Genomic DNA, 1,153,433 nt, shown 5'->3' with positions numbered 1-1,153,433 from the left:
GTCCATGAAGCTCTTTGGCCACAGCCAGAACTGAGAAAGAAGGCAGCAGAGAAGAGGCAAAGCTAAGAGAGGGAGAGAAACCACTGATATTATTTGGCCACTAAATTCAGCCATTTCCCTTTGCTTAAGCTGGTTTCAATTGGATTATGTCCCACTTACGATAGAAAATGACCTACCTGACACATATCTGTTTAAACCACTTCACATTACTGACTAATCAAATGATTATTAACCCTTAAGCTCAACAAGATTCACAAGTTAAGTGTGAGATTCAAGAGTAAAAAAAAAAATTTTTTCGACAGTTTCAATAAAAAATCCATTGTTTCTAAAGCTGACGGCCTTAGGCTCACAATCAACATATGAAGGTTATTTCTTCTCCCATTGCTCTCTTCCCATTCAGCGAAGCCAGACAGCGGTGCTAAAACCCACAAAAATGATTGGTGCTACCATATCTGGGATACCATAAGCTCAGCGTTAACTAGGCCCGCAATATTGCTGTAATTTTTTAAAGCAATCTTTTATTATTATTTCTTAATCACTCACCACAGTGACTATTTTCAACATTTTTTTTTACTCTCCTCAGGTCACCACTACACCCTCATCTTTGTCCAATCCTATGTGAACTTTCTCAGGTTCCGTTCTCCACTCCCCACCACCTCTATGCCTCCAAACTCCATAGCTACCCTACACAGACTCTGTGTGTGTGTGTGTGTGTGTGTGTGTGTGTGTGTGTGTGTGTGTGTGTAGGTATGCTATGTTACATAGAGAAACTAACATCCTGTTCTTCTGGAACCAATTTCATTGTCTTCTAAATAGTATATGTTCCAAGCATTCGCTGGGGAGACTTGAATGCCAGAGTTTATGGTAATCATCATCCTTAGTTTACATTTATTGAATGTTTACTACATAACAAGCACTATCCTAGTTGCTTCACATTTATTTTATTAATTTGTATAATCTTCTTAACAACCTGGGAAGTAAATACTATCATCCTTATTTTACAGACAAGTAAACAGAGGCACTGAGATCCAGATCACACCTTAGTAGATCATGGAGCTGACATTCTATCCAAATCAGCCTCACTCTGGTCCTGTGCTCATAACTGCTATGTCATAGTGCCTCTTAAAGGCTCCATGAAGACACTGTCCAAAAATAAATTCTTACATTTGTATATATAACATTACAGTGTATAAATGGCTTTTATATTAAAATGCCCTATTAAATTAATGGTTAAGTTACTATTATTCTTGTTTTACAAATGCAGAAAAAATTCAAAGATTAATGGGCTTATTTACCAAGGTCATTAAACTAATGAGTGGTGAATCCACATCTCCTTCCATGCAAAGAAAATTTAGATCAGAAAATCGTTTTCCCATGGGCTCATTCTGTGGAGATAAATGTTTGAAACTTTGATGAAAATAGCTGGTGAAACTGATTCTCTGTAACTTTATACCATAAATGGCATCCTCTGGGCTATCTGAGGGACATCAGCATTAATGATCAATTAATATCATTATTTATTTTATTTTTATTCTTCAAATTGGTACTCTGGCCTCTGCTGAAATTGTGTCCTTCCTTAAACACACTTTGATTTTCAAAATCATTACTGCTGAGTCGGACTCCATAACTGGGTGGGTGAGAATATGAGGAGATTACAGCACAGCGAAGTAAAGATAGAAGGAGATTTCACCAATTCTTTAACTCACCTCTATCTTTTCTTTGTCAAATCACAGGTAATAGAGAAATAAACCCAGGCTTGGCTTTTTTTTTTTTTTTTAACTGGGAAAACAAAGGTCTGGCTTTACACGACTCTTGATTCTATAAAGATTCACACCCTCACCAAACAAGCAAAACAAAATACCCCTTGTTATGGGTTGAATTATGTCCCCCAGAGAGATATGTGGAAACCCTAACAACCCCCAGTACCTCAGAATATGACCTACCTGGAAGTAGAATGGTTGCAGATGTAATTAGTCAGGTTAAGGTGAGGTCATACTGGAGTAGGGTGGGCCCTCAATCTAATACCACTGCTATTCTTATAAGAAGAGAAGGAGGACAAATAGAAGGAAGATGACCATGTGAAGACCAAAGCAGAGATTGGAGTGATGTGGCCACAAGCGAAGGAACACCTGGGCCTCCAAAGAGTGAGCAGAAGCAAGGTAGGATCTTCTCCTGGAGACTATAGAGAGCATAGGCCTACCATCACCTTGATTTTGGACTTTAGCTTCCAGAACTGTGAAAGAACAAATTTCTATTGTTTAAAGCCCCCACTTTGTGGTACTTCATTATGGCAGTCCTAGGAACGTATCACACTTTTTTTGTCTTCACATTCCTCCTTTTATTTCCATATTCAAAATATTTTCAGAGTATATAAATATATATATAATAAATACATAAGATGTATTGTATAACATGTTAAAAATATTCATAAGTATTTCATAAAACATAGAGTATAAGATTTCAAGAAGAAGCTTTGGATTCAGGCATAGAGAAAAACAATGAAAATTTGGAGAAATGGTTATTTATAATTTCACTTTTGACAAGGAATTAATAGAAGCATAAATCTCAGAGCACCTGGGTAGCTCAGTCTTTAAACGTCTGCCTTCAGTTCAGGTCATGATCCCAGGGTCCTGGGGTCGAGCCCCGTGTCGGGCTCCCTGCTCCGTCGGAAGCCTGCTTCCCCCTCTCCCATTCCCCCTGCTTGTGTTCCCTCTCTCTCTGTGTCTCTCTCTGTCAAATAAATAAATAAAAATCTTTAATTAAAAAAAAAAGCATAAATCTCCATTTAAACTCACACAACGGGGGGCACCTGGGCGGCTCAGTCAGTTAAGCGTCTGCCTTCGGCTCAGGTCATGATCCCAGGGACCTGGGATTGAGCCCCGCATTGGGAATCCCTGCTCAGTGGGGAGCCTGCTTCTCCATCTCCCTCTGCCATTCCCCTGCTTGTGCTCTCTGGCTCTCTCTATCTCTCTGTCAAATAAATAAATAAAAATATATTTTTTTAATTTTTTTTAAAAATTAAAAATAAATAAATTCACATAACTGCATATTTTATTTAGTTGGGGGGAGCCAATGACAGTATTCAAGACAAAGTCCTAGATAAAATTACTTTAATGACTTTGAAAGACCCCACTCTTTTCCCTAGAACTATTTCTACTTTATTCCTGCTGTGGTTTTTTTTTCCCTGTAAAATTAGTTTCCTTCAGAATAGCCAACCTTTTTTTTTTTTTTTTTTTAAGATTTATTTACTTATTTTAGAGAAAGAGAGAAAGAGAGCATGAGCAGGAGGGGCAGACGGAGAGGGAGAGAAATTCTGAAGCAGACTCTGGGCTGCGTGCTAAGCCGGATGTGGGGCTTGATCTCAGGACCCTAAGATCATGATCTGAGCCGAAACCAAGAGTCAAGCACTCAACCGGCTGTGCCAACCAGGCACCCCAGAATAGCCAACCTTTACAAATAGACACTCTTTGCATTCTTGATTTCAACTGCTTGATCTGAAAGTTAGGTAATGAACAATGCCCTTTAAGCTCTAAGCCAGACTGATTTCTGGCACCATTATTCAGCTTCCAATATCTTGACTCCCACCCCTCTTTGCTCACCCATCTTTCTTCAGCCTGTGGGACAAACAGCCCAAACTTGATATGATCATTAGACTCTGAGTGTACGAGAGACATATGGGCATCATAACAAGCAGTTGTCTAATTTGAAATTGGTCTATGAGAGTGCTACATCCTGGCCTCACTGCTTCTATTTTTTTTTACCTACACAATATGGGAGAACTATTCGATGAATACACTGCATTCCCTCCTGCTATAGCAAGCAAGATGCCAAACATCCTTCTTTATGTTAGCCAAACAGTTGAATTTTCTCTGTCGATAAAACAAATAAAGGCTTTAAGCATTGGACTCATCAGTTCATAAAAATCAAAAGGGGTTGCTTGGTCTCATTTACATCAAAATTGGTAACATCTGGTAGGCATCCTCTAATGTTTTAAAGACATTTTCAAATAATACCATTCAACAGATTTAGGTATGTTATGTGTATTTTGCAGCTAACTCTTGCTGGCAAGGTTATCAAAATGTAGTTCTGCTTAGAAACTGGACTTTCCACAGGTAGAATAAACATTTTCTGGCTAATTCAAATCCGTCATGCTCCGTGGTTACATTAGCTAGGCAAATAGCAAGATTTGGAAAATATATTGGCCCTCTCTTCAAGTGCTATAGCTGCCCATGACTTTGCTAAAGCACACAGTGCTTTCTGAGTGGATGAGAATGTAAGCTGGACTCTCAGAACAATTGTGCCTCACTCCCGTCTATGGGTTTCTGGTTCAGAATTGTATCCTGAAATTGACTGTGATCCAGCACTTAGAAACGGCCTGCTTAAAGCATCTGAAATTTGAGAGAGACTGCCCAGGGGATTTGAAAGCACTTCCTTTTCTAGATTCCCCCAGCTCTATGCCTGTATTAAGCCAGATCTTCAACAAGTAGAATACTTACACTTTATTATCTGAGCCCCCTTAGGAATGCCTTCATTGAGTAATGGCTTAATATCATATCCTCAGCTTTCAAAGAGGACTGAATCCAGAAGGGTCAATTTGAACAATGTTTCTCTAAGATGAAGCTAGAGTTGAAGACATTGTTTACTTTATTATTAAAGTCCCCATACAAGGATCCACATAAAAAATTCTCTTTGAATTTACATCCTAAGTTTTTTCTCCATGTATAGGCTTGCTTGTGGATTAGACAATGAAAGTTAGGTAATGAACTTATTTCCCTCTTGCCTTAGATACCAAAAAATTTCAAATCAATTCAGTTCAGTGACCAACTAAAGAATTTGTTTATTTACTATGCCCAGTGATATAGCACCTCTGTTCCTTTCTATACTTGTTTTATATAGCTGTTCATATTTGTCTTATCACATGTTATGATTCTGTTTTACAAGGGTCTTCAAAATATTTTGGATATAGGATGGTAATCAATCTCAAAAACTAGAATGCCTCTCTCTCTATTTTTTATTTCCTTAAAAAAGGAGTTCAGAAGATCCTCCGGGGAACTACAAGTAATAGTCTTCCCTGAAAGTACAGTGATAATGGAAGAACAAAAATTATCCCACTACTGTATTATACAGCCAAGTAGCAATGATAACACTAAGTACCATGCCCTTTTTTTTTTTAATCTATTTTTTTGGTCTTGGTAATTCCCAGAAGTATACAAAATTCAAAAAGAAACTGAAGATAAACTCATGCTTTTTGCTCTCTTCCATAGAGCATTAATAGCTTTTGGAATTGAAATTGTTTTATTAATTTGATTAGGTTGAAGGAAAATCCAAGGCTTTTATGAATAATTCAAGTTTCTGTCAGATCCTAGAAAGCTTTATGGAAAGTACTGTTATACCTCAAAAATGCCCTCACAGTAGACCATACATTTAATTTTCAATAACATTGATTTATAGTTTTATAAAGAAAAATAATAAATATAATGAATTACCTCCATATTTCCTGATCTCAGTCACTATAAAATAACTGCTGTAGTTTTACATTTCCAGTGTGAAATATTAAATGCATAAATCAAAACAAAATTATTTTTCATCTTAGAGAGACTGGTTCCTGAGACTGACAAATTCATTTTATTTTAAAATTAATGTTTTAAGAAAAAAATCTTCATTGAATCCCTACCAGCTTTAAAAAGAAAAAAAAAAAAGAGCTTACAATTTACTATTTTGCCTATGATATCTTCCACCACAGGCACTGTGTGTAAAAAATTATTAAAGTCTCTAAAACTCCAAAATTTATCAGGAGCCACATTATACTTCCTTACATGAATCATTTTCCTTTCCCACTTCCTTTCTCAGGGCTTTTCCTTTTTCCACAATTGTCTTACCCTAAGTTGCCACCCAAAGATAAGCGTCATGCACAATTCTCTAATGCCGCCAGCCTGGCACTTTTGTAACTCACATACTCCTTTACAGCTACTACTAAGTCATCATGTAAGGAGAAGAACAATATCAAATAAGAACAATTCAAGAGAGATGCAGATTTTCCAACAGTCAGAAACAGATGCATTTACTTTTACATGTTCTCAAATTCATCCCCTAAATTTCATTGAGAACAAGAAACAGTATTTTGCATCCTTGATTAAAAAGAGTAAATCTAATTAAAAGTATTCATTTTCACATTTAAATACCTCTCAGCTTTTGTGAGTGTTTGACATTCAACCACAAGAAGTGTTCAGAAGGGGTGATGACGGCTGAATACTAAAGAGTGCCAAATCCTTGAATAAATGGGCAACTCTGAGCTAATAGGCCAAGAAGAAAAATTAAATCACCTAAGGAGCATGATATTGGAAACCTGCAAACAGCGTAAGTGAAATATTGTCTCTAAGGCTCAGTTTACATGCTAAGAACAGATGCATTGAAATCAACTTTGTTATGGACTTGCAAGATTCCTAAAACCACCATATACATTTTTTGGTCAATTATGAATACAGTTCACTCATTGATTATAAAACCACGTAAGCTTATAGACAAATCTTCTCACTTAAAAAAATTCTCTTTGTCATGTGGCTAAATACAAAATAACTCCTATTAGAAGAGAATTAATGTGAATGAGACAAGAAATCAATACCTTTATTTTAATCTTTACAATAACTCGTGTAGCTTTAATGTGGTGTGTTTTCTGGGGAAGTTTCATAAAGAATCTCTGGAGTCTTGAAATAACTGTCTGGCAAAGATCTGAACAAGCCTCTCTAAAAATAACAATGGGCTGTGGACTTCATAAACATTTTTAGAAATTAAATAGCTGCTAACTTGTTCCATATGGAAGCAAATTCACAGAGTCCAACATGTTGTTCGTTGAGATCATCAGAACACATATACCAAAGGAAGAGGCAAAGTTGTGCAGCCGTTCACGAAAAGCCAGCGGAAACAGATTGATCCCGAAACCTCTTAAAAAAATAAAAAATGAAAAGCAAAGGGCTCTGAAAAACACATGATACTCTTGCCCTAAAACTCCCTAGAGTTTCTTAGGTCAGGCAGCCTTTGAAGATCTCCAAATAGTTATTATTACTCATTAAATAAGGGCACTAACAAAACTGCTAACAATTTTGGGCAATAGTCATAAGAGCTAACCCATAAATGAAGTTAAATATCTTTATTCAGACGGGAGCGGTCATATGTCATAAGTGTACTTGCGTAATATGCTGAAGCCGTGAAGAAGCTTAGAGATTTAGAGATGCTGATGAATTGATTGTTTGCCTACAGAGTTATTCAGAAGGCCCCATTTGTCCTTTGACTCTGAATTCTAAATAGTCCCGAGTAATCTTCCCAACCCCTGTTTCTGTTTTTGTTTTTGTTTGTTTATTGTTTCGTTTTGTTGTTTTGTATGCTCCTCGTATAGTAAAAGAGAATGAGGAGGCAGAAAACGCCCAGCACATGCTCGCATCTGTTGGTCTGTTTACCAGTGTTTCAGCGTCAGCTCATGTACGCCGCGGGTTTATTCACCCCAGCGTTATGTGAGTAAATTGGGAAAATTGGTTTCCTCTGGTAAAAAACACTTACACTTCAAAGTATTTTCCCTACATTCGTACTCCTAATTTTCCCTTTTTGATCTTTACATCTGTTGTCGTACAGATCCAAAAGCCCCAAGATCCTGACTTCCCCTCCAACCATCCCAAACACATGGTTAGTATTTAGCATCCAGAACTTCATTTTTGTTTTTACTACTTATAATTTGGAATGAAACTATCACACGAAATGAAATTCAAAGAAAAGATAATATCAAATATGTCTTTAAGACTAAATTTATTCAGGGTTTTATATTCAAATCAAATTGGTTTTTCTATATAAAAGAGGGGTTAAATTTCTGAGGCTGTTGCCTTGGAGAAAAGTAATAGGAAAAATCTATAGGAAAGAAATTTAGGAAGTCTGGTGCAGCTGATTGCATTCACACTGGGGAAACACAGCAGGGCTGTGATATTATTACCTATATGATCGCTGTAGCATTATTTGTTCCTGGATACCAGCAGAAGGATAGGAAATATGTCTGAAGAGAAGGGATAAGATAAATATGTAAACCTTTGTTACGAAGATTAAAATTACTCAGAGTTAAAATTTGCTCTGAGTTACTGTTTGGATGTTTAGCTCAGCAACAAAAAGCTTAAATTAAACTCCTTTGATCTGATGGTATAGAAATCAAGTGGTTGGTCTTTTGTGGGGTGCAGGGTTGAGACAACTTCTCAATGTTTGTTTCTCAATTTCAAGACCATTTTGTAATAGTTGGAATCGATGGCCACAAAACTGTGAAAGTGTATAATTTGAAGGGAGCATTCTCTGTCTTAAAATATTTCCCCAGCAGCTACTGGCACCTGGAATTTTGTCATTAAAGGTTGATTTTATATAAGAGCCTTATAAAAGTGTTTACTTGTAGGAGGTGTAGGAGGTGATATAGAATATATACATATTCTTCTTGGTGTGTATTATTTTTATTTTGAACCATGTGAATGTATTACCATATATTACCTGTTAAAAATAACATTTTTTCAATTAAAAAAAAAAGATTTTCTTGAAACTGTGAAAGTCCTCTGGAAGTTCCACTTGAAATGTAAATGCTTCTGGGGAAAAAAGGCACATGTTTGCAAGAATTAGCTGATAGTGAGCTGGGAATGAGAGGAATCCTTGACCCAGAATGATCCTTCCCTATCTTTGAATTCTTCACTTCCTTGCAGAGCTTGCCCAGCCAGCCTGATTCATCAGAGCAACCCTGGATAGCTATACTTAGGACTATGGATGTCATAAACAGCACAGTTTTGAAAGTGAAATAAGAAGGCTTGGTAGTGGGCAAAGAAATAGATGAAGGGGTCACTACAAGGAGAGGTAGAAAGGAAGCGGCCCGCTCTACTCCACTACCTGTAGCTGGCTCCGTCTGGGTCCTCCTCGTGTATATAGATACTGTGGGTACACACACATACACACATACACATACACACACTCATATACCACATAGAGTGCTCTAGAATCCAGTGGAGAACCAAAGTCACTTCTAGGCAGAAATGTATGGTCTATTTTTAGCACTTTCTGGTCTCTTTCATAAGCAATGCCTCCCTTGCTAAGTGTTCACTGATCCCATCACGATCTAGCTGCCTTCTTCCCCATCGAAGCATGTTCTAAACAAGTCTTGGAACAAGAGAAGAATAGATACGTTAATATAGATGTCTCTGAGTCTTCAGGAGTTATACTAGCTGCTATAAAAAAAAAACAATCCCCGAATCACAGTGGCTTAACAAAATAAAAGTTTATTGGTTGTTCACATCACAGTCCAAAAAAGTTGGGGAACTTCCCTAGGCAGGTCTCCCCTGAGTAGTGGCTCTGGGATCAAAGTTCCTTCCATCTTTGTTATGCTACTATCTTCCATTTTCACCAAGGAAAGAGAGAACATGGACAATGATACAGGAGATTTTATGGCCAGGGCTGGAAGTTGCACACATCATATTTGCCCACATACTATGGCCCCTAAATAACCTCAAGGGAGACTCAGGGGAGACTAAAAATGTATTTTTCTTTTGTACTTAGGAGAACAAAACAGGATTGATGAACATCTAATCAGTCTGTTACACAGATTCCTCTTCTCTGTAATCAAATATCCATTTCAGTCTTCCTCCCACACTATCTTCTGGTTACTGCATTAAGTGCAGAATCCTGCATCTCTGGGCAAGCACAGTCCTCTCCCCAAGGCTGGATATGACTAATGTAGTTGCTGCTGCATATGAACTGAAAAGACAAGTTATCTGTTCCTGATAGGCACATTCCCTATACAGTGATGGAACAGGGGCAGGATCACTGCAATAAACCACTCCCTTTAGAAAGAGGGAGAACGGGAATCAGAGAGTAGTCCTCAATGGTCCTTTCCAGTCCCAAAGTTCTGCTAAACAGATGGAGCAATTCCTTAAATTGGCTTTGATTCTGTTCACTGGGAGAACTTCTTTGTCACTTGATCCCCAAGGCCCCTGATTCCATCTTCTGGGAAACCTCTTCTTCCCCTTGTCCTCCTTGGAGACATCTGATGAGATGTTCCGGAGCATGGCCTCTTTGGAGGCTGTAGAACATTTGAAGCCTTGCCTGCTATTCATGGAAGGTGGAAATCTGTCTTAATATGTGTTCCCTAAAAATTAGACCCTTGCTCAAGGATTTAGTTGCAAGTACTTTATCTGAGAGGTAGTCTCAAGAAGCACAGTAGACTGGTGGAATAGTAAGACATGGAAGGAAGGAAAAATTAGTAAAGGGAGCATTTAAGAGTAGGTGGCCACTGGAGAGATTTTCATAGAGAAACTGGAGCTCAAGACCTCTGGGGACCCTCCAAGGGACTGTGGAACATGATTTCCATGAGAGATGCAGAAACTCCTGCCTGTCATTGATTTAAGGTGGTTCCTGGGGCATTAATTCCAAAAAGTCCTGCAGGCAACCAAGTCCCCCAGAGTAGAGAGGTAACAGTCACAGGATGTGTCTGCGGTGTCCCGGGATAGGCCAAGGAAATAAGCTTGGTGCAAGGACAGCATCTGCTTGCTACAGGTCCCAAGAGTTACTTAAAATTCAGCAAAGGGATCTTTTAGTGTAGATTCATTGTTTCTTTGGCAATACAGTTCCCTCAACGACTTAATAGGCTTCCCATACACTTGCCATGAATAGGTAAATTTGTAACTTTCTTTCTGAAATACAGTTCCTTAATAGGCTTTGTTGCTTGGCTTTCTCACCCTGTACCGCTCTCCTCCAAATGAATGACAGCTATCTTGAGGCTATCTGCCACCTGGAGGATGAGGTCATCTTCCTTATCAGTAAACCACCAGCCACAGTTAGTTGATAGCTAAGGGAGGCACACACTCTTAATCTGATCTGTGCCCTAAATTACTTAATTCAGCTAACAATTTTTTAAACGCAATTTTTCCTGTGTAGGATTTAGAAGCAGCTTTTCCAACCAAACATTTCTGGACTCCACCTAATCCCTCTCATTTATGCTGGTACACCAGACCGTTCTTTCCTGAGCCCACCTCTTTTTGTAGTGCCTTGGAAAATACAGCCTAATCTAGCCAGCCCACACTAATGCTCTGATTCATTTCAGCTATCATCCCTGGAGTTGCAGGCTGAGTAGGGACTCATTCTGACCTCCAATTTATTGACAGTTGTATAAATATTTTGCCACTGTGTCACTGGACAGCCTTCGTTCACTACTCACCTATCCATAGTTAAGTCAATGCCTAGTTTAGCTTTTCAATGGCAGTACTTCACTTCTGATATAAATGTCTCTATTAGGAACACAAACATGGCTGCTATAATAAGCAACCTCAAAATCCCCAAGGCTTCACAATGAAACCTACATTTGTCATCTGCATGCAGTCTGATGTGAGTGGGAAGCTTCCTAGGGTGAGCTCTCGGGGATTGTGGCTGCTTCCATTTTGTAATGGCACCATCTTCAATATAACCTTCTCAATCACCAAGGTAGGAAAGAGATCTTGGAAGACTGAGCAGGGTGTTTTAGGTCCAGGCCTGGAAGTGGTAGGCATCCCTTCTACTGACATTTCTTTGGTCCACACCTAACTGCCAGGAAAGTTGGAAATGCGGGTTTACATTACCCAGAAAGGAGAAATGGGGGTTCATCTGGCTACAGTCAAGTACAACAGGGCAAGACTAACCTTAAAAATAAAGAAATTACTATCTTATCCAAAAAACTCCACATTGATTATAAACCAGATTTGGGGGATAAGGGATTTCCTGACATCCTCTCAATTGCCCCACAGTCATTTAGATTCTCATTCAATATTTAAGTCTGTTCCTTTATAAACTATCTCGAGTCTCATGGGAAGTAAATAATCAAGAAGAACTGAGCACAGATGCTCACTTATTTGGGTGACCTCTCTTAAAGTAATGGCATATGTAGGTTTTTTTTTTTTTTTCTGTTAATCTCCTAAAATGTGGAAACACTGCCAGTCTCCCTTAAAAACAGATACGGATAAGAGAATATCTGTTTTTACTTTCTTAGAGGTACCTTTGTTAAAACTGCTACTCAACTGGCTATAGTATTAAAAACGTTGGAAAGCAAGGTAGCCACATGTTACATCAACTTTTCCCTCTTCCCTTTCTTCTGAAAAAAACATATTGGTCTTTTGGTGTCATCCTGCATGAAAAGGTTTGCAGGCTAGGAAAAAATGATAGAACATGCGGCCCAAAGAATAGAAATAAGCCCAGGTCTAGCCATGGTTTTAAGAATCACATAATAGGTGCGTTTAACTTAAGTGAATTCAAGTATCCACACTGAAGAATCAGTTTTAAATACTACAAAATGCTATAAAATTACATTTTGCATTTGTGCTATTTTTATATACTATTTATTTTCCATATATCATAAATATACTATGTAGGGTTGCATGCACAAAACCATCTATATTATACTTCATGAGGGATAGAAGGGCTTTTTAAGGGCAATTTTGACTGTAATTTTTCCAAGTGTGGGGTTTTGAATCTAATGCCCCAGTAAAATACAACTCCACAGTAATCTTTCTGCACCTGACCTGCCTCCTGACTCCGCCTCCCTGCACTCTGACCTTGTTATCTCTTTGCTGGTTCATCTTCTGTCCTGATCCTGGGCCCATCTCCAACTGAGAAACAAACATCACTTTTTGGACAATCCTTTTGTTTGACAGCCTGGTTTGGGCATGTGTAAAACAATATACCAGCAAAGACTTGAACTTTGTCAAGTGTTTTCTAAGCCAGCCATTTCCTACAGAATGGCAAGATCTTGTCTAAAGCAGGGGTGTCGATGGTGCGGTAGGCACATCGGGCGTAGCCCTGGGGCTCGGAGCCGTCTCGGAGATCAGCTCAGGCCACTACCGCTAGAAGAGAAACCACTCCTTGGCTGCAGCTGCGGGGTCCTCATCAGCTGCTCTGCTCTTGTCCGTTTGGGTCTCTGCCATACTTTTCAAGGCCCTCAGGACATCTTACCATAAACCTTCCTTTGCGAGAAGCAGCCTTCATTTTCAGCAGCAAGAATGCACTTGACCATGGTCTTTCAGCTCCCAGTTCCAGCTTTACCCAGGAGTCTGTCGGGTTTTCCCTTTTGAATCAAGAAAAACTCAGGATGTTAATAAAAACAACAGCTCCCACTTACCGAGTGCTACTATGTGCCAGATACTATACTAAGAGCTTCCCATGTATCAACTCATTTAATCATTACAACAACCCTGTGGGGTAAGCAGTATTATTATCTCCATCTCATGAATGAGGACATCAAGGAAAAAGAAGTTCAGTCATTTGCCCAAGGACACAGTGCCTGTAATAGTGGAACTGGGACTCAAACATTCTAGCTCCAGAGTCCGTGCTGTTACACATTTCCGCCTTTATGGAAGACTCTAGTTTTATCCACTTGTTTGTAGTAGCCCTAGGATTGCTGTTGGCTATAACAAAAATAGAAGGAAATTAGCATTTTACCTAAAAAAAACACAAAACCTTCCTTTCAAGATTGATACCTTCTGGATTTTTAGACCTGAGTAATTTCTAGGATGTTTTCACATTGATTAACTGAGGGTGATCACTCAGTCCCGCATTATTATTTCAAAAATTACTTACAGCTATTTACTCTGGCAGAAAATCAGTAGGAGTTGTCATTATTTAAATCTTGTTGCTGAGGCACTACACTCATGGAGCTATTTCCTGAGTGGGTGCTCAATGAGGAAAGACAGATATTCAATCACCTGGACCCCAGAAAACAGAAGTGAAAAATGCAAAGTTGTGTAAGACTAGGTCACAATAGATAAGCAATTAGCTTTGGACATCTATCCCTTGAATTGTCTATACAATGGCAGAAAAAAAAATCTGTTAGTTTGCTCATTCAAATCAGTCAAAAATTCAAAGTATGAAATTATAGACTATTTAGTAGCACATAAGCATAATAAGATAGATGATAGATAGATATAGATAGATGATGATGATAGATAGATAAATAGATAGATGTATGTGTATATATGTTTATTCACAAGACTTTGTAACTGTTTATTTGGGTGTTTGAGAAATTAAAGAAACTTAGAATATCATTTCTACAGGGGGTTTCATGTGTTATCGTTACATGTGTGGGTGCTTTCATTCATATCATTTGGTGGTAGAGAGAAGCACCTCACAGAGAAGAAATTTTATAAAAAAAAAAAAAAAAAGTGTCCAATTATGGAGAAAGTAAAATAAAAACAGCACAAGGACAGTGAACTCAATTTAAGCTCTTACTATTCAGGAGGCAATTATCAGAGTGTGTTCTATTTAGGCTCCTGGGTGCTTCTTCCTGTAAGCCTGCCCTTGGGACAATACTTGAACTCCCACCAACAGAGTTCAAAGACAGGGGACAGTAGGCGGTTAGCTGTGTGATATAACCTGAAAGATATGACAGGTATGTTTGTACCGAGATATCTGCCCTCCCTGTCACCCACACTCTCCCCATCATGAAATTTCTACTACTTGCCTTACTTTTTCTGCCAAAGTCATGTCTGAACATGGACTTTATTCAACCAAATGCATTACTTGTGAGGTATTAAATCTTAACTCTGTAATGGTCATTTATACAGTTACCCAACGTTTACTTAGCAGACCAGATAACATGTTTCCTGGCAGAGCTCCAGGTTCTGAGGGAATGTGACGCCAGGCAGGTCTGTTTGATAGGGAGGAGAGGGGAGAAGGAAGAAGGGGAGTAATGGGAGCCAGCCAGAGCATGCAGTACTGAGCTTGGGCATTGCTAAGGGAGAGGACCGTCAGGATCTAGAGGACAACTCCAAAAAGGGCCACCAGAAGGGTGCCACATAACTCAGCTAGGTGGGGGTGGGGAGAGGAGGGTTTTGCTCCTGACTGCTGGATAATAGAGGAAGAAAGGAAAAATACATGGAAAAAATATACAGTTTGTGAAACTCATTCTAAAGTTTTACTGGGAAAGAGATCAGAATATAATGATTAAAAACATTAAAATTCATTATCTTCAGGTCATCCACATTTTTATCTTCATGAATGTATTCGTTTCTTTGGGCTGTCATAACAAATTACCACAAACTGGGTGGGATGTATTCTCTCAGAGTTCTGGAGACCAGACGTCTGAAATCAAGAGGATAGCCAGGCCGGCTCTGTCTAAGGCTCTAGAGGAGAATCTGTTTCATGCCTTTTTCTTATCTTTTGGTGTTGCTAGTCATTGGATCAGGGCCCACGCTAATTGAGCATGACCTCATCTTAACTTAATTACATCTTCAAAGACCTTATCGGCGTGTAAATTCGTATTCACAGGTATCCAGGGTTAGGACTTCAGCACATCTTTTGGGCGGGGTGGTGGGGGGAGACACAATTCAACTGACAACAATGGGCTTTTCCCAAAAAGCAACCATATTTAAGCGTTGGTTATCATTCTTCCCAAGTTCAGCCTTCCCACAGTTCAGATGGGATCATTCAGCAGAGGAGCAGTGGCCACTTCACTCAGGGAGGAAAACTAGCACTGTCATTATGAGATTGAACAGCCCCTAGAAATGTAAGACCATATTCTTATTATGTTCTTCCATTTGGAGCTTTACCAGTGTCAGCGCTTCCATAAAGTTTTCAGAGTTTCACCCTTGGCACTAATCCAACCCATGAGCACAACAGTAAGGCGTTGTTGGCACAGAGGCATGAAGGACCATTGTTAGGATGAGGAGTGGCAGCCGAGGAATAAGGAAGAAAGAGAAGAGCTAATCTCAGAGGCAAAGTAAATTGCACACTGAATCAGTGATATCCATAATACCAAACAAAGGGAGGCTTAAAAGACAGGTTCTTGTTTTTTAAACAAGAAAGAGAGAGAGGTTTTGAATAAGCTGACAGCCTGGATATAACAACTGGATATAATTAGCATGTAAATATAGTTTTGATTCTATAATTTTTCTCATCTTTAATTTTTACTATACATATACCTGGGTTCCAAATAATGCAAAGAAACTAATTAATAAATTAGTCATTGAATAAATGAAACTTGGGTTATCCATGGCATCCATTGAAGATGGGCCAGCATAGCTAGAGAGTACCATGCCGAGTGAAATGAGTCAGTCAGAGAAAGACAAATAGCACATGATTTCACTCGTGTGGAATTTAAGAAAAAAACAAGCAAAGGGAAAAAAATAAAAGAGAAAGAGAAAGAGACAAACCACAAACAGACTCTTAATTACAAACAAACTGTTGGCTACCAGAGGGGAGGATGGTGGAGGGATGGGTGAAACAAGTGATGGGGATTAAGGAGGGCACTTGCGATGAGCACCGAACACTGGGTGATGTATAGAAGTGTTGAATCACTATAGTGTACACCTGAAACTAACAGAACACTGTATGTTAACTAACTGGAATTAAAATAAAAACTTAAAAAAAAATGGGCCAACCTTAATACACCTACACATCCACACCAACCACAATCAGCTAAGACAAATCAGTCTACTGCCCCTTAATATTAAAGATGTCTAGCCGTTGGGAAGTTTCAGAACAACACTCTTAAGTGAAATGGAGGTACTATTAAAATCAGAATTGTTTATTAACAGTGCAGTTTCATCACACCTAAATTAGAAAACCTGAGAAACTTTAAAGGTCTTAAAGGTAAGAGTGGTCTCTCAACAGTTTAAAATTGGATAGGAAAAAACTTTAAGATCTGAATCTACACATTAACTGATAATATTGTAAGAACTTAGGCTGATCCCCCAACTTTCAATAAAACTGGCCCTTATAATTTTTAATTTATGAACTCATTAATGCTAAGGCCACTGGACATTAAGTCCTGAACTGCTTTCTCTGGCTTCATTGCCAAAAGACAACAAAACTTGAGGACCTATTATGTGCCACACACTGTTATATAAGCTGCTGACTCAAAAATAAACAAGGCAGAAAGTGTCCTTACCCTGTGGAGATTACATACTAGTGGGTGACACTGACCAGTATGTCTCATCTCAGAAACAGGTGTCTGATTTGGGGGTTTTGGCTTTTTTCCTACTACATAAGTATTTTAATATAAGCTACTTCTAGTAACTAGAAGTTCATTCTGGACTTTAGCATCCTTTTATAGGCACCATAGAAATAAAGGTAAAGATGTTACAATATGTTTCATAAACTATATTGGAAATCTTGAAAAATAATCTTAAAAGGTCAAAAATTTTGACATGCTTTCATTATTTGGTGCCAAGAAAAAAAATTAGCAGTGTTTCAAGTGGAAAAAGTCACAAGCCATGAGACAGGAAGACCTGTGTTCTCAGCCTCGACCTCTTCTGTCTTCCCAGATTCCCTCACTGGGCTTTAATTTCATCATCTGTGATACTGAGGATTAATTTGATTCATCATTTTCAAAGAATTATTCAGATATTCCTCAGAGAAGCTTTGCATTGCACAAGTTTTTTTATTTAAAAACTTAATTTTTCGGGCGCCTGGGTGGCTCAGTTGGTTGGGCGACTGCCTTCGGCTCAGGTCATGATCCTGGAGTCCCGGGATCAAGTCCCGCATCGGGCTCCTTGCTCAGCGGGGAGTCTGCTTCTCTCTCTGATCCTCCCCCATCTCATGCTCTCTCTATCTCATTCTCTCTCTCAAATAAATAAATAAAAAATCTTTAAAAAAAAAAAAAAAACTTAATTTTTCAAATAACTTTAAAACTCTTTTTAAGATACAGTAAAGCAAATAATACAGTCAAATAATGTCTTATGCCAAATTTTAGCCCGTTGGAAATGACCTACCAACATGATAATTTATGCATACAGGTTAACAAATGTTTGTACAGGCCTCATAATGATCTCTGTGCATACATTTGAACTTCTTGAAATTGGATTATTGATAAAGTAGGTTGTAGCTCTGACCTGGCCTCTCAATAAATTTGTTCCTTCCTACATGCACTTTGTGAAAAATGATTTGAGGAAATACCTCGTGTAGCACAGGCTGTCTGTGCTCGGTCCATGGCAGGCCAGACTCAGCCAGATCTGTTTGGGGTACCTGGGACGTACACCCCAGCCACAGCATGAGTCAGCTAGGAAATGATGAAGAAGCGTAACACATATCCTGTCATACCATAATGTAAGTAATCTTCACCTTTTCTTTGTTTATTGCCTTCCTTTTATATTCATCATAAAGAATGCAAGTATGTTAGATATTGATAAGAATCCAAATTTGTAAAGATAATTAACCGTTGGCCCACTTTCAAGTTTCTAGGTCAGTTTATTGAGGAAAATCCTGAGATTTCAAGGTGAGCTGTTAAAATTGATTACCATTTGCACCTATTTATTGGTGTGAGTCGAGATTTTCTTTTTAATATTGTGCAAACAAAGCAAAATACAAAAATAAAACTGAAGACTGAGACTGCATCTATCATCTATAACCCAGAGTTCACATTTCTGTGATCATTAAAACAGCATCATTTTTCTCTTAATTTGGCTTTATAGTAAGCAAATGTTACAAAAATGAACTTTTACTATAATTTTTCAACAGTAGCACTGCTCTCACCTCTTATGTATGTAAGGGGTTTTACATGATAATGAGTTAGAAATGATTCTTTTATGAAAAATGTTTTATAACTGTTCTAGTCCGGGGTTGTTGATTTTCAAGAAGCAGAAACCTACCCAAGCTAGCTCTAGGTAAATAGAAACAATTACTGGACTATTATTATTGGAAAACCCAAGCAATTTCAATTTGCCTGTCTGTAATGTCCTTAGCATGGCCTTCAAAGCCAGGTGTACTCTCCCATCTACATACCTCACTGATCTCAAATTCTACCAGTCTCCTGACTCAGTCTGCTCCAATCAGGCTGACTTCCTTGCTCTTCCCCAGTACCACCTTTGTTCATGTCCTGGCGTTTTCTGGGCTCTCTCCTTGGAACTCCCTTTCTCTAGCTATCAAGGTAGCCTACTTTCTCACTGCCTTCAACTGTCAAATGTCACCAAAGAAACTCAAACCTCAGTAGCCAATAAAAACACCATCACCGGCATATATATTTCCGGGTCATTGGCCTTTGACCATTCTACATTTTTCTTCAAAGGAGTTCTAATTCTCTCTCTCTCCATATATATATATATAATATTTTTTTTCCTTCATTCTTTTCTTCCTTCCTTCCTTTCTTCCTCCCTCCCTCTTTCCTTCATTCTTTCAGTTTTCACTTCTGAATTATAAGCTGCATGACAAATGTATGAACTTTGTTTACCACTGTATCTGTAGAACCTAGAACAGTACAACACAGAGCCCCCAAAGAGGTTGCTCGATGATTATTTGTTAAATGGACAAATGAACAAGTGAACGAATGGGTGAAGGGCCAAGCAGGACACTCAGTCGAGTTACCGAAGGAGTGAAACTGGCAAGTCAGAAACTGAGATGGTTTCTTTCATCTGTTGCAGAGCCCCATGTGGTTGTCGTCACTGTCTTCTTCCTTCTGGGGCTGCTGCTTCCTCTCTCTCTCTTTCTCCTTTTTTTTCTTGATGTTCCTTCTGCAAACTTGCTTTTTCTGTGTATTAGTCACTTTGAACATAGCTGAAAATTATCTCCAGACTCAACACCACCTGCAGTTCAAGTGCTCGTTGTTCTCTTGTTACAATTCTATCCTGTAGTGTAAATACTCAAGTGAGATAAAACATTTGGCTCAGCTTAGCCTCTGGATTGACTCAGCCTTTCTCAGGTCCCCAGAAGAGGTGCCAGGAGCTCAGTATCACTTGGAACCAATATAGCCTTCTATGTCCACCTCTTTGGCAGGTGTCATCAGGGAGATTCGTGGCAATTTAAAAGTAGAGCTCCTGCTGGGCCCAAGTAGTGTCTGCTAAAAACAACAGCAACAATAAAACATCAAGGAAGATGACTTCAAATCGTCCCACCTAACTTTGACGCCTTAATGTCACAATAGGGAAGTTAAATATCTTTTAAGAACTGTATTGCTTTGTTTCCTTTTCCACTTATTTTCATCTTTAGGATCCTTTCCATTGCAAATTATTGAAGCCCCAATTCAAATTTGCTTACACAAAAAAATGAAATCTCCCGGCTCATGTTATTGCATTAGACAGAGGTATTCTGGATTTAAGCAAGGAATGCTGCAGAGCTGGGATGGTTTTACCCATGATTGTTTTGTTAGTAGCTTTGTTTTTGTTTTTGTTTTTCACCATTTCTCAACTCGATGTTCTCTATGTTGGCTCCATTCTCATGACTTCAAGCTGCCTGCCAGAAGGCCCCATGGCTACACCCTCGTAAGTATTCCAAGTATTCCTCAAAATCCTAATGGACTGATATAGGTCACATTTGAATGTAAGTGTTAAAGGAATGTGATATGTTGATTAGCTTAGGTTTGGGTCACATGCTCTACTGCTGGAATTGAGAATGCAGTCAACACTACCAGGTTCCCATGAGCTAAAATTGGGGGAGAGGAAGTTCTACCAATGTATAACCTAGATGCTAAGCAGCAAAACAACAGATTTTCACCATAGTTGAATTTGTACTCATTTTTGTTGGATACCTGGAAATAATTTCATACAAGACAACGAAATCTTTAATCTTCTGATTTTGCTCTTCTAACCTTACATGAACAGATATTAACTATCAAAACCAAACCATTTTTTCAATGAGCTGTAGATAAAACATTGTACACTTCATATTCATGCTTTAGCCTTTACTTTTGGCTGAATAACTAATTCTACCGATCAACCCTCAGTAAAACACCCGCATGACCTACTCTCTAGACATGTGCATCAGGAGGGGAAGTGAACATTTAATCAATTAATATTTGCTGGCTAATGCTTTGACATTTACAAAGACTGGACACATCTGCATGAAACTCTAAAATAAAATTAGGAAAGTGATCAAGAATAAGACTTGATGAAAAGAAGCCAATTGAACCCAAAAAATAGATGCATTGCTTAACTATTATGAAATTTCAGATGATACTCACTGTCTCCCCATTGTGTGAAAACTGTCAGTTCATTCCACCCCCCACCAACCAAATAACTCCATTTCGTGGACTCACGATCAAATGATTGGGGAAATATTTCAATGTTCAACAGATTGTCTAAGCATTTTGTGGAACTATGCCTAAACAGACAGAAAATTCAAACCCCTATTTATTTGTGCTAAGACTATTTTTAAAAGAGCAGTCGGCAATTTTTACGTAGAGAGGAAATATGCCATAGAGGTTGAAAAGTTGGGCTCTAGTGTCAGACTGCATGAGCTCCAATTCTAAATCTGTACTTATTCATCATGCCTCAATTTCCTCATCAGAAAAAAAATGAAGATAATAATAGTAGCTGTCTCATAGGGTTGCTGTGACGATTGAATGAGTCAATCCACATGAAGCTCTTAGAAGCTCCTGGCAAAAAGGTTGTGCCCAAGGGTTGTTGACTATAATCTTTTTGTTTTTTCCTTTCTCTGTCTCTGTCTCTGTCTCTGTTTCTCTCCCTCCCTCCCTCTCTCTCTCTTCATTTTTTCTTCAATTAAGAAGTGCTATTAAATTGTTTTATGGACACCTCACTTCTATACAATGCACACTGCAAACTGGCCCAGCCATAATTGAGATATAATCACCAAAGAGATGCCTTTGACAGAGATGGAGTAGCTGACAAGTTGCTAAACACAATGTTAAATTGTTTGTTATTGTTGAGGAGTGGGAAGCTTCTCTTTTAAAAGACTCCCAAGTTTAAAGCCCACGTGATTAATATTCACAGCAGACAGGCTAGTTTATATAGCCAGAGACACTGAGGTCAGCCTGGATAATGGAAGAGCGTGCTCATTCCTGAGCCTGTAGTGACATATCCTCACATCTCTACTGAGCCCAGCCATCTCAGGCTTGTCAAGAAAGGGTGTGTCCATAAGGTTGTAAAGATCTGAACCTTACAAATGCACATCATGTAGTCATAAGCATCCGGATGAGTCATGGCTTACTTTATGGGTGTAGCTCATCCTCAAAGAAAGATTGAACTGACCATGAACATCAGATCATGGAACATAAGCTTTTCCAAAGGCTCCTCATAAAAAATACAATAAAAATAAATACAGTTATTGCCTAAAATTCAAAGTCTCACACAGATTTATTGTGAATTGGACGCATCATTGCTCATCTTCTCTTTCTGGATATCTATACCACTGAACTCAGTTTTTAAAATGTTGATAAAGCTGTGTGTGTTACTGTACATAATCAGTTATAGGAGACAACCTCAGCGCAGCATGGGACCTGGGAGAATTGGAAAACATTTGCATTTTCACTAGGTTTTTCAATTTTCATCTATCAGGAATCTTGTTGACATATATCAGTTCTCGGCCCCTCGATATGTAATCTGACATGACATGACCTCAGTAATACCCACGCTTGAAGTGGCCAAAATGCCAAAGATTTCAAGATAAAAACAAAAATGTATTTAGGTAAATGTCTGAGGGTTCTCAAATATCACAGAAATTCGAAACTTTTATTTTTTTTCACCAAACTTGCATTAGTCCCTCACATTTGCCTCCTTAGGTGTTATCTTCAGCTCTCAGCAAAGAATACAAGAAAATAGCAAAAATAGTCAAAGTTCAAACATACATTTTTTTCAATGTGTAGTCCACCCTGAATTTTCTCAAACTAGGTATGAAGACCATTTTCATGAAAAATCTAAATGCTGTTTTTGATAACTCTCAGTAAATATGAAATCAATACATACTGTTTTAGCGTACCTTTTACTACCCCAGCACCATCTAGGTTCTGCAGGAAATTTAGAATAGCTATGAGAGGCAATCTCTGCACCCCAGGAGCTTACATTTCCACGGGAAGATTATACTATGTGCAAACAACATCAAACATCGTAAGGTAGGCGATAATTTAGTGGAGTTTTTTTGGTATAAATTATTGTCAAGGTTTAGAGGAGAAGAAGAGCAAGGACATAAGTTTGGTAAAATTCAGCAAAATTACATGGAGAAATGTCTTGAACTGAACTAATGGATTCAGAGGAAAGGTGAACAATGAATGAAGTCTCTTGACATGGGATGCCAATAGGGTTATTTAAGAGATCAGTCTAAATAACAATAACATTTTCAAAAGATGAGTAAAGAATAGAGTCAATTCTCGGGGCGCCTGGGTGGCTCAGTTGGTTAAGCGACTGCCTTCGGCTCAGGTCATGATCCTGGAGTCCTGGGATCGAGTCCCGCATTGGGCTCCCTGCTCAGCAGGGAGTCTGCTTCTCCCTCTGACCCTCCCCCCTCTCATGCTCTCTCTCTCTATCTCATTCTCCCTCTCAAATAAATAAATAAAATTAAAAAAAAAAAAAGAATAGAGTCAATTCTTAGAAAAATCCTCTGCTTTCCTTGATTAAACAAAAGCCTAAGTCGGGAGTAACTCCACCATTTCAAATGTGGGTAACCTGGAGAAGACCTTTATGAGAGACACGGGGAGTTAGAAAACAGATCTCAAAGGCAAGAGAAGTTTCATTTAAAAGATACTACATTTGAGGGGCGCCTGGGTAGCGCAGTTCGTTGAGCATCAGACTCTTGGTTTAGGCTCTGGTCGTGATCTCAGGGTCATGGGATCAAGCCTGCCATCAGGCTCCGTGCTCAGTGCAGAGTCTGCTTGAGTTTCTCTCTCCCTCTGCCCCTCCCACTTGTGTGCTCTCTCTCTCTCTAAAATAAATAAATCTTTAAAATAAATAAAAATATTACAGCTGAGATGACAGTTAAGATGTCTCATTGTTAATGTCTGGCACACAAAGGGAAGCAATACTGAGAAGAGTTTGGGAGAGAGAACTGAGAGTCATAAGATGAAAAGTATAATAAAAAACTCTGTATATGCAGCTTACTCAATAGTTTCCAGTCTCTTCCACCATGCCCTGAACAATACTAGAGTAACTTCTTTTTAAATGAGATGCATCCTACTACTCTGAAATTATTTACATTTTGTCTACATCTAGAGTTATTTAACTAGCGAATTATAGCCAATCAAGCCATATTTTTCCAAATATCCCTCTCGCCCAGTACCCATGGAGTTTTTCAATATCGTGCATTAGATATGCCAGACTTTATGCTTTCTATGATGCCAGGCATATTACTATCAGCTCATCTAGTGTGATTCTGAAGCATTGATATTTTACATACACTATTATTTCATGTAAATATATTAAAGCACAAGAAAATTTCCATGTTTCTAGTTTTTCTTATTCATATTTTTTGAGTCTTAGCAGTTATGCTGAAGCCATTTTATAACATCCCTATTATTGGGGCACCTGGGTGGCTCAGTCGTTAAGCGTCTGCCTTTGGCTCAGGTCATGATCCCAGGGTGCTGGGGTCGAGCCTCACATTGGGCTCCCTGCTCAGCGGGAAGCCTGCTTCTCCCTCTCCCACTCCCCCAGCTTGTGTTCCCTCTCGCTGTGTCTCTCTCTGTCAAATAAATAAATAAAATCTTAAAAAAATAATAACATCCCTATTATTAAAATCTAGAATGTGTACCCCCCAAATATACAGAGAATTATTTAAAACTATATTGTATTTTCCAGTCCTGGCCAATTTACTTGAACTTCCATTAGATACTCAGAAGAATCAGAGATGGATGCCCTGGGTGGGTAAAAGCAAACTAGGGGATTTAGTGAATGTGGGCAAGGATTGGGGAGAAGAATGTCATATGAGCGGACCGTAAGTAAAGCATTTTGGCAAATAACATTTCCCCACATGCTTTATCATGGAATCTTGGGCTCCTGGGCTGAAGGGTACGTTAGAGATCCTCCAGTGCTCACATTTCTTAGGAAGGATTCGGCCTGGGGCAATTGCACAGGGATTCTCTCAGTGGAATATCTTTCCTGTGCTGTTCTGCTCCCACTTTTGGAACATAAAGTTAGGCTTTGTATTGGAGTATTTGGAAAAGATAACATTCAAAAATTACCACAAGGTCCTGGTTACCACTCTTTTCCCTAATGAAACTCGAAAGGGTTTTTAAAAAGAAAGAGGTCACAAAAATAGGAACAGAATCAGTAAGATCATTGTTCCCTTTCATAGTTGACACTCCTAGAAGGCCTTGGAAGGAACTCTGGCTACACATGGATAAATGCAGGGCAACTGTCTCTAGCTAGCTACCTGCTCAGCCTCTCTAGATCTGTCTCGCCTCCGTTGAGCTAGGTGCTCTTAAGTTCATATCTAGCACCCACATTCTATAATTCCATGCATATTTTCAGACTGTTTCATGAAACCTGTCAAAAGGGTTTATGATGGCAGATTCCTGATTCACTTTATCGCCAAGACTACAATTTGGCGATTTTATGGGCATGTGAATTACTGTCAATGCTTCGATGATAACTCCTGAAACTTAGAGAAGCTGCTATCCAAAGCATTATTTAACATTTGATTAATTCATAAGCATTATATAATAATCCATGAAAACAATGTGCATGCTGGAAAAAATTAAGTGTGTCTATTAACCTACAGATGGTAATTTTGATCAATAATATATAGTCCTATGCAGGCCTAAGAAGGAACTTATTGCCATATATTTTAATTTCACTTTCGGTGAGGCAATTTGCTTCAATATCCAAACCATGTCGCTAACTATAGCTTGCAGGTTTCTGGGCTATTTGTTGGCATTTAGGAAAAAAAGCAAATTGGGAATATATTCAATTATTCAATTCCTAGAAGTTCCTTTTTTTTTTTTCAGGACCAAAACCACTGGTTCTGTAATTGTTAAATAAACTCCCTTCTCCCCTGCATCTACTAATATATTCTAGGGAAAATTATAGAAACCAGGGATGGTAATCATCACTAGAAGTTTTTGTTTATTCATTTCATTGCCTTGAAAACCAGATTGCCAAATTAGGCCCTTGAAGTGTATTCTTAACATGTGTCAGACCAAAGAAACATTTGAAAATAAGATTCTGTATTTCCCTCTCCTCAGTGGTTCCCAATGACAAGGGACCCATCTCCAGCCTTTGAACATTTCACATCTCCATGGCACTTGCTGGGTAGCAGCTGAGTCTGCGAAAACGGCCATGAGTCATAAGAGTAAGGGAAGCCCTGTGTCAGCACACGCCGAAAACAGCAGCAGCTGAATTCCTGTCCACACTGGTAGTAAGACAGACTACGCTGGAAAAGTGTTTTACCACACCCTGGTAGTTAGCCCTGCTGACTAAAGGTCAGCTTTTGCCTGCTCGTTCTCTAAACTACAAGGCATGCTATGTCCAAAGAGCAGTTTCTTCCTTGGTAGTTTCTCTGGGATTCTGGAATGTTTTGCAGTTACTTCCTCACCAGAACAGGCAGAAGGGCTACCAGCACTGTTCATCCTCTTGAATTTTTAAGTCAGCTCAGGGAGTCTCTTTCCTCTTTAACACACTTTCCACAATTTTCTGACTGGTCTCTTCTCACTTGGAGCTTTTCAATTACTGCAACCCCTAATCTATCCACACCTATCTAAGTTAGGGAAAGATGGGTTTAAATGGTGAGCATCTCTCCAACAAAATCATTACTCTTCGATATTGAGCAAGAACCAATAAAGTAGACGGCCCATTCAGGCTCAAAACCAATGTCTGACAAGGACAAGCTTGCTCCAACTCAGCTCGGATGATGATAAACATGGATTTCGACATTTTAAACTCTTGAATCTGGAAAACAACTCAGCTGAAATTTATATACAGTGCGCCGTGTGAAGCTTGGCTAAAAGCAAAGCTGCCCTTGGAAAAAGATAGACGACTTTAAACAAGGCTAATTTAAAAACCCAAATCAAAGATAAATCAGCTCTCCGAACTTAGAGGCACAGCCTCCAAAGCAGAGGTCCACGCAGCCCGCCCAGCGGAGGAAGGAGTCTCGCTCCCTCCCTCCCTGCCGAGAGCAGAGGCCGGGGCAGCGGGAGGCGTCCTCGGCGAGCTCTCTCTGGATGCGGCAAGGTGGCTCCGGCCCTTGTAAAAGGCATTCATCACATTTGGTTCCTTGTACCTGAGAAAAAATAGCAATCTCTGGGATCTGATTTTTTGTGTTTCAAACTAGAGAAAGCTTTTATGATGTCTCTTGATGAAATATACCCACTCTCTCATTCTAAGCAGCCTCTAAATTCTTAAATGTGTGTAAATGGAAAACATGCTGTGGGTCTTTATTCCACTGAGCAGCAAGAAATAAATCAGAACGCCCCCCTCCTGACACCCCCACTCAGTCTCTCCCCTGATACCTCACAGATGTGCAGCGTTAGAGGGAAGAACATAAATGCTTTATAAAATTAATATGTGGAAATTGCTTTATTTACCATAAATGCCTAGCCTGGGGCTTTCTCTATAGGACCCGGTCAAGATACTAAGCTGCGTTCTTGCCTTCTGCGTACCAAAAAGTCTGCCTTCATTTCTGCCACACAAGAGGGTCTCCGTTCTCCACAGAGAAGAGGCAGTTGGTGGCAGTGTGGTGTTCACCGTCCAGGGTGAGGTGGTTGCAAGTGAGAGGTAAACAAAACATCTCATCCATGAGGTGTGAAATGGGTAAATCATTTTAGGACCCTGCTGGGTTCAGAGGCCTAAATAAATATATAAATATCCGTCGTTACCATATTTGATATTAAACTAGATGCCGTAGACCCAACAGATGAATGTAAATGCTGGAACTTGCCTCCGCGGTTCATTCATATCTAAAAATATGTAGAAGATCTACCACAGAGCTCATGAAAGGCTTTTAACTGATTTTAATAGCAGTCATTACATTAGAAAATGAGACTTCCCCTTGTAACAGAGATGAACTGGGAAGAAACAAAGGAGGAGAGGTAGCTAGTGCAGCGCCCCAGTGCCCTGCCAGGATTACTGCTCATCATTCTTGCTTTCAACAGTTAGCCAGCTCCTTTTGTCAGAGACTACCACCGTCTAATGAAACAATTAGGGCTTGACAGTTTAAATATGCTATTTTGTTCTTTTCAAGCATAAGTGCCAGCCACTAAGACAAACGATACCCACCACCTTCCTATCAGCGGAGCCATTGTTATCCCAGATAGAATGCCCTAAAAATAAAATCCATTTTGTATGTGAAGCTTCATCAAGTCAGGTCATGTCTGCTCCTCAGGGCAGACTGCAGTGTACTAATTTCATTATGCTATTTTTAAATGTGGCCTCCTTGGATCTTTTAGTATGGCCTACATAAGCTCAACAAGGCCCTCAGTGAATGTTCAGGGCTTCCTTGCTAATCACCTCTGCCCACCCTGCCCTCAACCCCTAACCTCAACCACTTCTCCAGGCCTGTAGGGTTAACGAGAAATAGGCACACTTGTGGTGTGTTCACACTTAGGTCAGCATCACCTACTGGGCCTTGTCCAACACGTGAGCTATTAGAAGTTCAAATTGGCATCGGTGTCTTCAGTTCATTATTAAAATTACTCCAGCTTTTTAAAAAAAATTTCACCAAAAAAGAGAGAATTGCTTTCTCAGAGGTCATCGTACGAGACTTCTGAATCTCCGTGTACCTATTTCTATTTTGGCTCTTGTATCAGGTTTATGTTTTTCAGTTGTAAAATGAACACATTCATAGATACATGAAAAGTGTAGAAGAAGGGCAAATCATTGTTCAGGACTCCTCTAGTTTCAACTCACAGAAACTCAACTCAAAATTGATACACAAAAAAGGGATACATTGTTCATGTAACCAGAGATGGAAGTGGCTTAAGGGCACAACTGGATTCATTATGGTTCAAATTAATTCCGTAAGGATGAGATTTCTCTGTCCCAATCTCTCAGTTCTGTTTTCCCTGGGTCAGCCCGTATCTCCAAAGGCACTGCTCTCCTGGTGGCGCATGGACAGCCCCAGGCTTACATCTTAACAGCTGAGAAACGCGGATGAAATGACATCTCCTTCTTCTCAACTGTTCTAGCCCAAGTCCCAAAATTAAGTCTCAATAGCATGGCTTGGTGTGTGCCCATCCTTGAACCTATCAGGGTTCAGTATGGCTAGAGAAAATCTCTGATTGAGCAGATTTCTGTTATATGCCCACTCATAAAGCCAGAATTTTAGATCAGCCTCAGATAAACCATTTGCTGTAAGAAGGAGGGAGGAATGGTTCCCCAAAAGAATACCAGGTTTACCATCCTAAGAAGGAGTAGATGCAGAGCAAATAACAACAGACGTCTGTGATAGAGACTTTTGTCCTCACAACCTGAAACAAGAGTCACAGATACATATTTAATCCTCAACGAGATGGAAGGTCCAGAACTATTTTTGAAAATGTCCATGAATTTGTACTAATTGAAGTAGTAAAATATGTCCCTCACAAAGATTCGGAAACTATCAGGAAATGACAATGTGGTTAATAATGAGGAAATCATACAAGATATAGAGAGAAAAACAAACATGATGTGAAGTCACTGGAGAATAACGTCTACAAATTCCAGTCTCCTATTGCACACTCTCACATTGAATATGGTGTCCCGGTGTGGCCTCCATTGTTTCTACCGAAAAGCTAGTTATTAATCTTATTGGAGTTCTCTTGTACATGATGAGTCATTTTTCCTTTACTGCTTTGAAGATTTTCTCATTTTCTTTGGCTTTTGACATTTTAACTATGATGTGTTTAGGTATGGCTATCTCTGTGTTTGTACTACTTGGAGTTTGGAAACATAATGGCTGAAAACTTCCAAATTTGATGAAAAATACACTACATGTCCAAGAAGCTCAACAAATACTTTTTTCTGGCAATTTCTCTCTCTCCTCCTTTAGTGCTCCCTTTACACATACACTGGTATATAGATGATGTCTCATATTTCTATGAAGCTCTGTTTATGTTTTTGTCATTCTTTTTGCTCTGTGTTCTTCAGATTGTATGCTCTCTATTGATCCCATTCAAGTTTACTGATCATTTCTTCTGCCAGCTCAAATCTACTTTTGAGTCCTTCTAGTGAATTATTTGTTTAGGTCCTTTCCCACTTCAGAATTTCCATTTGATTCTTTTAAAATTGTCAATCTCTTCATTGATAGTCTCTATTTAATAAGACATTGCCATCATACTTTGCCTTAACTCTTTAGACATGGTTTACTTGAGTTCTTTGAACATATTTTTAATAATGCTTTGAAGTCTGTTTCTGTTAAGTTCAATATCTTGGCCTCTCAAAGGCAGTTGCTGTTGCTTGCTATTTTTCCTGTGTGTATGTGTGTGTCACACTTTACTGTTTCTCCATACATCTTGTGATTTTTATTGAAAACTGAATATTTTAGGTAATATATTGTAGCAACTCTGGATACTGGTATCTCCCAGGAGGTGGTGGTGATTGTTGTTTGCTTGATCATTTTTTATTTGTTCAGTGACTTGGTTGATAACTCTGTAAAGTCTATTTCCCCTGTAGTATACAGTCTCCAGCGTCTCTGCTCAGATTATTTTCCCCTTGTTTTTATCTTTTACCTTAGCTTCCTACAGGTGGCTCCTGAGTCTACTTATTGGTCAAGGTTATTTAAACCCCCATGGTCAATTAGATTTTACCCCTTACCATTGGATCTGTGTGGGGTTTGGATGTGGCTGCTATCATAATTCACGGCTTACATTTTTGCCCCACAATCAGCCAGGGACTAGTAGCTTAGAAGGTCCCTCTCCAACTGCTCCTGAGATGGTGTAGTGTGGGGCATGCACACAGTCTTCCAAACTACCAGGGATGCATGTGATTTTAAGCCTGGCTTCCTAGGAGTTGCCCCTGGACCAGAACAGCTTATTGTTCAGCCTTCATTCGGTCAGAGGTTGTGTTTAATTCCCTTGTGCCTGTAAGGCTTCCACCCTGTGTTGATGGATCTGTGTGCAGCTTGGGGAATGGTTTCAAATCAAGCCTCAACTCCTCCTCTGATTGCTTCTGAGTAAGTATGTAGCTTATGGGCACAGCCGTTCTGACCCACAGAGTTGGCTGTGATTCCAGGAAGGTTATTCTTGGCTCTTTCTATGGTTTTCTTTATAAAACTTCTGGCTGTTCTGCGGTTCCACTTCTTGTTGCCAGTATCGTGGAACTACCAAACCCTCGTAATTGTTCTGCACCAGTATCTCCATTGTTTCCAACAACACCCTTAGGCCTGGAATTCTGTAAGTTCTCTTCCAGATACAGTCTGTCCCCTCCCAAAGAGCTGTTTACAGACTGCCTCTCACCCTAGCAGAACCTCTACACTGCTGCACAGGAGCTGGGAACAGGGGACAGTGACCTGCCTCTCCCTAAGTGACACCTCTACTCTATGAGTGGGTGATGGAGCAGCTCGCCGCCCACCCCCACAGCATGGAACCTCCACACTGCTGGGACCCGGGCAAATGGGGCCCCAGTATTCCCGGCTTGCCACACTCAGAGTAGAGCTTGTGCACTATGAGCAGCGGCCAGTAGCAGATGGGAGCCTCAGGCCTTCCAGCCACACCTGCCCTAACTAAAGGTTCTCTGCGGCACAGAGTGGGGAAGATAATAACCGGGACCTACAGACTGCTGCTCACAGGGTGGAAACGTAGCCCAAGACTGGGAGCTGGGGGAAGAGGGAGCCCCCTCCTCTCCACTCCTACACACCTTTGTCTTCTTGGCCATACTACCCAGAGTAGAAGTCCCAGGAAAGTTTTAAACATGGAGCTGAGGGGGAGGAGGAGGGAGCCTATAATTTAAACGCCATGGAGTTCCACTGTTCTTACTGAGATTTAGTAGATTTTCTTGAATAAATGTTTCTCCATTCGCTATATGCCCTTCAGATAATTCCCAGAGCTTTGTAATGATTTTTTTAAAATAATTTTCATCAATTAAATGGTTGTTTTCCTGGGAAAATGGTCTGCCAGTCTCCTCACTCTGCCATTCTGGAAGTTCCCCTATACTCACATTTAACTACAGTTGCTGTTAGTTACAAATCCACGAGTCATAAGCCATTCAAGAGCTTAAAAAGTTATCTAGTCTATTCCTTCTGCCTTTGAGCAGGATAATACCTTAGCCAGCCCAGATAGATGAGAATCTATACCAGTTTTGAAAACCTCCAGAGAAAAAAAAAAATTCACAGCCTTCCTTAATAACCTAAATCAGTGCTTAACAACCCTCCCTGCCAGGAATTCCTTTCTTGCATATAACCTAAAGCCCATGTGGTACAGTTTAAAGGCCTTTGCTCTTCATCTGTCCTGGAGGAGATAAAGAACAGCTGGTCACCACACAGCACACTTCCTCCTCAGGAGGTGCAATCTCCAGCCTCGTTTTTAAAAAAATCCTTCTTTGGTGCTGTCATTGGAATAAAAAATCTTAATACTTCCTCATACTGTTTTTCAATCTGTGGACAACCTTTGTGCCCTCCTCTGAAATCTTTCCATTCTTGCCATTATCCTCTTGAGACTGGAAATATTTCCAAAGTGAGGTCCGGACGCTCTACACACAATTCTCTTAAGAGCTCTTGTTAACTATGCAGATTCCCCTGCTCCACTCTAGACTCAGTGAGTCATAATCCCGGGAGGCTACAGATCTGGGAATCAGCATGCCTATCCCATTTCCTAGGTGATTCTGATGCACTGAAGTTTCCGATCCTCTAGCTACATTGCAGCCTGTTCTCTGCCATTGGATCACAGGTTGCAACACCGTGTCAGCACAAAAGAATCACGTGGGAGCTTTTAAAAATCCTGATGCCCAAGCTGTACCCCAGTCCAGTTAAATCAGTCTCTAGGAGCGGCACCTGGGCCAGCAGTCCTTTTAAAGCTCCCCAGGTGAATTCCAAGGGCAACCCAGGTCGTCAGTTTCTCCAAGGCAAGGGCCAGTGGTGTTTGCCTCCCAGCACCTACTAAGACAAAGCCTAATACAGAGAAGAGTAGTTCTCAGTGTTGTGAAGATAAATCTTGTTGTTACTCTTTGTCTTGGAGAAGAGTTATTGGAAGACGAAGAGGAAGGGGGCAAGGCTTCTAGCTGGGAACCATACATGATGGGAAACGCTGAGGGAGGCCTGTAGGTAGACTGCCGCTAGCCATTGTGAGGCCGGGAAATAGGGACGGTGAGTGCTAACATCTTCACAGTGACTGATGTTAAGACTCATTTCATGTGCCACTTCTGATCCACTTGGCCTCTCCTGACTCTCATTCCATCATCCCCCTGTGGGACAACTTGCAAGTTCTCCTGGCACCACCAAGCAGCGTGTCCCTTTAAGCCCACATCATAAGCCCCTTTCCTCCCACCTGAGGCTCCCCCGGATGACCCAGAGAGAAGGGATAAGGCAGACCCCCTCGGCATTCACATCTGAGACACCCTGAAGTGTGAAGAATATAACATTCCAAGTGGCAAATCTTGGGAGATGAGTTTGTCACCCTTTCTCCACAACCTTCCAATCCCCATCATGTAATGAGCTGAAACAAAGGTTATAAAGCCCCTAAAGAATGGTTCCAGGGAGGGGGCATCATCAATTACACTTAACATTGGCCAACTCAGTAATATTTCCTTGTATTTCTCCTCTCCTACCCTATTTCATTGCCCCCCATCCCTCATTCTTAATCCTAAGGATCATGCTCCCTCTCAACAGTGGCAGATAAGGCCCAAAGGCCCAAGTTAAATAGATGGTGTTGAGGTATGTCCTTCATTTTTATATCCTTACCTATCGGAGTGCCTGCCACAAATTTGGTGACCAATAAATATAAACTGACGTGGAGCCGAAAACTGGATAGAGGAAGGAATGCACCAGAACTGTCCATCGTGAGAAAGTGTTTTGGTGAGAGAATAAACAAAAGATTGTGACTAAAATTTCCCCACTATTAGCTGTGAGGCCATAAACAAACCAGCAACCTTTTGGATATTCAACTTCCTAACTTTATAAAATGGAATTCTGAGTTGTAGCTAAACCTCATGAGAAAATAATGATGGTGGTTTTCTGAAAATGATAAAATGAAAGTGTTAAAGTTACTGCTTTGGTATAGTAGGCTTATATGGTAGCTTTTTCCCCTTCAGACATGAAGGCAGCTCCATATGTTAGCAATTAACACGCATTAGAAAGAATTTTGAATAGCTGTATGAGAATGAGATAACCATAATAAAGATTGTGATTACCTGAAATGCACATTTTCATTTTTGCTTCATGCTATATTTTTTCAAATACACGATACAGCATTATTAACTGTAGTCCATGTTGTACAAACCCAGGACATAGTAACTTTATAACTGGAAGTTTGTACCTATTGACCACCTTTGCCCTATAGCCCACCCCACAATCCCAACCCCTGCCTCTGGCAACCAGCAATCTGGGTGTGTGTGTGTGTGTGTGTGTGCACACGTGCATGTGGGTGCACACGCACACACACACACGTGGATATGTATGGTTTTTGTTTTGGGGTTTTTTTTTTAGATTCACTAGTCTTTATCTTTCTGTGACTGACTTCACTTAGCTTAATGCCCTAAAGGTCCATCCGTGTTGTCACAAAAGGCAGGATTTCCTTTTTTATGGCAGAATATATTCCAATTCTATATGTATATACCACACTACTTTATCCACTCATCTGATGATGGACACTATGTTTTCATATCTTGGCTATTATAAATACTGCAGTGTAGATAGGAGTGCAGCTGTCTTTTTTGAATTAATGTTTTTATCTGTATAAATACCCAGAACTGGAATTGCTGAATCATACTGTTTTCCTCCATACAGTTTTCCATAGTGGATGCACCAACTTAAATTCCTATCAACAGTACACAAGGGTTCCCTTTTCTCCACAGCCACATTTATTGCTTCTTGGTTTTTGTTTTGAGTTTTTAAAATTTTACTGAAGGATAATTGATTTACAATATTGACATATAATATTGTACTAGCGATTCACTATATGCATTACAAAATGGTCACCACAATAAGTCTAGTTACCATCTGTCACCATACAAAGTTGTAATAATATTATTGACTATACTCCCTATATTGTACATTATATCCCTGGGCCTTACTTATTTTATAACTGGAAGATAGTAATTCTTAATCTGCTCCACATATTTTGTCCATCCCCTTCACCCCTCTCCCCTCTGGCAACCATCACTTTATTCTCTGTATGTATGAGTCAGTTTTATTTGTTCATTTGACTTGTTTTTTACATTCCACATATAAGTAAAATCATATACAGTATTTGTCTTTCTCCGTCTGACTTATTTCACTTAGGATAATACCCTCTAGGTCTATCCATGTTCTCACGAATGGCAAGATCTCGTTCTTTTTATGGCTGAGTAATATTCCAGTGTGTTTGTGTGTGTGTGTGTATGCTACATCTTCTTGATTCATTCATCTATTGATGAACAGTTAGGTGCTTCCGTATCTTAGCTATTATAAATATTGCTGTGATAAACATAGGGGTGCATATGTCTTTTGGATGAGTGTTTTCATTCATTTCCTTCAGATAAATACCCAGAAGTGGAATTGCTAGATCATAAGGTAGTTCTATTTTTAATTTTTTTGAGGAAACTCTATAATGTTTTCCCTTTTTCTTTTTCTTAAGATTTTATTTATTTATTTGACAGAGAGAGAGCCAGAGAACACAAGCAGGGGAAATGGCAGAGGGAGAAGGAGAAGCAGGCTCCCTGCTTAGCAGGGAGCCTGATACGGGGCTCGATCCCAGGACCTTGGGATCATAACCTGAGCCACCCAGGCTCCCTTCCATAATGTTTTCCATTGTGGCTACACCAACTTACATTCCCACCAACAGCACACATGGATTCCCTTTTCTCCACATCTTAGCCAACACTTGTTATCTCTTTTTGATACTAGCCATTCTGACAGGTGTGATGTGAAAACTCATTGTGGTTTTGATTTACATTTCCTTAATGGTTAGTGATGTTGAGTATCTTTTCATACTCCTACTGTTGGCCATCATGTCTTCTTTGGATTGTTTGGTTTTTTGATACTGAGTTGTATTCTGCATATGTTTTAGATAATAACTCCTTACTGGATATATCATTTGCAAATACCTTCTCCAATTTAGTAGGTTGCCTTTTTGCTTCATTGGTTTCCTTTGCTGTGTCAAAGCTTTTTAGTTTGATGTAGTCCCATTTGTTTATTTTTGCTTTCATTGTCCTTGCATGAGGATGTCTCCTCATGCAAAAAACATTGCTAAGACGAATGTCATAGAGCTTACTGCCTATATTTTCTTCTAGGAGTTTTATATTTTCAGGTCTTAAAATGAATCAAAGACTTAAATGTGAGTTTATTTTTGTACATGGCATAAGTGGTCCAGTTTCATTTTTTTGCATATAACTGTCCAGTTTTCCTAATATCATTTATCGAAGACTGTCATTTCCCTGTTGAATATTCTTGCCTCCTTTGTGATAGATTAATTGACTATATAAGCATGGGTTTATTTCTGGTTTCTCTATTCTGTTCCACTGATGGATGTCATTTTATGCCATTGATTACTAGTGGGGTGTTAAAGTTATCTACTATTATTGTATTACTTCCAATTTCTCCTTTTGTGTCTGTCAATATTTGCTTTATATATTTAGGTGTTTCTATGTTGGGTGCATAAATATTTATAAATGTTACATCTTCTTATTGAATTGGTCCCCTTATCATTATGTAATGTCCTTCTTTATCTCTTGTTACAGACTTTGTTTTAAATTCTCTTTTTTCTGATAAAAGTATAGCTATTCCATCTTTTGATTTCCATTTTCATGGAATATCTTTTTGCATCTCTTCACTTTCAGTCTGTATGTGTTTTCAGTTCTGAGGCGAGTCTCTTGTAGGCAGCATATAGAAGAGTCTTCTTTTTTAATCCATTCAACTATCTTATATCTTTTGGGGTTTTTTAAAAGATTTTATTTATTTATTTGACAGAGAGAGGAGAGAGAAGAGAGTGAGCACAAGCAGGGGGAGTGGCAGGCAGAGGGAAAGGAAGAGGCAGGCTCCCCACTGAGTAGGGAGCCCGATGTGGGGCTCGATCCCAGGGTTCCGGGATCATAACCTGAGCCAAAGGCAGATGCCTAACTAACTGAGCCACCCAGACTCCCCTATCTTAAATCTTTTGATTAGAGCATTTAGTTCAGTAATATTTAAAGTAATTATTGATATGTATTTATTGCCATTTTAATTGGTTCCGGGTTGTTTTTGTAGTTCTTCTCTATTTTCTTCTCTTGATCTCTTTCCTTGTATTTTGAAGACCTTCTTTAGTGTTATCTTTGGATATCTTTCCCTTTATTTTTTGTGTATCTATTACAGGTTTTGGATTTGTGGTTACCATGAGGTGCATATATAACAACCTATGTATAAATAGTTTATTTTAAGGTGGTGGTCACTTAAGTTCACACACATTCAAAAAACACTTGATTTTTGACTCCTCCCCCCTACATTTTAGGTTTTTGATGTCCTATTTCATATCTCTTTGTGTATTCCTTAGCTCATAATTGTAGATCTAGATTTTACTGCTTTTGTCTTTCAACCTTACTATTAGCTTTTTAAGTGGTTGATATACTACCTTTATCATATATTTGCCTTTATCAGTGAGATGTTTTTCTTTCATATATTTTCTTCTAGTTATGACCTATTCTGCTTAAAGAAGAGTATTTCTTTAATATTAATATATCTTCTAACGTCAAATTAGTGGTGATGAACTCCTTTGATTTTTTTTTTTTTTTTACATATCTGGGTAAATCTTTATCTCCCATTCAATTCTGAATAATAACCTTGCTGGAAATTCTTGGTTGGAAGTTTGGAGGTTTGTTTTTGTTTTTGTTTTTCAGCACTGGCTATATTATACTGCTTTATTCTGACCTGAAAAATTTCTGCTGAAAAATCAGTTGATAGTCTTATGGGAATTCCCTTATACAGCACTAATTGATTTTTCTCTTGCTGCTTTTAAGATTCTTTCCTTGTCTTTAGCTGTTGACATTTTAATTAAAATTTGTCTTGACCTGGATCTCTGGGTTCATCATGTTTGGGACTCTTTACTCTTGGACCTGGATGTCTGTTTCCTTCACCAGGCTAGGGAAGTTTTCAGCTATTATTTCTTCAAATATCTTCTTCCCTTTTCTCTCTCTCTTCTTTTTCAGGGACCCCTCTAATGGAAATGTTGATATGCTTGATCTTGTCCCTATTGTCAGATTTTTAAACTCTTCTCTATTTTTGCTGTTCATTTTGAGTGATTTCCAACGTACTGTCTTCAGGGTTGCTGATCTATTCTGCATCATCTAATCTGATGTTTATTCCTTCTACTGTATTTTTCATTTGTTAATGTATTCTTCAGCTCTGATTGGTACTTTCTTATATTTTCTGTCTCTTGGTTGAAGTTCTCACTATGTTATCTATTCTTCTTCCAAGTCAGCATTTTAATGACCATTACTTTGAACTCATTACCAGGCAGAGTGTTTATATTTATTTCATTTACTTCTTGTTTTAGGTTCTCTCTTGTTCTTTTGGTTGGAACATATTCCTCTGTCTCCTCATTTTGCCTAGCTGTCTGTGTTTGTTTCTATGTATTAGGTAGTTCAACTATGTCTCCAGGTGTTCAGAGAGTGGTCTTATATAGGGGATGTCCTGTGGAGCCCAGAAGTGCAATTCCCTATGACCACCAGAGCCAGGTGTTCGAGAGAGATGTTCCCTGTGTGGGCTGTGCACGGTCTCCTATTGTGGCAGGGCCATGGGTGCTGTAGGTGCACTGATGGGTGGTTCTGGCTATGAGGCCTGCCATTGGATTTTGGATAGAAAGTGCATTGAACCTGTAGATTGTTTTGGGTACTTTGGACATTTTAACAATACCAATTCTTCCAGGCCATGAGCACAGAATATCTTTACATTTATTTGTGTCTTTTTCAATTTCTTCAATCATTGTCTTAGAGTTTTTTAGTGTACAGGTTTTTCACCTCCTTGGTTAAATTTTCTAGACATTTTATTTCTGATGCAATTATAAATGGGATTGTTTTATTAATTTCTGATTTTGCTAGTTTATTATTAGTGTATAGACACACAACACTCTCTTGCCTATAGATGTTGTATCCTGCAACTTTACTGAACTATGATTGTTTTCAACAGTTTTTTGGTATAGAGTCTTTATATATAATACAATGGCATCTGAAAATAGGGATAATTTTACTTCTTCTTTTTCAATTTAGATGCTTTTTATTTCTTTTACTTTCCTAATTGCTCTGCCCAGGACTTCCAGTACTATGTTCAATAAAAGCAGCATGATTGGGCATTTTTGTCTTTTTCCTGATCTTAGAGAAAAAGCATTCAGCTTTTTACTGAATGTGATGCTTGCTGTGGGCTTGTCACATACGACCTTTATTATGTTGTACATTCCCTCTATACCCACCTTGTTGAGAGTCTTTGCATACATGTAAAGTTTTGTCAAAGGCCTATTAAGATGATCATATAATTTTTATCCTTCATTTTTTAATACGGTGTATTACATTGATTTTGGACATGTTGAACCATCCCTGTCTCTTGAATACCACTTAAATATGGTGTGTGATCCTTTTAATGTATTGCTGATTTTGATTTGCTGATATTTGTCGAGGATTTTTACATCTATGCTTATCAGGGATATTGGCCTGTAATTCTCTTTTCTTGTGGCATCCTTGCCTGGTTTTGGTATCAGTAATGCTGACCTCATGAATGAGTTTGGAAGTATTCTGTCCTCTTCCATTTTTGGAAGAGTTTGAAAAGGATTACTATTCCTTAAATATTGGGCAGAATTCACCAGTAAGCCATCTGGTCTTGGACTTAAGTTTGTTGAAATATTTTTGATTACTGATTCAATCTCCTCACCAGCATTGGTCCATTCAGATGTTTTATTTCTTCATGATTCAGTCTTGATAAGGTGTGTGTTTCTAAGAATTTTTTTCTAGGTTGTCCAATTTGTTGGCATATAATTATTCATAGTCATCTCTTATGATCTTTTTGTATTTCTGTGATATAACTTGTAACATCTTCTCTTTTGTTTCCAATTTTGAGGTTTTCTTTTTCCCTTAGTGAGTCTAGCATATGGTTTGTCCATTTTGCTTATGCTTTCAAAAGACCACTTCTTCGTTTCATTGATCTTTTCTATTGTTCTTTTAGTCTCTATTTCTGCTTTGACTTTTATTTCATTTTCTAGTTCTTTAAAGTGCAAGCGTAGATTGTTTGAGATCTTGTTTCTTAATGAAGGCATTTATATCACTATGAACTTTCCTCTTAGAACTGTTTTTGCTGCATCCCATAAGTTTTAATATGTTGTATTTTCATTTGTCTACAGAAATTTTTTATTTCTGTTTTGAGAACTTTTTTTGAGAACTGTTTTGCCCCATTGGTTGTTCAGTAATATATTGTTAATCTCCACATATTTGTGAATTTTCAAGCTTGATCTTGTAGTGCATTTTAGTTTCATACCACTGTGGTTAGAAAAGATGTTTGATAGGGCTTCAATCTTAAATTTGTTAATATTTAATAAATTTATAAATTTATTAAAATCATTTTGTGCCCAGGGTGCCTGGGTGGCTCATTAAGTGCCCAACTCTTGGTTTCAGCTCAGGTCATGATCTCAGGGTCCTGGGATCAAGACCCACATCGGGCTCTGTCCTAGGCATGGAGTCTGCTTGTCCCTCTCCCTCCCCCCTGCTCCTCCTCCTGCTTGCTCACATGTTCTATCTCCTCTCTCTCAAATAAATAAAATCTTTAAAAAAAAAAAAAAGATTGTTTTGTGCCCTAACTTATCTATCCTGGAGAATGTTCCATATGTAATTGAAAAGCATGTGATGTTTTTGCTTTTAAATAGAATGCTATATATATGTCTGTTAAGTTCATCTACTCTAAAGTGACGTTTAAGGCCAGTGTTGCCCTACTGATTTCCTGTCTGGATGATCCATCCATTGATGAAAGTGGGCTGTTAAAGTCCCCTGCTGTTATTGTACTGCTGGCTATTTCTTTCTATAAGTCTGTTAATATCTGCTATATATATTTATGTTGGGTGCATATGTATTTACAATGTTGATAAACAGGTCAGTCCAGCAATGGCCTTTGTCTTTTATTACAATTTTTGCCTTACTCTATTTTGTCTGATATAAATATATCTATCCAAGCTGTCTTTTCGTTCAGTGTTGATGAACTATCTTTTTCCATCCCTTTACTTTCTGTGTGTATGTCCTTATATCTGGTGTGATCTCCTGTAGGCAGCATATGGTTGCCGTCTTATTTTTATCCACTCAGCCAAACTATGTATATGATTGGAGGATTCAGTCCATTTACATTTAAATTAATTATTGATAGGTATGTACTTACTCTCATTTTGTAGTTTTCTGGCTGTTTTTTAACTCCTTTGTTCCTTTTATTGCTCTCTTGTGATTTGATGATTTTCTTTAGTGTTATGTATAGATTCCTTTGTTTTTTTGTGTATATACTATAGATTTTTGCTTTGTGGTTACCATGAAGCCTACATAAAACAACTTAAAACCGTCTCTTTTCAGTTGATAACTACTTAAGTTAGAACACATTCTAGAGGTGCCTGGATGTCTCAGTAGAATGGGCATCTGACTTCGGTTCAGGTCTTGATCTCGGGGTTCTGGGATCGAGCCCTGTGTCTGGCTGTCCCCTCAGTGGGGAGTCTGCTTCTCCCTCTCCCTCAGCCCCTCCCCCTGCTTGTGCTCCCTTGCATGCTCTCTCTCAAATAAATAAATAAAATCTTTTTTTTTTAAAGAACACATTCTAAAGCACTGCACTTTTATTCCTTTCACCCTTGTTTCATGTTTTTGATGTCCAATTTTTTCCTTTTTTCCCCACTTTTATTGATATATAATTGAAATACAGCATTCTATAAGTTTAAGGTATACAGCATTATGATTGGACTCCCATATTTTGTGAAATAATTACCACAATAAGTTTAGCTAACATTCATCATCTTATAATGATACCAAAAAAATGTTTGTTTTTTTTTTCCTTGTGATGAGAACTCCTGGCATATACTCTCGTAACAACTTTCAAATACACCATACAGCAGTATTAACTGTAGCTATCATGATGTACATTCTATTCTTTGTATTTATTTGTTTTATAGCTAGAAGTTTGTACCTTTTACCATCTTCATCCAATTCCCTCTCTCCAACTCCCCACCTCTGATAACCACATATCTAATATTTTTTTATTACTTTTTAAAAAATATATTGACTATTTGAAATCTTATGGTATTTGTCTTTCTCTCTCTGACTTACTTCACTTAGCATAATGCCCTCAAGATCCATCCAGTTTGTTGTAAATGACAGGATTTCCTTTTTATTAGCTATATAATGTTCTATTGTAAGTGTGTACCACAAAATCTTTATCCATTCATCTGTTGGTAGACACTCTGGTTGTTTCTGTATCTTGGCTATTATAAATAGTGTGACAGTGACCATGGGGTGCACGTATCTGTTCAACTTGGTATTTTTATTTTCTTGAGAAAAATACAAGTGGAATTGTTAGATCGTATGGTAGTCATATTTTTAATTTTTTGAGCAACCTCTATACTGTTTTCCATATGACTGTACCAGTTTACATCCTAACCAGGACTGCACAAGGGTTCTTTACTCCACATTTACGCCAGTACTTGTTATCTTTTGTCTTTTTGAGAATAGCTATTCTAACAGGTGCTACCTTGTGTTTTCAATTTGTATTTTCCTGACAATTAGTGATAATGAGCACATTTTCATGTAACGGTTGAACATTTGTATGTCTTCTTTGAAAAAAATGTCTATTTAAATTCTCTGCTCGTTTTTTAATCAGATTGTTGGGGTTTTTTTTTGCTGCCTAGTTGTAAGAATTCTTTATGTATTATGAATATTAACCTCTTATCAGATATGAATTGCAAATATTTTTCCCACTCTGTAGTTTGCTATGTTACTGATGGTTTTCTTTGCTGTGCAGGTTTTGTTATTTGATGTAAAGAAGTTTGTTGCTAATAAGTTTTTCTAGGAGTTTTATGGTTTCAGGCATTGGACTGAAGTCTTTAATACATTTTGAATTAGTTTTTGTATCTGGTGTAAGATAGTGGTCCCATTTCATCTTTTGCATGTGGCCGTCTAGTTTTCCCAGCACCATTTATTGAAGAGATCATCCTTTCCCCATTGTATATTCTTAGCTACCTTGTCATAAATTAATTGACTGTATATGTGTAGGTTTATTTCTGGGCTGTCTGTTCCACTATCTATGTATCTGTTTTTCATGCCAGTACTATACTGTCTTACTATAGCTTTATAATACTGTTTGAAATCAGGAAGCATGATGCCTCCAACTTTGTTCTTAAGATTGCTTTGAGGGATGGCTGCCTGGCCCAGTCAGTCGAGCATGTGACTCTTGATCCTGAGGTCATGAGTTCAAGTGTAAAGCTTACTTATAAAAAGATTGCTTTGACTCTTTGTGGTCTTCTGTGATTCCATACAAATTTTAGTATTGTTTCTTCTGTTTCTGTGAAAAATGCCTTTCGAATCTTAATAAGGATTACACTGAATCTGTCAATTGTTTTCAATAGTATGGATATACCAACAATATTCTTCCAATCTGTTAAAATAAGTTTCCATTTACTTGTGTCTTTTTTTTTTTCCATCAATGTCTTAAAGTTTTCAGTGTACAGATCTTCTGCCTCCTTGGTTAAATTTATTACTGGGTATTTTATTCTTTTTGATACAGTTACAAACAGGATTGTGTATTTCTTTTGATAGTTTGTTATTAGAGTATAAAAATGCAATAGGTTTTTTAATACTGGTTTTTGTATCCTATAACTTTTCAGAATTAATTCATTCTAACAATTTGATATAGTCTGTAGGGTTTCCTATATATAAATAATGTCATCTGCAAATGTCATGACAGTTTTACTTTTCCAATTTGTATGCTTTTTATTGTATGCTATTTATTGTATGCTATTATTTATTCTAATTTTGAATATTAACACCTAATTAGATACATGGTTTGCAAATATTTTTCACCATTTTGTAGGTTGTCTTTTCATTTTGTTGATCATTTGTTTTGCTGTGCATAAGTTTTTTACTCTGATGTAGTTCGACCTGTTTATTTTTTTATTTTGTTTCTTGTGCTTTACATCAAAAAACACCTATCAAAAAACAATTGCCAAAACCCATATAAAGGAGTTGGTTCATATGTTTTCTCTTAGGAGCTTTTGTGGTTCCTAATCTTAAATTTAAATCTTAATAATCCATTTTGTCAATTTTTGTGAGTAATGTAAGATAGAGGTGTAGTTTCATTCTTTCACATGTGAATATCAAATTTTCCCAGCACCATTTATTTAAGAGACTATCTTTCCTCCATTGAGTATTCTTGCCTCCCTTGTCAAATACTAGTTTATCCTATTTGCATGGGTTTATTCCTGTGTTGTCAATTCTGTTCCATTGGTGTATGTGTCTGTTTTTATGCTCATACCCTCCTGTTTTTAATAGCTTTATAATACTGTTTACAATAGCTTTATAATATAGCTTGATATCAGAAAGTGTGACACCTCTGCCTTGTTCTTCCTCCTCAGGATTTCTTCTTTAATTTCTTTTATTAACGTCTTGTAGTTTTTAGTGTAGAGATATTTCACTTCCTTTGTAAAGATATTTCTTTTTTTTTTCCCCCCAAGAGAGAGAAAGAGAGCAGGGGGAGGGGGAGGGGCAGAGGGAGAGGGAGAGAGAGAATTTTAATCAGGATCCATGCCCAGCATGGAGCTGGACACGGAGCTTGATCCCATGACACTGAGATCATGACCGGAGCCAAAATCAAGAGTCCAACACTTAACTGACTAAGCCACCCAGGCACCCCAAATATTCCTAAGTATTTTTTTATTTTTGATGCTATTGTAAATGGGATCATATCCTTACTTCTTTTTCTCCTAATTCATGTTAGTGGATAGAATTGCTACTGATTTTTGTGTCAGTTTTCTATCCTACAACTTTGTTTATTAGATCTAACAGTTTTTTGTACAGTCTTCAGGATTTTCTGTATATATTATTTCATCAGCAAATAGAGCAAATTTTACTTCTTCCCTTCCAATTCTGATGCCTTTTATTTCCTTTTCCTGCCTGATTGCTCTGGCTAGGACTTCGAATAGTTGAATAGGAGTAGTGACAGTGGGCACTCATCTTATTCCTGATTTAAAGGAAAAATATTCAACTTTTCACCATTGCGTATGATGTTGGCTATGGGTTTGTCATATATGGCATTTATTATTTTGAGGTATGTTCCTTCTATATCTAATTTAAGAGTGTTTTCATCAAGGAGTATTGAATTTTGTCTAATGTTTTTCCTATATCTATTGAGATAATGTGATTTTTTTTTCCCCTTGCATCCTATTAATGTGATATATTCATTTTGATTTTGCAGATGGTGAAATATTCTTGCTTCAAGAGGGATAAATCCCACTTGAACTTGGAGCATTATCTTTTAAATGTGCTGCTGAATTCAGTTTGCTACTATTTTATTCAGAATTTTTACATCTATATTCATCAGAGTTACTGGTCTATAGTTTTCTTATAGTGTCCTTTACTGACTTTGGTATTAGGGTAATGCTGGCCTCCTAAAATGCGTTTCAAAGTGTTACTGCCTCTTCTGTCTTCTTGGAAGAATTTGGTAAGGATTGGTGTTCCTTAAACGTTTGGTAGAATTGACCAATAGGCCCTCTGGTCTTGAACTTTTGTTTGAGAGGTTTTCTCTTACTGATTCAATCTCCTTATAGTTTTAGTCAGTCCAATTGTTTTCTGTCTTCATGATTCAGTCTTGATAGGTTGCATGTTTCTAGAAATTTATCCATTTCTTCTAGATTGTCCAATTTGTTGGCATATAATTGTTCATAGTAGTCTCTTATCTTTTGTTGTGGTATCAGTTATAACATCTCTTTCATTTCTGATACTATGTTTTTCTCTTGGTGAGTCACAGCTATGGGTTTGTCAGTTTTGTTCATCTTTTCAAAAAATAGCTCTTGTTTATTTTATTTTTTTTTTAAAGTTTTTATTTATTTATTTGACACAGAGAGACACAGCGAGAGAAGGAACACAAGCAAGGGGAGTGAGAGAGGGAGAAGCAGGCTTCCCGCTGAGCAGGGAGCCGAGCAGGGAGCCCAATGTGGGGCTCAATCCCAGGACCCTGGGATCACAACTTGAGCCAAAGGCAGACACTTAACGACTGAGCCACCCAGGCACCCCAAAAAATAGCTCTTGTTTAAATTACCTTTTCTATTTTCTTTTTAGTCTCTATTTTATTTCCATTCTGATCTTTGTTATTTCCTTCCTTCTATCTTTGGGCTGTTTTTTTTTCTTACTCTAGCTCCTTGTGATGTAATGTTAAGTTGCTTATTTGAGATCCTTCTTGTTTCTTGATGTATACATTTTAACACTATGAATTTCCCTGTTAGGACTGCTTTTGCTGCTCCCCATGTTTTGGTATATTGTTTCCATTTTCATTGTCCAGGATAGTTCTTTATTTCCCCTTTAATATCTTCATCGATCTAATGATTTTTCAAGAGAATGTTGTTTAATTTCCATGTCTTCTTGCATTTTCCAGTTTTCTTCCTTGTATGGATTTCTAGTTTCATACCACTGTGGTCAAAGAAGATACTTGATATGACTTCAGTATTCTTGAATTCACTAATACAACATATGGTCTATCCTATAAAATGTTTCATGTGCACTTGAGAAGAGTGTGTATTCTGCTGTTGTAGGATAGAATGTTCTGTGTATATCTGTTAGGTCCATTTGGCCTATAGAGTTATTCAAATCCACAGTTTCCTTACTGATTCTCTGTCTGGATGAGCTGAGAATGGGGTATTAAAGTTCCCAATCATTATTGTATTTCTGATAATTTCTCCATATTGCTTTTTATATTTTCTGTACACATTTAGGTGTTCTAATGTTGTATATATAAATACTTACAAATGTTACATATTCTTGATGGATTGACACCTTTATTATTATATAATGGCCTTTGTCTCTTTTGCCATTTCTAGTTTATTTATTTATTTATTTATTTTTAAAGATTTTATTTATTTATTTGAGAGAGAGAGAATGAGAGACAGAGAGCATGAGAGGGAGGAGGGTCAGAGGGAGAAGCAGACTCCCTGCCGAGCAGGGAGCCCGATGCGGGACTCGATCCCGGGACTCCAGGATCATGACCTGAGCCGAAGGCAGTCGCTTAACCAACTGAGCCACCCAGGCGCCCTTGCCATTTCTAGTTTAAAATCCTTTTTGTCTAACTACCCTTGCCTTTTTTTTTTTTTTTTACATTTGCTTGAGATATGTTTTTCTATCTTTCACTCACAATCTGTAAGTCTCTTTAAGGCTAACATGAATATCTCATAGACAGCATATCTCTGGATTTTGTTTTTTAATCACTTCAGCCTTTCTATTTCTTTTGATTTAAAACCTTAATCCATTTATATAAAGTAATTATGATCATTTTTTTTTGTTTCTGACTCTTTTGTAGATCCATTGTTTCTTCTTATCCGGCATGTGTGTGTTTTGATGTCTTTTGGTATCAGTATGTGGACTTCTTAATTATTTTTTTGTGTGTAATTTCTACAGGTTTTTTCCTTGTGGTTACCATGAAGCTTACACAAAATATGTTAAAAATATAACACCCTATTTTAAACTAACAACTTAACTTGGATAACAATTCTATACTTTACACTTCTACTCTCCTCCCCTTCATATATTAGGTTACTGATGTTACAGTTTACATTTTTTTTTATATATTGTGTGTCTAATAACAGATTGTGATAGTTATGGCTATTTTTTACTACATTCAGTTTTTAACTTTTAAACTGAAGTTGCAAGGCAATTACACACCACCATTACTGCATTACAGAATCTAACTCTGACTATATATTTATCATTACCAGTGAGTTCTAGGCTACCTTCTTAAATTTTCATGACCTAAATTAGCATCCTTTTAGTTCTACTCAACAAACCTCCTTTGAAAATGTTTGTAAGGCAGATCTAGTCTTGATGAACTCCCTCAGCTTTTCTTTGTTTGGTAATCATCTTGCTTTCATTTCTGAATGATGGCTTTGCTGAGTTTAAAATTCTTGGTTAACAGTTGTTTTCTTTCAATATTTTGAATCTGTCTTCCCATTCTTTCCTAGTCTGAAGAGTTTCTGCTGAGAAACATGTCTGTACCTTCATGTGAGGTGGGGGGAGAGGGGCTCCCCATATTTAATTTCTCTTTTCCTTCTTTCAAAATTCTTTGTCTTTGAATTTGACAGTTTGTCATGTGTCTCAGTGTAGCCCTATTTGGGTCCAACCTATTTGGGATCCTTTAAGCCTCATGGATCTGGAAGACCATTTTTTTCCCTCAGGCTTGGGACATTTTTAGCCATTATTGTTTTAAATATACTTTCTGTCTCTTTCTCTTTTTCTTCTCCTTTGGAATTCCATAATATGTGTAGTATTTCTTGCTATTGTGTCCAATAGTTCCCATCAGGTTTCTTCACTCTTTTTCATTATTTTTTCTTTTTGATCTTCTCACTGAATAATCTTGGATGTCCTGTCTTCTAGGTCATTGATTCTTTCTTCTGCATGGTTGCATCTTTTTTGAAGCTCTCTCTGAGTTCTGCAGTTCAGTCATTGTATTTTTCAGCTCTAAGATTTGTTTGGTTGTTTTTTGTTTTGATGGTTTCTAGTTCTTTGTTGAACTTCTCATATTCTTCATGCATTGTTTGCTAATTTCATTTTGTTATCTGTATGTTCTTGTAGTTTATAAAACTTCTTTTTAGAAGATTATTCTGAATTCTTTGCTTTTTAATACGTATTCATTAACAACTAAAACTATAGTTCTAACTATATAACCAAAACTATGTAACTATAATTATAGTTATTTTACTACTTTGTCTTTTAACCATCATACTAGATTTATAAGAGATTAACCCACCACTTTAAAACATCAGATTATTCTGAATTTGACTATAAATTTACCATTACCAGTGAGATGTATACTTTCACATATTTTCCTATTATTAATTAGCACCCTTTTGTTTAGCTTTAAGAAGTCCCTTTATCATTTCTTGTAAGTCCTATCTAGTGGTGATGAGCTCCTTTATCTTTTGCTTGTCTGTAAAACTTTTTGTCTTCTTCAAATAAAGGACAACTTTACCTGGTCGTGTATTCTTGGTTGGCAGTATTTTTTCTTGGAGTACTTTTCAGGACAGAGGGGTGGCATGATATATGCAAAGTTTCTGCTGAAAAATCTGTACATAGTCTTATGTATGTCCCCTTGTAAGTAACAAGTTGTTTTTCTCAATGCTTTTACGATTCTCTCCTTGTCTTTAACTTTTGACACTATAGTCATAATGTGTCCTGATGTGAGTTGCTGAGTTCATCTTATTTGGAACTCTCTAGGCTTCCTGGAAATGGATGTCTGTTTTCTTCCCCAGGTTAGGCAAATTTTCAACCATTATTTCTCCAAATGTGTTTTCTGCCTCCTTCTTTCTTCTCCTTCTGGGAGAGGTAAGTTTTGGATTCTCCAACATCACCATCTTGAGTCAACTCCTCCCCCCACTTTTTTTCTGAGGCAGATAGAAGAAGTGCTTAACAAAAAATATCAGGAATGGAACAATTTCTCTTTATTCTTTTTTATTTTTTAATTTTTTTTAAAGATTTATTTATTTGAGAGAACACAGAGGAGAGGGGCAGAGGGAGAGAGGGAGAGAAAATCTCAAGCAGACTCCCTGTTGAGCACAGAGCCCAACTCGGGGCTCAATCCCATGACCCTGAGATCATGATCTGAGCCGAAACCAAGAGTCGGATGCTTAACCAACCGAGTCCCCCAAGCACCCTCTTGATTCTTTTTTAAATTACAATTTTAAAACTTTGGGTAATAAATCTCCATTGGATTAAGCATGGAAGTGGGACTGAATCTTTGTATTTGCACCTAGTAGCAATGTTTGCTTGCTTGCTTTAGTTTATACCTATTATATGTCTATTGAACAAATGAATAAATAGATTGAGTGATTATGCTATGATTTTTGCTGGCTGTTACCAAATGCTTTTTATGGTCAGGGGCCATTTCATTAAGTGGCAAAAGGATGGAAACAATGTTGAGTCAGAAGCATGCAGAAGGGCATAACAGGCATGGCAGAAAACTCTGCACAGTGTTAGCAAAAATTTGGGACCCATACCCCTACCATAATTAAAGATGTTCCTAAGTGGTAGATAAACCTGACATTAAATAACTTTGAATGCCATATGAAGAAATGCATTTCCCTTACAAAGGTCTTTAGGCTTTTAGAAAAACAGTTGAGACTATAATGTCTCTTCCAAACTTGTCAATTTATCTCTCTCTCTCTCCCCTCCTTTTTTCTTTTTCCCCTTCTCTTCCTCCTTCCTATTCCCTTCCTTCCTCCTACTCTTTTAACAAATAGTAAAGCTAGGGCTTAGAGCATTTGACAGCAAAACTGCCCAGCTAGAATTTACTAAAATTGGTTTAGTTTCATTATATTTACTTTTATAGTATCTCAAGACAAGTGATAGTGATTTGTCCCTTTATAGTAGTAACATAAATTTTCCTTTAAAAAATATATCCCCCCAAAAAAATAAAAAAATAAAATAAAATAAAATATATATATATATATAAAATCTCCATATCCAGATTTTTTTAACTAGACCATTTAAGGAAAAAATAAGCAAATAATACAGATGGTATATAGATTTTAAAAATTTGGAAGTAGTCCAGGACTGAAGTTGAGAATCATCATGTAGACCTCAGCAGTGTGCCTATGCTCCTGTTCTTTGGCCTAGAAAGTAAATGAATGCAATCTTCCTTGTTTTCTATGCCTGTTTCAAATTTTAATATGAGTAGTAAGAAAAATAAGGTTTTTTAGCATTTACAAATACATAAGTTTTCTTTTCAAATCAGTCTTAGAGAGGTTTCAGTTAGAGCTTTTATGGATTGCATCTATTAAGGATAGCACCTCATTGATGTGCATCAGAGAAAGTTCAGAATAGGAATGCATCTGGTACTCTAGGCTTAATTGGATGAGGACCTCCATCATATTCTTTAATCTATAAGATTGTGCCTATAATATATACACCTAAATACATATTATCATTGTTCTTTCTATGTCTTCTTTGCACTCTGACAATTTATGTACAGAGATCTACAGAGGCTAATATGAAATAATAAGGGAAATTTTCACAAGCTACTAGCTGGTATAGAAAAACATGTTAGGGAGAGGTGATTAATTCAAATACTTTTTTTTCAGACCACTAATGAAATAACTATGTGCAAAACACACATACAAAATACAAACTTATGTGCTAAACCATACATGTATTTATTTATTCCTTAACCACTTTTTTAATTTCTCTCCTTGTTTGAAATTTACATTCTTACTTGTCATGTGTCTTCTATCTGGTCATTTAAATATGCCAGATGTCTTTAAATAGACCAGAATACATGGCAAATAAAGTTATTCACATAGCAAATAATTACAGAAACAAATTTTTATCAAGTGCAAAATCTGCCTGAACCAAACAACTTTTTTATCAGTAAATCTAGACAACTCCATGAATAAAGAAGCAGTTTAGTCAGTGTTATGAACCACCTCAGAGATGGCAAGATTAAAGGATAGATGGATTATTTGGAAAACCAAACGGAACAGTTGAAGTACTTCTAAGAGTCTAGACAAAATAAAATAACAGAAAAACTGCCATCACTTAGAAGAAGATGAAGGATGAAGTAGTAAATGAGATATTTGGCCTGATTATTGTAATCAATTACTGATGGTGATCAAATTCACTGGACGAGTATCGACATCATTTTTCTAGTACAGATATAAACACAAGTTCCTATGAAACCTTGAGTAAGAAGACCTACATTGAACCAGGATTGACTTGGATGTTGCTACTGGTGGTTTCCATAATCCTCTTTATGACAATTATTGTGGGATTAGCATTTTGAGTTTAAACCCTCATGGGATATAAACTGGAATCACTTATTTAAAATTACAAAATTGTGAAAAAGACCCTTGGAAGTAATTTTTTGTTTGTTTTTGTTTTTGTTTGTTTTGTTAAGCCAAACCACATTTATACCAACCTGGAGAGTCCGACTAAGGGCTGCCATGAATGCCTAGAACGCCGTTGTGTAAACAGACAACGGCGCTTTTTCCAACGGGTTTACGCAGCTCCGTTTCACAGCACCCACCTAGACAAGTGGGGTGTAAGCTGGATTTCAGCCCTCATTTAGTCCCTCCCTTAGCCAGTAACGTGCACAACTAACTATATGGAGAAGCCCTGAACAGAACCAAAGAATTCTAAACCACCATAAAGAAATATGTATTTGTGTGCCCTTTTTTGACTGCTTATTTCAATGTTTAACAACAAATTTTATCAAAAAATTTTTTTCAATAGTTAACAAACTACCTTAACAGTCACTTACCTCTTTATATATGCTAAAAAACGCTCCTAATTTTTTTATTTTTTTACAAGAAACCACTGCTGGTCTCTTGTGAAAAAGGGATGCCCTGTTATGGCAATAATCATTGAAATTTTCCTCAAGGAAAGCAATGATTCAGGACTTGAAATGATTTCATCATTGACCCAGTGGCCGGGGAGCACAAAGCCTCAGATAAGGGCAGAGCTTATGTGGCAATTCAATTTCTATCAGGTGGAATTATACTGTAAGTCCAAAAGACAATAATGGTTAGATCCATCGAATTAACATCTATGACAATTAATACAATAAAAACATCTTTTAATGCAATTTGCTCTGCCAACCCAGGATGCAAATGTGATTGATTTTAAACCTAAAAACATCCTTAAAATTAGATTTTAGGAATTAATTCTACAGTTCCCTAAAAGTAAAATGGGGGAAAATAGATTTAAAATATTTTGAGCTGATTTAGATGTCATTGAGCATTGGATATATTTTTCTTTGTTCCAGATCATTAGGAGTCTCAAAAACATTTTTTTGTTAAGCAGGGGGGAAAAAACAGAATCGGGAAAGGAGGTGACCTTTAATTTTAGAAGGCTAGAATTACCATATCATGTGGTGTATTAAACTTGCAGAAATGCAATGTCCTCATCTGGCTTGCTTTTGGGAAACTAGTAAGCTATAAATTTGACATTATTTGTATAAAATACATTAAAACAAAAAAATGTAAGCTGAATTGTTATTAAATTTGTGCAAATGCAGTCACTAAATTTTAACAATCAAGCATTATTATGCAAATCGGAGCTAATTTTACAATATCTTTCTATCTAATTGTTTACAGTGCAGTAGAATTATGGCACTGTTAAGCAGGACAGGATGTGTGAAAGAGTGTGTTTTTAATTTGAACCATTTTTACTTCTGTGATTTTTTTTTTTTAATAGTAAGCATGGAAAAGGGATTTAGCATGGAGAAAGCAAGGGCAGATGTCTCCTACATTGTGTACTCAAGGACTTAGCTAATTAGTATTCTCTATGTACTTGCCATGCGGAGATGGAGATGGGCTCTCTTCAGAGGTGCACAAGCTTCCTCTTTTCAGTCTTCATGAGATGTCAGATAGAACAGTCGACAAAGATTCACGCCAAGAAATAGTTTTAAGAGATTTGTTTTGAGAAGAAGGGCTACTTGAGAGTGCAGCATCCTAAGTGGTCCTAAGCTTCCAGCTGTTCCTTAGCAGAAGGGGTTACAGAAGACTGCTGCAATGTGACAGTACAGAATTAGATCGGAAACAGCACTTAAGGAAAGGTTTAGGGAAGAAAGCAAGACCACTCTCGATCCAGTGGAGAAATCACATTGAATAAACAGTTTCAGCAAGAGGTCAATGAATGCAGCCTCAAAGGAAAGACCCTTCATCTTCTTAGATAAGCAAAAATCAGTGTCTGGGATTCATTTGTGGAGGGTATACTGCTTCCTGTTTCCCTTACAAGCCTTATTTTATCCTCCTTATTACTCAGCGATTTCATATAAGCTAAACTGTCAGCATATGAGAAAGCTCTCTGCCAATGAGATGACTTTTTTTTTTTCCAGAAAGCCTTGCCAAGTTTATGAGCCAAGAAATAGCTGAATTATAATGGCTGGAACTTCAGAGAGAAAGAAGATTGAAAGGTATTATAATATTTTTGTAAAATTCCTGACTCTCAAAATCAGCAGGGGCTGATCGATAAGAGAATAACATAGTAAATTTTATGGATGGGAAAGGGAGGGAGGGGTCTTACTATCTGGTGATAAGAAGGTGCCCCCAGGTGGAGCCTTCCTGCCTAGTTATTCTGCATCCCTAGAGGGAAAAAAAATGTGACTATAAAATTCAAAGGAGAAACATGTCAGATGAACAGGATTGTGTTGTTTTTCTTTTGCTTAGCACAATTTGTCCTGCTGACGCGACCCACATTTTTTTGTTTTGGAATCTTCCAGAAATCTTAATTCAAAGTCTCTTGATCACTCCATTTATATGAAAATGACCCAGTGTATTAATTATCTTATTAGTTGTTTATTTGGTGTGCTCTCCGTGACATCTACAAGTGCCCTTTTTTCCACTTTGAGGACTTTTATCTCTACTTTTGCTCTCCTTTGCAAAACCTGCTGTACCTAAATGACCTTCAGCTCAACAATGTTTCCTCTCCCAGGGGACTTTGCTCTTCGAGAGAGATCAAAGCTTAAGACAAACAAGACTCACTGCCTTCTAAATTTAGACAGTAGTGAGTATTTTACTTCAGATCTCAATTAGGAGCTGCATCTGACTGCTAGTAATAGAGATTAGAAATAACAATGGCTTAAGTAAGGGAGTTTCTCTCCCAGAAAGGAAGTCCAGTGATAGACAGTCCAGGGCTTTGGGTGCTCCACAGTCAACAGGTGACCTTTTCTGCCTCTTTATCTGAAAGTATAATTTTCTTCCTGAAGTTGACCTCATGGTCTAGGATGGGCTCTGTGGTGATTCCACATCTAGGCAGGAAAGAGGGCAGGGAGGGTGTGAAGCTAGAAAGGAGTCCGAGCCGACTGTACCCTTTTATGCTGTTTCTTCAGAAGTTCCCCCAAGCAATTTGGACTTACATCTTACCAACTGTAATTTTTAGCTTTGGAATGTCTCTGCCAAAAATAAATACAAGGGTTTTGAAATTAGGAAAAGAGGACAGTATAATTATTAGATAGATGACTAGAAGTTTTTGCTGTCCCACTTAAATGCAAACTCCTTGAGAGTTACCTACCTACTTTAGTTATGTCCAAGCCCAGTCCTCTTTGTTGGTCCATTTCATCTCTCTCTTTTTTCTTTTCTTTTTTTTTTTTTTAAGTAGTCTCCATGCTCAACATTGCAGCCCAGTGCAGGCCTTGAACTCACAACCCTAAGATCAAGACCTGAGTTGACATCAAGAGTTGGACACTTAACCAACTGAGCCACCCAGATGCCCCCATCTCTTTTTTAAAAGAACTGAATTGTAGTTAATCTATGGAATGAAACAAATGGTGCCATAATCAAGAATGTGGCTCATCCCTTATTCTGTTTTATTGAGAATATCCAGTTGAGCATATTTATTGCTCATCAGTCTTTCATGATTAGGCAACCCTTAATTTTTCACAATAATGGGACACTAGATTATCATGGGTAACAACAAACAAAGGCAGCTGGAGAAATGCCCAAATTAAACGGTAATTTTCAGAATTAAAAAAAAATTTAAATTGTCAGTCGAGTTTCACACATATGAAAGCAAATGAAGAAACCAAGTAACTTTTCTAAATCTCAAATTCTGTGCTGGTAGACAAACCTATACATGGGGAAAAAAATAGTTTGTGAAAATTATAAGTGAAAAAGACAGAAGGAATTTGTGTTGTTTAAAGGAAATTACAAAGAAAAATGTCTTAATATTTTAGTGTGCTAATGTGAATTATGTAGCAGCTAGGGATAAACAACTAAGGTAGTATCTTTTGAGTTTCTCTCTTTTGCCTTTTCCTGTTTAGCATAACAAAGTGTGGTTAGAGAGGGACCAAATGATAAATTCCAAAGAGAGCCAGAGTCAAAGACTGCCAGAAAGAACATGGGTAATGATAATCCAAAGGAGCAATGAGAGGACTTACTCGAATCTACAAAGTGTTTCATTAACAACCATGAAACTCTTGGATTGGCCACAGAGTATTATCGAATCTTCCCCTTATTCAATTAAGACCTCTCCAGAGGTCAGTCAGTGACTTTGGCTCAACCCAGTTTGAGTCACCAGGCCCTTTTGGTAGATTCTGGATTTGTGTTCACACACAGCTGGCTTCAAGTCCTGGCTTTACTCCTTAGGAGACTTTGGGCAAAGGACCCCCAACTTTCTGGGGCTCAGAGAGAGAGACAAAATGAGGGACAGACTTGGCACATAGTTGTGGCTTGAAAATTTGTTAGGTGCTAGAGAGACAAGAGGAGAACTGGAGACCAGTTGGAGACTTAAAGACAAAATCTTATGTTCTTGTGCCTTTTATGGTTCCCTGGTGGGACATGATGGTCAATCATATGTAATGACTGAAATTTGTTCTATATACTGTACATGAATCATCAACGTGAATGATCAATTTTGAGAGAATGTAGTTAAAATAAAATATAGCTAATGCCACAGCTATAATGAACATCATTTTAAATTAAGCTATAATTGATATAGAAGTTTCAGGGGTACAATATAATGATTTGATATTCGTATACTGTGAAATGATCACCACAAGTCTAATTAACATCCATCACCAAACATAGTTTTTTTCTTACAGTAAAAACTTTTAAGATCTATTAAAAACTTTCAAATATACAATACAGTATTATTAACTATAGTCACCATGCTGTACATTATATCCTTGTTACTTATTTTATAACTGGAAGTTTGTATATTTTGACCACCTTTACCCATTTCACCCACCCCCTAATCCCACCACATCTGGCAACCACCAGTCTGTCCTTTGTATCTATGAATTAAGGTAGGTTTGTTTTGGCTTGGTTTGGTTTTTTAGGTTCCATATATAAGTGAGATCATAAGATCTTTGTCTTTCTCTGGCTTATTTCACTTAGCATAATACCCTCTAGGTCCATTCGTGTTGTCTCAAATCGCAAGATTACATTCTTCTTTATGACTGAGTAATATTCCATTGCATGTTTTATGTATGTGTTTCTATGTATGTGTATTTATATATAAACCTCTTTGTCTACTCATCTATCGATAAACATTTAGGTTGCTTCCACACTATTGTAAATAATGCTGCAGTGAGCATAAGGGTACATACATCTTTTCAAATTAGTGTATTTTCTTTGGCTAAACACCCAGAAGTGGAATTGCTGGATCATATAGTAGTTCTATTTTTCATTTTCTGAGGAATCTCTGTACTGGTTTTCATAGTGATTACACCAGTTTATCTTCCATCAACAATGCAAGAGGATTCCCTTTTCTCCATATCTTTTCCAACACTTGTTACTTATTGTCTTTTTGATATTAATCATTCTGTTAAGTGTGTGGTAATATTTCATTATGTTTTTTAAAGATTTTATTTATTTATTTATTTGAGAGAGAGAGGGAGAATGAGCAAGCAGGTGGGGGAGCAGAGGGAGAGGGGCAAGCCGACTCTGTGTTGGGTGTAGAACCCAACATGGGGCTCGATCCCACGACCCTGAGATCATGACATAAGCCAAAATCAAGAGCCAGACGCTTAACCGACTGAGCCACCAGGGAGCCCTTGTTGTGGTTTTGATTTGCATTTCTCTAATGATGAGTGATGTTGTGCATCTTTTCATGTGTCTGTTGGCCATCTGAAGGTCTTCTTTGGCAAAAGGTCTATTCAGGTCCTTTGCCCATTTCCTTTTTTTTTAACACTGTGAGCAAACAGTTCTATACATTATGCAGTATTCACCAAGATAAGTGTAGTTACCACCTGTCACCATACAATGTTATTACAGTATTTTTTTTAAATCTTTTTTTTTTTTAAGATTTTTTTTTTTTTTATTAGAGAGAGAGAGAGAATGCACAAGCAGGGGGAGCAGCAGGCTGAGGGAGAGGGAGAAGCAGGCTTCCCGCTGAACGGGGAGCCTAATGCAGGGTTTGATCCCAGGACCCTGGGATCATGACCTGAGCCGAAGGCAGACGCTTAACAACTGAGCCATCCAGGTGCCCATGTTATTACAGTATTATTGACTATATTCCCTATGCTACACTTTTCATCCCAGTGATTTATTTATAACTGGAGGTTTGTTCTTATTAATGTCCTCTACCTATTTTGCCCATCACCCCACCCCTAGTAACTACCAGTTTATTCTTTGTATTCAAGAATCTGTTCCTGTTTTTTTGTGGTTAGTTGGTTTTGCTTTTTAGATCTCACATATAAATGAAATCATATGGTATTTGTTGGTCTTTCTCAGTCTAACTTACTTCATTTAGCATGACTCTCTCAGTCCATCCATGTTGCAAATGGTAAAATTTAATTCTTTTTTTGTTTTGGCTGAGTGATATTTAATTGTATATATATATGCCACATCTTCTTTATCCATTTATCTATCAGTGGGCACTTAGGTTGCTTCCATATCTTGGCTATTGTAAGTAATGCTGCAATAAATACAGGGATGCATATATCTTTTTGAATTAGTGTTTTTGTTTTCTTTGTGTAAATACCCATCAGTAGAATTCAGGTCCTCTTCCCATTTTTATTGGATTATTTGTTTTTTTGGTGTTGAGTTGTAGGAGTTCTTATTTTGGATATTACTTTTTATCAGATATATCATGCACAAATATCTTCCCCATTCAATAGGTTGCCTTTTTGTTTTGTTAATGCTTTCCTTCACCATGCAAAAGCTTTTTAGTTTGACATAGTCCCAATAGTTTATTTCTGTTTTTGTTTCCCTTGCCTGAGGAGACACAGAAAAATGTTGCTAGGTCCATTGTCCAAGAAAGTATTGTCTATATTGTCATTTAGGAGTTTTAGGGTTTCAGGTCTTACATTTAGGCCTTTTATCCATTTTCAGTTTATTTTTGTGTATGGTATAAGACAGTGGTCTAGTATCATTCTTTTGTTGTCCAATTTTGCGAACATTATTTACTGAAGAGACTGTCTTTTTCACAGTGTATATTCTTGCCTCCTCTGTCATATGTTAATTGACCATATAAGCATGGGTTTATTTCTGGGCTCTCTATCGTGTTCCATTGATCTGTATTTATTTTTGTGTGAGTACCATACTATTTTGATTATTACAGCTTTGTAGCATAGCTTGAAATCTGTGATTGTGATGCCTCCAGCTTATTATTAAGATTTCTTTGTCTGGGAGCATCTCAGTGGCTCAGTTGGTTTAAGAATCTGCCTTTGGCCCAGGTCACGATCCCAAGGTCCTGGGATCAAGCCCCGTGCTGGTCTTCATGCTCAGCAGGGAACGTGCTTCTCCCTCTCCCTCTGCCTATCCACCCCCTCTCTGCTCATGCTCTCTTTCTCTCTCAAGTCTTTAAAAAAAATTTCTTTGGCTGCTCAGAGTCATTTGTGGATACATACAAATTTTAGAATTATTTGTTGTAGCTCTGTGAAACATACTATTGATATTTTGATAGAGACTGCATTGAATCTGTAGATTGCTTTGGGTAGTGTGGACAGTTTAACAGTATTAATCCAATCCATGAGCATGGTATAACTTTCCATTAGTTTGTGTCATCTTCAAATTATTTCATTGTCTTATAGTTTTCAGAGTTCAGGTGTTTCACCTCCTTGGTTAAATTTATTCCTAGGTATTATACTATTTTGATGGAATTGTAAGTGAAATTGTTTTTGTAATTGCTCTTTCTGATAGCACATCATTAGTGTATAGAACCGCAACTGATTTTTGCACATTGATTTTGTATCCTGCAACTTGACTGAATTTGTTTATTCTAACAGTTTTGGTAGAGTCTTTTTTGTTGTTGTTTTAAAGATTTTTTTTTTTTTTTTTACTTATTCATTTGAGAGAGAGAGTGCGCATGCATGAGTGAGAGCACAAGCAGGGATAGGGAAAGGGAGGAAGGGCATCCTTGTCTTGTTCCTGATTTTAGAAGAAATGTTTTCACCTTTGAATGTGATGTTACCCATGAGCTTGTTATATATGGCTTTTTTAAATATTCACCTCTATACCCACTTTGTTGAGAGTTTTTATCATAAATGAATGTTGAATTTTGTCAAAAATTTTTTTTCTGCATCTATTGAGATGATCATATTTCTATCCTTTACTTTGTTAATGTGGTGTATCATACTGATGGTGGATGTTGAATCATCGTTGCATCCCTGGAATAAATCCCACTCATGCTGTATGATCCTTTTAATACATTACTGAATTTGGTTTACTAGTATTTTGTTGAAGATTTTATTATCCTTATATTTAGCCAGGATACGGGCCTGTAATTTGCTTTTCTTGTAGCATTCTTGTCTGACTTGGTATCAGGGTAATGTTGGCCTTATAAAATAAGTTTAGAAGTGTTCCCTCCTCTACTGTTGTTGTTGTTTTTTTTTGTTTGTTTGTTTGTTTGTGTTTTTTTTGAAAAGTTTGAGAGGGATTGGAATTAATTCCTCAAGTGTTTGGTAGAATTTACCATGAGAGCCACCTGGTCTTAGACTTTGGTTTGTTGGGAAGTTTTTTCTTACTGGTTTAATCTTACTAGTAGTTGGTCTCTTCCATTGTTTTATTTCTTCATGATTCATTGTTAGTAGGTTATCTGTTTTTAGGAATTATCCATTCCTTAGAAGTTGTCCAATTTGTCTCTTACAACTGTTCATCGTAGTTTCTTAAGATCTCCTGTATTTCTGTGGTATCAGTTTTAATGTCTCCTCTTTCATTTCTGATTTTGAGTCCTCTCTTTTATTTGCCTTGGTGGGTCTAGCTAAAGGTTTGTCAATTTTACTTATTTCCCAAAACCAGCTATTAGTTTCACTGATCTTTTCTATTGTATTTTTAGTCTCTTATATTTATTTCTACTCTGATCTTTTTTATTTCCATCCTTTTACTATCTTTGGCCTTCATTGTTTATTCTTTTTCTAGTTCTTTGAAGTGTAACGTTAAGTCATTTATTTGAGGTCTTGTTTTTGTTTTTGTTTTAAAAATAGGCATTTACCACTTGAACTCTTAGAACTGCTACATACCATACGTTTTGGTATGCTATATTTTCATTTGTCTCAAGATACTTTATTTTTTTTATTTCTTCTTTGACCCATTGGTTATTCAGTAGCATGTTGTTTAATCTCTACATATTTGTGAATTTTCCATTTTTCTTCTTGTAATTGATTTCTGGTTTCATACCATTGTTGCCAGAAAAAATGCTTAATATGATTTCAGTCTTCTTGAAACTATTAAGACTTATTTTGTGGTCCTTACATCCTGGAGATTGTTCCTTGTGGGCTTGAGAAGAATGTGTTTTTGGATTAAATGTTCTGTGTATATTTCAAAGGCCATGTGGTCTAGCATATCTTTTAGGGTCAGTGTTTTCTTACTGATTTTCTATCTGGATCGTCTATCCATTGATGAAAGTGGGGTATTGAAGTCCTTTATCTACCATTATTATATCACTCTCTGTTTTTCCCTATAAGTCTGTTAATATTTGCTCTATATTTTTAAGTGCTCCTGGGTTGGGTGCATATATATTTACAAATATTATATTCTCTTGTTGGATTGCCCCCTTTATCATTATGTAGTCATATTTATTTCTTACTATATTCTTTGTCAAAAAGTCTATTTTGTGGGATGTAAAGTATAGCTACCCCAGCTTTCTTTTTGGTTCAATGTTCATGAATTATCATTTTGCATCACTCTATGTCCTTACATCTAAAGTGACTCTCTTGTAGGCAGAATATAAATGGTCTTGTTTTTTATACATTTAGCCACTCTTTTGATTGGATAATTTAGTCCATTTACATGAAAATTACTGATAGGTATGGAATTATTGCCATTTTTTAGTGCTTTCTGGTTGTTTTGCAATTACTCTGGGTTTTTTTTTTTTTTTTTTTTTTTTCCTGCTCTTGCTCTCTTTGTGGTTTGATGATTTTCTGTAGTGGTATACTTAAGTTCGTTTCTTTTTCTTTTGGGTATGTATTATGGGTTTTTGGTTACAATGAGGCTTACATAAAACAACTTATAAACAGTGTATTTTAAGTTGATAACAACCTAAGTTTGATTGCATTCTAAAGTTGTAGATTTTTAATTCCTCATGTTTTGTGCTTTTTGATGTCACATATTTTTATTGTGTGTATCCTTTAACAAATTATTGCAGTTATATTTTTTCCTACTTTGTCTTTTAACCTTCCTACTAGCTTTATAAGTGATTAACCCACCACCTTTAACACTGGATTATTTCGAATTTTACTGTATATTTACCTTTACCAGTGATATTTATATTTTCACTTTGTTGACCAGTCTGGTGGTAAGGAACTCCTTTAGTTTTTGCTTGTCAAAAAAACTCTTTATCTCTCCTTCACATAAAGGACAACTTTGCTGGGTAGATTATTTTTGGTTGGCATTTTTTTCCTTTCAGTACTTTGAATATATCCTGTCATTCTCTTCTTGCCTCAGAGTTTTTGCTGGAAAATGTGCCCATAGTCTTTTTTTTTTTTTTTAAAGATTTTATTTATATATTTGAGAGAGAGAGAATGAGAGACAGAGCATGAGAGGGGGAGGGTCAGAGGGAGAAGCAGACTCCCCGCTGAGCAGGGAGCCCGATGCGGGACTCGATCCTGGGACTCCAGGATCATGACCTGAGCCGAAGGCAGTCGCTTAACCAACTGAGCCACCCAGGCACCCCAAATGTGCCCATAGTCTTATAGGTATTCCCTTGTATATAACAAGTTGTTTTCCTCTTGCTGCTTTTAAGATTTTTTCCTTGTCTGTAACTTTTAACATGTTAGTTATAATGTGACTTAATGTGAGTATCTTGGGAACATTTTGGTGTGAGTTTCTTCTTTGGAACTTTCTGGGCTTCCTAGATGTAGATGTCTGTTTACTTCCCAAGTTTAGGGAGGTTTTCAACCATTATTTCTTCAACTAAGTTTTCTGCCCCTTTCTCTCTTTGTTTCTGGGGCTCCTAAAATGTCATCCCATAAGCCCCTTAAGCTATCTTCATTCTTTTACATTTTTTTCTTTGGCTGCTCTGATTGGGGGAGTTTCATTGCCCTATCCTTGAGTTCATTTTTCCATTCTTCTGCTTCAACTATTCTGCTGTTGAACCCATCTGTTTTTCAGTTTAGTTATTATATTCCTCAGCTCTATTACTTCTGTTTGATACTTTCTTCTGTTTTCTATCCCTTTAATCAAAATTCTGACTGTTCTCATCCATTATTCTCACAGGCTAAAGGTGAGCATTTCTATGTTTGTTATTTTGAACTAGTATCAGGTAAATCACTTACCTTTGTTTTTAGTTCTTTGAAATCTTAGCTGGTTCTTTTTAAAGGGACATTCCTGTTGTTTGATTTTCCTTGACTCTCTGTGTTGGTTTCCCTGCATTAGATAAAACAGCCACCACTCCCAGTCTTGGAGTGACCTTGTATAGGAGATGAAATTTAGATTCAACCTTGCCCTAGCTCTTGGTTGTCTCTCAAACCTTTGTGATTGTTTAAGCAGCCTACTTTATTTTTAGTGGCTCCCAGTAGTTGAGAGTGAGCCAAGACCTGTCCCAAAGGCAAGGATCTCAGTCAGCACCTAGATTCAGGCCAATTGGAAGCCAGACTCTGAGGCATCAGCTTTTAAAGCATGCAAAAATACCTCTTTTAGGGGAAAACTGAGAGATGAGCATTTCTATCTATTCCCCCTGCACTGTTCCATGGGGTGATCACCAGATAAGAACTGTTTGTTTTTTACCATTCCATTGAACTCATGAGCATTAGACCCACTGGCCAGGTGATCAAGGGGATTTTGTGTGGTACACAAAAACCCGGGTACCATATATAAAAATGGAGGTACCAGGTACAGGTACAATCTCCTTTCTGGGCCTTTCTGGTGCTCTGTTAGAAGGAGAAAACAAAGATAGCACTTGCCTTCTAGTGGTCTCTATAGAGAGGATTATGGTCAGCCTTTAGATATGTGTTAAAACTAGAAGTTTCTCAGGACACAGCTATGAAGATAAGCTAATAGGCCCTTTTAATAGAAGGACTGGGTGCCTTGGTTTGTTGCCTCTGTGCTGCACCCTGAGGGTATTAGCTGATAAGAACTTTATCCTTTTCTTTTTTTTTTTTTACAGTCTTGCGGGACCTGCAAAGGTAAACCCTGCTGGCCCCCTAAGCCATGTGATCTGGAGGTGTCCCCTGGGTGATAATGTAAAAATCAGGGTGCCAGATGAAGGTACTGTTCCTTTCTAGGAAATACTGGCAACCTGGAGCAAGACAGAGAAAGTGCAAAGATGGTACCTGCTGGCCTCTGTCTCTGGACAATATTTCAGTTGGTCCCTCTTTGTGTGTTACATTAGCTATCTGACACTGAAGCTAACACTTTAAGAGAAGCAAATAAGCCTCTTTCATAGAATGTCTGGATGCTGTTCAGTCAGCTGCCTTTGCCCTTAGTCCTGAGGTGGGAGAGTCCACCCATGCGAGCCCTTTCAGCACTGTTTCTCAGTTCACTAGAGCCTTATGGGTCTCATGGACATGTTGGCTTTCAAAGCTAGAGGTTTTGGGGGGTCCTTCTCTCAGATGCAGGTCCTAAAAGTCAGCAAGCCAGATGTGTGCTTCAGAGTTTTGATGCCTCAGGGAAAAGCTCAAGATCCAGTTCCCTTCTGATTTGGGGGTCACAACATCCAGGGCAGGGTTTATGGTGAGATTGTGTTTCAGTCTTTCTTACCCCCTTGGATATGGGTCTTATTTGCCCAACGTGTAGGAGTCAATCAGCTAGTTTTTGGAATTTTTTTTCAGAGGAAATTGTTCAGTGTACATCTGTAGATTCAGTGTGTCCTTCAGAATCCACCCATGTTGCCATCTTGAACCAGAATCTCCATCATTTATTTATTTATTTAGGATGGGTCATAAAGTATGTGATCCTGTACAACCTTGGGATGACCATGATTATAGGAGATTTTCATTGTACTGCCCAGATAAACTGGTTAACAAAGAATTCTGGTTAATAAGATGCCCTGGAATGGAAGTTCGCTATTTTCTATGTGATCTGCTTCCCTGTGCCTTGCAAGTATTATTAACTAGTTTCTAGGCCAAGATGTTTCCATTAGGTCACAAGGACTTTTGCACAGCATATAAAATGCACATCTTGAGCTGATGAAAAGAAGAAGTCGGATCCATTCCATAGTAAACATTCTTAATTGCTGAATTTTCACACATTTTTCATTACTTGGTATACTACAGATGTGAGAAACATTGCCATCTCTGGGTTTATCAGGGTGACTATAAAGTGATGACTGATGATTGTGTGTGTATATATGTATTTTAAACAAACACAAATGGAGTTAAACAGCCAAAATAGTTGTCCTTCAAAGGAATAACTTTTGCGTTGGTGGTATAGTGGTGAGCATAGCTGCCTTCCAAAGGAATAACTTTTGAAACCCATATTGATCCCAGAAATACTGAATTTATTCAAAATATCTTTGGACTTTCTCTCGGGAATTCTTAAAACCCATGCAAGAAAATTACACAGATGCTTTACAAATTACATCTCATTTTGCCTAAAAACAGTACTACCCTGATGGGTCACCCTCTATACTTAATTAGTTTTGCTTTCGAGGACTTTTGGCTCTTTCTCAAAATTAAATGCACCTCCAAAGCACAAAAATTAATCATCACTGAGGACATTGAAAAGCATTTTAAAGCAATTACAAAAGGAGAATGTTTTTAGAAGTTTTGTTTGTTTTTGTTTTTTAAGATTTTATTTATTTGGGAGAGAGAGAGAGAACTATTGGGGGAAGGAGCAGAGGGAGGGGGAGAAGCAGACTCCCAGCTGAGCAAGGAGCCCAGTGTGGGACTCGATCCCAGGACCCTGGGATCACGATCTGAGCCAAAGGCAGGTGCTTAACCAACTGAGCCACCCAGGTGCCCCTGTTTTTAGAACTTTTTAAAACAAAGTTAGCAACATGGAGAGTATGGCTAGGGCCTCCAGAGGACTGTTTTGGGCAAGAGACTCTAGTTTGGAGGGACAAATTCTGATGGGTGTCTTTTTATAAAGCTCTCATCTCAGGTATACCATCTGTTGAGCCTTCCTGATTGTCTCTGGAACATTTTCATCATTTCCTCCATTTTTAGGGAGTATGAGAAGTGATAGAGACTAGGGTAGAATTTGGGAAAGATACACATTTGCATCTCAGGTTAAAGAAAAAAGGAAGGTAGAGAAAACAGGTGAAGATACACAGTAAAAGGCAGTAGAGGGAAGTAGTTACTATGTTCAAATATTTCAGAGGTATTATTTCATATGTTCTTGTGAGTGACAGTTACTGAGCATTTACCGGAAGCATATGGCCATGCTTATTACTTGACATACAATAACTTCTATAACTCTTCCAATAACTACATTTAAAGTAGGTGTCCTTACCACCTCTTCATGGATAAAGAGGCAGAGAAATTTTTTCTTGTAAGTAAATGACCTAGACCAGATTAAAACTTACATTTCTCTGATTCCAAAGTTAGTGATTTCTGCAGTTGTACCAAGAATCTAACAGAAACCAGCATCTCACTCATGATTTTTAGGAAGACAGCAAGTTTGGACATAACTAAGACACTCTCTCGGGAGATCAGAACAAATTTTTTGTCACACTGAGCCTATCTCATGTGATTTCTATTGATTCTACCAGGTACTTGTATTTTAGACTTGGCGCATCTTTTGAGATCTCAAAGCAGATGCTTCAGATCAAGGGACTCACAATCAGGTTGAAACCAGTTTACCATTGTGGTACTACATGGTAATGTTTTATTTGATTGATTAACTTTGTTCTGTTTTTTTCCTTAAAGATTTATTTGACAGAGAGAGAGCACGTGAGCACAAGTAGGGGGAGGGGCAGAAGGAGAGGGAGAAGCAGGCTCCCCGCTGAGCAGGGAGCCCGTCTCGAGGCTCTATCCCAGGACCCTGGGATCATGACCTGAGCCGAAGGCAGACGCTTAACCAACTGAGCCACCCAGGCGCCCCTGATTAACTTTGCTTTTAAAACTGCATAAATTTTTGCTACATAGGTTGTTGGTCCATGTCTGTTATTCCCATGACCTTAATACATCTATGCCATGACAGGCCACCATTAGGAATTATCTTAATTAAATGCCTGTCAGAAATAGTTGACATAGACTAGCACTAATATTTCCCTATAGATCATTATTGCCTTGGGTTTTCCATTCTCCCCCCTGCCCCACCATCCCACACATCCCTTCCCACTCTTCCTTTGAAAACTGAGATGAAAAGAACAAGAAAGCAGGAAGTCTTCCTTCTACTAAATTTTGGACCACAAATAACCACACAAACAGCTTGTTTTAATTGTCTGGTTTCCTCAAGTCTCTGTCAGGGATGCTTAATCTGTGGATTTAGACATCAAGTCTTTGATAGTAGAACTCATGTCCAACTAAGCATTACACAAAGCTCTTGACACAATGCAGTGACCTCCAACTGACCAATTGTAACCATGCTACACTTATCAGAAGCAAAAGTTGGGCCCCGGGTTCTGCTCTTGGTCTTAACATTGTGATGTTTTTCTTTTTTTTTTTTTTGGTCCTATCAGCAATTACTGGACAAAGTGGACAAGTATATTGTTGGGGCTCCTGGTCTATTAGAATCAGATACATTGTAATTAGAATGTACCTACCTAGATCTCAGCTTTTGCTTGCCATTAACCTTTTTGTATTGTATGATCAAAAATAGAAGGTTGCTTATTTTTCACTAAGAGACTTGAGTTTTTGCAGCTAGTAAGGTAGCATGGGCAGGGATTTCCTTCGAAGGCTACTTCTTAGTCTCTTTTCTATTAGGATTTCCTTCCTCTTCTTTTCTCTCTTCTGCTTTTTTCCTTTTGAGCTCTAGCTCTGTTCCAAATTCCCTGGGGAGGCAATACAGGGTCTACCCTGTGGGAATCCAGTTTCCAGTGATTCTTTTTGCTCTGTGAAACACCTATCATCAGTTCCTCAGATTTTAATATCTAGACAGATATATGTGCTCTATTAAGGGAGAAGTGCTGTGGAATGTGATGTGTTGTGTGCCAAGACTAATCTTCTATTCCGTAGATGTTGGTACTCAGTTAGTCTTGGTTGACTGGGCAATTCTCATGTAGCTTTTGCTTAATGTCTGAGTAATTGGAGGGAGAAGGACTTTGGTCTGTCTTTGTCCTTTTGTGACTTCCTCTTTTGCACTTTATTTGAGATTACGAGTGAGTGTGATTTCAGATGAGAAACACTTAACAGTGAGTCAGGGAGATGAAATTTCACCGAGATGCAGAACACAGGAAGAGAAAATGTGTGAAAAATCACGTTGATGGGGTTGTCTTGGTAGCTAGTAAAGCAGAGAAAGGAAATTCCCGCACAGCAGGCTTTAATAAAGTTGGCAGGCAGGGATGTTGGACTGTGTGAGAAGACTGGTGAGGAATATAGAGATGGAGAGCAAGTACAGCAATCATGGGGGCCTGTCGGACATTCTTTCTCTGCACCTAATTTACTCTTTAAATGAGTCTCCAGATAAGAATTGTTTTCCCATAAATTTGCATCAGTAGATTTAAGAGCATGGTTGTGTACTTCCCAATATGGGGGTAAACCAATTACCGAGCAGTATTATGGTTTGGTATTAAAGATTTCCAATCCCAAGAATAGTTTATGAAAATGGACATTTATGTGTGTGTAAACTATACTTAGTGTGTAGAAATTCAGATTCCCAAAGGAGCTAAAGCAGGACATGGTCATCACTTAAGGAAGGGATTCATCATGTAATTCTTTTAAAGACCTACATTCATATAAACACTGCTGAAGTGCTTTAAAAATCATTTGATTTTCATGTAACTTTTCTGGAATGTTCATCTACCACATCAAGTAAACCCTATTACCAAGATAAGTGTAGGGGTGCCTAGGTGGCTCAGTCGGTTAATTTTCAGGCTCAGGTCATGATCTCAGGGTTGTGAGATCAAGCCCCACTTCGGGCTCTGTGCTCAGCAGGGGTCTGCTTGTCCCTCTCCCTCTGCCCCTCCCCACGCTCGTGCGTGCACACGCACTCTGTCTTTCTCTCAAATAAAATCTTTAAAAAAAAAAAAAGTGTGGAAGTACTATTTTCTTGTTGCCTGGGCCACTTTAAGGATCCACCATGTATGTGTTTGTTTGGCTTGTTTTGTATGTTGTCTTTCCACCTACAAGTGTGTCAAATTCTTGTGAAAGGGCCATTGTTTTGTTTTTCTTCAGAGAAACGCCATACATGCTTAGAACATTTCATGGCATATAATAGGTGCTCAGTAAATATTTACTGACTGAATGAATCATCTTGGGAGATCGGGGAAAGTTTGCCTTACATGAGTAAATCACCTAAGCCAAAGGTGGCAGCTAGCCCAGAACTCCTTGATCTAACCCCCCATTATGTCAGTGGCTGTCCTTTGAGGCCCTGCCAGGATTTTCATGGGGAAGGGTGGTTTGCTCACAGGGCGGGCCGCAGGAGGCCAGGATCTGGGACATAGAGTGTCCCTACGTACCAGGGCCTGGCCGGCTCACATAGGGCTTTATTTGCCTTCAACATGAAATACTGGTAGAGGTAACAACTTGAACGTTTACCATTTAGAAACCTCTGCTTAAGGCCCTCCTCAAACTGAGGCTGGTAGCTGGTGAGATAGTCTGCAGCTTTCAGAGCCGGCCCAGCAACTTGAGTCTCCACCAGCTGCTCTTTAACAGTAACTGGGTAGAAAAGGCAAAGCAGCAGGGTCTGCCGGTGACCCACAGCTGAAATCACTACTGCCACTAGAAGCGGAAGGTCGCTTGATGGCGGTGTCCGTCCCTCTGAACTTCCTTTGCCTCCAGAGGAGGCCGTGAGCTTAGGCACAAAGTAGGGATAAAATGCCTATTTTAGCTGATGATATCTGTTAAAAGAAGGGAGGAAAATAGGCTAACCCTCATGCCCCTGCTTTGCCCTTGGTTCTGGTAGAGAGGGAGGAGAGACCCTTGGCTCCTGCTGTTCTCAGTGGGGTCCCTCCAAGAGCAGTTCTTGTATTAACCACTTCACTGTTTTGTCCCCAGCTCGTTATCTGTTCTTGTTAGAATCTTATTATTCATGGATGCAAAAAAAAAATCCCATCATTAAACCATCATAAATATTCATAACACTTTGCAATTGTGTGCATTTCATTTAGCCACTTGGCAAAACTTCTCTGAAGTACCAGAGTTTTAAGAAAATCTGGCTAATGAGACCAGAGCCCAGGAAATGCAGGGTGGCTTTTCTACTTTATGTTATTTGATTTTAACCTGAAAACAAATGTAGAGTATAAATAACAATTAAAAGAGATAAGCAGGGGAGGCGTTCCCTTGCAGAGAGGAGCCACACATTCCTCGGCTTTGTCTTGATTGTGCTTTTGTGTCAAGCAAAAGATAAGGGTAAACACTGTACTACAAGAGAGGGAATCATGAGGCTGCAATGCTAATGGGTTTATACAGGAGCCTACAAAGGCCAGATAAACCCCCTGCTTTGGTTAACAGGGACCTCTCTTCTCATGTTCTGTATAATTACTGACGTCAGGTTGGAGTTGAGATAAGCACGGCCCTTTTCTTGGACTTACTATGGCAGGCGGCCATCCCGTTTTTAGTGTCGAAGGAAGAATTATAGACATCTCTCTCTCTCCTTCTAATCCAGTTTATCTAAACCGTGCACTCTCCATCAGTACGGAGAGCTTTTCACGGGAGTGAAAGGGAACCCCGCAAACTGCGGCAGCCAGCAGCCAAGTGGAATTGCAACAATGTGCTTCCCCACGGCCACCCCCTCCCATTCAGAGCGCACAGCTTTAAACCAGTGGGGGCATTCTTTTTGTTTTGTTTTGTACCACAGATTCATGCCTTGAAACGTTGCTTTCCTGTCTTTACAGCTTGAGGATTGTCACCACTAAAAAGGATTTTTTAAACAGTACGAGCTTGTAGAGAGAAAATATTTACACCAATATGTGTTGTGGCCCTTGCCTGCACTTGTTTAGGATTTCTCCATGCCATTACTGACGGCATTTGTGTTTGATAATGAGACGGCTTCCCGGCATAACGGCTAACAGGTGCTGGAAAATATTGGTAACATTCAAGACTGCTCAGCAAGTTCTGCTTTCCCCCCGAGGAGCTTATGCCAAGTAGAAACAAGTTACCGCCAATCCAAGTATTAGACTAGCTGCTCGGGTACATCACTTTGTTAGGAAAGGTCACATGCTAATGGGAGAGCACTCCAGGTTCCCAAGCAGAGGACCAATTAAGGGAAGTTTGCCTTGGTCCCCACTCCTGTGGAATTAGAGTGGGTCCCGTTTTTCCACTGTTTGATCCTTGAGCTCATTTGTGGTGTGTGGCCTTCGTCTCATTGTTGGTCGGCGCATCTCGAATACTCTCTAATTAGAGTCTTACTCTGGTAACTACTCCCTGTGCCAACTGATAGGGGAGACCAGCAGGGAGAAGGGGTTCTACTCACCATTTATTTTATATTTGACGCTGTCAAGGAAAAAAAAAAAGTCTGCATCTTCGAGAAAATCAAGTATGTCATTTTATAGAATTCATTGTGTCGATTTAGATGTAGTGACCTTTGAAATACGGCAAATTTCTTCAGTACTGTAACATACTGAAATTCAAAATCAGGTTTTTAAATTCTAGCAGTGTTAATTACTCCCTCTGTGCTTCCACGGCACTCTCTTCATAGCCCTCTTATCCTATCATATTTGTTTAATAGACTATTTTGCTTGCAAGGAACTTTGATTCACTCAGGCTAACTCAAATAATGAGGGCTTATTTTAAGGCTGCCTATGCCAATAATGGAGTCAGAATCTCATGAAAACCTTAAAATAGAAGTCAGATAATGACCAGGCATTATAGTGACTGGAACTGGAAAGTGGTTCTGGGTTTCAGCAAAAACAGCTCTGTGGAACTGAGCAGGTACAAGTTAGGGCTTTGCTAGAAGAAATACGACGAAGAGGTTTTCTGTGTATCTGTTCCTTTTTTTGTGTATCCCCCTCTCTTCTGACTCATTCTATTTATATTACCTCTCAAGAGGGACATGCTGATTGTCCTGGGTAATTACAAAACAGCAAGTAAGAGCAGAGATATCTTTTCCTGGCCAGAACACATACAGGATGCTGATGAGCCTGCGGATTGGTTGCCCCTGAGTCAGGTGCCCACTCCCTGTCCGTTCAGCTACGAGCACGGATGTGATGGCGTGGTATATTACGTGGCTTCCAGGGCTGCCTCTTTTCTTTTCCTTAAAAGGGACTGTGTATGTGACAAGCTCCTGAACTGATGTGTACAACCCCATAATGACTGGTAGCTTTAACTGGGTGAAGCCAGTCTCCTATTAAAAATGCCCAGTGTTTAGCACAGGTTCTGAAATATATTGGGTGCTCCATAAATTATAGCTAAAAGAATAAATGAATCTTGGGATGCCCCGGAAGCTCAGTTGGTTGAGTGTCTGCCTTCGGCTCAGGTCATGATCCTGGGGTCCTGGGATCGAGCCCCGCATTTGGGCTTCTTGCTTAGTGGGGAGCCTGCTTCTCCCTCTCCCTCTGCTCCTCCCTGCTGCTTGCGCTCATTCTCTCTTTCTCTCTGACAAATAAAATCTTAAAAAAAAAAAAAAAGAAGAAATGAATCTTTATATTCTTCCCTGCTGCTGTGGGTGAAGTGAAGTAACGTGGAATCTGCATGTGATTTGATACCATTTACTTGCCAACAGCAGGGAATTAGAAGGTTATATATTCGTTTTAAGACATGGGGTATCTTACTTTCCCTCTGTGGTTGGTAGATTTTTTTTCCTTGATCTCTAAGAATCAAGCCATTGTGGTAGAGACAGTAAGTCAGTGTTCTATGAGGCTCTCTTAGTCAGCTGGAACTGCTGTAACAAATATCAGAGACTCGGTGGCTTATACAATAGAAATTTCTTTCTCTCAGATCTTAATCCCAGACTTCCTAGCCTCCAGGTGCCAGAATGCCCAGGTTCTGGTGAGAGTTCTCTTCCTGGTTTACAGATGGCCGTCTTCTTGCTGTGTCCTCACAAGGTGGAGAGCAGAGCGCTGGCGTCTATCGTGTCTCTTCTTGCCTCCCATCACAAGGACTCCATCCTTAGGACCTAATCACATCCCAGAGGCCCTAACTCTAAATATCATCACATCAGGGATTAGGGTTTCAACACAGGAATTTTGAAAGGCACAAACATGCAGTCCCTAATAAGGCTAATTTGCCTTTTAAGAAGAGAAACTAGCTGTGCCTCCAGCTCTCCTCTCTAGTCCTCCAGAATCGCCCTCTGTAGGACACTATAGAATAAACCCACTAGCTTCCACAGGAAAAAACTGTTTTTAAGAATACCGGTTAGTATTCTGGTTTCAAGTGGGTCTGGGACTATTTCTTGAGAGGGAAGGCTGGAGATCCCTCCTCAGAATATGAACTCTTTCCACTAAACTGTGAGTTCCTCAAGGCCATGGGCAGACATCGCAGAGGTTGGGCGTCCAGGTTAGGACAGGAGGCATATGTCCGCTCCCTCTCATAGGGACTGCAGGCACACTGCATGACTACTCCGGCCCGTCTGTAGATTTCCCAGTAGGATTGTCTCCAAATGACAGTAGCACCAAGATTCTGTAACCACAGTGGGCAGTGCAGACGTGCAGCACCAAGTACGGGATTATGCTGGACAAGAGCCTCTTCCTGCCTGGGCGTTCCTCTGATCACATAGTCGTCACTCAGTTGTTCCTGCCTGTGTATCCATAAACCTGATCGGGGCAGAGAATGGCCATAGAAGCAGAGGAAATATTGTAGTGATTGGAAAATCAATTGTCCCTTTTACAAATCTCCCACCAAAAAAAAAAAAAAACAAACAACGAATGTCACTTCCTTTGAGGTAGATTCTTGGTTCTTTCCACATTGCTCGAAAGGAGAACTCTCTAGTACTTGGAGGTGCTTCTGAAAGACCGTACATACCTGTTGCATATAATAACTGGGTCTCCTGATAACAATTACCTTTGCTTCTTTATCCACTGCCTCGTTTGCTTCCTTCTAGCATTTGGGACAGTTGTGGTTGATTTCTCTGGAGAGGTAGTGCTCACCCACATTTTCTTCCTCCTCTCTATGGAGCGGTCAGAGTTGGGGCTAGAGCAGTGTGGTATGTGAGCCCGCTGTGAACAACGTAGTAAAGGAGGTTGGTGTCCTCCCTAGACAGAGTAGATAATAAGTCTTGTGGGCAGGATCGATGATAAGAGGAGGGGGAAAAAAGCAGAACTAAGAGACGAGGACAGCCAAACAGATTCCAGCTAAAACTGATTCAGCTTGCTAATGAATCCACTAGCTAGTACTGAATTCTTGATACTCTCCTCATTTCTCAAATCAAGTTAAAAAATTGATTCCATGCCAGTTACAAGGGGCAGAGCTGTCACTTACCAGGGAGATTAACTTGCTTTGTTGAATACTGACAGGGACTAGAGAAGGGCAGGACCTACACAGAATGCAGGGCACTCCAATCTGTGATAACCTCAAAGTCTGAAGTAGAAGTAAATTGGGGGTTTGTAATTTGCACCAGTGTCCCGCCTAATAGGTAAACCTACAGAGGGAATTTAAGGAAGTCCCAAACCAACATGAATTTTTGTCATCTCTGTGGATCCTTTTGCCCAGACTGGCCAGCGCTTTGAAGGTACAGATCCTTGCACTCCAGGCTCAGAGTCTGCACACTCACACTTAGCGGTCTGCACTGATCAGGAAAGGTGGGGGCCCAAACACTGGTGTAATGGCTCTGCTCGGTTCTCGAACACTGGGGAACTGTGTGGGTGGGGAAGTCAACTGAGTCGAGGAAGAGACACCAAGGATTCAGAATGCCAAGTGTTGCTGCCCACCAGTGCAGACAGTTTTTTGTTGACAAATGGGGCTCTAGGAAATTCTAAACACTGTAGTCACATCTGTGAACACCACAGGGCCTGGCTGGCCGTCCCTTAGCTGGATTGCTTTTCACCACCACATTTCTGCCCTATGGCTTTAGATATTCATCAGACTGATGTTTAAATGTATCTGAAGTGACCCTCAGTGTCCTTCCAAGTATCACACTGCTCAGCATAGACAATGCCAAGAAAAAAAATGCTGTGAATACATCACATTAGAAAACATGTAGGAGTGTGAGTGTGTGTATGTGGGGCAGGGGAAAACTGAGAGAACTGACGATACAAATTGTTCATCTCTTAAATTCTACCTAAATTTTTAGATAAGTTTGTATATGCACAGAAACTGGGGCATCCTGAGAAATTACAGAATGAAAGTTACATTTTATAATAAAACCACTGACTCACAGACAAAAATTGGGGAAGTTGCCCAGTGCCCCTCTCCCAACTACATTGCATTTGAAACTTAAGTCGGGGATAATGCATCGTTTGTTTTCCTGAAGCTGGAGCTCTTAATCAAGTTCTTAGGAATGAAGAGGAACAGACTGGAGGCCTTTGTCCAAATCTCGGATCAACTTGACTTTGGTTCTTTCCTTGGGCTACCTGAGTTAAGTTGCTTTCTTCTCTGTTTCTTCAGGGAAGAATGATGACAATCCTCCTTTCCAGTTAATTCTTCCCAAGCTTGCTGGAAAGAGCCATTAGTTTATGTTTTATTCTTTATGCCTGTGAGATCTCGGGATGAAATACTCTCGATAAACCACTAAGCCTATTACTATTTTAAGTACCTGCATCTTCCAGGAGAAGGAACACGCTGGAGAAATAAATGGAGTCAGCTTTCTGGCTGGCACACTGTCTTTAGGAAAAAATAAAAAAAGGCACAGATCTTCTTGTTCTGTCTACTGCAGAAAATGTGTCCAGATCTAGTAAAGCAAAGCACACATTTCAGGAGAGTTACATGTTCCACATTCTGTGCTACACAAATTGGTTTTTTGTTTATTTTTTGGTCCAAAAGAACAAGCTTTGAACACAAAAAGGAGAGGATACTAGGGTGTTGATGAAACACGTTTTCTAAGCTGGGTGTAGGAAGAAACATGTTCTTTCTCATTTTAGTGTCTTGTTTCGTGGCTGTGAAGGAAAGAAAGTGATGTCGGCTATCTACATCTCAAATGTTCTGTGCAGTTTGTGGGAGCACCTGCTACTTCTGAACAAAACAGCATGCAAAAATATTTTGTTCTATTTTCCCATTGTAATCACTCTAAGATTTTTTTTGTTTGTTTTGGTCCCTCTCTTTGTGTTCTTGTCAAGACTGACAAGCATCCATGTGTTACCCAGTGACATGAAATTCTTGCTTGAATAATCATGACTAAAATCCAGGATATTTCAAAACCTGTTACTGACTCAGACACCCACTAGATTGGATTCTTACGAGTTAACTCTGACTGGCCGCATCAGTGAGGTAGTCCTTGGACCCCAAACTCTCAAGGCCTCCCTTGTCCCTGCTCCAGCTCTGGTGTTGGCATCCTCATCCCCAGGGCGTTATGATATGGGTGGTGTTGCTTAAAAGGTTTCTTTAATTAATGTTGCAGAAAACCCCACAGTTAGGAGTTAAACCGAGTCAAAAAGTAGACCACAAGAAGGGGAACTGAAAGGAGGTGGGTGGACTATTCTGTTGACTTTGCCTCAAGGTGGACCCTAACTAATACCATTGCTGGGTGGAGGATCGCAGAACTCATGGGACCCTTGGAATGGAGCTGGGGATGGTTGTTAATAAAAAGTAATGAAATTGTGTTTTACTCTCAGCATGTACTGAGGTTCTTGGGAGGAGAGAGTGATAGTCTTTGATGGAAATCATCGAAAGAGCCGTTGCATTGGGATATGCTGAACATGAGGCCTTTAGACCCTTCTCTTCTGCCTACTTCTAAGGGGTGGCTCCAGAAATTCTATATGAGAAAGGCTTAGAAGCTATGTTCCTTTTGGGAAATTCTACTTGCTTAGAAGTAGAATTTGTAAGCCCTTTGTTTACTTAGATGCTATGTATTTTTTTTTTTTTTTCCCTTTTTTAAAAGCGTAGTTTGGTTAACCACCCTTCCCTCAAAGCAAAGGAACCCTTGGTGATACCCTTAACCAATTCCTTGGGCAATGTGATTCCCTGCCTTTTTCTCTCTCTTTCTGTCTTTCTTTTCTTTATTTTCTTTTTCTTTCTCTTTCTTTCTTTCTCTTTCTTTCTTTCTTTCTCTCTTTCTCTCTTTCTCTCTTTCTTAAAGCTTGTGCACTCATTTATCATCTGTATAAAAAAAGAAACACAGTTACTGCAAATTTCCTGCTCACAGGGTCTATCTGCAGTTACAACTCCATTTTAATAGGCACACAGAGGGGCACCTGGCTGGCTCATTTGGTAGAACATATGACTCTTGATCTTAGGGTTGTGAGTTCAAGACCCACATTGGATGTAGAGCTTACTCAAAAAAAAAAAATTAAAAGAATAAAAAAGGCACACATATATATTTAACCACTGAATGATTGGACTTAATATAGCAGAATGTGTCAAACTAAAAACTGATAGAGGATATTGGCCTGATTAGTTATTTATAATCATTTTCTAAAGCACTTGTTTTCCAGAGGGGCTGTGTAAAACTCATAATGCTTTTCACAGCATTTTTGCCAATGCTTTCCTGAAGAATGCTTCTGTTATCAGAATATGAAAGTAAGCTTTGCAAACGATCTCTAAGAAAATGTTTTGCAAACAATTCCTAAGAAACTATTAGAACAATCAGTGAATAATCCATCAGAATCACCTTGAAAATTTTTATGACACCTAGATTTCATACATTCCCATAGTAAGAGAGGTGATTCTCATCATTATCGCTGAGATAAGAGATCCAAATACAGGTGTGTTTTATTCACTCAAATTCACCCTGTGATTCTTTATATAGCACCTTTGATGACTCAAGTATTCTAAATACTTGTTGCCAAACAAATCGAAGTGTGGTTCGTGCAGCACTGCTCATAGTCCCACCTCTGGTCCAGCCTGCTTTCCCATTAGAGTGTGCAGCACTGTCTGTTGGGAAGTGGCCTCTTCATCAGGGAGTCACCGTCACTTTGAAATTGTATTAGTCCCCAATGTTACATGTTCTACACTTTATCCCTTTCCTCTAATCTGAGTGTTATATAGCCTACCCTTATGCTGAGGTCCTAGACCTCTCACAGTCTGGTGTAGATACCGTCTCAGATTCAGGAGAGCACCATGAGCTTTGTTTAAGGCAGAATCTGAAATTGTCATCTTTTCATCACTTCCCCTCCTCTGTTAGGGCACTAGGGTGATTTCCCTGTACTAGTATCTTCATAATTTGCTTCAGTGACACTTCACCATTCTCTTATTAAAGCCCACAGTAGTTTTTAACTCGCCAAGTTTCCTGTTTTGTAAGCAGCTCCTAACCCCCATTTTGACTATTTGTAAAGATGATTTACTTTCGCTCTAAGCTTCTTAATCTTCAAATCCCAATCCCCTCTTACTTATGCATAATATAAATGTTTGAACTTTAGATTTCCTCTATGAATAGTTACTATGTTATGCTTACACATAATGTCTGCCTTTTGTAAACTTTGAAAGTACAAATTGTAAACATTAACTTCATTCTGCACAGCACTGAGCACAATGTCATGATCACTTAAATGCTTTTGATGATGAAGGTGAAGATGATAATGACCACGTAATGCTGTTCTGGTTTGAAAATATCACATAGGCAGTCCAGTACACCTTTTTCTTTTTCTTTTTTTTTTTTAAATATGAGTTGTTCCTCATTCTGTAAAGCTGTCATTCTTCATTAGCAAAAAAAGGTTACAGTAAGTTATAATTAGTGTTTAGTGCCCTGTCAACTAATTAAATATAATAAAAAGCTTTCAGTGAGTTTAATGTTAACATGGTATAATTAAAGCCACGTCTTGAAATGCATTAGGTGTCTATCAGATATTTGATGCTTTCCCCCTCTACAGATGAGATTTTCAAATTGTGCTTATAGTAATGTCATCATCAAAGACAAAAACTCACATGACTGAGATGCCAAATGGGCTTTGCGGTGCCCAGCAAGGGCAATATTCAGAAAACCAAATCCCTTACATAACTCTTATTACTTAGTGATAGGGAAATGGAGTCCCAAAGATACTGTGTGACTTGCACAAGGTTACATACCGGTAAGTTAAGTCTTCCTTGATAGCACTAACCTTCAGTGTTGTACTGAAGTGATTACTATTACTGTCATTATTTCTCTCTGAAGTATGGGATGTTTGTTGGAAAAATGCTTATTTTGTCTTTGTCTTGATGGGGTGAAAAACTACAAAGTGAAAGAACATAATTTTGTACGTAGCTCTTGGATTTAAGTGGTTTTAGGATGCAGGGCTTGCCATAGTGCCTATTTTAAGGCTCAAATACAAAGACATGGCTTGAATTTCACCATTTTCTCATCAGAATAACTGGAATGTGCCTAGATACCGGGCCATTTTCTAACCCTGCATTCTTTGAGTTTGTCTCAGGCCTTCTCTTGTACGTAACGTATTATCTTCTCTATCCACAAAGATTTGGAAAAATCAGCAGAGTATAAGTAGCCCCTGAAATAAAGGCGTCATTCAAGGAACAAAGAAGTAGAAGGAGGGCTCCAATTAAAATGATGAAAATCTTTAATTTTTATTTAGGTATACTTGTACGGACACGTGTATATACAAATACAGATTGTATGGGTTGGTTTGTGTGGGGGTTTTTTTTTTTTACATTTTTTTGTTTTTTTTTTACGTTTATATAATGTCAGCATTTCAAAACAGCACTCGATGAGTAAGTGCAAAGGAACTGCAAAGCAGGGCAGTACAAGCACAGGACCACACGGAGCTGGACTTCACACCCAGACGCACACACAATGAGTGGCTTCAATGGGGTGTCAAGAGTAAGCATGGAAAGCGGATTTTGACTCATGGGTAACCTCCAACATGCCAGCATCTATTAAACTGTACAGACAATGGGAGCAAGCCCATTGTAGGGAGATTTGTCTCACATCCGAGCAGCTCTTGGGCAAATGCATGGGAAGAACTCAGTGATGCCAAACCAGAGACAGACCTGCCCATTCACGGTTCTGAAGGAAAATAAAACGTGGGAGGAAGGCAAAAAGACAAAAAAATAAAATAAATAAACGTAAGAAATAAAAGGGGTGGTGGTGGTAGGCAAACGGGGGTGTTGGTGGAGGTGGTTTTCAAAAGAAAAACGACTGACCACAGCTCTGAGAGCAATGAATGGAGGGGAGTTTAAATGGTTTAATTAATTTTGGGTAAACTACTAAAAATGGCTGCTGCCGTTGCTAAGGCACCAGAGAAAAACAAAGTCCCTGAAAATCCACAGGTACTGTACGACTCTTCCTTTCACAATGGCAGAGGGAAACAGCCCCCATTTAACCTTCCTAAATGGACTGGCTTGAAACCTTTCCCATGCTTGGGCCGCGTGTGATACTGGCAACTCTTCCTGAGGAAAAAATGAAACCATCTATGAAAACCACCACAAACAGAAAATCAAACCGAAGTACAGAACTGTTACCAGATTCCCTAAACCTTTTTAAACCAACATGCCGGGGGAGAAAAAACACCACAGGGCTCCAACATCAGACCTTGAAAACATTGAGGATAAAATATGGATCAAAAAAGTCATGTTGTTCCAGGTCCCAAGATGGTGGAGTCTTAAGACTGGGAGGGCGATGACCGCACATGAGTCCTGTATGGAGCAGTGTCTTAGCCATTTGTGACTCTTCTCAGCTACGTCTACAGTGGATGTTTCAAAGCCTCAATGCATGTTTTGTATCCTGAAAGATTATTGTTCTCACTTACAAAAGACATAAGAATCAAATTAATACTTTATTATCAAACACTATATACAACAGAGGTCGCTAATAATACAGAATTTAAAGAACGCAGTTTTTTTTTTTTTCTTTTTAACGTTTTACTTTTCTTTCCTCTGCCACCCAAGAAAGTACAGTACAAAACAATAGTCTAAACTAACACGAACTGTTACCTGGTCTATTAAAGGATACACGGTATCCACTAAACAGACAGATCCTTATTTCCCTGCTTCATGTTGCAAAGACCTTGGCAACCAGGGGCAAAGGTCGCTGGGGTTTGACTTACTGGGGCTGAGAGGCAGCTAAGGCTGCCCTTCAGACTTTGAGTTGTTGTTGTTGTTTAATTAAAAGCTGCTACAAAATTGCATCGACATTCTCCTAAGCCCCCGGAGGGTTGTAACACCACCATAAAAGGCCACCAGCACTTTCTGGACAAGATGAAAACTCTCTGATACCAATCATTGTCTTGGAAACTCTGTGGCAAACATTACCTACAATTCCATCACTTAACGGTAGAGAAGCACACTGTCTACTGGTGTGGATAGTCTTGCCTTTTTTTTTTTTCCCCAAACTTAATTTGTAGTGGCATAATGAAGTAAAGGGGTCTAATTTCACTGTGAAAAATGAAAGACAGTGGCAGAGAGGGCCATGAGTAATTATTTTATCATTTGTTAGAGACGAATGCTAGCAAAACCACAGAAGTCACCATTTCTAAAATGAAATTAGCACTGCTAATGTAGTTATGACTAACTGGAATCTTTACAGGATCATTCGATTTCCTTGTGGTTATAGAACATGCAGTATTATTTTGGTTCTATTGATCCATTTTAGCAGGTATCCTCCCCCCACCCCCACTCAAATCCCACTGGACCAACAAGCCTGTAACTATTAATAAAAAGAAGTATTACTGGATATTACTGAGAGTACTGAGCATATAAAGAGTTAAAGGAAAAAAGAATCCAATGCTGTGAACTTCTGTCCCAGTGAAATGGTGGCTGCCTTCTGTGACAAGACTCGGTCACTCCAGAGGAGTTCCTGATGTCTGGGGAAGCAGCACTGATTGTGTCTGTGAGGCCGGCGACCCCACCCCCGGGGCTCCAAGCGCAAAGAGACCCAGCAGTAACGTCCATTCCAAATGGATCAGGTAAGCCCAGATTACATGCCAACATGTGTACAACTCTCCAGGGTGCAAGTACCTTTACAGCTGCCTTTCATTCACACATTTTTCTAATTCAGAACTACTCACAATTCGTAGCAAATTCCCATTCACGAAGTCTGTGCATAATATGACCCCTCTCTTTTTTTCATATAGACATTTTAAAAAAACAAATATACCTATTTTTAAAAAGCCTTATTTTGCTGGAATGCTTCCAATTTTTTGTAAGCTACATAATCACTGCATTTATTTTTTGCTCTGTTCTGAAAGGCATGGTTCCTACTGACATGTCGTGCAATAGTAAAAAGGCTAGATTTCTTTTCCATTGGTCTGACACTTTTCCCTGTCTAGGCTTTTGGAGTTCAAAGTTGGTGACAGCCTCACCAGTAGTTAAGTAACCCCCAAGGCTTGATTTTCCTGGTAATCAACTGGAAATGGCCCTTGTTGGCCATGCTAAGATTCCTCAAACAGGGTCGTCTTGTGTTTATTCTCCTTCTGCCCCACCCCGACAATGAAACAAGATAGCCCCCTATATTTCTAAATGTATCAAGGGATACCACTTTTTTTCTCACAAGTTTAAATAGGACAAGCATATATACTCACTCTCAGCATAAAGTATATCTAAATAATGTATTTTCTATTCTAGTGGATTTTTAAAAAAATATTTTGTTAAAGTCTTTGGGACTCCATCTTGTTTATCTCCCACAGATAAACACATGTTCCCCCTACGCTTCAGGCTGTGTCAGAAAGGGAAAGAATATAAAATCAACACTTGAATTTTTTATTCCAAACTTTGGAATTTTTATTCCAAATTTCCCTTTAGCCCTCCCAAGTAGTGCTGACTGACTCTCCTGGTGACAGGGGTGTGTGTCCGAGCCCCTGTAGTTGTGGAGTGTGGAGCGACACGTTGGGTACGAGGGTGGGAGTCGGGGAAAGGCCACAGCACACTGGCGCTCCAGCAAAGCCAAATCACATCTCCTCTGGCCACTGACCTCCTTTCCTTGGTACATATTGTCCCCCAGAGGAGTATCCAGAGCTATTCCATTATACACTCATCAACCCTGGCTTGTCAGCCTTGGGGAAGGTCACTTTATTCATAAAAATGCCTCTTTGAGTTTCTTTTTAAAAAAAATTATTGTAGCACCATGGTGATCTGTATTCCAAGGGAAAAAAAATCTGGTGTGCATTGCCCAGTCACCAAAAAAATTAGAGGCACTCACACATACACACCCCCACCAAACCTAGTTTTCTCTGTTTTCACCCTTGCTCTGTGCTAGCTAGCATTCCCGCACCCGACCTGCTTTCTAGAAAAAAAGGCTTCTTTCATGGAGCACAAGTTTTGCTGTCAAGAGTGCTTTAAAACAGTCATCGTAAAAAATAACCCCCAAAAAACAAAAAAAACCAAGAACCAAAAAAAAAAAACCCAAAAAACAAAACAAAACAAAAAAAACCAGTGTCTCAACCTTTGGGAAGCCTGTTCATTTATGTACTCCTAGAGGAAAGGGTGTAATATTATATCTATCCTTACTACCTCCCCTCTGGACTTGACATGGTGACATGATGCCCTGCACGATCATCTTACAGTCCTGAATGAGAAGGCATAAATATTGTATGGGAGAGGAAAACCCCCCTGGGCCTTGCCATCACTAGCCGCATCTGCCACCGTTCCTCCTTGTCCATAGACCGCTGTCACAGTACACTAACGGAGGTGGGCTCTTAGAGGAGACTGCACAGGCGCTGACGACCACTGGTGTCACTATTGACAATTGGGCATTTTCATCTGGAGTCCATTTAATTTGGAAGGGATGAGAGAAGGCAAGGGCAAGGGCTGGGGGCGGGGGGTAGGGCAGGGGAGCAGCAACTACTTGAGCCCCTCCTGGCCCCAAGTTGTTGCTTAGAATTCAGGCTGAAAGAAAGAAAACAAAAAATCTGACATCTGCCAAAAAACCAATAACAAGTCCCTTCTTAGGATGAGCAGTTAGGTGGATCTCCGGTGTTCCAAGACCCTGATGCTTTCTGTGACAGGTGACGGGAGGAGACTGTGCTATAACGTCAAAAGCATCGCCAGGAGGAACAGTAGAATTGCCAAAAGGCGGCTGGGTATCCTTGGTGTTTGTGCCGCGTTCTCACCGCGGGATGGCTCGGCTGACTCATGTACGGTGTCATCTGTTCAAATAGAAAGCACACATTCCAATGAGATTTCACATCCTTAATAACTCTCGCAGCAGCCTGCTGTTAACAGACCTCGCCACCCTCTGCAAAGTAGGGTAATGAACCTTGTGCCACCATTGACTTTCATGTCTGCATAATCACTCATTATTTACAGCAAACAAAGGAGAAGCAGAGAAAATTGGACTTTTTCAGCAATATTATTACATTCCTTAAAAACTGAGGGGAAAAATTGTACACAGACTGTAACCTTTGGTATGTGTTTACTACTTTGGTTTGCTAGCAAACACACCTTGCACAAAGCCGAGATGTCTGAAGGTCCCTTTTCAACCCAAGATGCCATGGAGAAGCAAGTGACATGTTGGTGGGGGTGTGTGTGTGTGTGTGTGTAGTTACATTGGCATGTTAGTGGTTGATCAGAATGGGGCTGCCCGTTTTTCTCTTTGCACCTGTTTCACAGGATTAGTGTTGAATGTTTGGTGGTTGGTTACCTACATAAATTTTCAATTAAGAAAAATTAAAGGCCAAAACCGCATTTATTTATTTTTTGCCAGAACGGCATTTTCAATTAACTATACGTAATGCCCACTAGACCTCAGTAAGTGGTGCCCACTAGTTTGCCTACAATTGGGAATCAATGATGGTGCTATTTCCATTCCAAACCCTGTATCCCCAGGATTAAATTACTTGAACTTAACTATTTTTATTTTTATCAGGCTGAAGCTTGGCACATCAATTATCGGCGTGGATGCAAATTTTCCTCTAAATAAAAGGGCTTAAGGGAGGTAAGCTTCTTTTATTTAGCTATAAAGTGTTCTACCAGGCTGCCTCTGACTTTGGATAGCCTTCCTGATCTGCATGATTAACAGGCTTAACTTTGAAACAGGAACTCTGCAGCAATTAGTACCCAAAGATAGATGGGAGTCTTGCCTACGAGCCATGCTTTGCTCCAGTGTTGCCGGTCTTCTTCCTTCCTCCTGGCTTAACTTGTGCTTTCAGACTACATGTTCTCTGAACCACATGTTCTTGGGGCCCAGGGTGGGGTTCAGTGGTAGATTTTTATTTCAGCATCAGGGGACCTTCCTGTAAAAGCTCAGGAGACTGTCATCTTATATTCACTCAACGGTCAGAGAGTGGAGACAAGTGAGACTCTAGTGAGGTTTCTCAATTTTGTAGACCTCAAAGGATAATCCCTAAGTATCCCTACATGACCCACTTAGAACCCCTTAATGGACCGTTGAGTTCAAACTCATTTATATCTTCACACCACATGTCACAATAAGGATGCTTTCTTTTTCACTATGTATCGTCACACTCCCTATCCTTTGTCTGAAAGTGGCCACTTTGCAGGTGCACGGGCTGGCCCCTGCTTCGGATATGTGCAGGTAGGCTATCTCTGTTCATCACATCCATTCCCAGTATGAGCTAAGCGATCTATCTGCTCCGTGTTAAGGCTTCTGCCCTGGAGTGCTCTTTGCCTGTCCTCCCGTAGAAGCTGCTGCATTCCTGTGTCTGATTTGCTCCCCTCCCCTGGACCTGAGCAAACCTGTGTGGGGTGGCGATTGGCTTAAAAGACTAGAGAGAAGGTTAGGGAGCAAGAATGCAAAGTTAAAGGAATGCAGAGGAAAAACTATAAAACACCCCCCCCCCACCCCCGTGGTGCCAACTACTTGTGGTCGCTTCTCTCTGTTCTTCTTCAGCCTGGCAAATGTATTCGATCTGGAGGTAACAGGAATTAGATATAAATGCCCTGAAGAGCCCTGAAATTAAAATCCAGATCACCTTAAGAGCATCAATATGTTGTCAATCAGAATAATAGAGTGCTTTGGGTTTAATTTGTAAAAACCATAAACCCTGAGGCTTCCTTCCAGATTTCATTTTGAAATACCATTTATATTTATACACCTGAAATTACATCAGCTCTTGGGTTCTTCTCCATCTTATTTTTACTACCAAATTACCCAATCCTCTTCCTTGTAAAGTCTGGATGTGTACTGATAAAAGTTATTCCAGTCCTAAGTAGGTAGTCAGTGTGAACTGGAGGGCGAGATGCTTCCCTGTCCTTCCAGGATGCTCAGCAAGGGCTAACCATTGCTCCAGGCAGCGCAAGACAGGGTGAATGACCTTGCGGGACACGGAGAGGAGGAAAGCTTTCGTTTTTCATACAAGTGAAGCATGAGGTTACGTGTACTTTTCAGTCTTCTAATCATGGATGATTTTTCAGAGTAACCCTCTTCTAAGCAACCAGCCGGTAAGTGTCATTTTACCCTCAAAGGGGGAAATCTGTCCCACTAGGGCCATACAGTTCTTCTCTGCTCTCTGTAACATGCTGGTCCTGGCTCAGGATTCTACAAAGCATCCTTCAATTCTAACAGGGCCTCAATGTTGGAAGATTCTACGGCCCCTGAGAAGCAAAATGAGAAACTAGCTGTCATTTGGGTAAATCTGAGCAATTTCAGAATCCTAAGGAAGAATTCATAAGCAAAATCTCGCCCAGTGGAAATTATATCTAACCATCAGAGACTTCCTAAGACTCATGATGGTAAATGTGGCTTGAAGGAAGAAAATATTCCTCCTCAGAAACCAAATCAAGTCTTGCCTCCTGCCTCCAGGATTCCACAGTCTGAGGGTTTCAATGGTTAATTGAGAGAACACTAGCAATATTTTGGAGCATATTCTGTGGCATATGTCTGCCCTGAGATCATCCTGTATCCCTGATGATAGGAAACTGGCAGGCAGAGTGTGCAAGCAAACAAAAAAGACAAATACATTCCAAAGACAGGTGAGTTAGTACACATTGCCGAGAACATGCAGTGGAATCCTTTCAGGCTTTCCGGATTTTTAAAGTCTAGGTCTATACTCCACCATCCAACACAGCGGTGGGTGTAAAGCCACACGTCTGACTGAATTTTGTAAGGAATAGGACAAAGTACTCGAATTTATTATTGCATTCCTACAGCCAGGGATGGTAGCTCAACCTCGTCTTACTTTTTTAGCGAAGATGCTCACAAGAAAGCCTGTAAATACAGTCTTGACTGACTGGAGGAGCTTTTCCTGCCTATGTACCCATGCATGTGCACCTGCATTTCCACTCCCCAACACACACACACCACATTCTATCAGACTTCTGCAAACTTCCATCAGTTCTATGTGCATAGATTTGGGAGCCATCAAGGATTTTAAATGCTCAGGGAAAGAGAGCCTATTTCCCAAAGACAGTGACATATGCTCACGTACGAATGCATCTTAATATCTTGCATTTTATCATTAGTTGAATTCAAAGGTAATTTTCCTAGTGTCAGAATAGTCCTCAGTGTATCTCTTGATGACCAAGAAAAACATGCAATCTGTTGTTTCTAAACAGCCTCTTGCTTTCTTGATAGGCAATGGAATTTACCTGGAAAAAAGATTATTGGAAAGATATGCCTACATTCTACCACAACTTGCATCAAAAAATCGTAATTCAGGATAACTTACGTTTACAACACGCCTAACTCGGTCCGTCATTCTACACATGACTTATTAACATTTCCAATAAAGTTCTCTTTATGAAGATCTACGTGTCTACTAATGGTAAGAGAATCCTCCTTTTCTACTCATGTTGGAATGGGAGTCAAGAAATTTGAATATTAAACCTGGATCAGTCTCTTACTAGTGATGAGGCCTGGGCAAGTCTCAGTTATCAAGGGGAAAGTGTAGACTCTGTGGGCCTTAGGAGAGACCATCTAACTCAAAGATCCTAAGATGGACCAAGTCTTTGAGCTTTGGAAGGAGTCTGGTACTTTGAAAAGTCCCAGTAATGCTTCCAGATTTCCAGGACTCAATTAAAATATCTCCATGTCAGCACTCATTCCTTGCAACTTTCTAAAGCAGCTAACTGATCCCTGGGGAGTCAAGAAGGCCTCTCAGAGCTTTATTGTACACACCTCCCATTTGTGCTGGGGTAAGATGCCTGCCTTAGGTTTTTTCCCCAAGCATTCTTGTTTTTCTAACTCTTCCTGTCAGTTACAATGTGAAAGCTATTGTATGTCCTAAGGCACCGCATTTACTCAGGGTAAGTTTCCCTAAGGCTCCCTGGCTATGTCCTAGTAACAATACTCAAAAGATAAAGTGGACTTCACAACCCTTTAATTTCTAGGGCCATAAAAAAGAGAAGTGCTGCTACAAATAGATGAAAAAAAAAAATCTCTGTTCACATAAGGTTGGGGGGGGGCTCACATCTTTCTGTGAAGAAGAAATCATTTTAATTCCATTAAGCTTTGAGATGGATGCGGGAGTTGGGTAAGGAAACCAGTCAAGATCTCAAGCAGGTAGGGCAAAGAGAGGAAACCACAGGAAGGTAGGTATACAGGGGCATCAAGGCACGGTCCTCAGTGCACAGTGGATAGAGAGCTCCTATCCTAGTGTCTAGTTGAATTTCTAACCAAATGGATAGTACAGGGCCACTTCACCCACAGTACACTACAGTGTAAATGTTTCAATGAGTGCTTGTGTGGGTTTTAGGTTTCTTCAGTGACGGGAAAGTTTGGGTGTGTGGAACGTAGGAGTAGAAAAAAAAAATTTCTCCTTAATACTTATTTTGCCTCAGCAGTCAAGGATCACATTTGGTTGGACAGACTACTGATTCATTAGTGCGAGTAACACGTGTGTGAATTTGTGGTGTTAGGCAACATGATTGCACTTCTCCAGACCAACTGCTATTGATATCAATAGCACAAATAATATCTGAGATGTACTAAAGGTCTTTAGATCAGTTCAATGATGCATGTGAATTGCCAGAGAAAATTAAATATGTTGAGTTAGCTGCTATTTTGTGCAATAGTCTTAATTACTGGACATAATATAAAAATATAAACAATAGAATTTTTTTTTTTCCTGTCTTCTATGAAAACAGAGCCATTAATATTCACAGTGATTCACCAGCATGCTCGGAGGATATGGTAAAAAGCAGTGAGATTTTAGCATTCTGATGGGGCTTCTATGTTAGGATACTGCATTATATCAAACCCATGTCCAAAAAAGAAAGGTCATATTTTATCTAACATGCATTAGACAAAGATACTGGAGGAATGAGGTAGAATATAAGTAATATTAGCATTGCTAGCAATGAGCAAAAGCAGAGCAACTATAACATGCAAACATGCGGAGAAGAAAGGAAAAAAAGTACGGAAGCACCAAAGAGAGATGCATTTGTTAAAAGAAGAGTCTCTAAGCATACTAACCTGCTGGTTCTAATGAATTTTCTACTTTGTCGTTAACATCGAAAACACGATCATGAACACCTATAGTTTTCATACAGCTATCTATAACAAAAATAGAGATAACAGCCAAATATGTTAGTGAAGACACCCTTAAACTCCCATTTCTTTTTTTTCTTTCTCTCTATTGTCTCCTTTAATTTATGTAGAGATTGTTTTACAATCAATGGCATGTATCCAAATGCCAATATTGTTCCCATTTGCTGTGCACGTACAACAGTCTAAGAAACAACAAGTTAGCAACTGCTGTGTACTTCAAAATAAAAGCATCATGAAGAATGATGAGAAAAAATATGATGAAAACTAAAACATGGATGCTGATATACAAAACAGGTACCACACAGGATTTAACAGTAAAAAAAGTTGTACCGCGGTGAACCAGACCACACGATAAAGCATGCGCGGTGAAGCCACCTTCTGAAGCTCATTCTAGTCAACTTACTTGTTGGTCTCACAAAGACTTTGAGCTTTAGACAGGACCTTCTGCCATTATCTGGGATTGCAGAGGCTGTGGATGAGACAAAAAGAGAAAGAAAGGAGAGAGCAACAACTGATTATTCTTCATTTTCAAATGCAAACGCTCTACAAGACATTCTTTCATGAACTACAGGAGCATACTCTAATTTTTCCCAGAAGTTAAAAACAAAAACACTTTTCAGATTGATAAAGAATGCTAGAAAGGGCTATTTTCCTGTCCCTGGCTTTCTTTTCAGTACAGTAAAGACTCATGCAAGAATGTTGGTATAATCTACAGAAAAATACTTGGGATTTTTATTTCAAAGGCTCTTCCATTTAACTTGATCTGTTATCAATTTTCTCGAAAATAAGAAGATAATGCTTGAGCCCTCCGGCCGGCAGTCACAGAGCCACTCCCCGTCTCCTGCAGGAAAAGGGGCCCAAGGTGAAAGTGCTGGCAAAAACCAGTAACAAATAGTTACAAGGCCAACTTAAACATGACCTATTTTTGCTGGGGAAAGCAAAGCTTTGTCTGTCCTGAAAGCCTGTCTGTCAGTGCTTTGCAGGTAATTCAATTAGAGGTTTTACTCAGAACTTGGCTCTGCATTCTATAGGACTAAACTGAGCCCAGCAACTTCCATCATGCGATATTACAAGTACAATATGCTATTGAGAAAGCACTACGGTGCAATGGTACATTTATTTTTAAAAAATTTGCCACAGAGAAGGATGGAAGTAATAAAGTGGGCTTACCAAAACATAACATAACATGTTTCAAGTTATAATTCATTTGAGGAAGAAACTTTCTTCTTCTCTTCAAGATAATAAGACTGTAAACTTTCTCCGCGCTGGAAAGATTATCTCCCCTCAGTACACATAGCATAATGTCAAAGGGATTTCCATGGGCGGTAAGACCCTTAACGATCTCATCCGTTTACTAAAGGCATTCTAGAGAGGACAAAAATGATAAAGGAGTGCTGCACAGTTTCCTCCCCGTGTGTTTGCCTCAAGTGGTTTCTTCAGAAAATGCAGATGACAACAACAAAAACTCTCAGTGAGGCTTACAGTGAGTTTGGTGAGACACCCGCAGTGACAAAGACAGGACCCGCGGTTGGTACGCTTTCTCTCTCCTTTATTTTTATCTTCTGCTATTCCTCATGGGAGCCCAGACAATGAAAATGCTTATTTCTTAGGTGAGGGGATTTGAGATGCAAACTCTAAACTAATTTTACATGAATCTCCTCCGGTAACTCCAGGATCCCTGTGCTGGGAAATTTATAAATTCACCACCTAAAAGATAGATATCAAGCTGTAAAGGACCCCTAGTGTCGCTATTCAACACCTGTTGAAACCTCTTAATTCTAAGACTAAAGTATACAGAAAAGAGGATTTTGCCCCTCCCCCTCGCCCCTCTGACCAGCAGTTAAGAAGTGCTAACAGCTGGCTTTGCTGTAGGCTTTCATTAAATCAAAGTCGGAAAAACCCCCTCTACTGACATTTACAGTAACTAGTGTGTTATTTAGGGCACAGTATTTGCACTCGGTGGTTGGATCCAGGAAACGCTGTCCTTCCTGTGGACCCCGACTGCAAATGTGCATGTCACAAACACAGTACACACAGGTGACTCCAATTCATTAGGAAAACCACGGCTCTTGAGATAGTTTATGTCTCATTATTCACATGAGGTGGTGTGAAAAAGTGACACATGGATATTTACACTGCCATTCTGTGGATTTTTGAGCTGAGATGAACTCCCTAGGAGCCTGAGCCTCGAGCGTGAACTCGATTTGCCCCATGCAAGAACAGATTGTACCAAAGACACTGCAAGATACAGTAGGCTCACAGCCACATCAAGTGGGGGTACTTCTTGGGAATTTTTACAGGTCTTTCAGATTTATAGGTAGCAGAAATCCTGTAAGTCCAGTACATAAAAATCAGTGTAGGGCGCACTGGAATAACCGAACAGCAACAAATGATAAGCTCTCTTTAGGAAAAACTGTGGAGAGTTCCCTCACCAGCTCTGAGAGATGGACAGTTAGCTTTAGCTCCAGGCTGAGTTACAGCCTTCTGTAAATTAAGATCATAAAATATAAACATACATAAAAATATAATGTACCTAAATAAAATAAAAGCCTCTCTCGCCTATCTCACTTCTCCATGACTTCTTCCTTTCCTATCACCAGAAAAGCTGTTAACTATAACATGACTGACACTTTATACTGTTTATACTCTAATCCTTAGAAAAACTCATGAACAAAGAATAAAAACATATAATGTGAGTACACAGTGCAGGTGACATTAAATCAGTTAACTCCACAACCTCTGGGCTGAGCTCATGAAATCAATTCTTAACCCCTACAGCTAACCTGAGAGGGTAGGTCAGGCCAGGGCAGTATAACTTGGGCTCCTCATTTACCACACCAAGAAACAAAAATCAAACCGCAAAGCATAAAAAGTTTTTATGCAAGATTTTAAAAAGTAAGAGTCTGGCTTTATTCCACATTATGTTCCAGGTTTCTTAACCCCAGGCCCCCGGGATGACAAATGTAGGATGCCTTTGTACAATGAACAAAACACTTAGGATTATTAATTAGTAATATTTGAAGATCTAAAGTAATCTTAAAAGTGCTTTACCAGTCACAAGTAAACAAAAAGCAGTGGACCAAGCATTAGGAGCAGCAAATAACAGAGGAATTGAAAAATGTAATAGTCACACAAGTGAAGTTACAAAGAAAATCCTCCCAGGATCAATTAAGAGCTGCAGATGGACACGAGGGAGTAGAAAACTGAAAATGTGCCTGGCTTGTCTCAGGAGTGTAGGTAATATCCCTATAATTCTAGAGCCACACCAGTTTATAATGACCAACACTATCTTAGTTAAAACAAATTTTATTACTTGTTATGCTACTTTCCTTAGAAAATTAACAGGGAAGATTTGAAAACTGATCATAATTACTAACCACTTCACCCATCCGTTCAAAAGCTTTAAAATTCCTGCTATGCTCGGCTTCCCTGTAGGTACCAGGGGTACAAAGGTGTGTCAGACACACGGTTCCTGTCCTTGTGCTGTGCTTACTCCAGCTGGGGACATGAATGAGCCACATGAGGGATCGCTGCGGTAACTGAGGTCTGCATGGACTTAGCTTGGTCCGGGAGGGGGAGGATGTCCCAGACATGTCTATCAGAGGGAATTTTATCGAGGCTTCAGAGCCTGCAGAAGCTAATCAATAGGAACTGGGACAAAAGAATTCAAACATTTCCTCCCTAAGTTCCCACACTGGAGCTTCAGCAACCAAAGGCAGCAGGAGCTTACCTGCAACAGGTAAAGAAAACCTAGACTTGAACTCTTCCCATAAACATGCATGGATTTTCTAACAGAATTTGTCAAATTAAAATGTGAAATGCAACTCCTGTCTTAGCCATTTGTCTCATAATCCAAATCCATATCCCTTTATACAGTTTACTGCTGAAAATGTACATTTGGAGTCCAGAAGCTGGCAGTAGGGGTACGGGACCATTAACACAAGTACAACCTCCCATTCCGTGATCTTAATAGCAACTTTATAAATCCAACCACAGGGTCCCTTCCCCCTAATGATCCGCAGAGTACCAATCAAAACCTCACAACACATAATGAAATATAATGTGAGGGCCCTCTGGTCTCTGTGTTTAGGGTATCATCCTAATAAAGCCATGAGGGCTGCTTATCTTCACTCCGTTCCATGACCTCAGACAGGCACCCCGACTCCAGCCATTCCTGAAAACCTCTTTCCTTGGTCTCCCGGGGTCAGGTAAGCTCAGCTCAGCACTTTTCAGCCAATTTGATACATAAAGGGGACCACATTCCATGCCGCCCCCCAAATCAGTACTTCCATAAGCTGTATTCAGCACTGTAAATATACACAATATTCATGTCACAGTTCATTCACTACAGGCTTATTAGTCGGACGTGGCAAGAATATGATGGCATCACGTTTTTGATAGGTAGCTTCTGACCTGCCTCCGGTTACCCTCACTTGAGAGTGGGCTGGACCTAGTTTTTTGCTTTCTAATGAGTAGAATACAGCCAGTGTGAGAGGATTTCATTTCTAGAATTATGTTGCAAAAGACTGGGACTTCTTTCTTGCTAGCGCTCACTCGCCTGCTGTCTCCCTCTCTCGCTCATGAAGCAAGGTGCTGTAGTGTGAGAATCTCAACCCAGAGGGCCGGTGGCAAGGAACTGAGGGAAACTTCCAGCCAAGAGTGCCCACAGACCTGAACTGGCTAACAATCTGGTGTGAGTGAACTAGAAAGTGAATGCTTAGCCTTTAAAGGACTGTCACCTTGTGGGAGACCCAACCCAGAGGACTCAGCTGAACTACCCCTGGATCCCTGACCTGCAGAAACTGTGAATGCTAAATGGCTTAGCCCCACATTTGGGGGTAATCTGTAATTCAACAGCTAAATGATACAGTGCTGTATAAAAAACACCTCTGTGCCATCAAAGGCTTCCCATGGCCGACTTGAGGGAGACCTAAAGACTAAGGCACTGGGGCGTACTCTCAGAAGGACCACCAGGCCCTGGTTCCCACGGGGCCGCTCTTTTCTTGTTCCGCCGCCATGTCTACAGAGCTGGATCGCTAGCTAGCTTACTTTTCAAGCTACTGTTCTGAGTCTGCTTAAAATAGGCCTTGAAGAGAAGTAATTATAAACTGCTGTTGAAGAAATACTACAGGATGTATGTATTTGTTTTCACTCCAGCACTTGAAAACGGGTTTTCATTTTCCTTCCCAGGCCACTTAGTTTGTTTTTGCTAATGCAGCCAACCTGTGTGGCTCTGTGCAATTATCACGATGTCTCACTTTAACTCCCAAGTTGCTGGGTGAACTTAAATGAGCTTTGATAGAAAATGTAAACTTAGATCCTAAGACAGAATGCCCTTCCTCAAACAGGAAAAAGAGAATATAAAGGGGAGCTTTAAAACACGTGAAATAAAAGGACTGTAATAATAAGTTAAAGCTTCTCTCCGTATCGAGAAACTTGAATCAATTATCTTATACACAGGCTATTACATGAAATACAAATATTTTGAGATTTCAAGCAACTCAAAAGTAGGCAAGGCAGCAAACGTCCTTCTTCATGAAGAACCAGAAGCTTAGCACGTGGGGTTGATGCCCTTGTATTTTTTTTTTTCTCCGTATTTTTAAGCCCAATACCATACCCGTTAGTCAACTTCAACATATCTGCGAACCTTATTCATCCCCAAATCTTCATTCCAAAAGCCAAAATCCTTCTCCTTTACAGTGTCCCCTGCCAGTCTAGTCTGGGTACCCCGAGAAGTTTTATTTTTAAGAATAGTCGGCCACTTTCTTCTTTTTAAAGAAATGAGTGTGTGTGGGAGCATTAAAAATGCAGTTTTCCATTATGTTTGCCACAGGCAATATTTCTCAATTTGTGCAAGTCAAAAGAAAAGATAGGCTATTAGTTGTTAGCAGAGCCTAGTCTTTTCTCTGTAGGTTTTCATGTAGTTTAACACACAACACAGATATATGCAAATTAGACAGGCGACGGCAGATTTAAGCATTAATATTCCTTTCACAATAAATGCTCGAGAAGTAAAGCCCGTTTCAAGAAACGGTACTACTGAAAATGTCTTCTAGAACATAATGAATCAAAATCCATTTTGTATATGTGGGTGGAGGGCGGGGAACAGAAGAAGTGGTGGGTATAGGATAGAGATTCACCCAAGCCATATGGGCTTCTTGGAAAATGGTTACCAGACTTACAGAAAAAAGTCTTAAACGTTAGGCCTCTTGTGAGGAAAGAATATCCCAGCCACAATTTGCAACTGGCTATCTGCCCTTTCTTAAAAAGCAGAGCAGCAGAACACCTAATTTTCATATCAAGAACAAAAGGACTAGTTAGGATGGAATACATTTCGCCGCCCTACCTTTTGAGATTTAAACTCACGTGTTTGCATAACCTGCTCTTGGCCCCAGGTTTCTTCTGTCCTAAGAGCAACTACAGGAGCTGGTTACAGATGCGCACATATTTCATCTTTCCGAGCCAGCCGTGTCTCAAGACTTAAATCACTGGCACGTTAAGGTCAAAGCCGCAGATGTAACACTTGTAAAAGAGGTTACCCAGTAAAGGTAGGAGCCTTGAGGAAACTTAAAATATCATGTAAATATTAGATTCTTTGATTGGGCTCCGGGGATTTTCTAAAAAAAAAAAACAACTAGGAAAGGAAGAGGGGTGTTTCCCACTATATAATAAGCTCATGTACTCCATGAGCTAAAACTTGGGTTTCAACACCAGGGAACTGTAACAGGGACAAATAATTAGAGTATTAAGTTCAGGGAGAGGGAAGTAAAATTAGTTCCAGCTGTGCAGCCTCAGACAAAAGAGAAAAATAGGAGGTACCACCCATCACACCCATTGCTCCCCCTCTGCCTGCTCTCTACCCCCTCAGGCAAAATTCTCACTGCAAATGCTAACTTAAGTATTATTTAAATTCCAGGGGCTAAGCCTCGGTAGATCAATTATTTTTTCTTAGCAACCTCAAATAAATGGCTGAGGACAAGTTTCTTTCCACTGATTTCTAGGAAAACAAATAGGACATTATCCTGCTTTTGTACACATTTATTTCAAGTGTGGGCAAACTCTTACTTGCCTTTTAAAGCTCAGGGACAACAAACTTGTTCCTACTGCTTTATTCAAGAGGGTATGACCTGTCCCTTAGACCGTAAGGTCTATTAAGGCATGACCAAAAAATAACATGGGTTTCAGAGAATGCTTTTATTTATTTATTTATTTAAGATTTTATTTATTTATTTGAGAGAGAGAGAGAGAGAGAGAGAACCCAAGAGGGGGGAGGGTCAGAGGGAGAAGCAGACTCCCTGCTGAGCAGGGAGCCCAATGTGGGACTTGATCCCGGGACTCCGGGATCATGACCTGAGCCGAAGGCAGTCGCTTAACCAACTGAGCCACCCAGGCACCCCTCAAAGAATGCTTTTAAAAACATCCTCTATATAAGAAACATTTCTAATTCTTTTTAAGAAAAAATTATGTCAGCCTAAGTTTATCTCCTGCCATGATGTGACTGCAACAATCCAGTCCACATAGACACAGAAAAGCAAGATAATATTTAGATAGCATTTTAATTGTTAACTATATTTCCTTGTGTTTAAGGTTTTGTTAAGTTCCTTATTGGATATTTTACATTTCAAAAAAAAAAAATCAATTAACAGTTAGGAAAAGTAAGCCTCCTGTTCTAAACAGTGTTAAAACTATTTTCTGAGACCTGGCCTTGCCTGAGGCCACACTATTGAAATGACTGGCCCAGGTCATTGAGGTCGGGCAGTTCCTTCTCTCTTGTTTGTGGTGATTTTGGTGAATTCTGCCTGCTGTACCAGGTAAGTATAATGCAGTATAATAAGTATAATGCAGATATGCAGAATGGTTCACTCACAAAAACTCTTCTTCAGCTAGAAGCCACATAATAAAGGTAATAAAAAAAAAACAAAACTCAGACAAAAGGTAGAATTCTTAGAATCCCAAAGAGGAGCTATTTATACTATTCCTTCTCCACAAGCTCCTTGTGCCACCTCTGTGGTCTGTTATTGGGGTTTCTGTTAACTGGTAAGCAATGAAAGCCACAAATCCATTACTCATTTATACAGTATTAACAGCAACAGTGTTGTTATCCTATAGGACTAAACATAGCAAGACAGTAAATTACTAATAAATCATCAAGTTAATACAATTCACAGGAAGCTCCTGGATACAAGCTATTATTTCTCTGAAGCTTTCATAACCACTATCATCCTTATCTTCCCTGATGAGGGGCCTGGGAACGGACAAGGTTTAGTGGTTTGAATACATGCATAATGATGATCTGAATTTTCTCCCTGGTCCACCTACTCTGCTGTCTGTGGTGCCTTTCTCAGCTGCTAAACCTACCTGGGCCTCTCTTTCCCTATGAAAAAAAAATTAAGTCTGACCTACTTTAGAGGGGCAGTAGACTGTCATATTGCACTTGGAAACTCAGGTGACAGATCCCCTTAGATCTAGAATATCAGTTCACTCGTCTACACATTGATGGCAGGAGCTCCGTCCTGCTCCCTCTGCTCCGGGATTTCCCTTAGCAAGCCGACCCCAGTTCTGAGCACACATTTACAGAAAGGGGAGGAACCAGGTTATGGATAGTGGTGATCAAGTTCTTCATCATAAGGACACCCAGGGGGACAAGTGTGACCTTTTATTTGTAGCCTAAATGAGAAAAACTGCATTCTACCATAGCTCTGAGGCGGACGTGGGGGGTGAAGGGGTTTTGTGTGAGGATGTGCACTTTGGCAGGGGTGAGAGTTCAGAGAATTAGAAAGGGCACTGGATGACCTGTTCCTTTAGAAAATCATGCTAAGATTCTGTGAGTTCTCTTTTCAATCCACGTGGAGTGTGACGGTGCTATTATAGTAGAGGGACACCGACCGGAGATGAGGCCCCGCTGAACAGCAAGCAAGCTGGGTACAGAAGCGGGGCGAAGCCTGGCGCTGACTGAGAGCAGCCCCGAGGAGAGACCTGGCCCACACCAGGCCAGGGGTAGTGTGTGGCTGCGAAGGGTGCCTGGGCCTGTCTTCAATATTCTTTTGCATCATATTTGGGTAAATATCTATTTACACATGTCAATGATTTGTTTTTCTTAGCCAGTAGGCCATGTTCTCCCGATGTCTGCTATTTCTGGAGCTAAGATTAAGCATCTGGGCAGGGTGTATTCATTTGGGTAGCAGGCCCCATAGAACCCTAGAGGCCTGAAGAAATTCATGTTCCCTCTTTAGAAAGCTAAATTCGGGGCACCTGGATGGCTCAGTCATTTAAGCATCTGCCTTGGCTCAGGTCATGATCCTGGGGTCCTGGGATCAAGCCCCTAATGTAGGGCTCCCTGCTCAGGGTGGGGAGCCTGCTTCTCCGCCTCTCTCTGTCCTCCCCGCCCACTAGTGCTCTCTCGAGAGCGCTCTAATAAATAAAATCTTAAAAAAAAAAAAAAAAAAAGAAAGAAAGCTAAATTCTACCAAAGAGGAAGTCTTTTAGGTACCAGGACAGCACATTTCATTTCACACCAAAAACGCTTTCCTCGATGAAGGTTTTAATGTTGAATAAAATCAAAGCTAATGGATAGGAGGGACTAAGTTCTGGTCTGCTCTAGTTGTCTCTAGGTAACAGGACCCTTTCCAGGAAAGTTACTGACTGCGCATTGCAGGGCGGCACCGTGCAGACCAGCAGAGTTGCCGGTCTTTCACCGTCTGCCCCAACTTTGATTTCCTTCTTTAACTCTCCCCACTCTTCCTTGCTTTAATCCACACTAACAGCTAGTCCCAACAGCATTCCCTCCCAGAACCTCCCTGTCTCCCTTTTCTCATGTGACCTTTTTCCTTTGCCTCTCAAAACCCCCCCTCTCTCGGGCCACTTGAGCTCTTTCCCCGTTCCTACAACACAAAAACCCCTCTTTTGGGTTCTGACATGGACCTGTGTCTATCAGGTAATAAAGAGCACGTCCCCCATCCTGTTGTGTCTTACACACACTGGCTGTTAACACTGCATCTCTGCTACTGGAATTGAGAAGCCCCTGCAGGCAGGAGCACTGCTGGGTTCTCAGTGCCCCGGACTCTACTGCTTTGTTCAGAACATGTGTTCCATAAAGCTTTGGAGAATGAGTCTAGAGGCAACAAAAATCTGTGAAGCCCTTGACCAAACATGAATGAAAACTCAGGATTAGAATAAAAAAGAAAATGGGGAAGCCGGGTCAAGGAAAAAAAAATCCCTTTTCCTGGAAGGCTCCTCCCTCCTCTCCGCTGGCTGCTTCTTATGGAACCATCTTGGAAACTGTGACCAAAGAGCCCAAACCTGGGGACACACAAAGTCAAGTGTGTATTATTGTTATATCTGCAAGTGTGTGGGCCAAGAGATAAGATGCAAATGAAAGGAATGTGGGCATTGTTGGAGCCAAAGATCTGCAGAATCTCCAGTCTGGGTAGGAGTTGCAGGCCCCACCAGGAAATAGGAGAATAAAGGCAGAGCAATTCGAGAATCCGGTGACCTCAAGCTCCTTTAAGGACAGAAAAGTGACACTGGGCCATCGTAATCAGAGGTGAAGACTGAAGCCTTCCTCGCTGAAATCCTCTAGTCATTAAGAAGGCTTGGCAAGTTAAGGTACCTCAAACACTAAATGACACGTAATCTCAAAATTGTGTTAAGGGATATAGCTGTACTTTAGGCACACGGCTGAGTTTAAAAACTAAGTAGAGGCATTTTTAAGGGCATCAAAACCATACACCTAGTATTTTTTTGTCTGTGGAAAAAAAGCACCTGAGAATGTGAAACCTGAATGCTTTCAAAGTGTGTGACAGCTTTGGCCATTCAGAGGAACCGGTCAGACACGGAATTCCAATCTAAAATATGTAATGGAGCAACTGATTTAGACTTTTTGACTAAATGACATCTTAGGTTTACATACAGTTTTAAAACATTTACCAGAATTAAAACATATGTTTCATTTTAAATTATGATAAGAATTACTTAAATACTTGGGAAGGTTTTATAGTTAAACAATTTAAGTTCTTAAAAAGGAAAGACTTATCGTGGCGAGCCCCGACTAATGTATAGAATCGCTGAGTCATTCTATTGTACACCTGAAACTAATATTACACTGTATGTTAATTGTACTTCAATTAAAAATAAATAAAAAGCCAAGAGAGTATGTTTTATCTTTAGTGGTTAAAGGAGTTTAATGAGCCAAGTTTGTAAATGGAGCTAAATATTTAAATTTTCCAGACTTACATAAAAAATAGTAAGATGTATAAACTAATTTGAATAGGCTACATTTGAAATTTTACAGATTTTTAAAATTTGTTATTTTAATAAGTCAAATATCAAATTTGAAATCCAAACTAACCCTTTAAATAGTCTTTCCTATGGACATAAACTATCCTCTGTGCAACCAAAAACTCACACTTGAGACTTCCTTTCCGGCCCTGGGTCAAATGCTGCCTCCCAAGGGAGGCCTTCCATGATCACCCGACTGAAAGCTGTCTTCTCTATTTTTCTCTGTCACTGCATCTAGCTCCTTTTATAGGTCCTCGTGTAACTGGCAGTTAGAGATTTGTTTGTTTCCTGGCTTATCGTCTATCTCCCAATTAAACTGTAAGCTCCAGGAGCAATAACTATTTTTTAATACACCACAGTGTTTCCAAAACCTAATATAGTGCTTGGTACAAAGCAGGCACACAAAAAGCATTTTTAAAGGAATGAATAAGTGAATCAAGTAGAAACCGAATACAGCAGAAATACTCAGGTCCACACATTACAAAAAATAACCAACAGAACCAGGGTGTTGTAGGAACCCGAGATCTTCACAGATTGATTGGCTATGTTTTTCACTCTGTGAATATTACTTTTATATTTCCTCTTGCTAAAATACAGAGCAATTCCAAAGCTAGATGAAAACCTTGTCCACTTTATTGCTGCGGCAAACTTTCTGAGAGATTTGTCTACTATTTGATTTGCCAGAAACCCTAGTTTAGCAAGCAGATAATGCATAGATAGTACCAAGATGTATAATAAAAGGTTTGATAAATTACAATTACAACTTTAACAGGAAGTATATTAAATCAATCAGTGATGTATTTTTTAGGAGCTTCTCGTATTTGAGGAGTACATAGAATGGAGAAAAGGATTACTATACTTCAAAATATATTCCTGTTTCTTAAGAAATCTGTGAAGCTAGCATATAAATACAAGCACTCTATCCACTAGCTATGATATTAATACCAGTGTGCTATTTAAGTTTTAAGGAATCATTTACATTTTGATGCTGACTCTACATGTCATATAAATAGGAAGATTTTTTGTATAGCTTAGCATTTTGGGCAAAAAATTCATTCTATTTTTCTTCTGCTTAGTGCAAGAAAAAGTATGTACTCTTGGGTCAACTTATCTTTTTAATCTAAGAGGTCTCAGTCGAAATTGACTTTGAAGTTTGCTAATTACAAAACTCAACAGGGGTTTTTCCTTATTTGGTATAACTCATATTTCTATTCATTAACCCCAGTTTTAAGAAGATTAGAAAATCTGAATAGAAACAACTTAAAAGTTTGAAGAATAGCCTCTCCCCTGTGATATCTTCAGATACTTCAAGTGCAAACTTCCCCTCATCCGATCTAATTACAAATCTTTTGTGGTCGTGGAAGGGGGGAGGTTATATTCATGTATTTTGAGCTCCCTAACGACACAGTGCTGCAGGGAGGTGAGAAATCAGTTGATTTTTTTTCATTCCATATATTGGGAAAATTTATGTCTACCTGAGTTATGAGGAAATCGGGGTTCTGACAGGCAATCCTGCTAGCTGCTTCTCGTGGGGCCAAGCCACTGGGTTCAGATGCTTTCATTGTGGTGAAAAGATCATTACCAGGCGGCTCCGGGGAAGTTGGCCCTCCTGTAAGTGCGCTCCTTTGTTATGAATATGGAACAGACGGAGCCAAATCTATCTGCTCCGTAGGAACAAAAACACTTACAACCCAGCTCTCTCTATTAAAGACTCTACTTAGCTCCTTTATACCATTGGCTTTCTGTGCACTGCTGTGAGGTTTTGACTTTATAGAAAAAGGCACTTCATAAAAGCAACAGTTCTTACTCTTAAACCAAAGTGGCCTAAGAACTAAAGAAGATGAATACATGGTTTCACCCACAGGACTCCTTGGAGATATGCAGATATTCAATTAGGGGTGTGTTGTGTGTGTGTGTGTGTGTGAGAGAGAGAGAGAGAGAGAGAGACTGTATGACTGTATTCAGTTCTGGTAAATATCTGCTTTAAAACAACATGAAAATATAAAGGAGAACGATGAAGATGTCATGTTTCTCATTATGAGGATGGCATCTAATTGCTCTAGCATAATAAAATGCCAGGATTTAATTTTGTATATATGTCTGTAAGGCTAGCGAGGACTGTCTTGAACAAAAAATATGGCTCTGCACAACAAAATCACGTGGGTAAATATAATTAGTAATTAGGACCACACTACAAAACAAAGGCTATATATGAGGCTTCCTCACTATGAAAAATAGTAATAATTACCTTCAGTATCGGGCCAATTTGCTTTTATCATCTGAAAGATGTAAACACTGAAGGTACATCCAGTGCATGTGCTTATTTATCATGCTGATGGGCTGAAACACATCCAAGGGCCATACCTCCAATGGGCCCTTGCCAAGGTATGTGTGTGTTGACAGGTAGGTGGGGGGGGCTCACAGGCTTCCGGTGTGGATGCACAACTGGATATGCACCTTCCCTTGACAGCAACAGGGGGAAAGGAGTGTCTGCCTTATTTCATTACATTTATTATACTGATACATTTAAAGTCTGGCTGCCTCTTCGAAGATAATTGAAAAAAGAAATTCTGTGGCAGGAGGCTTTGATTCTGACTCAATCAAGTCTTCGGGCAAATTTCCTCCTGCCAGTGGAAGCACAGCTTGCCTGAAGTCGTAACCTTTGTTGGAGGAAAGGAACTGGCCTTGAAGCAGATCATGAAGCAGATGTTTTATGCCAAATCAGAGTCTGGGGATACGTAGGCTACTGCAAATAAAACTCTTCTTCTGTCTGTTCAATCATTTCAATTCCCTGCAGTGTGAAATATGAACTTGCCAACAAATGGCCAGCGTGCTGTGCCTCGCAGCAGGGGGGGAAAGTGCCACAGCTGTGCCAGAGACTGGAAAACTCAAGACGCGCATGACATGTTCATTAGTTCTGTAGAGCCAGGGTCTGCGCCAGACCATCCTCCAGAACCCAGACGCAGGGCAGGAGCCGGGACTGCCTAGTATACCCGAGGGTGAAAGACATGATTTTCACCAAAATGAGACACACAACTTGGACTGATCTCTTGGATGACCCCGGAAGGTTAGTCTTGACAACAAGAACCCAAAGGGCAGATCTTCTCTGGGTAGGAACAGATTGAAAAACTGGGTCTGCCCGTGATCACAGCTTTTTTTTTCCCCCTGATTTTATTAGCAGCCTGCTCTGTGAGCAATAAAAAAAAAAAAAAAAAAAAAAAAAGGGCAATAATGAAATACACTTGGAGCCTCAAAGCAACTACGGAAGATTGAAATGGCCCAGTGAAGAACTTATCAAAAAGATATCTTGTCTTTATCAGGAAGATGGCATCGTGGAAACTGTCTGGTGTACTTGTTGCAGGCAAATGTAATTCTAGTTCCTTCTAGTATTCTGCACTGGCCTTCTAGTTCATTCTACATTACAGGTTCCCAATAATGAAACAGTTAATTTCTCTAAATTAAAGTAAAATTAACATGTTTCAGTTGGAGGTCCTCTGCAGCATATTGAACATGCATATTCACACATATCCTTATAGCTGTAATCCCAGATTATAAATATCCCATATTCAGTTCTATTGTGAGATTTTTCAAAGGTTATTCACATGCTTTCTAGTGCCACATTCTTTCAAGTTTTAATCATGAGCTCCTTAAATAGAAGTCATTTGCATCTGTAAACATTCCCTTGCAATAGTATTTAGCAGTATATTCTCTTTGTGCAGAGCTATTTTAAAAGGAAAATAACCTTAATATGGAATAACAATCAAGCACAGGCAGAAAAAGATAAATTAGAGGCTTGAGGAGCCTCTGTTACCCCTTTATGCAATTTCTGAAAAAAAAAAAAAAAGTTTGAAGTTTCTCAATCTTAAAATAGCCCGGAATCATAGTTTATTTTGGATGATGGATTATAGGAATACTACTCACATAATCCAAAGCATGACCTAAATCATAAGGACATTTTCAAGAGAAGAAATGAGTGTGAAATCATTTATTGTTTTGAAAAGAGGCCAAATAAGTATACATGGTTCAAGCTCAAAATGATAGACCATTATCACAACTAATGGCCAAGTTCTCATTAATTTAGCATTTCTAAATGAATGCTGTAATCAATAAATCTGTTACAGAATGGTTACAAATGATTGTTATAAGGGATTAATAACAAGACCTATATTTTTATTTTAGGATTCTTTTGGCACCAATTACTCTAGAATATTATTTCTCCATAATGTTTCTTTTTCTCTATTTAACTTGAGCAAATACAAATTAGAAACATGAAATTATTTCTTAATTGATATGGAGCTTGGTGGGAGGGAACTTCATTTCACGATGCATAATAATATACCATTTATCTACTATTTCTACCCAGCAGGCACTGTGCCAAGTTTATTAAATTTAATCCTCAGAACAGTTCTGGCAAGGCAGGTATTATTATCCTCATTTAAGAGATGAGGAAACTGAGGCTTTCAGGGATCAGCAGTGAGCCGATGACATACATAGCTGTGTATGGCACAATGGATATGCAAACCCACGTCTTTCTGAGGCCGGAACTGTACAACCTCAGTTTATATTATAAACCATGCTTTTCTTCATGGCTGCCCTACTTCAAATATTTGTTGCATAATTTCCTAGAAACTCTTAAAAGTCCTTCCAAAAAAGTCTGGGAGTAGGTTAAAACTTGGTAGAACTTTGTGTCATCTTAAGCATTTGCAAGAGATTTTAGTAAGAAAACCAAGTGCGGTTTTGCCTGCAGAGACGTGCCCTGCCCACATTTCCTAATCAGGTGCTTGTCAAGGAAAAGCCTTTGATACTGTATTACTGTAACTGATGTACTACTCCTAAGTACCCATATGCACCACTGTAGGAGGAAACACAAAACAAAACATAGTAACCAAATGTTCCCAAAAGAAAACTGGGAAAATTGGCAGCATTCTTGGTACACACTCCCCTGTGACAGGAGAGATTTCTCAGCCTGGCACTGCTGTCTCTGACCTCCTGGCATCTTGTGGGATTTGAGCGGCTCTTGCCTCCTCCACCCCTGGCCCCCCACCATAGTGCCTTAGTCTTGGTCTGGAGGAGAGGTAAATTAGGTGACAACGTTGTGGCACAAGAACCCAAATTAACATGTAAAGTAGAAATTCCTCCTCTCCAAAACCCAACTGAGAGGGCTCCATCTGGGGAAGGGGCCTGCTGAACTCAAAACCACCTGCCTATTTACATATAGACAGAGTCAATGGCCTTTTTGATGCCTCGGGGGGGGGGGGGAGGGGGGAACAGATGCAACAGATTCACTAATTTTTACCTTAAATTCAATAAGGATAGGAGTTCATTAATAAGATACATGAAGGGTGACTTTGTATCTTTCTATCTTTTTCTTTTTCTCTTGCAATGTAGGTATCTGATCCACGAATGTCTACTCAACAGTATATGTAACATTTCCTGCACCATCTATTTCTCAAAAACTCTTCCCCTTTAGTGGACCAAATCCAAAGGATCCCACCCAGCCAGAGAAACAAAGGATTCTGCTCCACTCCGGACAGGTAGACAAGAGTTCAGAGTGATCGTGGTAGAACCTAAGTCAGATCATGTTCCTTCTCTGCTCAAAACCCTCCAACAGCTCCCATCACACTGAAATCCGGGATCAGCCACGACCCCACCTCCCAATCCATCACACACACTTACACACAGTTACAGAGCTCTCTGGGGTTCATCCTGCTCCAGCCATGCAGGCCCCCAACTCTGCTCAGGCGCTCGGTGTTTTTCCGTTCCCTCTACCTGGACAGCCCTTTTGCCAAAGAGACACATGGCTCGAGTCCTCACTTCTTTTAGATCCCTCCTCAAGTGTTAACTATTAGAAAGACCTTCCTGATCTACCTCTGTAACCCCTACCTACTTCTCTATATCATTCTATATTATAATTATACAGATGGATAATCCTTTAATATATTTTTATACTCTTATATGTAAAATAGCAATTTCCCTACCTTTATATTCCCTATGCTCCTATTTTATTTTTCCATCATAGCATTTACCAACTACCTGACATATTTCAAATTTATTTATTTGCTAGTTTATCCCCATCCCCCCCCCCCCCCAGCTCCCCAGCAGAGTGTAGGTTCTATTAAAGCAAGGCTTTTGGCTCTTTTTTTCTCAACTGTACTCACAGAATCCAAAATACATCTGGCCAGCACTCTGGCACTCAATAATATTGTTGAATGAAGGAAAAGAAAGGATAAATGAATGAAAGACAAGGTCACCCCAAGAAAATGCTTGTTTGCTTACTGATCTAGTATAAATGCCCACAAAATCACAAGTTTAGGGGAGAAAAGTAAAATAAAAAAGCCAATAACTGAGTAGGCATGTGAGTTTCCTGCAATGTAAGTAGGTCCTTAAGCTTGCTATAAATGTGAATAAGTGGCTTATTTTTCAAGATAGAGTGGTTTTTTTCCCCCACATTCAATTAAGATGCACTAAAACATATTTGTATAAAGCAAAATGATTTTAAAGTACTTTTGAAAAAGCTTCTACTAATAACCTGGTGGTTGTTTTCAAGGCATTCCTGTGAAGGGTAAAGGCAAATGACAGCAAAATATCAGCAAAGCATTAAGTCCAAGAAGGAGGGCAGGTTTTTTCTGGTGGCCTTTATTTGGAGTAACGCTAAGCAGCAGCAGCCCCGATTAGCCTGAAAATGCATAAGGGGGTAACTCCTGGCCTGGAGACAAATCTCATCACCATCATCTATCATCCGCTAAACACTGAGCACTTTTGCCCCCTTACAACCAACCTGCATGCTGACGTCACGGAATCACAAAACTCAAGGGCGCAAACCCTGGGAACAATCTAGTTCAGTCTCCTTGTTTTACAAGTTTAGAAACCTGAACTTTAGCATTTCAGAGACGCCAAATAACCCATCAAGGTGTATCTTACGGCGGGGGGGGGTGGGGGGTGGGGAAGGATGCTGAACAGGCTGATGCGGCCCAGGGACATTCATCATAAGAAAGTGTTCACTAGGGGCGCCTGGGTGGCTCAGTTGGTTGAGCGACCGCCTTCGGCTCAGGTCATGATCCTGGAGTCCCAGGATCGAGTCCCGCATCGGGCTCCCTGCTCGGCAGGGAGTCTGCTTCTCCCTCTGACCCTCCCCCGTCTCATGTGCTCTCTCTCATTCTCTCTCTCTCAAATAAATAAATAAAATCTTTAAAAAAAAAAAAAAAAGAAAGTGTTCACTAAAACTACCATGGACAGAATTAGGGCAAAGAAATCATCCCCAAAGCTCCTCTTAAATACAAAGAACCAAATTATTAACAATTAAATATTTAACGAATTCATAGTATAGCTAGTTCTGCTAAAATTTATGAAATAGTTTAGTTGAACTTTTCATTGGCTGAACATATTCTTTAGAGAGCATGTAAAATCAATGTGTATAATACATTTATATCCTTTTTATAGAAAAGAGTATAATTTTACTATTTTAAATAACCGTGGAAGATTACAGCTACTGCATCTTTGCCACTGACATCGGGTTGATCATAGTTATGATTTATTTTTTCTCAAATATATGGTCAGAGGTACAGTCTCAATTAAGATATTACTCCTGGAAGAAAATGGGACACACTTTACAACTCTCTGCTTTATGATTCTATTTCCAGAAAGCACAGTGGTGAAAAGTGGGAGCTGTCTGTGATACTAATTTGAAAAACTAATGAAGTTATAGAACTGTTATTTCTCATAAGTAGCTACCAACCCCTATTGTCTGCACAGTATAAAACTGTCTACAACTCCAGTCAAGGCCGGATCTACTGCCACGACATACCCTCAGCAATACACCACACAAATACCCCACAACCGCGCCCCCCGCTGCCGTATTAGCAAGGAAGAGATGCGTAAACTTTTCTTAATTCTCAGGCGCTGAGGATTTCATTGCACTCCCCAAGAAATGTTCTTCCCACTCACCTACAGCTATCTTTTCCAAAATTTCCGACTACTTTTGCCCCTTGCAACCAATTTGGTTCTAAAAAGTATACATAAACTAGATTTTTAGAAATCAAATCATTTAAAAAATGCTCTAGGGTTATTGAAAAGAATTCCACTTCTGTAAATGGAATGATCGCTCTGCAATTTATTTTTTGTAAAATCCTAATTTTCGTATGTCATGCTTGTTTAAAATGACATAGACCTGTTCAGATTTCCTCAAGGGGATAAAATCAACACCAATTATTTCTTTCTACCCCATTTCAGTTGAAAACGTCCTCTAGAATAGAGAGCAGAATTGTAAAAATACTTAGCATTGTCTGCCGTGTCCTCTTCTTTAAATATGCATAGATCAAAAATTCCATAAAGCAGGAATCCTCACTGTCAAAACTTTGGGGGTCTCCACTGGAATCCCCTGGATTCTCAAAGAGGTAGATGGGTCCATCCTTTATCTATCCCCCTTCCTTTCCTTGTGCCATTTTGTTTACAATAAGAAAGAAAAGATACACAGTCCCTGCCTGCAGGACCTTACATTTTTATTTTTTTTCAAGATTTTAATTTTAAGTAATCTCTACACCCAATGTGGGGCTCGAACTCACAACCCTGAGATCAAGGGCTGCACGCTCCACCACCTAAGCCAGCCAGGTGTTTTGTGATCTTACATTTTAGACAGTAAAATCCAAAATTTGAAATTGTCATCATCGTTTTGAAGGAAGAAGCAAGAAGTGTGACAGACAGAAGTTGGAGGCTCTGTATCAATTTTGAAGTAAAGGACCTAGTCCAATGCGCTAAATTCTATATCAAACTTGGGCACAAAGACATTAAAAGCCTCCAAAGGGGCAAATTCACTTAGGGCCTTTTGGCAGTTTGCATACACTTACTGACCTAGAGTACCAGACACAAAGCAGTTAAAAAGCATTTATTGAATACCCACGCCACGTTCACCCTAGGAACTCCATGTATTGGGGTAGGGACTATGTCTCACTTCTTGTTTTTAGATGATCAGTGCAGGAAGCCCCTATATGGCTACGTCCTAGAGTAGCTTCCAAAGATATCAAGGCTTTGGGGACCCTTGGGGCCCAGCAGATAGAACTTAATGATTCAGAGCACTGGGGCGGGGGGGGGGGCACTTTCCACACAGGCCTATGGGGGAGCAGGACTCAGGAGGTTGCACTGGGGACGATGTAGCGAAACAGCCATGTAGGTGGCATGATGCCTTTTATATAAGAGTAAGATGGCGGATGAAGAGATTATGACGTAGTACTGGGAGTGCAAAGCTGCTTCATTATGGGTTGCAAAAACAGGACTAAACAATGTTTAGGACCGACGGTGAAGGCATATTAGGGAGTGCCTCCCTTCCTCTTGCCCCATCTTAGTCACTTTCAGGGTAATTACTTACTTTTCAACAAGGGACTTGAGATAGATTTGAGAATAGGTTTATAAATGGAATTATTTGAATGGGGTAACTAGTTCTTGAAGACAACTAGTGAAATGGTACCTAAAGTGGGATCAAGTTCAATACAATCAATGAAGAACAGAAGAATAGCAGACTCTAAGCAGCACAGGTATACCTCAGGAAAAACAAAACCCACCTAAGCTGCAAACTGAACTTGCATCATACTGGTCTACTTCTTTATCAGATCTGATCAAGTGCTGTCTTCATGTTTTGGATCTACATTTAAAGTAAGACTTCAGGAAAGTGACAAAAGTTATTTTAAAAACTTAAAACAACTTTCACAGGAACAGCCAGAGGAATTGAAGCAGCACAATTCACTACAAACACATGAATCCTGGAAGGAAGGGACAACTAGCCTGTGTTTGTTGCTCACCTCAACAGAGGATTGGATGCAAGGCTATGGGTTCAACTATACAGAAAGCCTCATATGCTAACTACAGAGAAAGGGCTGGATGATGAATGGTATTAAAATAGATTTCACAGGGGCGCCTGGGTGGCTCAGTTGTTAAGCGTCTGCCTTCGGCTCAGGTCATGATCCCAGGGTCCTGGGATGGAGCCCCACATCGGGCTCCCTGCTCAGCAGGAAGCCTGCTTCTCCCTCTCCCACTCCCCCTGCTTGTGTTCCTGCTCTTGCTATCTCTCTCTGTCAAATAAATAAATAAAATCTTAAAAAAAAATAGATTTCACATTTTTCATGATTAGGAGAAGCATATACTTAGTATATTTTAAAGCTGAATGGGATTTTATAAATAATCTAACCACCTTCCACGGAAGCCAGGTCCCTCCAGATGCTCCAATGAAAAAGAGTTTCCTAAGTCTAATAAGTTTGCTGAAGAAAAGAGATCATCTCTCTCTCTCTCTTTGGAGAGTTGCGATGCATGGCATTACATTTAAGGCCCCAAGAAGTCTTGCCTTCCCTTCCAAAGAAGAGGAAAAGAAATAACTTTAACCCAGAATTTCACAAACTTAAACTTGATGTCAGAAATTCTAACATCTTTAATTTCTTGTTCCTTGGGATCTCCAATCTAGCTCAACTCCTTCATTTTACATTGAAGACAGACTCAGTTACCTGACTGATCCCATATCTGACTAGCGCTGGACAGGGCCGGAATGGGACTTAACTCATTCTACTGCCCATTTCTCATATTCTGCTGATGTCAGTGAAAAAAAGCTGTAAATCAGCACATAAGGATATTTCCCATTATTTGTCTGGAGTTTTTGCTTTTTCCATTAAGAGGAAAAAAAGCAATTGAATGTGAAGGAAATCCTAACTGAAAAAGATGAGTCACATTCTTTAATCTGTTGGAACATGGTAAAGTGTGCAAAAGTACTAGACAAAGATATATTTTTACTATACAGCAAACCAGAAATATAAATGTTAACTAGATGCTCTGCCCCTGTTGCACTTAAAGGATTTGCCACATAGATTTTCTACTTGTTTTGAACAATCCCACATATTCTCCACTACTGTTCAACAATGAAATATACCCTTGTTTTGGCCAGTGGTTGTTTTTGCTTATTCAGCATCCATACCTAGCTTCTGGAGGCTAAAAACCAAACCACTACCACAAAAACTTGGAAGAACTACTCTTTCCTTATTTCATGCAGTCTTGGTGGCGTTGTCAATCAAGGGCCTCTTTATTCTTTTCCAAGGATAGCTATCTATGCCAATCAAATTCCTTCTCCCAGGAACTGGAATCCTGAGTACAGGGACACAAGGAAGGGAGAAATGTTAGAGCTGAGAAAGTCGAATGGCTGGGTCTTGACAAGGTAATTCTAATTATCCACTTGTTTCTAGGTTCTGGATCCCCAGCACTGCCTCAGTTACTGTTCATCCTGTGGTCTTCAGTTAAATGCATCAATCTCTTTAGTAGGGAGAAAGTTCCTCTATTTTTGTTTAAGTTAGCGAGAACTGATATATACTGTTTGCAAGTGGAGAACCTTAATGAATGTAGTACCCATCTATGGTGCACTTTGCAAATGGATGAGGCATTACCAAATAGTCATACTTATTATAAGGGTCACACCATTGGTAATGAATTATCCCAGAAAGAGAGAGGACATAAAAATTATAAGTAATATTAAAGTAATGTAAGTGTGATAGGTAAAAATATAGCTGCTAAAATACCTGAATTAAATAGGCATTTTGCTTATTTTATCTATAAACAAGGTGTCAAAATTAATATATATATATATATATGGGTTTGATGATACCAATCTAGGGCTGTGTATTGATTAATCTGTTTCTGAAGGTGGAAAGAATGATACCATCTTGTGTCATTGTATAATTCTATCAGGGAAGTGACAAGCCTCGCTTTTCAGAGATGCCTTGAACTGAAGTGGAGTGTACAGTAAAATACAGATTTCCTCAAATGAATTGCCAAAACCATTAATCTTTATCTAAGGACCCATAATAACAGTTTGTTCTCAGTAGCAGGTGGGGGAGGGAGAGAAAATGTCTTCCAGAAAGCACTTTGGCAGTCAATCTGGTTGATAATAAAACTTGATGAAACATCTGTGATTAATATTAATTCTAATTCTCCCTTTAATGGATAATTGTGAAAAAGATAATTTATCCCATTTCATTTAGACTACAGCTGAGTTTTTCAATTTAGGAAAAGAACATTTTTCCATGTTTCTCAGGTATGAGACTCCACGGGGAAGGAAAACAGGTGCATAAAACCTGCCAATGGCAATGTGATTTTCCAGTTAGCCCTGGAAAATATTCTGTGGGAGTTCGGCTGACCACTGCAGTCTTGGATATGACCCACGGAATGGCTCTCTAAGTGACAGACTGGTATTTCTGTATCTCCACCACTGTAGAACATTCTAAATAAACCACAGTGAACTGACAATATATTTTGATCATATTTGACTCTGCAAAGAGAGAAAAATACCCTTGTGAGTAAATGACAGTAAGCTATTTCTGACCACCAGTGTATTTCAAACTAGTTGATGATAGGAACTATTTTTGACACATGCAAATGTATAATTCAAAGTACCCATAAAAATTTGTCATGGAAGCTACCATTAATTTTGACAGAAACTAGGAAAGTAACTAATTGCCTTTCAAATATCAATATTAAGAATACCATTTATTAAACTAGCACTCTAACTCATTTATAAATGGGAAACGTGAGGTATGGGTTGAAGCCCCCTGCCCAAATTAACACACCTAGTAAATAATGAAGTCAAGACCCAGCTCTCCTCATTCTTGTCCCCTCTGCTTTTTTATACTTACTAATATTTGAAAAGGAAACTATTAAACAATGGTCTTATTTTCTAGGAATCAGGATATATTATATGGTTAAAAACATGACTGCTGTCTAACCCAATCTATAAGTAGTAAAACAGTGATTAAATACACATCACTGTTGACCTTTAATCATAACCGAATCATGGCTCCATTTAGATATACTCCTTTTTTCGTCAGACTCTAACTAAACCCTGGGGAGAAGAAAACATAAACTGTCAAGCACGAAAGGTCACAGACAATAGGCAGCACCCACTTCTTCAATGTACCTTCCAAAACCCTGTGTAATGGAATTAGAATATTACAGGAACTTCTCGCTATTCTTTCCTTTTTCCCCAAGTACACATTTTCTGAACTGTTGGTCCAAAAGAAGTATTTCTTACTGCTTGATATTGTGCCTGTTTCCTATTTTTATGTGGCTTTCTGATTCTTATCCACACTTTCACAGGTTGCCACTTTGCAAAAGGAATTCATTTTATAACAAAAATTTTAAAAATTGTATAAGAAATACAAAAACCCCAAAGGATCACCTGGTTCTTGTTCTCATCAGTGGGGTAAAATTGAATCTTATTTATGAATGAAGCAAGTAAGACAGTTTGTGTAGTGAGGCAGAAGGAAGGATTTGTTATTATGACCATTGTGAATGAGCTGCCTCCCAGGATTTCCGTCTATCTTAGTCTTTATTCTTAGACTAGCTTGATCTCTTTTAACCAGAGCTCCCTGGGTCATAAAAACCCTCACATGACCAAGACTGCCTTTTCTCAGCTGTTGTTCCATTCGTTCAAAGCTTCCAGTATCTACTTCTTTGTGGTCTTCAATTTAGACCCCTTTACTCCCACTTTAAGCCAATGTTCCCAAAGTGTGGTATGATTATCACTGTCAAGAGAAACTGCTGGAGAGCATGTTAAAAATGAAGATTCCCTACTGCAACCTCATAAAAGTTAATGAATCAGACTTTCTGGAAGTGGGTTCCAAGAAGCAACATTTTTACCCCCCTGTCACTAAAATTAGGATGGTGTCTTATGCCCTGAGACCTGAATTTCACCTTGCCCCTCAAGTCAGCATGTCACGTCTTTAATGTCTTCCCCCTGAAGCAATCCTCTCTCTTTTTTACGGATGGTGTCAATCTCATAATTTACTTTATTTCTTTTTGCTGTTATTTTCATGGATATATTTTGCTCACATTCAACTGCGAGCTCCTGGAGGACCAAGAATACATCGAGTACTTCCTATTGTCACTTTAAGGTGTCTGCTACTTTGGCCTGACGGCTAAACACAGCTCAGTAAGTACTGATGGGTTGACTAATGAGAAAACAATATATAATACTGAAGTGTATCCTTCTATAGCCACTGTAGATTTTTCTGTAGCCACAAATTAATGACATATAAGTACCAACAGCCCATGTAGAGTTTAATAAATGGTTTTATATAGCATTTTTTGAATATAAATATTTCAAGAAATAGCTGCAATAAATCTTCTAAAATGGTAAACACATCCTATCAAAAGGTCAGAAATTCTGCTATTTGATTAAATAATCCAGCAAATGTTATTGATGTAGCAATTCTACTTAATAAAAACATCACTAAAGCCTATGCAAAAAAAAAAAAAAAAATTAACTCTGCTCCTATGACAAAGAGGCTGAATAGACACAGAAGGCAATATAGAAACAACAGAAATTCAAGTAAAGGGTATTCATTTCTCTGAGATTAGAATAATTTCTCCTTAATACTGGTCCTTTTTATGCAGTAAGCTTCCGAACATTATTTGTCATATATGAAAAAGAGCTAGAAGCATGAACATTGGAGTCAGAACGTCTTTTCTCCACTCCGGGCTCCACCACCCATGAGCAGCGTGGTTTCAGACAAGCTATTTGACCTGTCTGTGCCTCAGTTTCCTCATTGGTACGATGAGAACAGTAACAGTGCCTAACACAGAGCCGTGATAACGTATGGATGACACGGTGCCCGTAAACGTGCGGAATGGGTAAGTGCAGGCCCCCGGCCAGCTCCGATTCTATAACCAGCCAGCATCTAGCCCTGAGGTAAATTACTTCAGCGTATTTCTAGGATAAGGCCCAAATGAGTTTCCCCTTCAAAAACATACTACACCCTATTGCCTTCTAGGTAAGTGCTAAATTCCTCAGAACAGAATTAACAGCCCTCCCTAATCTGGCCCAATCTACCTACCCACTGTTATTTTTCAAAACCTTTCCATTCCAGTCAGACCTGTCTTTTCATTGATTCCCAGAGTCTGGCTGTTCTGATTTCCTTATCAGGAGAGGGGAGGCGGCAGAGGAGGAAGTCCATGGGAATGCTGTGAAGCTGGTTCTCTGGGGGGCTGCTGGGGGGTCTCCCCAACTCTGGAATCGTGCTCCTGAGCCAGTGCCAACCCCCCTCCCCCTCCCCCAGGTAAACTCCCGCGGCTGCACGTGGCTGCGGCAGTTCCTCACCTTTGTTCTAGAGATGCTATAAATTCTCCAAGGGACCCTTCTCCTCGTGGAATCTCTACTCCTTTTCCTCGAATTTGCAAAAATGTGTTAAAAACCCCAAGTCTGTGAAAACGGTGGATTTTAAATAACAACAACACTACAACTAGGAATAGTAATGGAAACACTCACTAATTTGCTGCCATGCTGCTTACAAACAAGGTAAAACAATCCCGAACATTTCATATTAACGGGGCTGAGATGTGGAAACAGCTGGTCACAAGGCTTGCCTCCATTGGGCTATTGATTCTGTTAATCAGATTTAAAGCTCTGAAAAATGACTCAGGGTACCAAAGAGACATACACTTTCAATAGTCCTGCTAATCATTAAATGTTTTCATCACAATTGAAATAGGGAGAGTGAATGACACATTTTACTCTGTTTTCATGTTCTGACCCCACAAGCCACTCAGTAGTGCTCTCCTGTGTGAAGCTCAGGGTAAACGGACATGGAACATCCCTCTACAGGTACACGAGCCATTTTTAGAACTGGGTTTGCCTTAAGTTCCAGGGTGTAGGTAGGACTTATACAAAGACTTGCCAAGAGTGCTTGAAATTGGTCTCATTTTAACTTCTTTCATTTATTTACTTTTTAAGATTTATTTATTTATTTGAGAGAGAGAGAGCATGCGTGCGTGCGAGCAGGGCGAGGGGCAGAGAGGGAGAATCTTCAAGCAAGCTCCCTGCTGAGCATGGAGCCTGACTGAGGGCTCCGTCCGTCTCAGGACCCATGAGATCATGACCTGAGCCAAAACCGGGAGTCAGAAGCCCAACCAACTGAGCCACCCAGGCTCCCCTCATTTTAACTTCTTTAAAAATATTTATCATGGGGGCACCTGGGTGGCTCAGTCAGTTGAGTGTCTGCCTTCGGCTCAGGTCATGATCCCAGGGTCCTGGGATCGAGTCCCACATCAGGCTCCCTGCTCAGCTGGGAGTCTGCTTCTCCCTCTCCTCCTTGCTCATGCTCTCTCTCAAATAAATAAATAAATAAATCTTTAGAAAATAAATAAAATATTTATTATGAATTAAGTGAATAAAGGGCTTAGACTTGGAGTCAAAGTATGAGGGTCCGAATCCTGACTCCACTACTAAGGACATAATCTCAGGCAAGTTACTGGACCTCCCTCAGCCTGTTTTCCCATCTATACAATGGGGATGATAATAGTACCTACCTCACAGATGATGAGTCAACCAGTGAAAAGTATAGTGCTTGGCACATAGTAAAATTGCAATAAATGCTAAATCACTGTAATTAGGGTTATCAGAACTCATACCTATCAGCCAAGGTACGAGTAAGCCTTTAGCAAAAGGCTGCTTTTACAATAATAACTGCTCTGAATGAAATTTCATTTAAATCATTGAAGTATTCATTATATGGTCTCAAAACTGACTGAACTTCCTGATGTATAAGCAAGACCTTTAAGCAATCTCTTAAAAGTAAAAAACAAAAAACTGCCTATTCATATTTTTGGTTTTTATTTTACTCTTCTTGTTTAAATTTGTTTCTTAAGAATTAGGTCTAAAATAAAGCAAGAAGTTCGACATTTCAGGTTGAGGACCCACTGAAACTGTTAAAGCAAAACATACAGGAAATTGCATGGATTCGGATTTAGCCAGAGCCTGTGATAATGTAGTTAAGGAGAAAATTAACCTGAACAAATTTTTGTAAAAAAAAAAATTAGAAAAAGCAAATTCACATTAGAAACCAGATAGTAGAGCTAATAAAAACTGGTCAAGTTTAAATTAAAAACAAAGTATATTCTCTATTAATGACTCAGAGACATTATTTGGTTTTAAGGATTTGGGGTGTAAAAAAGGGAGTGCTAACTATAAACTAAAACTCAGCTAACATTAATGTAGATCAAACTAGCTGGAAATACTGTACCTCTCTGAAAAGAGTAAAACAAAAAGACATTATCATTTCAATTTCTAACAATAATAGACTGGCTGGCTATTCTCCAATGTGTGATATTTCACTTCTGGGGCTCAGAATGAATTAATATTTTTTAAAGCTTTAAATTTTAAAACCAAACCTGGATATACCACATATATTAAAGTTCTGTTCCTAATGTGAATTTTCTACAAACTGCCTAAAAATGGTCAATGGTAAAGGAAGCCTGTTGCCGAAGTCCACACATTTCCCCTATTAAACAGAGGTAAGCCATAACCCCAAGAAACCGTATTTCAAGCCCACAGGTTACTCATGAACTAAAATAATGAATGATAATGCCTCGTTCCCTGCATTAATATTAAAGAAAAGAGAAAATAGAAAACTTTATAGCCACTATCAGCTCTCTGAACCATAAATCTCAAGTTTTGAGAATTGCTTCCCAAAAGGGTAGGGAGCAGGGATGAGCTGTGAGAGCACTTTGGAGCCTAGAGATATTTTTTAGCAAGCCAGCAAAGCACTGACACAAATTTCTACATATCTCTGGCTGTGAAAAGTCTCATTTGTGGTGATTTATATTTGCTCATAAAGAACTCTGTAGATAATATAAGCCTGCTGTGATGCTGTATGACAACTTTCAAACCAAGAGTTACACGACCATTCTGTTAAAATAGAGCAAGAATAGATGAGTGGGGAAATCTGTAGAAATAGTATGTCTTCTGATGAAAGCCCAGAATCTGCTCCTCCAGCATGCACAATGTTGAGAGACTCACCTTTCACTCTGTGTGTGTGTCTCCTGGAGAACATTTCGGTTGTCCATACAAGAAAGTAGTATTATTTTTTTTTTTTTGCAAAGATTGACTAAGTGCGTTTGGTGTGTGCATGCTTGTGTAATTTACAACAAACAACACTTAGACAGCATCACACTGGAGTTCAGTTGCCTTAATAAGTTACTAAGGGAAACATGGAGAATAGCATGCTGACAACCCGAAGTCAATGAAGTATAAACACTGTTATTCCAAGTGTCACTGGCGTGTTATTTCCATTTCTCCTGGCATCTGCTCTATGTAACACTGCACATACACGCAATGCAGCAGCTCATTAAACTGTTTTCAGTTAACTCTGCAACCAAATTAGTACATTACATGTTTATAAGGCTGAGAATTACTGCTTCCCTGTGAAATTACACAATTAATCAGGTGCGTTATTTCTCTGGGAGATGTGGCCACTTTTGACATTTAGGGATTAAAAAAACCCAAAAAAACAAAAAACCCAGTCCTTCCATTTGTTCCACTTCGGCATTTAGTCTCAGTGCGGTAAAAGGAAGCAAAAGGTGGCATAATTCCTTCCTCCCCCTTAGGAGGTCAGAACTCTACATGTTCCCTCAGTCTCATAATAGCATTTTAAATTCTTAAAAGGAGCCCAAATAAAAATTATTGTTTTTGAACTTCTTATCTGAGTGTCACAGCCTTTGAAAACTTCAAACAATGCAAAGAGTACTTATGAGTCTTTAGTTTCTTATGGCTTATACCATGAATTTCCATCAAGCCCCAATTATTCAACAGCTTTTAAGCTCCCTTTGCGAACTTTAAGGCGGCTCCCAAAGTCAAAACCTATTAAGCAGGGATGTTTGTTCCAGTTTCCTTTTTCACAGACCTGGCATTCATTTTTCTGATTCTTTTTAACAGGACCTCATCCTTTAGACAAGTCATTTACCAGGGCATGCATTTCTTTTTTAAAAATTCTCCCCACCTGACCAAATAATACTGCCAACTTTTAAAAAATAATAAATTGTTTTAAAATACCCTAAGTTCCTATTAATGCCTCCTCCACCTTTGGTTCTGCTCAGACTATCTGAAACACGGGTCAAGCATCCACACTCCAAGCATGCCTGAGCTGATGCCAAGCATTCTTCATCAGAAGGTTAACAGGGCGTCTGGCAATAAACAACCATTTTCGTAAGAGAAACTTACAATTAACATAGAAAAATATCCTGAAGTCTCAAAATATCCTCTTTTACGTTCTTTATTTAACCTTCATTTAAGAGCCCTTGAAATTCATTCACGCTTTCCTAAAATACGGCTAGGGACAACGTGAAACAGACACAATTCTCTAAACTCATTCTTTAAATGAAAAGGTGCATTCTTGCAGGTTCGCTAAAGACTACTGAGGTACACAAAGGAAATAGAACAACTTTTCAGACAGAAATCTGATGTAATCTAGACAAACTTCCAGTGTCCAAGTGGAGAAAAACTGTTCCATTGGATGTTCAAAATAAAGCAAAACTTAAAAAAAAAAAAAACAACTAAATAGGTTTGAGTGACTACAATATACTCTGCACCTGAGCAATTACTCTTTGATGTTTGTGCCATATGCATTCTTTTGCACTTTAGCAAAGATTAAAATGTGTCAGTTTCTTCACACTGCCCTTAAACTCCTTTCTCTAGTAATATAAATATGCCTTGATGAATACTATGTTCTGAGTCTACATATTTAAGAAATTATAGGAGATGAACTAGTATTCGAGCACAGTCCTTCTGGAAATTCCAGTTCTAAACCCCTTGAATCTCAGCTGAAGTATATGCTAGGGCATTTAATGTAAACTAAGACGCCAGCAATCAAAAACATTTTTCAATAATAAAAGCAAAATGTGTGCGTGTGTGTGCGTGCACACGCACACATGCACACTGGAGCAAATATTTAGTTGTTCATTTTATGAAAGAACATGGTACTCATAGGTCACCTCCCCTACAAGCGTAAAAGATTAAGATGGAAAAGATTACCTCCTGCTTTGATAAATGTGCTGTTTTGACACTCTTCTATTTCAATAAGAACAATTCAGAAAAAAGGCGGATTGGTGTGAACTGACAGGACCAAAATAATTCTTAATGTACATTACTAAGGTAAGCTGCTGAAAAACTGGACATCCAAAGAGGAATGAAGACTTCCTTAGGCAGATGTAATCCTAGCATAACATTCCTTCAGAATATAGGGCACATACTTAAAATGTGAATCTTCACTAGGCATTTATGAAATTTTTTCTAAAGTATCAACAAGGGCTATTCAAGGTGCCGTAACTTTTCAAAGGACACACAAAAGTTTTTGTTGTTGTTATTAAGATTTTATTTACTTATTTGAGAGAGAGCATGAGAGAGAGAGAGAGAGAGAATGAGCAGGCAGAGCGGGAGGGACTCAGGGCTTGATCCCAGAACCCTGAGATCATGACCTGAGCCAAAGGCAGACTGACTCTTAACTGACTGAGCCACCCAGGCACCCCTCAAAGGACACCCAAGTTTTTGGACGTGAATTGCTGAAGTCATCTTTTTGGTGGTCCAACTGGTCCTTTAGAAATATTTATTTGAGGCTTGGGAATAAGAAAGATTGTGATAATAAACTATTATTATACACCCATTTTATAGATGAAGAAAGTGAGGCTCAGTGAGGTTCAGTTTCCCACAGTCACATGGCTATTAAGAGTAGAGGGAGATTCGAGGGCGAGGCTGCATTCACCAGAGTCTGTGCCTTTTTTCTTTTAAAACCATATTCCACTCTCCCTTTTGATGTAGCGTATCCTCATTATATGATCAAAAAACATTAATAAGAAACCAGGGAATTGCAGTGGTGGGTACAGTAAAACCCAGGGCTTCCAATTTATCTGCTTTTCTTAAACATCAGCATATAAGGAAAAAAATTTAATTGCTTTTTTGCCCTTGGTTTACTATTACGGCATTTATTTGTTCAACAAATATTTATTGAACACCTATTCTAGATGCTATTTTCTATTATTTTTCCATGAAAATATACCATTCTAAATTAATATTATGGTTAAGCAGATTCTCCACATTATTATGGAGAGCTTGCCTGATTTTAGAAACACTTCTGTGAGAAACTATACTCTCAGTTCCAAACAACCCACCTGCAAATAAGCTTTTGGAACATAATCAGTTGGCAAGTGAGGGACTTTCTTTATGCTTGTATTCTCTGGGTTTACTGAATATTCTTATATCTCTTAAAAGGATAGTCAATAACTGTATTGTACAATCAATGATTTTTGAAGCAGATCCTGATCATTTCAGCAAGATATCTCTTTAGAAGTTAGGTTACTTATTTTGTCAGTTTTAAAAATTGTGTAGTGCATATGAAAAATGCCTCATAGCTTAAGACTGTAAACTTTTAATTAAAGCACATAAAGCAGAGAATTAGCAGTTAACCACACACATTTGAATAGTTATATACTATGGATTTAAGAATGATGTCCATAGTAACATAGACTGTCCTCATGATTTTAATTTTGAAAAATATGTATTTCAAAAAGACTGGAGCAGAAGTCTTCAGCTCCCTGATTGTCTTTTCATTGATGTTTTCAGGATTCTAACTTCAAAGAAATGGACATTTTTTTCGGCTCTATACTTCTATAACCATATCAACAGGAAGGATTAATACTAAAACAACATGTGTACACAACTTTACTTGCCAGTGAGCTTAGGAAGAGTGTGTTCCCTAATAATCTCTCAGAAACTCCTGGATTCCTTCTGGATGCTCTGACTATAAACTTTTACTGACTACCTTCTTTTGAAGAAACTTAGATGTTTCTAACTTAGAAGATTTCTCTACCTTTTTGGCATCATTTTCAGAAAATGACATTTGTCTTCTTGACTGTAGGTCTCTCATTCCTAAATCAAGTGTGCAATCATGATTCAGTCTAGAGGTTGAATATTCACCGGATTTAAGAATTTCTGTGACCCAAATTCTGGGTCAGAAAGGTTATCGTATTAAAAGGGTCACCCATCTGGGAAGATACAGTTGAAATATCGCTTGGAGATGGAGGAGTATTCTTTGGAGAGCTGAAATTGCATACATGTGTTTAAAATCTATCTTGCTACTATCTGAGTTGGGGTTTCCGGCAGAGTTTATAAAGTAATATTCTCTAAACAGCAGTGCTCATTGTTTTTAACCTTCTGGTAAAAAAAAAAAAAAATACAAAATAAGGTATGTTTTTCCTTTTTAAGCACAGGAGCCATAGGACTTTATCTCTTCAATTCCTGTGAGTTGTTTACTCACTTAATTTCCTCTCAGATCCGCCACTTCTTGATCTGTGTGAACTTGTCTCTGGTTACCTAACTGTGCCTCTGTTTCTTCCCCTACACAGTGGGTCATCAGGACAGAACCTCCTCCGCACGCTGCTTTGAGAATTGTAGGGGTTTAGAGCAGTGCTTGGAATCGAGTGCTATGGAAACACCAGGGACCTTCACTTACTGAACATCTACTATGTGCCAAACAATGTATTACAGGACATAGAGCAGGTGGGGCACAAGCAAACAAGCGTAAATACAGTGTCGGGGTGATGAGCGCTTGAGAGATAATAAAGCAGGGTAAGAACGTAGAGGATTACGGAGATGTTATCTTTATATAGGGAGATCAGAATGCCTCTCCAATAAAGACGTTTCTTTAGAGCCGACATAAGGAAAGTGAGAGCAAGGGAAGTAGATGCCTGGAGCAAGGAGAGCCCCAGGCAGAGAGAAGATAAAGTGCCAAGGCCCTCCTGTGGAGTTTGGGGGTGGGCACTAGCCAGGAAGGAGGAACAGGAAGGAGGGCTGGTGGGGGGGGGGGGCTGGAGTGGAGACAATAAGGCGAGTGAGAGGACAAGAAGTACAAGAGGCCAGGGTGGGGAACGCAAGGGTCCCGCCTCAGAGGACCTTGTTGGCCAGGTTAGAGACTCAGGATCTTGTCTTACTCAGACAGGAAGCCACTGGAGGGCTCTGACAGGGCAGTGACAGGAGTGGGGGAAATAGGAGCCTGCTGCACTAGTCAAGACCACGGATGACGGGGACTTGGATAGGTTGCTGGGGTAGACCAAGTTTAGTAACGTTAAGATGCCTCTCCACTCTGCATTCGCCCTCAACATATCCCTTTAACTGGCATTTACGGACCACCTTCTAAGTAAGGCGTTGGGCTGAGACACTTTATGGATGTTATTTCTTACCCTGGTGTGCAGACCTTTAGATAAGATATAGTAAGATTAGGATATTAAGGCTCCAAGAAATGTTAAAAACCATCTACTGCAACTACGTCATTTTACAGCTGTGGAATTAGAAATCCAGAGAGATGAAATGATTTACCCAAGATCATACAGTTAGTGAGGCCAAGAGAAGGGCCCAGGCCACAGTTTTCCTTCTTTTACAAAAGAGGATTTTCAAAATTAGTGTTTTACTGACTTATAAAAATAACTGAAAGTGCCTTAAGTTATTTCCCTTCGCCTCTTCTGATTTAAAAATAACAGCAGCAAAACTTCTTTCAAACTTGTTCTCATTAGGTTAATATTTATGAGAATCATTTCTAAAATGAGTACTTCTAAAGTTTCTAAAATAACTCTTTGCCTTAGGAAGTCTATATAAATGACTATTGCCATAATCTATTGACTGGCAGTTCTGCAAATCTATCACTGATAGAAATACCACCGACTTTCTGTAATTACTTTAGTATGCCAATCTCTTACCAAAGTAACTTCTGTAGATTAAAAACAGTATTTGTCATATTCAAGAATGGGCTCGGTCTACCTTAGCAGTATCAGCGATTATAACAACTTAATATATTGCCCGTTCCCAAGGAAAGGAGGACATTGCACAGAGTCCGTCTTGGGGACAAATAAAGGATCTAGAACAGTGAAGGACATTTTATTTTGAAAGTAAACAGGAAATTTCACATATTTCCAACTACTCTGTTTTCTTAATTTTGTATAACTCAAACATATTAAGAAGGAAATAAATGTTACTGAGGATAAAGCAGAACTTGATAAGAACGTTCTAAATTGTGTCCTCCCTGAGTAAGTGATGAGTGGATTTTCTGATAATGAAATCCTCCTCTCTTTCCCCAAGGCCAAGTGTGTATTTGAATTTGGGTTCTCACCACTATACTCAACCCTTCCTCTAGCACCCTAAAGCAGGTCCGCCAAAGGGCTACAGCTTTCTTTTTTCTCTTGGAAGACTTGTTAGAGATTTTAAGCCCTCGAGGATCTGAAACGATCTAAGAACATTTTATAAAATTGACCGGTGGGCGACTAGTCAGGCTTGTTCCCTAGATCGGCAACAGAGCTTCTTGTAAGGTAATAAGTGTGAAAAGAGCCATTTCCCAATCATCTTGTTCATTCCATGCATATTAGGAGAGAGGAAAATTCAACTGAGGGCCAATTCTCCCCTAAGAATCCTTTAGTTTAATTATGACCACAGTATATTAAACGTCTGTAGGACATCCACGTTAGCTCTGCCACTCTTGCTCTCAGCAGTGAAAGGAAAAGAGAAAACCCTTTCCCTACTAAAGACAGGGAAGGATGCTCTTGTGGTTCTAAAACATGGTTGAAAATTCAATTTAACTGACTATGAGGCCACTGTGCTTCTTATAAATGAACATCTCTTTGCCGCTAATTTTGTGCTATTTTACCTTTCATTAAAAAAAGTAATTCAGGTTAAACTCAGCTGAACAGCAAAAAGCTCTTGATATTTTGAAGCATTTTGGAACAATTACTTTGACAGGAGCCCTTGACAGTTAAATGACTCTGTTAAATGAATGTTATAGAAGACACATAATGATTTTTAGTGAAATATTGAATTTAACCACAAATGAGGAAAAAACCAGTCATAAGCACTATGGGTATATTTGAATAATAACATCTTGCTTGTGAACCTCAATGGATTCTATAATTTCTAATAATCATGCAATCAACTAGTTAGCTGGTATGTTTCCTATCTCAGTGCTCTCAATTCAGTTTTGGTTTTTGCTTTTGTTGTGTTTTAATCTGAGAAATCAATATGTAAATTGTGAAACTGGCAATGATTTCCTCTTACATCAGTAGGATATTTTAGAATTAGGCAATTAATGAACGCCGTCCCGCCACTAACGTCTCCCTCTTTCCTTTTTCCCATTTGCTGAATGAGATTCTTTCACAGAGTAAAAAATCAGGAAAAGGCAGAAGCCTGCTGCCTGAGAACATGTGAAGTCAATGTAGGTCAGTGTTTCCTCCATCCGTGGGACTCAATATTCCTTTTCTTATTTTATGGATTGAATGTGAGATAGTATCAAGACTCTTACGTGTTTTCTCATGACTAATGACTAAAATATGTACTGAGATAATAAAACTGGTACTGTTCAATTTCCTTTTTAAATTCAATCTCAATATAAGTGGGAGTGCCCGTGTGATAGTGAAATCTGGCTTAATATAAAATTCTGTTTTCTGGAGAAGAGGAGCTAGATATCCTTGTAGACTTAAAAAAAAAAAAAAAGTGGGTTAGGAGTCTGTGGGGACATTCAGGGTGAAGAAACGAATCAGAAAAACAGGAATGTTCTTTATCTTGCTTGTCTGGCAAGGAGGGCTGAAAAGTCAATGCTAAGCATACTGGGTGGTATTGCTTGGATCTCTCCCCACTGTGTGCAGCCACACTTCCTGATTCTTTCAAGGAGTTGAGGTACGTGTACCCTTGTACCCACTGCTCCCTGCATTTACCTTCCTTCAGCAACCGCCTATTTATTTGCCTCTCCTCCCCACCAGATGGTCACTCCCTGAGGACAGGAATGTCTTTTGATCTTGCGCCCCCCCAACATTTCTGAGCCATGAAAAGTTCAAAAAATGTACTTCTGAGCAAAAAATGTTTAGCTCCTTCAGCTGATAGTGAAAATACTTGGAAAAGGCCAGATAGTTTAAATATTTGATACTAGCGAAGGAAAAGTCCAGATATACAGCAAGCTGCCTAGATTAAATGTTACCTGTAACCATCCTAACTCAAAGAGTGGTCCATAGACCAGCAGCATCAGCCGTCGCATGGGAGCTTTATAAGCATGGAACCTCAGGCCCCACAGCAGACCACCTGAATCAGATCTGCATTATAACGAGATCCCCAAGTGACTTAGGAACAGTAAAGTTTGAGAAGCATTTACCCAGATTATATGACTAGTAGGATGCCCGAAGCAGTGGTGTACGTCACGGACGGAAAACAAGGCCACGGCAATATGATTAATGCACAGGTCAGCTGAGAAAGTTTTAGAGCTCTCTCAGGACAGAGTCACAGGTGGGAAACTCACTTATACCAGTTCCTTTGGAACCCTTTCTAGATATTTCTTCATGCTCTTGCCTGTTTAAAGACACAGCTGCTCTTAATAATTGTCTCTTCTCCTTGATGCAAAGAGAGTATTTATCGTCAGCATGCTGACATTTGCAGTTTTGGCTTTCTCCACTACAAGTGTGGATGATTGAAAGGATATTGCTGACACCTGAATAAGAAATCCAATGACTCCAAGCTATGTAAATTTAATTATTTCCTTTAATTTTTTTTTTTTTTTTCAGGAATCTCTTTTTCTTTTCCTCAGCTTTGGAGAAGTCCTAGCAATTTTCATTTGAAAGAAATACAAGTCAGCAGTGGTTCACTGAACAGGCTGACACGCAATTTCATAGGGGGAGAGGAGCTGTGTCTTTAATCTAATTTGTGCTCTCAATTCCCAGCCAATGTATCTGGGGATCTTGATGTATGCATTTACAAGGAGACATCTGTAATGCAGAGTCCAGCTCTCTGCAATTCTCTGAAACATGGGTAAAAAATTAGTCTGGGCGCTTGCAGCTGCCCCACAACACAATAAATCTCTGTATACTCACAGATGTAGAAATATTCCCGGCCGGGCCTGAATTCAAATCCCAGAGAAAAGGGTGTGAAGAGCTGGAATTTCTCAGAGAACTTGAGCGGTCCATTTGGAGAGTGGGGCCGGTTACATTCCCATCTCTTGAACCCTTTGGAAGTATGGTCGCAGGCACTGTACCCATCGAAGTTCACCATGTACAGGACGTAACGCTCAGTCTTGTCTTCTGGGACCGAGTCCTCATAGTGAGGGCAGAAGACATCCAGGTAGTCGTTGATACACACGTCAATGTGGTAGTCCCCTCTCTGGAATCTGTGGGAAGAAGAAGAAAAAGATGAGACTATTCATACAGAAAAGACTTCCTGCTCGGAGTCATCAGTGGTGGAATAATTTTAATAACGCTGGTGCTAACAGATTTATTATGATAAGTTTTTATTGCATCCCATTAGGATGTAGGATATGTGACTGTTCCAAATCTCAGCAACAAGAGTTTTACAGAAGAATTCATTTACATTGTTTTCAAAACACCCTAAATATGGAACTCCTCGCATTCATTTTCAGTCGGGAAGAGACTGACTTGCTGTGTTCCTTTCATTCTTAAAATCACATATATTGAAGCAAAGTTTTGATATTTCGAAACAGCGTTTCATTTAATGAGTGTTTCTGAATAAATGAATAAGTCATTTAAAGAACAAATGAATGACTGAATTGTTTTTGCTATAATTGAGACCATTCTCAATTTCCTATGCAAATATAGAGAAGCAGAGTCATAAAATTGAGAGAATTAGGATCGTAAAATTTAAAGGTTGGAAAGAAAATTCCTAGAACACTTCCACATTAGAGAAAAATAAAAACCTAAGGCACAATGATAGAGCAGTGAGTGACTGAGCTAGATCTGGAGCGGTGACTTTGGGTCCTAGTCAGCCATTTCCCTTAGTGAATCTGCTTATGTCACAGATGCATTTCAGCTGATCTCTTTTGAGGCCCCATCCTTTTCTATATTAAGAAAATTAAAACCAGCTAAATCAAATGAGCTCCTCCCCCCATTTCTTTGTGTTCTAGGGCCGGACTAAAGAGTAGTGAAGGTAACAAGCCAGACAAACACAGCAAAACCCAGGCCCCACTTCCATCCTGAAAGAGGTAAAATACACAACGCACACAAACACACACCACTGTATGCATCACACCGTCTGCTTCAGTTCCTAACCTTACAAAAGTTTTGCTTATTTGTGTTAACTAATAATGCCTTTCCCCACCAGATGAACAGACTTCTCAGGAACTAATGATGTGTGAAACAGGAACTGTTATGTATACAACTTTCTAAAACCAGGACAGAAAAGCCTACAAAACCCTCTGTTTTCAGCTAATGAGGAAAGTCTCTGAGCCCTTAGAAGGTTCATCATAAAATGGTGTTACTGCCAGAACACAAATGCCCATCAAGTCATCTAGTCTTGCGAACACTTTCCAGTGGCAGTGAGCTGGTCTACTCCATTTTGGGGCATCTCTAAATTTTAGCAAGTTTTTTCTTATATTGAGCACAAATCTGCTGCTGTGCAATTTCTCTCCAGTGATCCTGCTCCGGCTGCCTGACACCACAAAGAACAAATCTAACTCCTCTTCCACCAGGCAGTCCATAAAACATTTGGAGTTGTCAACTACATCTCAGTATCCTCCTTTCTCCATACTTGAAAATCCTGATTTGTTTGGTTATTTCTGCTCCCAGGCTTCTCACATTCTAGATTCTTAACTCTCCTCATGTCCTCTAGTTTCCCAGTGTTCTCCTTAAAATGCAGCACCCAAACACAACACACACTTCGGACAGGTTGTTGTGACCAGTGCTCAGCCCAGGAGATCTACTACCACCTTCACTCTGGATACTAAATAGTCATTGATGAAGCTGAGATTCCTTTCTGAAACAGGACATGATACAAGTGGAAACTGCTCATTTTAGTGAGCAGACCTCGATTTAAGGACTAGATTGCTATTGGTTGAGCGCGAGAGTCATAAACCATCTGAGCCTCAGTTTCCTCAAATATGAGTTGGAATGACAATGAGAATCTGCCTTGCTAACCTCACATGACTGCTTCAAGTCAGAGATGATGAAATGTATGAAAAGCACCATGTGAGGGGCGCCTGGGTGGCTCAGTAGGTTAAGCATCTGCCTTCGGCTCAGGTCATGATCCCAGGGTCCTGGGATCGAGCCCCACGTCGGGCTCCCTGCTCAGCAGGGAGTCTGCTTCTCCCTCTGCCTGCCACTCACCCCTGCTTGTTCTCTCTCCCCCCGCCCCATCAAATAAATAAATAAAATCCTTAAAAAAAAAAAAAAAAGAAAAGCATCATGTGAATTCACAGCATTATTATTATGAGGATATATTGAAGCATATTAAAATTGGTAACTAACAAAATATTAACTTTTCAACAACAGCAGTAAATGTAAACAAAAATAAAAATAATCAGTTTCCCTTTTTAAAAATCCCTAAAGATGGGAAATCATATGAAAATCCTAAATTCTGTCCTCAACTATCAAATGATCCACAGAAACTTCATTTGATCAATGCTTTTGAAAAGCAGCATGCTTATTTATACAAGGAGAACAAGGAAAGATGACCAGATCACTTTTCAGAGGATCTCAAAATGCATGAACATTTTTTTAAAGATTTTATTTATTTGGGGGGGGGGAGAGAGAGAGAGAGAGAGAGAGAGATAGAGAGCACAAGCAGGGGGAGTGGGAGAGGGAGAAGCAAACTCCCCGTGGAGCAGGGAGCCCAACATGGGGCTCGATCCTAGGACCCTGAGATCATGACCTGAGCCGAAGGCAGACGCTTAACCGACTGAGCCACCCAGGTGCCCCAAAATGCATGAACATTTAAAGAAAAACCCTTGGAAGTATTTATTTCTTTATATTTACAATGATCACGGAACTAGGTTTACTTTTTCTTCATTACCAGCAGACGATGATTTGTCAAGATGCAAGGAAAGCCTGTGTTGCTTTTAAAAGATTTCTGAACATCAAGGTAACATCACTGCCAAAGTACAAAGAAAAGACACTGCAACATTCAGATAAAAGGGTGCTGGGATATGAATCATCACCACTCAGAGTAGCTTGACAGTTCTGGATCGGAGCCAGACGAGAACTGCAGCAGAAGGCAATGCCCAGATGCACTTTATATTATTATATTATTATTATAGATTTTAAAGACATTCAAGGGGAAGTTTTTCCTTTCCCTAAGTGTCACTCATTTTAGCTTCTATTAGCACTTGACACTGCCTAAAAGTGGAAAAAAAAAAAAATTAAAACTGCCACTGTCCCGACCCATTCTGTTTTTTGATGCTTCGAATTTAGCTTCCCTTTCCCAACTTTTATCCCTATTAATACTGCTTAAGTTGTAATAAAACAAGCCATGAGCTTGAAGACACATTTTACATTGGGTTGACCTTATCCCTTTCTGATGACATTTTGCTTTGTGTGGGGTGTTAAATGAATCACCATGGAGCCTAATGTGAACATGTGATCACCCCAGTGATTCCTACCCTTCTATCCATATGACAAAGGTGACGATTCACCACACAATCAACTTAACCCGTTTCAGATCTTTCATTTGCACAAGTTAGTTTACTAAATCAATTTTCAAAGAATGGACAATAGGACAATGTGAACATAAAAACAATGATAAACTAGAACTCATAAAAGGCATTCCTGGGACATACTCAAGTACAATCCAAAGAAGATTTTAGGGTCAGATATTCTAAATACTACCCCGGATCATGCTCTTTGGCTACGAAGTAGTACTGAACCATTCTTTTCTGGCCCTACTGTGAAGAGGCACACATGTATGGCTAATATAATTGAGTATTTATTATGTTACATTGAGTACCTCGATTTAATCTCCATCACAGATCCTATGGAACAGACACTATTAGTACAGCCCTTTAAAAATGAGGGTTTCGAGACTAAGAAATCAAGCAATGTGCCCAATGTCACACAGCTAGTAAAATGTGGAGGCAGAAGTCAAGCCCAAGCATTCAGACCTCAGAACTAAAGTTCTTCACTATTCTACTTCCTGAGAGATAAAATCGCTAAAGTTCATAAGTCTATTCTTTATTCCCACAGAGGGACAATTCTAGTTCTCGATGGGGTTCCAGTTCTCTGCTTCATTCCCTGATGCAACAAACACCTGCTGCATCCAGGATCTGCCATGTTATGGCTTTACCTATGTTGTCATATGAAATCCTCACTAGGTAGTTATAGTTAGTTTTATTTTCCCAACGAGGAAATGGCATTCAGAGAGGTTATCATCCTCTTAGTTCATTTTTTTCCCATAGGAAATGAGCAGCAGAGTTAGGATTTCGACCTGAGTCTTATCTGGTCCTGAAGCCAATTCTCTTTGCTCCTAAATGCCACAGTTCCAAAGTTTTTACCAGTTGTTGTAATTCTCCTCACCTGAAGGAGCCCTTTTAAGGGTTTTGGTGCCATTGGGTTACCTTATGTTTATACTGACCTTCTAGGAAAGGCGGGTGCAAGGTGTCTGGGCCCTGCTCCCTCCCCACAACACTGGTCCCAAACTCCTAAACTGAAGGGTATGTTGACATCCAGAATGCGTCTCACACAGCAGGGTTAGCTCCTGACTCAGGCACAGCAGTCTGGTTTTTCACAGAATGAAGTGCTGTTAGGCTCAGAAGCTGCAGCGATAAAGGATCTCCCCCAACCCCCCCCTTCAGGAAATGGCTTTCATGAGCTTTCGTTCCTATTAAAAGAGCAAATTCAAATCTAGGAAGAATGATTCCATATGCCAGTATTTACAAATGTCATGGGTGGCACGGCTGCTGCTTTAAACACATTTGCAAATCTCTTGGAAATTTTCTTGTAAAGGTCTCCCCCTTACTCCTTATCTTTAATTCCATCCATTGTATCTGTGGTGCTCTACCTCTCTGAAATCATTGCGTATTATGAATTTCTGGCTGCACACCAACAAGCCAGCAATAATTACAATACAATCTCTGCTAAATTATCACAGTGGTTTAGTGTAAAAGCATGCACAGTTACCACACTTAGAAAAGTGACTGTGTTTGAGTAATATGATTACTGCCCTGTGTTCTCATTATACAAAAGTCTCAAAAGCCGGGAAACATCTTGTATGCCTAGAAAGATGGCCCTTGCTCTCCACTGACCTGCGCGGCTACTAGGGTCCGGGCTCCATATAACATATAATAGTATATATAACTCTGTGAAGGCATGAATACATTGTATACGTTTACCAAAATTTGACAGTAGACTGGTTGAGAATCAATGTCATTCATACATATTACGAAAGGGTCATGTTAGTTAATTAAGAGGAAGAAAACTCAGTATGGCAACTAGTTCTTTGTTACCAATGCAATTATCAAGCATGAATTACGCACTTTATGATAGTTCTTAATGCCCCAGAAGCTGCCTGGGAGGGTGGATAAAAAGCACATTTGAAGGCCGTTGATATAGCAAAAGTAACAACTGCAGTTGGGATTTTAGTTAGAAGGTCTACTTGCAGACATGTGTGTTTGTCTCAGTTTGTCTTCAGTGTTTACCTGAGGACATCCCTCAGCTAACTACAGTTTTGATCATAAATCTAAAACAATTCTTAACATCTATCTCCTTATTTGACCTGTCTGCAGAAAATGATTCATGACTTGAAATCAAATGAAATAAAGACCCAGATGAGGTAACCAGTCAAAAATTTGCCTTTTCACTTAGTGATCAACAGGGCCCCAGCTTTCTACCCAGACAGGGGCCACACATGGCTTCCTGACCAGGGTTAGCAAGAACCAGGAAGACGTGGCTCCTTCTAAACTCAGTAATTTATTTTCAAACAGAAAGAATGGACATGTAGTTCTCGAATACTCTAGTCCTTGACCAGCTTCAAGTGGAAGTTCTCAACTTACTCTGACCCTGCCCTCGGTTCCTCCACTGTGGCAAGTAGATCTAGTTGCCTAGCTTTCTTTCTCAGTGGGTGGATCTTCGTGTCATTGCCCTCACTACCTCCTCTACCCCATATGCTCTTGGGCTGTGGATCCTGACTGCCAGGAAGGCCAACCCCAAAAGGATGTGTAGGCCGGGCCTCTGGGTTCCGGGCTGTAGAGAAGCAGCATCCTAACCTTTCTTCTCTGAGTTCATCTTTAGCCACTGTCCCCTGTGGTGTTGCTCCTCTCCTCCCTTCCTCATCTGCTAAAGCCAAAACGCGTTTCATTCTAGGAGCTGGAAAAGGAAGGGTATGGTGCATATTTAAAACGTTCTAAATTGGCCTTTAGCATATGTTGCTGGCACAGCAGAGAGCCTGCTTCCAGGGAAATATGTACTGAGGTATTTTATCAAGCAGCTCCAGAGCGAAGTTTCTTCACTCCATAAATATAGAAACAGCATTAGTGAAAGAAGACAGAGTAGTTATTAGAGGTTAGGAAGCTGCAAGACACTCTTATCCCCCTCTTTCATTTAGTGTTTTAAAGGATTCAATAATGAAAATGTTATTTCTCATGAACTGGATAGTTGATTATTACAGTTTAAATGTATTTTACTCTGTCAAAGAGGTGATTGTTTTAATATTCCTATTTGAACAGAACTACAATGTCACTTCTTTAATTACAAGGCAACTTAATATATTACATTCTGAAATTGAAATGTAAAAGAAGGATATGATTTATGGTCAAAGATTAAACAAATTTATCAGCTTAGGGTTACTCCCAAATTTGAAATCTAGAGTGAATATATCTTGGCAGCCCTGTCTTTTGCCTCTACCATTATTGATTTAAAGGCTAATTTCAGAGTAAGATGTCTCTTTCTAACCAGAAGAATGTCTCATTTGTCCTGGAAGTCCTAACGGGCCCACAATAGACCTGGGGTTTGGCTTATAAATATGTTTTGCGAGGAGATGGGCAGGACAGGAGTCTCTGTTGCGAACACGTCTCTCCTCGTCTCCTTCTGTTATTCTCTCAGCACAGAATGCAAGCCTTATGGCTTTCATATCCTAAGTCTGAAGATGCTCTTTTTGTTTTGTTTTGTTTTCCTGCAGAGGTTAAAGCATGAAATACAAACAGCAAATCAAACAGGGTAGATAAATAATAGCATCACTGGGCGCTGAAGGAAGATTTGTTTTGCTGTTTTTTAATGTCTTCCTTCTCTCATGGGCTGAAACATGTCTGTCTTCCAAATATATTGGTAATTGACCTTCATTTTCAGCTCTGAGATAGAGTCCTGGACAGTTTCACCACTACCAGGCCAGTTGCTAAGGCTAAATGAGGAAAGTCTGAATGAGGTTTGATGACCACAACACATCATTTCAGGCAGTCCAATCCAGCTCTTCCAGGCTCTAGAACATACCAATCACAACTAAAGTTCCCACAGAAGTGAAGATTTACAAGTTAAAAAAAAATACTCCAGGATGAATTTCAGAGATGTTTCTTACCTTATTTTTGCCAGTTGAAATGCTGTATGTTGTAAACACATACACTTTTATCCAATGAAGCACAAGATAGTGACAAAATATTTAGAACCCAGGGTTGCTGTTCTATCCATTAATATCAATTCCAATGAAGTTCTCATGCGTGCACGTTTTGGTAATTATAAAGTCTGCAGCATAAGAGCTTTGCCTTGAATTCAGTAACTGCTGGTGATGAGAATAAGACATAATTTACTTGGCCAGATATTTAGAATTCATTAGTGGTTTAGTACAGTAACCTGTCACCTTTTTTCTTTCCGCGTGTGTGTGTGCGTGCAGGTGTGCATGTGTTTTAAAAACAGTCTAAAAATTTCACAATTACTACCAACTACTCATATCAACCAGACGGACAGAAACCTCAGCTGGCTCGCCTTTGTTGCTTTCCTAGTACAAGTCACATCAGTCTGAATGACTTTTTAAAATTGGTATCTCCCAAGAGTAACACCTGTTTCAAATACAGGGCCCACAAAATCCTCTCTCCTCCAGTGTTTTAACTCATTTGGAGTTTGTTTTATTAGCTTGACTGAGGAGCTCCAAAGGAAACAAAGCATTAAATTGGCAGAGCCTAAACAAGACTTGCCTTTAGGAAGGGACTGGGAGCTTTGGGTGACAGTCTAATTGCTTCTAAGCCCCCGAAGCGGCCTCAGGCATGGAGTAAGAAAGAATGTGTCAACATCAACAGGCTAAGTCAGCCAAAGAATTAACCAGGCGGAGTGCTACACACCCAACACACTGCAGATCACTATAATAGCTTTCCAAAAGGGAGTAAAATCAAATAAAGAATTATTGTCTGGCATATAGTGTGTGTCCTAGCAGAGGTCACTTCCATAAAGCAAAACAGGCTCTTTCTTGATTCCTGCTGGTCAGGAGCTTCCTGACAAAGCTGCCCTTCACACGCTAAGTTATCCAGAGTTCGACATCATGTCAAGCACACGGAACAGAGCACCTGCCACAGACACACAGGTCCAAAAGCAGATGCGGGAAATCACCGAACAGGTTATCCAGCCACTGTCCTAGGAGAACAGGATTAAACAAACTGATTCTGTTCAGGGGATGCAGGAGTCAATCAAACAAATAAGCCACCTGCCAAACTGCTTACACACACGTAGCCCTTTTGTATCCTATGGGGATGGAGTTACCCAGCAGAATTTCAGGCTATTCCCAGTTTTAAGAGTAATAACGATAACCAAAGAGCTATCATAAATGTCGTTTCTCTTAACCAATTCAAATAACGATTTAGTAGTTTTTAAGTACTGGTATGCAAACCCTGAAACAGACATTTATATTTGGCTTGATCATAACTTACTGGACTCATTACCATCTAAGTCTGAAATTTGGCCCTGCCTTCTCAAAAGTTGGGGCCGGGTATCTGAAACCTCTGTGGCCAGGAACTAATCTCTATTAATTTATTGTTAAACAAACAAACGAACAAACAAAACCAAGCTGGTAAGAAGGAAAGGAAATTACAGTCTCTATGTTTGATCTTCACACTACAAGGAGAAGCACAGATTTGGTAACGCTAGGGCAAAACAATAATGATAATAGTGTTTCATACAAAGCTTTAGGATGCAGAGCAAACACTGTTGCTGTTCCTATGCAAATTGGCATGTGAGAAGTAGTTACTTTTATTTGGTGAGTTTTAACCCTGCGAGCAGGTGGATACAAATCTGGACCCTGAATAGAACCCAAGGTGAGAGAAAAGAGATCTGGGGCCATTAGAAACGAGGCGGTAGGTACGGTCATCAAAGGTAGTGAATTCATTCAAGGTAAACGTGTAGATTTATAAGGAAAACTGGGACTGTGCTGAGCAAATCACTGTAACAAAAATAATCATCATTCTTGTATTTTTATGTAGACCTTTTTTAATAGAGAGACTTCCTTGAAGATAGTGCTGGTGTTTACTCATCTCCGCACCCCTAGCACGTAGCACAGCATTTGCACATAGCAGTGACTAGACACGTGTCCAAGGAAGGAAACTGTAGCTGCAGGATATTACAGGCAATGCTTAAAAACAGAATAACCGTGTAGAGTGTCCCACAATCTCCTTCTGTGTCCTGGGTCCCAGTATCAAAATCTGAGAAGAGCTAAATAATATTCTAAACAAAGGTCAAGATCAGAAAACAAAATAATGGCCGACTGCAAAAAGGAAAATTATAATCAGGACTGTTGTTCAAGCAATGCTAGAAAGTTATGCCTAGCCGAGTAGACAACTTAAGCACCTAAGGCAGAATGAAAGTTTCTCTCTTGTCATTAAGTCCTCTATTCAATTACCATTTATCGGGGTAATTAAACACTGGAAAGTGATGCCAGGCTAATTGTTAGATTATGATAATTACATGTCTTTGCTATGCTACAGCTGATCGAAATAAGATGTGGTCCCGTGCACTTAGCTAAAGCTGCTCTGTAATCGTCAGACTTTCGTAGAGCGGTAGGCCATTTATTACTAATTCATTACAAATCAGGCGGAGAAGCTTATTATTTGTAATGCTTCTTTTTTTCCCCCACACACAGTCTCCTGGAACAAGACTCCCAAAAGGTTAAGCACAAACTGTCGCCTCTCATTGGCCCACTGCCATCCCAATTACACAGCTGAGCAGCATTAGGTGCCTCTATTTGAGAGGGTTCATCAGCCCGCTTCACAAAATCCTGCAGCCGCCCATCACACTGGCAGCAACATCCGCCGCTCCCTTTCAGCCTCCGCCAACCACTGTTCCGCTCTGAGCTGTGTCCCAGCAACCACGAGCTGGCAGTCCAGAGGGTCTTTTGCTTCTGAGGCTCCCTTCTGCTCGGGCCAGGCCTAGCCCAGGTTGGGATAGGCCCAGGGTGTGCTCCAGCCAGCAGAAGTCATGGGGAGTAGAGACTGCGCCCCCTCCTACCAGGACGTCTGGTGTCTGCTCCTCAAGCCAGGGTCAGGAGAGGAAAGCAGCTTTCTCAGGAACCGACCAGAGTCACCTCAAAGTTCCCAAACGCAATCCTTATTGGGGAAGACTGGGACAAATCCACTGTCTGGGGCTTCCCCGGGGGGTTAGAAATCTGTCCTTCCATCCCTCTGCTAAACACTCCAGGTCACTGTTGGAAGGTGGGAAGGCAAACGGTATTTGAGATTTGGGATTTTTTCCCCCTATTCCTTGGGCATTCTTATTGACTGAATGCTTGCACCTCCCCCCACCCCCCCACCCAAATTCATAAGTTGAAGCTGCAACCTCCAATGCCAGTGACTGTATTTGGAGATAGGGCCTTTACGGAGGTAACTGAGGTTAAAGGAGGTCATAAAGGTGGGGCCTTGACCCACAGGGATTAATGTCCTTCTAAAACGAGTGTCCCCTCGCCCCTCTCCCCTGCCCCCTTCCCTTCATGTGCCTCTGCAAGCCAAGAGGAGAGCTCTTACTAGAAACTGACCCTGCTAGACCTTGACCTGGGACTTCCAGCCTCCAGAACCGTGAGAATAAATTTCTGCTGTTGAAGCCAACAAGTCTCTGGTATTCTGTTATGGCAGCCTGAGCAAACTAATACGGGTAGTTTAACATTTAATTACTGGAAGGGTTTGGGGTGGGGAGGCATTGAATTATATCACGGCCAGAGACTTCAGAAATCCAAAAAAAACTGATGAAGAACAAGAAGGTAACCACGGCCGGGAAGGAAGGGGATGGGAGAGGGGAGCCAGTGCTGACGCCCCCCACGACACCCTGCATGTGGGAGACACTCAATCTCCATCTGCCATTCTGAGCAAACAGCTGGTCTGAGGGGAGAAGGCACCTTATTTTCCTAAGTAAGGATAGTTTCACCTCTTAAATTAACTCATGGCACCATGAAAACGACTGTATTATCACCCAGCAGCGGTGTAATCTCACTGTTTCAGCAAGGTTTTCACCCAAAGATAGAATGAAGGGTGTTACAGAGAAGTCACAGGCTCTATTTTACCCTTCCTCGACCCTGGAAATTAAAACAGAATATGCCACCGCCTTTCAAAAATCATATTAAGTGCATTCTGGGGACAAAACAAACCACGAGGTACCTTTGTTAACACCAGAATACATAAAACTGTCATTTTATGCACACATTTACTGGTGGCCTGTGGCTTAAGACTGGGGAGCTGGGGAACAAAGGTACTTCGGTTCATCACATAAAAATGGTTTTGCACTACTTAGTATTATTATTTCCTCCCACACTCATTAAAAGGATATTCATTCATACAGCTGGATCCTCTATTTACTTTTATAGCCTGGACCACAGAAAGATATATGCAAGAATAATGCAATCATAAAAAATAAGAAACTAATTGCTCTATCCCAAGGAAACATAAGGGGGAGAAAGAAATAAACAATTCACCATTTATTTCTCAGAAATAAATCTCAGCACTTTAGGGGATTCTCAAGTGCCATTATATCTCTACCTACTTAAATGCTTGTCTATCTCCAAGTCAGAGAATATAGTTGTTGTCTCTCCCCTTCCCCTTTCATTTTAATAAGCTCTCTTTCAAAATGTCTACCTTGGAAGAGAACTACAGTTCAAAGCAAATGTGCATGACCCTCCTCTTGAACTTTCAGAATGTTTGGTCCTGCTATAGTCTCTGAATCAGCCGCTCGCGGGGACTGTGACGTTTCAGAGGGATGGTTAATGCCAAGACACAAAGATGATGAACTAAGAGGGTGATAACGGGCACTTCATGCTGGGTGACAACTCAGCATCGCGAGCCTTGAGAGGACAGGGTCACCACTGGCTTTCTTCAGCACTCGGTAGTACAATCCCAGATCCCCGAGTTCCTTTGACACGCACATTAACATTTTATTGCCCTTCAAACTGTTCAAGTCCAAAAGAGAGAGGGAATGTGAGTTGCGGGTAAGTTACAAACCCAGAGCGAGGGGAGCCGGTCAGAAAAACAACAAAGCAGGCGGAAGCACACAGGGGCTGTTAGACGAGCCCGGACTCAGCACAGAATCTGTATCCAGCGTGAGGACAGATGGCGTGATAGCTCACTGGTCAATCGATTTACAAAAGAGGACGATTTCATTTACTGATGTTTTAATTCGACATACAGGCACCTACTCTGTGCATGCCAGATATTTAATTAAAATCAGAAGCCATTTTGTATTCTAAAAGGAACTTCGATTTTTTTTCTCATCCCACAAACACACAGTATACTTTTCAACCCTCCCTGTGGGAAACGGGGGTGTGGGCAAACCGGGAATTTATGTTGGTACACTCCGGATTTTCTGTCGCAGAACACGCTGTAGCTGAGAAAGGATTCGCAACAGCTAAGACCCACCCAAGGATGTTTTAAGAATTCAGTCATTAAATGAAAAGCCTAATACGTCTTGGTCACTGAAAGTGCTGGTTACTATGGTGTTGTGCGCACGACTAGGGTAAGTAACGTAGGACCCGCGCCGGCCGAGGGGGCAGCTTAGAAGCACCGCGTACGAGGCTAATGGAGAGCACCCCCACTGTTGGAGCTTTTCAGCCGCCCGGAAGCCCGTACTGGTAGGGAGGCTGGAGGAGGGGGATGGGGATGGTGCCCAGGCTGAAAGAAAAAGAAGAAAGAAACGCCTTTTACCTTCTGCAATGGCGTGTGTATACCACACACGACTGGGGGACATCAATCTGAGGCTTACTCACACCTCCACAGGGTTTTGAATCGTAAGAAGCTACCAAGTACTCTAAGCCACTACAGGAAATGAACTGAAAATTAGGGATTATGGGAAATGCTTTCTAACAAATTTTTTTGTTTGTTTAAATACGAGTTTCTAGGATAAAAGCTGAAGGAATACACTTACATAGGCACAGCGGCACTTCCTGGTAGCGTATTAAATTTAGTGTTGTCTGTTTTTTTTTTTTTAAATCAGGGTGGTGGCTTCAAGATATAATTGATTTTCTAGAAAGACGTCAGAGATGTTTGGAAGTGTATGGACACATAAAATACTGCTATTCTCTGTTAGACGATTACAATATTTAAAAATTTATATCACATGAGAGGAAATTGTTGGTTCTCATGACCAGAAAAATTTACAGGGAAACTCAAATTTAGATCCATCACTCCTTTTTTTCTAAATGGCATACTGCAAGCCAGCATCCCCAAGCACTCATGGAATTAAAAGTGGAATTCTCAGCATTGTATTTGCAGCTAATACTTATGTATGCTATTGAATCTATGAACTTCTCTCACATAAAACTTTCTATAATTGGTTTTGACTCAACAACAACCATGATCAGGTTACTAGAGTCAAGAGAGGCAAAATCCTAACTCACCACTCCCTAAAAACACCAGCTTATCTGCCTTCGTACTCCTAGACACTACTCATATTTACTAGTCTTACCCTACAGTAATTATAAATTCCTTAAGTCACGGAGCACTCATGACGTAGGCTTGTAAAGAGATGGCCTCTAGTTCTCCCTGGGTACACAATACTTGAAGATAATTTCACAAGAACACTGCTTCTGCATCAGGACGATAGAGAGACACACCAGTGGAAGGAGCTTGGAGGCACCATCTCTTCCAGCTGTTTCCTTTCAGGACTGTTAATTATCTAGTCTCTTTTAAAAAAATCTCCAGAGAGAGTTTGAGTCTTAAATAGTAGCTCTTCCCAGGACCTGTAGATGTCATTCAAAATTCAATGCATAAGGAAATTCTCTACTCAGGGGCATCCAGCCCTCCAGTGTCAATCAGAGCATTTTCCTCACCCCTGCCCTGTAAGAAGATTTGAAAGAAAAATAGAGGAAATTTAGCTCAAGTTTTCCTAGGAAAGTCAAGCTGATTGTATTATTGTCTACTGTATTAGCAATTTCCAACTGAATTACAAACTGTTTGCCTGCATTATATTGCTATTGTTCAGTACTGTTTTCATTGCCCTAATGAAACAAAGCTATAGAATATAACCATAAAGTACTGATTACAGTTAACCACAATGGCAGAGAGCTAAGGAAAGTCCTATTTTTAAAATATGCACAGAAAAAGATAAGAAATGCTGATACTCAACAGACATCTTTTTTTTTTTAAACTCTTTTTGGCTTTCTGGATTGAGATCAAAACAACACTGACAAATTAATTCTTCTTTCTTTTCCAACAATACAGATGGTATTTCCCCTAAAATAGAATTTCTAGAAGATTTCCCAAAGAGCGAAAGTTCTCTAGGTGCTAAAAAAAAAGTAACACCGTGAATTTTACACATATCTTAACAAGTGCCTACTTCAAACCAGAGTATCCCCTAATATCATGAAAGAGGATATCCAAATTTTCCCTGGAGTGTAGATTTCTCCCCTTCTATAGGTGAGCTCTTTGGAGAAGTGCCATTATGAAACCAGAAGGGTATTTTTTTTATTCAACCAGCAACACAAATGGTCGGGGTGCAGTGCTGAGCTGAAGCTGTCCGAGTGAGACAGCAAATCCATGGCTGAGATTTCTGCCTTCTAGCAAAGGCAGTGAAGGTTACTTGGCAGCCCCTTGTATACCCAGTTCCTTTCTCAAAGACAGAAGCAGTAAACCAAGAGTTGGAGGCAACACGAAGAAAGAGTAGAGAAAATTCTCGGATGTTACTAATTATATTATGGCTACAAGCTGTCATGTCAGACACTTGCTCCCCCCCCTCTGATATTTGTGCCAGAGCTACCAAACCCCCAAACCCCACCCCAACCTCCCGGATAGAGTGTAATTGGTATAATGGGAAAGAGAGCTCACTGCTGTCACTCCCCAAGGATTCCTTGACTCCAGCTGGTGATGGTTAATGAAGTTACTGTAAGGTGCTGTAGGGGCAGATGATCTGTGACTGCCCAGGTCCTAGACAGCCAGCCATTCCACGTCTGACAAACCCTTCCTGCCATTTCCTTAGTGGGTAGGGTATAAATGTACACTGGAGCACATTGGAAATGCCCGAAGGTCAGTCTCTTTAAGACAAACTCTGGCCACAGAACAGACCTTCTGGAGATCTTTGTATTTGTAGTGTGATGAGCAACAGTGACGACAAGGCCATCCATGTGGACACAACATGCTGAGTTCTACATACTGCATTTGATACACTGATCTGATTTCAGTGGTTCAGAACAGCCACCTCAATGCTCAATTTACTTGCATTTTCTAGTTTCGGCACCCCTGACAAAAAGGTAAAAACCAAGGGTATCTGCGAGACCTCTTTCAATAATGTGTATTGCTTGAAAAATGGAAGAGAACCTGCATTTATCTTTTCCTATTAGAGTGCTAATTTATGCAAGTTCATTTGCCTTTTGTGTCTATTGATTGGATTCTCGTTGTCTCATCCCCTGCACTCCATTAGATTCCTCGCTGACTAAACAATAATGCAAAGCCAGACAAAATTTGTACAGATTTTTATATGCTCTTACATCTACAGCTTATTTAGAAGTTTGCATAAGCCAAACAGTGTAAGTAGAAATTATGGGTGACATGAAAAAGTATTTCACTTCATCACATCAGAAAGAGAGTCTCAGCGACGATGAGAATACTCAATGGTAGACCTTCTCTTTTCATTTTTAAGTACTCATGTCTGAACATTTGAAAAGAATCCTGTGCTGTAGGCACGCTCAAGTTAAAATACAAGCACAATTTGAGATTACAGATTATAAAACCAGTAAGTACAGCTGCCATATGCAGGGCAGGAATGGCTCTCCTTTTCCATATCCATTTGTGGAAGACAGTCAAACCTCCAAGTAAAATAGCCTTTACTGCAAAAACTAGCAAAAGGGCTAAATCCCAGGAGGAATGATTTTCAGACATGGTCTGCTATTTATTTGTTCCGAGTCTCAAATAATGCTTTTATTTAGTGCTTCATTCTGGAAGGAAAAAAATATATATATCTGTACATTACCACGTATTTTTCAATATTTATTAGTCTAAATGCTTTCTGTTTATGGGTTCAAGTAAACAAGTCTAATTTTAGTCTTGGGACTAATGATAAAGTAACTTATTTAAATATGAAGTGATGCAAAATCTGTTGATAAGACCAGAGAGTACAAAAGTTGCCCTTATAAGATACGATTTTTAAAACCCAAAGAGTATTTTAATCCATCTTGTACAAAGCACTCATGTGCCCTACTGAAGGATTTCTAACTATTTCTTCTTGTTTTCACCTCACTAATCTACCCATGTCCAGAAAGGAAGAGAGAGAAGGGAAATGTGGAAGTCCAGTGAGCCTCTGCTCGCATCCTCTTCTGGGATGATGACAGGCACCCAGGTTCGACAATGGAGAAATCATAAGATGCTGAGCCTCTGAACGGCTTATTGAGCATTCTAGAATTGCTCAGCCAGGGATATTCGACAGGGGCAGAGGGACACCTGGCAGGTGTGGAGTTCAGCCACCTAGACCTCTCTAAGGATGGTTGCAAATCGTACAAGATGTCCAGAAACACTAATAGGCATTCTCTGAACCACTCGGGAGGTGTCACTAATAAAAAGTGGAAATCAGAGTGGAAAGAAAATTTCATTTCTAATCCTCCTTGTGGCACCTGGCTTTTTCAGCACATATGGTTTGTAAAGTTTGCTAATGTCTGGTGGCTATCAAGGAAATCAGAGTTGATTAAAGATATTTCAACTTTATCTTCATTTTCCAGACTTTGCAAGCATCCATCTGATAATGGAGAAGAAACAAGTATCTTATCGGCGTGGCAGGCAGCGCAGGAAAGAAGTCAAGAGGAAAGGATAGAGAGCCATCTGCCTAGCTTCAAACCTGGGCTCCGTTACTAACTCTGTAACCTTGGCAGGTAACTTTACCTTTCCATGCCTCAGTTTCCTCAACTGTAACATTGGAATAATAACACCTCACTCTTAGGACACTATTTAGGATTGCATGGATAAATTATATGAGCAAACAAGGACTGAATGGAAAGTGCTTAGACAGTGGCTTGACAAATAGTGCAGGTAAGAGGAATATGGACAATTACATTACTTACATAACTAAAAAAAAAGTATTTTTTGACTAAAGACAGAGTTTTACTACTTTGAACAGTATCTTAAGAATCTCAAAGATCTTTAGAAATAAAAATTCTGATAATCATTGCAACACCTCGAGTAGGTAGAATGTCATTATAACAAATTTTTGTTGAAGTAATGAAAAGTGATTTCTGAAAAGTTTATAGAAATGGGGGAAGAGAATATACTGACTCTTTGGAGAGGTTGCCTCTGAATATGCACACACAACACAGGTGCCTTGTATAAGTGTGCTGGAGCTAGAAATACTCTAAGCATAGATGGGCAGTTGCCTTTGTAGTATGATTTCTGGACACAAAAGCCACCTTTAAACAAAAATGCCTTCTCAAAAGTGAATTTCAGTTCTTAAATCTGTGTAAAGTGTTATTTTGCCTGGAAGGGGAATAATACTTGCCAGCTAATGCATTAGCATACTTTCATTTCCCTGACTCATTAATACCTGTCACCTTGCAGAGTTAAAACCCCTGAGAGACTAAAGCACATGGTGGGTAAATTCCAATGAGATTTACCCACTGCAGGGTTAGGAGAAGAGGCTTCAGGAAAGGGATACCAGACAGAATGACTGAAGTGCAAGGTGACATCCTAGAGAAATACTTGAGACTTCCCAATTCTGCTGAGGTCAGCTCTACTGATGAAGTGTCATCACAATGCATTAGAATAAATGACATTTCTCCATAAGAAGGTCTATTTTAACTTAAATTGAAAATTACACTTCACTTGAGCAATATGATATTAGATTGACCTTCCATCCTTTCTTAATTTGATTGACTTTTCACATATTTATGCCCAGCCTCTCTTAATTAATTCGTCCAATGCATTGCTTGCTTCCTGTAACTCAGGCACTGTACTTGAAGGTGGAGAAATAAAAACGAACCCAGACATAGTCCCAGGCTACAAAAACTGACAGTCTAGTTGGGGAGACAGGCACACAAATAAATCACTGCAGTAAAATGTGTTCCAAGAGAAATGTGTACCAAATGCTGTGGAAAATAAGCAGCAGCAACAGACTTTGAAAGAGTTCAGGAACACCTCATAGGGGAGCCAGGTCTTGGAAGATCAACAGAATTATCCCAAGAGAAGGGGAAGGAATGGGCTTTCCAGGCAAGGGTGACAGGTGAAAAGCCAGAAGGCTTGAAAGCAAAGAGCTTGCTGAGAGGGCAAATGAGGCTGCTAAAGGAGGTGAAAACTTTATTTTGAGAATGGAGGTGGGCAGGCAACTGAGAACCAGAGAGTTTTAAGAAGGTGTAGAACATGATTGGATTTGTAATTTTATCTTATTTTTTTATTTGTATTTTTATTTTTTTAAAACACTTATCTATATGAGAGAGAGAGAGAGTGAGCGAGCGCACGTGTCGGGGGAAGGGCAGAGTGAGAGAATCTTCAAGCAGACTCTCAGCTGAGCCCAGAGCCCGACGTGGGGCTCGATCTCGTGTCCCATGAGATCATGACCTGAGCTGAAACCAAGGGTTGGATGCTCAACCGACTGAGCCACCCAGGTGTCCCTGGATTTATATTTTTTAAATGATGATTTTCTTAGCCCTGGAGGAGACAGCCTGGGTGGGAAGAAAGCCTAGAGAAGGAAGATCACAAGGACTCTACTGCAACAGACCAGGCAAACACACACACAGAGAGGTGGGCTGCAGCTGAGGATTTCCTGACTCCCCTGCCACTGACAACAAACTCTTCACCCACTCACCCACTCACCCACTCACCCATTCAGCAACTATTTGCAGAGATGCTACTCCATGCAAGGCACTTTGTGTTGTGGAAACTACAAAATAAGTCAGATACAAACTTTTCACTCCAGCTTCTTATGACTACCTAGACATGAGGAGCTTGAAGTAGAGCATTTGTGGGATTAAAAAAAGGTCATGAACAAGAGAGAAGTAACAGAGAGGCAGAAACATCAGAAGAGGGTTAAAAGCAACCGCTAACTTTTGTTCATTACTTTTGCAATGCTTAAGTATCACCAAATGTGTTAAAAGTTAATGGAGAGCGGCCTAAAGAACAATGAACGTGAAATTAAAAGATCTGGGTTTAAATACAGTCTTTGCTTTAAATATGGTGTGGATTGGGCAAGTTATTTAATCTCTTTGTACCTCACTTTCAAAATACGTAAGTGGAAAACTAGATGTCCTCAAGGTTCTATAATGCTATCTCAGTTCAGCACAGGGATCATGCAGAAGAATTGGGATTTGAAATAGTTCAGAAATTGAATGCCAAGACTTGGTAGAATGCTAAGATTACACCCAATTCCACTCCAGATTTCCATTCATTACACCCATTTCAGTGGTGTGAGGAGCAGCTCTAACCACACACACTCAAAGCTGGTACAACACCTTGCACCCAGGGGACCCAAGGAGGTCATGATGATTGTGTATCTAGTGTCTGGTATGGAAAGTTGCAAAGGGGAATAATATGGCCAAAACCATGAAAAGGATTCCATTCTTCCCACACAGAAAGTGGCAGAACTCGAGATCATTTAGGTGGTAACAAATGACAGAAATGTCCCCACTGATGAAAAGCTACAAGGGAAGCTACAGTTATGGGTTATCACATGATCATCCCCCCCCCCCCCCCCCGCACACACACACCAGCTTTCAAACCTACCAAGGGCTTAAGCTGCACAACAGGAAATGGCAAGCATATGATGAGAAAAATTGGTGAAGTCACCATTTAGAAATCCTCTCCACCAGGTATCTTCTGAACTGTTTTGTGGAGTCTCCTAACTTCTAAAGTCCTTGAGGAACTCTCTGGGTTCCAACATCCCTGTTACAGGGATATAAATATATAACGTGCACTTAATCAAAATTGTTTTACACCTGTTCCATCCTACTAAAAATGACAGAAAAAAAACATCTGTATTACCCTCTCTGGACAGATAAAACTTCTCTTCCAAAATCTTTTGGAAGGTAATTAGGTGCCTTAAGTGAGGGGGTAATTTAAGATTTTGTCTCTCTCCAAAACTGTTGACAATATGTTAAGCAGATGGAGGTCATTTCTTTTATTTCTCTAACTTTCCCTTTTGGCTCTCTGATGAAGGATATGCTGACATCAGTGTTTTGTTGTTATGCATGGTAGATAGACCTGCAGGTCCCAGAGGTGAGGCAAATCATGTCCTTTCAAATGATCTGTTATTTTTGGCAATAAATTTGGATTACCTATGACAGAAAGCCTTAAAATACTTTATATGCCTCAACTTTAGTATTAGGAGGAAGGAGGGGGGTTATAAGAGAGGAAATGGGATATGCCAAACAGAAATGGTTTTTGGTCATTTTGATTCACTGAAACAAAACGGCTCTTCAGGCACCCTGGGATCTCTGTATGTTTGGGTTTAGGATTCCAAAGGCAAAGTTCTTGGCTTTTCTAGATGACAGCAACGTCTTCACTTCCTGGAAAACCTGTACTATCAGCTTAATTGTGACTTGATTTAAATTAAGTCACAGGCCTTGAATTGTGAACTGCCTTCTGCCATTCTCCTGCTCGTCTTCTTCCTAAACTAGTTCTGCTGACTAAGTATTCCCCCCTCCCCGATGTCTTTAAGCATGTTCAAAGCTGTAATTCATACATAACACTCACGACAGCACATTGCTTGAAAGTATTGCTACATAACTCAAATTTTCTTTCTACTTTTGCTCCTTAAATTTTGCTTCTAATTGATAAAAGCATGAAAGACTGAGCAATTAGAGGGCTAAGGGTAAAAACCAGGGCACTAAATGTATGTGGTTCATCTACTAAATCCTCCAACAAAGTATTCATTATTTCACATGAACTGGACTCTGTTTTCTAAGACACACTGGGGGCGTTTAGAATTCTAAAATTATATACTTTTGCTGAGGTCAACCAGAGACCACTCAAACCAACCAGGATAAGAGAGTTTTGCTTATATGTCGCAACTCGTAAGTAATATTTAAAAAGCCACGATGCTTTATCATTTGTTACTTTTCTTAAGAGAACAAAGGTAATCTGGAGGCTTTTCATTTTCTTTATACAACTGCAGGAAACCCAGAGTGGTGTGGCCTTGACATCTGATCCCTCAGGGTTAATCCCTTGGGAAGCCAGAGAGCTCTCTTCACAGTGTATAGAAGATCACACTATTCTATTGCATAAAAGCCATAGATCTTACCAAGACGGAAAGCCTTAAATATAGTTTATTAGACTATTAAAAAATTTATGACATCACTTCTCTATTCTCTGGTGTTCATCAATAAACCCCCATTGATCTCTACAGGAATCTCAACGTAGCCTCTTACACAGTAATACCTATGTGCTCAAGTGTCAAAGACCCTTTTACTTCACATGTGCAATTTGCCCACTTGTTCCTGCTGAGATAATACTCCTGGTTTAATTGCCCATAGAGCAACTGGATAAATCGGCTACTTTGGTTTGTATTAGCTGTCTCTGCATACGTGTAAAGCAAAAAAACAAAACATGCAAGATGTTCAAGCTATAAACTGCAAAAATGAATCACAAGTAAATCCAACAAGTATATCTAAATTTTGCAAAATGTAAAGAAAAAGAAACCTTAAAAATACACTCGGAGACATCAACCACTTTACTGTTTTGGAGGCAGAGAATTAATATATGAGAATCATATTGTATATATATAATCAATATGTTTATATTTGCAGATTTCTTTTCATAGGAAGAATGATGGTGAATGAATCAATGAATTTACTTTTTCAAATTTCACTTATTTAAAATGAAAGCTTAAATGAGTGAATAAATGTATGCATAGAGAAATTATATAAATTACCCAAGCCTGGACCTGTTTAAGAAATGTCAGACTCATGAAGCTGACATTTGCTTGTTAAAATTGCTTCAATTTTTGAATCCTCATTTTCATTTAATGATCAGAACTATGATGAAAGAAAAATCTCTTTATATAAAACAAATTATAATCTCCTTATGTATTAAACCCTTAAAGAATCATTTTCTAATTGATCCTCCCTGTTAGAGTCAAAATATAAGAATTAGAGGGCATACACATGAGATAACTCATGAACACCCAGATATGTACACACACAAAGACCTAACTCAAAAACATAAAATTAATATTTTAATAAAGCACTTTAATCTTTCAAATAACCAAAAAAGAATTCTTGTTTGATTTCCCTTTGTTCTTTCTATAAAAATTTATATGAATGTTGTATCCTTATATAAGAATAACAAGTCTCATAACGTTTTTGTTTTTTAAAGATTTTTTAATTTGTTTATTTGAGAGAGAGAGCAGAGCAAGAGGAGAGAGAGAGAGAGTGGGCACAAGCAGGGGGAGCGGCAGGGAGAGAGAGAAACAGGCCCCCCCTGAGCAGGGAGCCCAATGCAGGGCTTGATCCCAGGACCCTGAGATCATGACCCAAGCAGAGGGCAGATGCTTAACTGACTGAGCCACCCGGGCACCCCAAGTCTCACAATGTTTTAAAATAAATCTCGGGGCGGCTGGGTGGCTCAGTCATTAAGCATCTGCCTTCAGCTCAGGTCATGATCCCAGGGTCCTGGGATCGAGCCCCACATCGGGCTCCCTGCTCAGCGGGGAGCCTGCTTCTCCCTCTCCCACTCCCCCTGCTTGTGTTCCCTCTCTCCTGTCTCTCTCTCTCTCTGTCAAATAAATAAATAAAATCTTTTAAAAAAATAAATAAATAAAAATAAAAATAAAATAAATCTCTAATTCATCTTCTGGCTTCAATCTGGAGATGCTTTACTTCTAAATGATAATACAGCATTTAAAGTGGATATTGAAATAAATGGTATATATTTGACTATAAGACCTTGGAGCATAGTTATATTCTAGACTGAGTTCTAAAACTGGAAGAATGCTCAATTAGAAAGATATGAAGGCTATTTGGACATGGTAGATATTAAAAGAGTTGCTAAAAGGCATTGTCTTTTTGGGGGGTGCTTGGTGGGCTCAGTCGGTAGAGCGTGTGACTCAATCTCAGGGTTGTAACTTCAAGCCCCACGTTGGGTGTAGAGATCACTTAAGAAAACAAACGAAATCTTTAAAAAAAGAAAAAGACATGGCTTTTTTGATTAAAAAACTTCTAGTATCTGGTAAATTCAGACAATGACCAGACTAATAGAATAAATAAATCTTCAGGGCGCCTGGGTGGGTCAGTCGGTTAAGTGTCTGCCTTTGGCTCAGGTCATGATTCTGGGGTCCTGGGATCGAGCCCCATGTTGGGCTCCCTGCTCAGAGAGGAGTCTGCTTCTCCCTCTGCCCCTCCCCCTGCTCATGCTCACTCTCCCTCTCTCTCTCAAATAAATAAATAAAATCTTTAAAAAATATATGAAAATGTATTATTGCCAAATGGGTTTTATGTCATTCTTATTTAAGTAAGGCTTAAAATACAGTAGGCCTATTACATGTGGGATTCTGTCTTATGTACTACATCGACATGGATTTTACATAGGATACAAACTCTATAAATTGAGTACCACAAGTATGTAAGTACAGAAACAAATGGAAACCTATTTATAGGTAATTGATTTCATGATTTTTGGAGCTATTGACTAGGGGATCTTAAAATGGCACTAGCAATGAGGGCTGCCAAGTTTCTACTTTTGAAAATTTCAATACCTTGTGGTCTCAATTTAAAATAAACAAGAACTCACAAACTCAAGCAATTCTAGAGATGAAAGGCAGACCCTAACGGCTGCAGGTGGAGCAGAGCAGGTACTACTGAAAACTTGTTGATATGATTCAAGGGTCCTCAAGGCCATCTGACGCTAAGGGCCACACGCGAAATCAGCAGAGGTCTAACCTGGCTAATTGTCTCCCCCTGATTGTGACGGGTTTTGATTAGAACTTAATCAGCTCTCAGCAGACTGTAGGCAAAAATGCCAACTGAAGGGTGTGTTGTGTGTGTGTGTGGTGTGTGTGAGAGATGGATGCACAGCTGAATGAAGGCAAAACACCATTAACCCACTCTTCAAACATTAAAGGGGTTCCAATATGAACAAAAGTAATAAGTCCCTTCATAATAAGTGCAAACATTTTCTTTCTGTCACTTTGCAACTGCTTTTATACAAACTAAAGCAAATGCCAATATTCAGGCTTTCTAAATGTAAAAATGTGTTCAGATTTTGCCACTGAAATTTTGAAGATTGAAAATTGAAGTCATACGATTCCATAACCCACTTTTGAGTAGTTACTTTAAGACAGTTTGTGCTAAACTCAATGAGGAATTGTTTTAAGATAAATAAAACTTTTTCCTTTGCTGTTTCTACTCATTTTATCTAAATATTGATAAAAATAGAGCTATATATTTTTAAATAGGATAAAGAATAGACATTTAATCACCCAAAATGCTACGTTAAAATCAGCTCATCATTTGAAGCCTACTTTGTGATCTTCTGCTTCTTGCAATTTTAAATTAAAATGACTTCAGCCTCTCATTAGTTTTGTGCAAAGAATTTTGTACTTGGAATGGTAATCTACTTCAACTACTATTCTTATGTTAGAAAATTTTAAACCTCAAGATTTAGAAATGGAAAACTTCCAGAAGTTATTACACTCCTAAAAGTAAAAATTTAGGGAAATTTTGTAATATGCAAATACTAACATTTTCAGTACCCATAATAAATTTAAGGTCATTTTGTTAGAGTAAGAATATAAAATGTATTATGTATATCTTTATTTGCTCACAAATTTATCATGTTTAGTATCTTTAGAGATGGGCAGGGATAGAATAGGGCAGAAAACATTGCAGGAAAAAAATATTTTACACCTGTTTTTTAAATGTAATTTGTATTTTTTAAACTTTCTTCACATTGCGGCTATAAAAATGAGACAGTGCGAGAAAACAAGAGTGAGCGAGCAAGAAAGAGCTAAAACTAGATTATTTTAAGCTCAACTCCGTGGTTTTATCTTCAGTTAAGTGCTTAAAGGCATGTGATAACATTAAATGCAGATTTTCATCTACCTGATGGACTCGACAAAATCTCAAACCCTCAACTCGTGCCTCCAAATGTAACTGTCAGTCAGCTGATGTCAAAACCGAATGTCTTTGCCATGGCCTTACACATCTGGTCCCCGTCAGTGTCAAGAGGGTTTGTAGGATGTAGTGTTGTGGCAGGCAAGATGATTTATATGCACAGACCCAAAGATCTCGGAGCGCATTCGGAGGATGCATTTCATCTGGTGTACTTGCCATCAACAAATGATTGACTGAAATTAAACAAAACCTTATATCCTGAAACTTGAGCAGTCTCTGCTCCTCCCCTCATTCAGCTCATGAACATATTTAGTCAGCCAAGGAATTCACAAAAGACCCATGTCAACAGTCTATTAGTGAGATAGAAAAAAAATGCACATTAAACACCTCCATGCTTTAGCCTCTGACCTCCTTAAGCTGGTACATTTTTAAAATTCTTTGCAGGATAAGGATTTACTAACCAACCACACTGGGAACTCATGAATAGATGGCGTTCAAAGCAGACCAGCATTTTCCTTGAAAATCTTTAACTGAGAGGAGATCCATCATACCATGTATGTATGTATCTGAAAAGCAGGCATTGCTTTTAACAAATAAGGTATTTAAAATACTGCATCAGATTAGGATGGAAAGTTCCTCACTGTCTTTAACCTCTCTAGAACAACACACAGGCTTGTAATATAAGACACCCCAAATGCCTCTGTTTCTTTGTTGTTAAAGCTCACTGTTCCAACATGGTGACGGATAATGCTCTCCACTTTACTCAGTGTGAATTATTCTTTTTCACAGGCATCACAGTGATCTGTAAAACGAACACTTTGGTCCAGTTAGCATGAACATCTGTTCAGAACAACTTTAATGTACAACCATCCTGACTGGGTGCAACCAAACTTCTGATTTTGAATCCTTCCTGCAGAGAAATGCCATCCACTGACTGGAAATGCTCCCCACTCGGCTATTGTTTGACTAACCCCATTTTAGTTTTGGTAGACATAATAGAAACGAGAGACATTAACTGTCACTTTACCTTGGAGCCCTTAATTGAAAAAGAATTAGGAACCCCGCGACCAGCTACAGGTCTCTAGTCCACATGAGGAGGGCTGAGTAAGAGCTCTCGGGTGGGGAGTGTGTGGTTCGGCTCCTAACAGAAGGTGTCCATATTTACAACCTAAAGTTAATTTAACCTCCCCTAACTAGGGTGTGACATCTATTTTTATCCCAGTGCTCTAGGCCATTTCCCACATACTTCTTCTCTAACATGCGGAAACTTGCTTGAGCGCTGACCGAAGGAAGGAAGGAAGCGGAGACTGTTTAGGTCACATCGGGGCAGGGCACATCAGCTCCTGAAGAAGCCCCTGTTCCCGCACTGTCATCTCTCCAAGTGGGCTTGTTTGAACAAAGCAGTGGCCTCCAGGTGCTTTCTGTCAGGTAAAGAGGTAAAAAGTGGCATGTGCCGCAGCCAGCACACAGAAGCAAAATCTTTGCAGATCTTGCAAAGCCTCCAGAGAGCTGAAAAATATTCCATTTTAAGACGAGATGTTCTGACACCAGGCGCTGCTGCAGCTGGGCTCCTGGTCTGTGGCAGGTGACCACGCCACTCGTGTCCCAGCAAATCAGTCTGGTCTCCCCACTGCTCCGGACACGGGGCGGGATGGGGCAGGGGGGGGCGGTGTAGCAGGGCTGATCCCGCACTGCCCTCGCTTCCGCTTCCTGCCCCCTCACCTCCTATCCACAAGAGCGCCCTGGCTGCTCGAGCTTTCCCCAGGTCCATGACGGCCCTGCAAGAACTTTGCGGTTTGAAAATCCACTTGCTTTAAGAACAAATGCTACCTGGAGTTCAGAGAGCCTCCTAAGAATCTGCATGACCCTGGATGGGCAGTGGCTCGGCCCTCGGATGCCGTTTCCCTTCACACTCACTGTGGATTTCCGGTTGGCGAGTCCCCTCTCGGCAGGTCCAACACCCCTTGCTCTTTCCCCTTCGTCCCGGGTCCACAGGGCCCACAAATTCACAGGCCCTCCAGTCAACCTACCAGTGAACAGCCCTGGTGACGCACTCAAATGCACTTGAAAACTATCCCCCCTTTTGTTCTACAACAGACAAAATGTGGAAATTCTAAATTCCAAATTGAAAGAAACACATCTTCCGTGACTTTCCCCGTTTTGACTTTCATTGCTGACTTGTTATGGTCTAAAGTCATCTTCTCCCAAAGGAAGTTCATTTGCCACTTAATACTGTACTCCATAGAGATGATAGAAAATGGCCAAATAGTCTTTAGAGATAAAGGCATTTTACTTGGCTTCTGACCCTATTAATTCCGTATTCAACTTAAAACCCCAACAGTTAACTGCTCTAAAAAGTAAAATCTATTAATTTAAAACAGCAACCAAAAAAAACCACAAAAAACCCCATAGTGATCTTCTGGAATATGTCACTCTTGAGCAACAACTATATTCACTTCATATACATAAATTCGTTTATTCCTTAGAACAACTTTATAAAGTAGGTGTTAGTTATTCCCATTTTGCAGGTGCAGGAAGGAGATGAAGAGAGAATCTAGAATTTGCCTAAGGTCACTAGTAAATAGTGGAGCTTGGATTCAAATCCCTTTCTCGCTCCATATCTCATGCTGCTCCCTCCAAACCCTACTGTTTTCTACTGTATTTTGGCCACACTGGATTCAAATCCCTTTCTCTCTCCCTCCAAATCTCATGCTGCTCCCTCCAAACCCTACTGTTTTCTACTGTATTTTGGCCACATTATATTTATTGTTGGGCTTGGCTGCCAAGCAGCTTAGAGCTAAATTTGAAGCTCCAAGAGAGTAAGGTATTACCTTTGATACATTTGTTTTCCCTCCCTACTTTACACTTTAACAATTATTATTATTATCATTATTATTATTACTGTCTCATGTGATAAGCTTTCAGTTAGTCATTCAGAAGCCTTCACTGAATTTTACCTATATTAGGCATTATGTTGGACGTGAGATGGTAAGATGAATAAAATAATTCCCTGTGTTCACAGAATTCATCCTAGTCAGGGTGACTTGCAATTATATTTTGAAATATAAAGATGGGATCCCAAATAGATCCTTGGAGATAAGAAAAGCCTTCCTAGAGTCAAAGTTTGAACAAGAGTTATTTCGCGTTAGCAGAGGCAATCCAGGCAGGGTGGACAGCATGAGGACAGCAGAGAGCACAGAGGTGAGAAAGAGGATGCGTGGAACATGGGCTCCTTACGCCTTTTGGGAAGCAGACAATAAACCATGGTTATAAATAAATATTATAGCAGTTTTGTGATGCAGAAAACAGAGTGCTGGAAAACCTTAGTGCAGGTCAGCATCATGAATTATTTGCGGAAATCGTAAGAGAAACTAAGCACTGAACTCCCTTCTGCTTCAAAACCCCATTTAAAATATTTGTTAAAGTGACCAAGTCTCTCTGTGGAAGACTAAGCTTTTTAGGAAGTTTTGCTTTGTTTTACTGCCTCTGTGTTAGGTGCAACAGAAACTTTTATCATTCCTTCTACCTCAGGGGAGAAAACAAAATAATTTTCATTTTTTTTCTTTGGAAATTTCAGGATATTACTGATATTTAAATACATTCCAGATCTTTGTTTTTAGAAGTCTGCATCTTATAAAGGCTCTCTAGGCATAAGTCTTACTTTTTATCTTGAACTCAAAATACACTTTTTGGTAAATGCTCATCGACAAATCTTTGTTCTCTGACCTAAGAGGCATCTCTTCCTTTAAGAGTCTCAAGCTCCACCAACTGAGCTAGCTGGGTACCCCTTGCATCTCTTTCTTTAAATTTACTTTTCAAATTAACAGTGTTTCATTTTAGGACTTCAACTACCCATTAAAACACATGGAGTTTTGTTTGTTTGTTTTTTGCTTTTTAAGGCACAGGACACAAAAAAACCGAAATGTTTCTGGGAACAACAAAAGTTTAGAACTACAGGCAGATGGACAGTTAAAGTGCAGAGGGCCTCGGGGGTCACTCATCCTATTGCCAGGGTTTACAGCTGAGCAAGTGACATCCCCAGAGGTGGAGTCACTGGGGAAGATCACCAAATTTATTAGTGACCGAGCTCAGAGTAGAGTGAGGTCCAGGACAAAGTCGCAGAAACGACCTCCTGGAGTTCTGGGAGCGCCGAGGCGTCGAAGACCCTGGGAGGTGCATGTCTTCTTCCCCAGGAAGATCATCAGAGACAAGCGTAGGAGGAGAGTGGTCAGAATTGAGCTGTCAAGAGACGCCACAGGGCGGAGAACGTTCCAAACTCTGAGTGTGACTGGGGGATTGACACCACTTCCTGGGTGGGAGTGCCCCACTGGCATCTCCCGGGAGGAGACACTGGGCGGATGGGGGGCCCTGCAGTCGCTTCACCGGGTCCTCTGTAGTGGCCCCACCTCTGCCTGCAGCTCCAACACACCCCAGAGCCTGCAGGACACGCGGGGCTACGGGTGCTGCCAGGCGTTCCCTATGCTTTCTTCTCCTGTCTCACGAACTCCAACGCTGGTCCTTAGGATTGTTTAGCTCCTGAAAAGGTAACATTTCCCAGTGCAGTTGTAGCTTTTCTGGTTTCACGCTGCTTTTTGATTTAGGACAGATGACTGTGCCCCACAGACGGCTACTAGAGCCAATAAAGAACTGCATGCAGGAAGGTCTGCTCTGTGAATCAGAAGACACAGAGACCCTTTCTGTCCCCTCCTTTAACAATCTGTATTACAATTAAAGCAGAATGGCTGGTCAAGCTTTGTAAAGTATCTGCTTTTTGATTTTGCTGATGCCATCCTCGTATTGACGACACCAGAATTAAAAAAAACAAACAAACCCACTCAAAATGAATGTTACAAATGGACCCAGCACCATGGAGCAAAGGATTATGGGCCCCATCCATTTGTGCTCCTTGTCTTCTATTATTGCCTGCTGACTATTTCTGCTCATAAGGGACCGTGAACTATCCATGAGTGCAAAATGGATACAGCACAAATTGATTCGGTAACATCACACAGACATGTATGAATAATGAGGTTCAGTTGCAGTCTGTCACACGGCAAGCATATCAGTGTAACTGATTTATCAAAACTTGACTGGATAAAGTCTCATTCTTGGGAGAAGGTTATCAACTGTTTCTTTACTTTTTTGGTAAAAAAAATTTTTTTTTATTTTTGAGCCAACTTAGACCCTTTATAATTTAAATATAGAAAAAACTGAACTGGCACAGAACTGACCTAGTTCCTCTTTCTTAACCAAAAGAGGAGGAAGAGGAGAAAGGGGAGGAGGAGGAAGAGAAATGATACCAACATTACCATAAAGCTTGAAGGCTCATCAGAGATGCTAATCAATTTCAAATTCCCTAAGGATAGCTGCGTCTTCGGCTCTGTATGGGTGTCTAGGACTGTTAGGAGAATATAGCTAAGTCATTAAAACAAGAGAAAATGCTTCCCATTAACCCCTCCTTTAGAAATATCCTAGGACAGTCAGTGAGAAAAACAAAAAGACACTCTGCATTCATTCCCCATTATTTGTCATGCAAATACGGTGGGGAGAGGTGTCAGAACCCCAAGGGAACAGTGACCACCTCAGGCACAAGTCCAGTATCTCCAAAAGCTTGCCTGGTAATCCCCTGTGTTTTCAGAGGAGGGAAATTTCAAATTCCCACCATCTGCCCATTTAAATGAAAGAGGCAGGAACCAGACTACCCGACTCCTAAGGTTTCTTCCAATTCCCAGGTTCCAGGAGACCTTGAAGTTTAAAAATAAAGATCGAACAAGGAAGGTTAACGTTTTCTGAAAAGAGAGAGACTGAACGTAAAAGCATGGGTTAAAATACCCATAATTACATCACACAGCTCTATGCAATTGTCAGATGAAGCAAGGACGAAGTATACAGATGTGGAGACTGAACTTGCCTCCAAGTAGAGAGAAAGCTATTCAATAGAATTCTTTAAGGGTACAAAGGTACCACTTAGTAAGTCACTGAGTTCAAGCCCCAAATAGCATCTTTGTGAAGCCAGTCGATACACCCCTAAAGAGAGGCCCTACATGCCAGATATTACACACAGAGAAAAAAAACCCTTTCTACAAGTTGTAATCTAGGCAAGAACATGTGGGGAAGAAGGTGAAGTGCACTCAACCGAACGGACCCGCAACACCTTACAGACGCAGCATGGCTTCCCCAGTCTAGGGTTTCATTTTGTACAAGGATAACAAAGGATCCTGTTACTACCTCTTTAAACACGGCATTCTAAAAATGTGAGGGAAATTAAGCAAATTCAGCAATAACTTGATTAACATATTTAGTCACATTGGTTCGTAAAAAAATCAATTATTTAATATAGGCATTAAGTAAAAAAAAAAAAAAAAAGCATCTGTAATTTATTCACTTGGCCCTAGGGATATCTTTGGAATCAAAGACAGCTTAACTGAGTTCTGAAGTTCTCACCAAATACTTGTACACGTTTTCAAAGGGCCTTGAAAGCAGTTAGACACTTTCTGCTTCAGGCTACACATTAACTAAATTCCAATGTGCCCCGCACAGAGCAACCTCTTGATCAATTATTTCCTGCAACTCTTCAGAATGTTCTTTCTGCGGAGTGTGTGGTTAGGCCCTGGGATCTGTGTAGAGATTCTGACAATGCCAGGACACACACACACATACACACGCACATATGCACACACTTGGAAGCTCCATGGTCCTAAGACCCATGCAGCTGTCATCCTTACAGCAAAGAGTAAAGAGTGAGAGAATTCAGAATTCACAAGGAGGACACAGTGTGGGAGGGGGTTTGCAGAAAGAAAAAACCAGAGAGGAAGAAAGACAAGAAAAGCAGAGAGTCAGGAAAAAAGAAAAAGAGGACATCTTCTGTCTATATCAACAGTTTCTGGATTGAGATCTTTCTTCTGTGTTGAGAAACCAAGTGAACAAATGGGACAAATGCTATCCTGAGGACGTGCTATCACCATTTCAGATAGAAACTCTGCCCCACAACATACACTCACAATGCAAGAAGCCCCATACTCAATGGCTCCAAAGCCACACTATGAGCCAGACCTAGAGCTTCGCAGACAGCTAATACGTTCTTGAGTCACTAATTTAAGTGACTTAGTGAATTTAAGTCACTAATTCATTGGAAACACCCATCCCTACCCATCTGTGCAACAGTCAAAAAACAGAGATGACAACACCTGGCAAAGCATAAAGCTGTGTCCTGCTGGGAGGGACAGAATTACCCAAAATCGCAGCTTCCTATCACTGAGAAGCTTGGCCACCTGCCCAATAAGCAACCAAGTTTGTGTCCCTCTTTCCTCTGCTCCCAAACCCACTGTCTGCATGGTTCACTCCTTCATTGCGCTAAGATTCAAAAGGTTCATGAACCTGAAGTTCACTCGTGTGTGGAAAGTCAAAACCCGTGCAAAGGTGTGTACTGGAGGGAAAACACAGCTGGCTGCGAGGTAGGAGGCTTGGATTCCAGTCCCTGTCACCGACTTCCAGTGTGAACTTGCCCATGTCCTACACTGTCCAGAGCTCCCTTTCCTTATCTGTGAAGAGAGGGTGCTGAAATGAGATGGGGGAGGGGACAGTTGAGGGGCTCTAGTCCTACATTCTCTAATTCTAAGGTGGCACACCTTTTATTTTGCTCCAAAAATAAAACCATAATTTTTCTCAAAAGATTTTGAGTTTGGTCATTGCTCTAGTAAATAAATAACTGCCTGTCATATCACTAAATGAAAAAGCAGATTACAAAAATAAAATAATCTTGGTCATGTTAGCATACACATACATATATATCTTAAGCCCTATCTAAGAAAATCTACACCTTGGATGGTAGTATTGGGAATAAAGTTCATTTTTATCAGCATACTTTAAAAATGTATATTTCTAATTTCCTTCAATGACAATGAATTTCTCTGAAAATCAGAAAAATAATGTTAGAATTAAAAAGCTAAGCCACCACCCCTAGCTATTTTCAGGATATCTTCCAAGATTTTCCCAACACACATCTGTGACAGACAGATCATGGATATGTGAGTGTGTGTACATAATAAAAGCACTGAGATTCAGTGAGAGGAACTGTGACACTTAGGGAAAAAAAAAGTGACCTAAACATTTTAGAGAACAAAAATTAAAACCTGTGAGAGGGTTTAGAAGAATTTGGATAATCAACAGAGTGTTAAACTCAGGGCCCCCCCCCCTTAAAAAAAAAATTAAAAGCATTGCTTGAATTAATTTGGGGAAGCTCCAACTCTGAGAATTCTCTTCTAATCAACTTATAATTCATTAAGATTGGGCTTTTCTAGACCTTTTCATATGCTTCCATATCTTCTCTTTCCATAAAATTGACACCACTTTGCTTCCTGTGAGGATGAGTTGGATTTGCTGATGCTGACTTCAAAGGCTTGAGGCCACCCCTGGCCACCTATACCAAAGCCCCGAACTGTGAGCAGGCTGCAGGTACCACCAACCCTCTCATACCTGATCAAGGTTAACTCGGTAGGAGAGCAGGAAGGGAAATGGGCTGAAAGCATTAAGCAAGTAATTTTAAAGCTCAGTAAAGCTCAGGAGAGCCTTGAGGCAGTTGCAATAACCATTTCTGAACCAGAAGCCATGATTACAGAGAGGGGACGACAGGAACTCTATCAGGTTGAAATAGGAGGCAGGGACTATCCCAGGCACACCTGCCCTGACCTCCTCACCTTGGAGACTCTGGCTGGCTTCAGTTCAGCCCCAGGGCCAGCTTATCAGTGCCCTCGAAAGCCAACAAGAGTGTCTATTGTCCTTTGGGGATGTGTCTCAGCCTGTCCCTACACTCTTCATCACCTCTGTCACAACTTGGGCCCCGGGATGCCTTCAGCTGAAGATGAAACAGGGTGTGAGCTGCCCCCACCCCAGAAAAGACTAGAGCAACGCTGTGCTCTAGCAAAGGTGGGGGTAAAACACGGAGGTGATGCTGCTTCAAAATCTATTGTCTGCCCATCCTCAGGGGACGAGGGGGAGACATTCTGCACAGAATTTTCCAGAGAAACAAAGCATCACAGAGGATTCTGGGCCCAGATGCTCTCCTTCCGTGCTGCAACTCCTTTCTCTGGGGTGCTAAACAGTTTCATTTCCTGCCTGAGCTTTCTACAGTGAACTCGAATAACTCAGCCCTCTGCCATCCTGACAGTTTAGTTAAACCCACAGAGCAGACTGTTACAAATAGAATCCCAGGCAAGAGGGGAGTTGCCCATAGGCTCAAATTAACTACCAGTCCCCAAGTAGCTAACCTTCACTTATCACACAGAAAGAACTCTGAAGCAAAACCAAATCCATGAGCAAAATTCATCATGCTAGGAAAGAGAAGAGGAGAAAATAAACATCTCAAGTCCATAGCTGCTGTTTCCAACTCTCTCTCCTGACTCCGGGTCCTGACAGAGACCGTGTTCATAGCTTTCCCTCTGCCTGGAGAGGTAAATCTGTTTTTAATGCAAAACTTCTTTTTTCACTCTTTTTTGTCCTTGAGACCAGCAGTGAGCTCACTGAGGAAGCAGGGCCTAAGGGTTTACACCTGTGACCCAAACTTTCCATTCTGTGTGAGATTTTTTAAAAAGAAAAACAATTCAAGGCAAGTTTCTGAACCACTGCTTTTCCTTAGGCCAATGGTTACCAACAGCGATAGCAAAACTTTTTTTTCCCCCAAATGTGACCTAAATTATGACTTAAAATACACCAGACTTCACCTTCACTTCCTTCCAAGTCCCTCCAAAGGCCATCTCATCTTGCAGATCTGGAAGGGGTGAACATCAACAGTTAAGCCTCTAAAGATAATGGTTGACAGTTACCTAAAATCACAACTCAATGTCATTTCCTTCTGTTTCTTAGATCTTGCTCCATCACAACATATGTAGACTACTAGAACAATTAATATGGCCAGGGGTGCCTGGGTGGCTCAGTCGGTTGAGCGTCCAACTCTTGATTTAGGCTCAGGTCACGATCCTAGGGTTCTGGGATCGAGCCCCGCATCAGGCTTCACGCTGGGCATGGAACCTGCTTGGGATGCTCTCTCTGCCCCTCCCCACCAACCTGCCTCTCTATCTAAAAAAAAAAAAAAAAAAAAAAAAAGAACTAATATGGCCAGGTGAATACTAAAAATGAGTCATGAATGACTCCCACTAGGGCAGAACACCAAGGTTCTGTTTTATTCCGAAGATACCACATAAATATGTGGCTTTCCCTCATACAGTGTGAGCCAATATGACAGTGAAACCAGGATGGTGTTCAGGAAATTATGGTAGTTAGCTTATGAGAACTTAAGCCCAACACAAATGAAAATCAAATAAATAGGTAGCTAAATAATTATCAGAGGTTTTATTCCCCAGCAAATCCATCATAGTGGCATAAAAAATGTAATGAACGATAATAATGATCCTCTTCTTTCCGTCTCTGGTTGTTCCACTCTGTTTGCAGAAATGTTCCCTCATTTTAAATGTACTGTCATGGTGTCCATTAGTACATTGGGTAAGGGGGGGGGCACTCCCAAAGGTATACACAGAATCTCAGCAAAACAGAGCCTGAGATCCTCATGAAAAAATAAGGAGGGTGGAGTGAGCCAGGTTTCATGACTGCTGGTGTCAGACTGTGCCGTGTGCTCCACAACCCTGCCTTCTTCCCGACTACCCCCAGCAATAACTGGAAGGAACGACTGTTCCCTCACTGTCACCTCCAGCTCCCCTGAGAAAGTCTGGAGCGCTAGGAGGCTAACTCACACTGAGTCACCAGCTTCTAAGTGCAGGACAGGGATCCGACTCCCGGCATTTCTGACTCCAAAGCACTTTTCATGGCACCGCGATTCCAGAGATGGTGCCTGAGGTATTCTGAGCTGCCTCCCTTTGCTAAAACAGTTCATCCTTGCACTACCCACGTTTCGCCAGGACACCAAAACTCCACTGTGGATTCAGAGACAATGAACAGCTCATAAATTGTGTTAAACCATAGTCTGTGTCAAAGGAGCAGGTATTAAATGCTGAGTCACTGCTATGCTTTGCAGAGATAATACTTTATCCTCCCTGTCCACATGTTCTAGCCAGTCAGCTAGGCTTGGAGAAAAATAACTCAAGCGGAGCTGCGCATCAAAGCTGAAACGATGGAAACTGTTTCTCTGTCCCGAAATCCCTTCCCGCCTCCCACACCTCGGCAAGCCTCGGTGTCTGCCTGTTTTCATGAATCACACACAGGAACACAGCTGATGTCACTGGGCCTAATTTGGGTGAATGGAATGCTACCCTCCCCAGCTGTGTTGCATCAGGAATATTCTTGCGAAATCAACTTAGAAAAAGTTGCTTTGTGACACTTGCCCTTCCTAGTTTCTGTCCCGTCAGTGAAGTCAGGTCTCCTGTTCATATACCACTCCCCGGGTGTCTCCTAGAGGGGGTAAGGCAAGCTCACAACTGGCTATAGTGCAGATCAGTGCGGTGGGTTCTGCAAGCAAGATCCACAGAGCCATCGACATCTGGGGGTAGACTATCAGGGGAGGGCACTTGAGCCCAGTCTTGTAAAAGTATGACAGCCGGAGTTGGGGGAAACAAGCGAGACTTCCCCAGGCTGAGATACCCAAGAAGAAACTACAGCCCCACGTTCATTGCGAAGAGTATATGTTTGTCTCAAGTCCTTCTTTTATTCTTGCACAGCCCGGATCTCTAGCCTGTGTCCTTCTTTGGTGGAGCCTTAGTCTTAATAAGGAAAACCAATCTTTAGAAGACTACTAAGAGGTTACAGAGCAATTTACATTTAAATAGGTAATTACTGAACAAAATCGAAATATAAATCTAAAGGAATGATTATAATGGTGGAATCTGAGACAACAGGACAAGTGAGGGGCCCTCTCAGCATCCATCAAATCTGACCACTTGAGGCAGTATTTTCAAAGTGAATGATCTAGACCTCTAGCAGTATTATGAGAACTACAGGTGATACGTAGATAGAGCACTAACAAACAATGAATCATATAATAAGAAAATTATTCCCGTATGAACCCTCTTTCAAAGTAGTCAAGGAGAAAATCTCAGTATGGTGCTAACAGATCTTTAACAACTCTCTCACACTGGCTAATCTCTACTTTTAACAAAGAGAAAGTAGGCTTGAGGAGTAGAGCTTTGTCTGCTTACTTATGGCAAGTAATGTTATTCACGGCAAAGGGATGTTGAGGAGGATATACAATTTCCACAGAAAACTATTAGGGTCTATTTAAAAATATATATTAAGTAAATCCTGGCAATACATGCACATAGCCAACATCTTGAAGGCAGCGCATGGATGACCGTAGCTGGGGAAACCCTGTCTCATAGCCTGTTCATAAGGCGGCTTTATCTTTTGGCTTTACTGACCCAGAAGTAAAACCCAAGAGTGAGAACCAGAAGGAAAAGCCAGCACTGAGCATTTAGTGGCAGTGGGACCCAGAGGCAGGGCACGGAAATGCCATCGCGTTGGCTTTCCCAGGCAGAGGCAGGAAAGAGCTGTGACCCACTGTCCAAAGTCCTTTTCTTTGCACGGCAGACCAAAAATAATTAGAAAAGTAACTAACCTGTGTGCGCATACATACAACCTGACGTCAACCTTGGGCTTTTGTTTTTTTAAGGTAAATTCATAATCATGCTATAGTCATAGGAATGAAACATTTAAAACCAAATTTTGAAATGCAACAGCATTTTGTTCCTTTCCTGACCTATTTATGCTTCATTTAATGCTCAACACCACTGACATTTTTGTAGAACTGATAATACACAAAGCCATATAACTTTCCTTTTTAAAAGCAGAGTTATGTAAAATGTGCTTTAAAACATGTGTAAAGAAATGCGAAATCACAATTTTTTAAAAGGGAAGAAATCTTGACTGTCCTTTGTTTTGTCAGAAAGAAAGTTTATCACCCAATAAAAAAGAAATTATACTTACAGCTTTAAATGGGCAAGGCGCACATTGTCAAAATGCACATATTTTGTTGAAAACAGTCTCCCTTAGGCAGGAAAAACAAAATTGCTTTTAATGACAAAACTTTTTAGATTGTACTTGGGGGGGAAGAGTGTTTATGAGAAATAAAGCTAATGAGTCACAGAGCAAAACAAAATGAATGGAGTCGTTCCTCACTTGTCAGTGCATAACTTGATAAGAAATCAAGCCCTGCCAAGAGGAACTGGTAAAGGTCCATTCTGCTCTGTACCCCTGCCAGGTGACCTCCCTTAGAATGTGCTTTTGAAATCTTCCAGGTCTAAACAATCTCACCTGTAGAAATTAAGGAATGCGCCCCAAGGTGTGTGCTGAAACCTCACCAGTTTTGGTATTCCACCAGCTTCAACAGTTCTTTTGGTTGAAATATACATTAAAGCTTCTGAAACTAAACTCTTCATTAATCCTTCGCATTTCAACATAAATTCATAGCCTACATTGCATACAGTAATACCGAGTTGAAAAGTAAAAAAAAAAAAAAAAAAAATTAGGTCAAACAGGTTATTTGGCATCATGTAAGCACTAGGAAATACAGCTACTTAACGAAATGACTTTTTTTTTTTAAAGGAACAAGCCTGCAATGTTGTCAAACCAGTTTGTGTGTTGATAAGAGTACAAAATTTAATTACTTATGGGTGGTTGAGGAGAATCAGGCTTCTAGTACGCTTGGTGAAATTCAAACCACGCTCATTGTGCTCAGCAGGACCCATTACACAATTTGTGGGGCCTAGTGCAAAATGAAACATGGGACCCCTTATCCAAAAATCATTAAGAATTTTAAGATGGCAGCGTAACATGACCTCAAGTGCCAGGCTGTGTGGGACTCTGCAGGTCCAATATCCGGGCGGCCGGTGATTCCTCCTTCCAGACCCTAAAAAAGTTCTTTGCAAACCAGAGTCAGAGAGGTGCCCATCCTACATTCGAATGAAAATACACCATCCAACGCCCCAAATGATATTTCCCTTAACAGATTCAAAGATTGACATAATTCTGGTATTTCCTCTTTCTGTCAGGTTTCCCCCCCCTCCCCCTTTCAAGCCTGAATAAAGACTTCTCAAAATATTTCCGTTTCCTGCTGCGGAGCTAAGCCAGGGAATCGCGTGGCTGTGAACAACAGGCAGTTCAGTGTATTGTAAAGGAAGATGTTAACAATCATCTGAAAGTCAAGGCCTGCAGCCCACCACTGTCTGGATGACCTTGTCACAGTGGCGTCTTTCTTTTCTTGTTAATGTGTCTTTCAACACTCAAACAGGATGTCAGCTATGAGAGAAAGCGACTGCCCTTTTCCTCCCATGAACCCAGAGCTCTTTCCATGCCACACAGGGATCCCTGTTACTTTCCAGGGATCAACTATGCATTGTGGCTTAACCTCCAAAGGCGGCAGATGCATAATACCTTAAAAGCAAACAAACCCAGGCACACGCAAACCCCAGAAAGAGAAGTCATTCTACAAATCCTGCCTCTGAATTCTAGCATCTTTTCTTGTTTCTCCATTTAGAAGCTTCAAATTATCCTCTCTGAGTTTAACAACTCTTTCTGGCAATGAAATATGAAGAGGTGATGATTTCCTCCAAATTAGGAGGACATTAACAATTAAGTGTTAATGCGAACACCGTTAACAGTAATGCAATTATAACTGTATTCCACAAAGGGCAATAGGAAATAATTACTCTGATTCTCAAGTGATAGTTCTAGGAGAATGAGATTCTCAGTCTAAAATTCATCAGGAGGGGCTCTGAAACTCAGAAGCGCGCCTATGGCTGGAGGAGCCTCTCTTTCCCGATAAGGATAACCCCATCGGTGCCAACGCAAGCGCGCGCTCTCTCTCTCTCTCTCTCTCTCTGGCCGTCTGCTTTTGTTCCTGAAAAAATGGCTGCGGTGGGGGTCCTGGGACCACTAACTTGCTGCTCCTGGGGCTGCCCCATAGTCCTGAACAAAGCTTATCTGAGTAGTCAGAGATGCTGTTTGAAGCCTCCCAGCTGGACCCAAAGCAAATGACACCCAGTCATCATTGTATGGCTTCTAAGGACGATGAAAAGTGTATCCCAGGAAATGACTAATCTCCAATTACCATATGCATGTCAGCATGGAGACTTGACCAGAGAGAGTAGTATAATAGCAGATAAACCATTAATGCCGGTCTCAGTCTTATTTGATTAAAATTGGAGAACTAAACAGAGAAGCTGATAGAATCAGTCAATTGCTAATGTTTTCTCCTAATGATGCACAGATGGAAGTTTAAAATGTGCCTCTCAATTCCATAACAAACTTCGATTGTAGCAGTCCTTCCTTCAACAATCCATAAATCCTTCTCCCCTTCCATTCATCAAAGATTAACATTACTAGTAATGGATAGAATGTATTTTTTGAAATTTCACTTCTCTATTCCCTACTTTCTGATGGGCTTGTCCACAAGAATGACAAAATGAAATCAGGGGAAAGAGCTCTTATTTATTTATTTATTGGTCTCTTTCCTTCCACACAAGCTCATCTGTTAACAAATTCTGAAGATTTCCTTCTTCACTGTCTTGCTCAGAGCTATCAGAGTCCATTCTAACATGGCAGGTTCATGTAAGGCCTTGCTGTCGCACATGTGGATAGTGTTCTTGCCTCCCAGCCGGCTCCCTTTTCCTTCTCTGTCCTCGTCTCCTGGTTCATTAGGACTGCCCAGATGAAGAACCCCAACAACTCCTTATTCTGGAAAATCAAATCTAACCCCTGCTTGGGCCTTCCCAGGCTCCATGTGTGAGCACCTTTCCAACCTCCACGCCCAGGACTGCTCTGCCAACCTGGTCTTCTTGCCTCACCTGCCAACTCCCACCTTCAGGCCTCTATTGATTCTTTCTTTGCCTCCAATTCCCTCACTGTTCCCCTGGGCTTTTTTCAGTGGCTAAGCTCCTCTATAGAGCTTTCACTACCTTCAGAGTCCACAAAGAACTCTTCCCCTTCTGAGAGCCAACAGGACTGAGAACATTATTACATGGGAAACATGTATTTATAGAGATTATCTTTTCTAAATCCGGGGCGTGGTCCCAACTACACTTCACATTCCTTGGCATCGATAAGGATCATGTCTCCATCTTCTCTTTGTACTTCATTTTAGGCTACATAGTCTACAAGTTCATGCTAGTCACTGAGGATAGAAATTGCAGCCCTCTAGACTGAATAATTCAACCTGGATAACTGGTAATGGACCACTTCTACTATTAGTCCACTTGCAAATTATGGGTAAGGCGAAGCTGTGTCTTAGTGGTGCCAGACCATGAATTGTCATGATTCAGGACAGCATGCCTTCCATTAAAAGGTGCTGAAAGGATGTACTTGGTGATCAGTTTCGATGTAAATGGTAACCAGTGAAAACAGAATCTAAAAACCAAAGAATTCAGTATTTTCCTTCACAGCTTCTCATTATATCTATAGGGAATAATGAAGTCATTAATATTACATGTAAAATAGTTTTTACATACAGAAGATTGCTCTACTGTTTCTTTCAACATTTAATAAGTGACTTCTTTGTCAGGATATTTTAGAAATAACTGCTATAAGATATCCTAAGCAGAAAGTCAAAATAAATAGCCCTAACTCTGGGCTCATAAACAAAAGTTCTAGAAACTGTAGAAAAAGCTATAGCTATTCATAGAAAACACATACACACACGCACAAAACCATACGCACAAAATATAAAATGTAATTTAATAATTTATGACTCCAGAAAAAGAAGAAGAAATGTAGATGTTGAAAGAAATAAACACAAATCCCAACTTTACAGTGCCTGGGGCTAGTTTCACCCACAGTAATTGGACATCTTGCAGATCTCAGAACTAGTCAACCCAGTTACTTCCAAACACTTGTTTTAGTATGTGTTTATCACTATCCCACAATAGTCACTGCAGGGTCTATGCTTGCAATGAGTTAACACTATGTTTCTCTCAGCTACTATAAATAATAACATTAGAAGTATTAGTAATTATAAAAATTGTAATCTTTTGAGTGTTAAAACACTAGAAGTTAAAGACCCCTTGAGATATTTTTTCTTTCTCAGAACCTGAAGGAGAGCATGAGACAATTTTTACATTCCTGGTTCTCCATTAGCAACCATCAGCACTCCACAGCTTTCACGTTAAAAGCATGGGCACTTAAAGACCTTAGCCCATCATAAACTCTACCCAAAGGACATGAGCAAGAAGCATGCATCAGGTGAAGGGACAGTGCCTCCCAGGACAGGGGGATTTGTCACACTGTGTAACAGGATCCCACGGACCTGTCTCAATCAAGTTAATTAGAGACATCTGCAGCACAGAGATCAAGCCAGGCTAGCCCTGGCAGCTTATTTGCACCAAAAAGGTACAACTCACGTGGGAGGTAAGAGGGCTAGAATGACAAGCAGATAGCAATCAGTAACAGGAGCCGGCTCAGTCATCTGAGCATACTCACTGCTGAAATAAAGCTGGTAGGACCAAGGGATGCAAATGTCGAGCTGATGAAAGGGCTGAAGGATATTTGAATAAACCTTTGATATTCTTAGCCCCTGCAGGAATCTCAACACTGTAAATGGAGCCCCCTCCACCCCTACACCCAGCACCTGCTTGAACTCTTTATTCACCTATGCATTACCTCTCAGGGTTGCTCACATTCATTCCAAGGACCCTGACCACTGTTTTTCTGCAAACAACTCTGCCCTCTTCCAAGATGTTGTTACTGATGGAGGGAGATATAGCTCAGGGACATGCTGTGTTTGAAGTTGTAGCCTTTGTACAGCTGACACTTTGAAACTTTGCCTCTAGAACTGACACTCTATGTATCTCAAATGCTGGTTTCAGAAAGCCCCATCATTCCCAAATGCTGCATTCCAGGCCTGTTTTTTAAGCAGCCTGGCCCTACTGAAGTTAGTAGAATTTAAGTCTTCAAAGTATTTCTTTTGGTCATCCTCTCTGTTGATATCATTCTTAAATTCACCAAAATGGTAGCAGCCAGCTTCTCACAGATTCCACTGGATTCCTTTGATTCTGCTTTGCATACATACACTGAGAAGAGCTAGGTGTCTTCACCTATGACAAACAGGCTGTTTTCTCTCGGTTATAGTAGGATACTGTCTTGTGTTAATGTTAACGACACACAGCATACGAGAGAGGCTGAAAGAACTATGCCCACCATCAAGAACTGTAGTTATGATAGACCCAATTCTCAGAGCTCCATAAATCTGAAAATACAGTTAGCTTAATCATCTATAATTTGGTGCGGGATGGATGTCATATCCTGACACACTCTTCCAGCTCCAGAACATGTTTTGATTCAGTGTTCTAAATTATTAACAATGATATCTTCATCTACAGAGTCAATATACCACCATCAAGGTTTACACATGAATCTCCGTTCAAGATTATAAACTGGTGGCCTATGGACCAATTTCCGCTCCGTACGTGGAAGTTCTGGCCAGCACAGGGTTTCTTCAGAGTAATCAGAACCAATATTTAGAAATCCAAAGATTTCATGTAGAAGTATGCATTTCTGCCTTCTTGTGAAAAATTAGAAGATCTGACAACATTGGTTCCGTTTTCTTCATCCACGGAAATATTCTGCCAGAATGGGTGAGCAGCCATCCCTCTCAAGAGGGTCCCTACTCTACGTTGCCCTTAGGGTGCAGTTTAGACACCAGGCCTGATGGTAGATTTGTGCCTGGCTGCCGTAGCCAACCTTCTGCAGGAAGGTTGCATCCTCTGCAAAAAAACCTCTTTGTCACTTCTCAGAATCTGCCATGTAATCAATAATATTTTACAGATTGTCTTCTACTTTAAGAAATATTCATCAGCATAGAATAGCCTGAATAGAGTTTTCAAGGATCTCAGTCTGAATTCCAGTTTTGAATGTAAAAATTCCCCAAAGGATCAGCAATCCTTGTTGAGTTTTCCTACAAGCATGACTAATACAATACAGGAAGGTGTTATCATGCAACCATCCATTTTTGCCCTGGCAACAAGGAATGCTCAATTCTCCCACCGATATGATAGCATCCCAGGATGGCTTTAACATGTCGGAGAGCATATCTCTAGGCCCCCGACTTTGTCATAAGGTGCCAAGCCTGTTGGTATCAAATGTTGGCTAATAGAGGGACCAGCACTTCAAACTTATTAAATCTGTTTTGGAGTGTAAATTACAGATATTAGGCCACTCTGCTCCAGCCAAGAGTCACTCAGTCTTAAGACAGAGGGCAGGCCAGCAATTGTTCCAGAACGATGCAGACTGACCTGGCAGTGGGGGGGGACAAGGAGAAGCCAGCCATGCCGATCAAAGACAACGTAGTTGTATGACTATTTAAAGCCACTGCAAGTGAAAGGACAAATTATGGCAACTCATAACTGTCTAGGCTACAAGCGTTCCAGGGCTATTAAATTTCCATAAAAAGCAAGGTCTATTACAAGAATTCTGCCCCAATGTTAAGACAGTGACTGTGAAGTGAAGCGACTTCCTATTTCTGCGCTATGCCTACACCTTACTAAATGAACTGGGCAAAGAGGTTTACTTGACCGGGAAATGACTAGTCGAAGGACATACCATCAAGTGACTATCTGTGGCTTTTGTAACACGTTCCCTGTCGAACAAAGGTGTCACAGTGGCATGGTGAATAAATAATCCTTTTCTTTTCCTGTAAGTTATACAGTATTAAACGTTAATAATTAATTTGTCTCTGTGAATTAACACACACGATCTTTTCAAACAGGTCCTGGTGTAACCTCACCCCTCTCCTGCGAGGTGGCTAATCATCTCCTACACTTCACACTTACCAGCTCAGTATCGCTGACCTTAGCTAGCTACGTGTGAAACGGCAGATGGTTTGCAGGGCTCAGTAACGCCCTATGAAAATTCGGCACAGGGAAAGATACGTTTTTGGAGGAGGACAGTGGCCTACGTGAACTTTCCAAGAAACTCCAGAGAGACAAAATGCCACTCCTGCCCATGTCAAAGGATTCGGTGAGGATCCTGGGAGACAAATGTCAAGAGATTTCAAGGCTTTCGGCAGCACAATATTTTCAAAGGGTTTCAGAAGTTATTTTAATCTGTTGCATTGCTAAAAGGGGAACAGAGCCTGAAAAGCCAGTATAATTTTTAGGGCTGCTCAAGGCCTGTGTCAACACTATGACCTTGCCGAAGACTTTCTCATCTGAAGATAGATTTGTCTAGAGTATCCACAACCTTATTACGTATTTCTCATGAGAACATCCCACTTACAACCCCCCCAAAGTAAGAAAGCTCTTCGGATTCTTCTACTTGAGATTACAGTACTTCAGAGTCTCAAAATGCCCAGGCTGAATGGTTTCTGAAGCAATGTGATGTTGTTAATTAATATCAACACTTTGCAGATCCTTTAAAATGTGTAATGTTGAAATATTTTACAAGAGTGCATTTCAAACTGTGTGCATGTTTTTCACAGCATGGCACCTGTCTGAAATGGTATAGTTTGAAAATCAATAAAACATGAGATGGAAGATATCAGGGTAGCTTGAGAGTTTTTAAGGAACTACACTCTTGAGAACAAAACAGAGTACATAACTTAGAATGAAAATATGTAAACCTTCACAAGTCTCTATTTTCCTAGCTCCCTCATGAAGGGATCCAGGGCTGTTTTACTGATAAACAAAGCCATCAACTGGCTTGTTCAGAGTTTCAAAACAGACCCTTCTATTACTGCTGTTTCTTCCTTCTGTTTTAGTTAACTATAAAATAAACAAAAATGACCAGTTCAAGGAGAATATCTGAGTAGAATTTTTTGGAGGGGAATACTTCATTACTTTTTCATCTAGGCCAATTTTTAGAATCTTCAGTGTCAGGATTCTTTTTTTAACTCTAACTCCCTAAATAAATATTTTATTCTTAGTCCATTTAGCTGCTTTAAAAACTGTTTATTTTCTCTGCCTCTCTGTCTCTCTCTGTCTCTCTCTCTCACACACACACTGACAAACATCTAAACCATGTTATTACCATGTAACAGAGGCATATTCTTTCCATGTTTATTATTATATCCTGAGTCCTTCACAAAATGATTTGATATGGTTCACAACTAAGAATCAGACCTAATGAAACCATTAAACCTTAGACAACTCAAAGACAAAAAGCCAAGTACAAAGAGAATGGGAAATTATTTCTAATGAAAAATGACTTTGAGTCACACATTTGCTGGCTGAGTGTCTATTTCTTGAGCAAGTATTACTATGTGCTAGGTGCTGCTGGCCTATGGTAGTGAACAGGAGAGGCTGTGTGGCCAGTGGACATAAAACCTAGCTGAGTTTCCAAATGGCTGGAACAAAAAAGGAAACACAATGTATCACACAGTTTCAGAAGGGAGGTTACTAGCTTATCAATAAAGTTTTTCTTGGTAAGAATGTTGGTAAGAAGAGAAAGTTAATGAATAGGTCAATACATATATGTTACTAAACATAATAATAATATTAAAATGTAGATATTTTTGTATCTATCTTAAGGCTTTCTCTTCTTCTGAAATAGATGAGCTAATCTGAAATCTTTTGAGCTAAGCAATCAACAGAGTAAAATCTGGAGAAACCTTTATCTTTCTGGGCTGTCTACAGCTGCAAATCTACACCTAAAATTGCATGTGGGACTGAAAGAGCAGAAAGGGCATATGTAGGAAAAGGCCTTTATTACTAGAAGTAATACTTTATACATTTCTAGAGGTATTACTGCTCTAGAAAATGGCCTATGTTCTATTTGTAATAGTAAAAGAATCTCTGGCAATTGCCTTTCTTACATTCCCTTGTTTTTCAGGTGTCTCTGGTGATACACGTAATTTTTTTTTTTTTTGTAATTTCTCTATATAATCCTACTTTCTTTTGGGTGGACCTGATAGTAATAACCAAGCCATCAGATGAAAGGTGTCTCACAGTGCGGCTTAACTAATTTCTACCTGAACTGTTTCCTTTTTACAGGATGGTTCCTATGTGACTAATCTAGGCCACAATATATGAATGGCATTTTTTTTTTAATTTAGGTAAGAGTAAATGTCTCCAGATCTTTAATTATAGTACTTTATTTGCTAAATTATGCAAATCAATACACCCTAAATCAAATACATACCTACTCTAAAGAGAGTAATCCTTGGTTTTGAAATTCACTTTAACAAGCTATCAATCATCGGCTGATATTTAGAGGTAGCATAACTGATTGGTAGCAGTGGGATTTCTGGCCATTTTTAGTGATAACCACTGCAATATAAGGTTTTCAAGCCCTAGGAAGGATAAAGCCTGACTGGAAAAAAAAAAAACCCAAAACCCTGACAGATATATAATGCCATGATGGAAATACTACTCATTATGTCATACCTAATAATCCACATGTGCCTCATCACACAGCTGTTTGTTATACCCTGTTGCCAAAGAAAACTCCTTGCTTCTCTTCCTCATCTACCAATTAATATGCACATCAAGCACAGTGGCCAGACATCCACAGAGAAAGAAGAGGCAGGCAGGGGATCTGCAGGCATAAAGACCTAGGCCAGTAATATTCTCAGCATTATTCAGGAATGTTTAGTTGCTTGCTCAAATTCATCATTAACAAAGGGCCTATTTCCCAAAGGTTTGCACTGTGTAATTAGCAGCAACAAACACTGCCCCTGCTCAGGTCAACCTATGGGATTAGTTACAAAGGTTTTGTAAATTTCAGAAGCTATCTACACAGATGTCTGGGAAAAAACACACAAACACACAGACCAGCATAATGGATGCAGCCACAGCCATTAAGTAGTTTAGGATTTGTGAGACTCAGACAACCAATACATTTTATGGGGGAAGTCATAAAAGTCAGACAGGAAAAAATATACAGCATGCAAGTTGCAAACTTTTAGACAGCAAGTAAAAAATGCTGAAAAGTGGCAGGGGCAAAGGAATAAACATACCAACCAGAGCTCATCAGTCTTAATGAATAAGACAGGGTCACCTGAGTTTACTCCTGGAACCAACAGAAGTCCCTTAGTATTTAATTATTTTTGTAAAAGGACTGAACTTTTTTTAAGCTCCCATTTACTGTTGCCATTAGACTGGTTCATACTTCATTAGTCTGCTTTCTAAAATAAAACTTTCATTTTATTTATGAAGTTTTTATACTTCTCTAAGACTGCTCCAAAAATATACTTAAGCAATGCTCACCTTTCAATCACGAAGGTATGCTATATTAAAAGAGATGCAAATACATGTTGACAATTCATATCGATGAAAAGGACTCAAATCATCACGCTGTATACTTTAAATATCTTACAATTTTGCCAGTTACACTTCAATAAAGCTGAAACATGCCTTCAATTAAAGAAAGTAATTTTAATTTCAATTAAAATAATTTGTAAGTGACGGGATCTGAAATAACATTGTAAATAAAAGCTAAGGCTAGTGACCTCATCTTAACAATGAATTACTCTACTTTGTAGAGATTTGTTTATCCTTAGTAAATAACGCTGCTCATTTTTTATGATGGTTATTAGTATTTAAACAGGTTGGCAACTTTCAATTCAGAAGTCAAAACTATTGTCTTGGTTGCCAACAAAATTAATTAATAAAACGCCTCTAACCCCAGGGTAAAGATGTAAGCAAATGCATGGTAATGGATAATAAAAACAGCATTTCCTTCTACATCTGGTGCTAATTAAAATCCGATCAGAGTAATAATTGAGCAGTGCCCAGGCTACCCTTGATTTTTCTTGTCAGATTTCAATTGTTCGACACAAATGCACTGACCTCAATAAATGAAAACATTAAAAAAATCCTAAATTACAGCTATCCTTATTCAGGATAAAAAGTGATTCACTGTCCCACAGGGTTTAGAGGCTCCAGGAGACTTAAGTTTTCTAGGGGGTCACTCACTGCCACTGTTGTTCATGAACTAGAAAGCACCAGAAAGTCCATGAGACTTGTCTTGAAGGGTTTCCCCACCAAATACACAACTTTCTCCCTACAGAAATCCCAATTAAAGCAGAAAAATAATATCACCTAACATATACTGAGTGAATGTGTGCTAGACACTCTGCCAAGAGCTTTACAGGCACTATCTCAAATCTTCATAGCATCCTGATGCGGTAAGATCATTCCTGTCCCCATCTTACAGATAAGGAAACTAAGTCTTAGATAATCTGATTCCAGAGTCCTCATTCATAGGTTGCATACTATCTTAAAGTAATGGAAAAAAATGCATGCCACTATATTTTGAAACGCAAGATAAAGGAAATACGGTTTCCAGAGAACTGAAATAGTACTGATTTAATTCATAGTGTGATGACTAAAACCTACAAGTGTCTGCTTATATCAATTTTTTTAAAAGTTACTAGAAAATATGGAGTAATAAGTATCTCCATGTCCCAAGTGCCCTACAGATATGCTTCACAGACACAAGGCTCTAGCCAAATTGGAAGAGCCAACATGACCACTATTTTGGTTTATTTAATGAAATGTACACTAATGCTCGAATTATTTTTCCACAAATCAACTTATTGCTAGAACTGTCTGCATTTTTATCTGCTCAACATTCACTCCTTGTATTTAAAATGAAATTCAACCACATTTGTGTGAACATACTTCTTGCCTTCTGAAATGGTACAAAGATGTCTCAGAGATGCTCTGTGTTCCTAAGGAGTTTAATGCCAACTATCACATTTCAACTATAATATATGGTAGAATATAATAAAGGCTGGTATTTAATTTTTAATGTAATGCACCAGGCTATACATAAAGCAATGTCCAAGGTACTGTGTGATGGATATTGAGACTAAGGACACAGATTCTGCTCTCCAAAACTTCTGAGTGGGAAAGAGCAGGTGTTCAATAAACCCGTTATATGAATACCTGGTTCCCTTTGACAAAAAAGGGAAAAGCAGAAAAGCCCAACAAAGCCTTCAAGGAGAGCTTCATGGGGACCTTCTCAGAAGCAGCCACAATTAAGACAGCACCCAGTTGTTGGGACTCTGGGAAGATTGGGTCTGAGTGGGAGGAGACAGAGGGCGGAGAATGAAGTGAGACGGAGAAACAAGGGCCAGACTGAAAGGAGCTTTAGCTGCCATGAATCATGAACCATCCTGGCTCTCTTACAACAGCAAGTGATGTGATCCTTTTCAAAATATTCAGGTTTGTGACCAGGAAAGCAATTCTGACAGCAGAGTTGGGGGAAAGATTCCTGGAGCAAGCAGTCCAGGGAAGACCAGTTGCTGGTTTACACCAAGGCCTGGTGAGGGTTGAGAGACCGTGGGGGAAGCCTACCTCCCAGGCTGGGTGACCGCTGGGAAGTGAGCAGAGAGGAGAACTTGGAAATGACTGAAATCTGAATCAAAGGAAGGATGCAAGATGGCCCCAAAAGACAGAAAATGAGAAGTCGGTTGGGCAGACAAGAGAAGTAGGTGTGGTGACAGACTTCTTGAGTCTGAGGAGCTGATGGGGGCCATCCTGGAGAATCAGGCACTTAATTCATTCAGCATATATTTACTGAGCTCCTACGACACAGCAGGCACTGTTCTAGAATCTAGGGATACAACAGTGAACAAAACAGACCTAAGAGAGGTGCAGCAGGCAACAGGGAGTTAGCAGTTCCTGCTGAGAGGCAAAAGCCAGGAATAAGGACTGAGAAGTGTCCAACTGTAAATAAGGAAACCCTGTGGCTTTCCTGGATTCAGAAGAGTTTCAAAGAGGGAGAAGATAAGCATGTTACACACTGAATGATGGAGTGGAGTGCGGGTGACAACTTGGCTCAAGGAGAACTGAGATCAATGGATCTGATAATAAAGATGTTATCAGTTACGACGGAGACAGCCTTCTCCCCAGGGCTGGGCCAGAATCCAGTGAGGAAGAGATAGTAGTTGCAAGTGAGCCTTTCAGAAGTTTGATGATAAAATAAAAAGAAAGAGGATGGTATCTTTATGCATAGTTTTTGTTAAAAAAAAGAAAGCACAACAGGCCCCACATAGAGTCACTTGTGCTAAGCCCACATCACCAAACCAAGACTTATACCTAAACTAACTGCAGTTTCAACCTCTCCCAGGAATGTGGTCTTAAACCAGTCCATCTGGAATTTCCTGGTCAGCACCAGTGACGTAATCCACCTGATAGACCCCTTCCATCCCCCAAAGAAAGATGAGGTGATCTGTTCCTTCCTTGTCCCTGCCCCCTTCTGTCTAGAAAGGTCTCCCATTTTGTTCAGCTCCTTGGACCTCCTTTCTAGTTGCTAGAGGGGATGCTGCCTGATTCATGAATCACTGAATAAAGCCCATCTGATCTTTAAATTTAATCAGTTGAATTTTAACATTTTATACCTGCTTCTCTGAGAATACGCAGAAAGTACTGATTCATTCTAAGAAACCCACAAATGCTTACGGGAGGAAGAGAGGATGCTCCTTGTTTGGCACAGTATACATGGGTAGAAAAGAGATGATGGCAAGAGTTCCAGCAGAGTTCACCTACTTTCTTAATAACATACTTCTAAGTCAAGATAAATTTCTGAAAAAAAGATAAAATGTGCCACCTTAGAAAAAGAAAAGCTTACTATTCTAGTCTACACTAAGTAGATAAATTCATCTGTTATTTGGGCAATAACAACTTAGTCTTGGCTGGTCCTCCACCCAGAAAACATGTGATTTTAGGACAAGAAAGCAGTAAATCTCTTGTTTGAACAAGGGCATCAGAAGTTGAGCATGGCAGGTGCCTGACCCTGCCCCAACTCTGGGTCCTCCTGGCCTGCTCTCCAAAAAGACCCAGCTCCTGGGAAACAAATTAAGGATGCATCCACTGAACTGGGCCTCACCACGGTGGGAGCTGCCAGAGTGCTTGGAGCAGCGGCAGGAGTTCCTCTGGGCCTTGTCCTGACATCAGTTGCGCAATGTAGCCTGTGACGGCAGAAAATGAAGCTGGTATTTATACAGGGTATTAGAGGAGGACCCTCCCGCGCCAGGCTTAAGATGACAAAATGTCAGCCTCAATCATCTGACAGGCTTTGGTCTCCCTCTGTAACCTCTTTCTTTTTGGCTGCTCTTTTTTTATATACATATGACACTAACAGAAAAATAAATTGAAAAGAGCACTGAGGCAGAGTGTATTTCACGCACTGGTGCCAATGTTTCATATCTCATGAACCTCGGGAAAACAATTCGTAGAACTAATTAGTTTACAGTGTTTAAGCAGCTTGTTTCTCGTCTTTAATCTTCTTTATGTAATACTGTGAACAAAGCCATATTATCTTCTGATTTTTTTATACAGTTTAACAAATATAATCTCCCTTTTCTTTCTAGAGATTACTTCATTTAGACATCAAACTATGTTGTTGTTGTTGTTGTTTCCTGGGGAGAAGGGATATAAATAAATTGACATCTGTTCACATAGGTCTCAATGGTCTACCAGATCCACCCAAGCCCTAATCCTCTTTGTTGTCATGGGATCCACCTGGCTTAATTATATTTACAGTTTTCAACCACACCTCATGGCACGCAGGTTTTTCCTCAACCCTGAACATCTTCCTGAATCCTGGCCATAAGTCACATCTAGGCTGCTGTCTCTTTCTCAGATCCTGGATGATAACAAGGCAATCTTTGTCTTGCCTGAAACGAAGCATTGGGTTCCTTAAAGAACAGAGTCCCACTAAATCTCCCCTCAGGTATTTTTACAGCCCACTGCAAGAACATGATTTAAGGGACCTCATGACCTAAACCCAGTGAATGGAAACGGATACATGTGTGCACAAATTAGTTGGGGGAAAATCAAGGAAGTACAGAAACCTTAACCTGGGAAAGTTTTATCTTAAAATATGGCTCATGGAGTATGACTTTTGAGAGAAACTAAACCCTTCTGTGCTGTCCTAGTCTAGAAAGCTGTTTAATTGCTAAGCTGCTGTGGCTAGGTGAGTCAGAAACCAGGCAAATGAAATTCAAGCTCTGGTTAAGGCTAGTGTTGAAATAATCATTCTTCTGGTGGGCGCTGCCCAACTACGTGCACTACCAACGATCTGAAGCAGTGATATTCTCTGAGAAAGACCCCTTACAAGTGGCAGAAAACCCACTCCAGATTTTTACTTAGACATTTGAAGCTATGTTTTCCAAGAAATGTTTTAGTTTTGGTAAAACACAGTACTCGGTGCAAATTTTTATTTTGCTTACCTGAGAACTCTTTACCGTCCCATGGTACCAATCTACCTTAAAGTTCACTCTGTCCTTAATTGTCAAGCAGATTCATGGTAACTCCTAATTAGTGCAAAACAGGAAACACAGCTGCGACTTTGCAGCCGCTGAACACCTTTAGCATCTCTATCAAGCTGAGCTCAGGAGCTCTCTGTGCTCCCCCACCAAGGTTAATGGTTTCACGTCTTCGGAGAATTATGGAGTAGGTGCCCACAGTGAGATATCTGGTTATCCAAACCGTTGCTTCCACTACTAACCGAGTCAGCATAAGAAGTTGCCAGGTTTCAGCAACAGTAACACAGGAGAAATTTCTTTCTCACTGCACGGCCTCCCAATCATGTTGAAGATCTGACTCAGAACTGATATGGAAGATTTTTATTTGTTAAAGATTTTATTTATTTGACAGAGAGAGAGACAGCGAGAGAGGGAACACAAGCAGGGGGAGCGGGAGAGGGAGAAGCAGGCTTCCCGCGGAGCAGGGAGCCCGATGCGGGCCTTGATCCCAGGACCCTGAACTCATGACCTGAGCCGAAGGCAGACGCTCAATGACTGAGCCACCCAGGCGCTCCTGATATGGAAGATTTAAATGAATCCACTGCCACAGACATTGTGCACGTAGACACACTGGTATGTGGAGGGACTTGTCAAAAAGCTCAAGTGGCACCAGATGTTCTCTGGAGAATTCTGAGTTTAAGATACAGGAGTCAGTGACACACACTATGTAACTGTCCCACGATTTTACTCTAAGAGCCTTGGCACTGGGAATAAGACCACTAGGAAACCCAGCTCTGTCCCTTTCCTGCTGTATGATCCCAGGAGATACGCAGTTGACCCTCAAACAAGACAGGTCTGAACAGCATGGGTCCATGGACACATGGATTTTTTTCCGATATGGTACAGTACTATAAATGTATCTTCTCTTCCTTTTGGTTTTCTTAATAGCATTTTCTTTTCTCTAGCTTACCTTATTGTAAGAATACAGTATATGTGACACATAACGTACAAAATACGTGTTAATCAACTGTTTATGTTATTGGCAAGGCTTCCAGTCCAAAGTAGCTATTAGTAAAGTTTCTGGGGAGTCAGAAGTTCCAGGTGGATTTCTGGCTGCACAGGGGAAGGGAGGTCAGCCCCCTAACCACGAGTTGTTCAAGGGTCAACTGTAATTAAGTAGGATGGTAGTTAAAGATTAAAGATGGGGCACCTAAAGCCCAGGGCAGGGGCACCTGGGTGGCTCAGTCAGTTAAGCGTCTGCCTTCAGCTCAGGTCATGATCCCGGGGGTCCTGGGATCAAGCCCCCATCAGGCTCCCTGCTCAGTGTGGAGCCTGCTTCTCCTCCCTCAGTCCCTCCCCCCCACTTGTCATGTCGCTCACTCTCTCTCTCTCAAATAAATAAAATCTTTAAAAAAAAAATAGAAAATAAAATAAAGCCCAGGGCAGCTAGGCAGGACACAGGGAACGTGACGAGCTGTTACTGTCATGACAGTTATGACTATTTTGCATTTGAGACGTCAGTGTGTGCAAGCAACTGCAGTAACGGCCCAGTGGAGGTGTAGACAGAAAAGGACAGATATCTGAAAAATAAAGGCACCAAAGAGAATGAAGAAGTAGCAAAAGAGAAGATGGGAAAGAAAGGAACAAAAACTTCAGGAGGAACGGAATGACCAGGTAGAAGAAAAAAAGGAATAGGGTGGGAAATAAGAGGAGGGTGTAAACTCCTAACCCTGTTCTTTTCCCTTGACCTTCTACGCAAATCCCTCTTCTGCACCCCACTCTGTCTGCACTCCGTGGCTGCTTTGGCCCAGCTTCGCCTTGCAGCCATCCCGAGGCAGAAAGGACTAGAGAAAAGAAGTTTCCCTCTCAGCCCTGAAGAATGAAAAATGGCCAAATGCAAATTCAATGTAGAAAAGAAGGCAGGACGACACACACACTTCAGAGGAGCAAATTCTCAAGCAGACGTGGAGCCAGCAAGTAACCCCCCCGAGGTGTGGGGTCCAATGTAAGTGTTTCACATTTGCAGGATAACAAATCAATAGCTAGTCTTGTTACTACTGAATGAATCTCTCTTTTTTTCTGGGCAGATGGAACTGGTCCTTGAGAATGAAAGAATTGATCCATTAGCTTTTTGTGTTGGGCCAGAAATAATTATTGCCATACCCTTTCCTATGGATTATGTTCAAAAGCTACAGACACTCACTTATTCTGTCTTTATTCTATGGGGAACTAGTCGGAAGTGAGGTTTGCTTCACTGACTCTCACTTATTTTAAAAGTCAGACTTAGTAGGGAAGAAAAAGTCAAAAAGATTGACCAAGAAAGGATGAAATGCTCAGTCTGGGTAAGCAAACACTGTTTCAGATAAAGTGCTCTGTGGGTCTCGACCTCACCTTCTACTGCACATGAATTCATTTTGCAATATTCCTTTTTTGAAGCAGGATCTGTGTGTGCTTATTTTCAACAGGGGATGGCAACTGATTTGTTTTCTACCGAACCTCGCCAACTGGATGCCGAAGAGAGATGGCATATTTAGATGCCCTTAAACTTCCAGATTCATCTTTAAAATGTGCCAAGGCAATGTCACATTCAGGGTAAATGTTGCACACCTTTTGCTAGGCTGGGATGGGAAATGAAGGTCCCACAGGTAAAATGACATTAAGGGCTTTACAGTAAGACAGACTCCCAACTTCTATTGATTCATTTAGTTCAAATCAAATCCCAATCATCTGATGGACATGAAATCCCAAACAAAAAGAGCAAATCAGATGATTCCTGGGTGTGTGTAAAAGAGCACCTAGGCCCAGACAGAAAAAGAGTCAAATCTGCCAAATTCAACCCAACGTGTTTTCACAAGCACCCACTTAGCTTCCTTGCTTGTCCTTCAGTGTCAGGACCCCTGAGGAACAGTAAAAGTGAAAAGATAGAGAAGACCCAACTGTATCCTTGAGAACTTACCAGGTTCAGGCAGCTAGAGAAACTGGACACACCTGTAAGAAATAACTAGATGATAATTCTAAGGAGAGTCATTATTACATCGTAGAGAGTGTATCAGGTAATAGGCAGAAATCCTGAGGAAATTAAAAAAGACAATAGACGATGGAGTGGTAGGGGTTTGTAGAGTTCACCCATATCCACGTTCTTCTCCTTTGGAGCACCCTAGCACGTTCTAGTTTGGCAGAGCTGTCAGCGAGAGGGAGGCAAGTCACTTGGGGGCCGGAGCAACACCTTCATGTTCTCCTGCCTGCAAGCATGTGTTGAGATGACAAAGCCACAGCACTGAAGCAGCCTCCCCAAGGCTTATGATCACTGAATCTCTGCACGGAGAACAGTTACCTGCAGTCAGAAATAAACTTGGCGCCGCCTCTGAGATCCCGGGCTGTCTGTTACGGCGGCACAGGCTGTCCTGGGCTGAAAGACGTAGGTGTACCAAGACAGGGACGATCCAGGGCAAGTGCCACTGAAAAGGACTTTAGGATCTCCTCATTGCCTTTTCCTCTTTGGCTGGGACTATTCCAGCACTCCTGCCTCCCTTCTCTCTCACTCAAACCCTCCACACTGCGGCCAGGGCGTCCTAAGACCTGCATCCATTCATACCTGTGTTTGAAGTCCCACAGGGCGATTTCCCTGACAAAAAATAAAGAACAGACTCCCTGGCACAGGAGGCAAGGCCCACGATAATCTGGCTCCCCAGATCTTGCCAGTTCTCTTTTTGCCCACTCGCTGCCCTGCTCTATTCCTGCCACCAGCATCTTGGCGAAGCAGCGTTCTGCTGTGCCTCCACCAGCGGCTTCCCTCTGTTCCTGTCTATGATGCTCTCCCCTCCCTCTTCTCCTCGGTGAGCGCCTAATCAGCTTCTGGCAAGGTTCCCTTCCTCCGCCAGGCCTTCATCCCCTCTGTGTCCTCCCAGCACGTGCTGCATTCTGTTACAGCACAACACACGGTTCCTTGAAAACTCCTCTTCTTGTCTCTGTCTCCTCCCACTAGACGGTGCATTGCTCAAGGCGGGGATTGATTCATTTTTGTCTCCCCCAGAGTACAAAGCCTAGTATCTGACAAGCAGTTGGTATTTGCAGAAATAATGAATGAGTAAAGGAAGGAAGGAATGTGTGAATGGATGTGTTCATGACAGTATTAGGCAGAGGACAGGCGCAGAGAGGTCTGCTGGATAGTAGCACAACATAAATTTAGGCAGCTAGGATGGTGTCAAATTATGAAGACTGGGAATTTTTTATTTGATTCAAAACATGATAGGGAGTCATTATAACTTCTTGAACAGAGAAATGATGAACATTTTGTCCAGGCTCATAGCACCTTGTGCCTTGAGTGACAGCTATGTTTGTACCACTCTTATCCCCCTTTGACTGTAAAAGCTCCCTGAAAACAGGGGTTGTGCCTTAATCATATTTGTATCCCCTATAGCAACAAGCACAGTGTTTGTATAACAGGTGCCAACAAATATTTGCTGAATTTAATACTAGAAAAATTACTCCCTATGCTGGGAGGTTGGAGAAACCAGCCAGCAGGCTCTTGTATTAAATACAATATCAGGAAATGGATTTAAAGGGGGTAGTGCCCATGGAAATATGGAAATAGAAATCCAAGAGAGTCAAAAGTCCAACTGTCCACTTTCAGGATCTCTAATATAAATGAATGTTTTGAGCCTGGGTTCCTATAAAAAATCATGGTATATTTAAAACACAAATGTTGGGAGGAAGATTTGTTTTTCCCACAGAGTAGACGAGTTCAGTGGTGAAGATGCAGCTTCTAAAGTGGCAATGGGGCAAACAAACAAACAAAAAGTACTATAGCTATAAGCAGCTAGAAATACTAATTGCTGTATGCAAATTTTACCTCCCATCTTGGGGTGTGGTTAAAGTTTTATTCATTAATTGATTCATTCATTTGTTCATTCACTTAATATTTACAAATTACTTACATTGTGCAAGGCAATGGTGCTTCCAAAGCTTATTCAAAAGTCTATTTGGATTTACTGTCTGTTTCACATTGACCTTTTTTACTTACTCCCCAAAGGCAAAGATGAGGCGTGAGGTAAAAGAATGATGTGCCTATTTCTTCTATGGCGTTCAGTTTCCCAACTGTCCCAGTTGTTCACTATCAGACAGGGCTTGCAGGGGCTTCTTGCTGAACACTTTTTTGAACGCTTTGGCCGTCAACATCTAGTCCTACAGGCATCTCATTATTTTATGAATCTCAAGTCAAAAACGGAAACCATTCAGAAGCTATACCTGGATTTATTCACAAGCATACACATGCACACACAATGATCTAGTGGAATTATATCCTTAAAAAACATATTAAGAGTAAAAAACAGACTATCTCTCTTAAGAGCCCAACAGTTGAATCTGAGGGACTCAGTCTTCAATCTTCCAAAGAAGATCATGTACTAGGAACAGAATTCAGGGTATACATAATATATTGTCAATACCTTAAACATTACCATTGTTACTCACACATTCAATATGTCATTTCATCTACAGTAAGCCCATATATTGAACTAAACAAAACTTAAACAAAAATTCACAGATTTAAATGTGCCTTGGGTTGATCTTAAGAGAACAGCTGAGGCAGTATTATTCCAATGTAAACCAGAACTTCTTTCACTGGACCCTGAAGTTTCTGAGCATTTCTTGGTTGATTTGACTCTCAGCTACCCCCACAAGGTCCAGTAGCAATGTTTTCATTCCTCCAAACTAACATAATCAGTTTTTCAAACAAGTTGTGATGAAAGGAGAAAAGGACACACCCGTGGCGAGGCCCACGTTGTCCCAGGATAGTTGTTTTTAATGCATCCACTCACACTTTAATTAAAGTTATTCTTTCTCCATGAATTGCATTACACCCTCTAAGAAGGAATCACCAAATCAACCATTTCAAAGGAAGCCAAGCATTTCCTGCACCCTTACTCTGCGGCACTTAGATGTCACTGAGGGGGTGCTACATTCACCTCACCTGGGGCCTGGGGCCGGCCACCATCTACACCACAGAGCCCAGCAGACATGGGGGTTTCTGGGGGCTGGGGGGAGGGGGGCCACAAACTGCTGACTCAGGTCTGTCACGACATTGGTAAAGGAAGCTGATACAGGTAAGTAGGTCTACATGTGCACACACATGGCTAATGCATTACAGTGGACGCTCAGATTCATCTTCACTTGCTGGGCTACCATTCATTGAGGACAAGAAACACAGTACAAATTCCAGTTACCCAAACTCTAACATGACATTATCTCAACCATGCTCTGGCAGTGTCACGTAACCTTTCGGGGATACTATTCATTACACATCTCAAAAACAGAATGAGATTTCAGTGACCCTTTTACTCGATGATCTTAAAACCCAGCTCCGGGAGAGCAAAATGGACTGCATGCCTGCTTAAGGCTTAAAAACACGTTTTACATTTATTCTCATTCGTACCATATCTTGACATGATTTATGAATTAGGGAGCACAAGTGTTATCAGAATTCAGTTATCAAATATTTAGGGCCTCTTGGCTTTGTCACCATTGGGTATAGGACACATGCTGGGTCTTATGTGGTCCAGCCAAACTGCCTCCAGGGTAGTGGTGAGAGAGGACAAGGCTCTTCCTATGGGCATATTAAAAATCATGAGGTGGCTTGCGCTCCAAGCAACAGGACTCTTTAATTCTAGTGTTTTCTCAATAGGGATGCAGAAGACTTCCATTAGTCTTTCTTTTTTCTTGAGGACCAGAATAAGGGAAGTCTGCAATTTTTATGTCTTTATATATATATAACTGTGAAACCTATGAACAAAAGTTCCCACTTGACAGAGGAACTGGATAGCTGGAGAACAGGAGTGGGAAAAAGACTTATTTTTCACTGTGTATCCTTTCATAGCTTTTTAATTTTGTATCATGTCATATACTACACACTCAAAAAATAAAAACAATTTAACTTCAAAGGAATAAAAACAAAAAAACACCTACAAAAGTTTCCTAAACTATGTTTAAAGGAAAACACGCTATCTTATAAAGTTGTACAAACTTAAAAAAAAAATTCTTAAAAAACAAACCAATACAATATTCACAACCGATTTTGTAAAAATGCTTCAAAGACTTTTTACCTAAAATGCTGCACTTGGGTAGACACTATTAAGAAGAGTCATATGTCATCCTTTTATTATGATTACTATTCAGCTAGAAAGTCATTACCTACTTCAGTATTATAAAAGTTAGACGTTTAAAAAAAGAGATAATGTGTTTTAAAAGCAAAGCATGTTATTTTTCCCTCTAAGGTATTCTTGAAGAATATTCAGCATTTCAAGCAAATATGTATTATTTCCTTTATCTATTGTGATCATCCTATTCTCTTCAATATGACCCGAGAACTTCTTCATGAATGTGCTTTACCACATCATTCATTCTCATACACTAGGATCCCATTAGAGAAAATGGGTGGTCTTCCTAGACAAAATTAGGCTGCTAAGTCAGGTGCCTCAGTTTCAGCTGAAAGAAAATTAGCCTGAGGCCTATTGTGTTCGATTTTCAACTGGAGAGCCGAAAAATGCTAAAAAATAATGAAATCAAGATTTGAAGCCACCAACCAGGGAAAAGTAAATATATCCTATTTGTTACTAATGCCCCTCTGCAGTAATTACTTTTATTTGCTCATTTTCTGGAGCAGACACAATAGTTTTGTCTTTATCTTTTACAACCAAACACTTTTTAGTAAACAGGAGATAAAAGACCAATAAAACCTTTGTTCTCCCTCCTCTTCAGCCAACCCCTGAGGCCTATTTTATCTCCAAAGTTGTTATCTAAAGTGAATTACTGATAAGAAAAATTAAAGGACTCCTGCCTGTGTGAGGTAATTGCAGAGTGCTCCCCACACCGTGCTTCTGTTCCACCAGGCTCCACCTCGGCTCCTCACATTCTGACCAGCTGGTTGTGCAGGCAATCAAAGGAAGTCGCCCAAGGAGAATGGCTCCAAGGCCTGAATTCCTTCTCCAAGAAGAAAAACCAGGTAAATACCAAGACTCTGGGAAACCCAAGTCACACTTACACTGTACTTATTTCGATTTGCCAACTCTTAAGTGGCTGGATAATATTAACTTGCACTTTTGAGGGACCTTTGTGTGCAAACCCATCAGCTTTCTTTTCATTTTTTTTTTTTAAAGATTTAATTTATTTATTTATTAGAGAGCGAAAGAGAGAGAAACAGCATGAGAGGGGCGAGGGTCAGAGGGAGAAGCAGACTCCCTGCTGAGCTGGGAGCCCGATGTGGGACTCGATCCCAGGACCCCGGGATCATGACCTGAGCCGAAGGCAGTCGCTTAACCAACTGAGCCACCCAGGCGCCCCCATCAGCTTTCATAATAACATGCACAAACTCTACGAAGAGTTATTGGCCCTTGTTTCTGACTCCCTTCGCCATAGCTGGTATACTTTGCCTTCAGAATAATAATCAGTAGCGTATGTTTAGTGAACACAGGCTGAGTTCTAAGTGCTTTCCATGTATCAACTCATTTGATATTCACAACAATCCGTGGGCTTCCGATGATTATGATCTCATTTCCTAGATGAAGAAACTGAGGCACAGATACTTACCCAAGGTCATGTGGCTAGTTAGTGCTGAGACTGAGATCCAGGCCTTCGGGCTCTAGAGTCTGCATTGTAAACACTATTTTGCAAAGAGTTTAATTCTCTTAAAATGACCAGAAACAGTATAAAACAACCTCTTTCATTTTTACCTCAATAATCTTTTTTTGCGATGTCGGACTCAGGCAACAAACACCCACAAATTCCTTATGCGTTAATATTATTCATTTTAATAAGTATTTATTCAATCTCTAGAACATGCAAAGTCTCGTGTCAGGTATTTGAGAAGAATATGAGTAGGCACAACAAAGAACATGTGTCATCAAGTAGTTTGAAACGCCTTGGCCCCACCTCTCCTTCAAAAAGGCATTAAAAAAAAAGAAACATTAAAAAACACATTTCTAGTCATTCTTGGGAGCCAGGTTCTTCTAATACACATGGCCTTTGGTATAAAATGGCTCCTAGCCTGGTGTTGACTGGTTGCTGGGTGAGTTGAGGCAGGTAGGCTCTGCGTGTCAAAGGCAGAGGGAGAGCGCTGCCCTGAGGTGAGACCAGGAAGTCCATCTCCCCACTGGTTGTCCACATCTTTTCTTTCCTTCCTACAATCTCAGCATATTCCCCCCAAAATTAATTTTAAAAACAAAACAAACCAAAAAACCCCACAGTTCTTTGCCACAGGTAAGATGAAAGGGTCTGGTTCATATCAAGTTTCTGAGAGGCAAGGTCTTGGTGAGTTTTTCTGTTTTTAGGCTGTTTGTATTTCAACAGAGGATGATCATTTACCCTAAGGAGCCTTGTGAAATCCCTATCACAACCCTACCCGCACAACAGGTAGGCCCTACCCTGGTCTTCCTTCCCACTCTCACAAAAACAGATTTGTAGCAGAAGAGACAAACACGCCTTTCTTGGAGAAATGTTGCCAACCCCTGCTCCAGACAACAGTTTTGGGCTTGCCAAGGAAGAGAACGCACTTCAAGAAAAACTGCAACTCCCTACCAATTCCTAGGGAGGAACGTGCTGGAAAAGAAATCTGGGTCAGCAAACCTATGACAAAAACCAGATCAGGGGTAGGCCTTTGGCTTCTCCTTCTCATCCCAGGCCATAATCTCTCCTGCTGAGATAAAATGGTTTTAGGAAAGAATCCAGTAGACACTCCATGTGGTTCGCTTCTAGGAGGGAGCCCTTTCACTTTTAGAGCGTTGGATTTATGCTAACCTTTGGGAGACAATGTCTCCTGGACCCCTGTGGAATGGCTCACTGTCTGCCCTCCTCCTGACCAGCTCTCCCATGGGCCCAAAGTGGGCCCCTGTGGTTTTATGTCCGCTCCCTGAGGGCGCTTTCATTTATTAACACTTAGTAAGCGGGTTAGTAAGTTGCCTTGGGTGAGAGGGCAGATGGGCTTACGTGACATCTATCATGGGTGAAGCATTAGTCTGGCAGTGCTTCTGTCTGTGGTCGCAGGCACGAGTTTATCAGAGAACTGTTGACATTCATGAGGGCAAATGTATCAACATGCCCACATCTCCTAACTCATTTGCAGGAACAAGTACACATTCTGCTGAAATGGAGAAGTCAGGAGATGGTCAGAGGCAGAAGCCCCGGCAGGGAGAGGTACTTTATAATGCTACTGGGCTGGTAGAAAATTCCTCTTTTTGGTAACCACATCTAGCAGGTGAAAGGACCCTCACACATCATTGGCGAAAATAAGAGTCATGAAAAGATATACTGCCTGAGCATAAAGTCTGCCAAAGTTTCTCTGAACAGGTAGAAACTCTGAAATGCGGTAGGATCTAATTAAATGGGAATCTGGTCAATCCTTCGCATCAGCTGAGACTCTAAAGAAGGCACGGATGTAGGTCCGTTTGGTGTGTCTGTGTCTCCCTGGCTACCTGGGGAGCATTAGGAGATCTTAGCACCCTATAGTGAGAATACAGACCACCTGAGTGGGTCCCATCACAGAATTTGCAGGACAGGGTCCAAATCAAAAAGGCCCCGTGTTCAAAAAGCAGGAAAAAGTGCCATTAAGGGCACTAAAATATAAAGCTTTTTCCTTTTTCCCTGGTCTATTTCTCATGGTGTTGTTTATTTGCTATTAAATGTTGTTCTAAATAAAGAAAAATTAAGCTATTTAATTATTAGCATGAATTTTACCATTCATCTTTATATGGTATAATGACAGTTTTAAATGTGAATGTACGAACATTAAACTTGCACGTGGAATCATCAGATGACACAACCCGTGTGCTGTAGTTCACATAAGCATACCTACGGTGTTCTCACTACAGCGGTGCAAACACCTCAGGAAGCTAACTCAGCTTTTACGATTTCATTTGTTGATGCATACATATTCTACCCACACGCCATGGAAATGGGCCGCTTTGATGACATGCTTGCCGTGGAGTCTCCCAGAACTCACATACATCACATTCTGTGTTTATGGGGCAGTGTGAACACTATACGCAAACTGTGCCCCAAGAGGCAAATTCTTCTCTTATACCCCTTCACGCACACACATGCTCCCCTTACAGAACACTCAAAGACAAAACTAAGAATTCTGAGATGGTAACAGCAAAGCCTTAGTTAAGCCAAGTATGGGGCCTTTCTGAACCCAGGGCCCTGTGCGACACACTGCTTTCCATGATGCTGGCCCTGCACCTCAGACCCCCTGGCCGTTTATCGCGAGAGGGTCTATCCCGATCACTGATAACAGAGCCTTCCAAGGACTTGGGGTTGGTGGCAACCAAAGACTGCAGGGGATTGAATGCCTATGGTGATTACCCGTAAATTACCTGTTCATACAGTTTCCCAGGGTTGCGTGCTTAGGCCTATAATTATATAAGGCTGTCTTCCTTAAGGAGGCTCAGAATGTGGCCTAGCTGCTAGCCCAGGAAACAATCCAGATAATTATTTATAGCAGCCAAAGGAATCTGTGAGCTCTTCTTTCCCACTGGTAACAGAGACAAGCACATACTTCGCTTTCTTCTCTTTGTCTCAATATGCCATCACCAAGGAGCAAGCGCATACATTTTGGTTAGTCATCTGACATCAAAAAGGATGCAAAAAAGTATATAGGAAGATACTGAAATAACAGTAGGCAAAGAAAGAGGAGGAATATCTTCACAAATCAGAAGAAAGTAAAATACAACCCAGATACTTCTGTCCCCCAGGAAAGACAACAAGCAAGCCAGCCCTGATAGGGGCATGGCCATGAGCACACCCCCCTCCCTTCTGGTCTCAGATCAGCAATGGGTTTCAAACAGTGTGAATTAAGGAGCCAGGCTGCATCTGCAGCCAACAGCTGGAATTCAGCAACTGTTGTTAATCCACCTTAATTGCTTATTATTCTATCAATTCTTGTTTGTGCTTTTGTTATTCAAAGTAATTTTCCCGGGGCGCCTGGGTGGCTCAGTGTCTGCCTTTGGCTCAGGTCATGATCCAGGGGTCCTGGGATTGAGCCCCACGTCGGGCTTCCTGCTCCGCAGGGAGCCTGCTTCTCCCTCTCCCACTCCCCCTGCTTGTGTTCCCTCTCTCGCTGTCTCTCTCTCTGTCAAATAAATAAATAAAATCTTTAAAAAAAAACAAAAACAAAAACAAAGTAATTTTCCCTCCACACACAACCAAGCATGGTTTTTGCAAGCTGTGGCCAAAGAATTCTTGTGTTACAATCCTAGGGCTGTTACTGTTTTGTTTTGAAACAAAAGCATATTGACAGCAGATTAAAATTAAAAAACAAAAAAGCAACCACCCAAAGTTAGTAGTGATGCCCACAGATGGACTAACGTGGGCCTACATGTACACAGAGATGCAGGTATTAGCCACCTCTAAGTAAGAACAAGGCTTCTTTTGGGGTTTTAATTAGAGTCACAGTTAGCATGGTTGCTATTTTCCCTAAACAATTCTTCCCCTCCTCGCTTTAGGGAAGGATTTTCACTCCACCACTTTATTGCACTAGTGAATAAATGAGATTCCAGGGTTCCAGGAAGAAAAAAAATTACCGATATAAATGCATCAGGTGCAAATTACCAAGGTAAATAGGCCCGTGGAGACTGTAAAGCCGGCAACACCAACTGGAGTATGGGAGAGGGGCCAGCAGGAGAAAGCCCACGGGTCATGGGCCCAGTTCTGCAGTGTGTTGCGCAAGTTTCAACTGCAGCCCAAAGGAAGGAATCCACAGCACAAGGCAGTTGGGACTTGGCATTGACAATGTTCTCACTCAAGCTTCAGTGACAGATTTTCTCTCTCATTCTTTTTAACTCTCCCAAATGCCACTGTTGAGTAGCATCTCTCAAGATCCCTCCATCCAAGGAGACCACTGCAATATCATCTCCATCTAGAAACTGATCCCTAGTCATAATTTGTATTGTGGGGCTCTGTTTATCATCTGTAATGAGGCAAAACTAAGGCACATTTATTAGTAACCTCGATCTGGAAGTCAGGAAGGCTGGTATTTTCTATCTTCCCTACTATTTATATGTATATCCCCTAAAGAATGCATTGTGGCTTTGCATATTCTCCTCAGCATAGCGCTATAGTGCAAAGTCTTTCTCGTTCTTCAATGATTTCGCCAGCATCAGCCCAGTCCCTCTGTAAGCACAGTACGAAGCAGAGACCTATGACATACTTGTCTCTCCCACAGCGCCTCACAACTGACTGAACTGAATTCAATTTCCTCCAGACAAGTAGAGACAAGGCTCTCTGGTAGCCCGTTCTTGTGTCTACCTGGCACGGTCGTCCCAGGGTGTGGCTGTTTTACTCCTCACCTTCTTCTACGTCTGACCTGCACACGCACTTGTTAGTGTTATTTATTTCCCTATTTGTGCCACTGAATCACGTCCCTTAAAAATTAGCCTGTTCTGCCCTGACTGGAACGTGAGACACTGCGGACAACCAAGCATATGTTCAAATATGATAAAAGAGCTGTATTATGACAAAGGTCTTTAGGTGATATTTGCCTTGTCCTTAAATCACCTTGACTCTGTTTCTTCACATGACAAGAGCCTGAAAAATGTTTCTGGAAAAAAAAAAAAAAGAGTTTCCTGGGAATGTTTTGGCCAGGATCATTCATCCTGGAGCCTACAGGGAGAAACCCATGAACCAGTGGGAGAATTCACACTGGAGTCAGGTACAGTTTCCAACTCCTACTATTTATTCATACCTGATGTCGCCTTAGTTTTACGCTTCCTGTTTCCGAGCCCGTGCCAGGTTAGGTAGGGAGGTATTTATGCACAATATAAACTAGCTTGAGAAGATGCTTACAAGCCTTCTTCAGCATACCCATCAAGTGTCATTTCCTAAAGACCACAGACCCTTGTTAAAACGATGTATTTATATAGGTTAAGCCTCATTCACAGAAAGCCAATCAACTATATGATTCCTAAATGTGTTTTAAGAGTATTCCTTTGCTCATGCAGGGTATTTCTTACTGCTTTCATAATATCAACTATAGTATCAGCAAAATGTAGCCTTTATCTGTAAATTAAGCCTCTTACTCTATTTGTGTAACAATTGTTATGTGGTTTGGTGATGATCTGCATTTTAAATACATTATATCCTATTATATCAGAGATGACATGTAAATGCAAATATTATAGCTTATTAAATCAGCTTCACATTCATCAGTTCAGCAGCAATGAATCAAATTGCCCTGATTAGCAAAGAAATTCCCAGAAATGATTTTTTTCTCTTTCAAGATTGGTGATTTTAACCCTTTAAAATATTTCAGTACTTTATTCCAGTACTTGTATATTCACTATTTGTTCAAAATTTTTAAATTATCATAATACTTTAACACAGTCATTATTTACTAAAATTCAAGGTGCATACTACAGACTACATTTCTGTTGTGGTATCTTAACCCTCACTTTGCTGGACCTGCAAGGATTTTCATAATGTGAATTAAAGAATGCTGATTTTGTACGTGACAGACAGGGGTGGAGAGAAATTCCCCTACTTTAATTCATGGCATTAAAAAAAAAAAAAAACCCATTATGTCAAAATGATAGGGCACAACTAGGTGAAAAAAGTAGTGGATCTAGTATCTTACGAGATTTTATGAAATTTAACCTCTTTCTTGCCTTAAAGTACTGCAGCTGGCATACAATTCTGAACCCCCCCTCCCAACATTAGAAGCTGAACTCAGTGAGAAATACTTCATATGATGGGTTTCTAAGATGACCCTGGGCATCTCCTACGGAAGCCCATTAATGACGCCAACTGTGTGGTTAGCGCCCAGGCACCACGCCACCCCTGCCGCCCCCAACATAGGGTAGAAACGGATCCTCTCCCTTCACTGATCTAATTGCAGTTTTCAAGCACTCTGGCAATCCGTTGCCTCCTTCCCTCACCTTCCTCCTCCGATCCTTTCGGGAAACGAGACGAAGCTAATTTATGTTCGTTTTATCCATTTCCCCTCATGCCTCGCTGCAACAGGAAGCTGCTGTCTCGGCGGTGTTTAGACCAGTCTCCTCTTGGCCATGAGCTAACGAACGACACCATCATCATTTAGAAAGAACCCTCATCGTAGCGCAGTCAGCATCAAAACTGTTCCCCAACATTCTAAATTTATCTAGCACATCTTCCCCATCTGATGCAAATGAACCGGCAATAATTTCAGTAGAGGAAGCAGGGCTTTAAAGAATCGGGAGCTTGACACTGAGGAGGTTTACGCATCACATTATGGAGCACAGCACAGCTGTATCCTGTTGTTTGGTCTGCGGGGCTTTTGACAGCACATGACTATAGCTGCTGAAAAGCATGTACACAGGGTTGATATATATACATATACGTGCATACTCGGGGCGTGCAAAGGAGAATGCGGCTGTGCTTTAAGTGTATCAAACTATGACTTCTAAATTCCTTTCCATCAAATGCCAGTAGAAGCACTTGATAAATGGCCCCTAGGAGAGCACTTCTCATTGCCTCAGGATGGAATGACTTGCAGGCATACGACACTCCATCAATATAGAGAGCTGGCAGATTGAAAGGAGGGAAGGACTATCCCTGATATGGTGCATCTGCTTACTAATAGCAGCGGGTTCCAATCCTCTTCCCATTCATTGCCTACAGAAACCACTCCTCCGAGAGGCACGCCAGTCAACAGATGGTCTCTGGCTAAGGTGTAATCAGGAGCAGCTTGCTAAATTTACCCAAAACAAATAGAATTACAGGCTTTTGCCCGAGTCTGAAATTGAATTGAGAGCTGGGGTGGCGGATAATGGGAACTAAAATGGAAGAGCTCAAAATGTGTCACATCACGTTGGGAAAGGGCCAGCGTGGGGAGAAGTCTCTGCTGCAAACTTCACTATTTCCTACCCAGTCCTCTATTTCCGAAAACCTTGTCTACCACGCAGGATTGTTTGCCCTTACTATCACAGTACTCAGAATCGGTGCCACAATCACCAGCTAATGAAGTCGTCTGCCTTTATCAGATGTGTAGTGAACAAAATTCTACCCGGTATTTTGAATATGTTTTGCCCAGTTACAGAGCCTTCATTTTAGCATCATTGTAAAAGGGCAACAGTTTCAACCATTCCTGCAACAGAAGGTAAGTGTTGTAAAGGGCTCTGGACAATCTTAATCTAAGCACTGCTGTTATTAAATCTATCCCCCACCCCGGAATTGCTCACTGTTTTGAATTATGCACTGCTCAGAATAATGGCAATATAAAGCCTTAGAAATTGCTTGGGGCGGGGGGAAGGACAGCATAAAATTAAGAGTAAATCATTTAATCTATGCCTGGGTTTCACTACCTATATAGTAAGAACTGTGCCACTCACACATATCCCTGTAGAAGGACGCCGTAAAAGTAAATGAGGCAAACTATGTAAAGACAGTTAAGTTCTAAAGAAATAAGGTCTTAAAAGGTAAGGCCATTTTTAACTCAAACTATCAGCGATCACTTTAAAGCTATCCTCATGATCATTGATATTTATCACTAGAAAAAATTGTTTACCCTTTAAAAAAAAATCTAAAGATTTCAATGACAGCATGCATGAAACTATTTTTAAACCAATAATCAGACAATTCTCCTCATTCTTCATGATTTAAAATGTCACATTATGGAAAATTTCATTTTCATACATCAGTCAGACTAACATTTTCAAACATCAGTTATATGAGAAGTGTCTGAAGAGCTTTCTTGGTTAAGTATTTTTGTTGTAAGGAACTCTGTGCCATGCAGAAAAGGAATCCCAAAAGAAAGGTCTGTCTTGTGGCAGGATGAAAGTATTTGGGGAAGGGAATATTTTAAAAATTATCTGAATAAGAGCTTCATTCTTCAGGTTTGCATTACAGACTAATAACAGTTAAAGTATCTTTTAACATAATTGTTTTAAAAGGTGGCTGTTTTAAAATGAAACTAACTTTTTTGTTAAATGTAGCCCATTAATGAATTTGACAAAATGTGTCTCTGCTCTCAAGGAAGGACACATTTCTAGTGACATGTTATAAAAAAATGAGGTGCAAGACCTACCTTACCAAAACATGTACCTTCTCTATGGGGAACTTGATCTGCTATCCTCTCATCTTGTATAGAGATAGAAATGGATTATAGAAGTACTAGTAATATATATGCTTATAGGAGTAAACATTTTGAGCAGAATAATCTAATGAACAAAACAGATAACGATATCTAATTACTACATAACCCTGGGCAAATCATTTAACTGCTCTGTGATTCAATTCATCCCTCTGTAAAATCAGGGGAACAGGCTCCCTACCTATCCCCAACGTGTCTGGTGAAAGCCCAGGAAAAAGAATTGAGGAAGCCTATTCAGACACCAAGTCTAAAAGGTCTGGCACATATCTGTGCAAGTACAATTATAATGGTTTTCATTGTTATTCTAGTAGACTCTGAATTTTAATCTTTAGGAATAATTCTTACTAGTTTATTTTAAAATGTTTCAAAAATATAGCTATAACAGGAAAACCTACCATATAATTAGTAGTAAAATTATGGCTCTATAAATATTATCATATTTATTATTCAATTATTGCTTCAATAAGCTACTCTATGTATTAAGAAGTAGCTCTTTGTTTTCTGTATTTTTAATGCAGTTTGTTCTGAAACACTACTGTGACATTAATAATAAAAGGCAAGTCCTGTAAAGAGAAAGTGGACTTGGCAATAATCTCAGTTTAAGGCAAAAATGCTATGAATGTTAAGATGAGGGACCTGTTATATACTAAGCAAATATTCATAGTTCATAATTTGTGAAGCAGCGGCATTGTATATCCGTGAGGGGGAAAAAAAAAAACCATTCTTCATTATATGAATGGCAATTTTAACATAGTATCAAATGATTTAAGTTAAAATGACTTAGGAAAGCTTCATGGCATCCCCATGTTATTAATTTCCTACACATTTCATTAAAGAAAAACAGTCTCACGCAAATGCGGGCCACTATAAGGCACACCGTGTACTGATCTCCAAGCAACAAATCTGCAAGCACTGCTTAGGGCATGCTGTATCAGAAATCTAGGCAGCTGGAAAGCACAGCAGACAAGAAGTTTCAGGTCATTGATCTCAGAATTGAAAAATTTCCCCTCGTGAGCCAAAATGAATCCAGCACATATCATTGACACACACACATCCCTCCCATGCCCTCAAACAAGCAGCGCAGCACCGAGAGGTCACATCACTGAGAAGTATCACTAGAAAATGTAGGCTTCCATAACAGACAAAGGGTATGAATGCAACTAATTGATGGGTGGCATCGTGCAATCATTCAGTAAATATTCAGTGAATACCCTCTATGTGCAAGGCACTGTAAGAATCAATAGTGAGAGATATAAAAGTAACAATTACTAAGAACTTTCTATTCTAAATTCTTTACTGAATTTAACTCATCTAAAACCCCCTCCTCCTTCCTTCTACTCTCTCTTCTTCTAGCTTTCCCTACAGTAAATTACCATCCGCCCCATATTCCATTTGAGAACGGAATGGAAGCACACAGTGACTCAACAACATGCTCAGGTTGATGGAGCTAAGTGGCAGGGCCAAGACTGGACATCTGCCCATCCGACTCCAGTCCGCACACACCATCGCTACACCACATCGCTGGGAAGGAGGACCATGAAGGAGGCACAGGAAATGCTCCAGGCTTTTCAGCATTCATGCTTTATGAGCGCAGTTCCCACCGCCTTAAATGACTCCCAGCTTAGAAATCATCAGCCCCATGGACCCTGTCCAGATCTCCCTCAGGAACAGCTGTCCACTCCCTCCTCTGGTCCCTCAAGGTGCCCTGCACACATTCCAGATTTTGCACTTATCCTATCCATGTTTTAACTACTTGCTTACCTATTTGCCCTTTTTATGTTTGGGGCCTGGCCTTGAATCCAGCATCCAATAGGGCAGTAAATAAAAGATTAACCTGTCCTTAGAACACTGCAACTTAGTGGGAGAAATAGTCCAAAATCTGTTGGAATAAATGTTTGTGTTTGTTAAAGGCAACATGTGATCATGACAAATAAGAGTAAGGCTTATGTCAGCACAGGCTGCTAAATTATGGATTAGGGTGAAGACAGGTCTTGAAACTGACTCTATCTAGCCTTAAAGGATGGGAATGATCCTGATAACAGGAGGAGAGGAGAGGCAGTCTGGGGGTGTGGGGGGGGAGGGCAGGAGAAGATGGGCAAAGGCAGAGAGAAAGGATTGCCTGAGGCATATCTAGATGGGATGGGCAGACCAATCTGCAATCAGAAATGGCTGAGTCACGGGGGACTCAGTGCAAGGAAAAGTGAGGAAGGCAGGCCAAAGGGCCAGCTTGAGCAGCCAGTCCCTTTAATGCCAAGCTAAGGAGCCTTAAATGTATTCTTTTGGGCACTGAAGGGTTTCAAGCAAGGGGAGGACATGACCAGAAGAGCAAGGTAGAAAAAACATTTTGAGTTGAGGGAAAGTTAAAGGTGAATGAGGAAAAATATGCACTATCTGGTTTAAGGGTGAAATCCACTCAGAATTTCTTCAGTAAGAAAAAAAGGCGGCTGAAACACTCACTACTTGCTGAAATATCCCACCTTTCGTCACCAAGTGAACTATAACTAACAGTTTTTAATGTAAGTAAAAATTCATTTAACATCCATTGCTACTTTATGATCTTTTGTGCTAAGGATACAAAAAACAATGCCATTGTCTTCCGGGATAGAATCTCAATTTTTGAAAATGAACAGAATATGGAATACAAAAGACATTCATAAAAATCATCACAGGTTGTTTGTGCAAAGGTCAGCAAAGGAGAGCTATTATTCTTCTATAATATCATCTGTCAAAAGAAAAAATGCATTTGTTCAAAAACAAATTATACAATCACAATGGGAAAGGACATGAGAAGTAACCTAATTCCACAACATTTTACGGATGATTAGATTGAGAGGACCAGAGAAGTTATGCAATCATGCCTTAAGTCACACAGAAGGTTGCTAGTACAATATGCATTATAAACCTAGTCTCCTAACTGCTTTGCCTCTGCCATCTCTTAGAGCTATAAATGTGACTACACTATAAAAAGAATTTCTAGTATATTTTGACAGAAAATAAATTTTAACTCTTCAGTAATAGCTATATGAGCTTTAGAAGTTTAAAGCAGTAGAGCCAATGAAAATGGAACATTGATTCATTCATTCATTCAGCAGCCTACATTACAAACCTAGCCAGGCAATGCAGTGGTAGAGGAGGGCTCAGAAATAAGTAAGTCAAGAGGCCAAAGCAAGCCCTACTCTCTGGACGTTCACATCTCTACTATCTGTTGTAAGTGTAAAATACACACCAGATTTTGAAGACTTATAAAAAATATAAAACATCTCATAGATATTTTTTATTTTGATTGAGTGGTGAAATGATAATATTTTGGATATGCAGGTTAATTACAAAAATAATTTCACCTTTTTTTTTTTGGCTTTTAAAAAATTTAATCTATGAGAGGGACGCCTGGGTGGCTCAGTCGGTTCAGTGTCTGCCTTTGGCTCAGGTCATGATCCCAGGGTCCTGGGATTGACCCCCACATGGGGCTCCCTGCTCAAAGGGGAGCCTGCTTCTCCCCCTCCCTCTGCCTGCCACTCCCCCCCGCTTGTGCTCTTTCTCAAATAAATACAAAAATCTTTAAAAAATTTTTAACTATGAGAAAACTTAGAATTATATAGTAGTTCATTCACATTATATTTCTACCAGACGGTGATACTCTGGAATAAGCAAGACTGACCAGCTGTGGGCTTTGGCATGCCTAGGAAGTCCAGGAAAGGAGATGAGATGGAATCTAACCAGTGTAGAGATAAGGATCTTAAAAAGAAAAAAAAAAGATTTGTCTTCAGGGCTTATGTTATCTCACAGGAAAATGAGGAGTTACCCATGAGAAAGGAATCTCTCCCATCATCTGTGGAACTTCACAGTAGAATGCCTTTGGCCAAATCAGATCTCCTCCCTACTCCCACTGAACTAAGCGTGCACTTTATCTTTCTGTTCTCCGTGGAACCGTGAGCCAAGTGAAGTGCAGATGGAAGGCTTCTTAGAATATAACTGAAAAAATGCCAGTCCTTATGTTCAAAAAGCATCCACCTTCAGTGACCACAGTTACCATGTGAACATCCTAGGTTCTCAGGCACAAGGTCACCAGATTACAGAAGCAGCTCTCTGGATATTTCAGTACTTAAGTGTGAGGACACGCCGCGCGCGCGCGCGCGCACACACACACACACACACACACACACACAGAGGCACTATAGATATCACAGAGTTGTTAGGTGCAAAACACTATTTCCATATATGTCTTATGCTGCATAGTTTCTTCAGTTGCTTAGTATGCTTTTTAAATATAAGCCCAGGCCTCATCTATATTATGACAGCCTCAAACACACGAACTGCAGACAAATGTTCAGAATGGCTTCATGGTTCTCAAAGTGGCAAGAGCTGAAATATCAAGGTCAAGTTTGCCATTTTCTGATCATCTTTGGCCACTGAGAAACAGCAATAGCCTTAATTAGCAAATTCTTTTTTTTTTTTTTTTTAAAGATTTTATTACTTAATTCAGAGAGAGAAAGAGAGCCCACGCTTATGGCGGGGGCGTGGGGCGGGGCGGGGGAGGCGGGCAGAGGAAGAAGCAGACTACCTACTGAGCATGGGACCTGACCTGGGACTCATCTCAGGACCCTGAGATAATGACCTGAGCCGAGATCATGACCTGAGCCGAAATCAGGAGTCGGACGCTTAACTGACTGAGCCACCAGGTGCCCCTTAATTAGCAAATTCTTAAAATTAAGGGTTAATAAGCAAGGTAGAGCCAACACTGTTTTCCAACAGAAAATAGTATACGAAAAGCTAGTAATACAAGTATGTGCAATGAATAAATCCTGTTTTTCTATATTAATGAGAAAAAAGTTCTACACTTACTTTTACTTAAAGGTGTTTCAATATTTATTTTTAATTAATTTAATTTGTTTTCTCATTTCCAGTATCATTAAGGAATTAGGCTTTCCACTACTTAAAACATTTCATTAAATCATTCATGTGTTTATTTTTTGTAGTATTTCTTTATTGTATGTCATAATTATTCTGATATTCATACTTTCTCTCAATTAAATGGATATTTTGAGTACTGTAGTCTCAATTATCTAGGAGCAAACTTCAATTTTTTTAAAATTGTATTTGAACAAAGTGCTATTCTTATAAATTTATTTGCTTTCTCTTGGGGAACTAATCAGAATTTGTGTCATTTACATAACACATAACAATGTGGACTAGCATGACATGTTAGTCTTTAATGAAATTTTGCTTATTTTATATCCCGTTAAAACCTAAGACTAGATCTCTTTTTATACCCCTTTCAGACTCTTTAATAACTACTAGTTCTTTTCATCTAAAAGAACCAACACAAAAGAATACACATGGTGCCAACTTTTTCTACATTCATTAAAAAAAACACTCCTATACATCAGTATGGTTATCAAATGATATTAAAATGTATTTGAAAACACTGGAATGTGTCTTCACCAGGGCAGAAATTTTTGCCTCTTACATTCTTTTACTCGATCACTAGACCCTAGATGAGTTCTTGACACACAGTAGATGCTCACTAAATATTTCTGTATTGAATGACACAAAATAGACAGTCAAAATATAAATGGTTAATGACTGAATAATTCATGGTAATGGTGAGGCCATTAGTTATTAAGAATCTGCTATGTGATCACCATTTCACTGTATGCTACAATGTGAACACTCTGGTACCTATCAGAAATTATTAAATGTTAATGACAAGTAAGTGCTTAATACATTTTCTTGAATAAATGGATGAATAAATAAACTGTAAAGACTGGGTCAGGGTTTAGAAAACTGAGTCCTTGAGACACCATGATTTCAAAACTGCATAGTTATTTTAAAAAGGCGCCAAAGACCAGAATTGCCCAAACTTCATATAAACCTCCCTGGATGCAAGCTTTAAAACATGGTGTTCAAAAAAAGCTATGATCAGGTTTTCCAAAATGATATGTAAAGACCAGAATGACAATGAACCATCCAGTCAGGAATCTGTCAGGATCAGAAAGCTCTTCTTGATTTAGAGTATTCTCAGATACCAAAACTGATAAACTAATTGGTAAATTCAACCATGTGGGTTACATGGTCATCACAACGATTATATAATTATTTCAACATAACTGCATGCCTGGATATAACCCTCTCACACAGTTTGGAAAAATGATGTTGATATCAAGGATGTTTTGAACTCCTAAATGGTTTAATCCATCTTGCAAAATACATTTGCTTTTGATATGTATTTTGCTGTACTGACTTCCTATGCTTGTCCATTTATAACATTCTATAGCCCTTTATTTCACAATAAAGTACAAAATTCCTTTAATTTAAATTTACATCTGTGAATTACCTTAACTGTCTGATGGCATAGCCCCAAATTCATCCTTACCACAACTGCCTATGTAACATCAAAACTGTCCATTAAAAACAAACTCAGAAAAATGGAGCTACCATCTCTCCACACATACATTTATTACTTTCTTCAAAACAACAACCAAGCTGACTATAATGTGGCTCCTATCGTGTAGGGCTGTGGTCTGTTCAAAGGGCAAAGAAGCAATCATAGCCCCATCCACTCCCAACGCATCGTAAGACTACAAAATTTTCATTTGAAAAGACCCACTTTTCCTTAAGCTCCTGCGCACAAAACACCCAAAAGGTGCATTTTGGGAAAATGAAGAAAATGCCATGATGCTATCTACGGTGCCTGCAACAGTTGTTCTACTTGCTTTTGTAAGAAGCAGAAAGTCAAAGGAGATTTCGAATGGTGGGAAGATGTAAATGGCATTTGGCTGAAAAGACCTAAAGCAGCATTCAACAGGGAAGTCCCACCCCACTGAGTCGGTATAAATGCTCACTCCATCTCTGTTGTAGTTGAACACGGTGCTGTCAATCAATCCACGCTCTATAGTTCAAGAACCCCACGTAGCCTCCTCAGTAGGGTGTAAATTGCTCCAACAGTCTAGGTAGAAGCAACTGATTTGCAAGCTGAGGGGGAAAAAAACCTGGTTTTTTTCTTCACATACTTTGAAGTCAATGCTCCTCCCTGTTTTCTATCTTCTCTAGAAGCTTAAGGATCTTATAGGCCCATCATACAGAAAGCCAAAGGAGACACAAAGCTGGAATCGCTCACTCAGGTTAAGAAGTTGAGGACACGGTGCAGATTCTTAATGATGACTCCATTAAAACCAAGCAGTGAGGTAGAGTTTTGTCAAACCAACACAAGGACGGAGGTGTTTTCACCCAAGTATGTACAAGACCTTAACTCTAGGGTGACAGCTCCATCTTACTGCAGTAACCACCAAGAATGCTGTTCTGAATACAAAGGTAACCTTGCCAACCACTCTTTCCGAATAAATCACTTAACCTCTTGTACAACTCAAGTTGTTCACTCTGAACTACCTCCACATGGGTTGCTTACCAAGTAATAAAAATAATTGTGAAGCTTTTTGAAGACCTAAAATTGCTGTAGGGAGAACCAACTGTGAATTTAAGTCTATGTTCTTTGGTGAAAAAGTCACCAAGTGAGCTAGTTTTGATTACGTCTCTCCTTTGGGCTGTTTCTGCTGTGAGTGGCTCTGCCCCCTCGTTTGTGGGCATTTATGTACACAGTAGCCGGGAGCCAAACCAGGACCCGAAGAGAGGACTGGAGCCAGGGCCCAGGCTGGGGACCCTCACCCACCCACGGTGATGTGTGCTCTCTCCGCTTGCCTTAAGACCCTGTTTCTGGGGCACCTGGGTGGCTTAGTCGTTAAGCGTCTGCCTTCAGCTCAGGTCATGATCCCGGGGTCCTGGGATCGAGCCCCGCATCAGGCTCCCTGCTTGGTGGGGAGTCTGCTCCCTCTGCCTGCTGCTCCCCCTGCTTGTGCTCTCTCTCTGTCGAATAAATAAATAAAATCTTTAAAAAAAAAAAAAAGACCCTGCTTCTGCAGCTCAAGTACTTCAACCACGCGCCAGTTCCAGCTGCTGTGCTTTAAGCACAAATGCAGTCAGAAATTCTGGACTGGAAAAGGGAGGAGGCTTTTTCCAGAGAGGCAGCTTAGTACCCTCCTGAGCCAAGAGGAGAGAGTGTTAAACTGGATCAAAATAAAATGCCTGTTGAGATTTACAAGGAAACGCTTACTTGGGAGCTCAACGAATAATAAAATGTGATGAGCATGTTGGTTCTGTGGGTTTCGTTTCCAGTATGCTTTCATATCCTTTGCTACCTAAGTGCCCCTTTCCCCCTTTTTTAGAGCATTCCAGAAACAAGTACTGTCCCATTGCAAAGATGGGGAAATTAGTCCAAGTGTCCCTATTGTCTAGCAAGTGGAAGCCAGATGTCAGAAGCCGTATGCCAGGCAGATGTTAGAGTTTTAAAATGAGAACTACCTGAACAGCCCTGGAAGAAAACATGGTGTTCTAAAAATAGGACACAGACGCCCCACTGAAATCAACTGTTCATTTATTTATTTTACATGACGGGTGCTGTGGGGCACCCGCTTCTTGCAAGCCTGCAAAACTCCACTCGCGGATTCGTAAGATGCTTCTACACAGAGAGGCAAGTGGTACCTGCCCATTCAAAACAGACTTGCCAGCGAGAGACAGTGCTCCATATGGTTTCCCTTTCATTCCAAACGCTCCGATGGAGGGACAGAAACGCTGGGTGGATAAGCAGAGGGGAGATGGAGTAAGTGTCGCATGTAAGCTGATCTTCGAGGTACAGGAAGAGTAGAGGATGTTGCAAAGCAGGCCTGGGTCAGTGTCGCACCAGTGCTGGTGCTGGAACTCGTTTCCTGAACATCTGTGCTCAACCCGAAAACATCCAGGACCGTGGGGGCGACGTTACAACACAAGAGAACACAGTCCTGGGCTGTGCTGTGCCTGTCATGCTAAACGACATCCTTGTCCCCACACTTAGCGGTTTCCCGCTCCTTCATAAAACCCCAAGCCACCTTCCATTCTCTCCTAGCACCAAGTCATCGACACCCCTGATCTCTCAGGGTTAAAGAAACAGTGCTGAGACCAGCCCCCCCCGCCACCCCCAGCAGAGGGAGGTTTCCTGATCGGAATATTCACTTGTGAATTCAACAGAGATCCATCCGAAGGGAAATTACAATCAGAAACAAATCTGTGTGCTTTTCTGCTTCTAGAAGAATGTGGAGAGAACGTAGTTACTGTTTCATGTGAAGTGAAGTCCCCTTTCTCGTGGTAGGCAGAGTTCACACTGGCCTACCTAGAATGGAAACATTTGTGCAATGCTTGTGTTTAATCCAAACTTCTCTATGACCTGAAGAGAGACATAAAAGGGGAGATTTAGTTTTCCCTAAGAAAGGAACCATCCATGCAATGGCCAGTGGTAATCCTAAAAACAGGAATGTGCCAACCATTTTTATTGACAAGCACAATAAAACAAAACAAAAAAACCCAAACCCATTATTCTTCACACGGGGAAGAGAAATGCTCAGAACCCTCCACTGGATCCTGCCTCATACAGAGTGAAGGCCTAAGACTCCTCAGAGGGCCTGGGAGGACCTGCTTGACCTGACTCTCCAGTCCCCTCCCTTCCTCACCTCTGGCAATCTCCTACCCAGCCTTCCACCCCCACCTGCCACCCCCCCTTACTGCAGCCACACTAGGAACATGCTCTGGCCCCAAGGCATTTAATTGCACCATTCCCTCTGCCTCCAAGTGTCTTTCCCCAGAAATCTGCATGACTTACTTACTCCTGGCCTCCTCTGAGACTCCCTAGACTTCACCTCATCGGAGAAAACTTTCCTGACCATGAAATTAAGATGGCTGTCCCATGGCCCTCACTTCATAGCTGTGCAGCACACAGACTCGCTCACTGCTGCATTCCCCACACTTAGGACAGTGCCTCAGAAGAGGTGTTCAAGAAGAAGTTATTTTTGAATGAAAATTTACTATTTCTTGAAAAGAGCATCTCCCCAAATGTGATTCTACTTTCCACATGAGAGCAAGATATGGGCAATGGCTCTCGAAGTGCTCTATCTACTCAAGGCCTGGACTCCACAAATCAAATCAGTGAATTATAATATAGAACTCTGGGTACTTCCTAATCTCATAACCTGGTCGTACTGATGCTCATGCCCCAAAGGTATCTATCCATCTACAAGATACATTGTATACAGGAAAATCTAAGACAGGGCAACTGAAAATCATTGCAAAGTAGTTTTAAAATGAACAAAGCTGATTTCATTATGTAGCTTGTTATATCATCCATTTGTTGAATTATCCTTTATGTTGTGTTACTTATCCTTACAATTCAAATGACCTACAGTCCTAGGCATTGTAGAGTCCTGTTTTTTTTTAAGCAGTTAGAATATAAGGAATTAAGAGCCTAATTCTCAAAAGTAAGGACCAATGTCCGGCTTGTATCTACACAATGCCCCCAAAACCTGTGGTTCTGCTAATCTGTTAATTTAACTAGTGTTTTAACTTTTAATATAAGAAATAATGCCTTCAACTTATTACTTTCACAGTGTTAACAACTTTTGCGCCTCTCCAACTGTCTAGCTGATCCGGTACATATACAATTGTAAAATGAAAGGATGTCGTAAATAGCATGAAGCCTTTATCCAAACCCTTAATTATCTGGGAGGCTCAAGATGATGATGATGGTGGTGTGATGATGATGATCCCCTCAATGGTAAACTTCAGAGCTCCAGCAGGACCACCTAACCCTGGTGTGATGGCTATAAACCACAGCATTTAGTAAAACTAGAACCCCTGCACTCCTACGGACGCAGGTTTAGAAGACATTTGAAAGATGTCTGAAAATAATGAAACATTTTACATACATAAAAGTTCAGAGTCTAGAACCTCAAAAACATTATGCTCAGTGAGAGAAGTCAGACCCAAAACAACGTGTTGTATGGTTCCATTAATATGAAGTGTGCAAAAAAGGTAAGTATGTAGGGACAGAAAGTAGATCAGAGGTTGCCTGGGGCTGGGGTGGGAATGGGGAAGGACTGTAAATAGGCACAAAGCTTCTTATTAGGATGAGGGAAACATGAAATTAGACTGCAGCGATTAGATTGTATGACTCTGTAAATATACTAAAATTTACTGAATTACACATTTAAACCCCTTGAGTTTTGTGGTATGTAAATTCCAGGTCAATAAAGCTGATTTAAGTAAAGGGGGGGGAATAGTTCAGTATCTATAAAAGTGTATAATTTATAGTGTGGAGGGAGAGACGAGAAGAACTGATGTGTCCATCGTGCAAATTATGGTTTCTGTTCTTCTCCCCACTCCTGTGTATTCGTGATGAGCCAGAAGAAGGTTTGAGGGGTGTCGGGCACAGCACAGGGGCAAGCTGAACCCTGGGCCGGACGGTCTGAGTCCAGTGGGGGAGAAACTTACTGCTTGGTTCTATGACCTCAGGGCCAGTCACTTGAAGGCACGCCCTGTGCTTAGTTTCCTCATCTGTAACAGAAATAATAATAGCACCTACCTCATAGTTGTTGTAAGCACTCAATTCAGTATTGAAGACATTTAAAGCGCCAGACACTTCCCAAGTGTCTGCTATTGTCACTATCGCCTTTAGCCTCTTCCAGTGCGCACTATAAATATTAGAGTTTTCTGTGCATGCAAAGATAGGAGAGAAGTCGGGAACCACTGCACACGGATCAAACTGCATAATGCCTGAACCATCTTCTATGCTAAGTCATATTGTAAGCGGGACTATTACTCAATGTATGTGATAACGTGTGAGAAAGAAATTAAGGGGGTTGCATAAAAAGATTTTCTCAAAAACCAGAAGGTTGGAAGTCACTGAGAAACACATTCCTAAGGATCTAGTGAACTCACATTTTCATTATAGTCTAGTAAGTGTGAACACTATAGAAGTACTTTGTCTACTCAATTGTCAGGGTCAAGGTACAACTGGGTTGGGTTTATTGGTGTGTCTTTTAAAAATACTGTATTTTTTTCGTGTAATGAAGTGCACCCAGCAGGGATCCAAACTATACATGCAGCTACAAAACACGATTAAAAGCTTTTTAATGAAGGCACTGTAAACAGCATTTTCCTTCTGCTTTAGAATATTTCAAATACAAAATTAGCAAGCCCCAGAGACTGGAATTTCTGCTACAGGAGAGATGAAAGGTTAACTGTCTAAAAAGGAAAGAATATGTTTGACATATTCTATTTAGAAAATAAAAGAGTTTCCTAATAAAAGGAGAGCCCCACTTGATGCGCCTAATGTTCCCTCAGTGTTTGCATACACAACCAAGTAATTAGAAAGCCCCACTCCAAAAAAAAAAAAAAAAAAAGTGAATAAAAAGCCATTGCAGACATCAGTCCCTTGTTTACCAGGCTTGCTGGAGGCCCCCGGAGGTCAGCGTGATTGACAGGATTTTGGTGTTGGTAGAAAGGTTGATAATGCACACACATCTCTTGAGAGGAGAACTCCAGAGTCCTGACCATACTTAATAGAAGGGCAGCTACTATGGAGAACAATGTAACAGGCAAAGCCTGGGGGACTGGTGGGCGGAAGGAGGTTCAAGGATTGCAAGTGACATTCCCAGTCAATTAGTACCCATTGGGAAGCTGAGGTACACCGGGCCAAAAAAAGACAACTAAAAATTCCCAGGGCAAGGATCTTCCTTTGCCAGAGGCAAGGCACCCTGTAGCCATTTCCATTAGGTGCACTTCAGTAACCCCAGCTCCCAAAAGCAACCTTATGAGCTGCTGAAGCTCCAGACATTTCGGAAAAGCAACACTGGTTTCTTTGACATGTGGCAATGTTAATTTCATTAGGCACATCTGAAAGGCAAAAAACCACAGCCTTAAGTCACAAAGCCAACTTTATCTCCTTGTCCTTCTTGAATTCCTAGAAACCCAATGAAAAGTCTTTTCTATATTTCCAGTCACTAAGAGGAACCATGTGAGTTATTCCCAAGATCCTTACAGTTGAAGATCCCAAATTTAACAAGAACACCCCACCAGTTTTGTTTGATATAACGATGTTTGGGATATGTGGTTACAGAGAATAAAACTATTTCCATGATCTGTTATTAAATTAGTTTAATGAAAGCGACTTCAGCCAAGGAAGAGGTCACTCTTGTAGGTCCACAAACACAGCTGCCATCAGAAACTTGGGTTTTCTGGTCACTATGCTAGATTTGCACATACCAATGAGACCACCTTTCAGCTGCTGCCCACTTGAATTTTTAACCATCAAAAAACCCTCATTTTACCAGTCAAAGCCTGGTAAGTAGAATCATGGCCCAATTGCCGATTCTGCTTCATAGGATATCAATTAAAACTATGGGAGTATATACGTTGAAATGTAGATTTTCACAAAAACGGAAATTTTCCTTTTTGTGACTCTTTTACCTGAAAACTCAAGCCATTCCAAAGGATCAAAATAATCTTGTCTTGACAAGGTCATCCTAGGTTTTTCCTAACTTAATCCTTTTGGAAAACTTCTCACTTAATCTACTTCATCCTGTAGAAAGCCCTGTTCAGAATTTCAATATGATACTAAAACAATAAACAGACATGTAGGGTGTCGAAGATCTAAGGGGAAAAAAATACACAGAGGGTTTTAAAAAAAAGAGTGTTTTTGTTTCCAAATCCAAAAAAATGAGTTTGAGGGTATGGAGTGATATGTTCCCCTTAAAAAACCCGCACTGCAGAAAAATATAAAATTACACATCCAACTGAACGCCATAAATACACTACAAAGCAAGTATTCCAAAGACGATCTGAGTTAAAAAAGAATTCAACTTGGCTTACGTGCATTTATTTGAATATTGTCACTTAAAAAAATAATCTTAAGAAAAGAAAGGGTTGTTCAAGCATTTTCATTCTGAGACCCCCCAAAACTGAAACCCCTTGCAGGAAAGCTTCCTTTCCCCTTTGAAGTCTAAGCACTGCTCTGTGGTGTGAGGTGTGACAAAGCATAGTGACTCACTTTCCCACTCTCTCCTGATTTCTCATTCACTGCTTTGTTTCCCCATCCCAAAAAGGGGGAAACGACCCTCCATTCATGCGCCACAAGGTCCACAGAACCATTTCAGGGCTTGCAGGGACAGTGTGTCACCAGGACAACTGAAATAAACATGAAAGACAGATGTGAAGGCCGGAATTCTTCAAAGGCAAGAGGGTTTGACACTTCATAAATCACCGTGTCACTCTGGTATAACAAAAGCTGTTCTCATGTACTGTACTCCAGGCTTTCTCCTGCCATACTCACTGGTGGAGTCTGTTTGCATACCACATCTGGCTTGTCACTAAAAGCTTTATCCAGGCAACAAATCAACGCGCCCGAGAAAAGGGCAAGGCTTTTGTTTGTAATACAATAAAGCCTTCTTAATAATAAAGAATCCAAGGAACCAGTTACTTCAAAAAATCAAAATACTCAACTGTCTCAGGTGTAAAATGAAAATACTTTAAAACAGTATATTAAAAAAAAAAAAAAGCCTGGACACACAGTCAGTACATTTGAGATGATAGTATTCTCAAGAGGACAGATACAAAATACTGAGCATCTACTGGTACCTGTGTTCGGGTTAGTCCAAATCAACTATTCTGTCTTTTACCTGGTAGGCAGATGAAAACTCCTAGTGAGTTTTTTAAAAGACTCAATAAATGTTTGTCAGATTGAACTGAATAATTCTGTCATCGCAAGACTTTCCTCTGAACAGGTACCGTACAAGAAAAGCTGGCCTTCAAACTATAATTAGCAAGTTTTCAGGAATGTGTGAGATCATGTTTCTGCCTGCTAAGTACCATTCAGGTGTGCCCAAAGCACAGTGAACTGATAGTAATGACTACAGATCAAAATGTTTCTGCTATTTCTTTTAAAAAATTATCTTTACAGTGATAGCTCAGGGTAGTTAGTAGTTATTCATATCCTGGCCATACAGTCATACACAATATTTAAATGAATCATATCGAATAAAACACCCTTATTATCTATTTTCTAAGCTTCCCACCCTCTTAAATTTAGTCCATAAATATTACTTATCAGATAAGTGTAATGGGATTTGAATCGAGGGGAATAGGAATGCATGCATTTTATCATTAGACCTAATATTGGTCTATGCTCTCTTGTTCTGATAGAAGGGTGGGCCAGTCAGCCTCGTGCAGCAGAATGCATCTTTCAATAACTACCATACAGCACTGGCACCCAATCTTTTCAAGAATGACAACTCCGACATGAAAGCAGTTGTGTTTCTTTGATCTCAACACTAAAAAATGCAGAATGACAAAAACTACTCTCCGTGTGGTAAGTTTTATACGAGATCGTACTTTGTTAATTCCAACAGCATGCATATTTGTTTCAAAATGATGATATGTCTATCTCCAAGACATATATGCACATACTTCACGGTCCACCATCACATTTCGTGGTACAAGGGGATGTGAAGACCCTCTTGAAACATCTACAAGTCACTGAGGGCTCTCTGCCCCCCAGAGCCACTCAAACCTGTATCTTCTGGCTCTTTCTCATGTTTTTGGTCTCAATTCAAATATGACCAGCTCAGAGTCATCATCTTCCCTGACCACCCAAACCATTTTAGTAGTTTTCCTCCACCTCTTTTTTTCTATCACATCCTTGAGTTTTATTTCCTTTATTTCATATTCATATCACCACTATCTCCAATTCTCTTGTTTGTTCATTCATCTGAAGATTATTTTCCTCCCCCCGCTCAACCATCCAAAATGAAACTCCATGAGGGAGGGACCCTGCCTTGTTAACAGAACAGAAAGAAGGATATTCCCAACACCTAAACAGGACTCACTGAATTTAAGACCATTTATTTTCTAAGGATACAGATTCCAGAAGACAAAGAGAAGGGACAAAATGGCTTACTTTACCAAGTAAGCTCCATCAGTGCTATTACTTTCTTAAATCAACAATGGGAAATCTTCACACAGCCTCAAATATTGCCCCTTCCTTCATTTACTTATTTATTTATTGACTGATTGATTGGTTTGTTCTTCCTTTGCTTTATAAACAGTTCACGTACCCCAGGCCCCCTGGAAGGGCAGCTATCTTACTATCTTCTAGAGTTAGGAAATGGCTAAGGTACCAATCAGCTGCAAACTGAAACTGTGTCCTTCCTTTATTTTTTAGAAATAGTCTCAGATTTTCGATTTGTGTGTCTTCCATTTGTTTAAGTGCAAAACAATCTAAAATGTGTTTAAGACTCTTGCTGTCCCACTGCTTTGCGGCAGGCACACGGCTCACAAATGTGCCCGGCTCTTTGTGTGAATGCCCAAAAGGCTACATCACTCCAAAGCTCCGGTTCACAAGGGGGCCAGCAGGTGGAGAGCGAAAGAATTAGCAATGAGTTTGTGCCTCCCGCCTGCTAAGAAGCAATGAGGTGGCATAAAGAGAGGATTATGGTTCCAGGGACAACATCAGTTTGACCAAGAGGCTCCATCATTAACAGAGAATACAGAGATATTTAGTACCCAAATTCGACAAGCTTGCTGTAATGCTCAGAAGGTTTAAGTGCACTTATCTGTCATCCCTTCACTCTCTTTCTTTATTGAAATAAATCCCTTTGCAGTAACAAAGAGTTTCCTTCTCCTTATGCAGATGAGCAATGCATGGGTGCTTTCCCATTTGGTTGGTAGGGAAGAATGACAGGTAGCAGAAGCGGACTGTGGATTACCACTTGCAATTAACAAGAGCAGATATATCTCCTTTCTTCCAATTCCTTTCACTCTTCTAATAAGAAATAATTAAATTGTGCAGCAACTTAACGGTAACAGGTTGGTTTCTGAATATCTTTAAGGGGGCACAAACAGTGATTAAAAGCTGCTTTTTTTAATGCTGGTGGTTTCAGTCTTGAAAATCAATCTGGTTTGGGTTCTTCAGTTTTGTAATTCATGTAGTTAATCAACCAAAATAATACTACTTAACCTCTTTCTGCCCACACCAAACCTTACCGTAGGTGAAGTCACTGAGCTGTGCAGTCTCTAACCTAAAATTACTGTGAGTGACTCTTTAACTGGAAGTTACTCGCTATGTTCCCAATGAACCAGATCTGTGAGCACAAGATTCACTGGATGTAACCGAAAGGCCATTCTTGGCATCAGCTGTTCCAGTAAGAACAATTACTCAGTAGGTGGGAAGGGATATTAATAATGACAACACACTTGTTTGCCAGGTCAGAAAAAGGCCCAGGGCACACACAGGTTGAGTGAGTCATGGCCGAGCACAAAGTGCCTCAAAACAGACAAGCGTCTGAGCATGTTAAAAATGCAACAACAGGCTTAAGGTAGGTGAAAACCAAAGACTATTCTATAGAACTTACACATCATCCACTATTCACCTCATTAATGTAAACTTAACTAAACGCAGCTCTCATGGTACTGACGATCCACTGAAGGTAGAAGGAGAACTTGGAAATCCTTTGCTTCACAAAAAGCCCAACTGGAACTCTGTACGTTAGGTATAGTTGGACCTCACAATTCAAAATGAGGAGAGGTAACTTCACTTGGCATCCTCAGTGAGCCAGCAGAAAATCCACACATGCAGAAGAGACCTCCGTGGGACCCGTATCTATCTATCTTTGCCTGTACTGATACCTCGTGACATCTTTCATAACTCTCTGAATAGGTGCTCCATACTCACAGGAGGTCATGCGGGGAAGTTCGATTGTAGTAAATAAATTCATAAGAAGTAGTAGCAACAATCCCATTGTTGATTTAAAAAAGTTTAATTATATCCATACTGTTAATGTTGATGAGGCATGTGTGTGTCATACACAAATGGCACTTTTGAATTATATTTATTAACCTTCGAGTAAGAACACAGTGTAAAGGAAAAGAACACGAGCTTCGGAGTTGGAGACGCTCTGAAGGGATTTTTCTGTCCTATCCAGCACTGCCTACGGGACCTCAGACAGAAAAGTTAACCTCTCTCAGCTCTGTTTCTTAGGTAAAAATGAAGATGGTTATATTACAATTTGCGAGGGTCATGAGATTTAAGATTAAGGAGGGGATGTATGGGAGGAAGCACAGTTCTCGGCACACGGTGGCTATAAGAACAGCAGACACAGGGTGGATATAAACATGGTGTATGTGGCATATTCAATATATGTTGCTTTATCTCCTCTTCCCCTACTTACATGTTAATGTGGATATTTCAATTTCAAGGGTGTTTTTTTTAGGCAATGATCACTTCACTCAAATTTGAAGCAATACCAAGTGCTCTGATTTTCCTAAAACCTATTACTAAATTTTTTCCCCAATGCTTTTGTTTCATTAGCAATCAAATTTATATTGCCTTGCAGAAAATGTTTATAACGGACATGCAAAAAGACCAGAAACTGCCCCAAAAAGTCAACCAAAAGACACGATACTATACTGCTTATAGCCACCAATACAGGATCACAGAAAACAACAGAAAGTTATTTAGTTTATCCAGGAAGTTAATAGGATAAAGAACTGTATCATTACTGAATTATTCTAGAATCTAGATTCTTGATTTTAAGAGGAAGACATTGGTTTTTTGCAGTAACAGTAGATTGCACCCGGAAGACTCAAAGACTCAGAAGAGAAGCCTGATCTCGGTGGTAGCTCCATGAGTCTATGGCCAGACTTACATTTTCTCTCCATCAATTCATTCCAACATGAGGTTTACATGGAAACACTCTAACTGAAACTAGTGCTGGGCTCTACATGGGATTTTTGCTCACTCTGACAGGACAAAGCAAACAGCCCAGACTTGGCTGGATGTGAACATGGATACCCTCTGGCACGGGTTACTCTGCAATATCCCATAAGGCAAAAGCTACATGAGTTCTGCCTTTCTAGAAATCATCTTTATGTGTGCTTTTATAGTCAGTTATGGATTATAAATAGATTCTCTGATTAAATAGTTTCCCAAGTGAAAAGTGCATAGAGAATAACAGAACAGGATTTCCTTCTGAATGTGAAAGTACATTATTTTATTCTAACAACTAAATCAGTGGAGTAGCAAGTCATCCCAAGGAGATCAGGAAAGCAAATTCCTAAATAATAAGGTGTTATGGTAAAAAGAGGAGTACGAGGGTAAAGAGGAAGTACAATGTGAAATTCTAGTTTCATCAGCTATAGTAGTACAATAGCTTAGAGTGCCAAGAAAACTCTGTCAAGCCATTAGAAAAGTCTCCAAGTTATGACAAGTAGTTCAAAGTGAAAAGAAAAGAGACTCTACCTACACTGTTCTTTTAATATAATGGACATAGGTCCCACGTAGAGTTACGCTCTCGCTGCAGACTAGCCAGCTATATTCACTAGAAATACCAGCTTTCCACAGGAGAAAAAGATTTTGTGCTGGGAAAAATCAGTTGTACGCCCTTCCCCCCCCCCCAAGTTTCTGGCCTAAAAATGTGGCCTTACATTTTGTCTAAGAACTAGAAAACCCAAACATCCCATGTTCTTGTGGTTTTTCAGATAAACTTTATTTTCTTCTAAAAAGACTAAGATTCTCCTACCTCTGTGTGTGTGTGTGTGTGTGTGTGTGTGTGTGTGTGTGTGTGGTGGGAGAATGGAAGGAGGAAAAATAATAACAATTTCAATACCGTTATATCGATAACATTAATTTACCTTTTCAGGGTATTCTCAAGTACATGCTCTTATTTCAGATGCACAACGACCATATATGGCAAGTAGGCAGTTTTCATAATAACCTCGTGTAACAGATGTGAAAACTAAGGTGGAGAAATGTGCAGGGTACACAGAAGGTCAGGTGAGGACTGACAATTGCCACATCAGGCAGCCAGGTAGGATTCCGGGGCTTCTCCGCCCCCGTGGAACATGAAAGACGCTGTTACTTTCACCCCCAGAAGTAATTGGTGTTCAGAGCATTCTTCACAGATGTTCTTTCAGAAACCAGGAAATAAAAGGACTTCCAGGAAACAAAGCCTGGTGAGTAGATGGACTAGAGGAAACAGTGCTGCCCCTCCTGTTAACACAAAGTCTTATCTCTAAATTGACACGGAGCTGTTAATTTACAGAAAGGCCAGAGGGCGTCATATTCTTAGCCATCTGTGAGATGGGAACAGTGGGTACCCACTCTGCTCACCTCTCAGGCTTGCTGTGGCAACTGACTAGGATGACACAGGAAAACATCCCTCCTCACTTGCAGACCTCAATGTTGAAACTAAGCCCGAAACAGGACCTCGGTCCTTATTCTGTGGGACATTAGTTATGAAGTGAAAAATAACAATGGCTTTTACTAAGCTAGAGACACACAGCTTATTCATGATTAGGAACCAATTCTGGGGGTTTGTTTGTGTTTGTTTTATTGCCATCAAAACAAACATCAATTAATTTACTCAGAGCATCTCCTAAGTGCTCTTAAAAGTCCATGTCAAAAAAAAAAAAAAGGCAAAACTCAGAATTTAATAAAAATGGAAGGATGTAACTTGCTTGACCACTCCAACTATGGCATATTATGTATGTAATACAAGTCTGAAGTGATGGTCTCAAAAACAAGGAACCCTCTAGCTAACCTCCATGCACTTCTATCCTTGGCTGCATTAATAGTTCATTAATTTTCTCTCTCCATCTTCTCACAGCTGGAATATTCTTCCTAAATACAACAGTAAAAACCATCTGAAAATTAAGTGTTTAGCATTTCTCTCAATCATGTTACTATGGTCAAAAATATTGCCAACAAAACTTAAGATTTTTGTCATATCGTATACAGAGATTTAGGTTTAAAGGGATGACATTATCATATACAATAAATTGCTATAGATAGACGAAGGCACGAGATATGTTTTAGGCTTTTCAAAGCGTGGATCATGACCTATTAGTGGGTAGCAGCTTTTTTAAAAACAGAACTGAATGGCAAACAGTCACACCGAATTTCAAGTGGATTAGGGGATGCAATTCAACCATATGTCTGGAAGGTAAGAGAATCAAAGCCTTTGTAAAAAGTCTCAATAACCACCGCAGATAATGTATGGTGTGAATTATCTCTAGTCCAGGAATGTTTTGTTCTCAGTCTGTTTTCCATTGGCCTGCTGAGGTTTTGAATGGCCTCTGTCAAATAGTGAGGAATATGGGAACTTATCTTAAAAGCAAATTAACATAAACAATTTAACGCAGACACCAAGGCAGAAAGAATGGCAAGAGAGACCGAGTGAGAGATGCGGGCTTGAATCCCGGTTATGCAACTTCCTAGCTGTCATGGCCTCATGTAAGTCACTTCACGTCTCTCAGTTTGGCTCCCACACCTGTCAAGGGGGCAACAACAATATCCACCTCATACTTTTGTTTCAAGGGTGAGAAAGAATGTGTGTGACGGTTCCAGGCTGGGACTGGCATGTAGGATGCACTGATAAAAGGCAGCTGGCATGGCCTTGCTCTGGCATGGCCCTGCTGGTGAAAAGGCATCCAGGTGTATTATTTCCTTTTGCCTTATGTGTATATTTTACCAGTATAGATGCTTTAATATAGAGAATTTTAAAATTAAATTTGCCAACGAATCAAAACTGTGAAAGAGAACAGATTTATAATCAGACAAGATGCTCTTGGATAAAGGCCTTTAAAAAAAAAAAAAAAAAAAATCCTGCACTCAAGATTCAGAAAATTCAGCTACATTAGAGCCAAAAGGGAGGAAAGTTTCTACCTTAAGTAAAGTTCCTGTGAATTAGTCTGAGGGATTATGGTTAACTGCAAGCTCACCATGAACCAGTGAGACGGGGCTGTGCCCTAACCTCTAGAGGCTGAATCAAGAGATAGGACCTGCACCTTAAACTCTATATAGCCAGATCACTCCTACTGCAGGGCTTGGGATGCCCCCTTGAAAACCTCTACTGACAAATGCAAGGGGCAGACAGGACGGTGGGTCTGCGGGAAGCATGACAGGTGAGGAACAGCTGACGAACCTGGAGAGGTTTAGGCTGGAAGAGAGATGATGTCAGGAAACAAGATACCTACTCTCCACTCCCTGAAGGGTTGTCATACAGAGTAGATCTTTTTCTGTGCTGCTCTAGAAAACAAGAGGAGGATGAAGAAGGGGTAGTAATTACCCCTGGACTGCTGGTGAGATCCTGGCCAAGTAGAGACCACCTGCTGACCTGCTGAGGACGTGGAAGCCCTTCCAAATGGGCAGGAGCTGGGGCTTAGAACATTTAATGTGCTTTTTTTCCAACCCTAAGCTTCTATTAGCCTTTGGATGTGATGTGCTTGTTCTAAATAGGCATCCTCTCCTTTCCTTTTTAATAAAGACATTATAAAAATAATAATGTAATGTGCAGGAATTCATTTACACTGCTTATGCTACAGAAATCTTGATTTAGTAGATATCCCTTCAGGTTACTATTTCTGCTGTTGGCTGCAATATAATAAAGATGCTGACAGTTGTGAATTACTTTACTGAGTTCTACAAATTATCAACTCTAATGGTAAATAGGAGAGAAATAAAAGGTAAAGTAGGTGGCTAGGTCAACGAGGGTGATGCCTGCCTTTTCTGCATAATTTAAGGCCTCCTGAAAATGATGGCTAATAGATGCCTCTTGCTGAGGAAGAAGAGAAAGCATATATGCCTCTAAGTTTCAGGACATAGAGGTTAATGGAAAATGGGAACGGCTCTGTTTTATGGGCCCTACTGAAGATGGATGACTGGAGAGATGGGCAGGAGAAATTATTTCTTATCTAGAAGAAGCTGAGGTTAAGAGATGAGGCAATGGCGTGTGAACGCTGCCCGGGACAATTATTAGAGGAGAGCTCTGACTAAAGGTGAACAGCCTTCTGGGAGAGGGGAGACATCTGATAGGTAAAGTCAGTCTTGCCCGGGGGCCATGACCTCATTAATAGTTAAACAACAGCACTGAAAATTAATGACCCACACCTGACTGCCCCGTGAAACGGCACTCCTCTTCACAACCGTCCGGAAATCCTCGCATGCACATTCCAGCAGGAAGTCTGGCCGCCATGGTTACAGCGATCCCTTTGGGAACTAGCTGGGTTAAATGAGTAGTGGCAAGACAGATGAAGAAATAGCCTCCATCCGGCCTCCACGACGTAATGTGGGATAGAAGAAGCCTGGAGTTTCTAAGAAGTAGAGATTGACCATATTGAAGTTATTTAGAAAGGAAGAACCATGAACGCTCCTCTGTCAGAATTGGACGTGTGGACGAATGGCGCTGATCTGAGTGAGGAAGGCTGGGCACCACAGTGACCTCCACCCCATCTGCCATATGGCTGTCTGACAAAAGCAATTCGTCAAGCTTCCTGGTTGCCAAATATGCTGGTTTCAAATTGCCAGGTGGGTGGGTGGGGGGTTAAAACATTTTAAAAGAGCAATTTAAACAACCTCATAATTTTAAATCGGAAGACTTCTCTCCTTGCCGCACACAAGATTACCTAAGGTGTTCACACCACCGTTAAGGTCTGAGGACACAAAGACCATCCCTACCCCCACCCCCCAGTCTCCAGGTTGTCTTTCTGCTTTGTGCACAGATTTTTGAAAATAGAGTACAATAAATTCTATGCACGACAGCTTACTGCAGCTAAAGAGTGAGCTCCTGAGATGCACCTTTTTATTTATTGGGGTTGGGGAAAGGAGGTGGTAATGTTTCCTGTATTGGATGCCTTATACTTTGCAGACCTTTGGGGACTCATCTCTGCTGAATTCTTTAACAGCTGAGATGACAGGGATGTCCATTACCCAAATGGACAGCACTCTCTATTGATCAGGGCTCCACTTAGCAATCTCATTTGTCATCCTATTGTCTCTCATCTTCACTGCTCTCCCTATGAAGGGGGAATCTTTTTTCAGGTGTGAGAGAATTAATCTACATTCCAGGCAATTAAAACATATAATGAGCAGAACACTTTAGTGCTTCACCTACAGAGAAGCCTGAATTGGGCTTCTCCCTATCTCCTCCATACAGGCCATAGGAAGTTAAAGAGGTAATCCACCCCTGGAAAAGCCCAAAAGAATAACTATAATACTCTTCAAACCTTAGCTGTGTCAAGTGCTTGCTTTACCTCCATTTCTGCTTTCAGAAACTCATTTTAAGAGATAAAAACGAATATTACAGGAAGAAAGCCCAAATCCCAACAAAACAAAGGAAGGTCTACCTAATCTTGCCAGTTAATCATTTGGGGAAAGTCTTGCTCTGCATCTAATTAGATCTATGCAGTTAAACATCCATCAAGAATTCTCCTATATAGAGTATGTTTTATGTAGTTCTCATATGAGGGATTAAATTGGGCATGTGGAGAGCAAAGTTGATCCACTTAATGGACTCCCCCAAAATACACATCAGCATCTGTGTCATGGAGCTAGACAGCTTCTTTATCCTTTCACCAAAATGCAGTAACAGAAATAATTAAACATTTCTCAGACCTGAACCGCATAGTCATTAGGCAACAGTCAATGACTGGAACGGCCACAAGAGCCTGAACCACACTTCACCCTGGCTTTTCTAGCCATTTCTATTCGGAAAGCTTTCCATATCCGGATTTCCCCTGAGAACCATTTTATGATGCTATAAAGACTGTCAACCAGAGGCGGGAGCTCCCCAACACCTGAGCCACACACAGAACTATCAAATAACATTTAATTGCTCGATGACACTGTGTGTCTGGGCTTGAATTCTGATCTCCAAATATTATCCATGCAACTGTCTGCAGAGATAAGGTTGTTATGATAACAGCAGATAAAACCAATTAAACCTGGGAGCAGCAAATACTTCAAGATCTTGCTTTTCCCCATAAATAGAGTTTGAGAACACATAAACTCTAAGAGGTCTGATGCTATCTCCCTTATGTAAGGAACATTACTTGAGTCCTATTTCCTTTCGTGTATGTGGGTGATGTTTCCATGTAAACCCATGAACTAAGAGAGCGCAATACATGCAAATTGCATGAGCTATTAATTACTTTTACAGCCAGTGTTGGAAAGCAAATGATGATAAAGAATCTAAATCTAGTTCATTTTTAAATACATAATACCAGTTACGGTTTCACTCAGACTCAAGCATGTGATCATAAATACACTAAGCACCATTTTCTCCTTTTCACATTTTAGAGGCTTTCCTGCTTTTTAGCTGACAAGATTCTACTAATGTCTCTAGCTGTTTGTATACATATTATGTCTGCTTTGTGATAGGTTTGCAGCACCAAAGCCAAAACACCAGGAGGAAGTGCCAAACCTTAACCCCAAGTTACTTCTGGTAGACCGCAGATAAGGAAAACGGCGCTGAATTGGGGTGACATGAACACTGTATGTGAGCTCCCCAGAAAGCTTATCAAAATCTGACAGCTAAACAGGACACTAGGAAACTTATCAACCAAATGATGTTCTGAAGGAAAACAAAATTGATAGAAAGGGGAGTGGTACAGCTTCAAAGGAAGCCTGATTACATAAAGCGTGAATTTCTTTCATGAAAAATAAATAAATAAAAGTATAATGGAAGTTTGTCACTAAGGAAAATATTCCATTTTCTTTGTAAAAATGACTTCCCATACTTTTTGCAAAACAAACAAACAAACAAAAAGTTGATATGCCCTCCTATATGTATGCTTTTCTGAGGAAAAGGGAAAAGTATTAGAACCTATCTCATTTAGCTGTCTTCTCATGCCTGGACAATAATGTGTATTGTCCAAGAGAGGAGGTAACAGCAGAGTGGCATTCAGTAGTGGTGAGCAGGTAGGTAGACAGAGGACTACAGACTGAGAAACAAAAAATAATGTCTCATATACCAGTTGGATGACTACTTGTAGATACAGGAGAAAAGAGACTGGAGGCCCAATGGCTGCCACCTAACAAACAAATAACACCATGTACAGTTTAAAAAGAAAGTAATTTACCAGTAGTATCAGATGATCAATACTACTGAACAACTTTAATGTCACTGTCTTACAACGTATGAGCCTGCCTCTGTACCTTTACTAAAACTGTGATGATTCTAAAGGAAAAATATAGAATAACTGGAGTCAAGAATAAACCAGTTTTCAAAGACTGGAAAAACAGAAGTCATACATTAGTAAAATTATTATAAAATTTGAATAGAAAAATACTGATCTTCATGACATAGAAACATTGTACAGAAAAGAGAAACCAGACATCCTTAAATTAAGGATGAAACACAGAGTTCTCTCATTGCAGCACAAATAATTTTTCCTAGCTGGAAGAAGAAAATCCCAGATTTGGAAAAGTCATATGCAAAGAATGTAGTATCTGGTCCATTCTCTTACTCAATGACTGTTACCTCTTGAAGTTTTGTTTTGGAGCGAAGAGTTAGCAATTAATTTTAGTCATAAAGATCATCATTATCATTACTCACATTTAATATTTATGGAACAGCCACTGTGTGCAAAGTGTAGGGGAAATGCTAACATTGCTTGTTTTGCCAATAGCCAGAATTCCTCACGATGTCTCGTCTACACTTCTTGTCTCTCTGGGAAGTTCCTAATTCATCCTCGGGAGCCCTTCCTTGCTCTTTCAGGGCACACTGCACCCCATCTTCTCCTCGGACCCCACAGCACCTTCTACATTCCTCTTCTTACTCACCCAACAACATCAGTAGCAGAGACCGCTGCTTGAGCAAGTCTGCACAGAGGGCACAGTGTAGCTCACATGGAGGCGGTAGTCACCGAGCTTCTAATAAGACTCAGGTGACACCATACGGTTGTTCTACTCCCCCTCTTCGATTCCTTTGCAATATCCATACTGCCAGAGAAGCAGCTAGTTTTTAGTAAGACATTAAATGATAGCACATGGAAATCTTCAAAGAGTCTGTTCATTTCACACTGTTCACCTACAGCAACAAGGGGCTGACTCTCTACACAGAAAAGAAAACCTCATTTAATCGGGGTAAAGCCCAAGTATCTGAATTTTAGGGCAACTCAGGTGATTCTAATATATAACTAGGGTAGAAAATTACCAACAAAGAATTATAACTTCTTTTAAATCCTTTCCTTCATTTCCTACCACAAGCCACTCAACTGCATCTTTATATTGCTTGTGGTCATGTATCTTGTTAATAAAAATTATTCTGTATTTTAAAAATTTATTCCAAGCACACCTAGGACACTGTCTATAATCTATCATTTCTAATGGATGGTCAACGTAGCAACCTTGAAATGAAGACAGACAATGTGCCCAAATTCTTAAGTCAGAGAGTATTTCTTGTTAAAAATATGTAAAACTGAAGCACCAAAATCTTCCCATCAGCCTACTAATATGTCATTCAAAGCAAAACAAAACAAAACAAAACTATCTTTTGGTATTTTATGCCAGGCATGATTCCCAGTTTGGGGATACAGAGAACACAGAGTGTTCCCTCAAGAAACTTATATTCATTCAGTGGGATAAGGAATAGATTTTTTTTAAGTTAACAATTAGCAACAGTAATGGTTTTTTTCCTTTGGTATACTGGTTTACAATTTTAAAACATTTGCCCATCTGTAATCTTATTTAACATTTGTGACAATTTTGTGAGAGATTATAATGACTTTACCATTGACAAAGCTAGGTTCAGAGAGGCAGAGTGATTTGTTCAGTTCACACAGTTCTTAGGTAACATAGCATGTAAACCAAGTTTCTAAATGCTTCTCCTAAATCCAGGGACAAACATCATGCTAATTACAGGGCTGTATGCAAAAGGATTAAACGATGGTCCTGAGACCTTGCAGGAGGCTGCGATCTAGCTATGGAAGGGAGCCAGACACACACAAATGATGAGAATATAATACACTGCAGTATTTGCAGACACTAAATAAATGATGGGGGAGAATCAGCTGTTCTCTAGCATGGCAAAGAAGGAGCAGATTGAGATTAGAAAGATGGGGAAGCCTTTTTTAAAAAAAGGTGAACCCTGGGCTGAGTCTTAAAAGGATGGGTCAAGTTAAATAAGCAGGAAGAGGGGAGGCAGAAGCTCTATAGGATAATGTGTCTCATTATAGTCAATTTCGAAAGTTCAGGCTAAAAATAATTCCATGAAGTATGCATCACCCATTTTCATTTAGTATATAATTTGAAGCCAAGAAAATTTCACCACCAGAGCCAAGTTTACTCAATATAGGGGAACACCTGGATTCTTCTCTCACAGTTATCCATTCAAATCCATTTTCTTAAAAAAAAAAAAAAAAGAATTAATTAATCATTGAGGTATTTGTTGACCCTCTACTATGTGCAAGGTAATATGCTTGCCACTCTGAGATGTACAAAGCACAGTTTTTATTCTCTAACAGTTTACAATCTTGTTGAGCACAGACACAAAAATTTAGATGCTCATATTAATTATCACATGACTAAAGAATGTAAGAATGGCTACAGCAGGGGCGCCTGGGTGGCTGAGTCAGTTAAGCCGCTGCCTTTGGCCCAGGTCATGATCCCAGGGTGCAGGGATCAAGCCCCACATTGGGCTACTTGTTCATCATGGAGCCTGCTTCTCCCTCTTCTCCCCACTCGTGGTTTCTCTTGCTATCTCCGTCTCTCTCTCTCTCAAATAAATCAATAGATAAAATCTTACAAAAAAAAAAGAATGGCTGGAGCAGTAAGCACAATAACCTTACAAAGCAAAGGGATTTAGATGCACTGGATGGGAGCCAGTTAACTGCACAGGCTAAGGTGACAAGGATGAGATGAATAACATATATTCAGTAAACTCATCTGACAGACTGAGCAGGGTCTACTTTGTGTAGGAACTGTGGAAGGCAATGGAGATAACAAAATTACCAGGAATGTAGAGCAGTAATAGAAAGTTCAAGAAACTAAATCGTTACTCTCTGTTATGTTCATAATTTTGAATTCCCTCAGTCCTGACTCAGCTGCAGTGACATCCTATAAACGTCTGAATCTGGGTGTAGGGGTTGGGGGGGAAATGTATACCTTTCTGGGTAGTGGTTCCTTTGAGACACTCAACTTTTCTCTTTTGTTTGATATGGTTTCTGCATTTCCGGTTTATACAATTAATAACTGTACACATTTGAAAGAGAGCCACGGTCACAACCTTCACAGCATGGTACACAGAATATATACTAGTAAACTAATGGAAAGTCAATCTTTAAAATCCCATTCATGCCCAGAAAGGTCACAACACACTGACACGTCCTTGAGAGCTGCCTGGGAGACACTGGGTTCTTTGAATGTAGCCCGGATCATTTTCCCAGAAAGATAACCATGCCTTCCATGCCTGGGCTGCTTTAAGGCCACATGTGTTAATTTAATTTATAGTGTTAAGAAGAGCTGAGCCATTTTCGAGGGGAGTGGAATATGAAGAGCTACTTCTGCATCCACAAGGGATTCCCCTGCTCCTTTGAACCCGAGGGAAGGTAGAGCAATGGAAAACACTAACCTTGGTCTGGTTGCTGGTAATGTACTTAATCTGACCACTACAGGTGTGGAGACAGTGTTTGGGAGGAAAGTCAGATTTAAAGGGGGAAGAAGGAAATCAAGGGATTCTGAAAGCTCTGAAAAGGATTCAAACCAGTCCACATACCATCGGAGGAAAACTCTAGTTAAAAGAGACGGGGGAGGGGTATCCCCCCTGAAAGAAGCACTAGTACCAGAGTTAGAGGTCAGAACAGGCTTTGGGATGTGGCCTTTGAAATCACACCTTAGCCAATGGCTTCTTGCTGCAGACAAGACAGGGATTGTTAAGGCGGTTAAGTCTGCCTTTCACACAGAAACGCTCATCAGTTTTTCTTTAGCCATGGACTATTTGTTCAGGATGATTCTGGGAGGGCGAGGGAATGCTAATTCCTCAGACAGATGACCAGACAGATGGACTCAAGGGAGGAGAGAATCTATCCTGGAGGAGAGTTGAGGGAGGGGGCAAGAGTCAAAAAGCAGACAAGAAAAACACAAAGGGCATGCTACTCTTTTAAGTTTTATGAACATACATAATTATACCTATAAGCAAAATACATAGTCAAGACAAAAGAAGCAAAAGGAGTCATTCTAATGCACAGTCTAAAACCCAGATTGAGACTGCATGACAAAACCTGTTTATGTAACAGTTTGCTACTATAAAAAAAAAAATCCTGTTTATTCTTTCACATATTAAAAAATGAAAAGACTTATCAAAATGAAATGTCACCGAAAAAAGTTGATTATCCACAACCTTTTTGCCCTAAGTTTATGAAAACATCATTGCAAAGAATATGAACACTGAAGAACTAATGCAAATGTAGAATACACAAGAAAATATTCCTTAGTGAGGTAACCAAAGATATGGAAAGTCACTTTTGCTACAAATTATTAAAGCAAATGAAAAGATCACTCAGTACTTTTAGATGCTTTAGGACTATAAATGTGTAAGAGCTTTATTAAACGCAATTAGGCAAGATACACTCAAAATCTTCAAATGTTCATAGATTTTGACCAAGAAAGTCCAATTCCAGGAATCTATCCTAAGGAAATCACCAAAATATGGGAAAAGACTTGTTTCAAAGTTGTAATCAAGAAAAAACTTTTATAAAGATTTTAATGACGTGCAAAAATATTTATAATTTTAAGTGAGAAAAATTAAGACAGAATTATATTCCCATTATGATTACAACTATATAGAAAGAACAACAAAAATCAAAGTTTTCATCATATGTATATGGAAAAAAATATCTGAATGTTAATACACTGAAACACAGCAATAACCTATGGATTCTCATTTTACTTGTAACTTATTAGAATTTTACAAATAGATATAAACAATAAATATTATAATCAGAAAAAAATGTAATCAAAGCCCACAACTACAAAAATAGCAATAAAAATTACTACAAAGCTACTCCATGAACTATTTATGAAGGAATAGCAGAAAACATTGGATTAGAGCAGATACAGTCAATTTTCTCTAATATAACACTGATGTGAAATGGTATTGATAATAGATTACAGAGAGAGGCCTAGGGCATTATGTCTTACCATTTGTTTACACACACACACACACACACACACAGATTAAGGCAGGAAACCTCAAACTCAAGCCCAAAACTATGATGAGGAAAAAAATATAATTTTATAAGTAGCCGGAAGCCAATTCTATAGATTTTGTACTTGAAAAGGGAATAAGGAAAATATAAGAGCTATTCTTTGGGAACCTGACTGAATTACACATGGGGAATTTTCATGGCTGACCTATACAAACAGGCCAGCCAACATTTTAATTATTCTATCTGTTCTACTGATATCTGCAGACACCTAAATTATTTTTGTATTATAAATGTTTGGTAAATAGACTGTACTTTCTTCTTTTAATTGCTGTTGTTATTGGATAGAGTGAGCATCCTTTAAAGTCATATGTTCTCAAGCAGATGAGATAGAAAAAAAATTTAACAATGAAAATTCTTCAAGAAAATTAAATTTCCAAAAACATATTAACATTCTGTTAAAATCTGATTCCACCCAAACCTTCAATTTCCCATATGCTCAAGGAATTGAGCACACAATGGTGGCCATACTTTAAGGAAAACAAATATACTATCGCACCAAGTCTTCTTAAGTCTTGCTTAACTTAAAAGTTCTTAGTATCATAAGATTGCTTATAAAAAGTTCCAGTCTTGAACAAGAAATGAGAACCCCCAACTCCTGAAAACCTTACAGAAAGAAAATTACCAAAAAGAATATAAAGTCAACTCTGATTAAGAACTGCATTCTCTCTAGTACTGTGGGCACGGTAAGAAATTTCCCATGGAAGGGACTAGTACAGCTGGTGGCAAATTAGTAAAAGATGGTGATGAGAGAACCTTATTTAGGGTCTGTCCTTTGAAAATAAAAATGATGAACTCTGATTTTCAAGTACAATAAGCAGAGTTTGCTGCTTGCATTCAGGCTGCTCAGAAACTACCCACTTTGCTTTACTTTTTCTATCTGTGTCATTGCAAAATCATGGGTGGGGTAGGGGTGAGGGTGTGCGAGGTACAGAGGGCCATGCCTTTTCTGTTGGCAAATATGACTAATGTGTGTACTGGAAGGAGGAAAAAGGCACTCACCTGGTTATCAGCTGGCCTGACTCACGCCTCTTGGCATGTTAGAACACCAAGTATCCAGAAACTCTAGTTGGTGTTTAGAGAGATGCCTATCAGCTTTCCCAACATCTAGACTCTGAATGCACTTCTCATCATTTGCAGTCAATAGCAGTTCAGTTCTTGGAAGTATTTTTAATCACCTAAGAGGAAGTAAACGTGCTTGCCTCACAACCTAACAGGTAGCACATGTGAGACTTCATTGTTTTTATCTGGAATTGCTAAGTTCAAACGTTCAGAGGGCAGATGGATGGTCACAAGTGAAACAGAGGCAGTGACCTAATACCAGGCCCACTATTTCACACTATTGCTACACAGCCTAGTAGTCCCCGGAAGCCTGTGCACCCAGGAAATGGAAAAGGCCAGCAGGAAGTACCCATGAGTCCACTCCAAGACCTTCCTGGATGGGGCAGCCCAGCAGAGTTCCAGGATTTCTGACACATGTGATGCACATTCCTGGAGCCTCTCCTCTGGTAAAAGACAAATTTACTTCTCAGTCTCAAAGAACAAAGTAGAAGGGAAAAGAAGTTCAAGACTCCAGGTTAAAAAAAAAAAAAAAGAAAGAAAGATTTTCAAAGCAACTTCTTCAAAGGCCCTTTTACATTTATTTTAAGGAGACATTTGAATTTAAGTGACACTGTCAATCATTTCCTTTTTCAAATATGACAATGCTATTCTACCCCTAAGTCTTTCTCAGGGCTTGATGGAAATGAGGGGGAAGTTTTTTTCTTACCTAGAAATTCATACAAAGAACATCTTGGCAGGGGCAAGTAATTCAAATGTTTTATTTTCAGTGTTCTTTTTAATTTAGCTTTTTTTACATTTACTTACGATTAAACAAACTTTTATAGAGAGACCATACAAAATTTTCTGAGGATATCATCTGGGAATACAACAGACTCAAAGAAATGAAGAACATGGAGCTCAGAGAGTAACAAAGTGGTGAATGCTCCAAAGTACCATTGTTTTTTTCTTATAATTTCCAACTTTTCAGAAGCCATGAAGCCATTAAGCCAAATTGCAAACTCCAACTATAACTATCATATCCTAAATATTACCAATGGTTAGACTATCACTTACATATTTTAATATTTAATAGGTTTTTAAAATGGGATTAAAAATGCTTACCATAGAAGCATCCCATTCCTTTTGAAAATTAAAACAAAAATCAAAAGGTACAGAGAGCAGCTCTGGGTCCCATCCCATAAGGGGGAAGGAAATCAGGGGACAGTCCAAGAGGCTCTGAGTTCTGGGCAGTACAGGTATTTGAGAGAGAAGAAGCTTGTCAGGTGGGCCCTGGAGGGAAGCCCATTATAACTGTGGGGGTCCTGACATTTGGGGTAATCTAAACCTTGTTACTGTGTGAATCACTCCTGGTGGGAGGGAGATTTAGAATGGATGCCTCTTTACCCAAGCAATTAAGATCATTTAGGAAACAGAGAAAATGGGCAATAAGGATCTCCCTCCTAGAGAGCACTTGCTGGTGCTCAATCAGACAGTTTCAATGACAGCTCTCGATGGCAGAGATGCAGCACTTGCTGAATGAAGCACCCGGATAAATGCTGGGGCTCAGCTCCACAGAGGGCTCTGAAAACTCTCTTAGAGGGTCCTGCACAGACCATCAGAGAGCTGTCACCTTAAGTCCGCGGTGTCCCTGAGCACCGGAGCACCAGGCAGAACAGGGACGGTTTTTCCAGGAGTGACCTCTGGTGGGTATCAAACACACAGCCTCGAGCAAGTTGGTCCTCAGAGGTGTGCTGTGAATGAAGACAAAACACTGAACTCCAAGTCACACAAAAGCAGCACTTGGAAAAAGCAAATAATAAATCCTTGTAAGCTCTAAAAATTATCTTCAGAGCCTACACAAACAAGGTGAAACGATAAGAGCAGCTCAGGGGCTGGTCCCACAGAATTGACCACTCCCTCCTCAGCGCTTCTGGAATGTTCCTGTTACAGCACTCCCCAAGTACCACAGGTATTAATTTATTTGCCCTGCTCCCTGCATGTCTTGAGAGCAGAGAATGTCATTTTCACAGCTTACCTCCAATGCTCAGCACAATACATGGCACATTTTAATTGCTAAATAGATGGTAAAAAAAAAAACTCAAAGAACTTTCTCAGGTATGTGATAAACCCTAAAAGACTACCATCATCTGATTGTTCCTCAACTCACAAAACGTCTACACATCATTTTAGGTATTACTGTCCACTTCTGCATCCTTGATGGGGTCTTTGAAGCCACGTGACTTGTAAAACTATCACCAATGTCAAGCGTAACAGACAACTTCTAAATGGTGAATGACAAGTGAAAACAAATGTTTTCTTCTCTCCCTGCTGAAGCCCTGCCCAGGTCTCAGCTGACTGAGGAAGTCAAAGTCACACATCGAATCTTTTACTTTCCTTAATTCATCAAAGCCCCATCTTCCACAAACATTACTTGCCTGCCACAGTATCAGGGGCTTGGCCGAAGGCCTTAGTGTTGATTCAGTAATATTGGCTGTAAGCCAGATGCATCCAGGGCTACGGGCCACATTTTCAAGAACACATGCAGTATTTCTGATGGTCTTATACGTTGGGTATATTGAGTATGAAATTGTTTTTCTACCATGATTAAAAAGAAATCACCCGAAGGAAAATATTCACGGAGGGACTGCGGGAGCAAAACAGAGGCCACAGAAGCACAGGGAAAACATTTCAGCTCCACCTGGGTTTGGGCATGTCAGTCCTAACACTGTCTCATGGGTAAGCTACCTCGGCTTCTACACTTGCATCCATTCATTAAGAAGGAGGATTCATTTTCTTCCCCAGATGCCCTTGGAGGACCATGCGGCTCCTAGATGGTTAATTACTTCAGGCCGGGGTCAAGAACCTGCGGTTGGAAAGCCACATGGAGCTCCTCAGCAGCTTGTATTCGCCTCTTCAATCTGTTGGCATCAGACAGTAATTTTCAACAGTACACAAGTGCAAAGGAGTTTTGTTGGCAAGAAGGCCCTTTGATGGCTCTGTAATCAACTCAGCTTCAACAGGCCTTTTGCACAAACTGAAAGCAAGTCAAACTTTCAGAAAGCCATTAGTTTCCTCCAAGTAAAACCCTGTCTTTTGCCTCTCCTAATGTGGTCCTTGCGGAAATGACTTCCATGAACTAAGAGAAAATTCTGTCCGTAGCAGTTTGAAAACAGATCAAATGACACTGCTGTAATCCTGACATCAGGTGTTTTGTTTTTAAGTGACGTTGGAACTCAACATCAAATAACGTATTTAATGATTAGGAAAGAGAGAGGGTGGAACTTTGGAAAAATGGATTTTTGGTAGATTTAACTACACAGAGAGACTGAGGTTGTTCTCCATTTCCATTAAGCTATCCCAAAGCGGCAGTTTTTGAACAAAAGCAAAAAGTAGAGAAAGGCAGTCTTGCTTCTTGTCCCACAGTATAGGAAAGAGCTAGGAGGCAACAGTCTCAAAGGATAACACAATTTGTAGGGGCCGCCCTCTAGCACTAGCGCCGCTGCTCTGCTCATCCTCACGGATCAATCTGGTCGAATCCAGCACATCTGCTCGTGCGCTGACAAATGATGAATTCCATCTCTGAATCCATAAGCAGAAAGAGGCCAGCTGATAAACAACTATGAGCGGAAATGTATGCACCTTTCATAAGCAAGACAAATCACTCATTCTCACCAAACGCTTCCAACAGGAACACTAATTTTGTATTTATTTGCACGGCATATGTACCGCGTCCGAAGCAGTGCATTAAAAAAGATCTCAGGCAGCCAATTGCTTTGATTACATTTATTCATTGCAATATTACAAGGGCTCCATGACAGAGCAATGAAATAGGAAGCTAGTGAAGACTGAAACACCTCATCAATGGCTTGTCAGGGTGGGAGATATTTCTGGTGCATAACATACATATGCACACACACATGCACTCATCCCTGATGTAGGGAAGATTTTTTTTTTTAAAACAAAATACTGTGGTCATGCATCTTAAATGTGCCAGATGCCTTCCTGTCAACCAGCAGTTATTTTTATTAATAACTGCAAGAACACATTGTGGAATTCTTTTTGTTTTCAGATCCGGTCATGTGACTCCTTTGGCACCAGAGAACACTGGGTAAATTGTCATGTTCTAACATGCCAATGAATGGTCTCTTTCAAAGTCAAGTTGGTGATGAATTGATATTTGCTAAGGCCTAAGCAAGCACAGGGCACTATATATATACTCCTTCTTCTATGCTCTCTGCCATGATGGATGGAAGTAAGAGGTAGAGAAGAAGTCACAGAGACAAGCTCAAGCTGCCAACCAAGCAACTACAAGTAGATTGTTTTAATCAAGCCTCAAAAGAAATGGCTTTTTGTCTTACTTACTGTGGCTTCATTCTCCTACTATACACATAGATCATGGGTATACTGTACCACATCGGCCTGGCTCAAAATTGGAATGCAGTTAAAAAAAAAAAAAAGCAGAGAAGATACAGCTTCCTTTAGGGCCCTAGAGGAAGGTTGTTTGGGCAAGGCATTTTCTCAGAGATGCCAGAACTCAAAGTTCATACTCCATCTTCGTGAGAGATCTGACTTTCTAAAGGAGGCTCAAGATGGGTTTGTTGTTGTCCTTTAATAATCCTGGCTCTTCCCCAAAACAGAAACCTCTGGAACCAGGATAAAGGTATGATGGTATCACACAGCATCCTCCAAGCCCTCTAACAACAAAGCTCCCTTGGACAGAGGTTTTCCGTTTATAGTTTGAAATGTTAGGGCAAGATATTGATGGTGTTAAAGAAACAGAAGCCTACCTGATGAAACCAATGCATGCTGTGCAAATAAATACAGAATTAGTGTTTACTCTTGGCAGGACATTTTTGGTTAAAGTTGGCTGCAGAACATTAAAAAAGATATTAAATGGATTATATATTCACATGAAGTCTCCTGTGATTTTTAGCCATTAAAAAAAAAAGAGCATTTCTGATGATGTATACTAATTGTGAATGATTACGAGATGTGACTGTGTAATTGTGGTTTTTTTCCTCCAGAAATTTCATGGTAATATAATTTTGGTAGAATAGTTTAAAAGAATCTGCTATTAAAGTAAGTGCTTTGGCTTAGATGGAATCACTATTTTTTGAACAAACAAACAAAAATCATACCCTAAAACAGCATTCCATTTCAGAGAAAGTGGTTAATTATTTATGTAGTAGGCTGCAAGTTCCTAAGACAGTCTCTATAAAATTCTGTGATGGTAGTCTCAGTTAAAAGAGCCACAAAAATCAAGTGGTCTAAACTTTGATTTTACAATCAGGAAAATGAGAAATAGAGAAGCAAACTAACCTACCCAAGAAAACATAGCTAGCATAGCTGAAATCAGAGTCAAACTCAAACCTCAAAATGCAATTCATTATTTTAGTTGGGGCAAAAAGCTAGCCATGTTTTCTTTCCTTTCAATTCTTTGAAGTTTAGAACCAACAAACTTTATGAAACAATGGACTTCTAAAACAATCTCTTCTTTTCCCACACTTGGACTGTATGGGAAAATTGGATATCACATACGCAAATGCTACCATTAGCGATCAAAATATTTTTTCCCAGAATTTTGCTTCACACTTAACAGGAGATGATTATTATTTCCAAAAGGGCAACAACCAAAAATAAAGAAATGTTGTGGATATGGCTTCAGACCTTTTTTTTTTTTTTTGTAAAGAGAATAAATTTCTGAGAAGATTAACAGGTAAAACTTGAAATTTCGGTAATACTTGCTTTGAGTCCTATTACACCATGGACTGCAAGACACTGTCCCATAAATAACCCAGCGCTGAGATGTACAGCTGACATGAGATGTGAGTAGGAGTAGTCTCTGGCAGAAGTAAAGACACTGTTGCAGACTATCTGTTGAATCAGTCCTTTGTTTTAGGACCAGATATGCAAAATGTGAGCCCACCTGGCCATTTCCCCGTTGGTAAGAAGTGATCTTTCAAAAGTGTGTTGGCTTTCATGGATTGTGGTGGTGTAACTAGTACTCCACCAAGTTCAACAGTGCAAAGTGGAATCTGGCAGAGATCTAGCCAAAAAGTCCTTGAGAGAATGCACTTCAGATAAGATAAAAAAAAAAAAAAAAAAAAAAATCTCCAACCTGTAGTGGCTGAATTAAGTAAAATGACATAATTCACACACTGAGTGGGGAAAACATCACACTTGTGCCTCACACTTTTTTGCAGTCTGGATATTTTTCTTTACAATAAACTCAAGGAGAGTAAAAACTTCAAAGCTTGCCAAAAAACCATGTTTCCTAAAATAGTAATACTGATACCTTTTAAAGAAAAACAAAGTGAGCCCAAATGGTAATTGGTTCACATGACAGTTTCAGGAAGGCTTATTTTCTTTTTGATTAACAATTAACAGTGGTCAAAAGGACCGAGGCTTTCGAGTATATAGGTACCTTAGCAATCTCCGTGTGCCCAGTAATTAATCAGGAGAAAATTTCATGCCATAATCCTTCTACTAAGATAAAGCAGGCATTATTTCATTTGATCCTCACCAAGTCTTTAAGACAAGGCCAGTCAAGAATTATCTGTATTTTACAGGTGAGGACATGGATGGTCATAATTGCCAAACTCAGAGCTAATAAGTGCAAGCTTTTCAATCTCCTTGAGCAGATGGAAAGTAAGAGATAAGCATCTAGTGCCTAAGAGCAAACTGAGGTTTTCGTGAACAGATGGGCCTAGACTATCATATTTCGTGCTCATCCACATTGAGCATCCACATCTTTTAGCGTCTTAGGCAAAATGAGATCTTTTCAGACATCATCTAAAACAGGCTGGGTGCCAGGTTTCTCATGGTGGTAAGAGAAACAGGTGGTCCTATAGAGTCCTTGCCACAGACTAAGGTGTGGCCACCCTGAGCCCTGTTCTCTCTAGTCATGAGGAACATGCAGTCACCTTTCTAGGCCCCCTAGACTGTCAAGATCCTCATCACCCACAGGGCTGCCTGCCCGAGGCAGAAACAGTGCCTTTCTCAAATGTACATAGGGATTGCTTAGTTCTAGTGGCGCTCTGGAAACAGAAGTCAGTCCTTGTAAGGTATCTGCCTACCTTTCAGCTTTTTGACTTCTGCCTCTTACGCACATTCTTCGGACGGCAAGCTGCACTCAAGTAGGGGACTGCTTCTTACAGGGTCTTCTTAGAGCAGAAAAGATATTAGCAAAGAATACTCTAAAATGACTCTCATCACAGGCCAAGTGCTCTCACCTGATTCCACTAAATGCAGAGATGTTTTTAGATGTGCTCTGATTTCCAATGGGTACACAAAACTGCTGGTTCTTACACAGAACTCTTGTCAGCAAACCTCTCAGAGATGTCAAATATCAATTTAACATAGAAATATTTAAGAAACTTCATTCAGAATATTTTAATATGATTGAATTCAATGGTACTAATAATAATTTACCATTTATATAATCTATGAGTTTCTTCACATATTAAGAGGCAGTGTAGGGATTTGAACACAGGAAATTGGAGGGTATTCCTCTTTCATAGTGCTGTAGAGGGGAGTGTTTAATGTGCTTACCATTTATGCTTGAGGCAAATTGGCTATTCTGTCTGGGTTCCAATTTCTCCCTCCATTCCTCAAATAAGAAATAAAATCCACATACCTTGCAGTACTGGCCTGAGAGCTAAATGATAAAATGTATGTGATGTACCTTAATTATAAGGCACTTAGAATTTTTGTTCCATTATCTATTTTGCAATAAAATGTATGCATTTTATTAGACATTGATACAAATAGAATACCCAATTTTTCAGGTTTATTTCAAGTTGTCCACCACCGTAAGGGAGCCCAGTGTCAGCTGAAGCCACCTCAAATGCCATTAATAATCTGCAATGTGACTTCCACAGTTCAGGAATACTTCTGAGCCATACCAGTATTCTGGCATTCTAGGTATTCTATTCTAGGTACAGTATTCTAGATAGAAGACTATAGCCTTCCACAGTAGTATTCCTGCTGGGTGCAATGGAAAATACAGTCAGTTTCTGGAACTGTCCATTTAGCAATTTTAAAAGCTTTAGAATGTAAATATCAGATGTTATAGAATTAGAATCCTATATAAGTTGTCATTTAATCCAACAGTACCCTACATTAGCAAAGTACTTTAATAATATCATGTAAACCCTATATAGCCGTTGATACATGTATAATTACGTGTATGAACTCATTTCATAGTCTTGGCCATCCTACGACACTGGTACTATCATCATCTTCTTTTTACACGTAAAGAGACTGAGATACAGAAGGTTCATTCACCAGTCCAAGGGTTCAGGAGATGGCACAGCTAGGGTTCAAACCCAGGCCAACTGGTATGAGTCCATGCTGAAGACCAGGAATCAGCCAGGTTTTGGTTTTGTTTTCTGAAGGGCCACAGAGTAAATACTTCTGGCTCTGTGGAATACATACGCTCTGCCACAAATAATCCATAAAGTGTAGTTTGCCAACTGCTGCTCAAAAGCATTACACTCTGCTGCCCCTCAACTGCTTAATGATTTTCAAAGTAGTTTTATGTGTAACCCATCTGATTCTCACTACAGTCTTCAATAGTGCTGACATGTTCTATCGTTTCCCTTCGGTCAGCAAGACAACCGAGGCCCGATGTGGGTCCCCCATGGAGCAGCAGCTACTGAAGCCGACAGGCACAGAGACCACATGCCTGGACTCTGGATTTAGGGACCCGTCCATACAAGGACTCCTTCTGATCTACTTTCCCAACTCCCTACAAATCTCCATATTCTTCTCCACCAGACGGTCCACTCCTGAAACAAAATTATCAAAGTGGCGATGATGCTGGTCATTATACTCTTCTGCGGTATATGGATTCATTCCATCCCTCTGCTATCCCATCAGAAGGACGGAGGTCTCTGAACGTTTATTTTAAAATTTCCCTACATAATTTGAACAAAACATGTACTGAGAAATCGCCTAAGACGTAATTCTTTTAACTCTGAAAAGGAATTCTAAGCAAAATATGTAAGCTAAGGAAGAAAAAAAAAAAAAAACCTGCTAGATTTAACAAAACTGAAAGAATCCCTTACTACTCTCCCCCCTATGACCAACACATTCAGCTAAAAGGGTACTTTCCTGACAATCTCTTTCTTTAATTTTTTAAAAATTTTTAATTGAAGTATAGTTGACATATAATATTAGTCAGGTGTGTAACATAGTGATTAGACATTTATATACATTACAAAATGCTCTCTACCGTTATACAGTATGTATGTGTGTGTGTGTGTGTGTGTGTATATATATAGTATAGTTACCATCTGTCACCAAAGTTATTCCATTATGATTGATTTTTTAAATTGAAATCCAAACATTTTTTTATTAATATTACCAAATACATCTACCTTAAAAAAAAATGACTGTTTTTACTCTGGCTCTGACAGAGATATGCAATCCCGGCCACTCACTGTGGCCCAAACACTGAGCAGCGTTCTCATGGTCTTTGGTAACTTCTGCCGGGAAAAAAACGAGAAAATGCCCAAGAGGTTTCCACTTCCCAGCTGCATGGTGCGTGACAGAAGCAGAGATGTGAGGGGAGAAAACTATAGTGACAATAATGATACTGAGAATGATTAGAATAAATGTCAGTATTAACTGACGGCTGGTGATGAGGCAGGCATCATTCTAGGCATGTGTTAAATCATTTGATCCGTAAGCAACCCAGAAGGGAAGTACTAGTCCCACCCCCATTTAAGAGGAAGAAATGGAGGCAGAGAAAGGCTTGGTAACTTATGAGAGAGAAGAAAGCTGGGAAGAGACCCAACTCAGGGTGCTGGCTCCCAGACTTGAGGTCACCCATTCTTACTGTTCCATTGATGAAATAGTAGCTAGGGTTTACTTAGAACCAAGTACTATTAAAATGCTGGCAACTCAAGTTATGCAGTCCAAAAACCATTCACATAAATGGGCTTCACCCTATCATGGAACTCTTCTCGCAAAGTTCTCTATTTTACAAAGCCAAGGGAATGAATGTCTTAAAAACCCAGAAAAGAATAGGCTGTGCTTGTTCATTGTGTTGTTTTTTATATTCCACTTATATGTGAAATCATATGGTATTTGTCTTTCTCTGTCTGACTAATTTCATTTGGCATAATACCCTCTAGGTCCATGCATGTTGTCACAAATGACAAGATCTCATTCTTTTTTATGGCTGCACAATATTACATACCCATATATACCACATCTTCTTTATCCATTCATTTATGGAGGAACACTTTGGTTGCCTTCTCTATCTTGGCTATTGTGCTCTTTGGGTAAATATCCAGTAGTGGAATTACTGGGTCATACGGTATTTCTATTTTTGGTGAAATATGTTTTGATGTTGTTCATGGGCACCCGATATTACAGATAACAATCTGTGGCAGGGTGCAGTGAAAAAGACTAACCCCCATGTCTTGGAAAAGTTGTTCAGCGCCCAGTTTCTGGCCCTACCATGTTTAGCAACATGAGGATGGTAATAATTTCCTTCTGAGAGTTAGTCTGGGGTATAAAAGAGACAACGTGTGTGAGGGCACTTTGTAAAGTGTGAAAGGATGAATAACCAGTTATATTACTATTACAGTTCTCCTCTCAGGAATTAAGTTTTAGATATAAATTTCCCTCTAGAAGGGAAGTCCATGAGGAAATATAAATACTCCAAGAAAGAAGGAGTGATGGGGAAAAGAAAAGAATTGCCACTGATCCAATTCAACTAAATACCCCAAAACTTAAGACAGCTACTTGGTTTCTCCCAGAGACCTTATTACTCTGCGGGCAGGCACAGCCCCAACTAGAATGGGGTGAGCACTAAATGCCAGCTCTGCAATCCCCAGCGGCCTGGCTGGAGCCTCAGGGAAGAAGAGTCTATGAAACAGGAAGGGGAAAGATGGAAGTCAGGAAAGATCTCATCCCTACTCCACCAATGCCCTGCCGCCTCCTGCTTACTAAGCTTGATGTCTCTCATCGACTCTGAAAGGTCAAGGCTACAGTAACCCCAGAGAAGGTAAACCCATCCATTAGATTTTATATCCCTAAAGGGGACTAACCATCTCCATTTCACATCTCCCCAAGGTATAGTAGTTTTAACGTTCAGAGGAGACCTTGACCTTGAACAGAAGCTCTTGTTGGCCTAACACAGACTGCCTTCTCCTAGTGGTAGAGCAATTATCTGGCAGGGTACTATACATTGGGCCATTGCTATTAACATTAATTTATCTTCTTCGATATCCAAGGGAATTCTACAGAATTCACCCAATACATACCAGAAAGGAGAAGTTGATTTTTTTTATGGTTTTCCTTCTACTAAATGAAGTATACTAAATATTAACTTTTTTTTCTAAATTATATTTATACACATTTCAATTATTCTATGGGAGTAATTCTTTATAGTAGTGAGAAAGCATTTAAATGTTTTAGTAAAAAACAAAAAACAAAAAAAAACAATCCTACACTATCTTACACTAAAAGGTTCTTTGACACATTATTATATTTTCTGTCCATTTTTGCAGGGTTTTTTAAATTGCTATTTTATCTGGGATATGAAAATATCTCTTCTAATAATTTGTAAAAAAAAAAAAAAAATTAACCCTAAGAGTTCAGAGATAATTCCTTTAAAAGGTAGAATGATTTTATAATAAATTTCATATGCAGAATAAAGAGTTATTTCAAAGAAAAGGCAAGTTGCAATTGAGGTCCAGAAAGCCAGCTGGTCACCCTATAATTTGTTAGCACTGTTTAAAGCAGTATGGACAATAACCACTCATTTACTGAGGCATCTTAGTATTTTTCCTATGAATTATTTCAAGGTTAACAATTTACAAAAGGGGGAAATTAATTACTCTGGAATATAAACAGATGTATATTAAAAGCATGAATCTCATTTGTATTAGAAAGAAAAATAATTAAAGCGTTGAGCATCTTTTTCAGAATCCTACCATTTTGATGTTCTAGTTGAAACTTGTACCCAAAATAAAAGAAGTATTACTGCTGGCAATTTTTCTATGTCACTGATATGGGAACAATGAATATTTTCATAATACATGTAAGATCCTAATAAAACAAAAACATACTAATATTAGGTAATTGTGCAGTTTCTCTGTTTATCCTCATAGAAACAGTAAGTGGAGGAGAGAGGAACAATTGCAATCATTTCAGAAAAAACGTGGTGGGAAGAAACGAATTGACAGGCAAAGAAAAACATCAGTGATGTGCACAGTCCTTGATTTACCTAATCCTTCGCTTACACCTCCCAATTATCATGTGCCAAATACCGTGAGATGAGTTTTAATGCCAACAATCTGAGTGAGGCACTATCATCCACATGTTGCAGATAGGAAAACTGAGTCTCAGAAAAATGACCTATCTTGGCCAAGGTGTCCAAGTGCTACCCTTCTCTGGAGCCAAGATTCAAATGCCTACACCGCACACCTCTGAAGGGACACTTGCCATGAGATTCTGCAATAAGCAGCTTCTGTCAGCGGGGAGGAACGGAGGTCAGTGCGCTGTCTGCCGAGCAGCTGGGCATTTCTCTAGCTGAGCTCTGAACAACTGAGAAATGCTGAACTCAATCTGGTGCTGGGCCTCAGTCACTCTCTGTCACCTCGGCCCTCTCCTGGGTCCCCCAACTCTCGTTCTACGCAGGACATCTTGTCTAACATATCCTGCAGAGACGATGTACAGAGTGGAGCAGCTTAAAAAATAATGAGTCTTGGCAAACTCTTGGCTTATTAGCCCACACACCAGTTCAGGATGACTGGAATTCTCAAATCAGATTACCTGACAGGCAATTTCATTATCTTGCTCTGGTACACCTTCCGAACCTTGAGATAGCCAGATACACATCACCCATTAATCTGTTTGGTCAGTCAACGTGCAGCTTCATAATCCTGTTTGTGCAGTTACCCATGTTCAAGGTTTTCTTAGTGCCCTTGTGTCTGTAGTTAGATGTTGTTTTGTGTATGGAAGGGGAGTGGAGAGTTTCTCATATTTTTCAACATAAAGTCATTATTTTTTTCCACGGCAACCGGGTCTTAAAGTTATCGATTTAAATTCCTACCCGTTTACTTCCTCTCATCTAATCATCTTAAACCGAACGTTAAAACACTTGGCCATATAAGGTAAATGCTGACCACACATGAGTTTAATTAACCTGTGATAGAAGAAAGGAATGCAAAGAATGGCTAAGAGCTTCCAGTTAGATGTGAGATACACACATTCTAGAATGGGAGTATATACAACTCATCTGATCTTAGGACAACTCTTCATTAAATCTCAAGCTGAAAATAATGGAAAGGAACTTCTTCGTAAGATACCAAAAGAGTGCAAAGCTCCATCTTAAAAAGAGAATGAACAATAGCTTTCTTTCCCGTCTTTCCTCCTCTTCCATTCAGGAGGCTGGGAAAGGAAGGAAAGCTTCTTTTGGGGTACAGGGTGAATGTTTTGGCCCCTGTTAAGTATCATCATCCAGCTTACCAGTCAACACTCCCTGTAACAATCAAGCATTCCAGGAAATCAAACAACCTCGTCTTTGCTGCTGGACATACTTATTATGTTCTTTCTTCGTCACACCTTTATTCCCCTCGAATATTCCCTTCCTGAACCCCTACCCCACTTACTGCCTATTTGGTAAATCAACCCAATAGTCCCTTTTTGGCCCCCATAGATCACAAACTGCCCTTTTTTGTGGATCAACATCCTATGTCTATCAATACCTGGTGTTCATGGTGTCTTATCCACCCTGGTTTCTCCCATACCAACTAGGAACAAGGAGAACAAAATTTCACCAGTATTTTCCATACACCAGGCACTGCATGACATATATATATATATATATATATATATATATATATATATATATATATATATATAGTACCATATATACACACCTCCTTTCTTAATCATCACGAGACCTCCTTTCTTAATCATCACGAGAGTCCTCTAGATTTTTACCAAAAGATCACACAAGCTCTGTGGTGTGACAGAATGTAAAGTAAAATTCACATTTTCTATCGTTCAACCTGGAACTCTCTTCCCTTGCCCACAAGAGTGTCAAATACATTTCTCAAACCTGGTGGTCTGTGGCAAGAGGCAGTTACCTGAACCGATGCCCTCCTGAAGCTAATTCATCACTCCACATCCCACTGATGAAAAGCCCCAGGAAGACATATTTTGATCAAAATTTTGATCTTATTCAAATCCATTCAGCACATCTCATCTGCCCCCAATTATCCACTGTGGGGGAGATGGGTCTCATCAAGGTGGTGACACAGGAAGAAATTAAATGACTGTCCCAGATCCCCCTCTGTTGCCACCTACCTCTCCTTCCTTTATTAATCTCAGCATCCCTAGAATTTTACATCCCCTTTGTGTGATGATTTCCTTAATGCCCACCTCCCTACTAAATTTGCAGCCACATTAAGGGCAGCTGCCATGTTTGTTACCAGTCACATTTTAGCCCTCGTCCCTAGCACAGCGACTGGTATATAGGTGCCCAGTAAATGTCTGTCAAACGAGAAGGGATGGGAGAGGGAAGGATGAAGGTCAGGTGGCAAGCATCCTGACATGAATCTGGACCAAGTGCTATCTCAAGAATCATGCAGCCCAGTGGCCAATGCTGAGGGATGACAGGAATTCAGAAGCTGTGTCGCCTAGGGCAATATGGTAAAAGTTATTTTGTTTCCTCCTATCTCAGTGATGGTATTTGTCAGCTGACACACACAGAAGTAAATTGTCCTGAGTAGCTGTGAAATTCTCTTATGTTCTGCCAGGACTTCTCTCTGCATGCTGCAGATCTCCTCCATGCTCTAGGGATTAGGAAAAGAACCTCTTAATATCAAAGATTTTGCTTAATAAAATAATAAATGACCTTACTCAGAGTTCCGTTAAAAACAAAATAGTCTGTATATCAAAGTTTTGTTACTACCGTATGTGCTTAGAAATGAGTTCACCTTTGAATAACTGAAACATTTGGCTTCTTTGAATAATGATGTAGTAACAAGGCAATCAAGCATAGTGGTTCCTAATGCAGACTTCCAATCAAAGAAGCTTGGGTTCAAATATTCACTGAAATGTTAGGCAAGGTAAAGGAAGAACTGAGTTGCAATGATAGGATAGTACTTAATGTACAGTGTTGCTAGAGGGATTGAGTGACCAAATATAAGGTGTTTAGAAGGGGGCCTGGCACATGGTAAATATAAACGCTTGCTATGATCATTATTTTGTGATTTAAAAAAATGTGAGCCCTAAAGAGATTAAGTGATTTGCCCAAGTTTACACTGTAAGATGCTATCTCAGATAAGGCTAATACTTAGGTCTCGACCCCACTCCTGACTCCATCAGACATGGATTATGCTGTTTAAAACAGACATATCACCAGCCTTTTTTCTTTTTCCCTTTTCTTTTGCATTTTACACTGAGCAAATAATTTCCTGACTTTCAGGAAATTGTCATTTTTAAATGCTTACTCCCTGATTATATTCATTAAAGATTTCCAAATAGTCCTGAGTCTAGCAAAGTAGAAATCTTACCATGATTATGTTATTACAGAGCTGAGGGAAGAGAATGTATTTCTCTTCCAAAACTTCTGTGAGAGTCAATATAATTCCCATTATACTTTCTGTGCTGTTTTATTATCCCTCTCTTTATTAGAGGTTTAGATTTGAAGCTGCTCTAAGAAAAAGGATAGGAATGGAAAGAGATTTAAATTGCTCTCTGTCCATATTAAGGCCAAAGCTTTAGCAGATAAGGACAAAGGGAAGGTTAAGTCACAATGGTCAAATGCTGTGACCTAATTATGTCTTGACTAACTTGCTTTTTGTCCTTTCATTAATGAGAATTATCCAATTTAGACTCAGTTATTCTGCAACAATGAAAGCCATATATGTTTAAATGTATAGTTTTCCCCTGATGTAATTACTTTCTAAATGGGAAATATTTATGGCGAAGAATCTGGGTTGTATCTAAAGGAAGAAAACAACACAAAGTGGGTTGATAGGTTTTTCCCCTTGTAGATGTTCTGGTACTTCTATGTTTTAGCAAACTACTGGAAGTAGCCATGAAGAGAATTCTGCAGCCACATGGGCACCTACATGGCAGAATGGCAAGAAAAGATGTTAGAGATAATCTTACGATTGAAGGAGTAGACACAAAGGTTCAGTGAATCACCGGGGTCATGAATGGCCAAGGCTGGGCCAGATGCCCTAACTCCCCAAGCAGCAGACCTTCCTCCTGGCCCCCACGGGGCTACCCACTTCTCCTGACCTCCCCACTTCAACAGCCATGCTCTGTCCCATGTTCTCCAAAACTCTTCTTCATGGTGACTTCTGCTGAGAACTTATTTTCTGATCATTTATTGTGACTCTTCTTAAATGGTCGTAACTCTCACGTATATGGTAGGCCTATAAGCACTGAGTATTTACTGACAGAAGAACATGACGGAATGAATGAATTCCTCTCGACAATAATGATGTTTGTACAGAGCACTCTCTAAAGGCCCCCCACGTGATTTTTCTCTCCCACAATGCAATTCTTGACAGAAGGGTAACTTTAAATTTGATCAAAGACAAGATTACATTTATTTAAGCTCACTTCACTACACAGTTAAGTTTTAAGTGATATGCACAAATCTAAAGAATATTTATATTTTCTCTTAAGGAAAATATGGTGTTAAATCAAGCTGTTTAAAGGTCATTCATTACATCTCTGGAAGGAGTCTTCCTATAGCCATCCTGATGTCAGCAGTGAACTTACTGAAAGAAAACAGAAATGTACCACTCCGCAAAGATAAATATTGAAATATACATTGATGCCTCTAGAAGAACAATTATTCTTTAGGGAGTTTATTTGCTTTAAAAAAATACTTCTTTCTGAATGCTTCCCCCCGCCAAATCTGAGAACATGAATATACTTTGAAACAAGGAATTGTGCATATATATTGCTTTGCTTAATATGTGCTCTGAAATTGACTAATAAAGGAACAGGCTCGCTGTGAGGATAATATATTCATATTGGATCTGATCTCAAACTTGTTACTGTAAAACACTTTGGTATTCTGAGTATTAGAGTAGTTATATAAAACTAGATACTCTATTTTCTCAAATGCTACAACACTGAAGGTTCAAGTGTTTTATGCCGAACATTTATTTTTAAAAGATCACTTTTACATTGAACAAAGAATGAATTACTTTTGACTTCTAATTTTACATAATGCTTACCATCCAATATATGAAAGATTTTCAACTTTTACTTAAATATAGTCATTGGCTATGTTGTTAAAAATAACAGGCCAATAGAAGCTTTTCAAGTAATATAGAAAGGGACAGGGAGAAGAAATGGTTACTGGATTCCTTAAACAAGGTAACTAGTTAACTGATGAAATTTCCTCTTCTGTTTAGGTACTGTGTAGTCTCCACCATCAAGAGCAGGTGAATTTCGTTCTTTGTATAAAAACATAAGTGAAAATATTCTGTTCCTATGTTTTGATGAATCAAATACTCACACTTCTAATATTACCCACTTGTCTTTATTTCTACTCCACTACATGAGCCATCTCCCACCTGCGGTTTTGAAGGTGGCTCAACTTTTGGCTGGTCACAAACGTAAGTCAAGCTATCTACTTTTATACATTCTGGTTTCCTATCTGCTACACCCTAGATGGGTGACATGGATGTGTGGCTTTAATGCCCTTGAATATCAGATTCATCATCTGTCAAAACAGGAGTTGGATTAGAACTGGGCTCCTTTCCTTGCCCTGGTCCCCAACCACCCTCCCATACAATACGTGGGGATAGCCCTCACCCATGTTAACAGCTGCTTGCTTAGACAACTTCTGGAATGAGGCTCCCTGAGATGAGAATCTTAAATGTGCAGCAGAGTTAGCCATCACTGTGAGGCCTAGCCCCCAGGGCTGCAGTTATGTATGGGAGTGCTACCTCTTTATCAGGTTTCTAGGGACTATGCTCTTTTTTCAAGCAATGGAGGATAACTGCTTTAGACCCTATGAGGACTCAACTTCAATTAACTCCTTCCATGAAAAACAGGTGAAGCGTTAGTTAAACAGATGCAGTCCAAGGGATTGAATCCCTGTTCACTCTTCCAGGTTCCCTAAACTCCATCCCTTTTCAGGCCAGATGACCCAGTTAAGACCACTTGGACATTCTCAGCACACTAGAAAACTCCAACCACCTGTTCCCCTGCAATGTCTTCTCTGAATTACAATTCAAAGCCATGAATTTGGTCTTTAGAGTGTCATTAGTAAGAAACAGCATAAAATACAATTACAAAACTCAAAGTAAATTCTGCTGGCCTACATGGTCCCATTTATACTAAGACCCATGTGACAAACACCTTTTGGTCATGAGAAAATGACAACTATATAAATGATCAGGTTTCTCTTTTCCCATAGCTACCAGAAAGCTAAGAGTCACATTTGATGCTTAAATAGATATTCTGGATTCCTCCACTCGATTCTTCCTAAAATATTCTCATCTAAATTTCTGACCTCTTTTATAATCTTTATCTCAACTGACTTTAAAAAGATGCATCTACTGCTTCAAAATATACTTGGAAGTAAGTGAAGATATATAAATATATACTAATATGTCAGCCAGTCCTCACCCCAGTATGCACACTAGAGTCATGAGGCTCAGAACAGTGGCAAAACAACCCAAGGCAGTGTGAACCACACACCTTCCCACCCAGGCTGGTGTAATCTGCCACCCACAGCAGCTGTGGCCTGGCCACCAATGAGGAAGGCTTCCCCAAGTCAGGAAGCAGTCCGTGGATTCACTGCTGAATTACATGAACCACACCAGCACTTGAGACCACACTACATGCAGCAAATTTTCTTTCAGCTCAGCAGTGTTGTTTCTTGATCCCTTGACAAAATTAATGATGGAGCAATTCATTACTGACAAGGCAAAAAATTTTGCCACAATGTTTACAAGCTCTAATAAATTATGGATAATTTACCAAATTAATACCAGTGAAATGAAGCCCGCCTTTTTAGATTTTCATTTATCATTCTATCAAGTTCTTTCTTCCCACCCTGTCTCTGTCTCTGCATGTGTGTGTCTGTCTCAGCGTGAGTCTCTGTATCTGTCTCCATGTGTGTCTGTGTCTCTCTGTGACTCTGTCTCTGTCTCTGTGTGTGCATGCGTCTCTGTGTGTGTGCATGTCTCTATGTGTATGTCTGTGTGTGTCTCTCTGTCTCTCGCTGTGTGTCTCTGTGTATGTATGTGTCTCTGTCTCCTGTGTGTGTGTGTGTGTCACTGTGTATGTGGGTCTATGTGTGTGTGTGCACGCGTGTATGTGTGTCGCTGAGTGTGTGCGGATTTCTCTCTGTGTATGTTGATGTATGTGTGTGTGTGTGTCAGAATATAGCATAATTGGTGTGTTCTATTCTGGTTCTGTAGATAATAAAAAACTGGAGTTAGACTTAAAGTAATGAACAGATTCTATAGGAAGTAAATGAGCATCCACATTTAAAAAAAAAAGAAAAAGAAAAAGAAAACAAAAAAGAAACATTTTCCAAACCCAAACTCACCAGACCACAGTGAGCACCAACCCCTGCTGAGTAAGACTGTGCAGAAGACGGACTCTTTCATCAAGAAATTTTTAATCTCGTACAAGAAATAAAATTGAAAGAGGAGCTTCCCTTTTGTGTTTTTTTATGTTTGGGTTTGGAAAGAATATACTGGTGTGTGACCTTATAGAGCCGAATTATTCTTAGCCTCCAGATAATTTCTTGTGGTAATAATGGGAAATTATACTCATAATGCAGCATTTATATTGGAAGAACCAGCATTAAATTACTGGGCTGAGTGTTTGAGTTGTAAAATGTGAGGGGAAAGGCTTCATTTTCAGTGGATTCACAAACCAACAAGAAAGTGGGTGGGATACGAAAATAATCTCCCTCTGGCTCTGCCACCGCGTGATGAGGTCATGAGATGGACGCAGATGGGCTCGTAAAGATGTACCCAACTCTGTGAAAAAAACAGATTCACGGTCCTTTGGAGAAACAGGGCTTCATTAACAGTTCATTCTCTTTACGATGAAATCTTTTAAAAGAGATCGCTCTTATTTTCCATTTTTGATGAATTCCACACTAACACCTCGTCCCTAGCTTTCTATCTGAAGTAAAGTCTTACTTTCTCCAAACACCCCCATCCCCAGCTAGCTTCTTCCTTAAAATGCGGACGTCACCACCTGCTCCTTTTGTGCCCCCATCTGTGGGCAGATGCCTCCTCTTCCAAGTCCTGAGACCCCTACTTTCCTCTCCTTTCTAAGGACCTGTATCCGAACTCACATGCCTCTGTCTTGCACTTCTGCAGCAGCCTCCTCAGTTGGCTTTTCATGTCCAGTCTCTCCCTACAAGATTACTCTTTCTCAAGAGCAATTCTCAAAACATCAGAGTCCTGCCCAAAAGTCAGCAGAGCTCCACACTCCATTCCTGACGCAAACAACTCTCAGTCTATTGTCTGAACACTTCCTCAATGGGCCACTGTTTACCTCCACCATGTTCTAGTCAGAGCATCTCAACCACTGTGTTCCCAAAGGATTACATCTCTGGAGAGGGGGGTGGAGAGGGACATTTTGCAGGACCTGTTGCTTCCCAGCCTTGAGCAGCTGGGTCTATTTACCCAAGTGTCTTGCATTAATCCCATCCCCTTCCCGGAAGATGCTCCAGGCAAATTGACCTGACAAACTATGGTTAAAGGCAGACCTTCTTGTCTCTCTCTGTCTGGGCTCCTAACCTTCCCTCCATTCTGAATTTCAAAATCCTAGTATTTCACACCCATCTCTACTAGGAAATCTTTCTTGACCTCCCCATCACATGAGACTTTCTCTTTCTTTAAATCCCAGCAGCATGTGATATATATTTGATGGCATTAATTATATTAGTCCTGCTTTTAATGAACGAAGGTCTACTTGTCCTATTCCCATTATTAGGATATAAACTGCATTGTACTCCCAAAGGAATACTGTAGGCACCCAGTGAATGTTTGTCAAATGTCTCGCTATCGAAGGTGGTTAAAACCACAGCTGAGATACTCTTATTTGATTTGCCATAATCAGTTTTCTGATCTGCTGCTCTCTATCAGATGATAGCCCGACCTAAGTCTTCTGACAGTACCATTAGTAATGACTCAGGCAGGTCCCCGTAGGGCCTCTTGCCCTGATCCTCATCCTCTTCTAGTTTCCTCGAGGGTCCTTTCTCAGGTTTAGCATTATTAATGAGCTAAGGATACATAATAGTAAGCATCTAGCACTCATTTCCTGTCATCATCTGATCTAAGAATCAGATCTTTGGCTGGAGTAGTTCCCTAAATGTTTACTATTAAGGACTGAACATAAAAAGCCCACACTTGCCACTCCTCGCATCTTCCCAAGAAACCACACACACCACCACCCCCTTGCCACCCCAGCATGTGTGCTTGGCCACTAGGTACGTTGTATGTGACCTTTTCAGGGATCTGGTGCTAGAAGATGGAAAACTTGAACCATTCTGGCCAATGTGAAGACCAATGATATGGTATCCTTCCAACAGAAAGCCACAAAGAGAGTCCACACTGGAGCTAATTGGCAGCAACCAGGAAGTGTGATATAATACTCTCCCTTCCACTGAAAACCTTCTGTGGTTTCAGGGTGAGGATGAAGAGAATTTTTTAAAAAAATAAACATAATATGAAATTTAAACCACACCAGGAACAAAAAATATGGACTGCAAGACCACAGGGTAGTATTTTTATGGGTAACTTTCAATTTTATCAAGATAGAGTCAGGAAAATAGTAAATGTAGCTATGCTATGAGACTTAAAAGCCAAGTTTTCATTTTGTTTTTACATTAATATTAGGACTTCTCCCATTTCATCTCTGTTTATGTTTACATAAATTACATTAGTATCAAATCCAGATCTGGAGCATCTCAGCATAAATAACTTGGTTAATTCTTACTAATATTTTCACAGCTCAGCTTTTGATTTTTAGTGTTTCTCTAGGAAATACCTGTGTGTATATATTTAATTACTATATTGCTACATTATGTTTTCATCATTTGCACAAGAAAACTTGTTCTATCTAATATATAATTTATGCCCATCTAGAAACAGGTATTTTTTCCAATTTACAGAAACATTAGCTAGGTATATTGAACACACAAGTACCACAAGGAAACTTTTCCCTTTATCACATTCTTTTGTAAGTGTTAAAGGGGGCACCATTTTTTTTTAATAACGTACGTGTCTAAATGATTAAAGTTCTGTAAATCACAAAAGACTTGAGTGACATCAGAAAAATAAGAGCAGAACCAACTAAGAGGAGGGAGGTGAAAAGGTTAATTTTACATGATGCTGCATATTTTAATTTAACTGCTGTTTCATTCAGTGTCTAAAAACACTGTTTGGAAATATCCTTTTGTCATATGTACAGAAGGGCTTTGCTATTGTCCCTCACGAAGGCTGGCAGCTGGCCCTGCTCTTTGACCTCCAGCCCTGCCTCTGCAAGGGGTTCACTGCTATTCCCAGAAGCTTCCCTCAATGGAAGAAGACCATTTAAAAAAGAAAACCCCACCTCAGGGCTGGTGGTCCTCCCACTCCCACCCTCTGCCCCTGCCCCCCCAAGTGGTGGCATGCAGGTCTAGTCAAGCCCAACAATCCCTGGGCCTTCACAACCTCACTATTTTTCATGTATATTTGATGGGTCCTTTCCCTCTTTTTCAAAGCGGCTTTCACAGTCATGTTAGTGGGTGAGAGCCTTCTATTCTAGACTTACATTTGATTAATTTGTGGCATTCATGTGTCTAATTCTCCACACACAAAGGGAATGAACTAGCTCGGACTCCATCGACAAGCCATTTCTGCCAGGAGAGTTCAAACGTAAAGGAAAAGGCGAGGTCAGTGGAGATGGTTTCCAGCTTGCTAAAACCAGCTTGGAATAAAACACAATAAGATAGTTTAGCTTAAAAACAAAACAAAACAGAGCTATCATCTCCCATGCAAATACCTCAATGCTGCATTCCTTGCCACGCATACGTCGACGTTCACAAGAGGGAGCACGCCCAAAATTACTGCAGCTTTACAGACATCACACACGTACCAAAAAAGACTCCCAGCTTCCTTTCAAATCCTATCAGTCAACTTTTATCAACCATAGGGGAAGCAGAGGACGATAAACACTGCCTGCAATATCGTTTCACTTTTAAGCTCTGGGTCTCTTCCAGTTAGGTTTACAAAAGTGTGAAAGTATTAAGGAAAAGAATATTGATCAAATTCCTTATTCCTACTACGCAATAAATACTTCCAAGTACCTCCCTAAACGCAATCCTTTGTAATTCCCTTAATTAATCTTGGCTAATCCTTAAAGAATAATGATAGCAAGAAATTCAGGGGCCACAATAAACTTCTTACTACAGTTTCCCTTTGTAAGTTTTCATTTGAATTTGATCAGTCAATACTGGCTTTTTAAAAATCCACAGAATTTTATTCAATGGCTACTTGAACTTTTACAAAATGTTTAAAAGAACTTAAAACAAGATACGTGTTATCTGAAGTAGGCAGGATGAGAAAGGGTTGTCCTATGTGTATCACAACCTGCCATGTGTCCTTTAATAAAAAGCAGGACTCTGGTCACTCCATGATGTCACTGATACTCTGTACAAAAAAGTCCCCACAGACCAAATTCCACTTCCTTTCTTTTATTGCCAAAGATGAAATAAATCTTTAAATTTCAGGGGAGAAAAAAAAAGTGTAATCAGTTTTTTTTTTAAAGAATATATGGGGGGAACCTGCAGGGAATAATGAAAAAAGAAATACTAAACTTAACAACCCTGGCTTCCACTTCTGCCATTTACGTCCATGACCTTGGGCTTACCCTGCTGCTCTAAGTGGAATGTATGTGTTGTACACGTGTGCGTCCACATACTCAGGGCCTAGGACCTGAACAAGTCATCTGCCAATTCTGGAAAGGTGAGAGAACACCATGCCAGCTAAAGAGGGTTTGACACAAAGCACCCCGCTCCTGTCCCAGGCTGGGATACCTGAAACCAAGACACCCAAGGCTCCCAAGAAAGGGAGGACAAAGGCTAGACCCTCCCACACAGAGCTCCAGCAGCATGCTCTTTGATCCCAGAAGGGTAACAGAACCACTCATCTTAAAAGGCCAATAACCAGGCTCCATGGAGAGCATGCAAGGGAAAAACCTAGGTTGATGTCTATGTGGAATTTCTAGGCTACACGTGGTGGCACCGGGCACTGGCAGGGCACGCTCTTAGGCAAGGAAGAAAGAGGCTTAGAATGAAGAGTGTATTTCCAACACTGATATTCAAGTTTGCATATAGCCCTTTGCATATATACATACCTACCCACGGATATAATCTATACACCCACCTTCCTACAGGGGAGGGGAAGAGAAGCGCAAGAGACAGAAGAAGAAAGACAAAGCTCACAGGGAGAGGACAGCCCATGGGAGAGCCAGGGAAGGGAACTGGGAGATAGCTGGGCTGGGGCAGAGCCTGTGAAGTTCCACAGAGGGGACACACTGAGACCTGCAGCAAAGGGGAAGGAATGTCCATGAGCATCGCTGCACAGATACAACAACTAAAAGGTAAAAACAAAGGGAAGAAGGAAACCAGAGGGCCCCCCACAGCTGCAGGCCTCAACTGCCTTAGCTGAGAGATGCAATCACTCCTTCCCTTGCCCATCCTCAGACTCAGGTCAGGAATGTGCCCGGGTACCTCTGAGCGAGGTTGCCCTGGACAGAGAACACGTAAATTGTAACACGTGACAGAAGCACGAGTGCCAACATAAATAAGACAAGAATCTGCTAGTTTGAGGCTTGTGATGAAATCAACTACTTGAAAAATGTTTTTTTAAAACTTGACCTAAAGTATATCTTTTCCACAAAATAAAACTTCAGTTTCGTAAAACTATTGCAAGCCCTGCGTATTTTTACAAATCTATCTTGGTTTCTAGATTCAGTAGCAGATCTGTGAGGACAACCGGTGTTAAGAGTCCTTACAAAGGACAAGGTCAGGACAGCCAAAAGTATGACTTCCATCACTAGTTTCTCCTATCCTGATTGTTTTCCACCTAGAGACCAAGTCCTTTCCCTCATAATAAACACATGCATATATACATATATATATACATATGCATATAGACATCCATGGTATGCATGTGTTCTATAGCGGGAGATAGCTCTACATATATATATATATATCTATGTATATAGATATACATATATGATTAAGTCTATATTTCGCATCTTAACTCCACGATGGTCATACAGATAATTAGGATGGTGCTTCTACTAGTCACAACAGAAGTCAGCTCTAGTGAACTTAAGCAGAAATGGTGTTGCCTATAAGAAAATGGACTCTCTCAAACACTCTACTAGGGGATTAGACAGAAATGGGCCCAAATCTAACGAAGCAGCCATGGAAGCTAATAGCTCTGGCCACTCCTGGATGCTGCCTGCTGAGCTGTTGGACTCAAGACCCCACTGCCATATCTGCCCCCAATTAGCAGACACTGAAGGCCAGTTGCCAAGGGGGGGAGCTCTCAAATGTCCACGATTCTCTATACCCCTCTCTCTAGGCGCCAAGTCCCGGGCAGACACACCAAATTGGTGAGTGTAGGCCACCTGCCTGTGCCCCTGGCTGCTAGAGATCCCAGGGAACAAGAATCGGGCTTTCGGAGCCTCCTGTACCAGAGGGGAACCCTCATTTCCTCGGAGCAGTCTCCCAGGGCGGATGTCCCAGACCTCTAGAAGGGCCTTCAAGATGCTAGGCACCTCCAAACCCCGCCCCCCCCAACCAAACCCAAACAAAAAGGTGACAGCTGCATTCTCAGAGGCTTACACATTATGAAGCAACTCACCACTACTGTTTTTCAAGGAAAAAGGGTGGTATTAAACTTATTAACAGAGAGCACTGCCAACGACCTTTTTAAAAGAATACAATACTAGAGGAAATGGTCTGCTAGAGAAGGACAATGAACTATTAAATTCCCCTCCCGAACCGAGTATATACTAATTTTCACTTTGAATTCAAACATTAAAAGATCTCTGACAGGGAGAAAAATAGGCCAGAATTACCTGGATTCTTGCCCTGCCTCCAGAAACTTGATGCAACATAATCGAGACCTATTTAAAAGCTGGTTCTATCTGTTTAACACAAACTCGGCGCAGAAAGCTACCTCCTAATGGTTAAAGAAACTGTTTCCACTTTCTGAGAGGCAAGACCCATAAAGGAAGGACCTCTAATTTCTAGTAATTACCCTGGTACCTTAAAGTCAGTAATTACATGGAGAACCATGCCCTGAACTGGCCTTCAGTTTGTTCCAAACCCAGCGCATGTAATTAGCCTTGATTAATATCCCACATTTCACATCAACAGAAACAGTGAATCCAAATGATCCCCATATTCTGCTGCCTCAGGAAACCTCACTGTTCAAATTCTGTGCCTTTATCAAGGGAACATGCTGAGCAAATGGGATCAAATGATGCCTTGGCACCTACCTTGGTCTAACTATTCAGAGGGAAGCAGCAATGCCTTTCATGTAATCATCTTAATCCCTTGTATCAACTAATTAATACACAGAGAAAGCTTTTACTTGCTTGTGAGCAATTATAGCAAGTTCCTGGTCGGTGTCCAAATGGATTCACAATATAATTCATGAACAATGAGGCTCTGGGAAAGACAGCTTCCAAAGATGACTTTTAAAATGAAAAGGGGTTGGGGGTACAGAAATGAAATGATTTTGTTAAAAGGAGGAAGAGAGAACCAAAAAATGTCAGTTTCTCAAAAAAAAAAATTCAATTTCAGAACCCTATTTTACATACGACTTGCTTAAACAGGTCAATTTATGTGAACAAAAGTAAGACCCAACAGATAGTAAAGAGCTTGGATTCAATGTCCTTACACAGCTGAAATACCAAAGAGTTACTTATAACTTGGGGCTTGAAAACAAAGAAAACTTGATGCCATTAAATAACTAGCTTCAGCTAAAAATAAGCCAAAATAGACTCACTGCACACAGACTTTTGAAAGGCAACTTGAGCTCAGTGATTTCACATTCCTCCCGGGGGGGCGGTGGCGGGGGTGGGGGCGGGGGTGGGGACCAGTGGCATGGGCTTCCCCTTCCCCCCACCAATTCAAAAGACAGTGCATCAGTATTTGCAGCAGCCTGAGAACTAATCCAAGAATTGGGAACACGGGGCAGCAGGGGTTGGGGGGCAGGGAGCAAGTGAGTGGGGAAGACGGCATAGACGCCTGCACAAAAGGACGTGCAAAGCATCAGCACCTGCTGTAGGGTTTCTGCTCTCGTGTCTGCCCCAGCCGGAGTGGGAATCGCTCCAGCGTCGGGGCAGCTTGTAATCCAAAGTGGGGCAGAGGGCACAGGAACCTAGTGGCTCGGGCATTCAAGAAAAGGCTCAGTAATGAAGCACCGCATTGTGGTTACAAGCCCCGGGTGTGTGCTGCGAACTTCCCCTGTGCAGATGGCTCGCTGTCTGGGGAAAGCATTACCCAGCATAGTCCAGGCAACAAGGACACTGAATCCAGGATTCAAGACACAAAACACTTCCTCAAATCACCCCCTACCACCAGACTACTCGGAAGCTGCTTAAAAATTGCCAAGGGTCGTCCTCTTTTTTTTTTTTTTTTTTTTTTAAGAATAAGATGCTAGTCACATAGGTTTGGGCTCTCTGAATTAAATACTGTACTGAGCCACCCTGGGAACCAGACGGTATCCTCCCGGCTACAAGGCTAAAGAATGAGCAATCACCAGCCCGTGGAATTTTCATGATCCAGTTTCCCCACCTTCCCGTTGCATACCCACTGGCAGGAACCAAAGGGTTGTCACCCTGATGAGAGAAAACAAAGCTCTGCAACTGCATTATGAAACAGGTTTTTCCTTTCCCATAGACATTCCTTTATGGCTAGGTCATGTAAAACAGCAAAATGCTCAATGAACACACTCGGTCCTGTTCCCTGCAGGTGACTGTGCCCTTCAACTTGACCTGAGATACGCGGAGAGGGAAAGAAAACCACTCTCCAATTTCTAAGTAAAAGGTGACCGACCAGACGGCAGCGACAGCAAAGCACACAGCCTACTTGTTCACAACAAAAAGAAATTGAAAACAGCGATGTGGACAGCACAGTCATACAGGTGTGGGCCAGGACCTGAGAGGGCAAAATAAAATGCTTCTGGAGTCGATTCCAGGGCCAAATTGACTAAAAAGGCCAGCCTGGCGGAGAACCTGATTTGGAGTTGCTCTGGCACAGAGAAACCTGTTCTTATCTGGCAAGGGCACCCCCTGCTGGCCGCTGCGCTGAACTCCGCCTCCTGGGCCAGCTCCAGACAGCCTGCAGATAACTTCGGAGGAGGCCAGGAAGGGGCAAAGAGCTCAGGCAAAGCAAGTCTCTTGTAAGGCTCACAAAGGGAGCAAAAGGTCCCGTCATAGCACAGTCACTGCCCAAAGCCACACTCTTTGTCCAGTCACGGTTCTGTGCAGTCAGATAAATTCCAAGCAGGCTGAAAAGAATGAATACAAACCTGATTGCTGTTTTGCATGTGAGAAGTTTAGAAAGTTAGGGAGGAGGAGGGGAACACAAAAGGGACCATCAAAAGATTCTTAAGTCACTTGCATATACAGTGCTTTTTCACTGGAGGAAATCTTGACTACCCTTTTAAAGGCAAGAGTTTATCATGACATTCTTAATGGTAATTATTTAAATCCTTGGCCCATAACACCGCGGCACTGGATTAAAATGCATTCAAACATTAAAGGCAGAACTTACTGCCAACAAAATAGAAGACGAAAGTCAGTTTTGCATTCCCCTTGTTTCTGTTTTACGGGATACTACCATACACACAGCGATTTTCATGTTCCTCCCAAGTTTTTACTTCCCTTCCTTTTCATCCGGTTCTTTTCCATTTCTTTTGCTGTTATGCTCTGACAAAATCACCCTAATGTTATGTCCTATCGGCTCACTGCCCCCTGCAATGATTCCCTTCAAAAATCATAGCATCCAAGGTCTTCGGCAGAAAATCCTATGTAACACAGGCTTCTGTGTAAGCTCATTTCCAGTGTCACCAATTGGAGACGCTTCCTTAAGGAAAACTGCCAACACGTTCAGCTAGGCTCCATTGACTAAGACAACCAAAGAGGAACCTGTTTATAAAGGCCCACTGGGTCTCTCCCCTACTGGCACAAATGTCAGACTTGAGTATCTTTAGCTCACGTTATCTGCCCTTAGTCTCTGTGAGTTCACCAGCTCAGGCTGAACTTGGCTTCTCCCTGGGACCTCAATCTCATGTCTGTTCCCAGCTCTCAACTTCAAACACAGGGGACAGAGAAGGCGAGGCATCTAGGCGTGAGCAGAGAAATAGAATGGGCAAAACAAACATGCTTCATCTCCTTTGGGTCATTTGGTCTGGTTTTCATTTTCGGGTTTACATATGAAACCAGGGGGGTAAGAAGTACCCATGGAATACAGGACCCAAGGACAAATGCTCTCATTTCAGAATTTAAAAAGAATTTCCAAAAGCTGGAAATCTCAGTGCTTGCTGTTTATTTAATCATCTTTGCTGAGATTTTTAGGTTTCATTTCTTCACGTTCCTGAGGCAACCAAATGATTGTCCAGGTAAAAAGAGGGTTGGCAGTCATTCTTTTATTTTTATTTGTTCAGTGCACATTTATTGACTGTTAGATGTGTTTGTGCCAAAATATCCTATGTGGACAATATATAATACAACAGTGGCTTTTATTCACCATTTTTTTTTTTTTTAATTTTTTTAAAGCTTGTACTATAGACGTCTATCCCCAGGAATAACATGATTATTTGGGCTTCCATGCTGTGGTTTAGAGAGTTCAACCTTTACCTATCAAAAGGTCTGAAAGTGAGCATGTGGGTCTATTTTTATTTATAAGAGGGGAGAGCAGAACTGTTTTAGAATGAACAAAATCAATCCATACCAGTTTGGGGAATAAGCCTCTGCTTTGAATGGAGCTGTCAAGGCATTTGCAATCTGTTTGGCCCTGTGTCCAAGGAGGCTGAAGATTTCATAATCAAAATGTAAGGGATTTTTATTCTTTACCACTCCAACAGCAGAAGCCTCATTAGACTCGGTATGATTTTAGCTGTTCTATTATACCCTAAAGCACAAAAATACACATCTATATTTATACTCACATGCACATGTGTACAAAATAATCTAGAAGAAAAACAGAATCTCAGGCTCACCACTACTTTATTTCAGGTGTGGGGATAAGCATGATAGCTATCAACTGGCCCTCTTACTTCATTTAAGACGTAGTCAAACTTTTCTTAATAAGGTCTAGTAGAAAAAAGTTGCCTGGAAAGACTCTGAGGATTTTTATCATGGCATCAAACATCACTAAATGATAAGTGACGCATAAGTATGAGGGAAAGTCCTTCACGAATCTAAACCTCTTTTTTTGGATACTGTCTTTTTCTCATATTGTAACAATACTAAGACCCCTCCCTTGCAAAAAAAAAAAAAAAAATCAATAAATAAGCTCTGACTGATACCAAACCCCTTTAGATTAAGCTCAATATGCCATTAATATGAAAAGAATTTGACAGTTTACATAAGGGATGTGACCTGGTGCCAACAACCTCTGGCTTCTCCATTCTCCAGATGGTAGCAGATTAGTAGGCAGCCTTTATTCTCATAAGAAGATTTTTATCCCCCCATGGAAAAACTATAAAGGCCAATTCTGTTCCAAACTTCAAGTCTCCTTCACAAATGTCTACTCAATTCTGGGCCTTAACTAATGCCTATTAAAAGAAGCCCTTGGGCTTGAAGCTGTGGAAGGGGGTAAAAAAGACTAAGGCAAACTTAACTCTAATGCCTGCCTTTAAAAGATCTATTGACAGAAGCAGTGGGGAGAGTTTGAACTAATGTTAACTTAAAGAAAAAGGCTGGTGAGATTCAATTGTGGATGTGAATGCTTGCTTGAGTTTGATCTTGACGGGGCTTAAGATAAGGGAGATAAAAACCTAAGCCTACTTACATATTAAAAAATGCAGTTGTGCTAAATTCACTACATACCACTGTTCTCAATTTGATTTATGCCCATCATCACCAAAGACGTTGAAGGACATCCCTGTCTAATATGGTAAAAAGCCACAGCAGAGGGCACTTGCTCTGCTTTGCTATGCTAACATGAAAAATCATTTCCTACAATGCATGATGTTCTTTCCCATTAATTCTTCAAATGCAACAAAGAATAAACACAATTTTCCTTTGGTCCCATGCTGGAGGTAGAAATGTAACAAGTGGTTAATCAAAAAGATCCGAGGGGTAAAAACCAGCCCTTAATCTATAAGAAATTCTTCCCCTGACAGGAAGTGATCTTGAAGAATCAGGAAAAATACCATATTTTATAAACAGACTGACCCCAGTAAAATTTTTAAGAACATTCAGCTGCATTTAAAATGCAGAAAGCTAACTAAATACCTCCCCAGAAAGTCTGGCTTGTTCTGAGGTCCCCAGGACACATACTATATTTTTCAAAGGGAAAAAAACTGTTTCCTAGGAACCTTTTGAACATATGTAGACTTCTTTTTACCTATTAGTTCACAAAATGTTAGAGATACTTTGTTAGGTAGAGTTTATTATTTCTATTAATATTTTCATAAGTTGGTGAAAATGTAGTAAATTTTGCTGGATTTTTTTTCCCCATGCAAGTGAGTCATGATCTCTGAGATCCTGAAAACTATAAAACACTCTATTTTAGGCCTATTACGCACAACGTAAACAAATAATACAGCACACGGTCCCTACCCTCAAGGACTTTGCAGCCCACCAGGAAAACTGGACCAAAGAAATTAAAAGTTGTAGTAAAAATTCAACGTATCAGGGAAGGAGAGATCAAAAAGGAAAAAGAACACAGGTCTAGGATTCCACCTATTTAGCATGACCTACTTCTACCAGTTTCCAAAATCATTTAGTTAAGAGAACATCAGCATTTGCCGATAGCAAATACACTTAGCCGTCCCCAGAAATAAAAGTTTTCATGGAAATCTCCAAGGCAATAAAAAGAAGAGATTTATTTAATTTCTTCTCTGTGAACTGCCTCATTTCCTTAAGGAAGAAATGCCAGGCAAGCAGTAACTTAAATGATCGTTGTTAAACACTCACCCAAGAATACCTGCCCAAAATGACAACAGCCCGGAACTCGTCTCAAACAGACGTGTTGTTGTCCAAAGGCATTGCATGGTACAAAATGGGTTGTTTTCAAAGAATGTTTTCTAGTGTCCTATTCTTACTACAGTATTCTAAGAGAATGTCCATTCTATGGTCAGTATCATATTCTTTTTAACTGAGAAAAATTACATCCAGTAAAGGAAGTATCCATCAATCCAATATGTGGGACCATCCTGGCAATCATATAACAAGTTTAGGAAACGGCTTAAGGAAATGAGCTAATAACTTGACTGCACACAAGCAGATTATCTCTGATTGCTACAAAGAATGCTATTAGGGGGCACTATGTTTTCAAGTGATCATTTTTCCAGCCTGTTACAGAAAGGTTAATCTGCAGCCGTATTCGTAAAATCAATTTTGAATCATGCTAAATACAAAAGAATTACATTAAAAATACATCATCAGGAACTACGCTGACATTTCTTTCAATTGTCCTAGAAAAGACTAATTCAGCTATTGTCCTGATCATAAGCTTACCCCTGAAAATAAAGGCTGTATAGATGACTCTATCAATGAACAATCTGTTTACCTATCAGGTTGGAGTAGACTTGAGCGATAGGAAAATACAACAATGTTTTTTCCTAAAGGCTCTTATAAAGCTGTTCATCTCCAAGTTCTTTAGTTCACGAAGATGAGGGAACATGACCAGAGAAACTTGCCTTACTGTTATTTACCCGCCCCCTTCCCTCCCCCGAATGCTAAGCCTCCTTCCTTCAGAATCTCAGGAGAACTGCTTGGATTGTACAATTAAGTGGGATGAAACCCTTCCTCTGATCCCCCACGTGATAGTTACATCACAGTGCACATCAACTTCCCTCGCTCCATAGGTTCACATTCCAGGGTTATCTCCGGTCCAAAACACAGAACCCTGTTTCAACCTGCCCACCTATCTAAGCATTAGTCAGAGAATTTTACCAGAATACCAAGTATGTGTATTTCACTCTTAGTTCAAAAAGATCCAGTGGCCAGTTGTACCAGTTTTTTCACCCTTGGCTGGCAGCAGATCACATTGTGAAATGGAAATCAGAATACCTTTCACCTGCAAAATAACTAACATAAATGCCAATACAGATTTCCTCAGGCCCTAAGGGGGTTTTCAGAGGCACTCTGGCCACCTGGTCACTCTGAAGCAAGTTGATTGTGAACATAAAACTCAAACCTTGCTTGAGAAAGGAGCCTGGGAAAATGGGAAATCTGCCATTCCCAGATGAAGTCAGTTTCTCGGCTGGGCTGTTTTGTCTATGAACAACATTTCGTAGTTCCTATGAAATCTAAATATCAGCTATTTCTGCAGGCCAAGAAAAGAAGAGCTATGTTCGCCTTTCAGATAGGGAAAACCCAGTGAAGTTTTAACGATAAGGGTTAGATCCAAATGGCACACCGCAACGGGGAAATTTTAGGATGCCCCACTCCAGCTGGATTACATCCAACACCCACTTATCTGAGATAGAATTAGACCGAATGTCAAGAGGAAAGAATGGGCAGGCTTACCCCTTCCCGTGTATCGGGAAGAGCCGGTCGTAGTGTTCTGCTGACATTTTAAGTACAAAAGGGTCTTATTGTAAACTCTGGACCCCCAGAAGGGCTGTTTCTAGAGAACTCTGAAAGGAGAGATTAGTTGGGAGAGCTTCAGCATCGGATTCCACCCTTCAATCACGTTAGACACAGAGCTTTAGCCACTTTTTCGCTTAAAGTCATGCATGTGGTCAAAAGTTTAATTATATCACCGGCTGCATCAGCAAGCATATTGTCTGCCATCCACAGGAGGGATAAAACCTTTTCGGAGCACTGGGGTTCAGACATGGCTGTGGAAGGCTTCCCAAAATCTTGGGTTATGCCTGACAGTTGGTATTTTTTCCCTTAACTGATCAAAGAACATAGCCTGGATCCTGATAAGATTATAAAAGGTCTCCCTCAAATTCTGAACTTTGGAGAGAGAGTAGGGGCCTTACCCAAATGGCTGGTTTTTTCATGGATTGAGTCTAAACATAATCAAATTGGCACCTTTGACATAACTGACTCATTCTTTGCCAGCCCCTCATTCCTTCATTCAATCAACAAGAATTTATTAAATCCTTAGGTGTTGAGAAGATGCAAAAGGAGGCCTCTCCCAGAGAAGTGTGCGATCCAAACCGGCCAAAATACGAAGTCATTAAACTAGTTAGGAGTCAAACTTGTTGTGCATGCAGACTGGGCACAAATCCATAGAGTCTGAAGTAACCGTGAGTTTCATTCTGAATGTTGAGAAATGCTGACTAGAATCAGTTTTTGGTTGTGGATTTGAGCGGTACCAGGCAAGAAGAAGCTGCTCTGGAAATCAGCTTCCGATCCAGAGAGGACCCAGAGGGGTCCACACGAGGCCAAAACCAGCTGCCAGTTCTAATCAGTAGAGAGAAAAAAAAATAGAAACTACTCCAGACCTGTCCATAAATAAGTTTCAGTATGAATACAAACGGTCTGAAAGTTCTAAGATATGTCAAATACCAGAAAAAATAAATGATAAATGGCATAAGCCAGACTAATCAGTCAAGAGCCATCCTTATAAGCATCCATTGTTGAGAACATCTGTCCAGCTAATACCAACGATGACAGATTTTCGTTCCCAGCAAATACACACACTTCACCCATACACATTTGTGGAGCAGAATTCACATTTCAGTGAAAGGACAGAACAGCAACATGATCCACAAAAGAAAAAGCCATTGCTCTGAGGCTGAGAACCAGCCTGCGATGCTATCAGCCGACTTATAATTGGGCATAGTAGGCCCAGTGCCTAGGGCCCACACAATGTTTTAATTTCTTTTAAAATAAAAGAAAAAAAAATGACTAAAGTCCAGCTTTGATTATACTCATCTTTATACCAACACAGTCGTAAGATAGAATTTTTAATATATATATATACACACACACACACACACACACACACACACTTTTTTTGATGATGGGGCCCATGAAGGCAGAAGTGCTTGGGGCTACGTAAATCCTATTGTGGCTCTGATCACAACGGCCACTTTCTGCATGCCTCCTGGATGCTCTGAACTCTACATAACCTCTCTACCCAACAATTCCAGAAGTATCAAGATCGTCGCTCTTTTATCTATGTGGATATTGCACTGCAAAATGCATAAGAAATCTTGACACAGAAGAAAGAGCATGCATTTTAGAGACCAACACAGCTGGACTGGAATTCTGGCTCCTCCATTAAGCAACTACAGATACTGAACAAGGTACAACCTTCCCCGGCTAAGAGAATTAGATAAAACGTCTGCAAAGAGTCTGACACAGAACAAGTAATAAATAGTGGCTATTACCATAATCATTATTATTGCCCAAGGTTAAATAACTAGTGGCTGAACCAGCATTCCATCTCAGGTCTGCTCTGAATTCTTTGTTTCTACGCCACTGTGTCCTCTTTAGACCCACATAAGGCACAAGAAAGCCCCAAGAATGCTATACTGTATGTGACCAGGTCTTTAAAAAAAAAAAAAAAGAAAAGCAAGATACCATCCTTAAATAAAGTCATTCTATGCAGAACAGAAAAAAAATTTAAAAGCCACAGATAATAGTGCTAGCCTTCCCACTCCCCTCCTGAACAGAAATCAGCAATAGGACTTGGTAATTTCAGTTCAAAAAAATGCAGCATAAATTAATTGTTCAGTTAAAATGCTTTCAAAACCCACCGAAGAGGCTGTGCCCTTGATTCACTTACAGCAGAACTTTTTACATGCTCTGCCTTAACCACTGAGCTGTGCTTCTGACCTTTGTGTCATTCAGCGATTTCACTTATTAGTCAATCCAACTCTTCCCAGTTGTTTACAGTATTTCAACTATAGAAGAGGTAGAATGTTTAATCAACCACAACTCAGAATATTTATCATAAAAGTCTTTATCCATAAATCGCTTAACAGTTTGTCGTTGTCCATAGCGTTTCCTGGACCTTCAAGGCTGATTTTATAGGCCTTTGACGAGGACTTTAAACAGTAACTCAGTCCCTCAGAAAGGTGTATTAGAGGACTGCATAATCACACTTCTGAAGGTACTTGACAAGTCTATATCGCTACACAGAAATTACAATTTAAAGAGCTCCTTTCAGTTACCAACTGCCACTGCAATTGAAGACACTTAATTCTACAAGTTAAATCTCTGACCACATGAACACCATGAGGAGTGTTCCATTTAGAGAGAAGTGTGATAATACACCAAATTCTGTATTTGACTTTAAAAATTAAGGACATTTGCATGAGAGTAGGGTCTATACATTAAACTCATTTTCTTCTGCTATTTATTTCCCTTGCAGGGATCTTCTTTTTGTGATTATCTGAAATGATGATAAATTGGGGTGAGCAACCACAAAGCATAAAGGCAGACAGAATTCATACCCTTTCCCAGAAAAACGAGAGATAGAGAGGCAGACAGACAGACAAGCACACACATATGTTGTACCATTCCACTAGCTGTGTACCCCCAAAAGCATGGCTGTTGAGGTCAATTTGTTGCCTTCCAAATAGTAGGCATCTTTGACCTTAAAATCAGCATGTTGGGAAAAAAGAAAAAAGGAAAAAAAAAAAAAAAAAAGAAAAGAAAAGAAAGCCTAGGGAATTTCCTAATCTCAGCACTGAGCTAGTATATTGAGAATAATTTTTACTGTAAATTTGTGCTCTGGGGTAAAACTGGAAAATGACTTCAAACAAGACATTTTTAAGATGTGTGTTTGTGTACAAAATAGATCTTATTACAGTTATAGCAAGATCCAGCTAAAATTGAGCAATTCAGGCTGTGAACAAGAGAGCCAGCCAGCCCATGTAACTCAGGCCCAGCCCCTTCCTCCCCAGCACGCTTATCTGCCAAAATTCCATTAATCGCTTCCAAGACATCGCATTTTTCACCTTGGAACAAATGAACACAGGGTAAACTGTTTCATAGACAGTACTGAAAGAGACTTTAGGAATAATTTAGTCTACCTCCTTCCCCACCTGCTAAAGTTTCATTCCCCCTGTGATACGATCCTGAGAGATTATTCATTATCCTGGTCCTTTACCCCTGCGACATATGAAGAAATAACACAGAGCAACTGAGACACACTGTGCCTTTAGGGATGGTAACAGCCAAAAACAGTAAAACACTCCACTAGTCAAGAGCACCTTGAATATCTGATTAAGCTGCAGGACAGAATTATACTTCAGTTCCAACGAAAACTGTTTAAAATAAGTTCCAAAGCCATCTACATTGGTGACCTGGTGCTGAGGCAGCCTCCACCGCCGGGCCCAGGGCTGGGATTGAATTTCCCCAGACAGTTCACTACTGCAGACAATAACAGTTGCCACATTCAAGTTTCATATGTTATAACACCCTGTGATTTAGACTCAGGTTCCACTGGTACAGCTGCCTGCCTCCACGTGTAAATAGGAACAGAGAGTCGAGTTGAGGTCCCCAGCGCAGGCAAAACAGATCCTTTTAGATCTTAAGAGACAAACTTGTTGTCCCAGGCCTCATGAGAACCAGAACTCTTTGTATCATTTTAGCAGCCAAAACATCTTTGCTCGATATTCAGAAAAGGATGTCCGTGGCGTGTGGCGGGTTCTCCTTAGATCACTTCTGTCAGTCAAGGTCAATGCCAACAAGTGAAAGGGAATTGGAGACGGAAAGCACCCCAGATTTTATCTCTTTAAAAAAAGGGAGAAGAAGAATCACTTTCTGCCTGTACCTGGACAGCCCTGGGGGCACAGAAGTCTCACCTTAAATACAGGAGTAAAAATTTTATCATTTATAAGTAGAAGATGAGGGTGAAAAAGACAGACTGAAGGCTTCTGCAAAGATAGCCTGGTCATAGCTCTCACAGAGTCCTAGTGTATCACTTACAAGTCCATTTTCACTTTTAATTCGTGTAGTTATGTGATGCTGAAATGCTCAAGCATCCACCGTAGTACCCAGCCTGGCACAGAGCAGGTACTCAATAGACATTGGTGGGTTGAAGAGGTATTTTAAAACTAGTAGTATTTATAAATCCTTCAACATATCTGCACAGGAATTTAAATTCCTCTGTGACTGGGATTATTTTGTTCACTATCTGTAACATTAGTAAGTGACTTAATAAAAGTTTGGAGAGCAGAATATGTGCCTTCTGAAGACTTCCAAGACTTGTATATTACGTATCTTTCGCCAGTTTAGAAAGTTAAGCCAAAAATGTTTGGGTGTTGCTCAACCTAGTAATTTTCCACTGAATTCTGCTACGGGCCCTAGAGTATAATATTTGGGAATATATAAATGACTCCCCCATTATTGTTCACATAGTTCTTTCAGTTAATTTTTAAGTGTTATTTTTATCTTCATCTAGCCCCCAAGAATGAATAAATGAGAATGAAAGTAAGCATGATTTCTAAGAAATTTAGGAAGATCTTACACAAAAAACATACAAGTGAAAGTAAGTGACCTCATTCTCTTTTTCCTCTCTTCTTTCTGTTCCTCTCCTCTTCTACTCTCCGCCCAGATCAATGTCAATAAATTCCACATTCCATCTCAAACAACAGATGAATAGAACATTAGCTTTTCAAGGAAACAGCTGTAAATAACTATAATCTAGTTAGTAGGATTCCCTATGGCTCAAAGGTTAAAACAACAGGAGTCCTAAGTTTCTCTGATCAAAAATTTTAATTCCCTCCTATAGGAAAACAACGGGACATCTAAAATTTAAAAAGAAGGTCATGTATATAAGATTTATATATATGAACTAATAATAAAGAACCAGGATAATTTTAATCCTTTAAAATTCAGCTAAGTAAAAATCCAAGGGTCTCATAACTATTTTCTGAGAAAAAGTGAGAAGCCAGCTTAAGGCGAATTAAGTACTCCTTGTCCTAAGAGTGACCCTCACCCCCAAAACGTAGCAGCCTAAGAGAATGTCCAAATAAATTTGGCTAAGTTCAAAACAACTCAAAATGAAGTAGAAATAATTAATTTGGCCAAAAATGCTCATTCATCTTAAGTACCTAAACAAGGAAATATGAAAATACCAGGTTTTGATGAAACAATAATTTGGACATCAAAATAATAATTGTGCACAACTATGTACCAGGCATTGGCAAAGCAATGGGAATATGAGGGATATAATTTCCTCACTCTTCAATGTGAACTTGCTTCTTCGGATGTCTTTCCAATGAATGAGCACTTTGATGGAAATGCTTGTTGCTTGTTAAGATCAGGGAGGGCACTCTGTAGGACGGTCCCTTAAGAGCACCTGCTCCCTGAAGGCCAGCATGGGTCATACCAGGGCTGGAGAGCAAAGGCAGAATGGATACAAGGGAGGAAAGGAATAGTGGGACCTCGGCACTGCCATGGAAAATCAGTTTGTACCTTATTTGACAGACACGGAAACTGCTTATTACCAGCAAGGACCTTATGTGGGAGAAGACAGCTCTTCTCTAAGTAGAATGAAGTATGTCTTTCATTTGATGATTCAATAAGGCACAGATAAATTGAGTATTTTCAGTCCTTTAACCACCAACTCTGGAAGATACAGCAAACCAGGTATGATAGATGCAGGTCAAATACAGATCGATCATTTGAGAACTATGGAGCCACACACTTAATCTACACCTCGGAGGAGAGGTGAGGGCCCAGTTCCAGAAGACAGTCCACCATGGATCCAGGCAGCCTCAATGTCCATGAGGAGTCACACATCTCTAGGGAATGACCACATGCAAACATTCCCAAAGGTTCCAATTAGTTCCACGGGAATACTACAGAGTTCGAGGCTGCTCTGGGAATATTAGGATTTTCCCCCCAGAACCAATCAGAATCCCCTTAGGAAGTCTACAAAACAGAACTCTGTCCTTAGGAGACCAATGAACTGGGCACTAAGCCAAGAACACGGCTGGAGTTTTCTGAAGCAACCTCAAACTTTCGAGGTGACTGGAATCCAGGAGTCACCATGTTCTCCTAAACCCATGGCCTCTAAACACCAGGGAGTCGGGCTCACTGAAAATGAACCACTCCCTTTTTGATGTCCTTACAGCTAAGCTGGCTGTCTACAATTCAGTCCTTTCAGGAAACGGAGCCCAGCCCAGGCACAGTCCAGGCGGCTGGCTGCACCATTTTCCCTAAGATTTATATATTCCCTAAATTATTTAAGAATTAGTAACCTTTAAATACAATAACTGAACATTTTTATTCCAAATATAAGGAGTCTTTCATCACCTTCTGAACATTGCCAGTCTCTCCTCTCGTAGTATAAAACTCAACCATTTAATGGGCACAATTAATGTCTGATTTTTTTTCCTTCCCAATGGAGAGCATTTGCTAATACTTAACTGCTGATAAGGAACTTATCAATTTTCATAGTTGCTCTTGCTTACTAGCTACACTCATGTGAATTTCCTAGTATCTAGTAGGTATTTGCAGAATGAATGAATCAATCAAGTTACTGCTAGAATACTAGAAGGCTCCAAATGTAGAATGTAAGGAGGTGCCTGATACGTTGAGGCCTCGAGGACTGTGGGGTAGAGCAGAGGTGGTGGTGATGGTGAGAAGGTGATCAGAGTGGTCATCGTAACAGCAAGTCTTTTTTTTTTTTTTTTTAAAGATTTTATTTTTATTTATTTATTTGAGAGAGAGAGTGAGAGAGAGAGAGCACAAGAGGGGGGAGCGGGAGAGGGAGAAGCAGACTCCCTGCTGAGCAGGGAGCCCGATGCGGGACTCGATCCCAGGACTCCAGGATCATGACCTGAGCCGAAGGCAGTCGCTTAACCAACTGAGCCACCCAGGCGCCCGTAACAGCAAGTCTTTTACTTATTCTACTGTGGGGGGAAAAAAGCAGATCAGATAAAGAATATTGCCTGGTTTAGGAGGAAGTCATCTTCCAATGAATGTGGACAAAAACGGGATAGGATTTGAAGAACAGCTTCACACAATATCCATCGCAATAGGTAGTGGGTACAATTTCCTGCTTCTCACCTATAACATGAACCACTGACTGGAAATTCTAAGTTAACTTCAATAAAATACAAAAGTCAAGGATCTCTCGCAGGAACCCAAGCAGCTGGCTCAATCCTGCTGTGCCACGCAGAGGCAAAAATGGTTTTCCTCATATCCTTAATCTCTTCCCTTTTTTTTTTTTTTTTAGGATTTTATTTATTTGAGAGAGAGAGAGAGAGCACGAGCAGGGGGAGGGGCAGAGGGAGAGGGAGAAGTAGACTCCGCACTGAGCAGGGAGCCTGATGCAGGGCCTGATCCCAAGACCCTGAGATCAAGACCTGAGCCAAAGGCAGATGCTTAACTGACTGAGCCACCCAGACGCTCCTCTTCCCATTTCTAATAGCAGCAACGTAAGTAGGAAAGCAGTTTGAGATCTGGAAATATCAATTCTTCCAAAACAAAGAATGGTAGTTTAGTCACCAAGTTAGGGTATGGATAAATTCTAAATAGTATCAGGCCATATGTAAAAATAGAAAAAAATCTGTGAATAGCATCTTTTTTGTACCTGAAAATTGCAAATACAAAACACAGTTTCATAATGAACCTGGGATGAATCAAACAATGACACCAGACCTGATACTACATCCACCACCCAAGAGAGGTGAAAGGAACTACGGGGCAGGGGTGGCAGATTTTACTGAGTTAGTGAATTCTTTAAAATCAAATCAATTCTGGGGCGCCTGGGTGGCTCAGTCATTAAGCGTCTGCCTTCAGCTCAGGTCGTGATCCCAGGGTCCTGGGATCGAGCCCCGCATCGGGCTCCCTGCTCAGCAAGAAGCCTGCTTCTCCCTCTCCCACTCCCCCGGCTTGTGTTCCCTCTCTCACTGTCTCTCTCTCTCTCTAATAAATAAATAAAATCTTAAAAAAAAAATCAATAAAATCAATTCCTCAAATATGAAAAAGATAATTCTCTTCTCCATAAGTTGAGACCGTGCCCATAGCACAAACTAGCCCTAAATATTTCAGATCTGTGGCTAGAAGTTAAGTCCCATAAGAACATCTGGATGGTGATAAATCAATGAAAGATATTATATGGCATAAAATGAAATTACATTTTGGGGGCAGTTTAGTTCACTGGTATGTTTAACGCTTTGGGTAGCGTGATAAGTAAAACTGCTGAAATGAAGACTCCAATGGAAAGCAGATCACTCAAAGAGAAAAATCAGACTGACATGAAAATCCCCATCAAACTAATGCTGGAATGAATACAGTTTTTTAAATGTGACTTTTCATGCCACTGGACTGAAAAAATAGTATGTTTACAGTGTTTCCTTTTGTTTCTGAATTTTTTTGGTTGACTCATGGAATTGCTCGAATTCAGGTATTTTTGTTTTATTCAATCATGCTTAATTAAGAGTAGAGCCTGCCTAAATAAAACTCACTACATAAAGATCTGCAATTATGGAAATAATTGCTCACAGCAATGGCTTTTAAAGGCACCTCATACCTAGAAATCAGGAAAAGCAAGCTAGCCTTTCCTATAAAGAACTAAACAAAAGATGGTAAACAAATACATCTCCAGCCCTAATTACGGCTATTGAGTAAAATGAAATAGCAGTCCTCATAAATCCGTCTTTAGAAAGAACAGCTAAAAGCCTGAGATTGAGGAAGGGCTTAGAACCATGAATAGAATGTAAAAATGTAGGACACAGTGCTCTACCTATGCATCTAGACCCACGAGAATATACCTAGTGCGCCTGTATTCCAGGCATCCCTAGAGTGTTGTTAATTGATGACTATTTTTACCACCCCTCTCCCAAAAATAATTATTATCCATTAATGTACACATCTTAAATGTACGGAGTGGTTTAAATGTGGTTTTCAATTTTACGATCCAATTGAATGGGAAAATAGCTCCAATAGCCTTGTATTTATAAACTGCACCAATCTTAAAGGAACACATCAACTCCATAAAGTGAAGCCTCTCAGTTCAGAGAGGGAACCAAGAGCACTCCTTCCAAACTTAGATATTTTAAGGGAAGAACTTATATTAAAAATTAGAGACAACTTTGTCTTTAGAAGTTTTTAGCTTTTAAGCATATCAGTGCATTACCAAAGAACACTGCAGAGTCTCTCTTTCTGGAAAAATAATTTTAAGAGTTAACAACTGCCTTTCAGAGAGGCCTAGGTGTAATTGTACATGGACATGGAAGGATCAACCAGATTATTTCTTGCAGAACATTTTCAGAGTTGTATGTCAATGCAGATTAAATGGATACACCAAATGTCTTAGAGATCACATTTATTTTCACCTGTGTCTTACCAAAATGTGGAAGGCAGGGGAAAATTAGGAGACATGGATTAATTTTCTAAGTAAAATCCTAACAGCATTCAATAAACACGTAAATGAGTCACACGTTGGAAACAGACCAACGCCTGATAACGTGCTTAACCAAATCATGCACTTGCCTCCTCTTCTCTGCCTTCCTCATCTCCTCCTTTTGATGGAAAGTTAGGGAAGTCGTCAAAGTAGAAGCCTCTTGGCCTCCAAAGAAACTTGAAAGTTATTTCAGGACTCTCAGAAGACTTCTTGACCTAGTTGTATGCTGGGGGGTGGGAAGGGGCGGTGAGGAAGGGGAGGGGACAAAGGTAGCAGAAATAATCCATAAGGTTTTTAGAGGTACGAAAAATCAAGCATTTACACTTGAAACTGTCTATTAGCAGTATTGATGCTCTATACCACTCCGACAATGCCATCCGTTTTTTTCCTGGTCTTTGCCACCTCCCCTTTCAAGATAGGAGGACTGTGCCTCTCTTCTGGGGTGGCCATGCTCTAATGACCTGAAAGACAATGTAGGCAGCAGGAGATGCTGAGAGAAGACAGTAAACTCATGACCACAGGCCCCACAGTGCCAGGCATCAGGCTGAAGCCCAACGTGCACAAGACAAAGTCACCAGAACTGGACAAACCACAAGGGCTATCTAACACGTGCAGCGATGAAGTTCAACACTCCAGTGACCTTCTTCCCTGGCTCATGCCGGAACTCATTAAAAAATATGGGTTGGCAAGAAATTTGTCAGACAAACCCTGTCTGGGAAGAGTGTTCAAATTCTACTTGCTGCTTCTGTGGTCACAATGAGCCTTTAAAGCATCCAGATTTTATTTTCATTAAAAACAAACCAGCGAGGCAGCCAACTAGGCCTTTTGGCATGTTGCTCCACAGTTATAAGAGGGAGCAGGGAGGCCCGTTCTGATCACCTCAACTGTATCCTCATGTCCTGGAAAAGAATCTCCTCATGATTTGTCTTTCCGTCAAGTGATGTTTGTCACCTATTTATCCTGGTCTCTCTGCACTGACACTAATCTGCCTTGAAATTGGCTGATTCCGCTCAAGCCATGTTTACAGGGGAGCGAGTTACATCAGGCTGTCCTTGTTCATGGACCAGTTTATGCTCTATAGCAGAGAGATTATTAAAAACTATATATTACGCGCACACACTTGAAAATGACTCAATTTGGGGAAGATAACTGTATCCTATCTGCATTCCATTGCTTGGGTTGTAGAAAGAGGCCAGGTAGCGTTAAAATCTTGAATGGAAATTGGTTCCTAAATATATTATCCTCCATAAGACAACTCTTAACAACTGTTAGTGCCCACGAGAAAAAGGCTAAAGGGAAAAAAATATGTGTAACAGAACGTAGAGAGAGATGGGAAGAGAGAGGGGGAAAGCCTCATTTCAATTATCAAGCTGAGCATTAACCACAAGGAGAGAAGAACAAATGTTCTGTTTTGCACACACATCAATTACGTCTCGTAATTTAGCTGATTCCTCTCACCGAGCAGGTGCTCTGACTGCAGTGCAGTGTGAAAGCCTACACACCACTCTGGCTTCTACGAAAGGGACCAAGGGTCCTCAACTTGCTCTGGAAAAGATTTCCAACAGCCCCTGGCACGGACATTGCTGACAGTTTTTGCAAAGCCCCTACCAAGTCTGTGGCGCGGGGAGAGTGAAAGCTGGCCTGCAGACAGCCTCCGGACTTGCTGTTTCAAGAGGCTGCCAAAGTGGGGCACAGAGGGCACCCTCAAAAGAGGAATCTGCAAATGGCCATGAGTTTGGGCACATGAACCCCGAGGAGATGTGCGTGACAAGGAGGGGCAGGACAATCAAACTGAGTCCACAGATAGTCACCAACTCGAAACATAAGCAACAGATTTCACTTTCGCATAGACTAAGCCCACATCTGCTTCAGGAACAAGCAGCTCTCGTCTGAGTTTAATTCCCAGGTCGCCTGCTATTCAGACTGTAAACAGCAAAGCGACCGAAAGACCTAAAACGGGTAGGAGGGGAAAGATATAATCAAGGGCCCTGCGAATATCCAAGTGAGTTAGGCAGCCTCCAAAAAAAATGAAAAATGATCAACATAGACACACACCGGTAAAGAGAATACTCTTTCCCATAATAAGTATTTTAAAATTGTGAAATGAAGTTGAACTACATGGAACTTCTTCAGCAAAGAGGTACAAAGCTAGTAAGTGGAACATATTCCAAATGGGACTTGAAATAAAAAAGGAGGCTGTCTGCTTGTGTCTTTGTTATTTTATCATAACCTTTAAAAAAAAAAAAAAAAAAAAGTCCAGAAGAGATCACCCTTTAACACTCTTTGTTTACTTTTTACCTAAGTGATTAATGTTGATTCCAAAAGAAGAGAGGGGTTTCTTCCGTGAAAGAATCGTCTTAGGTACTAAGGCATCTGCTGGCTTGAACTCTACCCCTTCCTAAGTGACTTGGGTTGTTCTCGCTTTGCTTGTAGTTCCTGATTCCTAAATTTCTCCCTCTATAAACCCTGCCAGAAAAGGAATTCCTTCAATGCTCCTGCCTTCTCTTGATGATGAATGGCTATATTTCCTTGTCTTATACAAATATATGACCGACCAATATTTATATAAAACCTGGGCATATAGCCATTCATTCTTCCTGGCCTGGCTCCTTGGAGTTCACAGCTCTGCACACCCCAGGTTACACATATCGGAGTGACAGTGAGCTCCAACAAGAGGGAACCCCAGGTGAGGTGGCCCAGAAATGCCTTAAGGATGTTACCTTGGGATCTCCTTGGAGACAGAGATCTTAGAGAGACATACCAGGCTTCCATATCTTGGTTTCCTCACCTGTACAAGAATGCCTTCTACTAAAGCAGTTAAGAGGGTAAGTGTAAATGACTAAGGAAGGCTACAAAGACCTTCACAAAAATGCTAAAAGGAACAGACCTAAAAGGCCTAACTCCTCTTCTTTTTGGACTGGTAGCCTCTTCTTAGAACTCTAAACTCTACCCTCCAAACCACAACCTTAGGAGAAGGACATTCTTTTTTTTTTTTTTTTAAAGATTTTATTTATTTATTTGACAGAGAGAGACATAGCGAGAGAGGAAACACAAGCAGGGGGAGTGGGAGAGGGAGAGGCAGGCTTCCCGCGGAGCAGGGAGCCCAATGCGAGGCTCAATCCCAGGACGCTGGGATCATGACCTGAGCCGAAGGCAGATGCCCAACGACTGAGCCACCAAGGTGCCCCGGAGAATGACATTCTTGAAATGCTTCCAAAGAAGTTCATCCCAAGGGAGGAGAATTTATAGGTTTGTGTCAAATGTCAGTGATCGGAGATCTCTAGTCACTGGCCTAAGACAAGAACCTCACATGTTCCAGGGCCAGAAGGCTGGACCCAGCTCACGGCCACCACAACTGCTTTCAGAAATTGTTTTGAGAAATAATGTGACCAGAACTCGTTTAGATAGTCATTTGGATAGTTTATGTGCCCATATTTATGAGCATTTTCCACACCAGTAATCATAGACGCTTGGAACCAGTTTGGTTCTTAATGCAAAAATTTTAACAGTTGTGTGGGTGGGTCAAGAGGGGAGTGTCTGTGTGGAGTGAATCTATCATTGTACATATTTTATTACCATCTGTTGTTTCAATGATTTTTAATTACTTAACATGCAATTCTCAGTGTTGAGATTCTATTTAAAAGTAAGCTACCCCGTTTGAATAGTTTCCATGTGTTTGAGGTAGAATGGGGAGCAGGGACAGAGCTACAAAGACCATAGGTCACAAAAAGTCCTCAACCTACGCACACGTTTTACTTGGCTGGCACAGATTTTTTTTTTTTAATTTGAGTCAAGACTTGAAAGTCAGTAGTGAATTAACCTAAAAATCTAGATTACTAGTCTCTCATAAAAATATGGTAACATCTGGCAATACTGATTAATATTCATGCCCAGCCACAGAGCTGAATAGAAGCTGCCCCTTGAGGTAGGGCCTGTCCTCTCCAGATGATGACAGTCCCCATTTCCTTCCACAGCACCTTATCTTCATCACTTCTTTGTATCACCCACTCGGCCTTTATTGGCATTCGAGTTTGAAACACCAGATCGAGATCAAGAAGTTTAACACATGGCAAGTGCTTAATAAAGATCTATTGAGTGAATGAGTCAATGAAGAATTAAACTTTAAAAACAGCAGAGTAGACCAGTCCAAAATATATTCCAGTCTATTTATCAAAGCAGTTACCTTTTCCACTTTCAATGTGATAGAAGCATTAAAGTATATTTTCAAAGTGGTTTCCAACAATTAAAAAAGTTTGAATAGAAGAAACTTCAGTTCCACCGATGTTCAAACTCCACTAAATCACAGCACACATTCAGAAGCCAAATCTGACCAAGAAGTCTGTTGATGGATGCAAACACAACCCTCATTCTTGAGGAAAGCTAAACCCAACACTGCCTAGTTATCTGTAACACAGACAGGCTTCAAATACTCTAGGAATCTCTCATTCTTTTCATCTGTAAAGCTGACCATACTCAAACCTGTTTGCTGGTCTTGATGTAGGAGGAAATGAGGCAGACCGACAATATGATTTCTTTCAGATGGCTTTAAACTTACTCCACGCAGGTTAAGGGAGCACCAGACCCCAGTCAGAACACTACTACCAAAGAGCTGCAGAGACAGGCCCATCCAGAACAGGACCCCGTTAGATGGAGAGGCCCCCAGAGATGGGATAGAACCCCTTCAACATGAATGAGTCTGCATCCGAGAGCAGTACTTGCTGGGGAGCTGTACATGGCGAGGGAGGCAAAGTGAAATCTGCGACTGCACCCGAACCAACACACTGCCTAATTTCCCCACCAAAATGACAAACCAGAAGGCCCTCGGCCATGTTTTTCTGTGAACAAGTCCGAACTCACCAGCCATCGTAGAAACAGGAAAAACCAAGCTTCTTTTGATTCATTTTTCTGAGTAGCCATGAGAAAACATCAAGGAAGTAAAATCTGTCAAATGTAATGTTTCACAAAAGCAGCGGCGAAAAATATTAAGAGGAATGCGAGAAACTAACCTCTAGAAGTTGTAGCACATGATCTCTGCTCTGCTCCTAATTCCTTGTGTAATTCCTTGCTGTCCAAGGATGTACATTAGCACCGGTTTTGAAACAGCTCCGAGAGCAGCTGAGTGAACCCATGATTGGGAGAAGATGCTCATCACAGACAGCTTACGGGGCCATTACGTGCGCTCCGCGCTATCAGTCACCCATCCAGGATGGTGAAAACAAGGCCAGGCTGTTTCCCGGAGGCAGCGCCTTCCCAGCACGGGGCTGGACTTCCTCCTTGAGCCCTTCTGTGGCTGTGCACCAGGAGAACAAATCTGCTCTCCCTGGAAGGAGACGAGATTCCCAGCCAACCTGCATGATTACTCTAATTGTGTCGATAATGCTGAGACCACGACGGAGACACTGCACTGCCTTTGACTTAAAATCCAACCTACCACATGGTTCTTAAAGCATGCCCTGCTTTGTCAGAGATTTTTAAACCTCCACAGCAGAGGTTCTCAATTCTGGCCGCAATTAGAAACACCTGTGGGGGGGGCTTTTAAAACCGCCACCACTCAGGCCTCACCTGACTCCAATTAAATCCGACTCTCTAAGGGTGGGGGTCCTAGTATTCGCTCCCCTCTACCCAAGGAGGTCCTGAATGTGCAGCTAGTATTGAGAACCACAGATCTTGGATGGTTAAAGTGAGAAAAGGCAACAGAACCGGAAAGGAAATGCTAACTCAGAAGAGAAAGACAGAGGAAAACATGGACTGTTACTAGAAAAGGCCCCCCTCCCCACCAAATAGTTACAAACCTACCCTTGGTCTCCCAGGCCAGCTCAGATCAAATTCCTCTCCTGACCCAGCTATCAGCCTCTTTCCTCCTGAAACTCCTTCAGTTCTTTATAATCTAGGTTCTTTTAAAGCTGCTAAACTAGAATTATCTTCTGCCTCCTGGAAAATACTTGCTTCTAATAAAACGGCTATTTAATTAGTAAAAGAGGTAAAACAAAACAAGGTATGCGCTCATCTTCCCGTTGCTTTTCCTTACTGGCTCTCTGAACAATTAAACTTGAATTGGAAAAAAGAAATCCTTTTTTTTTTTCAAATAGCGTTGTAAGCTTGGGTCTATTTGCCTCGTTGATACAACCTGCTTTGTCTATCCTGAATATGCCAACAACATCCATGATGGGTTTTGAAGACTGTGAGGTTCTTTTATCGGAGACCAATTCAGAAGGTGAGGTGCTTTGTTAAAGATTATGTGTGCTGACACATTGGTAATTACTTTCTAAATAATGTTGTAATTGGATGAGTCATCAAAGCTACCCCAAGCTTATAATGGGAGTAAAAAGAGGGGCTATCTGGTGGTGGAAGAGAGAGGCACGGGGCCAAGAGAGGGAAACAGGAAGGCAGGCAGGGCAGGAGGAGAGGGAGTTAAAAATGAGCAGGGTCCCGGCAGGGTGTGACAGCAAGGGGTTTGGATATCTGAGCCAGCTGCTGTAATCACCACCATCCACAAGCCAAACCCTTACACATAAGCTCAGAGATTCAACTTTTTTCAGAAGTTAATTTTTTAAAGCAAAACCCAAGTTAATAAAATGTTCCAGTAATCCCCTATCATCAAATTTTACTCAATTTGCGGTATGGAACTTCATTTATTCATATTTTTAGCTACAAAGCCAGGGCCAGCTCTCTTCCAGCCATTTTCTCATCCTTCCCCTCGCACAGTGCCACAGACAAGCCCTGTGGTAGGGCCTCGGCAAATGGCAGTCCCCGTGCAAGGCTGGAGATGCTGAGGCGCATGGCTTGAAATCAGGAAAACAGAAAATCACGGAATACAAGTTATTACCCCCAAATACAGACGACATTTAGGCCTTTTCCACTGTTCATTTTCGTGACCTGGATACTAAAGGACCCTTCTGGCCAAAACGGCAGTGAGTGGGTGGGTCACTTCTCTTATTACTGTGTCTCATATCAGTTAGTTTCATTTTGTGCAATTTGCGGCATATGGTTGGATGACAAGAAGAAACAAAATGGAATCAAAGAAAATAGGGAAGAAGAAGGAAGTGGAGTCATTGGTCCCCCTGTTTAGTAGCCAAGAAAGTACATTATAAAAACCAAGATTGAACCTTTGGTTTAAAATTTTTTTTAACTTCGATTACACAGTTGGGTTGGTTTGTGAATATGGTAATAAGTATAACCTTTAGAGTGGAAGGCAGGATGAGCAGATGGAACCTAATTAATAGTGAAAAATCATTAATCTGTCTTCCTAAGAGAAAGTAAAGTCAGTCATACTTTACCAAGGAACTTCTCTGTACAATGTAATAAAGGCACTCACTATATGACTAGGGCCTCGTTATGAAAGGACTATGTTTAATAGAAGCCCGTACCAAACCCCGATCATTAACACCACCTCACCCTATCATATAAAGCTTAAAAATACGATTGACACAAAGCCCAGTTGTTATATATCGCCATGTACCCTTTTAAATCCATTATTCGATAAATATCGTTTACAGAAAAAGAAGCAATAACTCATTTTGGGGAAGCTGAGAAAGGGAAAGATAAACTTAATTTACTATGAACTCAACTGTATAATTTCTCAGAAATGATAAAACTTTATTTTAGAGAAGGGTTCACATCGGGGTGGCCTCCCTCCAAAGCCACAAGTAACACCCACCCCACTCAATGTCAACACCACAGCGTAGGGATTAAAAGCATAAGATTCCGAATTGGACAAACTGAGATTTCATCCCCAGCTTTGCTCCTGGCAGCTGTGTGCCCCAGGCAAGATAATCAAGCCTTCCAATCCTCTATTCTCTGATCTCTAAAACAGGGGTCAAATAAGTACTTCCAAGGGTCTGGAACATGCATATTCAATAAATGATACCTACTGACAGAAAATGATATGTAAACCTTAAAAAGTAAAAGTGAAAAAAAAAAACACAAAAACGGCACTTGCATTGCTAGGTGGTGATCAGCAAAAAGACTTCTGTTTCTACCAGGTGATAATCAAAAGGCTCCAAATATTTATTTTTCTTCTGTTGTCTAGGAAAAAATACTTCCTGCTTTCTATTACTGCTTGTCAAAACAAGATTGAGAAATAATATTCAAGGGAAAGGAGAAAAGCTACAATTTTACTTATAGCTATTGGGTTAGAAGAAAATGTAATTTTCTTAGTCAAAAGTGAAAACAAATGTCTTCCCTTTTTTATTAATTGTTAAAAATAATTTTGGTGCTTTGGAAGAGAGCCCACTTTATCTTTGGCCTCAAAATGTTTGAAAAATTATTCAGCTTGTAAAATTGACATTTATCTCCCAAGCAATAGGAGTCATATGGAATTAGCAGGCTTTGTCCACACTCCCCCAACCTCTCCTGTCCAAAGTAGACAAGGGTAAAATTCTGGGGATTCTATTTTTGTCACCACTGAGACTTTATATGCTGGGAAAATCAACAAAAGTAAGTCCTAAAGTGAACTCTCACTGGCAATTCACTAGAAAGACCAAAAAAAAAAAAAAAAAAATCAATCAAAAATTGGATCAGATAGATCAGAACCCTAGGACTCCAAGATCCAACATCTAGCTCTGCTACTTATTTAACTGGGTGGACTTGAGTAAGTTACTTAACTTCTCTGAGCTTATTTCCTCACCTGTAAACTGGGGTTAATAATACTTTCAATAATTAAATGAGAGAAACAGCCAGGCGCACAAAAATTATTTTAGAAAACAGCTCATTGATTTAAATCTAATTTGATTTAAAATGTTTTTTAAAACACCAACGAAAAAAGAATTCACTGAGAGAAGAAAAAGCTACTATTTTAATCTTTTTAAAACCTAAAATTAACTATCAAAATGAAATTATATCACACACACACACACACAGCATAAGGTATACATGAGTAGGCAAAGGCAGATAACATATATAGCCTCATCTTGGTCAAATTTGGTTTCTATCAAACAACCTAACAAATTCCAATGTAAGCTTCTACTCAGCCAACATTACTTGGAAATGGATTCATCTTCCGCAAAATTACTTCCTTCCACTGGCACTGACCCATCACCACAAACATCATCTAGTTTTTTCAGAGAACTGAATCAGTAGCTGGATGCAAGAGCTGAAGAACATCTTGAAACACAGCCATATTGTATCACACAGAATATAGCTTGGAAAAATATTACTTTTCACAAACAAAAAACTTGGCTAGAGAAGAGGGGAAGAGAAGATTAAAACAAAATATCTCCAAGTTAGAAGTGTAAAAAAGGAATTGAAACAAAAACACTGAGAATTAAGTGTACTCAAGCCTTATGCATTGTTGCTGCTTCCAGGAGATGCATTTTGAATATAACAAGATGAATTTCAACAGACCATGAACCAGAGATTTTCAACATGATAAAAAGGAAACGATATATATTCAATTTTTACAACCACTGAGTGAGCAGAAAACTGAAAATTCTTCAGCTGCTGATAATGTGCTGATAGAAGTGCATCCCCCAACAGAATTCCTAATGAACTGCCAGCAAAATGGAGAAGTATTAAACAAACTGCAGAGAACAAATGATTATATCATGCTAACCTAGATCTCTAACAACTTCTATAGTCATTTTCCTATTTTTGAATGAGAAAATCATTAAAGATCATTCAAATAATTTATTCAACCGTTTACAATAACGTTTAAGAGTCCTCAAAGACAACAGAAATTCATAAAATAACATGTAGGAGATAATGTAGAACATCCACCATTTCTACTATTTAATAAGCACCTAGCACACGGTCGGACACCATGCTAAGTACTTTACATCCCTCATCACTACCCACCTTTCAACAGCATGGAAGAGAGATGCAGTGTTAGTTTACATTTTACAGGTGAGAAATCAGAGGACGTAAGTAATTTTCCTTACCTGGAATCTTGCCCTGGGTTCTGCATTATTTTTAACATCTTATCCACAATGATTGGTTCAGATATCAAATGTAATGGGATAGTAAATACTCCAAAAGGATGGATGATAAGCAAGAAACTGAATTCACCTCGGAATGATGGAAATTAAATTCTGGGGAAAGACTAGTTATGCTTTAAATAAAGAAAAATCAAGATTCATAATGGACCACAAACTCTGTATAAACCAGATGTGATGGGAAATACAGGAAAAAAGAAAAACTGGAGAATAAAACAGAATTATCCACTTGAAAAGTTTACAGTCAGAATTCAGAATCAGAATTATGAACCTGTCTGACCATTATACTAATGACACTAATTTGTTGCTCATCCAGTTAAATTCTCAACTCTTAAACTGCAATAGAGGGGCACCTGGGTGGCTCAGTCGTTAGGCGTCTGCCTTCGGCTCAGGTCATGATCCCAGGGTTCTGGGATCAAGCCCCGCATCGGGCTCTCTGCTCAGCAGGAAGCCTGCTTCTCCCTCTCCACTCGCCCTGCTTGTGTTCCCTCTCTCGCTGTGTCTCTCTGTGTCAAATAAATAAAATCTTTAAAAAAAAAAAAAACTGCAATAGAACATTTTTCATTTTTTTTTTCTTTAAAGTAGCCAACAATCTCATTAAAATGTTTTAATATTCCCTGTATGGCAAAATACCACAAAGTTGAACTCTTTAAATTCACTTGAATATGGATTACTTCTGAATTATATTGTCTTTTAGCTCAATTCACTGAGTTAAAGATGCCCAAAGAGGCCAGAATTAAGACTCAAAGGAAACCACAAGAAGTCTGGATTGAAGGCATCCTACAGTTCAAGACATTGCATCCCTAGTCAGGAAGTATTATGGATATATTAAAGCAGATAAAAACATCATGCTTACTCAATTTAACAGTGGCTTACAAGGTCTACGAGGAAACGGGCAAGGAAACAGGATAAAAATCAGTAGGTATATATTTGAAATGATGTGTGTACAAGGTTATTCACTATAGCACTATTTATATAGCAAAATACTGCATACAACCCAAGGGTCCATCACTAGGGACCACCTAAATAAACTATAGCACATCTACACAATAAAATGGTATGAAGTTATAAAGAATAATGAGGAAGTTTTCTTAGTACTGATATGGAAAGATCTCCAATTTAAAAAGCAAGGTACAGAACAGAGCATATAATATGCTCTGAATATAAGATGCTTTGAGGAAGAATGTGGGGCTTTTCAAAATAGATATTTGGATGTGCTTGTAGTATTTGCACAAAAATAGAACATTTGAAAAACTAATAAAAGGGATTCTCTTGAGGGGATAGTGGGGAACAGGGGAATGAAGACAGCAGTGGAAGGCAAGACTTTTCAATATATATCTTTTTTATATCATGTTGATTTTTGAAACCCCTGAATGTATCAACCATCAAAAAGTAAAATAAAATAGAAGTTCTATAGATAATTAGAAATTGACAGTCAAACTATACTTCAATAAAGAAATTTTTAAGAAACTGACAGAAAAATTTTGACAATATGTAGCAAATGTAAATAGCACTGCAGCCCAGAAGGACTTATCAGATATTTAATGAAAAGTAGCTACCTAGAGAGCACGTGACAAGATGCTGGAGATTCAGTGAGGACAGAAGGATAATTGCCAATGCATGTTTCTGGGAAAAATCTTACTGTAGTGACTTTGCTATAAAGACTCTGGTGAGAGCTCTCATTTGCAGAAACGCATCTCCCAGGGTACGCCTTATGGCCACTCAATGGCAGCTACCTCTGGGAGCAGACCTGGAAGAAACCTGAAAGGATCTGCTACCGTCCAAAGCAGCAGCTTCCCTTCAGGACTCTCACCAATCTCTTGAATCCCTTCCAAACTCAGTAAAAAGGAATATGAAGTAGACAGACTCAAGAAATAATTACAACAAAACCCAGAATGACAGAAGAATTTGGATGCTGAAGTCCCTGGCCATCCGGATGATGAGTATGAGTTATCAGTGTCAGTCAGGGTTAATCACAGGCTACTTCCCAGAGGAAGTGAATTTGCGCCAAGGTTTGAAGGTGACAAAAGGTAAATGAACGCCAACTTGACAAGAGATGAATTGCAGTTAAGATTTCAGAGGGCTATGTGAAGAGACAGAACAGTGGCACGGAGCTGAGATGTGGGCAACTGTAATGGCATGCATTTAAGGGAAATGAATATAAATTACACTTGGAGGATGATCAGTGGGCTACAAGGTGTCAGTTACAACCCAAAAAGAGGAACTGTTGACCACTGATGACTATTCACTCAAGATTACGAACCCATATACTGCTGTAGTCCAAAGGCCAACAATAACCTGAGGGAATCAGCTCAATTACTAGAATATTTCCCTCTTAAAGTACAAACCTAAAGTACGCTTACACCTTGTATTCCATCTCAAATCTGGATCCTACCACCCAAAGAGCTGGACACAATTCAGAGGAGAGATCCTATGGCGATCAAGATAGGGAGAGGCCCGCCAAGACCTACAAAGATTAGAATCCCTTTGTCTACAGGAATGCAAGCTGAGAAAAGCAGTGATCAAGTTCTTACTACATTCAAACCTGGCAAATATGAGAAATTAAAGTAAGCAGTCTTTATAAACTACGTGGAAAAGTTAGAGAACTCATTATCCCTGGAGGAGGTTCGGGCTGAATCTAAAATTAACTTCTAAAAAGCTTTAGATTGTTTTATGGGAAACACATTCACAATATATTATTACTAGAAAGAAGGATCATTTGTAGTATAATCCAAGGGAGGGAATCTTTATCCACAATCCTTTGGCCCCGATGGCAAGCAAAAAACTCACAATGCAATCCCACCCACCTCTATCTCAGCGGTTAGGTCCCCTGGCAGGGTGGACAGAGGGGAAATCTCAAAGGGAAATCGCCTAAACCACAAAGCACAGCATTACAGGAGCACAAGGTAATTCCCTACCAGTGTCTGCTCACCAGTGCTTTGGGCCGCCCCCTCTTCTCAGGACTGCAGAAATAAATGCCACTCTGAAAAATCAACCCAAACGAATCAAGTATACACAAGTTCACAAGGTTAGGAAACCCCTATGGTTTAATCTCAAGATGACTGCAAAAGAACAAGACAAACTTCTCAGCTGATTAGGAGAATAAGGCAGTGAGCATCTTTTTAAAGAAGAGTCCATAAGCCTTAACGACAGAAAAGATAGCCCACAACTGACGTGAAAAGCCTTTCCTAAGGGACAGTGCCTGAACTGTGCACTTAACTAGTTGCTAAACACTGTGCCAGGTACTCTAAGCTCTTTAACGTGATTTTTTCATGTTTTCTCCTTTTACTTTTGGGTTAATACCCTGACAGAAACAAGAGGAAAAGTACCGAGATAATGTGTGGGGGTAAGCTGGAGTCCTGAGGATGTGACTGCGTGGAGATAATTCACCGAAACAATAAACCTTGCATGCCAAAACACTCATTAAACACATTCGATGTTTTCTCAAAAACCTATGTGTGTGGATAGAGTCACTCACAGCTTTCTGGGAACTAATTATTTTTCCCTTTCTAGCCTTAATGCATGTATTTAAATTTCCTTAATTTACTGAATACTTACAATGAGCATTACTCTGAATTTAACACTCCAGTTAATCTTAGGAAAGAGATGTGAGCTCAAAAGAAGCAAAGAAGGAATGAGAATTTATGATCACTCAGGAAATGTGCACATTATTAACGGAATTCAAAGCAAAGACTATTCAATATGAGGAATAGTCTTTCACAGTCTGTATTTAATACAGGAGTTAAATTTGGAAAATCGACAGACACTTGACTTAACTATCGAAAACCCGGCCTTTTCTTAAATGTTAGTAATTCCGAATATTGTGGAGGGGTTAGTGGCCTAAATTGGAGGCTTCCTTACTTCTATGCCAGCCTGTTAATATATGTGGATGCGAAGTCCTAACAAATCACCATTCCAAGAAAGAGAAAAGGCCAAGAGACGTCGGGCAAAGACAGAAAGTTGAGCGTTTTAGAAGGGAAAGTGGAATTGCTTCTTGTTTGGGGGTTAAAATTTAGTCATGAAACCCAAAACATCAGAAACAAAACAAAGGAATGTTTAAACTGAATGAACACGGCCATTACAAAGCCCATGTACTCTATCAGGAAAGCGGTGAGCCCTGCTCCTCCTCCTCACCAAACACCTCACAGGTTGGGGACAGGACTAATAATCTGGCTTAATTATATGGTAATTCTTATCGGGATTCAACCAAAAATGCTCAAACTGCTCCCGGGATTATAAACAGAGAAAGGAAAGAAAAACCAGCCTGGGATCATGGAAGTAAGAGCTGGCTCCCAATAGTTAAAAGTGGCAGAGGAGAATAGAAATTATCAAAAGGAAGCAAAAAGAAAGAAAGAAAAAATAGCTAATTAGAAGAGCACAGTGACCAGAGGCTGTGGGCTTTGGGGGTACAGAGCCCTAGACACTGGCAGGAGGCAAGAGAACCAGCCATCTGGGAAAAATCATTAAAAAGTCAGGCTAAACCTACAGACCTCACAGTCTCCCAAGAGCATCCCAGTATTACCAAAGACTTCAATAACTGGTGTTCTTAATGAGGGTCCTGGTTCATTGAGAAAACTCACCATACTCTACCAGACAACGTCTGGTAATGACTGTGACATTTTAAAACCATTTGCAATGAGAGCAGTTATAACTGTTTCATTGTTTAAGGGATTAACTAGATTTACGCAGAACTTCTCTTTCCTGAATACTCTAGATTAATCAGTTACTATAAGGAAGGTTGTAGTTCAGGTGTATCTAAGAGTCACTCTTCTTTTTAGTGGAACCCCCACCCCCACCAATTCCATTTTTAGCTTAGAAGGAAAAGAATACACAGAATTAATTATGATTCTTCAAGAAAACATCAAGGCAATTTTTATCCCTTACTTCCACATAAATTTACAGGGTTTCCGAAGCAACAGGATAAATCACTGCCTCTGTTACATGAGGACTTATACTTAACAGAGATTAATAGGCCATACCTCGGGAGAACAGCGCTCTCATTCGCACCATACACAAACCAAAGGGAAAGTTCGGTTTCAGCCATTTACTTCCATAAAATGCAAGTTAGTCATTTCAATTACTGCCATGACTCACCTACTAACTACTGGCCTCAACAACATTAAAAATATTAAATCACCAAATTTGTCATCAGTGTTTTTAGACACATTCCCCAGGCTTGGTAAAATGCAGAGAAACGTTAATAATGAAAGCCTACTATCCACCCCATTCTTGTCGTCCTGCCACTCTACCCATGAAGAGTTAAGACTTATGCTAGCACGTGAAAACTGGGAGGCATGAAATTTCTTTTATGAGAGCAACCAAAATGATAGCAGAAATTTACTTCCTATGTATAGTTTTTCAGAGCTGCTGCATGGTTCCTGCTCATAGAACAAAGTGAGCTAATCTACTTTGCAAGAGACAATGACCTTTAAAGCAAGCTGTGATAGGTTTATTCCTTCCTTTACAAAAAAGACTATCAGTTCTTTAGCAGAATCATGAGGACAAGGTGATTCCGTTCGGACTAATTCAGGTACTCCTTTTTCAAGGTGAAGTACACACATTTCTCTCATCTCAGAGGACACAAACCAGTAGCATTCTGCATATATGCAATGAAATTCAGATAATCAATACATCTTGAGGAAGTCATTATTCGAGAGCTAAATATAAGAGAAAGACTGTTCTCTGTCACTAACCCTAACTTCATTTTTTTTTAAACTGGACTAATTTCGTTTTTTAAAAGTCACAAGAAAAAGCCATTGGCTGTGTGAATTTCATGTCTTACTTCTCAGCAGCCATAAGAAATAAACAGGAGCTGGAAGAGAGAAACAGAACACTAGTTTCAGTGAAGGAAATAACTTAATTCAGTATTCTGCCTGCCCTAGAAGCATCTGTTTTTGGCCTCACTGTATTTAAAAAAAAAAAAAAATAGCATGGGAGAGAGAATGGAGACATGAATAAAACACACACACACACACAAAATAATCTAGAACTTTAAAAAATGAATATAATAGTACAAGTTGAAACCCACTTCCCAGGAAGACATGTTGGAACACAAATCTGTTTAAGTCTACACTCCTCACTCCCAGGCTTGTTAAAATAGAAGATGAACATAAGGGAACAAGTTGGGCATGCGTGCGAATTTTTTAAACACTCTAGATAATTCTGATATGTGATCCTAGGTCAAACCACGTATCGACAAAAATCACAGTAGTCCACTCAGTGGCTCATAAGTCTAATTTATTTGGTCAACTAGTTTCATGGAGTGCTTAATTGGGGGATATTTTGGTAGGTCGACTGGCACCAAAGTGGGTTCAGACTTTGTTATAAGTCTCTCCCAATCTACAGATGGGATCTCCTTCCCATTCATTGGCACCTGCAAACCAGCCACCCAATGACAGTGAACCTAAACTGGTAGACTAGTTGATTCTTCGTAACTGCTTTTGCTCCAACAGGACAGCAGGGAAAGGGACAGCAGCTCCACTGGGAGGAAAGCCATGTGGGACAAATTAGGTGCTGCTGCAAGATTTAAAAGCTAGGGGGGAAAACAGAGCTAACTAGAGACAGCTGTTAGGATGTGGTTTCTGTGTTTATATTCTTCTCCTTCTACCCTAAAGCCTCTTATGGGTATTAGGAAGGAAAGCATGTGTATGACCCAACGAAGAGGATCAGCTCTCTTGACTGTACCTTGTCCATGAGGCCAGAGACCGTAACTCAGTCTGTTAGAGACAAAAGTTACCTGCCAGGAGAATGAGGTAAACTGCTGTAAACCTTTGATAATTTTGCAAAATCCTCTCTTATCTAAATACAGTAATACAGCAGAAAATTGCACTAGTAGATTGCAGTCGTGATAATGAAGAGAAACCCTACAGGAGCAATAAACCTGAGCTAAGGAGAGATTTAGGGCTGACCTACCGGTCTGCAAACCGTACATCCTGTTGCTGTTGTGACCTTTGCACTGCCCCCCCCATTCCACCTTCAAATTCTCAGCCCAAGATTTCAATATGGCTCATTGCCAGCACCTTTCTCCTTTCTTGGGTGCAAAAGTGGTTCTGTTGATCCATACATATTTCAAGAGGCTTTGACTTTCGGCTTTAACTGAGAATTAATGTCACATACTATTTAAAATAACACAAAGAATGTATTGTTCTTACAAGAACCTCCCTTTCCCCTGCCTGCCCTGACCTCTCTTCCCTTCAATATTGTCCTCAATAACGGGCTTTCTTCCCTCCTTGTAAAGCCAATATGGGCAACCGAGAGGAAGCAGGGGGAAGGGAAGTATTTCTATTTCTCTTGGCACTGAATAAAATGGTTTTCTAGGGGATGGAGTATCACTCCCATTTTAATAAAACTCCTGTTTCCTACATAATATCACTCAGGTCACTTCAAGGTGAGAAGGTGATCAAAAACAGAGACAAGAGCAGAAGACTACACTTGGGAATAGTAAACAACACAGCCCACATGCTGCAAATTAACGCAGCACGACAAGCAAGCCCTCTGCCCAATGCTCTAGCTACTCAAACACAGCAAATCTAACACTTTCGTGTACTCAGAAAAATAGCTATTGCAAATGTCTAATGCAACTAAGCCACATCATACTGAACTTTAAAAAAAATCCTTTTACTTTCCCAAACTCTAGTATTACCACCTGTAACGTAATGAACATCCATCAAAATTGACTTTTCTCTGGCTCCTATGATTCACATACGCGTAAAGCTTTAATGCAGAATAAAGAATAGACTAGCACAGCGTTGGTCTTAACTCTCAAAGTAGCTTTTCTCTTCCCACTGGGTGAATGAGTAAATGAATCCACTTGATTCACAAAGGGAGACTTATTCCTTCTTCCCTCCCTCTCATCCATCCATCTGTCCATCTTCCTGTTTGGTTTTGTTTTTAATTGCTTTGATGCTTCAGCCCCTGCTACTCTACCATGATCATAGATACACAAATCCATGTACAACACACACACACACACACACACACACACAGATAGCTAATAAGATGGTGTGGCAGAATTTTTTACCAGAACCACATACTGGCTATATGACTTTGGCAAGTTACATAGTTTATCTTCAAAACCTGTTTTCTCCTTCCATAAAATCAAGATGATACCAACTACTATCACTGCATTGCAATAGTAGGCACTCTATAAATATTTTGTTCCCGCCTTTCCCCTCCCCCCAGGCACAATGCACTTTAATGTCCTTTAAATATAGACTTTACAAATCAATGAATAAGAAAGGATTTCTTCTGGAGTTTGCTGATGCTGGGAAAAGTCCTAAGCTTTCTTTCCATTGTCAGTTTCTTATTTAAGTACTTCTTACCTCTTCTTTCATAAATCTGTATTCTCAGTGGATTGATATTTTTTCTATTTCTCTAATCTTTCTTAAATGTAAAGAAATCTAATATAACTATATTAATAAGATACCAGTTTGAGACCAAACCATGAATATAGTCTTCCTGTCATTAGCCCTGAGTTTTAAAGCTATGTTTAAAATGTTAAAAACTTCCCACTGCATGAAAGCCAACAAGAAGTTTATGTCCTAAAAGAGACTGTCCACAAGTTCAAATGAAAACAGCTCTGAACCAGAGCACTATGGCTAATAACATTTCGACACATGAGGATAAAATATGGGAGAGGTCTACAATATTCTCCCACCTGCAGAAGGAAGCCTGCTCACATCCTTAAATAAAACAGTGAGTGGGCTAACCCGCTATCTGCTAGGGATGGTGTTACATGCATTTTTTTCTCCTTCTCCAAACATTTGCAGTAGAGTTTGAGCCCAGTTAATCAATATCTTAAAAAAACTGTTTTAAGACAATACTGTCTATTTTACTTGCTGGCCATTTAATGTACAAATGTTTAAAACTAATGATTTCTTCCCCCATGGATTTCAGGTTTTACTAACCTATATTACAAACAATAAGAAAAAAATCTGGTGTTACATTTTAAATCAATATTCATCTTGACAGAGACTATGATATTGGGTAGCTGAACTTGCATCTTTTCAGCTGAAAATTCGAAGTTGATCTTATTTTTCTTCACCTCTCAACAAAGTTGGGGGTGGGCGGAGAAGAGTCAGGGTGAGGACACAGGAGAGAAGAAAGTGAAACACAAGTAAATCTTCCGTGTCAAAAAGGGCCTCACCTTGCTTACCACGCATGGTAAGCACATCTCAAAAAAGGACCTGGACCAGACCTGTTCCAACCCTCAATGTGGACTCGTCTCCCTAACAGGCCTCCGTCTTGCCCCCCACCCAAGCTACCACCTTCACGATAAAATGCAGAGAAGCTGTCAGAGCCTGGTGGTCCAAGCCATCTACTAGCCATCTGCTCACAAATTTCACTGACTTTTTAAAATTCAGCACCAGAAGAGGAAAACGGCATCAGCAAAGCCAAAAGGAACACAAACCCAGTTCTCGTCTGAAGAGGGCTGGCAACATGCACCTCACTGCTGCCGCAGTTAATTCTGAAGCAGGAGTTGTAATAGAGAAATGTGGAACTTTCACTGAAACCAGGGCTTCACAAACACTAAATGACTGATGCTGGCCTCTAGGTGTCTTGTTTGCCACTCAGAACATGTGCTTCTCAGTTCAGTCCCCAAAGCACTGGGCACTGCCTCACCCGTTCCGTGATTCACACTGTCGCCCCTCCTGAGCAATCCTATTAGGAGGCTTGATCTAACCATCGATAGAACAAAACAAAGCCAGATTCCCATGCTGTGGCCTCCTCAGCCTTATACACAATTTAAAATATTAAGCCTCATTTATGGTAGAAATACACTGCTCAAACCCTAGGCTTCCCTCTCGCTCATGCAGACATACTTTCCAATGTTATGTCCCATACACGCAGGTGCTTCTGCCTATTTCAGCTGAATATGCTCTTTGCCAAATGTTCTCTTTGTGCCCTGCATGTCACCGTGCCAGGAGGCCACGAGCAGCGGGGTCCCCGGTTCCCAAGCGAGGGGCTCCCCGGAGCATGAGATGGAGGCTCCGAGGCCTAGCACAGCCTCTGGACACACACAAAGCCAAACACAGCTCCCAGCAGAGGACTCGGAAGGGAGGCAGCTACAACCGCTTGGCTGGGCATTACCCCCCTGCTGGGTGAGACACAGCCACGCCTCCACGCCGGCTTGCCCTGCCCTGCACGATATGGCAGCGGAGCCCTGCGCAGTCACAGCTTCCCTCCCTCCTCCACCATGGCGCTAATCATGGCCACGAGTAGGCCGCTCTGGGCGCGGCTGATTCCAGAAGCTGAACCAGGACTTCAGTACCTGTGAATGTCCAAATACCCAGCCGACAGAACACTTCCCTAGAATTGGGAGGGCTCTAGGCTTTTTAAATTAACCCTAACCGGGGCTTTCTAATTGCGATATGCTCCAGTAAATGGGCACTATAAAACTTCCTGGTTGTCTTCTTCACACAGCGCATCCTGAGGGTAGTATTTCTTCTTGTGAAACATGGATTTTATCCATTCCATACACATCTATGTGCAGCTACGCTCATTTATAAAAGAAAGAAATCTCAAATAATCAAGTGGCTGTTAAATTAAGTAAGAAGGAAATTGGAAGGCGACCAACTAAAATTACACAGTGTAATTAAAAGGGTGTCCTCTCTAAATTTCTAATAAAATGCACTCGGTTGTCACTGTTTATGGCTGCGCACAGGTTTTATGCCAGCATTCAGCATCACGCAAAGAAACAAAAACAATGAAAATTTACTATCAATAATTTCCATTCGTTTCAGCAACAACCGAAATCTGTCATTACTAAAATTACCTATAAAACTAGTCATTAAAACTAACGGTCTGCCATGCCGGCCCAGGCCGCCCTCCTCCCATTTTCCCGGGGCTTGGCCGCCTTTGATCTTTCTCCCCTGGTTATTAACATTAGTGGCAGGAGTAGTAGATTCACGTCACAGTAAGAAATATAATTCCTAAGCGGGAGACGGCTTACAGTGCAGCCAGCGCCCCAGATGCTGACCCGCGCAGCCCGGGGGAAGCGAAGTCACCCTGGAGCCCACTGGGGGCTCAGAGGCTGCACCACCACAGCCGCCTCACCCCGCGTCCACATCCCACCAACAGCGTTAGGCAGAATGAACGGATCACGGTTAGGGTGATTTCTCCCCAAATTTACCTGCTTCCCAAAGCCACAGGCCTCCAAACAGACAGCTCTTCTGCCTTCCACACTAGCACTCCTTGAGCCACTGGGCCCCTGCTGGCTAATGATTAAAACAGGATGACTGAGCGGTGCCTCTTGAAAGGTTGCGATAACAAATCCAATTTACGATTCTCAAAGGGACAAAACCAAAAGGTGGTAGAGTCTGAATAAGTGAAAAATTGTATTATCATTTAATTTTATTCATCAACAAGATCACGTCTCATTTAAGAAGCTAGGCTAGATAGCGATGTTCAATAGAATGGGAAGGGGGAAAACCGCAGGGTGGGGGGGGGGCGGGAGGGAATCCCGTCTTTCCTTCGAAGTATAACCCTGAGTTAAATTCTCCTCTATTATTTCCGTCCTTAAAATAGTCAGATAGCAAGATGTTCAAAGAAACACAAAGCAGTATAGTAGAGCTGCCTTCTTTCAAAGGGCCAGGGCGGCGATTTGAAGAGTTATTCAGGTCACAGAGAAATTACACTTCTTTATGCATCTATAAAGAATTCAGAGTTTTCCATTTTTATTAGCATTATTATAATATTGAAGGTTTTCAGGCATATCATGAGAGGAGCATTTACAGAGAAATGCTGAGCAGACCAGCCTCACGCAGCTCCCGCCTCCCTTTATGAGGCTCCACAGCCTGGCAGACATTTTGAAGAGCCTAATAAACACATAGAACTTCAACTGCAAGATCTTGTTAATTTATACATACGTATAACCAAACGCTTTGTGTGAAAAAGCAAATGAGTTATTTTTGTCAACCATTAAGACACAACATGATACTTGTCTTTATGAGCGCAGACTATTTGGGGCCACCCTATTTTTTACAGAATTGTCCTGCTATCATTGAATCGTCACACCCACAAAAATGTCTCTTTTTAAAATCCTTTCTTAAATTTTGCTGTTGAAAAACTAGAATGATCTTTTGATTCTTTTTCAATGCTTATGGTGTCCAAGTCCCACGTTTCTGATACAAATTCCATGAACACTGAAAAAAATGAACACAATTGTGTCACCAACTGCTCATTTTATTCACATTTTTCCTGCCTTCTCCCCAGCACTTTTTATGGGAGCCCTGATCCTTCCATAGCGGCACTGAGACATAGGCACATATTCAAAGGTGAAAGACCAAAAAGGTCACACGGCAAGCAGAGAATATTCCAGCAACGCAGGTTTCGATCTTTTGCTATTTCAGTGTTATTCCCGCTGAGCCTCGCGTGCCAAGAATACCGCTGGTGCCGTTCAGAGACACTCATGATGACTCAATGGAGAATCAGGAGACCTGGGCACTTAACTATGCGCCTATTCCCAATGATATTCTGTCTCAACTCATTTCCATCCTCATAGAAACATGAAAGTGGGGCAATGACAGATATGAAGCCCAGCATGAATTGCCTGGCAGAACTCTGCCTAGCAACACAGCTTTATCACTCTACCACACATATGAGGCCAGAGTCCGTGGGCAGAAATAATGACATAAAAACCAAGCTGGAAATGCCATAGTTTAAGGAGACGCAACAAAAATCTTATCACAAAAAGAGAGTGTTTAAAAGTTTTATATTCTATCAGTAAGTACAAATGAAACGTTAGGAGATATCTTAACCCACAATGAACCAAATGCTGTATCAGCATAGGGTTTTTAGCTATATTAAGTCGTGCATTACCTACAAAAACCGAAGTGTGTAAAAATTCCATAGAAGACAAAATAAAACAACTTGCTCAAGCTTTGACTTACACTTGGCCCGCCATGTAGGAAAAGAAGGTTGAGGTCACGTCAATGATCATTCAAATTTTGTATGTAAATATATTAGGTTTTCCTTCTTTCTTTCTTTCTTGCGTTTTCTTTATTCTATTTTGTTGACAGACATGTCAAGGTTATTTCTTTGAGTGTGGCTGGTTGGCTTGTTTCAAGGATTCTAGGTTCTAACTGCAGAAATGTGAATACAACAGTTCACAGTGCACGAGCTTACAACTTCTTTGTTTTTATCAAGGAGGATATGGGTTTGTGGTGCTGTAGTCACACTGATCTTTCAACTGGTTCCAAAGATAAATACTGGTGAGTGAGCAGGTCAGGGCTGGGACAGGCATTTTTAACCTTGGAAAGGAATTTAACTAGCTAGTCAAATGCAGCCTGAATCCACATCCCTGACCTGATTAGTAACAAGAAGCACTTTAGCAGAAACCAAGGAACAAATGGACATTCAAGGTGTAGTTATTTCAAATTATTTTCTCTGCTAAATTTCATTTAAAGAAACTGAATGGGTAGCTGCTTCTGTAGTAGGCCACACGACGGTTCTGACAACACAGTCACATAACATTAACACAGGTTAGGAAGTGGGGGGTTAGGGGTGATTGACAGGCATCCTTCAAATATACCTATTTTTCTCAGAGGTTAACAAAGAATTTCACATAAAATCTACATTAATATCACCATTCTGTAGGGAGCTTCAAGCTCTTCTTCGCTATGCTGTATGTTACATACCAGCACCTGCATGAAAATCATCTCCGGTTATTAGACTAGAACCGTATTTCTCTTCATCATTTCTGATGTTGCTTAGGAAGTAACTTTTACTGGTAAATACAAAACTCGTTTAATTGTAACTTCCATGCCATGTATAATGAGAGGTTATTATAATAGCTTAATGAGATTGTGCAGAATCAGGAAAATACATGAATCTCTGAGGAATGCCTAATAAGGCCTTCTTACTACATATATATATATAGACTCTGGTCTCTTACAACGAGGAAAACCTGTATGTTATCAGAACCTGCATTCATCAATAGCCCAAGCAAGCAAAAACGTTGGCTGAGAACATGAAAATTCTCTTTTTCAAAATAGACTTTGAAACATAAGTTAAAAAAAAAATAAAAGCTCATCCTAAAGATTTACCTTGATAGGACCTTAAACCTGCTTGGTAGCTGCTGTAATTCTAATACACAGAATTAGTATTAAAAAGTTATCAAGGAGAGCCTGCTCTTTGTTTCATCAGGAGATCGATGCAAAGAGAAGCTCTCACTGCAATACACAGAGAAGATCTGGAACAAAACTGTATGCAGCTCTCCAACAGAAAGGCCCCGGTTGTGATATTCCTGTCAGTCACTTTATTAATACAGGGGAAGCCTACTTAAAGAACTGCTGGGAACGGAAGAGAGCCACTGTGAGAATACATTTTCTGTTTACCAGACTGTAAAATCGGCAATAAGATCCCAGAATCCTCTTAGATGAATAAAAGTTAAAGGAAATAACTTTCCAGACATAGAAACTCAGGGGCAAAATAGGAGAGTAAAACAAACTGTACAAATGAAATTTCAGAAAGACTCACTGCTTTGGCAAAAGACACAAAAATTTGCTCCATCTTCTCCAAACAGTGATAAAGTAAACACAAACAACTAAAGATCATTTTCCTAAAGACTTGAAACTCTATAACTTCAACCATTTTCTTTTACGATTGAAAAAAAAGAAAAGAAAGATGAAGGTAAACCCTTGGAAAAGCTGTGATTTTGTTCATCTTGTTAACGGAGCGATGTAAACTTGAATTATATCACTAAGTTTATTTGCTAGTTACTCATTTCTAAGTGTCTCACACTAATAAAAATAAAATCTCAAGTGTTTTACAAAAATAACGGGCCTGGAAAAACTGCTGAGGGTATTTTTTAATATCATGTAAGTTTCTTTTCTTTTCATGCCTTCGGGGTTGAAGAAATGGCATGCAAGTTATTAACTGTAATGTGGCCACTGTAATTACTACCACCAAATTAAAATAAACAATCTTCAAGATGTTTCAAGTTTCCTAAAAAGGAAGAAAACACTGAAAATCCATTATAAATTCGTGATTGGATGGCACAGCATGACCCTTGCTGTATGAACTTCTGTTCTCTCTCCATTTCTTCCTTGCTTCTGCAGTGAAATAAATTAAAAACAATTTTCACCTGATTGATAGCTTTTTAAACACAGCACACCTTGAATGAAATCATTTACATAAAGTATTTCGAGAGTTACATCGCTAAGTTAAAAATCAAAGTAATGACCCCAATAAGAGATTCCTGAATCACGAAGCAATTTCAAATAAATGAAAAGAGAATGAAAGGCATTTTTCTCACTGGATGATAGAGTCCTGATTAAATCTTCTTCTGACACTAAAGCAGGCCTTGTAGTCCTAACCACTCTTCCTTTCAACTAAGGTCATCATGAAAAGAATGATTATCAAATAAAGCCAATCAGAAAAGACCTCAAAATTTTCAGGGCCTCCAATTCCTTAAGATTTCGAAGGCATCCTGAATGACAGTCTTGTAAAACATAAGGGTAATTAAACTGACATGAAAATCACTACCCTGCATAAATCCTAAAAGCAGTTTATCTAACCTTTTGATCCTTAGAGAACTCATAGTCGTCCTAGCACCTGTTCCTACCAGCCATCCAATGACCTTCATAAAAAGATTAACACCCAACTATCACACCCCGTATAGTTTACACACATAATCCACATCCCCCACAGCACCGTCGCTGCACTAATTATGCAGATAATGCTTCTTGCTGCAACTGATTCTCAGCAACTTCAATCTCCTCCCTCGGCATGAGATAGAACTAGATGGGTCTTCCAGATGGAAGCTTTGTGATGTTCAGATAAAATAAAAATTTTATTTTCAAACTATAAAAGACCGGATATTTAACATATTAACGTGGTGTTGAGAGTGTTAAAATTTCAAGCAGTTTCACAAAATCAGGTTTTAAAGAAACTCAAATCATATCGAAATTATCTAATGTAAAACCTGCAATTATTTTTTAAGTTGCCACTGAAATATACTGATTAAAAAAACAGGCTAGCCATATGTGGAAAACCTTACCTTTCACTGGCTTTCTCCCAGGCAGAAAGGTGTTGAGACCATATATCATGTGTTCATTTATAATTCTGCCTTATGGTGAAGGCAACACACACACACACACACAATCTTTGAGAACCTACAGCTGATTCTAGATAAGGACCTTTTCTCTAGTAAAGAACAATGGTTATTTTAGCTTTCAGGAACGCCACGCAGATAAATTCACGTCAGCTTCCTGTGAGATTCCTAATTGTGTAAATATTCTCTCTCAAAAATCCAGAAGCAACTACTGAATATTTATGTGATACTAAAGCAAAATAGGCACAAATCCCAGAAATATAAACAACAAACCTCATTAGGAAGTTATACTATTATGAACAATATACTTAAATGTTCTAACAACTCCCTAACAACTTTTTTTTAAAAGTGATACAAAAAACAAGATGAAACCCTATGCGAGGAGACAGCTCAACTTTCATTGCTGTTTTTTTTTTCCACATGAGGTTTTACTTTATCTTGTTCTATTTTGAATGAAAACAAATTATTCAAGAGCCACACTATTTTAATGTTGAAAAACACCTACGTGAACCGCCAAGATAAAATCAGGTATCTACTCGATTTTCATGCAAAAAAACACTGAGAGAAATAGCCAAGTCCTGCTTCTAAAAAATATTACCACTAACCTCTTTTTCTTCCTTTTGTTTTTTAAATCTTGAAAATGACAAGGTAATCTCAAATTTTAAGGGGCACCTGACTGGCTTGTCAGACTAACGTGGCATATTAACTACACTCATCGTGGCACCACTGGAGTCTTAGTTTTTACCATTTTGATATCCCCTCCAGGGTTTCAATCTTCCCTCTTGGAGCTCAATCATGCTCTGTGATGCTCTATTCCTACATGAGGATGCGACAGAACTTCTATTTAAAAATACATTCGGGGGGGGGGGTGTCAGGCACAACTGATTGAGAAGGCATTCCATGATGATCCCTATTTTCAGTTAAAATGCGCACTTATGGTTTTGGATTTAACACCCCTGCCTTTGCAGTCAGACAGTCATTTAGCTGGAGTCAATCAAGCGTGTGATTAGAAATAATAACTCACAAGCAATGAATTCAAAAAGATTAGATCTTTGCCGAAACGCACAAGTACAGCATCCCATTATGCATCCTTTCCCTCTCTGGTTTCTAGAGAGCAGACTGAAAAAAAAAAAAATCAACCCCCAAAATTGTCTTGTACTCTAAAAGCTGACTTCTCTTAAAATCTGACTAAAAACTCTTCTATCCCGGGATCAGTAACCTCAGTCTGTTGGAGATATAATCAGCACAAAGGGGGGGGGGGTGTCTCTATCTTTTCTATGTCCCCCAATGATGCCGTAGGCTATGTTTTACACCAAATAGGTCAGAAACTGGATACACCTTATCTTATTAACATGGAATAAGAAAGATAGAGCATGGCTAAAGCCTCAAAGATGGTTAATATCCAAAACAACAAAAAATAATTTTCCATTTATAAATTATTCTTCAAATTATTCGCCACTTCCAGATCAAGTATTTTACCTAAGCAAGGAGTTAGAGAAGTAATTAGAGAAACTATGTTTGGATTTAATAAGCATTATACTGAAACCAGTAACCCAAGTTCAAGCCAACCTTTCCACACAGCATCTTTGATCAAATCAAAGGATTTAATTTCACTAAGAAAGTTCGGAGAATTAAAGTAAATTATAAGATTTCATATTATGTGGTGTTTTATCTTTAATCACAGCACATATAATTCACAGTCAACAGTGTTAATAATGGGTAGGATGATCCCAAAGGGAAAAAGATTGACAAAAATGATGAATATTTTGCCTTAAGATTATAATACAGAGGGGATGGGTTGATTTGCCTTCCCAGCTATGCTTGGTTTAGGCTGCTGTACGGCAGCACACGCTGATGACACTAACATAATTCATAGAAATGAGGATAGCAGAGAGCAGCCTGGGATTTGACAAATTTCTGCAGATAATTCCCAAGGCTGAATAAACCACATGTGGGTAACTGGGAGCTAATGCAGTGTAGGAGATATAGATGAATAAAGTCCACAAACATTCCTCTTTAAAAAAATAAAAATAAAAAAGTGAAAAAGCTCCAGGGCTTATATATATTTTTTAAAAAAAGGAAGAAAGAGAAGAGCCACATTTCAGTTGCTAATGGAAAGTATCTTGCCAATTAAGAAAGCTGAACATGTTGATCAGTTAGTTGCACCAATAAAGGCTTCTCTACATAAAGATCCACTATATTCATTCCAAGTTGTGGTTCTAGAAAATACCACCAAGAAAACTTTTAGGGGCCAATTCTTTTTATTTGACAAATGAAATTTAAATAAAAAAAAATGTTAATTTGGGTACTTTTGACTATATTTGAGAACAGCCAGACCTAACAACTTCATTCTCCTCTAGGAGCCAAATAAGGGATCAATTTCTACCCCTTTGCCTGATCTTAACATCCAAGGGCAGAAGGCACATCCGTGGTCCTGTGGAGGAAACTCTGACCCACCACCAACGTACTTTTATGGAAGGATCATCAAGAGCCACATCTAAAAAGGCTTTTGCACACTGCGTCTCTCCAGCTTTAACACAGGGAAAATTAACCCTAACTCAGCAGATACCACTACTGTCCATCCTACTATACCATTACATTTCAACCCACAAGAAAGTGACCATCCTTCTCTCTCTCTCTTTCCCTCTCTCTCTCTTTCACACACTCTCTCTCTCACACACACACACACAGAAAATAGATCGGGAGCAGGGTTCCCTATTCCTCCAAACATCAAGGTTAAGGTTCCATTTAAGAAACATTTGTTCAGTACTAACCAGATGCTGGTCACTGCACCAGAAACTGGGAGAAATGTTAAAATCAGTAAAATAGGTTTTCTGCTCTTAAGGAAGTTTACCTCCTAATCAGAGAAGCCGGTTCCGAGTCACCTCCCAGCACCACCACTTGCCCAGCTGTGATCTGCAGCTTTGGACCTTACAATGACAAGAGGCTAAGAAAGTAAAATAGAAAGGAAAAAACCTCATAATAAAGGCAAGTTTGTCCCAAAGAGTTTGCATCTGTTCATAAGTAAGGAAGAAGAATTGAAAACCACTACTAAAATTAGTGCCATTCTTCTTTTCTACCATCTCCAGTAGGACTCTGAGACACGTAATGCAGGATGAGCACTGAAGTGCTCAGCTGAGGCCTGGAGAAATCAAATACAAGTGAAAACAAAATACAGTTTAATTTTCTGCCATAAAGAAAAACATCCATTTAAAATAAGTGAACATATTAAATATTTAGATTAAAAATCATGCATTTCAAGAAGAAAAAAATACATATATATCCCCCAGCACCCTACCCACAATCCTTCCTTCACGCATTAAACAGATTTGCTGACCTCCTACTATGTGCCAAGCCCATTTTAGGTACAATATCTTCATGTGTGTGATACATATGCAATCCAAAGATTTCGTCTTTAATACTGTCAGAAATTTCCCTCTGTCTCTTAAACGAGTAAAAACCACAGAAGGAAAACTTAAAAGCTTTTGGTGCTAATTCAAATAAAATCTTGACGTATTTTGGTTACTTCATATTGGTAAGAAAATGTGTGAGTGTGAAATTCATTTTAAACAAAATTCATTATATGAACTTGTGACATTCTCATGCACTGCTTTTTTTCCCTCCATTTCCAAACACTAATTGACAGCACTTGAACACAGTGATTCAGCTTCCGCGTGTCATATGATTCCTGGGACTGTAGCTATATTCCTCAGGCCAGTAGACTGACAAATCAAAAGATAAGAAGTACCTCTCAGCTTGAATCAACTGAAATGTGTCAGAAAATACATTTGGCATAATCTTCAGAAATGTCAGGTTTGGCGATGACAGGATAGGCACCGTCTTCCTGACAGTTTTAGCACACCAAAGTTTCAGAGTCCAAGTTAGAACGAGGAGGGAAAAAACACTTTTGTCTGCTATTTTGGAGAAAACTACTACACGCAACAAGAGGAAATGTATGACACGCCACTTGAGTCTCTGACAACAATATGATAAAATGCCTGACTGCCTAATTAATGAAAACACACCACTTGGAAAACGTCCACTAAGATGAAAAGGATTAAGGTATCTTTTAGTATGGTTGTTTATGAAAACCATCCTACCTGCTCTTCAAGATGTGCCCAGCTTCATCTCTCCTCAGATTCCCAACGTGCCTTGCACCAATTGGGTGCTCTTATAAATGTGTGCCAAATGCGCGAAGGAACCAGAGGCATCCAGCGACAATGTCAAGAAACCAAGATTGAGCTGAGTATATGACATGACATGCCTCTACTGGACCTTGCATGTCCCCTTGCCTTACCATGCCTTTGCCTTGGCAAATAAAAATAAATTTTAAGAAGCAAATGAACACACACACAGGCGAATTCTAATACACATCAGGCTCCATTATGATGTCTACAGGAGCTGGACTTTCCTCTGTCTTTCATCACCACCAGCATCCCCCCAAGATGCATACTTATACATTCATATTCTACTAATTGTGGATAAAAGAAGAAACAACTTAATCAGTTCTACAAAAGGCACTGCACAGAGCCAAGACCCATGTTTCTACCTCTGGCTACAAAACCCTGACTCCTCCAATTTCCCATTTGTAAATAGATCTCCAAAGAAAGTCAGCCTGAGGGCACCGTGTGGCTGGAGCTCTCTGTAGGAGCACCGCACTCTGACAATCACGAAGCCCTCTGAGCGTCTCAGATAGGAGGCGCAGAGTGCCTGATTCACACACATCCCTTCCAAGTAATCTAACAACTCCAGCGCTGTCAACCTGCATCTGATTATCTTATAAATGAAGTCGCACAAATCTGCAACACTGAAGACTACTGACAAAATCTTTACCACTTGGCATCTCTCGTTTTCTAAAAAACAAAAACAAGAACCCATTTGGGCAACTCCTAATTGTGCTGGCCATGTTTCATTTACTTTCACCACCAATTCAACAGCAATCTGTCAATCCTGGTACTGTAAATTACCAAATCCTCTTTAAGTTGATCGTACATTTACATATTTATGAATGTTACATACTGAAAGTTAAAAATCATTTCTTTATTGCCTAAGTCTATACAGTCTCCCAAATGAGAGAGATACCAAGTCAGTTAAAAGATATCTTAAAAATACACTTTTTTGACTTAATATGTGTCTTGTGTTTTCAGCATGGTTTTACAGTCTTCTTCCTTCTCAAAGGAGCAAAGTCAAATGTATTTTTCACTATATCGGGCAAATGTAATGTAATGTTACATAACACATCCCTGCAAGTCTCTTATTCCACTATATTCCAAGATTTAGTTCTTTCAAAATATATATTCTTCAGTAAACATTTATTGAGCATGAACTCTGTGGCCACTACCATGCTTGATTAAGGAAACAGAGTAGGGGAAAACAGACATGGAAAGTCCCTACTATTAACTTACAGGCAAAAAGAAAAGAAAAAGGCACATAATTACGATATAAAATAATTAGTACAATAATAGTTTTGTCTGTAAAACTTTAGTTGCATGGACGCAGGAATAACTAATACAGCCTGAGACCTGAAGTATAAACAGGAACCAATAATGTGGAGAAGAGGGGTAAGAACGTTCCAGACTTGGATCACCATGTTTGAAAGGGGGTAAGAAAGTATGAAACTTTAAGAAAAAGGAAAGTAATGTGGAATGTCTAGAAAACAGTGAGTAGGAGGGAATGGTAAACATCAACATGAGAAGATGGGGTTAGAAGATAGAGTCATTTTCCAGGAAATGTGGAGCAATCAAAGGTTTTGAAGCAAAAGAAAGATGCAATGCCCCAGGGGCGCCTGGGTGGCTCAGTCATTAAGCGTCTGCCTTCGGCTCGGGTCATGATCCCGGGGTCTTGGGATCGAGCCCCGCATCGGGCTCCCTGTTCCGCGGGAGGCCTGCTTCTCCCTCTCCCACTCCCCCTGCTTGTGTTCCCTCTCTTGCTGTGTCTCTCTCTGTCAAATAATAAAAAAAAAAAAAAGATGCAATGCCCCAAGTTCACTGCAGCAGCAATGAACAGTACCCAAGATAGGGAAACAGCCTAAGCATCCACTGATGGATGAATGGATAAAGAAAATATGGTCTACACATACAATGGGATATTATTCAGCCATAAAAAAGGAAATCTTGCCATTTAGAACAACATGGATGGACCTAGAGGGCCATTTCATCCTAAATGAAATGAGGCAGAAAAAGATAAACACCGTATGATCTCACTCATATGCGGCATCTTAAAAAAAGAGAGTTCGTGGATACCTGGCAGTTGCCAGAGGCAGGGCTGGGGGTGGGCAAAATGGGCAAAGGGGATCAAAAGGTGCACACTTTCGGTAATAAGATAAATAAGTCCTGGGAATGCAATGTGCAGCATGCTGACTATAGTTAATGATACAGTACTGGATATTTGGAAGTTGTTAAGACAATAGATTTTTTAAAATTTATTTATTTGAGAGAGAGAGACAGAGAGAGCACGCACGCACAGGTGGGAGCAAGGGCAAAGGGAGAAAATCTTCAAGCAGACGCCCCCAGAGTGCAGAGCCTGACGTGGGTATGGATCTCACGACCCACGAGATCATGACCTGAGCGGAAATTAAGAGTCTGACGCTTAGCCGACTGAGCCACCCAGGCGCCCCTAAGAGAGTAGATTTTTAAAAGTTCTCATCAGGGGCGCCTGGGTGGCTCAGTCGGCTAAGCGACTGCCTTCAGCTCAGGTCATGATCCTGGAGTCCCAGAATCGAGTCCCACATGGGGTTCCCTGCTCAGCAGGGAGTCTGCTTCTCCCTCTGACCCTTCCCACTCTCATGCTCTCTCTCTCTCTCATTCTCTCTCTCAAATAAATAATCCTTAAAAAAAATAAAAGTTCTCATCACAAGAAAAAAAATTTTGAAACTATTTATGGTGATGGATATTAACCAAACTTACTGTGTTGATTATTTTGTAACATATACAAATATTGAATCCTTATGTTGTACACCTGAAACTAATGTAATATTACACATCAATTTTACTTCAATTAAAAACACACACATACACACATAACAACCACAAAAAGGAAAGAAAGATGTGATCAGATACATGTTTTTGAAAGATAACCAGACAAGTAAAGCCAGATAACCTGGCAAAAGATAACTTCAGCAGAAAAAATCTAGTAGAAATGTCTTAGGGGGCAGGAGTAAAGACAAAGGGACATTAAGAATCTACCTCAAGCAAGGTTCCGTGTTCAGCTAGCTTCTGCTTCCACCCCTCGAATCACTGACAATTGTCCTTGTCCCAGGAAGCAGGGTTGGGCTACTCTCTATCCAGTGGGGGTCACTCATCACGCTAGAGATGAGTGCCTGAGTCAATGTCAAAAGAAACATTAGTGTCCAAACTTACTACTTTAGTCTTCTCAACCAAAAGAACCCACCTAACAGTGTGTCCTGGCTAAGGGGAAGTCCACAAAATGTAAAAACTGATCATGTGTAGAAAGCGAAGGAAGACAAAGGTTGAGAGCACGTGTTTGGACGAAATACCTCGGCTGGCTGTGCTCCTGCCTGACCAGGAGGGAGTTTCTTCCCATTCTGTTTTCTTATCTGTCAAGTAGGAATAATACCTAATTCACTGGTTTGTTATGAGAGTTAAATGAGGAATAAATTAAAAACACTATAACTATCATCTTCATTATTAAATTGGGGATAAGAAAGAGTAAGGAGAAGAGGATGTCACAGGTACTATTTTGGGAGATTTGAGTTGATCTTAAATCAAAAGAAAAAACAAGGTTAATGTGAGTTTGGTTTTAGATGAGCTGTTTTTCAAATGAAGAGAGTCTGGTACTCGAGACAGAGGAATTTAGATAGGAGATAATAACCTCCTCGTATACCTGACTTTCCCTTGATTTGATATTGTTTCCAGAATTTCTACTGAATCCCTGTATCTCCCAATTTTTAACTGAATGCATGGCTGCCTGAAAACAAACAAAACCCTTCATCTTATAGGCTAGCCCCGCCACGCTTGCTGATAAATGATTAAGTAATGACCAATGTGACACAGCAGATGTATGCATACGGGACTTTTTAGAGTCAGAGGACATGCTCCTCTTCATTCTTTTTTCTATCCTGATGCCCAGAAGGTGACTCTGATGATTGGAGCTTTAGCAGCCATTGTGAACCATAATGACTGCAAATTACTACCTCCATTTTGCCACTGTGGTAAGCAAATCATTTCACATTCATTCTCTAATTCAATCCCTATAACAACACTCAATATTATCATTTTATTTTTACTTCCTGGAAAACCAAGGTGTATTGAGTTTGAGTAACTGACTTAAGAGTCCCACAGGTTAGTAGTTAAGCCCAGAACTGACCAAATCAAGGCAGTTCTAACCACTGCACAGTCCTGCTAGTGTTCAAGCCCAGAACTTTCTAAACCCAAGGTAGTTTTCCTAACCACCACATTGTAGTGCCTCTCCAGGTGTGTTTTACTCAATTTCATTTCATCTAGGGGTGCCAGTGAAGGCACGAATGAGCAGTAAAATGATGAGAGAGGAAAGAGGAGGAGGAGAAGGTGGGGGGAGGGGAAGAGCGGGAGGAGGAGGAGGGGGGAGGGGAAGGATGATACTGGTAATATTTAAGGCCAGTCTCCTCTGAAGAACCAGTAGTGAACCTTACGTCTTGGGTCCTAAAATTTGCTCAACAATGAACCTAACTGAAAATCACTTTCCTTTAACCATTATGTAAAGCTACTTAAGTAAAGGTTTACATTTGCTTTCATGTAAACTTCTCTCTAATCTAGATCCAGAACTGTACCAAGTTCAGATTAAATTCCAAAATGTGAACAGAAGCACTGAATCCTCACCTATTTTCAGCTTCCTGGTTTAGAAATATAAATAAATCATGTGAAATGCATAGAAAAACTCGACTCTTTCTCTCCTAACATTTAATGATAATTTATAGCCCTAGAACATTTGTAAATTTAACAGCCCATCAAAGTGTCTGAGAGCACACCAGTTCTTAGGACTCATTAAGTGACATTAAACATAACTTTCCATGAAGTACTGTAGAGCATGAATGGGTGGGCAGGCTGGTGAACAGCCACCACTACAATAATTTATCGTTTGTAATTTTGCCTTATTACCTGCAAAAACATTTGCTAAAGGGAGGGCAGTCACTTACAAAAAAAAGTACTTCACTATTTTGTCAATGCTATAAATTACAAAGGCAGAGAAATCCTTTATGATCCTAAGGATGTGTGAATTCTTTCTCCAGCCACCCAAAAATGAAAAGGAAGAAATTTTTGGTAAAGTCTTACAGGATTTTAAAAATTCATTTCTTTGATAAGGGTTGTAATGTTTCCAATGCATCTCCCCCCGCCCCCGCAATTTTAAAGAGCATCCGTAAAATGAAACCAAAAGCACAGAATTTTTTCCCAGTATGCAAGTGGGAGACTCTCCTAACTTTATCCAACTCCCATCCTTAAAATGGAATTTCTTTTGCTCCATACTTATCTAAAGAGATAAGGCCTGAAACAGACCTTTATCCAGTGTAACGGAATTTTACAATACCACAAACAGCTACTATAATTTTGTCAAGGCATTCATCTTACCTTTAATAAAGTCAGAACAATAACCAATGCTATAAAAGGGAATATTAACTTGAAGCTGACAGTGATCAGAGACGAAGTTATAATGACAAAATCTGGGTCAAAGTTTAGCATTCCCACTCGCATTAAGAAAAACCTTTCTTCACATGTTTTCCTTAAAAGAACCCAACCAGATAACCAGGAACATCATGGAACTTTTATGCTTTTCATTTTTTCACTAAATATGACTACAGACTTAACAAAATTCAGAAGTTTTAACTATCAATGCATTAAGCTTAACATAATAATTGTGCTGATAGCATAATTTTTACCACTATAAAGCAGATCCCTCATTTGGTTTAAACTTAGCTTAAAAAGACTAGGTTTTCTTTCCCCTCACTTTCTAGACATGTAGTCCCCAAGTCCCAGCACAACTGTCTGTATTTCTTTTTTTTTTTTCAAAGATTTTATTTATTTATTTGACAGAGAGAGACACAGCAAGAGAGGGAACACAAGCAGGGGGAGTGGGAGAGGGAGAAGCAGGCTCCCCGAGGAGCAGGGAGCCCGATGAGGGGCTCGATTCCAGGACCCTGGAATCATGACCTGAGCCAAAGGCAGACGCTTAACAACTGAGCCACCCAGGCGCCCAACTGTCTGTATTTCTTTGCCAAATTCTGCATATCAACTTTACTAACTTTGTTGACTAAAAAAATTCCCTCCATAAATTTCAACAACTTAGTGGTGAATTTCTGCAGCAGAAATAGTTCTCCTGTATGAAAGTTAAGTAATGGGATAACTTCAACTCAAAAGAGCAGTCATTTTGAAAATGACCCCACCAAAGTCACAAATATCTCACCTAACTCACTTTATAGTGTTCCTATACATACGTGACATCTGTGATACTCCCAGCAAAACTGGTGGCTGCTAAATGCAAGGTGATTAGTTGTTTACCTTTCAAACTTCCTTTCCAAACAACACTAATATTTAAGGGGATAAAACACAGTTTTCACAAAGATTATATTTTATACAGAAACATTCACTTGCCAACCACTGAATATAGTCCCAAACAGTTCAAAGGTAATGACAGTGATTTATATTGGGTTAATTTTAATGTTTCCATAAACTTTCTGTGCTTAGATGTAGCATGCACAAGGCTGGCCCTCACACAACCCAAAATGTGAACATCTAAACACAGCTGACAGATTCATCAACTGAGAGAAGAAAAACTCTCACCAAAACAACTTCCAAACTTCTGCTGCAGCAACCAATTTTTAAAAATTCTACTCAGAGCTAACAAACAAGGGAGCTCTTTTTTTTTTTTTCCTGAATAACCGGTTGACTCAATCGAGTGACTCTGGTTGGTTGTTCTGACCGTAGGTACCTTAGCTGACATACGCTCCAACTTGGCAGGCGAGGTGTTCTGAGACTGTCTCACGTGCATTTCCGTATCTAGCAACCACCAGTAAGTTAGCATGGTAGCGAAGTTCACAATTAGCCAATTTCTTCCATCGTATATGTACAAAGCAGAACCAAGACAAGTGAAAAAAATCATCTTCAGGCAGCACGCCTTCTTCTTTTCCTGTCACTAATGCCAATTTATATAAACTACATAATGTGATAATTTGAAGCACTTTGTTCACATCTGAAATTCTAATTTTAATTCCTTATTAATTGGTGTTAAGTAAGAATTACCAGATTATTCCAAAGCTAATATTCCATAATAGCAAGTAGACACAGGTTGAGCAGTCATCTAAAATTAGCTTATTCACTGTAAAATAAAGATTGAATGTTAAGGTATAAAATTATTCTAAATCCCCAAACACACCAGAACCAATTGTGAAATTAAATGTGACACTTTCCATAATTCAAACTACAGTACTTGATTTTCATCTTTCTCCTCAGCTACCTCTAAATTAAATTAGTCTTATTGATTATAACTCAGAAATCCCTGTCTTGTTACCATGATTTTTAAATTTTAATAAAATGTACAATTCAGTTGTACATAGCTAAGTTGGTTTTCTTAAATTATAATATAGGATATTAGGTATAGCCTCAATGAATATCTCAACACTACAGTTTACAAACACAGTGAAAGCCAATTTCTTGGCTATCTTAAAACAATTGATAAATTCATGCACCACAAGCCTGTTTTCGGTCTACCATGGTAGATGATCACTCATTATTGAAGTAAGATCTTATGAATTGATGAGTAGTGTTATGTAACTAAGCACTGGCTACACAGAGGCCCTGGAATGAAATAGAAGCCCTAGTCCAATTAAGATATGTTACTGTGTACAAATGATGGTTAATAACTTTAGTAAAAGCAGAACCACCCAGTTAAAATTTACAAGTTATCCTAAAAAACAGAAGAGTACACAGTATATTTTCCATAAATTTGCTAATGAGAAATCTATACCATGGACAGCAGCCTTGTTGGCCCCCAGAGGCCATATTGGGTAGTTGGTCCTGATAAAACATTTCTCTGGTGTTTGCACACATAATCAACAGCCTCAAAGAACATATTTATTAAACTCAGACAGTTTCGGCATTACTTTCAATGTATTGGGATTTGGATTTGGTTCTGATTTTTTAACTTCAAAGAAAAATATTTCTTAACAGCATTTCCTAGACAATCATAGTTGATGGAGCCCCTGAAGCCTGTTCTTTACTAAGAACAGAGAGGATCTGGTAACCCCCTGCCTCATCTCCAAACCATTCCTCCTGCCTCCCCAGGCAAAGCTGTGCACCAATTCTCAAGCCGTCCTTATTTGTAAACAGTGCTGAGATGCCTCTCTTCATGGCTTAGATTTTATACAGCATCATCAAACATGCTGTAATGGTTCCTGTTATTGCATTAACTGTTGCTTTTTTCTATTAAAGAATAGATGTGTACCCCCTTTTCAGCCTTTTTGTCATAGTAATATTTAGGTGACTTATTTCTAGCTTTTATTTTTTCTGTTTAACTTTGGTGAAATTAATATTAAAATAGTACCAAAGAGGGATGTTAGAATACCTGGATGAATTGATTTGAGCTCTCATCTCTCTTCTTCCAACTAATAGGGATGAAACATCCATTTTCTCCACATAGATAAAATAATAAATGTTATTAGCCCCTTTATCACTTGAGGAATTGTCACCAAGGGAATGTTTAGCATGCAAATGCCTGTATCAGAGCTACCTTTTGCCTCAACAGAATGCAAGCCAAGGCTTCATTAAATAGTGCCTGGTCATTTACAACACACACCAAAAATCACTGAAGATGCCACGTAAGATGAGAACACATTAGCAGTTAAAGAGCCATTGTTTCCGTGTCATAAGTCACCAATTCTCAGCTATAAACACAACTATACATTTAAGTGTAATGTTTCATTTATCGAATCACGTATTTTATATTATGATGGATTTCAATTTCCATTACCACAATGATGTTTACACAAGCTGCAAACATTTGTTTTTACTAGAGAATTTAAGTCCTATTCATTAGCACTGCTCACTGTCAATTTATGAAATACATTTATTTTCACCATCAGAGCTATACAATATTTAGTTTCAAAATATATGTCACTACTCAATGAGAATACACTATAGTAAAGCATCAAGATTGAGTAGGCTAGATCTACGGTAATCCACCAGTCAAATAATAAAAATGAGTGCTTATTAATTTCTTACAATGTGCCACGCACAAAACTAAGCACTTTACATACATTAACTCAATGTCATCTGTAAAATAACACTGTGAGGTAAGCACTATTATCATTCCTGTTTTACAGATAAGAAAAAATGATTCACCAGGAAGTTAAAGAACTTGCCTAAGACTATATCGCTAGTAAGTGGCGGATAATTAGTTCTAGAGCTTACACTCTAAATTCTAAAATAAGTCAGCATGTCATGATGGCTCTTAAGAAGTCTTACATGAATCAAATGCTGTGTATTACCAGCTCCAACGAAACTTTGATTTTTAAAATAAACTAGTAGGTTTATTAAGCTATGCACATTGTAGTACTTTAGAAAGTTCATGCTAGGCACAGTCTCCAAAATGTACTAGCATAAAAAATGAAACTCAAATCACAAAGTGACTTGAATAAATACTTTGTATAAATTCAGTACCTCTCGCTCCACTTTCCCAAATCCACTCATGATGAAAATTTGCCACTAGGTATATACAATATTGAAACTATTTCTTTTTGTTTCCTACTTAGGCTGCAAGCTATTTGTGGTCTGGAAAAGCAGCTAATCTATACATTATTGAAAATGCCACAGCATATTGTACCCAGAGAACCTCTGATAAATACTAAATATTACACTGACAATGAGTAATGGCAACTGAAAACAAAATTACAACGTAACTCAAAGATGAAATATGATGCTAAAATAAAATGGATGTGAGTCCCATTCAAGCTGTCCCTTAGTCTTCTGAGGTCTGTGGAGAGAGAAGTCCTTACTTAGGACTAAGGAAGATAATATTTTTGAGGTCTGGAAAAGATAATGACAACACTCCTGATTAATTATACAATACTGAAAAATGAATCATGTAAGAAAGACATGAGGAAGGAAGGATAGACAAGCCATCTCATATAATTATTTTCTGCATATATAGAAAAAATGCAGGACTAGAATATTATCTGAAAATGTGGGTTTTAGGTCTTCCAAATGATTAAAGTCTCACTTATTTGTCTCTACTGAAAGGAACAAGGGTAGAAAGGAGACATTTTCATTCTGTACCTCTGAACTATTTTTGTGCTGTTCAAAAATTACTCTGTGCAGGGCGCCCGGGTGGCTCAGTTGGTTAAGCGACTGCCTTCGGCTCAGGTCATGATCCTGGAGTCCCTGGATCAAGTCCTGCATTGGGCTCCCTGCTCGGCAGGGAGTCTGCTTCTCCCTCTGACCCTCCCCCCTCTCACGTGCTCTCTCTCTCTCATTCTCTCTCTCTCAAATAAATAAATAAAATCTTTAAAAAAAAAAAGTACTCAGTGCAATTATTACCTATTGCTTTAATAAAAATAAAAATTTGACTGTCAATCTATACTCAATCAAAAATTGATATTTAGCAAATTCTACCTAGTTATTTTTTTAAATTAATAATTAGTAAATAATTCTAAATATTCTGCATCTAAAACAAGAGGCCAGAGGGAAAAGTACAAAACTATATTTAAAAAAATACATAAGGGCTATACCTTCCATATTTATAGAGTATATATAGGCATATATATGAATGCATATACATAGCTATATATCTATACATGTAGTTATATACACGTATGTAAGTATATATATATACACACACACGTATATAAGTACACATATAGATGTATATTAAGTACACACATATATATATAAATTTTGCCTGTGGTAAAATTTTTAAGAGAGTGTAATTGTAGACATGCACCTCACAAACACAGTTTTCCTGGACACCAAAAAAATCACTATTTTATATGAAAACACAAGAACAATTCTTCCTATAAAACACTGATAGATATGAAATAAGTAATTCCTATCAAATGTTTATTTGGTACCTACTTTTTTTATACAAGTGAAGTATAATTTGGTGATGCAGAGATGTACATTTTCTAATAAAAAAATGAAGACAAATATTTATTTACATCCTCTTAAATTATCTCTACAGCACAAAATATTTTAACCATCTTCAATTTAAGAAGAATTGACACAAAGTATTAATTTTCCCCTGGAGAAAAAAAGGAGAGGAAAAATACAGTTATCAGAAGAGCTTTTCAAAGCTTTAGCTGGGATCAGATTTCACCAAGTAATACATGCATCTGGATGTTTTGTGTTTATTTGATATTTCTTAGGTATCACTCTGATTTTCTCCCCTAGTCTATAATGGGCTGGGGCCCAGTTCCTAAAGGAAGCAAGGAACCAGCCTCTTGAAAGGGAGCCCTGCACCAGCTCCCAGGAGGCCTTGGGGAGGCGGTGGCCTCACCACCCAGTCTTCGGGCCACCAGCACCCAGCACGTGGCCCAGAGAAGGAAGGACAGACAGGGTGCCGTGAGGCACAGCATGGTACAAACAACTGCCTGTCTCACTCTGGCCTGTCTCTTCTCGCTCTTCTTTTCTTTCTCTCCTCTCAAGGGCCTTGTCTTTTTTCCCATCTTCCTGTGGCTCTTCTTGTTTTATTCCCATCTTCCCATCTCCTCTTGTTCTCACTAGTGAGAACTATTTCCACTACTTCCTTCTCTGGTGTATTTTTTTCTCTCCTCTATTTCCCTTAGTTGTAAACCATGCCCGTCCACAAAAACTTTGGCATACTTGCAAAAATACACAAAATTCTAATACTTTGGGGAAATTCCAGGAGGAAAAGTATAGATACAGTACATGAGCAAGACTAGCAAATATTGGATCTTTCCTCTCTCTTTGCATTACACCTGCAAGCCCCATCTTGTCAATTATCTACTTTTTCCCTCATTTTTTTAAAAGATTTTATTTATTTATTTGACAGAAAGAGAGAGAGTGCACACAGCAGGGGAAGCGGCAGAGGGAGAGGGAGAAGCAGACTCCCCACTGAGCAAGGAGCATGATGTGGGACTTTATCCCAGGATTCTGGGATCATGACCTGAGCCGAAGGCAGACGCTTAACCGACTGAGCCACCCAGTGCCGCTCCCTCATTTTAAGCACGCTATTCTCTACCTTCCTGTTTAGCCTTTCCTCTAGCGTCCTTTCCCCCTCCTCTTTCCTCTTTGTTCTTCTCATCATTTTTATTACTCTCATTGGAGAACATTATTTCACAGTTAACCAAGTGTTCCACACCCTTCCCCTTCCAATACATACAAAATTTCACCGAATTCTATCCAGGAAACACAGTCTTCACCCATCCTTTCCCCTCTCCTTAGCAAGCCTATAGCAGAAAATCCAGAACATATGTCTCAAATGAACGCCCTCCCAGGACAGAAGTAACACTGTACGTATCAAACTTTTTAGCCCGCCATAGGAAATCTCCAATACGGGTGTTGAAGACATCCACTGAAAACAGTTTCCAAGTCTATTCACGTATCCAAAAATATTTTATTTAAATTAAGTTTGAAAATTAACAAATTAATTTGGCCAAGATTTCATTTTAGAATTCACCTCAAAGTTCAGTACTTTATGTCTCTTTATTTGCCTTGAAATCTGCACTAAATTCATTCTTGGTACAAGTACACTTTTAGAATATTTTCCATTTCTTGCTTTCCAATAAATGCATATTGAGTTATAACAAGAAGGAAAAGTCCTTTAACAGTCTAAATTGAGTTCATTTTTTATGCACACTCTCCTTTTAAAAAATTTCTTCCTGCTTTCATTATTTGTAAGTCATTTGTTAATCTCAGTACCAAACAGGCCAAGACTCCAGGTCCTTTTCTGAAGTGAACTCCTCTTCCAAAAACATCATAAATGTGTTTTTCATGATGAATTACATGTAAACCAGCCAGCTCTACTCAAGAGCCAGGACCAACATGCAATTAGGCTGCAGAAATCTGATGTGCTCTTTCCACCTTTCCTGTTCCTCTCTGCATGGAAAAAGCAAGAAAGGAAAAATTTCCTGACCAGATGCCAAATGAGCCCTGAACTTGGGAGGTGTCCTGGGTGATGGGCAGGGGCCCCGCTCCCACTCGGCCCGGCCTCTCTGCACTGCTGCGGCACATTACTTCCGCTTTTCTAACTTTTCCACTTCTGAGCACCATCAATTATGCACTAGAATAACAGAGGCCTGGCAAGGCAGTGTAACATAAAGGCCGATTATGATGATAAATAATTTAAACACCTGCGTGCCATGTTCCTTTTACCACTGATAGGAGGCCAGGGGCATGTGATGAACGCCAAAGATTCAAATGCATCAAATGACCAGTGTGGAGAGAGCAGACAGTCCACTCACCAGTGAACCTTCCTGTTCACTGTCCACTGGGAGGAAAGGGGCAAAATAAACCCACTGCTCACAAAGGGACTCACACTTGCAAAAACTGATTAAGAATCGTAGAAGACACAGATCCTAACAAATGCCGTGTATTGGCACTAGGTACAGCCCAGCAAGTGCAGGAAACAATATTGGAGATGTCTGTGGCATCTTTCATCTTCCAGAGAAAGGTAAACAATGGCAAATATGAAGATTTTAAGAGAAAGGACACACTGTTTTCATGTAAAGTTATTCAAACTTGAATGAATTCAGAACTGGAGTGCTCTTTACCACAGAGTTTATACGTTTGATGATAAAGTACAATTGGGAGCTAGCAGGAGATTAACAGATGTAGAGATTCCTGGTCTCACATCTTTTTTTAAAACTACCCTCACCATCTCTCAACTGTGATTCAGAAACTCTTCAAGTATCCTTATTATCCTTCCTTATTCTATTTTTTAAATTGTAATTTGAAAGTTCACAGCTGAGAAGAAACTGTTACATGTTCAAAAACTGTAAAGAAAACAAGTTGCCTCCCCACACTGCTCTGGGAAGCTCAAAACTCAGCAATGTTGCCAGGATCTGAACGCCAGAAGGACACTGTTCCTTATCCGCCACAGGCAAATGAAAACTGGGTCTTTAACGGTGTACACCTAAACAGACAAAGACAATTTCAATCTGAAAAAAAAAAAAAAAAATCAGAAAACTACCAAAATATAATGCAACATTTTCATGCTTAAAAAGGGTCAGAATAATCACAGTAGTCCATGCAAGAGTACAAGGGTAAAGAATAAAACTAGGTTCCAGTAAGGATGTTGATAAATCAAAAGCTAACCTTAAAATATATGAAATTCAGGAGAACAGCACTTAATTCATGTCAAATGATACTCAACTTCATTTTTGGAATGAGGCTCCCATTATCTAGAAATATTCCAAAATTAATCCTTAGTCTACATGAGAGCTAATATTACATTTCTAAATGCAAATTGACGAAAACTCTAGGGGGAAAAACCATTTTGAACTGTGGTTTCCAGAAGGCTTCAGGTTTAGTCATGTCAAATTAAAGGGGAGCAAAGCTTCTTAAAATAACATTCTTCTTAAATCACATCCATATGATTTAGCAAATTGATATGGCCAAAGTCAATAAATCATGATGCAGAGTTTTTATTTTAATGTATGAGTGCTTTTATTTTATTTTTTGCTTTGAGCCAACTCCTTATGATTTTTAGCCCAAAGCTGGATGTATATTCTTGTCTAGGCAAAGCAAGATATTGCTCACGTAATGGGTTCCTGCTTTTCAATGTCAACCGACCACCAGTGAAAGAAATCGTCCCCAACAGTTCAGCAGGGCACAGAGCTAGCTGCCTCTGGGGTTGCACCAACATGCGAGCCATTAACTGCCTTTCAGTGGGCAGTATTTAAATGTGTAGATTTTCACCACCGTTCAGTGTGTAAGTACTTCTTTTTTCTTAACCCCAGGGATTTCATTTGTGCTGACACATACCCAAGAAGCAATCTCCATGAAAGTATCCTTTTAAGGCAAGCATTTTGTGCACTCCTTAATGATGGGTGTTTAAGAGAAATGGTAATTATGATAGATTTTGAGCCTTAGGTAACAGACAGCCTCACAGTGAGAGGGTTCACTACATTTAAGACCAAACTCCTCATTAAGAAATGTAGATGTATCAATTCAGGCCTGTGCAGACACACTGACAGTGAAGTCCATGTTAGTAAAAGCATTCATCCTTACGATGGATGGTCTCATGAATGAGCCAACACTCCACAAGGTCATGCTAGTCTGCCCAGATTGTGAGCAAATGAAACTTCTTGGGGACAATTAAATGTAAGGGATATTGGTTGGAAATATTATTAAAAACATCAATGATTTGAATATCATTCCCCTTTTTCTTCCTTTTCCTCCCTATGACTTTAAAACTTTTTTTGCTTAAAAGTGTCATGTAAGCTACCACATTAGATCATCTGCATGCTACAATTCTGAACATAGTTTCAGACAACAGCAATTCACATGCTCTTATCTAATACTAGTAATAAAACTACTATGAAAACACATTATACATATGTGTGTATATACTTTGTATATGTACTTCTGACCTAGAAGACTCTCTCAAAATACATTCCAGGTAAACATTACTGTTAAATGAGGCGGGGAGGGGAATGAATCCTTGAACCAAGCTGTCACAATCTCAACCCCTTTCCCACCCACACACATGGAAAAAAGTTTTCCTACCCAGCTTGCCTACAGAGATGGCAAACAGCATTTAATTTTTCATGGTGCCCAAAGTATAAAGCATGTTCAAACTCCATACAAAGATATGCTTTATCTCATCCTTTATAGATTAATAATCTAAAACTCTAAGTAACTTCAGAAAGCCAAGACAAGTTTCAACCAGAGGCGCCTGGGTGGCTCAGTCATTAAGCGTCTGCCTTCAGCTCAGGTCATGATCCCAGGGTCCTGGGATGGAGCCCCACATCGGGCTCTCTGCTCAGCAGGAAGCCTGCTTCTCCCTCTTCCCAATCCTCCCGCTTGTGTTCCCTCTCTCGCTGTCTCTCTCTCTGTCAAATAAAAAATAAAATCTTTAAAAACAAAAAAGACGAGGTTCAACCAAATGACATGTAAGTTTCATCCAGCACCTTCAAGTTGTTAATGAAATGGAAAATCTGAAATAAAGGATTTATCAAGTTTACTTCAAGATCCTTGTTTCAAGAAAAGTTTCTATATCAAATTACATTATTTATTACAGCTAAAATAACTTAGAAGCTTATCCAATTCTTGCTCCAGAGGGTAAGGTCATGTTCTCTAATATGGATGACATAAGCCACGTATCTTGCAATGCACACCACTTCTATTAGAAAATTTAAAAGCCAAACCCCATGAAGACTGTCTAGAAGGGAAAGAATGAAACGTGGGCAAACACGGTCCCATAAAAATCAGCAGTGAAGGTTATAAGGTTCTGGCAGAGGAAGGGGCATGATGATACTGATACAGGGCAATAAGAAAAGAGCATGAGAAGTATTTAGCATTTTATAAATATTTGAGAGCAAAGCAAGCATTTCTGGTTTAAATCAACCAGATTTTAAACTTTCTGGTTTTATAAGAACATCCTACTATAAATCTTTCTAAAATTCGCCTGCTTTTGTTTATTTTATTTTATTCAGGCCAGTAATGACCACGACAAATACCTAAATGCTGAACGAAGCAAAGATTCTATCCCCAAATTTTATGTGGGAGGCTTAAATTTCTTCTATAAAGCCAACGACAGTAAATTAGTTCATTATTGGTCACTTTCTTTTTGTTAAACCATAACCAAAAAAACAAAACCTTTATGGTTCATAAGGGGAATCAAAAGTCTGGAAAAAAACAAAATTATTGCCATATTCTCTCCAATCCTTAATCCATGCCCCAAAAAAGATTTCTGGTTAAAAGAAGTCTTTTCGATCTATAATATTTAGAATGACAAGAGAAGTCTTGTGACTCTATCCTGCTTCCAGCATCTGTCAAGAAAATCACAGACCTAACTCTCAATTCATGGGAGAATGCTAACAAGGGATGAATAATGCTTCAGAGGGAGAAAGCATATTATTAGAAAGGTTTAAGACCAAATATTCACAGTGCTGCAAAGCACTTTTTTTTTTTTTTGCTTTTCAAATAAGAGCTACGGAATTAAAAAATACAGATGACAAGTTATTTTTAGTGGCTAATCCTCAAAATAGAAGAAAAATAGGAGAGTATGTGATATAGAATGAGATACATATAAACACACTTGCATGTGTGTATCTAGTTTAAAATTTTAAAGTCCCGAAGGAGAAAAAGACTAAGCTAACAGCTTACTTTTTTAGGTCATTTTTGCATTTCAACTACTTTTAATCATAAAACTGCCTTTATTAGCTCCAACTGTCCAATCTATACAACAAATCTTATCAAAGATATTCACTGTTGAAGCACAGACCCTACACTGCAGGTGTTAAGAAGCCAGCCTTCATTTGGAAAGTGTTTTTTTGAAAGCACAACATGTTACTTTGGGGATTCAACACTCCCACTTTGCTCCAGCCCCTATCCGCACAAACAGAATAACATGCTTAAATAACATGCATAAGTTGGGATTTTACGTATGGGATGTAATTTACGCTTTCTGGAATATGACTACTTTGAAAATGGCAGGGGATGGGCTGCAGTATCTGCCTGGTAAGTTTAAAAATCTGACATAGAGCTGTTTAAATAATAGTGGGAGCAGCGGCAGCACAGGAACCGGGCAAAAACGAGTCTCTGGAACTGACCGCCGGAGTTTATTATCCCAGCTCCGCCGCTGGCTGACCATGTACCCTCCATCAACATACTTAATCTAGGTCTTTGTTTCCTCCTCTGTAAAATGAAGATGGCAATAATACAACTGGTCTCATTATCCTAATTATATGACCTAACGTATGCACCCTGCTTGAAAAGAGACTGATGCAGGGTAAGGGCTATGGAAACGTTTTCTTATTCGAAGACTGCCGTGCAGACTGTGAACACAGCGCTCAGCGAAGGGCCCGATCCGGCACCGTACTGGCCAGTAGCGATACTTTTATTCTAGTGGCACAGGTTCAAAAGGGCAAGCTTTACCGGTTATTAGTGCCTTTATAAACAGTGAACACATAAATAAACAAGCATCTCACCTCACTGATAATCAAAGAAATGTATATGAAAACAATGGCTCTTTCTTGTTTATTAAATGAGAGCCTTAAAAATAAAATACCTAGGTTCTGGTAAGAATATAATGAAACTATAAAGCAATCTGACATTATCACCAAGGATTATGCAATGTTTATGTTGTTTCACCCAATAATCCTACTTCTCTACCCTAGAGAAAAACCAAAACATGAGGAAAGCTTTTTAAGCCGAAAAATCTGTTTAAGTTATTTATGTGTCATTTATACTACGAAAAAACCAGAAATAACGTATATGTCTGATAATAAGAAATAATAATTCAGTATTTTTAGGTAGCAAGCAGGTTTGGAATATGCCACATGTAACTAGATTTTTCCATATTGACCGGTCCATGATTATCCATATATTAAAGGTACTGACTCGGACCTAATGCCATTTCTTTAATCCAGCATTTCCCAAACATACTAATTGTACTAGTTAATATGTACTATTTCTCATTAAACTAGAGTGCCACGGAAGGGGGTAAAAAAATATTGGTTAAGTAAGTAATGGTTAATCTTCTTGATGAAAATTTACGCAGTCATTAACAAGGACAGCTTTCAGTACTATACTGGCTGTTTCCAGCAATAATGAGAAGACACTTACTATATAAGGTTAAGGGAAAAAGGGCTAGACTCAACCAATTAATTAACAGCCAAGCATATGAGAAAAGCTCAAATGGAAATATCCCAACACAAGTTGTAGAATTATGTGTACATATTTCTATAATGCGATGCTACTTCTCTACTGAAAACGAGCTCATAATAAAAATAAAACCAATGTGAATCAGCGGTATCAAGTCCCATCTTCCTTCTTCCCGATTTAGGAGTGTAGTTTGTTTGTTTATCTGGTTGTTACTGTAATAAGGCCTGAGGGGAGAATCCTTACTGAAAGTGACCTGTAACAAGAAAGTAGAAAACAAACAGAGCGATCATTCAGCTTCACCCGAGGAATACGTGGAAGCAACCAGCCCTGTCAATTTGAAAGAGGCTAATGAAACATTATCTGCAGGTGAGCGGACTGTCTCGCAGCATTACAACTCTAAGCTACAAATGATTTCCTAACCACAGAGGTAACCACTATGCAGGTACTTTGAAAGACAAATGAGAACGCTGCCACATGCAAGGTCAATCACAAACCTCCCAGACAACCTGGCTGTCCCTTCTTCCCCAGGAGAAGATGATGTGCGGGAGCCTGTGGGCACACCTGAGTGAGCAATACCACAGTCACTTTCTGAGTGTGAATCTCAGCAGCCTGCTATACATACCGATTTACATTTATGTATGTAAACTAAAGCTCACACATACTTTGAAAACTGTGATTTTCACTGTGTTGGAGAAAACGAATAAACAACAACTTCCAATCCTTGTAATTGCCTGAATGTGGTTAATACCATTTCAGGCAATAGAACAAGATCATGGTAGTCTACGAACTAGGGGGATAGAAAAACAAAACAAAACAAAAAGCTAATCAAGGATGGACAGTTCACTTTTACCTAGGAACTTTATTAATATATCAACTCCCAATGTTTCCTGGGATCATGATTTTATTTGATGCAATACATCCTATTCAGGGATTTTTTTTTTCTTTTCTTTTTATAACCTAACAATGCATTTAGTTTTTAATTAAATTTTATTTTAAAGTATAGAGTATGTATAAAAGCCAAAGCAAGTGTGCAGCATCTGTTCACTGCATCTGCACTCACTACCACAAAAATCAACCTTAATCTAAGGAGGCACAAATGGGTTTTTATGCCATCAGGAGGCCCGAGTATTTAAAAATCAATGACTGTCCACCCAGACAAAGAACAGCTGTTTCTTAATATTGCAGCTCCACACTGAACCCATGTTCAACCCCCAATGACTAGCCTACAACTGCCCACACTCTTGCTTTCCCCAGCTGATAAACTGACAGAGAAGGACACTATCTAAAAGCCATAAACTGGACTAAGTATACACAAGACAGAGTGGACCTGGCCTAGACAGACGGCATTTTGAGAGGCACCTTCTACTGTCAGCACTCAATACTTTAGTAAAATCCTACTCCATCTTACTTCCTGTGTCCAGAAATCTACTTAAGGAGACAATTTACCCACCTGCAGTAAAAAGGCCAAGGAATGTTGAGAGTAGTAGACCGATTCCCAATCCTCTAAAACAGGGGTTCTCTCCCTAGAACCCATGAGACTTCTAAAGACTGTCACATAATCAGGCAGTCATAACATTCTCTGAAATGAATGTGCTTTTACTTTCCTGAATGTTAGGGAGAAAGAAGGAAAATTAACCTGTGCAAAATACAAAAAGTAAACGAGGACGGGGGGAGCGGCCACAGTTGTCCTTGGCACACGGGGCTTTTCTAGAAATCCTTTCAGGGATCACTTTAAACCCAGAATTCCATAGGAGAGAGGAGGAGGGAGAAAAATCTGAGAAATCACAGAAGATAGACCCGTGTTCTGTGTGACATCTAAAACGTCATTTTGCCTCCTACCTCCTCCACCTAAAAACAAAACACTAAATTAGACAATCTTGAGGAATAAGACACCATCTTTATGCAGTTTTGCTGATTGGCTCTAAAAAGACACATATTGGGATAAATGACTAGGTAATATAAGAAAACTACTAGGCAGCTTTCAAAAAGAATTAAGGAACAATAACACGTTTCTCTTCTAATGTGGAGGCACTCTGTACCACCTGACGTCCCATAGGCTCAGCTCTTAAATCATGCCTCAGGAGATCTAATGAATGAGGTCCTCTTGCCATCTTAGTGTCCCCACCCTACACCCCTCACCACACAGGTTCTGATAAGCCTTAGACCATATGACTTGAATGGTGGCATCCATGGCTGGTCATAGACTCAGATCCAGTGATTTAAGGAGCACGAGTTAAGCGGGTTGAGAAATCATGGTAAGTACCCTCTCCTGACTACACAGAAATCCATCCCTCCACTTTCTTCCCAGCCTATCCTGAGGGGCCCATGGACTCCCCACTGCAGTGATCTTCTGTGCCCCTCGCGTCCTGGGGTAAAGGCTGGACACAACCATCTGGGCCCTGAAAGGGACCACAGTCCTTAGCCTGAATGGTGATTGTCTCCAGAAGCGTCTTTACTATGTTTCAAGCATCAGGGCTTATTAAAAACCCCGAAGGGAAGTAATCCCTGAATGCCACTAAAAGATCTCCAGCTGCTACCGTTTATGAAGTAGGCTTGACAAGAGAGGCGGGAGGAAAAAAGGGAGGAACAGGAAGGACGGGAAGAGAGACGAATTTAGACAAGGGCAAGTTATCCAAACAGAGCCCCCATCAAAAAAGAGTCATGTTTTATCAGCTTAAGCTTTCCTGCCTCCTTTCCCAAAGGTATTTCCCGCCCTCAACTCTCATTAATTCTTCTTTATAGCTGTCTGCTTGCTTTAAAAAATAATAATAGTAAAAGCAGAACATGGCTAGACAAAGTCCGCAAGTGTGTGAAAATCAGAAAGACGAGCTAGATGAATTACCTGGAAACAGGACTGAATACGCCCTCCCTAAAAACCTGGGAAGAAAATGGTTTTTTCATGGAAAAGCATTAGAGGAGTTCTCAGTATCTGTCTCTCCCTTCTTCATTCTTTTGAAAAGGTCTTTTCATCTCATTAAGTTAAGCTGATTAATAAAAATTCAGCAGTTTGTCCATGGATCCTTTAGAAGTGGTGATACAAGCTGAAAGATGCAGGCGGAAGGTTTTTGTGCTGGAGACAATAAGGGGGATGACTTCTTAAATCCATCGTTGTCATCCTCCATTAGAGAGAAATAGTCACCTTGGCTCAGATTCATCAGAAAAACATAATATTGCTACTTGTTATCTCCAAGTAAACTTCAGAAAAAGTTTAGTGCTTACTTATAAATAAAAGGAGAGAAAAAGAAACATTTAGGAAAAAAGTACAATGAGAATATTTTGTTTCATTTCCAAGATTATTACACAAATTAATGAACAAAACATAGCCTGTAGAAAAGGGTTCATTAAAGGGAAAAAGCAATGTCATCCAAAGAAATTTCATATGCAAATAGAAACTTGTACCTTTTGCTGTAAAGCAAAGCAAGCAGATAAACTTGGTTATTTGTTCATGAATAACTGTTTATTTTGTCACCAAAAATATTTTTGTTAATTACCTAGTGAGTACCTAACACACAGCAGAGGCTCAAGAGTTCATAAATGAATTCCCTCAACAAATTTTTAAAAACTGTTTAAAGATGAAAAAATTGCCAACTATATATATAACATCATGACCTGCAAACATTTTCAACTATGCAAGTATGAGGTAAATTCATCCAGAAAAAAAACTATAAAATTATGAAATGTCTATTACGTGACAAGCTCCACATAAGGGGATAGAAAGATGAGTAAATCTGCTCTGCAGGACTTGAAGCATTTTCTTCACCACCTTTAACTTGCATTAACCCTAAACTGTTTGTCTTTTATCCAAAGCATTTTTCCCAGCTGACTAAATTAAATTTATACTACCATTCACGAAATTTTGTTTAAAAATCCCCCTAAATGGCATTCACTATTCACATGTTAACAACGCTACCAAACTTCTCTAAAGTCTTGTATATGTGTGACAGACAGTGTTCTCAGTGCCATCTTAACCAATGTGCCCACAATATATTGGACCCAGTTTTATAGTCAGCCTGGTTCTATCATTAAATTTGCCCTAAAATACCAGGCCAAATAAATATTTTTGCACTTCAAAAGGATTTGGGGTGAAATTTCTCTATTTTACTCATATGATGTGGACATTGCACATACTTACTTAGTCATCAAGTCTTTACAGCATAACCCCCAAATATTTCAAAGTGTTAGGCATTTTTAAAGATGTAATTCTTGATTTGAAGACTGCTAAAACAAACACAATAAGCAACATTAAAGGCTCATCCTACAACTTTGACCAAATCAGCTATTTAGCTATTAATGTTTTCTCTACATAAATCTGGAGGATTCAGTACATCAAAAAAACCAAACTCATCTGACCACACATTCTCTGTGGCCAAAAGCCTATCAGCTGCTTTGCCATCATCAATCCATCTCTTCAAATATCTAGGAGGCTGAGATCAAATAATCAGCTGAGAAAAACAAGGAATAAGGATCTATTTACACTTCTACTGTGAAGAATAATCATAGGTTAGCTGTGGCTTACAATTACCAAATAAAAAATGGATTAGCTAAAGCAGAGCTCCTTTTTGTGAAATGAAAGGTGAGCAGAATCTAAACTGATATTATATGCTTAATGGCATCATCATTCTCCTATTTTAAAAATTCTACAAAGGGCCTACTATGTGTCAAGCACGCTAACTATAGTCAACACAGATTAAGAAGCTGTGACCCTGACACCAAAGTCATTAGTGAGGTGAGACAGTTATTACTGAAGGATACCACAGGGTAATGGGGAGAGGACACTAAACATGGTGGTGCTAAGTCTTCCTTTTACAAAATCTACTTGAGTTCCTAGGTGTCCCTGAAAACAGACAGGAAGGGTCACGCACATTCACTCACGCTGTGTATGTCATTTTGAAAGAGGTAGCTGTTGAGAGAACAGGAAAACGACCGCTTCTGAAAAATAAAGTATTCACTTGAGGGGTGGTGGGTGGGGAATACTGTTACTTACTGCCAGTGGGTACTGTTACTGAACATGGTTCTTAAGGTGGAATTTCCTTGATTCCAAAGAAATGTGAAAAAAATCTTAGTGAAAAAGCTTCATCATGTAGGATTTTGGGTGCATGTAAAGTATACATGTTGGAAATCAGTTCTCCAAGTTCTTCCAAACATAGTAATTTTATTATATAAATTCCACTGAAATGGGGATTTTTAAATATTACTACCAGCACGTTGTAGGCAGCTAATAAGCATGTTTAAGTTAAATATATATATATGATAGTTATAATATGCATAATAAGAGCCCATAATAGAAATTAGTTTTTTTTTTCCAAAATAGGATCTTTGTGATGTTATTATTCTGGTAACAATGTGTTAAATACAAGCAAATGATATAGCAGATAAGATAATTAGCAGGAAGGATAAAATGCAGTTTATGTATGTATTTAAATAAAAATTATCTGTTTTGCATATTAACTAATACTGACATGTTTCTAACTTATGCAATTCTGGACACGGGAAACAGACAAACTTCTCAGTGTAAGTATACAGCTACTAAAAATACACTTTCTTCAGCATCTCACAATTGTGTCATAGGTACAACTGTCTATAAGGGGTTAATATAACTCAAAATTCATAAAAAAGGAACATAATTTAAAACACAGTCCGATAATTAGCACAGTCCAATAATTATTTTAAGAATGTACTTCAATAAAGGTGACTATATTGTTAACTAGAAATAAATATCAGCAATGTAAATCTACTTTAATACTAATTTTGATAATTGAAAATCAGAGATTACAAAAGTATAAGCTGATATAAAAAAACAGATTCTATAAAAGTTAAACTTAGATTCTTAAATTTAGTCAGACTGCTTTTATTAGTGAACAAGGAAGTGGAAAGCATTAAGCTCATGTTCAACAAATTACTAGATGCAGAAACACACCGGCAAACCCACATCCCACTGTCGGTAACAGCAGCTGCTCACTGATCAATCTACTTGGATGAGAACAAGACCTCACCTCTAAGAGGACACATCTTCGTGCTCTGTGACTGTGATGAGTCCACTGGAAACCCACAGTGCCACAGGAAATGGGGTGAAGCCAGTCCAATCTACCCATGAAACTGATTAGGAATAATTTGACTAGAAACTGCTGAGAAAATAGACCCTGAAGTGGGTCAGGCGTTTCAAAATAAATGAGACAATTTTTTCTCTGTAAGCAGGTCTATCCAAAGCAAGGAGACCATAGAACAGGTGAGTTAGGTGATAATTACTTATTACTATTTATTTACCTATCTCTACATTTACCATCGTCTTGATGTAAATGCATTTAATAACTTACTTAAAAATTTAATTGATTTTTCTGACTGAATCATTCTTGCTTGTGTAGTCAACTGGCATCTTAAAACTCATTTTAAAGATTCAGCGTGTCTTGTCCACTTAGGTTTACAATGATTATTAAAGTAATTTTTGAAATGTTCACTTCATATTACAGAGTCTACCATGATGATATTATTTTTAATAATCATATAAAAATAAATATGCAGGGGCACCTGGGTGGCTCAGTACGTTAAGGGTGTCTGCCTTCGGATCAGGTCATGATCCCAGGGTCCTGGGATCAAGCCCCCCATCCAGGGGCTTCTCCCTCTCTCTCTGCCCCTCCCCCTGATTGTGCTCGCTCGCTCTCTCTCAAATGAATAAATAAAATCTTAAAAAAATAAATATGCAAAATTAGACTAGCTTTATCAAAAAAACAAAGGATTGTGACAGTGGAGTAGTATTTATATAACTTATGATAAAGATTTATATTATATAATTGTATGCTGTGTTCTAATACTTACACATTTACCCAGTTTTCTAAAGACTTCCCTATTCTACTTCCTATCTCCCCCCAAAGACAAAGGAAAAACAAATGAAAACCAAACAGTTTAAGTACATCAACTTATGGTAAATGTTATAGCTGTGAACTAAAAAAAAAAAAAAATTATACTATGTTCTTCTTTCTCTTCTTATGAAACAGGCTTTTTTTTTTTTTTTTTAACTCTTCTGAATTTTTAGAACCAAACTAAATTGGGAGTTTAATCAGATACAATTCAGTAAGATTTCCCTGTGTTAAATTTTAGGATTGGACTCATCAACTTGGATGAGAGTGGCTGGCTAGTTTGGGTAGTTGGATACATGCCATATGTTATTTCTCTTACTGATTCACTATAACATCAGTGTGGTTTTCCATGAATCCTTAAAATAATGTTTAGAAATAACAGGAAAAAAAAAACGTTTTAAAAATGCCTTTTTAAAAAGTGTTTGAAGGTAAAAAAGCAAAATAATCTGTGTGTTCTCTTCAAAAGTTTATACATGTTATAGGTACATATGTATTAGTTCCACTGTGCTTGTAAAAAATGGAAACAGGATAGGGAATAAATTATGTTTTAACTAAGGAATTTGGAGACCAAAAAAGATTCATGAAAAGTTGAAAATGACCTCCCAGAGGACAATCCTCTCATTTCACAGATGAGGAAACTCAACTTGACCAAGGTTAAGTAACTTGCCCAAGGTCAAACAGTTAAGTAGTGTCAAAACCTTGACACATCTCAGATCTTCCGAATCAGATGTTCTAGCCTAAGAGATCAACTAATTCAATCACCTTGTTGTAAAGATGAAAAACAGAGTCCCAGAGCATTCGGTGATTTGCTTAAGGTCAAACATCTAGTTGGTAGAAAAGAAAAAGTGACATCCACATCACCTGACTCCAGGCCTTGGTGGGTTTTGTTTTTTGCTTTCTGTTTAAGATATCGCTTCATCTGTCAAACTGACAAAATCAGAAAGAAGAATTTTCACACAATTAACACATGAGTTCAGCTAGGTTACCAAAACATTTGGCAATAGGCAGGCAAGAAAATGAAATGAATTAAGGAAACCTATGGGCAGACAATATGTTTTATAGGTTAATACTCAAATGATTAATTCTCCAAATTAATTAATCAGAACAACAATAATAATGAAAATCATACCTAGATTTCACTGCGGGAATATTATGAACCAGGCATTTTACATATGTTTACTTCCTCACCGACTCACCACAAATTATACATCCTCCCTATTTTACACAAGGGCAAACTGAAGGTTAGAGAAGAGAGTTGGCATTTGAACCCAGGTCACCCCAACTCCACAGTCAATGCTCTCTCCTTGCCATACTTCTGTATCATTATAAAATTCTTTTGTACATAAAAAGATAATGAAAAAATACAGAAATTCATTCAAAAGCATTACTAGTTAACATTTTACTAACCACATACTCTGTGCCAGGCACCATCCTAATTTAACACCTCATTTAATCATCACAATAAGTCTACCAGATAAATACATCATTAGTCTCATTTACAGAGGAGGAAGATGAAGCAGGGAAAGGTTAAGAAACTTCTCTGGGACCTCAGGCGGCATCTAGTAAGTGGAGAAGCTGAGAACCATACCCAGAACCTGCCTCGGACTCTTAACCATCACGGCCCAGCTCTTGTGTATAGTGTTTCTGCAGGTACACTGAATCCCTGACCTCAAGAATCCTATGAGCGAGCGAAGGCAACAGAACATAGACAAAATTGCAGACGGCGTACACAAACTACACTATTATCCACATACCAACATTATTCATACAAACAACTAAAGTGGAAGAAGGGGTGGCAACTTGCACCACAGAGGCACAAAGGGTTGTGCACGAGGGATGGATCACCTAACATGTTCAGGCACACGTTTCAACTCAAAGACCCAGGTTAGTCTAACAAAGCAGATGTCCGTAATGGATAAGGTGCCAAAACTCTTTCTTTCCCCTGCATGTTGTTCTTCTGGAGATTAGGTGGGAACCTGATCCACCCACATCCTATCAGGAGACTTTTGTCTTTGAAACTAATCAGGAATAATTTACTGGCTGTTAAGCTATATAGGGCAAAACCTCCTGTGATGGAAGGAAGCAACAGGAAGGGAAATGAGATGGGGGGCGGGGGGGATGGATTTGGAACACAAAAGAACATAGAGTCAATTCAAGCATTCATATTCTGCTTCCTATAGCTTAAAAAACACTTATTTCTTGCTGAAGATGTGTTTACTGCGAAGTAGGCAAAGCTGCATTTAAAATTTTTTAAATAAATCCATATTGTTACTATGTAAATCAAAACCGACTGAAAGAGCAGAAATTTAGATTAAATATAGGCAAAAATTTCCTGACCATATGAGTGTTAAACTCTGAAACTTTTATTCAAGGAATATTCAGAATTTCTTGTGAAATTCTTTAAAAATAGCTCTGTCCCTTGGCCAGCCCTCCGAAATCAAGCGTACCTGAATGCTGAGGAGGAGGGCCAGCTGACGTGTGAGCGGCCTGGCAGCTGGATTATTCTTCCCATACAATACACACGGTATATACATGAGGCCTCACCATTAGCTCCAAAAACCCAGTCCACAAAACATTGAACCTCTGGCTGTACAGGTTACCTGGTGTGAGTGCAAAGTTGTGGTCTGCTACCTCTCAGTTCATTAAAACGCTCAACAAGAAGGAATGTAAGTGTGCGTGTTTAATCCTCTTTTCAGATCAGTATACATACAGTCCTCCATCATTCTCCTCCACTGTGCCTCCTTGGAAATTTGGCCCCAACATCACCTTTTAACATTTTGCTGAGTTCTGTTAGACAAAGTGTGTCACTCCACACAGCCCGCCTGAGGGGTCACAGGCCACTTCCTGGCCAAGTTCAAAGCATCTAAAACTCAGTTTTCTCATCTGTAAAACAACGATCATTGTAATGCCTCCCTCATATACGCTGTTGTCAGGATTAAATAAATGATAATGAATGTGAAGTCTCGGTAATGGTATACAACAAGTGCTCAATGAATAGAAGCTATTCAGGAAGGCTTCCATTTCTAGAGGGGCACACACAAGTGCTTCTGTGGCCTATAAAAGCAAAAGTGAATCCCTCCTACTCACCTCCGAATAGCCACCAAGGTGCTATTTAGGGGTTTGGAAAATCTCATTCAAAGAGCCATTCAGGGTCTTCATAGGCCTCTCAGAAGCTTGGGAAGAGAGGTGGGCAGAGCCCCAGATCCCAAGCTTTCCTAAGTATAACCTGCTACTTTATTGGGTGGTTTTTCCTTTTCTTTCTTTCTTTCTTTCTTTTTCTGTTTTACATAATAGGTTTCTGCTAATGATTTTTATGACCAATGTTTTTTTGGCTAAAAAAGAAGTTTGGAAACAACTGCTCAGTCCATAAATCAGTGAAACAACTCAGATACAATAGAGCACCCCCAAGTTCTGTCTGGAAATATTAAAATTGTCCTAATTTTTACCACCTTACCATCTAACCACTTACAAAACAAGCCTAATTGGAAGAACATAAGCATTTCCAGTATTCAGTACTATTTACAAAGCAATTAAACCGTGGCTAAGATACACAACAGTGCAGTACAATTAGAATACATATGAGAACCCTGTTAATTCATCCACTATAAAGAGCAATTCATCGGAATGACCCTACCCCTTGATATTAGAAACCCAGCCTCACAGTGACACCTTACAACATGGCTAACCCACCTTTCTGTCTCAGATACTTTCCCCAGATCCCCTTCACTCTGAATAAACTACTTTCAGGGTATCCCCCAAATCCATGTACACAGTTATAGCCAGCAGGTCTTTAGTCCAGTTGCTATGGATCTCTGTAATATTCCTCTATTACTTCTCCCCCATCTCTATTAAAATGATAACCATCAACCAAAGCCTAAATTATTATTTTAGGAAGTAGTTCCTTTTACCCCTGAACAGACGTTCTTTCTCTCTGTCCACAGCATTCCATGCTTTATTGTGACATTATTTGTTTTGTTGTTCATTATTAGTAGCCTGAGTGAAGCAGAACATTTTGATCACTGCCTTGACAATTAATGAATTTTTCTAATTGTCTTGGCATTTGCCTGCATGTGGTCTTTAGCACTGACATGTTCACATCAAATATCACAGAAGACCAGGCATTTAAGATGAAGGGGTGCTTACAATATCAGTCAAAATGAGTAACAATTCAAATACACTGTTGGTTTTACTGTATATTTATTAAAAATCACTTTGCAGTCAGGACACATGAGGATTTCTTTTTAAGGATGTTTACTTTTCCAGTTAGTAAATGTACTGGGGTGGTTTTCACTAAAACATAAGTCAGCCAGCTGTTTGTTTGGGTTCTTGAATTGAATGGTAAAAATACAGGCAGCTTTTACTCAAAGTACTCCACTTTAAACAAGGGAATCTGTTCCATATTTAAATGATTTAATTTTCCTTGCTCAAAAAAAAAAAAAAAAAAAGTAAAAAATTTTCATATAATAAGAACATCCCCTCTTCGGAACTTCAGAACTTTCATTTCAGATGGCATATGGTTCCCCCGCACCCATCCGATACCCCGGGGACGCCGAAGCACTTAGGAGACCCAAGAGAGTGTGTAATCTGACATGACAGCTGAAGGAGGAAAGGCTGACAGAAGCCTCAGAACAGGTACCAGGGAGGGAGAAGGATTCTTCTGGAATCCAGGTTTACCCCTCATCTTTCTTTCAAGTCCACCAGAATGCGACATTTCATTTGCCCTTGAGAAGACCCCATCACTGGCAGGAGGGTTTCACTCAGAGATGGGAGGATGGACCCACCAAGACCAACAGCTTCATGTACTGTAAACTTCTCCGAAACAGATACGGCAGAGAGTGCTTCTGCACTTCAGTCTCTCAAATTCTCTGTAACCCAGCATAAGCTCCTGCCGGCTTTGTAGTCGGCTTCCCTTTCCTCCGCAGGGCGCGCATTTACGAGTTCAGCTGTGGGCCCGCTTAATTTCCCTCCGCAGCCTTTCTTCTCCTCCTAACACATGCGCACTTGAGCCTGGCTCTGGGGTGCTGACTGAGGAGGAACAATGGGAGGCTTTGAGCAGGCCTCAGCTCCAGACCCAGTCAATATTTACTTCAGTTTGGAGCCACCGTTTTAAAGCTCCTTCCAAGCAGAACTCTACAGTGGGGGGGGGGGGGGGTCCCCGGAGGTTTCTAGATTTTATTTTAACACAGGGGCAAGGGGTAGTGCAGTTGGTAGAGACAGAGTAAATAGATTACTGTCCAAACCACTTTCTCAGAGAAAATAAGGGAGGCTGTTCCACAAAACAGGTTAAACTTTCAATACTAATTAGCAATTTATAACAAGAAAAACCAATCGTCTTCCAACACTGATTACTGCGGTCTTAAAACTCCGTATCAGGCTGAAGTGCAAATCCACTTAATGTGACCCCTGTATATTTTGTGAGCAGGGGTCTGATCTTATCAAGCACCCAAAGCTTGCCAATATTTGCCTACTCTGCCTGGAGCGGCAATGCAAGGACCCCACGTGGTTAGTCCATATTCCTTGACTGACTTCCAAACCAGATCTTATGTATACTACCAATCCAAGTGTGTTCTAAAATGAAGTTGTGATTCTCAAACACTGTGAACTAAGAGTATGCTAAGGTAAATACCATATGATATTTACATAGAATGAGTACATGTGTCTGCTATCTGGGCAATATCGGGAAGGCTGGTCTTTGCCTTTGAAAAGAGTAACTGGAAAAAAAAAAAAAAGTCAATCTCCCCAACTAGTGAAAGTGGCTTACTACAGGATCGCAGGGGGAAGATGGGTAGGAAGGGTAGATAGTTGGCTGTAATACTCCATCACAGTCAAAGGAGTTTGCCGGTGGATTTACACTGCCTTTTGTTGAGATAAATGTAGAGATACTCACATAATTAAAAATAGAACTATTTAACTGTAAAGTTTTATATTTGCCCAGTTGACTTAATTTAAAAAAAAAAAGTCAACTGTAATAAAACTAACCTGAAGTGACAGTGGTGACATTTTACTAAAATGATTAAGGCCATATAAAATTACTAAAAATTCCAGTTAGATACCTGAGGAAAGAAATTCATAGTTGTCTGCTATAACCAATTATAAAGCTCATTATTCCATTCAAATAAAAAAGTCATCACCACCGTCTATATTCTATGCATGTAAAATACATTGACATAATTTGGCATTTCACAAAGAGAATAAAGAAAATTCAAATCACCCCTCCTCCAAAAAATATGAGGTAAAAGGTTAGGCATACTAGGATTGGCTTGTTCAGTTATGTTTGTCTAAATTCATCAAATGCATGGGAATATGTTCAGCTCTAATCTTTACTACATTATTTACTGTATTAATAAAAACTAAATAATTAAAATGCAACTCAATTCAATCATTTCAACATCTTAAGGAATTACTGGATTGCCATACACTCAATTTGATCAATCAGCATGCTCTCGTGGAAAGAATATACTAAGCCAGCCTAGCTGAGATGAAGTCTCTGGCTGATATTTTTGAACTGGTATATAAGAGTATAAGGAATTTTTTTTCAGTAATACAAAGTGTCAATAAGTAAGTCATCAAAATTTAAACTTCTTGAGTACCCTTTTGCCAAGAAAGGAAGCCTGGAACAAGAGAGGGATTGTAACCATTAATCATTCATCAGACACTGAATCCAAGTAACACAAAATTACAAAGTTTTACACTTGAAATAAACACACAGCAAGCTCATTCCCTTGATAAATCTTAACTTCCAATTTAGGGAGGACAAAAGAAATCCGCTTTTCTATAAAATGATGCAAGAGTAACAAAGGTCAATCTAACATTCTAGTGAGCACAGCAATTCTAAATATCAGAACACTGAACTTCTAAGGAAAACCAGTTGTGCACAGTTATCAGTGCTCTTTCAAATAATTTGTTATTCAATATTTTTACTTTTATTGCTACTTGCCAAGTGCTGCCCTCAGTTGTCACTAAATCTCTGGGTACAGCACATAGGATCATTGATAATTTTCCTTATAAATTACTATTTTTGTTTTTTTTTTTTTGGTCTAAGTGAGGTTTATATCTTCAGGAGTAAAACAACATTATAAAATAATCGTGTAAGTATATGATTGCAATTTTAAAACAAGTAACAGGCACATTTGCTATTCTCCTAAATAACTATAAACATATGAAGTAAAACCTGCTTTGAATAACCACCAGACAATTCTACAGAAAAGTGGCCCTTTGACAGTAATGGGTTACTCAGGTTTCAATGCATTAAAATATGTGTTCCTTGACAAATTCTGTTTCCTTTCTCAGCTAGATGCTGTTATGATCTATTTATGTTCCTAACATCAGTGAGTGTATAATTAATACGTACTAAGTTTAAAAGCAGTCGATAACAGGAGTTGTTTAAGCACAGAGGCGTCAAGAGGCTAAACCCTGTTCTTCTGGCAGCAGGATTCAGAAGAATCCAAGGATCCCAGGGATAGCTGGGCTGCCTGTAAGGAACAGCCCCAGACAGGAATTGATTTGTTTCAACAAGTTCCTCATTGGAAATACAAGCATTCTCCAAGAGGGTGTCGGTATTCATTAATTTCTCCTTTGAGATGGAGATATCTCATTATACCTGTGAAGTCCAAAGCAGAATATTAGGGTTTTAAAAGTCAAGAAGAAGCAACATAGAAGAGACAGAGAGGAGACGAGAGGGCATTAAAAATAAACTTGACCAACGTTACAAAGGAGATCCAAAATTCCTTCCCGGGAAGAAGGGCCTGGCAGACCTGCCGCTCACGTGTCATTATCTGGACATCATTACCCTTGTAGAAATCACAAGATAAAGCCTAAAACATAAAATACAACTCAACCTATCTTTAAAATAGTCACCTCTACCATGATGCTCTGAAATGAAGTTTTGATTTGTGCTTTCTATGCAACACACAAGACTGCACAGAATTACAAAGATGCACCAGTACAAAGTGAGGCGGCCGCTTCAATCTCTACTCTTTTTATAACTCCATTTTCAAAGTCCTGTCACAGACGTACTTTCCTTTAAATTTTCACAAATCTGAGTGAGACATTATTTTTATTGTGCCCATTTATTGATTAGGGTGAAGAAACTAAGACTCAGCTTCATCACTATGAATGGCATACTTAGGAATCAACTAGAGCTGAAATTTAGCCAGATCTGAAATACAACCAACAAAATGTTTACAAAGACAACTTAAAAATCCAATCTGATGGTAGGTTTTTAAATATCTCACTCTCTGAGCTCTTGCCTATACAATACCACCCAAGCCCACTTAAAGCCATGTTCACAACAGCTGCTATTATAAAAACTCAAAACAAAAAAAGTACATGAATTCATTGCTTTTATTTTATGCAGTCAAAACAGTCTATAAATGTATACATATCAGTGTTCCTAAGAACTTGATTACAACCTATTAATCTGATGACAAATCACTGTTAATGAGTTAAATAAAAACTATTTAATGTACTTATTTCCTCCCTTTTCTAAAATGAAGGTCAACACACAATAATTGGAACTATTCAACATCTTCTACTTCACCTGAGCATGGCGATGAGCACAAATCTTAGGTGTATCCACTCATTTTGAACAAAACCATTCTTTAGAGATATGCAAATGACTTCATTTTAATCAATGAAGATATCCTATTTCTAAATGTAATAATCTTCTAAGCACATAGTATACTTCACTTTTAGGAACCACATAAGTTCACACATAATCACAGAAGATTCTCAAATTCCTGTATCAGTGAGAATCATAAAACTAGAAACTAAGCAGATGTCATTTCAAAGTCATTATCTCTGAATGCTTACTTATATGGTGAGCATAAGAATAAACCTACAAAAAAAACCCCTGAACGTTAACGTTCTTATTTACTATTCTTAATAAGAGTCATAGTTCTTATAAAATGCTACCCAGTGTTTTAATTAAATCCATTTTGTCAAGGATTTAAAAATGAAAAGATTTGTTTCTGTTTGATAATTATAAAAAATGTTGGCAAAAACTATTATAAAAATAAAAGGATACCTGAATTAAGAGGGCCCACCATCCTTTCCCTCTTTTTTTGTTTTTATTAAAATATAGCTGATTTACAGTACAAACAGCTCCATCTTTCTTTTTACAATTGTTCCATAGAGGTAATTTTGGTTAAGTAAGTCAACTCACTGATGCTTTCAAAGACTTTAAAGTTCACTTAGGAGATTAGTAATATTGTATTTATACACACAGAGTGAAGAACAAAAAGGGTAAGGAGGCAGAGTAATCTGAATTTAACTAGTTCCATCCTTTATTTGTTAATACTAGCATCCCATGATATTTGTTCTGCAAATCAAATGATATACAGACTGAAAAATGTGGAAGTGTATTTACAGACTTTATATTACCTGGACTGTGGAGGAACAAAGATTTCCCACAAAGGACACTAGAATCAGAGAATTTTAAAGCAGGAATGAATTTCCCCCCAAGTCTCTTATGACTCCATTGGAAGCGTAGGCTCCCGTCAGAGCCACCCACAACACACCCAGCCAGTGGAAGCAGACACACTATTAGTCATCTTCTCTGCTGAATGTAAAATGAACATTTGGGGTTCATTTAAGCATTCCAATTTAAATGGGAAAGTGTTAAAAATCTGTTTCTGAGGTGTAATTCTGGCATTGCCACATAAAATACATCTGGGGAGGGTTTGCAAATAAATATCCTGAGACATTTATGACAGGATCCTCCTAAAACTTTTTGGACCAAGGCAGTCTTTTCACTCCAATAGAATCTGCCTAAGCAAAACTTACAACAAAATCCCTGGCCTATTACTTTTGTTCATGGTGGATTTTTAATGACGCATACACCTCGATAGGAAAAGCTATTTGATTTGAGATTTGGGGGAAAGTGCTAAAAATGAAGACTACTAGGTCTTAAGACAAATCACTTTCCCTTGTGCAAATACTAAGCCATTTTAGAAATTATAGAACTATATAGGAAGTTCAGGGCAAATACAACCAAGAGTCCTTGATGAGGAGCCGGAAATAATCTCTCTCCCCACTGACTTACCTAGAAACTTGCTGCTCAAACTGTGGTGCACAGGCCAACTGCATCATATAACCTGGAGCTTGTTAGAAATGCACACTAGCAGGGCCCTGTCCCAGATCCGCTGAATTAAAACCTGTATTTCAGCAAGACCCCCAGAGGATCTGCATGCAATTAGACTGTGAGAAGCAGTGATCTAGAAATTGCTAACCGAATGCTTCATGCAGGGATGCTGTTGATACTGTTTACTGTGATATCTCCAGTACAAGAACAATACCTGGCCCACAGTGGACACTCAATAAATATTTGCTGAATAAATCCATGTGTGAACATCTCTTATAGTACTATCTACTCTGTCTATAAAATTGTTGTAACTGCACAAAACTGCAAGTTCCCTCAGGGTACAGATGCTGTCTTCATCTCTGAAGCAGCTGTGGGCCTCACAGTGCTTGTATGTATCACTCAATAGATATTTCATCAACTGCCACTTTTAGATATTCAATACAGGAATGTATTATTATGCTTAGATATTAGCTATAATATTGCTTTAATGTGAAAACTTTGGAAAAATAAGTTAAAATCAATATGTAATTCCTAAATTCACCCATTTGGCTTTGATTTTAAGTATACTACAGAGAATTCACCCAAGGAATCAAGACAGTAACGGAAAACATTATCTAGGGCCAAGTCCCAATTCCACATAGTACCAGAGAACAGGGATGGCACGGATGATTGAAATCCAAAATTGATTCCAAAACCTCATGTTATTCAATAGCCTCAAAGTCTTTTCTTACCAAATCTCACACCAAAGCTGACCTAAGTTTCAGAAATGTCATTTTTTAGTTTTATTTTCTTTCTCAAATCCACCCACCAATCGCACAGGCCCAGAAATAGTAAAATGGCCAAAGCCATCAAAAGGGAAAGACTGTGATAGAGAGATCTACATAATAAACAAACTAGGTAATTAGTTCTCAAATAACCAGATATCAACACAAAATCTAGAGCTAGGAAGTAACAATTTATAAAAGAGGTAACTGTAAGAAATAATCAGATACATTAACAGCATCTATAGATGTATCGATAACAAGACCATTCCAAAGTAAAACTCAAAATAATGAGGTATTCAGAGTCAAAATTACTGCTGGTTCTCTCAGTCCATATAATAAGGGAGGGATACCAAAGTAAGGACTCTCTCCCTAATAAAGAACTGCTTTGTTTCTTTTTAATTAACTGAATCAGATGGTCTTTTATGCTTTTTTGTTTTTTTTCCGGGAACACAGAGTTTCAAGTTGGGTCATCCGATATGTCTGACCCCATACGTATATATTCATATGGAATATCCTATATATGTATACACACCCCACCCAACACACACACTTCGTCATGTTTTTGTTTTCCCAAGAGTATAGTTGACAATGGTGATAGCTGAGTGTGTAATTAGTTTTCATTGTTCCCCTGACAGCTATAGTTCCATACAAGACCCTTTTCTTTTGATGTTGTAAATGCTATGGAAAAAATACACTAATAACAGGCATTTAATTATGGGTCCAGCAACCATAATGGGAACATTGCCAGAAGAGAAGGGAACCTCTGGAACAGCAAAAACATATATTTGCAGGGGAGGAAAAAAGGTTAGTTCTTCAGTTACAGTAATTCTCAAAACATTGATGACAGGCATATGATGAAAAAATTTTGAATTTTTCCCTGAGTCTCTATTGACAATAAAGTAGGTATAAAATGCTCTATGGATCCTAAAACCAAGAATACTACTGTATCTGTGCTAAAATATTAATAAGAATAAAGGCATTGTTTATTAATAAGGGAAATACTCTTTAGAATAGCTTGTTTTGATATATCAGTGAAGAGTACCAAGATGCAGTTTCAAATTTTGCTTTTTGCTTTGCTTTTCATGGAATTAAATTAGAACTTGTGAAATCAAATATCTGGGTGCTCCATTCCCTGAGGCTTACTTTAATTTGTTTTATACAGTATTTAAAATAAAGCATCCCCCCGAGTTGCTGTCATGGCAGACACCAGATCTGTCACTGAGGTCCTTTCTCGCCTGATTAATTAGTAATTGGGAGACACATTTTGGCAGCTTTCATTTCCCTATTATTTTCTCTAGTTTGACACAAAACCCTGTCAGAAGCACCACGATTTGAACTGTACCCTTCTTAGTGCTGGGTCACTAAATTTTAATAAATGGAGCCCCCGCCAGAAAACTACCGAAATAGGCATAAAAGTTTATTGAAGCAGTAACAGTAAACAAATATATGAAGAAAACACTGAATGCCACAGTATCTAAAACATTAATGGTCTGTCTGAACCCAAGGGTTACTGGCAAGATTGCAGGACAGAAACTAAAAGAAAAGGCCTTTAATAAAACCAGCGCTTTCATCCGTCTTTAAAATATAGATATTAGTTAAATAAAGCAGACAAACGCTTTGGTGCAGCAGAACATACTTCTGCGCCTCCTCCATTATCCCAACCCGACGAATGAATTTACTGGGAGGCAAAGATTGATAGTGGCTACAGGAATACAGAACCCATCCAGAAGTCACAAAAGCTCTGTCTGAGCCAAACAAAGAAACATTTTTCATAAAAGGTAAGGTGAGGAACTTAAAAGTGAAGCTAAAAAGACTGATACTTCAGAGACCTGCAAATAGCTACAGAATCAGTTTCAGGTTCTCCATCTCAAAGTGTCAGTCACTTCAAAAAAGCATCCTGCTACTATGGTGGCTCAGGACACTTGTGTGCCATGGCAGCAGCCATGCTGTGTGGGTCAGAGGTCACAGCTTCCACATTCCGACATCTGTCTGTATTTTCTTGCCCTGAAACAATAGAAGGGGAACGAGGCTCATTTGCTCCCACTTTGTTTAACCTAATTGTTAAACACAAAGGATCATTTCCCCATATTTAGAATTAGTCTTCCTTTTCTTTCTATTCCCATTTGTTTCCATAAAATTAAGTACTATAAAAAAACCTAACCAAGAGGTTAAGCCCCCCCAACACACACATTATTAAAGTTCGGTAAATGTGACAAAGCCGTATGTCCCATGGGTGTCTGTGGAACATGAGGCACCAAGTATCATGTCTACCACCATCAAAATCCAGATCACAATTTGCACTATAATTATCCAACCAAAATAAGCCATGCCTTGATTTTATTCAAACCATAAAACTGCATTTTAACATGACAAAAGAGTTTCCTAATATGTATTTTCACAACACGAAGCAAGAGCTAGTTGTTAACTATAGTTTCTACATACATAAATAAGTCACTAATAAGACTTAGAATGGACACTCTGACAGCTTAGAAGCAACAAGAAAAAACAATAGTATTTATTAGTCCATTTAAAACAAAAAGGTCACTTTGGACACTCAGATATTCTAATCTTCTCCATCAGCCAAAAAACAAAACAAAACAAAACAAAAGAAAAATGGATGGATGATGGATATCAGAGGAAAGCTTTGCAGTACAAAAACTATCAGCTCATACCTGGACTTCAAATAAGGAGTCTAGGAGATGTATACCATTTCCTAAAACATGCATTTTATTTATCACCTTTATATTGCATCTGCAACCACCAAAAATCCTACTTCTAATGAACTGAAGCAATCTGTGACATAAGTAGTTTTCAATCTGTGCCCAGTTTAATCAGACTGACTGAGTCAGGTTACTCTGAAATTAATCTTAAGGAAGTTCTGTTTTTACTGCAGTTCATGGGAATAATGTTCCCAGACATCATCAAACAGATGCAGTAGCAAGAAGTTTACTATAAATTTTTGGTAAACTTTACTAGGCCACATGTTCTTCCAAATGTATCAAAAAATACAAAACGTGGTGGAAAATATGGCAGACTCGGTTGATATATTCTCATAATTTTTAATAACAAATATGAATCTACTTCCAATATAATTTTCTATATTTTCTATAAGAACCCATAAGAACAGTTTAGTAATGAGAGAATGAAAGCCTATATTTCAGGGACAAAAAGGCTCTGATCTCATATAATGCTTCTGAAAGCATCCCAAATGTTTCATTTTTAAAGATACCTATACTTTTATCAGCACCTCTTACTAGAGAAGGATTCTTGGTACTGCTGAGTGATTTGCGGAAAAAAAATACGTTGGTTGACATAAAAAGGCCTACTTAGAACAATCAAAAAAAGGAAATCAGGATTTGGGGGGGTGACCATAGGAGCTATTAATATACTACTTTGAAATTAACAATAAATTATAAGCTACAAAACAAAAATACGTATGTAAACATGGTACAGCCCAACATTTAACATTAAAATGTGCCTGGATTTAAAATATATTATTACTAAATTAAAACTTCCCTTTTTTTCAACTAAATACAAGAAAATAGCATTCTAATGAGCTCACAAATAATTTGAGAGAGCTTTAAATGTAGAGCCCTGCCAAAATTATTATAAAGTGGTTTAGTCCTTTTCTATCATCCATATTCATTTCCAGACCATTTTCATGAAAGAAATAAAATCGGTCTTAAAACAAGATGGCTGCTTCTAAAAAAAAAAAAAAAATCTCTGATTTAACAGAAAGCCAAAAATCTAGCTTTTCTAAATTGGGGAGCAAAACCTTAGTCATCTTTTTTCCCTAATCTCCAAGCATGTATTCACACATTGCCACATGGAAACCTATACCTTACACTGTGCAGTTATTTAAAATTATTAATAGCAATTTTTTAAAAAGGTCTGATCTTTGTGTGCCAATAACATAACTGTCCAATGCATAAACATACAGATATCACATGACCAGAATTCCCACGTCACAGCAGAATCATGATCATCAGTCATGGAAAACGGGTCACTTGATAAATAATTACAGGAATAATACTGATGTATTTACATCTCTTAAAGAATGCCATCATAAAACATCCAGTGATATCTTATTACAAACACAACAACTGTATTGGACTTTTTAAAGTAAACAGCCTAGGAACTTAACTGTCAGAGTCTCTCCTTGAATTGCACTTTGCTGACCTTCCCTGAAGCAAACGGCAGATTAATTCTATGACTTACATAATAAATATTAAAAGCATTCCCCTACATTTTGAAATAATTTTTAAATAGCTTTTCTTAAAAATCACTCAAAATTATTTTTATTTCTCACTTGACTGGAAAATAAGACCTGACAGTAACATTTTCTTCAACCTGTCAACTGTCAATTGTATGAAGGATGTTTCTAAAGATGACAAAGGTTTATTTTTCCTTATTGAAAATGATAGAACTCTACCTGAATGAAAGCTCAGGTAACCATGACTGTGGTACACTCCCGTCTCCCAGCAACTAGCTAACTTAAGTAGGAGTTTTCACTTTTTTAAAATAATGTTTTTATTGAAATCCATGGCTGTTTGAAAACTATACTCAAAAGCCTCAAAACCAAGAGTTTATATCCACACACATTCCGCATTACAAAACAGTGCACAGATTTCAGTAGTTTACAATAAATCCTTCAAAGTGCAACAAGGAGTAGAGATTATCAAGAATTCTAAGATACAGGGAACTTTTTCATTTATAATCGAACTATGTATAGTAGTTATAGTACAAAAAAACCACCTTATTACTTTTTAATTCTAAACTAAGCGGTTCTATTGTCTTTGGGCTGCCTTGTTTACTACTGACTTAATTTTAAAGACCTAAATGCAGACAAATTTAGGAGGAAATAGACCTCCTGGTTGTGAGTAATATCCCATTCAAAACACTGGAAATTCAAATTAATCACAAGAAACTTTTCTACAAAACAGGTCAGGATATAGGTTCAGAAGCAAATGAAAATATAAATCTAATAATATAAATCAGGCCCTTAAAAGAGACAGCCATTTATTGATGTTTAGCTGTCTAAGACCACCATCATAAGACAAATTACTAAAAGTGAATATTAATAGATCATTTCTTATACTCCTCTTTGAGGTTTTTATACCTGAATATGAAGGTGTTATCCGTCACAAATGATCAAAAGGCAATTTTTTCTCAGTTCGGAAAACTGATCCTGTCTGAATATCCTGGGTAAGTGGCCAGGGCCTTCTTCACTGTACTTAGGGACACACAGGCTTCCTTTCCAACATGAACATTCTAATCAGAGCTGTTATTTTAACAGTTTATATACTGTTTCTAAAAAGAAAATTGGTAATATGGAATCAGTCAACATAGACTGGTTCCTTACTAAAAATAAAATGTAACTTTTAAAATCATCATTGCTACTGGAAGTTATTCAAAACAAATACAAAAATGAAAAGGGTTGAGTTGCATCTTTTTAAAAAAACTATTAAAGCAAATGATTTATACTGGGGAAAAAACCCACTAAACAATAAATAAATGCTACCCACATGTAAAATTCTGTTCTTAACATTTTTCTTAGTTTTGTTCCACTTTGTATTTTAATGTATTCTCTTCCTCAAAGATACATTCTTTTAGCATATTCTTCTCCCAAGCTTGCGAAGGCCAGGACTCCTGAAGGACTAATTGTATTCATTCATTTTCTTGGCCCAGCATGAAGCTGGTAGCTTGCGTGGTTCATAGCAACAGGGGAGAAGAGAAGGCGCTCATCTTTATCTGTCCCTATCCAACAGGAAATCAGGCCAGTGGACAGAATGCAATGTAATGCCTGTTCAGAAGGCATCTTGCAAGATTAAATGGCAAGAAATTCACAAGGTTAATTTGCCCCCAAATAACTAAGTGCTCCTTCCAAACCTGATCTTCAGCCTTCAAAGGTGGAAGCCTCTACAGCTATTGATTATCAGCCAGAACACACATGGCAACAAGATATTCCTTCAGTGAGCCAATGGTTTAGTTAATACCACTAAGATCAACTAACAGGGAGTAATGGACAACTGAAGGCTCTCTCTGATTCTTTTAATCACAGGGAGTTTATTGACCTTGGTCTCATGCTGGAAATGCCAAATTAGACCGTACAGCCAAGTATGCCTCAAATAGCACTGATGTTCCAGTCACCTAAAAAAAAAAAAAGACAGTTGACTATTTCTGAGAGCTTATTATGAATATATAACTCATAAAATGGATGGAACAAACATCTCAGTAGCTAATTTTTCTTTTCAAACGTTTACAGAAAAGTGCCCCAAAACAAGAAGCATTACACCAATTTGTAAAGTAAAAAAAAAGGGGGGAGGATTCACTTCAGGTCTTTTGCAAATGGATCAGGGTAAAAACGGGATATATAAATCTCTGTCATACTGCTTTATTTTTATCCGGATGTCTACATAAATTCTGATAAAAAGATCAAAATAATAAAATTACCCAATTATATCTAATACATTACATTGAGGCTCAGAGTTAATAAAGTTAAAAAATTCTAAATAATGCTTTTTACTGGAAGAACTTTTAAGTTTCTAACATATAAGTTATTATTTAAAACATTTAAAATTTCAAAACTAAAGTTAATCCTGTACAAGTTTGGTGATAAAATTCATTCAAAACCAGGATCAACTTTCCATCTTTCCAAATTCTTAGATTTGAATCAAACCAATTTCCTTTATTTGTCAGTGGAAAAGGCACAGTGCTAGAATATTAGTATATACATAATAAAACACTGATGACTCCAATTTTAAAAAATAAAACAAGTTTATTTTGAAAGGAAAAAAATAACCAAAGGATTATGATCGGGGGGAAAAAAAAGGTTACTACCTCTCTCTACTTAGCCACATACAAATGATCTGTCAGCCAGAAAGGTTTGAGAGTACTGACCTAGAATTCATAGCACTTTCACAACTCCAAGATTACATGTTAACGAAACTAAATGGTGTCAATTACCTGCTACTCTAACATGAAATGTTTAATTTACAAGTCCCTACAAGAATTTTAAGAGTCCAAAGAAAACATATGATTAGGTTAAAATTTAGTATACTCTGAGTGAATTATAGAGATTTTTTTTTTTCCCATCAGAGCATAACACTTTAAATTGGTGATACTCAGAACCCAGCAGAAGCAAAGCATTAAGTGGGGAGAATCAATATTCTTCAAGTATGCTGGTAGTATTTGCCACTGTATTATTTTACTATTCTACCCATTAATGCCAATTAGTAGGAAACATGTTTAATTATCCTATTATCATTTTGGCAACTGGTCAAAAGAAACCAAGAACTTTTCAATATACACACAATATTTAAAAGAATATTCTCATTGGAAGCACCGAACTGTTTACAGCACGCTTCAGATTAAGAGGCATGTTCTTATATTGAGTCATCTCTATCTTTATAAGTGTAGCTGCTATGGGATAGTGTAAATAAAGTTTTATTACTGAAAGTCTCTTTAAAAGTTACTTAAAAGCTTTTTACATTCTTAAAGAAATTAAAGACAAATAGCTATATTCTCCTTGATTTAGATATTCATTACTCAAAGTTACTTAGTAACATGCTGGTTCAGAATTCAGCCTAACATTAGAAGGGTCACTCTATTACTATATTTAGGTGAAATCCAGACAACTTTCCAAATTTTTAAAATATGGAAGATGCATTTAGGCAAATGTTATCACATATACTTCTATTCAGATTGATAGTTCTCAGTTGCTATTTCAGAGATTTGTGCCAATTCAAAACATAAAATTGGTTTTTGGCCCGCCACCCAATAAGTACTAGCAACTAAAAAGTTACCAGCATTTGAAAATTGAACATCCACTTTCCAGAAGCAAATACCTAGGACAATAGATTCTATCTGATAGCATATAAGTTTAATATTTTTTTCTCTGTTAATCCAGATCTATGGATGCTAATGGTATAACAGAGTCATTAATGAAAACAATAAACTCCTAGGACTACAGAAGTTACAATGTAAGATATTTAAATCCTGTGATCAAGATGTAATACTTAATTCTAATTGTATTTAAACATAATTTCAAATTCACCTCCATTAGTATAAGCTAAAATATATTTACTTCATTTTGCCACAGAATCCCTTATTAGGAGCTTAAGTGTCTACTGAACTTTTCTTATCTAAGAAAGAAAAAATTAATCTGTTTAAGTTGCAATCAAAGTGTTCAACTTTTTTCTAAAAGATTAAGTCTTCTGATCTTATTAGTTTAACAAGTCCTAAAAAAATAGGATTTATATAAAATCAGAAGGCATGATTAGCTTACTTTACAAAACAACATTATTACCGAAAATAAAATGTAAAACATTGAATCTATAAAATTTAGTAAACCCTTGAAAATTTTCTAAAATGTTTCTTCCCTATCTTTTGAGATAAACTGTGCTTATTTCTAAACTAGTTATTTTGCATTGGCTGTTTTTAAATCACATCCAAGCTGAATCTTCTTAATACATCAAAAAAAAAAAACCCATCTTATTCAACATTTCAGAGAGAAATCTGCCTACCAGGCCCTACTTTCACAGTTACGTTAGTTTTTTAAAGTAAGTTTTACTGTGACAACATATGAAGATAAATGCACCCACAAACCCCTAAGAATACTAAAGTTAGAGCTGAATCTCTTGGAAGAGGGGTACATTATCCTTTCTTTTGAACATCATCAAAATGGTAACGATCAAATAAAAAGGTATTTCCACAAGCCTCAAATTAGAATACAGACTTGAGAATACCCTTGGTATTTTAAAATTCTACAGATTAACTTTGTCTGGGCAGGTTCAAAGCCACCATGGCATCCTGAGCAGAGTTTTCTACAGGCAGGGCAAATCTATTAAAAAACATGACCTGTGACAAAAATCAATGTGCTAATCTCAAACCAAACAACAGTATCAAAAGCATAAAACAGAGATAACCTAAGATAAAATGTCCTCAAACTAACTCAGACTAGCTTGACAGGTTAAGAAGGAGGGGTAAGTGGGGGTGTTGCTGATTCTTTCTGTTTTAACCTAGGATGACTGGAACACCCAAGTATCCAAATAAATTAAAACTGTGAGGAAAAGATCACACTGTGAAGTTTGGAGTGGGAAGGAAAAGACAACTAAGCACAAAATGTCCCACATTCAACTAACCAGTTTCACTGTTATTTAATAGGGCGCTAAAGTTTAGAAATATAAATTCCTGTATTTCGTATATGCTGTTTAATAAAGCCCAGGGGGGGAATAAAACCAACCAACATAATGAGACTTGCTTTTAACACCATCACAACTGGAAAGCTTGCTCTATTTGTCTTGTCAGCTTTAATAAAAGGCATCTTCTCTGGCGGGATGTCTTCCCTTTCTTTTCCTAACAGTGGTAAGTGGCATGTCAAAGAAGAAATAGCTTCCCATCCCACCACCCACCTCCAGAAGACATTTTTTTTTTTTTAACCAAACTTTCAGGGATGTCTCCACTTCTGCTAGGCGGTGCAATTTAGAATTTGGGCTACCTGGGTGTGACTATCTCTCCTGGAGTAGCGGGGGGGAGGGGGGGACTACTCTCCTTTCGGCAACCGGTCGACCGCTTGTGGGGAAATCTGCCCATCTTCATCTGAGCTGACACTACTTCAAGCGGGGACTCCCTCCCAAGCCTGAATTAAGGGGGAAGGAGGGAGGCCGGTGGACACGGCCACCCGGAGGTAGGAAGAACTGGAGGCGCCCGCCAGCCCCCTCTCTCCCATACATGTTGGGCGCGCAGCCACCACAAACTATCATCCCCTCGGCCTCCAGCCTCTCTCCTCCCAACTTCCACTCCAGCCCAGAGAAAAACCTGGGATTTCAGGTATAATCGATGCTATTTCCCTCTTAGGCAGGCACCGAAACCAGCCCGCACCTGGAAGCTGGCCTCGGTCCCAGAGAGCCAGAGCATTATGGGCCCAGTGGGGCCGACTGCTGCCCACAGGCCGGGGAGAAAGTAGGGCTCGGAGCTGCTCTGGATCCGGAGGGGTTCGCCCGGCACACTGGACAACCCTCACTCCTCCCCACTTCCAGAATCCCTGAACAAGGGACGTCTGCGGGTGGCCAGAGTCCAGCAGGCGCGCTAGGGCGGCCCCAGGCGCCCATCTCTAGCCTTCCGCGTACCCGGAGGGCTTCGGGGACGCCCACAAAACGGTTCCAGGTAATTGCGCGTGTTCCTCCGGCTTCACACCGCCAGGCCGTGGACTACAGGGCTCCCACCTCCCGGCTCGGCCAACTCCAGCAGCTCGCTCCGCACACATGACGTAACCCGGCATTAGATCAAACTTTCTGGCACCTTGAGCCCACGGGGGGTAAGGAGGTGGGAGAATCCTCTCCAATGCCAGGCGCGCCGGGCCGAGACTGGGCTAGGGGCCGGATGATTGCCTCCCAGTTAGAAGAAAATAAAAGCCTAAAGCTTCCGCTTCCCAGCACCCCCCTCGCTTCTCGCAGCCCGTGCGCTCCCTGAACGTACCGAGAAAAAGGAAGAAAAATTTTAAAAAAACAACTTTGGGGATGTTTGGCGGGTTCTCCCTGCAGTCCCTGCGCACCCACGCTCCAGGCGGGAACTCTTAGCTGCGCGCACCGGGAGCTCCCGGTGCCCAAGCGCTACGCCCGGATCGAGATGCTGGCCGGCTTGCCCCGGTGAAGAAGCGGAGAAGTCTCGACTCCCCAGCTCCCGCCTTTTCCGAGTCTCCCCGCGCTCCGCAGAGGGAGCGGGTCTGGGCTGCCCCGGGGACTCCCAAGGACTCCTGGCCTCTTTGAGGCAGCTTAACAAAGAGAGGCGCGACGGGAACGCTTCCCGTGGGCGCCTCGAAAGCCATCAGCGCCCTGGCGACACAGGCTCCGAGGGTGCGCGCCGCCCGCGGCTGGTGCGCACAGGTCCCCGCCGCCACCGCCGCTCCTTCCTTAGGGCGCCGAGGCCCGAGTATCCCCGCTTTCCGCTCCCCCTATTGCCTTACCTGGGGTTGCTGCTGTTCCAGTAGACGGCGTAGCGGTCGGCGACGGCCTTGGAGCCTGGGTCCTGGCTGAACACACACATCCAGAGCACCAGAAACACCAGCGTCAACATCTCCACGTGCAACATCACGCCTGGCCAGCGGCGGAGCCCCCGACAAGCCACTCCGGGGAAAGAGCAGGGATCCGGAGGGAGGGAGGGAAGGGGAGAAAGAGAGCAGGAGCCAAATAAATATGAATAAATAAGAATGAAGAGTGGCGAGAAAAGAAAGAGGCGCACACCAAGCTGGGGAGGGGAAGGAGAACGAGAAGAGGAGACGGGGGGGGGGGTCGGGGAGGGGGCAAAGACAAACTCGCACCCCCACTGGAGGGTTCAGGAGGAAAAAAGGAATCACAAGATGGAGAGAAGCATGCGTGTGTGTGGTGGCGGCGGCGAGGGCGGGGGAAGGGGTGCCAAGCTGTGTCTCGAGCGGCGGCGGCAGGCCGGTCACCCCGGGAGGAGGAGGTGCGCACCGGGCCGGGCGGCGGCACCGCGGGTTGGGGCAGGCGGCGGCGCACGCTGCACAGTCACCGGGAGTTGCGCGCCGCAGCCGCGGGGAGACATACACTGGCCCGCCGGGCCCGGCTCAGCGTCGGCGCCGCGGGCTGCGCACGGCTGCGCCGCCGCCCAGGGCCCTCGCAGTGCGCCCCGCTTCGCTCCAAGTTACTTTGGCGGCGGGTGAGAAACTGCAGGAGGAGGGCTCCGTGTGGATGGAGGGCTTCGCGCCTGTGGCCCCGGAGGTGAGGACCCCCTTCCCCCGCCTCCTCTGTGCCTTAACCGGGAGACCCTTGGAAATCTCGGAGGAGTCGTAGGTGCTGCGGTTTCGGGGCGGTGCGCCGAAAAGGGTGGGGATCCGGGGCCACAAACCCAGCCCCGCCGGCGTCCTGGAACTGCTTAAGCGGCAGTTAAGCTGGCGAGGAGCGGTCTTGCCCTGAAAACCTCAAAAAAAAGTTTGGCTCTCCGTGTCTTCCGGCAGGTCCCCTCGGCGGAGTCGGACTGCGGCGGCAGGAGACGACACCCCTGGCGCTGGCAGAGCCTCGGGGATTTCTCGCGCGTGCTTTTCTTGGCCGGGTGTGGGTGCACCAGAGTGAATGAAGAGCAGAGGTTACGAACCAGCCAGCGAGGCGGAGCTGGGATGCCCAAACCTGCAGGACGACGCCAACCCAACTGTTAGGCTGGAGAGCGAGAGGGAAAATAATCACTTTTTAAATGAATCCCTCCAACTCCTGGATGGGCTGATGTCAGTCTCCGATCGCCTTCCGGGAGCAAGACTGAGTCCCCAGACGCGGTGCCAAGAGCCTCGGGTGAGCGCTCAGAAGTGTCCCTGCGACTCCGACGGGTCTTGCCCCAAGCCCGGCAACTTGTAGAGATGCATCAATCAGTTTGAAACGGGAAAAGAGAAAAAAAAAAAAAGAGAGAGAGAGAGAGAGCGCAGGAGCGAGTGGCACCTCCCCGATGACTACATCAGAAAACCTTCCCGATCCTCCTGCAGCTGCTCCTCTTTCCCTCCTTGGGCACAGCAGCAACAAGAGGTGAAAAGCACCAACCGAATCCTAAAACCTCTACCAGGCGGGAAAATAAACTTGAGTGCAGCAGCAGCAGCACGAACAGCCCAGGAGGGATTGAAATGACTGGCGAGAAGTGGAAAGAGGTAAAAGTCAGTTTTGCAAAAGAGAAAAAAAAAAGAGAGAAAAAATGCTTTATGGGAAAAAAATCTCCTCGGGCACGCCCCCTCGTTAATGACCTGCGTGTAAAGCCGACAGCAACGGCGACCCAGCAGCAGCCGCCGCCGCCGCCGCCGCCGCCGCACCGGAGCGCAAGGCCGCGCGCGTGAACGTGGACGTGGGCGGCGCGGCCGTGGAAGGGGGCGGCGCCCGGGCGTGTAGCGCAGGGCGCGGGGCAGGCGGGCTGCGCGAGCGCGGGTGTGAGCTCCGGACCTAGCAGGGGGAGGCACCGCCCGCCCGCGCCCAGCCAGCGCCGCTGCCGCCGCGGCCCGGGTCATGTGGGCTGCTTTTTTTTTTCTTTTTTTTTTCCTCCCCATGCAGTTTACTTGGAAAGCGGGGGGGGCGGGGGGGGGTTGGAGCAGCCAGTCAGTGAACGGCCTGCTGTTTGCTTACAGGTCGGGGTTTTTTCCTCTCTCTTCACTCCAACAGGATTGGTTTGTTCCAAGAGAGAGAGGCGTTTTCTTAATCTCCTCCCTTCCCCACGCCTCCTAGCCCCCTCCTCGGCCCCACCTTCCAGAAACCTGACTAATTGAATTACTGGGAGTGCCGAGGCGCCCTCTCCTCCGCCTGAACCCAGCAGCCGCGCGTAACCCTTTGGATGCTGAATTCCGTCTGGGCTGAGGAGTGATTTGACATCTTTTTACCTGAGAGTGCGGTTTTTCAATTACACAGGAACCGGTTCCCATCCTGTAGCCGGCAAGCCGAAAACTGTCTCCCAGGCCCTGCAGGTGACTTGAAGTCCCAGCAGACAGGCTGGCAGGGAGCCTCAATGAATTCGTGTTCTTGTAAATCTGCGCTGTTCACGACGCGCATTGCCCAGAGCTGGGTTATCTTGGAAACCTGAGCATCTCTCATGTGCCTTTCAACTCGCCTCTTCCTACCAGGGACTTAAAGGTTCATGAGCAGGAAGCAAGACTTTTCTTTAAAGTGATGCTCTGAAACACATTTTTTTAAATTGAGAAAATCAGTGTAAAGTGATTACAATTCAGTGCGATCCTTCAGCAGGAAGGAAATGAATGCGGCAGGGGAGCCCATCAGAAATACATTACACCTTTTACATTTCTACCCCGAGGTTGGTTCACTGCCCACTCCCCAAAGGATAGATGCTTTCAACGAACCCGGTGCGGGAAGAATCGCAGGTCGGGGTGGGAGTTCCTTTATTATTTGAAAAGGCCTCGCGTACCCGGACTTCTAGGACTTCTAGAACAGGTTGCAGCGCCTTGGTCCCCAGCGGCCTCGGAAGCACGATCGCCTGACAGCAAGGCGGTCCGAGCGCCTTGGGACGCGTCCCCCGTCCTCCAGCGCCCGGGAATCTAGCCAGGAACTCGGCGCTGTGGGGCACCAACCCCTCGGAGACTTGCCCTTGCGGAGCTCAGAGGGCTCGGGCCTTCATATTATTCTCTCCTGCCCTGTAGGGAGTTGGCTGCCCCGGTGGGAAGGGCTGATCCCACGAAAGAAATCGGTTTAGTTTTGCTCCCAAACCTTCCTGTTATCCCCTTTACTTATTAGCCCAATAAAATCAAATATCACGTTCTCCCTCCTGTGCTTTAGTTTTCTAGATCAGACTTTCCAGGAGCTTCGGAATTGTTTGGAAGCGTCCAGACGCCCTCCAGTGGTGGGCCTGAAGTCCGCACCCAGCGGGGGTATTGCCTGCAGCTCAGTCAGGATTGAGTTTGATGGAGAACCTGGGGTCAAGATCAATAAAGACTTGAGGGAAAAGGAAGAGCTCACATCGGCATGGAATTACCTGGACATAACGAGCTCTTGCCTAAAAGTTGAGTCGTTCCTCAGTTACGGAAAATTTTCCTACCTGAAGAGATCCTGAAATTGTCCTAGGAGAGTAACTCCTCTATTTGTGACTAGGTGTAAATTGCAATCTGTATAATTAGACTTCATGACAGACCACCGCAACAAACCAACCACATTCCTAATTTTTAAAAAATGTAAATTCAGAATATTAACTCAAATACTTGTCTACCATTTGTATATTTCACAAAATTCCTGCAGTGAGAAAGTTGGAAAACTTAAGCCAGGGAACTAAAGGATAAGCATTTATTTTTGAAACCAAATTTTTATTCAAAGCTTGATTTACTTTTACCCCCTGGCCTGTAATCTTGCTGATGTTCAAGTTCTTGGCCTATTTTAGGGTGCATTTGTTTTTTCCTTTGCAGGAATGACGCATTTCTTCCCTCAGCCTTTCTGATAGTAGCTCTAATAAGTGCTCAAATGACTGAGGCAGTTTTGCAGGAAATATTCTGGGCTCTTTTAAGGGACATGTGTATCTTTAGGAAGAAGAGAATTCACACTCCTGTCTTGGGGAAAATGCTGATCCTCATCAGAAAGTCCTTTCAGTCAGGGAAGTATCAGGTATCAGGGAGTTAGCAAGCTGGCTTCCTGTGGCATCAAAGCCAAAGGAGTAAAGAAAAAGAAATTATATCCACTTAGTTCCTATTTGAAACTCATACTTCAAATGTGAAAATTCAACATATCAAAGAATATAGATGTCCTAATATTTTCAATATCTCTAATTTGCTTAAAGTCTGGATAGTCCAATTTTAAGCAGGAAAAAAAATCATACATGATGGTCTTCCTTAAAATGATTCAGGGAGTTGGAATAAGACATTGGAATTTGCAACTGTTTCAGAACATAACTCAAATGTCTATGTGAAATAGTTCATAAACCTAAATCAAATGCCTCCTTCTGGGATGATATACCTAGGTAATTATTGATATTGATATACCTAGGTAACTAAGCAGCAATATGATAGATACATACTTAGATGGACTTTGAAGAGGTATTATTAACCGTTCACTTATCGCTAGACAATGTGACTTTGTCTCTTCAGGAAAATATTTAAGGGATTTGAATTTATACAAATCAGCATTATATAAAATAACTATATTATGATTACTCCGATGTCACAGAGGCAATGACTCTTAAGCTGGTCTTTGAAGGGGAAATGGCATTCTGCCAAGTACAGAATGAGGTTGAGGTATGAGAGAAAGAAAACAGCAAGCTAAAAACACAGAGTAAAAGGGTAGGGAGTGTTAGAAGGCTCTGAGTTGACAAGACTTGAACAGGGTTGTAGGGAGCTGAGACCTGAAAAGTCTGTTAAGAATGGACTGTAGAAGGGCTTAACTGCAATCTACAAATGTTTGAATTTAAATACAGGCAACCAAATGCCCTGGTGGTTTTATTTTTTTTTAAGATTTTTTATTTTTTATTTATTTATTTGACAGAGAGCACAAGCAGGGGTAGCTGCAGGCAGAGGGAGAGGAGAAGCAGGTTCCCCGCTGAGCAAGGAGCCAGATGCGGGACTCGATCCCAGAACTCTGGGATCGCGACCAGAGCCGAAGGCAGATGCCTAACCAGCTGAGCCACCCAGGAGCCCCCACTGGTTGGTTTTTTTTTTTTTTTGGTGGTTTTAAAACAAGTGACAAGTAATAATCATTATGCCTCAACATACAAATAGGAATGGATTTACTTGTTTGTTTACTTATTTGTTCATTATTTTTTGGCTTTGAACTATCTAGATTGATGTTCTAACCTTGGCTACAAATTAGAGTCACCTAGGGAGCTTTTTTATTTTTTAATTTATGTATTTTTTAAAATATTTTTTATTTGAGAGAGAGAGAGAGAGAGAGAGAGAGAGAGAGAGCATGAGGGGGGAGGGGCAAAAGGAGAGGGAGAAGCAGACTCCCTGCTGAGCAGGACCCAGGGATCATAACCTGAACCAAAGGCAGAGCCACCCAGGCGCCCCACATAGGGAGCTGTTTTAAAAAGAACAATGCCAGGACCCCACTTCTTGTTTTAGTTTGTTAGGGTCAGGGACCTGGGATCTGTAATTTTTAGAAGCTCCCCAGGGAATTCTAAGGAGCATAGAAAACTAAGAATCACTGATCCAGGTAATTTATTTTTACCTTAATTACTTCACTAGTTCAGGCAAAAAAGTAAATTCTGTACTTACTTGTCTGAAATGTTTCAATTAACCGTCAAGGCAAGAATGTTGATACTTTAGAGAACTGAACTTTATGATCCTCTTTATTAAAATGAGTGATGCTTTAAAAGTAGTTTTCATATGGCATGAACGAGAATGCCATCTCCAAGATGGGGTTGCAGGGGCAAAGCTTGCTTTCAAATATGGGTTAATCTTTTTTGGACTAGTTTAAACTTCATTTTGGCATTAGTCGTCTCCAGGTTGAAGTAGAGTTCTGTTGGGTCAGGTGTCCAGACAAAGAAATGAAACAAGCTGGTGAATCAAACCCCACAGTCCACAGACTGTAGTTTAATACAGTAGTTAAACCAGAACTGATACCCAGAAGAAATAATAAAGGAAACAAACTCAAGAACAAAGATGAAAGAAATAACAATTAGACACAAAACTTTCTCACAGATGACTAACAAAATGGTATTTAATCTAATCCTGCTATTTATCTTCCTAAAAATTTAGAATTTGTTCCAAAGCCCCAAGAAACCGAGGTTCTATCACCAAACTATTTAATAAAGCCTTTGCACCTCCTCACCCCTTTGTACAATAGGTTTCTCAGAATCTTTTAGAAATAACTATTTGCTAGTATTTCTCTCCTTGGAGACCTAAGGAAATGCTCCTTTTTATTTCTGATCTAGCTGTTTCTTCTGTGTACAACCTAAAAGTGAAAAAAACAAAACAAAGCAAAAAAAACCTGTCTACTAAAGAGAGTGTCACGTCTCTACCTTCTGTCTTGTGACCTTCAACTTCCATCATGAATTTTCTACTTTGCTCATTCTTTTTTTTTTTTTTAATTTTTTTTTGAAGATTTTATTTATTTATTTAATTGACAGAGAGAGACAGCTAGAGAGGGAACACAAGCAGGGGGAGTTGGAGAGGGAGAAGCAGGCTTCCCGCCAAGCAGGGAGCCCGATGTGGGGCTCGATCCCAGGACCCTGGAACCATGACCTGAGCTGAAGGCAGCTGCTTAACCAACTGAGCCACCCAGGTGCCCCTCTACTTTGCTCATTCTTTCTTTACTTTCTGGGTGCTTCCTGGAGTTTGGTTCACAGCATCCCTTCTCAGAAAGTCTGTGGATAAGTAGGAGTGTGTGGATAAGCAGGAGTTTTACAAGTTGCTGCAATATTCTGAAAAAGTCATTTTTTAAATTTTTTATTTATGAACTGTCATTGTTTTGCCTGTTTGAAAACATAGTTTAAATAAGATCTACGGAGCAAACTTTTTAAACATACAGAAGCTTGGGCGGTCATTTTGATAAACAACTAAACCCTATAATTAGACATATATGAAAATATGTTTTACGTTCCTATGTACTACAGAGACTATGTGATTACAGGTAATTTAAAAAGAAGCCAGCAAGAACTAGTTGATTCAACCAATTTCCATATCACTTTTCATTATCTAAACTTCATTCTATAGACCATAGACTTATGTGACCAGTTTTTAACTACAACACTGAAATTGGTAAGTGATTTTATTCCCCTAGGAAAGTTTCATGTTGTCTTTACTACTTGAACTGAATGTACTTTTCAATCAATTTTCTTTTTTTTAAAGATTTTATTTATTTATCTGAGAAAGAGAGAGAGCACAAGCAGGGGGAGCGGCAGGCAGAGGAAGAGGGAGAAGCAAGCTCCCTGTTGAGCAGGGAGCTCAATGTGGGGCTTGATCCCAGGATCCCAGGATCATGACCTGAACTGAAGGCAGACACTTAACCAACTGAGCCATCCAGGCACCCCCAATCAATTTACACCCAAGACTTTCACCAACTTCTGGGAGAATTCTATTTAAAGACAAGTAAAAGATAAAATCCTTAGTCAGTGAACATGATTTCATGAAATAGGAAATGCTGTTCCTAAGCCCCTTTTGAGCTTTGGCATTACTTTTCCCCCAGATCTAAACTGGCTAAGCAAAGTGTAGAATTATGGCAAACTAAGAAAATCTTTCCTCAAATTATGTGCATTTTTTCAGATAAAAGTGGAGGGATTTGGGTCCTACTATTTGGGAATGTGCATTTTTCTTTGTAGTCACCTAAATCATTGTCTCGGGTTACCCCCCCCCATTTATCTTGGCCACAGTAGAGATGATATTTTTAAATATGCTATTAATTTTGGGGGAAAATTGTCCTCTTACAGCAAATTTATAACTCTATTCTGAGACTTCCACATACCTTATGCCAACATTGTAAATTTTATTGTGATGCTGTAAAGTTACAGTTAAGGTATAATTTTTTAAAAGCATTTCATCTTGTAGTTTGGGATAATAGTTATAAAGCTGGTCTCTATAGAAACCACTGTAACTTATGATCTTAGAACATCAGATGATAACGCAGAGGGTTATTGGCCAAAACTTCTGTTAAATGAGAAATATTTTACTGAATTAACCCTTTTGAAAATCAGGTCTGGGGAGGAAAGTGTGCTCTTAAGATCACAGCCTTCTAATCAGAGATGCTCACTCTCCATTTCTATTAGTCTACTTTTTTTTTTTTTTTTGGACATATGCTGTATACTAAATTAAGTAGGATTCATTGGTTCAGCTAGGTTCTGAATTGCTCTCTTTTCCTGTGGATTAGGAGAGTGCATTTCTTAGCCCTTTTCCTTGAAATCCACCAGGATTTTTATGTGGACTATCTAGTATTCTGCACACTTTCAATGCTTAATAAATATTACATTACAATATTAGCATAATAATAAATCATCTTAAAGTACTACATGGGCTATTAAGTGAGATCCTATTCAGTTTGAGCCAAGACATCAAAAAGTTTTATTTTCTCTATACGCATACAAAGTAATTTTAAAACTCTCTTTCCATGAAATGTCCTTGCATCTATAAGATGTCTACATATTACAAAGTGAAGTGGTGAAGTGTGTATCTTCCATTTATGTATTTCATTTGTTCAATTTATTCTGGGATCCAAATTTGCCATTTTAATAAGAAGAAATTTAAAACTGGGCAGACAAAAACAGAAATAGCACCATTTGTCAAGTAAATGCCTTTTCCCAATGGCAGTTGTGAAATCTTTATATAAGATTAGTAGGCCAACAGCTAGGTAGTGTTCCTTTCCATTAAGAAGTTCTGCTTTGTCTGAGATTAGTGGTGTCTCACAGACCTACTCTAACAGCCACTAAAAACATGAGGATTTTCTTTACACTTAAACAAAAATGATGCCAAAGATATTCAATTAACACAATCTCATCCTAACTGGTTGCTTTGAGAGAGGTTCTAGTTTGATACTGCCCTCAAAGCAAAAAATGAAAAGACTTTTCCTTCCAAAGGTATCATTTAAATAGTATACATTTTACCTACCTATCTGTAAGACAAATAAGATAAGAATGATGCATCATCTGTGGTAGATAGCAAAATGGCCAATGTCCTCACCCTGCTACAGTGTAACTTTGTAGTTCACCCCTCCCATCAATACATGGAGTCGGTTTTTCTACTCCTTGAACCTGAGCAGACCCTGTGGCTTGCTCTGGCTAACGGAATGTGGCAGGACAATGTTGCGCCAATTTTAAGGCATGCCTCGAAAGGCACTCCATCTTCCACTCTTTATCTGGGAAGCTGGCCTAGTTGCCAGGTGGACAAGCCAAAGCTAGCCTTCTGGTTGATGAGATACCTAGAGCTCCTCTACCCACATTGTCCCTACCAATCCCCAGAAGCAGAGCTATCTAGCTGCCTGGCAACTGCTGGAAGATGCATGAGACATTCCCAGCCTAGGCTAGAAGAACTGTACAGCTGAGCCCAGCTGAAACTGCCAACTCACAGCATCATGTTCTGAATCAGCGGTTCTTGTTTTAAGCCAATAAATTGTGGGGTGGTTTTACAGTAATAGATAATAGCTACGTCTTCTTCTTAAATTATTGGGAATAAAACTTTGAATATTATTCAGCCCAAATACATGTTATTCTTTTACAACTTTGATTTCCATTACTGAGTTACCCAGTGTTAAATATGTAATTGGCAATCAGAATTTCCTGAATATTTCTAACAGAAATGTTTGTGTCCACTACTTTATAAATTTCATGGGGAATCTATTTTTTTTTTTTTTTTTTGTCACAGAAACTTAACATGGGACCCTAAATGAACACAGTTAACATCCAGGCCCTTCTGATCCTCTTAGGATAGTGTCATTTGGTTAGAATAGCAAATCTGAGCAGATGATTTACCCAGAGGTAAATCATTCTTCTAAGAATGTGGTGCCCAGCAGGAAAAATGAAAAGGTAAAATCAAAGGAAGCTATGTTTAGCTTCATCTCAAATCTCCACATCACTCACGACTATTGATTTAACATCATGGCACCTCCATATTTCAGCAGGAGGATCTGCCACAGGACAGAAGCCGTAGTGACCCTGTAAGGGTCATCCTGCTGTCAACCTCAAATTACGACATCTCTGCTTTTGGCTGACAGCCATGGCAGGACAGGGGAAGCACAGCTCTCTTTCCGTAGATAGAATAGTTGTGCTTCAAGGAAGTGAGATACAAAGTGAAATTTTATATATCGAGTCTTATCTTCCTGTAATTTAAAGTTCTAAATGGGAGGAGGGTTTTGTCAAGGTCCCTAATGTGCACTCCCTCTAAGTCTGGTGACTAGACCAGCTTTATAATGTGTGCCATCTGGGGTGGAGACTACTCCACTAGCCCAGAGTTGTCTTTTCAGCCTTCATTGTATTTCCATCCTCCACAGGAACTAAACCATTGGCCACCCTTCCTTCTTGAGACTTTCTTATCCTTTGCTGTTTGTTACTCCACATTTTCAGAGTCCTCTTTTTTCATCTTCAACTAGCTTCTTCTGGCTGTCAATTCTGAGTCACAGCCCAGGGCCAGGTACATAGTGAACACTTAGTATTTGTGGAATGAATATCCATCCCTAAATATAGGTATTTTCCTTAGCAATCTCTTCCTTCTTCCCTAACATAATCTTGAACAGTCATTCATACTCCCAGCTCCAAGTAGAGTCTCTTTGTGGAAGTCTCCCAAGCCTTCCGCTTTAGCATCTATTTTTTTCCATCATCAGACCCACATTCCCAGCCTTCTCGTTTATTTTTCTACATGACTGTACTCTGATACCTCCAAAACAGCAAGCCCCAAAAGTGCATCTGATCATTCAACACACCCGGACAGCCCTTTCCTGGTGTGCTCTCTAGCATGACAAGGTCAGGATAAAGTCCTTCATCTGTTCTCAGATGAGAACTTCTAGCTGACAGACTTGATAAAACAAAGGACTCAGTATTACATTAAGAAATGCAAAAATCAGTTTCCTAATTTCTCATTTTTTTTTGAATTTTAAAAAGATTTTATTTATTTATTTGACAGAGAGAGACACAGCAAGAGAGGGAACACAAGCTGGGAGATTGGGAGAAGGAGAAGGAGGGTCCCCACTGATCAGGGAGCCCGATGCGGGGCTCCATCCCAGGACCCTGAGATCATGACCTGAGCCGAAGGCAGACACCTAACGATTGAGCCACCCAGGTGCCCCTAATTTCTCATTTCTATACCAAGTTGGCTCCTAACTGGTCTCAGACATCCATTTTTACCCTTGTCCAATACCTGCTTCATTCTGCCGCTGGAGTGATCTATTCCAGAGGGAAAACAGACGTCATCCTTCACCACTTAAAGGCTTCACATGCCTTGCCCCGTAAAGATAAAATTCTCAACATGGCTATAAAGCCCTGCATAAGCTGATCCCTACCTTCCTCTCTGACCTCATCTCATAGAATCCTCCCCACACTCACTAACTCCAGCCACTCTGACCTTCTCCCACGCATTTCCCTATCTCTGGGTCTTTGCTTATGCTATCCCCTTTGCCTGAAACATTTAGGCTCCCACCTGTTTAACTTGTATTCATCCTTCAAATCTCAGCTCAGATGTCACTTCCTTGGGGAAATCTCTTCGGATCACATAGAATAGAGGAGGATTCTTCTAAATAACCACATGGCTCCTTTTCTTCATACTACCTGTCTCCTGATTTAAATTGAGTATTTGTGTGGCATTTTGTCTGCTTCCTCTTCTAGTCCAATTGCTCAGGTTCACCTCTCCAAAGCTTAGCATTGTGCACAGCACATAGTAGACTCTCTGTTAATATGAATGGAATGAATGAATGAAAATACCATAGTAGTACTTTACATTGTGTTTTCCCATGTGGTTTCTATGAGGAACCAGATTTCAGAGTTATACAAAGGCAGTGGGTATAAGAGGGAGGAAATCAAGTGCCTCTCATAGATTTGGAAGTGAAAAGTTTCCCTTGGAAGTTTTAAGCAGAGAAGCTGCACCCAATAAATTGCCATCGAAAAAATATATAACCAACCTTAAAGAAGAATTTGCAACCTAGAGCCAGACCTACCTCAAGGTCTCTCCATTTCTAAAGAAGGGAAGTGCCAACCTCAAAGGGAGCCAGTCAAAGATGTACAAAGAAAGTGACATAAACTGAGACGCATTCTCAGTTCTATTCCCCAAGCTGTGGTGGGGGTAGGGTTTGACACGTAAATCCAAATTATAAATGGCTCCCCCCAGCTGTCTCAGCATACCACCATTTAACCCACATCGTGCCCTCTTTTGTTCTCAGGCTGCCAAACAAACTTAATAATTTGCCTCCTATGTAGCTTGACATTCATTCATTCATAAATTTATTAAGCATCTAATAATGAGTATGCCTTGAGGATACAGTGGTTAGCAAGACAGAGCTGGTCCCCGCCCTCATAGAGCTTAAAATACAGTCTTTTCAAGTGACAAGAAAGCAATAAAAGTGTTGGGTCCTAGAGCAGATGAATACCTCCTGTTTGCCTAAAATTCTTTCTTTGGAGAACCTCTCCTTTCTCATCCTTCTGATCCTGGTGAAGCTATCCACTGCCATGAAGCAGATAGCATGCCGCCCCAACATGACTCCCCCATCACCATTATGGGGTCAATCAAGCAATCGGGGTTCTTTTTTTTTTTTTTTTAAAGATTTTATTTATTTGACAGAGACACAGAGAGAGAGGGAACACAAGCAGGGGGAGTGGGAGAAGGAGAAGCAGGCTTCCCGCTGAGCAGGGAGCCCGACGCGGGGCTAGATCCCAGGACCCTGGGATCATGACCTGAGCCGAAGGCAGACGCCCAACGACTGAGCCACCCAGGCGCCCCAAGCAATCGGGGTTCTTGCTAAATTTATAAATGGAGCTGGGATTGAGAAGGCTTCTTTGGGGACTTTGAATTCTGTGGGTACAGGTTTGGGGCTGACAGCAACCATCTTTCCTACTCAGGAAAATAGGATTGCTAAACTTCAACAAATAAAAATACAACAGCATCAGTCTGGACGTTTTTCTGAGAATCCAGGGTGGAGCAGAAACAGACCGTCAGAAGGCCTCATGTCAAAGATGTTCTCGGACAGTTGCTATTATCATTAAGCACACTGTATCTACATTAGGTAAGTTTTACATGTCAGGATTTCAGGATTACTATTTACTTTCTTATTTTTAAGTATTTTTTTCTTTCCTTAGTACCATCTGACTTTGAAGTGCCACACTATACAGGTTTGGGCTGAGGAAATGGTTACAGAGATATTTAATATCGATAAATGATCCTTCTCCCAGGATTTTAGTTTTAGAAGCATCCACGAAACAAGAAGGGAGATTTTAAACATCATCCTTATTCCTTGACGTCACAAGTCAAAAAACAAGCCCTCTGCAGCCCAAGGGCAAGTTCGTTGCTGGTTCCTGCACAGGTGAATTATGGCTCAAGGAGTAATAAAAAATTCTGAACTACTAAATAACTTACACTGAAAAAAACAAGAAGGGAGGAAAGATGCATGAGCTTAGGGAAAGGATTTTATAATGTACCCCAGTCGACTCAATGATAAATGTACGTGATTAATCATAGACACCATTTTGGCAAATGATATTTTTAAATGATAGAGGCAATTATCTGTACAATTACATATGCACAGGAATGCATTATTTTCTGACTTTCAACAAGCAGCTTACCTTACAGAATAAGTAAGGAAGACTCTTACTTAATTTAGCATTCTAATTTGTAACCTCAATCTAAAGAGGCCTTTTTTTGGTGGTTAGAGGAGGTTCAGAAGAGGAATGTAATGATGTTAACGTCTTGGTTCTACTACTAATATCTTTGTGTGACTATTTAATCACTCAAGGTTTCAAACCACAAAATGTAAATTATGTACTCTCTCTCTCCCGCAATCTGTAAAGGAATACAAAATAATTTTCTAAATGCCTTTCCAATAAATGTTCTGGAAACAAATTAAAAACCTTGCAAAAATAAAAGAATATTTGCTACTCTCAACTAAACTATTCTGTCTAGTGAAATCAGAGAGAAAATGTCAACAACTACCATAAGTGATGGTCTTTTTTCTAACTTGATAGAATAAACACAGACTCTATTTCTTTAGCCTGATGGTCTTATCTTACAAAAGCAGTATGGGATGGTGAAGGCTTCAGTCTGGACTCAGACAAACATAGTTACAAATCTGGCTCTGTAATTCACTATGATTGTAACCTTGAGCAAGTTACTAAACATTGCTAAGCTTCAATTTCTTTGTGAAAGTGAGTCTGATCACTACAATCTCAATAAAATATGCGGTGAGCAGTACACGAGATAATGTGTATCAAGTAACTGATCTAATGTCAGGGACTCAACACGTGTTCAGCTCTGTAGGTATTATTAATGCTAAGTCCTCCCCCTCAATGAAGTTCCTTAATATCTTATCCTTCTAAAATAAATCATAATGTCATCCTATCATTCACTCATTCTACGATGTGTATTGAGTGCTCTGCCTACATAAAAGATATCAGTATATAAATGAAAGTCATTTTGGATGTAAGTAGGGAAAAGATGGGTTATTCAGAAAATGGCTGGGAGTGACTGGTTAGTAATTTCTATCTCCAGCTTTGATGATCTAAGACTGTGTTGTCCAATACAATAACCATTAGCCACATGTGACTATTGAGCACTTAAAATGTTCTATTTTAGGTTGAGATATAATAATATGTGAAATATACTCCAGATCCTGAAAACTCAGTAGAAAGAAAAGACTGAAAAATATCTCATTAAAATTTTTTCATATCGATTACCCATTGAAATGATATTTTGTATATCATGGGTTATATAAAATATATTATTAAAATGAATTTCATCTGTTTCTCTTTACTTTTTTATTTTTATTTTATTTTATTTTTTTAAAGATTTTATTTATTTATTTGAGAAAGAAAGAATGAGAGACAGAGAGCACGAGAGGGAAGAGGGTCAGAGGGAGAAGCAGACTCCCTGCTGAGCAGGGAGCCCGATGTGGGACTCGATTCCGGGACTCCAGGATCATGACCCGAGCTGAAGGCAGTCGCTTAACCAACTGAGCCACCCAGGTACCCCTCTCTTTACTTTTTTAATGTAGCTACTAGGAAAATTAAATTTTTGTTGCTCACATTTGTGGAAAGCATTATGTTTATATTGGGCAGCACTGGTCTAAATATTTACAACAGGAAAGGAAGGAAGAACGAAAGGGAGAAATAGAAGGAGGGGAGGTGGCAGGGAGGGACAGAGGGAGGAAGGAAGGAAAAAAAAGAATCTTCAAGAACTAGAAGATATAAGCCTTAGGGGTGCCTGGGTGGCTCAGTCGGTTGAGCATCCGACTGTTGATTTCGGTTCAGGTCTTGACCTCAGGGTCCTGAGATGAAGCCCTGTGACAAGACTCTGCACTCAGCTGGGAGTCTGCTGGAGATTCTCTCTCCCTCTCCCTAAACCCTGCGTCTGCTCGTGCTCTCTCTCTCTCAAATAAATAAATTTTTTTTTTTTTTAAGATATAAGCCTTAAAAGATATTATAGTGGAAAAGTCCTTTCTATGCATAACACCAATGGCAGAAAATCTAAGAAACTGGGATTCTATATTTATAGCACAGTGCCTGGCACTTAGCAAATGCTCAGTAAATGGTAGCTTGTATTATTTATAAGTTCAATGATTGCCTCTCTTATTTTAGGCCACATACTAGATGCTAGAGTTACAGTGACAAACAAAACAATCCATTGTAATGAGTACGCAGCCTAATATGAATTAGTAACAAGAAAAATTTTGCAAACTTTTATATTTTTTATTTATGTTATTCTTATGGAACTATAAGACATTATGTTTCAAAGAATGTGTATATACCTCCCCACATCTGACCCTTATTAGAATAAGAAACAATCATTTCTGTTTTGTTATTGTGAAAATTAACAGTAGTGGGATATTGAAAGGCATTTTTAGTTCCTTCGGTGAAAATTTCATTTTTAAGATACTGTGAATGGGTCAGTAACAAAAATTAATTTCAAAACATTCCACTGGCATGTATTTCTATATCATACATATCATTCTCACACAAAATGATTCCCGAATCCTTCCACAGTATTTCATGACACCTATCTATGGCCCTCCTGTAATTATGCTTGTATATATGCATATATACAAATACGTTTGCATACCAAGATGCAGAGCAAATAAGTTCATTTTTGAGCCATCACAGCATTTCCCCAGCTCTCCCACCCCCAGGCTCTAAGAGGAAAGAGTCTTGCTGCTCAGACAGCTTCAGGCCTGGCCTTTTGTCGTGCTGATTAGAATCTGAGCTGAGCTGCAGGATTTACATCTTAAAGGAAATGGAGCCCCAGCCCCAGAAACGGGTCCCAGAAAGGAGGAGGAGAGAGAAGAAAAGGCTTCCAAGAGGGAGTTGGGAAGCTGAGTTTGGGGGAGTGGAGAGAGAGAAAGGAAATAGAGAATGGTTACCTTGGTGAACCGTGCTAGGTATTGAGATGTGAGATGAAATTGAAATCCTGGACTATTGATAAAGGATGCGGTACAGAGATTCTTAGAGCGAAGAGAGAGGAAGGCGGACTGAAGCCTGGCTGAGGGTTATATAATCCCTCGGTGATTTTCTGAGAGGCTGAAATGAGGATTTAGAATGCTTTTCATTAATTCTTGCCTGTCCGGCTGGTGTTTCTCCTGACTGTGTCACCACGGACACGTTGGTGAGAGCAGTTCTGGTAAGTTAATTCAACAAGGAGGCCGTTAGATGGGTCTGGTTCTAAAGCCCCAGCGGCCTACCGAAGCAACCCAAACCTAAGCCTGTAAATGCCTCCCAATTGGGAAATCAAAACGCTAAGGACAACCAATCAAGAACAGTCAACCAGGCTTTAAGCCATAGCCAATCAAAGAATTTCCTTTCTTTGCTTCTGCAATTTCTTTACAGAAGTCCTTCCCCCAGCTCCTGCCACGGAGTGCTCCTAACCACCTCTGGCTTGGCCCTGCCTCTCTCTGGTCAATTTCTGCTCAAACTCTTAAAAAAAAATTTTTTTTTTAATGTGCCTCAGTTTACCTTTTAACAGCTCAAAGCAGCCTGGCTCCCTCTGGGTCCCACTGTCTTGGCAGTGACTTCCGTGAGTCCCTCTGGAGCGCAGCTGCAGTCCCTAGCACCCTAACCCAACATTTGCTCCAGAAATATGGGTTAAATGAGAAATCTGTGTGGTCTGAGGGTAGACTCCATGTTGCCGTCTCCAAACACTACATAGGTATTGCCACCAATTTAATAAACGTGTCTGTGTGGCTCTAGGTAGTGATAAAGCACTGGCCCAAACACGACTTCTTCAGCCTTCAGTTGTGGGATGCCAAGAGCCGTCATCCGCCTGGTTAAGGGATTTTGTTCAGGTTTTGTTCTGTTTCATTTTTTAATATTCAATTGCTCTTGGCAAGAAATACACATTCTCAGCTTAAATACACAAGCTCACTGTACTTCAGCCCCTACCTCCTCCCGCCCCAGAATTGGGCAGGTGGGTGGGGGTGGGGAAGCAGGGAGGAAACTCCCTAGTTGCAGGGCGCTCACCACCTTGTCAGCATAGGCTAACACTGGGGAGAGGGAAGAGCAAGCTACGGTCCCCTAGAAGCCTGGGAGAAACTGTTGCCTTCTGGTTAGGTTGCACATTAGAATCACCAGGCAGCTTTAAAAATTAAAAAAAAAACAAACCCTTGTTTAGGCCCAATCCAGAATAATTAAAAGTGAATTTCTGGGCATCTGTAATTTTTTAAAGTCCCTGGGTGATTGCGAGGCTTAGCGAGAAATGAGAAGCACTCTCTCTTTCATCCTAACTGAGCTGGAGTCTCTGCTTTCTACATCATAACACAATAGGTTCAGTCTGAGGCTTTCAGGCCTCTAGGATGTAGTCAGTAGCCTGGGGCCCTGAAGCTCAAGGGAGGTTCCTTACTTTGTCTTTAACTATTGAGACATGACGCACATTTGCTAGCCAGTCCCAGGTCCTGCTGGGGTCTTGGAAAAATTACTGAGTTTCCTCTTTCACTCTTGGAAGAGTACAGATTTGGAGGGTGAATTATATGGTCCCTCTACACATATTGAACAGGGAAAGCCCAGCCTAGCCTAGGGTAGTATTTTCTGAGATTCCTTCCAGCAACAATTTTAATATTCTTTTACTCTCTTCCTGCCTCAAACGTCTTTCTTTCTAGTCCCTTCTTCTTTCTCTTGCATCAGATAAGGCTTAAACACCTTCCACACAGTCCATTTCCTCATTCTCCCACCCCACCCCCTACCCCCATATCCCCAAGAATTTTTTCCCTTTGCCTTCACATTTGTAGACCACAGCTGGAGGCTGCAGCTTCAAGATTTTATCTTGTTTGTCCTCTTCGGGGGCAGGGAGAGGCGGAAGTGACCTAAAGTTCTGTGTGGTCAGACCACCCCTTGCTTTTCTCCAGACCTTGGATGACTAGAAAAAAGGTCTATCGAACACCACATTCATAAAGAAATGGAGACTCACTAAGGCGTGGACCTCAGACTACTACAGACAGAAGAACATGGAGCCCTACAGGTCTTCTAGATTCATCCAAATGACAGACTTTGCCCAGGGGAACGCAGAGGCCAGAACTGCTATCTACGTCTTCCCTGTCCTGACCTTTCTTCTGGCTTGGCTCTCTGTACCGTGGATCCTAACGCTGTATCTGCCCCTCCTCGTGTTTTGGTACCAGCTTTGCCTTGCCCTCTACCTTTGCCTCGTATCATAATTCCAACACGTTATCATCCTCCCTCCTCGGACTGACTCCTGGAGCTCTGCCCGGATTCCATTTCTAATTCTGGTGACTCCTCAAGAACGCAGGCCAGGACTAGAAGCTACCATTTGGAGCAAAGATGATACACAGAGAGCTTCTGATGTGGCCATAAATGTCCTTGATTTTTCTTCATGTTTACTACCTGACCTGTCTTCTCCTCACCAAAGTTCAGAAGATTTCTGTGCAGGGCTGATCCGAGGAAGCGAATCTGTTTTCACTTTCAAGTACAGTTCTTTTCATGACTCCTCCCTCTCCGTGCATTCAGTCACAGTTCAAGTTTCCCATTCTCCTCATCACCTTCCCTAGCAACCTCCTAAACTGTCTCAGCTCTCCATCTTTCTTCACATATGAGTTGCTACATTGGGTTAAAAGCCAAAGATTGGGTTCTACTAACTACCAAACAGTTGCACTTGCAGAACTTAGTTGTAAGGGAGCTGGGGTGGCAGATCCAAAGGTCGCTGAGGGCAGCCTGGCAGGGTGACTGAGTGAAGCAGGCTGGGCATGAATAGGTAGGATGGTGTGCACCTGTGCCTGGCAAAAGTGTCCAGCAGCTGTTCTCTTGAAGTGAACTGCTACCATGGGGGAATACTGGTCCCAAGGGCTAGCTCTCTCCATTTTTCAAGAAAAAAAAAAAGAGAGATCCGGATTCTTGTGAGCAAGTTATTAATTTTTTAAATATTGGCAAATAGGGGCACCTGGGTGGCTCGGTCATTAAGCGTCTGCCTTCTGCTCGGGTCATGATCTCAGGGTCCTGGGATCAAGCCCCGCATTGGGCTCCCTGCTCCTCCGAGGGGAAGCCTGCTTCTCCCTCTCCCACTCCCCCTGCTGGTGTTCCCTCTCTCGCTGTGTCTCTCTCTGTCAAATAAATAAATAAAATCTTAAAAAAAAAATATTGGCAAATAATTTTTAAAAATCTAAGTTCTCTCCTGGTTAAACAAAATGCATCTGTGCCTAGGATGTGGTTCTCTGGCTGCTGGTTTACAATGGCTTTTCTAGTGCATTCATTCTCAGGTAAACTTTTGCAGAATGTGATTTTAAGATGGAAAAATCATCAAGCCAAAATCAAGCCAACGTGAAATCAAGGGGTGTGAAATTGTAGAGGATATCCTGGAAATCTATCGATGCTGGTATTTATACATAAAAACAACGGTAGAAACAACAGGAATTCCTATTAAGTGACAAATGGCCACTTAAGAACATCTTTTAATGAAAGGAGATTTTAAACATTCTGTAAGAGGTCCACTGTGCACGCTTTTGAGCCTGAACACTTCATTTTTCATAAACAAAAAGCCTCTAATTGTCTTCCATTTTAAAACATCTTCGTCAGCAAAGATATTAAGGAGGTAGTTAGAGGGGAAAATAATGACATTATAAAAGTTGGCAGTGGAATCAGTTAATCTCTTATCCCTTATGACAGTTTACATTTTGAGTGACAACTAAGGTTTTCTACTTTACAAACATGGTAGCTTTATTCTTGAGCAAGGTAATAAAAAAACACATTACTTTCCACCATTATTGGGCATTAACTTTAAAAAAAATCAAGACACAATGCTTTAATATTTCAACAAATGCAATATTTTGAAATGCAAAAGTGGCAAAAATGGCTGAATACTAAATCTTTAGAGCCTGATTTCTCAACCTCAGTACTATTGACTTTTAGTGTCGGTTAATCTTTCGAGGGGAGGGCTGTCCTGTGTACTGCAGGCTGCTTAGCAGCACCCCTGGCCTCTCGCTGCTAGAGGCCGGCAGCACCCTCTCAACCCCTGTTGAAACAACAGAAAAGCATCTCCAGACATTGTCAAATATCTCCTGGGGACCAAACTTGCCCCTCGTTGAGAACCATTGCTTCAGAGGAAATTCTGTAGATCACAACTTGGATTTTGATTCTTCCAGAAAGTCTTAAAATGGCACTTCACACGAGGGGAAAGATGCTGGAAAAAGCATCACTGCTGACTTCATTTAAGTCCTCAGGGACTGTGGGGGCTGGGGAGGGAAGTCTTTGAGGCAAAAGCAGTGAATCTACACTGACAAGAGAGTTGCCATGGAGGGCAGGCGGTGTTGGCCCTAAATGTGAAATCCACTCTTTTCCTTGACAATGATGCATCGAGAAGCAGGATCCTAACAGAGATCTATCAGGCCAGGCAGCAGCATCTGGTAGATTCCAAACTCGAGATGGGAAACTCCAGCCTTCCTCTGGCCAAATCTGAAGTGAAATTTCAATATATTGAAAGATGAGTGGATATTGAACAGTTAGACATTTAATTTTTTTTTTCTTTTCCATTTTGGAAAGAAAACATTTTTCCAGAAAAACAAGAAAGGTTATAATAACAGTTTGAAATCAGTAACTTTCAATTTTTCTGTGGTTATGGAAGAAATCATCAATTCCATTTCTCAATAGAGCCTCATAAACACAATAGGCCAAATGCCAGAACAGAAATTAAATGGCTATGTGATCCTCAAGGGAAGACATACTTTAACTATGAAGTATTCACACCAAATCTTGAGAACAGTACACGAAAGAGAATGAGCTAGAGTATGTGGTGTTCATGTTTGCTGTTTTGACAGCACTGTTTATCAAAATAACTACAATTTTCAAAGAAAAGACTACTTAATTTTTACTATATTGCTTTTCTGTCTGGTAGGAACTATAAAGAATAAGTTCACTAAGTTTTTGGTTTTGAGTTTGAGTTTATTTAACTTGTTTCACCAGTTAAATATTTCAAAATGGTTTCTTCTAGCCTTCTTTTTATATTTTGTTAGCATAAAATCTGTTTCGATAATGTTGTAATGGTGGATATGTGTCCTTTTGCCAAAACCTGTCGAAGGTACAATACAAAGAATGAACACTAATGTCAGCTATAGACTTGACCTAACAATAATGTATCAATATTGACTCATCAATTGTAAAATATGTATTACACTAATGCAAGATGTTAACAATAGGGGAATCTGGGGAGGGTGCGTAGAGGTGTGTGGGTGGAGGGGGGTATATGGGAAATTTCTGCTCGCTTTTCCTATAAAACTTAAACTGCTCTAAAAAATAAAGTTTATTAAATGTTAAAAGTCTGTCTTGTAAATTTTATTTTTATTATTTTTTAAAGATTTTATTTATTTATTTGACAGAGAGAGACACAGCGAGAGAGAGAACACAAGCAGGGGGAGTGTGAGAGGGAAAAGCAGGCTTCCTGCTGAGCAGAGAGCCCAATGTGGGGCTCGATCCCAGGACCCTGAGATCATGACCCGAGCCGAAGGCAGCCGCTTAACGACTGAGCCACTCAGGCACCCCTGTCTTCTAAATTTTATAATAAAAAGCCCAACAGTTTAAAATTCTTTGTGTCTTTTTTTTTTTACTAGGCCTTTTGGAAATTGATCCATGCCCTGCTTATTCACTGCTAGAAGATGATTGTTCAAGATGAAGTAGAGGGAGGACAAGGCTTTCTTCCTTGTCCATGCCTGGCCACAGAGTGCTGTCATTCAAACTCATTGACAATACTCTTTGAGCTTTGTGAATAGTGGGCCTCAAATTGCATTATATTTATGCATTTTCTTCATCTCAGCAATTCATATGCTTTTATGTTTTCTTCTCACAAAATCACTTTTAAAGTAAAATTCACTCAGAATGGTTTACAATGCATTTCACATGATAGGCCAAATTTGTTTCTAATTAACAGCATATAATATTGGCTAGAGAAACTATAATGATGAATCAGAGAGCTTTTTCTTGAACTTTATCTATGTAAACAGCAAACAAGTGGTTGTGCTCAAATATAGAGTAAATATGTTTGCTCAGTGACATTCTCTTCACCTTGTCATAAAAAATACTGGTCCCAGTTTAATGGGAGATTTTTCAACATAGAAGCTTCTTGGATGGTTGTGAGAGGCTCTCCATGCTAACTGGACCCTTACTAGTCATAGGAGGGCTGACCAGGGCTTCATATTAGATGTTCTGAGGGAAGAGGGCAATCTAAAGAAAGTTTTAAATGATCCTGCATTCAGAAGATATATAGTCTAGTTGGAAGGCAAGAGCTTTCATTGATGACAAACATTAAGAATACACTCAATGCAGCTAAGAGTAAATGCAACTGAACTCAAGAGTAAGCTAGTGCAAAAAGTGCCAAATCCTTAGTGTTAGGAGGCACAGAACAAGGTCATAAATTCGTGGGCTCTGGGGACTCTGGACTGTTAAAGACCGGGGTTCTACTCCCCGTTGTGGAACCCTGGGCATGTTACTTCCCCTCTCTGGCTTTCAAATCCTGCATCTGTGGAGCAAAGCAAGGTGAGGTCATGTCTTTCAAGAGCTAGATTCATGGTAGGTGTGTAATAAGTAGTGGTTTTATCATCATCGTTAGGAGGAGGGATAATGGTAACAATAGTTAAGTATCCTGAAAAAGGTGCATGTTTCCAAGAAGGCGAGACATAGCTCTATGAAAAGTAAGGAGACTGGATTTCAAGGCAAAAGTTGGTATTTCCAAAGCAGTAGGAAAGAATGAGTCACATTTTGAAGTAAGACTAAGAAAGGGAAGTTCCTTTGGGGGATTTATATGAAATAAAATCAATGCAGTGTTGACATCGTTTAGGAAATAATATCTGAAGGTTCGGTGGAGGAGAGCAAAAGGTAGAAAGAGAATTGTTCAGGAGTCAGAAGACCTGTGTTCTAGACTAAGTTTTATTTTAAAGTCTTAATTCCTCTCCTGATAACTCTGTGACTCCAGGCAGAGCAAATCCTCTCTGGGACTTCAGTTGTTCACCAGTGAAATTGGATGTGTAGTCTCTGAGGGTCACTCAAGACCTGTGGCAAATAAGAGTTTAAGTTCTTGGGCATAAAAGTGGCATGATTAAACCAGGAAAAGAGCTGCTCCTCAAGCTCTTTGCAGAATGTGTTGGAATGGGAAATAGACAGAGGAGGACTAAGATAGACAAAGAGTTATATTTACGAAGCCATTCTCACAACAGGGCATCAGGAAGGACTGAATCTGTTAACTTGGTGCAGGAATGGATCTTAAGAGGCCCATGAGTTGGGAGAATGAGAATGACATGAAAATTACTGAAATTGAGAGATGGTAATCATTTGTAGAAGAAAAGGAACATGATAAGCTTATTTTTCAAAGAAGTTAAGTGTCAGGACATGGCAGGATATTATTAATATTGACTAATGAGCAATAAATTAGATTTAGTGATTTGATATAAGAATAGATTATATTACACATTTTAATTACCACTTTATCATTTTAAAGATTTTTCTAAAAAATGATTATGAAATTCATATAAGACCACAAAGTTCCAAAGATAGCCAAGACAAATTTGAAGAAAAAAAAGAAGCAAGGATTTGCTCCATTAGCTATCACGATTAGTGTACCACTATAGCAACTAAAATAATGTGGTGTTAGGGGAAGATCAACCTATCAGTGAATGGAGAAGAAGCCAGACCTATCAATGAATGAAAACACCCAATCTTACATTGGACTTTGATGCATGCAGAGGTGACCTTAAAAACCAGCAGGCATTTTAAGTAGCTTCACTATCCATATGGAAAACAATATAATTAGAATCCTACCTCTCATACTTCCAAAAAAAAAAAAAAAATTCTAAATGAATTCCAGTGGTTTAAAGACATAAATGTGAACACACAATAAATATCTTTTTATCAATTATAGAGGAAAGGAGTTCTTAAACCAAGCTCAGAAAGTAAAAATCATAAAGGAAAAGATTGGCATTTCAGGTTATTATTGGTGAGATTTAAATTTGGAAAGCCTACCTCGTAGTGTCTAGGAAAGCTGAAGATGCATGTGTTCTAGACCCAGAAACTCCAACTGTTGTTGTAAACTTTAAAGAAACTTGGACATTTGTACATAAGGAGATGTGCTGTACAGTCTGTAGTAGTGGAAGATTGGAAGCAACATAAAGACATACTAGAGGAATGGGGTAAAGTAAGTAACGATGGAACTCCCATATCTGTTAAATTCATTTAACCTTGATCTACGTGCATCGATATGGATAGAACTTAAAAACAAAATAATGAATGAAAAAAGCAAGACTGAAGTATGATACCATCATTTATGAACATTTTAAGAATTTACAAAAATACTATCCATATACCAATTATGGATTCATATACATGTAGTAAAAATGTATACAATAGGTGGGCAGGGTATATTCCTACTTCAGGACAGGAGTTATTCTGGAGAGAGAGAGGAAGAGAAATAACACCAGGAAAGGGTTTAAACATTCTTAAACTGTATGTGCCTACGTTTATTTTTCTTAACAATAAAGAAAATCTGAGTGATGGGTAATGCATATTGTATTACTATTTATGTATTTCTGTATGTTTGAAATATCAAAATAAAGAATTGGTGTTAGTAAGGTAAAGTGGGAAAATTGTTATCACTCTATAATTTAAATATTACCTATGTATAACTGTTTGAATTTTAACGAATTATAAGTACTGTCTTGACAATGTGTGGAAATTTTACTTCAAATTTTCAGAGTTTTGTTTTTCTCTTCTTTCTTTCTTTCTTTCTTTTTTTTGGTTTTGGTTTTAGTTCTCCATTTCAGAAATTGTTGAATAAAAATTACCTGGGTGGGTGCCTGGGTGGCTCAGTTGGTTAAGCGACTGCCTTCGGCTCAGGTCATGATCCTGGAGTCCCTGGATCGAGTCCCGCATCGGGCTCCCTGCTCGGCAGGGAGCCTGCTTCTCCCTATGACCCTCACCCCTCTCATGTGCTCTCTCTCTCTGTCTCAAATAAATAAATAAAATCTTTAAAAAAAAAAAAATTACCTGGGAAGTGAAATTCCATAAAGCACTGATAGCTAGATCACAAAAGCGTTCTTAGCTTATAAAAATTCATTGAATGGCTCCTCTTAATTTTGACCACTAATTAAATGATCAGAGGCCACTGCCAACTGAAAGTGCGAGGGGGTTAATAAAATTCAATTCACTAAAATGTACTTTCCAATACATTTCAAACATGCAAGTGCTGTGTAAAATGAGGGACACCTGTAAATTCCAAAGTGTAACTCAGGCTCCTGGGACTAGAGACCCCTTTGATCTTGTCACAAATTGGCTCCTGGAAACCAGAAGGCCTCCTGGACTCAAGTCTCCAGGGACCTTACCCCTGAAGCATCTCAAAACAAATAAAGTGGCTGAGACAGATGCTGGACCCAGACAGAATGGCAACCATTTCACAAAATTAACCCCCAAACGATGCGAACAGACAATTCTCCCCATGTAATTATGGCTTTTGTTGTTTTTTCCCCATGAAAGCATTCTATTGCTTTGACTTAAATGCCACAGATAGAGGTATTCAGCTTCAGCTGGCAATATTTCTGATCCATATTTCAATAGATTATCCTGAACTGGCCTCCTGGAAGCATTTATGCTGACCCATTCTGAAAACCTCTCTGTCAGCCCTCACCCTTACCTGCTAACGCCCAGCTCTAATGGATGAAAGCAGGGGGTGATGATAATCACTGTCTGCCCAGCCCCAAGTGAGCGCAGTGCCTGAGTCTGCAAAACAGCCCGTCTGGAGGGGAAACACACACACACACACACACACACACCACGGAAACAAGGAGAGTGTAATTCAATGAATACTTGGGAACCAAGTTTGAGGTTTTCTTTTTCCTTTTAAAAAAGGAGTAGTGATACCAGAAACAGGATTATGAAAAAGAAAGAGTTAGTAAAAATAGGATCTTTGTGAATTAGAATAGCAAGGCCATTTCAAATTGAATTACACAGGATCATGGCAATTAGAATTGAAAAAGATCTCTCAGCCTTTCTCTGTCAAAGCATGATTACTCCCAATGGTATATTCTCCCGAGCTTAGTCTCGTCCAATTTTAAATGATTCAAGTGATGGAGGCTTCTCGGCTTCTCCTGGGATATCACTTCACAGTCTAAAGTAGCTAACTACTACGGGAGCCCCCCATGTATATTTTTGCCTTATTTCCATTATTCTATTTTGTATTTCCCCAATCTACCTTAAAACTAATTGAATTTAATTTTAAATGGGTACAATCTACATTTAAATAATCAAACCCAGCCGAGTCTCGGTCTTTTTGTCTAATGTCTCTCTCTCCCCCCTTCCTCCCAAACCCCCATCTTAAATATACGTATACACACACACACAAACATACACACATCATACATGTACACATATATACACAATTAGAAAATATTACACCGCTGCAATATGTTTATGAGAAAAATTAATAAAGATCCCTAAGTTTTAGGTCACTAATAGATGAAACAATTATCAATTGCTTTTAACTGATAAAGGAGCAACAAACAATAAACCTAAATGTTATTTCACTTTGTGAATATTATACTTATTGGGAATGAGTAAAATAATACGATCTTTTACTAGCGTGTTTACTATAGCTTATTCAGTGTAAATAATACGGATACACAATTAGGTACTAATGCCATAAATATAGTTATAGAAATTATTTTTTTTCAAACTTTTTTTGCACTCATTGAAACAATAGTGACTCATTTTTTTTGTGGATGGACTTATTCTTACACTAAATTTGGTTTGAGCTTTGAGTAAGTTGGAGAGCCTGAAGGAACAGCTTGGGGTGTTCAAGGTTAATGGAGGTTGCTTAAGGGTATTTAAATTTGATCAAGGAATGTATACAGCTTTCCCTGTCCTTGCCAAAGAGCTTCCCTGAAGTGTTTTTCACACCTGTCAATCAACCAACCAATATCCAATCAGGTAGGAAGATGGGTACCCTGGAAAAAGGAGAAAAAAATGTAAATAAATGATCTGAGGTTTCTTTAGACAGATAGAATTCACCATTTTCATGGGCATGATTTGTAATGTCACCAATTCATAAAAATTTTTGAGCTGGAAGGAATCTTAGAGCTAGAAATCTTTGAACTAGGATCATCTATCTCAGTGATTACACAGTAACAGTCTAAGAAATTATAGAGAGTCTGTGCTGCAATTTAAATTTTTAAATTTGTATTTGGAGGAATTTTAGTTAAATATGTTGATTGAACATGTTTTTACATCAAATTCCTCCATAAACCTTGTAAAAATTACAACAAAGACACTTAAAAGAACAAAGAGAATGTGAGAGAAGACAATAGCTAAGGAGACATGTCTACTCATTTTTTGGAAGATGAAAGCAAATGGAATGGTAACTGAATGGGTTGAATAGAGAAAGCTAATAATAGCTAACGATTTTTGAGCACTTATCATGTGCTAAGCATTATATAAAAGCTTCACATAATTTAATTCAGTTAAGTCCCACAACACTGTGAGGTAAGTCTCATTATTCTCTCCATTTAAGAGGAGTGAGAAGTAGCACTGACTCACTGGTTGAAAGACTAGAGAGAAGAAATTTAGACCACTAGCTCCCCTTTACCACACCAAGTGAAAGGAGATTTTAAACACCCAAATGGGTCAGAAGATTGGAGGATTCTTAACAGCAAAAACTGAATGGCCTTGAAAAAATACAATAACTGACATCGTAGGTTCCCATTAAAAAGCCAGATAGCCACCCAGTATCACACAGTGGTGCCTGTCCACAATCCCACCCACGTACGGAGAGCTTAGAGTCAGATCTTACTGCATCACTCTTGATGTTTGTTTCTGTTGACTGCTTTATCTCTTGTTCATAAGTTGCTTTTCCCTTGGGTATGTGTGTGTGTGTGTGTGTGTGTGTGTGTGTGTGTGTGATTTTTGACTGAATGTAGCACAGTATATGCAGAAGACCAATGGAGACTAAAGACAATTTTGTTTGAATACCCATAGGAAAAAAAAATGAACCTTGACTCCTACTTAACACCACACGCAAAGTTAATTAAAGGTGGATCATAGACCTAAATATAAAACATTTAGGCTTTTAGAAGTGATAGGAAAATATATTCATGACTTTATAGTAGCAAAGATTTCTTAAAAGGCATAAAAGGCCCTAATCCTAAAAGAACAGATATATTGGACTTTATTAAAACTAAGGAACTTGGTTCATCCAGAGACACCATTAAGAGAGTGAAAGATAAAGACACAAACAGGAAGAATATACCTGTAATGCAGATATCTGACAAAATACTTATGAGACCACACAAAAAACTTCTTCAAATAAATAAAAGACAACCTAAAGTAAAAATTAAGTGAAAACTTGAAAACAAACATCACAAAAGAGTATATCCAAATATCCTATGAGCATAGGAAAAAACGATTGACATCACCAGTCATCATGGATATATAATTTAAAACGACAGTGGGAAATCACTGTAAAGCCACAAAAATGGCTTAAATTAAAAAGACCATATCAAGTTTTGGTGAGAATTATGAGCAATTTGAACTCATACATCACTAACTGACAAAAGTATAAATTGAGGCAACCACTTGGGAAAACCGTTTTGCAGTACCTATTAAATCTAAATACACACTTATTCTACAAGTCACCAATTCTACTCCTAGCTATATACCCCAAAGAAGTGGGTTTATATGTCTACCAAAATACATGTAAAATAATATTCATAGAGGGGCGCCTGGGTGGCTCAGTCGGTTAAGCGTCTGCCTCCGGCTCAGGTCATGATCCCAGGACTCTAGCATGGAGCCCTGCATTAGCAGGGAGCCTGCTCCTCCGTCTGCCTGCAGCTCCCCCTGCTTGTGCTCTCTCTCTCTCTCTCTGTCAAATAAATAAATAAAATCTTTATTAAAAAAAATATTGAAACTTTATTCACAAAGACCTTAAATTGGAAATAATCAAAATAACCATTTGTGAGAAAATGGATTAAAAAAGGGTAGTATACTTATATGGTGGAATAGTAAACAGTTATTTAAAAAGTTAAAAAAAAGAATAAATTACTACTGTATGCAATGACATCGATAAATCTCACAGGCAATATTTTTAGTGAAAGGCAGATATAAAAATGTATATATTACATGATCCAGTATATATGAAGTTTAAATACAGGCCTAAGTATCTATGATCCTACAGTGAGAATAAGGGGTGGAGGGGAGTCTTATCTGTGGTAGTGGAAGTGCTCCATACCATGACTGTGTATTGGTCATGGGAATTCAGGCATGTGTAGAAAGTCATCAAGTTGTACATTTAATATCAGTGCACGTTATTCGAATATACGTTATTCTCAATGAAAAAAATGTGGAAGTTTTTTTTAATAAGTGTCAGCTAGGATCTTGACATATTTGAAGAAAATCTCTAAGACAGAACAAGATGAAACAAAACAGACTATCATTTTTTCCAGCGAGTCAGGAGGATATATACATCTATGAAATAGAAAGCAGGAATTAAAAACTAAACAAAACAAAAAAACAAAGAACAGAGAACCAGAAATAGTCTTTGAGGAAAAAAAAATAGGTAAAATGTAAAAATTCCATAGAAAATAAAGTTAAGGAAATTATCTAGAAAACAGAACAAACAAATGGGAGATAGTCAATAAAAGTTAAAAGATGTTTAAACAACTCAGTCACTCCAGGCAAACATGCTCATTGCAGGCCACAGTGGTCCTTGCCTTCCAGAAGCTCAGTCTGAGCCTGGGAAGCACCTGTCGTGTTTGGTAACAAGGCTGCTCAGTGACTGCAACACTGTTTTTTTTTTTGTTTTTTCAGGTTTTTTTACAAGATTATGTCAACTCATCTTGGTAACAACTATTTCCCCATGAAAAGTGATTGACAACTATAATTTTTTTTGAAGAAAATTGAGAAGACACATTAATTAACCTTCACTTAATTTTATTTGGTAGATGAAACATTTCAAAACATGAAGTCTATAGGAGAGGGAGAGAGTGTTGTATGTAAGCGAGGAATCACTGACTTCTACTCCTGAAACCAATCTTGCGCTGTATGTTAACCCACTGGCATTTACATAAAAATTTGAAGAAAAAAAAATTAGGGAGAGAATAATAAATATGGTCCCTAGTGGTTAAAATACAAAACAAAACAGTAAGAGAGACAGTCTTTTGTAAGTAAGAGACAGGTCTTTTGATATATCATAGCACTTTTTATCATTTAAGCCTCTGTATTATCCATTTTAGAATACTGTATGTGATCACTGCAAAATCATTTCCGCTTCCCTATTTCCTTAGATAAATCATATACATTGTAGAAAATTTGGGAATACCGTAAGACACAAATAGAAAAATCAACCATGATTATTCTGCACAGAGATAATCACTATTGATATTTAGTTAGGAATTTTTTTTTAAAGATTTTATTTACTTATTTGACAGAGAGAGACACAGAGAGAGAGGGAACACAAGCAGAGGGAGTGGGAGAGGGAGAAGCAGGCTTCCCGCGGAGCGGGGAGCCCGACGCGGGGCTCGATCCCAGGACCCTGGGATCATGACCCGAGCCGAAGGCAGACGCCTAACGACTGAGCCACCCAGGCGCCCCTAGTTAGGAATTCTTAAAGTCTCTAATCTTTCTCTCTCACCATAAATACATTTTGGGGGACAACATTGAGATCATACTGTATACACAAGCTTGAACCTTTTTTTCACTTAATAATGTATTGTGGTCATCTTTCTATATATATAATCATTTTTAATTCGTCATATTTCATCATATGGATAGTACATGATTTATTTACCATTATCTTATTGTGGGACATTTAGTTTGCGTCAATTTAAAAATGTTATAAGTGCTATAAATTATAATAACATAAAACATTTGTACATTTTTAAGGCATCTGATTCTTATTGCCAAATTGCCTTTTAGAAAAGTTATCTAAATTTACATTCACATTAGGCTCTGAGTGAAGTGTCTTTTTCATGGAGCCCAAGCCAAATCTGGAAATGTTCATTTTTATAAAATCTTCAACAATCGAGAAGAAAAAAAGTAACATGGCTTTTTAAATTTGAATTTCTCTGTTTATCATATTGTTGGACATTTCTTTGTGTGATTATCAGCATTTTTATTTTCTTCTTTTCTGAATTGCCCATTCATGATATTTTCCCCAAGTATCATTTAGGGTTTCCTTCTTTTTCTTATTAATGTGTAAGAGCTTTAATAAATTAAGGTTATTAAGATAAATGATGTCTAAATGCTTTTTCTCTTTTTTGTTGTTTTTCTTTGACGAATTATGCATATCTGCATGAGGGAACGTTTGTGAACAGAAAGATTAAGTGGAAGAACAGGGTCAAAGGAATTGACAGAAAGCTTATACTACCTTAATGAGGCTACATTTGAAAAACATAGCTGAAGATGGCATCAGCAAATCAAGAGGGGGAAAAAGGCTGGAAGAAAATGGTTCTCATGTAGGACATATATTTTAGAGAGTTCCCCATATATTTGTATTATGTAAGCAGAGCATTAACAAGATAAAGTCTCTCTCAAAAATCTACTCAGAAGTTAATTCTTTGAACCATGATAGAAATCTTTCTTTTGCAGAATGAATAAGTCTTTTGGGCTAAACATGGATGAAAGCTTTTACTCAATGTGGCATAATAACTCTAGTAGGCTCACAGCAGCAGAGCTAAGTCTGCCTCAAAGTGTCTTATTACAATAAAATAAAATTTAACCTCTTAAACTCAAGACATAAATCACTCGCTTTTCTTTTCTTTCAAACAGTTTGTGAGTGTATTATCATAAGTGCTACCTGTCACAAGACTGATAGCTGTCAGTAGCTCAAAAATATGAATAAAGTGGAAAATGCATTTGAATATGAAAACCATGATAGCATTTTGTAGAGAGGTGACAATAATAAGAGATTATGGCAGACAAGAAAAATTCTCAGGAATAGGGAAATCAAGAAAACTTTCTTCAGATTAAATAAGCTGCTAAATCAGTCTTACCAGACTGGTATTTCCACCAAACATAAGAGTCAATAAAATACTCATTGGCCCTTTGTAGTAGGTAGCAATAGCAAATTGAGTTTACGTTATAAATTTTCATATTGAAAGTATGTATCAAGTTGCAGAGCATAATTTCAAAACTGCACAATCTGAGTTTATATTTCTTTCCAGGTGATATCTGAAACCATCAATATTTCTCCAACAATGTAAAAATTAATCTCACTTGAATTTTAAAATATACTTTTAATCACTAACTAGGATGAATAAACCCAGATGCCTTTTAAGAGAGTCAAGTCAATATATTTCAGATAAAAGAAGTTTTATGCAAATTTCAGAACTCCATTTATATCTCTTTTGCCATTTCTGACTTAAAAAACACTATTACATGCAACTATTTGGATTTGTCTCAAGGGTATTATGCTGAGTGAAAAAAAAAGCCAATCTCAAAAGGTTATATACTTTATGATTCTATTAATAGAACATTCTTGACATGACAAACTACAGAGATGGAGAAAGATTAGTGGTTATCAGGGGTGGAGGTGGGTGTGACTAATAAAGGGATAGCATAAGGGAGTTTCTTTGTGTTGCTGGAACAGTTCTGTATCTTGACTGTGGTAGTAGTTACAGAAATTTTTACATGAGATAAAATTGCATAGACCAATACACACACACAAACACACAAATAACTACTCATAAAAACTGGTGAAAACTGAACAAAATCTACAGTCTTGAATAGTTTTGCCCTCAGGTCAGTCTTCTGGTTTGGATATTGTACTATAGCTACATAAGATGTCCCCACTGGGGGGTACCTGGGTGGCTCAATCAGTTAAGCGTCTGCCTTCGGCTCAGGTCATGATCTCAGGGTCCTGAGATTGAGTCCCACGTCGTCGGGGGGGGGGGGGTCTCTGCTCAGCAGGGAGTCTGCTTCTCCCTCTCACTCTCCTTCTGTGCTCTCTCTCTCAAATAAATAAATAAAATCTTAAAAAAAAAAAAAGATGTCTCCATTGGGAGACACTGGGTAAAGTGTTCATGGGACTCTGTATATTAATTCTGCCATTCCTTGTGAGTCTAATTATTTAAAAATAAAAAGTTTTTTTTTTAAATATGACTGCTACTCACGCACATTTTAATATTATATGGGCAATTGTCATAAAGGAAGCAAATTAGATTATTAGCAGGCAAATTATATCAGAAAATCCATGCACTAGTAGTAATTAATTTTACTTATTAGAGAATTCCTCAGGTTCTCTTTCAGTGCCTACTTGTTCTTATTTCAAACACATTTCTAATATACTTGGTCATCTGATTTCCACAACTACAACAGATACATTCATTCAATCAGCCATTCATTTATTCATTTAATTATGTTTATTCATTCACAATATCTTGCTGGTTGTACCAAGTAATGTGATAAGTATGATGTTCTGATGAATTACACGATTTCTGTCCCCAAGGAGTTAAGGCTTAGAGCAGTGATTTCCACATAAAGAGGGATGAGGGAATATATATCAGAAAGTTACAGGCTTTTCAAAATACACACTATCCTATCCCAGAAATTCTTATGTATCCCTTAGGAAGACATCCTCCCACTTCCTAGAATAGAGGAAAGATGACAAATGGAAAGTGAAGAGGGGTGAAGATAGACAGGACCAGAACAGGAAGAGACTTACAGGTGGGAGCTTTGGATTTTATCTTTAAGACAAGGGGGTGTTGGGGCACCTGGGTGGTTCAGTAAGTTAAGCGTCTGCCTTCGGCTCAGGGCATGATCCCAGGGTCCTGGGATCGAGTTCCGCATCGGGCTCTCTGCTCAGTGGGGAGGCAGCTTCTCCCTCTGCCTCTGCTCCTCCCTGCTTGTGCTCTCTCTCTCTCTAATAAATAAATAAAATATTTTTTAAAAAAGACAAGGGGGCGTTATTAAAGGGTTTTAGGCAAGGGGGTGGGGTGAGTGATCAAATTTAGTTTTTGTCTTTTTTTTTAAACATTCTATTTATTTATTTGACAGAGAGATAGAGAGAGAGCACAAGTAGGCAGAGCGGCAGGCAGAGGGAGAGGGAGAAGCAGGCTCTCCGCTGAGCAGGGAGCCTGACGTGGGGCTCAATCCCAGGACCGTGGGATCACAACCTGAGCTGAAGGCAGATGCTTAACCAACTGAGCCACCCAGGCACCCCAGTTTTTTTTTTTTTCAAGACTACACAAGCTTCTGTGTGCAAGTCTAGAGGATAGATGACTAGTTAGGAAGCTGTTGCAATAATTTTGAAATGATTGAATAATGGCATGGTGATGAAGAGAAGTAGATAAACTTTTGAATTCATTAGGAGGATGAATTAACAGGACATGGTGAGCAATCATTGCTTGTATCCACAGAAATGGAGGTATCCAAAGATGAACCAAAGGTGAATGGCTTCATGAGGATCTTGGAGCAAGGAGGATTTACTAAATGAATGGCATACTCATGTTACATTTAATGGTACAGTTTAGTAGAAATTGGACATATAGGCTGAAGTTCAGGAAAAAGATCTGGGCTGGAGATATATCATTGGGAAGTCGACAGTCTGTGGATCAGTGGTTGTCAACGCTGGTTACACATTAGAATCACATGGAAGAGCTTTGAAAAAGACCCATGATGTTACTCTACCTGAGGCTAAGTAAAGCTCTGGGAATGAGGCGTATAAGCAGTGATTTAAAAAGAATGCACATCTGTCCCCAGGGATTTCTAATATGCAGCCGCTGCTATAGATGGTAATTAAACCTCTCAGATGAACGAGATCACCCAATGACACAGTACGGCAGAGCCTCTCAACCCTGGCTACATAGTGGAATCCCTGCAAAGCTCCAAAAATGATTAGCGTCTAGTTTTCCTCCCCAGAGAATCTGATTTAATTGGTCTGGGGTGTAGTCTGGGAATCAGGATTTGTAAAAAATTTCCCTGATGATTATAACAACATGAAGGTTGTCAACTGCTAATATACATACAAAAGAGAAAAGGGCCAAGGTCAAAACCCTGTTGCTAGGGACTGAATTGTGCGCTCTCCCCAACCCATTCAATGTTGAAGTCACCCTCCAGTGTGACTGCATTTAAGGATAAGACCTACAAGAAAGTAATTAAGGTTAAATGAGGTCATAAGAGTGGGGTCCTGATCCAACAGGATCAGTGTCCTTATAAAAAGACACACCAGAAATAACAACAGTGCTTGGGTGAGCACTCGTTGCATATGTGATCTCTTAATCTCTCTCTCTCTTTCTCTCTCAATCACTCTCTCTTTCCTCTCCCCATTTCCTTCCCCTCCGTCCCTTCTCCCTCTCTCTTCTCCCTCCTTCCTCCTCTTTTCCACTCCCTTCCTCCTCTTTATCCCTTTCCCTGCCAAGTGAGAACACAATGAAAAGGCAGCTGTCTAAAAGCCAGGAAGGGAGTTCTCACCAGACAATAAATTGGCCAGCACCTTGATCTTGGACTTCCCAGCCTCCAGAATTGTGAGAAAATAAATATCTGTTCTTTATTTTTTTAAGTAAACCCTATACCCAACATGGGGCTTGAACTTACAACCCTGAGATCAAGTGTTGCATGCTCTGCCGACTGAGGCAGCCAGTTTCTGTTCTTTAAGTCACTCAGTCTATGCTGTTTTGTTATGGCAGCCTGAGCTGATTAAGACAGAGAAAAGGGGTGCTGCTATAAGAAATACCTAAAAATGTGGACATGGCTTTCAAACTGGGTAAAAGATAGAGGCTGGAGAAGTTTTGAGTTGCATGCTAGAAAAAGCCTAGATATCTATAAACAGAATGTCAGTAGAAATATGGATGTTAAAGGCCATTCATTCTGGTGAGATCTCAGACAGAAATGAGGACCAGGTTATTGGAAACTGGAAGAAAGGTAATTCTTGTTATTGAATGGCAAATAACTTGGCTGAATTGTGTTTTAGTGTTTTCTGGAAGGTAGAAATTGTGAGTACAGGAATTGGATCTTTAGCTTTGGAGATTTCTAAGCAAAGTTTTGAAGTCATGGCTTGGTTTTTCCTGACTGCTTATAGTAAAACAAGAGAGGAAAGAAGTGATCAACCAGAACTTGATGGATGATATGGAAAATTCTCAGCCTATCCATACAGCAAAAAATGAGAAAGGTGGCTGGAAAGAGGACACTGAGAGTGTGGCTGAACAAACATTTGATAAAAGAGATTGTAGGTGCAACTCACGGACATCGCAGCAGAAACCAGGGCCAGAAATAGGAATATACCAGCAGAGCCGCTGCCAGGTTGAACAAAAGGGTACAGAGAAACTAGAACAGAATGAAGGCAGGCTGTCAGATTTCTTGGATTCTCCGTGATGTGACCATAGAGCTTTTTGGCTATGAATGTGCGCTAGTTTTCAAGTAAGGGAAGAATGACCTAGAAGGCAATTCAGAGATCACATGGCTGCCACTCCCACCACAGGTCCAGGGGCAAGGCTGTGGCTTTTAGTGGACCTAGAAGGTGGGACATGTAGCCAAAGGGGATTATTCTTGAACCTGAACATCTAACCAATGGAATTTCCCTTGCTAGGTTTGAGATTTGCTTGGGACCCATCAGCTCTTTCTTCTTTCCTATTTCCTATTTGTGACAGAAGTGAGATCATAAGGTAAACCACTGGCCCCAAAACTGGAGAGACAGACAGGAAGGTACAGAGAATCCCAACATACTGGAACAGAAATTCATGAGCAGAAACCTCGACAGAACCAGTACCAGGGTAGGAAAACCAAAACTGTAATTCACAAATTGCTGGAGGCTCAGTGTGGATAAGTCTGAGAGTTAAGAAACTCCAAGAGACCTAGCCATAGATGGTACAACACTTTTGTATCTCCAGGAGTTTTACCAGGTCCTAATTGTGAATATCAGAGAAAAGTCCCCTTGTGCTTCTGTCAGGGAGAGGGGAAAGGTAATCATTTTGAAATACAACAAAGCATTCTGTTATTCTTAATCCAGCCTGCCCTCCAGAGAATCAATTTTACTAGACCCTAACCTGCTAGGGTATTATTAGAGCCTAACTTATCTGGGGGAAGGGAAATGTCTAACTCCAGACCCATCTGGCTATCCTGCCCCACCGAAGGAGGGGAAAAAAGAGAGAGAGAGAGAAACACTGGTGAAGTACACAATCCAGAGAAACAGGCTCACCAGAGGATAAGACCTAATCATAGGACTATAAAATGCTTCCCCTCCCCTATGCCTTACGTCATATTATTAAAGGCCTGTTTACTGCAGTTCCTTTCCCAGCACATCATGTCCACCATTCAACAACAACAACAAAATTATAAGTCATTTAAAAGACAAAAACAAGTCTGAAGAGACTGAACAAGCACCAGAACCCAAGTAAGATATGGCAAGAATGCTGAAATTACCAGAAAGGAATTTTTAAAAACTATAAATAACATGCTAATGGCTTTAATGAAAAAAGTAGACAACATGCAAAAACAGATAGATAATGTAAGCAAAGAGATAGAAATTCTAAGAAAGAATTTTTTAAATGCTAGAGATCAAAAACAATGTATCAGAAATGGAGAATCCCTTTGATAGGTTCTTTGGTAGACTGGGCATGGCTGAGGGAAGAATCTCTGAGCTTGAGGACATGACAATAGAAACTTTTCATAACTGAGAAGCAAAGACAAAAAAGACTGAAAAAAAACCAAACAAACCCCCGAATATCCAAGCACTGTAGGACAACTAAAAAAGGTGTAAGATATGCATAATGGTACTATCAGAGGGAGAAGAAAGAGTAAAAGGAAAAGGAGCAATAATGACTAAAAATTTCCCCAAGTTAATGTCAGACATCAAACCACAGATCCAGGAAACACAGAGCTATCGAGAAGGATAAATACAAAAAACCCCTACACCTAGGGATACAATAGTCAAACTAGAAAGTCAAAGGTAAAGAAAAAATCTTGAAAGAAAGGGGAAAAAACACCTTACCTATAGAAGAGCAAAGATAAGAATTGCATCCAACTTCTCAAACACTAGGCAAACAAGAAGACAGTGGAGTAAAATATTAAGTGTGAGAGAAAAAAGAACACCCAACACCCTACAAAAGTGTCCTTCAAAACTGAAGGAGAAATAAAGACTTTGTTAGGCAAGCAAAAATTAAATAATCTTTTTGCCAGTAGACCAGTCTTGCAAGAAATGTTCAAAGAAGTTTTTCAGAGAGAAGAAAAATGATGTAGTTTGGAAACTTGGATCTACCTAAAGAAAGGAAGAGCACTGGAGAAAGAATAAGTGAAAGTAAAATGAAAACTTTCTATTTTTCTCATTCTTAATTGTTCTAATAGATAACAGCTTATTCAAAATAATAATAGCAACAATGTTTGAGGATATATATACATATATCAGACTTAATTATGTATGTATCATATGTGATTATGTATGCTTATGTATAAGTGAAATGAATGACAACAGTAAAACAAGAGAGAAGAGGGAGATACTAGGAATATTTTTGTTATTATAGGGTACTCACACAACCCATGAAGCAGTATAGTTTTGTTTCAAAGTGTATTTGGATTAGTGGCAAATATATATGTTAATTCTAGGGTAACCACTAAAAAAGTTTTTAAAAAAATATAATTGATATGCTAAGAAAGGAAAGAGAATGGAATCATGTAAAATGCTCAGTTAAAACCATAGAAGGCAGGAAATGTGTGGAAAACAAAAATAGGCACAAAGAACAAAGGCAACAAATAGAAAACAGTAACAAACATGGTTGATATTAATCCAACCATGATTAATTATCATTTTGAATATCAGTGGTCTAAATACACTAACTAAAAGACAAAGATTGCCAGAATGCATAAAAAACATGACCCAACTATATGGTGTGGTTTTTACAGAAAACCCACTTTAAATATAAAGACACATATAGATTAAAAGTAAAGGGATGGAGAAAGATATACACTAGTCAGAAGGAAGGGGGAGTAGCTATATTAAAGTCAGACAGGACAGACTGTAAGTAAGGGAAGTTTTTAGGGATAAAGAGGGGTGCTATAATGACACTGGCATTAATATTTCCAAGAAGACATAGTAATTCTTAATGGGAATGCACCTAACAACAGAACATCAAAATACCTGAGGTAAAACGGAAAGAACTGCAAGGAGAAATAGATGAATCCACTATTTTAGCTGGAGACTAACACCACTCTGATAGAAATGGACAGATCGAGCAGTCAGAAAATCAGTAAGGATATGGTTGAAGTCAACAGCACCATGAATCGTCTGGATATAATTGACATCTATAGACTACTTTATTCAACAACAGATGATTTCATATTTTTTGCAAGTTTGCATGGAATATTCATTAAGATAAACCACATTCTGGGCCATAAACTACACCTTAACAATTTTAAAAGAAGAGAAATCATTTACGTCTGCTCTCAGACCACAATGGAATTAAACTAGAAATCAATAACAGAAAGATAATTGGAAAATTCAAAGGATTTGGAGATTCAACAACATATATCTAAATGACATCAACATCAAAGAAGAAATCTTGAGAAAATTTTAAAATATTTTTAACTAAACAGAAATGAAGTATAAGTTATCAAAATTTGTGGGATACAATGAAAGCAATGCTAAGGGGGAAATTTAGCATTGAATACAGTATTAGAAAGGAAGAAAGATTTGAAACCTACAATCTAAGTTTCCATCTTAGAAACTAGAAACTAGAGGGGTGCCTGGGTGACTCAGTCATTAAGCGTCTGCCTTTGGCTCAGGTCATGATCTCAGGCTCCCCTGCTCAGAGGGGAGCCTGCTTTTCCCTCTCCCACTCCCCCTGCTTGTGTTCCCTCTCTAGCTGTCTCTCTCTGTCAAATAAATAAATAAAATCTTTGAAAAAAAAGAAGAAGAAAAGAAACTGGAAACTAGAAAACAGAGTAAATTAAATCCAAAGGAAGCAAAAAAAAAAAAATTAGAACTGAAATCAATGAAATTGAAAACTGGAAATTAATAGAGAAAATCCACAAAACCAAAAGCTGGTTCTTGGAAAAGATCATCAAATTTATAAGCCTCTAACCATGCTAACTAAGAAGAAAAGAGAGAAGACACAAATAACTAATACCAGAAATGAAAGAGGAGATATCACTATAGATCCCATGGACACTAGAATAAAGAAATACTGTGAACAATTCTATGGCCACAAATTTGGCTACCCTATTCCTTGAAAGACACAATCTACCAAAAGCCACACAAGCAGAAATAGACAATCTAAAAAGACCTTTATCTATTAAAGAAATTGAAACAATAATTAGCCTTTCAAAACAGAAAGCACCAGGACCAGATGGATTTGCTGGTCAATTGTACCACACATTTAAGGAAAAAATTATACTAATTCTCTATAATGTCTTCCAAAAAGATAAAACAGACAGAATACTTCCTAACTTATTCTATGAGGCCAGCATTACCCTAATACCAAAATCAGACAAAACTATTACAAGAAAACTACAGACCAATATCATGAACATAAACGTAAAAATCTTCAACAAAATATAAGCAAATCAAATTCAACAATGTATAAAAAGAATTATACACCATGATCAAGTGGGATTAGCATATCAGGTACGCAAGTTTGGTTCAACATTCAAAAATCAATTGACGTAATCTATTACATCAACAGGTTAAAGAAGAAAAATCACATGATCATACTAACAGATGCAGAAAAAGCATTTGACAAAATCTAATACTCACACATGATAAAAACTCTCAGCAAACTAGGAATAGAGGGGGAGCTTCCTCAACTTGGTAAGGAATATCTTCTAAAAAATCTACAGCTAACATCATATTTAATGGTGAGAAACTCAAAGCTTTCCCACTAAGATCAGGACTAATTCAAAATAAAATAATGACATACCACTACACACTTACCAGAATGGCCAAAATCTGCAATACTGACAGCACCAGATGTTGACAAAGACATGGAGCAACAGGAAACCTCACTCATTGCTGGCAGGAATGCAAAATGATACAGTCAGTATGGAAGACAATTTGGTAGTTTCTTACAAAACTGAACATATTTTACCATATTATCCAGCAATACCAATATCTCCTTGGTATTTACCCAAATGAACCAAAAACTTACATTAACACAAAAACTTGCATGTGGATGTTGATAGCAGCTTTCTTCAGAATTATCAAAACCTGGAAGCATTCATGATATCTGTCAGTAGGTGAATGAATAAGTAAACTGTGGTACATCCAGACAACTGAATATTAATTATTCACAATAAAAAAGAAATAAGCTATCAAGCCACAAAAAGACATGAGTGGATCCTAAAAGTCTATTACTAAGTGAAAGATGCCAATCTGAAAAGGCTACCTACTATGTGTTTCCAACTATGTGACTGACATTGTGGAAAAGACAACAAAACTATGGAGACAATAAAAAGGTCAGTAGTTCCAGGGGTTAAGGAGGAGGGAGGCATGAATAGGCCAAGAACAGAGGATTTTGAGGGCAGTGAAACTACTCTGTATGGTACTACAATGGACCCATGTCATAATACACTTGTTCAAACCTGTAGAATGTACATAGCCAAGAATGAACCCTAATGTAAACTATGGGCTTTAGGTGATACAGATGTGTCGGATGTGTCAATGTAATTCCATCAATTGTAATGAATGTTCTACGCTGGTAGAGGAAGTCAACAGTAGGGGAGGTCGTGTGGCATAGGGCAGGGTGCAGAATGTGTCCTGGAACTCTGTATTTTCTGCTCAGTTTTGCTGTGAACCTAAAACTGCTCTAAAAAAAATAAGGTTTATTAATTTTAAAAAGTAGTTTCAGGAAACATTCCAATTTTTACACTCACATTTAGATCTTCTCTACACATTGAACTATCTGTGAAAACTAGAAAGAGATGGCTTTATTCAATTTCTTTTGGAATCATTAACATCACGAGGTCTCTTATTTTTTGAGCCTTAAGGCAATAGTTCTTTTCATAGCAGAAATACAAAGAAATTCTCTTCTTATGCTACTTGAGAGTTAATATACATCCTCTTCCATTATAATTTAAAAGATTTCCATTTCATATTTTTATATAATCCTCCATGATTTTTAGAGAGAAAAATATTTTATTAACTGTCTTAAAACTAGGTTCTTGGTATTTCTACCAAGGCTGTAAAAAGAATATATGTTAACAATTATTTTATTAATCTCTTTTATTTAGGCTATCATGAGTATAAAACCATATGTAATTTCATTTTAATGCTAATACATAATACACTGTGTTTAGATTGGTTATATAATGAAATCTTTTTTCAATGTGTTTTTTAAAAATTATCACAGAAGGAGTAATTCAAATACCAGAAGAAAAACAAAGTATATGCTATCAGCTATATTTTTTGATTATCTTCAGGTGGTAATGTTTATGAAAAACTAGGCAATTTTTTAAAAAGTGTTCATCCCTGAGCAGACCTTTCGCTGTCATCTCATCTCTGCCTCCTTCTAACCACACCTGTTATATTCAGAGATCATGTTGCATATAATGATATAATTATCTACTTTGGGAGATTATTGACATGTTATGAGTGAAAGATAATGGATCAGTCACTATGTGTGATTATAACTTTATAAAAATATTACCAATAATATTTGGATAATGAACTCCATGGAGAATGAGTAGATATCTATTTTCAAGATTTAGGGAGTCCTGAGAACTAGTGAGAGACACATTTAAAAGGACTTCCCAGGGTCTCCAAGGCAGAAAGATCCTACCAACTCACTGAGAACTTTTTCACATAGGATTTTTTGAAAGTAACTCCCAATAAATTTATAGAAATGATTATCTGGTGTTTCAAGATTCATTCTTCACTAGAGAATATTTCCTTCATACCCAATTCACTGACCTTATTTCCAATTATTTTCAACCTCATTCTTTTCTGATTTTACTTATCTTTCATCTAAAGAATTACTATAAATGGTCCTAATAACTATCTTTTACTTATCTGACATGATTTTCAACTACTCTTTTATGCATTACTCTCTTTTTCTGGCTCTGTGGGATAATGAGCTCCACGCATTGACTCACCTGCTCAGGCCTCATGAGGGATGTCTGAATGTCACCATGGTGATGGCGTACCAGGGTAAGGTCCCACTGGGAATGGCATAGGGCTCAAGGGCTGAGGCATGTCTAACAGCATGAGTTGAAGTCTTCTTAGTTGGGAGAGTAAGAGGTAGACAGAGGTATACAAAACTACATTCTGATGCTGACAGGCCTTGGAAGCCAAATTTAAGGCACTATTTCAAGGACATAATCTTGGATTTGCAACTTATCTCTCTATTAAATGAAAGGGTGGTCAAAATTCAGGCCCCAGAAATATTGTTGTGTCATCCCTGTGTTAATGAGCCTGGAGGGGTATGTGTAGGTGTGTGTGTGTGTGTGTGTGTGTGTGTGTGTGTGTGTGTGTGAGATACTGTAATGCTCTCAAATAAACTAGGCTTAACAATAGGTTCTGAGTCTTCTATATGTAATTTGGGAGTAATTAGTGTTAGGGGGATAAATTATTAACAACCTCCTTATATCAAAGTGACCTATCATAGGACAAATAATGTAGCCATTTCTCCAAAGACTGATTTTAGATCAATATTGTTAAGAGGTTGCCACAAATGCTGAAAATCTAGGGAAATCTGCTTCATTAAGAGTCTATAATTAATGATGCAGTAACATATTTCACAACTGTGGGCTGGCAGGTAGAAAAAATTTATCTCAAAATCTTCACTACAGATTTAAATGTAGGGTTTTTTTTTAAGATTTTATTTATTTATTTGATGGAGAGAGAAACCGCGAGAGAGGGAACACAAGCAGGCGGAGTGGGAGAGGGAGAAGCAGGCTTCCCACTGAGCTGGGAGATGGATGTGGGGCTCGATCCCAGGACCCTGGGATCATGACCTGAGCCAAAGGCAGACGCTTAACGACTGAGCCACCCAGGTGCCCTAAATCTAGGTTTTTCATTACAAACTTAGAAAACAAAATTCTAAACAATGTATTTTCTAAAATGTCGAAGCTTTTCCAACAACGTTCTCAAATCGCTGCAGAAGGTGGAAAGAAGAATCATTTATTGATCAAAACCAAGAAAAAAGAAAATGACCCTGCTAAAGTGTACAAGTCAGTGGTTCTTATTCACAAAGTCGCACAATCATCACCACTATCTAATTACAGAACATATTCATCACCATCTAGAGAGATTTTAAACAAGGTTCTGATAATGGGTTCTACTCTCAAGAGATTCTGATTTAACTGGTCTACTGGGTAAAGGCATAGCGTTTTTGTAAATTCCTCAAGTGATTCTATTGCCTAGCTAGGGTTGAGAACCACAGTTCCTGCATTTGGTTACAGACCTTCCAACCCTGTTTAAGGAGTTAATACCTATTTAGGAAGTTTCACTGACCCTGTCAGATGTAAATATAGAGGAACTAACACACATTATGTCTAAACTCCTGCCTGTCCATTAAATGTGTTCAACAATACCAGGGAAACATCATCCCTGACTTCTGGTTCTTGGAGCAGAGAGCTGGGTGGCCCTGCACAGAGACTTGGAGGTGACCCTGGTGCTGAGCCCAGCTCTACGGGTCTACTGCATTTCCTTGCAAGCCAAAGCCGAGTTTGAGAGACTGCAGGAGCCTCTGGAAGGCTCAGTGGGCCCTCAAAACGACCCAGAGCTGCTAGTAAATTTTTAAACACTGGCTTCTATACTTTTAAGAAGCCCATTTTGTAGACACCTTTGGTCTGACGTTGTTTCAGTGTTGGCCTTTTGCTGATTAAGGCACAGAAACAGAGTTTGAGTCTCTGGTCCTGCAATTGTTAATGTCAGACTTTGTATAAAACTTTCTGAGCTACAGTTTCCTAGTTTTGTAATATTTCCTTCCTCCCAGAGATCTCTGTGATTGAGGAAAATAGTGTATTGGGCATATTCACCTCTGGAGAACGGATTCAGTGGAAAGATCATGAGATTTTTATGTCACGCAATCTGGATTCAACCCTTGGTTCTGGCCCTTTCCACTAATGTGACTTGGGCAAAATGGGAGTGTTTACAATCTATAAAAGGAGAAACCAATAATAATACCTAACTCACCTTTAATAATACCTTTACATATTTTTGTGAAGATCAAATCGTATAGTTCAAAAAAATGGTATAGTTCACATGAAAATGCTTTACATACTATGGCACCTTATAAATGATTATGCTTTAGGATATAACTAGATGGACAGACATAGGAAAGGAAGGAGAATGCATAATTTATAAATTAAGTTGATTTCTTTTGATGTGTAGACAGTTTGAACCTTAGGACCTCAGGAGCAAAAGGCTACTTCCTCCATAGATCATTTAAAAGTAGCTATTGCCTGAAATCTGGATAATGAAACCTCATTTAAATGTTTTACAGAGAAGGAGATCCTAAGTCGGTATCCTTTAAGTAGTATTTTTTCCTTCCACTTTCCCTTTTTTTGGGTCTTTGCCTATATAGAATTGAGTTAATTATGCTCTTTAGTTCTCAGCACTTAATTGGTCCATGCAAGTTCTTGCCTTTTAATTTATTCTTTTCCTTCATCCTTATCCCTGATCCCATTTCCCATCCTTTCATAGATTCCCCATTCTTTTATTTGCAATGTGAATAGTTCCAATCTACTTTTATACCTTTGTTTACGTGTATATAAGTATAGCTGTAAAAATATTGTTCGGTATGTGTGAAATTGTTTTTTAGAAATTTACACAATTGTTATTTTGCTATAAACCTCATTTATTTCATTTATTTGACTGTGGTAAGAACATTTATATGAGATCTACCTTCTTAACAAATTAAGTGTTCAATACGTTATTGTTGACTATAGGTACAGAGTTGTACCTAGATCTCCAGAGCTTACTCATCTTGCTTAATTAAAACTTTATGCCTGTTGATTAATAGATCCCCATTTTCCTCTCCCCCCCAGTCCCACAACCACCATTCTACTCTTTGATTCTATGAATCTATTTTAGATATCTCATGTAAGTGGAATCATGCAGCATTTGTCTGTCTATGACTGGCCTATTTCACTTAGCATAATGTCCTCAAGGTTCATCCATGTTGTCACTTATTGCGGAATTTTCTTCTTTTTAAAGGCTGAATAGTATTCCATTGTATGTATATACCATTGTGAGATCCAGCCGTGCTACTATATGAAGATCTAACTCATTTTCTTTTGACCACTGCATATTATTCCATCTTAGACAAGTACTCAATTCTATTCTTCCCCTAGTGAAGGACACACATGTTGCCCCCAACTCCCACCACCAAAAATAATAATGCAGTGTCCTCCTTGCATGGCCCCTGTACACCACTGTACCAGGAGTGGAGTTTCGGAATCACAAGGTATACACATACTTAGGATCACTAAATCCTGCCAAATTGAGATCCAAAATGGTCATTCCAGCCTATGATCCTACCTGGTTTGCAAGAGGGTTCCATATTTTTGCTAGCAGGTAATATATTCAATGCTTAAATTTTGCCAATATGAATAGTATCAAGTGATATCTCCTATAGTCTTAATATATTTTTTTAATTATAAGTGAGATTAAACATCTCAAATGTTTTTTTTTTTTCCTGATTAAATTTTCAGTGACTTGCCTATTCAAACCTTTCATCTATTTTTCTGTTGGGTTTCTGTCTTTTCCTGGCAGATTGTTGAGAATTCCTTATATATCCTAGAAACTAATGGTCTGTTATAGATGTTGTAAAGATCTTCCAGTATATGAGTCACTTTTAAATATTGTATATAGTATTCCCTATTCAATAGGAACTTCAAATTGTTTTGATATAGCCAAACTCCATCCTTAATTCTTTTTAGGCATTATACTTTGAGGGTCTATTTTAAAACATCTGTTTCTACCCTAAGGTCTCAAGTGTTCTCATACAGGGTCTGTTTCATAACTCTGTTATTTATTTTTCATTTGTTCTTTTACCAGTAGTATATTGCTTTAACTATTATAGTTCTTCTTAATATCTGTAGTATTTCTTAGTATCTGCTTAGGTCAAGCTCCTTATTTGTTCTTCTTTTTCAAAACTATCTTAGTTGTTTATGGGCCTTTATTGTTCCATATTAATATAAGAAGCAGTTTTATCGAGTTTTCCCAAAACATTCTGCTGAAATTTTTATTGTAATTGCATTGAATTTGTAGATCAATTTGTGGAAATCTATATCTTTAAATTGTAAAGCTATCACATCATTTATATGTGTGACTTTCCATTTATTCAAATCTGCTCTCTTCTTTTAAATTTAAAATTTCCTCTATAAAGACCTTCATTAGGCCAGTTCATAGTTTTTAGTATTTGAGTTATTGTAAATAATGTTTTATTTTCTATTACATTTTCTAATTTGTTATTGCTGGTATAAAGGAATGCTATTTGTCTTTGTTTAATGATATTTTTATTTCTCAACCTTGCTGACTTTGAACTCCCTTCATTTTCATAGTTTGTAACTTCTCTTGCATTTTAATGTAAATTATTATATAATCTACAAACAATGGCAATTTTGTCTTCTCCCTTCCAAATTTTGTCCCTCTTATTTTAATTTATTGTCTAATTGTACTGGCCAAAACCTCCAGTACTATGTTGGTTAGTAGCATTCGAAGAAATTAGCCTTGTCTACTTCCAGACCCAGTCATACTGTGGCACGAAATCCACTATCATATATTCTTGGTTAAGAATGTGGTAGTTTTTGGGCGCCTGGGTGGCTCAGTTGGTTAAGCGACTGCCTTCAGCTCAGGTCATGATCCTGGAGTCCCGGGATCGAGTCCCACATCGGGCTCCCTGCTCAGCAGGGAGTCTGCTTCTCCCTCTGACCCTCCCCCCTCTCATGCTCTCTGTATCTCATTCTCTCTCTCAAATAAATAAATAAAATCTTTAAAAAAAAAAAAAAAAAAAAGAATGTGGTAGTTTTTCCCATAAGCCTTTCTTATGCCTGTGGTAGGGAATGGGGAGGAGGCAGAACCTGGCTGAGAAAGAAATACATGAAGAGTCCTAATAATACTTACAAAGTCAGGGACTCATACCAAAAGCTGGGTAATTATGGTAAAGATGCATTTTGGTTTTATGTGTACCTGAGTGGTTACCATAATCCAAATTGAGTCCCCTTCCTTCTTTTCTATTCTCCTACACCTTAAAAGTGCTCTGGAAAAAAGTGCTATCTTTAAACACCCCCAAACTCTTTCTCAGCATGTGCCCATTGGCTTTCCTGTCTCTTCCTCTCCCTATCCTCCTTTCCTACTTGATTAGGTAGCATAACTTAGCTCTCAGAGAAAAACAACCAACCCTTCCTTTTTGGGAAGCAGAAAACAGAATATCCAAATAACAAGTGAGAACAGAAAAAGGGCGATGAACATTCCCATTGGTAATTTGTATCCTTTCTGCTTACCTGATTTGGCACACTGGGGCAGATCATTAGATATGCAGGTAGAAATACTTGCAAAACTTTAGTTCCTTTGGCTCTATATGCTTCTGCCCTACCAGCCTAACCATGATTTGTTCAATATGACATCTGCCTCCATCACTGTTGTATCCTATTTATGCAATCTAATGTAGCTTTATTTCCTTATTTATTTATTTAGACAGCTGTATTACCTTGCTAATCCATTTTAAAATTACACTTAACTTCTAGTGTTACCCAGTTATTTGTATAATTAGCTTTTGGATCTAATTCAAAGATTCTACATTTGTTCTTTTTAAACTTCCATTCTGATGCCCTAGCTTATGAAGAGTTTTAGAGACTTGTCTCTGTTATCCAACATTCTATCTAGTGCTCCAATCATCTTGTCATCTGTAGAATTTGATAGGAAGGCCATCAGTGTGCTCATCCAAAGCTTTGATAAATATGTCAAAAAGGACAGGGCCAGGGAAGAACCCCGAGGCACACCACTATAAAATTTCCTTCAGGTTGACATGGAATTAGCATTCTTGGACATGACTCTTTAATTATTGATGAAGTCACCTGACTGTACTTGCATCCATTCCACATTTCTGCATGTTATCCACAAGGATTTCCTGAGAAACACTGTCAGATTCCTTGCTGAAGTACTAACACACGGTGTGTGCAGCATTTCCTTGACCTACCTGATGAGTAAACCCACGTATTATTCAGTTCTGCCTCAGTTTCAAATGACAGAATTTCAATTTAAACTAGATTAGGCAAAAGAGATCATTTATAGGTTCACCTAACTGTATATTCCATGCCATCAGAGCACTGGTTCTCTCTACCATCCTCTGTGTTGGCTTCATTCTTACGCCATCTCTCCATTCCTGAAATCAAGATGGCTACCAGCAGCTAGAGGGTTTTTCTCCCAACAGCTCCTCTATCATTTGAGAACCTAGTCTCATTGTCTCTGACAGGATCATGAGCCCATCTCTAAACCAAACCCAGGGATGTGATGATCTGCGTGGCCAGCCCTGGGTCACTTGAAGCTGCTCCACCCAAATTACAGGAACTGAGAAAACCTCAAAGATAATGATGCTATCAAAGGAGGAACAAATGGATATCTCCTATACCTAAGAAAAGTGTTTTACTTCTCAGTGGTACCTCCTGATCATATTGTTCCAGAAAGTTATCTCCTGAATATACTGTTACCCACAGTTCAAGGATCATTCACATTATATCTACATTTATATAGCCAGTTATTTTATTTATCTATAACTACACACACACACACACACACACATATATATAATTATTATGCAATTGGAAGTGATGCTCTGCTTGGATAAACAATGTATCATCAGAAGTTTATTTCTATAGGAATGAGTAATAAGTGTTCTCCATTCTGCAGCTGGCCAACTGACTTCAAACCCACTCACCACAGAAATCTGGGCAAGAGAGTCATCTACAGATGAAGGATGGGGATATCATGTATGCATTTTGTGGTGAGCTGTCCTGCTATGAAGAGATAATTTCTTGGTCCTGATTCATTTGGATGACAATGGTAATACACGATCCAGAATATAGTGGTCTTAAAGCAAAACAAAATGCCAGGTTGAAAGCTATAAGAATAAGAGCTATATTTTGGCTTTAATATAAGTATTAGAATCTATTATTAGATGGATCTACTATTGGATGGATTCCCTAAATGCATGTAATAGTCTAACTGGTTTTTCACCAAGGCACTTTTCCACGCACTTAATTTTATATGTTCTGACAACATTCAATCCATGGAGAAGTCTCACTCACTTAGTACAAACCTGCTAATGAGAAAATGCCGTGGTGAACATTGGAGAAAATGCTCTTAGGAGACATTAAGGGCTGCTTTTGGAGGAGAAAATCTGGGAAATTTTTATATCATGGAGTTGATCCAGAATCATTCGTAACCAGACTCAATGGTTAAATGAGGACATTTCAGGTCTGACTGCCTGATGAGAACAGCTTTCTTATGTCTATCCTGTCAGGACCCTACTTCTCCTGCTTGACTACCCCAAACAATACAATATGGCCATGGCCTGAATTGCATACCTCTATACATACCAAGTAGTGTCTGTCTTTTTCCTGTTCTTACTTTATAGAATGTCCTGATTTTGTGTGAACTTAATGTTATACCAGAGTCCATACCTGGATAGTAACAGAATCATTATATCTTATTTTGAAGGTAGGTAGGCAAGCAGCAGAGAAATATCAAGAGGACTGCCAGTTGTCAGGAATATATTACACTTTCACTGAATATACTAGATGTGAAAATAAAAGCAAAAATCTGTTGGGAATTTTGCTAATATGCTATGCATAGTAAGACATGAGGGACTACCCTCAGAGAATGTAGGGAAAATAGTGGATATTTCAGGAACCCAGTGGAGAAGACTAACAAGCCACTTTTTTTTTTTTTTTTTTTTTTTTGGACAAGCTAGAGCCAAGCCATATAATCATGGGAATGTTAGGACATCCTAGCACTTTCCAGACTGATCAATAACATTAAACGTTGCAGTTAAGTCTGACAAAATGAAACTAGCAAGAACATATCCCTGAACACAAAGAATCTGATCATTATCACTCCTAGGATGTAAAGAACAACAACAAAATTGTAATTTATCTGAGTGTCTTGCCATTAGAAAATAGGGCTGAGTCTTAATTTCCTTTCCCATTTTCACTATAAGAAAGTCAATCCAGTGCTCCAGGCACTATTACATTAAATATTGATATAGCATCACTGTGTAGTAGGTTTTCCGTCTAAGAAATTGATAAATTCTTAATGAAGAGTAGGGAGACAGCGCCCAACATGAATGGATAATTCGTTCAAATACAGTTGACTTTTGTCTTTAGAGTTGTTCTTTTTCCATATTACATAATGAATGATTTTCTTTGGAATTTAATTTTTCTGACACTAAAACACATACTTAATAAATCTTTCTGGATTTTAAATGAACATTCTTGGAAAGTTTTCATTTGGCACAAATAAAGATGAACAAAACTTAGCAAGGAACTTCCTTAAAATCTCTATTTTTAATGTGAGGCCAAACTATCAATAGCCCCTACTTAGGAATAAAAGAAAGTATCTGGGTGGCTGCGTGGCTACTGCTAAAGCTGCTTTCTGAACATTTTGAGGCTATCAATGTTCTCTGTGCTCTAGATGCATGCGAGAAACGGAGACTTTAGAGTTCTGAAACTAACAGGGTCTTGAGATGTCCATCTATAGCAGAGCTACACAAAACCATTCAGATGCAAGGCTGTCCCTTTCAATTTTAAAGATCAGCTCCATTCACTTCAGCTCCACAGGTTTCCATCGAACACTTTAGCACAGAAGTGTAATGAGAAAGCTAGAGACAAGAAAGGTGCAGAAGACACAATTTCAGTCTTCAAGAGGTGTATCATCTAGGAAATATTCAAAGCAAACATGAGAGCTACATAGTCAAGCTCATTATGTGACATTTATCAAGCTAGATGAAGAGATTCCAAGTGGGTGGAATTAACTAAGGGAGATTTTTTGGAATATGAATTGAACTGTCAAGAAAATGACAGGGTCACCTTTTGGCCTCAGCTAACATGCACTCACATAATATCAGTGAAAGAGCCCTGATTCAGCTACATGGTAGGAGCTGTCTTTGGATGAAGAAAAGCACTGGGGAATGCTCTTGATAAGTTAAAAATATGTGTTTTCTGGAACTGGATGTGTATTTTTCTAGAGATCCCATCAGAGCGCTGCTCAGAGGATGGCCACTGAGACATTCCAAACAACTTCCAGATGACCTCTAACCAAATAATCAGCAACTGGAGGGTAGCCCAGACTGTCCAACAGAACCAGCAGTGGAGTAATGAAAAAGATCACTTGGAGAATGAAACATACTGGAAAATTAGACAACCCAATAAAAGTGAAACCGTATACTGTATTTAGAAGAAGGAAAGCGAGTATCTTCAGAAATTCTGAAGGGTCTTTTGAATGAACCACAACTCCAGGATTAAAGTTTAAGGAATTAAAATAAATTAAGAAAAGTAGCTAGGAGCAATGATATGCTAAGATTAACAAGCATTCCTACTGATCAGTGCCAGACCTTCTGGCTGTATCTGAACAAGAGACATTCAATCCATGCTGTGAAACAACTGAATGAAAAGTCTTGGATTTGCTTTATGGCTCTGGTTTTGGTATTGTGAATGCCTTTGCTTTTGAACATTTCTTTTCTCCTGTGTCCTTCCCTGCCTGATAAAAAGAAACTATAGCTCTATATTTTAGTTGCATTCATCCGTGGGATTTCCTTAGTCACTCATCACTTCACATGTGTAGATTCTTTCAGTATTTAAACCTCCCTCTGGTTGGCTCTTCAATCTCTTACCAGCATCAAGCTGTAGACCAGGTGGTTGACAGTATGACTTTGGAGTTAGGCTGCTATCTCTACATCATAACCCCATCATTTATCATTTGTGTTACATTAGGCAACTTATATAAAGTCTCTGTCCATCTGGGTCCCTATCTATAAAATGAAAGTAATCATAGACCATGCTCATACATGAACATGACAATCATAATGTAAGCAACACTAAGCACAATGCCTGGTCTACAGTAGGCTCTCAGAAGTATTTGCTATTATTACCATTAAAATAAAAATAATCATATTAAAGTTAATTAACGGGCACCTGGGTGGCTCAGTCGGTTAAGCTTCTGCCTTCGGCTCAGGTCATGATCCCAGGGTCCTGGGACCGAGCCCTGCATCGGGCTCCCTGCTCAGTGGGGAGCCTGCTTCTCCCTCTTCCTGCTGCTCCCCCTGCTTGTGCCCTCTCTCTCTGCCATATAAATATATAAATAAAAATCTTTAAAGTTAATTAATTTGGTTACAAAATGAGTATTACTGTGCCACAGCTGCAATTTCTTTATGTCATCATCAAGCATTCCCTGCCTGACTGCCCTAATAGTGGCTAACAACTAATGCCCTGTGAGCTTCCACATTGTTTTAGGTCTTTTCTAAGTCTTTTAAATGACAATTGATTAAGATCTTGACCTGACTTTTGAGGACCTACCTGAGTTTGACCTTCATTTCTTCCAAACATTTATTGCTCAAAAACTGACATGGCCTTTGCCCTCATAGAACTTACAGTCTGTTGGAGTTGACATAATTAATTAAATAATCACTCAAATAAATGTAAAGCTACCTTTCCTTAGGAGCACTTAACACAGTTAACAGATGCTATTAAAAATGTGTATGAGGGTATTCTACCATTCTTATTTACTAAGCCCATGATAGCTCCTTAAAGTCCTGTGACTCCCTCCTGTTTTGGACACAGTGGCTTACAGGAATCTTTACTAAGACTGTGAACATGGTCTCACCTCCTAGATAGACCCTAAAGCCACTGCTTTTTTAAAAAATATTTTATTTATTTATTTGACAGGGAGAGAGAGCACAAGCAGGAGGAACGGCAGGAAGAGGGAGAGGGAGAAGCAGGCTCCCCGCTGAGCAGGGAGCTGATGTGGGGCTCAATCCCAGGACCCTGGAATCATGACCTGAGCCAAAGACAGACGCTTAATGACTGAGCCACCCAGGCATCCCAAGCCATTGTTTTTGAAGTCTTACCTCCTATGGGGCCGTTGCCATGGAGGACACACTCTATTCCCTACCTCAGTAACCTTGAAGCCCTTTTCTAAATCTGAAGCAATCACCTTCTGTCTCTTTTAGCTACCTTCAAAGTCTTCAGGGAACTCAGGTTTTAAGGAAGTGCCTTACAGGCACCCACTAATACAAACTTTCTTACTAAGGAAGAAGAGAGCCAAAGGCTGGACTGCCTTTTCGGAATGGGGAGGAGGAAAATGGATGGGGTAAACCCTGTTAATTAATATCTCAAAGTGTTTTCCTGCTGCACCTGGATATTTGAAATTTTCCTTATTGACAATAAGGTGAAATAATTCTTTTGATAATAGATTTTGGATGGTTTGGGGAGGAGAAGGCATTATTGGGAAGCCAGTTAGAAGTGTATTGCCAAAATCTAGACATGATGTGAGACTTAGTGGTGGCAGTGGACATGGGGAGCAGAGCAGGCATTAGAAGCATGTAAAGAAGACTTTAGGGGGACCTGGGAAGATGGCAGAGTAGGAGGATTCTAACCTCAGTTTGTCCCATGGATACACCTAGACCACAGCTATATTAGAGCAACTAACCCAGAAAATAAACCAAAAACTGACAAAACAGACACTCCACAGTTAATGGTAGAGAGGAGGCCACACTGAAAACAGCAGGAAGGATGGAGTCCCAGTTGGGAACCAAACTAACCTGATAGACTAACCACAAATGGGAAGGACAACACAAACACAGAAGAGGGACAGGAGCAGACCCCACACCAGCCATCCCAGACATGGGGTACCTGCACGGGAAGATGAATCCCCATAACATCTGGCTTTGAAAACCAGAAGAGCTTAACTTTGTGAGATTTTACAGTCACTGGGCCTTACCAGTGGGAACTTTACAAATCAGCGGGCTTAGCTTTGGGAGATCTGGAGAGTGGTAGGAAACTGAGTCCCTGCCCTAAAAGAGCCAGTGTAACAAACAACCCCTCTGAGATACAACACAGAAGCAGCAGTTTGAAAAGCACCTTGGGTATATGGGAAGGAGATTTATTTACTAATCCTGATGTACTCTGGAGGGGCAGGGATCCTTAGGACACATCTTCAAGAAGAGAAGGGCTGGCAGGTGCCATTTCCTCCCTTCCCCCTAGCCTAGACTCCTGGACACCTGTGGGAAACAATACCAACTCTCTCAACATAGCTTGCTAATACTGCACACCCTGCCCCTGTGTTCTCCTGCAGATCTACTCCACTGAACCCACCCCATTTGGCAAGAGTCCCTCCGAATGGATGACTGACATCTCTCATTCTGCAAGCAGCTCCAACAGTGACCAGCCCCACTCCAAAGTGACTCTTTCCGTAGGCAGAGGGGAAGATAACCATACATGCCAGTTCAACTGCAGTCCCAGCAGTGGGCTGGGGGGGCAGACATCTGACCTGACTGCACACCTTGCCCACTAACAGAAGCCTCTCAGGGGACAATACAGGGAGAATGCCCTGTAGTTCAGTGCAATTGCAGGCCTGGCAAACAGGCTGAGGGCAGGCACCTGGTCTGATCCAACTACAAGCTCATGGTGGCCCCAGACTGACCCCTTAACAGCACAAGAACCAAACCCTGCCCACAACAGGCAAAGAGGGTCATTGCAGCTGACTGCACTGAAGGCAAAAGTGGCTCCACCACAATAGTAGAATGCATGAAGCACACATAGGAGATATCCCTGAAGCTCCACGTTTGGGTGAATAGGGAACATTGCAGTGCAGGGCACTACAGGACCTCTTCTTCATAAGGCCACTACTTTCAAGATCAGGTGATGTAGCTGACTTTCCTAATACATAGAAACAAACACAAAGAGTTAGACAAAATGAGGAGACAGAAAACTGTGTCCCAAATGAAAACAAAATCACAACAAAAGAGCTAAATGAAACAGAGATAAGCAATATGCCTGATACGATAATTCAAAGTAATGGTCATAAAGACACGGGACTTGATAAAAGAGTGGAGGATCATCAGGGAAATTCAAATCAAAACCACATTGAGATACCATCTTACACCAGTTAGAATGGCAAAAATTGACAAGACAAGAAACAACAAATTTGGAGAGGTTGTGGAGAAAGGGGAACCCTCTTACACTGTTAGTGGGAATGCAAGTTGGTACAGCCACTTTGGAAAACAGTGTGGAGGTTCCTCAAAAAATTAAAAATAGAGCTACTCTATGACCCAGCAATTGCACTTCTGGGTATTTACCCCAAAGACACAGATGTATTGAAAAGAAGAGCCATAAGCACCCCAATGTTCATAGCAGCAATGTCCACAATAGCTAAACTGTGGAAAGAGCGGAGATGCCCTTCAACAGACAAATGGATAAAGAAGATGTTGTCCATATATACAATGGAATATTACTCAGCTATCAGAAAGGATGAATACCCAACTTTTACATCAACATGGATGGGACTGGAGGAGATTATGCTAAGTGAAATAAGTCAAGCAGAGAAAGTCAATTATCATATGGTTTCACTTATTTGTGGAACATACGGAATAGCATGGAGGACATTAGGAGAAGGAAGGGAAAAATGAAGGTGGGGAATTGGAGGGGGAGATGAACCATGACAGACTATGGACTCCAAGAAACAAACTGAGGGTTTTAGAGGGGAGGGGGATGGGGGGATGGGTTAGCCTGGCCATGGGTATTAAGGAGGGCACGTATTGCATGGAGCACTGGATGTTACACGCAAACAATGAATAATGGAACACTATATCAAAAACTAATGATGTACTGTATGGTGACTAACATAACATAATAAAAAAAAGAAAAAAAAAGAGTGGAGGATCTTAGTGAGACATTCAATAAAGAGAGAAAACATTAAAAAAGAACCTATCAGAGATAAGCTCAATAACTGAAATTAAAAATACACTAGAGGGAATAAGAAGTAGATTAGAGGAAGCAGAGATCAGTGAGCTGGAAGACAGAGTAATGGAAAGCAACCAAGCTGAATACAAAAAGGATAAAGAATAAAAAAATGAGAATAGGTTAAGAAACTCAGTAACATTATCAAGTGCAAAATCATTTGCATTATAGGGATTCCAGAAGGAGAAGAAAGAGAAAAGGGGCCAGAAAATTTATTTGAAGAAATAACAAATGAAAAGTACTCTAATCTGGGGAAGGAAACAGACATCCAGATTCAGGAGGCATAAAGAGCCCCCTCCCTCCAAAATCAGCTCAAGGAGGTCCACAAAAGTAATGGTAAAGAGATAATTTTATTTTTTTCCAAATTTTTATTTAAATTCTAGTTAGTTAACATATAGTATAATATTGGTTTCTAAAGAGAGAATTTTAAAAGCAACAAGAGAAAAGAAAACAGATATATACAAAGGACACCCGATAAGGCTATCAGCTGATTTTTTTAAAAGATTTTATTTATTTATTTGACAGAGAAAGAGATGGCAAGGGAGGGAACACAAGCAGAGGGAGTGTGAGAGGGAGAAGCAGGCCTCCTGCTGAGCAGGGAGCCCGATGCAGGGCTCGATCCCAGGACCCTGGGATCAAGACCTGAGCCGAAGGCAGACGCTTAACAACTGAACCACTCAGGGGCCCCATCAATTGATTTTTCAGCAGAAACTTTGCAGGCCAGACGAGAGTGACATGATATATTCAAAGGGCCAAAAGGGAAAAAACCTGCAACCAAGGATACTCTATCCAGCAAGGCTACCATTCAGAATAGGAGACATAAAGAGTTTCCCAGACAAACAAAAGTTAAAGAAGTTCATCAACACTAAACTAGCCTTATAAGAAAAGTTAAAGGGGGGCACCAAGGTAGCTCAGTGGGTTAAGCATCTGCCTTCAGCTCAGGTCATGATCCCAGGGTTCTGGGATTAAGCTCCACATCAGGCTCCCTGCTCAGCGGGGAGTCTGCTTCTCCCTCTCCCTCTGACACTCCCCCATTCCCTCCACTCATGCACTCCCTCTCACTTTGCTCTCTCTCTAATAAATAAAATCTTTAAAAAAAGAAGTTAAAGGGATTTTTTTTTTTAGATTTTTTTTATTTATTTGAGAGAGAGAATGAGAGAGAGCACATGAGAGGGGGGAGGGTCAGAAGGAGAAGCAGACTCCCTGCTGAGCAGGGAGCCTGATGCGGGACTCGATCCAGGGACTGCAGGATCATGACCTGAGCCGAAGGCAGTTGCTTAACCAACTGAGCCACCCAGGTGCCCCAGTTAAAGGGATTTTTTGAGTAGAAAGAAAAGGCCACAATCAATAGTAAGAAAATTAGGAAAGGAAAAAATTTCACAAGTAAATGCAAACATAATAAAAGTAGTAGATTAATCATTTATAAAAACCAGTACAGAGGTTAAAGCACAAATGCAGTACAATTAATTATATTGATAAACATCAGTCAAGGGATTCACAAAATAAAAGGATGTAAAGTATGATATCAAGTACATACAACATGGAGGGAGGAGTAAAAATTTAGTACTTTTAGATTGGTTTCAAACTTAAGTGACCATCAACTTAATATAGACTGTAATATGCATAGGATTTTATATATAAACTTAATTGTAACCATGAATCAAAAACCTATAACAGACATGCAAAAAAAAAAAGAGAGAGAGAGAGAGAAAGGAATCTAAGCATATCACTAACGAAAGGGAAGAGAGCAAAAGAAAAAAGGAACAGAGAAGAGCTACAAAAACAACCATAAAATTAGTAACAAAATGGCAATAAATACATTCCCATTGATAATTACTTTGAATGTAAATGGACTAAATGCTCCAACCAAAAGACACAGGGTGATTAATGGATACAAAAGCAAGACCCATCGATGCTGCATTCAAGAAACTTATTTTAGACCTAAAGACACATACAGATTGAAAGTGAAGGGATGGAGAACATTTTTCATGTGAGTGGAAGGAAAGAGAAAGTTGGGGTAGCAATACTTATATCAGACAAAACAGACTTTAAAACAAAGACTGTAATAAGAGACAAAGAAGGATACTACATAATCATAAAGGGGACAATTCTACAAAAAGATATAACAATTGTAAATATTTGTGCACCTAATATGGGAGCACCCAAATACAGAAAGCAACTATTAACAGATATAAAGGAAGAAATTGATAGTAATATAGTAATAATAGGGGACTTTCAATCCCACTTATAGTAATGAATAGATCATCCATAGAGAAAATCAACAAGGAAACAGTGGCTTTGAATGAACATTAGACCAGATGGATCTAACAGAAATATTCAGAACATTCCATCCTAAAACAGTGGAATATATATTCTTTTCAAGTGCACATGGAATATTTTGCAGAAGAGATCACATGTTAGGCCACAAAACAAGTCTCAACAAATTCAAAAAATTAAAATCATATTATGCATCTTTTTCAACCACAAGGTATGAATCTAGAAATCAATCACAAGAAAAAAAAAACTGGACAGAACACAAATTCATGGAGGTTAAATAACATGCTACTAAATAATGAATGAGTAAACCAAGAAATCAAAGAGGAAATTAAAAAATAGAAATGAAAATAAAAACACAACAGTCCAAGATCTTTGAGATGCAGCAAAAGCTATTCTAAGAATGAAGATTATAGTAATACAGGCCTACCTCATGAAGCAAGAAAAATCTCAAATAAACCCTTAAAATTAGACCTTAAAGGAGGAAAGAAAAGAAGAACAAAGCCCAAAGCCAGTAGAAGGAAGGAAATAGTAAAGGTTAGAGCAGAAATAAATGAAATGGAGATTTAAAAAAACCAATAGAACAGATAAGTGAAACCAGGAGCTAGTTTTTTTAAAAGATCAGCAAAATTGATAAACATTTAACTAGGCTCATTAAAAAAGAGAGAGGGAGGGGACTCAAATAAAATCAGAAGTGAAAGAGGAGAGATAACAATCAACACCACAGAAATACAAAGGATTATAAGAGAATATTATAAAAAATTATATGCCAACAAATTGGACAACCTAGAGGAAATGGATAAATTCCTAGAAACATCTTAACTTCCCAAATCAGGAAGCAATAGAGAATTTGGACAGACTGATCACTAGCAATGAAATTGAATCAGTAATCAAAAAACTCCCAAAAGACAAAAGCTCAGGATGAGGTAGCTTCACAGGTGAATTCTACCCAACATTTAAAGAGTCAATACCAAATTCATTCCATGAGGCAAGCATAACCCTGATACCAAAACCAGACAAAGACACTATAAAGAAACAAACAAACAACTACAGGTCAATATCTCTGAGGAACATAGATGCAAAACCCTCAACAAAATATTAGCAAACCAAATTCAACAATACATTAAAAAAATTGCCCACAATCAAAGGATGCAAGGATCGTTTAATTTTCACAAACCAATTGATGTAATACATCGCATTATAAAGAGAAAGGATGGGGTGCCTTGGGGGCTCAGTAGGTTACATATCTGACTCTTGATTTTGGCTCAAGTCATGATCTCAGGGTGAGATCAATTCCACATAGGCTCCACACTGAGCGTGGAGCTCGCTTAAGATCCTTCTCCCTCTCCCTCTGCCCCTACCTGACTCAGGCTCACACACATGCCCTCCCTCACTCAAAAAAAAAAAAAAAGAGAGAGAGAGAGAAAGGATAAAAATCATATGATCACTTCAATAGATGCAGACAAAGCATTTGACAAAGTACAGTACCCATTCATGATAAAAGCTCTCAAGAAAGTAGGTTTAAAGGAAACATAATACAATACAATAAATGCTACATATGAAAAACCCACAGCTAACATCATCCTCATACTTTTTCTCTAAGATCAGGAACAAGACAAGGAAGTCCACTCTCACCACTTTTATTCAACATAGTACTGGAAGTCCTACCACAGCAATCAGACAAGAAAAAGAAATAAAAGGCATCCAAACTGGTAAGAAAAGTAAAACTTTTACTATTTACAGGTGACATGATACTATATATAGAAAACCCTAAAGACTCCACCAAAAAACTATTAGAACAGATAAATGAACTCAGTAAAGTTGGGAGATACAAAATTAGTACACAGAAATCTGTTGCATTTCTATACACTAATAATGAAGTCACAGAAACAGAAATTAAGAAACAATCCCATTTACAATTGCACCAAAATAATAAAGTACCTAGGGATAAACGTAACCAAGGAGGTGAAAGACCTATACTCTGGAAACTATAAAACACTGATGAAAGAAATTGAAGATGGCACAAACAAATGCAAAGATATTCCACGCTCATGGATTGGGAGGACCAATATTTTAAAATGTCCATACGACCCAAAGCAATCTACAGACTTAATACAATTCCTATCAAAATACCAACAGCATTTTTCACAGAACTAGAACAAATAATCCTAAAATCCGTATGGAACCAGAAAAGACCCCAAATAGCCAAACGAATCTTGAAAAAGAAGATTAAAACTAGAGGTATCACAATCTCCAACTTCAAGATGTAGTACAAAGCTGTAGTAAGGAAAACAGTATGGTACTGGCACAAAAAGAGACACATAGGTCAGTGGAACAGATTAGAGAGCCCAGAAATAAACCCATGACTATATAGTCAAGTAATCTATGACAAAGGAGAGGATAGACAATGGGAAAACAGCAGTCTCTTCAACAAATGGTATTGTGAAAGCTAGAAAAATACATGCAAAGGAAAGGAACTGGACCATTTTCTTAAACCATATAAAAAAAAATAAACTCAAGCTAGATTAAAGATCTAAAATTCCTAGAAGAAAACATAGGCATTAATCTCTTTGACATCAGCTATAGAAATATTTTTCTAGTTATGTCTCTTTTGGCAAGGGAAACAAAAGCAAAATTAAAGTACTGGGACTATACCAAAATAAAAAACTTTTGCACAGTGAAGGAAACCACCAACAAAACAAAAAAAATAACTTACTGAATGGAAAATATATTTGCAAATAATATAGTCAATAAAGGGTTAATATCCAAACTATATAACAAACTGATACAACTCAACACCAAAAAACCCAAATAATCCAATTAAAAAATAGGCAGAGGGCCTGAACAGACATTTGTCCAAAAGAAGACATACAGATGGCCAACAGAACGTGAAAAGATGCTCAACATCATTCATCACCAGGGAAATCCAAATTGAAACCATAATGAGATATCACCTCACATCAGTCACAATGTCTAAGATAAAAAACACAAGAAATAAGTGTTCCAAAGATGTGGAGAAAAGGAGCCATCATGCACTGTTGGTGGGAATGTAAGCTGGTACAGCCATGTGGAAAACAGCATGGAGGTTCCTCAAAAAATTCAAAATAGAATTACCATATACCCAGTTGTTCCACTACTGGGTATTTACCCAAAGAAAATGGGAACACTGATTCAAAAAGATATATGTACCCTATGTTTACTGCAGCATTATTTACAATAGCCAAGATATGGAAGTAATCCAAGTGTCCATCAATAGATAAAGGCATAAAGAAGAAGTGGTATATATACACAATGGAATATTATTCAACCTTAAAAAAGAATGAAATCTTGCCATTTGCAACAATATGGATGGACCTACAGGGTATAATGCTAAGTGAAATAAGTTAGAGAAAGACGAATACCATATGATTTCACTAATATGTGGAATTTAAGAAACAAATGAAGAGAAAAAGAGACAAAAATAGACCCTTAACTCTAGAGAACAAACTGATGGTTACCAAAGGGGAGGTGGGTGGGGGGATGGGAGAAATAGGTGATGGGGATTAAGGAGCACCCTTACCATGATGAGCAGTGAGTAATGTATAGAATCACTGTATCACTCGATTGTACACCTGAAACTAATATAACCCTTGATGTTAGTTATACTTGAATAAAAATAAAAAATTTAAAACAGAAGACTTCAGTAACTGATGGGATGTAGACATTGTGTGGGAAGGAGGAGTCAAAGGCAAACATGAGCTTTCAAGTCTCAGTGAAAGGAAAACATTGAGTTGGAGGGATGGAAGGGGACACAGGGAACATGATAGGTAAGTGTTAGCAAGACAGCCATTGATAGAGGGATATTCAATTAGATGATCAAGTTGTGAGGTTGAAGCTGTGAAAAAGTGCTAGGGAAGAAAATTTGGGGATTCACTTGAAAAAGGTGATAGTCGAAAATGTGAAGATGAATGAGAACTGAAAGAAAGAAAAAGGAAACCCAAACAAGGCTGGGCACTAGAGTTGGATGGTGTTTGGGCACAGACAGCTAAAATCCAGAAAGTTTTCTCATGAGGAAGAAGAGAATCTCCTCAGAGCACTGTCCCTGAAGCTTCAGGGTCAAGTTGGAGTCGGTGAAACTGGAAGCTTTAGGGAGGCTAGAATGAGAATGGCCAACTCCTGAAGATTGTTAGGAAATAATATTAAAAAGTGATTAGGTGGATTTCTTGAATCTTTGTAAGAACCATTTAGTGGGAGGACAAACAAGGAGTTGAGGAAAAAATAAGTGGTGAAGAAAAGGAGACAGGGCTCGTAGACCCACTCTTTAAGAAACCTGGCAATTAAAAGTATGGCGAGAAATATGACAATAACTAGAGGGTGTTGTAGAATCGAACAAAGGATTGTTTTCTCTTTTCACGTACCTTAAGAAAATTTATTTTCCGAGGGGCAGATGTACCAGATTGATACTTTAAAGGAAATAACCAGATTTCTATAACATGTGGTCATTTGTAGATAGTCATAGTAGAGGTTTTTTGTCTAGGTTATTTGGCTTGGGCTCTTTCATGACTCAGTAAATGTCCATTTTTATGACTTTCTGAAAGAGACATTCACCACCATGGCCCAGTCAGCAAATAACAATGAATTCTTTATTCTCTGTTGCCATCATGGTCATCAACATTGACCACTCCTGCCCAGTGGCTGTCAGTTCTGCTGCAGAAAGAAAATGAGAAGCTGGAAAGGAAATGTATACTTCAGTCCCACACAGTGATCTAAAGGGCTGGATCTAGGCTTGTGCTCTTTTCAGAATTTGGATTAGAAAATAGGCAGGGATGGCATCTTGGAGAATGGCGCTTCTGGCATTATGACTCACTATTTGAGGATTTCATTAGGAGAGGAAGTAACACGTCCTTCAGTCAGTCATCAGGAAATCACGACTGCCTGCTTATTCCACCAAATCCTGCAGAATTTAGCTGGAGAGGGGAAGAGTCTGGGGGTGGAAACTTTGACACTGTAATGATTTCCTTACCTAAATCCAATCTTTTCTATTTCAAGTTGTGCAAACACATATTTTTAGATGGATTGATAGACATACACAAATACAGAGTGTATGTATATTACCTTTTCATAAACATTTACCTGTCAATGTCTGTAACTTAGGGTGCCTTTAAATAAAATCTCAACTGAATTAACCTAAAATAAAATGTTCTCTACACAAGTTCCCAAAAGAAGATGAACCCTAAGAAAGACTACTTAAATTCATTCCAGAGAAAATGGGGAATAAATGAGAATACCAGGTAGAGTTAGAGGGTTATTTTGATGAACTGATTTCTATATAATATAAAGGAAGATTAGAGCTCATAGGGTTCTGCATTTTAAAATAAATCACTGCATGGAAGCAGAGGAAATATTACTAAGAATTTTGCTCTGATGCCTGCTTAACACTTTCCTCCCTTTATAGAATTCAGAATTTCAGAAGGAAAGCACAATTTAGGCAGTCCTTTTACTCATTCAGCATAAAAGGCATTGAGGGCCTCCCGTGAGCCAGGCACAATGTTAGGCTCTAGAAGATGGTGAACAAAAAGAGACCTTTCTCACTCATGGAACTGAGAGGCTAGTGGGGATGGGAGAGCAGTCAACCAATCATGGCACTGATGAATGCATAATTACAACTGAGATAAGTGCTTTAAAAGAAAAGAATGGAGTCCTATAAAAAGTAAAGAACAAAAGAGTCCAGGTGGGGTTGCAGAAAGGGCTCTTTGAGCTGAGATCTAACGAGCAAGGTTGAGTTAAAGCTAACAGAGAAAGGGGGGGAGCACTTGAGACCTGGGGAAGAGCATACCCAGAGGAGGACCCCACCCCCACGCTCAACCCCCACAGGGGCCTAGCCCAAGCAGCTCCTAGTTAAGGATTTGGTCTTTATTCCAAGAACAGTGGGAAGCCATTCAGGGGTTTTCAGGAGGTTGGTGACATGATCAGCTTTGTGTTTTGAAAAGAGCACTCTGGCTGCAATGTTGAAAACAAATTGGAAAGACATTGTCTAAAAGCCATTGTTTCACTGAGTAAACGCTAAGGCCTGCAGCTGTCACAATCACTTACCTGTGGTCAGCTGACCCCACGAATATTTTCCTGCACCCCTGTGGACATTTGGAAGCTATTTTAGATGGAGGATTAGGAATTTCTTGATCCTGGATTATTATATGATTATGTCAACATTTGGAAGAGAGACACAATGCCTTTCTGTCTGCTCAGAATTTTGACTGGCATAACTATCATAACCGTTCTTGTCTGAGATAGTACGAACAGGCCTAACAGACAAACTTCTGCAGTTTGCCGTCAGGGGCCATTGCATGTCACCCTCTCTTCCTTCCACCTCTGTCACTGTACATGCTCCCGGTCTTTCCAGTTTCCCTCCTGCGCTTTGACTCTCCACGTGTCCAGGACTCATGTCGGACTCCTCTTGTCTCTGACTTCCCTGGTTTCTCATCATACCTAGACCACCCCACCCCCACCCCCTGGCCCCGGTCAGTTATTTCAACAAGATGCCTGAATGCACAGGGCAGGGGGAGGAATGGCAAGAGCAGGGCAGAGCCTTGGATAGCAGGCAGGATCCAGTCATCCTGACCAGTCTGTCACTTTGCCTTAGAAAGGCCTGACTGCAAAGGCCCATTTACCAAATTTCAACTAACAGGGACGAAAACCATGAGTGAACAATTGCCCTCATCAGAGCCCCGAGTCACCCCCAGGCTACTTTGGGAGTAGTCCTGAAGACTGAGGCAGTCTCAGCGAAGTACATGGAGGGGAGCAGGGACAGGGAGCCAGGTGGGTCCTGATGACCCCACCCTGCCCTTCACCATACCTGCCGCAAAATGTTGCTGGAGAGCTGATATGCATAGAGTCCATCCAAAACTACGCTCTGCCATGTGTAAAACTCTTCGACATTCCAGTCAAGTGTCCATCACTTGGTGTCACTAATATGGCTTTGTTAGGTCTTCCTTACATGGAACCTAAGCAGACTCCTTTCTTGACTTTCACCTAACTTAAGCTAATTACGGCCTCTGCCACTGCCCAGAAGGCTACTCCTTCCTTGACAAGATGGCCCATTAATACTTTAAGCATGGCATTGTGCTTCCTCAATCTTCTCCAGGCTGAGGCTCCCTATCACCTTGTAGGGATGCTTCTCTGGTGAGGATCCTGTTGTCCTAGCTGTATTTACTGGATTTGCTAAGAGTTTGAGAAATACCATTCTTAAGATGTGTGTAATTGACTGATTAAACAATCTTGCCTCAATTAAGTTTATTCTTGTATCCATTCTTCTCAAACCAGTTCTTTTCCATCAGGTACAAAATCTGAAACAGACACCATAGCTTTTCTACTTTGGGAAATAATATTAGTTCCTTTGTTTGGGAACCACAAATCTAAGAACTTTCTAACTCCAGTCAAATCTACCCCAGTTTAATTAAAATTCCACATACATGTCCAGAAGAGATTATCCCCTGTTCCTGCTCAGATCTAACTCAGTCTTTGAAGCGTGGAGTTGGGGGACAGAGTACGATTGTTTCCTTTTCCGTATCATAGCTCTTCCTCCTTCATCCTAGCTGCTGTTTTTAATCACTCCAGGATTGCACTGGGGGAGAAAAGACTAGGGGAAACTGGTTGGTGCAGTTAAGTCTGTTGATGACTTCTAGGCATAATGGATATGCAAAGCTTATTCTTTCTAATATGTGGTATTTTCACATGTTCCTCTGAGATGCCCTGCTGGTGACATCTAAACTTCTCAAATATGTGGTCCACAAATGATGAAGTTATTATCACCTGGGAACTTGTTAGAAATAACATTTTGGGGCCCCTCCATCCTAAGGAATTAGAAGTTCTAGGAGTATGGCCCAAGAATCTGTTTTAATAAGCCCTCTGGGTGATTCTAATGCAGGCTAAAGTTTGAGAAAGTGGTTCCTCTCCTCTGGCTGACCACTCACAACCTTGCTCATGCCCTAGGTTTCTGGGCACATTGCACCTCTAGTTCTGTGTTTTCCTGCTGAGATGAGCCCACAAATCTCCTGTAGCCCAAGATACTACTCTTTCCCTACAGCTAGTGACAGTAGAGTTCCCTCCCAACATTATCTCCTCCCTTTTCTTCTACTGAGGTGGGTGATGGGCTCATGTTGACCAAACTGGACTTATGGTTTCTTAGCATTTTCCATAGAAGTGATCTAGCACATCCCTTTGGGATATGGGAGAACTTGATACCTCTTCTATTATTCATGTCTTTGATGCCTGTTGCTAAAATCCAAGAGAAGAGAAGAGTTATATTTAATATCATTTGGACATGGCAACCAAAACTCAATCCAATAGGATGGTTGTGCTTTATTCTGCCTGCTACTTTTAGTAATGCAGTCCAAGTTCACATTGGCTACATCATGTCAATGATATATAAGGGATATATGTCAATTCCCTTAAATCATTTAACTTATGCTCCTGTTAATTCATGTCTCCCCAAATTTATTCTTAGCTAGGTCTTTGTGTCAGTTTTAAAATAGATTTATGCTTCTCTTCTACATTTACCATGGTTATGTGCTTCTCCTATCTTCTTATATTCATATATTGCTAAGCTCATGGAACTTTCCAGACACTGCCTCACTTAATATTCAGGCTATCTGTCCAACTATGCTACATACTTTCAGGTGACATAATCACTGTTCCTGATGATCAGAATTAAGAAGAGATTACTAATTCCTTGGTCAATTCCTCTATATATGACAGATGAACTTATCATCAAAGCAAATGAAGAATTTATTGAATGTTTTGCTGTCATTGCATTAAATACCCTACAGATGCTCATTATGCATATGTGCTATTCATCCTTCCTGGCTGGGCACTCACTGCTGTTTGGCAATTGATTTCTTACCTGTTCTTTATTGTTTTTTCATGGAGCTTATACCAGATTTTTACCCCTTAAAATCCAACCACCATTTATTCCCATCACCCACCCCCCACAGGGGACTCCCCATCCATTTAACTAAAAGTATTAATGTTAGACAATATGAGCTCCCTCAACTTCCCTCTTCTTGACCTCATTTCTCGGCGGCTTTGAGACTTACATTTCTTTTGAGTCTTTAATGTGTCACTCTCTACTAGCCCTATGATGTTAGCCAAAAAAGTTTAAGTCTCACATCCTACAAACCAACTAACAAGAAAACATCCCTTGACCCTCAAGTAGCCATCATGTCACTTTCTTTTGCTTCACCCCTATCTACTCATTTTTCTCCATTCTCCTGATAACTTTCCACTCAGCTAGTCAATGATATCCTAATCATCAAATCCAAAGGCCTTTTCTTATTTTTCATTTTCTTGGAACCTTAGCCTTGTCATGTTACACTTTATATTCCTAACTGTCTCCTGGACACATAAGTCCTCAATATATATCAGTCCTGTTATCATAATAGTGTCAACTTCAAAACTGTTCTCCCTACTGATAATCTCTCTACTCATCATGTGTTCCATTGCCAGTTATTTTCCTAAAGGAAACTCAACTTTGCTTAAATATCTTAAATAATTTAGCCCCAGTATCCATTTCCAGCCTTACTGTCTAATGTTCCTTGACATATCAACCAAAGTGGATGGCACAAAATGGAATCATTTCCTCTTTTCCAAAGAAAATGTTTTCATTTCTTCAAGTTTTTGCTTATGCTGCTTTTTCACTTGGAACTTCTCTTCCTTCCAAGTTCTTTATGTCATAGTACTACTTATTCTTTAAGATCCATCACAAATGCCACCTCTGTGAAGCCTTGCCTGGTTTCTTTAAATGATAACTTCTTTTCCCTCTAAATTTCTATAGTTGATTGGCATCCCTCATGGTATATATTCAGATACACAAATGTGAATAATTACTAAATTTAGAGAGCATAACATCTTTCCAAAATGACTACATTTTTTCTACGCAGGGAAAACAATATGAACCACCCACCTTTCTTGTCTTGCATTAGTTTAAACAAAACACCATCTGAGAACTGGGAAAACCATAATTTTCTTTAATGTTTTGCCTGTAATTTGTAAAACAACAGAAAATATTCCTGTGGACATGTTTAAAATTTTTCCCAGATGCCATAATTTCAGTACTGTATGGCAATGTCTTCATGACATCCACTGAACATCCAGATGCTGAAAGAGTCTGGAGGACCGGAACAAAAATGATTAGCAATTTTGGAAATAGGCTCTATGTGGAAGTAATTTATATATGAAGAAGGAGGAGGAGGACGAAGACAAGGAAGAGGGCAAATTATCTGACTCAGAAAAGAAAAGGTAGGGGCAGGAAATGTTAGCAATTAGTTTCTGAGTGTCTAAAAAAACTATTATATGAGTGACAGTGAGCAGCTGTTTCATGTTCCTACTTAGAGGAGAACAAATGCTTTGGGCTATTGCAACAGAGATTACAAAGAAGACATTAGGAAGAGTTTCCAAGACTCTAAAGTTCGGAAAATTGTGGGGCATGATAGCATGTTGTCAAAGAAAGGAAGAAGAGACATCTTTCTGTGGCTGGAAGAAAAGACACTGGAGATAAAGCTCATTTAGGGTTGTATTTCAATGAGGTCATACATATGGAGAAAGAAATAATTCTACCTCACAGTATATAAAAAGCTCTTTCATGAAATATAAGTTAGGAATCTAATCTCTCCTCAAGGAAGGAAGAAAAGTTCTAAGAATATGACATTGTGGATAGGTGCACAGTCTTCAAGATGATATTCTGGTTACTTCCCCTAGATCACCCACTTCCTAGCTTTGTGACCCTGGAAAAGTTATTCAACTGCTCTAAGAATCCATTTTCTCATCTGCAAAATGGGGATAACAATTGTGCCTCCTTCACAGAGACGTGAGTAGTCACTGAAATGATGTTCAATAAATGTTAATTTTTATTATTTTATTACATATGTAGAACGTTTTAGATACTACATTAGGCATATTCCCAATCATCTCCTTTACAGAGCTATCATCCAAGCCCTGTATAAGATAGGATGATATGATGACTTTTCACCAGAGTTCTGTTCTTTAATTAAAAATGAAAGCCCTAGGTATCAAAGACCAGCCTGCTGAGTTTCCGTACCTTTCCCAACCATGAGACATTTCCCTGATGTCTGCAGCACGTCTTTGACGTCTGGGACAGAAGACCAATTTGCCTCCACCCCCACGTGGCTCCACCTGTCACCATTATTATGTGATCTTTATAAAATTAAGCTGAGAATGTACCAACTTTTTTTCATTATGCTATCAACCAAAGCCATTAAACTTACAAATATGGTGTCTGTTTAATAAAATGAATGGATATAGGAAAGAATTTCTGTATTTAATTTCACATCTTCAAAAACAGTATTTATACCAACTAATGTATTCATGTTCAATTTGAGCTATAATGTATTTCTCATCATCTGATGAACTTTTGATAGAGGGTCTATTTGTAGACAGTGGTTAATAAACAAAGAATATTTTCCTCTTGGTCATTGCCTCTGTCTTCCTCTACCATTTACCTTCAGATAAAGCCATTTTCTCAAGGATCCCAGTATGTGAATCCTTTAACTCTTCTCTGTTTATGTTAGGTGAAGACATCATCATTCTGATCTTGGCAGTAGTTATTGTATATCAATATAGACACCTGGTAAGATTTCAATTCCCCATTTGAGAGTCAGTTAAAAAGCAGAGAATGCTACCTATGTGGTTGTATTAGAGTTTGTGTGTGTATGTATGTATGTGTGTGTGTGTGTGTGTGTGTGTACATAAATATTTCCTTTTTTAAGGAAAGTTTGGATTCTCAGGAACAAGGATAATGAGGCATATGTTCCATTCTTAGCAAAACAAAGAGTTCAGTACAAACTGTTATATATAGCTTAATATGAAAATATATTGATGACTATCTCTATGCTAATAGTGAAATTAAAAAATCCAAATTATAGGATTGAATTTATATGGCTGAGTCAGAAAGAGGCATCATAATTGGAATTTCAACAACATGTTGGGTGATAGAAATCAGTGGGGCATGATAAGCTTTCCTTTGAGTTATACATAAAGATAGCTTAGGACTGGAATGAGACATACATGATGTATAAAGGAATCCTTCGACACTATGAAAATAGTTTACCACTGTGAAGAGAAAAGGGGAAGGTTAAATTACTTTGGCTCTAAAACCCCATGTAATGCAAAAACCAATTGAACCAACTTTGTTTTCCAGATGCCGTTAGAACTGCATGATTGCCGAAGGTGGAGGAGTATCTGGAGATTTCAGGGTATGCATTATATTTTGCTACCGAAACAGCAGCCATAATGATACATGTCTTACATTACCCTAGGCTGGACAAGGGAAATACTATTGCATAGATTTAGCAAAGCATTCTTTTATAGAAGTTGCCTAAAATGTCAGTCTTTGGAGTAAGGAACATTTGAGTCAAGCCCTAGCACCACCACTTCCCCGGCTGGACCTCAGGAAAGTCCTTCATCTCACTGAGCTCTTGGTTCCTGGTCTTTAAAGTGAACACAATAATAAGCCCGACTACCTGGGGCTGATGTGACGGTTCAGCGAGATATGAAGAAAGCCTGAGCACAGGTTTGGCAGCACAGAGTAAGGGCTCAATAAATGGCAACTGTGATGTTGTAATGATGAAGGTGAAAATGATGGAAAAGGGGAGGAGGAAGAGAATGAAGAAAAAAATCAGCAAGACCCAAATCTATAATCCTTTTAAAAGAGACTCCTGAGACAGGCACCTGGGTGGCTCGTTGGTTAAGCATCTGACTCTTGGTTTTGGCTCAGGCCATGATCTCATGGGTCATGATCTCATGGGTCATGAGATTGAGCTCTGTGCTCAGTGGGCAGTCTGCTTGAGATTCTCGCCATCTGCCCCTCCCCCTGTGCATGTGCTCTCTCTTTCTCTAAAATAAATAAATAAATCTTTAGAGAGAGACTCCTGAGAAACAATTGTCTGGTAAAAAAAAATGGGAAAATCCTCTTTTACTAAGGGTAAAATGTATTATAGTGCAGCATTAGGTGTATTCCTTTCCCTGTCCTTGTAGAAAAATAGTCACTGTAAAATGGGGCCATATGCACTTTGTCAGAATGAAAAGAGGAATTTTTTTTTTTTTACCTAAAATTAAGAACAAACCTTAAATGCAGTATATTAAAATTTCTGTCCTTTGGCTAAAACCCTATATAGCTAAGAGTTTATTAAAGAAAGCAGTTTCTTCACTCTCTCTAGTAGAGTGGAGTGTGGCAGATCAAAAGTTAAGGCTCAATGAACAGGCTTTCTTGAAATTGACAAGCTGATCCTAAAATTTATATGGAAACGCAAAAGACTTTGAATATTTGGAGCAATCTTGAAAAAGAAGAACAAAGTTGGAGGACTTACACTACCTGATTTCAATATTCTGGGAAACTACAGTAATCAAGACAGTGTCATACTGGCATAAAGATTGACAGGGCAATGGAACAGAATAGAGGGCACAGTGATAGATTCCCACTTAGGTGGTCATTTGGTTTTCAACAAGATGCCAAAGTCATCCAGTAGGAAAAAGACATTCTTATCAATAAATGGTATAATAAATAAAAGGAAATAAATATCAATAAATTGGATATCCACATGGAGAAAGGGTGAACATTGGCCCTTCCCTCACATTATACACATAAATTAATTCAAGATAGATGCTAGGCCTAAACATAAAAGCTAACACCATAAACTTTTAGAAGATAAATTTTGAAAGATAGGAGAATATCCTCATGATTTGGGGGTAGGTTAATTTTTTTTTAAGATAGGATTAAAAAAACACTAACCATGAAAGAAAAAAATTGATAAAGTCAATTTCATTAAATGAAAAGTTTCTCTTATCAGAAGACACTGCTAAGAAAATGAAGAGGCAAACTGAAGACTGGGAGAAAATATTTGTAAAGCATATAGCTAGTGAAAGACCGGTATCCAGGATATAAAGAACTTCTACAACTCAGTAACATGAAGTCAATCAACTCATTAAGGAGGGGGTTTGAAGACACTTTCCAAAAGAAGATACAGGAATGGCCAAAAGTACATGAAAAGATGCTTAATAGCATTAGTCATCAGAGAAATGCAACTTAAAACTACAATGAAATGCCATTATATATCCACAAGGAATGCTAAAATTAAAAAGACAAACAACACCAAAAGTTGACAAAGATATAGAGTGATCAGAACTCTCATATGGTATTGGTAGGAGCAAAAAAATGGTACAATCTAGAGTAGGTACAAACTACTTTATGTCTACAGAAATTCTACTCCTAGGTATTTACTCAAAGAAATTAAAGCATGTGTCCACAAAGTCATCTATGATAATGTTCACAGATTTATTCATAATAGTTAAACACTGAAAGTAGGTCATCAACAGAATAATGTAGAAAAGAACTCTGCTCTATTCTTACAATGGAATACTACTTAGCAATAAAAAGGGAGAAAACTAAGGGGCGCCTGGATGGCTCAGTCGTTTTAGCGTCTGACTCTTGATTTCAGCTCAGGTCATGATCTCAGGGTCATGAGATCAGAGTTCCATGATGGGTTCCGCACTGGGCATGGAGCCTGCTTAGGATTTTCTCTCCCTCTCCCTCTGCCCCTCCACCACTCACGCTCTCTCTCAAAAAAAAAGGCGGGGGGAGTATATTGAATGAATCTCAAAATCAATGCTGAAGGAAAGAATCCTTACACAAAGATTCTACTTACAGAAATTTTAGAAAAGGCAAAACTAATATATGGTGGAAAATGTCAGAAAAGTGAGTGCCTGAGCTAAGCAACAATATACTGGGAATGGGCATTTGGTGACTTTCTGCGTTGTTGGTAATGTTCTATATTGGGATAGGGGTTTGGGTTAAACAAGTACATACATTTGTCAGAGAACGTTTACTTGGGATTTGTGCATTTCATTATATGTAAATTTTGCCTCAAATAAAATTCCTGTAAACAAATACTGAAACTTAGCTAATGATATGCACGCTGAAATGTTTGGGGAGTCAGTTTGAACTGGCTTTGTAACACATCAACAAATAAGATGGACTGATAGATGCATTGAGGGATGGATAGATGGACTGTTCTGTGATAAAGTAGTTATAGTAAAATGTAAATGGCATAATCTAAGTAGAGGGTATGGGAGTGTTCACTGTAAAATTCTTTTAACTTTTCTATAAGTTTGAACATTTTCTTAATAAAATATTGGGGGAAAAAGTTAAGGCTGAATGGGTAGCCAAGACCCAGATGAGTGAGTTTGGTCCTTCTTCTGTTGAATATAAAATATGGAGCCATGACGGTTCTAAGCAAGGCAATGCTATAATCAGATTTACGTTTTGGAGAGACCTTTCTGCCTGAAGTGAACAGGGTGAATTATAGGCATAGGGGTAGGAACTAATTTCAGGCTAGGAGACCAGTTAGGAAGCTATTCCAGTATCTTTGTGAGAGATTTAACAGGGTAAATTCTATAAAATGACAGTTGGTAACAGTTTGATATTGGGGGAGAGGGCAAGGAAGGAGTTCAAGATGGCTCCTGGTATTGTTCACAGAGTGAATGCGCAGTGACAGCCTCTGAGAGAAAACAGAGACTAAGCAAATGAGGGGTTGGGTGCAGGGGATGAGAAAAGATGTTTCATTCCATATTAGACATGTTGACTTTGAGGTTCCCTGTGGTTCTCTGAGGTGAAGATGTCCACGTGGCTTTAGTAATATGGCTCTAGTGTTCAGAGAAGATACCTAGGTTGGAGATAAGGACTTTAAAGTCATCAACTAAATGATGGTAGTTGAAGCCATGCCAATGAATGAGACTGTACAGGGAGAGAACATAAATGAGAGAGCCCTGAGGTTACCGACACTTTAGGGGTTAGCTGGGGAAGAGGATAAAGCAAATGAGGCCAATGAGGAAAAATGTAGAGAATTATCTGTGGTTCTCAAAAGTACAAATGACAAAATTCATATAGAGGAGGGTACAAATAACTCTGTTATGGCTTTTGGGGTAGGAAGGAGGCAGGTCAGGGAAGTTTTCACATAAGAAATGTCATTTGAACAGGGTAAAGGGTGAATAGGAGTTTTCCATGCAAACAAGGGAGATAAAAGAAAGGCAAAAGGAACATGATAGGCCTGAAATTTCAAAGACTATTCAGGGGATTTTAGGCCATGTCTTTTGGACTCTCATTTAGAGACTGAAATGTGGCATTTTCACCAAATATGAGACTGTTGGAATATAGTTGTGGGGTTTGGGAGGATCAGCCTTTGTACTTCTCCCTGATTTAAACCAGTAGTTTTCAATTACTACACAACAGAAGCCCCTGATGTTCTTGCTAAAACACAGATTGCTGCATCCCACTCCCTGGGTGTCTGATACAGTATGTGTGTATCGGCCTGATAATCTGTATTTTTAGTAAGATCTCAGGTGATGTCGATGCTGCTGGGTCCACGACCACACTCAGAGCCACTGAGGATTGCAGGAAAGAAGGGGTGCCACACAATTGTCCAGAGTCAGCTTCTCAGGGGAGGGACTAGTTATACCAGGATAAGGGACAGTTCCCCCCACATAGTCTTCACATCCTTCTCAGGGTTTTGTTTGCTTCTTTGCTTGTTTTTACTTTTGTTTTTTGTTTGTTGTTTGTTTGGTAAGATCCTTCTTATCTAATCTTCAATTTAGAGGAATTTGGGAAATTTTTGAGACTGAGGTCTCTTCAGCAAGATAGACTCATACTCATGCTGAGTCCCAGGGCCTCCTCTGTCCACACACTGTGGTGACACATATAAGAGGAAATGATTGCCATGCATTTCTCCCCATCCCTGGCTGCTCCATGGAACGGATGGCTGGAAGAGATTAGCTGACTGAGCCTACCTGATAACAATATTTGTTGGGTGTTTTGTACATTTTAAAGTACATTGTTATCAATTCATCATTTTACCTTCTTGATAAGCCAGCAAGCACTGTTATTACTGGTAGATTTTTTTTTTTTTTTTAGAGCCAAAAACCAAACAAGCACGAAGAGATGATGATGTGTCAAAATCTCTACGATAGTTCCTGGTCTAGTGGTGACCCCATTGACACCATAAGCCTCTCCTAGAAAATGGTGATAGTTTTTGTTAATTTCAAATGTATCTCTTCCACAGGTCTGCAACATATCAGCAACACCATCTAATGCAAATATTCCAAAGTTACTCAGGAATTGTATGTGGTCGCAGGGCAATGGCGGCAGACTGATGGATTTCGGCAGCACACCACCTGTGGGCTGGAGAAGTAGTGCAGGGTGACACAGGATTTCAGAACACCCGTAAAGAATTTCTTCTGTGTAATCTCTATTTCCACTTGCAACAGTGTCATGACTACTTCTATATTCTAAATGGAAATATCTTTGGTTTTGCTTTAGCAAAAGCACTAAAGCTCACTCCCAAAAACTTCTGCCATTTTAATATCTTTAAAACCATCTGTAGATGATACATATATTACCATAAACTAATAAAAGTCAACTGGAGAAAAAAGTGAACAGTTTGAGTCATGATAAGGTCAAGGGACACTCATTCAGTCTCTTATTCAGTACTTATGAGTACTTCATATGTCAGGCACTGTGCTAAGCACTGCAAATATTGAGATTAATATTAATAAGCTACAGTCCCTGTCTTCAAAGAGTTTATAATTTATTCCCGTTGGTTAAAAACAAAAAATACACAAGATTAAGAACCACTGTGCAAAATGAACCTAAGAGAAGCCTTTCAATAGTGACTGAGAGTCTACAATTCTATAATTTTTGGCATGGTCAGCAGCAGTGGCAATAGCCCAGTGGACAAACTTAGTACAGACAAGAAACAAAAACAAAAACACACACATAAAAAACACTCAGCAGCCTAGAATCAGCCTTGAGGTTGCATAAACATGTTGAGTTAAAGGCACTGAAGGTCACTATACTTTTGAAAAGTAAAGTGTAAGGGCAAGAAAGAGCAATCCCTGTGTGATGAAGTAGAGAGATGATTTCTTCAGAAAAAAAAAAAAACAACAAAAAACAAAACCCAGAAATTCTATAAAGTAAAATATAATGTAGAAAATAAAAACCTACCTGGCTCTAATTATGGTCATCATAGCATTAAGCACATATATTAAATTCAGATGGGATGGGGTAGATAAGCAGATGGTACAAAAGATAGATTGTTGAGAAACTTTTTGAAAACTACGTATTGTAGTTTAGAAGCTGGATGAAAAAGTCTGTTGCTAAAGATAAATTTTGCAAAGAATATGATACAAAGCTGAGAATTCAAGAGATGAAGTTTCAACAAAAGAAGCTTAAGGTAAAACAAAAATTTCTCCTGCAATCATTTTTCGTAAAATGTTGATGGAGAATAAAGTCTTCCAGGAAGTCATTACGTAGCACTTAAGACATGTAAGTGTTTCAACTCTCTAAAGCCAGATGGTATTCATTGTGGGGTCCCGGGAGGACTCATATGTGAATGGCCATAGCATTGGTCAGGACATAAAATACAGCCTCAGTGCTGCGTTCTTACCTAAACATTGGGCTCCACTGGGAGTTTTTTCTTGAGTAAAGGTTTAAGAATTGGGTCCCATCATCTATTAGCACAGAGGGATTATTTCTGGAAATTACAAAGGTGTTTTGTCCTCAGGAGATGCAAGAACTCTGAGCCTCTTGAATTCTAAAACACTTGCTTCAAAGACTAATTGAACCAATATGCAGCTATAATCTTGATATATTCTGAAGCAAAAAAATGAAATCAATATTCAATTTAAATTCTTTCTGGGGAAGTACAACAAAATGGGGAGAATATAACTAATCCAACATTACTTTCTAGAAGTGATTTATATTTTGCTGTTTTTCCCCCAAGTTTTCTATTATGAATATGTATTATTTCTATAATCAGGAGAGATGGTTGAGACAAATAACTATGATATGCCAATATTAAAACATTTCTTAAAATATTTATCTTTAAGAGTATAATTAATCATGGTGGCTTTACTCAAAAAGATTTAGGATAGTCAAGCATAATAAGAGTTAAGGTAACCTCTCTGGATTAAGACTCCAAATAGAGACTGTAAGATGGATGGTCCAATACACGGTATGAAATTGAACAGTCTAGTATTATTTTATACTAGAATAGAGAAAAATTATTAGAGCCTTTATTGAGCTATTTAAACGCTAAATGAAATCTGAGCAACTCCGCATTTTAACCTGTGTTAAGGAGGAAAAGGGACACTATGAAATTAATAACCAAAAAAATTAGTAAAAATGTAAACTACTTTTCACTTTGCATAGAACTAAAATATAGAATATTGTGCCAAAGATTACAGTAGAAAAATCATGGTGGTATATATTTTATGATCATTAATTATATTTTTCTCCACAAGTATAAAAAATTATTCTATCAATCTCTTATACGTAATCCGAAGCTATCAAAAACAAGGGGATATTAGTTGAGTACCTACAAAAGAGATTCCATTTATTTCCCTTGCTGAGCAATATCACACATACCCATCGGTTATTGTATTATGGGGCCAATGACCAACTTATTTTGGTATTATTAGATATTGGCTAAGAATGAAACAGGACACCTGGTCTGGGGACCATATATTTGAACATTTATGGGAGATCCCTATTTTTCTTGCAAGATTTTTCTTTAAAAGGAGTTCCTAGTCTTTGGTTGGGAAGACCAGTATACTTTCCAGGGAAATGAAAGCTCTGTGTAAAATAACCTCTATTAAGCATGAGATAACATCTGTCTCCAGGTCAAAGAGATGATATACAGTGTTGCAGGACACCGGTTCCTTTTTGTTCCCCTTGGATTAAGATAAAGTCAGATAGACATTTGGCTTCAAGTGACTGCCTGCACCTATCTTATATCCCAACGTTTACCCATGGCCTAGTGTCAATCAACAGTCTGGAGGGCAGAAGCTCTTTCTATGTAACAACAATACTTCATTTTTAACTGATAGCTGACAGCCTCCTTAAGAGCTATTAGCACACTCAAAACTTGCAACAATTAACCTTGGTGGGGGGTGGGGAATATAAACAATTGTGATTAATGTCTTTGCCAGGGTCAAGGACTACTGTTTTATTGTGCTCATACCCTTAGTTAGTACATAAATTTTCTATTAATTTGCTGATCATGTATGAACTTGAGACAGTGTATATATTTAAAATTTGTAGAAGTCGATTCTATGAAAAACACTATCCTGTGACAGCTTTAATAGAATGAAAATGACTAAACAGCCCTGCCAATGCAATTCTTCCTTTGCATATCTGACTTCTGAAAAACACACATTCTCTTTGTAGTGCTCAAGCAAGTGGCCTTGAGCTGGAAGCAAGAGTGAAGGTCAAATAAGAAAGGAAATCTCAAATCAGATACATTTCATTTTGCACCAAGAATTTTCCATCACATTTACCTCTATCAGAAAAATCAGCCTATTTTTACCGTTTACTTTTTACCTGGAGTAAAAATTAGAGTTTACAAATTGTAAATAGAGGGGAAAAGATAATTTAGCACACTGTTTTATCGCTGTCAACTCAGTGGTTTTCATAACCGAATCCCACATATTTTGAGAATGTCATTACTGCTTTGCAGGGTTTATAGAGCAGAGTGGAGCTAAGCCCACCTCCACCAAAGGTCAGAGAGAGAAACCAAATGATCCAGTGAAGGACAGAATGTGACCTATTCGTAATTAAACCTGCTAAAAAAGATCAATTGAGTTAGGATAGCAGCCAGAGCGGGAGGGAAGAAAGATGCACATTTAGAGCACAGTCCCATTGCCTGGGCCTTTTTATCCCTCCACCTACCCGGATGATGCCAAGTTGATAACTGCTCTTTAGGATCAGGGCATAAATGCTCTTTCCTCAGTGCAGTCAGTAAGCCGGGAGAAGGTGAGGTTCTTGTGTAGTGATGCTAAGATGCACATCTGTTTATTCCTCTGTACTCAGGGACAGAAAAAGGCAAAGGGAGTCTACTCTGGGTTTCAACATCTGTCAGTATCCCGGTAGAAATTTCCAGCAGCTGAAGTCAATCAGTTTCTGGAAAGTGCTAAGCAACCGTACCAAGTGCTCCCAACTAACATTACCTCTGAATGTGCATGACCAGGCATATTTCAATGTGCTCTGCCAGGCGGTGTTAGTAATGTGAGCAATATGCAGCTCACTTTACTTGCTGACTGGCTTAAAAAGAGAAAATTAAATACATTTCTCATAAGGATATTTTGTGGAATTTTTCCACATCATTAAATAAAATGTAGCCCTGGTTTAGAGGCATTTCCTGAGAGAAAACATTTCTTAACCTAAACTAACTGAACTATGTGAAACAGTCTGCCTGTATACACCATCATATTTTTTTCCTGATTACCTATAATGGCTCTCCTATCATCCTGCAAGCTTACCCATATCATTGAATTGTTTCATGGCCATCTGAAAAAATTGACTGCAAACTTTTTAAAGTGGTTCTCGGGAAATGGGCGGTTATTCAATTTTCTCCTCAGAGTTACAAAAGACTGGATGGTATCAGAAATGACATTTCTGAAATAATTAAGAAAAATAACGACATGCTTTCTTCAGCTAGGTACGTGCTTCCTTCACAACTTCGACATAACAAGCTGTAACATTGCTTCCTTATGGCTAGAATAAGGAAGATAAGCTCAAATGTGACAGAAGGTAGCAAACGCTCTCAGTAAGTACAGAGTCAAATGAAAAGCTTTCTTGTTTGCCATCAGGATGCGTATTTTCACCTTCTTCCCAAGGAAGGGGCTGCACGTCCCTAGTGATGCTTAAATCCATTCAGAGTTTGGTTTTGCAACACCCATTTAATTACTTTAGATCCCCAGTGAGGTGAGTCGCCACTCCCAACTTCCTAAGTTCATGGTTCCTGCATAGGGACCGAGGTGCTGTACAGGATTTGCATTTCTTTTTTATTTTCCATTGGAATAGCCACATGAGATGTTCTGATTTTTCAACAGACTCTCTTGGCCTCCGTCTCAGTCAGAAATTTTCTATTAAAAAGAAAGAAAGAAAAAATGATCCTTACAAGAAGATACCACACATCTTCTGTTTAATCCCAGGAGCCCTCGAGCCAATTTGAAAGTCAACATCAGACAGAGAGGTAATGCTTTTTTGTTTTGTTTCAATCTGAACTCTCACAGTTGTTCAAATTGAATCAAGAAGCAAGAGTTCCAAACTAAGTGGGGAGCTAAAATAAAACCGGGAGACATCCGCTCTACAAGGTTGTGTGGGAGAACTGCTGAGTACACCCTGAAAGAAACAGAAAGGAGGGGTAGGCTTCCACAGGAGGCTGCAGCCATACCACAATCCGCAAAGCAATGTGTAGGAAGAGAACATACATGCCTCCTGCAGCCCAATCCACGTCGCTGTAATGTGGCTTGGTGAAATATTTCTGCACTGGGGTTTTGGAAAGAACTCTGTGAGTGAGATGCCCTCAGAAATAAAAACAAAGTCTGGTTCCAAGAATTTGAATGATTCTCGTCCCCATCTGGCAACACTCACTCACACACACACACACACACACACACACGGTAAATGCACCATAGGGACAAGGGTGCTGTGTCTAAAGAGAAAAATAGAATGACTTTCTCTTTGGGATGCTGGATCAAATTCCCAGTCTCCTAACTAGGTTAGGACTTTGTCCCTGCTCTGGGCATTGCCTTGTGGTAGAGAATAACCTCCTGCTCCATTCCTATTCCCTGAAAAAATAAAACCTTCAAGAAGAAAGAATGTCCTATTGTTGGAGCAGAATTATTCCTCCAGCTTCTCAAAGAGGAGGTATTTTTGGCATCTGGGAAGAGATTGTGTCCAGAGGGGCTTCTTAGTTTTACAGCTGGGTCCACTCAAACCAGTCCAACAAGCCAGCATTACAGAGAGGAGCCCAGCCAAACACAGGCACTTCAATCACGCTCAATTCACTTGGGTTTTGGTAAATGAAATAAAAACCCAAAGCTTGGCTTTTTATTTTTCTTAGGGCAAAGTCCATTTAGAATTGATATAATCGCTTGCTATGGTTACATATGCCACATTTATTTTTAAATAGCTCCACATCCCAAGGGCTCCTGATTTCCATCTACATGGCAGGTAGGAAGACTGCAGGAAAGTAATTTTCAGCACAGTCTACATTTTACCAGGCTCAGAAAAAGCACATCTGGAGACGCACACCTAGGTTGATAAGAAGCTGGGCTGCTCAGTGAATGTGCCTTGCATTTTGTGTCCTGCGAAAGGGCCCCCAGCCAAAGGCATGGCTAGGGAACAAAATCCATCCCGTCATCTGTTGGCCAAGCCGAGCATCCTGTCATGGGGTTGTAACCGCCTAGACGAGGAGGCCTTTTTCCTGCTCTGTCAATATGTCACCCACGTTGTAACCCTTGCGCACGTGGGGCTGTGTCCACAAAGCACCCGAGAGGCTAATGTTGGCACTCTCAGAGAACACTCAGTAGAGTCGGGATCTACCGGAGGAGGTTTCTCTGCTGGGGGAGGGCTCAGGTGCCAGACTTTTCTCGGCCCCGGTCAGAACCCTAAGTTGCAAGCAAACTTTGGGATTCCACACGAGCTCTCCCGACTCTCTTTGCTCTACTTCCTGGCTAAATGGTACTTCGTGCTTCTTGTAAAGCAGTTTACCGTGTGTTGCTTAAGCTACCCACGTTTGACGCTTTCCCTCTCTTCCTCATCCATTCCTTGCAATAGGGACTCGGTCACACTCATCTTTGAATGCTGAGTCTTGCTAGTTCATGTTTCGTTGAATTGAGAGATTGCAAACTGTGGCCTGCAGACCCGTCTGGCTGGTTGTGTATCATTCGACCCAAACAGAATTTAACAAATTGTGAATTCGATTGGATGTGTAACATGGATATTTACATTTATGAATGGAGAGATTCCACATTAAAATTTGCACTTCTAGTTTCTTTGGAAAAACTGGGAGTGCTCGCAACACTGGGCTCTGTTTCTCCCATGGCAGCGGTCAGCCAGAGCAGAGGACCTACTGCCCTTTTTGTTTGACCTGGTATGTTCTCTAGGTCATGAGGTGAGCACAGTGCCCTATTCCTCCCTGTGCATTATCTGCCTTGCTCTTCTGGGCATATGGTTTAATTGAACAGGAGCCCATTGGAATAAATGATCCAGTAATCTCCCTTATATTCAATTAGTGGATCCAGTGCTGTAGCACGGAGGCCATCAATGGTTTTTCTTCCTTCTCGTCCCAGTAGATGACTTTCACACGGGCAACACACCCTCCAGGGTGCTGTCAGGGTTATTCTAGCTGTAACAAGACTAGGAGATGGTTTGCTATAGCCTAGAAAACTCTTCTTAGAAAAAGAAACCAAATACTTTGCAAGCTTCAGAAAAACTATTACGGGTAACAAATTTCTTGTGACATCTCACAACCGAGCACGACACACCTGTGTGGAGAGTGCACTGAGAACAGTTCCTGTAGCTGAAAGAGGAAAAGCATAAATAGTTTGGAGAATTGTGTTTATAAAGCATGACAGAAAAGAAGCATCAACAAGACCTCCAAGTAAATAATTTTAGGTCAGGGTAAATACTAGGTTTACTAACTTCAATTCAATTTCCCACACATATACTTATGGCCGGGGCCAGCCCACCGCATGGGAGAAATTGGCAGCCACCTTCTTCTTGTGATGGGGCTGGGGAGGAATCTCTACTATTAGACTCATTTCTAGGATTTAGGTAAAGACAGGGTATCCTCTCTAGGAGACTCTTGAGGACAGAGAAGGCTAGCGGACTCCTTCAGATGCTCTCCTAGAACTTGAATTAGGATTGGTGTCTTAGATTAGTAGTTTGTATCAAGAGAGTGGCAGGAATCTTGGGTATGTTTCAAGAGAGGTGGGGGAGGCTGGGAGCTCAGTGGCAGTAGGGAGGGAGAAGCAGGAGGTTTGAAGCAAGGGGTGATAGAACCGGTGAAGGATTGACAAGAGAGCCCCGGGCTGCTGGGAACCGATTTAGGGAAAGAGACCCAGGAGATGAGCTTTTGAGGAAGAAGAATGGAGTCACGGAGAAATCCACGGGGGTTCATTACTCAGTAAATTCTCTCCAAAGTTGGCTTTCTTAGTGATTTTGAAATCCGCCAGTGTTATCCCAGTTCATTTAAAGCATGGTTGATGGATCGCATATGAAGCCAGTCTTCGCCTGTGGAATAAATGGAAAGTCAGAGGCTAGCCCCTAATATAGAGTGTGGTTTTTGTCTTGATCACCAATCCGTTTTTCAGGATTTTTAATAGGGTGACTGGCATTTTGCCTGAGAGCAATAGATTTTTAGGGGGAAGTTTTGAAAGTGTGATGTTTCGAGGAATTAGATTGTTAACGGGCACAGTAAACAGATCAAGTAGTTCATTTTTCTTTGTAGGCTGGATTATTTACAAGTTGGCCTGAGCAATTTAGGAACCATCTATCGAGAATTAAGTATTTATTACTCTGCCAAGGTTTCTTCAAATTCAGAGTGGAAGATTTTTGAAAGAAAAAGAAGGATTTCAGAGGCTTCTAAAAATGTCGTATAGGCTAACAGTTTCAGTCATAGCTCTTTAAAATGTTTTTACCACCTCTCAGAGGGATTTAAATTTCAGCTGTCTGAGGCTAGCTAATTACTGAGGTAAAGTTAAAAGTTGTTCTGTGCTCAGGGAGGACGGGGAATAAAAGCAGTGAACCACAAAACTGTGTCAGGAAAGTTTACTTTTCATGGTCATTGAATTAACGAAGGAACAAGCCAGCTCTGGTCCACCTCTGTCGCCTTTGCATCACCCTGGGCCTCCCTGGCACAAAGAGAGAGACACTTGTCAGACCCAAACCCCTTTTCCACCAGAGGGGAGCTGGCAAGAGAGAATGTCCCTTGATTAGAAAAAAAGGTAGGAAATGTCTAAATTTCACTTTCCACCCACTTGCTTAAAATGTGACAAGTGTGTTTCTGGGGTGTCCCTCCATAGACACAAGGATGAGGAGTCAAGGGGCAGAAAACACAATGGCTGCCATTTCCCCCTCTGTCGAAAAGGAGAGTGAGCAGAATGACTTGCAGGTGGCCCCATCTTCAGCCGGAAGGAATGCAATGGTTTTGGAAAAGAGCTCTAGTTTTTTTTCTTTTTTTTTCTAATTGCAAAAAAAGAATGAGAAGAAAAGGCTAATAGTTGCAGCTAAAAAATATGCCTGAGAGAATGGCCTTTATCATCTGCTTTTGAAGTAGGGGCTGAGAGAGAGATGAAGCCAGGCAGAGAACTGAGAGGGCCGATCAGGGGCACAGAGCTCTGTGGACACCAGGACACAATTGATACCTGAGGGAGAAACTTTGCTGTAAAGTCATTTCAAACTTGCTCAGTGATTTAGTAGAAATAATTTACATGGGCTCCTAAATGGTATATCCCTGTTTCATTTCCAGACAAGAACGCAAGAGATGTTTATAAAGATCCCAGCCTCTGTTTAGGGATGTCTAAATACATTCTGGTAATTAGCTTAACTTTGATCCAATGCAGTGCTTTTTCTTGGTAGAATAAATAAATCAGTGAAAAGTTCTGGAATACTCTCCCCTTTGACATCTCCGCTCATTAATATCAATGGATATTGTTAAATTTGATGTTGGTTTTTAAAAATCTCAGGTCTGGTCGTCCTGTTGATACACAATATTTAATATTTATTACTAAGAGTTTGAAGTGAAAGACTAATTTATTAGCACAATGCCTATTTTTTTCCTCATCAAACAAAACCTAAGAGTGTTCTATATAAGACTGTCCACACTTTGGTAATATCCTCATCGTAAAATGCATCCCGGTTTCTCACTTTATTGTTAGAAATGCTTCATCATGTGGCACAGGCAATAAAGAGAGAAGACAGAGTTCACCTTCCATACTAATGAATGAATTACGTTCAACTCCTTTTGCCATTTTTATGTATCCCTCCTCCCTGAAACCCAGAAGGCAGAGTGAGATAGAATTGCCAGGTGGCTAAAAAGTATTCCAGATATACTGTCTCCCCTTCTCCTTCCCATTTCCTGGCATTCCCTCAGTTGTTGTTATCTGTGAAACAGGCTGGCCCCATATTCAACTTGGAAATACAAAAGCAAGTATGATTCCTCTTATTGTAGGGGGAGAAACAAATAGATATATTTAAGTATTTGATATGAACGTCAAATTTCACCAATATAGAGCATGGTCTCATTATATTAACAACTGATATCTTTTAAAGAAAGATTTTAGAATGCTATTTCAATTTGTATAATGATAAGAGTTTCTAGAGCAACATTCTCCCATAAAATAGCCCTGGCCCCAAAATGATAATCAAAATATACTTTAAGGAAGAAAATTTATTTGTATCTACCACTTAAAGGTAATCACAATGAACACTGTGAACTACTCCCTTTTAGGCTTTTTCTATGCACATTAAATGCCATTTTTCTAAAGTTGGGTTCCTGCCATAAACACAATATTGTACTCTGATTTTTTATTCAACATTAAACCCCTTCTCCCATGTTATTATCATATTACTTAAAAATTAACATTCACTTTTTGTAAATGAAAATTATACCTTTACATGATGGGGAAAAAAAACATCAATTCACTGCAAATTGCGACACGATGGGAAGGAACTCTTCTTCCCTTCGTAGACCTCAGCTTTGCTCCCCAGAGCTAAGTAACCATGTCAACAGTTTCTTGTAGACATCAGCTTTTAGTGACTGGGCCACACTTTCTTACTAAATTATCATCACACTACAGCAATGAGCAAAACATCTCACAGAATTTTAGTTAACGAAAAAGGGGAAGTTCCCATACTGTACTTTTAAGATGATGCAAAGACAGGTTCATTGTTAATGTCAGTAGGATTGCTGTATGTGACTGTGCAGGGGAACAACCAAAAATCTATAGAGGGAAAAGCACACAGCTGTGGAGAGTGTTGATATGGTCAATGGGTTAGAGCAGCCAGCAGACCTGGCCCCTAACAAAAAGACCACGGCACCCACGAGGAACGTTAAGATTTTGTCACTCTTGATTTAGGATGCCATACCCCACATTTCTTCCCAGGCATGCTCTCGCATCTCGAAGATCACCATCTCAGGTGCCTAGTGGCCAGGAGAGGAGTCTGAGTCACTGAAGAGGGCAGGTGACAGAAGTGAAGAGGCAATGGTGGGAACCACGGTGAATAGGAATGAAGGGCACACGCTGTGGGGGGGGGGGGTAGTTGCTCCTCAGACTACTGCTTCATGGAAATGCAGCCTAGTGTTAACTTTTGATTTCTTAATGAGATGTTTTTAAAAAAAAAACCCTAAATTTTCATATAAATGTGCCCAATTTTTAAATGTTGGCAATTTGTTAACAGATTTAACAACACTGGACTAATGAAACTTGCCTATAAGCTTCCTTAGAGGATGGCCTTATTTTTCTCTCATAAAAACCTCCTAGTAGAGGACACCCATTGCTTTAACTGTACAAGTGCTGACACCCCCTACCCATCTCCATCCCAACGGGAAGCCTGCGAGACACACTGGTGCTGATGGAACAGCACAGCACAAGTGTAAGCCTACCCCGGGGCAAAAGATGAGCAGGACCTCGGGACAGGGGCAGAATGAGGAGAGTCCCAATTTTGCCATAGACAGAAAGGGGCATTTTGACCTCCTGATCCTGCTGCTGTGATAATATAAGGGGACCCCTAGAGCTATAGGGCTATGATTAGTACCCTCTGTCACAGCACCTGCCCTGTGCCTCCCTGGTAGAATGTTAGTTCCTTTGACAGGAGCACTCAGGCCAAAGCAGTTGTGGGTGAGAGATCGGAAAATGGTCTCATTATCCTTCTTAAAAAAATTCACTTAAGATGGTCTAAAATCTTTTTTCCCCCGTTCTAAAATATTCTTTCTGAAATCCACCCAACTCCCTTTAAGTTAGCAGATTTGCCCTTGAGTATGCCTGGGTGAGTTTATTCTGTCACCTAAGAGGCAAAAGAAAGCAAATTCAATTTTACATAAGTAGGGAAAGAAAAATACCACCAGGAAGTTTCAGGGCAGCGATTGTAGATGTTTTCCACAAAGGGAATTTGAGAATGTGCTTTGTAAAAATGACAAAAGGTTGCTACCAAGAGTCAACAAACCAGTCTGGAAGCTGATGGCCCATAAACATGGTGGCCACTTGGCTGGGAATGGTAGCCATAGAGGGCATTGAAACATGGTGTAGACCTCAGGTCCTATTTTTAACACAAGCAGACATCAGTTTACTCAAAATGGTTTACAACTGATGTCCTTGTTCTTGTCCTACTTAAAGGGGTCCCTTACTGTTTGAATATTGAAACAAGGAATCAAACAAACCTATCAATCTATTTTTTTCCAGTAATTTATATTTCAAATTAGTTAGATCTTTTAAAATATTCATGTTCTCTGACTTGGTAACACCACTACTCCAAGGAAACAATTCTAAGCAATACCAAAAATAGAAAACAAGTTAAATATCCAATAATAGTGGAATGGTTAAGTAAACCCCAGTTTATGATCTCAGTGTAATGTTACACAACCATTGCAATGATTATAAACATTATGCAATAATGTAGAAAATACTTATGCTAAAATGTAGTTAGAAAGGCAAGATGCAAAATTCTAAATAAGCATGATTATATATTATAGAAGCCAGCAGGCCAGCTAGACCTTCCCCCACCCCCACCCAAAAAAGGCAGAAAAAATTCCTTTGTAGAGGAAATACAGAATTAGAGAAAATTTATTGGAAAGCTAGAAGTAGCTGTATCTGAATGAGAGTACTTTTTCTCCCTCTTTCCTTAATTTTCTGCATTTCCTCGAATGAGCATATATTACTTTTATAATTAAAAAAAAAGGTAAAAGTTTAAAATGGGACTAGCCCTAATGCTACTTTAGAAAATGACAGCTAACACCAAAATGAAACAGCCTCTTCAACAAAGTGGATTTCAGGTTGTCATGAACAGGATTTTCTAAAGCAAAAGGTTCATCCAGTCAATGATGATCCAAAAGCACTGCTTCTGAGGAGGGAAAATAAATCCAACTCTTCCTCGAATAACTCTGCCAACACTATGCACAGAATCAAGTTAATCATTCCAAGGATGGTCTACAACCCAAAGCAAGAGATTTTCTTATTTTTTATCATAATCTTAGCTAAAGCTTGTACAAGTGGTACAATCAGTCAGAAAATTAAACTTATTAAAATCCAACTACAGTATGAAGTCAGGGCTTTCCATGGAAGCAGATTCAGAAGGTTGAATGAATGTAATGTGAAGTGGAATTTCCTTTCACTTTGTACCCCCTTCCTTCATAAACCTCTGCCCTTCAATTTCATCAAGTGATCCTTTGTTCTGACATTCTGGGCAGGAAGTATGGAGAGAACTGATCAGCTTTCCTAACACCTCTCATGATTTTTGAATATACACGTGTTTGCATACATCGAACACATCTGCTTCAAGACAGTCCATGCTGAATATTCTCAACATGTGTAATTCATATACCATGCCAGCTCCCTTCCTCGCCTGTCCCCTTTATGTAATAGCAGCTCACGCATACACACACTAGTTTTCCCAGCCTGATTTTTAAAATGAAGGAAAATAAATTTGCAATAAGAATGTGCAAAGAAGTATGCATCTATGTCCAAATAACCACAAGAGCGAAATAAATCAAATTCAGCAAAGTAAGAGGAGAGATGGGAAAGGCGGAGAGGACTGGGGAAAAGGAGAGAAATCTGGGCTGGAAATTCCATTGTGTAGGTTTTCCAAAGGCTTTTCTGAGCTTTCTCTTCTCCATTATCACCTTACAAATAGCCCATTGAGTAGAAGAGAATACAGATATTTGTTTTGGGGTGTTTTGCTATCTTTTTTTCTAGAGTTCATGGAGAACATTTTTAAAGAAGATATTTTATCATTCCCCTATAGTTTTTGCTTTATTCCTTTGTCATGGCAAAAACACACAAAGTGAATGCACAAAACAGCCATTACTCTTTTTTTTTTTTTTTTAAAGATTTTATTTATTTATTTGAGAGAGAGAATGAGAGACAGAGAGCATGAGAGGGAGGAGGGTCAGAGGGAGAAGCAGACTCCCTGCCGAGCAGGGAGCCCGATGCGGGACTCGATCCCGGGACTCCAGGATCATGACCTGAGCCGAAGGCAGTCGCTTAACCAACTGAGCCACCCAGGCGCCCAACAGCCATTACTCTTGATGCCACATTGACTTACTTTTTCATCTGGATTTCTTGGTGTCCGTGGCTCAGAAAAATGTACTGATTGGTTGACAGTTATTCCCAAGGCCCTTCCATAGGGATGTGTATGAATTAAGTTTGCAGATTTAAGAATTAAGTTTGAAGCAAACCAAGTTCATATTATCTTTCCCCAGTCATTATCATCTTTCCTTCTGTTTGTCCAAATTAAATACTACATACTCTGTCCCTGGCCTCTTTCCCGATTTCCTTGGTTGTATCTGAAAAGCCTTCAAACTTGCCATGGCTTATCCTTGAAGGAACAGAATCACTGGCCTTGAACATCTATAACAAGGCTTTAAATTTGGTTCTGAATGTAATCTGGGAGGAATTATTTTCTGTCCTTGGGCGTTAGTTTACTTATTTGAGTCTGTTCCAAAAATAAGGATAACTGTACAGAGCTTATTAGAATAGAACTCCTAAGAAGTTTAGTTGCACATCATTTATGGAGAACCACCCTCAGTCCATCCTCCCATCAGCAACACTTAACACGGGTGAGGATGAACATCCTACCACAAATGCTGCCTCATAGCCCCTGGTCCTTCCCTTTCCTGACTGGTATTCAATTCACAAAGAGACCCGATCTTTATGGTTTCAAATTTCCTTTAAAAGTCAGGAAAAAATTATGGCAGACTTCATTAAAATGTCTTATGAAAGCCTGCCCATTCCTAAAAGCTGGTTCTTGCTTCCCAGCTTCTCTCTTCATCCACTTCCAATGGGACTTGGAAGCTCACTCTAGTTACCCAAGTCACAGTGGAAGTTTCTTGCCATTTCCCACGGATTCCTCTGACCAGAGCGTGTATTTCAGATAGCAATAGCTTGCAAATTTGAATAAACAATTCCACAAGAGTTCCAAGTGCCCACTAGACTTGGGGTTATTAGGGGGCATGGAATGGCCTCCAAAAGTTTGGTAGACTGGCACATTGGTGTTAAAATCAACGCAGTGTAAATGTTCCTCAATGAGTTATTTCTCAGTTAACAAACAAAAATAGGGTTCCAAAGTCACTGTGCACTGGGTTAAGAACATTATGCATTGCTTATTCAAATCTTGAGAGATCCCCTGGCCTCTATGAACCCTTCATTTTTCCTCCCAGGCCTCCCCCCCAGAAGGGATCCTGCTCTGTGTGACCCTAACAGCCACCCCAAATCTTTCCTGGTCTCAGCTCTTTAGGGATTCCACTAACATCCACCTCAAAAACTCTGACACTTCCTTTTATAATGACATTGGACAGACCATCTCTTTGTGATTGTCCTAATGAAAATGGAATTCAGCTAGAACACACACACACACACACACACACACACACACATTCTTCTCTTGCTTCCCAACCCAAATGCTTTCACTTTCCTTTGATTTTCAGCATGCCTCTTTGGGAGTAAAGAGCTACATTGTTTTAGGCAAGTTTCAGTGAATGGATCATTTCCCTGCCTTATTTCTGCATTATGAACACACTCATGATAACAATTAATGAGAGGAAGGGTTTTTATGATAGCGCCTAGCATCCGGTTTTCAGCTCTTAAATTCTCCCTATATGCTCACGGATCCTATTACCTCTGGGAGAGCTCTTATTAATCTCAGTGTCAGAGCTGTTTCAACAAATCTACTGTAATAATGAAAAGTCATCTTATCACACTTTGCTCTCAGTAAATTTACCATTCTTTGATAAGGTTGCAAACAACTGGGAAGTAATTGATCTGTAATTAGTGTGGCAACTGCTGAAGAAAGTCTGCGCTGGGATTTCATCATTTATCTGCCCAGCGCAGCGCATCCTGCTTGCGAACACTAAATTATTTAGCACTCCTTTCAAATACAAATGGTCTCAATGGGTTCTCCATTATTTTAAGAACTTTCTGAAGAGGAGGCTAACATTTAAATTTGTGATTATCTGTCACCAGTGCAGTGCTTAAAGGGGTGGGCCGGGAAGGGGATCATTTTTCACCCATGACTCGCCTGTGGAAGCCGCCTGCTCCATGAATGGAGAAGGACAGGGGCTCTTTGATCTGACCAAACTCGCACAATTTATCTTTCAAATGCACTAAAGCTTTTGATAAATGTCAATTTGACAATTAAATTCTTCAAGGGCCACAATATATCACCATCACAGTGTCTATTTTTGAGGGGCGGTCAGCCGTAACATCTTTCAGTGCACGGCGGCTAGCAGAAGTCAGAGGGGAAACGACAGCTCTTGGGCCAAGCTCTTTCTGCACATGGTATTTTTATCTCTGGCTAAGTAAAATAGCTGTGATCTTTTTTTCTTCAAGACAGGGTGCAACTCCAGTGGCAGAGTTTAAGGTCTCTCTTGCAGACCAAAGGGATTGCATTCCAGATCTGTTCTCGATCATTTCTTGGATAGTTCAGGGTTGAGATGAACGAACCCTCTCTTATCTCAGGTGCTCTTTCTGACAGTCTGTTGCTATATTCCTATCTCTATTTTTCTCCTCACCCAGATATTTTCCTTTGTGTCTTGCAAGAGACAAGCTAAGGCGGGGCTGTCGTTCTCCCGTGTCTCGGAGTCGGTAGGAGGAGTGGAAGTTGTGACTTTGGTTTGATGTTAGACCCGGTGTATCCTTGGATTACAGAGGTCACGGCTGAAGTCAGAGACTGTAGAGTGTAGCTGCAGGTCGGAGGGGATGGAGAAACTAAATAGGAGGCATGAAGGTTTGAGGGCAGGTTTCACCTTGAAGGCCATTCTAGTCGTTTAGGGTACAGGAACTGGGAAGTTATTTCATGCCAAAGCTTGGATCCTTCTATGCCTCTTTGAGAACTCAAATAGCTATCAGATCATGAAGAAGGATTGGTCTCTGACTTCTCAGGGTTTACATTCAAAAGCTCTTCTCCTCTTTGCTCTTTTTGCTCCATGAAAATTCAACCCTCTCTGGAAGAATCACAATAGTAATGTGACATTTTGAAATGTTTCACAGGAAAGATTATTTCGAATGCCATGGTTACGAAGGAGTTTCTGAAGAGCTGACAAAGGAGCATGCTCTGGACACAACAACAATGCCTCTGTGATCACCTTTCAGGCTCGTCCATCATCACAGATCGCGTCGCCATGACCCAATGCAGCCCCACCACCTAGACATTCGGCAGAGATGTGATGCTCTCTTTTGACAACACCGACATTTCAGTATGATTGTGAAGAAAACTAAAGCTCCCAGATCAGATAGCTGACCTGCTGAAAATACAGACATAAGATGCTGCTCTGATGTCCGCGTGGTATCTTTTCTCAAGGACTGAGGAGAATCACTATAATCCTTACTATCTCTAGGAAAAAGTGAAAAAAGGGCCAACGGACTGAGTGTCTGGAGGGCATCTCACTGTTTCCAACACAGATTAATTTTTTGGACGGTCTATCATGCAGTATTGTCGATCAAACCCTCCTAGAACGTGACATTAGCCCTCAGTACAGCCGGAGTCATGAGGGCTGAAAGGGAGCTACAAAAAAAAGAAAGAAAGAAAAGAAAGAAAAGAAAGAAAGAAAGAAAGAAAAAACCCCAAAACGGAGGTCCCTTCCCTGACCTTCAAAATGTTTGCAGTCTCTGACTTTTGTAAAGGACTGAGACTAACAATTATTCTATAGTTAGGGCTACGAGAGGATTTTGCCATGTGCCTAAAGTTATTTCGTAATGGCAAAACTGGGTGCAATGACGGGGAGGGGAGAGTCATCTTGGTGAATGCCATTTCAAAGTACAGTTCTAAGTAGCGGCAGCAACTCCAGATAACATTTACCAAGTCGTCATTTAGCTTTTCTATGACAGCCATATGATACTGAGGTCTTTGCTCGGCCATCCCTCTTAATTTAAGGTACAAACCTACCCTGTTTTTCTCCAACTCTATCTTATTGGATAGCCTTAAAAAACCAGTGGTTAGGTAAATCTCTGTTTACTGATGGATAAACAATCGCCTATTTTAAGTACTGATATTTAGACATTCCTATGTATCATAGTATGTTTTTCTAAGGGATTGGCAAAGTCCTCCGCAATGATATTGCAGGTGTAATGAACTTCTGAAATATCCTTCTCTGGGTAAATTGGCTTCTGAAATATTACTAAATGAATCATGCACATTAAACATATGGAAATCAGATTGACAAATTAATTCATAATTGAGAATTTCACATTTATTCCAAAACAGTACTTTGTAAATATCTCCTGGTATCTAACAGTCTCTCATGCTTCCAGAACTGCCCAGAGCTTTGTTCTTTGCACTGGCTTTTGAAGTCAAGCGTGTAGGATGGGCCCATCCCTACCATTGGTGGGTGGGGTCTGAGGCAGGAGCACAAATGTAGGACAACACCTTTCTAAATATTGGAAAGTTACACATTATGTCTAAAAAGTTACACTAAAACTAGCACTCTTAATAAAATACGTCTGCTCTTCTATCTTGATAAATAAATGTTCATAATAACAAATTGAGTAATAGGTAAAAAGGCATAGTTTTTATAGGACTAAAAGTCCACCAAGTACTAAAAAAATGACAGAATTCAGTTCCTTTTGCACATGTCTGGATGTTTTGCTGATTTGTTGCTGATGTTTGGATAAATAATAAGACATACATAATTCATGAATTATTATATATTTATCCCCTAAAATTCTGTTCTTGCCTTCCTTTCAGCAACATTATCTTGTTTTATTTATTTCTTAAAAATTTCATTTAGATGAAATCCACATAACATAAAATTAACTATTTTAAAGTGAACAATTCAGTGGCACTTAGTACATTCATGTTGTGCAACTACCACTCCCATCTAGTTGCAATACATTTTTATGACCCCAAAAAAACCCACACCCACTAAGAACTTACTCCTCATTTCCTACTCCCCCCAGCCTCTAGCAGCCATGAACAAAAATATAAAATAAAAGATTTTCACATAATTTTTGTTCTATTGCCAAAAATGATCTAAAGTGTTAAATGTAAAAGGTAATAGTAATCAAATAGGAAATTTGAATACATTTTCGTCAAAAACTTTAAATCAAACATAAACATTTAGTTTTCATAGATTTCTCAAAGAAACTAATTTTCTTCTACAATGTTAAAATTATATATTAAAATTAAAAGGCAAAATATAAATCATAATTATGAATATAAGAATTTTAAGTAGGGGTGCCTGGGTGGCTCAGTCGGTTGAGCGCCTGCCTTCAGCTCAGGTCATGGTCCCAGGGTCCTGGGATCGAGCCCCGCGTCAGGCTCCCTGCTCAGCGGGAAGCCTGCTTCTCCCTCTCCCACTCCCCTTGCTTGTGTTCCCTCTCTCGCTGTGTCTCTCTCTCTCAAATAAATAAATAAAATCTTTTAAAAAAATTTAAAAAAAAAGAATTTTAAGTAAACTTAATTTTTTTATTTTTTTAAAAGATTTCATTTATTTATTTGACAGAGAGACACAGGGAGAGAAGGAACACAAGCAGGGGGAGTGGGAGAGGGAGAAGCAGAGTTCCCGCTGAGCAGAGAGCCTGACGTGGGGCTCGATCTCAGGACCCTGGGATCATGACCTGAGCTGTAGACAGATGCTTAACAACTGAGCCACCCAGGCGCCCCAGGATTTTAAGTAAATTTTAAAAAATAATGTTCACTTTTAAATTTTTTTGAAGTTTTGTTATTTTTACAAAAATTAAATATACATAACCCTAACATTCAAATTTAGTAGTAGCATTAATTATTTAATATTCCAAAATGTTCCTCAGCTACCATATAAAACTGTTGCAAATACCAGGCTAAGTTGTGGGTACTTCCAGAACAGTGAATAAGGACATAACTAGAAGAAACAAAAATAAATACTTCTAGCCAGTGGTGTGCTGCTAAGCCAGCAGAGGGAGGGAGGGAAAGTGCCCTGATTAGTAGTGTTTACCAATTTCCGTGGTGTAAATGTTCCCACAATGGCTAATTTCAGGCTATCAGTGATTTAAAGACTAGCTTGCAAAATTCCGGCCTTTTTAACAATTGGCTCTTGGGAGCAGGTATGAGCTAGCCCTGCCATTTTGCAGTTCAGCACCTTGCAAAATGATACGTTCTTATGCAGGAATGTGTAACATTCATGTTATCTGAGAGGAAGAACTTGTCTTTTCTTACAGCAAGCATCCTCAGCTCAACCTCAGAAGCAGTCTCCATCTATTTCTTTATAATGATGTGTCTCTTTTTTGACCATTTTGGCTCAATTTTCTCCGGTACAGTGGATGCCCATTCAACTGATAGAGTTATATGCATGCTTTCATCATGGTGAAAACATTGAATTAGATCATCAAATATTTATTTTTCCATTACTGAGTTTATAATTTTTGAATTCTAATTATTTGCCTGGTGGATCTCCCTTGCTTATCTCCTGTATCTATCTCTACCTATAATTTTTCTTTCCAAATGCTTTTTAACTCTTCCAAAATTTCTAGTTTTTTCACTCTCATTACTAATTTATATTCTCTTATTGTCTTTTCTTCCTTGGAATCCTTCCAATTTTATTTTCATTTTTATGAGAGTTTTGCTTTTTCTTCTAATGCCTCTTTTAATTCTGCCAAGTCGTTTCATCTCTCTGTTGGCTCATGTCTTTCTGTAGTTTTTACATTTCTCTATTGTGATCTCCCTGGAGGCAATTTTTTCTTTAAATAAAAAAAAAATAGAAAAATATTTTGTAACCATATTCATATTCTCTATGGAAAATTGTTTTGCGAATGTCCTTCATCTGTGGTATATCAGCTTGCCATGGCTATCCTAACAAAATACCACAGACGAGGTGGCTTGGACAATAGAAATTTATCTCTCACCATCCTAGAGTCTGGAAGTCCAAGATCAAGCGGTTGACGGGTTTGGTTTCTCCTGAAGCTTCCCTCCCTTCCTTCCTTGCACATGGCCTTTCCTTTGCTGTCTCTTCCTCTTCTTACCAGGACACCAGTCCTATTGGATTAGGGACCCCACTTTATTATCTGTTATCTTTAATTACTTCTTTAAAGACCCTATCTCCAAATACTGTCACATTGGGGGTTAGGGCTTCAACATAGGAACTTGGGAGAACACAATTCAGTCTGTTATGGTTGTTGCTGCTATTCTCTGCCTTTTTTTAAAAAATAAAATCTTTATATTGATGTTGGGCCTATTCCTATTTCTTATTACTGAACGAGTTGGATTTTTCTGGATCAGCTATTCACTTGTATAGCTTCCTCTTTTTCTCTGAATTGAAACCAGCCCAGTAGAAGTCTATGCACAGCTCCCATCCATCATTCCAAACAAAGAATTTATAGCTTGTCTTCTTCTAGATGAGTCTCACTTTCAGAAAGTGGATTTAAAACTGAGGTGTAATTTACACAATGAATGCACAAATCTTAAGTATTCAAGTTGATGAGTTGACAACTGCTTATACTTTATACTTGCAACCCTTACCTCTACCAAGTTATGGGACATTTCCATCACACCAGAAAGTTTCTTGGAGTTTCTCCCCTGTCAGTCACGACCCTCTCCCACCTCACTTTCTTGTACATCAACCACTATTCTGATTTTTATCAGCATAGATTAGTTTTGCCAGTCCTATGATTTTGTATAAATGGAATCACACACTATGTACTCTTTTTGTACTTGGCTTCTCTCACTCAGCATAAATTGTTTAAGATCCATTCATGTTCCTGGGTAAAACAGTAGTTTATTCTTTTCTATTGAGAATTAGGGTTGTATTATAAGAATATACCACAAGCTGCTTATGCATTCTCTTGTTAATGGACATTTGGGTTGTACCTAGTTTTGACTATTATGACTAAAGCTGGTATGAAAACTCTTGTACACATATTTTTATAGAAAAATGTATTCATTAATTTGGAGTGGAATGCTGGGTCATATGTATTTTTAACTTTATAAAACAAGGTTTTGTACAATTTTATATCTGCCCAGGAAATCTATGAGAATTCTAGCTGGTCCACACTCACGACAATACTTCAAGGTGTCAAGTCATTTTCATTTTATCCATTTTAGTGGATTGTAGTGGTTCTGTGGTGTTACTTTGCATTCCCTGATGACCTACTGATTTGAGCAATATTTGGTGTACCAATTGATCAATCACATATCTTCCTTTGCAGAGGGTCCTTTGCTCTTTGTCATAAAAAAGTCACCAAAGAGAAATTCTCGCCTTTGTGCTTGTTTTCTGGGGAGTTATCTACTATACCTGATAGGAATGTCTTTGTTTAGGACAGGAGTGCTGGCCACCGAAAGATCAACCTATGAATAGAGGGTGGGTGCTTTGGGTCGTGTGGAGTCAGTTCACCTATAAGCTGAGATCAACCATGTGGGCAGTCAATCAATCATGCCTATGCAATGAAATAAAAACTATGGATCCCAAACTTTAGATGAGCTTTCAAAATTAACACTACTCTATGTATATTGTCAAGTATCAATGCTGGGAGGGTAATGTATCTTGGGGACAACAGAAACCTCACATTTGGAACTAACCCAGACTCTGCCCTAGCAGTCTCTTTCTCTGGCTGATTTTCTGTATTTTTTTTTTTTTTCTGTAATGAATTATAACCAAGAGTATAATAGCTTTCAGTAAGTTCTGTGAGTACAACCAGAGAATTACTGAACATGAAGGTGGTTTTGGAAACCACTCCCCACCAAACTTGAAATTGGTGTCAGAAGTGAGAGTGGTTGTGGAGGACCGTGCCCTCAGACTTTGCAGTTTAGCTAACTTTGGGTATACCCATTTTTTATTGGATTATTTGGCATTTTGTTATTGAATTATAGATGTTCTTTACATATTCTGAATACAAGCACTATGCCAGATATAACTAGGGCAAACATTTTCACCCTGTGTGTGGTTTGTCTATTTATTTAACAGTATAATTTGATGAGAAGTTTTGACTCAGAAGAAGTCTAATTCATTATTTTTTTCTCTTATTGTTTTCTGTGTCCTGTCTATGAAATCTTTCCTTGTCCTGGTGTCATAAAGATCTTTGCTATGTTTTCTCTAGAAGCTCTATGCCCCTCATATGTATCCTAGAATTTGATTATATCTGTCTCCTATCTTCTCACTGAAAATGATATTCACTGAAATTTTATTTTGTTTACTTTTACTTTCTTATGGATGAAAGGGAAACAATGCTGACCTATGCTCTCTGTTCATACCAGGAGTCTATAGCAATGTAATTTTAATTTAGAAAACCAATCCCAATATTCCATTAATTTTGTATACTTGGGATCTGTTCCATTACTAAAAGGCATGAATTTTTAGATCTTTTGAAAGTAAAATTTACTCCAGGAGATTATAGTACCAGCCCCAAGTAGGATGGGTGTATGATATTGAAAGAAACACTTCACTCCTTCTGAGAAGGAGGAGACTAATGGTGTGTGCTTTTGACAAGGGAAATGGGGAGACAGAGATCTCCCATGCTCAGATATCATCAAATGGCATTGGGGTAAAGGAGGAGCAATGGAAGATATAGGACAAAAGAGTACATGATCAATTTTTCAATGTAGATACTTCTTTTCTTAAAAAATATTTAGAAAAATCTATAATCCCTGTCTCTATAATAAACTCAAAACTCCCTCCTACAGCCCTGGTGACTTTTAGAAATGCCCATCTGGTCCCATCAGAGGAAGGTGAATGGAATCCACTCTACACAGAAAAGAAATACTTGGAAAACACAATCTAGAATAAGATTGGTAAACTGAAGTCATATATATATATATATATATATATATATATATATATATATATATGTTGCAGTCTAGCTCAACTTAACACTAATAAAATGTAAATGGGCTCAGAATTTCAGTCTTGAAAGAGCTTAGGCAATGAGTTAGTAAGGCTAATGGAACGTCTATTAAAGCAGACTTAACTATTACTGAGCATTCCAGACTTAGGTGAGATCACGTCAGAGTTTACGGCTGTGACACGGTAATCTAACAGCATTGCTGGGAAACATCTTTTACATACAAATGGCACCTATATGCATGGATATAAATGTGAATGAAGATTATGTGTAAACCTGTACATGGTTTTCCAGTTCACCATTTCTTTTTTTTTTTTTTTTTTTTTTTTTTAAAGATTTATTTATTTGAGAGAGAATGAGAGAGCACATGAGAGGGGGGAGGGTTAGAGGGAGAAGCAGACTCCCTGCCGAGCAGGGAGCCCGATGCGGGACTCGATCCAGGGACTCCAGGATCATGACCTGAGCCGAAGGCAGTCGCTTAACCAACTGAGCCACCCAGGCGCCCTCCAGTTCACCATTTCTTATCTAATAATCTAGGTCAAGGACACTGTCTATGGGGGTAAAGACTAAGTAGTTCTCTAATTTTATTTATTTTTCCCTTTTGAACTTTTAATGCTAAAGGTGGCTAGTTCTAAAACCAGAAATGTTATATGAGCTTTTGGTTCCATTTGCAAGTCTTATGATATTTAATTCAGACTCTTTATTACACCCCCCCTTCTTCCTAATAGTACAGTCTGAAAATTTGTTTAAATAGGATATAGCCTGGAGTTGGCCCTCTTGTGAAGGCACTGTAGGTATTTTGTATGATCTCCCTGTGTTTAGAAATGCAGACTTAATTTTTGTCATTGGCTATAAAATAGTCATTTTCTTTCACAGACAGCTGCTGAAATCACTATATGCAACAAAAGAATCTTCAGTTGGTTCCTGCTAATGTAAGTTCATGAAAAATATGAAGCATAACTCCTTGGAAAATAGAAAATGTTCTTTCTCTTTTCTCTGTACAAAATGACAAGAGTATCAATGAACTGACAAATGCACAAAGTACCAATTTCATTTGAGGATTTCACTATTTCAGAAATGCAGGTGCAGATTAATATGTCTTTAGATTTATATTTCAAGATGAAATTTTAACACTGCAATACCCTTGATATATAATAAAATATAAATAATATTCAGCTGTTATGTTCCATGCTGAAATTATCCTATCGATGCTCATCATTTATCATTTGCTTCTAACTATAGAAATCTGTAACTCTTAAACCAGCAAGTTCTAACTCTTTCATTTACTTTGAGACTGCAATTGTGGCAGGATTCATAAATTTGTTTCTTACCTCAGTTCAGGGGCCATCTATAATCTCTATCTGACATATTTTTAATCTCTAATTTCAATAAAAAGGTTCTTTAGGAATAATACAAACAAAATAAGTGCATTATATTCACATCCATTGATTGTCTTCCAGGTTTACCTATTAAAGCTACCACATCATTTGAACTTTAATAGAACTGCATTCTGCTAACACTGCTTGCCTTCTAATTTCATTTTGCAATGGAAAAGCCTTGCAGCAGTTTTTTCCAAAGTGTTTTCCTTAAAGTATTAGAGTCCTGGAGGATACAATAGGTCTTCGGCCAAAATAAAGGGAGGCATGATTTAATAAGCAAGTGTATTTGGGAAATTCTGGGTTAAAATAAGGTAAGTTTTCATTGTTTACTACAGAATTCTCAAGGTTTTGAATATGCCAATGTTATTGTGACTTCCTAAAAAGGCCATGACCTTTAAAACTTTTCCCAAATATTGGAGATTGTAAAATCATTCAAAAATATATTTAAAAAAAATGAAAACAGATTGTATCAGGTTAATCTCCAAGTTCCCTTTCTGTTGAGATTCTAGAATCAATCTTAAACATGTGAATAGAGGAATAACTAAATAAATTACAGAATGCACAGTCGAATATTATACAACCATCAGAAATAATTCTTTAAAGATCTTTTAATGGTATGAGGACATGTTAATAATATAAGAATATTGAGTAAGGATAATATACTACTAAAGAGAATTTGGCAATATTACTGCAAGTTACTGCAAATTAGAAAATTACTGGAAGGAAATTACATTAAAAATGGCTCATGATTTTATGACTAATTTTTTCTCCCTTGCATTTTCCTATAAATTTCATTTTTTAAAAATTAACATGTATGAATTTTATAGTATGAAGAAAGTGACAACTGTCTCCTTCATTTTGTTTTCTTTTTTTAAAAAAATATTTTATTTATTTATTTGAGAGAAAGGGAGAGAAAGAGAGAGAGCATAAGCAGGGGGAGGGGCAGAGGGAGAGGGAGAAGCAGGCTCCTCACTGAGCAGAGAGCCCGATGCAGAACTCGATCCCAGGTCCCTGAGATCATGACCTGAACTGAAGGCAGACGCTTAACCGACTGAGCCACCCAGGCACCCTCACTTTGTTTTCTTTACCAACATCTGCTAATCATTATTTTTCATCTAAACTATTGTAATCGACTCTATTTTCTTTTTACCTCCAATCAATCCTTCATATCAGGAGTTAACAAACTATGGCCAATAGGCCCTGTTGGGATGCTGCCCATTTTTTTTTAAAGATTTTTATTTATTTATTTCAGAGAGAGAGAGCAAGTGAGCAAGGGAGCGTGGGGGGAGGGACAGAAGGAGAGGGAGAGAGAATCTCCAGCAGACTCCCTGCTGAGCAAGGAACCTCCAACACAGGGCTTGACCCCATGACCCTGAGATCATGACCTGAGCCAAAATCAAGACAACTTAACCAACTGAGCCACCCAGGCGCCCCAAAGGATGCTGCCTGTTTTTGTAAATAAAGTTTTATTGGAACATGTTCATGCCCACTTGTTTATATATTGTCTATGGTTGTTTTTGCTCTGTGATAACAAAGTTGAGTACCTGTGATAATGACTGTATAACCTGAAAGTGTAAAGTATTTACTATGTCACAGGGCTGGGACTAGGGAGGCAAATGAGGCCATTAGAGGGCACTCACTCTCAGGAGAGAAGCACTCACTCTCAGGACAATTATGTGCTCAAAAATGTGTAGCACTGAACCATCTGGTACATGCTTGCATCAGTTTGGGCCTGTGAGGAACAGATGTGATGAAAGATTTAGATATGTGAGGATTTATGCCTGTCCTAAGAAAATGCCTGTCCAGAGTAAAGGAAAGAAGGAGCAGGAGTAGGTGCATGCAGAGGTCCTAGATTATTATGCAAGCCTGACCCTTTTGACAGGAGAGAGGGACAAAAGCTCAATTAGGAGCAGCCTCAGAATACAGTGCTGTTCTGTGAAAGTCTCAGCCTGGCCAACAGGAGCAAGACTGACAATAGAGGAGACCCTCAGTGAGCAGGAATGACTGGAATCTGATACTCCTGTCTTAGCACAAACACCATGGTGGGTCCACAGGTGCCAAAGCTGGAGGCCATCAACTGAATATATGTCCACAGAAAGTTCTTTTGAAGAAACATCTGAGTAGTACACCTCCATGGCCACCACAGTGCTTATTAATATTTGCTTATGTGACTGGAGGTGTGTGATGAACATTGTGATTTATTCCTACAAATCATTACATATTCTCCCTTCATCCCCTCTTCCCCACTCCCCACACTTTCAGCTTGGTAGAGATGGACTCCATTTTGGACTAAGGCAATCAGGACTATGTCATCCCCAGTGCCATAGTGATTGGTGCATTGATGGTTCAATCAGAATGAGGTTTAGGACTTTTAATCATTGGGTACAGTGAGTAGTAGGTTCTGTCTCCTTGGATGTAAACAAGGAAGCACACAACCCCGGTTGCTGCTGGTGGGGCCGTACTAGTCAAGAATACTTTCAGTGAAAAGCAACCAAAATACCTGATTAAAGTAGTTTGTTATTGTTAAAAAATAAGTACATCAGGGGCGCCTGGGTGGCTCAGTCGTTAAGCGTCTGCCTTTGGCTCAGGTCATGATCCCGGGGTCCTGGGATCGAGCCCCACATTGGGCTCCCTGCTCAGCAAGGAGTCTGCTTCTCCCTCTCCTGCTCCCCCTGTTTGTGTTCCCTCTCTAGCTGTCTCTCTCTCTCTGTCAAATAAATAAATAAACTCTTTAAAAAAAATAAAAACAAGTAATCAGAGATAAGAGTTTGCTGGCTAAAGTTAGATGGTTTTTAGGCAACATCTCCATGATTCATTTGGCCTTATTATTGCAGCAGATCCATCCTCATGCATTTGTATTCAGCAGCAGGGGCCAGAGGGGACACAAAACACAAAGCATCATTTCTCCTCACACATGCCTTCCTCCCATCAGGACGAAAAAGGTCATTCTCAAACACCCCTAAAAGAAGGACTGGGTTACACACCTACCTGTAAACCAGACCGAGAACCATGATCCCTGAGATAAGGGGATCTCTATTACACACTAAACAAAAGTAGATTTCCACCTAGTATAGAGGTATGAAGGGGTGGGAAATGGCTTCTGGAAGGGTGACAGATAGAATCACCCACTTAGTTACCTTGCAAAGACAGACGAGGATGAAGCTAACACAAGAAAAAGAGCTGGGCAGACAAAGAGAAATGGAGCCAGAGACCCCATCAAACCACACTTAGAGTTCATTCTACCTCAGGAATTTTCTGTGATGTGAAACAACGTAACTCACTGAGGGTCCAGTAAGCCTGAATTGATTTTCTCTTTCCTGCAACTAAAAAATCCTAGTTGACTGAAGGGAAGAAAATTTTCTTTGTCTTTAGAATTTTCAAGACAGAGTAGCAAAGTTGAAAGTCAACTGAGGGGGTTGGGTTGTGTTAGTTAAGATGCTTTCAGTTGTAAGTTACAAATGAACAGATAAACAAAAATCCCTAAGTCAAAGTGATGAAGTAACAACGTAATGTATTATTTTTATAAAAGAAAATCTAAAATAGGGCAGAATCCAAGAATTCAGTGGCTCAAGAACATCGTCAACAACTTAGATTCTTAACAAGCAATTGGTTACTAAGGAAATCAAAGGGGAAATTAAAAAAATACCTTGAGATAAATGAAAATGGATATACAACATGCTAAATTTATGGGAGGCAGCAAGAGCAGTTCTAAGAGGGAGGTACATAGTGATAAATGCCTACCTTAAGAAAAAATCTGAAACAACCTAACTTTATACCTCAAAATACTCAAAAAAGAAAAATAAATGAAGCCCAAAGTTAGGAGGTAGGAAGTAACAAAGATCAGAGTGGAAATAAGTAAAATAGAGACCACGAAGACAATAGAAAAGATTAATGAAACAAAGAGCTGCTTCTTTGAAAAGACAAAATTGACAAACCTTTTGCTAGAGTCACCAGAAAAAAAATAAAGGGCTCAAATAAATACAATCAGAAATGAAAGAGGAGAAGTTACAACTGATACCACAGAAATACAAAGGATTGTAAGAGACTACTATGAACATTTTTATACCAACAAATTGGACAACCTAGAGAAAAATAGACAAATTCCTAGAAACATACAACCTTCCAAGAATGAATCATGAAGAAATATAAAATCTGAATAGACAAATTCTAGTAAAAAGATTCAATCAGTAATAAAAAAAAGTTCAGGACCAGACAGCTTCACTGCTGAATTATGAAAGAAAAAAAAAAATCAAAGAATTAATACCAATCCTTCTGAAATCCCTCCAGAAAATGCAAGATGAGGGAACACTTCCAAACTCGTTTTACAAGGCCAGCATTACCCTGAACCCAAAACCAAACAAGGACACCACAAGGAAAGAAATTTGTATGCCAATACGCTTGATAAAAACAGATGTAAAAATCCTCAACAAGTTATTAGCAAACCAAATTCAACAGTACATTAAAAGGATCATACACCAAGATCAAGTGGGATTTATCTGAGGGATGCAAGGATTGATAAACATCTGCATATTAATCAATATAACACCATATTAACAAAGTAAAGGATAAAAATCATATGATCATCTCAATAGATATAGAAAAAAGCATTTGACAAAATTCAACATCCATTTACAATAAAAACTCTCAACAAAGTGGGTATAGAGGTACCTCAACATAATAAAAACCATATATGACAGGCCCCTAGCTAACATCATACTCAATGGCAAAAAGGTCAAGAACCAGACAAGGATGCCCACTTTCACCTTTTTTATTCAACATAGTATTGGAAGTCCTAACCAGGACAATTAGGCAAGAAAAAGAAATAAATTGGAAAGGAAGAAGCAAAACTTTCATTATTTACAGGTGACATACTTAGAAAACCCAAAGTCCCCACCAAAAAAAAAGCTATTAAAACTAATAAATAAATTTAGTAAAGTTGTGAGATACAAAATCAATACACTAAAATCAGTTGCATTTCTATGCACTAATAACAAACTATCAAAAAGAAAGAAAACAATTCCATTTACAACTGGATACAAAAATAATAAAATACTTAGGAATAAATTTAACTAAGGAGGTAAAAGACCTGTACACTTAAAATACTAGGACATTGATGAAAGAAATTGAAGAAGACACAAATAAGTGGAAAGATATTCCATGCTCTTGAATTGGAAGAAATAATATTGTTAAGATGTCCATATTTCCCAAAGCAATCTACAAATTCAGTGCAATCCGTATCAATATTCCAATGGTATTTTTCACAGAAATAAAACAGACAGTCCTAAAATTTGTATGGCACCACACAGATCCCTAATAGTCAAAGTAATTCTGAGAAAGAACAGAGCTGGAGTTTCATGATACACTCCCTGATTTCAAACCAGTAATCAAAACAGTGTGGTATTGGTATAAAAAAAGAGATGAATGGAACAAAATGGAGAGCCCAGAAGTGAACCCACAGATATATGGACAATTAATTTATGACACAGGAGCCAAGAGGAAGAAGTTTCTTCAATAAATGGTGTTGGGAAAACTTGACAACCACATGCAAAAGAATGAAACTCCACCACTATCTTACACCATACACAAAAATGAACTCAAAACATATTAAAGACTTGAATGTAAGACCTAAAACAATAAAACTCCTAGAAAAAAATATAAGCAGTAAGCTCCTTGACATTGCTCTTGGCAATGAGTTTTTGAATCTAACTCCAAAAGCAGAGGCAACAAAAGGAAAAATAAACAGATGGGACTACATCAAACTAACAAGCTTATGCACACAAAAGGAAACCATCACTGAAATGAAAAGATCACCTACTGAAATGGGAGAAAATATTTGTAAATCATTTATCCGATAAGTGGTTAACATCCAAAATATATAAAGAACTCCTACAACTCAATGACAAAAACTCAAACAATTCAATTTAAAAATGGGCAGAAGAGCTGAATAGACATATTTCCAGTGAAGACATACAGATGGCCAACAGGTACATGAAAAGATGCTCAATATCACTAATGGTCAGGGAAATGCAAATCAAAACCCCAATGAGATATTACCTCACACCTCTTAGAATGCCTATTATCAAAAAGACAAGAAATAACATGTGCTGGTGAGGATGTGGAGAAAAGGGAACTCTTGGGAAGTGTTGGTCAGAGTGTAAATTGGTATATTCACTATGGAAACTGGTAGAACATTCCTCAAAAAATTAAAACAGAACTATCATATGATCCAGAATTTCACTTCTGGGTATTCATCCAAAAAAAAACTAAACACTAATTTTAAATATATATGCATCTCATGTTTTGAATATTTTACAGCATATTTTCAATAGCCAAGACATGGCAACAACCCAAACATCCATTGAGAGATGAATGGATAAAAAAGATGGAGATATATATATATATATATATATATATATATATATATATATATATGATAGAGATATATATATTCTTTATATATATAAAAGATGGATACATATATATATATCAGTCATAAAAAAGAATGAAATTCTGCCATTTGTGACAACATGGACAGACCATGACAGCATTATGCTAAGTGAAATATGTCAGACAGAGAGAGACAATACTGAAATGATAGCCTCACTTATATGTAGAATTTAGAAACAACAACAACAAACCAAACTCATAGATATAAAGAATAGATTGGTGGTTGCTGGAGGTAGAGTGTGGGAATTGGGAAAAATGAGTGAAGGTAGTCAAAAGCTACAAATTTCCAGTTACAAAATAATTAAGATATGGGGATATACTATACAGCATGGTGACTACAGTTAATAATAATTTGTTACATATTTGAAAGTTGCTAGGAGAGTATATCTGAAAAGTCCTTATCTCAAGAAAAAAAACTTCTTGTAACTGTGTGGTAAGAGATGTTAACTAGACTTAGTGTGGTGATCATTTTTGCAATATATATGAATATCCAATATATATAAATATCCTAAAACTAATGCAATGTTATATATCAATTATACAAAAAAAGGAGGAGGAGGAGAAGTGAGATTCTTTCTGTCTGTCCATTCTGCCATCAGCATCAACTTCAGCCTGAGGCCAAGATGGCTGCCTTTGGCAATGGGAGCTACACCTCACATGAGAGAGAAAGAGCAGAGAACCCAGGTCTTTCTCTTTAGTTTGATAGGATCAGCCGGGACCAAAACACATAAAAACAAATGACTGCGTAGAGGAGGAGCAGGGATGAGATTTAGGAATAGCTGAAATGTATATATTTGCGCATATACACTCATATAGCTAGTGTCCTGTTTCTTCGGTTTGGAATAAATCTAGTCTCAAGTACTGCTTTCATCGTCATAATTACATAAACTAATAACTGCTAAGTGTTTACCATATGCCAGGCACTCTTCCAAATATCTTTACATGCACTGTCTCATTATCCTCACAACTGCAACAGCCCTTTGAGGCTGCTTTTATCATCCCTGCTTTACAGAGGAAGCAACTGAAGCCACAGAAACGTGAAGTAATTTGGATGAAGTCACACAGCTAGTAAGTGGCAGAACTGGTATTTGATTGCAGGAAATCTGAGGACAAATTTCAGTATCCAACACTCCTGGATTTAGATCCTTCCCTCTATTATTTCCCAGCTGCGCAACCTTGGCAGGTCACTTCCCCTTTCTTTTTTTTTTTTTTTATTAAAGATTTTATTTATTTATTTGAGAGAGAGAGAGAATGAGAGAGAGCACATGAGAGGGGGGAGGGTCAGAGGGAGAAGCAGACTCCCTGCTGAGCAGGGAGCCTGATGCGGGACTCGATCCAGGGACTCCAGGATCATGACCTGAGCCGAAGGCAGTCGCTTAACCAACTGAGCCACCCAGGCGCCCAGGTCACTTCCCCTTTCTGAGCTTCATGTTCCTATTCCATGCAATAAGATCATATGATAGATGATGATCCCCATCATAGATACTCTCATCACTGTGCTAGAGTTCCCCCAAATTCAATGATTCAAAGGACTTAGAACACAGAAAAGTTGTTTTACATATGGCTATAGCTTATTATAGGGAACAGATACACATTAAAATCAGGAAAAGGAGTACAGGGCAGGTACAAGTTTCCTCTCTCAGTGGAGTTTACAGACAACGCTTATTTCTCCCAGTAATAATATGACAACATGTACAGAGTATTGCCAACCAGGGAAGCTTATCTGAGCCTTGGCGTCCAGGGTTTACCATCGGGAGTTGGTAATGTGGGCCTGGAGTACCCCACCCCTCCCAAGGTCAAACTGATACAACATGGCCCAAGGCCCCCACCATGGATCACGTCATTAGCATAAACTATCTGGCGTGGCCCAAGGCCCCAGGTATACAAAGGGCCTCTTATCAAGCAGGATATCCCAAGGATTTAGAAGTTACGTCCCAGGAGCCAGTCAAGGACCAGTTTTTTTCTTTAGAATATGAAGAGTATGAACAACCCAGGCCTGGTGGTTAACCCTTTACTACAAAATGAGATTACATGAAATTTGTAACATTTCTTGGGTCAATTTCTTAGGCCTGTCTCATCGCTGTCACTCAGTTCTCCTTCCTTTACACACCCATCCTCACAGCCAGAAAGCAGCATTTAGCAATTCAGGACTTGAAGGGGATCCATCTAGTGTAAACTTGTTGATTACTCTTATTCAGAGATTAAGATTTGCTATTTCTGGCCCCACAATTCATAAATGTCAATAAACTGCTATAATTTAGAATCTTAGAACCCACACTTTTAAAAATGAAGATTTCTCAAAAGCCAATACACTTACCATAGCAAGAAATGCAAATGGTTTGGAGTTACACTGTATGATAAATATATCAAATACATCAGATTGGTTCCTTCTGAAGTCAGATAATCTTTTTTTATTTTATTCAGGAATATGTAGACAGATCCAGAGGTCTATTTTTCTGTTTGGACTCTTATGCCAGTAATCTCAAGATTTTTTGATCACACACACCCTTCTAACATAACTTTGACCTAGCTAGCCCCTCTAATTTATGTGTATTAACTTATTTATAAATTATGTACACCTATACTACTTTGCTAATATAATGCAAGTATGATAAGTTACACAATAGAAATCTTAGAACGATGAAATTGAAAAGTAAATGTAAGTAGAAGTTCTAATAGTATCTTTCCTTAATTGAGTGGATCATTTTGCGAATCACTTGGGTACACACCTTCTATGTGGATATCATTATTCTCCACACTGAAACCATACCCCAATTCCTTAATATCACATTGCTGGTTAGCTTGGATCTCTCTGAGGTCCTCACTTCAACATTATTGTAACAGCATTATATTATGGAGGATAGGATTTGATAAGGTAGTAGGAGCAACAATCGATATGTACGAAATAGTACATGGAATGCTAAGCTGTATGGCAAGGAGTTGAGGGAGTCACGGTAATCTCTAGATGTTGGATTTATTGGACAAGGATAATCAGGAAGAGTCCACAAAAGAGGGAGGCATATGGCTGGCTTTTGAGATGAATGGAATTGGGTTGGGAGGTAGAAGCATAAAGTGAGCAAAGGCCTGGAGGGAGGGTCACTAATGTGACCACAACTGGGGAGAATGTGAGACCAGCCCAGCTGAAAGACCCAAGCATGCCAACCTTGAAGTTTTGACTTCCTCTGCCATTGTGGCCATTAAAGTGATTCAATCTGGTTCCCTTCCTAACACTCAGGAGCTCCAGAGGCTGAAAGCTGTCCTCTCAGACCTCAAGGTAATGAAGTCCTGTCTTCTGTTCTCACAGGTCAGCTCCCTGTCACCTCCTTTGCCAAACCTTATAGCCTCTGGCTGGCTTTCAGGCCCTTCCTCAAGTAGTCATCAACCACAGGCTTGCTCTAGGTGGGATGAGGTTGGGTAGGTGATAGGAGGGCAGTCTCAGTCAGGGGTAGGGCCTCCCTGTGATGGTATGCATTTCATGTTTTCAAGTTAAAAGTCCTGCCAGTAAGGTATGTCTTGTGCTGTGTGTAGTTTTCATTCAAAAAGTGTGTAGTGGTCTGAGAATGAAATAAGATTCCACTGATACCTCAACTCTCTCAGTAAAGTTGACTTTGGATCATGCCTTGTGAATGTTCCCTCTCCCAAGCGTAGGTCTGAAGGAAGCTCACTGAGAAGAGAGCAGGGATGGTGGGTGATGTGGCAGGAAGTATGTGTTAATGGAGTTAAAAATTAATTGGAATGTGTGTGGTAACAGGAAAAATGAAAGGAACAGATGTTGAGGAGAGGCCAGTTGCCAGCACACAGGGATAAACTGCCTGTCTTTCTGCCGGGGCTCAAACCGAGCTCCTAGGAGAAATGGTTTTGCTACCTCAAGGCCTTAATGGAACATTAGTCAGGACTGTGGGGACTGAGCTTTTGCCAAGGAGATGTCATCCTCAACCAGATTTCAAAGAGTCAGTGCGAGCGTGGGGCTCTGCTCCTTGTACGCTGTTTCAGACCAAGCTCTTCCAGGCCTGTCTGCTCCCGTAGCACCTTCACGAGAGCAAAACTCAAGAAGCCTGTTGTTTTCTCTCGCTACTCATTGCCCATGGTCCTTGACACATTCAAGAGCCACCGAATCTCCAGATTCAATCCAGCCACACAAGAGGCCTCAGGCTGCACCTGTTATTCTTCACAGCATTACGATCTGTTAGGGCACTGGGACTTCTGCGGAAATAGGTTTCCAAGCGTAATTGTTTTCATTCGTTAATTCGCAACAAAGATATAGTGTTTCCACTGTACTTTATGCAAGCACTTGGCTATGTACCGGAGATCTATAAGTGAACAAAACAAATATTCTTGCCCTTATGGAGCTTATATTCCAGTGGGAAATGATCATCAATAAACAACAGAATAAGTTATATATTATGATGGAAGGGGTGTACACTATGGATAAAAAGAAAAAGCAAAGCAGAGTAAAGGGGATAGGGACTGCCAGGGAGGAGTGAATGACAATTCCAAATCAAGTGATCAGGGCAGGCTTCTACATTAAAGGGAGTGTATGGATATTAGGGGGAAGAGTATCTAAGTCAGTGGGAAGAGCCAGTGCAAAGCCCAAAGTTGGGAGGTGCATGAAGAGAAAGAGCGAGAGCGAGAGCAAGAGTGCGAGAGAGGAGTAGGAAATGAAGTCAGAGAAGAACGGGGCCTGAACACCAAGGACGTTGTGGGCAATAATAAGGCCTTCGGCTTTGGGTCTGGGTGAAATGGGAACCACTGCGGTGTTTTCAGCAGAGGAGAGACAGGACTTAACGTGTTTTGAAAAGATCTATCTGATGGCAGTGTTGCGCAAAGGGACAATTACAGACACAAGGAGATGACTTAGGAGATCATTACAGTGATCGAAGCAAGAGATGATGGCAGCTTGGACCAAAATAGGAAGAAGCAATTGGACTGTACCTAGGTTTTTGGGACTGTGCTCTGCTTTAGTTATGCTGGAGTGTCCCAAGGCATAAGCTCCTGCATGGCCTTCTCCACATGCTAGGGATGTGCTCTATCTTGAGTTTCCCAAACTTACTTTTCAATGTTGGATAGCAGTGTTTTCATGTGTAAGCTTCAGGGAAAACCATGGTGACCATCCACCTATATCTGGTATAAAGTGTTTTTGTTTTTTAAATGGAGCTAGCATTCTAAGAATGAGACATCTACATAAAAACCTGAATTCGTAGCTTTACTTTAAAAATTGGAGTATCTGGCATTGCATTTTCTCATGATGATCAGCAGCTAGACCTGAATAGCTATTCCCACTGCACCCTCTAATTCCCCCAAGTCCCTCCATGGTCCTTTTCACATGCTGACATTGCATGCCTAGACCATGTAGGCATTGGGGGTTGTGAAACTGCTCTGGGCCAGAAGGAGTTTTGAGGACCAGGAGGGTCAGTGATGTCGAACAAGACCACAGATGCTACTAGGCCGATAGACTCTGGGGAGTGGGACACTCAAGCAGGCCAAGAAGTTTAAAGCTCATTTGTCCACACACATATCCTCTTCGGATTTTTCTCTAAAAACGTTTATCTCCATCCCTGAGTCCCTCCGTCCCCTCTCGCAGAGTTGGTATGACGAGACAAGGCAGACTTCTTCCAGCTTGTGACAAAGACTGCTGCCCTCCCTCTCTCCCTTGTAAAGAGCCCCGTGGGTATAAGATGGGCTTCAGGTATCAGAACCCATGGAGTAGGTGGCAGAGACCACATACTCTAGACTTTAGGAAGAACACTGCTGTCTCTTGCTCTTGTATCTACCATTTTCTGCCTTTTATTGTCTTCTGACTAGTAAGATCTGGAGGACCAACACAAGTATGAGGCTCTAAGTGACATGCTTGATCCACAGACCATGGGCCCTCCAGCTTCCCAGGGCCAGGTGCTCCGTGGAGCCCTCTGCAGTCAAATTCCTCTAGTCATGAAATATGTGCATTCGCTTAGCGTTTCCCTTGTGAACCTGGAGTGTCTATAAGCAAATGGTCAATGAAATGGTGACTGGGGGTTCTGGCCATCTCTCTGCATAAGAGATTTGTGGCCCTCAACTGAGAATATGGAGTCAATGAAAAATATTTCAAAGGTTTTATTTCTGCACCCTTTAGAAAAAAAAACAAGGACAGACTCATTCTTCTTTCCCTCCCCTCTTGCTATGGATCCTGAGGATGGAGCAACAAGGTCTACATTACCCATTGTACAATACAATGTCAAGCACACTACTGCATGACCCTTACCAAAATCATCCACATACTTGATGAGGCTTGAAATTCCAACAGTCTTTCATTTCACAATTAAAAATGAGATTTAACATGCAAACCATAGAAGCACCAGCCCTCTGGTAGCACTGGTCCTATTCAGGTTTCAGGGTAGCACAGAAAAGGTAGAGATGATAAGACGAAGATTCCAAGTGTGTTTACTGACCACCTTTCACCAGAAAATGAGACTCAAGCAATATCTTTGTTCAGGCGGGACCCAGGAGGAAACATCACAAAGGTTTTCTTTTGTTTTTGGGGGGTTTTGTTTCTTTTTTTTTTTGCATCTCCTTGACTTTTCCTAATTTCCACACTCCCATCACCATGGCAACCCACGTTATAAAGGCAGAAGAAGCGATTTGTGAATCTTAGCTCCTTGACCTTCAGGCTTCTTTAAGTTTTATTCTATCTTTTTGAAGACCGTAAGTTACCTAATTTGTACATTGCAAGGGAGAGGATTTCTATGGAGTGATGTGGGAAATAGCATAGAACTTCTAAATGGTTAGGTGGAAACAGCAAGAGAGCCATCACACTAATGACTGACCACTCAAGGCTATTCCAGCAACAGAGGAGGATGTCAGGTCCCTAACTGAGAATGGTTGGGGCAGAGGACTAAAATGTTTATGACTGATCTAAGTTCACTCTTAGTCCTGTTTGAATGTTAGACCTTCTTACCATTGAAATTTGCCTCTGCATACTTAACTTATTGTTACTGATGAATAGCAATATCCGGGAGAAGCTATATACAGGTTTTAAATTCTAAGGTAGAAATGACTGACTCCATATCACTCCTGAAGAACAATTTTAAGTAGAGGACGACCAAATCTAAGACCATATATGAACACAATGGAGACAAGAAAATCAACTAACTAGGAGTTAGTAGGCAATAGGTACAGAAAATGCTGGAGTCTATCATTTAAACAGTTTACTTTTAGATGTATGAATTAAACTTGAGCATAGAGTGCATTGGGGATGTGGAGTTTTAGGGTCCTTGCCCTCACAAAAGAACTTATGTAGTGAGTTTGATAGGGGTTTTAAATTCTAATGCATGTCCTTAACTGTAGAGAACAAACTGATGGTTACCAGAGGGCAGGTGGGTGGAGGGATGGGTGAAATAAGTGATGGCGATTAAGGAGGGCACTTGTGATGAGCAGCAGGTGATGTATGGAAGTGTTGAATCACTATATTGTATACCTGAAACTAATATAATACTGTGTGTTAACTATACTGGAATAAAAATAAAAATTAAAATTTTAAAAAATTCAAATGACTGTCCTGATTTTGGGTGAAATAAGGAGCTTAAGTGGGTTTCAGCCTTAAATCATCCCTGGTATGAGGCGAGTCCATTCAATGTGTTTCCCAGCTGCCCCTTAACAAGCTCTAATTCGAGCCAGGTGCTCAGGCCTGGTCATTTCCTTATACCTAAGTCTGAGCTATGGCCCAAGTGGCATGTCCAGTTTTCTGAGCCCAAAGAGGCAGCAGTCAACGCATTATTGAGAATGCTAACTAGTGGCCCTGGGTGGGTCTGGCGCCGTCTTCTTGCTCCGTGCCACATTTATCACTGACCACAGCTCAAAGAACTGGTTTTTTCTTTTTGTTTAATTTTTGGCTCATTTGAAATCTGAAGAAGGATGTGGACCTCAGGATGTAAATGACAAAATGCACTTTGTACCTTTGTAAATGGTTTGAGCCCCCTAAATTCTTCATGTTCTAGTCACTGACGGGAGGACAAAACATCCCAAAGAACAGAGATATTCTGAGTCCTCACAGAGCGATTCCTGTGGACATCCTGCTGGTCTCAAACAACAGCAGCCAAACAGAGAAACAGGAAAACAAGATCAGCCATCCCGGAAATCAAAAAGACATGGGGTGGGGGGGGGCGGTGAGGAGGGGTAAGAAAGCAAACATATGGAAGAGTTTTCAGTTATGGAGGAAGGAAGCCAAACACAGGGGCCATTATTTCAATTTTCTTCGGTTTTCGACCTTAAGAGATGCCCAGGAAATACTTTATGCTAATTCTCTTTTCTTAAAAAGCTGAAAAATCTTTCACAACTAGAAAGAAGTCAATGTGGCTTACAACTGGTTTGTGTTTTTTTTTTTTTCCTGTCCTTCAAAATAAACCGTATTTCTTCTATCCAGGCGTTAACTAGTTCAAAGCTGTTGCATGAGTGACAATTTCACTAAAATTACCAGAAAATATCTGCAAGGCAGAAATTCTCATGAAGTTAAATACTGCATGGGACCATTTTATACAACACTGGATTCATTCACTTTTGAAAATCCTGAACACATAGAGGATACCTTCTATTAAGAAGAGCACTCTGGGCTTTTTTTAATTTCCATGGTGTTTCTTGGCCTATTTTCACCTTTTTGTCAGTAGCATTTTCTGTAGAGAAGCAATTTAGCTGAGAAAAAATAAACAGACCAGAATTTAAAGAACTCTTTTATCTTCGTAAGCCTCACATGGTTTCTGACTGATATTTCAATAAACATAGTCTAAAATTTTCATGGGGATAAACAACCTTTTGTAATATTTTTCTCACAAAAATTTTCATACTTCTTTTCAGAAGTTAATTAACACAGCCATCAATGTGAAAATTGTACGATTTCTATTATGAAGTCATTGTAATCACTCAAGATACATAAGCTGCTGAGAGTTTCCTTGGATTGCAAGACAAGCCAATCAAAGTAACAGAGAGTAAAAAATAATCTCAGGTAAACAGGCCCCAGGATCTTTTCATACACAAGTGCAAACTTGTGAGTGTGTGTGCATGCAGGGTGCATTTTAGAACAAGTCTGCATTCTCTCAAAATGTCACTTTAAAAACAAAGCAAGATTAAAGGTGAAAATCTGAGAAATTTTATCTTAGCGATAGCTCTATCTTTATGTTTAGTAATAGTGCCACATTTTAATGCACAGTGTTGCCTGGAAAAGAATTCTCCTAAGAGTCTTGATCTTAATATTCATATATTAAAATTAAAAGTATACCTATTACTTATACATCTATCGGGTCACAAAAATCATTGTATAATTTGCCACAATCAAGAAATAAACTAACATTATCTAAAATAATAAGGAAAATTGGGATACTCACAGTCCCCTGGCTATGAAATCCATTGTACTTCCCCAAATCCTTGTGGTATCAGAGTAAATCCCACTAGAGGCTCTGGAAAGAACCCTACCAATCCTGGAACAAGCATCCATGGAGCAGGTACTGAGCCACGGGGGCAGGAGTGTGGGTAGGGAAGGACATGTGCTAGAAAATTCTCAGAAGTTCTGCCTCTTGTTACAGAATTGGACAACCCAGCAACCAGAGTGTGCATTCCTACCAGGAAATATGAGGCTGCACTGGAAGGGTCCTGCCCCCTTTAGACCCGACCGCACATGGTCTGTCCACCGTGTCTCATACCTTGCCTATCTCACTCACCTGTTAACTTCCTCACACCTGTAGGCATTTGAGTTGATGCTGGCCTTTGAGAATACATTACCCAATATCCTTTAGCTTGCAGAATTCCACCTGGTCTTAGGTGTCCTCATCTCCTGGAAGCCTTCCCTACTCCTCTGAAGACAGGTCTAATGTCTTAATGGCCACAGGTTCCCGTACCTATCTCTGTCATTGTGCTTTATAATGATGGCTTCATGTGTTTACTGTCCCGAGGTTTGTATGTAGGCCCTGCAGGAATACTAGGATAAGCATGTTCCCCAAGCCAGGAAGAGATACAAGATGAAATCGGTTAAGGGCCATATTCATATCCAATTAAGGAGACCAGGAAGGACTTAGAGCCACTGATATCCAAAATACTTTGTGAAGGTATTTGTGAGAAAGATGAGGCAAGGGATACGTTCCAGGTGGAAATGACAGAAAACGGAGAGCATTTAGGGATCAGTGAGTTGATAGGGTGTGTCTAAAGCACAGGGGAAGACTGTCCGTGCAGGGCTGAGAAGCAGGCACTCAGGCAACTAAACAATGGGAGCCCTTTGGAGGTCTCTGAGCGGCCGAGTGACATCATCAGGGCCTGACTACGGTAGCAGAGCAGCAGAAATCAGAGGGGAGAGACGCGATGTGAGAAACAAGCACTTGTGAAGTATGCCAGACCTGCGGTGTTTGCTTTTCATCTGTGATTTCATTTCATCCTCACAGCTCTATGAAGAGGTTGCTAGAATTCTTGTTTTAATTATGGAGGGGAAAGCTCCGACAGAGTTGGCCAAGTAAACTGCTAAGCTGTCTCTGTGTCCTTGACATCTTGCACCATAAGTGTTTGTTGCCGGTGTATAGACAAAGAGGAACGCATGAATGAAGAACTGAATGGAGAGATGGATGGAGCCAGTGCTGAATCAGTTGGGACACGCTAAGCCAATGTTCTTTACCTCCCACTGATCGAAGAGGTTTCCATGGGCAACAATAGGCTCAATAAGGGTCTGAGCTGAGCTGTGGTCTTGAGAGGAGATGGAGGGGCCGGCAGGAGAGGAGCTGGTGAGCGAGAGCCGCAGCATTAATGAAGTCCCTTCTAGGAAGACCAACCACCCTGATTTTCCTGCAACAAAGGGGTTTGGAGGTAACATGAAACTTTCAGTGACGTAATTGGGACTGTTGGTTCTCTCACAGGGATCCCAGAGGAGAGAGTCCTACATCACAAAGGTGGGGAGGCAGAGGTGCCAGGAAACCTTTGGAAAAGAGGTAATGCCATAACTGGACAGCAGGGGTTCTAAAGCAGTAGCGGGCACAGCATCCCCGAAAGGCTTGTTGAGACAGAGTGCTGGACACCACCTCAGAATTTCTGACTCAGTGGTGTGGGGTGGAAGCTGAGAATTTGCATATATTTTTTTGAGAGAAAATGTGTGTACGAGTGGGAGTGGGGGGTGGCAGTGGAAGGGCAGAGGGAGAGAGAGAATCTTAAGCAGGTTCCATGCCCAGAGCAGAGGGTGATGCAGGGCTTGATCTCAAGACCCTGAGATCATGACCTGAGTCGAAACCAAGAGTCAGACACTTACCCAACAGAGCCACCCAGGCACCCTGAGAGGCGACCCTCGGCTCTGGAATCACACTTTGATAGACACCGCTCTCCAGCTGGCAAAACTCTTCTCTAGGCCTCAGCTCCTTCGCTCCTCATGATGACCTTGTGGGGAACTCTGGGACTGTTGGGAAGGTGAGGGTAACTGATGGCCTGCACACCTGTGCCATCTCAGACCAGGGAAGAAATAAAAATAGGTGTCAGACCGGACACTGCCTTCGAGTCCAGTCCCTGGGGATTTATCTGTACTCCCTTGCAAGATCAACTCTGATGCTCCAATGACAGATACATCCTTACACCCCCAGAGAATGTACAGTGAATGCTCTCCTTAAGTCCCAGCATTCATGAAGGCAGTCTCGTAACTAGACAGACTCCTCAAAGCCCTGCCTTTTCCCCGTGCTATGTATTGCTTATCCTGTGATCCTGAGCAAATGGTTTCTATTTCCCAGGAGTGCTCTTCTGGAAGCTGCCCTGTTCTGGTGTTTACAGAGATGCCTGGCTATAGGAGAGGAGCTATTTATTTGTAATTAACAATTTCCCAAAAGCACCCCTAAGTCTTTATCTGACAGTTTGTGGATTAAGCCAGAGGTTGCTTGCATTAACTTTTATGCCTAACTATTGAGGATGCCAGTTGGATATAGGCTACCAACTTTTACAAAAGAGATTAGAGGCCAAAAGCTTATTTGTGTGTATTCCTTATAGTTTACAAAGTACTTGCACAGGTCATGTCTAGTTAATCCTTATAAAATTCCTCTGGGTATCTTCCACATTCTATAGATGAAGAGGATAAAGGATGTATCCCAGGGTTGTCAGCTAAGAAGCAACGGCATTGACACCTCTTCTCTTCTACCCATTGTCTATCTCTGCCAGTCATAAAGGCAGGAGGGCAAACCAGCTGCATTCCTCCAAATGGACATCATGCAACATACATTCTTTCAGATGAATGTCAAGCCTGTGAAATATTCAGATACTAGCCAGTGCTTCAAACTCATTGTCTCTGTAGCAAAGGCCCCCTTCTTTCCTGTAGGTCTTCGACCACTTTGAATCATGAATTGCACATATACCTGCCCATGTTCTCCAGTTCCACGATCAGACCTAGCAGACTGACGTCTTGCATTCCTTCCCTTCTCGCCCCGCCCGGGCAACGATGCTGTGTATGTAGCCGGAGCTCTGTGAGCACGTGCTGAGTCGTTGCCGACTAGGACCCGAGAAGCCAGCCTTTGCGCAGTTCTACAAACACCAGGCAGAGTGAGATGGCTTTTAGTTTCCTACTGCCGCTGTCACACGTGGCCACAAATACAGTGGTTTAAAACAACAAGTTTGAAATGGATTTCATGAGGCTAAGCCCAAGGCGTTGGTAGGATTGCTTTCCTTCTGGAGGCTCTAGAAGAATCCCTTTGCTTGCTGTTCGCAGCCTCTGGAGCTGCCCTGCCTTCCTTGCCTCATGACCTTCCTTCCATCTCCAAAGCCAGGTCGAGTCCTCACACGGCATCGCTCTGCGCTCCTCGTACGCTGCCCGCCTCCGCTTTTAATGACCCTTGTGATTACATTGGGTCCACCTGGATAATCCACGATAAAATCAGCTGATTAACAATCTTAATTCCACCTGCAACCTTAATTCCCCTTTGCCCAGTAACATAACAAATTCACAGGTTTCAGGGATTAGGATGTAGACATCTTGAGAGAGGAAGTGAAGCTTATCCCGCCCGGCAGACTGAGGGAGCCAGAGAGAAAAAGGTGTCCAGAAATTGGTAAAATTCACACAAACATAGCTCACTGAGAACACCGGCTGTCACTGCCTCCTTGTCTGAGCATCGCTTGTAAGGCAGCTGTCTCTGCGCTAAGGGGCCGACGTATATTTTGCACATGCATTTAATCCTTACATCCATCTTGTGAAATTGGTATGAGCCCCACTTTTAGATTAGGAAACAGAAGCAAAGAGAAATTATGTAACTCGCTTATGATCCATAGCAGCGCTCAGTACAAGCCTCTTCACACCACTCCACCCAGCCTCCTGGGGTCCTCCTCAGTTCCACGCTGCGGGCCACACACAGCTCTGCATTTTCATAGGCCCCCTTTCCCTACCTCGCAGCCCAGATTCCCCCCCACCCCCCCACCCCCACTTAACTCTGCAGGAGGTAGGGTAAAAGGAGACCTGGCAAAACCCTCCAGCAGGTAACTCTTAAGGGATTTGTTTTCCCTATTATTCTTGTTGTTCAAGGAGACAGATGATAATTAAAATGTCAGAGCCCTTCATGCTTCCCTGATCAAGATAACTACTTTACCACAGGTGATAGAAAGAAAAGGAGGAAAATGTCTGTTGTGGGGAGCAGAGGTGAGGATTCCGAGAAGGGGGCAAAGCTGGGGAAATGGATCCCCTCGGCTCAGGGGAGAGCCAACCGGACCACAGCTCCAGCTGAAGCACAGTGAGTGCTCCCACCTGAGGTCTGCAGGGGGCTTCCCTCTCCATCCCGCCTCCCAAATCCCCATCTCTACCAGCTTGAAGAAAGCCAATTCCCAGCAGATCCATCCCACGGCTTGCTAATTCTATCCAGTCTCTCCAATTCAGTTAATTCCCAGTTTCAGTAACAGAAGCAGCAGCTGTGTTCTTTGTCTCTAGCTCTACCTCTCTGCCTTCTCTCTCTGAGTTAACTCAGTGGATCACATTCAACCTTCTAGGGGGGAAAAGGGAATAAAGGTTCTGGATAACATGAGAGAAGAAAGGAGAAATGAACTGGCAGGAGCTTCAAAGTGTCGGGTCTGCTGGAGACAATAGAGAGAATTCTTCCCCAACTTCCAAGTCCCAGTTTCACATGAACAATCTCCTCAGTGCCCACATGCTCTTCAGAACAGTCAGTTCTCAAAGTTACCATGACAAGGAAGCAGCTCTGGACATTCCAGTCCGTTGCAGACCGACACATGGTTCCATTACGCCTGACCTGTGAGCAAGCTCACGCCACGTGTGACTCACCCTGCAGGACAACAATACCTGGACTGGCTTATACTGTGCTCAAGAGACCATATGCATGGATGTCAGGCCAATGTCAAGTGGCTATAAAGGTTCCTACACACTCTCCGTTTCTGTATTTATCTCATTGACTAAGCCACACTGTCCTAGTAGCCTCATTGAGACAGTGTGATCTGCACAAAGACTTGAGGCGCATTAGCCTGGTGAATTTCTGGAGGGAATTTTAGGGAGAAGAAACAGCCAGAACAAAGGTGGGAGACCAGATGGCTAGAGTTCAAGGAGCGAGGGGAGAATTTAAAAAGATGAGGTCCTGCAAGTAAGGGAGATAGGAGGTCATGTTGGGTCCTGTAGGTTGTCGAAGGATTTTGAATTTTTTTTTACTCTGAGTCTGTATTTTAGGATTTCGAGCAAAGGAGTGGCATGATCTAGGTTCAGTGTCGGGGGCAAGGCTAAAGGCAGGGAGTCTAGTTAGCTGCTGCAATAAATCAAGCAAGCAATAATGAAGGCTCAGACCTGGGTATCAATGCTGGAGGTCCAACAAGAAGTACAAAATTAGACATATTTTGAACATAGAGGATGGATAGGGACCAGAGAATGACAGAAGCCAGGGATCGTGCCACTGCTTTCGGCCTGAACAACAGGAAGTGTGGAGTTGCCGTCACTGAGCTGGGAGGGCATACCTGAAGTGGATTTGGGTGGGGGGAGAATCAAGAGGGCAATTTTCAACATGTTAAGATGGAAATATCCAATAGACCTCCAAAGAGATGAGAGATGCTGAATGGCAGTTGGATAGATAAGTCTGGGGATATATAAATGGGGGGGTATGGGGGAGGAAATAGAAGTGAGGGAGTTACCAGTATTTCAAGCCATGGGGTTCAGTGAGATCACCAAGGGGGTAAATTTAGAGAAGAAGTTACTCCAAAATTAAGAGAAGAGGAGGAAGAGGAGGAATGGGTGAAGGGTGGGTAGGAGGGAAACCGAGAGCATATGGGGACCCGAAAGCCGGGGGCATGTGTTTGAAGCAAGGACTCAGGCAAAGTGCTGAGCTGCACTTTCTACATCTGCTAAATGGGAATATTAATGCCTCATTTGACCTCATCGTCAGGATTATGCGTTAATCCATGTAATAAATAGATACTAAGTGCAGTTGCTGTTCTCCCTACTTGCTTTGAGTAACAAAACTCCCTACCTCAAATAGGAGGTTACACATGTATGAGCTACCTGGCTCGATGCCTGACCCCAGAAGCTGCTCAGTAGATGATGTTACCTCTCTGCTCAGAATAGTAATTGCCTATGTGTGGCCTATGTGGACCCACACTCTCCTCTGCTTCCTGAGACCAATTAAAATACTTAGTGCTAATTACTCGGTATGGATAAGCAAGAGAATCTTTCCTTTCTCTACCACTCCAACCATTTCAGTCTAAAGCTCTGATACTCCATCGGTTATGTGGATTTTTTTTTGTGGTTAGGGAACAAGAAGAGTCCACTTTAAGAATTAGTAACTAGTCTTTACATGGGCTGACCCAAGAGCCTTCGGGGCCTGAGGTCACCCCCGGGAGGCCGGCCGCCCAATCCCACCATGTACACAACTCAGCCTGATGCCTCACCTCCCAAACCGAGAAGGAGCTGAAATAAAGCAGAGAGTGTCCAAAAAGGGAAAGGAAACAAGGAAGGATGTGGCCTGGAGGGCAGGGTTTTACCCAAGGCCCACGGAGAGGCTAGGGAGTGTCCACTGTGTACACGTTCCCAGAAAGTGCACATGGGCTTATGTATGTAGGTGAGACTCCTTTATTTCCCCACAAGCCAAGCAGCCACCTCCTTGTATTGTCCACTCGGAGTATGCCGGCCGCCGGCAGCCGGGACCGGTGCCTTCTCCTCCCTCCCCTGCCCTCTCTCCAGCCCTCCTGTCTACAGGATGGATCTGACACTGGGCCCCCGCTCCTTCGGGCCGGGTAACCAAGGCAGCCAAGAGCCCGCAGAGCCAAGGCAGGTGTCCCCGAGGAAGCAGCCACGGTGGGGCAGCTCCCCGAGCTGTGTTCTCTCTCCCTTGCCGTGGTCCTGCCCATCGGGGCTGCGCTGAGGGCAGCCCCTTGGGGCCTGCTGTTTTCGGCATGACTACGGCTGACATGGCACACATGCTCCAGTTTCTCTCACGTCGCCTTTGTTTTGATCTACAGAAGTCTGCTGAGTTTCTTTTGGGCCTTGTCATGTTAACAAAAACAAATGTAATAATATGCACTTGAAAAGGCTCGCATGTCTTGATATTTTAATAAGCTTTTGATTCTATAGGGACCTCTGAGGCTTTTAAAAGTTTAAAGTTAATAAAGAGAGTAAAAGAAAAAATATGAATTGTTTTTAATTATTATGATACAGGATTAACCAAGCCAGTTGTGTATAATTAGATAGTAGCTACCTTGCATTGTAGAGGCAGTAAATAGGCCCACAGGGGGGCTGCCTGAAGGCTGAGGTGTTTACAAGACACTGGAGATGTTTTCACCAAGCACATAATCCCTGTTGCCGTTACTATTGCTTTTATAATGGATGTGTTCATTACGACCAGAGACTAATATGTGGATCTATCATCTTTCTAGCGCAGATGACTCTGAAGTGGGGGATGACAGTGGAGAGTGTACAATATAATTTGGTGGTGAAATTATTAAGAGAGCCCATTAGCATGTAGCTTTTTTTGTGGTTTTATTTTTGTTACCATGGCTGAGAGGCATTTTAAGAAGTTAAATAAACAATTGCCAAAGGAGTGATGATTAAGATATTGCTAAGAAGGTTGTGGCGCTTTTTTTTTTTTAATACCTCCAGCAGTGAAAGCAATGGGCCAGGAGTGCCAGGCCTTTGTTATGAACCAATCCATGACTTTAGGGAATTCATTCGTTAATTTAACACTTATTGAATGCTGCCATATGCCAGGCATTGTCTTAAGCGCTGGAGGGAAATAATGAGTAAGAAACACTGGATCCTTCTACCTAGGTGTTCTCAAACAGGGATGTCCCTCAGAGTTGCAAAACACACTCACAGACTTAATAGAGCGGGTAGCATCTCCAGGATAGGACCCGGGCTGATGCATTTTGAGAAAGTGTTTCAGTAATTTGAAGGTTTCTGATAGGAGTGGGAGAGAATATAATTAAACAATAAAATATGATGAGTGCTATGAAAGGAGAAGTGTTTGCTCTCAGCTTCCGGTCCTATATTTTTATAATGGCAATAATACTTGTCCTATATAGCTACCTTAAGTCAGGTCCCCGAGGCAGCAGACTCCAAGAGCATGTGGGAAATTTCTTGAGGAGTGCTCTCAGGAGAAGCCATCGTTGGGAGTGAAATGGACCAGTCCTCAGCTCCTCCCTGGCAAGGACGTGACTTGGGGCCAGGCAGCTCACTCGAGCTCTGGGCCAGTTCCCGGACTCAGCTGCCAGCGCTCAGCTACCACCTCCAGCCGCACTCCCACTAGCAGAAGGAATGAGACCCCTCAGTCCTGAAGGGGCATCTGGGTGGCACACCACAGCATCCCCTACAGTATCCTACAGAAATAGATATGGCGATGGAGATTGGAAATTACTGCAGAAGATAAGAAGTTACTCATTTTCTATTATTAACCCATAAATATATTTGCTTTTGATAGCGGCTTTTGAATTTTATGCATTTTCAACGTGAGAATGATCTGGCTGTGGCATATGTCACCCCGTGATCCCCCACAGTTGATGAGGCTGAGCTGGCTGGCTGGGTCCCCCAAAGCTTCTCGTATCCTTCTGCAAAAGCTCCCCAACCTGCCCCCTTGGGCTAAGAAGGTACAATTCCAGGGAGAGACTAACGAATCGACTAACAGTTGGTAAGAGACGTAAACGGGGCTGAGCTCTCCTGCTATACACATGAAACCAGCTGACAGGTACTGCTCGGAGTCATAGGGCAACCACATCAAAAGTGGGAGTTCTTTCATTTACATCTGTTGAAAATTTTTCCTACTCAAGGATGAGTTGCTAGAGTTGTTTCATGCATTCAAACAAAGAGCTTACACAATGGTGCTTCTCCATTCCAGCATCTAGAAATGCTGGGGCTAATTAAAATGACCTTTAAGATCTCTCCGGCTCGAACAGTCTCTGAGCCCTTAAGTATTTATCTGGGGCCGGGAGAACCATATTTCCTCCCAGACGAGAGGAGGCAATGTAAGGAGGCCTCCACACAGAAGCCTGTTTTGCTGTCGTGGAAGGATTGTAAAACTCCTCTAATGTAAAACAAGGCTGCAAGGAGATTTTTTTTCCATGCAGCTTCTCCAGTGCCATCGCTTCTGTGTCCACACTGGAGTTGGGAGGTCAATAAGTAGTTATACACAACGAGGGCTGCAAATAGGAAGATAATACCAACGGGAAGAAAACAAGTGATTGAAATTGGGTACAAAGTTGAAGCCTCCTCCATTGTCTTGGCTGGACATATATTACACTTAATCCTCAAATCATGTTTACCCATGCTATGGATGCAGTTACGCAATCAGGATGGGAAGCATCAATTTTTAAAAACAATTTTACATTTATTTAAAGAGCCATCTCTCATCAAGCTGCTCCATCTTTCAGAATGGTCAAGAATATTTTAAACAACAAAACATGCCTCATGCAGCTTCACTGGAGCCTAGAACTCCCTGTTCTGGGAACTGAAAACTGCAGAGCAGTTCTCCGGGGGGAAAGCAAGCTGAAACACAGATGGTCGAGCTCGGTGGGTACTTGGAACTTGAAAAGGCAGATGGTCAGCCTAGATGGCAAGGTGGAGAAGAGTTTTCAATCTGTTCACTTGGGTTTTAGGCCTTTGAGCTTCAGCCACAGGTCACTGGACATCCAAATAGGTATTTGTCTAAATACATGTTTGTATAACATTTACATTGTTTTCTTGCCTCTGGAAGGGAACGGGAGATGAAGCCACTGGGACAACCTGCCAGACCTAGGACCAGGCTATTCTGGGGACCCGAAAAGAACTTAGGAGATGAGTCTGTTACCAGGATTTGGGAACTGGGAAGAATGACAAAATGGTTTAAGAAAAGATAAAACAATTACTTTGGAGCAGAGTTGGCCAGGAGGGATGTTAATGGTCTGCTTTTATTATGGCGTACAGAAAGAGAAATACGGAGAAGCCGCAAAGAACACTCATCCCCATGGAATAACTGTGGGGTGTAAGAGAAGGAATTTAAAAAGAAAAATTTGAGACAGGCATTAGGGAAGAGACAGAACTTCCATATTCCAAGGGGAAGGTGAGCACACTCAAGGCATTTAAAAATTGAGGTTGAATTAAACTCTTGGAACTATTTTCTATTGTCGGCAACAATTCTGGCCTGGCCCACTGGGATGGAGTACATCATCTAACAAGACGTTTTCATTTCTAATTTCTTTAACTCTATGGAAAATCCTTCCTGAATTCTCTACAACTCTCTGTGGTGTTTACTAAGTGAAATAACTCAGTGCCCTCCACAGCCTTCACTAGCATACTACCCACTTGTTCCTCCAAATCAATAATAAACACATTAAGTAACATTGGTCCCCAAACGGACCCCAAATGCACCACATTATTAACCTCCCTCCACTCCAGGAGACCAACTGACACTGTTTCCTGCTGCTTAGCTGGTTTTGTAAAAATCTCCCGACTTTGACTGCTCCTGCCCAGCTTAAAGAAGAGTCGAACTCCGCTCCCATTCTTTCCTGCCTGGCGCCGCATTATTATCAGGCTGGGGGCCTGGACTCCTCGGGGTGGGGGGGTGGGGGGGAATAACACCAGTCCATTTGATGGGAGACCCAAGAGATTGAGCAAGGAAGGAAAAGAAAATAGAAAAAAGTTTATTGTTCTTGCTGAAAATTCAATTGCACCACCATTTTTCAATCCCATTGAGAAATGTCAATGTTCTTTCCCACCGTCTGGCAGTGGCAGATTTGACCAGGTGTCTCCACACAGAGTGGGTTCTCACAGTTGGGCTGCGTGTGTGTCATAAAGCTAAATAAGGAGCCAGTTCAGTCCGCCACCCCCCTTTGCTTCTGCCGGCCCGACACACTTCCCCATCTGACAGTCTTATAAATAGCTGCTAAGCAGCTGGTCCTCCTCTCACCTCCTGACTCCATCAGATTCCCCCACCAGAAGCCCCTGACAGTCATGCAGCTGGGAGCACTCCCTTATCCTTCTTCTCCCCTCTGCACCCCCCACCTGTGACATGTGGCCACCACCTCAGCTCTGTCCACTATAACTACTCAGAGATTGACTTGTGTGGGAGAAGGGGCTCAAGGAGGTGGGGGCTGGATGTGACCACGGAGGCAAGCTGTCACCCAACTAAACAAAGGGATAGAAGGTTGGGAGACACCGCAGTGGGACACCAGACAGCCCGTAGTACAGGGGCCAGATGGCTGACCCAGCAAAAATCCCAGGAATCATTCTGGAATGAGTCAAACATTATAAATATCTACGAGACTCGGCTATGCCTCCATATATGTACATATTTGAGAGCAGTTTGGGGGCAAATAAATATACAATAAAATGCATTGTTATTAAATTTTACAAAGCACCAAGAATGTGTCCTGAGTTCAAATGAAGGATTTGAACTTGAATATTCTAGGATTTAGGATAAGGAAAATATGTGAAAGCATTAAAGATTTGGAAGCCAATAGGTAATGAGGAGATGATAGAAGTGTTTTCTTCCTAACTATTGTTGGCTTTTATAAAAACTCAGGCTCTCCTTTACATGGTATCAGAACCGCAGGGATGGCCAAAGAGAGTATCAGGTCATTTTATAGGAATCAATTGAGTGCCACTATGTACCAGGCAGGGAATGCGAAGAGATATCCCCTGGCCTTGATCAGCTCCTGGGCTAGTGAGACAACCAGACATGTGAGGGCCAGGAGATGTTGTAGAAGGTGGAGTGTGGCCAGTTTTGTTTTTGGGAAAGAGAGTCATGGAGGTCTCCAGAGAGGAGACCAGGCAGTTTAGGCTATACAGACAGCAGGAGGTCAGGTAGAAGAGAATGTGCAGTTCTGACAGGTCTAGGAAACAGTGAACCAAGTATGAGGTATCACAGATCTTGACTGCCACCTGAAGAATCCTACCATTTTCTTGTTTACCTCATGTAGGCTGACCTGAATATTTAAATCTCTCATAGTTTAAATCTCCGATGAAGGAGTCATCCTTGAACCATGACCCCATCAAGGTTATTTCCCAAAATACCCACACACTTCACTGTAAATGCATACACATGCCTGTCACTGAGGGACCCTTCACAAAGTGGACAAAGTTCTAGCACGCAAGTGTTGGAACAGGACGTCCTCCTGTGTTAACACACACCGAAAGACTGTTTGGTTCTTTCATGGGCAAGGTGAAGGCCCAAGGACAGGTAGGACGGAGATCACTGTGAAGGGGGATGGCAGACGAATCCCGAAGCACTGGTGGGGCCCAGGCAGAGGGCAGGTAGACAGGGCTGGGCAGAAGCTGCCGATGCTTTCTTCAGAGGCCAGCCACATTGCCACATTCTTAAGGAAGCCTTTTTCAGCCCTTTGCTATATATTTTCATCACACCATACATCTTTCTTCACATCCCCACTCTCCTTGTATGATTGCTTATGGATATGTGTTATATGTGTTCCTTTCCAGAGGACAGTCAGCAGAATGGCTTTCTTCTCCACTGAATTTCCTCCTTTTAGCACCTGCCTTGCATATACTAGATATTCGGGAAATAGTTGTTTCTTAAAGGGTTATAAGAGCTGATGTTTATTGTGAAGTTTATATTATACAATTGAACCTTCAACAACCACTTGTGAAATAAATAATATTGATTGATCCCATCTTACAGGTAAGTAAATGGAGAATCAAAGGATGAAGAACTTGCCAATGTTAATGAGTAGTAGAGCTGGGATTCGAATCCCGCTAGTCTGAATCTGGAGTCCATGCTGCTAGTATGACTCGAGTCCATGCGTTTCTACCTTGCATGGGCTGGGAGTGACCACAGGGTGAGCCTGGTGGCAGAAGAGGAAGGCAGAGTGGCCCAGAGAGAGGGAGGCAGAGAAAATGGTGGATAAAGTGGTTGGGGGTGGGGAGGGTGGGAGATAAATGGAAATCCTCCCTTCCGTTTAGGCTTAAGGGGCCTAGATTTCTGGCTTCACCACTAGCCTGCCTCCATCTCAGCTGTTGAGAGAGTATTTTAGCCAGTGAATGAGGCTGGTCGTCCTTAGCAGATGCTGCCCACCGCCTGGACTGGTCTTCCCAACTGCGCATTGCTGAGTTCAAGCTGTTGAACGTTTCTGCAGGTGTCCCCCCAGCAGCAGGTCCCTCCAGCTCCCCACAAAACCTTCCCTGCTGTCACCCCTGACCTTCGCCCTGTTCTTGGGAACTTCCCCACAACACGTGAGAAACCAGGTGGCTGGGAGTTCAAGGGTCACAGAGTTCCCGGGAAATGCAGAAGATGGAACTCGCAAAGATTGTCACCACATGGTTAAATCTGCAGTGCCCCGTGACCTCTCAGGGCCTGGGATTTAGATGGTCCCCTGTAAGTCTGGTACTTTCTCTATGTCAAAGCCATTTCTTTACTTAATGTGATACCAAGTGACCAATATTTTGTAATGTCCTGAAAGTCAAGCTGGCTTCATCAGAATAGTTTTTTACAATGAACTGAACCCTTACCTGAGCTAAGTGCTCTATATTTATTGTCGTTTCATGCTCACAATAACCCGATGAGTAGGTATTAGTATTTCAAATTTACAGATGAAGAAATCAAGGCTCAGAAGGGTGACAGTATTATTTAAGGTCATCAGGGAGTGAGTGGTGGTGCTGGGATCAGAACTCAGATCTTTCTAAATGTAGAGTTCAAGATCTTAGCAATCAGGTCATTCTGGGTTATAGTTCATCATGGCTGCCAGGATCCTACATGTATATTTTTTTTCCATTTTGGGCTCTTGAAAATAAGATTTTTTGAATAGTCAGATCCATTACCTATAATATTATAAGGAGTTAGTATGAGGATTTCTTTCTTAATCAACAATTTGATTATTTTAATGACTTTTTTTTAAGATACAGGGAACCAGACTAAAAATCCCATCTTGGTCTACACTCCAAAAGCTAGGAGACCTAAACTTTATCTCTTTGGAGAAAAATGCCAGGGGAAGAAAAAGGGTGCAATATTCTTTGAATGGTTTCATTTGGGGATTTTTTTTTTTTTTTTTTTTGGTGCTCAACTGAACAACAGCTTTTGTCTAAAAAATTAAATGTGACAAGAAATTAATCCACATTGTGATCTAATTATTTTTAGAATTATAAGAAAAATGTAAGGTGTCTCAAGTATTTAATTTTGAAAAGTGTCTGTGGAAATTAACTTTCATTACCTTTCATAAAGATTTTTGGTTTTCTTGTCATCTTTAAATGGCATTTTCAATAGTCACTAATGGTGCTATTGCTGTTATTTAAGATCACTAGCATATAAGGTAGGGTTTTTTACAAAGCCTGATTTAAAAGAACATGGGACATGTGAGGGTCTGGGCTTGTCCAAAGTGTAATTTATTAAATGCATGAATCAGAACGTAGAGGAGGATCAGGCCCCCAGGCAGTTTGCTGACTTCCTTCACATCTCTGAAGGATCAACTGTTAAGTACGAAGGAATACCAAACACAGGGAGCTTCCTTAAGGGATATAGCAACTTGACCTTTGAAAATTAGGCTAAATTGGACCTAACATAATGCAAAAGTGGAAGAGAATTACTTAAGTGAATTAAAAATATTTGAACTGGGAAAAAAGAATTCACAATTGTGGCATCTTTATAACAAATGTTTTAGAATTGCTGAGGCCCACCCATCTTTCCCAAACTATGTCCCCCAGTCGTAGCCTCCAGTAACTTAAATTTGAGTATTAAAGTTGATCTTTGGAGAAAAGGCATTGAATCCAGAAGACATCAACCAAACTCAAGAATGTAATCTGGGAAGGAACCTGCTTACGTTGTCTAGTCTTAGGATAAGTGGTGTCTATTGCACCATTTAGGAGAACAAATCACAGGTTAACTGCCAGTTTTGTACCAGAAGTAGCAGAAATTCTGTTGTGAGAAGAGCGAGGGGAAAGTAATGGGAAAGGGAGAAAACCTATGTCCTTCACAAGAGAGGGAGCCACAGAGAGTACTGAGTGGAAAGTAAGAAGCTCCCAGAGCTGTGAGCAGGAAAGGAGCTCCAGACATGGGGAAAGCCAGGAGATGCTAAATTGTATTTACTTAGCACTTCTGTGGGCCCCTCTGCCATTTGAGATCCAAAGTTCAGTGTTAGCACATGGTTGGCTATCTGCATTCTTAAATACCTAGTCTCCTGAATAATACCTGTAAGCCCCAGGGAAGCATTTGATCACATGTCTTGTGTTAGGTCCTCAAAACAAATGGCGCCACATCTGAATGCCATGAAGGTCTACATTCACGTGGGAGATGGAAGGGATGGATTCTGCTCAAAATACAAGGAAGATTTCACCAGCAGAAGCACTTAGGTAAGAGTAATGACAAATTAACTTGTCAAATTTGTCCTCTCACAAAGCTTGAATGCAGTGCATTCTTACCTAACAAAGTGCCATTTCCCAGTGGTACCAAGTGTCCATTTGCTTGCTTCTCTTCTTACTCCAACTGGGGATTCCAAAGGTACTCACACATTAACATGACATTCACAACAGTTACACATGGCTGCTGATGTGTATTACTCTGAAATTTGTATAGAGGCATGGGTCTATATGTAACATGAATGAAACATGATGCTGATGCTTTACATTGGCAGCTAGGTGGGAATTTAATAGTAGAGCTACAAATAGTTTTTTTAAATAAAAATATATGATAAGATTTATGTTTAAAAATTAAAATAAAAATCTAGCCTTTAAATGTTTATTTTATAATTATTAAAATTATAAATTATTATAGGGCGCCTGGGTGGCTCAGTTGGTTAAGCAACTACCTTTGGCTCAGGTCATGATCCTGCAGTCCCTGGATCGAGTCCCACATCGGGCTCCCTGCTCGGCAGGGAGCCTGCTTCTCCCTCTGACCCTCCCCCCTCTCATGTGCTCTCTCTCATTCTCTCTCTCTCAAATAAATAAAATCTTTAAAAAAATAAAATAAAATAAAATAAAATTATAAATTATTATAATTTGTATTGTGCCTTTTAATTTTAATAGGTTATTTTGAATATTTTTAAAGAAAAATGTTTTTATTGTAAAAAAAAATCACATAAAATTTATCATCTTAGGGACGCCTGGGTGGCTCTGTTGGTTAAGCGTCTGCCTTCGGCTCAGGTTATGATCCCGGGGTCCTAGGATGGAACCCTGCCTGGCACTGGGGCTCCCTGCTCAGCGGGGAGTCTGCTTCTCCCTCTCCCTCTGCCCCTCCCCCCACTCGTGCTCTCTTACTCTCTCAAATAAATAAAATCTTTTAAAAAATTTACTATCTTAGTCATTTTTAAATGTATGATAGCATTACCATATGCATATTGTTGTACAACAGATCTCTAGAATTTTTCAAATTACAAAGCCCAATCTCTATACCCTTTCAACAATAACTCCCTTTTTTCTCCTCTTTTTAAATCCTGCCAACCACCATATTACCTTCTGCTAAAACAAAAATTATTTTAAAAAATATAAAACAATTTTAACTTTTTTTATTTCTAAGTTTTACTTTCATTTTCACTTTTGTGAAAATAAATTCAAATTTTTATGTAAGCTAATATAATTATATCTTAATATTTTAAGATATTTAGACATTACTCGCAGCAGAACACAAATTATATGAAAATGTTAACTATAACATCTTAATTAGTGATTTTGTTAGAATGAAGGAAAAAATTTATGGAATAAATGTATGATAGTTTATGAATTATGTACGTCTTTATTTTATTATTCATTCAAACATCTTTAGCTCATCAACAGAACACTCCGACATGCAATAACAATTAATTCAGTCATTTTTGACATTTTGCCAACTTTAAATCACATAAAGCCTATAATTTTACTTATATTTTTCAATTTTGTCTCTACAAAATATATTTGTCAGGGAAATAGAACATATTTTAACAGCTTATTAGCTTTAAATATTTAGGCGTATGGTATGTGGGCTTTTATTTGTACTCTTGTCCCAGCCCCCAAAATATGAGCTGCCTGATTGCAATTACACGCCTAATTATCTGTCTTTACCAGGCTACCATAAATTTTGAAGAAGCAATTATTTGTTTTGTTTATCATTGTATCTCCAGTGTTTGGTATAAACCTGGTATATAATTGATCCTCCTTGAAATGAGCTGCATTTCATTGAAGTCACCTTCACTGATGACAACTCATTGAGCTATTGAGTGTGGGCCAATGTATTAAAAATTCACGGAAGTGCACGGTAAGGGCTACAGACAGTAAGCCTTCCTGAATCCCAGACTATTTATAATGTGGCGATAATAACAATACCTCCCTCACAGGGTTGTTGTGAAGTTTGAAAAGATAATTCCTGTGAAGCACTTAGCACAGGGTTGGCACAGAGTATCCCCCTGATCAATGGTGGCTGGTGGCAGTAATACAGGTCGTAGACACTGCAATGTTAGTAGTAGTTGGGGTGGTCGTAATGGCAGTGGTGGGAACTGATATGGAAGCTTAGTGAACAGGGTCTATGGGCTCAGATGGTCAGAAAAGACATCATGAAGGAAAACAGAGGCATAAAAGAGTTGAGGTACTTGAAAGAATGTTCTTTTTGGAAAGATATATCAAGGAGTCAAGGAGTCTAAGCTGACTTAAAAAAAAAAAAATTGAAGAAAGACCAAGTGGAGGCACCCATAGGTCAGTGTGGCTGGAAAAAGAACAGGGTGCCAGTGCTCTGTGGATCATTCACAATGGAACTGGCATGCAGGGAAAGAAGGCGGGGGAGTTACAGTCAAGGGGTAGCAGCAGGAAGCAGAGAGTACTGACTCAGCCTTCCTGACAGCCTTGAGGCACACTAGATGGGAGAGAATTAATAGCCAGGTCTTGAAAGGGGTAGGGGATGCAAAATCCTTGGGGAAGATCCAATTGTCAATTAAGGGAGAGAGTTAAAGAGAGTACTCTGAGAAAAGAGTATATACCTGTGGGGTTTTTGGGGAACATGGCAATTCTAGACAGCAAGGTAGAAGTGTTGTTGGTGCCGGGGGAGGACGGGGGAGCCAGGGCAGGAGCAAGGAAGAAAACGGTGATAGAGCACTTCAGCCGGATGTGAAGATCTGACTTTGTTGAGAATCCATTCAGTATGGGGCTTATGCTTGCTGCACTGACTGATGAAAACGGGGAGGAGAGGTATTGTGAATTTCTTTTTACCAGTTTCCTTGGAAAGGAGTAATATATCATTGCAGTCCTGTCACCAAATGTGTCTGAACTTAGATAAATGACTCAACTTTCTGTGGCCATCTCTTCATTTAAAATATAAACTCAATAATACTTGCCTTGTGTATCAATGAAAATTTAAATATATATTATATACATGTTTAAATACATATATAACATATAAAATTTTAAATATAATAAAATTTTAATATATATTTAAATATACATATTATATATATATATATATATATACACACACACATATATATATATAAATTTGAAGGCTTGGAAAAGTTTTAAAATGCTTTGACAATATAAGGTATGATTATGATACTCCTATATTAAGTCAGATCATGTTCTCAGTTCTGATATTCCAAATATCAGAAAATTGTAAGTATGCGGAGACCCGTGGGACACCAGCGTTAACTACTTGCTAGATTTTTGTGAGACATAAATGATTTGGAACACTGGTCCTAACAATAACCTCAACCATTGGCATGTTGCAAGTCAAGCTGTCTGTAGAGGTACATGAAGAAAGAGGAGTAAAGAAGGAGTAGAAGCTAGGCCAGACACCTAGATGGTTCCATGAAGCCGAAGAAGTAGTCATGGTGGAGAAGAGCACTCCATAGACAAGGCTCTACTCCCTAACTGGAGCTAGAGCTCCATCTCATGTCACACAATGCAGCGGTCTTGAATGGGGAAACAAAGAATAACTTAACAGGATATAAATTAAATTAGCCACATGGAAGGACCTGAGTCATATTTGGGTAGAACAGTGATATTACTTCCCTGGCTCTAGCAATATTTTTTCCCCAGAGCTTGGCTGTGTACAGCTTTAGTCATACATCTCTCCAGAAAGTTGTAATTCACGTATTTTCTCACGTGTTAATGTATCACATTGAGTGTTGACAGGCTAGGCATTTAATTATCTGAGGATGGCTGTACTTTCTTTCCTTCTTGAATAATGAACTGGATCCTGTACCAAAGTGTGAGGTACTTAGAACTTTTCTGAGACACCAGGGACTGTTCCTTAAGTTGCATGGGGATTCAGTTATTTACACATACCCCAAGGGGGTAAGTGAAGCAATTATCTGGAGATGTCAGGAAAACTACTGACTTGTCTTAATTATCTGGATATAAGTAAAATCCAATTTCAACAAACTTTAAGACCCTGTCTAATTGCTTTGAATGTTGAATATTGTTTGCAAGAAGTACGTCGTCATTTGGGCATTAGGACTCTTGTTATACTGGCTGTTATCGTTGTAATGGTGTCTGTTATAATCAGATTTAACCACTTAAACTATCTAGAAAAATGGCCTTACATGATCACTTCATTTTTTTAAAAGTATGTAATCCACTTTGAGTAAAGAGAAGCAGAAAACACCCTTATCGTTGGTGTTTTGGCTTGCAGTCCATAAACTCTGCCATAGTCTAATCGTGGTTCTTGCAAAACAATTTATTCCGAGTTCACTGAAATGAAGGCAGCAGTGCATTTGGGCTCCTCATCCTAGTCAGTTTTGCATTCCAGGCTGCTAGTTTAGATCAGCTTGCACCTGGTGGAGTTCAGCTGTATCTGAGCATTGCCTTTCCTTAGCCTGGCCCTTCCTCTGGGCTGGTTATAGGAGCTGCTTCATGTGCCAAGGTCATCACTCCCAGTGCCTGGCTTTCCCTCTGGCCACGTTTAGGCAATACTACAAGAGGGGTTCTAAGTAGTTTCGCTGGAAGCATCTTTGCCCCAAGTATTTTCGCCGGAAGCATTTTTGCCACATAATTAATTGGCTGTAAGGCAATTTTGCTATAAAAGAAAATCACAAAAAATAAAAGGCGGACATTCATTTAAAAGGACGTAATGAAACATGAAAAATGAATTATGAAATTAAAAGGACTATTGCAAAATACAATTATTTGAATACATTTAAAATGTGTATAGATTTATGGCAGTGCTGTGCAAATAACTGATTTTGTTTTGTGTTACCTAAGCACTTGTCTTGAAAGCCCTTCATTCATAGTATTTTACTTATTATTATTTTTTTAAGATTTTATTTGTTTACTTGAGAGAGAGAAGGAGGGGGCAGAGTGGGGGGGGCGGCAGAGGGTGAGGGAGAAGCAGACTCCCCACTGAGCTGGGAGCCTGACGTGGGACTCAGTCCCACAACCCTGAGATCATGACCTGAGCTGAAGGCAGATGCTGAACCAACTGAGCCACCCAGGCGCCCCTATTACTATTATTTTTTCCTTGTTGATTCATCTCCTTGCTCAGCATTGTACTTTGTCTTTTTTGCTAAAGTCTCTTCCTTCATAAAGAGAGGTGTCAGTTTCAAATATTAGAATGTATATTTGTAACTGAGCTTTGTATTGCATTGTGAAAACTTTCTCCGGTGCTCTTTGTTGTTGGCATATTGTCACATGTCTGTTGGTAGGTGTTCCAAAGTTCCATGGGAAACATGGGTTCTAAACTTTGCACCACTGTATAGGCCACCACAAGGGCTAAATGGGAGCACCGTGTCAATGGAGAAATGAAACCAAACTGTCAAACCAAACCGTCAACCAGTCATTTTCTTATCTTTTTACAGCAAAATTGCCTTATGGCCACTTAGTTATGCGGCGAAAATGTGTGCGGTGACAAGGCTGGCAGCAAAGATGTCTACAGCGAAGATGCTTACGGCAAAAATATGGACCACTTACAGGAGGGTGTGAGGGCTCGCAACCTCATATTTTCATGCCATCGAAAAGCCTTTAATTTCTATGAGACCACAAGAGGTGGAGCCCCATTAAGAAACAGAAGAGCAACACACCAAATTCTTACCTGAAGGCCTAGCATAGCATCTTACACACAGAGGGTGCTTGACTATTTACTAAGTAAAGGAGAATGTATCTGTGGTGTGCCCCGCATTCAAACACAGCTGCCATAGAGTTCTCTAAAAAAAAACTCCTTCACACACAATTAGTTTGATCCAACTTTCCTTTTCAACTTCAAACCTATATTTTCAACCACCCAATTGACATCAGCATTTTAAGGCCCCATAAGCAGCTCAAAATCAACATTCTAAAAAGCTGGCGTGGTAGGCAGCCCCTAAAATGGCTCCCAGTGGTCCCGATCCTGCCTCCTGGTATTCGTGCCCATGTCTAATCCCCTCCCCTGCAGCAGGCTGGACCTGGTGACTAGCTTCTAACAAATAGAATGTAACAAAAGTTACAGGATATTAATGGTGAGGTTAGGTTCTCAAAAGACTCTGGCATATGTGTTGCTTGCCCACTCTTGCTCCTTCGTCCTCTCTATCTCTCCTTTGTTCATGCTCTTTTTCTTAGAGTCCTTGCTCTAGGGGGAAGCAAGCTGCCATGTTCTGAGTAGCTCTGTGGAGAGGCCCATGTGGCAAGAAACTGGTATCTTGGCCAACAGCCCATGAGAACCTGAGGCCTGCCACAACCACACTTGGAAGTGAGCTTGGAGTGCATCATTTGAGACCCTCCAACAGTCATGTGAGTGAGCCTAGGATGGATCCTCCCGCAGTCCAGCCTTGGGGACACTGCAGTCCCAGCTGACCCCTTGATTGCACCCTGTGAGAACCCCTGAGTCAGAAACACCCAGACATCGTGCCTGGATTCCTGACCCATAGAAACTGTAAAATAATGTTTATTGTTTAAAGCTATAAGTTGGGGGATAATTTGTTATACAGCATAGGTAACTAACACAGCCAGTCCTATGTTTTCTAGCTTATTATAACAGTCTAATAAATGGTATTCTTGCTCCACACTCTATTTCTTACCACAAATCCAATCATACTCAACTTCCTAAAAATATTTTATGGATGCTTACGGCTCCAAAATTAAAATTCTAAAAATCCCGGACAGAACATCCCAGGTCCTTGGTAATTTGGCATTTACCTGCAGCTTTTCAACCTATTTTCTATTAGTGCTACCACTACTAAATGTCTCTGCTCCGATGACACCAAATTACTTGCCATTCCCAAGCACACCACCTATTTTATGTTCTTTTCTTTGGTCTTGGCTGTTCCCTCTGCCTGGAATGCCCTCTCCACCTCACTCCTCAGCCTCCTGGAAAACTGCTACCCATTCTTCAGGCCCTAGGCCCAGGCCCCAATCTTCCTCTCTGGAAAGCCTTCTCTGTTACAGGCAAAGTGAGGCACTCCCTTCTCTGTGGTCCCACAGTTTTCTAACCCCATCACCCCATCCTGTCTCTGACCAGACCACGAGTTTCTCTCGGGCAGGAAACTTGTTTCTTAGAGCACGATCACTAAAAGCAAAGAATTGGGAGCCCAGTTGACAGTGTTCAAAATCTTGACCCTACCTCTTTACTTAGCTGCGAGCCTTGGACATGCTTTTAAACCTGAGTCTCAGTTTCCAAATCTGTAAAATGAGGATAACAGAACCTACCTACTGGGTGGCTTTATAGTTAAATGAGATATGTGCAAGGTGCTCAGCACAGTGGCTGGTGGTACTAAGAGTTCAGTATATGTTATTATTACTTGTATCTATAACCACAGAGACTAACACATAGTAAAATTTTAATTAATGTTTCATGATTCTCTGAGGATTATTTGTATTTCCAATGGGGACAAAAATAGGCAAAGAAATCAATGTTATAATAGTGGAATTTCAGGCATTATGGACACCTGTTTTGCTTCCTCCTAAGGTTGGCCTTATTAATATGAAAACAGCTAATAAATTACCAGGTAAGAGACAAGAGCAGCGTTCATTTATCCACTGATAACTATTTGTCAAAAGTCTGGAAACGAGAAGATTTTCTCCATTAATGTGATGAAGTGATTGTAGTGTCGAGGATGAAGAAACCATTTCCATTTTTTTGAAAGAAAAATTGCCAAGGAATCAGTTGGAGGGATCCAGCATCTTTGACGAGCTCCTTCAAGCTGTAGGATGCAGTAGAAGGGGCATAGTCGAAAGAGTCTGAAGACCTGAGTTCTAGATCCAACTCTACACTTACTAATACATGTTGGGGGAGGACATACTCATGCCATCTGTAAATGGAGTTGGTAATATTCATTCTTCCTAATTCACGGCACTGCTGGGAGGAGCAAATGAGATCATGTATTGAAGAAAATGTTTGAAAGTTTAAGAAAACAGAAATGTACAATGTGTATATTTTTGTGGTTTCCTATTTAAATAAGAAATAGTCAAGCGCGTGTAAGGACAGCAATGAAAGACATAATTGATTCTGCTTATGTAAATGTGTTTTTTTTCTTATATGCTTTCCAAAAAACTCAAAAGGAAGTCATAAGACTAAAAGTCATTTTAAGGAACTTTTTTTTTTTTAATTGGAGTAAAAGTGATTTTTCTTTTTTGGAACTAACAGAACACGACTTAAAAAAAAAAGAAAAAAAGAAACCCTGAGAGATCCAATATTTATCACAAAGGAACTAAAAATTAAGAGCCAAGAAATAGCTTCTTTGCTCAGTGCTTGAGTTCTTGCAGATGTCATTGGGCCAGGTAGATCAACTCTTAAACATTAGTAAGTCTCTGTATTTCCCAGGGGTCTATTTGGAATCTGCCCATAGTCACTTAACAACTTATCTTGAAAGGGGCAACTCACCTGATTTTTCTCAAAACCACTGTTGTAAGTAAATATTTGAAAAAATCAAATGCAAAAGACAACTCCAGGTAATCTAGATAAACACAATTATCCTTAAAGGGCAATTCATTTCAAAAGAAAAAAAAAATGAAAGAAAATGGTAGACAACCAACATGGTCTACATATTAAACAGGGTGTTCCAACTCCAGAGTTATCGTTTTTGATGATCGCTCAGAGATAAAAATCACTCTTCACAATTTGAAACAAAAGTAAATGGAAGTTTGCAATGCTAAGAACCCCTGTGGAAATAAGGCGAAATAAGACAAGGCCTTCAGACCTGTGAGAAAAATCAATCTGATGGAAAATTGACAAACTTGTTTAGCGTGAGGCACAAGAGCGGAGGGCTGACCTCAGAGACCTCCACTGAGACACCCGCGAAGTTCCCGTCAGTTCCCTTAATCCGTTCAATTACACAACAGCCCTGCAAAGGGAACCTTTTTTTTTTAACCAAACATCACTTTAAATTAACTTTTTTGCCATTGTGCTTTAAATTCCAATCTCTTTCTCTTCATTCTCTCCTCTATACTAAATTATTAAAATCACCAACTGCTCTAAAATCAAAAATATTTCAGAAAGCAGTGATGCCAAATTTGGATTGACTAAAGTGAAATCAGACAGAAGGAAAGCTATTTTGAACATTTCCACGCTTGGTGCATTGTTTAAGGATATAGCAACAAGTAATTAAAATTGACTACTTGGCTTTCCCCAGGAAACCAACACTAAGCTCAGTGTTTGGCCCCATTATAGCCTAATTCAGACCAGGGAGGCATCTGAGTGAAATGAAACACACTAATGTATTTACAAACAGACTGGCTTTTTTCTTCATCTATAGCTTATTCCTTTTTTTAATATATACATATATATGAGCTGTGATAAGATGATAAAATCAGTAAAATTAGATTTTGATTGAAAAGCCAAATTGGAATAAAAAGACAAAGTGGATAAACTTTCACAACTAGAGAAAGGAAGAGGTCTTGATTGTTTTTAACAGATTTTACCCAAAATGTCACTTAAATGGACCTGTATGTGTAGCTAGCCATCAAAATTTCCATCATCTATCTATATACACATTTATACAAAGAAAAAAAGTATACACAACCTCACAGAGGGAGAATTGTACTCTGCCTTTACACACAAATAAGAGACTCACCTCCACCACTGGCCTTCTTACCTTCTGATGGGTGACCACTGCTGTCTCCAGGCCAGAAGTCTCTGCTCCACGCTTGCCAGCTGCAAGCCTGCCCCCTCACTTTGCTATACTGTCACAGTGTCGAGGTAGGTCACTGAAAGACACGACCACCGGCTGGCCCATGAACTGGTTGCAGGCAATCCAAGGCTTCTCACCCCCTTCTCTGCCCTTGGAATGTGGGTTCCGCTTGCCTTTCCCACTCCCAGAGGCTGCTCCACGGCCGTAGCCTTGAGAGCGTGATGTGGTGTTGAGAACACCTGTGTAGTATACATGATTGAACTTACTTAGGGTCTCTGTAAATTTTCCGATTTGATGGGCAGGTGCTCATCTTGCTGCTACCCAAGGCAAGCCTTGTGTGTAAGTTCCTTTGCTTCATGAAATTACCACCTACCAACCCGGAGAGGCGGCTACTTTCTTCGGTCTCCCCCTGCCCTTTGCGTACAGGGGCCAGTTTCAGATTCCACCCGAGAAGCTCGAGAGGGTTGCCAAATAATACATATGCATCTGTCATCACAATGCCATTCTGTTCAACAGCTGAGCTCAACCAACACTCACCGAATCTTCTCTGTGCCAAGCTCTGTGCTGTGTGCTAGATACACAAAAATAGTCCCTGCTGTCAACAATTCATGGAACAGCGAGTTCCTTACAGTTCCTTCCTGGAAGGGCCCTGTACCCCAGGTAGCACCGAGCAGAGAAAAATAGGTGAATCCCCAACTAACAAGTAGGCTTTGTTTAAAAAGAAAAGGGAGGGGAGGGCTAATTGTTTGATTGGAAATCGATTCACATTTTTTTCAGAGACAAAATGGTGGTTGCATGTCGAGGCGTATGAAAGCTTATTTAACATCTAACGTGGTTGAAATTCTCCGGGATGCAGAGCATTTCAGGCAATGAAAGGAAACCGCACTGTTGTAAATGTATATACCATGTGACATATGAGTTTCATCTTTTTTAAAAGTCAGTACTATCAGAGTGTAGAAAATACTTTCAAATATTACCTTGTTTGACCCCATGAGATCAGAGGCTTATTGATCTCAGTTTTTATGAATTAAGAAACCAGGCTCAGTGAGGCCAAGGGACTTGGTAGACAGCACCTGGTTAGGAAGTGGTGGTTGTGGGACTGGTAACCTCCTGCCGCAAGAGCCCATGTTCTTCCTTCTACACAAGACGGTCTCCGGTATCTCTGGGGTGATAGAAGCTACTGTGTTAAAGCATGGAATTTTATTTAAAATTAGAAATAAAATGCTTACCTAGAACTTTCCAGTGTTCCTGGTATATTTGATTTTTTCCTTGGGCCTTCACAGAGCAAATGTCCTTGGAGAAGGACAAATTTATTCCGAAGCAGTTTTTACTGGCAGGGGATGAGCAGCTGGTTAACTGTATATTACTAGGTTTACTAGCTCTTGGTTCCATTTCTAGATAATGACAATCTTTAAGAAAATTTTTCTTTTATAGTGGTCAGGTTTTGAAATCAACATACTGATTAATTTTAAAAGAGAGCAAGGAGCTGCTGCTGAAATAAAAAGAAATAAAAATAAAAGGAAGCTGGTCCTATTTGATTTGGACATGGATCATCTAAATTTTTTGTTTGTTTCTTAAATGCAAGAGTAAAAAAAAATCTCAAGTCAGTCATTAAGGCATTAGCTGTACAAGGGTTGTATATTTTATCAAGCATCTTATGCGAAAGATTAGATCTTCAAGAAAATCAAACTTAAGTACATTTTCTTTCTTTTGGATGGACCAAAGGTATCATCAAACGAGTGACACTTGTAAAAACGGATTTGACAATGAAAACGTCGGAATTTCAGTCCTGTGCTGAAGGTAAAGAAACAAAGGCATTTAGGCCACAGACTGCTAGACTGAGTGTCAGAAGCGAATCTTTTGTGAGGAATGCACTATCTTCTGCTGTTTCTAAGTTCACAATACACCCTCTGTATGAGGACTAACTCCTGCCCCCTCTGCCCAGGTCCATTTCACTTATAATACACACATAGTTTATTACTGTACCATGCAATGGTGACATATTACTTTTACTTTGTGAGTAGAACATTGCACTTTCCCATATGTTCCCAAGCTGCAAGCTTTTGTTAGCTCTCGTGGGAAATTTGTGATGGTGTGAAGTGAACTCCTGTCACCACTCAATGGATTGCAAAAATAGTGTAGCTCGTGCTAAAGACCTGGATCGTATCTTGAAAGATTGCACTGATCAAATCAATATCTTCTGACAAGATTTGTTGTAGCCAACCTTGTTTCGATGTGTGAAATGGATATAGTATAAGAACATACAGTTGGCTATCTCCTTTTACTGTATTCCTTCTAGCTAATCCTTTGGCGTGGATTTCTAGGCATATAAAATACCCAAGGTAGATATCCCCAAACAGCTATATTGCCACTCTGTGGGCACTACACTGACCACAGCTGGGTTTTGTTGTGAAAAGAAGATATTGTGGAGTCCCTGAGACCAAGGTTCAAAGCCAAGCTCTGTTGCTGAGGAGACATGTCACCTTGGGCAGGCTACCTAACTGAGCCTTGGTTTCCTTCTACACAAAGTGGAAGCAATAATGTCTACACCACAGACTTGAGAAGTACCAGGCACACAGCACACACACCCTATGTGCTAATTTACTCTTTTCTTCTCTACGAGGCACTATTCTCCTTTTGCTCCATGATCAACCCACTTCTCATCTCTATATTATCCCACTCTTGAGTATATCTGTACATTTTTAGGTGTTCTTACAATGGGGGGATTTATGTCTTTATATGCATACCACTGAATGTTGAGCTCAACGGCGATTTTTCCTGCACTACCTTTAGGAATTTCAAAATAACTTCCTTTTTACGTTACTTAAGTCTTTTAAAAATTTTTTAATAGTTTTTTTTTTGTTTCCAGTTGGTAAAATCAGTAAAAATAAATATTCTTTTAAAAGAGGGATCCCTGATGCCAAAGTATGTAAAAGGGACTTGTAATTTAAAAAGACAGTCTAAATGAATTCCTTTGACTTGGAGCTTATCTGACAATATGATGAAAAATTAAGCATGTAAAAAAAAAGTGTCTATTGCAAATTTGCTCACATATTAAAGAAAATATTGAATTCGAAATGGGAAAATTTTAAAGGAAAATACTTAGAAGACATGTTAGAGAAAAGAGAGCAGAATCTTACTGAGGGTCACATTCTCCATTTTCATAAGAATTTTGCCCTCAAGATAGACCAGGAAGAGCAAGGGCAGGTAGGGAACAAGACAGATCATGCTAGAAAAAGTCCCAGCGTTACATATTGGTAATATGGTCTTAGAAAGTGTCTGCAGTCCTTTGCTTAAGCTGGGACGTTAGAACACAACTCTTTCAGAAAGCAGGAACAAACGTTAGTGTGCCAAAAGGCAGTCATATTTGAAAAAACTAGTGCCAAAATTCATTGAGTTTGCCCAGGGCCTTCATCCCGATACACTGCTGCGCTGCACCCTTCAGCTAGCAGGCATTAGGAGCTTCATCAGAGGGATCCTCCAAGAGATTTTTGTTTATTAAGCTATTTTATCCTTGTAGCAGAATAATTCTTGTGAAATTTTAATCAATGTATTTTATACCCATTCAAGCACCTGGGCCACTTTCTGCTCATCGTTTCAAGGGAAGGATGCTACACGAAGTGGAAATCAAAATTACATTCCTGGCTTTTGTCATCCAAAAGCCTGGGCTCTTGAGTGTCCTGAGGAGAGGAAGTGACAAAAAGTTTGAGAGCTATGGATTTGAGTGAGAAAATGCAGAAATGTGTTTCTCTCTACCTGTAACTCCTCAGACTAGGAAAAAACGGGGGAAATGGAAAAGAGACAGGGAGGAATCCACAGAATATAGATGATGGTGGCTCCCAGACACAAGGCTCTTTTGGTCCTGTCTCCTGGGCTGAGTCCTGTGGAAGCAGGAGAAGCCAAGGTGCTTTCCCAAGTCTGAGGCCGGAGGGCAGCTGCACCCTTTCCCCGAGGGATGAATGGCAGTTCGGTGAATGATGGCTCTGACATCAAGCATGGCACAGAGCAATGGAGAGATTTGACCCCAGGCCCCCCGGTGAACAGGGACAAAGGACTAAGTAGAGACTCGGGTGGCAGACATTCAAGGACCAAAAGCGCTCCCTCCCATCAGCTTTCCACCTGTGCTCTGTACCCTCTGTGAATCCCTGGCCCCCGATGCCACCCCTTTAGATTAGTGGAGGGTAAATTTCCTCCACCTCAGCAGAGCCAAGGCTTAATATAAAATTAACCAGAGTGAAAGAAAAATACATTCTCGCACACCTGACTTGTGATGTGCCGTCTCATCGAAGCCTAATAAAAAGTCCCAAGATGAAACCAGATCGCCTGCCTGAGGGAGAATAGCAGGTGGGAGAAGGAGTAGCCGGAACACGGATGGGGCAAGACCGTCTCCTGCCGTCAGAAGCGCATCTCCCTGCTCTCTTCCCGAGTCTCATTTACAGCTCTGTCTAAGTTTTGAAGCTGAGAGAAAAGAAGGCATGTCAGAGGGAATTGGGGCCTTTAATACTGTGCGCTGCAGTTAGTTCTTGAAGCAGAGGAACTGCCGAGGTGTTTAAAAAACGAAGTGCAGTCCTCCACTCTCAGCGCCTTGCATGCAGGAACTTCAGTGAGCTCACATCCCTTTCACATTTGTTCCAAAGGCTCCCCTTACTCCTGAGGGTGAAGCTCTGGGTTTTTCAACTGTTCAAATGCAGTGTTTAGAGTCGGGCACGTTTCCCTTCCAAAGCAGTAGCAGTGCAGAGTGGAGCCTGAGACACATCAAGGCTTCCTTGCCGGCTCCCCGGCCCCGTCGGCGCCCCCAGAAGGCAGCCCCCGAAGGAGCTGTGGACTCAGACCCTCCAACTGGAGCCGCGACGAGCCCGAGTCCAAAGGGGAGACTCTCTGCTCATTAACACACTGAACGGCTGAGCTGGAAAGACTCCCTATCCTGAAATCATAATAAAGCAGGCTTTATTTTGCAATATGGCATGGGTGTTGGTCACTAATCCTGAAGGCAGCTGACAGATGAGCCATCTATATCCCAGGAAGGAAACAGGACTGGCTGAATGTTAAGCAAAAACCTTGGAACGACGAAAACAAATATGTTAAGGGCTGGCCAAGGGCAAGTCAATAAATAAAAAGGGAAAGACAGACTCCCTGGTGTGGCTGCCAGAGGTTAAGATTGATTACTTTGCATGTGTTGTGAGAGGAGTTGCATGTAATGCACTTCATATTTTTGCTTCTAATCGTACCACTTCTGGCTTTCAGAGGAGTTCTCTGATCCCGGATGCACGCTGGCAGGCCTGGCAGATAAGGGAAATGTATTCCTTCTGGACAACCTCTCTGTAATCTGTGGTCAGAATGAAATCACTCACATTGTCTCAGTATTCCTCTCAGAGTATGGGAAGGGATATGACAAGAGTATCTCCTGGGGTCTGCAGAGTTCTCTTATGCCCGAAAGCAGGGCCTTAGAAGGTACAGATCTACCTGGTAATATTTCCGGGACACCTGGAAGGCTCCTGCCTCCTCCAGTTGCTCCCAGGTGCTCAAAACTCTTTTAAATAAATACAATCTTTCTTTCCACTGCTAGAAAGAATTTCATATTAAGGTGTAAATGACTGATATCAGCTTCTTTTCCTAGAATGGATTTTGATAAGGGAAAACAGGAGGGAACATGGGGCTATGACTAATAGCTGCAGCTGTGCCTTGGGGAGGGAGGGGGTGCTGTGTTGGGGAAAATGATGAAAAATGGGAAAGGTGAGGCTGCTAAATGTTGACCACTTCATAATTTTCCACAGGGCCAGTCTTATCCAAAAGTAATGAAATGGCTTTTGATGAGCCATGTGGAGGTCATTTAGGCTAATCTATCAGTTGAGAGATCTTATATGTTCCACATTATTAACAACAATGTGGATGTCTATGGAACTCCCCCCAAAACACCTTAAACACACTTGGCCTTCTCCAGCTCTGGCTTTCTGAGTTATATAGCCTTCGAGTAAAACACAATCCTAATATCTGTCCAGCAGAGCTCACTGCTGAGCCTGGAGGGCAGTGGTAGAAAACCATCAGGATCCCCTTGGACCTTTTACAAATGAAGGACCCAAAAGGTTCTTGATCAAAAAGTCTTTTCACCATAAATATCTCACTTCTCCCTAAACTAAGTTATGAATTCAACATGACCTCAGTAAAAGTACTAACAGTTCTTTCCTGGACTTAAATAAGCCAGCTGATTTTAAAGTTCATATGGAAAAACAAATAATCAAAATAACCCAGAAACTTCTGAAAAACAACTGGCCAGAGCAGGGATTTTTAGAGACCAGCTCTAGTTGATATTAATAAGAAGTCCCAATTTTTAAACATTTTTATTTATTTTTTTAAAGTAGGCTCCATGCCCAACAGGGAGCCCTATGCAGGCCTTAAACTCAAGACCCTGAGATCAAGCCCCAAAAGTCCCAGTTTTTAAACAGTGTGCTGCTGCCATATAAAAAGATAGACCTTTGGAACACAATAGAAATTATAGAAGAATAAAATACATGTATGTATAGAATTTAGTATATGATAAAGATTGACTTTTTATACTAGACATTGGGACCATTGAGTATCATGTGCTGAGGGATAAAACTGGATCCATACTTCATACAACACACCAAGATTAATTACTTACATGTGAAAAATGGAACATAAAAGTACTAGAAGGAAAAATGGGAGAATCCTGGTGTAGGAAAGCCCTTTCTAACTATGACTAAAAATTCAAAATCCATAAAGAAAGAAACTGATAAATTCAGCTACATTTAAAAAAAAAACAACCTTCTCCACGCAAAAGTAGCATAAAGAAAGTCAAAGAGAAAAAATAATTGCAACTCATATACAGACAAAGCGCTAATTTCTCTATAAAAAGAACCCTTAGAAAAGAAGATAGAATCCAACACGGAATAATGAACAAATAGCATGAAAAAAGACTGTCTGTAGAAAAAAAACCACAAATGCCAAACATATATCAAGATGATCAGTGTCACTCATTACAAGAGAAAAGCAAAATAAAAATGTACAGAGATGCCATTTCTTTCCATGAGACAGACAATAATCCAGAAGTTGGACAACACATTCTGTTGGAGAGGCAGGGCAGGAGAAGACTGAATGTACTCTTTCACCTTAAATAGCAATGACAAATAGAGGACATATTTGAGGCAAAAATGTTTATCCACTGGACCACAGTAGACAGAACATCTGTGATGGTTAATTTTATGTGTCAACTTGACCGGGCCACAGGGTACCCAGATATTTGATCAAATATTACTCCGGATGTGTCTGTGAGGGTGTTTCTGGTTGAGATTAACAGATGAGCCATATTCAGTAGACTGGATAAAGCAGATTGCCCTCCCTAGGGTAGGTGGGCCTCATTTAATCAGGTGAAGGCCTGAATAGAACAAAGAGGATCCTGTGAGTGAGAAAGAACTCCTTCCTGACTGCCTTAGAGCTGGGACATCATTTTTCCCCCATTTTCAGACTCAAACTGAAACACTGGCTCTTCCCCCAGATCTCGGACTAGAATTACACCATCTGCTTTCCTGGGTCTCCAGCTTGCTGACTGCAAATCTCAGGACTTGTCAGACTCCATAATTACATGAGCCAATTCTGGAGAGACTCTTCAGGTTCCAGCCCTGGGACGGGGGAGTCCCAAATCACCTGCAGCCTGGTTAAGTTGAGGAGACAGAGTTCAGATTTCAGGGAGGTTCAACTTCCCAGGACAAAGTACCAGGGAGGTAAGAGCTTGAGGAGAGAACACTTCAGAGATTAGTGTTCCCTTTGAGTCTTTGCCTAAGAACACTCTTGATCCATGAGTTGGTCTCAACTGTAGCAGCCCCTCATGGTGCGAGCATCTTTAAAAATTGTGATCCTTGACTTTAAAGACCATTTTCCACACAATAGAGCCTCTTAGCCCCAACTCCCTGCTTCATTTGGTGCACAACTTGAGAAATAGAGCTCTAGACTGAAGGCAAACGTGTCTGTGTTGGACTCAGTGGAAGACACGTGCTTGTTTCCAGCATAGTGCCTTTCTAAGAGATTTTCGGAGGCCATTTTGACCACCTGCTATTTTCACCTGCTGCAGACTTTATCTCTGTGCAAAATGCAAATCAAACGAAATGATAAGAGTACTAGATTTCGAGTCGCGAGACTTGTTGTAGGCTCCAATCTGTCACATAACCTCTCTGGGCTTGTTCTCATCTTTACAAAAGGAAGTTGCTTGGTTACATATCTCTAAAGACCCTTGAGTTCTAGAATTCTAAGAAAATTTCTAGTAATACATCACAGTTACAAATTTACAATACTCCAAGATAAGGCATAATTGCACTAGTTCTAAAATATATAGTTATGCTACTTAATTTTACAATGAGATTTAATTAATTCTCTTTTTCCACTGTCAAAAGCCCACGTGGAATAATTGTCTTTGCAAGCAGTGCAGAGATTTGGTGCCCTGATTGGACACTCAGGGTCCCCATTTGCTCTCACAGCAGCAGGAGAAGACCTTGGCAACAGCAATACTTTATTCACTGGAGAAAAGGAAAAGGGAAAGCCACCTCTCTCCCTCTCTTCACAGCCCCAGAAGCCCTTCCTGAAGAGCTGAGGCTAGGTAAACAGGGCCAGGTAAGTGCCATGGGAAGGATTTAACTCCGTGGATGAATTTTGTTCCTTCGACTGCCTTGAACAGGTGAATCCATCTGAAGCAAATGTTCTGAATTGGACTTTTTCATATAGCCTTTTTGAAATAATCAGTGGCCCTAGGCCCCAGAGCCACCAGGGAACGTCTGACTTAACCACGGTTTTACTCATCTTTCAGCTGAAGCAGACCTTCAAACATAAACCCGAGTCGTCAGGGGCATTGAGTGGATTGGTGACCCTCCCTGGAGGCGGTTGGCTCCAAACCCCGAGAATGTGTTATATGAAAAAAATAAATGCCTTTTTTTTAACCATCTGTGAATGAAAAACATTCTTCATATGTTTAACTGTTTTAAGTTGCCATGTGTCACACACACACACACACACACACACACACACACACACACCACACATGCCTGTTTTGGGGTTGGGATCAAGTTGGTTCTACAGGCTTTGGGCTCCTCTTCCAACCCCCTGCTTTTTCTCTCAAGGAGGCTATATAGGTAAACAACTTCCAGGTTTGGGCCTACCCAGAAATAGAGCAATTTTAATCTTAGCAGGGGTGCTACGGCTGACTTTTCTGGAATTTCAACCATCTGCTGTAATTCTCCCCCTCCCCTTTCAACCATTCACTAAACTGCCCTCACGCTGCCACAGAATCATAAACATCTGGGGCTCCAAACCATGGCAAAATAGGGCAATGGCATTTTATGTAGTTTTATTTTATGAGTGAATTAGATGGGTAGAGAGAAAAGGGAGAAGGAAGAAGTTAAAAGAACCTTCTGAATTCAACTGTCCCTCATTAACTTAGAGTAAAAAACACCTAATTGGCTTCTTTCAAAAACTTTGTGTTTGGTTGTTTGTTTGAATTCATTTTTCTGGAAAAACTAACAAACTGGAATTTCTCTTATTGCCTGAAGTTCACCATTCATCTCTCAGAGCTGTTGGAGGATGAAGGCAAAATCCTTAACAGTACCTACTGCGGGATCTGTTTGGATCTGACCCTCCCATGGCGATTAAGGACTTGTCCATGAGCAAGGTGCTAACTCATGGAAGCATTATTTTCTAAATCTAGGAGCAAATAAATCTTCCTATGAAGGACGTTTTTAACTCACAGATATTGCCAAATAAGCCCTTTGATAGCAAGCAACAGGTATTGTTGTTTGCCTACCCAGATCAACGCCCTCCATGACTTGCTGGCACAAATGTTTCTGAATTGCCCCAGAGGGTTGATAGTGATTCCATTCTCCCTGAATAGGGTTTTCATTTAGTCATGACCATGTGACCCAATTCCAGACAAAGAGCTATAAAAGATTTGGAACTTCTGGGGAAGGCTGTTTTTGGAAGACCTAGCTAATGTTCACTAATTTCGGCTTCTCCTCTACTTCCAAATACATGGCAAATTGTGCTTCCCTATTTCCTTGAAGTGAGGCAGGGCCTTGGTAGAGTTCTGGCCAATGAAATCGAAGAGGAAGTTATATGTATCACTTTAGGCCAAAGGATTTGACAACAGGAGCTAAAGTTTCCAACCTTCTCTTCCCTGCCACCGCAAAATCTGAAGCTCTTTTTAAAGTGAGAGCCTCAGTCAGCGTGGGTCCATTACAGTGAGCTAGCAAATCTGTGCAAGACATGGAGGGTGAGAAGCAGTGTACTTTTATTGTCTTAAGCCATTAAGATTTAGAGGTTTATTTGTTACTACAATATAATCTATTTTTTAAAGATTTTATTTATTTATTTGAGAGAGAGAGAGAGAGAGAGCACACAAGCAGGGAGAGGGGCAGGCAGAGGGAGAAGCAGGCTCCCCACTGAGCAGGGAGCCTGATGCAGAACTCGATCCCAGAACTTTGAGATCATGACCTGAGCCAAAGGCAGACGTTTAACCACCCAGGCGCCCCAATATAATCTATTTTATCATGACCGATATAGCTTTTCTCCATCTTGAGAAACAGACATAAGATGCAAGAAGGCACAGTCTCCTTTCCTGCCCTGGAGACTATTTGGTGAGGATATGACACTTGGAGCTGCTGCTGCCATCTTGCAACCACGAGGGGACAGACTGGATCAACTCAAGTCAGAGGTGAATGCCAAGACATAAAAACAAAGAAGGGGGCCCCTGAGAATATCATTGAACCCCAAAATTAAACCTAGAAGAGCCTGTCACCAGACTTCCTCTTATGTGAGATAATCAACATCTCATTTTTATGTTCCAGGAAACAAAACCAAACAAAAGAACTCTGTAGTTTTAACTAAAGCTATACACAGATTTTCTGGCACTCCACATTTCCTCCAAATCATCCCAGGCAGTGATCCCTGGCGCTGCTTTTATTACTGACCGCCTCCTCCAGGAGGCCACACTGAGGCTTCTAAGGTAGTGCCGGAAAGCTGAGGGTCGTCTGAGCCATAGGGCCTCTTTGCTGGCTACTTTCAGGATTTCAGTTTAGTCCTTCTAAAAACACATCTCCTGGGTATAGGCTCTATGTTGGGCGCTCCAGTGGCTGCAGGGAATGACACATAGTCACTGCCATGAAGGAGAGATGGGGGGCTGGGCAGGGAGGTGAGATGGACAAATCAACGGGCCGCTGGAATGCAGGGCTTGCCACTGTGATCTGCAGATCCCTGCAGCTTCTCATCATCTTCTCTTCTGGACTCCACTTTGCCCACAATATCTGTGTCCAAAGCTGGCTGCTCATCACAGCAGGCTGCGCCTATCTTATAAGCTCCAAACCCTCGTAGCCAACGATTCATCAAGCCCTGAAAGTGGCTTAGCTCTGTGAGGTCTAGACTGATGCCTGGAGGTGGACTGGAGCTTTTCTTTAACTCTCCACCTGCCACGTTACAGCCCTGTTTTGCCCACGTCTAGACAATGAGTGTTTCAGGACAGTTCTTACCTGCAGGTGGCTTCCTGATTAGAAGGCAGTCTTCATCTCTGTCCCTTGATTCCTGGCTCTGGGGCCAAAGATCCTCTCAGAGCTGGAAATGGAATGGATTGTCCAGAAGCAGATGCTTATATAGAGTTTGGGGGTACAAGATTTTCTTTAGGGAATAATGGCTGTGAATGGAAAGCAGAGAAGATTGGATTAGGCAGAAGAAGAAGTCACACTATGAGGCAGGACCAACCAACCTCCGCCAACCTAGTGTGAGTACTGCCCTTCAGAGGAGATGGTGTTGGGCTGAAATGGCCAGGACTTTATACCGGTCCTCTTGCTCAGTCTCCAAATGAGAGGTGCCCCGGAAAGGGCGTGATCGCGAGCAGGGCACCCTCCACAGCTGAGGCAGACCATGACAAAGCTGGCGGCTGGCACCGTGTCCGCTGTGCTCCCACGGCGGGGCGGCAACTTCTTCCCTAAAAGGGATCTGGGGGCACATCTCAGTGTCCACCACATGCCACCCTTTGAGCTGCTTGGATTTACTTCTCTGTATGTGTTCAGGAATCCCGTGGGCCTCTTTTAGAAAGGGGAAACTAGTGAATAATTACAGCTCCCGGTGTGGTCATCTGAGCAAGGCAAGTGCTTTCAGGGCCCATAATGAGGTTTATTTTCTTACCCTCCGGTCACCCTCAGGGACCACCTTTGCTAACTTTGGTGGCTAGACCCAGACCATCTTCTCTAAGGATTACCATATCTTTCTTTAATGGTGTTGCGGATTCTGTCTATTTAGAGTGACAATTAGGCCAGGCATACAAAGAGTACCCATTGTATTTCTCCCCAAATACAAGGATCCTAAAATGCCTAGACAGCAGCTGTAGTTAGGATTTAATGGGATCCTTGCTGTGTCCCCTAGAGGAAGTCTGTCCCCTTTGGGACAAATTTGGGTTGCAGGAAGTGCATGAAGCACAAAGTTCCCCAGTGGGTCACTGGAAGTGGAGTCCATTCCTACTTCTCTTCCTTGGTTCCTGGACACATGAATTCTTCCTACTGGAAGCATAGTGCTGCAGGGACACAGTGCCCTACAAAGGCCTTTTGTTCAAGGCATGTCTTATATCCTGGGCAGTGTGGAATGTAACATGATCAAACCATGGGTCACAGGGTCACACGCCCATTCCTCACGCCCTTGCTATAAAGTGGGTCCCCTGATGGGATGCAATGTTACATGGGTTCCTATGCCAATGGATCAAGTATTACTACACGAGGCCTTGGAGAGTAGTATTAGCTGAGGCCCTGTTGGTAGGAAAAGTAAAGTCGTGCCTAGAATATGTATCTATTTTGTGACAACAGATTGCTTGTTGGCCCTTCTAGGATGAAAAATCCTCAATGTAGTGAACTTACCACTAAGGGACTAGTTGATTTCCTTGAGGAATGATGCCATTTTGGGCATTCAGGGTCAGTCACTGTTGCTGGAAGGTGGGAGGACTGGCAGAGCTGGACAGCCTTGATAAGTGGGAGTCCCTGCTATATGTCCAGCATGTAGACCCCATCTCTGCTGCTGCAGCCCCTTCATTCAGGTGCCCATCAGGCCAGCACCCATGTGGCTGATAACAAAGGCTGGATAAGCTCAACTGGACTGGTCGTTTTATCTACCTGCTCCTGTAGTGCTTCTGTCAGGGTTGTTCTCTGGTAGGCATTATCATGTTGTACAACGATCTGCACACTTCATGTGCATGCCTGTGTATTTATCTACGTGCCTCCGCCCCACACTGCCTTATCCTCAACCTTTGAATCTTTTTCCTATTAGGCATCTGACCAGGAAGCCAGCATATTTGCTGTAGTCCACAATATATATTCTAATCTTGGGACAGTTCTCTTCCTACAGTTTGATGACCAGGTATACCACATGAAACTGCCCATTTGGAAGATTTTCTCTTGACACTGTCCTTCAAGGCCATTGCTGATGAGGCTATATCAAAGCTGCCTTCCATTTTTGGTTTAAACCCACATACTGAGCCAGATTCTGGCTCTTCCGCCCATTTCCATCCAATCATACAAGATGTCCCACACATGCATAAGCAAGAGCTGAGGCAAGGGCATGTGCAACAAGGGGGTATACCCTGGGTCTGGGCTACCTGGTCAGGTAGTTTGCTTATGTACTCGGGCCTGCTTATGCTTGATCCCAGATGGATCATGTCCCTCTTATTATGGATTGTTGCTGGGCCTTCTGATGTGGTGGCTCTGACAGGAACCAGACCTTGATGGGCAGTGCAGGCTCCATGCACTTAGTGTCCTGTGCTTAGGGTGACCATATTTGCACAGGACTGACGGGATTCCTGTAACAAGGGACTTACTTTCATTGCTAAAACTGAGAAATTAGAAAAATCTTGGGCAAAGTATGATGCATTGGTCATCCTACCTGTGGTCAGACATTCGTAACTAGTAGGGCCCTGTTAGTATGCTAGAGTTGTATTTCACAAGCTACATAATTCCACAGTGAAAATACCATGGTTTTGTTCCAGAACTTCAGAAGCCTGCACTGTCGTTCTCCCACTGGGACTTGCCATAGATTCTTTGAGGGCATCCCCTCAGATGTTTTCATGTGTCAAGGTGCCAGGTTTCCCAGCCAGGACCCTGACCTTGGGTTAACAGATCTTTCTTGGTTGGCTCATCCACTCTGACTTGAAGTCCTGGGCTTGGTCCTTGCCTTGCTGCACTCTCCAGCTACAGAAGAGGAGAACTTTACTGCAGGCAAACAAAGAGGCCCTAGGCTTTCATCTCTGGCTTTCAGTTCCCCGTTACTCGTCTTCAGCTGTTCGTGATCTTTCCTTGGAGTATCAGTGACACTTAGAGTAGTTGTCTAATCCCCCTATCTTGACGTCCACAGCATCCTAAGTTTCAGGTGCCTTACATATTGTTGTCACTAGTACATTCTCTTCCACCAATATGCCATACCAATCCACCACTGAGGAAAGTTTTAACAATAGGACCACCACCTGGTGCCAGAAAATGGGCCCTAATTGCCAGCCAGGTGGTGAGTGATTTGGCATTAAAGCTCCATCTTCTCACCCTCCTGCCTTCTCAGACTTCTCTCAGTACTGAAAGGCTGATTCTCCAGAGGCAGTGGCTGAGGCAGTTTGGGGAGCAAGATATTTATTAAGGATTAATACCCATAAAGGGAAGGGAGAAGAGTGGCGAATGGCCCAAGATGCAGGCCCGACAAAGCTTTGGCCAACCTGGCAGAGTGCTCTGGAATAAATGTTGTCTAGGGAGTCCCACGTAGGCTGCCCTGGAAGAGTGTGACTGGCCACGTGGCTTCTGCAGCTGAGGCTGATGCCGAAGTCGCTGACAGCTGGAGGCTGGCTGTTTAACTGCACTCACTCCCTAAGGCCGGCCGGGAGGACCCTCCATGACCAGGAATCTGCACAGCACGTGTCCATGTCTAACTCCCAGTTCTCCTCAGACAACTCAGACACCTCAAGAAACAGGGCTGTGGCATTGCACAGGGTGGGGGTGGGGCAGGACTTAAGCCACACTGTGGTTCCTGGTGCTTGGGTTCTACAAACCGGACCCTTTATTTTCCCACTGTAGAAGGAGGGGGGAGATGGCGGAGGGGGCCCAAAGAATAACTGTGTATAAGTTAAAAGGTAAAAAGAAAAAGGTACCACAATGATCTGAGGAGAAGAAAACCAAAAGCTTATCAGTTTCCAAATATTCTCTTTCATTGTCTTTTCTCCCCTTTTTGAGTCCAAACCCCAGAATAAGAGCATCTGGGCTGGGAATTTCCCTAAAGCCTCCAGGAAGAGAACCAGGCATATCTGTGTGGACCTTTCTTCCAAATTTTTACCAGGAATGTTCACACGGTGGTTGCTTTCCCTTGTACGGTAGTCCCCCGTTACCTGCGGGGGACATGTTCCAAGACCTGCAGTGGCTACCTGAAACCGCGGAGAGCACCAAATCTTGTACATACATGCCTGTGGTAAAGTTTAACTTATGAATTAGGTGGAGTAAGAGGTCAACAATACCTAATAATAAAACAGAACAATTCTAACAATATTCTGTAGTAAAAGTTATGTGAATGTGGCCTCTCTCTCTCAAAATATCTTACTGTATTGTACTCACCCTTCTTCTTGTGATGATGTGAGATGATAAAATTCCTCTGTGATGAGATGGGAAGTGAATGACGCAGGTGTAGTGACGTAAAGTCAGACTATTATTGACCGTCAGATGATTCGCCAGAGAAAGGGTCATCTGCTTCTGGCCCACAGTTGACCACGGGCAACTGAAACTGGACAGTGGATAAGAGGGGGGACTACTGCATTTGGAAATCCAAACGGGAAAAGAGAGCTCTCTTACCGTGTTCCATAAATACCAGTCCCAGGAATCCCACCATTTGTCCCATTTCCCACCCTACCCCTAACCATCTTGTGCCCTCCACACACTGACCATCCTGTAGGAAACTGACCAAGCCATGACCAGCCGTGCAAATACAGTGAGGCATTTTCTATAGGTCTACAACATTGCATGTTTAAAAAGTTAAGACCAATTTAAAGTGCAAGTATTACTCTGAAAATGCTCCCTAATTAATAAATGTTCTACATTTTTATGTGGGAATGTTTAATATTTAATTTTTCAATAATTTTATCATTTATAATTTATTAAATTTATTTTGTGGCTTGTATTTATTAAAAATTGATATACTTCCTATTTTTTTACTCCAATGTTAGATTATTTTTACGCAAAATGAAAAAAAACTGGTGCTTTTAAGTCACAGAATTCTTTTTTTAAAGCCTCAATGGCAAGCGTATTAAGGTTCCAATATCCTAGGCCTCCCTTATGATCTCTCTCCCAACATTTTCTCAATGACTATGGCGTTTGTGTAGGTCAAGGGATCAGCAACCCTTTAGAAGTGAGCTAAGATGTTCAGTTTTTTTCTCCAATGATCTGGGAGCAGAGGTTATTGCAGTGCTAAATTTCATGGTGTAAGAATGGTAGGACTTAGAGCCGCAATGGTCCACAGGTCCCTGAAAATGCAGACCCAAGATGTATGCAGATGGGTTGAGTTGGGAATTGATAGCTCAAGTGTGTGTAGTTTGCAGTCAGGTAATATAAAAAGAGGGAGGGGGTGGCAGAAAATACTAGAAGTGGAGTTGGTGGTAAATGTCTCAACCATTCAAAACCAAATGTTTTCAAAGAAACAAAACATGTCTGATGTCTGTGGTCTGGATTCTGCAAGTTTACAGCCTCTGCAAGGGAACCACTGAGACTTGAAACTGACATCTGAATATAGGGCTGTATGTCCTCCTAGGTGGAGGGAATGGTATTATTAAACTTCTTTTCATACTGTGGATGTGGGGCAGCTCAAATTACAATTAAGGTCAGGAGACCACATGTGTGCTAAATGGAGAGGGATACTAGGATAATATTTGGCAAACACATAGCAGGTCCAGTTCATCCAGCGCACACGTTTTTATTGAGCGTTTACTATGTGAACTGCCCACAAGGTCAGATAAAAAAGGGGTGTGAAGGGCATTTTGGTGAGAGTTGGCAGCATGAACAACAGAAGGCAAGTGTGATCTCTGCCACACTGTAAGTCACCCAAATTCTATGAACCAAAGTCCAATAAACAGGGCTGCAAAGTGTTGGGAGTTGCTGGGTTTAAAAGTATGATATAAAACCATTAATGTCAAAATCTACCACTCATCACATTTGACATTTTTAATGACAACTCGTGAACATGTTTCCTCATCCCTGTTAGAACCAAGGGCAGAGTCCACATCTGTCTTGTTCTTATTTCCCGGCATCCTGCACAGTGCTTTGCTCGTAGTAACTCCTCTAAAGATGGGCCAAATGAATCAATGCTTACCCAGACCATCTCTAGCTTGTAAGCCACAGGAGGATAGGTTGTTTGTATTTTTCATCCATATGTCTTGCAAGGAGCCTAGAACAGTGCTTTGCACTGAAGGTGCTGAATGAATGTTGATTTAGTCAAAGAGAAAACCTCTAATACCTAATTCTTTTTCTCATCCAGGCCTCCCCCAGTGCCCTTCTCCCAACCTGGCAATGCTGAGTTGTCCTTCAGTGCCAAACACTCCTGTGATCTAGCTGCAGAGCGTCTGTAACATTTTGATATAATGCATTAAAACATTTCCTCAGCCAAGTGTTTTACACAACATAAAATATTTTCCTATGCTAATGTTTCTTTTATTGAGTTTTTTACAAAAAAATTATCACACATTCTACAGATATTCAGCAACACTTACTCAACTGAAACACAAAATAAAATTACAGAAACACCAAATACAGACATTCTCTCAAATTAGCCAGAAAGAACTGATTGTGAGGAGTAAATGCCACCAGGTGAATTGTAGGACAGCCCTTGCCTTGGGCTCTCTTCCATCAGACATCACACTGGTGGGGCACCTCACTGGGGGGGCAGCACTACTGTCCCTTTGTCTGCTGACCCAGCCGGCAGTCAGGACTGAGCAATGCACGGTTACACCCTAGAAGAGGGCTTACACAGAGCTCCCAGGTTCACAAAGCAGACAGATGCTATACCTTGTAGAGCCCCAAAGGAATGGAAATGAGGAGGATATGTAGATGTGGCAAGAACTACCGAGCTAAGAGGACACACCCTGCCAGAGGAAAGTAGAAGTGGCTTCACCCTGGGCAAGGACAATTGCCCGGGAAGAAGATGACATACAGATGTCAGAGGAGAGCAGATATTAAAGGGCTGGGCATGGAGGTGAGATTATGACAAGGAGGAGGTGTAGGAAGCATGTCGGGTAGGAAGTCAGTGAAGGATGGTCATGTGGTGGTGCCTCTGCTCTGGGAAGTGAGGCCCGAGCTTATGTACGGCACTCAGGGAAGACGGAGAGTAGGGTGACCGTGCAGAGCTCAACTTTTCATACTTCCATCTGCAACTGTGAACCACACTCGTTTGGACCCCTGTGGGTCAGAGGCCAAGGGCCAAGGAGCCTGGACCCTGGCCCACAGGGTTAATAGCAGTCGTGCATATATGCATCATATCTGATTCTTTAAATCATCCACAAATTTGTCATGAGTGTTTTCACTTCTACTTGACAGATGAGGAGACCAAGGACCAGGAAGTTGGAAAAGCTTGCAGCTTGTAAAATGTTGTACTCCACAGAGAGAGGGAGACCACGCTGGATTCAGCTCCTCTGACCACTCACCCACTGGTTTGCCCTCTCACTTCATTTATATCTCTGTTCAGATTTCACTCTTTAGGTGAAGGTTTCTCTGATCACCCTTTTTTAAAAGATTTATTTATTTATTTTTACAGAGAGAGAGAGAGAATGAGTGGGAGGAGCAGAGGGAGAGGGAGAGAGAATCTCAAGCAGACTCCACGCTGAGCAGGAGCCTGACATGGGGCTCCATCTGACGACCCTGAGATCACGACCTGAGCTGAAACCAAGAGTCAGACTTAACGGACTGTGTCATCCAGGTGTCCCCATCACCATTTATAAATAGGAACCCTCACTCCACATCAGCACCCATTCCCCCTTTCCCTGCCCCAATACTTATGGCCCTCAGAAATACTAATACTTACTTGTCTACTTGTTTATTGATCTTTCTTCCTTCCCCCACCATAATGTAAACCCAATGCAAGCAGGATTTGTCTGTTATATTTACTGCTGTATCCTCCCAACTTAGAACTGTGCCTGGCACATCACCCTTGCCTAATCCTATTCAAAATGTGTGGACCAGGACCTCTGAATCATCTGGGGATCTTGTGCAAATGCAGATTCTGATGCCTGGGATAGGGCCTGTGGTGCTGATGTGGCTGGTCAGGGGACCACCTCCCATTGATGTTCCTTTAGCTCTGATTGGGTGATGGGTGGAGATGGCCATAGAGGAGGGCAAAGCAGGGATAGAATGGAGGGGAATAATTAAAATGAATCTCTTACAGGTAATTTTCTATTCTTGGTAATTTCTCTGTGATCTCATGAGCATCTTGGATGTATGATATTTCTAAATTCTAAGTCCCATAGCACCTTGACCAGCCACCAAGCCTCAGATCCACAGCCTCCCTCAAGAAGACTTTAGGAGCTGCACTGCAGTTGGAAACCTGGTTCAATTCCTAAGCGTACCTTAAAAACAGAAAAGCCTCAAAGGCTGCAGCTAAAGGAACCAACTCTCTCAAAACAGGGATTTTCTTTAGGGTCTGTTTGGCAAACACGTATGTTTCTTACTTTGAGGCAGGTCATGTCAGCAGTTTAATTTAAGACATCAAATGAGAAACAATCTGTCTGGTATAACCTTTTGCCGGTGAAATGAACAGCCTCTGAGCCAGCTCCCAGAGAACACTCTCATTATCCTGGTCTCCGTGACATGGGACATATTGTCTCTTTTCTTGACTTGACCTTAACACATCACTGATGCAAAACATATTTCTAGTTTGAAAAATAGTCATCTAGAAAATAAAACCATTTCATCGTCTCAGCCACAGTTCTGAGCCTCAGCACTGTTGAAAATGTTTTATTTGTACCACTAACTGGTTTTAGCCTCTTAAAAAATTAAGGAAATATTTGCGAGCAGAGAGCTACACTGCAAAAATTTATCCTTTCCATTCCAAACATAAGGTGAGCAGACTCAAATCAGTGTGAACATGGATTCTTTGATATTGGTCACCAAAGTTCCTTGGAACCTGAAGGATGAAGAGAGTTTTGTTTGGAAGATTCATGATCAAATTAAAGGGAAAAAATATATAAAAGATCCCAAACTCTTTAAAATTGCAAAAATGTGATTTACATCGTGGAGAGTTTCAGTGGGATGGGGGGAGAAAAGTTAGGGACCATTTAAAGTAATGAGAGATTTGCACAGATGAGGAAATTGTGGCCTGGAGAGGGAGACTTGCTCAAAAATACATAGCTACAGTTAGAAGAGGCAGGACTAGAATTCACATCTCCCAGTTTGCAGGCTAAAGGTCTTTCCACCGCAGTTACTTTTTTTCCCTGACAAAAGTCCCATACTCTGGGTATACTGGTGTTTATTGGTGCATTACTTATATGAGGGCCTCACTGGACTTACATCATTTAGGATTAGCATCAACTACTACCAACAATGGCTGAAATAAGATAAAAATTCATATTTCACTTATTTGAAAGAAGATTGGTGGTAGGCAGTTCTGGTGGGGGTAACTCCCCAGAAATTAAGAACCACTCTCCTTTTAACTTTTTGCTCCATCTTTCTATTGTCAATTCATGACCCAAGATGGGTGCTGAAATTCTGACCATATGTTCACACTATATTACCGGAAGTTGAGAAGAAATAAAGGGCAAAGGGTCTTTCTTCTGCTGTCTCTTTCTCTCTTAAGAAGACTTCCACAAATTTCCTTCCAACAATTTCTGCTTATATCTTACCAGTCAGAACTTATATTGCTGGGAGACTGGGAAATGTGACTCCATATCAAATTGGGGTTCTATTCCTGAGGAAGGAAGAGAACATGGGTGTTGGGTGGCAATGAGCTGTCTCTGCCACTGTACAGTTTATATGTAGCCCTAAAAGCCCTCCTCTGGTATGTCTAAATTTAGCCTCTTTGAAACCAATACAGTAGGAGTTATGGTTCTGGTAGTAAAAGCAATAATTGGAAAGCTGAAAACGTTAAAAAGGTATTTCAGCTCTGTCAACACAGGCAAGAAAGAGTTGGGAGTTTAAAGCCCTCCAAGTTAGAGGGACTTGGCTATTGTTTTTAAAAATATTTTTCTCTCCTATTCTTTTCTTCTTTTCTTTGTCTGGGATTTCAACTGAACATATATTAGGCCACTCGTACTACAGGCCACTGAGGCTTTGTTCTTTTGCTTCCCTGGGTTTTTTTTTTTTTTTTTTTTTGCTTTCCATTCTTCAGATTACATCATTTCTATTGCTATATATTCACATCCAGTGACTCTTCTGCCAACTCACATTTGCTCTTAAACCCATATTCAATGAATTTTCTATTTCAGATATTGTACTTTTCAATTCTAGAATTTCCATTTTTTAAAATATAGTTTCCATTTCTCTGCTAAGATTCCCCATCTGTTCACTCATTATGATCATTTTTTTTTCTCCAAGTACTAGGGCATATTTATAATAGTTCCTTTAAAGTTCTTGTCTGCTAATTCCAATATCTGGATCGTATCAGGCCTATTTCAATTGACTGATTTTTTTTCTTGAATATGAGTAAGCTTTTCCTTTTCCTTCACATATCTATTAGTTTTTTATTGTACACAGGACACTGTATAGATCATATGTTGCAGAGATTTGGCTTCTGTTATCTTCCTTTGGTGACTTTTCACTTTTTTCCATTAGGCAGTGAGATTATTGGTTGATGACTTTGAACTCATGAAGGCTTTGTTAGAGAGAAAACACAAGTCACCTATAGCAGGATGGAAAAGGGCTATCATTATAGATCCTACAAACATTAAAAAAAAACTAACAAGGGACTATGAACAATCTTATGCCAATAAATTCTATAGTTAGATGCAATGAAAAAAATCTCTTGTGTTTTTCTGATATAAAAGAAAACAAAACAAAACAAAAAATGGAAAACTTTTCCACAGAGAAACACCAGGCCCTGTGATTTCACTGGGGAATTCCTTCAACCATTTAAGAAATAAATAATACCAATTTTACATAGTCTTTCAGAAAATAAAGAAATATTATGAGTTCATAATATAACAGAAAAAATAAATGTGAGAATCTATATGATCATACCAACTTAAAGAAATACTAAAAATAATTTCTTAAGGATAAAGAAAAAGGATATTAGAAGAAATTTATATAAACTTATATAAATATGTAGTATTTATATGCTTATAAATACTTATATAAATATAAAGTAATGAAGACTACCAGAAATAATAAATATGAGGGTAGATATTAAAAGTTGAAGAAAAACGTGACAAAATTCAACACCCATTTGCAATAAAAACTCTCAGGAGACTAAAAATAGAAGTGAATCTTTACAATCTTATGAAAGTCATATACAAAACTCTACAGCTAAGAACATACAATTGTGAAAGACTAAATGCTTTCCCCCTAAGATCAGGAACAAGGATGTCAGCTCTCACCAGATCTATTCAATAATATTGTACTGGAACTCATAAGCCAGGGCAATAAATCAAGTACAGGAAATAAAAGGCATAAAGATTGGAAAGAAATAAGCATTCTGCTTATTATTGCAATTTTTTGGTTTAAAAAATCCTAGGAATCTGCAAAATAACTAAGATGTAGTAGCGAGTTTAACAAGGTTGCTAGATGCAAGACAATACACAAAAATAAATGGCAATTCCATAAACTAGTAGCAAACAATTTAAAAAGAAAAAATTTTTAATTCCATTTACAGTAGCACCAAAGTACATAAACTATATAGGAATGATTTTAATAAAAGCAGTACAAGACTTCTGAAAACTACAAAATCCTGAGAGTAATTAAAGAAGACTCTGATAAATGGAGAAATATGTTAATGGACTAGTAGACCCAGTATTGTTGGTAAGTCTATTATCCTCAACTTTATCCAGACTTTGAAATAAAACCCCAATTAAAATTCTAATGGACCCTTAAAATGGCTAAATTTAAAAGATTGACAACATCAAATGACAGTCAGGATGTGGAGTAATTGGAACTCTCATTCATTGGTATTGGTAGTGGTAGAAAAAGGTATAACCAATTTAGAAAACAGTTTGATAGTTTTTTTTACAAGGTCCATGTTTTTATACATCCTATCACTCAGCAATTCCACTCCTAGGTATTTCCCAAATAATTTAACTCCTAGGAATATATCCCATAAAAAGAGTTGTACAAAGTTATTTATAGCTGCATTATATATAGTAGTCAAAAACTGGTACCAAATGAAATGTCTATTAACAACAGAATGGATAGATAAATTGTGGTAGATTCATACAATGCAATACTACTCAGCAACAATTGATACACACCATGGATAAATCTCAAAAACAGTCATGTGAGGGAAAGACATTAGACCCAAAGAATACATACTGTATGATTCCATTTATAAGATGTTCAATAAAAGGCAAACACAATATGTGATAGAAATCAGAATAGTGGTTGTCTGTGGTGGGGCGAGAGGATTGGGGAAATTTCTGGGGTGGTATATACACACGTGTGTATATGTATACACAAACACACATGCATTGTATATATTGTTTTTAATAAATTGTATAGCTTGCTTGTGATGCTTGTTACAAAAGTCTACACCTTTCTCAAAATGCAGAGAACTGTACCTTAATATATGTGTATTTTATTGTAGATGAATTGCACCTCAATTGAAAAAACATGAATTCTCATCAGTTGGATATCTGTTTTGGTTTGAGCAGGTAGAGGAAAAGCCCACTTATCAGCAAAGTCAGGACAGCTAGGTGGCCACTTAATTGAAAAAGTTTATTAAAATATCATTTAAAAGTATATATGTTCATATATTATTTCAATATTTTATTTTAATATAAACATATATATCTCATAGATACACATTTATATTAATATAAAACATACACACATACATATACACCTTCATTGGCTAATCTTTTGATGTATAGCTAAGGCCATTTTTCTTTGATTTGTGTTCTACCTTGTCATTCTTGTATAAATCATCACCATAACATATCAACTATGATTTCTAGTGTCAATTTCTTTAAAAAGGAGTAAGAAATTAAATTCACTGTTGAAGCAGTCTAAATGCAAACTCCTTCTAGGTTTTTATAATTTTTCCCACATTCTACATCTTGTGAGTCCTGTCACTGACTTGAAAGATTTTTTTATGCTTCTCCTTCCATCTCAATTTCCAAAGCATTCGACTTTGTTTTCATAGCAGAGGAGTGACAACTCTCTTTTTCCATTCTTATTTGATTCGTTTACATCATATTTAATTTAATTACACCATCACAATAACCATACAGTCTTGCATTAAAGCACTGCTCAGATCCCTGTAACGTCTCATTTAAGTCCAAGATAATGGCCTTCTTCCACATCCATCAAGATGTAATAAAGTCATAGTCACGATAAAGTCCATGTAATAAAGGAAGGTAAAGCTTTGTCTTTTTAATCTATAAACCTCTTAAAGGGTCCCTCACCTTCCTTGCCCTCTTCGCCTAGCTTTTGCCCCAACAGCTAAAATCCACAGTGATACTGTGGCAATCCTCTTACCCCTTTCCTGTCTATGTTCTTTCTTTTCTCTGAAATGGAAAGGCAAATATTGGTTTAAAGATCTTTGCAATCATTCTTTCCTAAGTGGCCAATAAACATATGATATGGTACCCAGCTTTTTTAATATTCTGGAGAATGCCGACTACAACCATGATAAGATACCACTACATGGCCATCAGAAGCAAATGAGTGATCATGAAGAACTTCCATCCTCTGCCGGGGGAAATGTGAATTGGTTCATTCTTTGGAAAATGGTATGGCATCACCTAATCAAATTGAAGATATGCAAATACTAGCACTTCCTCTCCTTCGTCTGTGTCCTGAGACGTGTGCTTACACCTGTACAAGAATGTTTTTGGCAGCAGGATTTGTAATTGTCCCAAATTGGAAATAAGCCAGATGCTTTTTCAATAGCAGAATGGATAAATGGTAGCATATCCACACAACAGAGTATTAAGTAGCAACGAAACTGTATGAACTAGAGTTACTCACAACAAAATGGATGGATCCTAGAAACACTATCAAGTAAAAAAAAGAAAGTCACAAAACAATACACAGAGTATGATTCTTTCATATAAAGTTCAAAACCAGGCAAAACCAAACTACATTTTTAAGGATGCAATAGGTAGTACAACAAAAATAACAAGAAAATTATTTCCATAGAGGCCGGGAGAGTGGTTACATCTGGAGGTAGGGTGATGCTTGGGCCGGCGGGGAGGGGGCTTGGAGCGGGGCCTTCTAGGTGCCAGTCATGCTCTATTTCTTGACTTAAGAGGAACTTCCTTCACAACCTTATCACAACTTTACATGTATGTGTTATATTCCCTGCTGTGCTCACAGCAAAATGTTTTAAAATACTGAATGTTTTACCTAATTCATTTAATTTTCCTTGCCACCATCATCTCCCCAGGCTCCCAATTCCATGTTTGGGGATCAGTTTCAAATACATCATTCATCCTTAGAGGCATGAAGATTATGATCACTAATTTTCTTAGATTCTTTGGTTAATAATAAGAAAGAACTATAGCTAGGAAGAAACAGGAATAGTAACATTCAATAGTAGGGAAAAGAAGAGAGAAGTGGACTAATCATTCATTAGTATACATTTGAGCAAACTCAGTCATTTAAATTATCTAATAGAGAGGGGTGCTGCTAACTTAATTTTCACATTGAGCCCAATTATTTAAGTTATCTATAAGGGTGCTGCCCGGTATTTGTCTCTCCACATCCAGTATAGTAATCCAACTTTTGATTTGGAATCAAAGAAACATTAATAAAAGCTCTATTGAAATCCAATTATCAAGATGTCTTTTTTTTTTCACTTAAGCCCATAAGTGACTCAGTTGCAAGATATTGCTTTAAAATACAGTAGAATCATTTCTGTCAACAAAACCAAGCTTGCTGAGATTTTTCCATTAATTTTGGCATTATTTATAAAAATTACTCTTGTCATTAGCCACCCAAGATCATCAAGGCAGCATCTTTTTTTTTTTTTTAAATAATACTTCTTTTTAAAAAGCCCTTCTTCAGGCACTAATTTTTCATTTTCCATTATGTTCATCACTAAAAACTCCAAAGAAGAAAGAACAGAAGGTTGAATAGACTGAGTTCAGTGAGTATCATTTATGATTGGATGTTACGTGTGAGCACACGAGCGTGTACACACACACACACACACACACACACACACAGAGGACCACAGCCACCCCATTAGGAGATTCTAGGCTAGAAAAAGGAACTCAGTAAGTGCCCATCAGCCTGTCTAGCTGTGCATTCCCAGGCCACTCAATGTTAATGCCTCTCATCCCCAGATCTCTCAAGTGATGCCAAACTATGGGAAAAGTACAAGAAACATCTATCCATCATGAGGTGAATAAAAGAGCCCAAACAAACACTTGCCCTTTGGGTGTTTCTCTTTTCTTGGGCTAATGGCATCCATACATAGCTTTATTAGCCAAGCAGAATCATAAAAAAGGGGATGCTATTTGGAGTTCTTAGAGAGATTATTTTAGTTTGCTGAAGTTTTTTTTTTTTTTTTTTTTTTTTTCCTGGAGATGGTTGTGTTTCAGGGACTGAGGAAGCTATATTGCTGCATTTGTAACTACAAAATATATCAAGAAACTGGAATTAATTTTTATAAGCATGATGCTCCAAACAGAAAGCAACCCAAAATCCACAAATGGTAGCATGGGTAAATAAATTATGGTTTTTTCATATAGTGAAATAGATAGACTTGACCCTAACTGTTCATTTCAGCTATAGGTAATCACATTATCAGACAAGTCTCTGTATTACTAAGAGGTTTGATACCAGATTTATCTGTGTAATTAAAAATGAAGTGATAATGAAAGGGTCCCCCACTGCTTTACAAAACAGTGTAGAGGTCCTTTGATTCCTGTGGTAATGACATGACAGATATGCCACAAGAATTCTCACAGCTGTCTCAGCGCCACATGGACAGCTGTTCTGCTTAGAATCCCGATGATAGTTGGAGAGAAATCAGGAAGTTGTGCAATGCTATGCTCCCAGCACAGGAGAGGAGACGGGTGAGACTAGTGTGTGCCCCACCTCTGCCACCAGCTTAGACATGGGATTGTGTAAACTCTGCTTCACACAGAGCTAACCTCCGCGACCGAACTGGTAGGGAACCTTGCATCTAGGTTTAGCAATTCTTGATAATCAGTTTAAACAAGGTATACAACCTTTTTCCTTTAAACTTTAAATAGAATATTTGATACAAAATAATTTTTTACATAAACATACATTATGAAGCAGATTAATAAAACAAATACTGGTGAAGCCACTCTTCATCTTATAAAAGAGAATTTACAGATTCAGTTTGAAGTCCTTTGTGTGGTCCTGCAATCCCAACCCACTGTCTGCTCCCCACAAAGGTAACCACCACTCTGCAGTTTTCCAATTGTTACCTTTTTCTTTTTCCCTTTTTATAAATACGTGTGTGTCTCTAAATAATAGCTTACTTAATTTTGCTTGTTTTCACTTGATTCTAGAACACACTCTAGGTTTTCCTCCTTTTTCCTCCTACCTTTCAGGTTATTCCATCTTCATTCCCTTGCTCTTCCAGCCTTCCAAATCTTGTAGTGCCCAAAGACACAAAGAGGTCCTGAGACCTCTTTCTAGCTAAACTAATGGGTTATGATGATTACAGATAGGTTCATGGTTTTAAATGCCACCTATAAACCTCTCTTCCGAACTGACCTCCTATATCCAACTGCATACTCAACATACTCACTTGAATGTCTAATAAGCACCTCAAAAGTAACTCATCCAAAACTGAGCCCTTGATATTCTCCTCCAAAATTTTTTTCTTCTCCACAAACAAATGGAAACTCCATTATCTCTTTAAATATTGCCTGTCTCCTATTCTATTTTTCCTTCTGCAAGACTAGATAGATAGGTTGGAAAAGTCTCATACTACATCCCATGTGTCTTAACCTCTCAGTCTTCCACCTGGAAATTATCCATACAAAAGAAAAAAGACTATTGTTTTTTTTTTTTAACTTCCTTTTTTACTTTACTCAGATCTACCTTTCAGTTCACAAATCCTTCCCTTAGCTGATTACCAATATTATGCAAGCCTTATTTTAATTTCCATCTTTACATTTTTCATTTCTCAAAATTTTATTTAGTTCTTTAAAAAATATATCTGTTCATTTTTTGATAGTTTTTTCTTATATATGTTTTAAATAACTTTTTATATCTTTGAATATATCAAACTTTTATTTTGTATTATGTATTTGAAAATTTAATATTGAAGCCTTTGAGAATGGGGGTCTATTGTTCGTTTTTTTCTATTGACTTGCACTAGTGCTGGCTTCTTTTCTGTTGTTCTCTGTGATTTTAGATTACGTGTTTATATTTGTTGCCACTCTATTTGTGGGGTTTCTTTTAATGCCTGGATTAAAGGGTACCTTTCTCAAGGGATGATTTTTGTCTGCTTTTGTCAGGCAATGAGCACCCCTGTAATGAATCCTTTTAAAAATACAAATAAGCAACACAAACTATGCAAATAGTGTAGATTCAGGTACTAAACCATGTGAATGGTAGCCAGTGGCTATTAATTTTCAAGAAAACCTTAAAAAAGAAAACAACAAAAAAAACCCCAAGCCCATGAATAGCCAAGGCTGAAAATGACAATTTTCCTTACTGTTTGTGTCTTCAATTTTTGTTTTATTTTAGTTCACTGTTTGTAAAAGGGTATTGCCTTTGGGGATTCTGGCTTTATGTGAGATGAACTCTTGATTTGCCTCCCTATTATTCACTGGCCCAAAGTTTTGTGCACATTCTCTAGGCTACAGTGAACAATATAGTCTCCCATATTTTGTCGGTTTCCAAGTGTCTCTAGAGACAGAAGTTTTAGCATGCATCAGAATCACCCAGAATGGGTGGTTTTCTAAAACACAGATTGCATGTCCTTTGTCACAGCCACTCAATTCTGCTGTTGTAGCATAAAAGCAGCCACAGAGAATACATAAACAAAGGCGTGCAGTTGTATTCCAATAAAACTTTATTTACAAAAATATGCATCAGGCCATGTTTGGCCTGGGGCCATAGTTGGCTGACCCCCTGCTCTAGATTGATGTTCTTACTCTGTTCCTGGTCACAAGAGGTTTCTTTTGCTTTCTTATGGTCACAGCTAGTCATTTAAAAGGACTTAAAAATATTTTACTCAATTCACAGTGCTCACCATAGCACACACCCTCCCTAATGTCTATCACCCAGCCGTCCCATCCCTCCCACCCCCCACCACTCCAGCAACCCTCAGTTTGTTTCCTGAGATTAAGAATTCCTCATATCAGTGAGGTCATATGACACATCTTTCTCTGATTGACTTATTTCGCTCAGCATAACACCCTCCAGTTCTATCCACGTCGTTGCAAATGGCAAGATTTCATTCCTTTTGAAGGCTGCATAATATTCCATTGTATATATATACCACTTCTTCTTTATCCATTCATCTGTCGATGGACATCTTGGCTCTTTCCACAGTTTGGCTATTGTGGACATTGCTGCTATAAACATCGGGGTAGACGTACCCCTTTGGATCCCTACATTTGTATCTTTGGGGTAAATACCCAGTACTGCAATTGCTGGATCGTATGGTAGCTCTATTTTCAACTTTTTGAAGAACCTCCATACTGTTTTCTAGAGTGGCTGCACCAGCTTGCATTCCCACCAACAATGATGTAATGTATGGTGATTAACATAACATAATAATAAAAATAAATAAATAAAAATAAAGAAAAAAGAATACACTGGGAAAACAAACAAAAATATTTTACTGAAAAGTTTTAGATGTTACATAGCAGAAAATCTTTCAGGATCTTCATTCTAGCATACAGACAGAAATAGAAGTTCTGCATTTAAATTTCTACTTGCTGAAAGAATTTCGGGCAAGACTTTTCTAGTGGAAATGATCTTTCCTACAAGTCTAGTCTCTTTAGTAGTCGATGAAGAGTTTCTGGTTAGCCCTTATTTTTCTGTCGAGGCTTTTTCTACCCCCTGCCCCTACAGAACACATACTCTTCTGCTTGACTTGGTTGCCTCAAATACCCTGAACTTGCCTAGCTGTCTCATTCCCTCATGACTTTGCATATATTTTTCCATCTTCCAGGTTGCTCTCCCTTCCTTCCCCACAGTAAGTTTGGCAAATTCCTGCTACTCCTTCAACCCTCATTAAAAGTACCTCTTCTGTGAAGCTCTTCTTTCCCAAAGCTGCCACTGTGTCCTATGTGTTCTAACTATGCCCATTATTACAGCTATTGTACTGCACTGCTATCGCTAGTTTTCAAGAATGTCTCTTTGCTAGGCTATAGGAAACTTGAGGATAGGAATGAGTTTTATTTATCTTTAAATGACCAGTGCCCGGTACATGTTTTTTACTCAATACATTTATTTATTTGCTTTTGAAAAAATGAATAAATGGCTAAGCAGATGAATGAGTCTTTAGGGAATGGGATTTTAAACAAACCCCTTGTTTAAGGTTTTAATCTATCTCAGTAATCACTGGCCAAATTAGAACGTCCTAAACCCAGGCTTGTTTATTATTCTGGTTAGTCAAACCTACATAAAGTCAGTAGTGAAACACACAAGGACATGGACCATGCATGCATCACACCCAACCAGCATCAGGGAGGCCATTTATTGTCTCTAAAATAAAACAAAAGACACAGTGTTTTGTTTCTCTTTTATTGCAACCCATTGCAAGGTCAAAAGATTCACGGAAATATAGAAACTACAAACTGGGTGAATTTCCTTTATCCACTCAAAAAGACATTAAAGACAAAGGACCAGAATTTTTCACTACAGCAATATATTTCATAGTCTTTAGTCTGAAAATACTGTTGACATTTTGGAGAGGATAAAAAGCCCTGCATTAAACGTGTTCACATATATTTATGACATTCTAAGCAAAACAAGAAATTCTATATTGCCCAGAAATCATTTTAAGCCTCATTTCAAAGCATCTAATGAGAACACATTCAACAACCATCACAGGATCACTCAGGTGATGCTTTTTTTTTTTTTTTTTTCTGGTTGTTTTTTGAGATTAATGCTTTGAGGCTGGATACGATATTTCTACAGATTTCTACAAATATACCAAAGCAGTTTTCCAGGTTATGTTGCATCAGGCTTTCTGGATTAGTCAACATCTTAAAGAATAAGTGCAAGTCCCCCACCCCACCCCACCCCCAAGCTAAAGCATGTTATAGTGCTGTATTTTAGATTCGAAAAATGCAACATTTAAAAAAAAATCAATTATACACTTCTGAAACCGTTTGACAACCAAACTGTAACACTCTAAAGATTATTACAACTTTGAACTGAAATGGCACCATCCATATCATCAATGGCTCTCCCTTCTTTTGTCTTTTTTAACTATTTAAAATATAGTGTGACATATATAAAAATTAAACTTTTGTTTATTCACTCAAGTTACTATTACTATACACACTGTCATAAATTAGTTTTGGATTAAAAACCAGTTAAAATATTTTTCAGTGGTGGGGAAATGAATATGAAAACGATACCACTTGATGTGCAAGAAGAACTTTTTTATTAATAATAAAGTTTTTTTTCCTTACACAAATTTTATTCCGTTCAAATTAAATTAGTAACCTATTTAGTGATGGAAAAAATACCCTTGGTGCTTACTAACTAGATTTTCTTAACTGATTGGGATTAAAAGCAAAAAACATGCCACATCAGAAACATGTTGACATGATCAAAGGAAACAGTGTTTACAAAAAAGGAGTCATTATAAATAAGTGAATGGTATTTGAATGTAAAGCTATATTTTGTTTCTTACAGCTAGTATCATTTTAGCTATATTGGGACTTACCGAAAGTGAAACTCAAACCTTAGTATATCTGCTAAAGACCAAAAAAACAGTTATGTCCACATTGGGGAAGAATAAATAGCAAACTCACAAGGCAGGGTTTTGTATCTAGCTCTACTGTGAGAGATAATCACTCTTTAGCTTAAAAAGGCTCCCTGCTGTCTTGATTATAAATCTAGACACAGGAAAGTTTACTTGAGCCTGAGTCCCTACTATGAATTAATTGTAAAGATGTGTGAAATCAAAACATATATTCATTTACTGATAGATATGTCTTAACTGAAAGCTGGCAATCTTTAAACAAAGAAATGCTTATTTCTGACGAGTGTAAACAGAATCTTAATGAAAATATTTTCTAATTTTTCCTCTTAACTCATACATTAACCAGCAATAGAACTTTGTAATAGCACAAGAACTATTCAAAAATAACATGCATATATCCAAAACACCTGTTCTAAAGCCCAAAGCAAAGCAAAAAAAAAAAAAAAGATAAATCAATAGAAAGATTGTCTACTTATATCTCACTCATTAATCTTCTATTCATGTGACTACCTCCAAATCTCAGGAATATACTTTCATAATTACCAAAATTAACAAAAATAATTAAATGATCTGTAGGGTTTGTTGTTGTTGTTTTTTTTTTAATAACTGCTTACTATTAATTACACTGGTGCCTTTAATGTGGATAATGCTAAGGTTAGCTCCAAATATCATTAAAATATACCTGGACCAGTTACTACCCATGAAATAAAAGCTAATACAATGTTAACATAAAACTTAACTAAAATATTCAGGACTCAACAGAACACATTTACAGAATAATGAATAATTAACTTTTGTGAGCTGGCCAGGGGAGTTCAGGTTGTTGCCTCCATATAAAAACTTCACAGAAGGCTTTATTTCCTTTAGTCCCTACCTCACCTACAGATAGCAAGTCAGCCCTCTGTGGATAGACTGAGGCGGAGCCACCGTGGATGACATGTTCCCTCAGTGACCTGGAGGGAGGCCCCTCTGTCAGAAAACAATCTAGAAAGAAACTGCCCTGGAGTTTGTGCACACATGCACGTGTACACGTATAGGAGGGGGTGTGAGAACCTGGATGTGTGTATGTGCCTGAAATTTTGCAAAGTACCGGTTTCCTGGTTTCTAATTAGTGCAACATCACTTCTGGTCTGGTCATCATCAGGAGAAGTGCACAATTCTATCCCATCAAAAGAGAAGGCACATGCCTTTCTGTCAGGGCATCTTCAAGAGGCAATAATTAGAAGCTCAAAATAATAGACCAAAGTTTTTTGGTTTTACAGTAAAATCTTTTTTTTCTTTAGAGAAACAAGCCTTTGAACTTAAAAACTAAAGGGTCTGTGGCTTTCAAAATCTTTAATTTTTAAGGAAAAAAAACCCAAACCAACCCCAGCTCACCTGGGAACAAATAGCAGTTGCGCTTAGGCTATGCAGTATGCAAACAAGACACAAATATACACACTGGGGGACACCCGTAGACATGGAACAGTTAAAACCTTTCCAAGGGATCACCCACCCCAAATCTCCAGGTCCTCTCCGCGCTGCTGAATGCCCCGAGGGGCCGTACGCATGAGCAGGAGTGTTAGGAGGAGGCGGCAGACATGTTGGGGGTCCAGCCCATCTGATAGGCTCTCTCCAAGGTCCTCTTGCAGTCCTGCAGCACGGTGCTGAAGGTGATGTGGGGGTACTGCTGCACCAGCTGCTCCACCGTGACTTCGCTGACCTGCAACCACAGAAGAGCCGCCGTCACGCAGGGACCACTGAAACCACGAGCTGCCCACGTTCTCTGGAGTGCTTATGGTGGCACTAGGAACCCTCGCCGCGTTCCTTCTCAGCAGCGTGAGAAAGCCTTTTATAAGACACGTGTTCCTTTTTGTCTGACCTTCCTGATTTCCCAAGTACTGGCGTTCACCCTTGGGGATTTTTCAAAAAGACGTATATATCATATCAAGAAATCAAATGTGTTTTCTAGAAGCATAAACGATAGTGGCTTACTGAGATCTTAACAATGCCCATTGAAAAGCTAGTGCTTGGGAGAAGAGGCAGCAGTAAGACAGCATTCTTATGTACATTTGACTTCATCATCGACCTGACAGCTTTTTTAGGACAAAACTGTAGATTGGTAGGGAAGATCCACAGGATTCTAGGTAGAAGTGTTGGGGGAAATGTTTATTTTTCTTTCCTTTAAATGTTAAGGTATTGCAAACTTCCAGTCCCTTTGTGGAAAGGGCTGAAATGTGAGGAATCAATAATTAAAACATACATGGCTGGCAGGTCAGGGATGGCCCCGACAGACCTTAACCATCAAAGATACCACCTTGATTCTTGATTAGACAAGGCAATCAGACAGGCCTAATTAAAACTAACACCTTTACAATTGCTGTGCTGTGAAGGGATTAATTTGTCAATTATTTTTAAGCTGACTGCAGTTCATATCACAGAAGTAGACAGCTTCCTTCATCCTTTAGATAAATAAATGATTAACCTAAGAACCACAACTTTTAGGTAGCTTTATTTAAAATCTTTATTGAACACTTGGGCATTTTCAAATACATCAATATTCCATTTATACTGAGTAAGCTGGTCTGAAAGAAGGTGCTTATGATACACAATTTTGTGCTCCCTCTCCATGTCTGTTCATTATAGAAAAATATCAGGACCACCAGGAAAAACCTGAAACAACATCAAACCCTTGCTGTTTGCTTTGAAAGCCTGTTTAGAAGTATGATGACCATGACATTCAGTCATCTGCACTTTTCTGAAATAACATGATGTTTTCTGGGTGATTTGGAAAACTATGTTATATATAATCTTTTTTTAAATAGGGAATTGATATTTCAACATTGCATTGATGATACTTAATCTGTCAGAATACGTCTCTATTCAAGACTTGCTTGTATTTAAATCAACTTTCATTCCAAATTCAACCAAACCATGTAGTTAATTCTTTTTTGTGATATAGATACAGTGTATAACATTGTTTTCAAAAACAAGAAGAAAATAATCTTAAATAAAAAGGAAAAACTGATACATAAATTAGAGTTGAGAATATGAACTGAGGGCCCTAAGAGGATTTTTAAGCAATATTTTTAATTTTTTAATTTAAATTTACGCTCTAAGTCTTGCTTGAGTTGAGGCAGCTTATAACAGTACACTTAGAAGGTCATACACCATCTAGCCCTGCCTATCTCTCTAGCATATTGTTGATACTCCAGTCACCTGACTTAATTTCAGATCATCAAACTGTCCAAGTTTCTTCTGGCCTCAGGGTCTCTGCACATGCTATTCTCTTTCCTGGAATACTTTTTAATCCAGTTTCCCCTAAAAAACCCCTTTGTTATGCCCACTTCCTAGTCATTCTTGAGTTCTTAGCTTCAATGTCATTCCCCAGGAAACTTTAATCACTGCCTGCCCTATCCTTGCTCCCCTCCCCAAGCTAGGTAAGGCTTCCAGGTTATTTATTCTTTTAACATTGCCCACTTTGCCTTCCTAGCACTTATAAAGTTAGTTTATAATTGCTTCATTTAATGTCTGTTTCTCCTGCTCCAATGTACAATCCACAAAAGCCAAGATCATTTTTGTATCCCTAAGTCAGGCCTTGTGATTAGTGAATGAACGATAAAATAAATACCAAATGGCGAATAAAAAATAGAAACTCAAAGCAAGGCAAAGCCATACACTCAAATACTAATCACAAAGACCAATGATTCACTGGGGAATTCCTATTTGGCTCAGGAATTCCCTCCTTCAGGAAGTCTTCCCTAAGCAATCCTGTCTCCCAGAGCCGTTGGGTTAGGTATCCCCTTCCCTGTGCACCTGTGGCGGTCACCCTGCATGGTTTTTCTTTTACTTAAGTGCTCTCACGTTGCAATCATCTCTTTACCTGCCTTTGCCTTCCATGTGAACAGAAGCCGGGGACCAGGGGACTGCCTTCTACCTTTAAGGCTATCAAGCTGTGCACAACATAGAGAAGAAACATGGCAACTGTGGTTCATACCATGGACTTCAGAGTCAACCAGAAACAGGTTAGAACCCTGGTTTCACTTTATTTCTTCAAGACTTAGTTTCCTCAACTGTATACACAGAATGAAAGTACTTAAGTCATAGGATTGTTATAAGGATTAAGTGTAATGATATGCTTAACACTGTGTCTGACTTAAAAAGGTCCCCAAATGGTAGCTCTTATTATTACAGCAGGCACTCAATAAATTCTCTATAGCGATGCTCAATATTGTTCAATTTCTGAGATATTTCAGAAATGAGCTCTGATAACATTAATTGTAATGTTCAAAGTAAAATAATCATAGGGCAAGAAGTAACCTTTAAAACATACTTCATATACAAGCAGAGTCTATTATATCTTATTGTTCTCTAGGGGAGAGTCTAGAACTTTCCTTAATAAAACAGTGCAGGTTGTAAATATCTACTTTTGGAAAATCCTCCCTTTTCTTTACCTGATGTTTCCCATTCTGCTGTTAGGTTACCTTCCTCCCTCCTGCCATCAACAAACCCATAAGGATGCAGGTCTCACTAAGAAAGAACTGAAGTCACTTGATCAGAGAGGACACCCAGAAAATCTACATTGCATTGCAAGAGAAGAAAGTGTGGTCCAAACCACTTGGTATCCAAGGAACAACTACCTGAAAAGAGATGACAAAAGAATGGAGAAGATAAGACACTTAAACCCACCCTGAAGATGGGGCCTGCCTTCTGTGCTGCATCTTTTCTAATCTCCACATGGGCCTGTATGAAGTCCTATACCTAGGGCTGACAGGCAATTTGTTTTGGAGATTCAATTTTTAAAAACAGAAAATATCTCTATGTGATAACTTTTACAGGAAGAGAGATACAATTCACCTTAAGCAAACTTGATATTTGAAGATAAATTTATGAAGTACATCAATGAGGGGATAATTGTTCACTTGGTAAAGTCTTTCATGGTCAGGTTAATTTATTTTCTCAGCTCTCCCAACGTCTTCTATATGTCCTTTGATTTACCAAAATTCAATTTACCTATTTCTGTTGCATTAAGTAAGGTCTACCTGTAGCTGAGAATATAGAGTATATTAGCTCTCTGGCTTTCACAGGTTCTGAGCAAGAATGACAGTAACTTGGCTTCATATGGCTGTATGAAAAACAGAACAAGTAATCCTCTGAGGGTATAATATGTCTTCTAAGCAATCTTTTTGCTAACTGCGCTCTGTAAATTCTAGAAAACAAAGCAGAGGGGAAAATGCAAATATTCCATTTTAGAGCTTTGCTGGGTAGAAGCTATTCAGGGGAAATACATGTGTTCCCACTAGGGAAGGTTCTATCTTTTACTTATAGTGTCTCCTGGCGATATGGTGTGACAAATTTTATACTAAAGTTATTTTCATTTACTCCTCAGAAGTACAAATTATGCTCACCTCTTTGTATAGAACCTATAAGCACTTTGGTGCCTTAGAGAAAGAGTTCGGTGTTAGACACCAGGAGGGTCCAAATCATTTTAAGTCGTTACGCCTACATACACATTTCTGCAGACATTTTGTCATGCACAACCCCACTCGCTAGAATGAAAAGAACCATTCTCTGTTCCAACTCATAAAATGTGTGTAATATAAGAAAGGAACATAGATGAATTTTTTTAAATTTCCCCATGATCCCTGGTTTTCTGTATTCAATTTCTTTTCCTCTTGCTGAAAACTATCAATGGCAACTCCTATATTACACAGGAGATTTGAAAAATGCAGGCTATCTTCCTTAAGAAATATGCAGTGGTGTCATTTGAAGAAATTACTGTGATTAAAGGGAAAAAAGTGTGTACCACAGGTTTTTTTTTTTAAATATAAGAAAAATTGGATTTTATGGTTCTCTCCAAAGACTGCATAATCATAATTTACATTTTCAAAATTATTACAACTCTTTTCAAGGTAGTAGCAATTTGTCTGGTATTTTAATCTATTTTGAGTTAACATCTATTAGCACTTTTTGAAACTGTGAGGTAAATTGCTATGCTAATTAAGGTAAATCACACCATAGTTTCATTCTATTGCTGCTGCTACTATGGAAGGGTGAGGAGAGAACCTTCCGAGCTTCTGAGGTTCAGCTGAGCTAATTTATCTAGACCATAGCACCGCTGTTTCACCTCCTCATCAAAACCTTCCCCAGAACGTTCCAGCTAAGTGTAAGCCCAAGCCTGAAGTATCTCCCCAATGATAACTATGGTTCAGAAAATACTATTTCTGATAAAATTTGCCAAAGAAACCATTTATATTACGTGATTCTTATTTCCTCTTTGCCTTATGTTTTAAAATAGGACTTGTTTCTTATGAGGGAGGAAATATTTGACACCTGAGTATATTAAAATCACACTTAGGAATACACTTATGAATATAACAAACCACTTAAAATCACTTTTTTAAAAATTACTTTTTTCTAAATGGAGAAATTTTCCCTGCAGAAAGTGACCACTACTGAAAATACCAATACCATGTATTGCGTTATTGCTAGACTGTAAGTTCCTTGACAGCAAAGAGTATTTGAGTCATCCCTTTGTTTTCAGTCCTATGCACGCTCCCCACTGTATTCTTGCCCCATTAGATTATGAGCTCAAGAGACAGGAGTTTCTGCTGGTTTTGTTCACGGCCAAATCCCTAGCACCTACAGAATGTCTAGCCCCTAGTAATGACTCAATAAATATTTGCTGGCTCAATTACTGTAGGAGTCATTCATGAATAGGTACTGAGTAAACACAGAAGCACCGATTAGTACTGCGCCAGATAAGCTCACCTTGTTCCCAGACCGTTTCAGCTACGGTGGTAGCAGTCTCTAAAGTCTTGATATTATGGCGGCTCCAAACTCCTTTTGTCCTTTGAAGCTCATACCCAAGGTGATCTTTTTGCTACTCTCCTCTCCGTCTGACATCACTGGGTATGTCTTTCCAGATACACCTTCCCTGGGGTTTCCAACAACTTTGCACAGGAGACCAAAGTAGCTCATGATGGTGCTTCAGCCATTTTTCTTGGGTCATGCTGCTGTCAAGCAGTACTCAGGAAATGCCCAAACTATGCTTCAGTTAAATGATGGCAGCCTTCCTTACTGGAGATCGGGGTTACTACACTGGCTGGATAACACCAAGAAAGATGTTTGTGGTCACTAGATATGAGCCAGTTTCCAAAACTTCGCAAAAACCCACATGGTTCAGAAGATTTAATGCTTCTGCCTACAGCATCAGCACCCTGCTCAGCGTGGTGGACCCGGGAGGGGTCCACAGAAGACTCTGAAATTTTGTGACATTTAAGGTCCGTTCTCATGTCACAGTTATCTGGTGGCAGAAGGTGAACTGTGGGCAGATCTCCTGACTCAGGACAATACTACCTCCTATAATTTCTTGGGCTTCAGCTATTCTACCTGCTTCACTGCTACCTGGGGGCAAATGGCAGTCCGAGGAGCTTTTTGTTGGTGGTGGTTTTGTCATCACAGTGGTGTTTGGCATTTGTTGTTGTTCCAGATAGCATGATAGTAATACTGTGACTCCTGGTACAGTCCCAGACAAGGAAAAATTCTCCAACACAAACTGTCCTATGCTCCCCGCTGAGAAACACTGTACTCATCAGATTTAGGCACTCATGTGGAGGGGATAAGTCAAACACATTTCTTCTCTTTACCATGGTTTACTTTGACAAAATACTTGAAATAATTTGGTAATTTTTCATCCTAATGACCAACAGAAGCAAATCAAAAGCATGTCCCCATTCCAGTATGGAGGGAATGGGAAAAATATTCAATGAGCATCTGCTATTTTCCAGTCATACAAGCATTAATATTCCTTATTACAGATGAACTGTGGCTCAGAAAGAACTGGTATTTCACACCGGGTCATGCAGCTGGTAAATGGGAGCCAGGATCTGAATCCATTAACTCCTAAACACAAATGTTCTCTGCCCTGTGCCATGCTGGCCCCGCACACAGGTAACAGCGAGGAGCAGGAAGTGCCCGACTGGGGCCTACCCAATCACCTGCCCCAGTAAAATGTTCACCGACATGCACTTTCCATCTACATGGCGAAAAATGATTTCAATTTACATATAAATACATTTCAAAGTCCTTTACAATTTCTCCAAAATGGCTGTTCTGTGGGAATGTAAATTCTAATGGATCTCACTTGGCTTGGGGAATATTCTGTTGTGGAGCTGTGGTTGCAGGAGACTTTGAAACGTGACAGAGACATGAGGACTCTGCGGGAGTAACGAGGGACCTCCCGGCAGGGCACACTGCCCCATGACATACACAGGCATTGCTTTCTCTCTAGTCTCCGGCCCATCAAAACACTTTTGTGTGTCCCAGAGGTACAATGACCAACATGACAGATATGGTCCCTGTCCTCTGGGGGCAGGGAAAATGGACAATTACACCAGCCACAGCAAAGCTTGAGAAGTGCTTTCTAGGGGAAGCCTGGGTTGCTGTGGACAGAGGCACCCAGCCTTCTCCAGGAGGGTGGGAAAAGGCTTTCCAGAAGAAGTAATATTTAATTGAACTTCTGAAGGACAAGGAGGCATCGGCCTGTGTACATATGCGTTAAATACACACATATTATTCAGGGAAGAAGGGAAACCCATTCGTGAGCCAGAATAAAACACGAATGTGTCCCTTACTCCGTAAGCTTTGTAAGGCGATGTTTCTCCAGCTCATCTAGCAAACTCAAGGGTATAACTGAAGGAGCTCTCACTTCACAAAGCTCTGTTTTGAGGAGAGGAGGCGAAGCAAACAGACCCCTCTATCTGAGGTGGGGAGTGGGGAGAGTAAGGAACCCACAGTACACTGTGAAGGTGCTGCAAATAGCACACTCAACTCCTCTCTCCTAATTCAGGGCTCTTGCCCTCACGCTGGTCTGTCACTCTTCACAGACTCCCTGGGCAATGTCACTCAGTGCTAACAGCCCCAGAGGCTGACTCCTGGCGGCCCAGAGGCAGAGTGTTGCCTGTCGGGCAATCCGCCTCCGGAATCTGCTTCTCTCTGAGTGTCTTGGCTCTCTGGGAAACTGTACTGGTTACCTGTGGAACCTGGCACTCACAAGGTGTAGCAAAAGTCATTGTGGACAATGCATATTCAAATAAGGCCCAAATGCTCTTTAAGCAAGTGCCCACTGGCCCCAAGATGGGCACATAGCAAAATGGATAAAATGAGGGTAATATGAATCCTAGTAATACGTCAAATTGGCATGTAAATGAGATGAGTCATCTAAGTGCAGTTTAAAATCTCTCAAATAGGATACTAAGAAAAGAATAAAACAGCAGATGATACACTGATTTTCCCGGGACCCTGCACAGCCAACACCATGCACCAGGCTCTCTTCGGCGAGTCTATTTCCTTCACTTTGCAGCAGGACTTCTCACGTCCCTGCTTGGGTGACATGCCATGTCCTGCCGGTGCTGCCCTACGTTAGAACACGGAGGTCCAGGACACCAAAACTCCGGAGCGACTTTTACACTCTCTCACCTCACCTTTCTCTTCAGCAGCAAGGCTAAGCTTCCCAGAAGTCTGGAGGAGGATGCAGCAGTAAGGCACGAACACACTGTGGGCAGAGCCCACAATGAAGAGAAAGGGTCTTCCCCAGACTGGTGAGGGCTGTGAAAAGGATTCTAGGTGTGAGCCAAAGCACCTGCTCTTTGTCTCTACTGTACAGGCAACTCCACATTCTTTTCCTTCCCTCCGCCTCTCTCAGTCAAACCAATGAATGTCCTTCTCCACGAACTCCACAGTAACTCACACATAACAAACGTCTGATATGTGTTTATTGAAGTGGGATGAGTTCAACTGTGTCTGCAACCAAGAACACAAATGAGAATACAGTGGATCTCAGCCCAACTGCTCACCAGAATCACCTGGGGATCTTTTAAAAATCCTGATGCTCGGGGCACCTGGGTGGCTCAGTCGTTAAGCGTCTGCCTTCGGCTCAGGTCATGATCCCCGGGTCCTGGGATCGAGTCCCGCATTGGGCTCCCTGCTCCGCAGGAAGCCTGCTTCTCCCTCTCCCACTCCCCCTGCTTGTGTTCCCTCTCTCGCTGTGTCTCTCTCTATCAAATAAATAAATAAAAATCTTAAAAAAAAAAAGTCCTGATGCTCAGGTCATATCCCAGACTGACTGTATCTGAATCTTGGGGCACTGGGACCCAGGCACCAGTATTTTTTAAAGCCCTCCCCCCCCCACCAGGAGATTCCTGTGCAGCTCAGGTTGAGACCTACTGGTCTAAAGGTTTCAACTGAAGAGCTTGTAGAGGGCACAGGTGATTTCTGCTCTTGGGAATCTGAAGGCAAGGTCTGAAATAAGATTATTTAAAGATAACAAGTATGCACTTGCCTCCCATATTGCCCTCTACATTAAACTGAGTCAGGGCTTCTGGAGAAAAGAAACTGCTGCTCCTACAGCTTATTAGCCCATCTTTTTACAAATACTCATCACTACATGAAACACAAGGTACGTTTTTTGAATGTGGTAAAAACAGACTGGTTTCCTCTCCTTCAGCATCAGTATTGGAACTCTAGTTGGGCACAGCCAAAGGAGGCCACCTCCTGACCTTCCCAATAGCTAATGGAAGGGAAGATTCCCTTAAACCCAGGTGTCACATGGATGTATGTAGTGCTTCCTCAAGGGACCACCCATGAGGTGGAACGATGGAGCACACATGACTAAGTATTTAATATAATTTTAAGAAGAAAAACTGATTATCTTATTGGAGACTAAAGGCCACCTGCTAAATATGGGAGTCAGTTGATTGATTATAGGCCACCCACAATGCACTTCGCTTCATGTATGAACCTCATACTACTGGCCTGAGGCCTTTATGGATGTATTTTTTTTTTATATAGAGAGGCAAGAAATATTACTCTTGGTGGCAAAAAACTCATCTAAAAGTCCCAAAGCTTAGAAAGAGACAGATACTGAGAATGCAATGAACCTGACAGAGGCAGGCTCATAAATTCAGTCAACTTTGTCAAATGCAGTCATTCCATTTCAGAATCTGCAATGATTGGAAGTGCTATGGTCTGTCAATATCACAACAGGCCTGGCTTCATGCTGTCTCTTTTTCATGAAATGTGGGTTGCCTGTTAACACTAGCATTGCTTTCTATTCACTTGAATTAGCACAGTGAGAAAGCAGCAAAGAACCTGGGAGGATGAGGATCACAGAAACGCCTGCAGTGTTAAGTGAGAATCGGGGCTCGCCAACCTGAAGCCTCTAATTAGAGATTAGTGTCACAGGACTCCAACAACCAGACTGTCAGAGAGAGAAATTAGTGACATTTTCATTCCCTGTTCCAACAAGCAATCTTCCACCAAGAAGGATGTTTCAAGTCAAGTGTAAGCTCTATGTATAGCCTTGCGTGTTCCATTCCAAAGCCACAGACCACTGGCCATGGAATTGACCTATTGCACAAATCTATACATTTTTTGTATAGATTTGCATGTGCGGCGCAGATGAGAACCAAAGCAGACCTGTGTGGGACATCAAGGTGGAGAAAGCCACTTGGGGAGTCATCTGCGATGCTCTAAATGGTTCAGCAAAAGATTGACTATTTGAGAAACACTGGCCCTAATAAGATAATTAATGTAGTCAGTAACTGAGCAGTAAGTGCAATGTATTTATAGAACACATCTGGGTCTTTCTAAATTCAACTCTCAAAGTTAAGCTGAAAAACACAATCGAGAAAGAAGACTCTCAGAACTAAAAACGTCTTTTCTTTTATGCTTAATGGCTTTCTTGATTTCAGTTTTTATTTTCTTACATAAAGCCTAGGGCAGTGGTAATCACCAGTGGACACCTAACGAAAAAATATCCTTCTAAAAAGGCGGTTTCCATCAGGTAGAATTGATGGATTTGATCTGTTTCCTAAAACAAATTTATTACCAGCAAAAATTTATTCTGCATAAAAGTGATCTGTAAATCTGTGGATGAGAAAGCCTGAGGGGCGCCTGGGTGGCTCAGTCGTTAAGCGTCTGCCTTCAGCTCAGGTCGTGATCCCAGGGTCCTGGGATCGAGCCCCGCATCGGGCTCCCTGCTCAGTGGGAAGCCTGCTTCTCCCTCTCCCACTCGCCCTGCTTGTGTTCTCTCTCTTGCTGTCTCTCTCTGTGTCAAATAAATAAATAAAATCTTTAAAAAAAAAAGAACACCTGAAAACAAGTGATATTTTTGGTGTTCAGAAGAGAGACTGTCCATAAATCCGAGCACTCTGGGGTTAGGCTCTGAAGGAACTGGAGTCCAATCATACAGCAGATGCCTGGACTCTGTCCGTGACTATCAGGAACCCCAGGGGCTTTGGGCTACACTCACAACCCCCCAGCTATGGAAACTGGTATTAAATCCAAGGTATCAGCTTTTTTAGTCATTTATTTCCCTCTGTCCAGATACTTTTTTTAAAAATGATTTTATTTATTTATTTGACAGACAGAGAGAGAGCCAGAGAGCACAAGTGGGGGGAGCAGCAGAGGGAGAGGGAGAAGCAGGCTCTCCGCTGAGCAAGGACCCTGATGTGGGGCTCGATCCCAGGACCCTGGGATCACAACCTGAGCTGAAGGCAGACACCCAACTGACTGAGCCACCCAGGCACCCCTCCAGATACTTCTTATAATCTATAAAACTATTAGGAGAAAGTGGGATCTAATGTTTTTCAAACTTGCTTGTAGCTGTACAATACTTCTGCAAACCAAAATAATAAATAAACAAACCAAATAAGTAAACTAAATAAATGAAGCAATGAAAGTGGGGCTGCTCTGGTTGAAGTTAGGTGAGAGGACCAGGCCCCACTCTGTCATTCCCAGAGACTCCTCAGAACCTCCTCAGAACCCTGGAGCTATACAAAATGCTGATGAGAAACACAGTCCATCCATCCATCCTCCAATACACATTTGTTTAGTAACGGTAATGTACCAGCCACTGTGGCCGGGTCTGGCAACACAATCTAGAAGCAGAAATCCATGGATCTTACATTCTAATGAGGGGGAGGGGGATGGGGACGAGGAAGGTAAGCATTCACAGTCACAGCAAATAAGAGCTAATGTTTATTGCTTGCTTCGTGTAAGGAACTTTCCACACATTAACTCATTTAATCCTCTCTATAGTTTACGGGAGAGGTGTTATTTTTATTTCCACTTCACAGATGAGGGAAGCAGTCTGGGAGATGGAGATAGAAAAGCCAGGAGCATGGTGACGTTGAAGGCAAGAGAGAAGCATTCTCATGAAGGAGGACATGGTTACCACGGCGATGCAGCTGCTAGGAGATGAAGCAAACTGTGGACAGAGAAGTGGCCACTGGATGTGGTGACGAGGAAGTCACCGGTGACGCTGGAAAGAGCGGAATCAGTAGCATGGCGGAAAACAACCACAGAGGACCATGGCTGAAAGCAGATGTGGGAATCAAAGCAAGGTTCTTTATGCAGAAGAAATATACTTTGGGGTGCCATTTCTGACAACTAATTTGCAGTCCTACTGCATGTACTATAATTGCCTGCTTGCTTGTCTGTCTCCCCCAGGAGGCTGCGGGCTCCGTGGGGGTAGAGACGGTCTTATTCACTGTTTTTTCTGACCTGTCACCTATCACAGTGACTGGAACACAAGTAAGCAACTCAACGGATATCTCTTCAATAAATGGATAAAATAGATGATAAAAATTGGGACAGGGGAGGGAGTTTAGGTTTCTTCTTGAAAAACTACTTGCCAAACAAAATTTTCCCCTGCTGAATGGCTGGGCCTCGCGTGCAGGCTGAGCCGGTTCCTTCCCGAGGGGCTGTCGTCCCTCAGTCTCCTAAGCCACCGCAAGCTGTCCTTGCTTCTACTGTGAAGTCAGGTGCTTAGGAGTTCTGGGATCTAATCTGAGCCCTGTTAAGAAATTGCTGTTACCTTTTCTATTTACAAATTAGAAAAATAATATGATCCTGCAACCTAATTCTTTCATATAATTACTTAAGCCAAATCAAAGTTCCAAGGAGATTATTTACTGCAAAGCAACGACACTCCCGGGTGCCTTCAGGCAAACTCTAACATAACATTCTATTCACCCTACAGCATCTGGGGAACAGCAGACCCCCTCCTTTCTCCTTTCTAAAAAAAAATAAAATTTCACTATACATCCATCCCATAACAGAAGTGAACAAAACATAAGCAGTAGCTTACAGCACATTCCCTTAAATAAATGTTCTAGGGGAGATGTCGATTTTCCTGAAGAAGCAAACGAAACAAGTCCCAGCCTGGACATTGCATGCCATCTAACTTGGCAAGTCTTTACTCTGTTCACAGGAAAGGACTGCGACCTACTGGTCTCTGAATTTCTTCTTCCCTTACAAGTGTAATTGTTATTTAATGGGTTTTAAGTACGAAAAGAATAGATCCTATTTGTTCCTGAGAACTGCTAAGTCTCAGGGCCTTGTTTTCTTTGTAAGCTATTAGCATGTGAATTTATATTCATGGCTACAATCTTACGAACCAGGTAGTTCACGTCATGGTTAAACATCACATACAAGATTCCACAACAGATATGTATGTATGAATAAATAGTAGTAGTAGTAGTTGACATTACCGAGGGCTTACCGTGTATGTGATGTTGGGCTAAGCGCTCTGTTGCACTATCTCATTTAATCTCAGAACAACCCTATGGAGTAAATATATCGCGATTTTTCAGATGGTGAAACTGAGGCTTTTAGGGATTAAGCTGTCCAAAATCCCACAGACAGTAAAGCAAAGGAGGTAGAATTTGAAAACCCCGCAGTCTGACAGCAACATGCTGTGTTTCTTGGCTTAATACTTAAATACAGGGAAGGCCTCTCAGGTGAATAGGACTGGAAGAAGAGGAGACGGGAACGCTTGGCTACCGTGAGGTTGTGAGGTAACCTCTGAATTTCAGCTGATGTGTCTTTCTGTTTCAATTACCAAGAATAATCAGGAGAGGGTTGTAGAAATGTGTTTTAAAGCGTTCCTATGCGAAAATCACCTGGACAAACTGTTTTATCAGCAAAAGGAACAAGATGCTGATTCTTCAAGTGAAGGACTGAGGTTCAGATTTTCGAGCCCCAGCCACGCTCTCTAACCATTTTTCACCTTCCCTCTTCCTCTGAGCACACGACGGTGCGCTACCCGGTACGTAACCGGGTAATGGTCACGTCGCCTGGGCCCGGGACAGCACAATCGAATACAGTCAACACCACTCCTGCCTTATTAGGACAGAATGTTTTGTTTTGTTCTGTTTTTCACTTTATTTTCTTTGATAAGGCATAAATTCTCAATTTTCAATTTTGGCTACGGGCAATCTGGAAACAGCTGTGCATGCATTGCAGGGGAGTGGGGAGTCCCTGCAGGTACACACTCGGTTTCATGCCTGAATTGCTACCAAAACAGTCCTGGACACAGCGCCCCACAAATTATTTTTCCTTTAAACTGATTTTTCCAGTTAGTTCTGTATATTAGTTACAGAGTCCTATATTATTTTCCCCATAGGGCTTTCCTGCTCCTGATTCCTAAACAAGCTGATAAAAACTCCATTTTCTCCACAGAAATATTTAGGTGGTTGAGGCTTTCTCTTACCATAATTACTTCCTGAAAAATGCAGTGGTCAATTTTTCCCTGAATATTTTTACATTAAACTGGGCACACAAAAGTTGGCCCTTGATATTTTAAGGTTGTAAAGTAGATTTCTGGCTTTAAAGAGATGACTGGTTTCTATTACTTGCTTTCCGTGTTGGCTTCTCATTGATTTGATTAAATCTCTCTACCATTTAAATGAGGAACTCTGTGTGAACACAAGAATTTCTTCTGACCTGAAGAAATCATTTCTTATTGAAAGAAATCATCTATTTCACTCCTCAACTAAGTACTTCAGGAACTGGAGCAGGTGAGGAGAAAGGTCTCGGCAATGGCGGTTTGATGAGAAATGAATTAATTCGATTATTTCCATGGTGTGGATCAATAACAGTCAGCCTCACAGAAGCCCCTGGCCTGAAGGCAGCTGGATAATCAATAGGATCACACAGAGGCTTCTCCTCCCCCGGCAGCCTCTCTGATCTTTTCTGGGCGGACTCTTCACGCCTGTGTAATTCTAATTTATGTCAACTAGAAATCAAAGAAATTCCAAGAGGCTTTGGTCATAGGACATTGGGGTGGACCTTTCAAAATCTATTTATGTCTATTCCTTAAGTAATGTGGCCCCCACGACCCTCCTGGCGCCTCTAGAGGCCAAAGAGAAGGAGCCTCCCCACAGAAACTACCTGCTCCAGGCTGAGGCAGAGGAACGGCGTGAGGTAAATCGAGGTATACTTTCTCCTTCCTGTCTACAACTCTGCAGGGACATAAGAACAAATAAGCATTTTAAGCAAAATGCTTTGCCAAGAGTGGCTCCCTCAGTAACGCTCTTTAATGATACCCCAGACGCTGGCATTTTCAAATCAAATGAACAGTGTATAAAATTAGTTCTGCATGAAGTTAAAAAAAAGAGAGAGAGAGTGAAAGGGAGCTTTTAAAAGCTCCAGCATTTCTCCATCCAACTGCTTTTCACAAGGATTTGGCATTTGAGAATTGCTACATTTATGATGTTATTCGCTGCTCATAATTCAGGCCCTCTGTCTCCAAACTTCTGTATTAACACACACTGCAGAGGTTCCCACCACGACATTTTATCACCAAGGTTTTCCACACCAGCCAGGCTGCCTCTGGCGAGGTCTAGTTTCTCAGCCAGCGCCATGCCACTGGGCTGCCTCCCTTCTCATCAACCCTGTTACCCCAAACATTTTCCATTAACCTTGAACACTGTATTTCCATTTGCCCTACAGCTTTCCCATGATTTTTTTGGTCCTTTTCAGTTTTGTTCTCCATCCAAACTGCCTTGTAAGAAATGAGGAAAATATCATATTATTAGAAGAAACAGATCTATATGGAATCTAGAGTTCTATAGAATATTCTATTCTGAAGTTGTGAAAATGATTTCTATGACCAAAGCCAACGACTGTCTATAATCGTGGAAAGCAGAGTAAACATATCGCTCTTATTAAGAGTCCCATTGATTATACAAGCGGTTTTAACTAAATCACCAAATAAATGCGTGTTAAGTTGATAGGTGATTTCGGGTCAACTCTAATTCCCAAGGTCAAGTAAGCCTTTGAACAGTCTTTAAGAATATAAGTTCACCCCAATTCATGAAAGCCGTCTCACACAGCGTTTTCTTCTCTTCGTTCTTACAATGCACTAAAGTTTAGGAGATTAAGTAGCGTCGGTTTTAAAACTCAAAGTAATGCCTCTAACATGCTTATCCATCCAGCAATCAGAACAGCTACTCAAACACGGGCTTCTTAATGCACTTCCTAATTTTACAAGTGCTCAGGGACTGCTGCGTTTGAGGAATGGCTGGAGGACTCCTCCCTAGGAGACACCAGTGTTGCAGCCAAACACATTCACTGCAGTTTAGTTTAGACATTGTCTCACAATCTAAGCATACGTTGCTTTCATTGCAAAGAATACATTTAATGTTTCTCATCTGTTCTTTGTTTACCAAATGAGAGAGAGAAAGAAGAGGGAGACAGAGGAAAACACCTTTTCCTACAACAAATGCATTTTGTTATTTTTGCAATTCCTCAAAAGCCCACGTGAGGAAAAAAAGCTCAAGCTTGGTAAAATATAGCTTCCAAATTAAATATAACTGGCCCCAAATGAAACTGGCTGCATGTGAAAGAAAATATTACTAGCCTTCAATATGTCACAGAACCACAGGATCACAGAACTCAAGCCCTGGGACACACAGACGTCACAAACCCCATCTCTCCCCAGAGCAGGATCCCAGCGACAACATTCCTGACAAGGGGGTTAATTGTGTAGACCATCAAGGTCTCTTGCCTCTCCTTTGGCTCCAGTTGGTATGCAGAAAGGGGAGGAAATCAAATTGGCGCATTATAATAGGTTAGCAAATTTGGTTAAGGTACAGAGAGAAGGCTGATAGACCCAAACTAGTTTTGGTCTGCAATTATTGGTTGGCACAGATGATCACATTGGGATAGATAATGGGGTCTTCGTCTCCATATCCTGGTCATGATTTCTCTGGGTTTTCTATTTCTCTTCTTATTTTTCTCCATCATTATTACTTTCTTTTTGTTTCCCTGCCTATTTGAATTGTCTTATCTTCAACTCAGCCTTTTCTTCCACTGCAAATCTTTCTTCATCCCTATGCCCAGGTTTGTAAGTTGATTTGAAATACAGAGTGTCCCATGGAGGTATTAGTTTTCCTTTGTCGAATGTGTAGAAAATGTAATTATTGACATCTTAGTATAGAAAATAATAATCTTAATTTTAAATTTAACAGAGGAAAAAGTAAAAGGACAATGTCTTCTCCAATCTCAGTTTATATTTTCTCTCTTTAATTTCTTTTCAAAATTGGATAGCAGGCAGTACAATTTTTTTCTCATTTGGAAATTTCAAATATCAAAACACAGGTTAATGTGACATTGATGATAATAATCAGTAGCACTCAGTATTTTATATACAACAAACATGATTATTCTAAGAGCGTGGTATATTTAAATGCTCACAACAACTCTATAAGATAGGTACTCTTATTATTCCCATTTTACAAATGAGGAAACAGAGGCACTGAGTAAGCAACTGCCCAAGATGACACTATGGAGAGCAGAGTCCAGATTTGAACTCTGGCCTCTAAGTCCGTGACCTATCAACTATTTTAACCTCTTTGCTACTCGAGTCTTTCTGAGTCTTGATAAAAATTTAAAATCTGGAGACAGATTGCATAACACAAATTTTGAAAGCTGAGTAGCTACTTAATCTAGATTTCCATCCAACTAAATCAACAAACAGGCTATTATGTGCAAGGCTTTCCTTGCACTTTGTGGGTGGTTTGGAAGCTTCTTCTGTCCTCTCAGAACCTCTCATGTCTGGCGCTGAGCTGCCGTAAGCCTAAGGACGCCAGGCAGCAAGGCTGGACCCAGCATCCCCCGGGCCAGCCCGCACGGCAGCAGGCTAAGGTCAGGCAGCGTGGTGCGAGAGCCAGCAGCTCTCAGAGCAGCTCACTGGTTGGAGAAAGGATTCAGAGGCCGCCTGAGCAAAGGACTAACACTCTCTCAGGGATACCGCTAATCAGAACAGCCTCCCCATCTCATTTTGGAGTAATGTGCATTTGGCTAGAAAAGGATCCATTCCTTAACTTAAAATTCGCAAAATGCTGGTCAGCAAGTATGTCTGGAATAATCTCCTGTACTAACTGGAACATAAACTTCTACAATTCATCTCTGAAGGTGGAGCTGACCTCAACAAATCTAAAGAGTGTGGACTAGAAATACGGTAATTTCCAAGAATGCTTGTGGATACACAGATATATTTTGAATGCATACATTTTGGTGTCCTTGGTTAGGAGTACTCAGGTAGCAGTTTCTTCTGGCAGACACTGAGCAAAGCTGTTGTCATTGTTTCACGTTTCTAGAATACTCTGTCTACTGTAGACTCTTTAACTTGTTTTAAAAAGAAATCTTCTTTTTTAAAAGATTTTAAGTAATCTCTACACCCAACATGGGGCTCGAACTCCTGACCCCAAGATCAAGAGTCACATGCTCCATTGAATGAGCCAGCCAGGAGGCCCTAAAAGAAGTCATTTTAAGGTGACAGGTGTTAGTAGCAGCATCAGGTTAGTTAGTAGTGAAATTTGAGGGAGACTTGCAACCCCTGGGTCTCAGTGCTGTTGCTTAGTAACAGTCAGTCAGCTTTTGAGGCTGGGCTGAGAATATACAGTAAATTCTCTCTAAACATAACTAGCTGGCAAAGGCCTAGTATAAGTTGGGATTTTAAAGCATTTGGAGACAGGAACTAGGTCAATTAACAAAAATGACATTGCACACAAAGGATTTGGGCCATTCTCCTATTTGCCCCCAAATATGCTACGTTTAGAAAAATGCATGTCCTTGGAGAGACATATATATTTAGTTTCACTCTCTTTTGCTAGATTTGTCCCTAAGCACCATTTGCAAAAGTAGCACACATGTATAAATTATTTTAAGATGCTGGCAAGTTCTGAGCAAGTATCTGAGGTTGATCTTTCCCAAGAAAGCAGTCCCTGTGCCCGGAGACTGCATCCAGGATGTGCCACAAGCACTGGACCCAGACTCCAAAGACCTGGGGTCAGATCTTGGATAAGTGGCCTCTGGCCAGTGCCTGGGTCTTTCTGAGCCTCTGTTTTCTCCCCTTCACAGTGCAGATAACCACTTGTTAGACTTACAGGGGAGACATGGAAGTAACAAGGGGGAAAGCACCTCTGTCGTGGCTGGTGATCGGTACAGATTTTTATCAGTTTTTCTTCTCAGTCTTCAAAGGGCCCCATATTAAATGTGGCACAATTTCCCTAACTCACACCCACATCTCCTGGCCAGCTCCATACACCTTCAGTGGGACCTCTGGGACCATTTCTCATCATGTGCTAAAAGTGGCATCTTAAGTGTGGAAAGGTGCAAACTCCCACATAATATCCCCTCACTGGCCTTTTCTTGCCCCCAGATGGCTAGAATACATAGATGCTGAACACTGAAATCACACACTTCAAATTGCGAAAAACCAATTTGGCACTGTTCTTTCCACCTTACTGTTGCAGGAAACTTGGAACCCAGAAAAGAATTTTACTGTTAGACCCTGCACATTGCTGTGTGCCATGCAAACATTTTTAATTTTGGTTCATGGACTTAGGGAGAGGAGGCCAAAATCTAATTTGACTCTGTGTATGACTGCTTTTCCTTTCTGCATAAGCACAAAATTCATTTTTAAACAGAGAAATGCAAAAATAATCTGAGATTCATTTAGAAAACCAGGCATCTTGCAATGCGTAGCTGTAATAGTACATGTATGTGCATGTACACATTTGTACATATAGGGAGAGAGAGTATGATAGAAAGCTATTACCTACACTGATATATAGAAAACAAATTTGAGAGGTAACTCTTACTTTATCGCATCTCATCAGCCCCAAGTATCTCAGGGATTTGCTGCTCTGTGCAATGAGGGTGGCTCCTTGATCTGTAATTTCTTTACACCATCCGACGTCCACAGTCTCTATCGTCATGCTATACCGGCCGATGGCTATCAGCGCTGCAAGGAGGGACAGAGAGAGAGAAAGCAAGCATAAATGTTAGCAGTGTAAGGGGCCTCTATCTTATTATGACTATTCCTCTCATTTCCTCACTAAACTTGTTCCTGAAAGGTTGTGTGTAAACGAGTGTTTTGTAAACGAAATTAAATCTGAAATGCTTTCATAAAGCTGGTCTATGACAAACCCTTTCACAAAGTGAATAATCATTCCATAATTCCCCTTTCGTCGGAACACAACCTCTTATCAGTTTTACTCATTACAAGGTTACCTGTACTTTCAAACATTCATATCTGCAGAAGGAATAAATTAAAACGAATTACATATATAAGGTTACAGAAAACCCCAAGTAGAAAACTAAACTTTACCCAAGATAACGTGAATAATTTTTAAAAAGGAAAATCCATGTAAGCACCATTTTGAGGTGTGTTATAGTGCAGTGAATTTCTTTACCGATTGGCATAATTTTTTCCATTTGTTCATGATCTGTAAAATGTAAGACTACATAATATTTTTCACATTAGTCCTTCTTGGCACTGTTAGGAATTAAGAGTACATTATACATACAGTTGAACTTAATTGGTGCTATGCTGGAGTGCAGCAAAGGGAATGCATTTGTTATGGTGAATTTCCTCACCATTATCGGAAGTCTTCTTTCTATTAACATATAAAATGAAGCCTGTCATCTGCAGACTATCGGTATCTTTAGTCTTCTCCACTGTTTAGCATTGTACCGCTAAACTAAAGTGCAGATGCTTATCCCATAATCTACGATGTGCACTACTACTTATCGCTGCTCCATTACCCCTCACCCTGTCAGAGCGACCAATCAGTGAAGGTGGCTCTTTGCTATGGACTTCTGATTTGAGAGACGTGCACACCTCTACATTTGTGGAGCAGGAAAACAGACTTCAATACCTCCAGCCAGAACAAGTTTATGGTGCACTGGTTTGTAAATGAAAACCCTGAAAACAATGCCACACATATTAAAAAGGAAAGAAATTGTTTGCTAATTATTTCCTCATTCTAAGATAGGATGCGCTGATTTCTGTGACATTAAAGGCGGATGATATTTTCCAATTGACTAGATTGATAAGAGCAGAGTGAATTACTCATGTAAATAAATGTTAACTCTTAGAGCTCACAGAAAAGAACTTGGCAAAATCTCTTTGCTAGTTACTTCAGTAATTTTTTCTTAAATAGAAAATTCATGCCCATGCATTCAAATATCAAAGCACTTCTAAGTAGTCAGACATTTAAGGTTTACAAAAACAACCATGATCCCAGTGTTTTCCAGTGAAAATGTTACAAAGGACAAATTTTTTCTTCTCCTAGAAGTTCCTCATGCCACGAATTTGTTCATGCTCTCATTTTTGCATGCTACTTCGACATTTAGTTTCTAAAGAAGTGGGAGCAGGATGGAGGGAGATCTGCCAAAAGTTTGCTAAATGCTCTGAGTGATATTTTGTGTGTGGAAGCAATATCCCAGGTTAATCCCATTGGTGTCTTTGCCCTAAGAAAACTGTTATCTCTGGTATTGTCATAATTTTCACTATGATAAATGAAGTAGAAGATACATAACAGAAATTTCTTTGAATACAGAGTGCTCAAACTGTGATTTCAAAAGACGACAAAGGATTGTGTACTTTTATTTAGGTTTCGGGCTAGAACATGAAAGCCCTGTACTAGCCAGAAAAGGGTAAAAACAAATGATCTGAGGATTGTTCAGAGGCTGCTTTATAAGCAAATGAAGAGTCAATAGCTATTGATTCTAACTGTTAAAAACTCTGGTGTTTAGTATTCCCCCTTTTTTCCCTTTCTTGTCCAAATTAAAATAGGCACTAAATAAGACAACTGAGGATAAATCAGGGTATTCAGTTTTTGTTTGTTTTTTTTTTTTTTTAAGATTTTATTTATTTATTTGAGAGAGAGAGAATGAGAGAGAGAGCACATGAGAGGGGGGAGGGTCAGAGGGAGGAGCAGACTCCCTGCAGAGCAGGGAGCCCGATGCGGGACTCGATCCCGGGACTCCAGGATCATGACCTGAGCCGAAGGCAGCCGCTTAACCAACTGAGCCACCCAGGCGCCCTTCAGTTTTTGTTTTGACACAGTTCTATATGCTAAAGTAAGAATTAAACTTTATTATTCCTTAGTTCCTTCAGTTATTCAGCAAACTCCTTATGAGCATTTTGTCCAATATCTATTGACCATCCACGTTTTAGGCACTGGGCTAAGAATTTTAGGCATATTGTCTCATTTAATCCTCTCAGAAACCTTATGGAGTTTTATTATTATTTCCATCTTAAGGATCAGTCACAGAAAGACTGAATAACTTTCCCAGTCACAAGATACTATGTGGGAGAGTGGATAATAAGCTGAGAATTGGCTCTCAGCCCTGGCCACATATCAGATGTACTGAGTCAGAAGGCTGGGGCCAGGCACTGGGCAATTCTAACATGCTGCATCACTGGCGTGTGGACCTGCGATGTGGCACGTGCTGGGCCAGGTGTACTAGGTGGTGGGGATAGAAAGATGCACAGAGCGCAGAGGCCAGCTGATTGGGGGTGGAGGGTGGCAGGGTGGGGTAGAAATGAGGATCACCCAAGTAAACAGTGACAGTACAATGCTCATCCCCCACCTCTTCCCATTCCTAACTCCTCACTTTTCATATCTCAAGTCAAAGGTCAGCTTCTCAAAACTCATCATCCTATCATTTACCTCTATTGGAAATGTAATTATTAATTTGTTTATGTTGTTGTGGCCCATCTCTCCATTAGAATGACAGCTCCTATTCCTGTTGTATGCCCAGCATCTAGCCTGTGCCTGGGGAGGAGTTGGTTCTTAAAAACGTTAGCTGAACACACCAATGGCTATAGTGTGGTTTAGGTCTATTAGAGAAGCATGCCTGGGCGGCACTGGAGCCGCTCACTCTTCAAGGGGGAATAGAAATCATGGGAGCCTTCATGGAAGAGCTGAACTAGGTTGTAAGGGATGAGTAAGGATTCTCCAGAAAAATGAAAGAGTGAGGGCAAGTATGTGGGGCTAAGAAAATGGCATACGGAAGGGCAGAGAGATGGGAAAGGATAGGGCAGCTGCAGGCCCTTCTGTGGGGCTGACCTAAAAACAAGTACAAGGACGTGGCGGGATTCCCTTCAGAAATATTTATTCAATGATTAATGGCACTGGGGGTAAGGATAAGAGATACAAAGGGTAGCAAAAACAAGCAGAGCCCTTGATGTCCTGAAACTTATATTCTAGTAGGAGAGACAGATGTGAAACAAACGCAAAAGTATATATAATTCTAAATTGTGACAAATGCTCCAAAGGAAAGGGACTGGTCACTTTAAGAATAACCTTTAAGTGGGGGGCATGAGGGAGAGTCTTTCTGATGAAGTTACTTTTTTTTTTTTTTAAAGATTTTATTTATTTATTTGACAGAGAGAGACACAGCGAGAGAGGGAACACAAGCAGGCGGAGTGGGAGAGGGAGAAGCAGGCTTCCCACTGAGCAGGGAGCCCTACGCGGGGCTCCATCCCAGGACCCTGGGATCATGACCCGAGCCGAAGGCAGACGCCCAACGACTGAGCCACCCAAGTGCCCCTGATGAAGTTACTTTTAATCCCTCCAATAGCCCAGCAATAACAATACTCATCTGAAGGTAAGAAAATGGAGGTTAAACGCTTCTCCAAGGCCCCACCCCTCATAAGTGGCAAAACCGTGGTGCAAACCACGACAGTTTGGCTCTCAAGCCAGTGCTCGTTCCATCACAGCAGCACACAGGGTGCTAGAGGAGCCTGCATGTGTATGGAACGTATTTCCTTTCACCACCATTCAGGACTTAAACATGACAGCTTATATACCTATAAGCCAAGGACTTACCCTGTGACCATAAAACACCGGTCCAATAGAATCTTTAACTTCCACAATCTATAGAGCAGCTTAACTCTTTGTGACTACATCCTACCTTTGGATATTTTTTCATTGCTGTTCCCAAGCTAGCCGTGAAACTTGTATTGTGGTCTAGTCTCAAATTCATTTCCAGCCTCACTACTTAGTCAATGTCTGATCTCAGGATATTTACCTTTTCTGAATCTCCGCTTCCTCGCCTGGACAATGGGGAAGTTGACTCTATGTCCTGCTTACTTCACAGGGTTGGTTGGAGGTTCAAATGATGTAATACATGGAAGGGACTTTGTCCTACATAAATGTCATGAGCTATGTGATATTTCCCCAAAGCATTCTACAGTGGTGCAGTTGATATAAAATGAAAAGACTTAAAAGAGTTTTGAAAAATAAAATGCTCTGGGCCAATGAGAGCATTATATAAGCACTTAGTCATTATGTCAATGCCAGTTCCTGAACTGCCCACTCTCCATTGGTGAGCATGAACTCACTGACTGCACCTAGGACGATAGGGCTGTAAGTGTAATGTGTGATTACTACCTTCATTAGGACCTGTCGACACATTACAATGATATTTACTGAGCCTTGAAAAGGGATAAATTATGCAAGACTAATTCCTAAACTCAATGCAAATTTAATATACTTTTTAATGTGCTAAGTACAACAAAAAAAAGTTAAATTCTAAAAAGTTACACAAGTTAAAAACTGTAAATCAGTAACTCATATAATGATCAAGGATATACATTAACCCACCAGGAGGCATTTCCATAGGCATACAGAGCATCTGAAAGCCATGAGAACATACGTACTTAATTTTGACTAATACGTTCCATTTCTAGGAATCTACCCCCAAAATATATTTTAATAATACAAAATTACATATATATATAAGTTTATTCATTGGAGCATTGATTATAATTGCAAAATAATGGAAATGGCCTAAGTACCCATACGTAGGAGAATGGTTAAATGATGCTATACTCTCACAACTGAATACTAGGCAGCTGTAAAAAAAAGGAGGGGGGAAGATCACTAGGAACTTTTAAATCATTCAGTGAAAAAGATAAAGCGCAAGGATTTATATGGTGTGCTATCGCCATACAAAAAGAGAATATAATTAAAAAACACACACACATATGAATCTGCTCTTTTGTGAAAAGGGAATATGGGAAAGATAAACCAGAAAATATGGAGACTGTTTAACTATACGGGGTTAGTTGGGAAAGGGGAGGGAAGAAGGGGGCATGGAATGTAGGGGGTGAGGGTTTCAGGAGGGATGAACACTTCTGGGAGTATCTCTTTGGATATAGCTTTGACTGTGCATCACAGTAACATTTTACATACCTCCCAAAATAAAAAAAATTAAAACCAGCAAGGATCTGGAGGAAAGGGAAATAGAATACAAACAGTAACAAATGAAGCTAATTGTATTACAAATGAAGAGCATGACCCAGACAAATAAGATAACCACACAGAAGGGGATGGGAATTAACAATTAAGTCACTTTGGAAAACATTATTTCGGCAGGATGTTGTAAGGTGAAACCCAAAAAGAACTGTCAGTAAATACTGTACTCTAGTTACTAAATCTATTTCTCACAGGGGTATGAGTTAGTAATTCAGTAACTGCTTTATGTGTAATCTAGGATTATAAATATTGAGAGCTGGTCTTTTTACTGTTAGAGAAAGAAGTTATAAACAAGAAAAGGGGAAAGGCTCATAAAGATCTCAGTGGTACTGAATTGGAATCAGAGATATTAGAATGAACTCATGGTCATATATATATATGTGTGTGTGTCATATATATATAACAGATATACAGATATAGAAATAACTAATAAATATGATGTATGTGCATGCATGGGTTAGTATACATACATATATTTCCTATCTTTTTCAGCTGAGAGAGACTAGGAGCAATGATGCTCCAATAGCAGTGATCTACTAGCACCCAGAACTTGGTTTATAAATATCATTCTCCAATAAAAAGAATTAGGGCTTCTTATAGAAATGGTTGATTCCTAGACTGGGGCAGAGAAAATACAAGATGAGTTTGAAACATCTTGTGATAACAGAAAAAAGAAGTGCTTAAAAAAGAATGGCGGCATGTCCAAAGGACATAGGATCCAATCAGAAGAAGCTGCCAATGGCCACAGCTGGAACATTTGAGCATCAAAATAAATAATGAGAGTATTGGACTATACCTGAGAAAACTGAATAAGCATCCACAAGTCTATACTGTAGAGATCGACAGATAGATGGGTATATAGTCAAGGAAGGACAACTCTTCCTTACAGAACAATTCCAATTAATAAGTGTAGAAGGAATGGGGGAAATACAAAACATCATCAGGCAAAGATCACAGTAATAACTGTTGCAGGCCAAATCCACCAATGGATGCTAAAATCAGAAGAGACCCAGCAGCCACCACCTTAACCAAAAGACCAAGGTTCACATCACCGGTAATAACACATACAGACATCATGTACCACCTGAGCATCTCTGCAGTATTCTTGCCAAAATAAATAATCTGCATCTGCTCATAAGGAAATGCCACACAAACCCAAACTGAAAAACAGTCTACAAATCTAAAGGGTAGGGGTAATGGACTGTAAGAGAAGAATGGGGAAGTGTCACAGATACGAGAAGGAGGAGACACCGCAACTACATACACTGCGAGATCCTGGACTGGATCCTGGAGTAGACAAAAAAATTAGGGGAAAAAACTGGTGAAATTCAAATAAGATTTGGAACTTAGCTATCTCATTGTTTCAATGCTAATTTCCTGGTTTGATAATTATACAATGGTTATATGAGTTGACAACATCAGAGGTAGCTAGGGGAACAGTATATGTGAACTGTCTACTATTTTTGCAACTCTTCTATAATTCTAAAAGTATTTCAGGGTGCTCAGCTGGCTCAGTTGGTGGGGCATGCAACTCTTGAACTCCGAGTTGTGAGTTCAAGCCCCACGCTGGGTGTAGAGATTACTTAAAAATAGACTCTTTAAAAAAAAAGGTATTTCGAAGCAAAGATTTAAAACACATAGATAAGCTAATAACAGATAATGAGTGAATGAACTAAGGAGAGAACTAACATTTTCTAAGTGAAAGCAGGTATTACTTTCACAGTGAACAATCTGATACAAATGTTACCACTAAAAATACATTTTTTTTTCCTCATAGGAGGAAGATTAGTCATATGAGTGCATTAACAAGTGACCTGCATATGCCATTTTGTCCTTTCCAGTTCTATCTTCTGCTATGGATCTATGTACCTGCAATACAATCAGAAGAAATGCCCTAGTGCTTGAAAGAGCTAGGGTTAAAATTTAACAGTAGGATTAACATCTTTCATGTAATACTTGGATAAAAGCCATTTGCAAGGAAATTTCTTGGCATGGGTACAAAGAGATAAATATGAAAAGTGCTCTTCTTTGTAGAAGCCACAGAAGCTCCAAAAACAAAGAAATGACACTTTCGGAGACATTTGTTGTGGTGTGATGGTCCCCGGGAAGGCTCCCTCTGCCCCGCGGGGACTACAGCAGTGGTTCCTAGCCCTGGCGCTTGCGGAGAATCACAGGGGCCTAGAAAAAGTACAGATGCCTAAGTCCCACCCCTGGAGATTCTGATTCAGGAGAAGCAATAAAAGCTCCTGTGCTCCTCATGTGCAGCCAGGGCTGAGAACTGCTGGAACATAACAACCTACCACTCGGGCAAAGTCAGTCGACTAAAAACAGAAAGAACTTGTTGTTAAGGATAGGCACAGCCATGTGTTCTGATATTTTAATACAACTTTATCTCTCAAACAGTAGTGACTTCTTGTATAGAAACCAATACCTCTAATTTCCTTATTTCTAATTTATATCTTTTCCTTCCATTTTTATACATTACTATTATATTCCTCATATTATTAGGTAGTAACCTGACAGTGACCATATTCTATTTTTCCAGGTTGTCCTTTTTAGTAAGTATTTTCTTTACTTCATTGCACTTATTTATATTTCAAATGCAGCACTTATCAGAGTTTGTTTCATATTAGAATTATTTATCAACACACCTGTCTTCCTGCTAGATTGTAAAGTCTTTGAAGCAGCAAATGTGGAGAATTCTTTTCTAGGACCTCTAAATCTCTGAAAATCAAGTGTCACTCATTTTTTACAGTTTCAATGAACTTTTTGGAAGTATAGCATGCATGCAGAAATTTGCACAAGTCCTAAGGGTACAATTTGATGGATTCTGACAAAGTTAACCCAGCTCTATAACAGTATCCAGATTGAGAGACAGGGCCTGACCACCACCGCTGAAGCTCACTCGTCCCCAGCTCCAGTCACTACTATCCTGCCAATAAGGATAACCACTATCCTGACTTCCCAACACACAGATGTGTATTCTTGCATTTGAACTTCATAGAAATAGAGTTAAACACCCAGCACTCTTGTTTCTGGTTTTTCAGCTGTCCATTATATGTTCATGAGATCCATCTACATTGTTATGTATACTGGTAGTCCGTTCATTCTCAATGCTCTATAATATTCCATTCTACTGGCTATGATGTGTAATGCTACTATAAACATGAACATACATGTGTGGACATATGTTTTCCTTTCATACTCCTTGCTCTGGGAAGCGAGGTGGGATTTCTGGGTTGTATGGTTAAGTGTATATTAATTTCATAAGAAATTGCCGTAATGTTTTCCAAAGTGGCTCTACCGTTTACATTCCCACCAGTAATGTATGAAGATTCCAGGGTCTTTACATCCTTGCCAATACTTGGTAATATCTGTCTCTCTGATTATAGCCATTCTGGTGGGTGTGAAGTGCTAGCTTATCGTGGGTTTTAATTTTCATTTCCCTAAGGACCACTGATGTTACGCATCTTGTCATGTTGTCATACACTGTTTTAAAATCCTAGCATAAAATTATGTGCCTTTATCCTTACAAGTACTCAGTAAATATCTATTAAATTAAATTGATAAACAAGGAAAGGCACGTAAGTTTTCTATTATTAAACTACATAGCAAACAGTAGCTTTCTAGACAACAGATAATTTTCCACATAATTTGAGGGAAAGTACCAGTAAAATAAACTTAGTCTATCCTCTGGAGACATGAAAAATTAACTTAAAGTTTCTTAAAATAAGAAAGTAAATTCAAAAAAAATTACAGTTATAGAAAGCTTTCCAAATGCTCATTTATTTGTGGAATTTCAAAGACTGTGGAGTATGCTTTATTTAGGAACTCTAAATCTCTGAAAATCAAGTGAAAAATAAATATAATACAAAAATTGCCCAACAATGGTGGATAACATTAGAGTGAAAACTTTGAATTATGGCAGAATTTTCAAGACACTGCACGTAGGGGCATTCACTTTACAGAACTCTGTTTACTGAGTTCGGAGTAGCAACATGCAAGTCTTATCTGACAAAGGGAACAAGCTGGCTGTGGCCCTTGACCTTTCGGGGAGAAGACTCTCCTGCCCTGTACATCCTGAGATGGAAATGCAACATTATTTATAGGCTGCACCTGCTTTCCTTCCTATGAGATAAACAAGTTGGTGGAAAAGTAAGAGTTCAAGTGAAGAATTTTTTTAAAGGTCTTTAAATTCATCAGAAGCGAGGATAAGTATTTTTTTTTTTTTACCTTTTATGCTTTTCACATTATTTTTATTTTAATAGCAGAAAGACACAAATCCGATTGGGTAGGTAGAAACTATTTTTGAGTATGTGACTTCTGAAAATGTAATAAACAAAAGGCATATTTAGAACTAACCTTCATTTAACAGGAATCTGATCCACTGCCCTGGTTTTCAGTAGTGCTGTGTTTGGTAGTAACCAGCGCTCTGAGTGGAATGTTAGGTCCCCCCGATAATCTCTTTATTAAATTTTAGAATCCAGGATGAAGAAGAAAAAAAGCATTACTACTCTTAACATTAGCTGAGAACCTTAAAGTCCCTGGTTTAATGATTCTTTTTTGTTGTAGCCTGCATATATACATACATTACTTATCAAAGAATTATGCATCTTTTTCAAAATCCTGACATTATATTAGATTTCCCCACTTTATGAGAAGTGAATTCTGAGCTTAAATATGTTGGTTCATGGATATGGAAAAGTACATTAGTGTTTCTGTCATACCTCTGCCTTGTCCATCTTTCTGAGTTGAATTTTCCAGACCACCCTAAAGACACAGCATCCGTTTCAAGTGGGCATCAGACACAAATATTTATGTGACCCAGTGCAGGGCAGAGCAGAATGTGACTGCAGCAACTACCACTTGAGAGATACCAAGGCTGGTGACAACAAATGTGTTATCAGACTGCTCAACACACATTGTAGAAGTGTCTTGATACTGAAGGGAAGGAAACCAAAGGAAGAGGGAAGAACACATGGGGATGTCAGCAGAGTGAATATATGATCTCTTCCTTCTTTAAACAAATACTAATTGAGTACTTACTATGCACCAGGGAGTGTTTCAGGAGCTGGGAATAAAGAGATAAAATTCCTGCCCTTGTGGGGCTTGTATTCTGAATACAAATAAATAATGAGAATACATAATTTGTCAGGTGGTGATGAGGCTTTGGAGAAAAACTGAGCAAGGACCAGGGTGGGAGTGCTACAATTTTAATTAGGGTGAGCAGGGAAGGCCTCATGGAGAAAATGACATTTGAACAAAGATCTGAAGAGGTGGGGGAACAAGCCATACAGATATCTGAGGGAAAAGCATTATGTGCAGAGAAAACTTAACGTCAAGGCCATGAGATAGGAAGGTTGCTGGCTTGTTTTAGAATGAGCAAAAGAGCAAGATGGTGAGTGGTGGAGATGAGACTGGGAGAGGTAATGGAAAAGGGGGTGGTCAAAATCATCTCATAGATCATTTTAATGACACTGGGTTTCCTCTAAATTAAATTAGAATCCACTGGAGAATTTGGGGCAGAGGAGTGATATGACCTAACTTAAACTTTCAAAAGCCTTCTCTGGCTTCTGGGTTAAAGACAGACTGTAAGGAGGCAAGAGCAGAAGCAAGGAGACCAAGAAGGAGGCCACTGCAATTATCTAGACAAGAAGTGACAATGGCTTGGCCCAGGGCTATGTAATAAAAACAGGGAGGAGGAGTTGAATTATGACTATTTTAGAGAGGACCAACAATACTGCTGATGGATTGTATGTGGAGTAAGAGAAAGAGAAGAGTCAAGGATGTTAAAAGAAATCTTTTTTTGACACTTAGATTTGAAAGAAATTTCCTGCATGGGATTTTACATAGCTGCTCTTTGTGTCCTCGTGTGTCTCAGTGTCCTTGCAATAGTAGGAATATATTGGTTTCTTCTCCGGGATATAAACTCCAAGAGGGGCAAAGACCACCTTTACTCATCTTTATATCATCATTGTTTAGCACAGAGCCTTCACTTGTTAGTATTCAATATATGTTCGTTTAAATATGTGCATCTTACATATCACAATTAGGGAAAAAACTCAGAAAGGGGTCTTGTTTGCATTCTCTAGAGTTTACACTCATTCTTTTATTCGAAAAGTATTTACTGAATAGCTGCAGTATATCAATCACTATGATGTCCGCAGGTATCTTTGGGGGAGATGATAGGTAATAAACATTTTCCCCTATATATTTCTGCATTTAAAAATTTTCAACACTAGGCATGCTTTGCTTTACAAAGGAAGTAAAAACCAGTTTTTAAAAAGGTGTACTGGATATATTTCTGAATTTTACCAGAGCGAAGGGAAGAACTTAACATTTCTGACAGTGGGGTTTCTCTCTAACCTTAGGCTCCTCGAGACAAACGTATTTACTGGTGCCAAAATTCAATACCTAAAATCATGTGAAATCCTGTGAAAAAAAGCATAAAGCTATTTGCAAACTAAAACTAAACACAAAAAGGTAAGCTCACTTATTCCTCCTTAACTATAACCAGAACAATTATAACTCAGGGGCTGTTGTCCTGAGCATGGATTAGCTTAGATACTGGCAGCAATTTTTGCTTATGGACCTTTCTGCCATAAGAAGGGAAAAGGAAATAAAATCATGAAATTCAAAACATTTCAATTTGAGTTTTTGAAGTTTAGTGGAGAACTAGATTAAAATTCAGAGAACACTAAACTTTCTATATTCTTTTTGTTTTCAAGGGGGAAGAGAGAATCCCAGTTCTGGATCCACTCACCTGCAAACTTGAACCATGCACACTAGTGCACATGCTCACACACGCAGGGAGACGCAGACACAGACCTACATATGTACATACATTATTCTTAGGCCCTAATTCACAGGTAGACTTACCTTGAAGCCACTGAAGGTGAAGCTTCAGGGTCCATCATTTACATGGACCTTCATGAGGACCTGGGTCACAGAAATGTAATCACAGGGTGATGTATTTTTGTAAAATTTGTAAAAACAAGATGCTTTTCTATTCTTTTCTTAAAGAGAGACCTCAAATTATTTAAACCTCAGGCCCTGAAAAGTCCTGAATTTGTCCCTGACCCAACCGAGAATATTCTGATTCAGTGGCTTTGGAGGTGGATACCAGGAAGCTGTATCTTTTTCTTTCTTTCTTTTTTTCATGCCACCAAGTGATTCTGATACACAGCCAGGTTTGGAAATCACTGATGAAGGACTACAGACTGATCAGTTTAATGAGTCCCTGACATCTAGGTAGTATTTCTTTCTGGAGCTCTGCCACCATTGATTGGGACATAAACCATATAACACTATGTAGTTTGGAAAAAGCTGACAATTGGCAACATTCACTTCCACACTGCAGTGATGAATCACATAACCCTCTGTGCCGAGTAATTAACTATCCATTTGTATGTACTGGCTGTAGTGATAAAGTTCTTTTCAATGAGGAAGGAAGGGAATTTGGACATAACATTAACAGTTGTTAATACCAAGCAAATAGAGTAAATTGGATTTATTAAAAAGAGTATGTGTGTGGATTTTTTCCCTAGGAGTTGATATAATTTGTCTAGCTTTCTAATTATAGCTGGGACAGAAAACGGCTGAACCCAAAGACCTCTCACGGTATCTAATAAACTTTTACTTACAGGGAGAATATTTCTTGGGTTGGAGAATGACAAATAATTTACTAAGCTTTTCCTGAAAGATAGCTAAAGGTGTTTCACCTATATCTAGCTGATGAATTAGCTTTAGCTAATAATCAGTGTCATGAGACAGGGAAGAAGCAGCCTGTAATTACTTTGAAAGGAATGAAGGAACAGATCTGATAAAGAAACTAAATCAGCTAATTCCTCTAGGGGCATACTGAGTGGGAGAGAAGCTTACCTTACTGCCAGTTTAGAGGGAGGCAAAGATAGGGGGCATAGGTAGTTTTCACCTGCCTGGCTTCCATTCCCACTTTCTGGTAACAAACCCTTAATTTTCCTTTCTGAAGGTTCAGTATAGAGGCTGTAATCAAAGGTTTCCTCCCTTCTCCAAGATGCAGGTGGGCATGGGACCCAAACCCATCTAAGCATACTCACTCCCTAGTATCTGAATTCTGCCCAGAATGACTTTAGAAGAAAAGCAGCTGGAGACAACCATCTGGGGGAGGTTCCCAAAAGAGACTCTCATTAGTCTCAGCCACCTAGAGATCCCATGTTCTTGTCTTTCTCACAGCCCAGTTTTTATTTTGATTCTGAGAGTTACCCCATCTTCTTCCAATAATTTCTTTGCTTTTGTTCTGGGTTTTGTTTTCACTTAAAGTAACCTCGGTTGGTTTCTGTAACTTGCAACCAAAGAATCTTAACTAATACAAACTATGCACATGATAACTCAGTTATTTTCCACAATAACAAAAAGTCCAAATGTATTCTCAATGATGCCCAGCTGAAAGAGTCACACTAGCAGAAAATATAAATATGGCTCAGTAAATAAACATTTGTTTTGTTGGTAGATGTTCTGACATATCTGTACTCATTCTTTAGCAGTCAAATTAAAATTTTATTCAGTTCCATGATGTCTTTTTAAATTTTTCAAATAATAACTCTATTGATTGCATAAAAATGGCACAACTTACTGTAAAAATTAAATCAATAAAGGAAAGTACAATAAAGCTTCAAAATTATCCCAAATCCCATCATCGAGAAATGCCATCACTAATATTTGGTAAGCATTCTTCCAATACCTTCCACATACAGACAGCACAAGAGAAAGAGAAAAACAGTATCGGAAATCTTGGTATATAATTATGCATGTCTTTAAAAAGTATTTAACTTGTTTTTACTTGAATTTAACCAGAATAAAGAAATTGAATTGAAAAAGAATCACAAAACTTCAGTTAAGTATTTCTTTACCATATAAGGTAATTTTTCAAAGAGTCTACATAAATTAAGAAAAAAATCTATGGGGGTGCCTGGGTGGCTCATTTGGTTAAGTGTCTGACTTTGGCTCAGGTCATGATCGCAGGGTCCAGGGAAGGAGCCCTGCATTGTGCTCCACACTCAGTGGGGAGTCTGCTTCTCCCTCTGCCCCTCCCCCAGCTTGTGCTCTCTCACTCTCTCTCTCTGTAAAATAAACAAACAAAATCTTATAAAGAAAAAAAAGAAAAAATTATTAAAACCTTTAAGAATATGGAGTCATTTAAAAAATTCTATACTTTCCCTCAGACAGAATCAACTGACTCCCTTCTAGAAAAATAAAAAAAAAATAAGAAAACTGGCAAGCATTTCTCTCTCTTCCTTCTTTCTTTCATATTCATCAGCTATATTACTATTTTTACATTGTCAGGTTTCAATGTTCCCATCTGCTTTTGTAACCGTAATTGTCATGTTTGTTTTGAACTGGTTCTATATTAAATGGACTAAATACAATGAGTTTCCTTCATGATTTTTCTTTTTTCATTCCTGAGGTCTTTTTTCAATTAATCTTTTGGGTGGCTAGATACCATCTTTAAGTAGCTTTCTTTTTTTTAGAAAGATTCATCATATATTCCCTAAATTTTGAATGCTAGAGAAAGACTGTTATGCTTATGTTTAAGGAACAACGTTGGCTAAGTATTAAATTTTGGGTCATACTTTTTTTTTTTTTTTTTTAACCTTCTGAGCTTTATAGACAGGTGCTTCAGTTTTGCTGTGGAGAAACTAAGTTCAACCTGATTTCTTCCCCTTCATACATGTCTTGCTTTAATACCTGGAAGCTATATGATTCTTCCTTTATCTCTTAGGATCAATACCTTTATCAGGACAAGTCTTTGTTATTCTGCAGCAATTTATTTTCCCGGAACATGGCAGATGCTTTTGATTGTTGTAGATTTAGAACTCTTTAGATATAAGATCCATGTGTTTCACTCTTGTTCTGTTGGCCTTACTTCCCCCCAGCCCCACCCCTTGCAAACGATGCCTTCAAATAAAATGCTAGGAATAGATGCTATAAATGGTCCTATGTTTGTTCCTCTCAAATTCTCCTACTTTAATTAATGGAGGATGGCTATCTGTCAGGAATATGGGGATGTGAGTAATAAGCTGGAAGTAACTGAGAATCGTTGTGTCCAGTATCCTCATTACAAGTCTGTTATTTCCTTTATCCTGACACACCTGTTCTCTCAGATTTCTATGTTCAAGATGTTATGTGTTACTGATAACAAAACCGTTTGAGCCATTCTTGTGTTGAATTTTGGCACCTTCTGCTTCTCTCCCTCTTTCACCCACTCCACTTCTGGCAGTCTCCTCAATTCTGAAGCAAGGCGACAGATGACAAAGATGGCTCATTAACATGGTTTCTCCTTTGGTGACCTCTTCTCTGACATTTTGGAATGCAAAACTGGGATTCTACACAGGCATGGAGATTCATGGCTCAAATGAAAGAATTGCTGGCTGTGCCTCTCTGAATGGGGATACCTATTTCATGTTAATCAGAAGTATCCCCTGATTTTTTTAAGATTTACTTATTTGACAGAGAGAGAGAGTAAACAGGGGGAGAGGCAGAGGGAGAGAGAGAATCCTCAAGAAGACTCCATGCCAAGCATGGAGCCCAAAGTGGGACTCGATCCCAGGACCCTGGGATCACGATCTGAGCCAAAATTAAGAGTTGGCCTTTCAACCAACTGAGTCACCCAGGTGCCCCCCCCAAAGATTTTTTTAAGAGTTATGAAGTTAGAGTCAATAATGTTGACAAATATCAAGTTATGTAGAGAATTCTTGAATTGTAGGCTAATTTGACTAATATTTATTGGATGATTGCCACATGCAAAATAACAACAGGGATAAAAAGATGAGTAAAACAAAGTCCTTGTCCTTGCTTTCAGTGTGATTAGGGAGAATAAATTAAATAGAAGATATTTATATTATTATGACTACGTAAATACTGTTCACTACTGAGCCAAGTGGTGTACTATGACCAAGCTTCATTTCTCAATTTTTATCTGGAGTTTTTATTTGCCTTACATTTTATTTGTTTACTTTTTGTCTATTATTTTTTTAAATGTTCCTACAGATAGTTCAAATCCCTGTCCATATTTTTCCAAAAGCTCAAAAAATAAATCAACTGATTAGTTCCATTACCCAACCACACCATCCTGTCTCCATGCCTTCTTTTCTGAAGTCCTCTTAACTCCTGCTTGTGGCTGAGTTGCAGGCTATTAGGGATAAGTACACAGTCATTCTAAGGTTTCGCCTTTCAGCTCTCCTATGGGTCCATGTCTTCTCCTTACCATGGTTTTATTCATTTTTGTGATGAAACACAACTTCTAAAGGGTTAATGGGAGACAAAATTTGATCCCTTATATGTCTAAAACATCTTTATTTTACTTTCACAATTAATTAATAGTAAGGCATTGTACAGAATTCTAGATTGAAAACTATTTCTCCTTAGTTTTGAAGGCATTGCTTCATTGTTTTCTAGCTTCCCATATTACTTTTCCCCCCAGCTTTATTGAGATTTAATTGATAGAGAACATTGTGTAAGTTTGATGTATACAATGTGTTGATCTGATATACTTATATATTGCAAAATGATTACTATCCATATTGCTTTTAAAAGATTTGGAGTCACTCTTTTATCTGTAGCAAGGATCTTATCTTCTTTGTTAGGAAACTTTTAAAATTTCCTTTTCATCCTTCACAATCTAAAATTTCAAGATAAATCATCTTTATTTGCCTTCATGTAGATCTATTGTCCTACATGGTTCTGGGCATTTGGTGGGCCCATTCAATCTGGAAACTCATGTCCTTCTTTCTTTCATAGCAGCCTCTTCTTTTTCAAGGATGGAATTGCTTTTCTTATTTCTGAGAATAGTACTTATGGTTTTTAATGTTTTCTTCTGCTATCCGCATTGCTTCTGTTTCCTCTTAGCTTGATTTTTTGGTTTGTTTGTTTTAATATCTTCTTTTATGTTGGATGCTTTTCTCAAAAGGCTGGTCACCTAAGGGTCTTTGACCATATCACTTGGGGTTTCCAGAATATCTGATGCCTCTGAGGGCTAAGCTTTGCTGGCGTTCTGTAGGCCAATTAGCTCACCTGTTACGGAATCCCTCTCTCAAACCATGTAGTCTATGAGTTCCTCTGCTTTTAAGACAGTCAGCACTCCTTCTGATTTCACTTCTGATTTCCAAAAATGTGTTGACATCGCTCATCCTTTCTTATCTCCTTTCCTATTTTCTTTGTCTTAAAAAAATCCCTTTAACATCATTTTTGCAAGATTTTATGATAGAGAAAAGATTAATGCATGTGGACTGTTGGCAATTTTAATTGGTGAGAAAGAGCATGGGAAATATATGTTCTTTCCTAAGTGTTCCCAGTTTTAGGTGTTCATTAAAAATTGCTTCCTTTGAGCTTGAGTGAAATGTATCATTAAAGGAAAGGTCAGTCTCTTTACATGTGAATGTGTTACAGACCCCGTCTATTAAAGGCAGAGTAAAAGCAGGACAACATCAAGGGTGACCAGTATATCCTGGAAAATGTAAGTAAACTTAATAATTAAATAATAATATTGTTTTAGTTATTCCTGGCTCCTGAACTATTATTCTGCTCTGTATTTTATATTACTCTTCTCTAAATTTAGGCTAATTCATGTGGGTAATAGACTGTTTAAAAAAATCTATTGGCATGTACTTTATTTTATCAAGTGGAATACTGTATTTACCACTGAGTAAAACAACATTTGAAATTAAATCCCAGATGCTTGAAAATTCTCCCTATATTCTCAAGGAATAGTTTCTGTGACTTGGATGTTTCCTTCATAATATATTTGGAACACTTTTTCTGATTTCACCAACCCCTTAATACACGAAATATTTTTATTTTAAGATATTTGAAAACAAACAAGTAAACACCTGGTATTTTATGCAAAAGGATATTCTCAGTAAAGAGGTTATTTTTGCTAAAATAAGTGTATCAATATGACTTGCTCAGTGTGTCAACTTGGTTAATTGTAACAAATCTTAATGAAATAGAATTGTGCTTCCATTTACTTCATTCCCTCATCTATCCACAAAGTATGTAATAGTCATGAAATTCAGACAACTTTTTTTCAGGTTCAGAGAGAGATGTCTTTAAGAAAATAGCCTATGACTGACATCTCCCTCAAATCAGCAGTATCATAAATATTTATATATACAGTTATAAACAAACTATTATTAGTTTAAGAAATGAAAGTCATCCTCAGTGATAATAGTTTTGAAAGTTAAAAAGCAGAATTTAAACATTTCAGTTCTCTGGAATTTTATGCTTTCAATAAAAATAAATTGTTCTAACTAAAGAATATCAGATAATGTAGTTCTCTATTTACTAATCATTACATTTCTTTTTTTTTTCTTTTTTTGATATGCATGCAGAATGTAGTAACCACTATGGGGTTAAAAATTATTTGTGTGCACTAAATACATTAATTTAAGAACTGTTCATATGTCAAGAAATGAAAGATTTTAAATAAAATTGCATCCCCCCAAAGCTTCTGTTTTAAGGCCTTTGCATTTATTGAAGGCTCTTATAAAATCTACTGAATTTCAGCTAATGATCTCTTTTTAAGATGAACCCAATGAATTCAAGCAGAACGCTGCACCCATAGAGGAGAACCAACAAAGTGCAATGTAGTTAGTTTCTAGAACATATTTATTAAATGCTAAACAGAGTAAGCCCCTCCGGAGAGAGCATTACATCTCAGGGGGTGAGAAGATTTATAAAGCTACTATCCTCTCATAATGAAGGTTTTATCTACACAAAATATTTTCAGTCATTACACTCAGAGTATATTATCACATCCATGAACATAAGCTATATTTCAGACTGTAATCAAGCAAGGTATTGTATGTTTTAATTGTTTTTATAAGATTCATATAATATCTGTAACTATTCAGTATATTATGAATTTTATTAAACCAGATAAAGCACTGTCTCATTAATTTGGAATTGCGGGAGAGAAAGAGTTCCTTATAAGTGAAATAAACAAGTAGCAGACACTACTTTACAATAGATTAATTGATGTGAAGTTGCCATTTTTGTGGGTCAAAAGTTATTAAATATGGCAATTTCACATGGTTCAACATTTCCATACCAAATGATTCTTATTTTAACTATTTTGGAGACAAATAGTTCTGGAAAGTTTCACCTATTTCTTTATCTTTTTAAATAGCATTTATTGTACCCAGTCAAACTTCCCTGATTATCATGATTTTATTCTACTGTAATAGGAAGCTGAGAACTATAGAATGGCTCTTGAGTAAGCCCAACTGCCTAATGGGCCATATAGGTAACGTAAATGAGCAAAGTTACTTTATTATATTATTTTGATACACTGTTTGCATATTTCACACAGAAACTCTTCTACTTCATAAAAAAGGTACTTGCTCTCTTTCTATACCACTCAGCGCACTAAGCCTGTTTCCCCATTCCTTCTTTTTGATGGCGACTCGGATATAATTTAAACCAGACTGTCAAAAAATATACAACGATAAATGGCAACCAACACTAAGCCTCAGTGTTGGGGAGACAATGGGGCTGAGTGGGGACTGTGAATATTGAAATATCCTCCCTAAAAGTGGAGGGCTGGCAAACTGAATACCACATACACTGCAGTCAGTCTGAACTCCCAACGTAAATTCAGTGCTGCTAGATCTTCACTCTTCAAGAGGGGCCTGAAATCAATTTTTTAAAATGTGAATCTGATACTTAAGTGTTAGCAACTGAAAACAAGAAATACTGTGTAGATCAACATAATGGGAGCTAAACAAAACATATTTGTGAGATGAATATGGCCTATTAAGCACTAATGTGGAATCTCTGCTCTAATTGGTCTCACACCATGCTGGGTGGATTTAAGTCGTTCTATGTATTTCTTTCTTCCTTCTCATCATGGCTATTTTTCAGTGTCTCCTAAGATTGTTGGATGGCTTGAGAAATCAGATAATCTCACTTGTCACAACTGTATATAAAGCTGGAATGAACGGGTTCTATAGGAGTGAAGGACAAGAGGTTTCTTTGAATATAATTTATTTTTAATTTAATTTACTGATTCCAACATGACATCACAGTATGGGTTTTAAAGAAATATTTACTATTGATGCAGTACTAATGCAATTAGGAATGTCAGAGAGACAAGCAAGAAGAGTGGTTGCCATGCATTATTACCCTATCACAGCATCCCCCCTTTGGGGTAGGCGTTGCAGTCAAAATTGTTAACACTGTAAGATTCCAAACAGCTAAGTTAGGATTATCCTTCAGTACCTAAGCAAAAAGCATGGGTAGCTCAGAGTCTATTTTCTTCCTTCCACAATGTAAAAAGCTATCTGAAGATGATGCACTCTTGAAAACCATCTAAAAATATCTTTTCATACTTTCTTTTCATCTGCCTTTATTTATTTTTTAAAAGTTCTTATTATGGAAATTTAAAAACAAAAGTAAGAGATTTTATGCACGTACTTTGTGGTATCTATTTTAATTGCACAAAGCGTTTTGTTTTGTTTTTTTTAAATAACTTGCAGGCTTTTGGTTTGTGTTCTAGTTGAAGTTGGTTGATAATTGATCTCCAGACAATTGAATTTTGACTGTAGTTTGTATAATAAAAATCATCATTCATAGCATTGACTAAATAAAAAGTGAAGAGAACAGAAATTTGCGTTTTATCTCAGTAATTTATGAGACCAAAGAACTTTCCTTGTGTATTTCATCAAACTTTATATATAAAAATGAAAACCATTAAGTCATTTTGATTTTGTCTTTGTAACTGTAACTTGATTTATAATCTAAGCTTAAACAAAAAGATTTAGGCAACATACTTCTGGAAAATATTTCATATTTCATAGGCCATATAGTGAGACATTCCCAACACTTCAGATTTCCAATTTAAGCAATTTAGCTTTCCTTGATATTTATACATTAAAAAAAAACTATCATTGAATATAATTAATTGAGGTACATTTATAGTGGTAGTAGTAGTCAGTCACATAATAATTACTGAAAAAATTACTTACTGAGCACCTTTAAGGTAGCTTAAACACAGTATCTCATCCTCAGTATAAGGTTGCAATTGCAAATGACTCAACCTAATAAGTAATATCAGCATGATTTTACATTATAGAAAAGAAAACTGAGCAGACAGAGGTGGATAGATAGACCTATCCAAGGTCACGGAGCCAGTTAACAGCAAAGCTAGGATTCACATCCAGGTCCACCTGGTCCTAAAGTCTGTAGTCCTATATTAAGGAACTGTGGTGGGAGCATCTGATGATAGGTGAAACAGAACTAAGGGGGAAAGGTAGAAGATAGTCCCTTAACTCTAAGGGGTTTATAGTTTGCTTGAGAAGAAAATAATAATATCAAAATTGACCAGGAAAAATAGAAACCATCATACCACAAAGTGCAAAATGACTGGACATTTGCTTTCACACTGTGACTTGAGTTTACTATTGCAAATTCAGAAGCAATTTTTCTCTGTCCCTATTCATTCCCCAGGAAGTCTCCCGAGGCCACCAGGGCATCATGTCATGTGCTCGTAGGAGGGGAGGGAAGCCTTGGTCCTATGAACCAAGGACTACAAGGGCAAATTTCTCTAATACATTTATGATCACACATTTATAAGGGTAACATTTTGACTTCGAAATCAGTATATTTCACTATAAAATAAATACTAATGACTCTAAGCCTAAACACCTCTCCAGAGCTACACACTGCATTTTTGCATCTGGGGCTTCACCAAAATTCTCCAGAGGTACTCAAATGCAACGTGTCTAAAAATAAACTCACCATTCTGGACTCCAAACCTATTACTCTTCCTATTCCCTATCAGGGTACCAATGAGTCACCCAGGTCAGAGTCAGGAGTGTCATCCCTTGTTCTTCCTCTTCTCTGGCCTTCATATCCAATCAGTAACTTACTACTCATTCTGGCTCTTAAACAGCTCTTCAGTCTCCCCCAATTTCTCCATCCCAAAAGCTTCTATTCTAATTTGGATCCTCATCATCTCTTGCTGACCAATGACCCAGTCTAACTGGTTTCCCTGCCTCTAGTCTTGCCCCACTTCAATCTAGCCTTCACAGAAAGCAAGCTTGCTGATACGTTCATTCTCTAGTTTCTAGGCCTATCAAGCTATATTGAATGGAGCAGTGGGTGTTATACGCAAACAATGAATCATGGAACACTACATCAAAAACTAATGATGTAATGTATGGTGATTAACATAACATAATAAAATAAATTTTAAAAAAAGATAAACAACCTTCTTTACTTACATATGCTAATTTGGGGCTTGAACCCCAAAGCAGGGACATAATAAATACTAGATAACTCAATTTCTTGGGAGGTAAGGAATACCTGCCTATACAAGATTGGGCCTATACACTTAGGTCTTAAAGGAGTGTTAATTCATGCCAATTATCAAATATCATGGCAAAAACTAAAATATATTTTCCCTAAATAAAGTCACTAAAGGATTAAAGGTATAATACAATAACAACAGCAACAATTTCAATGCTTATATAAACTTATATAAATATAACTTATGCTGAATTGTTATTAGACTTTTTACTTTAGGAGCAACACTCCAGCAAATTGCTAAAGAAGGCTGAATTCTGCTGAAGTACCTCCAGATATTTCACCAGTTCTGGGGGGGAGGGGTGAAGGAGGAGGAGGGTGAAGGAGAGAAGCACAGGGAAGAAGAGAGAAGAGAAAAGGGAACTCCAAGTAAGTTAGATTCCTGGTACCTGCTTCCATCTCAAACAGGGCAGCTCAACTTTTTTTTTTTTTGCTAAATATATCGTGACTCTTCCTAAGATTTAATTATAGGGGCACCTGGGTGGCTCAGTTGGTTAAGCGACTGCCTTCGGCTCAGGTCATGATCCTGGAGTCCCAGGATCGAGTCCCACATCGGGCTCCCAGCTCAGCGGAGAGCCTGCTTCTCCCTCTGACCCTCCCCCCTCTCATGTGCTCTTTCTCTCTCAAATAAATAAAAAATCTTTAAAAAAAAAAAAAAAGATTTAATTATAAAAAGGTAACAATGCTTAAAATAGTTATTTAAAAGTTAATGCTCTATAGTCTAAAAATTTAGAGTAGATGAAAAATATTTCAATTAAAGTGTAGTAACTAATTGTGTATGTAAAAACCAGCTTTTTGCTAAATAACCATTAACACAAAGCCTATCCCCCTTCCATAAATATAAAACTACTCTTTCTGCGTCTTCTTAAAGATTTTCCATTTACAAGATAATATATTTTTAAAAGGAGTTTATCCCAAACTGAAGACTTTATCCAACATTATTCTGATGAATTCCCTTTGCTTTGATTTCTCACATGATCCACTTTTGATTATTGAACAAGAGTACCCATAAAAGAAGGCAAAAGAGTGGGTGGAGAGAACATGTCTATAAACACAGCTAATAAATGTGAATTGTTATAAACAGTAAACTGAAGTAACCAAAGAGATTCAAAAACAACTACGGAATACTTCCCCAGACCTCTATGTTACTATTTGTTTACTGTTTGTGGAATAGTGTATACCTAGTTCTTAGTATATACTATGAAAATGAGACCTTAAAAAAACATCAAATATGGACAATGGCAGACATTTGTAGTTAAATATGGCCAGTGACATGGAAACCTGAACATACAGTCACAATGTGTGTGTATGTATATATGTTTATGTATGTATATATCTATACAGCTTTTCTCTTTGAATACACAGATGAGGTTATAACTCACCTACACTAAGCCTTTGCCCATTTGGAATTTTTAAGCCTTTGCCCATTTGGATTATTTTCATAATGGAATTTCATATTTTGGGGGTGAAGTCTTACCTTTTAATAAATTCTACATGTTTCACATTTTCTCTGGGCCTCATCTTCCTCAGGCAGCTGTGGCCTCCTGTGGTAATTTGTGAGTCTAACTTTGTGCCTCTGGGCAACATTTCTTGAGAATGAAGTATGGGACTGCAGTCACACCCAGCAGGAATATAAGGGCATGGCCATGTTGGGAACCAATCTAATATTATGCCCAAATGAACTGAAAAGGAAGAAAGGCAGACTACATGCTTAGCGTGAACTTTTTTCTCAGGAAGTTTAGCAAATCTGGTTAAATTCCTTAGAACCAAATGTACATTTTGACCTTTTCTTGGAAACTAGATGACAAGCCAGTCAAGGAGTGAAAATCATTTTTACTAATTCATATTTTTGGAAAGCATGTTCTTTAAACATCACAAGCATTCAAGATGTGTTCTATTTAGCAGGTACATGCTACATGTAAATAAAATATATTGGAAATTATTATTTTAAGCTTCATATACCAAAGCAGAATGGGTAAAAACTATTTTAAATAAAAGTAAAAGCAAATTAAAGATAAAGCAATATAGTATCCGCTGAAGAGACTATGAATAATATAATAATAACTAAAGGAGCAATAGTTTATGACCATGTGCTATCTGGTAAGTGCTTTTAAATACATTCACATACATATTTGGTAAGTGCTTTTATATACATTTACTCAATTAATCCTCATCCCATTCTTGTGATAGAGACACTATTTGTATTATATAAATGAGGAGGCTATATTTCAAATGAGGTTAAACAACTTAAGTTCCACAGTTAATAAGAGGTAGGGCCAGGAGTGGGGCCCAGGTCCATCGACTGTCTCAGACTCCATCTCACCTCATACCACTAAGTAATTAGATATAACCCAGGAAAGAAAGAAGGCAAAAGAGTGGGTGGAGAGAATATGTCTATAAAGATGGCTAATAAATGTGAATTGTTATAAATAGTAAACTGAAGTAACCAAAGAGATTCAAAAACAACTAAGGAATGGGATAGCCTTTCATTTAAGCAGTCTGAACAAGACAAAGAAAGTACATAGTCATAAACATTATGCAGTATTTGGTAGCTTATAATACTACTGTTACATTAAACTTAATTTTCTTTCAATTAGGTATATCTCTAAAGCAGTTTCCATTCTGCATGGAAAGTAATGTGATGCTACAATGCAAGGGCAGATATCTCCTAGTCAGACTTAGAAATATAGTCAACTTTTGAGTCACAATTAATATCTCAGTAAAATAGATAAAACTCCCATGACATGTACAGTAATTCATTGATATATGGAGCAAAATATTAATAGCTAATTTGCACGTCCCTACCCTCTTGTCCTCTACCTCTCCTTGGCCATATCATCCATTCACACTTCACACATTTACCTTATAAAGATCTATGAAGTGTGACTACAGTGTAATTAATAAGAAATAGTCTCAAAAGATGACTAATTTGAAGGAGATAACAGTGATCTAAATAAGGAAGTTCTAGTATGTTGGTTAAAGATTAGTAACATTACTTTATAGACGTTCTTTGTGCATTGTGAATGAAATTATGCAGTAGCCACAAATTATTGTTATGTTCATACAAGCTCAGTACTAAACACCTGTGTAATCCCAGCTCAGGATGGATGCAAACTAATCCCTCTTCAAAGCAAAACACAGAAAACAAAAAAATGGAACCAACCAAGCAAACAACCCACAGGATTCTATTTGGTATCCCCTATACTTAGTAATATGTCAATAACTATAATTCTCCTTATGTTGGTTACTTAGTCATAACGAGATTTATTTGCTAATTTCACCAATATTCAAATATTGTCTTCTGCATGCAGAGAAATCCATTCATTTACTCAACAAATGATTATAAATATCTACTAGGTTCCAGGCACAGTTCTTAGGCACTGGAATATGAAAGAATGGATTGGGTGGGATACTGTTAAAAATATATTATTTTTTAAGCCAAAATGTCCATATGTTCAAATTTAAAGGAACCTTGTGCCCATTAGAAAAAAATGATATATATAAAAACTGAGAAACATGACCAAAAATCTGTATACAATTAATTCCCTATAAAGAGCCATGAGTTCAAAGATAGCGAGAATACCATGTGTGCTAGGGTAGTCAGGAAGACTTCAGCAGAAGTGGGCCATAAGCTCAGCTATGAGACCGTGGGCTGAGAAGGGATGAGAGGGCATTCTAGAAAGGGGGGAGGGGAAGCAGAGGCTCTGGGGAGGGAATGCACATGGTGGAATATAGTTCAACAAACGTATCAGTGAGCACAGGAATCTATGTGGAGAAATAGCGGGCATCAAGGTAATAAATGCAGGTTGGGGTCTTCCTGGGAAGGTCTTAAGTGCTAGTTTGGGAAGATGAACTGTACTGAAAGCTCCCAACAGCCTTACACTTACGAACCCGGGACAGTGATCTCCCTCTGCAATGGTTCCTTTTGCTGTGCTGATACACACTTTTGCTGGCTGTAGCATAGCAAGTGGCCACGGTGAGAAACTCTGCCCCATGCTAATTATGCTTAACCAAACCTGTGACGATCCCACTGTACACGTAAATGAACATAAACAGATGTTTAGAGCAGCCTATATTGAGATTCTGGTGAAAAAAAAATGAACAAAATTAAACAGAATTCTATACTATAAACAAATGTAGACTGACTAAAAACACAGAGAAGGAGTATTTCCAGTTAGACCATTTTGAAGTCTCATTATTAACTCCTTTAAGTGGGTCCTGAGTACTTCAGGACAATTGTGCCAAGTTTCCATGGAAAGAACCACAATTTGTGCACAGTGCTTCAAGACTGTCAAATTAGTTTCAATAATGATACTTACTGTATGTGAACAATGTTTATTGCTCAGTGGCTACACATTACTTGAATATTCTTTAGACTAACAGAGCTTTAAACCATAATTAGCTGCCTTGCCTAATGAGCACATGGAACTTTAGGAAGGTGATTGAATGAAATCATCTTCAAAATCCTTAAGCAACTGTGTGAATGATGGAAATACAAAGAATAAGCTATTAGTTTTGCAGGCCTTTGAAACATTTCCCTCCTGAACTAAAACATTTCGCCAGCCTATCCTGCATCATAAACTTAAGTAGCAAAATCTTACTTTTCTCACTAATTAAGGCCTTTTTGCCTCAGGGATTGTTCAGGAAAACACAATACAAATGGCAGCATCCCCTCCACTTCCTTGCCCAATGAATTCTGAGACTTTAAATAAAATATAAAGCTCGAATGTGGAGATAAGAGAGGTAAGTAGGAAGGCTGCATACAAAGATGGGAAGGATGGTAAAGTCAACCTGTGTTAACGTAGCTTCTCCCAAAGAATCCTGGGCAGAATTTGGTAAGTCTCATGCTCCAGGTGCTAGGACCAGACCAGAACTGGCCTCTACTTTAAGAAGGTTTAACCATTTCAGGGATGCAAGTCAATCTTGAAGAAGGTAGACAAAATATGTTTATAATTACCTTACTATTATTGAGGCTTAATGGCTTAATATATAGGACATATATTGGTTGTATTCTAAGAATACACCTTCTTTAGAAAAGTAAAGTCACTAAATTATTCTTGGAGAGCTACATACACTGAACTAAAGTGACCTCACCATAAGCCCCTCAAATAAATGCAGTTTAGAATTTCCAATGTCACTTGCTTGTAGGAAAAGAGGTTATTCAGACTGGGTGAACGCCTGGCCATGGGGGATTAGGGGACAAACTACTCAAAGAATTCAAGAAAAAAACCATTACAGAAAGAAAAAAAATAATGGAATTGGACCTCTTCTGAAAACTAAGAAAGAAGCAAATGGAAATTAATTTTAAAATCTTACACTCTGAAAAACTTAATCATTGACAAATTACAAGTAAAACTACTAGGGCTTCCAGTAGGACACAGATGAAGAAGACTAACACAGACTTCTCAGGCTAATTGTTTCAGTCTTCAAAAGTACAAAATGAGCAATGACAGGGTCCCAAGAAAGAGGGTCCCTCTGAAACCCACAGCAAGCATCAGACTGGATGATACAATACTGTAAGTATCCATTACAGCCAGAAACATGCCAGAGATGTCTCTGACATTCCTAGCATCCAGCATATTCATGGTCCTAGAAAACGGTGATAAAACAAGAAGATATATGAGGCATAAAAATTGGAAGGAGAGAAAATGATCAGGAGTTTCAAAAATTATGATTGCAAGAGACTCAAATCAACAAATTATTAAAAATACTAAGAAAGTTTAGTAAGTTAGCAGTTACAACATCCACAGAACCAACTGCTTTCTGATTTAGTAACAACAACCAGTTAGACTTTAAGATAGAAAGATCCCACTGATAATAGTAACAACAACAACAAAAAAAGTTATACAGAACTAAACCTTACAAAACATGAAATAGCTTTGTAGAGAAAACTGTAAAACTTTATTAGAAGACATAAAAGACCAGAAATAGAGAGCTACGCCTAATTTATGGACGGGAAAATACAATGCTATATAAGTATGTCCTTTCACTTCAGAAAAATCTATACATTCAAAGCAATCCCCCCAAAATATCAACATAGTTTTTAAATGAAATTTAAGAAATTGATTATAAAATTAATATGGAAAGATACTGTGTAAGAAGGAAGACCATTTTGAAAAAGAATTAAGGGGGGATAAAGCTACCAGATGTCCAGTCACAATGTAAAGTTATGATAATTAAAATAGTATAGTACTGGTGACAGAATAGACAAATTGAAGAGATCCCAGAAACGAGCCCCAGAATATATGAAAATGTTGTCTATGAGAGAAGAGCCATATCCAGTCAGAGGGGAAAAGATATCAATAAATGGTGTAGAGACAATTCATGATCCTTATATAAAAATAGGTAGATCCCAACCTCATAAATAAAATAAATTCCAGGTGGATTAAAGACCTAAATGTTAAAAGAAAACTGAAATAAGTACAATACTATAGGAGAGTATCTTCTTGACTTTGGGTTGGGGTAGCACTTACTTAATAATAGAAAACACACTATGTTGGCTCTGTGGCAGGCACTTTACATGTATGAATTCATATACCTTATGACAACCTATAAAGTAGATACTATTATTATCCTCATTTTACAGCTGAGCAAATGAAAGCAACAAGAGGTTATGTAAGTTGCCTAAGGCCTCAGAGTCAGTAAGTGGCATGTATAGGACTCTAATCCCAACTGTCAAAGCCTAAAGCACAGAAAACAAAAGATTGGCAAATGCAGCCCTATAAAATTCCATCTTTTTAAAGACAAAGATACTTTAAGCTAAGGTAAATAAGTGGCAGTTTGGGGGAAAACATTTGCAGCATGTAAAAAAGAATGAGTATCAAAATCAGTACATTTTTAAAAATTTGGTAATAGTCTACAAAAATAGAAAAACGTCCTAGGCTACAAATAATTTAAAGGAGTAATAAAATGGGCTAATAAACACATAAAAAGTATTCATCTTCATTAATAATCAGGAAAATTCAAATTAAAACATCACTTAGAGGACGTTTCTTATTGGACAGAATAGCAAATAAAACGGTTTGATAAGACAATGTCTTAGGAGGTGTTAGGAAAATGAACACTCTCTTATACTGCTCAGGGAATTATAAATCAATGTGGCCACTTCAAAGAGCAATTTGGAAGTACCAATTAAACTGAAAATGAGTACAATTTAGGATCCAGGCATTTATGATACCAACGGCTCACTTTATGGAGCACTTACTATGTACCACGCCTGTAACTCAGCACCTTTCATACCCAAACTCCTCTAATCCTTAAAACAACTCTATGATGAGGAGAATGAAGCTTAGATTGTTTAGGTAACTCATCCAAGGTCCCATAGCCAGTAGGTCAAGAGCTGGGATTTAACCAGCAAAACACATTGCTTTACAATTCTCAAAAGAATATTGTTGTAGGAAGAAGGATACTGTTAAAAGATGTTTATGCTAGGGGCGCCTGGGTGGCTCAGATGGCTAAGCGTCTGCCTTCGGCTCAGGTCATGATCCCAGGGTCCTGGGATCGAGCCCCGCATCGGGCTTCCTGCTCAGTGGGGAGTCTGCTTCCCCCCCCTCCCTGTGCTTCTCCCCCTGCTCATTCTCTCTCTCTCTCTCTCTCTCTCTCTCTCTGTCTCTATCTCTGTGTCTCGAATGAATAAATTAAAAAATCTTAAAAAAAAAGATGTTTATGCTAGAATTCATTTGCTTAAAAATAAAAACAATACTATCTATTTTCGAGGAGTACATACACATATGAATGTGTATAAAAATAGTCTAAAAGAACTACACATGTCACACTGGGAAGTAGGGTGGTAGCTAAAAGGAATTTCAGTTTCATCTGCAACATAATACATGTTTTTTTTAAAGATTTTATTTATTTATTTGAGAGAGAGAGTGAGTGAGAGAGAGAGAGAAGGAGTGGGGAGAGAGAAGCAGACTCCCAGCTGAGCAGGCAGGCCAATGTGGGTCTTGATCCCAGGACCCTGAGATCATGACCTGGGCTGAAGGCAGATGCTTAACCATCTAAGTCACCCAGGCGCCCCCATAATACACGTTTTTAAAGGACAAAGTACTCATGTATTATCAGTGCAATTAAAATGTAATAATAAAGTTCATAATTTGGTACCTAAAAGGCCTGGGTTCAAATTCTAGTTTTGCCACTTATTTCCATATTAGGCCAAGGAATCAAATGTTGTAAAGAGGTGTGCTATAAGTACTTAAGGAAGACTTTATAGTCTGATGTCTAGGTGAGCCCTGGGCCCCTCTGAGAGAATTTCAGTGGTTTGACTAGGTGGGAAAGAGCTCTCATAAGATGTAAGTGGTTTAAAAGCAGAGACTATATTGTATTTATTTTATATCTTAACAGTAATTAGCTTTTCACACAATAGGCTTACAATAAATATTTACTAAATATTAGAGACTTGAGGAGGACGTGTGTTTGTGAGGGAAGAAGTAGAGGAAGCTGGTATGGACTATGACTGACTGCAGAGACAGCAGCCTATGAAGGAGAAAGAGATGGTGACATTTTTTGTGGGACTGACAGATTGAAAAGAGGTTTGTTTTGCTCCTTCATTGCGTTCTGAATAGGTAGAGGAGGAGGTATAGAAATGGTGTCAAGTCTTGGAGCTGGGCAGAGGACATGGGACATGAAAAGCATATGTGCAGATTATTGGGTTAAGAGAAGTAACATTTTCTTCTGGGGTAGGACCAAAGGAAAAGAAGAACCATGAAGAGATGGTGGTGATAGTGATGATGGTGATGATCATGATGATCACGTCACCTTGATGGTGATGGTGATGATGATGGTGTCACCTTGTAGGTTCCCTTGATCCCCTGGGAACCCTACGTGGGTATTAAAGGCTTAGAGCTGCCTTAAGAATTTTTGAACCTTAGGTGAAGCAGATCCATGATTTCTTCACTGCACCCCATTCTGAGAATAGGGGTATAGGTTGGTAGGGATGAAAGGTCACATTCTAATCCTAAGACTCCCCCCTTTTTATGTCTAAGGAGAGCATTCAGGGCTTGGCTTCATAAAGTCAGCACAGGAGGATGCTATTTGCTGAGGCTAACACTGCTCATTCTGCAAATACTGACAATGGTGGGTGGAAATACAAATCCAAATTAGGACCAACTAGGGCAGTTTAGGGCTGCTAAAAACATGTAAGAACATGTGCCACACAAGACTGAAATGGACCTATTTGGATGACTTATGCAGAGAAACAGAAAAAAAATAAAGGAGAAAAACTTTTGATTTCATTCTATGAGGGTTTTTGTTTTATTTTTTTTGCACAAGAGACACTTCACACAATGACATGAATATAAAATGCAACCACAAGTCCATCATACGAAAGTTCAGCTGAATCAAGCTTTTCTTTAAATCCTACAAGCAGTTTATTGAAACCAGAACAGTGTTTCAAACCAGAGTATAGTCAATTGAGGTGGGCTGTCGAGGTACTAGAGTCAATGCGGAAGACTCTACTTACGTCTGTGGATGACTTTCCTCCTTTGAAAAGTGGATTTGCTTCTACTAGAGTTAAAAGTTAACATTTTGAAATAAGGTTGCACCGTCCCTACTGGAAATACTGAAATAATGGGATTGCATTGTCTGCTGAGAGGTAAAGGGGATGATGGGCAAGATAAACTTCCCCCAACCAATTTAAGCCTAGGTATGTAAGACAGTATCCTTTTTTTAGGTACACAGTTGCAGAGGATATTCACTGGTTGCCTCCTAATTATTTGGTCTCCATCCTCCTTCCCTTGTCCTAAAAACACTCAGAGCTTCCTTTAAGAATCAACCTGTCCCCCAATTCTTAGCTGTACGAGATGGGACTGAACCCATCTTCAACACTGGGGTGAAGGCTTTGAAGAGCTAAAGCACACCTGTGAATCCCATCGACTTGGCCACAGTGATTAGTGGACTTTTGACATTAGCCAATCCCACCAGAGTAAATCCCACAGCTTCTGCTGGGAGTGCTGGGACAGATTTTTTTCTTTCTTTAGGATGGTATTTATGATGTTTTAGGTCCAGAACTACTAGGGCCCTTTTTGCTACCACAAGGAGAGTTGGCCTAAGGACCCATCAATATACTGAAGGAGGCAAAGTGAGAAGAATTGCAGAAATACAGAGCTGGAGGCTGAGAATCTGGAACTGCTGGTCCAAACCTCACATGTAACTAACAACTACCTCTTCAGTTCCGTGAGCCAATCAGATTCACCCCTCCGTCTTTGTTTAGATCAGGTAAGCTGGCGTTTTTATTAATTGCAACCAAAAGATTCCTAACTGACAGTATTCCATTTATTTGATTAATGGTTTTAAAAATATGGATAGAACACTGAAATAACATTTTAGTCTTTGATGGAGAGGCTAATAAACTATCTTCTGTGTAGAGAAAAACTAGTTTCTTACTATAATTGAAAATTTAAAATATATTATTTGCTTAGACCCAAGCATCCTTTCATTATTTTTGGCACTTCCTAAAATTTATTCCATATGGAATACGGAGGGGGATGTTTGAATTCTAAATGAAGAGTCTCAACCATTACAAGCTGCATAAAACATAAGTAAAACGTTTTTGCCAATTTTTTTTTATTTGTATACCCTATTTTAGATCTGGGAATCTGACACTAAAAATGGTCTCAGATTTAATGTTGATTTGTATTCAATGCCAACAATAAAAAGAAAAAAGAACCCTAGTTAATATGTCTTTGGTGTTTTTATTTTAGAGAACTGCTATTTCATAAGAGCGCTTTCCCAGATTGTGTAGAGGCTGGGGTGGGGGAATGGTTTATTCTTTATATGTTAAGAAAAATTTCCACCAATAGTCTGGAAAAAATATACAACAGTCTTTTCTACAAGAACTTATGAAAGTAATGAGATTTTTTCCCCCTTAGCTTCTAAGAAATTTACAGTGAGCCACATTGTTTCTTGCGTCATCTAGTCTTGGGACATATAATTTTAGAACCTGAATGTACCTTTCTGCATGTAAAAATAAAAGTAATTTTGGTTGGTACTTATAATAAATCAATAGCTAAACAGGAGAGCTGTGTTTACTCTAGCCTTGTCTGCCATCTTGTTCAACTGCTAGAACCAAATACCTTAATCCAAACTTGACTTCCCAAACATTTCACCATTATTGCTAGTTCCTGCTGTCTCCCGTCTGTGTTCAATCAGGGTGACATCTATTGGTTCAAAGACCTTTACACATCTGCCAGCAGACAAAGGATGTTTGGTGCCAGATCTCCACGCTTACCCAAAGGCACCTCTGGACTTCTCACCTCATGGTTTTGCAGGTATTTTCTCTCACTATATAAAGGCTCATTTAATACTTGTCTTTGCTTCAAACAATAGACTTTTCTTCTGGTGATGGGCAGTCTGATAAGAACCTAAACTGGTTTCTTAAATATCTTCTGTGTGGTGCAGACCTCACCTAAGCCCGACTGGGTAGTGTAGATGGTTCAGTAAACACGAAGTCCAAATTGCAGGTATTATGTCCATATTTATTCAATAAAGACTACCTGGCTAGGGACTATAATAATCAATCCCTTGTTTTCACAAGGTTTTATAAAATGCAAGACCACCTAAATACATGTAAGGTCATGCTGTTAAAGTCTAAAACAAAACGTACAACAGAGTTTGGGAAGGCTCTTAGTTGTGGCTGACGTCACTGTAAGGACCCCACCTTATCCACATCCCAGGGTCGAGAACAGGGGTGGGTAGGGTTACCCTACTTACCCCAATCTCTTTTCTGACGCTGTGATATTCCTTGAAGCTGCATCACTTCCTACTTGCCTTTTAATTTTTTAATTTTTAGAATTTATTCATTTATTTGACAGAGACACAGCGGGAGAGGGAACACAAGCAGGGGGAGTGGGAGAGGGAGAAGCAGGCTTCCTGCGGAGCAGGGAGCCCGATGCGGGGCTCGATCCCAGGACCCTGGGATCATGACCTGAGCCGAAGGCAGACGCCCAATGACTGAGCCACCCAGGTGCCCCTCTACTTGCCTTTTTAAATGTAGTTTCATGAGATAAAAATGACACAAAATAAAGAGGTTTGGGAATATACAATTCTGACAAGATTGTTCTTTCTCCAAGAAATTCAGCAGTAAATAGGCATTATGTTTAATCATTTTAAATGAAGTCAAATCTAAAATTTGCTATTTTTATTCCAAAGCACAGGCTATACAAACATCTTTCTTCTTTCTTATATAAGGAAATAAACTTCTTAAACAAGCTAACCTATTTCCCATAGCTGCTGGGCATAAAATGTGCTGTTTAACTGAAGGATATTTTACCTCTTCCCTTTATCTTGTTCATTTCCCACAAAATAATGTACACACTTCACCTTCAGATAGATCGAATAAGGAAATGCCTTAAACATATGTGGTTAAAGAAGTTTGTTTTCTGAATTAAAAATACTCAGAGTGAGAAACTGTTTTCTCAGCATGCTAAAAATTTAGTCTTTGAGCATGATCAAAGGTGTGTTACTAAGACATAGCAACTTTTGGTCTAAGAATCTTATTTAGGATTTCCGATTTCACAGTCTGTCAGGGCATTTCTATCCTTTCCTAAGGGTACTTCAAAAAAACTAGTAAAAGTTTCCTGAATATATAAACCTTAAATATATTTTACCTTGTTAACTTGCAAATATTAACAGATTACAACCACCACCACCACCATCATTACTATTACCAGTATTATTACTGCTTATTGACAGCAACTGTCAACTCGCTAGAAGCGAACAGATACAGGGTGGGGGAAGCTTCCTATTTTCCTGTTCTAATTTCTAAGATTCCTGAGGGTTTAAAGTGATCTTGTGCTGTAAAACCACAGCTGAAAATCCAGAGAATGAGCATTCTATAAAGCCCAAGAATGCAATAGTATCAAAAGCTTTAGAAAGCTGTGGATTTTTTTTTTTTAAGAAGGTGAAAGATGAAAGGAAAACCTGTACAAGTCGCACACCGAGAAACAGATGGTCTTTTTAAAAAATGAACCAAAAGTGTGCCTTCCACAAGCATGCTTCTTAATTGTAGCATACTGTGCACTCTTATGCAGATTATTTCAATTGCTAAGCGCAGAGCCGAATAAACAGGGTTAGCTCATTGACATTAAATGACATAGTGTACTTGGAGCTCATCTACTATTTAGTCTGTAAACACCTGATATGCAAAACTGTATGAAGAAACTAGTGCCAAGACGGTTTAAGATTAACCAATGTTCAGGGAAGACTTAAAAGCTTGGCTTTCATTTTGCTAAAGATGCTCCCTCTCATATTTAATCAATGAACTCAGTTCCATCTTAAGAGCTTGATTTAGAATGTATGATTTTGTTTCATTTCGGCTTATTCCAAAATAAGTTAAAGGAAGCTTAGAACTGGGGAGGGGAGGAATAACTCAAGAACTTATATGAGTTACAAAGCAACAAAATTTCACAAGAAAAATTAAAAAACAAATAGGTTATTGAATTTACCTTCTGCTGGGCAGACTGAGGAATCATGGTTTGAATGTTTATTTCTATTTAGCCCAGGAGCAAAGAAACATGAATGATGACCTTTAGCTAAGGTCTTCTTCCACATTCCTCACCTTGGTTTGCCAACTTAGTGTCCCTTCATTGCTTGCTGTACAAGCCTTTCAGTGAGGGGAGAGGCACATCTACTGATGCTTAGGAAAGTAAGCTGTTCCTTGGTTCCCCCACGGGAGGAGAGTCAGAGCAATGGGGGCCTGCTCCGTAGGAGGAGAGGCAGATCTCCCTTGGTGGGCCGAGGGGAGCCCTGTAGGTGGCAAAGCCAGAAGTGACTCAGAGAATACGTACACAACTGCTCTCCAGCTTCCTTGGGCAGCGGTAACACAGCCATGGACACCTTTCAGAGCTGGCTGGGGACTCCTGGGACATTTGGGAGAGTTGCTGAGATTACATTATCCATTATTCATTGCACAGAGATTTTTTTTCAAAAATTTTTGCTCAATATACTCTCATTAAATTGGGTTATTAAGTTTCCAAACTAAACTTTTTTGTGGACAAAAAGCCTTTTGAGTAGCTTATATGTACTCTTAGTTTACTATTGCTTTTACTGATCATTGTAACCAAACAAGTTTTGCATACTAAAATTTGGAACAAGAATATGCGTAGGTCTGTATTCATATAACTATACTGCTGGCCTACATACACATAAAAAACATACATTGAAATATCTATATGAATCTATATTTAATGTCTATATCTTTATTTGTAAATTCCATTACTAACATATATCTCTGCAAACGATATAAATAAAATCCTAGTGCTACACTGAGTCATGGGAGGCAAAGTGCTTTCACTAGACTTTTAGCTCCTCAAAGACAAGGAATATGTCATATCCCTTTGTTGATTCCCAGCGCTTAGTCTTGCAGAGTGAGTAACTATACCAACCAATCTTTGCTCAGCCTGCCTCTGGATTTTGTCTCCTGATCCAGGGAAGTCATGCATGTTTTTGTTCCACTTATATTTCAAACTTGACCCTCTCTCCACTTGCATTACTCATGGACTGCACTTTGGGGGAGAGGTTGTGTCAGAGGGGTTGTATTTGGTAACTTAATTTTCAAGCAGCATCTCTATTTTATGTTAGAGTAGTAAAACTTTGTTTACCTTGCAACAAATACTTCTTGTATCATGTTCTTTTTATAGACAAAGAAACAGATTTTCACTGAGTCAGTAAGAGAATAATACATAGGGGCCTGAAAAAGGGGAGATTGGATTCGATTCCCTGTTTTGGCTACTACATACATAACAAGTCATCGGGACTATGAGGCTGGCAGTCTTGACTCCTCTCTTGCTCTCACAGCCATATCTGCTCCATTAGCAAGTCCTGCCCGCTTTGCCTTCCACTGATCCAGAATCCAGCCGCTTCTCCCTGCCCCCTCTGCTATGCATTCTCCCCTCACCCCACCCCAGGTCCGAGCCAATTTCCTTTCCTGCCTCAATTACCAATGACTGCAACAGACTCGTGACTGGTCCCTCCTTATCTGCCTTTGTCTCTCTAGAATCTATTCTCATGAATGGCCAAAGAGATTCTTTTAACGTAAATCAGACTTAAGCTGTCCCTCTGCACATCAGCCATCTATAAGGGCTCTCACCTCACTCAGAGTAATGCCAAAAAGGCTTTACACGTTCTGGCTCTGGGCTTCTTCACCTCCTGGTGCTTATCTCTTCCTACTCCTGCTCTTGCTCACTCCACTCGGGCCACAGCGCCCTCATCACTGTTCTATCAGTAAATGAACCATCCTCCCATCTCGTGGCCTTTGCACCTGTTGTTCCCTTTACCCGGATATGCTCAATCCTCCCTCCTCCAGATCCTCATAGCTCACACTCTCACCTCTTTCAGACCTTTCTTTCATAGTTTCCTTCTCCTTAAGGCCTTTCCTCACTCCCTCTGTTAAAATGACACTTCTTCCCATCCTCCCCTATCCCCCCCATCTGCCTTGTCTTATCGGCTGATTCTATATATTTACTTAAACTAGAATGTAACCCCTTCCCTCCCCACAAGGACTTTTGTCTGTTTTCTTCACTGCTTTACCAGGACAAACCTGGGGTACACTGCTCAGTACACGCTTAAAGAATAAATGAATGGCAGCTAAATAGTGCAACCAAGTAGCCTTTTAAGATCTAGTTTTATGCTACAAGTTGCAAAATGCATGTTCAAAAGGTAAACCAAAAGAGCAGAGTTATTTAGTGTCCTGACTCTTCAGCCATCAGATATTATTTAATGACATATTAGTTCTTTTTGACAAATTTGCAAATTGAGAGCCAAAGTGACTGAGCCTGCCACATTCATATCTAAACTGTGGATGTGAATCTTAATACATGGCCCACAAGTCTTGGCAGCACTGACTTTGTCACTTAATCAGCACAACTTTGGTGGCCAGAAAGAGTTAATACAATGTTTAGGCTACAAAGGTCTGGGAAAGCCTAGCTCAATAGGAATCTGCGAAGATTTTTTAGATGGTCAACTTTAAGGACAATGGTGTGATGTCTGGGATATGAATAAATCCACACCCCAAATTCTGAAGTGAACTTTTGAGAAAATTGAATGACTTCTGTATAGCACCTTTTATAAATCTAGCAGAAACCAAATTTACATCAATGCCAAAGGCAGAGTGAATCTTTCTCCAGGAAGTGCCTAATCCTGCAATAAACCTGTTGAAGAGACAGGTTTAATGTTCACCAAGGCTAAGTGTTTAAGAGGTCTCCATGGTATAATTTATCACCACTACAAGTTTCTCCTTTCCTTTAAAAGCCATGAAAATTGCTCCACAATCCCACTAGGAACTGAGTTGCTCATGTCAGGACCATGGTTTACAATTCATTTCTATTTTCATAGCACTTCTTTGTTTATCCCTTGTTGAAAAAACATATGCTATTATATGTACTACAGAGCCACAGGATATAGTCACATGAAAATTTAGAGGATAAAATATTTAAAAACTAGCACTGCTTGACTATAATAAACTGAGTAAAAACAGCATTATATTGTTTATTTGACATGGCACAACAATCTGAATAGAAGGTTTCAAATTTAAATGGGAATGGGGGAGGTGGTCATTGAATTTTTATTTCCAACCTAGTCAAAAAATTAATTATTCACATGCTCTTAGCACAGTGACTATATTATAGTCTGTGAGGCTTATTCAGGAATTCTGTAAGGCTGAACATCCCTGAATCCTTTTCATCATACTAGCTGTAAAAGAAAATGTGTGCTAAATTTACCAAGAGCAATAGTGTTCAAGATTAGTGTTGCAGAAATATAAAGAGAACTTCTTTTTTTTTGTATTTACATGCCAAATACATAAAAAGAATAAATAAAGACACAGTTGGCAAAGACTTATTTTCCTTTTATTCTGCTTTAAAAACAAACCAAATTGTGCAAGATGCACACACATATATATTTGATATCAGGGTCCATTTTCAGGGAGACATCCATTTACTACAATACTATTTATTAACAAATAGTCCTTCACAAGAGGACTGGTAAGGGTATGAGGAGCTTTTTATCATTAATGATAAACTGGAACTTTCTCAGATTTCATTTCAGAACATCCTTTGGTAGGGTTTGGTAGGAGGAGATTTGGTGCTAGTTTTTGAAAATTCTGAATATATACCCCCAACTGTTGATTAACATTGCAGATTTTGGCCTAGAAGTGCTTGCTTTAGAAATGAAATTTGCTTCTCACCTCCCTCATCTCCAATTTAAGTACCATATATGATGCAGAGGGCAGTGGCTGGGCACATATATTCCCATGTTCACATACATCCCCATATTATTCCACATATTTTCATATATAGTATTAAGATATCAACAACACAAAACTTGGTATTGATCAGCTCTTCTAATGAATTTTTCATAGCTGAAAGCAATGCAGTTGAGAAGCAGAAAGCAGTGTGGCAAAGAGCAAGGCACGCAGGTGGCATGGCACGAAGAAAAGGGCCAGTCATAGAAGAGAATGGAGAAAATGGAGGCAGCAAGCCAAAATTCTCATACTTATTATACAAAACACAACTCCACATAGAAGTTGAGGAGTTAAATCTGAGCTGGCTGTCGTTATGGATAATGAAAACTAGGAAGGGGCAGTGGGAGCAGCCAGGGTGAACAGGCCAACACTTAGGCGTCCCTGGTGAGGGGTTAAGGTGACTGGGGTAGTCTCCTGTGATCCCAGAAAGGGACCCAGGACCAACACTGCATCACGTCCATGCTCTTGGCCAGAAAGCTGGGTGACTGAGAGGTAAGACCAGAAGAGAAGCATCTGATAATAAAAATCAAGCGTGGGTCAGAGATTTGGCCAGGGAGAGTCACTCTAGGATGGGGGAGGGAGACACTCCCCCCCTCAATCTATACATAAAGGAGATCTCTTCTCTTCTATTGTACATGGGTCTACTGTACCTGAAATCAAAGAATACTTGATTTCTCTCTTCTTTCCTGCTATCTCTGCTCCTCCTCCCTCCACCTCTTGCTTTCCAGGGAAGATACAGTTCACATACCTCAAACCTGATTTGGCTCAGATTTACTAAGTCCTGATTCAACTCATTTTTAATATCTACGGAGCACCTGCTGAATACAAAGCTCACATTTCCTGTGACCACACGGGTAGACAGTACTGCTGGGAGCCAGCAGAGTGAAACACGTATCCTAAAGCCCTTGGCAGAGACCTGGGTATCACCAGGCAGATTCTGAGCAAGGATGCCTGCTGTTGGCTTCCCTACACAGGTACCCAGGGATGACAGGAAAGCCAGAGAGAGGCCATTAAGACCTTCTTTCCCTTAGTGTATGGAACATTTTATTTCCAAAATGGATTGAGGTCAGACAGAAATACCACAAGGCATGCTGAATCTCTGAATGTGAAAGGTTTGCAATGTGTGCTCTGGGCACTGGAGTCACTAATATGTATGAAAGTCCGTGGGACTATTTCACCATGTAATACATTACAACATCAGAAAAATCAATGTCCTAGGGCACAGAAAGATGAATACAGAGCTTTTCAATTATCTTTTTTCCCCTAAAAATATTTCTCCCCTCAAACAGATTCAAAAGGCAATCTGATATTGTTTTCATTTTTGTTAAGAAGATGTTGAGTCCATGCAAGGATCTCACCCAGTTCAATCCTACTGGGTAATGGCCCACTGGGCAGAAGACTGTATAGACCCTGAAAACACAGTAGGTTAATAAAACTCTCCCTGAGAGTTCAGGGAATGAGGATGAGATATCTTCAGCAATTGACTTGTCTGTTTAACAGTCTAGCTGCACCCAATTTCTTTCAGATTGACATTGTCTTTTTTTTTTTTTTTCTTTTTTAAACCCACGTCTTCTGTAAGTACATGGATCACGGTATTGCTTTAAAATAAAAATTTCCTGTCACACTCACATCTTGGGAAATATAACAGAAGCAATCCTAAAATCCTAGCTTCTTCACATTCAGTCAAATAAGAAACCAGAGTCAGTTTAATACAACAGTAGAAACCCAACTTTCAATCTCAACTACCCAAAAGGCACAGGGCCACCTGCCACCTTTGAAAAAAACAGGCCTGCACATAAATGATGAGATCCCAAGAACAAGCTTGGAGACTTTCCAACTTGTTGGGGGGCAGCAAGGAATATTCTAGTGGGTCACACAGCATTCATTCTGTGTTGTGGAAAAGATATATTTTACCTAGTACCTAAAGCACTCCCTACTAGTGTTAATAAGGTACGAAGAGAAGACTTGTTGGCCTTATTATAGTGGCAAAGCCCTTTCTCCAAACTAAATTTTACACAAAAGGTCAACAAATAGTAAAATCAAAAGCAGAGTGTCTCTGTAGCAATGGGTATGCAAGCGTGTTGAGGCGGGCGAAGGAAGAGACAATGGAGGCTGGAGTCTAAACAGTGCTAGTGCACAGGAGCTGCTTGAGAAATACTTGTTAAAAGAATAAATGGCCTATCATTTCAGGAAAGGACAGACTGGATTGCTCTAGAGTCCCACAGTGTGTTTACCTCAAATAGACTCAGCCTGTCCTTTCCTCTGCTGGCCTATTATGGCATTTTCATCTACTCCTGGTCTCGGCAAGAAGGTCCTTATAACCAGGGAATGTCTGAGGTGCCTGAGCCCTGAAAAGGTGGGGATTTACTGAGCCTTTGATTCTTCCTGCTTCTTTGCTGATTCACGTTGTCTTCAGTCCGAGGTACTTTCCCAAATACAGTTCCACAGCTGCCTGGCACACTGACCACGAGGGTCTGCTTCTGGCCACTAACCCCTGTACGTACTGTTCCCTTATCAGAAAACCTGTGCCCAGCAGCTCAACACTCTATTGAGAGGCTGTCTCTTTTTTAGATTTTTACATTATTGCTGCAGTGAAATAAAATGCATTTTTTTTAGCTAGAAAGAGTTAAGGTTCTTCCCTAAAACACTAGGGTACTTGATATGCTACATTTATTTTCAAGGACACAGGATTCTTAATATCCATTCTTTCATTGATTCATTCAACAAAAATTTATTGAGCGCCTACTCTGTGGGAAGCATTGTCCTTGACATTAGGGGATAACAATGAATAAGACAGATAAATTCTCTTCCTCCATGGCAGTAACATTCCAGTGGGAGAAGTCAGAAAAACTTACAAACAAACAAAGGAAAAAGAATAAATAAAGAACACAAGATAGTGATGAGTGTGCTGAAGAAAATAAAACAGTGAGGTGATGGAGATGAGGGGCTGGGACGAGGGGCTATTTTAAACAAAATAACCAGAGAGGTTCTACCTGAGGAGGTAACATTTGGGCTCAGTGAGACTCGACTTTTGAGAGTATGTTCCTTTGAGATCTCACTTTGTAGCTTTCACCAGGAAATACGAAAAGTATGAAGGAAGTACATAAAATATCTTTGTATTTGTCTGCATTTATGTGGTTTAGGTTCCACCAAAAGCTGAGCTTCATGGCAGAGAGCCACATATATTTCTAATCGGGTACAAGGAGTCTTATTAGAGAAATATTTATTACATGAAACTGGGTAAAATACTCCAGATGGTATCTGAGCATTTGCACAGAGCTTCATGTCAAATTAATAATCATTAATTAAGGTTTAGATTATTCAGAATAAGCTGGATTGAACAAAGATAAACAAGTGGTCAGGCCAGTACTAACCCCCTGTGAAACTTTCAAGTAGACAAAGTATGGCCTTGAGGCTACTCAAATCTCCTTCTAGAATTCTTTTTTTATCATATTCACCACCAATGTACCCAGAGTCTTCAAACTTTACAGTTCAGCAATTCCGGACTTAACCAAGTAATTGAAAGGATCTGCCCTAAAAGAGTCTGAGGAACCCTCCTTTTAACCTAAAAGCAATTTCACCAGATGATCTGTTTTAAATTGAGTAAACCATCCATCATAAAATTCTTGAGACCAATTTAAGAATTCAACAAAATTTCTTGTGCCTAATAACACCCTTGCTCAGCTGCAAAGGAAAGTTAAGAAGATAATATGTGAAATAGAGCGATTCTGAAATCTTTGCATTTTCTGATTTGTGTTATGGTATAATACGATGAAAGAATTGCTTCTGACCCTGTCAAGTGGAACCTCAAGGACAAAGATTTTATCGTTTCTTTTCCTGGAAAATTGATGTAAAGATTCAATTTACTTTGGAGTGTCCAAGTGCTTCAGCAACTAAGAAAAAAAAAAAAAAGATTGATTTTTTTTTTTCATATAGATGTTATGTAATTAAGTTCTAATTTGATAAAAGAGCTGATCAAAATGTGGTGACCATCCTGAAATGTTCCTTGGTGCCAAACAATTACTGGTAATGCTTTTAGGAAGAAAAACGCTCAAGTATATTTCCTTTATGTAAGTCAGGTGTTGTGTTTCCTTACTAATGGTTCCACCCTTATTCTGAAAAAGGAATTAGAAATCCAGTGTTTGTACACTCCTCTTATGATTCTATGTATTTTGAGTGTGCCACATTACAGCCTTATATTGTAGTTTTTGGGCAAAGATCTATGTAGCAAATGCTATTGGTGCCCTCCCAGCTCCCTTCAAAAATCATTGTTTCTGAAAAGGCCACGGGCTCCCTGTTGCAAGCACCTGTGATTGCTGAGAGCATCTCTGGCCCCAGAGCATGCCTGGACTGCACATGGTGCTGGACGGAAATGCTAAGGAATTAACTCCCCAGAAGCAGCCTTTGGTCAATGATAGAAAGGCAATTGGTTGAAAAATTCCCCAGCTTATTTTCCCCTTGGGGATACAACTCAGAGGCATACTCGATGTCCTCTTCTAGAGACCCCCAAGTGGCACAGAGTCCCAGTTGCCTGCTGCTGTGAAGGGTTCATTGATGTAACTTCTGACGGCTTTCCTTTCCTGCCCTGTTTTCCATCTCTACTCCCTTACCAGCGCTTCTTGAGATAACCTCCTAAATAAACTACTTGCATTCAAATCCTTGCCTCAGAGTCTCTTGGGAATTACCACCTAAAGCTATCTACATCTTAAATATGCAAAGAAACTATTAATGCTAAAGAGTAGGTCCAAAACAAGACCTTTTTTTTTTTTTTTGCATTTCTTAAAACACTTAATGCAGTGCCTTTGTACATAAAATGTGGCACAGACAATGATGAAGAAAGCATCTAACATCGACTGAACACATCCATGTCATGCGCTGTGCCAAACTTTATATCCGACTGACTTTCTCAACAGCCCTGTGAGGTGGATACTATTGAAGGCATCGCCTTTATCTGGTTCACTATTGAGCCTCAGCTCCTAGAACAGTACCTAAAATATATCAGGCCTTCATTAAGTACCTGTTGCATAAATCCAATTTTACAGATGATGTAACAGTGACTTAGAAAGGTTAAGTAACCTGCCAATGGTTCTGCAGCTATAAACCGCAGAGCTGTTGCCAGGGTTCAAGCTCTTAAGCCCCCACTCCCCTAGAGGATGGCCTAGATGAGGAAGAGGACTAGGGAGTCCACTTAATAAATATTTATTTGCTCTGGACTTGCAGAGAGATTAAGTTATTTGTGGGGTGGCTAACATAGCTGTTGTAACACACACATTAAATCTGCACCCCTTGCATCTTCATTTACTGATTATAGCAGTCATAATCCTTCTGGCTACCTGTATCCTTTCCTACTCTTTCTCCCAGCATCTTCTGAATAAGCAAACCCATGTGTCAGTCCTTGTGTACGTGTGGTAAGAGTATGCCACCATTTCATTTGGTGATTAACACGTGTCGCGATCTCTGGCAAATGTCCTACTTGTCTGAGAGCCATTTCTCAGGTTGAAAGTTAGAAAGGCAGAGTAACTAGCCTGCCTGTGCTAGGTAATATGTAAATACTTTCTTTTATTATTATTCTCATCATCATTCTCATTAAAAAATACTAATATGGAGAGAAGCAGGTAGAAGTGGTAGTAGTGGCAATATTTATTTTCTGCCTCAAAATAAATTAGGAACATTTAGTATGTCAAGAAAAAAATTTTTTTTTTCAGTTACTAATGCACATATTTGAGCTATCTATACCTTACTTCTTTAATAATTTAATGATGTTGCTAGCCCATCAACTGGAAACTTACTTATTTTTGCTGGACTACTGACTTGAATTTGGTTTAAAAACAAAGTACAATAAAATTACTAATTAAACATGTAAAGAAAACAAAACAATGAATGATGTATCTAAAAACAATTATAAATTACACAGGTGAATGAGCAATTAAAAAAATAAGCTAAACTTAGAGTGATCTATAATAGAACAGGTCTTAGTGGTTATTAAAATAATGCCCCTAAAGTCCTATGACTTTTAATAAAAACACTTCATAGAAAAATAAATGCTAAATCAATTTCTCTTCAAATATTTAAAATGTTAAAGGTTAATCTATTTGGGTGAACTAGCCATGACAGACTGACATGCTGTAAATAATAAACGACCTCTAATAATAAGAACTGTAACTACATTACATAATAGCAATATTTAAATAATGGCTCAGAGACACATTGCATGCTATAGGCAATTAGCTACATGAGGGGAAAAAAATGCAATGGTGACTCGTACTACAGACTTCTGTTACCCAAGATTTTGTAGAGGAGCAGGCGAGTACTTAAGACTCTTTGGAAAGCTGTAAAGTCTGATTCCTGAGCATCCCATCTGTCCAATAGCTAAGAACAATCACTTCCTTTTATATAAAAGATTATGAACCAAATGTGAAAACCAAAACATACAGAGAAGAATTTCTCCAGTTAATATGCTCTCATAAGTCTGTAACTATAAACACATAAGGATTCTCTAGTAAATAAAGCCAGATATAAAAGAGCTTTTTATCTACCACAAGGTTGTATTTTTCACTAACATAGTAATTTTCTTCTGAAGAAAAGATTCTTCAACTCTAGATAAGTATTCGTTATTAGGGGGAAAAAACCCTCAATTAAAAAAATTATGATAAATTGACACCCAACATAAGCAACCTTTTCTCTTGACACTTGCTGATCGGCATGCTACATGTCTTCCAAAAAGTTAAGGAGCAAGAATGACGGAGGCGGCACACTGCTCTTCTTCATATCATGTTAGCAATTGCTCTTTTAAATTTGCCTGTTCTTCTTACTGACCTCATTTGGCATTTAGATATCAAATATCCAAATATGTTAAGGGTGGCAAATGATATATAAAATAACTAATTTCCCACCATTCATCTACAGAGCCTTTAAAAATATTAAGGTTACCCTGGGAAAAGAAATTCTGGGATAGTTCCTCTCAACCATGACAAAGGAAATTCTAAATAATAATTAATAGGAGAAAATACGACTGCTCTTCGAGCACTGGTGTAGGGAACGTGGGTATATCTTAAAGTCTGGTAAAGAAAAGCAGCGTGTAGAAACACATAAAGAGAAAATAGGGCTCCTATGGGGCCTGCTCAAGCTCTAAGGAAAGCTTTTCACTAAGATTAAAGAGGTAGTGGGAGAAAAAAAGCCTTTGACTAGCTTTGCAGGAAAATACATATACAGTAGCAATCCATCACATCCTTGGTTGTGAAACATTTATTCTTTTAAACCTTTATTTACTTAAGAGGGTTTGGCTCTAGGATTTGTTCTAAGAGACAAAAAGCTACTTTGATTTTTTAAAAAAGTCAGCAAAGATGACCTACCAAAATATCGCTAGCTACTCCTTTTGAAGAAGCTACACTGCATTCAAAAATAAAATTGCATTTTTAATTTTACATACAGAAACTCAACAATTACTCTTACTTCTAAATGATCTTATATGCTCAGACTTCAGGAAGGCATGTAGTGTGCACATTTCGTTCACTGATCAATAGCTTCAAAATTTTATTTTATGGGAAGGACAGTGTCTGAAGAGAAAGAGGTAGTGGTTTTAACAGGATTAATACCTAACATATTATTACTATGAGAGCAAGAAGGCATGTATCCCTAATCTTCCGAGTAAAGTTCTTTCATCTGCTATTTAGCTGTAGGCCTGCCTATGATTATGCAATCATCACTGTAAGTGCATGCAGCCGTTTGTAGGAAACGTGCTCTTAAAACAGAAGTTATGTATTTCCTAATTACCTCTCTGGAAGAAGAATCTCTTGCTAAAGCAGATTTTTTTTTTTTTCCAAATGCACACTGACACCAGAAAAAAGAAAACAATCTCCTTGTGCAGGAGTGAATAATCTAAGGCTCTCCATCTCGTGCACTGCCATTTTACCATTTACCTTTCTTTACATAGTTCAGTAGAGGGGAAATAACACAAGGCAATGAAAGGTGAAATCTCTCTCCACCTCAAAGGAACTTGCCATATTGGTAGTGAAAAGAAACTCACTGTCAATATTGAAAACTGTGAAGACTAAACAGACACAATAGGGAAAGTCTTCAGAAAAGAATTCATTTTTAAATGGCTTGTCTTTTATTTCCTCTGGGGTAGGGGGGAGGATATGGAGTCAAGTGCTTTTGAAAGCCTAAATCTAATTATTCTGCGGTTTCTGATTTTTCCCGATGCTTCTTTTCCTACTCTAGTCTCATTACTTAAAATGAGCCACATTTGTTTGGCATTATTAACGCTGATAAATTATCCTAAATGCTGTAAAATTACTTTTACTACTACTTAGTGGAGAAACATATTAAATTATTAGGAAAACAACATTTAACTATGATGGGTATATAAGTGTGTGCTAGTAAAAATGAAAATATTTTAAATACATATTTTTTTCCAATTTTTAGAGCTTCTGAACACTTCAGCAGATTTCCTTGGATGTTACTCTCAATCTAAAATGTTGATTTATTAAAAATATGAACATGGCATTAAAAGCAAAAATAGGAGTTGGAATCAGATACCTGTGAAACACAATGGCTCCAAGAAACATTTGCTGATACAATCACAGGGCCCTATACTGCTTACAGATCTCTGTGGGAGGAATCAGAGAGAGAAAGGCTCGCTCGTCTCCTCCCCCATCTGTGTATGCAAAGGCATATGCTTTTGTGATGACCTCCCCAAAGAGGACAAAGCATAGGGTGGTGAAGGGATGGGAGCCAGCCCCTGTGAAATGTTAGTCCCTATTTCCTTACATTTCTATACCTATAAAGTCTGGATTTATATATATTCTTCCTGAAAATAATACCCTAAAAGCGTTATGTAAATTCCAGAAGAAAATCCAATCCTTCAGCAAAGTCCACTTAATTCTGCCTCCAAAAATGTATTTTGAATCCCTTCACTTTTGTCCATCTTCATACTTACTATCATCTCTCCTTGGACCACAGCAACAGTCCCCTAACTGGTCATCTTTCCAACCCCTGCCCCCCATCTATTCTGTACCCAGTAGCCAAAGAAATTTTATGAGCAGTATTTTTGATCACATTGCTTTGCATAATACCCTTCAATGGCTTCTCACTGCTTTTAAAATAAAAGCCCAGGGCACTACCACTGCCTAAACAGGATCGGTCCACCTCCCTGTCTGACTTCTTCTGTGTATTCTCCCTGTTAGTTGGGTTGTGCTGGAATTCCGTCAGTTCTTCTACTCGCCAAACTCTCTCCCTGTGCAGGGCCTCCTGCTGTTGTTCCCTCAGTTTGTTTATCCAACTCTTCCTCTATCTGCCTCTTTCTCATCTTTCAGGTTGGGGCTTTGGTGTTACCTTCTAAGAGTGGCCTTCTCTGATAATTCTGTGTCAAGCTGGCCCCCCACCCTGTTCTTTTGTGTCACAGAGTCCTTAAATTTCCTTAAGAACTATTTCATTCTTTGGTTTGTTCCTACTGCTAGGGACCACTCGCCAACCAGTATACAAATCCCCAGTGCTCGGCATGGTTATGTGTATGTTTATTTTGGGCAGCAGCCCAGTGCCTAGGACAGTACCTGGCATTGCGACTCAATAAGAATTTGTTAAATGAATAAACACAGAAGAAGAAAGCGAGGGGAATAGGAGATCTGGCAGCATCCAAGTGTTTTGTATTTCACTTCATTGTGCTACCTGTGTGTATGTAATTATGACTTACAGTTCAAACTGTTACTGCATGCTTATCTATAAAAGGTGATTGATTTTAGAAATTAGTACCTTACTCATAAATACTGGAAAGTTATACATTTTTTTTTTTTTTATTTGACAGAGTGAGACATAGCGAGAGAGGGAACACAAGCAGGGGGAGTGGGAGAGGGAGAAGCAGGCTTCCCGCCGAGCAGGGAGCCCGATGCGGGGCTCGAGCCCAGGACCCTGGGACCATGACCCGAGCCGAAGGCAGATGCCTAATGACTGAGCCACCCAGGTGCCCCCAAGTTATACATTTTTTAAAAAACCTTTATTTATACTAGTTTGTCAATATTTTCTACCTTGACATTTCCTATTGATTTTTAAGCATCTTTTGGAATTTAGCTCTATTTATCACTTTTTAGTGCTGGGTAAAAAGTAAACAAGGACATTTTTCCTTGGGGCTATATATGCAGCCTGTGTGGCTAGTCTTTGGGAGCCACCACTTGTGGTTGAGCAGAGCAGCTGGTTGACCTGAGCAGAACATCAAACCAAATGATGGATACTTCTGAGGCTCCCAGTTGCACATCTGAACGGATCAGGCAGTGGGGTTAGCCTCAAGTCAAGCCACTTGATACTGCTTTTGCCATGAATTGTGTAAGAAGCCAAGACCTCTTTAGTATTTTTGAGCTATTCATGCTAAAGAGAATGTTTTTAATTGAGTAATTTAAACAGGTACCTTTCTACTTTATTGCATGGCAGAGTTATTCTTACTTCTTGCAAACATGATTTCATTATGACATTTCTAGTTCAAAACAGACAGAATCTCTAGAACAATATGTTTAATTAATTTGTTAAAATATAAAGGCATCTAAGGCATGGAATTCTAGATAAATGTTTATCTGTGTTGTCACGCCATAGGATAGGTCACATGTTCACATTTTACATTCATTAGAAACATAAATTTAAATTCAAGTATTTATTGGGGCGCCTGGGTGGCTCAGTTGGTTAAGTGTCTGCTTTTGGCTTGGGTCTCAATCCTAGACTCCTGGGATCAAGTCTCGGCATCGGGCTCCCTGCTCAGCAGGGGGGCCTGCTTCTCCCTCTCCCTCTGCCTGCCACTCCCCCTGCTTGTGCACTCTCTCTGTCTCAAATAAATAAATAAAATCCTTAAAAAAATAAGTAAGTCAAGTATTTATCAATGCCATTTCTACTAGAATATTATCACTTAGTGTTACACTAATTTCTTTTTGTGTCTATCTTCTTGATATACAGGTGCCTCTCAAATTAAGGAGGATCACTGAGTAACTTATTTAAAAGTGCATCTTCCTGGGCCCTACTTGCAGATTATGAATCAGTAGATCTGGGGTGGGGTCCAGGAATCTGCATTTTTAACATGGATGCTAATGGAAAGAGGCACACACAGTGAAAGCCACTGGTCTAGTCTTTCTTCCTTTGCAGAAGGATTTTTATCTAGCACTTTTTAATGTCTCCTTTAACACTTTGCACATTACCTGGCATCTCATAGGTATCAATAAATTTTCACTGAATGAACTGTTCATGAGAATAGAAAGTTTATTATATGACTTTATGAAACATCTAATGGAATATTCTCATTGGTATAACATATCTTTTGAATAGTAATATTAGCTAATACTAGTTTTTTTTTTAAAAAGAACTACATTTAAAGAATACATTTATGTTTAAAACTTTCTATGAATACAATGAAATTGGATATTTTAATGACCTCCATGTGGCTAGCAGCAGGTGGAAATACTGCGAAGAATAGGAAAGCACTCTTTACTACTTGATCTATTTTATGCAATTCCATTAAGCGGCTTGAGATAAAGTGCTGACTGTTGTCTACTGAACTCTCAACCCCAAATATATTTAATAAAACAAATTTGATTTGTTTTAAAAGCATTATTGTATCTCAAATCACTGAACTAAGGCAGTCTTTTTTCTACTTTAGCATATGGCGAAAAGATTTTTAAGAATCAAAGACAATCCTAAAATATTCGAATTGAACAAGATTTATTTCAAAATAAGATAGTCTTTTTTCTTCTTTAGCATATGGTGAAAAGATTTTTAAGAATCAAAGACAATCTTAAAATATTCGAATTGAACATGATTTATTTCAAAATAAGAGATATCTGTTAAAATAAGTTTAAAGAGAAACTGGAAAGAACGGCGGTGGGGGGCGAGGAACCCCATAAACTCTCTCTAAAACAGTGTCTAGAATCCAAATTACTCTAAGCCTGAAAAATCTATCACCACCAAAAGTAAGGAGCCTGTGAAGGAATATGCAAAGAGTCTAGTTCCGTGTTGACTGTGGATATACACAGGAATTCTAGGAGTTGGGAATAAGGTTATGGTTCTTATGAGGGTAAAAACAGAGATAGAAATGGTTTGAAGAGGGATAAGACAGGAGGAGGCAGAAGTAAAGAAAGGACAGGACTTTGAATTAGAATATACAAGTTTGAGGTCCAGAAACATGACCTTGTCCAGGTCACTTTAAAAGAAATTTCAGTTTTCTTACTTGAGGTGGGAAGTGGTATGGAACCCATAATTCTAGGTAATCATTTTCTGATTGTCATCCAATACATTAAATGAGAATTTTATATCTGTTAAATGAATCTTTTTCTTAATTTCAAAATAGTCAGTATGACAGAATAAGCAGATGTGATATTGTGATATTTAAAAAAAATACTTTTTTGGGGCGCCTGGGTGGCTCAGTTGGTTGGGCGGCTGCCTTCGGCTCAGGTCATGATCCTGGAGTCCCTGGATCGAGTCCCACATCGGGCTCCCTGCTCGGCAGGGAGTCTGCTTCTCCCTCTGACCCTCCCCCCTCTCATGTGTTTTCTCTCATTCTCTCTCTCTCAAATAAATAATAAAAATAAAAAAATCTTTAAAAAAAAAAAAAATTAAAAAAAAAAAATAAAATAAAATAAATACTTTTTTTTTAAATAACAAAGTTATTGAAAATTCCATTAAGCCTTAAACCTTTTTTGAAGCAGGATAACTTCACCAAAGGCGTTTTTGAAACTAGGTACGTAACTCTCAATGTTAAAGATTGTTTTCTTACTCTCTTTCCTATTTTGTTTTCTTAATTTCATTTTCTTTTCATTCTTTCACTATGCACTCTTTATCTGCAGAGTGACTCTGGTTAATGTGGTCCCTATTGGAGAGAGTTGGAGAGGGGGATTTCCAGCCATCGCTGTGAGTACATTTCAGACTGGGCCCTGATGGCAGGAGTCTCAAAAGCTGGAATCTCTTACTATGTATTGTATTTCCTATAAAAGTACAGGAATGCATCCTGAACTACTGCCCTACTTATACACATTTTTATCACATTTTTTAATGTGCTTTGTAAAGTACATAAAGTCATGTTAAAAAGGTAGGTGCCAAATGTCACCCTAAAACATGGCACTCTCATGAATGGAAAGAAAACCTGAAAATGTGGACTTCAAGTCAGGCGGCCTGTGAAATGAATTGTACTAAGGAGGTTATTGTCATCTGTCTACAGTAAAGAATGGTCGGTAGATCAGTAAGATGACGTCTTTTGTTTCATTGTACTTTTTACAAACAAGGTGCTGTTTAAATAAAAAGTAGTATTTTTATATATTACTTAAATGTCTGTTTCCTTACAGAAGATGCAAAGCATGCCTAGATTAATCTCTTTGGTTGTTACGTGTGAATAACTGCCTTCAAAAATCAAGGACTCTTAGGAATTGATTTGAAAGTAATTGCTGCCCTTTTTGCTTTAGCAGGAGACTATAGAAATGTATACAAATATTACTGACTTGCCTTAGCTTTTCCATAAAAACCAAACTAAAGCAAACAAAACAATGCTCTTGATTCTCAAAACAACTTTAAAATAAAAGGCACACACACACACACAGAGACTCCTCTCAAAAGTGTCGTCAGTGACAACAGAACACTTGCCACAGTGATTGTTGGGAATCTCTTAAGAAAGAAGGTAAATGTGCTTTCAAGGTTTACCTTAAAAAATATTTTATACTGAACTGCTTTAGAGGCAGTGATGAAATAAAAGCTTTATAAAATAGAATTACATCTTTTGTTTCTTAGACACTTTTGTAAAATGTAAACATGTTAGCTGGCATATAGGACCACTTTCCATTTACTAAGCCAAAAAGGAATGTTAGGTAACACATCTGAATAGAAATGTCAGCACCAGTTTGTCCAACAGGTTCACAAGATCTCATTCTACAGATCAGTCTGAGCAGGGGAAGAAGCAAAGGAGGGGAAGCTAAGATTGTATCACCATAGCAACCTGAGAGGGTGGGGAAAGGCAGGGAACCACATGCCACCTGCTAATCAATTAGGAGAACTGTTTGCAAGCTCAAGAAATCCTGGAGAATCTGAGTAGGGCTGTAGATATTGCTATAGTTAAGAGTCAAGTAACACAGAGAAACTTAATTGGGAATTCTCTTTTCAACTTATAACATTCTGTCATATTGCTAACACCCATATATTAATACTACTGTATTTTATACCAGTCACTTTGCTGTATGCCATCTGTTCCAAAGAAATCTTATTTCTTTATATTATTACTATAAGTATGATAGCCATTAAAAAAGGTTGCACTGATAATTTCCTTTTAGTTTGCATTAAATTGCACTATCAGATTAAGTTTGAAAATGAACTTGATTTTTTTTAAGAGAGAGATGGGGGTGGGCGAGAGGGAGAGAGAGAATCTTAAGCAGACCCCACACCCAGTGCAGAGCCCAACGCAGGGCTCGATATCATGACCCTGAGATCATGACCTGAGCGGAAATCAAGAGTCCAACACTTAACCAACTGAGCCAGCCAGGTGCCCCTGGCCTTGACTTTTCAAACACAATCTCTCACTAAGGCATCCTGTAGCTTTAATGTTTACATAACTGTTTATTTTTATACTCTTAAATCTGTTCAAATTCTTAATAGCTTAAGAAGTCAAAGTATAAATTATTCCTAAGATTTATTTGTTTTGTGTGCCGAGATTATTCAACTTATTATTGAGTGGGGTCAAAGAAGCTCATAAGTCAACTCAATTTACTATTTATTTTTTCTAAAATTATTCCCACAGCCTAAGACTCCTCTTAAGTTTGCTACTTTTCTTTTGCCTTCTGGCTAACTATTCCTCTTCCCCTTGTGCCATTTTCTACCTTGGCAGATCGAACAAGTATTCTTTTGTCCTACTTTTCTTGAATTGAAAACTATTGATGACTCTACATTAGAAGGATGACTGATGTGTTACACAAAGGCCCCAGTGTAGGTGAAGTCTGGAGATGTGCTAAGCAGCCCATTATTTTTACAGTACAGTGATCTGCTTGTGGAATTTTCAGAAAACATTTCCAAGGGACAAGACATCAGGGCCTCCATTCCTGTTTTATATTGACTTTTGACCTAACATTGGACCAGTAAATCCCATGTGTAAATGAGGCTGGGTGGCAAAACCACTTTCCTAAATATTTATAATGGTAAACTCTCCAGGTTATAAATTACAACAGGAACAAGATGATCAGCTTTACCCACCATGAACTTGTCTTTAACACTTATTTTTGTATTATATTAAGCAGGCTAGCAAGAGTTTAACTAGCAGTATAAAGAAACTCGAAGAGGAACAAAAACTAGATTAAACAATTCATTACCAAAAATAACCATGGATAAGAAAAATGGCTGGGAAAAAAACACAATGGCTAACGTTAGCATAGGAAAATGTTTCCTAAATTAAAAAAAAAAAAGTCAAGATAAAACTTGAGTAACAAGCCTTATTACTATGCAAAAATTCTATATTCTCATTTATAAACACAAAAGGGTGTGAATTAACTTAGTGATAAAAACATATTAAATGATGTATGTGAAACATCCAATAATCATCTGAACATAAATAGGCTGAGATGCTCAGTCACCAATCGGTGAAGCAGGGATGCAAATCAGCTCCGTCTTATTCAATCCATTGTGTGCAGTGATTCTCTGAGAGTAGAATAAAGGGCTCAGAAGCCTGTGTTAGACTGTGATTTTTGTCTTCTGGGAAACACCACTTAACAGTTCTGAATATCATTAAAAGCCTTTGAGATAGTCATTCAAGGGCTACTGCTGTAGGCTGACGTGGGAGCTTTCAAAATGCACACACAGAAAGACAGCTCTTGGTCACAGATCTTTTCATAGAAAAAGTCCAATGTCCAAAATGTTGAAAAGCTTATTCTGACCTCCAGTAGCCCTTTTTTGTCTGTCCCTCCTAATCATGAGATAGACTTTTATCATCACACAGTAATACTATAAGCTCCTTGAAGGTAGAAACTGTGCCTGTATTTCTTTCTATCCTGTGGCACCTTGTATACGTCTAGGTGAATGGCAGGTGTGTAATAAATAGACCCTGAATTGAATTACAGCATGAGATCACGTACTTGTCCCCATCAGCAGAACCCCACACACCGCTCACTGCCAATATTGAGATTACAGGGGTCACTGGCAGCACTCTGCCTAATGGTGTGCTGACTGACAGAGTAGAAAATCAAATCAAGAAGGCCAGCACGACCTTTGTGTCAGGCAGACAGGGTGCGCACTCACTGTAGCAACAAGGTCAAGATCAAAGTGACGAATGTCCCACCTTCTAGTGCATGGCTAGAGACCTGAACTGACCACATCGGATTATCTGCGCAATTTCATCAGCATCACCTGTGAGTAATATGTTAGCTGCTAGTAAGCGATGGGAGAGAAGCACAAATAATACATTCCCAGACTGCAGCAAATTTACCAGCTTGAAGAAGTGCACTTGACAACAGGCTTCTTGTGGATTATGCAAGCCTGCCGATTAGACATGAAAACAACTGCTTGGTGGTGACCCGAAATGGGATTAACGTAGGAAGCTGGATGAGTGTTTGAAATTCTTTAAAGAACCCAGGGAAGTACCATTCAAAATGATATAGCCACGCCATTAAAAAAAAAATCCTGGGAAAACAGAGAAGATGAGATGAATCTGGTTATCAGTAATAAAGAAATGGGACAGCTCATACTGAGAAAAACTGTGGGAACACATGATTCCAGGCATCAAAGTCACCAGTTTCTATGAATCTAGGGTGAAAAGGGTTATTAGTCACTTGTCTGTCTTTTAGCCACATCAGTCATCACAAACGGTAGTCAGAACCAGTGGCATGATCTTTAAACACTAAGGACAAAAACAAATACACTGTATGTAAATATATGTCTAAATGATTTTTACATTTAAAAATAACTTCACTTTTAGCTATTGAAAAGCTCCTTTAATTCTAAGAGAGATAGTAGGTGACTAAGGCACTGCAATTTACATCTGCTTAGTGGTGATATATTAGTCTAATCTCCAGAGGGCTTCCAACTTGATTTTCTCCATATGTTAACCATATGTTATATTACCATAAACATGTCTTCTGGAAAACAGCCATATGCTTTACTTTTATACCTGAATAATAGTGGCCCTTCTTTATCCTTTGGTTGTTTTCTCTTCTGTGGATTTTGAAATATTTACAGGAATTAAATATGAAAAGAATTATTTTAAAATCAGTTGAAAGTAATCCCTATTATTGACAAAACTGCATTTCTAGGACCTACAAACTTCTTTCTGTAATACTAAAATTCTCAAGCTCGAGTATCAAGGTAGTGCTATTGTTTAAATTTGGGTCAAAGAGAATTTAGCATGAATTTTAATGTATCATCCCAACCAATGTTCCTAAGCATGCGCTGGAAGTGGAGGATTTTCTCCTACTGACGAATGAGTCGTGGACAATCATCATCAATCATCAGCATCAACCTCATGAGATCAGCAACAGTTTTACAGTTACTGAGTACAGATGACATGCCAAGTATTGTGCTATGGGACATAATATGTCATTTTTATTTTACCTACAAGTAAAATGTAGTAAAAAATGTAGTAATGATGTTTATAGCTACATCATTTAAGGCTGAATTACTGTAATTTTCAGTCATCACAATGGTGATTTTGCATATATCTGACCCTGACAATCCTGATGCTTCTGGGGCATGCAACATTAGAAAGAGTGAATAAATGATCTGATTCTTTGATTACTCTCTTTTTTCTCCTTCTTTCTTCTTCTAACCTTCTAACTACCAGAATCTCCAGACTCAGACCAGGAATCAAGAAGGGCTGTGATGATCTGATTTCAATAAATGCCTCTGGGCAGATGCCTGTAGCCATAAAATATTAGTGTGTATACAATTTTTTATTTCTGCTTTGGAGTCAGAAATTCATAGCCAGTCTCAACCCTTGGTAGATTCTCATTACCTCATGTCAGATTTTGGAGGAATTACCCTATTTCCAGTATTTCCTATTTCCAATCACATAAAATTGTATAAAATAATTCTGTGCATGTACAATCTCATTTGTTTCACTCTCTTGCTATAGCACATCCTTTAGAAATCCAGGATCCTTTGCTTGTCTTTCAAAGTATTCTACCAATTGATTCCATGCAGCTGTCTACTCCTTTCTCCAAGCCAGCCAGTAAGCCCTTGGAAGAGGGGGCAGGAGGCCTTAGCCAACCTACACCAGATGAATGCAAGCTTCATTGACCATGTTTCACCTGTTTCCTGCTCTATCCCTATCACAGATAATCCTTATAGTTACATCCAGATGGAAATCAATTAGGAGGCAGTAAGAATAATACCAGTGAGCATTTAATGCCTGCTATGCACTCGGTACTAACCTACCCACTTTATGAGTACGATCCCATTTGATTCTCACAAGCCCTAAGTAGGAAATAGTATTATTCCCACTTAGTGGATAATGAAATTGGGGCTCAGAAACGTTAAATAACTTGCTCAAGATTACAAAGCTGGTATGTGGCAGAGCTATCATTTGAACCCAGCCCGTCTGACTCTGGAACCCATGCTATTGCCCATAAAATGAATTTTTATAATAAATTTCATTCCTTCATATGTTGAGTCCTCATTATGTTTTAGGCACTGTATAATAATACAAAGAATAGCAAGGCCTGGACCCAATCCTCAGGTAACTTGGTGTTTTGGAGGTGGGGACCACATAGATCAACAGCAGTAAGTGAGACAACTGAGGGTGATAAAGATACACGGTGCAAAGAGAAGCGAAGGCCGCCTGCGAGAACCAGGAAAGGTTTGCTAAGTAAGGGTGCTGATGCCTAAGGGGCATCTTAAAAAATGGAAAGACTTCAGTGGGCCAGGGTAGGGTCTCTGCTCCAAAATATGTGCTAACACACAGAGATGGAGGTCGGACTGCCTGTTTGAGAAAATGGAGTGTTCCTGTGGTAATCATTTCACAATATATGCAAGTCAAATCATTATGCGGTACACCTTATACTTACACAGTACCATGTGCCAATTACGTCTCAACAGAAGCAGAAAAAAGTGGAGGAGTTAGCGGGTATGTACATAGAGCAGACTAGCATGAGCTCACCGGACAAGTAGTGAAGCCATTCTAGGAAGGATCTTAAACCCTACGGAGTTAGGCTGTTTTCTGTTCAAAAAGGTTATGAAGTGTAGAGGCATACAGTTAGATTTGCATTTTAAAAGGCAGGGGTTCACAAACCTGGCTGCATATTAGAATCATCAGGGGATCTTTTAAAGAACTACCGGAGCCCCAACTCCACTTCCAGAGAATCAAATTCAATTAATCTGAGGGAGGACCTGGGTATCAGTATTTTAAAAAGCTCCCTAGATGATTCAAATATGCAGTCCAGGCTGAGAACCAAAGTTTCTTGGCTTCTGGTGTCTAATTTATAAAAAAATGTATTTTTACTAAGCATTTGACACACAAAAGCAAAACATAACCACCAATCCAGAAGATTCCACCTAAGATATAATTCTAAATATCTCAAACAAAATTATTGCTAAATAAAGTGGAAATTCGAAAACAAGACCACTTTTGCCTGTGATTACATGCAAAAGGTAAGGGTTTGCTGGCCACACGTGTGCCAGAATGCTGAGGTGTTAAGTTACAGCACTAGATGATGAAACAGTGTGGAGAAGCCACGACATTTAAAGGGGTAAAAAGAAAATCAACCGCTCATCTGAAAAACCTTCTTTTCCTAAAATGCCACGATTCTCTACCAATGTATCTTGGGTGACAAAAGTTAAAAATCATCTTTATCTTTACATGATTCTACAGAATCATGGCTAAACCCTGGAACATGCTCAGTTGAGTTACATAATGGAAGTATGTGCAGCAGTGAAAGTTATTCCAGCCCTTGGGTAGAATGATAGATGCTCTACAGTTTCTTCGGATGTGGAGCCACGAGGGACCTGGCTGCAAGCATGCATTTTTATAGACACCTCAGCTAATGTAGAAGTCCTAATGCAAACGTTAGTGCTTGGGAACATTAAATAGGTTTGGGATGCTTCCCCAGAGAGTTTTAGTTCCATTAACACAAGACTTGGTGGCTGAGGATGGATATAATCCTGATCCCATGTTAGAGATATAGAAAGAGAAACTCTCCACTGTCTTCAACTTAGCACTCACATTTCAAAAGATAAGAAGAACCTTTCAGTGTCGACAGGACTAAAGAATTCAAGCAGCACCTAATTTAGCATCTTACACACACCCCATCCCCCAAAAGAGCTCAAGTGGCAGAATACAGCTAAACTATTTCAATTGTTAGAAGAGAGGAAGAGAAATTTTTAGGCCTCATTCAGTGACTGCCATGACTGCAAGTTCTGTTACTGAACTACTGGCCTTTGGTGGTTCTGACTGTTGGCTCTCAGATCCCTAAAGGGTTGCAGCTCTGTGTGAAAATGTCTGCTGTCAACTCAAAGATGCCATGATGGTCGCTGCCCATGGAAGTCCGCTGTACACAGATGTTCCTGCATAGAGCTTCTATCTCTTGGCACAAGGTTAATGGAGGAACACCAGCAAATCTACTGAGCTCCCATAACTGGCCTTAAAGTGCCTAACATTCCCTCACTAGGCCTTTCCCCAACACTGTGGTCCCTTCAAATCATATAAGGCAAGCTCTAAAAAGAAAAACAAGACTGTTCTCTTGGAGAGTTCAGAGAAGAGGTGGAGGGGGTCTCCATCGACACTTAAGGCTTCCCAGAAACAGGTCCCACAGCCGTTTGTTTCCTCACTACCAGCCCCCTCCATTCCAGAACACCATCACCACCAGTTCTGCCAAGTATATTTCTGCAACATTTGCTCAGCCATCCCTTTTCCTCTATCCCTACTTTCATAATCCTGGTTTGGAACTTCATCTTTTTTTTTTTTAACCCAATCCAGTCCAATTATTCTATAGTTGATCTTCCTGTCTTTACTACATCTTCTCCTCAATATATCCTCTATCCAGTGATCGGTAAACTATGACCAAAGGCCAAATCCTGCCTTTTGCCTGTTTCTGTATATGAAATTTAATCAGAACACAGCCACACCCACTCATTTACGTATTCTCTATGGCTGCTTTCATGCTACAATGGAGAAAGAGACCATACGGCCCACAAAATCTAAATTATTTACAATCTGGCCCTTCACAGAGAAAGTTCACCAACTGCACTATTGCCAGGATGATTCTGATCAAAAGTATAAATCTGATCACACTGCTTCCATGCTTAAAAGACTTCTGTGGCTACATTTGGTAGTGAGGGACCAAACTGCAGTTGCCAAATATAGTATTTCTGACGACACTAAATAAACTCCTGCTCTTGAAGGTGCCTTGCATATGCACACCTTCTTTATTTCCATAGCACTTCATATATTTTTCTATTTGCATTTATTACTTGGTATTTCTGTCATTCATTTATCTACATATCTGGCTGACTTGCTAAGTTATAAGAAACTGGCTTAAACTTTCCAATGAACATAATGAAGATTTTATGCTCCTATTTATATTGAGGCTACTGTTATTTCAAAATAGTTTGAGAATTTCTCCTAGATGTCTGCCTTCAGCATGCAAGGAAAGCAATCTTAGCAATTTGCAGTTATATCTCATTTTAAGTTAAATAAAGTCACTCTCTAGCTTCATCACCAAGCTTATTCTAAATTAAATCTGACCTTAAAGGAAAAAAATCTACCAATGAAGGTAGGTATTAAATAGTTTACAGCAGGCTTTGAATGTAATTTATAAAAGAGAAATTTCAAAAAATATTTTCAGTGATGGCAGCCATCTTGAAATAAATACGTCTGTTAGGCTATTAACTTTGATGGGAATGCTTTGTGGTCCAGAATGTATTTTTTTGTTCAATGAAATGACACTGTGCAAAGGATGGAATACTCAATAAATGGTTAGCCACATTTTCAAAAAATTGGATTCAGGTGGATAATAGACTAAATATAAACACAAACTAAACACATTTTAGGAGAAAATGATCTTTATAAATATTGGATGGGGAAAGCTTCTAAAAGGTGAAAGAGAAGAAACAAAACAAAGCAAATGGCGATAAATTCATCTCCATTAAAATGAAAAACTTGTCCGTGAAGATACCAGAAACAAAGTAAAGTCAAACCATAAATTTAAAGAAGGCATTTGCAAAGCATACAACTGACAAAAGATTAACATCCAGATTGTCTAAGAATGACTGCAAATCAATAAGATAAAAGCAATCGCCTAAACAGGAAAAAAAAAAAAAAAGACATGAACAAGCAATCCAAAGTAAGACTGGACTTGAAGGTCCAATAAACATTCCTAAAAATTCTCTACCTCATCACAAATCAAGTAAATACAAATTAAAGTCATAATGAGATATCATTTCACACCAATCAGTCTGGCAAACATTAAAAAATCTGGCAACACCAAGTGTTGGCAGGGATATTGAGCAATGAGAAATCTTATACCTGATGGTTGGAAGTGTAAATTAGCACAACTTTGAGAGCAAATTGGCAGTATCTAATAAAGTTAAAGATGCACTCCTACATTTATTCTTAGACACAAAGATACACACACATACCCAGAAGGATATTCATTGTAGCACTGTTTGTAATAGAAAAGAGAAAAATCACACAAATGTCCTTCGATCAGAGAATGGGAAATTGAGTTGGGATCTTTTTACAGAATGGCAAAAATGAATGCGTTAGGACACATACACCAATGTGGATAATCTCAAAAGCATAATGCTGAATAATAACCAAAAAAAGTGAGAAGCAGTAAATATATGTAATAAAATGCCACTCATGTAAAAATTTAAAACCTGCAAAGGAATGATCAATGATATTGTTCAGGGATGCAAATGAAGCCAAAAGACATAGATGTGTGCGAGAATAATAAATACGAAAATCAGGAGAGTGGTGCTTTTGAAGGGGAAAGGCAGGCATGTGATTAGGGAGTTTGATTGTATCTGCAATCATTTGCTTCATTCGGCGAAGGTGTATTGATGGTTCTATACTATTCTCTATGCTTTTCTGACTCTCTGGAATTTTCACAATTTAAAAAGTCAATCACTTTGAAGACCACTCCTTTTGAAGGAAGTTGCCATAACAGGTACCTCCACGATAGAAACCTAACAACCAGACATTCCCAGTCCCTGACAACAAACTGGTGAGATTTTAAACTGCTCAGTGTTTTTCAGTCCTAGAATTAGAATTTACCTTAAAGTTTGGCCAGTCTAACCCTCTCCCCTTTACAAGAAAGGAAATGGCAGGAATAACGCAGTCCATATTGTCAGATTGGCTAGTGACAGGGTTGGAACTGCTGGATCTGTGCCCTGGCTGCTACAGCCTGAGACACAGAGTGTCATTAAATAGGGGCATTCTCAAGCACAATATCTAACATTCCCAGTATTATTACTTTTGTCAATCTTACTTAAGCTTGAATCACAAGTATGTATCTTGAAACTTTCATTAAGGACAGAAAGCCCCTAGATACATTCTGGACTTGAGATGGCTCTGTGCTCTGAGTCCTTACAATTATTTATCAAATGAAAACAGGAAGATGCAGAACAGTGTATATAATACAGCACCACTTTTTTAAAAAATGAAGGGAAACAAGAATAATGTATTTGTTTGGCTCACATATGTGGAAAAATACCCACAGAGGATAAATTGGGACAGTGGTTACCTGTTAGGAGGAATGGGTACAGGGCAGAGGTGACATGGTTTGGAAGGTGACTTTTCACTATATACCTTTTTACAGCTCCTCTATTATGAAAGGTACATTATTTTTCTCACCTTCTTCTCTTAGTAAACTCTAGTTCCAGCTTCTTATCATGCTTACATGACTTTTTTCATGGACTGATCAGAAAATGATGGCTGATGGTCAGGGCCTGACCGGTGGAATACAATGGCCATGACTTTGGCATTGCTATGGGCCCCAACGTCAAGGGCTCAGCTTCTTATGTACTAAGACTTTGGTTTTAGCTCCAGAGTTGAGATGCTTAATGCCTATAGCCTTTTGCCACTAAGGAAAGCTCTTCAAGCTCTGGCAGGTAAAATGGTGCCAGGGCCTGCCTGGGCTGTGAGGTGCTCAGGTTTCTTTTGGTGTCTGGAATATACTTGCCAGCCCACTTGGCAAGGTTGTCACCCCTTAAGCCCTAGCTCCCAGTGCTTATTGGCCCTTATTACCCTGTCTCATTTGCCCGACCTTGACCCTGTGCTGCTGATTCTCACTAGGGTATTTATGCTAAGCTCCTTTCCCTCTCTTCTCACGTCTCACCTACTGATCCCTAAAATGTGAAGTTCTTGCTGATATATTTTTCTGCTATGATTACTACCACCACTCAGGTGGAAATTACTTCTTCCTTAACTTTGAATTTGTTTTTTTCTTCTACAGCTCCTTTCTAAAGAGCAGGGTTTCAGAAGATGACTTTAAGAAAAGTCATGGCCCCTGAGATCCCTCGACTGAGGATCTAAGGTTCCCCGGCTGGACAGGAAGAGCAACTTCCCTGGTCCTTACATCTTCAACTTGAAATGAGCAGTTTAGTAGACATTATTTGTAAGGTTCCTTATAGAGCTAACATTCTATGACTCTCCTTTTTTAAAAAAATTCTCTTCTACCTCCTTCCAGTTCTGTTCCTTCTTTCACCTAAACATTTCAAACATGCTCTGAATAGAACAGATGAGCTTAGACACATGTACCCAGGATTTCATCTCATAGAAATAAATCAAAGAAGACTAAAAAGATTGGAAATATAAAGTCACAAGTGGGAATTGTTGCCTGCCAACTTTCCTCATGGGAAAAAAGGCATTCTCTCCTGGAGAGAAAAGTCTCTTGAGGTACTACGGCTATAAAAAAGCCTCCGTTTACTCAGAAGGACATTGTCTTATATAACTTCTCTAAGGATGAGGTCACCGAGAAGTAAACCTTTTGAAAGTAGTCTCTTACTTTTACTTTAACATAGAGCATCCATGCACGTAGCACCAAGATAGTTTCTAAACACACAGTCATCTAAGTAGTAAGTTCTCCTCAACCAATTGTGTTCTTAATCACCACTGTCATCTTGTGGCTGAAGCTGGAAACCTGGGAGTCACCTTGGAGTCCTCCCTTTCCTTGATTACATGTCCACCTAACCACTAAACCCTGACTCAAACTCCAGAAGAGACTTTGAACTGCCCACTTCTCTGCTGCTTTTCTGCCCACCCAGCCACGTCTTGTCTAAACTCTTTAAAAGCCTTGTGGTGGCCTCTTTGCCCTCTGGCCATCCTCCAATCTCCTCTCCACAGAGCAGCCAGAGCAATCTTTTATTTGTTTTTTAAATTTATTTTTAATTTTTTTTAAATTAACATACAATGTATTATCTGTTTCAGGGGTACAGGTCTGTGATTCATCAGTCTTACACAACACACAGTGCTGACCACAACACATGCTCTCCCCAGTGTCCATCATCCAGCCACCCTCTCCCCCCTCCCTTCCAGCAAACCCCAGAGCAATCTTTTAAACCATAGACCTGGCTGTGCCCCTCCCCAGGAATCACTCTTCAGTGTCATATCAGTGGCTTTTAAATCAAACCTACATTCCTTCCCTAGCCTTCAAGCATACAGGATTTGGTTCTTGTCTACCTTTCCATCATTAACTAGCTATGTGAGCTTGAGCAAGTTATGAAACCTCTCTTTACATTATAAATCATATGCTATAAAATGCAGCTAAGGAGTAAAACCTGCCTGTAAAGTGCTTATGGTAGTTCCAGATACACAGCAAGCACCCAATGAGTGTTAACTATCTGAATATTTTATAGTTAACAGACTCACAGAACATCCACTCTGTGTAGTACACCAAGCTAGGCACTTCAAAAAATTAGTAAACCCTTTCTAATACTCTTCTCATCATACATCCTTTTCTCATTGCTATGTCAACAAGGCGATTACTACATTTAACTTAACTATATAAAGTCTTACACTTGGGTTAAAATATCAGTACCAAAAATGCCTTAGGGTATTTCACAACTAATGTAAAAAGACCTTCAGAATCTTAGGTGACTGCAAGCAGCTAAGAGAAAAGAGCACGGTGGTTTCCACACTGCCTCCCTACCCCAATGCACACACAGAAAATAAAGAAATCCTAGGCCATGATACTATTTAGAACTAAAGCAAGAGAAGTCACGTGTTGCACTGGTCAGATAACATTTGGTTTTATTCTAGGCACTACATTTTAATAGCGGGAGTCACATGTGAATTCAGGATGAATTTAGGACAAGTAGGAAGGTAAGGGGTATGCAAACAATGTTATATATGAGATAGTCAAGAGAACTGAGGTAATTAGCCTTGGGAAGAAAAGACCGGAAAGAGAGGATAGACGAGATGTTTCAAATATTTGAAAAGTCTTTTTATAGAAAACACATTATATATATCCTAATGAGCAGAGCTAGACCCAAAGTCACAAGAAAGAAGACTTCAATTCTCATCATTAGAACTACTCAAAAATAGGAGGAAAATACTTAGGAGAATAACAAATGGCTCTTCACAGGGAAAGTTTAAATACAGGCTGAATGATCATCTTCTAAGAACCATGTGGAAACAATTTCCTTTTTGGATAAGAGCGGGGACTGGATAATAATAGCTAATATTTACTAAGCACTTAATGATGTGCTAAGAGCTTTAGAAAATTACTCATTTAATCCTCACAACAACTCTATGAGATAGATACTATCATTTTGCTGATGAGAAAATTGATATAGGTTAAGTGACTTGCCTATAGTCCAACAGGAAAATAGCTGAAACAGGAGTCGAATACAGGCTTGGACTCAGCCTCCTTGCTACACAACTTCTACTAACCTAGCTGATTTCTGAATGTTCTCCACCTATAATTCCCATGTCTCCATCTCTCACAACTTTCTGCAGTCACTTGTTAACTGGAATCCCATACGCCTATAATTTCCTGTCATTAAGATTTGTTAGAAAAGGCAGGTTTTCTGGAATAGATGACTGTGTACCATTTCTTGGAGATTTACAGGAATTCATAGGTTGGAGAGATAGTTGTAGCAGAAGAGCAACATTAATCTATACAAACCCTCCAAGGGAAATAAGTCTCTGTAACCAAAAAGGACCTTGTAAGAGATCCCTGGATTTCTTATAATCTCTTATAAGAGATTCAGAAGGAGAATTTCTGAGATGGTTTTAGATATACAATCATTTAAAATATGCAATACTCAACAAAGAGATCCAAGAGAAAAATCAAAAGATACAGCAACCTGTCCAAATGTCTTCTTCTTGCCATTAGATTAAAAAAATGGTAATGGCAGGTAGTTATTAAGACTGCTAACATTCTGAAAATAGAATTACTACACACTATTCTCCATAAGGAGAGAGTTTATAAAGTAAAATCTTCTGGAGTATTTTGAGATCCAGATAAAAATGGGGTGGATGAATGAGATCATGACAAAGAGCAGAACACCCCATAGAATGCAGAGATATTCTGTTCTGATAAAAACTTTTGGGTGTATTACTATGCTCAAATGTCTCATATGGTCTCATCTGGCACAATTTTGCAGTGATAGTAAAAAATACAATTTGCTCATTTAGAACATGTTTTAGAGCTGGGTGAGAAATAATTTCCCTAAATTGAATATTTGGGAACCAATTACAACCCCAAATCTGCTATTAACCTCAGAATAGGTAATTGCAAGTTTGTGTCTAAATCCATTTGTCATAATAGAGCAAATTAAGAATCACGTGATGGACGTGATTAATGTGTGACAGTTATGAGCACCATGAGCCAAACTAATAACAACATCAAAGAGAGATTCCAAATGTGATGCAGCCATGAAGGCAAAACTAATTTTCGAATTATAATAGCAACATCCAAGAAAGCTAATGTTTTCTTTGTGTGATAGTCACGGCTGGGCATCTGGAGGATGGCCGTCCACTAATGTCCTAATAAATGGCAGGCACACACTGGAAAGGTTGTCATCGTGTGGCGAGCTGAGCACAGTTGCTGCTGTTGTCATAATGGACCAGTCAGGCAGTGGGTCACAGGGTGCTGGAAAAAAGTAAGTCTCATTACAGGCTCAGCTCTGGGCTCTATGTGCCTGTCAGTTCTGACTCGCACCGCAGAAACACATTTTCAATGCATATAAGTAATACTCCTGCTTTATTCTCATGCAACATTTCTTCCCTATTTTTCCATTGAGAGAATACTAAAAGACTTGGTAGTGTTACAGCAAGAACTTGCATTAGGCCACAGCTACCTTGGAGTTAAGATAGAAAACTGCCTGCAGATTCTATGAGAACAGGGGCTTTAGCTGATGTCACTTGATACCTGGCGGGGTCGGGGGGAGAGGGGTGGGCACTCACACTCATACTAGCCTGGTACTGCCAGGTGAACCACACAAGGGAAGGCAATGACCCTTTTCTACCAGCCTGAGTGCCATGAGATCAGAAAGAAAGTCTTTTTCATCTCCACATCCCTGGCACCAAGGGCGGGGCCTAGACTAGACAGCCAAGAAATAAAGGATATATTATATAAGAGAGTTAAGCAATTAGGTTTGGAATCCTGGCTCTGCCACTGCTTAACCTCTGTGACCCTGGGCACCTCATTTCAGCTAAGTTTCAATTTTTCTCTGCGAAAATGAAAAACAATTGCGAGGATTAAAATGAATAATGAATAAAGCATTTCATACATAGTCGTGCTAAAAATTGTATCAAATACATTTTTATGTATTTGGTATAAGGAGTATAAGGTAGGGGAAGACAGAAGAAGTCCAAGATAGTCATTTTTCCTAGATCAAAGGTGGCAACAAAAGTTTCCCACATGGTGCCCTATGAGGTGAATACAAATAACCTATACTTGTCCCAAGTACTTAGAAAAAAATCTAATTGGCTTTTTAGCATTTTTCTTGTAATGGTTAAAATTTTTTCCCCCCCAGGGGCGCCTGGGTGGCTCAGTCGTTAAGCGTCTGCCTTCGGCTCAGGTCGTGATCCCAGGGTCCTGGGATCGAGCCCCGCATCGGGCTCCCTGCTCGGCGGGAAGCCTGCTTCTCCCTCTCCCACTCCCCCTGCTTGTGTTCCCCTCTCTCACTGTGTCTCTCTCTGTCAAATAAATAAATAAAATCTTTAAAAAAAAAAAAAAAAAAAAAATTTTTTCCCCCCAAACAGTAAATTCTCATGAGAATAAATACTGATTAGAGTTAATATTTCTTGCCTGATTTTAGCTCAACAAACTTCTTAAAATCTTGACTACTTTAACACCTGTAAAACCGCAAGAATGGGAATACACATACATTAAAAAACAAAAACAAAAACAAAACTCCTTTTCTACCTTTAGTCATTGGTGTATGTAACAACGTATCTGCCAATTTAAGTGTCGAAACATAAAATAATTGATGGCTCCTCTCTTTCAAACATTTTTACATTTATTCTTTGCATTCTTCTGTAATGACATTTGTGGGGTTTTATCTCTTTTGATAGGATAAAAATTGGATTTTTTTTTTTTGCATTGCTAATAGTCTTAAGACTAAAGTGGATATTTTAGGTGTTGGCAATTTTCCCATATCTGCCTCCAACATTACTGCACCTATCTGAGTATCATCTCTGAGAGTCACAGAGCTCATTAGAAATGATGAATATGTTAATATAATTGTTTCTTACTGAAAGGTTAAATTTGAAAAAAGGACTGTTAGGGCTTTGAGGACCTCTATGAATTACAGTTTTCTGATGTGTATCAAATTTTGGATTCAAAAATGTGTTTGTATTACATTACTACATCATCAAAGAGCTTAGATAATCAAATGATGTTTTCAGGTGTTCTGTTTAAAATGTTGGCATGTTTCCAAAATATGGATCTAGAATAAGTCATCAGAGATTAAACTGAAGTTATAGGAACTATTTAAATGGCATACATGGGATATTAAAACATCCACATAGGGGTGCCTGGGTGGCTCAGTTGGTTAAGCGACTGCCTTTGACTCAGGTCATGATCCTGGAGTCCCGGGATCGAGTCCCACATCAGGCTTCCTGCTCCACGGAGAGTCTGCTTCTCCCTCTGACCTTCCCCTCTCTCATGTTCTCTCTCTCTCTCATTCTCTCTCTCTCTCTCTCAAATAAATAAAAATCTTTAAAAAAAATTAAAAAAATAAAATAAAACATCCACATATTCTGACTAAACTATACTGGGTATGTGAATATGATTTAGCCTAAATAAGCCCAGCCTTTCTTAGAACAGGCAATATGTTAATTTGACTTTCCTGATGCATAAGATATAAATATTCAATTCATATAACAAGGTGAAATCTGTATATATGTCTTGTGATTTGTAATTATAACCTTCTAGGGAACACTTCTCTAATGCCACAGCACGATGTCTATCTCCTCAGCCACAAAGACTGGACAGATAGTCAGGAGCCAGGCCCCGTCACTCCTTCAGTGATTCTCCTTACTTATTCGGCTTAAGCTCTCTGTCATCTCACATGCCGGTTATCTCTTCTCCTCAACACTCTATCTGCCCCTTGACAACACATTCCCTTCTACTTTATTTTCCAATTCAAAACTGCTGTGCTCCTCCAGGCTCAGCCCTCCTCCTTCAGTCTCAGTAAACATCCTCTATTCTCAAAGGTCAATGTCCTTTTATGCATTCAACTACGACTTATACGTGGGCAAGTCTGAAATGTTTCTTTGTGAAATGTTAAAATGCAAGGCATCTCAGGACTCTCTTATTTTATACATGAGAAATGGAAGCTGGAAGCCCTGAAGTCACTTGACTAAACTTACTCACCCAGTTGGTTGGCATCAGGGAGAGCAGTAGAGCGTAGGTGTTTGCAGACTCCCGTTGTCTGCTCTCTACCATACAATACTGCATTCATTTCTAGCCTTGGTGTCTCATTTTGTCTCTTGTATTTCTACCTTCTTACTGGATATCACACTTGAAATGTCCAAAACCAGATTTTTGACCTTCTGTCTCAAGCCAGCTCCCATGACATCTTTTTCACTAATGATATCTCACTCTCCGGGTTATCCTAGCATGAAATCTTAAGATCACCATTGATTCCTTCCTTTTATCTTTTAATATAATTAATAGGAGGTCTTTGATATAGAGATGATATAGAAATACACCCATCTTTCAAGAACAAGTGTGACTACTAGCTCTTCAACCAAGCTTTCCAAGGTCATCAATTTATACTCATTTCTCTTTTTTTTCTTTAAGATTTTATTTATTTATTTGTCAGAGAGACAGAGAGAGCACAAAGCAGGGGGAGTGGCAGGCAAAGGGAGAAGCAGGCTCCCCACTGAGCAAGCCCAATGTGGGACCCGATCCCAGGACCCTGGATTAGGACCTAAGCCAAAGGCAGACGCTCAACCAACTGAGCCACCCAGGCTTCCCCCAATTTCTCTTTACTCCGAAATCATAGAGCATTGCTTGAGTCTACCCATTATTTTGATACTTAATCATTTATCTTACTGTGTCACCAAATACCAAACTTTAATAAACTTTTTTTGTATTTCTCAAAAGACCTAGAAAAGTTTATGCATATAGTAGGTACTTAATAAATCCTCATTGTTGAATCATATTTCTTTGTAACTTGTTATTGGCTGACACATCCCTAAAATCTGAATAAGATGCTTAAAAATATTTTTTGAGAGTTTTGAATATTAAAACAAAAAATTGAGTTTTGAATAAATATTTCTTCAGAAGAGCATCTTATTTAATATAATATTTCCAAGTGAAAAGAAAGGTAAACAAGTTCTGCACAAAGTAAAATGGATATAAAATAACTCTATCAAGTATTACCAAAATGTTTTTCCTGACACATCTTTGAAACACACAAAAATAATTTAAAATAGCAACAGCTTTAAGAGGTCAGTGCTGTCTCATTAGGAAAGATCAGTTCAGAAAGTAGGCTGACTCATGCACTGAATAGCAGTCACTGGGCCTGCAGGGCAATGAGGGGTGCACGGTTACAGAGTGCAGGGGTCCTCAAAAGGAAAACATCCCATTTCAATTTCCCACATCTAACTTGGGGAATCATTAGTAGGCAAAGACAGCTGATTTTAATTGTTCACACTGGTACACAGGGAGAATGACAATCTCAAAAGTAAAGAATTCTTTTCCCCCTCCTAATTAGTCAAAGAAAGTTGACATACCATGGCATATTCATGAGTCTACAGGAGAGGAAACAGATTTTAAAAGAAGAGATGAATGAAAAGATAGCAGATGGAGAGAAAATGGTTTTGATCACACATGACTAGAAATGAAGGAAAATTGAGATAAACTAGTATTAGAAAGCTGAAATGGTTAGCACAAAATTAATAAATGTGAAAACCAGAAAAGAAATGGAAAGAGGTTAATTATAAGAAAACTTTCTCATTTTTATTATTATCTATAAAACTAGGCTCAAGGAACTAACTCTAGGTTGTATAATTGCTGCTCTGATACAAAATGTGACTTTAAAGCCAGAGATTTACTCCAAAAGCCACCCGGGAAATTTACTCTCATTAATTTACTGACAGACCTTAGATATATTAAGTATGGAACATGTAATGCATTTTGAAAATTGACTCTCTAAATTTTATCCAACTTCAAGGAAATAATTTTTTTAAATTACAAAACAGTTTCTCACAAGAAGTAAATCCTGACAACTAGCAAACTATAAGGAATTTTATTTTTTATTATATCTGCTGATACTTGAAAATTATTTCCAATAAACAATACAGTCAGTTACATAAACAAAATGAATGCATTAAGGAGGAGGAAGTATGGTCCAAAAGAACCACAAATTCAATACATTTCACAAAATCATCCTCCCTTGCACCTGAACAGCGTAAGAGGAAAAAAAAATTGGAATGAATCATACCAGTAGCATGAGTTTGTGATTTTTTAAAAAACAAATAACTAAGAAAGATTACAAAGATGTTTCACTTTTTAACAACTAATGACTAAGAAAGATCACAAAGATGCTTCACTTTACCACAAACTGATTCTGAAGCCCTCCTTAGTGTTGATTTTGCCATCAGAGTAGAGGAGCTCAGAGCTAGCAGCTCAGAGCTATGGCTGCTCCCTGTGACAGGAGTCTCCAAAGGAGATGAATGAGATCATCCTATTGATAAGGTCGCAATCGATCTGAAGCAGACCTTTTTTAAATTAGCAAAATGTTGCAGCACTTTAGGGAGTGTCACCAACCGCCTTTCTCCATGAAAAATGTACTGGCTTATGGAAAACTAATTTTTTAAATTAAAAATTTGTCTTATAACAACAACCAAAAAAAGTGTTGCTACACCTGTTTTTCCCCAGTTCATTATTATTTCAGAGACACAGATTCTCAAGATCGCTCACTCTTATATCTGGTTTCAGAAGAAGCTCACCTCCCAAAATCTTTTAAAATAAGTTGTGTCCACTAATTAAAATCAATGTCTGTGGCTAAATGTGTCAAAAGAAAGGTTCCCCAAAATACTAATAGATACCAATCTTAAATAAAATTCTGATCCTATCAAAAGGAAAACATCTTTAGCATTACTTGAAATGACTTAACTCGAAATCAATGACCTCTTGAATTAATCTGAAGAGAGCAAACCAACAGCTTTAGCTTTCTTGGGAAGAAGAAAGTGGGCAGAGAAGGAATGCTTAGATTGTGAAGGGGCTGACATCAAAACCTTCAAAATCTTAACCATCGTGTGGCAAGAGAAGTCAATTTCTTTTTCCTTTAAGTAAAAATTATTATGGAAACTCTTCCAGATAGATATACACAGGATGGATAGATGATTAGATAGATAGGTACAGATAATTTATTAATGCCTTTAGAAAAGTGATTCACCATGTGGAGATCTGTTTCAGAATTACCTGGGGTACTTGTTAAAAATTCAGATTCCTAGGGGCACCTGGGTGGCTCAGTCGGTTAAGCGTCCGACTCTTGGTTTCAGCTCAGGTCGTGATCTCACAGTTGTGAGATTGGAGCCCCATGTCGAGCTCTGTGCTCAGTGTGGAGTATACTTACGATTCTCTCTCTCCCTCTCCCTCTGCCCCTCCCCACCACACTCCCTCTTTCAAATAAATAAATAAAATCTTAGAAAAAAACAGAGTCCTAGAATCTGCAAGTATGGCAAAGTTATTACAGTGCTCCCCATGTGATTATTTCGCACAATAAAGTCTCAGAACCCCTGCTGTAGAAGGACTTGGCTAGCCACTTCACCTGTGTACGGCATGGTACTGGTAATCTCTGGCTTTCTTTCCGAAGGAATAAGGTGTAGTGATCAGAGGTCAGGCAGACTGCAGGCCCCAACTCTCGTTCTTCCCTTCACAGTCTAACTTTGGGCAAGTTATTCCGACTCTCCGAAATCTGGGTTCCTCATCTTGAAAATAAAGCTTTTAATACATCATAGAGGTGCAATGGGGATTAAAGAGAATCTATGTCCGGAGTCTTGCACATGGGAGGCTCTCAAAGATAGCGTTATTCGTTCAGTCCCCACAGTGACAATTACCTTGTGCAGCTGGTCCACAGAATGTCCCGCAAAACAGCAGCCAAGAAAAGAAATGGGCTCTTTTGGGGGTTGTGTGTTCCTATTCCCCATGTCATGGTGAGTTGATGAAACCTTGAGAAGTTTTACTAATGCTTCACGAAGTTAATTTTGTGGGAGTGGGTAGAAGAGACACTGTTTATTGGACAGTTTAGGGGAAAGTCTACAAAAGCACCGAAAAGAAATGATTCTAAAACAAAGATAAATTTTTGCATTTTCTCTGTGCCCAAATCTAGGGACCTATAGTGTTGGGAAGGTAGCAAGTGAATTTGCATAGATTTCACATTTAAACTTAGGACATAATTTGTCACCTTCAGGACTGTGAGATTGATTTCTTTAATTTTAAGTTTACATGGTTTCACTGCTTTGCTTAATATAGTCACTTCTTGATTATTCCTTTCTTTCCTTTGTGCTTTCTCAGCCTTCTAGTGCCACTGATTAAGAGTCCTTACACCAGACATACAAAGCCAAGAGGACAAAGGGCATTGGCTTTATAAGTAATCCAGGTGAGGATAATGGAGACAGAGACCCAGGAAGAGCTGGTACAAACAGCATCTGGCCCCACCAGCTGTTTCACTGTACTCAGCCAATTAGTGTGATCAGGAAGTAACATGCTAATAAACAGTTCTAACACTGGAAAGGAGAGAAAGGAAACAAGGTGTTTTCATTGGTTAGAAAGAAATGGCTTCAGGCTAAATTACAAAAACAAAAAATCACTCAGAAAGGAGATTCCTTAATTCCTAGTTAGAATATACATTTAGAAATACATTACTTAAAAAGGGCTAGAAGTGATATTTTAGTGAAGAAAATGTTACATGTCATCTGTTGGAGCTTCATAAAGACTTTAATGCATTCGTGATATTTGATTCCTCAAACTGGGGTACGTTCTTTTTCTCCATCTAACATAGCCATGTAGCTCTCTGCCCACATCGACTCAGGTACAACCTAAGCGGCTCCGTATGTCCAAACACAGCATATAAAGCACACACTTATGTACACATGTAACAAAAGGAAACAGTTTTGGTTGTATTTTGACTATACAGCATATAGTTGGTGAATATTTAAAACACAATTGTGGTAGAAGCTTCCTAGTGATTCAACTGGATTGAGAAAAAACAAAAGGGGTTTAAAAATGAACCTCCATTTCCTGTTTTCACAGAGCAGGTTTAAGATGATCTACTTGATTCTACGGGGTGATGTACATCAACATGTAAAATGTGTCCTGAAATAGCAGTTTCTGAACCAGGCATCCTGGGCAAGGTGTGAGGCCCTGTGCCCACGTAATGAATTTTTAACTGCTGATGTGGTAGAGAAAAGATCTAAGGTGTAACAGTACAATGGCCATGTAGTACAGGTAGAAAGCATAATTATCTCCCTTAAGATTGAGTCAACTATGGTACATAGAGATGGAGTGGCTTGAAAAAAAGTGAGTCATGAGTAAAAATAGGAGAAAAGATAGCCCAGACTTTTTTTTTATCAGTTGTTCTCAGCACAGAGATATAGAACTGTTCCTTTTTTTTTTTTTTATGAAAAAGAACTGTTCCTTTATCTGTCTGTAAAGTTTAAATATCTCCTTTCTTCTCATTAGCCATCAATGTTTCCCCTTATTTGGCTTTAAGACTCCGATTGACTAATATAAAATCTTTACCCTGAGAACTGAAGATAACTGTACTGATCTCAGAATGATCTGCACTAGCACCAGCCAGCTCAAAATTTGAGAATCTACATCTCACATAGCTTTTCCTCCCTCCTCTTGTGAAGAAAGAAAAACCTCAATTATTTATCCCTCTATAGTAATTCCAGCCAAAATTAACTTGTCCTTAAAAAGCACCGAAACACAAATGACTCAGCTGTTTAATGTAGAGATACATGTTCCATGCTCCTCTGTCCTATGGCCCCACCTTTTTTTTAAAATCCTCCATTTCCTCTTTAATTTTATTTCAAATTGATGTTACACAACTAGAGTTCAGTAAAAACATGACAAATTAGAATTTACAAGAAACCACATGTTCTTTATTTAAAGATGTACAGCACGGTTGCATTTTGTACACCTCAAAAAATACCTTATGAAGAGCTCCTTCCTCATCCCCATGTGAAAAGTTACTGGAGTCCCCCCATCCTTCAATGGCTGCTCTTTCAATGACCACTGCTCATGCCCAAGCAGCGACCTGTTCATCAGCAGCCTATGTATTACACAAATGTGATGGAGGTCTGAGGACCATGCAAGCTCTGGCCTAACTTCTTTAAGGAATGGTGCAAGGGCTCTAAAATGAACACTCCTATGCATGCTCCCAGCACACCCCTAAACAGTAGGCTCTTCCTCTGGTCCTTGCGTCTTCCCACTTAATATGGCTGCCAGCTAACAGCCTGTGAACTGCTTTCCTTCCATTAGACAGGCCTCTGCTTTCTCAGAGGTATCTAAATTAAAAGAAGAACTTTCAAAATTACATGCAAAATGATCCTGTCATAAAGCTAAGCCATAAGAAAATGAAGGAAAAATTGTATCAAGTTCTAAGTTTTATAGGGGTTATTGCACATCTTTCAAAATTTTGCATCTTCAGTTTTATGAATGATGGGTAATCACACATTTTCTTAAAATAAATTCTGTCACATTATAGTTTAAAATGTCAAGTGTGGTCAAGGTTCTGTGGAAATTAGTGGAGACGTGAAGATCAAGTGCTTTAGCATCAGGAAGTGACTTGAATCATGTGGTCTCCATGGTAACAGCCTTGGTGCTTACATCAAAGGGCCTTCTCTTACATGCACAATACCCCATGATATTTCTGATGAGTGCTTGGGCCATAGGATTGTTCTCCTCATAGGTGGGGACCCTCTGAATTCAGGGCTGCTCATTAACCTAAGTCTGGGATACTTATGGGAGAAATTATCAATCACAGAACCCTGGCTCTAGCAAGAGTACAAAACCCACTTTGTATACAGAGGAATGCCCAGGAATCATTTAGAAGAACCTCATGTATTTTCAACTTACTTTTATTCAGTTACACAAAAAAATTAAAGTGGTTTGAGCCATGATCACTATTTAATATACAGGGCTGCTATATAATCTCACACACACACACACACACACACACACACACAGAAGCAACTTTCATTATTGAGAAAGATTTTATTTCCATATGCATTTTGTGATGTGCCTCACCTGCCTTTCACCTGGTTCTAATCAATACCTTGTATCTCCTTTCATTCACTCATCAAATTCACTAGCTTATTTGCTTGGTCACACTTCAATGTTATACTCCACCTTATGTTATATTTACTCCACCTTATGTTATATTTTAATAGCAGTAGCTTTTATTAGGCAAAAATGTTTACATCCCCAATGTACAAAGTATGGGTTCTTACAACATGGGGACTATGTCTGCTGTTTTTTACTAAAAACAGTTTCACATCCCTTCCCATGTGGTCTTGATTGAAGCAGAACAGAGCTTAAAGTGGTTTGCTGAAGTTGTGACTAGAAATGGCCTCTGAATTCCCTGTTTTTGTTTTTTTTTTTATACTTTGTTTTTTTGTCTTTGGAACTAACATGGTCTCACAAAGGCAAGAAAAGCTCTGGGAGGTTTATTCAGCACTTTGTAATAAAATCCATACTTAACTGCAGGGAAAGTTTCAGTAGATCTGTTCTCAATGACTAAAATTAATCTGTGTACTTTCCTTCTCACGTGACACACAAGTCCCAGGGCCTTATTCTGTTGTGGAAACTGATATTCCGATTAATCAAGAACAGGAATGATATGGGCAGAAGGCAAATTTGGAGAATTTTGTGGCTCCTGTTGGGGTTTTCAACTCCTTTTTATTTTTGTTCCTCTAAATACCTTGCTTTTCATGTGGGCCAGAGCTCACTCATTTACTCAGGGTCCTGGGATTCAACTTGTCCTAAGTAAGTCTCCTGACACGCATGGTTGCTCATTCATCTAGTTTCTTCTTAAGAGTAACCCCCAAAGGTTCCTGATAGGCCGAAAATACAAATATAGCAATCCATTGTTCTTGGGTCTGACAGGTTGGCTACAACTGGAAAAATTCTAATACTATAAAACTCATTTAATAACTATTTACCGACTGCCTCCTCTGCGCATGAACTGTGCCAGGACATAGGAATGCAAACATTTTAAGTCTCAATACCAAACCTTAGGGAGTTCCCAATCTAGAGGGGAAGCAGGACAGTCAGTATTAGTTCTCAGAGGGGTGTAATGCAGGTGACCAGAGTGCATAAATAGGAAGTTATGGGTGTGTAGAGGGGAGGCAGGTAGGCTGAGCGCCAGAGAAGGTTTCCTTGAGAAGGTGAAGTCTGAGCTTAGCACAAAGTGATAGTAAGAACCAGCCAGTCTGCAAAGAAGTGGGAGTCCAAGCCAGGGAGGGACACATTAGGTGAAATAAGCAATACATGAAAGAGGCACAGACATGGGAAACTCAAGTTCAGTCAACTTCAGATTAACCAAGGTAATGAGGCGGGGGAATGGGCACCAAAAGGGTGGGGCAAGGACAGGGGAAATATCATAGGTGATTCAAACTCGTGGTTCAAACAAAATCCAAACCTGGCACAATGTGGATAAAATGGAACTAATATAAAATGTTTGTCCTGATAAATACTTATTTCTTAAAAGATACCTGGTCTGAGAATGCTCTCATTGAGATGTGAGGAAGACTCTCTCAGTTGCGCAGCTTTCTCACCTAAACTTTTTAATTTCAAGTGACCATGGGTTGGGGTATATGTATGTGGGATTGGGTGGGAGGGAGCAAAGGACAGAAGATGGGTTCTTGGAGTTTGGGGAAGAAAAGATCAAGATCTTTAAAATGAGAACTTTTAGTCATTAATTCCTTACAGTAAATGTGACTTATAAGAGAGTGAAATGCCTTCAGGAAAAAAGGGGGAACTCAATAAATGTTCACCACAGATCTGTTAAATACATTTTTGTTGTATAAGTCTTTAAAAATAAAATACATACACAGTTTCTGTTTGGAAAGTTCTATAAATGGATAGTGATGGTAGCTGCACAACATTGTGAAGGTACTTAATGCCACTGAATTGTACACTTAAAAATGATTAAAATAGCAAATTTTTTGTTATGCACATTTTACCAGAAAGTTAAAATATACGTAAAGTTATGTATGGTAGTCCCCCTTTATCTATGGAAGATACGTTTCAAGACCACCAGTGGATGCTTGAAACCAACCATGGATAGTACCTAATCCAAAATATACTGTGTCCAAAATATACTGTGTTTTTCCTATATATACATACCTATGATAAAGTTTAACTTATAAATTAGGCATGCTAAGACATTAACAATAACTAATAATAAAATAGAACAATTATAACAATATACTGTAATAATTAAAGTTTTGTGAATGTGGTCTCCCCTCCCTCTCAAAATATCCTATTTTCCTGTATTCACCCTTCTGCTTATTGTGACGGATATAGCATGATAAAATGCCTACATGATGAGATGAACTGAGGTGAATGACATAGGCATTGTGACACAGCATATTATTATTGACCTGCTGATAACACATCAGAGGGGAATCATCTGTTTCTGGACCATGGTTGACCACAGGTAATTGAAACTGTGGGAAGTAAAACTGCAGATGAGGGGGAAATATCGTATATATTATATGTTACATGTAATATATAACATACACCTTATGTAAATTAGGATTTATAGTACAAAACTTTTTATGTAGGGTAAAGCACCATTGACAACATTAGTTAATAACCCATGCCTTCACTGTGACTGAACAGTCCACTCTATAAATAGATACCCATTACTGACTATCTACTCTGGCAGGCCTCCCACACAACATACAATACATGCTTTTTTTTTTTTTTTTTAAGATTTTATTTATTTATTTGACAGAGAGAGACACAGTGAGAGAGGGATCACAAGCAGGGGGAGTGGGAGAGGTAGAAACAGGCTCCCCGCTGAGCAGGGAGCCCGATGTGGGGCTCGATCCCAGGACCCTGGGATCATGACCTGAGCCGAAGGCAGACGCTTAACAACTGAGCCACCCAGGCGCCCCACAATACATGCTTTTTGATACTGGTATTAATCCCATTTTACAGATGAGGAATGCATATTATTAGGGTAACAAATATCATTTACAAGCAAAATTAGAAGACCATCAAGTAGAAGTTATTGCTATTACCTCGCATGCCAAGTGGGATTTTGTCCTTATTTCCCATACTCCTAAATGTACTTTAGAAATTATCTATGAGCCAGTTTCTTTGAAACTAATAACAAAGCAAGTGTCAGGTTTTTTAAATGAACAACCTTCCATTTTATTTTTTTAAAAATTTGTCTAACCATAAGCTAATTATTCTCTTCATAAATTAGAACAGAGAAGTGGTTATCAATAAATTTACATAGTTGATGAATTTCTTTTAATGACTTCGGTAATTTCAAGGTCCAAAGAGGAGTCCTCATAGATATGTCTGAATTTGGCAAAAGGATAACATTCTGTAGAGAAGACAGTCATTTTAAACAATGCATGCGACCCAATAGTCTAGTTTTAAAAAGCTATCTGAATAATTTCATAGTATAAAACCCATCTTCCTTTAGGGAAGTTTTTTTAATTCATAACAAGAAGTTATCTATTCCTGATGGAGAAAAAAAAACATGTAAAATATTTGGAAGAGGTAATCACACACTATTAAAGAATAAAGTATTTTCTTATTATTTGTAGGATTCTAGAATCTTGATCTTTTATTGAACTACACATACTTTATAAATACCAGGACTTTACCAGAATAATTAAAGAAATAGCTTCAAAGTCAGAAGCCCATGGCTCTGGGACTGGCACACCTATCCACCTATTCCTTGAAGGCCTACTGTGGGTCAATCTTCTAGGCACTAATGAACGAGATTTACTTTTATTTTTTATTTATTTATTTATTATTTTAAAAGATTTTATCTATTTATTTGACACAGAGAGAAAGAGAGAGCGTATTAAGCAGGGGAGCAGCAGAGGGAGAGGGAGAGGCAGACTCCCCGCTGAGCAGGGAGCCTGATGTGGGGTTCGATCCCAGGACCCTGAGATCATGATCTAAGCTGAAGGCAGATGCTTAACCAAATGAGCCACCCAGGTGCTCCCAAAAACTGGATTCTAATCCTGGCTTCTCCAGTTAGTAGTTGTGTTACTTAACAGCTGTGCTACTGAACCTCTCTAAACTTTAGTTTTCTTACCTATAAAATGAGGATAGCCCTTTTTCTTTGAGTGTTATTCTAAGAGATATAAAGTATAAAAAATGCCTAATAAAATCAATGAAATACATAGTAGGTGTCATTATTATCATAATACCTCCATTTATTATAAAGTACAAAAACTGAGCATGAAACACATTTAACTCTGGGAGCATGGAAAATCATGTTACTTCTCTATGACAGTCGGTCACTCTGTCATCGTTAGCACACAGACAGCCCCCAACTCACAATGGTTCAACTTACAATTTTTCGATTTTACAACGGTTCAAAGCAATACGTATTCAGTAGAAACTGCACTTTGAATTTTGAATTTTGGTCTTTTCCTGGGCTAGTGATACACAGTAAATAGCCCCTCCTGATGCTGGGCAGTGAGCCACAGCTCCCAGTCAGCCACGTGATCTCGAGGGTAAACAACCCATACACTTACAACCACTCTGCATCCCTACAGACATTCTGCTTTTCACTTTCAGTAGAGTATTCAATAAATTATGCAAGTTATTCAACACTTTCTTATCAAATAGACTGTGTTAGATGATTTTATCCAACTGAAGCTAACGAGTGTTATTAATGTATTTTTGACTTACGGTATTTTCAACTTAGGATGGGTTTATTGAGACAACCCTACTGTAAGTTAAGGAAGATCTGTACTCAAATTTTGGAGATGCAAAGCCACAATTTTATTATTTGGACACTTGCCCTAGGGTTTACGTAACAAAGTAAATTGTGGTAAGTAGATCATTTTCTAGTTAATGAGGTTAATCATCAGGTAATTTAGAACATCTAAAAATTCTGAACAAATGCTTAACTTTGTTTTCCTTTGCTGGTACAAAAGAGAACTAGCACATTTATCACCGAGGCAAATGTTTGAGGAATATGAATAAAGTTTGAGGAATATGAATAAAGTAGAATACTTTTTATGTCAGTAAGAGTTTTTTAAGATTTATTATAGTGCCAGTCTAACATAGGTGAATTCACTGCACAGCTGCCAATTTATTTCGCTTTGTGTAGGGACAACCTGGCATCAAGCATTTTCTTTATCCAAATGGATAATTTTTGCCCAAAGAGATCACTTTGTCATATGAGCTTTCATGTGGTGAGCTGGCAGATTTGTTGCCGCCTTATATGATCAAACAACAACAATAAAAATCACAGGGGATGCAGTGCATGGGCAAAGCACAATTAGAGCCATGAATAATTCTCAGGGATAAAAATTATTACTTGGAGAATAAACACCATGAAATTACTGATTATCTATTCCTTTCATAAAATTACCCAAAGTGAAGAGTACTTAAACGTAATACAAATATCAAACAAAATACAAATATCCTAACTGGATCCTAACTGCAGGAGATGACAATCCTGAGCCAAGATCCTGCCCCCAACTCACATATTTTAAACAAAGTATCTTAATAAAAATGAGAGTTCCATTAAATGTTGTCCCATTATCATTAGCACACAGTTACGACTTTGTATAGAATGAATAACTTTACCTTCAAGGCTATTTATAGGAAGCTAATAACTGAGACCCCAAAGACCTCAATTTGCATAAAAAGAAGGCAAGGCTACATTCACTCAGGTATACAAATGGCAACCATATAGACAAAAGCCCTAAGAACTCATAATCTCTTCTTTTCGGATTTCGTCAGGGATGGCTGGCTAATTGGAGGAACTCATGAAAGTTCCTTACAATCCAATTAGCACTTCAGTGCAATTAAGTGGTAGAGGCTTCCCTATTCTGCAGAGACTGCCTTTGATCTTGCAGTGAAAAGTGTCCTTCCTTAAAGCTGGGGTTTTGATTTTTTTCTCAGTAATTAGTGCTAATTGTAAACCCAAGCCTGACCTGCTATAAACAGAGTGTTTTACCGCATTTGACACTAGGACCTTAAATCAGTATTCTCTTTTGTCTATATTGTACTTGCTTATTAGAAGTCTGGCTATTTTGCTCATTATTTGATGCACAATGGATAAGTACATACTAAAGTCAGCTGAAACAAATGCCTTGATCTTAAGAGCTTGTGTGGGTATTTTCACTGATGTCTTTTAAGCCCAGTTACCATAAAAGTAGTTGATTGAATTTCACTTAAGGAATATACAGTAGTTTTTCCAAACAAAGAATGACTATTCAAAAGCAATTTCTAAAGAGGTTTAGTGACCCTTGTATGTTTGGAAAATAAAAACAAAAGATGAAAATGGTCTTTTCATGGGAACAAACATAAAGAACTGCATAAATCAGCTGTAGTAGTCCCCTGAAAAATACCTATTATAACAATGTCTATTAAAATCAACTCATTTGTTTAGATTCATAAAAATGAAATAAAATATAAGCCTATTAATGAGTAGGCCAATGAGATATCTCTATATGGAAATAAGATACTGCAAAATGTAAAATCCCAGACCTCCTCTAAGGTATAGGTAAGACCCTTTGAAATTAGCACACATTTTCTATGCAAATGCAAAGCGGCTGGATATTAGATAGGACATTTCTCCCTCAAACATGTTTTTAAACATACCCTATTCCATTATTTAGTAAATGGCTTCCTCAGAAAAAAATCATAAATGAAAGTAGGCCCACTCTGGTTATACTATTAGACATTCTGTATTAGGACCAAATTAGGGATCTTGAAGTAGACATAGTCTGGTGTACAGACACAAAATTACCAGAGGGAAAAAATATGTATCTAAGTAGAAACATACACTACACATAAAATATGATGACACCAATTAGCACTCCTTAGAAATAGCTATTTTGGTGAATTTCTTTTCCCTTGCAGAAAAAAGTGAAGAATCTAGACAGTATTTTCTATAGAGGACAATGACTGAATATGACTGAAACAAATAAAAGGCAAGATGGGCTCTTAGAAATCATCCCTTGTTTTATGTCTTTTAAATTTATTTTAATCATTTACAAAACTGAAGCATTACATGCATATAGTTTAGAAATCAAATAATAATAAAAGGCCTGTTAAAAACTTAGGGGTAACTAAAGAGAAACAAAGAACCAGACTCTTGAGTACAGAAAACAAACTGTAGTTGACACAGAGAGGAGGCAGGTGTGGAGAGGGATGAAATGGATAAAGGGGATAAGGAGCACATTTATCACGATGCGCACTGAGTCATGTATGGAATTGTTGAATCATTATATTGTACACCTGAAACCAATATAACGCTATGTTAATTACATGTCAATAAAAAAGAAAAAAACCCTTAGGGTTATTTGTCCCAACCCCTCCTTTGCTCCTCTCCAAAGCAAATGACTGTTGACTCTTTCAGTCATTGCTCTGGCTCTGCACCTCCATGTTTTTAAATCAGCTATGACTCCTCTAGCAAGATAGCTCACAGGGATAAGCCCTGACTATCTGCATTCTGGGGCTCATCATGGAAAAAGACCTCACATTTAGTACTAGACCCCCACTTGTGTTTTCTATATGGTCGCTCACCCTCTTCAGGCCATGTAGTCTCCAAGTCCTGAGAGGCTCTGATTCAGTCTTCCTGAGAGTGTAAGCTCCTATATGGATGGAAATGGTGAGGTCATCTGACCAGGCACAGTGGAGATGAGGAGGAGGGGAAGATCAGGAGGTCTAGCTGCAACTTGGACACAATTTCAAGCAACACCTGTTTTCACTAGTCTCATCTTCTATTACTATCTGGCCTCCAATTTTCGAGCCCTCTCTGAGAAGCAGATTGGCTAGCTGTTCTTTGGTACTTTCAACCTGCAAGTGTTTTTGTTTGACCTCCCTTCTCCTTAGTAAATCACTTACTCCTTATTATTTTTTTATATTTATTGTGGTAAAATACATATTAAAAACCTACCATTTTAACTATTTTTAATTATGCACAATTCAATGGCAACAATTATATTTACATTATTGTTCAACCACCACCAATATCTATTTCCAAAGCTTTTACATTATCCCAATCATTTTCCATTTTTCCATCTACTTTTAGCTTCACAACTGTGTTCTCAGGCTAGAGTGAGCTCCTACTTTCATCACAATTGAAACTTATGTTTGTGCTTTTTTTCCCCTAGCTTTGCGGTGATTTTCAAGAGAAGGGTACAGAAATGTTTTTATTCTGTCATTGTAAAACCTAAAGTCCCATCTATTTTATTTTTTTAATTTTACATTTTTTAAATTTTATTATGTTATGTTAATCACCATACATTACATCATCAGTCCTTGATGTAGTGTTCTATGATCCACCGTCCGCATACAACACCCAGTGCTCCATCTATTTTAAAGATGGCACAACTCTTGCCTGAAAAGATTAAGCAACTTGCTACTGATGATTTGCCTAATTATCTGCCAGGGCACTTCCATCAACTATACTATTCATATCATTACTGGAGTCCCTGTGAGTTTAGGTCTTTTCTTTCTTTTCTTTCTTTTTCTTTCTTTTTTTCTTTCTCTTTCTTTCTCTTTCTTTCTTTCTTTGATACACAATTTTAAATTATGTATACCACAGAGATCAAAGATGGTGTTTCTATAGCAATTATGAGAACAATAACTGTTGGACAGTTGATGCTCAGGAAGTTAGATCTTCCTAAATTCCTGTGGTGACATCAACTAGGAAACTGAATAATAGAATTAAATCTCTGGAACTTCTTGGAAGTGCAGTCATGGAAGAACTTGCTGACCAATGTTGACAGCTAAACTTATCACCTTCTCCTAGAATTGGCAGACTTTATTTTAGGACCTGTGTAATACAAAATGTTCTATATTTTGCTGAGCATGCATCCCAAACCTGATGTAGATAATACTTAAAACATCTAATAATGTAATAGCAAAAATGATAAAATTACATTTTCTGTGCTAGGATGTGGCTTTTTATGTTACAAAGCCCTACCCCTATATTCCATGTATCATTGTGGCCACCTATTTTAAAGTGAGAGAAATTATTTTAATCCTAGGTATTACCTCCTTCAATGATGAACTGGAAAGAAAAAGAGCCTCAACATTGTAACTTAATGGCATGTTAAGTTTTAAACCTATTGTTAATTTGAGTGCCGCTGGAGGAAAAGGGGAGGAAAAAGAGAAGAATGAGGGCAAAAACATCAAAGAAACAGAACAACAGTGCTCTCAGGTAGGCACCTTTGTCACCTCTATTTTATAGATGAAAGAGCTAAGGTTCAGAAAAGTCATGTAACTTGCCTAACATCACACAGCTATGATCTGAACCCAGATCCAGTGCTCTCGACACCTCAGTTCTGTGGGTAGGCTTAAAAAGTTCCCAGGAACTCAAAAACAAAGTTTGGTTATGTGAATAAAGTAAATCGAGAGTAAGCATAAAATACTACAGTACACTGATCATGGTGAGGGCAGGGCAATTTCTTCTTGTTTGAAAGGCAATTTAGTCTCTTCTTTTTGAGTACACACATCTGTTACTCTTGATAACTAGTCATAAATATGGAAAACACCGGACGAGACACACTAAACTATGAAAATGTAGTTGAAAAATCTGTTCTTACTTTTAAGTGAATTTGATGTAGAGTTATAAAAACCCACTGAACCACAACAAAATTATTTTAACACAAAACTTATTTTACACATTAACAATTTGGTCAAGAATCTGGAAATGAATAAAAATGGCCTCTGAGCAAGCATGGAGAAGAAAAGCCATAGTAAATGCACTGTGTGCTTTCTCTACTAGAAAGCCCGTGGCCCCTCCCTGGGGAGTCCAGTGACTCTTATTTTAGGGACAATTCTAACAAGTTATTTTTTTTCCTTATAAACCAAAGCACATAAAAAGTAATAATCAGAAAGGGATGAGATACTGCTAAAATAAGGAACACAAGAACATCAAAACATAAATAAATGACCATAATGAACTTCTAAAAAATTACTCAAGAAAGATGGTAACTGAGGTCAGAGGTTGTCAAACCACAGTCTGCAGGCCAAATTCAACTCCTGTTTGTTCAGTGTCAAAGTTTCAGTGGAAATCAGCTCTGCTCATCACTGTGTATCATCTAGAGCTGCTCTTATAGGGCAACTGGCAGAGCTGAGGGGCAGCAACAGAGACTACATTGCCTGCAAAACTTAGAATATTAGTATCTGGCCCTTTACAGAAAAAGTTTGTTGACTCTGTGGTCTAGCTCATTAAAAGCCTGGATAAATAGCTTCCCATACGTCACTGGGGCCTATGGTCATAGCATGTCTGAGTTAGCCAGAAATTATTGGCTTATGTTTAGTATACTTCAGTATGTACTAATTAATAAAGCATTGAAGGCTACAATCCATTTTATAAAGGTTTCTGGGAAAAATTATTATTTTTAACTGACACAGAACAAACATTTCAGTTAACCAGAAAACTGCTTCTAAAGAACACCCAAACGAATTATGTTTCTAAAGGAAAATCTAATATTTAAAAAAAAAAAAAAAACTACTCAGAAGTTAAAATCTTAAAGTTATTTACTGGCACAAGCAGGTCAACAAAATGAAATCATTTCAGATGCCCTTGCTACAATGTTCTTTCCCCTTAAGATCAAAGTTTGTGTTCTAATTTCCTTCAGGTGATCCACAGTCTCGGCTATAGAAGCCTCGTGTTCCCTAAACTGAGCACATTGGAAACACTGATATCAGACAAGTGAATTGGCATTTTTTGAAGAACTACTGCTGTAATTTAAACTACTCCTTGATCTTCCCCAAAGCATGCCAGAGAACCTAATTTCCATAAAACTTTCTAACCCAATTTGAACAGTATAATGTGGACAGTGGGGAATAAATGGGTTTGATCAATTATGAATTTATATGATATGTTACTAAGCTATTCAGGCTAAGTCTTACAATTCAGTATTTTGAACACTAATGCCATGCTACATAATTTTAAAATGGTGCATTTCAGAAAAACCTCACTAGGGCATATTTGCATATTTGGAAATCTAATTAACCCAAGCATATCTTAAAGCTTTCATGAGAGAATATACAATAACATTTTTGTCAGCTGAATGTTTGCTTGAGGCTATGTAAGGATTTTATCATCTGGTGTAATTTAACCCTTCAGTTCCCAATTTTTATGCAGGGGCTGTCTAAGCTGGGAGAGAGGCCTGCGAATGGGGGGTTTAGCATGAACAAGAGGCCTCTGGCCACTTCAAGAACACCATGAAGGGCTCGTGATGACGCTTTCTGCTACCAAATCCAAGTCCCAAACTGTTTCTTCTCCTCTACCTTAGTGTAACTAAGAGCTGTTTTCCTTACAGGAACACTTAAATTGGGTGAAAAAGAAAATCACCACCACATTGCATAGATGAAAATCATCTTTCTTATATTTTTTATGGGGGAAAATATTTCAAAAGGACACAGGGGCCTAATACAGGACACTGCCTGACCCACCTCCACAGCTGCCGCCTCCTCTGCCCCTAAGTATAACGTCCTCCACTGAGATTTTCCTCTTCCTGTAGGCCTGAATCTATGCCCACTACCAAAAAGGAGAGAGCAGAAAGTAAAGACCAGTTCTTTGGACCTACTGGCTCCCTACTAAAAGGCAACACTTTGATCCCAATAGGCATCACTCTCTCTGCGTGCCTGGTAGTGGAGACTGATCCATGACCAAAGCCCCAGTCTCCTGGATCATTCGTTTGTAGTTCTGGCCATTTACCTTGCCAGCATGAAACAAACAAACAAACAAACAGACCTGCTGTCCTTGTTACTGAGTCTCCCCAAGGGTTGTTGCAAACATGGAGGCTCAGACTGCAAGACACTATTTGCACTCATATGGCCTTCACCTGTTTTGCCTAGTTCCCTGTGGATGCCCCTGTTAGAGACCCTATAGGAAAATGTTGCTCTGGAAGAAATGGAAGCCCCTTTATTAGCATTAGTTAGGTAGAAAACAAAATTTATGAGGAATCCTGATATGCCCAGTAGAATCTAAACACATTATATTTGAAATATCAGGAGATATAATAAAAAAATTATGAACTTAATTTGCAACAATATATAGTCAGTTCTGTAATAATGCTCCTTTTAAAATTGAAAATTTGTTCCAATAGGACTGATATATTAGGGAATAATTTGAGCATAATGCAAATTTTGCATTTGCTTAAATGGAGTTCTTGGTAAGAAATGCTAGGTGAGCACAGAAAACTGTACCCAGCTGAACGGAATTGTGGAGAAATTTACAAAATGCACACAAGCACACATCTCGAACTTCTCATTTCACTTCTTGTGTTATGACTTAGTTATGAGCCACATTCCTGCCCATCTGCTGTCACGACTTCCCATCAGATTTCAGATCACTTCTTTCCACTACTTCACCCTCTGACTCCAACTTCCACAAGCAAGTCTTTTTCATGGTACACTGCCATATTTATTGTAGTACCTATGTAATATTGTAGTACTAGTATGTATTCCCTAACTATTTAACAAGTGTAAAAACCATGCTGCTACTTTTTTTTAGTTTTATTTTATTATGTGAATCACCATACATTACATCATTTATTTTTGATGTAGTGTTCCATGATTCAATTTTTGTGTATAACACCCAGTGCTCCATTCAATACGTGCCCTCTTTAATACCCATCACCAGGCGAACCCATCCCCCCACCCCCCTCCCCTCTAAAACCCTCAGTTTGTTTCTCAGAGTCCATAGTCTCTCATGGTTCATCTCCCCCTCTGATTTCCCCCCCTTCATTTTTTCCCTTCCTACTATCTTCTTCTTCTTCTTTTTTTTAACATATAATGTATTATTTGTTTCAGAGGTACAGGTCTGTGATTCATCAGTCTTACACAATTCATAGTGCTCACCATAGCACATACCCTCCCCAATATCTATCACCCAGTCACCCCATCCCTCCCAACCCTCACCACTCCAGCAACCCTCAGTTTGTTTCCTGAGATTAAGAATTCCTCATATCAGTGAGATCATATGATACATGTCTTTCTCTGACTGACTTATTTCACTTAGCATAATACCCTCTAGTTCCATCCACGTCATCACAAAGGGCAAGATGTCGTTTTTTGATGGCTGCATAATATTCCATTATATATATATATATATCTCACATCTTCTTTATCCATTCACCTGTTGATGGACATCTTGGCTCTTTCCATAGTTTGGCTATTGTGGACATTGCTGGTATAAACATCGGGGTGCATGTACCCCTTTGGATCACTACATTTGTATCTTTGGGGTAAATACCCAGTAGTGCAATTGCTGGGTCATGCGGTAGCTCTATTTTCAACTTTTTGAGGAACCTCCATACTGTTTTCCAGAGTGGCTGCACCAGCTTGCATTCCCACCAACAGTGTAGGAGGGTTCCCCTTTCTCTGCATCCTCGCCAACATCTGTTGTTTCCTGACTTGTTAATTTTAATGCTGCTACTTTTTATTAGGTTCTTATCTTTTTAAAATTGTATAGGTCCCTGATGAAGTTTTTGAATGTTTGTCTCTAACCCCATTTTCCCCTAAGCTATAATTTTCTGTGCAGCATGATGAATTTAGAAACATGTATGTCACCTTGTAACAAAACTGACTGTAAATCAGATTTCACTGTTTTATTAAAGATCAAAGAAAGGGCAGAGGACAGAATCAATAACATTTTAGTTGATAAAATGAAACAAATGTTTTTATGTGTCTTGCTAGGTAGAAATAATCAGTTCACATAGGATAGTCCTCTTGGTATTTTAGAGCACACTGGGCTCCCTTCCCATAACACCTCGATTCAGCTCAGATGTCATCTCCTCCAGCAAACCCTTCCCAGCCTCCAGAACCACCCTGATCTGTATTAGATGCATCCACTATGTCCCATGTATTTCAAAGCTGTCTGCTCATTCCTTTGGCCCAGGCCTCATCACATCACAGTGCAACTCTGTTTACTTATTATTCTCATTCACTACACTGTGAGCTCTTGAGAGACGTCTTTGCACATGGATTTGGATTCTGAGCATGTAGCATAGTGTCTAGCACAGGGGAGGTGCCCAGAAAATGTTTGTGAAGGAAGAATAAAGGAATGTCCAGTTATTTGTATTACTCACAGCGTCGAGCATAGCGCTTTGCACAGAGCAGGCACTCAACAGACATTGTTGAATAAACGACAGAAAACAGAAAACAAGAAGTGTGCTTATTTAGACAGGAAAACGGCAAGCAAAGTCATTTCTTGAACGTGTCAAATAAAGCCTTAATATACATAATGTATATTTAACTTTATAGATGCATAAGAAAGGAAGAGGACGATGACATTTTGTAACCATGAAATAACACTTAAATTCCTCAAGAGGTGATCTGCCTTAGTTCTACCATCAAGCAGGTCAACTCTTAAGCTTTCCAACCTGGAAGGCTGATTCCATTTTAAACACCTTCAGAGATGATATTATGTCTCTTGGTAGGCTTAGACAATGCTTAATGATAGTTTATAATCAAGAAATCCCATTGATGTAAAAGCAAGCTCTCCCTTGCTATTTTAAACTAATTTTCTTTTATTCTTTCTTCTGTAGGGATGCAGAACTGGTCAGCATTCTTATTATAAACCTCTGTATACTATAAGACAGTTATTAAGGCATCTCTTAGCTTTCTATTTTCCTGGCTAAGCAACGAAACCCCTTTAATCTTTCCCCACATGACCTATTTTACATCCCATTAAGCATTTCCATTGTTCTTCTACAGACTTTTTCCAATTTTCACAGTTCTTTTTAAAATGTGGAAACTCAAAGTCGACAAAACAGTTTAATAAAAGCTTATACGACGCCCAACATAACAAAGGATTATTTCCTAACTCCCTAAATCCCAGTATCGTATGAGTTTTATAGCACGCTTTGCTAAAAGCCAACAAGCTCTTACCACCTCTCCGTGCCTGTCAGTCCTCACGTACTCTCTGAACGTGTGGTGTCTGAAGAGGGCCTGGCACCCACACTCTCTCTATGAACAGTGTTCCACGGTGCCCCCAGGCACATGCGGTACGCTCGCGCCTGCTTTCACCAGCTTGCCCAACTAGGGCTTTGGGGCGTGCAGCACGTTCCAAGTGTGCCTCGTCCTGATTTTCTATAGTTCAGGCCACGAAGGAGCTAAGCGTGTCTTTGGCAGAGCAAAGCTGGCCTTTGTAATCTTGTTTTAGGCTGGGCACTACTCTGCTGACTCACCTTGAGCTCACAGCCCTTTTCTTGTCATTTTGGGGCTTGAATAATCTTCCTCCCTCTGCTGAGAGTACTGTTTACTTTCTTCTCTCAAGATGTAACCTTGAATGTGTTCCATTTTTTGAAATGTGATTTATATAATTTATTAAGATCATTTTGAATTCTAGTTCTAGCTTTGCAAATGTTTGTAACCCCTGTTAGCTTAGTGTAATCTCCAAACTTAATCAGTATGCTTTTCATTCTGTCACCCAGGAAATAATGAAATGCAGAATGGAATCTAACACAGGCACCAGGACTGAATCCTGAAGATCTCTAATTAACAGACCCCTATGGCTTATGATAAGGACTTTAGAGGGTAATCTTAAAAAAAAGAAAAAAAAGCATGTTTACCTAATTGTGATGGGATCTACTTAGACATAATCTTCTTACTTACTGATAAAGGGTAAAAGGGTAGCAGTTTATGGGGTGGAATTAAGGGTGATCACAAATAGATAATTACTCCATCCATTGCTTTCCTTTTAGCCTGTGTAGTTTAATATTTCACCATAGAAGGAAATTATACCACTTTGGATGGATTTCCTATTCAAAAAACAGAAAGATAAAATTATAGCCAAGGTTTTATTATTTATTCATTTTTTTTTTTAAGTAGTCTCCATGACCAATGTGGGGCTTGAACTCACAACCCCAAGATCAAGAGCCAGATGCTCCTATAATGAGGTTTTATAATGGTGATCGTTATTGGTTATTGTCACTGTAGAGCTTAAAAGTAAATCAATACCTAATTAACTATTTAAAATGTAAAATGTAAAAAGATTTTTAAGTCAATACAAAAAGCTAAATATAGGGACCTGATCAATCTAGATGACTGTGATAATCATATTGTCTTGAGATCAAGTTGCTGAATGATTCAACAAAATACTTACTGTGTAACTGCACAGAAAGGCAAAAACTAGTGAAAAGTAACTTTAAAATTAAATGCATTCACTAAAAAGATTCCATTACTTTCTAAACTTCAAATGTATTCAAATACCCTATTTATACAATTAAACAAAAAAGAGTAAAGCAATTATGTCTTAATGGTTGTAAAGGCTTTCTTCAATGGTAATTTTAAATTAGATAAGTAAATTTAATTTCCACTCAAAAATATTTGATACTAGAGCAATTTCCACCAGACAACATTTTTATCATTATTGCAACAATTTCCAAAAGATATAAACAATACACCTAGACGGCGCCTGGGTGGCTCAGTTGGTTAAGCGACTGCCTTCGGCTCAGGTCATGATCCTGGAGTCCCGGGATCGAGTCCCGCATTGGGCTCCCTGCTCAGCGGGGAGTCTGCTTCTCCCTCTGACCCTCCCCGCTCTCATGTGCTCTCTCTCTCTCTCTCTCTCAAATAAATAAATAAAATCTTTAAAAAAAAAAAAAACAATACACCTAGAGATAATTAAGAACAATATCCTTAAAGAACAGTGTTCAATCAAAAATATTTATTGACTGAAAATTCAACTGCTATATAGAACCTCTACTTGATTATTTCTTAATTTCTTTAAGCTCCACATTCAGCTATTTTATTATTTTAGGCTACTAGGTTGTTTTATGCAGCTGTTTGTTAGATGTTTTCAAAACTGCACAGACATGGGCCAAGGGAGAATTACAAAAAATTATCTCGCCAGACTCAGATTTATGGAATGTTTGATAAAGGGATATCTTCTGCTAACAGAAAAAGGAACATATATCAAAAAGAAGAAAAAAATCTGAGCTGTGCATTCAGCAAAGAGTGAACTGACCTTGGAATTGTACTGTATAAACATACAATTCTCCCCCATTTAGTTTTCTGCTGGCATATACACTCTGTCTGCATATAATGTTAATGCATCATTTATTTATATCCAAAGCCTTCCCTAGACAAGCATCCTAAAAATATAGTAAGATTACTTTGTTCTGGTAGTAAAGGAACTTAAGAAAATTCTCATTCTTAAAATATGCTCTTCTATAAAATCAATTCCCAGATATTCAGTGTCTAGTCAATGAGCTATGAATTGCCTATAAACATGCTCAAATACTTCTCCCCCTCTTCCTTCCTTTTCTTCATGTATTGGCTTTGACTGCTCATTAGCACATCCAGGACAAGATGGGCTGGGTGACGCAAATCTATCAATTTAGAAGCCTTGCCAAAAACTTGTGGAAATTCACTTCCCTTCAGTAATCTTGTTTTTCATTACAGTTCTTGAAATATGTTTAATTAACAGGATTAAGTTCAAGGTCAAGTAAACAGGTCATATAAAGAAATAATACCATAAAATATAATTTTAATTCTAACATACCATCAGCTTATAATGTATTCTCACTAAATACTACTTGGTATTTGTTTTTCTTTTAATTACATATAGTATTTGAGATTAAAAATGTAGGTAAAACCTTTAAAAATTAATACATGTTTTTTATTTGCTTGGGCACAATCTATTACATTGAAAAGTACTTGAAAAAATTTGTCATTGTCTGAGATTTGGATATTGTTTTATTATAGTGGTTTTTTTAATGGTAATGGCATGAGGATTAGTAGAATTTAACTTATGAATTGAAATGTGCAGGATGAACTTACTGTTTTCTTCAGTAACACACAAAGAATTCTAGAAATCAAAAGATAAAAGATGCATGGAACCTGAATCAATCTAGATGTAAATTTGACAGTTCATTTTTATTATGAATGATAATTAGAGTTTTTCAGATAACAGGCTTATAAATAATATCAAAGATTCCATTTGTACAGTTCAGTGAGGAGTCTTGCTCTTACTAGATTGTTCTGATATTCCTACTTTAGTTAAATCAGATTTTTCAGAAAAGAAACTTAAAGATGGTTGACCTAATACAGGTAACAAAATTTTACAGGGGAAATATTTAATAGTCCAACATGAAGATATTATGCCAATGGTAGGCATGTTGTAAAATTGTTGTGTAATATCAAAATGAACATACATAATAGTTTATGCCAGCCCTTTGTTTTATAATATATCTAACAAATGTGGATATGATAGCAGGAAATTCAACAAAAGTTAGAATGGTTATGTTCATATGTTTGAATTGCTGGTGACGATTTTTTTCCCCTACAATTTCTGTATCTTTCAAATGTTTGACTATGAATAGATATCATTTTTACAGACAGATAAAAAGGTGTTAAAATAAAAAAGTTTAAAAACCAAATACAATTCTGAGAAGATTGGAAGATTTCTGCTAGCATTCTCCAAGGGATCATAAATCTCCAGATGTTATATATGATGCACGCTGACTTCTCTCAAGGCTGATATACAATCACTTGGAAGAGTCATGACTTTATTTTAAAAGTCTATCTTATCTCCACTGGTTACAAGTATAAAGAACATTTTAAGCATTAAGGAAGCAGAAAAATCTAAGATTCTCTATCTGCAATTTTTCTTCTCATTGCTAGATTTCCCTCAAACCAATTACTGAAGTTGACGTAAGAATGTCTGAAATACAGGGAAAAAAAGATATTTGAATTGTTCGTGTGATTTGAAGCAAATTCATAGTATTTAGTCAACAAAGAGTTATTGGGTTAATTTTACTCAGCACTAGATGGTGGATAAAAATGAAGAAAAAAAAAGACCCTACCCCTTCCCTCTCAGGGTCTCATAATGTATGAATTCAAAGTCTAGCTGGTGGTGACAGCGGTGGCAGGCATGTGAGGGCAGGAGGGGTCTGCCCGTCGTGATTTCTCATGATCCTGTAGTGTGGGCTTTCACCGTGTTTAGAGATGCCTCATTCCAGACAACAGTGAAGAAACAACCACAGGAGATAAGATATAAGTAGAAAATGGAACACATTTCATTTTTTAAAAATGCTTTAATGACATTTTTTTTTCTCTTTTCGAGACATTTTATGTTATAGTAAGCAATTGGGGGGGAAGGATAAGACAATAAAAGAGATCATGGAACAGATTTCAGTATAAATAAATAGTGTTTAAACTGAGGTCTCAAGCTATAACAGCTAGAGTTAAAACAACTGATTCTAGTCTTGTGGCCGAGCGGGGGGGGGGGGGGGGGAGGAGGGGATATTTTAAGTACTAGAATGTACTTCTAGTGTATTTGCATAGAAGAATAAGAGACATTTTAAGTCCACATTCACCTTCACTCTCTTCCCTCTTTCCAAGGTCATTATCTTTGGGAATTGACTAGAAAAGGGGGTTAGAAATTTCGAGGGTGTCTGTTATTTAAGTACAAGTTAAAATTAAAGAATGTGTATCATGTATCCCCTGCCACTATTATAGGACAAAGAATATATAGCTAGGTGTAGGCAGACAGGGATTAAGTCTTATTTGTGTATTATACTAAATTATTCATTGGACATAATTCTTTCTAGGCAGGTTGACAAAGAATCATAATAAACTGTTTAGTAAAAGCAGGGTTTACTAAACTGTGCATATCCCAAATGCAGTTTTAAAAAATGAGAGGCAAGTGGGTTATCTCTGAGTTATCATTTATTTTATTTCTGGGTTATCATTTATTTTCTTTGTAATTTTCTGTATTTTCCAAATGATAAGGAATACACATACATACACATGCACACACACACACATACAATTTAATGAGTGCCTTACTATAATGATAGGAGCTTTAAATTTATTACTGCTAAATTTTCAATGATTCTACAATATGGTATTATCACCCCTAGGTTTACAGAGAAAAAAACCCTGAGGCTCAGAGAAGGTTAGCCCTGCTTAAGTTCACGCATAGATAATTAAATGTCACAGGTCAGATTTTTTTAAAGAAAAAATACTAAAGAACAGAGATGAACTGCTTATTGTTGCTGTGAGGGGCATTTATAGGCCTTGGATATCATTACCTTGACAAATCTTTATAGCTACTACCTGAGGGTCTTCACCTAAATCCCAGGGACATCTCATGAACTGGCTCCAGGCAAACATGATTAACAAATTCTACATGGGCATACATATGTGTCTGCACAGACATATTTGTCTGGGCAAGAGGTTCATAACTTTGATCAGATAATGATTAAAGTGCTTGTTCATGAGAGAAACCTAGTATATAGTTTGTTCTTTCAATTTAACTTAAGCAGTATTCCTTGTATGGCTGGATTCATTAAAGACAGCAAAGTGATTAAAGGAGGGGCTGGGGGTGTGTGGGGTTAGGGGGGGCATGGCAGGGAAGCCAGAAGGCACCTGCAGCTGGGACAGATGCAGGCTGGGAAAGCTGGCTGGAAACTGAAGCTTGAGAGAATAACGGAAGGCCATGATTCTCAAATTTCAGCATCGTCAGAATCACCCTGAGGTCGTTAAAACACGGGTTGCTGAGCTCCATCCCCAGAGTTCCTGATTCAGTCAGGCTGTGGTGGGGCCTGAGAATCCGCATGTCTAACAAGTTTCCAGGTAATGCTGCTGCTGCTGGATAGGGAACAACACACTGGGTTGAGACACAGACTCTGGAACTCAATAGGGTTGAAATCCTTAGTCTACTACTTACGAGGGTGGGATCATTGACAAGCTACTTAACCTATCCCTACCTCAGTTTTCTAATCTGTAAAGTGGGCATGATTATATCTAATAAAATTAAATGGGATAACACATGTGAAGTGTTTATTCCAGTGTATGACACACATAAATCAATAAACTCAATAGCTCAATAAACATATATATATACACATCTAATAGGTTTTATATATATGTATGTACACACACACACACACACACACACACACACTTGGATTAGAGTTATAAAATACCAAAACAACTCCCATAGGATAGGATAATATATTAAATCAAAGCAAGCTGAGTATAGTATAGTTAAGACAGTTTTAATTGTCTTTCAGATAAATAAGCCCTTTTTAAATTATTGAGTCAAGCTAATCATATCATTGCTATTTCCTTAAATTTGCAGCATCTCAATCACGGCAGGCCCGTCAATGCTAAGAGAATCCATGGTAACCACACAAAGTAAACATCCACCTACCCATCAGTGCCAGCAATTATTTGGCATTTGTTATGTTAGTTAAACTGTGTAATGGTGTGTGAGAAATCAGTTTCTGCTTCCTTGACCCTTTGGAAAGCTAGTTTTCCAACCCAGCATGCCTTGCCGAGACTCCAAAGTGTGACAGCTGTGACTTCAGGCACTGATTCTCTCACAAGCCCCTTCTGGAAATGAGGCAGCAAACATCATGGTCTCCTCCAAAAGAGTAAGAATCTATTATAGGAGCTTGATTATTGATAATGACCATTTCTATTTTGGGGCTAACAGCTAACTAGGACTTACATTGTTCATTTTAACAAGTATTCCTCATGAACCCTGAACTATCTTTCAGAGTATATTAATTTTAGATGCATGTTATACACAAGAACACAACAAAAAGATTATTTCCATGCCTTCAGATTTCAAGAAATATATCCTGTTTACTTATATTGAAGATGTACAAAGAGATTTAAAAATAGGTAAGAACAGTTTTAAATGTAAATGCATCATCATGCTCTCACAAATCCTTAACCTTAATTTTAAAAATATTATGGATCTAAAACTACACAGAAATTTTACTTAATATAATTTTTAACTCAACAGATATTTACTATGTCTCCTTAGTAAATTCTGGGAGAGATACAAAAGTGAATAAGCACTTGACTATTATTAGGGAACTGATAATTCATGGAGGAGATGAGGTAACAATCATGAGGGGAAAAGGGAGGGCATCTGGGGCATGGCCAAGGTCACAGAGACTGGAATGAGGATGAAACATTTACAATATAGTGAGAAGAAGCCCAGCCTGGCTTGAGTAGGAATTCATGTTGTAGAGAAATAGGAGATACTGTGAAATAAAAGAAGACCTGGGGGTGAAAATGAATTCTATGGACCTGATTATCCCGTTCATAGCCATAGGTTTTGCTAGCCAGAATCCTAATATCATCATAACAGTTTTTTGTTCTTTACTGTTTCTGCACCGTTGTGCCACTCGTGGATATACCCAGGAAGATGTTACAAGGAATGACCACAGGCATGGGTCAGGCTCTTCTCTGTCTCAGCAGGCACCAAGATTTGACTAGGAAAGTAACCTTTGCTAGGAGCAGAACATAAAGAGTAAGGGCGGAAAGCTGCTTGGTCAGGGCAAGGAATGGTGGAGGGAGGACTAACAAGGTCATCCCCCATCCCCTCCATTCAGCTTCGAGTGTCCCACTGGTCTAATGAACGCTTGCTCTATTCTGGCCTGAAGACAGTATGTTCTCTCTAAAGAAATCTGGGTTGGCAGTGGCAGCTTCTATTTTAAAGCATAACACAATATGGCACCAGGGCAGGGGACATTATACAAGAAAAACATTCTCTTTGACATTCTTGCTGGCATGTGAAGAGGAGAGAAACCAGTGAATAAACATAGTAAGTAAAACCAAATATTTATTCTAGAGCCACGCCCAGATGACTTTTCTATTCCATGTTGGTTGATCTCTTCCACTACTTCCCTTCATTGCAGCAGAAAACACAATGCCTCCCTATGGAGCTATGTTTACATGTAACTTTACCAGAGAAATATGAGCAAAGAGGGCGCCTGGGTGGCTCAGTTGGTTAAGCGACTGCCTTCGGCTCAGGTCATGATCCTGGAGTCCCGGGATCGAGTCCCACATCGGGCTCCCTGCTCAGCAGGGAGTCTGCTTCTCCCTCTGACCCTCCTCCCTCTCATGTTCTCTGTCTCTCATTCTCTCTCTCGCAAATAAATAAAATCTTAAAAAAAAAAAAAAAAGAAAAGAAATATGAGCAAAGAGATCTGAACTAAGCCTGACTAAGAAAATGTTCAACATGGCTGCTTGTTTACTGTGTAACATTTCTAATATAATTTTAGAGTAATACAGGGTGTTACAGAGTGGGGTACTAACCATAAGGACAATGAGGAGAGTTTCACATAGTATTTTTTAGGTGGAAAAAAAAAAAGGCAAGGATTAATCCTGAGCACAAAGGTAAATAAAATACATTTGAGAATACTTACTCTCCACTTAAAGTCAAAGAAATTCTCATCTTTAACTGCTATGCAGATAATACATTAATGAATTTTCTTTCATTTGTAAGCAGAAAAGCTTAAAAGGATATTTGTACTTGAAGGTACATCAGGGCATACTTTACAGGATTATAATACTAGGCCATCAATATTGACCTTATCTATACAAAAGATTTTTATATTAGGATGTCAAGGAAATGCACCAGGTTCATACAAAAACAAATCCTTCAACATTGAGTAACACAACTATGAAGTGAGTACTCTGTTTTATAATCCTTTCACTCTGTGCATTCCTGGATATAATACATGGCAATGAACTTGTTATGAAAACAACAACTGATATTTCAAAATGAAACTTTCCTCTGCTGAGAACCAGAGGAAGAATGCATCCATTGCTCAGGGCGCTGCCCGGCTACACTTCATTCATGCAGATTTTAGGTTAATTGATAGGACTCACAGACAAGGGTTCTATAAACCATTTTACTGAGCATACATCCTGATTATAATGTCATGTTAAGAAATGGAGTGCAATCTGTCTTCATGTCATATTTAATAGATTTCTAGTAAATAGCCCACAAGTGCTCCTTTTAACAGGTGATGAATTATATTAATGCCCTGTTGTACTTTCATAATTAAGGGTCTGGCAGGATTTCCATTATAACCAAGACTCATGGTAGGGAACAAAAGGAGTGGTTTTTGTGTTTCCTGGCCCTGACCACAGTGCTCCCCTCTTGCCCACAGCCACTTTGGGCCATGGGGAATACACCTATGAGGCTAGACTCAAAAAAACACTGCTGTTTGGTTATTAGCAACCTCCGTTTCAATCGAAGTGTTCCCTTTCTTTTCCAGGCTCACTTGCTCCTTCCATGAGCGTTTGCTCTCCCCTTTTGCACTCATAAAATCGAATTTCCCTTCATCAGGAGCGGGCCTGATGGCTCCTCTTTGATGCCATTTCCTTTCCCAGACTTCGTTGCCCTGCTGTTTCCTCTGGAAGAAGCCTGGCTGCCCCAAATCTGACATGCACAGTGGCAGCATTCTTTGCCTTTGAATAACAATGAATGAAGTTCATGAACAAAACCAATATGAAGACGGCAAAGGGAGAGGTAAATATGATTGATGGGAAACCTCTCTCCACAAAACATAGATGAATTTACCCGAAAGTTCAGAGGATAGAACAATAGTCTCTAAGGGCCATTCTAAAGTAGCACTTCTAACAGTAGGAACGTCAGAACAGCTAAGCCAGGGGAGGAGGGCAGAGTCCAGGTAGGATGGGAAACTGACGCCGTGTCACGTTCCCTCAAGTTCTTTTGGGTGGATGCATCACACCCCACGTGTGTTAAGACTCATCAGAAATGGAAATGGAAGGGTTTGGGTAGTGTGTAGAATAACAGAAGTAGAGGGAGAGACAGGAAAAAGAGGAAGACACGATGAGAAAAAAGGTGGGAGGGGTGTTCTGGATTGGTTTAACCTGCTTTGAAGTAAAAAGGATTGAGGTCCAAAAAGGGAAAAGGGAAAAAACAGAGTTGCCATTCATGCCCCTCACGGATTAGCAATTTTGAAAAATCTTGTTATTTCCATCACAGGCGGACTTTGTGGTCTGGTGAGCAAGCACAGCCTTCAGGGTTTGTACAGGTGAGGTTTCTGATTCTCAGCTTCCCCCCACGAGCTGATTGCATCAAATTGGAAGAGTTACCTGGGAACAACAATATTAACTTCCCAGAGCTATTATAAGAGCAAGCTTAGATATTTAAAATACTTTCAAGGAGTCATGGTCCCACTTCTATCTCCTTTCAAGTTATATAAATTTCAAGTTATTTAATTTTATAAATTTGTAATCTAAGTTATACTTAAGTCTTATTTTTACAAAACTCAGACATAGTTTATTACTATTCACTAGCAAGTAAATATTGTTGGAATGACAGTATTAACAAAGGTCTAGTCCCTCATACTGTGAGGTCCGCAGAGATATTCTGGATCTAGTTCCACAGTGTAAGAAGCCAGACATACAACTTCAGTTCCCAAGATGCCCATGAGTTCGTGTTACCTACGTTCTACAACATTAACTCCATCCTTCTAATGACCTTTCCCTTTGGTCAAACCTGAGCAAGGTTTTGCTCTTGCAACCCATATAGCCTAAAACAGTGGAATCAAAGTCAGATAAAAATTAAAAAATGGTTATCATGCCATCTAAATTCCTACCTATTTTGCACTGGTATTATATGACCATAAGGGAAAATAATTTGTTACGCTTTTATGGTAGATGAGATATTTAAATATTGAGAGATACTATTCAGAAAACTAGTATCCATTTTATTTAGCAGACAGTAAGAAAATTATGCATAGAATCCTCATATATGCATTTCTGGGCAAAAGGAAGAAAGTATTTTTGTTGCTAAAGTTGTATATACTTTTCTAGAGTAAAAACTTTATACTAACCTTTTGTAGAAAATCAGAATGAATTAGTATGGTATATACGATAACCTACTATGTCATCGTGCCAGAAGTTTGACCAATTCCTTTTCATGGAAGTTTGAAAATGTCAAGTTCATTTTTAAACTCATGGCTGGTTTCATCTACTTTAAACCAAAAGTGACAAAATAGGAATTGACTGGGGGGAAAATTCTGCAATCCACTGTTCTTAATATTTGATAATCCATGTGAAGCAGGTTTACCACAAACTGCTGTGACAGAACAAAGATGACAGATAAACTCCTGTGACCAAATTAATTGGAAATAGATGCCTCAGTCTTGTGATCCTATTTCAGTTTTTGAAAGAATTATATGCACCTTCAGAGCATGCCATGGCTAAGGATGATTAGTCCTTCTACTGCTGGCATCAGACTGATATGGCATGTTGCCAAGTGTCTCAAGAGAAAGCTAAAAGTTCAGTGGAGGTGGTGCAGACGGTGTAGCTATTCCAGGATTACCTCAGAGAACATTCTGGCTTTTCTGTTGAAAGCTTGTCAGAGTTTGATATCTATTCTCTTTGTGCCTGTGATGTATGTTTGCAGACTGCCATAAATGGACCTTCTTAAATTGGTCTCTTGTTTTTTTCACGTTTGCCATACTGCTGAGAAACATAAGGTAACTTCGGGCATTTTATCAGGCCATCTATATCCACATATCTTTTTCCACCTTTATTATGATTTATACATGTCAGAGTGATCCGGTATTAAACTATGGCAACTAATCCCAAAGACAACTCTTAATGTTTTCCACTTGGCTGAAAACAATAACATGATGTTTATTACATAGAGGTCAATGGCCAAGCATCTATAAATTTGCAGCTAGCCAAAATAGAGCCAAATATTAAACATAACCAAAAATGCTGTTGAATAATGAAATATCCTACAAATTACTAATTATAAACATATCATAATGTCTCTTGAATTTGCTTCACAATAATTCTGTATGTGGAAAGAGAGTAGGGACAGTGAGAGAGAAGCAGTTTAGCTGTCTATCGCAACCGCTGAGGCTGGGTACTATGCACACAGGCTTTCATTACAGTTTTCTGTAGAGACTTATGTTAACTTTTGAAATTTTCCACAATAAAAACATTTTAAAACATGAAAACTAGCAACTTTGGAAGGTTATATTATCCAATGTGGTTGAAATAAATTCACTTTTCAGACTAGAAATATAATCTACTGAATCATCAGTATCGAATCTACACAGTAACCATAATAAATACATGAGATAAAATATATCTGTAGCTAGAGTAAATATTTCAATGTCTAATGTAGATATATGCTTTTTATACTGATAAATCTACTTCTTGCCTTGTCAAACCAACCATAACTAACGTAATACAAGGAAACCTGAAAGAAACAATTATTTTAATAGAAACGTTTTTTGTGGCATGTTTAATTTCAAATGACAAAAGATGTAAATGCTTTCAAATTAACCCTTTTTTAAGGCTAAGGAAAATTATAAAATTAAACATAGACAAAAAAGCAGTCTACTCAAATGTTAGAACAACCTACATAAACTTGACACTAATTTAGCCATATTTATCCTTTTATTTGCAATATGAATAAGGTTGCAAGAGGTATCTCCATTTACAGTAAAAGAACTCAGATCTCCATATAATATCTTGGTAGTCTTTTTTTTCCCCCCTAAACTAAAGCTTTTTGGGATCTTTATTTTTTTTAATTTAAATTGAATTAGCCAACATAAAGTACATCATTGGTTTTTGAGGTAGTGTTCATTGATCATAGTCCTTGAATGTAACAAGGATACACACTGAAATCAAGTAAACTCTTTGAGACAGACCTAATCGCATCTTAAAATGTAAGTTTAAGTAGAATAGTCTTTTAAATCATATTATATTAGAATTATTTGACAACTTGATAATTATTCTCATTTAAAAAACATATATTAACACACTAAGTGTTCTAGTTAATAGTTAATAGAGTGATACACTTACAAATGTGCAGCCCTATTTATGACAATTTCAAAAACTATCATTCAAAAATTAAAAAAGATTCCAAAAATCAGTAAATATCTAACAAATAATATAATTTTATTATCTGTAAGATCAATTGTGGGAAAACTATTGATATGGCTGAGCATATTTTTTTAATTTTAATACTATCAAATTTTCTTTCTTTCTTTTTTATAAGATTTTATTTATTTGACAGAGAGAGAGACAGCGAGAGAGGGAACACAAGCAGGGGGAGTGCGAGAGGGAGAAGCAGGCTTCCCGCTGAGCAGGAAGCCCGACACGGGGCTCGATCCCAGGACCCTGGGATCATGACCTGAGCCAAGGGCAGCCGCGTAACGACCAAGCCACCCAGGTGCCCCAATACTACCAAATTTTCTTAAAAGTCTATACAAATTTATTGACATCTTAAGTTGAAAATTACTAATAGGGGCGCCTGGGTGGCTCAGTTGTTGAGCGTCTGCCTTCGGCTCAGGTCATGATCCCAGGGTCCTGGGATCGAGCCCTGCATCGGGCTCCCTGCTCCGAGGAAAGCCTGCTTCTCCCTCTCCCTCTGCCTGCCGCTCTGCCCACTCGTGCTCTCTCTCTATCTCTCTGTCAAATAAATAAATACAATCTTTAAAAAAAGTTACTAATAAACGCAGGCAAAAAAAGTCACATTATTGAAACTTCAACACATTTTTGAGAGACTGCATTTATAAAAGGATGACTGGGAATGATTTGCGTCTTTGAGAAGAAATAGGGAAACACAGGAGTGGGAATTTAAAAGTATATTCCAGTTTATACACTTTAGATATTTTGTCTGTATAGTCTTTAATTATTAAAAAAAAGAAAAGGTGGCATTAAGAGAAAAGATATTTTTAAGTGATATAGAAAAGCCCCAAAGCACATAAGTAGTGTAGATTTTCAGCTACTCATATCTGTTATTCTTAATGTTTTAGCTAACACTCTTCCTTTCTTAAAAAAACAAAAACAAAAACAAAAAACAAACAAAACAAAAAACCTTTAGATGCATTATGGTCATTTCTTCTAAGTGCTAAAACCTATCCTGAAAAGAAAGATTTTTAAAAGAATAACAGCAATTACAGAATGAAACTTTTTATACTAGGTGCTTTGTATAAGTTCTCTCATGTCCTCCTTCCTAAACTCTTGTATTATTTTCAGGTTAGGAAAAAGGCTCATGTAAATTCAGCAGCTCAAGACACACATCTAGTAAGACAGTCATAGTGCATTGGCTCAATGTCTGCTCATGCTCTTTGCATATCGTATGTCCAAAAAATAAAACCTGTCTTCAGTGGGCATCTTGTTTATTGTTTTTAAACAAGGTCTACAATAAAAATATTCAAAGCCAAGAAATTTAGCATAACTTAGCATATGTTGAATAGATGCTCTAAACCATGGCTGAGTATGAGAAAATTGAGAAATGGGTTTTGAGTGTCCTTAGGAATGAATAAGAAGCTCCGGTCAGGCCAAGCAATGATTAAATCTATACCTATCTTAATAATAAAAGACAATACTTTGATAGTGTTTAATTCATCATGGATGCATTAGGTGAAATGGAAATGATGCTGATGGCTGAATTATTTTCTAAATTAATTAGATCCTTTTGTAGAAATATTGGTTACCAAAGAATACCGTTGGAATTTTTTTTTGTGTGTATATATATATATATATATACACTTGTGTGTGTATATATATATATATATATATATATATATATATACTTGAAAAACAAAAATCTAATAATGAGAATTTAAAATCACCAATACAAACAAGTGGTATCACCAGGTTTTCTTTAGTGCACCAGGACAATTTTAATATATTTCTTTTTTTTTTTAAAGAAAAATAAACTTTAAAAAAATAAGGATCAAATGACAAAAAATTCAGAATCCTCCTCATAATATATGCTGTATGTAATATAGCTACAACATCCTGAATTCTACGATTAGTCTGAAACCAAGTAATTCTATACCAAGGAGTCTAGCAAGATATCACCTTTCAACTCATTACCCTTTTTTCTGCTGCAGAAACAGATTAATCTGAGAACTTACTGGCCAAACACTTTTCCTCCACTTCTGCAATTAAAATTTTTTTCAATCATTTTTCCTTGAAGATGTCATACAGGGTGCTAATGCTTTCATGAGCACAATCAACACCTTTAGAGCACTGAAATGAGTTGAACATATAGGCTGCTACAAATAGTCCCTTTTCTACGTAGTTCTGTTTTAGAAGTAGTACTCTTGCAGAACCAAACAAATGATTTCACAAAAAGTAGAGCAATACATTTAAAGATCATTTACTACATATGAATGAAACCCCAAACACAGATAACCAGTACTATTGAAAATAGACCAAATTTCGATGTTTAGTTTTTTTTTTTTAAAAGATTTTATTTATTTATTTGACAGAGAGAGACACAGCGAGAGAGGGAACAGAAGCAGAGGGAGTGGGAGAGGGAGAAGCAGACTCCCCGCTGAGCAGGGAGCCGGATGGATGCGGGGCTCGATCCCAGGACCCTGGGATCATGACCTGAGCCGAAGGCAGATGCTTAACGACTGAGCCACCCAGGCGCCCCTGGATGTTTAGTTTTTAAATGTCAAAATTTTGCTTAAATTGATTAAAAGAATAAAATTACTCATCTAGATATGGCAGCACATTTAAATGTTTTGATCCATTAGTTTAAAAATGATTCGTTAATTAAAACAGCATGATAATCTGATCTTTTGTTTAGCCTAATGTAGGTAACCACCCACCTGGAATTTAACCCCAAGCTAAATTTTCTCTTAGCAATGAAATTTGGCAGAGAAAGAATTTTGTGCAAAGAAGCCAACTTTTGACTACACTTAATAAGGAAGAGGATAATCCCAAATGGCTATTTAACCTCATATCATGTCTATTTGCCCACAAAGTGTTCTCATCTGAACATCTAAATAAGAGTCTATTTGATGTATTTGGAGTTTGTAATATTTCTAGATAAATATAAGGACATACTGTGACTCCCTGAATTGAGTTAATTTCTCCACTAGGTTCTCCCTGTTGGAACTGTTTGTAGATCTCTACTCAAAAAGGCCACCACTGCTAGGCTCCAAGAGGGAGCTCTGAAGTTCCTTTCTGCTCCTCCCCTAACCTCCCCAAGTTTCTCTCCATGGAGGAAGTATGTGGACCTCAAGTTGGATTCTCGCATGGTAAATGAGTAACAAGTTCTAGGGATGGAACTTTCACAAGCGGTAAGAACTTTTCTTTACCCAGTGTGGTGGTTGCTTGCTTTTGGCATCCTCCTATGAGGTTCTACTCAATACCCTCCCCACCAGCCCTTCTCCTTCAGCATGGGCCCAGAACTGGAGCTGCTGCCCCAGGCGTGAGAGGGTGCAGATGGATGTGCCTTTTTGTTTCAATGTGGTTACTAATTTTAAGGATTGGTGTTTGGGGGCAGAAACCCACTTGGTTTCCTCCTTGGACAAAAGGAGCACTCCATGTATTTTTTTTTTTTTTTTAAGAGTTCTATGTTAGGTTTGGGGCCAAAGATGTTCATTATCATTTATTCATTCAGTAGTTAATTATCAGGTGAGTAATAATTCAGGGTGCAAACTCTAGAGTTAAGTCTCTGTAATTTGAATTTTAGCCCCATCACTGAAAAACTGCATAACTTTGAGCATTAATTTCTTTGTGTCTTAGTTTTCTCATCTGTAATTTGGGAATAATAAAAATAATAACTCCCTAGTAGGGTGGTTTTAAGAATTGATTAAGTTAATAAATGTGGAAACTCTTAAAATAGATCTGACATATTACAAGTGCTCAATAAACATTAGCTATTATTATTGATAATTATTTACTACAATAAATATTAATAATGCTAGTCTTGCTTGGCAAGCAGCTAAGCAAGGGAGGACACAAATATGCACATGAAAGACAAGGTCCCTGCCCCCAGAGAACCTATCTTACAGTACTAGGTGTTCATCTTCTTAGGACTGCTAGGATTTGTCTGAGTCATGATTCCTGAGGTAAAGTACCATCTTAATAACAATCTAAAATTTTATCTTTATAACAAACATCAACTTTCAGAATAAGACCAGGACCAAATCTGAGGCTCACTGGCTAAAATCTTCTATACATTTAAAGAGGTCCAATTTTATACTTCAAGCTTGATTTACTAACAAATAATTTTTAAAAGTGATAATATTAAATAGGTACCTGAAAGTCAGACTTCATGAGAATGAATTAAAACATGTGTACCTACAAATAAATGGAGGCCCAAAACACAAAGGATGCCAGCCTTTCTTCTTAGCTACTTATGCCTGTCTTCCATCACAGGGTCTTGTTTTCTAAAAGCCTCTGGTTTGTCTAACATGACTGCACAGCTAACACGGCTATGTGTGTGAACAGATGGAGCAGGTAAATGGTCCTTCTGAAAGCAGAGACAGGAACATAAAAGGCTGAGTTTAAGGAGCAAGGCTGAGGCATCATGGGTTGTAGTCCTGGAGGCCTGGGAAGTATCATCAAAAGCAAATGTCATGCACATAGAAGATGTATTTTTTTAAATTCACCTTGTTTTGATTTAAAACAGCATAGTGTTCTTTGAAGCAGTGATACCTAAATATAACCAATCATAAAACTCACCAGAGAAACACTAAATAACATTAACAAAAAAACCGCCGTGCTCTGCTCACCACCCCTAACCCTCACCCCATTCCCGACAAGAGTCAGATTTAGTAGGTCTGATAGAAAGATGGTCATTTGTAGTTTTCCCGTTCCCAGAGCTACCCAGAATATTTGAAGATATTACTACAGTTGGATGCACTCATCTCAATCTGATCTTCAGAATTATCACCGAGCCCCCAACTTCTATAGAGACTCTGGTTTTACCGGTCTAGGGTGGGAGCCGACACTGGTATTTTAATAAGGCATGCCCACGTGATTCTAAGGTACAGTCAGACCTATGGACTATGGGCCTAGTTCAACATTTTCCTTCTGAGCAGTTTACTACAAAACTGGATGTGATTTCTGTGCTTCAAATCTAAGATATGCCATTGTCGTTACCAGTAGAAGTTACATGAGCTCTTACTCTGCATAAGCTACGGCACTGAATGAAGACACAAACATAACTTGGGGTATACATCCCAACTACTGACGAAGCCAAATTATAGATAAGATTAAAAAATTAAATTCCAGGGTGACAAATGTACTATTTAATATTCATCCACTTCCCCAGAAATAACCTGAAGACTGCTCTTTCAGATCTAAGTTTCTCTTACTACTTTATCTCTTTCTTTTTTTGGTATTTAGATATTGCTTATGCTGGGAGAAAAACAATACTGCATGGTTTATCTGCTTTTTGTTTTTTTTACAATATCCTTTCATCAGCTTAGAAAAATGAAGAGTCAACATAATTTATTTTCAGGAGTACCCTACATAAAACACGCTTTAACATATCTAAGCATACCATTCCAGTGCTTAGGGTAGGGAGATTTAATCACAGTATTTAGTGAAATAAGAACGAATTACCTATATCAGAATTTCTTTCAGATGAAGTGAGAGGAGTGATGAAATAGGACTTCACCTATTTGCATCTAAAAATATTGAGATAAAAATTACAATCGGAGGGGGAGACGAACCATGAGAGACTATGGACTCTGAGAAACAAACTGAGGGTTCTAGAGGGGAGGGGGTGGGGGGAAGGGTTAGCCTGGTGATGGGTATTAAAGATGGCACGTATGGAATGGAGAACTGGGTGTTATACACAAACAATGAAACATGGACCACTACATCAAAAACTAATGATGTAACGTATGGTGATTAACATAACATAATAAAATAAAATTAAAAAAAAATTACACATACACACACATACATGCACATTTAAAGATATAAAGTTGGGGGCCCCCGGGTGACTCAGTCAGTTAAGCATCTGCCTTCAGCTCAGGTCATGATCTGGGAGTCCTGGGATTGAGCCCCGCATTGGGCACCCCTGGCTCAGTGGGGAGTCTGCTTCTCCCTCTGTCTCTCACTCCCATGCTCATGCTCTCTCTCCCTCTCCCACTATCTCTTTCTCAAATAAATAAAATCTTTAAAAAAAAGATACAAAGTTGGGGCAGGTATATGAACATTTAGGCAATATAATACCATGTAATGCTGAGATTTCCCTTATAACAAACAAGAACTAGGAAGAACAAGGTACAGATCAGCTCCTTATACAGTTTAATGATTAATAGATTTAGGCAGACTGGGAAGAAACTAACTTTCCACTATGGGAATACAACATATCAGAAATATCCTTCACTAACATGAAAAGTACAATTAAATACAGAGAAAAATGAAATTTTCTACTACTGCACATCAAACAAGAACACTTTGTCTCCCTGAGACTGGAACTAGATTTCCAAAACTGTTGGCCTCGAAAAAGATGTATAAACAAGGCTATGACTCTTCCAACTTCTATCATCATTTTTTTAATGTTAAAAAACCTTTCTGTTATTAAGCAGATTTTCCTCTTTGTCCTTCTACATGACGTAAACGGTAACTAATGGCACACGGAAACAGGAAGAATTATTCATGTAAGTTCTAAATGTGCTTTGGGGGACAAATTTTTAAAACTTTTTATCATGAAAAATTTCCAACATACACAAAAGTAGAAAAATTAGTACAATGAACTTCCATATATCTATCACCTAACTTCAACAGTTAACCCATTGGCAAAATTGATTTATTAAACCCCCATCTGCAAATACGTTCTAAACAAAGCTATTAATACATGCAGTTTTCCTTTTTTTTTTTTTTAAGATTTTATTTATTTATTTGACAGAGAGACACAGTGATAGAGGGAACACAAGCAGGGGGAGTGGGAGAGGGAGAAGCAGGCTTCCCGCCGAGCAGGGAGCCCGAAGCGGGGCTCGATCCCAGGACCCTGGGACCAGGACCTGAGCCGAAGGCAGACGCTTAACGACTGAGCCACCCAGGCGCCCCATGACATTTTTGATACATCAGGAGAGTTCAGTGTCAGTGCAGCCTCCACTTTACCTTCATTTGACTAAGAAGTAAATAGTCTACGCAGATGATTTTCATGTATCTAAAAGCCAAGGCCCGCATAAATGGGAAAATCTTATTTTTCCTTAAATTGTTTAATCTAATATATATTTTTTCTAGGGTGTTTCATTTTTACATGTAATGTCTTGTTTTAATATAACATGTATGCTGAGAAAGAGGGTATGGGTTATCACTCTTCAGAAATCTTCCTTCAAATCATACTCCTTTGTGTCATGATGTTATCATCCCACATAGTTAAGTCATAGCGGTGCTAAAACAAAATGTGGTGGTAAATCAAAATTTATTATTTGAGAATTCCACAGCCTATCAATTTTTGACTAGACCCCCTCCTACCAGGTCAAGCTCACTTCAAATTAACATCCTTTAGCTCAAGAATAAGTGACTGTGGTGCAGAGTTCGAAGAGCTAGTAGCAATTCTCAATATTACGTTAAAATCATACTGAAATTATCCTTATGGTTAATTCTACATATTTAAAAACAAATTTTAAAGGTAAAAATTGTGTCTTTTATTAAAGAAGGCTTGAAAGAGGCAGGATAACACTGATTCATAAATAGAATAAACACTGATTCATAGAGCTGGATTGTTTTCTCTGACTGTTCTAAGGAGGTTTCAAAATTACTTTCAATAAAGGTTATAGTGACATGGTATCATAAAAATTGTTTTTAAAAAGAAAATCCTCCATTTTGATGCCAAATAATTCCAAATGTTAAAAAAAAAATCAGTGAATAGTGTGTTTTACTATTGCCCTGCTTTAAGTCAGATGAATTGGTGATAGGGCAAAATCTTATTTTGTGTGTATGTGTGTGTCTATGTGTGTGTGCGTGCGTGTGTGCTCACATATGCACAGATTATTAGCCTTCCTTCCGCCCTTTCAGGACACAGGTAATTAATTTATAAATAGTTTATCTTCAGGCTGAAGACAGCATTAAAATTACATATTTAAAATAAAACATAAAAGACAATAAACAATAAAATTTTAGATACTTCTATAATGCCACATATATTTAAAGAAAAATGTTTTTTAAGCAGAAAAGGAGGCAAAATTAATCTGTGCTATTAGAAATAATGATACCGATTCTCCTTGGGGTAGGGTAATGACTGGAAAGGGTCAGGACAGGTGAGGACTGTGGGGTAGTGAAAATGTTTCTTGATCTGGATGCTGGTTACAGGGTGTATTCAGTTTGTCAAGATTCTCTGAACTTACAATATATGTGCACTTCTCTTTATATTATCCTTAAAAAGTTTTTTAAGTAGAAAATGAATTAAAATATTAGACCATTTTTGAATTTTCTATATTTGTATATATTAGTAAATATGTTCACATTCATTTTATATATATATATATATTTTATATATATTTTGAAGAGGTTCTTTTAAAGTATATATATATATATATATATATACACACATATATATATATACACTTTAAAATATATATATATACATATATATAAAATATTGAAGTGGTTTAAAAGAACCACTTCAAAATATACATATTATATATTTTATATATATAAAATATAGAAGTGGTTCTTTTAAAGTCAATGCTATAAAGACAAATTATTTCCTACCTAACCTGGTTTATTTAAAACACATATTTCTTTGAGGAATTAGGAATAATTCTGGATGTGACTTAGCCTCCATTAGGAGTAAAGCTGGCTAAATGAACTCTTTTAGTATAGTATATTTAAACTATATCAGGTAAACCAAAAGACCCAAAAAACAAGGATATATTCTTCATCAATTCTAACAGGCCTTGTTTTAGAGACTACAACATTCCCCTTATTTTTAAGGAAAAAAAAGTCACATGTTCTATAAAAGTCTGGATATGCGTGCATTAATGTAACCAAAGCCTAATGAACTCAAATTTCTGAGGGCTTTAATAAATTATTCAAGACCTTTAAAATAGTTATTTTTGAAAAATGATATGAGATGTATAGTAAGATAATCAAGTAGTCTGGTCTCATTTAAAGTTTAATTTAATAATATTATCAAATAAAAATAAATAATATTAAATAAATTAAATAAATAGTATTAGGTCAATGAACATTTAAATTAATTCTATGAAACCTAATAAAAGACATAAAGCTGTTATCCTAAAAGAAGGTGAAAGTTCTGGACATGGAACACTGAAATGGAAAAATGCAGACATCAAAGGAGACATTCAGACCAAAAACCTGAAATTGGCAGCTGGTGAAGTACATGGGGTAGCTGAGTCTGGAAGAGACCCACTACAACAGATTTATCTGTTTAGATACAATTAAACACTCAGGCAGAAGAAGGTACTTAATTTTATGGTTAGCTTATGACCAAAAGCTCATTAACTTGAACCATGTCAAAATGCTCAAAATCATTACAAATTCTAAATGTTCTCATATATGCCATGTCCGTTGTCACCTTTGTTCTTGTGATACTGCTCACTGTATTACCCAGTTTTCCTGTCCAAATCCATCCATCCACCCTTCCACCCTTCTACCCTTCTTTCCTTCCTTCCTTCCTCCATCCCTCCCTCCTTCCCTCCCTTCCTTCCTTCCTCCACCAGCCTGACATCTTCATCCCTTCTGAAATCTTCTCTGATCACACCCCAGTTCCCAATGATCTTTTTCCTTCTCTGAATCCTCTGACACTAAGAACTTAACCCGTATATAAGATGTGTTTTATGAATGAAACTCATTTTTTTTTTCTGATAGGAAAAGTAAAGGACAAATTCCATCTACTACATTTTCTCATTTAATCTTTCTAACAGTCTGATTCATAGATGAAGAAATTGAGACTCATGGAGAGATTAAATAATTTGCCCATCTTCATACAGATATTAAGAAGCAAGACTGGGTTCTGAACATGGGCCTGCTTGACTCCCAAATATTAAAGCCTCCAACTGCCTTCAAGCAAATGGTGATCTTGAAGGACAGAGAGAACTGTACTTTACCACGGTACCTCTTCTAGAAAATGGGTTGCATTACTAACTTCACTACTCCTTGCACATTGCCTGAGACAGATTTAGATGTAAAATATTAGAAGATAAGGAATTTGCATATGTTCATATACTTTGTTAATGGTAGGGCAGAGACTAGAAACTGTCTCCTAGCTCCTCTGCACCTTGTTCCACTGAACACTCATAGCATAGAGTGTTCAAGGATGAAAGATTTTATCTAAGCACACAGCATATTGTGATGGAAAGGATACCAGATTTAGGGCAGAGAAATCTGGGTTTAAATCCTATCTCTAGCATTACTTTGTATCCTTAGGCAACATTTGCATATACTCAGATATTTCCTTATCAGTACAACAACAGTAATAAAGATATTGAAGAGCTATAATGAGAAGACTAAGGGATCCAATAAATGTTAAATTACTAATAAAATACTCAGAGCTAGTCTTCTTGCCCTCTCCCAACTTACATGTAATAGTGAAATGCTGAACTCTGGTATTCTACTGACACGTCATCATCTGCAGGGGTTCATCTAACACATGGTCCAGAAATCAGGTACATGTCCTCTACAGGGTATCTACTCCACGGGGCCTCCATGACCCCTCCACGTGTCCCCATGCAGAATAGTGCTTCTTGCTATTCAATACTCAAGAGTATTCAGAAGATGGTCTCTTGAAAATAATTTCCAGAATTCATTATCATATCAAACAATACAGGTTTCATTACAAGAGGGCAAGGAGTTGTGAAGGAGATGGGCTCCTTTCTATTTCTGTCTAATTTGTTCCTGTCTATCTTCCAGGATGTCAGATGAACAGCCACTTTATTTATAAATTATCCTACAGCTGAGAACAGAAGGATGAGATTATAAAAAGAGGGAAAAAACCTCAGAAAGATGAAGAAGGAAGTAAACTTAAGGTCTATTAACTAGATGGATGAATTAACAACCTGATTCAACAAGGTAATAAAATAAATGAAATCCATGTTCAGTGACTGGGTTACATCTTTGCCACAAAGGGAAAAAAAAAAAAAAAAACAAGTCACACTGACATCCATTTTTCTCATATGTCACTAAATTTAGAATGAATCCTAAAATGGAGTTTTACACTAAAGATTGATAATCTAGAGCTGCACTCCAATACAGGAGCCTCTAGCGACACATGGCTATTGAGCACTTGAAACATGGATAGTCAGAATTGAGATATGCTATAAATGTAAAATACACACCAGATTTTAAAGATGTAGTATATAAAAGAAAATGTAAAATATCTCAGTAGTAATATTTTTACTTGATTACATGTTGAAATGATGTTTTAGATATATTTTATTAAATAAAATACATTATTAAAATGAATTTCACCAATTTCTTTTCACTTTTTTCAGTGCACTTCTAGAAAATCTGAAATTACATATGTAGCTCACATTTGTGACTTGCATTGCATTACTATTAGACAGTGTTGGCCTAGAATGAGAAAGATATTTCCCATTCAAGGAAGTGATAATACATGAGAAATACTCTCTTCAACTCAAACAAGAGGAGTTGAACTTCATTAAGAATTACATTTGCCGGGGAGCCTGGGTGGCTCAGTCGTTAAGCGTCTGCCTTCGGCTCAGGTCATGATCCCAGGGTCCTGGGATCGAGCCCCGCATCAGGCTCCCTGCTCGGCGGGAAGCCTGCTTCTCCCTCTCCCACTCCCCCTGCTTGTGTTCCCTCTCTCGCTGTCTCTCTCTCTGTCAAATAAATAAATAAAATCTTTAAAAAAAAAAAAAAAGAATTACATTTGCCAACTGTTTCCTGAGTCACAGATGTTCATGTAATAGGATTCAGTAGGTATTTAGCATGTTACATTGCTACCTGAAACATTTTTGCTCTTCAATATAGTGATCTACAGAGATAAGATTTGAAGAACTTAATTCTAAATATATATTTTAAATATTAATTCTAAATATATTTAGTGACATAGATGTCACTAGAATACCAGATTTCAGAGTGTGTGTGTATATAAATGTATATATATGTATATGTGTGTGTTTGTTTACTTTGAGGTCAGAAAGTCAAAAGCAAAAGCAAAAGCAAAAGCTCTGAGAAACCCGAGATTTGTCATCTCTTTCTTAAACTACTCCAATATCTTCCCTCTTTCTTGGTCTCTTCACAATCTCTTCTCATTGCAACCCATCCTCCACACCACTGCTGGAGTTCTGGTTTGGAAGATAAATTGGATTTTGTCACTTTCCTCCTCCAACACCTCCAATAAGTCCCAACATTTATAGCATAAAGTCTAAATTCTTCAGAGTTAAAGCTTGCCAACATCTCACTCCAAACTTCTTTCCACTCTCATCTCTGAGAATTCACCACAGGCAATTGCCTTGTTCTTCTCAATTATGACAAGCTTGCTCAGAGCTCTGCTGTGCCCCCATCTCCCTCCTTGTCTGCTGGTGATCTCTCCTTGCCTTCAGTGATACCCCCAGATACTTTTCTACACTCTTCAGATATCTGGTATATTGATATCATCATATATCCCATTCATCACATTATATTGTACAGGGCTATCACTCCACCCAAGATCAGTTTGAGAGGGAGGAGATGAAGATAAGTACCTTAATATTATGCCTTTGTGTTCCTAGATCTAGTATAGTGACAGGCATGAACTAGGTCTTCAATAAATATTCATATTTCCCCTTCATCTTAGGTATCAGCCACATAAGATTCTCAGAGTTTTGAAACATCTAGAGCTTTCTTACAACTGTGACCTACATCCCTACTCTTCTACCACAGTTTGGAATATTTTTCTTTTCTTTTTTAAGATTTTATTTATTTGAGAGAGAGCTAAAGCAAGAGAGATCACAGAAGGAGAGGGAGAAACAGACTTGCCACTAAGCAGAGAGTCTGATGCAGGGCTCAATCCCAGGACCCTGAGATCATGACCTGAGCTGAAGGCAGACACTTAGCTGACTAAATCACCCAGGTGCCCCAATGGAATGTTTTTCTTTTTGAAATTTGTTTCTTTTTGTTTTTACTTTTATACTTTTGTATATTGAAAAAAAAAAAAAGTTAGGGGCACCTGGGTGGTGCAGTCAGTTAAGTGTCCGACTCTTGGTTTCAGCTCAGGTCATGATCTCAAGATCATGAGATCGAGTCCCCTGTTAGGCTTTGCACTTGATGTGGAGTCTGCTTGAGATTCCCTCTTTCCCTCTCCCTCTGCCCCTCCCCCATGCTCTCTCTCTCTCTCTCTCTCTCTCTCTAAAATAAATTTTTTAAAATGTTAAAAAAAAAAATATATTACAACCAGCAGTCTCATGTTGTACATGTCCTCATTTCCAAGCCCTACTTCCTGAAGTCAACCACTTCCAACCCTTTAGGTGTTTCTTTTTATTCTTCCCTTCATTCTTGTATTTCTTAGACCGTGCTCTCAAAGAGCACATAGGCAAAAGAGGGCAGGTTTATCTGATTCTTCATGCTTCCTAAAATATCTTGTAGAGTACTTTACACATAATAGATACTCAAAAAACACTTGTTAATTGATTAAAGGAATGGATAAGTGAATATTCATGCTCTTTGGTGCTTAAGCATAAACTATTCAGCAGTCTTTAGAGTGGAGATGCATTCATATACCACAGTCAAGGCAAAGAAATAAGTTAAAAGGGGTATCAATTAAGAACAAGCAGGAAGGAGATAATGAAAGGCAGGACAAGGAGGGCAGAAACCAGGAATCTTCCAAACCAAAAAAGTCAAGGTAGCCTGGGAATAGAGGTTATGTGAATGAGTTTTAAAATCGGATACATTTAGGGGCGCCTGGGTGGCTCAGTTGGTTAAGCAACTGCCTTCGGCTCAGGTCATGATCCTGGAGTCCCTGGATCGAGTCCCGCATCGGGCTCCCTGCTTGGCGAGGAGTCTGCTTCTCCCTCTAACCCTCCCCCCTCTCATGTAATCTTTCTCTCTCTCATTCTCGCTCTCTCAAATAAATAAATAAATCTTTAAAAAAAAAAAAAAAATAAAATCGGATACATTTAGATTTGCGTTCTAGCTGAATAACCTTGGGCAAATTACAGAACTTTCCAGGCCTCTCCATTTACTTATCTGTAAATGGGAATAATACTCCCGTCAAGATTTGCTATAAATGAGCTTCTAGTATGCTCTATAAATGAAAGCTGCTTTATTATTATTTTACATGCATATGCAAATAATAATAACAATAACAACAATATCACCCTTGCAACCTTGAAGATGAGGCTGACTTCTGGTCTAACCAGAAGCTTCTTGTACATTTACTGCTGAGGCTTCCTCAGGCTAGGGTAGAAACCAAAGGAAGTGGTTATAGTCAGTAATGGGAAATACATAGGAAGACATGAGGACAGATTCCTTCCTTCTAAAGGCAGAATTCTACTTACATCTATATGTTAATCATCTTTTTTTGTTGCTTGTTTGTTTCAGAGACTCTACCAAGAAAAATAAAGTCTCTTTTTTAAATGGCACACTCAAAAACACAATAACAATATTTTAGAAATGACAACGGATATCTGATTACTGCTAAAATTTAATACATATACTTGATGGAAGAGTATATTTCATAACATCCTATACTAATGTAATCCATACACTGACTAAAAACTCTATCTTCAACTTTATATTAAGACAGATATGCCAGAATCTCAAGACAATAAAGTCTCACCAGAGAGTATCATATACCAGATTGTTAAATTGCTCTCAGCATCTCCATGATGATTCAGTGCATTAATGATAAGTGATTGGTTAAAAGCATTTAAATCAACCTTATGATCTTGAAATTTTCCATGAACAGAAACAATATCCATTTAGAAAGATCTTACAAAAATGATTTTGTTGTAAAGAAAAAAAGAAACATAACACAATAAATTATTTTAAATCATTTAGCTAGTGAAGTAATGTCATCTACTAGGTGGAATATAACACAAGCCCCTGAATCACAAAGTGCTTATAGGTGACAGGTAATCAAAAATACCTGTGCCCACTTCCATCTACCACAGACACATGAAATTATGGAGTAGCTGATGCACAGAATCATTACGCTCATCTGCAATTACAAAACCTCAAAGGGAATAACAATAACAGACCGTTGTCCTCATAGTCCTAAATAACCTAAGGGTGGAGGGAAGAAAAATTCTCTTCACATATGGTAGTAGACTTTGCTAGTTTTGCAATATTTTTTATATATAACAACTGTAATTACTTACTTATTGTGATTCACTTTAGGGAAAAGATCCCAAAAAGAAAAATAAGGATGGTTTAAATGTGGATGTTTTTATGTTTTTAATGAAAGCACAGCAAGTCCAAACCAAGTCTCTGAAATGGAATTAATTTCCAATTAAATGACTTTAGCATTACAAATTCCTTAAGTCAATGCTCATTCTAATAACACAAGTAGAATTCCAGTAGTCTAAATTTGGATATTTGAATAAATTAAAAATGTATTTCTTTCAACTTAATTCTTCGGCTGACAGGGAAGAAGAGAAACTCACTTCTTTGGGGCAGTTCCCTGTGTCCTACAATAAAAACTAAAACAAATGACAAACAAAAATATCTTGTGGCTAATACATTTGACATTCTATTGGTGTTTTCCTCCTGTGCTGGTAAGGGCCTTTGATGACTATAATAACTACAAAAAAAAGGGAGAAAGACACACACACACACACACACACACACACACACACACACACTGAGGGAGAGAGTGGAGGGAAAGGTATACACACGGATATGATCACTATCTTGCAAGTGAATATTTTCAAATGACAAAAATTTCAACTCACAAATTTCCCTTATTAAATTGTAGATTAAAAACCCAAACAAAAAAACTTCTCTTTTCAAACATTGTTGTGCTCAAGATATACTAAAAAATCTTTTTACTACAAAATAGCTAGAAATGCTGGATGAAATATAATAAGCATTCTTCAAACTACACAGCTGACTTTGTAAGAAAGCAAATAAAAATTTACCATACAACTCGGCAATTCTTCTAAGTATCCACTCAAGATAAATGAAAACGTGCCCATATGAAGATTTGCATGAGAGTGTTCATAATAGTGTTTCATAATAGTAAAAATGTAGAAACAACCCAAATGTCCATTAGCTGATAAATAGATAAAGAAAATATGGTATGTGCATACAATGGGATACTATAGAAGAGTAAAAAGGGATGCAATATTGAGACATGCCACAACATAAATGAATCTCAAAAACATAATGCTAAGTGAAAGAGGCACATGCAGAATACCACATCTTGTATGATTCTGCTTATGAGATGTCCACACAAGGCAAATCTACATAGACAGAAAGTAGAACAGCAGTTGCCTGGGGTTGGATATGGGAATAGGGATTAACTGTTAACAGATAAGAGGATCTCACTGGGGTGGTGGAAATATTCTAAAACTGGATTTTGATGATAGTTGTATAATTCTGTTAATTTACTAAAATAATCGAGTTGTGCACTTAAAATGCACTTATATATTTTATGATATATAAATAAAGTTCTTTTAAAAAAAGAAAGTGAAAAAAATTAAGGACCCCCAAATTAAGGAAGAATGCCACAATTACCTGGGGGGAGATTTGCTAATCTTGGTAGTCTGAGTTTAATGGCCATGTAGGGCTGAGAGGGGAAAGCTATCTCATCTGAGAACTGAAGCCCTAGACCATCCCTCACATAAATTTGGACTGTGAATTACCCTTTATTACTGCTCTTGGAAACCCCTACCCAAGAAATAAACTCAAACTCATCTGTCCAAATTGGTAGTGCCCCAGAGTTCCTGGTGGAAGCAAACACAGTTCTTTGGAGGCACGTCCATTAGCCCAACTCCGACTGCAGTGCCACAGATAAAGCTCAGAGGAGCTCACAATTAAAACACAAAGCAAAACAAAAACAAGAATAAGCCCAAGAGGACTTCGGATTTTAGATTACAAGATCATAAATGTAATAAATGTATATTTAAACTGTTTGAGAAAGAAAAAGGAAACTCAAAACATGAATAAAAAGACTATATAAAAATGAATCAGAATTTCTAAAAATTAAAACTATGATCACCAAAATTCAAAATGCAACAGACAGCTTAAAGAGTAAATTAGATAGAGCTGAAGAAAAAATTAATTAATTGGAAGACAGATCTGAAGATAGCATCCTTTATAACACAGGGATGGATAATATAAAAGAGATTAATAGACAAGAAAGTCTAATATGTGATTAACTAAATTAAGTTAACTAAGTATCCAGAAGAAAAGCACAGAGATAATGGAAGAAAGGCAATGTTTGAGAACAAAATAACTGAAACTTGCCCCAGACTGATTAAAGAACTGAGTCTCAGATTTAAGATGTTCTGCAAATTCTAAGCATGATAAGTAAAAAAGAAATATATAAGTAGAGCTGTCATAGAAAAACTGCAGAACCACTAAAAGGAAAAAAAAAAAAAAAAAAGTATTACCAGCAGAGAAAAAAGGAATCACTAACAAAGGAATGATGATTGTCAGTTCTCTCAATACAATGGAAGCCAGAAGACAGTGGAACAATATCTTCAAAATACTGGAAGAAAATAACTGTAATTTTAATATGGTATACACAGCTAAATATCATTCAAGAACTGGGTAAACTAGAGTTGTGATCTTATATTTTTAAAATACTTCTTCATAAAAGCCCTACACATTTTGCTTCACAAACACAACTTTCGCCATTCTTGAATAAACTGACAAATAACGTTATCCTACCTAATCTAAACTACTAGGTAAGAAATTATATATTATTTTTTTAAATTTATATAAGAAGTTAATAAAGAACATGTCTAAAATCAATATAGCAAAGAAATACTATTCTGTTATAACATGATTTACTTGAATAATAAACATATTTTCTACCCCCTTCCTAATTCTGAGGAAAAGTAAGCCTGATTGGTTTCACAAAGAAGCCTGAGGTTAGAAGATGGGGGAACCAGGTGATTTTTGTGGGAGAACAAGGCCTCCAGCTGGGGAAAGAGGACAGCTTTGTTCTGGTTCTGGAGCTGGGGGAAACTGAACCTCAGTTTCCTCCTCTTTAAAAAGCAGGAGCTTCAAAGAAATCAATATTTTCTGATGGCTCCTATAGCTCTCAAGCCTGATAATCTTTTAGCCCAATCCTATAGGATGAAATTTCTGTCTTCCATAATCTCAGAACCTGTAATAAAGCTAGCTGGAAATACTTCTAGATGGAATTTGTAGCACATTATATAACACATTCTTGCAATAGTTTCCCACTAATAATTGTATTAGCCAGAAATTTTCAATCTTGACTCCTCATCCCCCAGCCCCAGGAGATTTAATAATAGAAACACCTGCTTTAAAAGATGTTTACAAAACTGACAGCTTTTTTTCCAAGAACACTGTGCTGCCAGTTTACAGGTCTTTCCAACAATAGCAAAGCGAAATGCTACAGTGGCAAATTTTCAATGACTTTTTTTTAGTTTAGTTGTGTCGTTTTGGGACCAGACTGATACATGAGGCACAAGCAATAGTCTTAGTGATTTTGCTGCCTGGTGTTAGCTAGGCCTTCTCCCTCGTGCAAAAACAAAAAGGAAATCTAAAAGTGCTTGTCCGGACTGTGTGTAAGGTTTTAGAGTCCCCGGTGAGGCCAGGCCCAGCTGGACCAGAGTAGTCTAGAGGCAGGAACAGAGGTGTACAGCGACAGCAGTGCCATCCTGCCAAATGGCTTACTCCTTTCACCTAAATTTTAGGAGTAAAATGTCTGTTTCTTTAAAAACAAAAACAAAAACAACACTGGGCAGAAAAAGCAAGAAATATGGTAGTTAGATATCTGCCCTCTAATAAATACAAAATAATGTTAAAATTAATGTCAAATCTAAAGCTGATTTAAAGATCCTACAGTAGGTAAAGAGCTAACAAACGTCTCCTTTTCTGAATAGAAGTTGACCTTTGGTTAACTTCCCAGATCTGTTCCCCTAAAATGGTACATTAACCATGTTACTTGGCAACATTGCTTTAAAGTAACAATGACAGCTAATTGGTAGATAGTATCCGTGTAGTTTAAGAGAAGTATAAATACCTGATGGGGACACTACTGCTTTGGATTCCTTCAGTGCAGTCATTCTTGTAACTAGTCATGTAACTTTCAGGGATGCTAGATTCTATGCCTATTGACCATTCCATGAGATATTAGGTCTCGGAAGTATGATGTTTCTAAGCCAGGGCAGCGCCCATAACCACACTATGTGGATCTCATCTCCTTGCACTTGAGCCTTCCTCTGGTGGTAAAAGAAAATACTTCCCTGACTGCTGGGTGGGCTGTCACGTGGACTGCTGCAAGGTCTCCGACAGAAAAGGACTACCTGACACTGCCCTCTGGCAAGCTCAGGTTCCCATCCTCATCATTCTGAACAGACTGTGCCAATGGTGGCCTATGAAGGCTTAATGTCTAAATGTTTAAAGTTGCACATAGTAAGATCCCATGGTAGGCAAAGCGTCTACATGTTTAATTTTTAGTGTTTCTCATGGTTTTAGGTCTATAACCCAGGACAAATAGCATATTGCTGAAGTCATGAACTAATTAATTTAGATAACATTTTAATTTGTTCCTTCATTCAGGAATTTTTTAGAAGGTTCATTGTAGCTGCTCTGTGATAAACAGACTGTAAAGTAAGACAAACAGGAAATATAATTAAGTGGCCAGTGCAGTTATCAGTGGAGTTGGCTCTATTTGAGATATATTTCAAGGGTAGAGCTGACCTGGCTTATTAATGGATGGATGAGAGGTATGAAGAAAAAAGTGAGGCATGAGGGACATCTAAGTTTCGGCTGGAATAACAAGGTGAATAGTGATGCCATTTACTGACTAAGAGAAGACCAGTAGTGGTTATAAAGAAGCGACAGAAATGGGGGTGAAGAATAAACAGCCTTCTATTCTGCATTTAGATTAACCCACTGAAAAGTAAGTACTTACACTCGGCAGCATGGGGAAATGATGCTTTGAGAAAAGTGATAATACGGATCCAGTTTTATAATCGGCATTATATACTTAATTCCTTTTATAGGAAGTGGGGATGAATAAAGAAGAAAAGGTAGGAAAGGCAAAACACAGCTTTAAGTGTGCAGCACATCATGTGTTAAATTGAAACAACCCCAAAGTTCAACTTCCTTCACTGTTCAAGGAGAAAATCCTTCACTATGTACTTCAGGATAAAGGATTTGCAACTATATGGTGCTTGAGAAATATGCTATTGCTGTAATTTAACTCACTGTATGTGGGCTTCAAGATGCACAGTGGCATTCCAAACCAACTTTTAAAGAAAATTGCATGGAATTTTCAAGACATCAGGAGCGTTCTTTAAAGTTATGCAGAGAAAACGGATTTTTGATAGTTATGAATTACATTTAGTGCTGCCAGATTGCAGGGAACACTCTCTTTGCCTCAGTATGGTTAGAATTACTGTTGACAAAGTTTTAATTTAAATTTTTAAGGATTTAAATGGAAGAATATAGGTCACTGAATTTTCATTCATTGTGTATTACTAGTGGCAGAAAGCAAGCTTTGTTAGTGAGGGTCCAATTTTGGCCCGGGAGTCCATCTTTTCTGTAGTAGTTGGGAACTGAGTATGTGTTAGCAAGAATAATTTGGCTCTCAGTCAGTCAATCAGTGGACTGAACACGCACAGTTAGAAACCTGCCTGGCACAGAACAGAAGCTCAGTTCAGAAATATTAAATGCATTTGTGAGACAGACTCAAGTCCACACAAATCATATATTACAATCACAAGCTGGAAGGGATTCGATCTTTCCTAGCAGGTTGTAGATTTAGATAGATTTGTAATAGTCAGAAAATACCCTACACAGCCTCAAAGCCTATTCTACAATTTTCAACTGGTTTCCCAAAGTTGAAAAACAGAGGTAAATATTTGTAGAGCCCACTGCATGTAAAAAATGTCTTCAAGAGCCTTGCTATATCCAGGAAACTGTAAGAAATTATAGTAGGTGTCTCATTTAAATGTTGTATCTTAAAATAACAAATGTAAAAGTATATGCTATATAGGCTATTAAAAATAAAGACCACTTCTTTGAAATAGAAATTTAAAAATTATATTTTTTCATAAATCTGAAAGAGTAGAGTAAGTTTCACATCAACAACCTAGCAAAAGGATGAAGTATGCGCTGCAAGAGAAAAGCAACATATTGTAGAAAGGCACAGCCTCTTGTGCCTTTGTGTGTGTAGTTGAGAGGGTCTTTCTTCAGGTTTATGCTCTTTGGTGTCCTCTTATCCTCAAGGGCCCCCAGCCCTAGAATCCATGTTTTCCTCCACAAAATGATGAATATGATGGATAACACTCACGTATAGCACCTACTCAGGTGCATTCCCTAAATTTGCTCTAGCCCCAGAATAGTGCTGAAGTAAAAGAACATGACAGAAATTTGGGGGGAATATGCATATGGAGAAGAGGTGACTGGCTTTCATAACACATTTCACAAGCATGTAAATAATGAATAATAGTATACTGGTAAATACCACACACCAAAAACTGTGACAACAAAGAACCCACAAATTATGTGCAAATTTCAACATGCTTGCTAAACTCACCCCTCCTTCTGCTGCTCAAGAAAATTTCACCAGAATCCAAGTGAGTGAAAAGAAGAAATCATTGAATTTGTTCTAATTTATAATTCTTTAGAAAGTAAATTATTTCCAGGCCTTGAATGCAAGGTGTGTTGTAATGGCAAAGTTGAAAATGAATGCTTTAAAGGATTTCATGCAATTGCTTATGTAAACTAGAGCAGAAGGTATGATTCTCAGAAAAAGCCAAGTACATTTGCCTCAACATAAAATAAGACTGATTGAATTTCAAAGTCTTCGTTTATTTTGTAGAGCTGAAATGTTAAGTTCCTTATTGCTGTTCAAAATTGGCTTGAATCGTATGCTATTATATATGTGTAATTATAATATATATATTATTCTCATTCATTTAAAAGAAGTTTTTAGTTACTATAGGATATACATGATTTAAAATTTCAAATATATTCTCCTCAAGCACATTCAGAAAGTGTCATTCTGGATGATTTCAGCTTGGTCATGAGCTGCTTCATGCACGACTGTCTTGTCCTCGGTATACCAGAGAAGCATCTCTGGACTTCCAATCTCCAAAACTGACTTTCCAAAGCTGACTTCAGAGAGATTCCCAGACAGACAGAGGGCAGGGAAGGGGCTGGGGCCTACTAGGGTATTATTGTGATTTTAAATCTAAAAGAACAGAAGAATCCTTTATGAGAGGAAATAAAATATCTTCAAAGCAAACTGCTTTCTTGGAGAGGCTCCTAGAATTACATATAGGTGAGGAAAGAGATAGTAGGAAGAAAAAAAAAAAGGGAAATTTCATCTAAGAAAGAGATAGACATGACTAAAAATCATCATTCAATCATCAAATGATACTTAGCTAGTTTTCTATGTAATTTTTTTCTGCTTCTAAGAATTATTTACCATATAAAAATTTCATGGGAAGAAAATTTTACATTGTATCAGTATGAATGTAGTTCATTTTGAAAGGCTATATATATACATGTATATCAACTAGAAAAGTACCGTAATTCCCTGAAGACAAACAGAATTTTCTTTTGTTTACTTCTTATTTCTAATTTGTAAAATCTCCTTTTCTCTGCCCACACTCAGTCATTCTAACTGAAAGACAAGTTGCTTTCAGGTGTTCGGCACACAGACACACATAGGCTGGATCAGCCACGTCAATTCAACACAATTGTTTGAAAAGTTGAAAAGTTCAAACTATTTATTTAATGTCATGAAGATAAACCCAAGAAAAGGAACACATTTGACAGATAAATTTTAGGTGACTGAATCTTATAAACCCAAGGAAACGTATTAGGATAAGGGTTAAAATTAATAGTTTAATATATAAATTGAAAGTACATTTGATTTACCAAATTAGGAAATTAACAAAACTACCTTTTTTGCCTCAGGAGAAAGTTCCATTTAGTATCTATCTAAGGTGAAATCAATCATCAAGAGAATCTCTTTGATTCTCTTACTTCCAAAGATATAAGAGGGAAGCACTACTAATCCCTTATTTCACAGATAATAAAAGCAACATGCGGGATTTGATGAGCATGGGAAGGTTGGCACGTTCTACCTCAAGAATAGTGACCATTTTGTACCAAGGAAATCCATCAGTTTTCGACTCTTGAGCAGGTCACTGACTGACAGATGTAGTTTTTATCTATACACTGAAGAAGCTGAACCACAGCAGTGTCAACTGCTGGTCATCCTAGTAAGAGATGAAATCAATTTAGTGAGAGTACAACAAACACTATAAATGCAAAATGTATTTTTCACTGTAGGACAAAGCTTGAAAGCCCCTGAATGAGATTATATAGGACCATATAGTTTAAACAATTTTCTACTTATTTCCAAATGGACCCAAGGGGTCTAATTTTAGCCCTTACTTAAAACAAATGCAGAAAATCAGAGACAAACAAAATCAGAAGGTAATCTCCAAAAAGCTGATGGAGTAGCTAAAATGTAAAACTACTTCTCCTTCCTAAGTCCCAACTCTAACTTCTCCAAAAGCAGAACATGCAGGTAAGATTAAGAGAGTGTTGGATGTAAGAAACTAGAAGTGTCTAGTGTGTAGGAAATCCCTAAATGAGGATGCTTTAGAACTCAGGGGCGGATATCGCTGAGTTGTAATAGGAGGATTGGACTTGTGATGAAATAACAGAGTGAGTTTTAAGCTGGAGGAATAAAAGACAGAAAATACAGTGATACAAGATTCAGAGTGCAACAGACTTTAAAGGAGGAAATTCTCTAAATTAAAAAAGAAAAAAAGAAGCCTAATTCATCAAAGAACCAGAGTTCTTTAGAAAAGCAGCTGATGCCATGTCTCCATTATGAAATGCACAAAGTGAGCCTATTGTATCTTGACATAATCATCCTATATCAAAAGCACACAGGAACCAACTTGAAGAAGCTTCCACTATCAAAGACAGGACAAACTGAGTATCAGTAAGAAAATGACTGCAATGGATTGCTGAGTTTATAATGATAATTCAACAACAATAACTTCACTGGTCACGTTTAGAAGACGGAAACCTAATTAATATTTTGAAAACTGGTAAATAAAGAGAAAAAAATCATGTATTATTCTTTTCTTTCCTGTATTAATTTAACTCAGGTAAACCAAAAAGTCAATAACACAAAGTTGCTCTTAATATAAGGTAGTCCTACTAATAAGTGAAAAGAGAAAGACCTTCTATAAAGCTCAATCCTATCAGTGTTAGTGGACATAATGATGTGAGCCTAACTAGTGACAGACATACAGTAAAATCAATTATTTTAATGTTCAATTTATATTTTGAGTGTTAATATCACTTTCTAAGGGGAAACTTAATAAATATTTGTTTTGTTTTGTTTCAAAATAAATTAGATGCCAAGTACCTTAAGTATGCTAATTGACCAGCAAATAATGAAAAAGATTTAGTCAAACATCAGCTGGGGAGGGCAAAATCATTTCAAAGAGAAGGTAAAACCCTAAGAAAACACTTGCAAGTGGAGGTGATGTGGTTTGACGCTTTAGAAGGAGGAGCTGCAGCTCTTGGATTTTCCTCCCTTTCTGCTCCTACTTTTCATGGTATCTCAAAAAATGAGGTGCTCTAAAATTAAAGAGCACAGAGGAGGTAGAGAGCAAAGCCACACACCAAAGAGAGATTCCATTCTGACTTTTCAGAGAACATTCCTGGAAGAGGCTCTCCTTAAGGGAAGAAAAGTAACGGGCACCTGAGACAGATGATGACACTGAGGAACTTCTGAGCTCAGGTTCAAGGGAGATGAACTTAAAGAAGAGAACGGTTGCTTATGTTTTTGAGAATGGTACAACTGCATGCCTCTAGAAATATCTGTATTTTAAAAAACTGCTATGAAATTATGTCATTTAGTGTTGGCTAAAATTGCTTTTAAAGAACCGTTTCATTGAAGAAATTATTTCTATATGAAAAGCAGAGACATTTGAGGAGTTATCTGCACATAATCCAGTAAACGATTTAGAGCAGGAGATTTTAGTTCCAGCTTTGCTAATTAATTAAAACCGTCTGGGCTCAACTTTCTCCTCTATTAAAAAAAGAGCAATAGTATTTCTGCTTCCTTCATAAATTTTTGGGAAAAAATTTAGAAAGGAGAAGAAAATTTTTTTACTCATGAAGAATTATATACAGTTTTGAAATTATTAAGAAAATATTTGTTGGATACATGAATACACACTGAACATCAATGAGAGCCTCTACCTTCCGGCTAGGGAATGTTTAATCACAGCATGCAACTGGTATTTGGTGTCGGCATAACAAAGTTATAGTGAATAAGCACATTAAACCTATTAAGTTCTATAACTATATAATTAGATCTTAAGGGGTAGCTGCTTTGTGACACCATTTTTTATACACAGATGGACAAACATGGTAGCACAGTGTTCAGTTATATTTTTTAAGCTCTGAGGAAAACCTAACAAAGCTTTTTAGTAATAAATACTTGTAAGCACATCACTGACTTATGAGTGATTATGCAAGAGACTGACTTAACATTGAACCCATACCACATCACTACTCACAAACTATGTGAACCTGAGCCTTTCCAGGCCTCAGTTTCTACATCTGTAGGCCTAAATATTAACAGTACTATCTAAAGTGGGGTGTTAAGGGGATCAAATAATGCCCACAGAAAACACCTAAAAAATGTTAACTATTCTATTATTATGATTATTGTCATGAAAATTTACATTTGATTTCTTTCAATTGAACTGGATACTTGATTAGTTAGAACTCAAAGTAGTGTTTCCTTTTATATATGTTAAGTGAAGTTGTTACCATGGGAATGGTGAATAAGACAGGAAAAGTTGAGATGAAAGTTGGAACTTACCCTGAATTTTCAACTAGAATATTTTCATAAGGTTTCTTCAAAATTTGCCCGTGTGTGCACGTAATCACTTTGGATGATTTCTGTTCTTTCTTTAGATTAACCAACGCATACAAACTCATCCATTCAGACACCTGTTCTTGCTCTGAGCCTTTCCTAGGGCTGTACTACCTCAGATGCCCTTCCTTCTCATCTCTGTCCTCCCATGCCTCTTCCACCACCGATACTTCCCCAACGATCTCAATCTCTGATGATCTGCCCTCCTGAGCCCCTATATCTTATAGGGCCTATTTTTTTATTTGACCTCATCATATTGCTTAATATGTTAGAAAACTTTCGATGCTTCTATCTTCTTTCTCAACATAAGAGTGTATACTTTCTATCCATCTCCATATTCTCCACACCACCCAGCCAGCACTTACACAGAAAATATCTGTTGAATGAAATGAAACACAAAACCAGTCCAGACTAAATCACAGGATTAGAAAGGAATTTAAACATCATATAGGTCAATTCCTTAATCAATGCTTCCATCTTTCCACATTCTCCTAAAGAGATTATCTCAGCTTGAATAATTCTTTTTTAAAATTTTTAAAAAGTAATCTCTACACACAATGTGGGGCTCAAACTCACAACCCTGAGATCAAAAGTACCATCCTCCACCGACTGAGCCAGCAGGTGCCCCTCGGCTTGAATAATTCTTGTAACAGAGAACTCACTACTACTCAAGACATCTATTTTCAAGAAGTTTTAACATTAGGAAATTGTTTCTCACATAGGATCTAGGATTATTACAATTATCTTGGTGTTCATTGCAGTCCCCTTTAGATCGATTCATCACTGATAATAATCAATAATAATTCTATTTATAATACAGCATAGTGCAAGGAAAACAAATGCTTAGTCTGCATACTCAAGGACACAAGGCAATGCGGGTTAAAGAAGAAAACTCTGAAAAATGACTATGTGATTTGGGACAAATTTCTTTTACAGGATTAATGTTAAAAACAGCTAATTAAAATTAAAATTAAATACTAAATTTTAGAAATGCTAAAAGTAACTGAGGAAAGTTGGAAAGTTAATGTTTCACTTAATTCAGTTAAATATAGAAACTTAGTATTTATTTATAAAAAAATTAATAAATTAATTTAGAGCAACAACAGATAAGCATTCGGAGGTATAAGAAAGGTTAGGAGCAATCAAATAGAAATTGGTCCATTTGTCTTTTAAATGTAGGTTAAAGGTTTCTTAATTAAAAACAAAACAAAACAAAACAAAACTCCATTATATATGAAGCAAGAGTTGGTCTTTGAATTGGTTATGGGAGTACTTTCTTGAAGAAATGTCTCAAGTCCTTCTCAAAAGATTTGAGATTTTGTGGTCTATTATGGCAAGCCACAGTGATAAGCATTATTATTGTTCAGCCTTTTCTTTCAAGGTTATGTAGCTGCAGTCTTAGGATGACCTAGGAACTGAGGAAGAAAGTCAACAATTTCTTTGCTGTTAAGCAAAGAAAAGCATTTAGAAAAAGTTACAATTAAATACCAAATTTTTGATGAGAAATTACAACCATTACTGAGAAGAAAAAAAAGAATATAATATTTGCTAAGTACAACAGTAGGCATATCAATCTAGTAGTAAGGAACTCAGGAATAAAAATAGAGAATTAGAAGTGAAAAGAAATAACTTTTAAGATGGACATATAAACAAGGGAAATTTGCAACAATAGAAGATTTAGCAGTTTAGTACTATTTTGTTAGAAACAATAAAAGCTATCTGTATTTAAATGACAGAATGGAAAAAAAAGCATGAATAATCAACAGTAAACAATAAGACATTCTTTTTGACTTGCAAATGTATTTTCTAAAGTTCTTCTCTGTCACTTTACAACTATTAGAGTTATTCCGGCTGACAAAAGGAGCTGAATTTTACCCAGCAATCTTGTAACAGTTTGAAATACAATTTTAAAATGAAACAAAATGTAAAAGGAAAACCAGGAATTTAATTTTAAATGGAACATCATTGTATGTAATGCATACCTAATAATATGAAAAATAAAGTAATATAAAAAAAGAGCAAAATTATTTTTGGTATGAGTCTTTTTCTTGAATAATTTATCAGTGTTGGTTTGATAAGAAAAGATGAAGCACTCTTGATAGGAGCGTAATCCAGAATGCTTGTTAGGATTTCTTTTTGTTTCTTCAGCGTGCTTACTTATTTTGATAATGCATCCAGGATCCCAATTTGGGTTAACTAACAGCTGAAGAGATCTGGTAGCCCAAGAAGAGATAAGGAATGTACAACATTCAATAAATGTTAGAAGGTCAGCAAGGCTGAGGTGAGGCGTGGGTTACACCAAAGCAAAGATTACTGTCAGCAGGCCACTCCCTGCCATTCTTCTTGTCTGGAAGAAGGAGATGAATTAACTTTTTTTTTTTTTTTAATGAGCAGGTTAGCCCATCTTCTCAATCCCATCAGAATGAAAGCTCCAGAAATATAGAAACTATTTATGTCTTGCATCTAGAACAGACCCCAGCACATAGTAGGTGCTGAATCAATCTGCTGACAGAATGAATATGTATCATGTCTGTTGTGTGACAGACCAATTGAAATGACATCCCAAATGATAACCGTGGGAACAGTGACCTCCTTGACTTGGGAGACCTTTTGCTCAGGGCAATCCAAAAGTTTTGTGGCAAGCCTTGAGGTTAGGTTTAAAAGTCCCAAATCAGGCAGCAGACCAATTGCCAACCGAGTAAGGGGCAACCAAACACTGCCCTGGAATAGTAGCCCCAGAGCCTGTGGGAGTGACAGAGAGCCCACGGAGTTGTACAGAGTGAGTATGTGGGTTGTCAGTGACCTTGGAGGTCCCAAATATCAATGTCAGTAGTTAAGTGTTTACAGTCCTCTTTAATTAAAGTTTGACAACTTGAGAGAGAAATCAAAAGATATCCTCTAGAGTATATTTCTAGGGGTCCCAGGAGTGCTGAAGTCAAAGGAAATATAATAACCCAGAAGGAAACCTGGGTCCTTTTTACAACTGCTCCCTGACACAGGGTCACACTGGTAAAACTCACTCTGGAGACACCAGGGGAGGCAAGCGCTTTATTCATCCATCCTGTTCATTACATGTCCTGTTCTGTGCCATGCAGCCCAAGACAGACTGGCTCTGACCTTCACAGGCTTGAAGGACACATGTCACTTTCTACTCCTTGTCTTCCTTTCAATCCTAAGGATATAATTTTCCAGAAGAGAACTTTCAACAGAAAAGTGTTTGAAGGCAAATAGAAAGGTAGGTTGAAAACGATTAGCTGACAATTCTAGGAACAAAAGAAAGCATAAGGGGAGCCACGAGAAAATTTTCCAAACAAAAATGAAGAAGAGATGAGGAAGAAATCTAAGAAAGGGAGGCAAATGAAAGATTTTAAACTTTCTGCTGCATCTTTCCCTTTATTTCCTACTAGTAAGAATCTGGCTTAGATAGCTTAGGTATAGAAGTCAACAAGGCAAGTACAGACTAATACAGACCAAACTTCTAGATCATGATTCCCACAGACAGGAAAGCCACACTTGGGGGGGGGGGGCAGAGGAGGAGGGGAGGAAGAGGGGGAGGAGAGCTGATTCTTTTTAAGAGAAAGAGAGGATTCTATTATTTTAAGAACTGCCAATTAATGAGTACCCACTATGCCACGAGGCATGACACAGACGTTTTAAATTCATATTCACTACCTTTTATGGTACATTTTATTATGTGCTTAACAGATGACAAAACTAGGAGGTTAAGTAACTTGCTCAAGGTCATAAAGAAAAGAAGAGGCAAAGCTGGATTCTAACCTAAACCTCTGACTCCTAAATTTGAGTTTTTTCCCACAATACTGCCTAACATATTTGTTCAGTGATAGAAGAGTGACGATATTAGATTTCTCTTCAGGGAGCGATTTCCCAAGAATGTATTTTCCATTTAGCTGTGCCTGAATTATTGATTTGCTTATAATTGCCATCTTTTACCATAAAGATCTATGTTCAATTTGGGGAATAAGAAGCCTATTAGAATGATAGTTTTCTTCATGACAACTATATCATATATCAATTAAAATGAACATAACTTCATAACAGCCTGGCCAGGTGTTGCTAAGTACTATGATACCACATTCAACACCTGTGAGAATCTTCACAAAAATTACAAATGATATGCCAGGCGAGCTGCTCTTTCTGAATCTATGCATTCTGCAAAAAACTTCAAAAATCTCCATATACTATAATGAAAGCATGTACAAACACAGCACCACAGAGGGAGGAGGTGAGGATGAGACTAGCTCGAATATGAGTAAAGCAACAGGAAGCAGAATTATGGAGTAGTCTCTTAAAGGATGAAACTCCCCCAGTATCAGGTGTACATCAAATCTTACAGTTTTTAAGTAGCTTCAATAATCTAAAAGTTCTACAGAATCTATCTCTACTTATCCAGTTAAAGAAGAAAACAGGCATCTGTTTTTCCGTCTTAAAATTTATAATTAATGCAGGGCAAGGGATCACAGCCAGCCTCCCCCAACAGAGCAGTTACCTCCAATAACATGCTGTTTCTCTGGTTACAATGAATAATCCTTTTTGCTGTCTTTTTTGACAAAAATTATTCATGTGTTATTGGCATGTTACCAGGGAAAAAGAGCTGAGCTGAGCTGAACTTTCAGTGATTTTTTTAAATTCTATAATCAAATAGCAATTATATTACAATCTCATAAACTATTGACCTTTACCCCTCCCTCCTCAATTGTGCCCCAACATTTTGAAGAACAGAATCAATAGATGAAAACTGGCTTTCCATGAACCCTTTGAATAACTAAAACCAAAGGAAAGACGGAAGAGAGATGAGGTGAGGCAGAGAGCTTAAAGTTGAAGTGACTAAGGTACCAGAAAAATTGTGATAGATTTCTCATCACCATGGCAGGGAAGTCCCCTAAATGTCCAATATCTGGCCCTTTCAAATGGACTGGATCAATTGTTCTCAACTTTGGTTGATGTAACATCATTTAAGCAGGTTTTACAAAACCTTTGCCTGGGTCCCACCTCATAGAAATTCTTACTTAATCAGCCTTGAATGAGACTCAAGCATCAGTATGCTTTAGAAACTCCCCAGGTGACCCTAATGTGCAGAGATCCACCAACCCAAGTGAATAAATGTAAACCATATTGGCAAGGTTTTAACATCATTTTCACCTCACCTGGAGAAAAAAAATCCTAAAATTTCTAAACACCAAAACATGATAATATCAAGAAACAATATCAACAAACAATAACAATACACAATGGCAACAACAACAACAAAAACCTCTTCCAAAACCTAGGAGAGGAAAGAGGGTAGAAGAATTTTGCATAAAATCTTTTCTCTGTCCCCCTCCTGTAGGAAGGCAACATTCACCAATGCTAATCATTAGACATGGTGCCGGGGACATAACTATGACATCAGACATGAATTCACCATTTTACAAATGAGGAAACTGAGCCTCAGAGATGTGAAGGAACTTCCCTAAGGCCAAAGAACAGATAAAGACAAAGACTGAACTTGGTCCCAGATGTATCTCAAGTCCAAAGCTTTTTTCTTTTCTCCACATCTCCTGGAATATTTCTTTGCACTTGTGAACTTAACATGTGCTGAGACAGAGTGTAATTTTAGCATCATTTTCCACTGTAGGACCTTGAAGAGTTCATTCTAAGGAACTTAATCTGTAGCTCTCCTGGCAATTAGCAATCTGACATTGGCACTGCATAGGTAAAGGGGAGAAATATATAAAATAAGATTGGAGGGACAGGTAGTAGACTAATGGTAAAGGAGCTTGAATGCCAAGGAAAGAGTCTGGAATGAATGAATATATTAATTAACAAATCTACCTGTATTGAGTATATGCCCTGGGTTGGACAGAGAGAATTCTCTAAGGGCTAGAAAAGAGGGAGATAGTTATAGGTTTTAGAATTACTGTATCTAAGTGGCAATCTAACATGCCAAACCAGAAAACAAACTACAAGAAAAGAAAAACATATCAAAATACTCCTTTTGCATGGTATAAGCAGGAAAAAAAAAACCCAACAACCCAGAAACATTATGAATAAACCCACATAAGACTCATTTACCATTCTAAAAAATAAACTCTGAAAAGAAATTAGCATTATTTTAAGTCAAATATTTTTTATGTTATTTTTTATCATAGCTGTACTAGAATTTTTCTAAAGGCTGAATTTAGTAGCTGATAAAATACAATTCTCCCACCCAGGACAGATGGTCAGCATGACATCCTAAGATTGAAGTCATTTATTAGCATATGTCAGAGTTAACAATAAAAAACCTTGATGAATTATTAGTTTCCCTCAAGGTAGAAAGCATAGTCTCAAATTTAAACAAAGAAATTAAGAAATCAGAAAAGAGAAAAGAAAACCAATTCAGTCTCCCATAAAGCCAAATACCCGGTTAAAACTCTAGATTAAATACACAAATTAATAAGAAAAAAATAATAAAGCTGAATAAAAAAGGAAAGGCTAGGTTATTTTTCTTTTATTACTCCAACAGGATGATTTCATACTTTTCATTTTTTTTTATAAAACAACTTGCTTTTCTCCACTTTTAAAGAGATATTGAAAATTAAGATAATTTACAATCTTGCATACAAATGTATACCCATCACTTCCTACATATCTAAATGTGGAAGTTTCCAATGCTTTAAAAAATGTAAAGCATTAAATAGTGTGCCATTTGGAATGTCGGCAGGGAATGTATTTGACATGACATTAAATTAAGCAAATTAGGGCGCCTGGGTGGCTCAGTTGGTTAAGCGACTGCCTTCGGCTCAGGTCATGATCCCGGAGTCCCGGGATCGAGTCCCACATCAGGCTCCCTGCTCGGCGGGGAGTCTGCTTCTCCCTCTAACCCTACCCCCTCTTGCGCTCTCTCTCTCACTTTCTCTCTCTCTCAAATAAATAAATAAAATCTTTAAAAAAATAAAATAAATAAATAAATTAAGCAAATTAACTCAAGTAATAACTTCTTTAGTTATATTTATTATATCAAATATTTAGTGTTTATTTCATTGTATAGCTTTTTTAACTATACATGTTAACCCTATGTGAGTGTGTGTGTTTGTGTGTGCACAGATGCACATGCGTGCGCGATTGCATGTGGTGACAAACTGATACACGTGTTCATTTTACTCTGGGTCCTAGTCTCATGATTTCTTAACTTCTTTTGGTGTGACCAGAGTTAGCACAAATAAAGATAAATAGTCTCTATGAGATAGTAGCTCGTGATTTCTTTTAAAAAGTTTTCAAAGATTTTGTAACTTTTTAATTCTAGAAAAGAATTAGGACAATGACTCTTTACATACCATAATCTGTGATTTTACAGGACACCAAATACAGCTCTTTCAGGTTTTGTCCTTCCTTTGCAATGACCTCCACACACCTAAAACACACACAAAAAAGTGGTGAGTTACATTAATGCATTTCAAGTTAAATTAGCAAGAGTTTGGCCATGACTGTAACAGGAAGAGGTCAGCGTTTGATGAATGCCACAGCTCTCTTCCTTCAACAAACTTCTTTCAAGGTGTTTCAGGAAAAAGTGTTACATTCCCTACTTTAAACTCAAGTGCCCTAATACCTAAATGACTTTAATTAAGTATATTTATGACTAGTGTATATTTTAAAACCAAAGTGATGAAAAAGAGGTATTTCTATAAGAGTAATATCACTTTTAGTCATATACTAGTAAACATAGGCTATATAATGAACATGTCATTTATATAATAATATAAAAACAATTTTAATGAAACTAGAATATAGATGGATGGTCATTATAGGTGGACAGTAATATTATTCATGGTTCAGTTATTAATGATGGAGTCTGGTAAACTAAAATACATATTTTTGTGTATTTTATTCAATATAAACCAGAAATATTTAAAAATCTAACTTGATTATAGATGAAAGAAAAAATATGCACATGTAAGAACTTTAAGATCTTTTACTTTAAAATTTTTAATTCTTAGTATTTTAAATGAATTGCATAGATATGTAATATAGACATAGATATGTAAGATTTAAAGTCTTTTCTGGTTTCATTTAAGTTAAAAGGTTTTTGAATGGTGCACTCAGATTTAATAGCCATAGCAGAACATGTACTACAGAATTGAATGAACTTTAAAAATAATGATTAACAACGCCATCCATTTTGTGGCTCAGTCTCCTATAATATCAGAAAAACCTGTACAGTCATACTGACACATAGGAATATGCATCCTTCAATGTAGTCGCTGTTTTAATCTTTATAAATAACAGTTAAGTAAAAGGGTAAAAGCAAAAAGAGTCATTAACCTTTTCTAGGAAGTAAGGATCAAGTAATTTGATACCTGTGTGTACAATCCATCAAAAAATTACAGAGTATCCATCTCTGTCTTGCAGATATTTTATTTGCTGTCTGGCTTATTTGTAGGAATCTTCATAAAATGTCAGAAAATTTTATACAATTTTACTTCACATAATTCATTACTGAAGGTTAAATTAGTTATAAAGAAGACGTATTCTTTCCTTTAAAATATTTTTATAGAATATTGTTTTAATGGAATGATAAACATTTCAAAGTTCTTTGGAATAACTGAATAAACATTCATTTTTGGCTTTTTTTTTAAAAGAAGGATTTATGACAAAAACGGAGAAGTTCTTCCATGGCTACAACAGAAAACTTAAAACAGCAATACAATGCAATTACCACTGACACAGCTTATTATGAAGGGAAAATTTTAAACCTAATTCCATGTCATTTGGCTTTAATGTAATATTTGAATAAACTCATAAAAAAGGAAGGACAAAAGCAGATAAGATATTACAGGCAACAACTGTGTTTTATTTACAACTTTAAAAATAAATTTTCACATGCTAAGGATAAAAATAAAGACCCTAGATGATTACAAAATCCTAAATTAAAAAAAAAAGTCTGACTACTTTCTGTCATATCAAAGATACATATTTCGGTCCTTCTCTACCACCTACCAAAAGTTAACAGATGCAGTATTCTGTACAACCACTACAAAATGAAATAAATTAGTACAGAAAAAATGTTTATGTCATTTATTTTGTTCTCATGCTCTTTCCAAATAGTCCAAAAAGCCTGATTTTACATTTGATTGTGAAAAAACTCTAAACAAATGTTTACCTGCATTCCTGCCGCTTGATTCTATGTAAGATACACTACAAGCACATAGGAATATTTAAAGACACACAGAGCCCACTACAAAGAGCAAATAACACAAATTGATTTCACTGTATAAGCCAGATCAAATGTTATTTCATAGGCAACAAGAACCAGTATTCATATAAAATAAGATAATCAATCACTGGATGAAAACTCTCTAAAAACTGATGAAAGGCCATGAGCATCAGGTTTCCCCCCTGTGTGTCAGAGGGAAGTTTTTATGAATAGATATCATAAGTAAATTTAGCTTATTCAAGAGGCAATAGCCAAGAGATAACACATGATTAGGAAATAAGCAGTAAATATCTTTTAGACAGAAAAAGAGAAAGGAAATATAAGAGAAAAGCACTTTGCTTTTACAAAGGATCACCAGGATTTTTGCTCTGTTTTTAAAAGTTCAGTTGCATAAGGTTTTCCAAACAGTTATAATTACCCTGTAATCAGAGCCAGTGTGCTAGAAGTTACACATAACACGGAAGTACTCCTCGAATAAAAATTTGTGGAGAAAAAAACATTCCTTGGAAGATTTGTAGCAAAATGTAATTTCTTTAATGTAAATATCACATCATTCCCAGATGTGGTATTTGAGGAGAGAAATCCCAAGTTCTGTAAATCTGGACTGAATCTCTCAACACAATAATATTACACAAAATTGAGTGGTTCAAATAAATAGCTAAAATAGCTATTGTTTTGAGAGTTGAAAGTGAAAATGGTTTGTATTGTCCTGTTACTGCAAATTGACGGAAATGGAACCCCACATCAGTTGGCTAGTGCCTGAAACCTGGTGGCTAGTCCAGGTCTACCTCCCACGCAGCCTGCAGTGACAGCACGTCTTGACAAGAGGCCTGCATGGTGACTATCCTTTCCTCCTGAAACTTTTAGAGTCCATTATAGTATGTATTTACGGGAAGTACATGAACATAACTCTGGTCTGTGGACTGCATTTACTCTAAATAATTCTCTGTTTTAAAAGAGTCTTGGCTCTAGTCATGACCTTTAGTGTTATTAACATCAGAGCATTTCCCAGCTCACTGTATAGTAGGAATGCAGGCCACAAATAAGGTGGTAAAGCTTAGTAATTATTGAAACTTTTTGACGATAGGTACTTATGTAAGTTTTTTAAAGGGTATTTTTTAAATGGTACCAATAAAATAGAGAATTATTTGCAAAGTGATATAATCTTTAAGAAGGAGAGTAAAAGGGGTGCCTAGGTGACTCAGTCAGTTAAGTGTCTGACTCTTGATCTTGCCTCAGGTCTTGATCTCACAGGAGTGAGTTTGAGGCCCACATCGGGCTCCAAGCTGGGTATGGAGCCTACTTAAAAAAAAAAGAAGAAGAAGAAAGAAAGAAAAGAAGGAGAGTGAAAGAATCAAAGGCCACGTTTAAAACCTTTGTTTCTCCATCCCCTCTCCTATTCACAGATAATGCATAGGAGAGTATCCATTAATCTCAATGATAAATTATAGTTTTGTCCCTAGGAATAAGCCAGGAGTCCCTAAACTCAGAATCTAGAATTCAAACTTTTCTCATTCTTCACCCCACCCCCTGTTCCCACTATCCCTAAGGACAAACTTCAGAATATCATATGACTGACATCCTCCATGGGTCAGTACATTCAAAGATTTCTCATTTTATGCATGCCAACATAAAGAATGCTAAAACTTGGGAAAAGAACTATATCCTTAGGGAAAGTAACAATCTATAAGATTATTAAGGAGAAATTAATAATGGGAAAATGGCATAGTGGAAAACTGCAGAAAATCAAATATTCTTAGACTAGCCCATGAACATCAAACACAAGCTTACTAAACTATCTTCCCAAATTCTGAGAAACAAAGTGAGATGTATCTTCACAAGAAGGAATAAAAAAATCTGGAGAAATCCACTCTATTCTCACCTCCATGAAACATAGAACCACCTGCCTCCTTTGAAACCCCATATTCTCATTCTCTATAACATGAAGCCTTATATGAAGACTTTCTCCAAATCAAATGTCCTAGGTTCAATATATTTTAGTTTATTCTGAATTGCCTCCCCTCAAATTATCTTCTTCTTTTATTCTTTGACAGGGTTCAGAAGAAAAAATTTTTTTTTGTTGCTGAGAGAAAGAGAACATGAGGTGAGGGGAGGGTGCTACAGAGGGAGAGAATTTTATTATTTATTTATTTATTTATTTATTTATTTATTTATTTATTTTCAAGAGGGAGTGGGAGGGGCACAGGGAGAGGGAGAGAGAGAATCTTAAGCAGGCTCCATGCTCAGCACAGAGCCTGAGGCAGGCTCCATCTCACAAGCCTGAGATCATGGCCTGAGCCAAAATCAAGAGTCAGACGCTTAGCCAACTAAACCACTCAGGTGCCCCTGAAGAAATTTTTTTTAAATTGCAACCATTGTAAATTCTTGAGTTAACAGTTGTTGAGTGTGTGTGTATGTGTGTGTGTGTGTGTGTGTGTGTGTGTACATACATATATACATATAAACTCTTCTAGAACTCCAAAAAGCATCAGAAAACCTGCTCCAAAATATCCAAAGCATCCAGAATTATTATTTATAATAATGCAATGTTATGCTCACTTGCTTTTGATAATGTTCTAAAATGCACCTGAAATATCTGATGAAATTTGAAAAGCAACAAAAAGGTTACTTTTGTCAGCTATATAGGAATTTTTTTTGAGAAGGCATTTACTTAGTTTCAGTGGAGGGAAAATCTGTCTCCTTAGCAATAGACTCCTAATCACCTGATTTATGTGAAGGGTAAAGGTTAATGAATTAAGCTGTGTAAGCTTCAAAACTATCAAAGGAATTCAAAAGAGCCTTGAATTATGGAAAACAATGGCCCATTCTACATACATACCAAATTTTTATGTTTTTTGTCTCCTACTCAAAAGCTGGAACATGGCATTAGTGACAATTGAAAAGAACTAATGAGGAAATATGACTACATTGCTTGCAAGAGGAGTGTCCTAGGAGACCTTGTTACTGTTTGTGATGTGCTTCAAACCCAAAAGAAGCTAATTGGAGCTGCCAGACACTGGTTTGCAAATCTCACTTTAAAGGACAGGCTCAATCACCTTAGAGGTGTGGAAAGAAATGTCCCCATTAGAGATGCATTAGTATGGGCTTGGTGAATTTCTAAATAAACTTTAGGATGTTCTTTCCTAAGTCACTTTTATATTTGAATAATAAATATATCTTCAAGCAGAGGAAAAAATGCAACAAGACAAAACAACCCCACAGATTTAAAACAAAAAGTATGAAAGGGGCTGTAAAGTAATTGGCAAATAAGTACAACGGGGAGCTAGATATCTTTAAGATTGAATAAACATGTAGATCAAACCTTAAAACTCCTGAAATGCAAACACATTGTAAAAGTGATATATTGGGGGATTTAAGGAATAGAAGTTCATTTTCATCATTTCTTGAAACTAAACAAGCCAATAAGCCACCCTATGTCATATAGCCTATAAATGGGTAAAAGCATAAGAAGCTGCAACTCACAGACACATACAAATGAAAAAGGAATAAAAAGGATTTACAAGATCTAAAGAGAGCAACAAAGGAGCAAACTTAGTCCAATTCTGTGCTACGAAAGCTCATCCTGACTTCAGGTCATTTAAATGATAGCAGAGGTCACCAAAACACAATTTGGCATCATATAGAAAGAATAATGATATTTGATTGATTTTTCTAAATCCTCAAATTGAGTTTTACTGAAGAATAATCCGATCCCAGTGTAGCAAATGAATTGGCATGATTTACAGGTACATCCTGCTTTCAGAAAATGCCCCATATAAAAGATTTCTACTTACACAAAAAAGACATATTTACAGGTAAACATGTACAAGATCAATCAATTCAATAATCTATTAATAATAGTACATTCCCCCTTATTACATAGGACTATAATTGCATCTATAAGCATTCTATTTATAGTTACTTTTTCTAGTAATATGACACCTTAACCTCACAGAAATAATATGCAGTAGTTATTGTTGTCTTTAACTTAAACAACTGCACATAATGACAAATGAAAGACACAAGGAACCAAAATGATACATGGAGTGCCCTTTGTATTTTATGATACACTTTCTTGTAAATGTTCTTCTATTCTATCCCATTAACAACACAGTACCAAATACATACACAAGTCAATTTTTCACATAAACTTCCAAAAATATTCTCATAGATGTTCACTGCAAGAGAGATTTTTTCTTAAAGGTTGAGTTGCGATGTAAATGCTAAAGCATTTGCTCAAAGCACGTTCTTAATATACCACAGGGGCAAAGACTAGCAGTGACATGCAAAATGTCACCAGCTCTACCAGTTAACAACAGTTATCTTGGGACACTCATTAAGTTCTCACTTACCAAATGTTATTCTCCGGAAAGCCAATATCTGATTAGTGAATCTAAGATTAATTTAGGCATTTGCTACTTAAAACAGTGGAGAACTGATGCCCATTTTGTCACACAGAGATAGCGAAAGGTTACAAAATGAGAATAGTTTTTTTTTCTTTTTTTTTTTTTTGAAAAATTAGTATTTTATTCCCTTAGTTTTATACTCTGCCTCTCGCCCTATACTTTTTAATGGATAGAGAAAAAAAATAGAGAAGACCCAGAGAGGAACATCATGACAGTCTAAGACTCTGGAATTGGCAGTGTTTGTGAATGCATGTGAATGTATGACTCTATATGAATACAAATAAGCCATTTTCCAGCTCTGTCCACCGGAAAGGCCTACAAATAAACCATAAGTAGCCTATAAATGGAAATAAATGGAAATGAAACTTAAGTTCTATGGGTTTGCACCTTTGCCCACAGAGGTGTTACACCTTTGAGCAAGGCGAGCAGATGTTGTCGTTGCTGATTCATTCTGGACCACTCTTTCCCTCTGTGTCTCTAACATCAGGTAGGTTTCCCAACTGGTGAGTAAGTAGGAGTCAGCACTGAAAAAAGGAGTTATACAACAACAATATTTTCTAATATACTTAGGAAAGACCATTACCAACTAGCTCTTACAGAAATATTTTGCTTCTTCATTTATATAGTAAAACAAGGTTTAATTTATTTCTTATAGTACTTTAAAAATGCTTTTCAGATAGAATGAAGCCTGCACTATTTTAAAAACGCACATCTTCTTTAAGCTACTAAGAAACAAGATGGTTAAAGGCTCTTCCAAAGTGGGTGGGGGAGGGAGATTAAACTAACAAATTTGTGATAAACTTGGCTTTGGCTTTAATATTTCAGATATATTTATCAAAAAGTCTTACTTTTAATTTTAGCCATTGTTCCATCCTTTTACCACAACTACACTAAATCATTACATAACAACTTGAGCTCACTTCTAAGTATTCCTTAAAATATGCAAGAGACAGAAAAAAGATTATAAGGTATTATTTATTTATTTAATTCAACCATGTTTTATTGAGTGCAAACTATGTGTTAGAAATATTAAAAGATATAATCAGAAAGCCACATTATTATAAAATGATGGATTTAATGCTTATAACCTTGATAGATCAGGTACTATTTATTTTGTTATTGTTGATAATAATATTCCTACCTAGGAGCAGAAAAATCGTATCACTGAAAATAGTTATATTTTCAGGACTAAAGGAAATGCTAGAAGAGAAAAGGGGAGGGAAATGTAAAGGCAAGACTTCCTATTTCAGCAGTTTATTCGTTCTTCAATGGGGAAAAATGCAGTTACTTTGATATAGGAAAAGTTAAGAATCCTCCTCCTTCCTTTCAGCTTTTTGGGGTTCCATCAATTTATGGCCAATAACCCTGGGGGAATCCAGGCACTGCACAATGTTGATACAGTTAAGACTGGTGCTATCTTTATGGTTTTCTGGCATATTTTAAGATAGAGGACAGAAGAGGTTTTATTACTACATGTTACAAAAATTTATTGTGTGGAAGCAAAAGCCCAGGCCCTTAAAAAAACTCAGGAATATAAAAACATATAAAACTATGGTCCAGTTTAGTGAATTATAATTCATCAGAGGCCACTCCTTTTCTGCAAAAAAGTGAGGCAATATTCCGGCAAGCTCTAAACCAAGCCCTACCACCACCAACAACAATAAATAACAACTTTAACGGTAAAGCTAGAAATATTTCAAAGAGATTGTTAGGCTTCCAAACAACTAAAATGAAATTTAGGTGGACTATTAAACATATAACTGATAATAATCTCCCTGCCCATCTCTATCCCATTTACCCTAATTGCTCTAAGTATTGATAAGAAAGTCTCAATTCAAGAGACATCATATACTTTACACTCACCTTTGATTTAAAATGGCTAAGACTTAAAACTAAATTATATTAGTGGAATATAAAAGCACCCAGAAGATGAGGTTTCAGGCATCATTCAGGAAAGAGTTAAGCACTTCCTTACCAGAAGACGCCACAAGTCGGCTTTGTAGTGACTAATTGCCTCTTTAACCTCTGTACTCTGGGAGCTGGTCTATGTTTCAATACCAGTTTTGTGATAGAGCCAAAGACTGATGTTCAACATAGACCTCCCATGACCTGCGTAGCCAAGGAGTTAACTCAGACAAGATGCTGACAAAAGGTTTCCTTCTTACTTGGGAAGGCACACAATCTCTTTTTGGATAAGCCAAATCCTCAGAAGACTATAAAACACAGAAGGTAAAGACAATTTATAAAAGTCAGAAGAATGGTTTCACTTTGGCTAACAATGATTCCAAATATCCAAATGCACCATTCAAAATTTTGTTTGAGAAATGGTTTTAGTGATAAGAAAAGAAATAGATTACTTATTTTAAAATGCAATGAAGAAAGCACCTAATTAGATATCTTTGAAAGCTTATAATTAGATAGCAATAATAAGACACAAAGAAAGGAGGTCAACATTCTCCATTCCAAATGTTTTCTATATGCTTCAAGCATTCATACTCAGGAAGCCTGTACTTTGTCATTAATTTTTAAGCTTAGAAAATTTCTGGCCTGATCACAAGCCAGAAGAAGAATTTTTACAGGTGATTTTCAGTAGTGATTACATAAAACGATTTCTGCAATTGGGAGAAAAGCATAGTGAAGGCTTCTTGTTAGTTTCTAAAAAAGAAGGGATGAGGAAGGAGTTCTGGATTGGGGAGCTGGAAAAGGGCAGGCAGTGGTAACAAAGTAACCCACATAATTTATTCACGAAGAAGAAAAAAGATCACATGGGCTTGATGTAGGCAGGGACATTACATAAATTTGACTTCACTAATACTTAGCTAGATTGAACTCTGAACCCTCTGAGGCCTAAGTATCATCAATGCTGAATTCATAAAACCTACTTCCAAAGCTCTGAAACTGCCACTGCTTTATTCTTATTTTTTCCCATATCATTACATAATTAATGTTCATGTCAGAGGTAAAATAATCTTTGCTCTTACAGGAAAGAGAGGAAGCAGGTCACGTTTAGTTGTGTTAGTACACTGAATTTACACAGAGAGATAATTTCTTTACTTAAAAAAAAGAAAGAATTCACTTCTTTTTCAAAAAAAGAAAAAAACAGTCCACATATTTCTACAAATGACAATAAGGGTCATCAACCAAGAATTCTCTTGTGAAAAATACGCAGTTTACATTTTGTAAATCCCAACAGAAGGATGATGGCTGGTTTCAGTTAATTTTTATCTATCTGAAGAATATAGAAAAAAAGTCCTCCAAATTTTCTTCTTAAATAACATTTAAGTAAATACAATATAATGAAATTTAGAAATTCCAGGGAAAGGCTACTGAACCTTACTTAGTTTTTCTGGCTACCAGGCCAATTCAATAATTCCTAATATAAAGTCCACTTGCCTATAAAATACCCATCTAGAGGATTCTCTCTTAACTCTATCCATCAATGAAAAGACTTGTTCATCAACCATTTAATTTTTATTTCAAAAGGGTATGTGGTATGTATGTGTGCATGTATGTGTGCATATACGTATATACATTTATGAATGTAATTCTTAACAAATACGTTTTCCATTACCAATACTGTCATTAAATCAACAAACATATAACTGTTATAAATGCACTTAGTAAAAGAATTTTAGCAGCCTAGCCCCTGAAATATCATAATCACTAAAATCCGGGTTGCTTTGCTTGGACAAATCATCAGTCTATTCTCTATGAAGGGAAAAACCACATCTCTGTTTCTGGGGAGAGTGGTGGAAAGCTAATGAAACCAGTGTGTAAGACTGATAGAAACCATGGAGGGAAGCATTACCCAATTTCCCCTTGCAGAAAGTTGCAAAAGCATGAAGAAGGAAGAAGGTCATTTCACCATTTGTTTCAGACAGTGGGTACCTTTGCAGGCAACATCATGTCTGAGAGCCAGCAAGAACAAGCAACACTCCCAAACCCAGTACTCAGCTTTATGTTATTTTAAATGACAAATCAAAATGAACACCACATCTCTGGCATATTTCTCAATGCTCTACTGTTGATTATAGTTACAGTTCTGTCTGCATAAGCAACAAACCATGTAGCAAAATGGAGTAACAATATTAAGATTCCTGCTCTACACACACACACACACACACACACACACACACACACACACACACTTCTCTCAAGTACCCAATAAAGGAATACATTCTGCTATTCTGAGAAAAAAGCAAGATTGAGAATTGACGAGAGAGTTTATTGTTTTTAAAAGTCATTAGTGGAATAAAGAGGCAAGAGCAATGCCAGGTGTTTGAAAAAGGATGTCAGGTAAATGTGCTCGGAATCAATTGCTCAGTTTTGTGCTTCCATGGGTCCTGAGAGTATAATGAGTTCTGCCCTAGTAATGACAGAATTTTATTAAAAAGTAAAATAAAATTAGAGCACAAATTCCTTTTTGTGATCATTTACTGAAAGGTCAATACATAGTCATCAGACACACAACACACTTAGGCCATTTGGCAAAACTGGGGGTTTGGGGGAAAATAATGGCAACTTAATGCCACATCATACTTTTAAAAAGGTGAAAGCAAATACAAAGGGCAATAGTATAAGCAAGTCAGCAAATGTGATATAAACTCAGGGATGTACTAGTTGAATTAGTGGCTTGACTTAAGGTTGCGGAAAGAATATTGTAAAGAGGAAAAAGAAGAAAACAATATACACAATGCATAACAATACAAATATATAACATATATGCAATAATTCTTGTTATATATAGCACACATATACAATAATTCTTGTTACATATAACATATTCATATATTTCATCATTAGTAAGGGACCTGAATTTATTTTATCTGTTTACTTATATCCGGCCTTATTCCACTAGAAACGCATACAAAATTATAAAAGAAATATTTAAGGCAAGAAAGGTAAGAAATATGGATAGTAAGTGAGTCAGGGGTATACTCATCCTAAAGGGATTCATATGATTCAGTCCTGAAAAGCCTCTACAAGTGGGTTAAGATTTTGGAAAAGCTTTCAAGGAAACAAAGTAAAGAGGCAAGTACGATTATTTCTTAGATTCATAATATCAATGACTTAAAAAAAATCAGATGTTCAAAAGAAGCTACAAAGAAGACTAGATATGCTGAACTCTACCTCTGAAACTAATATATTATATGTTAATTAATTGAATTTAAATAAAAAAAGACTAGAAATGCTTGAGGCAGTTCTGGGGAAAGGCTAAATTTTCTTTTTTTTCTTTTTTTTTTTTTTTTTAAAGATTTTATTTATTTATTTGACAGAGAGAGAGAGAGCGAGAGCAGGAACACAAGCAGGGGGAGTGGGAGAGGGAGAAGCAGGCTTCCCGCCGAGCAGGGAGCCTGATGTGGGACTCGATCCCAGGACCCTGGGATCATGACCTGAGCCGAAGGCAGACGCTTAACGACTGAGCCACCCAGGCGCCCGAAAGGCTAAATTTTCAAGAAAAGTATCAAAATATTCTGCATCATTTAGAAAATTTCCTTTCATTTCTTAACACAATGGACTTAATCCACGAGAAACTGGCCATTCAAAAAAATTAAAAATTAAAACTATATTGCGCATGATTAATAACACAGTATAATAATAAAACAGATTTAGCTACATCAGAATTTTGCTAAATTTTAATGTTTCATGCACAAAATCAATCAGTTATGGATAATGGAAATATGTTTCAGATGCTCAGACTGTCAAAGTTGTGTGAGCGTGTGTGTACGTGTGTATACACAGTCCTGGTGTTGGGAATGTAATTCAACTCTTCTAAATCTTCTGTGTAAAATGGAAATTACAATATCTACCTCCAAGGATTTTATACAGGTTACATTTCATAATGTTGCAAAGGCTCTTTTAGTTATTCAACAAACATTTACCAACCCTTACTATGGATACTAACTATATGGATACAAAGATGGATAAGCCAAGTCTCTTCCCAAGGGGAATTCACAATCTTGTCAACTTTAACATCCTCCACACAAATAAAACAGGGTTATTTAGAACAGAATATAATTTCCTAACATACATTTCTCAGAAAACTAGCACTTTGGGGCTTTAATAGTTGGCATATACAAGAAAGAAATGTATGGTTCAATAAGTTCATGTTAAATCATTTTTTTCCTTAGTAAAAGGAAAGTAAAGCACATAGGACAGCACCAGGGACACAGTAAGCAATTAAATGTTAATTAATATTATTTAGGCCTTAGCACAGAACTTGGCACATAAAAAAAAAATGCCTGTAGCAAGCTGAAGAACGGCCCCCAAAGATAACAACTCCTAATCCATGGAACCTATAAATGTTACCTTGTATGGAAAAAGGTTCTTTGCAGATGTGATTAAATTAAGGGTTTTGGGATGGGGAGATTATCCTGGTTTATCTGAGTAGGTTCTTAAAACATACCAAGTGTACTTATGAGAGAGGGGCAGGTGGGGATTGGACACAGGAGAGAAGGCAAAATTACTGGAGGCAGAGATAGGAGTGATTTGGCCCCAAGCCAAGGAATGCTGGTAGCCCCCAGCGGCTGAAAGACGACTAACAGATTCTTCTCTAGGGCCCTCGGAGGGCGGCTGAAACCTTGATTTTGACCCAGGGAAACTGGTTTTGGATGTTTGGCCTCCACAACTGTGAGAGAATAAATATTTGAGGGTTTTTGTTGTCTTGTTTTTGTGCCTGGTTTGAGAGATTTCCTTTTGTGAATTTAAAAAGGAAAGGAGACAAATTTCTCTTTTATAAGAAGTAGAAGGAGTTGCCTCTCTGGTGTAGGTGGCTGCAGAAGAATTCAGTTTTGGTGCTACTGCTCTGTAATTGTTCAGGGTTACCCAAGGAAGACTTTAAAGACAGAGCAAAAATCTGACTTGCCCCTCAACCAGAACAGGTCAGAAAGCTGAGGGAGCAGGGTAGGCTGCCCTGTAGTCCACGTGGCAATACCCCGTGACCCTAAAGCTGGTGTCGCCCTCCCTGCCCGGCGACAGCCTGGCGCTCGGCCGCAGTGGGTGTTTGGCCTGTCACAGGCGGCTTCTGAGAGCGCCTCACCTGGAGACCCCGCCTCATTCTCTCCTCCGCAGGCGGGCGAGGGCTTGCCGAGCCCCGGTGTCCAGGGTCCAGACTTTGGGCAAGGTGAGGAAGGGACACCTGCAGGAGGCTGTACCCCCCAAAGACCGAGTGTGTGCGGAGCGAGCTCTCAGCAGCAGCCGCCCCAGTGCCACCCGCCAACTGCGAGGCGGGCCGATGCCCTGTGCAGAACGGCTTTGGGGCCGGGGGCGGGGGGGCGGCTCTCGGTTAGGTTGGGATCCGATCCTACCAGCACAGCTTTCTCTGTTCCCCCTCACTGACTGGTGCTCAGGAAACCCTGATTCGCCTGCTTCTTATTCTCTACACGATTCCATCAAGCTTCCCAGCAAGTCTTTCATTTCCTCATGACTGGAGAATCCAATTTTCTAGTAGGTTCTTTCTCTTTGGGCGTTTGAAATTCCTCTTTCCCAAAATGTGCTTCAGGGGATATACTTTCCAAGGATGGCTCTGTTCTTTAGAAACCTACCGCCCCTCCCGTTCTCCACGACAGGGGTTTCCAGGGCTTGTCTCTGGGACATTTTATCTCAGCTGTCCCTGGAAGACTGTCCTCACAGGTCCTCGGGTCAGATTCCGAGTCGGAGGAAGCCACCTTCATGGGTGTTGCATTGGCCCTAGTTTCCAAGGGGGTGGTCGGACATCTACGGGAGAAGAGCCTGAGCCCACTCCCCACATCAGCCCTCTCTTTCCGGAGTGTTTTACACCCATAGTTTGGTTTCTTTTTAGAAATCTGCTATGACTGGGTGCTATTTTGGTAAGACTTCTACTGAATTTCAAGTTTCTGATTTCTTCCATTTTTGCATTTTCTAAGGAAATATCACTGAAATCACCAAAAATATTTCACGTGGGATGGCTGTTTTTTCTTGTTGAAGCCATTCTGCATAAGGGGCACCTTTTAGCTGGAAGGATGCGGTGAAGGGGAAGTAGAGAGCCCTGGGATGTCAACACCTATCTTTGTTCATACTTGCAGCTGAGGCCAGGAGATGACTCAGCCCAGGCCTTTCTGTGGGTGAGAGGGAAAGCTGGACTATGAGGCCCGTATTCTGGCATCGCTGTTTTTAAGCTATCAAATTTGTGGTAATTTGTTATACTACAAACAGGAAATAAATACAGTACCCAATAAATGTTATTAAACTAATCACTGAATTATACATGTGGCAACCAAGGAATATGATTTGTAAAGGTTAACGAGCTAAATGCAATTAAGATGACGTTACTGGATTAGACAAAATTTTAATTTGTGAAAAGGATGAAAAAGGAAAAACTTACACAATGTAACTATATCTTCAGCCTGAATTAGAATAAATTCCAAAAGGCATGTCTTTTTTAGAATAAACAATCAGGGGCGCCTGGGTGGCTCAGTCGTTAAGTGTCTGCCTTCGGCTCAGGTCATGATCCCAGGGTCCTGGGATCGAGCCCCGCATTGGGCTCCCTGCTCAGTGGGAAGCCTGCTTCTCCCTCTACCACTCCCCCTGCTTGTGTTCCCTCTCTCGCTGTGTCTCTCCCTGTCAAATAAATAGATAAAATCTTAAAAAAAAAAAAAAAATAGAATAAACAATCATTTTCCTCCCAACCATTTTACTATGGAAATTTCCAAACATACCAAAAAGTTGAAAGAATTGTTCAGTGAAAACCCATTATCCACCACCTAAATTTTATAATTAGCATTTTTTACATCTGCTTTATCTCAGATGTATCCATCCATTTCTCTATCCAACCAGGTCTCTATCCATCAATTTATCTTATTCTTTGGTGCATCTCAAAGTAACTGCAGACATTAGTATATTTCATTCCTAACCACTTCAGCATATACATCATTGACTAGAGTTCAATGTTTGTAATGGTTCCTCTTTTTTTTTTTAAGAAAGATTTACCTACTGTGAAATGCATAAATCTTAAATGCAATCAGTTTTGACAAATGCACATATCTGTCTACTTTGAACTGCTATCAAGATCAAAATTATTGCTAGCACACCAATTTTCCTCATGCCCCCTTCCAGTCAATGCTCATACCCACTTACAAAGGCAACGAGAGTTGTAGACGTTTTGTTATTTTTTACTTTACCATAGCTTAGTTTTGACTGTTCTAAACATTCATAAAAATCGAATCAAACAATATGTACTCTTCTATAAGGCTTTTTTTTACACAGCATAAAGGTTTGAGATTCATCTATGTTATTTCATATTTCAGTAGTTTTTCCTGATTGTAACTTTCAATTGATAAGAGGTATCCCATTAAATGAATATACCATAGTTTCTTTATCCATTCTTCTCTGGAAGGGCATGTAAATTATTTGCAATTTGGAGGCAACTATGAATGATCCTGCCAGGAACATTCCTGTACAATCTTTTTGTGGACATATGCTTTCATTTCTCATAGGTAAAAACCTAGGATTGGAATTGCTTGGTCTTAGAGTATTAGTAGTATGTATTTAGTAGATGGTTAGTTTTAGAAGAAACTGTCAAATCTCCTTCCAAAGTTTTATATTCCCACAAACACTTTTGAAGGTTGTAGTGCTTCCCCATCCTCACCAATATTGATGTTATCAGACATACAGTCATTCTGGTGAGTACGTAATAAGGACTAGTTCAACATTAAAAAATCCAAAGATCCTACCATGATAATAATTCTACTTTTTACATCTTCTTTTTTAAGGTTTTTTTTTTTTTTTTTTTTTAAGCATCTCTACACCCAACATGAGGCTCGAACTCACAACTCTGAGATCAAGAGAAGGATGCTCTTCTGGACAACCAGACGCCCCACTCTTTTATCTTTTAAGAAAATATTTACACAATGACAAAAGATAATTGGAAACTAATCAATATTTTTAAGTTTATCTTATACTTCCATAGTTTTTTAAATGCATACAATATTAAAAGTATATATATGATATAATTTCCTCATTATACAAAGTTTGGTATAAACTCTTTGCAATAGCTATTTGGTCCAGATGCAACATTCCATCTACTAGGTCTTTGGGATATCTTCATGACTAATTATATTTCTTTAATCATCTTTATCGCAGACAACCTAATTATCCAACAACAATCAGGTAACTTTAGAAAAGAAGCTGTAGTCATTTCATGTAGCCCTCAACATTATCTTATATGTTGCCTTCCACATTATCTCTCATAAGTTGAACTAGAAGCTGGAAACCAATTTAAAATCAGCTCCAAACTATGACCTCCTCTATAAGCATCAAGATTTTCATTTAAGGTTTCTAACCCAAAAGAATATTTGGTGGAAGACATCACATAATGTTGTGACTTACAAGGTAGACTGCTTATTCTATCATCAAGAACACTGTAAAAAAATATATATATAGCCAAAAACTGGATACTGGATGAGGACTCTGGCATTAGTCAGCAAATAGTAAACATTGGATACCATGGATCTCTCAGCAGAATTTTCTTCAATCACGGAGGATAAAAATAATGGAATTTTTTTTTTTACTGTTTCTAATTATTTAAGTGAACTGCCCAATTTTAAGAAACTTGCAATCTACTGATTTTCATAGCTACATAAAACACATATAAAATAAAAATCTTCACTGAAACATGCTGGAAACCATGGACATTTTCAAATGAACATAAAGATGGTTAGTACTGCTGAAGAGACAAATTAGAGATTCTCTAATCATAAGTGAACACAGAACAAAAAAAGATCAAAGAGAATTTAACCTGACAGTTAATCTTTTTTCGCTCCATTGTAAATTTTATTTATGTCTCACACACAATGATTCACCTATAACCTAGCTGATTTGTGTAAAGCAACCAAACACCAGGTATTTAAAGAACTCTTTGTAAACATGGCTTCCAAATAGGAACGAGGAAAGAAATAGTCACACATCTTTTAAAGTTAAGGTTCAAGATATACAAAAGTTCATGGTAAGCCATGCTACAATGTGCCAAGCACATATTTGAGGATTTCTGCTACATGTGAAAGACATTTCTCATATATAATATAAAGATAACTTGAAGGTATTAATAACTTTATGCATATTACTATAAACCCTACATGATCAAAGTCTGGTATTCAGTGAGAGAAAAAGATATCTTTATTTCACTAATATGTAAAAATACAGTAAGAATTCTATGAGTTACTGCATTATTTTTCATAATATCAATATTTAAAAATGGAAACCCCAGAGAAATAATTGCAAAGTTATTAACTGTATGAAAGCTTTTAAAAGTCGTTTTACACATCTACATTATTCAATTATCTCATATAACTTTCAAAACATTCAACCTAATTCTTTTTTTTTTTAAAGATTTTATTTATTTATTTGAGAGAGAAAGAATGAGACAGAGAGAGCATGAGAGGGGGGAGGGTCAGAGGGAGAAGCAGACTCCCCACCGAGCAGGGAGCCCGATGCGGGACTCAATCCCGGGACTCCAGGATCATGACCTGAGCTGAAGGCAGTCGCCCAACCAACTGTGCCACCCAGGCACCCTCAACCTAATTCTTTTTAAAGTAAACTTTAAGCACTGATTAGAATCAATGTCTACAAATCCCTGCAAGGGAGAATGAATGCATGTCAGCTGCAAAAATTAGTACAGAGCCCAAATCTGTAAGTTTGGGAATTTCTCTTAATAGCTAGTACAACCAATATCAAACATTAATTATAAAGAGGCATTCAGAATTATTTGGGGGAGGAAGAAGTCTTAATGTCCAGTGGGCTATATATTCATATAAACAGAATATGGCCATATTTGTTATTGAGCCTAGCTTCCAACACCCATGCCCAGTCACCCTGAGTCTGGTCTTCAGCCAAACACCTAACTCCTCAATTCTTGGAATCTTAAATTTTATTGCCTCATTCAGACCAGATTAAGGTGTATAGAGGCCAGGAAGTCCTGGGGAAAAAATATGGTTCCTCTTCCATCTGTAATTGCGTAACAATTTAAAAATCCACTAAACTGTACAATTCATGAAAGGAAGACCAAAGTTGTTTGGGTTTGTTTTTTTTATTTGTTTGTTTTTTTCAGATTGTTTATGTTGTCATTCTGGTGCTAATACACTAAGCATGCACTTGGTCTGCTTAACAGTAATCCAGTAGAATCTCTGATCTTGTAGCAACTGACTGCTACTTCACTGGGAACACTATCCCCCCATTTTATGGATCAAAATGATTTTGTCACTTTTTTTTGTTGTTGTTCAAATTTTATCCCCCATCTATTTCTTTCAATGTAGATTGAAACCCCAGGTACTCACTTTTGGCCCACATATTCTACATAACTGTCTGACTTGGTCCACTGAACACATTTATTGCCTTTCTCTAAACACTATGCCCTTCATGTACTTAGACTTACCAGAGCCACAAAGAGACAGCCTAGCCACATTTTGTATGGCTGAGTCTATGTTTTAAACAAACATCTGAATACGAATGCCTTTAGAATGTGCTCTCAGTTGTTAACAGTCCCCACCATTCCCTAATGAATACATTTGATCCACTTTACTCATTTATATTTGTTGTCTGGTTTTTATGGACATTTAGGTTTGCAACCCCTGAAAATACCATGTACATTCATCCACGTGGGTTTAAAACCCTTAAATCAGTGCTGGTCTCTTCTCAGACTGACTGTTGCTCCTGACCCCTAGTTCTCCCGCCCCTTTGTTGTGACCACTGTATGAAGTATACATCATCATCCTGACCTGACTTCTAGTTCCAACCTTATGCAGGGCCCATGTTTGACTCATCTTTGATGTGATGCTCAAGGCAGGTTTGTTGAATGACTGAGTGAAGGATTGGTGCTGGTAAGATGCTGGTAAGACAAGTCATGCCCTTGTATATACTTACAATTTTGAATAAAAAGAACAAATGCATCATTTTTATTAAGAATATGTCAACAAAGTAGGGCATTATTTTTAGGCATAAGGACTATATTATTTGTAGTTACAAAGAGAAATATCTATGTAAAATATGGCTAATAAAAAGGATGAAGAGCACATTATAACAAAATATAAAGGGATTAAAAGGAGAAAAACTGTACATGAAGATCCATAAAGTTAAAGGATAATAAAAAGATAAGAACGTGTAATGGAAACATAAAGTGGGTTTGGCTAAATTTCTTTTAGTAGACATATCTTCTATACTAGATAAGCCAAAATGATTGAGAAGATGCCATAATATTCATTCTTAAGTAAGCAAAAGAAGCAACAAAAACTGTAATAAATTTTTTTAAAATGCTATGGCTATTGAAAATTATAAATTGCTATTAATTTCAAGGAGCTCACCTAATACTTCTTGATATTGGAAAATATTTACCTAAGGGAAGTAAATTCATTTTCCATGAAAAGTTCCACTTCAGGACAAAGAAAATATCACAATTTGTCAATGTGAGAGTAAATATCAGAGTGAGAAAATAAATGTGGGTTTTATAAGGTATTATTTTCAAAGAAAGTAGATGAGGTAAACAACAGAGTTTAAAAGTGCTTTTTTATTTAAAATACATACCCTTTAACATTTATTTGCTTACAGAATTAAGACAGTATGTTTACTAGAAGGGTCTGGAACACACTTCTTTTTAGTGTAATTTAGAAATGTCAGTGCTTTCAAGAGACAGAATGACAGGCTGCTATGGAGCACAAATTCAGCAGTCTGGGTGCCAGGGACCAGACCAAATCCAGACTTGGGAACCTGAGCAAGTTACTAAGTCTCCCTGCCCCTTACTTTCCTTAACTGTGCAGGGGTAATAACAACATTTACTTCAAAGATGTTTTGTAAAGATTAAAAGAAATATATAAAGTGTTTAGAATAGTGCCTTGCACGTATTAAATGATACATGTCTTAGCTATTGTTACTTTATTTAAAATTTCCATTATCTCTAGACGTTATGTGCCTCCTGATTTAATGAAGACATATCTAGCACCACCTATCCAGTATATAGCTAAAAACCAGGAACCCAATTTAATCAAGCTTCTAATTTACCTATCAATCCACAGGCAATATGGAGGGGTGGGCAAGTAGCAACACATTTTATGGCACCATAAGAAGACAATCAGCTAAATCCAGAATGTAAGAAATTTTGCAGGACAAACAATTCATGATTTTCAACAAATAAATGACATGCAAAGGTGGAAGGGTAGGGGGTATTATTCACCAAAAGAAACCTAAGAGATGCATTAACCCAATGCAATATGTGACCTAGTTCAGATCCTAACTCAAATAAATAAGCTGAAAAAAAGATTTTAAGAGATTACTCTTATGTTTGCTAGCTGTAATAATAGTACTGTGTGTGTACATTAAAAAAATCTTCATCTGTTAGAGATAATTGAAGAATTTAGAAATAGGAATCTCTGTTCCAGGATTTAATTTCAAATACTCCGAGGGAAAAAAAAAGTTGGAGGGAAATCAACCAATAAGAATGGCAAAATGTTGGTCATTGTTTAGTTTGGGTGATGGGCACACAAAAGTTCATTTTTTGATTCTATATTTATGTGTGTTTGAAACTTTCCATTGATGAACTCTAAATTTAAAACATTTATTGTATGATGGATTTAACATGCGTTTGCCCTCAAATCTCTTTATGCCAGGCATATTTGTTATTCTAATTGTGCAATTTAACTAAATGCTATAATAAATTAAATGTGAAAGTGAAAAAGAGATAATTATTTTTATAAAACTATGTTGAATGCTTTGCATATATTTGATAAAGGCAACTCACTAAAAAATGCTTTTGAATTAGGTGTGAGATGATCTTAAAAGTTTAGGGGAAAGTCTGTAAAATTAAGAAGGATTTTACTTATATCACTTCGAAGTGTCTTAGCGCTCATTCCACTTTAATGTGCTGAAAGCTGGAAATCACTGGTGATGCAATTCGGGTTTATGGAGAGATGATATGAAACTCCCATGGGCGGGCGTGCCCTTATACAAATAAGAGGTCTTGGTCCTTCAGCAGAAGACTGGTCAATAAGTGGGCATTTACAGAATTTTAAATGATGCAAATTATTTAAAAATTTTATTTTACAATTCCCATCATCCCCCCTTAACTCTTTAAATAAAAAAATACTAATCCCCATCAAGGCAGAACAGGTTTCTACTGAGTTACAAGTTTGTTCTGTTGTTCTTTAATAAACGTTTTAGACCCCTTTTTAAGTTAATGAAATCCAAAGATTAATTCTGTTTTAAATCCTGTTCAAAATATTATTTCAACTATTTAAATTAATTGATTGATTCATAATATAAGATTAAAGTGGAATAAACTGAGAAAATGATATGATGTTTTACAGTTTTAGAATGAAGATCATATTACAACTAGAGCCTCAACAAATCCAGAAGCTGGAGGCCTTTCTAAATTGCAAAAAGCTGTGTTTTGCATTTGACCAAAGACAAAATACACAGTAAAATGTATTGATATCAACTAAACTCAGAAAATGACAAGTTATTTATTTACATTCTGCCTACTTGACAAAAGAATTGGCAATAGCTTAAAATGAAAGTAAATGTTCATTTTAGCTAGTCATAAGGCAATGAGATGATGACTTTGAACTCTGCTCTAAAAGGAAAAAAATGCTTAAAATAAGCTTTCTTTCCAAAGCCAAGTTATGTAAAATATTCGAAGTCACTATAATAAAGTACCAGAATTTAAATATCTTTTCCTGTTAAAAATTATCAGTCTTCATTTGTACAGTTGAATATCAGCACTAGCATAATTCTGAGTTTTATTCGTACACTTTGGGGACAATAATATAATCACAGAAAGCTACCCAAAATCCTAGTCTGTATGTTCTAATAAACTGAAATAGAAAAAAAAAATTGATCTCAGTAAAATATATTTTGTTACAGATTTGATTTAATTATAGCCCCTATCTCAGAGCTGTTGGAAAACATGACAATGCAGCAGATCAGCATAAAATGAATACATAATTAGTGCCTAAAGCCTCACGCCAGAATAACTCATTATCATAAATTTCAAAATGACATTGTTTGGTGGTTTATTTAAAAATAGTAAAAATGTTGAAACACATTACTTTATATCTTGGGAAACAAAATAGAAAACTTTGTAGTTTCTCTAAATCAAACTTGCAAAATTATAAGAAGTTACATATTTAGGTATCATAAAATCTTGAATTATGAATAAGCATTTAGAAACCCGACACTGCCTTTTATTTTATTTTTTTCTCAACAATTTTTTTAAATTTTATTATGTTACGTTAATCACCATACATTACATCATTAGTTTTTGATGTAGTGTTCCATGATTCATTGTTTGCGTATAACACCCAGTGCTCCATTCAATACGTGCCCTCTTTGGGGCGCCTGGGTGGCTCAGTCCTTAAGCGTCTGCCTTCAGCTCAGGTCATGATCCCGGGGTCCTGGGATCGAGCCCCGCATCGGGCTCCCTGCTCTGCGGGGAGCCTGCTTCTCCCTCACCCTCTGCTTGCCTCTCTGCCTACTTGTGCTCTCCCTCTCTCTCTGTCAAATAAATAAAGAAAATCTTCAAAAAAAAAAAAAAAAAGTGCCCTCTTTAATACCCATCACCAGGCTAAACCATCCCCCCACCCCCCTCCCCTCTAGAACTCTCAGTTTGTTTCTCAGAGTCCATAGTCTCTCATGGTTCGTCTCCCCCTTCGGATTTCTCCCCCTTCATTTTTCCCTTCCTATCTTCTTTTTTTTTTTTTTAACATATAATGTATTATTTGTTTCAGAGGTAAAGGTCTGTGATTCAACAGTCTTACACAATTCACAGAGCTCACCATAGCACATACCCTCCCCCTCCCCAATGTCTATCATCCAGCCACCCCATCCTTCCCACCCCCTACCACTCCAGCAACCCTCAGTTTGTTTCCTGAGATTAAGAATCTCACTGCCTTTTAAAACTGCAGTGGGTATTATGACTGCTGTCCAGGAGCTACCTCAAACACAGCTGCCTCTAAGAGTTTCTGATCATTTGGAGCTTCTACCCTCACTCTAAAAGCAGTTTATTTATAAAAAGACAACATGGACTTAGTTGTCAACTTTCATATCTGGCTGTGGGAAGGATATGGGGAAACAGACACACATGTAGCAGGAGCATAAATTATCAAAACCATTCTGGAATGTAGTCTGGTATTACTCATTCCTTCATTTTATGTACTTACGGACCAACAAACACAGCCTAGGGATATACTGGATCCTAGTGATACAGGATGAACAAAACTCAGAAAACTTTCCGTGACTATGTCCTATGACCCAGAGATTCTATTACCACAAACACAAATAGAAAAGATTAAATAAATTATGGTATCCAGATGCAGGCATGTAATAGGATGATATATCTTTTCCTTGACATGTCAAAATTTCAAGAAATAGTGTTGAAATAAAGTCACAAAGCAGCATGAATAACATGATCCTTTCTATACGACAGCTTTTTAATATTTCTTACATATTCTTAAGTTGGTTTGGATTCAATATCTTTCTTTCAAAACATTGTTATTTGCCAAATGATTTGTAGGAATAAGCAGATAATTTCTGAGATTTTGTGGGCATGAGATTTTTACCATGAAAGTTGACCACCAGACATTAAATATGTAAGAATATAAAGGCAGAGTGCAGATTTGGTCATTTAGGAGTGATTTGGTTCAGATATTTTGGGCACTAAAGCAGCTATTAAAATTGTAATAATGTATTAATAAATATAAAGCATTATAGCACAGGACTTGGAATCAGAGGTCTAGGTTCACATCTGATTTTGTCTTGTGATGTATGACTATGGACCAGGTTATTTAACCTCTCTGGTCTCTTGCCTTAATAACAAAATGGAGATAATGACTTCATAGTGTTATTATAAAGATATAATGGTATAATACATGTGTAGTGATTCATATTCATAGGTGCTCAATTATTTCAATTGGTAGCTATTATTAATACTTTTAAATTAGAAAATATTTTTGGGGTTTTTTTCTTTAGTATTTTATTATTAAATTTAAAGTATTAAAATTATCAACATGAGAATGTTCCTCTTGCCAACAAAGGAGGCTCATGTTTAATCAAATTTCATAATTGGGTGTTAAGTAGAAAAGATTTCTCATGCCATGGTTTTGATACAGTGCTGTGCCCAGAAATTTCAGCAAACAGAAATTTATGGACATGCTCTACAAAAAACTCCTGTAAAAACATCTGTGAAGCACTCTGTCATCATTGATGGCATGAAAATAGACAGCAGGCCTATGATCTCTACCCATTTAGGCATATCTTAGATGGAACACAATGTTATCAATGATTTACATGTTTTGAAATCTTTTCTCAATAATACAATTTTAGGACTTTTTCTGTCTGCACACTTAACTCCTACAGGAAATTACAAAATGCCCATCTAACTATTGGCACCTGGAAAGTGAATTCTGAATAGATGGCTGCAACAGACAGAATAAGCAGCCAGGGCTTTAGAGACATATCCCAAAGTAATCTAGATCTCTCTCTCTTAAATATCCAGCAAGGAAATGGAGACTTATCAAAAAAGACAGGTAAGCTAACTACCACCCAAAAGCATTTTGCGAATGCCTTCAAAACCCTCAGTCCTGTTCAAAGAGGTTAGATACACAAATGAAACACTTAGGCAAAAAAGGGTTTGACATAAAGTAAGATAAACATATGTGTCAAAACAAATTTTAAAATTTGTTGTTTTTTTCTAAGATTTTATTTATTCATTAGAGAGAGAGAATGAGAGAGAGAGAGAGAGCATGAGAAGGGGGAGGGTCAGAGGGAGAAGCAGACTCCCCGCCGAGCAGGGAGCCCGGCGCGGGACTCGATCCTGGGACTCCAGGATCATGACCTGAGCCGAAGGCAGTCGCTCAACCAACTGAGCCACCCAGGCGCCTTAAAATTTGTTTTTTAAAAAAGGCTTAAGCTTATTGTACTAAACTATTAAAATGTCACATCAGAAATTAATTTCAAAACAAAATGCTTTAAGATAACTTGTACAAAGTTTCAATGCCAGTAGTATCTTCGCATTCTGAAATTAATGATTTTAATAATGACATGTCTTTAATGTAACAGAAGAAATTAACATCATAATTTTCATGTTAAGAATTTACCAAGAGTTAGTTTCCCATAGTTCTAAAATGTAGTTTTAAATGCCTCAAAAACACATTTTTTAACATCTTTCCCATTTAAAGTTCCCAGAGACGTATAAAATTTTAACTCCATCTCCCCAGTCTCTATAAATTCTCTTTTTGGAGCCTTTCTGATGCATGGATTTGATCTATATACAATTCAGCTAAAAATTAAATACACAATCTTCAAAAACTCTAAATCTTTTACAGTTGTGCTGTTGAAGATGAAAGAACTTGTATACAAATGTTTAAAAGTATATAAAACCTTTCTATGTAAGATGGAAAACAAGAGGCTCAGTACTTTTTCTTAAATCTGTCCAAAGGGATTTTGTTAAAATAGCATGCTCTTTCAGCAATCCCATTACAATAGATATTTCACTGGAAACAAAAAGGTTCCACTGTCAGAGTAGTAGTCAATAATAATTTTACTACTACTAAAAAATAGTATTATTAATTGGTACCTTAAAAATCTTTTGAAATTGGGGTGCTTGGCTGGCTCGTTGGTGGAGCATGAGACTTGATCTTGGGGTTGTGGGTTTGAGCCCCATGTTGGGTGTAAAGATTACTTTAAAAAAATCTTTTGAAATTAATTACACATCAATTAGCTCACTTTATACTTGAAAACACTGTGTATGATGGTTTTATGTTCATTTGATAATTCAGGGGACTAAGTTGTAGAGATAGTAAGCCCTGGGGGCAATAATATTATTAGTTGTGATAGTTACTAGTAATGAGTTAGTAATGGCATGAGACCAGTTCACTGGCTCCTCTATCTAGGACCTCTCTGCTAGACAATGAAACAATGAAAGTAATTAACATTAGTGAGCATTCAATAACTGGTAATTTGCTAAATATTTACCTATTTAATTCTGTGAAACACTACTCCACTCCACCTACCATTTTACATCTCCATTTTACAAGTGCAGAAATAGGAGCTCAGCCGTATTGTTATATCTAGCAAGTGGCAGATTTAAACTGAGATTGGCATGATTACAATTACAAAGTTTGTGCTTTTTCTCTAAGCAAAAAGACCTTAAAGCTAGAAATAATTCGGAAGCTGTGATATGCCCTCCGCCCTGACTAGTTATCTACATGGAAGCTAACTTATACGACAAAGGGGATGGGGGGGGAGGAACTCAAAACGCCAGGTAAATGTGGGTCAGGTCTGTAGCTTCCACTATTCTGATACTCCTATACTTCTTCCTAAAACTGAATTCCTAGCCTTGAGACACTTTTAAAAAACTTGCCCCTGGAGACTAAAGCAAGCTAGGAGAAGAACAGACTTTAGGAAGAAAAACACTGTATTTGATGATTATTTAGCTGAATACTGAGAACAGCCAAAAACAGTTTGCCAGGGTATAGAATTTTACACACAAAAAAGACAGACTTCATTCAAATCAGTTGAAAAAACAGATCCGTGGGTCACAGTGCATACAAGCACAGAAAAAGCTCTGAGCAGTATTGCAGAACAAAGGCCCATTTCACTTGGCCTGAACAAGTGTTCCCAAGCGTAAAGACCTTACACCCAAGTGTAAGTTGTTCTACGGAACAACTTCTGATATTTCAAACTTGATTCTTATAATAATCTACACTGTGTCTTTCTCTTATAATAATTACTACATAGAGGAATCTTTAGTACATCATCTACTAGGTACAGACCTGTAGTACATTTTCTAAAGGTATAGACAAGGAATAGCCCCAGGGCAGATGAGACTAAATAGCATAATCTCTGCATATTAAATCTGGCAGGGCCTTAAGGGTCTTATCATCCCTTCATTTATGTATGAAGAAGCAAGAGCCTAGAGGGATTGAGAACCTGCTCCAAAGTCACTGGGCCTTGGAAAGTGGCTGCACTGTTAATGAGTGATGGTCTTTCCTCACCAGGCTTGGCCATGGTGCCTTAGTAGGATGATATGTCAGGGGCTTCTCATCCAGCACTTGCCTGGCATTCTCTGCTGGTCTGGTCCAGAGCCACCAGGATAGGAAGGAGTAGCCATGGGCATCGTAAAATATTGCCTCAGGATGCTGTCGTTCTGCTTTTGTGCTATGCTGCTTTGTTCTCCAGAGGAACCATCCTGAACATCATGGTCAGGTTGCAATTTTGAGCATGAAATGTTTGCAGTGGGAATATCACGCAGGTATCTGACATCTTAGATATTTGTTTCTAGGCTAATACGCCACAGTTTTTCCCCAACTACTCTATTGACAGGCATTTATGACACCCAAGAGTATTTCTAAATTTTATAAGGATAATTTGGGGGAAAAGTCAAGTGCTTTTCATCATATCTGCATAGGGAGTAGTTTTAAAGTGGTTTTCTAGGGGAAATAAATATATATATACCCTGGAACTCAGGTAGAAATTGTAAGTTTCTATATATGCAGTAATATTTGCTAAGTATATATCTACATTTTATCTAAATATCTCTATATCCAAATATGTTTATACAGAGACACAGCACAGCTAAACAATACATTGATCGGAATTAGTGAATTCTGTTTCATGCCATTTTTCAGTTAAATGGAAATTAAAGTTTTTCTTAGAGTTAATTCAGTAATTATATTATTTAAGAAATTAATCTGGTTTGCATTATAAAGGGTAAAGAGGTACAGTGAGATCACATGGACATTCCTCTGCTATTCAACCAATCCATTATTTGATATACTGAGCTCTCAGCTCTAATAAGAGTCTATGGGACACACAGCACTTTTTCTTAATATTTTTCATTTAAATTCAATTTAGTTAACATATACTGTATTATTAGTTACCGGGATAGAATTTAGTGATTCATCAGTTGCATATAACACCCAGTGTTCATTCCATCAAGTGCCCTCCTTAATGCCCATCAATGAATTACCCTTACCTCCTACCCACCTTCCCAAAAGCAAACCTCAGTTTGTTTCCCAGAGTTCAGTATCTCTTATGGTTTGCCTCCCTATTTTCATCTTATTTTATTTTTCCTTTCCTTCCCCTATGTTCATCTGTTTTGTTTCTTAAATTCCACATACGAGTGAAATCATATGGTATTTGTCTTTCTCTGACTGACTTATTTGGCTTCACACAGCACTTTTTACCTATTTTTTTCACCAGGCAGAATGTGTCACATGCCAGCAAGTTCAGTAATCTCTTACGTATTAGTACGTTAGCCACTAGACTCCCACTATCTAGTTATACTTCTGAAAATCCTTTTCAGAAAACTATCTTCCCAAAGCCCCATTCAACACTGAAAGCAATGACCTCTGACCTCGACATTTAAAATCTCTGAATTCACCCATCACTCTTTCACGGACACAGCCTTTTTCGGTTTTAACTTTTCTCATTCCATCCAGGCCTTCAAACCCTATGTCCCTTCTTAATGTGAGTCAAACTTCCTCCACTTTCACCCCGACTCCCACACACGTATTAAATCAGTCTGCACAACACCACCAAAAGTGGAGGTGACAAAAAGGCCTTCTGAGTCCTAATTCCTTTGATTGGCTACATCCCCAAAAGCCCTGCCCCACAGATCCAGTGCAAGGCAGGTTGAGAATCCCAGAACTAAATCCAGACATATTCAAAACAAGATGGTCGTTTACTATTATTATTATTTTTTAATTCCCTAATTTTTTTTATCTCTTACTCATGCTTTTATAACAATATTCCCCATTTGAAGTACCACTGAGATTATTTATGTCTTCGGCAAAAAAAAAAAAAAAAAAGGTAGGGGGAGATGGGGAAGAATGATAGGAGGGAGAGAGAGAGACTGAGATTGATTAAATGACAGAGGGGCTAATTCCTGAGACCAGACCTTTCCTACTGCCCTGACTAGACCCCATCCATAGACTGCTCTTTCTCTGGCCCTCTCTATTTGAGGGGCTAAGTATATATCTACATGGATGTATAGAGTTTGGAAAACTTTGAAAAGTCTGTAAAGACCCTGTAAAGACTTTCCCTTTCCTGTTGAGTTCTTTTTATAATTTCAGTATTTAAAGGCATTAAATGAATAGTCAAGTTCACGAAGTTACTCTGTATTAGAGCTCATTTTCGTTATGTCACCATTTCCCCTAACTGGGCTATGACAAGAATGTGCCAGTACCAATTTTTACTCCCCATAATTTTGTTACTCTTTGAGCACAGCATATAAACTGATATGCAGGTCAAGAAATCCTGAATCCTTTCACACATATATATTTAATTAAAATCACAACTTCCATTGTTGCAGGTGTGGGCTTCCTTCAGTCATTTAAGCTCTCTAGACTTCATTTTTCCCACTTAAAAAAAAAAAAAAGCCAGGGGAAATGCTACTTATGCATAAAACACTTTGAGCTCCCCAGATGAAAGCCCGCATATATAAGTGTGATGCGTGTTTATTGCCTCTCCTCTGATGAAAAGTGGCAGCCTTCTGCTTGAAATGGGATTAGAAATTCTCACTATAACAGAGAAGAGAGAAGCACAAATGAGTAACAAGCAGTCAGAATAAATAAAATTGAAAAGATTGAGAGCACTCCTTTTACAAAAGGAACATCAGTTGTGAAACTTGTGGTTTAATTTGGTATGCTTTCCACTTTTAAAAAATTGGGCTCAACTGCATGTATAATGAGCTACAAGCAGAAGGTACATTCAGTAGTACATGAATAAAAAATGACCTTTTCATTTGCTCTTCCGTAGCTTGGCATTCCTATATTATTAAAATATAATGTATTAAAGATTAAGTAAGCATATTAGCATACAGACATCATGCTTATGTGGCCATGGATACAAGGGCTATCTAACATAAAGCTAGAAATTCAGTTATATAAAATTCATATTTTTAACAGTATAGATATCAATTAAAAAGAATGCAAACTTTTCTAACAACAAAGTTGGCTATTGTACCAAGAATGGAAAAGAAAGGAATGAGGAGAGAATCTCCAAAGAGAGCCACAAATAATAATCATAAACTATTAGTGGCTGGGAGTAAGCTGGATTCCATGTTATAGAAAACCTATTAAATAGATAAACTCCCTAGCCTAATGAACCTTCTGTTCTCAGTCTAGGATTTAAAATACTATGGCAATTTTCATGCCAACATTTTTTGGGGGAATAAACCATTTATTAAATATTTTTCTTGTATTTATTCCTTTCTACGGCTTATTTTCCTTTCTCGCTTTTTCTTTTCGACATTATAATACCCAAATTTAGATAATTTTAAGAGTGCACAAAGAAGTAATTGCAAAAACACAGACAACATAAAAGTATTAAATTTCCAAAGGACAAGGCTTTCTTTTCACCTCATTATTATGTAAGCAATACAGGCTCATAAAAGAAAGTTTGGGGTTTAGGAAAGTAAAAAGAGAAAAAAGAAAATAATCCTATGAGTCTAATGCAGTCACCTTTTACATATTTCCTCTTACTGTTTTCCAATATGTAGCTTTTTGTGTTTGTGTATGTGTGTGTTTCTCTTTCTTGTATCTCACACACTCTCTTCAATCAAGGAACATTTTATACCCCAAGCATGTGTGTTTCTTCTTTATTTAAAGTTCATTTTTTCCTTTTAAAAAAACTGCTTTATCAATCACAATGGAAAGTTGACATTCCCCAGAACTTTGTCATTTCTCCTACAGACTGTTTCCCAATGATGGTGGTGGTCTTATTTGGAACACTGGGAGAAAAGGAGAGGCCACAGCGAACTGGTATCTAAACTTAGTGAGGCACCAACCTTTCTCCTACTCCTACTCCTAGCTGAGAACTTAGCCTCCTATCTCATTTACAAGAAAGTCCAGGTGAGGTTCAGTACGAGGCACAGGCCATTCAGTAATCTTAGCTTAACTTGGCTTTTAAAGACCTAAACTGTCAATCTCCCAGCCTCAGGGCCTCTCATCCTACTGTTAACCTGCAGAGAAGTAAGAAGCCCAACCTTTGAACTACTATCCCTAATCTGTCAGACTCATGAGTGAACGGTCTATATGGGTATGTATAACACAAGCATGTATTGGAGAGAAATTCCTTCATATGTACATTCATTAAAATGAATAAAATTCTTCCCTAAATTTAAGAAATTAGGTAAGATGAAAATGAAACAAAGAGGGAAACTAAATTGAAAAGTTGAAGAAGCAAACCTTTGCTTTTAAAGTGATGTAAATATGAAACAGGCATTTATAACAGATATGTCCTTCTTGTTTTCTCTGTCATTCTCTTGGATGAAAAACAACAGTGATTTTTTTTTAAAACAGTTTGCTATGAATAAAATTTATCATCTACTGATGCATTATTTCTCACTTTCTTTTTCATATTATCTCTCAGAGATAAATGGCAATAACAAAGACATTAAAATGACACTAAGAACAGCTTTTTATAGTTTTAATTATTTTTTCCTTTTTGGCAATAAAAATGATGTGGTACGTTTGCATGTGTTATATATCGAGAAGCAATAATACTGTTTAAATATTCATAATTGTGAAGATAATTTTTACTTGATATTTTAAATATGAAATAGATTGCTCTGGTCCCTAATATAATGGTTCTGTTTATTAATATATATTGCAGGCACACCTATATTTGTCAGTCAATCACTTTTTATTCTATTCTGAAGTATTCTGCACAGAGATAATATTCTTTTATGAGTCCATCAAGTTTCACTTTCCGAGAGATAATATCACAATTTCTAATGTAGATAATGAGCACGCATTTTCTCACTTCTCTTGGGATTTGAGCCCATTTTAGTCTATGAAATAACAACTAAAGAACTGAAACTAAACTCCAAGGCAAGGGAGACCGTGATGGGTGGCAAACACCATAAGTATCCGGCCCTGTTAAGTCACAGAGCAGACATGGCATCTCTGGATGCCGAGAGGAGGTTGGGCAGGCCTCTAGAGGGCAACGCTTCATCTGGGTCACCAAAGTCGGGACTCCAGGAATGGTTTTGTGCTTATAGGGAAATTGAGAAGCCTATCTGGGATAAACTCATGAAAACTGAACTCCTATAATGCTACCTCATTAATTTAGAATGACACCTGCCTATAATGCAAGCTGGACCTCTGGCCTTGTCAGATTAGGGCATTCTAATCCACAGAGGGACTCACAGCACAGAGTTTGTGAGACAGACACTTAGCCCTAAAGGGCTCTGTGGTCTTTTCTCAGGGTGCCTGGGTTTAACCGGTTGGGGCAGTCTTCCTCCCTGTACCTTTCTTCTGTCAAAGGTTCTCACCTGGCCTGTTTCTTTTTAGTTTTACTTTTAAACATTCTATTTATTTTTAGATATATATTTTTAGATAGATTACATTTAAATGATACAGCTGTAAGACAGTGAAAATGAAGTCTGCCTCCCCTCCTCTTCTAACCCTAAATGCCCCGTTTCTCTCCCTGGAGGCTAGCTATCTACCCTATTATCAATTTCATGAATAGCCTTCCAAAGATAAACTATGCATTTACAAATATATGCCGTGTGTGTGTGTGTATACATGTGTACGTTATCTATATACATATTCATATGTATGTGTATATATATAATTTGTCTCCCTATAAATAGCAGCGCATACATGCTGTTTCTGCATTTTACTTTTTTTTTTTTTTTTTTAAGAGTTGAGTCACAGAATCATTGGGAGAACTTTTCTTTGGACATTTTACCAACTTCCTTCTCTTGGATTTTTTTACTGGCTCCCCTGATTGTGCTTTTGTCCCCTACCTACATCTTAGGTAAATTCAGTTCTGTTTCTACTGGTTTTCACGTGAACATTTTTCTTGGGCTTTTCTTTATTCTTCTTCCATCTTTGACAGTTAAATTCTTGGACTTTATCCCCTGAGAGGTATCTACTTATCAAGACAAGTTCGGTAGGAGAAACACCTAATTCAACCTCCAATATCAGTGGGACCAAAAAGTCTGATGGCAATTTCCCATGATCTTCTGGTTCTATTTTCTTTTTTTAACCTGAAGAAAAAGATATGCTCATAAATTACTTACATATTTGGTCTATATACCTCTCTAGGTATCTTTGACTAGAGAATAATTTCAGCTTCTAAGAGGCCTAGACTGTGGCTAACTACCTGAGATCATTCTTTTTTTTTTTTAATTTAATTTTATTATGTTATGTTAATCACCATACGTTACATCATTAGTTTTTGATGTAGTGTTCCATGATTCATTGTTTGCGTATAACACCCAGTGCTCCATTCAGTACGTGCCCTCTTTAATACCCATCACCAGGCTAACCCATCCCCCAACCCCCTCCCCTCTAGAACCCTCAGTTTGTTTCTCAGAGTCCATAGTCTCTCATGGTTCGTCTCCCCCTCCGATTTCCCCCACTTCATTTTTCCCTTCCTGCTATCTTCTTCTTCTTTTTTTTTTTTTTTTAACATATAATGTATTAGTTGTTTCAGAGGTACAGGTCTGTGATTCATCAGTCTTACACAAGTCACAGAGCTCACCACAGCACATACCCTCCCCAATATCTATCACCCAGCCACCCCATCCCTCCCACCCCCTACCACTCCAGCAACCCTCAGTTTGTTTCCTGAGTTTAAGAATTCCTCATATCAGTGAGATCATATGATACATCTCTTTCTCTGATTAACGTATTTTGCTTAGCATAATACCCTTTAGTTCCATCCACGTTGTTGCAAATAGCAAGATTTCGGGGGTTTTGATGGCTGCATAATATTCCATTGTATATATATACACCACATCTTCTTTATCCATTCATCTGTTGATGGACATCGAGGCCCTTTCCATAATTTGGCTATGTGGACATTGCTGCTATAAACATCAGGGTACATGTGCCCCTTTGGATCACTACATTTGTATCTTTAGGGTAAATACCCAGCAGTGCAATTGCTGGGTCATAGGGTAGCTCTATTTTCAACTTTTTGAGGACCCTCCATACTGTTTTCCAGAGTGGCTGCACCAGCTTGCATTCCCACCAACAGGGTAAGAGGGTTCCCCTTTCTCCTCATCCTCGCCAACATCTGTCGTTTCCTGACTTGTTAATTTTAGCCATTCTGACTGGTGTGAGGTGGTATTTCACTGAGGTTTTTGATTTGGATTTCCCTGATGCCGAGCGATGTTGAGCACTTTTTCATGTGTCTGTTGGCCATTTGGATGTCTTCTTTGGAAAAATGTCTGTTCATGTCTTCTGCCCATTTCTTGATTGGATCATTTGTTCTTTGGGTGTTGAGTTGGATAAGTTCTTTATAGATTTTGGATACTAGCCCTTTATTGGATATGTCATTTGCAAATATCTTCTCCCATTTTGTCAGATGTCTTTTGGTTTTGTTGACTGTTTCTTTTGCTGTGCAAAAGCTTTTTATCTTGATGAAGTCCCAATAGTCATTTTTGCCCTTGCTTCCCTTGCCTTTGGCGATGTTTCTAGGAAGAAGTTGCTGTGGCTGAGGTCGAAGAGGTTGCTGCCTGTGTTCTCCTCAAGGATTTTGATGGACTCCTGTCTCACATTTAGGTCTTTCAACCATTTTGAGTCTATTTTTGTGTGTGGTGTAAGGAAATGGTCCAGTTTCATTCTTCTGCATGTGGCTGTCCAATTTTCCCAACACCATTTGTTGAAGAGACTGTCTTTTTTCCATTGGACATTCTTTTCTGCTTTGTCGAAGATGAGTTGACCATAAAGTTGAGGGTCCATTTCTGGACTCTCTATTCAGTTGCATTGATCTATATTTCTGTTTTTGTGCCAGTACCATACTGTCTTGATGATGACAGCTTTGTAATAGAGCTTCAAGTCCGGAATTGTGATGCTGCCAGCTTTGCTTTTCTTTTTCAACATTCCTCTGGCTATTTGGGGTCTTTTCTGGTTCCATACAAATTTAGGATGATTTGTTCCATTTCTTTGAAAAAAGTGGATGGTATTTTGATAGGGATTGCATTAAATGTGTAGATTGCTCTAGGTAGTATTGACATCTTCACAATATTTGTTCTTCCAATCCATGAGCATGGAATGTTTTTCCATTTCTTTGTGTCTTCCTCAATTTCTTTCATGAGTATTTTATAGTTTTCTGAATACAGATTCTTTGCCTCTTTGGTTAGATTTATTCCCAGGTATCTTATGGTTTTGGGTGCAATGGTAAATGGGATCGACTCCTTAATTTCTCTTTCTTCTGTCTTGTTGTTGATGTATAGGAATGCCACTGATTTCTGTGCATTGATTTTATATCCTGCCACTTTACTGAATTCCTGTATGAGTTCTAGCAGTTTTGGGGTGGAGTCTTTTGGGTTTTCCACATAAAGTATCATATCATCTGCAAAGGGTGAGAGTTTGACTTCTTCTTTGCCAATTCGGATGCCTTTTATTTCTTTTTGTTGTCTGATTGCTGTGGCTAGGATTTCTAGTACTATGTTGAATAGCAGTGGTGATAGTGGACATGAGATCATTCTTTTAATCTTAATAAAATACTTAATGTCTAAAAGAAAGATGCATTTTACTTTCAAACTTTCCATACACAGAACTTTTTAGTTTTAACATGTACATTGTACATACAAATAACACATACAATAAATATCCTTAAATATTATTTTACACACATGGTTGTTTATCTGTTAGATAAATAGCTCAAAGTAGAATTCCAGGTCAAAAGGTGTGCACATTTTTTATTTGGAAATTACTGCCAAATTTTTCCTCATGTTTTATAATGGTAAAAACTTGAAATTCAAAAACACAATATGGCAATTAACCCTTTCCATGTTGTGAGTATAGAATGATTTATTATGAATATTTAGAGGAGGAAGACAATTCAAAATTAATAAATTTTACTTCTACTTACCCTCTTGCTCTCAAAACTAATAATTCAAGGTATATATTTGATTACAGATCCCTAGAAAACAAGGCATCAGTCACATGGAATATACTGCCTGATAGACAGGAAAACAAGAAAATTACCTGGGATTGAATATGAAAGAAAAGATTTTAAATCTGGGTTTTAAAAGAGTCGCTTTTTCCAGTAACCTTCAAGTTGCAGGGCAAAATTCCTCTCAAGCAAGAGGTGAAGAGAAAAAAGAAAAAAATGAGAAAAGTGAAATGAAACCACCAAGACTCTTTGAACTAGAAATCCTACAGTTACCGATAGGTCTCATACAAGGAAGGGATGGTAACCAATGGAAATGCGGACAGTACCTGGGGAAGGAATGGCTTCATAAGGGGTCAGAGGACTACTGCAGGTCAGGTTTCTCGCAGGGATTTTCACTTACACCCTTCCTGATAAGAGTATCTTCCAAACACTAAGAAGGGGAAGGGAGGAAGAGAAACTGGGCAGAACTTGGCTCTGAAACTCAAAATGCCTCTCCTGAGGACAAGGGAGATATCATGACATTGATTATAAGGAAGGTTATGAAATCTTGGAGATCACTCAGAGTCTGCTAACTATTACTGTTTATTATTAACTAAGTCACTATGCTGGCCTATGAAAGTAACATTTTAAATCTCCAAGATAGGGCGCCTGGGTGGCTCAGTCGTTAAGCGTCTGCCTTCGGCTCGGGTCATGATCCCAGGGTCCTGGGATAGAGTCCCACGTTGGGCTCCTTGCTTGGCGGGAGGCCTGCTTCTCCCTCTCCCACTCCCCCTACTTGTGTTCCTGCTCTCGCTATCTCTCTCTGTCAAATAAATAAATAAAATCTTTTTAAATAAATAAATAAATAAATAAATAAATCTCCAAGATATAATAACCATGAATTTATGTAATATATATGTAAACAAAATATATAGATTATCTTTTAAATCTTTTACTTAAGAAGTTTGGGATATATACGTGGCATGGTCTAATACATGGATATGACCCCACTGCTTTATCACATACTTAAAGTAAAAGCATCGATCATAATAATTATAATTTCCATTCTAAAGTGACTTCAAACAACTTGTATAAATCTTGGGAACTATAATCTTTATATATGAATTTTCCTGAATAAAGAAGGATATAAAATAGGTTTCAAATGTATAATTTGTATCTAAAATTTGAGGATGGCGTCAAAATATTAAAGTGTCCTTTTCATTGTGTATCATTTTGGAAGATGAACAATTACAATTATCTCCCATTTTATTATCTGCTTTACAAACTTGCATATTTTCACAAAGCTATCACCTGTTTTATAATTATAGTGTTTACCTAAAGTAGGATTTAAGAATTTCTCACTTTTATTCTCAATTTTCAAAACACAACATATATGCTTTCAGAGTATGATTTTCTGATTAGTATATGAAAGTAAATGAGATAATTATATCTTAAATAAAGCACTGGATCTTGAAAATAAGCTCTGAGCATTTAAGTGTAAAAGCTAAATAACAGTTTAAAGCAAAAATATATTTTACAAATGGAATTATTTAGTTTGTCTTCTGAAAAATGAATTATTAATTTTCTTATATCTACAATAATGCAAGGTCACGGTATCCTACAACTCTGAATCTACACTATATTTTAAATAGATGTCCTAAAAGACATAACTAGCCTGTATCTTATTGAATAGATATTCTAAAAGAAATGTGGTGGCTATCATTAATAATTTACATAACAGAACAACTTATTATAACCATGTGGGGTTTTTATGCACTAACTACATGGTATATCTGAGTTATGTGAAATAGACAGTATCTACCTCATATGATTTTATTGTTATATATGTACTTTTAAAATTTTTCTGTCCAAGAACATATATGTCATTGTATTCCTATTAGTAGGCACCAAAACTTATGAATGGTAGAAGTTCAACAAATGATCACACAATGAATACTGAATAAATGAACTGACTATAACATTTAATTTTCAGCTAAAACATGCACAAGCACTCCTAAAATAAGTGGTAAAATGAGAAAAAAATACTATTATACATGACTAGAAAACAAAAACTTAAAGGAATAGTTATATTTACTAGAAAATTAGTTCCTGAGCTTGAGGGTCTCTAGATCACACAAGCCTGGGAGCAGTCTCGCATTGTATGAGCTTCTTAATATGTTTTCATAAATTTTATTGTATAAAATTCTAACTAAGACTACTATACATTTAGAATCTAGTTTTTTCTCTGCAATTTTGTATTTGATTTCTTAAGGGATAGAGGGAAAGTTATAAAAGTGACAGGCTCCACAAACTCAGATCTGCATCTCCATCTTTTCCTAACACCCTGAGGACAACTTAACACAAGAATTGAAACTAAACCAACATTTGGGCAGGTAACAAAGATTTAGTTTACATTCATAAAGAACTGACACTGTTTGCTGAAAAATCAAAATAGGGCCAATTCTAAATTATGGGAGAGCACGGTATTCTGAAATATACTTTATCATCTAACCAGTCATGTGAGATTTCAGTCATGTATCAGCACGTTGTCTCAAATTGCAGTTTTCTTTTCTGGTAATTATGCTTGGACATTTATTGACAGTTAACAGCTGCTCTAGTACTTCACTTATTTTATTTTGTGTGTTGACATTTCACATTTCCTCATATTTTCAGATAGCTAAGAGTACTTGAAGAAAACACTTCGATATTACTTCTTAAATTCTTTATGTTTCATTCAACATGTGAAAATATCATAAAGTTGTTGATTTCTGCCTCTGTGATCTAACATGTCTCATTTAAAAGTATACAGTAATTAAAATACACATATAACATTCAATTCTCAGTTAAATATTTTGACACACTTATTCTACCAAAATATCTGAAGTCAACTATCATGAAAGCATCATGAAATACTTTGAGTCAATGATGTTTTTGTTAAAGCTAGCATACAAAAAAAGTTCTCTTTACACCAATAAAATATAAATACTCCTAATTGCTAACAGACTTTTTCTGACAAGTGTTAGCCCAAAATGAATATTTACAGCCTATGCTGAGCAATGAATGCCTGGAAAATAGCATTTACAATGGAAACACTGACACAGTTTTAACCAAAAACAAAACAAAACAAAACCCAAAACACAAACTTGAACATTCGTGCTAGCTAATGGGGTGATTGGAATACTCTTGGCCTTGGAATAATGTAAGAAAATATTTAAAGAACATCTGATTCCACTGAAAATAAGATCATTAGATTTCTCGTAAAACAAATGCCTGAAGGTGTGTAATATTTTACACACACACACACACACACATCATGGTCTACAGCAAGAAATATTTTGATCCTTTTCATAGGACCTTTTGTTATTTGGGGAGCAGAAGCTAAGAGAAATAAGAAAAACTTAACACAGAGAACATGCCCTAAAATTTACAACTGAATCATGTTTACTGCAGGTATAACATCATTTGCTTTTCCTTCTTGTGTCATGCTATATCTATATTAAATAAGTGATTCTGTATTTTAAAAAGGGTATCGATATTAAGGATTTAAGAACTTAATTTAACAGCTTGGCTATTTGGGAATGCTTGTTTTATTCTGAAAATAGAAACCTTAAGGACATACCTTTTTTAAGTCAAAGAAGATAAGGAATATGAGTAATGTCTGTATATAAAGAACGAATAAGGGAGGGGCGCCTGGGTGGCTCAGTCGTTAAGCGTCTGCCTTCGGCTCAGGTCATGATACCAGAATCCTGGGATCGAGCCCTGCATCGGGCTCCCTGCTCTGCGGGAAGCCTGCTTCTCCCTCTCCCACTCCCCCGCTTGTGTTCCCTCTCTCGCTGTGTCTCCCTCTGTCAAATAAATAAATAAAATCTTTAAAAAAAAAAAAAAAAGAACGAATAAGGGAAAATCAGTTTTAAAGGATAATTTTGTGTAATCTCTGTTAATGTGCTTTTGTATACACACCATGCCAACAGTATGTATACACAGAAAATAAGAACTCATAGGAGAAAGTCATGAAAATTATTCTCGTTAAAAAGCTAGATTCTATAGCCTGTAAATCAGGATATCACAGAGGTAAACTTCCTGTTGATCCATGGAGGAAAGGAAGATTGTTTTTCCTGCACCCTCACACCCCACCCTGGACTGGTTAGCATCCATAAGGAAAAGTGTCTTATTTTTCTTGGTTTAGAGGGTGTCATGTCCCATACAGCCAGAGGAAGAAATGAGAGCTGATGACTCCTTACATGTATCTTTCTAATTTCAAAACCTTCCTCATGCAGAAGCCTAAAACCAAGTCAGGAACAGATACACTGTCACGATCTGCAGAAACTCTCCTAGAAAGTATATATATATATATACTTATATATATTATATAAGTATATATATATATACTTATATAATAACTGATTTTTTTCCATTTCATCTTCTAGACCACTAGCTATAATTACATTCAAGCTATTTTGACCACAGTATTCCAGGGGTCAAATAACAAAACTAATCTGTAGCATATTCTTACAAAGAGAATTACCCATATATGTTAGTTGCTTGATTCTTCCTCTATTGCTGTCCTAAGATGTTTTTTTAGACATATGGCATATATTTCAAGTTAAAATATTATGCATTAGAACAGCATATTAAGTAGAATTACTTCTCCAAATAACAGATTTGTAAATGAATCTACCAATATTGGAAATCTCAACATACGTTGATATGTTCCCCATGTCATTCCATGACACCCAGTAAGGTCCTGCAAAGCCAAATTTGGCAAAAGATTCAGTAACACATCTAATCTTAAGGCTCTGATCAGGTTAACAACGGTTTTCGTCAGGACTACATTCATCTTCATGAAGTGTGGCTGTCTTTGAAAACCACTGTTTGGTTCTGAGACAGTAACTTTTAAAGATACTCCTAACAGTTCTTCCCTATTACTAAAAATCTTATCTTTCATGCTAGCAAATGCAAAGAGCTTTTCATGATAGCATGAAGAAAGAGACTGCTATAAAATGAAAACTGAAAAATTATATTGTTTTTAAGTCACCAACAGGGCTTATTTCACAGGGGTATACTTCATCACTACAAATGCTTCGAACCCATCTCACAAGATGCATCTGCTTTCCTGTTGTCGTTTCTACTGCATAAATCAAAACAGTACTCATTAGTGTAAATTCATTAGGGTAAACCAAACCTCAATCGCAAGGATCTCAGCATTTTTGAAAACATAGATATAAAGATATCCAAATTAATGTCACTTAATTAAAAATATATAGTTTGCTTTGGACAGTTTTTACTAACCCTGATCCTTATTATCTGGACTAGTGAGATTAAGATAATTTAGGGCTAAATAGTTCCAGAGTGCAGCAGAGCATAAAGGCCTTCTAAAATAGAGAGGCCCAAACCCATAATACCCACTACCATGTAACTACCACTGAGAAATGCAATTTTAATTTGCAGCAGGATCTTAAGGAAACACTTAGGTGTAAATAAAAGTGAATCCTTAAAAAAAAAAGAAAGAAAGAAAGAAAGAAAGAAATTTAGTAATTTTGCAGATGAAGCAGATAAGGCACTACCATAACACTTTTCTTTTTAAAACCAACCAAATGCAGTTTCTTGATGGAGAAAGAGCTATCTGAGCTCATTAGAATCCAAAGCATCTTGAGATAAAATTTCACAAAATAAAAGATCAATTCGGGAAAGTATTGTATGTTCCTGAGCTACAAACAGCACTACCACCAATAGGTGGCACTGCTGGGACAAATCCAGTGGACTCGCTCAAATCCCCAAAGCATAACTTAGCTGAGCTGCCAAAACACGCATTTTAACACGCTGTTTTGAAAGTAGAAATGCAGGCACTAAGGTTTTCATGATCCTACTATACTCAAATGAAGTATATCTGTTTGTTTTCAGGTAAAAGCAATGGAGCAAAATCTGTAACAGGCATTACCTGCTTTAGGACTCAGAACATTTGAAAAACAAAACTCCATTTGTATCACATGTCGCACATGTAGACGTGAAACTAGACCAAAAACGTCACTACTGGCATCTCCAGTTGTGAGGATGACTTCAGCAAAGTGCATGGATTCCTCTCGGTCCAGTTTCAATCCAGATCCAAACTGACACCAGTCTGATTCCAAGTCACCTTCCTCATCCACAACTCCTGTGAGTAGGCACATGGTGAGAGTTATTCTGTCCTCTTCGAAACTTGCTTTGATGTCACAGAGGAAGTAGCTCTACTTCTTTCCAAGCCTAATCTTTTTGGTCCCCTGGTGATACTGTGATTTATAATACATACATATTTGGTCTTCCTCTCTGTTTCTAGCACAGGGCCCCTAAAGCCCTTGAAATATCCTAAGTGGTGAGGGAGATCAAGGTGCCTTTTGTTATGTTAATGAGGTGGTTTTTGGTCCTGCGCCCAAGGATGGGGTCAGGGTGCCAGCAGAACCAACCCTGTGCTTAGAGGGTTGTAACTAACTTTCTGTCATTGCTCCAACCCACCCCTGGGAGGGGAAAGAGGCTGGAAGTTTAATCTATTCCCAGTGGCCAATGGTTTAATCAATCATGCCTATGTAATAAAGCCCCATAAAAGCCCCAAAGTATGGGGTTTGGAGAGCTTCCAGGTTGGTGAACATATGGAGATTTGGGGAAAGTGGCCCATTCAGAGACAGCATGGAAGCTCCTTGCCCTTTCCCCAGAACTTACCCTCTGCATCTCTTCCATCTGCTGTTATATATCCTTTTATATATCCAGAGTTATATCTTTTCATAATAAACCAATAATCTAGTAAATAAAATGTTTCTCTGAGTTCTGTGAGCCACTCTAGCAAATTAATCAAACCCAAGGAGGGGGTTGTTGGAATCTCCAAGTTACAGCCAGCTGGTCAGAAGCACAGGTAACAGCTGAGCTTGCAACTGGCATCTGAAGTAGAGGGCAGCCTCGTGGGACTGAGTCCCTAATTTATGGGATCTAATGCTACCTCTGGGTAAACAGTGTCAGAATTGAGTTGAACTGCAGGATACCCAGCTGGTGTCAGAGGCTTGCTTGGTATGGGAGAAATTCCCAAACATTGAAATTGATGATCGGAACCCTTAGCTGCTCATTCCAGACCCAACCATTTTTTTCCTTCTTATTCCTCTCTCCCAACCTCAGTCAGCCTTTCTCTGTCTCTGTGTTTCTCAAATTCTGAAAGGAACGCCCCTTATTCTATCTGACTGTGAAATCATTATCACACATTTTCCCCTTCCCTTCATGATTACAGGCCAAATCATTTAAACTTGCTGTCCCTTCTTGTCTCATCTTTCATTTATTCCTCGGTACATTATAATTCACTTTCTATCCCCTACATTTTAGAGTACAGCCCCAGTAAAACTGCCTATCATAGGATTCCCTAAATCAAAAGTCTAGATCAGAATTTCATCTTAACACAACTTCCATAATATCCAGATTTGCCAAATACCTCATTCATGAAACCATCTTCTCTTGGACAGCATCAGATCAGTTCTTCTCCTATCATCCTGATTGTTTTAAGTTTCCCAACACAATGTTGGAGGTGTTTCCTCAGTTCCCTTGAACAGAGTGACCTCGCCTATTCCAAGTGATGGGTATATCACTCTGCCTGAACGACTCCCAAATGCATCCTAGGCCCTGATCTTTATTATTAATCTTTATGCCTGCAACACTTGTCTACACAGACTTAAACTGAGATTCAACTTTTCTAAAACCAGTTGTCTTTTTCTCCTCATACTTTAACCTAGCTAAAGTTTTAGAGAGCTCACTTGACAAAATGAAATGAGTTAAGAACTGAAAAAAAAAATCTTACACCCCCAAATCCTCACAATACATTGTGTACGTGAGAGAGCTATTACTACAAATTCATGTATGAGCAACAGCAAGTCAGGAACAGATACATTGTCACGATCTGCAGAAACTCTCCTAGAAAGTATGACAAGGAAGTCCTCAGCCATATCTTGATCTCAATCACTAATAACACTTTTTAACTCATTCCTCATTAACTCTTTTGCATTAGGAACACTTCAAATGTCTAAAGGCAAGCTAAGGGGCACTCAACTCTCTCGACATGAAATATGTTGCTTTTAGCAGAAAGATGATATGGAGCGAAACAAATAAAAGGACCCCATCTCAAATGAAAAAGATAAAGGTATATAGGATCATGTCCATAAAATTATTGAAATACATATGCTTATTTTATGATAGCCTTTTTTCACATACACATAGTTTTGCTTCAGTAAGAACACTTTTAGTCCTATGTCAAGTTACAAAAGTTAGAATGCCAGCAAGGCTATATTTTAATGATATTTCACAGTAATAGCTGGTTAAATGGCACAGTAATGAGGACAAAATGAAAAATGAAAAACTCTGTGTGTATAACACCAAATCTAGGAGAAACTACACTTAATGGATAAAGATTGAACCGTACTGGTTTTGAAATTCAGACCTAAAGTGGAGACAAGGGGTGAAGAGAACAGTATTTTAAATAGTTATTAACACCTTGCTTACTTTCTGTAACATCTATGAAGACTCGAGACACAAGTAAAATGAAAGAAATGTTACTCATGAATTTAATTACTACCAATTATAAGGTATTATCTGTAAGGGGCCTAAATTGAAGTCAAAACCTAACATGAAAAATATTCTACATGAGGAAATGAAAGAACCAAAACTGAAAAATAAATAAGTAATTAACCTGTTCTACCTGGAGGGCTCAGCAGATGACAATGACAAAACAGTAACAAGGCTTTATAGCATAAGCAAGTTTCCCCCTAAATCCAACATGTTAAGGTCCTTATTATAGAAAGCATTCAGTGCTATATTTATAATGCATTTTCTATACTTGGAATAACATAGATATAAATTCTTACTGAGGATTAGGTCAATCTCATGAAACTAGGCTCCAGAAGTTAACTATATTTAGCTAGGAAAGAAGTAAGAAAAACAGAGGGTGCATTATTACAATTTTATGGTAATGGAAATACTATTGGAAAAAATTGGTTAATATGAAAATTTTTGCAGAGTTTCTATACATGTTTTATAATAAGTCATTATATGACCAGATCATACAAAATCAAGTAGATTTAAATCCTTTTCTTGCTAGAAAAAGAGTAGAACACTGAAAGCTCTATGGTTGCTCATTCATTCACTCCTCATCCAATTTTTACCTATTACCCATTAACTGCCAGACTTGGTGCTAAGTAATAATGAAGACAGTACCTCTCCTCACAGAAACAAACAAATGCCATGCAATATGGTGAGTGTCATCACAAAGGTTTTTTGTGAGGGTGCTGTGGGAGCCTTGGGGAGATGTACCTATCCCAGCAGGTCTCTCTTGTTTAATGTGAAGGAAACTCAATTAGAAGTAGGCTGGATGAGACTCTCTGCTCCTCCATGTTCAAAAGACAGCTGCATCTTCTGGTGCAGGGCCAGCCACCTCCCTGAGACATAATGGTGAAGGTCGGAATAAACAGATTTGGCCATATTGGGTGCCAGGTCACCAGGGCTGCTTTTAACTCTGGCAAAGTGGATATTGTCACCTTCATTGACCTCAACTACATGGTCTACATGCAAATGGCAAATTCCACAGCACAGTAAATGCTGAGAATGGGCAACCTGTCATCAATGGAAAGCCTACCTCCATCTTCCAGGAGCAAGATCCTGCCAACATCAAATGGGGTGATGCTGGTGCTGAGCATGTTGTGATGTCCACTGGGGTCTTCACCACCATGGAGATGGCTGAGGCTCCTTTGAATGGTGGGGCCAAGAAGGTCATCATCTTTTGCCCCTTCTGCGGATGCCCCCATGTTTGTGATGGGCATAAACCATGATAAGTATGACAACTCTCTCAAAATTGTCAGCAATGACTCCTGCACCACCAACTCCTTGGTCCTCTAACCAAGGTCATACATCACAACTTTGGCATCATGGACCACAGTCCATGCCATCCCTGCCACCCAGAAAACCACGGACGGCCCCTCTGGGAAGTTGTGGCGTGATGGCCATGAGAGTGCCCAGAACATCAACCCTGCTTCTACTGGCATTGCCAAGGCTGTAGGCAAGATCATCCCTAAGCTGAATGGGAAGCTCACTGGCATGGCCTTCCATGTCCCCACCCCCAACGTGTCAGTTGTGGATCTGACCTGCTGCCTAGAGAAGGCATCAAATATGATGACATCAAGGAGGTGTTGCAGCTGGCATCAGAGGGCCCCCTCAAGGGCATCCTGGGCTACACTGAGGACCAGGTTGTCTCCTGCAACTTTAATAGTGACACCCACTCTTCCACCTTCGATGCTGGCACTGGTATTGCTCTCAGTGATAACTTGGTCAAGCTCATTTCCTGATATGACAATGAATTTGGCTACAGCAACAGGGTGCTGGACCTACGGTCCACAAGGCCTCCAAGGAGTAAGAGCCCCCTGAACTACCAGCCCCAGCAAGAGCAAGAGAAAGAGACCCCTCAGCTGCCAGGGAGTCCTTGCCCCAACTCATCCCACAACACACTGAGAATCTCGACCTCCACAGTTTCCATTCCAGACCCCTGAAGAAGTGGAGGGGTCTGGGGAGCCCTACCTTGTCATGTATCATCGTAAAGTATACTGTACCCAGTCAAAAAAAAGTAGGTTGGATGAAATGCCAATAAATTGGGTTCTACACAAAAGTAAGGTATATTCAGGAATGACTGGAAGTAGGGTTACTGAAGTCCCTTTCTCTGATTCTCTTTCCACTTCTCTCTCTCTAAACTGGCTTCATTCTCTCATAATCATTTTGTCCACAACTCAGAACCACGGCTGAGGAAGCTCTGGGCCCACACCCTCCTATCCCTTGCATTCGAGTGGTGAGCTTGAGCCATATTTACAGTTGATCCAGAATAATCACTCTCAGGAACACTACCTTAGAGGTCCAAAGCCAAACACATGTGATTTCTGGGAAGATGGCAGAAAGTGAACAGCAAAGTTCACATGGTTAGTCCTGGTTCAGGAGGAATTGTACTTCCTGGACATGTTTACTTTTAGAAAGCTGGGTGCTTCCCAAAGAAACTTTTACTGAGTATGGTTATTTAGCTGAAAAATAATTTGTATGGTAACAGGGCAAATTGATCCTGAAACTCTCTCTGTGAGGGTCCTTTAAGAATTTTGGATATATTACTGAAACACAAAGTCTCAAGATATAATTGCTGACTCCCGATTAAAAATAAAATATAAATAGGGCGCCTGGGTGGCTCAGTTCGTTAAGCGACTGCCTTCGGCTCAGGTCATGATCCTGGAGTCCCAGGATCGAGTCCCGCATCGGGCTTCCTGCTCAGCAGGGAGTCTGCTTCTCCCTCTCACCCTCCTCCCTCTCATACGCTCTCTCTCTCTCTCATTCTCGCTCTCTCAAATAAATAAATAAAATCTTTAAAAAAAAATAAAAAAAAAAAATAAAATAAAATAAAATATAAATAGTGTATTTCATATTGTTTGATGTGATGAAAGCCATAGGGTGGAATTTCAGTGCTGTTAAAGACAAGACATTCTTTACCTGTATTTTAGTCATCTGTATTATACAAGGACCAGAGAAGGTCATCAGAGAAAAATAAAATAACCTCAGACTCAAAAATCCCATCATTATTAACCTCTGTTTGAAAAAGTTAAATGTGTAATTATAGGCTCACTGGGAAAACATAACCAACGTGGTTAATAAAAAACTGTATGGTTATTTTGTGGGTGCGAGCAATGAGGTTTTAAGGATTATCTCACAGGGTGGTTAGAAATGGCAAACTTGTGATGTATTTTAGGTTGCATAAAGCAGGCCTGTCTCTTGTTTACTACCCAGCAATTGCAATGGGCCTAATTTACACAACAATTACTTAGAAGTAACTCCTTTGAAATGTATTGTGTGATTAATTGACTTAGCTTCAGGAATGCAATGTTGTTTCTACATTGTTGTTCACTTCAACCTAATGCCCCCTAGAGCACAGATCCAATTAAGAAACAAGGCAGGGAAGCAGATATTAAGTGTAGTATTTCTATATTACATAGCACTTTTGTATAGGATTGAACACCACCATCTACTGTCTGCAGGCACTTGATTTATTCAGTGCATCCTTGTGACACTGGACGTATGGCTCATGGAAATGAATAGGACTTAAAGTAAATATCTCAGAGAAAAATTGAAACCAGATAAATTTAACTTATTAAGAGATACTTTTAAAAATGAAAGCCTAAAGGGAAACAAAAGCAAAAATAAATAATTGGGACTTCATCAAAATAAACAGCTTCTGCACAGCAAAGGAAATAACAAAACTAAAAGGCAACCTATAGAAGGGGAGGAGATATTTGCAAATGACACATCTGGAAAGGGGTTAGTATCCATAATCTATAAAGAACTTATAAAATTCAACACCCAAAAAACAAATAATCCAGTTAAGAAATGAGCAGGACACATGAATAGACATTTTTCCAAAGAAGACATCCAGACGGCTAACACACACATAAAAAGATGCTCAATATCATTCATCACAGGGAAATACAAATCAAAAATACAATGAGATATCACCTCACACCTGTTAGAATGGCTAAAATTAACAACACAGGAAACAACAGGTATTGGTGAAGATGTGGAGAAAGGGGAACCCTCTTAACAGTGGGAATGCAAACTGGTATAGACACTATGGAAAACAGTGTGGCGGTTCCTCAAAAAGTTAAAAATAGAATGACCCTATGATCCAGCAATTGCACTACTAGGTATCTACCCCAAAGATACAGATGTAGTGAAAAGAAGGGGTACATGCACCCCAATGTTGACAGGAGCATTATCAACAATAGCCAAACTATGGAAAGAGCCCAGATGTCCATCAACTGATGAATGGATAAAGGAGATGTGGCATATATATACACAATGGAATATTACTCATCCGTCCAAAAAGAATGAAATCCTGCCATTTACAATGACATGGATGGAGCTAGAGTGGATTATGCTAAGCAAAATAAGTCAGTCAGAGAAAGACAAATACCATATGATTTCATTCATATGTGGAATTTAAGAAACAAAACAGATGAGCCTAAGGGAAGGGGGGTAAAAAGGAGAGGGAGGCAAACCATAAAAGACTCTTAACTAGAGAGAGCAAACTGAGGATTGTTGGAGGGGAAGAGGGTGGGGAATGGAGATTAAGGAGGGCACTTGTGATGAGCACTGGGTGTTACATATAAGTGATGAATCACTAAGTTCTATATGATGCCGTATGTTAACTAACTGGAATTTACATAATAACTTGGAAAATAAAATAAAAATAAAAGCCTAACTATAGTTAAAACTTAATTTTCTCATAGAAATAAAAAAGAAATGATCTGGCCTAAGAATTATTCCTGTGTATAGTGACAGTAGAATTTTCTTCTGCCATTAGATGTCTCCAAACAAATTGGCGTCGGGAACAATTTTTAAATTTCAACAGGGACTTGCACTTCCCATTCCGCTAAGAAGAAATCATCCGCTTTGTTAGTAGAGGCTAAATCTGGAATCAGCAGTCACACACCAAATGCCATGTCACACAACCTTTGCATTTTGAGAAGTTAGGGCCCTGCCCGCTAAGACTGCCTCCTCTAAGATAAAAACCATGCAACAGTCACGGGGTTTCCTACGTTCAGACAGTATGCGAGATTTGCCTGGCAAATAATGTCCAAGTCATTGCCCAGGCCCCGCTCCATCTGTACCCATCCAACTTCCCTTCCCTTTCTCCCCTCTCCAAGTAACTTTCCACTCTACCTGCTTAAACTCCAGCTCTCTCTGGACTGTAACTTCATCAAGAAGAAAAAGCTACAGGCCAATTCTCAATTCTAGAGACACCTTGAGGAAAGAGGCTTCCTGGTAGAAGAGATCTCCAATGTTGTTACCAGGTGAGAGCCCCAGAGGGTGAGAAAACCTGACACTAGGAAACACACAGGCTCAACTCTATTCTACCTCTATCCCTAACATCTGACCTTGGAAAGGATAATGTCTCAGAGCCAGTTAAATATTTACATATGAGGACATGTGTAAAATGTGAAGGGCTACAGAGGATTTCTCAAAGTTCCCTCTGGTACCAAAACACTATTTCTACTGCTGACACATAAAAAGAGCAGTGGTTCCATCCCATTCTGTAGGCTCACATTGCCTGGTTCAAATCTCACCTTGGGCACTTCCTGACAATAGATGACTGGTTTCTCATATCCAAAATGGTGATACAGTTCATAGCATTGTTATGAAAATTAAATTACTTAGCATTATCAGTAAGTGCCTAGAATAATGCCTGACACATATTAAGTGCTCAATATATGTTAGTTGTTCTCATTGTTACTCTAAACATTTCCAACCAAAGACAAGTGCACAGGAGCCACGTGACTACGCTGCCTGTTTCAGAGTAGACAAAATTCCACATAGTAGCAATTTCTTCTATGTATTTCAAGTTTTCTTAATTCCAGTTTCGTCTTTTAAATTTTTTAAAAAATATTTTATTTATTTTAGAGAGAGAGAGAGCACAAGCAGGGGCAGAGAGAGAGGGAGAAGCAGACTCCCCGCTGAGCATGGAGCCTGACAAAGAGCTCGTTCTCACAGCTCTGAGATCATGACCTGAGCCAAAACCAAGAGTTGGATGCTTAACCGACTGAACCACCCAAGCGTCCCTCTTACTTCCAGTTTCAGAAGTATTCCTTCAAAATCTGCAATGTGCTCTAAGAACATGAACTGCAATGACAACCCACAGCAATCTATAAATTCCTGTTTGTAAAACATCAGAATAATAACAATAATGAAAACAAAAAGATTATAATGATAGCATCATTGTTTTGTCTCCAGTCTCTTTCTTTCTTTCTTTCTTTCTTTATTTATTTTTTTAAAGATTTTATTTATTTATTTGACAGAGAGAGAGAGAGAGACAGTGAGAGAGGGAACACAAGCAGGGGGAGTGGGAGAGGGAGAAGCAGGCTTCCCGCTGAGCACGGAGCCTGATGCGGGGCTCGATCCCAGGACCCTGGGATCATGACCTGAGCCGAAGGCAGACGCTTAAAGACTGAGCCACCCAGGCGCCCCTCCAGTCTCTTTCTTAAAATTTATCTCCCAACCTTTGATAAACAGATCAGCTTTATCTTTGGCCAAAAGTAATAAGAAAATATTGTGGAACAAAAGTGAAAATAGCTGAATTCTTGCAATGCCTAGTAGGAAGTAGAGGCTTTCAGCAGTAACTGGATAATAAAATTTGTTATTTAAAGAAATATTGCACTTGTCAATCAGCTATTTGCATTTGTTTAGGAAGGCAACATTGCACATCAGTACTGCTGAAATTTTATGGAAGTAATCATTAACTTGTCTTTGCCCACGACTGAAGGTAGGGGGGCAATACAAGGGAAAACAATGGAAAATATAATCCCATAATAATGTTTAAGAAGGTATAAAATATGAAAAATCTGTAAATGGTTGAAAGCATCCACCTAATGACTGTTTTTGGAAGAGGAAAATAAAGCAAGAAACACTAGACCCCTCTCCATAGCTTCTCCCTCACCTTCACCTCAGAAAACACACACACACACACACACACACACACACACTAAAGTAACAGCTATTTTGATCATGCACACAGGAATAAACATTTTCCATTCCCTCCCGAGTTCCATAAGTACTCACAAAACATTGCTCTTTAGGATTTTCCCACTTGTGAAACAAAGCATCAGTCTCATAGTTTATGAAACCATTAAACTATAGATAGCTTAAAGCATACTGGAAATGTAAATGTTCTCATAAAATAAGAGTACATATAAACAAAAATATAGATGGCATAATTGCACCAAACAAAACAGAGCGGGCAGCTATATACAGAGACCTGGACCTTGAATCCTAACCAAGCTTCCATAGTTTGGAGACCAGTGCTTAGTATCATCAATATGAAGGATCTGACTGACACCTCGGCTAGGAAAGGGGGGAAAAAAAGCAACTTTGGAAATGGAAAATAGTTTCAGACTGATTTTCATAAGAAAGGTGGAAAACTCACTGTGTTTAATCGTTTCTACTTAGCAAAGAATTTATCTTTCATATTCATATAAAGTGGCTTTCTTCTGTTATCAATAAAAACTAACACTGACCTTCCTCCTGCAAGGTTAAACTTCTAGCTTCTGTTTGAAACGCTAGAGTGCCTTTTCTCAGAAGAAATGCCACATATATGTGCCGCAAGCAATGAGAGAATACACCATCGCTCCGACCCTTCATTAGTCAGAGGATCTTGGCAACAGCAATGCTACTTGTATACGGTCTCTGCATGAAAAACTGTTTTCAAAGGTAACCTTGCCAAGGGCTATGTTCTGTCTTGGCAAAAGGAAGCAAACTTTACTTTTCTACCAATCGGTTTGCTCTGCATGAGAAACAGGTGTTAAGGTACAAAACGAGGCTCGGAGCAGTAGCAAAATAAAACTCACCCAAAATAAGTTTCATCTGGAAAAAAAAAACAACTCAGATAATAAGCCTGCAGGGCCGACATGTTTTTGCAAAATGCAAATCATGAAAACTGGTTAAGGGATTAAATGCTCTTTTGGAAAAATGACCATGGAGATTATAATCATTAATTAAAATCATGTAAATAATTTTCTGAAAGAACTCTCCCTTTTTATCTCATAGGTTTCAAACAGCCTAATGGTAAAAAGGTTCAGTCTCAGAAGACATTCTCTAATTAAAACCAGAAATCTGGTATAATTAATAAGTGTCAGTCTGCAATCTCAACCACTTAGTAAAGGCAGAGAAATCAAATGCTGATGTTTTATAAAAACTCCAGTAAAATCGCCAAGAAAATGAAATTTTTATAGAGTCTACTTCCTATCTATACAGTAGGTGTCCCAGATGGGATCAGGAACTTGTTAAGTGGATAAATATTTTAACACTTACAATGCCTATATGCCAGTTTTATTCATTTTTCTTTGCTCTTTGGCCCCAGGAAGAGGCCATGGCTAAGTCAGGCAGTCTTCTCTACCACTCCCGCTGGACCAAGCTCCTGCAGTCAGGCAGAGGGCTCGCAGGATGGGCCCTGAGCTCTCATAGCACATAGCAGATGCTCCTTCCTGCTCGGGACAGGGTGGTTTGCAGGTGGAGGTCCCCGGCCTCTTTGCTACTCTGCTACCAGCAGAGGTCAGCCAGAGGGGAAAAGCCTGGGGTACGCTGAAGCTAACAGAGAGAGAATCCCAGAGAATGGAGCTGGAGCAGCTGCATTAAGGGAACTGGGAAGCCCACCTGACCTCTGGGCCTCTGTTTACATGAGCCAGTGAAGTCCTGGACCGGTTGAACAAGCGTGAGTGGCTGTTGTTGCTTAGAACATAAAGGATTCAAACCACTATAAATGGAAACAGAGCATTCGATTTCAATACGTGGGAAATTACATGACAGTAATGTTAGAGATAAGATGTGCTGCTCAGATCCTCCTTCTAGCGAGGCCTTGCTGCCCGGTGTGGAGTATGGGCAGCACCAGCCTCAGCTGCTGGCCTCTGCCACAGGGTCGACCGCCCCACAGAGAGCCACCTTGCTCAAGCCGCAGCCTGCAACTCTGGCTGAGCAAGGAGGGGACAGAAAGAACCACCCATTCAGCCCTAAGCAGGACACCTGGACAGGCAAGGCCGGCGACGGAACTCCCCGAAGGCCTGGCCAAGACCTTGCGGGCCTGCATCACAGTGTGAACTTTGCCGCTGCCCAATCCTTCTTCCTGCATACTTCCCTTCACAGGGGCTGATCCCTAACAAACCGCTTAGACCCTGACCTCCATCTCAGGGTCTGCTGCCAAAGAACCCCACGGTGACAGTCTCCGTCCAAGTGCACATTAGAACACATTATAACAAAATAAGAACACAGAAGATAAACAAATATAGATGTGAAACCACATAAGGCAAATCCTCACCAAAGGCCTATAAACAAAATGCGAAACACAGATTTTCTTCTGTCCCATCCCAGACTTCCCATTTTCCAAACTTCCTTTGGTAATACAAGTTCTTTCAGCCACCTCCAGAAGAAATCTTGGTAAGGGAGGAAGGCATTTTTTAAAAATTTGAGTTAATACAATTAAGTTGGCTAGGAATTGACGAGGCCTATGAGCAATGTGATATTTCTCATGAGTCACCAGTTGTGTTTTTTAGTCACTTTGAATGTTTCAACAATAACCTTTTTCTCATTATTATCGTTTTTTTATTAAAGGGGATTTGATGTACAATCTGGGTAAGATTTAAGTAGGTGATGGGAAATAGATGTTTTCAATCAAAATTTGCTGTGAAGCAAATTTCTTTTAAGTGAATCCTATTTTTTAATTAACTGCCATTGTAAAGTTGGAGACCAATTGAACAATAAAAAGATCACACCTGGGAGTGAAGGTTTTCTTTTAAAACTAATATAGTTAAAGACATAAATAACTTCAATAAAACAACAATTTAGGCAATCTATTCTCAGTGCCTCATCGAAACATTTTTTGCTCTAGACGCCAAAGACATTCACATCACAACTCCACGGACACTCCTCACTCCCTTTCTGTAGACTTCTCTGAAGCATTATCATTCCCCTGACAATCCTCTCTGACTTCTACCACACAACAACCCTTGGTTTCACTCTCCCTTTTCTCCTTGCCCTCTATCCTTTCCAGGCTCTTTCTCTTCCATGCAGTCATTAAAAGACATCCCTTCAAGCTTGGTCTGAGGCCCTTTGCCCTTCTTCTCACTCTGTAAGCGATTTCTGGTGTCCACACCACACCAGGGTTCTAAAGCAACATCTATCCCAGGTGACTATCACACACATGCACATAATCCACTCAAATGCAGACCACTCACAGAACACTTCAGATAAACACCTAGAAGCACCTCCAGTTCCACGTGCCAAAGATTGAACTCTTGACAGCCCTTGTCCAGGTTGCCTATCTCAGAGAATGGTACTACTCTTCATCCTGAATGAAAAACCCAAACCAAATAGCCTTAGTGATATCTCCCTCTAGTTCACTTGTCTCCCTACATCCAAACCCATCATCAAGTCCTGTTGGTTCAGCCTCCAAAATTTTCACACGATGATAAATTCTTCTTATTATTTATTTTTCTGATGACTGAAAATGTAAAAGCAACTTTTAGCTCTTGGACCAGTTTTAGCTCACAAGTGGTGAGTTAGATTTGACTCTATGGGCTGCAGTCTGTTGACGTGGGTCTTACAAGACACACTAGGGGGTTCTCAAAATTGCATACCTTACTAAGTTTGACTTACATGAGGGTTTCTGAAGGGGTTTTCAAATGTCTGGTTCTATTTTGTAGGTTGCTACACATTAACACCACACACACACACACACACACACACACACACACACTTTTCTTTGTACAGTAAAGAAATCAATGAGTAAACTTGTGCCACCAAGTTTTGTTTTTTACTCCTGTTGGAGGGAGGGCTCTGCTTAAAAGAATCTCTTCTCTTGCCATCTAGATTTAACTGAAGACTGTCATAATGCAATATTAGCAAAGCAAGCTATGAAAACCAAACAAAAGCTACTTAACTGTGTGAGTCAAGATTTTTCTCTGAAATGTGCAACCTGAACAAAATATAAAAATAAATTGAAAGCTGAGGCTAATATTTTATTGTAACTGCTACCCAAAGCACAGAATTTAAAACTAATAGCAATAACAAGAGTAATTAACATTTCTTGAGTCCTTACTATAGGCCAACCCCTTTGCTACTTATTTAAATTTTTTGGTTCATTTAAATGCCCTTGCTTTTTTAATAACTTCTTGAGTAAATATGTAAGTCTGAACTTGTATGACAAAATTAATAGTACCCAAAACCCACATTTATCTGTTTTCTATGTTGGCGTTTTGCATACAATTTCATTTAGAAAGGAAGTCTGTCTGCCTTTATTTTTCCTTTAATATGCCACCCACTCTGACACTTTATTTCATGTTCCTATTATTTGCTGCTCTGCTGTTTGTTTTATACAAATCTGGCTTCTGCTAGTATCAGTTGTCTTTGAGGACAGGCATCAGGCCTTATGCTTTTTCTCCCACTCTTTATGCTACATCTCCACTCCTTATCCACAAAACATGTATCCCACATACTCCCCTAAAGCAGGGCTTAGCACACAGCAGGCCCCCAAGAAATAGACTACTGATTATAGATGCGAATTTTTAATTAATTTGTGAATTCCTTAAATGTACATTTTGCTTAAATGCACTTCAGTTAAACTGAGGTACATATAGGAATTCTTGTAAATTTTTAATAAACTCTAATCTTTACATTATGTTATAGATCAGAATAATATGTGGGTAGCAAAATAAAATATTTAGTTTTAGTAACAGCAGAAAAAAACTATAGCAACTTGTTTTCTTTAGTTAATATATGTGTCAAACTCTTCTGTCCAGAAAACACAATATCCCTCCTATGTTTATATTATGGCATTAGCTTTGGCACCATCCTGCAATCTGCTAGGCTGAGAAAAATTGTGACTTTGGACACAATTAGTTCCATATATTCCTTTACATACAAAACTTAATTGACTGTACCAACAACAATGAATCCGTGTCTTTTTTTGCAATGAAAGATCAGAGAACGCCTCTGCAAAGCCCCATCTTGCACACTTGGACCAGTCCATATCTGGACTTTTCCTAATGACTCTCACATGCCGGAGAAAGGTATTCACAATGACAGTAGCTAAATGAGACCAACAGTTGGCCTTGAAAAACTAGAGGGTGAGGCTGGAGCTGAGTGGGTTTGTATTTACATAAATACGAAATTTACAGAATTTGGAGTTGTTTTCTTTTCATTGCCAAGAAACATTTAAAGGTCTCATTAAAGGCTTTCCCCTAAATGAGTACACAAATAGGTCTTTTCAATTACATACCTGAGGGATGAATACTTCCCAAAGGGAAGAAAATGAAAACAAGCAGTAAGTACTGGATTTGTACATACTGTTAAGATGTATTACGTATTTTAGAAAATTTGATTATTTTTCTTTTGTTTTAAAGAAAGAAAAGACTACGAATTGAGGAACTAATTAGAGTATGCCCTCTTCAATTCCCAAAATAAATAAGTATATAATCAATTCTGTGAGATAATTATGCAGAGAATCAGCAATGGAGAGGGGAATAAAACATTTCTAAACCATTTACTTAGACAAATGATAAAGCATTTAATAATTTTTAACCTCACACACACAGGCCTCTTCACGCGCACCCTCCTCCCCAGTACCATGCGTCATGCACACATCCAAGTATCCTTCTAAGGAGAGTCACTTAAAATTCAGTTTTTATAATTTGTTAAAAGTGGTAAATATTTCCCCCATTGAAAAATATCCCTTTTTCTGTATTTTACATGCCATAATCAACTTTTATGATAATAATTGCACTAAAAATCTTAATCTACTTTAAAACATAAAAGACAGTAGCTCACACAGACAGTTCTCTTCCTTCCTCTGAGACTACTGCCCCCTTGAGTTTTATAGGAAAACTCAGGCCTACACCACGCCCCATGGCATTTTGTCAGGAATTTACTAGGGAAAAGCAAAACTTTGAGGAAGCTCAGTTGGATCTACTGATGTGGAGCATTAAAATGATTACTAAAGACGATTTCCTTTGAATTTCTAATAAGGAACTCATCTTGAAATGTATCCAAAGCCGAAAAGGCAATTTACGCTGCCAGATATTCCCTAGGGGTCACCAATGAAAAAATATATCATACCGTGTTTAGCATCTTAGCGTCTTATTTACTCCCCATTCAAGTTCACCATCGCACACTGACAGTTTTTAACATCTTCTGATTTGGTAATTTTAGTGCATTTATATTTGCAATGATTATATGCAGACCTGAGAGTTAAGTGGGTGGATCTGTCTAAGGGTAAGGACAATAGAATAAGATTTAAAATCTTTAACTCAGCAGGGCGTCTATGTTTTATTCTAATGCCTAACTTTATTTCAAGATGTAATGTAAATGTATGATAATGTGGAAAGAAAGGAGCACGATTTTTAAAAAATCAAAGCCATCAGGTACTTAGAAAGCCACAGATTCAGGATGCTGGAGCCAGACCACATCTGCATGTACTATAATCGTTAATTTTAGATGTCCATATTCCCGTCGGTAGTTCCTCGATCACTCAGTGTGCCAAAGCAGCAGCACAGGGTCGTGGTTTAAACATCAAAATCTGTCCTTGCACGCAGTACACTCTCTGGGAGCTGCACGGTCAAGAGCCTTGGGCTTGTACACTTAAAACGATTACCAGAGTGCAGGTATAGAACACAATCTGTGGCACGTAGCAGCGTGTGCTTTTTCAGTCATTATTTTGTGCAAATTAAGCTCCCTGCGACCAGTTAGTTCATCAAGAAGCAAGGGCAAAACACGAGGGAAAAGCTCTTCTGCACAAACAACTTACAAAATCATCTCTCTGATAAAATGGTCAAAATTAATTACGTATCTCTGTGTATCTTATATCCAGAAACTTGTCCAAATCCTGGTAAACTCAGTGGTTCTGAGAGAAGCAACTACTATATGCTCGTGCTTCCGCAGTACAAATGCCAGCAGGACAAGCATATAACACTGTGTAAACAGTATGTGCGATTCGGAGAAGAATCCAGGAAACATCTCCCTGCTCACTCATTCTCCTTCTCGCCTTGATCTTTAAAGAATACCAAGACTATTTCTAAACTCCGTTTTGCACATTCCTGTGAACAATAAATATTTAGAAGTTTCTCATTCACATATAGAAATGGGTCTTGAGGTGAAATAACATGAACAAAAGCTGTGAATGTGCTCCTCCTGTAACTGGAAATACATTATTTTCAACATCTGGATGGGCGCTCATCTTCTGCTCTGAAGATGTGAAGATGTTACTGTTCTAAACCATTTCTGGGGGCTAATTATTATAGGATTTGCTATGGTTAGGAACCTATGGAAACTGAAGCAAAAATGAAAATGACTTTAAAAGCTTACATTTGGAAAGGCTCACATCCAAATCGATAGAAACAAAGGTATACGACTAAGTAAATCAGTGAGTGAACTCTTACAAAAAGTCAACCAAAGGTTCATCTCAGCCTGCCTATTTCTTATGTGTTTTATCAGAGCATTTCAAAACTGATAGGGAAGCAATGCTACCAATCATCACAGGGAGGAAAAAAAAACTTGCTTCTCTGGCCAAATCTGTTACATGATTATATTTAGCTTTTCTATTTTATATATAAGTGAGTCCTTATAGAAAGCAAGTGTGTTATTTATGATATTCATTTAAAAATCATAACATGTAGGATCTTTACACTTGGGGGACAGGAGGACATGTATTTTTCTTCCTATTAATAGTGTTTTACATGTGCTCAGAATCCTACTTTTTATCTCTAAGCAACTTTTATAAATACCATCAGAAGGCAAAGTTGTTTACCTACAGTATGAAAATGAAGAAAGAACGGGGAGCAGAAATCAGTGAAAACCTCAGATGCTTTCTCACTTAATATGTGGTATTTGTTTAACCTTTACCATACTGTTAGAAAGAAGAGAGGATGATATTTATGTCCATTATGTGGGAAAACTCAAGCTATGTAAAATTTAAATATGTTATTTTAGTAAGCTATTAACAAAGAAATTAGAGAACAGAAGTCTCTTCCAGCCTTAACCCCATATACTCTATAGAAAAAATCAACTGAGTAGCTACTCACATTAACAAAATTCTATCTAGCATCGAACTGACTTGATAATCTCCTGACAAATGAGATCCTTTTCCTGTCACTTCAACAAATCTAATAATATTTGTTGTGTAAGGAACATATTATGTTGGGAATTTTTATGTATCATTTATCACTGCTAATATTAAGCCAGAGGTAATAAATGGCAAATGTAGTTACATTTTATTCACAATAAGGGCTGATGTGATGATAAATGGCATCATTCATAGAGTTTTCACCTTTAAGTCAGATGTCAGAACAAAATGACACAAATTCAATCAATTGTTTGAAAAGAACTAGGGAATTTTATGAAGAGAACTGTCTTCTTAGAAATAAGAAAAACTGATAAATCAATATCCTAGACAGGCAAAATCAATGCTGAACATGGACATGCTGTCTATGTCAAAACATAACCTTAAAAAATATAGATAAAATTGTTTTTTTAAAGTTTAAAATCCTAAAGAGCTGAAAATGTTCTGGGTCTGTTTAAACAGCATGATTACCGTATCAATCTAGTTATCTTCCTCAATATAGACTCAGTGTTCTAAAACTGTTAGGCTTGGTAGCAATATCATAAAGTTAAGGAGTCAAAAGAATGTGATCGATTACCTCAACGCAAAATATCCTATCTGATTTTGCTTTTAAATGTCAGTCATCCTTTTGTATAGGTGCTGAAGCAACAATTTATTTAGGAATGGAGATCCCACACATGAAACACTACCAAAGTGATTTTTCAGCCCAGGAAGAAGCCATTAATTCATTATCAATAACACTGCTCCTGTGCAAATGGAAAATACAGTGTTTTTCAGACATGAGCAGGAACAGCACTTAATTTAGACAGTTACCTACATAGAACAGCCTTAGAATTACAAGACCCATTATTTCCAGAATGTCTGCGGTGGCAGCCCAAAATTAACACCAAAGTTGTGGGCATTGTCCCAAAAGACCCCCAGAAAATGTGCTGATGTTACCTTGAAGGGAGAGAACATGATCGAGAGCACAGGAGAGCGGAGTGGAAGACAGACGAAGAGACGGTAGTTAAGCTTTCTTACGTTCACATATGGCCCAGATTTGGACCTTAGATTATCCAGAAGTAACCTCTGGAAGAACAAAAGTTTGGCATCAAGCAGACAGAAGACAACAAGATAGGTTTCCCTTATTTTGGGCATGGGGGTTTAGGCAGCACCCACAATGTACCTGGATGGCCAGTCAGTATGAAAGAGAACAGGAAATAAGGAGCTGTCTGAGCCACCAGAAGGCAGGATGAAGTTTTGGGTAAGAGGGCAGGCCCCACAGCAATGGCCGGAAGGCCAAAAGAAGCAAACCAAACATAATTATCCTGCTTGGAGTTTTGCACTGGAAGTTACAGAGCCGTGCAGTATAAGAGAAAGAAAGCCAGTTGACAATGTTGTTGAATGAGGGACTGGTGTGGATTCAATGCACTTCTGTGGAACTAAATTTTAACAAGTCCACTGATTGGTCAAGTAAAATCAAAGTACACATATTATTTAGATAGAACCTTACCACTACGAAAGTGAGGGAGAGCCTTAAGATTTTAGTTTTTAATACAAAGAACTAAGCAAGTCACCTTTGCATGACTGCCTCTTTATGACATTCAGATCTCGGTTTAAAGATTAAATCTGCGGGCGCCTGGGTGGCTCAGTTGGTTAAGCGACTGCCTTCAGCTCAGATCATGATCCTGGAGTCCCAGGATCGAGTCCCGCATTGGGCTCCCTGCTCGGCAGGGAGTCTGCTTCTCCCTCTGACCCTCCCCCTCTCATGCTCTCTCTCTCTCATTCTCTCTCTCAAATAAATAAATAAAATCTTTAAAAAAAAAAAAAAAGATTAAATCTGCATAGGTGCCCCTCCCTTATCACCCAACGTTTCTCTCCATCACATCATGCTACTCTAATTCCCCGAATAACATTTTATACTCTTTAATAGGTTTCTTACTTATTTATCTACCCACAACCCCTAAAACAAAAGCTTCATGAAAGCAGGAAATTTGCCTATCTTATTCACCACTGGTTCTCCTACACACTTAGTAAACTTTTAGTAGGAACTAAATAAACATGTGTTGAAAGAACAAATGGACAAGTGTATGGTCAGATGAATAAACACACAGTTACTTCAGTAGATCCTCAATAAATACTTGATGATTGACTGTACTCTTCAAGGACCAGAAGTTTAATCCAGACTGCCAAGTACTACAGACATTTTCAAATATCATAAAGTCCAAAGTGATATCACAGATGCATTTTTTTTTTAAATTAAGGCTTCAATCTCTGAGCATTTGCCTGCTGTCCATTTTAATTTGGAGTTAACTTGCCACAAAAACCACTATTTTTTTTTAAATCTCTTCCGAACGGAATGTCACCAAACATTCCAAATGGAAAAGAATAACTTTTTTTTATATAGAGGGAGTAAAGAACTGTAAACATGAATACATGAAGAAGGTAGCATTATTCAGAGAACAGAGGACCGGTTAACTAGACTCAAAATACTTTACTCAAACAGAAGGGCAGTACCAGATCGGAGTCATCAAAGCCTTATCGTGCTTACCTGAGAGTCACTGGCATCTCCCTGATGTTTCCTTTGCCTCTGACACCAAATTGACAGCCCCCCTGGAGTAAAGCTTTCACACTGGGAATTCACCAAAATATGCTTATTCTCCAACTAGACGACACTATAAACATAGTTTCAAAAACTGAACTCTAGGGGGCACGTGAGTGGCTCAGTCAGCTACCCATCTGCCTTTGGCTCAGTCATGATCCCAGGGTCCTGGAATCGAGCCCCTTATCTGGCTCCCTGCTCAGAGGGGAGTCTGCTTCTCCCTCTCCCTCTGCCCCTGCTTGTGCTCTCTCTCTCTCTCTTTCTGTCAAGTAAATAAAATCTTAAGGAAAAAAAAGCTGAACTCTAACGTAGTTGATTAGTGGTCAAACTAAGCCAAACAAAAATGAAGTATAAAATAATTTATTATGTGATTAAATAGACATCAACATACTTACCAGTTACTTTTGGTACCTAGACCATCTTTCATTCTCTTAACTGAGACTCTGTTAACCAAAACTTTTCCATGTCCACAACATTATAAGTCATAACCATAAAAATGCACCATTTTCTTAATTACTTTATGGAGAGCAGATTATGTCTGGTATGGGTTTACTGCCTGTATTACAATATAGCAGTGTTTTAGATTACTCATCTGTGCATAACCTGAATTAGAGACTAATTGAACTATCCTAATTATGTCAAGGACCCTTGCATTTCAGTTAAGACACTATTTATAACGTGATTTTTTTTCTACCACTAGCATTCTAAATACAATCACAAAGGAAAAATTAACTATATATCATAGGAGTAGTTACATATCATAAAACTTTTTAAAATTTTTAAAAGTATCTTAGATTTTTGGATTTCTTTAGCAAGAAGACATTTCATTCTATGAAACCATTCTGAACCACGAGAAATTATTTTTTAACTTTTTATTATGAAAAATCTCAAACATGTAGAAAAGTAGAGGAAATAGTATAATGAACATTCATGTATGAAATACCACCGAGGTCGTCAGTGACCAGGTCGACAATGAGTAACTCACAGCCAATCTTATGTCATTTATACACCGACCTACTTATCCCCAACTCCCTTCTCCACTTCAGATTGTTTTTTAAGCAAATCTGAGAAATTGTTCTTATATTTATAAGTATTTCAAAATATATTTCTAATAGATCCTCAGATCTTGAATATTTATATAATACAGCTTTTTGATGCTTTTATTTAGCTGCCTATACCCTACTAGGAGCCTGGTTTTATAACACAGAACTAAAATATGCTTGAAAAGGACTTCTTAGGAGGCTCTTCTCGATAATTTACAAAATCAGAACCAGTTTTAAAACAGCTAAAATAGCTTCTATTCCTGGCTTCTTCAGGTACTTTCTGGCAGGCTCTGATTATAGAATTTTTGTTCTGTTTTTAAGAATAAAAGTTAGAATGGAAAAGCAAGCTATAATGTCATAGTTTTAATCAATCACCAGGGCTTAATTTTTCTTCCATTCTTTGCATTCAAGGAGAAAATACTCAGAAGATCAATTCATTCTTAGAATTTGGATGTACTGAGACAAATTTAGACATTTCACTACAAATACAGATGGAACTGTAAACATAAAAGATCAGAACATCAGAAATTCCATAGCAAAAATCTGTGGTAAATTACCACAGCTTTCAGAGGGAAGACATTTTATGGGGGAGGAAACAGTGAATGTCTACACTGCTCTCTAGTTTAAAGAGTTTGTTCTGCGAGTCTTTGATGTGAATTTCGGAGAGCTATCCAATAAAAGGGTTGGGCTATGTCATTTTTACATCAGCCACTTGTTTCTGGGCATGCTAGGAAGAGAGGCATTCAAGAACCTCTTCAGAACTTCGCTTTCAAAGTTTAATTATGAATGGAAGAGCATAGCAGGAAGACAGGAATTCAATGTGTGTACATAGACCTCTGTCTACAGGCCAAGATTTTATTTCCAAAGGACACAAGGCCTTCTCATTGAACAATGCTGTGGTTAGCTCATCACACCGACATAGGGCTTGTGCCAGGACATTTAAGCCTTTCGATGTTCCACTATTCATTACTCCCTGATGCTTGCCAAGGACCAGACTGAGCCCATTCAGTATAAACTTAGCACTGGGCCCAATCAAAAGAGTTCAAGGAAAACATGAACGAGTGTTTTGTATGCAGAATCCAGCCACCGGCAGTGTCTATTAATGTAACACTGTTCCCAGCTAATTCTCATTTAGAAAATGCTTTTGAACTAAATTGAGTTACCTCTTTGCTGTATTTTAACATTAACTGGCACAAAAAGGAGAAAATGTTTATAATTAGTCATTTGAAAATATATTTTGTAATAGTGATTTTCCAAGCCATCTTCTCCCACTCTTGCAGAATCACTTGAGCAGGGAAACTGGACAACAAGTACCAACTTCTAGTCATCACCTACACTAATCTGTTGCTTTTATTTTAACTAACAAAAATTTTCAAAAACACTAAAAATATACAGTGGAATATACAAAAGATGCCACTTCAGTTGGGAGAAATGCTAAAGATATACTTGCAAAAATTTCAAAATAGACATCACAGAAGCAAAAAGCTCTTGAGAAAATGGTGTATTTGCCTGAGACCTGTGGTAACGGGTTCACCAGCTCCCAGGGTAGCTGAGCTCCCGAGCAGCTGGGGCTCAAATGAGAGGAGCTGAATCACTTTGGGCAGCTCATCCTCAAGGAATGAGGATTAAATACCGTTTACCAACCCCGCGCCCCCAGAAGAGGTGGCTATTACAAACTGAAGGGTTTCTGTCTGCAAAGAGTGAGATTCATGGAAAGGGAATATGGAGAATACAGGTGCTATCAGAGATGCTACTCCCCAAATGAAACAAACCTGTGACATGTACTATTTTTAAATAGTAAAAGTTTTAGTCCCAAAACAGTTTTCAGTCTTAGATTAGGAAAATAATTTATTACAAGTTTCAATTCCCTTTGACTAAAAGTGGCTTTATTTCTTTTTTGTTTAAGATTGTATTTATTTATTTGAGAGTGAGAGAACGTGCACAAGTGGCGGGGGGTGGTTAGGAGAGAGGGAGAAGGAGAGACAGGCTCCCTGCTGAGGAGAGACCTCACAGCACAGGGCTCCATCCCAGGACCATGAGATCATGACCTGAAAAGTGGCTTTATTTCTACCAAATTTTTAGAATCGAGGAAACAAAATAGTAAACAGATGGAATTTTGAATCAGACATACCTGAGTTCTACTCCTGATTTTCAACACAAACTGGGACGTTGGGCAAATTATTTAATCTTCCTTCACCACAGGTTCCTTATTTGTAAAATGGAAATAATGCCTACATTCTTGCTTCGAATTTGGAGTGTGTAGTGGTGAGATTATTTCCATTTTAGCTTAGTCTACCCTTGATCAGAAATGCTCCAGTCCGAAAGCAACTGCCCTACTGTTGGCCCTTTCACTGGTTTTGCTCAGATTTAAGTTCACTAGTGTACACATAGGGCGCAACAACTAAAAACATAAGACAAAAAAACCTTCCTGAGAAAACATTTCTGCAAACACAACACAGGCAGAGTTTTCCCTGTGTGTCACTAATGCTTAATTGTCTAAACAATTCCTGGCAGAAGAAATACTTAAATCGTACCTTTGACAAGACTGAGAATGTTATGACAAAGCAATTTTCTCATGACATTTTTTTCTGCCAATAACATTTACTATTCTGAACACTGTAAAGTCAGAGTTGAGAGACTGCATAAAAGAGGTGATATTGACTAATAGGAAAAGGTAAATATGTTATAAGCACCACAATGAAGCCAATCAGAGGAAGAGAAAAAGATGTTTGCCATCAAAATTACTGGGTGCTTTGCAAATATGTATAACATCTTGTGAAGCTGTGGAACTATTTAATTTTTCTGTCTTTAAAGGTTTTATTTTATGTGAGCCCGTTAATCTGTTCTTACTCTGCCAAAAAAAAAAACCATCGGCTGTGAATTCACTTGGATAGAATTTGGAAAGCAATCAGAGCCAAAGAGACCCATTACATCAGCTTTATACAATTATGCAGAAGGTAACCTGTATTCAGTAATTCACCTTCTAAAACTTCAGAAGACTTGCTGCAGCACAGGATTTTCAGCTGCAGCCCTCTGGCTTTCCATGAAGAACTTTCAAATTCGGAGTTCCTTAGAAAAAAGCACAAGGCTGGGCTATTGCCTCTGCTTCAAAAACAGGATGTTAGTTGTTTTTGTTGTTTAAATAATCACTTGGTCGGGGATCCCATCACTGGTACCTTCAATGTGAACCTTTAGTATAAAACACTACTAATCTAAGAAAAAATAAAACGTAACAATGGTCAACAGATGATGGTGAGCATCAAAAGAAAAATTCGTGAGAAGATTAATTTTGATCTTTTATGTCAGGTCATGTATTTTATCAACGAATCTCATAAACTTTTGCAGTACAGCTTTTTATTTTTCAACTGTTTCAGGCCCAGTAAGATATTTTCTCTTTCATTTACCACAAAACTTGTATCTTTTTACTTTGGTGGAAGAGGTATTTGGGAAGGCAGTAGGGCTCTTTATAGTTAAAAGGAAAACAGGTCTCTTCTGCAGTTTTTGTATTGACTATCTATTTTACTTCTCAAAAAGTTTCCCTTTCTTCACCTTTTTTCTCGGTCTACAAGTTGCTCTTAGGCTTTTTGTTGATTTTTCCCTTTCTATTCCCCTCTGGCTGCTATCCTTTTCCTTCTTCCACAAAGTAAACTGTGCCAGACACCAGGCCTTGTGCTGGACCTTCTCAAATTTCCATCATCAATTTTATTGTCTCCCCTCACCCAAGTATTAATTTTACCGCATTTCTTTTATTATTATTATGTTACGTTAGCCACTGTGTAGTACATAATTAGTCCTTGACGCAGTGTTCAGCAATTCACCAGTTAAGCATAACACCCAGTGCTCATCACAGCACATGCCCTCCTCAATACCCATCACCTTGTTACTCCCTCCCCTCACCCTCCTCCCCTCTGAAACCCCCAGATTGTTTCTCGGGGTCCACAGTCTCTCATGGTTCATCTCCCTCTCTGATTTCTCCCCCTTTGGATTTCCCTCCCTTCCCCTATGGTCCTCCGTGCTATTGCTTATGTTCCACATATGAGTGAAACCATATGATAATTATCTTTCTCTGTTTGATTACTTCACTTAACATAATCCCCTCCAGTTCCATCCATGTCGAAGCAAATGGTGGCTATTCATCGTTTCTGATGGCTGAATAATATTCCATTGTGCATATGTACCACATCTTCTTTATACATTCATCTGTTGAAGGGCATCTCGGCTCCTTCCACAGTTTGACTATTGTGGACATTGCTGCTATGAACATTGGGGTGCATGTGCCCCTTCTTTTCACTATGTCTGTATCTTTGGAGTAAATACCCAGTAGTGCAATTGCTAGGTTGTAGGGTAGCTCTATTCTTAACGTCTTGAGGAACCTCCATACTGTTTTCCATAGTGGCTGTACCAGCTTGCATTCCCACCAACAGTGTAAGAGGGTTCCCCTTTCTCCATATCCTCGCCAACATTTGTTGTTTCCTGTTTTGTTAATCTTTGCCATTCTAACTGGTGTAAGGTAATTTTACCGCATTTCTAAATGTTATTTTCATTAGAAAGATTACCTACAATGAAAATAAAGAGATTAATCAATCCTCTAAGAATTCTCTTGAATTTACTGAAGATCACACTGAGATACAGGCTCAAAATGTCCAACTCAACCAACAATCCTTAGTGAGTCTCTCCTCCAAGACAGACCTCTGTGCATCCCAGATGGGGAAGAGCAAAAGCTGAAGAGGTAGCCTCTGCCCTCCAAGAAACTTTTGATTTTAGTTGGAAGAGTAAGACACATGCAAAAATTAAATAAAAACAGATGTAAAGAGTAAAGGATTCATTCGATGAAGGTCATAAATGATTCATAGTTTTGTGACAAAGCAAGTGTGACAAAACAACATGTAGAGGATGTTTCCATTCCTGTTAAAAATGTATTTGGCTCTATGGTACAAATGACCAGAAGGATACATCCAGAGAATGCTGGGGAGCAGAAAGGACTTTACCTTTGTCTTCACATACTTTGGCTATGTCCGATTTTTTAAAGTATGAATTGCTGTTTGTATTAACAAAGAACGAACAATAAATAAAATTACTCCTATGGGTAAAGAGAAGAGAGGGCAGAACAGGAGTGGACCTTGAAGAACAGGCAGGGGGTGATGGGCCAGGCTGGCAGCAGAGAAAGCGCAAAGTACTGTGTGGAAGCAAAGTTTTGGCACTTGCAAAAGATTATAATTATGTCAGTCTGGTTTCAGAAGATGATTCAGGTAAAACTGTAGTAGAAAACTCAGGCTATTGTAAGCTGCTGGCTTTGACATGATGTTGTTATTAAGCCATTAGATCTTGCATATGTTTCTCAAAGTTGCTTTTAACTACGAAGAGGGTAAAGGAGAAAACATAGGTTTCCTTGGATAACATATCCAAGTCATAAACATAAATAGAGAAAATGCAGGAAAAAAGTTAAAATGCTACAAAGAGAGCTACTTCTTCAACTCTTACTTTTCTGTGTATATAGATTATGTGCTTCATTTCTTATCCTAGACAAATTATAAACTTCTTCCCAAAAGGAAAAGGACAAAAGACAAGCTTTGCTTTCAACATTTTTGCTGGTATAATTACTTCTAAAGTTAACCAACAATAAAAATGACAGAAAAAAAACTTAAAGCCTTTTTAGAGTTTATATTCTATTAGAAAAAGGCCATTAAAGCAAAAATACTTAATATTTCCCTGTATTTACTTAAGAAACAAGTATGAAGCAGAGAGTAAAAGAGATGGTGACAGAGAAGGAACAGCAAGAAGAGTCTGATGCTCTATACTTTGCAAATTAATTCACCATATTATTTTATTGGACCATTGTCAGAAAGTGGGGGATTGATCCTATTTGAAGTGTGGAAAACTGAGGTTCTCAGGAGTAAAGTGATTCATTGACTCAAGGACTCAAGCTGGATAGTAAGTAATAAGCTGGATCTGGAAGCCAATTCTTCTTCTAAGTTTAACGCTCCTTATATACCACAGCTAACGACTCCAGCACAGTAATGTAGCAGGCAAACTAAGAGTATAAAATAACCAAGCAGGACAGGATTCTGGTTCTCATAAATATGAAAATTAAAGGAAATAAAATTCAAAAGACAGACAATAACAAATGTTGGCAAAAACATGGGAAAATTGGAACCCTTATATACTGCTGGTAAAATGGTGTAGCCACTTTGGAAATGAGTCTGGAGTTCCTTAAAAATATTACACATAAAGTTACCATATGACCCAACCATTCCACTCCTAGATAGACAAATATATACATATTTGTATAAAAAAATCTCCAAGGGAAATGAAAACATATGTTCCCATAAAAGCTTGTACACAAATGTTCACAACAGCATTACTCATAATAGCTGAAAAATAGAAAGGACTCAAGTATCCATCAACTAATGAATGGATAGACAAAATGTGGTATATCCATACAATGGAATATTATTTCCAATAAATAGGAATGAAGATAAATGCTACAACAGGGTAGATCATTGAAAAAAAATGTTAAGTGAAAGATACCAGACTCAAAATGGTACATATTATACTATTCCACTGATATGAAATATCCAGAATAAGCCAATCCATTTAGAGACAGAAAGTAGACTGGTTGCCAACGGCTGGAAAAAGGGGGTAATGGGGAGTGACTGCAACTGGTTACAGGGGCTTCTTTTTGGGCTGATGAAAATATCCTAAAATTAGATATTGCTGATGGCTTCACAACCTGTGAATATAGTAAACACCCCTGAATTGCACACTTTAAGATGGTGAATCTTATGGTATGTGAAATGTATCTATATAAAGCTATTTTAAAAAAAGGTGAAAAAATAAAATAGAAAAATTTTTAAAAAGAAAATATTACAAAAAATATAGAGAATTTCTCTCTTAACAACCTTTGAGTTTTAAACACAACTATGGGTTTTTTTGGTTAATTAAATGACATAATGAAGTGAAAGTTTTTCAACTATGGTTAGGTATTATTTTATAATTCAGTTTCCTTTGCAGCTTAAAGACATCATTTCAACATCATTTCCTTCCTGTAAGGGAAACCTCACTCTTTTCATTTCACCAGTCTTAAAGACATGAGGAAGGTGAATTACAGAATCAAATTGTCTTTATAAAAAGTTCATTTGGGGGCGCGTGGGTGGCTCAGTTGGTTAAGCATCTGACTCTTGATTTCGGCTCAGGTCATAATCTCAGGGTCGTGAGACCGAGCCCAGAGATGGGCTCCGCGCTAGGCGTGAAGCAAGCTTAAGATTCTCTCTCTCCCTCTCCCTCTGCCCCACCCTGCCTCTCAATTAAAAAAAAAACAAACAAAAAAAACTTCATTTGAATGGAACATGGAGAGAGAGATAAAGTGAAACATATTTTTTTTTTAAGATTTTGTTTGACTGAGAGAGAGACAGACGGAGAGGGAGAAGCAGGCTTCCCGAGGAGCAGGGAGCCCGACGAGGGGCTCAATCCCAGGACCCTGGGACCATGACCTGAGCCAAAGGCAGACGCTTAAAGACTGAGCCACCCAGGCGCCCCTGAAACATATTTTTAAAGGGACATATGATGCATACATAAAGTAAATACACCTCTTGGGAGCCATAAGGACTTGGACAGGTCAGGATGGGCACCCATTTCCTCAGCGTTGACTCATGTAAGTCCTTCCCACCTCTTCGTTCAGCTCATCACTCTTTGATGTCATGTATCCTTCTAATGGATGTCTGCCAAACAAACACTCTTATTTTGATTCTGTTTTTATTGAAATTGAGTTAATTATATTCTAGTTAATTATATTCTATAACATTTTCTTCTAAACCTATATTCCTTTTTGTTTTTCTCTACCTTGAAAATCTGAAATGAATTGTACTATGAAATGTAAATAACATTCTCCCTTTCTATTTATTCACTTCAACACACATGCTTTTGAGATGTGTGGCGTAGAGGGTAAGAGCAGCACTGTGGGGCCGGACTCCCTGGGTTATAACCCTAGCTCTGCTACTCATTAGCTGTAATTCTGTAAACCCAAGGTAAGTCACTTGGTCTCTCTGGGGTCAGGTTTCTCATCGTAAAATGGGAAAACAGTAGAAACTTCCTTGCAAGCTTGTGTGAGGATTAAATGAGTTAATATATGTAAAGCACTTTGATCAGTACCATGTACATAATACAACATAAGCAAAGCCTAAGAGTTAGCTAATTCCTTAATAATGAAAACAGGAACAATCTGGAGTCCTTTGATTTATTTACAGCTTGCGCCAGGGTCAGCCTTAACCCAGGTGAGCATCCGGGCTGACAGAGCACAGGGCGAGCAGCTGGACTATTACCTCTGTTCCCTATTTCACCCACTCCACTGAAACCACCGAATCATCCTTTGCCCTGTGGGCCCATATCAGAGAGAAGGGATGTTGGGTCCATCACTCCACAGATAATAATACATAACAAAAAAAGTCTGCACATAAACTCATTTTATTACCCAATGTTCCTTTTCACTATCCATTTATTGCCTCCATTTTCTATTCTGTTCCTACTCTGGAAGAGTCCTCTCGAAGTATTCCTCTACAATTACACACACAGCTGTCAGTCACTCATTGCTATACCACTACTTAGGAATGGGTTACATGTAACAGAGGGGAGGAAACAATCTTAAAGAAATTGATCCAGGGGTGCCTGGGTAGCTCAGTTGGTTAAGCATCTGCCTTTGGCTCAGGTCATGATCCCAGGGTCCTGGGATCGAGCCCCCATCAGGCTCCCTGCTCAGTGGGGAGTCTGCTTCTCCCTCTCTCTCTGCCTTCCCCCCTGCTTGTGCACTCTCTCTCTCTATGATTAAATAAAATCTTAAAAAAAAAAAGAAATTAATCTAGAATCTTGAGTGTGTGTTTAAAAAAATGAAAATTTCTGTAATCCTTATAGTGAAAAAATAGTAATATAACTGTTCACAATATTTGTAATGTTGATATCCAGAATATTGCCTCCTCACCTAAATGCAGAATGCTCTTAGTTTTCTGTGTAGGAGGAAACGGAAAAAGCAATGGATTAAAAAAAGAGTTTAACACTTTTTTTCAGCTGTAGTCCAGGTTCTGGAACAGAACAAGGTTTGGGAAAGTACAGCTGACCCTTGAACAACATAGGTTTGAACTCTGCAGGTCCACTTACACACAGATTTTTTTTTTTACAGTACTATAAATGTATTTTCTCTTCTTTATGGCTTTCTTAATAACATTTCCTTTTCTCTAGAGAGCTTACTTTATTTTAAGAAAACAGTATACAACACATCTAACATACAAAATATGTGTTAATCGACTGTTTATGCTATCAGTAAGACTTCTGGTTGACAGTAGGTTATTAGTAGTTAAGTTTTAGGGAAGTCAAAAGTTAAAGGCAGATTTCTGACTGTGCAGGAGAATCGGTGCCCCTAACCCCTAACCCGGAGTTATTCAAGGGTTAACTATACTTAGCACCTTGGAAACTCCATTCCTTAGCTGCAATGTGGAGCAGCAACTTAAGGTAGATGTATGTACCCAGAGAGGTCAAGAGAAGTCATTCTCCACTCTTCTCTTTAATCCCCACATACAATCCAGCAGCAAATGCTGTTGGCTGTAGCCTTAACATACATACTAAATCTAACTATTTCCCATAATCTCCACTCCTATCATCCAGGTCCACACCACCATACCACCTAACTAATTTCTCTGCTTCCATCCTTTCCTTGCTACTGTGTATTCTCTACTCATCAGCCAGCATGATTCTTTTAAATGATAAACAAGATCATGCCATCCTCTCATTCAAATCTTCCAACAACTTTCCATCACATCTAAAAATCCAGACCCCTCCTGGGGCTCCTGGGTGGCTGAGTCGGTTGAGCCTCCAACTCGTGGTTTTGGCTCAGGTCATGATCTCAGGGTCGTGAGACCAAACGAACCCAGCACTGGGCTCCAAGCTCAGCAGGGAGTCTACCTGAGATTCTCTCCCTCTCCCCCTACTCATGCATTCACATGCTTTCTCTATCTCTAAAATAAATAAATAAATCTTTAAAAATAATAGTAAAAAATAAAAATAAAATAAAAATCCCCTTCACATGACCTATGAGGCCCAATATAATCTGCCTGCTGGCTAGCACTCCAACCTTATTTCCTACCCCTCCTTCCTTCATTGACTTTGCTCTGGCTACGCTGCCCCCCCACCCCACCCCCGTTTCTCAAACACACAAATGTCGTCCTACTTCAAGTCTCTGCTCTAATACCAGCTCCTTGATGAGTCATACCCTTACCACCCTATCGAAAACTGCAAGCAATACCCCTAGGCTACTACCTATAGCCACTTAAACTGTTACAATTTTCTTACCACTATCTGATGTAAAAACACTTTGATTTGTTCATTATCCACCCCTCCTACTGGAATGTAACGCCACGAAGGCAGGGTCCATCTGCTCTGTTCACTGCTGTAACTCCAGTGCCAAGAATAGGGAGCTCAGCAAGTATTTGTTGAATAAATGAATAAACAATCAGATGAATCTCAGTGAAAGTGCTTAGAAAACTATGAAATATTATCAGCTCTTCAGATACAGCAATCATCCTTGTGCCCTTAGGGCTGAGCGTCTAGTAAGTCTGAAGGATGGACAGATGGATTCATGAATGAATGAAGTTATTATGTTTAAGGATAATCAGGTTAGGATAGAGCTATATGTTTGAATAAAGACACGAGTAGCTATTACTAAAGATTTTTAAAAATTTCCTTTGGCTTTCCTGTTGTAAAAAAAAAAAATTGTTCATCTTCTCCATTTTTTTTTTTTTCAGCACTGAGTAGAACACACTTTACATAAACCTGGATCTGTGTCCTTACTCACAACAAGACAAATTGAGGGAAAGCACACCCATTAGATCTGGTTCCCCAGTGGGCCAAAAGAGTCACACCCTCAGACAAAGACCTATCAAGAAAGTAAAAAGGGAGAACGGGCGGGGAAACACCTGGGGTTTGCAAAAGGAAGAATAAAGGGTGATGGAGAGAATGGAATACTGGCCAGGGCTCCATTCCCAGGATTCCCAAACACGCAATTTTATGATCTGTATATTTTATTGCATATGCTTAATATAAGCAATATATATCAATACAAAGACAATATATGATTAAGACATTTAATGATATTTTTTGATAGGAATACTACATTTTATCTAATCAGTTTTCACACATCAAATACATTAATACATTCCACCACCCCACCTATACACACACACATACACACACATGAAGTTGGGGGAGGAGGAGCAAGAGATACATCCATTCGGTTAGTCAAAGAAATAATTCCTTTTCTGCATAATAAAGATTTTCCTTTAAACGTGCATCATATGCACAGCATATGCACAGCATAAGGTATAGAGAAGTTGAATCACTACATTGTATACCTAAAACTAATGTAACGTGTGTCAACTATACTCAAATTAAAAAAAAAATTTTAAGTCTGTCATATGACAAAGTCAATGCTTTTACTTTCTTCTAGCTTACAGGCCAAAAAGGCAATTAACATGTTAATTTACAGACACTAAAGTATGGTTGCTGTTCCTCACACACACCTGGACGGGATGGGTGTGCTCCCAGCTCACTCTGGCTCCTGGACCTGCCTAGCGAGGATCTCACTGCTCCGTGAACTCTCGTTCTCACTCACTTTAAAACGGATGTGAAAAAAAAACAGCGGATTCAAGAACACCCCAGCAGAACCTGAAGCATAATTTTGAATTAATCTCTTACAAGATCCTCTCTTTGAGTAATTTGAAAGTCTTGAGTGATGGAAGCTATTTATTTATATTAACAAGTGAAATGGACTAAAAGATACATATTTCCAAATACAAGATTTCTGGTATTTCTTAACTGGATAATAATAAAAATAACCACAATGCATTACAGCTATGCCATTTAAAAAAGAAAAAGAAACAAATGAATTCATACATGTATCATACACAAAAAACGCTACCTGACTGTAGGAACTGGATTTTAATTAATGGGCCCTTTATCAAGTTTGTAAATAAAGTTTAGTGCTGAAAAACAGTTTCCTGTTTAGAGCCCTACTTTCCACGCAGAGGAAAAGAAGGCTTTGAATGATTTCAATTATCAAATGCTGAGTAATGTAGAATTTTTTCAAAGTATTCTTTATTTTACTATTTAAGAATTTGTTTTTTTTGATGAGACTCATCACTTGCCAATCCTACTGCGGCTCTCTTTCCTTTTAGTACATTGGCAGGCTCTGAAGAGGGAAAAAAAAAACAAACAGATTTTGCCTGAAAAGTATCAAACAGCCATTTGCTGTACCTTAATTCTTTAAAACAAAAAAGCCCCACACATTTTAATTAGGATGGCATTTTATGTGTTTCCTTGATTCTAATTAGTGGTTCAAATAAAATATCCTAACGGTTACTAAACCTGGGATCTAAGCCTCCTTAGCCCTCTCGCCAATACACTGAAGAGTCCACATTCCCAGCATCAAGCCTCTTTCACGAGGACAATGGAAACAAGAAATCTTCAACAAGTGCTGGCCTGACCCCCTTTCTTTTTCTACGATCCAGCTGAGCAGCAAAAACCGCTTGAAATTCAGCAATCACATTTCTCACTGTTCCAGAATGACCTATTTCGCACTAGAATGAACCAGTGAATTCATACATATAAATAACTATCTGCAGACACTGCTTTTCAAAATATGAACAGGAATAGCCAAAAAAGGGGTGAGCAGTACTTAAAAACGAGGGTTTGACTGAATTGGTACTTTTCGACTGTTTGATATGACAATTAGAAACAAAGCAGGTCTACATAATTTAGATGTCAATGTTATATTTAAAGTCCTTGAAATTTTCAATAAATAATATTCATGATAATGCAAGCTAAACCAAGTTTTTCTTAAAACATGTATTATATTCTTATTGTGTATTTATTTAAATTGTCTTTATTCTAGAGGACTAAGAAATAAACAAGTTAATATTTCTGAGCAGAATATGCCTACAAATTAGCTGCAGCATCCTTCATCCACGAGTAATTACTGAGAGCTATCGTGCGCAAGATCTAATTATATGTTACATCCAGCAAACACAAAGTGGTCTAAGACCTTCAGATCTCTCAGGAAGAGTTTTCCCCATTCTCATAATCTTTCAGTCAATGTATAAAACTGTACATGCCAGCTTTCTCCACTAGGCTATGGGATCATGCTTTATTCATTTTCACATTCTCCATGACTGACAAAATCCTACCACATAATGAACTCTCAATGAATATTTGCCATATGGATTGATTAGTTAGTTCCAACTCTTGAGGAGCTTAAAGAAGGTCAGTCAGGCAGTATTCATGGAGAACCCACTACATGGTTCACGTTAGAATTCTGTGTCACAAATTCATAGGGTCCTATATCCTATCTTGAACTGACAAAAATTCTTTTTTTTTTTTTAAGATTTCATTTATTTATTTGTCAGAGAGAGAGAGAGAGCATGGCAGGGGGAGCGGCAGGCAGAGGGAGAAGCAAGCTCCCCACTGAGCAGGGAGCCCGATGAGGGCTCAATCCCAGGACGCTGGGATCATGACCTGAGCCAAAGGCAGACACTTAACTGACTGAGCCACCCAGGTGTCCCCTGAACTAATGAAAATTCTGACTTCAGGCTACTGATTAGATGATCAAAAATCTTAAATAAATTAAATTCAGGTTAAAGACTTTTAAATGTTGTAACAATAAAGTTTCACTGGATTCTGGAACTTCTGCTTCGAGCCATGATGAGAAAAGAAACCAGATTTACCCTCCTACTGGAGAAAACCACTAAGCCTGACAACGTATATAAAAAAACAGAACTGGTATTCAGACACTGAACAGGCAATGCAGGACAGTGATCTCTGCGAGAAGGGAGAACAAAACAAGTGAGCCCTATATGTAAAACACTCACTGCCTCAAGACTCTCCAGTTTGTTGCCTGGGGAAGGAGAGCTCACACAGAGCCCAATGGTAGTAATCAGCTGAGGACACAAAGTTCAGAGTTCTAAAACACCAAGGTGGCCAGAGTCTGTTGGACAGAGCACCAGAAAGAAGGGAGCTACACAGAAAGAGCAAAAGAGCAAGCTCTGGAAATAGGCACAGGAGTCTGGTCAAGTTTTTGCCTAAATACTGGGCTCATCATGCATAAAAGAAAGCTACCAAGGCTAGAGAAAGAATCATCATTAAGGAGCAACTGGGACAATATCTGGAGCTCACCAAGGCCCAGCGATACTTGAAATTTCCAGGAGCCAGGACAGAAAGACCTCTTAATCTACAGGCCTCAGAAAGTCAAGGCCTCACTAGTGTGGCCAAATTATCCCTTGGCTAACAGTTGTTCTGGACCCACTGAACAAAGCTTTAAAGCAAGCCACAAATGATCAAACTGTGTCCAAGTAACTTAACTGCATCCCAGAGCAAAGTCCAGAAATATTTAAAGGAATACAAAAAAAATCAGTACTCAACAAACTCATATTCCCAACGTCTGGCATCCAAACAAAATTACTAGTTGTGAAAAGAAGCAACAAAATATATCCCAGAACCAGAAGAAAAATAAATCATTAGAAATAGACACAGAAATGGCATCAATGATAGAATTAGTAAACAAAGACATTTAATCAGTATTATAAATATATTACTGCTCAAAAAGGAAAAGAAAAGCATCAGCATGATCAGGAGAGAACTGCAAGATGGAAAAAGACCCAAATCAAACTTTGAGAGATGAAATAATATGCTGATATGCTTCAAGGTCAAAATATTCTACATTTAACAAATATCATATTTTCATAAAATCTGTAACTTATTCCTCTGATTTCCTCTGAAATTTAAACCCTAAAATAAGGGTAAAATGGGGGTAATTATGTCACACTCATTGGTTCCAAACTTTGTCTTAATCTGATATTCATAGTCTTGATCATTCTTTCTAATATTTCTCATCATTCCACTCCCATTTACAAATAAAAAGTTACTCCTCTAAAATTACATAGCATATAGTGATCCAGTTGAATGCAATCTAGATTTTGTTAATACCTCATCCTATCTTTCTTATACTTTCACTCTTATCTAGACCTCTATCCTCCAGATGTGTTGGTGTTGTAAAGAAGGTGTGGGCAGGATATCAGGAGACACAAACTCCCAACTGGTCTCTTTCTCTGTCTGAGGACCTCAAGGGCATATGGCTAATGTGGCTGGGTCCCAGTCTCTTTATCTTCTAGATTAAAGAGAAGATAAACTTTAATTTTTAGATTAAGATCTTAATATTATCTCAATCAGCAATTTTTAAATACTTTCCAGCCATTGAGCCCTTCAAGCCAAATAAGCAAGACAGACATACGCTATGGACTTTGGAATGGGTGTATGTGTGTGTATTGGAGGAGAAGCGCAGAAGAGATTAAACAAATCTCCTCGCACATATTCCAACCCTTCTGGTGCTGGGTTTCTAGTTTTGTTTTGTTTTTTAAAGATTTTATTTATTTATCTGAGAGAGAGAATGGGAGACAGAGAGCATGAGAGGGGGAGGATCAGAGGGAGAAGCAGACTCCCCGCCGAGCAGGGAGCCCGATGTGGGACTCGATCCCGGGACTCCAGGATCATGACCTGAGCCGAAGGCAGTTGCTTAACCAACTGAGCCACCCAGGCACCCCCTGGGTTTCTAGTTTTAAAACTATGGATTATCTCAACCAGTCACCTCCAATGTCAGACGCATTCACTCATTCATTTACAAGTACTTATTGAGTATCTGCTATATGTCAGCTCCTCGGTGAGGCACTAGGGACATAATGTTAGCCTTCTAGAAGGTCGTAGATGAATGAGGAAAGATGGGAAGGGTGGAGAGGAACAACATACTATCTTTTATTAGAGTTGGTATGATTTAGTGTTTATTAGTATCAAATTAGTATGCTGTATCACTCTGATAATCAGAAAAATATTACTGCGTTGTCCCAATCCAGGTCCCATATATAGGCCAGGTTACTGCTAATATAGTCAGAAGTTTAGCAATGAGTATTTGTTAATAATAGTCATAGTAGTTTTTAAATGACTAAAGTTGGTATCTGTGAATATAGAACAGAGTCACTAACCATTGCAGATAATATAAAATCATGTGATGGGAAAATTCTATCTCCTTAAATTTTGCTTTGAATATGTCAAGGATGGGAGGAAATATGAATGGGGGAATATATGTGAGTCAATCCAGTAAATGAGAAATATGGGCAAGTGGAAAGAAAAAAGTACTTCTGAGATGTCTTTCTTGGAGGCAGGAAAACTACTGAGGGACTCTCATCACAGACATCAAGACACCATCAAAAATGGATGAGTCTCTGAGAAAAATCCCCTTACAAGTAAACACTCTTTACATTAAAATAATCCAATTCTAGGGATGCCTATTTTAAAATCCTTTCTTTTTTGTTAAACAGAAAACCACATGCTCAAAATGACATCACTTAGGTTAAGGCCCCAAGTCAGTAAACCAAGACCTAGTACTTAACTAACTGTAGTTTCAACCCCCAAGAAATGTAACCTTTAACCAGTCAGCATGGGAATTTCCTGGTCAGCACTAGGAAATTTACTGATAGACCCCTCCTGTTCCCCTTACAAGGGCGACCTTGCCTAAAACAAAGGATTCATGCTAATAATTTCCTTTTTCCCCACTCCCTCTCTACCTTTAAAAGCCTTTCCTTTTCTGTAGCCCTTTAGGGCTCCCCTCTACTTGCTAAATTGTGCACTGTGCCATTCATGAATCAATTAGTAAAGCCAATTAAATCTTTAAAATTTACTCAGTTGAATTTTTATTATTTAACATTGTGAAACTGGAAAGTCTGTCCCCAGAATCTCTCTACACAGTATGTCCTTCTGCCTTGAAATAACTCCTAAACACTACACCTGAAATAACCATCCCAGGAATGTAGCTGTGTAAGCTATTCTTCAGAAAATTGGTTTTTCAAAAGAAAAAGCACAACAGAATTAAGGCACAAATAATTATGAAATACACATTTTAATCTCTTCAGTTTTTTTAGAACTTGTGCATACAGAAGAAATTTATAATACTTTTGTAAGTCATTTAAACAATAATCCTTTACATATCTTTTTCACTTAGAGAAAAACAGACTTGTGGTGATAACTATTTGGATTACAGAGTAGTGCTATATATGAAGATCATAAAGCTAATCTTGGTCATCATTATCTGTAATAAGTAAACTAGAAAAAAAACTTCCCCAAAGGAGTTTATATACCATTTTGTGATTAAAACATGTATAGATTTTATATACTCCCAACTCCTAGAACTTCACAATTGTTTATGGATTTATTGTGCATGGTAACAATGTGTTTATTCTTAAAATACTTTTGATTTGTTAGTATCTTAGTGAATTCATTTCATTCAATTCCCTATAAGTTGTTGTCTCTGGCTTCCAAATTACTATAAATTCAGCATGACATCAAGCATAAATCATCATTTATATTAATTGAGTGTTATTGTTATTGAAAGACAATTAGGTACACATCACTAAATGTCTGATTGAAACAAATTAGGCAAGAAAATAATTTTATAGCCAATAATGAGAAATAAAGTTGTTTTATGTTCAGTAGCCCCACATTGTTTGTTTGTGATGGTGTAGGATATCAAGTGACTTTCATATTCTTATCTGTGGACATTTGTTTTGCAAACTATGTATATCAGAAAGACATTCAAATGGGCAAAATTTACCCTGATATTGAATGGAACACACAAATGCTTGGCACATTGCAAAATGTTTCAAGCTTGGTTGACTTTTAAATGCCTGAAAAGGGAATTAGAGAGAGGCCACTGAATGCTAATCACACTGCTGCATCTACTCACCACATTTAAATTCTTAGGGTGAACATATTTATCATTGACTTGTGATGCTACATCATTTTTTAATATTGCTCTCAAGCTGCTGGATAGAATTTCATGTCCTAAGTCCAGAGAACCAAGGTAAATGACAAACACGTTGCAGATTTCTTTTCTTATCTGGAATATTAATAGAGTGCCTCTAATCCTATACAAAAATGCAGTCCGAAAAACATAGCCATTTCAATAGGGTATGAACTCTTTAAAGTGTATACAGGATCACAATCCCCAAGTAATTTTCTAAAAGAATGCATCAATCCCTCGACAACTGGGCAAACTCAAGACATATTAGAAAAAACTGAGGAATAATCATTAGGAAATATATGTGCAGGTGCAATAATCGGATAGAACAGTAGGTATTCCAGTTATGCAAACAAAAATATTTGTCCTTTCCAAGTACCCATCGTAAAATCACGAAGTTGTTACTAGTGAGGGAAAAAAACAAAAACAGGAAAAACATTGGCTTCATTCATTGATTTTCAGACTAAGTCTTCTATATGTGACAATTTCATGTCTGAGTATGTTCAATCTGGTATACAAAAATATATTTATAATAAATTAAAACGATTTTTTCTTTAAAATGTACATACTATCATATACATAAACATTAATCCTTAGCTTCTAGACTGGCCTCATTTCTCAGACTTGTTTCTATGTAAAGCCTATAGGCTCTCTTCATTATAAGAAGGGTGTGGTGGGGACTGGGGTAAACTGGAAAATGCAGGCCCATCCATCCAGAGGTGGAAGCCAATATTCAGCTCAAGCTGCTGGGGGAGAAGTGCGAATACAGACATGGTATTTCCACATCTTCCAATTTTTAGGAAAAAAGCAAAAAATGAAAATCTCCCAATTTTAAAATTTTTACAACTAATTCAAAGTTGAGAAAGTTATTTCTCTGAGTAGTTCTACAAAATGACATACAGACCATGTCAGTAATGAGCAAATAAGCAAGATGAAAAGGAGTAAGAATTGGAGCCATCAGAGATGAAAGAGAAGGCCCAAAATATTGTCTCATCTGGCTCCCTGCCCTCAGACAGGTAAGATTGAGTTTAAAAGGCTTAAAAAGCTGATGCAGCCAAGGCTCAAAGGGACTAAAATGAACACAATCACACCAAAATTAAATAACATAACACAGTCTGACCACTTTCCACGACTGTTTTTAATTGGTTGGTTGGTTGGTTGGTTGGTTGGTTCGTTTTTAAGCTGAATAACCATTGGTTTAGAAATTTTACTGACAAGTCCTGGCTTGAAAAAAAGTTGAAAAGATAGAACTGAAATTTTGAAATAAAGATGACAGGGAACAAAATCTCTTTAGAAGGAATGTAGTAAACCAGAAAGAAAACAGAAAGAAATAAGAGAAGTCCTAAAATCAAGGAAGTATACAATGTGGGAGGCAGGAAGTCTCTCAGCCTCACAGCAGGAAAATGACTCCAGAAGGGAGCTCTAGGAGAAAGACAGAGAAGCAAATTAGGAAGTGAATGCCAACCAAGGCAGGTCATGAGAGACTAACAGCCATCCATGGACACATAAAGAACATCATCAATCCAACTGGACAATTAATAAATAGTAAAAGAAGTTAAAATAGGGGCACCTCGGTGGCTCAGATGGTTAAGGGACCGACCTGGGATCAAGCCCCCCGTTGGGCTCTGTGCTCAGCAGGGAGTCTGCTTGAGATTCTCTCTCTCTCCCTAAAAATAAGTAAATCTTAAAAAAAAAGAGATTAAAATATAGAATAAGGGATGAAGGATGCATGACACAGTTTTTCACAAGAAGCCATGGGCACAAAAAAATCTCTTCACTCTAAAAAGCAGCTCAGATAGATCCATCCTGGAACGAACACCCAGGTTTTTCCTTCCCAGTTTGGAACAACCCTGAATCCTTAGCTTTAGCAAGGCTGACACATTCTCTCACATACTTTGTCATGTATGTGACTCTGCAACCCCAAAAAGGGAAGGGATACATACAAAAAGAAGGAATGATGGATCAAAACAATTTTAAAAATCACACTTGTGTTAGGATCAAGGATGTTTTGTTCTATATTTAGGGTGTCTGACATATTTAAGAGACTTTGACACCTTAGGAAATCTGCCATTTTAGGCTTGCGACTTTTATTTAAAAGAAGTTTAATGATAGTAAACTTGAGATTTTCACTTGAAATATTTAAGGATAGTTTGATTGACTAAGTTTAGGCATAATGTTTGAAAAACTGATTGGCTGATATATACATTAGGCTTTCAGTTTGTAAATTGTGTTTAAATGCTCAGAAAGATTTCTGGAAGATTTGTAAGGCTGTCTTGTTAGAGGTTTAAAGTGCTTGGGAAAATTAAGTATATTAGAGATTAAAGTTTGAAATGCTTAAAGGAATTTAATCAAGTTTAAAAATGATGTAAAATGTTTAGGAGAATTTGTCAAATTTATAAGCTAATTGATCATTAATCAAGGAACAAATGAAAAGTGAATGTTTAGATATCACCTAAAATTACTAGATTTTATTTTTTCAAGTTTTTTTTTTTTTTAATTTATTTATGTAAGTACTCTGTACACCCAATTTGGGGCTCAAACTCATGACCCGCAGATCTAGAGTTGATGCTCTTCCAACTGAGCAAGCCAGGTGCCCCTAAAATTACTAGATTTTAAAATGATGAGATTTGTAAATTGAGCTTAAAGGCTTCGAAAAACTCAGGTTTAACTTAAAAAAAATGAATCATTAAAAATGCAAGGAATATGAGTTTTCCTTTAAAATATAAAAGACTCTCAAAGATTAAAAGCCCAAATACTGTATGAAGACAACATTAATTTCTCCAATCAGGGGATAAGCATCTTTTCCAATACCTTGAGATATCAAGAGGTATTCCAAGAAGGGAAGGGTCTGTAGTTTAAAAAAAGAAAACCTTGGGGGGAGGAGCAAGATGGTGGAGGAGTAGGAGACCTAAATTTCATCTGGTCCCAGGAATTCAGCTGGATAGGGATCAAACCATTCTGAACACCTACGAACTCAACAGGAGATCGAAGAAAAGAATAGCAGCAACTCTCTGAACAGAAAAGCGACCACTTTCTGGAAGGTAGGACGTGCAGAGAAGTGAATCCGAGGCGATATTCCGGAGGATAGATGGCGGGGGAGGGGGCCTCCGTCGGCCGCTTCTGGCAAGTGATAGAGCAGCGGAGCACAAAATCGGAACTTTTAGAAATCAGCTCCACTGAGGGACATCGCTTCAGTGGCTAAGTGGGAGGTAGAACCCTCCCTGGGACAGTGTAGTCTCAGGAGCCTCAGGGTCACAGAAAGACCGGGGGTGCCTGAGTGTGGCAGAGCTCCCAGGTATCGGCGCGGGGAAACCGGCTGCAGAGACGGAGCAGAAGCGCGGGCTCTCAGCTCAGGGTTGCCATAAACCGTGATCCACGGCACAGTCGGGCCACTGCTCTTCCAGCAGGGACCCAACAAGTGGCAGATCCAGGGAGACTCCCCTTCCTCCCCCGGGAGGAGCGGCCCGGGAGTGCACAGCATGGATCTGCTGGGTTTGGAGACTCCACATGGGGTCATGTGCCAGAGATAGAAATGCTCGGTCACAGGCCAGGTGAGCAAGGAGTGCAGCCGGAGACCGGGGAGATGGGAGTGACTGACTGCTTTTCTCTGGGGGTGCACTGAGGAGTGGGGCCCCGAGTTCTCGGCTCCTCCGGGGCGGAGATTGGGAGGCCGCCATTTTCACTCTCGTCCTCCAATGCTGTACGGAAAGCGTGCAGGGAACAAAAGCTCCCGAGAGCAAATCCGAGCGGATTACTTGGCCCAGACCAGGCAAGGGCGGGGCAATTCCGCCTCCGGCAAAGGCGTTTAGGAACCACGGCAACAGGCCCCTTCCCAAGAAGATCAGCAGGAACAGCCAGCCAAGACCAAGTTTACTGATCAACGAGAACGACAGAACACCAGAGCTAGGGGAATACTGCACAGAGAATTCATGGCTTTTTCCCCATGATTCTTCAGTCTTTCAAAGTTAATTTTTTAAATTTTGTTATTTTCTTTTTTTTACTTTTTCCTGTTCCCTTTTTCAACCAACATCTTATCAATCCCTTTTTTAAAAAAATCTTTTTTATTTTTCATTTTTAGAGTCATATTCTATCCCTTCATAGTAGTTAACCTTATTTTTGGTATATATATATAAGGTGTTCTCTCTTTAAAATTTTGGGATACAGTTTCTTCTAACAGACCAAAATATACACTAAATCTCTAGTGTATGGCTTTCTTCTAGTCTCCTGCCTGATCACATTCTCTCCCTTTTTTTTTAATTCCTCTTCTTTCTTTTTTCAATGAACTTCTTATCAATTCCTTTTATAAAATCTTTTATAATTTTCATATTTACAGTCATATTCCATCCCTTCATCATATTTACCCTTATTTTTGTACATATATGTTTTTCTTCCTTTAAAATTTTGGGAGGCACTTTCTTCTAACAGAGCAAAATACACCCAAAATGTAGTGTGTGGCACTGATCATATATGATCATATTCTTTTTTTTTAAATCTTTTTCTTTTTCTTTTTTTTTCCTTTTTTCTTTCTTTCCCTTTCTTTTCCCCTTGTTTCAGGTCTCTTCTGATTTTTTTAGTGTATATTTTTCTGAGGTCGTTGTTACCCTGTTAGCATTTTGTTCTCTCATTCATCTATTGTAGTCTGGACAAAATGACAAGACAGAAAAAGTCACCTCAAAAAAAAAGAAAAGAGGCAGTACCGACTGCCAGGGACCGAATCAATACGGACATTAGTAAGATGTCAGAACTAGAGTACAGAACGACGATTTTAAAGATACTAGCTGGGCTTGAAAAAAGCATGGAAGATATTAGAGAAACCCTTTCTGGAGAAATAAAACAACTACAATCTAACCAAGTCAAAATCAAAAAGGCTATTAATGAGGTGCAATCAAAAATGGAGGCTCTAACTGCTAGGATAAATGAGGCAGAAGAAAGAATCAGTGATATAGAAGACCAAATGATGGAAAATAAAGAAGCTGAGAAAAAGAGAGATAAACAACTACTGGATCACCAGGGCAGAATTTGAGAGATAAGTGATACCATAAGACGAAACAATATTAGAATAATTGGGATCCCAGAAGAGGAAGAGAGAGAGGGGCAGTAGGTATATAGGAGCAAATTATAGCAGAGAACTACCCCAATTTGGGGAAGGAAACAGGCATCAAAATTCAGGGGGCACAGAGAACTCCCCTCAAAATCAATAAAAATAGGTCAACACCCGACATCTAATAGTAAAACTTACGAGTCTCAGTGACAAAGAGAAAATCCTGAAAGCAGCTCGGGATAAGAGATCTGTAACTTACAATGGTAGAAACATTAGATTGGCAACAGACCTATCCACAGAGACCTGGCAGGCTGGAAAGGACTGGCATGATATATCCAGAGCACTAAATGAGAAAAATATGCAGCCAAGAATACTATATCCAGCTAGGCTGTCATTGAAAATAGAAGGAGAGATAAAAAGCTTCCAGGGCAAACAAAAATTAAAGGAATTTGCAAACATGAAACCAGTGCTACAAGAAATATTGAAAGGGGTCCTCTAAGCAAAGAGAGAGCCTAAAAGTAACATAGACCAGAAAGGAACACAGACAATATACAGTAACAGTCACCTTACAGGCAATACAATGGCACAATAAATTCATATCTTTCAATAGTTACCCTGAATGTAAATGGGCTAAATGCCCCAATCAAAAGACACAGGCTATCAGATTGGATAAAAAAAACAAGACCCATCGATATGCTGTCTGCAAGAGACTCATTTTAGACCAAAAGACACCCCCAGATTGAAAGTAAGAGGGTGGAAAACCATTTACTGTGCTAATGGACACCAAAAGAAAGCTGGGGTGGCAATCCTTACATCAGACAAATTAGATTTTAAACCAAAGACTATTAATAAGAGATCAGGAAGGACACTATATCCTACTTAAAGGGTCTATCCAACAAGAAGATCTAACAACTGTAAATATCTATGCCCCTAACATGGGAGCAGCCAACTATATAAGCCAATTAACAACAAAAGCAAAGAAACACATCGACAACAATACAATAATAGTGGGGGACTTTAACACCCCCCTCACTGAAATGGACAGATCATCTAAGCAAAAGATCAACAAGGAAATAAAGACTTTAAATGACACACTGGACCAAATGGACTTCACAGATCTATTCAGAACATTCCATCCAAAAGCAACAGAATGCACATTCTTCTCTAGTGCCCATGGAACATTCTCCAGAATAGATCACATCCTAGGTCACAAATCAGGTCTCAACCGGTACCAAAAGACTGGGATCATTCCCTGCCTATTTTCAGACCACAATGCTTTGAAACTAGAACTCAGTCACAAGACAAAAGTCAGAAAGAACTCAAATACATGGAGGCTAAAGAGCATACTACTAAAGAATGAATGGGTCAACCAGGAAATTAAAGAAGAATTTAAAAAATTCATGGAAACCAATGAAAATGAAAACACAACTGTTCAAAATCTTTGATATGCAGCAAAGGCGGTCCTAAGAGGCAAGTATATAGCAATACAAGCCTTTCTCAAGGAACAAGAAAGGTCTCAAGTACACAACCTAACCCTACACCTAAAGGAGCTGGAGAAGGAACAGCAAATAAAGCCGAAACCCAGCAGGAGAAGAGAAATAATAAAGATCAGAACAGAAATCAATGAAATAGAAACCAAAAAAACAGAAGAACAGACCAACGAAACTAGGAGTTGGTTCTTTGAAAGAATTAGTAAGATTGATAAACCCTTGGCCAGACTTATCAAAAAGAAAAGAGAAATGACCCAAATAAAATCATGAACGAAAGAGGAGAGATCACAACCAACACCAAAGAAATACAATTAAAGAACATATTATGAGCAACTCTATGCCAGCAAATTAGACAATTTGGAAGAAATGGATGCATTCCTAGAGATGTATGAACTACCAAAACTGAACCAGGAAGAGATAGAAAACCTGAACAGACCTATAACCACTAAGGAAATTGAAGCAGTCATCAAAAATCTCCCAAAAAACAAGAGCCCAGGGCCAGATGGCTTCCCAGGGGAATTCTACCAAACATTTAAAGAAGAATTAATACCTATTCTTCTGAAACTGTTCCAAAAAATAGAAATGGAAGGAAAACTTCCAAACTCGTTTTATGAGGCCACCATTACCTTGATCCCAAAACCAGACACAGACCCCATCAAAAAGGAGAATTACAGACCAATATCCTTGATGAACATGGATGCAAAAATTCTCACCAAAATACTAGCCAATAGGATCCAACAGCACATTAAAAGGATTATTCACCACGACCAAGTGGGATTTATCCCTGGGCTGCAAGGTTGGTTCAACATCCACAAATCAATCAGTGTGATACAATACATTAATAAATGAAAGAACAAGAACCATATGATCCTCTTCTGAGATGCAGAAAAAGCATTTGACAAAGTACTGCACCCTTTCTTGATCAAAACTCTTCAGAGTATAGGGATAGAGGGTACATACCTCAATATCATAAAAGCCATCTATGAAAAGCACACAGCGAATATCATTCTCAATTGGGAAAAACTGAGAGCTTTCCCCCTAAGGTCAGGAACACGGCAGGGGTGTCCACTATCACCACTGCTATTCAACATAGTATTAGAAATCCTAGCCACAGCAATCAGACAACAAAAAGAAATAAAAGGCATCCAAATAGGCAAAGAAGTGAAACTCTCACTCTTTGCAGATGTTATGATACTTTAGGTGGAAAACCCAAAAGACTCCACCCCAAAACTGCTAGAACTCATACAGGAATTCAGTAAAGTGGCAGCATATAAAATCAATGCACAGAAATCAGTGGTATTCCTATACACCAACAACAAGACAGAAGAAAGAAATTAAGGAGTCGATCCCATTTACAATTGCACCCAAAACCGTAAGATACCTAGGAATAAATCTAACCAAAGAGGCAAAGAATCTGTACTCAGAGAACTATAAAATACTCATGAAAGAAATTGAGGAAGACACAAAGAAATGGAAAAACATTCCATGCGCATGGATTGGAAGAACAAATATTGTGAAGATGTCAATGCTACCTAGAGCAATCTACACATTCAATGCAATCCCTAGCAAAATACCATCCACTTTTTTCAAAGAAATGGAACAAATCATCCTAAAATTTGTATGGAACCAGAAAAGACCCCAAATAGCCAGAGGAATGTTGAAAAAGAAAAGCAAAGCTGGTGGCATCACAATTCCGGACTTCAAGCTCTATTACAAAGCTGTCATCATCAAGACAGTATGGTACTGGCACAAAAACAGACACATAGATCAATGGAACAGAATAGAGAGCCCAGAAATGGACCCTCAACTCTATAGTCAACTCATCTTCGACAAAGCAGGAAAGAATGTCCAATGGAAAAAAGTCTCTTCAACAAATGGTGTTGGGAAAATTGGACAGCCACATGCAGAAGAATGAAACTGGACCATTTCCTTACACCACACACAAAAATAGACTCAAAATGGTTCAAAGACCTAAATGTGAGACAGCAGTCCATCAAAATCCTTGAGGAGAACACAGGCAGCAACCTCTTTGACCTCAGCCACAGCAACTTCTTCCTAGAAACATCGCCAAAGGCAAGGGAAGCAAGGGCAAAAATGAACTATTGGGACTTCATCAAGATAAAAAGCTTTTGCACAGCAAAGGAAACAGTCAACAAAACCAAAAGACAACTGACAGAATGGGAGAAGATATTTGCAAATGACATATCAGATAAAGGGCTAGTATCCAAAATCTATAAAGAACTTATCCAACTCAACACCCAAAGAACAAATGATCCAATCAAGAAATGGGCAGAAGACATGAACAGACATTTTTCCAAAGAAGACATCCAAATGGCCAACAGACACATGAAAAAGTGCTCAACATCGCTCGGCATCAGGGAAATCCAAATCAAAACCTCAATGAGATACCACCTCACACCAGTTAGAATGGCTAAAATTAACAAGTCGGGAAACAAGAGATGTTGGCGGGGATGTGGAGAAAGGGGAACCCTCCTACCCTGTTGGTGGGAATGCAAGCTGGTGCAGCCACTCTGGAAAACAGTATGGAGGTTCCTCAAAAAGCTGAAAATAGAGCTACCGTACAACCCAGCAATTGCACTGCTGGGTATTTACCCCAAAGATACAAATGGAGGGATCCAAAGGGGTACATGCACCCTGACGTTTATAGCAGCAATGTCCACAATAGCTAAACTATGGAAAGAGCCAAGATGTCCATCGACAGATGAATGGATAAAGAAGATGTGGTATATATATACAATGGAATATTATGCAGCCATCAAAAGGAATGAAATCTTGCCATTTGCAACAACATGGATGACTGGAGGGTATTATGCTGAGCGAAATACGTCAATCAGAGAAAGACATGTATCATATGATCTCACTGATATGAGGAATTCTTAATCTCAGGAAACAAACTGAGGGTTGCTGGAGTGGTGCGGGGTGGGATGGATGGGGTGGCTGGGTGAAAGACATTGGGGAGGGTATGTGCTACTGTGAGTGCTGTGAATTGTGTAAGATTGTTGACTCACAGACCTTTACCTCTGAAACCAATAATACATTATGTGTTAAAAAAAAAAAAAAAAAAAGAAGATAGTAGGAAAGGAAAAATGAAGGAGGGAAACCGGAGGGGGAGATGAACCATGAGAGACTATGGACTCTGAGAAACAAACTGAGGGTTCTAGAGGGGTGGGGTGTGGGAGGAGGGTTAGCGTGGTGATAGGTATTAAAGTGGGCACATAATGAATGGAGCACTGGGTGTTATACGCAAACAATGAATCATGGAACACTACATCAAAAACTAATGATGTAATGTATGGTGATTAACATAACATAATAAAATAAAAAAATATATTAAAAAAAAAAAAGAAAGAAAACCTCAGGAAGGAACTACTAACTACATCACTTCCCCCAGAGATTTCTAGTGTACATTATTAAAGGTTTTGAGAAATCCTGGAATAAAGTAATGTTTCACTTTTGCCTTTTTGAACATGAAAGTTCCTTGAATGCCTTTTAACATCTTGCAGAATTGCAGAAGATTTTATGAAACACGGTTTGGGAAACCCTACATTAGATAGTTGTGAGAAACTCCTTCAAGGACTCTTCTTTGTCAGAATGCTGGCACCATAAAGAATCAAAGAGCATTTATAGGGGATCAGAGTCTCCATGATTTAGTAATATCACACAACAGATGGTAGGTAGGCTGCCTGCCTTAATGAAATGGGATCGTTCTGCCCCAGCAGTTGTTCATATATTGCCAGGGTCCACAATCATGGTTTGTGCTTTCCTGACTATCACACCTGAGCCTCTTCTTTTCTTTAAACCCCATCTATAGGCATGATTTGCATGATGTTTTATATCCTGATGGCTTCAAAATCTTTATCTCCAGTACTGACTTCCATCTTTGGATTCAGACAAAACTTTCTAGGTATTCCTAAGAGATATCTCTGCTTGGGTGACCCATGTTAACTTCAAATTCAACATATCCCAAATTGGGTTCATTCTTTCCCACCCCAAATCTGGTTGTACTCCAGTTTTCCACAATTCAGTAACGGCATCCCACCTACCCAGATGCCCAAGCCAAAATCTATAATAAGTTCTCTCAGCCTTCATATCACTAAGACCCATATACCCTTAATGACTCTCAAATTTATCCTTTCCTTTCCATTCTGCTTTTCACTACTGATGTTCATGATGTCATAATTTTCCCCCAGACCACTGCATTAGTCTTCTATCACGTCTCCCTGGTTTTGACTGCCCTCTAATCCACTGCATATGGTTATTTTGTTTGTTGGTACAAAACATTCAATGCCTTCCCATAATCCATACATGATCATTTCTTAAATTCTTAATATGATACCCATTGGCCCACATGCTCTGTCTCCTATTTACCTATTTAGACCCCCTCTCATTATGGCCTCCATACTTAACCCTATGTTCTAGACACTTCCAACTTCGTGTACTTCCTAGCATACGCCATAACCCTTCAAATCTCTAAATCTTTTCATGTGTGGTTTTCTCTTTTTGGAGTGCCTTTACTATTATTTCTTCTTCAAAGTCCAGAGTGCTAACCATTACACAATGGGACCTTATTTCTTCTTCCAAAAACTCCTATGTCATCCTTTAAGACTCATGTGAAATGTCTTCTCCTCAGGGAGCTTCATCTACCCTTTGAATACTTTCCAGTTTATGCTAATTCACTGCACTTTATTCAAATATGCAAAAGGCACTCATTTCAAATTGCTGCGATTATTTGCTTTACAGAGCTTCCTTGCCCACTAAGACTCAGGTGGCATGGATTATTTTCTACGTATTTAAATTTTTAAAAAAAATATCTAGTACAGTTACCTACATTAAGTCAATGTCTCCTAAAATAAGTTTTTAAAATCCTAAGTTTGTAATTTGATCATTTCCTTCTTTGCCTTGTTCTAATAACCCTCTTAGAAACTCCAGCAGAAATGCCTATCTTACATCCTCCATCTACTTCTCAACTAACTTCTTTTCTTTTCTTCTTTTAAAGATTTATTTATTTAATTATTTATTTGAGAAAGAGAGAGAGAGTGTGCATGAGTGGGGGGAGGGGCAGAGGAAGAGAAAGAATCTTATGCAGACTCCGCACTGAGTGCGGAGCCCCACACAGGCTCAATCCCATGACCCTGATATCATGACCTGAGCCAAAAACAGCAGTCGAACACTTAAGCAACTGAGCCACCCCGGCGCTCCTCTTTTCTTTTCCTTTTTACCTTTTCCTTTTTTTCTTTTCTTTTCTTGGCCAACAGTAAGTCATAAATGTCCCCTAAGAATTCTACAACTAAAGGACAAAATATACTAAAGTTTCAAATATCTTAATTTTAATATAGGTCTCTCTTGATCACAAATCCACATGCCTGCAGGATATGAGAAACCGGGGGGCTTGGCTAAATCTGCTGAAAGTGTCAGAGACCTACATCTCACTTCCCTTAAGGAGAAAGTTGATTCAATTAAACAAATATTTACTGAGCAACCACTGAGTAGAAGTCACTCTTAGAGGAGAGATGCAGCCCCAGCTCAGAAGATACTTTTTTCCCTACCTGCCAAAAACCACTCATGACAGCTAGCCTTTCATTCTTTTGGACCCTACTGAAATACTCTAGGACTTCCAGTACAATTTACTATCTACAAGAAACCTTTCCTAGTCACTTTCTCTCTGCGATTTGTCCTTTGTGTTTAAGTATAGCAGACATTTTGTTAGACCACAGTATATAAGACTTTATTCATTAATATGTTCCCTTCCACTTGCTTCGCAACTTCTCCATTTCCCTAGGTTTTCTTGTCTCAGGAACAGAACCATTGTTTCCTGTGTTATTTTTGTTGTCACAGATAGAACCTAGCGCAGTGCTCTGCATACATTATAAACTCAAAACACACATGTGTTCTAAAAGGTAATATTCCAGGATTATGATTTTTCATGTATTAATATCTTTCATCTAACAACTCACTGGGTTAACATCCCTTTTGTAATCAAGTTACTATACAGTCAGGCTCAGATAAAAGCCAACGAGGATGTCAGTACCTTATTAAAAATACAAATAAATGTGAAAGAACGTGACATTCCAATAGCCTCTTATCACTCTTGTTAAGTGCTCAGGGTGAGGACTGCACAGGGTCAGATGGGAAGCTCCCAGCTGACCCTGGCATGGATAATCATGTCCTGAGGTTGTGCAAGGGGAATGCCACGAGTCCCAAATCAACAAGCTCATTCTATTCATAGCCTGGAATAAATTAGGCACTTCAGGGAATGGAAACTGCTATTCTCCCCAGGAGGAACCAGGGCTCTATGAGCAGGTCAGAGTACCTGCCTTGGGCATGTCAGGTGCCCAGCCAGCTGTGAAGTTCTTCCTAGCCTTGCTCAGTTGGAAGCAGCATAATAGGGCCCATTGTTAACACTGAGAAAAATCAGGAGCCTCAACTTTAGAAAGAATGTATTTTCCATCTCTCTAAAACTCAATGAAGAAAGTTCTGGAATGTAGACCTTAAGGATTAATAAAATTGTAGCATTCATATTTTTGTCAGAAAATTAAATAAGTACATCTAATACTCTAATGAGGAGTTGGCTGTATAGTCACTTGTTACATGTATTAGACATTTTGCAGAAGTTTCTATGTAATGAGCATACAGGCCAGCATGGTCTACTCAGTTTGATATTTATTTAGTCCCCTTACATTATAACGGTAACAGCAATTACTGTTCATTTCTCTACATTTTCAAATCATTCCAGGGAAGAAGATTCAGTAAAAATTAACCTGTGACTAGATTTCCATGGTAGAGAACGTCACGAAATACAGAAGGTGGCTGGGGTAGTGGGCTCTGCTGAGTCGCCCCCTGGCTGCACTGCTCAATCAGGCGCTGGCATTAGCCTTTCTTCCTGCCGTGCGCTCACCATTAAACTGCCGTAGTGTCAGCATATGCTGCCGTTCCCGTTGCCTTTACAATTAACATTCATCTACCCTTCATCCCATTCCAAAAGCAAGGTGTTAGGGAAAAGGAAATTTACTTGAGAGAAGTACCTTATCTTTATCAGGAGGAACACAAACTCCCTGTAGGGATGAGGAAGGGGAGAAAATTCCCCAGTCCCAGCTCCTTGGCCTTTTGGAACAAAGAGGACGGTCCACGGGCTAAATAAAATGAGTTTAAATCAGGTAGCAAGCACCATTTATTATCCAAATTTGATGAAAAAGGTGGCTCATATCAAGATGGAAGCTCTATGAACAGTCCCATTGTGGTTAATCTCTCCTTTGTAAGAGACAGTGTTTCAGATTTAACCACTGCATACAATAACTAAGGTATTTTATGGAAGGGAATAAAAAGTCATTTGAACCACATAATATAGGCAAAGAAGAGCTCAGTGTCCTGAATATGTATTGGGATGGTATTAACAATTATGACCATGAAAAAAAAATTATTAATTTATTTCTAACTCAAAGGTTTCATTGATGTATCCTTAAAGCCTAGAATAGTTAAAATATTGATTTATTGATTGATTGAATGAGTCTATCCTTACCACCATGTTTATTATGTTCTTTATATTAGTCAAAAGCTTAAGACAATAAAGGGGTTTCAGATTTAGTCTGTCACTATTAAATAATTTCCAAGTAAATAGGCTATAACAATTAAGAAAATTTTAATGTTTTTTGGCAATGGAATATATAGAGTGATGACAGATAGACACACATGTATACCCCTTACATACACAAAAGCTTGACAAAAACAGAAAGGAGAAAAAGAAATATTTCTAAGTTATATGAATGAGCCTATGCATATTTTAATATATAACTGTTCATTATACAAGGAAAAGGCTACATAAATCTAATGCATACAAAAATGTGTTTACAATGTAAATGTTTTCTTCATCTTATTTTTTTTTTTTTTTTGTATCGACATGGAAAGATGTTTATTACAGACCGGACTGTACTGTGAGAGAGACCTGAATGTTTAAAAAGTATGTGCAGAAATAAAAATCATGGAAACATGTCAAAATGTTCACAGCAGTTAACTGTGATGTTTTTTTCATATTCTCTGTCCCTGGCGATACTTCCTAAATATTATACAATGAGCATACCCTGGTTTATTGCCAGAAAAATCAATAAGTATTATTGTATTTTATTTTTTTATTTTTTAAATTTTTTTATTGTTATGTTAATCCCCATACATTACATCATTAGTTTTAGATATAGTGTTCCATGATTCATTGTTTGTGCATAACACCCAGTGCTCCATGCAGAACGTGCCCTCTTCAATACCCATCACCAGGCTAACCCATCCTCCCACCCCCCTCCCCTCTAGAACCCTCAGTTTGTTTTTCAGAGTCCATCGTCTCTCATGGTTCTTCTCCCCCTCCGATTTCCCCCCCTTCATTCTTCCCCTCCTGCTACATTCTTCTTCTTCTTTTTTTCTTTCTTAACATATATTGCATTATTTGTTTCAGAGGTACAGATCTGAGATTCAACAGTCTTGCACAATTCACAGCGCTTACCAGAACACATACCCTCCCCAGTGTCCATCACCCAGTCACCCCATCCCTCCCACCCCACCCCTCACTCCAGCAACCCTCAGTTTGTTTCCTGAGATTAAGAATTCCTCATATCAGTGAGGTCATATGATGAATGGATAAAGAAGATGTGGTATATATATACAATGGAATATTATGCAGCCATCAAAAGGAATAAGATCTTGCCATTTGCAACGACGTGGATGGAACTGGAGGGTATTATGCTGAGCGAAATAAGTCTTCATCTTATTTTTAAAGATATTGAAAAGTAACACTTTATTACTATACTTGGCATTTTTATATTCCAGCCTAAACATTTTAAATTTATTTGGATAAGTAATATTCTAATTCCATCCCCTGGAAGAGAGTGGAATTAAATTAATAAATACTAAAAACATCTGTGAAAGGCATCAAAACACTATTTTCTAAATTATAAGCCAGGGGCGCCTGGGTGGCTCAGTCATTAAGTGTCTGCCTTCAGCTCAGGTTGTGATCCCAGAGTCCTGGGATGGAGCCCCACATCAGGCTCACTGCTCAGCGGGAAGCCTGCTTCTCCCTCTCCCTCTGCCCCTGCTTGTGTTCCCTCTCTCGCTGTGTCTCTCTCTGTCAAATAAATAAATAAAATCTTTAAAAAAAAATAAATTATAAGCCAAATTTTGACAATATATTGGGCCTTCAGAATGAAAATACCAACAAAAGCAATAGCAAACTCTTATGAAGAGCTTATTATGTACCATTTATAATATATACAGTTTTCATATAATTTGTATAACATAAAGTAAAATACCAAGTTATATATAATACATATGTATATACATGTACATACTCATATACATGTACACACACACACATATATATATATATTTTTGGTCCTCATAAAAATCCTATGAAGTAAATAGCATCATTTCCTCCATTTTTTAACATGAGGAAACAGAGGCACATAGAGGTTAAATAACTTGTTAATAAGTCACAAAGCTAATAAGTAACAGAACCAATATTTAAATTCAGACAGTCTGGCTCCTGAGTTCATATTCTAAATCCCTATGCTGTATTTTATAAAGAAATGATTTTAATTTTTTGTGAAAGTATCATAAATTAAGTACATTGTTAGAAAATATCAGGTTAAATATTTGTAATGCCTTCTAATAAATCCACTTATGAACTGCCCTTCAAATGTGGACCTAACTTGTATTACCACAAATAGGAAGTACATACATACAGGAGGAAAGAGACAGAAATGACCCCTAAGGAGAAATATCTAAAACTAGAAAATCAACATTATAGGAATTTAAAACTATATGCCAATTTTGTCTTCATACGAAAACAAGACCTTTGCGTAACATATACTCAAAGTCCGTGAGGCAAATGCAAATGACTCTCAATAGAGTCTACTGCATTGTTTGTCAGCAAAAGGCTTTACAGAAAACGCCCACGAGGAGCTGCTCAGACAGTGCTGCCCTGGCTTCTTCCCAGGGCGTGCTTTAGTCCTACAGCATTTTGGAAAAGCGTGTGCAAGGAAACAGCATGCTCCCACAGTTACCTCCTGATTATCGGTGGGGCTATCAAATTCATTAGCCCAACATTTAGTTCACTAGAGCATCTGCTTCTGATCCTGCCAACACATGACCTTAACCTGGGCTGAGGGATACAAGCATTATTATTTCTCATCTCTAGCCTCATTTTTACTCCTTATTCCTTAGCTGCATAGAAGACTTCCTACTTCACCATGCTGGATCTTTTAGGAAAAGGGTGCTTTTGTGGTGGTGCTGCTTTGCAGGTGTATGTGCTTGGTTGAGCTTTTTGCTTTTCTCTTTTTTTAATTGCCACCACACGGTTTTGGCAAAATCTTCCATAGGAAAGTCAGGATTTTGTAGGAATTACTCAAATATCTCTATTTTTAATACAGCTATCTCCAGGGAGAAGTGCATTAGCCTGTTAATTTCCCTCAAACTCACCTCTTTTTTCCTCTCAGCACAGGCAAAGCTCTGAAAAGTAACATCCGGCAACATCAAGCCACTCTTAAAGTAATCAAAGGATGCTACCTAAAGATCAGCAATTAAGTATGCTTGCCAATTCTAAAGACAAATCTTCAATATCACTGTAGGTATCGAAACATTCAGCTACTATGTTTACATTTCCATTTGATAACTTTAACGCAAACAAATTACATCCTGGTGTTTTTGTATTATTGAATTTTTAGTAGAGACACATCACTGAATCTTCTCCTTAGAGCTTACTTTCCAGATTGAAAGAAAAAAAACAGGAGTCTGAATGAAGGCAAACCGCAGTTTCAGGCTATTTCAGCACACCGCCACCTGTTGTCTCATTGTCACTTTTTTTTAATTTAATTTTATTATGTTATGTTAATCACCATATATTACATCATTAGTTTTTGATGTAGTGTTCCATGATTCATTGTTTCATATAACACCCAGTGCTCCATGCAGAACGTGCCCTCTTTAATACCCATCACCAGGCTAACCCATCCCCCCACCCCCCTCCCCTCTAGAGCCCTCAGTTTGTTTCTCAGAGTCCATAGTCTCTCATGGTTCGTCTTCCCCTCTGATTCCCCCCCTTCATTTTTCCCTTCTTACTATCTTCTTTTTTTTTTTTTAACATATAATGTATTATTTGTTTCAGAGGTACAGGTCTGTGATTCAACAGTTTTACACAATTCACGGCGCTCACCATAGCACATACCCTCCCCAATGTCACCTTTTATTAGCTGATGCTCCCGATTTCTGTGTCTCTTCTATATACCAATAGAGAAAGAAAAAAAAAACACTGCAAAGCATGAGATTTCCTAGTTTCTGCTCTTGGGTAAAGGGGAAGCAAACCAAGAAACTACACTCTGAAATGGTCAGTCAAAATCAATATCTTCATATACAAAACACATCACATTATTACTAGGAGAAGCCACTCACAAAATGAAGAACTGAAGTTCCTGTGTAACCTCAGGCTGTAAGTTCCTCTCCTGAGTCCCAATGACAGAGCGCCTACCAACTTGTATTCTTTTTGAAACTGTATTAAAGGATGCACTAAGTTTGAGTCAGTGACTGTCAATTTATTTGGGATAAAAAAAATCACATTCTCTCTGTTGACATTATTAAACTGCCTTGATGAAGTAAGATAAACACTGGATTTGCTTATGCTTACTTTGGCCTATGGTTTTAAAGTTTTAACCAACTTCAAATAAGTTCTACAAATTCATCTAAAACACTGCAAATTTCAGGTCATCTGGAGGTTAAGTTAAGCTGATAAGAAGAAAAGGCATTTATATTCCTGAAATAAACACATATGAAGTATAGCAATTCATAAGATAGGAAATACGTCAGAAAAGAACCAACGTAATGAAAGAAAACTTAATTTTAGTTTCATTCATGCAAATTTCTAGGTCTCTGACCTTGGCATATATTTCTTAGCTCCTTGGGCCTCAGTTTCTTCATATGGAAGACAAGAAGGCTGGACCAGATAAACTCTATAGTTCCTTAAAATTCTTAAACTCCAAACTTAAACAAATTTATCAGAGTTTTAAAGAACAAACATAATTACAGGTATTTAAGCCCTGAAATGACTAAATTGGCCTATTACAACAATATGCAATACTACTAAAAACATTTCACTTTGGCTTAAAATGTTATTCTACTTTAATAAGAGTGCTACCCAGCTAGTAAGCAAATACCTGTACAGCGAAAATATTTTTACAGCAAGCATAAACAGTTTGACAGTAATTTGTATCATTCTCACGGGAAAATAACTTCTCCAATCTCATCTTTCTAGTCTATGTAGCACTGCCAATTTATAGGCATATAAAATTCGAAATCTCTTCTGTGCATCAATTATAACTTACGCAGCTCCCTGAGCAGCATTTAAAAAGCAAAGAAGTGCAAACAATATTCTGCTTGCTGACATAGTAAAAAATTTAGCTAACATAGCTTTAGAACTTCACAATTTAACTGCAATCAAATATCCTCTTTTCAAGAAAGTAAAACGACTAGGGTAATATCCTAAGTATAAAACTCCATGTCTAACTAAACCATACCTGAAATTATCTAGCTAATTACCCAACAAAACGGGCTGCAAGGTGGAAACCTAGCTAATAATATTTTTCCTTGTTATCAAGGTACTAGAAGTCATAAAATCCTACATTTTATTTTTTTAAAAGAAATGCACTTAAAATGAAGAAATAGGGGCATTAAGATATGGGTGGCTCGGTCGGTTAAACGGCTGACTCTTGGTTTCAGATCAGGTCATGATCTCAGGGTCCTGGGATCGAGCCCCATATCAGGCTCTGCTAGGTATGGAGTCTAATTGAGATTCTCTCCCTCTGCCCTTCCCCCTGCCATGGGCTCTCTCTCTCTATCTCTCTCTCTCTCAAATAAATGAAATCTTAAAAAAATAAAAGCATAGACATAGAGATCTATGTAACATAAAAAAATTTAATGCAATATAAATAAGAGATCATAACCATTGGAGCTTTTTCTGCATGAACTATTCAGAAAGACACGATGAATGTACATTAAAAATAAACTAGACAAACTTGAAAGTTCCAGAAAAATCAGTAGAATTAGATCAGGGTCAAAACTGAACAAAATGAATAAGACCTAAACATCAATTAGAATATAATTGAGACAGAAATAAGAACTTCCTGAATGAGATATTCAAGATTTATATCTACGAGTAACTATAGGAGTCTCTGGGAGGAGGCAGCTAATGGAATTCTAGGAATCCTTTCAAAACTGGCAGGTAGTTTTGATCAACAGTGATTGATTTGGTAGGCTATGTTAATGGATATTTTGGCAGATATTTGCATATAATTTTATGGTATTACCAGAACTATGTTATGCTTTGTGTAGGGGAAGGAGGAGATCCCTTTTAAGCTAGATAGTTTATGTTATTATCATCTAAATAATATCCAAACCCCAGAAGCAACTAGAAAACCTTTCCTTAGCTGTACACGTTCTTCTACTTTCCTGAGAAATGTAACCAAGTGAAACATAACACCTGTATTTTCTCAGTCCAAAGGGCCCAAAGAGTCAACAAAAATTCTGAAAGCCCGCAAGTGTGAAAATCCTATTTCTCAACTCCTTAATTTTAGATTGCTCTGATGGAATGGGGCTTTTGAGAATTTTCTCTAGAGCAATCATGTGCAGTTATGAGAGGTGCAGAGGTAAGTACTTTCTGGTCAGCTGTAGATTGGAGATAGTCCTAGGGTTCCCTGCTAATAGCACATGGCTTAACTAAAATAGAGAGCATAATTTAGTCTCTAATTTGATCAGTTTAAAAATCAGGTAGGAAAAAAAAAAAAAAATGGGCCCTAGTGCTAGAACCTGCCATTTGAGCTATCAGCCCAAGGGCATATTTTCTTAAAAACTATTTTGGAGGTTTTGTAGGTGAAACTAGATAAGATTTATTCACTTCTCTCTCTTTTCATTTAAGATTCAGTTTCTTTTATTAAACCTTGAAGCATTTTTTTTTTTAAATTGGTCTGCTAAAGTACTAAACTGGAAATTTTCATCTAATTCAAATCAGACTCTTTTGACTTCAGATTAAAAATGATTTTATTAACATTCTAGACAGCTAAGACCCTATGAGAAACTGCCAGTTTATATTTTTACCATATATATATAAAATGTGTGTGTGTGTGTGTGTATCATTAATTCTTAGAGTAAACATAGAGCATGAGTCAGCTAAAGGCCTGTTTTCTAAAAGACGGGTCAGATGAAAATACTTACTGACTTTAAAGCTACCAAGACACGTTTTAGATAACCAGGTTTGGTCTATTTAGTTCACTGAAAGACACATTTGTGGGGAGAAAGGGTCACTGAGAGTCAAAAACTGCGAAGAAAACATCTCTGTGGTCAGTGAAGACAGTATTACAAACATCACCACACAGATTCTATTTAAAGTCACCAGAAGCCTTTAGGTATCTAAAATCCTCAGGTCTTCATTTCAGTCTTGTCTTTGCTTCTCTGTATCATGCTTTGTGGTGGTGGTGGTTGTTTGGCTTATGCCAACAGGAATAAGAAGGAAGATATCAATAGGAAATTTGAAAAGCCATTTTTGTCTAAGAAAGTGATTCCAAATTTGGAAGATTCAGACATGAATGCCTTTGTAGAAGTTGCTTTCAAATTGCCCCTCATACTCCCTACAGTACAAATTGAGGCTATGGTGAGGCCCCAGTGACAAATTCTGATTCTCAACTACCATGATGACAAATACCAAACTGCTGTCATTGTCCTGTCCAAACACGATAGGAAGGAGAACAGTGTAGAACAGCTGTGCAGCACAAGGGGGTTATGCATCTTGATTCCCTTTTCAAAACTGCCATCCCTGTGCCCTCCACTCTTGTAAGTGAGCCGCAGAGTCAGCATATCTAGCAGAGCTCTGAGTTTCAGAGGTTATTGACACACATTTGTTCCCCGGGGAGAAAGGGAGGTGCTTCAGTGTTAGAAAGATGATGAGAAAAGAGGTGCTTAGAAATACAAGAAGCTAGGAAGGGGAAATTCTGTAGCAGGCCATTTTTCCAATAAAAAAAAAAATCCTTAACAGATTTTTAAAATTCTGCTTTAAAAAACTTTATGTAATATGATAGGAACTAGAGATCAGTTTTTAGCATTTTTAAAAAAACATCTTCCCTAATGTCAATTGCTTTTAATGAAATCAATCTACTATAAAACAAGCAAGCATCAATTGAAAGCTGATTTTTAAACATGCTATGTGTAAATGCACTCGAACACTGAAAAATGTTTGAATAATAAGCCCACATAAGGTTTTAAAATTACAGTTGTGAGTTTTCATAAAACAATATTTTTTTCCTGCTTTTTCTACTTATCAATTATTAAGAATTCCTCCTTAAGCCTCCATTAACCAGAAAACCTAATCATCATCCAATCGTAATTCTTTGCTTTCACTGGATTTCACCTGTGATGAAGGTCAATTTTTTATGTTCTTCATTTCTGGTATTGTTTCCTCTAATATTAACAGCCAGTAGTGCTACTGGGGATTCCTTAAGTCAACTAGCTTGCCTCAGCTTTAATACTAAAAATGTTATTACAATAAGAAAGAAGGCTATGAAATAGATGAAAAGTGAAAGGGTTAATATATCGACAATAATTTATCACCTTACTATGACTAGCCCCGTGGCACACAGAAACTCCACGATAAAAACCACCACCAAGAAAACTTCCTTTAACCCAGCATTTCTGATGCCTTGTCATGACAGCTGATTAAAATCCCAAAACCAACAAGAGTCTACAAAGCACAGTTAACAATTATGTGAAGATCCATAGCACAATTTTTTTCAAGCATTTTTAAAATATTAATGAGATATATCACACACTAGCTAAAGAAAGCAACTGGGATACACCAGGAAGTATAGCTACCAATGTATAATTTGTGTAGATAATGCCAACTGTAAGGAAAATAAACTTTTCAATATTATATATAATTTCAGCAGGAACATCTGGATATTTAAATATCTGCAATATAAAAACAAGCTAAACCAAGTTCAATTATTACATTTATGTTCACAGTATGTAGAAATTCATTTCCCCATCTAGCTATTTAAATGGAATTTTCTGGTTGATGTGATTTTTAAGTAGATGTGATACCAATTGCTACTGAGAATTGCATTCCCAGAGAATTGCATCAAATAGATTGACTTAAAAATGCTCTCAAGTCTTGATTATTGTTAGAAAAAAATCTGAATGTAAGTATTTTTTTTCAACTGTAAGCAATCAATCTACCTATACTATATTACATCCTGACGGAGCACATGCGTTAAGAAAAAGAAAACCAAAAGAAAGGCTCTTTTAGCACCATCTTTCACAAAGTAGGATTTTACCAATTTGTTCTGCAGTTGTATAGGGTGTCAGGTATTATGAAATCAATGCAATGTATTCACTAGTTGTCAGTCACAGGATGACAGTATTGTAAATTAAGGGGATGCATCTTCGAGCAGGGTTGCATACATATTTCCAAGGAATCCATTTGCAGTCTGATTTATGCTCTTAAAATAGACAACCTACCACTATCTATTGAAAAGTCTCACAGGTATGAAATTGTCTAATTGAATATCATTTTCCTTTATAATCAAAGTAGGCTCCCATTTAGCTTCAATCACTTTGCAGTTTTAACCTTAATATTTTCTAAACAGTGAAAAGGAGTCAAAAGACTTCATGAACAGTTTTGAATAACATTACTTATTTAAATATGTCTCTACTGAGATGAAAATTACCGAGTAAAAATATGTCATGGTAGTTACATAACTCCTGAGAATATATCAGATAGCATTCCTTAAAGCAGTAATTCATTACCATGGAAAATGGCTAAAATCTATTCTAAAATCTGACTAGAACAAGGATTTTTTCAAAATAAGTGAAAATAATTATTGGCTGGTATACTAAGATCTTTTAAATTTAAAATAATGTTAAATTATCATTTTTTCCAGAGAGGATTTTTAGAGACTGCCTTATAGTCTTTTATCTAAATAAACTATGTCTTTTGATCCCACATACTTAATAACCTAATAAAATAAAAATGACCAGGCAATGTAAGAACATATACAAGTTCCGATAAGTCTATATAAACAATTCTCTTTTTCATGATTTTATTTATTAAAATAATATTTTAACAGGAGATAAATTATTTTAAAGGGAGGATAATTTTACATGAACTATTTGTATTTTTCATGTTCCCATCCAGACTTTGCCATACATTTTTATATAATCATAAATATAATAATAAATATAACTGACTTTTGATATGTAATTTTTATTAGAGGTGAGAAAAAAACACTAAAAAGTTTTCGTGAAGTCAAAACTGAGACTTAGAATAGGAAAGAAATGAGAGAAAGTAAAATTTCTCTTTCTCTCATACACACACGTGAACTTGCCATTCTAACCTAAGAATGGCAAACCTTAAAACTGGCAAAAAAATCACATATCTTACTTAGTAATTAAGAAGCTGTGGATGGGAGTGAAAAAGAAAAATAATATTCATAAATATCTGGAAGTAGTCATACAATTTTGGGAGAGGCCCTTAAAATTACAGTGAAATAATTATATATCAATGTAATGATTAGGCCTATGGATGGGATGTCAGGAGCTGATATATATATATGTGGATTCAATTTACATAGATAAAGGGAAAAAAGGCTATCTGTTCAAGATTTTGCTCCAGGTGGTTAAATGTAAAAACCTAGAACAAGTTCATTTGTAAAGACTGCTTTCCTGTATGCTAAAAATCTCCCAAACCCATTCTTTTCTATTCTACCTTACAGAAATATTTATCAACTTCTAGGGTTTAAAGTGTTAAAAAAAAATCTGCTTTAATATCCCACTGTAGTTTTTTTTTTTAACTTTACATAGACTGTCAATTGTGTTCTAACTTCATAATAAGATTTATTCACTCAAAGATGGCCACAACCACACTCGCCAGGTGTGCTAAGATTAGGACAGTTCTTATAAATTCAATTAATAGCCCGATATTGTTGTGCCCTCACCTGAAAGACTGACTTTAGGTTCCAGTTCTCAATTTTCATATATTTCTCACTTAGATTTTGTTTCTGAAAAATGAAGACAGACTAATATTTTTTATTATTCCAGATTTTTCAAGTCTTTCTAAACCTTCAAATTTTAGAAAAACAGCAAAACTCAAGAGACATACTATCCACATAAATCTCTATGCCATTCTTGACTCCGCTACTGAAATAAATAACATATTTCAAATAGGAATAGCAACAATTTTGCAGGGTTAGATCTACTCCTGTTTTATGTCTATTCTGACACAAACTTCTTGGTTCAAGTTATTTCTGACACCAGTAAATTATTACTTCCTGGTTACATTAAAAGGTTCCTTGAGCATCTAATGAATCTTAAATAATAAATGTGTTTCCTTGACTATTCACCACTGGAAGTTCTGAATTCTATTATAAATAAATCCATGACTGTTTGGTAATATTATTTTGCTGTAAGTGTGATTTGTGAAGGATTTGCAAGCAGCCCAAGATACAGGTACCAAAATCACAAATGAAGAGACCCCCAGAGTCCTCATTAATAGGATGACTATAAATGATTTAAAATTGTAGTGAGGCAGATGCTTCTATCGAAAGACAACTTACATGGGCGTTATTGGTTTTAATAATGAGAACCCACACCTTTGAAGGAAAATCCTAATAAAACATTCCATTAGGAAAAAAAGTGGTGGGGAGAGGATATACTCCTTACAAGCTAATCACCACTGTGAATTCTCTTACATTCTCAGAGCAGCAAGAAACTACATTTTCATCAAAATATAAATTCTTACTACAGAGGGAACTTAGAACACAGACTGGTTAGTAAGAAAGAAAGAATTATTATAGTATTTGTTATAATTATGAACGTTAATTATTATATACTATAGTAATTATGGTTCCATTATAACTTCCAGTTTTCTCTGATAATTTCTAAAATTATCTCAAGAAGTGTCAAGGCTGAATTTTAGGGATTTTTTCATAAAATCATTTTAGTTATTTAGAGTAATTGGCACACAAATTTACACGTACAATCATACTCAAGCCAGTATTCTATTAGAAGCATAATCATATGTTTTCCCAAAAAAATTATTTTAGATCAACTTTGAATGAAGGTAGTCCCTTTTAAGAAATGCAAAAATGTGAACAATTCACACACAGCTCTGAAAACTTAAAATTATCTCTTACATACAGATAACAATGACCACATTAGACTGAAATCCCTGTGCTATTATTAAATACAAAATAATGGAAAGCCCTAATTAGTTAATACACTAATATTTACACCCTATTAATGGTTATTAGCCAAAGTGAAGACTTTACCTAGGAATATTATTTGGGTGGGTGGGTGTGTTTTAAGTAAACTCTGCACCCTACATGGGCCTCAAACTCACAACCCTGAGATCAAGAGTTGCATGTTCTACTGACTAAGCCAGCCAGGCCCACCTCTTTGGGTGTGTTTTATATAAATGAATAAACTTTTTTGCTTTATATAACATGTGTTTATTACAAATATTCAAAACTTACATAAATAATGTTTTCTCTTTAAGAGGGACTTTCTGATTTGATTGGCAAGTTTAAAAAGTTTACATTTCAGTAGCCTTTCACTCAAGTAAACAGTGATCTACAAAATACCTTTACTTTCATTATTACCTCCTTTTAACAAACACAGCATTTAACTGTTTAATAACAATGGTCTTACAAAACAAAAAGTAATCTGATTCCCCCGGACAGTTTGGGTAAACACACCACAAACCATTTAAGTTTACTTAACCAGATCTCACCAACACTCCATAATCCCAAATATGAACAGAACATCTCCATTTGGATATCCTGCATTAGTTTGCCTCAAACCCAGCACAGAAACATGGAACCAAAAGAAAGGAATGTTCTATGCATAAAGAGGTTACCTGCAGTATTATTAGCAGTGGGAAAAATGAGAAATAACATTAATAAATTTTCCCTTCAAAGAGGAAAATGGAAATGGTTAAGTAAACTGTGGTAAATATCCACTCAGAGGCACATCTGGCAGCGATCTAGTCATTAATTTGATTGCTCTAAAGATTCTGGAGGAACATGGAGGCAAACATTAGTGAAACCGTGTAAGTGTTGGATTACAATTTAAAAAGCACTACTAATAAAGGGTTGGAAGAAAAAAAAACATTAAAAATTCTGAAATTTTTAAAGTAAAATTTAAACTTCTCCCATAAACTATTTCCTCTCTGAACTCTCCTCTTTCAGACTGTCCCTAAGTTTGGCTCTTTCTTTGAGGGGTCACCAAATGGTACTATGCCTGAGGGAAGTGGCCACCACTGAGATTTTAGTACACTATATTAAATATTTCCTAATAGTTTATGCATTTGAATTCTATCTGCCAATTTAGTCTTATTTACTAATAGCAATAATAAGCTGTTTGGAGTTATGAAAGAAATCTAAAGTTTCTATGTTGTTTTCTCCATTCATTCATTTTTTCACTCATTCACTCAGAGTACAAATGAGCAGTCCATTCTGGAGACTGAATTTTAAACTCCCTGAGGGTAAGCAACACTGAATACCCAGTGCCAACCACAATGTCAGGAATCCAGACAGTATAAAGAGATTTGTTGGAATAGAGGAAGAAGATAATGGAGAGGTGAGAGGGAAGAAAGGAAAGGAGGGTGGTCTGTAGGTAGCAAATAAAAAGGGAAAGAAAAGGTAGAAGAAAAGAGTTAAAAATGCTTCGGCTTTGGAGTCAAACATCTCAGCGTGGACTCTGTAACTAATTCTTACAAGCTGAAAATCTTGAATATATTTAAAATTTTATGTTCCCTTTTCCTTAGCAGTTAAAATGAGAGTCAAAGGAGTTGGTATCTGTAAAAGGTTTAGCAGAGGTCCAATCCACAGTAGGTGCTCAATAACTGGCTACCCCACTAATACCTCAATATACTTGGAAGAATTTGTATTTTTAAATCACTTCTAATGTTCTAATATTACAAATTTAAGCACTGCCAGTAAAGTGAGCCTGAACATCGGCTGTCCTTATTAGCTGTTTTGAAGGTTTATAACCATTATTTAGAAAAGCCCAAAGATCTAGCTTCATTTTTTCCAAAAATGGCAAAAAACAATGAAAAGCAATTCTTAAGATAAGTCCAATGGCAAACAACTTTAGTACTTATTATATGACCATAATGGTCCACTGAGGGAAATTATATGGGAGGGGAAAAAAAAACCCCTCAAAATTAGCACTGAATGTGAATATATGAATATATATATATGGTAACAAAAACAGAAAATGTATCAGGGGATCCAAAGAGGGAATCCTCTTCTTTGTTTTAAGAAATCATTTTATAATGAAAATAATCTCATCATAACTTTGCCTCATTTTTAGGTTTATAATTAAAGATATCAGGTTTTCTTAAACTGGGGCATACTTGTACATTTACTCATAGGTTTTAAAATAACAGATGTAATTTCAGAAAATGACAAATAAAACATGTAACTCCTTTTTTCCTCAAACCACATAACTGAACTGTAGCCACTCTTTCTGGGATAATAACAGAGTTCTTTTTCCAAGGAGTGCCTGGCACAGCATAGTGATAAAAAGAAAAGTACACACACAGAAACAAAGAAAGAAAGGAAAGCACCACTGTGTCTGCAGAGGCCCCACATGGACTAACACTGTGACAACAGTAAACACTGGAAGCTCTCCATGAAGGAGTCCATCTTAAACTCACACATATGTGGAAGATGTGTGCTGCATGCATGTATCCACTGATTTCCTATCCTAATTCCAACAGCCTCCTGGCTCCCAAAGTCACCCACAGGTTGGCAGGTTCTTCTAGAAATCCTCAGATCCTGATTCCTCACCCTCCATTTCTGTTCCACGTTAAGCCTGCCCTGCATTTCCTTTTCTTTCTCTTCCTTATTGACCAAAAAAAAAAAAAAAGCTGCTATGAATTTAGTAAAGTGTAATTTGTATTTTACCAATCACAACATCATCTAAATAAATTTTTTCTCATTATATGTTCAGGTAGAAAGTATTACTGCTATTTCTTATGGTCCAAAATAATGTTTTGTGATCAGAGACTTACAGACTTAAAAAGGTTAGCAACCACCTATCTATTATGTTCCATATATTTAGTGGCAGCTTCAGAATTTCATTAAAGAAGGGGACCGGGGATGTCAATCAGTTGGGAGGAGGCGCACCCACAGATCTTACCAGTGTGTTTAACATAACTGCCCTAACAGCTTTTATCTGTTCATTTGGGATAGTTCTAGAGTTGTAGAGCATAAAGCTGGTGGTGCTTCTGAGAAGAGCTAAGGCTCCCAGAAATCACTCCTTGATACAGCTCCTTCATGTTGAAAGGGGATGGTTTCAATGAGTAGGACTGAAGGCAGGAGTCAAGGGAAGCTTACTCACAATGTGCTGTTTTTGTTCCTGGTAATATTACCCTGATATTCCAAAGCGTAAGGATTATGCCAGCATCTGGACCTTGGTGAGAAAATGGCCTTGGCTAACTTTACACATCCTTGAGATTCAAACTGTCCTTGTAAGAGATTCAGTCCTCCACTAATGTCTTAAATACTCATCAGGAGTGAAGTGAACAGATCAGATTCTCCACTGTCTATTCTCCTTCACAATTCTTTATATTCCTAAAAATTTATTTCCAGGTAAACAGTAAGGAAATTAGGCTACACATGAAATTCTGAAAAACCAAAGAGAGAAAGGGGGCTAAAAGGATCTTTACTTTAAAATGTGACATCTTGGGGGTGCCTGGCTGGCTCAGTCAGAGTAGCATGTGGCTCCTGATCTCAGGGCTGTGAATTCGAGCCCCATGTTGGGTGTAGAGATTGCTTAAAAAGAAAATCTTAAAAAATAAATAAGTAATAAATAAAAAACAAAATGTGATATCTGTATTTGGCATTCCCTTTTCTTTTCAAATTTAGATTTGGGGCTTACAGAGGCCTCGGGGTAGAAGGATAAGACAGTTATTTCCTCTCTAATCAATCTATATAAAAAGTTGAACATCTCTGATCTCCCCCAAAAAGGAATTTTTTAGATGAATATTTTAGGAGGCAGCAGGAAAGAGGGAGTGGAAGTTCTAAAATCTTCACCTCGTCCTCTGACACCAGCCAGTGGTCAATACCTCCAACATAGGTCTTTGTAGCCACGGCAAGGATAAGGGGCATTTCAATCATCAATGAGCAACAATGGTGTCTGTTTCAGCATAGGGGAGAAAAAAGTAGGATTACTTTTGAAGAAAACATTTTGTTTTCATCTCAAAATATATGTATATATGTGTGTTGTGTGTATGTAAAAGAAAAAAATTGCAGATAAGTTAAACCTCTTAAATTTAAAAATGGAAAGACCCTCTTTTATCTATTTATAAACTTAACTCTAGAACTAATTCAAACTACTACTGATTAATGTTTCTTAAATCGTTCATTTCCTCTGAATAAGTTTCATTCATTCTTACAAAAAGGAAAATGGGCTAATGCATGTTAAGCTTGCTAAATGTGAAAAAATTAAGTATTCAAATATCAAATTCAAAACCACTAAGTTACAGTGATAGCAAGTTTCAGTAACATGTTTCTTGGTATGCTGCAATCAAGTTTAACCAACTGAGCCACCCAGGCGCCCTGCTGCAATCAAGTTTAAACAATGGTATTTCTTGACTCAAAATGGATTATGGACATAAGTTAAGAAATATGGAATGAAAGACTATGGTCAAAGTAGTGGCTTTAAGAACTACTGTAGCCAATTCATGTAAGCACAATGTAGTGTTTGGTAGTACTTCATTCATACCAAAAATATATATATACTAATACATAAAACTGATCCCTCAGGGAAAAAAATTAAAATTATAATAAATTTGTACTGTGAAGAGAGCCCAACCTAGTGAAAATTTAGAGGGTAATTACAGAATTTTCTAGGAGTGACTATTATTAGGTATGTGGTCTAAACTCAGAGGGACCCTCATATCTCTAAGTTAATCTGAAAATTTGTTTTGATCATCCTACTTTTTCTTAACACAGCAAAAAAAAAAAAAAAAAGAAAAGTTAATGAATCCAGGATTGTTGAGATTGAAATCCAGTTTTAGTTTTTTGATTACTTTAAAACTATAATTTAAAATTTTATATACATATACATATATATATGGTAACATTTACTTCAGTTCCAAGAAACTCATTTTAATAATCAGATAATATCATCCAGTTTTTTAAAAAGGATAATAAAAATTTAAAAATAGAGTCATCAGAAATTAGATATTAACCCATAGTGTTGTAAAAGTTGCCATTAACTAAAATTCTCTATGAATTTTAGTTAGTAAATACATTTCCTCTATGATGAAAATCATGTTAATCATGAAATATGGAAACATCCTAAAATGTAATTCAGTATATATTCAGTGTACTCTCTTACAAGTATATTTTACTTCATTCTAACTCTGTGGAAACTGGTTATCTGCGTGTGACATACAGCACGTATTGGCAACCTAAGGCTGTGGGGGTGGGGGGGTATGAGGATCAGACACTGCTCTCCCTTTTGCATTACCTGGAAAAGCCCTCTCCCTGCTCTTTGCCTCCACACTGTGACATGTTGCTCCTTATCTCCCCAACACCCACATTCACAAAATCAGGAACATCACTAATAACCTCTGTGTTTTTAAAAATTGGCATGATCACCTGCTAGTAATCATGCATGAGAATAAAGTGGCATGCCACTTTTGAAAAAGCTGCCATAGACGATAACTGCACACTGATGAGAGCATTTAATTATTCCAGAGCTTATCACTGCCGGACAATTATCTGCTTCATAAAATGCACTATACTTGTGAATTATCTATTTCTAGTGAAAGTCATGAAATCAGTTTGACAACCAAAGTTTCTGGACACGTATCTTAGCAGTGCCCCTCTTCCTCATAATAAATAGTCTAACATGACCACTTATGCATTTATTTCATACAATATCTCTTGAACAAAGTAAAACTTCAAATATGGGAAAAAGAAGAGCATCACATTTAACTCTAGGTCCGGTGAAAATCAGATGAGTTATTAAGAAATACACTATCTATACTGAGCTTATTGATCATCTGAGTACAACACTTCTTTTTAAGATTTTATTTTTAAATAATCTCTATATCCAATGTGGGGTTCAAACTCACGACCCTGAGATCAAGAAGCACATGCTCTATTGAGTACAACTTCTAAGATAAAAGCCCCACAGCTATTAAAACTATTTATAACTGCTTCCTACTTGACTTTTAAGTTGCCTTATTTTTCTAGAATCTTTGTGCCTATTTTTTGTAACTTCCCATAAAAGTTTTCGAGACTAGGAGGTTTCATGATACAAAGATAATTTATTTTTTAAATTTTTTTAAATTTTTTATTTTTTTTAAAGATTTTATTTATTTATTTGACAGAGAGAATGAAAGAGTGTGCAAGCAGGGGGAGCTGCAGAGGGAGAGGGAGAAGCAGACTCTCTGCTGAGCAGGGAGCCCAATGCGGGGCTCAATCCCAGGCCCCTGGGATCATGACCTGAGCCGAAGGCAGACGCTTAACCGACCGAGCCACCCAGGCATCCCCAAAGATAATTTAAAGATTCTAAATCAAAAGGACAGTAAGACTATTGGCAAGATAATATATTGTTCAGTAATTTGTCCAAAGTTATAAAAACAGACTCTAGCTCATTGCCACAGTCTTATAAGCAAAAGTAAAGCAAGGTCAAGCAAAGACAGTATGTTTCATACTGTAAACCTCAAATGACTGACATTTTTAGAAAATCTTTATTTCTTCCCATTTTCTTTTTCTCTGTAATATGTCTGACTAATTTTTCATCGACTTTGCTTGAACTATGCATTACCCATAGAACTTAAGCATAGAGAACAAAAGAGAAAATTTTAAACTCTTAATTTTTGCCCATCAGTAATTTTGGTAAAAGACTGTGTGGGCTTTTGGATTTTATACAGATTTTATGCTTTTCTCCTATTCCAATACCTAGAATAATTGGGCCTGATATCAAACAGACAAGTAAACATCTCTTCTTGAATTGGTCAAAAGTAAACCAGATGATACAGCAGTGGGGAGGAGAGGCAGAAAGAAGTTAGAGTCACAAATAAAGTTTTATTCTTCTTCTCTCCCACTCATGGCTTTTACACTGAAGAAGTAATAAGCCATTCATGCATTTATTGTTATTTTTTATTTATACCTTTATTATTTACTTACTGCTGATTCAGTGTCTAATTTGTGCCAGGCAACAAGGAGACACTGGAATTAAATACAGAGATGAGTAAGACAGTCCTTGCATTCGTGGAATTCAAAAATATATAGAAAAAGCATGAAATTCTGTGATAACTGCTCTATGGACAAAGTAAGGAAAAGAGGCTATAAGAACAGGCAGGCAGAGGAGATCAGGTTGCCTATCCAAAGAGGAGATAAATCTGGGACAGGTTTTATGGAGAGGGCCACATAAGAGCTAGACTCTGAGGTAAGAAGTACCTCAGATTTACTAATTCATTTGGGAATAAGCATTTATCTTCCTTCGTGGCACCTCATTCATCAAGGAGTAAACTTGTATTCTTACATGACCAATATAGAAATCTTTAATACTCAGATGAAATGATCTGACCGAAATAAGGAAACTTCCAGGCATAAAATAGGCGGTGGACTTAGAATTAAGATCACATCACTGTGGGAGGCAGGGGATGACATGTGTGGTGATTATGAACAGTGTTTAAGGAACTGAGGATATTCCTGAATAAGAAACACTAAATAGGAAACAAATTATGTCCACTTAAGACCCAACATACAGCATTTGTTAATTTTAGAATTCACAGAATTATTCAGTCTACTCTGAAATCTACAAATCTGAATTCATGGAATTTGATAGCTGTCTTATACCATCCTTGGTTCACAGCATCTCCAGATTCAGTTTCAATCAACATTTTTTGAGTTTTCGTAACTGGGCTGCTGAGTTCTGCTGGAGGAAATACAATAATCATGTGGCCTGGTGCCACTACAAATTTATGGTCTGCAAGCTCTCACAACCACTCAGCAATTCTACATTCTGCTGGTCAACTCCCTCTGCCACAGCAGCTCTTCCAAATGTTAGCTCCTGTCCCAAGGGGCCTACCCAACTCCTTCCTTGCCTCAGGCTTTCATCTCAGCACTTGTCTGGCTTCAAAGAACCATTAGGGGCCATCAAGTTGCACTCTTTCAATTTCTTATACTCCGTAAAACCTACAAGTGTTTAATCAGCACCCACCCTCTATTCTCAGAGGTAGACAGTATCTCTCTCTCTCTCCTCAAAATTAATTCATCTTGATATTCCCTTATTCCTAACCAGGCCCCTTGAATTCCTCTTAGACCTTGCTCCATGAATCCCCCCCTTCACCTGTATCTCTCTCATCCTCCTATCTCCTTCGCCTCAGCTGCTAATAAACATATTCAAGTGTCACCCACCTTAAAAAAGTAAATAAAACTCCTTGATCCACTATAATCTGGGTTTTGTCTTCCCCCACCAACTTCTTTGCTAAAACCGCTTTCACTAGAATCAGCAAGATCCTCCTAAATGCTAAATCCAAAGGTCTTTCCTCAGTCCTCAACTTCATAACTATCACTGAAGCATGCTCACCTCCTTCTTGAAATTTTCTCTTCCTTTGGTTTCAAGTAACAACTTGCCTATTTTTCTGATTCCCCTTTTCATTTTCTCTTGGGCTTCAGGTTCCTCTGCCCACTCCTTAACCAACGGTATTCATTGAGGTTATATCTGGAAACTTATACTATAGTAATCTTGAGAGAGCACATCCACACCCAAGGCTTTAACAGCCACCGAATACTGACATCTCCTAATACCTGACTCAGATTTCTTTCTCAAGTTCTACTCCCTAAATTCAATAGCCAAGTAGATATAAACTCAAGGATACCCTACCTTATTCAGTGAATAAGTGGCACTACTCAATTACATACATAAGAAACTTGAGTCATCCATTTTCTCCCTCCCCACATCAAACCAGATGCCAACATTCATTAATTCCATCTCCTAATTTTTTAATGTATTCCCCTAATACTTTCCCTATCCCTGCCTTAAGTCTAGTCATCGTCATCTCTTGCCTGGACCACCCAAATTGTCTCCCTACATCAATGATCCTGAATCCTGATCCTATTTGTCCTAACATGGAAATGTGATGATATCACTCCTCCAACTTAAGAGTTTTCCTCACGGTGGCCCCTGAATACTTTTCTTGTTTCATCTCCTACCCTTTATGCTCTAGTATCCGTGAACTATCTCTATTCCTCCATACACGACGTTCCCTTCTATGGTCTAACTCTGTCTGCTCAGAATGGCTTATTTACCTGGCAGAAGCATTTTGTGAAGGAGATTCACAAAATTACTCTCAGCTTTCAGGTCTGAGGTCCAGTGTAAACCATCTTTGGATTCCCTCCCCTGACCCACTACCCCCACCACACACAAAGACCTGGAAGTTTCTCGCATTCCTTTTCCTTTTGTCAAAACGACTGCTCTGACTAGAGACCTCTCCTCACTATATTCTAGTTTGTTGAAATGCCTGTTTGCCAGCTATTCTGTGAGCACGGTCAGGCCAGGTTTTCCTTGCTCTGTAACCCCAGAGTTTCGTACCATGCTCAGGCCACTGTAGGAACCAATCAATATTTTTTTCACTGATAAAAGGGCACTGATCTTTTCTCTTTCCAATCACTTTTCTCCTTCCATACATATATGAGTTCTATTTCTAAAAGCAGATCTGATCAGGTTACTCCCCTAATTAATCTAAAGGCAATGAGGAAGGAATCTCCAAATACCTCAGTTTGGCATCCAAGTCACTACATGACCTACTTGATCCTTGTTTGCTTCTCCACAATCACTTTCTACTCCTTCACTCTCAAACCAGACCTTCTAGCAGTATCAGACTATATGTTGTTTTATGTCTCCAGGCCCGCCCACATGGGCACTCCTCCGGGGAAATAAGAAAATCCCTCTCGTCCTTCAAGACATCACACCTCTGTGAAGCATTTAGTGCCTGGGAATCACACTTCTATGAAGCATTTCTGACCTCACCACTCCCACCCCTGGCTGAGTTGATTCACCCGCTCTCTGGTACACCTTTCACATAACTCTATATTTTCTGTTTAATTCACGCACTTTAACTTACTTGTTTAAAAGTTTGTTTCTCCTACTAGAATGTCAACTCCTCCAGAGTGGAGACTGTTACATTTATCTTTAAATGTCTGGCACATAAAAGCCTATGTTTCAAGTGCTAGCAGGAAGAGTAAGACACAAACACAAAAACACAAACACATTCTAACTCATTTTACTTGGCATTAACTTGTCTACACTTAGAATATTCTCCCCCTCTATTCGTATCATTTTTAGCACCGGCACTTTAGAAACTATAAGAGGCTACACTCTAATTATAATTATTTTGAATTCAATGTTTTGCTTCCCTGGTAATCTTTTTTGCAAACAGTAATTTTTCAAAGACTGTTTAGGGAATTTTTTCCCACTCTACTTCCAGCAAAAGGAAGTTCTTAAAAGGTGTTTAATGAGCTAAATCTGTACAGACCCAAAATGATACAGTAAATGGTAAATCAGTTGGGCTTGGATTTCCAGATGCTCCTTATTATTTCCTTAAATCAACTCAAAGCAGCAGTTCACCAGCATTCACAAGAGCACCTCTGTCCAAAAAATGCTGTTTATAAATAAATATCAATTTGTTAACTGATTTTCCCCCCCGGAGCCTACATAAGTAATACTAATCACTGCATTTAAAAACTAATTGGAAACAAGGAAAAATAAATATGTTGATAAGGAATTGTGGCAAGATTTCTTTTAACTGTAAAAAGTCCTTACAAGATGAATTTCAATGTTAAAAGAAGAAATTTCTGACATTACAGGTAGCACCACGTAGAATTATTGAGGTATTAAATATATTCTTTAATAAAAGAATATAGACTACTAATGTGTTTTATCAGAAAAAGGGTATTCACATATTCATAAGAAGAATATGCTATTAGTGTATTTATTCATTGCTACAGTATTTTATAAAGAATCTCAAGTTCCACAGCAGGAGTCTCTTCATGCCCAGACTTCCGACGACATTCAGTCATTATGGCATACTTGCTCTTCTGACTGCACCCTGCTCTTTCCTGCCTCTGCTTCTACTAACATCTGCATCAAAAAATCCTGCCATCCTCATTCATATATGTGAATATTTAAATATATTTTGAAGCCCAACAGCCCTAACAAAATCACATCCAATAAACCTTCATTGAGCCCCTTAACTGAAGTGAAGGGGTTTCTACTGCTCTTTACACCTATGACCTTACATTTCTCATGAAAACAAAATATGTACAGCTGCCTTCTTAGATGGATACCCATCCTGCCTAGGGGTACACTTCAGCAATTTGTCTCCATGCGAAATTGTGAGAAGACTCCATCTGGGCAGGAAAAATAAAATTGATATTCTTTAATTTTTTCATTTGTGTCCCAGGAAGCTGGTAAAGAAATCTTGATTTTTAAAAAATCTGAGGTAATGGAAAGAACTTATCACTGAAAAATTATAGAGAAATGTTGTAACAGCTTTTCACTTTCAGCTTTAAAAAAACTGACTAGATGGGCACATGGGTGGCTCAGTCGGGTAAGTGTCTGACTTGATTTCGGCTCAGGTCATAATCTCAGGGTCCTGGGATCAAGCCCCACGTCGGGCTCCCTGCTCAGCGGGCTCTCTGCTTCTCCCTCTCCCTCTACTCCTCACCCCACTTGTGCTCTTGCTCCCCATCTCTAAAATAAATAAATAAAATCTTAAAAAAAATCAACTAGCAACTCATGTTTCTAAAATGATAGTAGAACCAAGGGTGTGCGATACCTTTGGAACCCTCTCTTTGGTTTTATAATTCTTTGGTATTTCCTATACACTTAGACCAAATTGAAAAGAATCAAAAGTTAAATAAAAGTTATTTTACTTGAACCATTTCTCAAAAAAGGAAACTGACTACATCATTAGATTAATGTAACCTAGTACATTTGATTATACCCCAATGCCCTCAAAGAGTTAATGCATGTGCAATGAGGGAAGGTGATTCTTAAAAGGTGTCTAATGAGCTAATCCTATATGAACCTAAAATGATATGATAAACATTAAATTATTTGGCTTAAATTTATGTACTCTCATGGACCAATATAAATATACTGGAATTATTTCTAACATGAAAAAGCCCTCATTTAATCATTTGTCAACTGGAGAAAGCAATTTCCCACAGCTAAAAATATTTAAAAATCTGATATGAGAATAAAATTATATTAAAATGGCATAGTACATGGATTTGGCAACTTTTGCCAAGGGTAGATACGGACTTTTGCAGATTTCTCCTTCAAAGATATACCAAGCATTCCAACATTTCTAATCATTTGATAGTCAACTGCTGTAGGCAAAAAACTGTACCTAGTAATTCTGTACTGCCAATATATTTTAAACTATTTCATAAACATTGCTCATACAGTATGTCTAATAGATTTTGCATACTTTTTCTTATCAGAAACTTCTTTAACATATATAATCTACAGAAATTCTCAAACTAAATTAAATCATAATAGGAATGAAACTGGCAAAATCTTTTAGTTGGCCTATTTTACCTGGAGAAACTAGTAAAATAGGGTTCATGACTGAATCTCCATATATATTGAAAATAAACATGTTTAATATTCAAGTACTTTGGTTAGACTCACAGACTGATAATTTTGCAAACTTTTCTATATTTAAAAATGCAAATGCAATAGAGAAGCACAATAACATTTTAAACACATTGTTTTAGAATTATGTACTTTCAGTCCAAACCCACAGAACCAAGATATTAATGGCATGAAACAGAGAAAACAGTTGCTTCATTATCAGAGTTTCACAAAGCTTTTTTTTTTTTAATGGTAAAAGAGGACCCAATTTTCCAAATACTTTGATGTATTCTAGTTATGGCACTTGCCAGTGATGAATTGAGAATCATAATTTGTGACTTAAAACGTGTGCATGAAGTTTACTTGACAGATCATTTTCTACTTCTGTCACTGTACATTAAGAAGTACTTGTAGAATAAATACATCAAGAACAAAACAATCAACTTCACAGAAGTAAATGAGTAGGGATCACGTGGCAACAAGCAGAACTCTATACTTCAAGGACACCAGCATCTCAGATCCCCACTCTCAGAACTGTTAGCGCAAGATAGAACTTTGAAGTTCGTATAATCCAATGTCAGATAGGTCAAGACAAATTCCATTTTATCACCTCACCAGACCAGCCTACTTAAAAATTTCCCTCGTTAAGCTCATACTACATTAAATTCACACTAACTCACCAATTTCCTTCATTCTCCAATCACTTTCATTTACTAACACAAATGTTAAAAAGCGTCTTACAATGTTTATTACTGTGCAGAAGTCAAGGATATGAAAGAGGTTATGTTTTTAGCCTGAGTTTTGCAAATAAAGAAAGTGAATTATTAAATAAAGAGAATTATTCTAAACAACAGAAAGGTCAGTTTTAAACTTATTTGAAATTAGAACTTCAGGTGCCTCAGTTAGTTGCCAAAGGGCCTTTCTGAAGGAGAGAGAAAGAACCCTTATAGAATATAGCACTATTATCCCTGTTGCCTAAAAAACAAAACTTTATAATTTAGAGACAATCACTATCGAGACTGATAGAGAAATGCACAAAGATACTATTAGTAAGCATAAGCTATTAAGCCTCTCATCACCAAAGCAGAACCTTAGAATCTGAATTAAATTGTCACTCTTTAGCATAAAAAATATTTAAATGAGGATTATTTTAATTCATGCCTCTAAATTAACTCTGGAGTTACTTTCTGTTTCATTATCACTGTAGTAGGACATAACAAGTTTCTCCCTTCCAGCTCAGGTCCTGGTATGCCATGTCTCTTCCCCTAGTCCAAGTGGCTAGGATAATACACCTCAGGGTCTTGGAAAAGGAATCTTAGGAAAACAAGAATCAAACCCTTCCCTGAGTTTCTTTTTTTTTAATTAAAGATTTTATTTATCAGAGAGATCAGAGAGAGAGAGAGAGCATGCACAAGCAGGGGGAGTGGCAGGCAGAGGGAGAAACAGGCTCCCCGCTGATCAAGGAGCCTGACGCAGGACTCGATCCCAGGACGCTGGGATCATGACCTGAGCTGAAGGCAGGCGCTGAACCAACTGAGCCACCCAGACATCCCTTCTCTGAGTTTCATAAACCCAGGTTTTTGAGTTGCAATGACCCGGTTTTTAAGCTTCAAAAGCCTTAAAGACTTTGAGTTACGTGGTTTATGCCATCAATCAAAGATCTATGTAAAATTTCCCCATAAGACGACGAGATATAAATTCAGAAAAGCTGGGTCCTGGGGTGAGTGCACTGGTCATGTAGGCTACAGACCCCCTACACAGGTTCAAACAGAAAAGAAGAGATCCTGTCTAGCAAAGGCCAGAAGAACAATTAAGAACTCAGGTTTCCACATGAAGCATGAACTGGGAGCAGAATAAGAATCTGCTAATGCAACAACAACCTCCTCTCTCATCCTCTCCCTGTTCTCCTTCACCAAACCATCAGTTGAAAATATTGTGCTTAGAGAAAACTGGCAGGAACATAATTTTGATGACCTTTCATCACAGAAAAAAAAAAAATTACATTCTTATCTTTCCAAAATAAGATACATTCATAATTTATGAAATCATATTTTTCATTTGTGTTTTATGGAGCTTATTTTTTTTACAGATATTCCTTTTTGGCATTATTAACTATTTACACTTTTGAAGGCTTATTTCTGTCTTCTAAATAGTATGTATATACTTTTATACAACTCTTAACAACGTGTAATTATAGTGCTGTTATTTTAAAGTTTTTTCTCCTTTTCAAAGAACTTTCCTTAAAATAAAATCTATGGCCATGGTTCTTATTTCTTTTAAAGGACCTTTCTGTTTTGTTCATTATGTACCTTCTTGAAATTTAATTGAATTTTTAAAGGGAATATCAAATTATTCAGCAACTCAAATTCAACTAAACGTAAGTGTTTTCAGTTTTAATAAGATGGTTAAGGTTTATTGGTGTAATGATAGTGAACCAAATCAATTAATTGTAATATATTTATTTAATAAATACTTACTAAATGACTAATTTAGTAAATGACTAATTTAAATGACTAATTAAATGACTAATACTAAGAAATTATTTGACACAACCACTTTCCTATAAAATAGTCATTGAAACTTCTGATTAAAAAAAAAGAAACTTCTGATTGATGATGAGAAGAAAAAAGATGGAGAAAATGTATAAAATGCACCTACCTCCAGCTGGAGTAGGACTTTAAAAAATAAGAGATTTCTTTTAAACTCACTTTAGAAGAATTTGATACAGATGACAGAAAAAAGGTAAAAGATGCAAAAAAGAAAAAAAATATCCCTTGAAGTTAGCCCTGGTTCTAACTAAATTTGTTAAAATATATCTCAGAAAATAAAAGCACTTGACTTTCTTTTCAAATTAAAAAATGACATTTGAGGCACCTGGGTGGCTCAGTTGGTTAAGCATATGACTCTTGATTTCAGCTCAGATCATCCTCTCAGGGTTGTGAGATTAAGCTTGGGATTCTCTCTCTCCTCCCTCTACCACTTCCACCAAACCCACTCTCTCTCCCTCTCTTAAATTAAAAAAAAAAAAGTGACATAGGACATTTCTGTTAAAGCAGAAAATATTTTTAGATACAATAAATATAAATCTCAATCCACGTAATTATTTATGTAAGAAATGTAATTTTAAAAAGATTTTATTTATTTATTAGAGAGAGAGAGAACAAGCAGGGGGGAAAGGCAGAAGGAGAGAGAGAAGCAGACTCCCCGCTGAGCAGGGAGCCCAACCCGGGGCTTGATCCCAGGACCCTGGAATAATGACCTGAGCCGAAGGCAGATGCTTAACTGACTGAGCTACCCAGGCACCCCAGAAATGTAATTTTTTTCATTTTTCTATAGGACCATGTGTTTATTTACTGGAGTAAGTTATGGTGAGAAGAGCAAGTTAATTCCCTTTCCTGCCTAAAATTTTTACTGAATATAATACTAAATCTCAATTGCCTTCACTATAGTTTTTTATAATTTAGAGACAATCAAAATCAAGACCAAAGTAGTTCAAAATAGGTCTGAGGAAATTACCCAGAATGGAGCACAGACAAATAAAGAGATGAAAACGAGGATAGGTAAAGAGAATGGAGGAGTTAAATAGGAGGAAGCAACACATATATAATTAAAATTCCAGAAGAACACATAGCTTATGGGAAAGTGAAAATTTTCAAAGAGATAATGGCAAAGGTGTTTGAGAACTGATGAGACTTAAAGAGCCCAATGAATTGCAAGCATAATAAAGAGAAATCCATACCCCAATACATCATGAAACCATCCTATATGAAAGACAAAGAGATGTTCAAACCTGCCAGAATGTAAAGACTGATCATCTATAAAGGAATATTAGACTTAAAATGACTTCTTAATAGCAATAAAGGATGCCAGAAGGCACTAAAATAATCTTTATTGAGATGAAAGAAAATAATTTGTAAACTAGAATTCAACACTCAGCCAAACTATTTTCCAAAAGAAAAATGAAAAAGTAAAGATATATTCAAAAGAACAAAAACTAAAAGAGCCTCTCATCAAAGGAAATTCTCAAGAACACCTTGGAGGAGGAAGGAAAATGATCCCAGACAGAAAGGCAGAAATGCAAGAAGAAAGGGTAATGGAAAATACTAGTAAATATATGGGTAAGATTAAATAAACATCAATTGTATAAAACAGTAATTTCTGACACAAGAAGGGAAAGGTAAGTTTGTACATAATGACTACCTTTATACCTTGTTAAGTATACATATTAAAAGAGGCATGATAGGGGCATTTGGCTGGCTCAACTGGTTGAGTGTTTGACTCTTGGTTTCAGCTCAGGTCATGATCTCATGGTCCTAGGACTGAGCTCCATGGTGGGCTCTGCACTCAGTGGGGAGCCTGCCAGAAGATTCCCTCCCTCTGCCTCTTCCCACTGTGTGCGCTCTTTCTTCTCTCTCTCTCTCTCTCAAATAAATTTATAAAATAAAATAAAATAAAATAAAATAAAATAAAATAAAATAGGTATGGTAACCATTAAAGAACAAACACAGAAAAAATAAATGTCAGTGAATCCAAAAGAAGGTAAGTGGAATGGGCAGAAAGGTTGGGAGAGTGAAATAAATAAAAAATATAATAACTTGGTCAAAAAAATCCAATATATGGACAGTCCTTCACTAAAATAGTTTATGATTTTTCAACTTTACAGTGGTGTGAAAGCAATGCCCATCTAGTAGAAACCACACTTCAGATTTAGAATTTTGATCTTTTCCCAGGCTAGTGAGGTGGGCTATGACACTCCATCCTGATGCTGGGCAGGGGCAACCACAGCTCCCGGTCAGTCACATGATCACGAGGGTAAACAACCCATACAATTACAACGACTCTCTACCATACAGCCATTCTTTTTTTCACTTTCAGTACACTATTCAGTGAATTACGTGAAGGGTTCAACACTTTATTATAAAATAGTCCTTTTGTTAGATGATTTTCCCCAACTGTAGGCTAATGTGAATGTTATGAGCACATTTAAGGTAGGCTTGGCTATGATATTTAGTAGGTTAGGTTTATTAAATACATTTTTTAAGCATTCTTTTTTTTTTTAAAGATTTATTTATTTATTTATTTGAGAGAGAGCGAGAGCGCATGTTCAAGCCAAGGGAAGGTCGGGGAGGGGGAGAGAGAGAATCTCAAGCAGACTCTGTGTTGAGCAAGGAGCCCAACTCCATGAGACCCTGAGATCATGACCTGAGCCAAAAACCAAGAGTCAGAGGTTTAACCGACTGAGCCACCCAGGGTTCCCCAGATGCATTTTCAACATAGTATAAATTCATCTTAAGATGGGCTTATCGGGAAATAACTCCACTGTAAGTTAAAAAAGATCTATATTAGAAGTCACATAAATGCAAATGGATGAAACTCAGCAGCTAAAATTAAACTCCTTAAAAGAAAGCCAATGAGCTATATTAATATCAGACAAAAGATTACCTGAAGTCAAAAGAATTAATAGATAAAAAGAGGGTCATGATAGAATAATAAAACATTCTCAACAGAAAAATATAGAAATTCTAAACTTGTAAGATCCTAATAACAAAGCCTAAAGCAAAAAGAGTTACATAGCAATAGATAAGAAACAAAACTGCCATAATTTACAAATGTTGCAACTGTCTATGTAGAAAACACCAAAGAATTTAGAGATAAATTAATTAAAAAATGATAGGAAAGTTATCAGATATGAAAATCAACATTAAAAAGTCCACTGTTATTTCTGTATACCAGTAAGAGAAAACTTTTTTTTTTTAATGCCATTCACAGGGCGCCTGGGTGGCTCAGTTGGTTAAGTGACTGCCTTCGGCTCAGGTCATGATCCTAGAGTCCCAGAATCGAGTCCCACATCGGGCTCCCTGCTTAACAGGGAGTCTGCTTCTCCCTCTGACCCTCCCCCTTCGTGTGCTCTCTCTCTCTCATTCTCTCTCTCAAATAGATAAATAAAATCTTTAAAAAAAAAAAAAAGCTTTAAAAAAATGCCATTTACAACAGCAATGCCATATCTAGGAATAATTAACAAAACATGTACTAGCTCTTGATGAGGAAAATTATCAAATCTCATTGTAAGACATAAAAAAAAGACCTAAGTAAATTGAAAAGCATGCTATATAACCCAGAAAATGCGAATTAAACTACAACGAGATTTCTTTTTAAACCTCACTAGTTCGAGCAGTAATTAAGAAGCTGGTCTCACAAGCATGTGTGAGAATATGAGGCCAAGGGATGCTCATCCACCGCTGCTTTGAGTGTAAATTTATTCAGCCACTTTGGAAAACAGTTTGGCATCCCATTGGGAAGTGAAACATGCACAATCTTACAATTCACCTCTTCTGCTCCTAGTATATGCCCTTAAGAAACTTTTGTACATGAGCTTGGGAGACATGCATGAGAACATTCACATGAGCAACACTGCTCACAATAGCCTAAAACTGGAAACCATCCAAATATACAAAATAAAATGGATAAATAAGTACCCACAAAGACTACACATTAATTTCTCAGGGAGGTTTCAAAGGGCACAACAGGTCAAGTGATTTCATACTCCACATTAACACATGTAATTCTGAGAGTTGCCATCAAGTGGCACTTGGTGCCACAGGTTCTGGAGAAAATAAAGAATGCTGAACAAGGGCCACAAAGATATCATTATTATTATTATTATTACCTATGAAGTGCTAACTATGAGTCAGTCACTGTGCTATGTTAAGACATTATCACTCTTCATGACTCATAAGCAAAGCGGGAGTTTCTCATTTTGCTCATGATAAAACCAAGACTCAGGTCACTTTGTCAAGGTCACACAGTAAATGACAGGTTCAACTTATGCGACTTCAAAGCCTGGTCTCTTAGCACCATTGTTTTGTGGCATGTACCACAGTGCAGCTTGTAGGATAACCATGATTTGTAAACATACTATATCTCATTCAAAAACCTATAAATTCCGAGGGTAGGATGTTTATCTGATTCATTGTCCTTATAGCCTTCAAAGTAAACATTCCATTTAAAATACCCGAATTATGTACGGAATAAACATTTTAATTTCTCTAGCCTTTTCACAGACATGATCTCATTTAAACATTCGAACAAATTCTCTGAGGGAGGTCCATTGAAGGCACACTGAAATGAAGAACTGCTGAGTTAGAGGGTCCAGCACCATGCTGAACCTACCTCTGCCTTGGAGCAAGTCATTTAATGATGTACATTCTATAGGCTTTGATGGAGGAGGAGCAGACTTTCATTAAATAGTCAAAATAGAACAACTAAATAAGCAATTAAACATAAATTATCATTACATGTAAACAGTAAGAGAAACTGGCATTTGGAGTACGTCTTAGCTACAAATTTTTTCCACTTTGAAGTGTGTCAAGCATGTGTTAAGCATAAAAGAGCTGGGCTCTGCTTCTAGCTTCATTTCTTACCCTTGACACTGGATAATCCATGATAGTGGCTGCAGCTTTGCATTCCAAATACCATCCCACCAGGGTTAGTAATAGATGCTAATCACAGTCCATATTCTGTACTTTCAGGAAGTCATAGCCATTTTTTGTCATACTAAGTCCAAGTTAATTATCCATTAATTTATTATAATGAGAAAAAAAGCCCTAACTTTAACATATCCCGTATTCTCTAAGTGTTTTTTCATGTGCCGTATGACTTATGTCTTAAAAATAATCCTCGGGGCGCCTGGGTGACTCAGTCATTAAGCGTCTCCGGCTCAGGTCATGGTCCCAGGGTCCTGGGATCGAGCCCCACATTGGGCTCCCTGCTCCGTGGGAAGCCTGCTTCTCCCTCTCCCACTGCCCCTGCTTGTGTTCCCTCTCTCTCTGTGTCTTTCTCTGTCAAATAAATAAATAAAATCTTTAAAAAAAAAATCCTCAATACTTTGATTATTTTTCTGCTCCTAAGTCCAATGCATAAAAGTCCAATGCAGGGAACTCTTGGGAGATTTCCCCTGATCCCATGCCCCTTAACTTTTAATTAGGGATGTGAAGCTTATTTGTTTGATATTGGCTTTTACTTTTGAAAATTTTCAAACATGCTGAAAAGAAGAAAGAATAGAATGTATACCTATGAACCTTTCACCTAGATTTGTCAGTTGTTAACATTTCACCACATTTGCTATATTGCACTCTCAAAATACATTTTTTTCCTCTGCAGAATCATTTAAAAGTAAGTTTGAAACATCAAAACATTTTATCTATAAATACTTCAACATATATCTCCTAAGAACTAGGACATTCTCCTATTAAATAACGATATTCTATCACACTCAAGAAATTTAACTTTGATACAATCATTTTTCTTCTAATACAGCTATCTCCGTTTGTCCCAATCATGTTCTTAACAGATGTTTTTTCAATCCAGGATCAAATGATCATGCATTACATTTAATTGTCATGTTCCTTTAACTTTTACTCCTGCCTTTCATTATATCGCATTTTTTAAGAATCCATATCAATTGTTTTATGGGATGTCCCATAATCTCGATTTGTCTGATTATGACTTTGTGGTTAAATCCGGATTAAGCATTGTTGAAATGAATACAATAGGAGATTTGTACTTCTCAAAGGATCATATCTGAAGGCAAATAATGTCCATTTTCCCCATTATTAGTAGTAATGATTTATCACTTGATTAAGGTAGAATCTGCTGGATTTCACCACTGCAAAGGTACCTTTTGCCCTTCACAATTAATAATTTGCCCTTCATGATTAATAATTATAAAACTATCTTTTCCCCTACAACTTTCCATACAATGCTTTTAGCATTACTGATGAATATGACAACCTTAATTTTTATGTGAGCCCCTTATTCCTTTTGGTGGCTATACTAATCAATCTGTCCTTCTCAGAATACCTGCCTAAGTAACGTACCATAAGGTTCTTTTGTGAGGCCTATAGTTTTAGTGTAATGCTCTGCTGAAGTCCTCAGTATAAAGAGTCTTCCTTTTTTCCCCTTTCTCAGTCGTATGAACTTTCTTTTAATAAGAGCTCCAAACACAGTATTTAAATAGTAGTTGCCTCATTGCTCATATTGGGCGAACTATTCTGTTTGCTTGCCTTACTTTCTATAAAAAGAAAAAAAAGTTATCCATACACAAGCAGAACTAAACTAAACCCATCAAACTTGAGCCCATCTGTCTCATTGGTTAATAAAGAAAATTCTCTTTGCTTCACAAAATTACAGGACAATCTGTCAATCAAACTCTTAGCTTGTCTCCTAAAAGATTTGTACCAGGTTGTCTGTCATATCTCCAGCGTTCTATATTTGCTGTGGATCTTACTTTATCAGCTCTAATGAAGCAAGCTACATAGGAAGGTGAAATAAGGTTTCTATCAAAATCTTAATTCCCAAATCAGAAGTCAAGAGGGCAATCCTAGGAAGAGCATAGCCATCTGTAGACACCTAGAAGAGACTTTGCTAAGACAGATAATTACAATAGTGGAACTTTTTGAGAAAGTAACTGTGACCTAGGCTCAAATGTTACCCATAAAAACCAAAACTGTTCTTTCTATTATGCAAAATGGAAAGGCAATTTAAATAAGGACACCGATTTTTCCACTTTATATTTTTTCCTCTGTGAAACACCTGCAGACATTTTAAGTAAGTAATCTAGGGATGAACAATGTGCGTTAACACCTCCAATAAGGAACACAATATGCTCCAATGACATTCTTTATTCTCAGAAACTTTAATACCAAAGGTAAAAAAAAAAACCAAAAACCGTGTGACTTAAATTATGCATTCTCCCACAGGAAGCTTAAATGGCCAGCAGAAACCACAAGTGAGCAAGGACCTCTAGTCTCAACTTTGCTACTGTGATCAGTTTCTTCATCTATGAAAAAGAAGATTAGACTTGATGAGTTCTAAAGATGTTATGTTCAGAGTCATCTATGAACCTAAATGTACTGGTGACTAAGATGTGAAAACATAAGTTGATACTCAAATAAAATAACCCCTTGCATTCCCCCAAAAGATTTAACCAGAAGCACAAGGTTTAAAGAGGCACCAAAAATACTCAGTAATCAAAATAATTAATAGTACAATATTTTTTAAAAATAAAGCACAAATCATGATAAACAAAATACCAAAATTTTAAACAAAGACAGGTTGTTGTTTGTTTGATGACCCTGCGTTACTGTGTAACAGCTAGCAATTCCCAGTCCAGGAGGCTATTTCCTGCCAGGAAAGTTTGTAAGAGTTGCGAATTGTGTCCAACACATTGGGCAAATTGCCTTTTATATATGGTCATGCTTGTGTTAGAGAGCTTTTATTGACTTTTTCCACTTGATACAAAATCTGGGAGGATATTTTGATAAGTGCATATAAGGGCACACATTTTTTTAGTAATTTTGCTTGAGGCTCTAATATGGCTCAGTAGGGCACTGGATTTAAGGATCCACTCTTTCAACAGGTAAAGCACCAAAATGTTTAAAACTAAGTTTCTCTATTCTGGGAGATTTCAGTCTCATAGAAATGAAGAGTCAGTTTTACAAAAAAGTAAAATGAAATACAAAGTACCACGGAGAGAAAACAAAAAATCCTAGAATTCAGGGAGATCAGAGCTTCCTGTTTGGAGGCAGGGGTGGGGTGGGATGAGAATTAGGAAAAGACTCCTGGATGTAGGGTAGAGCCCAGACTTATTATCAAATAGAAATACAAACATTGCATGAGATATATTTTTTTAAAAGATTTCATTTGTTTATTTGTCAGAGAGAAAGAGAGCACAAGCAAGGGGGAGCGGAAGGCAGAGGGAGAGGGAGAAGCAGGCTCCCCGCTGAGCAAGGACCCCCCCCCCCCAATGCGGGACTCGATCCCAAGGACCCTGGGATCATGACCTGAGCCAAAGGTAGATGTTTAACCGACTGGGCCACCCAGGCATCACTGCATGAGATATATTTATTCTAAAAAGTATTTGTTTTTTTATCTGAAATTCAAATTGAACTGGGCATCCTGTACTTTATTTGGCAATCCTAAAGTGGTAGGTAGTATATTACTTGAATTATGAAATATGGATCTAAATAAGAATTTCCTATTTTACTATTTTGAAACTACTATTCAATAAATAGAGAGCATTATGATACAAGGCATTGAACTGAATTCAAATACAATTCTGGCACAAACTAGGTGGCTAACACTGGTGAGTTACTTCTGTGAGTATTGCCACTCAGTATTTTAATATTATTTACCCTACATACCTTGCAGAGTGGGCAGGCTCAGGAAACCTAATATTCCTGAAAATGCTTTATGGGGTGTAAGCATTAGTGAAGTAAGAATTTAAGATAAAGCAGTGTTTTATTGTGGAAGCCAACATCTATACTGATGATCTAATAGGTGGTAACCCCACCGTTTCACGGAATAGCACTTGGTCCAGGGACCATGGCATCTGTGACTAAGAGGAAATCTCACTGAAAAAATATCAAGGACTAGATTGCCTTCTTATAAACAAAGTTTTATCCTCTGATTAAAGGGTAAAATTCACAAGAACACTCACTTTCACTGTTGTCAGGACTATTGACAGATGGTTAATTATTGTGTAAAAATGTGTTTAAAACTTTTTTAAAAGTCCAAAACGCTCAGGGACGCCTGGGTGGCTCAGTCGGTTAAGCATCTGCCTTCGGCTCAGGTCGTGATCCCAGGGTCCTGGGATTGAGTCCCGCATCGGGCTCCCTGCTCCGCGGGGAGCCTGCTTCTCCCTCTGCCTCTGTCTCTCTCTCTCTCTGTCTCTCATGAATAAATAAATAAAATCTTTAAAAAAAAAAAAAAAAAAGTCCAAAACGCTCAAATACCTTTGACATTGATGTCTGTGTGTACTACACTGGTGTCCAGGGCTCAGTCAACTTGTAAAAGCTGCCCCTTGCAGGCGCTGCTTTCTTCCGGGGCTGTGTAGGGACTCCCACATACCCCAAAGGCCCGCTCGTCCAATCTGCTAACTGGGCCGTCAAGTGAATGTCAGCGTGATGTTTGTATCAAGAGACTGACTTGACTGTGTTCCACCCACTACGAGATACCTGAGATGTGAACGCTTGATTTGGAAGACAAGATTAACTTCAAAATGGAAGGATGGAAGACAGACAAGAGAAAGGTAAAATACACAACTAGAGATGGGTAAATTCAAGAGAGGAAAGAAGAAAATGGTGTGAAAAGGGTTACAGATAATCTCAAAGATGAAATGAGAGGGCCGCCTGGGTGGCTCAGTTTGTTAAGCGACTGCCTTCAGTTCAGGTCAAGATCCTGGAGTCCCAGGATCGAGTCCCACATCGGGCTCCCTGCTCAGTGGGGAGTCTGTTTCTCCCTCTGACCCTCCCCCCTCTCATGTGCTCTCTCTCTTTCATTCTCTCTCTCTCAAATAAGTAAATAAAATCTTAAAAAAAAAAAAAGATGAAATGAGAGAGCTGGGCAGGGGTGGGGGGGCAGGTGACGGAGATATGAAAAAAGAGACCAAAGGATGGTGAAAAAGAACATGAATAAAAGGGGTCAAAAGAGGAAACATGGAGATTTACCCAGACATTACCTCTGAACAGACCTGCCTAAAGAAATCAGGCAGGACCATAATCTTCCCAGACTGCTCTGAAGGCAAGAAACCAAAGATCGGGGTCAAGAAACTACGACTAGAGATTATAAATAAAGAGACTACCTTTTATCAAAAATGGGGCACTGATTAAAACCTATTTTAATTTTATAGAAGCAACTTACTTGTAGTTCTGATTAGTTGTATACAGCCTTATCCATCACAAACTATTAAAACGTAGGGTGCATATTTGCTCTAACCTGTTAGGTTTTTTGTTTTCAATATTTTGCTTCTTATGACTTCTAGTATAATAAGCATCATATTATGCTAGAGTTACTTATTCATAAATCTGCCTTTCCCCTTATTGACACCTATGAGCAACTTAAGACAAGAAATCACATTATTTATTTACCTTTCTGTGCCCAGCACCTAGCACAGTGTTAGAACAGACGTCTAATAGGTGCTCAATATATATAAATTTGAGTTCATGAAATCAATTGAAAGGGCAAAATCCTCCATGGAATATAAAATATAAATATATTCAACCTAGGAACAAAATCTATGTACTTGCTATCAATAAATAATTTCTGGAGAAATGTACATTAATGTGGTTCTAGCTACAAAATCCTACTTGTATATCCTAGACATACTATATTGAAGTATAAAAAAGAACAGTTGTCTTTTTTTTTTATATAACTTAAGGATTTAAAAATCCCTGGAGTATCAAAGCTTGCTGATATTTTACCATCTTGCTCTAAATCAACCTCTATTGTTTATTTTTCCTTGCTTAAATTATAAATGTGTTGTTATAAAAGCACTTGATACCAACAAGTTTTCATCTATTTTCATACAAACAAGTTTAGGAATCATTGTATGATTCTGTTTAAATGAAGTTTTTCTTAAAATATATACTTCTAGCCTTACATATCAAATAAGAAACAAAAATAAAAAATAATAGTAGCAATTATACTTCTGCTCTACTCTGAAGTTCCAAAAATAACAATTTGATTCTAATGCACGTTAGCTCTGTTGCATGGCAAACAGATACCAAAAAAATAAGAAAATTAAAATAGTGAGGATGAATATTAGTTACAAAAAGGGCTAAATTGAAAACCTCTTAAATTATATAATTTTATTTTTAATCATTCTTGAAATGATCTATTTATTCAAATTAAAAAACAAGAGTTTCAATAACCTACTTTATATAATGAATCAAAGCACGAGTTAGATTTAGCTGTTAGATATGCAAATATCCACCATCTGATAATATGCATCATGTAGTATTCGATTTTTCACTTCATGCACTCCTATGAATGGCACTGAACAAACTGGAAAAAAAGAGTAAGCTACAGACAACATACAAATGTGATATAACTGGGGAATTTTTTTTAAATAAATAAATGAAGGAGGCAGGGGTTTTTTTCCCCAATTTTTTTCCATTCCAAATAATTCATTTTGTTGTGCAACACAGAGTTTTAAAATACATTCTGTCAACAAATATTCTATAAGTCTAAATCACTAGGAAAGTATGTTTTATATACAGATCTAGTCATGGAAATAGCCCACGGTATCTCCTACAGGAAGGTTCTTTTTTTTTTCTTTTAAGAGAAAATGCATCAAAATCAATACAACACTTTTTTATTTTAAAAGGTCGTGTTTGTTGTGTTCTATGGAGTTTTAGGAACAGTCTGTGAAGACTCAATAACCAGTGACTTCAACTTTGATTTTTCTTAAAAACTTTGAATGTAATCAACCATGACATATTCAGATTAGGGAGTTGAAGACAATAGCATCTGAGAGCTAAAACTAGAAAAGAAAGCCTTGGCAAATCTATTCAGTCTTACATTTTTCTCTTGGGGATAGAAGACACCAGAAGAGGCAAATACAGCTATGGGAAGCTTCAAAGGCCCAAAGGTATACCTTGAACCCTACTGGAACAAGGAAAAGGGAACCAAGGTAATAAGGAGGTTCCTAGCAAGTAAATGGTGGTATTTCAATCAGCAATCCATCTTTTAGATTTATAAAGGTCTCAGAGAATAAAGATCAGAATGTGTTTGGCCTAATATCATAAATAAATACTCTGAATAGAGATATGTACTCTAGAATATCGAGTTGTAGGTGTGTTCTCATATCCTCCACAGGTCTAAGCAGACAAACTCAACTTTCTCATCCCCCTTTTCTTTGCTCAACAAAACACTATGCAATTCAACTCAAAAAGCAAAAGGATTACTTAGGAAGACAACATTTCAGATTTGTATAAATCTGGTGATATGTGACACATCCTACACAACATATAAAGATATACTGAGAAGTGTTCAGACTTTTCATAAGGGGTGAAATTAACACAAATATTTCATTTTCTATGATATTTTCTTAACTTGTACTAAATCCATGATGTCTTGTTAAAAATCCATATATACTACATGAAGTTATAAAAGTGAAAAGAACAATGATAAATCAACTTAGATCCCAGAATTATTTTCTCATTAGGAGAGTAAAAGTTCATACATTCTCCCAATATATAAAATAAAACACGACTGCAATGAGAATTTTAGTTAAATTGTATATCCATGAAAAAGTCACTGAAAAAAGTTAGAAAACCTAAATCTCAACAAGTTATTTTACTTTGTCCAATACCTAAAAATAAAAGGGTCCTAAAATCTATGACAAGACACAGTGAAAGGATGCACAATTAATACAACTTGCTTGCAATAATCTCTTCTCTGCAGTACCAAAGGTCTTTAATAGGGTGCGTATACTATAATACCAAGATTAGATTTATATATCCTAGAAAATGGGTTACATGCTGATGAACAGCATTAAATTGACATGATGGCTCTTAGTGGTTATAAATGTAGCTTTTTTCCTACTTTAATTGGCAATGACTAGACTGACCTTTTCTCTATAATTGTAACTACAGTACAGTAATTAGACAAACCACTACTTACTTCTGAAATAAAGAGTAGAGGAAGAAAGCTTTCAGTCATTAGCTCTGAGAATGCAGAGTAAAACTGGATTGGCATTCTACTGGGGAAAAATGAGCTATCAATAAGAAAAATAGTTTTTCATAAATTATGTTCTATGTTTAGCTTTATATCTGAGCTAAGGACAAAAATCCCAGAGGAAAGCCCTTTCTGTATACTTAGGCAATTCCCCTACTTGAGGACAAAAACCAATTCTGGAAACAAGTTTGAAAGTCAAGGGGTGCTTGGCTGGCTCAACTGCTGGAGCATGTGACTGTTGATCTTGGAGTCATGAGTTCGAGCCTCACATTGGGCAGGACATTACTTTAAAAAGGGCGGTGGGCACTGGGTGGCTCAGTTGGTTGAGTGTCCAGCTCTTGATTTCGGCTCAGGTCATGATCTCAGGGTCATGGTAGAGAGCCCCGTGTTGGACTCCGAACTCAGTGAGGAGTCTGCTAAAGTTTCCCTCTCCCTGTCCCTCTGCCCCTCCCCATGCTCTCTCTCTCTCAAAATAAAAATAAATAAATCTTTAAAAAAGGCAAGAAAAAAAGTCAAAAACCTGAATTAAGGATATTATTTGAGACAGTCAGAAGAAGGGCACGAGTGGAGAGAAGGTTTGCTCCCAGAGATCTAAAAATAATAATGATCCGTGCAGACATGCCTTCCTTGGGCTCACATAATTCCACAGGGAGGTAAGAATCTTGACTGAGGCCTTGGGGAAAAGTCAGCTGCCAGTTATCCCAGAGGACTCATGACTCAGGCTGTGAAGGGAGCTGCTTCTCCTACCTGAGAGCAAACACCCTTTTTTCCACCCTGTTTCTGGGCCTCTGGGGAAGGTCAGCCATACTTCAACCCTTTAAGCCTCCTCAGCGGGAAACACTAGGTCCCTGGAGGAAAGGCTCAAGATTTGTTTCTTCGCAGCCAAGACTGTTCATAAGCGATCACCTGTCTGAGAGACCCTGGGGAGAAAATCATGGCATGCTGAAAGAAAAACCAACGCAAGCTCAACCAGTGAGTCAGTTCTTGTTGCAAGTGGCATCTTAAGGCCTTCACAGAAGTTAGACTCTTGTGTTCCACCTGCGGCAGCTGACAGGTAGCCACACCACTGGGCAATGATCAATCAACTCAAGACTGAGGATTATTTTCTCGTGAGGACAGTAAAAGCTTACTCATTTTCCCCATTATGTAAAAAGAAATACAGTTGTAATAGGAATTTTAGTTAAACAATATATCTCTATTTGTCACTGAAAATCAGTTAGAAAATCTCAATGAGAGCCGGGGACCATCTTTTGTCAACTAGAACAATGAAATTTGGTATATGAAAGGGAGTTTAATGAAGTCACTGTACAATATGTGAAAATCCAGGTTACAGAGAAGTGCAATGTACAGTAATTAAAAATTATCCACACATGCAAATTGGAGACCATTCATTTTCCAAATTATAGGAATAGCAAATAAGGTTCAGAGTGTGCTCAGTGGAGTTAAAAGGGGTGAGTACAAACAATGAAAATGAAAAGTGACAAAAGTATTATACAATTATCCAGAAATCCCTTGACTGTGTCAGAGGTAAGTATTACTAAACTATAAACTCCGTGAAGGCAGGGAACACAAATCTTCTTCTCACTGCCCTATCCCAAATGCCTAGTCCTGGTAGATGCTTACTAAATACCTGATAAATGAATGAATGAAGAATAAATGAAATCAGACTCAGTAATTTTCCCTCACATAGTCTTGGATCACACAAGTAACTACTTCTCATAATGTTTATCAGACACAAACGGAGAGATGTGAACAATGCTTCTCTAAAGACTTCACTTGGGATAGAAAACTGTATTCTACCTATGTGACTCTGGACAACTTACTTAATCTCTTGTGCCCTGGTTCACTCCCTTGAAAAATGGCAATAGTAACAGTAGGTACCTCACAGCGTCTTTGGGAGTTCAGTATATGGAATGTAGTTAGAACAGTGACTAGCAGAGCCGATACTATATAAGTGTTAGTGGTTTCTGCCATTATTCTGTAATAATATTCAGGGAGGTCTTTAAAACCCTATGGCTATTCACTGGTCTTATTAGTCCCTCTCCTGGCCCCCGGCAGAGACCATTTCTTAATTTAACTATAACTAACTAAGCACAATGCCTGGCACATAATAAGTGGTCCAAAAGAAAAAAAGGAATACAAATTGTATTGAATCAAACCCTAATATTACAATGTTCTCATCAGAAAAAAGTTATCTAGGCCCATTATGATTCAGAGCATGAATTTCCTACATAATAAATCCGAATGTGACAAGCATTTCCCTCTAACATTTGATAATATCTAATTACGAGACAGTTATAATGAAAGAGCTTAAAATATTTCATTTTTGCCAGGGCCCATCATACAGTCAACCTCTATTCCTTTATACTCTTCCTTACCATTTATTCATCATGCAAAAACTAAACTCTCAATCCTTTAAATGTACTACTGTGACATCAATGACAAGGATAGCAGATAAGAAGGTTCAACTGACAATCAAACATTGGGAAATGAGGTAAGATGTCAACAATGCAGGACATTAAAACACTTTTCAAAATCTGTACTTAAGATATGGAAAACTACACATTGCTCCAAATGCAGTTAGCATTACAAGCACACTTCTGTGCAAAATAACATGTTAGAACTCTAACAAAGAGTGGATTTGTTTTATTTATAAATTTAAAATTTTCCACCTAACTGCCATTATTCACCCTGAAGTATTTCTCCCTTTGGTTTCAGAAAAATAAAATCTCAATTAGTACCCTGATATAACATGCTGGATCATCTAAAACCTGGCAATAACATTTTTCCATAGTTTCTTTCCTAACATTTTAAGCAGTACATGATAGGTAAGAATGAGCTTTCCCCTGAGCACCTAGAAATAAGATTGTCTCCTAAATTAATCTATGAAATGCATCAAAAATAGAACAAATGTGCAATGATAATAATCAAAATAGCTCCCAGGCCACACAAGAATTTGACATCACATCATCACGATGACATCAACAGAAAGAAGATACCAGTTGGAAACAGGGTAACCATCTAACTGATCATCCAACCATGACATTAAGCCAGACATAAATCAGGACTGTGTTACACCAATTGAGACAAATGGTCACCCTACATTACAAGAAGTTTTGGTGCTGTTGGAAAATAAGAACACGAAACAGGAGAGTAAACTTCGGTATTGGCCTTCCAAGTACTATAAAAGGATCCTGTTTTATGAAGATATCAAAGATTTGGTAACTCCTAATGTTTTAGCCCAAGTCTGCTCTTATGCTGTAGTTTTGTGTTGTTATACGTAACTTAAGTGTGCAACTTTTCATCTACTTTATGCCTTATTTCTTCTGGTATATGGTGAATGTTTTTGATCACTGTGACAATGTCTCATGTTTCTTTTCAAACTCCACATTCCAGCATTGTGTATTATAAACTGTAGACAGAAATCAAATGCTCACTGGCTGATAGCAATAATAATCATTATTGAGGCACTTGGGTGGCTCAGTCATTTAGTATCTGCCTTCGGCTCAGGTCATGGTCCCAGGATCCTGGGATCAAGTCCCGCATTGGGCTCCCTGCTCTGCAGGAAGCCTGCTTCTTCCTCTTCTACTCCCCCTGCTTGTGTTCCCTCTTTCGCTGTGTCTCTCTCTGTCAAATAAATAAGTAAAATCTTAAAAAATAATAATAATATTCATTATTGTGGCTGGCATGTATTGAGTTATTACCTATGTGCCAGAAGCTGTTCTGAGTACTTTACATGTATAAGCACATTTAAATCATACAAAAACTTCATAAGTAAGTACTACTGGTATCCCAATTTTACAGAAAAGAAAATAAGAACAAGAAGTTAAGTAGCTTGCCCAGTGACAAGCAGGTAGGAAGTAGCAGAGCCAGGTATCAATCCAGACAGTCTAGCTCCAGAGCCTGGGCTTATCACCACTAAGCTATCCTGCCTCTTGGTGGAAAATACACTCGTGCCTAAATAATTTATTACATGTTTTTTTCAGCTATTAAACCTTAAAGCCATTTTTAAATTCTCCAGAATAGTTGCAATAACATCCAGAAGTGGCATAGGTCTGCAGAAATGGGCACTCTTCTGCAGGAATCTAGACTTATGTATTGATATAATCTTCTGCAGGGAATTAAGCAAGATGTATAAGAAATTTAGATATGTATACATTTCAATGCAGAAATTCCATTTCAAGTATTTGACCTTAAGGAGACAAAAATAAAAGTATACAAAGAAACAAGCATAAGAATGGTCATTGTAAAAATCGGAAATAATTCGATGTCTACCAGTAAGAGACTGGTTAAATACAGTGTGCGAACACACTAATGTGGATCCATAAGAAATGGTAACATAGATCCATAGTTATTAAAACAAAAATAAATCCATAATATACTGCTGACTTTTAGTCTACAAAACAGTATGCATAATGAAATTCCAAAAGGAGGTAGGGGGAGTACACACACATATGTGCCTATCTGAAAACATGTTCATCAAAAGGTAAACAGTAGAAATGTCTGGATAGCAGGAATTTAGGTAGTCTCATTGTTTTAAAAATATTTACGAAAATCTACTTGTGTGTGTGTTATTTTGTCATTCAAAGGGGCATAAAAGAAATACAAGAGCCTACCATCCAGAGACACTCCATCCATTCTAGGACATGAACGAAAACAAGTGTTGGTGGCAAGTAGGTGTCAAGCTAGTAAGAAAGGTGAGCAAGGAGCCGAAGCAAACTCTGAGGCGGGAGGAAGGAGCAGTCGGCTCTACCTTCCCAGCGAGCAAGCTGAGTAAACCCGGACAAGTTACAGATGATCTCTGAACCTGTTTCAAGACTGCAAAATGAAGGAGTTACATGGGGGTGTTCTGAGAAGTTCTTTTCATTTCTAAGGGTTTCTGGTTAAAATTTTCAGAAAGAACAGGTAGGAAGGAACAGGTCAACTCCTCTATCCCTTCCTAGTCACACTGGATTAATTATTAGTCTACACTTTAGTCTGTTTGTACAGGACGTGAAATATCAAAGTCCAGAAAATGAGAACAACAGTGGAAACTCACAAACACAGTCGGGCAACTTGTTATTGGAAATATGACTGTTCCTCAGAGAGTGGGGACAGTACACTCTCCTAAGGAAGAGACCTCATCATCCCAATAAAAGTTCATTTCCAAACAGTTGACAGTTCATTTATAACATTTCACTTCTATACAGATTTAAAAAAAGAAAGTACATATGATCCATCTGACACTGTGTACTGACAAAAACCTAAGGAATAGTCAAGTGAGACTTTGATGTTGCATTCCACTGTTATTCAGATATATCAATAATCAAATCTGGAGAGCTGCCAATAAAAAGAGAATAAACATCATTAGCATTTTAATAAACCTGCAAGCCACAGGGCTGGAAAAACCAAGCAAGACAGAGCAAAAGGAAATCAGCATGTGCAATGTCTTCCCTCCAGCGGTTTGCCCTTTGGCAGTCCACTATGTCCTCCCCGCTCCACTCCTGCAAAACACGCACTCCAGAGAGACTTCTCTGTATTTTAAAACCTCTTATAGACCTGCCCAAGCTCTAAAGTTAAAAGAATGCATTACAGTTTTTTTTTAAATCAAGAATAAATAACCTGATTTTTAAAATACTCTAAGAAACTGCTGATCTTGTAGTTATAAGAAGCATTTTGAGTGTCATGTAGTCAGACTGTGATTTTATATGTTAACTTAATGGACCCAAATGATAGATGAAGGAAAAAGTGGTAAGAAGATGGAAAAACAGAGAGAGAATATAGGCAAAAGACGAAGAACAAGGAGATTTGACACAGAAGGCTGAAACTACTTCAAAATCAAATCCTGTGACTCTTGGAATATATCAAACTCAGAATTACACGTAAACATTCAAAGTAAATAGTCAATTTTTCTTAAATTTTAATCATTATATTCTCTCAACTGAACTAGAAATTAGAAATTAAGAGCCCTGCTTCCTAGAATATTTTGAATTTTATTTAATCTCTCATTACCCCTATCATGCATATATGTGTAGGTGTGTGGATAATGTGAAAGTATTTTTGAATAGTGTAACTCATTAAAATACATTTGGATAAAAACTGCAAGTGAAAAACATTTCACAAAGGTAATGTAGCTCTATATTAAGGAATCTTATTGTATAGCAATATAAGTAGGGAGCATTGTTGTTCTTGTTTAAATCTCTATTTCTAAATCTGAATGTACTTTGTGCATTTAAGCTGAAAACAGACACGAAAATATATAATAATTAGTATATTCTAGTTGTCTTATTTTCTTCAGATAATTGTAAAATTGTGAACACTTCAGTGTCACTACACAATAAGCAATTAAATAACCTTCAAGAATCTGCTCGTGACTTTACAAAGTTTGATTTAAGACGTCCGCTGTCAATTTGCAGGAAACCATGAGGATACAATGGTGATAAAGCATCAGTGATAAACGGTACCCCCCCAAGCCACCATTCTAATAATGAACAAATGATTCATACTCAAGGTGCTTTTGAAACATGATTAAGCCTCCAAACATTCCACTAAGGTAGGTTCTCATTACCCCAATCTTATAAAAAAGAGAACTTAAGTAAGTTTACCAAGGTAACACAGTGAATGACTCAATGACGAAAGTTTGGAATAACAGCAAAATAAACAACACAAAGGACCCCAGACTCCTAACTCCCACTGCAAACCCTATTCATTAGTATTTCAGAGAAGTCTTTCAGAGTAATTTATTTCTAACTGACCTTCTCTGGTGGCCACTGGCAAGTGTTTGCCAAAATGTCACTGACCAAAAAACTCCTTACAATGCCATGTATTATAAAATGAATATGTCAAGAATCAGATGAAAATGTCATCGGTGACACTGACAACAATAAAAGAAAATATTCTACAGATTTAAGGAATGGAAGAAGATCCAAGTTAAAGGGGAAAAAAATTACCTGAGAAAATGTCATCAGTGACTACAGCAACAAAAAAGTAAAATAGACCACAGCTTTAAATAAAAGAAGAAGACACAAATCAAAGGGGAAAAAAATTACCTGAGAATCCAATGCTCGCTAATGGATCAGAAAGGAGAAGAAAGACTCCTTTTATGGAGGCCTGTGGAAAAACTAGGTCTCATTTAGAGATCACCCTATTGTTTCTGGGGGAAAGAGGAGTAGGGAGATGGAGGCAACATGTCTAAGCACCTGTGAGAGCTCTTCAGATCTGAATCCCAAAGTCACTCATTTTCTCATTTGCATGTCAAAATGAATGGCATAATTTGTGAATGTCATAAAGAGTCACAGCAAATTAAATAGAAATTGAACAAAAATTTCCTCCTTGTTGCCCTTAAAATATAAAGTCAAAAGTTGTTGATTTCCCCATTCAGAAGTCTTTGGAAGTTAAGTTTCACTTGTACAAATACTTAAAGTCAAACAATCCAGTTGGATCATGTCTACCTTTTTGAAATTTATATAAATACATCATATATATACATCATATATATTATACATATGTATGGGATTTCACTGAGAAAATTATTTTTACTAAGACATGGGATTTTTTTCTAAATGGACCTAGCTTTAAAAATTAATTAATTAAATTAAATTTAAAAAATAAAATGGACCTAGCTTCAAATGTGATTACTGAAATCAATGACTGCAGTTCATTACTGATGATTAGGATATATTTTTTGTATATTCTGGAATTTTCATCTGTATATGATTGGCACTTTTAAATAAAGCATTAATAGAACCTTCAAAATAACATGTTTACACACTTTTGATTATCTGCCTGAGGATAAACTGTTTTCAAGATTAACCATAGTCCAGATTTAATCTTAGGCAGTTTGTTCTAACTAAATGCTTACAGGACACCTATCCTCCTAACAATGAAGCAAAACCAATTCTAATAGGAGTGTTAATAAAGCTGAGAGAAGTGCATGTTGGGATCTCTTGCTACCCTGAATTACTATCCTATGTTCTCTCCCATACATACCCCCAAGCTCATCAATGTGGTTCACCACAAATTCTAAAAACTTTATCAAATGCAATATGCACATACAGAACTTACCTAGTGGACTGAAATATAGTATACAACTAACAGTGACAAGTTAGTAAAGATAAATGCAACCATTCAAAGTGAACATTAGAAAAATACTGTCAATGGGGGAAAAAAAATCACAAGTAAAATAAGTGTGCATAGAGTAAGCAACAGGAGTGTAACACAGTCAAGTTACTGGAACCTTGTCCCTTTTCTAAATAGCTACATTTTCAAAATGGGAGAGGACCATCAAGTGGCAGCAACGTCTGCGTGGATGTCTAAATGTCTGTCAGGGCCTGCTTGGTGATACTTTATGCTTCTCCTCTTCTAACAAGCTTCACTGTTATATTCTACTTGGAGATGGATGGCTGCCAAGAGCTATCACCCCCAAAAGAGCTCCTCTATAACATAATGATGTCTCTGTACTGGGAATAAACTTGTGAAAGAAAATTCTTGGAACCAAAAAGAAGATGGACATCTCTTTAAATATATAAATTACTAAACATTTCTAATTTCAGTAAGACTACAATAACCAAAATACTAACTCTATGGTTAGTAATATATATATTTTCAAAGACAGTTATCCCACAAAAGTCTATAAATCTGCAGAAAGAAATGTTACAGAACACAACTCTAGTCTTTTTTTTTTTTTTTTTCAAATTCATTACTCAATTTAATGAAGCCAGGACATTGTCTTGACACATTTTGTCATCCCCTTTCCGAATAAATTGCTGCCACAAGGATATCATGTTTCTCCAGGGTTTTTCCTCCCCTCCCCCTTCTTCATTCAGTTTTCTTAATCCAGGAAGGTTACCATGCTGTCAGTTAGACTAAAATTGTATCCATGTACCTCGAACACAAACTACCACTCTCTATTAGAGAATTCAGTTAGTGCCTCTTTAACTCTTCAATTACATTTATAAAGCGTTTTTAAAGGTTATGTCTATACCCATTAAATGAACTTGATTATTTTGAATGACTTATTTTGACTTGCTCTATTTCTTGACCGACTTAAGCAATTCCTTTTTTTTTTTTTTCTGTTACCTTGAACACAGGTTTACGGTTTGATTGCCACATAATCAATCAATATACATTTACTGAGCTTCTGGTTAGGAGTCCAGGACTGTGGAAAAGTCACAATTCCCAGATATAGTTTTAATACCTATACTGCTATCACTGTAACATTCTAAGAAACTTATAAGCCATGTGAGTGTAAATTAAAACTAAAAGACAAAAAGGCAACTTCTTCTCTCTCCTCTCCCCAAACATCAAGTGAGATTTTCTAGATATATATTCACACAAAGCAAAATATTTGTCTGTATATGTGTAATACAATAAAACATCAAAATGCTAAAATACACTAGTGATTTATTGATGGAAAAGAAGAGATTAATCAAAACCAAAAATAAGAATTCAGCTTAAATTCAAGTTAAAAGGAAAAGAAATGGAGATTGTATTTCCCAAATGAAACTAATTCTCAAAATATTATAATAAATCATGGAGGAAATGCTCCCCGGCTTTATTTAACAGACAATAAAACCCTGAGGCAGGTCCGATTAGTGTGCCGCTATGGTAAATGACAAGATGAGCAATGATAGATATGTCAGAATCAACTACTACTATTAACCAGTTTATTGATGTATAGTTATTAAAGTGATACCTAAAATTAAAAATAAAAGCATTTCAAAAATGAAAAGACCCCCACTTCTTTTTGTGGAATTTTTTGTGGTAGGTATTAAGTACCACTACTTACACATGACATAGAAGCTATGTCCTTACAAGACTTAATATTAGAAGACATAAGTGCTGAAGGTAAAAATATAACGGTGATTAAGCCTCAGCCACAACACTTCCAAGGAAGGGTCTCTTCCTTTCCATTTCTCCCTAATATGACAATTGAGTAAAAAAGAACATATTATTGAAACTATAAAACCCCTAAAACTGTTTTAATACAGCAGTTGAACAACACAGATTTGAACCGCACAGGTCCATTAATACACAGATTTTTTTTTATAAATACAATACAGTACTATAAACGTATTTTCTCTTCCTTATGATTTTTTAAATAACATTTTCTTTTCTCTAGCTTACTTTATGGTAAGAAGACAGCACATAATACATACAACATACAGAATTTGCGTTAACTGCCTGTTCATATTACCTTTAAGGCTTCTAATCAATGGCAGGCTATCAGTGGTTAGATTTGGAGAAGTCAAAAGTTACACACCAATTTTCAAATGTGCAGGGGGTTAGCGCTCCTAACCCCGCACTGTTCAAGGCTCAACTGTATACATACAATTGAGGCCTTATATTCATGTATTTTTAAATCTGTATTCAACTATTCCCTTCAGACTCAAAGCTCTTATGAGACCAGAAGAGCTGTCTTTTTTCCCATGCATTTTTTAGACAAATACTCAAGATTAAATAGTAACACTAGAAACTGCAAATGGAGGTTATTTTATTATAATATTTATTTTATTCAATGATATTTATTTTATTATAATGCTATTTGGCTAGTACTTATATTCAACAGACTCCACTGGTAGATTTAACTGCTTATGGCAACCGACTATATTTTTAAACTCAGAATAAGCTGTTGGAGGCAGTTTGATAGATGGGATTGAGGTCAAACAGATCTACATTCAGTCCTGACTCTGCACTTACTAGCTGTGATCGTCAGCAAGATACTTTACCTCTGTGAGTATCATTTTAGTTCATCTATAAAACAGGTTATGTCAAATACCTATGTCATAGAGTTAATGTGATAATTAAATAAGATAATAAATAGAACACTCTTGGCACCTTGCCTAACAATATAAAATTCTCAACAAAGAGTAGCTACAAAGTCTCTGTAATTGACTGCCATATAACAAACCAATCAAAACTTAGTAGCTTTAGAAAAAAACAAAAAACAAAAAAAAACGCTCTTATTTGCTCACTAATCCACGGGCCAGCAGTTTGGACTAGGCTTAGCTGAGTAGTTCTGCTGTTTCATTCACAGGATTGCAGGAGTCCAAAGGCTTGACTAAAGTTAGGTAGTCTAAGATGACTTCACGCACACATATGACAGTTGATCCTGGCTGTTGACCAACCCTCTATCTCCCATGTGGTCTCTCATCTTCAGAGAGACTGGTCTGGGCTTCTTTGGGTGGTGGCAGCATTCCGGAAAGGCAAGAACAGAAATTGCAAGGGATCCTGAAGCCAAAGCTTAGGAGTCCCACAACATAACTTCCACTACGTACTACTGGTCAGAGAGAGTCACAAAGCCAACCTAGATGCAGGAGGATAGGGAAATTGGTGCCACCTGTTGTTGGGAGGATAAGCAATGTCACAGCACACAAAAGCATGCATACCGGGATGGGGAAAACTTGTGGCTGTAATTTGCAATGTTGTAAAGTCTGCAAAAGAGTGACAAATTTTTATAGCACCTATGCTATCTTTCAACATTAAATAATTGCAGAATTCAAGTTCTGAAGGCCAAAAAGAAGTGCTAGTTTGAGTTTACTTCAAACTAGAGTAACATCTGTTCTGTTGCTTCAGTGACAGATTTCAAAAGACGAAGAACCCAGTCCCAGTGACTGATACCATCATGTAGGTTTCTTTGGTTGCTTTTCTGGGCTAACCTTTTCTATTGGCTTAATTCAATAAATTTATTTTCATCTGATTTAATAGTTTTACCTTCAACAAGCAGTTTTCTAATTGAAGATTCCACAACAAATAGAAATCAGGATCGAGTATGAAGTACTTCTAGAAACTATGTAGTATGTAAAAGAAAATAAAGAAAAATATATCATTGTAAAAAGTATATATACTTTTGTTCTTCTCCATGAAAATGATCACAAAGGAAAATTTAGTTTTGTGATGCTGTTATTCAGCCAGGCCCAGAGATCTATTCATACTGAATTAAGGAGAGACAAAGTAAGAAGAAATAAATTAAAGAAAATAATTTTTACATCTTCTAAGAAACAAAAAGTAGAATGCCAAAACAAAACCTGAAATGTATCTTTACTTTATTGTGTCAAATCTCATTTTAACAAATATCTTTCTCACTTTCTTATCACAGCCACAGGAAGTCACAAAATGATAATTGTTACAATTCCTTTAAGATGTGTGTCTCCAAAAGATTTATCTTGAGAGTCACAGTCCTTAATACAATAAAATCTGTTTGTTTTGGAGAATTTCACGGGGCAGGATATGCCACTAAACACACCGCACGATAAGAATTGCTCCTTGTGGAAGGAGAGAGGTGAAAGAAAGAGCTTCTTGCTGTTTGACAATATGGCGAGCAGAGAAGCAGTTTGAGGAATGGCTAATTCCCCCACTGACATTTCTACATTTTCCAATGAAGAACCGATTCCTAAACTTGCCATTTTTTTTCAGTTGAGAATCTGTTATAACATTGCTTCATAGAGAAACAGTTGGAAACTCAAGGAGTTTTCAATTTTAGACAAACTGATGCTGCCAAAATTATAATACTCAATAACGGAAAACTTCAATAACATGAAGTGTGCCTAATCCGGTTTTTAAGACATTTAAAAGTCCTGATTATTTTATGAGAAGCCACATAAGAAGCCAAATACACATTCAGCTACAGAAGATATCGCTAGCCAGTGCCATCTTTGGGGGCGAGGTTACTTCTCCTCTGGCATCAACAAGGCAATTTAGCGTGCATATTGAAATTAGATCATTCTAATTGATACTTTCAGATTAAAGGTAACCCCAGGCTATAGCTCCTGTACAGATAATCTACTTCTCAATTTATTTTTACAGGAAATCCTGTAAATATCTAAAACACTCTTATTTCGCTTTAATTATTTCAAAGCCCTATACGAGTGATAGATATACTATACAGGTTCGTATGGAATAGTTATCACTTTTGAAAAATAGTGACTATTCTAACATTCTTTAATTATACTGCTTACTAATCTTAATTGCCACAATTTCAAAAGACAGTTCCAAAGTGCATCTTGAACAAACAGAAAAGCAATTAGCCTAAATTAATTGCTTTGCTGATGTGATTTGCAGTAGGTATGCTTGGTGGTTTTGAAACTCCTGCCAGTGCTTTCACAACTTGATGTTCTGATGATTTTTTAGCCTATTTTTGCACCAGAGCAATTAACCAGATAATTGTTGTAATGTGAACCTGGCCTTAATCAGTATGTTTAGGTTCACAGTAGCAATTAACCAAATATTAAACATACTTTAAAGAGCAGCACTTAAAAGTGCTACAAGAAGAGTTAAGGAAAAACTTGCAATTTTTTTCTCAGACAGCCATACTTTTCTCACCAAGAAGCAGAAAAAAGCTGTAACAGTCTCCTCTGCCTCTTTTCAATTAACACAAGGTATCATTACATGTGAAATGTAAGGCAAGTGAAGTTGCTGGTTCTTCATTTAGAAGTATTCCAAAAACCCTATTAAAAGGGCAAACCCAGTGATTCAAAATTAAAATCCTATTTATTGTTCAAAAAGGGAGGCTATGGCTTTCAGATAAATAGCATGCAATACATAAAGCAAGCTCTATCTGAAGCCAGACAATGACATTAAATCCTCACCTTATTACGTATCAACTTTATTCAGAAATAAATAAATCTGGAAGAAAGAGGGCACTTGAACCAATTGCCTGGATTTCAGCCAGAGTTTAAGCCAAATTTAAAAGCAGATTTATACATCCTACAAAAGCAGCATTTATAATTCTCTCACCACGCAGGTATTAAATTACTTCTCTGAGCTGGGCCCTATGCGAGGTGCCAGGGGCTGAGATGGGGGCAGGGGCCCAAGACGAAGACACAGGCCCTCCTTACCAGGAGAGAAACTCCTACACAAAACATTATGCAGCCACAAAATGATAGATGCCACCTGCAGAGTGACTGCCGCAGATTCAGCCAGACAGTAACATGACGCAGACCTCGTTACAACCACCATTATTATTTCACCTTTTCTTTAAAGAAACTCCCATTCATTTTAAGGGAAACTGTCAGTAGTGTAACTATAACTGTTAATGAAACAAGTTTGCTCTTCTGACTTCAGTAAGTGAGGAGTTATCTTATACTACCTTCAATGAAATATTTTATCAGCTGGGGAATAATAGACGTAAAGCCCTTCCATTTTCATGAGGCAAAGGGCTCAAGCAGAAAGTACTCTGTCATTCTTCTTGTCTTCACATCTTCATGTCTTCTTTCTTAATTTCTGAAAGGACTGTCACACAGAAAATAGCCCAGGCACATATGTGTCAGCTCTGCCATTTTTAATTATTACCAATCAAATTCCAGCAATTTATCCTCTGGTTAAACATGTGTGTACCTATCTTCTAAAATATTTCTTTATGCCACAGTTCATAAAATATTTTAGGCTGAAGCAAATCCCTTGCACTAAATTAATAACTAATCACAAGACATATTTATCATCTCAAGCTTTTTACAGGAAAATTGTCAGATTTAATCACCTCTCTCATATTTTCACTATTTACTGGGCTTCATTTATCATACGTTCAAAAATTTTGACAACAGCGAGTTATTTTAATTACCATTTCTAGTTGTGGATTAAGAATAAGACAACTCCCGGGGGAACTGGAGAAGTGAGGGATGGTCCTAAATTCGTCCAAGCAATCAATAAGCTATTATCATTTTCATCAATAAATGAAGATTTTTCTTCACTGTTGGCAATTTTAAAACAGGTTTGAGGTTAGGAAGCCTCCAAATCCATGAGGATACAGCACTGCATTCATCATCACATAAAACATGTCCCATTCTTCCCATAATCTGATCATGAATTCTGATTTCATACCATGTAAGACACATGTTTTTTAATCTCCCAAATGAAATGATTAATATATGTTTACTCACATTTATATTGCCTGAAAAACACAAAAACACAAAGCAGTAGCAGCATTTAGAGTAGCACATCCAGAAAAGTTAACAATATAATTCTATAGGAGCTCTGTTAATTATTATTTGTAGAAATGTTTACTCACGTATTATTGCTCAATAGGAACCAAAGACAAAGCAGAAATTTAAAATTACCATTATGTGTCGGAACTACCATAAAAATTCACATTACTCTTTAAGACAAAATAATGTGAACATGGAGAACCAAAAAGACAAATTCATCCACATCAAATCCAGCTTCCGACCTTTCTCCAGAATTGGAGTTAAAAATCAAAGCAAGCTGAGACATATACATCTCATATAGATTTTTCCTTTCAAGGGATTTTATTAGATTAAATACTCCAGAATATATATCAATTAATAGTTCCTTAAAAACGACACTTAGTTACTAGAAGTACTGAAAGAACCAATATTCAGTATTACTGTGTACCAAACAATGAAAAAGTTCCTTGAATTTGAATGCACTAAAAATTTCATCTGAGGATAGATGCAAAAATCATTTTATATCATCAGCTACTTGAAAAATCACATATACTAGGGGAAACTGTACAAATTAGTTATAGCAATCATATCTTACCAAAGGTACTGAAACCTTCAGTATAGTCAACTTCTTTTTAGCTCAGTGACAACTTGCTCAAAGTATATATACCCGGTATTCTCCTTCACTCTGCAATGATTAAGTATTTGCTACAACTGACATGGAGCATTTATAGATAATAAAATATTTGCAAAAATAAATCTGTGTCAGAAAGACAAATATCATATAATTTCACTCATATGTGGAATGTAAGAAACAAAAATGATGAACATAGGGGAAGGGAAGGAAAAATAAAATAAGATGAAAACAGAGAGAGGCAAACCATAAAAGAGTCTTAACTATAGGGAACAAACTGGGGGTTGCTGGAGGGGAGGTGGGTGGGGGGATGGGGTAACTGGGTGATGGGCATTAAGGAGGGCACTTGTAATGAGCACTGGGTGTTATATGCAACTGATGAAACACTAAATTCTACCCCAGAAACTAATAATACACTATATATTAACTAACTTGAATTTAAATTTAAAATAATAATTAAGGGGTGCCTGGGTGGCTCAGTCATTAAGTGTCTGCCTTTGGCTCAGGTCATGATCCCAGGGTCCTGGGATCGAGCCCTGCATCGGGCTCCCTGCTCCGCGGGAAGCCTGCTTCTCCCTCTCCCACTCCCTCTGCTTGTGTTCCCTCTTTCGCTGTGTCTCTCTCTGTCAAATAAATAAAATCTTTAAAAAAATAAAATAAAATAAAATAATAATTAAAAAATAAATGTGTGTCATCATATGCTTAAATGAATGCCTATTCAAAGATCATTTGTGAAATTCTTTTTGATACCAACTATGAACCAGGCATGGTACAAGACACAAAAATGGGCAAGACTTTCTACTTTTCCTCAAGGAACTTAGTAAGAAATGAAGAGTATTTACAAATGGGGTTGTTGGGGAAAAACTGCTTTTCATTACAAAATTAGCTATTTTGAAAATCTAAAATTCTATGTAAGATATCCAAAACTTGTCACCTATCAGATATCCCATTGGGAAAAGAGAAGGTAACATTCTAATGATGTTTAGGATGATCAAGCATAGTCTGATGCCTGAGGTAGGATGACCATGTAATTTATCACCCAAACCAGGACACTTTGGAGCACAGAAGAGAACAGCACAGCACAGATACTAAACCTAACAGAATTTCAAAATAACAATGGACCAGAAATGACATAAGCAAATCCAGATATTAGGTCATTCCAGGTCTGAGGCAGAATAAGGTACTGAGAGAAAATGAGCCCTTCTTGGTTAGAGCTCAGACTTTGAAGACATATTAAAATAGGTTCCAGTCTTGATTCCACCAGTAACTACTTGTGAGCTACCTGGACCTTAATTCTTTCATTTGAAAATGGGGTTAATTTTTTCCTCAAGGTTGTTGTAAAGACTAAATGAAATAATGTGTGTAAACACTTAGCACAATGTCTGGCACAGATTATAATAAATGATATAGCTATTATTAGCTATTGTTATAATCCTTAGTCCAAAAAACAAAAGAGAGAAAATATTATACTCTCTGACCTCTCTAGTATTACAAGAACCAATTAGGGATTGGTTGGTTGGTTGGTTGGTTTGTTTAGTGGGCTCTATGCCCAACAGGGTGCTTGAACTTACAACCCCAAGATTGAGGGTCGCATGGTCTAATGACTGAGCCAGCCAGATGCCCCTAGAACCAATCATAGTTTAAAAGAGAGGATCCTTCTGTAGAAAGACACAGAAGACATATTTTTACAGATGGTTTGAGAACCTGAATAGTAGTTACCCTAATACCATACTATTCTTCCAGGGATGGTCTTACAAATAATTGTAAATAAAAAAAGAGTGTCAAAAAATATGCCAAGCTTAAACAAGTGTCACTAGCACAGAAAGACTCCACCCTGCCTCTACAACTCCCTCAGAACTCAATAAAGTCTTTCTTACTCTTTTTGCAAAGATATGAATAAATATCATAGAAAGTATAAAATTATGCGGTAGATTACAAGAATAAGCTAGAACTCAGTTTTACAAAAGCTCCCGTTGACCAGCCCAGCCACATTATTAGGTACCAAAAGCATGCAGACAGACTCCTCCCCATTCTACACAGGCAGGACAGTGCTGCTATAAACACCACCACGGAGCTGCTTCCAAAGCCAGTGTTATTTTTGCCGCCTCTTGATGTCCAAGTTTTCAGACTTTTATTAGAGAAAATTGTTCAAACTCCATGCTCAGTACTCCAAGGTGAAAAGTATTCCTCTCCTCCAGACCACTTAACTTTAATAGAAAACAAAATATTCTCAAACTCAAATTCAACTATGCCTGCTGGATTTAATGGATAGGTTTGTCCCCCTTGGGCAATTTTTAAACCTCAGTCTCTAGGAGAATTAAGTAATATTAGGGGATTGAAATGAAATAAAATTCTAAGTCCACTGTGACATGACATTCACAGGAAGACGGTAGATTATCCGCCCAGTCCTCGAACACTTATAAATACAATATATAGCATATGTTCACAAAACAATTCTTGGAAATAAAACACAATGGGCACTCAGCAAATAGTTTATATCACCAACACCTGCTCAAATCCTCTCTGAACTTTATTTCTAAATGTCACCGTTTTTTATTGAATCAACGGAAATTTGAAAGAAGAAACAGAATAAACATCCAGAGAAGATCAAGGGAGTTAGAAAAATCTTTATAGAAAGCCTCATTGAGTTTTCCATGAGCCAGGGCACTGTCAGTCTCCCTGAAAGGGGTGGTGGAGTAATCTGTCATTCTACTACTTCAACCCAAGTACACCTAAAAGACTAGAAAGGGTTATACACAGAAGAAGAAAAGAGAAAGAACAGTGTTAAGATTTTTCTTAATGCTATCAACAAAGAAATCATGAGTCAAATACTGCACACTGGAAATCAATTCATTTTAAAATAAATAATTTTAGGGGCACCTGGGTGGCTCGTTAAGTGTCTGCCTTCTGCTCAGGTCATGATCCCAGGGTCCTGGGATCGAGCCCCACATCCATCTCCCTGCTCAGTGGGAAGCCTGCTTCTCCCTCCCCCACTCCCCCTGCTTGTGTTCCCTCTCTCGCTGTGTCTCTCTCTCTGTCAAATAAATAAATAACTTTAAATAAATAAATAAATAATTTTAAATCACAGCCTTGAAGTTGGAGGGAAGTTTATAAACCAGCAGCTCTCTTTGTAATTCAGGAGACTTTTGGATAACACTCTTGTTTGAACACTAAGTGGAGGTGTCCATTTTGGATGGCAGTGGATGAAAATAAAGTTTTTAACTCATTTTAAGCTGAATTCTGTTTCTTGTTGTAACTTCCACCCATTGGCCAAAGTTCTGATGTCTAAAATAATGAAGAACTAATGTAGGTAGACCAATTAACTATTATCTGTTAATATATTTTATCAGACTCCACTTAAAGAGAACTCTTCGGTTTGAAATAAGAAATATCTAAAAAAAACAAAACAAAACTCTACAATCTTGATTTTGGTAAAGGAGAATTCAGTCTGTAGACTGGGAATAGACAGATAATACAAAAGAATGTATCATGCCCGGTAGCAATGGTGAAGGACTGGAGAATGGCCAGAGAGAACAGCCTATTCCTCATCCTGGAAAGAATGTGAGTCCAGTGTTGCTAGATCTGCAACTTCTCCAAGAGGGAGCCCAACTTCGGAATTTTATGCGAACTATTCCAATTTTTAAAGTGTTCGCAACTATTTCAACTTTTAAATATTCTATAGGCCAAACAAAACAGCTTCATGGACAGGACTCAGCCGTAGCCCACACGTTTGCAACTTCAACTGGTCTTATCAAAAAGCTTTATTTTAAGAGAAAATACCCATAGTTATTATTCCAAACACCAGTACATATAAAGTGAAATGGCAACATATTATAAATGCTATTTTATATTTGAAAGAAACTGGTCACAATAGTTTAAGATTTATAATTTTCCGAATTTTAGAACGTCCACTGATGTAATAGCTCTCTTGACATACATATAAGATTCACACAACAAAATTAACTCTTTAAAGAAAGTGTCCTTAGTTATTGATGTTCAACAAGTTTAATACATTCAATTTTTTTTTTTTTTTTTTTACTGCAAATTCAAAGAATAAATCGCTAGCTAGGCAAGTTCGACTAGTTGGCAACATAACCTATTTTAACAACCAGCCTGGTATTTGTTATGTTTTGTAACATTAGCTGATGGATGCTAGAGAAATTTTCATTTCTCTTAAATTGTTATCCTGATTCATTAGCAAGAATGGTCAACAGTTAATGAATGGATCATATATTTGATAATGGGTATATAGATCATGTGATTCAACTTTTCTCAGGACTAATGTTAAAAACTGAAAATGGGGAGATTAATTCCTTCTTTGATGGCCAATTAAAAATTTTTAAATAGCTTTTGTAAAGATCTATTAGATTTCATTTAATTCTCCTTGGCAAAAAAGAACAAAAGAGCCGTTACACGTCTATCACTAAAGATGTTCAGAACCATTCAGTTTTTCACATTATCAGCTTGTTACATCCAAAGCAGGCTAACTCTGTGCCAAACATACAAAAACGATGAAGACCAAATTGGATGTGAAATAACAAAAGATTTATATCAAAGACAAATAAACATTTAAATAAACTTAGAGTCAGAGACAGTAGAGAAGATATAACAACCAGATGTTTAATTTAAGTCACTGATAGAAATAGTCAGTGTCCTCTTTTCATAAACCACTTGGATTTTATTTGTATTCAAAAGCAATGGTAAATGTCAAATGACTACTAGACCATCCTTCTGAATACAAGAAAATATCATGCTGTTTAACTCTCTAAACACAAAACGTGCTTTTAGAAAAACAAAGATAAAGAACAGCGTGTCTTAGACACATCACTTCAAGAACCACAAAATGCTAAAAGATACCAAGAGTGTAATACTAAAGACCTTCAATTACTACATATTTTAAAATTTTGAACTTCAAAAGAAAGTTTACAGATAAGAACTTTTAAAGTCCAAGATAAGTCTTATATCTAAAGATCTGACTATCAAAGTTTATCTTTGTGCAAGGAATCCTTTCTCAAAGCCAGCAGCATTAAACATTGATCCCTTTCATATGTGCAATGTATAAAATAACATCTAAAGTTCCTCTTACACTTTTATTATGAAAGAGAGTAATGATATTACTTTTAAAAACTAAGAATTTTACATAGAAATGTTAGTTATGTGTGAATCCCAACTATGGAATCAAAAAGTGACCCATCAACCACCATTTGCTTTTTCTCGTTTGTCCTCCCCCAGTTTTTCAGGCAGCAATGATGGAAAAACACATCTGTTGGCAAAGCCAAAGAAAAGTCATACAAATGGTCTGCATTTAATAGGAATAGTACGACCTTCCACTAAACAAAAGATGTTGAAAGGATTAAAAGAGAACACATGTAAAGTGCCTATCAATTACCTGGGCAATAAAGGTTACTTTCCTCCCCTCTATCCTTCCAAGGCTCACTATTCTCTCACTCATTAAGTCTTATGTCACCTCAAGAGAGCACCTTTGAGAACAGGAGGGACTCAGTGTCCTAGAGTCTGAGACACAGTACCACGTATTTAGTAGAGGGTTAATAAATGCTTCCTGATTTACTAGAGGATAAGAATAACGAACAAATGTAAAACACGCTAATTGATAGGCTAAATGCATTAGTGCATTCCAGTGCCCTCTATATGAAAGGTGACTAACCCATCTCAGCTAAGTGCTGAAATTATAATTAAGTCTGATGGGAAGTCCTAGATTTATACCAATATAATTACAAATATTACTTAGCTTAGTGATAGAGTATGGCAAGAACAATGAGATGAGTAATTTAGATGATACTGCAAAGTGGGTTTTAATGTTTGAAACTTCTATTACAGTACACAGGATAAGTGCAAGGAATGTAATTAAAACCTAAAAGAGTCTGATTTTTAAAACTCTACTGCTCAGTCTCATTAAAATGCATGTTTTCTCAATTAATCCAAACTTTTCCATTAAAAACATAAAAATACACTTTCATTCCTCGCAAATAAATCTCTACAGTACATATATTTAGGATCAAATACCAAATAACCATCAGAGTTTAAGTAGGAAAAAATTATCAAAATAGCAAGAGCTTTGAATACATGGCGCCTAACAAAGGGAAGGAAAGACAAAGTGAGGGCTGCCCACTTTCTCATTTGTAAATACTTACGACTAAATAAGCATTTGAAGAGCTAGAAGATTAGAAATCTCTAAATATCTCTATTTAAATGATATAAACCTAAGCAAAATGTTTACTTCTTAGAAGAAAACCCTTCTAATCATATATGGACCACTTCTTATTTACCCCTGTATTCTCTAATTACTGATTCTTCTACATATGTCAAGTACACAGAAAACTGTTGTGGAATAAAAGGCAATCATTTTCTTACTCATTTTGTTGAAGAAACAGTTTTTTCCTTTTAATTTGATACATTACTAAGTGGTTTATCTCAATATTAAAGTAATGCAAAACACCATAGGATAATGTTTCCTTATGCACTTCATCTTATTAGATGTTACAAAAGACACTTAAAAGATTATTTTAAGTTGTCATCTAATCGACTGCAGAAGAATGTTGACTATAGAGAAAAATTTTATTTTTTTAATTTTTACCAATTCTCTGTAGATTTTGTCGATGTACTTTATATGACTATTACTCAAAGCCAATAAACACCTTTTATAAATGATGACCATATGACTAGATTACAAAGTTTTTCAAGGAAATTTTACTAAGAAAGAGTCAAGTCAAAGGCTATCATATAATCATAAGAGTCACGTGGGGTAAGTTAAGAAAATGTCACTAGAACTTTAATATAATTGGAGAAAATGGAGTCCATATAGCTTTCATCTTAAGTACAAAAGGAAATTAAAAGAGGAAGGGGAAAGTATTTTGAATTTAAAGCATTATCTGACACAAACTTAATAAATCATTGCTCCTATTTACGAAAAAGTCTTTAAATCTAAATAGGTTCTAATTTTAGCTGAAATATTACTTTCTATTTCAAAAGCAAAATATTTTGGGGGGCTTATCTTCAAAAAGAAAACACTTACCCCTAAAAGTCACTGTGCAAGCATCTTGTCTCATGCCTGTATTTCAGAACCCACCTCAGTTAATCAACAGTAACGAAAATAGTGCTACTCTGTGCTTGTTTTCATTATAAAGAAGTCTACTCTCAAGGGTTCTTTCATCTTTTTTCTTTCATGCAATATTTCAAAGAAAAATGGGTTCATCACTGTTTATAAGAAGAAAACTATCCATTTTACACATTTTTACACTATATGTTAAACTATCATATGACTTCCATTTCCAAAACAAAATATATTGATACAAAGAACAAAATATCGTCCTTTAGAAAGGATCTTGATGCGTCTCATGTTTGAAATGGTTTCTTAGAATCATTTTCCTTGACAAGTGAACAGCAAAATCAACCACAAAGTTGCAAAAATATTAAACTGACAAATAAGCAATATACCTGGGTGAGTGACAAAGAAAAATTCAACAGACTGCTGTTGTTATCATTGCATTTGAATCAAAGTGCATAAAACCTTGTCAGAAATATGAGCAATGGATGGATGAAAAGTATACAGCTAGATGGCTTTCAAATCTTAAACATACCTATTTTAAAAGGCATGGCTACATTAAATTTTCTAAAATTGACATGCCTTGTCATAATGATAATTAGTATTTGGTCAATGGAACATACGTTTCCCTCTGGAAGAGTGTTTTTAAGATGTTACAATGGTTACCTGTCATTTATGATCCAGTTCAGACAGAGATTGAGAGAGCTAAGATTTTTGCACCTCTTGACAATTTCCATCACGGTTTCATTATCCAGTTCAGTGATATGACGTAGGTCCAAGCTGGAAAGATTTCGTAGCTAATGAGATAAATAAAATGAAAGATGAGAAAGGTAAATGTTATATTCATTCTCAAAAATTATATAGTTTATTACAAGGTAGAGTATCACCATGCAATATTCAAAATAGATAATATCTAATTAAATTACACTCATTCATATAATATTTTACATACTAAATTAGAAATGAATGCAGACATCTTTGGTAAATATATGAATGGCAATAAACATTAAAATCAAACAGATTTTATTAATGTTTCATGAAAATCAAAAGTTAGCAACCTAATAGGTGGGGGGGGGCTGTTAAATATATTACATTAAGTACCTACAGTTTGATAAGATTATTGTAACATTGTTCAATTTCGGATATTTATCTTCATGATTATAATGCCACTTTCATACAGGTTTTCTCACTTTTTAAAAGATGAGATATGAGTACATGGTTAATTCAGGGATACCCTGATGGTATTTTATCAATGTACTCCAAATTGAACTATTACGGGTGGTGTGTTTCACCATGTGGAAAGCAATATAAAATGTTGTTTAAGAAGTAAAGATTTTCACCCACAACTATATGGTCAACTAATCTTTGACAAAGCAGGAATGAATAGCCAATGGGAAAAAAAAAAAAAAAAAACAGTCTCTTCAACAAATGGTGGTGGGAAAACTGGACAGATATATGCAGAAGAATGGAACTGGACCACTTTCTTATACCATACACAAAAATAAACTCAAAATGAATGAAAGACCTAAATGTGAGACAGGAAACCATCAATATCCTACAGAAGAACATAGGTAGTGACCTCTTTGACCTCAGCTGTAGCAACTTCTTACTAGACATGTTGCTGGAAGCGAGTGAAACAAAAGCAAAAATGAACTATTGGGACTTCATCAAGATAAAAAGCTTCTGCACAGTGAAGGAAACAATCAACAAAACTAAAAGGCAATCTATGGAAAGGGAGAAGGTATTTGCAAATGACATGGCTGATAAAGGGTTAGTAATCAAAATCTACAGAGAACTTATCAAACTTGACATCCAAAAAACAAATAATCCAGTTAAGAAATGGGCAGAAGACATAAATAGACATTTTTCCAAAGAAGACATCCAGATGGCTAATAGACACATGAAAAGATGCTCAACATAACCCATCATCAGGGAAATACAAATCAAAACCATGATACCACTGCACACCTGTCAGAATGGCTAAAATTAAAAACACAAGAAACAACAGGTGTTAGCGAAGATGTGGAGAAAGGGGAACCCTCTTACACTGTTGGTGGGAATGCAAACTGGTGCAGCCACTCTGGAAAACATTCCTCAAAAAGTTAAAAATAGAACTGCCCTATGACCCAGCAATTGCACTACTAGGTATTTACCCAAAGGTTACAAAAATACTGATTCAAAGGGGTACATGCACCCCAATGTTGACAGCAGCATTATCAAAAATAGCCAAATTATGGAAAGAGCCCAAATGTCCATCAACTGATGAATGGATAAAGAAGAGGTGTCATATATACACAATGGAATATTACTCATCCATCAAAAAGAATGAAATCTTGCAATGACATGGATGGAGCTAAGAGTAGATTATGCTAAGTGAGATAAATGAGTCAGAGAAAGACAAATACCATATGACTTCACTCATACATGGAATTTAAGAAACAAAACAGATGAACATAAGGGAAGGAGGAAAAAAGGAGAGGGAGGCAACCATAAGAGACTCGTAACTATAGAGAACAAACTGAGGGTTTCTAGAGGGGAGGTGGGAGGGGGACAGGCTAAATGGGTGATGGGGATTCAGGAGGGCACTTGTTATGAGCACTGGGTGTTATATATAAGTGATGAATCACTAAATTCTGCTCCTGAAACCAATATTACACTATATGTTAACTAACTAGAGTTTAAATAAAAATTTGAAGGAAAAAAAAAAAAAGATTTTCTCCAGGTATCACCTTCCCCATTTCTCTATTTTCTCTCCTTTCCTGAAGCTTCCTGTCTTCCCCTGATGTTTAGTCTCCAAAGAAAATTACTAATACTATTTACACAAAGATAGAAATTATCTTCTTCAAATAAGCTACAAATCAAATAAGCTATTTTTGCTTAATAACATGCAAAGAACTAATCTGGAGGCAAGTGGCAAACCAAGTAACACCCTTTCCAAATATGTCTATGCCCTAATAGGTTACTTATATGCAAACCAGACTTCGCAGATGTAAAAAGTTATGGATTCCCGGGATGCCTGGGTGGCTCAGTCAGTTAAGCGCCTGCCTTCGGCTCAGGTAATGATCCCAGGGTCCTAGGATCGGGTCCTGAATTGGGCTCCTTGCTCAGCAGGGAGTCTGCATCTCCCTCTGCCTGCCTCTCTCTCTCTCTCTCTCCCTGACAAATAAATAACTAAAATATTAGAAAAAAAAATAAAATAAAGTTATGGATTCTGAGATTGAGAGATTATCCTGGATTAACAGGGTAGTCCTAATCTAATTACTGGGCTTTATGTGCAGACAACCTTTCCCAGCTAACATCAGAGGGATGTAATGGAAGAAGATGCAAGAGACATGTGAATTGTGAAAGGGATTCAACCTGCCTTGATTGGCTTTGAGTATGGAGAAAGAGAGTAAGGAGCTAAGGAATGTGGGCATCCTCTAGAAACTGTAACAGCCCTGAGCTGAAAGCCAGTAAAAAAATAGGGACTTCAGGGCGCCTGGATGGCTCAGTCGTTAGGCGTCTGCCTTCATTAAGGGTCCTGGGATGGAGTCACATCGGGCTCCCTGCTCAGTAAAAGAGCCTCCTTCTCCCTTCTCCCTCTGCCTGCCGCTCCCCATGCTTGTGCTCTCTCTCTCTCTCTGCCAAATAAATAAATCTTAAAAAAAAAAAAATAGGGACTTCAGATGTACAACCTTAAAGAACTGAATTCCATCAAAAACCTGAAGAAGCAAGAAAACAGACTATCCCCTCTTACCCAGGACTGGCGAGTCTTTTCTACGCCACCCTCAAATCCTACTGTAGAGGGAGCAGGTTAGTCCTGCAGGAAGCTGACCTGCAGCTGTAATCCAACCCAAAGGCCTCAGAGAAGTGAGACAGCCAAGTTCCACCCGAGAGTCAGTTGAGCTTCAACCCCAAGATAAGACAAGACACTGGAATCTCCACTGCCGCTGGGTCAGAGAGAAAGAAATACTCTAAAACAGCACTGTCCCAGAGAACTTTCTGATGATGCTAATGTTCTATACCTCTGCTGTCCAATATGGTAACCACTAGTCATATGCAGCTACTGAGCACTTAAGATGAGACCAGTGTGAGGGAGGACCTGAATTTTTATCTTATTTCATTTTGTTTAGTTTACATTTACTTTCAAGTTTTTTGATTACTGATTCAATCTCATTACTAGTAATCAGTCTGTTCAACTTTTCTAGTTCTTCCTGATTCAGTTTTAGATTGTATGTTTCTAGAAATTTATCCATGTCTTCTAGGTTGTTTAATCTGTTGGCATATAATTTTTCATGATATTCTCTTAGAATCTTTTGTTTTTCTGTAGTGTCAGTTGTGATTTTTCCTCCTTCGTTTCTGATTTTGAGTCCTCTCTTTTTTTCTTGATGAGTCTGACTAAAGGTTTGTCGATTTTGTTTATCTTTTCAATGAACCAGATGTTGGTTTCATTGATATTTTCTTCTGGTTTTTTGTTTTTTTTTTTTTTTGGTCTCTATTTCATTTATCTCTGCTCTAATCTTTATTAGTTCCCTCTTTCTACTAGCTTTGGACTTTGTTCTTTTTCTAGCTCTTTTAGGTGTCAACATCCAAAAGTCTTTATTACTGTTGGAGATATACTTATCTGGAAACACATAAAGAACCAAATAGCCTCTCTGAGTGGCAGGGGCTGGATGGCTTGCTGGGCTTATGTTCTCACAGCCCTACTCATATCCGTACAGCCCTACTCATATCCGTACCATACAAAATCAGAAATATATAAAATGGACCTTAGAGATGCTGGAAAATACTCTGAAACATGACTATTAAGCCTATGAATGCTAAGGATGAATTTTGCTATGTGTAACCATACACATATGTGAACTATCAAATATAGCCATGTATAATACATACATAGCATCACTTTACTTTCCAATTCTTTATTATAGTCACTAGGAGGACACAAAATCATAAAAATTTTACCCAGCCACATAAATATTTCCTACACATGTATATTTTGGGGGCTAGCACAGCTTCTGACACAAAGTTTCTATGTGAATTCTTACATAGCTCTTAGCTTCCTTCACTGTAAATTATCTTTATCACAACACTGTGAATGTACTTAATACCACTGAACTGTACACTTAAAAATGTTTAAAACGTAAACTCTAGGTTATGTACATTTGACCACGATAAAAAAAAAAAATCACTTCATCAACCAGGACATAGAAGGAGGCTATAATAAATCTCTGTAGAGAGGAAAATTTAAAATTGTTTATGCCATTTCAGTCCCCTAACATTAGGAAAGATAACTGAGGACCAAACAGTTTTGAATAACTTATCAGAGTACAAATAATGGGGAGAGAGATGTTAGTAAATCTAAATTATCTTACAGATGTGGGGAAATCCACAGATATCTGCTACAACTCATGGAAAAGCTAAAAGTAACAATTCCCAAAACTATATGTAATAAAAACTCTAATTCTAGTTGATTGACTCTTTAACTTTTAGAAATCCTGTATCCAGCCCCATTCTTCAATGCAAGGTGGGTCAGAAAATGACACTGGCCCACTTTTGGCTGATACTGCCCTGTTTACTATCCATAAATGGAACATTTCTCACTCTTCCAATGGAGCATAAGCTCATACATGAGGAAACAGATTTACTTCAGCTCTCACAGGTAGCATTCTGACATCTTGAGAGTGTTTTACTCTCGGATTCAATTAAAGCTCATTTTATGATCAGGTGACAGTCACTGACTATGCTCATGTGGCCTTCCCTATGACTACTTTGGCCAGTTCAACATGAAATCTGACAGTATCCAAAGGCAGTTCCAGGAGGCAAATTCCTGGAAACCAGCATTATTACAAGGACACGTACTGAGCTCCTCTATGGGACACAGCATTTTTATTGAAAACTCTACAAACAGCTCTGTCAAATCCATCACACTCCTTCCCTTGCTATAGGCATGTCATAATAGCGCCCTCCAGGGTTTCATATAAAGCTCCCTAAACTAATCCTTCATAGTGTGAAACAAACAATTACATTTAGGAAACTGACATTTTAATTAAACTTACTTTCCTTATAAATTCATTGGTAGTCTTGGATTATACAAATCACAGAGGATCTGAATAAACAGACTTACAATCAAGATTTCCTAAATGCTTCACTCTAATTTTTAAACATTTAGTAAGGTATTTTAAAAGAAACTCAAGTCAGAATGTAGACTGCAGGTAATCAACTTTCAGGTTAATTCTTCTTTTATTGAGAAAAAATATTATTTATAACTAATTCAGGTTAAAGACTAAAATTAGTCAATGATTGTTACAGCCATGTATGTACTTAAGTATAAAATGAGACACTAAAATGTTACCTAGGAAACAGAGTCTTGAAGGATTATAAAAAGACCTCAAATGGCTTCCAAGTTCTCTTAAGACCCTGGAAAGTAAAAAATTAAACAAAATCCTCAATTGTGCAGATTGACTATGGTGGATGAACCAACGTAAGAGGCCTCACAGGACCACCATTTCAGGCTAACAAGGACAACTTACTTAGGTGAAGCTAGTTGGAGGTGATAATTTTTAAGAAGAATAAAAACTTCTGCATAGTTAAATATGTTCAAATGCCAAGCAGTCCTAAATTACTTCTTGCCAGCCCTGCAGATGTTGGTTTTATTGGGACTGGGTTTCGAAGCAATCAGGTGTAATCTGCAGGGAGAAAAGTCAAAGGTTAAAACAGGCTGCCTTGCTGATGACAGGGTTACTGGGGATGTAGATCAGCACCACACACTCATCTGCCAAGTATCTGTCACCTGCCAAGATGGAGATCATGGGAGAGAGCAGAGGCACATGGGAGACAGAAGGGTCCGAGAAAGGCAGTTTCCCTGGGGGAGAGTCTCCTTTTAAGGACAAGGAGGGGGACACAAGTAATAAAGGAAGGGAGTTGTAGCACAGGTCTCATATGGGTAAAACAGGGAAAAAAGGGAAGAAACTAAGACTGCTGGGAACAGAAAAGAAAGGGGCAGAGATGGAATTTCTGTCCATGAGCACAGGATGGCTTCTCCACCTTGACAGGATCTGATATCTACATTTAGAGAACTTGACTGGACAAGGCAGAGAATGAGGGGCACCCCTTCTACTCATCACCTTGGTCTGAACCTCAGCTTTATTAAGGCTTGCGCTCAAGTATAGAAATGGTAATAAGAGCTAGATAAGCCACATTTAGGATATCGGGCAGCACCTCATAGAACCAGGAACCTCAGGGTAGAACTGAAATCTTTCAAAAAGCCTGAGATCCCAGTACAGACAATAAAAATTTCTAAATCTAACCATGAAAAAAGGACTCCCAGGGTCTTGGATGCTGTCATATCCACGGTGGCTACCATGTTAATTTTCTGACACCTTCTCTATGTATTCCTTCCAACCACTGCCTTCTTAATCACACTGGGCTGCTGTCTCTTTGCATTATTCCCAAATCCAAGGCCTGTTTCACTCTGCCATTCTCTTACTAGATCTGACATCTTTTGCCATTTTATTCACATCCTGTTTTGCTTTCTAGCACACTTTATTGCACTGCTTCCCAGAGCTGTCCCTTCTAACTCCTTCTTGGCACATTACCAGCCAGATTAATCTTCCTTAAATAACTCTGACCATATCTCTCACCTTCTCTGAAACTTTTAGGAAACAAAAATATTTCAACTGCAAAAAAAGAATCCCAGAACTTGCCTATCAAAGCCCTTCACTGTCTACCCCCACCATTTCCTGAAATCTTTCAGCTAGCTGAAATTTCTTTCCCCAAATTTTGAGAGGTTGTTCTCAGTGTACTCAAAGAGCTGTGCTCATTACTTTAAAACTGCTCTCGATTTACTCTTTTTACTCAGATAACTTGGAAGTTGTCTTCTTCTCTCCTTGCCACTTATTCAACTGCCTGGTTCCTACCTCATCTTCTCCACAAAGCCTTCTCAATTACTTCACAGAAGAGGAAAAATCAGTGAGGCTTCGAAATACAATATACTTGCCTAACACAAATTATTAACTAGACAGTCCCCAACATAACTATGCCCTTTAGATAGGAATCATCAATTGGCAGCAGCTGCCAAGGGACCAGGGGAACAACCTTCCCTTCTTGCTACAAGTACGTGGAAGTCCCCTCTTTGTCAACTCCTTCACCTTCCCCTCCCTGTCCCCTCCTCCTCCCCGACCAGCCCTTCCCAGTCTGTGCTGTTCAGGACCAAGCTCTCATCCCAAACACTTGACATCCAATCTTAATGCTTGAGCTGGTCCAAATCTGGATAGTTGTGAATTTTCATCCATTCATTCACTTACTTAAACGTCTCCTAAGCACCTGACTCTAACTTGGCCGCACATTAGGATCACATGGGGAACTTTTTTAAAAATACTGATAACCAGGCCCCATCCTTAAACATTCTGATTCATTGGCTTGGGGTAAGGCCAGTTGTTAGTATTTCCAAAAAAGATACCCAGCTGATCCCAGCCTGAATTGGGAACCACTTCTCTAATGCACAGCTACTGATATTTAGACCCTAAATGTGTAAAAATAATTTGTAAAGCTCAGCCTCTTTCCATCACTCAAAAAAGAATGCAGAAGATATTATTCATATGATCAATAAGTACTTACTAGGCACCTATTATATACCAGAGGCTATTCTAGCTGCTAAAAATACAGCAGTGAACAAGACAGACAAAAACCCCTATCCATGGGGTGCTTATACTCCCAGTTGGAAACAGGTGAAGGGTACAATAAATAAAATAAGTAAACAAATTATACAGTATGTTAAAAGTGCTAAGGACTATAGAGAAAAAATAAAGCAAGGCAAGGCAGATGGAAAACAGTGGAGGGAAGGGAGATGGGATGCAATTTAAATAAGCAGTCAAGGGGCACCTGGGTGGCTCAGTCGGTTAAGTGTCTACCTCCGGCTTGGGTCATGATCTCAGGGTCCTGGGATGGAGCCCGGAGTTGGGCTCCTTGCTCAGCGGGGAGCCTGCTTCTCCCTCTCCCTTTGCCCACCCCATCACCGCTTGTGCGCATGCTCTCTCTCTGTCTCTCTCACTTGTGCACTCTCCCTCTCAAATACATAAGTAAAATCTTTTTAATAAATAAATAAATAGGCAGTCAAGGATGATCTCATTGAAAAGATGATCACAGAGCACAGATCCAAAGGAGGTGAGGGAGCACACAAAACATGGGGATGTCTGGGGCAAGACTTAGTGCAAAGGTCCTGGGATGGGAACAGGCAGAGTATTTTGGAGGATCAGTGAGGAGTCAGAGGTGCTGTAGCAGAGTGAACAGAAAGAAAACTAACAGGAGACATAGCCAAAGAGGTGAGTGAAGGACAGACTATATGAAACCCTGTAGGACAAAGTACCAATCGCTCTGAGGAATTTGGGAAGCCACTGGAGGGGTCTGTGTAGGAGTATGACATAATCTAACTTACATTTTTACATGATCCTCTAGCTATGTATGAGTCTAGAATGGGAGCAAAGGTGGAAGCACAGAGAGGCTACATTGAATCAATCCAGTCAGTATCAGTGACTTGGAACACAGTGACAGCAGCTGGATGTGGTATGAAGATCAGATTTTGGATATGTTTGAAAGTAGAATCAACAGAATTTTTTGACAAATATATCAAGGAACATGAGAGAAAAAGAAGAATCAAAGCTGATGCTAAGGTTTTTAGTTTGAGCTCCTGGAAGGCATTGTTGCAATAACTAAGATGTTTTGGTAGCAGGTAGGAAAAGAGTTTGGTTTTGAATATGTTATGTCTGCGACGCCCATTAGATAGCCTAGAAAAGATGTCAAGTAAACTTGGAAGTCATCAACACACAAATGGCATTTATACTTCTAAATTTAATATATAAAAGTATTAATTATATATAAATATGCTAAATCCTTTTTATATACAAATTATATATATTTATATTCAATTACATATTTTAATATAAAATATAAATGTATAAATATATTTAATTATACATTTTTAAAATATAAATTATATATAAATATGTTAAATTCTTTGGGTACAATGATAGTAGCCTTCTAATTTGTAGTGAGTAAAGAAAATAAAATAATTGATTAAATTAACATGCAGGCATACAAACCCATAGTCATAAAATATAATATATAGTGAGCTAGTCTGATTCTAAAAAAAATTTAAAAATGCATTAACAGCAATAGTACCCTGAGCCACCCGGGGCAGTTACAGGCTGGTTTCATTCCCTATCAAAGCATAATTCAGCCTTCATGGCTCCCGTGCACATCCTCTGTACCGCTGTCTGAGATGCTCACGGTCAGAGTAAGAGACTGCCCTCTGTGCACCCACTGATGTTGCTCGTTCTCCCACCACAGCCTAGGAAAAAGCCCATGAGAGACTGTTCCTCCCACAAGAGTCACAGGCAAGCTCCTACAGGTCAGGGACACGGCTATTCACCTTTGTGTCACTGGGGCCTAACACAGGACTAGGTGCATCAAACCCATTTATTAACTGCTTATGGCTGAGTGAGTAAATCTGACATCAGGACCAAACTTTAAAGATAATTTCATTGATTTAAGTTTCCAGATATCAGGTATCTGTCCCTCTAACTATATCAAATGCAAGATCTATAGCTCTGAAGCTCCATGTTTTTAAAGGTGATATATTTGAACATAAATTTCACAACATGTGAGGATTAAATAATGAAAAGCGACAATCTCATTCCACACAATTAAAGGTCATTTTAGAACAAGAAGTATAATCAGTTCCCTATTTACGTGTTCGTTTTTAAAATGAAGAACAGTTTTTTGGTTTTTTTTTAAGAGTCTGTAAATTGTCAGCATTTTGATGTCTGTGGCAGGAATTCTGACTAGTTCACCAAAATTTTACTCACTGTATTCTGCTGAAGAAATGTGAATTTGTTAATTGGATTTCTGCGTCTTAGTGTACCAAGGCTCTGCGCCTCCTCTCTCACTCTGGCAGGCAGCAGTCTCTAATTGACTTTTTCCTAGGACTTTCCTTTCCACCAAATCCCTTCCTTTTCTCCACAGAAGATTTTGGGAGCACCGAACGAACTACAAACAGCACTTAAAGTTAGCTGCACGAAGCAGCCCTGTCACTTTTTTACCCAGCAGGAGCTAAGATACAGAACTTCTCTTCAATTAAAAAAATAAAATGTTCACACTGTTTCACTTAAATAAGAAAAAAAAAAATCAAAGCTTAAATAAATTAAGGGCAAATTAAGTCAAATGTGAATGCAAGCCAGGAGAGATTATTTCATCTCACTGGACTGGTTGTGTACTTCTCTTTCATTTCCTCAGACCAAGGTCAGAGATCTGCTATAAAAAAAGACAGTTCATGGAATTCTGAACCCATTTCAGTCACTAGCACTGTAGAGTGTGCTTTAGTGTGTCAAAAGTTTTGGAAGTGCATTCCAAATAAAAGTTTTACAACCTGATTTTTTAAAGTACTAAAATAAATGAAACTTAACCCAGGACAACCCGAACATTAGCGCACGGCAAAAGCTTAGCGTATCCAAGCCAAGTGACCTGTACATTGACCTCTTGATCATATACTATTAAGGCAAAACCACCATATTATTCCATTCTTTATTTTTAAATGTGTGCAACTGGAAAACAAAGGAATGACATTAATGCTTTTTAATTAAAAAATATTCTGACATATTTTTATTTTCTGGCATTCCAGAAATATTACAGAAATCTTGTACCTACTCTCTAAAATAAAATGTCTATTTTTTTTCTTTCTTCCTGGTTTAGAATATGCAACTGGGACTGACCTTCACATTGAGAATCTCTTAGCTGGCCTTACACTCTCATTTCTGGGCCTCAGCCGAAAGCCACAGCTCGGAGTAAAAAGTGCCTAAACTTTTATTTCAGAAATGATTCTTCCTGTTCTGTGACCAGTACTGTTTCAGGGAGTGGGAACCAAAAATCCCTGGTGCACAGAATAACCACCAGCTGAGCCACTTCCCATCTTTGGGCTTTCCATACCACCAGAAAAAGATACCCTGACACACGGAGGAACACCATGAGGCCTCTGTCAATAGGTACCTACAGCTTCTCTCTGCGGTTTGCCCTATAGGTCTGGAGCACCCTGAGTCACCAAGGAGGAAAAGGCTAACCCAGGCATCTATCAGCAGCTTTCTCTCCTCTCAAGCTCTAAGCCATTTTTATGAGAAGAAATATTCCAAAACATATATGTAACTCTTTTTCCTACTGTCCCCCTTCTAGTCCCCAAACAAAACCCCAAATATTCCTTCTAGTTGGAAGACACATCTGAAACTAACAATCTAAAAATTAATCAATCGGGTCATCACTACTAGTGAGAAAGGAGTCACAGAATCCGTCCTAAATCAAGATATAAGATTGGAAAAAATACTATTTCTTCATTTCTGGCATTGTACTTGATTTAACTGTTCATGGTATTATCCAAGTGTCCCAATCACCTATGATAATGAAAGAATGAACACTTTTCAGGTAAGAAAAATCTTAGAAGACTCAAACTTTTTAAAGGGCATGTAGGATGTATACTCAAAATCCAAGTCAGGAACTCTCCAAACACTAAATCAGATTTAAATTGTTTTACCTTTGTTCTGTAATCACTATTCCAAGAAGCAACAGCATTTGGTTTAAAATATATTTAAATTTGGAATTGGTAAGTTTTAGTTCCTGACTCTGCTAATCACACTCAAGAGCTAAAAGTGAACAACCTATATTCTAGGTTATGATCTATGCTACAGGCAGTGTATCAGTTATCAATAAGAAATGGTAATCAGGGGGCGGAGCAAGATGGTGGAGGAGTAGGAGACCTGAATTTCGTCTGGTCCCAGGAATTCAGCTGGATAGGGATCAAACCATTCTGAACACCTACAAACTCAACAAGAGATCGAAGAAAAGAATAGCAGCAACTCTCTGAACAGAAAAGCGACCACTTTCTGGAAGGCAGGACGTGCGGAGAAGTGAATCCGAGGCGATATTTGGGAGGATAGACGGCGGGGGAAGGGGCCTCCATCGGCCTCTTCTGGCAAGTGATAGAGCCGCAGAGCACAAAATCGGAACTTTTAGAAGTTGTCTCCGCTGAGGGACGTCGCTCCAGTGGCTAAGCAGGGGGTGGAACCCTCGTGGGACAGTATGGTCTCAGGACCCTCGAGGTCACAGAAAGACGGGGGGGGGGGTGCCTGAGTGCGGCAGAGCTCCCAGGGATTGGAGCGGGGAAGCCGGCTGCACAGACAGAGCAGAGGAACGGACTCTCAGCTCGGGGTTGCCATAAACCATGATCCGCAGCACAGCTGGGCCACTGCTCTCCCAACAGGGACCCCAAGAGCGGCAGATCTGGGGAAACTTACCTTCCTCCCCTGGGAGGAGCGGTGAGAGAGCACCCCGCAGGGATCTGCTGGGTTTGGAGACTCCACACCGAGTCGGGTGCCAGAGATAGAAACGCTTGGTCACAGGCTGGGTGAGCACAGAGTACCGCCGGAGACCGGGGAGACAGGAGTAATTGACTGCTTTTCTCTGGGGGCACACTGAGGAGTGGGGCCCCGAGTTCTCAGCTCCTCCGGGGCGGAGATTGGGAGGCCGCCATTTCACTCTCATCCTCCAATGCTGTACGGAAAGCTTGCAGGGAACAAAAGCTCCCGAGAGCAAACCCGAGCAGATTACTTAGCCCGACCGGGCAAGGGCAGGGCAATTCCGCCTCCGGCAAAGACATTTGGGAACCACAGCAACAGGCCCCTCCTCCAGAAGATGAGCGAGAACAGCCAGCCAAGACCAAGTTTACCGATCAATGAGAACGGCAGAACTCCAGCGCTAGGGGAATACTGCACATAGAATTCATGGCTTTTTTCCCCGATTCTTTAGTCTTTCAAAGTTAATTTTTTTTTAACTTTTTTTTTTTTCAATTTTTCCTTTTCCCTTTTTCAACCAACATCTTATCAATCCTTTTTAAAAAAATCTTTTTTATTTTTCATTTTTAGAGTCATATTCTATCCCTTCATAGTAGTTAACCTTATTTTTGGTATATATATATAAGTTGTTCTCTCTTTAAAATTTTGGGATACACTTTCTTCTAACAGACCAAAATATACCCTAAATCTCTAGTGTATGGCTTTGTTCTAGTCTCCTGCCTGATCACATTCTCTCCCTTTTTTTTTTTTAAATTCTCTTCTTTCTTTTTTCAACTAAATTCTTATCTTATCAATTCCTTTTATAAAATCTTTTATAATTTTCATCTTTATACTCATATTCCATCCTTCATCATATTTACCCTTATTTTTGTACATATATAAGTTTTTCTTTCTTTAAAATTTTTGGAGGCACTTTCTTCTAACAGACCAAAATACGCCCAAAATCTAGTATGTGGCACTGATCTATGTACCAGCCTGATCATATTAGATGACATTCTGTTTTGTTTGTTTGTTTTATCTTTTTCTTTTTTCTTTCTTTCCCTTTCTTTTCCCCCAGTTTCAGGTCTCATCTGATTTGTTTAGTGTATACTTTTCTGGGGTCCTTGTTACCTTGGGGTCCTTGTTACCTTCTCCTCTGGACAAAATGACAAGACGGAAAAAATCACCTCAAAAAAAAGAACAAGCGGCAGTATCAACTGCCAGGGACCTAATCAATATGGACATTAGTAAGATGTCAGAACTAGAGTTGAGAATGACAATATTGAAGACACTAGCTGGGCTTGAAAAAAGCATGGAAGATATTAGAGAAACCCTTTCTGGAGAAATAAAACAACTAAAATGTAACCAAGTCGAAATCAAAAAGGCTATTAATGAGGTGCAATCAAAAATGGAGGCTCTAACTGCTAGGATAAATGAGGCAGAAGAGAGAATTAGTGTATAGAAGACCAAATGATGGAAAATAAAGAAGCTGAGAAAAAGAGAGATAAACAACTAGTGGATCACGAGGGCAGAATTCAAGAGATAAGACGAAACAATATTAGAATAATTGGGATCCCAGAAGAAGAAGAAAGAGAGAGAGGGGCAGAAGGCATATTGGAGCAAATTATAGCAGAGAACTTCCCTAATTTGGCGAAGGAAACAGGCATCAAAATCCAGGAGGCACAGAGAACCCCCCTCAAAATCAATAAAAATAGGTCAACAGCTGACATCTAATAGTAAACTTACGAGTCTCAGAGACAAAAAGAAAATCCTGAAAGCAGCTCGGGATAAGAGATCTGTAACCTACAATGGTAGAAACATTAGATTGGCAACAGACCTATCCACAGAGATCTGGCAGGCCAGAAAGGACTGGCATGATATATTCAGAGCACTAAATGAGAAAAATATGCAGCCAAGAGTACTATATCCAGCTAGGCTGTCATTGAAAATAGAAGGAGAGAGAAAAAGCTTCCAGGACAAACAAAAACTAAAGGAACTTGCAAACACGAAACCAGCCCTACAAGAAATACTGAAAGGGGTCCTCTAAGCAAAGAGAGAGCCTACAAGTAACATAGACCAGAAAGGAACACAGACAATATACAGTAACAGTCACCTTACAGGCAATACAATGGCACAATAAATTCATATCTTTCAATAGTTACCCTGAATGTAAATGGGCTAAATGCCCCAATCAAAAGACACAGGCTATCAGATTGGATAAAAAAAAACAAGACCCATCGATATGCTGTCTGCAAGAGACTCATTTTAGACCCAAAGACACCTCCAGATTGAAAGTGAGGGGGTGGAAAACCATTTACCGTGCTAATGGACACCAAAAGAAAGCTGGGGTGGCAATCCTTATATCAGACAAATTAGATTTTAAACCAAAGACTATAATAAGACATGAGGAAGGACACTATATCATACTTAAAGGGTCTATCCAACAAGAAGATCTAACAATTGTAAATATCTATGCCCCTAACATGGGAGCAGCCAACTATATAAGCCAATTAATAACAAAAGCAAAGAAACACATCAACAACAATACAATAATAGTGGGGGACTTTAACACCCCACTCACTGAAACGGACAGATCGTCTAAGCAAAAGATCAACAAGGAAATAAAGACTTTAAATGACACACTGGACCAAATGGACTTCACAGATCTATTCAGAACATTCCACCCCAAAGCAATGAATACACATTCTTCTCTAGTGCCCATGGAACATTCTCCAGAATAGATCACATCCTAGGTCATAAATCAGGTCTCAACCGGTACCAAAAGACTGGGATCATTCCCTGCCTATTTTCAGACCACAATGCTTTGAAACTAGAACTCAATCACAAGAGGAAAGTCGGAAAGAACTCAAATACATGGAGGCTAAAGAGCATCCTACTAAAGAATGAATGGGTCAACCAGGAAATTAAAGAAGAATTTAAAAAATTCATGGAAACCAGTGAAAATGAAAACACAACTGTTCAAACTCTTTGGGATGCAGCAAAAGCAGTCCTAAGAGGCAAGTATATAGCAATACAAGCCTTTCTCAAGAAACAAGAAAGGTCTCAAGTACACAACCTAACCCTACACCTAAAGGAGCTGGAGAAAGAACAGCAAATAAAGCCGAAACCCAGCAGGAGAAGAGAAATAATAAAGATCAGAGCAGAAATCAATGAAATAGAAACCAAAAGAACAGTAAAACAGATCAACGAAACTAGGAGCTGGTTCATTGAAAGAATTAACAAGATTGATAAACCCCTGGCCAGACTTATCAAAAAGAAAAATGACCCAAATCAACAAAATCATGAATGAAAGAGGAGAGATCACAACCAACACCAAAGATATACAAACAGTTACAAGAACATATTATGAGCAACTCTATGCCAGCAAATTAGACAATCTGGAAGAAATGGACGCATTCCTAGAGATGTATCAACTACCACAACTGAACCAGGAAGAAAGAGAAAACCTGAACAGACCTATAACCACTAAGGAAATTGAAGCAGTCATCAAAAATCTCCCAACAAACAAAAGCCCAGGGCCAGATGGCTTCCCAGGGGAATTCTACCAAACGTTTAAAGAAGAATTAATACCTATTCTTCTGAAACTGTTCCAAAAAATAGAAATGGAAAGAAAACTTCCAAACTCGTTTTATGAGGCCACCATTACCTTGATCCCAAAACCAGACAAAGACCCCATCAAAAAGGAGAATTACAGACCAATATCCTTGATGAACATGGATGCAAAAATTCTCAGCCAAATACTAGCCAATAGGATCCAACAGCACATTAAAAGGATTATTCACCACGACCAAGTGGGATTTATCCCTGGGCTACAAGGTTGGTTCAACATCCACAAATCAATCAACGTGATACAATACATTAACAAAATAAAGAACAAGAATCATACGATCCTCTCAATAGATGCAGAAAAAGCATTTGACAAAGTACAGCATCCTTTCTTGATCAAAACTCTTCAGAGTATAGGGATAGAGGGTACATACCTCAATATCATAAAAGCCATCTATGAAAAACCTACAGCGAATATCATTCTCAATGGGGAAAAACTGAGAGCTTTCCCCCTAAGGTCAGGAACACGGCAGGGATGTCCACTATCACCACTGCTATTCAACATAGTATTAGAAGTCCTAGCCACAGCAATGAGACAACAAAAAGAAATAAAAGGCATCCGAATTGGCAAAGAAGTCAAACTCTCACTCTTTACAGATGATATGATACTTTATGTGGAAAACCCAAAAGACTCCACCCCAAAACTGCTAGAACTCATACAGGAATTCAGTCAAGTGGCAGGATATAAAATCAATGCACAGAAATCAGTGGTATTCCTATACACCAACAACAAGACAGAAGAAAGAGAAATTAAGGAGCCGATCCCATTTACAATTGCACCCAAAACCATAAGATACCTAGGAATGTATCTAACCAAAGAGGCAAAGGATCTGTACTCAGAAAACTATAAAATACTCATGAAAGAAATTGAGGAAGACACAAAGAAATGGAAAAACGTTCCATGCTCATGGATTGAAAGAACAAATATTGTGAAGATGTCAATGCTACCTAGAGCAATCTACACATTCAATGCAATCCCTAGCAAAATACCATCCACTTTTTTCAAAGAAATGGAACAGATAATCCTAAAATTTGTATGGAACCAGAAAAGACCCCGAATAGCCAGAGGAATGTTGAAAAAGAAAAGCAAAGCTGGTGGCATCACAATTCCGGACTTGAAGCTCTATTACAAAGCTGTCATCATCAAGACAGTATGGTACTGGCACAAAAACAGACACATAGATCAATGGAACAGAATAGAGAGCCCAGAAATGGACCCTCAACTCTATGGTGCAACTAATCTGCAACAAAGCAAGAAAGAATGTCCAATGGAAAAAAGACAGTCTCTTCAACAAATGGTGTTGGGAAAATTGGACAGCCACATGCAGAAGAATGAAACTGGACTACTTCCTTACACCACACAGAAAAATAGATTCAAAATGGTTGAAAGACCTAAATGTGAGACAGGAGTCCATGAAAATCCTTGAGGAGAACACAGGCAGCAACCTCTTCGACCTCAGCCGCAGCAACTTCTTCCTAGAAACATCGCCAAAGACAAGGGAAGCAAGGGCAAAAATGAACTATTGGGACTTCATCTGGATAAAAAGCTTTTGCACAGCAAAGGAAACAGTCAACAAAACCAAAAGACAACCGACAGAATGGGAGAAGATATTTGCAAGTGACATATCCGATAAAGGGCTAGTATCCAAAATCTATAAAGAACTTATCCAACTCAACACCCAAAGAACAAATGATCCAATCAAGAAATGGGCAGAAGACATGAACAGACATTTTTCCAAAGAAGACATCCACATGGCCAACAGACACATGAAAAAGTGCTCAACATCGCTCGGCATCAGGGAAATCCAAATCAAAACCTCAATGAGATACCACCTCACACCAGTCAGAATGGCTAAAATTAACAAGTCGGGAAACGACAGATGTTGGCGGGGATGTGGAGAAAGGGGAATCCTCCTACCCTGTTGGTGGGAATGCAAGCTGGTGCAGCCACTCTGGAAAAGAGTATGGAGGTTCCTCAAAAAGTTGAAAATAGAGCTACCATACAACCCAGCAATTGCACTACTGGGTATTTACCCCAAAGATACAAATGTAGGCATCCGAAGGGGTACGTGCACCCCGATGTTTATAGCAGCAATGTCCACAATAGCTAAACTATGGAAAGAGCCAAGATGTCCATTGACAGATGAATGGATAAAGAAGATGTGGTATATATATACAATGGAATATTATGCAGCCATTAAAAGGAATGAAGTCTTGCCATTTGCAGCGATATGGATGCAACTGGAGGGTATTCTGCTGAGCGAACTAAGTCAATCAGAGAAAGACATGTATCATATGACCTCACTGATATGAGGAATTCTTAATCTCAGGAAACAAACTGAGGGTTGCTGGAGTGGTGGGGAGTGGGAGGGATGGGGTGGTTGGGTGATAGACATTGGGGAGGGTATGTGCTATGGTGAGTGCTGTGAATTGTGTAAGACTGCTGAATCACAGACCTGTATCTCTGAAACAAATAATACATTACATGTTAAAAAAAAAAAAAAAGAAGAAGAAGAAGATAGCAGGAAGGGAAAAATGAAGGGGGTCGAAATCGGAGGGGGAGACGAACCATGAGAGACTATGGACTCTGAGAAACAAACTGAGGGTTCTAGAGGGGAGGGAGGTAGGGGGATGGGTTAGCCTGGCGATGGGTATTAAATAGGGCACGTACTGAATGGAGACCTGGGTGTTATATGCAAACAATGAATCATGGGACACAACATCAAAAACTAATGATGTAATATATGGTGATTAACATAACATAATAAAAAAAAACATATAAAAAAAGAAATGGTATTCAGAAAGAAGGTCTTTAGGAAATTTTCTCGGATATTAAGTAATGTAGATCATGAAATCACATTATCATTAAAACAGATAATACAAATTTTTCCAAAATAAACTGCAAAAATTTTGTAACTTTGATTATATATTAAAGTTCTACTTTCTGATACAAAGAACTATCCATCTGTAATTCTACTCTCTCAATCTATTTTGTCCATCTAAGAGTAAAAAGCTTAAACCAGTTGAGATGAATTTAAAATAACAATAGCTAGTGTACATCTAGGGTATAATTTTAAATATCGAATTATGATTGAACTCTAATAATATGTACTCTGAGTCACTTATATCTTCTCATACCAGTGAAAAAAAGCATGACCGAGATTTTTGAAAATTAAAAAATAAACAGAAGTAGACATGATAGCATGTTATGTTTAAACTATCAGTCAAAACCATCTAAGATAGAACTTAAATTAACTAGTACCTGATAACCAGTAAGTCAAATAACCAGTTCACAACTTAGCTTCTTGTTTAGTCAAATATTTTTCTTTACATTTGCCTTCATGAATTGACATTACGGATTATAGCACTGAGAAAATATTTAAATTTTGTTTTTGCTAGGAGCGTGTATAAAATCTCTTTCTATACTTAAGCAGCTAGCCCACTATCCTATTTTTGAGAGTCACCATTGTAGCTTCCTTATTCTTAACTGTCACATAGCTAGCTGCCCTTACCTCTCTAGCTATAGCTTGTCTAGATCCAGAACAGAAGTATGGCTAGTGATAGTTTGAGGAAGGGTCAAGACTAACTTAAATCTTACATTATGAGCAATTCTCTGCTTTGTGCTTTGATCACCATTGTTAGAAGATTCTCTGAAAGGAAATAAATATTGGCTCTATTCTCTTAAGTGGGCTCTCATGTAAGAAACCTGGAATGATGCAGAAAGATGTATTAGGGTCTAAACAGGAAAACAGAAACCACTATAAGTACCCATTAAATTACATGAAGGGAATTTCATTAAGGAAATTGGTTATTCCAGTGAAGCAGAGGCTGAGAAGAAAAACTGGAGAGGCTAGTGTAAGCCAGAGATTTCACAACAGCAGGAAGAATATGCACCCCAAAGCTGGAGGGACAAAAGAAGAGTCAGTGTTACTGAAACCCACAGGCTGTGACCATTCAATACAAGCTGGAGCTGCAGGGGATCTGTCCAGGGCTAGAACCATGGAGGAAATACAGCTGTTGCCAGTAACATTTTCTGAGACAAAAAGGGAAGGAAAGAAATACCCTAGTTTCCCCCTCCCTTTGGCCTGGCTGCCTCCCACTAAATGCAGCCTGGAGAATGAAGCCCCCAATGATGTAGAAATGCATGCTTAGAGAGAAAAAAGGGTCTGAGGGCTAAGAGACCTAGAATCAGAACAAAGCAAAAGGAAAGAAGGGGGAAAAGGGATCCAGTTTCCAACAATGAAAAAAAGCAGTCAATCTAATGGGAGTTCTTTATAACAACCCAGAAGCATAATTATGCCAGAGTATTCCTGCAACTTGCCTGAGAAACACAGGGTGCTAACCAGCTTTGTTTTCTTTTTCGAGCCAGATGAAAGCTATAAAAGTCATCACTTGCACTGCTTTCTCAGGCACAGGGGTATTATTTAATTTTTAAAGATCCAAGATTGAGAGCCAATTGCATGTTGAAAAAGTACTTCTGATCAAACATAATAACCAAGCATATCTTCTAGTGAATATAATAGAGAAAGTTCCAGTGGGAAGCTTTCTTTAGGAGAAAAAAAAATGTTGATGGCCAATCATCCCACTAGGATATAATCAATTGAAGGGAAGTCTACAGTAGGGAAGCAGCTATGTTCCTAAAGGTTTTGTAAATACAGTGTGATCAACAGCTTTTGTGTAAATGCCTGTGATACCTCCGGGCTGGAGAGCAAACATGCGAGGAGCTCAATTGCCTTCAGTCAATGGCCTCTATTGGCCTCTATTATTGGGCCAGTGTGTCTGGAGAACAGGGAGCTCAGAACCAAACTTCATTCCAAAAATTATTGTGGAAAATAATGAGTAATACTATACAGGCCCAAATTCTGATTAAATATTGAGGATTCAAGCTACAATTTCGGAACACACACCCCTACTGTCGCATAAATAAATTAGCTTTTGACTAACAGAGAGTTACTATGGAAATGAATTCCTTATTGTCCAAGAACGCGACCATAATAAAGACACAACATAATTTATCTTCCTTTCAGTAGCCAGGAGCCCCTTTAGATCTTCATTACAAACATCACACAATGTTACCCAAAATTGTAAAGAAAAATCTGATTATTTGTGTTCTGAGTAATGATTAATGATTGACATGGTGTGGGCGTGTACTGTGTTTAAGTATGTGTGTGAATGAATACATAATGTGTTCATACACAGGCACTTCTCTGTGGCTGACAAGACCTGCCCAGGTGCAGTGAAAATAGTACTTAAGTAGGTAGTTAAATTAATTAAAAAAAGAACTGTTAAATATTGTATAATCATTCAAAACTATTAACTGAGTATAACTGTCAATGGTTTTATATAATTGAATATGTCCCTTAAATCAATTTGGATTCTATTTAACTCTAATTCTCAACAAATGTTTATTTTAAATTAATAAATGAGATCTGCTTACTTTATTTTTTCTCAGTAATATATTTCCTCATTAAGTTTCATTATAACTTATTCTCATTAGACTCCAAATATGGTTTCTCTAATTCGGGCAGTCTGTTCTGTTGGGACCTCATCCATGTCTAATATCACTATTCATGTATAAACCACAAGACTAAGTGAAGTAGACTCACACTGATCCCTAAATAAAATTTCTCTCACGAAACAGTGTGAACAAATTTGAAAGTCTAAGAAAGCATGAAAGCAACATCTCCTAATCTTTCTTAGATAAAGACTGACCTCATGTGTTAGAGACCAGATAAATAAAGATGGAATCCTTTTTTATAAGAATATTTGCAACAAAACCACAATTTATGAATAATAAGTGTGTGATAAAAATTCAAGGAGTGAGGGGTGCCTGGGTGGCTCAGTCGTTAAGCATCTGCCTTCAGCTCAGGTCATGATCCCAGGGTCCTGGGATCGAGCCCCACATCGGGCTCCCTGCTCGGCAGGAAGCCTGCTTCTCCCTCTCCCACTCCCCCTGCTTGTGTTCCCTCTCTCGCTGTCTCTCTCTCTCTCTGTCAAAATAAATAAATAAAACCTTTAAAAAAAAAAAATTCAAGGAGTGAAATGAGGATAATATAAGCAAAGTAAAATAATATTTAAAATATAAAAGCCAAGATCCAAGAAAGGCTCTTTCAAAAAAGATTGCCAACTTTCCTCATTTTGTATTATATATTTATATTAAAGTCTGAAGCAACCATTTTATCAAAGGATAGATACAACAAAGAAACTCATTTGTTCATTATACTCGTTAGGACTTTCACAAACTGAGTCATTTGAAAGATGAATTCATTCATTTTTACTAGTGTCATATATCCTGCCATTGTAGATATTGAAATGAAAATGCAGCATAAACAAATATATATTACAACTGGAGTATGAGTAACAGAGTTCTAAAATATAAAAAGACTAGCATCACTGAACAGGGATTACTGATTTAACAGAATGAAAAATTGAATGTGATAAATTGCTACAGCTTATGTAGACCTTGCCTATACTAATTTAAAAAAGTAAAAATCAAAGTCACTAATTCACGCAGTAATAATAAGGTACACAACAGTATATTCACCCAATTCAGTATATTGCTAGAGTAGGAATTATTTTAAATGATTTTATTAAAAATACTATTTTAGTTGTTCAGTGCATGAACTTAAATCATTAAATAACCCTTAAAGGGTTAAGCAGGGAAAGGAAAACAAAACAAAACAAAACAATGAAGAGCAGACACACAGTCATTAATCTTAAGGTTTAGCACTGGCACTCAGGTAGAAAAAAAGGTCACAAATATTTTAAATAAGATTTATTTTCATGAAAATTATTGTACATTTTTATTTTGATGAAAGAATAGGAGCAGATTAGGACTAAAGAGTTATAGGGAACTTTTGTACACCAAGATGAATATTTTTCTTATTACTTTAGTTATTTTTCAACTACATCTTTAGTTACGTCCCAAGCACTCTTCCTCTACAATCCTAGAGGCAGGTAGATGCTATTATTATTGTTATTTTATAGATGAGGAAATTGAGGCAAAGAAATTTGGTGATTTGCCCCTGGTCATACAATCAGTAGTCATGCCATTAGCTTTGATGACAGAAATAAGTGGTTTACTGTCCCCTGCAAACTTCTAAAAAAAAAAAAAAAATTGATTAATGGATCATGCCAAAACTAGATAATCATTGCTTATATTCTCAGCATTCAGGTTTTGCGCTCTACTCTTAAGTTCTGAAAGGCTAAAAGGAACCAAAAGCATGGTCATCCAACAAACATCCCTTCATAATACTCACTGGCTCATACTCACAAGATATTTTAGAGCTGAATGAATTCAAGAATATATATTTTTCCCTATCTCAAAATAACACTCAAGTACTATAATTACTTAGAAATGAAATGATAAACTATGACTAAACAGCAATATCACCCCTAACGTAGCAATATAGTATGTCCTTCCTTTAGAATTCTAAACTAATCAGTTGTTTGGAAATTTAAAAGGCAAGAAAGTTCATCTTTCATTTCTAGTCTCTGGATACACAAGAAAAGGAAGACAAAAATTGAGTTAGTTGCATGAATGAACATTCTTTCAGTTACTTATGCTAAATTGACTGAAAAAAATCAATTTTGGTTTCCTTTAGAAAACATTTCATACTTTCAACCATAAGCACTTTTAAAATATATGGGCTTTTTTTTAAGTTCTTTAAATATGATTATGGTCCAAGAAAATATCAGAAGTTTGGGCATTTTGTTTAGTTGTCTGTTACCTTTCCCAAAAAATCTGTTTAAAAACAGAAACAAACATTAAAAACTTCAACCAAACCCATACCTGACATATCCTAAAAATTCAGATCATGCTCATAAATTGAATAAAGCAACAATAAGATCTAATGTAGCATCAGAATTAATAATATTAACTAATACCTTATAATATTTAGTAGTCTTATTATATTATTCATATTTTAATATAATATTAACATTCACAACTTTAAAATATATCAACAATCTAAAAAAAATACATCAACCACTAAGTTATGGCAAATATGAATTTTTATATGTCACATTATAAAAATGAACTTTTTATCAAAAATTTTTCTCCATCTTTCTTAGTAGTCATTTAAAATAAGATCTAATAAAAGATTAAAATCATTTGGGGGCACCTGGGTGGCTCAGTCTGTTAAGCTTCTGCTTTCGGCTCAGGTCACAATCTCAGGGTCCTGGGATCGAGCCCCACGTCAGGGAGCCTGCTTCTCCCTCTCCCTCTGCCCCTCCCCCTGCTTGGGCACTCTCTTCTCTCTCTCTCAAATAAATAATCTTTTTTAAGAAAAGAAAAAGATTAAAATCATTTGAACTGATCTGATGTAAACTCACAATGGATCTATGGCATTAAATTCAGGAACCCACATTTCTGAAGTTTGTACTCTACAGATAAAAATAACTTGCCACTTTGACATTTCAGCTCCATAGGTCTATTTATTTAACTGATTTTTAAATATTATATGTTAATATACATTATTAGTTATTATCTTGAAAATCTCCTATGTTATTATGCATTCTTAAAAAAGTATGATATTGAATAGTGTGATTTTTATCATGTGATATTAATATCAACATTTTTAATTTTTTGACCCCTAAAAAGCCTTTTTTATTATTATGGAAATTTTCAAATATAAATAATAGTAATGAGAATAAGGTAATAAATCCCCATGTCCTAAAACTCAGCTCAATTATCTATATTTTGCCATTTTTGTCTCCTTTATTGGCTTATCCACTTTTCTCTTTTTCTTCTTTTTATCTTCTTTGTAGTATTTTAAACCAAATGCCTAAACACTGTGCCATTTCACTAGTAAATACTCTTGTGTATCTCTTACAGATAAAGTTGGGTTTTGTTTGTTTGTTTATTTATTTATTTATTTATTTATTTATTTATTTAAGTAAGCTCTACACCCAATATGGGGCTCAAACTCACGACCCCGAGATCAATAGTCACATGCTCTACCGACTGAGCCAGCCAGGTACCCCAAAGTTTTTAAATATAACAAATATTTGGTAGAATTCACCAGGGAAGCAATTTGGGCCTAGAATATCATTGGAGGGAAGGTTTTTAACTACAAATGCAATTTCTTTAAGAGATATAGGAGTTTTCGGGTTATGTACTTCTTCTTGAGTGAGCTTTGGTAGTCTGTGTCTTTCAAATAAATTTTTCATTTCATCTGGTTTGTTGAATTTATAGGCATAAACATGTATAACATTCCCTTGTTATCTGTAGATAACATCTTTTTTACATATGTAGATGTAGAATCCATAGTTTTTTACATCTGTAGAATCCGTAGTTCTGTCATGATATTGGCATGTTGTGTCTTCTTTGTCTCTCTCGCTCTCCTTTTCTTAATCAGTCTAAATAGAGATTTATCAATTTTATCTATTTTATCATAGATAAACCTTTTGGTTTCAATAATTTTTTCTTTTACTCTTGTTTTCCATTTCATTGACTTCCCTTCGATCTTTATTACTTCCTTGCCTCTGCTTACTTTGAGTTTAATTTGCTCTTTTTCTCTAAGTTTCGTAAGGTAGAAGTTCATGAGGTAGAAAGTCACTAATTTGAGGTCTCTCCTTTTTTCTTATATAGGTGCTTAGTGCTATTAATTTTACCTAAAGTGTATTTTAGCAGCATCACATTAAATCATCAGTGTTGTGTTTTAATTCTCATTCAGTTCAAAATACTTGCTAATCTCTCTTTTGATTTCTTCACTACTCATGGGTCATTTAGGATTGGGTGCTCAAAGGAGATCAGCTACAGACCTCTGGGATTCCCTACATAGTTCTCTATGGAGTTCTGTCCACTCCCGTATTCTGTCCCCTGAACTCTGGCTGCCTTGGTCTCCCTGGACTTTCTGTTTTGTCTCAACTCAGAGTGTCTGCTGAGTTTTGCCTGGGTTACCCCTTCCCGTGGTGCAAACTGGAAATTCTTTCAGTGCATTAGATGGAGGTGGTCATAGGACTGCTCTTGCTTCTCATTATCTCAGGGATCACTGTCCTTAGTTGTCTGACATCCAGTGTCTTAAAGACTACTGTTTCATATATTTTGTCTAGTTTTTGGGGATGTTTCAAGGAAAAAAGTAAATCTGGTCCCTATGACTCCATCTTAGCTAGAAAAAGAAAGACAGGTTTTTTTTACATATATCATTACGAATTCAAGATTTTTATATATTTGGTTTGTTTTAATCCATTGCAGTAATTTTCCTTCTCGATGCTCAAAGTATGCCAGCCTAGGCCAGTGGGAACAACTTCATGTTCGTTTTGGGTCCTTTTGACATGTTTCTACTAGTTCCTTTAGTGGCAAATGATATTTAGGCACTACAGTCTAGCTATCAGGGGTTGATTACATATTTGCATTTGCTGAATCTGTTTTTAAAAAATAGGAGGGAGACCAAGATAAAAACATTTTATATTTATAAATAGGTACACTGCAGTGAAAAGAACAAACACACCTGTGCTGGAGAAGACTCAATTGTCACATACAACAAGTCACTAACATTCTCAACTGTTAAATGAAGATCTTAGTATTGCTTCCTAAATATGGATCTAAAGTTTCCAAACACAGTCTAGTGAACCTGACTTTATCTTCTCAACTTGAGCTTATCCAGTCTTAGCTATTTCTGGACTCTAATTTACAGTTATAGGAGCCTAGAAGGAAGACTTCCTACTCCAATATTGTTTGATATTAGCAGAAGTTCTCTTAAGACTAAACCTGTGTCGTCAGTAAATATTGCACAGTGAATAAGAGTCTAGCCGATGCTGAGCACATCAAAGTAAAACTAGGCCCAAGGAACCATAGTTATAGGATATCAATATCCTTCCACCTATTCCCAATCTTCTGTCTCCTTGCCCTTGGTATAACAATCTGAGCTGTCACAAATCCCCAATTTTCCTTTCCAAATTACTAAAGACTTGACATTTCTTAGTTTCAGGGAGAGCCCCCCCATAGTCCCTTCCAGGTCAATGATTCTTAAATGCATAGATTCTTCTGGTTACAAGAAACTCTAGAGACAGATCATCTAATTCAGGCACATCTCTTCATAGACAGGAAACTAAGGCACGGAGATGCCATTTGCCTTTTAGCAAACCGAGAGCCCGAGACTTAGAAAAGTAGTATGTTGGAGAGAATTTCTAAACCATATAAAATTAAACATATTTAGACCAATAGCTCTCAACACTCTGTATCTCACATCTCTCTAATCATTTACTTAAAAATAACACACCATGATGATAATAAGGATAACACAACTTCCTAAGAGCATTTATATATTAATAAACATTTTGTGAATGTAAATTACATTTTGTGTAATGTCGTAGTATGAAAACTGCCAGAATGCAAATATTTTCATAAAAAAGCTTTTCTTTTATTAAAATCTGAGTTCTACTCCTAGTTTTCAATAGATAAAACAATTAAAACAGCTTTGCAGAAGCTATGCATGCTTAAAATGCTACCTTGCCTTCACTTGAAACCAGGAAGCTAAGCAATATTATACCACAAATCAGTCTTATCAAAGCAAAAGACTTTGTTGAGCAACAAAGATGATCCTCAAAAGTTTGTGGACCAACTTTGATATTAATTCAGCAGATTCGGACTACTGACAGTCCAAACCACCCATTCTGGCCTATCATCTTTAGAAGAACATTCTCAGCAATTTGAGCCTTCCAACACAGACATTTGCTATTTGCTATAGCTGCTATTTTGTCAGAGAGAGTCATTCTGATCTGTTAAGAACCAGTGTACCATAATTTTTGGCCATCTCAAAATGCTCAGGGAAGCACTTACTGATCTAGTAAGTCTTGTTTTGTCTTTAATGAGTACAATTTCGAGTGATCATAAAAATCCCACATATGGTCATTATAACACTTGTTGTGCACAATCTGTTCATCCAAAGGCATTTCTACTCTACACTACAAACATTAGATGTGATTAGAAAACCATTCATCCACCAAGATGTTCAGGCCAAGGTTATAGGAAATGAATAAAAATTATGGTTATGTATGGTTTTGGTTACACTAAGACATTCTGATAGAACAATTATTGAGAATAACATGCTTTTCTTCTCCACTAGCTTTAGGCTCTGACCCTCAAAATAATTAAAGCTGATCAGTTATCAGACATTGGAGACGCAGGACAATCACAGGATCTGTTTCAGAAATACTGGACCAAAACAGTGATTTGGTATTTTTTTCTCAAAGTTTGCTCTGACTTTTCAGCAACTTAGATATCACAAAATCCATTTTAATATTAATAGCTAACATTTGCTTAGCATTTACTGCAATCTCCATACTGAGGCAAGTGCCTTCAATTAATACCCTGAAAAATAATTTCTCCACTTAGCTAATAAGCGCCACAGCCAGGATTCAAACTCAAGCTAACAACAGAGCCCAGGCTCCTATCCACTGTGTCTTATTGCCAGAGTCCTTTTTTTTCCCCCCCAGAGTCCTAAGTAACTCACAATCATTTGCTTTTTTCCTAGGAAGGAAAGAAAAAGATTATTTCCCACTAAACTGTAAGCTTAAAGAGACCTGAAGAGACTAAGCTCACAGAGACCTGGGATCTCACCTGTTTTACTTCAACATTGTGCTACTAACACAGCAGTTTCCTAACAGTGGTGAAATGAAGAAAGGGTGAATGAAAAGGTTACTCAGCTATTAAGTGCGAGGGGCAAGAGTCATACCCATTTCTCCTAAGTACTGTACGGTACAGTTAAAATCTATTTAGTGACAAATTTTTGATAATACACAGGTAAATTTTATAGTAGCCAGTTTTCCATTACACACATGTAAGAATTTGTTCCTAATTATTTTAAAGCTCTGGAGCGAAGATGACACATAAGTGAGAGGTTACAAAGGAACTGGCATTGTCATCATTGCTAAAATATAAGATTTCATATATTTGGTACATAAGTGAACTCTCTGAACTAGAAGGTTAATTTTTGACACACATTTACCTCTCTTTTCACCTTACATATTCAGCTTAATCATATGCACTGACCATATTCACTTTTTAAAAGCCAAATGCTCAAAGGACCTAATTATATGTAAGCAGTTAAAACCTCAATCAAAATATATTCTAAATGCAATAAATTAACATTTAAATAATTTTTGTCATACAGATAATTTTCTTTAATGCATATATTTCATAGTCATTAGCAATGTAAAAGCAAAAAAGTAAGCTTCTTGTTTAAATGAATGTCCCATTTAAGAAAAGCTAAGTTTGGTATTGTTGCTTTAAACTGATTTTAACTCTCAAACCCTAGTACACTTCTGTAACGGTCTGACTATTCCTCACTCAAGGACATTTAACAATGCCAGGGCACTGACATGAATAATCGAAACGCTAAGCAGAGGGCACCTGTGTGGCTCAGTCAGTTAAGCGTCTGCCTTCAGCTCAGGTCATGATCTCAGGGCTCTAGGATAGAGCCCCGCATCGTTGGCCTCCCTGCTTAGCAGGGAGTCTGCTTCTCCCTCTCCCTTACCCTCTGCCCCCACTCGTGCTCGTGCTCCTCTTTCCCAAATAAATAAAAATCTCTTAAAAAAAAAAAGAAGGGAAGAAAGGAGAGGAAGGAAGAAAGGAGAGGAAGGAAGGAGAGGAAGGAAGGAGAGGAAGGAAAGAAGGAAGGAAGGAAGGAAGGAAGGAAGGAAGGAAGGAAGGAAGGAAGGAAGGAAGAGAGAAACGCTAAGGAGATGGAGCCACGGCACCTACCTTGGTGAGGTGAATGACTCCTTTAGAAGTAACTGAACAACCCATGAAGCCAACGTACTGAAGTTCAGGACAGTGTTCAGCAAATGCTTTCACCGACTGGTCTGTCACCTAGGGAAAGGACGTGAAGAACGTTATTCAAGGTGCTATTCCAGTCAGTTTAAGGATTTGGTCCTGCAAATTCCCTCTGCCCTATCTTGCATCATTAATATTTCCCTTTCCATCGGAGCATTTGAATCTGTCTACAAACATGCAGCAATATCCCCTCTGAGTTTTTTTAAGTTTATTTATTTAATCTCTACACCCAACGTGGGGCTCAAACTCACAACCCCAAGATCACAAGTCTCATGCTCTTGTTACTGAGCCAGCCAGGGACCCATCTCCTGCAGTTAAAAAATAGTCTCCCTTCATCTCACATCCCCTTTTCTCTATCACCCCATTTTTTTTTACTTCTTCATAAAAAACATTTCTTTTTATTATTATTATTCTGTTATGTTAATCACCATACATTACATCATTAGTTTTTGATGTAGGGATCCATGATTCATTGTTTGCGTATAACGCCCAATGCTCCATTCAGTATTTCAAAGATGTCAACGTCTCTACCATAACTTCTTCCTATCCAATCTCTCTCAACATATAAATTTTCTACTGACATATAATTCTCATACTATAAAATTCACCCTTTCAAAGGGTACAGTTCGGTGGTTTTTAGCATATCCACAAGGTTGTGCAAACATCACCAATATCTAATTCCAGAACATGCTCATCACTCCCAAAGAAACCCCATGTCCATTAGCAGTCACTCGCCTACTCCACCCCTTGCCTTCAACCCCTGGCAACTTTCTGCCTCTAAGGATTTGCCAAGTCTGAACATTTTTTATAATGCAAATTATCTAATTGGTTCCTAAAATGCAACAAAGTTCTCTTTATAAGGTTTCTCCTTTCAAGTGTTTCTTCCAAGGAAATCCAATTTTGCCCCTCATGGCTTCAGATTCTTTTAATTTGGGTAGTGTGGTGATTAATTCTATGTGTCAACTTGACTATACCATGGGGTGCCCAAATATTTGATTAAACAGTATTCTTGGGTGTGTCTGTGAGGATATTTCTGATGAGATTACCATTTGAAATGGTAAACTGAGTAAAGCAGACTGTTCTCCCCAATGTGAGTGGGCCTCATCCAATCCATTTGAGGTCTGAATGGAACAAAAAAGTTGAGTAAGGGAGAATTTGCTCACTCCCTCTCTCTCTCTCTTGCTCTTTCTCTCTCTACCTGGCTATCTTCAAGCTGAGACAGCAGTCTCCTACCTTCAGACTCAGACTTGGACTGGAACTTACACTCTTGGCTCTACTGGTTCTTAGGCCTTTAGACTCCGATCAGAACTCTATCATCAGCTTTCCTGTGTCTCCAGATTTGCAGCCTCAGATTTTGGAACTTCTTGGCTTCCATAAATGTGTGAGCCAATTCCTTACAATAATCTCTTTATAGAAACACACACACCCTCATACATATTCTGTTTCTCGAGAGAACCCTGACTAATGTAATACATATTAGAATCCCCTGAGGAGTTTATTAAAACTTCAGAACCAAAAAGGGTGAGGCCAAAGAATCTGTATTTTTAAAAAGCTCTTGAGTGACTCGTAGGCGTGTGAAAAGTGTTGCAAAGAAGTTACCTTGACAGCTTTTGACATTTCTACCTGACCCTGCTTTAAACAAAGGGCAGAGTGAAATTGCTTTTTTGTCTCCCCCCAACCTCTGGAAAATTTCAATGTATAAAATTATCCTCTTGTAATTGTGCTAAAATTTTCTTCACTGTTCCACAAAGCGGTAATTTATAAAAGAAGGTCCAAATATTCTCTACCACAGGCTTAATTTCAGATTCACTTTCCTCGCAGTCAAGATGAAATCAACAAGTTAAACACCTTTGTTAGTTTTTCAAACAGCAGAGACAAATCTCCTTTGCATTAGCTTTATTATGGGTGACTCTTTGTATCTTCCTTATCTATTCTGAATAGATATTGGAAAATAAAGGTATGTGGGTAGCATTAATTCTAAAACAATCACAAGAACATTTTCCTAAAATAATGAAACCAACAGCATCCATGGTACATCTGATAAAAGATTAATTCTGCTCAAAAGTAAAGCATGCTTTAGCATATTAAGACTAAGGGTGCCATTGATAAATTAAAAATGGGCTTTCCTGACACTCAGCTTTCTAAAAACATTATGTTAACAAAGAATATTGCAGGCACTAAAATCACCTGAAACCCCAATGGAAACTAATTTCTACTTATTTAAAAAGGGGGTGGGGGCTAACAGAGGTTAAATACATGTGGTCAGTTTGTTAAATACCCTGCCCAATCTCACTCTAACATCTAGCCTTTCCTGCATCCGTCGTCAAGGAAGGAAGAGGAACTCAGATAAGGATTAAGGACACAAGAAAGCTCAGGTACAAGGTGTTAAATCTTTCACAGAGAAGAAAAAAGGGTATTAAAAATTTGGTTTGCGGGTCTCTCTCGTTCAGCTCAAGCAATCAAAGTAAGAGAGCTCAGAGGAGCCTTCAGCACCAACCTAAGTCAAGCAAGACCGAGTAAGTCCTTGGGGGACAGAAACACTAGTAGGCTTGGGGGTGTTTTAGAAGACTAATAAAAGGGCCTTGAAGATTTGGGTGGGGTCTGGTTCCATTCCCAAGGATAGGAAATCAGTTAGAAATTGGAGGCTAAACGTCTGGCAAAAACAAGAGGCAGGTACTGGTGAGTGTCAGCTTCTCTGAGACCCTGCAGCTTGACTGCCTCTTTTCAAATCCCAGGTGGGCCACTTATTAGCTGTGTGATTTTAAGCAAGTCATTTCATCTCTCTATACTTTGTTCCTTCTATACAACAGAGAAGATACTAGTACCTAGCTCACAGGGTAAAATATGAGGGTAGATAATGCATGTAAAATGTTTTGAACAGTGCAAGGTACATTGTAATTGCTCAATGCATTTTAGCTATTATCATCATAATCATTGCATGTTCTCCTTTCTTCTGTATTCTAATTCTTAGCCAGGACTAAGGGGTTGCCATGTGTAAGAAAATAATTCAAAAAAAAGTGTAGTCAAAGTGTGCTAGCTTACTCACCTACTTATTCCAAGAGATTCTGATAATAATTTGGGGGCTCTAGGTTATGGGCTAAACTGTGGGATGAGAGTGAGGGAGACATAGGTAGAAGTTTATTATTGATCCACTATGGTAAAAAGAATCCCATTTTGTTACGGTTCTCAGCCTGACTGCACATCAGAATCACCTGAAGAGCTTCCCAATTTAATTTCTGGCAGAGAGCTGCATCAATTTTATTCTAAAAGCTCCCCAAGACAGTCTAATGTGCATGCAGCCTGGGTTATGAACAAGTGCCAAGGCCTTTCATTCGAAGTGCAGCCCTCAAACCAACAGCATTGGCATCACTTGGAACTTGTTAAAAATGCAAAATCTCAGACCCCACCACAGACCTACTGAATCCTAATCTGCATTTTAATAAGATCCCCAGATGATTTTTTTTTCCAATCTATTTATTTATAAGTAATCTCTATACCCAATATGGGGCTCAAATGCACAACCCTAAGATCAAGAGTCTCATGCTTTATGGACTGAGCCAGCCAGGCACCCCCTCAGGTGATTCTTATGCACCAGAAGCTTGAGAAATACTGCTGAAGGGACAAGGGATTATGTCATCTTCTTGGGGATAGAAGAAGCAAAAACTGGGTAGCTATCTCATAACCCAAGTGCTATGGACAATTTTTTAAACAGCTTGATTGAGTTATAATTTATATACTATAAAATGCACCCATTTGAAGGCATAATTCATTGAGTTTTATTAACTTACACAGCTGTGCAACCATCACCACAATCCAGTTTTAGAGTGCTTCCATTGCACCACCCCCAAAATTCTCTTTATCCTTTTGCCCATATGCAGTCAAACACAGCTCCCACCCCAGGGAACCAGTGACCTGCTTTCCATCACTGTACTTTTGCTTTTTCTAGAAATTCCATATAAAAATAATTATACCATCAGCACTCTTTTGTTTCTAGCTTCTTTCACTAGCATAATGTTTTGGAGGTTCATCCTTGCTGCTACATGTATCAGTTGTTGGCTCATTTTGTTGCTGAGCAGAATTCCATTATATAGTGACAATACCTTTTATCTGTTCACCAGACGATAAATATTTGGATTGTCTCCAGTTTGGGCTTTGATAAAGAATGCTGCTATGATCATCCACATACAATACTTTGTATGGACATACATTTTCATTTCTCTTGGATAAATATCTAGAAGAATTTCTGAGTCATGTTTCATTTTTTACACATTTTAAAAACTGGGTTGTCTTATTAAGTTGTAAGAGCTCTTTATATACTCTGGATACAAAGTCCTTTATCAGATATTTGTTTCATAAATATTTTTTTTCCATTCTGTGCCTTGTCTTTTCATTTTCTTAATGGTGGTCTTAGCTCTAATATTTAGGTCTACGGTGCTCTAGGAGTTAATTTGTGTGAATAGTGCAAAGTGTTCATTTTTCTGCATACAAACATCCAATTGTCCTATCACCATTTGTTTAAAAAACCATATACTATGGAGTAATGCTAAAAAGCTCCAACTTGGGGGATGCCTGGGTGGCTCAGTCTGTTCAGTCTCACGGTCGTGAATTCGAGACCCACGTTGCGCTCCACACTGGGCATGGAGCCCGCTTAGGGGAAAAAAAAAACCCAAAACAAACAAAACAAAACAAAACTAGACTCCAACCTGGAATGGTTGGCCTTGAAGGATAATATATACTCAAAGACTGGGAAAACCAGGCAGCAGACAGGAACTGGTAGGCAAACAGAAATGTAGCTCAGGTTTTGGAAAGAAACATCATAAAAGAAGGGGAGGATGAGATCAGCTTGCAAAGCAAATTTTGATCTTTTAGTCAAAGCTGTGATGGAGAGAAAAAGGAAGATGAACTCAGATTCAATAGTGTTATCTCCTCACATCGCAGAGGTAGAGAAGGACCATATCCCTAAATTGGTATTCTAAAAGCTACACTTTCACTCCTGCATAAAGAGGATGCAGGTGCATTTAGTGTTACGATGAGAAAAGCACTGGTGGTAAGGAATGTCGGTTGTGTCCTCAGAGTGGAGAGAACCATGAAAAGCCTAAATAACACAAACATGCACAAAGATTCTAGTACAGCTTCGGTTTGTGAATCTTAAGGGGGCCTTCTCCAGTGGCTAACCTAGAAGCAAATGAAAACCAGTAATTCAGGGAGCAAAGGGAAAAAGGAAGAGGATGCTGTTTCTCATAAACTCTTGGGAGCTGCACTCATCAGATATCTTTCTTTTGAGATCTAACATGGGGACAAGAGAGAAACATCTCCAGGAGGTAGAAATAATAGACCTAAAAAATTCTGATATAGGGGAGAAGTGTAATAGTCACTGTGGTGGAGATGGCCATATATGACTAAAAAACTCTTGACTGGAAGAGAAAGAGCAGAAGATGAGCAGTACAGGGTCACTAATTTTGCTTGGAAAGTAGCTGTTTATAAATGTGATTTTGGACTGTGTATTCAGTCTCTGCACACAGCTCGTACTCAGTAAAGATTTGGGGTCCTCGCAGCCAGAGTTGAAGAGGAGTAGGTGATAAAACAGCTAGAAAATAAAAATGCCTACTTTATCTAGGCCTTACCCTATGCCAAGCTAAGTCCTCTCTCTGCATCATCTGGAATCTTCATTACAGCTGTAGGAGGTATCCTTACTTCCATTTCATAGGTGACTAACATAAGCCTATTAGAGACTGACTTCCCTGAAATTACACAACTACAAGGTGGCAAAAAAAAGTGGGGCTTAAACTTCAATCTTTTAGGTTTTAAAACACATGTTCTTTACCTTATACAAACTAGGTTGTGATTCATTTCATGGTGCTAATCTCACTCAAATGCAAGAGCAAATTCAAGGCCTTCCCTTCAGGGCCAAAGAAGTAGAGTGGCAGGGATCAAGGCACAATGGGTGAAGTGCTAGGGTGAAGGGTGAAGAGAAAGGCTACCCTTGATTACTTTTTTCATCTCTGCAGGTAGGAGAGGTGTGATGCCACCACTGTGATAGTCTTGTATATTCTGAGAACCCTCCCAAAAGAGGGACACATAGGAGAGGGTTGGAGTAATCTAATTCAGAACTGTTAAAGAAGCAGGATTAATAGTAGTGAATTACAAAGCCACAGAAGTAGAAACTGGTAATCCAAGAAAATGCCCTCATCTAGAAAGGATTAGAATAAAAAAAAAAAAGTAAGGATGGGAGAAGCTTTTACATAAATTTCAGGATTCTAAATGAAGAGATGCAATTTTATTCTTATTTTAACACTTAAATGTTTCCTTGGAATGTGGGAGGAGAGATCTGTCTTTATCAGATACCTGGGAATGAAAGGAATTTGTAGTACTAATTCTAAAAAGGTAGAGCACCCTTTGGACATGGCTATACTGCTGGCATTATAGAATGTACATGAGTGTACTAATATAAAACTATTTCTTGACCTTGCTCAAAAAACTTAAAAAAATATTTCACCCAAACCTAGTAATCCAGGACCTAGAGATACATACTTTTAATAAGTTTTCTTAATGATTCTTACAGAATCAATCCAGAAACAGTCCTATTTTGGGGGTCTTTTTTAAGTTTTTATTTAAAATCCAGTTAGTTAACATACAGTGTAATAAGAGTTTCAGGTGTACAGTTTAGTGACTCAACACTTCCATACATCACCTGGTGCTCATCACAAGTGCTCTCCTTATTCCGCATCCCCTATTTAACCCATCCTCCCACCCACCTCCCCTCTGGTAACCATCGGTTTATTCTCTGTAGTTAAGAGTCTGTTTCTTGGTTTGCCTCTCTCTTTTTTTTCCACCTCGATCATTTGTTTTGTTTCTTAAATTCATATTTGGTCTCCCCATCTATCCCATTTACTACTCTACCCCCAGTGCTGGGCACAGGACCTGGCATACCACAGAAGCCCCAAAAATAAAAATGAATGAATACCTGAAGTACTGTTTTGATGCACGTTAATGGCTTGTTGGTTCGGTACTGAAAAACAACAAATCCTTCTAATGCCAAGAAAATGTGAATTGTTTATCTTATTTGTTCCAAGCGTCAAAGAATGAGACAAATGGCTTCATGAAGCTAAGGATGGGATTTTCAAAGAAAATCTGGAGTGGACAGGAAAACTACAGTGCGGAAATTAGCGGCATCCCTGGTAAATCCCACTCAAGACCTCAGAACCCATTCAAGGCTTTCTAACTCAGGGAAAAAGAGCAACAGGGATCAAGGGCATCACGAGTCTACTTCCTAGGGAATTTTTCAGGAGGAATGCTAACCTTTGATTATTTTTTTCATCTCTTACAGCCAAAGTGGTCAGTGGGCCTGTGGGGTGCCCTCATCTTCTGAATGCAAAACAGAGCCAGCATAAAGCAATCTGCTTAGGTTGGGTTCTAACTGAGCATTATAACCGAAGGGCAAAACATTTCCATGTGTTCCAGTTTAGTAAGATTCACCAGACAAGAAAAGCCATATGGATGCCAGGCAGGAGCCAGGTGGAATAGAGTTTGGTTGTTTGAGGAACCATTTGGGAGTGACCATTTGAATGGATTATGGGTTTAAGAAAGCAGAAGAGAAGTGACCCCAGTAGTAAATGACTACCCCAGTCTACTAAATCAGCACTATCTTTAAAAATAAAAAAGTCATGTTTATAGAGTATTTAATGAAGGGCTTATTTCATTCACAGTTGCTCAGTTTCTTAAATCCCTTTTTTTTTTTTTAAGATTTTATTTATTTATTTGAGAGAGAGAGCATGAGAGGAGGGCAGGTCACCTCATGTTAAGTACTAACACAGTATGAAGATAAGGCACAGTCCCTGCCTCTAAGAGCAGAAGCTAAAGGCTGTATAGGAACAGGTCTGGCTCCCACAACTACCAGAGAGATTCCTGGGAATATTTCAGTCTGTACATTGCATCCCAATTTAGTTCAGTTCAGTTTCCCAAGGCCTTCTGACTAGATCTGAAAACCAAGGTTGAAGACGTAACCAGATTATGAAGCGCTGAAAGCCAGGCAGAATGGTTTTGACTTGATAATGGAGGAATCTGTTTTATTGGTAATATAAGAAATGTAGAGCTAAAACATACTGCAGGCCCATGACTAATGGAGCCATTCATTAAAGGCTCTAAGAGAAGGGTGATGAAGGGAAAGTTGTACAGCAAAGTCCAGCAGGTATACACAGGACCAGCCAAATGGATAGTTTGGCCTCAAAGAAGCTGGTCAGAAGGCTGTGGCCACAGCAGAGTCCATGTCGCCTTGGTGAGGCACAGCCACACGCCAGAATCAGTGAGCACCCACACCTGACAACTGACAGTGAGGACGTCAAGTACTGCGATGGTGAAAATCCCAAATGGAGTAACTTTTATTTAAATACCCAGTAAATACACATTATACGTATAGGATCTTTAAAAATGGAACACAATAAAAATTTCTCCATTTGTTCATCAAATCTTGAAGATCTACAAAAGATCTTTCATTTTCATTTTCATCTTCCTTTGCTTTTCTGTGTATCTTTCACAATTAGTGGACTAGAAAGCCTTCTGTGAAACAATATTGCAAAAAAACACCAAAAAAATGGCAATTGTACATAACAGGAAATAATTATGGAGACAAAACAGTATAGATTTGCTTTATAAGTCATTTCAGCTAAGACCTTCACCACAGTGCTCTTCATTTAATAAAAATTTCATACTTTTAATAGATTTTTAAAAGAAATCTAAAGGCAGCTTATTTAAACATCATTTTCTTTTAAACCATGATCAGACAACAATATTTACTGAGCCCATGCTATATGCCACATACACTGTACCACACAACAATTAAGATACACAGACTGCCTTCATGGAGTTTATCAACAATTTAGTGAGGAGGACAAATGTTTAACATTTGATGCAAATGTGATCACTATATTAATACAGTCACTGAATTATTACATTCTATATATGCCATTCTTAACATAGTTCACATGGAAAGGAACCAAAAATATGACTAAAAATTACACTTAATTATTACAAATAAGATTTCCTCCAAACGTCTGAAGCTAAGTCTTAATTAGATGCCTGATATCTTTTCAGTAGAGAGATATAATAAATACTGATTTTATATATCATGAGAAAAACAAGGATTATTCAAGACCTCATATTTGCTAATACAACCCTGACTTTAAATTAGCATGATATAATTATTTCATTAAGTAAATCAGAAGCACAAAGCACTGAAATTTAGTTTTTAGCTTTTTTATTATTGAAGTATAGTTGACATACAATGTTATATCAGTTTCAAGTGTACAACATAGTGATTCAACAATTCTATATATCCAATGCTCACCATGATAAATGTAGTCCTGTCACCTACCACATTATAACAATATTATTACTATAATAACTGGAAGTTTGTACCTCTTAATTCTCTTAATCCCCTTCATCTATTTCGCCCATCCCCCTACCCACCTCTCTTCTGTTAGCTTTTTATTATAGAATATTTCAAAAATATACAATAGAAGACAAACTAGTAAAATAAACCTCCATTTGCCAATCATTTAGTTTCAATAATTGCTAATTCATGGCCAACCTTGTTTCATCAATAACCCCATCCACTTATAAAACATCACATTTATCAGCAAATATTTAGTATATCTCTAAAAGATAAGGCTCTTTTAAAAATCATAGCCATGATGTCATTATCATTTCAGCAAAAATGTTCATGTAAGACTTAATATGAACTATGTATAGTTTTTATGGAGATAATAATCCAACAGAGTGCTTTAAAAATCTCATTAAGATTTTACCATAATTTTATAAAAACTGACCCTTTGTCAACAAGGGCATTGAAATTCGTAACTAATCATTTTCTAAAAGTCTAGAATTCCATTAGCGTCCAATAAGAATCTGATCATTTGATGGCTTATTTGACCTTCCCTGATTTTTGCTCATTCTATCTTGCTTAATGTTAGTCTGGGTTTGGAAAAGTCAGATTGGCTGATAAAAAGAGATTTATAAATTATGCATTAAAAGTATTGTGAAAGGGAAAGACATTGGTCCAGAACTAAGGGCACAGATATTTGTCCCTATTAAAAAGATCTATGATAGGCTGGGTGTAACTTAACCACTTCCTTGTAATTTGCTGACCAAGTTTCTTTGACTAATAATGCTTTAGTTTATTGAAATTCAATATTTGGATAATCTAAATGAAACAGAAGAATTAGTCTATTCTGCATCTGCTCATCCTTTAATTAACGGAAGGGTGAATCTAAAAGCAATCTCCTAATGTAACAATCATAGATGCATTTAGCAATAATATTTATAAAGTATTTTCTAGCACACATACACATTTGTACACTCAGTGAGATAAATGGGCAGGTATGGTTTCTATTTTACTAATGAAGAAGTAGATAAGTTAAAGTAGCTTGCCCAAGGTTACATATGAGCCCCATACTCTTTTCATTACAACAAAATCAATAATATACTCAAAATAAAACCAAAGAATCTATTTAAGCACTAAATCTGGGATCAATTAAGTAATAAGTACACATAATTGAAAACAAAGTAGTTGTTTCATACACATACAATTAATTCTTTGGTCCTATCACCAAAAAAAAGTTTCCGTTCTCTGAAAGTAAAGTCTTTCCATTCTGTCAAACTTTATTTCATTTCTAAATAAATCCTTTAAATTAACAGATATGGTTAGTTTGAGGATTCATTTCAAAGAGCATAAAAGAGAAATTCACAAGAGTATGATTGAAGACTAAATTAAATCCATCAGAAAGATCACGTATGAAAATTTCATTATGCGTATGTGTATCGTGTTATGTAAGAAAATAGGAAAAAATAGAAGTAATACATATAACTTGAATTCTGAATCATCTAACCTTGAATGAAGTTTCATCATAAAGGGTGAAATGAAATTAAGTCCCAGAGGGCTAACACACAAAGAAGAGTGGAAGAATTCTGAATAGCAGAAAAGCTAGTTAGTATTTCAAAAAGCGTGCTAAAATTCACAAAGGGAAAAGCCAGCCATAATAAAAGTAATTTTACTTAGATTTCCAAACTTTCTCTGGTTCTTTCTTTACCTATGTAACTAGGCATCCTCTGCTTCCTTCCCCAACCTCTGCCAGAATCCCTCTTTCTCTGCAAGCCATTTGTTTTCCTCTCCCCTTTCCATCTGTCACTTCACCTCAACTCAACTCCTTTCTCTGGGTCTTGCCTTTCCTTGTCCTCATGTTTCTCCTGAATCTTTTATGCCCACTGTTGTACCGTTTCTTAAGTGGCTGGTCATAATATGGAATGAAAGCATTTTAAACACAATTTTTTTTTTAAAGATATTTATTTGACAGAGAGAGACACAGCGAGAGAGGGAACACAAGCAGGGGGAGTGGGAGAGGGAGAAGCAGGCTTCCCACCCAACAGGGAGCCCGATGTGGGGCTCGATCCCAGGACCCTGGGACCATGACCTGAGCTGAAGGCAGACGCTTAACGACTGAGCCACCCAGGCGCCCCTTAAACACAATTTTTTAAAAGATTTTGTCAGAGAGAGAGAGCGCGCACAAGCAGGGGGAGCAGCAGGCAGAGGGAGAAGCAGGCTCTCTGCTGAGCAGGGAGCCCGATGCGGGACTTGATCCCAGGACCCTGGGAACATGACCTGAGCTGAAGGCAGACGCTTAACTGACTGAGCCAACCAGGCATCCCTTAAACGCAGTTACTGTATTAATTTCAAATCAGTGATATTAAACTTTTTATTTATCTCAAATAGAAACATCAGATTATATGGCTGTCTAAGAAATCACTGAACTCAGACTGCCTAGGTTGCAATCCACCTCCACCTCTTCCTGGCTGTGTCACTTTAAGGAAGTTATTTATTATCTAAAAAGTGTGAAAATAAGATATGAACCTAATGGAATTCTTGTGAGCATTCCAAGAGAATCAATGTGCTAAGCACCTACCATGCAAAGTGCTCAAAAAACGATAGCCACTACTCAGTGTATACATTTCCTTTCCCCAATTCCATGAAGCTGGAACATTATTGTACTAAGTTAATTTTTACTCTTATCATTATACTTGATAGAAATAGATAAGCACTTAATGAAAATCTCTGTTGTAATATGTCCCACCGGCCACCACCAAGTCATTGTAAATGGAAATAACAATTCATAAACTGTTCTACTCTATACATGTTCACCAGGCTGAAGTTATGTATGGCGGGGGGGGGGGGGGGGGAGAACACAAGTTAAATGAGACTTCTGGTTGGTAAAATATCAGTAACAAGTTTAACAAGCACACAACAGGTTCACCTGTATTTTGCAATATATTTTAAGTAACAGGTAATAAAAGGAAATAACCCAAATAATTTTATTTTGTTAGGGTACATTGATTCTATTATTAATGTTTGAACTTGACAAATAATTTTACTCTAAGCACTTAGATATGACAGCACATTCCTATTGTTAAAGGCTTTGTAAGGCATAACAAAGTATATACACCCAAAATTAGGCTTTGTAATGCTTTTAAATATACATGGTGTTGGGTAATAAGTAGAATAGCGAAGTTTTTTATCTGTAATTATAAGGAAGGTTTCTACAAAGGTGTTTTAACTCATGAATATGAGTGGATTTCATTTAAATGTATAATATTCTATAGCAACAAAGAACACCCCCCGCCTCGGGAGGCTAATGTGTAATATGCAAAAAGAAAATGCACAGAAGCAAGAGCACAACCTTCAAAAAGTCACTTGTGTTTATGAAAATATTTCAGATTAGGCTTTAATATTTTAACAGGAGAAAATGCTTCCCAGGATGAATAAAATCTAACCAAGGTATAAAGCCCTAACAATCTGTGTTTTAATCATAAATGAAAGACAATAATCACTTGTTGAAAAAAAAGAGTACAAACATCTAATGTATGAATATAGAACATTTCTTACATATTCACGTTAACATTCTTTAAACAAGAAAACCTATCATCAAAAAACAAAACCTAAAATTAGGTTATACATTTTTCATCATGTCAGACAAATACATTCATAGCTCACTAAATGTTCTTTCTTACATTTCAAACAGCTTATGAAATCCCACCTCATTTAATAAGGTTTCCACAATAATTGGAAGTAAGATGGTGAGTCCGTCACCCACCCTTGACCTAGTCCACTTGGTACGCACACTTAACCTTCACAAAAGCAGCCATGCTAAGTAACATGAATGCGAAGAAGGCATTTTCTTTGTCCATTCTGGCAGAGAAAAGAAAGCATATTGTATAAATCACTTCATTTTTTAAATTAGAAGCTCAGAAAGGGGAGAGCTCATGCTGTACAAGGTCAAGAACAGATTCATTTCTCCAGGTACAGGGATCAAGGAAGTTTTCAAGTATTTTCATAATGCTTTCCCCAAGTCCAAGTTAACATGTACCAGTAGCACAGGGCCTGACAGATAGTAGGTGCTCAATAAACATTTACTGAGTACATGAATGAATGCATGAATGAATGGAGTAAATGAATGAATAAAAGAAATCCAAGAGGGGCACCTGGCTAGCTTAGTAGGTAGAGCATGCGACTTTTGATTTTAGGGTCATGAGTTTGAGCCCCACTTCGGGTGCAGAGTTTACTTTTAAAAAATTTCAGGAAAGGCAGGTACTGGAAAAACCATCATCACTGAGGATGAAACAACAAATAAAATGCTGAATTTCTATTGTTTAAAAAAAAGTCAGTATTTGAGTGCCTGTCCACCAGGTACTATGCTAGATGATTTCATTTATATTTATTTAAACTACAGTGTAAAAGTCTTAAGGATGTTTACACGTTTTAAACACAGGAAAAACACTTCTGGGTACCTCTAGGCAACAGGCTAAGCAGAGAAGCAGACAGATTTGTGGACCAGAATACTCACTGCAGCACTATCTATAGTAATCAAAAACTGAAACCTCCCTAATATATTACAATGGTTGACTGATGCTGTATATTTTTGATAGAGTGCTATGTGGCCAGGAAAGATCATATTTTTTAAAACATTTAATGAAGGAGGAAAACACAACATAATTGAAAAAGCAGAATATACAATTATTAGGAGTAGATATATGATTCTATTAAGCATATACGCAGAGAGAAAAAACTGAGAGATAAAATGTTAACCACATCTTTGTACTGGGATTATATAAATGTGATTTTAATTTTCTTTATGCTTTTCTTATTTTCCAAAGTTCTACATCAATATTTTTATTCTTGTAGTCACAGAAGAAAAGTACTAATGCAGGGAAAAAAACATGGGAGAGGGCTTTAAACTTTATTCTTTTATTTTAACCTAAAATTTTCATACATTTTGAGAAAAATTTAAGAAAAAAAATATACATTTTCTTAGAAATCAGAAAAAATACAATATAAATTATTTTAACATATAAGATATTAAATATAAATTAGTACTATATGTATACCTGGCCTTTATTTTTTTTAAGTTTTTTTTTTTTTTAAGTAATCTCTACACCCAGTGGGGGGCTCAAACTCACAACCCCAAGATCAAGAGTTGCTTGCTCTACCGACTGAGCCAACCAGGCACCCCAGTGGCCTTTCTTCTTCTAAAATCGTTCTATAAACTATGCAATAAGAAGAAAATGTACTATAAAGCAATATACAGTACATCTAAGTACACTTTGCTTGGGTAGACCAAAACCAAGTTTTTAAGAATCTGCTTATATTTTTTTCCTTTACATTAAAAAAAATGTAAAATTTTTTCGGGGGCACCTGGGTGGCTCAGTCGTTAAGCATCTGCCTTCGGCTCAGGTCATGATCCCAGGGTCCTGGGATCGAGCCCCGCATCAGGTTCCTTGCTCGGTGGGAAGCCTGCTTCTCCCTCTCCCACTCCCCCTGCTTGTGTTCCTGCTCTATCTCTCTCTCTCTGTCAAATAAATAAATAAATAATCTTTAAAAAAAATGTAAAATTTTTAAAATTATTAAGGAACAGGAAGAATACTGTATAGAGTCAGTTCACTAGTTTAGAACCAAAACACAAATCAGAAATTTTTCCAACATGCAGCTAGATTACAAAACAAGATATACAGTTAGAACTCAGTATTAAAAGGTACTTTCAATGTACACAAATATGAGACATATAGTAGAGGGATGCATTCCAGAAGTTCACAAAGCCAACTGCTTCAGCAACATGGTGATAAGATGCTTGTATCACATAGCTTCTCACCTGTATTTTGTCTGAAAACAATATAAACCAAATGTATCCCAGACCTCACTCATATGAGACTATAAAATAGGGTCAAATTTGCTTCTAATGACCTAATTAGGGAGCTAAAATTCCCCACTAGTCTGACTGATGGAAATTAGCATCTCTTAATTTTCTCCATAGTCATTTCTGAGATGCCCAAAGCAATGCCTCACTCCTGCCCAATGCCCATCTGTTAGCTGCTATTCCCACAAGGTGTTGACTTGTTCTGCTCCTCCTTCTCTGGTTCCTGTTGCTCCGTGTCTGTTACAGCAGAGCCACTCAACAGAGCTGAAGGTTTGTCCTGCCTCTCACCACCACCCCAGTGTCACAGTGTGATCTCCTGCAGCTCTTGAGATTTTAGCCCTTGGAATGCCCCTGCACAGCACAAGTAGAACCAACGGAACCAGGGGAATCCGTCCTCCTTGACTTCGGCCAACCCTCCCCACCTGAGTCCCCAGAGCCTTTCTGTTGGGGCCCACCATCTCACAATGTCTGTCTGTCTCTCATATACAATTTGTGGCCCTCTCCCTCTAACCACTGGAATTAAAACTAAGTACAAGGGGTTGAATGAGGAAGAGATGACATACAACTTGTAACTTTCCTTAGTCTTTCTACCACAAATCTCCCCCACTTCTGCATGTTTTCAAAATGTACACATCAGGGGCGCCTGGGTGGCTCAGTCGGTTGGGCATCTGCCTTTGGCTCAGGTCATTGATCCCAGAGTCCTGGGATCGAGCCCCACATTGCTCTCCCTGCTCAGCGATGCGCCTGCTTCTCCCTCTCCCTCTGCCGCTCCCCCCACCCCGGCGCTCCCCCCTGCTTGTGCTCTCTCACTCTCTCTCTCTGTCAGATAAATAAATAAAATCTTTAAAAAAAAATGTAGACATCAGAAACTGGCAAACGCTATGTGTACAAGCATGTATATAAAAAGAAATGGGTGAAACAGGCATCTCTATAATCTGGAGTCACAAAAACTGATCTGAATCACTCATTTCACTATACACTAGCCACATACTTAATCTCTCCAAATCCCAATACTGTCATCTTAAATAGAGCTACTATATATTATTTGCCCCCATCAAGTTGTTGTGAGGATTACAAGAGATAATGCATATAAAGGACCCATGTAATACAAGCTCAGTACAATTGCTTTCAAATGAATCTGTTAATTTGGCAAAAGATGCAAAAGATTATATGTTAGTCTGGGGTGAAACCTAAATTTTCAGTTTCATAAAGAAAAAAAACCACTAAAGCATCAAAACAAACATAGCTTTGTTCAATGAGGTTTTTGGTTTAGTTGAGGAGGCTTGGTCTCTTAAAATCTTGGGCAATCTGTACTCACCTAACATTGTATAGTTCATTATATTCAGAGGATGCAAAGGAACATAGTAAAGTGCCTAACTGGAAGTCAGATTTTAATCTGAATTCAGTTCATAAATGTTTATCATCAGCTATGTAAAGGCCCTGTCTAGTATGTATGTGTGTACGTGGTAGTGGAAGGTAATATACACAAATACCCATAATAACATGAGATAAATGCTAAAATAGTTTTGCAAAATTACTTTGGGATCACAGAAGACAAAGCAATTTGTTTTATAAATTTGTAGAGGGACCAAAAGGTATCTTAAAAGTTGCAAAAGGAGAGACCTTTAAAAGAGCATCACAGGCATGGAGGTAAGGTAGGACCGTGACAGAACAAGAGGTACGAGGGTCCAGAGATGTGAATGTACAAAATACATGCTAAGAATGAAAAAATCCAGGTATCAAATTCTGGCTCTGCCCTAGGCAGGACTGTGGCCAGCTTGGATATAATACTGAATCTTCTATACCACAGTTTCATATTCTGTAAAATGGAGATAAGACTATCAGATTAAGGCTTTCCCATAAATAAGTTCATTCTCATAAAAATATAAGATACTACAATTAAATTTATTTTACTATTAATATCAGATTCTTTCTAACCTCAGATTTGAAATTTTTAACATAATATGCCTTTATAAAATTAATATATAAACTTTTGATATTCAAAGTTGATTTTTACGAAGTTTTGAGCATATTTTAGTTTTACTCATGCCATTTAGCTTTTACTGCCTTCTAAACATCTTCAGAGTATTCATGGCTTCTGACAGCTTGTATCACTTATCTACACAAAGCTAGGAAGTGGGACATGATTCCTATCTGTCAGGTGTCAGGAATTAACATTCAAGCTAGCACTGTGGTTCCAGAATAGGATGAACTATTCTACTCGTCCCACTAAGTACAGCAAAAACCCTGGGCATCATATATAAAACAAACACATTCAGACTCTGATCCTTTGACTAGAAACACCAGCACAGCAGAGTTTTCCTGAGGCCATTTTTTGAAGGGTGTTTGTTTGTTTGTTGTCTATGCTCAGTGATGTTTCCAGATTGCTGGCTTCTCCAGCACCCAGTCAAGGATATATAAGGGAAAAAAGACAATACAGAGAGTTCACCACTGTGTTGTATTCAGGTTCCCAGGAAAAGACAATCAAGAGATGCCAATACCAAGATGATGCAGATGTTGGAATTATCTGATGAAGAAGGTTAAATTGGCCATCATAAAAATGCTTCAGTGAACAATTACATATATTCTTGAAACAAATAAAAAAATAGAAGTATCACTAAAGAAACTGAAGATATAAAGAAGAACCAAATGGACTGAAAAGTAAAATAACCAAAAAAATTATTGGATACTCTCAACAGCAGAATAAAGACAAGAGAGGAAAGAATATATAAAATTGAAGACAGAACAATAGAAAGTACCCAATCTGGAAAACAAAATTAAAATACACACACAAAAAAAAAAATGACAAAAGCCTTAGGTACCTGTGTAACTAAATCAAAAGATTGAACATTCATATCATCAGAATTCCAGAATAAGAGGAGAAAGAATGTGGAACTAAAGAGTACTCAAAGAAATAATAGAAGAAATTTCCCCAAATTTAAAGAAATAAGCCTACAAATTCAAGATGAATGAGCCCCAAACAGGATAAACCCCCAAAAATACATGCCAAGACATATCATAACTAAACTCCTAAACACCAAAGACAAAAAAAAATCTTGAAAGCAGCAAAATCTCTCCACACTAGAATTTGAAAAACAATTCAATGTTACAACAGGTTTCTAATCAGAAAACATGGACACCAGAGACAAATGGGACAACTATTTTTCATGTGCTGAAAGAAAAGAACTTTCAAGCCAGGATCCTGTAGCCAGCAAAAATAATCCTTCAGGAATGAATTGGAAACCAAGACATTCACAGATAAAAACTTACAAAATTTGTTGCCAGCAGATCTACTCTAAAGAACAACAAGAGAAAGTTCTTGAAATGGAAAGGACACAATAAAAAAAATAATCTTGGAACATTAGAAAGTACAGAGGAGCAACAGAAAAAGTTAAAATATGGATAAATAAATTAGACTTTCCTTCTCCTTTTGAGTTTTCTGTATTATATTTGACATCGAAACATTAAAGCAAGAACAGACCGAGAAAAATTCAAAGCCAGGTTCAACCCATCGTAATTCCCTTTCCCATCCTTTTCTCTCTCAACCAGTAAAAGGACACATGATCTTGATCCCCTGGCCTAGAGACCTAACTCCTTCCTGATCCTGCACTATAAGGAGTAGGCATGCTTTGTCTCTGTTACTGCTTTAAGAAAGGGGGATTTTAGTCTCTCTCAATCTCAAAAGGGATGCAACAAGCCAGGAAGGCACCTGCCTGATAGAAAACCCTGAAGATAATTTTTAATCATGGCAGGAACAAATGATTAAAAGTGAAGGCTGATTCTACTTACGATCTGGCCAAACACTACAAAATATACTGCTTTATTCTGTACCAATATGTTAATTTATGAAAACATATCTAATCAGTATTACAAACAGCACCATGCATATTTTATTATAAATTAGGAGAATTCTACATTTTTTTTTTTTTAAAGATTTTGTTTATTTATTTGACAGAGAGAGATACACAGCGAGAGAGAGAACACAAGCAGGGGGAGTGGGAGAGGGAGAAGCACGCTTCCCGCAGAGCAGGGAGCCCGATGCGGGGCTCGATCCCAGGACTCCGGGATCATGACCTGAGCCGAAGGCAGACGCTTAACGACTGAGCCACCCAGGCACCACCAGAGAATTCTACATTTAACTTATTCAAAGAATGAAGCTGGTTGATCTGCTACCTTTGTAAGGCGATGAACTTGCATAAGAATGCAACTTACACAGAAACAGAAAGAAAAGGGAGCACTGCACCCCTGCATTCAGAAATGCTATCTACTCTGGCCTCAGTTCATAATGTACTACTCCAAGCAAGATGCCCTGAGGAGCAGTGCAAAGCTAAGAACAAAACATATTATGACCCATATTTTCTAAGAACATGCTATTAGAGGTCACCTGCCCACAATTAGACATATTCCCATACTAACAAAATATGAGTGCAGGGAAAATCCCATCAGAGCCACCACTAAGTAAGTCTTCTTTCCTTTACCCAAAAGTAAACCCCAATGAATGAAGAGATTGTAAAAATAGTTAGGAAAAGCTGACAACTCTCCTCTACATCTAGCAAAACACGTTTTTTGCATGCAAGAAAAAAGTGACCTTATTATTTTTTAAGAACTGTTACATATCTAAGCAGCCATATAAATCTCTTCAAAGGTTTTTAAAAGGTTTAAAAGCCAGGAAATTTAGATGTTTCAGCACCATTAATGCTAACCTTGGCACTGTGACTGCTACCAATCAATTTTTTCCTTTTTAGAAAGAATGAATAATTTTGATTGAATACTATTGCAAATTACACACTAAAAACATAATTTTTCATATGAATGGGGCCAATGTCTTTTGGCACGCTTGTCACCATCACAATATAACTGCTAATCTTCAAATACAGTTATTAACAACTTCAGAAAATCATTTAGAAGACCAATTCTCCTTTTTAAGGTCAATGATTACCACAGTTAATGACCAATTGGCTTTAGCCATTACTGTCCTGACCTTTACATCATGTTTTAAACTATCAAGACAGTAAATAACTATTAATAATGACCTATTTTGAAGGGTGTTTTTCAGTGACCGTCTACGCTCACTGAAAACATAATTGTTTTGTGTTTTACATAACCCCTCACTTGCTCATTTTTGCTTGTTTCCTTGTTGTAGCTGGTATTATTTTATCATTAAGAGGAATAAGGGTGGAGGGTGAGGAGACAAAAATCTGAGGTAATCTCTACTGCCATTTCAAAAAATATTAGATAAACATGTCTTACTATAGAAAGTATAAAGTGTACTGAAAGGTACAAAATGAAAAGTAAAAGCCATCTCTTCTTCATTTTCATTTCCCAAAGGTAATCACCCTTAGGTTCCTTATAATTGCTTATAAAAAAAAATTGTTTAATGTATTTGTTTTGTTTTTAGGTACTTGTTTGTTTTTCCTTCTAATTTTATACAGCTGTTTCATACTTGATACATTGCTCTGCAGCTTTCTTTTTTCACTTACAACCTCCTGGAGACCCTTCCATCTCAACGTGCACGGGTCTATCTCAGTTACTGCACAGGAAGAGCTGCATGGTGTTCTAGCATGTGAAAATGCAAATTTATTTAACCAATCCTATACTGACGGGTATCTAAGTTGTCTCCCCTTTTGTTGTTTATTTTGTTTGGTTATTGCAAACAATACTTCAATGAATATCCTGACAGGTACATTTTGTAGTTATTTGCAATGATTCCTTAGAATGCAACTCCTGGGTCCAAGAATATGTGTGTTTTTAATTTCGAGAGATTTTGCTACACTGTCTTTCAGGAAGACTGAATTGACTGATAGGAGCCACTGAAGAGAATGCCCGTTCCTGCACATCCACCAGTGGGAATTATCTCACTTCTTACTCTGACCACCCTGCAAAGTAAGATCTCAACGTTATTCTCATTTAGAGATTCTTCACTGTAATAAGGATGTAAATCTCGTATGTTTATTCAAAAATGGTTGTTTTCAGTTATTTTCTTGTTTAATGAGAACAAGAAAATCAAGTCTGATCCCTTGATGTATAGCAGCTACTCAATAAATGCCTGATCCCTTATCAGATGAATCGAACAACAGTTTAATAGAAATCTTCCCACAGCCAGACTTTATTATTCTGATACAATCTAATATCTGGTTTTCTAAATTCACAAGATTCTTTGACACTGAGCCAAAAGAAGCTGGCAAAACTACAGGACAAGCAAGTTACAAACAGAAGGACACAGAACAGTAAACACATTATACAGCCATTTTCCTGTAGCTATAATCACAATCTTCTACCCTGTTATACATAACACACATTTCTCCACATTATATAAACCCTTTGTATAAAGCCAAATAATATTCCACCATCCTTTATCAGTGGTGTTTTACAGGTTTTACTATTTATATAAATAGGATATTGTATATATCCTTCTACAATTTGCTTTCATCTTTTCATTCAACATTATGTTGCTGAGATGCAGACATGGTGATACATGTAGATCTACTCCACTAATTTAACCATTTCCAATTCTTTAATATACAGTGATTTATTTGTCAATTATCTTATTAATTGATGTTTAAATTATTATAATGTGGCAACGAAAATTCTTGCACGTCTCTTTGAACACATGTACAACAGCCTCTGTAAGACATTTATGTGTATACAAGTTTGTACCTAGCAGCAGAATTGCTGAATCTTAAAGTTCTTGGACGAGTGTGGAAGAGGATATAAAGAGAACTCCCTTTCATTATTGGTGAGAGCATAAAATGGCTTAGGCACTTTGGAGAACAATTTGGCCATATATTGATAAAGTTTCTTAATCTGTAATATGAATTAGCTTATTCCTAAGATTCTTCCCATTCATAATTTCCTAGCCGGGAGATTTGTTGTTATTGTTATCAGATATAGAACTGGCTTAGGTATTGAAGATTCAGAGCAATTAAGCAACAATGGGAAACATACTAATACATGACTGAAGAACAGTGCTTGACAGGGTTAAAAAGCATCATAAGCACAAAATCAAATCAGCAAGCTTTTTGTTAAGACAGAATACCATGTTGATAACAAATTCTGATAAACCAGAATTCTAAAAGAACATCACTTTCAAACTGCTCCTAAAATTTCTAGAACAAATGAAATAATTAAAATGAGGTAAAAACATAGTAATATATTTGGTCTGGATTCCAGCAGTCATTTGTTATCTGAAAGTTGGCAATGCACATATACCTGACAATTTAATACCACTTAAGTATATTCTACTACATACAGAAAGATGCATGAAAATTTATCAGACTATGCCTTGCTTTGATATGAGGGTAAAAAGTCAAAGGAATAATTCTAGGTCCCCAAGAAAACTGTATAGATACCAAATTTCCCCGAAAGCAGGGAGGTAAACACTATTTTATTCACAAAGCTGGGTAAAAGGTACTGCTACTGTTCTTTATGCTCTAATTAGAAAATTCTCAAATTCTCATTATGCATAGCAAATCTGAACAACCATCCAGATAAATATATTACACCTGCAGTCTTAGATAAGGTGTAAAGTAATGTGAAGATGATCTGAGGTCCCTGAGTCGAGTCTTTGGATCTTTTACAAGACTTACTTAGATTCTTTATCAATGATCTAAAAGATTACAAGGAACTACAATCATTAAACCAGCTCATCAAGTAAAAGCATATCACAATATCAATAAAACATTCCCAAAACAAACATTCAAAATTGTTACTGCATGATCAAAGCAACTGTTGAAGCTAATGTAGAAAAGCAGAGCTTTCCCAACCTGGATATGAAAATTTCCTTTAAAGACAGGTCATACGATTTTTTTTTTAAAAAGGACACCTTATAGAAAAAAAAGGTATTTGGTTTTTTTAGTGTTATTTTTTCTTCTTCCGTGCCTCAGCAGATTTTCTATAATGGTAATTCTTGTGTTTAAGCATGTAGAATTGGCTCATTGAAGACTGTCTTCAAATGCTTCATACTCTTAAATGTATTATTTTAAATCCTCACTAGTATTTTTATATTTGTTAAAGTATAATATAAAGTGCAAAAGTACTACATTATCATTTAATGGTTGCTTCAATGTTATGTTGCTTACCAATATGATTCATAAAAGTCTATTTCTTTGTTTTCTTTACAAGAGAAAATGAATAAAGTATACCAGATCTTGCCACCAGCTGACCCCCTTCCTTGGCCCATCCTCCTTGGCTCTAACACCTAGCGCTAGCCATAACAGATAATTAGAAGTAGGAATAATTCAAGAAGTAATTGGGCAAATAATTTAAAACTTGCAAAGAAGTATGCACATAAAAGCAATAATAAATGTGAAACCACCTTTTCCCACAGTATAGGTATCCTTAGGCAAATTTGTGTTTTGCACTCATGGAAACAATTAAGACATGAATACTTTTCATAAAATCTAAAACTTCAAATTGAAGGACTTTCAAATTGCATTATATTAAAAAAAAAACTTACTGGTAAAATAGCTCTTAACTAGTAAACTGTGCTTCTAAAAAAGAAAGAGGAATAAGGTTTAAAAAAATCGCAACATATTCAAGTCAATTTCCCCAGTTGAGCCTCAATTGGCTAAATTACATATTCTCTCGTGTTTCAGAGGAGACAAGACACCAATTACTAATGTCTAAAATTCTCTGCCTATACATAGCTTCTTCCCTAATTCAATATCCACCTAGAGAGAAAACTCTGTCCCCCATGCTTTCCATTATTCCACTGTTTAAAAGACTGATGTGACTAAGTTTGATGATCTAGCAAGGATATGAAATAGTCATCAAGAGATCCTAAAGACATCACTTATTCCCAAAGGATGAATCAAACACTGAGAGAAAATGGAAATCATAAATGCCTCTAATTTCTCAAGCATCAATTCTATAATGTTGAAGAGTGACAGATTCCTATTTAATTCAAGGAAAGATATAATAATTTGTAGAAATAATACTTAATAATTTAAGATAAGCTATATTTTCACAAAAATATAGTTTTATCCCACAAAGGTGAGCTAAATTATAATGGTGAGAACAGAGAACAAAGGACAGCCCTACCCTCTGCTTTTTACTCAATTAGAGCTATCAGAGGTACTGCATTATACTCTTCAGAAAACCATTCAGTCTCAGTGTTTAAATTAATCCTAATGTCCTCCTCCTCAAATTGACTACACATATGCTATTCAGCTACTAGATTTATTGCAATAGGGCACTGTGCAATCTGCATATGAAATATGTGGCTTTACACACATATCTATGCTATGTGAGATAATTAATGTGGCTTTTTGAGTGCATGAAGAACTTGTATAACTTAATGGAAAAAGAGTGTTGAGCATTATCTCCATCAAAGAGATTATGTAATCAATCTTGAAGAAGAGTTCACATACATATATCTCAATATACATTTATTGTTTATTCTCTGGCAACTTGAAATACATTTTTTTTTTCAAAATCTTGAAGAACATTAAGGCAGAACATAATTGTGGCAGAAGATAATTATTTTATAAATAAAAAGAAGTGTGTTCCAGTGTCCTGAAGGCTCAACATGCAGAGGATTTTAATATATATACACTGTAAAATGGGTTTTTAAAAAAGATTTTATTTATTTGAGACAGAGAGAGAGCGTGAACGAGCATGAGCAGGGGGTGGGAGGGACAGAGGGAGAAAATCTCAAGCAGATTCAGGGTTTGATCTCATAACCTTGTGATCATAACCTGAGCCAAAACCAAGAGTCAGACGCTTAACCGACTGAGCCACCCAAGTGGCCCCATAGAATGGATTTTAACTTTTTCATTTGGTTGTTCCTATAATCTTTTCTTTGTAATATTTTATAAAATCAGAAACTTAGAAAATGATATGATTTTTAATGCTTGCTCGTTAATCCCATATTTAAGCAGATTCAAAGGCAAATTCATAAAAGAGAAAGAATAGGTTTCAGGGGGTTGGGGTGGTTTGTTTTGTTTTGTTTTGTAACACAATCCAATAACTGACTTTTAATTCAGTAGCAAAAGATTTTCCAACTTCCTATTTTCCCACAGTAGGTTTATGGGAATATAACAGAACTATGTCGGGTTCATATTTAGGCCCAACCCCAAGCAGTCCTCTGGCTTCCTGTTCAGAGAAAGACTGACCAGGCCCACTACATGATCTAGATCCACCTCCCAGGATGTCATTTGTAACTTGCCCAGCATGTTAATTTATTTCCACACATTAAGTTTGTTTTCATACATTATATTGCTTTAAATTGGCTGTAAACCAAATACCAAGGGTCTTAAAGCCCAAAATAATGCAAATTTTTCCAAGAATTTTTATAAACAATACATCTTTTTTTTTTTTTTCTAAAGCATCTTTCTAGCAAAGCAGCCTTAGACAAATCACTTAGGAAAACTCAAATTTTAAGGTGTTGCTAAAAACAGATTCCATGTTTTTTTTTTTAACCCGGTCATTGGGGAAGGCAGAAATAAAACACAGAGATCTTGTGATAAAGTGGGAATCTATATAAAAGTACTTAGCAAAAAAACAGGCACATGATAAGCATTTACAAAAACTTCAAATACTGGCTTCCCTGTTGACTCCAAAAATAACCAGTGCCCTTCCTTTAAATAAGCTATTAAACTTCTCTGGGCCTGTTTTCTCATCTGTAATCTCAATCCATATTCCTGGATTCTAACCATTCTGGTTAGAAGAATTTCTGACTTAAAGGACGGGTCTGGAAGAAAATCTGAGAGGGCATCTTGTTCTTATCTTATATAAATATTATAAACAAGCTTTCAGCACCTTTATCTCTGTCCTATAATAGGTACTCAAAAAACAGGTTCACAAATGAGGAAACATTTGTCCTCATATGAGAGTAAAATTTAAAATGAAAATGGAGCAACAGACAAAGACATCCTGCCTACTGGATTTCTCCAACTGAGTAAGTATCTTCCTAGGTAAAGTCCACTCAAAAAAACAAACCAACCAAAATGCTGAGAAGCCATTGAGAAAAAATGGTCAAGATCACCAAGACTAGAAACAGATTAAGATCTAGAATGAGGGGCGCCTGGGTGGCTCAGTTGGTTAAGTGCCTGGAGTCCCTGGATCGAGTCCCGCATCGGGCTCCCTGCTCGGCAGGGAGCCTGCTTCTCCCTCTGACCCTCCCCCCTCTCATGTGCTCTCTCTCTCTCTCTCATTCTGTCTCAAATAAATAAATAAAATCTTTAAAAATATATATATTTAAAAAAAAAAAAAGATCTAGAGTGAGGCCAAGTCTGCAAATCATAAACAAGGCCAGTATCACTAGAAATATGAGCTGTATTATTAACCCAAGGCCTGAGGCAAACCACAGAGTCAAGAAGGCGCAGGAAGCCTGCTCTCCTGGCAGGTATTTTGTACTATCTTCCATTTAGGTTATTTACATATATCTCATCTCTGACTAGATCACAAGTTCCTTGGAAGCAAGGATTATTGTCTAATTTACATTTATATCCCCTGCTATGCCTAGCACATTGCAGACATTCAGTTAATATTAGGCAAATTAATTATGATGCCTTTTAAAGAAAATCAATGCTTATCTTGACATTCAAACAAAACATCAGCTAAGTTAAAGTCAAAATATTTATGATTGGGCAAAAGTTTGTTTTTTCTTTATTTTTAGCTTTCATTTTATTAAAATTATATATGTATCTGGCTTGAATTAGCAAATAACTTCAGAAGGTTTTTTAAAAAAAATAGCAGACTCCTCTCCCTTCACCCCCATTTCCCTTCCAAGAAGTAATAGCATTTTCAGTTCTTTCAGATGATTATTTTGATGTTCATCATGTTCATTATTTTGATGTTCATTATGACTGTTGTGACCGTTTGACATTTTTAGGAGCACCACAAATATTTAAATTGTTTTTAACAGTATTTTAGTTACCAACTTCTTGTTTCACTGAATAGGATTCTGTTAGGCCTGGATAACAAATTACCTGGGCTTTATATGGGTTACAGATTGTTACGAACTTTACACTAATCAGATACCATGTAAAAGTGTTGAACTGTTTTGGGGGCGCCTGCGTGGCACAGTCCATTAAGCGTCGGACTCTTGGTTTTGGCTCATGAGATTGACCCCTGCGTCAAGGTTCATGCTCAGAGTGGAGTCTGCTTGAGATTCTCCCTCTCCCTCTGCCCCTTCCCCCAACCCCCAAACGCGTGCGCTCTCTCTAAAATAAATATATAATTTTTTTTTAAAGTGCTGAATTTTCTTTAATGGACTATAAAGGAAATAGCACAAGAGATGGAGGCAGACAGAGCTGACAGGGCACTCTGGCTCATCGTAAGTGAACACGGAGTCATTCACTTCTTTGAGCCTCAGTTTCCTCATCTAGAACATAGGGATTGTTGGCATATTATAGGTTAATTTCTGATTTCCCTACCCACTGGAATAATTTAAGAATAAAAAAACTGAGATAAAACTGCCCATAATCATTTATCTTTCCAAGACACGATATAGAATTAACTGAAATTTACCAAGGCCCTAAATGACAAAGGGAGGCATTTTTAGGGCTACTACAGAGAGTAAATAAGCTAGAGTCATTTGGGCCCCAACAGTCAGGAAGAGTAGCAAATAAAGATAATAATCATTATTAACTGACTACTTACTATTTAGCAGGCACTGACTCCTTTATTCCTCAGTGTCAGCAGCTGAGAGGTAATTTTGTCCACTTTACAGATGAGCTGAAGCAGAGCGACAAATACCCTATCCAAGTTCATAGATGCTAAGTGACAGACCCAAGATTCAAATCTAGGAATTCTGATGCCAAAGAACGTGCACATGTACACACAATGCCTTCCACTAAGTTTTAAACAGTGATTTAAATAGGTAAAATGATCTTAAACTGATCACACACATACTATAATTTTTTTAAAGGAAAACCCTGTTTGTGCCTGAATTAGGGAATTGGGAAAAATCCTATGAAGTTGTGTGTGCTTTGCCAAAGGTTGCAGAAGAAACTGTGCTTGCAACAACCTGCCATCTCCTCAGACCTTTGACCCATTAAGGATGATGAGGCAGCCATATCAACAGCTGTAAGGAATACTAGCTACTTCACAGGGTTATGATACACAGAGCAAGCTATGGACTGAATTGTGTTCCCCCAAAATGCCTATGTTGAAGCCCTAACCCCCATGTGACTGCATCTGGAGACAGGGTCTTTAGGAATTAATTCAGGTTATATAGGGTCATAAGGTTGGGGACCTTATGGGACCAGACTGTGGCCTTATAAGAAGAGAAAGATCTCTCTCTCTCTCTCTCCCTTCCCACTCCCTCTCCCAGCCAGGTGAGGACACAGCAGGAGTAGCAGTCTGAAAGCCAGGAAGAGAATGAACTCTGTTAGATTTACATCTTGGACTTTCCAGACTCCAGAACTGTGAGAAAATAAATTTATATTGTTTAAGCCCCCCAGTCTGTGGTATTTTGTATGGCAGCTCAAACTGACTAACAGAGAGCATCAATGTAGAAGGGACTTAATGTTAGCTCTCTTTTCTTCTTTCTACACTCCATATGTTGGAGGAAAAAATAAGTAGCAAAGAACTAGTCAGTTGTTGAAAAGAAAAATAATGTGAGATTCCCACAAGAGAAACAGATTCAAATAAAAAATACAAAATTTCTGTGTACCATTCATTAAGGAGATTAAGTGTTATAGTGTAAAGAACAAGAGTTGGAGTCAAAAAACCTGGGCTCCGGGGAGGCTTGGGCCCTTATTTGCGAAATGGCTTTGGCCAAGTCATTTAATCTTCCATTTGCTCAGATATAATCAAGGAAGTCAGGCTAGATGACCTTTAACTTCTTTTCTGCTGAAACACTGTAGGATCCTATAATCTAGGTGGTGGAAAATTAACCAATGAAGAGTCTGCTCAAGATATATTCCTAAAGTGCTAACAAAAAATTTAAAAGAAATTCCAATAACACAAATTAGATCCCAGTAATCAAGAGAAAAATTAAACATATTAAAAAAAAAAAAAAACAGAACCGCGAGAGGCTATATCCAGACTACATATTTCCAAGGCAGTCTATAGATCATAATGAAAGCAATTACAAAATTTCCATTTAAATAACCAGTTTCTGTGATTCAAAAGTGATAGATGCCCCCCACCAACAATAAGTCCTTGGCTGCTATCAACTATTTTCTCAGCATAATTTGAATTGAAGAAAGAAAGCACAAACACTGTGCTTTCCAGCTGTGAAAATCAGGAATTGAAGAGACTGATCTAGGAGAAAAGTAAAGTACAAAGCAAGTATGTTGGTTTAAGAAAAAATACAGTACAATCCATCAAAAATTCCTATCAATATAGAATATGTGGGTTTGTGAAAATCTTTGACTTAAAAGTTTCTAAGCAGCAAAAAACTGTGAGACTCATTTCACTATAAAAAATAAAGAATAATTTTCAAAGAAATCAGAGGATTCTAATGTGAAAAATTACTCCCAGTGTAGGTATAGTGTAGCAGACAGAGCCCTGGAACTGAAGCTGGCCCTAGGTTTACATCCTTGGCCTGACATTTACTTGCTGTGTCACTGTATCCAACAAACTTGACCTCTCTGAGCTTTAGAGTCACCTCCACACAATGTCAGTTATAAACGAATACAATTAATATATGTGAAAGGACTTTGTAAAAGTGTTGCTAAAAAATGTGAGGAGCTTCTAAGAAGTCCAAGGCATATTCAATTTCTCAGTGTTAAAGATGTGACAGTATAAGATAAAAAATACAAAGCAAAACAAAATAAAAGACAAAAGGAATTCCCAAAGTGGAAGAATCATGTGAGAATAGAGAGTACCACAAAAGGAAATTTTTTCAATAGCTAGTGAAATCAAAACTTAAATCCCAGAAGGCAATACAACAAAATACTATTTTTAAATTTACCAACTTCAGATTAATCATTTTTTAACCTAGGCTAAGATAAAACTTGCTTTGTGGTTACCTATAAGGTAATATATTTTCTTGTTTCTATCAAGATGGTAAACTCCTCCACTACTGGCTTCCTCCACAAAAATCAATCCTGGAGAAACTACAGCTTGGAAAAGGAAGTAGTTATAAGGAACCTAAAAAAAAAGAAAAGAAAAGCTGACCAACCAAAAGAAAGCTATGTACACTGGAGTCAGGGTGCTAGAGATTAAGTTGGAAGGAAACAGCTGTTGGAAAACTTTTCAGTGCTACTCCCACCTCTCTGAGATAAAGTATGCACCTCCACCACAACATAGAAATTGGGCAGTAGAGAGCTGGTTGTTAATGTCAGCAGGGTAATATGGGGCAGTTTAAAGGTTCTTGGGAGGAGGGGATGAAATCCCATTGATCAACAGGAAGCCAGTGGTGCCTGTAGTTCAAGGCCACATTAACAACCAGAGGCTGGCCTTCAGCCCTTCCCAATTCACATTAAAAGACATAGTAATGGGGGGGAGGAGCAAGATGGCGGAGGAGTAGGAGACCTAAATTTCGTCTGGTCCCAGGAATTTAGCTAGATACGGATCACACCATTCTGAACACCTACAAACTCAACAGGAGATCGAAGAAAAGAATAGCAGCAACTCTCTGAACAGAAAAGCGACCACTTTCTGGAAGGTAGAACATGCAGAGAAGTGAATCCGAGTCGATATTTGGGAAGATAGATGGGGGTGAGGGGGCCTCCGTCACCGCTACTGGCAAGTGATAGAGCAGCGGAGAACAAAATCGGAACTTTTAGAAGTCTACTCTGCTGAGGGACATCGCTTCAGTGGCTAAGTGGGGGGTGGAACTCTCGCTGGGACAGTGTGGTCTCAGGACCCTTGGGGTCACAGAAAGACTGGGGGTGCCTGAGTGTGGAAGAGCTCCCAGGTATCGGAGCGGGGAAGCCGACTGCAGAGACGGAGCCGAGGAGTGGGCTCTCAGCTCAGGGTTGCCATAAACCGTGATCCGCCGCACAGTCGGACCACTGCCCTTTCAGCAGAGACCCAACAAGCGGCAGATCCGGGGAGACTCACCTTCCTCCCCTGGGAGGAGCGGCGCGGGAGCCCACCGCAGGGATCTGCTGGGTTTGGAGACTCCACATCGGGTCGGGTGCCAGAGATAGAAATGCTCGTCACAGGCCAGGTGAGCACGGAGTGCAGCCGGAGACCGGGGAGGCGGGAGTGATTGACTGCTTTTCTCTGGGGGCGCACTGAGGAGTGAGGACCCGAGTTCTCGGCTCCTCCAGGGCGGAGACTGGGAGGCCGCCATATTCACTCAAGTCCCCCAAAGCTGTAGGGAAAGCTTGTAGGGAGCAAAAGCTCCCGAGAGCAAACCCGAGCAGATTACTTAGCCCAGACAAGGCCAGGGCAGGGCAATTCTGCCTCCAGCAAAGACATCTGAGAACCATGGCAACAGGCCCCTCCCCCAGGAGATCAGCAAGAACAGCCAGCCAAGTCCAAGTTTACGGATCAATGAGAACAGCAGAACGCCAACACTAGGGGAATACTGCACATAGAATTCATGGCTTTTTCCCATGATTCTTTAGTCTTTCAAAGTTAATTTTTTAAATTTTCTTTTTTTTTTTTTTTGAATTTTTCTTTTTCCCTTTTTCAACCAACATCTTATCAATCCCTTTTTTAAAAAAATCTTTTTTATTTTTCATTTTTAGAGTCATATTCTATCCCTTCATAGTAGTTAACCTTATTTTTGGTATATATATATAAGTTGTTCTCTCTTTAAAATTTTGGGATACACTTTCTTCTAACAGACCAAAATATACCCTAAATCTCTAGTGTATGGCTTTGTTCTAGTCTCCTGCCTGATCATATTCTCTCCCTTTTTTTTTTAAAATCCTCAATCCTCTTCTTTCTTTTTTCAGTCAACTTCTTATCAATTCCTTTTATAAAATCTTTTCTAATTTTCATCTTTACAATCATATTCCATCCCTTCATCACATTTACCATTATTTTTGTACTAATATAAGTTTTTCTTTCTTTAAAATATTGGGAGGCACTTTCTTAAAACAGACCAAAATATGCCCAAAATCTAGTGTGTGGCACTGATCTATGCAGAAGCCTGATCATATTAGATCATATTCTGTTTTTTGGGGTTTTTTTCCTTTCACCTTTTTTTCTTTTTTCTTTTTTCTTTCTTTCCCTTTCTTTTCCCCCGGTTTCAGGTCTCTTCTGGTTTGTTTAATGTATATTTTTCTGGGGTCGTTGTTACCCTGTTACCATTTTGTTCTCTCATTCATCTATTCTCCTCTGAACAAAATGACAAGACGGAAAAAATCACTTCAAAAAAAAGAACAAGCGGCAGTACCGACTGCCAGGGACCTAATCAATACAGACATTAGTAAGAAGTTGGAACTACAGTTCAGAATGACAATTTTAAAGATACTAGCTGGGCTTGAAAAAAGCATGGAAGGTATTAAAGAAACGCTTTCTGGAGAAATAAAACAACTAAAATGTAACCAAGTCAAAATCAAAAAGGCTATTAATGAGGTGCAATCAAAAATGGAGGCTCTAACTGCTAGGATAAATGAGGCAGAAGAGAGAATTAGTGTATAGAAGACCAAATGATGGAAAATAAAGAAGCTGAGAAAAAGAGAGATAAACAACTAGTGGATCACGAGGGCAGAATTCAAGAGATAAGACGAAACAATATTAGAATAATTGGGATCCCAGAAGAAGAAGAAAGAGAGAGAGGGGCAGAAGGCATATTGGAGCAAATTACAGCAGAGAACTTCCCTAATTTGGCGAAGGAAACAGGCATCAAAATCCAGGAGGCACAGAGAACCCCCCTCCAAAATCAATAAAAATAGGTCAACAGCTGACATCTAATAGTAAAACTTACGAGTCTCAGAGACAAAAAGAAAATCCTGAAAGCAGCTTGGGATAAGAGATCTGTAACCTACAATGGTAGAAACATTAGATTGGCAACAGACCTATCCACAGAGATCTGGCAGGCCAGAAAGGGCTGGCATGATATATTCAGAGCACTAAATGAGAAAAATATGCAGCCAAGAGTACTATATCCAGCTAGGCTGTCATTGAAAATAGAAGGAGAGAGAAAAAGCTTCCAGGACAAACAAAAACTAAAGGAACTTGCAAACACGAAACCAGCCCTACAAGAAATACTGAAAGGGGTCCTCTAAGCAAAGAGAGAGCCTACAAGTAACATAGACCAGAAAGGAACACAGACAATATACAGTAACAGTCACCTTACAGGCAATACAATGGCACAATAAATTCATATCTTTCAATAGTTACCCTGAATGTAAATGGGCTAAATGCCCCAATCAAAAGACACAGGCTAGGGGCGCCTGGGTGGCTCAGTCGTTAAGTGTCTGCTTTCGGCTCAGGTCGTGATCCCAGGGTCCTGGGATCGAGCCCCACATCGGGCTCCCTGCACCGCGGGGAAGCCTGCTTCTCCCTCTCCTACTCCCCCTGCTTGTGTTCCCTCTCTCGCTATGTCTCTCTCTGTCAAATAAATAAATAAAATCTTAAAAAAAAAAAAAAAAGACACAGGCTATCAGATTGGATAAAAAAAACAAGACCCATCGATATGCTGTCTGCAAGAGACTCATTTTAGACCCAAAGACACCTCCAGATTGAAAGTGAGGGGGTGGAAAACCATTTACCGTGCTAATGGACACCAAAAGAAAGCTGGGGTGGCAATCCTTATATCAGACAAATTAGATTTTAAACCAAAGACTATAATAAGACATGAGGAAGGACACTATATCATACTTAAAGGGTCTATCCAACAAGAAGATCTAACAATTGTAAATATCTATGCCCCTAACATGGGAGCAGCCAACTATATAAGCCAATTAATAACAAAAGCAAAGAAACACATCGACAACAATACAATAATAGTGGGGGACTTTAACACCCCACTCACTGAAACGGACAGATCGTCTAAGCAAAAGATCAACAAGGAAATAAAGACTTTAAATGACACACTGGACCAAATGGACTTCACAGATCTATTCAGAACATTCCACCCCAAAGCAATGAATACACATTCTTCTCTAGTGCCCATGGAACATTCTCCAGAATAGATCACATCCTAGGTCATAAATCAGGTCTCAACCGGTACCAAAAGACTGGGATCATTCCCTGCCTATTTTCAGACCACAATGCTTTGAAACTAGAACTCAATCACAAGAGGAAAGTTGGAAAGAACTCAAATACATGGAGGCTAAAGAGCATACTACTAAAGAATGAATGGGTCAACCAGGAAATTAAAGAAGAATTTAAAAAATTCATGGAAACCAGTGAAAATGAAAACACAACTGTTCAAACTCTTTGGGATGCAGCAAAAGCAGTCCTAAGAGGCAAGTATATAGCAATACAAGCCTTTCTCAAGAAACAAGAAAGGTCTCAAGTACACAACCTAACCCTACACCTAAAGGAGCTGGAGAGGGAACAGCAAATAAAGCCAAAACCCAGCAGGAGAAGAGAAATAATAAAGATCAGAGCAGAAATCAATGAAATAGAAACCAAAAGAACAGTAGAACAGATCAACGAAACTAGGAGCTGGTTCATTGAAAGAATTAACAAGATTGATAAACCCCTGGCCAGACTTATCAAAAAGAAAAGAGAAATGACCCAAATCAACAAAATCATGAATGAAAGAGGAGAGATCACAACCAACACCAAAGAAATACAAACAGTTACAAGAACATATTATGAGCAACTCTATGCCAGCAAATTAGACAATCTGGAAGAAATGGATGCATTCCTAGAGATGTATGAACTACCAAAACTGAACCAGGAAGAAAGAGAAAACCTGAACCATTAAGGAAATTGAAGCAGTCATCAAAAATCTCCCAACAAACAAAAGCCCAGGGCCAGATGGCTTCCCAGGGGAATTCTACCAAACGTTTAAAGAAGAATTAATACCTATTCTTCTGAAACTGTTCCAAAAAATAGAAATGGAAAGAAAACTTCCAAACTCGTTTTATGAGGCCACCATTACCTTGATCCCAAAACCAGACAAAGACCCCATCAAAAAGGAGAATTACAGACCAATATCCTTGATGAACATGGATGCAAAAATTCTCAGCCAAATACTAGCCAATAGGATCCAACAGCACATTAAAAGGATTATTCACCACGACCAAGTGGGATTTATCCCTGGGCTACAAGGTTGGTTCAACATCCACAAATCAATCAACGTGATACAATACATTAACAAAATAAAGAACAAGAATCATACGATCCTCTCAATAGATGCAGAAAAAGCATTTGACAAAGTACAGCATCCTTTCTTGATCAAAACTCTTCAGAGTATAGGGATAGAGGGTACATACCTCAATATCATAAAAGCCATCTATGAAAAACCTACAGCGAATATCATTCTCAATGGGGAAAAACTGAGAGCTTTCCCCCTAAGGTCAGGAACACGGCAGGGATGTCCACTATCACCACTGCTATTCAACATAGTATTAGAAGTCCTAGCCACAGCAATGAGACAACAAAAAGAAATAAAAGGCATCCGAATTGGCAAAGAAGTCAAACTCTCACTCTTTACAGATGATATGATACTTTATGTGGAAAACCCAAAAGACTCCACCCCAAAACTGCTAGAACTCATACAGGAATTCAGTCAAGTGGCAGGATATAAAATCAATGCACAGAAATCAGTGGTATTCCTATACACCAACAACAAGACAGAAGAAAGAGAAATTAAGGAGCCGATCCCATTTACAATTGCACCCAAAACCATAAGATACCTAGGAATGTATCTAACCAAAGAGGCAAAGGATCTGTACTCAGAAAACTATAAAATACTCATGAAAGAAACTGAGGAAGACACAAAGAAATGGAAAAACGTTCCATGCTCATGGATTGAAAGAACAAATATTGTGAAGATGTCAATGCTACCTAGAGCAATCTACACATTTAATGCAATCCCCATCAAAATACCATCCACTTTTTTCAAAGAAATGGAACACATAATCCTAAAATTTGTATGGAACCAGAAAAGACCCTGAATAGCCAGAGGAATGTTGAAAAAGAAAAGCAAAGCTGGTGGCATCACAATTCCGGACTTGAAGCTCTATTACAAAGCTGTCATCATCAAGACAGTATGGTACTGGCACAAAAACAGACACATAGATCAATGGAACAGAATAGAGAGCCCAGAAATGGACCCTCAACTCTATGGTCAACTCATCTTTGACAAAGCAGGAAAGAATGTCCAATGGAAAAAAGACAGTCTCTTCAACAAATGGTGTTGGGAAAATTGGACAGCCACATGCAGAAGAATGAAACTGGACCATTTCCTTACACCACACACAAAAATAGACTCAAAATGGTTGAAAGACCTAAATGTGAGACAGGAGTCCATCAAAATCCTTGAGGAGAACACAGGCAGCAACCTCTTCGACCTCAGCCACAGCAACTTCTTCCTAGAAACATCGCCAAAGGCAAGGGAAGCAAGGGCAAAAATGAACTATTGGGACTTCATCAGGATAAAAAGCTTTTGCACAGCAAAAGGGAAACAGTGAACAAAACCAAAAGACAACCGACAGAATGGGAGAAGATATTTGCAAATCACATATCAGATAAAGGGCTAGTATCCAAAATCTATAAAGAACTTATCCAACTCAACACTCAAAGAACAAATAATCCAATCAAGAAATGGGCAGAAGACATGAACAGACATTTTTCCAAAGAAGACATCCACATGGCCAACAGACACATGAAAAAGTGCTCAATATTACTCGGCATCAGGGAAAAAAAAAAAAAAAAAAGGGGCGCCTGGGTGGCTCAGTTGGTTAAGCGACTGCCTTCGGCTCAGGTCATGATCCTGGAGTCCCGGGTTCGAGTCCCACATCGGGCCCCCTGCTCAGCAGGGAGTCTGCTTCTCCCTCTGACCCTCCTCCCTCTCATGCTCTCTGTCTCTCATTCTCTCTCTCTCAAATAAATAAAATCTTAAAAAAAAAAAAAAATTAAAAAAAATATTACTCGGCATCAGGGAAATCCAAATCAAAACCTCAATGAGATACCACCTCACACCAGTCAGAATGGCTAAAATTAACAAGTCAGGAAACGACAGATGTTGGCGGGGATGCGGAGAAAGGGGAACCCTCCTACACTGTTGGTGGGAATGCAAGCTGGTGCAGCCACTCTGGAAAACAGTATGGAGGTTCCTCAAAAAGTTGAAAATAAAGCTACCATACAATCCAGCAATTGCACTACTGGGTATTTACCCCAAAGATACAAATGTAGGCATCCGAAGGGGTACGTGCACCCCGATGTTTATAGCAGCAATGTCCACAATAGCCAAACTGTGGGAAGAGCCAAGATGTCCATCGACAGATGAATGGATAAAGAAGATGTGGTACATATATACAATGGAATATTATGCAGCCATCAAAAGGAATGAGAGCTTGCCATTTGCAACGACGTGGATAGAACTAGATGGTGTTATGCTGAGCGAACTAAGTCAATCAGAGAAAGACATGTATCATATGACCTCACTGATATGAGGAATTCTTAATCTCAGGAAACAAACTGAGGCTTGCTGGAGTGGGGGGTGGGGTGGGAGGGATGGGGTGGCTGGGTGATAGACACTGGGGAGGGTATGTGCTATGGTGAGCGCTGTGAATTGTGCAAGACTGTTGAATCACAGATCTGTACCTATGAAACAAATAATGCAATATATGTCAAGAAAAAAAAAAGAAGATAGCAGGAGGGGAAGAATGAAGGGGGGGATATCGGAGGGGGAGACGAACCATGAGAGACTATGGACTCTGAGAAACAAACTGAGGGTTCTGGGGGGGGGGGATGGGTTAGCCTGGTGATGGGTATTAAAGAGGGCACGTATTGCATGGAGTACTGGGTGTTATATGCAAACAATGAATCATGGAACACTACATCAAAAACTAATGATGTAATGTATGGTGATTAACATAACATAATAAAAAAAAAAGACATAGTAACTATGTCCTCAGAACAAGTATCTAGATACTTGGACAACTATAAAGAACATCCACAATTAAATAAATACACAAATACAAACATATAGCATTGGATTCCCTTTCTGGTAGGAGTAAGGAAAGAGGAGGAGATAGGAAGTGAAGGGGCAGGCAAAGCCATGTCAAGTAACACCATTCCTAGAAGGAGGGAGGGAAAGTGGGTTCCTACATTCCCCTATTTTTCAAAGACTAATCATTCCAATCAGACACACAAAATGAAAGACAATTAACTTAAAATTATAATTACTGCTGCTGTCCTGGAGCTCACGAAAGAAAACTAAATTGTGCTCATGGAAATTTAAGCCAGAAGAGGAAATGGCCGCTAGAGGGCACCAAACCACAGCAAGGACTAGGACCACTTGGGCTCTCAGACCAAGGCCCAGAAATCCTGGCTGGCAAACTGCACAGGCTTCCTCCGATCATTTCATCAATATCAACTTTACATATTTTGGCACCTACACAGTTAAAAATCTGAACTCTCTTTATGATCTTTTGAGGAGTTTTATGTATCTACTAGAGCAGAATTATTGGAATTGTACCAATAATTAAAAAAAACACAATAGACTAAGGCAATAAAGTTATCAGCAGTGTGAGTCATAAATAAGAAATCATTAAAAATAATTTAAAATAGTGGTATAAAAATAAAGCAGCTTAATAAAAAATACAATAGAGGAAAGAAATAGCAGGATGGATACAGCTAAAGGATGAACTACTGATTTACAAAATCAGATGGGACATTGTTCCTAAAAGGCAATACAAAAGGTTAAGATCTAACAACATGAAAGGGAAGCCAATAGATGGAAGCAGATGTGAACAGCCAGATAACAGGAGTCCCAGGAAAAATGGTGGAGGGAAGTAGAGAGACAAAGAAAATCTTCGAAGAAATTATTGAAATAAATGTTCCACAACTAAAGAAAGATGAAATATCTCTGAATGAAAGGGGTCTCTAATAGGACAAATAAAGAAGACTCTACTCCATGACACAGTACGGTTAAATTTAAGAGCAAAAAGAAAAAGATAAAATTCCTAAAGCCTCCAGAGAGAAAGAAGATAAACTTTGGAACAACACTGGACACAATACAATATAGTAACATTTTAAAGTGTTAATAGTAAATAATTTTGACTGTAGAGTTTTATATCAAGTCAAATTATTTCTCAAAGGTGGAGCAGAATAAAAATTACTCAGCACAGATGCTCAGAAAAACCGAAACTGAGAACATTCTTAGAGAAGGTACTTAAATTAAAAACAAACAGGGCGCCTGGGTGGCTCAGTTGGTTAAGCAACTGCCTTCGGCTCAGGTCATGATTCTGGAGTCCCGGGATCGAGTCCCACATCAGGCTCCCTGCTCAGCGGGGAGTCTGCTTCTCCCTCTGACCCTCCCCCTCTCATGCTCTCTGTCTCCCATTCTCTCTCTCAGATAAATAAATAAAATTTTTATTAAAAAACAAACAAACAAACAGAGGCACCTTCCTGGCTCAGTCAGAAAAACAGGCAACTCTTGATCTCAGGGTTGTGAGTTCGAGCCCCATACTGGGTGTAGAGATTACTAAAAAATAAAATAAACTTTCAAAACACCAAGCAAACAAAACTAAATCAGGAAGATAATGCAAGTATACAGGATTATAATGGTTATCAAATACCTTACTGTTATTGTCTTATAAACTAAACACAAAGAGAAGGAAAAGACAAAGAATACCCACAATAACTGAGAACCAAAACTCTAAGCAAGAACAAAAAGCAAGGATATAACATTAACAAGAACAAGAAGCTAGGAAATAATAAAGAGTAGAAATCAACAAAATACCAATCAAAAAAGCAATATAAACAACAAAGGTTGCTTTTCTGAAGATTAAGAATATTAACTAATATTGACAACCCTTTCATCAAAGACAGGTGTGAGGTTGGGTTATAGAACAAAGAAGTAAAATACAGAATGAAAAGGGGGAGTGTTAAGTGTTAGATTTTTTTTTTTTTTAAAGCGGTATAACAAGTAGAGGCTAATGGTTGAAAATCAAGATAAAATGGATAAATTCCTAGAAAAATACAACACACCAGAATTGGCAAAAGAAATGGAGACCCTAAATAAACCAAGTATCATGAAATAATGTGAAATAGTCAAAACTCCCCTCTCAAAAAGCCCAAGGCCGAAAAGGGGGGGTTGCAATCAGGTTTTAAGAAACATTAATGACTTTATAAGTTGTACCGGCAAAAAGAAGTGTGAAAATCCCCAGTTCATTTTCAGAAGGTGATTAATGGAATCTTGATTCTAAAATCAGACTTTATAAAGAAGAAAAAATATATGGGTCCATTTCACTTACGAGTTAAATGGGGAGGAAAAAACAACCACCTCTAAATAAAATATTAGCTAACTGAATCCACGATTACATTTAAAAATGATAATATATAATGACATCATGAGGTATTCTATAATGCAAAGGTGGTTCAATATCATATGATTATATCAATTAATACAGGAAAAGCACTTAATAAAGTAAATTTGCTAGTTACAATTTAAAAAAAAATGGAAGAGAACTTCCTTAAGTTGGTATAAACTATACAGGGATACTGTCCCACCTGAACTTAGCTGAACACCTACTGCTAAAAGTCAGTAACAAAATCAATTCAAATAAATTTTCAATCTTCCTCGCTATCTTAGCTGTCACCACTCACTATCCAAAATTCATAAACCATATATACCCAATTAATTGAGATCACCTTGCTCTACCACCAACCAACTATCTGAATTCAGCCTCCAAGTAATCTTGGATAGCAAAGAATATCTGTATAGCAAAAACCTACATGGAACATTATATTTAATGAAGAATCTTTATTCTTTTTAAGATCAGGAACAAAAGAAGGGAAACTACTAGCATCACCACTTGTAAATGCAGTTCTAGAGGTTATGGTCAAAATAAAATAGAAAAGAAAATTTGTGAAGCTTGGGAAGAAAGGGGAAAAAACATTATTTTTAGGTGATATAAATATCCACCTAGGAAAAAAGAACAAAAACATTTTTTAAAGTTTCAAACAGAAGAGTTCAGGAGAGTTGTCAGATAAATTAAAGGGTTCTTATCATTGAGTCTGTAAGCTCTAAAAGACCCATACATTTGGATGGAAAAATAAATTACATTTTTATACTCAACAACCTTTATTTCCTATCCCTAACTTCTACTACATTTTTTCACTTTCCTCTATTTAGCACTTACTTCTATTATGAATATAGGCAACAAAATACAGTGGTTATCACCAACAGAAATTATAGTTGTTTCAATATCACATTACAGTTGTTGCAGATATCTTGAAATAGCATTAATTTTCATTACTATTTCAAAATTATCAGAGTTATTGGCCAATAGTATTATTTAATACATTAAAAAGAAATGCACATCTATGTATTTTTATACATCTTTGTATTTTAACATTATCCTGAGAAAGTTTCCACAGTCTCCACCAGATTGCCATGACATGTTCATGACATTTAATCGATTCTTCAAAACCCATAATTAAGGAGAAAGAGAAAATTATCTTGATTTGAACACACCACCCAATATGGAAAGAAATGTTCAGTATGTAATTAAAGTTTTTTTTAAAGAATCTCTACATCCTGTTTCAATTAACACATTCTTTTCAATTAAATCATTTGGTCCCAACTGAGTCAGAAAGACAGTAGGTACTCTTGTCCCAGTTTGGTCTCTATAATTTAAGAGCACCTTCAGTGGGTCAGGTGCTCTGTCCCAAATGATCAAAAGATAAGGGGAGAACCAGTGACAGAACTAAAATTATTTAAAAGACAAAATATATTCAAATTTATGAATTATTACACAAAGTAAGGTAACAAGTTGGTCCCTGTCTCTATGCTAGTTCTTTGTTTCAATGTTTATAAATTTATAGGAATATAGAGGCTTAAAGTGAAAATGAAGTGATTCCAATCCAAAATGTTAAAATTTTCTGACACTCAAGTGAATTAGGAAGTACTCAAGATTTTCTGCAAGCCTTTCTAAGTAGATCTTCATTTGTTTAAAAAAAAAAAAAGGGTTCAAGGTTGAGAGAAAAGACAAGATCAGCTCTTTAAGCTTTGCTAGCTTTACAGATTCACGACGATAACTTCATTAGAACAAATCTACTAGTATGAAAGTACCAACTATAACTCTTCAAATTTCAATGAAAGAAGAATAAACCAGTCAATTCTTTCCTTTAAAAAAAAAAAGATTTTACTTTTTTAAGTAATCTCTACACCCAGCATGGGGCTTGAACTCAATCTCTACACCCATCCTGGCTCTCAATCTCAGGATCAAGAGTCACATGCTCTACCAACTGAGCCAGCCAGGCCCTCCACCAGTTGATTATTTTCTACTTCCCTAGTTTATATTTCCTAATGTTATGTAATATTAGTAAACAAAAAAAAAATTGTAGAGAATTATAACAACAATTATAACAACAATTATAAGAGATATATTTTCAACTTTCACTGACACTGGGATAGGGTCTAAGCTGTATTTCTTTTATCCATGATCCACGGATTAGTTCTATATTCAAAAACTATTAGATGAATTAATACTGTCAAGAACACAAAACTCTTTTTAGAAAAAGCAAAAGAATAATTTAGAATTTTGTTTTAATCAATGATTTGTCTACATTAAAAAGATTTTTTCTGTTTTCATGTTTGGACACTTATTATTTCATTGCCCTTTTAGTTGCTTTGATGATATGACTAACCTAAGGTAGCTCCCTGATTTCTTGAAATACTGATTTATCTTTCTACCTAATCAAGGAAAAGAACAAAACAAAACTATTGATAGTCATCTTCAGGAAAGGACTTTCACTTTGACATTTAGAGATCCTAATACAATTCTTAAATCTAGACAAATGACCCAATTAACCATATACATTTTTAAATGACAGAAGACAAAAGCCATTATAGCCAAAACTACTTACTCTTCTCAACTATTCCCATTTACTATATCTAGAGTATGTTCAACCTAATACCACTTTATAAAGATTTAATGAAAAAAAAAATCAGCACACACTGAAAAGATCCTACTTGTGATTTCCCAAAGCTCAATTACATTTTATCAATCTCTGTATCATTTACAAGAGATAACTTAAGCAACCACTGTTCTCAGGGCTCACATATACAGTAACATGCTTACTTCCAACAAGACTTACGGAACTTGTGCTATTATTAAATATCTTAATAAGCTCTGAAAAACAACATTCACTATCCTAAAGTCCAGTCCTGTTTTCATTTTTACTTGACCAGCTTATTCTAAACCAGAGCACCTCAAACTTTAATGTGTATACACATCACATCTTGTTAAAATGCAGATTCTGATATAGTTGAGTCTGATGTGGGGACCTGAGATCCTATATTTCTAGCAAACTTTAAAGTGCTCCTGGTTCTCAAATCATACTTTGAATAGCAAGGTTCAAGACCACAATTAAATTTAACTTCTACAGAAATGCAACATACTTCTTTTCATATAGATACTTAAATGTCCTTTGGCTTTCTCTGACACAGGTGAACTAAATCAAACTCCTTCAAGTTTTAAATTTTAGAATGTGATAGATGAATGAGTGTGGTAGAGTTGAGGCATAGATAAATATAAGAATCTTTTCAAGACTTAAAAATAGGAAGCAAAATTTGCTTGAAATTTCACACTGTAGCTTGAAGTAAGGTGCAACTATTAACAGTAACTATATTACTAATTTTCATGTTTGAATACTGGGAAATAATTTTTAACAACTCTAATGATTGGGAAATTTAGATTTATTCTATAGCATAATAAATTGCAACTACTTACAATTCCCACAAAAAATTATTTTAACAAGGTTTTTACTATTAAAGGTATTTAACATTACATTGGGAAAAATTTTTAACTAGCATAATATTTTCAGGATTTTCCCCTAACAAATATTATTAAAAATTATGTAGGGAATCATTAAAAATCTAGTTGGCATTAGAGAACCAATTTCCCTAAATAAAAATAACAACCTAAATTAAGAAAAACTAATTCTATTATCAATACTTTGTATATTTGGCATTATGTTACATAATCTATCAAACAACAAAACATGTTTATATCTAAATACTCAAAGTATTTGTAGAAAATTCTGCATAATGTGTACATCCAATCTTAATTTTCTGGATTGGTATGGACTGTAAATTTGTTAAACATCACTTGCAAATACCACCTTGATACCTTTAAGTTTGAAAGTGTATATTCTAAAATGTTTATCCTTACTGTTAGTCCAAAGTTTCTAAATTTACACACACAAATCTAAATCTTTGAGATTACTTTTTTCAACAGACTTCTCAGTTAACATGTAACAGAAAATCCAGCATTTCTGAAACATCTATGCACAAAATTCTCCAAACATAGCAAAAGCAGTATTTCCAAGATATGCTTTAGAACACATTGATAAAACAGACCAAATTTTTACTACTAGACTGAAAATCAAAAAACTCCACTATGAAATGATACATAACCACAAATTATTCAACTTCTAGTTTAGATACAGATTAACAAATTTAAGTAGTTGGAAATTCTTGTTTATGTAAATTGTGAACACTTCAAGATTCAGGGTGCATTGTAAGATTCAGGGTGTTACTTAGTCCTACCCCTACTAGTAGTAATGTAGCCTTGGCAAAGTTATTATCTTTAATTATTAATTTTCACGTCTATAGCATGGCAAAAATTGCTTCCTTTGTCTATGGTTTATTCAACAAAAATGTTGTGCCTATTCTGAGGCAGGCACTGTGCTGGAGTGAGTAAGAACAACTATCCACCACAGCATCTGCAATCTAAACCAAAAGACGAACACAATATACAGGTGGATGGACAAGTAGATGAATGTATCCTATGAAGACAGATAAGGTTGGATAAGAGGATAAAAATGAGTAGGGCTGCTTTATTAGACCATGTTATATCGGGGAAGACCTACCTGAGGAAGTAACATTTGAGTGGAGACCTACCTTTAGGATGTTATGAAAAACTAATGATCACGTTCTTTGTTTCAAATACATTTTCTAAATTTTATTATTTAAAAAATCAACTTTCATTTATTCCTTATAATAATAAACAGGGATGGCATAAGCAACTATATGCCAAAGATAATTCCCAACTAATTTTGGTTGTTTGATCACTGTTAACAAGGTACAAAGTTGGCTAAATTATTGTGTGTCCCAGGCATGTTCCACCCTCTAGCAGAGTTGGTAATGAGAAAAAGAACTAGAGGTTTATGAGTAGGCAGCTGATGGGAGAAGAGAAGAATAAAGAGAAATAAAGGGTCTGGATGACCCATAAACTGGATAAGCAGCTCATGAATAAATCATGAGTAAATGACATTTCTATTTTCATTTTATTCCAAAAAGGCAGCAATTTTGATGGAGTGGGGTGTGTGTATGCACACATGCATATATGTGCCATGGCTTTTATACCTAACTTCACCTAGCACTTTCCTCTTTTTACTTTCAAAGCATTTTATCTCAAAGGATAAGGTTTAAAGGCAAATCTGTAACTATGAAACGGCTCTGGTTCAACCTTATCAGAAAAGGACCAGAACTTTAGATTATATAAATTCTCATGTTTTTCCTCCGAGATGCATCAGCCACTTGGCACAATGCTTCAGTCATTTCAGAAAGCCTGATTCTTCACTCCTTCCCTGATAAACTGTTCAGTCAGAACTATGTTGAATTTATTTTTAAGTATCAAACTAAAAAGCTAGAATTTCAACCCCTGAAAAAAATGACAAAGGGGAGAGATTCATTTCTTTAATGATCTATAAACACGACTCAAAAGAGGTTGGTATCAATTATTACATGTTATAACTCTTTTTTAGGTTTTTAATTCAAGGATTTTAAAATAAACTATATGAATTATCTTGGAATGTATTATTTCTTTATACTGTTATGAAAGTTTTCAATCTATAGCTTAGATGAGATCCATGATCAGAGCAAAAGTACTAAGATCATTACCCCAAGATAATCCAAGATAGGAATAATCTGAAAAATTTAATAAGAAGGATGTACACAATATGCCTAATTCAATCAAGCTTAGTTATTGGATACAAATGAATAAATGTGTGAACTCCTTCATTTTTTTAATGAAGAATTTCTTTTTTGGGGGTGCCTGGCTGGCTCAGTGGGTTGTGCATGCAACTCTTGGTCCTGGGGCTGTGAATTTGAGCCCCACGATGGGTGCAGAGAATACTTAAAATCTTTTTAAAAAATTTCCTTTTAAAGGCAGTTTAAGGTTCATAACAAATTGAGGGGAAGGTACGGGTATTTCCCAGATATCCCCTGCCCCCACACATGCATGACCTCCTCCATTAACAACTTCCCCCACTAGAGTGGTACGTTTGTTAACAACTGATGAACCTACAATGACTGAAGTCCATAATATTTTACAATATTGTTCACTCTTGGTGTTGTACATTCTATGGGTTTAGACACTGTAGAATGGCATGTATCCATAATTATGTAACATACAGTATATTTTCACTATCAAAAATCCTCTGTGCTCTACCTATTTGTGCCTCCTCCCACCAAACTCCTTCATTTTTATTTTTTTTTAATGCAGGTTTACTTTATTTTTTTTTTAGTCATCTCCACACTCAACATGGGGCTCAAACTCACGACCTTGAAATCAAGTTGCATGTTCCACCGGCAGAGCCAGACAGGTGCCCCCATTTTTATTTTTAATATCAGCACTGGCCCCATATGATCATAAAGCTGGTGCACATAAGAATCTCGATTCTCCACACTTGTAGCAATCTGAGGTGAGGCAAAAACATGAAAATATTACTGGATCTCCTCCTCGTCCTCTCTACTCCTCCACTACTACCCAAAGATCTCCCCAAAAAGAGGACTATGCATTGTTAATCTTTGAATCTCCAACACCTAAGATAGTACTGCCACAAAACAAACATTCAAAGAATAAAGAATGTCAGCTGAAATCTTTTAGATGAGATTTTTCCTACCAAGTTCATTTATTACTTGAAATACCAAAAAAAAACGCTGGTACTACCCTGAAAAGCATTTCCCCCTACTATTACTACAAGTATCAGTGTGAAGTATCGTGGCTACAGCCCCCTCATGGGAGACTAGGCAGATCCCGACAAAACCAAAAAAAGCGGCAGTACCAAGTATCCAAAGCTAATAGGTCTCCTCAACAACTTTGAAACGAAGTTTTCAAACACATAGATTGAAAGATACTAGAGAAGTAAACAGTCCCCAGTCATTTATAAGACATCCATGGGAGGTAAAAAGAAGGGATGTCAGGCCTGTTATCACACAAAGAGTTAGATTCTTAAAAACAGTAGAAGCACTTAAGAATGAAAAGGGAGCCTTAAAGATTGAGAAACTCTCCATGTCTGCAGACATCCATGAAGAAGTGATGCATTTCTCTACACTCCACTGCAGTGACCGGCTGAAAAGAGGGTGCCTCCCTAACACATTTCCAAATGCAGTTAAGTCGTGCATTTAACAGCTTTAGATTGTGTGAAAAACCACATTCCTCAGGAAATTTATCTATTAAAACCAAAGAAACAGAGCATTCGTTAGCCATAAACCTTGAGAATAAATGCCATTTAAAATTTCTTTTCTCAGTACAAAGTTTATATAAAGTTCTATGTTAACAATATTTTCTTAAAATATTTCTCCCATATCCCCTTTTAATATTACCAGAAGGAAGAAAATCACTTAATGATAAAGAGTAACAGATTGCTGAAATTCACCCCCAAAAGTCTAATTCTTGGTAAACATCTTTCTCTGTCTCCTCTGCCTTTCTCCTGGTGTGCACATGCATGTCCACTCTTTCCCAATAATTACATCCAAGTGAACAGTAGAAATGATGAAGACAAATGATTTGGTGAATAAGGATGATGTAAAAAAGAAAAATAAGAATAGCAACAGGAAGGGATATAGTTAATGAAAATCAATACCTAATAACTAAGCAAATCATGATAGAAATCATGACACCTGATAGGCTCACTATCCCTAGTGAACCACTGAAATAAATCACTAAAATTGGAGCTCGCTTCCCTTTCTGTCTGTTAAAGGCCTATCTTCTCTAATAATCCTACAAAGATCCAAGTCACATCCATGTGTGGCAGCTGCTTCTCGTCCCACTCTCTATCCAGTATCTGTTTGATTGTGATGAGAAAAGAAAGCTACAGGCTCAAGAGAACATTCAGTTCACCCATTCATTTATATTTATTCATCACACTTTTATTAAGGGCCTTTTAAATTCCAGGCCCAAGCTCAGCTAGGAAAGGATCACTGCTGAGGAGAAGAAACACTGAAAAGGAGAGAGGTTGCTCCAAACCCAAGACTTACTCCATGAAATAATTCTGGACTCTCTTAGGCTTTTTCTGTTCTTCGTCTACCCACTCAGTAATTTGGTTAGTGGTAGAAACACACACACACACACACACACACACACACACACACACACACCCATGTACACAAAGAACAAAGCAAGTTAAGATTGCTGCTGAGCCCCTGAACCTGGGAAAGCCATAGAAGTTATCTTTATTCATTACAATCACACTGTGGAGAAAAGACTGGAAGGTGCTACAAAGCACACACTGTGGAGATGCGCCTCTCCCATGAAGGAAACTATCATTACAGGCAACTTCATGAGAACACAGTTATGGACTGGTACATGGTTTGAGTTGGATATCCCTGCAATAGATTACAAACTATAACAACTATAAAATAACCTGCTCAGGGAGACTCAGGTATAAATGGGAGGTTTTGCCATGTTATCTATTTGTGACATATTAATATTTCATGAAATTCCTTTCACCCTGTTGGAAAAAACCTTCCAAGTACTTAGTAAGAGAACCAGAGAGGAAACATAGGTAAGAACTCTTCAAAGATCTCCAGAACAAGAATTTCTGGCTCCCCCACTTACTACCTATGTGACCTTGAGCAAATTAATCTGTGTCCCAGTTTCTTCATCTATAAAATGTGGCTAGTAACAATATGGACTTCATAGGGTCATAGTGAGAATTAAATGAACTAATATATTGGCATAATGTGGGGCACATACAAAGCAACCAACAAATGTTAGCTATGACTTTTATAAAAAATTATCCCACACTTTCCAGGTAACAGGGTCTCTTACATCACTTAAAATATGACCAATATTCTCTTTGACAGAAATGTATTACATATTAGTGATCTGTTAAAAGTTAATTATGAATAGTTATTTTTATACATATATGTATACATGTATATAAAAATAAATTAATCCAGAGTATGGTATGAAAAAAGTAATCATAATTAACAGTTAACAATAGGTACTTTGGCATATTAGGACTTCTACATATATTATCTTTCTTAAATGGAGATATAATTGAGATATAACATTACATTAGTTCCAGGTATAGAATATAATGATTCCATATTTTCCATATTTGTATATATTGTGAAATGATCACAAGTCAACAGCCATCACCACATATATTTATAAATTTTTCTTGTGATGAGAACTTTTAAGATCTACTCTCTTAGCAATTTTCAAATATATAACATAGTATAATTAACAATAATTCCCATGCTATACGTTGTATCCCATGACTTATTTATTTTATAACTGGAAGTTTGCACATTTTAACCACCTTCACCCACCTCTCATAACCACCAATCTATTCTCTATCTATGAGTTGGCTGGGTTTGGGTTTTTTTAAGATTCTACATGTAAGTGAGATCATAAGGTATTTATCTTTCTCTGCCTCATTTCACTTAACATCATGCCCTCAAAGCCCATCCATGTTGTCACAAATGACAAGGTTTCCTTTTTTATTGCTGAATAATATTCCACTGTGCGTATATGTACACACACACACAGCTGACCCTTGAACAACATGGCTTTGAACTGCACAGATCCACTTAAGTGTGGGTTTTTTTCAATAAATACAATATAGTATCACAAATGTATTTTCTCTTCCTTATGATCTTCTTAATAACATTTTTTTTCTCCAGTTTAAGAATGCAGTACATAATACATATACATTTTCTTAAATTTGGGGGGAAGTCAAAAGTTATACATGGATTTTTCAACTGCACAGAGGGTTGGCAGTTGAAATAGCCCCTGCAATTTTTAAGGGTCAACTGTATATATAACCACATTTTCTTTGTCCATTCAGCCATTGATGGACACTTAGGTTGCTTTCATGTCTTAGTTATTGTAAATAATGCTGCACAGAACATGAGGGTTGCATGTATCTTTAAAGTTAGCATGTTCATTTCCTTCAGATAAATATCCAGAAGTGAAATTGCTAGATCATATGGCAGTCCTATTTTTAATTTTTTGAGAACTTCCACACTGGCTGCACCAATTTATATTCCCACCGACATCCTCACCAATACCTATTATCTCTTCTTTTTGATAACAGCCATTCTAACAGGTGTGACATTATCTCATTGTGGTTTTGATTTGCAATTCCCTGGTGACTAATGATGTTAATCACCTTTTCATGAAACTGTTGGCCATCTGTATGTCTTCTTTAGAAAAATGTCTATTCAGATCCACAGCGAGAGAGGGAACACAAGCAGGGGGAGTGGGAGGAGGAGAAGCAGGCTTCCCGCCAAGCAGGGAGCCCGATGCGGGGCTCGATCCCAGGACCTTGGAACCATGACCTGAGCTGAAGGCAGACGCTTAACAACTGAGCCACCCAGGCGCCCCAAGTTCTTTCTATATTTTGGATATTAACCCCTTATCAGATACAGGATTTGAAAATATGTTCTTCCATCAGTATGTTGTCTTTTCATTTTGTGGATGGTTTCCTTCACTGTACAAAAGTTTCTTAGTTTGATGTAGTCCCACTTGTTTATTTTTGCTTTTGTTGCCTTGGCTTTTAGTATCAAATTCAAAAAAATCATTGCCAAGACTGATGTCAAGGAGCTTACCACCTATCTTTACTTCTAGGAGTTTTATGGTTTCAGGTCATACTTTCAAGTCTTTAATCCATTTTGAGTTAATTTTTGTGTGTGGTGTAAGATAGGGGTCCAGTTTCATTCTTTTGCATGTGGCTGTCCAATTTTTCCAATATCACTACTTAAGAAACTATCCTTTCCCCGTTGTACATTCTTGGCTCCTTTGTCATAAACTAATTGACCATCTACGTGGGGTTTATTTCTAGACTCTCTATTCTGTTCTATTAACCTGTCTTTTTTATGCCAATACCATACTGTTTTGATTATTATGGGGTTTTTTTAAAAGATTTTATTTATTTATTTGACAGAGACAGAGAGAGAGAGAGAGAGCAGGAACACAAGTACAGGGAGTGGGAGAGGTAGAAGCAGGCCCCCCGCTGAGCAGGGAGCCCGATATGGGGCTCAATCCCACGACCCTGGGATCATGACCTGAGCCGAAGGCAGACGCTTAGTGACTGAGCCACCCAGGCGCCCCTTGATTATTATGGTTTTTAACATAGTTTGAAATCAGGAAGTGTGATCCTCCAGCTTTGTTCTCTTTTTTTAAAACACATATATTATCTTATTTAAGTAAAAACAGAACCACAAATATAGGTACTATTAGCATCCTTTTTTTTTTCTTTTTTTAAGTAGGCTCCACACCCAGAGCAGAGCCCAACATGGGGCTTGAACTCACAACCCTGAGATCAAGACCTGAGCTGAAATCAAGAGTCAGATGCTTAATTGACTAAGCCACCCAGGTGCCCCATGTACTATTAGTATCCTAGTTAAGGATATAAGGAAACTGAGGAGCAGAGAGGTTAAATAACTACCTAAGTCCACACAAAGGAAGTGACTGACTCACAATTAAAGTTCAGGTCTGTGCAAACACAAAACTAGAGCTCCTCAACTATATGAACACTCCCTCCACAAATAACTATCAATTCACTCAGAATTCTAGATAGATAGGTAGGGGAAAAGACAGAATTTAATTTCCTTTAAGATTACTTACATAAATGCTGAATGAAATGCAAATGTGTAACTTATAAAGTAGATGACAAGGATACTTCCTTCACCATAAAACTTACAATGATAGTTCTGGTTGACTGAGGTAGTACTTATGAACAAGATTCCAATAAACCATTTGGTCAAATAAATTAAGCCAGGCTTTTGTTTTGTTTGGGGAGGTGGGGAGGAGATGTAGTAACTTAAATCAAAACAGTTACATGAATCATTAAAACAATTTTTTAAGTCACAATTTTTACCTTCTAATAGTCTTGGCTTATTGTAAGTCTATTGTGACTTACCCTGAGTATATTTTCATTGGAAAGTAAAATAATAACCATGCCTCCCTTCTACCTACCACTATTGCCATTGAAGGGATCAACCATTTTATCTCTGCTCTCATACAGGAGAGGTGGAGAAGAATGAAATTAAACATCTTTGAAGTGCTATTTTGTGTCAAGAACTGTAAGACCCCTATAAAAACTATGAGATTAATCCTCACAACCACCACATGGGCAAGGTATGATTATTCCTAATCTGCAGAAAAGATTTATTCGTCTTGATTAGATCACCCATCCAGTAAAAGAGCCTAAATTTGAACCCAAAACTTTCTCAACCAGTGAGCAACATATACCCTCACTTTCTTAACTGGTTCTAGTCTCCTAACATGTACACTTCCAGAACTAATTGGATGGGGAATCCCAGGTAGAAGGGAATTTATATACTGCATGTAGATTTCCCCTTCAAGATAATCAAAACAATTTGAAGAGCTGTTACACATAAAATTTTTAACACTGTATTAAACTTGAAAACAAATAACAATAAAGTAAATATGATCCAATACTAAATTACCCTTTATGTGTATTCCTTAGCCAGACACTTGAGGAAACTATCACTGGGGAGAAAATAACATTTCTAATTCCAAGAATGAAATGAAATGCTTAATGAATTAGCTGAAATTTTTTTCATGTTTCCCAACCTGTTAAAACTTCGTATTTCACTAATTCAATGTACCATAGAACTTTAGGAATTGGACATAGTAGTTTATTTAAAATACTAGAATTGCTTTGTTAGAATATGAAAACATTACTTTCAGAGAAGCTATCAAATGACCTTGATGATCTACACAACATTCATTATAGACTGGTAAACATTTGTGAAAATCCTTGCTGTGATGATTGATTCCATTTTTCCCTGCTTCAGTTACCTCAAACTAAATTGCCTGTCATTAAAATGATGACTTCTGTCAATGTAGTTCCTTAATCCTTCCTTAGTCCTTTCTAGCAATGACAACCTTAGAAAAATATACTATAAGTCTTTATGGATCAATAATGCTCATTATAAAACATTGCAATCTAACACCAAGATTTTTATCCCCCTATTTATAATGATGTCTGACAAGCTAACTAACAGTAAAATTTCTTACTAAGGGAAAAAAAAAAAGACATCTAGCAAACAAGTCAAATACAATACTATAAACAGCATATGCCAATCTAAACAAGTAAAGAATTCTGAGTGAAGCTCAATGTTAGCAAAATGCTTTTATCCTAAAGTAGTTAATGACTGAGATGTCATTTGCAGACTACTCAAGAAAAAAATTATTCAGGCCCTTACTTAGACATTTTGAAATGATTTATGGGAGGTTATTTATGTGAAAAGGCTTCTCTGCAATGTCAGAAACAGAAAGCTTCCACTTAAAAACCATAAAAGATAAGGCAACATGCATACTCTGGTTAATTTTTTTCCATAGGCAATTATAAAAGACATTTTTTTCCATTTAACCTGTATTTAGATTGTACCTTGGACATCTTTATATGGAAATTAGATTATAATTGCCTTTAAACACTACAATTTAGATGTTTTCATTTAAACCAAGAATTATTTAAAGTAAATGCCATTATATCAATGAAAACAGAACCATGACACTCTTTACAACTGACATTACCTCTTTTATATAAGGAGTGATGTTAACCATGCTTTCTCTAAATCTCCATGTGTTTCATCATTTCTTAAATTCGACCTGAAATCTTTGACAGTAGTAAGCTGGAGGGAAAAAGTTTCAACAAGCTAAAAGTTCACCATATTTTTCCTCCTGAAGTATTTAACTACAGAATAAGAAACAATTCACTTTTACTATTGGGCAGTTTGAAAAAAATATCAGATTTTATTGCAGTTAGAGAAGAATTAACTCCACATCAATATATCACTTTAAATTCTCCAGGGGGGCAGAATGTAACCTTCATGCATTTTTTCTCAAAAAACTATTAGAGGAATTAAAATTGAGGAATTAAAACAAGAGGAAATACAGAAAACAGGAAAAACAGGGATCTAACAAAGAAAAGAGACAAAAGAAATCTAAATTGAAGCAAGAGGGCTTAGGGATCCAGAAGGAATGTCTCTATGAAAAAATAACAATAACAACAACACTATATTCTTGGTTTGTCATTTTGAAAAGAGTTTATAGTTTGGTCAGAGTTTAAGGTAAGAATTAGAAATTGGTACAATGAAAACTGAGCAAACGGGGGAAAGTTATTAACATAAAAAAATTCACACAAGAAAAAAGTGAACATCATGCTTTACCTATAGCTCTAAGTGTTTACACAGTCATAATAATGTGACATAAATACACTGGAAAATGGGAAGACAGAAAAGAAAACAAAATGGTAGGGGGAAAGGAGACGCTAAAATCATTCTTTCACAGTAGAAAGACATTACATAATTAAAACTGAAATGTCAGGAAATGCTAGTATGGATGGGAAGAGCAGATACAGAAGTAAATAAAAAGGGGAAAACAACAACAAAAAGTTGAAAGCAGTTGTCTCTGTGAGAAGGACTAAGGAATGGAGAGGGAGGTATCCATTTTTCATTCTAAGCCTGACATACTTTACTTTTAAACTATGTAAATTTACAGTTTCTGAAAATTTTTAAATCAACCGAATGAAGTGGAGCTATATGAATCAACACTGACAAAAATCTCAAAAGTAATACTGGGCAAAAAAAAGGGAAATTTCAGACTGTTAAGTTCACCATTAATACCATTTGTACCAAGTTTAAAAACAAAAAAATCAAAACAGAGAGGGAAGAATGTAGCCTTTGTTAGACAAACTGGAACTCCTCTACTTACCAACAGTGACATGGTGGACAATGACTTACCAGCTCTTTGCCTGGGTTTTCTTATGTATGAAAAAAGGATAACTATAGTATTAGTGATTATGATTATGTTATTCTGTGAACTAAATGAGATAATGCAAGTAAAGTACTTGGTAGTGTATTCTTGATGTATGTGTTAGGAGGGGGGTGGTGCAGCACAGTGAGAAAGAGAATCCCAAGAAGGCTCCATGCCTAGCTCAGAGGTCTCATGGGGCTAGATCTCACAACCCCAAGGTCATGACCTGAGCCAAAATCAAGAGTCGGATGCTTAACCGATAGAGTCACCCAGGCGCCCCACAGTAGGTGCTCAATATTTGTTAACTCTTGGTCTTATTAGGATTATTGTCAAAGAGGCATACATTCAGAAAGAGAAAAACTGAGAGGAAAAGGTTTTGTATACGTTGGTTGTATAATTTTCACAAAAAGATAAAATAAATGCTCTGCAAATTCTTAGTGAGAGAACTTACTTTCAGATAAGAAAAACCAGGGAATATTCTTTCTGGAGACCCTGGCATTTTAAATACCATGTTCCAAAGATCGTAAGACACATATTTTCATGTTTCAAAATCTCTGAAACAGAATATACCAGCAATGATGATCAGTTAATTGTCAGTTTAATTGGCAACTTTTTCTTAGGAGTACATAAAATAATAATGCATCTTAGATTCAGTAAAGTACAGTCTATGGGGATGAAGGGAATTCTGCAGAGAGTAGCAATACCAAAGGCAAAGTACTGCAATTCCCAGCATGATGTTGGCATATACAGTTTGAGCTGGCTAGCACGTAGTTGTATACAATGAGGAGTTAGGCAAAGACAGAAAGGGTAGACTTTCCATTAGTTTGTTCACCTGTGTCATTATCACACTAGTTAATTTACTATTGTTTTATATGGCAAGGTATAAATTTGATATGTAGTAGGAGGAGTCTACAATATTGTACTTCAAAACTGTTTTGTTCTTCTTGGTCCTTACTCTTCTATGTCAATTTTAAAATCAGACTGTCTAATGCTGTAAAAAAAAAAAATACTAGTTGAGATTTTGATCAGAATTATATTGAACTTAATGGTTTCATTTTGGAAGAATTTCCATTCTTATGTTTTCCCAGCCAAAAGCATAGTATCTTTCTCCATTTATTTAGCTCTTACATCTTTCAATAAATTAATTCAATTTTTCCCATAGAAGTCTTGCACATCTTTTGTTGAATTTAGTCCCTGGTATTTATTTTGGGGGTTATTATAAATGGTGTTTAAATTATGTTCTGTAAGCTGATGGAATATTCAGCAATCTCAAATATGTATGGCAATACAATATGTTTAAGCTTGCTTTTCTGTATGTTCATACATATCACAATTTAAAAATTAACAAAAATATTTCCATGACACACAGAATATTGAAACTTCAAAAGTCCAAATATAAAATTCTTAACTCATACGCAACTTCATTTAAAATAATTAAAGCACAGATTTAAATTGTCCTGGAAATAACACAGTATCCAAAACTCATATTCATGTATAATACATGATACATTTAAAAATGTTGGATTATTAAATATTGGACCAAGTTTATTTCTGCAGGCTTGAAATAAATGAGTGGTAAGAGCAACAAAACAATTATTCTTGCTCACTGTAGTGATTTTGTTCTGTCAACTCTCAATGTCCCACACCAACCGAAATACTGGCGCATACAACAAAAAACCCCACAGATAATGCACCCAGGTGAGTTGGAAATACATTAAAAAGTTAGGCATCCCCTAAATTTGTATGTATCCAGAACAGCTGGGTCATTATCTGCTCTCCTTTCCCTTAAGACAACTTCACTGATCACATGAGACAGCTGGTGGCAGAGAATTCAAATTTACTGGCAGTAGAAGTGAATCCCAGACAGTTTCCTTAAAATCCAAAACAGACTATACAGACATTTATTTTTCCAAAATTTCTCTAACCCAATTTCTAAATTCTTCTTACTCTCATTATTTTTACCCTTTTCTTAAGAGAGCCATTAACAAACTAAAAAATAAAATTGATGAAATGAGTTTGGGAATAGTATGCTAACTTCCAAATTTCTATCTCCTGGGCTCCAGATCTATAGACATCCAACTGCCTTGTTGGACATTCCTTAAGCTACTGTTCTATGACATCTCAAAAATGATGGACAGGTCCAAGAGGAGTAGGAGACCTTAGTTTCATCTAGTCCCAGGAATTCAGCTGGATAGCTATCAAATCATTCTGAACACCTGAAAACTCAACTGGAGAGCTACGAAAAGAATAGCTACAACCCTACAAATAGAAAAGTGACCATTTTCTGCAAGGTAGGAGGTGCAGAGAAGTGAATCCAAGGCGATATATGGGAAGATAAACCTGGGGCGGGGGTGGGGTGGGGGGAGCCTCCCTAAGCTGGCTACCAGAAAGTGATATAGCAGTGGAGTACAAATTCAGAACTTTTAGAAGTCGACTCCAGTGAGGGACATCCCTGCCTGAAAGGTGGCAAAGCAGGGCGGAATCCTAGCAGTTTGGTCTCAGGATCCTCAGGGTCACAGGAAGACAGGGGGTGCCTCACTGCGGCTGAGTTCCCAGGCATTGGACCAGGGAAGCCGGCTGCGATCAGCAAGACCAGGAGTGGGCTCTCAGCTCAGGGTTGCCATAAACCAGGAACTCAAGCACCTCTGGGCGACCACTTATGGAGCAGGGGCCCAGCAAGGGGCAGAACCAGTGAGACCCCTCCTTCCTCCCCCAGGAGGAGCAGGACAGATGCACGATACAGGAGTCTGCAGGGTTTGGAGATTCCAAGTGGGGTCACGAGCCTGAGATGGAAATGCTGGGTCATAGGTTGGGTGAGCACAGAGTGCAAAGGGAGACCAGGGAGACAGGAATGATTGACTGCTTTTCCCTGAGGGTGCACAGAGGAGTGAGGCCTCAAGCTTTCGGCTCTGGGGCTGGAGATTGGGAGGCCGCCATTTTCATTCTCATCCTCTAAAGCGGTATGGAAAGCCTTCAGGGAACAAAAGCCACATAGAACAATCCAGAGCAGATTACTTAAGCCTGGCTCCCTGGCAAGGGTAGTGCAATTCCAACTGGGGCAAAGACACTTGAGAATCAACACAACAGGCCCCTCCCCCAGAAGATCAGCAAGAACAACCAGCTAAGACCAAGTTTACGGATCATAGAGAACTGCAAAACTCCTGACTAGGGGAAAACAGTATATAGAATTCATGGTTTTTTCCCATGATTCTTTAGTCATTAAATTTCAAGTTTAATTTTTTTTTCTTTCCTTTTTCAACCAATTTCTTATTTTATCAACTCTTTTTTAATCTTTTTTAATTTTCATTTTTACAGTTACATTCTATCCTTTCATGGTATTTAATTTTATTTTTGCATATATATAGGTTTTTCCTTCTTTACAATTTTGGGATGCAGTTTCATCTAACAAACAGACCGAAATACACCCAGAATCTAGTGTATGGCTCTGTTCTCTTCACCTGTCTGATCATATTCTCTCTTTTTTCTTTTTTTTTTTTTTTTGTTTTGTTAGTCTTTTTTGATTTTCATCTTTATAGTTACATTCTATATTTTCAATTTTTTTTTTTTTTTGGTATATATATATGTTTTTCTTTCTTTCCAATTTTGAGATGTAGTTTCTTCTAACCGACCAAAACACACCCAGGATATAGCATATTGCTCTGTTCTGTTCACCTGTCTGTTTATATTACTTTTTTTTCTCTTTTAATTTTCATTTTTACAGTTACATTCTATCTTTTCATTGTATTTAAATTTATCTCTGTACATATGTAAGTTTTTCTTTCTTTACAATTTTGGGATCTAGTTTTCTAACAAATAGACAAAAATACACACAGTATCCAGTGTATTGCTCTATTCTGTTCACCTGTTTATATTCTCCTTTTTTTCTTTAATTTTTATTTATTTATTTTTTTGCCTTAAGGCCTCTTCTGATTGGTTTAGTATGTATTTCCCTGAGATCCCTGTTGCCATTTTAGTATTTCGTTCTCTCGTTCATTTATTCTTCTCTAGACAGAATGACAAGATGGAAAAACTCACCTCCAAAAAGAGAACAAGAGGCAGTACTGACTGCCAGGGATGTAATCAGTATGGATATAGGTAAGATGTCAGAACTAGAGTTCAGAATAACAATTATAAAGATACTGGCTGGGCTGAAAACAGCATAGAAGACACTAGAAAATCTCTTTCTGGAGAAATAAAAGAACTAAAATCTAATCAAGTCGAAATCAAAAAGGCTATTAATGAGATGCAACAAAAAATGGAGGCTCTAACTGCTAGGATGAATGAGGCAGAAGAGAGAATTAGTGATATAGAAGACAAAGTGATAGAGAATAAGGAAGCTGAGACAAAGCGAGATAAACAACTACTAGATCATAAGGGGAGAATTTGAGAGATAACTGATACCATAAAGCAAAACAATGTTAAAGTAATTGGGATCCCAGAAGAAGAGGAAAGAGAGAGGGGGACAGAAGGTATATTGGAGCAATTTATAGCTGAGAACTTCCCTAATCTGGGAAAAGAAACAGGCATTCAAGTCCAGGAGGCACAGAGAACCCCGCTCAAAATCAATAAAAATAGGTCAACACCCCAATATATAATAGGGAAACTTGCAAATTTCTTAGACAAACAGAAAATCTGAAAGCAGCTTGGGACAACAGGTCCGTAACCTACCAGGGTAGAAACATTAGACCAGCAGCAGACCTACCCACAGAGACCTGGCAGACCAGAAAGGACTGGCATGATATTTTCAGGGTGCTAGATGAGAAAAATACACAGCCAAGAATACCTATTCCAGCTAGGATGTCAGTCAAAATAAAAAGAGAGATAAAAAGCTTCCACAACAAACATAAACAAAGAATTTGTGATCATTAAATCAGCCCTACAAGAAATATTAAAAGGGATCGTTTAAGCGGAGAGAGCCCACAAGTAACATAGACCAGAAAGGAACAGAGACAATATACAGAAACAGTCTCTGTACAGGTAATACAATGGCATTAAATTCATATCTCTCAATAGTTACTCTGAATGTAAAAGGGCTAAATACCCAATCAAAAGACAAAGGGTATCAGATTGGATAAAAAAACAAGACCCATGGATATGCTGTCTGCAAAAGACTCATTTTAGACCCAAAGATACCTCCAGATTGAAAGTGAGGGGATGATGCTAATGGACATCATGCTAATGGATATCAAAAGAAAGCTGGTGTAACAATCCTTATATCAGACAAATTAGATTTTAATCCAAAGACTGTAATAAGAGATGAGGAAGGAGACTATATCATAATTAAAGGGTCTATCCAACAAGACGATCTAACAACTGTAAATATTTATGCCCCTAACATGGGAGCAGCCAATTACATAAGCCAATTAATAACAAAAGCAAAGAAACACATGGATATTAATAGTAGGGGACTGTAACACCCCACTGACTGCAATGGACAGATTATCTAAGCAGATCAACAAGGAAACAAGGGCTTTGAATGACACACTGGACCACATGGACTTCACAAATATATTCAGAACATTACATCCTAAAGCAATAGAATACACATTCTTCTCAAGTGCACATGGAACATTCTCCAGAATAGATCACATCCTGGGTCACAAATCAGGTCTCAACCGGTACCAAAAGATTGGGATCATTCCCTGCCTATTTTCAGACCACAATGCTTTGAAACTGGAATTCAATCACAAGAGGAAAGTCGGAAAGAACTCAAATACATGGAGGCTAAAGAGCATCCTACTAAAGAATGAATGGGTCAACCAGGAAATTAAAGAAGAATTTTAAAAATTCATGGAAACAAATGAAAATAAAATCACAACTGTTCAAAACCTTTGGGATGCAGCAAAGGCAGTTCTAAGAGGAAAGTACATAGCAATACAAGTCTTTCCCAAGAAACAAGAAAGGTTTCAAATACACAACCTAACCTTACACCTAAAGGAGCTGGAGAAAGAACAGCAAATAAAGCCTAAGCCCTAAAATAAGGCAGGAGAAGAGAATTAATAAAGATTAGAGCAGAAATCAATGAAATAGAAACCAAAGGAACAGAACAGATCAACGAAACTAGGAGCTGGTTCTTTGAAAGAATTAATAAGATCGATAAACCCCTGGCCAGACTTATCAAAAAGAAAAGAGAAAGGAACCAAATAAATAAAATCATGAATGAAAGAGGAGAGATCACAACCAACACTGAAGAAATACAATCATAAGAACATATTATGAGCAACTATATGCCAATCTGGAATAAATGGATGCATTCCTAGAGACACCTAGAGAGGCCAGCATTACCTTGATCCCAAAACCAGGCAAAGACCCCACCAAAAAGGAGAATTACAGACTGATATCCCTGATGAACATGGATGTAAAAATTCTCACCAAGATAACAGGATCCAACAGTACATTAAAAGGATTATTCACCATGACCAAGTGGGATTTATTCCTAGGATGCAAGGGTGGCTCAACATCCACAAATCAATCAATGTGATACACTACATTAATAAAAGTAAGGACAAGAACCATATGGTCCTCTAAATTGATACCGAAAAAGCATTTGACAAAGTATAGCATCCTTTCTTGATTAAAACTCTTCACAGTGTAGGGATAGAGGGAACATACCTCAATATCATAAAAGCCATTTACAAAAAGCCCACAGCAAATATCATTCTTAATGGGGAAAAACTGAGAGCTTTTCCCCTAAGTCAGGAACACGGCTGGGATGTCCACTATCACCACTGCTGTTCAACATAGTACTAGAAGTCCTAGCCTCAGCAATCAGACAACAAGAAATAAAGGCATCCAAATCAGCAAAGAAGAAATCAAACTCTCACTCTTTGAAGATGACATGATACTCTATGTGGAAAACCTAAAAGACTCCACCCCAAAATTGCCAAAACTCATAGAGGAATTCAAAAATGTGGCAGGATATAAAAACAATGCACAGATATCAGTTGCATTTCTATACACTCAATGAGACAGAAGAGAAATTAAGGAGTCTATCCCATTTACAGTTGCACCAAAAACTGTAAGATACCTATGAATAAACTTAACAAAAGAGGCAAAGGATCTATACTCAGAAAACTATAGAACACTCAAGAAAGAAATTGAAGAAGACAAAATGAAATGGAAAAACATTCGATGATCATGGATTGGAAGAACAAATATTGTTAAAATGTCTATGCAACCTAGAGCAATCTACACATTCACTGCAATCCTTATCAAAATACCATCAACTTTTTTCACAGAGCTGGAACAAATAATCCTAAAATTTGTATGGAATCAGAAAAGACCCTGAATAGACAAAGGAATATTGAAAAAGAAAACCAAAGCTGGCAGCATCACAATTCCAGACTTTAAACTCTATTACAAAGCTGTAATCATCAAGACAGTTTGGTACTGGGCGCCTGGGTAGCTCAGTCGTTAAGCGGCTGCCTTCAGCTCAGGTCATGATCCCAGAGTCCTGGGATCGAGTCCCACATCGGGCTCCCTGCTCAGCGGGAAGCCTACTTCTCCCTCTCCCACTCCCCTTGCTTGTGTTTCTGCTCTCGCTGTCTCTGTCTCTGTCAAATAAATAAAAAAAATCTTTAAAAAAAAAAAAAAAAGACAGTATGGTACTGGCATAAAAACAGACACAAAGGTCAATGAAGCAGAATAGAGAACCCAGAAATGGACCCTCAACTCTACAGTGAACTAATCTTCGACAAAGCAGGAAAGACTGTCCAATGGAAAAAAGACAGTCTCTTCAACAAATGGTGTTGGGAAAATTGGACAGCCACATGCAGAAGAATGAAACTGAACCATTTTCTTACACCATACTCAAAATGGATGAAAGACCTCAATGTGACACAGGAGTCCATCAAAATCCTTGAGGAGAACACAGGCAGCAACCTCTTCGACCTCAGCTGCAGCAACTTCTTGCTAAACATCTTCAAAGGCAAGGGAAACAAGGGCAAAAATGAACTATTGGGTCTTTATCAAGATAAAAAGCTTTTGCACAGCAAAGGAAACAGTGAACAAAACCAAAAGACAACCGACAGAATGGAAGAAGATATTTGCAAATGACATATCAGATAAAGGGCTAGTATCCAAAATCTATAAAGAACTTATCAAACTCAACACCCAAAGAACAAATAACCCAACCAAGAAATGGGCAGAAGACATGAACAGACATTTCTCCAAAGAAGACATACAAATGGCCAACAAGCACATGAAAAGATGCTCAACATCATGCAGCATCAGGGACATACAAATCAAAACCTCAATGAGGTATCACCTCACACCAGTCAAAATGGCTAAAATTAACAAGTCAGGAAATGACAGATGTTGGCGGGGATGCGGAGAAAGGGGAACCCTCCTACACTGTTGGTGGGAATGCAAGCTGGTGCAGCCACTCTGGAAAACAGTATGGAGGTTCCTCAAAAAGTTGAAAATAGAGCTACCCTATGACCCAGCAATTGCACTACTGGATATTTACCCCAAAGATGCCAATGTGGTGATCCACAGGGGCACCTGCACCCTAATGTTTATAGGAGTAATGTCCACAATAGCCAAATATGGAAAGAGCCCAGATGTCCATCGACAGATGAATGGATAAAGAAGTTGTGGTATACAAAGGAATATTACTCATCCATCAAAAAAAAAGTGAAATCTTGCCATTTGCAATGACATGGACAGAACTAAAGGGTATTATGCTAAGCAAAATAAGTCAATCAGAGAAAGACAACTGTCATATGATCTCATTCATATGTGGAATTTAAGAAACAAAATAGAAGACCATGGGGGAAGAGAGGAAAAAATAAAACAAGATGAAATCAGAGATGCAGACAAACCATAAGAGACTCTTAATCATAGGAAACAAACTGAAGGTTGCTGGAGGGGAGGGGTAACTGGGTGATGGACATTAAGGAGGGCACGTGATGTAATAAGCATTGGGTGTTATATAAGACTGATGAATCACTGAACTCTACCTCTGAAACTAATAATACATTATATGTTAATTAACTGAATTTAAATTACAAAAAAGGGCATGTTTACTACTAAAGTCCACCCCTATCCCAAAACTATGCCTTCTTTCCATCAGTCCCTATGTCAGTGAGTAGTAGCTCAAACTAGATACCCACCTTGAGTACTCCAAAAAAACCACTGTGAACCTCAACAACCAATGAATCATCAAGACCTGTGGGCTGACTCTGTCTCCTTAATACCCTCCCTTTCTACTCTCACTGCCACTTAGTTCAGGTACTCTCTTTCCTGTACTGTAGTAATTTCCCTAATCGGCCTTTCTACCTCATCCTCCACAGTATGACCCCACAATAATCTTCCAAAAATGTAAATGGGTACATGTTCTTCTCCTGCTCAAAATTCTTTAATCCCTCACCAATGCTTACAGGATAATATCCAAAATTATTGGCATAACACCCACATCTCCAGTCAGCCTCATGGTCCATAGTCCCCTCTTCCAAAGCCCTGCTCTCTAAATGCCTCCACACCTCTGCACATAGTGCTCCCTGAACAACAAACCCCTTCTTTATTTTCTCTTACCATCTGGAAATATGCTTCAATTCCTTCTAAATGAGCTGATGCATCATAATCTCACAAAAACTTTCTGTGAACCCTCAAGAAGACTTAAGCACTGCTCTAGCTCTAAGTTTCTTTTGCATTACGTGTTATAGCACATACAACATTGCATTTTACTTCTCTATTAATATGTTTTTTTCTTCCTAAATAATACTTAATTAGGAAATATCCCAACTTAAATCAGAGTCTCAGTATTTTTCAGACACAAAATATTTGTTGAATAAGCACTGTATATTTCTATTAGCTTCTTACTAATCTGAAAATATGATTATCACTGATACTTTAAAATTAAAATATTTCTTGGTAGGAATGATTACATCTTACAATGAGAAATTTCTAATATAAAGCAAAATACTACAAATGAATATGGGTTATATATTGGATATAAAAATATAAAATTGAAATATTTTACACTAATTTTAGTTGGTTTATTCATTTAAGGAATATTGAAAACTTTCTGATCTAAACCAAACTGTGAAAACTGTAAACCCAATAATTAAAGATATTTTCAAATAGGGAGACATGTAGAATTTTATTGCTAGAAAATAGTTTTGAAATATTTCTGTTTCCTCTATATTTTAACATCTCTACATTTTTCTGAGCACACAACTTTTAGGGAATAACATACAATTTACTAAACAATAAAATAAAATTCAAGATTATAAGACTTCTAACTATATTCATCCTTGAATGTTTAATTAAATCCCCCAAATAATTGCTAAATTATGGCATATTTTATAATCATAAGATGAAATAACATACAGAGTCAACAGAAAGCCATCTGCAGTTAAATTATTAATTGTAGACTGCACAAATTATTTAAGAATACTATCAACAGTAAGCGTCTCACTCAGGAGTAATGTATGTCAATCAAAAAAAAATTCAAAGCAGACACACATAATATTAAACACAGACTTTCAACGCTATACTTATTTCCAACATAGGCATTCAATCACAGAAAGAAAATGATACATATCAAAGATATTTTTAAAGTTATGCAATATGGATACTGTTAATGATACTAGATTGCAAAATATAAGATCCAACCCAACAAAGAATCAAATTTCTCTTTACTCTATTGTCTGAAAAAATACCTTTTATATTTCCAAAAAGTTGTAAACTCCTTAAAAATACTTAGCATTACAACCTAAGCTAATATTAACCTTACTCAGTGATTCTCATTCATTATGAATGTTTTTATGAATTTTTGAGAACTGTCTAGATTCAGAGGCCTATATCCCAATGGATGCTTTTAACCTTCATCTTCCAATGCCACATCGTAAATAAAAATTTCTAACTAAAGAAATCAAATTTAACTGTAACGTATATTATAAAAAATATTCTGTTGACATCTCCTCATGTACCCACCTACCCTCCCTTCAAAACCACTGAAAGTCAAAGAAATCTTCACTTTGAACTCGACTGGAACCAATGAGAAAATTCATCAAGCAAAGAAGGATGGAAGAAAGTAAAACAAACAAACAAACCAAAAAAACAGTAAATCTAAGACTGTCAAGTCACAACCGAATCTATTTCTGCCATAAGCCTTGTGATAGAATGACTTATTTCAAACATCCCACAGTTGTCCTTTAAAACCTTCTACTAACATTAGTATAATCCAACCTACCTGGAAAGAAAGAAAAAAAAAAAAACCCTATGCTAGGTCTTCATTTTGTAATTTAAATGTCTACCTAAAAAAATAAGATGTCAATTTTTCATTTATTTTCTTAACATTATTTCTCTTTATCGCCAAAAACCATTTTGGTAAATAGTTTAGAGTGAAATTACTTTAACATAATACAGCAACAACTTTAAGACAAGATTAAGCAGTTACTTATATATGTGTACATATTTTTTTAACTCTAAAAGACAAACTCAATAAAACTTTACATAATTCAATTCTCAGTGACAAAGCTTTTAAACAAAATGGTTCTCATATACTCAAGATTTTAAATTAGCTTTAAAATGTGATATTTCACTGCAAAAAAAAAGTCTTTAAGAACTTTGCTTCAAATTTACACACTTTCTCCAACATTGAAATATATTTAAATGATGTATTTTCTTTTTAAAATAATAACTGTTAACATTTATTGAGGCTTTACTATATACCAGGCATTGTTCTAAACATATTACATATCTAAACACATTTAGGGTCTGAGTAAGTAAATCGCTCCAGGAGACGAAGTAGACAAACTCTTTACCATAAGTTTACAACCTCTTGTGTGCCACAGACTATGGTTGGGACTTCAAATTCAAAATTCAAACAAACAAACCACACAGTCACTACTTTCAGACACTTCCTAACTATTTATACCTGCATAAAGAATTGTTCTAGTGATAAGAGACCTTCTAGTAATATGACCCAATTGCTAGTAGAGCTCAAATCAATATGATTCATTCTTAAAAAGCGACTCTTCACAAAGGAGATAACATTTGGTTTCAAAGGGTGGGAAAGGGAAGGGGGCAAAGTAAGGCTATAAGGGTAGATTGGAACCTGACCCTAAGGTCCCAGTGAATGCCACCCTGAAGGAATTTAGATTTGATTGTGTGGTAGGCAATTAAGATCCAAAAAAATTTTAATATGACCAGCCAAGTGTTTTAGTAGAAAAGCAAAACAAAACCCAAAAAACGTCTAAGTGCTATTGAAGATAGGGTGAAATAAGAAAGAGACTGGAAACAATTAAATTAGTTAGTAAGCTACTGGAATAGTCAGAGGGATGAGGAAGATTGAAGGAGGGCAAGAGTATGGAGAGAAGAATGAGGAGCCACTTCCAGTGTTTAGAAACTGAATTTCATGGTGAAAATGAGAGACAGGACTGACTCTGAAGCTTAAAAAACAAGCAAGAAGTGATGACATTAAATGGATATAGGAAAAAGCAAGAGGAGTTGAAGGAAACCGGGGTATGATTTTTGATTTGAAACAATCTAATACAGCTGACACTACCAGTCTTAATTTTTATATAAAAAATCAGTTACTTTGTTATGATACATAAAATATCAATGTAAATTTCTTAAAACTTATCTTTTTGGCTTTATTTATACTGTTTTCCTGGTAAGAATAAATCTAATACTAAGCATGGAATTTCTTCTTAGTATAACCTAAAATAAAAAGATCAACCTCCCTAAAACCCAAAAGGACTGATTTATTTACTGTACATTACTAATGGATGAAGGGTTAAGACTTTGATACAGCTGTAGCACTTACTTTGATGTCAGTAGTGAAAGAAATACCACAGCTGCCTTCTGTATCTAGTCTTAATGAAAATATAGTTTTCACATCTTTGAGAGTATCAAATGTCACTTCAGATATTTTTTGCTTTGTTCTGAGTAGTTTGTTTTAATATTTGTATTCATATCAATTATTAAAATTAACATATTTAAAAATTAATAATTTGCTTTATTAATGCCTACTCAAGTGGTATCTATTTCAAACAAAATAAAACATTCAATATGATAAAGTATAAAATTATAAAAAAGTAACTAATAAAAAATAGTAATTGCTGTTTTTAGTACAAAAATTCTTACTTTTCTACTTCAAACTGCTATTAAGAAAAACAAAAAAGGATTTCTTTTTCTTAAATATTAAATCCAGCATCATTCAGATAATGCATAAAACAGGAATCACCAAACTGTTCTTCCTCAATTTGATAATTTCCACATAAGGCAAATAAAATAATCATCCCTCTTAATAATAAGTAAACACAGGGTTAAGCCCATCCACTTCCTTAAAAGGATAACTTATGTAATTCAGTAAAATACAGCAATAAAGTTAGGAAAACTTATATAGTAAAGATGTTAAAGGTGGATCATTTTATTATTTATAATGATAAAGGCATTCTGGTGGATTTTATGAAGTACAGTTTTTAGACATAAATCTATACTGTGATAGAATTATATAAGACCTCAATTGTTAAGGAATGTAATTATTTCACAACAAACTATTTTTGCTGAAATCACAAATTAAAATATTTTTTTTGACCAACAGGTGGTGCTCAATCTCCACTTATAAAGATAATAAACATTCCCAAAAGCATTTCCAGCATAATGAAATCATTATCAGACTATGTGGCAATTTTAAAAACTCAAACATCAGGAAAAAACCCAATGCATAAACATTATTTTAACTGTTTCTACTGTGCAGAGGAAAATTATTTTGGTTACCTTGCAAAAGAATTTTAAGACTGACACTGCCCATTCATTTATAGAAGCCTGCTAAAACAGTTTAAATGTTGCGGAAACATTTCTTTTAAAAATTAACATTGAATACTACAAAAAATGTTAAGCAACTCAGAAATACACTTTAAAAAATTACCCCAGTGTTCATCATAAATTTAGAAATAATTTTAGGTCATTTCATACCGATTCATGCTTCAAAATTCTTACTATTTAACATTCTATCCTTTGCTAGAAAGATGCTTTAAAAACAAACAAAAGCTAAGAAATTCAGCTAAGCCAGAAATCAGTATGTTTTTGAAAATTCAGGTTTCTATACGGCATTTTATTTTTTATTTGTAAAAACAGTTTAAGACCCAATTGTCTGACTGAATTCTAAATCTAAGTGCCACTCTCACCAAAAGAAATGTTGTTACTTCTTACCGGAAGGATGCTAAAACAGTTTCACTCTTCCACTACCACAAATATCCAATTAGAGCTTCTATTATACAATTTTATCTATTATACAACTAATTCTTTCTTCTAAGTACTACAGAAATTCTACAAAACATACAGCATTATATAATAGAAAATACCCCAACACAGTAATTTTTAGTCTATTCAAGTTACAGTCTTCTTGCTACTTAATGTGAAAGATAAGAAGGCACACAGTACTTGACTTCTGAATGTCAAAAAAAAAAAAGGATAGAGGACATTAAGAAAAATTACTTTTTTGCATAAAACCTGTACATAGAAAAAGATACTACCAATTTATTAGTCAAAGGCGGAGATATAAAGCAGGACAGAGATTTACACTAAAATCCAAACAAAACAATTTCAATGGGCTTTAGTTTAACTGGAAGCATCTAAAGCCCTAAGTTTTGCTTTACAAAAATTCAATGCCACTAATTACTAAGTCACTTAATGGTACTAAGAAGAAATCAGCTCAAATTCAGTCTGAGAGATGGGAAACAATGTTGTAATGGCAGAAAATATATAAATGAATTTTTTTAAAAATAGCAAAGTTCTCAATTAACACAAAACACAATTCATCCCTTGATAATATACTATTTTCTCATACAGAATTTTATTATTTTTTTTCAAGATTTTATTTATTTATTTGACAGAGAGAGACACAGCGAGAGAGGGAACACAAGCAGGGGGAGTGGGAGAGGGAGAAGCAGGCTTCCCACTGAGCAGGAGCCCGATGCGGGGCTTGATCCCAGGACCCTGGGATCATGACCTGAGTCGAAGGCAGACGCTCAACGACTGAGCCACCCAGGCGTCCCTCATACAGAATTTTAAAGCATCAGATATCTAACAATTCCTAATTCATTCTAATTTTTAGATTCATGCTGATTTAGTCCGTCACTAATTAGCCACTAATCAAAAACCTAATTTAGTTCTTACATGTTTTCAAAATGCAACAAAAAATTTAAACTTAGTATTTCAGCATTTAAAATATATATATATTTATTCTTGAAGTTAATAAAGTGAGTCTTTTCTTCCATATCCACACTGAAATTCTGGCTCACTGATCTAAATAATAATATTTAAAATTAACTTTCAGTTTTATAAAGTGCCAGTATTTCATTAAAACACAACACAGCAATTTTTCCTGTTACCTAACTGCCAATAGAGACACCTCATTTTAATGGATACACATCTGAAAAAGTAGCCCCAAATTTTTGTTGCTATTCTAAAGCAGTCTGATTTACAGTAGTTTTTAGAATCCTTTAATATTGTTAAAGTCATTTAGTCAAGATTCTACCAAAATCTTGTTTTTCTTTTAAACTGATGGCAGAGTTCTATCTTTATGATATACAAGATAAATTCCCAATTTGCAACTAGTTTAAAGCTCCTTAAATAAATCCCTCTCTTCTACTTCCTTAGTAAACTTGAGGTTCTTATCTCCCAACAAGATACCAGTAAGTTATATTTTGTGCATACAGAACAATTTCCGTTTTTTTCATATCTACACAAGCATGTTTACATTACAGAAATATGTACTAGAAAACAAAGATATACTTAGTTTTTAGAGATAGAAAAATGTTTCAGTTACAATGTAAAAGTTATCGAATATGGAAAGAAAAGCCAGCATGCAGGTAGGCTCATTTCTACACAATCCTTCCATTTTAGATAAAGACATATATTTCCTAAAGAAAACTCACTGGCTTTTACTTTCCAATAAATTGCTAAAATGAGTATCTACACTTTAAAATACAAAAAAATATAAAAATTTAAATTAAAAAAAAAGAAAAACAAAACCAAACAAAGCCAGTCTGCCCCTGGTCACAATTGCCTGCTTGTCCAGTAAGACCTGGGTCCCTAGGTAAGTTATCCACTCTGCAGGAGCTGATGGAAGTAGTGCATGTGAAATTCGGAAGGCTCCAGGAGGAACTAAATAGCGTGGAACACAATAACACACGATAAAATGTCAGTCGAGAATCTGAAAAAAAGGGTAGATGTCATGGAAAAATCATTAGATATTTCTTCCCAGAACATCTGAAATGATGGGTAAATGAACCTAAATGTGCAAGTTTAGACCCTAAACTTAAAGGTTTCAGAAAATGAACTTCTTAGAGCTCAAAAGGAATGTATCCATTATCATAGGGAATTCTGATTACAGTTTTCTCTAAAGCCAGAAACAGATGGTTACTTATCAGTGTCTTGCTTGAAATTTTTTAAAAATGTTTTAAACTAATTGTTGGTTCTGCTAATGATTAAATGGTTTCATTTTTATATCTCTGACTCAAAAAATTTAGGGACATAACTAAAATAATTTCAAATACTTTAATATTCAGCTATGTCAAATATCTAAAATGAACAACTCTTTATACAAGAGACACACATTCTCCTTCTCCTACTTGTTCAAAGTGGCCCAATTTAGAGACAAATAGATCCATGATTTTTTTCATGAACAGTTCTTGGAATTGTACAATAAATACTTCCAAAAAGAAAGATAATGGTTTTAATTACATGTGCAGACCAAGTTACCTGCTGTATTACACGGCAGTTGTTAAAAATTAATGACTATAAAAGATATTTCTTTTATATTACTTAATTATCTCCATATGGAGATTTTTACTGTAAACTAAATATGTTTAACAATGTTCTATATACAGAAGAGATGTACTCATTCTATGGAGTTTTGCTTAGTTTTATTTTGCTATGGCAGCAATTTGAGAAAACCTGGAGGGCAGCTCCTAGCCCTAAAAATTATTCATTAGTATGAAATAATTCACTTTGCTTCTTTTACACAAAAAAAGGCAACAAAGAAAAAGGAAAAAAATAAAGATGTATATATCTGGCAATATTTTTATTACCTAGAATTTATATAATGAAAGCCTATATGGATTGTTTTATATACATAAGGGTAGAGTTCTGCTAGTTCCAAAATATTGTTGACTCAAAATGATTTATAATTATAAGATCATAGTTAGGAAAATAAAATGAATATTAAAGAATATATATATGTTTAAATATGTTTATAGTTTAAAATAATAGCTTAAAATATGGTCTATAATTAGCTTATAGAAAGTAAAATATATTAAAATATACATATACATGAACATAATAAAAAGCAACAGACCTACCAAAGGTATTTTCTATGAAATGAAATTGATTCATGGAGTAACCACTGTAGCATTTTAATTGTAGCTTTTCACTGCATTTTTGTCTACTGAATTTAAGAAACAGTAACAAATAAAACTCAGGGATCTCTGAATTCTGTTATTTCCACCACTTGTTAATTCTGTAACCTTTGGCTTTATTTTGTTGCTCAGTTTTCTATTAACTAGTCTTAAAATGGAGGAGGCACATATTTATATAAATAAATTGATAAAAACCTAAAATGAGTTTAAAAGCTTTAAAAATGCATATTAATAAAGAGAATTTTAAAAACAAGTCATCTTTTCATGAAGAATTGTTGGCATCATTTGAACTGCAAAACAATTTTAAGCCAGTAATTTTACTAAATTTCTTCTAGCACACAGTTACTACAGCTTACCTATGCTGCAAGATTCTTAAATCTTTCTTACACAGTATTTGAAATCACATTTCTCATGGGCAAAAATTTAAATACTATGTTAACTACTATCTGAGTATGTAATGGAAATTAATTGAGGTAAGTTTTGTACTTTTGTTTTTAGTTGCAGTACCATAGATCTAGTCTTAAGAAAAAAGACAAACACTGGAGAAATAACACTCATTCTTGCATCAATTCTAAGTGGCAAAACTTCATTATTCCTGGAAAATTATAGTTATCAGTAAATGGAGTTATCAATTTGAGTCAATTATATCAATTATAAGTTATCAGCATAAATGGAGTAGGTTAATAATTATTTACTAAGAAACATGTTTTTCTATGTAGAGGAACAATCAAAAATTTGGAATCCAAAGAAGTTTGGCAATTTAATTCCTAAAATGATAATTTCTACGAATTTATAAATAAACTCTGCTAATAACAAAATCTAAGTATTTCTCATTCTTAATGGGAGATGTAAGTATTGATATAATATAACAGGATAACTAATTTTAAGAATACCTCCTAGTAGGACAGGCAATCCAACCATTTCTCATGTCGTGATTGGAATATGACATTTCTGTGCGCCAACCCATCATAAGTCTTTCTGAAAAACATGCCACAAATTTGGACCAATCAATAAAGCAGTTGGTCAAGGCTAATTTAGCTGAAAATACAGATGTCATCAATGTAACTAAATTGACACATCCAAGGAAAAACAAAAGTTTACACTACAATAGAGACAAAGATAGTGTAATGATTATACCTATATGAATATAAAGTCATCACTAGTCAAAAATACTTCTGTGAATTATATCAATACATAGTAATTGAAGAGTAATTTCCCTCAAAAGAAGTGAGTGGAAGGTTCATCTATGATTTTTGGAATAACTACTTCAAAGTCCCAAAAACAACGTTAGAAATACAGATTGCTTCCTGACTCTACTCAGGTAAGTCTTTAAAAGACTCTCCAAATAAATACTGAACCTGAAGAAATAATCACTTCCAAATTAGCCCTTTTAAAAAAGTGAATTAGCTTATCACTGCCTAGGCTTAAGAGAAGCTTTGAAAAATTAAGATACTTACAAAATGTAATTCTACATACAAAACCTGAAAGTTTTTTTCTTACAAAACAACTATAATTAATATAATAATTTTCCTCATCAAACCCCTAAATCTAATTGAACCATTTAGGAAATATATGCAGTATTTTAATTTATGTGATATTTACTACATTTAAATAATACTTTAAAGGAATAGGATGTTTGTATTTTGTGGGATATTTTAATACAAAATGTTTTTCAGACATTGGCATTTAGCCCTTACATATATATATACAGTAATAGTTTTTTCTATAATGCACCCTATGGAATTCATATATAGATATAATTCTATTCTTTTAAGAAAAACCTATGCTAAAAGAAAAATCAGTGATAATTCACAGTTCAAAATAATTTTTTCTTATTTTATAAAAAAAAAACAAAACAAAACAGAGAATTGGGGCACCTGGCTGGCTCAGTCAATAGAACATGCAACTCTTGAAATTGGGGTTGTTAGTTCCAGGCCCAGGTTGGGCATAGCATTACTTAAAAAGAAAAAAGAAAAGAGGCGCCTGGGTGACTCAGTTGTTAAGCGTCTGCCTTCGGCTCAGGTCATGATCCCAGGGTCCTGGGATCGAGCCCCGCATTGGGCTCCCTGCTCCACGGGAAGCCTGCTTCTCCCCATCCTGCTCCCCTTGCTTGTGTTCCCTCTCTCGCTGTGTCTCTTTCTGTCAAATAAATAAATAAAATCTTTAAAAAAAAAAAAAAAAAAGGCCACAGAATTTCTTTCAGTCAAAAGTGTTACAATTAACGTGTAATTCAATGTAAAAGAAAAAGAGAAGATGATTTGCATTAACTTTCTAGAGTACTTAACATATAAAATTGCAAATACTACCATTTCAGGTTTCTACCTATAAAAATACAACTGCACATGAAATTGTACAGCTTCACCATTATATTCAAGTCCCTAGTTCTAATCCAGCTAGGGTTAGTAACAACACAAAATGCTGAGGTCTTAATATAAAGATTCTTCCTAAGGCTCAGAAAGATCATGAGATTCTCTCATATATAAGAATGCTTCAAAATATACTCCCTTTACGAACTGTGGTCTCTAAATTACCAGCTATAGGGCTCAGATAACAGCCATATAGTGAACCATAATGTATGGCTAAAAACAGAAAGCAAACAACTACCATTAGATGAGCCACCCAGACTACATTTCTAGTACCAAGCTCGATTCCATTTGACTAGATCACTTCTCTCAAAACACAGACACACACACACATACACATACATCTCTCTTTTTTTTTTTTTTTTTCATATTTTGGTCTATCAATCTAAAAGTAAGTACAAACAAAGCCAAGTCAAATTGCTTTCTTTTACTGTGGAAAATAAATGAATTTAAAAGAGATGAGTTTGTTCAACATAAAATATATGTATTCTGAAGATGGTTTATTTCTTGCTTCAACTAAAGTCGTCTCCCATTTAAAATAAAGAATTTCAAAACAAAACTATTATAACTACAGGAGCAGTTTTCAAAGTTTGGTCCAGGGTTTCTCACCCAGGACCTGTTCAGGGTATCTATAAAATCAAAACTATTTTAATAATAATAGGTTAAATGCCTTTTCCACTCACTTTCTGAGTATACAGTGGAGTTTTTCAGAAATTAAATGACCCTGTGATAACATAATCACTCTGATGACTAATGGAATGAATGCTTCTATATTCAAAATTTATTTTTTTAAGTACAAAAAATATCAGTAGATATAAAAACATAAACAAAAGCTGTTTGGAGTTCTGAATAATTTTTAAGAGTATAAAGTGGTCCATAGACCAAAGAGTTTGAGAACTACTGAACAGAAGAAATTTGGTCCCCGCAAATACTGCTTTTAATGGAGGGGAATATCATGTATCATATTCCTTCCTCTTTATCTTTCATAGCCCAAAAACATGTATCTCCATCCGTTTCAATTTTATTACAGTTTTAAACACAAAACAAATATAATCTATCATGGACGCTAAACACTTTCAATACAGTTGTATTAAATAAATATGAAGCAGCCAAAATTGCCATGTAAATTTATATCTACTACCCTATGCTGCTTTAATTAAATCTGCTTTTCTTCAGGTACTAGCATTTGAGAAAAACTATTTTTGTCTTCATTTGAATCACTGACTTTACTTTAATAATCACACTTCAATAGTTTATCTATTTTTATTACATTATAATATTTAGTTGTTCAACCTGATAAAACCTATATGAGCTAACCAAACAAAACAATTATCACTTACAATTGTCTTCATGAGAAACCATCTTCTCATGAAGATTCCAATGGAATTCATAATTACATCTATGGAATATAATCGCTTTTCAGTGAAGATTTCCTCTACTTAATTGAAACTAGTTAGCAAATATACACAAATATATACATCCGCTTTAATTTGGCCCTTCAGGTTGCAAAGGATAAAAAAATCAACTCAATGGGGCACCTGGGTGGCTCAGTCATTAAGCGTCTGCCTTAGGCTTAGGTCATGATTTCAGGGTCCTGGGATCGAGCCCCTCATCGGGCTCCCTGCTCAGTGGGAAGCCTGCTTCTCCCTCTCCCACTCCCCCTGCTTGTGTTCCCTCTCTCGCTATGTCTCTCTCTGTCAAATAAATAAATAAAATCTTAAAAAAAAAAAAATCAACTCAAATGAAATCCAAAGAGAGAAAATCTCTTACAATTATTAACACAAGAATGAAAAGACCTAGGAACCAGGAGAGCTCTTATCCTCTCTCCCTCACTTGGTGTTTCGATCTCTCACACTCAATTATTTCTTTCCTGTTACTTTCTGTCTCAGCCTCATACATACTCTATAAAAAAAACAATTTCCTACCCCTGTGTGGAGGGAGACCTCTTCCTGATCTTTCTCTATGATAAAATAAAAATAAAACTTTTCCATTGGGAACTGATTCTCCACTGTATGTCTACAGTAAGACTTTTCTATGAGGAACTGATTCATTTTCCCAATTTCTAATTCCCAAGAGAGGAATTTGATCAGTTCCTGAGAAAGGTAAACTTTCTAAGCTTTAATTTCCTCATCTGAAAGATGGACAGATAATAATATCTACCTGATAAAGCTGTCATAAACCAACAAGTCTTAAAAGATGAGTCTGATGGAAAAGAGAGGAAAGAGAATTTTGAGCAGGAAGAATTAAGTGCAAACAGCATGTTCAGAAAACCACACATGGATTCAGCTAAGGCAGAGTGGGTTTGTAGGGGCACAGTAGGACCAAGATTTGCTAAGCAGAAGTCAGGCCAAGAGGAATACTGCCAACCATTCTAAGGAATGTGGAGTCTCTACCTTTTATGAGAAAAAAAAAAAAAAAAACACTGAAGGGTTTTACTCAAGAATGAGAACACCGAAGAAAAATAAATTGAGAGAAAGAGGTAGATAAGATTATTAATTCAGTCCAGTCGAGCTGTGAGCATTGCTCAGTTTGAACTGAAAATAAAGGTTCAAACATAAAGACAATAAGACTAAGACATATTCAGCATTCTGTTTACAGGAAGTAGCTGAAGTCAAAACTCAAGGAGTTGTTAAGTGGCCTTTTCCAACTGTTTTGACCAACCTCCACAGAAAAAAACATCCATACGTTTATCTATTTAGTTCCAAAAATTAAAGTCTGTTAAAACAATATTGACCTTTACTGTGTAATATATCTGATCACTTCTATTCCTATTTAAAAACAAAAACAGGGGCGCCTGGGTGGCTCAGTCGGTTAAGTGACTGCCTTCGACTCGGGTCATGATATCAGGGTCCTGGGATCGAGCCCTGCATCGGGTTCCCTGCTCAGCAGGAGGCCTGCTTCTCCCTCTTCCACTCCCCCTGCTTGTGTTCCCTCTCTCGTTGTGTCTGTCTCTGTCAAATAAATAAATAAAATCTTTAAAAAAAATAAAAAATAAAAAAATAAAAACAAAAATAAAAACCAACTTGCCAGTTTGGGTCTAATAGCAAAACCTACTACCTGCACCTTTACCAGCAGAGTAATATTGATCTAAGGTACTGTTTTACTCAGAGCAGACTACGATATCTAAGGGCCATTCCATTTGAATTTTTAAATCTTATCCATAATTGTCTACATAAATGGAGAAATACATGAATTTCTATATTTTTAAAGGATCTTTTTACTTTAAAGGTAAGATTTTATACATTTTCTTGAAAAATATATAAGTGTATTTATTGTTGTTATTATTCTGTGAGCATTTAGATATAGGGAAAATATATTTCCCAATGCCTCAAGTAGGCCTGAAGACTTAATTTTAAATGCTTTGAAATGAATAAGAAATAAACACTGGTGGTTATTCATTTTATATAAATTATTAAAGGATATAAGTCTCCAAGAGGAATTTTTACTACTTTTATGCCTAAAACATTGGACCTAATTTGCTATAATAGAGGCAGCACAGAGCAGTGGTTAAGAACATGGATTTTAATGACAAAATTGCCCAGATTCTAAGCTTGGCCCTGAAATTTACTAGCTTTCATCTCTCCGAGCTTCAAGTTTCCTCATCTGAGAAATGAATATAATAACAATACCTACCTCATAGGAATGATCTAAGAATTAAACTAGTTAAAATACGTAAAGTCATCAAAGAGTGTTGGATTCAAATGTTAAATATTATTATTATTTACCTTGGAATAAGTTATCCAGCCAGACTTGTACTTCTTTTAAGTAAAGGGGCCTTTCACTGTGGCTTTGTCAAGTATGTTATCATTCTCAGTATGGAGAATAAGGCTGCCATTTTTCCATCATGATGTCCACAGAGTGCTGAGTCATAGTATTTTCAGCTGTGTGCAACTTAAAGGTCTTACATAAATAAAAGAGAACTTGAACCTTCATACTCTCTCTCTTCCCTAATTATCACTAGTTAGTATATAAAAAATCCAAAACATTGACACTAGTAATTGCCCCATGCCATTAAATGTATTAATTCACTGTCATCATTATGACGTCCTCAATCACTGTCATTTATTGGTTCTTATACTATCTCTCTCTTTTGCGTGGTACACGTTGTTTTTAGGTATCCATCATGAAACCTAAAAAATAATACTCTAGGACCATCAACTATGAGTCAAGTCATCCTATACCTCTCAGCTGTCCCTGAGTATATCACTGTGAATAGCACAGAAATGTTACTGATATTTATAGTGATGACCCTGAACCAGAAAAGTCTATCTTAATATATTCTCTTTAACAAAATATTTTAGAAAGATTGAAAGGTTTAAATTTAAATGAGTGACCTCTAGTTATCCATTCTAGGGTGTAAACCCTTCTGTAGATGTTCTACCAAATTATTTCTTGTTATAGGATAATGTTTAAAATATATTAGTGAAGTCATATATAGAATATAACATTTTTTGAAAAATGCAAATTATATTTACATAGAAAAATATGGACAATATTCATTCACGTATAAACAGTGATTGATTTGTCTTGGGGTGGTGGGTTATGGGAAATTTGTGATTTCTACCATTTTTGCTTTGTGTTTTCCAAGCTTTCTTTAGTGATGATGTATCAATTTTATAATTTAAAAAAGCAAAATAAAAAAATAAGAGGATTCTCTACCTCTTCTCAACTGCTTACGTTTAAAATAACAAATACTCTATATCCTATACTTCAAGTGAAAACTATTCTATTTAGCATAAGTCTGACACCTAAAAATCACTAAAAAGTTTTTCTTAAATTGAAAATTTCTATCAAATGCAATGTATCATTTTATAAATTAAATATTTAAAGTTTTTTTAAGGCAGGTGAATTTCTGTGCATCATGGGTTACTTTCAAATAAGTCTGTTTGAGAATAATTCCAGATCTTCCTGAGCATCACCAGGATTTTCTGGAATAGGATTTCCTACAGAAGATCACAGTTTCAAAATTGTGAGGTCTCACAGAACAGGTAAAATTTCTGAGTGGACTACCCTTCTCAATAGCTGCAAAAGGACAGGAAGGTTAAGAAAAAGCACTTTCCATACTATCCATTTACCCTGACCAGTAAAACATGAACTAAACATTCCTTTTTTACCCAAAGTAGCTCCCTATTACAAAATTTAAAAACTGTTTTACTCTAAGAAATAATTTTTTAAAACAGCCTCTGCCCCAAATTTACTCACCCTGTTTTCATTTAATAATCCTGTTAGGCTATCTGTATCCCAAAATGTTTAATTATGTCAGAAACTGCCCATTTAAACTCTGTAGCTTCAATAAACAACCTAACTGTGGTTACAATGTATATAATTTGAAATTCTAATAAGTTGCTTATAAAAAAATAAATTCCATTAGAACTTTGAGATATTTTTTAAACTGTTTCCAAAAAACCACTTTAGAGATATATCTACTGAAGAATTAATAAATTATGTATATTAGAATACTTCATTTTATTGCAGGGCCTTCTGCCACTGCCATATTAAACAACCATTACATCATTATTTAACATCAAAGTGTGGAATTTAAGTTTCTTTTGTTTTAAACAAAAAGCAGTATGTGACTTGCAAACATCCCCTACTTACACATGTCCTACACAGCCCAAGACTGAACTTGAACAGATAACTTTCCTTCACTATCTGTGGCTGCTAATATAGACTTAGCCTCCTTTCCTCTCCTAGCCACACTGGTGGCAAACTTCTTCAGGTAACTAGCCATCACCATTCTAGCTTGAAATAGGGAAAAATTCAGGACCAGGTCAACACAAATTAAATTTGGGACTAAAGGGGAAAAGGAAATAATGGGAAGGTAAGTACCACTGAAATCATCACAATCTACTTTCAGTTCCTCACTGCAGAAAAGTTACTTACCTACCCTTCACTCACATACTTTTTTTATCACTAATTCTTTACATGCTCTTGGAAATGCTCCAAGGAAGTCTGCCTGAATGTTCTTCCAAATACACAGAAAATGACTTTTGGTTTCTGGATCTCCAAATACCCACCACTGCTACCTTATTCCATAAGAATCTTTTTATTCCTTCTCCAAATCTGTTATTTGTATATACTGTTAGAAACCCCCCCAAAAAGATAATTTGCTCTGATGACAGGAAAAGAGAAGGACATGCTAACACTATTTTGTGTCTTAGTTGAAGATAAGAAACCTTAGTTACAAAAAGAATGGGTGATAAGAGGCTAGTAACAAACCTACGGAAGAGAAGACAGATGAAGGCCCACTCCAGGAAATACTGAGTGTGCTCTAGGTGTTTTCAATGGAAGAGCTCTAGTCAGACTCTTTAGCTTCCTCTCCTGTGCCTCCAGCTGCCTCATTACTAAAGTTTCTGTCCAGGTCTTTGGAGTCACCATGAGAAGACAGAAATGTGTCCTCTGGATCTCCTATTCTAGTGCTCTGAAGATATTTTTCTATAGAAACATTCTTATTAAATGTAGCTAGACCTCATGATACCAGCATTATTATAGTTCATATGAAAGGGTATTTATTGTAGATGAGCTTAGAAACACATTACATAAAATACTAGAAAGAAAAAGTGTTCCTAGTTCCACTCAACTCCTTAAAAATGCACATCTTTAAAAATTTAACTCTTAAAACATTGCTCATTTGTAGGTCATGAACTACCCATACTTCTGATACAACCACAGCTAGTATGGCAACCTTTCCATGTAGAAAAGCAGTTTCCTTTATTCCTATTAAAAAAAAAAAAAAAAAAGAATCTCCGGTTTCTAAACTTAAATATCTTGAGTAGCAGATTGCCTCATTGTAGCAGTCCAAGCCATTCCTGGAAGGCAACCCAACAGTGGGATGAGAGTAATTTCACACGTATCTTCTATTTAAGCAGTCACACATGTTATGACACTGCCCAAATGCCAAAGTGTGAGCAAAAAACCTAACTTTTATAAATTTAAGTTTCGGTTGAAGAGCTCTATAAAACTAAAGCCTGCAATTCTAATCCTGAATTTGTTACTTCAAACGTACAGATAATATGGTAAAATTGTTTCTATCCTTAAAAATATAATTATGGAAATTTTTCACTACTCTGAGGAAACACACATACATGTTATTCTATATAACATATTCACAAAGATATGTCCTTTTTTTCAGGCCCCTCTTATTAAAAGGCCTCAATACTGACAATTTCTAAGTTAGTACATAGTCACTGTAGTGGTTAACATATTCTTCCTTCACTGCACCACAATAAGCTAATGGCAGTCCTTGACTTTTGTTTTTAGGTCAAACCAAAGTTACTCATATGAAATACAATTTGAATTTAAATGTAATCAGTTAACAAACTCCAACTAATCATATCTGTCATATTTTTAAATGAAAGTGAACATTCACATAAAGCCAAATGTCAGTTACTGAAGATCCAACTATCCAATGCTCACACTGCTTTTATTTGTCTTTCCAACTTCCACTTTCAGTTCTTCTTCACTTCTTACTTCACTGAATAGACAGGAGAAATTTGTTTTTAAACATTGCATAAATTAGACAATTACCAGTTGTAAGAAAGAAGAATTCACCTCTTCCAACTTTCTACCTGATGAATAATCCTAACAACACTGATGTATAAGCTGTCCTATTCAGATAAGTACCTGGGATCCCAACTCCTCTGGAATAAGTCCTACCAACCACCTACATTTACTTCCAAACTTGGGTACCTGGACTGGATAAACACGCTTTGAGAGCACATATTTCAGTTTGGAAACAATGGGGCATGTATCTTCAAAAAGTAGAAGCTGAAGGCCATTTAATTCTAACTCTAACTTCTGCCACATGGAAGTCCATCCCTGTGTTAGTGAGAGAGAAATTAAAACAGAAAGACCTAGTTCTGTCACTCATTTACAGCAAGCTAACAACTGCAAAATATGCCCTTAGTAGCTATACTAAACTATTCTGCTCATTTACATTTCAGAAAGAGTTGGATAGTAGCAAAAGAAGGATGAAACAAAGGCTAGTATTGAGTTTGATGATTATCTTCAATTATTTATATTTATATATTACTATATTTCCATTATTTCTCTACCTATTACACTAAGATAAGGGCTATCATTTCACTCATCAGCCTCAGTGATAATGAACACAACATATTCTGTGAAATATTTAGGTAAATATCACCATTTACAGCTCTATACATTGTAGTTATTTAATGCCTCAGTCCCAAACCATATCTAAAAATATTTTTTGAACATCCAATAGTTACAGTATTTTTATTTTACTTTATAATAAAAAGTTTACAAAGACTAAGTGAAGAATCTGATGAAAAAAAGATCTAAAAATAAAAAATAAAATTCCTAGTACTATGAATACTAACCATAAAGAAAAACACATACTTTCACAATCAAAATAGAGGATGATAGGAAATATCATATTTGGTGGCAAAATGTTAAAAATTAGTAAGTCTGGGTAAAGTGTATATGAGTTCTTTGTACTATTCTTGTGACACTTCTACTTTAAAGTTATTTCAAAATAAAACAATTTAAACACCTAAAATGAAAGCAAAAAAGACCATATTTAAAACATTTTCTTTAATACTACCAATATTTAATAAGTAATTGAGCAGCCTTCATTCAATGCTACCACTTTTCCACATTCTTCTGAATATAGTCTCCTGAACTGTGGTAAAAGAAAAAAAATCTATGACTTCAAAAACACTCCTAAAAATAATCAAGGACTTTGCACTGTCAGTCTTGAAGTGGTAAAATCAACAAGTTTTAAAATTATGTTTAGTAAGACTAGATTTATAAAAGAAAAATAATTCAGTATGAAACAGCAAATTCCTAAGATTTTCCCATAAGGGAATTCAGAAAATTAGCAGAAAAAGGGAAATAATTTATAATTTACCATTCTATTACAATGACTGGCATATGGTGTGTTCCAAATAACAAATTGGTATTATTTACTTTAATCCTAAATTTTGTTTTTAGCTGAATATTTCTTCTTCCCCATTATAAATTTAACTCAGATTAATATAGTGTTAGAAAATTAAATGGTCTATACTACCTAGAAATTAGGCCAAAAAAAAAAAAGTTAAAACGTTACATTCAGTTTCTGAAATTACTACTTTTAAGAGTGATGAAATATGTTTACTTCATTTTATTATTTTAAAATAAGGCAAGAAAATCTCTGGAGTCCTAAGAAATAATAGTATCATATTTGTACAACATTTATACTTTATAAAATCCTCTAAAATTTATAATCTTGTTTTAGTCCATAATCTTGCATGCTAGGTAAGACAGGTATCATAATAACAATTTAATAGGTAAATTTTGTAACCCATTGTAATATTAAATTTAAGACCATCTATTGTCTTATTTTCCTATTTAAAAAACTTTTTCCATTTTTATTTTTATGAACAAAAAGAGAAATGCCATACATCATTATGTTCACTATGAGATCTCTAAAAATCAAGAATGATAAATGAATTCTTTTTTTTCTGAAACCGATCAATTAGCAAGGTTGCAAAAATGCAGCTCATTAGAAAGTGAAAATTATCCAAACTTAGAAAACAGCGTATGTTAGGTCAGATTATTATTGAAGCAAAAAAGATAAACGCATTGCAAAAAATTCTAATGTCTCTTCCTTAGAATCTATCTAGAACTTATGAGATCTAGACAAGAAGAAAATTTTCTTGAGCAACCTATTTTCAGTTTTATTTGTTTTGAATTTGTTGTTAAAAACAGAAATACCTTAGTAAGATCATGAAGATTCTCTCACTTATAATTTAATATTTTGTGCTTCTGAATGGTGAGGTGAAAATACTTACGTATAATTTTGGTAGTGTTGCAATCAATAAAATGTGTTAGATATACTGTATTTCAAAATATTTTCTTATATCAAAAAACTGAAATAACACACTAAAAAGCACCCCAAACTTGCATAATTTTAATCAAATCTGGTAATAGTTTTCCTTCAGTATTTTTCTTCCAATTACAACCTAAGAGACTTTTTATTTTCTTCCAAAAACATGAACGTTGTCAAAAAAAATATCCTTTAAGCAACCAAGCATCAAGCAAATGCTTATTTAATTCAGCATCATAGTCTCATAAAAACTCAAAGAATCTTCAAATACAATTGAAATTATGCTTGCTAATCTATATCATTTGATAATTCAAGTAGAATATAAATCTAATGTCTTCCAAGTATTTAAAAATATTTAGAATATTTAAAAACAAATTAACATGTTCTAGTCTTTGATATATAGAGTAAATCCAATAACTAAATAGCCTTCATTTTTTAAATGTCCCAAAATGAGCACAAAATATAACTGAAGTCTGATGATAATGCTGCCCTGCAAACACACACACTTTGTTGATGAGGCCATCTCATGACATCTATTTAACAAGGGTCATCAGTAATGAAACCTCTTTGAATCATGTTCCACACATATCTATCCCAAATGGGATGTATTATGATTCATGAAAAATGACATAATATCAAGCCAATGAAACTACTCATAAGAAAGATTAAGACTTTCATCCTGCTTACCTGACCCACTAAAAACTTTAAAGGAGATAAAAAGGTGATCCACTATTATTAAAATACTTACAAGACAAATACATTTTTAAAAGATTACCAACAACCAAAGAATTGTATTGGAAATATAACCCATGTTTATATGGCAATATCAATTTTAAGTTCTAATTTCTCACGAAATAACTCCTTATAACAAATTACTTCTGTCATAGATTACAAATTAAACCTAAAAGACACTTAATAGATGATGAGTAAAATCCTATCTTTCACAACACAAGCACTAGTCATCATTGTGTAGATGGCATTTGTATGGTAGGCATTCAAAAATTGATACATAAATAATAGCTGTCTTTAAATATGAACTGCTTTTAACATTAAAATACCAAAACAAAAAAGTGAGAAACATCTTCAAACTCAGAATACTGATTTCTTGTGTTTGATCATGTCTAATTATTAAACAAACTGGATTCCATATAGTTTAGCCTTGCCAATCAGGTATTCATTTTTAAACAGCACTATCATGTTCTAAATACAAACAAACAAATGATGAATTAAATAACAGCACATCAGAAGAGACCATAAAATAAATAATACATATTGGAAATTATACTATTGACATTTTAGAGATCAGTAATCACTAAATTACACCAAATTATCAAACTATTAGCAATCTTGTAACTTACTGTAAACCCAACTAATTACACAAAATACCAATTTTAACATTGAGCCAATATAATTTGCTCCAATTTAGGTTTTTAAAAATTACTTGTGTATTTATCCATCACATTTAAAATTCTTCATGATAATAATTACAAATCATACAAAATGATTTCAGTTTCTAGTTCTGAGTTATGTTTCTATCAAATCCTATCAGGTATTAAGTGGAATGGGTGTCTTGCTAAATGTTAATTTTCTGTATTGTATTTTCCATTAAAAAGTTTTTAAAAACATGTAAAGTTGACATATTAGTTCTCCAAAAATTAATCCTCTGTGTATTCATTTATTTGTTACAGTCATACCACCAAAACTTTGGTCATAACTTTTTTAAAAATCAGATACAAAGAGCACTTTCAATGATAACGATGATTTTTCTACAATTTGCTGAAGAAAATACTCTTAAGTATTTTTGGTATAAAAATTAAGATGTATTATACTGAAGATTAACCACCTTAATTAAGTACATAAGAAAACATTTCCATACATCTTAATATGCCCAAATTCATAAAAAAATTATACCAGTATGCACATAACACTTAGTTATATTAAAAATACTATCTTAGGGGCGCCTGGGTGGCTCAGTTGGTTAAGCGACTGCCTACGCTTAAGGCAGGTCATGATCCTGGAGTCCCAGGATCGAGTCCCGCATCGGACTCCCTGCTCAGCGGGGAGTCTGCTTCTCCCTCTGGCCCTCCCCCCTCTCATGTACTCTCTCTCTCTCTCATTCTCACTCTCTCAAATAAATAAATAAATAAATCTTTAAAAAAATATATTATCTTAAAAGCAATATGATTAAATTTCTATCCCAAGACCTATCCCTGCGATCAAATGGAACAGTATAATATAATGTCAAAGTATGTGTACCTTACAAATCCAGTGATTTAAATGCAAAAGCATTTTATGTATGCATCCTATCTATCCAGTCTATGTATCAGCAAATAACCACATAAAACTTAACTGTTTTTATTGGAACTGTATTTGTCAAAATAAAATCCTTAATATATCATTAAATAATAAAATTAAATACATGGTTCTAGCCTAAAATGACTTTTATGAAACAGTTCACAAAACATTTCAATGCCTGTACATACAATAAACTAACATACTAAGAGACAGCCATAAAGAGTGTGAACGTTTTTCCTTTCTAACAGATGGACGCTAGGTTCTCTAAGATAGAAGACCCACACACACAACAAAAAGATGTCTTGTATTCTTAATCATTTTCAACTAATTTATTTTAAAATAATAGTAATGAGTTATATACCCACAAATCACACTCAAAAAGAGAATTATACCACATCCAGTAACTTAATGTCTTAGGAGGTTTTCACCCTTCCTATGTCTTTAATGAAATAGTAAGTTGCACAAATATCAAGCAAAAGTATTTACTAATCTATTATACACCTTACATGGTGCTATGTGTTAATATTTTTGCAATCATTTTTATTTCTATTTTTATTTTTAAATAAATCCCAAATAATCCAATATTGCTTAAAACAAAAAAAAAGTATATAGAAAAGTGTTCCTCAATAACCAACATGCAAAGAGGCCCTGAAATTTCTGAGGCAAGAAGTGAAAACTGGTTTTAAAGACTGATAGCATTTAGTATCTTTTACTATTTGTATATGATATTTTCAAATAGGTTTTATTTTAGGTCTTCCTCATCAAAACTGTATTTAATTCAGCTCTTCTGGGTATTGTATGCAATCATAAACAGAAAACAGTAGCCCAATATTACAGGCTTGTGAGACTTAGAATTGGAGTACATGTCAACAGCACACAAGGTAAAGATATAATACAACTCCTCTCAGAGTGAAATGTTTAACATTCCCATCCACAGCATTAAAATCATAAGCCAAACAAGTAATGGTTATGAAAACAACTGCCTAACATCCATTATATTTATGATAGGACAACTGCAATTAATTATTAAAAGGTTTTTAACATTACTGTTTTGAAAATCACAAAAGAAATTAAATATTCATTTAAAAAGTAAGTTATAGCACATCCCCAAAACAAGGCCAAACCCAACCATGACTGACTATGCTTGATTTGACACAGCTGGAACATTCTGCTTCGTCTACTCCCCCTAAAAGACACAAGGTGGCAACAAACAGTGCTGCCTTCCAATGGTTTTATTCTACACATACGGACAACAAAGCAAGTATTTTAAATAAGCCATTCTACTTAAATTTTTCTTCTACATAATAGTGTTAAAATACATAACCAATCCTATTCTTGAAACTGATCATTCTAAGTGCAGAATGGGCAGAGATAGTAACAGAGGGAAAAAAACATCATTCCCATTAAGACATTTTTAAATACATTAATATGTACTTTCTATGAAATTTTCCTAGATAGGAAAATTATCAATGTTGCATTACTCCTACAGTAAAACAAAATTAAGCATCATATTTCTTGGATAAAAGCATTCCCAATTTGATTAGAACAAACAACCGCCATTATGGGAAGGTTGTATCTAATGAATTTTAACTGTGTACTGCAATGCAAAAAGTATTAACAATGAGACAACTTGAATTACTTAATTTTTTTCAACAGAATTTACTTATAAGACATTTGAAATAAGATTTCAGTGTTTTCATAGCAGCATTAAATTAGTATTTCTTATATGCAAAATAATTTTGAAAATACTTACAAACACCCCAAGAATATATTTTAAATAGACAAAAATCAATAATTGAAAATTAATTATTTTAGTTGGATAAAATTCTCTCTCAGAAAAACAATATAATTTAAAGTTTTTGATAACTTTCACTTTTTAAATTAGTTATTTGTAAATGTGTAACTATTACCACACAAAGTAGAATAATTACCTCTAGAATCTAGGCTAGACACCACCAAAAAGTGAACAGCAATATTTTTCCTCAAATAAGTGTGTCTGAAATGTGTGCAGCAAAAAATAAGTTTATCAAACATGACCTAAAATTGTTTCCTAAGATCCAAAAGTGATCTATTGGCCTTGAATATTATTTATACATCATAAAAAACACTCAATTTTGATATTATATTCTTTTTAAAAAAATCCATTCTCTTAGCTGAAAAAGCATTTTCTAAGATGATAATGAGATCTTTCTTCATTTAGCACTATATACTTATCTCTTAACTTTCAACTTATTTCATCATTTTTAATCCTCAGTGTTCTCCTATTCCTTTACCTTGAACATTATTCCTTTCCTTACCTTCTCTTTTATGCCCTTCTTTATTTTTGTCTTTTCATATTTCATTCTTTCTTTAAGCCAGCAGCATATGAAGTCAAAGTGACCTATGTCACACTAGGTCTGTGATAGCTATAAGAAACAAATTCTTACTATTTTTAAGGGAAGAAAAACAAGCCAGTTATCACTGGGGAGAGGATGAGGGGTTTAACCCACCAGACAAGCCTGTCCAATAAAACTCAGACTCGAATCAAGTGATTATAACTTCTCGTGCACACACATAGAGCTCTTGGAAAGCATCCAAAAATTTTTTTGGTGTCCTCTCTCTTGTCTAGAAAAGAGAACTAAAAACATAATTGGGCTATAACAATTCAATCTCTTTTCACAAGTTTATTGAACACAAAAATGTTTCAAATAAAATCTTTATAAGCTAGGACTCTAAATGTCTTGACAATTTTGAATTTTATTTAATCACTTTTATTTAAACATCTGAGGGAAGGCTAAACTGTTTTCTGCTTCCCACACATTTTTGCTCCAACTAATAAGAGTATCAATTACTAAATATGTAATTGCTTGATTATTCAAAAATGAAAACCCCAGATTTTGCAACTAAAAAAAACAAGTAACTAAAGTAATTCCCAAAGCCTTTAAAAACTTTATTTTTGACATACCATATTTGAGTTGGCTACTTTCAGTGTTTTTAAAAACAGATTAACTCTTAACAATTTACAGAGAATGCTGATTTTAATTTCAGAACAATCATACAAATTTATTTAAAGGAAAAGCACAGTTTAATGCCTATCTGCAAACAAAGCTTTATGACAAATATCTAAAATTAAATAAATGATGACCAACTAGTTTACCTAGCAGGGATGTCCTAAGGGTATGTATTCAATAACATATCTAATGAGAATAATTTTGATGTTGCCTACAATTGTTGCTTATAAAAATATTATTATATTATTACTACTACTTACCTATCATATGGCATATATGCATTTGTTGTGTTATATGTTTAATTCTATAGCAATACTCACAGTTAAAATCTTTAATTATTGAATTGGTATGGCACTGAATTGTAAGAAATTGCTATCAAAGTGACTCCAACCACAGATATATTCACAAGTTTTAAAATATTCATTCTGTTTCTTCTTTGAGGACAGAAGAGTGGAGAAAGAGGCTTCTTCCCAAATGCTGACCAAATTAAGTGTGTCTTTTATTGGTGCAGATTTGAAAGAATGGGTACACATCCTTTCCACACTTATTTCACATAAAAAAAAATGCCTCTGATTCACAGAAACGCAGACTGATGTTGAATGCTATTATATAAAAGTGCATCTGCATTCTATTGCCCTAAAAATGTTCCAATGGCTCTGCCACACAAGTTGTACAATTCATGTTGCTAATGTTATTACCTGAGGCTATTCCAGTCCATTCATAAAGTGCTGCTTCTGCCTTTCTAACTATATAACAAACTTCAGAGGCCAGAAAAGGAAAAGGTGATAAATTAAAAAAAAAGCAAACAAAAAAACTTATATGTGGCAAAAGTGGGCTACAGCCAAATGACAAACTGGGAAAAAATATTTAGAACTCCAATCACATACAAGAAACTAGAATCTTGAATAAATAAAAAGTGCTCAGGAACACATAAGAGAAAGATCAGCAACTTGGTAGCAAAATGAGCCATCAATGAATAATCACAGAAAAGGAAATCCCAATGGTTTTTAAACGTATGAAAAGATGCCCAGTCACACTTATAAAGGAGGAAATAAAAATTAAAACTAAGTCAGATACCATTTCTTGCCAATCAAAATGGCAAAAATCTAATACACTGACAACACATTACAGGCAACGCTGTGGGAAACAAGCACTCTAAATCCATTTCCACTACTTACAGGAACACAAAACAACACAACCCCTAAGGAGGAAAATCTGACAATATCTACCAAAATCACAGGTGTCTGTACCCCCTGACCTAACAATCCCACTCTCAGAATCTCTCGACAAATACACTTACATTTTGTACAAAATAATATATGTGTAAATGACCTGACAATTCTTGTAATAGCAAGAGTGGATATAACCTAAGTATCCAACAATCACGTGCTGAATTATGCCACCTCCAAATAATAAACTACTATATCAGTTATAGAAGAGTAAAAAATGAGAGAGAGATTATGCATCTGTTATGAGAGATCTGTGGTAAAGAAAATAAAAGTGCAATACACATAGTAATTTAACTTTTGTGTAACTAGCATGCTATCCTATGTGTAAATACTTTGTGTAAATACCTTTCAAACCAGTAACCTTTCCAAAAAGTGCTGACTTTGCTAGATGTGAGTAGGAAAAACCACTACTTTAGCTGTCTTAAATCATTTGTAATACTGCCATCAATTATTTAATAGATGTTTCCAAAGAGAGTAATGAAATAGCAAGGGCCATACCAACGCCTATATAGTCATTAAAAATATTACTTGGAAACTTACTGTATGCAAGCCTCCTGCAAAAATAAAAAAGACAAACCCCCAAAACTTTACTTAATGCCAATATAGCATGATTCATTTATAGCTAGGAAAAAGTATACTCTACAATGAATGTGACTAGTACTTTTCAATAAAAGCTGATAGAAAGGGCCCACAGCTAACATCACATTCAATGCTGAAAGAGTAAAAGCTTTTCTTCTAAGATAAGGAACAAAGCAAGGATGCCATTTTCTGCCACTTCTATTTAATATAGTGGAAGTCACAACCAGAGCAATTGGGGTGGGGGGAGCATCCAAATAGGAAAGGTAGAAGTAAAATTATCCCTGTTCATAGATTATATGATCTTATATATAAAATACCCTAAAGATTACACCGAAACTGTTCGAATAAAGGAATTCAGCAAAGTTACAGAACACAAAACCAACATACAAAAATCAGTTGTATTTCTCTACACTAACAATGAACAAAATAAGAAAACAATCCACATACAATAGCATCTAAGAGTAAGTTATTTAGAAATAAACTTAACCAAGGAGGTCAAAGACCTTTATACTGAAAACTACAAAATATTGTTTAAAAAAATTAAATATATAAATAAATGGAAAGATAGTCCATGTTCATGGATTGAAAGATTCAATACTGTTAAAATGTCACTACCACCCAAACTGAGCTAGAGATTTAAATAATCCCTATCAAAATCCCAATGGCACTTTCTGCAGAAATTTAAAAAAAAATCTATCTTAAAATGCATAAGAAATCTCAAGGAACCCTGAATAGTCAAAACCATCTTGAAAAAGAACAAAGTTGAAGGTCTCACACTTCCTGATTCCAAAACTTACTATAAAGCTACAGTGATCAAAAGTGTGATACTGGCATAAAGACATATAGACGAACAGAATACAGAGCCCAGAAATAAATCCTCATATGTATAAGTTAAGTGATTTTCAAAACAAGGGTGGTAAGACCATTCAATGGAGAAATCTATTTAACCAATGGTGCTGGGAAAACTGGATATTCATGTGAAAAAAATGAAGCTGGACCCTTACCTTACACCATATATAAAAATTAACTCAAAATGGATCAAAGACCTAAAACATAGAAATAAAACTATAAAAAAGAGTTTTAACTCTTTGAAAAAAAAACGTAGGGGAAAAACTTCATGACAATGGATTTAGCAATAATTCTTGGAATGTGACACCAAAAGTACAGGCAATGAAAGTAAAAAGAGATAAACTGAACTATATCAAAATTTTAAAATGTGCATTGAAATATGTGATCAACAAAGTGAAAAGTCAACCTACAGAATGGGAGAAAGTATTTGTGAACCATATATATATCTAATAAGGGGTCAATATCCAGAATATATAAAGGAACTCATGGAACTCAACAACAGCAACAAAATAACCCAATTTAAAAGTGGACAAAGGACTTGAATAGACATTTCTCCAAAGATATACAAGTAGCCAACAAGCACATGAAAAGAAGCTTAACATCACTAATCATGAGGGAAATACAAATCAAAATCACAATAAGATGACATTTCACACCCATTAGGATGGCTACTATCAAAAATAACAATGTTGGCAAGAATGCAGGGAAACTGGTACTCTTCTGCACTGTTGGTGGAAATGAAAATGGTGCAGCCACTGCGGAAAAGAGTATGGCAGTTCCTCAAAAAATTAAAAATAGAATTTACCATATGATCCAGCAATTCCACTTCTGGTTATATACCCAAAAGAATTGAGAGTAGGGCTCTTGAAGAGATATCTGTACATCCATATTCATAGAAGCACTACTCACAATGATTAAAGCATGGGAGCAACCCAAGTGTCCATTGACTATTGAATGGATAAACATAATGAGGTATATAAACCATTATTAGCTTTATAAAGGAAAGAAATTCTTATACATGCTACAACATGGATGAACTCTGAGGACATTATGGTAAGTGAAAGAAGGCACATATTGTATGATTCCACTTATATGAGGTACCTAGAGGAATCAAGTTCATAGAGACAGAAAGTAGAATGGTGATTGCCTGGGGCTTGGGAGAGAAGGAATAAACCTTGTTGTTTAATTGGTATAAAGTCTCGGTTTTGCAAGATGAAAAGAATTCTAGAGATTGGTTGCATAACAATGTGAACTAATTTAACACTAGTGATCTGCATACTTAAAAATGGTTAAGACGGCAAATTTTATATGTATTTTACCACAACTAAAAATAAAATAATTTTTTAAAGAGGTGAAAAACTGATATAAAGCTTCTACCTTCCCATTCAGTGCCACCATCAAATTCAGTCACAGAGGAAAAGGAGTGATCAACCAAAAAGTAACACCTTGTAATCAAAAGAACCAGAATGCATCAACTGTTACCTCAAGAAAGAAACAATACAGACAGACAAAAATATAATACTGAGCAATACTCAGCAAGATGATAGGCAAAAACCAGATCTTAAAAGGAAGCGAAAAGACCTAAGAATACCTGGGATTTATTTTGATAGGAGGGAAAGGGACAGTATTACAGGAAAGAGAAGAATAAACAAAGGTTTTGAAAAACTATGAAAAATAAGAACAAAGGGAAAGAGAATTACTAAGATAGCAACTTCTACAACTTTCCATCTATAATAGAGCTTTAATTGGTTCTTTAGCAAGAAAGTATTATCATTGAGAAACAGAGTAAATATCTTATTGATTTGTTTGGAATTTATTTATAGGTAAACCCAAGGGGGAAAGGGTGACATCTGACAAGCATAATGAGATACCACAATTCACACAAAAACAAAGGGGCTAGGACTAAAGAGTTAGCAGTTGGACTAGAAAAGCAAGATATCAGTTAAAGGAAACAAGACAGTCTAACCATGAGTGAAATACAGAAGACAGAAGAGAGTAAGACATAATGGCTAAAATTTTTTAATTTATGAGACCAAAAAAATTCACTCATTCAAAAATTACTTTAGAGCAGCTATCATGTGCCTGGCAATCTTCTAGGCAGAGGATACATCAGTGAATAAGGCAGAGAAGCTCCCTACTCCTACTGAGTTCACACCCTAGTGGAACAGCACAGTACACAATAATAGAGAAAAAACAGCTGACACTAGGCAAAGAGTTTACACAAGACACTAAGCACTTACCACTGAGGGAAAAATGATAAATTTGACTTCATCAAAATTAAAATCTGCTCTTCAAAAGAAAATGAAAGGAAATGAAAAGACAGACAAAAAGTAATCACAGTGCATATATTTGATACAGTAACTTGCATCCAAAACATATAAAGAACTCTTATAACTCGATAAAACCAAATTTGTAAACAAAAAAAAAGATGGGCAAAATATTTGTACAGCTACTTCACAAAAGAAGAGACAGGAATGGCTAAAATGTACGTAAAAAGGTGTTCAACATCATCAGACATCACAGAAAAGCAAATGAAAATTACAGTAAGGTACCACTACACACCCATCAGAATACCTAAAATTAAAAAGTCTGACATTACCACCTGTTGGTGAGGAGCTATCAAACATTGTTGGAAGGAGCATAAAACAGCAGAACACCACTTCGTTGAACTCTGGTAGTTTCTCACAAGGTAAAATTTAAACAAACCCTTACTATATAACCCAGTTATACCAATCCTAGGCATTTACTAAAGACAAATGAAAGCCTTTGTCCATTCAAAGACTTGTTCATGAATGTTCATAACAGCTTTATGTACAACAGTTAAAAAACTGGAAACAACCAAAATATCCATTAACAGGTGAGAGGATAAATTGTTGTATGTTTACATTTTGTACCAAACATCAAATTGAGTATAACATTCTCAGCAATAAAAAGAAATTAATGATCACACACACACAAAATGTACTTAGGAATTGTTGTCAATAATCTCTGAACTATAAGTGGATCCAAACTGAGATTGAAGACAGCAAAGCAGACAGTAAGAGTCAAAAGAACCAGTTCCATAAATAAACTGTAAAAGACACTGAATCAAATCAACCAGAAAGCCTGAACTACTTCTACACAGTTCAGTCATGAGTCAATAAACTTACTTGAGCAAGTTGAGCGAGGTTTTCTGTTACTTGCAATCAAATGAATTATAGATGGTATGATGTAGCTCATAACTTAATGAATTCAGTATTTCCCATTAAATAGTAAGAGAATTTAACTTCTAAGAATGAGGATTCATGACAAAGAAAATCATAGGAACCCAAGAAAAAAAAATCAACTAGAATAACAATTGTATATAAGTTACTAGGAATACAAAATACAAAACCAGTAAAAAGGACAGGTAGAGTTTTAAAAAATAAACACTAATGGTTAAAGATGACTCTTGCAGAATTTACCCCAAGATGAAAGGCTCACTGAACTCTTCTCAAATACATAAAGCAGTTACCTCTCCTCCTTGCCAAGCTGTTCAGTAACAAAAGTATTCACACCAGCAAAGCTCTAGCAATGATTTCCTTCCCAATTCCTTTGGTCATGAAGAAAGAGAAGGGATATGGCAGTTGGGAAGTTAACATGAAAAAAACTATTATTTCATGATGCCAAGATGTTTGTTGGGCAATTTACATATACTATATCTCAGTCCATTTAATTTTCTCAATGACCAAAACAGATGGTATCATCTCCAATTATAAACAAGGGAATCCAATCTCCCAAAATATTTAAGTGCTTAATAAGGAGTCCACAACGCGTAAACTGGTAATGCTAGAATTGGAGTCCATATCTGTCTGGCACAAAAGCTGCCTTTCTGCAAAACTCTTGGTAAGAGTAAACCTCAAGAGGTCTGTCACAATGTGTCCCTTTGGCCTGGCCCAAAGGAAAGCATGTTACTTTTCGCAAGAAAAATACATTCCTTAATGACATGACTGAGTAGAGAGTATCAATTATTTTTAAAGCACCTTGTTTTTATTCTTATCTCTGCCTCCAGGTGTTAAACTATTTGATGGTCTCAGAAAATTCCAGCAGCTGAAAAGAGTCACTATTTAAAAGAAACCACAAAAACATTATGAATGGAAATTAAAAGCCATATGTAGAGAAGACATGCTTCTTCTTGGTTTAATCAAAATTAACAACAACATATCATAAAAAGGGCACATAGTGGGGCACCTGGATGGCTCAGTTGGTTAAGCATCTGAATCTTGATTTCAGCTCAGGTCATGATCTCAGGGTCGTGAGACTGACCCCCAAGTCGGGCTCCATACCCGGCGGAGAGTCTGCTTGAGTTTCTCTCTCCTTCTCCCTCTATCCCCTGCTCTCTCTCAAAATCGCGTGCTCTCTCTTTCAAATAAATAAAAATCTTAAAAAGGGGGGTGCCCATAGGAACATAGAAAACCTGAAATTTGCGGCTTTATCATTTGTTATGGGGGAAAAAAAGACCCTAAGTATCCAGCAATAATGAAGTATTGTAGAACAGAATATGTAGTATAAATTTTTTAAATAATGATATATGCATACATATTGGTATATGCATTAAAAGTTAAGTTGTTTGGAAATAATTACCAGAACGATTAGCAAAGACTTTCACTTTTCATTTTCTACTTTTCTATATTATTAGAATTTCACAACCATGCACATGTATTGTTTTATGACAGTAAGGGTTATTTAGGCCTCTTTTCTTATATTTCTCAATATTATTTTATTTAAATTCAATTAATTAACATCCAGTGTTTTATTTGTTTCAGAGGTAGAGTTCAGTGATTCATCAGTTGCATACAACACCCAGGGCTCATTACATCATGTAATGCCCATAATGCCCATCACCCAGTTACCCCAATCCCCCCACATCCCCTCCAGCCACCCTCAGATTGTTTCCTATAGTTAAGAGTCTCTTATGGCTTGTTTCCATCTCTGATTTTTCTTATTTTTCCCTCCCTTCCCCTATGATCCTGTTCTGTTTCTTAAATTCCACATATGAGTGAAATAATGATAATTGTCTTTCTCCTACTGACTTATTTTGCTTAGCCTAATACCCTCTAGTTCCATCCATGTTGTTGCAAATGTAAGATTTCTTTTTTTGATGGCTGAGTAATATTCCATTGTGTGTGTGTGTGTGTGTGTGTGTGTGTGTGTGTGTGTATCACATCTTCTTTATCCATTCATCTGTTGATGGACATCTGGGCTCTTTCTATATTTTGGCTATTTGTGGACATTGCTGCTATAAACATTGGGGTGCAGGTGCCCCTTCGGATCACTACATTTGTATCCTTTGGGTAAATACCTAGTAGTGCAATTGCTGGGTTACAGGGTTATTTCTCAGTATTTTGTAGAATCCTCCCAAATGTTTTGTTTTGTTTTATTTTTTTTAAGTAGGCTACACGTCCAACATGGAGCCAATGCGAGGCTTGAACTCACAACCCTGAGATCAAGACCTAAGCTGAGATCAAAACTCCAATGCTTAACTGACTGCATCACCCAGGAGCCCCCCAAATATTTTTTAAATTATGGTCAGCTTTTAATATTTAACAATAACTTGACAGATAAATGACTACAGGAAAAATCTTATTGATCATTAACATGAGACTACTACTTGTACATAAGCTACCTAAGGTAATATCTTTATACATGCTACAAACAAGAAAACCACCTCAGAAACACTGGCTCAAGGTTACTCAACTAAGGGATACAGATAATATTTAAACCTATATCTTCCTAATTCAAGCTCCAAAGCTTTTCCCATTATACCACAACTGCCTATTCAAAGAAGGTAAGTGTTAACATGAAAAGTGTGCTTAGGTAAGTAATTCTGTTATTCAGGTATATCCCTCCTCTTCCAAAAAGGAACCAAGGCAGTTCATGGAAACTTTAACCCTACAAGAAAAAAAGGTAGAAATAAAAACTGAGGCAAGGGAAAATAAGGGTTAAAAATAAAAGTTACTCTATAAAAAAAGGACAGAAGTCCTGAATGCTTTGCCCTAGATGAATTACTAATTACTAATTTGTTTCTTGATTTCTAAGATGCCACAGTAGAGATGGAAAGGAAACCAAAATGTCTTTTATAAAATTCACAGTAATAAAATAATAAAGGAAAACAACTGCTCAGAAACCTAGCTTTCCCTAGTACTATGACCAAGGGGAATATTTAATGGAAGTTCTCATAAGGGAGGGTTCTATGTGATATAGTTAACAATGTCCTTATAAATATCCTAATAATTAAAACATTAACTCAATGGAATAATGCCAAAACTCAAGTCATTATATTTAATTCTTTAAGTATTGCAACCCTTATATGATCCAAGTACTACTGTGGCTCAATGAAACAAGTTTTTCTTTAAAAGCAAAATATCGGGGCGCCTGGGTGGCTCAGTCATTAAGCGTCTGCCTTCAGCTTAGGTCATGATCCCAGCATCCTGGGATCGAGCCCCATGTCAGGCTCCCTGCTCGGCGGGAAGCCTGCTTTTCCCTCTCCCACTCCCCCGTTTGTGTTCCCTCTCTCGCTGTGTCTCTATTTGTCAAATAAATAAATAAAATCTTAAACAAAAAAAAAAAAGGCAAAATATCCTGGGCACCTGGGTGGCTCAGTCCTTTAAGCATCTATCTTCAGCTCAGGTCATGATTCCAGGGTCCTGGGATAGAGTCCCATAGTGGGAATCCCTGCTCAGCAGGGAGTCTGCTTCTCCCTCTACCCTTCCCCCTTGCTCATGATCTCTCTCGCTCAAATAAATAAATAAAATCTTTTTAAAGCAAAATATCTTTTTAAACAACTAACAGAAAACTTCAATTTAAAAAAAATTTAAAGGGGTGCCTGGGTGGCTCAGTCAGTTAAGCATCTGCCTTCAGCTCAGGTCATGATCCCAGGATCCTGGGATAGAGTCCCACAGCGGGATCCCTGCTCAGCGGGGAGTCTGCTTCTCCCTCTGCCCCTCCCCCCCCATGCTCTCTCTCTCTTGCTCTCTCTGTCTGAAAGAAATAAATCTTAAAAATGAATAAAATAAAAAATAAATTTTTAAATTAAAAAAACTAACAGAGGGGCACCTGGGTAGCTCAGTCAATCGTCTGCCTTCGGCTCAGGTTGTGATCCCAGGGTTCTGGGATCGAGCCCTACATCGGGCTCCCTGCTCAGCGAGGAATCTGCTTCTCCCTCTCCCTCTGCCTGCAGCTCCCCCTGCTTGTGCTCTCTCTCTGTCGAATAAAGAAATAAAATCTTAAAAAAAAAAACTAGCAGAACAAGCCATTGTAATGAATACACGTTTTATACTATATAATAAAAGCTCCTTTAATTTTAACCTTCAAAATATTTCATCTTAATTAGGTAAGATAAAAAACAAGGGTTATGATTATTAGCAAATAAAATATTATCTAGATGCCATAATTTTCAAATTCTTAGTCTTAAAATGTAATATTCAACATATGAAAGGTTAAGAGTACAGGCCCTGGAGCAATGGCTTTGACAAGGGGTATTACTTTCCTCTGCAGCAGGTTCTTTCAAGGTAAATACAAGACACAAAGAAATTTCTCATATTACTTAAAAGTTACTATAAAATGGGCTGGCATGACCCCCCAAAAATGGGTCTAGAAGGACAGTGCTGTGTATTATAATTAGTACTCAAGAAATGCTTAAAAATAAATGAGTGAATAGTATGATATTGGGCTTAAAAAAATTATTTTTTTAAGTTTTTTAAATTTATTTGAGAGAGTGAGTGAGTGAAAGGGAGAGAGCACAAGCAGGGGGAGGAGCAGAGGGAGAGGGAGAAGCAGACTCCTCACTGAGCAGGGAACGCGATGCAGGGCTCGATCCCAGGACCCTGAGATCATGACCCAAGCTGAAGGCAGACACTTAACTGACTGAGCCACCCAGGTGCCCCAAGGGCTTATAAAAAAATTTAATTGATCCATGTAGCTACTAACCATAAAGAAACCAAAGAGAATATATTTTACAGAATTATACCAACTGAAACTACAGCATCATTTATTTCCAAGCTTTCATATCATTTTCTAGGGCATAAAATGTCACTCCACCTTCAATCTCTACCTGTAAGGTTAGCTTCTATTCTCCCAAATATCATAAATCAATGTATTTAATGACTGCTATAAACCATGTGATAACTTTCTTCCATTAAATCATCCAAGTGACTGGTCTACATTGAGAAAAAACAAGGAACAATACCATTATATGTTTAGAAAACTATGTGATGCTTCTTTTAAAAAGCATGCAAGGGCACACTGTTTTGCTTCTTCAGGTGTACCTCACATTACAAAACACTGAATAAACCTCAATGGAATGAACTATGTGTAGCTTCTCAAACTACAACCCTAAATGCTTTTTGCCAATGCATTTATCCTTTATAAGCAATCTCACCAAGATATATTTTGGAGAGAAAAGATGAATCAACACTCACTAAATGAACCTCTTGGACTCTTTTATAGAGCAAGAAAAGCATAGTTCATCAGTATAAAGAAGGGAAAAAAATGATCTCCCTTTTAAATTCCAATTACATTAATCTGAAGTCACTTCACCAACCTTATCTTATAAATATATACTTATACAAATATATGTATGTATGCATACACACACACACACACACACACACAAATATGCATGAGCTTTCCAGTTGGATTGAAAAATCTCCTAAAAATGAATACTGGTACAAAAATTAAACGTATATCCTACATTCTTGTAAATGGGATTGATCATAACTTGCTCAAGAGGGAAAAAAATCTGTTGTAATCAAAGTTGAAATGTGCTAATTTGCTCTCCAATGATATTAATGAGCTCACTCAATATATTTGCAAATCATTAGCCATTCTGAATACTAAGTATTCTTAGGTATAATCAACCATATTTCCAAAGGATTACCAAAAACATGAAGGTAATATGAATATTTTTATTTTACAAGGACTACATATTAAAAAATAGAAACTTGAGAAAAATCCACCTGTAGTCAAGCAAATTTGCTGTTTGATTTGATTTCACCAAAACTTGTATATCAGACCAATACTTACTTACAAACCAACCTAACGAACTACACTGGGGGGGAAAAAAGATGCTTTTCTGCCAATTAGTAGCTCTGAAATCACAGGAAGTCTTAAAAATCAATATAAATATTTAATACAATTTTGCTCGCCCCCAAAAGCTGTTTTTAAATCAATAGTATATCTAGCAATCACAGAAATTTAGCTCAATCACTTTATCCCTATGAAAAATGGCAATGGTTGGATTTATTATATTACTAATGACACTGATAAACTGATAAGTAAAACAAAGTCATTTGGTAAGCTTAAAATTCACTTACTTCCATACCAAACTGGTAATTATTTAGCTATTCCTAACCAATTACCTCTATCACCTAGAAGAGGAACTTTTCAAACCTGTACATCAGGTCACAGAAATTGCTACAATTGCTATAAATCAAAACTAAGAAAAGACTTCTTTATAAGTATCATTTATAAATGAAAGATGCAAACTGTAAGGGACCAACATATAGATATTATACATTTAATCAAAATACCTAAAATAACATGAAAATACAGCAGAGACTATATCACAAATTGAATGTAAATAATATCAGGTTTAAGTTCAGAAAGGTATTTCCTTATATTAACTGACTAAATTAGATTACTCTTAAATAATACATTAAAATATTTGAGAAAGCACTGTTTTTACCAGTTCATCAATGACCTCTTCAGAAATTTACTTGATTAAAAACAAGTAAAAACTGAACTATTTATTGTTCAGGCATATATACATATGTAACAAAATGGGAAAAATGATAAACATAAAATTCAGGATAGTGGTTACTTCTAGTTACCTGTAAAGGGGAGTCAGAGATGAGAAAAGGGAGGATACATGGGTAAATGAAAGTTACTGGCAATACACTAGTTCTTACTTTAAGACAGGAGGTTCTTGAGTAAATGTTAAATAATTTTTAGATAAATTAACTTTTATAAGAAAATAAGATCACTCATGGACCAATTATGATAGTATGCCATAAACCAAAGATTATGACTAGTAAAATTTTATGTTGCTGAGGTCCCTTTTGAAAAAACAACTGACACTTACTTAAAGAAATTTACTTTTCATAAATGTTTCTTCTTAATAGTATTAAAATATCAGCACACTCAAATCCTTTTTGCAAATATTCAGAATGAAGGGGAGACTGGAGAAATGTTCTCAAGAACCAAGTCTCCAACCAAAATTATTCTGCTCCCTAACTCAGAGTAACATTATCATATTGGTTTCAATTTGCAGTCCTTCGGAGGCTGTTCAGGGCAAACATGTTAAAAATGTTATACTGCTGTACACCTAAAACTTACATAATTTTTAAAAAAAGTAAAAAAATGAGTCTAATTGTATTTAAATGTGTGATGCATCTGTACTAAAACTTGTTAAATTTCAAAAAGCTTCAGGACTAGATACAGAATCTTAACTTATAAGACATTTTATTCCAAATAAAATAAAATAAAAAATTATAATACATCTTATTAAAAAAAATAAAAAGAACTCCTAAGTCAAATTCCTTTAAAAAAACTTAAACATATTTATGATAATTTATAAGCAAAGTTTGTTTAAAAGCCAAATCAGAAATATCAGTAGTTAGGAGTATGCTCAAATATATTATTCTGAAATTTCTCAAGCATAAAATATATTTATAGCTAAGAGTAGTCTAGAAGCCAAATATTAATTTAATACGAAGGTAATACAACATACTATATATTATATTTTATATTCTTTTATAACTCTAAATGTATAAAGGAGAAAGATTTAGGTTATCTAAGAGTATCAAAAACAAATATAAGAGTTCATGAAAAGATGTACAGTCAGACAAATTATTAGATTAAAAATCACTTTTAAAAGGCTGAGGCACTAAGACTCTTTATTCTTCTTACTCAAAAATCAGTAATTCTAAAAAAAATCTTATTTCTAGAATTTGAGGACAAAATGACTTAACTACTTATAAAATGAATGAAATTCAGCAGTATTTAAAAAACTGAAAGTTAAGACAATGAAAACTAGTAGAGATTAAATCTTTGCTATTAATGTAAAAGAAAACATAATTGAAATTTTTAGAAATATGTCTCAATTGTCAATTTATCAACACAGCAAGCTAATGAAAGATAAAAATAGCATCCTTCTTCTGGATTAGTCATATGCTGTCTAAAGATGAAAGGGCATAGAAAAAGAACCATACATACAAAACCTCAATGAGATTCTCTTTACATTTTCTTTCAACTGACTTGATTAGAAAGGGTTACCTTAAGAGAAAATATAACAATAAGCACTTACAGAGAAAGAGTTAATTCAAACTTATTGAAATTACTTAGCGAGGTAACTTCCAAAATTTTATCATGCAGTGACCTACTATGTGCCAAGCTTAGCACTCTCCACTTTGTATTCACTATTATAATTATACAAATGCTCTGATTAAAGCTTGATGCTTGAAAGAAGAGTTTGGTGACTTCTAAAGCCTGTTCAATACTGTACTAAAACTTGTTTATTAGTACTACCTCTAAATATATAGTATTAATAAAGTTAATATGGGAAAACTTTAATATTTTATTCAACAGAGAATGACTTCTATAACTTCTAGATAATTAAAGTAAAAAATTTAAACACCCATATTGCCCAAGAACTAGGAAGTAAAAATCTTCTGTACTCCAGTTAAGCTTCCATTCTGACTCCTAATTCACTGTACATCAAAGAAAATCAACTTTCCCTGACACATAAGGACTATTCCCTTCAGTGATCAGGCAGGTGTTGAGGCCAGAAAGAGAGCCTATTTTCCACAGCCCTTTACCTTGTTTGATCACTGGTTACTTTTGATCTGACACTGCCCTCTCTCTAGTAATGACTTCCCCCTCATAGACCCTACCTCACATCTGTCAGAAAGAATAAAGGGCATCAAACTGAGACCTGACAACGCCTATGGGCCATGCGATGGGCTGCCAACTGAATGTTCCCCAGCTCCCACAATTTCCAATTCAGTTTCTTTTGTTCTGGTAGGTACAGGGTTAGGGTACCAATGACAGCAGAAAGGATTATGCAGCAACTGTGAAACCAAGCATTCTTGAATGTGTATCTTTTATCTTTGCCTCTTCATCTTCTTAAATGCTGCAAACTTCATGGTGGTTACTATGAAATACATATTCAACAAGTGCAATAGAAAGTTTGTTTAAATCCTTTTCCAGGAGAAAACAAAGGACACAATGTATTGTAATTCAACTATAAAGCTTTAAGGAAAAAGTCTCAAACCCATAGTGTGAGATTAGTAAAGGCCAGCTGTCAATGAGCATGTTAATAGTAAATGAAACCACAAAAGTTTTACGGGGACCATGATTTAGTGGATATTGTCATACACCACCTAAAAATGTAAAGATCTCCTAAAACAATGCACATATTCACAAGAAGCAATCATTTCCATTGTTAAATTAGATTCTCATATTAATCTGGTGTTAGAATAAGTTTCCCTAGTCATGTCTAAATCGTGTGCTAAGTTTATGTAATCTTTTTTTTAAAAAAGGACATTAATAATTCTAAATGCTAGAAAGAAGAAAAATCTGGTCAAGTATCATTTGGGCACCATTCTATTAGTAATTTTTCAACTGTCATCAAAATATTGCATGAGTTCTTGAGTATTCATCAATAAATAACCTTCTCCACACACATGCAAAAGGATGGATAGCTCATTATTAAGCATGCAATAAAGGGATTTATAGGAAGCAAGTTTGGAAGCCTTTAAGATCACTTTCAAGGCCAAGTCATCATCATTTTTTTTTAAGAAACAGGACTTTTCTTAACTTTTTATTAAAAGTAAGGTAAGAAGAAGAAAGTGCATGATCAATAACATATGCAAGCAAATCTAATGCATCTTTAATATTATAATGCATAAAATAAATAAATAATTAATCTTAGACATGTGTAAATACAGAATCTCAAAGATGGGAGGTAAGCATTAAGGTGATTATAAGTTGATTATAATAATTGAAAGAAGTTAGTTTCTACAACAGCTGGAGAAAGGTATGCTTTAATAGAAAGAAAAGAGAAAGGCACAAACATTTAAAGAATTAACCTGTGACACTAGACAAATGCATACACTGGAGTGAAAATGATTTACCACTATGGAAAAGATTATACATGAAATATCTCCTATTCTTATACTGATCAGCAGTCTGCACAAGTATAGTCTTCTTAAAAAAAAAAAAAAAAAAACTTCTTGACTCTGACTCTGTAATCAAAAAATATCATAATGTAAAGAAAATTAGAAAATATGACTGGTTTAAATACACTTTAATATATGAAACAGAGATGACTCCTATATGCTTGGACTAACTTTACAGCCGAAAGCCATCTAGGCATACTGGAAAAAGATATCACTTCTCGATTGAAAAATCACAATTTAATCCAAGGTTAAAATACAGTTGGCTGACCAAATACTTGCCTAATTTTTTTTTCCTTAAGTTTTCCAAATGCCACTTCAATCTCCAAGAAAAGGAAGATACAAACTGCATTATCCTAGTAAGATGCTTATTTATGCTTCTTTTTGGTTATTCTTTCCCCAGTTTTTGACTCTATAAAACCATCAGGACATTTTAAAGAACAAAAAGATAATAATATAAATGGAATCAGTTTATGAAATTAAGAACTAAGACTTTTACATAAAGTATTTTTGAAAGAATACTTGCCAGTGTCATTTATGCATAGTATATTAATCTCTAACCATGCAACATCAGTATTCTAACTAAGTTTAATACCAGATTTGCTTGGTGCATTTTGTTGGTACCAAGCAACCAAGATATTTATCAAATATTTTATTTCATCTATCTCTTTCTAATTGCAACAATAAAATCAAGCTCTTCTAAACAAACTCATCCACAGAAGCAACTTGATAACTTTCATCTTCTCAAGAACAAGTGATTAAAGTTTTAAAAAAGAAAAAAAAAAAACAAAACACAATTCCTAGCAGTCTTGGAGAGATTTTTGTTAGAGCTGTCAGAAAGCAGGGAAAAAATGCATGGTGGAAGCACTAAGGTCAAATATCCTCAATGGGATGTAAACTAAGAAATGAAATTAGCAATAAAAAAATTTTAAAGACACAGGTTTCAATGTTCACTTTTAAGAAATCATTTCCTGAAAACTACTTAATTCTTGAAGAGTTCAGACTTCTTTGGGATTTTGCTTTCTCAAGCTATCACTGACATTCTTCTGGTATGAACACTAATGAAGAATCATTTGACACTGCTACAGAATAAAGCGCATTTCACCAATTCAGTTGCTAATAAAAACTGAATCGTATGTACTAAAAGCTACACTATATATACATACCAAAGTATAAACAATCATCTTTAAAGTTTCTGACATGTGGGGACGCCTAGGTGGCTCAGTTGGTTAAGCAGTTGCCTTCAGCTCAGGTCATGATCCCAGGGTCCTAGGATCGAACCCCACATCGGCTTCCCTACTCAGCGGGGAGCCTGCTTCTCCCTCTCCCTCTGCCTCTCCCACTGCTTGTGCACTTGCACTCTCTCGCACTGTCAAATAAATAAATAAAAGCTTTTTTAAAAAAGTTACTGACATGTTTCTCATTAAAAATGCTAATTTTTAACAGCTTTCTTCCTTGTCACAAAAGTAATTTTTCCAGAACCAAATCAAAAGGACTTGAGTATAGAATGGTTCATTTTCATGAATAGTCCTTTTCAAAAACTTTACGATTTTTATGTAGAAGATCTTTAATTTTTAAGAACTCCTAAAATCTACTTAGATAAAACACTGACAAATATGGTCAGATACTAACTACATGTTGAAAAAAAGACATGATCATTCCCATTTACAAGGAGATTACATGATTAAACTAAGGCCTTGAAACCTACAACAAGGTATCAATGGATTAATAAGAAATTATAAAATACAGGAAAGGCTGATAGTATAAGGGAAAGTAATAAATGTGGTAGAATTCTTAAAGTTTGACAAAAAATAATATTTAACTGAGCTTGAACGTATTAAACATTTATTAGAAGAAAGACGATAAAAAATGAAGAGTAAATAGACAAGAATGTAATGAGAAGAGCGATTAGTAACTGGAAAATTCCTTGAAGTTAGCCATTTCAGATTTCTGAAATGATAAAAATAGTATTTTATCAAGAGCATTCCTGGATTATGGATGTGAAAAATAAAAGGTCAATCTTTGGAAATGTCTTAGGTCATGACTGAATTCAGTAGAATATATGTCTTTACCTTTCACACTGTTTTGCATTAAGTTCTTTACTCATAAGCTTAAAACAACTGTAATTTATGGAATATATACTAGATCACATAATAGAACTGCCCACAATTATATATAATGAGAAAAATACTTATTAATACATCAACAGTAGAGGTGCATGTACATGTGCACAAAATTATGTCCTGCAACGCCTTAACACATATGAAATATCAAACTACTCAAGGTAATATTCAAATATTTAAAGTTAACATTAACCTAGTAAGAAGACTGGAAATATATTTTGACTCCCCATTCAGAGAATCTACAAATCAAAACTTAACCTAATTCTACCATGTTCTCAGATGAGTCAAAATAAAAAGCTAAAATAACATCATGCAAATAATTTTACAATCTGTATGCATTCAGATAGGCATTTAAGCAATAATGAACATAAATAAACTACTTCCTCTTTATTTTCTCAAAGATATACTCAGTAAAAGTAAAATAATCACCCAAATTTAGTTCAACTAGAAAGACTCTGATTTATAACTACTTTTCTTTGAATTACACATTCTCAATATATCCATTTATATACCGTATTAAAGTGAATGATAAAGATCCAGATTTTATGCTTAAATCAAAAACAGTCCATGAAAACCTGGTAATAGACACTGTAAATTTTCTATCGCCAAGAACTCCCCTGAAGTAATCCACTTCTATCATATTTTAGAAACCCAAAATAGTGAAGTACAGTAGCTACTAAAGAAAAATACTATATTGATATTTTCTGTGATCTAAATTTGATGTGGCTACACAAATAAGATGCAATAAGAGAGTTTAAAAAGTAAGTACATACCAAATTGGACAACCTTCATCTGGCTTTTCAAATTCTCAACTACTAAAAACCAGAAGGTACAGTCCAAGGAAAAGAATTTACCCCAATACTCTCATGACGATTCATCCTTCTACTGCCCAGCAGGCAACTTCATGTTTAGACTTTTAACAAGAACTTCAAGAAAGACAGCAAAGGAAGACAACCTCAGTAATAAGAATGGGCAAAGTCTGGTAGCAGGAATACGAACAGTACTTACCACACAAATTACCTAGACAGACCTTTTGCCTGAAGACAGGATCACTGCTGAAAGCCCAAGTGGCATAGCACTTTTATGACAACTTATCTTTTTGATAGTAACTGTAAAAAAAATGCTGGAAAAGCATCCTATCACCTGGTAGCCAAATTCAACTACAGTTTGTAAATGATATTCAGAAAGGTAAATCTAAAAATACAAACAAAAAATAAAACTGAACCCACTAATTCTTTCCCCCTTAAGCTTAACCACTAAAATAATAAATGGGACTAAGTCTCGGATATCCTAAGACCTTAGCACTTCGTTACTGTGGAAAAATAAAAACGCAAGCCAAAACTTCTCTCTAGATCCAAACAATACATCTTACTTGTTGACTGACAGTCTAGAAAGGTAGTTGAAGAACATGTGCTCATAAATGACAGGCTTAATGCACTCCCAGGATCCCAATGCATCCAATGCTATAAAATTTCTATTTGTTAAGTCTAATGACTAGGCTCTTTATCTCAATCCACTATCTCCTGTTACCAACACTTGAGCACAAACCCTAGGGCACTTTCACACTTATATCTGAGAGATAATTTGATTTGCTCCAAATCTTTGATTTTTTAAACATGAGGTGCTAAAAGAAAGTAAACAAAAATTACATCTTTTTTTAAAAAAATAATATCTAAAGTAAAGAATATGTAAGTGGAAAATAACACCAGCAAAAGAATTGCAACACTAGAAATAACCTACCAACTATAAATTTTAAACCCAAAACAAGCTGGATATTTTTAGTAATCTAGAATTTCATCCAGAAAAAAAATTTTTTAAAGACTATGTAAATACCATTTGGAGTCTCCCATTTTTAACCATAATAAATTCTGCATTGTCAACACTGGAATATCTGTATTGGAACTTTTAATAATAGGTTAGCTTCCTCCTGAGATGCTATTTGCATTTGAGCAACTCCTATCATCACTTGATAAGTCCCAAGTTTGTGAACTAATTTTAATTTTACTAAACTAATACAATTAGGCAAGTAAATATGCTGGGCAAAAAATTACTGCATTTTGAATAAAAATTCTTTGGATATTATCCAAACTCACTGCCTGTCCTCCATGCCACACTGGTACACAGGGAAGGAAAAAGTACACACACCACACACAAAATACATACACACACACACACACACACACTCTTTTTTTTTTAAGATTTTATTTATTTATTTATTTGACAGAGAGAGACACAGCGAGAGAGGGAACTCAAGCAGGGGGAGGGGGAGAGGGAGAAGCAGGCTTCCCGCGGAGCAGGGAGCCCAATGTAGGGCTCGATCCCAGGCCCTGGGATCACACTCTTTATGGTTTTCTATGCCTTTCAAATGATGGAATACAATTCATTTATGTTCTTACCAAAATACCTGATAAAGATACCCAGAGGAGTATACTTTTGATGACACTAAGTAATGTATAGAATTGTTGAATCACCTCATTGTACACCTCAAACTAATATAACATTGTATATCAACTATAGTGGAATTAAAATAAAAAACTCAATAAAATTTTTATGATTTTTTTAAAAAGAGAAAGTAATTTTAAAAAACATAAAAGAGGGACCCCTGGGTGGCTCAGTCGTTAAGCGTCTGCCTTCGGCTCAGGTCATGATCCCAGGGTCCTGGGATCGAGTCCCACATCGGGCTCCTTGCTCAGTGAGGAGCCTGCTTCTCCCTCTCCCTCTGCTGCTCCCCCTGCTTGTGCTCTCTCTCTCTGACAAATAAATAAATAAAAATCTTTAAAAAAAAAAAAACATAAAAGAAAGGATACCCACAGGAAAAAGATAACAATAGATTAAAAAGAAATAGGGTAAGCTCTAGTAAAGAATATATAATGAGTAAAAACATACTTATTCTTCAGATTGAAATATCTGCCAAATAACATTTTAACTTTGTTTTTCAAATTATTTGTCTGCCAAATAACTTTTGCTTTTAGTTAAAGTGGGTCTTTCAAATACCATTCAACAAAATAAAACTAATTTTATTAACAGTCAGAATGTACAAGTCCATGTAATTCTGACAAGAATATAAATTATATTCTAGTGGCTCAGAATTGCATGTTGTTAAAAGAAACCATCCTAGAAAATACTCCTTTAGTATATTAATGACTTTGGCTGGATACATTTGATATATAAAGAATGGTATCACTAATATAGTATCTAGATCAAAGAAATTTACTTATGTGAGAAGTCAGAAAACTATTGACTCTGAAATCTTTAAGCTATTTTTCAAGCTTTTATTTATATACTTAAATCCATCTTCTTTTTAAAGCATATTCCCAAAATACTTGAAAAAATACATTTTAAAAGTATGTTCAATTCAGTAGTAATCCATCTGTCACTAAACCAACATTTATTGAAAGTCTATTATGTGCATGATGAGGGGGAATGGATAAAAGAATACTAGATACTCCCTGCCCTCAAAAGAGTTGACAATCTATCAAGATAAACCTGCAAACCATGATTTCAATTACTCATGAAGAGCAATTTGGCATGATGTAGTAAAAATTTGAAAATATACATATCTTAATTACTTCTAGGTATAGATCCTAGAGAATTCTTACAGATAAGCGCAGGAGACTTACACAAGGATTTTACAGCAACACTGCCTATAACAGTAAAACACTGGAAGCAATACAAGTGTCCTCCAGTAAGTAAGGAATGGATAAACAGGAGATATATACCTATATAGAATACTAACAGTTACAAAGAATGAATTACATATTCATTACGGCTGGATGTCAAAAACAACTTAAGGGAGCCTGGGTGGCTCAGTCTGTTAAGCGTCCTCCCTCAGCTCAGGTCATGATCCCAGGGTCCTGGGATGGAGCTGTGCATCGGGCTCCCTGCTCCGCGGGAAGCCTGCTTCCCCTTCTCCCTCTGCCTGCTTCTCTCTCTCCCTCTGCCTGCCACTCCTCCTGCTTGTGCTCTCTCTCTCTTTCTCTGTCAAAGTAATAAATAAAATCTTTAGAGGAAAAAAAAAACAACTCAAATGTAAAAATGCAGGGGCGCCTGGGTGCTTCAGTCAGTTAAGCATCCTACTTCAGCTCAGGTCATGATCCTGAGATCCTTGGATCGAGCCCTGCATGGGGCTCCCTGCTCCACATGGAGCCTGCTTCTCGCTCTCCCTCTGCCTGCCGATCCCCCTGCTTGTGCTCTCTCTCTGTCAAATAAAAAAAATCTTTTGTTAAAAAAAGGAAAAATGCAAATTGTATGCTGATAAATACTTTGTTAGAACAGATATTAACATTATGACATCAGATATAAACTATATATAAAACTACAAACTAAACAATACTATATTGTTCGTGGTATCTATTATGTATGTTAAAGTTTTCTTTTTAATTTTTAAAGCATTTTAGGTCAGCATAGTAGTTGTTTCTAGGAGACAGTGGGAATGACATGGGGAGCAAGACAAGAGACTTAAAGTTTATTTGTTTATTCAAAAAGAAGCAAATTTAACAAAATGTTAAACAACTGTCAACGTGTAATGGGCATATACATGTTATCACTCTTTTTGGTATTCTGTATTTTTCTTAATTTCTCAAAATTAAAAAAAAATACAAGACCCCAAAATTTGATCACATTTCACATTTGCTGAAATCCCATGCTATAATCCCCATTACCTAGAAACATACAAATTCCTTAGCATGACACTCAGAAGTCTTATCCTGATTCCAACCTTCCTTTACAGACCCAAATATGAACACTTCCCCCTGTCCTGCCTATAAAACTAATCTTACTTTAACACCTACAACATATTAAACATTCCGCATATTTTCCCCCAGTGCCTTGTCTTTGTTAGTACTGTTTCCCACAATTGCAATCACCCGAAAAAATGTTCACCTGCACCATAATCATCACAACACTATATATAGTTCAAAACCCATTTCAAATGTCACCTACTATTTACAGGATTTCCAGATTCTTCTCTTATCTCTTATATAAGTAACTACTTTTGTAATTGGCATTTCCATAGCACTTTCTAACTAGACAGGGATCTCCTCCCTTTAGCAGTATAACTTAATTTCTCAACACTTCTCATAGAGCCTGGCACATGTTAGATATTCAAATTCTAAATGAACTGAATGAACATCTGAAACAACATTAAGGAACAGAGTAGAAAATTATCAGTTCATTGATTCATTCAAATTTCTTTTAAATCTGGACAAAAATGAAATGGTATTTAGCTTCTGAATACAAATTTCACAAAATATATAAAATACTATGATTTTACAAAGTAAAAGGCAATTCTACTATTAAAGTTAATTATGTTCATATTCATATAGGATTAAGATGAATATTAAACGCCATCTTTAAAACAGTTTTCCTTTGATAATTTTACTAATTTTCCTGGAAAAGATTTCAATATGTCTCCATTGGTATGTCCCCTGAAATCAGTTATCATCCTAGCAAAAAGATCTGCTTCTTTTCTACTCATGCTAATAATTAACTTCTTCCTTTGATGTCTCAGAGCACCTGTCAGTAAGTGTTTTAAAGGGGGATAATGTCTTTTGGAAATTACTGCACGGTTAAAAAGCAAATAGATTAGCTCCATCTGTGATTTCCATGAAAGGGCTTGAGGACAGAAATTTGGGTATCTAACAGATCTGGGTTACAATCTTGACTCTGACACTTACTTGTTGTTACTTAACCTCTCTAGGTCTCAATTTCCTCATCTGTAAAATAGAATAAAAATAGACTGCCTCATATGATGGTTCTGAGGATTAATTATGTAAAACTGCATACTGCGTGACACATTATACTCAAAAAGTAATTATTAAATATTTTTAAATATCAACAAATGACAGCAAAATCCTGAAATGTAGCATTCAATAATTAGATAAAGTTCTGTATCTTTAGGTCACCTTCTTTAGAGTGCCACATTCATGCACCAGTGTTTACTGGAAACTACCACTCTGGATGAAGTAAATGCCTAATCCATTAAGAGAGGAAAGGGTGGTGCCTGGGTGGCTCAGTCAGTTAAGCATCCAACTCTTGATTTCAGCTCAGGTCATGATCTCGGGGGTGTGAGATCGAGCCCCACATCAGGCTCCACGCTGGGAGCATAGAGCCTGCTTAAGATTCTCTCTCTTCCCCTCGCCCTTTCCCCCCACCCCCACTTCTCTCCCTCTTTAAAAAAGAAAAAAAAAAAAAAAAGAGGGTAAGGGACAATGAAGGCAAATATCTACCCTAGGAGATTTGGAAGTTGAAATGAGTATTTAGAAAAGGGAATCCCTCACAAATGAAAATTAAAATTTAAGTCTGGGATTACAAGTAAATTCACTACACAAGGAGTGTTTGAGAAATAAGATAGAAGAAATGCAGTGGGGGAATTGATGGGAAGAGGGGGACTAAATCCCTTAATATATTAATTCTAAGTTGAAAAGCAAAAGAGTCAGGGAACACAAGCCTTAATATAATGTTGAATTAGCTACTGCTATTTAAATTCTGATGCAAATGTTTACCTTACACACCAGCTGATGATAATAACATGGCTACCAGTGTATTTACTTAGCTGCTGCAACAACCTCAAATCACACCAAGCAGCAAAGAGGAATGAAACTGTGAATAGCTAAAGGGTGAAATCAGAATACAGTAGGTAATATTAGGCAGTGACAGCCCAATTCAAATTGGTAGACTCCAGAAAGTAAACTCTGGAAGGAAAAGGAAGTAAAGTAACCTTTATTGATGACTTCCTATTTTGGGGACCATAAAACACATTTGGTACTTTACCTCTAAATCTCATTTAGTCTGGTGCTCATAAGAACATGTTTGAGGTAGCACTATATCCTTTCTGCAAACAAGGAAATGAAAGCACAAAAATTAAGATAACTAACCCAAGTCACCTGAGTAAGAAACATTAGGATCAAGGTATGAACTGAATTTAGTTCAACTCAAATAGGACGTTTGCCTCAATCACCCCTCAAAATGCTTATTACAGCCTATAAGGAGGCCTGAAGAGGTGAATTCATACATGTAAGCCTCCAAAAATATAATAAAATGAGAAACAATAAAAAACAACATCATAAAAAATGTCATGGCAACAGCCAAAGAACTCTATGAGATGTCATGTAATTATAAAACTAATAAAGTAACAATTCATCAGGAGATTGAAAAAAGAGGGATGCCTGGCTCAGTCGGTTAAGCGTCTGCCTTCGGCTCAGGTCATGATCCCAGGAACCTGGGATCGAGTCCCGCATCAGGCTCCTTGCTCAGCACGGAACCTGCTTCTCCCTCTGCCTGCCGCTCCCCCTGCTTGTGCTCTCTCTCCCTCCCTCTCTCTCTCTGTCAAATAAATAAAATATTTACAAAAAAAAGAAAAAAAAGTTCACAATTAACTTTCAGGACATCAAGTTTTAACCAGGAAACATTTATCACTTCCCTAAAACTTTCTAAAAATCTATTAAAAATACATTATGTGTACTAGCATCCACATAATACATTACTACTTTCTTGGTAATTCAGAAACTTATACTAGTTCACAACCCAACTCTATAGAGTAGAAGGTGTTAAAAAAAAAAAAAAAGACTAAATACAGATCTAAATAAAATATACTGACCCACACAGAAGCTATTTTTTAAATAAATTATAAAATCGTAGTACTTTAAAATGTCAGGTTGTATAATAATTGACAGATAATCCATCTGACCCCATCACAACTGAATAAGAAGATGCCCAAAGAGCTTCTCTGTCCAAATTTTAGTAAAGAAGCAGAATCTGGAGCAAGAAGAGTAAAGCAGCAAAGAGAATATACTTAAAGACATATCCAGATCATCAATAACTGTACACACAAACAAAATATGACTTAAAAATAACTTTGTAGCCAATACTACACAGAAGTGATATAAAAGCTATCACCAGAAGAAGGGAGATAGTTGTATACAATAAGCTAGAAGCTCACCATAGTTGCATTCTTTACATCTACTTCTAAAGTCTATACAACAGATTTATAGCAAATACAAAATACATCATATAGGAGCATGGTACTTGTCTCACTCAAAAATGACTGAAACAGAAATCCATTTTCTGTTGAGGAAGATTTTACATGTAAGCTCTCAATGCTTTACCTCACCATAACTCACTGAGTCTTAAAATGTGAAGTCATTCTCCTCACTTTCCACCTGAATAAAACTTCTCCCTCTAACAAACACAGGAATCCTTCCCCTAAAGTTTATCTTACTTAAATCAGTGTCACAAGTAAGAATGTTCAAATAGCTTTCTATTTTGTGTAAAATAGCAAGTTTACCTTGTAACATTCTAGATGCAACTAATATTTCAAAAATTTTAAAGAAATTTTCCTATTAAACCCATCTAAAGGACATAAATTAAAAATAAACCATAATACCTGCAGAAACTATGTACAAGCATTATATCTTTATAGTTATATCAAGGACACAAAAGCTATGTCACTGAAATATACAAAGACAATGCTGCCATCTAAAGGCCAAGACAGAATATGAAAAATACGTATACTCAAATACTGCCAATATATAAGAACAGTCAACAAATACTGCCAATATATAAAAACAGTCAATTTGATACACTTTTAAAGAAACACTATGCTATTATTATTTTTAGACTATACAACCAAGCTCTAAAACTCTTGAGAAGATACAATATAATAAGAGAATTAGCAAAATAATTTCATTAATGATCGATATCTGTACAGGTCAAATTCTGTTGGCATCCTTCCAGACACAGCATTCTCCTAAATATCTCTGTTGGTTGTTAACTTAAAAAATCTTTCCTGTTTAGTGATGTTTAGTGATATTTCCTGCCTATTATTACATATGCAGTATAATTTTATAAATATATAAAAGTATATAAATATTATTTGCCTTTAACCAGACTATTTCTATTCACCCCATATAAAACATTTGTTGTTAAAGGACTAATAATAGTTCTCAGAATGAAAATAACGGAACTACTTAAAATTACAACTTTGTAAGAATTCAAATATTTCTCCTTATTTCATAAATTCTAAAATTACAGAGCAAAGCTCCTATAGGAGGATAGTTAATAATTCAATTGCTCAGTGCAAAGAGCTCAAATGATTCTAAGTTCCCCTTTCTAGAACCTTGAATTGAAGGAACTTTATTGAACTGAACTTTAAGATTTAAAACTACTTCAACTTTCCAATGAAATCAAATGTTCACTGAGTAATACTACATACAAAACCGATTCCCTTAGCATTTAAGTATATAACATCTTTTTAATGGACCACAATATTAGGGAAAAACAAATGTGAACATAAGTAGAACCTTCAAAACATATACAGTTAATTCCTTTGGGAAACTACTGACTAAAAATTTTCATATGTTAAGAAAAATGTTTCTCTGTGTTTACTCAACAAGGAAACAAATACTAACTACTCAACAAATATTCCCATTATGTGAAGAATATAAAAATTTTAAGTTGGGTTTACCATCCTTCAATTTATCTTGAGTATAAAGTGGAAACCAAAGATGACAAATACAGACAAAATGTCATAAAAATTACTAGTTTTTTAGTGCCTCCTACGGGCCAGAGTTTATATTATACAATCTAAGGACACTGTCATTTAATTCTCAGAGCTACACCCTTCAAAAACACAAGTATTAATAACCCTATCTGCAGAGGAGGTTCACAGAGCTTAAGTAACTTCCCCAAAATCACAATACAAGTGAGTGAATACCAGGTTTAAAAAATTCACTCTCTCTGACCCAGAAGACCTTATTCATTCTGCAAGATCATGCTGTTTTAAAAGAAATTGTTAAATTTGTATTAAATGTAAAGGATTTTTACTATATAATTTCAGAAAAAATATAAATTCTACTGGCAAATATAATTCTATAGAGTAACAAAAGCATTTACTTTTAATTCATAGTGCTTTGATTTTTCTAACTGGAATCTTCTTCTAAAGTAGCATTATTGGGACGCCTGGGTGGCTCAGTCATTAAGCGTCTGCCTTCGGCTCAGATCATGATCCCAGGGTCCTGGGATCCAGCCCCACATCAGGCTCCCTGCTCAGCGGGAAGCCTGCTTCTTCCTCTTCCCCTTCCCCCGCTTGTGCTCTCTCTCAAAAATAAATAAGTATTTTAAAAAATAATAAAGTAGCATTATCTTAGGGCGCCTAGGTGACTCAGTCAGTTAAGTGTCAGACCCTTGATTTTGGCTCAGGTCATGATATCAGGGTTGAGAGATCGAGCTCCGCAGCCAGCTCCGTGCTGAGCATGGAGCCTGCTTAAGATTCTCTCCCTCCCCCTCCTTCTGCCCCTCTGCCCCCACCCTCTCTCAAATAAATAAATAAATAGTAGCATTATCTCATTTGAAGTGCTGATTCTAGAGACCTTTCAAAACTTACATTAATTTATGAGATATGTTTATCAAATTTTGTAAACTAATTCCAAGGGGCAACAAAAAGATCTCTTTATTTGGGAAATACAATTAAATAGCAGGTCTCCTTTGTAAATATGCAACACCGCCTTGCCTACATTTTAAATATACTATTTCTCAACATTAAGAAATCTACTAGTGCCTCCCTAGTGACAACTTTTTCTGTTAACTTATACTATGTACCTATCATCAAAATTTAAAAGATTTGGAGTATTACTCAACCATTACAAAGATTGAAGCTCTGACACATGCTACTACATGAATGAACGTTGAAAACATTGCTAAGTGAAAGAAGCCAGACACAAAATACCAAATACTATGTAATTCCATTTCTATGAAATGCCTAGAACAGGCAAATCCATAGAGACAGAAAGTAGATTACCAGGTGCCAGGAGCTGGAGGAAGGGGGGTGGAATGGAGAGTGACAACTAATGCGCACAGAGTTCCTTTGGGGATAATGAACCTGTTTTAGAATTAGTGATGATGATTGCACAACTTTGTGAATATACTAAAAACCAATGAGTTGTAACACTTTAAAAGGGAGAATTTTATGGTATGTGTATTATATCTCAATAAAAGAAAATTAAATGGTTTTAAATATATATCATACATTAAGTGTAAATGAGCTATATATGTATGCGCTTAGAATATAAAATCTATATAACTACCAAGATTATCTGCCTCAGTTTACTAAATCCCATTTTTTACCATACTAAGTGAAAGGCTCTATTTCACATGTGTACATCTTCCTTAAAAGTAAAAAATTCTACCTAGAAGTATTACAATCCCTAGGGAATCAGAAGGAACAACAACCACGTACTTATATTTAGCAACTAAATATATTTTTTTCCAATTTACGTGAGTTAGTTCAGTGTCAGAACTTAGACAAAAACATATTAGCATATGCTAATGAGGAATTTTTAACATGCAATACCACATAAAAGCACCTACAGAGTTATAGGATCAATTTATAAAATCATTGTTTTGAGAGGATTCTTCCTTTAAGTAGTATTTGCCTCTGAACCACCAAAATAAGTGGATAAAAATTTGTAAGCTAAGTTATAAGGAAATTAAAGGTTAGAAACAAAATAAAAAACACAAGGATGATAACAAGTACTTACTAATTTGTTTTCCTGCATGTATATTCTTTGTAATTTCAGACAGCCCTTAGCTATGACGATCATGCCTTCATCTGAGATCTTGTAACACTGGCCGAAATGTATATCTTTGAGTTCTCTGCACTTTGAGCCCAGCTGTAAACAAAGAGATTTGACTGAATGCTCAGAAAATAACAAAGATAACATATTCCTAGTGGGATTTCCATATAATTTTTTTCAATAGCAATACCAAAATTAAATATAAACTACTTTTAAAATAAAACAGAATGTAGGCAATATATAACTTAAAACAGTATTATGTAAGCCTTATCATCTTCTAATTACTTCCCTGCTTCAACTACCTCATACTATATGCCTACCCAAGGTGCCTAGATTCCTTAACATTTACCTCAAATTAACATTTTTATTTCTCTTGAATCAGTTATATTGTTACACTAGTGGGGCTCAGTTCCAAGGAATAAAACAAAGGTCCAAGAAGTGAGACAAAGGTCTAATGAGTGAAAGAATATTTAATTCATTAGACTCTACTTCTACTTCTGATTACCCCAATAATTTCTCTCCATCAGTTCACCTACTCTGTGAAAAAGAAAAAAGTCTGAATATACTATAGATAATATTTTAGAGTACTTACAAAGGCAGTGCATAAACTGAAAACAAAAGGACTAATGATTTCCTGATTGAAATCCCAAATGTACCTTAAATAGTTACTGAACAGGTAAAATGTTCCCATTAAAACCATTAAGTATCACAAAGAACAAATTACATACATTTCTTTTCAAAAGCTACAGTGGAGATTAGATGAGCAAAGCAAACTATAAATGAATGCTGTTTTATGAGTATTACACATGAATAGAGTCATTTTAGAGCGAAAATAAGAAACTTATGGGGCGCCGGGGTGGCTCAGTCGTTAAACATCTGCCTTCAGCTCAGGTCATGGTCCCGGGTCCTGGGACTGAGCCCCACATCAGGCTCCTGCTTGGCAGGAGGCCTGCTTCTCCCTCTCCCACTCCCCCTGCTTGTGTTCCCTCTCACTATGTCTCTGTCAAATAAATAAATAAAATCTTAAAAAGCAAATAAAAAATAAAATAAATTTATTTAGAAAAAACCTACATATCAAATATTATCTAAAAAATTACATTAAATAATAAAACTCAGTTTTAGCAAGGATTCGAAGTGTGCAATATACCACCGGTAAGAGTGTAAATTAATACTAAAAGCTTCCTGGAGGGCTACTCAGCATAAATGAAAAAATATGACTCAGCTTTACCAAAAAATTAACTACAGAGGGATAGATAAGTGGATAGATTATGTGATAAAGCAAGCATACTAAAATGTTAATTATAGGGTAGGGGGATGGGTTAAATGGTGATGAGGTTTAAGGAGTGCACTTGTCATGATGAGCACAGGGAGATGTATGGAACTGCTGCATTACTATATTGTACACCTAAAACTAACATAATGCTGTATGTTAACTGCAATTAAAATAAAAACTTAAAAGAAATACAAAAAAAGATGTTAATTATACAATCTAGGTAGTGGATATATAGGTGTTCACTGTAAAATTCTTTTGAATTTTCTATATAAATTTTTTAATAATAAACTGTTGGAATTAAATAAAAGTATTTGGTTAAGATTTAGCTATAAGAAATTAGCAAAAGGGATTTTTTTAATAGTGAAGTATAGAAAACAACCTAAAGATACAAATTACAGTGTTTTCAGAAAACTGAATATTATACAGCCATTAAAAATGAAGTACACACTTGACAAAAATGAAAATTTTACACAAGTTTTTATAATATAATCCAATTTTTGTTAACAAATTATGCATAAATATACATACGTGCATATGTGTATAGAAAGGAGACTGAAATTACACCAAGGTGTTAACAGTGCTTTTTTCTGATTAGTGCAGTAATGCATGTTTTTTTTTTTTTCTTTTCTGCCTATCAATCTTCTCACATCTTTTTAAAAATAAATGTTACTTTAATGATTAAAGAAAACTTTCAAGTTCTAGTTTCAAGTAAAGCAATGATATGTGAATTCAGTTATTTTTCCAGGAGCACTGATATAGTTACACTATGTTATTTTCATCTAGGCCACACTATAACCAACTACATATTCCACTAGAAATGTAAACTCCATGAAGACAGAAGTTTGCCTGATAACTAACTATCCCTGCAGCCCAATGTCTCATGCTTAACTTAGCTGATACTCAGTAAATATTTGTTGAATGAATGAAAAGGCTAATCCTGGTTACGTAATGTAAAGAGGGCTCTTTGAGAAAAATGGACGAATGTGGGAAACCATGATTATGGTCTCATATACCACCATGTTCCAATCAATTCAGGAATTCTAAATTGGGTCCACAGATAGACTTCAGGGATTCCAGGAAAGCAGATGAGAAAAAGGAGTACATTTTAATTTTCATACTATCCTCTAAATGAACTCTAGCCTTTGCTTCACTTATTAATATAAACAAAAAAATCACAGTATTTTAGCAGTACATATGATTTTGTGTACTGTAATATTACTGTTGTTGCAGATATCATGAAACACCATTTTTGTTCATCAGTATTCATTATATTCATTAGATCCACTACCAGATCTTATAATGCATAAAAGCACATATATTTCAAGAACAAATGTACAATGGCACATTACTTAGACCTAAAAAGGCTGACTCCAAAGCCAACAGTGGAGAAAATGTAAAAGCAACTTGATAATCACAATAAAATTCCTCATAGGCTCACACACGTCTGTCATTGAGGATGCAGTTGGCATTAAAAACACCAGAATTCTTTAAAGTCTATTTAAAGAGTAGTTAACCACTCAGATCACCTCCCCATCACTGCAAAGTCCACTCTCCCACAAAGCAAAAAGACGAGTTCACTGGGGTCAGTAAAACACAGGGTTTTTGGACTGGGGTACTCCATGCATAGCTGACAGCAAAAGCATACTGCTAAAAACGTGGGGATGATGTGAAAGTTTATAAGGTGAAAATGAAGAAATTCAAATAAATAATTCCATAAAATGTTCCAGGATGAAATGGTATGGACTGAAAGGGCTCACTTACATGTCCAGCACAAATGACAAAAACAGACCCATGGCAAGGCAAATCAACACAAAATGTCAGAATTAAAGAGTACAAAAAAAGATTCTACAGACTTTCAGAAACAAACAGATTGCATACAAAGGGTTTGGATTAAAAAGGCTTCAAACTTCTTAATGACAACACTGAAAGAAGGCAACAGAGCAAGGCCAATCAAATTCTGAAGGAAAAGCACTTCAAACCTAGGATCCTATACTCAGGATTCAGACTATGAATTACGTGTGAGGATAGAACAGAAACATTTTCAGACATGCAAGTTCTCAAAAGATTTACCTCCCATATATTCTTTATCAGGAAGCTACTAGAATCTGTGCTCTACAAAACATAAGAGTACACCAAGAGAAAGAACATATGACATCTAATAGGATATCTAATACAACTACAAGATCAGGAGAACCTTAAAGATAATGGTAAACGTTAAGATACTCAGATGACCATTAATGCAAGAGCACTTGTATGCAAAAAGTCCAAAATAGTGCCTTCAGACTATCCCCAGAAAATCTGCTATAAGAAGATATATTTGATTAAGTATCTACATATCAATATACTAACGCAACTGTGGAAAAACTTTTAGCTCCATTTGTGTTAAGACCATTAAAAATAAGTAAACTAAAGGGGACGAAAAGACAATTGCAATATTAATGCAATAATAACAAAATTCCATAGAGAAAAAAGGTAGGTACATAATTATAAAATACAAATACCAAATATTTAATCAAAATTTAAAAGAATTATTTGGGAAGATAAGAAAATAGGATCCTAGACAAGGAAGGGTAAATAAGCTAAATTCTCATCTTCCATAGTAAGGAATCAGCCTAGGTAGCCTAAAATGGATAAATCAAGAAAATACAGATGGGCTTGGAAGGGAATTGCTTCCTTCTGAAGAAAGTCCAATTTGTCTAATTCCTTGTCTCTCCACTGATTAGTTTGTGTTTAATGAACTGGACATGTTCAGCTCATCTCTATCCTTCTTCCCCCTAGAAACAAACTGCCCATGGCAAATGAGCATCCCTTCTACATTTGCAGGCCACTCTGCTGGTCTGGCCTAGGTGATGATGAGTGGGTCTGCTGGTCAAACTCTGGAGTTAACAAGCCCATTTAACTCTATTTCTAAGCAGTATTCTCCAATCTAGCCTTTCTGAGTAATAAAGTTGATTTGATATTTTTCCTCTATCTCTATTCCTTTTTCCTTTTAATCTGTTCAGATCCTAGGAAGTAAAGAGGCCTCAACACTTAGAGCACCAACCAGGATCACTGAAATATACAACAGAATCTATACAGAAGGAGTGAATGAGGAGTGCCTGGGTGGCTCAGTCAGTTAAGCGTCTGCCTTCGGCTCAGGTCATGCTCTCAGGGTCCTGGGATCAAGCCCCACATTGGGCTCTCTGCTCAGCAGGGAGTCTGCTTCTCCCTTTGCCCCTCCCCTCCCCCCCTCCCCCCCCCCCGCTCATGCGCTCAAGCTTTCTCTCTCTTAAATAAATAAAACCTTAAAAAAAAAAAAAGGAGTGAGTAAGTATCTGGTAGGGTCTTAGACATTAGTTTGTGTAGACAGGTTGGCAGAGTCTCATGTTAACACATGTAAGTCACACTGTTGCAGCCTACAAGAACGTTTTAAGCTGATTACCTGGTATTTTGACCTTAACAAGTGTCTTTGATGGACTTATACACAAACAAGTGACTTTCCATGTAAGTAGGGGCTACATGGGTAGCCATACACAAATAAGAACGATGTGGATGGCTTCAACAGACATTAGCAGTAGGAGAGCCCCAGAAACTTATCAGAAAAGAGTGTCTCAGGGAATAATTACTGTCATTTATTCTCACTGCAGAAACTGATGTTCTATTCTAGACATCATCACTGGGCATGAGAGACAAGACTGCATTTCCATGAGTGCCTATCTGAACTAATCACATTACCCCAACTATAAATGTCCTAGGGTTCCAACTATCCAGTCATTGGAGAATCAATCATTTTATCCAGTATATTCCCCAGTTTTGCTAATGTTGTTCAGATCTCTCAATGCTGCAACTGTCTTGTCCATTGTCCATAGGAAAACATTCAGAGGGCATCAACCAAGCCTTATATGCATATCCCTGTCAGCATGCCCTAAATTTAGTTCAATCAGTCCTCTACCTAAAAACCATAGAAGGGATATATAACTCTTCTAGGTATGGAATTCTCTATTCAGAAAGACTGTGCTAGAGACATTAAAGCTCTGGCCCTACCAAGATGGAGAGTCCTGGCTACCAGATGAGGTACCAAAAAGGTGGTACTATGGCGTAAGAACCAACCTCCAGTAAAGGACTATTCTAGATTATTCAAGTTAAAGACCTTGGACTTTCCACAAATATACCATATGAAAGCATAAAACTCAGTATAAATAAGATCAAGATCATCATACAATAATAGTAATGCCTAAAAAAAAAAAAAAAATCAACCTGCAGTTTCCAGTCTAGCATGTGAGGAACTTAGAAGTCACCACTCCATACTAACAACCAGTAAAAAGCTTAACAAACTGAAAAATCAACAACTCTTCTTAGAGAAGTGAGGTTACAAAGAAAACCTCTGTCCCCGAAATTGGAGGGACAAAAAGGTGGACACAGAAAAACAACTTACCAGAGCAGAAATCCACTAGAAGAAACCCCCACAGGAACCAGTGCCAAGGTAGAAAACCCTAAATTATAATCCATCTCCTTCTGTATCAAGTAAATAGTTTACCCTCATTAATTCTTATCCCAGCAAAAATCAGTACCTAAAGGATCTACAAACACCTCAAAATTATCTCCATATTACTTTCTACCTTACCAGAGAACACTGTGAAATGTTAACTACTCATCATCAGATAAAAATACCTATCTGGTTGATATTGACTAGATGAGTATCACCACTTACCTTGGTTGGGTACTGGGAAACTGCTGCTTGTGGGCCTTCCAGGTAATGGAAATTATCAACCTTGTGGAATTTTAGCTCCAACCACACCTCTCCATTCTCACCCAGCCTGCCCTTCATTGCTACTTGTATCTGGCATTCATACCAGGTATAGTCCTAACTCTCACTCTTCACCCAAGTAAATGGTCTTATGGACCTAAGACATAGAACCCAAGTATATCATTTAAGAAGTTGTGAATTTTTACCAACATCAGTTCAGTATCTGGGTACCTATAAAAGGTAAAAGTCAGATGAATAGTGATAGAAGACCCCTCTGTAACTCAGGAAGAAATATAATGTGTCAAAGGTACCCACCCTGAAGGAAAGTGTTTAATGAAAAGGGTGCCGGTGGTCACTCCATCACTTAAAAGAATCCACTCCATCCACCCATTAAGCCATAGTTCATTTTCACATGTGACAGCAATCAGAACTACAAATGAACTGAAGTAAATAAATAGAAAATGGATTGTTCTTGATTCATTCTCTTCTTCTTTATAATAATCATTCAAGATTATTCACAAATTTGCTCAAACACATCCAAAGCTTTTTTTCGAATTTTTCTATAAAATGTTGGGAGATGACTTTCCCAGGCATTTCAAATTTTAATTAAAATATTGCATACTACCTTGAGAATTTATAAAAGAGAATCTGTTTTAAGAAGCCATCTGTGGGGTGCCTGGGTGGATCAGTCAGTTAAGCAGCCAAGTCTTGGTTTCGGCTCAGGTCATGATCTCAGGGTTGTGAGATCGAGCCCCACATAGAGCTCCATGCTCAGCGGGGAGTCTGCTTGAGATTCTCTCTCCCCCTCTCTGTCTGCCCCTCCCCCCCACTTGCTCGCTATCTCTCACGCTCTCTAAAATAAATAAATAAATCTTAAAAAAAAAAAAAAGAAGCTGTTATCACCAGGTTATTTTTATAATAAAACAAAATCTTGGGGCGCCTGGGTGGCTCAGTCGTTAAGTGTCTGCCTTCAGCTCGGGTCATGATCTTGGAGTCCTGGGATCGAGCCCCGCATCGGGCTCCCTGCTCGGCAGGAAGCCTGCTTCTCCCTCTCTCACTCCCCCTGCTTGTGTTCCTTCTCTCACTGTGTCTCTCTCTATCAAATAAATAAAATCTTTAAAAAAAAAAAAAAAAAAAAAAAAAAATCTTAGGAAGAGTATACTTCAATGGACAATGGATCTAGACAACTGAAACAACAATGTTATGGGATAAAAACAAGATTAGGTTTTCCAATGTCAACATGAAAGTTGCTCAAAACCATTATTAAGAAAATATTTTTAAAATATGCTGCCTTCGATAGAAAAGCAAAGTTATTCCTTCTACTTTCCACTCCCATCACCACTGTAATTATTATACACATGCAAATGAGAACAGTGAATAAAATTCAATCCATATCTTCTAGCGACTTCACCCATCTAGGCTAACTGTTCATATTTATAAAAATCATAAAAATGTCAATTTTATAATTTGATTCATTAGTTTCATCATTTGTAGTACAGTAGCACAGACAATGAGATATGGAAGAAAGCAATGCAAATTTTTCAAAATGCCACTCATCTGACCCACTTTAAGGACTCAAATTTGAATCTTTTCCCTACATTTATATCATTCAACTTTGCTTTATTTAAAAAAAATTCCATTCAATACAATGAAAATATGCCACGTAGTTCCCAAAATATGTACCAATACTAGTTTTTTTCATTGTATTGGCATGGTGTATAATTAAAATTCAAAGTAAATGAAAATTCATATATGGAATAATATATTTTAACATATATGGACTAATCACTTGATTACTCTATTACACTGAAAAGATATTTTATTTTTTAGAAAACCAACAAAAATGCTATGTTAGCACTAATTCCCCAAAAGCCTCTGTCACTAATGTTTCAACTAGGAAAATATTGTGAACAAAACTTTTCCAATTTAACTTTAAAAACACAGAAAGCTATTAAGTGTCTATCAACAGATGAATAGAAAAAAATGTAGTTTATACATACAATGGAATATTAGTCAGCCATGGAAAGGAATGAAACTGTTATATGCTACAATATACATGAACCTTGAAAACATGTCAAGTGAAATAAGCCAGACACAAAATAATTAATATTGTATGATTCCACTTATATGGGATAGCTAGAACAGGCATAGAATTCATAAAAAGAGAACTCAAAACAGCTTACTAGGAGATGAGGGAGAAAGAAAGGAGGATACAAAGTAATTGTTTAATTGGTATAGAATTACTCTTTGGAATAATGAAAAAGATCTAGAAATAGATATTGGTGATAGTTACACAACATTGTAAATGTACTTAATGCCACTGAATTGTATGCTTAAAAATGGTTAAAATGGTAAATGTTATCAACACACTGAAATAGCAAGTGTCAATAAAAGTGAGGAAAGAAACTACCAAGAAGCAGGGATGTTTGTTCCCAAACCTGTTTTTTCTGATTGTAATTTTTATAACATAATTACATTAAGAAATAAATAAACTGACTTAATGAGAAGGAAAAAGAAAGCTGTTGCTATAAAAACTAGGTTGAATGTTTTGCATTCAATGAAAGCAAGCCATAAAAAGCTGCTGTTGAATTAGTTTTGGGTAAGACAACCATATGGCCCCCAACTTAGGATGGTTTGACTTCTGATTTCTTTACTTTAAGATGGTGTGAAAGCAATACACATTCAGCCTTACTTCGAATTTTGAACTTTGATCCTTTTCCAGCCTGGCAATATGCAGTAAGATACTCTCTCTTGACGCTGGGCAGCAGCAGGGAACTGCAGTTCCCAGTCAGCCATGTAATCACAACAGTAAACAACCAGTGCACTTAAAATCATTCTAATCCATAGAGCCATTCTGTTTTTCACTTTCATACAATATTCAATAAATTACATGAGATATTCAATACTTTATTACAAGATAAACTTTCTGTTACACGTTTTTTGCCCAGCTGTAAGCTAATGTAAGGGTTCTCTGAGCAAGTTTAAGGTCAGCTAGGCTATGATGTTAGGTAGGGTGGGTGTATTAAATACATTTTTGGAGGCACCTGGGTGGCTCAGTTGGTTAGGCATCAGACTCTTATTTCAGTTCGGGTATGATCTCAGGGTCGAGAGATCCAGTCCCAGCACCTGGTTCCATACTGGGCATGGAGCCTGCTTACAATTCTCTCTCCCTGGGCACCTGGGTGGCTCAGTGGGTTCAGCATCTGCCTTTGGCTCAGGTCATGATCTCAGGGTCCGGGGGTCCCCCGCATCAGGCTGCCTGCTCAGCAGGGAGTCTGCTTCTCCCTCTCCCTCTGCCCCTCCCCCCCAACTCATGTTCTCTCACTCACTTTGCTCTCTCTCTCTCTCAAATAACTTAAAAAAAATCCTTAAAAAAATAAAAATATTCTCTCTCTCCCTTCTCCCTTTGCCCTTCCCTCTCCTCTAAAAAAAATCTAAATGCATTTTTGACTTCGGGGATTTTTAATTTATGATGGATTCATTGAATGTAATCTCATGGTAAGCTGAAGAAGATCTATACTGGAAAAATCACATTCTGAACAAAGCTGCACTCATATTCCTTCATTAGTAGTTTTAAGTTCCTGTACCATTTCAATGAAAAAACAACTAAAAATCACGGAGGCCACATCATTGTTATAGTTTAAGGAAAAAAAGTCCAAACTCTTTCCATCTCTAACTCTAGAAAAAGGCCTTAACCATATATCAAAAGACTCACTAATGAATGACATTTATATAGTTTTTTAATGAAAATGTTTATGAACACATTTCTATTCTCAGGCCCATCAGGCTTATACTGAATTATAACAATGCCTACCTATACTCACAGAGTTGTTGAGAAGATTAAAAAATGACAGTGCACATAGAAATGCTAATTAGCATACTGTAAGACATATAAAAGTGCTTAATAAATGTTATGTATCATTATTAATTATTATTAATGGATAAAGAAGGAAGCTATTAGAAAACTATTCATTAGGATCCATGTAAAGGGAATGTTTCAGAAATGCTATAAAGATGAATTTCCAGGACAAAAAAGCCTCTTGGCGTTATAATAAAGGCTCTACATTTCTAGTTACAGATGAAAAATACTCTCTAGTCATTGGACTCTCTAGAATTGGACATCCCAGCATAAAATCCTAGACATGATACCACATGATATGATTCAGAGATCAAGCAGAATTGAAAGAGAATATTGGCTCCGTACCTTCCCAGCTATATGAACTTGGACAAGTTCCTTAACTTACAAGAGATTCCATTTTTCACCTTGAAATACCATCTCAGTGCTGTTGTGAAGACTCAATTGTGTAGCATATACAAAAAGCAACCAACATATATTTACTTGTGATGCTAATTTAGAAAGAGAATACTTAAAATATCCTTTAACTAAACACATTTTGATAAAAAAGGCTTTTCAAGATCTCTAGTTTTTCAGTCTAATAAACATCAATTATCATTATAGGGATAAAACATGTCCCATGTCATCTGAAAAGTGGAGGGAAGAACTAAGTAGATTTAGCATGAACTCTAGACACCCCTGGATAGGAGTGTCAGTCCTATCACTTACTACTTCACCTCAGATAAGTTACTTATAATCTCTCTGTAACTGCTTCCTCGTCTATAAAAAAGGATTAATACCTATCTCATAGAGTGGATGTGAATCAGAAAAGGAATTAAACATATGAAAATATAGGTAGAATATATGAATAGTGCCTGACACAAAGTAGATGCTCAATACATTCCCTAATTGACTGGGAATTAACATCACTGGGATATGTAAAGATAGATTAGATGAGACTGACATTTTCCTTTATCTTATACAAATCTAGAACCTAAAAGCACATATTTCTTTTTCTCCTTTGTGGTGAAATATATAGAACATAAAAATTGCCATTTTACTCATATTTAGGTATTTAATTCAGTGACATTAATTACATTCACAGTGTTATGCAACCATCACCATATCTATTTCCAAAACTTTACCATCACCCCAAACTCTCTACCCATTAAGCAACTCCCCATTCCCTAATTCCCCCAATCCCTGAAAACCTCTATTTATGTTACATCTCTATGAATTTGTCTATTTTAGATACTTTATATAAGTAGAATCATACTATGTTTGTTCTTTATGTCTAGCCTATTTAACTTTGCATATGTTTTCAAGGTTCATTCATGTGGTAACCTGTATCAGCATTTCGTTCCATTATATGGCTAAATAATATTCCATTACACACATATATATATTTTGTTTACTCACTCATCTCTTAATGGCCACTTGGGTTGCTTCCACACCTTGACTATTATGAATAATGTTAATATGAAAATTAATATAAATAAGTACCTATTTCAGTCACTGTTTTCAATTATGTGGGGTATATATTTAGGGTAGAATTGCTGAGTCATATGGTAATTCTGTAATCTTTTGAGGAACCACCAAAATGTTTTCCACACAGGTGCCCCATTTTACATTCCCACCAGCAATGTACAAAGTTCCAATTCCTCCATATCCAAAGCAACACTTTGTTATTTTCTGGGTTTTTTTGGTTCGTTTGGGCTTATTTATATCAGAGAAGGTGTAAAGTGGCAACTCATTGTGGTTTTGATTTGCAATTCTCTCATGACTAATGATGTTGAGTATCTTTTCATGTGCTTCTTAGCCATTTGTATGTCTTCTTTGGATAAAAGTATATTCAATTCAAGTATTTTGCTCACTTTACAATTGAGTTCTTGGGAGAGGTTTTGTTGATCTTGAGCTGTAATAGTCCTTTAGATATTCTAGATATTAAACCCTTTTCAGATATACGATTTACAAATATTTTCTTCATTTTGTGGGTTGTCTGTTCACTCTCTGAGAATATTCATCGAAACACATGTTTTTAATTTTAATCAAGTCCAGTTTATGTTTTTTACATTGTTGCCTGTCCTTCTGGTGTCATATTAAGAAATCATGACCAAATTCAAGGTCATAAAGATATATACTTATACTTTCTTTAGAATGTGAAGTGGAGCCTGAAGATGTGACAGAATTGCTGCAATCTCATGATAAAACATTAACAGATGAAGAGTTGCTTCTTATGGATAAGCAAAGAAAGTCTTAAGATGGAATCTACTCCTGGTGAAGATGCTGTGAAGGTTGTTGAAATGACAGCAAAAGTTTTAGAATATTATATAAACTTAGCTAATAAAGTAGCAGTGGGGTTTTAGAGGATTGACTCCAATTTTGAAAGAATTTCTACCGTGGGTAAAATGCTATCAAACAGCACTGCATGCTACAGAGAAATCATTCATGAAGGAAAAAGCAACTGATGCAGCAAACTTCACTACTGTCTTATTTTAAGGAACTGCCACAGCCACCCCAAAGTTAAGCAACCACCACCCTGATCAGTGCCAGCAACATCGAGGCAAAACCACCAGCAAAAAGATTATGACTCCCTGAAAGCTCAGATGATGGTTAGCACTTTTCAATAATAAAGTAGCTTTTAATTAAGGTATGTGCATTATTGTTTTAGACATAATGCTATTGCACACTTAGCAGACTACAATTTAGTGTAAGCTTAACTTTTATATGCACTGGGAAATCAAATTCATTTGACTTGCTTTATTGCAATATTGACTTTACTGCAGTGGTCTATAACCGAACCTGCAATATCTCTGAGGTTTGCTGTATAAAACCATGTCATCTGCAGACTGAGATAGTCTTACTTCTTTTCCAATTTTAATGCCTTTCATTTCTTTTTCTTGCCCAATTACTCCGGCTGGAATTTCCAAAATGGGCATCCTGGTTTTGTTCCTGAACTTAGGGGAAATTTTCAATCATTCACCACTGAGTATGGTATTAACCATAATTTTGTCATAAATGGGCTTTATTATGTTGAGGAAGTATCCTTCTATTCCTAGTTTATTGAGTGATTCTATCATGGAAAGGTACTGGAATCACCAAATGCATTTTCTATACCAATTAAGAGGATTATATTTTTCTTCCTCCATTCTAGTAATGTGGTATATTAGATTGATCAATTTTTATATGCTGAGCCACACTTGCAATCAAGGAATAAATCACTTTCAATATGCTGCTGGCTTCTGTTTGCTATTTTGTTGAGAATTTTTGCATTTATACTCATTAAGGATATTGGTCTGTAGTTGTCTTTTCTGGTAGTTCCTTGTCTGGCTTCAGAACCAGGGTTATAGGAATTACTGCTGCCTCAAACATTTTGGAAGTTTAAGGAGGAATGGTATTAACTCTTTACATGATTCAGCAAATCCACCAGAGAAGCTATCTGGTCTCTGTCTTTTCTTTGTTGGGAGGATTTGTATTACTGGTTCAATCTCCTTTACTTGTTAGAAGTCTATTCAGATTTTCTACTTCTTCTTGGGTTGGTTTTTGTAATTTGTGTATTTCTAGGAATTTGCCCATTTCATCTAGGCTCTCCAGTTTGTTGGTGTGTAATTGCTCATCATTTTCTAGAACCCTTTTTATTTCTATAAAGTTGGTGGTAATGTTCATGCTTAAATTTCTGATTTAGTAAGTTGAGTCTTCCCTCTTTTTTTCTTAGACTACTTAAAGGTTTGTCATTTTTGTTAATATTTTCAGAAAAACTAGTTGTGGTCTTACCCATTTTCTCTATAGTTGTTCCTTTTCCTACTTCATTTATCTCTGCTCTGATCATTATTACCTTCCTTCTGCTAACTTTGGGTTTAGTTTGCTCTTCTTTTTCAAGTTCCTTCAGGTATACATTTAGGTTACTAATTTCAGATTTTTCTTCCTTTAAAAGTTTTTTCGGTTATCTTAGATTTTTCTTCCTTTGTAATGTAAGCTTTCACAGCCATGAATTTCCCTCTGAGCACTGCTTTTGCTGCATCTCATAACTTTTGGTATATTGCATCCTAATTTTCATTCACGTCAAGGTATTTTCCAATTTCTCTTATGATTTCCTCTATGACCCACTGATTGTGTAAGAGTATGTTGTTTAATTTCCACATATTTACATATTTTTGAGTTTTCCTTTTGTTACTGATTTCTAGATTTGTTTCCTTGTGATCACAGAAGACACTTGCATGATTTTAATGTTTTTGAACTTATTAACACTTGTTTTGTGGTCCAAATATGGTCTAATCTTGAAAATGTTCCATGTGCCCTTGAGGCACATGGGTGGCTCAGTTGTTAAGCATCTGCCTTCGGCTCAGGTTATGATCCCAGGGTCCTGGGATCGAGCCCCACATCAGGCTCCCTGCTCTGCGGGGAGCCTGCAGAGAGCCTGCTTCTCCTTCTCCCACTCCTCCTGCTTGTGTTCCCTCTCTTGCTGTGTATCTCTCTGTCAAATAAATAAATAAAATCTTTAAAAAAAAAATGTTCCATGTGCCCTTGAAAAGGATATATATTCTGTTGTACAGTGTATTAATATGTCTGTTTTAGGTATAATTGGTTTAGAGCATTGTTCAAGTCCTCTATTTCTTTGTTGATCTTCAGTCTGATTGTTCTATTCATCACTGAAATGCAGTATTAAAGTCTCCAATTATTAATGGAGAACTACTACCTATCACTCCCTTCAAATCTTTCCATTTTTGCTTCATATATTACACTCTGTTGTTAAGTACATATATGCTTATAATTGTTCCATCTTCCTGAGGAATTGAAGCCTGCATCAATATATAACAAACTTTTTTGACTTAAAATGGATTTTTTTCTGATAATACGGCTACTCCAGCTCTCTTTGGTTTTTAGCATTTGAATGGAATATCTTTTTCCATCCTTTTACTTTCAACCTCATTTTGTCTGTATCTAAAATGAGACTCTTGGGGCACCTAGGTGGCTCAGTCGGTTAGGAGTCTTCCTTCGGCTTAGGTCATGATACTGGAGTACCGGGATCGAGCCCCGTGTCAGGTCCCCACTCAGTGGGGAGTCTGCTTCTCCCTCTGACCCTCCCACTTCTCGTGCTCTCTCTCTCAAATAAATATTTTTATGAAAATAAAAATATCAAGATTTCAAGGTGGTATTTCACAAAGAACATATTGTTCAGCTAAGAACAGTCTGATATTTAGGTGTTTCACCTAAGTTTGAGAAACATTGTTAAGTAGAATGCAATACTTAAAATACTAAAATTTAGATCCATTAGAACTCCAAATTGAAATACTTTATGTAACTACTTTTAAAAACATACAGAACTCAAAAATACATTTCATGTATTTGCTAAAGTCAATTAAAATTATAACTATTATGATGGAAATATAAAGACGTTATCATAAATACATGTATACCATTCTAAAACATTTGTCAGTTTTTACTAACAGAAGAGGGAAAAAAAAAAAACCCAAAACCCTGCAACTTTAGCTGCAGGATCAACCATTCAATCAAATGCTATGTTTGAGTAAAAAAAGAAAAAATAATCCCAGGAAAATCCATCAATCATGAACAGTTCCATTCTAGGTCTTGTGAAACATTATATAATATTTCTAAATTGTTAGTTCACTAAAACTATAGCATATTCCACAGCATACCTCATCAAACATCAATGGGACGTGAAATAAATTTACTGAGTGGGTCAAGCCAACATTTACATAACATAATAGTATAGAACAGAAAATATTAATGTATACTGTATATAATGCTATGTATCGCTTCACAAAACTTTTATTCTATTTTATGTATATATGAAGGCCATTCTCTACTATACCACAACACTATTCTATCAGAAAAAAGAAGCTAAAATAGGACACACCCTGCTATAGTACATAATACATTGAGCATAAGAAAGTATTATGTATAGGAAAATATACTGCAATGAGGTTCCTATGTAATTACTTAACATACTTTAATTACTTAAGAAAGTTACTTATGGATGAAAAAGATTTAGACTGTTTTACTACTTTTATCAGATTACCTCATATATAACTAATTTATAATTCAGAAACCATGAAAATCTGAAGCAAACATCTAATTTATCATAAATTAATGGGTTTCAAAATAACCTTACATTCTAGGGAAGATTTAACTTAATTAATCTCAAAGTTGTAAAGATAAGATAAATTCATGATATTTGACTGGCATATTTAAGTCTAGCTCCTTAAAGGACTTTTTATTTTCCCTTTATTTCAACCATAACTATGGATCTTATTCTTATAGGAACACCCTTAACATTCTGCTCAACTGTTACCTATTCATATTATATCATATTTAAATATACAACAGATTTAGTCCATTTAATAAATACACAGACCTTTAAAAATGTTTCACTGTGAAGTATAATTTGCTGGGACATTTCTACCATAAAAAAATCGTACCATGTCAATAAAATTTATAATTTCCCCATTAAAGATTATTTTGTTCTAATACATTTAAGAACCTCATAGTACAGGGCACCTGGGTGGCTCAGTCGGTTAAGTGTCTGCCTTCGGCTCAGGTCATGTTCTCAGAGTCCTGGGATTAAGCCCCGGCATAGGGCTCCCTGCTCAGTGGGGAATCTGCTTCTCCCTCTCCCTCTGCTCCTCCCCTGCTCATGGTGTGCTCTCTCTCTCTCAAATAAATAAATAAAATCTTTAAAAAAAAAAAAAAGAACTTCATGCTGCTAGTGAGTAATCCTATATATAAAAGAAATGGATCAGGACAAATATTAAAACAAGTAACACTGTTACTGCACAATTTCCCTTTACAGACAGAACAGGCTCCCATATACATTTTAGCACTCTTAATATATAAATTGGACTGACACACCCAGTACTTTTTAGGACAGAATATTCTCAAATTTCATCTAATACTGAGCTTCCAATTAATTCATACATAGTGTTTAAATTTAGGGCTCTTCAATTTCTTTCTTTATTTATTTATTTTTTTTTAAAGATTTATTTATTTGACAGAGAGCGACACAGCGAGAGAGGGAACACAAGCAGGGGGATTGGGAGAGGGAGAAGCAGGCTTCCTGCTGAGCAGGGAGCCCGATGCGGGGCTCGATCCCAGGACCCTGGGATCATGACCTGAGCCAAAGGCAGACACTTAACGACTGAGCCACCCAGGCGCCCCTTCAATTTCTTTCTAAGTTCATTACAGATCATAAGATTTAAATCTAGGCCTTTACTGATATTCTGCTTTTATTGGGAAATGTCAGAACTGCACCCCAATTCTGAATTTAAACATTAATCCTGACAAAGTTCTTGAATGAAATTATTAATTCTTTCTTCCAAAAATTTTTGCCAAAGGAACAGTAGGTAGAATGGCAAATGTGCATGGCCTCTGCCCTCACAGAGCAGGCCCCTTTATTCAAGGTCTTTTAGAGCAGGTCTACTGGAGTGGAAAAGTTTAAAGATGGAAGTGATTTTGAAGAATCCAGGCTTTATATCCCAACTCCATCATTTGCTAAACATTAGGCAAGTTAACCTCTCCAAGCCTTAATTTCTTCCTTTATAAAATGAGTTTAATACCAACTATTTCACAAAGTTATTTCAAGGGTTAAATGTTAAAATACAGTAAGTGCCTAGTACAATAGTAGGAACATAACTAAATATTCACAAATTCAGGGCCTGGCACTGGAATCCATTCAATATTCACTGAATGAATAATCCACTCTGAGACAAGAAATCTTAAACGCCATTTCCAAATGAAGTGCATCAAAGAAAAAAATACATATAACAGTATTTTTAATACAAGTATTTTTTTTAAATATAGGTAATTACCACCTTTTACTTCATTTTATACTCTTTAATTTGGACTTCCATTTATGCCTTAAAACATACATTTTAAAGCACATAAGTGTATCTTCTAGTAACACAAAAGGGGAATTAAAAGTTAATTTTTACAATCTCATGCTGACCCGAACTGCACACTACTGGTACCTAAAGCAAAATTTGGTATAAAATTTAAGTAACAAAAGAATTAATAAATGGCTTGTCACAGAAGTTCAGGCACTCACTACAAAACACAACAAAGCTAACTTATCAATTATAACCATGACATTCTAGTTCACTAAAACAAACATTCATGGGTACAAAGAAAAAAAAAAAAAAGATGGCTTATTTTAGTCTCTGTGCATTATTTTTAACATAATAATCTTTTAAAGTGTAGCTTCAAGCAAACATTTTGAGTTAATCAGAGTAAAATCATTTTACAGATGCTAAAATTTACCTGTTTGAGTCCTTCATCAGTAAGTTTGTCCTGGTTGCCTACATGAACTTTCTGAAGTAAAGGACAATGAGAGGCAACCGCAATAATAGAAGTGTCAGAAAGCTGTTTACACCTGTAGGCTGTATACCTAAGAAGTCCAGGACACTTAAATGCTAAAACACATACGCCAGTATCAGACATACTGCGACAATCAGAAATGTTGATTTCAATTATATTCTGACTTCTTGATGCAATTTTTTCCAATAATTCATCAGTGACCTATGAGAGAAAAAAAGCAATAAATTTAAACTTTTGTTACAAGTAGGAAACTTACTTTCCTTTCTTTTATTAAATTTTCCCTAATAAATAATATAATAGCACAATCAAAAGAAAACCTTCTTATTTAATATTAAACATAACAAGGACTGTGGTATAATATAAAATACATACTTGGTCTTTCTTCCAGTTCCTGGAACAGAGTTCCTAAAACTCTTGGAATTTCCTGAATAAGAGGAGTGTCTTTTCTTATTCATAACAAGCCCCTTCTGACCACACAGGAGTTTATACTAATGAAATAACTTAAGTTGAGGCTTCCCGATAGCTTCAGGATGGGGTCTGGTCACCAGAAAGACCAAACAGCATGTGATTAGAGGGTGGCAACTTTCAACCCCAAACCCTGACTTCCTCGGAGGGTAGGGGAGGTAGAGATTGGGTTATAAAAACTCTTAAACATTGAGATTTGACGAGCTTCTGGGTTGGTGAACACCTTAAAGTGCTGGGAGGGTGACATGCCCACAGACTGAACAGAAGTGCCACATCTTCTCCTCCACTTATCTTGTCCTATGCATCTTTTCCATCTGGCCAGTCTTGAGTTGTATCCTTTACAATAAACCAGTAAACCTAAGTATTTTCCTGAGTTCTGTAAGTCATTCTGGCAAATTATCAAACCTGAGGAAAGGGTCAAGGGAACTCCTGAATTAAGAGCTGGTCAGTGAGAAGTACAGGTGACTCCTGGGACTTGTGACTGGCCTATGAAGTGGAGACAGGCTTACGGGACTAAACCAATAACCTGAGAGGCTTTGCACTAACCCCAGGAGTTAGTTTCAGAATTGAACTGAATTGTTGGACACCCAGGTGTTATCAGAGAATTTGTTAGAATGAAAAAAACTCCACACATTTGGTGTCAGAAGTGCTGTCAAAAAACACCAAGCAAGAACGTATGTGTTAGTTTTCATTAGAAGCCTAAAGATCTATCCTTATTAGGAAAGTTACTTTAACTTCAAACTCACCAAAAAATCCACATAAACAAAACTGTATTGAGATTTTAAATGTTCTGTTCTCTATTTTTAGCCCAGCAAATAGTGTATCAGTCATCATGCTATATGAATCGTAACTTATTATACCTAATCAAATTAAATGATACCTACCACAAAATATAAATTTTAATTGTTTTACTACTTATTTCAGAATACTACCTCATACAACGAATTCATAGCTTAGCAAATATATCATTTTGTTTATCAGCACACGAAAGATTACATACAAATGTCCATATCAAATAGCTCTTAATCAGAAAACTCAAAACATATTTAAATATAAGTAAACTTAAAATTCATGTGGTTAAAAACTCACATGGCCATCTGAATTTTAAACATAATTTTTAAAAAATCAACCTCTACATATTCCCTACCCAATCATGGAATGAATAAATCACAGGGATGAAAGGTACAGTACTGGGAATATAGTCAATGGTGTGGCAATAGCACTGTATGGTGATGAGCGCAGCAGAACATACAGAATTGTCTAAGCACTATGTTGTACACCTGAAACTAACGTAACATTGTGCATCAAGTAAACGTTAACAAAAAAATAAAAAGAAAAAAGAAAACAAAGTTAATACTATTCAAGTCCCTTGAGTACAAATAATGGTGAAAGAAAATGCACATGATGAAATTTAGAACAGCAGAAGGAAAGAACTGGAGTGTTCAGAAGCGCTAAGAGCCAAGGTTGCAACTACCTTTATGCTTGTTGGAAAAAGCAAAAAAAAATGCAGACAGTTACCTTCAAAGCTAAAACTATGACATACCTCTCCTTTTATTTTTTTTTTTTTCCATCTCCAGACCTAACTACCAGTAGGGGCGAAAAGCTATTCTTAGTCTGAGTTTAAAACAAATAGCTCAGATATCCAAGACTAATGAAGTAAAGAGCCAATGTATTATTTCACATTACCTCTTTCCACTCAACCAGCAACAACTAACTAAATACTCACCATTTTCTTAGACGCAAATTTCATGGACCCAGGCAGGGAAATTACTAACTCTGTAATTATTTCAACTTCTAACCAACTAGGCAGAAAAACAAAAAGGAAACTTACATACAAATGCTCAGGAATTTGCTTATTTTGTTTAAAGTGTATGAGTTACACACACACACACACACACACACACACACACACACACAAACTACCAGTGGTGTGCTGAAGTTGGCTTATACGAACTTACAAGAGCCTGTAATGTATACCTCTTTCCAAATCAGTGACATCCCTGCATTCAGTAGTATCACATTGGTAGCCTGAAATTGGCCATGGTGGGAGAATTTGCACCACAAAAACTAGCAAATACTATAATACACAGCTAGTTGTTCAGGATGTACCAGCACACCACTACCTAAAAATATCATGGAAGAATTTAGAGCAGGTTCAGTACTCCAATAAAATCCTATTCTTATTGGATAATTTTATGTATTTCCAATGCCAAGTACTAACAACCAGGTCTAAAAGAAGAATCCAACAATTCCAACAAATTGTTTGCAATAAATACTACTAACTCTACCTTTTTTCCTAATCTATGCCACCATATAAACACACTAGGATGCCAGGCAATAAGGAGGACTGGAAAATTAAAACAAGATATCTTAACCCATTTTGCTTCTATTTCTTCAACTATAACAACTGTATATTTATACTATTCACCTATAACAACAGTATAGGAATACTATTAATAGTGCAATAATATATTAAAAGGAATAATAATTGTATCAACTCATGACATTGTTAGAAGGATCAAATGCTTTAGTATGTGTAAAGCCCACAGAACAGTATATAGCATATCAGTAGTACTATATAAACATTTGCCATCGTTTTCTATTAAACTAATATTAATGATACAACCCCCCCCCCAAAAAAGGCAAAAAGTTTAATAACTTTCTTTGAAGGTAATGAAAAAAGGGAGAAGATATGAAGAGGACTTAGACAAAGATTAAGAAGCAACCCAAAATTACCAATCCACATTAAAAAATACCTTCTTTACCACAAGAACCTAGCTTAACATAATTCACACACAAAAAATTACTAAAGCGTGGAATTATAAATTATAATCCCCTTGAACTATCTTAAAAACTATAACATGAAAGAAGTGATTTCTGAAGAGGAATAAAGATATTTTTTGAGTAGGTCAAAGTGAGTGTTTCTTAGAATTAGATTCCATACCTGCTGACGACTACTAAGATCCAGCTGCTTCCAAAACTGGAAATCTAAACAAAGGTCACGCCAGTACTTGCAAACCAATGAGGCAGAAAGGCAACGCTCATCCAGGGATAAATTGGAAAATATCTGTAAATAAAAAAGGAACCATATAATATGTGCTAAACACTTTAAAGGCACAGGAAAAGGTTCTATTAGTTAGAAAAAATTAACTTTTTTTTTTTTTAAGATTTTATTTATTTATTTGACAGAAAGAGACACAGCGAGAGAGGAACACAAGCAAGGGGAGTGGGAGACGCGGGGCTCGATTCCAGGACCCTGGGATCATAACTGGAGCTGAACGCAGACGCTCAATGACTGAGCCACCCAGGAGCCCCCGAAAAAATTAACTTTTAAAACAGAAAACCATCTTGAATACAAGGGCCATTATTAGAAAAGTCATTGTTAAGGAGTACCCTAAAGAGGAAGTACAGTATGAAAGCTAAGAACATGTGCTAATATCACCTTTCATGTAAAAAGATGGAGTGGGGAAGCAGAGGGAACAGAGTTTACCAATATTTAAAAAAAAAAATGATGGGAAGGAGAAACCAAAAATTAATAAAAATGCTTACCTTTAGGGGAAGGGAGAAAAGAGTAGGAAGGGAAAAATGATGAAAGTGAAACTACTTTAAAGGTATATAGGGGCGCCTGGGTGGCTCAGTCGGTTAAGCGGCTGCCTTCGGCTCAGGTCATGATCCCAGAGTCCTGGGATCGAGCCCTGCATCAGGCTCCCTGCTCAGCGGGGAGCCTGCTTCTCCCTCTCCCTCTGCCTGCCTCTCTGCCTACTTGTTCTATCTCTCTGTCAAATAAATAAATAAAATCTTTAAAAAAAAAAAAAAAGGTATATAGTTTTACAGTTTTGACCTTGGAGCCTGGTGAACTTTTATATAATTTTTTAAAAGAATAATGAAAATAAATCATAAGAGACATTTTACCTCTATGGTATTTCTTCCAGAAATTCATGACCCCAATCAAATCCTGAGAAAAATATCATATATGCTAACTATGGGACATCCTACAAAATACCTGATAAGAACTCCTCAAAAAATTCAAGGTCAGAAAAACAAGGAAAGACTGAGAAACTATCACAGATCAGAGGAGAATAAGGAGAAATGACAACTAATGCAATCCTGAATTGGAAAACATCAACAGAAAAACTATACTGATGCTGATTTCACAGTTTTGGTAAATGTACCATGGTTATGTAAGATAATCAAATTAGGGAAAATTGAAAATAGTTGAGGAATATGTGGGAACTCTACTATCTTTGCAACTTTTCTAAGATTATTCTAAAATAAAAGGCTTATTTTTAAGAGTTTTAAAAAGTTAAAATTACGGGTGCCTGGGTGGCTCAGTCATTAAGCATCTGCCTTCATTCGGGTCACGATTGGGATTGAGCCCCACATCGGGCTCCCTGCTCAGCGGGAAGCCTGCTTCTCCCACTCCCCCTGCTTGTGTTCCCTCTCTCGCTGTGTCTCTCTCTGTCAAATAAATGAATACAAAAAAAAAGTTAAAAAAAAAAAAAAAAAGTTAAAATCACAAAAAGATGACTAGGGTAAAGGATTAGGACCAATACAGAATTTTTACAATTAAGATATGTATCAACAAATACAATGTGTGGACCATATTGAAATCCTGAACTGAACTAAGAAGATTCTTCTGAGACAATCAGATAAAACTGAACACAAAATAGATACTAGATGATTTAAAGAAAATTAGTCTTCACTTTTTAGGTTTTGATTATATAGCGGTTATATTCATACTGTAGTTATATTATGTTTTAAAAGCTATTATGCATTTTAGATACATACTTTAGTGTTTATAACTAAAATGATATCTAGAATTTGCTTTCAGATACTTTATCAAAAACAAAGTTGGTGAAAGAAACAAGAAAGGCAGAATATTGAAAACTATTAAAACTGGTTGAATGATACATGGCAGGGGGCAGGTTCATTATAGTATTTTCTACTTTGGTCTGTATATGAAAATTTCCATAATACTAAGTGAAAATTTTAACAAGCGCATGTTCTCTAAAACTAAACTATCTTATGCTGAGTTTAAATCATGGCTCCACCATTTATTATCTATGTAACCTTGTGCAAATTACCTAACCTCTCTCTCTCTCTGTACCTCAATTTCCTTATCTTTATTTTTTTTAAGATTTGAGAGAGGGACAGAGAGAGAGAGAGAGTTAGAACAACGAGCAGGGGGAGGGGCAGAGGGAGAGGGAGAAGCAGACTCCCTGCTGAGCAGAGAGCTGACACGGGCTCGATCCCAGGACCCTGAGATCATGACCTGAGCCGAGGGCTCAGCCACCCAGACCCCCCAATTTCCTTATCTTTAAAATTGGGATAATATAGTATTGACCTGACAGAGTTACTGTGAGGACCAAACAAGTATAGGTAAAGTTTTGGGAACAAGATCTGAAACAGAGTAAGTAGTATATAAATGATTCCTATCACAACTATGACCTAAAATGATAAACCTCCATGCAGCCAAAAGTTGTAGACATCTAAGCTAAAAACTCTACTGTGCTTAAATCTTGAACCTGGGGAAAATAACTGCCTCCTCTGCACAACTATCATTCCTCTTCCAAGGGTCCAGTGAGAAATAAAATATATGTTTAAGAATCACCAGCAAAGATGGAGTTAAGCCCACTAAAACTTCTCACTCCCACTCATGACAACTAAAACCTCGGGACAACATACAAAAAGCAACTAACTAAGGACTCTAAAAGGTTAATAACAGATGGACTGGGGAGGTGAGCCAAAACTTAAAGAATGACTAATAGGGACACCTGGGTGCCTCAGTTGGTTAAGCGACTGCCTTCAGCTCAGGTCATGATCCTGGCATCCAGGGATCGAGTCCCGCATCAGGCTCCCTGCTCAGCGGGGAGTCTGCTTCTCCCTCTGACCCTCCCCCCCCCCCATGCTCTCTCACTCTCTCTCCCTCAAATAAATAATAAAAAAACAAAATCTTTAAAAAAAAGAATGACTAATAAAAGTAATGAGTTTCCTGAGGTTTTTTTCCTTTTATCTCCCATCATGGAACAGGATGGCCCCTGTGCAGAAGTATACATAAGGCACAACTAAAACACAGAAAGCCATCTTTCTGGACAGAATGTGAAACAGAATATGAGAAGAATCCTCATTTGGGGTTTTCTTTTCTTTCCCTTTTCTCTTTCCTCTCTGCTGGCCAAGTCCCAAATACAGCCTCAGTCACAGAGCTGCAAAGTGGCAGCTATATAGGCACCTAAAAGCCTGAAAGTGAAACCATTTTCCAGCCAGTAGAACTACCAAAGAGAACTCTGTGACCAGAGTGTGAAAGGAATCCTTGCTACCTTTTTCTTAACATTTCACCATAAAAGCAGCCCCAGGGGCACCTGGGTGGCTCAGCTGGTTAAGCATCTGACTCTTGGTTTAGGCTCAGGTCATGATCTCAGAGTCATGGGATCAAGCCCACATCAGGCTACACACTTGGCGGGGAGTCTCCTTAGGATTCTGTCTCTCCCTCTCCCTTTGCCCCTCCCCCTGTAAAATAAAGAAATCCTAAAAATAAAATAAAATAAAAGTAGCCCCAGTTATACAAAAGTGATAGCAGCAGAGGTGGCTCTAACTCTGAGAGAAACTCTATCTTTCCAGCCAAAGAACCAAGGAAAGGGGACTCTAAGTCAGAGTAAAGGAAGGATCAGAAAAGAAGACCTCTAACTCTGTATATAAAGTGACAAAAATCCCAAGTTAACCACAAAGCTGTATGTGTACAGAAGAAACCCAAAGTTGTACAGAAGAAACCCAGTAGTATAGCAAAGTCTTTTAAAACTGAGCCAAAACTGGGGCGCCTGGGTGGCTCAGTTGGTTAAGCGACTGCCTTCGGCTCAGGTCATGATCCTGGAGTCCTGGGATCGAGTCCCACATCGGGCTCCCTGCTCAGCAGGGAGTCTGCTTCTCCCTCTGACCCTCCTCCCTCTCATGCTCTCTGTCTCTCATTCTCTCTCTCGCAAATAAATAAAATCTTAAAAAAAAATAATTAAAAAAAAAAAATTAAAAACTGAGCCAAAACTATAATCACAGGCCACGGAAGGTAAGATAGAAATTTCAGTCTAAATATAACAATGCTGGGGCACCTCGGTGGCTCAGTCAGTTAAGCATCTGCCTTCAGCTCAGGTCATATTCTCAAGGTCCTGGGATCGAGCCCCATGTCGGGCTCCCTGCTCAGTGGGGAGTCTGCTTCTCCCTCTTCCTCTGCTCCCCCCCCCACCATTTGTGCATGCTCAATCTAATAAATAAAATCTTTAAAAAATGTTTAAAAATCAATAAAACAATGCTGTTCCCTGACAAACCTGATGAAAGATAAATCTAGACATTCATAAACTCAATGAACACCAGAAAGATTAACTCAAAGACTCTACACCCAGACACATTATGATCAAATTGTCAGAAGACAAAGAGAGAACCCTGGAAGCAGCAAAAAAAGCAATTCATCACGTACAAAGGATTCTCAATAAGGTTAACAACTGATTTCACGTCAGAAACTATGTAAGCCAAAAGGCAATGAGATAACGTATTTAAAGTGCTGAAAGAAAGCAGTATATCTGGCAAAACTATTCTTCAAAAATGATGGGGAAATTAAAATATTTCCAGATAAACAAAAACTGAGGGAGTATGACACTAGCAGACCTAAGTGTAAGAAATGCTAGAGGGAGCTCTTCAGGCTGAACTGAAAGAACATGAGCCAATAGTTTGAAACCACAGGAAGAAATAAAAAACACCAATAAAGATAGGTATTTATGTAGGTAAATATAAAATTCAGAATTAATGTATTTTGGGCTTGTACCCCTTTTATTTTCTACACGACTGAAAGGCAACTACATAAAATAATAGTTATAAATCTTTATGAAAGGGCACAAAGCACATAAAAGTCTAAGTTGTGACAATAACAACATAAATATAGGAACAAAGGTTTTATATACCACTGAAACTATATTGGTATCTGTAGTTTAAGTGTTTGACAATAAGCTTTTTTGATTTTAGTATGTCTAATATTAAGCTTTTAATTGCCATGACGCCCATTTCAAAAAAAAAAAAACATTTATCCTGAATAAACATATTGCCAGCTGTATGACACAGCTACTAAAAAAAACAACCACCACCAATTAAGGTCTCTCAGAAAACCCCAGGTTACCTAGATAACTGACTGCTTGAGTGACCCTGTTTCTCCCTTCTTATGCCCTAATTCCTGCTTTTCTGCTTTAAATTAGCCAATAGAGAGTAAACCTGCAAAACCCTAGACACTCCACCCTTGGACTCTTATAAAGGCAGAGCTCCAAGACTCTTACTCTCTACCCTCAACCTAGCTAGATGGTGCTTGGTGTGCTACATATGTCATAATAAGAAGCAGAAGACCTGGCCCAGCTATACATAGGGGCCCTGGTAGCAGAAATAGCTGTGTAGCTTGCCATAAGTAATGTGTGCCTAGGAAAACACTACAGGCATTTCTGACAGGGGGTACTACCATCAATAGGCTCAAGATCAACAGAACAGTATTAACTCAAACTAGACTGTTAAATTATGATGTTAATTATAACCCCACAGCAAATATTAACGAAGTAACTAAATATACACACACACACGAAGAAAAGAGAAGGGAATCAAAATAGTACACTACAAATATCTAATACAAAGAGCAGCAATGGAGGAATTCAACAAAAAGTATAAGACAGAAAAAACAAATAAGAAAATGGTAGAAGTCTTTCCTTATCAGTAATTACATCAAATATAAAAACATTAAACTCTCCAATTTAGAAACAGAGAATGAAGGAATGGAACAAAAAGGTGATCAAATTACATAGTGTCTATAAGAGACTCGCTTTAGATCCAAGGACACACATGGGTTAAAAGTAAAAGGATGGAAAAATGTATTCTATTCAAATAGTAACCAAAAAAGAACTGTAGTGTCCACACTAATGTCAGACAAAATAGACTTTAAAACAAAAACTGTTACAAGAGACCAAAAAATTACAGAATGATAAAAGGGTAAATCCCCTAAAAGAGATATAAGAATTATATATGTACATATAGCAACAGAGGTCCAAAATAGATGAATCAAAAACTGACAGAACTGAAGGGAAAAATAAACAGTTCTACAATACTTAGAGACTTCAACACTACATTTCAATAATGGATAAAACAACCAGACAGAAGATAAATGAGGAAATTGACAATCTGAACACTCAACTAGGCCTAACAGATATTTTATACAACACTCCACTAAACAACAACAGAATATACATTCTTCTCAAGTGAACATGGATAAACTGTATGTTAGCCACAAATCAAGTCTCATAAATGTTAGAAGATTGAAATTATACAAAATATCTTCTCTGACCACAGTGGAATGAAATTAGAAATCAGTAACAAAAGGAAATCTGGAAACGTGTGGAAATTAAACAACACACTTGAAAACAGTAAGATAAACTCAGAGGGAAAAATAAAAAATATTTTAAGATAAATGAAAACAAAAACACAATATCCCAAAATTTATGGAATATAGCTGTAAGTAATTGTATTAAAAAGAATAAAGATCTCAAACCAATAACCTAACCTTCCACCTTACAGAAAAAAGAAGAGGAAACTAAATACAGGCCAAGCAGAAGGAAGAAATTAAAAATCAGAGCAAATAAAAAATATAGACTAGAAAAATAACAGAAACAATGAAAACAGAAGCTGAAAAATCCTTGGAAAGTTCAACAAAACTGACAAACCTTTACCAGACTAAAAAGAGAGAACACTCAAGTTACTAAAACCATGAATGAAAATAGAAACACCACTGCCAACCTTACAGAAATAGAAAAAATTATAGAATACTATGCCAACTAAATAACCTAGATGAAATGGACAAATTCCTAGAAGCATACAAAGTACAAAAGAACTGACTCAAGAAGAAATAGAAAATCTGAATAGAACTATAAGTAAAAAGATTAAATCAGTAATCAAAAAACTTCCAACAAAGAAAAGCCAAGGAACAGAGGAAATAATTAGTGATACATTTGAAGAACTAAGACTAATCCTTAAATTCTTCCAAACTGGAGGATGAGGTAACACTTCCTAACTCATTCTATGAGGTCAGGTTTACCCTGATACCAAAGCCAAACAAAGGCATCACAAGAAAACTACAGACCAATGTCCCTTACGAATACAGATGCAAAAATCTTCAACAAAATATTAGCAAACTGAATCCAGTACATATTAAAAGGATTATATACCATGGCCAGGTAGGATTTACCCCAGGAATGCAAAAGTGGCCCAAATGTAGAAAGAAATCCATTTAATACACCATATTAATAAAATGAAGGAGATTTTTTGATACCAAATTTTTATTTTATTACCTATGAATTCCACTCCCTCTCCAGTAGATCAAGAAGACAGATGCAATTGCATTTTTGATGGTTTTCATTCCTTCTGGAATATACAAGTTTCCATCTGTTTCATTGCTTTTCAACCTAACGTACATTTTTTAGCACTTCCTGTACCTCAAATGAGTGGATGAACATTTTCTTAGGTTTTGCTCATGACATATTATCTTTGTTTCTTTGTTTCTTTATTTCTTAATACAACTGTTGATTGTATAAAGAATTCTGGGTTGACAGTTTTGGTTTTTTGTGCTTTTTTTTCCCACTCATCACTGTAAAAATGTTCATTCAATATTCTCTAAAATCCATTATTTTTGAAGCCATGAATCCTTTGAAATATTGTTCCATTTATATACAGCGCTATCTTCCTCTCACTGCTTTTAGATGTTATAAAAGTTTTTTTTTTTAATGACCATCTCAATAGATGCAGAAAAACCACTCAACAAAATCCAATACCCTTCTTGATAAAAATACTCAGAAAACTAGAAATAAAAAGAACCTTCCTTAACTTGATAGATGGCACATCTATTAAAAACACAAAGCTAACATTATACTTGATGGTGAAAGACGGAACATTTTTCCCCTGAGATGAGGAACAAGACAAGGATGTCTGCTCTCTCCAGTGTACTAGAGATTCCAACCTGGGCAACTATTCAAGAAAAAGAAATGAAAGGCATCCAAGAAAGGAAGAATTAAAATTATAGATATCATGATCTTATATATAAAAAATCCTAAAGAACACAAAAAAAATTTTAGAGCTAATAAGCAAATATTTCCACACATTAACAATGAATAATTCAAAATGAAATTAAGAAAGCATTTCCATTTATAACACCCAAAAAATGAAATACTCTTTTTATAGATTCCATTTCTTTGTATTGAGATTCATCATTTGTTGAGAGTCAGTGTCATCATATTTTTTCCTATAATTTAAATGTTTCCTTCTATTTTTTAACATGTTTACAGTTTTAAGTCTATTATCTGAGCCCACTGAGTCATTTTCTATTAACTACTTTTTTTCTCTCAGTATAGGTCACATTTTTCTGTCTCTTGACATGTCTCATAGCTTTTTCTTAAAAACTAGACATTTTAGAAACACCTGGGTGGCTCAGTCAGTTAAGTGTCTGCCTTTGGCCCAGGACATGATCTTGGAATCCTGGGATCGATCCCCACGTCAGGCTCCCTGCTCAATGGGGAATCTGCTTCTCCCTCTCGCTCATGTTCTCTCTTAAATAAATAAATAAAATCTTAAAAAAAAAAGAAAAAACTAGACATTTTAGGGGCTCCCGGGTGGCTCAATCAGTTAAGCATCTGACTCTTGATTTCAGCTCAGGTCTTGATATCAGGGTCATGAACTCAAGCCCCAGGGTAGGCTCACAACCCTGAGATCAAGTCATACGCTCTACCACCTGAGCCAGCCAGCCACCCCTGGAATTTTTTTGACATTTTAATTTCCCTGGCCTTAAACTATGGGATCTATGTCCCCTGAAGTATTGATGTCTCTGCTCAGGTTTTAATACTTACATATTTTTTTACTCTGGCTTCCTAAAGAGGTTACCCTATGTCTGCATAGCTTAGTTTTCAGCTAGTTATCTGGGCAAAGGTATACTCACACATCTCAAACCTGCTCTTCAATCTGTGCATGGGATGGGAAGAGCACATTCAAGGCTTAGCCATTTCTCAAGTCTGCCTTGGCCCTTGCCTTCTGCTAGAAACTTCAGGTCTCCCCTGTATATGTGCATGGTTTCACAGTAAACGAGGGACATGTGGAGAGCTTATCCCTTTATGGTTTTCTCATTTCCAAGGTCTGCCTGTTAAATCCCCTGACCCATCCCAATTGGCATCAAAACCTAAGACTTGCAAATATGTGGGTTTTCACTATTTGTTTCCTGTCAAGTTTATCACTTTAAGTTGACAAATACAGGTTTTTACTTGTTGCCACAAACTGACTTAGCCTCTGGCAGCAAGGCCGCTGGTTTCCCAAACTCTGGTTCTTGCCAAAGGAATTGGGGAAAGCAAGAATGCTGTAGACATCAACTGTTCTTAAAAGCGTTAGCAATTTTCCTAAGAATAAATGATTCTCAATTTTTTTCTGCCTTTGGTCAATTTCCGAAGCCCAAATAGTTGTAGGCAATTTTGCCTAGTTTTACTTTATTTTTGTGGAGAGGATTCACCAAACTCTTCCTGCAACTATAGCTGGAAGTCTCTCTTTTGTGGTTATTTTTATGCTCATCCTCCTCATTTTATAAGATGGAAAAGTAAAGATTCAGGGAATGTAGATCATTTGTTTAAGGTTAAAGAACTCCGTGGTTTTAAAGGGGTAATCTGTCCCTTAACAAATAGAAGATATGTAGACCATGGTCACTGGAACCAAGAAGCACCTTGTTTAAAATAGATCTGACTTTGGATTGTACTTTCTTTGAACATTAGTTTTCTATTTTGTTAAAGTGAGATGATTGTTATAATCTACAGATAACTGACTAAATCTAGGTGGATCTCTATGAGTTTTAGTTATCCAGCTGAAAGAAAATCTAATAAGTGGGTGAAGGGTAGATAAAACTGGTACCAGAAAAGATGGATAAAAATAAAAAGGCAAAATATTAAGCTTATATTCCAATGCATATATAATAGATCTTTGCATATTGTTTGTGGTAGGCAACCTGCACAATGGCCCCAAATGAACTCACCTCCTGATATTTATTTACACTTGTATAATCCTCTCCTTGAGTGCGAGCTGGATTTAATGACTGACTCACTTCTAATGAACAGAGTATGGCAAAACTGATAGGATGTTACTTCTGGGATTAGGTTAAAAAAAAAAAAAATGGCTTCCAGTTTTGGGCATTCTTGGATCTGTTGCTCTGGGAGGATGAGCTGCCATGCTGCTATTAACCCTATGGAGAAGCCACGGGGCATGGCAAGGAACTTAAGCACAGAGCCAACAGCCAATGAGGACCTGAGGCCTGCCAACAATTTCACAAGGAAGTCTCGACAGGAATTCTTGAGCCCCAGTTGAGTAGCTCCAGGCAACACCTTGAATACCGCCTCATAAGAGACCCGGGATCAAATGGGACCAAGTCTCAAAGGGATTATTACCCCACAGAAAATATGAAATAATAAAATTTGTGGTTTTAAACTAAGTGTTGGCATAATTTGTTACATAAAGATACCTAACACAATATTTAAATATTCCTGCTTTTCTTTATGTCATTAAAATGCCCTCTCTCTCAAATCTTAACTCCTGAGAAAGTAACTACTTCTCCTCCAAACTATCTTAACTCATTTAACCAACATTTGTGCACATGTACCTGGGTTTCTGTGAGAGAGACCTCAACTTGAGATGTGTTCACTGGCTTTAAGATTATATAGTCAAAGGCATTTCCAAATTAACTTTGGATAATTTGAGAGATTCAAGAGAAAGAGTATTTCAAAGATTGAAGAAAGAGAATGTTGGTCTGTCAAGGACTGACCTGTAACAACATTTTTGTTGAATAAAGAAAACTATAAAGGGGAAGAAGGACACTGAAAAAAACTGGGATGCCACTTGCATCAAGCCAGGAAATTGCTTACTTTAACACAGGCCTGTTAGCAATAGCTTGAACATGACAGAAATTCAAACTAAGTAGGTGTAGGTATTCTACGGATGTGGAAAATCCAAGGATCTATCATTTTGTACCTTGTTGCTCTGCCATCACTGCCTTCAGCTACAGAGTAGAGGATGGCTTACTCTCATAATCCAGGTGGTCTAGCCCTGAAAAAGGGAAGAGGAAGCAAAGCGCAAGCAGCTGCTTTTATGGTATGACTAAAAAGTTGTACATATTACTTCCACTCATATTCTGTTACCTAATATTTAGTCACAGAGCTACACCTATCTACAAGAAAGGCTGAAAAACAGCCTCTAATTAGGTGATCATGTGCCAAGCTAGAACACGGTAAATTCCGTTACTAAAAAGAATATGAGGGGAATGGATACCGGGAAACAGCAGTGACTTCTAGTCAGGACCTGGGTTGAAAACAAACGTGATATTCTTTATCTTTAGTGGCAGACCTGGAAAACACAACTAAAATATGAATTACCAGAAAAGGTACATATCATATTACAGATATAATCTGAAATAATCACTACCAGCAACATCCAAATATTCCTGAGCCTTGAAAGATTCTATTTTTGAGCAAGGCATTAGTGTCAAATTTCAGAAGAGAATTCAGACTGAAAAAACTTCCAGAAAATGCATTGTTGTTTAACACTTGATCATACTTATTCCACAGAACGTTGGGAGTACTTGAAAATCAACAAGGCCAATACCTACATTTGGCCATCTAATTTTTGTTAAGGAGATCTTATCTGCTATCAAATATTACTGTAAAAGTTTATGAGTAAGCAGATGGCATGCAAGTTATAGAAATAATACTTGAAGTAAATTTGTGTAGCTATTTTATATTGAGTCCTGTTGTGTCAGGGACTATGCTAGGTGTCATGAGAGATACAGAGGTATTCAAGATAAAACACAGTATTCTTGGGGCACCTGGGTGGCTCAGTTGGTTAAGCGTCTGCCTTCAGCTCAGGTCATGATCCCAGGATTCTGGGATCAAGCCCCGTGTCAGGCTCCCTGCTCAGCGGGGAGCCTGCTTCTTCCTCTTCCTCTGCTCCCCCTGCTTGTGCTCTGTGTGTCAAATAAATAAAATCTTAAAAGAAAAAAAAACCCAGGATATTCTTGACTACATATTGTATGACGCCATTTATATGAAATTTCTAGAAAAGGCAAAACTATAGAGGCAGAAAGCAAATCAGTGGTTGCCTGGGGCTAGGGGTGTGAGCAGAAATTGACTGCAAAGAGGCACAAGGAAACTATTTGAGGTGTTCTAAAACTGTATTATAATGATGGTCGTACAACACTAAACACTTATTAGAACTCAAACTGTAGGGGTGCCTAGGTGGCTCAGTTGGTTAAGCATCTGCCTTTGGCTCAAGTCATGAACCCAGCATCTTGGGACTGAGCCCCATGTTGGGCTCCCCGCTCAACAGGGAGTCTGCTTCTCCCTCTTACCCTCCCCCTGCTCATGTGCTCTCTCTCTCTCTCAAATAAATAAAATCTTAAAAAAAAAAAAAAAAACTCAAACTGTATACTTAAAATGAGTAAATTAAATATCAATATAGCTGTTTTTTAAAAACATCCATAAGCTCTGTATTTCTATCATCCTATCATTTTCCTTCCCAGAATCTTTGAATTCCTATTTGAGAAAACATATACGCACATACACAAACATCACACGTTATAATAAATAATTAAGCAGATAATATCCTTAAGATTCATATAAATTCCCTCTTTGCAATCTTCTCAGAATTAACTATTTCAACCAAGATCAACTTTTCTGCCCTTTTCAATTTTTTTCCATGTATATCATACCTTGCTTCTTAAATATTCTACTTATATTACCTACCAAAAGCTTGAAAATAACATTTACTAAATAGTGTCTTGAATAAAGCACCGTTTAGAAAAAGAGGCACAAAACATATTTCTGGTACTTTTCTAAGCACACAGCCACAGGGGAGTCACAGACTCTAAAACTATTTCCTAATCTATAATTTAAAATAATTTCTTGCAATTTAATTATTAAAATTTAAGGCACAGCAAACATAAAATCCAAACTATTATACAGAGTGCTACTCTACTGTAGAGTCAGGTATTTTGAAATTTACACAAGAATAAGTTTTACTCTAAAGCCAGTCACAAAATTGAACAAAGCACAAAACTTTTTTTTTTTTTAAGTATTTTGGGAGGAGGTACTATGAAACGATGTGCCCTTCTGACATATATCCATTATTCTTTGAACACTTCCTTATGCTCTAGGACAAAATATTCTAGGCTTATCTTGTACTTCCCTGGTACCAGCTCTGTAATCAGCCATTTCTCCAACAACACTGATTCATTTTAGCAGAGAATGGTTTTTAGAAGCTAGGATCTGGATGCTAAGTGCACACATTGTTATTGGGCATTGCTTCTCTAAGGCCCTCTCAAGTGGACAGAGCTAGGGAATATATATATGTATGTAGGTAACAAATCACCCATCACTACTCTCTTAGCACACCACTTGGCTCCAAACTTGGGCAAGACTCTTGACAAACATAAAATGATATTCAGTCAAAATTAAGCAACTTTTTAGGAAACTATTATGCTAATATTAAATACTTTCATATATGCCCTCACTTATCTTTTCATATTTGCTATCATTTATACAAGTTGGTATCCCAAAGCTGGCCAAAAAAAAAAAGGCTCAGGGTTATCCCCTTGACAGCTACTCATTACAAGGCACCAAAATTTTTAGACCTCTCAAGAAATAAACAAATCTCACCTTTTGTGGCCTAAGTTAATCAAGATTACTTTGGCATTCTTCAACAAAGAAAAACCTTGAACCTGACTAACTAACAACATTCCATTTCAGAGTTGACTAAACTCATCCCTAGAATTACAGAGATATACCTTCTAGAGGTTATCTGGTACCGGAGTCCTTAAGTCAAGCATTCATGAAATGCTACATAAAACTTAGTTCCTCTTACCTACTAGTAATCTACATTCAAAGTTTTCAAAAGCAGTATTACTTTTTTCTTTGACTCCCATTTCCATTGCTTTCAACCTTATTTTCATATTTTAAAAAAACAAACAGATCAAGAAAATAAGCCTTCCCCCAAAGTACATTTCTCTTACAAAATTCTTTCTTGATAACTAAAGGAACCTGTTGGCAATAAAGCTGTAAAAATCAAGATTTAATACCTACTAACACATTATCAGGGGTGCACGCATGGTGCAGCAGTTTTCTAATTGTGGTGATAGATTCTGGACCTCTCATCTCGTTTCCTCTGGAAAGAAACAGGTCTGCTGACAGAGAGCAAGATATCTCAACATAAAGCACACAAAGTCTCTAAATATTAAATACAGATCTCAAATAGCAGTTACTCAAATAGTAACACTTAAAGAAAAGTATTCCACTGCTATCATTTGGTAAAACTGTTGCATAGTGGCTCCACAATATAAAAATCTAATTGTGATATCACAAGGCAGGTTTGCTTTAAGTTATAAAGGCAACAGGTACCAAAGACTGAAGCTACCTTAGTTGATCCAAAGCAGTCCATCAAACAAAGATCAACTATAACAGGCTTGAGTCCTTAAGAAAATGCTATTCCCATAGATGACCTTTGAAGAGCCATTCCCTACTTCTCAGATTTCTTATATTTAAAGACCACATTTCAGCCCTACAGACCCAATTATAAAATTAGCCTCTGACTCATAATAGTTTAGAAGTTGTCTGGTGTAAGCTCCTCCCTGCCACCCCCAATTCAGGAAAATCTCTTTCATAAAATCTCTGAGAGAAGATTACTGAGACCCTCTTTCATAATATATTGAAAAGATCTCTAGGCCTGCAAATATTGAGAGGGGTTCTAGACCAAGGTCTGCCTTTCACTATCTAAAATGTCTTGGGGTAAGCCATTTCACTTCTCCAGGCCTGTTTTTTCATGTAAAAGAAGTGGGGAGTACCCAGATCTCAAAGGTCTCTTCCTGTTCTGAAGTTAAATTATGATCTCCAGTGAAGCTCACTATTTCAAGAAAGAATTCATTGTTTTTACACAGTTCTTATTGTTAGAAAGGATTTTCTAAATTTCCAAATGTACACATTCTTTAACCCTAAAATTCCACTTTCTTGAAATCTACACTAAAAAAATGACTATATGTGCACAGAAAACATCTATTAGCATTGTTGGTAGTAGCAGTAAGTTAGAACCATTCAATAACAGAAAAATACAGTATGGTATAAAACTATGGAATACTATGCAGCAGTTAAAAAGAATGAAGGAAGGGGCACCTGGCTGGTTAAGTCAGTAGAGCATGCAACTGTTGATCTCAGGGTTGTGAGTTCAAGCCCCAGGCTGGGTGTAGAGATTACTTAAATAAATAAACTTTTACCAAAAAAAAAGAATGAAGGAAACCATATACACTACTTACTAATAAGAAAAGTCTTCCAAACCATACTACTAACAAAACAAAAAAATTCACAACATGTACATTTTGGTGCCATTTATGAAAAAAAGCTATGAAGGTTTACACAGGTCTTTCTACAATGAGAGAAATTTTCTGGATCTGCACAGTCCAGTATGGTAGCAGCCAGTCACACGTGACTACTAATCTCTGAAATGTGGCTATTGTGACTGAGAAACCGAATTTTAAATTTGATTTAATTTTAACTACTTTAAGCCACTGTACTCTACAGAGCTGTTCTAGAAGAATAATCTAAACTTGTAACAGTGGTTAGTTACCTCTGGAGAGGAAACTAGATGAGAAGGTAAGGGTGAATCTAGGCAAACTTTCGCCCTACCTGCATTATTTTAATGTTTTAAGGCAAGTTACATAAATATAAAATTTAAAAGGAAAATCTTTTTGATATTGAACCAAAAATCTGCCCTATGAACTGCCATAAAAAGAATTTAGGTAGGATTTTTTTTTCTTTTTTGTTTGTTTTGGGGTTTTGTTTTTGTTTTTGTTTTGTTTTGTTTGCTTTTTGCGTGGAAAAAAAAGTTACCTGGAAAAAGTTGGTAGTTTCCCTTAAAAACAACCTTTAAATCACATTTCCTTACATTTCTCTTCCAAACTCTCCCTCCTCCACCCCCTCCCCCCTTTTTACAACTACAGTAACTTCTGGTACAAAAGATACAGCAATACAGTCATAAAGGCTACTGACCCATTATTAGGGACAAAGGGCATGCTTTCTAAGAATTTTTCCAATAGAGGTGATGGATTTTTACCTCTCTATGCAACAATTCTTCTTGTACTATAAAAACATCCTCATAGGGTGCCTGGGTGGCTCAGTCAGTTAAACATCTGCCTTTGGCTTAGGTCATGATCTCAGGGTCCTGGGATGGAATCCCGCGTTGGGCTCCCTGCTCAGCAGGAAGACTGCTTCTCCCACTTCCTCTGCCCCTCCCCCTGCTCATCCCCTCTCTCTCTCTAATAAAATCCTTTAAAAATAAATAAATAAAATTTAAAAATAAAAACATCATCATAGCTCCCAGTCTTCTCTTCTACAAGCCAAACACCTTCAATTCTCACCAAAAATTGAGCCAGAACCCATTCACCATCATGGGGCTTTTACTGTGGCTCAAAAAACAACTCAGGCAGGATATAAACATTTCTAAGAGGCTTCTCTTAGTGGCATGGCATATTCACCCAGAGTATCAGCCCAGACTTCCTAAGCACCTAGCCATTCATCTGTTCATAAATATTTACTCAGAGCTACTAAATACCAGCCACTGCACTTAGGGGAGGGGATAGAACAATGAATAAAATCTATGTTGACAGAGCCTCTACCATCAAAAGCCCTATTCCTAAAAGTTGGAATGGATTGGTAAACACTGAAAAACCTCAATTTCAATTCATTCCAATAGTCTAACTCATTTCATGCTGAATACCACCATGACTATAAGACACACACAATCTTTATTCAAGTTTCTAATACAAGGAAATCTACCTAACGTGTCTAAATACTCCAGCAAGGGGTGCCTGAGTGGCTCCGTCATTAAGTGTCTGCCTTTGGCTCAGGTCATGATCCCAGGGTCCCAGGATCGAGCCCCGCATTGGGTCCCTGCTCCGTGGGAAGCCTGCTTCTCCCTGTCCCACTCCCCCTGCTTGTGTTCCCTCTCTCGCTTTCTGTCAAATAAATAAATAAAATCTTTTTTAAAAAAAGAATACTTCCCTTTTAAATAAATAAATAAATACTCCAACACAACAGAGCAAATCTGATGAGTAAAATCCTCAAATGTCCTTCAGACCAAGTTTTCAACAGTCCACAGCAAAATCTGAAAAACATTTGTAGCAGATAATCTATACTAGCAAAATTTATTCTATAGAAATTTTCTTTATTAGGAGATCATGGTTTTTTTTTTGTTTTTTGTTTGTTTGTTTGTTTGTTTGGCACTAAAATGTTCTCTGCCTCCTGATATGATGATTTGGGTGGAAAGGAGAAAGAACCTGGGTTTTGTTTTGGTTTTTAAACAGTCGTACTTGCCAAATAACAAGACAGCAATCAAACTTCTATACAAAATATTTGTTGATATTTGTCATTTGCTGAGATAGAGGACTCAAGAAAGTTCCCTCTGCCCTAAAAAGCACACCCTGAACACAGAGGAGGAAATTACTCCTCCAGAAAGTACACCTCGATAAGAGTTAAATCATTACACTTTGACTCAAGGAAAAGTTGTGCTTTCCCATTCTTTTGCTATATTATTTACAAGAACATTGATATCACAGTAAAACAGATCAAAACACACAGGATTATAAATGTGCAAAAACTCTAATCAAAAAAGTGTATTTGTGAGAGTAACAATTGTAACTGATGACAGTTCCATCAGTAACAATAAAAGTAGCCAAATTCTTATCTAGGTTATTTTTGACTGGTATTAAATATCTCCTACACTGAAAAAGAAGGTTTATATTTATTAAGTTCCAGGAAGGGGGGGGGGCATGAGGAAAAAATAACTTGCTCGTAATAATAACACTAACTTTGTCACTTATTTAAATTTCTCACTAGCATTAACAAAATTGCAAATTTTACTTAGTTGAAAGTGAGACAAAGCTCCCATAGGACACCCTCGTCTCCTCCTCACCCATATTCCCCCCCAAAAATACATTTGTCTCTACCTTCTGACAAACTGTATGTAAGGATTAAAATGTAGAAAGGCAACAAAGCATAACATAAACCAGTTTTCAACTCCAGCAGGCCTAAATTCCCCAAATCACCCCTTTGTGTGTGTGACCTTGGACAAGTCATTCAACCTCTTCAAGCCTCACTAGATTCTAAACTCCACAGAGCACAGACCACTTCTGCCTGAGTTACTACTGTAGGCACACAGCATTGAAATATCAGTGTCTTCTTGTATAAAGTGGGGTTATTAATACCTATCTCACAGCGTTAACTGGGTGATTGAGATATTATGTATATAAAGCTCAGGCACAGTGCCGGATCATAATAAATGTTCAATTAAAGGTCACAGTTACTGACATCAACTAGCAGCTATCAAACCGGTAAGTACTGTTTGAAGACTCTCAAATACTAATATACAAAATCTTTAGCAGTAAATGTAAATTGCTCAATTGATAAAAATATTTCCCAGAAAACCTACGAATAGTTTCTAAACCACTGGGAATCTAGTAACAGATGAATCCTGAATTGTGGTAACAAACCCAAGCTATTAAAAGACACTGACCAAACTCCCAAGTTTTTCTACTTCAAAAAAACAGGCCATAAGCATCTTCCCCATTGGCTTCTCCCCTTCGGACTTCTCTGGCTATGAGGGAACCCCCTCCTCCGCGCTTAGGGGGAGGAGAGAGAAAACCTCCGAGGTGGGGGCCGGGGTTGGGGGAAAGCACGCATCCCTGCGCCACTCGCCCAGACCCACCTTGAGCAGGATGGATGGCGGCAACTGGTTGATGTCTGGGGTTTCAGGGGGTGGATCCCTGTGACAGTCGCAGGGATTTTCGGGGGGCTCCTGACAGTCCGTGTCGCCGCATTCATGCTGCTGCTGGGCGGGCGAGGGGGCGGTGCCCCCCGCTCGGACCGCGTCCCCGCCGGCCTCTGTGGGGGCACCTTCGGAAGTGGGAGAGGAGGGCGGGGGGCAGAGCGGCTGCGGTGGCTGCTCGGAGCCCTGGCAGCAGCCGGCGTCGGGGGGCCGCGGCGGCGAGGCGCCTCCCCCTGCAGGCCCTCCGCCGCCGCCGCCGCCGCCGCCGCATCCCCCACCGCCGCAGCGGGGCTGCTTACAGGGGGTGCAGGCGGGGACCCCGGCCCCCTTCCGCTTACACACCATTTCTGGGGGCGTAGGGGGCTCGGCGGGCGGCGGCGGCCCCCGGAAGAGTTGCACGGCAGCGGGCGGCCCCAGGAAGCGCACGGGCCCCACGCTGGCCAAGAAGAGGCTCCGGCCCTGCTGGTCCCAGGCGGCGGCCGCAGCCAGCCCCAGCTCTTTGCAGCAGGAGGCGGGCGACGAGGCCGAGGCAGCGGCAGCTGCTGCGGCGGCGGCCGAGGATAGCAGGAAGCGGCGGGCGGCGGCAGCACAGTCCTCGGCAGCCAGGGCCGCGTAGCGCCGCGCCAGGTGCTGCGAGGAGGCGGCCGCGGCGTAGGCCCCGTCCCGCGGCGGCGGCGAGAGCGGCGGCTCCTCCTCTGGGCCGGCGGGGGCGGGCGCGCCGGGGCTGTGCACGATGAAGCAGAGCATGCAGGGCCCGCGGAAGAAGCAGTCCCGGCTCCGGGGCGCCGCCGGCTGGGGGGGCGCCTTGGCCGGGGTCCGGCGGGGCAGCCTGAGGAGAGGGCGGCGGCGGCGGCACCAGCTGCAACAGCGAGGCCTCTTCTGGCTCGGGCGGTTACGCGGCTCCTTCGAGAGAAGGTGGCCCATATAGAAGGCCCCGAGGAGGGGGACCGGGACGGGGAAGTAGGGAGGCCCGGAGAAGCGAGCTCCGGCAGCGGGATAGGCCGCTCGCTGCCTCGGCTTCGGGCCCGCGGCGGGGTCGCCCGCCCTGCGCACACACACGCACACACGGGCACACACGCGACGGTGGGGGGTGGGCGTCAGCTGCGGGCCGCCCGGGCGCCCGACGGGGGCTACATGCTTTGCCCCGGGAAGCCGGGAGAACGATGGGCGCGAGCTTTGGGGACGCGACGGAGGGAGCGAGCCTGCCGGCTACGCGACCAGTCCAAGCCTGGCCCGCCGGCTCAGTCAGTCAGTGCGGCGGCGGGGGGAACGCGGGGTCCCGCTCGGACCATTTTAACTGCGGCTCCGCCGGCGGCGCGCGCGCCCGCGACACAGCTCGGAGCCGCAGGAGCGCGCGGCCCGCTCGGGGAGGGGGCGGAGCTGGCTGCGGCGGCGCGCTTGGGGCGGGGGCGCGGGCGCCCGGCTGCTCACCGGGGACGGCCGCTAGGCAGGGACTGCTGGGAAGATGCGGGCCGGTGAGCGCGCGGGGCTCGCGGGGAGCGGCGCGCGCCCCTCCCTCTCTCGCCCAAGGTTTCGCGGAGGCCGCTGGGTCCACGCCTCTTTTCTGGGACGGGAGGAGACGCTTCCGAGCCAGCTGTGTGACATCCGTTTGCACAGCCGCGCTGACGTCTGTAGGTGTAAGTTCAAGAACTGCCATTGGCCGCGAGCCGCTGCGCTCTTCCCCTCACCCCCACCCCCAGACTCGGAGACCGAGGCCACCGAGGAGCCGTAAACAGGGTTCCGCCGGAAGGCCGACTTGGGTCCCCTGCTGCTTCTCCGGTGCAGTACCAGATGTGTGGCCCTGTGTTCTCACGTGAGGGGCTAATGAGTGGTGCCGCACCGCTGTGTATTCCACTTGTTTTTATACTTGTTGCTTGTGGCCGACTGCTGACTTCATAACTTTATTTCAAAAGTGAAAGCATGTATCAAGTTACCTATGCACGCCAAAAAGATAAACAGTTTCTCAACCGATTGAGTCATCCAGCATTCCAGGCTGCAAGCTATGGATGAGCCTCTGCACTCTCGGAGTCCCGCCTATCCATCCATCGTACACCTTAAAAATGATTGTGCAGTGCCTACTGTATGATAAACGGTTCTAGGCGGACCTTGGTGACCCAGATGAGAAAGAGGAAATAGGCTTTGCAGACAACCATTTAGAAGGTTTGACTCTCATGAGACCAAAGAAATAGGGCAATGATTAGAGCGGTACCTGTCTTGAGAGACAGATTGAAAGAGGCTTAAATGATGGGAATGCGTCAGTATAAACGAGGAGGTGAGGAGATGAAAAAAGATAATACAACAAGGCCCCTGAGATGGTGGAATGGCAGAGTACCTTAGGAGAGATACCGTCTTCATTGAGTAGGAGGGATAAGGGAAAGATAGGTAAAGAATGGACGCAGATTGAAAGATAGGAAAGTGAAAAAGTTCCTTTCACCGGGTCTATTTTACTTTAAGTGGAGCCTGGTTACCTGCTAAAGAGTGGAAGGAAAGTGGCAGTATTTTAAAAAGCTGCTAAGAATAACTTGAGAGAACTGAGGAAGCAGTATTTCAAGATTCAAGGCCCTTCAGCTTAGAGACCCATTGTTTGAGCCAGTGTGACTTTCCCACTCCTGTGGCCAGCCTCACCCTGCCTTTGCCCAAACATACCATCAAACTTTTGCTAATAATGGCCTCTTTGTCAAGAATGACTTTTATTTTAGGCCTGCCAGCATTCAGGGATCTCTATTTCTGAGCTTGATCACAGTGAGGTGGAATTCCAAGGAACCTAGAGGCAAAGATTTGTCAAAGGGTTTTACATATTTATTACTATCAAATGCATTGCCCAAACTACATTTTCTACAGATACTATACACATAGCTTTCATCCCTCTGGGACTGTATAGGAATCTTCTAGGGCTCCAGAGCTCGATGCTGAGGTGAAGAGGTTAGTAGTGACAGGGGTTGCCTGAGGCCTTATAACGGGTCTTTTGCCATCTCTACCAAGCTGCACTTTGAGCAAATGTAGAAGGTGTTCTAAATCTTATTGCTTCATGTCAAAATTGTGGACCCATTAGTTTCATATTAAACATATACTAATACTTAGGAATTCCACTTACAGATATCTACCTAAGAAATAGAAAAGAATATATCTACAAAAAGACTTACACAAAAATATTCATAGGAGCTTTATTCACCATCACCAAAACCTGTAAACACCCCAAAGGTCCATCAATAGAGAATGGATAAATAAGCTCATTCGATGGAATACTACTCAGCAATTAAAAAGAAAGAAAATTTTAAAACATGGATAAATGTCAAAAACTTAGGCTGAATCAGACTCTAGAGTTGGGGCCCTAGAATCTCTACCTGATTTTAACAAGCTCCCCATGTGATTACTACACAGCTTGGCACCATGCAGACCTATCAGAATTACACCTAATCTAACTCTAACTTCTTGTTTTCAGAACATGAGTCAAGTGGCAGACTTTTGAAGTGGTTTCTGAAATTTACAGCACTAGTTCTTCCAATTCCAGAACTGTTCAGCCATAAAGAGGTGGCTGATTTTCTCTTGACCACAGCATGTAGCAGAGGATCTTGTGTATTTTAGGAATGATTAAGTAAGCTACCATTGTGGTCACCAGAGCTATGATGAGTTTTAGAACTAATATCCCTAAATAATAACCCTGATAAATATTCTAAATATTCAGGAAACAAGAGTTATGAGTAAGAGTTATAAATAGCAATTTAGAGACAATTATAGCACTTCATGGTTTTGTTAGTTAGAAAAAGAAAAGCAGGTCCTGAACAACCAGGAGTTGGCCTGGAACTATTAGCTAGGCCTTGGTGTTACTGGCATTCTCAGCTAGGTCTGAGTGTTCTGTTGAACATCAATAATCTCACAAAACATCAACATCAGTCATGGCTACTCTGTAACCATAATAGACCAACCAAAAATAAGACCCTTCTATAATCATGTCTGAACAAAGCAAATACAAGAACATTCCCCAAACCACAAAAATGACCAAGCATTCTGGCTAATATAAATGACTTCTGTTTCTTAACCAATTATAACCTAGCCTTGCTCTGTTCTTCCTACCTTCTAGAAAACAATTATTAAAATATTCAATCATAGAATTACCTGCTTCCTGACAGCACCCAATCCAGAGCAAAGTCTTGAACTTTCCTAGAATCACCTAACACAAGCCCAATCCTTTAATAAGTCTTTTACAACACCTCTTCTACTGAGACTCTCCACAGTTCCTCTTGGTGTGCTATCTGTGTCCTTGTGACAAGTCAATAAACCCAACTTGGTTTGACTATGGGTGTGTTCCTGCTGGCCTTTGGCTGAAGGTCATTAACATTTGTTATAATCAAAGGTCACCACCCTACCTGAAATTACTCCTTCCTGATGCATATACCCTGAACTTATATAGTGTTATATGTCATTTTTATCATTAAAATTTTAATTACTCCCTCCTTTATTCTTTCCTCTTATCCTGTTTTTATTTTCTTTATACCTCATTATCACATGTTTATTTTGACTTTTGTAAACTTCAGGAGGACAGTGACTTTGTTCAGTTTTTAGAAACGTAATCTGGTAACTGTATAAAAGATGAACTAGAGAAGGAAGAGGTTCTTAGCAGGAAGACTAGTTGAGATTGTTCAAAGGGTCAATGGAGAGAACTTAATGGCATGATAAGGCAATCATTGCAGGGAGAATGAAGTAGGGGTAGGATTCAGAATTATTTCTTACGTGGAGTTTTCAGGATTTCATAATTTATAAATGAGGTAGAGAAGAGGGGATGATGGATAGGGAGGAAATGAAGAACACCAAAATAATGACTTGTTTATTCAAATGATTTTTTCAGTGTATAGCTAATTGTGGTGAAATAGGGGTTCTATAATATAAAATATTTTCATATTTGAATAAAATTCAAACCTGGGGTTGACTTGTGTTATGACATAGATTCATACTGAAAGCCAGTATATAAATTTAAAATGTTGAAAGACAGTTTAAAGAAAAACCTCTTCTTTCTTCTTTGCTGACATAGAATATACTCACTTTGAAATTCACATTTATCTGTAAGAAGACACTTAAGTATGCTTGCAGTTGGGTAATGATAGTTGTTAAAACAGCTAAAACGTTCTATAGCACCAGTGATAGAAGTAGAACACAAATAAAATGCCATTGATCCCACTGATTGCAGTAGGTGCAACAGATGCCTCAGTAGAACACTCTAGGAGCAGAAGACATTGTCTTATGTGTGGAAAAAGCATGCAGCACCCCAAGTGTTCAATAAATTCAATTCCTGATTGGATTGTGGTTTTGAAATACTCAAAACCAAATAATACACAAATCAGCTTTTGAAATACTCAAAGCCAAAGAAATCAAGCTTTTAGAGACCTCCCTTCAGGAGGACAATCTGTACTCTTGCACAGTTTGTTTCAGACACAGTATAAAAGTTCAGCTGGTGCTGGGGCACCTGGCTGGCTTAATGGCTAGAGCATTCGACTCTTGATCTCAGGGTCATGAATCGAAGTCCGGCAACGGGCATAGAGCTTATTAAAAAAAAAAAAAGTTCAGCTGTTGCCTGCACTGTTCTTCCCTCAGCTCATCTCATGATTGATTGATGCTACTCTTCTGGGTCTCAGCCCAGATATCACCTGTCACAAGAGCTCTTCCCTAGTTGCTCTGTCACAGTGCACCGTTCCCTTCCATCTCAGCAGCTCCCGCAGTCCGCAGTGGCAGTGTTTCTGTATTGGTTGACTGTTGCCTACGTCAGAATTAATCCCTACTCCCAAATTAAGCTTACTCCCGAAACACTAGCACCTATACTCGCTAATCAGTTGCATTTTAAAGAGAGATTATCTTGGGTAGACATGATGTTATCAGGTGAGCTCTTTAAAAGAAGGTCTAGAAATCAGTCAAGGAGAAGTCCGAGAGATTCAAAGCAACAGCAGGTGCTTCACTGTTGGCCTTGAAGAACCAAACTCCTATGTTGTGGAGAGAATTATGTGGCTGGTGACCAAGTAGCCCTGGTGGATGGGCAGCAAGAAGGCCAGTCCTCAGTCCTATAGAGTTCTAAATTACGCCAACAAATGCATAAGCTCTGAAGAAGATCGCGAGCTGCAGAAGGGAGCACTGGCCCACAGACACCTTGATTTCAGCCTCGTGAGAACCTGAGCAGAGAATCCAATTGACCCCTTGCCAGAACTTCTGATATATGTAACTATGAAATAGTAAATAAGTGCTGTTTTAAATACTACATTTGTAATAATTTGTTGTGGTGGGGATAGGAAATATACTCAGCCAGCAAACACAGCCCTGTGGAAACCAAGACTTAATGTAGTTTATCAGGAGAAAGCAAAACAATCAATTATCCATACCACTGCAAAGATTAATTCAAGGTCAAGAAAGGAGACAATCAGGACTTAACAGAGAATTCATTGTTCTCCCACTTTTTTGTAAATTTAATGGGATAATTGAGGCAAAGCTGGGGGTTTAGTTTTCTTTCACTTAAGATTCACATATTTATCTTTTCTTCTACTTAAATGAAATTAATACAATACAAAGATGTTCTTCTATTTATAATCCCTCAGTTCTGTGTCCAGCTATATCCTCCATTGTAATTGATGTTTTTCTCATTTTCAACTGCTAGAACAGGGACTTTAGATAAAGTAATTGAGTTACATGTGTCTCCCTATCAAATTTTGTGTTTTTCCTCCTAAGTTTAAAGCATTTGGGTTTCTTATTAGATAATTTTAAAATACGTACTTGCTCACAATAAACAAAGAAAGGCCGGATAATTAAAATTCCTTTTAAGGGTGTCTCAGTTGGTAAAGAGTCCAACTCTTGATTTTGGCTCAGGTCATGATCTCGGTTGTGAGACTGAGCCCCACGTCTGGCTCTGCGCTGGGTGTGGAGCATGCTTAGGATTCTCTTTCTCTCCCTCTCCCGCGGCCCCTCACCCCCCTAAAAAAATTACTTCTAGTGACTCACAAATGGCAAGCCACAATTCTATGTGTTGACAGTTTGTGGCATCAGTACAATAATCAACTGAATGTCAGTGCTCTAGCTTTGTTTGCTTCACTCCCAGGTCTGATTACTTGTCACAGGTTGCCCCTTCCTAACCAGTTCCCTATATAAAATGGGTTTATCTCCCATTCATAACCAGGATCCACAAACTGAAGGGATTAAAAAAACTTTTTCAAGGGGTGTATGGGTGGCTCAGTCAGTTAAGCATCTGCCTGTGGCTCAGGCCATGATCTTGGAGTCCTGGGATGGAGCCCCGCATCTTCAGGCTCCCTGCTCAGTGGGGAGTCTGCTTCTCCCTCTGTCCTTCCCCCCACTCATTCTCTCTCTCTCTCTCAAGTGAATCAATAAAATCTTTAAAAAAAAAAAATAAAAAAACCTTTCAAGTTACATGTGTAATGCCTCCTGGCACAGGTAGGGGACAGAGGAAGGGTGGCAGGAGTGGAGATGCAGGGGTAAAACCCACCTCTCCTCTGATCCTCTGATACACTGGCTTTATTAATCCCTGGATCAGGGGACTTTTTGCCTTATGTTGCCTCCTTAGCCAAGTGATGAGACATTGTTCTTTGTTACTCCTCAGAGAGTTGATAATACTCCTTGGGTATAGAAAGGGGCGAAAGTACTTTATTTTTCCTCTCTAAAAATAGAAAGTTAGAGTCATACCCAAGTGTGAAAACAATGGAAGAAATGATTTGGGAATCAGTTCTCTTTAACCTCATAAATTATATAAATTCCCTCGACTTTCTGGAAGAACACTTTATCAATATATCACCTTTGTTATCTCCAGAAGCTTTGGGTTTCAATTTTGTTCCACTTGCTTTTTAATTACACATTTGTTTAATCATTTTAAATTTAGTTTGTTGTGTATTTTTGTCCAGTTATGCTTACAGTATATAATGATACAAATGCATCAGCCCAGTTTAGGGTCCATTATTTTCTAACTACATGTTAAGATCCAAGTACAGGGATTAAAAATTACATTGTCTTTAACCTAATTGTTAAAGCAAACATAAACATCTTCTTTAATTTGGTTGGTCAGTAACACTTGTTACTGAATCCCCTCTCCTACCCCCATGTGAAAAATGGGAATGAGTAAAATATGGATGTCAGGGTCTTTTGTCCCCTCCAAGGGAACTGATCCCCAGAGCTTGAGAACCACTGTTATAAGAAGCATACTGTCCTTTGTGACTTCTTTTCCTTTCCCCACTGCCTTATATATTAATTTCAATCTTATTATGGAAGAGTGTGTGTGTATGTGTGTCTGTGTATGTTTCTGTGTGTTGGAGAGTCAGGGCTTCTTTCCAGTTCCTATTGTTTTGCCAATGTTTTTCCCTTACAAATCAATATATTTCCTCAATATTCTTCCATGTTTGTAAAAAGTAACATCCTGAAACAGTAATGAATTAGGTCTAGGTTGAGTAATTTGAATCTTTTTTTAAAGCTTTTATTTATTTATTTGAGAGAAAGAGAGAGCATGAGCAGGGTGAGGGGTAGAGGGAGAAGCAGACTCACTGCAGAGCCAGGAGCCCTATGCGGGGCTTGATCCCGGGAATCCGGGATCATGACCTGAGCCAAAGGCAGACACCCAACCAACTGAGCCACCCAGGAGCCCCAAGTAATTTGAATCTTTATTGGACTACAAATCAAAGGTGTTCACTCCTGGCTTACTGACAGATAACAAATGCAGATAGTGATAGATGCCATTTTCAAGTGCTGTGGATCTAGAGGAACTCTATTTCTAAAATTAATATAGTCATTTTCCATGTCAATTTTGAAAGGATAAATAGTTCCCCCAATCACCAACAGTCTACATATTCTTATAAATAAAAAAGAAGAAGAAGAAGAAAGAAGGAGAGGGAGAAGGAGAAAAGGAAGAGGAAGAGGAAGAAGAAGAAAGAAGAAGAAGAAGAAGAAGAAGAAGAAGAAGAAGAAGAAGAAGAAGAAGAAGAAGGAAGAAGAAGAAGAAGAAGAAGAAGGAAGAAGAAGAAGAAGAAGAAGAAGAAGAAGAAGAAGAAGAAGAAGAAGAAGAAGAAAGAAAGAAAAAGAAGAAGAAGAAAGAAGAAGAAGAAGAGGAAGAGGAAGAAGAAGAAGAGGAAGAAGAAGAAGAGGAAGAAGAGGAAGAGGAAGAAGAAGGAGAAGGAGAAGGAGAAGAAGAAGGAGAAGAAGAAGAGGAAGAAGAAGAAGAAGAAGAAGAAGAAGAAGAAGAGGAAGAAGAGGAAGAGGAAGAGGAAGAAGAGGAAGAAGAAGAAGAAGAGGAAGAGGAAGAGGAAGAGGAAGAAGAAGAAGAAGAAGAAGAAGAAGAAGAAGAAGAAGAAGAGAAGAAGAAGAAGAAAGAAGAAGAAGAAGAAGAAGAAGAAGAAGAAGAAGAAGAAGAAGAAGAAAGAAGAAGAAGAAAATTTACTTTAGAAGTCTTAGGGCCACAAAGTGTATTAGGATCTTCACCAAAAAGATATGTGGAGCACATAGCCAGTGGAAAGTGACCAGAGAATCACAATAAATTTGTTATTTCAAAAAAAACTCTAATTCTAAGGGAAATTAACCCTAAGACCTAGTTTAAATAGTATTGCCTATTTCATGCTGTTTCATCTACTTTCATTAACAACCAGCCTCTCTTCGCTCCAGAAATGTCTCATTTCTAACTATGCCTTTCTATTCCAGACACCTCAACAATATTAAAATTTGCTTCATAGTCTCTTCTTAGAGATGTGGTTTTAGAGAATAGTCTATGAAGAAAATTAACAATCCTTTTCAGGCACATTACAGGAAATATTTGCTAAGATCGAGTTAGATAATGATTACTCTGAATAGAAATTTTGAAGAATGGGTTAATGGGGGAATAATAGTTTCTAAAATAAAATATGGGGATGCCTGGCTGGCTCAGTCAGGGGAGCACACAACTCTTGATCTCAGGGTCATGAGTTCAAGCCCTACACCCTATGTTGGGTGTAGAGATTACTAAAATAAATGAATAAAAACTTTAAAAAATTGTTTTTAAAAATCAAATAAAATATGAACCTGCAACACATTTTCTGGGAAGCCATCAGTTTTTAGACTACATGAGGTATATGGGAATGTGTATGTATGAAAGACAGAGAGAGAAAGAGAAAGCTTCCCCTTGTGTATTATGCTACCATCAATAATAATTTTCAAGAAATACCAAACAATTCCTACCTTTAATTCAGTCTCTTCCTTTAGTAGGGAAACTCTAATACATACAAGCAAGTAAAAATTTTCAGGATTGGAAAAATTCTAGCACCCTTCTGACAAGACTGAGACAGGCATTGGGGCTGGGTTTATAATCTCAGCCAAAAAAGAGAAAGCTTGAAAGGAGGAAACAAAAAAGACAATAGAGGAATGACTTTAATGTTTTGGTGGGGTAGGGTCTTTCTAATGGCACATAGTCCAGAAACTCTCCCTTCCTATCCCCGAATCATAGACCTCAAAATCCTTAAACTAATTTAAATTAAACTCATAATGAGATATCCTCACACACCTACTAGAATGGCTAAAATTTAAAAGATTGATATAGCAAGTGTTGGCAAGGATAGCGAACAACTAAAACTCTCATATACTGATGATGGAAATGCAAAATGGTAGCCAGTTTGGAAAACATGCTGCCAATTTCTTATAAAATTAAACCCATAGTTACCATATGATCCAGCAATCTCTGTCCTAGGTGTTTACCAAAGAGAAATAAAAACGTATGTTTAGGGCGCCTGGGTGGCTCAGTTGGTTAAGCGACTGCCTTCGGCTCAGGTCATGATCCTGGAGTCCCGGGATCGAGTTCCGCATCGGGCTCCCTGCTCAGCGGGGAGTCTGCTTCTCCCTCTGACCCTCCTCCCTCTCGTGCTCTCTGTCTCTCATTCTCTCTCAAATAAATAAATAAATAAATCTTAAAACAAAACAAAAAAAAAGTATGTTTACACAAAAGCCTATATGTAAATAATTATAGCAGCTTTATTTATAATATGAATATGAGATGCCACACTCATTTTTCCACTGCTGAATGGATAAACATATCCACCACAATGGATAAATCTCAACCACATTACACCAAGTGAAAAAAGTCAGATTCAAAATGCTACATTCTGTACGATTATACTTATATGACCTTCTCCAAAAGGCAAAACTGTAAGGACAGAAAATAGAGCCATGGTTGCTAGAATGGAACTTTTGGGAAAGTTAGAAGTATTCTATAACTTGATTGTGGTGGTGGTTACAAGACTAAATGCATTTGTCAGAAATCACAGAACTATACACTGAAAAAGATGAAATTTACACTGCATAAATTATATCTCCATAAACCTGACTTTAAAAGAAGGAATTTAGGACATAAATTTATAAGACGTCTAACCTAGACTCTTCAAAAATTCAAGGTTATGAAAACAAGAAGTAGGATATCTGAACTAGATTTAAATAAACTGAAGAAACAAAAATACCAGATGAAATGTATGAGACTAGAATGGATTCTGGTTTAAAATAATCTAACAAAACCACTAAGAAAATTATCTTTGTACAATGGGAATTTGAATATGGACTGGGTATTAGATGATATTATATAATTATTGTTAATTTTCTTAAGCATCAAAAGAATATTATATAGAAGAATGTCTTTTTTTGTTAGGAGTCTCATACTGAAATATTTAAGGTGAGGGGTGCCAGGTGGCTCAGTTTTTAAGCATCTGCCTTCAGCTCTGGTCATGATCCCAGGGTCCTGGGATCAAGCCCCGCATCAGGCTCCCTGCTCCGCGGGAAGCCTGATTCTCCCTCTCCCACTCCCCCTGCTTGTGTTCCCTCTCTCGGTGTCTCTCTCTCTATCAAATAAATAAATAAAATCTTTAAGAAAAAAAAAGAAATATTTAAGGTGAAATATGATATTTATAATTTACTTTCAAATGGTACTACAAAAAAGCTGATTTTTATTTATTTATTTATTTATTTTTAGAGGTGGGGAGCAGAGAGGGGCAGAGGAAGAGAGAGAATCTTAAGCAGGCTCCGTGCTTAGTGCAGAACCCGGGACTCTATCTCACAACCCTGTGATCATGACCTGGGCCAAAATCAAGAGTCGGATGCTTAACAGACTGAGCCACCCAGGTGCCCCCAAATGCTGATCATCTTTAAAACGAGGTGAGGAATCTGTTGACATGAGTTGCACTCATCAGAAAAATGTCTTTTAAGTGTAGTGATAACCGTCTGACCAAGATATTACCATTATTATGTACCAAATGCCCTTAGGGGTTATGATTAAAAGGAAAATTCTAGGAAAATATATATTGCATGATTCTAGGTTTTAAAAATATATATGTGATTAGTATGTATAGATCAATCTTTTAAAGTTCCCAAATAATTTGGTGTTGATACACATGATAATGAAGTAGTAGTACCTACTGGTAAATGAGGTGAAGGAGCAGAAATTGGAACACCCAAATAGAAATTGTATTTAGTACTCTATACTTAATACTTTAAATACTTATTACACTTTAAAATGCTGAAAGGCTTTTGGATGATTTCTACTTTTCTTGTGGTAGAAGACTCAAGGTGGAAAGAAAGTAGAAAAGGAGGTCATCTAAAACCTTATTTTTAATCCTTAATTTCATATCTATACAATGAGATTAAAATTCTTTCCAAAAGACTTTTTGACTATTTCTAAAACCAAATCCTCCTTAAGCAAATGAATATCTACTCTGAGGTATTTGTAATAGAACACGTCTACATTTCAAAGCAATCTTATAGAAGAATTTCAAGAAACATTTTCAGCAATAACAGCATCATTGGAAAAAGATATGCAATCCATGAATAATATAGGCAGTTTCCAATACAACAGAGTAGTTGAAAATTCATTTGTAAATTATTACTAGTCTTGTAATGATACAAAATTATGAAAGCAGGACCTTTTCCTCTTTTGTTTGAGAAAGCTGTAGAAATGTTACTAATGTTTTTATATAATCAACAAAAGCTGCTTAGAATCCGTAACACCATTTCCCCCACAAAACATTGTTAAACATGTTGGTAAGACATGAAAGCCAGATTGGAAAAGTTTATTTAACCAAAATATGACGGAGCTATAGTATTAACAGTAAGCTTCAGTAAATATCTGTAGTATGCGAGAGTGAGTGAATGGATAAATCAATAGAAAGGACCAGGAGGTTCACTAGATTGTGAACTCTGGGAGAAAGGAACTGGTCTTCCTTACTCATGTTTGTATCCCCAACATTCTGCCACATACTTGGTCATCAATAAGTGTTGAATGAATAGAATAATCCAAAAGCTATCCTCACTTTACCTGGGTATGGAACTGGACTTTAACAGTAAGTTATGTTTGTTTTAACCTGTTGCTAAAGGATACTTTTTTTTTTTTTTTTTTTTTAAGATAGAACCATGAGGGGCACCTGGGTGGCTCAGATGGTTAAGCATATGCCTTTGGCTCAGGTCATGATCTCCAGGTCCTGAGACGGAGCCTCATATCAGGCTCCCAGCTCAGCGGGGAGTCTGCTTCTCCCTCTCCCTCTGCCTCTCTCCCTGCTGGTGCTCTCTCTCTGTCTCTCTCTCTCAAATGAATAAATGAAATCTTCCAAAAATAAAACAAAATAAAATAAATAAAAATAAAGATAGAATCATGAACCTTGTACAAAAATAAAATAAACTTGTTAAAGAATGTTTCAACTCAATTACTAAGGGAACTAGAAAAGTGTAAAAGCCAGTTCAAGGAGATTGGGAAGACAAGACACAAATATAGGCAATGAGGAGTGCTAAAATGAATTTGTTAATAAATGAAAAAAATGGTCAAAATTCACAGGGAAATAATCAATTACATCTTCACCAGCAAAAATCATTTGTGTTGGGGTGCCTGGCTGGCTCAGTCAGTAGAAACTGTGACTCTTAACTTGGGGTTCTGGGTTTGAGCCCCATGTTGGGTGTAGAGATTACTTAAAAAATAAAGTCTTAAAAAAGTCATTTGCATTACCAGTAGTTTACTACAACTAACAGAGTGATAAAGACTCAGACGCAATGAAAGATACAAATAATGAGGAAGAGTGGGCTAGGCAACACTGGGTCTTTCATAGGACACCCAGTGATATTTTTTCCTTTGTCATTTCAAAGTCTTTCACAATTTTTCTGGACAGTCTCTTCTTGTGAGAATAATAATTTCAAAGATTATTCTTAATCACACAAAAAGACCGGTTTTATTAGGTTTGGCTTCATTGTTTACATAGTTGAAGCAAGGGCAGAAGGAGTTAGCTGTTACAAAAGAGACGACAGCCCCCAAATGGAGTGCTAAACCAACGTCACCAATCTGAGACTTAACCTAACCTAATTGCAGTTTCAACCTCTCCCAGGAATGTTATCTTAAACCAGCATATTTGGAATTTCCTGGTCAGCCTCAATGAGGTAATCCACCAGATAGACCCCTTCTGTGTCCCCCAAGGAAAGATGAGGCAATCCACTATTTCCTTGTCCCTGCCTCTTTCTGCCTATAAAAGTCTCCTGTTTTGTTCAGCTTTTCAGAGCTTCTTTTTATTTGCTAGATGGGATGCTGCCTGATTCGTGAATTATTGAATAAAGCCAATTTGATCTCAGTTGAATTTTTTTTTTTTTTTTTAAACACAGCAAGCTGCAACCTGTGGGCTGATTCCAGCCCAAACCCTGGTTTTGTACTTCCTGGAGCTAAAAGTACTTTTTACATTTTTAAATCAAAAGATAAATAATTTTTTGTGACACATGAAAATTCTGTGAAAATCAAATTTTGGTCTCCATAATTAAAGGCTTATAGGAATACAGCTATGCTTATTCATTTACATATTGTTTGTGGCTGCTTTCCAACGATAATGTCAGAGCTGAGAAGTTGTCACAAGCTCACAAAACAAGGCCAGAACTAGGGTGAGGCAATTGAGGTACTTGCCTTGGGCACAAGGTTTGAGGGGGCACCAGGAACTAAGTAATGAATAGAGGTGCCTGGCTGGCTTAGTAGGAAAAGCATGCAACTCTTGATCTTGGGGTTGTGAGTTTGAGCACGTGTTGCGTGTAGAGATTACTAAAAAAATAAATAAATAAACTTGAGAAAAAAACCTGAAGGGGGCACCTGGGTGGCTCAGTTGGTTAAGCGACTGCCTTCGGCTCAGGTCATGATCCTGGAGTCCCGGGATCAAGTCCCGCATCGGGCTCCCTGCTCAGCGGGGCGTCTGCTTCTCCCTCTGACCCTCCCCCAGCTCGTGCTCTCTCTCTCTATCTCATTCTCTCTCTCAAATAAATAAACAAAAAATCTTTAAAAAAAAAAAAGAAAAAGAAAAAAAAACCTGAGGAATGAATAATGAATGAATTTTACTTTGATGCAATATTTTTAAAAATCAAAAGGAATGCAAAAACAAAACAAAACAAAACAAAACATACAAAACAAAAACAAAAAAACCAAACCAAAATGTCCAAGTTTTAAACAAAGACAGAATGACTATTACTCATTTTTCCGTTTGCCTCAGGGTCCAGTATAGCTTGGCAAAGCAGTGCTACACCTCACTCACCTCACCTCACCCTGTTCCTGGCTCTGTTGAAAGCTTAAATTATTTACTACTGGCTTTTGGAGAAAAGTTTATGAATAACAGTATTAACCAATCATAGAAGCTGCCTTGAGGTTGCTATTTCAACTTAAGCACTAAGCTTCAAGGCCACAAAATAAATCTCTGATTGGGAGATTTAATAAGGAGTCTTGGACTGGAATCATAAAAGCTTCTACTATTGGCTATCCTAAGGCTAAGAAATCAAGTCCCAAAACCTCTCTCCCAAAACCGGACTTCTTCTGCAGTACCTATAAATTCAGTGGTTGCCTCATTTTTGAGGTCCTCAAAATGGGCCAAGTTTTCTGGCTTGCCAGTAAGTGAACTTCCTCTTACCATTTGTCAACCTTTGTTTTCCATTAAAATGACCTGTCATCGCTAATTTAAAAAGCACCACTCTCAAATCATACACTCCAGGTGATTTCTCTAATTATATCCTGGTTTAAAGGTAGATAGATTCTTATTGAATATATGCAACTACATGGTTATGAAAAGCAATGAGACTTAGTAAAGTTTTTGAATTTGGGTGTGTCAGTGAGAATTAAATATGTGAAAATGTTTTATTTCAGCTTATAAAAGCAGTATACTAAATTGTTGTAGGTTACAGGGGCTCCTAGCTGGATCAGTCGGTAGAGCATGAGACTCTTGATCTCAGGGTTGTGAGTTCAAGCCCCATGTTGGGCATGGAGTCAATTAAAAAAAAAAAAAAGAAAATACAATAAAAACAATAAATAGATAAATTGTTCTGGGTTACAGATTGCTTAAGAAGAAAGAAAAAGGACATCTTCATACAAAACAGAATAATAACACAAAAAACAGTATTCCAAACAACCACACTAAAATTTCCCTCATCACTCCACTCATTCCCCTGTAATTAACTTTTGCTTTGCTGGATCTTGGTTAGTAGTCTGTGCTCGTGAAGACACCAGCCTCTGAACGAAAAAGAGTTGGAAAATTCTAACTCAGTTCATTTGTAAGATCTGAAAGTTATCTAAGTGCTATCAATTCAGAAGCCTGAGCAAGAGTCTCTTTTTTGAATTGCCGATAATTGAAAGTACCTATTATAGTCCTTTTCCACTAGTCTCTAACACTGTCCTTATTTGTTGAAGACAAACTCTGGCTGTAATTTTTAACAGTCCTTAGGCAAGCTTCAGAGTAAACAAAATAAAACAAAACAAACCTATCTGTAGATGACAAAGACTCAATGGCTATGGTTCATTTATTACTGCAGCCAATAATATCAGAATGGAAGAAAGTAAAATTCTCTATTGAGGTGCACTGCATAACTATTTCATGAGTTGTATTCTGACTTCCCCTGGAAGCAAAAATGTTATAGACAGCAAACATCTAAGGATGTCCCATAAAGCATGCAAGTTCTGAAAATGTATCACAATAACGTTTCTCTCTACAAATCTATGTAGAGAAGAGGAACATCTCTTCTGATCTGACAACTCTTGCCATCCACTTCTCACAATAGAAACATCTGAAACAAGCTGAATCATTTCTAGCATCTCTCTTTCTATAAGGTGAGAAAGCAAATCTTTGTGACTTTTTTCCTGGGGTCTTTTGAAAATCTCAAAGATGCTTATAGGTATAAAAGATATCTTGAAATATTTACTTATTTATTTGTGAACTTAGGGTTCTGGTTTGAGGAAGGCAATTTCAAAAGAGTTGTCAGAGGATATGTAGACAATTAGGATCATGGGTTACTGAGAAACAATACTTAAATATTCTTATTTAATCAAAGTGACAATAAGAGATTTTTAAAGTAAACCTAGAAAGTTAATAAGATTGCAAAGAACCTTAGCACTTTCAAAAGTGGGGAGACTTTGTTCTTTTTTTTTCTTAAATAATCAAGAACATAATAAAATCAACATAAAGCACAAATAAAATTATTCTGGTAAGCCACAGAATTTTTGCTATGTAGACAGATAATACAAAAAGTAAAGAGTGAGCTTTCATCTTGTAAGTGCTAGCTATTAATCAATGAGCCAAGGAAATAAGCTATTAAAACTGAGTATTCTTTGCTAAAATTTAACATATGTTATAGCCTCTTACAGACTGAAGTATTATAAAACCAAAGAAAATAAAATTCCCTTTATAAGTCTTCTCCATTATATTATTTTATATTCTGAGATAGACTGACCCTTTTCTTAAGGATTGTTTTAGTTCATTCGGGCTGCTATAACAAAGTACCATGGCCTGGGCAGCTAAAACAACAAACATTTATTTCTCATGATTCTGCAGGCTAAGAAGTCAAAGATAAAGTCACTGCAGATTTAGTGTCTAGTAAGAGCCCTCCTCTTGGTTCACAGGCAGCTAACTTTTGTGTCATCCCATGGCTGGAAGGGAGTAAGGGAGCTCTCTGGGGTCTATTTCATAAAAGCACTAAACCTATTCATGAAAGCTCCACCTTTATGACCTAATCACCTCCAAAAAGCCTCACCTCCTAATACCATCACATTGGGGATTAGATTTCAATATATGAATTTTGGAGGGATACAAACATTCAATCTATGGAGAGGACAGAGTGTGGTCTCAGGACCTGTAGGGGTCCCAAAACTCTTTCAGAAGATGCACAAAGTAAAGACTATTTTCATAATAATATTAAGATGCTATTTGCCCTTTTCATTCTCATTCTCTTGCGAGTATATAATACAGAGTGTGATGTCACAACAGATTAAATGCAGTAGCAGATATGAGAATCCATCTATTTTCTAATAAGCTAGACATTTAAGAGATTCCCAATAGTGTAAAACAATGCTATTCTTCTCAAATTTTTTGGTTTTAGAAAATCTAGATATTTGTCATTAAAATGTTATTTATTTTAACATGCAATAGGTTCATAGGTTCATATGATATTTCTCTTTTTCAAAGATTCACAAAATAAATATTTTTTACATTTTTCACATAAACAAAATCTCTTTGGAGTCCTCAATAATTTTTCAAGTGTAAACAAATATGGAGGTTTTTTTTAATTAATTTTTTTTTTTTAGAGAGGGAGAAGGGTGGGGGAGGGGCAGAGGAGAGGGACAGAGAGAATCTTAGGCGGTTCCACACCCAGCACAAGCCCGATGCAGGGCTCCATCTCACAACCCTGAGATCATGACCTGAGAGGAAATCAAGAGTTGGACGCTCAACCAACTGAGCCACCCAGACGCCCCTAAAAATTATATTTTTAAGGGAAAAAACCCTACTCTTTCTTTGAAAAACAAAAGCACATGCATAATTTTACTTCTCTGTCACTCTTGCTCCTATTATGGCCTCAACCACGCCTAGTAATTTTAACTTTGAAAAAAGAAATTGGCTTTTATTTCACAGAGAAAATGATGGTGTGGGGGGAAGTGATTAAAATTACTTTAAACTTAGAACATCTGACCAATCAGCAGCCATGGAAAGAAACATCTAAACTGAAGCAAATACACCCCAAAATACAGCTGCCATTGACCTCTCTCTGAGAGATTTTCTCATTGGGAAGAAGATTGGCCCTTACCACCAGGAAGTACAAAGTCAGCTGTCCATTAGCATCATAAAGACCAATAGAAAAAAAAATAATAAAGAACAATGAAACCTTCCATACTTTCCAGTTGAAGCCCTAAACCTATTTCTTTATTAAGTTGGTATATAAACCTTTACTTCTGTCTATTCAGCGAGTCATTCATTACTGGTGACTTTTGTGAGCATATCTAAATAAACCTTGTCTTTTCTCCTGTCTATTGTTAGTTAATTTGCAGGTCCCTGTGAAATGAACATAAATGGCTATAGCAAAAGTTTCTCTCCCAACAGGGATGGACTGTTGAACTGTTTGTCATACACAATCATCTGAGCAAACTAGCATGTGAACACATGCAACATAACTTCTACAGCAACATATATCTCTTTTACATCTTGTTAAGATGGCAAAAAGGAACACTTCATTAACATGACTGAAAGTTATAGCCTCTTTGTAGCATATGAAATAGGATGAAAAGTAGATAAATTTCAAACTTTGCTTCATAATCAATGATCCAGTATTCTGATTTATCTGGAAATTGTTCTGGTATTCAGTGATTATCTATTAATTAACTCAATTTAATAACAGTCCAATGTTTTATGTTACCTAAAGATCTTGGAAATTATCTTGAAGCTGACATACTAGAAAACAAAATTACTGTTGCAATTAAGTTTGTCGGAATAATGACTCAATTTAGTTGAACAATATTTACATTAAAAAAATTCTATACATCGTGTAGGAGTGATGTCAGCTTATTTGATTAATAAACCTGAAGCTTAGGATAAAACAAATCTGAATTAAATAAAATGTACATGAAGGAGTCCAAAATATGCCACCCGCTGTGGCATAAAAGTTACTTTGAGCAGAAGTTATTTGAGTTCCTTAATTTCCTTATCTGCCTAAAAGGAGAAACCCCTGACCCCCCTGAAACTCAAAGGAACCCAACTGTCATAAATCCCATCCCTCGGAGCAACCATATAACTCTCATCTTTGGTGACTCTTATCATCAAAGATGAGAGTTTCTATACCACCTTTAACAGACATTGTCACAAATGTATCTCCCATCTATTGCCTATTTATCTTTCTAAAAAGCCATTCATTTTCCTTTAAGTGCCCTGGTCTGTATATATATGCCAATGGAGGGAAAAGTCGGCAAAATTAGTTTTGTTGTTGCTTGGTATTCACCTGTGGGAGCCACAGCAGATGAGCTGGGGGGCTGCTTTTGAGATACATGTCTCCATGGTGCATGTTCCTTGGCTCTGCCAGGTGAAGCCATTGGGCATCTTGGAGGATGATCTCTTAAACTTTTGAAATTTAAAATTTTATACAAGGAAAATCACTGTTGTCAATCAAATGTAACACGAACACATGCCAAAGATTTTTAAAAACCCATCAATCAATGAGAGGATCAGGCCAGTGTTAAAAACCGAGTCAAAGGAGAAGTCAAAGAGCAGACAAAGATAAAGACAGACACATGGAAATGAGGTTGGTAAGAGAAGAAAATTGGGTAACATTCACAGGGCAATAATGAATAACATCCCCAGTATCAAAACTTCACTTCTGTTTCTATGGACAAGAATTACTTGGTTTTTTGGAGGGGAAAGACGTTTTCTTCTACAAGCTTAGGTGCCTGACTGGGTCTGAAAATTAAACTGACAAAACAGATTAGCAGGAGAAAAGCACGAGTTCTTCTAATATTAGGGGTTTTTAAAAAAGATTTTATTTATTTGAGAGAGAGAGATAGTGAGAGAGAGCACAAGCAGGAAGGAGAGGGAAAAGCAGGCTCCCTGCTGAACAGGGAGCTTCATGTGGGACTTGATCCCAGGACCTCGGGATCATCATTTGAGCCGAAGGCGGCCACTTAACGGACTGAGCCACCCAAACACCCCTAATATTAGTTTTATATGACATGGGAGACTTTATAAGGTAATGAAGACCTAAAGAAGTGGTTAAACCTGAATGTTTACATGCTAGGTATGATGAAGAGTGGATGGACAGTCATGGAAAAATATGATAGGACAGAGAGTATGAGGTTAGTGTAATAAATGGGAAATCGAGCAAGACCTGCTGGTTTGGATTCTTCTTCTTTTTAAAGATTTATTTATTTATTTTTAAATAGAGCAATCGTGAGTGGGGGATGGGTAGGGGGGAGAGAGAGAGAGAGAATCCCAAGCAGACTCCCCATTAAGTGTTGAGCCCTACTCAGGGCTTGATCTCACAACCCTGGGATCATGACCTGAGCCAAAATCGAGAGTCCACCCGGACGCTTAACTGACTGTGCCACCCAGGTGCCCCTGGATTCTTCTCAATGTCCCTCTGTCTTGGAGATGAAGATAATTCCTTTCTTCTGGGAATAGGAGGGCAGTTCTCACATGAGAGTCTTACAACCTGCTTCAGTGAGAAAGGCAGTGGATGGGAAGGTCAGAGATACCTTTCTGCTTCTGCCGTTTCCTCAAACACAGCTTCAAGTATTCAATCTGCTGAGTTGCTGTGTTTGGGGCTAGTGTGTTCTTAACCCCATCATATCACTATCTACTTACTACAACTAACAGAACAGTAAGATAGCTCTGAGACAACAAAAATTGTAGATAACCAGGAAGACTAGGCTAGACATCATAGCATTCCACAGAACCCCCAGGAATCTCTTACTCCTCTTTTCAGTTTTCCACAATCTTCTCTGACACATTTTCTCCACCATTCAGCATGCCTCTTCCCAGGTATCCTCAGAGGCAGCTCAGGGAGGCCGACCCTTCTGCTTCTCCATCCTTTTCCTCCCTCAACATCAGTCCTGTTCACCTTTAGCTCTATCTAATTTATCTCCATTAACTTTCAGAAGAAGCACTAGGAATGAAATAATTTGGGGCACCTGGGTGGCTCAGTCAGTTGGGCATCTGCCTTCGGCTCAGGTCATGATCCCAGGGTCCTGGGATGGAGCCCTGCATCGGGCTCCCTGCTCAGTGTGGAGTCTGCTTCTCCTTCTGCCTGCCGCTCCCCCTGCTTGTGTGCTCTCTCTCTCTCTGACAAATAAATAAATAAATCTTAAAAAAAAAAAGAAAGAATTTATAAGAATCTATCAACCCTATACACCTTATCTGCCCAAAGGTGTGGATTTGCTAACAGTAACAATAGTAATAATGCTTGCTTGTTGTCCTAAGTGAAATCTCTAGTTCAAAGCATTTTTTAATGGTTAGCAAAGTGAAGTAAAAATTCTTCAGACTGTTTACAGGGAACAAGTTTTTGATGTGGGGCAAACCCTTAGGCAGTCCAACCCTGGCTGTCCTTGACTTCAGAATTTCAGAGACAAATTCACAGCAAAGGTCATATGAGTTTCAGTGGTCAGGGGAGTAAAGGGGAGATCAGTGGTACCCCGCGGTATATTCGTGGGTTTTTTATAAGTGGCATGTTTAGAAATCTGTAATTGTCTGTTCTCTGAAGGGGACAATAATCACTAAGTAAATGACTAAGTTCTGGTCATTGAAAATCTTTTGTTTATGCAAGTCATCTTGTGGTGACAAAATGCTATGAGTAATATGTTTCCTATTTTGTGGAAAGTAGAATTGTTATGAAGTTTTTTATTTACTTAAAACAAAAGTAGATACTTCAATGTGGTGATTTAGAGTACTTTAATTTGGTAATGTCTCCTATTTTTATTAAAAAGAGTGAACATAATTAAATTTTCAATGTTACATTCTTTAATATTATTTTTATTTTCACATTTTTTCCATCTCCTGGCATTTTTAACATTTTGGAATTTATTGAAACTTACTACATATGTCTATTTTTTTTTTTTTTGAGGGGGAGAGGGGCAGAGACAGGGGGAGAGAAAGAATCTTAAGCAGGCTCCATGCCTAGCGCAGAGCCTGAAGCAGGGCTTGATCTCACAACCCTGAGATCATGACTTGAGCCAAAATCAAGAGTTGGACATTTTTTTTTTTTTAAATATTTTATTTATTTCTTTGATAGAGAGAGAATAAGAGAAAGAGAGAGAGAGAGAGCATGAGAGGGGGGAGGGTCAGAGGAAGAAGCAGACTCCCTGCTGAGCAGGGAGCCCAATGAGGGACTCAATCCTGCGACTCCAGGATCATGACCTGAGCCGAAGGCAGTCGCTTAACCAACTGAGCCACCCAGGTGCCCCAAGAGTTGGAAGTTTAACTGACTGAGCCACCCAGGCACCCCTACATATGTCTGTTTTTAAGCTATTGAAATATTTTCTCTCACTGATTATGGTGACACATATTCTTTGCTTCACTAAACTTTAGTCAGGCTCCTGAAACTTTTCCTAGGCCCATCCACGCACTTCCTCGTAAAATCTAGTTTTACCAAGAACTCAAGTTAGTTTAACTAGAACCCACAACCCTGCATATCTGATCACCCCTGATATCTGATCAGGTTCCTCATCACCCCCCTACCAACCCCATGATGTTTGATCACCCTGTCCTGTCTTCAGCAAGAATCCTGTTAGGTTGGTTTAGCCAGAATCGCCCTCACCCCTGATGTTTCCTTGGTAATTTTCCATTCACTGACCCCCACCCTACTTCCTGACTATAAGTGACCACTGGCCTGTGCTTTATAGAGTGGAACCCAAGCCCTCTCCCCAAACCAACTATAAAATCCCATTGCAGTGACCCCTACACCTAATTTGATGGTCCTGAATAAAATCTACCTTACCATCTTTAACAAGTGTCATTGATTTTGATTTTCTTTAGCAATGGTTTAGAGAAAAACTCTGTGGGAAAAATTATGTATTTGATTTTCATTAATTAAGGAAACACAAGAAAAGAAAGAAATGTTGACGGGTAGTATTTTGGGAAAGATTCTCATTATTCCCCTTTTTGTGAGAAAGCAATCAATAAAGATTAGTATTCATCTTATCATCTCTTCAATCTCTATTTTATGATCTACTATCTTCAGACAGCTAGAATTAATTTCTAGCTCTCTTTCCTTTCTCCAAACTGAATTTCTAAAACTCTTTTGAGGAAGTACCAAAGGTATATGTCAAACCATAGCATAACAAATTTTTCTCATTTGCCATCATTTGCCTCTGACAGGAATTAATGGCTCACCCTGGCTGTGTCAAAAAGTCATAAACAGGGCACCTGGGTGGCTCAGTTGGTTGAGCAACTGCCTTTGGCTCAGGTCATGATCCTGGAGTCCCTGGATCGAGTCCCGCATCGGGTTCCCTGCTTGGCGGGGAGTCTGCTTCTCCCTCTGACCCTAACTCCTCTCATGTGCCCTCTCTCATTCTCTCTCTCTCAAATAAATAAATAAAATCTAAAAAAAAAAAAAATAATTATATATATATATATATATATATATATATATATATATACACCATCACCCAAGTCTTTTAAATGTTCCTCAAATCTTGTGAGAAATCAATTGCATCTTAGAAAAACACTAAAGTGTTCCCTCTTTTTATACATCTGGTAGAAATCTTAAGGAGATACATAGCAAATTTTGCAGCTGACCATGAGCGGCACCTGTCTGGCTCAGTCAGAAGACCATGTGACTCCTGATTTCAGGGTTGTGAGTTCAAGCCCATATTGGGTGTAGAGATTACTTTAATAAACAAACAAACAAACAAACTGAAGTTGAATATGTCAAGATGCCCTCACTTGAAAAACTAATAATGGGGAGGGGACAGGAATAAACAAGTAGCTAGGAAAGAGACAGAATAAAAGGAATGCTGAGAATGAAGAGTAAAACAAATCTTTTGGAAGGGCGGGGGAAAAAAAAGGACCAATCCCGATTGGGGGAGGGGGAGAGATCTTTTGAAAAGGCTTCTTTAGAATAGGGCAGTTGAATTGGTTTTTAAAGGATGATACCGACAATGACAACAATGAACACGTATTAGTTAGATGCTCTTCGATGCTGCCTAGTGGTGGTCTGAGGCTGGAATGAAAGATAATTTGGGAAAGGTAATTTAAATCCAAGTTATGTTAAGTCTGGAATTACACTAGGGACTCAGCAATAGATATGCAAACCTTAGCAGATCTTGACTGGCAAAATCTACCAGACAGAAGTCACTGTTCTCCTCACCCTTTATGATTATTTGTCTATTCTTCTTAGCTGAGTATTTTAATCTCTCTGAGATGCCATAACACAACTACCTCCTACCCACAGCTTCCTAGTGAGTTTAGTGGCCCTTCAAAAATCCCATCTGTCACAATGAACAATCATAAAGAATACACAATATTCCAACTATATCAACCCCACACTTTTACATAAGAACAGGAAAAGAGGGGTTTTTTTTGTGATTTGTGGTGGTGGTGTCAGAATTTCCTAGGAGAGGTTTCAGTTACCTCTTAGAAAGTATTAATAGTCTTTGTAACCTAAAACTCATTCTGTCCCCATGCCTTCCAAAATTTTCCATTTGGTTCTACCTTGAGTCAGTGAGTCAGTACTTCAGTCAGTGGATACTCCCCCCACTACCCACAACACACACACACACACACACACACACACATCCTCTTTTGGATGGTAATAGTGCATTTAATTGTTCAATGTCAGCTATTCAAATCCCTCAGGTGGAGATAGGATTCATTAACATCCCAATGATGGCTATCTCTTATCTAAACCTTTCCTGCTATGCAAAGGAAAAGTCTATTTAAATCCATTAATTCTCTGAGAGAGCCTCCACCAGATCATTTATAAAGATGCTAAGTAAGACGGATAATACCACTAATTCTTAAGAAATGAAGCCTTCACATTCTCATTTATCTTCTCCATTCACTTCCTCTCTCCAGGCTGACTTTCAGTTTTCAACAAATCCCACACATTTCCCTGTCTTACTTCCATTGCAAATCGTTAGGAAACATGATAATGTCAGCCCTTGGTCCCCTTTATCCGCATTTTCTGCTTGGAAGAATTCCAGGAAAGCAAAATTTCATTTTGCAAAACACCACCAATGTACTGTTTTTTCGCTTGGTAATCCTACCATTTATAAATTCGCTTGGTAATCCTACCATTTATAAATCGCTAGCTTAGGTGCATAAGAAAGAGAGAGTTAAGGAAAATTCATTCTCCGGGAGTCCATTTTCTTATCTGTAAAAAGCTCTGCACCACAGACCTCTGAAATGGTTAATGAGCAATTCTCAGAGGCCCTACCTAACTCACAGCCTGTAGGTTCATAATCAACTCAGTTCTGCTCCAGCCCAGTTCGAAGGCGCCTTTTCCGCACACTATAGATCCTTTGTGACTGGCTTCCGAGGCTCCAAAGCTATCATGGGTTTATGTAGTTTGGCCAATAGTTATTCAGTTTTATCCTCAAATGTCTTCACAGTTCCCAGATGTTTTACTCATATTTTTTTTCTGCCGTAAATCCTTTCATTAACCAAGCAGGGTAGTACACACGTGCATGCATATATTTTTTTCAGTGGAACTTGCAGCATTTTAGATATGAATCTCTCTTTGATGTAGTAACTCACATATATACAGTTGGGGGGTCATTTATTCACTTGATCAGTGAATAGTTTTGAGCATCTACTCTGAACCAAACACTTCTAAGATACAGTGCTGAATAAAACTGTCTTAAAGTACCTGCTCCCAGGAAACTTAGATTGTAGAATAAAGAGTATGCATGTTGGGGGCAGGGAGCTATTTTAGATAAGATGGTTGAGGATAGCCTCTAAATTAACTAATATTTGAACAGAGCAAGGAATGCAATATGTAAGTAGGCTATGCTGATATCTCTAGAGGGCGAGGGAATTGGGGGGGGGCAGTAAATGCAAAGGCCCTGAGGTGGGAATCCGAGAACAGCAAGGAGCCAGTGTAACTGAATCAGAGTGATGAAGGAGAGTATAGTAGGACTTACAGAGTAGGTAAACGCAATATCAAGAATGACTTTCTTTACCATAATAATGACTTTGAACTTCATTCTGAATGATGTGGAAAACCACTAGGCAGAATTCTATTTCAATTTGGATTTTTCTGCCTTAAAAAAGGACCAATGCTGAAAATCAACTCAGTCTGTACACCATTTTTTTAAAAGGATGAATACTTTCTTTTTTTTAAAGATTTATTTATTTATTTTAGAGAGAGAGGGAGTATGTGAGAGGCAAAGGGAGAGAATCCTCAAACAGACTCCCCACTGAGCAGGGAGCTCAGCATGGGGGTGTGATCTCAGGACCCTGAGATTATGAACTGATCCAAAATCAAGAGTCAGATGCTCAACTGACTGAGCCACTCAGGTGCCCCTCTTTTTTTTTTTTTTAAGTAGGCTCCATGCCCAACATGGGGCTTGAACTCACAACCCTGAGATCAAGAGGTGCACACTCTACCAACTGAGCCAGCCAGGTGACCCAGTATGTACACCATTTTATTTCTCCCATGGAGCATACTCTTAATTGTATGATAATAATCTGATGTAGAGGTCAGCAAACATTTTCTGTAAAGGACCAGATAGTAAATATTTTAGACATTTTGTTCTGTGTGGTTTCTGTTGCAACAACTCAACTTTGCTATTAGAGTGCATAAGCAGCTGTGGACAAAAGAATATGGAACACCAATAAAACTTTATGGACACTGAAGTTTGAATTTCATTTTTATATCATAAAATACTGTTTTTCTTCTGATTTTTGTTCCAACCATTTAAAAATGTAGAAACCGTTCGTAGTTCATAGGCCATACAAAAATATGCGTTGGGCCAGATTTAGCCCACAGGGCATAATTTGCCAAACTCTGACTCAGCCATAACTTGTTACAATAATTAGGTTTTTATCTCTAGGCTACTGAAAGAAGAAATGAGAAATTATGGCAGAAAGAGAAATTAATACCATTTGAAATCTTTCAAGCAATGCATTTATATATTTAAGACAAACATATACACAAAAATGTATTGAAATCTTCTTTTTTTAAAAAAGATTTTATTTATTTATTTGACAGAGAGAGACACAGAGAGAGAGGGAACACAAGCAGGGGGAGGGGGAGAGGGAGAATCAGGTTTCCCGCAGAGCAGGGAGCCGGATGCGGTTGCAGGGCTTGAACCCAGGACCCTGGGATCATGACCCGAGCCGACGGCAGATGCTTAACCGACTGAGCCACCCAGGCACCCCTGTATTGAAATCTTCTTCTTCTTTTTTTTTTTTTTTTGAAGATTTTATTTATTTATTTGACAGAGAGAGACACAGCAAGAGAAGGAACACAAGCAGGGGGGTGGGAGAGGGAGAAGCAGGCTTCCCGCTGAGCAGGGAGCCCAATGCGGGGCTCGATCCCAGGACCCTGGGATCATGACCTGAGCTGAAGGCAGACGCTTAATGACTGAGCCACCCAGGCGCCCTGTATTGAAATCTTCTTAACTGAATATAATATTAAGTCTTTATGACCTGGTTATATATAAAATAGAAAAAAAAAAGCTTTTGAAAGTAATCTGAAAACGACATCTATGTTTTAATAGCTCAGGAGTAAAACATAAGATATATTCAGAAATAAAGCTTTAAATGTGGATTTTTCTCAGGAATCTAAAGCCAGAGTGGACTTTACTCATAGGCAATAGATGACAGCCATCATCTTTCCAGGGCAATGGACAAGTTCTAGCACTGTTAGAGAAGGCAATTAGGTTCTTACAGGATACCTGGAGGTCAGCAATGAGGAAGTCATGGCCTGCTATTAGGAAGGTCAGAGGCCTGTCCCAGAAGCACCCCATAAGAGGCCAGATCTAACCAGACAGGCTCAATGATGGTTGCCATGACAGGAAATCCCTGACCAAATTAGGAAGAAAAAGCAAGAAACTGTTTCCTGCCCCAGGTAATAAATATTCTGCCCCCTTGTTAAGAGCTGTCAATAAAAGCTAGACATCCCCTCCCCTAGGGCACACAGCTCTCTCCTTGGAGCTCACCAGCACTCATATCTCAAGAGCGTATCTTTTGCTTTAATAAACTTTCCCGCTAGTGTTACTCATCCACAGTGTTGTGTCAGTCCTTGAATTCATTCATGTGACAAGATCAAGAACCTTCGGGGACTCCTTCAGGTCTGGCTGGGTCAAGGCCCCAGGGCCCAGGTACTCCCCAGTTCACCCAGCAACAGCACCTTCCCAAATACTTTTCACCACCAGCTTCATGATACCTGAAGTTTTTTTAAACAGGATGAATCCTTTTATTCCATAAATATAAAGTTTAAAACAGAGTTAAGTTTTAAAAGGTAACAATAGGTATGCACACCATGTGATATCTGAAAACTTTCCAGTATGTGCATTTACATGAATAGTTTTAAGGGATGTCAACATCCTTATATACCTCCATTTCCTAAAATTGATCTGTCTGAAATGTCTGACTCGCCATTGGTATAAAAGAATGGCATACCCATCTCCTTCTCCACCCCAAATCTCACTACAGTGCTTGGCTCAGGAATATTAACACCTATGATGAATCAAACAAAGAAATATTCAAGTTTTTTGTTCAAGGAAATCCCTGGCAGTGATTAATTAAGGCATATGTATCTTATACACATTTCTGTTAAAGGTGAAGTTCTGAAGGGTGTCTGGCTGGCTCCACATGGTGGAGCACATGACTCTTGATCTCGGGGTTGTGAATTTGAGCCCCATGTTGGGTGTAGAGATTACTTAAAAATAAAATCTTAAAAGAAAAAAGGTGAAGTTCTGAGAAATAGGGTGTTTGACCCATGTTGAAGCATTGAATTCACAACAGAAAGTAAGGGTAGATGATGATTCTTACTCTTTTTTTTTTTTTAAAGATTTTATTTATTTATTTGAGAGAGAGAATGAGAGAGAGAGTGCACAAGAGGGGGGGAGGGGGAGAGGGAGAAGCAGACTCCCCACTGAGCAGGGAGCTTGACGCGGGACTTGATCCCGGGACTCCAGGATCATGACCTGAGCCGAAGGCCGTCGCTTAACCAACTGAGCCACCCAGGCGCCCTGATTCTTATTCTTTTAAACAGAAATGGAATGCTTTGTGAAGCTACCAAAATTTTGAGATATATTGGATAAAACCCACAGATAAAAATGTAATATTGCTTCTTTAGGTGGAATATGCTTATTCAAAAAGTAGTTTAGACCTGTTTCATCAAATCTTACCTTCCGTCATTGATTCCAATTATAATCAATCATCCTATTTCATCTTATAAAATACTTAATAGTCTGTATGTTCTATTAACAAGAAACAAACTTATTTAAATATATAATAACAATTTAGCTGTTAACTTAAAAACGAGCAGGAGGGTACACAGATTTTCATATTTATTTTAAGGGATAAATGAACAAAAATGTTTGAAAACAATTGTTCTAGAGAACTGGGAGGGGCCTTTGGTTCCTACAGGGAGAACAAGAACACAGGGAGAAGGGGAGACCTTGGGAAACTTGGGCGAGAGCACAAAGAGGTTGCCGAAAAATCCAAACACACACATCTACTTTGCAATTTTCCAAAAAGAGCAGTTCTAATGCCATCTGTTAAATCTAAATCTACCCTCTTCCCACCCCTCCATTTGAGATTGGGCAAAAAGAAAGGGAAGTGGAAATCAGCTTTATTGAGGTTTCCTTGGGCAGAGTAACAGTTTAGAATTGGCTAGTTTGAATAATTCCAGCTCCAAATATACAGAAGTGATCTCTGGTTGTCTGTGCCTGGCCCTGGGATGATTTAAGCAGGGCAAATATTGACGTGGGGGTAAGAGTTAGACAAGGAGCTGGTTGGAGCTATAGACTTCTGATTGATCGGTTTGCATATGAAGTGCTCCCAGCCCAGTCTTTGCTATCTCTAAGAATTGGCTAGCCCTGGGAGGGACAGTTTCTCCCAGGCTAGCAAGCTTTGTAAGATGTCAAAATATCACAAAATAGAGAAAAATTTTAAAAAATGATTACTGAAATTATTTGTTCATATCTTTTGCTCACTTCTTAATTGAATTGTTTGTCTTCTTACTACTGAGCGGTAAGAGTTCTTCATAAATTCTGGATAATAGAGCTTCATCAGATTTGTGGTTTGCAAATATATGCTCCCATCTGTGACATGTCTTTTTGTTAACGATTAGACAATTTTTCTTTTTTTTTAAAGATTTATTTATTTATTTTAGAGAGTTGGGGAGGGGCAGAGGGAGAGAGAGAGAGAGAATCTCAAGCAGACTCCCCACTGAGCACAGAGCCCAATACGGGGCTCAACCCCAAGACCCATGAGATCATGACCTGAGCCAAAATCACAAGTGGGACACTTAACCTACTGAGCCACCCAGGTGCCCCTAGACAATTGTTCTTAAAGTCACCATATCTTTCCTTAGTATAAAATTGCTTACTTCATTATTCTTAATCCTGACTTACACATTGGAACCATTTGCACAATGAATATCTTTGCCTGCCCCCTCCAAAGATTCTGATTTCATTTGTCAGTGGACCCCCCTCCACCAATTGTTTTTTTCAAGATCCTTAAGTCTTTACTTGCATAGCCAGAATTAAAAACTACCATGTTAGAGAAGCCTTGTAACAAGACTCTCACAGGGATAGTTGAAGATAGTCGAAGAGACTGACTTGTTTGATGTTCTCTCTTCCCACCAGTCAATAGCCCAGCCACCTGGTCGGGTCTCTTGCATATCAGGACCTGGTTACTTCTCCTCTGGATGCCTTCTTAGGTGCCAAGTCAAGTGTTTGGTCCTTTTATGTATATTATTAAATTTAATTCTCCCAAGAACTCTGAGGGAGTAGATATAATCCCCTCTCCAAGCAGATAAAAGAAATAAGGTTGAGAGAGACCAAGCAAATCAATTACAAATACACAGTTAATAGGGGGTAGGGACAGAAAACTTGAACTCTGTATTCTGACTCTAAAATCCATGTTCTTTCATCTCCCTCAATTTCACAACCACGAGGCCTCACTGGGTTGCGTCAGTGCTTTTCATTACGTGATGCCGTTCTTCATCGGAGAACACCATCTCATGTCTTAGGGCTTGCAGAAAGAGCAGGGTATTTGAAGGGGAAAGGAAGGATACGGCTTCATGCAAAACTTCTTCAATAATTAATTCCCCAGTGCCTTTGAGATTTACTAAAGCAGACTTCTCACAAGAAGCCCATGACTGTTAAAGGTGAAAAAGAAGCAGTGAGCCCCAGAAAATTTTCATGTTTAAGAAATTCACCCTCACTTCTAAAACTAGGCTACTGGGAGGGGAAAACTTTTCATTAAAAAACTCTTTCTAACCCAGAAGAAGGAAAAAAACTTCTATTAAGTAGAAGAGAAGGACGTAGATTTGGAGACAGCCTCCTAAAGTATTCCCCAGGGTCTCCTATGGCATTTTCAATTTCTGTCAAGAAAGAAAATAGGGAGAAAAAGAGATAAAATTGCTTTGAAGCCTCTCATTTAGAAAAATCTACTTAGGTCTTTAAGACTATAAATTTGGCAAAGAAAAAATAACGTCTTTTTCAAATTCTCCTAAATAATTTTCCAGAACCCCTAAAACCTTCACGAAGACTCTTTAAAATCTTTAGAGCTCTGTTGACCAAGAAAGAATTCACTGACAATTTAAGCAAATAGGCATATATTTGGGCAATTACAATTGCAATCTGGGAGATAGAAATTCTGGTAGAAACCTGGATCAGGTTCCCGGGAAGACAAAGAAGGGGCAGAGTTATATAGGCAAAAGGCTACGAGTGTAGTTCTCATTCAGGCCTCCCTTTGGTATTAAAAAACAAACCCATCCTAGACTTTATGACTAAGCAAATACAAAGAAGATTCAGTTTCTCTTTTTAGCTAACTTATCAGTTTGGGTAATTGATGGTCAACCATAGTCTCATATTAGAATCCTATAGGGGAATTTAAAAAATGTATGCATATGCCAGGCCTCATTTCCAGAGATTTTGATTTAGTTGGTCTGGTATAAAGAATTAGCACTATTGGGGTGCCTGGGTGGCTCAGTTGGTTAAGCGACGGCCTTCGGCTCAGGTCATGATCCCGGAGTCCCGGAATCGAGTTCCGCATCGGGCTCCCAGCTCAGCGAGGAGCCTGCTTCTCCCTCTGACCCTCCCCCCTCTCATGTACTCTCTCTCTCTCTCATTCTCGCTCTCTCAAATAAATAAATAAATCTTTAAAAAAAAAAAAGAATTAGCACTATTAAAAAAAAAAATCTTCCCAGGTGATTCTTCCAAGTTATCCTTGTGAATGTAGCAGAGGTAATAAATCAATGGTTGCAAAGAATTGAGGATATGTATTAAGAAACTGTTAAGGCGAGAGAAAGACAAATACCATATGATTTCACTCATATGTGGAATTTAAGAAACAAAACAAATGAACATGGGGAAGGGAAGGAAAAATAAAATAAGATGAAAACAGAGAGGGAGGTAAACCATAAGAGACTCTTAATCATAGGAAACAAACTGAGGGTTGCTGGAGGGGAGGGGGGTAGGGGGATAGGGTAACTGGGGGATAGACATTAAGGAGGGCACGTGATGTAATGAGCACTGGGTGTTATATGCAACTGATGAATCACTAAATTCTACCTCTGAAACTAATAATACACTATATCTTAACTAAATTGAATTTAAATAAAATTTAAAGGACAAAAAACTGTTAAGGCCAATTTGACAGAATAGTTTTATGCTGTTGAATTTTATGGTAAAATATGTTTTTTAAAAAATTTTTATTTACTTATTTGTCAGAGAGAGAGATTGAGCACAAGCAGGGGGAGCAGCAGAGGGAGAGGGAGAAGCAGGCTCCCCGCTGAGCAGGGAGCCCAAAGCGTTGCTCCATCCCAGGACCCTGGGATCATTACCTGAGCTGAAGGCAGACCCTTAATTGACTGAGCCACCTGGGCGTCTCAATGGTAAAATATTTTGATTTGTATTTTATTTGCTTTTATTTTTATTTCTTTTTCTAATTAATTGATTTGTAATTTACCAACATTTTGATCTATAATCAAGTGAAATTTTAAAACTGAGAATCATTATTAAAAGGGCTTAAAATACCTTCAACATGGATTTTAAAGATTTTGCTGAAAATACAGGAAAGTCTTTTTCTAGCAGAAGGAGCAAATTATTTTTTCTTCCTGATGGAAGTAATAGTTGATGTAATATCAGAAGGGTCTTGAGAAATTAACTGTACAGATCTTGAGAAATTAACTGTACAAAGAAGTGTAGACAATAGCATGAGCAAAGGCCCTGTAGTCATACAGACCCCAGAGGGGGTCCAGAGGGCAGGAAGAGAAAGTGGTCAGGATGTTTATCCTTGCCATGTGGAAGTGGGTTAGCTTTGTGCCTCTCTGGAAGGCCCCAGCGCCTGTCAGATGCCCCCTCCATGCCCTTCCTTTTGCTTGTATTATCTGCTCCCTTTACTTACCTCTCAAGTAAAGGGGTTGCCAACCATTACCCACTTTCCTTAAATCCTACCCACATTTTAAATTCTTGCCAAATTACCCCGTTTAAGGTTGATGTCTGTTCCAAACAGGATCCTGACAAGCACAATCTCCTCATTTTAATACTTAAAAAAAAGACAACACCCATACATTTCCCAGTTTCCTTATTTGCTTGAATGCAAACATGAACTAGATTCCACCAATCAGATGCAACCTTCTGGGATTTGCATTTGGAGCTGAGCTTTGCAGGGATACGAGTAGGGTACAGGGCATCCCATTCTGCTGTCATAGATTATTGTAGAGGGTGTGTCAGTGAAGTTCATTCAGGGAAGAGGAACCACTATGAATATACGAAATAAGGATTTATTGTAGGAATTGGACAGTTCACAATTGGAAGAAGGGCTGGGGCAATAAAGATCCCCTCCAACACTGAAAGATCAAGGAAAAGGCCAGTGGTTCTGCAGTCCTGGGACAGGTGAACAAGTCAGACCTTGTGGGAAGCCAGGCACATCCAGCTGCTGGAATGGGACCCTGAAAGGCTGGTGTTGAAGTCTATGGAAAGCTGTTCCCTCACCTTGGCTGTCATCTCTGGGTTCACAGCAAAGAATTTGATGGTGGGCCTGCGATTGCTTTGCTGTTGGTCAGAACTGTCAGCTGTGGGGCAGGACTGGGAATGCGGCCAGAAAGAATGAGTACAAACTGGATCCCCTCGGCACCTCTGTGTCCGTCTCACACGTGGTCTCTAACCCCAGTGACCTTGAGAGAGCAATGGCTGCCGCTTCACTTCTAACTTTCCAAATCTCTTCCCTATTTCTCTTATGGTCCCCTCTAACCCAGAGCCATACCATTGTTCTGCAGTCTTTCCGTGAGTTTTTTGGGTCTGCATTTCCATCAATGGTCACTAGATGACAGCAGGATACTGTTTAGACTCCAATGGGCTGTTAATCTGCAAAATCACGGGCAGCCGCAGATTTGGTTTGGATGCTGAGTTGGCTGCATTCGGAAGACGTCCAGAGAGGGTTTGGCAAATCTCTATGAAGTTTTCCCCTGCGGCCCCAGGGTTATGCCAACTTGTCACTGACATTTTGACGTCACCTGGACTGTCATGTAACTCCACCTGGCCTTGTTGGACAGGCCACAGCAGCAGGAGAGTTCATTAGCATGATTCAGGTGGTGTCCCTGGAAAATGGTGACCATCTGATCAGCAAGGCTTCCGAGAGGGATACGGCATTCATTTTGTCAATTTTACCTGCAACTGAATTCTTGCCCCAACTGGAAGCTTCTTGCTCCAACTGGCACCTGAAGATACAGAGTTTCTAGTCAATAATTATCAACTAAGGATGATTATTCTTTTCAAAAGAAAAGGAAATCCTCTATTTGAGAAACAAAGCATGGGTGTCATCAGTTGTAAAACAAAAGGCTTGTCGATATAATCTGCCATGCAAAGAGATTTATTAGAGAAATAAATCTTACAATTTCACCTCTGCGTTCTCTTTTTATAAAATATTTGGTAATTAAAATTAAACACCAACAAGGGTATATAACATGTAAAGTATAAAGAATAAAATAAAAGCCTCAGCCTCTTGAAAGAAGAATGACTGATTCATTCAGCAAGCTGCAGGAAATCTGTAAAGACAGAAATGCATAAGGATAAATTTAGTCATTGGCCTCTCCTTGTTCTCCCTGTTGGCCAGGCATTTTTCTGCATTTCACTTTATCCAGCTTAACTTAAATGGTTTATTGTTTTAATAACACCTTCCGCAATTCTCTAAACTCCTATGCCCTCTTATCTTTTCGTCCATGTCTGGCAAAATCTTTATCCTGGATAAACCCAACTACATGCTCCATTCATGTCTACAAAAGCACAGCTGAACCATGATGACAGAAGTCACACAACAGAGAAGATTGTCCCTACTACAAACTCGTGATTATTGACTTCAGTCCTGCTGGATTTATCTGGGCAGTTCACAGTCTTGCTCTACGAGGCTATTTCCTTAAACTTCCAATCTTCCTGGCTCCCCTCTGTATCCCCTCAAGCACCCCAAAACCTTCCCCTTTGCTCTAAGTCATTACCTCATCCCTTACTTCACAAAGAAAATAGAAGCAATCAGGGAGCCTTTCTTCCCACTTCCAAACATTCAAACTCAACCTCCACCATACTTTGTATCCCTGTTACGCTGACACAGAACTTTATACTGGGCAGTCCTGTCCATGCATTACACTTCATCGTCATAGTAATCATGTGAAGCGGGTCTTATAATTTCTTTTTCTAACTTTTTTAAAATTACAAAAGTAATCTCGCTTATAGTGCTTGCGCTTTTCCAGGGTTCCCTTTTAGCATTTTATATTCCCTGGGGCCTGATTGCCTTGACTGAAAATGTTTAGCTGGGGGAGACATATAAACCTAGGGCCTAGTTTGTGCCATCCTAGATTAGTTAGAAGTGGTGTTGTGTTGAGGAATAAAGCAATCGGGGCTGGACCACTCATTTATCTCCTAGGACTACTGCTCAGGGAAGAGAGGCTGCCTCCCTTTATTATAACTACTTAGTCCATGGTTGTGGAGGGTGGGGAGTGCGGGTGGATCCCTGATGACATAGAAAGGTGATGAAAGGGAGAATGTTGGCCCTTATCGGCTCCAGCCTGTAGCTGAGTTCTTACACTAGCCAATGTACCCAACACCCCCGCCTGACACTTGGATGAAGCTGCTACCCAAGGCATTGCAATAGCCAATGGGCTTGTCTAGGAAATGTGGGGAGATCCAGGAGAAGAACTAATGGAGCCCTCTCTGGCCCATGCTTGTCCCTTGCGTCTGGCCTTCATCTACTCTAACCTACACATCCCCCTCCCTTCCATGAAGTTATCCCCTCCAGGCACGTTCTCCAGGACCCGTGTGCTTCCCACAGTTGGGGTTAGCATTGGGACACACCAACTGCCCTCTAGCTTTAGCACCACATATGTGGTTGGTTGTAGGGGAGGAAGCCACAGGCCATGCTGGTTAGGAACTGGCGATACTGCTTTCTCATATGCTTTATTTTCAGTTCAGAATAACTTGAAAACATTTTTTATATCATTAAATATAACTGTCTCAATTTGGGTGCAAGTGGCTTCTTTGCAGGGGGTGATCTCAGGAAGGACACGTGGAGAAAGTGGTAAAAGTGAGACAGGGTGACAGTGAGAAGGATAAAAGTGGACAGTGGACAGGATAAAAGTGGGAGCAGCTGCGGCTCGAGGCCCCCAGAGCCCACTGAGTAAGTGCTTAGAAAATACCTCTGAGTTTGATCCTGGAGGGAGGAAGGATGGAGCATTTATTCATCCACTTCCTTCCTCCCTGCTTTGCCCCTCAGGGGCTGTTACTCCCCTATACTGCCAGTTACTCCTGCTGGCCAGGAGTAAGCTCTCGGGTGTCGTAAAGAGCCTCAGGCAAAGAAGTGAGAAGAGGCCCTGGAGGCGGGCACCCCACCATGCTGGAAACTGTCCACGGCAGATGCAAGTAAACTCATGGGGTTCAGGGGACGGGGGATGGGGACCAACCATGCTTGCTGACTACAGAGGGACTAAAGTAGTGGGAGGATAGCTTAGGAAAAGGATAATAATCAGACCCTTCGTGGGTTTTTCGTTTTGTTTTGTTTTGTTTTTAAAGATTTTATTTATGTATTTGAGAGAGAGAAAGAGAGAGAGAGCACAAGCAAGGGGAGCAACAGAGGGAGAGGGAGAAGCAAGCTCCTCGTTGACTGGGGAGCCCGATGCAGGGCTCAATCCCAGGACACTTAATCGACTAGCCACCCAGGTGCCCCCAGACCCTTCGTGTTTTAAGAATTAAAAACAAAAATGCAGACATGTTTTTGACATTACGAAGAGACCAAAACCAGAACCCAGTCCTGCCCCAGTACTTCTGGCCTAAGAGAAACACTGAGAGGTGTCTGTGATTGAAAAATGGAAGGAGCTGAGCACCAAAAATTCCTCTCCCAAGGAGCCCAAGTGGGGGACAAACTTGGCTGGGAAGGCACTGAGGGGAGGGACCATCCCCTTTCAAAGGACAATGTGCCTCTACAGAGATTTATGTCAGGATTAAATGAATTATATGGATTTAAAAACACTTTTTATTTTGAAATAATTCTGGACTTCCAGGAAAGTTGCAAAATAGTAGAGTAAGTCCCATATGCCCTTCACTCAGCTTCCCCTAATGTTAGCAGCATACTACATAATCATAGTTATTAAAGCCAATAAATTAACATTGAAACAATAATATTGACTAAACTGCAGGTCTTATTTAAAAATTTTTAAAGATTTTATTTATTTAGGGGCACCTGGGTGGCTCAGTCATTAAGCGTCTGCCTTCGGCTCAGGTCGTGATCCCAGGATCCTGGGATCAAGCCCCGCATCGGGCTCTCTGTTCAGCGGGGAGCCTGCTTCTCCCTCTCCCACTCTGCCTGCTTGTGTTCCCTCTCTCACTGTCTCTCTCTGTCAAATAAATAAATAAAATCTTTAAAAAAAAAAGATTTTATTTATTTATTAGAGAGAGAGAGGGAACACAAGCACGGGGAAGGGCAGAGGGAGAAGCAGACTCCCCGCTGAGCAGGGAGCCCAATGTGGGACTCAATCCCAGGACCCTGGGATCGTGACCTGAGCCGAAGGCAGACGCTTAACAACTGAGACAACCAGGCGCCCCCCCCCCCATTTTTTTAGCTCTTATTTAAATTTTGTCAGTTTCCTCACTAATGTCCTTTTTCTACTCCATTCAGGAACCCACTTTGCATTTAGTTGTCATGCTTCCTTCATCTACTCTGATCTGTGGCATTTCTTTAGTTTTCCTTTGTCTTTCATGATCTTGACACTTCTGGCGAGTACTTACTGGTCAGTTATTTTTTAAAAATGTCCTTCAATTCGTGTTTGGTATTTTATCATGCATGGTTAGATGGAAGTTACAAATTTTGGGCAAAAAACTGTAGAAGTGAAGACGCTCTTCTCAGTGCATCTTATCAGGAGTTACGTGATATCAATGTCATATTACCAGTGATGACATTAACCTTGATCACTTGGTTAAAGTGGTGTCTGTTGGGTTTTTCCAACACAATGTTTCTATTTTTCCCTTTTCAATTAATCAGTATCTTGGAGGGGTGCCTGGGTGGCTCAGTCCATTAAGCACCTACTCTTGATTTTTAGCTCCAGTCATGATTTCAGGGTCGTGAGATCGAGCCATGTGTGGGGCTCTGTGCTCAGCATGGAGTCTGCTTGAGATTCTCTCTTTCCCACTCCCTCTATCCCTCCCTGCAATCGTGTACTCTCTCTCTCAAATAAATAAATAAATAAATAAAATCTTTAAAAAAATGTCTTGAAGAGAAATTTTTGACACTATCCTATTTCTCACTATACTTTACCCACTAATTTTAACATCCATTGATGGTTCTTGCCTGCTGCATTATTACTGTGCTGTTTGCCCAATAGTGATTTGCTATTTCCCCCAATTATAGGGACTGATTTTCCATACCTGTGGGGCTGCAGCGGAGACTACTGCAAGAGTGGGCTGATCGTGGTGCAGTTCTGTCCTGCATAGATGGAGAAGTGGATGGACCTCCTTCTGACCTTTGGGGGATTATAACAGCCATGAGAATTCTTGAATAGATGTGTAGAAGGATGGAGATTCAAGAGGGAGATAGTAGACGTCCTGATAATAAATCAGTTGGGGAACTGAATAATTAAGTTAGAAAAACAGTAAGTTAGAAATATGTGGATATGTTAAATGTGTTTCAATGTTACCGGTTCACTTTTCTGTAGGGTAATATTTGCTCCTAATGAATTTGGGGTCCTACAATACTATCATTTTCCTCCTAAAATACTTCACTCTACTGTATTTGTATTTTATTCTTCTACATCAAGCTTTCTCTGACATTATTAAACATGGTTTTCTAAGTTGTTTTCTATTTGTCGGAATAAATTCCAGAGTATGCTCTTTGAATGCTGGTGTTCCCTTCCTTTTTTCCTTTTGTTTTACTTTGCATAGTGTAGCACTTTACATCATTAAAGATTATCTCTTTTATTCTCAACTTTGAATCAGAATAGTTTATCCAGGATTATGATTTGCCCCCCAATACCGTATGTGACTTCTTGTTGACTTCTTTTCCTATTTCCCTGGGCAGTATTTGAGTGTTCACTTAGAGCTAAAAGACTAGATATGTTGGTTTGTATTCCCTGTTCAATTATGCAGCTGTATGAGATGGGTGGGGAGGAAGCTATGTCTACAGGCAACTGTATTCAGGGAAATTTATCTCTGCTCTCTCTTTCCTCATAATTCTGTTGAAACCCCTGCACCCACAGCTAGCTGAGTTGGAGTAGTGATATTTCCTAACCAATTGTGAGGACATTTTACCTTCAGTGTTTTGCTCTTCTCTTCAGGATGAATGAACCACTTTGGTGAACAGTTACAATATTTTTTGTCTTTTGTGTGTGTGTGTGTGTGTGTGTGTGTGTGGCTGTGCCTATATCCCCACACTTACCTGCCTTTACTTGCCACTATCACTCAAGATCAAGATAAAGGTCCCTGGGAATTATTCCCATCTCTTTTCCACTTTGTGGTGCATTCTAGGGGAAAACCTCTCTTGCTTGGTTTCTCTGCTAGCTTCTGTCTTGGAGTGTTGGCTAGAGGACTTCAAAGAATATATTCCGTATCTTTCTCCTAGTATGCTACTGTCATCAGTTCTGGTATTTCTGAATTGGACAGCACCAAAGAAGTTTTTTACAATATCTTACTCTACCATTTTGACCTTTCCAGAAAGGAAATGCTCTTTGACTTTTGATATTTACATTTACTCTGCTCTAAATTGAATTATTCTTCATTGATACCTCATGAAGTTTGTAGACAAAAATCAGATATGTTCCCTTTGTTCAGTATTGATAATATTGTCTTTATACTTTGCTTTTATTTGTTGTTGGATTTTTTTGTTTTGAATTCTTTTTTTAATTATTATGTTAATCACTATACATTACATCATTAGTTTTTGATGTAGTGTTCCATGATTCATTGTTTATGTATAACACCCAGTGCTCTATGCAGTACGTGCCCTCTTTAATACCCATCGCCAGGCTAACCCATCCCCCCACCCCCTCCCCTCTAAAACCCTCAGTTTGTTTTTCAGAGTCCATAGTCTCTCATGGTTCGTCTCCCCCTCCAATTTCCCCCCTTCATGTTTTAAATTCTTTTAAATTCATTTATAGGAGGAGTCTTCTGCAAAGTCCCCAAATAGTTTCAGAAGAGTGAATACACTTTTTGTAGCATAAAAAGCAGGTTTCACCTTTCCTACCAATGAAATAAGATATATCTAATTGCCATTTTTTGTGCTTTTGGAGTTCAAAATATCCCCTAGTTGATTTTCATTGTAGCAAATCTCTTATTACCTTCATAATCTTCTACATGTTTTACCTAAAAACAACTTTCGAAGTCCATAAAATATAGAAGTACTCAATTAAAATTTTTTGTTTCTATTATAATTTTTTTTTTTAAATAAAAAGGGGCCTTAGAGCACAAATGTAATTCCAAGGGCATAATTATATGTGATAACTTATATGGTCACCAGATGTCACTCTTGCTCCATGCCATATTCCAACCAGTACGTGGAAAAGCTAACCGAAAGGCTGGTTTTCAAGTGGTGAAATATTTTTATCAGCAGGGAAGCCTTATATCCTCTAATTAGACAATAAGACATAAAAGGGAGTTCATTTTTGATAGTAGAAAAAAAAAACCCTCTGTATTGACTTTAATTATCACAAGAAAGAGGTAATTCTTTAAAACACTTGTCACCTAAGGAATGAAGAAATTATTGCATGGAGCTTAGCTTGCTGTTAATTATATACTGGCTTTATTAAATTTACATATACAATGGTTGCTTCATAGTTTTAATTTATTCCAGTACAATTATGGTGGAAATTTAAAGTATCATTTTCTCCTCAGTTTGGGCAGAACTGATTAAGTACAAACTAGAAATTATTATAAATGTCTTGAATTTTCCTATTAAGGAAATAGCGAGTGTTAACTTTTTGAAGATCACTCTTTTCAATGGTATGTAAGATGATTTAATTTCATAAATACTATACAAAAGTTGTCTTAAAGATTTACACATTTTAAAAAAATTTAATGTCAATATATGAAATTGCATCTTAATTCTAATTCCTGAGTTTATTGTGTACTCACTAGATACCAGGCACTATTCAAAGCACTTTTTATGTTTTAACTCATTTAATTCTCTCAATAAACCCATAATGTCCATACTCAATATTTCTCTTTTTTTTTTTATTTAAAGATTTAATTTATTCATTTGAGAGAGAGAGTGAAAGAGAGCGTGCGCACGCAGCCGTGCACAAGCGGGGGAGGGGCAGAGGGAGAGGGAGAAGCAGACTCCCTGCTGAGCAGGGAGCCCAACGCAGGGCTCAATTCCAAGATCCTGAGATCACGACCTGAGCCGAAGGCAGATGCTTAACCAACTGAGCCACTCAGGCACCCCTCATCATTTCTTTCTTAGAGCTGAACAAACTGAATCTGAGAAGAGTTCCGTAAACTACTCAAGATCTGATTTTTAAACTCAGGAAGTCTGGGTTTGGGACCTACTGTTATGCCATCCAGTAAACTTTTATACACCAATCAACTTTTAAAAATTTGTAGAAGTTGGGGCGCCTGAGTGGCTCAGTCGGTTAAGCGGCTGCCTTCAGCTCAGGTCATGATCCCAGGGTCCTGGGATCGAGCCCCGCTTCGGGCTCCCTGCTCGGCGGAGAGCCTGCTTCTCCCTCTCCCTCTGTCTGCCGCTCTGCCTACTTGTGCTCTCTCTATCTCTGTTAAATAAATAAATAAAAATCTTTAAAAAATAAATAAATAAATAAAATAAAAATTTGTAGAAGTTAAGCTACCACAGAATATATGGTAGTCAGCCATTTTATGGTGGTTTTACAAGTGTGGTTATAGAACAGAAACCTATGTACTTCAGCTTACAGGCCAGATTATTCTTGTGTCAGTCTTGCCTACTCACTTTCAGAATCAAATGTTCTAGTGGAGAAGAAACTTAAACACTGCTCAGCAGCTAGAAGAAAAAGATATATATATACATATAAATTAGTTGTTAAAACAAAACTATTAAGACTTCTAGGTTAAGATGCTGAATAGAAAAAAAAAAAAAGATGCTGAATAGAGTCAATGACATTGTAATAGAGATACAGGGGGCAGATGGTAGCCACACTTGTGGTCAACATAGCATAATATATAAACTGGTCGAATCACTATGTTGTGCACCTGAAATTAATGCAACACTGTGCGTCAACTATACCCAAATTAAAAAAAAAAAGTTGCTGACTGAGATAAGATGGTGCATCTAATTTAATTCCTTACCTAAACCATATTAAAACTACAGACAAGATATATTTTAAATAATCAAAAACTCAATGTGGTGACAACCTGATAGGAGAAAACAGCAACAAAATTTTGTAGGGTGGAAATCAGATGGTTGAGAGCAAACTAACTGGAAGACCAGATCTCAAGCTAACAGCCTAGAAGGCTGAAAACAAATACAATTCCCAATAAACTCGAGTCTTGAAAAAGTTCTAGAACTGTTAGTTCCAGGTACCTTTGGAACTGGGTGTGAAGTGTGCCAGGTTGTGGGGGTGTGTGTGGTGTGTTGGAGTCATGCTATAATAAAAAGGATGGGTGAATGCTGTTTGTTAGATTTTAAAATTTCCTCCTTTCCTTGGCTGTGTGCAACTGCTCATTGTCCATCTGGATAGAAGGCTAGAGGTTTATTTCTAGAGAGTGTAAAACAGGATCTCTGCACAGAAGGTGATGGGGAAGGGCATTTTAAGCACAGTTGAGGGAACATGGCTACAATGCCAAAAACACAGGGAATGAGTTACCATATACTTAGTGTTGAATGCAGAACCCTTACTTGGCCTCCAGGATAGTCAGCCAGACTGTCATTCTCCAGGCAGGGTCAGAAGATTCTTGGAAATATGACTAGGCAAAAATGAAATACCTAAATATAACAACACCAGGGCTTTCCTAACAAATGACTCGTCCAGATAAACTTTAAGAGAAGCCCATAGTTGATAGGTCTCATTCACATGCCCAGAGCTTCTTAATGAGCTTTTTAGTTCCCTATATCTTAATCAATGGCAGACAGCCAAGGATTTCCAGGTTTATGAGGAAAGCTAACGAAGAAAATAAGGACAAAAACAAACAGAAAACAGCAGCTTGGAGGAAAGAGAAGCTATCCAGGTAGAAGAAAACTTAAAAAACAAAACAAAACTAAACCAAAACCCAAATCAAAACTACCTTTAATATTCTCAGAGAGATAAAATGTTGTAACTATGAAACAAGAAGAGGAAGCTAAAAAATTTATAAAGAACAACAACAAAAAAAGAAGATTTGGAAATTAAACACGTTATAGCAGCGGGAAAAAACTCAATAGAATGTTAGAAGATGAAATTGAGACAATGTCCCTGTAAGCAGAGCAGATATATAAAGAGATGGAAAATAGGAATGAAAAGATAAGAAAATTAGAGGAATAGTCCAGGGAATCCAATGTCCAAATAATAGGAATTTCAAGAAGAGAAAACAGAGAGAACGGAATCATTCAAAAAATCGAAGGATGTGAGTTTCCTGATTGAAGGGGCCCAAGAAGCATCAAGGACAACAGATGAAAATAGGCAAATAGACCTGAAAGGCAGTGAGATTGGCTAAAATTCTCACTGTGGTGTTCACTGACTCATCTGGTCAACAAGCTACCTGGCATCCAGCTTATTTTCTCTGCCAACTGGAGAAGCTGCTTCCCATGGGATCAGTGACTTCTGTTCCCTGGAAAAGGGGGTGTTATCCCTTTCCACAGACCCCATCATCCCCAAGTACAAGCAGCTAGTATTCTCACACAACTCCTATAAAAGCTGACACCCCCAAACCAGGCTATGTAGTCCCTTCCCCTTGAGTCTAGGCTGGCCTAAAAGACTTGCTTGACTAATAGATTGCTGTGGGCATTTGATGTCCAAGGCTAAATCCTAAGAAGCCTTGCCACTTCCACCCAGGTCTTTTGGAACACTTGCTTGTGGAATCCAGCTACATGCTGGAGAGAAGTTCAAGCAGCCCTGTGGAAAGGAACTGAGGCTCCCCTGAAAATTGTAGCTAGCCTTCTAGACAGCAGTAAGTACCAACTTGTTGGCCATCGAAGTGAGCTAACCTGGAAGTTGAATTGCCAGCCTCAGCCAAGCCACCTCAAAATAGCTGGAGGAAGCAGAAGTGGAGTATATCTACCAGGTCCTGCCCAAATCACGAGTTCATGAGCAAATAAATGATTGGTGTCACATTTTTTCCTTTTAATCTGCTAATGTGGTGAACTTCATAAGTAGATTTTCTGATATTAAACTCCTATGTTCTTGGAATGTACCCTTTTCTATCTTGATGCACTCCCACCATTTGGACACTGTACTGAGCATCATCATCACTTATGGAAAAAAACGAATTTACCAAGCAAGTTAATAACATAAAAAATGCATGAAAGATGTTTCACCTGTTTCAGAAAATCTCAGACATATGGGTAGAACATCATTAGGTAGTCCAGAGCAATTCCTGGCTGGCAACACTGAAAAATACAGTTTGCTTTATTTTACATAATTAGAATTTTCTTTAATTTGGAACACTTACTTCAAACGAGCTAGTTTCTCCTATATTTTACAGCTATTTTGAAGGTTGTCTTTAAAGTTCAGTTTTTCCATTTGTCTTTTTTGTGATTCAACTTAGGGACTTGATTAATGGCATTCCATTTAGAAAACAACTGAGGCTTCACTAATCTGAAATGATCCGAGGTGGGACTCTCTCTCTCTCTTGCTCTTTCTCCCCTCTCTCTCTGTCTTATACCACTGAACATTTCATTTAATGAATGTAATCAACTGTTTATGTAAAAATGGAGAAACACAATGAACCTTGAAAGGCTTTTGAAAATGAAAAATAAGCAAAAATAAAAGTAACAAGGCAACCTAGAGGCTTGGGGCTGCTCTAGTTTGAAAAATTTATCAAGTGAGGGGCACTTGGGTGGTTCAGTCAGTTAAGCGTCTGGCTCTTGATTTCAGCTCAGGTCTTGATCTCAGGGTTGTGAGTTCAAGACCCCATTGGGCTCTAGCATAGAGACTACTTAAAAAAAATATTAAGTGAAAAGATGTTTTCCTGCTTTTCAAATATAACAATATTTAGGACAGAACCTCCTACTCATCCCCCCACTCTCCAACTCCTACCCCAGCCACACACACACACACACACACACACACACAAACACACACACACACACACACTCACTCACTCCCCTATACTTCCCACCCCCTTTAAGGTAATGCTCTTTTAATCAGTTCCCCAAAGCATTCTTTCTAAGATGGAACTGATGGACCCTCCCCTTCCTCCACCACCCTATCATCACCATCCTTAAGAAACTTACTTTCTAGGAAAAAGAGAGAGAGAAAGAGAGAGAGAGAGAGGCCTTAGCAAATTCTTTTTGGGTGCATTTCCATTTCTAAGGTTTTTCAATAAGAATTTCCTCTAGAAGATCACCTGCTTGGAAAATTTACTGAAGTCCCAAATAGTGAGGGACCAGCATTTATTGCCAGAAGTGACACTAGCAGAGAGTAGAGTTCCCAGCTGGGAAGCCGTCATTATGTAAATGTATCTTTGTGACAGCCCTTGGAGGAGGACAAACGACTTGTCAGTGACTTCTTAATCAGCTTGTCTCTAGCAATAATAATCTAATCACTGGTCACCTAATTAAAAATGAAAGAAATTAGTGCCTTTCCAAACATTGAGCTTCTAGAATCTCAGGTTACAGACTGTCATTAAGTAGAGAGCTGTCAGCTGTTTGCATGTCACACCACAGAGAGGCAGAACTTTGTGAGGTGCCTCATGCTCATGTCTGTGATTTGATTACACTCGCCATCATTCATTGAATGCATTGATCTGGATGACTTGCTGCTATGGGTCCCTCATTCATGATTTCCACCACTAGTATTCACTACAGGTTTACTGTATGCTAAGGGATATGTCCTGGGGATATAAAGATGAATAAGAAACCGTTCCAGCATTTGGAATATATCACTGCAAGGGAAACAAATATAAAAATATGTAACTATGAACTAATTTGATCAAGCTGTATTAGAGATAATGAATATGCATACATATTACATATTATGGAAGAGGCAAAATAGTGGCCCATTGGAACCAGTCCACAGAATCTGAGATCCTTTTATTTGGGGCATATGCTCCTCAGGTTACCAAAAACTCCACCATATCCTATTCTTTTAAACTTAGTCTGCTTCTTTCATTTATGTTATATGCCTGGTCCTTGTTAAGCTCTTGAGTTTGAGATCCTGGTATAGAGACAGGATCGACAAACAGACACCTGCTGCGAGATGCTATCTTATAATTGATTTAAGTACTGTTCTTTTAAATGAGCTTTAAAGAAAATTTTTTGTAGTGTGTTAAAAAATTCTTAATTACATTCCTCTCAGGTATGGAAAAAAATACCTCACTAGCCACCTGTGCTGCATGGCAGGGAAAATAAACAAAATTTAAACTTGTCAATCAATTGTATCAAATAGTATCTGTTTCCATTTTAATTGTCTTTTGAGGACGTTCATTTTCTTTGGGCTCAGTGCTCAATCTTTTATTTCTCTTCCTTCTTACCTGCTTCTCTTCAGATAATGTTAGGTGTTTTGGGGGGCTTTCTTGACTCTGGGATGATAGGGAGAAAAACATCCTCAGACTCATTGCTGGTCTTGCTGCCAAGTGGCTGCTTGGCTGCCCCAGACCACTGACTATGGAAGGGAAGCTAGTCCCTGGCCTGTTGTGAGCTATTTGGGCACAGGTACCACTGCTGAGTCCTTGATCATAATCATTTGTCCTTGGGTCCAACATTTCCATTCATGGTGGCCTCTTTCTCCTGACCTCAGGCTTTTGCTCATGTATAGTCAGCCGTCTTAGCACTTTTAGGCTACATTTGGACACTGAAAACTTCTGGATCCCCTGAAATTCATGAACAGATTGTTGTTTTAATTGTACTGGGATCAAAGAATATAGTTTATGTGACATCAATCATTTGAAATTTGCTGGGACCAGCTCTAAGATATTGTTTGTGATCAATTTTAATAAATATTGCATGTGGGGTGGAAAAGAATATGCTTTTCTTTTTTTTCTTTTAAAGATTTTATTGATTTGTTTGAGAGAAAGAAAGAACACAAGTGGGGGGAGGGGCAGAGGGAGAAGGACAAGCAGGCTCTATCCCAGGACCCTGAGATCATGACCTGAGCCAAAGTCAGACACTTAACTGACTGAGCCACCCAGGCGCCCCAGAATATGCTTTTCTTTCTTTCTTTCTTTCTTTCTTTCTTTCTTTCTTTCTTTCTTTCTTTCTTTCTCTTTCTTTCTTTCTTTTCTTTCTTTCTCTCTCTCTCTCTCTTTCTTTTTTAGATTTTATTTATTTATTTGTCAGAGAGAGAGAGAGCACAAGCAGGGGGAGCGGCAGGCAGAGGGAGAAGCAAACTCCCTGCAGAGCAAGGAGCCTGATGTGGCACTGGATCCCAAGACCCTGGGATCGTAACCTGAGCTGAAGGCAGACACTTAAAGGACTGAGCCACGCAGGCATCCCGAGAATATGCTTTTCTAATGGTTGAGCGTATATTAGTTTTTTATTCCTGTGTAACAAATTAACACAATCTTAGGGACTTAAAATGACATCCATTTTTATTATCTCACATTTCTATAAGTTGGAAGTCTGGGCATGGCTCCTCTGTTCAGGGTGTCATAAGACTGAGATCGAAGTATCTATTAGCAATGTTCTCATCTGCAGCTCAGGGTCTTCCAAACTCATTCAGGTCATTATAGAACTGAGGTCCTCATATTTTGGCTGGCTGTTGGCCAGGGGTTGCTTTCAGCTCCTAGAGCTCCCTCTGGTCCTAGCCATGTGGTCCTTTCACACATGCAGGTTACTTTTTTTAAAGCCAGGAGGAAAATCTCTGTCCAGTCTGAAAAGAGGGAGTCCTATGTAACATAATATAATCAATAAGTAACTATCTCATCATATTCATGGGCCCTGCACAAGCTAAAGGGGAGGGGATTATACAAGGCAAGCACATAAAGGGGTGGGAATCTTCGGGACCACCTCAGATTCTTCCTACTGCAGAGTGTAAGGATCTTTATATGTTGATTAAATCTAGCTTTTTAATTGTGCATTCGAATCTCTTTTATGCTTATTTTTTTTGTCTGCTTAATGTATTTTAATCACTAATGCAGTTGTGTGGAGTATGGATTTATCTGTTTCTTCTTGTAGTTCCATCTTTTTTCTTTTTTTCCTGTTTTATATATTTTGAGAACATTTTATTAGATGTGTACAGTTTAAATTTATATCGACTCTCTTTAACTCTAACAATGGCTTTTGTCTTAAAATCTATTTTGTTTGATATTAATATAGAAAGTTGAACTTTCACCTTGTTAGTATTTGCCATATATATGTATATATATGTGTGTGTGTGTATATATAGTCAATCTTCAGGCACCATGTACCTTCTTTTTTTGGTGTGTGTCAGTTATCTCTTGCTCCTTAACATGCAGCTCCAAAATTTAGTAGCTTATTAGAGCAACCACTGGATTTGTTCATGTTTCTGTGGGTCAGCAATGTGTGCTGGACTCAGACAAACAGTTTTTCTGCAGGTCTTGCCTGGAATTATTCATGTGGTTACAAGTCACCTGGCAATTTGATTGGCACTAGCTGGTTCAAGATCCTTTTAGGTCTGGCAGTTACTGCCAGCTATTGACTGAGCCACTCTCTCCATATAGTCTCTGGTCTTCAAGAATGATGCCTGGGCTTCTTCATGTGGTGTTGGCATGTGAAAACTGAGAGCAGAAGTTGAAAGATTCCTTGGGGCAGGCTTGGAAATTCATAGGTTACTTCTCTCATACTCTCACTATGTTCAGCCAATGGCTAGGAACAGATGGAGGCTCTCTGGCCTTGGTGTGAACCTTGCAAGAATCCAGAGGCATATCAGTCAATAATGCTCCTCATGGCAGTTTCTCTGAGAGGGAAGAATGAGCAGTGCTCCTCCATGGCCACCACATAGATATGGTTTAATACAATAATTAAAAATGTTTCAGACTTTTGCTATTAGTGAGAAACCTTGTTATTGACTTCTATTTTGCGTTTTCAATGCCTGTGATGTCCTCTCACATGTATCATTTAAAGGATTCAAAATAAGAAAGAATGAAGATATACCTATTGGGTAGGGATTCACCTTTAAAAAACCAATTGTCTTAACCACTGATCAATTGACTTGCACAGAAAATATAAATTTGTTTCTGATTTTTGGAGGAATTCAAGTACACTTTTCTTCTAAATAACTAAGCTCTAAATGACTATCATTAAAACAATGTAGGGTCATCTGGCTCAGTCAGTTAATCGTCTGCCTTAGGCTCAGGTCATGATTCCAGGGTCCTGGGATGGAGCCCCATGTCAGGTTCCCTGCTCAGTGGGGAGCCTGCTTCTCCTTCTCCCTCTGCCCCTCCCCCTGCTCATTCTCTGTCTCTGTCTCAAATAAATAAATAAAATCCTTAAAATAAAATAAAACAATATAATTACATAGTGAAGATTTTAAAAGATATTAAAACAACAATTAACTTCTGTTTATCAACTCTATTTTTCAGCCTAAGGGTGTAGTCTTCAGAGTAATATTCATTCTGATTCTCTCCCTTCCACAACACAGTCCATTGTCTTCAATATTTGTCTTTCCTTCTTCAATTTTTAGCTGGGCATATGGCTGCCACTAATGAAGACTAGTTGTAGCTGTATAACTAAGTTCTGGAAAATGGGATTTTGGTGAAAGTAATATATGTGACTTCCAGAAGTGTCTGTAAAGAGAAGATGAATGTTCATCTCCTCCTCCTTTTCTCTTTCCTATTGGCTTAATGTAGACAGACAAGAGAATCGGAGCTGGAGCAGCCATTTTGAATCAAGTGATAGCTGCAGGATGAGGTTGAAAGAGCAGCAAGGTAAATGAAGTCTAATTCTATCATTCCAAATCTAGATCATAGATCTGGACATTTCGAAGAGAGAAAAATAAAATTCTATTGTGCTTAAGCCATTGTTATTTTGGGGCTTCTGTCACTGGTTGCTAAAGTGAATCCTAAGCAATTCTTTTTTATTTGCTTGTTTTTGCTCACTATTTTATCCCCAACATCTGCTATGGGATGTGGTGGGAGCTGAACTGTGAAAGAGAGCCATCTAGCAGAATAAATGTGATGGACTTTCCATAGCCTGGGAAGAGGGATGTAAAAATATGAGTCAAAATTAAGGACAAAACCATCTCTGGCACAAAACATACAGTCAATAAATATTTGTTGAGTGAATTAATGAATATAACAGGTAGTTGTCATATTTTTCAATCAAATATTATACCTGTCTAGAAGATCTTGTTCCTATACCAGTTAGTCAACTCCTACTAAATCTCTCAAGAACCAGCTTAACTGTGACTTGTTTCCCCAGCTTCTCCTGACATTAGGTAGTGCCTACCTCCCTGAGTATGTCTCTGCATCCCTTATATCTATCTCTGCCATCATCTTATCATATTGGAGCTTCAGAACAGTGCCCATGACTTTTCATTTTTGTGTCCTTAGTACTCAATATGATGGCTGGAAGGATAGAGGAGAAGCAAGGAAGCAATTCTTCCAAATGTACAAAAATTGATTAGGACTTTCCTCTGAAGATTTGCTTTCTCTGCAATTTAGGAACTGCATATATATATATAGAGAGAGAGATTTATTTTAAGGAACCAGCTTATGAAATTGTAGGTGCTGGCAAATCTGCAATCTGCAGGACAGACTGGCATGCTGGAGACCCAGGAATTGAGTTGATGCTGCAGTCTCACACCTCAAGGCAATCTACTTGCAGAATTCCTTCTTCCTTCTTTTCTTTTAAGACCTTCAGCTCATTGAATGGGACTTATTACAGACGGTAATTTGCTTTACTCAAAGTCTATTGATTTAAATACTAATCATACCTGAAGAATACTTTCATAACAACATCTAGATTGGTGTTTGATCAAAAGCTAGGGTACCATGGCCTAGCCAATTTAACACATAAACTTAACCATCTGAGGAAGCGTAAAGACAAGTGAGTTTATTTAATAATTTTAAGTTCAAGTAATACTATTTAGATGACCTTTACCAGGAAAATTGCATTTATTATTCAGTATTATAGCAGGTCACCATGAAGCCAGAAAAAACTATTGATTATGACAAATGAGAGAGAGGTCCTATAGAAAACAATCAGAAAATATAATCAGATGTGTTTGATAACCTCAAATTCATTATTACTGCTTACACAAAGAAAGTTCACTCTCACAGAGCATTTCCTATGTAATAGAATTAAGCCAAGCTCATGTGAACCAAGAGTTGTGGGAGAAAAGCAAAAAGAATATGCGCATCAGCAATTTCACTTAATTAAAAGATTTTTACTATTATTAATCAAGAATTTGAAAACCCTGAAGATACAATACTTCTTTGCCCAGGATAAGATGTCCTATTCATAGTCCAGATGAAAACTATATAAAAAGGAGGAAGGGTGGAAGTGATCCTTAGTATGTGTTGATCTAGATTAATGGTTGCAGTGTGCAATGTTGTAAATTTAACTTTTCTTGCTGTTTGTGCATTAAAGGGTACTCAATTGGCCCAAAAGAATTAATGCAACTTCTAAAAGTAGGCCAACTAATTTATAGGCAATAGCTTACATACCAGGAAAACTGGATCAATAAGTAATGTTATATTTATTTCCAAGAAACCTAGCAATATTTTTCTCATTGAAAAGCGAGCAGGGATGAAGTCAATCATAAAGTGCTTTTTTTGAGGGTGGAATGAGCATAGGGAAACGCCTCTCTCTGGAAGGTGTATAAAGCAGTGAAGGTGAGGAGGAAAAGAAGTAAAATGCACATGGCAGGAAAAATCTGATAGATCTTTCTCAGTCTGGCAGAAAGGCAATGTAAAGAATTGGGGTCAAAATTAAGGCCAAAGGGGTGCCTGGGTGGCTCAGTCGGTTAAGCATCTGCCTTCGGCATCTGCCATTATCTCAGAGTCCTGGGATCGAGCTGCATGTTGGGCTCCCTGCTCAGCAGGGAGTCTGCTTCTCCTTCTCCCTATCCCTTTTCTCCTCCCCCCTTGCTCGTGCTCTCTCTCTCTCAAATAAATAAAATCTTAAAAAAAAAAATTAAGGCCAACACCAAGAAAGAAAACCCAGTCCTCTCTGACATTATCATTACTAGAATCCCATTCATCTTCTGTTTTATTCATTCATGTATCAATCTTCTGTTTATTCAGCTATAGTTTATGGAGTACACACCAGGTGCCAGAGCCTGATCTGGGAACTGAGGCTGTAACAGGCCTAGTCTACACCATTCTTGCCCAGCCCATGCTTACCCAGCCTTCTCTGGAAGCTGCCTGTACACAGTTCCTACGCAGGCTGATGGCTGTCTAAGTTTCTCTGCTGAGGGTCTTTGCCAGGCCGGGGCATATGCTCAGAAATGTGTTAACACCTCTGATGGGCTCCTCAACCAGTGAGACCCAGGAGATGTTTGATAAATGCCCCAGTCTCCTTACCCTTGGAGGACTGAGGCCCAATTCGCTCCCAGTGGTGACCTGCTCATTGACGTTTTCTTCATTGGCTTTCCTCCCTTTCCTGTCTCTCTTCCCTGTTCCCTCCCTTGCAGTGTTGTCTGGGCTTACTTCCCCATCACTAAATCTTTTTCAGTTTTGGGGTGGGGGGCGGTAAACCAAACTAAGACAGCAGGAAATAAGGCAGATATGGTCTTCTTCTTATGGAACTTATCACTTGGGAGAGAGGCAATAAACAAGTCAAAGAAATAAATATACAAAATAATTTATTCTGATTATTGTCAGGACCCAGAGAAGGTAATAACCAGGATTATTGGAGAGTTGGGAGGGAGTGGGCCTTGTCTGGGCGATCTTGGAGGGCCTCAGTGAGGAGGTGACCTATGAGCTGAGGCTGAAAAGAAGGAGCCAGGTATGTGAAGAGATAGAGGGAAAATTCCTTTCCCATGAAGCTCTTTCTTCCATCACCACAATCCCAGGGTTCTTAGGGATACTTCTTTCTCTTCCAGAGCAGCCCCCCATCCCCACAGGGCCCAAATATATCTGGTTGTAGCACCATTCTTGGTTCTGGAATTTGGACTATGTCCACTGAGAAGGAAGGGGGTCTGCGGAGCAGTGTGGGCTTTACTACTTTGGGGTCAGGCACGACAGGAGCTTGGGGGTAGTCTTCGGGGACTTGGCCTCCCCAGGATCACTGCCTGAAGTCCCTAGCGCTGTGGTAGATGGCCTTTGATGCAATCTAAACCCCTCCTCTGGATCCATCCTTTTCCCTGCTGCACAGCCAGCGGGGTCTCATTCCCACCCTTTTTCAAAGCACAAAAGGCCGGGGTGGAAGAGGGGAGACCCAGTGGCTGCAGCTACTAGGGCTTCCTCTCCCCTTTTCTGCTGGTCACAGCCCCATGGACTGGAGCTTCTTCAGGCCGCCACTCTGGGCTGCTCTGGATGAGGGAGAAAAACACGTGAAGCCAGAAGAAAGGGGTTTCCGTATACTAGGCTTTTCCTTTATTCCTTCCATCAGAGGGGAAGGTGAGTTATGTTCTCACCTGTGTAAGATCTGGGGATATTCCCTACCCCCCCCCCCGCCAATTTTGATTAACTCGTGTTATACGTACGTATCGGAAAAGAGGATAGCAGTACTCTGAATTTGGTAATAAAGGCATCATTTTATAAGGAAAGACTGTTGTTTTCTTTATAAAATCACATCCTGTCCTGCAATGATCATGCTGGAGGACACCAGAGCGGGGAAGGTTCCCCCACCACCCCCTTTTTTTTAACTCGCAGCTCGTCATCTCGTTCTGGCCACGCTCCAGCCATTTCCAACATCCGGGGCCTGCAGCAACGCTGCGGGCCTGAGCGCAGTCAGGATTCCTCCGCTTGCACGCCCGCCCGCCGCCTCTCTTCCCCTTCCGACTTCCGGTTTCCGGTCTAGGGATGGGGACCTGCTTGTTCCTGAGTGATTGGCGGCCTTTATTCGCGGTGGCCGTCTCACCATAACAGCTCGCAGAACACAGCGGACTTCGCTCCGTGATCCCGAAGGTTGACGCCATGTCTGCACCAGGTTTGAAGGGGCGGCAGTGGGAAGGAGGGTGTTTTGCTACCCATGCTGACCTTTGAGAGAACAGTATCAGCATAGATATTGTTCTGGGAATGGGGTTATGATATGACGGGAAGGATTGGGTAGAGAGGAAATAGAGAAGAAAAAGTGTTCATTTGAGATTTTGGCCGTTAAGAAAAGAAAAAAAAATATCCCAAGAATGGGAAGTGGAGGAATCCACAGGGTGAAGGAACTTTTAAATTTTTAACCAAGGTGAGGGATATCTGAGCATATTAGAAAGGAGAGGGACTGAAAGAGGAGAAGAGACGAGAGGATTTATGAGGGCAATTTCTCAGTGTCACAAGCCTTGTCTTATTTGCATTGTACAGCCCCCCACATTGACAACAGTCTCGTCCTCCATCACTTCCTCCTCCTTTGTCCTTTATCTTCTTGTCCTCCCTTTCATTGACTTAATATTTCATGCTGGCTGTATGGAGAGAGAACATATAATATAAGATAAAGTTCTCAGAATCTGCACCCGAGCCCTGTGATAATTACTGCTGTCAACAGTTTGTGAATATTCCTACAGATTTTTAATACATTAATACACACATAAATGACTGTTTTTGCAATAACTTATATTTTCAAATATCAGATCATATTATATGTTGGCCATTAATTTTTTTCTATTGTTAATGACATATTTATAATTTTAATATATCTGCCCTTTCTTTTCTAAGAGGTATTATTGCCATGTGATTAAGAGACAGTGCTCTGGTGTCAGACTGCCTGGGTTCAAAGTCTGGCTAAGCTACAACAGTCAGTCCTTTCTTTGTGTAGTTTTGTTTTGCATGAATTTCAGTTGCTGTGGTTTAGTTAAACAATACCAGACTCTCAACAACACAATTCAGGGGGCGCCTGGGTGGCTCAGTCGGTTAAGCGTCTGCCTTCGGCTCAGGTCATGATCCCAGGTCCTGGGATAGAGCCCCATGTCATGTTCCCTGCTCAGCAGGGGAGCCTGCTTCTCCCTTCTCTACTCCCTCTGCCCCTGCTTGTGTGCTGTCTCTCTCGCTCACTCTGTCTCTCAAATAAATAAATAAAATCTTAAAAAAAAACAAAAACCTGAGCACAATTCAGATTTCAGTTACCGTGTAACTAATTGCTCAAAGAAGAAATGTTGCTGCTAGCTTTTCAGACCAGTGACCAATCACATCACTTCTTTAAAAATCTGTTGGCGATTGGTCGTTGTACATCTGTTATTCAGTTCACCCACACACAATAAAGCACATAATTATGTTGCTTCCATGTTTCCCATTAATAAACCCATGTGACATTTTAGAAAAGTGGATAATAAAAAAGAGAGAATTGGCTAACAAAGATGAAAGAGCAGCAAAGAAACAAAAAGGGATAGTGCTGAAAGTGAAATTCAAGTAGAATTTCTAGAAGAAATGACTGACCGGGGAACGTTGACATTGCTGCCCTGTAAGAGAACCTATATATGCAGCCAAGGGATTTAGTGAGGGTGCATTGACCTAAATGAGGAAAGTGCTTGTGATGGAAAGGAGGAAGATACCGAAGTGACACCTGCAAAAACTTCACATCATAGACACCATGGGAGATATTTCACAACATTGAAAGCATAAAGGATAAAATATTAGAAAGTGATCCAAACTTAAACATGACATTACAGTTTGGGTGCCTGGGTGGCTCAGTTGGTTAAGCATTCAACCCCTGATTTCAGCTCAGGTCGTGATCTCAGAGTTGTGAGATTGAGCTTGGTGTCAGGCATGGAGGCTGCTTAAGATGCTCTCTCTCCCTCTCCTTCTGCCCCACCCCCCCGAAAAAAAAGGAAATTAGGAAAATGACATTACAATTTGCCAAGGCATAGAAAAATGCTCCCTAACATAAGTTATATGAGATACAATTTGAACGAATATTCAAACTATTCCTGATGAGTATTTTTACAAAGAAAGAAAACACTTTTAATTTCTAATATTTAAATTGGAGTGTACTATCATTTGTATTATTTTTTTAAAAGATTTTATTTATTTATTTGAGAGAGAGAGAGAGAGCATGAGAGGGGAGAGGGTCAGAGGGAGAAGCAGGCTCCCCGTGAGCTGGGAGCCCGATGTGGGGCTCGATCCTGGGACTCCAGGATCATGACTTGAGCCGAAGGCAGTGGCTTAACCAACTGAGCCACCCAGGCACCTTATCATTTGTATTATTTTCTATTCATTTGTCTGTGCATTTATAATAGACAGTATAACTATTTGTAATCTTTTGATAAAAAACTTTAAATCATTATTTTCTCATTGATTATCAAGCTCACTTTACCATATTCAGCATGCATGGTCATTTTATGGTCCACATTACTATGTAAAGGAAGGACTACCTGCATCTAGCTGAGTATCTTGAGTGAGTTATTTCAGCTGTCTATGGCTCGTTTTTTTTCACCTGAAAAATGGGGATAATGATGGTATCTACCGTATAGGGATGCTGTGATCTGAGTTAGTATCTATAAAGCAATTAGAACAAATAATAGGTAATTAGTAAGTAAGTAGCATTAGTTGAATGCCCTGTTATATTTCATTGTATGGCCATATCTTAACTTTTTTTGAAGATTTTATTTATTTATTTGACAGAGAGAGACACAGTGAGAGAGGGAGCACAAGCAGGGAGGAGTGGGAGAGGGAGAAGCAGGCCTCCCGCAGAGCAGGGAACCCAATGCGGGGCTCGATCCCAGGACGCTGGGATCATGACCTGAGCCGAAGGCAGACGCCTAACGACTGAGCCACCCAGGCGCCCCCATATCTTAACTTTTAAATAGTCCCTTATTGTTGGAAATTTATAATGTTTGTAATAATTATCTGTGATAAACAGTGTTGCAGTGATCATCTGTGTACATAGATCTTTGAACACTAGGTGTTTTTGTTAGATAAATTCTTGAGAAGGATAGTAGCATTACATAAAATGACCACTCACAAATTTAATAAATATTTCTAGATTGCCTTCCAAAAATATACCAAGGACATATAAGTCCCTATTTCCCCATAGTCACACAAATTCTAAATATTAGAAACCTTTTAAATTTTTGCTAATATGCTAGGCAAAAATGATACCTGATTTTAACTAGTATTTCTTTTTTTTTTTTTTTTAAGATTTTATTTATTTATTTGACACAGAGAGAGCACAAGTAGGAGAGCAGCAGGCAGAGGGAGAGGGAGAAGCAGGCTCCCTGCTGAGCAGGGAGCCCAATGCAGGGCGGATCATGACCTGAACTGAAGGCAGACGCTTAACTGACTGAGCCACCCAGGTGTCCCCTAACCGGTATTTCTTTATTAAGGAATGAGCGTGATCATTTTTCACATGTTTATTGACCATTTTGTATGTCTCTTGCTGAAAGGCCTGTTACAGTTCTTTGCTTATTTTCCTATTGATGTGTTATTTTCATAGTGATTTTTCCCTTATTTTCACACATTAAATAATGAAATTAAATGTTGCAAAAACAGCCGCGTATACTACCTAAATAAAGTTAAAAGCAATTTTTCCATATTTATCAATCCCTCAGTCTAGGCGATAACATATTTCCTCATAACTTAAAAAAAAAACTTTTTGTTTTAAAACAATTATAGACTCCACTGGAAATTGCTAAAATAGCATGCAGAGCTCTGTGAACCCCTTACCCAGTTTTTCCCAATCATGACATTTTATATAGCTATAGTACAATATCAAAACCAGGAAATTGATATTGGCACAAAATTGTTAACTTGATTACAGACTTTATTCAATTTTTATTCCTCTGTGTATTTAAAGTTTATGCAGTTTTATCTCACATATAGATTTGTGTAACCACCACCATAATCAAGATACAGAACTCTTATCCCCAAAAAGGAACTTCTTTGTACTACGCATTTATAGTTGCACTCACACCTGTCCTTGTCCCCTAGCAACCACTGATCTGTTCTCCATCTCTGTAGTTTTGTCATTTTAAGAATGGTATACAAATGTAAGCATATAGTATGTAACCATTTGAGATTGGAATTTTCTACTAATGACCCTGAGATCCATCCAAGTTGTTTGCATCAATAGTTTATTCCTTTTTACTCCTGAGTAGTATTCCACTCTATGGATATACCAGAGTTTGTTTAACCATTCACCCATTGAAGGACATTTGGGTTGCTTCCAATTTTGACAGTTGTGAATAAAGCTGATACGAACATTCATGCACAGGTTTTTGTATGAATGTAAGTGTTCATTTCTCTGGGATAATTGTCTAAGTGTGTGACTACTGGGCAGTAGTATGGCAGATGAATGTTTAGTTTTATAAGACACTTTCAGTTATTTTCCAGAGTGGCTGTACCATCTTACATCCCCCCAGTAATGTATGAATGATATAGTTTCTCTGCATATTTGCCAGTATTTGATATTATCACTATTTTTTATTTTAGACATTCTGATAGGTGTGTAAAGATACCTCATTGTGGTTTTAATTTGCATTTCCCTAACAGTTAATAATGCTGAACATCTTTATGTGGGCTTAGTTACCATTCATAACTCATCTTTGGTAAAATGTCTCTTTACCCATGTCTTTCACCATTTTCTTTTTCTTTCTTTCTTTTTTTATTTTTAAAGATTTTATTTATTTGTCAGAGAGAGAGCACAAGTAGGGGGAGCAGCAGACAGAGGGAGAAGCAGCTCCATGCTGAGCAAGGAGTCCCATGCAGGACACAATCCCAGTACCCTGGGATCATGACCTGAGCTGAAGGCAGACGCTTAACCAACTGAGCCACTCAAGGGTCCCTTTCACCCATTTTCTTACTAGGTTATTTGTTTGTTCGTTTCTGCTATTGAGATTTGAGAATTCTTTATATACTCCAGATGAAATTCCCTGGTGGTTTGCAACTATTTTTCCCCAGGGTGCAGCTTGTCTTTTCACCTTCTTAATAGAGCCTTTCACAGAGCAAATGTTTTAAGTTTTGATACTTTAGCTTATCAGTTTTTCTTTTATGGCCTCCTTATTGATTTTTAAGTGCTCATGTATTAGGGAAATAGTCCTATGACAGTCAGGGGTATTGGAAATAGTTTTCCAATTTTTATGTTAGTTTATTCATGGCACTTTGTTCCACATCAAAGTTTCTCTTTTTGTGTAGTCAAATCATCATTTTAGTATGTTACATGTTTTGTGCTATGCTGTTTCTAAACCTCTTCCTTAAAATTCTGTACTTTTTTGGCTTCTCTGTGTGCTCTGTGATTTTATTCAGGTGCCCTAAAGTGTAAGTCTTTAGAAAAAATTCTCAATTATTGACATTTTAATACACTCACTTTTTTCTCTCTGTGTATTTTTTCCAGCTGATCTCGTATATTCTCACAGCTTCAGCTATAACCCTAGCTTTGATTTATATTTATAGCTCCAAACTGATTGGACATTTTCACAAGGCTATCCTTCTGTCTCCTGAAACTCAACTGTCCTCAGAGGAAATCATTATTCTCCCCACTTTGGTTAAGGACATTCCCATCATCCTAGGCTAAAAACTGCAGATCATGTTAACCTTTTCCTTTCTCTTATAAACACACATATCAGTAGTCATCAGTTCCTACTGATTTATTTTGCAGGATCTGTTAAGTCTGTTTTTTCCTGGCTCAGACTCTGGTCATCAGTAATTTGAGATGGCATAGTTGTCTCCTAAATGGTGTTCCCATGTCTTCTCCCTTTCAGTCCATTCTGTACATTATCATGATTGTTGTCTTTCTGGGACAGAGTCCAGGTTTATCATTCTTCTGCTCAAAATCCTACAATAAAAGGAGAAAGTAAGAAAAGAAAAAGAATAAATATATATCAATAGGTAGATGGAGACTAAACCTTTAAAAACATTTTTTTGAGACTAAAACTTTTATGGAAGAATATTATCTATAACTCTGACAATTTAAAAATCTGAGATATTGCTGTTTTCCTAGAAGAATCTAAATTACCAAAATTGAATAAATAAAAAAACCTGAATAGGTCCAGCATCATGAAAGGGATGCAGAAGATTTATCATTCGAAACGGTACTAGGCCTAGTGTTTGTTGCTACGAAGGAGGAAAAAAATCCAAAACAAACATTCCTATAATGAACTTAAGGCCCACTAAAAAAGTTTTCAAAATCAACTGTAAACAGTTTTTATTTAATAGCACACAGGTTGGATCTAGCAAAGCAAGAGAGTGTGACTGGTTAGATTACTTCTTGATTCTTTTAAATTAATGGGCTTTATAATTTTTTCCCCAAATCAAATACCTTGTATATAGAAATGACACACAGAAACAGGATTTTTTGTTTTGTTTTTTGCATTATTTTTGTTCTCTGGAAACCTCAAGATGGCAGCATTTTACTTTAGAAGAAGGTGTTTATTGCCTGTAATACCCATCATGCTTTTCTATTTATAACAGCACCCAGGAGCCAGGCTGTCGATAGGGAGAGGGGAAGGGAGACAAGGTGGTGTATGTATTTCAAAATATTCTGACCTTTTACATTCTTCTCTAATTTACCATCCACAAAGAACCTCTGTAAATTGGTACTTGAGGTAAGCCTTCAGGTAAGCAATTTCAGGTATTTTATTCTAGCTACATCTGTTCCACTCCAGCTAAATAGCTGATTTTTCTGTTCCCAACATGCCACTTGCATAGAAACAATTTTTATTTTTCATCTTAGAAATTAGGCAGTAGAGAGTCAATTTTATAATAGTGTAATAGTATCAGACCCTACCCAGACTGAAATGGTCTCCTTGCCTCCTTAGAGCCTCTTTTCCAAACTTCCTATCATGTCATTCTCTTATTCCCAACCATCCTATGGCTTTCCATTGCAATTAAAATAAACCAAACTCCTTACAGTGACCTGCACACTCTATAGGGTCTGGCCCTCCCTATTTCTGTGACCTCTGGCCCTCCCTGCTTCTGACCTCATCTTTTATCATTCTCCTTCTTGCCTGCTCACTTTGTTCTAGCCACCAGTGTCTTGCTGCTGTTTAACACAGTGAGACTGTTCCACCTCAGGGCCTTTGCAATTGCCGATTGTCTCTAATTTTTGCGTGGTTTACTTTCTTATTTAAGTCTCAAGTGTCACTTCTTCAGACAGGACTTCCTGATCACTGTCCTTCTCCCCCCAACCTTAACCTTGCCCTGCTTTTTTTTTCTTCATTGGAAGAATAATACTACATAATAATTTATTGTTTGCCTTTCTCGAGCAGAATTAAGTTCCATGGAGGATTGGGACTTTGTCTTGTTTACTCCTGTCTCCTCTTAGAACCTAGAAATATGCCTGACACATAATAGGTGCTCAATAACTAGTTGTTGAATGAATGAAAAAGTGAATCAAAGTTCAGTCAATCTGATGTTTCTATTTTTTTTTTTTTGAAGGTTTTATTTATTTATTTGAGATAGAGTGAGAGAGAGAGCATGAGCTGGGGTGGGAGGAGTGACAGAGGGAGAGGGAGAAGCAGACTCCCCCCTGAGCAGGGAGCCCAATACAGGGCTCGGTTCCAGGACCCTGGGATCATGACCCGAGACGAAGGCAGACGCTTAACTGACTAAGCCACCCAGGCACCCCTGCTGTCTCTATTTCATCTCTTTTTGTATGTGGCAGTATGCCAGGTACTTGGAAAGTAGCAGTCTAAACCCTAATGAGGCAGGCTTACTGACACTAATTCATTGAATTTTTTTAGACACCCATGATTATCTCTGTTTATTTATTTATTAAAGACATTTGATTTCTTTCCCGAATTGTCACTAAAGCAAAAATGGTCAGATAAATGATAGCAATTAGGTATCTTTAGCATTTAAGTAATTTCAAAAACATCAAAATTAGCATCAGATTATTCTATAATAGATCTGTGGAATTAGTTCTTAGATGAAGTAAATTTTACTGAGAAGTTATGCAAGTTACCAAAAAGAACTTGTCACTTATGTCAAAAGAGTATCTGCATTACTAATCCTGGGTGTTATTTTGTCTGCAAAACAGCTCTGAGGCATAGAATATTCAGGCTGCAAAGAGAAGAGTGTAAATAATTAAGATGTAAATTCAATTATGGCTATGTCCCCATTGCAGTTCTTTTTTTGGTAATAGCAATATACCATGTTCTCAATTTATAAATGGAATTCGATTGGATGTAAGCATGTGGAAGGAGAAATTATGAAAAGTTCTTGGTAAATAAAAAGCAATTCATTAAATATTCCCAGCTGTATGGATCTAGTGTACTCAAAATATTTGATTCAGTTTTGCAACTACATAGAATCCCAAAATTTAATTATAATATAACTTAAATAGTATTCTGTTCTGAAATATATTAAGATAATTCTCTACATTCTTTTTTTTAGCAATAATAAACAATCGTTAAGCTGAAAACTATTAAATACCTTCTTATATGAAGTGGAATTAGGAATTAAAACAAATAGCTTGTTTTTTCATTATAACTCACTGAGTGTTCCTGTCTGTCATTTCTGTAAATGCTCATTAGTTTAGCTCTTAGTATTTTAAAAAATAATTTTGATTATTTTGTTCATCCTTACCATATTATAACTAATAGTAATATCTATAATTTTTTTTAAGATTTTATTTATTTATTTGACAGAGAGAGAGACAGCAAGAGAGGGAACACAAGCAGGGGGAGTGAGAGAGGGAGAAGCAGGCTTTCCGCTGAGCAAGGAGCCCGATGTGGGGCTTGATTCCAGGACCCTGGGACCATGACCTGAGCCGAAGGCAGATGCTTAACAACTGAGCCACCCAGGTGCCCCAGTAATATCTATAATTTATAAAGTGTTTACAATGTGCTAGGCACATTAATCAAGCACATTCAGATTACTTGATTGATACTAATGGACTAGCCTTGGAACCCAGTCACTATCTGTGATACATTTTCAATGAGAAAATGGACTCAAACTTTAAAAGCACTGACTTAACAAATGAAACAACTTCTTCTTTTTCTTCTTCTTTTCCTCCCCCCTCCCCTCCTCCTGCCCCACCCGATTTCCCTCCTCCTTCTCTTCCTCCCCCTCCTCCTCTTCCTCTTTCTTCTTCTTCTCCTTCTCCTCCTCCTCCTCCTCCTCCTTTTCCTTCTTCTTCTTCACAAATGAAACTTCTTAACACAATATATTTATAAGAAGAGAACTACCTAAATTGGGTGACTGCAATGAATGGAAACCTATGCAGCATGACAAATTGGATTAAATTAGAATGACTTTTGTGTGCAGGAGAATATTGAAGAATATTTTATTTCCAAATAGTGTTCTTGGCATTTAAAGATATTAATGCTGACAGCATTGTTCTCTGCCTGTTTGCAAAACTACAAAGTCTGATGCATGCATTACTTGCAGTTACTTTCACAATAAACATCATCCATGTGAATTTGATCTCTTGACTGTGGTGTGGCAAAGTACTTTAGAAGCAGTATCTCTCTACCCTCTCTGCTAAAGTTTGCCTTTGCCCAAATAGCCTCATCATCTGTGATTGCCATAGTTGGCTAATTTTGCTGCTGCTTTGTCTACACATCAGCATTGATATGATTCTGTGAAACCTTGTTAATGTTTTTCAGCTCACTCTTGCTTTGACTCACTACAGATTAATTCATTATAGGGAGGTCATTTTGATGGAGAACTTAAAATCTCCTTAAAGTGGTGTGACAAGATGGCAATTTTCTTCTGGCATGCCAGGGTAGATATAATGGACATCTGTGATTTATCCATACTCAGCATCGATTTCCCTATATTGAGGTAAAAATATCCTCCTTTAGGGAACCACTCTCTTTCATTGACTCAGTTGAGGCCTATGGTTCAACTGGAGTTGAACCTTCCTCTGGAGCCAGTAGTTGGTACATGAAAGTTGAGAGCAATAATATGCCCTGGCCATAGAGACTAGTTCAGAGGTAGTTCATAGAGACTGTGATCCAGGCAGTCCAGTCACAGCTGTAAACATCAGTTTAGGACTTTCTGCTGCAACCAGTGGGAAAGAGAAACTCTTCTGTTTGCTGGGGTTGCTAAGCCTACACCTTCTGATGGTCATTTTGCCACCACTTGAGCTCAGCCTGAGAATGAAAGCAACATGGGGTAAGCCAAGCTGGGAGATGGAGAATATACAAACTACATTGCTTGAGTACCTACTAGCTTCACCAGAAGCCGGTAGTAAAACCTTAATATTACATTAGCTTAAGTTACATTAGCTTGTTAGTTGAGTTGGTTTCTGCTTTTGCAACCAAAAGAATCCTGAATAACATAATGAGGATGACTAGAAACCACATCTTAAGAACAGTGATGTGGCTATATTTGCCTTCTCAAGGATGTAAACAGTTGACATTTTCCTGAAGAGCAGAAAGTGTGCTTCAGGTTGCTGGTGCTGTGTTTTAGAATTCTTTTTTTATCCCTTATCTTATTTGCAAAACTAGAGTGGCAGAGAACAATAATTAGGGAAATGCTGGTGGTATATCATCTTGTCAACTCTCTAATCATAAAACAAATCTTAGTATTTGGTTGAAAGATATAGTAATTGATCAGTAGAAGGGGAAATTTCAATTGAGGTACCAAAGAATTTCCCTGTGATGGACGTGCTTTTGAATTTAGGCTCTGTTTTCCAGCTTTGTGATCATGGTCAAGTTACTTAATCTCTCAGCCACATTTGCCTCATATTTAGACTAGATATAATAGTCCTGCCTAATAGGGCTTTTTACAAAAAATAAATGGGTTAATTTAAGGAACAAGTTTAGAACAGTGCCTGGGCATAGTAAGTACTCAAAATACATTGGTTATGATTATCATTCCCCTGTGTTTTTAGACATTACAACATGTGGTCCCAGAAAGGAACTCCAGATTTGTACATGATGATACCATCCTCATCTGTTTCTCTAGACAGGTTTGGACATGAGTCTGGCAGCTCAAGGTACAAAGACAGACCCTAGGCTAGACTTTAGCATGTTTTCAGTTTCTTGTGGGTTAATGGTTAATATAGAAATGCAACAAAGTATGACTGCTGTATCAGGATTGTATTCAGCCTTGAAGCAATTTCCATTTTTATATGTTCACTTACACCAGTTTATAAGATACGAAATCAATGAGAAGAGAACTGTGTTGGCAAGAACTATGCCTAGTAAATTTTAGAAAAAGTGTTTTCTTAGACTATGTATGCCTTTAAACATTGTTATTGAAAAATTTTTATTTCCTTGCAAAAATGTGATTATAGCATTACAAGGAAGACATTGTAGTTGCACAATAGCCTTCATTCAGCTCTCTTCAAGCAAATATTGTAGATGTCTAGTGTAAGTACAACCACATGTTATAATGGGAAATAAGTAAAAGGATGTAACATCTAAAATTGGGAAAATCATGGAACGGTTGGCTTTTTGGTTCATTTTTAGGCCATTATTTGTTGGCTTGAATTGCTCAGTGTGAACTTCTGTTATAGGAACAAAATTATTAGAGAATGAAAATAAAGCATTAAAATAATTTAATGATTTTTTTACCAAGGTAATTGATATCAGTTTTGAGTAAATAATTACCCATATCTCTCATTTATGACTGCTTTTAATACTTTTCTGCCTCCTTCATTGTCAGACTGCCAAGGTTCTTGCTTCTAATCTGCAGTGGAGAGGGAAATTAGATTGATTGATTGCTTTCTTTCTCTCTCTTTCTCTCTCTCTCCCTCCGTTCCTCCCTCTCCCCATGCCCAGTGTGGAGCCCAACATAGGGCTTGAACTCACAGCCCTGAGATCAAGACCTGAGCTGAGATCCAGATTCAGATGCTTAATGGACTGAGCTACCCACGTGCCCCAGATTCTTTCTAAAATAAAAGTAAACAGGCTCTGAATAAGAGTCAATTTTGTAACGGTGAATTTGAGTGACATTAGAGTGTTGGTTTATGATTTTCTCCCCCTGGATATTTTTTTTTTAATTGTATTTATTTATTTATTATTATTTTTTTGAGAGTGAGTGCACAACAATGAGTGGGGGGAGGGACAGAGGGAGAGGGGGAGAAGCAGACTCCCCAGTGAACAGGGAGCCCCACATGGGACTTGATCCCAGAACCCTGAGATCATGACCTGAGCCGAAGGCAGATGCTTAACCAACTGAGCCACCCAGGTGCCCCTCCCCCTGTATATTTAAAGGCTTCTGAAGTTACGACTTCCAATTTTCTCTTCATATCCAGATGAGGATGTAGCCTTTGGTTAAATAATATGCTTTAATAACAAATTAAAATTTTCAGGGACTTTTTCTGTAGCTAAGCTCTGTACTTATACATAATTTATTTTTACTTGCAATGGGAGTATGTCCTTCCAATGGGAGTATTTAATGTCAAGAGGAACATATCTAGATTCTATATTTTGTATCATTTGTTCTTCCAAATTTATCCCTTTCCCTTCTCTACCAGTCCAAGACAATCATGACCTCATTATTGCTTCCTGGGTATACCTTGCTTATATGTAATATTTAAACTGTTGCTTTGAGTTAAGGCACGTTTTCCTATCCTCGCAACCTTACCTTTCTTTCGTTTCTTTTCTTTTCCTTTTCTCTTCTTTTCTTCTTTCCTTCCTCCCTTCCTTCCTTTCTTCCTTTCCTTCCTTCTTTTCCCCTTTCCTTTCCTCCTCCCTTCCTCCATCCCTTCTTTCCTTCCTTCCTTCCTTCTTTTCCCCTTTCCTTTCCTCCTCCCTTCCTCCGTCCCTTCTTTCCTTCCTTCCTTCTTTCCTTCCTTTTAAAGTAATCTTTACACCCAACGTGGGGCTGGAACTCATGACCCTAAGATCAAAAGTCGCATGCTCTACCAACTGAGCCAGCCAGGTTCCCCTCTTCCCATGTTCCTTACATCATCTCACAGACAGATGTTTTCATGACTCTTAACTCTGGACCACATGAATCACTTCCCATTCTAACTGCCTGTAACTACATAGTTTTTCCCATTGGGGAGCTGATCAAATACTATTACTTATCAATCTCTATTTGGGTGTATATATGCTTATTATCTCTAAGTATGCTGTTATCTACTCTGAGCAAATGTATGTTCCTTCTTCAGTACAGAGAAGAAAAGAATATTATTAAAATCTCTTTTATATTCTTCCCATTATATTGTCTTGTCTTATCTTTATACAAAGTCTTCTTTGTATAAAGGAGTCTGGATGTTGTCATGCTTCATTGCAGTGGGTGGAAAGAAGCAATTCCTTGATCACTCATGTATATGGCTTTAAAGGAAACTTGGGTTCAAAGGATCCAGTTGCTTACACAGAAGTGAGATATCAGGTCCACTTGTAAATATAGGATGGTTTCAGGCATTTTTTTCAGATAGAGGATTTATTGTCTTAAGCATATGGTTCAGATATATGATTGATTCATTCTCTAATCATGGACCATTAATATGTCCAATTATGGAAGAGCATCATTTTTTAGAAGAGCATCTTTTTATAATTGTTATTCCCGTCTCCCGTCTTTATGTTTTGTCAAAGGGAATCTTTTCCATTATGTTTCTTCTCCACTTTGAAACCACTCTAATGGAAAATTTGCTCTACTGGTTTTTTTTACCTTCCAGATGAAAGTTATTTTCCTCTTACTCTAACTACATGTTAATGAGTCACATAAATCCTATGGGTTTTCTTGACCCAAATTCCAAGTGTTGTTTTTTTTTTAATCTCACAACATGGTAAACACTTATTAGAGATGAATAAAATCCTTCCTGGAAATAAAATGTATATCATTAATTGGGCAAGCCATCAGAGTCTCCACTTAATAATTCATGGAACCCAGTAAAGGATTCAAAGGTATCTCAGTTGTTTGATTACAACAGGATGCTAGTGATGGTAAGGTCAAAAGAGCCTCATTTCAGCCCAATTAGTTTTACGCTGCTGAAATTTCTGCTCTAAATATGTATACTGTTTTTTTCAGTGTAGGCAGCTATCTCAATGATCCACCTGCCCTGTCAGGAAGGAACTGAGTGGCAGCCTCAGAACTGTGTGTGAAGTTCCAAAGCAAAGAGCCCACATTTCTATAGATGCAGGGTCAGTGTATGTCAAACCATGGATATTTATTTCTAAATAATCTCAGAAATTAAAGATTTCTGCAATGCTGTGTTCTAATTTGTGTTGACCCAGCCCCATTCTTCTGGCGCCATAACTGGCCCACAAAATAACACAGGGCATCAACCTGCCATGATTTCACCACCTGTACTCCTACATTCTTCCCCAAAGCTTATTATAAAGGAGAGTTAATTACAGATCTAACTACACAAAGCAGACACATATAACACATAAAAGCTTTTTATTGCCAGGTAAATGCTTTCTCAGTTGCAGTCAGATTGAATGGCAAGTGATGATACCCAAGGATGGATAATTACAGGTCTAAATTCCCAGTAGGTTATACTGAGGTTGTATCCTGTACTCCCTCCTATTTCAATGTAGAGGCATGAATTTGAATTAGGTAAAACTTCTTACTATACCTGTTATAGCTAAAAACTTATATTTCTTGATTTAAAAGGGCAAAGGATTAGTATAAACTGTATTTTGTATTTAAAATACATTAAATAACAGGATAATACTGGCATTTGGTGTTCTTATAATTTTATACAAAGAGAATTCTGATATTTTCTCATTTATTTCCCACCCCTTTCTTGTGAATAACATGTTCCTTCATAGGTTCTTGGTGGAGATTTGAAAATTTGAAGGGAAAATGTCATATAAGAGGAAAGGTTTGAAAAATAATCCAAATTTTTATTCCGTTACACTTACAAGCAACTTTTGAGCTCTTATTTTTTAGATGTCTGGTGGAAAATAACTGTTTATAACTGTAGTACTTAGTTTTTGTTGTCACTTTCTACTTTCTGGGTATTGTCCAGGTGTTCATTTACTCTTTGCTTATAGAGGATTGTGGTTCAACAATCATATGGTAGACCATCTTTATCAATTTTCAGTGTGGCCACACATTAGTGAAAGCTCTCTCATGGAAAATTTTTATGGTTTTTTAAAAAAAGGATCTATTTGTATAAGATTATTCTATTAACAATTTTGGGTGTCCTATTGACATCAGTTATCCCATTTAAAAATTAAAAATTTATTTTTAAGTAAGCAATACATTCACATAGAAAAAATTTTAAGAGTTATAAAAAACATATATGAGTAAAAAGTGAGCCTCCTTACTCATCTCTAGGGCAACCACTGTTACCAACATTTCTTTTACCTTCTGGAGATATCCTATGCATATATACACAAAGAAATCCACGTTGCTTTTTCATATAACAACATATCTTGGGGATCTCTTCATATTCAGCAATTCTTTTGGCTTTTATGGTGGATATAATATTCCATCACAATTCTTAAATGCGCAAAGGACCTCTGATCTTTTAAGACATATTTCAAACAAAAATACATTTCTTTTCCTGGTAATCAGTTTATCTTCCTATTCTAATTTAAAGTATTTTTGCTCAAGAACATTAACATAATATGCATGCTTATGCAAATGCCATGTGGTTTCCAGTACTGACCTTTCTAGCTAAGTGGCTTTGGGCATATTACTCTCTGAATATGAGTTTTTTCATTTGTAAAATGGGATAGTATATCTCAAAGGATTGATTGTTGGAAAGATTAAATAAACTTATGAGCATGACACATTTTAGCTCATTACATGGCACATAGTGCTATGTCTAGAACATTTACATCTATATTTACCTGTGTATCTATATCTATATATCTATATACATATCTGTGTTCATGTCTACAAGAATGCCCATATCTTTCCTGTATGAAATTAAAATTGGGGCATTTGGGTGGCTCAGTCTGTTAAGTGTCTGCCTTTGGCTTAGGTCGTAATCCTGGAGTCCTGGGATGGAGCCCCGTGTCAGGCTCCTTGCTCAGTGGGGAGTCTGCTTCTCTTTCTCCCTCTGCCCTTCCTCCTGCTTGTGCTCTCTCTCTCTCTCAAATACATAAATAACATCTTAAAAAAAAAGAAAAGTTAAAATTAGGGTGACTGCTTCATCTATAACCAATCCCATGTTTCTATATTCCTTTTCTATGCTTTTTCTTCATGGCACTTATTGACATAAGTAATATAGCACATCTGACATTATATTATATGATTATTTACTGTTTGTTTCCACTAGACTATAAGCTCCAAGAGAGCAAAGACCTTGTCTAGCTTATTTACCACTGTGTCCTACAGAGCCTAGGATTATGCCTGACATGTAATAGATACTCAATAAATATTTGCTGAATGAATGAATGAATTTACTAAATATTTATTAAATGTCTATCTTAGACCCTACAATGAACTTGACTCTTACAATTAAAGTGTACATTGAAGATTTACCCATTATCCTTTTAAATACGGTGCATGCTATGTGATAGAATCTTAGAATCAAAGTAATAAGATGTGCTTGATGTACACTATCACAACTTCTGGTCAAATAAAATAATTAGTATTTGTTAGAATCAGACTGCAGCAGGTGAAAGGGATCTGAGCGATCAGGATACAGGTTCCTCAGTTCATAAATAAAAAGAATTCAGTCTGAGGAGCAAAGCTTGAATTAGAAAATGAGGTCTGACTCATGTACTTTCTACCATATTAATTTGCCTCTGAAACACCTACTGTGTGTTCAATACTTTACAAACCACTATGGGAGTCTAGGGTTCTAAAGCAACATTTCTGTCCTCAGCAACCTTATTTAAAAAGATAGGTCTAGCACATGTGAACTGTCAGAGAATATTATGAGATAGCATGGTTCTAAAAGCTATAATATATAGAAAACTAATTCAGAGATAGTTAAGGAAAGACATCATAGGATCAATGGAACTGCAGCTAGGCCATGAAGAATGAACTAATTTAAATGGAAAATTTGGGAGAAATACTGCAGATGGGGGAGACACATGGAGAACACGTGGGGATGAATATGAGCATTTATGAATCAGACAGGGAAGCAGGTGACACATTGCAGAGGTACATGATAGATAAGCAGTGGGAAATAATGTTGGGTAGGGGATGTCGGGCAAGTAAAACAAATGGCTTTCACAACATTTATTTCTCTGTGATAGAAGAATTGAGACTTTTTATTTTAAAAAGGAACTGGTGAGGGGCATCTAAGTGATTCAGTCGGTTCAGTGTCTAACTCTTGATTTCAGTTCAGGTCATGATCTCGCATAGGCACTATAATCTCAGCCTGTCAAAACCGATCTCATCTTTCCCATACTTCTCCTTTTCCACCTTACTTTCACCACCACAAACCACCTTACTTTCACCACCACAAACCTGAGAGTCAACTAAGACTTCTCCTTTTCCCTCTCTTACTATTGAACCAGTCTTTATTTATTTTTTTTATTTAAAAAAAATTTTTTTTAAGTAAGCTCTATGGCCATTGTGGGGCTTGAACTCATGACCCCTACATCAAAGGTCACATGCTCTACCGACTGAGCCAGCCACGTGCCCCTGAACCAGTCAAGTACCATCAATTTAAACCCCAATGTATGATCAGTTTTCTTTATATCCCCACTGGCACTGACTTAGTCTTGGTTTATAGGATTACTATATTATTGTAACAGCTTTCCAACCAAACTCCTGTTTTCAATTGTGCTTTTCTAAATTGTCTTTAAGGTATTATCAGTTTCTTTCTTTTTTTTTTTTAAGATTTTATTTATTTATTTGATGGGAGCAGGGGGCAAGCATGTGCACAAGCAGGGGGAGCAGCAGGCAGAGGGAGAGGGAGAAGACTGACTGGGCCACCCAGGCACCCCGGGTATTGTCAGCTTCTAAGAAGCAAAACCATCATGTCCCTTTTATGCTTAAAATATTTTATTTGTTCCCCATCTTAACATAAAATTCAAATTTCTTGGCATGGCAATATTAAGCCCTTGGTGATTTGGCTCTACCCTTCTTTCTACCTTGCCTTTTATTTATTTAGTAAGCAAAGAATATGTGCGAAGTGCTCTGCTGGGCAATGGAGACACAGAGAGAGTGAGATGCAGTCCCTGTCTCTAAGGAATAGGGTAGAATGACATATAAACAAATGTTTCCAAATGGGGTAGCAGATAGAATACCAAGAACCTGGTCCAGGCTCACCTCTGTAGTCTAATGTCAAGCTGGGCACATAAACATACATGCAATTGACAAAGAGCTGAATCAGGTCAGAAGATGTATTATTTTCCTGTGGCTGCTATAACAAATTACCATAAATTTGGTGGCTTAAAACAACACATTGGGGCACCTGGCTGGCTCAGTTGGAGGAGCAAGTGACTCTTGATCCCAGGGTGGTAAATTTGAGCCCCACATTCAGTGTAGAGATTACTTAAAAATCATCTTCCATATGCATGTGTAAACTGGTATGAATGATAAAAAAGTATTTAAAAGTATAACTAAATTCATGGCATCTTTTGGGTATTATATATTTTCCCATTTTCTCAATCGGTAATAAAAGTGTTTTGTGAGGATAACAAAAAAAAAAAAAAAATCTTAAACAGATTTTTAAAAAACCACAAAAAACAGATTAATTCTTTTCTAGGTCTAGAGTCAAATTTGAAGTTTCACTGGGCTAAAATCAAGGTGTTACAGGGTTGGTTCCTTCTGGAGGCTTTAGGGGAGAATCCATTTTCTTGCCTTTTCTAACTTCTGAGACTGCCTACATTCCTTGGCTCCTGATCCCTTCCTCACATCTCTCCAGCCTCTTGCTTCCATTATCTTCTCTCCCATTTCCCACCTATAGTCAAATCTTCCCATCCCCCTCTGTTCTAAGGACACTTGGGATTACGTTTAGGGTCCACGCAAAGAACCCAGGATAATCTCCACATCTCAAAGTCCCTTTTGCCATGTAAGGTAACATATGTACAGGTTCCAGGAATTAGACCTAGCTATCTTAGGGGCCATTATTCAGCCTCCCACAAAATACATAATATGTTTGATTTTGCCTACGGAGTGGTAATTTAAAAAAAAGAGAAAACTTGCTAACCATGGAAAAATTTATTACATGAAAATCCAGATATTTGGATCCTTTTGAGACCTCTGTGGGCCTGCTCCCCACATGGCTGCTATAGGCTCGTGCCTTTGAAATGGCCGGCATTTTCCAGTCAGCTCTGTGCCCCCCAGTTCTTACTGCTCTGCACTGAGCTGGCTTTGCTCATCTATACTGACTTTGGAACCTCTACCCTAAAATCTGTTTTTTGTCCATAACTCTCCACCTTTGTAGATGTTCATCCCCTCCTCCTAGAGTTCTTTTCCTTATTCTCTCTCCTCTGCAATCACCTGGATACTCCTACTCATCCTTAAAGAATGAGTAAAAGTGTCTTTCTCTGGGAATCCTTCTTCACATCTCCTGTTCTTGATAGCACCTCTTACCACTGGTATTTTAACATTTGGCTCACTACATTTGTTATCCCCTTGGAGGCAGAGTTTGAGTCTTTTCTGACATTAGCACATCACCCACAGTAGGAGCTCAATAAAGGTTTGCTGAATGCATAAGTGTGATAGATGAAACTGGTGATACTATTGATGGGCACATTTAATGTAAAGTAGAAAGTGCTATTAAAAGAAGAATTTTCAGCTTATAAAACAGGATAATTTAAATTTTCCACTATAGAGCAGCTTTCTGGAAAGACTAGGTGGGACAAGATACTTCTGAATGAGAAAAGATTTGAATCCACGGAAAGTGTTGGAGAATATGGAGAGGAATCAGGGCAGAATCTCAGGGAGAGTGGGAAGCCCTGAGGCAAGGCTCAGCTCTGGGATCTTGTTTTGTCCAGTAAGACCTGGTCAAACTCTGCTTTGCATCAGGGCCTAAGAACAGATCTACAAAGAGTAACATCAGAAGCTATGACGTCTAGTATTTCAGTTCTAGCCTGGTTAAAGTGCTCTAAAGAGGCACAGTTTGAATAATAAAATTGGTAAAATCTTGTGGAAGATGCAGGGGAGATGGGAAGCTTACCTGAGTCATGAATTATTTATGCTTCGCTGGAGAACAATGAGGCAGAACTTGGCTTTTATTACTGCTTCTGATACAGAGTGATTAGTTTTAATTTAGATGATTGCACATGCTTATGTAACACACTAAATTCTATTTGGATATTAACATTTTTGTTTTGACCATTCCAATTTGAGATGATTTACTTGAGGTTATGGAATTGTTTCTTCCTAATGAATGCATTAGAATTGAATATTAAGATATATGGAAGACTTCTTCCCAGTCCTCACAGTTAATCAAATAGAGTAATTTTTGTCTCTGATGCAGAACCAGAGATGAATGACTCTTTGAACTAAAATTAGATTAAAATGAAACAGTCATCTGAAGAGCAGAAGTATACACGTCCTTTGCTAATATTTATTACAAGAGAACATTCTTATCTTCCACTGTTGATCAGAGAGGTGCTGGCTATACCATACAGTGCAACTGAACGTAAGGCACAAGTTGAGTCTCTAAAGTTGGCAAAGGTGGTCCGCTGTTTCTCCACAACTAAGAACATAAGCTATGTAGTGGCAGATAGCAACAATTTCATATCAGAATTGTTGACCATAATAATCACTTGAATTTAGCCATAGGTAACCTGATTTTTGCTGATTAACAGTTGCCACAGGGATTTTAAATCCATATATTTTTTTTTGGTTTTCTTGCATATTCTGCTTGTTTTCAAGTTATAGGGAGAAGTAATTACGGATCCCTTATAAAGCTTACTTGAAAACTTTTGGTACTTTTACGTATATTAAAGTAGATTCATTTACTTATTGTTTTGATTCCTAAAAAGAAAGTTGACCAAAGCAGAGAAAATGGTCATTCCTCTTGTGATATCATATGTTCTGTTGCTATAGGGAAAATCAAAAGAATGGCTGCAATAATATAAAAGACAACTGGGTGAATTATTTTCCAGTTAACCAAGATGTATCAATAGAACTATAACATTAAAAATCCTGATTTTACTATTAAGGTGATGATAACCTTTAATCTTATGATCAAGACTTAATTTAGATTCTCAGGCAATTAGAAAATAGCAGCTCTAAATGCTGTTAAGCCTCTAGTGATCACAGACTGTGCAGACCTCCCTTAGAGTAAAATGAGTTCCAATAAAATGAGTCCCAAGTGTTTTTCAAAAATTCTTGTGATGGCTTGGATCTGAAGAAAAGTTTTAACTTCTACATTTTGAAACACTGAAAGATTTAAAATAGATGGAAGAAAATGATCTTTTTTCACCTTGACATTATGCATTTTGAATTAAAAACGTATATTTAGATCAAATAGTAGTTGTAGAAATAATTGTATACCCAAACACATGCTGTCTATGCTAGGATCACCTGTTAACTTGTCTACCTTTTTTTTTTTCTTTCTGAAATGACAGGAAACCCAGACCCTAATATTTGGAGATAATTTTCATGACTAAATTGTATTTTTAATATAAACAGAGATAAAATGGATTTAGGAAGTCTGAAATGTAATATTCTCTCCCAAATTATAAGGATGAAGGTTCATTGCTACAAACTCTGTCAAGTGACATTTCTTAAAAACCCTTTTTGTTAGAATACAGAAGACAACAATCTATATTTTTAGGGGCAAGAATGAAAGGCCACTTTTTAGTTGCCCTCAGTCTGGCTTTAGCCACAGTGGCATGTCTTCTACTGTTTTTTTGTAGGTGTTTACTGTCTGGCCATTTCAAGTGCGTTTTCTCATAGTGCAAAGTGGAATGCTCTCCCCTCCTTTTTCTTTTTTTTTTTTAAAGATTTTATTTATTTATTTGAGACAGAGAGAATGAGAGAGAGAGAGCACATGAGGGGGGGAGGGTCAGAGGGAGAAGCAGGCTCCCTGCCGAGCAGGGAGCCCAATGCGGGACTCGATCCAGGGACTCCAGGATCATGACCTGAGCCGAAGGCAGTCGCTTAACCAACTGAGCCACCCAGGCGCCCTCCCCTCCTTTTTCTACTGTGGTGCGTAATGTCCCTTCCTCATGCTTCATGAGAAGCACTGGCTTTCCCCATCCAGTCAGAAGAGCTGAAGATCCACCACCTAATTAGCTCAACCGAAATGAGCTGGCCTTAGTCATCATACAATCCCCTCTCCCTCACATTTCCTACTCCCACACTCTGAAAACCAAAGCCCATCAGGTGACAGATGACCATTAGGATATTGATTCTGAAAGACTGATGGCACATACTTGAGAGATTTTGATTTGATCAGATTCTGAAGTTCTTTCCTTTGTCTTTGACATTTTTTGCTTTACCTTCTCATGTCATACTTTCTCAACAGGAGAAGAAATTCAATGGTAACATCTACTTCCTCTCATAATCATTCCTAAGAATATGGCTTTTGTTTGCTTACTACTTGAAGATTCTTGGAAGAAAAATGCTATGTGCTTGGAAAAGCCATGAAACATTTTTATTTATTTATTTATTTTTGGATTTGTGAAGAGATTTGCCAAATTGAATGCCTCTCAGAATGAGATTGAACAACTTTGCCTGGAAAAGAAAACCAGGAAAATGTGAGAAAGCACTGTATTCTCCTGAAGCTTTAAAAACTCTCTATGAATTCAATTTCAGATTTTAGAGGAGGTGAGAACTAGAGTGAGAGAATGTGGTTGTGCTCAGTTCAGTGGGTTTCAACTAAAAGTTACTCTTGTTTAGTATCCTTGGTTTTTATATCAGAGAGAAATCCTTCTTGCCTAGCTTGAGGATTTTTTTTGTTTTTGTTTTTATTTTTTAAAGATTTTATTTATTTATTTGAGAGAGAGAATGTGTGCACCTGAAAGCTGGGATCGGGGGAAGGAGCAGAGGGAGAGAGACACATGCAGACTCCGTGCTGAGTGGGGAGCCTGACGTGGGGCTCAATCTCATGACCCTAAAATTATGACCTGAGCCGAAATCAAGAGTCAGATGCTCAACCAACTGAGCCACCCAGGTGCCCCTAGCTTGAGGAGTTTTGATAGTGACAGCAAATCTACAAACTGTGAGGTCTGAAAACATGTGAAGTGTTCATAAGGAATTCAGTGGCTTTGATACATCGAGATGACTACTAAGGAGAAGCACTGGGAGGATCTAACAATCTGTGGAGGGTTAGCTACACTCTGAGGACACTTTAGGGAGAAATATCACATTTTATAATGTAGTACTATAAAATTCTATATTCTCTTCTTACTCTGAGGAAAATATTCTCAATTTTAAATTTTCATGGGACAGAAAATAAAACCCTGACAAGAGGCAACATCTATGTCTTATATAGAGTAGAGCCTGTTTATGATGGACACAATTTACTCATTCACTTATTCGATCTATAAACATTTATTGAGCAACTAGTATTATACGTGCCAAGTACTGTTAATTCATAAATAACTAAGGCATCATACCTCTCAAAGAGGGATTCAGATTGAAGGAGGATGGACATATAATCAAATAATTAATTATAACTGCTTAGATGAGCTGCTCAGAGAACAAAATGACTAATGTTTGCTAAACATTGCCAAATGTAATTCTCTGACAAGTCATACTCTATAGATCTTACTATATCCTTTCTGTATGGATATCATAGGTAATGTTGTAGGTTTCCTGACAAGGCCTTCACATATGACCATAGATTACAGGTGCATGGTATGCTCTGGAGACAGGCAATGCACTACCTACATAGACCAGATGTGGTGGCCCTGTGCCTAGGAGGGATGACTTACGGAGTAAACAACTTATATTAGGTAGAAGAAGAAAGAGAGGGAACTGTAAGGTGAAGCAGTTTTGTCTCGCTTCAAAATAAAGTCCTCTACATAATAGGGAAAATTCCCTTTTATAATAGCGACAGGTATTTAAGAATAAAGTTAAGAAATGTCCAAAACCTATGCAAAGTAAATCTTAAGACACTTCTGAAAGATACAAACATGGACTTGAACGAATGCAAAGTATATCCTCTATTCTTGAATAGGAAAATATGACATTCTCCCTAAGTGAATTTATTAATATGATACAACTCCAATAAAACACCACCATGCTTTAATATGGAGTTAGAAGAGTTGATCCTAAAGTACCTATGGAAAAACAAACGTAAGATTTTCCAGGAAAAAAAAAACACCAAACAAAAAATGAAGGAGGACTACTCTTACCAGGCATTAAAACACAATGCAAAGTTCCTGTAATTAAAGCAGTATGGTACTGGTGCACAAATAGAGAAGTAGTATAGAATAGAGAGCCCAGACAGAGATCCACATTCATACAGAAATCTGGTATATGATAAAGTTAGCATCTCAAATCGCCGAGTCATAGATGGACTTGGGCAGCCATCTGGGAAAAGATAAAATGAGATATTACAATATGCACAAGGATAAATGTCAAGTTCATCAGAGATCAAAGTGTAAAGTTCTAACAATTTAAGTACAAAGAAATAATGGGTAAATACATCTTTAATCTTAGTGTGGAAAATCTAATTATGAATAAAAATCTAGAGACAATAAAAAGGATGAATTTATTTTATTTTATTATTATTATTATTTATTTTTTTTAAAGATTTTATTTATTCATTTGTCAGAGAGAGAGAGAGCACAAGCAGGGGGGCGGCAGGCAGGGGGAGAAGCAGCTCTCCTCTGAGCAGGGAGCCAGGTGCAGAACTCGATCCCAGGACCCTGGGATCATGACCTGAGCCGAAGGCAGACGCTTAACCGACTGAGCCACCCAGGCATCCCAAGAGGGATGAATTTAATCACAAAAATCAGTATTTTTTCTCATCACTTCTGTGATATTCCTACCAAAGACACTTAATCTGAATTTAATCACAAGGAATCATAGACAAACCTAAATTGAGGGGTGTTCTACAAAATAACTGGTCGATAATGTTTTAAAGTGGCAAGATCATGAAACTCACTGACAGAATGAGTCTCTTTCCATAATGAAGGGATGTAATAACTAAATGGAACACGTGATTCTGTACTAGATCTTTCAGCTGTAAAGCACATTTTTGGTACAATGGGTGGAACCTAAATGAAGTTTGATGATTAGATGGTGGTATTATATCAGTGTTAGTTTCCTGAATTTGATGCTGTATTTTGGTTAGAGAGGAGACTTTCCTTGTTTGTAGGAAAATTACACTAATACTTGGGATGATGATGCATCATGTCAAGTCACACTCAGAGGGTTTGGAGAAAAGAAAAATAACTTTGTATTTGCAACTGTCCTGTAAGTTTGAGATTTTATGTTTATACATATGTGTATATATATATGATGTATAATGTAATATAACTATATTAATGAATTGGTTAATTTCATAGGAAAAAAATTAAATTAGCAAAACTGATCTTAGAAGAGATTTGAAAATTCAAACAGGAATTACCAGAGAAGTGTGGAAGGTTGTCAAAAAGCAACCCCCCAAACATCATCAGGTCTAGATGTTCTCACAGGTGAATTTTATTTAGCTCCTAAAAGTCAGATAGTTCCAGTACTATCTAAATTGTTACAGAATATAGAAGAACTAAAGCTTCCAAATCCTTTTTATAAAACGAGAAAACATTGATACCAAAACCCAAGACAACAAAAAAGAAAAGAAAAGACAGGTCATTCTTTCTTGTGACTATCTATGTAATAAGTTAAATAAAACATTAATAAGCAAAACTCAGCAGCATATTAAAAGGATAATAAATCATGAACAGTAGCATTTTATCTAGAAGTATAGGAATAATTCAACATCAGAAAACTATTAATAAAATTTATCATAATAATCAAAATGGAAAAATTACATGATTATCTTCATAGATGCTGAAAATGTATTTAATAGTACTCAACATCCATTCATTATTAAATAATATATAAAATAGGAATCAGTAGATGTGTTTTATCATGTTAAGGAAGAATTCATCTCCACCTTCAAGTACATCATGTTAATTTAAGATTGTATACTGGAGGGGTGCCTGGGTGGCTCAGTTGGTTACGTGTCTGCCTTTGGCTCAGGTCATGATCTCAGGGTCCTGGGATTAAGCCCCGCATCGGGCTCCCTGCTCAGTGGGGAGCTTGCTTCTCCCTCTCCCTCTGTCCCTCCCCTGCTCATGCTCTCTCTGTCTCTCAAATAAATAAATAAAATCTTAAAAAAAAAAAAGATTGTATACTGGAAATCGTCCATAAAGTGACAAGCAAGACAAGGATGTCCCTATTTAATATTGTTCCAGAAGTTCTGGTTAACACACTTAGGTAAAACCAAGGAACCAAATGAATAAACATTAATAAAAGGGAGGTAGAAATATTGTTACTTCCAGGTGATATAATGGAAAATACCAAAGAAGCAAATGAAAAACTATGTAAACACCAAGAGAATTCAGTAAAGCAGCAGGATACACAATCATATAGAAATAAGTATCCCTGCATAGGTACAGATAAGCAGTGTTGAAAAACCCAGCTGCTGGTGAAGGGCTTCAGCATTTCCAGTAGTATCTTTGGGATTTTTTCTTTATTATGTGAATACACTTCAGAGGTGAGTTACCCAAGCCCATTATTATTCTATTGTAGGTAATCTGACTTTTCTCTCTGGTAGCTTTTAGAATTTTCTCTTTGATTTTAACATTCTCAGCTTCACTATGATGTGGTTAGATGTGCATTGGTTTTACTCTCCTCAGGACATGGTGTATCCCTTTTATTTGTGACCTCATGTCTCTACAGTTAGAGAATCTAAACCATTTTTTATTTAAATATTGCTTCTCCCAATGTCTCCATTCTTTATTCCTAAAATATCAATTACATTTTGGTCCTGATCTTTCTAATCCCCCATGTCCCTTATTATCTCATTCATATTTTCTATGTCTTTATGTTGCTTTTGAATTCTCGGTGAGATTTCTAGATCTGTCTCCCAATTCATTACTTCCTTTTAGGATGTATTTAGTTTATTGTTCAACTTGTGCATTGAGACTTTTAAAAAATTTTTAATTGAGCTTATTTATAGATTAAAATTTTTTAAGTTATATTTTAAGCAAAATTTTAATGTATTGAGTCAAAGGAGAAATATTTCACACAGCTCAAAACTGTCATACTGACCAAAAGTCTATAAACAATTTTTTTAGGTATGAATAAATATTCATGATAGAATTGGCTTATGGCTATCTAATAAGCCATCTGTTTAACATTTTCCTATTTTTGACAACTGAGGTTATTTCAAATTTGTGCTAATGTAAATAATTTTGAAATGAATGTCTTTATGCATGAGATTCTTCATTTTAGGTTATTTTCTTAGGAACTATTGAACCGAAAATATGTAGTTTTAACATTCTCAATGCTTATTGTCAAAATGTTCTTTAAAGGGATGAGCCAATTAAAATGTGGTAGCTTGCATCAGACTGACAGACTGCCACTTCAGCAGCATTGGGTATTTTTGCTGATTTAAATGATGAAAACAATATCTTTTTAAAATTTGCATTTATTAGATTACTGGTAGTACTGAACATTTTTCCCAAGTTTGCATACTGGCTATATTTATTCTTTTGAGAGTTGTCTTTTTGTTCATTTTGTACTTCATTTGTTAGAGTCTTTTGTTTTTCTTATTGATGCGTATCACTCCTTTCATAATACTGATATAAACCCGTCATCATTTTTGTGGCAGTTTTTCTCCCAACCTCTGGTTTTCTTAAACTGTAAGTTGCTGTGAATGCATTCTCCTTGAAGCAAAGCCAACTCTGTTTGTTTTAGTCAGCTTAAAACTGAGGAATACATTTTCTTTATGGAGATATAGAAGCTGCAGCTCTGATTTCAGCCTGGTGAGCTTCAAAATGGCCTGTAATGCTGTGCTTCTGAAGAGTGGCGATGACAGTGATGTCCCCAAGATAAGGCTGCATTGCTGCAGGAAGGGACAAGTAGGGGCTATCCACCTGAAGTCGTGATGGCCGATACATTGTAGAGTTATTACATGCTCAGCACACAAACCCAAGCTAGCTTGAATAACTGACTTCTGAAGTATATTCACATAACCAAGAAAAATTCCCAGAAGAATTATTGAATGTGCTGATAAATCTGCCTGTAGTTAGGTTTCAGAATGTAAACCGTGGAAGTGCACAGCTTGAGTCCTTTTCCTTCTTCAGGCAATATGGGCTGAATTATGAAGTAAGCAGTTAGTCCACCTCTGTTTTCAGAGTTGCTGTGAAGACCCACAGGTATGGGAGATATATTCAAGCCAGTGTTATACAATTTGTGAATATAGATAGTGTAAGAGATTGAACAGGGGACATAATTAGGAAAAACAGATCATATGTAATAATCAGCATTATTCAACTTGGAGCTAATTGGCCCCAAACAGCCAAACCTGAATCATTGCCAAATGACTGAACTGACTGTGGCCAGCATCACTATTGTTATTAGTATCAAATTATATCTTTAAGTGTAGATTCCACGTCCCCTTCCTAGTAGAATTGCTTAGGTTTTACCCTCAAGGGTAGGTTTATTTGGGAGGAGGGTGGTGGGGAGTTTCAAATGTAAATCTAATTGTCTCTGATGGTCTAGTCTTTCTGCTCAGTGCAGCGTGACTCAGAACTAGTCTTTTGCTACTGTGCAAGAGCCAGTGCTGTCCAGAGGTCTCTCCCTTCTGCTCAGTAGTCCCCAGTGACCCTCTTCAGGACAGCAGCCTTCAGACCCCACACAGTGTCCCTATACTTGCACAGGCAGTCGTAAATCAGAAGAAACCAGAGCCCCATCCTTATCCCTTTTATTTCTGAAAGCTAACTGGAGTGATGAATTTTATTTCAGACTTCCTACACGGAGCCACAAGATTTATTTTCCACTACTTGGCTTCCACTTCTCAATAAAAGCAGTTAAGCTGACCACGGTAATCAGGTCTTTTCACTAGCAATAAAGCACAAATATCACATGTTTGAGTTCATTTTTAAAAGAAGCACAATTTAAAAACCTTTAGAAAGTTGATGCCTGGAGCTGGGTGGTATAATGACTTCTCCTTTCAAATCAGCGTTAGACCCAGATTGTATTTCCAGTGGAAAGGCTGCTGGGCCACAGAAAGTGACCTTTGGCTGAGTGACTACTTGTTACCTTGTCAGCTTCGGTGCTGCCTGCCATTAGGAAGAACTACCAAGTAATAAACTATTTACAGCCTGCACTTATCTATCCCCTACAGGACACTTTCTGAGGAGGGGGAAAAAAGGCAATTGATTTTCTGTATTCGATAGTCATCATCTTATACTTAGGTCATCTAACTGCCTAGTACTGCTTATGTTCAATTCTCAGGGTACCTTATATAACAAGGACGGCTTATTTATTTATTATTTTGACAGATTTTGAAAGCCTCATGCTTTTGTACAAAAAAAATTACCTAAAGCCATAGACAAATGAGGTACACAGACAAGGAAGACAGAAAGAGGCTTTCCTGTCCTCAAGGATCTCATTTGAACCAAGATATAAAAGGAATGTCTAAATTCTCTCCCCAGCCACTTCAGACATTTTTATTCTGATAAACTAAGAATTATCTTGAACTCTGAAAATTTCCTTTGGAAAGTGTTTTAAAAAAAATGAAATCACTTAATCTCCAAATCTTGGCTTTCATATTTGAAAAATAAGGCAGTTCTTTTCACCTCTAAGATTGCTTAATTCTAAGAAGTAGATTCTAGGGGCGCATAGGTGGCTCAGTCGGTTAAGCGTCTGACTCTTGATTTTGACTCGGGTCATGATCTTAGGGTCGTGAGACGGAGCCCTGCGTCAGGCTCTGCACTGGACATGGAGCCTGCTTAAAATTCTCTTTCTCTCTGCCCCTCCCCACTCGCACTCTCTCTCTCTCCCTTAAAAAAAAAAAAAAAGATTTGAATAACGTGTAGCAAGAAACTTCAATTTTTATGGTTTGTTTATGTGATAGAACAAACTTTTAGACAAGGGAGCCATTGTAATACTTTTTAAAAAAAGAAAACTTGCATGTAAATGTTTCAACAAATATTTTTTGAAGATCTCATATTTACCAGCATCAGGGCTATCTGGGTACCAGAGATCACCAGAAGCCTAAGACATGGTTCTTGTCTTCAGGTCTTATAGTCTTGCTGGAGAGATAAGATGTGTAGAAATATAAACCAAGTAGAGACCAAGATAGCACGTATTCACGTAGGGCTAACAATAGACAGGACAGGACTGCTAAGGTGGGCCCTACTATTTGGGTTTAGGTTGGATGTGAGCAAAGCCATCAAGTGACTGTGACTTATGGGAGAGGCAGAAAGCAAGCTCCCCACACTAGTCTATAGGACTTCACGTTTTGTGAAAGATATGTTTAGAGAGAAGGCTGGTAAGGGGTTTTAGAGGAGAAACATGAATTGAACTTGGACGTAGATCATCTGGGAAATGCCTTTTATTTTGAGCCTTTGGATCAGTAGTCTCCAGTAGGATGCACACATACCAGGAGTTGCACAAGACAATTCATTGGGATGTGGAAAAAAAATAGTAGAACTTTTATTTATATTTGTGTTTATAAATATAAACACTGTGTCGCACCCCTTCAAACAGTCCTGTTTTTTTAAATGTTATATATAACACATTGGTGTATGTGAATATAATTTATAAAGAAATAATATATTGGGGATACATTATTCAAAAAGTTTTTTCTAGTAGAAGTGAATAATCAAAGACCTTTGGAGATCATAGTTTTATATCATTTTCATTATCATAATAATTGCTGCCATTTATTGAGTATTTAATATGTGCCAGGGACAGTGTTAAGTGCTTTATGTCACAATGTATTAAATCTAACCTGCACAATAAACTCTATGAAGTAGGTAGTGTATATGATCCCATTTTATGGTATTTGAAACTCAGACAGGTAAAGTAACTTGCCGAAAACTACTCAGATGGTAAATGGTAGAACCAGGTTCAGACCCCAACTGCTGGCTGGGTCCAGAGCCTATGAAATACGTTTTCACTGTTTTGGTTTGACAAAGCCTTAATTGTCAGATCTTGCTTGATACAAGTAGTTTGGACTTTTCACCCTCTCATTTATAAGGCAAAAGTGAACTGTTTTCATAATAATAGTTTACACTGAGAAACCATGTGGTAGGAAGCTTTTAGAATTCTTTTTTTTTTTTTAAGAGTGAGAGAGCAGGAGCATGCAAGCAGTGGAGAAGGGCAGAGAATCTCTCTTTTTTTATATATATAATATTTTATTTTATGGATATACCACATTTTTTATTCATTCATCAGTTAGTAGACCTTTAGATTATTTCTACCTTTTCGCTGCTATAAATAATCCTGCTTTGAACATTTGTGTACAAGTTTTTGTGACCATATGCTTTTAATTTTTAATTTTAATTCAATTAATTAACATATAATGTATTATTGGTTTCAGAGGTACAGGTCAGTGATTCATCAGTCTTATATAATACCCAGTGCTCATTACATCACATGCCCTCCTTAATGTCCATCATCCAGTTACCCCATCCCTCCACCCCACTGCCCCCAGCAACCTCAGTTTGTTTCCTGTGATTAAGAGTTTCTTACGGTTTGTCTCCCTCTCTGGTTTCATCTTGTTTTATTTTTTCTTCTCTTCCCCTATGACCCTCTGTTTTGTTTCTTAAATTCCACATATCAGTGAGATCGTATGATAATTGTCTTTCTCTGATTGACTTATTTCGCTTAGCATAATACCCTCTAGTTCCATCCACGTCATTGCAAATGGCAAGATTTCATTTTTTTGTTGGCTGTATAATATTCCATTATATATATATGTATATGTATATCACATTTTTTTTATCCATTCATCTGTTGATGGACATCTGAGCTCTTTCCATTGTCTGGCTATCGTGGACATTGCTGCTGTAAACAATGGGGTGCAGGTAGAGGGGCAGAGAATCTTTTTTTTTTTAAGATTTTATTTATTTATTTGAGAGAGAGAGAATGAGAGAGAGAGCATGAGAAGGGGGAGGGTCAGAGGGAGAAGCAGACTCCCCGCTGAGCAGGGAGCCTGATGTGGGACTTGATCCCGGGACTCCAGGATCATGACCTGAGCCAACTGAGCCACCCAGGTGCCCCAGGAGGGGCAGAGAATCTTAAACAGACTCCATGCTGAGCATGGAGCCTGACACGGGACTTGACGGGGCTTGATACCATGACCCTGAGATCATGACCCGAGCCAAAATCAAGAGTCAGATGCTTAAGCGACTGAGCCACCCAGGCACCCCAGCTTTCAGAATTTTTAGAAGTGTTTTTATTGCATTGCATGGTGTGCCAACACTAGAGTAATTCCTTACAACTGGTAAATACAGTTGATCCTTTTTGAACCATGTGGGTCCACTTATTTATGGATATTTTGGATAAATACAGTACAGCACTGTAAATTTATTTTCCTTATGGTTTTCTTAATAATATTTTCTTTTCTCTAGCTTACTTTATTATAAGAATACAGTATATATTACATATGTACAAAATATATGTTAATCAGCTATGTTGTTGGTAAGGCTTCGTGTCAACAGTAGGCTATTAGTAGGTAAGTTTTGGGGGAGTTAAAAATTATGCATGGATTTTTGTCTGCACAGGGAGGGGGTGGTGTCAGTGCTCCAGCCCTTGTGTTGTTCAAGGGCCAACTGTAATTCTATTAATTTGTCAACTAATCCTCTAAATCCTTTGGGCATTTTTGGGGTAGAGTTAAGTGATATAGCTATATATATGTCATACTTTTAGCAGCCAGGAGAGGGCACCATCTATATAGACTTAAAGGCATGTGGCCAGACCTCCCTTCTTACTTGAAGGTAGAGCTACATGGAACACAAAACTAGAAGACAATAGAGAAGGCAAAGGTTAAAATCTCTTCCGTGGAATCCTCTGTATGGACAGCAGTGGGCTCTTCCACTTCTCTGTGCTGCCCAGGACCACATTGACAGAAAATTAGTGAAATCTGGGAGCGGTGGGGACTAGTTGCAGGGCCATGTCTCTCACTCATGGTTGGGGGGTGAGTAGATACAAGGCACTCATCAATTTCCACCACTTTGCATATACCCACAATTGGGAGTTTTAGCCATTGTAGTGCACAGATATAGTGCTTGATACCAAGCCAATCAGAATGGTCCAGTATTGATCCAGCTATAGGAACTGTAAGACAGAAACTCTTCAATACTGGAACATATTAGAGTCCATGTCCTCTCTAACACATTTACAGCTTCTGTGCCTTGGAATAATAATTCCTATAGAAGTGCCTGGCATGTCTAAAATCATGTATATTATGTTCATATGTGTAATGTTGGTTTAAACACAACCACAAATATATCTAAGGCAAAGATTCTGAGTTTGTGATTTAAAAAAAAGGTGGCATGAGTCTATGTTTGCTAAAAAAAATTGCCCAACAGTACGTCTTTACTGCCTAGTTAATGGCCAAGCTTTCGCAAATTGTAGTAATTTACACCACTTTTACCATTAGAAGATCCATGTTGTAACAACACAGTATAGCACAGTGATTTTTATAGGAGAGTTGATTCTGTCAGTTATTTATCTGTGAGATTAAGGCAAATTACTGAACTTCTCTCAATCTGTTTCCCACTTGTAAAATGGTTAAAATAATATTCACAGATTATTGATAGAATTACATAAGCTAATATGTTTAAAATGCTTATCTTGGGGTGCCTGGGTGATGCAGTCAGTTAAGTGTCTGACTCTTGGTTTCAGCTTAGGTCATGATCTCAGGTTCCTGGGATCAAGCCCTGCATCAAACTCTGTGCTCAAAATGGAATCTGCTTGAGATTCTCTCTCCCCATGCCCCTCCTGCTTGTGCTCTCTCTCTCTCTCACATAAATACATAAAGTCTTTAAAAAGAGATAAAATAAATGTTTATCTCAGTGCCTGTCTCATGCTAAATGCCCAATAAATATTAAGTATTGTTGGGTGCCTGGGTGGTTCAGTTGGTTAAGGGTCCGCCTTCAGCTCAGGTCATGATCCCAGGGTCCTGGGATTGAGCCCTACATCGGGCTCCCTGCTCAGCAATAAGCCTGCTTCTCTCTCTCCTGCTCCACCTGCTTGTGCTCTCTCTCTCTCTGTCAAATAAATAAATAAAATCTTTAAAAAAATTAAGTATTGTTGCAGTTATTTAAAAGACTTCTGAATGGCCTCTTGTACTTGTTATCCCCCATTCTACAGGGTGTGGGAGCTTTGTCTTTGGACCTGGGAGTTTTGCCTCAGTGGTGGTGAACTGATATAGAGCTGGGGGCTTGAGAGGGAAAGGCCGACTTTACTGAAGACTTATTATATGCCAGGCACTGTTGTAAGTGCTGGGGCTCTAAGCAAAATAGATACTGTTCCTTCCATCACAGAGTTTAAGAGATTGATGAGGAAGGAGAGGCACAAGAATTGATGGCATCAGTGCCTGACCCAATCAGAAAAGTTCTCCTTGAGAAGTGACATTTGAAATGAAATCCAAAGGTTTAATGAAATACAGTTTGCTGAAAGAGGTGCCACAGTAGGTAGTCAGCAGATGCCAGAGACCTGAGGCAGGAGGAAGAATTGTGTTCCCAGACTGAAGGAAAGAAAGCCATGTGAATAGAGTGCAAGTTAAAAATAGAACTACCCTGTGACCCAGCAATTGCACTGCTAGGTATTTACCCAAGGGATACAAAAACACAGATTTGAAGGGGCACATGCCCCCTGAAGTTTATAGCAGCATTATCAACAATAGCCAACCATGGAAAGAGCCCAAACGTCCGTCGACTGATGAATGGATAAAGTTGTGGTATAGATATGCAATGGAATATTACTCAGCCATCAAAAAGAATGACATCTTGCCATTTGCAACAACATGGATAGAGATAGAGTATATTATGCTAAGCAAAATAAGTTAATCAGAGAAAGACAAATACCATATGATTTTACTCCTATGTGGAATTTAAGAAAACAAAACAGATGAACATAAGGGAAGGGAAAAAAGAGAGGGAGGCAAAAGGTAAGAGACTCTTTTTTTTTTTTAAATTTTTTTATTGTTATATTAATCACCATACATTACATCATTAGTTTTAGATGTAGTGTTCCATGATTCATTGTTTGTGCATAACACCCAGTGCTCCATGCAGAACGTGCCCTCTCTAATACCCATCACCAGGCTAACCCATCCTCCCACCCCCCTCCCCTCTAGAACCCTCAGTTTGTTTTTCAGAGTCCATCATCTCTCATGGTTCGTCTCCCCCTCTGATTCCCCCCCTTCATTCTTCCCCTCCTGCTATCTTCTTCTTTTTTTTTTTTCTTAACATATATTGCATTATTTGTTTCAGAGGTACAGATCTGAGATTCAACAGTCTTGCACAATTCACAGCGCTTACCAGAGCACATACCCTCCCCAGTGTCTATCACTCAGCCACCCCATCCCTCCCACCCCACCCCCCACTCCAGCAACCCTCAGTTTGTTTCCTGAGATTAAGAATTCCTCATATCAGTGAGGTCATATGATACATGTCTTTCTCTTTTTGACTTATTTCGCTCAGCATAATACCCTGCAGTTCCATCCACGTCGTTGCAAATGGCAAGATCTCATTCAAAAGGTAAGAGACTCTTAACCATAGAGGAGAAAGTGAGGGTTGATGGAGATGACTGGGGGATGGGCTAAATGGGTGATGGGTATTAAGGTGAGCACTTGTGATGAGCACTGGGTGTTACATGTAAGTGATGAATCACTAAATTCTACTCCTAAAATCAATATTATACTATGTAATGTTAACTAACTAGAATTTAAATAAAAACCTAAAAAAGTGGATTGTGTAACTATTAAAAAAATGAAATATATGTATTGAAAAAAAATCTGATCTTAATTGGAAAAAAATGTCAAAATGGTAATGGTTGCAGTTATTAGGCTATCCTAATAACTCTAATTCTACTCAGGATGTTCACTAAATTTTATTATTAATATATTAATTTTACTGCTTTTGCCTGGGAATAACTTCTGAGTGGCCTGGACAGACGGGTGGAGAGCTGGGGGAGGACGCTGCTGGGTGGTCCATCAACCCCTCTCTTTTTAGGTTCCTACCTTCCTATAACATCTTTTATCTTCCAGAAATTTCTCAAAATCTCTCCTACATTGATGTTTTATACATCTATTCCTTTTTTCTAAATTGAAGTATAGTTGATGTACAATGTTATATTAGGTTCAGGTGTGCAACATGGTGATTTGACAATTCTGTACAGTGTGTAATGCTCACCACAGTAAGTATAGTTACCATTTGTCACTAGGGTTATCCCTTTACTAGATGATTGGGGTCTAGGGAGAGAGAGGAGATAAGCACTTGTTCTGAATTTGCTACTTGAACCAGAAATCCCAATTTGTATCTTGAAATACATAAGACATGTGTTGTATTCCCATAGAACGTTAAATAAGAGAAATAACTATTTTACTAAGTGGCAGTGTCACTTAGATTGGGAAGTCTTGGCCTAAGGTAGAGCTTCTTGCACTGAACTTAAGCTGAGAAAATCATACTGTATAACCTTCACTGGCCTAGTCTTTTGATGAAGTTTTAAATATGGCATTCAGACAAATGCCTCCTGTAAAATATAAAATGCTGACTAAGCACACAATTGTAAAACACTCATCAGACCCAGGCTCAGATAAAATGAAAAACTTCATAGGAAGCGAAAGTATAAAAGGAGTAGATGGGAGAGGGTAATGAATTCATGAGTCAGCTAGTAGAACTTCTTGTATCAGAAAAATGACCACCACATTTTCCATAAACATTTAATTTCATTTGAACATTGCTATTGAGTTTGCTATAATTACCTCTTTAGGGAAATGGTTCCACTTTCTGACTGTAATTAGCTCCAGGAATATTTTCCCAGTTTCAGTTTGAGTTTGCCCTTTGCTCTTGTTTTACTGTTCTTCAGACCTCTTCATTCCGAAGTCTGTTTTCCTCTGAAGTCAGGCACATTTTTAAAGTGTTTTTCTACCCGAAATGTCATTTCTTTAATCTAAATAAATCAGATCTCTTGACCTCTTTTTGGTAGCTTTTTTCTCATATCAGCAACTATTTTTGTTTGTTTCTAGAATTTAAGGTTTCTCTCAATATTTTATCTGCCAAATTCAATTTTCACATAATATCTAAATGCATCTTTTATCCAAATATAAAATAGCACCCTAACCATTTGGTAGTGAAAACCCTTGCATCACTTTTCCAATCACAATTGGGTGAACCTTTCTTTAATAGATACACATATTGTAATTAGTATGTTTAAAGATCTATCTTTTGGGGTGGGCTCCTAAGGCAGTTTTGAAAATCATGTGCTATTCACTGCTGTATATGAACTTTTTGCGCTGTCAACTCATAGATTCTGCAAGTGTTACTTTATCAACTGATAAACCCACAGCAATTCATGCAAACTCTGCACCCAGTCATTCATTTGTTCAACACCAATTACGTGCCAGACACTGTGTTAGCCACTGTGAAGCAATAGTGAATTAAAAACAAACTTGATCCCTGCTCTCATGGAGTTAAGAGTCTAGTAGGGGAAAAAATTTCAAATGTGATAAGTGCTGTAAAGGAAAAGCATGGAATTAACTCTGATGGCATAAGAGGTGTTCAGGAAAGCTTCTTGGGATCACAGATGCAATATGCAAATATATTTATTTGGGTACATGTGTGTAAATGATATTTGAGAAGTATCGGCTTCAGCAGCAATAGTTTGTTTTTTTTTTTTTTTAAGATTTATTTATTGGGGCGCCTGGGTGGCTCTGTTAAGCGGCTGACTCTTGATTTCTGCTCAGATCATGATCTCCCTGTCCTGGGATCAAGCCTTGCATTGGACTCCACTGCTTTAGGATTCTCTCTTCCTCTGCCCCTCCCCCCTCACACTCTCTCTGTCATTTCAGAGCAAGAGAAAGAGAGAGAGAGAGCATGAGCTTGGGGAGTGGCAGAGGGAGAGAGAAAGAATTTCTAGGAGATTCCCACGCGGGGCTCAATCCTACGACCCCGAGATCATGACCCCAGCTGAAGTCAGACGCTTGACAGTCTGAGCCACCCAGGCACCCCAGCAATAGTTTTTTTTTTTTTTTTTAAAGATTTATTGAGGGACGCTGAGTGGTCAGATGGTAAAGTGTCTGCCTTCGGATCAGGTCATGATCTCAGGGTCCTAGGATTGAGCCCCGTGTCAGGCTCCCTGCTCAGGGGGGAGCCTGCTTCTCCCTCTCCCTCTGCTGCGCCCCCTGCTTATGCTCTCTTCTCTATCTCAAATAAATAAATAAAATCTTTAAAAAAAAGATTTATTGAAATATAATATACAAATTACCCATTTAAAGTGTACAAACCAACAGTTTTTGGTATGTTACATTATTAATTTTTAATTGTGATTTTATATATATATAATTGTAAAATTTGCCATGTTAATGATTTTTAACCGTACAATTCAGTGACACTAATTGCATTCATACATAAATACAGTGTTATGCAACCATCACCACAAAAACTTTTCATCACCTTAAACTGAAACTCTGTATTTGTTAAGCAGTAATTCCCAATTCCCCTCCCCCACTCCCTGGTAGACTCTATTCTAAATTCTGTCTCTGAATTTGCCTATTCTAAGTACCTCATATATTTGAAATCATATAGTAGTTGTCTTTTTATGTCTGGCTTATTTCACTTAGATAATGTGTTCAGAGTTTATTAATGTTGAAGCATATATCGGAACTTTGTTTTTGTAGCTGAATAATATTTCATTTTGTGTATATATATACATATCACATTTTGCTTATCAGTTCATTTGTTGATGGATACTTGAGTCATTCCCACCTTTTGACTATTGTGAACAGTGCCTCAATAAGCATTGATGTATGAGTATCTGTTTGAGTTCCTGCTTTCAGTGCTTTTCAGTAAACATCTAGGAGTGGAATTACTGGATCATATGGTAATTTTATGTCTGCCTTTTTGAAGAACCATCAAATTGTTTTCCACAGTGGTTGCGCCATTTTCTGTTCCCATCTGTAATATATGAGTATTCCAGTTTCTTTACATTCTCGCCAACACCTGTTATTATCATTAAAAAAAAATTATAGCCATCCTAGTAGGTATGAAGTGGTGTTTTATTTCTGACTTTTGGGGAAACTGGCAAACTATTTTCCAAAGTGGTTATGCCATTTTATATTCGCACCAGCAGTATATGGTTTCAGTTTCTCTATGTCCTTGCTAACACTTGTTACCTGATGATTTGATTCTAGCTATCCTAGTGGGTCTGAAGTAATATCTCATTGTGATTTAAATTTGCATTTCCTTGGGGAGCCTGGATGGCCCCGTCAGTGGGAGTGTGCGACTCTTAATCTCAGGGTTGTGGGTTCAAGCCCCACATTGGGTGTAGAGATTACTTAAAAAATAAAATCTTTAAAAAAAAATAAATTTGCAGTTCCTTAATGACTGATGATATTATCTTTTCATGTGCTTATTGGCCACTTGTATGTCTTTGAAGAAATGTCTATGTAGATCGTTTGCCCATTTTTAAATTGGCTTGTCTTTTTATTATCGAGTCATATAAGTTCTAACAGCAGTAGTTTTTTTTTTTAAAGATAGATTGATTGATTGATTTGACAGAGAGAGAGCATGAGGGAACACAAGCAGGGGGAGTGGGAGAGGAAGAAGCAGGCTCCCCCCTGAGCAGGGAGCCCTATGCGGGGCTCGATCCCAGGACCCTGGGATTTATGACCTGAGCCGAAGGCAGACGCTTAATGACTGAGCCACCCGGGTGCCCCACAGCAGTAGTTTTATTTATTTATTTATTTATTTATTTATTTATTTATTTATTTTATTATTTTTTTTAATTTTTATTTTTTTAAAGAATTTTATTTATTTATTTGACAGAGAGAGACATAGCGAGAGAGGGAACACAAGCAGGGGGAGTGGGAGAGGGAGAAGCAGGCTTCCCGCCGAGCAGGGAGCCCGATGCGGGGCTTGATCCCAGGACCCTTGGACCATGACCTGAGCTGAAGGCCCACGCTCAATGACTGAGCCACCCAGGTGCCCCCCACAGCAGTAGTTTTAATTCAAAGCTGCTGGGCAATGGTTTGAAAAGGAGCTCTTCTTCAGCCCAGTAATAAAATATGCCTGTCTGTAACCCCTGGGATGTTTTTATGAGTCTTCCAGTACTTCAAGGATTTATGGGGGTTAGTTAGTTTCTTGATTTGATTCCTTTGGGATTTTCACATGAAGTCAAATGATTAATTCTAAAAAAGAAGAGACTCATTTTAACCCAACACCATAGTCAAATACCTAAATCTTATTGTTTCCCCCTATGATTTTATTTTTCTGTGCAACAGTTTTCCTTGGTTTTTCCAAATTGTTTTGGTTTAGTGTTTAACTATTTTCCAAATACTTATAATTATTTCCACTATTTATTCCTTCCTATTTGGCTAGAATCATTGAGTTTCATAATATATCATTTGTTTATTTTTTGAGTTATAATTGATATACAACATTATATTAGTTTTAGAGGTACAATGTAAGTTGTGAAATGGTCACCAGAATAAGTGTAGTTTTAGCATTCATCACCATATGTGGTTACAGATTCTCTTTTTTTTCCTGTGATAAGAACTTTTAAGATTTACTCTCTTAGCACCTTTACAGCATGGCAACTATAGTTAATAATACTGTATTGTATAATTACATCATTTATACCACTCCTGGGTCATGGGCAATTTTCATGTCAAATTAATTCACATTTGATTAATGTCAAATGCATTCAGGGTTATTAATGAGAAATTGTACTTGGGATTTACAAAGTAATTTCTACGTACAAAGTACTCCTCAGATAGTAACTAATTATACTTTATAATACACCTGAAAGATAGATTTATTATTAATAATATTTGTTCTGATGTCAAATTCCATGAAGCACCCCTTGACATAAATGTCTAATGTGATACAAGTTAATTGAGAAGAACCTTTGCTTCTCAACTTGCAGGCAACTGTTTATCCAGATATCACATCATTTATCTCTTGGCAGATGTTTTTTTCAAAAGCAATACTCAAAGTGTTACAAATACTTGATAAATTATACCTTGTCTTAATAGAGGAACCATGAATAAAAATCTGCCTTTTGGTATTTGATTCCAAGATAAAAGGAAAGGAAAATTATTCAAAATTTTTAGTTTGAAAGGTGAATATCTTGAGAAATGATCAACCTCTTTAAAGCACTGTGAATTTCAGGTGGGTTATTTGAATACATAACAGTGGAACAAGTTCAATGATTATTTAAGATAAAGGGAGGGCTAGGGACCACAAGAATAGAGTTCTATTTTAAACCCTGACATTGAGGACTTCAGTGATGTTTGGGCAGGTCTCCTAACCTCAGTTATTATACTTATACAATCATGAGGTCACTGTAAGTCAGTTCTATAAACTGAGAGTCTGAATGCAGCCCTAATTACAAATTGTTTAGCCCACACAGTATTTTTTTTTAATTTGACCTAGTTTCCTACATTTTTAAAATGGCACATTACATATACACATTCAAATTTGTAACATCTCTTGAAAAAGGTGATCTGGCAATAGTTACCATGTCCTTGACTGACATTTACTTGGGATTAAGTAGCTTTCTTTCTTCCCACCCCTAGCTAAGCAGAACATTGCTGTATTATTTACCAATCTGGTTCAGGTTACCCATTTATGTCACCTGCCCAGCTTCTGTAGTCACTTCAGTATACTACAACAACAACCAAATAGAATACTTTAAGTTTAAAAAAAATATATCTGTGGTATCTATAGCAGAATTCTAAAATGGCCTTCAGATTCCTACACCCTGGTGAGCAACCTCTGTATAATCCTCTGTCTTGAGCGTGGTCTGAACCTGTGAAAATGATGGATGTCACTGTTTTGATTATGTTATATGGCAAGAGATATTATAGATGCAATTAAGCTCCCTAACTGTTCACTGTGACTTAATTGAAAGGGAGATGATCCTGATTGGACCAGACCCAATCAGGTGGGCCCTGAAAGCGACAAGAAGCAACAGCAGATACTTTCCTCTTGATCTTGAGGAAGAAGAAAACAGTCATGTTATGAACTACGTACAGAGAAGGGTGGTCTCTAGAAGCTGAGGTTCTTGATCCCACCACTGGAAGGAACTGAATTCTGCCATCAACCTGAATGAGCTTGGGAAGAGGACCCAGAATATCAGAGACCCTATCCCTTGCTGACGTCTTAATTATCTTAATTTCATTCTTGTGAGACCTTAAGCAGAGGATCTGGGTATTCAGACCCAAAGTCCTGATCCAGAGAAACTGAGATATAAAGGGATATAGTTTTAAGTCATTAATTTTGTGGTATTTTGTGATGCAGCAGTAGAAAACTAATATAGTATCTATGATGGAATAAAGAAAGGGATACATATTTGGAAATTAAGGGATATGCCAAGAAACTGAATTTTTTTAATGTATGATATTTATTTCATTTAAAAAGAAAGTAATAGGGGTGCCTGGGTGGCTCAGTTGGTTAAGCGACTGCCTTCGGCTCAGGTCATGATCCTGGAGTCCCTGGATCGAGTCCCGCATCGGGCTCCCTGCTCGGCAGGGAGCCTGCTTCTCCCTCTGACCCTCCCCCCTCTCATGTGCTCTCTCTCTCTCTCTCATTCTGTCTCAAATAAATAAATAAAATCTTTAAAAAAAAAATAAATAAAAATAAAAAGAAAGTAATAGGGGCGCCTGCCTGACTGACTCAGTTGGTAGAGCATGTGACTCTTGATCTCAAGGTCATGAGTTCGAGCACCATGTTGGAGGTAGAGATTACTTAAAAAAAAAAAAATAAATAAAAAGAAAGTAATAACTATAAAGAGTTAGCATGAGAGAGCATTTTGGGTGATGAAACTGCTGTGTATCCATAAGTAGAAAAGCCATAGAACTATATACCAAATGAGAAGAAGTTCAATTTTACTGTAAGATAAAAAGACAAAAAAAGATTTGAAAAAATAAAAAGAGAATGTAATGACTTAAGATGAGGATCAGAAATGTTAAATACCCTGAGTTTTTATTTTTATTTATTTATTTTTATTTTTTTAAAGTTTTTTTAAATTTTATTATGTTATGTTAGTTACCATACAGTACATGATTAGTTTTTGATGTAGTGTTCCATGATTCATTGTTTGCATATAACACCCAGGGTTCCATGCAATACGTGCTCTCCTTAATACCCATCACTGGGCTAACCCATCCCCCACCCTTCTCCCCTCTAAAACCCTCAGTTTGTTTCCCAGAGTCCATAGTCTCTCATGGTTCGTCTCCCCCTCCAATTTCCCCCCTTCATTTTTCCCTTCCTTCTCCTCATGTCCTCCATGCTATTCCTTATGTTCCACAAATAAGTGAAACCATATGATAATTGACTTTCTCTGCTTGACATTTCACTTAGCATAATCTCCTCCAGTCCCATCCATGTTGATGCAAAAGTTGGCTATTCATCCTTTTTTTTAAATTTTTTAAAATTAACATATAATGCATTATTTGTTTCAGGGGTACAGGACTGTGATTCATCAGTCTTATACAATTCACAGTGCTCACCATAGTACATACCCTCCCCAATGTCCATCACCCAGCCACACCATCCCTCCCACCCCCCTCCACTCCAGCAACCCTCAGTTTGTTTCCTGAGATTAAAAGTCTCTTATGCTTTGTCTCCCTCTCTGGTTTCATCTTGTTTCATTTTTCCCTCCCTTCCCCTATGATCCTCCGTCTTGTTTCTCAAATTCCTCATATCAGTGAGATCATATGATATTTGTCTTTCTCTGATTGACTTATTTCGCTACCATAATGCCCTCTAGTTCCATCCATGTCATTGCAAATGGCATGATTTCATTTTTTGATGGCTGCATAATATTCCATTGTATATTTATATACCACATCTTCTTTATCTATTCATCTGTCGATGGACATCTTGGCTCTTTCCATAGTTTGGCTATTGTGGACATTGCTGCTATAAACATTGGGGTGCATGAGCCCCTTCGGGTCACTACATTTGTATCTTTGGGGTAAATACCCAGTAGTGCAATTGCTGGGTCATAGGGTAGCTCTATTTTCAACTTTTTGAGGAACCTCCATACTGTTTTCCGGAGTGGCTGCACCAGCTTGCATTCCCACCAACAGGGTAGGAGGCCTCCCCTTTCTCCACATCCTCACCAACATCTGTCGTTTCCTGACTTGTTAATTTTAGCCATTCTGACTGGTGTGAGGTGGTATCTCATTGAGGTTTTGATTTGGATTTCCCTGATGCGAGAAATGTTGAACACTTTTTCATGTGTCTGTTGGCCATTTGGATGTCTTCTTTGGAAAAATGTCTGTTCATGTCTTCTGCCCATTTCTTGATTGGATCATTTGTTCTTTGAGTGTTGAGTTTGGTAAATTCTTTATAGATTTTGGGTACTAGCCCTTTATCTGATATGTCATTTGCAAATATCTTCTCCCACTCTGTCGGTTGTCTTTTGGTTTTGTTGACTGTTTCCTTTGCTGTACAAAAGCTTTTTATCTTGATGAAGTCCCAATAGTTCATTTTTGCCCTTGCTTCCCTTGCCTGTGGCGATGTTTGTAGGAAGAAGTTGCTGTGGCTGAGGTCGAAGAGGTTGCTGCCTGTGTTCTCCTCAAGGATTTTGATGGACTGCTGTCTCACATTTAGGTCTTTGAACCATTTTGAGTCTATTTTTGTGTGTGGTGTAAGGAAATGGTCCAGTTTCATTCTTCTGCATGTGGCTGTCCAATTTTCCCAACACCATTTGTTGAAGAGACTGTCTTTTTTTCCATTAGACATTCTTTCCTGCTTTGTCAAAGATTAGTTGACCATAGAGTTGAGGGTCCATTTCTGGGCTCTCTATTCTGTTCCATTGATCTATGTGTCTGTTTTTGTGCCAGTACCATACTGTCTTGATGATGACAGCTTTGTAATAGAGCTGGAAGTCCGGAATTGTGATGCCACCGGCTTTGCTTTTCTTTTTCAACATTCCTCTGGCTATTCGGGGTCTTTTCTGGTTCCATACAAATTTTAGGATTATTTGTTCCATATCTTTGAAAAAAGTGGATGGTATTTTGATGGGGATTGCATTGAATGTGTAGATTGCTCTAGGTAGCATTGACATCTTCACAATATTTGTTCTTCCAATCCATGAGCATGGAACGTTTTTCCATTTCTTTGTGTCTTCCTCAATTTCTTTCATGAGTATTTTATAGTTTTCTGAGTACAGATCCTTTGCCTCTTTGGTTAGATTTATTCCTAGGTATCTTATGGTTTTGGGTGCAATTGTAAATGGGATCGACTCCTTAATTTCTCTTTCTTCTGTCTTGTTGTTGGGTGTATAGGAATGCCACTGATTTCTGTGCATTGATTTTATATCCTGCCACTTGACTGAATTCCTGTATGAGTTCTAGCAGTTTTGGGGTGGAGTCTTTTGGGTTTTCCACATAAAGTATCATATCACAGTTGGTTCAACATCCGCAAATCAATCAATGTGATACAATACATTAATAAAAGAAAGAACAAGAACCATATGATCCTCTCAATAGATGCAGAAGAAGCATTTGACAAAGTACAGCATCCTTTCTTGATTAAATAGGGATAGAGGGTACATACCTCAATATTATAAAAGCCATCAATGAAAAACCCACAGCGAGTATCATTCTCAATGGGAAAAAATGGAGAGCTTTTCCCCTAAGGTCAGGAACACAGCAGGGATGTCCACTATCAGCACTGCTATTCAACACAGCACTAGAAGACCTAGCCTCAGCAGTCAGACAACAAAAAGAAATGAAAGGCATCCGAGTTGGCAAAGAAGTGAAACTCTCACTTTTTGCAGGTGATATGATACTTTATGTGGTATTCATCCTTTCTGATGGCTGAGTAATATTCCGTTGTATATATGGACCACATCTTCTTTATCCATTCGTCTGTTGAAGGGCACCTTGGCTCTTTCCACAGTATGGCTATTGCGGACATTGCTGCTATGAACATTGGGGTGCATATGGCCCTTCTATTCACTACATCTGTGTCTTTGGGGTAAATACCCAGTAGTGCAATTGCTGGGTCATAGGGTACCTCTATTTTTAGTTTTTTGAGAAACCTCCACACTGTTTTCCAAAGTGGCTGTACCAGCTTGCATTCCCACCAACAGTGTAAGAGGGTTCCCCTTTCTCCACAACCTCTCCAACATTTGTCAATTTTTGCCATTCTAACTGGTGTAAGGTGGTATCTCAATGTGGCTTTGATTTGAATTTCCCTGATGGCTAATGATGATGAACATTTTTTCATATGTCTGTTAGCCATTTGTATGTCTTCTTTGGAGAAGTGTCTGTTCATGTTTTCTGCCCATTTTTTGACTTGATTATTTGTTTTTTTTGGGTGTTGAGTTTGAGAAATTCTTTACAGATCTTGGATATCAGCCCTTTGTCTGTAGTGTCATTTGCAAAAATATTCTCCCATTCTGTGGGTTGCCTCTTTGTTTTGTTGACTGTTTCCTTTGCTGTGCAGAAGCTTTTTATCTTGATTAAGTCCCAGTAGTTCATTTTTGCTTTTGTTTCCCTTGTCTTTGGGTACCTGTCTTGAAAGAGGTTGCTGTGGCCGATGTCAAAGAGGTTACTGTCTGTGTTCTCCCCTAGGATTTTGATGGATTCCTGTCTCACATTGAGGTCTTTCATCCATTTTGAGTTTATCTTTGTGTATGGTGTAAGAGAATGGTCAAGTTTCATTGTTCTGTATATAGCTGTCCAATTTTCCCGGCACCATTTATTGAGGAGACTGTCTTTTTTTCATTGCATATTTTTTCCTGCTTTGTCGGAGATTGTTTGACCATAGAGTAGAGGGTCCATGTCTGGGCTCTCTATTCTGTTCCATTGATCTATGTGTCTGTTTTTGTGCCAGTACCATGATGTCTTGGTGATCACGGCTTTGTAATACAGCTTGAAATCAGGCAACGTGATGCCCCCAGCTTTGTTTTTCTTTTTCAACATTTCCTTGGCGATTTGGGGTCTTTTCTGGTTCCATACAAATTTTAGGATTATTTGTTCCAGCACTTTGAAAAATGTCATTGGAATTTTGATCGGAATAGCATTGAAGGTATAGATTTCTCTGGGCAGCATAGACATTTTAACAATGTTTATTCTTCTGATGCATGAGCATGGAATGTTTTTCCATCTTTTTGTGTTTTCTTCAAATTCTTTCATGAGTGTTCTGTAGTTCATAGAGTATAGATCTTTTACCTCTTTGGTTAGGTTTATTCCAAGGTATTGTATAGTTTTTGGTGCTATTGTAAATGGAACTGATTCTCTAATTTCTCTTTCTACAGTTACATTGTAAGTGTTTAAGAAAACAACTGATTTCTGTGCATTGATTTTGTATCTTGACACATTACTGAATTGCTGTACGAGTTGTAGTAATTTGGGAGTGGAGTCTTTGGGTTTTCCACATAAAATTTCATGTAATCTGCGTAGAGAGAGAGTTTGACTTCTTCTATGCCAATTTTGTCAAATGCTTTTTCTGCATCAATTGAGAGGACCATATGGTTCTTTTCTCTCCTCTTATTAATGTGTTTTATCACATTGATTGATTTGCGAATGTTGAACCACCCTTGCATCCCAGGGATAAATCCCACTTGGTCGTGGTGGATGATCCTTTTAATGTACTCTTGGATCCTATTAGCTAGGATTTTGTTGAGGATTTTGGAATCCATATTCATCAGGGATATCGGTCTGAAATTCTCCTTTTTGATGGGGTCTTTGCCTGGTTTGGGGATCAAGGTAATGCTGGCCTCATAGAATGAGTCTGGAAGCTTTCCTTCTGTTCTATTTTTTGAAACAGCTTCAGGAGAATAGGTATTATTTCTTCTTTGAATGTTTGGTAGAATTCCCCGGGGAATCCATCAAGCCCTGGGCTCTTGGTTTTTGGGAAGTTTTTGATGATGGCTCCAATCTGGTTACTGGTTATTCATCTATTCAGATGGTTCTATTTCTTCCTGTTTCAGTCTTGGTAGTTTATAGATTTCCAGGAAGGCATCCATTTCTTCCAGGTTGCTTAATTTATTGGCATATAGTTGTTGATAATAATTTCTAATAATTGTTTCTATTTCCTTGGTGTAAGTCATGATCTCTCCCCTTTAATTCATAATTTTATTAATTTGGGTCATTTCTCTTTTCTTTTGGATACGTCTGGCCAGTGGTTTATCGGTCTTATTAATTCTTTAAAGAACCAGCTTCTAGTTTCGTTGGTCTGCTCTCCTGTGTTTCTGGTTTCAAATTCATTGATCTCTGCTCTAATCTTAATTATTTCTCTTCTAATGTATGGCTTATGCATCATTTGTTGCTTTTTCTCCAGTTCTTTAAGGTGTAAAGCTGGTTGGTGAATTTGGGATTTTTTCTATTTTTTTTGAGTGAGGCTTGTATGGCTATGTATTTCCCTCTTAGGACTGCCTTTGCAGTATCCCATAGGTTTTGGACCGATGTGTTTTCATTCTCATTGGTTTCCATGAATTGTTTAAGTTCTTCTTTGATTTCCTGGTTGATCCAAACATTCTTGCGCAGAGTGGTCTTTAGCTTCTAAGTGTTTGAATTTCTTCCAGATTTTTCTTGTGATTGAATTCCAGTTTTAAAGCATTATGGTCTGAGAATATGCAGGAATAATTGCAGTCTTTTGGTATCAGTTGAGACCTGATTTGTGACCCAGTATGTGGTCTATTCTGGAGAAAGTTCTATGTGTGCTCGAGAAGAATGAGTATTTTGTTGTTTTAGGGTGGAATCTTCTGTATATATGTATAAGGTCCATCTGGTCCAGTGTGTCATTCAAAGCTCTTGTTTCTTTGTTGATTTTCTGCTTAGATGATCTGTCTGTTGCTGAGAGTGGAATATTGAGGTCTCCTACAATTAACATATTATTATCAATAGGACTCTTTATTTTGGTTAACAGTTGGCTAATGTAGTTGGCTGCTCCCATGTTGGGGGGGCATAGATATTTACAATTGTTAGATCTTCTTGTTGGATAGACCCTTTAAGAATGATATAGTGTCCTTCTGTGTCTCTAAATACACTCTTTAGCTTAAACTCTAATTTGTCTGATATGAGAATTGCTACCCCAGCTTTCTTTTGAGGTCTGTTGGCATGGAAGATAGATCTCCATCCCTTCACTTTCAGTCTGGATGTATCTTTAGGTTCAAAATGAGTCTCTTGAAGACAGCATATGGATGGGTCCTGTCTTTTTATCCAATCTGCAACCCTGTGCCATTTTATGGGAGTATTTAGGCCGTTCACGTTGAGAGTGATTATTGAAAGATACGAATTTATTGTAATCATGTTGCCTGTGAAGTCCTTGTTTCTATAGATGTCTCTGTAAATTTCTGTTCTATATCACTCTTGGGGTCTTTCTCCTTTTATAGAACCACCTTTAATATTTCTTGCAGAGCTGGCTTAGTGGTCACATATTCTTTCAGTTTCTGCCAGTCCTGGAAGCTCTGCATCTCTCCATCCATTCTAAATGACAGCCTTGCCAGATAAACTATTCTTGGCTGCATGTTCTTCTCATTTAGTACCCTGACTATGTCTTGCCAGCCCTTTCTGGCTTGCCAGGTCTCTATGGATAGGTCTGACGTTATTCTGATGTTCCTCCCTCTGTTCGTAAGGAGTCTCTTCCCCCTAACTGCCCTTAAGATGGTTTCCTTGGTTCTAAGATTTGCGAGTTTTACTATTACATGCCAGGGCGTTGGTCTGTTCTCCTTGATCTTGGGAGGAGTCCTCTCTGCCTCTAGGACATGAATGTTTGTTTCATTCCCCAGATTAGGGTAGTTCTCAGCTATGATTCACTCAAACATATCTTCTAGTCCTCTCTCTCTGCCCCCTCAGGGATCCCAATAATTCTCACATTGGAACGTTTCATGGCATCACTTATTTCTCTCATTCTGTTTTCATGGATTTTAAGCTGTTTCTTCCAGGCCTCCTCATGTTCGCTCTTTTCTATCAGTTTGTCTTCTAGATCACTAACTCATTCTTCTGTCTTGTTTACCCTAGCTGTTAGATTATCTGGATTAGATTGGATCTCACTGATAGCATTTTTAAGTTCTGCCAGTTCAGCTCTCATTTCTGCCCTTAGAGAGTCTGTGTTGCCATTAATCATTTTCTCCATTCTAGCTATCGTCTTCTAACTGTTACCCCGAAGTCTATTTCTGACATGTTGCTTATTATATCTGTATCCATTTGTAAATCTGTGGCAGAAATCACAGTCTCTGAGTCTTTCCTATTTTGGGGGTTCCTCCTCTTAGTCATTCTGTTGAGGGGTGGTTGAGGGAATGTACAGAGTCCAAATTATTGACCATAACCCAAGCAAGATGCACCTGTTTTATAGGGACCTTAGGGTTGTCGGCCTCTTGTTCTCCCAGCCTGTCTTCTAGGGGAGGGGCCTGCCACGCTGTTATTCAGGCAACCCTGTCTGGGCAGTGAAAACCATTTTTGGGGGGCTTTTGTTCTCTGGCAGCTTTCCCTGGAGGCTTTCTGTGTCTCTTCTGAAAGTCAGAGCAGAAGAGACCATTTCCAACCCTCTGCCTCAGAACAGAGAGATCACAGTCTGTTCTTCAGTGAGTTCTCCAGCCCACACTGTCTCTGTTTCTGTCTGTGCTGCTAAAACCACAGCTTCCTGGGTTGTGCGCCCCATAGCAGCACTCCCAGCCCTTGCTTCCAGGTCCAGGCATGTCTCTGCCCTTTGTGCTCCTAAAACTGCCAGCCGCCCCCAGTTTGCATGTGTGGCCCCACCACTCCAGGTTTCAGTCTGGGGGGCTGCCCTAAAGTCCTTTCCCCGCTGCTACCAGTCTGCGAATCTGTGCCCCGTCCCACAGTGCGGGAGGCTTTTGCGCTCCGGCGGTGCAGGATCCTGGAGGCTCCCACCCCTTCCATTTATTTCCTGATATGTGCCCATGGAATCACGGCTCCCTGCTTCATACCTTTATTTATTTATTTATTTTTTAAAAGATTTTATTTATTTATTTGACAGAGAGAGAAACACAGCGCGAGAGGGAACACAAGCAGGGGCAGAGGGAGAGGGAGAAGCAGGCTTCCCGCAGAGCAGGGAAGAGTTTGTCTTGACTATCATGTTACTTCTCAGAGGCTCAAAGTTAATGAGTCTCATGACTCACATAAGGGCACTAATGCCATTCATGAGGGGTCTGTTCTCATGATCTCATCTAATTCTACTTACCTCCCTAAAGCCCCATCTCCTAATGTCATCATATTTAGGGGTTAGGGTTTCAACATATGAATTTTAAAGAGATACAAACATTGAGTCTATAAAACTCCACTATTTCACATTATTCTGGAGGCATTAGCCAATATAATTAGAGAAAACAATTAGAGATGTAAGTACAAAAAGAAAAGGAAAACTATCTCTGCAGATTACATGATAGTGTACCTGAAAAATTCTTGAGATTCATGATAAAACCAAAATAAACAAAGAGTACAGAAGGGTAGTGGCATATACAATTATCATGCAAAAACAAATAGCATTTATATACAGGAGTAATAGCAAGTTACAAGGTAAAACAAATAGGAAAAACCCTATCCACAATAATAGCAATAAACAGAAAATACTTAGGAGTAAACCTAACAAGAAATGTTCAAAACTTATTATTAATTTCCTGTTGCTGCTATAGCAAATTGCTATAAATTAAGTGGATTAAGCACTACAAATTTATTATTTCATAGTTTTGGAAGTTCAAAGTCCAAAATGGTGAGAAATGGCCTATAATCAAGGTGTCTACAGGGCTGCATTGATTTCTGGAGAGGTGGTGGGAGAATCTGGTTTTTGTCTTTTTTAAGTTGTATAAGCTGCTTGCATTTGTTGGTCATGACCTTCTTCCACCTTCAAAGCCAGCAGTTGTTGGTTGAGTCTTTCTCATACCATGTCACTCTGACATTGACCCTTCTGCTTGCCTCTCCTGTGTTTCTGCACTTCTGCATCTCTCCCTCTTCTTCTCCCTCTCTTTCTTTCTTTTTCTTTCTTTCTTTCTCTCTGTTGTTTATGCTGAGCCCATCCAGATAATCCAGAATAATCTCCCTATTTAAGATAAGCTGATTAGTAATCTTAATTTCCATCTGCTATTTTAATTCCCGTTTTGCCATTTAATGTAAAATTTTCACAAGTTCTGAGGATTAGGAAGTAGATCAGCATCTGTGGGAGGCCATTTTATGCCTACTACAACTTATATGAAAAAAAAAACTATAAAACACTCCTGAGAGACAAAAAGTAAATTTACCATTTAATGTACAATATTTTATTTGAGAGAGAGCACGAGCAGGGGAGAGAGGGAGAAGCAGGCTCCCTGCTGAGCAGGGAGCCCGACATGGGGCTTGATCCCGGACCCTAGGATCATGACCTGAGCCGAAGGCAGACACTTAACCTATAGCCATCCAGGCGCCCCAAAGATAAAATCTTTTTTTTTTTTTTTAAAGATTTTATTTATTTATTTGACAGAGAGAGGCACAGCGAGAGAGGGAACACAAGCAGGGGGAGTGGGAGAGGGAGAAGCAGGCTTCCCGTGGAGCAGGGAGCCCGATGTGGGGCTCGATCCCAGGACCCTGAGATCATGACCTGAGCCGAAGGCAGATGCTTAACGACTGAGCCACCCAGGCACCCCCCAAAGATAAAATCTTGATAGAAAAAATTGAGGAACGGACATAGACAGTTCATAAAGATAGATATAAAACTGGCTCTTTAACATAAAAAGATGTTCAACATCACTCATAATCAGAGAAATACCAAATAAGGCTATACTGAGACAGCATTTCTCACTCAACAGAATGACTAAAATTGAAAAGCTGGACAGCACTTTCTGTTGATAAGGCTGTGGGGAAATAGGCACTCTCATACACTGCTGGTGGGAATGCAAAATGAAAGTGAGTTTGGCAATGTCAAACAAAATTATGCATGCATTTATCCTTTGACCATAAATCTCACTTGTAGGAATTTCTCCTGAAGATACACCTCCAACAATATAAAAATATGTATGCATAGTTTATTTACTTTAGCATTATTTATAATTACAAAATATTGGGAATTGTGTAAATATTCCAGCATAAACTGTGGTACATATAATGGGGCACTATGCAACTGTAAAAAAGAATGAGAACAATCTCTATGAAATTATATAGAATGATTTCCAGGAAATAATAGTAAATAGCAAAAGAGTATATAGTGTATGCATCATTTTGTGTAAAAGAAAGGAAAATAGAACATCATACTCGCATCTTGTTGCAAAGTAAAAGAGCAGAAATGATAAATAAGAAATCATTTTTTTTTTTTAATCTTTAACATGTGGGAGGGGATAAAGTGGAAAGGCCACATGTGAGAGTAACACTTCTCTGAGTGTAACTTTTTGTATAGTTTTGGCTTTTCAAAGCATGTTAATATTCTACATATTCAAAAGTAAAATTAAATCAGTATGAGAACAGGGAAAAAAATCTTAAAATTGAAAGAAATTATACTGATTTTATATCAAATGAATACCAGAACCATACCCAGGGAGAGAAAACAAAGAAATCAATAAAGAAGTAATACAAATAACTTATGCACATGGACTTTATCTGTATACCCTCAGTTTGGAATAGGGAAGAGGCTGTGATCACTTTTTTTTTTTTAAGATTTTTTATTTTTAAGTAATGTCTACACCCAACATGGGGGGCTTAAACTCACAACCCCAAGATCAAGAGTTGCATGTTCTGACTGAGCCAGGCAGGTACCCCTGTGATCACTTTTAAGTAGGTTTATTTATGTGGTGGAATGGAAAGAAATTCTGAGATGACTTTGGATGTATAGTAGGATTAAGCAAATGAGTAAATATGTTGATGTTGGAAGCAAGAGTTCTCAGTGAGGAAGAAGGGACATACAAATATGGAATAAGAGCAGGGATTGGAATTGGAGATGTCAGTGTATACTCATGACTTCTATTATGTATATGTGTATGTGTAGATGCATATATTAATCTATTGCTAACAGCTTAAGACAACAAACATTTATCTAATAGTTTCTGTGGGTTAGGAATCCAGGAATAGCTTAGCTGGTTGGTTCGGACTCTGTCTCTCATGAGGTTGCAGTCAAGCTGTTGACTAAGGCTGCAGTCATCTTCAAGGTTGATTGAGGCCGGGGGACCCACTTCCAGGCTCACTAATATGGTTGTTGGTTGAGAGCTTCAGTTGTGCATTATGTGGGGTTCTCCATAGGCTGCTTAAACCATGGTAGCTGACTTCCCAGAGAGTAAAGGGAGGGAGAGAGGAAGAGGGGGAAACCAAAATGGAAGCCCCACGGTGTCTTTAATAACCTGGTCTCAGAAGTGACATATCATCAATTCTGCTCTGTCCTGATGGTCACTCAGACCAAACCTCTCACAAAACCTCGCACCAGCGTGTGAATGCCAAGAGGCAGGGATTGTTGGGCACCAACTTGGAGTCTGGCTGTCATAATGCACGTGTATGTGTATGTGTATATATGTGTATGTCCATATGTTTATTTGTATGGATGTGCATGTATATATGGCTACACATACATGTATTTCCTGGCTCTGTCTACCAAAAGAGCCAAGAAGCAAAGACATGGCAGTAGCAATCAGCATACCTAGCATCCAGATTTTGGTCTCTAATACCATTCTCAGTAAAATCTACTAGGGCCTCTCAGATAAATGGTTGATTCCAGAGTTGGAACAGGTAGGTACAAGATGATACAGGAACAACCTTTGCTATTCCAGAAAGTAAAGAAATACCCAAACACATGATAGGGAAATGTCACAAGGATGTAGAAGCTGGCTGAAAGGATCCACCACCAAATCTTGACAATTTGAACATCTAAACATTTACCGATGGTCAAAAAAAAATGAACTCATGAATTTTTATTGATGATTGGTAGGTAGGTAGATAGATAGATGACTTCTCTTGCTTAAAGTAGAATGACTGGGCCTTACTGGTAAATGTAGATGGAGTGCTGGATTTAGGAAATCATCATTTGCAACTATAATAGTAAAGACTGGATCATACAAGAATCATTAATGCATGCTAAACTTAGGATGAAATTTTAGTGAAGAGCAAGATATTTGCATAGTCTTAAAGTATCTCCCCCACAGACTTATTGGTTGCAACTGAGGAAAAGATCCCAGGAATTATAGAGTGGAGAAATTGGGTAACACCTTGACCAGGTGATGAAAATCATCAGTGAGGGACAGATGTACATTGCGTGCTTCCAAATGATATATTCTAAGAACACAACATCACTGTCCTATGTAGTACTCCACCCAAGAATACAAAACCTGAATCTAATCAAGAGACAACATCAGACAAACACAAAAGGAGAAACTTTCTATTTAAAAAGAAAAGTGTGCAGAGGAACAGTATTCTTTAAAAATGTCAATGTTGTGAAAGAGAGAAAGGCTGTGGAGATGTTTCAGATTAAAAGAGGCTAATGAGGCATGGCAATTACATGCAGTTACCCAACCCTAGGCTCAGTCCTGTACTGGAGAAGGAAAAAGTGCTATATAGGTCAGCTGGCAAATTCGAAATATGGGCAGTCAGTAGCTTACATAAAAGTATTGTGGCATAAGAAGATTGGTCTGTCCCTATGGCCAGAGGTTGGTTTTAATGCTAGCTCCACAACTCCTAAATGTATGAGTTCTGTGTCTTTGTTTCCTCCTCTGAAAATGTAGATAACTAAACTTACCTCATGTAGGTTATAAAGCTACTCAGCCTAAGTTAAATGCTTGGTGCAGAGTAGACCTTCAGTACATGTCTTGTCTTTTACAGCAGGACCACTAACTGATAATTATCTGCTTAGTTTTTTTGCATGCAGGAAACCTAATGTGGTCACTACAAAATGATCTCTCTGCCCTAATGGTATGAAAAATTTAAATAATTTTCCTAAGCACTTATCTTACCACCATAGAGTAATTAAGGCCATTGCTACATGTGGTCTGATTTTTTTTCTAACTACTTTAATAAATGATGTAAATAAACTCAGATTGGCTGTATAGTCCCACCATTTAATAATCAACTTCCAAAACCAGTTTTGATTATTTTCAGAGTGTTAGAAGCCTGCTGAACACAAAATAAGATATGACACCAACCCAGTAAGCTGGTTGTCTTAATGTCAAGACTGTCTTTTCTTATGTCCTATAGTTTCTATTTAGGGCATTTTGTAAAAGGGCATTCTTCAGAAAGATGAGCAGTCTTTCAATACATAGAATTAGAATATGAGCACCCACATTCTTCAACTGATTTCTGGGATTTCTTAGAGTAGTGGAACTATTATTGAAAGAGAAAGCATAATTCTCTACCACAATTTTTGTAGTCTTTTAGTAATTTGATTCGCTAGAAACACCTCATTAGGATTGTGAACAATCTCTAAAAATCAGCATACAGCACAAAACAAAACAGAATCTCTGGAATTTTCACATAACTGTACCCCATACATTGGTTGTGTGCTCCCGCTGACCCTTTTATTTATTTTTAATTATTATTATTATTATTTTTAGACAGAGAGAGAAAGAGTGAGCTTGTGGGGGTGGGGAGGAGCAGAGGGAAAGGAACAGAGAGAATCTGAGAGAATTTTAAGCAGGCTCTGCTCCCAGCGCAGAGCCCGGTGTAGGGCTCGATTTCATGACCCTGAGATCATGACCTGAGCCAAAATCAAGAGTCACTTAACCCACTGAACCACCCAGGTACCTCTCCTTCTGAACCTTTAAAGCAGGATGAGATCAGTTTATGCACCTATAGCGCTTCTTATCTATTCCAATATGTAAGGCATTTTAGGATTACTTGAATGGAAGAAATTCATGGGCATATTTAAAAAAAATATATCCTTTTATTTTGGAAACAATACATTCACTTAGTTCAATATTCAGAAGGTGCAAAAGACCAATAGTGAAAAGTCCTCCTTGAACCTTTGTTCCCAAACCATGCAACTCCCCTCTCTGGGCAATCAATGATAGGAGTTTCTGGTATATCTTTCCAGGCATATTTTGTGAATATACATGAAAATATTATAATATATACTGTCTCTCTCTTGGGTGAATGATAGTGTATTATCTATACACACTGTCCTGCACCTTATTTTTATTTTTCACCCACAGTAGATTTCGGAGATCCTTCTATGTCAGCTCATAAAGAACATTTCCATTCTTTTCTGGAGTTAAGAATGGCTCATTGTGGGGATGCCTAGTTAAACGTCTGCCTTCGGCTCAGGTCATGATCTCAGCGTCCTGGGATCGAGTCCCGCATCGGACTCCTTGCTTGGTGGGGAGTCTGCTTCTCCCTTTCCCTCGGCTCCTCCCCCTGCTTGTGCTCTCTCTCTTTCACTCTCATTCTTGCTCTGTCTCTCTCTGCCAAATAAATAAATAAAATCTTAAAAAAAAAAAAAAATAGAACCTTAAAAAAAAAAAAGAATATTTCATTGTGTGAATGTACCATTGTTTAACCAGTCTACTGATAGACATTTAGGTTGTTTTCCATCTTCTGCTCTTGCAAGCAATGCTGCCGTAAATATATCTGTATATGTGTCACCCTGCACATGCTTAAACATACCTATAGGTTAAATATTTGGAAGTGGAGGTCCTATGTCAAAAAAATCCATTTGTAAAGATGATAGATACCATCAAATTGTCCTCTGTGAAAATGTTACCAGTTTGCATTTCTCTATAGTGTGGAAGTGTGTCTATTGATCTCCTTGATCCTACCACATAGTGTTATCAAACTTTTTTGACTTTTGACAAGCTAGTAAACAAAAAGTGCTATTTCAATAAAGTCTTATTTGCATTTCTCTTGTTCTAAATGAGATTTAACATTATCTTATATGTTTAAGACCCACTTGTATTTCTTTTTTCTGTGAACTCTAAGTTCATATAATTTGCACATTTTTTTCCTTGGGTTGTGGATCTTTTTTATTTTAGAAGGTTTATATATAATTAGAAAAATTAACCCTTGGTCTTTGATATAATCTGAGAATACTTTTTCCAAGTCTGTTACCGTAGAGGCTTTTATAGTAGCTGTTTTTTAAAAAAAATTTATTGAGGTATAGCATACACACAAAACATACTTAAATTAGTGATTTTTTTTTAAAGCGAGGATACTCATGTAAATACCATCCAGATCAAGAAATATAATGTTTTCAGCATTTGTGGAAATATTGTTAATTCCAAAAAGAAATGCAGAAATAAATCTTTCAAACAGATAAACCATTTCGGATAGATTAGAGACTATAGACAGCATTTTAATTTTCATTATTTATTTAGTGGAGTTGTTTGGATAGTGGTATCAAAAAGTTGTATTTTGTAAAAGAGCAGAAAATTGTAAGGAATAATGATTTTTTTTCTGGCTCGATTGCATATTTTATTTATTTATTTATTTTAAAGATTTTATTTATTTATTTGAGATAGAGAGAGAGAAGCAGGAGCAGGAGAGCAGAGGGAGAGGGAGAAGCAGGCTCCCCACTGAGCAGGGAGCCCGATGCAGGTCTCGATCCCTGGGATCATGACCTGAGCCGAAGACAGACGCTTAATCAACTGAGCCACCCAGGTGCCCCCAAGATTGCATATTTTAATACTAACTTACTTTTATTCTTTTCTGGTAAAGTAAAACATACCCTACAGTAAGTGCTATAAAGAGAGCTTTGAAGAATATTAATTTTAGATGAGCCCCAGAAGAGTGATTCATCACTTTGCTCTTGGAGCAAAGATCTAGGGATGTTCCACTGTACTCAAATTTGCTACTAATTATTTTAGAGTTTCTGATGCATTTTAAATAACATGGAAGCTTTTCTGGTTTGGGTCAATGATTTCATTCAAATGCTCATTTCCTCTGAGTATTCTAAATGTTCTAGATGATTATCCATTGAAACTTCTCTCCAAGTACATCACTGAGAGCCTGTGGCAGCAACATCCAAGCAAATAATTTCAAGGCTGAACACACAGTGTCAAAAAGGCCTCTTTAAAATATCTTGATTTTAAAAGGCATGCATAAAGTTTGACCTTATACCCCTACTAATGGCTATTAAGAATGATGGCAGAAGAACTCTTCTTTGAATAAATACAATCCAATCATAATCTAAAGTTGGTGGAATTACATTTTGTCTTCCTGTTTTAACTTCATTTTTAATAAGAAATCTTCACACCCAATCTGGATTTTAGAAATACCCAAATTTGTATCAGTGTGATAGCCCATGAAAATAACAAATGAGGAACAAAAAAGCTCCAAAGGCAGGAAGTCCAAGTAAGCTGTAGCAGTACAGTGTGTTCCCACCTAAATTTGATCAGTTTTAATTTTTGACTTTGGCTGAATCCCTGGGGTGTCATGAAGAAAATGTATGAATTTTGTAAATTTATTTAGTTTTATTTTTTTGCCTGCTTTACATATCAAACCCACCAAAGACTTCTTTCTTGCATAGCATTATTTTAAACTGTCATCATGGGTGATGTCCTTTGTATAAGACTTCCATCTTCTGCTCTTGCAAGCAATGCTGCCATAAATATATCTGTATATGTGTCACCCTGCACATGCTTAAACATACCTATAGGTTAAATATTTACCTATAGGTATGTTTTATTACCTATAGGTAAATATGATGAAATCAGAAAATCAAGGGAACAGAGATTAAGAGAATAGCTAAAAGCCATAATGCATATAAGAAATTTTACAGATGAGGAAAGAGCTTTAGCAGCTGTGAGAGAATTTCACCTCTCTCTTTTTGTAACAAACAGAATGTGAAATCATGAGCCAGAAATCCTCTCTTCAACCTTAGGACAAGAATAGCATTATCCTCACTGTTGATATTCAAATACATGCTCTGTATGTGTGCTTTGAAGAGCCTCAGAGCATCTTGCAAAACTTCACTAGGAAGAGGCACACATCAGCTTTTTTGAGGCTAGTTCAGTATTCCAAAATATCCAACTGTCTCTCTTAATCAAATTTGATCAAGAGCTAGATCTCAGCAAAATACAAAAGCCAGGAAATGCTTTTCATCTCTATTTTTTTTTGTACCCTTTCCCACATTGTTAGCATTCACAACTTAGCCCAAATCATTGAGGATTCTTAACCCCTCTTCTGGTAAAACACGTACTCTTGTCTCCACCATGAAGAGGCAATAGGGTGAGGAAAACACTGAATGGATATCTAGGTGTTTATAGTTTTGACTCTACAATGAAGTAGATGTCAGATAAGATGTTTCTACATCTCAGTGGTCTCTATGTATCCCAAAGTCTCAGCATTCTGTATTTTACACTAAAGTATAAATGACTGACAACTAGGTTTTTAAATTTATCCCACACAGAATACGTTCAAAACCTAAAAATAAAAGTCTGCGCTCCCATCTCAGCCTGTTTGTTGGCATTAGGAGAAGGGCAGAGAAAGCAAGCAGAGACCACATAGGCATGCAAGAAGAGGGATGATAAGAGAACATCAGAGGTTATATGGTGCTATTTCTTTTGCTTCTGTTCCTTCTAAAGAGACCAACACAAACTGGAGGTGGCTAGAAGCTGGGTTATAATAAGTATATATGGCTTAAATGTTGCCAGGCTAAAAATAAAATATTGGCCCATATTTCTATAGCTCTGATATTTCTTTTGATCCTTTACTGATACTATCGTTATTTTTCTCTCATCAAAATTTCACCTGGAGAGCTGGAATAAAGACAGACATATAGACCAACAGAATAGAATATAGAGCCCAGATATAAACCCTTGCAAATATAATCAATTTATTTTTGACTGGGGTGGCAAGACTATTCAGTGGGTGAAAGGATAGTCTTTTAAACAAATGGTGCTGGGAAAAGTGGATATCCACATGCAAAACAATGATGTTAGGGGCACCTGGGTGGCTCAGTAGGTTAAGTGTCTACCTTTGGCTCAGGTCATGATCTTGGGGTCCTGGGATCAGGCTCCCTGCTTAGCGGGGAGTCTGCTTCTCCCTCTCCCTCTGCCCTTCCCCTGCCCTCCACCCTCAACTCGTGCTCGCTCTCTCTCTCAAATTAAAAAAAAAAACTTCGAAACAGTGATGTTGGACCCTTGCCTTACAGCATATACAAAAATTAATTTTAAATGGACCAAATACCTAAACATAAAAGCTAAAACTATAAAACTCATAGAAAAAGATGTGGGGAAAAAGATGTATGACACTGGATTTGGCAGTGATGTCTTGGATATGACACCAAGGTACAGGCAACAAAGGAAAAAAATAGATTGGACTTCAGGAAAATTAAAAACTTTTGTGTATCATTGAACACAATCAACTGAGTGGAAAGCAACCTGCAGAATGGAACAAAATATTTGCAAATCATGTATCTGATAAGGGATTAATATCTAGAAAATATAGAGAACTCATAAAGCTCAACAACAGCAACAACAAAAAAAACAACCAGATTAAAAATGGGCAAAGGACTTGAGTAGACATTTCTCCAAAAAAGATATATGAGTAGTCAACAAGCACATGAAAAGATACTCAACATCACTAATCATCAGGTAAATGCAAATCAAGACTACAGTGAGATACCACTTTGCGTCCATTACTGGATGGCTACTATAAAAAGCAAAACAAAACAAAACCAGAAAATAACAGTGTTGGTGAGAATGTGGAGAAATTGGAACCCTTGCACGCTGTTGGTGGGAATGTAAAATGATGCATCTGCACTGTGGAAAGCAGTATGGTGGTTCCTCAAAAAATTAAAAGTAGAATTGCCATACTATCCAGCAATTTCACATCTGGGTATATACCAAAAATAATTGTGAGTGGGATCTCAAAGAGACATTTGTATACCCATGTTCCTAGAACCATTATTCACAATAGCTAAAACATGGAAGAAACCCAAGTGTCCATTGACAGATGAATAGATAAGCAAAATGCAGAATATACATACAATGGAATATTATTCAGCCTTAAAAAGGAAGGAAATTCTGACATAGCCTATAATGAATGAACTTTGAAGACATTATGTCACAAAAAGACAAATACCATATAAATCCACTTATATGAGGTACCTAGAGTGGTAATAGTCATAGAGACAGAAAGTAGAATGGTAGTTGTCAGGGCCTGGAGGGATGGAGGATGAGAAGTTATTGTTTAATGCAAATTGAGTTTCATTTTTGCAAGATTAAAAGATTTGGAGATGGATGGTGGTGATGGTTGCAGAGCAATATGAAAATATTAATATTATAGTACTTAATACTACTGAATCGTACCCTTAAAAATGGTTAAGATGGTACCATTTTATGATATGTGTGTTTTACCACAATAAAAAACTTAAAGAAAAAAGATTCACATAAAGAATTCACAGATTAATTTTAACCAGGTAAGGGTTACACTTTGAACTTCATATATGTAGAATGTGAAGCTATTAGGTAAGCAAAGTACTAGACCACAAATTCCTTTACCAGGCTGTGAAATCCACTTTATTCATCACTGGATCCTTAGAACCCAACAAATGCTTGTCTGTCCTATAGCAAATGCTCAATAAATATTGGTTGAAGGAAGGTAAAAACTTGGGTTAAAGAAGTGTTTCTTTCTTTCTCCTCTCTCCCTTTGTTTAGTGGAAAGTGGAAGAAATATAAATTAAAATCTGATTTCAATAGAATGTTAGAAAAAGGGACAGTCCCAGTAATTATTCATTATGCTAAAAAGTACTCAGAGCTAGCAGTGAGAAAAAGGTTTTTGATAACCACTGTTTTGATTCTGGAACTGTCTTCTAGGATAGAAGTTCTCAGGCCTACCTGCACCCTGAAATGATCTGAGCCATTTCAAAAAAATGCAGATGTTCAGATCCTACGTGAGAATAACTGAAAGTTCCTAGGCATCAGTGTGTTTTATAATTACTCCAGATGGGGTAATGCACAGTACAGTTTCTAGGAGCAATATAGCTCCCAGAGACAATTTGAGACAAGTTGGAAGACAATTATTAATGCAACATGGAGAATTAGCCAGAGAAATACTAAACTATGTCATCATAACAATTTTAGGATTAATTACTGGAAAAGGTATGAAATTATTTTTTTCAGGCAGTAACGCATTTGCTTGTTTTTCTTCTTTCCTGATTTAATTCAAACAATTGTCCTTATATGCAATTCCACACCATTTGGAGTCTGTACCAGTGGGAGGCAGTAACAGTATTTAGAGTCACCTGCCATCACTTGGTGCTGCTTGTACTTTTAGCCAAGTTACAACTGTAGCATACTCCCTCTTCGACATAGCCTATGACTTAAAAAATAATTATAGCTAATATTTATTGAGTTCTTACTGTATGCCAGGATGCTATTCTAAGTGTTTTATATGTATTTATGCTAATCTTCACAACAATGCTATGAGTAGGTGCTATTATCATGTCTGTTTTACATATGAGAAATTTTGTTCTTAGAGAGGTAAAGTCAGTAAGTTGTGGGGCTGGGAGGCCATTTCTTGGTTGTTGGGTAAGCAAGTACAGCCTCTGCCGGTCACTCCTCTCTGCTGACCCTAGTGTGCCAAGATCCCCTCATCCTTTGCAGCTGATCCAACCCCTAAATTAACAATTTGATGTTTTTATTTCATTGGAAGTGGCAGCTAACACTAATAATGTTAATATTTATCAAATCCTCACTATGTGCTATTCACTGTTGCTGCTCTGTGGGACCCATTCTTTCTGAATACCTCCTTCAGCACTACCACCCCATCACCACCCTGCCCTCTGAAGATCTAGGGCTCATACATTTGAGATGTCAGAGGTAGGAACTGTCAGTCAAGAGCTAGAGCTGATTACTTTGCTGAAGCTACCTCAGTGTGCTGACATCCAGAATGATGATTCTGTGGAGGAAAGCTGAGATGCAAATACATGGGAAAAGAGTTGAAGGAAGGGCCTATAGAGCTGGGGATTCAGAACCAAGTCCATGAGGTCAAGAGTTAGCAAATACTGGTAGGAGCTCTTAACTCACATAATGGTCTTGAGGTTTATTTTACAAACATGTTTCAAGATGTGCTAAAAGCTCAGGTTCAATGTTATATTCTTACACTAGAATGATACCTCCATGAAAGCAGGGTTTTCTCTGCTCTTGCTTAGATCTCCAGCATCTAGAACTTTGCCTGCCACATAGTGGATGATCCTAAATATCGAGTAATCATAAGTATTTGTGCAATGAATGAATGAATGAATATGTGTCTCATCATTTTGTAAAGTACATGAAAAAAATTTTTTAAGTAGGCTTCATGCCCAGCATGGAGCCCAAAATGGGGCTTGAACTCACAACGCTGAGATCAAGACCTGAGCTGAGATCAAGAGTTGGACGCTTAACCGACTGAGCCACCCACACACGCCTGAAAAGATTTTTTTAAAGAACCACCCATCTGGTTGATTTATCATTTTATTCCTTTAATACCTATTTACCTCAAATAGGCTAAGGAAAAATTTCTTTCCTCTTCAAAAATAATAGCATCTTTCCCAAAAATGTTCTGAATGATGCTGTATTATATCTGAATGATGCTACCACAGAGGGATGAATGATAAAATGGGGAAATGCGGAGTTAAAATTTAACAGAATTCTTTGATGCTGGACCTCTCAGAGCTCTTAATGTTCTGCTCTCATGTTTAATCTGTAAAGAAAGGAGAGATAGCATGTGGGGTTTTCCAAAATTAATTTGCTATGGAACACTTTTATACAGAGAAAATTGGGACAAATACTCCAAGGAAAACACCTTAGAAATTCTTGTCTAGAGGTTTCTACAGTTTTACCC

General features: G+C 38.3%; 2 protein-coding genes and 2 long non-coding RNA genes across 10 annotated transcripts; 2 read left to right on the top strand and 2 right to left on the bottom strand.

Annotated features, from left to right (window-relative positions):
- Positions 1-79,370: 79,370 nt before the first annotated feature.
- EFNA5 (ephrin A5) lies at positions 79,371-351,619 on the bottom strand. Of its 5 annotated transcripts, XM_036083167.2 has the most exons (6): positions 350,600-350,729; positions 345,708-345,783; positions 127,172-127,464; positions 89,613-89,678; positions 89,135-89,215; positions 79,371-83,909 (listed from the first exon to the last, which is right to left on the bottom strand). In XM_036083167.2, exons 2-6 carry the CDS (start codon positions 345,716-345,718, stop codon positions 83,788-83,790), a joined length of 573 nt encoding a protein of 190 aa, XP_035939060.1. In that variant the 5' UTR covers positions 345,719-345,783; positions 350,600-350,729; the 3' UTR covers positions 79,371-83,787. The 5 variants fall into 5 exon arrangements, with proteins under 5 accessions (XP_035939060.1, XP_035939048.1, XP_077923079.1 ...); XM_036083155.2 differs by lacking the exon at positions 345,708-345,783 and having other exon boundaries at positions 350,600-351,619; XM_078066953.1 differs by lacking the exons at positions 345,708-345,783; positions 350,600-350,729 and adding an exon at positions 349,764-350,569.
- Positions 351,248-356,881, top strand: LOC144381103 (uncharacterized). The gene is made up of 2 exons (XR_013445656.1): positions 351,248-351,374; positions 351,611-356,881. It is a non-coding gene; the product is annotated as an uncharacterized LOC144381103 (long non-coding RNA).
- A 167,344-nt stretch (positions 356,882-524,225) lies between these two features.
- On the bottom strand, positions 524,226-1,034,902 carry FBXL17 (F-box and leucine rich repeat protein 17). 3 transcript variants are annotated; one of them, XM_078066950.1, is made up of 9 exons: positions 1,033,324-1,034,880; positions 1,014,437-1,014,559; positions 1,010,971-1,011,228; positions 992,827-992,958; positions 873,150-873,257; positions 843,132-843,262; positions 684,845-684,921; positions 546,365-546,507; positions 524,226-527,133 (listed from the first exon to the last, which is right to left on the bottom strand). In XM_078066950.1, the coding sequence occupies exons 1-9, from the start codon at positions 1,034,305-1,034,307 to the stop codon at positions 526,993-526,995; spliced, it is 2,097 nt and encodes a 698-aa protein (XP_077923076.1). In that variant the 5' UTR covers positions 1,034,308-1,034,880; the 3' UTR covers positions 524,226-526,992. The 3 variants fall into 3 exon arrangements, with proteins under 3 accessions (XP_077923076.1, XP_077923078.1, XP_077923077.1); XM_078066952.1 differs by lacking the exon at positions 992,827-992,958 and having other exon boundaries at positions 1,033,324-1,034,902; XM_078066951.1 differs by lacking the exon at positions 873,150-873,257 and having other exon boundaries at positions 1,033,324-1,034,901.
- Positions 1,034,903-1,045,345: 10,443 nt separating this feature from the next.
- Positions 1,045,346-1,073,622, top strand: LOC118555120 (uncharacterized). Its single transcript, XR_004926813.2, has 2 exons — positions 1,045,346-1,045,521; positions 1,073,184-1,073,622. It is a non-coding gene; the product is annotated as an uncharacterized LOC118555120 (long non-coding RNA).
- Positions 1,073,623-1,153,433: the final 79,811 nt, after the last annotated feature.

Source organism: Halichoerus grypus, chromosome 2, assembly GCF_964656455.1.
Source record: "Halichoerus grypus chromosome 2, mHalGry1.hap1.1, whole genome shotgun sequence".
NCBI lineage: Eukaryota > Metazoa > Chordata > Mammalia > Carnivora > Phocidae > Halichoerus > Halichoerus grypus.
Note: the sequence above shows the minus strand (reverse complement) of the source record. Positions and strands in the feature narration are given on the sequence as shown.

Bases quoted from the DNA above. Each gene is read 5' to 3' on its own strand.
- EFNA5 (XM_078066953.1), bottom strand. From the start codon at position 349,915: ATGCCGGGTTACGTCATGTGTGCGGAGCGAGCTGCTGGAGTTGGCCGA. The intron at 89,679-127,171 runs GTGAGTATACAG...TCTCATCCACAG, and splicing joins CCGGGAATATTTCTACATCT to CCTCTGCAATCCCAGATAAT. The intron at 89,216-89,612 runs GTAAGTTGACTA...TTTTTGTTATAG, and splicing joins AGTCTTTGTGAGACCAACAA to ATAGCTGTATGAAAACTATA.
- FBXL17 (XM_078066950.1), bottom strand. From the start codon at position 1,034,307: ATGGGCCACCTTCTCTCGAAGGAGCCGCGTAACCGCCCGAGCCAGAAG. The intron at 1,011,229-1,014,436 runs GTATGGAATCTA...TTTCTCTCATAG, and splicing joins ATCTTAGTAGTCGTCAGCAG to GTCACTGATGAATTATTGGA. The intron at 527,134-546,364 runs GTAAGAGTTACC...CTGTGGTTGCAG, and splicing joins GGCTGATGAGATGCGATAAA to GTCAGCGAAGTCACGGTGGA.